The sequence below is a fragment of the Cyprinodon tularosa genome, unplaced genomic scaffold (assembly GCF_016077235.1).
Source record: "Cyprinodon tularosa strain WSP-4 unplaced genomic scaffold, ASM1607723v1 ctg45, whole genome shotgun sequence".
Classification (NCBI taxonomy): domain Eukaryota; kingdom Metazoa; phylum Chordata; class Actinopteri; order Cyprinodontiformes; family Cyprinodontidae; genus Cyprinodon; species Cyprinodon tularosa.
This window is the reverse complement of record NW_024039174.1, coordinates 2,667,510-3,611,266: the sequence shown is the minus strand read 5'-3', so window position 1 is coordinate 3,611,266 and position 943,757 is coordinate 2,667,510. Positions and strand designations below refer to the sequence as shown.

At 37.2% G+C, this 943,757-nt stretch overlaps 11 protein-coding genes and 1 long non-coding RNA gene across 27 annotated transcripts; 8 read left to right on the top strand and 4 right to left on the bottom strand.

Moving 5' to 3' along the window:
* The first annotated feature begins 61,117 nt into the window (after positions 1–61,117).
* Positions 61,118–547,464, top strand: astn1 (astrotactin 1). Of its 6 annotated transcripts, none has more exons than XM_038300457.1 (24): positions 61,118–61,503; positions 149,939–150,120; positions 175,433–175,683; positions 175,853–175,995; positions 181,099–181,248; positions 197,267–197,374; positions 199,071–199,217; positions 208,305–208,472; positions 216,153–216,237; positions 222,120–222,194; positions 225,660–225,797; positions 238,319–238,469; positions 255,638–255,804; positions 259,564–259,758; positions 289,165–289,292; positions 342,053–342,157; positions 354,696–354,884; positions 462,294–462,571; positions 467,035–467,168; positions 467,672–467,823; positions 497,237–497,372; positions 501,529–501,629; positions 521,983–522,166; positions 545,495–547,464. In XM_038300457.1, exons 1-24 carry the CDS (start codon positions 61,200–61,202, stop codon positions 545,730–545,732), a joined length of 3,909 nt encoding a protein of 1,302 aa, XP_038156385.1. In that variant the 5' UTR covers positions 61,118–61,199; the 3' UTR covers positions 545,733–547,464. The 6 variants fall into 6 exon arrangements, with proteins under 6 accessions (XP_038156385.1, XP_038156384.1, XP_038156383.1 ...); XM_038300456.1 differs by having other exon boundaries at positions 199,068–199,217; XM_038300455.1 differs by having other exon boundaries at positions 197,267–197,416.
* Positions 547,465–548,598: 1,134 nt separating this feature from the next.
* Positions 548,599–638,969, bottom strand: pappa2 (pappalysin 2). The gene is made up of 27 exons (XM_038300496.1): positions 637,234–638,969; positions 633,316–633,548; positions 632,599–632,826; positions 631,825–632,423; positions 616,163–616,311; positions 614,372–614,511; positions 613,622–613,775; positions 613,242–613,434; positions 612,526–612,659; positions 608,593–608,775; positions 606,551–606,854; positions 603,249–603,377; positions 603,067–603,152; positions 597,672–597,868; positions 592,362–592,472; positions 588,983–589,118; positions 588,621–588,795; positions 588,233–588,298; positions 588,054–588,150; positions 586,730–586,907; positions 585,470–585,683; positions 582,588–582,756; positions 582,341–582,473; positions 581,558–581,679; positions 577,274–577,345; positions 555,394–555,492; positions 548,599–549,608 (listed from the first exon to the last, which is right to left on the bottom strand). Exons 1-27 carry the CDS (start codon positions 638,126–638,128, stop codon positions 549,513–549,515), a joined length of 5,292 nt encoding a protein of 1,763 aa, XP_038156424.1. The 5' UTR covers positions 638,129–638,969; the 3' UTR covers positions 548,599–549,512.
* Positions 637,282–645,613, top strand: LOC119793352. Its single transcript, XR_005282087.1, has 3 exons — positions 637,282–638,148; positions 642,538–642,595; positions 643,075–645,613. It is a non-coding gene; the product is annotated as an uncharacterized LOC119793352 (long non-coding RNA).
* A 1,258-nt stretch (positions 645,614–646,871) lies between these two features.
* cop1 (COP1 E3 ubiquitin ligase) lies at positions 646,872–660,784 on the top strand. 2 transcript variants are annotated; one of them, XM_038300515.1, is made up of 20 exons: positions 646,872–647,537; positions 647,649–647,708; positions 648,256–648,353; positions 648,633–648,697; positions 648,813–648,932; positions 650,306–650,374; positions 650,489–650,548; positions 650,621–650,700; positions 650,850–650,907; positions 651,020–651,134; positions 652,113–652,248; positions 652,439–652,582; positions 654,180–654,288; positions 654,365–654,446; positions 655,060–655,176; positions 655,725–655,842; positions 658,157–658,281; positions 658,368–658,528; positions 658,647–658,691; positions 659,825–660,784. In XM_038300515.1, the coding sequence occupies exons 1-20, from the start codon at positions 647,242–647,244 to the stop codon at positions 659,840–659,842; spliced, it is 2,076 nt and encodes a 691-aa protein (XP_038156443.1). In that variant the 5' UTR covers positions 646,872–647,241; the 3' UTR covers positions 659,843–660,784. The 2 variants fall into 2 exon arrangements, with proteins under 2 accessions (XP_038156443.1, XP_038156444.1); XM_038300516.1 differs by having other exon boundaries at positions 647,242–647,537; positions 650,853–650,907.
* Positions 660,785–663,390: 2,606 nt separating this feature from the next.
* xrn1 (5'-3' exoribonuclease 1) lies at positions 663,391–692,801 on the top strand. 4 transcript variants are annotated; one of them, XM_038300467.1, is made up of 40 exons: positions 663,391–663,658; positions 665,443–665,675; positions 667,086–667,183; positions 667,364–667,473; positions 667,562–667,672; positions 667,757–667,842; positions 667,920–668,007; positions 669,966–670,134; positions 670,331–670,398; positions 672,306–672,443; positions 672,545–672,714; positions 674,439–674,528; positions 674,804–674,960; positions 675,363–675,482; positions 676,071–676,240; positions 676,366–676,483; positions 676,633–676,728; positions 678,002–678,105; positions 678,427–678,561; positions 678,696–678,858; positions 679,369–679,482; positions 679,873–679,971; positions 680,053–680,168; positions 680,261–680,407; positions 680,685–680,774; positions 683,874–684,009; positions 684,086–684,142; positions 684,264–684,396; positions 684,498–684,567; positions 684,912–685,104; positions 685,192–685,263; positions 685,339–685,425; positions 687,218–687,301; positions 687,406–687,537; positions 687,642–687,777; positions 687,851–688,014; positions 688,111–688,224; positions 688,346–688,451; positions 689,469–689,650; positions 689,746–692,801. In XM_038300467.1, the coding sequence occupies exons 1-40, from the start codon at positions 663,584–663,586 to the stop codon at positions 690,052–690,054; spliced, it is 5,040 nt and encodes a 1,679-aa protein (XP_038156395.1). In that variant the 5' UTR covers positions 663,391–663,583; the 3' UTR covers positions 690,055–692,801. The 4 variants fall into 4 exon arrangements, with proteins under 4 accessions (XP_038156395.1, XP_038156396.1, XP_038156394.1 ...); XM_038300468.1 differs by having other exon boundaries at positions 687,221–687,301; positions 689,746–690,054; XM_038300466.1 differs by having other exon boundaries at positions 663,392–663,658; positions 672,542–672,714; positions 687,221–687,301.
* Positions 692,802–694,252: 1,451 nt separating this feature from the next.
* col15a1b (collagen, type XV, alpha 1b) lies at positions 694,253–764,193 on the bottom strand. Of its 6 annotated transcripts, XM_038300485.1 has the most exons (45): positions 764,044–764,193; positions 763,712–763,776; positions 732,979–733,166; positions 731,628–731,837; positions 731,073–731,225; positions 728,052–728,126; positions 725,864–725,953; positions 724,321–724,435; positions 724,007–724,047; positions 723,593–723,763; positions 722,424–722,450; positions 722,261–722,323; positions 721,429–721,506; positions 721,268–721,330; positions 721,041–721,178; positions 720,652–720,819; positions 717,820–717,873; positions 717,595–717,630; positions 717,339–717,476; positions 717,126–717,185; positions 717,006–717,041; positions 715,913–715,954; positions 715,563–715,625; positions 714,259–714,294; positions 714,006–714,089; positions 713,569–713,667; positions 713,289–713,324; positions 712,988–713,050; positions 711,295–711,384; positions 710,550–710,585; positions 710,385–710,438; positions 710,187–710,243; positions 708,858–708,917; positions 707,829–707,873; positions 706,631–706,712; positions 706,479–706,504; positions 706,147–706,245; positions 705,606–705,750; positions 704,908–704,972; positions 704,679–704,810; positions 703,656–703,754; positions 702,248–702,319; positions 701,885–702,082; positions 701,586–701,701; positions 694,253–695,565 (listed from the first exon to the last, which is right to left on the bottom strand). In XM_038300485.1, the coding sequence occupies exons 1-45, from the start codon at positions 764,052–764,054 to the stop codon at positions 695,343–695,345; spliced, it is 4,002 nt and encodes a 1,333-aa protein (XP_038156413.1). In that variant the 5' UTR covers positions 764,055–764,193; the 3' UTR covers positions 694,253–695,342. The 6 variants fall into 6 exon arrangements, with proteins under 6 accessions (XP_038156413.1, XP_038156408.1, XP_038156409.1 ...); XM_038300480.1 differs by lacking the exons at positions 763,712–763,776; positions 764,044–764,193 and adding an exon at positions 737,788–738,394; XM_038300481.1 differs by lacking the exons at positions 763,712–763,776; positions 764,044–764,193 and adding an exon at positions 737,788–738,393 and having other exon boundaries at positions 713,602–713,667.
* A 5,846-nt stretch (positions 764,194–770,039) lies between these two features.
* Positions 770,040–816,934, bottom strand: LOC119793335 (solute carrier family 12 member 7-like). Of its 2 annotated transcripts, XM_038300472.1 has the most exons (26): positions 816,787–816,934; positions 806,893–806,981; positions 806,688–806,813; positions 801,367–801,513; positions 797,968–798,022; positions 796,568–796,698; positions 796,359–796,480; positions 796,175–796,279; positions 795,084–795,295; positions 794,754–794,921; positions 794,534–794,632; positions 794,301–794,358; positions 793,871–794,045; positions 789,400–789,518; positions 789,207–789,305; positions 787,336–787,455; positions 787,025–787,129; positions 784,671–784,839; positions 783,439–783,634; positions 782,630–782,799; positions 782,382–782,513; positions 782,143–782,250; positions 771,621–771,790; positions 771,222–771,236; positions 770,813–770,946; positions 770,040–770,387 (listed from the first exon to the last, which is right to left on the bottom strand). In XM_038300472.1, the coding sequence occupies exons 1-26, from the start codon at positions 816,932–816,934 to the stop codon at positions 770,296–770,298; spliced, it is 3,264 nt and encodes a 1,087-aa protein (XP_038156400.1). In that variant the 3' UTR covers positions 770,040–770,295. The 2 variants fall into 2 exon arrangements, with proteins under 2 accessions (XP_038156400.1, XP_038156401.1); XM_038300473.1 differs by lacking the exons at positions 806,688–806,813; positions 806,893–806,981; positions 816,787–816,934 and adding an exon at positions 803,997–804,162 and having other exon boundaries at positions 770,296–770,387.
* Positions 816,935–831,441: 14,507 nt separating this feature from the next.
* crispld1b (cysteine-rich secretory protein LCCL domain containing 1b) lies at positions 831,442–848,863 on the bottom strand. Its single transcript, XM_038300555.1, has 14 exons — positions 848,564–848,863; positions 841,578–841,696; positions 839,694–839,826; positions 838,967–839,082; positions 838,785–838,885; positions 838,375–838,536; positions 838,222–838,282; positions 838,019–838,085; positions 837,049–837,179; positions 836,882–836,925; positions 836,676–836,748; positions 835,950–836,019; positions 835,528–835,661; positions 831,442–834,149 (listed from the first exon to the last, which is right to left on the bottom strand). The coding sequence occupies exons 1-14, from the start codon at positions 848,825–848,827 to the stop codon at positions 834,098–834,100; spliced, it is 1,527 nt and encodes a 508-aa protein (XP_038156483.1). The 5' UTR covers positions 848,828–848,863; the 3' UTR covers positions 831,442–834,097.
* A 21,426-nt stretch (positions 848,864–870,289) lies between these two features.
* On the top strand, positions 870,290–882,878 carry LOC119793311 (neuropilin and tolloid-like protein 1). Its single transcript, XM_038300433.1, has 10 exons — positions 870,290–870,451; positions 870,684–870,749; positions 872,048–872,182; positions 872,249–872,497; positions 878,491–878,532; positions 878,872–878,999; positions 879,649–879,877; positions 881,628–881,741; positions 881,815–881,959; positions 882,257–882,878. Exons 1-10 carry the CDS (start codon positions 870,424–870,426, stop codon positions 882,795–882,797), a joined length of 1,677 nt encoding a protein of 558 aa, XP_038156361.1. The 5' UTR covers positions 870,290–870,423; the 3' UTR covers positions 882,798–882,878.
* Positions 882,879–887,269: 4,391 nt separating this feature from the next.
* atpsckmt (fATP synthase c subunit lysine N-methyltransferase) lies at positions 887,270–889,676 on the top strand. Its single transcript, XM_038300451.1, has 4 exons — positions 887,270–887,838; positions 888,897–889,034; positions 889,118–889,168; positions 889,303–889,676. The coding sequence occupies exons 1-4, from the start codon at positions 887,536–887,538 to the stop codon at positions 889,516–889,518; spliced, it is 708 nt and encodes a 235-aa protein (XP_038156379.1). The 5' UTR covers positions 887,270–887,535; the 3' UTR covers positions 889,519–889,676.
* A 47-nt stretch (positions 889,677–889,723) lies between these two features.
* LOC119793324 (E3 ubiquitin-protein ligase MARCHF6-like) lies at positions 889,724–916,080 on the top strand. Its single transcript, XM_038300453.1, has 26 exons — positions 889,724–889,954; positions 895,433–895,532; positions 895,754–895,827; positions 896,648–896,791; positions 896,938–897,010; positions 898,023–898,203; positions 898,367–898,616; positions 898,849–898,910; positions 901,914–901,946; positions 902,152–902,203; positions 902,321–902,379; positions 902,482–902,562; positions 902,822–902,890; positions 903,056–903,130; positions 903,300–903,434; positions 903,522–903,641; positions 903,765–903,865; positions 904,002–904,139; positions 904,297–904,489; positions 904,576–904,645; positions 910,715–910,896; positions 910,984–911,118; positions 912,779–912,868; positions 913,825–913,957; positions 914,372–914,507; positions 915,553–916,080. Exons 1-26 carry the CDS (start codon positions 889,936–889,938, stop codon positions 915,629–915,631), a joined length of 2,784 nt encoding a protein of 927 aa, XP_038156381.1. The 5' UTR covers positions 889,724–889,935; the 3' UTR covers positions 915,632–916,080.
* Positions 916,081–921,145: 5,065 nt separating this feature from the next.
* On the top strand, positions 921,146–934,290 carry ankrd33bb (ankyrin repeat domain 33Bb). Its single transcript, XM_038300424.1, has 5 exons — positions 921,146–922,398; positions 927,432–927,561; positions 932,432–932,572; positions 932,793–932,956; positions 933,044–934,290. The coding sequence occupies exons 1-5, from the start codon at positions 921,901–921,903 to the stop codon at positions 933,698–933,700; spliced, it is 1,590 nt and encodes a 529-aa protein (XP_038156352.1). The 5' UTR covers positions 921,146–921,900; the 3' UTR covers positions 933,701–934,290.
* Positions 934,291–943,757: the final 9,467 nt, after the last annotated feature.

Genomic DNA, 943,757 nt, shown 5'->3' with positions numbered 1-943,757 from the left:
CTTTTTTTTGCCCAAAGTTGAGGTCACCCCCAATAATTAGAGAACAATCCCCGTGCTTTGAAAGTGCATGAAAAACTTTGTGGAAGAATGAGGGGTCGTCAACATTTGGACCATATATGCTGACAATACACAACTTTTGGTTATAAATAGATATTTTAATTATGATGAATCTGCCTTCAGGATCTATAATTTTGTCTAATAAAGTAAAACTGAGGTTTTTGTGGATTAAAATAGCTACCCCTCTCTGTCTCGAGTTATAGCAGGCTGCAAACACATCAGGGAACTCAGGGGAGTTAAGATCACTTATAGATGCCGCTGATTTATGGGTTTCTTGCAATAAGACAACATCTGCATTTAATCTTTTAAGCTGGTTAAAAATCTTAAGCTTTTTCTCTCTGGTGCCAGCCCCATGCACATTCCATGTCACAAACCTTACATTCACCATAGGTGTGAGTGAGAAGATGAAAAGTACATGCCTCTGAATAAATAGTTATACCTAGACCCAGGTAGCATCAAACCGTGTGCTTGTGATTGTGTGGACCACAGGGAAGAAGCAGACGAATAAGGAAAAGGAAGACAGAAAATTAAGAGAGTGCAATGAGTGAGAAAAGGTGAAAGAAAAAGAACCCCAGCCCATGCATTCTGTACCCAGCTGTAACTAGCAGTCATACCGTGCAAACGTGCTCACATGCGCGCTCACGAAGCTACGGAAGCCGGCAGACCAAGCCAGATGAAAGTGCGCATTCAGCGTCTGCTCTGCCAATAATGCAAGCGTAGAATAAGAAATGTGTCGTTTACCTGTGCAAAGAAAGAAACAACGAAAGAAAAATGTCTGAGGACTTCAGTGTTGAGGAAGAGCATGAGTTCTTTGCCGAGCTGAATGCGCTGGTTTGGTCTGCCGGCTTCCGTAGCGTCGTGAGCGCGCGTGTGCACGCTTTCAGGAAATCCTATACACTACTGTTTATGCTCTAAAAACATTCTAAATGACTTCGTTTCGAGTAAATTCTGGATGCTACCCACTCAGGACACTTGGAATACATTGGACGAGCAGTATGGAGGAATATTGACACGTTTTTTGTGGACTTTTATGGACCTTTCTGCCTCGGGCGCCATAGACCTCCATTATTTGAATGTCAGCAGACAGCAAGAAGCCTCCCAGACCTCCAGATGCATTTGAGATATCAAAAAAGTACTCCAGAGTGTTGTTCAGCATGGGGGTGAGTAGAAAATGAAGGCTAATCATGTTTTGGGTGCACTATTCCTTTAAGGCTTTGAGTTTGAGATCACACATTCAAAAATCACCTGGTTAAATGAAAAGGATAAAAGAGAAAAGAAATTGAATAAAGTTTGACTTTTGATGAAAATGGAAGAAACCTCCTTCTTTCATCCTCTAATTCACTGACAGTGCTTTAGCATTATTTTCTGCTAAAAATGTACTTTGACTCCCGGCAAAACAGAATTCGTACTGACATTTTTTCCTACTGTGCAGTTCATAGTCATTCTATGCCGTCTGTATGCCTGTGTGCCTGCCTGCATGGGCCACTTCTCTTTAGAAAATGTATTGTCTTTGAGCTAAGAAGCTTCCTCGGTGAGTCTGTGATGAATAAGTAAGTGGTTTAAGAGAGGCTGAAGAGTGAAGAGCATAGTGAATATAGTGCCCAGAGGCATCAGGAGGGAAATAAGCAAAAAGCCAGTGCCGCCTTTCTAATGGGAGCAAATGAGGTGGGCAAGATATTGTTGTGGCACAACCACACATGGTTGCATAGGAAACACACAAATCCCGCTCGACAGCTGCTGGGAGAGGTTTGATTGATGACAGCGCTTCAGGGAGTGTTTCAATCTGAACTTGGTTAACTTAGAGCTACACACAGCATTCATCTCACTGGAGTGAGATGCTTATTGTGAGCAAGCCAGCATTTTATTTAGAAAGAGACTTGAGGGACATCTTCATCAGAATAGTACCTGTTGTGCAGCTATTTAAAGCCTCACATCAATGATTTTATTCAACAATCCCTCCAAATCAAAGAATCAGCAAAAAGACTGGAGTAATTTCATCCTTCCTATTAAATTCAGCTGACAATAAGAGACTCAAACAGTGCCACTAGTACACCCACTACACTATTACACCCCTCACTAACCAGAATTCATTAAATGGATGGATATATCCCTGCTTTCATGTTGCTTATACCAAAGTTTGACCTATGTATTTGTTACCCTTTTCATCTTAGTTATCACAATTGACAGGTGTTTTGGTTCTCTTTACTAATATTCTTGTGCTCTATATTGTATATTTCTCTTGCCAGTAGGTTTTTTGGTAAAAATGGTAAATGGCCTGCATAGCGCTTTTTCGAGTCAGGGGACTTGACTTAAGCACTTTACACTACTTTCAGCCACCGGGCCTTCCGACCAGCATCAGTAGCTATGTGGTGAAGTACCTTGCCCAAGACTCAACGATAGCCAGGGCTTGAACAGACAACCCTCCGGGTGCAGGTAAAACTCCTTCCATGGTGGGGGCCGGTGCCTATCTCTGATAATCTGTGGGCGAGAGGCGCAATATATCCAGGACAGGTTGGCAGTCTGAAGCAGGGTAGTTTCTTACTCATTTCCCGTAATCTAATCTTTGTAATAGTTCTGATTATTGTATCTCCAATCCATGTGAAGTAATGTAGCTTTCATCCTAGCTGTGGAACCTTAGACCAGTGGACCAAATCTTTAACTTCGTGGAATTGCAGAGTGGATCGAGGGAGTAGGTTTTCCAGTCTACATGTGTATTGTAGATCTGGAGAAGGCCTAGGGCCTTGTTTTTATAGGTAGTTTGTATTAGGTGATGCAGGACTATGGTGTATTTGGGTGGCTTTTAAGGGCTATTCAATCTTTATCACCTTAAATTGTCTTTCAATCTTGAATCACAAACTCCCGAAAATAAATCTTGCCAGAAGCCAACAGATGCATTAGCCGATCAATACAGAAATGTTTTGGACCAATGAAATGCAGTGACATGTATGACGTCAGCATGTCAACCAAAATGAGGCTCAAGCAAAGCAAAAATGTCTGTGCTGGTTACCCTGTAATATCCTATATTTCTTTCTCAAAAATGAGCAGTTTTTTGTATTTATAGATGGGAAAGATGTTTTCTTGCTCCTCCCGACAAAATTCATTTTAATAATTTCATTATGTGGAACAAATCAAGAATGTCACACGTTACAGCTGCTACTGTGGCTGTAATTGGCTAAAATGTCGATATGGTAGGAGCCACTTGGTGATTTACTCAATCAACTAGAAAATTTGTATTAAATGTTTCTTCCTCTTGCACATAGTATCTACAGGAGGATTTCCAGATATATACTGTGTAGAATTCAAATCGAACTAGAAGTATCATTCTGGCTTTTGCATGGTTAAAATCAAATACACTCAATCTGGCTATGCAGGGTTATGCTCTATGCCAAAAACAAGAGCTGTGTCTTGATTACATCATCCTTATTGGTTGAGCTCAGTCTCCCTCTGCCACAAGAAGAGGAATTTAAATATCTTGGTGCAATGTTAATGGGTGATGGTGGATGAAACAGGAGATAGGCAGATGGATTTGGGTTTAATTTATGGTAAGATGAGGGCCTTTGCTGTCCATGTGGTTAAAGCAGAGCTAAGCCAAAAAGGAATCTCTCAATTTACTGATTTTTTCACATTCTGACCCTCACCTCTGGTCATGAGATGCATTTAGAACAGGATTTTAGATAGGGGTGGAAAGGAAATTATTTTAGGGTGGCTTGGCTCAGCGTTAGAGAAAGGGTAAGGGGTACCAACACATGGGGGAGCTCAGATGGTCTAAAGGAGGTCAGTTGAGGTGGTTCAGAAATCTCATTAAGATGTCCTATGGGTGCTTCACTTTGAAGGTATTCCAGTCAAGTTTCACTCGGACCCAAGAGAACACTCAGATCTTGCTGAGAAAAAAACTATAAATATGAACTGTAATTGAATTGCTGTACTATAGTGTACATACCACAAAATTACCACATATGACAGATTTATCAAAACATGCACACACAAAAAAAACTGATTTCTTTGTAAATTACACCTGTGCACAAAGGTATTTACACAAGTCCTCACCTCATGTTCAGCCTTCTACTCGGCCACTTGAAATCGTAAATAGTCCATGCAAAACATGGTATAAATGTCATTGTGTATTTAAATGAGTCAGCTGATGAATTTAAGAGAGTTTTTTTTTTTTACATAATAGATTTATGTATAAATTCACATGATAATTCTGTGCCTAAAAGTTTCCTTAGGCAGAGTTATAAATAGTTTATTATGCGCAGATAAGAATGGGTTGCCAGGAAAGCCAGAGATGTTAGCAGCTGGAGACAATTCATAAAAATAACATAAAAAAAAAAAAATCCAGATAAGCTGCCCAACAAGCTATCTGCATCATTTATCATAGGAAGAAAATGCCCAGTTACTTCAGCTTATTAAATATAGTTATTTTCTAAATTCTCTTATACATGCCTGGATTATTCTGGATCTTTAATAAACTTGGGCATGGAGCCACATCTATTTATTTACCCATAGTTTATATGTAACTATAATTTTTAAATGTAGGCTACATCAAATCTTACATGCCATGGGGTGCGGGTTATCCTTATTTATTTATATTTTTTTAGTACCATGAACCTAGCTATCCTTCCATTTCTATTTCTACATGGGATGGTGTTGCTCCAGTGGGTATGCCTTTCATAGTGAACCCTTTTATGCTGCGTTCAGACAGCAAGCAGCAGAAGCAGCACGTGCTGCTTCATTTTTGATCCTCGTACAAGTTTAGTTCTGATGCGTAACTGAAGCATCTTTGCCGCTCTCAAGTGAGTCTGATGCGCGTTGGGCCGGGTTACACTATCCATTCTTTGCCTCTAGCAACGGCAGCTATATTTGCTGTTATAAGTGGGTATAAAGTAGTTTTAATATTATTTTAAGTTAGAAAGTCCACCTGAAAACTTAATCTGTTCAGTGAGTTCATCAAGATTACGATCCTGCCTTCAAATGTTATTTTGCTGTTTTAGAGGCTCAGACCCCCATACAACATTGGTGCTTTGTCACTGGGAATCCCGCTCAACAGCAGCCTCTGGCCCAGTCACCTCTTTGTGGTTTTTCGCTACTGTTCACGGCGGCTGGAAGGCCTTTTCCACATGTGTAATCCAAACTGCAGACACCAGAATAATAAAATCGAACATATTTTGCTGGCAGGTTTTGACATTTTAAGTAAATTTCGGCGTTAAAAATAAACTGTTTAAGGGGAGTGATCATAGCGATCTGCATTAGTAGGACTGCATTAGGCTGTCTGTCTCCCTGCCAGCTCCCAGATCAACTTCTCTGATTGGTTGATGTGGCGCGTCGAGCAGCAATGTTTAATTTTTCCAACTCCAGCAGGTGCTGCTTTTGAAGTGCGTTAAATGCTCAGAAGCTCATGACGCGCTGCTTGTGGTCTGAATGTAGCATTAGGCTCATAGATCACAGAGCAATGATCTCAGGAGTCTGTTTGCATGCTAAAATATTCTTTTATGGGTCATTTTTATTGGTCAGGAAACCTTTGTGATCCCTAAAAACCCTTCAACTCCCAATTCTCTCATTTACAACTTCCTCCTTCAGAGCAGCATCCATCTCGCAACATTATGCATGCCTATCATGGGTATCATTATCAAAATGCGTACAGTAGTCAGTGTGAATGACAACTGGTTAAACTGCTGAATAGATTTGCACTAAGAAACATCCTATTGTTCAATGGGAGATGATTGTGATTGTCAGAAAACAAATATTACATGCACTTTGATTAGGGATTTGAGCTGCTCATAGGTCCCTTGTGTTTATTCAAAACAGTCTTCATGTATTGTTATGGTTCACAGGTGCAAGCATGATCTATGAAAATTTGAAACATCAGAGAGGACATGATCTGGCATCAGTTCTCCACCTCACCATCTGTATCGCCATTACGCTTTTTCCTTCAAAATGTGCAAAGGCATTGGTCAGAGTTGACAGGAGGAACTGCACGTTTCCTGGCAATTATGTTTTAAAAAGATCACAGCTTTTTGTGGATAGTGTGGCATAGAAGTTTCATGTATTTATACGATAACATGCTTGATAGATTAGACACCTGAATAGTTTGCCCTTGTGAACTGATCTCTAACAAGCAGAAAATAATGGATGGATGGCTGGATGGATGTTTTTTGTGGATTCTCAGTGAATTTGTGCTACATGTCTTTTAGATATTATCCAGTGATATGATATTTTTTCCCCCTGTTTTTCAATCGAGAATGACTGAATTGGCTGTGAACCACACCAGTGCATGCTGTAGGTCTTGACAAAAACATTTTTCCTGTATATTTTTATTTCCATGATCCACTCAATATTTGCAGACAAAGTTTTCCTTTAAAAGGGACAATACAATATTTTACAAACTGCTGCATGGTTAGGCTTACAATGTGTTTTCACGAGAGCAACTTCAGTGCAACTGCAGTGCTTTCATGTAAGTTCTAATGATGACATCTGTTGAAACCACCTGAAGAAGATTTTTAGGATCACTGGACTAATGTCCCAGCAGGATCTTGAAAAACTGGTTATCCACGTATTGTTTTTTTGTTTGTTTGCTTGTTTTTTTGTCAAAATAATTACTGAAACACTGTATTTGAATGTCTGCTTAAAAAGTCAATAAGACATCAACAGTTGATCCACTATACAGTTGCCTTCAGCCTCACAAAAAGATAATAAAGTAGAGCTCATCCATCTCGTTCTGAAGCCCTTACACTGGTTCCCTGTATTTCGGAGAACAAAATGCAAAATACTTCAGTTAGTTGATAAATCACTGAATGGCCTGGCACCAAAATACCTTACACACTTTTTGTCAGTTTATAAACTGCCTAGACCACTTGGCTTAAAGCTGAAGTCTGTAAGTTTTTAAAAATCTCTTTTTTGTCATATTGGCTAAAACTGTTCCTATGCCCAGACAGCAGTACATGTGATATGTAACCCGTGAAAAAAACTGCTTCAATTGGTCCCGCATACTGCCTGTATTTCAATCTGGAAAGAATAATTCGGGACGAGTCAAAACAACCAATCACAGCCAGAGGAGCGTCTGATGGAGTGTCAATCACAGCTTACACACGCTGAATCCCCCCCCCCCCCTCACCGCTTAACCTGCCGCTGCCGCCCGGCTGCCGCAGTCAGGAGGACGCGCGTGGAAGTCATGGCGGACAGCTACCAGCGAAAGAGAAACTGCCCTTACTGCCCCTGCCAATAACTGCTTACACGGCAAACTTCGGTATAACCAGCATCTTATATCTAGCTGCTTGGAGGTGAGTGTTATCGCTCTTACCGGTTCACACTCCATGCCGCGTACGCTGCTTGGACGCTTCTGGTCGCATGCGGTAGCCGCGCAGGTGCTGTGAGAGGGGTGGAGCTTGGAGGTGGGGCATGAGTGAAGCAGAGAGGGTGGGGGAGTGGCGTGAAACCTGTTTTTCTTCAAATTTTCAGTCGAAGTCTGCTCTCTTCTCAATGTTACAGAGTGCAGCTTTAATCCTACGCTACATACTCAAAAGAAAAAATGGAGAAGACAGTTCTTACAGTATCAGTGGCAACTGGCCAAAAGAGGGCGCTAGGGCACCGACTCACTGATCCAATGACCTTGAAAAAGACATAAAACAAAAAAAAATGAAATCATAAAATAAAATAATTTTGAAAAATAATATATTTATATGTGTGAGATAAATAAATGATGAATAAAGCTGTTTCTTTCGTCGTCTGATTGGTGACGTATTTCCGCCCTAGAGCGTAAAAATCTTTGCCCATTGCCTCACGTTAAAAGTTGTACATGTGCAGTGCTTCCTCTTTAATGCAAAATATAGGACCATCCTGGGGTGCAGCTCTCCTGTGCCCAGGGCTGAAAACAACTTTATTTGAACACCTTCTCCCGCCACAGTGCTGACGTCTCAGTCGTCTGTTATAAAGTGTGGCTGATTGACTTGTTTATATAATTATTTAGCAACAAGGGTTGGCTAACTGCATGCAGCAAGGCTGACATTTTATTCTGCTTTCTCTCCTTCCTTTACAAACATCAGGATCTGACCCTGCATGGATTAACAGAGGTATGACTGATTTAAAACACTTTTCAGAAAATGTTCTAATGCTGTTTTTTTTTTTTTTGTTGGTATTCATGTAAATATACTGGTGTGATACCTTAGTGTACAATTCATTGTATTTTCTATATTTAAAGTTATAGGTCGCTCGTATAAAAAAATCCAACAGCCGCCACTGGTTCTTATACCGTACGTATTGTAAAAAGAAAATTCCAGAAAGCATGAAAAGGGCTGAAACTGAGGTTCCTTTAAGTCAAATTTAAAATCTATATGTCAGAAGTTGCTTTTGGCCCTTTTACTTAAACTGTAAACTGAGAAATCCTAAATTTTATTTTGTATTCCAGTTTATTTTCATGTGGCTTTGCTTTGACACTGCAATGGACTGTTTGTGGTGTTTATTTCTTTGTTTTAGATTTATTTTGTTATTGATTTATAAGTCTCACAGTTATAATTTGACATACATATATTTACCTGCTTTGATATTGTTATATAATGTGGTTAAAATGTTCTAATGAATATCAAAGTAGACAAATTTAATTTTAGTGCAATGAAAAAAAAAGACAACAGGTCATGTTTCAGTCTGTCTGCCCTCTTTCTAATGTTATTTTTTATGAATGTTAAGCCCGATAAACTTATTGTAAAACTCATCCCATACTTTCTTAAATATGATGAGTGTTATGGGTTATTGTACTAAATTGCTTTATGTCTTAATACTGTGCAGCAGTTTGACAAAAATAAAAATACAGCCGTCCCAAAATGGTCTTGAATATGATTCCTTTGCTTAAAATTTTTGTGAATACGTCCTATGTATCTTTGTTCTTTGCTACACACTCTAAAAATGGAAGAGCAACAACAAATTGTGATTTTTATTACTCTTACCCAAATGATAGGCTTATTCTGATGAGACAATGGATAGATTTTACTGAACTTTGCTTCAGAAACCATGACTCAGTTTGTTGGGTTAGAGAATAGACAGCAAGGAGCTTTCATTCTCCATGGGCTGCCATTTTGAACAATACAACAATGTGATCCTGTCAAGGGTGTTTGTGACCTATCGCCCAATGTTTTTCTGGAGATGGAAAACAGTCCTCTCAGCTCTGTGAGGATAAATGAGTGTATATAAAGGATAGATGGGTGAACAACAACCTGATCAGGCTACCCCTAACCTGTTTGGCATGCTGTAACATGAATTTGTGAAAGGGTGAAACTAACACCAGTCATTGGTGTTATGTACTGTACTGATTTTCATCTCTCACCATCTTCAGTTCTTGTCTTTGTACATTATTGTTGCCATGGTAGTGCTTCATCAGCTTATCCTTTGTTTTATTAGCTTCTACTTATTAGGTTATTGTTCTGTTCATTGTACACAGAAATTACTTTTGTCTGATGCTTTCCTGAGTTTCTTTCTGTTTCCCTTAAAGCAGAGCTGTCAAACTCCAGTGTCCTTCACCCTTTAAATGTTTGTCTGCTTTATCACACCTGAATCAAATAATCAGGTCATTAACAGGACCCTGCAAACCTGGGATGCATGCTAAGGAGATAATTCACTCATTTAATTTAGTAGTGTCGGACGACAGATAAATCTAAATCCTGGAGTCCCACTGAGAGTGGAAATAACGTGTTCACACCACAGTTCAGCAGCAGCTGTGCTTTTCACAAACACTGTATTCCACAGTTCAAAGTGGAGCGACTGTGCAGTTGCACCTGAATCACATTGCGCAATAGCAATGTACTTGTAAATTGAGCAATAATGCAGCACAGTGCTTGTTTGGCCATATATTCCGGAATCTCTCTCTGCTGCTCTTTACCTTACTTTCATTTTCTTTGGATCAATTATGGGTAAGTGAGTTTAAGTATTTTGTTTTTTAGTTATTTTTTATACATAAAGTTCATTGTTATTATACTTGTTGAGTTACAGATTTCATTACATAAAAGTCTGTTTATTCTTTCATTTTTACTTCTGTAACAGTGCAACCACAGCTTTTACAGCTGTAGTAATTTTTGAACGAAAAATGAAAGAACAAATGTCTCATCATCGTGATTTGCTCCGTGATCAGAGGAAATGTTACTTGGTGCAGAACAGTGGTGAAAATTGGAAGTTCAGTTTAATATAATCCAGTCTGTGAATAGTTCCGTCTGAAATGAATGAAAATAGTTGTTTTAATGGTTATTGAGTCAGATATGTGGCGGTAATGTTTGATTTATCTAAAGGTTTTTATCTGTTACTGTGTAAATGGGTTTGGCTGTAATTTAAGGACAGATTCTAATAGATCTGCAGAGTGGGAACTATAAATCTGATAGAAGTTTAATTTTTTTATTGTTGTTTTGCACAATATGCTTAACTAAGTATTTTTTGTTGTTGAATATTAGAGATTTTGCAGATATATTTTTTATAAATACATTGTTTAGATTTACTTATATCTTTCTACCCCTTTTATAGAATAGAATAGAAAATCCCTTTATTGTCCCACAATGGGCAGATTTACAGCAGCAGAAATATTATTGAAAATGGTCACACAAATGAGGACCTTAGAAAAATTTATAAGAATAACATAATAGGGAAGAGTTAAAATATAAAAAATAAAATTCTGTAAAGTGTTTTAACAATATAAACTAGAGAATAAATAACCAATATGCAGCTATGGACATTTTTACAGTAATGGATATTTGAAAATAGCAGCAACAACAGAGATGTGCAGAATGACAGCAGCATGTTATTTAACTGACTAAGGTTTCTATCATTACATCTGATTTGATTTGTTCCTGCTCCCGGTGGTTGGAATCTTTATTCCACTCTGGATTCTTGTGAGTGTAGTCTTTGTTCACTTTAACTTTAAAAAAAAAAAAAAAAATAAAACAGTTTTGAAAACCTCGGTATTCATTCTTTTCCTGCTTTGTGTGTCAACTTTCACGGTTGCTAAGCAACAGAGCATACGGCGGTAAAACCCGCCGAAGGGTGGACCTGTTCGAATTTACAGACAAAACTCTTCTGGCCTCCTTATTTTCAAGGACTTCGAAGGATCCAGTCTAGGTAGATCGCATCCTTGGAGGATGCAGCCCAGGTTTTCGAACAGAGCGTCTGATTAAGAACAGGGCTGACCGCACTGACGCGGCTCAGGGATTACGTCACACGGAGCGTCGTGCACAGTGAAATCAGGACATTTCCACACTTTCTAAAAAAAAACCCGGGACGCCCGGGACAGGACGTGAAATACGGATATGTCCCGGGAAATACGGACGTTTGGTCACCCTATGCAAGAGGAAAAGTCAGGTTTTAACCATCCTGTAAGGTCCTTTTCCAGGAGGTTCAGCCATCCCCAGTTGAATTACTCTGACTGAAAAAGAGGCGTTGGCTATGACTTGGGCATTACAGCACTTTCAGGTTTCTATTGATGATGGTCCTGTTGTATTTTTTTCTGTTGGAGTTGAGCATAACCCCTTGAGATTTCTGAACAGGATGCAGTCACCAAACCAGTGGCTGGTGCACCGGTCTCTTTCCTCAGGCCTGCAGTCTGGATATGAGACAGATCAAGGACCAGGACAATATTATGGCAGATGCATTTGGGATGTCTGTTTAACACCCATTGCTAAGTTTTTTATTCCAGTTTTGGCCCCCATTGACTCCACCATAGGTTCACCGAAGTTCCTTCCTTGGATCAATTTCGGTGGATACTCCTCAGTGCACTATTCTTAATGCACTAACCAAGTGCACAGCCCTCTAAGTCTGGTCTTTGATACTTGAGTACTGATCCTAGGACAGGCAGGTCAGGTTTTTGGAGATTTTGTATTAGCACAGTTGATTTTCATTGATAACTGAATAACAGGCTTTCTCTGAACTGTAATAATCAGAATCACTTGCTGAAACTTTAAAACCTGTAGGGCAGTGTCCCTCAAGGACTGGCTTTGGACATACCTGTCCTAGGTTTTAATTTGGAACTATATTAGCCAGGACAGTTGTGTAAAAGTTTAACTCTACTCTCCAAAGTAAGACTTTGTCAAAACCAGCAGATTAAAACACCATAGTCTGAGAAGTGGGACAGCAAAATGGAAGGTTGCTGTTGCAGATGTGATTAATTACACCTGTGCCTGTCCTACAGGGGGATTTCAAAGCCAGCACTGTGAAGAGGGTTTATAGCAAAGGGGACAAGGCTACCTGTACAAACTGGAACTCCTGAAAGCAACTAATTTAAGCATCGCCTTCCAACAGCTACCACATTTAACATGAGACAAAAACAGCTATTAACAGATCTGTACATAAGAGATGCTAGAGCATAAAAAAATATCAGATATGTTAAGTGCTCTGCCAGTCCAGCTTCCATCTTAGTTAAAGCACCAACAGTAGCAGATGGTAACAGCGATCAAAGTAGATGAAACATACTTTGATGCAAAGGCATTACTCTCTATTCTATCTTTTTAGCCAAGGTAGCTTGTATGTCTTTTCATGGGAATTTCATTCTTTCCTATGACTGTCATTCCACCATGACAATGCTCAAAACAAATGAATAACGAAAAGGAAAAAAAGGAGTTGTAAGAAATAGAAGACCATAAAAAGAAGCAATGATCCAGCAATGACAGCTGTTCACTGCAATCCATAGAATATATCTTCCCTTTGTGAAAGGGATTTAAAAAGCAAGGCACCCACTCATATGGGTTAGGTAAATCTCTGAGCCTTTTACTGTTTTTCTTACCTCTGCTGCTGTTCAAAACTGTCCATTTCTTGAAGTAAAATGATCACAGGCACATTTTTGGGATTTTTTTCTTTATGCACAAGTTTTGTCAAGAATGCAAAATGCAAGTGTAGATGTCTCCATTGTGTGTTTAAAACTCCACAACTCTCTATTTTTTTCTTCACTTTCAAAAAATGAGAGACACCATAGCTGATAGCAGAGTTTTCTAAAATCGAAAATGTTCACTATGACTCCTTAAAGTATAATTTTCTGATACTGTATTTGAATCTTACTCCTCAATGCCACTTAGTTAATGCCACTGTTTCCTTATAACAAAGCTCTCCATCTCATGTGACCAAACAATTATTTATTTAAAAAGGATTAGCGATTTAATGTAAAAAAAATCAGCCAAGTAAAATGGTGTTTAAACTGGAACAGAGGAAACAAAAATAAAAAAATTAATTTAGTATGAACAATTCCATCGGTGAGAAGCAGTTTCTAATAGATAACCGTTCAAGAAGATTCTGTACAATTAAATTTTTTACCTTAGGGTCACATAATTGATGGCTGGATTACAAATTTCATTCACCTGCTTAACTCCACTCAGTTTCTCATTGCTCATCTGATCCTTCTTCTCCAGCTTCTAGTTAACCAGCCCTCTAACCAGTCATTAGTGCCAGATCATTCTTGAGCTAGTGGTGAGAGTTTTCTAGCGTACCCTCATGTTACTGATTGCCGGATCCTGACCCATTCTGTCTTTGGACCTCTGAGCCTGCCTGTCCCTGTTCTGATCTGTTTGCCAGACCTGTCCTTGGCCCCCTGTTGGATTCTGCCTGTTAACCGAACTTGGGACTGATTCCTGACACCGACCTCTGAGGCTATAGTGTCTGGGACTCTCTGGGAGGTGCCCACCACATCTTGTTGGCAGCCGACTGGCTGAAATGAACCTGATCCTCTGGGCACGGACTGAACTATAAAACCAGGTTAGTGACTCACATTCAGATTAATGTGCTCTCTAACCTGTGTTTTCTCCTGCAGAGGTTCCTGCCTTAGACATCCTTGCTCTTACGGAAGATCTATCATGTTTAAATAAACACTTTTTGAGATATTTAACTGCCTGTCTGATTGAATACTGGGTCACTGTTCTGAACCTTGACATGGATTGGTTAAAGATTGGAGAGGACTGGGTGTTACAACCACACAATGATCCAAACACATATCCACACATATGTGGGGATGGAAAAGAAACATTGGAAATTAAGTCCAGACCTCTATGTGTTAAAATGGACCACATTACTGTGCTTTGAAGTGCAGTTGATGGAAGTAAACCAACCATATCAAGCCTCAACCAACTCTGTGGTCAGTTGGAGTAGCATCCAGTCACATGTATAAAAAAAAGCTGTCATTCTCTTGTCTTTCATCTTTTCATTCATCCATTCCAAAATTGATATTGATATTTATAAACAGTAGCTTCTACTGTATAAACCAGTCTTATTTTTGATTCTGTTCATGGTGGAGAATCCTGCTTCACAGCAGCAGGTTGAGCCAAACAACTCTAAATGTGCAGGCTCCTCTCCGGTCCGGCCAGGTCAAGATCCGCTATTGCAATCGCACAAAACAGGAAAAAGAATGGCAAGAAGATCCGGTTTGTCAAATTAAAATATAGAAACAACAGATCAGTTACTACAAATTAGAGGATAATTCTTATATATTTGAAAAACTAACACCGTTTATTTAAAAGATTGGATGCAAACTTGGTACTTCAACAGGCCAGGAAGTAGATTTCTCATCTCCATCAGAAACCGCACATATGCTGAATGCTGATTGGGACTTTTTTAATATGTCATATGAAATTAAGCTTTCATTTCTGCATGTTTTGCTCCTATGAATTTAATGATAATATCGCGCATGCTCTCCCCCTGAGCTCCGAGGATGAGTCAGAGTGCACCAATACGGGAGGAACGGCGGAGGCTGTAGGCTTTGCTTTGTGCAGGAGGTCTGGAGCGCTATAAGGCAGAACGCTGGGTGGCGGAGCGGAGACAGAGGATGTGGGACTTCAGGGTAACAGGAGAAGCGGCACAAGTGAAGTTTAGACACTGTTGTCAGACAACATGTGGTAACTCCTAAATGTTTTAAATCAGATTGGGTCCGGATTAGCCAGCAATTGGGTCCGGATCCAGACCGCAGTCCGGTAATCCATGACCTCTCCATTAAACCGAAGCCAAGAGTAATGAGTAATGTTGTTTTAAAACTGTAAGGAATAGAAAGTATAGCTACTTGTGTGAAAATGTAATGAGTAGAAGTCAGAAGTAGGAGGACAAATAAGTAATGGAGTAAAGTATAGATACCTAAAAACTGTATTTAAGTACTGTAACAAAGTATTTGTACTTTGTTCCTTGACACCTCTGCTCCCCTGCGACTCCAAGCAAAATCTACTCAAATTCCAGCCACTGGCCTTCTGCTGGGTGTGCATTTTTTTTACTCTTACTCCACCCTTTCACTGAATTACAGGGTCTGACCGGAGATGAAGCCTCTCTTTAGATGTTAATGTCCACAAATCATGACAGAAAGAATATTTTAGTACAAAGGTTGATGTTTAAAAAGGAATTGTAGAGGACCAGCTAAGAAGCAACAAATGGCCCATCAAGGAAAGTGGGAAAATTTTAAATGGGTACTATTGTAGGACATTAGGTGGGACAATGGCTTTGGGACCAGCAAATTTCATCCTTGCTTTTTGCGGATGATGTTGTATATGCTTGCTCCCTCCTTACAACAACTACAGCATGCACTGGGGAAGTTCGCCACTTATTGTGAAGCAGATGGAATGAGAACCAGCTCCTTCAAATCGTAGGGCATTGTTCTCAGCCATAAAGAAGTGGCTAGACTTAAAGAAGTCTACCCACTTCTTTACATAAAGAGGTTGAAAGGAGGGATCCTCCGTTAAATAGAGGAGTTCAAGTATCTTGGGGTCCTGTTTATGAGTGAAGGTACACTATATTGCCAAAAGTATTTGCTCACCCATCCAAATTATTGGAATCAGGTGTTCCAATCACTTCCATGGCCACAGGTGTATAAATTCAAGCACCTAGGCATGCAGACTGTTTTTACAAACATTTGTGAAAGAATGGGTCGCTCTCAGGAGCTCAGTGAATTCCAGTGTGGAACTGTGATAGGATGCCACCTGTGCAACAAATCCAGTCGTGAAATTTCCTCGTCCTAAATATTCCACAGTCAACTGTCAGCTGTATTATAAGAAAATGGAAGTGTTTGGGAACGACAGCAACTCAGCCACGAAGTGGTAGGCCACGTAAACTGACGGAGCGGGGTCAGCGGATGCTGACGCGCATAGTGCGAAGAGGTCGCCAACTTTCTGCAGAGTCAATCACTACAGACCTCCAAACTTCATGTGGCCTTCAGATTAGCTCAAGAACAGTGCGCAGAGAGCTTCATGGAATGGGTTTCCATGGTCGAGCAGCTGCATCCAAGCCATACATCACCAAGTGCAATGCAAAGCGTCGGATGCGGTGGTGTAAAGCACGCCGCCACTGGACTCTAGAGCAGTGGAGACGCGTTCTCTGGAGTGACGAATCGCGCTTCTCCATCTGGCAATCTGATGGACGGGTCTGGGTTTGGCGGTTGCCAGGAGAACGGTACTTGTCTGACTGCATTGTGCCAAGTGTAAAGTTTGGTGGAGGGGGGATTATGGTGTGGGGTTGTTTTTCAGGAGCTGGGCTTGGCCCCTTAGTTCCAGTGAAAGGAACTCTGAATGCTTCAGCATACCAAGACATTTTGGACAATTCCATGCTCCCAACTTTGTGGGAACAGTTTGGAGCTGGCCCCTTCCTCTTCCAACATCACTGTGCACCAGTGCACAAAGCAAGGTCCATAAAGACATGGATGACAGAGTCTGGTGTGGATGAACTTGACTGGCCTGCACAGAGTCCTGACCTCAACCCGATAGAACACCTTTGGGATGAATTAGAGCGGAGACTGAGAGCCAGGCCTTCTCGTCCAACATCAGTGTGCGACCTCACAAATGCGCTTCTGGAAGAATGGTCAAAAATTCCCATAAACACACTCCTAAACCTTGTGGACAGCCTTCCCAGAAGAGTTGAAGCTGTTCTAGCTGCAAAGGGTGGACCGACGTCATATTGAACCCTATGGATTAGGAACGGGATGTCACTTAAGCTCATATGTGAGTCAAGGCAGGTGAGCAAATACTTTTGGCAATATAGTGTAGAATGGAGTGGGAGATCAGTTGATGGATCAGTTTGGTTGCTTTTATAATGACTTGGCAAGGACTTGGCACTGGTCTGCTGGGATGAAAAAAAGAGTTGAGCAAAAAGGAAAAGCTCTCTATTTACCGATCAGCCTACGTTCGTCCCCTCACCCATGGTCATGAAAACCTTATCAGGATAAAGAACCAGATCCCTATTACAAGCGGCTAAAGTTAGCTTTCTTTGAAATGGCTGGGTATTCTCTTAGAGAAAGGATGAGTAGCTCTGTCATCTGGAACAGGGTGGGAGTAGAGCTGAGACAGTTGAGGTGGCTCGGACATCTTTTTCGGAGGCTCCATGGAAACCTCCCTCAGGAAATGTTCCATCCTAAGAGGAGGGCGCCCAGGTGGGGACCAAGGACACACTGAAGGGACAATGTCTGTAGGCTGCATTGGGAGCGCCTTAGGCTTCCCCCAGCAGAGCCTGAGGTGGTGTCTTGTAGTCTCTGCTGACACTACTGCCCCAGTGACCTAGTCCATGATAAGCAAAAGACAGCAAGTATGAGTATGCGTACAAATACTTTTTCTCAGATTGATACAATGGGCTATTGTTTGTAGAATTTAAGGAAAGATATACATTTAATACTGCACAGTAAGGCTGTAACTACAGTACCAAATGTGAAAAAGTGCAGCACTGTAAATATTTTAAAGATGCACTGTATAGAGTATAAATTGATTCCCAGAAACAAAACCGAATAAGAAAAGAGTAGATATAACATTTATTTCAGTACAGAGAAAGTCAGCACTTTTTATAATTTGAAAAGTTCAATGACTCTGAAAATCTTAGAGCCTCAGGCAAAGCATGGTTTCAGCCTTAGGCTGTGATTGCAAACTCCCTGAAGTCACCTCTGAAGCCTGGGCCAGACTTGTGTTAATTTCATTTCTATAAACTTTCCAATCATAGGCAATTGATAAAAAAAAAAAAATAATAAAAAAAAATAAAAAAAATAATGTAGCAGTAGTCAAACTTTAATGCAAAGTATCACATTATTTTGTGAACTAATCTTGTAATCGATGTCCACTCATACTTCCAGCTGGATATATTTGCAAGGTAAGTAAATAATGCTCTGTTTTTGTTTTTTTTTTTTTCCCAGATTTTCTGTTTAATAAAGGCAGCAAACAATGCCAATGTACATTCTTGTCTATTGTATCCATTACTGTGAGGGTCTGCTGTATGTGTTTGCACATATAAAAGTGAGAGAGAACGACCATGCAGACAAAAATCGTATTTCAGCAAAAAATCGAAATTGAGGATTGAAAACCCGCTGCATGAACATAGTCATAGTGAATAGGCTTTATAACGTGATGCACAGTGGATTTTCATCATGTACTTTAGCAGAGGAAGCCACAAAGGTTATTGAAAAAAAAATAGATGTTTAAGTATTCCAAATAACTGATGCAAAATGTTATTGAATTTTCCAATTGAATGATAGCATTATTTGATTAATCAAGGCTTTAGAAACATAGATAAAATCTTTTTTTTTTGTGTCTATGTAGATATTCATTCAATGTAATTCAAATAATGAAAGATAAGAAGGTGTGGGGGGTTGCTGGGGAACCCCTTCTCATTTTTTTTTATCTTAGATCATATTACATATGTTTTCAGGGCTTGTTCAAGGCTGGTATTTGGTCTTAAAGCAGCCATCAACTAAACAAGCCTGTTTTGGTTGTATTGCCAGTTGGAAAATGGTAAGTAAATCACTGCCATTTGCTGGTATTAGGTTGTAATTAATGCCTTAATTAGGGAAAAATATTATATTAAAAATAGTTAAGGAATTGTGGTTAGCAAAACAAGACATAGGATTTGTTAACACAATGGATAACTGTGGAAAGCAGGAAACTGATAACATTGGAAACCTTAAAAGTGAAAATGCTAATACAGAAACTACTGTAACATACAGAAGCAGAGAGCAGAAAATAAAATAGTTACAAAGCAGAACAAAAGCAAAGATAAATGACTCAAAATGCTCCATCAAATGATTAAGACAAAATTAAAAAAGAGGAGTGTGAGAAGTTTTTGATTTTAAGCACAATACAGACAGATGCTCAGCCGCAGCAAGCCGTGTATTTGATACTTAATAAATGAATAAACAAAAAAAAAAAAAACAGCACACAAGCATGTATACAGGAGAAAAGCAGAGGATCCAATGACTTGTGACTGCATTAGTAGAGCTGTGCACAAGTGCAGACAATGTGAAAACGCAGGTGAATATATCTACTAATTAACTGGAGGCTCTGGCTAAGATAGACATGTTTAAACAGGGATAAACATTATAAAACACAAGGAAAGCCCAAGAGAAACTCCCCAATGATAAAGAAATTATCACAAGCTCTAGTAAAAACAAAGCAATTGAAAACACTAAGGCGTTAAGTTGCAGAAGTCAATTTCTTCTCAAAACTGCTATTGCATTCTCTAATGGTGGGATTTGTTTTCATATTTTTAGAAAATCCACTACAGGTTACTTTACAATCATTGTGATGGAGATACCGACCTTCTGTATTTCTCTCACTGCCTTTTCTAACATTGTTTGGACTGTCAGGATATTTAGTTAGTGGGTCAAAGAGCCAAGGTCATCCCCCTGAGTTATCTTGGCAGTTTCATGCTCCTTCTCTGATTATTTGTTATCTTGAGAAAAAAAAAAATGCTGCCACTGTGTGAACAAAGAATCTAAACCAACAATTTAAATTGGATAATGGTAAGTTATCATTATTGCATTATCACTTACCAATTATACTAATCTTCTTGCTTTTTTTCTCTCTAAAATGGAACAGTATACTGTAATATTGCTTGTTTTTTTGTGCTTTTTGTTTAACCTGTTCCCAAAGGGAACAATGAGCTGCAGACATTGATTGTCATCTGGGGAGTATTTTCTGGTTAAGGGGCTTGCTTCGGGATCCAAAGTAACATTTTGATATCAAACTGCTCTTTAACCACAATTCTACCGTTCTAGCAACATTATTATATATATAGATTTTTTCAGTTTTACCTCAGTGTAAAATAAAGTCTTATTCCACCAATGCTTCTGATAATTTCTTTTTTAGTATAAAAGTAGTACTAGTCGTGCTAAAAGATTTTCTTAAGCTTCTAACACACAAAATTTCATACAAGGACTAGATACATTTCCAAAAGTCATAAATAAAAAGGATAAAAAAATACTGCTTTATGGGTCTATGATGTTTATCATTGCCCATAATTATCTAGTTATTGCAAGCATTTATAGCACTTCAAAATATCTGAAAACAATCCCCGACATTAGGGCCAGTACCTATTTCTTTGTTTTTGAAAATCTCTAGTCTATGGCAGGATTTTAGTACAAGTCATTAATAAACCATCAAATTGATCATTACTTTGTATTAATAAGTCACAGGGATCAAAATGCTGTAGATGTTTATCATTATATTCCTTGCTGGGGAGCTACAATCTCACTGTCACTCACTGAAGGGGATTACGGAATGCAGTTTGCTATTCAAGAAAATGTATCTGAAATAGAATGTGAAAATAAGGAGTATATTGTAACAGCTTATAATACTTTGCTTGTTTATCTTTATTTGTCCATACCCCCGATTTTTTCTTTACCAGGTGCAATAATAACAAAAGCCTTAACCATTTTACATTTCTGATTTCTTTTACTATACTGATCAAGGGTGCTCAAAAGGTATGAATGCTTTAAAATGTAACTAAAGCAATCCAAAAGTGATCATTGTGTTGTGTAGAGATGTTTATTCTGAATTGGCATTTAGCTATTGACATATTGTCTTCTGATGGGATGGACATATAGCACGTGGGATGTTTATATAGCACAATTCAGTACAAAGACAATTTAAAGTGCTTTACATGAATTAAACAATAGATCGAAGGAAAATAAAACAAAGTAAAATCAGGTTAAGATAAAAAAAATCATAAAAGAAGGTAGTAGAACAAATGCAAAAGTTATACGACTAAATTAAAATAATGATACCTCATTATACAGTATTAATATCTGAATAATTAGTACTTATAAAAGCAAAACAGGCGAAGAACTTACAGTAGAAAGTTCAAGGATGATGTTCAATGTTATACTTTTCACCCTTGAAAAAATTAAGTTGTTTTTTTTCAGGTTAGGTTTGCTTCAGCTTAGCTGTTTCATCTTGTTTGTTAGTTGTTGAGTCAATAATATGCTCTGTATTTTTGTATGAATTTAGTAAGATACATTTCACAATATTTAACCATGACAGCCTGGGATCAAGAAATACTTCTTATCTTTATCATTAATATTTGCAGTGTCAAATTTTATTGGACCACCCCAAAGCCTCAGGACCTTCGCCCACCCCCCTGCACACACAAACAATTATTTGGTGCCACCACTGAAATCACTGCAGAATTTAACCCAGCTATGTGCAATATTTGCTCCCTCTCTGGTTCCATCACTACAGCCTTTTTTGTCTCTCTCTCACACACTGAACTCTGGCTGCCTCAATGTCACAGCAGCGAGGCAAAGACAATTAAGGTGTATAAATATGTAAATATGGTCGCAGCAGCTCAGCGGGAGGAACGGCGTAATGACATTTTCTGCCCTCGTTTGGCTAATCCCCAAGACACCTCTAAATTAGAAACCTTAATGACAACCAATAATGCACAGATGGTCAAACTCTGGGGGCACACCGGCCCTTCTGATGCTGCCCAGGCTCCTTGCAGAATTGGACTTCACGCCAACAATACAAACACTCACAGGGAGAGAGACACAGCACTACACACATGGAAAAGGCTATCCGGCAGGGAGGAACATATACCATACAGATCACAAACTGTGCACAAAGATACACACACAAAAATAGTCAAACTCACACACCCCCCTTTTACCTAGCCAGATGTCACCTGTACCCATGGGGGTGATCATGGTTGTAACTAGAAGGTCAGGTCTTGGCATGGCTTTTAAGGCCAAACATCATCAGTGTGGTTTTTTTATGTGTGTGTGGAGGTTATTGTTTGGTGTCTTAGGTAATATGTCCAGCGAGGCTCTCTGGCAGATGTCGACCATTCATCTTGTAAAAGCTGACGTGCAGAAAGACTCTCTGCAGCCTTGTCTCAAGAGACGGAGCAAGGCGAGTAAGGAGAGGTGTGTGTCAATAAGAGAATATGTGGGAACAGAAGTTAAAGAGAGAGCATAAGCACACAGAGAGAGGTGCCTTGGCTGGTTTCCTACAGTAATTAGTTCAACCTAGCTATTTGTTCTTCCCCTCCACTATTAGATTGGAAAATGTTTCTTTTGGGACTAAGCATGTTTTAACAAAGGGCAAAAACACTTAAAAAACTTTGCTAATGTTCTCTTGCCCTGCTATGATTTCTGAGAAGTTTGCAGACTAAATAAAGAAAGGAAGTGCAAAATAAAATCTAGTAATGAAGGCAGAATCTAACAAAAATAGATGCTAAGTAAATATTAAATATTTGATGCTTTGACTTCCAAAAACATTTTACTGATTTAATCTTTCCACTTTGAGCTACCTCTCAGCCACCAGCTTTAATTGATTTCATTAAGACGTTTTCTGATTGATCAAAACGAGGGAAAGTATCACTATGAGGGTGACAGAAAATGCTGAATGTGTAATAGATTAATATTCAATACTCCTAAATATTCTGTAGAAGCTGATTTTGCTACAATAAGAACAGCTTGTTTTGGGGTATGTATTTGTGCCAGCTTTGTAACACTACAAAAATTGAATTTATAATAATATACCTTATTTAAGTTCAGTTCAGTCAGATGGAATGCAGAGAGTCTGAGAAATAAGACATTTAGGCTTATCCATATTTACACATTAACATGTTTTGGTCTGAACCATGGATGCCCCTAGAGAACTTGGGTTTGACATCCCTGGTCAAAACCATCATATTTTACTCTACCTTTACCCATTTGTTTGAAGATATTTCCATCCAGAGTATTCTTGGACTTAGTCTTGGACTTCTTTTACAGTTGTATAACGAAATTTCGTTTTGTACAGTTCCAATGACATTTCCATTTCTTAAAGTGCAGCAGTGATCAAATGTAAACACTGTGGGAAGAAAAAAAAACATGGTGCAAAAAAACTCATATTCAACCTTTGCCCTGATCTCTAGTTGTTTGCACTCACTAACAGAATTCTTTCCAGACTGGCATGTATATATCTCCATTCATTTTTCTCTTACCATCATAGGTTTCTTTAATAAAGAAATTCATTAATACACAATGATTCCATAGTTATTGTGTAACATAGCATAGGTTTGGCAAAACTAGTAAGAGGTGCCGAAGTCAATTATTTACTGAAGTTACAAATTTTGATCAGAATAGCAAAGTTGGAGAAAACCTACAGTAATGAACTAAAAGCCAACTAGCCCATAGTCTGTCAGTTTTGTGTTTATGGTACCTACATGCTAGGGTGTCATACAGTATATGGGAAGGAACTTGTGCCATCAGAAACTGACTTTGAATTGCCTTGACTGAATCTGCATTAATGTATTCTGTAATTAAAGGCTTTAGTTTAAAAATGAATGTCAATAAACTGAAATGTGGTCTAAAACTGAATTAACTTAAAAAAAAAATTTATTTTTGCATTTAATATTAAATTTGTCTACTCTTATGTTAAGTTTTAGAAGGAAAATTCTGTTTCATTAGTGTTCTTTATGTCAGACAGCCCAGTCCTTAAGCAACAGAGTAATCAAAGACAAATTCACAAATTGACATATTTTACATTAGGTTAAATTTACTTTTTGTTGTTTGAAGCATGCAGGAGGTTGTGATTAACAATGTCAAAGATCATAAATAAGAAGTATCATGTAAAAACAAAGATGGGCTTGGGCTAACTGAAAAAGCTACCTGTTGCTATTGGCTGTGTCCTAAAAATACGTTTAATCTAATGCAAAAAGTAATTAATGAAAATTAGCTTAGTTAGTTTAAGACTAATTTGAATTTCATTGAATTTAAAAGTGCTTCTGACAATATGAAAGGTTCAACTAAACCACTTTCCCACTTGCTGAAAAAACTGTTTAAAACCCAAACAATCGGCTTCTATTAGCAATGGGAACATCTCACAAAAGTAATAGCATGTAAAATATTACTGTAACATAACATAGGATGTGCTTCATTCTTAAACAACAATATAACTTCAATGTTTAACCTTTCACAAGAGTGTAAAAGGCACACATGTATGAAAGAACTAAAAGTATTTCTGTGAAAAACCACCAAAAATGTCTTAAAACAATGTGACAGAGGGGATAAAAACTGTTTATATCTGATTATTTTGCTATTGTTTTTGTTAGAACTTAACTATGGATTGAATCAATGTTTATATGATATAGGGTAATGATAGCAATATTCCTGTCTGTGATTTATAAAATGTTCTCATTGTTAGAACAATTTTGGAATCAGAATAATCTTTGTAGGTTTAAAAAGGATGATATTTCCCATCTACAATGGTCAGCAGATTTTCCAGTCAAACACATTTTTTTGTATTCCATTTTGAAACAATTCCAGCAGAATCTGCAATTTCATTTTGCATGCTTGAGTTGTATAATAATAAAAACATTAAATCTTTCAATCTTGAAGCAGCAGATTTGTCACGAAGCTAATTATAATCAAGTCCCCCCAGCAATTATTGATCTCGCAGCAGCCTCCAGGTGCCTCATTTCCTGTCCTTATGGCTTGTTTTGCATTTTATGGAAAAGGCTCTGCATAAGCTGGGCTGCATATTTGAGTCACTGAGGGCTGAATGAGAGCTAACCTATTCAGTTTCAATTCAGTTTATTTAACTGCAGGCTGGCAACCTACATTAAAAAAAAAATAAAAATTATTATCCACTGTAATTTGAAAGATCATACAGAAAATCCCATGTATCATAAAAATATGGCAGGTGTCTGAAGAGTAAAGCTTTAACTTTTAAAAAATGTTTTTCAAAGGGTGCATAAACTCTAAACAAAATCTCCTTAATCGGTTTGACAAATCAAAGCGTTTCTCAGCTATCAACTAGAGATTTTTTATAAATTAGTTTTTTTATGCTCACACAAGTCAGAGGATTTAGGTTTAGAAAAAAGTTGGAAATGAACGGACACCATGGTTTGAATGGTGGTACATCGTTTCTAACTTTTAACTTTTTGAATAATTGACATGAATACAACCCAAGTGTACTTTGGCTTAAAGTGATGCATTGATTGCCAAACGCTGTCCTTCAGATTTCCATGCCAGGAGGAGAAAAATAGAACCAATAACTGCAAGACATTTAGTTATTAAAGAAGCAAATACACTAAGATTTTTGGCTGTATCCTCATGTTCTATACCATTATTATTTTCTCATTCTAGTAGTAGAACACACACATCCTCAACAGAATAAATACTATTCTAGGCTCATTGTTTTATGGAGCCATTTTGAAAATGTCTTCCTGATGCAAAAGACCAGCTAATAATGTTAAATGGAAAGCTCTCTTATTACATGGGCATGAATAAAGTTTTAAAACTATCCCCTGGTCAACATTTGGAATTATTTGATTTTTAAGGGTTATGTCCTTTTTTTTAAAGATTTGTGCTTTTACTCTAGTGGCTTTAACACTCATTTATACTTTTTTGCAGAAGCAGCTTATCTACTGCTGTAAAAAAGAGGCTTTAGAAAAGGATAATATCACCCCATGTATGAAGCTGTTACAGAGAGAGATAGTTCATTTAGTGTAAGACTGTAGTACTTTTACTGTGTGTGCATCTTTTTTCTGGCTTTGTTTTTACAAAATAATGTCCCCTATAAATTTTAAATGAGATTTTGAAACTCTCTGGAACATATTGTATAAATAAAAGTTAAATAAAAAATAGTAAAAACAAAATATGTGATTATTTCATCCACAGAATAAACCACTACATCCTTACAGTATGAGCAATAACATCTAGCACCATTTGAGGTATGTCTTATTTATTTGACGCCTGATCAGCATGCTACGTTTGTTTGCCTAATACACATTATTAACATCTGTAAAAGACTGGTGTTAGTTCTGGCAAAGGAGAAAGGTATGAGAAAAAAGCAACCTGCCATGCTGATACTAAAAGGAATGGGTCAAGAGAATAACAGATTGTAAAATGTATGTTGTATCACAGTGAAATCTGCCTGGCCATTTAAGAACTATTTACTTATAATTTGAACTGTGTAAACTTTGTTTAAAATCAGTTTTATTATTTTGAATTCATTATTATATTGTTGCAATAATTGTAATATGATTATTAGGTGGTAAAATATGATACTTGAATAACATAATTTATTACTTCTGTTAAGAAATGTGAGCTACAGATATTGCTTTTATTTTTTTTCCCCATGTAATACTTTCTCATTTTAACTTTAAGCCTATCCTTTTTACTTTAAAATGGAGAGGCTTTAGAGATGAATCATTCCACTGTCTTACAGTCTGCAGCATTATTTTAGTTATTTGGAAACTTTGTTGTTATATAAAGATACTGCACCGTAGCTATTCAATATGTACTGGACAAAAACACTCATTATGTGGCTTGGAAGGATTAATGAAAGAATGAATCAATATTCTCCTATACAAGACAAATACATGTTAGGTACAATGCTATCCACTCTGAATTTCCCACTCCTACTTTAATTTAATGGTATACTAGAATTTATAGTTTCCTATGAATATTTTGTATTGGCAAATGAAAACATGAAAGATTGTGTCACTGTGGGAATTTGTAAAAGTGGAACAGTAATTATCTGTTATCCATGCAGGATCAAGGGATGGCCTTTATTTATATAAATATATATATATATATATATATATATATATATATATATATATATATATATATATATAAAACAATTCTACCAGGAGGAAAGTCAACGGCAGGTAAGGATAAATTTACAAGAGAAAAGAATAATTCTGAACAGTTACCTAAGAAAATGTCATACAGAGTGCCATACAGAGATCACATGAAATGTGCAACTGAGTAGGATGATTCAAAAATGTGCTAAATTTGGAGATAAAAATGCAAATGTTGTGCAATTTACAGCATAATTAAATAATTTTACATTAAGGCATACCATACTACCTAGAAGAAAAAAAAATGCATTTAACAGCAGGAATGTAAACAGCTTATTCAAATTGTTGGGAGCAGTAATGAGTATACAATCAAGCAGGTGTTAGAAGGAAGAAGTAATAATGCTAATAAGTACACCTAGAGTTGATAATCATAGATTTTTGTCTTACAATTCCTGTACCAGCTGGCTTAAGATATAACTCCAAACGTTATTATGAATAAAGCTTGTCTCTTCCTTATCTTTGTACATTATACTTTGTCTCTAAACTGCATTTTGTTCGGAGGAACATTCTGTACGAGGACAAGACAAAAACGTTAAATTGCACATAATGATTGTGTTATCTTTGAATGAACAAAAGCGGGTGTATCATGATTATTTATTGATTGGGCTTCCTGTTAGCTGCAAGACCGATTGACTCTGACTGTGGTTTTAATTTAATAAATCTTGAATAATAAATAAATTGAATAATTTTTATTTTCAGTTATGTAGCTTGTTCTTGGTAACTGTGATGATTTTACTATTGTTTTTTCTCTGTCTCTCTCTGCAGGTCTAGAAGCATCTTTCTAGATGTTATGTTTTCTTTATCCTTTTTTCTCTCCAGTCATTCTCCTTTACTCCCATTTACAGGTTTTGTTTGTCACATTGGTACATTTCTCACATCAATATTAACATTTGCACAGTTAGTTCAACCTCTTCAACATTTAGTCATTTGTGAGCATCATAGCAGCTGTTTCTCATTCCTTCCAACAAATTGAAAATGCTTTTTGGACATGCATCAATTGCTTTTCAACTCTCTGCTGTTTTATAACATTATCATTTGGTCATGTCATTTAAGTTCAAATTAGCTATTCTTGTGAATACAAAATAGTCATTCTGTATAAAAGGAATAGGAATAGTTGTACGACTTGTGGTGGGAAAAAAGTATTCAACTATTCATCCTAGTTAAATAAACGGAGATCGATGGATTTCACTCAGTCGGCACATTTATTAAAATCTTTGCAAAGAGAGAACAGTCATCATGGCACAGCATTCTGCTCTGTTCTGATCTGGGCAGGGTTCGCTCCCCCCTAGTTACAACAATCGAAAGCAGTCAGAGTCATAACAAATTACACACACTTTGCTTAACAGTAACATGTTATGAATAAACCTTGAGAAAGAATCTGGATTGTTATGGGAAGAAGCTATGTCTGGTCTACAAAACAACATTCTGCAGGGAATGGTGTGGCCTTGAGAGAGAAACAGACTAAGTGAAAACTTTTATAGTGAGTAAATATGAATATTAATATATAAGACAGAGAAAGATATAAATTTTCCCACAACAGTCCACCCTTTCGATTATAAAAGGATATTATCCTTGTGTAATCGATATCATAAAAAAAAGGAAAATTTATGAATATAAAAAACTTAAGAAACTAAAATTGTGAGTATATGTAAAGAAAGCTAAAACTGAAAATTATGAATATATGTAAAGAAAGCTAAAATCTAAGACACTACAGTAAAAATATATATAAAAAAAATCATAAGAAGAAGAAAAATAATGATAATTAAAAAATAATGAATCAAAAATCCACAACTCCATTAAGTCGGTGGACAATGTTAAATGATTATAATAGATGGAAAAATTATGGAAAAGATAATGATAGCTAAAATATGTTGCCAATAAATAGAGCCCTGGAATCACACCTTAGTTGGCAAAAATATTTACTGTTTTTCCCCATTATGATACTTTTATGGTAAAATATCTATTTGCTGAAAATGTAAATGTTTAGTTCTTATCATTATCAGTTACCCTTTTTGTTTCCCTGGAAAGAGAAAAGTTCAAATCAGTCAAAACAATAGAACCCTTCATGTCTACAAACTGTAAGTCAAATTATTCATCTGAATTTAATTAAAAGTAAAAAAAGATCAATCTCTATGCAAAATGTTAAAATCATAACACAAAAATGTTTCACGCAGATGACTAGTTCAGCTCTTCAGAATCAGGCTCAGTCAAAGCACACATTGAAAAGTTGGAGGATTAAATCTTAGCGCTCCTCTTTCCCAATGGTAGCTGAGACCCGATCATCAGAGTTCATTCTCTAATCCAGAAATCTCTGCCAATACTGACCATCAGCCATCAGGTGCTCATCTAACACTTGGACTTTCTTTTTATTATCAAGAAAAGTAATATCAAACACTTAGACACTAAAAATGTTAATCTTTGATTAAAATGCAACACATCACAACACATTTCCCTTCTCATTAATGTTGTATGATTAAAAATCAAAAAGCCAAAGCTGATGTCAGACATCTTCAGGTGGGCGTCTTCTTCTTTCTGTTGATGTTGGTCCCTTATACAGGCGACATTTTGAACGTTGTCTACAGAACAGCTGGTCCTCAACACATCAGGTGGACTACTGATGTGTTAATTAACCAATCAGAGGGGATTATTCTGCCCCTTTATTCTGATTGTTGAAGCTTTTCCTGGTTCCTTCCAGATGAGCTCCGATGAGCTCTGATCACTTTTTTATTGACTCTCAGCCACACCTCCTCCTGCTGAAGGATGGAAGGATGGCTGTGATGGTCCTGCATTAGGGTCTCCAGGCACCTTGGTCCGTCTGTAAAGCCTTGTCTGACTAAGGGGAAAAAAGGTCTTGTAGGTCATTTTAATGTGCAACTTGCTCCACAATGTGTGTGTGTGCAAAAAACCATGAGGACAGAGACACTGGGGAAATTTTTTTTTTTTTTTTTTGTGGGGAAACAAGGAGGAGGTGCACCAACATAAGGCTTTCCTTCTCTCCGGTGCTAAATTATTATTATTTTTTTTAATTAGTGAATATTTTTTTTTGTTTGAGAAGTGGCTGACCTTTTTGACTGAGGTGGTGGAGCTCCAGGACTGAAACAGCCTGTTGGCAGCAATCAGTAAAGGGTAAAGTGATCGATTATATATTTTATTTTCTTTCCTTTTATTTTATTTCATTTTCCATTTCCATAGACTTCCAACTATTCAAGAAAAGTTTGATAACTTTCTCTTATTAGATTCCTTTCTGCATCTTGCAATGAAGAAAATGCTTGCTGACAGACTTTCTGACTGACATGACTTTATCTATGGGAAATGTCTAATGAGGGTGATAATGAACGGCTTGATTGGCTTTCACTAAACAATGATTGTTTTAGAGTAATTTTTGATCAAATTAGAACTAACCTTAAATATCTAAACCAAAAATTATCTTTTTAAAAGAGAAAAACTCAGCAGCAACTGTCTTTTCCTATGTCGGCTTCAGGACTGGAAAACAAAACGTTTTTTTTATCAGGCCTGTGGTTGTTTAAAAACAGGACGGGTCTCGTTTTGTTCATTTCCTGCTGTCACCATGTTCCATAATGTTATGGACGGACCTGGAGATGAAAACTTAGGCAAATCCAGAGAGAGAAAAGGGTCCAAACATGGTCTGACACAGTAGTTGTGAAATGCGCACAGGTGTTAGTCACAAACCAAATTCTCTATTTCCACAGCAGCCACTCGGAGAGATTAGCTTCATCTCTTCATGATTTTGTGGTTGTTGCTTTGTCCCTGTGCCATGAATGTCTGAGGTTCTGACTAAGACAGAGAAAAGGTGATGGTTGCTCTGACTTATGAAAATGTAAACAAAACAGCAACTTATAGATGAATAATATAATCCAATAGGATAAAATCTAAAGTTATGTGTCAGTTTATTCTGAATTAGATTTCTCTAAACGAAAAGCTAAGAGAAATTGATTTTCCTTTCCTCCAAAAATATTATTATTTACTTATATCATTTAACACATATAAACAATGAAATCAGAAATTTTCATCCCTTAAGTGTTTAAAATAAATAAACCTTACAGTTAACCAAATATATGGGATGTAGTTTGGGAAAATGCAACCAAAATATATTAAAGCTATGAGTTTATTAACTAATATTATAGATTTTCAAAAATAAATAATTAATTCCTGAAAGATTTGAATCAAAGTGGCATATTTTCCTGAGAGAGTGAAATATTAATAATATTTTTTTTGGCACATTTAAAACAAGTATGTTTTAAAATAAATAAAACCTAAAACCTGCTTAATGGATTTAAATCAAGGATGATAAAAACAAAAAAAAACATCCTAACTTTCAGAATTAGGACTGAAATAGCACCTGACATAAAGTTATAAATGGTTGGCTTACAGAAGAATAGTAACTGATTCGCTGTTTAGAGTTAAAGTACCTGCGTATAAATAGACAGAAAAGCGTCCATTTTACCGTTGACCCAGTTACAGGAGGTTCGGTAAAGATGGGCAGGCTAAGGGCCCCCCCCGTGAGAGAAAAGGGCCTGACACACATTAAGGTTTGCATGCAACAACAATTACGTTTAATCATTTATGTTATGGCCATTTGTTTGTGTTTTGTTTGTCTTATCTGTTTGTCTTATATGTTGTCTGTAGTGTCTGTGGATCCACTCTAACTATTGTATGTTGTCCATTTGTGAAATGATAGTTTAGTTATTTTTTGTCTTGGTAAAATAGAAATGAGGGAATAATTAAGGTTAAACTGTAAAATAAGGACAGTTTCTAGTTTCTGTGGCTCATTCTTCCCCCTCACCTGTTTTCAAAGCAAAGCAGGAGTTAAAAGTGTTAAAGATAATGCACAGCTGTTTGAATTGGTAATAAAGGGGATTGATATAATGGTTCAAATATCACAACAAATAAAGTTTAATGAGACAGATTTTAAAAAATTAAATCAAATGAACAGATTATGCTTGTTTAACAATAATTGGGCATTTCTTCAAATAATCAAGGACCTGAGTCATTATTTAAAAGCTAAATGCTAAAGGTTAATTTGTTAACCTTAATTCTTTAAGATTTAGATTAAACTTTAAGGGTAAATAAATCTATATGTGTGTAGCACAAATAGCTTGTACAAAAATAAATTAGGCTGATTGAATTTGCTTTTACATTATTTACAATTCTTTAAGAAGTAAATCTATCTTAAACTGATCTGGAATAAATATGCAAATTTATTTAACATAATTATTGGTTAATAATTATACGGTGTTCAAATGACTCAATTGGAAATAATGATGATAATAACATTATTTAATAATAATAATAATAATGATAACATTAATAATAATGATTACAATGATAGAGGATATAAATAACAGGATTTTATTCCTACATTAAGATGAATGGTGGAGACCTTAAAATGATCTATTCTCAATGGATCCATAGCTCAGATATATCTGGAGGTTAAATTGACTGAAACTTTGTAGTTTTTCTTCAACAGAACATATTTTATTTGTTCTGATGAAGAAAAGGGTGGAAAGAAGATAAAACAAGAGAAAAACAGCAAAGCTAAACTAATAAGGATCCATATAGATGCTGTTTATTTTTTCCATATGGAACAGTCCATGTGGAATTTGGGTTGATAATTGAGAGCAGAATAAATAAACAACCTAAAGAAACGACTGCTAGACTTCTGGATGAAGTTTGAACACCTCAGCCTGACTGTCTGGTGTGCGTTTGGGAAAAACCAGCTTTGTTGATGTTTGTTGATGGTTCAGCTTCATGCACCTCTGGTTTGGTGTTTCTTCACCTCATGAAATCTTGTTTCTGGTTCTTTGATTTTGCTTCGCCTTGGAAACATCGTTCTTGAAATCGGATGGAAAGCCTATATTCTTCTTCCACACACATCATGTCTGGTGGAAGCAGCAGAGAAGGCTGTGCTGCAGTGTCTCCCCTTGTTTACATTGCTGCAGCCCACTGACACACACAGTCCTCTGCTGAGGAGAAGTTTGTTTGGATTTCTGCAGGTGCAGAAGTGATAAGGGTACCGAACACTAAGGAAGTACATTTACTGGGTAAGTTTGAAATTATGGAATAATTCAATGATTTGTGACAAAGTTTAAAGTTCAAATTTTAATCTAAAGTTCTTTAAGCTACATGAACTTATTTTGATCTACTATTGTTTGTGAAAGGGTAAGATAACATCTGATCTTTCCTTCCCTCAGCTCCTTTAATTCAGCATGTTGGTAACTTTGACTCCCAGTTTTCCTCCCCATGAGCTCATGACGGGTCGACCCGTTCCTGAACCACAGAACGGACCTGACCTCTGACCTCTGGCCAGACTGGGACTGACAGGTGACACATTAAAATGACCTACAAGACCTTTTTTTCCCCTTAGTCAGAGAAGGCTTTACAGACGGACCAAGGTGCCTGGAGACCCTAATGCAGGACCATCACAGCCATCCTTCCATCCTTCAGTCACTTTAAGTCACGTTCCCCTCTCGTCACAAACTTTTTCTCATCTAATTTTCTTAAATTTGCTTTTATCATCAACCTTACTTTTCTCTATTTAATTTTGTATGTTTTCTTTATTTAATTTCAGGTTAATTCCTCCATTTTATTCTATTTTAAGTTTTTTCAGTTTTTAAACTTTTAATTTGACCTTATTTTATGCCCTACTTACTTTTTTCTGTAATAATTTAAATAGTTTTTTTATTTTTAGCTATGAGTTATTAACTTCCTGTAAAAATTGAGAGAGTTTTGTTTCTTTAAAAGCACCATTGAAATTAAAATTCATTATTATATAGTGTAAGTTTAATATGTAATACAGTGTAAATATGTTTAGTATCAGGTTTAAACACTCTTTTTTTTTTTTACTTCTTATTGTAACCCGTTTCATTTTGAAGCTGAGAGTCTCTTTGAACTCTCCTTTTAACCATCCATCATTTTAAACAGTTTTCTTCTCTTTTCCCTTTTTCCATTTTTTTATTTTTTATTTTTTGTCAAAATCTGTAAATTTCTTACCTTACCTTCTTTTTAGCCTCTAACTTCTCATGATATTTGTTTATCTTATCTTCAACATTTTTGTCTATTGCAACATTAAAAGAACCCTATTTTCTTCGCAATTGATCAAAAATTTCTCCTTGGGCAGTTGACAATTCCCTGGTACCTTGCAATTTTGTTCTACCACCATACTGTAGAACTGCAAAACCTTTCCCATTATCTACAGGTAATTTACCGGTTTCCAATATGCACCCCATTCCTATGGTGCCGACCTGGATAACTGGGGGGGATCCCGCTCTAGATTACCGACGTCTCAGTAAAATTAAATGCCTTCTGGTGGCACCTACAACCTTCCTCTCACCCTTGGAGAGAGCCTCACGTTCCTATGCGAGGTCTTTTGGTTCCCAGGTGGAACAAAAACCTGAATTGCCTTTCTGCTCCCCAAAAAGGAAAATTATCTGTTATTTCATATGTATAATCTTTAGTTTTATACAAACTTTAGAGCATTAAAATGATTAACCCATTAATTAGTTTCTTGCTAGATCATAATTTTAATGGAGACGAAGAGGACTTTGTTTGAACAAATTTTCCAGAATTTGTTTTCTAATTATCTTTAAATCTGTAAACAACCTGTTGTTTTGTGATTTAGTTTTTGAAATCTAATCTAAATTGTGCCGACAAAAGATTCATCTCACCGTCTCAAAAAAAAAATGGTTCGTTTTGATCCTCCTGCTGACCTCTAGGGACCTCGATGCCAGAAGTCCTCACTCCCTTAACCTTCTAACCGGGGTATCGAGGCTGCAAGACTGCTTCCTCCAGGTGGTACCTGAATCTTCTGACAATCGCCGTCCTCAGAAAAAATCAGTCAAAGAGAACTGCCTTGACAATGCCAAATTGTCGTGGGAAAAAAGTATTCAACTATTCATCCTAGTTAAATAAACGGAGATCGATGGATTTCACTCAGTCGGCACATTTATTAAAATCTTTGCAAAGAGAGAACAGTTATCATGGCACAGCATTCTGCTCTGTTCTGATCTGGGCAGGGTTCGTTCCCCCCTAGTTACAACAATCGAAAGCAGTCAGAGTCATAACAAATTACACACACTTTGCTTAATAGTAACATGTTATGAATAAACCTTGAGAAAGAATCTGGATTGTTATGGGAAGAAGCTATGTCTGGTCTACAAACAACATTCTGCAGGGAATGGTGTGGCCTTGAGAGAGAAACAGACTAAGTGAAAACTTTTATAGTGAGTAAATATGAATATTAAAATATAAATAGAGAAAGATATAAATTTTCCCACAACAGACTTCATCTTAAGTCATTTGATAAAAAAAAAAAAAAAGTCAAAATGAGGCAAACACATTTTAACACATTTAAAAATATTATATTTTTTCCAGAAAACTACACTTAGGTGAAATTCAGCTTTCATTGTTGAGAGGGGGTGTGTGAAACATCAAGCCAGGCATACACTGCACTGTTTGATATTTTTAATCGTTTTACTCAGATACAGCTCAAACTGTACGATGAAACCACAGGGTTTAAAAGTTTACAGCTTACGATGTATGTTCTTACACTGTATGACTCGATGTTCTGATGCGATCTACCAACTCTCTCACTGTAAGTCCAAAAACCACACGCCGGACTCAACGCTCAGAGCTTTATCCCAGCTGGGGTCACGAGGGGTGATGGTGCCTATCTCCAGCTGTCTACGGGCGAGAGGCGGTGTAATAACTCCTTTCTCTATAATCATTCAGAGCAGCATCCCTTAAGCCCCTACCATAAAAACATATATGAACCAAGCCGGGGCTAGTGTGTACAGTATAGAGCAGGGAAAAGGAAAGTCAGCCTCACGGAAGAGGGCTCAGGGTGCAAAGAGAAGGGAGATAAAACAGGGGAGGAGGAAGAACCAAGTCTATCAGTGGATTACTAAAGATATCAGTGATACAATGGAGGACAAAGGGGATAGTCAAAGGGTGCAGCTAAATGTTGGGAGAAGCACTAGTAATTAAATTATTTAAGTATTATGTCTGGAGATCAGGTGTATATAAATTGGCTGTAATTCAAAACTAAGTCAGCACATTACTGTCTTTGTGTCATGCATGAAGCTTGCAGTGGGAAAAGAACTTGTCACTGTTTATATTTTACGTTTAAATGTCCAGCTGTACCTCACACCTTTGTTTTAGTGCATTGAAGTGTACACTGTCTCAAAGTAAACATATTTTTTTTACTCTGCTCCACACAGGATTGCAAGGCAACATTACAGAGGTGGAAGAGAGCTTCTTTTTATGAAGCAACAAGAGAAAGCCATTTGTGCAATGGGAATGCCATACAATGCCATTTGGTTGACAGAAATACAAAGTACTGCTATGGAGGATGACAACATCTTTGGGAATATGGAGTCTGTTTGCGAAGCTACAATTGACCGAGTGCTCAGGATTAATGGAAGGAGCATGAAGCAATTGCACAATGTGGCATTTGAACTGAACAGAAGATATTTCACCAGAATTTAAAGGTAAAATATGGAAACAAACTCATTGCTATCGATGGTTACGTTTTTGTGGGAGCTGTTACAGCTGAAAAAGACTCAAGCAGTTATCAGTTTTTTTTCTGATATTTTTTTTATTTAAGGGAGGTTTGTCTGATCTTCATCCAAAAACCACAATTTAATAATATAAAATAATGTTTATTAACAGAAAAACTGGTGATTTATTATGCTGTGCCTTTCCTCAGGCTCCAAACCACATAAATGATATAAATGGAAGGGGGAAATAGATGCTAAATTTTTCATTGTTTGCAATTAAAACAAAATCTGGTTTTTAAATAATGGGCTTTAAGGGCATCTTAAAAACATGATATTCAAATCCAATCACTGGTATAAGAAAAAAAAAACAAAAAAACACCACATTTTCAAACTCCTGTAAATCAAAGTCTGGTTTCCCATGAGGAATCGTGGTTTTCAGGGCTTGTTGCATCACTTTACCAGCAGTACATGGACATGTAAGCTAGAATGACAAGAAGCCCCTGGAGGTGATTCACACTACTTGACAGAAGGGCCTTGGGTCTAATTTTAGCTATGAGAGGTGACCTGAACACTTGACAAGTTTACAAGCCCTGGGAGAAGGATTGGATGGTTTGTAGCCATGCTGTCATTCTTATCATTTTCCAAATCTGGATTCTGATCACAAAGCTTCTTGGTGCCTTTTTTTTTTTACTGAGCAGCCTCCTAAGAAAGACCTACTCTGTTTTTTCAGCATCAAATATGTTCTGAATTTTGTTCCATGTTGGCCTTGAGCTCAAACATTTATCTTTCTTAAAGAACAGTACCTCGGATGGTTCAATTTATCTATATACGGCGTCTTCCCTCTGAGAACTGAATTAACTTCTTAGGAAAGAGCACAATGTCAGTTTCTGCTGCTAACGGAACAGAACGTATGTTTTACTTTTTCTCTTATAATGTAAATCAGATCTTTCTTAGTGATATCAAACTAAGAAACATACTCGAATCAGTAATGATGGTTTCATTGAATCCGCTCTGATATATTATTTCTAGAAGAGCACCTTTGCAAAATATAGATTACACATATTACAGTGGAAACATGTAACTGAATTAAAAAGATGTGCACAAAAAAATTATAAAAACAGAGAAATTAAAGGACTTTCACCGTAGAGATGAGTACTTTTTAATACTGAAGAAATTGAATTTGTTGTAAAATATCTCACTCTCTTACCTGTTTTAGAGGATGTCATTATCTACAGGGAAAATTGTGCAATGTGGGATATAAGGCTACAGTATCTGGTCAGAACGAATATATTTTTCAAAGTAACATAAAAAGTCAGATAGTTGTCAAAAGCACATAGGAACCTTTGCTTTAAGAGTTATCTCTTGTGATCCAATAAACTTAGTGTTGAGTTTTAAATGACCTTTACCTGCATTCCAGCAAAAAGGGAGAAGCTTGCAAGTTTAAGTACACCATCCAAGCTGTAAAGTGCATTGGTGGGAGCAACATGTTGTGTTGGTGTTTCTACAGAAAGGACTAGTTCATTCACAATGTAGATGGCATCACTGGGAAATAATCTTTTTGGGAAAATATCACAGCTGCATCCCGAGACATCAGCCAGCAAGTTAAAACCTGGGTGTCAAAGTGTCTTCAAATAAGTCAATGACCATAGGCCAAATTAGTTACAAAGTCTCTTGAGGATAGGGGGAGTGGCGACCTAGTGGTTAGGGCATTGTGCTTGGAATTCAGGGGTTCTGAGTTTAAGCCTAACTCCCACAGACTGCCACACTGGGTCCCTGAGCAAGACACTTGACCCCCCCCACACCGCTTCCTGGATGACACACCATGGCAGCTCACTGCTCCCTAAGGGGATGAGTTAAATGCAGAGAGTTCATTTTGTTGCTCGGTACTTGTGACAGTGTAATGACAAAAAAAAAGCTGGAGGAAAACAAAGTTATGTTTTACAAGTGCCCATCACAAAGCATTCTTTTACTGAGCGTTGCAGCATAAAATTCTTGAATTTTATCATAAATGTGAAAAAAAAAATGGTTTCTTATTATTATTATTATTATTAGGATTTTTTGGTACAGCTATTATATATTTATTATTGAAAACAAAATATGAATCTTTCAGTTTTGCATATGAATAAAATGCAGCAGCTGCACAACCTCTTTGACTGACAGGCTGGGCAGGTATGTTAACCATCACCTCAAGCAAAAAAATCCTTTTTTCAGTGAGTTCCAGTAAGTGAGTGAAAGGGCAGTCACTTTAATGTAATCTTTGTTTAATCCTATAATACAGAGGCTGGGGGTTGTCATGGCTAAAATGTTGTTGTGAGAATACATTTGACCCATAGCAGTGGTTCACCTCTAAAGCAGATTTTCGTCAAAGATTAATTCTCTTCAAAGTAATACTGGTGTATGGAGAAAATACCGAGCAGAAATAGGATCAACAGCAGTTGTACTGCAGAGCCACCATGTGCTTTTTCTGTTTAACTATTTCACGTGTGGAAATCCCCAAAAATACAGTATTTTTTATAGCAAATGGTTTCCATTCAGTTTCTCATTATAATCTATATGGCATAAAACCCAGGACAAGTACAAACCCCTCTTTTATCATTGACTCTGAGAAATGTAAGGCTAAAAAGTATCTGCAATGCCAACTACAAGGAAATCTGTTAGGGTGGAAAGTTGCTTACATAAGAATATAGTTAAGAAATTAAAGAAAATAACAACAACAGAGTCTTGTACTGATCATAGTCCGGAGAGATTTCCTTTCTATTTAGCAAATTAATCTAATGTAAAAAACAGTTCACATGATTCACTGCTTTTAAAAAATTGTAGAGTGCAGCATTAACAAATTCATCAACAGTGTAATGTAACCTTATTTTAAAAGATCTGCCAAGAAAAGCCAATTATACAAAGGTTTGCTGTCAATATAGGTGGATAAAAAAGGTTCATTTTTATTTTTATTCTTATTTCAGATAAAATAGATGTGAAGAAAAATTGGATTTAATAAAAAATGAATCGATTTATCAGAAGTCGCTTGGATATTCCAGGGGGAAAAATTTAATATAAACTACAGGCAAAGGAGGAATTACTATGTTGTGGTTCTATTACATGTATTTTACAAAAATATTTATGATCCTTAAATATATTTTATTTAGATTTGTTGTGATATAACAACACAAACTAATATATTTTAGTCAAGAAAATGGGAGTGACACTCCATGCATGCATTCTTGGAGTTGATTGGGTACCTGCCTCCAATGTTGATATTTTTGGCCAATCACAGCAGCAGTAGCAGCTTGATTTGTTTCACAACTAGAGGAGTTAACTGATAAATCTCTAACTCTTACCAAATCCAGTGGAGTGGAACCTGCAAACATCTTTCCATTCTTAAAGGCAAAAATTGTCCAAAAATCCTTTTGCTCCTTTTACAAAAAAAAAAAAAAGAGGTTATTCCAGGTAAAACCAGTGCAGCCATGTTTGTTTTGCTTCAGCCTTCCACCTCTGGTAGATGTGTTGACTTCATACACATCACTGCATTTCATTAAGGTGGAACATTTCTTTACTGAGGCAAAGGCATCTGCTGGCTCCTGTTGTTTCATTTTCTGGAGTTTGTTAATTCACAAATTTTTAAACAATTTATTTGGCTTGCAATTGCAAGGCAACTTTATTGATCCCGAAGAGAAATTTACTTTTTTTCATCTGCAGCTTTCGCCAAATCTGCAGCAAGAACCTCTAAGGTTTGAATGACTTCAATGACTAGATTGGGTTTGCTGCCTTAGTTCCACAATATGTATCATTCTCCAGGGCTTGTTGATCCTTTCCAGGATTTCTAGATAACCCTAAAAGATTAATGGTAATATCTGACATACAGCAAATATATACTTCCATGGTAATGTTCTGCAAACCAATATTATCTCTGCTCTTAAATCAAACGTTGCCAGATGTTCTTCTGTAATGCATTTTGTTTGTATCTTTTAGCTAAAATTCCAGCAACCACAGCTGCCAGTGCTTTACACAAATAATTGAAGTTTACAATGTCATCATCCACTCCACTCAATCTACGTATTTTTTTGGTCACAGTTCCTTCCTCAGGTTTTTCAGGGGTTCTCGAGGGCCAAATAGTTTTTGGGAAATGGTCCCCTTTCCTCCCTTAATCAGAGTCCGAAAATGTTCTGAGCTCATCTCTCATCACAAAGCTCCCTGCTGAGGGCGTGCCCATGTTCCCACCCTGGTTCCTTGGACATATTAGAGAAGCACTTGCTGAATGCAATCAAGCAGTTATTCAGGCAAATTAAAACAGGGGCTGCACATCAGCCATTGTTAGTGAGTGTTCCTTCACGCTTGCTTCAGTAACTCAACTCCTTTGGCAAGCTTTTGCAGTAGGTTCCTTTTAGTATCCCACCGTGTCACTAGGTCCCAGTTGCAATACTCATCTGACACCAGCTCATAGAACACACTAGGTAGTCCTTTCGTGGGTGTTTGTGATTCTAGGTTTTACTTTCTTTGCCTTCATGGGATTAGACCTGGTGTCTAAGGCTTCTTGTAATTGGGTAAACTTTTTTGACACTACACCTCCACATTTTTGCATGGTAAGATCCTCTTTCCCTCTTTGTAGACCTCTGCTGCACAATGTCCCGGCTGCTAGGCCCATTCCACACCAACTCTTTTCATACACTAAGGTTCTATAGACCTTCCCTAAACTGGGTTTTATTTTCATTGCTTTCATGGAATTAGGCCTGTCTTGTAAGCTTTTGTGGCATTATTCTGTTTTTGTAGGCCACTGTGGCATTAGACCCCAGCTGCATGACACCAGAGCGAGTACTGTCTCAAACTGCATGCTTTAAGTTCCCTTTTGTAGAGCAATAATAAATTCAAACTTTATCACGTCTCCTTTAAATTATGTTTAACAGTATCTAAAGGGATTAAATTTAACGTATTAATACATCTTCACAAATCCACTGCATTAACATCTTGTGAAGCTAGTTCCCGCACATACCATTTGTCTTTCATGTGGCTGTCTCCTGCTTTGACAGAGTCATCTTCTTCGCTGCCTTGTCTGGAGATTTTTGATGCAACTCTGCTGCATAGAAATGTGGACCAGCAAACAGAAGTACCTCATACAGGGAAATAAAAGCCCCATTTACACTCCCCTCTGAAATCAATACTTGCCGAATTTGGACCGAGCTTGGATCATTTAACCGTGCCGAGCTTGGTTCTTCACTGTTTACACACCATGCAAGCATGGTTCCCCGCCTCCTAGTGACAATCTACGGTACCACTGCTCTCTAGATTTGACAGAGGGAAGCAAACAAATAAAAGTGGCGGTGCCCGTAAAATTCAGGAAGTTATGTTTGGTTATAATTGTGATATTTCGTTGTTTGGCAAGGCAGCCTTTAGTAAATTTACTTGACCGAGTCGGCTTTTGGCAACTGAATCTGACAAACAATAGTTTAATCAGGACTTAGACACGCAGGAAACAACAGCAGAAATTGAAGTTCATCACACTGCTAGGTACAATCACTGGAAAATGTGTGGCACGGTAGGGAAGCTAGTATTCTTATGAAGGTCTGACTGTAAGGAGAAGACGCTGTCTGCTTATGCGCCATTTGTTATCAAAGAATCGAGCCACAACTGAACTGCACCAAGCATCACCATTTGGTGATGTTAGACACATTGCTACAGCCTGATAACTAGTGTTATTTAAGCGTTCTTTACCTCCCACTGCTGATGAGTATTAGAGATAGTTTAAAAATGTGAGCTGTATATTTGCATGCTGCAGCTGTATCATATACATGCATATTTGTGTATTCCTTTTTCTTTATATGGACATGCTGTGATCTGAGGGATAAAATAAGAAAATGCAATCCAGGACTTTAAGCGGACAGTTTGAGCCTATGCAGGTGTGGTTTTAGTATACAAGTGGATGAAAAACAAGTTAGGGTTTCGTTCTGGTAATAGAGGAGAACGAAGCTTGAGATATAGGATTTTTTTTCTCTGTTTGATTTGCTTATTATCAATTGTTCTGTTATACTTAATTGGAATATATTCTGTTAAACCTTAAAATGCTTTTTTCCTTTTTGCATTAAAGTACATGGTGATTACTCCCTATTTTAAAAAAGGACCAGATCAATCATGACAAAGGACTCGGTAACACACTGCTCAAAAACAGATGTTGGCTCCTAACCCACAGTCAACATGGGCTCCAAACTGGTTTGAGAATAAAGGTTCTGTCGGCTGGAAAAAGGGCATGTGTGATCCAGCTTAATCCACAACATAAACAGGATAGGATAGAATTTACATGTGGACCCAGGCAGTTTTAGGAGGCTCCTCCCTTTGGGTGTTCTAAAAAGTTCCTCACTAACTGTCTAAAATGCACAATTATACCTCTCCAAGATTTTTGTAAAGTCCATGTCCATATTAAATTCCATATCAATCTCATGGCTGTGAAGTACAATACTGTGCCTCAAACACATCTGTTAACTTTCATGATTCAATTACTTCTTACTTTAACTGGTTACACATTCTAGATTTACACACTAACTGGTTCTACATTTTTCTTCATCATCACAATTATGCAATATTCCATGCTGGTGTATTGCACAAAAAATTATATTTTATTGATGTGATGCAAACGTTGAATGTATACTGAGTCTTAATACATTTGCAAGGCAATATAAATACATAACTTTAGTTATTACCCTAATATGTTTAGATGTGCAGGTCCAAGATTTCATTGTCTTAAATTTTTTCTTTTGTGATATCATTGTCTTTTATTTTTTGAAAGAGGTCAAACAGGTAAATGAGTGGAAAGATGGAAAGAACATGCAACAAATGTTAAAGTGTATGGATTCAAAACCGAGATTATGAACTGAGGCCTTTGCGTATGACTTCAGTTTTTTATTATTTCTATCCATTCCCAATAAAATGTGGAAGCTAAAGTTTCTCCACTTCCTAAATGCTCATTAAATGTAGACAAATGTATATTTCATGTTGGCTGTTGCAGTTTCTTCTTCCTCTTCCTAATGATGACCATAACACCACTCTGTGTACAGCCATCCATCATTATCCATGAAATTCACTGACCTAAATCAGATTTTGTCTGCAGGAGCTGCAGCTTCCCTGTCATCTCAATAGACTTTTACACAAAGAAAACAATCCCAGGGTATTTAAGCTGAAATTATCAAATCATTTGTTTATTTAAATGAGGCACCTCAAAGTTCTTGTTATGTCAATCAGAGTCAATTTAGTCTTTAAACAAATGTGCACAAGTCTTCATGCACTTGTCAATTAAATACATTTTGCAATAGCAAAATAGCAATAAAATTGGTTCCTCAAAGTTCTCACTTTTTCTTGGGGTAGCAAATGTTTTTTTTTTTTTTTCATTGTGGCTTTTATTTCACCTTATCTTGTAAACTGTTGTCAACCAGAAAGCTGGGGATGCTCAACATAGAGCAATGTGTCCTGAAAAAAATTGCAAACTAAGAGACAATTTGCAGGTTACAAAAATAGCAATGCATGAGCATGAATAATCAAATTTCTCCAAGGTTCAGTCTGTAGAGAGGCACAAGATTGGGATGTCCACATACAGCTTTACCATTTACCATTTCTACCAAACCTTTCTCAGCTGCCATCATACAAAATAAAGATAATATTGAACTGTAAAGGGGGAAAAAAAAAGAACACAGAATAAGTCTTTATGCTGATGATGTAATCGTCTTCTTTCATACTGTAATAAGAAGGTGCTCTTTAATTTCAGACTACTCTATCAATTTGTCAAAGTTCACAGCTTTTACCCTTTAAAGGTAACTTTGACAGTAAACCAACAGCAACATTACAACCAGATAGAATAAAATAAATTGGGATTAACATTTCCCCTAAGCTTTCAGAACTTGCTAAATTGAATTATGAGAACCTTTTTAAAAATCATTAAATACCAACCAACACGTTGGAACCCTCTTACCATATTATTTATGGGAGTTGCTATGATAAAAGTGATTGTTTTACCTTAATGAATTACCTCTTGTCATTGATACCTACTAAAGTCTTCGCTATATAGTTTAGATAAATGCATTCTTATGTCTTAAAATTCCATTGGAAAATCCTTCCCCTATCTATTAGTAAAAAATCTCTACAGAAAACTTAAAGTACTTTAAGGACTAGATTCACCCAATTTTCATTATTTGTTTCATAGCCAATACATTACAGCATCCAAAGAAGGGATAATTGGCTAAGCCCTCCAATTAAATTAATCATGGTCAGATATAGAGCAAGAACTTTGTTAGATCCTGGATATTACAAACCTACCATTTATCAGTCAAATGATAAAACATCAAAGATGTTTAAAATGTATTATTATTAGCTCCCTATTCACAGCCTAGTGAAACCTCATACTGTCACGTATGGTTGAGGTTTGGAGGACCAAAATGCAGAGGCAGAGAGGCTGAGGTGAATACTTGTAGATTTAATGATGAAAATGGTTAACAAAGGCAGTCCAAAAATCCAACTAAAAATGTAACAGACCAGAACCATGGAGACATCAAGGGAAAACACGTGCAAGGAGCCAGGGAGAGATGTGGTGAGATGACAACAGCGATGACAGGACCAGGAACAACAAGGAACCAACAAAGAGTGAGAGCAGAGGGAGAGCATATATAGCTGACAGAGACAAAGGCAGGGCTAACGAGCTGACAAGGAGCAGGTGTGAGAGGAGACAACGAGGGAGCCAAGGGGAAAGGAAAACACACATACACACACACACACAAGGGCAACAGAAAAACATGAGAACATATATCTAGAAATTACAACAAAACTGGAATTAAACCATTAAAACTGGAAAACAAGGAGCAAAGTAAAGTACAACAAAACCAAGACCATGACACATACATTATAAAATTATTCATGAACACATTATACAAGAAAAAGGATCTTCCAGATGGGGTTCACACCATTTAAAACCTGCCTACAATGCACCAATAGTAAACCTGATGACTATACACCCCCTTTGTGGTTTTCTTATCTATTGAAGAGATTTTGGCTAGATATCACCGAAGATTAACTAACAACCAACTGCTGAATTCCATCCTGCTGGTCTCTGTATTCGGAGTAATTTAGTTGTCACTAAAATGGAAATTATTTTTGGGTGTCTTGGTTGTGACTGCCTCAAGACTTGCAAAGATAACTATCCTCTTTAAATGTAAACAAAATACAAAGTAAATAGTGGGGGGTGAGGAATAAGCTGGGGTGATATACAGTAGTAGCCATTCAAAATTTCCCCATTCTCCTTGATGGGCCCTTGGCTGGTCCTTGGCTAGTTTCCTGCAATTCCTTTTTAAACATCTAAAATATTCTGTCATGATTTTGTGGTAATGGTAAAGCACATGTCATTTATGGCATTAATTTGGCATCTTCAAAAAAGTAATCTATACAAGAAAAGGACATCTGCATATGTGAGCAAAAAGATGACTCCCTACATTTTAGATGTAAATGCAGAGATGGAAGCCAGATAGTTTCTTGCAGATTTAATTAAGAGGTAGAAGGTAACAGAAGCATAAAACCAGAAAATACAGGCAAGGAACTCGCAAACTAAAAGTAGGAGACACTTGGGACAAACATACCTGAAGAATGAAGAGAATCCAACACCAAGTAGCTGCAGAGAAGGAGTATATATGGGAGAAAATGAATAAATTAATCAGCTTATTGGGAGCAGGTGCAGACAGAAGCAGTTAGAAAGAAGCTAAGGGGAAAGGAAAGGGGCATTGGGTGCATCAAAAAGTAACCAGAGAAAACGATAGGGTTTAACTGTAACTAGAAAGGAACTTAAATGAAGCTAAAGGGTAATACAACTAATGACTATGAAAAAAAAAATGACCAAGGGTAAAACTGGAGGATAAAGGAAAGGACTGGAGATAATGTATGATAACAATGTAGTCTTGGAAAACATAACCTACATATTTCGGAGAGAATAAATGTAACTAAAACAAGACTGAGGAATAAATACAAAAAATGCAGAAAAGAGATACTTAAAAGGAATAACAAGGAATAGTAAAACTAAAAATTCAAAAAATAGAAATCTTGACAATACAGAGTAACATAACTGAAAGCATAACTATGTGTCAGATTTTGGGGAAGTCTGTAGGGGACCCAAATGAAGAGACAGAAGCTGAAGTGGTTTCTTGTTGATTTAATGAGTAGTGGCAACAGGAGCATAAATCCAAAAATAACTGATCAATAAAAGCAGGAACCAGAACAAAGGGAAACACATGGGTCAAGGAGGGAATAAAGAGGAACCACCAAACAGTAACCTTAGAGGAGGAGTATAAATGCCAAACAGAACAAAGAATGAAGTAAACAATTGATTGGTAGCAGGTGTGGACCAAAGGATCTAAAAGGGAGCTAGGGGAAGGAGAGTGGCACAAGGGGGCAACATAGAGTAAACAAGAAAAACCTAAGAACTCAATTACAACCAGTCAACAACTAGAATGACACAAAATGGAAATGAAACCAATTAGCTAGAAAACACAGAGTGACATGTATCAAAGTGTAACTGATAACCCAAATAGAAAACTTAAATAGAACCAAAAAGTCCAGAGACCCACATCATGAAACTGAAATACATAGTCATGAAGACTCAAAAATCTTCTGCTTAACAAATTCTACACAGTCATTGTTATGTGGGATGGGCAGGGATAGTTGGAACCCCGGCTCCAAATCTGCCTCTTCTATCCTTCGTTTAGCCGAGTCGCACGGTAAATGGGCTCAAAAGCATAAGCAAGGGGACTTAGGAGCTTGACTGTCCTTTCAGCTTTGTCTTCCATCATACCAAATGTTTTAAGTGTTTTAGTCTTGTGAATTAAGTTAGTTTGGTTGATTTTTTTTCAAGTGATTGATCATTTTCACTTTACGATTGTAGCCGATTTTTGTTTATCTGCCTCTAATTTTAACTGCAGTATAATTGTTCTCATTTTTTCTATTTATGCACTTTTAGATGTCTTGTTTTTGAAATGTACCTTACAAATAATCTTGCTCTGCCCTATTTCTTCTTATAGTCTAAAGAAAGCTAAAAAGCGATCAGGGAGAAGAGGAGAAGACAACAAAGCTGACTCATCAGGTCAAAGCCACATCTATATTATGAATAAACAATCAAGCTGTGATGATCTTCAGAGAATCTTCAGAGAAGACATTTAAAACAAAAGACTTGGACAGTGATCTCGTATTCAGCAGTTCCATCCAAAGGGTAGAATTTTTAGGAAAAACCATAGCTCGTTCCTGCAGGCTAAGCTTTTCTGGATTCCATCCTCCTCCAAGGGAGAGCACCTGGCAGCAGACAATAAGATAGCATAACAGTTAGTGCGCTGTTAGCTGAGCCAACCAGCTGAATCCAGGAACAACCCCAAAACACGCAGACGGATGCTGAACAGATGACAGAACATCCATCACAGTCCAGCGAGTAGTCAACCCAATGGACTTCTAGTGATGCCTATCTAAAGCATAATCTGTAGCTATGTACACAGAAAGGTAAGTAGAAATTGGCAAAGAAAGTCAGGCCAATGTTGCTGAGAGTCTGAAAACTCTGAAGGGTCTGGCAATTAAGAAAGAGCTGAGTAAGACATTCAGAGGAAGAAAAAAAATAGATGGTAGAAATAAGCAGCAATCCCTTTTAAGCATATAGCCATCCTCCTGTCCATTGTTTTATCCTTAACAATCTTTTTTTCTGATTAGTTTTGCATAGTAGGACATCCTACAGAGTCAATGGGTTGCATGGTGGCAGGAAATAGCTTCTGTTTAGAGTCGCAAAAGCTGCATTCATGCTTGGCTGTGGTTTGTACTGCCATCTTCTCCTAGAACAGTGAAAGGGAAACTGCTTACTTGACCAAATTAGGAAAACTGTCTCTTCTTTAGGAATCAATAGTTCAGTCGGATTCTAAGAAGGAGCTCAAACATGTGTGTGTGTGTCCATATGCAGGCTTTGGAAACTGCTTTGAAAAAGAAAGAGCTGCTGTGAAAGAAATATTTTGTAGCTCTAAGACGTTTACAGGACCACACCACACAGAGGCACAGCTGGTCAGAACACTCTCTACGGTGTTTCTGTAGAAGGTCATGAGGATGGGTGGGGGCAGGTGGGCTCTCCCCATCCTTTGCAGGAAGTGCAAACACTTCTGTGCCCTTTTGACCAGTGAGGTGGTGTTCATAGTCCAGGTGAGGTTATCTGTGGTGTGCACCACCAGGAATTTGGTTCTGCTGACCACCTCTACAGCTGAGCTGTTGATAAGCAGTGGAGCGTTGTTAGGTTGATTCTTCCTGAAGTCGACGATGATCTCCTTCATCTTCTCCACATTCAGGATCAGGTTGTTTTCTCTGCACCACCTGCTCCACCTCCTCTCTTTAGTCCCGGCCGTTGTCATCTCTGATGAGGCCCACCACTGTGGTGTCGTCTGCAAACTTCACAATGTGATTGGTGGTAAACCTGGGGACGCAGTCATGTGTCATCAGAGTGAACAGCAGGGGGCTCAAGATGCAGCCCTAAGGGGAGCCTGTCCTTAGGGTGATGACATAGAGGTGTTCTGCCGACCCGGACTGACTAAGGTCTGTTTGTGAGGAAGTCTAGCAGCCAATTGCAAAGGGGTATATTAAAGCCCAGATATTCCAGATGCTCTGGGATGATGGTATTGAGAGCTAAACTGAAGTCCAGAAACAGCATCCGCATGTGGTGTTTTTCTCCTCCAGGTGTGCCAGGCTCAGGTGAAGAGGAAAGGAGATGGTGTCCTCAGTGGAGTGGTTCCGTCGGTAGGCTCACTGGAATGTTATGGATGTTGGTGGAAGTCTGGAGATGACGTTGGAGGCAAAATTCATCCTTTCTAAAAGCTGCAATAAAAATGTGATAATAATGGGCATTCCAAAACTTAAAATCACCATTACTTTTACCGTTATCTATTGCATTTCAGTTATGTTTGTTCCTCCTTTTGCTGGTTCTAAAATCACATAACCGTTTAAAAAGTTATTCTGAATACAACTATTGAGGAAACTAAAAACTGCTTATGCATTATAACCCATGTTCTGGAAAGTTTTAAATCTTTAAAGCATTAGAACATTATATAAAATTGCGCGTTTAAGTTACGTTTAAAGCTAGGTCCTACAGTAGTAGATGTGCCCTGCTTGAGAGTTAGAAGTTTTGTTCAAGATCGTAAAGCTTCAGAGATGTGAAAAAAATATGTCTGAAGTGCTTAGCTCTTAGGGCCTGATGAAACGGTTTGCCGGTATAAAAACACATGCAAACTAGATGGCAAGCATAAAGCCAATCAACTAGGCATGTGAAAATTGAATTGCATTTAAAAAAAAAGTGCCGAACTGCACACATTTTACTTTGTTTGCCTTTCTGAATACGTAAAACATATGCTGATGACCAAAACATGCAAATTAATGGGAAGGGAATATGCAAATTGAATTCCTTACCACCCACAAGGTTATTCATCACACCTGAAACAGATGGCAGGTACAGTATCCTTCTATATTTACTCAATGTGAAAAGGAGAAAATATATGGATGCAATGAAAGACAATCTACAGAGTATAACAGTAAAATAACATACGTGCGGAAAAAGACGTCTGCAAAAGACAAAATAAATGCTAACATAAAAAAAACATGACTGAACTTTTTTACTTTGTCTATAAATAAACAACCTGATTAATAGACACTTAAAGCAGGTCAAGCATGGCTCTCAACCAATCATTTGCAAGCTACTAGTTGCTCAATTAGTAGCTTTACAGTAGTTTAGCAAAGCTCCAAAGTTTTACTAATATAAAAATACAAACCTAATTTGTCACTGTGAAAAAAGTATACATTTTGGCCAGTCCCAAGTCTCTTGTCTATTTTGAAGAATATTCATATCATTTGTCAGTGGAACATTTGTGCTGTGTTACTGTCTGTCATTAGAAGGTTGTCACTGACTCGGGAGTTCACCATCGATGCATTTTACTCATCTTGTATTGTCAAACGCAGATTCTCTCTCTCTCTCTTTCTCTCACACACTCTCTCACTTTTTCCTCACCCTGCACATATGTGTGTGTCTAAGCTGCAGCACAGGAAATCAGATTGATTAGCATAAACATTTACAATAATGCTTCGTGAGTAATTTCTTTCAGGTGCATATCTTCAAATTACCCAACACAAAATTAAAAGCAACATATAAAACATGTGAAAAGAGAGTCACAGCTGGAGATGTAATAACTTTCATCTTTGTCTGACATTTGAAGATGCATGAATAATGATAGGTGGTGTTTTTTTTGTTGTTGTTTTTTTTGCTACAATGAAAAAGCTGACTTCATCCTACTTCATCTTATCATCAAATGTTCAGCTCCACTGATTTCTTCATATGTTGAGATTTATAACGATTTAAAAACTAATATATGATGAATGATTTACATGAGAAACAAACAAACAAAAACAAAAAAACTTGAAAGGACTTGAAATTCGAAAGTAAGACTTGGAATTTGACTCGAGAAAAATCTTCCTTGACTTCAGCCTTGATTCTGACTTGAGGGCAAAGGCTTGAGGCTTACTTGACCCTTGCAAGACAACTTGGTTCACCTCTGTAGTTTAAACACTTATATTTCCAAGCTCTGTAAAAGTATAGAGACTAACAGAACAAAGAAAAACACTCAAACCTTAAAAGTTTGGACAAAACAAAACGAAATAAAGTCACTTAAAATTAAACATTATGCAAAAGGGAGGTTATTATCAAGCTTGTAGCCTCTGTATGAAGGACTATCATGTTCCATTTAATTATTGTGACTGTCTATATTGAAATATTTTGGGTCATGTGGCTGTTATGAAGACCTGTTGGAGGTAGATCAGAAGAACCTTACAGTTTCTGCTCATTGGAATATTCTCTGTCAGACAAGGGGGTGCAGAGGAAGCTTTTACTGGCTAAATGATTTATTTATTTAACTTTTGTTGTTTTTCAATTTTGTTTATTAGCTGTTGTTTGTAGCACTAAGAACTACATATGTAATGTGATCATAAATACATTGGTATCATTGTCATTATTATAGGTATTAATTAATATATTTGTTAATGTTACCAATATTCCCATTTCCTGGCTTCAAACCTTAATTGTCTTTTATGGCCACATTGCTTTCTCAAAGTGTCAGTCATGATTTCTTCTTTGAAACAGGCCTGAACAAGTTTTTCATAATAGCCATTGCACAGGCACACAGGTAGATAAACTATTCTCCCACTACTTGTACTGATTTTCTTAATTTTTCTGTTTTTTACAAGCAATTTATCTCAACTTATTTTTTGAGAATCAGAACCCATATTTGCTCTGATTACCAGCATGCATTCGCAGAGCCTGTAACTTAGCTTGAAATTTCTTGTCAACGACTTGCACTAAGATCTCGATAAATCAAAATTCAATTCAATTAAGTTTATTTATAACACTAAAGGCACTTTACAGGGACAATTCAACCAGATCATACAGTCAAAGTTTTCTATCTAAGGAAAACCAGTTAATTGCATTGACTCATTGACTCGAAGACAATCCCTCACTCCAACCATGCTTGTAGTGGAAAACTCCCTTAACAGGAAAGAAACCTCCAGCAGAACCAGGCCCAGTGTGAATGGCCATCTGCCGAGGCCAATTGGGGTTCAGGGAGACAGAGGCAGAGATAGAAAAAGAAGCAGAGATATAAAAGTTAACTGTCAACCAGCTCCACAGATGGCCCCATCCAGGAAACACACAGCCAGGCAGATGAGCGCTGAGCCAGCTCCCATGTCAGAGGATGAAAGAGAGCACATGCAGTTAGTCAGTGAGAGAACCAGGACTACAGGGAAAAACAGGCCAAGCTCATACATACTCAAACAAATGTGTTGCTAGCAGCAGCACAGCTGATATTTCTCTCCAGGATGGCGTCACAGCCAAACAGGAACAGACGAGATTAAGCTATTATGAAAAAAAGCAGAGAGAGCATAACATTAGAGATTGGACTAACAAATTGTGCAGAGTGGGATAATAGAGACAGAATGAAGCAATGTGAGGAAAAAGGGTCCCTGTGTCCTCCAGAAGTCTAAGCCTATAGCAGCATAACTATAGAAATAGCTCAGGATAACCTGAACAACTCTAACTACAAGCTTTATCAAAAAGGAACATTTTAAGCCCACCTTTTAAAGGAGACAGAGTGTCTGCCTTGTGGACTATAACTGGTAGTTGGTTCAACAGGAGAGGAGCCTGATAACTAATAGATCTGCATCCCTTTCTACTTTTAGAAATTCTAGGAACCACTAGTAAATCTGCATATTGAGAGCGAAGCGCTCTGTCAGGAACATGAGGAACAATTATATCTCTAATATAAAATCGAGCTCTGCCATTTAAGGCTTGTGAGAGAAAGCATTTTAAATTCTATTCTGGATTTAACAGGACGCCAATGAAAAGAAGCTACTGTAGGGTAGGAGAGATATGATCTCTCTTTTTAATTTTCATCAGAACTCTGGCAGCAGCATTTTAGATCAGCTGAAGGCTTTTAATTGCAGTTTGAGGACTTCCTGATAGTAAAGAATTACAATAGTCCAGCCATGAAGTAACAAATAAATGGACAAAATGTTGCTCAAATAAAACAAAGTATTATTTACTACTTTACCTGACCAACTTTTACAGTATATATGTATAAATCTTAACTAACTTAAAGTTTCATCATTAAGCTTCAACAAGTTAAATACCTTCACAACCCCTGCATCTGCCTGCAGATTTACAGTTTTATGTTCAGGTCGCAGTGCTCTTGACAACACATTTCCTTTTCCTCAGTTAAGCTGCTCTCTTCATGCTTTGCTATGATTGGCACAGCTGCCACAGAACAAAAAGACCACTGATGTGATCGCCTAAGAGTAGATTTATATACTCACCACATCCACTGGCTTACTTTCTACTTCAGCCAGCCCTTTTGATCTTTAAACCGCAATACACACCAACACCAGTAGAGTTTAGGTACACCCTACTTGCTTGTTTTGCAAGGACAAACACTGCTTTTCCAAACTGATTTAAAAATTTAAGAGAAATAAAATTTCTTTAAAATACTGTAAATAACCTTTAGCATCCCTTTATTGCGGTTTGTTTTGCACAGGTACATGTTTAGATACTATTGCAAAGAACTCAGCAAAAGTTTGGATATAAACTAGAATTTGGCAATATAGACTATCACAAAAGTTTTGTACAATAAAAAGCATATTACTTTTCTGCACTCTTAGGTAAATGTATGGCTGTGTCTGCATTTGAAAGGAATCATACTGTAGTCACAAAATCCCAAATACTGCTGTGAAAAAATAGACACATTTAAAATAGGCTTCTTCAGGACACCACTTACACAAGAAAGATGGGTTTGTTATTATAAAACCTCTTAGAGTAACTTAATTTAATCATATTCTTAAAATTTGCCAATCCCCAAATGGAAGAAAAGATGAAACTATAGACTATAACATGCATCTATCAAGTCATAACACAAGCCATTTTAGGGTTTTACAGTCAAGAAAAAAGGCTCTACATAATCTTATCTCATTTGTCTGAAGCGGCCGGTTTGCATCATTTGACAAATGTTTCAAAAAGCTATAACTGTATCTTCCACAGCACGATTGGAACAGGCCGATGGAGCTGCAGTGGCATGACACTTTTTTGGGGAGTTTTAATCAACTTTTCTGCCCACGCAAAGGGTGCAGGGTTAGGAAACTGGAAAGATGAATCTGTTTGCTTCTGATCACAGAATAAGCCATGCAGTGGGCTGAATCCTTGCTAGTTTGGCAAAAAGGAAGAGTTTGAAGATTAAACAGTGAGATCTTTCTCTTGATCAGCCCCTCAGTCTGCCCTCCCTGCCATTGCTGCACCTGCTAGTCACAGCCCCTGATGTATGGGCTGTCTCCTCTGCAACGCTCACTCTCCGTGTCTCAGCTGTCACTGACTATCTTTCTTCTGCTGCTACCTCCCCCTGTCCTCTCCTCTGTGCAATCCTTTCACTGCTTTTGATTATCGGCTGTGACTCAGAACTTGGTGAGCAGACCAATAACAGTTTTATATCTGTTAGGCTTTGCAGTCACTTTCATACATGGTCTCTTTGAGTTTGCACATTGTCCAATGCCCATTTATGTCCTTCCTCTGCTTAATAAGACAGTAGTTTGAAAAAAGAAAAAAAGCTACTAATAAAGAGGGCAAAATACCTTTAAAAAAAAAAAATAAAAAATCCTAATATAATGAAGACTATACTTTCACTTTAAAAACAAAAAGTAGGGATATTCTTAATGTGTCATTAAATTCTATATATCAGTTTAGCATCTTAACATCCACCTCATTTTGGTAAATTTTCGCCTATTTTGCATACCCAAATGGAAAAGCAAATAACTTAGGAACTGTAAGCCCAAATTATATATGTGATACATTATTTGAAAACTAATACTTTCTAGTTTCTGCATATATAAATGAAAATTGGGTGAGTAAAACACAGCCCAAGCTACATTAGTTCAAACAAGACTCAATATTGTTTTTTTTATCCTTGAAAATAATCTTTAATGAGCAGCAGTAATAAAGACATGCTTGCTTACAGCATGTTTACATTTTGAGATGCTTCTATATCTGTTTTAATTGTGCTTTGGTGCTTGCTATGTCCATAAAATGAACGTGGTGGTTGAATTGTGGAGAATCTAAGCTTTCCAACAATGTCTAACATGTCTATATTGGTAAACATTTTACTGGTGTAATTTTCATGCACACTGAGTTATTAGATATAAACGCTTTAAACAAGTCGCCGGTGATCGGGTCATTTTGAGAGTTTAGTTACATATATTTGCTAAATGGAAACAAACAAGATCAGAGTATCCTACCTTATGAATTACAACACTTTAACTATCTGTTGTCTAACCCTAGGCCCAGTCTTCCTTATGGAGCAGACCAGGACTGATTGATAATCAAGGACACAGCAGACAGAAAGCAGCTTTAGCCAGAGGGACAGTTTCACACATCAGACAGTGTTTACAACTCCTTATAAATAAGTAAAGGAAGACAGGTAGAATAATTTTGTCACATCTGACAAGGTGCAAATATCATGGATGAAAACTGGAAACAAAAACAAAACTACTCTGTCAAAAGTTCCTTAAGAAACCCTGGGTTATTTGTGTCTATACAGTTCAGGTTAATATAAATAAATATAAATAAAAACTACAAAAGTAGTAGTAGTATTATTAAATATTAGTTGTATTATTACTATTAATACTAATAACTATATACAACTACTATTAACTATATACAACTGAATAAACTTTACATTATCCTGAAAAAACTAATCCTACAGTATAATGAGGCATGGTGGTGGTAGCATCCTGCCGATTGAAGGCCTTTCTTTAACAGAAACTGGGTATCTGGTTGAACTTAATGGAAACGGAAAAAAAATGTTCAAGCTCCAAAAGACTGTAGACTAGGGTAAGGGTCTTTTTTCAGCAGGCAACATTAAAAATACAACCCTACATCGAAAATGGTTTAGATTAAAACATATGCAATACATATGAATCAACCAGTCAAAGCCCAGTCAGTCTGACTGAAGTTGAGCTATTTAAGAAGAATATTCTAAAATGATAAATTCCTAAACACCTAAAGAGCTACTGGAAGACCAAAGTTGTAATTGCAACAAACAGGACTTCTATAAAGTATTGGGTAAGTATGTAAGCAGTACTTTATAAACACTTGTTAAAAAAACAAAAACAAACAAACAAACAAAAGCAAAGTATGAGGCACTTCAAACCCCTTGTTATTACTCTGTAACCTTAAAAGTATGTGCTACTTAGTCTGAGTCTTTCCTGTTAACTCCACATTTATAAAGTGTGTGATTATAATGTGACAAAATTTAAAATAATCTGAAAATTTGGAAAAGGGATGCGCTGGGAATACTTTTACGTAGGAGATCACAAAAACATAATAAAATTTACTTGCAAGCTCATACATCCTCAAACAAAGGTGTTGATAGAAGCAGCACAGCTGATATTTCTCTCCAGGATGGTGTCACAGTCAAACAAGAACAGACGAGTTAAAGCTATTATGAGAAAAAGCAGAGAGCAATATCTTAACATTATACTGCTTTAGGTGGAATTGTTTTGTCTAAGCACAAAATGTTTGTTTTTGTTTGTATTTTTTTTTGTTTGTGTATTTTATGCTCAAATGAAGGATTTATAGTACATCTAGGCTGATGTTGCTCCTGGTCTGGAGCCAAAATGTTTTTCACCCTGCAATTATTATTACGTTTTTGTAAAGATATAAAAGATAACTAAATAAGGGTAAAAACTGTTTAAAACAAGGTTACGCTAGTAAAAGTGAAATTCACTGATCAGAAAAAGTACTTAAGGTAAAATTTTTCTGAATAATTGGGAAAGGAAAAGTACTATTCATTTTTGTACATTAATGTGACAAAGTGGTTCAGTTTGTGTTCATGACTTGTCCCTTATTCTTATTTCTGATTCATCTGGTTTAAATTTAAACATTAGTTTGGAACTTCACTCCCTATCCCGGAGTTGTTTGTGTAAGCATTATGTTGCAGTTTCCATCTATTTATATTTTTAGGTTAAAGCTACTACTTTTGGAAGGTGGTACAGCTCCAGATCCCAACAGGTTGAACTTGTGTATTTTGTTTCAAAGTATATTCATTGTATTTGCTTTCCTTTTTACTCAAAAATTCTTTGTCCCAGTATTTCTAGCTAACATGGTTGGATGATATCATTGATTACCTTGCTGGGTTGCTTTGTTTGTTTTTCTTTTAAGTATGTTTTTTTTTTTTTTGTTATGTTGTATTACATGGTTTGTTTTGTAAACCCTTTAATTATGTAGATGACTTTGTCAATTTAATTAATAATTTTATTCTTGTTTCTCTTTTTAGACTCTGTTTTTTGTTTATTTACCTGTTTAATTGTGGTTTAATGCACTCAAGTGCATGTGTGCTGCAAATTGGTTATAAAAAAAAATCGAGTTGTCAGAGCTAACCCTGTAATGCCAAATGCATCATATTTGATACATACGGTTTCTGAAATGTTTTGCATCTGACACCTTTTGCATACAGTAATTTAATGGTAAAAACTTTGCTCAAAATCCTATTGTACACAATCAGATATACCTGATAACAGAGGGCAGAAGACTACACAAAAAATAATCTTGACTTATCGCATAGTAATAAAATATTATTATTTTTCTTTTTACATATTTTGTTAAAAGGTCAAAAAAGGACTTCAAACCAAAAAAAAAGTAATTTTCTGTTTTGTTTTATTCATGGATCGGGCTTTAAAGGGTTAAAAGTACCAAATAAATATCATCAGAAGAATCTGAAACCGTGTGCTGATCCTATTTTTCTTTTTTGTTCACCTTGCAGATTTTTGACCTCACTAAGAAACAAGAAAAACTGTTTTATTGTTGGTCCCTTTACTTCACTTGTTTAAAAACAATGAAGACATTTTTTGAAAGCTCACTTTTTCCAAAGAAAACACATAATTTAACAGTACTGTCCATAATAACTCAGATTAACACAAAAGCTATTGTGTAGAATGACATGTTTTTACAACTAAAAGTGTCTTTTGTAAGAATACAATGAAATAGGTCCAGTCTGTTTTAGGAAAAATCTAATGAAAAATCTAAATTAAGACATTTCAATACACTTTACTGCCATTAATGAGGAATGGTTTGGCAGTAACTTAGATTTATCAGCTTTTAGCACAATATTTACAATGAAGCAGTGTATATAACTTTCTCAGTCTTCTATAGACATATATAGATATGCATATTTCTGTTTTTAATGAAAGAAAAAAACATGCTCAGCATAAAAAAAACAAAAAAAACAATTATTTTGCTTTTAAAATTTCAGAGAACAGGATGTCAACAACCCTTTTTGTAGGTTAAATTTATGTAGTACCAAATATTGAATAAAAAAAAGGATAAAACCTGGATCTCATCTATTTCTTTTTTTGTTAATGGAATGTTTACTTTTTTTTATAAGAAGTAAGTAAGTTTGACCTAAAATGCAATTTGAAAAATTATCCGATATAGACATAGTTCCTTAGAAACTCTGGGTACCTCTTCAGGTGCCTGCTGTCCTCATTTCTTAAGACCTGTGCCATAATCATTAGATGCCTCTATCTCTGGATGATGGCTATGCCTTTTCTCTGTGGACCCCACCTACAAGGCTTATCTTAGAATGAACTCCCCAGCGCAGGGAGGACAGCATAGTGCTTTTATCACATTTGTTTTTTCCACCCTCAACAGAAAAAAAAAATGTCTTCACACAGTCAACCTCAACGTGCCATGATTTTATGAATGAATACACCTTTGAGACATTTAAGACATTATCTTTTGATGTTTGAAAACAAACACAAATAAAATAAGATTGATAATAAAAAACAGAAAAAAAAAAACAATGCAATCTTGTAGTTGCTGCATTACACAGTGTTTTCAGCATTAAGAATTAAACACTTAAACTGCATTGTAAAGAAAGGTAGATTTCTTTACAACATTATTTTTACAAGGCCTCCTAACACTAATGTTTTGCTGAATACACTGTTCATAAACTGTAGCACAAAATATCAAAATTGCAGATGTAATAAATGGTAAAGAATTTTCCAGACAACTTTAATCATTTATTTTTAATTTATTACTTTTTTTTGCTAAATATTTTTAGATTTGCTAACACTTTCATTTACAGTGGCAGACATTTTACAATCTAAAAAGTTCCTCTAATGATTCAAAGCATTATTTCAGCAAGTGTTTTTTCAATCCTCCAACTAGCTTTTTTTCCCTAATGTACAGGACTGAAGAAATAGCAAAAATTAACTCAAAAGAAAGCACCTACAAAAACCCTGTATAGTCTAAAATATTTATAGTATCCTCAATGATAGCTTCAGGAACAATCAGACCAGCATAAATAATAGATGAACACACAAATTAGTCCACTTATCCTATTTAATCACATCAGTTCTATTGTAGGATATTTTACTTTAGGCAGTTGTTTTTTTTTTTTTCCACACTGCACTTTTGGCTTTGAAGCTACATGTCCTATTTTTTTACTTTTAAACAGTTTTTTTAAGAGGACAAGCAGATATTCCAGTTTAACAGCAGACCACAGAGCTGCTTAAATATTAAATGGATAGACAGTGGTGACACAGAAAAACACAATCTTCTTTTCTTACGGCTTTGTGTCCAAATCCAAATTGCAATCGTGTGTTTGATAAAGCAGCCATGGGATTTAGAATAATAAAAAAAAGGCCCACTAAAAATGTTGGTTTCAGTGAAATTCATGTGGACTCCGTGATGGAGTTGCAACAGAATTAATAAAAAGTTAACTGAAGAAATTACAGAATAAATATGAGGAGAACAAAACATGGTGCAGAGTTTAGTGTAATGGTTGTAACCAGTTACTAACAAGGATTGATTTCTATTAAGTTATAGATTTTAGCTAGAAAGTAGTCAAATCCTGATGAATAGACGATGTTGTAACACCACTAACAAAAATTGAGCTATTGTGATATTTTTATTGTCTACGGTAATTAGCGTTTATCAAAGTGCTTCAATGGTAGTGGGTCCTTAGATATAAAGGGTTCCTAGTGAATTTGTGGAACAAAGGATCATCTGACCCAATGGCCAAGCTGTGTCCCAGACTCTGGAAAAGATCAGTAGTGTTTCTGATGAAAGGAATAAAAAAAATTCACTGTGATGTAAAGAATTCAATTCATTACAGTAGTGGTTCCCAAACCTTGGTCCACCCCTGCCCTGCTTGTTTTAGATACCTAAAACCTGCAGGACAGAGGCTCCTGTTGGGAGCACTGCAATACGTCACCAGTTTGTTGCATAATGTAGGGGTCTGTGCACCAGTACATGTTGACCACTGTCCACCAACATGAACATTAACGACAGCTGTTTGAGCATCACAACTGGCCCTGCAAAAAAAAAAAAAGGGGGGGGGATGATTTTTGTTTTTTCAACATTTGGTAGCCTGTTATGTTTTACCATTGCTCACCAAGCAAATTCATAATACCAGTAGGCACCATGGTAACAAGGTAAACCACTAGAGGCAGGGTGATGCTTTGGGCAATGTTCTGTTGGGAAACTTTCATTTAAGCCATCAGTATCTGGATTTTACTTTGCCACATAACATTGATCTTCAGAGAACACATGCTTCAATGCAGAAAATGCACTGGTTAGATGACAGAGTTAAAGTCTTTCTGTACACAATGAGTGGTGTTGTGATTTCTCTAAAACAGCTAACTTACACAAATAAATCTGTGATGCTGCAGACACTGTAGGAGCATAGGGAATTTTATTAGTCGGTTTGCGCATCACCACCATCAATTAGGCAATTATGCATGCGGCAGCCTTTTGTGTGACCAATAAAAGAGGTCAGGCAAACTGTTAAAGATACCAGTGATGTCTCTTTGAATATGACATGCAAATTAGTATGAGAGGGCAAATGTACAATTAGATTAAAAATGAAGATGCTGCTGTTGATGGGGCCTTAAGGGCAAATTGGTTGCATTTGCTGTTAGTAATCCATGCTCAGCCATTACAGAGCTATTCAGACAGCTTATCGATCAATTACAGTAAGGGGGTCAGTGGCATTAACAGTCAATACCTAGTAGAAAAAAAAACAAAACAACAATAATAACAATAACATAAATATGTAAATGATTAGAAACAAGAAATTGCATTTTTTTTTTCCACACTCAGATTGCCCTTGATTTACCCCACTCAGCACATCTCTCCGGCGCTGTGCTGGGAGACTCAAGCAGCTGCAGGAGAAACAGCGAGGAGAGTGAGAGGAAAAAAGAGCGACGGAGATGGCGAGTCTAAACATGGACCCGACATCGCTGCTGCTGGGGCTGCTGTGGCTGCTTCTAGCAGCCCGAACCACCTCGGTTCAGGGTTTGAACGGCGACGAGGACCAGAGCCAGGATACCGAGTGCAAGATGAAGAGCGTCACCGTGTCAGCGCTGCCGTTTCTGAGGGATAACGACTTGAGCATCATGCACAGTCCGTCGGCCTCTGAGCCCAAGCTGCTATTCTCCGTCAGGAACGATTTTCCAGGGGACGTGGTTGTTGTGGACGACCTGGAAAACACCGAGCTTCCTTTCTTCGTCCTGGGTAAGTTTTGCGACGCGCTGGTCACCGCGTGGCTTTATTAGCCGTTAATTGGGTGCGTTAAATCCCACTGAGTCTCAGATACTACACAAAACATCTGTCTGTTAGCCCAGGCCTAGCTACATAACGCAGTTTGTCGTTTTTATATGCAATATTGTTCGTAAAAATGTAAATATGGACAGAAAACAATCCGCTTTTAGGGCGAACCAATTCTACAGCGGCTGATAATTAGCGTTGCAGCTTTTATTAAGGGGAAAAACTAAGCAATTCTGACTGCAATACCAGGCCGAGTAGCACAAGTCTGCTAGCAATATATGCATTTTAATATATTGTAATTGATAGTACTAAGTTAAAAGTTGAAGCAGCACTTTAATTTCAGCTCTATCTCTTTATTTCTTGCTAATCTGATCACTGCTTCAATTCAAAAACAGGTGTAGTAAACTGCTCGCTTGTCAACACGTTAGCAAACATGTAAACAAATTCTTTGGACTTTAAAAACGTTTGGTTTTAGAAGTGTGATGAATGGTAGGACCATTCTTTGTGGTCTGTGCATTGTCTTTTGCACTATTACTTTAAAAAGGTTTGCAGTGGGGAAAAAAAAGTTTGATGTCCACTGTCCATGGTGCTGAATTCAGTTACAGTTAGTTTACAGCCTCTTGACTGGAGAGGAGCTCAGTCTAGGGGTTAACTTCCATCTACATGTATACAGTCAACAAAAATGCTTTTGTTTTTGTAAGATTTTAACATGGATTTAAAGTAAGTTGAAAAAATACTGTAGTTACACACCTCCTCCTTCATATCGAATTTTTTGAATCAGAAAAAATAAAACATGAACTTTTTCTAAAAAGAAACTTCTTGAATGAATAATAATAACAATAAAAAAAGATCAAAAACACCTGACATCTGTCAAGGGTATTTTTGCTAGCCAAGCCATTTGCATTGCTCTTTGCAAAATCTGAATAAGGAGGGGAAAAAAAGGTGCAAGGAGTATTTTCATCTTTATTTTTTGGTGATAAGGTGCTACACATAGACAAATGTAAAGTTATGTAGGATAAAATAATGCGTACTTTATTAAAATGGTGCCATTCTTGCATGTTTTTTTTTAAGTCAGGTAACTTAGATTATAAACGAGGTGTTCTTAAACCACATAATAAAAAGTCCAACTAAATTTTGTAGATCAGATCGTAGGTCCATAAAATGTGGTGATGATCAAAATTTTAGTTATTCATTTGTACAAATATTCCTTTATCTCCCACTCTCTCTGTTGTCTTTCTCTATCTCTGTTTGTATGTCTTAGCATCCGTGTATGTATGTAACAATGAAACTGAGTATGAGTTCTTACAAAATGAATAAATAGAAATATTTTTTCTTCTGTTTCTTTTTTAATTCATTGAAAAATGTAGTCCCTTGCAACAGTAAATCAGACAGCTAAAGTGTTCTACAGGAAAATAATTCAGATAGAATAGTTGATAAAAGAATAAAAAACTGAAAGAAATCTAGAATTAAAGCCTTATTATTAAAAGCCCTCCTAAACAAAATGACCTGAAGTTTGTATTTTGAAAAGCTAAGTTGTGTGATTAAACCGAGAGGAAGTATAGGTGCCTTATATGAAACGTTGTGGTCATGTCAGTTTCTATTTAGCTTTTAAAACATTTTAGAAGAACCAAGGCAGGGACATCATGGATCTAAAATGCAAGCAGATAGTTTAAGAATTAAGCATGACAGGGCGAGAACATTAAAAGTTTAAAAGAAAAACACCTAAGTTTATGATCTTTTCTAAAATGAAAAGGCAGCCAGTTGAGTAAGGTTGTAATAGAGGTAACTCTCAAAGTCAGCATAGTGTAAACAAGTCAACTTGTGAGTGCTTAATCTATGAAAGGTGATTCATAAATACACTTTACTTCTAATTTACTCAACTTTTTCTGAAATGGAAGGTTTGTCAAAAGTTAAGCATGGTTGTTCAATTGAGTCTTTTCAAAAAATATTTGCCTTATTGCTAATTTTACTACATTTATAATTAAAGGAACTAATGTAAGAAATTATATTTTCTATTGACATATTGTATTCATTCTATTGTTTTTTTTTAAAAACAGGACATTTTGGTCTAGAAAGAACTGTAGAATTTGTTACCAGTATTAAAAGACAGGTAGAGGATAATATTTATTACAGTGAAAAGGCAAATTCTTTTAGGTTTGATAGGATGTAAACTATTTAAGCACTGGGACTCAGATATCAACATAGTAGCTTAACTATGACAAAAAGACAGAAAGATTGATACTGTTAAAGGCCATTGTAAGGTCTGACAGCTCAGGAAAAAAGGACACCTTCCAAATTTCATTGTGAACCATTAATAGGGCAGACGCTGTGCTATGTTGCAGCCTGAAGTTAGAAAAAAAAGGCAGCTCTTCAAGCATGGATGTTTTCACAATATCATTAAATCCACAGTAAACCTAACTTTCAGTTCAAACATGTTTTTTTTTAATAATTTGTATGATGTTATATTTGTATATTAAAAGCTGTGTTTTCCACTTAAATTGTAAATATATATCAATATATCAAAATATAATCAAATTAAGTAAATGTTTTAAAACACATGTATGCAAGTAACCTGTTCTTGCTTTTGGAATAGATTTACTAAAAAAAACAAAAACTCCAGAAATGTTAGAATTGAAATTCTTATTATCTCCAAGTTAACTTAAGTTTTCTCATTAAACTTCATATTTTAATTCAATAACAACATTTTAGTTTTTTTTTTTTTTGTTAATTTTTTCCTCTCTTACTTTAATATTGTACATAGACAGCATAAAGTGCAGTCAGATGTTTTGTCATCAGGTAGAATTGCAGTAATCAGTTTTAATCTCTGATTTGTGAGTCTTTAAACTGATGGTACAGATTACAGCTTGGGTTCTTGCCAACAGATTTTACCATAACTGGCCATTATGCTGTCAATTGCCAAAATTACCCTATGATTAGGTGGTTACTATGTCTGCTAAGCTGTGAAACATAGTCGGAAATCCTGGGGGGACACAGGTGTGTCCACCTCCAAACATCATTACATACATACGTCTTTTTTTGTAATAACACAATGACCTTAAATAAAACCACAACCCAAGCAGTCTAAATTATAATGAAATATGTATTCCCCCATTCCACAAAATGGAATTGTCCAAACAGTTAGGCTAGAGGAGGGTCTGTGCTTCAATCAATTTTAGATTCACCAAAAAGAAAAGCAGATTCAATTCTCACACCACTTGTGCAATGAGGATGAAAATAATATAAATACATTTTATTTTTAATGCACTTTAAATTAGATTCTAAGTCGAAAAGTGCTGCAAGAGCAAATATTTTTCAAATATATGAATGCATAAATGGTCATAACAGCATTTGGCTATATGTCTTTCTAAAAACAAAGGTTTTATGTTCTTTCTTAAAAGTGTCCACTGTCTGTGTGAATCCTAAGGTGGTCTGGAAGGGCATACCATACTGTAGGTAGGGAGCGGCAGGTTCAATAGCTCTGCCGTCCATCATTTTGAGCTGTGCTCTTAGCAGGAGCAGACGGTGCAGTTGGCCTGACTAGGTCCTGTATGATGAGCATAGAAGTTCAGCGAGGTAGGTGGTGTGGCTACAGTTATAGGTGTACAGGAGAATTTTTCACTTGATACAGAGGCGATCAGGAAGTCAGTGGAGTATGCTGGGAATGGGGTTGATGTGTTTGCTCTTCCTTAACCCCATCAGAACCCTTACTGAGCATTTCTGAAAGCACTGGAGCTTTTAAAGGTTCCTATCAGGAATCCTGATAAGGATAACAGTGTGAAGGAGGTGGCAGAAGACGTTTTGCAAAAGGAGGCAACATGGCTACTGTAAGTAAAGCTAGGGGTCAAAGATAATTCCCAGGTTAGTAACATCAGGAGAGAGGGGAACAGTATGACTAAATTGGGAGTTAGTTGTGAACGGGGAATAGAGCAGTTATTGAGTGACAGAATTGCTTCTGTTTTGGAGCCTTTTTGCTGCAATTGATGCATCCTTAATCTCCTCCAGGCAGGAGCAAAGGCAAGTAGCATTAGAGTGGGTGATTTTGAGTTAGAGTTGTGTTTCAACAGCATATTAATTGAAATTAGGAAATGCCTACTGACAACTAAATCAAAGTGAACCATGTAAATGTTAAAGAGCAAAGTTTTGAACACAAAGCCCAGTGGGACCCCACTGGTAAACTTGTGAGGTCTGGATTTTGCCACCTCCAGGGCCATGCATTTAGTCCCTTCTGTGAGGTGAGGGATGAGTGAAACCATTGAAAAGTAACCACTTAGAAACCAATGTAGAGCTGCAGACAGTGGGGAAGGATGGTTTAGGTTTCTAAACACAGCACACAGGTCGAGAAGAAAAAAAATGGATGAACGAGAGTGATCCTGATTAAGGTTGTTTCTTTAACATGCTAGGGATGAAAACCAAACAAACTCTTTCATGTATAAACTACTTGATATGACTGTGGAGATGGGAGGAGACAACTTTTATTAGGAATTTTAAGATTATTGGGAGTTTGTAAATTGGTCTGTAACTTGAAAGGAACAAGAAGGTACATTTATCCCAGTGCTTTCAAAACCAGCCCTGTTTTTTAAATCAGTTTGGTATTTGAGCAAAAAACCTAGTTTATGATGGTTAACAAGCTCAAACAGTTCAACAGCAGTGATAGGGGACAAAGGACAAAGACAGAGGAGAGTGATGAGGGAAAAGAGAGAGATCACATAGGACTGAGGAAAACTAGATGAGGGACAAAATGAAGACAGATTTCAAAAATTTCTGTGAGGATGTGGATGTAAGATAGAGGCGTAATTTATAATTCTCTAACATTTTAAACATGACTTTTTGAATCTAGCAACACCAAAGTGGTATTTACAGTATCTTGTCTGAGGTGGAAATCTCCGTGTATTTGACGGACAATTAACTTTTTTTTTAAATTACTGATAAACAGATAACATTTTAGATAAATTTGCAATTTGATGTTGATGAAGAAGAAATGATAAGGTTTTAGCTGAAGGGGTGCAAATTGAGGGTAAGAGTGACAACATTAATAATAACGAATGCCATAAAATGAAGTGGTCAAATATAGGTTTACTATTTACAAAACATAAACCATGGCTGAAGAAAAGAAAGATTAACAAGCAGGCAGCACACTGTATTGAATAACCTAAATCTGCAAAATCAGCCTGTGCAAAAAGATGCATAAATCTATTCTATAGATTCAGAGGGCCTTACGATTTCTCTGTTTCTTCTTCCTCTTTGTGCACATTGAAACCATGACCATAAGATAATATGCAACATTTCCCAGTAGTAATCTTGCACAATTGTCTGCCATCAGTTCTCTTTGACTGGGTCTTTAACACTTACAGCTATTCATTTATGTTTCTAAGGTGTTTGGTTCAAAAATCTATTTCTTGCCCTGATGTGAGGCATTATGAACAGGTGTGTGTGACAGCCAGAGAGCTTCTGCCACGGATCTGATGCAACAAAAACACTGCCAATTCCGCATAGTGCGAATATCAGTTTCCGACCTCTAAAACAAATTTTACTATGATCTCTGCAGTGGATGTTTCCTGCACGGATGTTGCAGCATCAAGTCTTTGCTATCATGGATGTGAACCCTGTAGTGGACTGCTGCATTGTTTTCTTTACTGGTGATCCCACAGTTTTGGCAATTTCTGTTTTTTTATTGGTGCCTCTTTTTGCCCCTTCCATCTCCCTCCATAGCTGATAATTGCAATTATCATCCACCTATCACCCTCCCAGGCTGCCATTAGTGGAAGTGAGAATGAAAGACAACACAAATAACCAACCGGCCTGAACAAAGTGTGCTGAATGCTTAAGCTGAATTAGATGAAGGCAGATACTTTGCCTTGAGAAATTTTAGAAATCGACTTGCTTGACTCATTAGGGTTTCTTACCCTAATATAGATTGCCACAGTAGCTGAAGAGGTGCTTTGCATTTAGCTTTGCTTGATGGCTCACTTGATTATTTTAAATCTAACAGAAAGAAAAGGTTAAAAAATAAATTAGACTTTAAGAGGACAAACTTAATAAGATTTGCAAGTTGTTGAAATGAAATCCATCAACAAAGCCTTTAATGGTCACCTTCCTATGAGAAGAACGTTTTTTCTGTGTTCAATCAATAAATGTTATATAGGCTTTAGAAAGTACTTGTTTCTTTATTTGCACCATAAATATTTATTAAAGTAATTTTTCATGTACCGTACTTATAGATACTAGAGATTCTGGAAATTCTCCTAAATAATAGCGATCCAGGATACTTTGGTTTTATTAAGTATTTTCACCAGAGACCACCAGATCTGAATAGTTTGAATAGTTCATTTAAAGGCCTAATTTAGACAACAGTTAAATCATCATGGGGTAGGGGGATCTCTCAGGGCCAGTGCAGCATATTAATGAACCTCAATTTGTGTGTGACATTTCCATGGGTTGCCTTCTGCTCTGGGACAGAAAACTTTTAATGAAAATGCACACTGGGGAGTCCAACACATCTCTGTATTCATGCTGCAAGTAGCATCCCAGCTGCCCAAAAGTAAGCAGAGGCGCAGCTGCGTCCTTTTATTTATTTCTTTTCTTTCCCTTATTTTGCTTGTGGCTTGATTTCCTCTGCTGCTTCACAAAACACCCTTTGTGACTTAAGGTGTGTCTGCTTTGAATTGTAAAGCAGGGTGTTTATATCTCATTGCAAGAAAGTAAAACCGTTTGGGTTAGCATGCTGTGGCTATGTTGATAAGAATTGCTAATTGAATTTAAACCTGTGTGGTAAGATTGTAGCTGAATGCTGTTTGATGGGAAGCATATGATCATGTCCTTTGTACATATCTGCGGCTGTTTTGGAGCTACAGGCATCCGTGTCTTAGACTGAACCTTTATTGTTAAGCTTGCCACGGCTTTGCTCTGTTTAAGGCTCTAGATCTTATATTGTCACTTAATAAGAGCACAAGGTGTCTGACAGAGTATAACAAGTACACCGGCTAATTTGAACTAAATTGACAGATTATATTCAGTCCACCCAACTGTATTTTGATAGCTCTTTTGAATTTAATTCTTGCATGTTATTCTCTGAACAGTGTTGGTTTTATTCTGAATTAAAATAGATTTTATCAATTTTTTTCCCCTGAAGAAGAATTGCTGAATTTTTGGTTTTGTTTTAAAGCTATCCATACTTCACTGAAGTATATGAACAATTTAAAATCTTTACGAAATGACATAGAAAAGTTAAATTTCACATATATTTTCCTCCACATAAGATTATGTGTATCTACACAATGGCGAGGCACACAAATTGATGTTTTGGCATCTGTTCCGACCATTAGAAATGGAAGAAGAAGCAAGATCAATATAATTCATGTTGCTTACTCTTCCATGGGAAAATATTTAACTTATTTTATTTATTATAAAACCTGGGTGTCAACGTAATTTCATTTTTTATAAAAACAGCTTTGGCATCAATTCTTTGGCATTGTTGGTAAAGATACATCTGCCCAGTGGATTAGTCATTTACTTCACAGTGCAGATCTTTTACAGAACTGGGAAAAATGGATCTGAACTTTCCATACTCAAAAAAATTAAAAATAAATTCACCCAAATGTTAAGATGTATGCAATTTCCTTACATTATATTTATTGGGTGTAACTTATGACAGCCTAATATATTTTTTACAATGAGTTAAAGGAACATATTGATGCTCATATACTGGTACTAATATGTTGTGAAAGTAAAAAACAAACAAAAAAAACCAAAACAATGAATTAACTTTAAACAGCCCTTTTTTTTGGTAAATAACAGCAGTGAGAAATCAACTGGTATAATTAACTTTGTTGTCAGACGTGCACATGTTAAATTATATCACCAAAATTGATACAAAACCTTTTTAATCTTAGAAATATAATTTGGCTTTTAATGGGACAAGACTGACAATATGACACTTTTACACTGTCAGCCTGTAGCGTGTATAAAAGTGTTATTTTTCATAAGTAATTTTAAGTAAAATTGCCCAAACTGTGCCTGATTAGCACTTTACTGTCCAGGGTGTCATGTGAAGCATTAGTGATACCTGATGTTAGTGTGCCTGATTATAACTTGAACAATAACATCCTGTTGTCTGTCTGCTCTAGTGTTAGTGAAAAAGACTAACACTAGAAGAGACTAATAAACATTTTGCCATTGCCCTGATGAAGGCCTTTCAGGCTGAAACAAATTGATGTTTTTAATCACAGAAGCCATGTACAGTACCAATAAAGGCTTTGCATCAACATTCCTCCTGAGTGCCTCAGACCTTTTCTAAATATTCTACATTGATCCCTTAATGAATGTCGAGCATTAGTAGAACATCTTCTCATTCCCTACAAGCATTTTATACTCAGTTTCCTTGATCACAAAACATTAGGCTAGAAGTGTTTTTATTTTTAAGTGAAAATGTTCGTGTATTACTTAATAACTGTTCATTCCAGCAGTGTGATGTGTTTTTCAAAAATATTTAATCAATTTCATAATTCCATACAACTTTATGTGAGGTTAGAATAGTAACTCCTTCCATCTCTTGGGAACCATCATTGTTTAGTCAGGATTTGAAATGAATATCATCCCCCTCACCAAGAGGTCACAGCAGAGGATGCACTTCATTAAGAAGTTGAACTGGCAAAGACAGTGATGGCGCACTTCTACCCATCATCAAGCCTATCCTCTTCTCCTCCATCACTATCTGATACTCTGTTGCCACCACCAAGGACAAGAAAAGGGTGCAGCCTATAATTTCTTCTACAGACAAGAAACTCTGTGTATACAAAATGACAATATACGTTTTCTAAGTCCAAGAAATATGTGGGAGCAACCACCATCGATGTCCAGCATAGTTTGTGTTGGGTCACCTCGCTGCTTCTTCGGGTCTTCAGTTAATGTTACATTACGTTAGCTGTTACATTCTTACACACCCTCCCGTTCCCTCAGGTCAGCTGATCAGTTGCTTCTGAGAGTCCCAAAGACAAAATGCAAGCTCAGAGGGGACCGTGCTTTTTCTGTGGCAGCTTCTAAGCTATGAAACAATTTGCCTCTGAGCATAAGACAGGCCTCTTCTCTTGCTGTTTTTAAGTCCCTTCTAAAGACTCATCTTTTTTTTCCCTGGCTTTTGGCACAATTTGAGAGGTTTTACTTTGTTTTATTCTGTTTGTATACTAATAAGTATTTTACACTCGTTTTTTTTTCTATTTTATAATTTTATTGTATTTTATGATTGTGTACAGAACTTTGGTCCTGTCCAGTGCATAAAGTGCTTCATAAATAAAGTTGGTATGGTATGGTATGGTATGGTATGGTATGGTAATGTGCCGCTGTCTGGGTGATGGCGTTTTAGGTGGACTTTTAGGTTTGTGTTGTTTTCCGAACATTTTATGTTTGCGTAAACAATCTTGCACAACACAAGGCTTTTATCTAGGTTTTCGCCTTCCTTATGTCTTTTAAAACCAAAATGCTCCCACAAATCGGCTTTTAAATTGGAAAGTGCTAGATTTATATTTTCCGCAATCTACTGTAAAGGTAGACGTTGCATACATGTAAAAAAAAGTGTCCAGATGAGAAAGCAGCTCTACAGCAACACTAGCGGCCGGCTGACCAAATCCCTCTTCCTGCAAATTTGAACAGGGGTAAACACAGAGGATTTGAAGGGCACTTATGCATTGACTCTCACAGCTAAGAAATCAATACTTTCGAGAAAAACAAAATATCGATTTATATTGCAAAATAGATCAAATTGCCCAGCCCTAGTTATGATTGCAGCTAAACCCTCCTGTTTGACACAAGCTGTTTCAGACTCTCCCCTTTGGCAAGGGGCTGTGGTCAATCAGTACCAAAAAATCCTGCCGCCCAAACAGCTTCTTCCCATCTGCTACTAGCCACAATAACAGGCCTCAAGTCCCCTACAGACACTTTTCCAATCAAAGCAAAAGCAAAAAAAAAAAAAAAAAACCCTGAATGGTCACATGTTTATATGTATAAAGTTTTGTTCAGTTTTATGTTGATGTTTAATAACTGCCATGGTGCTCTTTATACACAACTTGGATTTTCAAAGTATTATATTCCTGAATTTATGTGTATTAACTGCATTTTTTACTGGTGTATATGTAGCACGTCATACCAAAATAATTGCTCTATCCATCCGTCCGTCCGTCCATCCGTCCATTTTCTGACACGCTTAATCCCAGCCAGAAGCCGGGTACACCCTGGACAGGTCACCAGTCCATCTTAGGGCCAAAATAATTGCTCATACATTTAAAAACATTAATTGATCATAAATAAGTTTGTTTCAGATTCTAATTAAAGAACAAAACACTTAAAAAGAATATTTTTAATGTTAACGATAAAGGTTTATTTTCCTTTGAGATTTCTCAGTTTTGGAGGCATACAAATCTTGTTTTGGGAAATTCTGATAGTCATGTGTTTGCAGTACATTATCCACAAAGACCTTATAAATAATAATTTTAAAGTGCTGCTTGTTTGTCTGGTCCCGGTTGCCTGGTTCGATTTGAATTCCGCACATTCCTCTCGTTTTATGGTGTTTCACATTTTTCTTGGTAAATTGCCTCTCTGGGAAGTATCTAAGAAGCAATTTGAAAAAGGGTGATTCTGTGACTGACAGTAAATAATGGCTGCAGGACTGCAACCACTCGTTAGTGTCAGAGAAGCCCGGCTAGGTTATTAGAAATTTACCCTTTTGGTGTTGTGTCATAAATTGTGTGGGAGGTGAGGTAATAAAGTTGCCCTCTGGGAGAAACTCATGCTGTATTTTCTGTCAGTGTTTGGTGGTTTGCTCATCTGAGCCGAAAAGCTTCTGGAGAAGTGCTTCTGAACAGCCTGCCATTAAAATAAGCTCTACAAACATTTTCCATCTCTAGCATTGCAGACATACATTAATATCTGCAGGTTTCCTCAAGGTTTTCCAGTTGTCATGCAGTAAGTTACCTTCTCCAAATGCTGAAAAACAACTTGAGGTCTTGCTGTTAGTCCAAGCAAAGCAGGGATGACTGAATCTCTGGTCCATGGTAGCGGGTGTGTGGCCAAATCTCAACTTTAGGCTAAGAATGCTTTTTCTTTTTTTTCTTCTTTTTTTTAATAATACATTTTATTTGAAAGCGCCTTATCACAACACCCAAGGACACTGTACAGGTAGATAAAAACATTAAAAACAGGAAGCTAAAAAGTACAAGCATAAGATGCCACAGAAAACAAAACAGCAGGAAGTAAAATAAAACCAAAGGAAGAAAAGGAAGAGAACAATATTGGAGTGATGCGTAAAATAATGGCTGTTGGTAAAAAAAAAAAAAAGCATAGTATTGTTATTTGACTTACATCATACCATTTCCATTAACCTTTTTACTTCCACCTTGCTCTTGTAATAATAGGGCAATAACACCCTTTCCAATATGCACAAAACAGTTTAGCTGCTGACACAGCATCTTTCAGCTTATTAAGCGCTCCTGTAATGGGAAAAATGCTAGGTGTGCTACAGGTAGACAGAAAAATATGCCACCTGAATTTCAGCTCTGCTCTCTGCGCCTCTGCTTTGGTAGTGCTTAGAAACTTAGCAGCTTCTGCCAGGGACATGTTCTTTGCTAGATGAAATTATAAATAGGACAGGTCTAGTAGGTGTTACTTAGAGTCTGTGCTGTTTCTACTGTAATTTGGTCTAAAATGACATGAATGCTACACGGGACCACTGCTGCACCTAAAGAGAATAGGCTGGAATTGAGTGATTAAAAAGCAGATTCAGCTGTAGGGGCTTCACTAATAATCTACTGTATATATAGCTAATTTAATGAAATAGGAAATATTTTGAGTGCAGCCTGCAGCCAAGACTGCCACAAATTCCTTCATTAAAATCTGGCACTATTTCTATTTGTTAACATTTCAGTGTAAAAGTTTCAGTGTAAGTTGAGATGCATTCATCAATAATAAAAAAGAAATTATGATATCATAAGTGATTTGTTTTAATATAAAAATTTTTATATTTATTAAGTGAAATAATTTTCTTCAATACAAAAGATAGCATTTTTTATTCTTCTATCTTGCAAATCCAAATCTTTCTTTCTACAAGAAAGTCAGTCATTGTGATTTGGATGTGTAAGATGATCTGCAAATGACTTCCATGATGCACTCGAAGCAAAAGTTTTTTTAAAAATATGCATCATTTTAACATTTCCTTGAGTCAAATTTTGATTTGCATCCCCAATTATTGCATTGATCAATCAATTAAGATGTTAGAAATATAAAAAAAACTGCAGCATATTTTTTTGATATATATATATATATATATATATAATTCGATTCTATTCAGAATAGAGTGCTAATTCACAACAGCTGCCATCTCAAGGCACTTTACAGAGAAAATACAGTGAGGTTGGATAAAAGTTTTTGTCAAGGAAATACAGTTGATGTCATTGACTTGAAAGACATGCTCCTCCTTGAGGAACTTGTGTTGACAGGACTACACAGACCAAGTGTCATGATGGGTACTCTGAGAGTGACCCAATTATGCAGAACACCACTGACGGACACAGGAATAAAAGTTCAACAAGTTTATTTGAACACAAGCACACTGATAATACTGGTTCTGGTTCGGGCCTGGATACTGGTTCACCGGAGTCTGCGTGAGAGACAGTTCAGTTAGCGTTGCACCTTGGAGCTTGCTTTCTTGATGATTACTGATTGTACCTTGAGGGTTCTTGAGGTTAGCTTTGGGAGAGTCACTGTTGGATCTGAAGAGGAGTTGATCAGCAGAGTCCGCTTGCTGCTTCAGCGTCTTACGTCTAGTACTGAGCAGACCTTGGCTTTGGGTTTTCCAGCTCTTAGTCCTGAGCTGCATGGAAGTTCACTGTGGTTCTTCGGGTTAGGCTCTGAGGGTCGGCTCGGCAGGTTAGCTCTTCCAGAGCTTCAGAGAGGAGACACTGGTTTCCTGGAAGATAGAGACAACGGTTAGAATCCAGGCTGGATTCAAAGTCACAAAGATTCACTGAGAGACTAGGCTTAGGCGCTGACCAACTGGATCAACACTGCGGCGTTGAGGCAAGGTCTGAAGACAGCTTATATGGTGGATCCTCTGATGATCTGATGGGCTGCAGCTGTGCAGGAGGCTCACTCAGAAGGATCCACGGCGGACTCTGCTGGAGAAAGGTGGAACTTCTCCAGCTCCCAACACCAAGCTCCAACATCAATTCTATAAACAGAAACTTGGATGCCAATAGTACAGCTATTTGAATCTAGGATAGTGTCACTGCAAAAAAAGAACAGACCAGATGAAGCTACATGTTCAGTTACGGGTGGTGGAATGAAGCAGAATGAGGAAAAGGAGCCCTATGTCCTTCAGATACATACAAAACATATGCAATAAATATGGAATATAACCTAACTACTTTGGATGAGTTATGAGGTAGAGACCAAGTAGAGCCAAGGAAAAATGTCTGTCTGGACTGAATTCTCAGATCGGGCTGTTCAAACTCTTCCTCCTCCTACCTCTCTACTCACCCAGCTACTAGGTAAACATTGATCTGTTTCTAACGATAAGCTTTATCAAAAAGGGAAGTATTAAGCCTGTTCTTAAGAGTGGATTGTTAAAATTGTGATATATAAGAGTTTTAAGTTATTTCATCATTGAGTGAAGTCACATCTCCTTTCCATAATAGAAGTGCCAGAGTTTACAATAACCTCAGTGATATCTTTAAAACCCAATGCACATAGGCAAAGTTGGTGTTGTTTTTTTTTTTTTTTTTTTAGATATTTACGGCTCACCATACTGTATAAGGAAACACTTGTTATGCATAAACATCTTTAAACTTCTTGTTTTCGTGAAACACTTCAGCATTCAAAGCAGAATTTTAATATACTACAAAAAAGCTTTGTAGCCTAAATCTTATTGCTTGTATCCCAAGCCACGAGGAATTAAAGCAAAATTCCATACGTTTCAAAAGTAACATTAACAAGTCTGTTTCTCCAGGAGACAATAAGCTTCAGACTAAATGTAATGGCTGTGTGCCATCCTTGCCAATTTAGCACTTGAACCTTGTTTCAAGTATATATTCACTTGAAACCAAATGTAATCTATACAATAATAGACTTGTGTTTTGGAGGAGAAAAAGTAGTTTAAAGTCGAACAATTTAAACATGATCTCAAGTATGTTTTTTAATGTATATTTTTAAGTGCTGCATGCCAGATGCCAAGCGGATGCTTCAAGCTTTTTTTTCATATTGCTAATTTTATGGTTGACTTGTGCTGGTTATGTATTTAACTAGTTGAGTGCATAGCTGATTCTGCCCTGCGTAAAGGTTCAATTGAGAAAAGCACTGTAAACCCACACCTGGGGATCTGCTCATTCTGTTACCCTTGGCCTTTAGTCCTTTCTTCTTTGCATCTAACAGAGATCTACTTTAACATTAACTTAACATTTTTGTCAAGCATGTGGAGACAAACAATTGCACAAATCCCCTGGTTTGGTCTCGAATGCTAGCCACATTGTTCTCATGTTCCTTTTCCCAGTTTGGCACAGAAAATTGTGCCAAACTGGAAAACTGACAATTTCGCACCACTGAATTGTTTACGGTGCTTTCATGTTGTGGACTGCTATTGCAATACAGAGATAGAGAAAGTGGTTATGATGTCCAGCTACTGAACAGTTTGGGGAGGTAAAAATTCTTTGTCAGGATATGATGCATTATTCCTTGTAACCACCCTCTAACATTAAAACGTTTGATGCTACAATCTTCATGCTGTCTCATGTAAAGAACATTGCCCGACACAGTGTTTGCAGCATTTTATATTCTGTGGGCTTATTTCCTGTTAATTTGAACTCAATCAAAACATCTGGCATAATCCATCAGGGAGTCAACCACAGAGCACAAGCTTGCAGCACCATACTACATGTTCTTTTCAAGAGTTGTTCACAAATTATTACGGTGCTTTCTGGATCTATGGTAAGGTATATCTGGTAGGCTGGCTAAAGGCTTAACCTTTTAAGATCTGAACTCAGAAAAAACATAAAAAATGTGAACCTTTTCTAAGGGTTTGTAGGAGTATTATGGAGATACTTTTTTCAGATTATCTTTTTTTGTGACGTTTAAGTATGTAATTTGCAAAGTTCAATTAATTGGCATTATGTCTGGTGTTTGTCATAGAGAATCATTGCAAGAAAAACATGGAAATAATGTTTCTACTTTAGCAGAAACAATTTAATAAGGATACTTAGTTGTGTAAAATCGTTCCTCTTACATGTTAAGCACCAACTCTTTTGTGTCAAACTTTCCTCACCCTTTCTCCTCGAAGCACTTGTTATCCTCAAGATGGCAGATGGGTAGGCGCACCTGCCTGACTGTTCTTGCATAATGAAAACCAAGATCAAGCAGTCTCTTTATCACTGGAACAGAGTCTGCATAGACTTTAAAGTTTGGACCATAGCTGAAATGGAGCAAAAGGCATTTAACAAATCACTTAAAAGAGTCAGCACCCTGAAATATGTGCCTTTTCATGGTAAAAGGGGTGTTCTGTTGTCGTACTTCAGTTAAAATGTGCTAGAAAATCTGAATTGTGAAAGTTTTTTTTTTTTTTTTTTTTTTTTTTTCTTGTTGGCTCTTAGGTCAAACCAGAAAATCCCACTAGAAAAACGTTGGTCCTCCTCCTTAATGTACGGGGTGGAGGGTGCTAATATTAGTCTATCAGACTTTCATCAAGCTTGTTTCTTTTTCATCTAAAGGGCCGATTCCAACAATCAGGGAGTTGCTTTAAGGCAGCCAGTAAGTGATGCTTCTTATGTAACTAGAGACTAGGAAAGAATTGTAAATGAACCATAGAAAACTGTTAATATTGCTTATGCTGCCTCCGCATGAATGCACAAACACACCAGTCAGTTTTGCATGCATACCCTTACAAGAAAAAAAGGGGTTATGAAAAAAAGAGTTAATAATTAGCTCATTTTTTTCTTTTAAAAATTACTAAACGTACATATGAGGACAATTTCTAAAGGATTGTTGTGTTATAAAAAGCAGAGTGACTGCAGTAATAGATGTATTGGGGAGGACCTTTCATCTCATTCCTCATCCACAGGGTTAGCGCAACAGGAATTAACTAGTTAAGAGAGATTTCTTGTCATACTACTACCACAGGAAGGATTAGATGAAAAAAAAATAATTTATGATCATTAATAATTGGTTAGGAGTGCTTCTAGTCAGTAATTTTGGTTTCTGTTATTGAGAAGAAATTTCAGTGGCAGATGAGGTCCTGGTGTGAAACAATGAGCTGGTGTTGTGCACCCTGAAGCTATACCCCCCACCCCCACCTCCCATATAGTTCCGACATAATGAATATGTTACAGAGACATCTAATTACGGTACATGTAGGGTGCCAGAGTCACTTTACTGAGCAGAGCGAGGAAGCAATTTGTGTATTAATTGGATTTTTGTGCTGAATGCAAGGCTTTTGCTGAACACAGGTAAGTTATATAAGCATGAAAAACCTCTGTATGCTTAGAACCAGAGACAAGTAGTTTTGCAAATTTTTTTTTGCCTCAAAAGATCTCTCTTTTACATGTAGATTTATAGATTTTATTGCCCTTTAAATAAAAAAAAAAAAAAAAAAAACAGAAAAAAATGGAGAAAAAACAACACACCTTTGCAAGGGCTTACAAACACATATCATATGACAGTTCAATTTAAAGTCAGTTCATACAGGATGAAAAATGGCTACAATGTTGATCTAGTAGAAAATAAAATGCGTTTCAGTTCATTTTGAAAGCCAGCAAGTGAGGGTCCTGGTTCAGCTCAGGAGACAAGCAGTTTGGCTCCCTGGTCAGAAAATGCTGACTGGCCCAAAGGAGGTTTTTCTCAGGAGAACTTTGATATTTCCATTTGAAGCTCCTCATGTGATGAAACCTACTGGTCTGAGTGGGAGTATGAACTGTCTGAGGACATCTGGGGCCGAACTCTGTGCAAATTTATACATGAATTCTATTTTAGAAAACTTTACAAAGTTTTCATAAACTAAGAGAATTAAGTCTGCAAAACTTTACAGTGCTGCGTTCTGATGGATTTTCTGTCAAGTATTTTCAAAACCCTGTTGTAAATTATTCTTTCTGCTCTGATTGTTGTTGTTGCCTGAGACCAGGAGGTTATACAGTACCTTAGATGAGAAATAATCATGGCATGCATGCATACATACATACATTAGCTGCTTGGAAGAATAAACAGTCTGTTATGATTTTAAATGTGAAGAAATTTGCTTTCTCTGTTCTTATGAATATTTCAATGTAGCTGTCCAATGATAAATGAGAGTCTAGAATCAGACTTAAATATTTCAGATTTTTAACTTGTGCTATGTATTGGCCATATATTGTTAGATCTATTTTTTCTGCAACAAGTCTGATGGGAATTTACTAACATTTTAATATACCCTGTTTATTCCTATCTTATACTTTTTTAGATTTAGTTTTTTTTTTTTTTACATCAGGTAAAAAGAAACTAACTGAGTTGTGTTTCATCAACAAATGTACCAGTCATAAACACATCTAAGTCATTTCATTTGTGACTTTAGTTTAAAAAAAAAAAAGATTGATGGATAATAGCTTGAACTTAGATAACTCTTATCCACTCCAAGGACTAAAAAGTACTTTACACTACATTCAGACATTCCCACATTAATAGTTCTAAGCTGCATGTAGCCACAAGGCGCTGGGGCAGACTGACAGATGCATGGTTGCATCAGCAGCAGGCAAGAAGAAGTGTCTTTTCGAAGAACACGACTGAGACGGATATTGTGGGGCTCAAACTGGCAACCTACTAGTTATGGGACGAACATCCAGTGTAATCGTTATTTTTATTTTTTTCTTTGACAAACCGCTTTTCAAGTTTTTTAAGCTACTTTAGCTAAGCTTCCCAGCTGCTGAAATATCTTGGAAACAGCTAAACCAAACCAAGACTGGAGTCTTGTTTTTTTTACTTTTTTTTTTTTACCTGAAGTGATATTCACAAGATTCTAGAAGAATTACAACCTTCTAAAGAGAAAAAGAAAGAAACTATAAAGCCACACCCGCCTAGCAACAAAGAAGTTTAAACCAATGTCAGAGGACAATGGATAGGTTTGAAATTTTACAATTAGTTCATCTAAACACCCATTACAACCAAACTATGCAGAATATTGCCTCTAAACGTACATGTTAATGTGTGTGGTGCAGTAAAAATAAAGCATGGCATACTTGGTTTAAGTAGACTTTAAAATTTCTTAGTTCTTTTGCTGCATTTTATTATCCTTTCTGGGAGAAAAGTTTTGTCATAAGACACAAACCAGAGATCTGCAGTTGTTTTTATGTTTGCACAAAGCAGGTTGGAACTATAATAATGTGGATGGGGGAATTTGACCAGAGTAAAACCACGAGATAAACATAGAGAAAAAGAAGCAGAAAGACGGAGATTGGAGAGCATATAACTAGTAAATGGTTGCCATGGCGATTTGATCAGGCACTTAGACTGGAGCTCCAAGGAAGATATGGCATTTTTATTGCCACAGCATGATGAGACAGGAAGAAAAAGGGGGAAAAGAAATGTTTGAGGTGACACCTTCATCTTTATAATACGCTGCAGTGTCTGATTAATGATGTCTATAAAATAATATCAAGGTGTCAAAAATCAAGTCATTAAATGCTGCTCAATTGAAGAACATTTTTTTTTCTGTTAAAGATCTTTACAATCCTTCTTTATCAGATTTTTCCCCGTGATTCAGAAATCATGTCAACTGTTTCTCAGCAGTGATGAGTAAGCAAAAATCAAACAAAAACAACACTCAGGGTGTATGTAGATGTTTGGCTCTTTGCTACTATATTTCCATTATTAAATCACTTAGGATTGCTTATCTTCAGGTAACACAGAATACATGTCAGATTAAATAATGCAAATTATACTTCAATGATAGTATCTAGGTGTTACTTTATTGTATATCTTGTACCATGTCCGTTGGTTGTGCCATTCTTTTCACATATCTCTGCAGGTGATGAAGCAGACTGAAAATGTTTTATCATTATCTCCCTTTTATCTCCTCTTTTTTCATCTTTATTCCTTTTCTTTCTGTTTTTCCTTTCCTGTTCTACTTACATAGTGTCCATATAATCTGTAAAAATACCTGCATAATTATAATAAAGCAATTTATATGCATAAAGCAAGCAGAACACTATGGCAATAGCTGTACTGCTCCACTTGTGAAAGTAAAATCTGTTGGACTCTTTTTGGCATGAAGACAATTATCCTTATTGCCACATTGCCAGAAAGGACACTGAAAAAAAAAAAAAAAAAAAATGATTGCTTCCAAGTAAAATACTGATGTTAAGGGTAATTACTGTGGAAATCTTTCATTGCTAAACATTTTAATAAAGTAAAAACCATAATAAGTAATAGTCTATTGTCTATTGTATTTCCTCCTCTACTGGTAAAATCAAAATGATAGTTGAGGTACGGAAACCCACCATGTTTTTAGAAAGACCTCAGGAATCTAGAAGAAAACATTGTGCAGATGTTTTTACCAGAATTAGACCATAGTGCTTCTTGTGGTGGGACATTAGTGGTTGTTTGCTCAGAAGAGCAGAAGGTACTACAAGCAATAAATTAGATTTACTTTATAAAATTAACTTAATGAGAAACATAACTCGATGCCAGCTTAATGTTAATAATGAAAAAAAACCCAAAACATTTCAGCTTATACATAAAAAAAAATGCACAACGCTATGCTTACCCAATAGTATGCTTGCACATATTGCTCCTTTCCCTGCTTTTGTATAAATTAAGACTGAAATAAAGTAACAAACTACAAAAATAACTCTTCTCCCTATGTTAGATATTTATTAAAGGTTATATGTTTCAGTGCTGAAAAACACTAGCGCCGCTGTTCTGAAAATGAGAAGGCTAAAACAGGAGAGTACCAGGGAGAAGCAAACTTTAATATATATGCAGGCTCACAGAGGCTGGTTGGAGAGGGTTGGAGGTGGACAAACAGTCAGAGACTGCCTTTGAATATTTTCCATTCCTGTTCTAAGGTTAGAGTGTGGTAATTTATTGCACTCCATGAACAGCTTGTTTTCAAAAGTCTTTACAGCAAATTGATGGAAAAAGGGTGAAACTTTGATAAGGGCTCAGATTCTCATGTATATTTCATGCATTATGTAAAAAAAAAAGTAATACTGTACATAAAAAGCTTTTTAGATGTTTTCAGAGGTTGAGCTTTGTCAAAGGTAACATGTACAGATGTACTTCAGTGTATTCTGAGCGTCAGACGAGTTTGCTGGTTTCCTCCCAATGATGTCCTGATTTCATCATTCCGGTAAAAGCAATATATCTTAATTTACTACTGTCACTGCAGGCTGGCCTCAATCTGTCAGTTCCTCAACCGCGGGGAAAGGTGCTGCACACAAGAAGGACATCGGTTCAAAAGGCATGGCGACATTAAAGCAGACATATATGTTTGAGCGATGGTTGCACTTATGCCTCACTGAACTCTGCTGATGCAAATTGGATTCCTTTGATGCTATAGAATATTTTAGTTGTAACAATTTTGACCTAAGGTCTGTTGTTATAAATCCAGCCTGTGAAATAGAAAAATATGTTTTAGCGGAGGAATATAATTTGGTTACATTATAAAAGCACCTTTGTAGTTACAAGAAATTTATTAGCAAAATTTTTTTCCATTAAAATTATAGCAAACCCTTTGGTTTTATAATCAAGCATATTAACAGTTATTGGTAGTGTTCTGTACATATGACAAAAAAAGAGTTTCTGTGAACTTTTTCATGTTTATGACATGCTGACCATAGCAAATAGAGCCACCCAAATACAACTGTAAAGCTGTACACATTTTTCAAAACACTCTTACAGACAAAAAAAATTAAAAGTTTGGTGTAGAAGAAAATGCTAATGTAATAAGGACCAGATCTTCAATTTATTTGTGTATTTAAACACATTCAAACTTGTAAGCTGAAAGCTGATCTTCAGTAGGTGAAAGGTTTTTTGCATGTGTGCATTCATGAATATGCAGAATATATTCTAATGACCAAAAAGTGAAAATGACTGGTTACAGAATACATAATGTAAATACTTACATACCTGCAAAGACATTAATCAAACCACAAATTGATTAACTGTGGGTATAGTTGTGTTTATTTTTAGCACAAGTAATTTAGATAAAAAAACATGATAGTTGCTCTGGTCATTGTGGCCACAAAAAGGCATTCTATATCTATTTCAGCCAAACAAGAAACACCACAGCTGAATCTATATATTATGGCATGTTTAAAAAAAACCCAACTGAAAATTAACAGCCATCCAGAGCATCAATCACAGAGCCTGTAGGGATAAGAGTGTACATCCCTAACTTCTGGTTAAAGGAATTTTTAGGCTTCACATGAAGCACAATCGTTTATTAAATTCTAATTCTAATTTCAGTGTTGTTATTGCCTCCAACTGCATGTCTTGAAAAATCATCTTTCTTTTATTCATTCTCAAACTACCAGTAGCCCACCAAATGTGATCTTATAAGGGGGACCTACTGAACATGTTTCCAAATCTTATCCTTAGCGTGCAATTTTTGTAGATCATCCCCATCACAGCCAGTAATTATGCATGATATTATATATGAGGGATATATATATATATATATATATATATATATATATATATATATATATATATATATATATATATATATATATATATATATATATATATATATATATATATTATATATGAGGGATATATATATATATATATATATATATATATATATATATATATATATATATTATATATGAGGGATATATATATATATATATATATATATATATATATATATATATATTGTCCCAAGGTCAAAATGGAAGACACCTCCTAAGTTAGTTGAGAATGACCGAGCTAAGATCCTATGGGACTTCATGATCCAGACTGACAAACAGGTGATGGCTAACCAACCAGACATCGTGTTGATCGACAAACAGCAGAAGAAGGCAGTAGTGATAGATGTGGCAATCCCAAGCGACAGCAACATCAAGAAGAAAGAACACGAGAAGCTTGAGAAATATCAAGGGCTGAAAGGGGAGCTAGAAAAGATGTGGAAAGTAAGAGCAGCAGTGGTGCAGTGGTAGCAAACATTTATATATATATATATATATATATATATATATATATATATATATATATATATATATATATATATATATATATATATATATATATATATATATATATATATATATGTATATATATATATATATACATATATGAGAAGTGGAAGGCATTATGCAAAATATTTGTAACATTATAGAAAAGTACATCAATAAGCACAGTTATGATAAAATACTGATCTACCTTAGGTGGTTGGCTTTGCATTGAGATGATAATATATAAGCAGAGATGAATTTTTAGATATAATGCATTTCTAACCGTCCTGCTGCGCTTGTATTTTTTTGTGTTTAATTATTACAATAAAATCCATGATATACCAAATAAACACAGTCAGGTTTTCATATGAACTATCATTATCTCCTCATATCACATTGACATTCAGCACCTATAGTCATAACTCTTGAGCCTTCCATTCTTATTTTCCTGAGTGCTTCAGCATAAACAAAAATCTTTATTTTTGATTTACCATCACCCATATGTACTATGTTCCCCTCCACAATTACAGTTATTTTTTATATGTTGCAAATGATTTCCATGTGGAAATGGCAAATTCATTTTCAATCTTACAAAAACAGATATCAAAATAGAGTTACAACTGGAGTTTTCATCAAAGTTCTTCAGATTTAAATATGAAGTTGTAGTGTAACTATAATTTGTGGTGACTTCTTGATTTCCATCTGTATGGCTCACATCAGTTTATTTACATTTGAAAGCTTACCCTGTCATGTGGGCAACACTGAGAAAGGAAGTTCATGTCAGTTTTTGGAGGTAACTGCCATGTACAACCATTACTCTGAAGTTCTGTTGTAGTTTTACTGCCAAATACTGCAGATACTCCTGCTTTTCATGCAGTGAGCTTCTTGGAAGGACTTTTATGAATTAACTTATAAAACTGTCACGATTTTTAAGACGCTGGTCCTTAAAATCAGGAATCTTTTTGTTCTGGTTTTATTTTGTGTTCCTGTTTTTCAGTTTTTTATTATTTTGTGTATTATTTAGTTCACACTGTTGTTTGTAATTTCCAAGGCTTCCTATATCAGTTTATTGTTTGTTATGGTTTAATATTTTATTTTTTGTCTTCTTCTTTTGTTATTTTTAGTTATTTGTTTGAGATCTAGTTAAATGTTTATCTTTACTCATTAGGTTGTGCTTTTTGATCCAGCCACTGATTGTTGGATATCCAAACTATGTTTCTTTTTTAATTCAGCATATTGTCAAATATTGTATCCTTGATGTTATGGAACCACCCTTTTAATAATAAAACTGAGGTTTATAAGAAAATGGCTGCTTAGAAATTAATTGTTAATCAACTGATAGGATCAATTATCTTTAGATCAATTTATTAGCTTAATTAATTGGTAACTTGAATCCTTAGTTCTGGGTTTGCTCAAAAAGGTTCTTAGGTCGGAAATGAGGGCTGCATTTGCCAATTATTACTTTCAGCATGATTCCTCGTTCACTGTGATTTACTAGAGATCCAACTGAGAGATTATCTTCAGTGCAAGTTTCTAATTTAAGTCTTTATCAGCCATACAACACAGTTAATACATTTAACCATCCGAGGCCTGATTCACAAAAGTTGTATTCAGAAATTCCAGGATAGGAGATAAGGCTGAATTTGATCTAGCATGATAAATGCATCATGGCCTTATCCGTTGGACAAAAGGCTAAACCAGGCTCAATAAGTGCAATCATGTCAAGCCAGGTGTAAGTAATCGTGCTACATGTAAGTCTACAGTTTTCTTCAAAGACCATGAGGTCGATTACAGATTCATTCATTCTGTAAACAATAAAGGATATAAAGTAGTTTTGGCTAAATGTTTGAAAACCCTAAAATACTAATTTCTGACCTTTTCTCTTACCTAAAAAAACTTAATAATTTCCATAGTCACTTGTCATTTTTGCCTTCAATGAACAACTTTTAACTTAATAATCCACAATGGAGGCCATCACTATAACATGTGCAGATCATAAAGTTTTATAGATTTATATTTCTGTTGTATTCTGTCTCTCTGTTGTGTGGTTGTTTAATGAAAAATGTACCTTCAATGCGGCAGATTTAGGATCAAATCCCAAATACTCCATAAAAGTCATCTGCTATCAAAAGCTTTTTGTAACAGGGATATGATTTAATACTTTGTTTTGTTACAACATTCGGTTGTTCACTGAATTCACATCAGCAGAAAATGTAGCCCTTAATTTAGACAAAGGGGAACCTATTTAAGAGTCGATTCATGGAGGAAAGGGTTTGGAAGTAATAAGAACCATTCCGGTTTTGTAATTTACATAATAAATATAAGCATTTGACAGGCTTTCACTCTTACAAGGAGCGTTGGGATTTTCTGTTAGCAAAATCCCCTTCATGTGCTCAAGAAGAGCATCATATCTTAATGTGATTGCAGTCCAGGGAACCAATAGCACAAGGGAATCCAAAGATTAATTTGTGATGTTTAGACTAATTGGTCTTCATTGCAATATTGTAGAGTCCTTCCTTAATGTAATTCATTCTCTCTGACCACCATTAGTAGGCCAAGCAGAACAAGTATCTTGCTCAAGGACACAATGACAGAGAAAGCTGGAGCTGGGCTTAGAGGTAAGGTAACAATATCACTGACAAAACTCATTGGTTTCTCATCTGTCACTGCTGACTGAGCAGATAAGGCACCAGGATTGAGTAACCCCGACTGTTAACCTGGTCGAAGGCAGGCTAGCTGCACAGAATAAATTGCATAGTAACTTGTTACTGCTTTCATGAAGCCAAGGTTAGACTTAATTAGCCCAGGATATCCAGATAAACCCGCCTTAATCTCTTGTCTTGGTTTTGTGAAATCTCTGATGTTCCCACATGTTTGTTCTGGCTTCCTTAGATCACCAGAATTTGTAAAATTAGTTTGATGGCTCTTAAAAAACCGACAAGGACCTACTTAGAATACATTTCATGAGTGTGTTGGACACTTATGGTATTAGGGATTTGGATATGACTTAGCAATGCTTTAGTAGCATAGAAATAGTTTATACCAAAATGTCAATTAAATATCTCCACTACTACTTGTACCACACTTTGCATACCTTTCCTGCTTTTGTTTACCTCCTTATTTTTATTTTCTCAGTTCAGTTTCATTTTTTCCTTGGCCCCTTTTTTTTGTCCCACTTACACAATATCTGGAGCACCGCATGGTGTCATAGATCATCTGAATCTACAGATAGAGTACCAAAATGACATTTATCTATCAACATATTTCACCTCGAATCATCAGGAATGTCAGGAAAGATCTAGAGAGGAAACCTATAATCCTTACAGGCTAAGCAGGTTGGCTGACTTTAAGTCTTTACTCTCAGTAGTTCGCTGGCTTGAAATGTGTAACAACCAAATGGCATGTATCTATCTCCCTTTGGCATTTTCTGACCTTGTTATGTCACTCTGAACCAAGTTAAACATGGTAAGCTAAGATCAATCAGTCAAAGCCTAAAATGGGACACACAGTTTCTCCTTTTGCCTTTCAACACATTTCTCTGAAAGTAAATACATGTTCAGTAAAGTCAAGGTCAGGGCTGATGGACAGTAAAGTTATTGGTCAGACACATTCATCAATAGATATATTTTAACAGCTCTTAAAAACTTTTGAGATGCTTGTTAACTTTATGCAGAATTACTTACTTGTAGACATCTCTACTCAAGAGCGTGTTTCTACTCTGTCTTCTGCAACAACTGTCACTGATACTGAGCAGGACTCCGAAGCAGCATTGCTTTTTCGATTGAAATTAAAAAACAATGTCACACATTTGTATTTAAATGATTTTAGAAAATACCTGATTATTTTCGCTAAGGGTTAATATTTTATAAGAATGTCAAAAAAGATATGTTTTTCTTGTCTTTCTTACAAAGATGCTCACAGTTTTGTTTACTTTTTTAGAGGTTAACTCCTATCTTGGTAAAAAGTCCTTGTTTTTGATACCCAGGTTATTTGGCCAGGTTGAGCTGTGGCAATGTTGTTAGTGGACAATACACGGTTTAAATCTTTGCCCCGGGATCCTTCTGCGTTGAGTGCTCATGTTTCCCCATGGATGTGTAACTTCATGGCTCAGACCTTCTCATTTGGTCCTAGAACATTTGTCTTAGCACAATAAGCCACTCTAAATTGCACTTGTTCTGGTCATGGAGTGTATTTCTGACCTCTGTTAACCCTGTCCAGGATGTACCATACTTGTTGCTTAGTGAGTACTGGATGCTTTCATAATAATACCTGATATTCAGCAATATTTGAGATTACTGCCACATATTTAATTCAATAGCAAAGGGGAAGATCAAATTAAATCCAGCCAAATTACATCAGTATGGGTGTGCATAGAAAGCTCAGATTAAGAGTTGTCTCCTCTTTACAACAGGATAATACAATGAAAAGTTGCTATTAATCCAAGAATAAAGGTAGTTAGTCATTTCATACACTGTATTTCTTTAATTATTAGTTGTTGCCACATTAAAGTCCTTCGGCTTTATTGTTTCTTCCATATAGACTATTTTGACATGTTTTAGCAAGGCCTGGTTGAATTCTGAAAGGGAAAACAATTTTTTTATACAGCCTTTTCTTTATTAATATCTTTTTTATTGGAGGATTCTTCCTCTGGGTTTACTTGCAGAAGCTACGGAATGGAACAAACAAAAGAAATACTATTTCATATTTATTTCTCTCATTTTTATTCTGAAATGACTCCTCTATATTCTGCATATCATAAAAATCTCCTGGCGAATATAGCAACATGAAAATTAAACCTGGGTCATAACAGGAAAATATACTCTTTTGCTGTGAATGCAATAAGCAATGGGCTGATGAAATATGTGCATGGTCATACATTTTCACATCGTCAGTTTGCTTTATATTGGGGACTATCACCTATAAACCATGAGAATGATAAAAACAGGTCGGTATTTGTTATAAAATGGACAATGACAGAGATTTAGGGATACAACCTTAAATAATTTAACAAAGACCCTGGTTTAATATGGATTTTAAATAGAAACTTCCATTTCTTTTTTTTACTATCTTGCTTGAATGCAATTAAATAAATATCATAAACATAACAGCTAACACATGCATCAAGATAAATATTACTGCTTTGTATTCCTACTTTTTTATCTTATCTAAGAATTATTACAGTTTATCCCTCAAACAATACAAAATAATACATTTCTTTTCAATGGACGTGAAAGCACATGGATATTTTAATTTTAGTGCTTTATGAGATTAATTGCATTTCCAAGATATATAATCTTTTGGTCTAATAATGCGAACATCACTCTCAAAGAGGAGTTAACAGACTGCAATTAATATTTGAGAAATTATATTTTAGCTAAAACAGAAAACATTTATTGATATTTATGTCATTACGTTTAGTAAAACAAACAAAACTTTATATAATCGTTTCTTCTAAACTTAATGTAGATACTGTCAGGGTTGCTGTGTGTGAGTGAGTGCAAGTTATGCATCTCTTCCAGAGAGGATCTTTGTGTAGAACCTGGGAAGCCTACACAGGTAAAGATAATCTTTCCCATCAGAGTGCTGGGCTTAAAAGAGCAGCAGAGCCTTCAGTGCTGGTTTCTTATACTGTTGATGTTGTTTTGTTGCTTTCTAGTCTCTTGATTCCTTAGAGTGTTTTCCTTGATGTTTATTAGATTAGATTAGATTAGATTCAACTTTATAACTTTATTGTCATTACACATGTACAGGTACAAGGCAACAAAATGCAGTTTAGGTCTAACCAGAAGTACAATAGCAGCAAGTGCAAAACCAATATCCAAAAGCTCATGACTGGTGTACGATGTAAGGGCACAACTGTTCTGCATGAACAGACCCGAAATGAGCAAGAAAATCGCCGCAAAATTGCAGACTCTGGAGAGACCGTGAGCCTCACGATGTACTCACGCCGCCATCTTGGTCTAGATATTTTATATATATGTATAGATATGTTAATTGGTTTTTGTTTGGTTTTCAGTATTTTTGCATTTTGGATTTTTGCCTCTGTTCCCCCTGGACTTTCATAAAAATCATCCAAACTCATCTGTGCCTACTCCTCTCTGCATTTTGGTCCTCAAAGCCACCACCCAACCTGACAGATATTTCTAAAATCCTCTTGGCTTTCTTTGTGACACACTGTTTTTGACTTTTTTTCACATTTTGGCAAGTTTAAAATAGATTTCCTGACACCTAAACATTGGAGAGGTGGCAATGAATTTTTAATCAGCTTACCTAAATCAAGATATATGCTGCTAGTAATTTGCAACAACTTTTTTACACCTGCATATACACCTTTCATTAAAAGTTCAGAAACTATTTGCCTTTATTTTATTCTCAATTTATAGACTCCTTTGTTTTTTAATATGCAGAAAACCATAATACAAAGCATGGAAGTTTGAAGTTATAACATTGCAGAAATAATGTCTTGTGCTCCTTGTAACAACCTTGCAAATTATTTCTGTGACCTTAATCTCACATGGTGGTTTAATGGGAAAGAAGATGGCCTCTAATCAGTGTCCAGTAATGCATTTGATTACTTCAGTAGATGCAAGACATGCAGGAGTTGCTACCATAACCTTAACTCTTGTGGTCGGATCAGCAGCTTATGGAGATTAAATTCCACTGCTGAAATAAAATCAATTGGCAGCCTTTAATTATTTTCTCCCTGAGGTTCTCTACCACTTTTTTTTTAAATGTCATACATTTAAAATTCCTGTACGTTCTTCATTTTATAAAGAAAACCATTTTTTGCTGACTTGCAGCTGGCTTTGCTCATTTTTCGTCCTACATTAATTAGTTTGCGATGCTGCTTTTTAGAGGTTGTTCTGCTTTTGCACTGAAGGCATTTAAAACTTAAATATTTTTATTTTTCAAGATATTTGGAATCACTAAATGCTCTTATAAGTTCATGTTTCTTTCTGTCCTATGTGTCTTTGTCTTCCTTTGCTGGAATCATGACCATTTCAATACAGTATATCCATGATGCGATTCTCTTCTCTCTACCCATAAAGTGAATGTATGTCACGTAGTTTTGTTTTACTGTGTTATATATCCATCAGTTGACATTGTAACCACTGCAGAATTAAAAGTTTTACATTTGTTTACCTCTTATTTTTACCCAAGTGATTTGGTTACAGTGTTTTTAACTGTATACTCATCATTTAACCTTTTAATTTGTGTCATGTCCCTTAACTTAAATATGTCTGATCTATAAACTAGTAATCGAATAGAAGGGAAATTATGCATTTTTTTTTTTTTTGCGTAAATCTGAAGTCTTTGCTTTGATACCACAAAATGAAAGCCCCAAGTTAAGATCCATTAAAAGCATTTTTCTTAAGGCAACATGATGTGACCTCATAAGGCAAAAAAGTCGTCATTGTAGATCTTTTTAAAAAAGGAGCCACATAGGAGTAAGGGAATATATGTTTTCTGTTACAAGAAAGTCAGACATTTGTGTAAACAATATATCAGAAAACCACTAAGAGTGAAGTAATACATTTACAAGATCTACTACTGGATTTTTTTCCAAACTGTGAAAAGTTCAGCCTCTTTTCCGGTATCAGAATGACATAGGCAAGATATCACGTTCTGTAGGACTCTGTTTCTTGTTTCATTTTGTGTTTATATTTTCCAGTATTTTGTTAAGTGTATTCTGTAAGTTTTTGCCATTTTCTGGTAATTCCTGTTGGATGCGCTATGACCGGTCTGATATATCTGATGTGTTTTTCCGTAAAGACACATCTAACTGGTTGTGTGATAATGATGGGACAACAAATGAAACTGTGAATAAAGACCAAAACATTTAACTCTGTTCACATGTTAAATAAATTCACAACAAATTCCATTCCAAAAAAGGAATTCATTATTAAATATAATTCAACTTCATGTCAAACATATTTGTGTTAAAAACTCTTGAGTCAAACCCAACTAAAACTAATGAGCTATACATAGAAAAAGACAAAATAAAATGGTTAAAAACAATTATTAATAATATGAATCAATGATATCACAGTGCAGTATACATTTTATGATGGAGAATTACATTTTATAGTTATATTTAATTAGCTCAAATTGGCTTTTAAACTTTTTTCTGATAGTTTTAATGTTCCCAAACCAAAACACAAAGCAAATCTAAGTTTTTTCAATCAACCAACGTTTAATATTCCAAACATGTAAATAATTATCTCATGACTTGTGACATAACTATAAATTGCAACTATGAGATGACTGGCCATTAGTGATTTGTTTTTGTATGATGCTGTGGTTTTTGATCTTTTAGTTAAGTTCAGCATTAAGCTTATTAAATCCGTTTGGGGTGATGGATGAAGCTACAGAAAAGGGACACAATGTTGTGCCACAGATGCCATTTTGCTGTATGGGAATATTTTGCAATTGAAAATGACCATACTTAACCAGTTTTTAGAAACACTCTCAACAACATTGATCACCGTGCAAGAAAGTGACCTTAGAAAGCTAAAAAATAGACTATTGCCAATGTGCAGTGGGAAAGTCGTCTTTTGTGGAACCCAAAGTAATATTCCTCCAGTTTCCACCTGGTTGAAAGACTTCAGAGCATTGTGTTAGAGTTTTTTCCCTCTGCTCTGACTCTTCTAAAACTTTCTGCATTCCTTCAGAGCCTCTCTGACGTTTTTGATTTGCTCTCCGTGGACATTATTTGGTTGATCTATAGAGCACTGCATGTATCTCCCTTTTAGATGAAAACTAGATAGGACAGCATTGATACCCTACAGTGGTTGGATTTTCATTACAGCATCAGAAAGTCAATCTTCCATTTTGTGGCATTTATCAATATAATTGACTTTCTAAAAAAGATCCATGCCAATTGGGGATAAAGCTGAAGGAGTAAATAGAATATTTGAATCTTATTTGATGTTATCTACTATACTAACCTATAGAAATGGCTGAGTTCACACTAAAAATTTCTTGGTATTAGACTTGAAGCACAAATATTTCGTTTTTAAGATCTGCAGTGGGGATGTAGATACCAACTACCTTTTATCAAACTAGATTGAATCTCAAAATAATTAACATACGGCTGTTTTCTGTCAGATCACTGTAGTTTCAGGTTTGATGATTTTTTTTTTCGCTTCGTGATGTAAAACAACCCAATGAAACCTTTAGTTCATTGTTATGTTCAAAATCCTTTCCAAGAAAACCACAAATGGAAGTGTCAACAAGAGACAAACACAGTGTGGCCAAAAACTGGGAATGTATTCTAATCCTGCCAAATATATAAACACAGCGCTTTTTATGGTTATGTAACAATAATCTGACTTGCAGTGTTTGCCCTGATATCTCATGCTACACATCCCGCAAGACTCTCATAGGGATACAGCCATAAGCATTGTTTAAATCCTTTAAGCCATGCAGACATCTCATCCTCCAGGATTTGAGGAAGTAGCTCAAAGCCTTTGTTTTCCATTATATATGAGCAAATCGTGTCTGAAAAATTAAGCGATCTTGGTCCATGAGAAATGGCTAAAACATCACAAATATATTCATCATGAATTGCAATTGTAGGAGTACATAGAGCCTGGCTGGAGAAAACCACTATCCGATAAAATAAATTCTATAAAACTATCCTAATTTGTATGACTTGTCTTTTCCAGTTACTGGATTGGATATTTTAAAATGATCATCTTCAGAGCAGCTGATAAACTCAACTCCTGATATCAGCTGCTGTTCGGTCTGTAAACCTGTCATTTAGATAGTATGATTAATCTGTGGCCATGTGCTATGCTGTATGGCCAAATATCAGTGATCATGGCCAAATTTCCTGTTCAAAACACTATTGTCAACTGTGCTGTTACATTATTGTGAACCATTATACAGTTCTGTGAAGAGATATTGTATTGTTTGCAGAAGTGTCCTCTGTTTTGTAATCTGCACTTAATGCTGTATTCATATGTTCCAGACCAGTGGTTTTCAAAGTAGCGGCCGAAGCCTCCCGGGTGGGTAGTAAGGGGGCCTCAGAAAATTGCAAAGAAAAAAAAAGTGCTGAAAGGAAATTTGTATTATCGTAAAATGTATCTTTTTTTTATCAATATTAGAAACCATGTGTTTCATAATATATAATTTGAACATAGAAAAAAAATGGCATTTAGAACTGAACTTTAACTGTTTATGTTTTGCAAAAAGATTATTGTGTTGGTCTGACTATTTACCTTAAAAATTTAGAACATTTCATGTGGAAATAAAGAATTATGATTTGTTTTTATGTACCATTACACCCCTAGTAAGTGTGTCATTAATTAGATGTCTGTTATATCACTGTATGGCATTTCAAAGCTTCAACATTTTCCAGCATGTACATTGAATTGATTTAATAAACCATAAGGAAAAGTCTCACTGAGGGTCTTTATGAGTCTGAAGGCTTAGTTTTAAAAGTCAAAGGTCAATATCAGGGCCAAAAAAACCCTGAACAGGAAATGCTTAAGAAAACCTGCTGGTTCTATACTATCCTACAGAATATTAAATATTAATCAACCCACATTTTGGTGCTGTGAGATCCGTCATTCTCCAAACAATGTTAAAGGAGGTGGATTGCATTGTTTACTGAAACAGTATCAGGAACATTGTAGCAGCATGAAGGTGGGTTGGAAGAAAAGTTAAGACAAGGTTTTACAGGGCCACTTGGAATTTGGCCATTGCAGATTAATGTGGTTCACAAGTAGAGCCTCCTAGGTGAGAAATAGACAGGCACAGATTAGGAAAAGTTATAGCCATCAGTGAGCACTTGATTTAAGTCCTGCAGAGCGAGTAAAAAATAAGGTGCCTTAGTCTGTGTCAGATGCTAGATAACTTTATGTTGCGGTATATCCTGAGTTACTAGTTTCTGAAAACAGTATTTTTGGAAACTCTATCAACCTTTTAAAACTTACCTTAAAGATATAGAGGATTATCTTTTATTCCTGAGTAGATAATCTAAATAAGTAGTCCTCCTAATGTTAATCATTCTGGTGATATGTTTATGTAAGGTCATCCTACATGCTTGCCCCGCTAGCTATCTTTTTCTGAGAATAAAAGTTGTCTAAGTACTTGGTAAAATGCAATAATTCAACACCCATGTATTCTTATCTGTTTGCCTATAGCATTGCTGGCCACTTGGATGAATGTTTACTACCAATATCTAACCTAAAGCTAAATCACAGGTGGAGATCTTGATTTTCCCCACTGCTGATGACAAACACTTCTGCTGGAAATCAAGCAAAGCACCAGTCCATTTTAAAGACTGATCTGGCACATCCTACTCTTAATGTACACACTCAAAAAACACATTCTAGATCTAAATGAATGAAATATTGTCATTGAATACTTTGTTCTGTATAAAGTCTAATGTGCTGACAACAAAATCACAGAAGATTCGTTACTGGAAATCCAATTTATCAGCCGATGCATAAAAGATGGACATGAATCTGGATACATGACTGTCATACAGTATGTGCTCAGTGTGAACCTGCTTTCATTTGGTAAGAGCACAGGATGTTAATGACGAATATGGCTATCTTGATTTTCTCTGGCGAATGCCAAGCATCCTGTATGGTGTTGGGCAGTGAGCACAACTCCTTTCTCTGGACGTTGGGCCCTCATACCATCCTCCTGGAGCCGGTTTCTAACAGTTTATGCAGAGAAATGCACATTTCTTGTCTATTTTGCAGGGCTCTGCCAGTGCTCCTACTTTCCTCTTTACACAAAGGAAAAGGTAGTGGCCCTGCTACTGGGTTGTTGCCCCCCTAAGGCCTCCTCCACATCTCCTGGTGTACTGGCCTGTCTCATGATAGAGCCTCTAGCCTCTGAACACTATGCTGACAGACGCGGCAAGCATTCTTGCCACTGAGCGCATTGGTGTGAAATCATGGATGAGCTGCACTAGCTGAGCCACTTGTGTAGGTTGTAGAGTCCGTCTCATCCTACCATGAGTGTGAAAGCAACACCAACATTCAAAAGGGACCAAAACATCGCCAGAATCCATAGGTACTGAGAAGTGCTATGTGGCCCCCACCTGCAGAACCAGTCCTTTATTGAGTGTGTCATGCTATTAGCCTAATTTCCACCTGTTGTCTATTCCATTTGCACAACAGCACATGAAAATGATTCTCAGTGTTGTTTCCTAAGTGGACAGTTTAATTTCACAGAAGTTTGATTTGAAGTTACATATGTTGTTTAGGTGTTCCCTGTATCTTTTTTTTGTGGTAGTTTACATTCAAAATTCTGTATCACAAAATATATATATATATATATTCCTTCCAGGGATATTTTATATCTTCTAAAAGTTGTCTATTTTTTCTTTTAAGAGTTTCTCTTTCAATTTTCCTCTAAGGGCATGGAATATTTTATCTTTTTCTTATGAAGCCGCTTTATATTTTCTAAGGATGTCCCTCAAGAATGCTTGAATGTTATGTCAGTATTTTTAATGTTATTCTAAGATGTGTGCTCAACAAAAATGTAGAAGTTTTATAATGACAATAATTCTTGATTTTTGTTCTCATGATAAAAAAGGACAACATGTAAGGGTGGGGGGTAAATGTTAAAACATGTAAACAAGCAGACATTAAGACATTGAGACTAAAATATGATTATTACAGTTTTAAGGATGTGCTCTAGGGCATTTATTTTTGTTACTAATGACGGTTTATTGACTTAGCTGTTTTATTTACTCATGACAATGAATTAAAATAATTTTAAAGAAAACAAAAAGTTAACATCAGCAAAAAACAAGTAGTACTTTTTCAAAGATGGCTTTAAGAGTTGTACAAATTAGTTCAGGGCCAAAGCAAAATATTTAATCCAAACAAGCTGAATTTAGCCTAAGTATGTTTGTGCTTGTAGATCAACCTCTGTGGAAATGTCTAAAAACAGAGGAGGAAGGGTAACTTTGTTCCAAACTATGATCACCCCAGAATGTTCCTAAGTGTATTATAATAGAAACTTTAATGCATAAAATACTGTAGATGATATACATTGTGTATCATTTTTTAACTGATAGATTGAGACTAGTAACCAGTGCATGCTATAATAGGTTTACTAAAACATGTTCAGTAATTGTGCAGTCCTACTAGCATGTCCTGGTTTTGACTTAAGTTTTTATCATAACTATTTGGAGCTGAAAAGAAAACCCATCATTTTCTAATAGACATGATTAGACAGGTAGACTCCACTTAAGTAGTAAAAGTTCAGGGTCAGAATTTAAACTTGCAATCACATACATACAGTTAATTATTTTATAGTCAATAACCAATGGTTTGTAAAAGCTGATATATTTTCTTAATAGTGGTCTAACATTTCTTTACACATTAAGTATCTGTAAGCTCATGGTATTATTGTAATTTTTATGAATGACAACTTGATTTATAACATCAAACTGCAAATATTTACGACCATTGGTATGAAACCTTAAAGTCCTAAGTATCCATCGTCTTTCTCGCTTTAATGTCTTCCTGAGGGCTCATAAAAGACCTAAAATGGTTCATAAATTTTACATGGCAATATCCTAGAAATATGAGGACTGCATTTTAATGAAAGGCTTCACCTGTTGGCAGGTTTGTTTACCTTGAACAGTTAAAAACCAACAAACAAAAGCTGTCCTTGAAGAGGGCAATGCGTTTTCTCATGTGGCCTTTATTCAAGCACTACCCTTATGTTTCTTGAGGTAAAGTAATTTTATAAAATATTTTCTATATTTTACCTTTGCTCATGTCTAAACACTTCTAAGAGGTAAAGGAGTGTCCCTGAAGGGAGGCAATTCACTGTGATGGACTTAACCGTGAATCTGTGGCTCATTGGTACAAGGTTAAGTGAGCATCTGTTGGTCTCAGAACATATGGCCATTAGGCTATGTGGGTGCCACAGTAGGGTGACAGGTGGAGGCCATTACTATTTATCTAAAAGGGTCTCATAACATGAAAAGGAATGGTCCAACAGAAATTTGATAGGAATACATTTTAGACTGCATAAACCTTTATTTTTTCAGATCTGTCTTCATTTTCCTCCCTCCCACTTTACTGTTTTTGTTCATCTCTGCCCTTTTTTAGAATAAGTAGACAAAATAAAACATCAGGAAAAAACATTTACACATGTTGGCAGCAGAGAGCATGCTTGAGAGCGAAAGGTCATTGCAACTATTTAAAAAAGAACCAACTTGAATCTGACATAATTTATATTACTACCTTGATGTAGATGTTTTTGTGGGTATCATTGTAAGTAGTACTAGAACAGCAATGTCTGAGTTCTTTGAAAAATTTAGATTATAACCTTAATTTTGGATTTATATTTAAGCTCTAAAGATACATTTTAGCTATAGCCTATTCAGCTGTTACCTGCTTTAAGTTTTTACTATATCGCAGCCTTGTTCAAGAATGAGGGAAAGATGGAGCGGGAGATTGATAGGCGGATTGGTGCGGCATCTGCTCTGAAGCGGGCACTGTACCGGTCCGTTCTGGTGAAGAGAGAGGTCAGCCAAAAAAGCAAAGCTCACGATTTACCAGTCGATCTACGTTCCTACCCTCATCTATGGTCATGACCTTTAGGTCATGACTGAAAGACTGAGATGCCGGATACAAGCGGCTGAAAGGAGTTTTCTCCATAGTGTTGTCTGGGCTCTCCCTTAGAGATAGGGTGAGGAGCTCAGTCATCCGGGGGGGACTCAGAGTAGAGCCGCTGCTCCTCCACATCGAGAGGAGCCAGTTGAGGTGGCTCGGGCATCTGATTAGGATGCCTCCTGGGCGTCTCCCTGGTGAGGTATTCCAGGCACGTCCCACCGGGAGGAGGCCCAGGGGGAGACCCAGTACACGCTGGAGGGACAATGTTTCTCGGCTGGCCTGGGAGCGCTTTGGGGTTCCCCCGGAGGAGCTGGCAGAAGTGGCTGGGGAGATAAGCGGAAGAAGATGGATGGATATATCACAGACTGAGTTGACTGTATATGTTTTGACAATTTGTTTTGTAAGAATGTGAGGATTTCTCTTAAGAAAAGAGTTATGGAAAGAAAGAAGAAAAAGACAGGCAGCAAATGGTTAAAGACTGGAATCTGATTCGTATCAAAGTTAAAGCTTCTGCACATAGTTTGTCTGAAACATGAGGGAAATAATGCCAAAGAAAAAGGTGAGATATTATGGATTAGCTGGCTGGTGGTCGGGGTTGATCAAACTGAAAGAAAAGCATCCAATTACAGTTAGCAGCCTATGTTTTGTTACAATTCTTCTCTGACTCTGATCTGACTTTAATTTTAGAGCTTACGAGCATCAGCTTCACAATGAGAGGCTTAGACAGACAAGGAGAAGAGGTATTGAATTCAGTAGAACTTATCTGATATATAAAAAGGTCAGCTTCTATATAGACTTCACTCATGTTTGTTAAAAGATCAAAGAAGCAGTAAAGTAGAAGTTCTAGTGCTTTCAAACTCACACACATGCATAGTGTCAGCACATATGATGTATGGCCCTGATCTAATCAGCATATGATTTTTGTCCTCCACTCACCATCCTTGTTGTCATTGTTTCTGTTAGATTTACAAACCCACTCTCTTCTCGTGTGCCATATGTGCTAGCAGATGCTATCGTCTCGGCCCAGAGGAAGAAGACAGATGACCTGTCTTTACAACTGAAGCTGAGAAATTGTTTGTGTTTTGTTTTGTGTGTGTGCGCTTGTGTGTCTAGCGGAAAAACATTCCCATTTGCATTCTGCAGAGGTGTTTTCACACAAGCTGTCTGCACTGTAACAATAGCTCTCCCCCTCCTACATTCCTGGGCTGTTTTTTTAGGGGCAGAAGGAACATTCTTAGTTCTTTAGATATAAGTAGATTGTTTGCTTGATCTTACTGAAGACATACATTGTCACAAAGGGTGCAGCTTACCTCACATGGTCACTATAACACCAAACAGCTGTTTTGAGTGCTATTACTGATCAATTTATCAACAAAACTTAAGCCAATATTTCTCTAGGTCTCTACAGAGCTCTATTAATATGACAAAATTCTTCAACATTCTTAGTGGACACTTTACCAGCATTGCAATTAAACCACAGCCTGCCTTATTTACAAGACCATCATATTTAATTAATGCATGCAGAATTCGGCAGCCCAAACACCCCTTAAGAAAAGAGGTGCCGCTTTGCTTAATTACTGCAGAAATGAAATTTTAATAAAGCTAACAGAAGAACTCGACATGCAATCAGGAAGCCATTAAATAGATGAAGGTAATCCTACAGGACTGAAGTAAAATTAGAAATCGGCTGTGAAAAACAAAGGCTGATAGAACAACAAGGCCAAGTGCTAGAAAATTGACATTTGATTAGATTTTTTTCCTTTTAATTAGGTCGGGGTTTTTTTCCCTTTTAATTAATTCTTTTTTTCAAACAAAAGTTGTAAAAAAAGAAAACAAATTAATTTGCAGGCCTTTCTGCAGATTTTATGATTTTATATTGAGATTATTTTTTTTTAAATAAAGCATGACAACAAAAGGATTAAATGCCACTGGCCCATCACTGATTGTATAATATATATATATATATATATGTGTGTGTATTTTCTTTAATGTGTCAATCTTTATCTGCTATCACGTGTTTTTCTAAAAAGAAGCTGTGGCACTGCTGTCACTCTTTCCTGTATGGTGATTAACCATGAATGCTGGCAAGTGTTAGACAAACATAAATTTAAATGTGCAATATGATTACAAGCAGACATGCTTTAACTGATGAGGAGCGAGCCCAGCTTTGGCTGCCCCTGTAAACAAGCTTTGAGATGCTACAAAAAGCAGATGTGTAGCATTGTAAATGTTATTTCGGATGAGAGTTGTCTTACTGCTCTGAAGCAATCATTTTGACAAAGGCAGTCCCATGCTCCACCTTGATGTGCTTTACTTAGCAGTAAATCTATACCTGTGGTAAGAACAGCCTCTTGGAATCAGTGAAATAAATTTAAAGGATGCTTGATGCTGAAGGCACTGTGCTACTGCTGTCTCTCAGCTCTGCCAAAAACTCACTGAGTCATCACATGTAAATGTATGGCTGAGGCTTTCTAATTGTGACTCATGTAGCATTATTATATTTTCTGGAGGGCTTTTACAGAAATAATTAGAACTAAATGTCTTAATTAGGTGAGTAAATTTTCATGTTTATCTAGGTTATGGATTCATTTTTTCTACCTTTATCTATTAATTGGATTGAGAACGATACACTTGACAATTTCATAACTTGCTGTAATGAATTTAAAATAAAGTCATTATTATAAAGGGAGTTCCTTATTGTTTGGGTGTTTGAACCAAAGTATAAACTAAATGATAAAATATTCTACATTGGAAAATAATTCATGTAATTATAATGGGGAATGGCAACATTTTTTCAAATGCTGAATTCACTGCCATTTTGTATTTAAAGCTAGATCAAAACTTTTCTTAAATAAACTTTTAACATATTCTTAAAACACTGATAAGATTGTTTTTAAAACAAAACGATTTATTTATATACTTTGTTTAAAATGTAATCGGATTTCTGTCAATTTATGACCTCTTTTCTTCTCTTTCAGTGGGGTGTCACTTCTAATTCACACAAACATATACACACTGTAGTTTACTGGTCCAGTTACCAGCCTAAAGGGTTGGTTATAGTCCCCGAAGCAGTGTGTTGCAGTGAGCTTGTTGCAGACATTTTTGATTTATGCCCAATATTGAAGCGAGGTCTGCGCTATGTTATTCCACGCCACAATGCAAGAGGGATAGTCACGAACTAGCTGTGGGTCTAGGTGGTGAGGAATTGGGGGCAAGCTTGTGCAACCACGGAGGGGCATGAGGGCAAAAGAGAGCAGGGATCCAGGTGGAGAACCGGTCACAGCGTTCTCGCGCACCTCTCTCTTCTAGCTGGTCCATATTCACGAGTCGTTTTCCACATTGTCGGTTATACAATCAAAACAAGCCGGTACTGTACCAAACAGGAAATACGCATATCGTAGAGCAGATGTACATTTGACCAATCAGAGGCCCTCTTTTCTGCGGGACTGTCTGCGGTCACCTACAGTTTTGGAGAGGTGCACCAGAGTGTCTGCGGAGGGGGTGAGGGCACATTTGCTTTCACTGCGACACACACGCAGGCGACCTGGTTTCTGAGTGTATTTCAGCCTTAAATCTAGGTATGTTAGTCTAAACCACTAAGATTTTCCCTCATACCTTATTTCCTTTATTAAGATGTAACAGAAACACTAAGATTTGTTTTCCAGACTATATGGAGCTGTTTTGTTGGCCATTTTGGTAAGCGACTTCACAATTTACAATAAATACTTTGACTTTATTCAATAAAAAAATATATGTATACATGTATAACAATCAGCGTGCGTGTTTGTCCTTTTGGCTGCTCCCAGTGGTTATCATAGCAAGTTATTCCAATTTGGCAAAGTGTTTTCCCCAGATAACCCTTTCTAACCTAACTGGAATTTAAAACAGCTTTCATATTACAGTCAACGACTTTAACCACTTTACCATGGAGACTGCAATATATTATAACAAACTAAATTATTTTACTTTCTATTTTATATAAAACAGCTGGGTATGTTCTTAAATGAGTTATTTTACATATTTGTGTTCACAATTTCAGCAAAGTGATGGAATTTGCCAACAGGGTTAATTTTTATCCAAAATGAAATGTAGAAATAGAAGTACATTTGAATAATATGCATGTAATGAAGTTGAATATTTTGTATTTCTCCCAGAGCATACTAGCATTGGCATACTAACATTTTGTTGTTTGCAGTTTTCATCATTTTTTTCAACTGTACACTCCATCAGCTGGGGGGAAAGGGCTGGCGTATCTATTGGAATAACTATTAAGCTCCTACTAACATGACATTACAGTCTAACTCAGAAGTTGTAGTTAACAGGGAAATGTAGTGTCTGCCTACATTTTATAACCCAATACCTTCAAGCCTTAAATCATTTGCTGTCAGCTTTATTGTATGTAGTGGGCAATCCAAACTACTCCTTTACAGTATTTATCCAGCCTTATCATAAAACCATCATATATTTTTCCTGAAAGTAGTAAACAGTGACAAAAAAAAGTTGGTGTGAACAAAAAAGATAATTAACTGGAAAGAATAAAGACAAATCGAACAAGATGGTAACAAGACCGCATTCTCATCTAGAGCCATTGAAATGCAAAATTAAAATTGGGTCATTAATTACTCAACAACAGGGCATTCACCAAAAAGTCGACTTGTCTACAAGTCAACTTAATTAAGTTGAGTCGACTGACATCTGGACAACTGGAAAGTTGCGTGCCTGCATGGCAGTGGGAGTGCTGCATGCAAAAATGGTCTCTTATTTTCAGCCACACCCTGAAATAGAAGCAGCACCTCTTCATTTTCAATCAGTAATGTCTTGTATGTTCTCCACCTTAACCAACCACTGCACTGGCTGATTGGTGGCAGCATCTCTCTTTACTTGTATTACAATTTTGTGATAAATGTAAAAATGTTTGCTTTTGGACTTATGAGGACTTTTCCTGTTCATCCTGTCACCATTCAGCCAGTTCACCAGCCTACCTATACCTGCCTCTGCCTACTCATCTCTGTCAGAACATTTCACGCTCTTCTTTGCTCTTTCCATGTGATACGCCTGTGCTTTACGAGCACATGTGCGCTCTGCCGGCTGGACTTTCCTGCTAAGGTCACCTGTGTCTGCATGCTGCAGTTCAGCCTGTCTCCTTCTCTAGCGGATCATGTGCACCCTGCCAGCTGAAGTCTCCAAGTTGCGGTTGCCTTAGTTTGCTGCATGGCTAACTGTGGGGTACAGATTAGCGTCATTAACCTTTTGGTGGAGAAGATAAAATCAAACATCAACTTAAGAAACTTTATTTTAAAAAAGAGCTTGGCAGTAGCTGTGTTTCAAATATGTGTAAAACAATGTTGATATTCTGCTAATTTTGAAAATTAAAAATTTCACAATTTCAGTATTTGGATAAAATTGCAAATTTATTGGGTAAACATTTGTTTACCCGATAACACTGAAAACAACATGGCAACATCTTCTTTGTCATTTTGCGAGGCAGTAATTTTCAGTTATAGATAATGTGACTTGTGTTATGCAAAAAAAGTATTTCCATTGCAGTTTTATGAAGTATAAGAATTTCAATATGACAGGAAAACCACCTCATCGAGAGGTAAAAACTTTTAGTGAAAAACATGAGTTGCTTTTTTTTTCTTAAATTGCAGTGCTCCTACTTAGACGTTTTTTTTTTTTTTTTATTATTACAGTGCACAATTTGATGGGTAATAGAAATTCAGCTAATAAGGGCCTGAAAAGCATGATGACATTCCATTGATTATCCTCTCATTCACTTCTGTTGGATTTAGATTTTTTGGTGGATTTTTTCATTGCGTCTATTTAAGGACCATCCTGTTTAACTGTAGAAATGTGTGCAACTCTGTTTTTTTCCGCATGTGACAGCAAAAACTGAGTACAGATGCTGTGGATCACTGATGGCGAGGAACAATGACAGACTTGAAGTACAAAGTCAACAGCAGCAGTAGCAGCAGTGCTCCAATTAATTATTAATGTAGTGAGTGAAAGCAGCATGAAGGAAAAGTTGCAGACTTCTTTAATGTCAGTTATGAACATCTGTGATAAGACAGATCTGGGAACCAGCAGAGCTAACACGGGTTCAGAAAGTTCAGCAAGTTGTAAACTTCATAAATGGAAAAAAGAAAGTAAGGACTAAAGGGCAAACAGAAACTCAAGTTAAAGGCAAATTAGAAATGAGATGGTAGTGAGGCACTTTACTCACTTTCACACTTTTGAAATGGTTTCAAGAAACTAGTCTTCCTTTGGATCTAGTGAACCAAACTGCAACTGAAATGGAAGCAGCACCTCTTCATCCCTGATCAGTAATGTCTTTCCTCCAGTCTTTGTATAGTCTCCACGTTAACCAACCACTAAGGTGGCTGATTGGTGGTGGTAACTCTTTATTTGTATTACAATTTTGTGATAAATGTAATTTAAAAAAAAGTCATAGTTATATTTCTGTTTAGTTTGGTTTTGGACTTACAGTATAACTTTTCCTGTTCATCCTGTCACCATTCAGCCACCAGCACTTATCCTACCAACTCAGTCTGTCTCCAGCCATCACTCCACTCTAGATTATCTCCACCTGTTCCCACTTTTAGTTACTCAGCTCACCTGTTAACCAGCCTACTTATACCTGCCTCTGCCTACTCATCTCTGCCAGAATGTTTCACGATCTTCTTTGCTCTTCCCATGTGATATGACATTGCTTCACAAGCACATGTGTGCTCTACCAGCTGGACTTTTCTGCTAAGGTTGCCTGTTTCTGCATGCTGCAGTTCTAGTGGATCATGTGCACCCTGCCAGCTTAACTCTCCAAGTTGAGTTTGCCTAAGTCTCCATGCTGCATTAGTACCTGTTCCTCTGTGAGAGGTTGTTCTCTGGTCCACACGGCCTGTTGGTTCTGTTACAGCCTACATCTCCTGGTTCTCTGCTCATCCCTGCAAACTAGCTCTTTCAATCACGATTCTGCTGCCAAGATTTTGAATATTTGCCTGCTTCATCTGCGTTTATACAACCCTTTAAAACACCCTTTAAACATAACTCTGTATGTGGCTGAATTTTGGGTTCACCTGCAGTAAAATCCATGCATTTTTTTTGTATTTTTTGCTTGCTGAGTGAAACATGGATTAGGTGTGTAACAATACATTAATGATTAATGATTCAATAAGATCAATGTAAAATAAAAATATCGAGAGATAAGTGAGCTTCAGCTAAACCAACAAAAATTAAAAGGGCTATTAGATTAAAATTTGTAAAAGTAGAGTATTATAGTAGCATTTACATTTATATATAAATTAAAGGTCCCATATTATTTTAAGTTTGAAAATAAAAAGGTAGACAGCCTTTACCAAAAACCTCCTTTTTCAGTCCTATTCTTGATGAGCTGTTTTGGCTTTCCATGCCCCATCCTCCTCAACACCGCACCCCTACAGCCCGCAACCATGACAACCAGTCAGAGTTCATAAAAGTATCACAGAATAATACATAAGATGAACACCATAGCTTCACCAACGGGCAGCTACAGTCAGCTCTGGACAGCTAATTCCTTGTTATGACATCTTAAAGGGCATTATTTTCAAAAGGAGCATTTCAAGCACATATTGGCTAAGACGGAGACAGGCAGTGAGAGAGGGGAAAGTCTTTTTTTTCATTTCTGAATCCCATATACAGGCTTCTGGGCCATATGACTGTTACAAAATGTTTCTGATATGAATTTTGCATAATATGAGACCTTTTAAATCATTTCAATTGATTATTAAATATGCATATCCAGTTTTTGTGGCCCTTAATTTACTTTTGCTGCCTTATGTGAATAATTAAACTTATTTCAGCTTGCAGAGATTTTTATTAAATTTTTACATCTTTTAAAAAAGTATGAATCCTAGAAATGTATCACTATTTTGTGGTTAATTGTAATAAGTTAATTGTTTAAGTCTTAACATTTAGTTCTAATTGTTTAAGTCTTGGGGTTTACAATTAAGGACTTGGATATGATTTGAGTATTGCATGTCGTTCTTGGTGTGTGATGCAGGATCTCTGTAAAGACTTAAGTTTTTTGTCTGACTTGCAGGACAGTGATTAAGTACCACCCATCAGGATCAGGAAATGGGTTTCACAATAGTACCTCTTTTTTTTCTATTGCTTTGAGCGAAAATGTACAGTAAGAAGAAAACATCCATTAGCACTTATCAGAAATGTTAAGAATGAACATGTTTAAATGTTCGGGTTTCATGCATATTTTTGAAAGATAACATATTTATACATAACTTTTAAATTGTCATAGCAAGACACCCCCTTTTATTTCTATATCTAGCCCATTCCAAAATGTAGCTCCAGGTTAAGCCCCAGACTATTAAATGGGGTGCGAAGGGTTAGGGTTAAAGCTGCAGTCTGTAACATTAGCTACGTTTACATGCGCAAAATTTCCCTGATCCAATCCAAACCTTGGTTGATCAGAAATTCAAAATCTCCGTTTACATGAACACTAAATTAAATGATCCGATCATGACGTGTGTATACATGTACCAAGCGTTGGATCAGATTAAATCTTTTAAGCATGCGCAGAACTTCCTGCCAAACTTGGCAGTTCTGTCTGCGTCTGGTTTTTGGGAGGCCTGACAAACGATGCGCTCGGAGGGAGCGGAAAGAAAAAAGGAGAGAGGAGGAAAAAAGCGCTTGGCAGTGAAATGCCCGAGAGAAAATGTAGAGAATGAGCGATTGAACCGGCGTGGGAGAGCGAGTGGGCTGTGGAGAGGAAGAAGAGGAAGAGGAGGAGGATAAATTCCTGCTTCCTGCAGCTTTAAATTAACTTGAGTGTATAAGTCGGCGTTCCTAGACTTCTCCCGCCATGTTGTTCACAACAAGAGCGAGAGCGACCGGTGGTTTCCTGTTGTTGACAAGGCGGAAAAACGTCACGCTGACGTCGCACACATGCGCAGTGAAGATTATTTTACTCTTAAGATCCGAATGGGTGTTTACATGGACGCCAATCGGAATGGCGATCGGCAAAAACCACCTCTCTCTTTCGGAATTAAATTTAGATCCGATCGGACCGAATCGGATTAGAATCTTCAGTCTGACATGTTTACATGAAACATTTTTGATCCGATCAGGCCTTCAATCCGATTAGTTGTGTCCATGTAAACGTAGCTATTGAGGAGAGAGCAGACTTCGACTGAAAATTTGAAGAAAAACAGGTTTCACGCCACTCCCCCACCCTCTCTGCTTCACTCATGCCCCACCTCCAAGCTCCACCCCTCTCACAGCATCTGCGCGGCTACCGCATGCGACCAGAAGGGGGGGGGGGGGTGGGGGGGGGCGGGATTCAGCGTGTGTGAGCTGTGATCATCAGACGCTCCTCTGGCTGTGATTGGTTGTTTTGACTCGTCCCGAATTATTCTTTCCAGATTGAAATACAGGCAGTAGGCGGTACCAATTGAAGCACTTTTTTTCACAGGTTACATATCACATGTACTGCTGTCTGGGCATAGGGACAGTTTTAGCCAATATGACAAAAAAGTGATTTTTAAAAACTTACAGACTTCAGCTTTAACGCCACATCTTCTCAACACAAATTATCCTGTCAGATTGTAATTCTCTTCTCTATTGTTGGAAAATGTTTTGTATATTGCCAGGAAGCAGAACACACCTCGCTTTGTACACTAAAACAACAGATATACATTTAATTAAGTCTTCAACATTCAATGTGGGAGTTTTTAAGAAATGTACATTAGTATGATCTCTGAATCCAATATTTTTGATGATTTGTATGGCTTTTTTCTGAAATTTGATAAGAATTAGAGATTCAATATTTACTATTTTGGGTTTACAGTTTACATCACGGCTTAAACACACGCCCAGAAATGCATGTTCATTAACCCTTTGAATGTTAATATTGGTAATTCTAACATTTACTGGAGTATTTTTAGGTTGTTTGGGAAAATAATAATTGTAGTTTTCGAAATGTTCGTTGATAATTTATTATTGCCAAAGTATTCTTTTAACTTTAATTCAGTCATTTATTTGTTTAATTTCAGCCATCAAGCTGTAGATCTTTCTTTGAACAGACTATTGTAGTGTCATCAGCAAATAATGTAAAGTTTAATTTTGCTGAGATAGGACAAAGATTGTTTATATATAATAAAAACAGTTTTGGGACAAAATTTGGTCCTTGGGGCATACACCAAGTGATGTACCATCTTCCAGATGAGAATTCCCCCTAGCTGTACATACTGTTCCCTATTTTACATGTAGGATGTGACTCAGTTCAGTGGAACTCCTCAAAGTCAGTATTTGATCATCCATCGTATCAAATGCTTTTTTTTTTAATGTTTTATTTTTTATCACTACAGTGTTTAATTTATATGTATTATTAGTTATTTCTTCAAAAACATCCATTAAAGCGGAAGCAGTATATTGTTTGTTTAAAAAACCATATTGATTTTCTTTTAGTATTTTAAGCTTTTTGATAAACATATTGAGATGAGCTGAGAAAACCCTGAAATCTGTGATAAAATGGATATGGGTCTATCATTTGTTATCTGGATGGAGAGTTGATGACTGCCAACCTGCCAGAAGCCAATCCACTTGGGTTATAATCCAGGTTTAGTAAGTAAAATGCCTGTGCAGAGATTAGTTTCCACATTTGCATTTCCACAGGGACTGATATTCAAAATCACCTGGTAAGGGAAACAGCATGATGGGAAACCAGGCAGGGTTTTTATCTTCCGAAGCAAGATTTACCCTACCTCTGCAAAGCAGTCTCTGACTTGGACATGTTAGAGTATTTTCAGCTGTAAATCCTTGTTTCATGGGTCCAACAGCAGGAACAGACAGAGCTGTACAGTAGCTGCTTCTTGTAGCTTTTAGCTGTATACAGCTAATATTCTCTGTCCACCAGCATCAATGAGCTTGGTCGGTTAGCCGCCTTCAAATCAACCACATTTGTTTAGCAGGCATTCTGTCATAATTTATAAAGTGTGAATTGTTAACTGTAATCCAATGAAAATACTAAAATGAAAAGCAAGAAAACTGCAGTACGCATAACTAAGAGTAAACATATTCTACCTTGAGCCAAAGAGTTCATTAAAGATGTGTGTGTGTAGCCATTCTTAAATTAGACCATTGAAAAAATGTGTAAAAAACAATTTTAATGATTTTATTTTAACACGTGAATAATTTTCTTTCATAGTACACAAAGGCTACAGTGGATTTAATTTCACTATATCCGGACTTCCTGTTTTTGATTACTTGAATAACTCAAGTTAATCTGTCTAACAGTGCACAACCTTACAGTTGCTCAGACACAGTCTACTTTGCTGCCATCTTGGACCTAGATGTGCATTTTAGAGCAGGCGATATGAGCTGACATGTACAGGCAAGCTCCTCCTGAGAGTAAAAGCCAGTAAATATTAGGTTAATTGCTCAAGCACATTTGCACTTGTTCCTCACAGTCATTATTGATTTCTATTAGCATCAATTAAGATCAGCTTTCCTTTAATTCAGCAAGACGAGGGGAGACTGGGCTGTGATGCTGAGAGGAATCAAGTTTGGCTACCTGTCACTCAGCAGATGCTAGGAGATTTGGACTATTAGGCAGCTGGAAAAAAGATTGAACCTCTTACAGCTCTGTGTTCTTTATTAATATAAGAGCACTGAGCTGTGAGAAAACCCATTAGTTTTTTTTCTGCCTTCTACCAGCTTAGATTTTTATTTGATTAAGATTAAAATCAAAACATAAGACTCAAAAATTGTTTCCACATAGGTTAAGAAGCCATCTCCCTTGTGTTGTGTTTGAACCTGTCAAGCCTGTTTCTAATCTTTTTTTAAGAGATATTAAAATTATTATAATTTTTGTCACTCAATAAGAAAGAGCAGAGTTATATTTATTCAGAATTTAGAATTAAATTGAAATGATTGGCTCTGGCTGAATGAATTTGCTGACTTGTATTCTCACTTGCTCATCCTTTATTTTGTTTTTAGGAGGATATATTTTTATTTATTTATTTTTTGTTGCTGCGTTTAAACCAAAGTAAAATTTAAAGAGCTGAAGTGATTTACTATCATTAGCTCTCTAAATTCAAACTATTATCCTTACAAAGATTTCTCTGGTTGCATTTTAATCATTGTTTTTCACTAAGCAAATCAGTCAGGTATGTATTAACCACAAAATTTAAAATATTGCAGATATTTTTCTTGACATATTTGATTCAGAAAATTTCTATTGTGATTTCACAAATTATAGGCATTATCATGAATTACAGAAATTGATCTTGTTGGAGAAAATGTGTTAGGTACAAAAAGGCCAAAGGAAAGGGACAATTCAAGAATAATTTTTTAGCTCTGTTAAAGTGGAATGTTCAAAGTTCCTTTGTGAGATCCACAATTGATCTTGACATCTCATCAACCTATAGTTGTTATTAGATCTACATCATCTGAAGAGGTAATTAGGGCTCATAGCTTTCACTAAAAGGGAAAATGTGAATATTTTACCATTTAACGCAATTTTATATGAAGAATAGTACTTTTTTTTTTCTTGTATACCTGTCCAGGCTGTCCATTTAAATCATTAACCTTCCTTCAGGTTGAATTATATAAATGTTAATCCTTTTAACTGCAGTAGTTGCTGGTCTACCAAAATAGGACCTGTTAGACATGGCTTACACTTTGACTACCTCAGTAGCACTGACTTAGTTTCCCAGATCTTTTGTTTAGGGATCATGTTACCTAGTTTATGAGAAACAAGAAATATGTTAGAAATAAGTGTTTTTAAGGGGAAGGTATAGTTGCCTTCTCAAATAATTTCAAAACAGGTTTACTAGGACACTTTCTCTCATAGGTAAATCTCTATTCCCTTATTTTAATAATAATTTAGGAAACATTTAACTTTCCTTTTTCCCCAACTCATCTTGTGGTTCATAAAACTGTAATTCATATTTATATTATTCACATTTATTTATAAAATCTGGGATGTTATGACACTAAAACAATCCAGAGAACCACACCATTTCATCAACAACTTGAAAAAGGATATTTTAATTCAATCTGATATCTTTAGTAATTATTTCAGTTTGTTTAATGTGAAGACTTTTAAGTGCGACCTCAAAGTAAAAACAAAACAAAACAAAAAATCATTAAGGGGAAAAAAATGTTTCTAAACTCTGATTAATTTATAAATTCAAAGTAGTTTGAGTTTTTCTTTTTTATGATCTTGGAATTAATACAAGTAAAGCTGAATGTGCCCTGTGGGCAAGCTGTAGATGGATTTCCATTCTGCAAAACAAAATAATAAACAGGCAAGCATTGCGTTGATGAAAACAATTAGAATTAAACATTCAAGGAGCCCTGGTGGTTTGAGGTTGAATGTGCAGAATTTACCATCTCTCGACCCATAAAAGTGAAATGTAGAGAGGGGAACCAGAAAAGGGCTGCATAAAAATAAAACCAAGTTTTACAAGTGTCTAATTTATTTAAAATAGTGACTAGTTTAAAACAAATAGCATTTTCTTTATAAGAAGACATATAATATCTGATAGAAATGTAAATTTCTCACAAATGAGGTAAGAGAAATTTTTAATATTTAGGTGCCTATAGATGGAATATGCAAAAAGGCCTGCTAGGAACAGAACAACAATAAAACTGAGGAATCTATGTTGTTCATGGAGGGGACCTGTGGACAACTGTCAGGAAAATAGAGAATCGGGATACAGCTGCATGGTTCTGGGGCTTCTGATGCAATTTTGATTCATAGCCACCACAGCTTGCAGCTCTTAAAATATCTTAATGCCTTGGTGCTGCATACCTCAGGGCAACTTAATAAATCTTGCAGTATTGTGATTCCATTTGTTTCATTTGGCTGTCCTCCAGGAGGAGAAAGATTAAATCAAAGACTCTAATGTGGCCTCAGAATGCTTTAGTGTTTCACTTGTATAGATATTTTTGTGCTAATTATCTGTATATAATGGGAGTTCAAGATGTTGTTAAGCAACATGTTACACACTGGAGATTTGGGTTTAAAGAAGCATTTTCCACACCAGAACTCCAACGGCAGTGTCCCAGTTGAAATAACATTATTGGAAAATTTGTGGAGAAAGCTATGCAAAAAGACAGTGACTGAGCTACTTATACACCACCAAAAAGTTCACCTGAAAAGACATATTAGTTTTCTATGAGTTTGGACAAGTATATGTGTTTGATTAATGGAAACAAGCTAAAGAAGGATGCAAGTATATTAAACAAGTTTTATAGAAGCATAAAAAAATCCCCAAAATGTCATGTTATTTCCTGTTTTGCTCACAAATCAACTTAAAAAGCATAATAAAGATAAATGACATGATCTATGATATGATATTACGATATGATAACTCATCCTGTTCATTCCGCAACACAAAACCAGTTGGAAGACATGCTATTGTATTGTGTATATACATAAAACGGGCTGTTTATAACAAAACAGAATAGAATAGAACAGAATACTGCTGTCTCTTGACGGGTAAATGTAGATGCAGATTTTCACAAATAAAAAAAAAAAAAAAACACAGCAAAACTAAAAAATAAGCACAGGGAACTTTTCATTAAGGACAAATCTACAACTTAAGATATAGTTTCTTTGCATATTTCAACATAGTTTACTCAGATTAAAAAATTTGCAAATAAGTAGCAGGCAATGTGCATGTGCAGATGTATTTGATCTAAAAACAAAAAAACTGCATCCTACTACTTACAAGATATGGGAGATGTGTAAATAATAACAGGGGTGGATACTGTACATGTATTGGTATTGCTTAGAGCAGAAATCAATAGGCCTTTAACAGATTCTGGGAGGAAGGGAAGTTTCTATATTTATTAATACCTGATGAGATGGCGCCTTCAGAAATTCCCTACCAAGTTTTTTGGTTTTCCCCGCATTTCCCTGAATTAGGAGTTGGTTTTACTATTACCAGGCAACAAAGTTCTGTGTCCATTAATGGACCATCTTAACTCTGGTGAGGCCAACTATGAGTTATTGATAAACACACTATTTTACTTTTTTGTCTGTCTAATAACATATTTTTACAATAATAAATCAGATGTCATCTGTTATTCAGTACTATTGTAACCTTTTTAAAAATAGGTTTTTACTCTTATATGAGGAAAGCAGTCTGTTTTTATTTTTAGTACTACTCCCAATACATTTTGGGATCTCTACCTACCATTGGTCTTCAACAGCTGGTGAGGTGCTTTAAATGTGTGCTGTTTGGCAGTCATACAACACAGGAGGCTTTGTAGAGCTGTTTTACTCCCAGCAGCTGCTAGACTTTATAATAACTGTCCCAAACAAATTCCAGAAGTTGCTTACATCTCCACTGTTTATTAGTCTTCCAGTTGTTATTTTATACTTGCTGTTAATTGCAAACTTTTTCAACCCATGTTTCTAAATGGTCTTATCCTCTTTTTTCTTGCAAAATTATCTCAAACCCATGCTATACATTTGTTTTATTTGTCATAATCTGTTGCACCTTTTGATTTATCTAAGTATTTTGTCTTTTACTTTTTATTGAAAACATCACAATTTTTCCATCATGAGACAATAAATTATTATTGTATTCCAAGCTTTGTGATGATCAACTAATGGCTTTTCAATTTACTCTCACTACAAAGTTAATTTATCCAATAAACTACTGAGGGCAGTGGTGACTCTTCATTTTATTTTTGGTAGATGTGTGCTCATAAAAGACAGAGCAAAGAGCCACACTGTTTAATGCCCCAGCTGTCAGGGCCACTCTTCCCTGCCCCACTTTGCAGTTTGTTAAACAGAAAGATGGTAAATGGGAAAAAAATAAAAATAAAAAAATAAATATATATATATAAATTATAAAATAATCACAATAATAGAAATGACATTAGGGACATGGTTTATGTATGATTTAAGTATAATTTCTTAACAGCTTTCTTCCTGGAAATGATCTGCATTTCAAACGTATTACTCTAATATACTAATTTCCACCTATAGCCCTTTGAATACAATCTAGATGTTTAATCAATACTTAGATAACATAGCATTATCCGAGATAAAAAAGAAGAAATCTAAATTGAATTGTTACTATTTTCTGTCTGTACATTGAGTTTATCGCCTTTCAAGACCTGCGGTGTTCTCAGGAGGCAGAAAATGCCAGTAGCTAAAAAGTGATTCTTGAAGCAGTTTCTGCTACCTCAACTTGTTTTTGTCTTAATTAACACAACCTTTGTACTTAAAAGCCAATGTATTCCTGCTATAATTAACATTCACCTTGGGTCTTCCAGAAGGGTCAGGTAAGGCGCAGGCGAAAGTGACATTCAGTTCAAATGAATCCATGATGTAATAGGTCAGTCAGACGTAGTTGTGCATATTGCTGATTAGTAACCTAACAACTGAAGAAAAGGCGGGGAATTACTTTCAATTATTAAGAAAATGAAATGATTTAAGCTGCACTTATGGATTTGTACTGTTAGCTAGATTCAGAAACTTCTTTTGCATTGTGATATATTTCGTGTATATATTTTCATAAGCAGAAAAATCATTACACAGGAAGTACGAGCCTATACTATAGCATATTACTTTTGGGGAAATACATATCAGTCAAAAACAATAAACTCTTTAAACTTGGAAAGCTATATCGCTCCTGAAAATCAATACTTTTCTTACCACTGTAAATACTCTGAAAGTGACATTTATCAATACAAAGTTTACACAAGATGTACTCCATACTCCAGAGCTGTCTAGGTTGTACCGTGCACTCACCTCGTGAACTGAAGCCTGGCACTACCCCTCATGACCCTGTAAGCATTACATGGATATAGCATTGATGTTGTCGGTGCTTCCCTAAAGCACCTTTAAACCAATCTTGTTGCTGATTTTATAGTTTCTATTGTATAGAACTGCTAAACAGTCCTTTTAAAACTCACAATTGCAATCCATTTAAATGAAACAGTTACTTTAGGATCCAACATGCTCTGCTCATCAAAAATTGCTTGCAGGATAGAGTGATCTATGTTTTGCTTTTCTGTTTTTATAATTGCAGAGAATCTTCCATAAAGAACAGAACAGAGTGATAAAATAAACTTCCATCACCTTTAACTTGAAATCCAAAATATGTTCTAAACTTATATTCTATAATTGTTGATCAGAAGTTGACCAGAATTAACTAGTTAATCACGGAACTGTGAAGAGCAGCCTCGTTTGGCTTTCCTTTATGCATTTTTCCATTACCTCTAACAAATGGTTACCCTTTTTTATCCTTTCTTTTTTTGTGCCTCCCGGAATAAATAATGCTTTTTCTTTGTACTGCCAATCCCTGTTGACAAAGCTGACAGAGGGAGATGGCAACCTGTACAGTTTTTAGTCAGCTGTGACTTAGTCTAATTTGATCTAATCCCCAAATAAGTACAGACAGCGAAGGACATAAAAGGACAGTTTTTATTTTTTTAAGAGAGGCTCTTTCCTGTTATTTCGTGCAAAATCTGGCTCAGTTATGAAAGCATTTCTAGAAGCCTTAACTAGAACTGCTTGGTAATGTTAGGGTTGTTTATGTCAAACAAAAATTAAAAAATAAATACCACTAAATGTCAGTAAATGTCTTCGTTCTCTAACTCTCTGACAGTGGGCCTATGTGGATTGTCAGAGATTGTGAACAGAACAGTCAAAGAATAAAGGCTGACAATTCATAGAGCACTGGGTGCTTATTGCTCTTAAAAAAGTAATGGGTTCATTATAGTAATATTCTTAGCTTAAAATGAATATTAGCTTTCCTTTATTTAAGCTCATCAGTATCGGGGTGCTCCCTATATTTTCATAGCTTCTTTTTTTACTTATGTGCCACAACCTTGATTATCATTAGTTGTCCTTCTATCACCAAACATGTTTTCTGGACTTTCCTACACTTCTCAGCGGTTTTTCATTTAAAGACTATTTGTCTCTAACAAAGTTTTTGTCTTCAGGAAAACATATTTTAGGAGCTCAATTGCTCTGATTGTTTGTTGTTGGCCTTTCTCTACCTTGACTTCTTTAAGAGCTCGCTAAATTTCACTGAAGCTATTTTGTGTCTGGCTTTCATGTTTGTTCGAAGATGGATCTTTTGTTGCAGTGATAATGCTAATTTGGTCTGAAATTAATTTTTGCAGCAACAGATGTAGTATTTGCATAATTCATCAGCTCTTATAAACTTGTCTTGCCTCTCAGTTTTGCGGATGGATTAAAGTAATTATTGCTTTCTACCTGTACACAGTAGATGGGCATTTGTGCAGGAAATCAAAATTTGTCTATTAGAACAAGGAAAAGTTGCTCATCCTATTGGAGGACCATACACTTAACCCATTATTAATTTTCTAAACACACATAAAGATATGTTTTATTTTTGTTTTCTTTCATAAATGTCAATAATGAAATACAGAAGCTACATCATAAACAGTTATGTTAGAGACCATGTGCAGCACAGGACACAAAAGGATTTTAAATGACTTATAGCTTCTGCAGAAACAAAATGAGAGATCATTAAGTTAATAGCAGCAATAATTTTAAATAATGCTTAAATGAAAAGTAGTTCGACAAAGTGGCTAATATGTCTTCCAGCAGCCTAAAACCACTGGAGCCCAACCACATTAGTATCTCGGGAAAACCTAAATAATTTCAAGTATAACCTTTAAATAATAGGCATTGTTGAAACCCTGACTTAAAACTAGAAAACAGAATAAAACAATACAAAAAAAAAAAAAAAAAATTTGAAAACAGTATTTTTTTATGTATTTTTTTTATTGATAAAGCAAGTATGACATATAGTAATGCATGTAGTTAAAAAATACAACAATTTATTGTTCATTTCTTTTAAAGCATAGGCTGTATAACTAGGCACTGTGCTTACTTTAACCTCAAGCATAGAAACGGCATCTTTCACAAATCACTTTAAGCTAGAGCAAAGGTGATTTTTTAAATTTTGTTTGTTTGTTTCAGAGATGAATGGGGAAAATACTGTTTTTGTGATGGTGCTGAAATTACCAACTTATGCAAAATGTATCTAACAAAAGCTGGCAATGGTATAAGTCTGTGACCAGCTGGCCAGTAGAAGTAATGCAAGAACATACTGGGACTGCCATGGTTAGGAAAAAAAGTTTTATATATATATGTATATGTGTCTGTGTGTGTGATAATTTGTTGGTCTCTAGAAAAGAATAATATTTCTTTGCATTTTAATCACTGCTTAGCGCCATGACTTTGACATGGTAGGGGGTATTTGTGTTTAAGCCATTACTGTTGCAGTATCCCACTATGCAGCCATTGTTAACGCCATGTTCCTGGCCAGCATCATTCTAGCAGAACAGAAGGCAAACATCAAATACAAGCTTGTTGGCAATTTATCCTGGAATAGAGCTTGGTACATTATTGGTTTTCTTTTTCTATAATGTTTGGACATAGATATGAATAACTGAAGGTAAAGCAAAGTAAAGATTCTTGAGTCTGATTATTTGTTTTACCTGAACGTAGTGGATGTCTTATTTAAATCGTTATGAAAAAGAGCTTTCAAGTTAATAAAACCCACATAATATTATACAGATGAAGAAATACCTTGAGCAGATATGTTCCTCTTCCCCAGATTTTTTTATCAAACCTAAACTGATTCACTGCCAATTTTTGTTCGGTCCCTGCTTTCATTGTTGATGAATCATGGGTATTTCTCTCATTTTCTCACCATAAGCAGTTGGCTTTTCATGATTCTTTCATGCAGAAGAATGTGAAACTCTATCTTGTGGGAAGAAAGGATTGTAATGATTTTACAACAGTTTTATTCAGTCAAGGCTCATGCAATTTTTATTGGAACCTAAGGGACAGTAGAAGTGAAAAATAGTTTTTCCTTCTCACCTTTCCATGTGTCACAGGTTTTTATTTTATTTTTCTCACATTTTTTTCTTACACACTGCATAAAAAAAGTGTGGGGAGAAAAGTGTCTGGAACAGTGTGCAATTAAAGGTATATTGATAACTGAAAGTCAATAAGTAAAAAAAAAATCTCTACATTCTGATAGTTTGCTTAAAATAAGGACACATACATACACATATATAGAGCAATCAGTGGGATGCAAACACAACACAACCAACAGTCATACTCTATATTTTCATTGGGTCTTTTGGCAGCTGTAGCTCACCCCAGGGTATTATACATCCCCAGAGAAGAGCAAAAGACTGGATGGTGTGAAGAGTCAATCTTATTTACAATTGTACTCACTGCCTCCGAGGTATGCTAACCTATTCCTTTTGAAAGATGCAGGCATCACTTCTCAACCATCTTACAGTAAATAGTACACAAATTGCAACAACTGAAAATGATATCCACATTTTTTAAATGGTGGTTTGAATTAACATCAAAAGTCTGAAATACCTGAAAATCCATGAATTATGTTATTAAGAAGCTGCACGTCTTTTTTTCAGGAACTAAATGAACACATTTGGCTTACAAGGTTATATCTGCTTTAAAGGTGGGAGTGCTCTTTTTCATGAATACGAATGCTATACCATATTCTGAATCTCAATACAGCATATTGTTTGGGTAAGAAATTGATTAATAGATGAATGAAAGGAGGTATTGGCTAGAAATGATACATAAAATGATTAATAGATGTTTCTGATTGAAGCATTAAATATTTAGATGGATGCTATACCGTTAGTTAATGGTACTGTATAAGTGTTCATCTGTTTCTAGGGTCATGTTCAGTAGATCAAGAAAACCACCTGCGAAGTCTATCAAAAAACATATCACACTTACACTGTCACAGTCAAGGGTAAAAGTACTCTGTTATCAGACATGGCCTATAAAGCTATTGTCAGTTTGAAACACAAAAAAACATCAGATCTTCGCTCTCATTACAGCATGTCAGATTGAGCACAGTTATTGAAAATCACCTTCAATTTGCTAAAGATATTCAGATTGGGGAAAGCAAGTCTTCATGTTCTTCTTGATGTGCTAATCATTCAAATTACGTATTCTCTTAGACAGGACAGCAAGACGGTGACATGGTGGGATCAGAATTAGTGAGCCTGAATGTACAAATGAGGTAAATAATGGGGTTGTTACTATTAATGAAACGAGACAAGATGTATGCATACAGGTACACGTCTACCTATGGCGGTTTTTAGACACAGCAGAACATGATAAACACAATGCTGAGCTTTAAAATGCCTTAATCCGGTGAAATGTGTTTCATATCTGACCTGAATGATTTTGCTGTTCTCTCTGCAATAGCCATGAAATAGCTAATATAACAGTAACTGAGCTCAACCAATGCATCTGTCTGGGTGTAAAGGTAACCCGACGGTTCTGTTATTCTGCAAATAAAAAAGTATTATACTCTTTACAAAAAGCCTGTATGGGATTGTGATTCTTTAGTTTCACTATGACACCTCATCTTTGTTGCTGCTTTCCGAACTTCAAAGCAAGCACATAGGAAGCACACTCATCTTTGTTTGTAGTAGAGGCCCAAGTCTTAGATAGATTTTCTTTTTCTGACCTCTCTGTAGTCCTCATTCTGAAACACAGAATTCAATATTACGTCATTGTTATTGGTTTGAATGTGAAGAAAAAATTGAGTAAAGTTTTGGGCTTGTGCAGAGTTTTAGATAAAACCCTGGAAGCTTGTTGATGTAGAGAATGCGGTATTTCTTGCTGAGTTATTAAACTTTATTCTCAGGGTTTCCTTTTTTCCTGCAGAAGCCTTTTTATATTACCTTGCTGAGCTACTTTTTTTCTCTCTAAAGCATATGAAGACTGAGCCTGTGGTATGAAAGACTCACTGTCCCTTGATTAGGTTCTGCTGGTGTGTATGAACAGTTGACCAGAGCCGACTTGTGGTTCGAGGAAGCGTAGTGGGTTTTCAGCTACATCTAGCCATGTGGCTGGATGTTGATAAGTTCATTGTTTTTTCTCTCCTGTGTGCCCCAGATAAGCCCCCGCATGTTGCAAGTTTGCCGCTGCTAACACACCAGTGGCGGCAGCACTCCCCAGAGTAAGCCAGATACGGCTGGTCAGACTGCACTGCTGTTACAGATTGTCATGCCAACCTCTCAGGACGTTTAGTGCTAATTTAGTTGTCTTACTAAACAGAAAAAATACTGACTGTATCCAAAGCATGTTGTATTATTCCCCTACAAATTAAGTAATATTCATACATGAACATTAGAGTCCTGTTCTGAAAGTTAAATCCAGTTGTTATTGTAAACATTCTTGCCCACTTAAACAATGGGGTGCTTTAAACTTTATCTTATTTTGCAGACCTCAAGGTAGCTGAAGTAGGTGTTAGGTGAGAGGGAGGAGACTGTTGATGTGTTCCTGAACAAGACACCTAACCCCAAGTTGCCTGTTGATCTGCTTAATGGTGTATAAATGTTGGCATGTTATTGAGAGTGATTATCAGAATATTGATATGACTGAAGCACTTTAAAGCAGTTCTAAAGAACTTTCAGTTTAGGTTGATTTTGACTCCCCCAGTTGACAAAAGCTGTATATATATATATTTTTTTTTTTTTGTATATTTGTGTTCCTGCTTTATCCTTTGGTGGTGATGTCAAAATGTATGTTTTTTTTTTCTGCAGAACAGAAATCTGCTGGAAAAAAACGGAATTATGCTGAATTGGGCATGACTTTTTTTTTTATTTCTAATTGACTAAACTGATTTAACTGATTTATTTGTTATGAAATCATTTTTTTCTGATGATATTTATCTAACCTAGAAGAAAGCAAATTGCCTCCACTGCGATTCCTCCTCTCCCCTTCTTGGTGCAGCTCATTTCATGACGTCACCATATCACAACATGTCTGGCAATGAGGTTGTTCTTTACGATGGCTGAATAAAGTTTGAGACATTTTGCAGCCAAAACACATTTGCTTTGAGCAGTATTAATTGTGCCCTGTTTTACCTCAGGACCAAAATTGACTGTCCTACGTAAAAAAATAATGACCACAGCTACTTCAATAGAATAAATGAACATTGCGCAAATCAAGCGAAGTAACACTTGGGGCATGGCTTTGATGAATGATTACACTTATAATTAAATACTTGAAACAGTTGATTTTGCATGATTTTATGCCCTTTCAATAACTCGGAGTGGTAATAGAATGATGATCAATTTCACAGAGTAGTGGAAGATTTCTAGCTAGTCAGATGTATTCCATTTTTATGTATATTTTACCATCTGAAAACAAATATTTATATTTGCAAGGTTTAAAGGTCCTATATCATGCTTTGTTTATGCCATCCAGTCAACTGTAGGGATATATATGATATATATGCCTTTCAAACAATTATACATTCATTTATCTTAAATAAATGTTTGTTGTTTGTTGTTTATTTAATGTTGATTTTAATGCAAGGTCTGATTAACTTACAGGTAGTGCCTGTCCATCAACTCCTCTCATGCGGAGATTTGCATCATTTATAAGGAATAGACTTTCTGTGAATCCATTCTGTTACCAGCCAAGGTTCGAATAAAGAATCAGTTTAACTTGCAAGATAATCGTAAGTTAAACTGATTTATTTTACTCAATTTTGGTTGCATTTATTTCAACACAACTAAGACACATACCTGTGTAAATTCCCAGTCATTTCATGGCAACCACAAACAGAATTAAATTGGAAGTGAACCAGACTCTTGATCAGTTTTTGAAGATGTTTCGACTCATATCCAGGAATCTTTGTCAGTTATGTTGACTGATATCAGAGCAATTTACATTTGGAACGTTAATGTATTTAAGCAGCATCGAGGTTCATCCTCCTGCACACATTCCAAGTCAGAGGCAAATCAAATTGCCCTTGTTTTTCTGGATTGGTGGAGTTTTTCCTTGTGCCTTGGCCATATGACTCCCATTATGATTCAAAAGACCGATCATATAGCCTATTGGATGATTGGCAAAATTGTTTAGCCTGAAAATGAAAATGACATTGCTCTTGCTTTCAAATAAATTGATTTACAAACAGCCTGCATAAATATAAAGAATCTAAACATTGTCTAAACATCATTCTGGCATAAGAAAAACATTCTTTGGAGCTGAAACAGGTGTTTTTTTTTTAATGTTTAGTATTATTTTTGTCTTGGTTTGAACCTTTCTCCATCGCTTTCAACAGCATATTGAATGAAAGACTTTATAGTTCATTTCATGGGGAGCCTTCCACCATTCAAAGGTAACATGCAAGGCATGATAGGGACAAAGGAACAGTGGCACTCTCCACATTTTGTAACTCAAGCATTTCTCAGGGTCACTGTGTAAGCTGCATGATGCATTCCACACGAGTAATCAAAAGCTACCATGTTTACCCACTGTATAAATCAATATGCAACATACACAGGGATGCTGACAAGGATCCCTAAAGACACATTGTGTCAAGTTTGGATATAGCTTTCCTATGTACTGATTTCTATACCAAGTCTGGTATTTGTCAATATGCAGAAGGTGTAGGATACATGTGCCAAAGCCAGCATTAACGGCTTTAAAAATGACATAGTTGAATTTGCTGTGTGAGAAAATAAATCACCAAATGAAAGGTGTTGTGCTTTGCAGATACTTTTACACCAACACATGCTCTATTGTTCTGTTGTAGCCCAACAAATGCACATAATGATATTAGGATTTTCTTGGAAGGGATTTATTTATGCAACCGAATTTGAATGTAAATCACATTTCTTTCACTGCTTAGAACCTTTAGTTCAGCTCACCTGAAGCAATTTAAGAGGTGAACCTTGGTAAAAATAGAAAGAAGGTAATGGAGAATGTGCATGTAGGTAACTTTTTAATTACTTCCAAAAATGTAAACCATGCTTTAAGCATGAAAAAGTAGTTTAAATGAGTGTTGCAATGTGACTTTAAAGCAAAAATTGCAAAAGGGATAGTTAGATTATAAAGAGTATATGATAGAACTTAGATACATATTATTGTCCAGGGAAAGGTGATGATTATAAAGATGATAACTTTGGATCAGAAAATAGTCAATATTTGAGAAATAGTTGTTTTGGTTATTTTATATTACTGATGAAGGGAGAAGTGTCTAGAAAACTGTACTAAACAAAATTATGTTTTGTATTCACTCTGTCTATACAAAATGACAATAAAGTTGTCTAAGTCTCAGTCTAAGAGTTGATTTCAGAGATAGTTATAATTAACTCTAGACAGGTGAGTTAAGCTCAGTGATTTTTCTGTGGCTGTGTCTGAATGTCCTCCCTAATCCCTATTTGGAGAACTATGTAGGGGTTACAACATTTTATGAGTGTCCAAATGTCTAGTTGATGAAAAAGTATTGGATACAAAATTTCCGGCATTGCACCTGGAAAATTAGTACATCCATGGTCACTAGATGAGCAGCATCATGGGATTTGTTTTGGGAGTGAAAGAGAACAAAGATTGTGCAGGTACCATGCAGAGAACCGGAGTCATATGACCAAGGCGAGAGAAGTAGTGGTCAGGTTCCCTATAATTTGCTTACTAACTTGTTGTCACTGATTCAAGCATGCCTTCAGTCAGATATTTCCAACTTTGCCTACCACAACTAATACAATTATTTGGTGAAATGCGGATCTTACTGCTCAGGAAAAGCACTAAAAGGCTTATAAAAGTTTAGACTGCGTCAAACCTCTGGAAGAAGGAAAGCGTGGTAGGAATACTGTGTGTCGGGCTATAATAACAGTTAGCTCTTCAGACCAAGAGGTTTTTTTCCTCAGATGGAAGCCTTACTCACTGTTTTATGTCACCGAATTTAAAATTCAAAGATGACACTTATCCTGATGGGGGATGGGAGTAAAACCTGGTCACCCTCCAGGCTTATAATATGCTGGTTAAAACCCTGCATGCTTGTTTCAGAATTAAAATCTTCACTTGTTTTTGACTTGCATCAGATGCAATTTCCACATCTATCTAATTCACATCTATCACATCTATCTAAATAAAAAAAATGTCTACAATAGTGATTTGAGCATAACAACTAACAGTTTAAGAAGTAATTTCTATTTATGCAAGGTTTTTTTTTTTTGCTGTCCATGGAGCAGGAATTGCAGGTGTCATGGAATTTGCTGATATGCGCTGCATGTCCAGCAACATGGATCCACAACTAGGTAATGGTTAACTGACTCCATAGATGGCTATGTCTAGGAAAGAAACCGTTAAGCAGATTAGCTCTGAGACGGTTTTCATGTCAAAAAGGATGGAAGACAGCACATACAGTTAGTCACATTAAAAGCTGAGCCTATAGTATGTATAGGAGTGAAACAAGCCCAACTCGGTCACCTATAACCAAAGTTATTGATGGCAGCAACAATAAAGCCTCCTTTCAGGATGGTTTCAGAACTAATCAGTGTGCCAAGCCTATGTATCCACTATAATAAGAAAAAGAGGTAAGATTTTGCCAGGTACAATAAAGAGACAAGGAGACATATACAGCAAGAGATTAACAATTGGAGCATAACAGAAAGAGACATCTATTACTGCAATACCTCTGAGAAAAAAATTGCATTTCTCCCTGAGTACAATAATGCAGAAATAACATAACGACAACATAACAAGTACCAAACTCTTCACTCCTAGCGTAATAAAATGAAAAGATTAGAACTTCTGGGCCAGATGAACAAAGAGTCTTTTTCAAACTTATCGTCCAATTTTTGACATAAGAAAATAATTTATGTTTGCTGTGGAGAGCATATACAGTTTTTCAGATAACGTATTTTATAAAAGAAATAGATCAATGGATAAATATCCAATTTGAACATTACAGCTGAAAAAAGAAGAATTCCAAATATATTTACGGTTTTCTTGTGACTTGGATGAGATTTACAACATACATGTTCTCTGTTTCCCTGCATTTATAATAAAGGCTAGATGAGTGGCCACAGCAGGTTGAAAAGGAGTTGTTGGACGCTGTAGGTGCTGAGTACATAAACCACATCCACTATCTCATATTCAACTCTTATTAATCTAGGGGAACAGAAGATGTAAAAACAAATGTTTCACTTTAATTCTGACCTGACTACAAATTGTATAACATTTGAGTGGATGGTTTGCTTCTTCATTTATTCAGAACTTTATCAATTGAAATAAATTGGTGCAGAAGTAAAGCAAATTGAGGGAACAAAACCCTTGCAAAAAAGTGGGAGGATGCTGCTTTGTGAATTTTACCCTTCGCTTCTTATATTAAACCACCCTTTTGATTCAGTTTGTTGTCTTCAAACTGCACATGTCATTGAGTCATGAGCCCCTTTCTTAAAGTGGACTTATTTAGCAACATGAATAAGAGCAACTTGTTATTCATGCAATGCTGAGGTACCTGGGCTACTTGGCAAGAATGTTAAATTGCCCACTGGGAGAGCCAAGTATTCCCCTCACTATGTTTAAGTATTCAAGGTGACTTTACTAGCAGGGTCATTTTAATCGTTTTTTTTGTTGTTTTTTTCTAAGCCATTAAACTTTTTCTCTTCACTTCTAGGACTATAGGGCTTTTATAATTTGTCCTTATGAAGACTGAAAAGCTAAATTGGCAGACGAAACCTTTAGAAAATATTGGAACATCCTTTAACAAAGGGAATGTTCAAAGGTGAGGCAATTGTTAGGAAAAAGGAAAAGAAAATCTTGCTGTAAATAAAGATATGCTTTAACTTTTTATACAGAGTGTAAGGGGGCATTACATTTAAGCAACACAAGAAAGTGGATTGTGGTGGCATGCCAATGACTCTGGGATTAAGTTTTCCCTCTACAACATGTGTTTTACTCATAGAGATTATGTTGTTTCATGATTCTGTTTCTCTACTGAAAAACAAATTTGTTGGCCAATGAGACATAACTGAAATTGTAATTACTGTTCGTCTCAGGATGGCAAATGATTCTGTTGTTTGTTTGGTTCATTGCATAGCAAGTGTTCTTTGCGAGGACTGACGTGCCTGTTGAGTTAAGTCAACATTGAGATGAGAAGCTCAAATTCACAAGGATGGCAGTTCTATTTAATCACTTTTTACACAGTAACAAGGATGGAATTTGCTCAGACCATGGATTAACAACTGACTTTGTACAATAGTAGGGCATGCAGTACTTTCCATTTATAACACCAATCATTTACTTGATAGTGCTGTAATAAAGTATACTTATTTACTTATTTTAGTAAAAAAAAAAATACTAGAGCAGTAACAAGCAGTAGGTTGTTATTAATCAAAGCAGTGATGGAAATAAAACTCAACAGGCAAAATGATGAAGCTGTTTTCCAGTGCTAAATACATGCAAACCAAATGTAGCATTTCCTTCCGATTCTGAAACTAGAAACAAAGACAGATCTAGTCTTTAAATAAATCTACAGTACAAAATAGTTCCTCTCTTTCAAGGTAGTTTACCCTTATTTAAATTAGGTATTACATGTAATTAAGGCAAATGTCTGAAATCCTGAAAACCCAAAAGTCACCTGGGACTACAGATTAAAATTAGCCTTAATAGCTAAATATGGCATATTTACATGTCACTGTGCTCTGTGTGCAAAGTGTGCCCATTTGTATTGATATACACTCAAAAAAAAAAGCAAAAGTTACGAAAATAACCTCAAGTTGGTTTGTATTTCCAGAACTGTTTTTGTTATTCATACAGACATAAAGCTGATTAAATTGATAAACAGGTAGTAACTTTATAATTGATACATTTCTTGCAGGTTATCATTTGTTTTCTGGCAACTGATAAAAGTAACAAAAGCAGAGCCCTTTTTTCTTTAACTATCATAATCTTCTGTATCTTCCCTATTGTATTGGTGGTCTGGAGGGAGTGGAGATGGGACGGCTTCAGGAACAGATTATACACTGATTTTTTAAGGAGATATGATACACATTTGCTGGTGATTAGCTGACATGTTCCGAGTAAAACTGTGTCCTTTAGTGCAAGGATATGCTTTATGTTATCCCTGCCATCAGCATTGTTAGTGTTTTATGTGTGAACCAAGGTGGGAAGATTGAGTTTGGCTGCAGTCTGATTTTGCATCAAATCCCACTCAAATTGGGCTTGCTTTGTAAATGGAGGAGAATTCAGGAGCTGAGGATAAATGTCGGCCAAAAACATAGACTTAAATAGACAGAAGATGATTCACAGACTAAAATGAATAATTTCTACCGTATTCGGTGGTTAAATTTTTATATTGAGCTGAGAATACAAGGAGGGATATGTTCCCACCTTCCTTCTTTCCCACCTTCCTTTTAAAAGATTGTTTGTGGAAAGTTGAAGCAGCCTTGCTGAGTATTTAAGCAAAAAAACTGATTGCTTAAATTAAAAGTGATAACGCCCCCACCTCCCTCCAGAACACCTTTTAGTTTGCTGTGCTTGCAAAGCTCTGAATGCGTCAAAAATGTTTTAGGTTGAAATTAGGCCTTTTTATAATATTTTATCCCTAGTTTAGTCTTTGATTACATTTACTCACCAAAGATGCGTATGCTAAATAGATGCACTCTGCACAATTTTTATTGCAGAGTGGTTATATTAGGCAGTCTTCTTGAAAGCAGTCCCCTTTAGCTCCACTCACACTCATGACCAGACCTTGAGAAATTATATATATGCAGAGGTAAGCAACTACTTATTCCACTCTGTAAATTCAGCTTAAATGAACCAAATAAATTGCTAACAGAGTTTGCACTCCTAGCCATTTTGTTTACCTCCTCATACAGTGATGCATTACACCTCAGTGCCTTTTATTTAAACAGCTTAACAACATGTTGAAACAGTTTTGAAGCCTCCGATCTTTGGCAACAATCCATTCCATCTGCTCCTCCTTGCCATTTTAATGGGATTCATCAGTGTGATTGCAATCGCTGAAACTCTGTGAGGTGTGTGACATTTCTCTACTGGAGCAGGGCCAAATTGGGGCAGTCTTTTTGAATCTCATCAAACAGCACCCCATGTATTTTACAGCAGCTGCTGGCAGAGCCTCCTGTGATCTCGGCTCACCTTGAAGTGGACTATTCTTCTTGTGTTCAACTCCCTGTGTCCCGTACATAATCACCTGACATGAAATTTTAAAAGTGCAACTTCGATACCTACCACAAATGACCATTTGCCACCTGTCTAGGTTAATATGTAGAGTCGCGCACTGGGAGGCTTGTTAGAAAATAGACCAACTTTGATTGATTGCTCTGTTTTCAATTCTCATTCATGTAGAAAATTGGCAAGGCTGAATAAAGAACACCTTAAAACAAGGGCTGAAGTTTTTGTCTGTCCATTAGAGAATTTATTTGTCCAAAGTACTTTGATGCGTTTTGTTCTATTGTTTGGCTTCTGAACCATTCACCTTAAGTGCTAGGAGTTAAATTATGAGATAAAAGATAAGTAATTGGACATTCCTGGACAAGATCAAAATGCTTACTTTTGTAGGACTGTCTTGGCTGACACATCTCTGCAGCATCGCGTGGCGGTCAGGGACATTACCCCTGGATTGGCAAACTGGGGTGATGGTCCCTCTCTTTAAAAAAGGGGGATCGAAGGGTGTGCTCCAATTACAGAGGGATCTCACCTCAGCCTCCCTGGTAAGGTCTACTTCAGGGTGCTGGAGAGGAGGATCCCGTCGATAGTTGAACCTCGGATCCAGGAGGAACAATGCGCTTCTCGTTCCTGTCACGGCACACTGGATCAGCTCTATACCCTTCATTGGGTGCTTGAGGGTTCGTGGGAGTTCCCCCAACCAGTCCACATGTGTTTTGTGGATCTGGAGAAGGCGTTCAACCATGTCCCTGCAGGGGGTGCGCCAGGAGTATGGGGTGCGGGGCTCTCCGTTCTCTGTATGACCGCAGAAGGATCTTGGTTTCCCATTGCCGGCAGTAAGTCAGACCTGTTCCCGGTGCATGTTGGTCTCTGCCAGGGCTGCCCTTTGTCACCGGTTCTGTTCATTACATTTATGAACAGAATTTCTATGTGCCAACCAGGGACTGGAAGATGTCTGGTTTGGGAACCTCAGGATATACAGGTGCTGGTCATAAAATTAGAATATCATGAAAAAGTAGATTGATTTCAGTAATTCCATTTAAAAAGTGAAACTTGTATATTATATTCATACATTACATACAAACTCATATATTTCAGATGTTTATTTTGTTTAATTTTGATGATTACAAATGACAACAAATGAAAATCTCAAATTCATCATATCAGAAAATTAGAATATTACTGAAGACCAATAAAAACAAAGGATTTATAGAAATGTTGGCCAACTGAAAAGTATGAACATGAAAAGTATGAGCATGTACAGCACTCAGTATTTAGTTGGGCCTCCTTTGGCCTGTATTACTGCAGCAATGCGGCGTGGCATGGAGTCGATCAGTCTGTGGCACTGCTCAGGTGTTATGATAGCCCAGGTTGCTCTAATAGTGGCTTTTAGCTCTTCTGAATTGTTGGGTCTGGTGTATTGCATCTTCTTCTTCACAATACCCCATAGAATTTCTATGGGGTTAAGGTCAGGAGAGTTTGCTGGCCAATTAAGAACAGGGATACCATGGTCCTTCAACCAGGTACTGGTAGCTTTGGCACTGTGTGCAGGTGCCAAGTCCTGTTGGAAAATGAAATCTGCATCTCCAAAAAGTTGGTCAGCTGCAGGAAGCATGAAGTGCTCTAAAACTTCCTGGTATGTGGCTGCGTTGACCCTGGACCTCAGAAAACACAATGGACCAACACCAGCAGATGACATGGCACCCCAAACCATCACTGACTGTGGAAACTTTACACTGGACTTCAAGCAACGTGGATGAAGTGCCTCTCTTCTTTTCCTCCAGACTCTGGGACCTTGATTTCCAAAGGAAATGCAAAATTTACTTTCATCAGAGAACATGACTTTGGACCACTCACCAGCAGTCCAGTCCTGTTTCTCTTTAGCCCAGGCAAGACGCTTCTGACGCTGTCTGTGGTTCAAGAGTGGCTTGACACAAGGAATGCGACAGCAGAAACCCATGTCTTTCATACGTCTGTGTGTGGTGGTTCTTGAAGCACTCACTCCAGCTGCAGTCCACTCTTTGTGAATCTCCCCCACATTTTTGAATGGGTTTTGTTTCACAATCCTCTCCAGGGTGCGGTTATCTCTCTTGCTTGTACACTTTTTTCGACCACATCTTTTCCTTCCCTTCGCCTCTCTATTAATGTGCTTGGACACTGAGCTCTGTGAACAGCCAGCCTCTTTAGCGATGACCTTTTGTGTCTTGCCCTCCTTGTGCAAGGTGTCGATGGTCGTCTTTTGGACAACTGTCAAGTCAGCAGTCTTCCCCATGATTGTGTAGCCTATAGAACTAGACTGAAAGACCATTTAAAGGCTTTTGCAGGTGGTTTGAGTTAATTAGCTGATTAGAGTGTGGCACCAGGGGCCATCAATTTTGAACCTTTTCACAATATTCTAATTTTCTGATATGATGAATTTGAGATTTTCATTTGTTGTCATTTGTAATCATCAAAATTAAACAAAATAAACATCTGAAATATATGAGTTTGTATGTAATGTATGAATATAATATACAAGTTTCACTTTTTAAATGGAATTACTGAAATCAATCTACTTTTTCATGATATTCTAATTTTATGACCAGCACCTGTAAGTTCTGCTGTTTGAGGATGATGTTGTCCTGTCGGTCTCATCAAACCAGGACCTTTGGCATGCACTTGGGCGGTTTGCAGCCGATTGTGAAGTGGTGGGGATGAGGATCAGCACCTCCAAATGTGGCACTCTCAAGTGCAGGAGTTCCAAGTATCGCGTGGCCGGATGGATGGAGCGTGCGATTGATAGACAGATCAATGTGTCTTAAAGCTTTTTTCTATCTCGGCTTCATTAGAGAAATCTCAAATGTTTTCAGCAATTGGGTTGCACTTGGCAAGACATTTTTTCAGTTTAATGAAAAATGCTATAAGAAAGTTTTATTATTCTAGAATTATATGGTATAGGATCTCAGACATCCCTTATGAATGGTCTTAGACTTAGACAAACTTTATTGTCATTTTGGTTACACAGAGTGTATACTAAACAGGATGGTATTTGGAATATATCTCCAAATACTTCCTGACATAGCTGAAGCTTCTAGATTTCTTTTTAATATACAGTTATAGTATTTTGTGTGAAGGCTCACAAACATGTTAAGGTAGTAGTGCATTATAAACCCTTTTAAAGTCAGATTTTACTCAGATTTTGTTGTCTATTTGTTCTGTATCTTTGCTTAACCCAATCATTTGTGCGCTTGGGTTTTAACATCCTTACCTCTTATTTTCCACCCATTCTACTAACACAGTGAAACCAGAAGTAAGAGAGGCCAGCTTCCTCCGACACTGCAGGAGGATGTGAGCAGAATAGCTCCAGTCATCACTGCTTTTCACCATAACACACACCCACACACATACATCTATCTGGTGCTATTAAATCCCAGCTCAAGCACATAGCTCCGTGGCCATATGGTCTTCTCGTTGCTTCCCTCCTGTCCCACTGGGTAAACAGCCGTCAAAAAACAGCACTTCTCTCAGATGGTTGTTTAGCTCCTGATCTCCCCTTATCAGATCTCTTCGACTGTCTCATTAGTGCTGAACGTCTCGGTCAATATCTTCACATTAAATTTTCAGCTGCACGCCATGCTCATATTCAAATCTGGCTTTATTTTCTTGGATTTCCTGTCACCAAATGTTTCATTGGCTTTAATGAGACACACATCTTCCATGCCTGCTAAAGAAAAAATATTTTACGTGATAATGTAAAGACTTCATTATTCTATCCCATATGTTTCATTATTGAACTTGTGTGCAATCAAAACAACATACAAGAATATATTTGTTTCTGTTTTTGTCCAATTCTCAGCTTTTAACATTTAAAAGTGTTCCAGCAATTAGTTTTTTTTGTGTAATTTAGGGAAAAAAGATGTGTGAAATTATTCAAATTTGTGTCCCATTTCTTTGCGAACATGCAGACGTGCTGCAAAGTTAATGTAACTGTCACAAAAATCTTACGGCATAATGTACTTACCTAATGGCAAAATAACTCCATTTAAAGATGCAGCTTGAAAGACAGAAACAAATAAATGCTGCTTTGAATGAATACTATGGTTGGTATAAAGGAAAAAAAAATGTTTCGAGGTTTTACTGGATCATTAAAATGTGGCATGCAGCTTGCACAGTAGTGTAACATGTCTTATGTGAGATTTATTACACCTCATTTTGGCAATATCATACAGGACTAGAAATTCCATTTCCACTACTGTGGACACACTTTTTTTTTTATAATTTGATATCAGTTATAATGACTATTTCAGGCATGTCAAAGCGAGAAAGGATCTGTGGTCTAATAAAATCTGCAGCTGTTCTCATCCACTGTGCTGAGCAGCTTTCTTCTCTGTTTCATCACTTTTTTCTATCTTTCCCTAACTCAACAGAACGTTCCTAGAATTTAGAAACGGTCCGTAGTGGTTCCATTGCCCAAACACTCCCCCTGCAAAGTCTTTAATGATTTTAGACCATTAGTTATTAAGTGTGTCGAGAAACTGCTGAAAATGGTGCTTCTACAGAAAAAAAAAAGAGAATTTCGGGATCCTTTACAGCAGTGTTCTCAAACTGTAGTCCTCAATGGACGCCATCCTGCAGCTTAGCTGTCTTTGTTTCAACACACCTAAATCCAACATGAGCTCATTAGCAGAGCTCTGCATACCGACTGCATGCTGGTGAATTAGTTAAGCCATGTAGTTCAGGTGTTAAGGTCAAGGTGCAGATCTGAAAGTTACAGGACATTGACTCTTGAGGATTTTAGTTTAAGTCCACCGCTTTACAGTTTGCTTACAGTGCTGAATGAAAGGTAAAGAGATGATAAGCCTTAATCTGATATCCATCTAATTCAGAGTAAAACACATGTATGGTTTTATTTGTCGATTTCTCTCAATTTATTTCAATTTACCCACTGGTTTAACTTGATTTAATTTTAATCCGATAGGCTGGATTCTGTTTTTTTAAACTGAATTTTATTAGCAAGGGAAAGTACAACCATGTCAGAAGGGCAGTTATCTTCTTGTGGGATTTTTTTATTTGTATTTTACTTTACACTGTTTGCTTTAATGACTGTCATAGCCAGCAAAATGGTGGATATATTTCAGATATTGTCAGCCTCCTTGGTTAGGATCAAGGTTATCCTCTTCTGAATAATCCTAAATGTCAACTGTCCTGTCCTGATGATTTGAATCTTTGAACTATTTGTGTTTTTTTACAGCTTAATGTATCCAAGATTCATAGATTACAGATTTTGTAATAACATATTTTGGATGCAAGCCACATGTTCCTCAGATATCAACTAATGTAGGTCACTAAGCAAACCTAAAATACCTTGTAAATGTCAGTAGCAAAGCTGCATGTTCTGATCCCAGTTCAGGGTTCATCGTGTTTTTTAAGAATAAGTGTAACCATGAATTAATTCATGTCAAAAACAGCTGTCAAAAACTCTAGGCAAAGGGTTTTTGACAGCTGTGTTTTTCCTGCTTTTTAGCTAGTGTGGTCCCTGAAAACAGTTTTTAATTTTAGCTTGTGTATTATTTATTTACTAATGTATGTATGTTTCATGTTGTTTAGGCCTATCGTGCCAATTTCCTAAACCTAAATTGGTTGCAGCTATTGCATTCAGTGTTATATCCTTAAGGGAGGTTAAGGCTTTATTTTATATTTTTCATGTGAACTGCTGTAAAACATATCACCTACTGAGATGTAAATTAAGAATAGCATAATAGAACAAAGTCATCTCAAAGCTCCCAGTGCATTTTCAACATAAAAAGCTTAATACAATTCTGGCAAATCCTAATGTTTTAATGTTTTTTTTTTGCGATATCAAGTATATAGAGTATAGTTTAGTCTAATGTTTGTTATATAAAATACTCTGGGCTTCACCCACAAGAGTCCCCTCTTTGATATTCGGCATACTTCTATTTTCATTTCATGAGTTTCTACATTATCATAATTCAAATAACCATATTTCCTTTTCTGAAAATATTTTCTTATAAAAGATGATGCATGAAAACTGTAGAGCATAAACTTGTATTATGAACTTACTCTTAGAGTGATGGTTTCCATGATCTATTAAAAGCTTGTTTCCATGGTTTCCAAAAACAGATGTGTTTTAGCTTGTCCTGCATTACACATTAACAAACATATACAGCTTAAGAATTTAAAAAGTCATCCAAGCAGAGCTGTATTTTAGAATAAGGACAACAATGTTTTTATATATATATATATTTTTTTTAGGCATTTCTAAATAATTTTTGGTGATTTTGGTGTGGCCTGTTAACAGGGTAAACTGGAAGGGGATCTGGGAATGATTACAGGGTCTTATGTTCTTGATTTTTTTCAGACAGATACTGAACTTAAGAGTTCCATTTGAAATCCCAAAGCCATCTTTTTTTGTCAACTAATAGAGATATGGGATAAACAGTTCCAAAATACTTTTAGATTATTAACATTATTACTTGCTGATCATCATGAGACAGCTGTTTTCAAAGACCATACAGTAATTACACAACGATCCTTATAAAAAAATTATATATTATTTGTGTATTTGTTATGAAATCTGCTTGACCAGGATTTAAATATGACCTCTTTATACAAGACAGGCAGAGATCTGTCTCCCACCCAGCTCGCTGGACACAATCAAGTTTACTCGATTGATGATTTCACCTCAGCGCTCTCCGCTCAGCCCTCACACACCTGGAAATGAAAGACTATTATGTAGACTTTGACTTAGACAACGTTTATTGTCATTTTGTATACACAGTGTGTGCAAGACGAAATTTTGTTTTGTACAGCTTTCATGACATTTCCATTCCTTACAGTACAGCAGTGATCTAATTTACACAGTGTGGAGGAAGAAGAAGAAAAAAAAAGCATGGTGCAAAAAAATTTATTGGGATACTGGTCATAGAATTCAGCTCGGTTTTAAACATTACCATTACCAACATTCCATTCAAGAAGTTGACCAAATACTGCTCAATACTTCACTATGAAACTGGGTGTTGGATTTCTTGACAGACTAATCAAGTAGGTCTAGTTCAGGTTTGCAGCAACACCTCCAGTACAATACCTCATAACAACCACTGACAATTGAAAATGCTGCTGTGCAGAGAATGACCAGCACCAATTTTCTGGGTGTGCACATCTCTTAAGACTTGTCATTGAACACGAACACTACGACTGGCTGGGAAAGGCCATTAACACCTACACTATCCGGAGGAAATGTAGGCGTTAATGGTCTACAGGCTCTTTCTACAGAGTAACTATTCTGGAGCATCCTGCATCTCTGTACAGTATGTTATTGTGCCATCACTGTGTTTTGCTATAACACTATGCAGTACATGTAAAAAGCAGCATAGGAAATCCTTTATGCCCCTCCCTTGTGGACATATAACACCCGTCTCATCCTCAAAGCCCTCAGACTGCAGGTGAGCCCTCCCACCCATCTGACAGCCTCTTCACCCTGCTGCCTTCAGGAAGGAAGCCAGTTGTCTCCCAGCTCTGTGCCCCATCTCCCTTCAGCCCCTAGCACAAACAAATCTCTGGACCTTTACCCACCTTCTTCTCTCTTTCCCTCTCCAGGGGTCGGCTTTGTTCTATCTATGAAACAGCTGTACTTTGGTAGAAAACAACCTTGACATAAACATATAAACAAGTCAGGAATGGCACCCATCTCTTTTTTTATCCAATCATTTTATTTATCAACTTGTTGCATGCAGTTTTATTATTGCATTTCAGATATGGCTTGTTTGCTGCACCATCAGTCTGTGAGGATCAGGATTTTAATTTTATTGTATGTGTGGCATTAACAGCAAAACTGAAATTAAATTTGAGTAACTAACAAAAAAAAAAACGGGTAAAAACACAATAATTTCTCTAGTACTTGGGTTGTCTTTTTTTTAAACTAAGCATTTGCAAACACACTGCTTTATCCATTGCCAATACTAAGTCATTATACGCATGTACCAGGTCTTTCCCATAAAACAACACTTTGTTTTATATGTTTATGATCCGAGAGGAGAGATAAACCTTTTAGGGCATAGCGCTCGTGGGTGGATCAGAAGAGTGAAGTAGACTGAGGGATATATTAAAACAAACCACAGATAAAAAATGAATTGGAAAAACAAAAACAAAATATAAAGCCCATTTTTAGAGAGTATAAGATGAAAGTCTTATCTTTGCATAATGTCTGTCTTGATAAAAGCTTGTTCTTAAAAAGTGGTACTGTAGCAATGATCATGGTAAATTACTAAAGTTTGGAATAAATACATTTCATTTAACATTATCAATTTAAAAGAGAGTATGAACATAATTTTACATCTGCTTACTCCTTTTTGACAAAAAGATTATTTAAAATAAATATTAGTTTTCATGTATAGAGAAAAGTTTCTTTTTATTTGTATTTATATTCAAAATAAAGGAATTTTAATCCAATATATAGTGATCATGTCTTATCCAGGTTTGCTATATTACCCATGTTTAGTTGTCCTAACTGGCAGCGAAGTTGCTTAACCTATTACCTACTAGTTGATCACAATTACAACCAATTTCAATTAAAACGTTGGTGAGTTGCTATGCAAAAGCAGAAATACAGAGCAATATTTCACATTTTTATGAAAATTTGGAAGTTTAAATTACAAACTGTTTGGGTCTTTAAGAAAGGCCTGAAGACATTCATATTTCAAAGGGATTTTTAATAGCTGATTTTAATTTTGTTTTTTATTATTATTTGTTGATGAAGGTTCTCAGTCATCCAGGTCATAGTCATTCCGTAAAAATTAAAAAAATATCCACTGGACTTGGTTTTCAAGATTTGAAGACGTTTCGCCACCTCTCCAGGAAGCTTTCTCAATTCAAATGTCTGGATCCGCAGTGAGTTTGAGTCTTATATAGACAACGCCTTGTATCGCTTGGAAACATGCAATGGAAACCGATGAATGGGTCGTTAGTTCCATCGTTAGCCTGTAATATCTGAACCTGTCTATGATTCTAGGGGTCGGTCGTTAAAGGGGGGATTGTCATTAAGGGGGGGATTGTCTCCTGTAATACCTGAAACCTGTCTATGATTGTTAAGGGTTGGTCGTTAAGGAGGTATTGTTCACCGGCTGGAGCGGTGAACAATACTGGAACTGGAATACTGGAACTCGTTCCTCTGTGATGGGGTGGGGGGTTTGGTGATATCTGGAAGGGATCATGTCTAAAACGACCAACCCTTAACAATCATAGACAGGTTTCAGGCATTACAGGAGACAATCCCCCCCTTAATGACAATCCCCCCTTTAACGACCGACCCGTAGAATCATAGACAGGTTCAGATATTACAGGCTAACGATGGAACTAACGACCCATTCATCGGTTTCCATTGCATGTTTCCAAGCGATACAAGGCTTTGTCTATATAAGACTCAAACTCACTGCGGATCCAGACATTTGAATTGAGAAAGCTTCCTGGAGAGGTGGCGAAACGTCTTCAAATCTTGAAAACCAAGTCCAGTGGATATTTTTTTAATTTTTACGGAATATTATTTGTTGATTTTGTTATACTGTAAACTTGGAACAGTTTTAACACCGATAAGAGATTTCTTTAAAATGTAAATTTTTATTTAAAATGTAAATACAATTATTATTATTTTATGAACACAAATGTCTTGACTGGATTATACTTTTATACAGCTCTAGTCATTTTTGGGGCTTTTAACAATATGCATTATTGTATGCACAATATGCATACATTTTGTCTGTGAAAGCAAACCGTAGCGATTATTAAAGGATGTGTGTTTTAGTACCGGGGATTAATATATGAAATTTATGTGACTTATCGAAAAATATGCGCCATTCAGATTCAGTTTGCAGACAAAAAAAATACATTTTAAGTTGTTTGATTTATAATACAGTAAACATCTTGAAAACTTCAAATTTGTTTTTTATTTACAAATTAAGTGCGAAGTGATAGTTTAACAAATGCATCTTGATATCTGGGTAAAGGGTAGGTAAAACAATCCATGTTTCAACTGAAACATTTTCTATTAGTTTAGTTCTATCTTTGCATGCAAGCTCAATTATTGAGATATTTGCGAGTTAAAAATCACAGAACCTATCTTTTACTGTTCCAGACAAAGGCAAGAGCTGCCAAGCCCACATTCAAATCGAAAGAAACATGGCTACGAGCGGGATATTTGTATAGCAGCTGCTGTCACATCTGTCAGAATCCACAATTTCCTCTTTAAAATAAAAACAGCAAGTGCATAAATGTGGAAGATGCTGTGGTTCCTCCTGGCATCTGCCCCTATGTCATTTGTTTCTGTGATTGGCTAAAACCTAATTTTGGTAGGCAGGCAATAGGTGTCGCTTTTGAGCAGTCAGCTTGAAAGGTTCTGCTGAACAGCCCTCCTCTCCCCATACGAGTGACTGGGAGCAGACTGAGATTGATAATATGTTGAACTAAACCTGAGTGCCACATATGATCAATCTAGGTTTCCAGGTTTGGTTGGTCTACACCCAGGTGATTATTTTCAGTGTATGTGTAAAAAGAAATAAATAATTTACAAATTGTTGCAAAGTAAGTGATTGAAAATATTATTCCATACAATATCTTTATAAAAGAATAGATCTTGAGAATTTATCAATTTCCTTAAGCCTGGATTAAATGTGTGGCTTTTTAAATGTTAAACATTCTACTTTCATTAAGTTTGAAAGGTACCAAAACTCTTTCAGGCTAAATGATCCAGCAAATCTACATTCAGGGAAGGTAAACGAGTAATGCGGTGTAATCAGATTATTTTGATTTACTTAAAATGTAGTGAGTGGCTACTCTGTGTTTTTCTTCCCTTTCCCTCCTCTATTCTTCTTCTCCCTTTTTTGCTTTTCCATCTTACCCTCCATCCTTATTTTTTCTTTCTTTTTTTCTTGTTCTTCTCTGCTGTGTGACGCTGAATGCAGTCGTATACAATGGTGGTCTCATTACTCAAGCTCTCATGGCAAACTAGTCTCGAGGGAGAGCACGCACACTTTTTAAAAAGTGCCCTGTCACATTGAGGCACATGATTTGCATTTAGGGTAAAACCAGCCAAGACTCTCAAATCTTATTTATGGGTAGAGGGAACTCCTTTGTCACTGTAGTGTTGGGGGATCGGTTATTGTCAAACTTAATCTTGTTAAACTATCACAGTTTTAAAAAAGACAAATACCTACCCACATATATACAGAGTGATATCAAAGAAAAAAAGCAAAGTGTTTTTTTTTTTTTGTAAACAGGTTATAATCTTTAAAAAGGTTCTGGCCATTATACAACAAAAAACTAATACATGAAAAGTAATACAACAAAAGCAAATAATCAGCCTAATGGGATGTCTGACAAGAAGATTTGATGCTTGTACAATGTGAGGTGAAGCACTGAATTGTAATTGTATGCATGTATTGCATGTGCACAAAATATTAATGCTATTAGCTATTATCATAAATAGTTTAGGGCATGTAAGTGCTTACATGGATGATGCCAAGAGAATGAGTTTACCATCCAACAATGAATGCTATCAGTTTGATAGCTACTTTAAATGCATATCGGAGAAGGGACAGGAAAGCTTTTTTTAAATCAGGCTCACATATTGAAAGTTCAGATTAACTGAACCAGTTTTATGCAGCAGGACTTTTCTCTCTCTCCTCCATTCATTGTTTACACCATGCTCCTCTACCTTCCTCCTCCTTCCTTATTTTCTTTCTTACTACGTCACTCACTGGTTTGGTATACAGTAGCAGCCATTCAAAATGGTCCTTCCCAGTCAAACACCAGCTGAATGGCAGCCCACTTTCCTGCAACTCCCAGCAAAATCCCCACCAACTTCCAGCCACTGGTGTGACCCCCTCCTTCTCCTGGGCGTGCATATTTTTTTTACTCTGACTCTGCCCTTCACTGAATTACAGGGTCTGACCAGAAGATGACATTTCTGTTTAGATCTTAATGTCCACAAATCATGACAGAATATTTTAGTACAAATACTGATGCTTAAAAAATGAATTGTAGGGGACCAGCCAAGGGCCCATAAAGGAAAGCTGTGAAATGTTGAATGGCTACTACTGTAAGTATTACAATACAACTAGTGCAGCTTCTGTACCTTTTGGCAATTATATCTTTACTCCAAAGACTTTCTGTAAGGATACCTGATGTAGCTCTGTGTTTATTAAGCCAAAGCATTTTTAACATTTCTAATATAACAATGTAATATACTGTAAACATGTTAGCCTATTTTGGTCATGTGGCATGCAGAACTTATCCCCTTTTAACTAAGAAAGGAAATCATTTTAAGCCTTAATTTCAATTTATGTGGCAAAGCCTATAGCCAGTTGTAAACAAACAATGTAGACTGCTGAATAACATGATCCTATCTTGCAAAATACAGTATCTTGCTGCATTATTTTTATACGACATAGGATTAAACATGAATAAAAAATTTGCTCCTTGAGCACCATGGTCTTTTGTCATGTCCTCAGAGGTAACAAAAAGTGTCTAAACTTTACACAGACTTTTTCCGTCATGTCACCATCTTGCTTTTTTTGTTGTTTGCTGTATCTGTGGAAAAAGGTTCACTGCTGCAAACAATTTATGCATGGCCCCCAATTATTAGCTGAAATATTTACCAGGGCATTCTTGCAACATCTGAGTGGGACCTCCTTAAATTTTGTAAAATATATACATTTTTGAATTTAAACATTCACTGCAGTGTAGTTCTTTCGCATATCCATTTTTTTACTGTTTCTACACTAGCATAGAAATATATTGTAGGAGCAATAACATGTTTTACCTCATGTAAATATCATGGCATGGCTTGTAAGATTTTGGTTGAGCCAGTATGACAATGAACCTCCATCTAACCATCTTTTACTACTTGTCTGTCAGAGTCACTGATGCATATCTTCAACAATCTATTTGTGAAACATAGGCGACACCCGGGTCAGGTTTCCAGTTCATCACAGGGTAACTAATATAATCATACACACCTGCAAAACTTTGAGAGATACCAGTTTATCTAAAAGTCATGTTTTTGGTCTGTGGGAATAAGCCAGAGTGCCTGGGGAGAACCCAGGGAAAACATGTAAACCTTGTGCAGAAACCCCTATGGCAGGGATCAAACCCGAGACCTTCTTGCCGCAAGGCAACAATTGTGGCATCAACATGCAGTCCACAATTGACTTTTTCTTTTTTTTTTTTACTTAATTTAAATTTATCAGCAGTGGCAAAAAGAGAAAATCTTGAAGCTAGAACTCATCCTAAAATCAGTTTTTCTGAGTAGAAAGCCACTCATACCCTTTTCTATAATGTGCTCTTCCTACACTCTACATTTCTTAAAATTGAAGGACTAATGGTACATTGTTTCAAATTGTACTTAGTTTCTATGAAACGGGTAAACCCGGACTTTTCCTTTTAGGGTTTCACTAATTACAATTTTATCAGTGAATTGCAATCTTTAGTTTTTGTACAGATTACACTAGTTATTAGTTATTTTAACAATATCCCTTGAGCCATTTCAAGAGGGTGAGTAGAGCAGTATTTTTATTTGTTTATTTCTTAGCTTTGATGGTATGTGTTATTGTTAATGAAATATAATGGTGAAGCGGCAACATCACTGCTTGCTCCTGAAAAGCTAGTCTCAAAAACAAGCTTTTACTAATATTCCAAAGGAGACTTTCATATAAACCATTTATACAATTTGCATTAATAAAGCAATACTCTCCATGTTTTTTTACTGAGAAAATATAGATCCTTTACCGAAATCTGAATCGTTAGCTAGGGAAAATTTGGATATCCTATTTTCATCTTTGAAGAAACAAAATAAACTGTTTTGTAACTTCATTAGAGGTTCCTATGACAGTCAGTAACTGGTTAAATCAGCTTAGTGTATCAATTCAAAAATATACTAAGGCTGAAATTTTTACTACTATGTTGATTCGTTTGGTTAGGAGAATGACATTAACAGATCTTTTTTAAGCTTTCAGCTCTTTAGCATTCACAAGGTGCAGCTGAAACGGCTGTGTAATTTGATTCTGAAGTTTTTCAAACTGGGCTGTAAAAGCTCGTGATCAGCAGTAAAGTCTCGCTTGGAGCTATATATCTTTGGTCTGATCAATGTAAAAGTGCTGTGTGGCATTAGGTTACTCTGTGTTTATATATGTGTGTATATATATATATATATATATATATATATATATATATATATATATATATATATATATATATATATATATATATATATATATATATATATCGAAGGTTATAGATTTTGAAGTAGATTTTACAACGTGGGAGAGCTTTGATATTTTATTGCTTTATATCAACACTATCCTGCAAATTGCTAATGGCTTATGACGTTGGGGATCTTCTAAACCTCCATCAATGTTTACCACACATTTTTTGCAATGTGCTTTTGATAAAGTAAAATCCTATTTTAGCAGCCATATACGTACAGTTTCTCTACATAGTATAGAATATGATTTCTGACAGACTACACTGCATGAAAAGTGGGATTTTCGTCAATATACGGCACTGTAGATTGTCGTGGAACTTGAGGTTAGCGGCAGTTTACGGCAATTTGCAGGCTTCGTCGAAAACTCCCGTAAATTGTCAGAAATTGACGTGGAATTTCTTAGGCAGTGTTCCCCCCATGCCTCCCCCCCATGGAATTCTAGGGGAGGCTTTAACATGTAAATGAACATGCTGTGAGCTATACAAATGCAAACCAGGGTTGCAGGGGGGGTTTTACCCCAAGTGACATCTTTCTGAGGAAGAAAATCTCTGATACAAAGAGATCAGGCTTAGTATAGCCTCTCACATTTTAGCTTGAATTGATTTATTTAATTAAAGTATAGAGACCAAAACAGATCTTTAGCTGACAGAGCAATACATTTAGAGCAGTAATTATTTTTAAAAAAATTTGCATTTAAGATAAAAAATAAAATATTGTCTGTCAATATGCTCAATTCACAATTACTTAAGTGGAAAAGTTTCAAGAAATGAGTCTGAGATGATTCACTTTATAACATGGCGCATTATCCTGTTGGAAGTAGCCATCAGAAGATTGGTACACTGTGGTCATACGGTCTGGCCAGGTCAAGATCCGCAATTGCAATTGCACCAAACAGGAAAAAGAACATCGACAAATTCCGGTTCGTCAAATTAAAATATAGCAGCAACAGATTGGTGACTAGAAATTATAGCACAATTCTTATAAATATCTAAAAAAAAAAAAAAAAAAACTAACACCGTTTATTTAAATGATTGGATCCAGACTATTGGTTATTCACCAACCAGGAAGCAGATTTCTCATCTCCATTAAAATATTTATTTTATACCGAGGGACTTAAAGTTTAATCAAATCCAGTTAAAAGAAACTTCTTATTACAGGAATGAAAAGAGATGCTAAGTTGTAGAGAACAAGTTCATAAAAAAAAAAAGCAGTTTTGAATTATCCTTATCTCTGTTACAAAAATCTACAAAAATATATATATATATATTTGGGCAGAAACTGAACATATGCTGGATGATGGTGGGATTTTTTTAATATGTCATATTAAATTAAGCGCTCACAGGGTTCATACAGGAATGAGTGACTCTAATTTAATGCTATTTTAATGCTATTAGAAATGATTTTAATGCCATCAACAAGAACCATGTACCCAAGTTATTAGTGTACATGAAATATGAAGGAGCTGCAAGCAGAGTTCCATGACTCCTGTATGTATGTAAACACACACACACACACACACACACACACACATATATACGTATATATATTCTCTAGCTTTTTCTCCGCCTCGAGCTTCCTTTCCGAACATACGGCTTTATAAACAGTTCCACGCAAATTAATAGCGATATAATATCTGACGACATTGTTTTTAGAAGCATTTTTATTAAAGAATCATAAATGCAACGATAAACATATTTAATTAATTTTAGTGCCAATTAAGGCCTTGATTAAAAAAAGAATTATGAATTGTAATTATTTTTAATGATCCGCGGAAACCCTGGTTCATCTGGCGCATGCCCTCTACGATCTCCAAGGAACTCAGAGAGGAGGGGACGGAGCCACAGCGGCGGCTGTAGGCTTTGCTTTTTGCAGCCGGTCTGGAGCGCAGCGGGGCGGAGCGGAGCGGAGCGCAGACGGAGTATGTGGGATTTCGGGGTAAAACTCTTCTTGGACGCGATGGCGACTCTGCATCGAACAAGACGAACTCAAAGAAGAGATGCTAGCGGTAAATATATGTTCGATTACTGCCTGCTAAGCTAAAAGCGGCCTAGCCTGAGCTATGGCTAATAGCAGCCTAGCTATTAGCCTATCTAGCCTAGCCTTGCAAGAACAAGCTTTATTAAAGTGCATTTTTTGTGATTTACAGGAAGCAGTACGCCGTCTTAACAACTCGGAGACTAATTGCAGGCGCTATGAACCGGAGCAAGGGTAAGATTTAAAGAATATGCTTTCATTCTGCGGTAAAAGGTAATGGATACCGATCATAGCTTTACATTTTGTTTTCACAGACCTCCTTTTTGCTCGGAGCCATAATCAGCAAGTCCAGATTTGCACGATGATGATAAAGACGACATTGTGTGTAAGTGACTTGTTTTAATGTTTTCTCCTTCCTTGTTACTGTGACCTGCGTTTGATTTTTTATTTATACCACTCTCATTTAATTGTTTTCCAGCTGCCTGTAAGACGTATTTTCAGACGGTACGCAGGAGCTTCAGATATACGCTGCCAGCCAACACGCTGCGTGCGGAGGCTATCTGCTCGGAGTCGGGCCAGAAGAAAGAGGGTAAGACTTTATTTGGTGACTATTTTTCAGGTGCATTGATAGATGTGTTGTGTCCATACGCAGTGCGCTGATTCATTGTTTTTTTTTTTCAGCTGCTGAAAGCGAGGCAGAGTGTGCTAGCAGATGAGGAAGTGGAACTCTGGAAGTCCGCCGTCGTCAGCGGTGTCTCTGGATGGATTGTACGGTCGCCACAGTTTCGTAGGCCGGATCCCTCTGAACTCTGTGTTAAGCTGCAGTCCCGGTTAGAAGCGATGCCGAAGTACAGAGCCACGCACAGTAGGCGTCTGCACATCGGACCTGCCTCGGAGGGAATGCTGCCCGTTACCTCCAACCCCGAGGAAGCAAACGGACCGTTCACGGACTTTTAATTTTTAGAAACGCATGTGTTTGGATACGCGTTGTATATAGTTGTGTGTGTTTTAATAAAGCTCTTTCTTTGCATAAACAGCTTCCTGGCAAATGTTCATTTCCTGTATAAATTCATTCATGTCCTTGATGGTAGCATAATAATTGTGTAGTAGTGTAGGATAACATAAATACACAGCATATGAATGAATAAATATATGAATGAATAAATAAATATATATATATATATATGAATAAATATATATATGTAAATATATATATATGCCAACCAATCACGAGCGACTTTACTTGTTTAAAAAGAAGCGGTTCCGTCCAATACTCAGTAAGAAAATTAAAGCCTGGCGTGGCCACGTGTGGTTTTGCTGCCAATCACGAGCGATTTCATTTGTTTGAGAATAGTGGTTTCAGCCAATACTGAGTAGGTTATTCAAGCCAGACCTGGCCAGCCGCGCGGGTTTGCTGCATTCATATGCTAATTAGGGCCATTAGTACAGCTGATCGCTCTCCACATACGTCACGGTACGTTTCCGACAATTTGTGGCACGACAAACGCGGACAAGCACGGGTTGCAAATTGTCGGAAACTGACGAAAATCAGGCAGATCTGCGGGAGTTTACGGGGGTTTACGGGGACGAAAATCTCACTTTTCATGCAGTGAACGCAATAGTTACTTTTACTAGGAACTAGTTACTTTTATTGTGGAGTAACTCAGTTAGTAACTCAGTTACTTTTTGGGAGAAGTAACTAGTAACTATAACTAATTACTTTTTCAAAGTAACGTGCCCAACACTGGTTCCAATTAAATATGTCTTAAACTTAAATAATTAGAATATTCACAATGGTTATTTTGTGACTGTTCAAACAACTTGGAATCAATCATGCAAAGCAATGTTGGCTTTGGTTTTGCTCGTCATCTAATCCCTTTGTGACTCCTTGATGTTTAGATCAGGGATATGATGGGGGGTTCACCATCTGTTACTTCTTCTTCCGGTCACTTAAGGCACCTTTTATGATCATGGCTGTACGTTTGAAGTCATTTTCATGATATCAGATAAGTTAGAAACAGACCAAAATATTTCACTGAAGACTGATTTACTTGATAATGTGTTTGAATTTTACTGTATTTGTAAGGTAATCGCTCTATATTATGCTTTAGTTACTACTAATGTTAAAATTAATGTACTTTTAATTTGTTTATTTTTACATTCCTTAAGTAGGTGTCCAAAAGTTTTGTCCTTAAGTCCTTTATACAAAGACATGGATTTTTGCCAAAATTATATGTTCTCTGGTGAGTGCTTACATATTATTCATCATTTATCCTGTAAGAATAAGTTTTTGCCTCTATTCTTTAAGAACACTTTTTGTAATACAGGCAAAAATGTATATTGTCTAAAACTGAACAATGTCCATGTTTGAAAGACACATAGATTTATGAACCGACCCTTTAATAAAGGTAAAAAGCCATTCTGCTCTGCTTGTAGCCTTTCTGTATTAGTTTTGACTCGCAAACTTGAGCGCTTAAGGTGCTTTGCCGCTTAGCAGTGCATTGTTTTTTGTAACGTGTTCCAAGCATTGGCTAAATTCACAGTCATGGCATTATTCAGATTACTGACCTCATTTTAAATAGAGAAGCGTTCAGATTATGGTGCCTGCATGAGATTTTTCTTAGATATTGTAATCCAGTTTTACATGTTACAGTTGGCTGTGAGCTTTATGACTAAGGCCCCTACTACTTTCTCTACATCAATAAAATATTTGTGCCAATCCAAACCCCTATTACACTCACCATTTTCAACACAGAGTATTATGGGAGCTTTTTATTTTATTTTATTTTTTTAAATATTTAATCTTTTGACCTTCAGTCATTCTGTACAGCATTGATTTTAGATCAGCCTGTAAGCAACATTGTGAACTAGCAGTGTTTTATGTGTAATCTTCAGCTTTTATTGGATGAACTAGTACACTTTATTGTACTCAAAATGCCACTAAAATGAATGCCCCATTAAAGAACTGCATATTTCCTTTTAATGTCCACACTGCATAATTCTGTGAGATATGCTGCCTATGGTAAATAATGCTCAAACATCACCCTATTGCACATCTCGTACTGTAGCATCAGCGATTTGATACCCTGCTGACACAGAGATTTGGACATGCTCAAAAATGTCACCACTGCTTTGGTAATTATGCAAGTTTTGCCCAAAATCTGAAGCAGTGACCAAATGATAAAAATTAACCTCAGTGAATACTATGCAACCTATTGGCTCTGAAAAGTCACTTGCAAACACAATGCTGATCCCTTCATATGTAAAAATGGAAAGAAATTTAAAGCAGACGTGACATTACATCTAATCTAACATTCACCTGAATCTGTGAGTTCCATACCCTTAATCCAAACATGCACACAATATAAAAAGCAAAGGATCTTTAAAAGCAATCCGTACATTTCAAAACTATGACATGTTTTTATATTCTGGATATCTTAATTTGTGTTTTAATATCATAGCAAGACAAGAAACAGTGAGACATCAGTCTAAGATGTCAAATCCAGTATTACCTCAATCAAAAATTGCAAAACGGTGAATTGTTGATAGCTTGTCAGTAAAGAGTAGATTTTAAATGATTTTTTTTCTTCATAAACCATTTAAGTACTTAAAGCATTCTAATACAGTGTCTGGTTAATCTATACATTCATTACCAGTGCTACCAGTGCTACTTCTTAATGCATTGTCTCCATTCAGTGCATCATCCATTACAGTTGGTTGTTGTATCCATCAGTGCTGCTTCGGTAACTATTGGCTATTTGTTGTGTTATTCAGTAGATTTGAATAGACATCCAGCCATGGTGATACATGTTTCTTTAAAGATGAGTGTGCCACACTAGATCTTGGTGCCAATTAGAGTAATTGTCTCTTGCGGTAGTGGTGGTTTCCATAGTAATCCTTCATGGAATTTAAGTAAGCTCACTGTTTACAATACATTAAGTATTCGAATCAATAGCTTGTAAATAGGTTTTCTTGGAAAATAGCTGTAATCATTTATCAATTAAAAGCCAATGCTCACTAAAGCCAAATATTTAACAGATACTTAAAAAAAAAGATTTTGCTTGTTTTTTTCCCTTCTGATTTATTTCTAGATTTATGTCTTTTTCTTGATTGTCTTGATTTAGTAAGTTTTTCTAACCAAGTAAAATCTGTCCCTAAATTTTGTGCGTTTTTGGGGGTTTGAAAAAAAATATCTGCAGAATAAGGTTTTCTTAAAACACTGAAAGTTGTCAGATGGGCACATAGCTCTTCCTATTTTGAGTGATAAAGCGCGAGCGATCCCCAAATTCCTGAGCATATGCATAGCTAGGTGAACTCTTAAAGCTTAATTGTCATGGTGGGAAGTTAATTGGGTCTTTCATGCTGGGTGCAAGAGAAGGCAAGAGTAGTCTTTTCAAGATGTGTTACATACAATTAGAATAACTACTGACAACAGTGGCTGGACAAACTCAGTAAACTGAGAACTAATCACTTTATTTTGAAGTGTTTGCATCAGTGATACTGAGGGAAAAAAATAGTTACAGTGCACTGAAAAGAGAACCTGAAAATGTGACAGAAAACTTGTCCTACACATGCAGTATGTTTAGCTTGAAAAGGATTCTGTAGTGCTGAACAAGTGGCAGAGCTGGAGTTAGATTACCTTCTCAGCTCTTTCAATGAGGGTCTCCAAGTATCTCTCAAGAATTGAGTGTGATTCATCTTCGCTACATAGAATATTTGCATGACAAAGTACCATCTGTGAGGCTCGGTCATGCATTTATAATGTTTCCTATTTCTTTACTGTCTCTATAGGCTTTTGCATCCATCACTAATTTAACAAACCGGAGGTTCAATGTACTGTTGAGGAAATCGAGATACGACTCCAGCTCTGTGTTTCTCATGAGCTGCTGCTTCCCTAACGTTTCTATTTACTCATCTTTGTCTCTTGGGTTCAACAATTTTGGGATGTTTTTTTTTTCTTCATAAAATCAAACTTACTTTGAACTGAGAATTTGGTTTTTATTTCAGACCAGTTTCAGAATTCACATCAGGGATTAGTCTTGTCCTGGCCAAATAGATTATTTTACAGTGTAATCTGCAGCTATGAAAAACTGCAACACAGTAAAATAAAAAAACATCAAAATGCCCTAATGTTCTAATTATTTTCCCCTTTATTACTCTTTTAATTTGTATAGCCTTTTTTACTGTTTGCCTAAAAAGGTTATTTTCGTAACATTATAAATTCTAAACTGTAAATAATGCTTGTAAAAAATCCTGAATATTATCCTCCAATAAAGTTAGCATTTACCTTTCATATTGATTAATTTCTCTCCTTAATTTTAAATTTGTAAAAAAATAAAAAAATAAAAGAATAGGACTGCTGCAGATCTGTATTAATATTGTAATACTGTACCAGTATTATTTACTTGGTGTGTTTTATATTTGCTAGAGATCTCTGGGAACTCTGAGGACATCCCTCTGGTGCGCTGGCGGCAGCAGTGGCTGGAGAATGGGACACTTCTTTTTCACATCCACCATCAGGACGGCAGTGTGAACCTACCTGAACCAACTGAAGACCCCGCCAACGACTCTTCGAAGGAAGAGATGCGCATACTACACATCTCTGTGATGGTAAACAGATTTATGTCGGAAACTGATAAGGATGAAATAGAAATTACATCCGATTTCTAAACTACAATGTGTTCTTTTGGCACATGTTAGAGATCTAAACATAAATGAAAGGGCTGGATCTATCAAAGGTTTGCGTGTATAAAAACGTGAGTTGTTTCACTGCGCACGCTAAAAAATGTACAAACTGATCTATGAACGGCGTGCTAAAAGGATTTGGTCTTTAAAACGTGCTAAATAGCGCCTCTTATCCATTTAGTACTTTTTCTGCAATGAATATGCAATAATGGGCGTTTACACGCAAAAGTGCGTCTTGTGGGAGGAGAACATGTAAATATATTAATTTAGCACTCGCAAAGTGATTTATTAAACCTGAAAGCAATTTTGCTAACGGTATCTGACTCTATATTTAACACGTTTCAAAAGAAGGTGCAAATGGTCTGTATGCGTAATTGCGCACACATGGCAGCGGTTATTGTCGCAAGAAGGAGACATCAAAATGAAGCAAGGAGACGCAGAGAACGCATTTTTTCACTCCGTGTGAATATTTTTGGAATGAACAAGGAAACGATCATCAAAACATATCGTTTATCCAGCATTGCTATTTTGGAACTGTTGGGGGAACTCCGAATGGATTTGGAGCCAGCCACGAGGAGGACCCACGCAATACCAGATATCACAAAACTCCTTGTAACATTGCACTTTTTTGCATCTGGGTCATTCCAGCGTACGGTTGCAGCGAGAGCTGTGATCTCCCAATCTCGTTTTTTCAGAAGTGCTGTCCGAAGTGCTGTCTGACGGGGTCGGGGTTCTCCCCCTGGGCCTGTGGAGCAACGTGCCAAATGCTGCGGGGATGCATACGCGCAGTAATCTCATCCACAGTCACAGGCCAATACAAAACACTAGTTTTTTTTTTTTTTTTACTGCAGTGAAGTAGAAATTCAGCCACATACCACCTTAGGGAATAAAGGTTGCTAATTTATATATATATATATATATATATATATATATATATATAAATATATTTTTTTTTTTTGGGGGGGGGGGGTCACTGTAAGATTTAAATTTCTTAATGCACTAGTTTGCACAGACTACAAACTACTTTGCCGCAAACCACAAAACGCGCAAAACCATCATTTAAATAGGACGTCTCCAACAGTTTTGCACCTGCCACCAGTTACGCAATCACTCTTGTTAAATCCCCCGCAAACCATGGTTCAGCCCCTCGCGCAAAATTCCAGTTTGCGAGCGCAAATTACTGCACGCAAAATTGGATCTTGATAAATCCGGCCCAAAATGTTCTCTTAACTTGGTCTGAGTTAGAATAGCTGACACTAAGCACAATTTAGGTAAATTCCTTTGAAAGCTTTTTTTTTTTTTTTCATTTTCCATCTTTTTTTAAACCAGTGTTGTTAAAATCTAAGTTGCACTACACTTTTTAAAGTCCTTTACACAACAGTTTTGTACTTTATTAAACAAAATCCACTTCAAGCAATTGCTTATTTATTTATTGGTTTTGCAACTGAGAAAACTAATCTAATAGCCACAGGAAAAAAAAGTAAATTTTCAGTTATGCTTGGCTTTGAATTTTATATTTTGTAATTTATAATATTTAAGCATTTCTTTCTCTGTAAAATTGTTTTTGAATGTATCTCTATACATTATGTGCTTCACCTACATTACAGGGAGGATGACAAGTAGGGGCATTTTATCTACTTAAAGTAAACTTTTACCCTTTTGATATAAGGGAGATCTGAGATTTTTACAGAAGGACATGAATTTATGAAGTACCAAAACCCAGTGGCTGAGTGTATAATTTTGCATGCACACACTGTATCAAACCTTATCAGCTCTCTTGGCAGACTAGGAAATGAATCCTTAGAACTCTCCGCTTCCTCCTCTTGCCCTGAGGAAATGTATATTTATTAGATCTAAGATATGCCACACCTATTTGCAGTGCCCTTTTCTTGCCCAAAGACATTACAATCATGCTGTGATGGATGATATATATTTTCAGACATTCAAAGCTTATAATATCTGCATACACAAATGATTAGTCAGCTTTGGAAGACTTTCGCTAAAGGCTACATCTACTAACAGATGCAGTGAGGCCCACTTCAACACATTCAGACCTAATTTAATTCCAACTAGATTTTATTTCCGATGTAACGACAAATAGCTGGCCTTGTCCTATCCCCTAAATGCTCTTCATAAATTTGGGAACATCCATCCACCGAAAATAGAAAACAGAATGGTGTAAACATGTCTCAGTTGGAATATGAGGCTTTTCCACTGTGGTCCTTATCTTGTTGAATTTTCTCTATCTGTGTTTCACATCCCATCACCCTCAGGTTGGTGTCTTTGTGGTTCCTTACCTGCTAATTTGTCATCCCTAAAGCACAGTGGGGGGCAGCAGCTCTGCAAAAGGTGTTCTGTGAAGGTGTAGTCAGGCAAAGATTAGCATGCAAATTCAAGCAGACTGCAAGGACAGATGGAAGCTGTGCTACCACTGGGCCGCCCAGGCTGTGATGCAGCCTGCTACCTAGCTGGAGGCCTCGACCTATAAATCCTAAAGCCGTGTCACTAGTTGGGCTTCTTGTTGAATCAGAAAAGGTCCTGGGAACTCTGAGCATTTAAGCTGAGGCTCACATGTCACTGAAAGTTTTGAAAGGAATGCAACAGGATGTTGGGAAAAACCACAAGATATAGTCATATACAAATATTAAACAGCATACTGTTGTAAAATATCCAACTTTTGCCATATTAACATTCTCCCAACTCTTTAGGTATAGTGTACCTATGATAATATATCAATGCAATAATATCGCTTTTTAATAAGACTATTTTTAGGTACTTTTAAAACCTTTTGTATTCCCTCTTTTATAAAAAAGCCATAAATAAATCTATGACAAGAAATTTGGAATCCTCTGTAAAGCGTGCAAGATTGCAAGACTACGTATATGATCTTAACTTTCACTGGTAAAACTTTATATCACTTTATCATATATTGTTACCTTAATCCATTTCCTCATTTTCATTATACAGTATGTAAACAAGTTTGTAGACCTTCATAGAGCTATTTGTATCATTTAATGTACAAATCACTGTTTGAACCAAAACAGTGCTTTGGACTCACATGTTTCTTATATGTAGATAGAGGCCCATGTTTTATGCCTTTGCCACAAACTAAACATGGGTTTCTTTTTATAATAGGAAACACTGATATCACCTCAATATCTTAGCCATGTCATTTCTCATTATGTATATATTATCTCATGTTGGTGTGTTTTATTTTTTTTTTACTGTAAACCAACTAAACACAAAATCGATTAAATAAATGTAGTTGAAAATTTTTTTTACACTGATTAGCAGTCTAGCATTGCCTCCATTGCAGCTTATGGAGGTAAAATCTGTTTTGCTGTTTGGTAGTTTTTTATTTTTTATTTTTTTATTGGTGCAGTTTGAAAGGTTCACATACAGGTACATCTCTGTTTTTTTAACATCACTGTCTCCAACAGCCCCCTGGCTTTTAGACTTCTTCACGTCAATACATATTTCTAACAAATAAGACTCAGTAATGCTGTGTCATTAATATATGCCTCTAATCTTCAACCATTTTAAATCTTATGATTTGCTGGATTTGGCTTGTCCAACAGGAGCCCCTGCAGAGGCATGTGGAGTCTTGAAGTTTTTTCTTCTGAAGTATTGGCTCTGTACAAAAATAGGAGAACAAAATCAGTAAAGACTTTCTACAAAATTACTAAATTGTTCCTGACATGATGGTTACTTGTTTTGGCTGCCATACAGTATTCAAAGGTGTCAAACTGAATAAAAAGTTCATCTATGAAAGAAAAAATTGCAATAGTTGAAACCACGATCAAAATTGCAATTCAACTGTTCTTTCTTTCTTTTTTCTTTTCTTTTCTTTTCTTTTCTTTCTCTTTCCTGCCTGAATCTTGCTCACATGGTGCAGAATTGCCAGGAAAATCTTATCTTCCCCAATTGACTGCCTGGCCATCCTTGCCATCATATTATTCATAAATCGAATCATCAGTTGAATCAGATGCCCTGGATTTTAAGACTTGCAGAAAAGCCAGACATTTCATTGGCCCAAATTAAAAGGGGTATCAGGTTCACTAGACTAGACAGAAGTCTGGTTCTGAGGCAGGAAAAGTGGATCTAATTGGGTATTTGGGACTGTTTGCAATATTATGAATAGATTTGTGTCATTAATATATGCCTCTAATCTTCAACAATTTTAAATCTTATGATTTGCTGGATTTGGCTTGTCCAACAGGAGCCCCTGCAGAGGCATGTGGAGTCTTGAAGTTTTTTCTTCTGAAGTATTGGCTCTGTACAAAAATAGGAGAACAAAATCAGTAAAGACTTTCTACAAAATTACTAAATTGTCCCTGACATGATGGTTACTTGTTTTGGCTGCCATACAGTATTCAAAGGTGTCAAACTGAATAAAAAGTTCATCTATGAAAGAAAAAATTGCAATATTTGAAACCACGATCAAAATTGCAATTCAACTGTTCTTTCTTTCTTTTTTCTTTTCTTTTCTTTTCTTTCTCTTTCCTGCCTGAATCTTGCTCACATGGTGCAGAATTGCCAGGAAAATCTTATCTTCCCCAATTGACTGCCTGGCCATCCTTGCCATCATATTATTCATAAATCGAATCATCAGTTGAATCAGATGCCCAGGATTTTAAGACTTGCAGAAAAGCCAGACATTTCATTGGCCCAAATTAAAAGGGGTATCAGGTTCACTAGACTAGACAGAAGTCTGGTTCTGAGGCAGGAAAAGTGGATCTAATTGGGTATTTGGGACTGTTTGCAATATTATGAATAGATTTGGTTAATAATCATGTAGCTAATTTGAATGAATGAAGCTCAGGGAGGTTTGTGTGAAATCTTTTTGTTATCAGTTAGTCTCCTCATACCGTACAATGTTCAATGCTTTTTCCTTCTGCCTTTATATAAACTAGGAGACCACAATGTCCCCCACTGGCATCAGCTTTTCATCAGCAATAGATGACTAACCTTGTCTATACTCACACCATGTAAGACAGAAACAGTTCAAACACATAGTAAGCTTTAGTTTAGAACTCTGCAGGAATTAAACATCTAAAAACTAGTTCATGAAACTTTACAATGGGAACCAATTGTTACCAACCCCTCAATGGGTTGTGTTCTTCTGCGGCGTGATTGCTTTATCTATTAGGGCTCGTAGGCTGCATTGTGTTTCTGCTGTGCACATTTCTCCCTTTTTAATTTACAAATTTTAATCAGCTGCTGTTTGGCTACAGGGTCTCAATAGATCAATCCAATCAGCGCATAAAGTATGGAGGCATCCAAACAGAGTCAATTACATTATATGATTGCCTAATATTTTTAAGCTTCGGGGTACTAGATTTGATCCCCCCCCCACCCCCAAATACACACACAGACACACTATCTAGAACACACACCTCTTGACTCTGTTCTACCTCTACTATTTTTTCTTCTTGGTAAAGAGACATAGTAAAAGACAAATTGAAATGTTGATCTTCAAGTTTTCATTAATGAATAAAGCAACAGAGTACTTGCTGCTACTGTTAATAAAAGGTGTGGCCATGCAAATAAAAAAAGCTCTTGTGATAAAGTTACACCATGAAGTATAACACTAAAATATGTTTTTCGCTGATATTCTTGATTTTGCTAAACTACATTTTAGTTGTGTTTATAAACACAGATGCATTACACAAATAGGACATTTTCCTATATTTAATAGTATTTTTTTTCTAGTCAGCCAGTAACTATTTGGCATTTCCTATTTGCATACATAATTTGAAAGATGTAATGACAATCAAACAAGCTCTCGTTGTGGAATCAGCTACGGCACAGGATGCATATAGCTAGTTTTAAATATCCTACCTCTATATTATAGAGTTACCAGTTGGATTGCATACTGCACCTAATGAATGTCTCAGATTTCCCCTGACAGTAATGAAAAATTATCAGCTTACATTTCAGTTCTGTACTCTAAAGCTAAACAACAGAAATTGCTTAGTTATAATTTTGGTTTTCCTTGTTTCTATTATTAAAAAGGATTTTATGACAAATTTAGGAAATAAATCAAAGCACCACAGTCTGTAAGGGGTGCAAATAATAACATCTAAAGTTGTGTAATATACAATCATATGGGCTAATGAGGTTTAACATATATTTCATGCTTTATTCTTGTATTTGTAAAAATTTATTATGAATTATATTACTAAGACCAACACTAAACATCCACTTAAAAGTAATATTTTATTAAAGTAACTATATATCAGTCATTGATGCAGAAAAATTTACTTTTTTTCAATCTACATTTTAGTTGCCTGAGAAGGCATGGGACTTTAAATAAAGAACCTTCAGCCTTGTCTGTCTATGCATCTGGTGGATTATTACATTGCTATCTGGTTAGGGCAGTCTTTTACAGATTATTGGAAAATGTCAAAGAAATATGGTTTCCTACAAACACAATACATACGCTAAAAAAGTGCCCCTGATGTGAAGTGTACATAAATGTCCCCTACCTTTTGGGCTTATAATATATCTGAATCTAATATTATGCTAAACAAGAGCTCCGTGTGAACTAATGAAGGTTTCTTCACCTCAACATGGTGATTGCTTGACTGAGAAGATAGAAGAAATATACTTATTTGATGTTTAATAAAGCCAGTAGTAATTTAACCATTTAGGGGAACTTATTGTTTAATGGTCATGTGTCATTCACAAACGAATGGCTTTTAGAGCCAGCTCTTTGAAGTGAATGACTAGCAAGTCGCTTTTTTCACCTTCCTGTCACTTTCCCTTGCTCTCACCTTTCTCTTGAAGCTGCATGTGTTTAGTCAATACATGGCTTCAGCCGTGCTAAGCCGAGGTATGGAGGAGTGACAATTATGAACAAGGGCTTAGCATTTGGCTACGGATGTGTTAAGTGATGCAACACCATATGTAAGGCTGTTTTTACTGACTTCTGTTAAATGCTTAGGATTAGGTTGGTATTCAATGCAAATAAATTGAGACGGTGAGGTGAATTTCAATACTGGATTTAAGCTATATGGGATTTTATTTATTACAGTTTTACCAAAGTTGCATTTTTATAGAAAAAGAGTTAATTCAAACAACATAAAAATATATGAAGAGGCATTTTATTGTGAGTCAATCCAAGAGGGCTTATTCAAAAAGAGCCAGAGCCTATTCTAGTGTATTGAGCAGTCTACCTTTATAACAGGATGAAAAAACTTATCTGGCATAATTTTGAATGATATGTGTAGCTCAAGGTAAATTTTACACAGAATGTTCACAAAGGGAGGGACATTCAGCATTATTCTTTGGGGTGATTTTGCGGTACTTGAGCCAATCACAGCAGCATTAGTGTCTTTTAGGTTGTTTTTTAAAAAAAGGAATAGAGGGTAATTCAGCTAAAACTGCAGCCGGCATGTTTGTTTTGTTTCAGCCTGCTGCTTCTGGTTGACGTCATACAAGTCACTGCATTTCATTGGTCCAAAACATTTCTGTATCAGGGCCAATTCATCTGCTGGCTTCTGGCAAGATGTATTTTTTAAGGCATTGGTGAATTCACAAATCTTGTGACAATTAATCTTGCTTGCAAGGTAAGGCAAATCTGTACTTAAGTCTGGAAAACAAAAGAAATCAGAGCAGAACATAGCACAGCAGATCTAGTATTTTAATTTTTATGTTATTATGGACAACAAAAATATCTCATATATGTAACTGGATCTCTGAATTTCAAAAACTCCCCTTAGCTTTAGTCTGACTGTAGTCTCAAAAGAAAAGTTATATGTGATTAGAAAATGGCAGTGGGCCTGTTTATAGAAAGGCATTTCTTGGCTTAGAGAAAAGCTGTCACCTAACTGTTACGTTAATTCAGTATTGGTAATTCCTTAGTTATAAAAATAAAGGAAAAGGAAAAACATGCTTTTTCAAAATAGGCATGAGATCAATAAAATTTAAAGCAGAGTTTAAAGCTATAGCAAATAAAAAAAAATATATACTAATTGTCTCCCTATATTTAGTAAGAGGAGGTTGTTTTTGTCACGTTGCTCGGATCTTACGATACTTATTTGGCAACCACCCTAAATCTTGCAGTCATGAACTAGAATTTAAAAACCTTCAATCAATGTTGCCCTGTCCACCTGTAAAGCAGTACTATCTGATGAATATCAGCACCAAGATGTGCTCAATGATCATTGTAGCACTGTGATGTTTTGAAATGTCAGCAAAATGAAACAAATACATCTACAATGTGATAAATTGAATTTGTTCAGAAGCGTTTATTTACTGATCACAAGCAGATAGTAATAAACTAAAAATAGTTACAAAAATATGTAGATAAATCAAAATTGTCTCTTAGGTTTTATTTATTTATCTTTTTTCATGCCTCTTCTACATGCTGCTTACCCATTTACATTATTAACATTACATTCTGTAGTTTGTTATTCTCACAATGAATTCATTTAGAAATGTTCTGTAAATGTCAGTATTAGAAACTCATTTTTTTGCTTTCTGAGTCTCTTATATCACAGCTTTCTTATTTGAGGCCATTGTTGTCACAGTGCTTCCATTTTTCATTTCCGTACTATTTACAGTCACTCTGTACAAATTACACAAGAACAAACTATCAGACAGAGAAACACAAAGAGCAACAACTAAGAGGAAAAGTTAATCTGACATGACAAGAAGTCAACATCAGTTCATTTCTGCTCTCAGCTGAAATTTTACCCGTGGTCTTAAAAAACAACCAGCAGGTTTATTATTAAGTGCACTTGCTTAGGAGATGGATTATATACATGCTGCTTTGGTATTTTTGATTCTTATTAAAGTGTGAAAGATGCAGCACTTGTTTTCTGCTAAAAGAAAGAACATTTGTTGATTGTATAGCCATTTTCATTTTGAGGCTGCTATATTTATTGCTTTGTTCTTTTTTGTGGCTCTACAGTGGTTAAAATCAGTAACTAGACATATTAAACCTTATTATTAACTGCAAATGCAGTGTTGTACACTGTTTTTTTAAGGAATAGTTCAGGAGTTGGGGAGGCTGTTTTTTAATATTGTTTTAGCAATTATTGTCTCACCTGCATTAAATTGCCCCCTTGTTTTTGTCATACAGCATGATTCAGATAAGTTGAGGGCAGAGTCTTAATATAACTTATAGTTTTTAAGGATTTAGCACAAAACCTAAATCCTTAAAACAATCCTTTGAAAAAGCATAGCATGTACTGTAAGTGTTATCAGTTATGTTCACAGAAAAGAAAAATTCCTTACTCTAACTTTGGAGGCTTATACTGTATGTAAAGAGCATAGGATGTAAAGCATTTTCTACCAGAGTAACAGTGTAAAAATAAAACAATGTTTGACTTTTTTTATAGGCATTTTTTATCACTAGAGGCTATTTACATAATCAGTTTTCTCAATCTGGGTTGATATACCCCCTCTTTAGACCAATAATTAATTATTGTCAAACATGGCAGTAGTTTATTGGTATATTAAACGGCATTCTCATAAACCGCTATGATGACTTTGAGACTTAAAATAGGGCAGTAGTACCATACTTGGTTTAGCCTTTTTTACACTTATAACTGTCAGTTAAGCCTTTTAATCTAATCAATTTGACTTTTTTTATATTTTGCAAGTTGGGTAGCAGGTAAGGGTACAAACTAGGGGTGGGTATTGCCAAAGAAGTCACGATTCGATTCGAATCACGATTCACAGGCCACGATGCGATTCTATCACGATGCATCACGATACTTGAATTATTGCGATGCATTGCAATATTTTCTCCTCCATGTTTTGTTTTTGAATGACTCGGCACAGTATTTGAATGACTCGGCACACACATTTGCAGCAACATCTACTGGACTGGCAGTTGTATTACACTTGTTTTTGGCTGATGTTCGCCAACCATTCATGCAATTTTATTTATTCATTTTTTTAAATTAATAATCGATTCTTGGCATCAAGAATCGATGCAGTAGATCACGAAAATTAGAATCACGATGCATCATCATCACGATTATTTTGCACACCCCTAGTACAAACCTCACATGGTAGCTCCCTGAAATAAAATCTGTAAGATATAATTCTACCTCACTGGCAGGTAAGGGGCCATAGAAATGGTACCAACTAAAAATAGCTGGACTGATCTCTTCTCACAGCTTGGTCTCTGGAACACAGTTCCTGGTGAGGAGCTGAGCCCGCCTCTTATCCAGAGTTGCCTATGCAGAGAGGCATCAAGCCAGAGTTGGGATGTTTTAGGGGACTAGAGGCTATCATCCATATATCAGGGATCACATTTCTCAGCCTCCCTGGAAAAGCTTAATCTGAAGTACTGAAGGGGAGGGACAGACCAATAGTGCTTCAAAAGCGCTATTGAATCTTTACAAGGATGGTTTGGCCATGTATCTGTATTTTCAGCACTGTTTCCTCATTCTCAGCATAGTTTTTTCCAATGTTCATTGGATAATGCCAGAACTACATTTTGCTATTGATACCCACAATTTAAATGCAAACTCTTAGCAAGGCAGGTGTCTGGTTTGTGAGACCACAGGATCCTATCTTTGCATTTTGTAGGCAATGTCCTTTCTGCTGACTTTTTAAGGCCATGGCTTCCAGCATGGACTGTAGAGATTTTCAAATGAGTGTTAAGATGCCAGAAAGAAAGTAAGTTCCTTGAAATGTAAGGCCACAGTTTTCAACAGGAAAAAGGTGCAACACCCCTTATGGGTTGAGGGTCCCTTGCGACCTAAATTGGAGAAGTTCAAGTTTCTGGTGTGTTGTTCACTGTTGATGGTAAAATGGAGTGGGATGTGATCAGAAAGATAGGGGCCTAATCTGCACAAATGCAGGCAATGTTGAGCTGATGAAACTTTTGAACCAAAAGCTTCCGGTTTACCAACCTGTTGACCCTATGCAGACCTATTGTCATGAGATATTTAGGAAAGAAAAAAAGAAAGAGAGAAAGAGAGAGAGAAAGAGAGAAAGAAAGGGAGAAAGAGAGAAAGAAAGAAAGAAAACCCTATTAGTCGCTGAGAGCTAGGTGAGAAGTTTTGTCATCTTAATGTAAAGATGCAACTACTCTGCATTGAAAGGATTCAGTTAAGAAAGAGCTGCAGGATATTGTTTCTTTATCGTATACATTTCTATTTTACTGTTTTACTCCTTAGTCAAAAAAATATAGCTCTGTATTATTGTTGCCAAGAAGTTATATTTAAATGCACAAAATATGGATTTAAAACAGTTACAATTGTTTTTTGTGTTATTATTATTTAGTCTTAAATTATTAGGAGGGCAGTTTAACCCCACAGCTACCTTAGGGGGAGAATAGTCAATACCAGCTGAGAGTCTTGACTGGGCCCGCGACAAAATAACTGGATACGCTCCCAAGACAATTATATTATACATGAAAATATCATGCCTAAATAAATGAGTTTGAGATACTTTTTTCGGCTAATAATGAAAATATGGGAAACAATCTTGTTAAAAATTCAAATCACCATGACTTGCTTGTAGCAAGAATGATTTTAATTTGCAAAGTGAAACTATGGAATAAATTTATGTCTTCAGCTCATGGTCATGAAGTAAATATGTGTTATTAATAATTACCATGAGAGTAAATAGAAAAAAGACAATTTAGGATTAATATAATACAATTATCTTGTGTCACAGTGATAGTTTTGCATCTACAAATATCTACATCTACATCTACAAATATGTGTCACACATTCACTTTGTTGAATGTGTGACACTTTTGGCTTCCCATACCTGCTGTGTTCATAATTATTATGACTTAGTCTAGCAAAGAGCTACAATGAGTATCTTGTAGAAACTGAAGACATTGCAAGAATCATCAGACCAGAGGATACAACAAATTAGCTACCTTTAGGTGAAAGCAAACCAAAATAAGGCTTTACCTGCTGCTTCCTCAGGTGAGTTGCTCTACTTCAGTGGCCAAACTGCCTTCTGGGAATTGGAGAGGAGGGTTACGTCCCAACTATTGCAGGGGCAAGTTGGAATTAAAAATATAGGGAAAAAAATTATGTAACTTAGTTATCAACCCATGTGTTTTCTTCTCAAATAGCTTTAAAAAATAAAAATACAATGCATTCTGTTTGCAATCAGCTATACAAATATATAGGTGGCTACACCTGTTCTGGGAAAGCCTGACTTTTTATGATAAAGTAGGATTTTCTTTTGGTTTTCAGTGGGGACATAAACAATCTTAAGTGTTTGAATCACTTATTGGTGCGAAAGCTGTATGTCCAAATAATGAACAGGAAGCCTGCTTAGACAGCTTAGATCTGCAGTGCAGGGAAATGTTATTGAGCTATACATACAGTATGAATGTATTTAGTGAACGCTGTTCTTTGAACGCATTCATGCACAACACTGTAATTGAAGCACCCAACAGTTCTAAACATGCAAGTATAAAAACAAAGTTATTTGAACTATAATAGCCATCAAGACAGGACATAGGATAGGACCAACATAGCAGTATTTTCTTTTAAATCACCCACTTCAGTTCTATATTAATTTGATATGCTGCTTAAACTTCGAGCTGTTGTTTTTTTTTTTTTTGCTACTTTTTGTTGACCCCTTTGAATTTGAGTGGGGGTTTTTTTCTGGCCGAATGCCTCACTGATGGTGCCTTTTTTTAAAGCCTGTTACTTGTCCTAATTTGCTAAACAACTTCTTAATAAACCCTTGGAAGCATTCACACCATCATGTTCCTGCCCTTTAACTTACCTTTCCTCTTCAATCCCCACTCATTTTGCTTTACTTTTCATTAGACCTGTTTAAGTATCTTGGCCTTATTCTGTAAGGTGAAACATAATATTTTGTGTTTTTTATCTACTAAAATCCTGGTCTGAACTGAACCTTGTAGATACCAGTATTTAAATATATTTCAATAAATAATATAATCTCTAAATGTCTTTCAACTATTTAAAATTTTTACAATTGCATATGTGACCATAACATACTTCAAAGCTTTATCTTATCACCAGAAAGAGTCTTGTTTTATGCTGCATTAGCTTGTCAAATTCACCAAATGAAATTAAACTATGCAGGCCAGTCCTCTCATCAATTCTGATTTCCACTGTAGAAAACCTTGCGGGAAGTGTGTCAGACAGACTTTTGACTTTTACGGTTGTTCAATGTCAAAAATAAGCACCAGATCACAAAACATTAAAATGTATTGATGATATGTTCACAAATTCTAACACGGCCACATTAAACTCAATTGAAATAATACCCAATGCATGAAATGAGGGATTCAGTATTTGAACCACGTGATGTATTGTCAGACTTAATCAGTGTGGCTGTGCGAAAGATCAGATTTGTTATATTCTGGGAGACAATCTGCCTTATGCTCTCTTGTAGCTGTCAGAGAGCGCAGTGCTTCTGCCTTCCTGATTTTCAATGCCTAACACCCACAAACTAAGTGACAGACTGATAGCTCAGCTCTAATACAATGTTTGCTCTGTCAGATTGAGGACGGCCATCTCTTGTCTTAGCCATTCATGACTTACATGACAGCAGTGCAAGTTATAAGGAGAGCTTTTGCCATTACAACATCATCCCCTTCCGTTAGTAAATAGATTATGGGGCTGGAGCGCTGGCATGCTTTGATGTGTGGTTTAGTTTTATTGGCAGTATAAAAGAACACAGTCCACTTAGTCCCCACTTTGATTCCAACTAATGTTGACATTAAACTGTTTGTTTTCCATATTGCTTGTATTATCCCCTTCTGCTTATGGGTGCTAATGCAGGTTGATGGTTTTCAATTGCATTTGTCACTGAGGTTGATTTGATTGAGAACCTTTCGAGGCGCTTGACATTTGACTTCTTGTTCAAGTTTACTTGGGGATGAATGACGAATGGGCATGCCTAATGGTAAACCTTAGCTTAATAGTTATTGATATGCTCGTCTATAAACTTTGAAGAATCCTCAATCAATAGTTTGTTGAAGGACTGTATAAATATTAAGCAATCAACATCATTATTAGTTTTCTTTCAAAACTTTTATTACTCATCTTTATCTCTTTTCAGAACTATTAAGTTTGATTTAATTTTTTTTAAACCCCTTTTACAATGTGTGCCATTTTTACATCATACCATACTATACTACAAATCAAGAATAGAGAAAAAAAACAAATCAAAGTATGATCTAAAGAGTACAGAATGGATTTCTTGAGCGGATAATTAAAATTTTGTTAACTACTTTAAACAGCACATTTCTCCAATTTTAGAACAATTTTTATCCCTCAGAATAACTGATATTTATATGATAATGCAAAAGGAAAATGAACTGAAACTTCTTTAATTACTGAGTATTTAGTAAAGAAGTATAATAAATTGTATATCATAATGCACATCTTTTAAGCTTGACCAAAGCATCGAAAATAACTTGGGTGCAGCATGATTAATGGAGGGACTTAACTTATTACAGTCATAGCAAAAGTATTGGAATGGAACAGAAACTAAAGACTAAAGCAGAGGCCATAGAGAAACTAGAAACTAATAAAGCAGTTGAAAGAATTGAATAATGTCAGAGTAGTTGAGTGGCTGAATGAATTTGATAATATTGAGAGCCAATGATGAAAACAAGGCGCATAGATATACCTGAAGCTAAACAAGATTAGTTCCCAGTTAACAGAGAAAAACAGAACACACAAAAACACTAGCAGATGAAATGCATGAAGGCATGAACTAAGAGGTATAATGTATATAATAATTATGGAGACAGGAAATTACTAGGTTTGTATGTCTCTAGGACTAAATGAACCTAAGACTGTAGAGTAAAAAAAATGCATAGATACTGGTTTCTGGCCAATGGTGATTTCCACTTAAATGAATTAAAGCAGCAACCTGACATAGGTGGGGTTTCATAAATTATTTTCTGCATATTGTTGAAGGCAATAAGTTCAAAATTGTGCTAAATACCAGTGATGTATTTAGCAACGTGCTCTTTTGATGACCTTTTGTGTTATTACCTATTGTACTTCTGATTTATCCAAATACCCTAAAGATCAAAAATATCCTTGAATCTTTTCCAGTCTCTAAGCTGAAACAGTGGATTACTTCACACCTATAAATCTCTGAAATAGATGATTTTTTTTCTGCCATTTATTTTACTATGTATCTGTTCCAATCAGTGATGGGACTAACGGCGTTGAAACTAACGGCGTTACTAACGCCGTTACCTTGTTTTAGTAACGAGTAATCTAACTAATTACTTTGACTGTAACTATAACGCAGTTACCATTGCAGACACCCCGTTACTGCGCGTTACTCAGGTCCCACAATGAACCTTTTTTCATGATAGGACTCGTGTGCAGCTGCGTGAAGCTGACACCCCACCCACGTCAAAAAACTCTGCAAATAGACTGAATGGTTAGTGCAACGTTAGTGCAGATTTGGGCAGAAAAAAATATGGTTTGTGCTACTTTTGTTTAAGAGATATTAAAGATTATTTTTTAGGGCATCCAGAGGTGCGCGCCTTGTCATGAGAGAGGGGAGGATGAGAATGGCTGATGAATAGTCAGTTGAGTAGGTGGGTGTTTCTGCTGGTGGGTGTTAACGTACAGCACACACAGAGAGATGGAGAGTCAGGAGGATCCAGCAGCAAAACAGCGTTTTCCTGATGGAAATACCGGTGTTACGTCGAGCTGCGTTTCCCCATCACATACGGTTTCCCCTCCATCTCCGCACAGCGCAGGCGGCACGAGTCACTGCGCAAGCGACAGGAAACGCGCATGCTCGCTAAAGGCGCGCAACAGTCGCCCTGTGCTCGCGCCACAGGGGAACTATGGAGAGCGTGAACGATCAAATGATTAACCTGACAACAGCCAGAAATGATAGCCTGTATGGAGAAAGGGAGAAATCTGGATGGATGGATGGATGGATGGATGGATGGATGGATGGATGGATGGATGGATGGATGGATGGATGGATGGATGGATGGATGGATGGATGGATGGATGGATGGATGGATGGATGGATGGATGGATGGATGGATGGATGGATGGATGGATACTCTGCCTTTTCAACCTACTGTATTTTTTATTTTAAACATTATTTGATGGCCTTTGTGGCAGGGATGGAGATCCATATTTTATGTCACACGCAGAGTATACATCTAGATAGATAGATAGATAGATAGATAGATAGATAGATAGATAGATAGATAGATAGATAGATAGATAGATAGATAGATAGATAGATAGATAGATAGATAGATAGATAGATAGATAGATAGATAGATAGATGTTGCAGTATCTATAACAACCCAAATTTCAGAATTAGACATCCCCAGTTATTAATTTCACCAGATCTGAATGTCCTGTTATAAAACTTCACATGGCGTTCCCCCCTGATGTCATCTACGTTGAGTTGCAATAAATGCTAAACTCTCTGCAGGTTCTTGTCTTTGTCGTCCACTCTATTCAGCTGGCTTTGGAAACACACCGCGAGAAGGTGGGGGCCGGGTGGTGAGGGTTACGGGGGAGAGAAACGCAAAAGTAACCACTGCATGAAAAGTGGGATTTTCGTCAATATACGGCACTGTAGATTGTCGTGGAACTTCAGGTTAGCGGCAGTTTACGGCAATTTGCAGGCTTCGTCGAAAACTCCCGTAAATTGTCAGAAATTGACGTGGAATTTCTTAGGCAGTGTTCCCCCCATGCCTCCCCCCCATGGAATTCTAGGGGAGGCTTTAACATGTAAATGAACATGCTGTGAGCTATACAAATGCAAACCAGGGTTGCAGGGGGGGTTTTACCCCAAGTGACATCTTTCTGAGGAAGAAAATCTCTGATACAAAGAGATCAGGCTTAGTATAGCCTCTCACATTTTAGCTTGAATTGATTTATTTAATTAAAGTATAGAGACCAAAACAGATCTTTAGCTGACAGAGCAATACTTTTAGAGCAGTAATTATTTAAAAAAAAATTTGCATTTAAGATAAAAAATAAAATATTGTCTGTCAATATGCTCAATTCACAATTACTTAAGTGGAAAAGTTTCAAGAAATGAGTCTGAGATGATTCACTTTATAACATGGCGCATTATCCTGTTGGAAGTAGCCATCAGAAGATTGGTACACTGTGGTCATACGGTCTGGCCAGGTCAAGATCCGCAATTGCAATTGCACCAAACAGGAAAAAGAACATCGACAAATTCCGGTTCGTCAAATTAAAATATAGCAGCAACAGATTGGTGACTAGAAATTATAGCACAATTCTTATAAATATCTAAAAAAAAAAAAAAAAAAAAACTAACACCGTTTATTTAAATGATTGGATCCAAACTATTGGTTATTCACCAACCAGGAAGCAGATTTCTCATCTCCATTAAAATATTTATTTTATACCGAGGGACTTAAAGTTTAATCAAATCCAGTTAAAAGAAACTTCTTATTACAGGAATGAAAAGAGATGCTAAGTTGTAGAGAACAAGTTCATAAAAAAAAAAAGCAGTTTTGAATTATCCTTATCTCTGTTACAAAAATCTACAAAAATATATATATATATATTTGGGCAGAAACTGAACATATGCTGGATGATGGTGGGATTTTTTTAATATGTCATATTAAATTAAGCGCTCACAGGGTTCATACAGGAATGAGTGACTCTAATTTAATGCTATTTTAATGCTATTAGAAATGATTTTAATGCCATCAACAAGAACCATGTACACAAGTTATTAGTGTACATGAAATATGAAGGAGCTGCAAGCAGAGTTCCATGACTCCTGTATGTATGTAAACACACACACACATATATACGTATATATATTCTCTAGCTTTTTCTCCGCCTCGAGCTTCCTTTCCGAACATACGGCTTTATAAACAGTTCCACGCAAATTAATAGCGATATAATATCTGACGAAATTGTTTTTAGAAGCATTTTTATTAAAGAATCATAAATGCAACGATAAACATATTTAATTAATTTTAGTGCCAATTAAGGCCTTGATTAAAAAAAGAATTATGAATTGTAATTATTTTTAATGATCCGCGGAAACCCTGGTTCATCTGGCGCATGCCCTCTACGATCTCCAAGGAACTCAGAGAGGAGGGGACGGAGCCACAGCGGCGGCTGTAGGCTTTGCTTTGTGCAGGCGGTCTGGAGCGCAGCGGGGCGGAGCGGAGCGGAGCGCAGACGGAGTATGTGGGATTTCGGGGTAAAACTCTTCTTGGACGCGATGGCGACTCTGCATCGAACAAGACGAACTCAAAGAAGAGATGCTAGCGGTAAATATATGTTCGATTACTGCCGGCTAAGCTAAAAGCGGCCTAGCCTGAGCTATGGCTAATAGCAGCCTAGCTATTAGCCTATCTAGCCTAGCCTTGCAAGAACAAGCTTTATTAAAGTGCATTTTTTGTGATTTACAGGAAGCAGTACGCCGTCTTAACAACTCGGAGACTAATTGCAGGCGCTATGAACCGGAGCAAGGGTAAGAATATGCTTTCATTCTGCGGTAAAAGGTAATGGATACCGATCATAGCTTTACATTTTGTTTTCACAGACCTCCTTTTTGCTCGGAGCCATAATCAGCAAGTCCAGATTTGCACGATGATGATAAAGACGACATTGTGTGTAAGTGACTTGTTTTAATGTTTTCTCCTTCCTTGTTACTGTGACTTGCGTTTGATTTTTTATTTATACCACTCTCATTTAATTGTTTTCCAGCTGCCTGTAAGACGTATTTTCAGACGGTACGCAGGAGCTTCAGATATACGCTGCCAGCCAACACGCTGCGTGCGGAGGCTATCTGCTCGGAGTCGGGCCAGAAGAAAGAGGGTAAGACTTTATTTGGTGACTATTTTTCAGGTGCATTAATAGATGTGTTGTGTCCATACGCAGTGCGCTGATTCATTGTTTTTTTTTTCCAGCTGCTGAAAGCGAGGCAGAGTGTGCTAGCAGATGAGGAAGTGGAACTCTGGAAGTCCGCCGTCGTCAGCGGTGTCTCTGGATGGATTGTACGGTCGCCACCATTTCGTAGGCCGGATCCCTCTGAACTCTGTGTTAAGCTGCAGTCCCGGTTAGAAGCGATGCCGAAGTACAGAGCCACGCACAGTAGGCGTCTGCACATCGGACCTGCCTCGGAGGGAATGCTGCCCGTTACCTCCAACCCCGAGGAAGCAAACGGACCGTTCACGGACTTTTAATTTTTAGAAACGCATGTGTTTGGATACGCGTTGTATATAGTTGTGTGTGTTTTAATAAAGCTCTTTCTTTGCATAAACAGCTTCCTGGCAAATGTTCATTTCCTGTATAAATTCATTCATGTCCTTGATGGTAGCATAATAATTGTGTAGTAGTGTAGGATAACATAAATACACAGCATATGAATGAATAAATATATGAATGAATAAATAAATATATATATATATGAATAAATATATATATGTAAATATATATATATGCCAACCAATCACGAGCGACTTTACTTGGTTAAAAAGAAGCGGTTCCGTCCAATACTCAGTAAGAAAATTAAAGCCTGGCGTGGCCACGTGTGGTTTTGCTGCCAATCACGAGCGATTTCATCTGTTTGAGAATAGTGGTTTCAGCCAATACTGAGTAGGTTAATCAAGCCAGACCTGGCCAGCCGCGTGGGTTTGCTGCATTCATATGCTAATTAGGGCCATTAGTACAGCTGATCGCTCTCCACATACGTCACGGTACGTTTCCGACAATTTGTGGCACGACAAACGCGGACAAGCACGGGTTGCAAATTGTCGGAAACTGACGAAAATCAGGCAGATCTGCGGGAGTTTACGGGGGTTTACGGGGACGAAAATCTCACTTTTCATGCAGTGAACGCAATAGTTACTTTTACTAGGAACTAGTTACTTTTATTGTGGAGTAACTCAGTTAGTAACTCAGTTACTTTTTGGGAGAAGTAACTAGTAACTATAACTAATTACTTTTTCAAAGTAACGTGCCCAACACTGGTTCCAATTAAATATGTCTTAAACTTAAATAATTAGAATATTCACAATGGTTATTTTGTGACTGTTCAAACAACTTGGAATCAATCATGCAAAGCAATGTTGGCTTTGGTTTTGCTCGTCATCTAATCCCTTTGTGACTCCTTGATGTTTAGATCAGGGATATGATGGGGGGTTCACCATCTGTTACTCCTTCTTCCGGTCACTTAGGGCACCTTTTATGATCATGGCTGTACGTTTGAAGTCATTTTCATGATATCAGATAAGTTAGAAACAGACCAAAATATTTCACTGAAGACTGATTTACTTGATAATGTGTTTGAATTTTACTGTATTTGTAAGGTAATCGCTCTATATTATGCTTTAGTTACTACCAATGTTAAAATTAATGTACTTTTAATTTGTTTATTTTTACATTCCTTAAGTAGGTGTCCAAAAGTTTTGTCCTTAAGTCCTTTATACAAAGACATGGATTTTTGCCAAAATTATATGTTCTCTGGTGAGTGCTTACATATTATTCATCATTTATCCTGTAAGAATAAGTTTTTGCCTCTATTCTTTAAGAACACTTTTTGTAATACAGGCAAAAATGTATATTGTCTAAAACTGAACAATGTCCATGTTTGAAAGACACATAGATTTAAGAACCGACCCTTTAATAAAGGTAAAAAGCCATTCTGCTCTGCTTGTAGCCTTTCTGTATTAGTTTTGACTCGCAAACTTGAGCGCTTAAGGTGCTTTGCCGCTTAGCAGTGCATTGTTTTTTGTAACGTGTTCCAAGCATTGGCTAAATTCACAGTCATGGCATTATTCAGATTACTGACCTCATTTTAAATAGAAAAGCGTTCAGATTATGGTGCCTGCATGAGATTTTTCTTAGATATTGTAATCCAGTTTTACGTTACAGTTGGCTGTGAGCTTTATGACTAAGGCCCCTACTACTTTCTCTACATCAATAAAATATTTGTGCCAATCCAAAGCCCTATTACACTCACCATTTTCAACACAGAGTATTATGGGAGCTTTTTATTTTATTTTATTTTTTTAAATATTTAATCTTTTGACCTTCAGTCATTCTGTACAGCATTGATTTTAGATCAGCCTGTAAGCAACATTGTGAACTAGCAGTGTTTTATGTGTAATCTTCAGCTTTTATTGGATGAACTAGTACACTTTATTGTACTCAAAATGCCACTAAAATGAATGCCCCATTAAAGAACTGCATATTTCCTTTTAATGTCCACACTGCATAATTCTGTGAGATATGCTGCCTATGGTAAATAATGCTCAAACATCACCCTATTGCACATCTCGTACTGTAGCATCAGCGATTTGATACCCTGCTGACACAGAGATTTGGACATGCTCAAAAATGTCACCACTGCTTTGGTAATTATGCAAGTTTTGCCCAAAATCTGAAGCAGTGACCCAATGATAAAAATTAACCTCAGGGAATACTATGCAACCTATTGGCTCTGAAAAGTCACTTGCAAACACAATGCTGATCCCTTCATATGTAAAAATGGAAAGAAATTTAAAGCAGACGTGACATTACATCTAATCTAACATTCACCTGAATCTGTGAGTTCCATACCCTTAATCCAAACATGCACACAATATAAAAAGCAAAGGATCTTTAAAAGCAATCCGTACATTTCAAAACTATGACATGTTTTTATATTCTGGATATCTTAATTTGTGTTTTAATATCATAGCAAGACAAGAAACAGTGAGACATCAGTCTAAGATGTCAAATCCAGTATTACCTCAATCAAAAATTGCAAAACGGTGAATTGTTGATAGCTTGTCAGTAAAGAGTAGATTTTAAATGATTTTTTTTCTTCATAAACCATTTAAGTACTTAAAGCATTCTAATACAGTGTCTGGTTAATCTATACATTCATTACCAGAAACAAAAATGTGCTTCTTTTTCATTTAATTTTACTGATCCATTTCAAATCACCTTATTTGGCAAATTTTACATACCCGCAAAAAAAGCTGTTACTTTGGGTGCATTTTTGTTCCCTAAGGCGCTATTTTAGTTGGAGTGAAGTAATTATTTTCTATGAATGTCAATAGGGGTCATTATCTGTGACTTGTTGAGAGCTGAAAATGTAATTATTGCAAATGAAATGACTCAAGCCCTTTCTGACCAGTCTGTATTCAGATTTAATGCATAAGTGGCCCATATCATAAAGTCATTTGTTAATGTCCTTGAGAGGGCAGATGAGGCAAACAACACATGCAAATAAGCCTCTGCTTTTGCTATTTTAAATTAATATATACACCAAAAATTCACATTTATTCCAGCATAATGTTTAATATGTTTGGAGAAAGGGATCTTTAATTTTAGTTATTGACTAAAACCCCTTGTTTATGTGATAATTTTCCTTAATTCTTTCCCATGCAGTAAATTGTCTGACTTTCCTTTAGTCTGTTTTTTTTTTTTTTTACTTAATTTCTTATTAATTAATGTAAATTATTGCTAGTTATAGTTTTTGATTAGGTTATAATTCCTTTTTTGAAACCAGGCAGATAGTAATTTACTTAAGGATTTATTATGTGGCCTACTGGATATGAAAATAATATCACCCTCTCTTCATCACCAAATGATTGATTTAGAGATAAATGCCTGTTTGCTTTTTGTGCAGAAATAGCCTCCCAAACACCAGACGTCATTTAGACGTTGGTTTTTAAGCAAAATCTGGTCGGTCCTACATAGTCTTGATTTAGCCCAGAAATAGTTTAGAAAATTGGGCTGTGTTTGGCGTTTGGATTAAGTCGTGTTTTAGTTCAACAATATACTAGACGTTGCAAGCCCACTTTGCAACGTATTTTCAACAATCTCAAAATTCTTACTTGTCACCTTTTACTTTACAACCAAATGTAGACGTTATTTGGACGTAAATCATGTCATGTTTTCAATGTATTTTCAACCAATTTTTGCTCATTGAGAAAAACTCACAGAGAGCAATTCTGACATATTTATATGTGTTTAGAAACCTTCACTGAAGGATGATAAAATTTCTTAGTTTTTTTTTTTTGTTTGTTTGTTTTTTATGTAGCTTGCTACATACTGTATAAAGAAAAAAAAAGTCAGAAGTATTGCTACTCCAAGTGTTTTTCCTTAGAGTTTTTCTGCACAGCTGGAAGCTTTTCAGAGAACGTTTTGCACATACAAAGACATTACAATAAAGCAGCCTTAAAATCTGTAGTTTTAGCATTTAGCCAAAGAGCGAAGCCATGTGGTTCGATTGCTTAATAATTTCAGCAATTTTGCTCTAAAGGATTATTTAGTTCTACAAAACACTTCTGTCTCTTGTGGCAAATTGACGCTGTCTGATTCTCCATACTGTCACCTTGACATTTTCATAACTCTGTTTGACATTTTTAAAATTGCACTGTGCATCTCTTTTTTATTCCCTCAGTTGCCCTACTGCTAGCATGAAATTAGAAATGCATAAGAGGTAAACTGCATGTGCTGAACATGTAATGTTATGCCCTTGAGTCATACCTATGGTTCAATGCTTCATGTCTCTAATCTATGTCATCATTTAGTTAACCTTAAAAATGCAAATAATGGAACTGGAATCAGAACAGACCAACGCATCTGATGAAGTGTCTTTCCTACATCCACAAAAGACATTATCAAACTGACAATTCCTCTTGCACTATCCGGTGTTTCCACAGGCGAGGTGCTTTCTACTTGCCTTGACTTTGATCCATATTCCGTTTCTTGACAAGTTTTTTTTTTTTTTCTTAACTCTAGTCTCGTCATTTCAGGGTTCTCTTTTACTTTTGCTGCCTCACTCCCTCTTCAGTTTCTGTCTGATTCAGTTTCCGTCCTCTCTACTAACCTGTCCTCGGGGCAAGCTCAATGCCCTTCATCTGTCCATCTCGTACCGTCTCTCAGCCCTCTGTGGGTGTAGATGTCGCCATATCTCCTTACCCTGTGGAGTATCTCACAAGTCATTAAATCAGAGAGAAAAAGAGCCAAATTAAAGTGCTCATGTGACCTGACCCAGTCATTTGCTATCAGTCCTCTCTAGACTACATATACAGAATGAGCTAAGATATAAAATCACAATTGACATTTATATTTCCTTATGGTCTTCATAGGAACTTTATTTTGCAGCCCCATCCCATCACCACCGCAGCTCAAAGATGGGCACCAGCCCGAATATCGTATGTGAATAAGCAGGTTTTAGCAGTGGATGGATGGCTGATCTTTTTATATTTTTTTGTGTTCATTTAAAATACACTTACCTTTAATATTACATAATAATTCTGCCCACTACAAAGAATGTTTGCAAATAAGCTATTGTTCTCTGTATTGATAAAAAAAAAAAAAAAAAAAAAAAAACATTTAACTTGAAACATTTTTTTTTATAATAAAAACACATTGAATGTTTTTGTATCCTGATGGTCACTGAGGAACTGGATAACTCCACATTTTAGAGATCATTTTTTAAAAATTGACAAACAGCTTTAACTCTTTAATTATTCTATTTTCAACACCAGTGTTAAAAAAATAATGAAAACAAATAAAATAAAAGGCGAAAAACATATTTAATGGACAGCATTATATCTCGATGGCATCTTTTTACTCTGTGTTTGGTCTTACCTGTACTTCCCTTTCATGTGTCAAGCTTACCAACACAATAATGGTAAAAAAGAATCTCCCCTACCCATTTCAAACCCATGAACCACTCCTTTTTCAGGCAGCGCTTGCTATTTTTGTAAATAGCTTTGTAAATTCTATCATTGTTCATGCAAGGTTTGCACTCCAAAGTCATTTTATCTTAAAGAGGTGCATTTGTCCTTAAAATTAAGAGGTAAGTGAGACACTTTGCAAATGGAACAAGGCAATTTACATTTCAAATAAGAACAAAACAATTGATTTGTCTTATTTAAAGTGCATATTATCTTATTTTAAGAGAATAAAAAAATTCCATTGGCAAATCATCTTATTTACCCACTAGAATTAAGGGTCAATAAACTAAAATTAAGATAGTTTCACTTTGATCTAGATTGTTTGGTAGTCTGGCTGCTGGTACTATTTGCTCGGCTCTGTGCCTTTTTGTTTTTGGAATTTCTTTGTTTTAAAACCACATGGTAAGAATCTTTGATTTAAAACACTGTAGGTATTTTTCACTAACCTACAGCTGGAAACTTGTATTAGAGTAAAGTGTACTTTTGGTTCTACCAGTTTATCTAATCTATTTTTGCCTAGGCTGAAGTTTCCACTGTGTTCTCAATGTGTCTTTTTTTCTCTCTTTCTCTTTTTTTCTGTTCTTCTCCCACCAGGGTGGAATGATCGCCCTTCTGCTGTCCGTCCTGTGCCTCGTCCTGATCCTGTACACCCGCAGGCGCTGGTGTAAGAGACGCCGCATCCCTCAGCCCCAAAAAAGTGCCAGTGCTGAGGCAGCTAATGAGATACACTACATCCCATCAGTGTTGATGGGGGGCCAGGCTCGGGAAAGCCTAAGAAACTCCAGGGGTCAGGGGCCGAACTCTGCTGGCACCCTCAGCATCCGTGAAACACCAATTTTGGACGGGTATATGTCATGCAGAACATGTCGAAACATGTGGGAGGGACTTATTTTAACAATGAAAAGCTAATAATTGGAAGACAGTTATTAATATTTCTAAGCTGTCATTTTTTTTATCTCATTCACCAGCTTAAGTTATGTCAGTATATTGCACTTAATCCAGTTTCATCTGCAGGTATGAGTACGACATTACAGACCTGCGTCACCATTTGCAGCGAGAATGCATGAACGGCGGCGAGGAATATGCTAGCCAAGTCACCCGTACGCTGGACTCCCTTCAGGGCTGCAATGACAAGAATAATATGGACCTCACACCCGGTTAGTAGACTGCAGAAACAACCAGAGCAGAAAAGGCAGAACAGATGGGTTAAACATGAGGAAAAAGTCTCAGCTCCTTTGAAACATTCTCTAACATAAATTATTTTTGTTAAGGAATTATGCTACTTGTAGGTTTTTTTAATTGTCTTAAAGTCTTCACCAAAAATGTGTGAAATTCTTTTAACAAGTTTATAATAAAGTGTCAGCTGGAAAAAAAAGCACAAATTAATTTGAGCAGATGGCTATTAATAAAAAAAAAAAACTCAGATAGAAGACAAAATAATGATAACAATAAAGAGTAACAAAATAACAATGTAGTTATTATTCCCTTACTAGATGCTTTGTATTGTACTATCAATAAAAAGATGAGGCTTTTTTATGCTTTTAGAATCTACAGTCTGCCTACCACATCGTCATAGGCAGTATCTATGTTTACAATGAAGATTCTGATAGCTTTTTTTTGTTTGTTTTTTCCGCAACCATCACAGAAAATGATCTCCTTACTGGGTTCCACTTAACTCTGAAGAGTGTTTCAGCCATATGATCCTTTAGTTTCATTGATTTTTGTTTAGAACTGTAAAAAAGTCAATAAAATGAAACAAAATGTTTGCTTTTTATAAACATTAACATGTGTTTATTTGAGTTCAACTTATATCTAGATATTAGAATGTGAAAACCTAAAAAAGTATGATATAATATATTAGGGCCTGATCTTATTATAAGGTGTGAATAAATATATTTAAAACTAGTTTTGTAATCCCAGTCTGAGTAATGGTAAATCACTGTACTAAAGAATAGAAATGAATACATTAATCCTTTCTTTAAAAATAACAGGATAATAAAAACAAAATTTACATTTAACCACTACCACTCTGGAACAAAGTTAACACCCCAGTTTGGCTCCTAAATGTGAAAACAGTAGATTAACCAGGCAACTGTGTTTAAAGGCCAAGGATAACGAAAACAATGGTCTCTGTGATCAAAAACCACACGCATGTGACTGCCAACAACTGACTGGAGTACAAAATAATCAATGGCTGTATATACACAACTCAACCATGCAGAATGCACATACAAGCTTAGCTCTGAGATGAAGAACAAACATTACGTGAGATGTGCTTAAAACGACAACTTTCTACATAGACGCCACATTTCAGTGGAGAAAGACCTCATTACAGGCTACCGCTTTGGCAAAAATAAATTGCTACACTGTGGCTGGAAAAAAATCTTTTTGACTCAGTATTCAAAACAGAAAGAAGTTGTGTTATCACCGTTCAAGATAAAGCCAACAACAGACTTAAAGAGAGCTTTACAGTGTTTAGAAGAAACTCTTTCGTTACCTAGTCAATAGTCATGGTCCTGTCTTTAGAATAGTTTTCAAAGCTGAACAACTCTGCTGTTTATTGACTAAGGATGCTCTGGTTAATGCCTTTGTCTTTTTGTTAGGTTAATAACTAAACGGTAGTTTACACATTCGATTTAAGCATCTTCATTCACTACAGTAAAATGCATGGTCATATTTCTCAGTCATTTTAATTAGCTGGGCTCAAAACCATGATGGTACCGCTCTCAGTGAGTGATGCTTTTTGGACCATGAAGAAAATTAGTTTCCACCACAATCTATATTCAGATGGACAAAGGTTTGCTTTGGACATTAAGTATTGTCAATCAAGTCATTTTCTATAAGACAGGCTGTATTTTCTTATATAAATTTAGTAGACTTTTGGAGATCAATGAGTGAAAATCTACAACTGCCTGGAAATGTCTTTTTCCATAAATTCAAGATTGCTAAACATTTTCCAAAAATTATTACATTTAATTAGAAACATATTTTAAAGTTTTATCATTATCAAAATAACCTCTGTTTTCCCGGGTTTGTCTAAAATCAAGCTGAGATGGTTGTCTAACGAGGTTATTAATGCTGTGTTGTAATCAAATGGATATAATACAAGGTTGTTTTTTTTTATTCAAAAGGGGATTTCTAATGCAATCCTTTATGTAGGTCTGATAGACATTTAATTGAGTTCGATATGGCTGCAAAAAAAAAAAAAAGCATTGACACATTTTTAGAAAAACACTGTGTGCTTCAGAGAGTCTGTGTGATAAAGCAGTTCTTTTTTATGAAGACTGGGTACTATTGATCTTACAGCAACTAAGCTAAATTAAACTAGTTCATTAAAATTTTGTTGCACTTTACCAAAATACAGAAGTTAGATTAAACTTAAAAATAATTTAAACCTGTGTAAAGCGGGGAAGTTTGTTTAATTTTTTTTTTTTACAAAAAGCATAAAAAAACTGACTTGTTTTTTCTTCTATATTATACAGTAGACTTAGACTAGACAGATTTATTTTGTCATTATGGTCATACTGACCTTATTTCTTTTTCAGTAATTAGTTTTAAAAAACAAAAATTGAATTGTGGGAATCAAAATTTTAAAATTCCAGCATGCATATATTCAAGTACAAATATGTATATATATATATATATATATATATATATATATATATATATATATATATATATAAAGACAAAAAAAAAAGACATAGAAATGAAAACATAAAAAAGGTAAAGAATAGTCCCTAACAGAAGACTGGAAAATGTATTTTATTCTCTGGTTCAGTAGTTTGACATTTTTAAACCTGTAACTAAAAGTCTTAGTGTAGCCATCTGTTTTCTCAGTTCTTTGTTTTTTTTTTTTAGAGCAATTCCTCCAACATCAACTAAGTTTTTTTTTTAGTTCAGTGCACCATTTTCAGTCCTTTGTTCTACTGAGTTAGACGGTACACTATTAGTGAGAAAAGGATCCAAAGGCAGCATTTAAGGTGGCATCATGGACCTAATTGTTTTCCAAGTCATTGTCTTCTATCTTCCAAGACAAAATGATTTAAGGAGTCTTAGTTTCATCTCTTGACTCATCTTAACTATATCATCTCGTAAAACATGGCTGCCTAAACTTCAATCTGAAAAACTCACATGAAGAGAAAAGACATTTAGGAGAAATTTATTGATACAATTACATTGTCTTTGGGGCTCAGACCTCGGCTGGAAACATAGCGCTTAGTTTTGATAGATATGCGTGAACAGGGCTGTTTCCCTCCTGGAACTGAAACTGGTGGTGGAGTGGAGATAGATGAAGTTGGTCAGTCTGTAGACTGCTGGTTAGCGAGACGGTCTGCTGAGCTTTATGGGGAGATCCAGTGGACTGCATGAGCTGATAGTAGAGCTTCACTCAGGGATCTGGAAGATGGAAGTCCAGTTGGATAACACAGGTTTATAGAACCTGTCCATGATGAGCAAGCATTAAGTGACAGTGGAGAGGAAAAACTCCCAATTGGGAAGAAACCTCTGGCAGAACCAGGCTCAACATGGCGGTCTTCTGCCCGGACCGGTTGAGATGAGACAGGGAACGCAGTAAGAGTCTGGGAGGAATGAAGCTTAAGCTATGATGGTGGAGGAGAGGCTGGAGGCGGGTTGAAACGGTGTCATCTGAATAAAGTCACACAGCACATCCGCCGCATGTGCACAGGAGAAGACAAGTGCGGATCGGAACTTCCGCCTAGGCTCCATATTATTATTTTAGCCCTGGATCTTCAGGGCAGTTAAATTGTATATCTGCACGAGGAAAGATAGTGGTGTTGCAGTTCTCATTAATCATTAGTATTCATATCTGAGGATTGAAAGTTTTGTTTAATCATTACTACAACATAAATTAACAAATTTGATTAAAAAGATGTTGACTTCAAGAAGAAATGAATTTGTTTTCCCTCTTTTAGCCAAATAAATATTGCATTCGCTGTTAAATGGGAGGCTGTGTAATTAAAATAACTACTTTGTTTTAACTGGTTTAGAGCAACTTTTAATTAGATATTTTTTTTCTTAATAAAGAGATGTATTTGTTTCACAGGTGAGCAGCAATGGGCTCAATTACCCTAGAGCAAAGCAGCATGTTTGTTCTGGATTCTGAAAATGCTTTTCGAAGTCTGAAAACATACAGTTTGTGTGTCATGCAGTGATTTAACTTTTAATGTTGAACCCATTTTTGTTTAGTTTTACTTTAAAGTTTCTTTTGAAATTCGAATTATTCAGAACATGTGTTTGCAAGCAGGTAATTTCTTTTCAGAAAATTTATTCTTCTGTATCAAAACTATTCCAGTAAGCCATCACATTACAGGTATATACTGTGAATGGAAATAAGCTTCATATTTACTGGGTGAACTCATTAAGTGATCAGTTGTGGTGAAAGTGCTCAGATACAGTGTTCCTCTAAAATCCGAATGGTCTAGCCCTGCAGCTAATGGAAGCAGAGTAATCCTTTGCATTATGCATTTCAAATGGATAATGCACCAAACTGGAGAAAGAGACAGCGGTGGATGCCGGCTAAGTGCAGAATGTTGATAGATATGACAACTCTAGATGTCGCTGAAAAAAATGCATTGGGATTTCTAGTGAATGAACCAACATATAGACCTATTTACAAAATGGCCATGAATGTTGACATTAAATAACTTAATATTTTATACCTTTATTTTCATATTCTTTATTTTTAGCCTAACAGGCTTATTGTGATGCAGCTAAAGGCCATATTCCTATTTATTTGTTTTTATCAGAAGTAGAAAAACATTTGAATGCACCTAATACTGAACATACATAGATCCATCATAAACATAATTAAATTAAGAACTATTCAGCAAATTAAGAAATTTTATACGCAATAAGGAAGATTCTATTTCTATATGTCTATATAACTTTTTGTTTTGTTGCATTGCTGAAACATTTTTCTCTGAATATTTACAGAAATGTATAATTTCCCTCTCTAAGTCTTAAATATGCTCCAATAGTTTTTGTAATTAGTTTTAATTTCATGCCAGCTTTTCTCTCACTTTAATTTAGGCTCGTTGACTTTTCAGCCTGTAAACATAAAGCTGGATTTATTTTTCTAGGCATAACTGGATTTTTTTCTCCTTACAACTTGCTTTACAAAAAGTCCTTGTGCAGTGAAAAGATATACATTTTTTACATGTTTTTTTTTTACTAAAAAAGAAGTTTTTGTCCTTGCATATGTTCTCTCATGTCTGTAGTCACTTCATACTTCTTTTTGGCAGTGAATGACAACACCAAGTTGGCCCTGATGAACAAATATAAGGACAACATCATCGCCACGAGCCCATTGGACAGCAATCACCAGCAGAACACTTTGCTACCACACAACACGTCTACCAGCCAACGCAAACGCCTCTCCAGCAATACCCGAGGTGAATAACACTTCACAACAGATTTCAGATAAACAAAAACATTAAATAAAGTGCATACGCCCCTGATGTCAAGCTATAAACTGAGCTTGCAAAAGCTCTGTACAGGATTTTAAAACCCCTATACAGTGTGTTAAGATTAAAATCCAAAATCATTTACTTGCAGCGTCTTAAAAACAACTTCTAACACTCTAGTTTGGCGCAAGATATATATATATATATATATATATATATATATATATATATATATATATATATATATATATATATATATATATATATATATATATATATATATATATATTTTTTTTTTTTTTTTTTAGATGAATTCAATGCATTTATTTTCTAACAAATTGTCCTTCATATTCACTCTTACTTTATATCTGAGAATGTTTGTCTACATGCATTTCTGTGGTATTTTAAACATCTGTAATATATTTAACCTTTTTTTTCTGTATCACCAATGCATGACAGTATCTTTTTTAGGTAATGATACACAAACTATAGGGATTCACCAATAAATGAACAATTTCTGAAAGCAGGTGATTTGCCAAAAACGTTGATGAAAAAAAAAAAACATCAAAAGAAGAATATGTATGTATCTTATTGTATACTGAGTGGCAAACATCAAAGCATGGAGTATTTGTGGTCACACCGATGATGAAGATATAAACCCATCTACAGAGGCTTTGGTCCTTGGCATGTTTGAGTCCCCGTCTACAGTAGCAAATATTGCTGCATGTCTTCCCCTTTTCTCACATCCTATTACCTGTCTGCTAATCTTAGAAATAAAGGCAACTAGAGCCTAAATAAAAGCTGGGAAAAATGTCTATGGTCATTAACTAAAGGAACAGGGATGTTTTTTTAACCTCTTACACCCTCAGGGGGTATAAATAAATTTCTGCCTGACAAAAACACACAAAAGTAAATCACTTATAGCCTCACAGCTATTAGATTTAAGAAGAAACTTTTGGTACGTCTGTAAAGGTAAGATGTCATAGAATGGTTTTCTGGTGTCAGCACCATTGTAGCTTTGACCCTGCCTGAAATATTAGGGACAAAATACAAAATATTTTGCATTTTTTGAACCTCGCCAAAATTTTCTTTGAATTAAACATTGCAAAACACTACCAAAATATGATTTATAGCACAGAAAAGTAGTACAGACTTTTAAATCTAAATGTTGTGTAAAAATATACCAAATTTGGACTCAATCAGATGAATCATATTTATTTTAGAATGGTATTAGTGAGAAATTTCTTAGGCGGAGGGGCCATTTTGGCACATTTATCCAAAAATGTCACCAAACTGTGCCAAATGTGTTTTTTACATCAATACTGGGGGTTTGTTTTGTCAGGTCACGTAGCAGCTGGACCCACCGGCGGGTCCGTAGGGTTCTAGGGGTTAAATGTAGTATAAAATAGAAAACACTAACAGATGAGACAAGATTCAATCAAATGAATGTAAATGTGAAGCTCATAACATTGACATTAGTATAGCAATTTTAACAGCTTGTGATAAAAGCTGTTCAGCACTGATTCTGTGTTGTGTTATCACAGTTTGTTAAATTAACATTTATACATTTGGTATTCCTACACTTGCTTTAGATAATTTACTCTCACTGATATAGCCTCTGTATAAAGTAATTGTTTATGTATAGAAAATAATACTATTATATAGCACAAGTAGCTATTTAGATAAAGCATGCATTTATGATGAATATAAAAACACTTGTCCAACTTAACTGTACCCCCAAGATTAAAGATGGCGTTCCTAGTTATTTGTTATAATTCTTTAACTGAAAATGTTGCTTATTTTTTTAATGCCTCAGGAAGCATTTTTACACTATTATTCCACTTTAAGAAAGATTTTAAGGAGTCACTTTTTTGCTTTTAAGCAAAATTAGTATCCTTGTTAAGGACCCAAACAAGTGGTAGCATGTGTTTGAATACATGTTTGTGTTCTGTAACAGAGACATTACCAATTTCCAGTGATTTCTTTCAACTTTCAGTAAAGTACCAGTTTGTCATTTTGGTGGAAAACCTGCTCTGATCCAAAACTGCTTTTGGAGTAGAAGGTGTCTTGATTCTAAATACTCAAGCACCTGTGGTGCTGCTGCTCTTTCAACTGCTTGAGATAATAATGCTATAATTGAAATAGGGTTAAAATTACACATACTGCACCATATCTCCGAGTTCCTGTTTGGAATGCTCACTGCTTTTTTTCAGAACATTTTCTTAATGAGAGAGTAACAAGATGTGTGATTGGTTAAAAACATCTCTGTATTTTTTAACAAACCAACCCTTTATGTTATGTTAAATAATAACCAATGTTATGTTATTATTTTACTTTAATCTTATGATTATCTTTGCAACATGTTTATCTTGGAACTGTTTGATATAAAATGACTGTTAAGGTCCGTTTCAAAGATCATTTATGGTATTCTACAAGCTGGAAATCTTTTGATCAATTTTCAACTGATTGTACAAAATATTAATTCATTTCAGCCATAATGGAGCTATTGGTTATTCTAATTACAATCAGGGCTGCAATAGTCTGAGAGGGAGGGAGGAGATGTGGTAGATGTGGGTGAATGTTTGTTTGCATGCGGGACAGAAAAGCTGGGCCAGGGGCTAAATGAAGGGGATCATGAAAGATGATTGGCTTCGGAGAAGGTGCAACCCCGAGTTGATTGGCTGGAGCTGAACAAGGGAAAACGCAGATGGTTCAGGTGAAGCTGATAAGAGTATTCATGTTTGAATTTTTGCCTAAGCTTCATAACTATGGTTTGACTTTATGCAGCTCAAGCATTTATATTTATTTCTGAATATTTATAAATTAGTGTTACATTGTAAATAGAGAGATTTTTTAATAGATTACCTTCTAAGCAAGATGAATTGTTTTGAGTTTTGTGAATTTATCTACTCCCGAAAATACATCTTGCCAGGTGCCAGCAGATACGTTTGCCTTGATACAGAAATGTTTCGAACCAATGAAATGTAGTGATGTATATGACGTCAACTAGAGGCGGAAGGCCAAAGCAAACAGAACATGAAGGTACCAGTTTCAACTGAAATATCCTCGTTTTCTCTTTGAAAAATGAGCAAAAGGACAACAACTTTTGCCTTTGTGGATGGAAAGGTGTTTGCACAATCCCCCTGATCTGATTTGGTAAGAGTTTGATTTATTAGTTAACTCCCCTAGTGTACTTCTGCTGTGATTGGCTAAAAATTTGTGTGGGAGGCAGGTACCCATTCAGCTCAAAGAATTGTATTGGATGTCCCTCCCTTTTGTGAACACTTTCTACATGAGGCTTTCCAGATCGATACGTGTGTTTTAATTTGAATTCTACATGGTATCACTCTGGCTTATGCCAGGTTAGTTTTAAGAACCAAATCTCACTTCAAAAGTTTTTGTGTTTCAGTATCCAAGGTAATTTATATAATTCTTTATTGGTTTATATTTTCTTTGCAATCTTTTCTAATAGCAGTGTAATTACTGGTTTCATGGAATTATGGCACTCTACATCAACCAGGTATATAAACGGTTCCTAATGTGTGTTACCCAGTCCCCTTTTGTAATTTTTTTTTTTTCCCAAAGTTATGTTTACTTTGGTTTACATATTTGATGTATGTTTAACGTCAAATGCTCCAGGCATAGTACAGATGAGTTGCTTATTCTTAATTTTTTTGCTACAACAGTCAAGAGTCATTTATACCTGGAAGTCCTGTAATCACATTACAAGTCCTTGCCATATCCTGGTAAATTAGCAAATACCAGATAAGGGTATTAGGGTCTCGGTCTGCCTAGCAAACCCTGTTGAGGCAGGTTGCTTAACCAGGACACTTAGCAAATCATAAAATGTAGAATTATGAGAGGGTGGATTATAGAGGACAAGAATGTTAAACATGACAGATGAAGTATTACTTTTAAGACAAGTCATTTCAGAAGGCTGTTCAATTTAACTGTGTGGCATTTATATTTTTAATATATATTATAACTTCTACTGTCAAATGTTTAAGTAGCAGTGAGGTGTTCACACGTGAAGGACCAGACTTCAGATTTCACTCAGATCACTTTATTTGACCAGTAGTAGAGGGTGATAAATTTGATGCAGTTCACACAGGAGTAAAACCTTCACACAGAAAATGCAGACATATTCTTGCAGATCTGTGCATTTTCTTTCACTTTTCTTAAAGTTTTCTTTTTAACGACAATTCAAAGTTATTGCTCTTTATTTTGTTTATATAGATTAATAGAAAATCCAGCTAATTTACTATATCTTAAAGGCTTATTTTAAGGCCAAACACCATGAAAATGAAATATTAAAGCTTTGCACAAAACACAGCATTTACACATTAAATATTTAACTGAACACAAACACATTTTTTCTCCCAAACAAAAGGTTCCACAGAGTGCATTTATAAGTTTGAGGCATCATTTTTCTTAGTAGTGAGCTTTGTGATGGCATTTTAAAACTCCTTTTTTTTTCACAGTTTCAGTTCCTTTGTGTAGCTGCCATCTGCTCAGCTTGCAGTGCACCTTGTGAATTACTGGTTTGCTGTTATGTCCTCTGAGTGAGAGCTGCTTATTGGCCTAATTCAGCTCACCTGGGGGAGCAATCAAAGGCGTGTGCAGGGTGTGGGCAGAGCCGTCTGTAGTGACTTGGCATACATAACTAGAAAAGATGTGCAGACAGCACCTCTTCCGAGTCACTGTGGCACTTAGTTTGCAGGGTTTCGGTGTGTTCGAATTTGTCGGCAGTGTCCTCGAAAGGACACGGTCTACCTGGACTGGATCCTTTGAAGCTGTGAAAATGAAGAGAATTATTTTTTTTAGGATACATTTGCTTTAAAGATGTGTTGTTTGCAAGATTCTTTGTTTGCATATCAAAAAATTAATTTTTAGATGTCTCCTTAAAATTAAAATCCATTACTGACTGGTTTGTGACTTTCTGCTGCCCAAGGCAAAAAGAAAATGTCTCAAGGCGCAAAAACCTTTCAGTGCTGTGATTGAAACTGTTCTGTAATTTTACAGCAGTGAGCAGGGTAGGTTGTTGCATATTGCTCCATCTATTTTACCAGCACTTTAAATAATGTTTCATTCATTATGTTTGAAAATCCAACATTACTACTGGGCCTTTTTGGCTTTAGAAACCTTGACTCTATATTTGCATCCAGCTTGGCAGGGCCTGATGCCCAGATCAGAAGAGGCCATTTGCCTGAAACATAATTCAACAAAACTTCTTAATCAATATTGGATAAACAGAACAAAGAACGAATGCCCGAAAATACACAACAGAATGCCACAGTGGGCACTGTTAGATCCTCCAAATGGCCTTGTTGAAAAATTAAGCCTCCAATGCCCAGAAAAATATTTTAGATTCATAGAAGTAAACTATAAAACATGCTGGTGTTTGCTTTGCCAATATGTGAGGCTTTGTATTAGAATGAGAATAAAATGGTCCAGGCGTGTTGGATGTTATCAACTTTGTGTGATGTCCACACAAACTATCAAAATAGGTAACATTGTTTTTTTTTTTTCAGGACTAAAAAATACGTAATAGAAAACGTGTTATATGAAAAAAGCTAGAAAAAAAAAAAAACCTTAAGCACCCTTATTCAAACAAGAATAAGGGGAGTGGGCATGGAATCTGAAGTTTACTGGGGCAATATATCAATTATTAAAGCCCATATTCATAAAAACTTAGTATTGTTTTCTAAGGGTCTGAAATATCTCTATATCAGGCTTAAGAAGCAAAATTTAATTACTCAAAAGCTTCTAAGGATGTTAAGACATTTTAAATGTTTGCCTTTGTAAGTGTATGACAATTGACAATAATTTATTTTAAGGTAATTCTTATCACTGTTTTGATTTTGACCAAGTATTCTGAACCATGCACAATGGTAAAATATTTGGAGAGAACTAACCCAAAAATGCCACAATGTTATCAAGCTAGCTTGTCAGAAGAGCTCTATTAATACAAGTGGTGACACTACTTGTAAGTAACTGCACAGACTCTGATCCAAATTCTTGGAAGTATATAGGAGGGTCTGCCGATTGACCACTGGACTGGTGTTAAAGATTAAACACAGACTGCTCAGGCACCTCAACCTGAATACTGTAAGTAGCTGCTGATCCACCTTCACACTGCCATTATCCGGTCTGTTATGCACAGTCAATAATGGAGTTCACTGAGAAATCTTGATGAAATGTGAACGTTTACATTTCACCATGAGAGATCCCTCTTGTTAGGAGTGAATGATGTGTACTTTCAACCCCTGTCTCTTTGAAGACTCTTGTTTTTTTTTTTTTGTATGCAACAATTTTTAAATGTAGTACTTTCATATGACTTGGTTTAATGTATGACAATTCTCTGCATTAATTTGTGCTGGCCTGTAAAGATGTTTTTTCTTTATAAATGTTATTCTACTACTGTTATTTTCTAAGGCTCAATAATGTTCACACATGCAAAGAAGGCCTTTCTTTCTCCTGCTATTGTTCGAATTCCTACTTTGTGGAAACATTACCAAAGCTGTTATTGTGTGTCAGTTTGGACCTGAATTTCAGAAGTACTAAAGAAAATGCACAACTGTGAACAGAGTTAAGTTTCAGACTTGGAAAATCTTTTTCTACATGAATGTGAATCCATCCATCTTCTACCGCATATTCCGTCAGGATCATGGTGGGGCCGGTGCCTTACTGTGGTAGTCTATGGGAAATAGGCAGGCTATACCTTGGATCCTTCGCCAGTCTGTAACTGGGCAAAACGGAGGCAAAGACGTACAACCGTGCACACTCACAAATGAGAACAATATAGAGATGCCAATTAACCGAACAGTCATGTTTGTGGAGTACCCAGAGAGAACTCAGGCATGCACGGGAAGAACATGCAAACTCCATCCAGAAAGACCAAGAATCCCATAACCTCCTTACTGCAAGACACAGGTGCTTCAACCTGCAGCATCGTGCATCCCTGTACATGAATGGTAACATGGTAAATCAATTCATTTGCATATATTATATTTTTAGTATTGATGAAGGCACATGCACAAAAAGCTTTGCACGTGCAGTCTCCTAAATTGCAAATGCACATTACTTTGAACCTTCTTTGAAGATCCTCTAAAACCTTTTGAAAATTTGGTCTAAAAAGCATAAATTGTCACCTATTTCATCATACACATTTTAATATCTAAATTAAATGTGACATTTACCTAGTGTTATATCAATATGTGCTGTTATACAGACACTTGGCAACAGGTGAAAAGTAAGCGAAAAACCTAATCGAATTAGTAAGCTCTGATTGATCACAAAGTCTTTATCTCCTCAAGCCAACAAAATTATCCAGGCTCTTGAAATGTGGGCCTGATTTAAATAACTGTACATATTATTTGAATAGCTTCCTCAGAAAGGAAAAAATAAATAAAAAAAAGTGATGTAATAAAGACTGGGGGAGGACCACCCTCGTCTGACTACATTAATGGCAAATATGGAAAGGCAAAGTGTCTGAGGAACACTTAGGGCATGATCAGAGTTGCTCCGTGGGAGAGCCGAGGTCCAATTATGGTGGTCAAATAAATTAACCTTTCTCTAGAAAATCAGTAATGTTCATGCAGATAAGTGCTAAAGAAGGCAAAGGGGTCATTTGGATCCCTGAGGATATCCTCCTAAAAGCACAGATTGTCCCTGACACACACAAGTGAGAGGTTGCTTGGTTTGGGCTAGGGCAAAGTTTTTCGTGGAAACCTAACAATGTTCAGATATTTTGTGTATGGAATTTATAAATGTAATAATTACATAGGCTGTATATTTGCTTAGATGAAAGAAATGTGTGTAACATTTTCTTACATGAAATTCATTTGATGTGCCTTATAACCTGTTGCCATTTGTGATGCACTATATATTTGGGCAAAAAGATGCTGCTAATAACCCTTTCTGTTACTTACCGTGCCCCCCATGCTGTATTCAACAAGGAAGACATAATTTGAACCAAGGCAGCTAAGTTCACTGGGTCAATAGCCATAGTTATAGGGTCAGACCAAGAGTAAATAAACATATGCCATAATGTAACATAAACATAACATAAATATAACAGAAAAGTAAATGTCTGAATTAGATAAACTTGGGAAAATATTATCATTCTGACACACACAACAGACAGGTAATAATATGGTTTAACAGACTCGAACATCACCAACAAGAAGAATCATAACAGAGATTACATGCAAGTTATAATATAGAATTTTTCATTTTTATGTAACTGTAAGAAACACAAGAACACCTACACAAACTGTTTAGTAGATTTAAAAATTTTAATTTGGCTGGTTAAAATGCGGTTTGCTTTACATAAAAGAAACATTTACTTCTGATTCCTTCAGTTGCAGTTACAAATTTTCACTTTGTGATAGTATGCACACACACAAAAAAAAACTTTACTAATCATAATTTTGATACTGCACAGCATCATCTTGGTGCTTAAAAGTACAAGCTTTGCTTTCTATAGTGCTTGGCATGCACACACACTCCCAACAAAACACACACACCCCTTTAGAAATTTCAGTGCTTCCAGATGCAAATTAGATGTCTCCAAAGCCAGCTGCACAGGAATGAAGTTGTCTACGCAGGAAATTAGATCTGCTTCACACAGTTTTAAGTTACTGTTGCTTGGGTTTCCACTCGACACTTTTCATCTTTCTTATAAAATATGCACACAGAAGTATTGTCGTTCTCAGTGGGCATTTTCTGTTTGTGTGATAGGTGTGTTAAGCACTAAAGCTTTCTCGTTTCGCCTTAGATGCTCCAATGATTCTCTTTTCTCCATATGTCAACACTTTTAACAGACACAACAGTCACTTCTCAAAATATCAAGTACCTAAGCTGTCAAATAGAAGAACATGAGTAGTTGACACAGTATGGAAGAGAAGTTTGCCTGGCTGTGAGTCCCCAATTAGCATTTCATGATCATAAATTAATCCAACATATCTCAAACATAGGGGTTTAGTACTGTATAGTTATTTAACTATTTAATATTAATACCTTTACTGTATGTTAATGACAGAACAGATCCCTGTAAAGCAACATCTATTTTTTCATATTAATAATATTCCTCTATGTTTTTCAAACTACAAACATACAAGCATAGATAAACTGCTTTCTTTTCCCTGTGTTACCTTTTGGAAAGGTTACTTGTAATTTATGTCAAGTGTAAAAAGCCTTTTTAGGTGGGAATTTAGTGTCATTTTCAATATATACAAACCAAACTAGTTTTAATTTTTAGGGGAGACAACATTTAGATTTCAAGAATTGAAAATAATCCATCTATCCATTATCTGACATGCTTAATACCAAGTGCGGTTGTGAGGGGTGCTGGTGCCTCTTTCCAGCTATCTACGGCAGAGAGGCAGGGTACACGCTGGACGGGTCGCCAGTCCATCGCAGTAAAAAAAAAAGTCCATATTATCTAAAACATTCCTAAAATGAATTTGGCCCTATTGGCTCTAAGATTACAATGTAAGACCTGGCTTAGATTTTTCATGGTTTACTTTCATTGGCTCTTAAAAACAAAGTACAAAATAGAATGTACTTGTGGTAACATCCTGTTAAAGACAGCTGAAGTAAAAAGTGGGCAGTAATGACTGTTTTATTTTTGGATTACATGGGGTGTTACTGACATTACATGAAAATGTCATGATTATACCACCTCTAGAAATATATTTACTGAGAAAAATGGTGCAGTGTTCAGTACTGATTTCAGCCACTGTGTCCTCCAGCACCCTGGAATAGACCTTCCCAGGGAGGCTGAGAAGTGTGATCCCCCTATAACACACCCTCCGGCCCCGCTTCTTATGTAGGGGAACCACCACTCCAGTCTGCCAGTCCAGGGGCACTGTCCCCAATATCCACACAGTGCTGTGGAGATATGTGAACCATGACAGCCCAGAAACATCCAGAGACCTGAGGTTCTCAGGGCAGACCTAACGCCCTGCCATGCTGGAGTTTTTTGAACATCTTGGTGATCTCAGCCTAGGTGATGAAAAAATTAGGCCCTGGATACCCCATCCCTTCGTCCACCACGGAAGCTGTGTTGGCGTGAGTGAAGAAATCTTCAAAGCATTCCTTGCACTGTCGGACAATGTCTGCTTTCAGAGTCAAAGGGTCCCCACTGCCACTGAAAACTGTTTCATCAAAGTACTTTTTCAACTCCAAAAAAGTTACAAAGTTAAAAAGTTAAGAAAATCCACTGGACTTTGTTTCCAAATATGAAGACTTTTCGCTTCCCATCCAGGAAGCTTTTTCAATTCAAAATGTCAGAAATAACGTTGAGGTCCAGGTTTTATAGTTTTTCCAATTACAATCCTGACAAATCTACTGTCTTACACTCAAGAAATTTTGACACTTTAGTAATCTGACAATTTGCCTTTGAGCAGTTTCTGAAGTTCAGTTAATTCATCCCCCTCTTTCTTTTCCATTTTTAATACACATTTTGTTCTAATGACAGGGTTTGTCAACTGGATTGAAAATCATTGAGTAGGAAGCAGTTTCCTGCCAGCAAAAAATTAATTGAACTGAAAGTTTGCTATGAAGAATGTTTGTTTATTAAATCAGTTGGGAGAAATGCTGCTGAAACAATGGTGTCATCACAAAAGGCCTTTCTCTTGTGAGTGAAGTGCAGCTAGGCTAACATCTGTGCTGGTAGATAGTCATGGCTGCCAATAATATTTATGCCCCTCACTTCTATCTGCAGAGCATATTACTCTAAAGGCAAACAACTTGAAGAGCTGATGAAGCTGCTTTGATGAACAAGTCCTTCAAAATTTACCACACTGACATTGTTGCCAGCTATTTCTATTTCTTGTTATAATGAAACACTGTGTTTAGGTTAGGATTTTGTAACCTTATGTCACAGAGAGCCATTAGTGTTGTTTGATACAAAAATCTATTGAGGCAATAACATGTATGGAGTTATGGGGGATTTTTCGGCTTAAATCAAAACAAAATAAAAAAAAAACTTGTAAACATGTATGAATATGTAACCTCGAAATAAAGCTAATGCCTCAGATAAAACACACTCAGGGTAATATGTTGTTAACATCATCCTATAAATAGTAAGCAGGATAAAAGATCTGGTACATTTGACTTATTTTTCTGCTGTTTTACATATTCCTTTAGCATCAAACACTTTACTCCCATAAATAATTAGCTTTTAAGAAACTTAACTTAACCTATCTATCTATCTATCTATCTATCTATCTATCTATCTATATATATATATATATATATATATATATATATATATATATATATATATATATATATATATATACACTATATTGCCAAAAGTATTTGCTCACCCATCCAAATTATTGGAATCAGGTGTTCCAATCACTTCCATGGCCACAGGTGTATAAATTCAAGCACCTAGGCATGCAGACTGTTTTTACAAACATTTGTGAAAGAATGGGTCGCTCTCAGGAGCTCAGTGAATTCCAGCGTGGAACTGTGATAGGATGCCACCTGTGCAACAAATCCAGTCGTGAAATTTCCTCGCTCCTAAATATTCCACAGTCAACTGTCAGCTGTATTATAAGAAAATGGAAGTGTTTGGGAACGACAGCAACTCAGCCACGAAGTGGTAGGCCACGTAAACTGACGGAGCGGGGTCAGCGGATGCTGACGCGCATAGTGCGAAGAGGTCGCCAACTTTCTGCAGAGTCAATCACTACAGACCTCCAAACTTCATGTGGCCTTCAGATTAGCTATAGAACAGTGCGCAGAGAGCTTCATGGAATGGGTTTCCATGGTCGAGCAGCTGCATCCAAGCCATACATCACCAAGTGCAATGCAAAGCGTCGGATGCGGTGGTGTAAAGCACGCCGCCACTGGACTCTAGAGCAGTGGAGACGCGTTCTCTGGAGTGACGAATCGCGCTTCTCCATCTGGCAATCTGATGGACGGGTCTGGGTTTGGCGGTTGCCAGGAGAACGGTACTTGTCTGACTGCATTGTGCCAAGTGTAAAGTTTGGTGGAGGGGGGATTATGGTGTGGGGTTGTTTTTCAGGAGCTGGGCTTGGCCCCTTAGTTCCAGTGAAAGGAACTCTGAATGCTTCAGCATACCAAGACATTTTGGACAATTCCATGCTCCCAACTTTGTGGGAACAGTTTGGAGCTGGCCCCTTCCTCTTCCAACATGACTGTGCACCAGTGCACAAAGCAAGGTCCATAAAGACATGGATGACAGAGTCTGGTGTGGATGAACTTGACTGGCCTGCACAGAGTCCTGACCTCAACCCGATAGAACACCTTTGGGATGAATTAGAGCGGAGACTGAGAGCCAGGCCTTCTCGTCCAACATCAGTGTGCGACCTCACAAATGCGCTTCTGGAAGAATGGTCAAAAATTCCCATAAACACACTCCTAAACCTTGTGGACAGCCTTCCCAGAAGAGTTGAAGCTGTTCTAGCTGCAAAGGGTGGACCGACGTCATATTGAACCCTATGGATTAGGAACGGGATGTCACTTAAGCTCATATGTGAGTCAAGGCAGGTGAGCAAATACTTTTGGCAATATAGTGTATATATATATACAGGTGCTGGTCATAAAATTAGAATATCATGAAAAAGTAGATTGATTTCAGTAATTCCATTTAAAAAGTGAAACTTGTATATTATATTCATACATTACATACAAACTCATATATTTCAGATGTTTATTTTGTTTAATTTTGATGATTACAAATGACAACAAAAGAAAATCTCAAATTCATCATATCAGAAAATTAGAATATTGTGAAAAGGTTCAAAATTGATGGCCCCTGGTGCCACACTCTAATCAGCTAATTAACTCAAACCACCTGCAAAAGCCTTTAAATGGTCTTTCAGTCTAGTTCTATAGGCTACACAATCATGGGGAAGACTGCTGACTTGACAGTTGTCCAAAAGACGACCATCGACACCTTGCACAAGGAGGGCAAGACACAAAAGGTCATCGCTAAAGAGGCTGGCTGTTCACAGAGCTCAGTGTCCAAGCACATTAATAGAGAGGCGAAGGGAAGGAAAAGATGTGGTCGAAAAAAGTGTACAAGCAAGAGAGATAACCGCACCCTGGAGAGGATTGTGAAACAAAACCCATTCAAAAATGTGGGGGAGATTCACAAAGAGTGGACTGCAGCTGGAGTGAGTGCTTCAAGAACCACCACACACAGACGTATGAAAGACATGGGTTTCTGCTGTCGCATTCCTTGTGTCAAGCCACTCTTGAACCACAGACAGCGTCAGAAGCGTCTTGCCTGGGCTAAAGAGAAACAGGACTGGACTGCTGGTGAGTGGTCCAAAGTCATGTTCTCTGATGAAAGTAAATTTTGCATTTCCTTTGGAAATCAAGGTCCCAGAGTCTGGAGGAAAAGAAGAGAGGCACTTCATCCACGTTGCTTGAAGTCCAGTGTAAAGTTTCCACAGTCAGTGATGGTTTGGGGTGCCATGTCATCTGCTGGTGTTGGTCCATTGTGTTTTCTGAGGTCCAGGGTCAACGCAGCCACATACCAGGAAGTTTTAGAGCACTTCATGCTTCCTGCAGCTGACCAACTTTTTGGAGATGCAGATTTCATTTTCCAACAGGACTTGGCACCTGCACACAGTGCCAAAGCTACCAGTACCTGGTTGAAGGACCATGGTATCCCTGTTCTTAATTGGCCAGCAAACTCTCCTGACCTTAACCCCATAGAAAATCTATGGGGTATTGTGAAGAAGAAGATGCAATACACCAGACCCAACAATTCAGAAGAGCTAAAAGCCACTATTAGAGCAACCTGGGCTATCATAACACCTGAGCAGTGCCACAGACTGATCGACTCCATGCCACGCCGCATTGCTGCAGTAATACAGGCCAAAGGAGGCCCAACTAAATACTGAGTGCTGTACATGCTCATACTTTTCATGTTCATACTTTTCAGTTGGCCAACATTTCTATAAATCCTTTGTTTTTATTGGTCTTCAGTAATATTCTAATTTTCTGATATGATGAATTTGAGATTTTCATTTGTTGTCATTTGTAATCATCAAAATTAAACAAAATAAACATCTGAAATATATGAGTTTGTATGTAATGTATGAATATAATATACAAGTTTCACTTTTTAAATGGAATTAGTGAAATCAATCTACTTTTTCATGATATTCTAATTTTATGACCAGCACCTGTATATATATATATATATATATATATATATATATATATATATATATATATATATATATATATATATATATATATATATATATATATATATATATATATATATATATATATACTTCTAGGAACAGCAAAGCAAAGATACTGCTCACAAGAGTAGAGGACCCACGCTTTTTCATCCAAGCTTGGGTCTTCTACCAGAGGCCAGCTGGCTTGAGGGTTGTGCGCAGTATCTTTACTGTTCCTGTAACAGCACTGTTCTGGATTGAGATGTCTGATATATTTCCAGGGATCCGCTCTAACCACTCCTCAAGTTTGGGGGCACCACGGGCACGACTGGTGCTCCAGGTTTTCTCCACTTCTTCTCTGAGCCCCTGGTATTTCTCTAGTTTCTCATGTCACTATATGTTTAGCAGGACACAGTAAAAGGATTATTCTTGATTACCTACATAACTTAAAATCATTGTGATAAAAATGTTTTTTTCTTACTTCAGATTTTTTTAAATAATTTTTAATTTCAATTCATCTCTATAACCACAACCCTGTGAGAATCTGACTGAGAAACTGTCTGAAAGGTTAAACAGAATTTTGTTTAAGGACAGCATCCACTTTAGTTCAACTTCTGTTTAGCTTAAGGAGTTGTGTTGTGGTTTTTGTGGTCCTGTAATTTTTTTTTTTTTATCGATCCCTTTGGTCCACCATACTGTACCTTTTATGGTGCCTTCAAACACCAGACAGATCTATTAAATTAGCAATGCTGCATCCAATCAGGGACTGGTTGTACGTAAAGTTTTTTTTCCCTTAGAAATCTGTTTTAATTTAGTGCTGGAAGGACTGTTGATTGTCCTCACTTGCCTCCACTAAATCGAAATTTTCCACAGTGCACCTTAAAAAGTAGTGATCATGCATGGTTACTAGTCGAGCAGATGAATCCCATAGTGCTTTGCGAGGAGAGCTGTAGGCTGACCCTGTGCGACAGCAGTGACAAATAACAAAGATGGCATAGGCACCGTGTGTGGAGGCAGAGTCATGGGATCAAAAGAGACTGAAAAATAGTGATCATCTGTCCGAACAGCCAGTTAACCGAGTTCACTATAAAGTCCAATATACAGTATAGTCCCCGCTATACAACTTATTGTGATTTAGGGGTTAGATGTTCGGACACAACATTTCAAATGCTGTAAATTAGAAGATCAGAGGTGATGACTTCAACATCTTGATTCCTCAAATCACTTTGAAATTATAAACTTTACGGTTACTTTTTTTAAGTGAGTTGAGTTTAATGTAAGCAACAAAAAAAAACAATGAAAAAGAAATCGTCTTTGTGATTGGAAGATTTCCTCTTTTATTTTTCGTTATAAATGATATAATAATTTAGTAAGGTGAAATAGAAAAGATAAGGTCTAATTTGGTTTTCTTTAATTTTTATTTACCCGAAAATCCATGAATAATTATTTTGGCTGTATTGGGCTTCTGCTTGGCTGAAAATCTGTAGTATTTGATACCAAAATTGATGTTGATAGTTTGAGAACCATCTGCTTTTTATTTCTGATCATTTATCTGACTTTTGATTTGATAATAACCCAAAATGCCATCATATGCTAAATAATATTTTGTCAGGTACTGGAAGGTTTTAAAAACTTAGTATGTAATCCCTTTAAGTCACGTTTCTTTCATTTGGGCACTCAAAAGGCTGCACATTATCCTCACAGAAACATCTTTATTCCGGCTACCATCACTTACATTTCAGTTACTAAAAGGATAACACTCCGACTAAGCCCCCACTAGCATTTTTTTTTTTCATTAGAGGTGTATTTTTGTTTGAATCCAACAGCGGGTTCAACTTTCTTGAACCCAGACGGGGACTCTGGGACGGAGGCAGACAGCGAGCCTCAGCTGGCGTTTTACACAGACCCGAACCGCAGTCGGCGCCGGAGTCGAGGTATGAGAAATGGTAACGCCAACAGCGCGTGGGGCTCTGGGGGTAAGGAGGAACTCGTACACCTACAGACAATTTATCCCACTGATGGTATTGCCTCTGTCACAACGCATGACAAGTAAACTGTGTACATACAGCCAGTGGATGGTTCTAAATTGGTGTTTGCACATAAATTTGCCAAGTAAAGGAAATGTATAAATGCATAGTAATTTATAGTGATTGCTAGCATGTAAAACTGATCTCACTCCATCTGCATACAATCTTGTTGGTGGAAATCAAACAAGATCATGAGATCAGAGGTTCCCCGTATTGAGTACGGTGTAATATGTGTTGCATCTTGCAATATGAAGAACACTCTATTTTGAAATAATATTACAGACAAATATTATTTCTAAGGAGGACCCTGTGCAAATGCTGTCAAAGTGAAGTGGTGGAGCACGCTTTATCTGTCAGCATGCCTTGTCCTTGCAGCTTTGATGTACAGTAATAGGTTGTGGAAGGGAGATGAAGGAGGAAAAAACAAAACAAAACAATGCCCTCAAAATAATAGCTGCTGTCAAAAGGCGTTACAAGCCTTTACAAAGCCTCCAAGCCAATTATCCCCCCGTCTTGTGCACAGGTGTCACATACACAGCAATGCCTCCGGAAGTATAGGCAACATCTTTAATTAGAACAAGGTGGTAGTGATGATGCCCCATCTGTGTTGTTTACATCCAGAGGAAAGAATGATTTCTGAGGCATGACGAAATTATTTCTTGTCATTTCCTGTCTGTATAAAGATTATGAAACATATTCCCAAAATAGTATAAGTTATACAGGGACTTTTTGCCATAATAAAAATTTAAGTATGAGTTTTGTCCACAATGCTAACGGAAGATATTCAACAAAAATTGCTCAAAAAAGGGAGATGATGCCTGAATCCCATATCTGGATAAGTTGTTTGATTACATAAACAGTTTTTTAGCAATATACAAAAGGTCAGCCCTCTATTTGGCCTTTGTTTAAAGCCTAGCCTTAAGCAGCATCTGAAAGAACAAGCTCTGCCAAAGTAATTTAAAAGTGACAATTCATTCTAGAATTGGCATCAGTGTAAAAGTTACTGTTTCAAAAATATAAGTGTGGTTACCAGCATTCAAGGTCAACATGTGGTTTGTGTGTGTGTGGGGGTGTGCATAGATAGAGGTATGCATCCATCCTGTGGGTATGAGGTCATATTTAAAAATTTTCTGTGTTGCACTCTGGAGTAAAAGAGATAAGGGAAACATTTTTACTCTGACAGCAAAAGGAGAGCGCAGGAAAGAAGGTTGGTTGCAAAGCAGCCTCTAAGCAGTTTTTTTCTCTCTTTTTTTGGTCTGTCTTTACTCTCCTCACACATCTCAGCATGGGTGTTAGAAACCCTTCAAAGGTAAACCTAGGTCTACACTACTGAGCCATGCCCAATCTAAGCTCCCAAAGGCTTGATGCTTTTTTTTTTATTTATCCAAAGGTCCTTTTCATGGGAGCTAAGCCCGTTTTTGTAGAATGGGTGGAGTAACTCCTCTTGTGAGCAGTGAGTGTTCATGTTTGTGAGTGTTTGCATGTATGTTTGTGGTACCTAAAGGTTGCAAGAAAGCACAGGGACGTCCTTTTTATATATCTAAAATCATATGTGTTTTCCTTCTCCTTCCCTCTTTCTCTGTCTGTCTGTTCCCAACAGCAGGATCTCCTCGAAGTCCCATCAACAAGACCACCCTGACCCTGATCAGTGTCATCAGCTGTGTGATTGGCCTAGTTTACTCCTCTCACCTCGCCTGCAGCCTCTCAGTTCGAGTAATCTTACATGTGCCGGAGCACCTCATAGCTGACGGTAAAGCTTTACACAGTATGAGACTGTCGATACAGCCTTTCTTAACAAACTCCTTAGGAAGCTCAAAGCCCTAGGGGGCTGAGCTGGTATTTTTCTGCCGCACTCCGGGGAGTTTAGTTCTCTAGATCTCTCAAACTAAGTGCCAGCGCTTTGTTGTGAGCTGCTGATTTGCTTTGCTCTTAAAGACAAAGGTAAATGCCAGACTACTTTTTCTTTTGGTCTCCTGGGCTTCACCTCATGACAGATGTACCCTTAAAGCATAAAAGCACATTTAGGGAAAAGGGACATCCACAGAAAAACCCTTATCCCTTTCAGTCCTTTTAAATACAGTACACTCCAAAGGTGAACCTAAAGCATTTTTTTGCTTCTCATACATTATGAAAACAAATATATTTTTATTTATTTTTTTCCCTTTGCTAGTGCTCTACATTTATAGATAGAAATGTATGCCTACATTTCTATCCATAAATTAATTGATAAATATAGTTCTTTTTTGTTGATTAGTTTTAACTCGGATGCATTTAAAGATGAGCATCCATGAAGAAAGATTAAAAACACCTTTCACAGATTCCATTCCATTTATGTTTATACTCAAACTGGTCTTGGAACAAAAAATGTTAAATATGTTGTGATTCCATTGCAGCAATGGCTGTATGATTTAGTTTTTTGTTTTTCCTGCAGGAAGTTGTGTCTTCCACATAGTATCAATTTCACTGCTGGCTCTAACAGATTTCCCTTTTAGCTTTTAGCTGTTTAGCCCATCGGATCTCACCAATTTCCTGTTGTTCCTAAAGAGAAGTGTCCCTGATGCACAATGCTCTAACTAGCATTTTTTATGCTAGTCTTGGTTTGTTAAGGGGAATCTGTGACTTGCCTGCTTTATAGTTTTTCTGACACTAGATTCCCCTATTTACGCTGTGAGTCTCTGCAGTTACTGAAGAGATATCATAGGCCCATCGAACTCTTCCCTGATGGACTGCTTTGTGTTTCTTAGTTTGATGTTGTTCAATAACCTCTCAAAGTTTTATGCAATGGGCTTAAAAGTGCTTGAGGAAACTTTATAAACATGAATGAACCTAGGATCTGTTGTAAACTTCTCAAGCTTTGTTCCTGACCTCTCTTGTCTTCTTTGTTCTCCATGATCCTGGTTGTCCACCAATGCTAGCTAAAAAGCCTCCGAGGCTTTCACAGAACAGCTCCTGAGCGTAATTTTACACACTGTTGGGGCTAATTTACATAATGTAATGCAACTAGCCTCCTTGAATTTCTTTGCCAGTGGTACAATTACTTGAAAAAGTATTTGGCCCCTTTGAACTTTTCAACCTTTTGCCACATTTCAGGCTGCAAAAATAAGGATATAAATTTGTAATGTTTTGTGAAGAATCAACAACAAGTTGGACAAAATCATGAAGTGGAACAAAATTTATTGGATATTCTAACCTTTTTTTAAACAAATTAAAACTGAAGAATGGGTCGTGCAAAATGAATTGGGCCCTTTACTTTCAATGCTGCAAAATTCACCAGAAGTTCAGTGAGGATCTATGAAGGATCCAATGTTGACCAAATGACTTATGATGATAGAATAAGAGGTAGAATAGAATCTTGGCATCTAACTAGCTTGGTTTACCACAGGCAAATGGCAACCATGAAGTGGTAAAGGAAAGCAGCAACTGCCACTGTATCTACAATGAGTAAAGGCCAGGTCAGATTGGGTGCATGCCACTTTTAAATCTCCAATCTGATATTTTTTCCATGTCACACTAACTGTGTATAGAGAGGCTCCGACTAGGCAGGGTGAACAGATCTGTGCATTTCTTTTTCACTTCTATCTCTGTGTCAAACACAAATTAAAACGATTTCTCACATTTGAGTAAGACTTATTATGAAAAGTAGTTAAAAATAACTTAGGACATAATTTTCTTAGGATCGGATGCAAAATCGGGTTCGGTGTGTTAAGGGGAAAGGCAAGTTAGTGTGAAGTCACCTCACTAGTAAGAACAATGTTTAGGCAATCAAGAGCTATGTCTTGCCCATATTAAGATACCCTGCTGGGTTAATAAGTTGGACTAAGGGGGAAATTCAGGCCACCGATGTTAAAAAAAGGAAGCCACTCAGTGTGCATGGTGGATTCCACCCCAAATACATTATCCACAGACTAGACTCAAAGTGCAAAGAAGGAGGCAGAGGCCTAGTGAGCATCAGAGCCACCATTGAAGATGACATATCCAAGCTACAAGATTACATCAGAAAGATGGCCCTAAGGAATGAAGGTCTTAGTGAATGTCTTAGACAGTGGACGATGGAAATGAAGGAACTGGAAGAACTGTCATAGGATGAAAAACCCTTGCATGGGATGTACCATAGACAGATAGGCTGGGCTGAAGGATAGTACAGGAGCACTGATCATGGCAGCAGAGGAGCAGGCCTTGGGCACCAGAGCAATAGAGGCCCCGATCTACAAAAGCAGTTATGATCCCAGGTGCAGACCATGCGAAAAGAGCCCCAGAAATGATCCACCATCTCACATTAGGGTGTAAGATGAGGGTAAAAGAAATACATGGAATGTCATAACCAAGTGGCCTGTATAGTGTACATAAACATCTGGACAGGATACAAACAAAAGACGCCCAGAATAAAATGGGAGCTGCCGTCTGTCAAGCTGGCAGTGCTAAGATCCTGTGGGACTTCTTGATACAAACAGACAAAATGGTTGTGGCCAACCAACCAGACATTGTGATAATTGATAAGGAGCAGAAAATGGCTGAGGGGATCGATGTGGCCACCCCAAATGATGGGAACATCAGGAAAAAAGATCATAAGAGATTGGAGAAATACTAAGGGCTCAGGTAAGAACTAGAAAGAGCCTTGAAGGTGAAAGCAACTGTAGTGCCTTTAGTTTTAGGAGAAGAAAAGATACTGCAAAGAACCATCAAGGACCAGAGCTTGAGATGAAGAAGCCACCCACCCCGCCCAGCAGCAGGAGGGTTGGGTAAGAGAGCAGGTTTTTACAAAGCAATTCACCATGAGGGACATTGTTAATAGAATTCAAAATTAAAATAAAGATAAGAAATTTCAGTATGAGAAACAGTCTCAATGAACTGGTTCCTGCAAGTTTATTGATATTTTTTTTAGCTCTAAAAGGAGTGAGATGTCGATAAAAATATATTAGACTCACTAGGCCTACACATCTATCATCTGGAGGTCTGATTTGATTCAGTGTGCTTCAGCTTTCCTGTGGTATACACTGGTCTGCCAGGGAGTTATTAAAATTCTAGGAGGCACCTAGGAAAAAACTTTGAAAAGAGATGAAAGATGACAATTTGCCTGTTGAATAACAAAACCATGATCAATTTAGTATGTTTCTATAAATGTCCCCTCAATCTCATCAAACCTGATTTCATAATGTGGTGAATCAGATGAGAATTTGTATTCAACAACTGGGGAAAGAAGCTAATAATGCCAACAGCTGCGCAAGTGCCTGCCTTCAGATTCACTGAAGAAAAATCACACAAATGAAGAGTCACACTTCTCTCTTCAGATTTATTTTCAGAAAAAATAATCATACCAGACAGATTTTAGTTTACAAAAGACAACAATAGCTACTCCCCATCAAGAGATATGTTAAAAGACTACTGGATAAACCTTTTAGTGGTTGAAAATGAAAATAAATGTCATATATAGAAAAGCTCACTGTGTACTGTAATCTTTTGGCTTGAGAGGGCACAATGGATGATGTGAAAGGTGTTGTCAACCCCAGAAGAAGAAAATGCACGTCTGGTGTTGAAAAACTCATAATAGAATAGACAGAAAAATGTGAAATTCAAAGCTATATCAAAAAAGAAAAAACACCACAAAACACTCACAAAAAATAGCCTCCTCCTAAAATAGAACTTTTAACAGCTGAAGAAGGAACATATTAGTGATTATTTCATGTTATAATCTTAATTTATACACATTAAAGGAATAGTACACCCAAAACATGATTAGCCTTCATTTTCTACTCACCCCCATGCTGAACAACACTCTGGAGTACTTTTTTGATATCTCAAATGCATCTGGAGATCTGGGAGGCTTCTTGCTGTCTGCTGACATTCAAATAATGGAGGTCTACGGTGCCCGAGACAGAAAGGTCCATAAAAGTCCACAAAAAACGTGTCAATATTCCTCCATACTGCTCGTCCAATGTATTCCAAGTGTCCTGAGTGGGTAGCATCCAGAATTTACTCGAAATGAAGTCATTTAGAATGTTTTTAGAGCATAAACTGTAGTGTATAGGATTTCCTGAAAGCGCGAGCCTGCACGTTCACGACGCTACGGAAGCCGGCAGACCAAACCAGATGAAAGTGCGCATTCAGCGTCTGCTCTGCCGATAATGCAAGCGTAGAAGAAGAAATGTGCTGTTTGCCTGTGCAAAGAAAGAAACAACGAAAGAAAAATGTCTGAGGACTTCAGTGTTGAGGAAGAGCATGAGTTCTTTGCCGAGCTGAATGCGCACTTTCATCCGGTTTGGTCTGCCGCGGTTTCCGTAGCGTCGTGAACTTGAAGGTGCGCGCTTTCAGGAAATCCTATACACTACTGTTTATGCTCTAAAAACATTCTAAATGACTTCGTTTCGAGTAAATTCTGGATGCTACCCACTCAGGACACTTGGAATACATTGGACGAGCAGTATGGAGGAATATTGACACGTTTTTTGTGGACTTTTATGGACCTTTCTGTCTCGGGCACCGTAGACCTCCATTATTTGAATGTCAGCAGACAGCAAGAAGTCTCCCAGATCTCCAGATGCATTTGAGATATCAAAAAAGTACTCCAGAGTGTTGTTCAGCATGGGGGGTGAGTAGAAAATGAAGGCTAATCATGTTTTGGGTGTACTATTCCTTTAAACTTAACTGCTTTACTTGAATGTTTGCTGGTACCAGCATTTTCCAATCCAATCCATAATATGAACTACAAACTTTAGATTTTAAGTTCAAGATCAAAGAAAGTACTGCCGTATTTACCTGGAACTAAAGTCTTTTGCCACGTACACTACACAAATGCAACATTAAGACTATATAACAAATATACCTCCCAAAAAAGGAAAAATGTTGAGCTCAAAGTTAAATAAATCATATAAAGAGTAAAAAAATGTCTTAATGGTATCAGAAAACAAGTAGGTTTTTAAACCCATTTTTATATATTTTATAAGTGCAGAGTGCATGTGGAGATAGCAGTTTTTTCCTAGTTTGGATGCTGCCTATCTAATTCAGATAGCAGGGATAAGTTTCGAAAAGCAGGTTTACTGAATATGTTTTCTAAACCTGAAAGGGTTTCTCTGAATTCTCCATTTCAAAATGAGAGTTTACTCAAACTCTGTTTCTGTTACCATAGAAACAATCTCACCAGAGCTAACCTGGTCGGGAGCAGGTTTTGTTTCAGTAAACTCAGGTGTCCTCTGTCTTTGCTCTTTAGAGGTAATCACGTTGTTTTATTTCCTGATTTAGTCTGGAGACTTTGTCATAGTTTTGTGCATGCAATAAAAAAAACTTTCACTGAGTTCGTTAGACAGGTTTTAAAAAGGTTTTAAAAAACAAACATTGCATGTAGGATGAAGATCTTATGAAAGAATAACCAGCATTATTTCACAGAAAATTAATGCATAATTTTCATATTTAGAAAATAATGTTTGTGAGCACTAGCGTTTCACCTTGCAATCCATCTAATATGTCAACGACCTTATCTGTCCTCACATTTGCAGCATTACACAGATTTATTTAACAGAGCTTGATATCAGAGAGAACGTTGGTGTACTGTATGTGAAAACAGCATTATAGAAAAATAAAACTGCAGAGTCAAACAGCACCAGTCCCATAAAATAACTTCAGGCTGTGCCTCCTCTACCTTCTATTAGGTATCTTAAGGCTGATAATATGCAGTTTGTCATTGATAACAGCCATGTTGGCCATGTCTAGAAGTGTAAGTTTTATTTACCATCTACCTACATTATACTTTTTATTTAGGTCACACACATTTTACTTTGTGGGTTAAAAACAACTCAGTTCACAGGATATTAGTTTTTTGTTATTGGTCTGCAACATGCAGATCTTTTTTTCTTTCCTTTTTTGTACAATATATGAACAAGTCACAATCTAAACCTATTCTATGCAACTGCTAACCGATAAAACAACAATTTATTGGGATTATATCATCTAAAGCAGCTGCAAACAGACACTTAATATTTACTGTGTAATGGAAGACAGAATCAACATGAGGAGGAAACCCATGATATGATTCAAAGATCCCACCTGTTAGAACAACGTTTTAAGACTTCATCTCCACCTGCTGTCAGGTGATTTCACCAAAATAGAATACACTGACTCACTACCGTTAAAGCAGTTAACTAGTTTTCCCCATAATGTTATTGTGGTTACCACAATCTATGTCAGGGCATTTTGCTATACTGAATATGAATTTGTGATATCTGGGAAAACATTTTTTTTCCTTGTTAAAATTACCATTACAAACAAAATGACATTCTTCACACGTAGAATAATCATTCTGGATGTCTAGAAACAAATTTACGATCTCCATATTCCTATTGTTACTGGTCACTTTTTGTATTATTTTGACTATTAAGAAATGTGTTTCAGATATCATAAATGGATATTCAGTCAAGCTATTAAATGTCAGAACGACCATTTTAAATGTGTAAATATTTCTAGATATCCATCCATTTCCATTCATTTTTCCCACTTAGTCCTGTCAGGGTCGCAGTGGGATCAGTGTCTATCTCCGGCAGTCTATGGGTGCGAGAGGCGGGGTACACCATGGATAGTTGGCCAGTCTGTCGAAAATGGGATTTTGACCAGGAAGAGTCCTATTTTAGTGATCTACAAATGGAACAGCAGAGAGGAGAATGCTTTTAATAAATGTTAAAATGGCCTGCCATAAAGGACTTAATTAAAATGTGTTGCTCTATCTTTTAAACACATTCACCTTTTTTTTCTCTCTAATTTCTTCATTAAAATCTCTAGTTCCATTGGGGTGAAATATCACTTCCTGTTGCCTGTCATCACACTGACTGGTAAAATTAGAAACTCCATTGATAATGGCTTTTTATACTTGTTGTACTCGTGTTCAACTCTGAGTGAACCTGCTCAGAGTTGTTTAAAATAACTTACAGCAACTTTTATGAAACTGAGATCGCAGAGTTTCCAACTTTAGCCCAGATCAATTCAGAGTTGATGATTTGTCTCTGAGTGTGCTAAACCTGCTTTTTGAAACTGAACCGTGGTAGGAAAATAGATTAATAGCTTGCAAGATGACCTAAGAGTAAGCAGCATATGCTTTCAACAAACCATGCATTGTCTGTAAAATTAAAAACATTTTTATTTTAGACAGAAGAAAAATGCTCTCTACAATTCTTTGTCTTTCATGGGAAAAATTATTAAAAACAACATTAATCAGTGACAACAAAAATCAAATTAGGCTTTCTGCTATAAACGTCTGAGCATTTTGCTCATATTTTGCGTCTGAAATCTAAAACAAAAATATAGAAAAAATATTTTGTAATTTGATCAGTCTTTATGAGCCAACTGAAGCTTATTGTTGATTGGCTGTTGAGTTTCAGTGTTCTAATAGTAGTTTTTGCTGATGCTGTATGACAAAATGCACAAAAAATGCACAAAATGCACAAAATATAAAACATTCTTAGCACTCAAACTTGAATAGTGGAGTCCATGGGGAAAACTGATTTGGATTTTATCCATTATTCATTGTAACTAGTTAGTTAATTGTAATTAGTTTGTTTTTGTTTATTTGTTGTTGTTTTTTTATATAAGACTGGCTTTGGACATTAAGCATATTTTAGTAATGTGTTGGGATTTAATAATATTAAAGTAAAGCATAAAACATGCTATTTACAAATTTTAAAAACAACATTGCAGTTTTTGCCAAAAATATATTTTCATAATTTTACAGCTCATCTTCACAGCACAAAAAAATATTGAAGAGGAGGAAAGAGATGCTCAGATCAGACTGGGAGCCCCTAAGCCTCAGGCAATAGAGGCATAACTAAATGAATAAGCCTTAGGCTGTCTCGAGAGTTATTTAAAGCACTATGATAATAATCACAATAGTCCATTGAAGTGACTAATGAATTAACATTTTATTTGTGGATAGTGAATGAATGAATGTCTTAATTGTCATTGTGTGAGCACCAGGAATGCACACTAAGGATGCGATATAAGTACATATTCAAAAGACACTTAAAATGATAAAACAGACCCAAAATGTCTATGATTATAATACAATATTTACTCTAAAATAATAAGATAAAAGATTGTATTCTGTTAAATGGTTTATGTAGGTTTTTATTTAACTTGAATATTTTCAAAAGAATGCCTACATTTCCAAATCCTTCAGATAGTATGTTAGAAAACAAAGCATTTTTCCTTTACTTAATTTTATTTTTAAATTACATTTAATTTTACACCATGTGTCAGTTTATCTTTATGATTACAAGGGTTCTGTGTGGTCAGATACAGAGGACAATATGTTCTATTTTAAGCTTACCCTTAAAAGGGATCTCTCTTTCCCTCCTTAGACTTATATTTTTTAGTAGTAACTAAAAAGTAGTAACAGTTACATTAAATTGTAAAAGTAACAAATATTGGTGAATATGGTCTTTATTGTGATGGCGTTCATCTAATTATATTAGAAATATTCACCATTGTTGTCCTTATCTATTTAGAAGCTACTTTAATTTTACTTTGTTCTTAACTTCTTGTATTTGCCCAAAATATACAGTCTATGTATTTTCCTTGGAAACTTGCCTCAAAAACTTGCCTCAAAAATGTCTTGGATCGGGTGATATAATTCCTTATCTTTTTAACATATTTGGGTTATTGACACTAAATGTAAATCTAATGCTAGTTTTTTTTTAACCACTGCTAACTGTCAATGAAATGGATAGAATGTTGAATTTCTTCTAATTCATTATTTTGCTTTATAATGTTGTTGCCATGCCAACCATGTTTCTTTCCTGTCCAATCATATTTTTCTTTAGTTTAGATTTAATACTTGTTTTCTCTCCATTCTCCTAAGGATCAAGGTTCATTCTGCTCCAGGGGAGCCAGTTGGATGCTTCAGATTGGCTCAATCCCGCCCAGATCTTGTTATACTACCAGCAGAATGCCAGTGGACCTTGGGTCAATGAGCTGTGTGGACGACGTCTACTAGATCCTTGTGAACACCAGTGTGATCCAGAGACAGGTTGGTCCAGAGCACAATATAATTATATATTTTTTTAAACCCATGGAAACCTTGGAAACACGGAAAAAAATAAAATAGTTGCCTCAATACTCTGTAAGTAGGCCACTATAACAAGCTTAGTTATAAGACCTCAGTGAGGTGCCTTTTTTTCTGAATGTAAGCATTTTGTTGCAGAAACAAGTTGTATGTATATATATATATATATATATATATATATATATATAGTTTGTATATACATAGTATGTATATATATATATTTCTTTCCTTTCTCTTCTCTGGTCTTCTCTGGTTTAAAATCTAAATTTGATCAGAAATCAACAGCGGCATTTAACACCCTGATAACATCGTTTGGGCAAGAAACCCTTCCACCTTGTTATTGTTGGAAAGAGATGGATTTGTTTATCCCATTCGTCTTATGTTTTCTTTAGTTGAAGTGTGTGAGTAAGTCTCATGAAAACACACTGCAGTTAGATGACTGATAAATAAGATTGATTGGTATGTATAGACTTGATGGCATACCTAAAATGTGATGAATAGCATATGAAATATGAGGAAGAGCAGCAGCATGTCAATCAGCTATGATTGATGGGACATCAAAACAATTGTGGGAAATAGAAGGAATGTTGAAAGTGAAAAGTGAAGTGACAAGCAGCCAAGGTCAATATTATTAAAGTCTTAACAAACCTGCACACAGTAAACAATGTAGGATAAAGCAAAATCAAAACCCTACAATTCCTCAGCATATTGCCATTATTATAGGAGGTTTGAAGAGGACTCCAATGCAGAGACGGAGGCAGAGGTGCTTTGTTGGAGATTTAATGATGAGAGTGGTGGCAGCAAAAGCATAAATCCAGAAATAGAAAACCAGGGAGAACAGGAATCAGAACATGGGGAACACTGGGCTCCGGGGGGGGGAGTGAAGAGAATCCAGAAAAGATTAACATCAGAGGAGTATATATGCCAAACAGAACAATTAATGGAGTAATCAACTGACTGGGCGCAGGTGTGGACAGAAGTTATTAGATACTTTAAGAGCTTACATGAAACTAAAGGGAAATGAGAATCTAAAGTAAAAACGTAAACACAACCAAAAATCCAGATCACCTGATCATGACACATATCACATTTCACACAAGGAATAAGGACCTTAGGGCAGCCAGAGTATTCAATGTTTTATTGAAAAAGCATTCTATATTTAAATTTGTGATAATGAGAATATTTCACTGGTAAAACAGAAAAGCAGAATACTTGTCCTACAAGTTCTTTATTTACTTTCTTCATGTGGAAGTATTAGCCTGAAAATACAAAGGAAAAAATTGAAAACTAGAACTACTTTGTAACTAAAGTATGACTTGTTGAATTACTAAAGTAGTTCTGGCCTATTATTGAATATTATTTATGCATTCAGCAGGCATGTTGGAAAAGGGTAAAAGAGGTAAAAAAATTTTAGGGGCTTATGATTGAGAGAAAACCAAAGAGGCTTTTAACACAATTACAGTACTGAAAAAAATATATGACATTCAGTAATAAACTCACAAACACACTTCTATTTACAATAAAACGATAACACAAAGTTAATGTTTTAGGGAAACATTTCTCAGTGCCACCCCCATTCTCTAAATATGAATATAAAATGGTTCAGTCCATCTGCTCAACTTTGGTCACACTTGAGTAAAGGTAAACAGTACTGCATGTCACTCAGTTCTCTAAAAAGTAGGATCTGTTAGTGGTTGATGTAATAGAAAATCCTGTTATAGTAACCTGTTTTTTATTCCCAACTTTGTCCATACATCATTTACACGCTAGCTCACTTGTATCCCCATATTAACCAACTATATATTAAAAAAAAAAATTTAATGATTTATGTAATTCAACTTTGCTGCAGTAAAGGTGAATTACATGAATTACAGGTTGAAAATCACTTCAACTATTAGGTTAAAACCTATATTTGTTGGATCAATAGGCTCCATGAGTCCCTATGTACGAATATGATGATGCATGTTAATGAGTTAAATTTGGATTTTCATGTCATTTAGTATGTATCTGCTAAAAAAAACAATCAAGACACACAGTTCGATTTAGAAACTCATGGAGTGTGAAAAGCCCTACAGCCAAATATAAAAAGTCGTCTTACTATGAGGTATTCTAATTGTACATAAATTCTAAGAAAGCTCTGAGTAGAGTTTCTCTGAAGATCATAAAATATTTTCAGTTAAGGAGGAAATACCTCCCTTTTGTCATGCATTATAAAATCTATGAAGTCTATAAAGTATAAATTCTGAAACATTTAAATTAAATAAAATATGAAAAAGTAAAATAATTTATTCCTATTGCATTTTGCATATTAGCTGAATGTTATCTGTACACAGATACAATGCCCTCAATTTTTCACAGGATTTATGAATCAGACTCATTTTCTGTCTTTTTTTTTTTTTTGCATACCCTAGTTACCCAGTTCTCAGGTGAGAATAGACAAAATATGGAATCTGAATAATTAGATGACTGCTGTAATTTAGCTTTAATAATCACTAAGCGACCACTTACCTTTAAAGTCACATTGAACATCTGGGTGCACTTAAATGAAGCAACCTTGAGTGCTTTCATTAATTGTTACTATACCCCTAACACTAACACACAATGCACACTCTAACTGCACAACCATAAAAACACCTGCTATAGAAATTCTCAAGGACCATACCCAATAGCATTATGTGCAGGCATTGTTTCTGGCCCAAAATAGGTTATGTAATGCTTCTTTCACTTTAAGTTGTCCACAAAATATTTATAGATGTTTAACTTTTGGAAAAAAAAAACTCGTTTTGGAATGTAGGTTTAAAATCAGGGAACATATTCCAATATGTTTTGCCTTTTCCATTTGTCACTTCATAGACCCATTTGCAAAATGTGAAATAAGATGGAAGGTTTCATTGTTTATTAGCTATGCTTTCACATTAACAGAAGTGTGTAAGAGTGCGTGCAGGTTTCAAAAAAAGATTGCAAAGACTTAAACCTAACCCACCTTTTGTGCTGTTGGAGAAATGGATGAAAACTGAGATTGGTTGTGACATATCAGTACCGCCCGTGTACAACATTAAACGAGACAGCAGATGCTTCAGTGCATGTTCCATCCCTTCCTGCAAAACTAAACCTGGGTGCTTTGGGTGCTGATGTTTACAGGCTATTTCTCCCACATTTTTTTGCCTCCTTCTGTCTTCTCTGGAGCTCATGTGGCACTTTTAAAAAATGCATACAGACACTACGTGCCTTTGGAGACAAGTTTTACCACATCATTCCTTTCTGAATAGATAAATTTGGCTGCATAATGGATAAATGTGGGCACATCTGCTTGAAGAGTTGAAAAATGCTGTGCCCAAGTAATGCAATAGCCAACGAAAAAAGTACAGATATGGCACAGTTGTTGATGTCCACAAGAGAGTGCATCAGTTTATCTATGCATTTTTGCAAGACCTGGGGTACCTAAATACATTACTTTTATAATAAAATGCTGGTAAAAATGTTGGAATACCAGATATCCTTCAGTGTTAGTAATTTAAACAACTAATGATTTGCAAGTTTTAAACACATTTGAGCTGAAACACTAATTTTAAACAGTAACTGTTACAGTACATGGCGATGGTAGCTCCTTCACTGGTTACATAGTATGAAGCAATCTTAACTTAGCAAGGCCAAAGCCTATGTATGACATAACACCAATAGGTGCCCAGCAATTTTATTAAAATGGGTTCTACCTATAAAAGCAAATTCATTCATGCATTCCATAAGATGACATTGTATTTCATGAACGCATAGAGCTGCAGGAACCTAAGGGAAAGAAGTTGAAGCAAGAAAAGCAGGATAGACTCTGCCGGTTCAAAGTGATGCTTCCCTACAAAAAATTAAAATAATAAGTTTTGAAATTTGAATTAATTCCTGTAGTAAATAGCCTTTCCTGTTTGGTCCAATGGCAACAAACAAACAAGCGACATTTGCATCATTCAGAGCTGCAAATAAGCACATCTTCAGTTTCCATGGCAGTAACAAACCTGTGAGTGTTTTTTTTCAACTATGTTCTGTTGATAAAATATGCAGTTTTATTGACAAATACAACTTTAACTATTTTTTTTTTTTTGATTGCAGTGCTGTAACATCCAGTTAACAATACTATAGCTTGTTTACTGGCCTATATAAATAGTCTCTCTTGTGTCTCTAAGCTATTCATTCAGCTCCTGCCAGACTAAAACAATTTCAAAAGTGTAGTGAAATCACTCCAATTTTATATTATTTATTCTATCTCCAAATAGAATTTAGAATCCAATTTCCCTTCAGAGTTAATGGACATGCTTCCAAATGTATACCCTGCCTTCAAATTGAAGCCACTGCTGAGCATAGTCTTTACTGCAGGTTTGGAATGTGTTATTTAACAAAATAGAAAAATTGGGGGGGCAAAGCCTTTTAGTTTGCAGCACTGAAGTATTACAACCTTGTTTAGCTGAGTCTAGAGACACTGCTAAACAATATTAACAACTATTTTTTTTTAGACTATCTTTTCGGATTCTTTTACTGATGGAACTTTTTCTCATTGTGTTTGATGTAACTTATCAACCATTTTTGTTTAATTTCCAAAAGAAGGAATTACATAAGACAGTTGAATCCTGTACATGTCGGGAATGGTGTCAATTCTGGTGTTGTTAGAGGAGCCGATGCTTTAATCCAGATTGTCATAGAAGAAACTTCAGTTAAATAACAGAAGGACAGAAAGATAAACTAACAATGTCACTACCCTTTATGATGGAATTTTAGTTATCTTTAGTTATCTTTAGATATTGATTGCAGTAAATTATCTTTGGACAGTTGCAAGAGCATTGAACCTCAAGAAATACTTACTGTAGCTAAAGCCTAAGACTGAATTTAAAACCTTTTACAGAAAATATGTTGCCTTTTTAGATTCTTAAGGAAAACATTTTATTCAATAAAAGAAGCGTAGCCCATTATAGATAATCTTTGGAATCTTGATCACAATAGAAACATTTTTCTTCACTCATTAACTATGCTCAGTGTATTAAAGCACATTGTAAAAAAATACAGCTAGCTAAGAAATATCAAAAGCATGTGTAATTAAAAAATATAGCTACATAATCAAACTAAATGAAACAAACTCAAAACAAACTCAACAGAAAAAAACCCCACCTGAGTGGTTACTAGATAAATGATTAAAACTGTAAATATTTCCAAACAATATTTAATGAAGAGCCATTTGGAAATAAACTTGTAAGATTTTGTTTTATGCCTGATGATGAGTATAGAGATCCTGACACTTTAAAGGGAATCAGCTACTTACCTCCTGCTGAATTTCCTACCGAGGTAAATCCTGATGTAGCAAATGCATGAAAAGGTAGAGAAAAACAGCAGGTATTTTCTGTCATAGTGAAAGAAAATAACACCTAGAGAAAAGAAGACTTTAGAAAAGTGCTGAAAGTGTGGTGCTCCATTTGCTGCATGTAGATTAAACTCCTGTGATGCCTGGTATATTAAACCATATTTTAAAGTTCATATGCAGATTTTGTTTCAATGTTAGACATTTTTCCTTACACAACTACCAACGGTTCCAACAGAAAAGTCCAGGGGCAAAACGTTATTATTTTTATGACAACTGTTCCTAATTAAAAAACCAATGCTCAATAAAATATGCTGAATTATTAACTGCCTTTGTTATTTTCTTTTTATTCTCTGGCATTAAGTAGCAATAGCACTGAAAGGGAATTCACAGGATAAGCTGACAGTTGACCTTTACATTACTTGGGTATATTAGAGCCCAGGCCCTGTAGCCCTGGCTTGCCTCCTATTGAGCAAGAGAATAGCATGTTAAACATGTTATCCCAGGGATAACCTTTCCAAACCAAGGGTGAGATCACATCAATCATACTGAGTTAAGTCACTGTCTTTCTCCTGGGAGCTGACAGCACCACAATAAGGTGGTGCTATTCTGTGTTAACAGGTTTCACTTATCAGCACAATACTAACACAGAACATAAATATTGTGTTTGTCCCATTGGAGACACAGAAGCGATTTCTCTTTTTTAACAAGCACCACTTTATGTCCAGTCTAACAATCTCATATAAAGGTTGAGCAGCAGTTACAGTACCAATGATCCAATGGGCTTATGTTTTTAAGCAAAAGTGCAGTGTGCAGAGGTGCATACCATCCTTATATATATATTTCCACTGCAACATTTTCCAAGGATTAACAGCCAAGATGATTTCAGAAAAAAAAAAAGAAAACAAGGTAGAAATTTTGCATCTTTGCTCCTTCACTTTGGAACAAACTCCCTGAAAACCTCACATGTGCAAAAAATATTAACAACAGCGTTTTTGTGTATTGCAGCCTTTGTGGCTCATTAGCTGCAGTTTTGTAATCAATGCTGGGTGATTAATTAAACCAGAATATTAGTTTACTCATGCAATGCTTCTTTGCTATTTTAATATTGCTGCATTTTCAGAAAGCACTTTGAATTGCCTCTGTAATAAATTTAGCTACTGAGTAAAAATAAACTTAATATACCATGAAATCCTGTAATACTATAAAGTATTATATTCTTCAACCTAAGGTTGACACCAATGTAGAAAAATGATATCAAATTAATTACTTTTGCTACAGTGATATAAAAGGATGCTTTGATTATACCAATAAGATTAAATGATGAGCGGGGAATCGAAAAATAACAATCATACTCAGGCTGTATAGTCTAATGAAGTTTAATTTATTATTAAGAGTTATGTTATAGTTTATGAAATCACCATCGTGGATCAAAAGGTGCACAGTTTTACTTTAATAATTCAACACATTATAATTAGAATACATTTTGGAGATGAAGCTTAACCCTGTTTCTTTTAATGGGCACGATGGGATATGCTACAAATTTTCAGATTCTTTTTACCTGCCTCTACATTCATCTGGATTAAATCCAAAGCTGGACTGTTGCCCCTCAGGAGATGCAATACATTTAGAACTATCAAATGAGATGTGTCGCATCACATAAGTGTGCATAAACACTTTGCACACAGCTGTAGTCGCCAATAGAGAGCTTTTCAGCCTTTTCCTGATTAAGATATTGTTCTAGCTATATGGGCTGCATTGAAGCACCTTATTTCTGATCTTATAGCTTCAGTGGTGATGTTAGAGTGTTTCTTTTGTCCATCGTTTGCTTTTCTGTTATTTTGGCTTAGTGTTGTTGTACCCTAGCTTAAATATACCTTCCCTGCTTGTTATTCAGTATTGCCAGCTATTGGGCTTCAAGTGGTGTGCTGAGAGCTCTGTATTATTGTTTACAAGAGTAGGAGGAAACATTAAGCTATCTCTAAGTGGGGTTACCTTCTGAAATTTAATTTTTTGTTAAATTGCACGCTCATGCTTATGCTACTGGTCATTTTTGGAAGCACTTTTGAGAACACTTTGAGAGCAACTGCATTTTACAGAAAGATTTTGTCACACATACTAATTTGGGTAAACTGTGAGAATTTTTATGGATGATGTTGACTACCTCATTAAAAAAAGTGAGGATCATGGGTGCTCTTATTGCCTGAAGAGGCTCGTCTTTTGGTTGAGACAAAAAAGATGCAGTGGAATTTTTGTGTGTGAGTAAAAAAAAAAAGTTGTTTGAAGAACAGTCTTTGTGTTTTCAGGAGAATGCATTTGTCTTGATGGCTACATGAAGGATCCAGTCCACAAACATCTTTGCATCCGCAGTGAGTGGGGGCCTAACCAGGGGTAAGTTATGATAATTGATTCATGATGATTTGTGATTGTTCTTTCAGTGTTAGGGGGATAATTTGGGGCAACAATGGAGTCCTCCTCCTCATTAAATAAAAGGTAGTTTGACGTTACAATTGGCATGTAATATTAGGAGAGGGCTAGCCTGATAAACCGGACTAAATGTGAGATCAAATGTGTAATTTAGTCTGGCCCCGATGAGTGAGTCATCGGAAGATTGTTGATGAGAACAACCCGTTGTTTTTCTAACCATGTCAGTGCCTATTGGCCAACGCTCTGTCCAATGAGTGCAACTGATTGTAACATAGTAAGCGCAAGAAGCTGGTGGGGGAGTGTAAACAAACAGCCTGTCGGTAAAACGGCAAATATGTCCTTCTTAAAAATGAATGAGCGTAGAGCCTCTTCCTGCTCACGTTTCAACAAAAACCCAAGGTCTAGTCTTAAAAAACTGATTCCAAAGCTGCGTCAAACGAGAACTGTTCAATAGTTGTTGCCATCTTCCATGTTGTGCTTTCTCCAGCGTTGCGCAGCTTTGTCGTCATGCCCTCAAAACCCCGTCTGCTTTGCATCCAGAAATTCAAAACACATCTCTGCGTTATGATTGGCCCGCCAGTTCTAGGGCCTGGGTCATTGTTTGAGGCTAGACCACTCGCAGGCAAAAATAATTTGGCTGCTGGCAGGTGGGGGTAGTTTATTAGGCTAGGAGAGGGCAGCGGAAGTATATTCATCAGGGGTTTATACAGTTATCAATGCCACAGTTTTACATTATAACTGAGAATGCAAGCTCACAACTAAATGCACATAAAATTATTTGTAAAACATATCTTTAAACTAAAAGATATCTTTAAATAAAGACTATTATGATTCTGCTTGTAAAATGGTAGAAAATCCTAGTCAGATATGTGCCTTGATTTTAAAGATTCCCATGAGGTTGGAGGCTATGGGAGGGAATTTGAACTTTTGTCTCTGTGTCTCAGCGTATATGATAATTATGTTCAGTTTGACCTCTTTTTAGGTAAGTAATTGAATGAAGCAGTGAGGAGCTGCACCATATCACTGTTGAAAAGTACTGATATTATATCTGGTTCTGTCTACATTTCTTTATTAATTGCCGCTTTAGCTGAATGAAAAACCTTAATGTTCACAAACTGAAGACTTTATTGATATTTCCCCATTTTCTTTGTTGTGGATCACTTTTTAAAGATGCTCAAAAGAAAATAGAATTTCAGAGCTTTTGCATAAATCTTCATGCCCTTACTATTCTAGTGCTGCATGACTGCAATTTTAACAGCTTCTACTCATCGTGAGCTTTTTTTCCTTTAATACTTAAACCTAAGATGTGTTCCTCTTTGTTGTCCATTTTTTTTTTTTATTTTAATTTTCTTTTTTACCTCACTTGTGGTAGGAGACTGCATGAGCTCAGGAGTTCAGGTTTTAGTTGCCCCTAGCTTAGCCGTGTCACAGGACTTTACTGTAATCGTTATTTAGAAAAGTCCTTATTTCTACTCGCATTCAGGGATCAGGGCTAGCTGCAACCCTCTCTTCCCTTTTATGTAACAGAAAACTCACTTTAACTGTATTACTGCCACCTAAAGGGCTGGTGTGCGAAATATAATATGATTATAACTGAGTGCCTCTGAGATTTAAATCTTCTATTTAAAATTGAAAAGACACTGCAGGTGCATTTAATTGCCCAGTCTACAGTTTTTATTTAATCCAGGCCAAGAGAAACAAGGAGAGAGAGGTAAGATGAGTGGATGGAATTTGGCTCTGTTTTTAAATGGTAGAAGATCAAACTCTGAGTTTTTTTCCTTTCAAAGAGATGCTCTGCAGTAAGGAAGTTCATGTACTACCTGTTAGCCCTGAAGCCTATTATGTACTGTGGGAGTTTAAACATGTTATCGCAATTATAGTGTATTTTACCCCATCTGTTAATCCTGTAGCAGTCTGCAATTTTATCAACACTCTTCCCAGCAGACCCCAAATGTATCATCCCCATCTCCTTTTTCTGACCTACAGGGATTTTAATCATGTGTTCCTGTTCCCCACTCTTCCCATCTACACCTATTACTGTATGTTACCTGCCACAGCAGAGACAACACGAAACCTGAACTTATTGTATTGCAACACCAAAAACCTATAGCTCATCTCTCTCTCCTGTGGGGGGGCTCACATTACAACCATCTCCAGTCTGTGTATTATCCCCTGTAGTCAGCAGACCAGCTGTGAGTTGCAAAGTTAAGATATATAGAGAAACTCTAATGGACTCTTTTTTTTTAGCTCTACTCTGTGGGAAGAGTTCTCTGCTCTTCACGGGGAGGACATAGAAAGCATCACTGACTGTATCATGAACTACTTACTTTGTGTGTGGACAACACTGACATGGACACATAAAAGGATAGATATGTGGATGGCATCAGCTCCAGGCTTCTGAGGTTCCTGTCCAGATTAACTGTTTTGCTGGAGTCACACGACTGATACTCTATATAGCAAGGGTCCAACTGTAACAGAGCTCTTTTAGAGTATAGGAGAACTCCTGAAAAAATTTTTGGCTCTGTGGTGGAATCAACGTTTTTTTATGGCGTAGTATCTTTCGAACAGCAGCTTATCTAAAGCTTAGAGGATGTTGTCACGAAAGCTAATCATGAAGGCCATCTCTGTCATAGGATGCACCTTCGACCCACTGCAGGAAGGGTTAGACAGAAGAATTCTGGCCAAAATAACATCAGTTTAGGACAATGCCTCTCTGAGCCAATCATTAAAAGAGCTCATTTGATAAAAAACAACAAAACAAGGCAAACATTGTCATAGACCATTTTTGTTAGCTGTTAAACTTCTACCCAGTCCTGCTTTCAGACGCATTAAGTGCTTACATCCTGCTGTAGTTTGCACAGTTTTTCATTTTTTTTCTGTATAGTTTCTTTATGCATAAACATACATGCACATTTATATATTTTTTGTAATGATCCTCTTCAGTTGCAGATTCATTTGAATCTAGTGTGTTCTTTTGATAGTTGTTATGTATCTTTTTGTGTTTTAAATTTTCCCTAACTGTAAAGTCTCTTGTTTTTAATTTCTGTTTCTATAATTTTATCTTTGTGTGAACCTTCATCCTTCCATTTGCCTTTCACCTTGTTTCTGTTACACCTTAAGTTTCCCACTGAGGGACAATAAAGGGTATTTCTATTTTATCCTGTGCCCTTCCTTAGGTTAATACCAATTAAGTATCACTCTCTTCTACATGACATGGTCACAGACAAGATTTGAAAATGAGGCGGATAATGGTAGGAAATGGGCCGAGAAATAGGCTCTAGATGTGATTGCCTGTATTTTACATATTTGTTTATCTTAATTAGGGACATAAAAGTCTGATTAAAATCAGTTTTATATTTTTTTACTAATTTTTATAGATTCTACTGCAAAACCAACTAAGATCTATAATGGAGACCTACTAAGAAGTATTAGAATTTATATTTTTGACCATATATTCCACAATTGAAGACCCTCTCTTTACAATTATTTTGAGTTTTTCTAATCAGGATCCTACATACTTGGAACAGCGTCCTCTAAGATACCTATCTACAATTCGATACATTTGCCTGTTAATAATTTAACTATTTGAGATCCTCACAGATTTAGTTTATAACATGCCTGCCATATTTTAAATGTAACAATTATCTCCAAATTCTTACATTTAAAAAAAAAAACAAAAAAACAACAATAAGGTCATATTGCAACAGATATAACATACTCCATCCTTATCCTGTAGAAAGCTTTAATTTCAGTACCAATATGCTGCCAAAGCTGGTCTTAAAAGTTTCTGATTAGAGACACTTACTTTATCCGAGAATCTCTCTTGCACTTGATGGGGTATACAGTAGAGACTGACATTTTTTCGGGAATCCCACGGGTCACGGGATTCCCGTGGATTCCCGTGGGATGGGAGTCAGTATTAGTAACAATCACGTGATTGGGATGGTACAGGATTAAACATTAACAGGAGCAGACAGGAGCGGGAGCAAACCAATAGTAACTAAAAAAAACTAGGATTGATACCAAAAAATAAAATAAATTGGAAAGAAAAAAATTTTTGCCGCCATTTTGTCGTTTTTTTCCTTGAAGCCTACACTATAATGCGAGTCAAAAAAACTACACGACCCAAAAACCAACAGTGCTTGCGCTCTGAGTTTTTCACCCGCGCTCAAAAGAAATTCAGATTCAATTTATTGGCAGAAATCTTATTGAAGACAACAAGAATGGGAGTGGTGCAGGAGCGGGAGTCATTCTGAATGGGAGCGGGATGGGAGTGGGAGTAATTTCACCAGGAGTGGGACAAGACAGGATTTAGATTTCTACTCTGGGACGGGACACAATTTTTTTCTGTGGGAGTGGGACGGGACAGGAGTGAAAATCCTCTCCCGTGTCAGGCTCTAGTATACAGTACCAGTGATCATATCCTTCATGTTTAGTAAATTTGATCGCAATAACTGGCTCGATTTGAACTTTTAGACACACATAGCAACATTAGAGACAATAAAATAACAAATTAATTACTTTGTCACTACCTTGTTTCAGGACTCAGATGCCTAAAAGACTCTTCAAACCTTTTTACACCTACAGTATACATCCAGGAAACATCCCAAACAAGGCTGATGATATAAAAGGATTTTTTTTTTTTTTTTTTGCAAATCGAAACGTAACACAATTTAAAAGTTTTTATTTTTTATTTACCATTTGTTGAAACATTATATATGAGTAGAAAGACAAAATTCAATACACTGTACTTTTCTGAACCGTTTTCCGAAAACCTGCAGGGACCTACAATGACTTGTAAAATAAAATCACATGCAGCTGTAAACTCCACAGGACAGCTTTTAAGAAATTTAATAGACTAACTAAATATCCCATTTGGCTTGCTTTCTTTTTTTGTATTGTGGATTCCCATTGCATTCTAGAGTCACTTAAAACCACTTAGCAAGAACAAATGTGGCAATGGAAAGAATAGCTAGAGCTGATTACCTACAAAGCAATGGCCTCCAGCAGGCAGGCTGGGCATTTTCCTTTATTTTCTGACTATATTCACGCCATGGTTTGTTTTTTTTTGGGAACATTTCCCTTAGCTCACCCAACTGTGCATTTCTGCTTCTCATTCCCCTGGTCTTATTCCTATGTCCCTGTCACTATTTAACAGAGTGGGCACCCATTGGTGACTTAAATGTTTAATGATTGTAGCCCATGGCATTGGAGCTGCTTCCCGTTCTTACTGATGTTCCTTTTGCTTACAGTGGTGAAGGAGTTTACTCCGAACGGCATCAGGCCTCTGTCACTTCCCTTTCTTGTGCTTTCACTTTGCAGACTGTTTAGTCCCAAAGCTGCCACTCCCCATTAATCTCTATCATTCTCCCTCTCTCACTTCTGCCTCTTGGCATCTGTCTCATTCTCGCAATGTTTTTCTCACTCTCACTGCTTGTCCTTTTTTTTCCCCCAGCTTTAGCTCCTTCCATCTACATCTATATCTCCCTCCTTTTCTGTGCAACTTCCTTGTTCTGCTTCATGCTGTCATCATACTTTATCCACTCCCGTGGTAAATAGATATGAGCCAAAGTCACATTTTATGTCAGGTGCTCCAAAATACAGTTTCAGCCTGCTTATTTATTTACGCCTAGCACAGTGTAAAGCTTGTGAACTGGGAAACTTTGGAAGACAGGGATGTTGCCAAGGTAGATGTTGAAACTTGGCTTGAGAATTTGAAAAGTTTGGATTAGGAGGACGGGTATTCTAAAAAATTCACTACTTCTCCAGCTTTGATTCTAATAATCAGTTTTACCCTCTCCTGTCTTTGTTGTCTTTTTCTCTGATCTATTTTTTCCTCCTTCAAGTCCCTGGCCTTACACCATCTTCCAGCGGGGTTTTGATCTTGTGATGGGAGAACAACCCTCTGATCGCATTTTCAGGTAGGAAGAACTTCATAAAACTTACTTCTATCTGGCAACTTCATACATTCGACTCTGATGCCATCCGATAATTTGTTCTGGAACACATCTATGACTGCTATTCTATTTGTGACTTAAGGTGATTAAGAGCCAGCAAATGAATGCACTGTGAATAGGAATAACCAAATCTAATTAGAATGGGAAACCAAAGTAAAGGATTTACTTCTTAAAACTTTTCTTTTTCCTCTCCCTGATTGTTTTGTTATTTTTCAATCACAAAAAAACATATTTTGACCATTTTAAATTTCACCTTTTAAATCTGATCATGTTCTGTTGTTTATATCTAGAAAGAATTTGAAGGGACATTTTAGATTGTTTTCAAGTAAGTTCTTACTAAACTTTGCAGATAAAAAAAAAAAGACAAATTGTGTTTGGAACATTCAATAAGGTTTGACTGTCAAAATTTACTCAAAATGCCTTTGTATACTTTTCAAAATGGGCTCTAAAGAATAAATAATTAGGGATTAGGGTGGACGTTGGGACACACTAAACTTCTATGAGCTATGAGAACAGCAACTTATAAACAGAGCATGTATGAGGAGAAATGGGGTTGTGCACGTTCTCGCACACGTTTAATAGGTGTTGTCTCTCTCAGGAGAAGGTACAGGGTTGTGCATGTGCTTTTTTTTTAAGTGGAGAGGACAGGTCTTTTTAAAAAAATTGCAAAAATCCTCCACAATACCTTTAAGGTAAAGTAACCTATGCTGCCACAATGTATTAGAAAAAGATAGTTGGACCATACTGATTATTTACTAAAGGAAGTTTCTTTTTTTTTAATAATTCTGATCTTTCGTGATAAACCAAAAAACAAGTCGCCATCATACCAGTTTTGCCCATTATGTAACAGGGGTAACCACATATTTGGGGTATTTTTCCCATATGACCTATTTATTATAGTAACACCACATCAGAGCATGTTGGCTGTCACCGTTGCCCGTCAGATTATTGGTTAGGTTTTGTCCTTCCTGTTGGACATCATCGACTAAGATTTTGCTACCAGACTTTAGCTATCTTTAAGGACTATTTTTATCCTTCTGGAAGACCGATTCAACCTTTTGCCTCCTGAGAGGAGCCATTGCATAATTAACTAAGGGATATTGCACCATAATTACAGCTTTTTTTCTTCAAGCTTTGGGGACTTGAAGCACAAATTTTCAATTATGACTGCAACATGCTCCTTTTGGCTCTTAGATTTGTTAGGGTTTTACTACTTGTTTTTAATTTTATTTTTATGTGGCCCTCTTGTTGTATTTGATTGGGTAGCTATTGTTCTTTTTTTTGGGCATGTCACAACATCTTTCATCGCTTTTCCCATGTGGTTTTCCATGCTGAAAATAGCAAATAAACTGAATCTGAACATGCTTGTTGCTTTGCAACAACTATAGCCTTTGTAGTAGGCCATTTACTAAAAATCACCTATTGCCCAGTGATTACTGGACAAGAGAGACTGTACACACTGGACAGGTCACCAATCTGGAGAAAATACCAAAAAATATCAAAAAGATAGGAGGAATTACAAACTTTGGGGGAAAAAACAGCTATTGTTTATTATTTTTTGCACTTATAATGTTTATTTTAAATAGATCTTTAGTTTTGCTGTCTTGGAAAAGTGTAGCTTCGCAGTAACTATGCTACTGTATTTAACGCATAATTCATTTATGTCAGAAAAGGAATAAACACAACAGCACCCTCTTCTTTCTTTTTCACACTGCTTGTAGATGAGGAGAGGGCTACCTCTTCCTGCTCATTAAGACCACTCCTACTGTTGAAGATGGAAGAGGAAGGCCTAAAGCCTAATAAAAATAATCCTTCCCTGTTGGTATATCCTCCAGAGTAGGCCCTTTATAGAAAGCCAAAGGTTTTAAAATGTTGTCCTTAGCGTGTTCTCAACTAGCTGTTCTTCCTGATTAAACAATATTATTCTAGCCTATTTATCAAACAATCCAGCACTCTACCTTTACCTGAATCCCACTTTTGATGAGTTATGCATCCATAATTTTGTTTGATTAAGCAGATATTATCATTAAACGAGATTATTATTACTGGGTGTAAAATTAAGCAGAACAAACAGTGAGGATAAATGCTGAGAGTAAGCATTCAAACACACAACACTTGCCCTCCACTCACTAATAACTACATGGATTGCCTCTAAGGATTCCAAACCTGTTTTCCTCCCAACAACCGTTTTCTCATGAGAACTCTTACTGTTTTTTCAGCTCCAGTTCCTGTTAGAGGGAAAAAAATAAGTTGTATAGCAACTCATAAGTCCCAGGTTGTACATTATAAAACAGGGCTCGTTAAGTGCGAACTAACTTATCCTGTGGTCACCCTTTTACGTCATTCTGCATCACAGGGAATCTCAGCACTACAGAACAAAGCCCCGTAGGAGCAGGTCAAATGGGATGCAGCAAATGCTCTCAATTTAATAGTACAGAAATAACAAACTCCTGCCATTAAATCTTATTTAGAATGAAAAATGGCTTAAAATTCCATTTAAAAAACTTTAAACCAAGATCCTGCAGTAAGTGTTGCACAAAATCCGATTTCACTCCTTTTTTCATATTTTAACCTTATATTTTATTACCTGTACATGTAACATGACCAGCTAGAAATATGGATGTGGTTAGTCTACATGAAAATGTTTGTTCAAACTATTGTTAATTATGTGGAGTATTGCATTTAATTCCCAGTGAATTTAAAGATTAATGCTATCCATTGTCAGACAAATAAAATGCTTTAAAGCATTTGTTCAGTTATAGATTTATTATTGTTTGTTGTCCCAGGGGAAACTGTCAGTGGCCATTTTACTGCTTAAAATTTTTCAGTTTTCTAAGTCTTTTTATAATGACAAATCATAAATTTTGTAAGTTAATAAACTGACTTCTCTAATTTTAAGTATTACCTTAAAGGACTATAGACATTTCTCAATGTTGAGGGGTTTAGGTGCTTTATGATATATATATATATATATATATATATATATATATATATATATATATATATATATATATATATATATATATATATATATATATATATATATATATTTTTTTTTTTTTTTTAGTAAGAACATAATCCATTAAGTTTTTCTTGTGTTTTCTCTTATGTTTTTCTTTTATCTTTTTATATATTATCCAATGCCTTACATCGCACCCTAAATGCATTTCTGTCAGCATAGATCTGTCCTATTCTTCATCAGTATTCTCTGCAGTCTTTGTGATATTTTGAGTTGTCGGTGTTTAAAAAGGATCCCAATATTTTTTGTCTGAGTTAAAGATTTCACAAGACAATAGTGGCTTCAAACAAACTATATAAACTCATGTTGCCTCTAACATGAGTAAGTAACCTTCCTTTTTACTTCACCTTGTTGTCATTCTACCCACTTTTGAAAAATCCACTCCAGTGACTGCTCTTTTCTTCTTGCAGATTTACATACACTCTGGGAGAAGGAATGTGGCTTCCTCTGAGCAAAAGCTTTGTCATCCCTCCTGCTGAGCTCGCCATCAACCCGTCAGCCAAATGCAAGACAGATATGACAGTAATGGAGGATGCAGTAGACGTAAGGTAAGAGACATTTAAGGATACCACTTTTCTTAAGTATAACTTTGGATGGGAGACAAAAGAAGCCTCAGCTAGAGGAACAAATGTTTCATTAAACATCATTATCTCATTGCTCATTACTATTCAACTAAATTTGTGTTTACATCACTGCAGTCAAGTGTAACGACATCTTCTTCCTTTAAACAATGGTATACATTATTCTCCTTCTCTGATGTTTCATAAAGGAAATGTCAAATCCGACAGCTACCTTTTCAGGAGACTTACACTGCATGACATTCAAACCTCATCTGTTGTTTTATTATTAACTATTGTTTCTGTGAGTTTTAATCATCGCACAATGGTTGATGAAGAGGTCTTAGTGCTCATATTTCAAAGAGTAATAAAATTCTGAGTTCAAACAAAAAATCAATTATAGAGGACCAGTGTAACAATGGGCAGTAAATAAAAGAATTGGCTGGTGATTTAATTGCAAAAGCAGCATTTTGATTGTTAAATGGTTCATAACTCCAAAGACGATCTACTCTGCATGCAACAAATGCATGTGTTTAGACTGCATAGGGTGGTAACAGAGCCAAAACAAACCTCCAGTGTTAAATTGGACCCAGCTGACATTAGAAAAGCAACCGATTAAATTATTTAGTCATTGCTTTTCTTGTTATATTCAACTTGGTGTAAGAAACCGTAATACTAGGACAAAAATGTAAGAGAAAAAACTCATAATCCAGTGCTGTAAAGTAAAGATTAAGTCAGTAACATTTTCTCTTTAAAAATATTTTTGCTCCTCTTGACTAGAGCAAATCCCCACATCATCCCTGCGCCGAGAGGTAACAGCAGGATATATGCATATTTCAAAGTTATGCTTTAAATGAACTATCAATGATCCTACACAACTCTGAGCCATAACTGTGGAGAACAGTTTAATTTGAACTTTAGGTTCTGCCTCAACTGTTCTTTTTCCCCACAAGAAACTCTCCTCCTCTTTCTCCTGGTCTCCCTGGAGGAAGTCATGTCCATGTGACTAAACACGTGCTTTAAGCTCGAGCAAAAACTGGATCAGCAAGGAAAATACACTGCTCAAAAAATAAACACTCAAATAAGACATCCTAGATCTGAATTAATGAAACATTTTAGTTGAATACTTTGTTCTGTACAAAGTGAATGTGCTGACAACAAAATTACACAAAAAACATAAATGGAAACCAACTTTATTAACCAATGGAAGCCTGGATTTGGAATCACACGCAAAACAAAAGTGGAAATACACACAACAGGCTGATCCAACTTTGATGTAATGTTCTTAGAACAGCTGAAAATTAGGCTCAGTAGGGTGTGTGGCCTGTATGATCTCCCCACATTGCTTGGGCATGCTCTTGATCAGGTGGTGGATGGTCTCCTAAGGCATCCGCTCCCAGACCTGGATCAAAGCATCCTCCAACTCCTGGACAGTCTGTTGTGCAACATGCCGTTGATGGATGGATGGAGACATAATGTCCCATATGTGCTCAATCAGATTCAGGTATGGAGAGTGGCGGGCCTGTCCATATTATTAGTAACTTCAATGTGCAGGAACTACTGACACACTCCAGCCACATGAGGTCTTGCATTGTCTTGCATTAGGAGGAACCCAGGCCAACAGCACCAGCATATGGTCTCATTAGGGGTCTGAGGATCTCATCTCGGTAACTAGTAACAGTCATGTTACCTCTGGTGAGCACATGGAGGGCTGTGTGCCCCTCCGAAGAAATACCACCCCACACCATTACTGACCCAATGCCAAACCGGTCATGCTGTAGGATGTTGCAGGCAGCAGATCACTCTGCATGGTGTCTCAAGACTCTGTCATGTCAGTCATATGTGCTCAGTGTGAACCTACTTTCATCTGGTAAGAGCATAAGGCGCAAGTGGGGAATTTGCCTATTTTGATTTTCTCTGGCAAATGCCAAGCACTGCACAGTGTTGGTGTGCACAACCTCTATCTCTGGACTTTGGGTCCCCATACCATCCTCATGGATTCGGTTTCTAACCGTTTTTTACAACACATGCATGTTTGTGTCCTGCTGGAGGTCATTTTGCAGGGCCTTGGCAGTGCTCTTACTGTTCCTCCTTGCACAAAAACGGAGGTAGTGGCTCTGCTGCTGGGTTGTTGCCCTGGTGTTACTTGCCTGTTTTCTGGTAGTGCCTCCAGCCTTTGGACAATACGCTGACTGACACAACAAGCCTTCTTGCCACAGCGCACAGTGATGTGCAATCGTGGGTACTGAGAAGTGGTCTGTTGTGCCCACCTGAACCCCAAAGTGCTTTGCATTATACTTAAGTCATTCATCCAGTTACACACCAATGGTGGCAGCTACATTGTAGCCAGAGTTGCCCTTGGACTCAATGACAATGGTGTAACTGCCGTACACAGGCACTACCTTGCATTCTAACCACAATCAGTAGGGTATTGGTTCAAATATACCAGTTTAATGAATCACGTATACTGCTGTGTAATTTTATAAATGTCCAAAATACATGTCTTTCAACACTAAAGCTTTACACTACTCAACAAAAACAAAACAAATAAAAGAAAGCAAAACACAGGAAATATTAGGCTCAGTATAACTGTAATGGCAGGATCTAAGCTGGATCTCTATAGCTCTGTGCGTGTTGCTGTCATGGCAGTTTGGAGAAGGACACACACATCCAAACTGCTCGTAATCTCCCAATAATATATATATATATATATATATATATATATATATATATATATATATATATATATATATATATATATATATATATATATATATATATATATATATATATATATATATATATATATATATATATATAACAAAATAAGAATGTCATTTTCAGCCTTTTTTGATACATTTTCTAGATTAAAATGTTTCTGCCATATTTTGCGTCCATATTTGGCTAAAGTGTGTTGATGGATTTGATGAATCAATATTCAGAGATCTACCAACAAAATGTTTGATGTCATGGAAAATGGAGACAAGTGATAAATATAGAGTTCAACAGTATAGCTGTTAGATGACTTTGTATTGCCAAATTTTATCTATGAAAAGATTTTACACACTGAATATTCAGTGGTAATGATAACCCCTATAACTACTAATGGGATTATTTTCCATCTTTTTAATAGTGGTTCACAAAAATGTTATGCAGAGTCTAGTAAGAATGTGCAGATATACTGCTCAACATCATTATCTTGGGTTGTTTATTCCCCGAGTAGGACCTCATCCATTGCGTTGGTCTCCTGTTTCTTGCTACAGCTTTATTAAAACAAATCCTTCTTTATCTTAGAATTTCTGTGAAGTCTTCTGGCAGCTGGGGCACACATTTTGTTCTTCAAAATTAGGACTTACGAAAAAGGCACCTTCTGGGGAAGATTGTGTGCAATGTGGTGCTTTTGAATCAGTGGTTTGCATGCAATCTTCATATTATGGATATTAAACCCCTCTTCCTGCTGAATCGGTTAGATTTCATTAATTGCTTTTCCTCTCATATATCTAGGTTATATACATTGTTTAACCAGATTGTTTAGTGTCCATGAAAGGCCATTTGGAGGGATTTATCTTTTTATGATGTTTTAACATACATAAAGATTCCCAAAACGGAAGATACTGAACAAGTTTGAAAAATGTGGTCATCATGTCTTTTGATTTGCAAATATAATAATTTTGGTAAAGCTTAAGGTTATGAGTTACATATTCTAAGAACTAATGTTCTTTTTTAGATACAATTAATATATGGAATAAAATTAATTAAGAAAGCATATTATTTTCTTTATCTAACAATGGATTTTTCTTGCAGAAAATAAAAACAAATATTAGAAGATCTCTTTTAAAACTTATTTTTTAATGACTAAATAATAAAACTTAAATCTAAAAATGTGTCTATTGTTTAAACTGAAGAAAAGACTTAAACTAAACATCTCATATTTGTTTTTGCTAACAGTCAACGCAGAATACATTTAAAGCTCACTGATGATATGCTTTGTAAATATTACTGTATTGATCTGGATTGGTGGCATGTAATTAAAAAGAGAAAAATATGAAATGTACTTTTTTAATAAGGAGTTGCGTTGTAAACTGCTCCAATATATTTGAATAAATTTATGTAATTCAGTATGAACTACATTCAGACACAGTTATTTCTCTCTATACAGTCTTTGAGTCACTGAGATGTCTCATTTGGATAAACTCAGTGACTTTGTGGCAATTGTTAAAGTTCTCCAAGCACTACATAGTTACATATATGCAAGACAATGCTCATTAAACAGAGAGAATACCTATATAGGCTGGTTGATGGCCATATATCACCATTTTGATGCATACAGTGTGCATAGATGTTTCATTTGCAGAGTCCAGAGACTGTCAATTAAGTCAAAGACAGCAAACTGTACTCCAGACCCTTAAGTAAAAACAGAAACTAAGCTAAAGAAATTTGTAGGTACAGTTTAGAAATGTAACAGTGATAGAAGTAGAGTGGGATTCAATATTATCACAGGAAAAAAGGACAAAGCTGCTTGTAATGTTTTTTTCAAAGTTCTGCTTGAGCACATGTAATTTGGGATAATAGTACATATTTTTATCCAGGAGGATAAAGGGAACTTTTAATTGGCCTCTCAGTATGAAAAAATAAATTTTTGGAATCCCAAGAAGTTTTACATAATTGTTGTTATTAGTCCCGTTTTAGCCATCATCCTTTGTTCTCTTACCTGTTCTGAAACATTAGAATGTTAAACTTCTATATTGTTAACATTTTTATTGTCTGAGTAATGCTTAATCATGATTTAGCTCACCCTCATTCAGGGAAACCTGTATCTAATGCTGATATTTTCTAATTCCAACTTTTCTTCAAACACTAGAGCATAAGATTAGCATCCAAAACCTTTTTCTCTAGCCTTCCAGGCATAAGCAGTCATTTCCAAATTTCCCAAAGAGGAGGTGATATTATGCTCATGTGAAAGAGCAGTCGCTTTAAAATGAAGTTTTATTATTTAAACAACCTTTTAAACTGTCTTTAATATTCAACATTAGCAGTGGATATAAAAAATACAGAACAGTGGCTTTTGAGGACCAGAACTGTTATACTTTGCCTCAAGAAAAAAACAGATCCTTATTCTCACTCAGATTTCGAAATGGCTGCTTTATAAATCAAGCATTTATCATGGGCGACACTGAAAGTTAAAAAAATAAAAAAATTAATAAAACGTGCACAATTCTTCTTAATTTGCTCTCTGAGTCATAATGAGCATAAAGACATGTCACACAATGGTAGAAAGTTTCATTTGGTTTTCGATAGCTGTTTAAAACAGTGTGCATCATCTGGCTTTATTTTGATTAGCTAATTGATCTTTGATATAGGTGACTTTGAGTTTTCTTTCTTCGTTAACAGGTTCTACATTGAAAAGTTCTGTTAGAGCGATATAGTGGGGCTTAAGTGGTGGAGCATTCACAGATTACTATTATTATCGTTATTTCTGATGAGTTGGTCATTGGTCAGGTCAGATCAAACTAAAAAATCTATGACTCGCGGTTTGGATGTAGCGGCTGGTGCTCAGGTGAATCATGGCTAATAACAAACGGGAAGCCATTGCCGTATAGGCCAAACACCTGACCAAGTTAAGGTAGGACCGTATTTCAGTTCTTCAGTCATAATCTGATTGAAGTGATAAATCACCTAGAGAAAAAATTGCTATTTCATTTTTTATTCTTAAGTTGAAAACAGAACAAGTACAACAATATGGTGAAAAAATGACAGGGTCTTCGATATGCCTAATAATAACTGTGCTAATAAAAGTGTGTAGCTGTTTGGCAGCTGAGACTAAGATATGATATCTGACTCTTCTATGGTGGGGGAGAGCACACAAGTTGCACTTAAGCTTCCAAGGTTTGAAAAGGCTTTATGATCAAAGAATGGTCAAGTAATTCACTATTTGTTCAACATGTTTTAGTCTTTAGATTATGAGTAGGCTCTAAAAGAAATATAACATCTGTTCTACTAGGGGTTCCTAAGCAAAAAGGCAGTATAAATATGAGCAAAACACTGATTGTTTAAAAAATTCAAGCTGTGCAATCCAGCATTGCTGTACCCCTGCTGCTCGGTTAGCTGTCTGCCTCTAACCAGATCCGATGGTAAGAAAGTGCTGAAAGTGAGAAAATTGTCTTCCAGCTATACCTCTTAAAAACATATAATACAGTCCTTCCAATATTCAGTTTTTTCTGTCCAATACTTTCAGATCTGTGTTGATTTGTCTTTATTTTTATTTTATTTTTTTGAGGTGGGGTGTTTTGTTGAGTTTTTGCCTGTGACCTAGGACAGTCATGGAAAGGCATGGTTTGATGTACATTCAGAACATTTATCCTTTAACCTTTATAGTGTTAATGTCATGATTTAACTAAGGTCTGACCCAAAAAGCAGAAAAACCAATACAGAGAGAAACCAGGGGAAAGTTTAAATAGGTTTATTGATGGGATTGTGAAGAATCCAGTGTTGCTCTGAACACTGCTCAACCGGAACTGGAAAGTGAGGGGAAGACACTATGTTTAGTCCAGGCTCAGTCTGAAACTTGAATCTCGAACTTGAAGAGTAGAAATAGATTGAAGACTCACGTTTCCAGATAAGTGGTTGACTCTTAACTCCAGGCGGTGTGGGGTGTTCCAGTGTTTGTCTCATTCGATGGAGGGCGGACAGGGTTTACCCAGAATGTGGTTGTTTGTCAGTGAACAGAGAAACTGACTGCCACTTAGATTTCCTGCGGTACTTGAACGGGTTGTTGTGGAGATGAATCCCTTGCTCAGTGTGAAGCTCAAACGATCTCTTGGAGGAAAGTAGATCCAAACCACCAGTTTGAACCCTCAGCTCAGTTTGAAGCTCAGATGATCCTTCGAGGGAGAGAAGGTCCAGAAAACATCCAGTTTGCAGGATGACTTCCTGCTGAAAGGCAAAGACAAAATAACTCGGTTAGGACTCAGGTTGGCAAAAGTCAGTTTGACTATTTATGTAAATTTCTTTACTAATGCCAGCGATACTCAGATTTTAAGTATTAAACTTACTGCCTGTACAATACGTGCCTTTATCTTGGGCAGTTTAAATAAGGACATTATGGAGTGAATAAACACAGTACTTCAAGAAGAGGTATAGCATATTATTTTTACAAGATGCAGGGATGATGAGGCTAATAAATTAAATGTATTATTCTTTCTTCATTCAAATGTAACTTTTTCCTAGTTATTTATTTTGTTGATACTTATGTTGCATTCTCTCTTTATATAACCCTATATTATTTAGAGTATTTTGTGTTTCATTTCTGTATGAACCCATGATATAATAATGATTAAAAAAACTGAATGATAAACAGTAAGAAAAAAAAAAAGTGTGGAAACCTGCAAATTATTTCAATGTGCAAATGTGTGTTTTACACTGCATTTCATTTACAAATCTCTTCATTCTCTAAACACCCCATGTCTCCATATTTCTGATGTCAAGATTTCCAAACAGTCTTTCGGGAAATAGCAATGAAGATGCACACATTTTCATCTTCCTTTCTGAACATTTTATTTTTATTCGGCAGCTGACGCTGTGTAAATAGCTCATCTCCTTCTGATCTGTGATCCTCAGCTGTCCCTCAGGGGCCTCAGAAAAACACGGCTAACACCTTGAAACACGCTGATTTACTTTGCTTCTGTGCTGCATTCCCATGCGTTTGATTGTCATTTGTAACTTTCTTGCAGAAAGATAAATGGCAACAAACGTTGATCTTTCAGTTGATTAGCTGGTGTCACAGAAGTTCAAGTGATTCAGGAAAAGGAAAGAGAAGAGCTTTTATGGTTCTTCACACTTTGTTTTTGACATTCTGGTATTGCCTTGAGACATTTTTTAGATGCAGCACTTTTAGAACAGCTTTAGTATCACAATATTAACCACGTAAAAATAAATAGATTGAGAATATGAGCTGTAGGTTAAGCGCAAAAAAATAACATAACAGCAAATGTTTAGGCAGAACTTGTCTCTACCTTATTGAATAAATGGTCCCTTAAACTGCATGTTTTTGAAATTCTAGTATATACTCAATTTAATATCCTAAATATTATTCACTTTAATCTTGTTAAATCTATTGCACTATAAGGTTACAGCAGGGAAAATACAACACCATGAATTATATTTACTCTTTTACAGAAATCTTTACTTTTTGCAAGGCATATTTCTTATCCATAAAAGTTATTTTATCTCCATTTTCTGTATGGTTTTATTGGTAAGATTTTTACTTCAAGGACATTTTTGTCAACTCATCCAGGATGTCAGAAAAACACTCAGAACAACGTCTAAAGCACTGCAGACCTTATTTGCTATTGTTTGGGATTTAATAATAAGAGCAAGGCTGTGTAGAACCTGCATCTAAGGATGACCAAAAAAAAAAGAAAAAGGCATTCTCACACTACCAGAAAATATTATTATGATCCCAAACACTTTTGGAGAAATATTGTGCTTAGACAGCAATGTACACACTTCCCCTCCCACTCAAGTGGCAGGTTATTAAAAATTGCAGGTGTATTACTTTTTTTAACGTACGGTGAGGTTGGTTCGGGTAGTTTATTTTTAGTTTTTTTTATTATCAAACAAAATTGTGATTTTAAAATAATACATTGTATTTTATAAACATTAAAGTCTGGCAAAAAACACACAAATTTAAGAAACCCATTGAGTAGTGAATACAGTATATTTAGCACTACTGCATTTCATTTCCTGTTTGTTTACGATTATACATTTTCTCACTTTTGAACAAATGATCAGTCTAATATTATCTTAGATTTATTTTTATGTGAAAAAACTGAAGAAAAGCCTAAATAACAAAGAAAAAAATATATCTAAAAAGCAAACCTTTGTGATTTCACCAGAGGCATGTGTACTTGAAGTGGTTTTTGAAAGATAGGCTATATTCTGGTACCCAATAATTAACATCAAAGAGTTAAATACCCAGACAAGGGAGTATAATATGCTGTTCTATATTTAACAACCTATATTTAAAGCAATTTAACTAATTTCAAAGAAATGTCTGACTACCAATTTCAGCCAAACTTCAAATGTTTCACTACCACTGTTCAGACATTAGCAGTCGTACAATGAACAATGAACTCCACTTCAAGCGCCAATTTTGTGGGAGTTTATTATAAATACTCCCATACATCATTACCATTTAAAATCGTTATCTCTTCAGAAATTTCTGTTGGATTTCATAATACATTTTATCAATGTGGAGGCCTCTTGTCTTCCATAAGGATTCCTTAGTAATTTGCTCTTGCTGTTGGTTTCATCATGTGTCAATGTTCCTTTCAAATGATGCCCTCAGATTAAATGAAAACAATGCCACAGGCAATTAAATTGGTTTTCTGAGATAACATCCTTTGAGTTTGAAAGCGAGGGAATTGTGTGGCTATGCTTTACTAGCAAATGATGGTTAGTGCATAAATATAAAGATACTTATGTGTTAAAATATCAATGTGATTTACCTTTGCAAAGTAAAACTGAAGTTGGTTCTATTTTCTATTTCTATTTTCAGTGCAGTATATTCATCTTTCCATGTATTTGGATCCTTTGCTAACTTAAACACCTTCTGGTAGAAATAGTCAAATAAATATGAATTATTACCAATTATTACCAAGTGGGTCAAATTAATTTAGACTTTCGAAAAAAAATCATCTACTCTGTATTTTGTGACATTTCAAAATGGTTTCTGGTTTTTTTTCTGTTTTTGATCTCAGGGAGGAAGGATTATGAAATAACTGAACCCTATGGATGACACCTATTATCTCACTTATCAAGTCAGTAGTTTCTTTGTCTGTTTGAGCAATTTTAATAGCTGATTGAGCAGCTATTAAAATTAGAATAACTCAGGAGCAGTATGTCCGTATTACTGGTCACACAGGCAGCCTGCGTGGATATAAAATACAGATGAGGCAAACATGGTGAATCAGTTATTTTTTTAAACATTTATTTAAATAAAACATTAAAGATGTGAATTTGACATCCTTGTTCATATTTCGGCTTAGATTTAAAAATCAAAATCAAATGCATCAAAACCAATTGGATAAACTGAAAAGTTGATACATTCTTAAAATTGAAATAAAGACTATTATAGTGTAACTCATTAGATATATATGTGTATATTGTATGATGATTAGAATTCATCATTTAAATTAGTCAATGAAACAATACGTAACATAATATTTAATATAAAAATGCCTTTGCAACACATAAACAGTGATATATTATCCTAACTCAGTACTGTTGACCCCTGACATGTTATTAACATTATTTATGAGGTCCAACAAAGAAAAAGGCCACGCCCACCTAGCATAGTTTACGTCTTCATCCAAAGTTGTACCGACATCTTTGGCTAAGTCAAAGAGACACCTTCCGCTTCTATGACAGCATCTTGTCTGACGAGGATGGGGTGCAAAGCGGGCATCAACTTTAGGTTTAACTATAGCGGGATAGCGTCGCTACATTAGCCGAACTGTTGGCTAATGTTAATTTATGAGGATGTTTGCTACTAGGAAATGAAAGTTTTGTTTGACTAGCTTGGTTCATATCACTGATTCATTGATAATCCCAAAGGCAAACCATTTAAAGTAAACATTTAAATGTTATTTAATATGTGAGCAATACTAACCTTAGCAAGAACCGCCCTTCTCTGCCTCTGATTGGCTCACTGGTTGTCATGCCTACAGTTAACCAATGTAATTAGTAAAGGCAGTGAGTACTAGCCCATTAGAAGTAGAGTATTGCAGATGATGGCTTCCCCGTCGTAGTAATAAGTAGGAAATTTGGCTTGGAGATTCTGCTAAATAGTGTAGATCTAGGGGGATTTAGACGTGGGTAAACGCAATGCTGATTAAAAAAGTGGGTTTATTCCATATAACCCCGTACACCCTGGACTACACCACTAGTTACAGAGCTCTTATAGTGGCAGAATGCTGCATCCTAGGAGCTAAAAAGATAATTTTTCCAGCTACTGTTAGAAATGATAAACTATGTTGTTTGCAACAAACCAAACTTTATAAACATGCAACTGATTCAGCTGGTAATGGAGTCATTTACAATGTTTATCACATTCTAAAGTCCATTTGCACAGTTTTTAGCATCTGTGGGAGTAGGCCTACTTGTACAACAACAACGCCTATTGTACAGTTCAACAGTTCAGTTTCAACCTGAAAATGCCTTATTATCTGTTTTTTTTTTCTTTTTGCTCTGTGTGTTATCTATTCACTGAATAACAGTAAAAAACTCTCCTGAAAGTTTTAGAGGTTTGTGAGGTGACATATGTGAACAAACTGCTTCTTGAAATTAAAAGGTTTATAACAATATACTTTTCAACATATTTTCTTTTTACATCTGTTTTTTGGAAATGTAACAGAATATTAATGTGTGACGCATTTAGAAAATCAACCTCAAAGTCCATACAGTATTTAGGGAGGCTGAACACTTAAGAATGCCATTGTCAATTTTTTATAAATACAAAAAGCATGGAATAATTTGCATTGGTCTGTTAGATAAAATCCCAGTGAAACCAGTTAAATATATATTTATGTAGCTTAACCAAGAATTAAATCTGGAAGATTATTAGCTTCACCTGAACCACCTGCGATGTCCAATGTTCCACTTCTGTCGATCAACACAGGAACACTCCTTCTCTGAATCCAATCATCTTTCAGGCTTCCCTTCATTTAGCTCCTGGTCAAGCTTCTCTCTCCCGCAAGCAAACTTTCACCCACCTCCACCCAAACTCCTCCCTCATTCTCAGACTATTATCACTCCCACTCACTCTGGTTTATTCCACGACCAGTGTCTGGGCCCCAGAGGGAAGGCTAATCTAATCCCTTTCTAGGTTACTCATCCGAGCGCATGTTGATTCACAGCATTGAAGTCTTCTGCCAGGGCCTGTGCGCCAAATAACTTATTTTATTGATGTCATTATCTGCTTTAATCTCCTTGAACCCCAGTTGGCCTTGCCAGTTGGCCGCTCACACCGAGCCTAAAATATCAGCAAAATTTGAAATATAACATTTATTTTAAATTGAAAATACAGCCCTTGATGTATATCAATTATTTGTATGGGCTGCCCTACTCAAAACAGTATGTAACTTAAGAGGGTTGGATCCATTGCTGAATCAGTCATGTGATCAGAATGTTCCTCTACAACATGAGAGATAACTAAGGTTAAAGTTGTTAGGCAACAAAACAAATTAAACTTTTCTGATCAGATGTATTCTTGGTTTGCTTTTAGCGCCCCTAGAAGCTAAAAGATGCAGAGTTTTTTTTCCTTAAGAATTCTCAAGTGCCTAGTTTTTTTATTTTTAAAATACAGCTATACATGAATAATTCCAGGATATTATAGTAAAATCTGTATATTCTTAAGTTACATTTATTTTTTATGTGCAAACAATACAGGCTTAATAACACCAAACAGTACTCCAAATAACACACATGCCCTCTGTTTTCCCTCTATGCTGCAGAGAGGAGCTGATGATCAGTTCTTCATTTGACTCTCTGGAGGTTCTCCTGGACTCTTTTGGACCTGTCAGAGATTGCACCAAAGATAATGGTGGCTGCAGCCGCAACTTCCGATGCATATCTGACCGGAAGCTTGATTCTACCGGCTGTGTGGTGAGTCATCTTTCTTTATAAATCTCTGCCTTTAGGCATCTTTAGATTCAGCCTCAGAAAAATGACCTTTTCTAGACAATAGAATCCAATTCAAAATATCATAGAGTGGTATACAATGTTACTCCATCTTATGACTGATACTGCACAAGAAGATCAAATTGGCTTTACCTCCAGCAGATCCATAACTTAGGGGAGTTTTGATCTTTTGCCAACATACCTGGCCTTTTTTTCAAAAGCATACAACCCAGACCCTTTTTTCATTTATAGCCTGTTTTGTTCATCATTGAATAAGTCTGTATGCTTGCATAAATATTCATGGACACATATACTGGCCACTGTGACCCACATCAAGGACAAAGCAGCATCCTCTACTGTTTCTTAATACACTGTTTGACTCTATCACGTCGTCTCTGATGCCTCTTAGACCAGCAGCACATTCATTACCTCCAGGTGGTGCTTAGCAACCAAGAAATGCAGCAGCCAGGTTTGTTTTCTTCTCCATCTGGTGGGGAATCCAGCACTTGCGTTCTTCTCATTTGCAGAATATTATTGCCTTCTGTTGGTGTTTTGCTTCTCTTAAATCCCCTCACCCAACTTTCTATAGATGAGCTGTCAGACACCATCCTCGCAACAATTTAATTTCTTTTCAAGTGCTTTGATGCACTTCAAATGAGGTTTTCAGGTGGTCTGGGAAAAGGTTGTTGATGTGATCTTCTATGCTTATCTCTCATGAAGCATCTCAAACAGCTTGCGAGAAATTTTAATGGAGGAACATTTATAGAATAGAGAAAAGAGTTGCATTTCCAAGGGATTCAGCATTCTGGTACTGACATCCAGATGCAAATACCATTCCAAACAAATACTTAAGAACGTTTGTTAATTAATCTTTTTATCTTCCATCATTTGGCTTTTATCCTAATTTAGCATCATACATTAAATGTGCTCTAGACAGATAAATAGAAGTTTTTTATTTATTTTTCATTTTCCAAAATGTACTGAAACTTTTACACAAAGAGGAAATTATTTTTAATAGTGTTGATTGCTTTAAAGCTGGGAAGCTGATATGTTATTTATTAATTAAAAGGGGGAAATAAAGAATAACACCAAACCAAAAGTGTATTTTAAGTGTAATTAGATGGTATTTATATAAAAGAATGGGCTCTAAAACATGAAATATAACATGACAAGAAGCTTTGGAAGTCTGCCTCAACAACCTGGTTGAAAGCTAATGGGTATTGTCACACTTTGAGGTGTGATTTTTATGCTCACAGCCATCGGTGACTGAATAGCATAGCAAGAACTGGTCTTCTATTTTTAAAACTGGGGGAGGGGGAAATCATGCCTTTACACCCACAGTTTGTATCAGTTTAAAGTACTCATTATTAGGGTGTATTAGTTTGATGTACATTTGAGATAGGAAAGAGTGTTTAGAGTTTCTTCCAATAAATTATTATTCTCTAGTAGTAATTTTAAAATACTTTTTTTAATGCCTAACCCTCAGTACATGCCAGAAAGGGAGTATTTCTGCACATTTTGCATTTGTATCTAAATTGTAATTATGATTTGATTATTTTTTCAAAGAAATAAATCAACTTTCATACCAAGTCTGCCAGTTATCATGTTTAAGAAAGACTTTAGTAACAGTAAAAGAGATGTTTAGTTTACAGCTTATAGTACCATTCTTAAAAGTATATTTTTTAGTACAACATTGAGTTATATGATTAGAAGAAGTCCAGTACACAACTTAATTTAGGGAGGAGAATGTGTTTCGGGAGACCCATAGCTTCGATACAGGATAGGCTTTAGTGGATAAAGTGTGATTTTGGGATTTCATACTCTTTAACTTTGGAGTTTAACTTTTTACCAGGGTTTTTTTTTATTTCATTCTTTATTGGAAATGTAATTTAAACCTGCTATTAAAAATGATAGTTCCTTGTGTGTCCTGCTGTGGTCTGCCTGTAACTTTTAAAGGAGCCTATTTAGGTAAGAGATTGTTAGATGCTCTTTGAGGTAACAGCTGGAGCCTGCTGAGCAACTGAGACGCTCATGCTGACATGCACTGGTTTATGGTTTTATTACTGCTTATTGGTTTTTATTTTTTGAAAGACCAGATGGTTTCATAGGTGGATTGTTTGTTTTAAACAATTACATTTATATATGTATATATATATATATATTAGTGCTGTCAATCGATTAAATTTTTTAAATCGCGATTAATCGCATCAATGCCTAAGTTAACTCGCGATTAATCGCATTTTAATCACACATTTTCTTTCTGATTGAAAATCAATTAAATACTCTCAATGACATACAAAAAATACATACAGGCTAGGTTTGTGCCAATGTTCTTTTTTTTAAATGAAAACAGGACACAGACACTGATTTATGCCATAGAAACATATGGCAAGAAGATTGGGAGGCATGTAGCAAAAAATAACATATGTAGCCAAAAAAAAGGCCCTGAAAACAGGCTGATATAAAAGACAGTCTTTACAGTTAATACAGTCTTTTGAACAAAGACAAGCATTTTACCCTACTTCTATAAAATGTAGTAGAGTTAACATTAGATGTCAATTAACCAAGGTAATAATGAACAATTTTCAATCAATACATCAAAATCAATAGACCGACATTACTAGATGGAGGTAGTCTATGCTGTAGAAAGTTACTTTTCAGCCTCTTAACAAAAATGAGAACACACACACACCCACCCACACACAGACACACCCACCCACCCACACACAGACACACATGATACTGAACTGTGGCGTACACAGACAGCAAGAGTGCCGTAGCAGATTACATTTCACCTCAGTAATCTGTTTTCTCAGCGTATTTCAGGTTGCTACTAGGCACCAGACACTCAACTTGTTTGTTGGTGGTGGGGCTTAAAGAAAAGGCACTAGCGCCAACCCAGTGTATGAGCGTCTTTTTTCCTTGAGGAGCTCCGCTCTCGAAGCCTATGGAAAATGCATAGACTGGGGGAAAATAGCCCCGCCTTGCCGCAGGCTGCAGCGGGATGTACTTGGAAAATTGTACCATAAAACCACATAGCGTTAATCTCACGTTAAAAAAATAATCGCCATTAAAATTGCCTCGCGTTAACGCGATAATAACGCGATAATTTTGACAGCACTAATATATATATATATATATATTAGATACCGTAAGTCTGCGGTATCTAATCATTCTTTTTCAGCATCATAAACTATAAAATAATTATGTCTAAGTACTATCATTAAATATTTGTTTTAATATCATATTGCGATAAAAAAAACAGCCAAAAAAAACAGGGGATTTATACCTGAACTTTAAGACTCTTTTCATGTCTATGTAAGAAATAAATTTAGGCAGGGGATCCACCTGGGCTGATAGGGTACAGAAATGCCTTTTCTCCTACTTGTCTGAGTCTGGCCTTTTACCTTTAAAATAAATAAAATAAAAGCATAGATGATGTCAGGGTTAAACAAACAAAGTTATATGAATATGAATTCTGGCAATATTTAATTTGTTCAGCAAATCAGGTCTTGAAAGTAAAACATACTACAATCCCACTAAAATTATAGTAGGTCATACAATCCCACTATTTAGATGCAGTTAGGCTTATCCTTTTTCTTGTAACACAGCAGGAATGTGTATTTAACATAGAAAAAGTGATAAACCCATAAATATCAATTAAAATCTAACTTAAATCCATGCCAGCAATAATTCTTTTTTTCAGGGGGAGATGATGTCTTTCTCATCCTGGACTGGGCAGCTTTAAATCATTGGTGAGCAGGGTCTACACTTGCTGCTCTTGGATCCCATCTGCTACACACCACTGTAGCATGTGCAATTCCAGGTTACAGATTACCTGACAAACCCACTCCAAGTGCACACTCCCTTTACTGGTTAAATACGAAAACTGTGTTCTCACTTAGCTACAAGAACAAGAAGGCGCACACACACCCACACAAATGAACACATTCACACTCACGCACACATACAAGTAATCCTAAAGGTTGAAGGCCTTTTTTTCTCATCTAATCAAAAAAAAAAAAAAAATCCAGGGCACTTAAGAGAGGGCACTTGGCAGCTCTCATAGTCTGTACATACTGAATTTAGCTTGTATTCACAGTAGCCAAGCAGTCTCGAACTAATATAAAAAAAGACAATGTCACAGAGGAAATAACATACTCTACCCTGATGCAGTGGAATAATTTTAATTACACACTCTTCATTCCAAACTAGACACTATACACAAAAGGGAGCATTGTAGACAATAAACAAGCTTCATTGACTTAATGTTTCACTAACTGTTTGAATTTTTTATGTTTGGATACAAGTACAGTAATTTTTCTAGATGTCCCCACATATGTGACAAGATAGGACACAGTGTGCATAAGCAGAACGGAGGAAGTGTGATGTTTTTCACGAAACAACTAAAACCACGTTTTCAGCACTTTTGATTAAGATCCGTCAACCGTAGCCTGTAACCATTGTTTCTTCATCACTGTGGCTCTTTCTTACTTTAAAAAAAAGCAAAGAAACAAAAAGAAACATTTTATGAAATCCCACTTATACTTTAGTTCTGGGTTTTACTTTCAACTATACTTCAGTGCAGATTTGTTCCACATCACCATTTCCACACAGCCGTGTTTTGTTGCTGAGTTATGATTTTGTCAGAATGCTTCTTTCAGTTTTTTCTTTTAGCTTCTTTTGTATATTTAATGTTTGGAATTGTCATTGTTCCTTTTAAATCCTCCTTTGAGTTGCCTTCATTTGCAAGTCCTGTCTGAAAGTCAGTTCTTGGCCCTGCTGTTGCTGCCACAGTAAATCTAATGCTAATTACACAGAAACTGCAAGAACAGATTGAGTAGAAGAGGCAGCACAAATATCCCTTGCTCTTCTATTTATATAGAACTGGCCTTAAATGTAAACACATATTTATCATGAAAGAGATAGAGTGATCAGGTAGTGTTTAATTTTTTATGTAGTCTGCAATATAGCATCAATAAGTTGGCAATGTGTATATTGCTTTTCTATCTTTTTTTAAAGATGAAGTTCCTGTCCTTATCACATTTTCTGGATTTATTGGCGTTGTCTTAGAGCAAGATGCATCATTATTTTCTCATTTACTTACATGACATCAAATGAGCAAAACCGTCCCTCTTAACCCACCGACACACATCCCACTCCTGTCCAACACAGCACTGAGAACACTCACAGCCTTCACTGCATACATTAGTGTGGGTTTTACTAATTATCTTGTGACTGTTGAGCTTATAAATGAGCTTCTTATCTGTCTAATCAGGGTGGTAAACTGGCTGCGCCCCAGCAATGCGATTCCACCTTAATCAATTAACACCTTGTCTGATTCGGTGCTGCCGGTAGCTGTCCTGTCTGTGTTTTAATATCTTTTCTTGTGTGAAAGTCGGCTGATGGTGGCGGTGTGAGCCGACCGGCAGACCCGCTCCGTCTCTCTGATGTATTGCATTCCTGGGGAGAAGAGGCGTGTGACGCCTGTAGAAGTGAGAGTGTAATAATCACAGGATGATTGTGAGATTAATTAGTTTCGTCTTGTCACTTGTCTCCCCTACAAAATGGTAGAAAACAAGGTTGATGTTGACGGGGCAGATTGCTACTAAGTCCAATAGAGTTTAATAAAGTTTTTTGTGTGGGAGCCTGTGTTTAACTTGATACATGAACCTACAGAAATATTTAAAAAGAGCAAATACGATTTTATTGCTATTTCAGCAAGCTGTTCTCGTTTTATAGCTCTATAGTCAATAGAAAAGAAGAAATGGTGTTAAGGATATGAACAAAAGAAAATGCCTCACAGAAAACTGAGCCTTTCTAACACATGAATACTGTATGATTCCCTCCAAATCCTTTCATTGTAGATCTTACTGCATGTTGTCCTCTGCTGGAAGGTTAACCTTGGGTACATTTTCTAATCTATTACTTGAACTCTCATCAGCCTCCCGACAGCGTTATGCTGTCACCACCAGGTAATAGATTGAAAACCACGTGTATGTGATGTGCAGTGATAGAGTTCTCCACAAACAGAGCTGCACCCATAAATGGTAAATGGTCTATACTTATATAGTGCTTTTTCAAGTCTGGAGGCTTGACCAAAGTGCTTTACACTACATTAAGTCATTCACCCATTCACCCACACATCGATGGTGGAAAACTACATTACAAACTACGAAACGCTGCAGCCGGCGCCACTGTCGCCCTTATCTGACTCACCTGACTAGAGCAACTTCTTCCATGTGGGCTGCGTCTGTTGTATGGTTTGTAGTAACTTGTAGATGGGATGTGTTTCATCTGCTTTTAAACATCGATCTCTTCTATCTTGTTTTTAGCTGTTTATTGAGCGTGCAGATATGAAGTCTCCCACCTACAATTTTCCCCCTTAAACAGGGGCTCTGTGCAGCCCCTTCAGTGTAGCCACTCTGGTTGCTAATGCTCTCTGCACTGGGCATGCCAAGATAGGCATGTCTTAGTGAACTTACTGTTGGGTTATACTATTTCTATTTACTAAATATTGATTGGGCAGTGCTATCTCAACAGTTCAAAGTAATTACATGTTATGATACAGATGGATTTTAGGCAGTCGGCCATCAAAGCACAGGAGCATCTGAAGTAATATTTTCTTTTCTTGCAGTTGGTTGCTTAATCTAAAAAAAGCTTCAAGCTTTTTGCTCTTTCCTACTGCAGTCCCCTCAAACATCAGTGAGTGTTCATTCTCACATGCACTGTCAGTTCAAACAGCCAAAGATGTATGATCCTTTTTTCAACACAAATGGTGCTAAAGTGATTCATCCACAGAGGAAAAATTTAAAAACACAAGCTATAGTGAGGGGTTATGGTTTTGTGCTTCATTTGCAAAGGATAATAGGATTCCCATCTATCTATGTTATCTCACTCTAAAAAAAAAGTGCTCCAGATTATAATACATTAAACTGCAGGGTTATCAATTGAGTAGGAATGTTTGACCTTAACTGTGCAGCCAGATGTATGAGCAGATTTTGACACAGGGAGGTTCTTTTTCAGTTCTGCCTTTAAGAGTTTCTCTATAGAATTAAATTGGATGCTTTTGCAGTTAGGAGACCTTTTTTTTAGCCCAACTTGCAATTTATGCGAAGATTCTGCCAACATATGGGGGACTTTTCTATTCATCCTCTTTTAAGCAGTTACATTATTTACTGGTGGTTCTAGATAACAGGCCACCATTACAGAAAGTAGTTTTACAGGAATTTAATTATGTAAAAACAAAACCTTAGATTTTATCAAAAATAATCTATGGTGCTTATGTTGTTTATTTAGTTTATTTTATCTCAATATATTGTCATATTTAAATCATGAAGTCAAGTCTTTCCAAAGGCAAGAATATAAGAGCTTTATTACATTTATTTTGGTAATGCTAGACCAAATCAGTGTGTCGTTCAGGCGAGCGACATATGAGACACTCAATTACATTTACCTTCTTAATTGTACTTACAGATGACAAATGTTATTATTTTTCTTCTTAAAGCATTTTTAAATATGTTTCCAAAGGTGCTTCAAAGGCATTTAAATATTTTACTTACTCTATTATACTATCAGAATAGACTAATATACATTTGACTTCTTTGAACAAGAATAAAGAAAAACGGTCCTTTTTCTAAAAAAATCATGAGGTCTTTGGAACCAAACACTTTTCATGAGATGACCAGTTCGAAACAAGAACAAACAATTCGACAAAGAAGCACAAATAAATTATATATTATCATTTATACCAAGGAAGACCATTGCTGTCTTGCTTTATTGTTGCCCTGTTTAGGCACCACAAAGATCCCACAACATTTATAGAGCTTACTAGTTCAAACTGGACTCAAAATTCAACATTGCATACAACACTAAATAAAAACAAGTTGCAAATCTTGCCTCTCTTAAAAGCCAAGTCCTTTTTAAAAATTCTGAACTGCAAAAGGCCTTTTGCTGCAGGCTGAAGCACTCTGTCCTTCCTCTTATATTGCTTAACTACCCCTTTGGCAACAGAAACCAATCTTGACTGGGATCACACTTTGGGATCCTAAGCACTGTTGAGCGGAGTCAATACTTGGCAAATGTAAAACTAGAGCTCAGCCCTAAAGAGGACCAGAGGAGCACATTAAATTGCCCCTGCTGGTGTTTGCTTTCCTCGGGTCAAAGGATTTTACTGAAAATTGTAAATTTAAACATAGGTTGTTTATCCGATATTGTGCCTGCTGGCTCAGACAGTTTTAAAATAGAGTAAAAGGACCCAGTGATGGGCAGTAGCGCCGCTACATGTAGCGAAGCTATTAGTTTAACTACATTTTCCAGTAGCTTGACCGTAGCGTCGCTGCTTTATTTATCAAGTAACTTTCCTGTAGCGACGTTATTGTTTTGATCAAGTAGCGACGTAGCGTCCACAAACGCTACAAAATCCAGGGCAAAACTAAGAAATGAAACCAAGTTTTCTATTTTGAAACAACAATCAGCCACAAGCTACTGTAAATAGCAGTTTCAGCTGATGCTCTTATAAGTGGCGTAGTAGCACAGGCACACTCAGTAGGGTTAAACAAGCGCACCCTTTCCGAGGCTGTCGTTCTATTGGCTGGAAAGGTTGCTAGGCAACGATCCAACTGCAGTCTGAGAGAGCAAAACAAATCCGCGATTTGCGAGCGTAACAGAGCGCGGTTTGTGCGCGAAGAGAAGGAGGCAAGCGAGAGGAGAAAATATCTGTGCAAGAAGGAATAAATCTGAGAGAAGAAACAAAGAGAGAAGAGAAAATATTTGAGAGAGAGCGCATGTTTTAAGTGTGAGCATTATAAGTTTTGAGAGCAAGAAGATGAAATTCTTTTCTCAAATTGAAATGATGTGCTCTTGCATTATGGCAGGATAATTCTCCCATATCTATGTGCCACTAAGATACTCTAATTAGAGAGCAGTAGTGAAACTTCCATATTGTATTTTCATGGCCTAGTTTACCTGACAGGATGTTTACATAAATCTGTTTTTAGGCTGTGCACAGATAAGATTTTTTATGGAGGAACAGCTCTACCGTATATAAAATAAATACATAAATAAATAAATGCTCAATAAATAAATAAATAAATAAGCATTCAATTAATTGCCTCCAAAAATACAATGAATAAATATGTAGGTAGAAATTAAATTAAATGGTGAGACATATATATATGTATCTCTTCATTAGCTTCTTTATTTTTTCACCTTCTTTTGTAAACAGTTTTGTTTGTTACTTGAATCAACTGTTTAATTGAGGTCTTTTGTAGGGTTTTGTTTTCCCTAGAGATGTCCATTGAATGCAAACTCATAGCCATGTCTCGGTGTGTAGAACACACAGTACCTTTAATTTGGTTCTAATAACAGCAGATTGTTTACTAGTTTGTCTACTAGTAATTACTTTAGTTTTTATTTTAATATGCTGATCATAAAGCAATGTTTACACTGTGATATGTCATTAGCTGATCTTTAATAAATATTTTAACTAGTGTGTCAGACTCATTTTGAATTGACATTAGGTTGGTACAACGTTAAGTAGCTTCTGATGTAGTTAAGCTACTTTTAACACATTAGTGTAACTTAGCTTGCTATAATTCTTTAGGTGGTAGCTTTTGTGTAGTGAAGCTTAATTTATTGTTGAGTAGCTGATAGCTTAGCTCACTACACTGGACAAGTAGCTTGCCCAACACTCAAAGGACCAGAGGAAAAAATATTTCTTGTTTTTAAATTTATTATTGCATTAAAATAATGTACTGTATAATCAGTGCTGAATCCATAGAAATACGTCATGCTCTTGTTTATAACCAATTTTCAATTATTTGTAGGTCAGTACAACTCTCATATGTTTTAAGACATTTTCTTACACTTTAACGTTACAGTAATTAAATGTAATAATGACCAAATGAGAATATCTGCTACAAAAGGTGGGTGTTAAATTAGATATGTTGTTCCTACTTAATAATTAATGGACTAAGTAATCCCCCTCTAGGAAGAGAAAAACACATTTGATCAATCATTTAGTTGAGAATAAGAGTGGAATTGACAAGACACTAGACACAATAGCAATGAAGTCAATATCATCAAAACCTGCACTTCTGCGGTTTTTAGCTCAGTTAGGCACAGAGAGCTGTAGGATTTTCTCTTTCTCGGTTTTCAGAGCACAACAGTGTTGCTGAATCATTAATAGATGATTAAAGATGTGACCTGTAGTTCTCTTCAGGGTTTTGACTTCATATTCTGTGTGAATATCTGGTCCTTCATAAACTTTAAGACACAAAAAAGTATCACTTTATCATTAGTCCAGCAGGTTTGAAACTACAACTGAGAATTCAGAAGTAATTTTCTGAAAAGATACAACAAAAAGAAAACTAAATAATGCTTTATTTATTTATGCACTTTTACACCTACACTGTGCCTAAAAAAAGATGTCTTTTGTGGGTTGCACAAAAACCTCTACTGCCTGTTCAGCTTGTTATTATGGAAATAATCTTTAGGTTTTAGGCTTTATATCTAAGGAATTTAAACTGCAAAATTCCAGGGCATAAGAACCTACCGGGTAGGAAAGTGTCTACTGTCTCAAAAAATTGCATCTGTTTGATCTAGTTTTCTTTTCATTCACTATCTTCTACAATTTGCTGTTAAACGACAAATTTATAACTTCAAGACAACCCCCCCACCTACACATGCATATGCACGCATACCCACCATACACACACACACACCCCTGAACACACCAATTCTCTTCCTACCATTTGTATTGAGGACTATGCGTCGACTTCCATTTACTTCTATTTTTTTTGTGATGTTCAAACCTTTCTATGCACTAACCCTAACAATTACCTTGAACCCAACCATTAACATTTTATACCTCACCCTAACCCTAAACTAAACTTAATTGACAACTAAAGGCTGGTTTATACTCAGAAACCAGGTCATCTGCATGTGTGTTGCAGTGAACGCAAATGTGCCATCAACCCCTTCCGCAGACTCTCTGCTGCACGTTTCCAAAATTGTAGGTGACCACAGACAGTGCCGCAGACAGGAGGCCTCTGATTGGTAAAATCTAGATCCGCTCTACACTATCCGTATTCCCTGTTTGGTACCTTACCGGCTTGTTTTGTTTGTATGACCGCCATTGTGACTCGTGAAGATAGACCAACTAGAAGAGCGAGGTGCGCGAAAACGCTGAGACCCGTTTTCCACCTGAATCCCAGCTCTGTTTCGCCCTCATGTCCCTCCGTTGTCGCATAACTTCCCCCAACTTCCTCACTCATTGGAGACATTTATCTCTGCATTTAAACCATCCCCTTAATGGGCAGTGGGCTGCCATCATGGGGCAGCTGGGGAGCTACCAGGGGTTAAGGGTCTTGCTCAGAGAGCCAGAGTCGGAGTTGGGCTCAAACTCAGAACCTCAGGGTTCTAAGCTCTATGCCCTAACCACTAGGCCACCACTCCCCAAGCTGTAAAAAGACATACAATGGGTAAAACAATTTACACACAGATACTGTACAACCTGCAAACATAAAACATAAAAAAATTATTGTCTTAACATTTTTACTCTTTACTTTTTGTGACTCGCTGATTAAAGCCTGATCAGGGTTTACACTCACTTCTTGGAAATGTACGCCTTACTTTTTTGGTCTTTGTTCTTACATTTGCTATCAGATGAATTTGAAAACTGCAAAGATGATCCAACTCCTCTCAAAGGGATTTGTTGCTGTTTGGCAATAGCACAGAGCTGATTCTCTTAAGCCTGAAAAGCACTGCAGGAATTTATCTCCATTAAGCAACAGGATTAAAAGCCATGGTGGTTCAAGGGGTTTTCCAGAGAAGGCTTTATATTGCTAGCTTTTTCCTCACTAAAACAGACAGGACTTTAACTCACTGTCAGCTTATTAAATGATGTAAGATTAATGGTGATTTACTTTATCTTTAAAGACTCTTGTTTGTGTTAGTGGATGGTTAAAATGTAGGGACCTATTCTGTGAAAAGATTTTCTCAGAATCTTATAAAAATTATATTATTCCCAGAATTTTTTTTTTTCTGTACTCCTGAAAAAGAAAAATGTGCAAAGGATACAATAAAAAAAATTTTTAAACTAGAATTTTTTTACTATCACTATCACTATATTATTTTGATCCTAGTTTCTATCATTTAAGACTTTATGGAGATGAACAAACAAGTTTAGTGTATTTGTTTGTTTCATCTGTAAGAGGACGCTGTTTCACTAATATTCCACTTTCAGGGACATTTTAAGAACTAGAGAGGCTACTTACCATGAATGCATGACTTGGGGGTTTTATGCTGCAATGCAGATTCTGAATACTGCAGCTTGTTATTGATGGAGAGACTAGGTACAGTACATGTCTAAAGGCAGTTCTTTTCAGTAGACAAAAGCCTTACATGATGTTACTTTTACTGTCCATGACTTCGTCTTGGTTTGTGACAAACCCAACATTTTCTTAGGGGAGGAGATGTTACCAAAGTAACATTTGTCAGTTTGTTGCCTCATTCTGTACAGGCATGTCTCAGAATTGATCACAGCAAATATAAGTCATAATAATTTCCACCCACTTAAATAAGATAACAATTAACATGACACCGACCTAATGATGACTACTGTGAGCTATCCTTTACCGCACCCTGCCTGTAGTTGTTTAATTTGCAAAATGATTTGTATGAAAACCATTTTTTGTTGAAATCAGTTACACAACGCTGATCCAAGTCAGCTGATGAAGTGCACTCCGAAAATCCTGTGGGCTTAATTATCTTCTGTGTAATGCCTTCAGACACAGTTAATATTCATTCATCTTGCCCTCCACCCAATATAATATTGGACTTGCACTTCTATGGTTTATGAGGATACAGAATATTATAGTTCCATTTCCTGCTAAATAAGACTGCCAGATTTGTTTTATTGACTTGCTAAAAGTTTCTTTGATTGAAGTTTTCAATGATAGACTCCACAAATCCCAACCACTGGCCCAACCACTCTCATCATTGCAGTAGCTGCAATGATCACATTCTACCATTGCTTCATTTTGCTGTTGCCGCACTAATGATGATTCACTTATGTCCTAATACAAAAAGCACGAACTTGGCCTTTTCTATAGAAAATAAGCTCAGCAAAGACACTATCAGTAAAGCTTTGAACTTAATATCCCAGATGGTCTGTTGGCCAGTGAGGATGAAATAAATACATGACCCAACATTAAGGCAAGAATTAATTTGCTGCTCCCTGATGTAGAAACACAATATGTGTGTGAAAAAATGTAGGCTTATAAAAACTAATTATCATATAGTAACCCTATGATAAAATACTGAAAATAAAAATGTATAAAGCATTTTATTGTATATATATATATATATATATATATATATATATATATATATATATATATATATATATATATATATATATATATATATAGACATATAGACATATATCCCAAACCTTCCGGAAGTTCTGGGAGTCTCCCTGATAACGATAGTTGTTCACAGATGCCCGCGAGTCGGATAATTCATCCCAGATTTTAGACTATACGAAGTTGTTTTTTTTTTTTATGCAAGTGAGAGCGTGCAGCCAATGCAATAATTCGTGCATCATGTGCGGATAAGAACTGCTTACATTGCTCAAGCACAAGAGAGAGGGGAGTGTGGGGAGGAAGTTGCTTGTGAAACCTGAGCATATCTGTCCAAAGCGATGCTCTGTTTAACGAGCGTTCCAGGCAACTGGTTGTCAGAGAGTGCGCTGATTGGTTTAGTCAGAAAAATAAGCCAATAGGTTTTGATTTACTCTCTGACAGTCACCTAGTTACAACTCAAAGCTGTGCATCTGTGAAATGGCAGGGGTTGAATTCCCAAGTAAAAAAATGAAAACATAAAATTAACTTTACAACAGAATATGCTTAAGTATATCCATGACTAGTGAAGGTGAAGAATGATGACACCGTGGCGAGGTGTACTATATGCTGAAGTCCCAAAAAAAATAGAAAGCACAACAGATGTTCTAGGCTGGCATATTGAAACTATTGAAATGTATAAAAGACAAATAATCTTCTGTTTTGTGTTTAAGAAATTACCGTTAGTTAATAAAAAGTTGTTGCAAAGTTGGTCGGGTTGGTTTGGGGGGTAGGGATAACATATTGTCCCTTCTGTTGAGTGGTCATTCACTAAAAAAATATTTAAAATTTAACATTTCAGAACGAGTTGCAGTTGTTGTTCAACTTGTAGACACAAAAAATATTCAGAAACAAAACATTTTTCATTTATTAGTCATGTCTTTAATGTTTTCACTTAATTTTTTGTGTGTTACTGTTATAATTTTTGTAATTGTTTTGGACATCCGAAATATGTCTGCGCAATATAAATATGTAATGTACACACTCAGACAAAGACTTGTTTATCCTAAAAAAAAAACAGAAAAACACCCAATACAACAACAAACACCCCAGTCTAAAGATTGACATGAATAAGAGAGCGGACAGCAAGACAGGCCTTCTCAACCAACATCAGTTTCTGACCTCACAAATGTGCTTCTGTAAAATGTGTGGCAAGGCAACTAAATACATTTGAGTATACAAGTGACCTATTCTCTCCCTCTGTGTGTGTGTGTGGGGGTTTTTCTTTATTAAACAAGCAGGATACAATCCCTACGTCAACCTGGACAGACTCACACAGAGAAAAGCCGCAATTAGAAAATATTAATCTTATTTATACAGGTAACACAATCATCTTCAATCCCTCGTACTGAGCATGCATGTAGTAACAGTGGAGAGAAAAACTAAATTTTAACAGGAAGAAACCTCCAGCAGAACCAGGATCTGTTTGAGTGGCCATCTGACAAGGTCAACTCGCGTTCAAGGAGACAGAAGCAGATAAAGATATAGACGGCGCACTGGCCCTGGCAGAAGACTTTGATGTTCTGAATCAACGTATGCTTGGATGAGTAAACGAAAAGGATTAGCCTGGTCTTCCCCTCCGGGGCCCGGATTCTGATGGTGGAATAAGCAAGAGGGTAACTGGGACTGAGAATAGTCTGAGAGTGAGGGAGGAGATGGGGTGGAGTAGTGTAGGTGGGTGAAACTTTGTTTGCGTGCAGGAGAGAGAAGATGTGCCAGGAGGTAAATGAAGGGAACCTTGAAAGCTGATTGGCTTCGGAGATGGTGTGGCCCACGAGTTGATTGGCTTGAGCGGAAAGAGGGACTTTGCAGTTGGTTTAGGTGAAGAGTCTTCCAGATAGAAGTTTTGCATAAGCTTCATTACTTGGAATATTTTCGAAATATATGGAAATGCTGGTGATTTTAAGTTATTTTATTTTCAATGCTGAAGAACAGATTATTATTTACCGGAATTAAGGGAATTTTAAAGCTGTAAAAGTATTTTTTGTTCAACTATGGTTAATATATATGTTTTCAATTATTGTTTACCCAAAACCCTAGTATGAAAATAATTTCTCCTTTTAATAGAGAAAGAAGAAAGGGATGCACTCCTCAGCACTCTTTCAGACTTTTTTCTCTGTAATGAAAATGAGCAAAATAAATGTTTTGCTTTTACTTCCAGAATTATACTTCTTCTGGTTTAAAAAACAATCAGCATTGGAGTGAATTAAAAAAGAGCTCTAAGACCTAAGTTCACCCCAACTTCCTTTTATTCTAAAGCTTTGTTCAGAGTTTCCCATGATGTTTTTTTATAGACCTGTCAAGTCGACTGCACATAATAGTTTCTGTCAGCTAATACTTCAAAGGCAACTTTGATGAAGTACACTTTAACAAGGTACCACTGCATTCACAATGGGGACCTGGCAAAAGGATTTCTTCAAGCACCAAAGTATATGTGTTGGCTCATTTCGTTATGTAGGCCTGCTCAAATTAGTACAAAGTTCAGGTGCCTCATTTGGCTTAATGAAGCTCAAAGGTTTGCTGTAAAATCTTGTCCAATTTGCGTTTCTGTCAAGGTGCAGTGGAAATTGTTTTTTTTCACATCCAGCAAACAGGAGTTGCAATTTAAGTGTGCCTCACATTTTAAGCATAAGGCAATGCAAATGGGTCATTATATCCAAGACAGAAAAACAATAAATAAATAAAAAATGTAAAACATTACTAAACATTCAGCTAATATTGCATATTCTGAAGCTGTAATATCACAAGTATACAATATATTGAAGCAGTAGCCTCTGTATGAAATAAAATGTTTACTTTTTTAACAGGTTTTGTTTTTCTGTTTAATATATCTCTCAGTAATTATTATGATTGCTTTGGCAGAATTAAAAACATTGGTCCAAAATGTATCATACAGCAGTATTAGAGGATATTAGATGATCATAATCTTTTTTTCTCATCTTCCCATACATGTTGAAGTATTTAAAGGCTTTTAAGAAGAATAACATTATGTTATGATTTGTCTTAACATACCATGGGCCACAATGCATTATTGTAAAAGTCAAAGACTGTGCATGCATTGTTGGCCACATGTCTATTTCTTTAATGATAATGTATACCCAATTTTCTGATAGTTAAAGTCTTAGCCGTTTGTCTTGACAAAAGGCTGACTGAATCCTGGGATATCCAAGGATAGACAGGATACCTCGGACCCATCCTTTAAATTGGGCAAAAAGAAGGACGCATTTTAAGGCTGCATAAGGAGGAGTCTTGGAATCCAACCAGACCTCGGCGCCGCGCTATAATGTAATCGTCCTTCGAATCTGGCCTTCAGAGGACGCATCCCATGAATTCGAACAGAGCCCATGTCTCCACTGCAATAAAATCCAGTGGTGTCATGCGTCTGACATATAACATTGCATGTGGCGATAATGATTCGCATTATGTTATGAATTTATATTTTTTTCCTTTTTCAACTTTATAATGCATTTCCGTCTTAATACCTTTGATAATGGGCTGTTGAAGTTTTAAATAGTTTTGAATAAAAAAAAAAAGAAGGAAAACAGCAACAATGGTGCTCAACATGAACATATGTCTCTTTTGAAGCACACATGCTCTTATAAAGGACTATCTGCCCACAGTGCCCAGGGAGCTAAATTTCTTATTACAATAACGTTTCGCATTAAAGATATCTGTCCAAATGTGGTTTTAATTGACCAAGAATTTAAAAGTAAGGATTTGACTCATTTCCAACCCTTTATTTCTTTATAGTGCCCCCCAGGTCTGAGTCCAATGAAAGATGGGACCGGGTGCTATGACCACCACATTGGGATTGACTGCTCTGACGGCTTCAATGGTGGATGTGAGCAGCTGTGCCTCCAACAGCTGGCCCCTCTAGAGGATGACCCAACACTTTACAACATCCAGATGTTCTGTGGGTAAGCAACAACACAACTCAGCAGTTTATTATCTGTAATTACTCTTAATTATTAGGTTTTATAAACATGTCATCTTAATTCATGTCACTGTAAATGACACATTGTGTCACACATGAAAAGAAAAAACTTACTGTATCATGTCATAAACAAGTAAGGAAAAATCTCCATCCCGTGAGCAATGCCAAAACCTCCTGATCTCAAAAAAGAATATTATTTAACACCTAGTTCTGATCAGACATGCATAAAAACGTATTTGAACAAAGTGAAGGCGTTTAATTTATGCAAGATTCTGATTCCTGTGATGGTGGAAGACATTCTTTGTCAGGATCCAGAGGCTTGCCCACCAGAGGTCAAATTTAGTTTCTGTTTCAAAAATGTACTTTAGAAAATATCTTATTACACTTCTAAATAGGAATGTCATTTTGACCAGGAAAATCCTATTTTAGCGATCTACAAATGGGACAAGAGAGGCGAGTGCTTTTAATAAATGTAAAATGGCCTGCCATAGAACACTTCATATAAAGTTAAGCATTAGGCGTAGGGCTGTATGGCTGTTTTTCTATCTTCTAAACACTTTCTCGATTTTGTTTCTTCCTTTCTGCATAAATTAAAACTCAGCAATGATGGAAAAAACATCATTTCAATTAACCAGGTAGACTGGCAGAGAGATAGGGTTGTTTAAAAAACTTATATTAAACAAAAAAAAAGGTAATATACTGTAGAAAAGAATCAAATGCTCCCTAAGTATTGGTTGTGGCAATGTTTACTGTATTATCACTACAGTATTTACATTTACACAAAGCTGTTTGGTGTTCATTGTTCTGTGATGCATCTACACCGCTGTCCCTCAATTCATACGTGCTTATGTTAAAACATGTTATATCATTCATAGCCGACTATTCTTCGAAAAGGGCAGGGAGATTAGGAGATGTGAGTTGAAAACGTATATAATGTGCTTTTATAAAGCAGAAAAGGTGATAACAAATAGCAGTTTTAATTAAGAGTTAAAAGGATGTGTGCCAGCTTTTTTAGATATATTATCACCCTGACTACAAACCCAGATGCTATCTCTTCTATTTTCCAATTTAATTTAATTACCGTAGGCTTTTGTCAAGTGATGTATTTACTAAATGTTTATGATTCTGAAATTCATTATTAAGAGGCCAACCTGATGATCTCAACATATAACATTGTTAGTTGTCACTTCAAAATGCTATTTCAACTCCAGTAAATTATATTACATTTTAATGGGTTTAGCTAAGATAATACTTGGTAAATGGGAAATATTGCATATCTATTTAATTCTTCCAGTTATGTACAAGAGCAGACTTTCTCTCCACTCACCTAAAACCCAAGAAATCAATCCCTTTTATTTCCTCCAAGCGTTGTTTTTACACTTGGGCCTTGGTTAGTTGCTGTTAGGTAAGTAACCAAGGTCCCTTCAAAGTGAAGTGACTGTCAGGCAGAAAACACCGTAGCATCTAAAAGGATGGTTGCTGTAAGAAAATAATTTGTCATGATGTGTTGGTTGAAGGTTTTTATAATAAATGAGTGGCTATGAAGGGTGACCCCAAACTGTAGATCCTTAAATATGACAGCAGTACTGTTTTCCAGACCAAGGACCCCCAAACTGATGGCGAGATGGAGCGGGGACCCCCTAACTATATATATTGTATGAAATTGTGTCCTATAGTCACTCTATTACAGATGGAGTAATGTAAAGAAATTAATTTCTCCCTGGGATTATTAAAGTTTTTCTGATTCTGATTCCTGGTTGTTGTGAATGAAACGGTGCCCAGCTTAAAAGAGCTCCTATGTGTCGCTGAATGTGTGCATTGATGACTGAAAGACATCTTTTGTCTCCATTTATCTGTCTACTACAGTGTGTTGATTTCATGTTAATGAGTATTTAAAGACATTTCAATTAGTGGGGGAAAAAATTGCAGGGGGGGGAATATAAAAATATCAACTAACCATGCAGACCCTCATGCAGTACCTCCATAGACCCCCTAGGGGTCGCGGATCCCCTGTTGAACACCTCCGCTCAAGAAGATTTTACTAACACAAACTAAGGGACCAGGCTGAGGTAGGAATTTAAGGTTACTGAAGTGCGGATTTTTTTACTGAAAGCCGGCGGGCAAACTTGTTGCCATCATCCTCACCGACCACCTGGTCATAAAACTGTTTTAAGTGATCATACTGCTGCTTTGTCGCCTCCACGCTGCTGTGGCTTCCACACGGCATTTTGTTTTGATGACGCACGCGGCTGTAGGCTACGACACTGGTAGCTGGTGTTGCCAGATTGGGTGTTTTCCCCGCTACATATTAAGGCCTGTTTACGGTGTGATTTAGCCAGGGTTTCGCCTGGAGGGCTCTATAGAAATCTGGCAACCTATTGAACGGAGCTGAACTGAGAGAGCGTGCCGTTCACAGACACCAGAATGAACGAGTTCACAATAACGTTCATCCGGCAGTAATGCAGTACGTTCAGTTCACGTTCGCCCAAAATATGAACGAGTTCATGAACTTTCGTTCAATGAACGCGTTCAGGCACATATATATATATATATATATAACCCTATCAAAATATGTTACATATTTCTATTTTCTATTATTTTCTATTTCTATTTCTATATATTACATATTTCTCCGCTGTGAGATCAATAAAGCTCATCTAATCTAATCTACATATGCTTAAATTATTTCTGTACAAAGGGGCAGAACTGGAACATTTTGAGTACCACCGCAAAAGCTTAAATTTTTGACATAAATTGTTGTGCTACGAAATTGCTTGTAGACTGCTTTATTTATCACTTAGATTTGTATTTGCAGAAATATAACAATTCTAATTAACCAAACTCTTGTTCCTTCTACAAATATTCAGATCGAATACATTTAAGTTTATAAATATAGTCTAAGAGAATTTAGAAAAATCTCATGGGGTATGGATACTTTTGCGGGTCAGTGTTTAGTTAGTTGAATATTGAAGACTGAATAGATTCATGTGTACAGTAAGCTACCAGCATTGCTAATTAACTCATTTGTACTTGAAAGAAGCTATCTTGCCCTTAAATGCCATCTTGAAACCTAGACAGCATTTAACACATTTTTTAAATCTGGGAGTGAAACAAATTTCTGTTGCTTTTAACTCTCAACTAAAGCCTTTTTTCCCATCTTTTCTCATAATGAAGATGTAACTAATGGGAAGCCTGATGTGGAAGACTGGCATTAGTTTTTCCAAATTCATTATTCGAGGGTAATGTTTTTATTTTGTGTTTTAAATGCACCTTTTAACTTTATTTGACCCTTCAATGCTAATATGTGAAAAAAGAATGCTAAATTACAATTGTAGGTTCTTTCAGTATCCTTTAAAGGTTTATTTAACCTCTCAGCTCAAACTCAAATACTTATGTCCATTGTCAGACAACTTCTTAATGTTTAATCAACAGACCTAAATCAAATGGTCAATCTACTTTGCTAGCATAGTGTCAAGTTCTGCAGAGCTCTGCTAATGATTTGTGTTGGACTCAGGTGTACTTAAGCAGAGATGCAGCTAAAGATTGCAGGATTGCTTCCTTGTAAGACCATTTGTTTTCTCCTATGAGATGCAGATTTTCTCTGAGCCCTGATTAACTCTTGAAAGGCATAGATAAAAGATCAATACACTTATGTGAAAGTAAATTGGTTGGGAAGACAGTAAATATCTTAAAAGATAAATTGTATTGCATTGTAACTGTATTTTTTTTATTATGATTTCAGGTGCATTGAGGACTATAAACGTGGTCCTGATGGAAGGTCATGCTTACCTCTATCTGAAGTCTGCACAGAGGGTGTAGACTGTGGGGAAGCAATAGACATCCCTGCCAACCAGACTGTCTTTGGAGACCTCTTCTACGGCTACAACAACCAGACCCAGGAAAGCACCACTGGTCAGATACTGAAGGCCACATTCAGGTAAACACACAAGCTGTTGGTGAAGCATAGTCTGTGGTAGACTGTCCTGCCATTTGTATCACAGCAGGGAAACAGTTGGGGAAGGGTTAGGTTTTAGGTTCCCACTGTGCTGACATCTTTGTGATGGATCACTTTCAAATAACAGCCTCTCTGTGGTGGCTGGGTAAAATAGATTGCTGTGGCAGGTGTATACGAAAGATAAAATAAGGATGAAATAGATTTTGGTCTTCCATAAGAAACATATATTGGGCTATAAGCCTGTGGTTAATAAATAAAGCAAAGCAAAAAACATAGCAAGAGTTCTCAAAAAGAGACATACTGTAAAATATCACGTTAAAAAACTATGAAGCCCTATGTTGGTCATTAATTAGTGGTCATTGTGTTAAATAACAATGCAATGTAGATGTGTATTTGAGATTTCAAAATTCTTAAAGTTATCTGAGCTAATCTGCTTTTCAATTTTAATAGATTTATACCATGTTAATTATGCTGCTTCAGGGGTACTAATTATTTTCTGATACCTGCACTTTTACTTTTTAAAAGTTTTTGCTAGTGTACTGAAATAAAACAAAACTCCAGCTGACCAGCCAGCTATACTGCTTGAACTTGTGCCAATGCCTTCAGCCGTATTTATTTTTCAAAGATAGATAATGACAATGTATGTCTTAGAGGAAACATTTTCTACATTTCTTCAGCCTTAGAAATATCTTTCTATATAAGCAATAAAGAAAAGTTACATATAGCCGGTCAATAAGGAGTTATTTGCTATATTATGCTGGGTATACACTGTGTGTTTAGCAGCTGTTGCAGATTAAGGAAAAGTGTTGCTGGAATAGGGTGGTGGAATTGGTTGTAGATTTAAATCTGCTCTCTTATGTCCCACTGTGAGGAATGTTATAGAGTCTTTTGAAAAAACAATTTTCTGAAATAATTATCTGACGGTGCCTGATATTTACATTGATAATCTCACAGTGAAACAGCTGCTTTGACTTAGATCTACTGATAGAAATACTGCTGCTGCCTGAGATGGACCACATAAGGGAAGATAAATGAAAGGCGATGTATTTTTAGGAATTTTTTTAATATGATCCTAAGAAAAAAAAAGGTTGCCAGAACATTATTAATTTGGATATAGTAACAGTAACCATGGAAACTGGTAATAAATGAGTAACAAAATGAGTGGCCAGGAAAAAAATATATAAATTTCAGTTGGAATCTTTCTGGACTCTGATGCACTGAATAATTAAATACATTTTTCACATGCCACGATGCGATTCTATCACAATGCATCATGAAACTTGAAATATTGCGATGCATTGCGATATTTTCACTGAACACTGTAAAAAAAAGATACAGCCCTTACCAGTGGCTGACTGGCTGTGTGTGATCTAGATAGTGGCTTCAATTAGTAATTAACTGAAAGCAACTGAATTCATACATAGCTGTATTTATTGAAACGACTTTTGAAGGTGTTGCCATGAAAACAAATACTGCACAGAAATATTACTATTACTGGTGTCAACACACTGACAAAAAGATCTTAGGATTCATCAAACTTAAAATAACAAAATAAGGATAATCAGTGCCGTTTACATGGCCTCAGTGGTCCTTTAAACCAATGAAATGAAAACATTCAAATGTATGACATTTCCCCTTTTGCAAATTATGTGCATCATATCAATTTCGTTTTTACCTTCTTTGTTTTTAAAGCCTAAATGCATCCAAGCATCTTACTTGAAATGTGATGGAGCCGGGGGGACGAATTTTCTCAGTCTCCTCAATGTTTTGTTTACGAATGACTCGTCTCAGTATCCCGCGGCTGGACATGCATGTGACACAAAGCAGCAGGCGTCAACACATCCGCAGCGACATCTGCTGGACTGGAAGTTGTATTCCACTTGGTTTGGCTGATGTGCGGCAACCATTCGTGTATTTTGTTTGTTCATTTTTTTTTTTATATAATCAATTCTTGCCTTCAAGAATCGATGCAGTAGATCACAAAAATTAGAATTGCGATGCATCGTCATGACGATTATTTTGCACACCCTTAATATATATATATATATATATATATATATATATATATATATTTATATAAACTAATCGACATGAACTTGGATTAAAGATAATCATCCTAAAGAAGTCAGATTTATTATTGGACTATGTTTTATGTTTATTTGATTGTAGTTATGCTTTGGGAGAATTTGGGATTAAAGAACTGGCTAATTTTGTTTTTAATTGGGCAGGTAATCCAGCAGGCTGACAGAGCTGAGATATTATCTAACCCTAAATTCTCTTCCTAAACTAGCATATTACTAGCTCCAGCCTCAGCTAAATCCAAATTCTCTCTTTTTTTTTTATTTTGATGTCTAGCGGCACAGATTTATGTCATACCCTGATCTGACGCACCCTGATAAAGTGGCCTGTTGTCATAAGTTGTAAGTGATTTTTTTTAGCAAATGGTGATCATAAAATATGAACTTGATCTCATATCAAAGACAGTTACTTCCATGTAGCATATTGTGGCACCAAATACTCTTATAAGATTGCAAAAATTGTACAATGTAGGAAGGCCATTAGTCTGTCATTGTCTACAGTATACTGGGGCATTTCCAAACCCGTTTTAACAACTTTTATTAGTAGTGATAAATGTGATAAATGTAATTTTCTCTGTAATTTCAAAGTTATACTCATTTGGGTCAAAGTCTTGGAACCGACTACTAGTAGGCTGTTTCTACATTCTGCCTGCTCATCAGGTTCAAACGAGAAACAATATGGCAAACATCCAGCTGTGTTTAATTTAGATCTATCTCTGGACTTTGTTGACATTAGCTTAACAATGTGATACTGATATTCAATTTCTCTCTAGTCAAAATCTCACCAGATGTGGAGAACAGCACAACTCAAATACTTAAAAGGAAAGTATTATGCAAAATCCACTTTTTTAGCTTTTAAAGAGTTTTGCTATACTGTTTATGTCCAGGAATGTTCAGTTCCATTTCTACAGGTCTTATTTTAACACTTTAATTGCTGTTTGGGTAATTTTTTTTTAGTTTGTTCGGTTTTCTCTTTAAGTATTTTTTTTCCCTCTATTACATAATACTTCAGGCTGTGGAATTGCTAAATAAGGTCATTAAATTTCTGTTTGAAAACCAAAGAATCAGCCATTTTTTTTTTCTGGTGGTATTTCTGTTGACAACTTAATGCCTTTGTCACTATATCTAGCGAGTTTTGAGACCCGTCTAGAAGCTGTTTTTTTTTTTTAAAGCGACTAGCAAAAAATCTAGCAACTTTTTCTGTGCTGTTAAAGTGTTTGGTAACTGCATAAGCATCAGTCGCTCTGAATTTACGGTCTTCAGTAAGCAGAGGTGGTTGCTGCAAGCCCTCCTTAGCACTAACAGGCAGTCAGAGTCAGCAGCAAGCCATGCCAGAGGAAGAACAAATCCCCTCTGTTTTCCCATTGAAAATTAGTAAACCAATGCACTAGGCCTCTACTGATCTGCTTTAAAGCAAGATGCAAATCTGATATTTACTGTTTTTCTTTTTCTTTGAAACTTTAGTTCCCAGAAAAGATCCCTCCTAGTTTATACACAGCCTCAGCCACTTCCTGTACCTCTGCTAACTATCTTTAAATTAAATTTGATAACATAAGATTATTTATGTAGTTTTGGTTCAGGTAAAAATATAATAAGTATTTTATAGAGTATATATTTAGTTTAAATCTTGTTTAGAGTGTTTTTAATTACTTTCCAGCTTGCTGGTGTTGATATTCCTCTCTCATACGAATGGATCAAAGCATTACCAAATATGCAAATAAGCTTATTACATCACTTAGCAACCTCTAGTTACCTTTAGGAAAGCCAAAAGCGACTTTCTTTGGTGAAAAGTTGGTAATTTGGCTGGCAAAGTTGAAGGACTTCGAATCAACAAAGCAATGAATTTAAATAGATGGTTCCTTGGTGTATTAACTCGCACAAGTCATTACACCATCTACCAGAATCAGAACCTCTTCTAAGGGTCTGATTGAATTTATTCTTGTCATTCAAGGTGAAGGTGCTGTTTGTTTTTGCAAAGCCTCGGCCAGAATGAGCAACTACAGAAAAGACGGGTACAGCGAAGCGAAAGGCTTATGTTTCCACTGTACGCTAGATTTGACTCCTTGAGGACATAATCTCATTGTGGGTTTTTAATAACATTACACAAAAAATTCTCTTTGGTTGCCATTTTTGTCTCGGTGAACACATTACAATATATGAATATATTTTGTTATGCTATTGGTGCAATATGCATATAAAATATATTAAAAAAATAAATAAAAAAAAACTTTTTTTTTTTTATCATCCTTACTGCCATTTCAGACCTATAATGATTTTTTTGTTGTTGAGACGTCAAGCCCAGGATGCTGTATTTAAAGCTCCATGAGTAAAGTAGGAACAAGTTAGCAGACTGCAAATGAGGAAAAATGTTAAAAAAAACGTCCAATTCTAAGAAAAATTATAAACATTTTTTTTGCAAATGTTGAAGTTTTGAAGCAGCCATTCCATGCTCTAAATAAAAGTTTTAGACATAATTTTTGTGTTCGGCCTATTTTTTTAATTCATCCCGCTGGATATTGGTGAGAGAAAGCCCACAGCTCATTTATATACCGGCTTTGTTTGACATTGCGCTGGCATGTCAGTCAACTGACTGCTCGCTTAAAGTAAGAGCAAGGCTACTTATGCTACTTGACCCTTCTAGTAGAATAGTAGAATCAACAAAAACAGCAGCAGATTAATATCATTGGTGTTTGCACAAATATTATGTTTCTCGGTATGAGTTTATTTGTTTAAGAACAAGAGAAAACAAGAACTCTGCTTTTTTATTATAAGGTAATATGGAAAGATGGAGAGATGATTGTGTTTTTTTTTTTTTTTCATTTCCCCACTAAGCTTAATATGTACTGTAAAACAAGGATAACAATTGCATACTTCTTTTGCACTCTGTCTTCTGTTTTTCCCAATTCATTTTTTTACACACATATTTCAAGTGGCAGACATAACATGCAGAAGTGTAAAAAAAAAAAAAAAGAAACTTAAGCAATTAAAATTTTTTAGCTTTTTAAATATGATGTGCTCGAAGTGAAGTTTTTTACCTATTGTTCTGTGTGTTTCCATTCACTTTGTTGATGCTATTTTTTGCGCAGTTGAAAAATGTTTGCCTTAAATACACAAAAGGTTATTTAAATTAGCAGTTTTTTTACGGCCCAACTTGCTTTTAAGTTGAGTCTAAATAAATATCTGAGCCAGTTTTCTACTTAAAGAACAGCGTAGAGTATGAAAACTCAAATGTTTATATGTTCTTCAAATCCCATTATATTTCCACCAGTTTGAGATAATTTGAAAGCTTAGAGTCAACTGATTTAGAATATTTAAATAACCATAAACAACCCCAGGGTAGACCTGTTCATGATTTACCCATGGCCTGTATAAAACAGACAAAATTATAATCACTTCACCAAGGAATGAACATTGGCATTATTGTGGAATTGAATGGGTCTAAAGTCTTAAGGAAGACTGTGTTTATTCATGTTGTGTTACTGTTTATATATTTTAAAATGTATCTGACATGCACTTTGTGTAAAAACATTCTTAGTAACATTTTAATGCAATGAATTGCTGAAGCTCCCTCTTTGGAATTTATATTTTAGTAGGATAACATGCCTTCGATGGACTGGCGACCTGTCCAGGGTGTACCCCGCCTCTCGCCCATTGACAGCTGGAGATGGGCACCAGCATCCCCCGCGACCCCAATTGGGACAAGCGTGTCAGATAATGGATGGATGGATGGATAGTATAACATCCATGGCTGAAAAGAAAAATAAAATCTATCTTGACATATTTTAACAGATTTTTGGAGGAAAAAAAAAATAATGGTTTCAAGGCAGCTAGATTATTGCATCTTTGCTATCAAACTACAAACATCACTGAGTGGGATGGAGTGGAATGTGCCAAAACCTGAAAGGGGGCAAGGTATGAAGTGCCTCCTTTGGATTTAAAGAGGCCGCAACAAAATGAGTTCCTGAGAGAGGAACGTTGGAAAGCCATTCAAATGAAAGGTAGAGGACCATTCCAGTTCCACTTTATATAGACCAGAAATCAGTGATTTAAATGGGTAAATCAAGGATTTAAAAGTATATGTCCTTGAAATGTCATAAACCCCTTCCCACTGCCAACAACAACAACTATTTAAACTTGCCGCCATTAGACAGTTTAATGCCTCTTGAAGGATTATTTTATTATTATCATTTTTTAATCTAAGTTTATGTATTTTATCCTATTTTAATAAAGCAATTATCTATCTAACTATCAAACAATCGACTTTTAATGGCATTCGGAATGGCTTACTGACCCGCAATGACCCATGTAGCAAGCACCTCGGATAGATTCAAACAACTTGGCTCCTATTGGCATACAGTTGGAACATTAGACTTGGGTCAACCCACTAATTTATGTGATACCATTGAGTGGAATGAACATCCATTGCATAAAGTAAAGGACACTTACTGCGCCATGCCTCCCTTCCATGTTCCTCTCCATTGTTTACTCTCCTGATTTCCGATGCAGTGATGATAATAGTAATAATTTAATAATTTGACCTTATCTATCTCACACTGGAGAAATTTACCTCTGAACTTAACCCATACCCTTAGGGAGTAGTGGGCTGCCACTGTGCGGCGCCCTGGGAGCAGTGTGGTTTTGGGTCTTGCTCAGAGAGCCAGAATGGCAGTCTGTGGGGATTGAACTGGGTGCTGGGAACCTTCTCAGAGCATAAGCGCACTGCTCTAACTAAGTTGGCCAACACTCCCCTCATCATCAATGTTAACCCAGTATGATCGCGTCACCAAACAAGCAGCTGTGTGGGGACACAGGCCATGCAGCATTCTAGTATTGGGTCAGACCTAGCCTTTTTTAACCAATGGGAGCCGAATGCTGATTGTTATCTGTTCGACCCGTGTTTAAAAAAGCCTGTTAACCAGCTAATTTAAATGAGAAAGAGGCCATAGAGACATAATGAGGTTTAAATAGCAATATTTCATAACCCAGTGGTTGTCCTGGATTCAAAGAAGAACATTTAGTGCTTACCCCTTTCATAGTTAATTGTAAGGTGACCTGGAATTCCATCTATTATGAAATGATGATGAAGACCATTTCCTGGGAGGGATGTTGAACTGCAGCTGAGCTGAGTGAGACCCACTCTGTCAGTAACATCAGGCTGATGATGTACAAACAATGAATTAAGAGGGTTTTCTTTCTGGGTTCTCAAGGGGCAAAGCTTTGGCCACATGACAGATGCTTCTCTAGCAAACAACACCACAAAAAAATCAATCATCAAATAAAATCGCTGACTTTTTTACCGAGTTGAAATCAGCCAGCTCCCTTAACAGCAACTTTCATCTTGGGACTCAACTTTTATCTCAGTCGGGTTTTTGCTGCATCTTTTTTGTAAAATATGTTCAGAGAGTTAAGCCAACATACCATATCTGTCAATTATTTTGAGTAGTTTAGAGAGACATAAGATACCCACTCCAACTGTGCTTTAAGGAGGTCATTTGAACACTATTGATATTTTAAAATTTGCCTTTGTTGTTGGCTCCTTAGATACATTATTTCTAATACAGCTTTAATAGCAAGAACCACACCACAAGAATTTAAGTTAGTTAGCATGGAGGGACTGGGCGGGAGGATGAGTCATCTGGGGAGATATGCTGATGAGAGCATGGCAGTAGGAGACTGTCTTGTCTTGCAGTCTTCAGGAAATGGCTTTCCCTTCGCCCACTTACTGTTCGCATGTAGAACATGTAAAAGAGGGGATAGAGATGAAGGTTGAGACTAGCAAGTAGGGAAGACAATGTTAATAAATATTCGTTTAGTGAACGGTACTGTAGAGGGTGCATTGCTTTTATTTATTTATTTTATTTTTTTTACAAATAATAACTTGAAAAGTGTAAACAAGGCCTTTTGATGTCATCTACCCAGAAAACAGCGTTCATTTTCCGCACATGTGATTACATCACAGGATATCAAAGGCCCTCACAGCAGTGCTTGTAAACAACATTAGTTAACAAAGCAGCATGACATTGAGAAAAAAGACAGGAATAAAGTTAAAGAACTTTTTAGCAGAGTTAGGTGATAAAAACGCACCTTATGTCAGAATGGTCAGAGAGGACTGTCTTCAGAGTCTGTAGTTGGGAAATACTTTTCAAATTCCACTTAATCCACCTACTTTACTTTATTTTATCGATTTATTTTTTTTTTTTTTACTATTTTTCAAGGATGCACTTTAGAAAAAGATGAAATTGTCCACAGAGCTGTTCCAAACAAAATTTCTTTTTGTTTTACAGTTGTGTAAACAAAATGACAAATGAAATCTGTCTAAGTCTAGTGTTGTAATTGCAGTACATGATGATTCTACAAAGTTGTTACTCAAGAAGGGCCGAATAGAAAAACTTTATGTTCAGATTTTTATGTGTAACACAGTTATAACCTGATCTCAAAATAATGGGTTAATATTGTTACTTTTTAGGGATGTGCAAAAACTTGATGACTCACTATTAATTGTCAATTGATGGTTTATTTGATTACATTTTGCTCCATCCAGTTAATTGATAACATCCTATTAAGGCTGATTTATACTCAGAAACCAGGTCGTCTGCGTGTGCGTCGCAGTTAACGCAGATTTGCCCCCGCCCTTTCTGCAGACACTCTGGTGCACCTCTCCAAAATTGTAGTTGATCGCAGACAACGGCACAGACAGGAGGCCTCTGATTGGTCAAATCTACACCCGCTTTACACTATGACTATTTCCTGTTTGGTACCAGACCGGCTTGTTTTGTTTGTATGACTGCCAGTTGGGAAAACGACTCGTGAAGATGGACCAGCTAGAAGAGCGAGGTACTTGAGAACGCTGGGACCCTTTTTCCACCTGGATCCCCGCGCTTTTTCGCCCTCATGTCCCTACATTGTCGCACAAACTTGCCCCTGCATTTTTCCACTTCCTCGCCACCTCAGCTGTATATAGACCCACAGCTAGATCATAATTGTTCCTCTTGCATTGTGGCGTGGTATAACATAGCTCAGACCACGCTTCCAAATTGGGCATAATTCAAAAATATCTGCGTCAAGCTCACTCTACACATTGCTGCGGGAATATAACCAGCCTTTTAGAGTTTGTTGTAATGTTACCGCCATGCACTAGGAGGTGCTGCTTTTCATTATCAGACTCAATGTTATTTTCAATAGATAACCTTATAAGAGTAGACTGTGCTTCGACCTCTTCTGCCTATGGGTGCTTACATGATTTGGTGGTCGAAAGCTCCACTTAGTGTAGTATGTTGAGCAGTCACAGAATCAATTTTAATCGCCTTTTACTTGACGAATATTGAAAATTTTTTCAAGGTTTTTGTTTTTTTGCTGAAAACAAATGGTTCAGTGCATTTAAATATTTTTAGTGGGAATTTTAGAATATTGTGATAGGATATATGTATGTTGCAAGCACAGTCACTCTTACATTTTCTAATGCTATATACATGCACAAAAACAAATAAATAATTAACCTAGACATATTTAGAGGATGTAACAAAAGTACAGAGATGTAAACCTATCATTAAAAGACAGAATATGCTGCTCCAATACACTGTCAGACCATTTACCACTTTGTTTAAAAGAAGCGGATGGTAATTGTGATGCACCTTTCTGTTTTTAGCGTAATCCAGCATTCAGTGCAGAGAGAGATTTTGTGCTGCTATCAGTGCCTTTGAACAGGAAGTTAAATAGAGGCTATGTGGGTGATAACTTATAAGCATTCATATTTACAATCAGAACCTCAGTTAGTGTACTCACCATTAAAATAGTACCCACCCCCATCCACTGGCATTGCTTCTTTAGGAAATACCATACAGTAGACATACAGTATGTATGAGAGTAGACCCTGCATTGACTGTCGCGTACAGCCAATTACAGGCGTGTTCTGCTATCCCAAGCAGGTAGTTTAAGCAGAACAGAAGAAGGATGCCTCAGCACTGTACAGCATATTTTTGTTCTAATGGATGGACCGTCAGGGCTCAAGGGATAACTTTATGAAGGCATCACAGCTTTAGAGGACATTACGGAATACACAGCATATATACTACATGCTACATGTAGTGTATATATGCTACAATCATTTGTTTATTCAGTCAGTATTTATAACTGTTGTCACATTAAACTGTTAAACTATAATGTTGAATTTATAGAAAATAATTAGTTCCTTTTTGGGAGAGATCTTCATGACACAAGAGAAAACTGAAATGTTTTTGTTTTTAAATGGCTTCTTATTAATTGATCAACTAACAAAATTAGCTTTTGTTAAATGTGTTAATCGATAACTTGCATCCCCTGTTGGAACGGCATTGTACATTTCAGGATTTTAAGAAATTTTCTGAGATAATTGCTAGATTAAATAATAGATCATTTATTAAGAAATATAACCAGAATGTTTTTTTTTTTGTTTGTTTGTTTTGCACTAGCATAACACCATTTAATCCAAGTCTGCTATATGTATCATCCAGAGTTCATTAGGACACATCACTAACAGGGGTGTTGGTTTCCTAAGCTGTAAATCAAGCTTTAGGAGGTGGGGTGTATTTCAGTTTGGACATTAGCCAAGCAATTTCACTGGATTTGAAAACATCTATAATTGGTATCCAAAAACATTATTTCATGATGAAGCTATGACTCTTTGGCAGATCTTGAGCCATATTTCTTCATTTTCAAATGTAAAATGGAGATAATTCAACTTGTCTCCACCAAACAGTTGTCTACTTTAAAATGCAGGAAAGTATTGATGTGAGAAAATAGGAAAAAGAGCTCCTCACTTCTCCTCTTACAAGGTTTCAAGTTAAACGCCCATGCATGCTGAACTGTGTATCTTTCCTAATTTGTATGAGGTTTTATTTGATGTGTAAAGTATTTTGAAGGTGGTTAATTATCTGTCTGCATGCTGTAATCATCTACCCTAAACCCGGGAAGCCAGAAGGCCAGCAAAGGCATCTGTGTCCCAGGAATTTAATTTGAGCTGTGCATGGATTTGGCGGCCGGAGGGAACACACCCACTTAGGACTCCACCACCAGAGTCTGTTAGAGGGAGAATGGGGTGAGGCAGGAAAGTTAATATCATCAACAATCTAAATCTCTAATGCTCTGATCCTATTTGAAAGAGCTTCTGAATGGAAAGCGTGATCCGAGCCAGACTTCGACAAACACCAAATGCTTCCTGTGCGGATGAGGTGCTGGAGGAGGAATGGAGACTCTACTGGGAGGCATGGTTAATGCAAGACCTAATTATAAGAGATAGCAGCAAATGAATTAAAGCTGACCAGGAGCCAGTGTGCTGAAATTTAATTTTACTGAGCTAGATATATACTTGTGTATAAATGAACAAAAGTTACAGGAAGTCAGCTTTGCAGCTGTACAGCAGAGAGCTATTTGAGGTTTGATTTTGATTTAAAGTTTATTTTATTTCTGTGATTCAAACTCATCAATAAAATCAGAGGCCCTGATATGTGGCAACAAATATTACCTTATCTAATGGTTCTTGCATGGAGTCAGTAATAAAAGAAAAAGTGATAGGTGATTGAAGCAAGATATGTAAGTTAAATGTTAAATGTTACCTCACATCTACCTCAATGTGCTCATAAATCGAGTTTGACAGCTTGAAACATCCAGGTCAGTTGGTCTGACATTTTGCAGACAAGGCAGGTGTATGACCTGAACTTTGTTAACAATGAGGCCTGACAGCATTTTCTCAAATCCTAAACCAAATGCACAACAATACACTCCACGTTTTAACCCTCATTTCTTAAAAGGAATTCATTTTTTGGTTTTGTTTTTTAAGCTATTCTATTTAAGTTCAGTATTTAATGTGAAAATAATATAACTATTGCTCAAAGTTTACCAAAATAGATTACAGGAAAAAAATAATTATTTGAATGAACATGTATTGTAGGCATTTATCCATAAAACTCACCAAATTTGCTTAAGTAATTCTGATGCAAGAGAACAAAAGAGCATCTTTTTGAAGAGCTTTAAAACAAACACAAAAACATATTATCTGCATTAACATTGTGGGAAATAGAATTAGTTTCTTATGCAGCCTTATTGAAGCCGCAAAATTTTGTAAGAAAACAAAAAAACAAATCAATTCATTATCCTTTATTACTGCTGACTACTGAGTTCAATTAGTTCTGCCAATATCCAGGAGACATGTTACTATGCGTCTTTTGACAAGGCTGAAGTGTTACATCGGTCAGCTAGTTGCAGTAGCTCTGCTCTCTTAAAATGTGTGACTTCACTTCAGTCACTCTAGTTTCTCTTAAGTTTTCAAACCTCATATAAATGAACTCTAAATAGACCTTATACACTCTTTTGTGACTTTTTATCTGAGCAAAATATAAATGAAAATCCTTTTCTTTAAAAGGCACGTATCATTACTTACATACTGTACTTTCAGAAAAAATACAACTGGATATAGGTTAACTGAAGTTGCAGAAAATTTAGTAATACAAAACTTGTACATGGGTACTGTGAGGGACCGAGCAGAAAAAAAAATTGAGAAGCACAGGGAAGTTCGAGGACAAAATGGAAACAGATTTATTTACAACAAAATTATGAACTCTAAACATAAATCAGGGCCCAAAAACAAAATCAGGTCAACAAAAAAAAACTTAACAAACTGACACACAAGGGGAACATATGTACAGGCTGATCAGGACACAAGAAGGAACATTACATACATTTACCTAGACACAACTGCAACAAAAATAGCAAACTAATGTATACAATACAAAATCAGCAAACTACTGTAAGAGAAAATTATTTAAGTAATAACTCTCCAAATTTAGTTACAACAAAAAACTAACAAAATGGAAAAGCTTAAACTTTCCCACACCTCTTCTAAAATAAGTGGAAGAGTCCAATTAAGTCTCAGTTCCACTGAGATTCTTTGCAGCTGGGACTCTTGCCTCACTGGCCCAGCCAAGCACATGTGGCAGCCACCCAAGAACTGACAACTCAAAAGAAAACTATTAGCTATAGTAAACCCTACAGGCAAAATGTGGCAAAATTAGTCAACCAAATGTGTGCACCCAAATAGCCAACTGTTCCCAATTCATAAATAAAAACAATAAAAAACAATTTGGTTAACAAATATAAAGTGACACACATTTAATTAAAAAGAATTACCTGACCATTTACTGTGGGGCTGCACATGCTGACATCACAGGTAATCACATATGCCAATTTCCACTCAATAGCAAAGTTCCCTGCTTTAATTCTATTCCTTAAAAATTAAGATTGGATCCAAGTAAATGGAAAGTTATCTAACAAGAGGCAGCTGTGCACATTTGCTTTCATAGAGCATTTCTGTAGCAAAAGTGCTCCTTTAATTCCTTGTTCTTCCTTCACAACAGGTGACAAAACATCCATCAACATATTTCATATTAGCAACTCTTTTTTTAAAGCTAAAACACTCTGTGCCCAATGTAGAACAATATACCATCATGCAATGATGTACCAGAACAAACTTCAGCAGGTATGGCATTTCTTTTTGACCAAATGTTTTATATTATGTAGCTGTTCAACATTATTTTCTGAAGTTTGAATATAAATATATTGCGCCCTAAGCTTCAGCAATGTCAGGTTGTAGGCAGACTAAATGCATCATTAAGAAAAAGAATTTCACAAATTATTTTGTGGAATTTTCTTACTTATACTTTAGTGGGACTCATTACTTTTTTTTTTTACCCACTCATGTTTTATGCCAATAAAGTATTTGCTCACTAGAGATACCGACAGACTAAACTGTGTACTATTTCCATCTTGAATTGCAAAATGAAAAAAAATTAATAGCCTTTAAAATTAGCCTATTTAAATGTGGAATATTTAACTTTTTGCATCCACTTAAATACAAATAAAAGGCTGCAAACAGGTATTAGCTTTTCAACAGTGACAAAAATGCAAGTGAAAAAGCATTCTCACACATTCTGATTGGAAACCATGTTTGCCCTTGAGAAAGTAGAAACTGAGGGAGGGAGAGAAAGGGGGTCTTTATGTGATCTTCACTGGCATCTCTTCAAAAGCGCCTTCCTTACTGAGAAAGAGTGGCACAAAGCATCTGCATCCCTTCAAAATAAGAAGTCAATATTTTATTCTGTTAAACACTGGATTGAGGTTTCCTATTTATGATAGTTTTATTTCACCTCTGAAAAAACACAATGTTTGCTTTTCTGGTTTTTGTAGCATAGTGTCTTTGACTTATATTTTACTTCTTTGTTTTTCTTTGTTTTGTTTCCATGTCCTCTCTTACCTTTTTTTTGCTTCATCCAACTTCTCTTCAAACAAAATCCCATTTCCATGCACAGAAAGCTGCAAAAAAATGTAAACACACAAACCAAGTCAATGCTTTTGCTGCTAATGTTTTATTTATCTGGGACATAGGCCTGTCTTTTTTGCTGTGTTCGTGGATGTATGTGTGTGCGGTAACGGGGAATGGATCAGCTCTGTGGCCCCAGTGTACTATTCTTTTTGACTGCTTGCAGCAGCAACAGTGAGAACGGTTGGGGATGACAGAGATCAGGCAAGTGGTGTGAGCAGGTGGCCACTGACACAACACACAAAGACAAAATAATCAGGGTGTTGAGCTATTCACATGAATGCGTAGACTTGCACGCACACACACACACACACACACACACACACACACACACACACACACACACACACACACACACACACACACACACACACACACACTTACTCGTTCTGTCATGTGTTGAGTCCCATTGACTTCCATTGATTTTCAGTCATTTTCAACCCTTTCTATTCCCTAACCCTAAAACTAACCCTAAACCTAACCATTAGCCAAATAGCATGTGAGGACCATCAAAATGTCCCCACTTTGCAACAGCTGGTCCTCAATTTGATGGTGAAATTGGGAAAATGGTCCTCATTCTGAGGGCTAGACAGGCACACACACACCCCGTCACAGTTCTTTCAGCATAGTCTCCCCAGAGCATTGGCACTCACGCACATAGAGCTGGTTTGATTCTCACTCCCCAGCAAGACTCCCTTATGGTCCATCTTTGAAGCTCACCAGCCCTGGAAATGCTTCTAATGTTTGTTTTTTTTCTTTTGCAAAGGGAATTATATCCCAACCTCCCTGTGCAGAAAGGTTGTTGTTTTCAAAAAGAAGAAGGAAAAAAAAAAGGTTTATTTATTAGATTTCCTGACATTGGCTGGCAGGCTGGTTGGGGCACAGGAGGACTTTGGTTACAAAGCAACCTCAGATACAACTCATCCAGGTCTCTGGAAGAAGGTCCTATCAGGGTGACATCTCTGGAGCTCGATGTGATCCCAGTTTCGAATTACAGAGCGCTTTGACATAGTCTCTGTCTTCCTGTCTCAGTGGGAGTCAGTGGACTCCCCGTAATGAGATGTTAAAAAGCTAACCTCCTCTCATTACTCCTAACTGTCCTTCCCCTCCTCTCCTCTCTATTCCTCTCTCACTCGACAAGCTCAGAGCAGGTTTTAATGAATATTTTAGTGCCCCTTGTTCTCATTCTGCTTGCTGCTTGGGATCAATGATTAAGTCAATGCTCCTACCTGACACAGCTCCCCAGCCCCCAAACTGTTTTGTGACGCATTCTTTTTATTACACATTACCTTTATTTAGCATGGTCTGCCACACCCTGGATACAACCCTCAAGAGGAAATATTTCATTTACTCTCACTTAATCAAAATGTAAAATGTGTTTGCTGATGAAAAGGGGTAGACAAAGAGAAGCTAGTGGCTTTTTCCATCAATCCTTTCATCTCCATCACGTTTATCCCTGCTGGGGTCGCAAGGGGTGCTGGTGCCTGTCTCCAGCTGTCAATGGGCAATAGGGGGTTTTCAGGTGACGTCCCGCTCACGTGACTACTCAGCGCGTCCGCCATATTTTGGGTGGCAGCCTTAGGCAGTATTGACAGTGAAAAATGGTGAAATCGTGTGTAATTGTTGGTTGCACGGCCCGTGGAGGTGGAGATCAACGCTCTTTCTATCGCATACCAGCCGTAATCGTAAAACAATGTGAAAAAACAAAACAGCTATCTGAACAACGGCGTCACCTATGGCTGACACGGATACCCAGGTCCAATTTGGACGGTTTTAAGCTGGAATACGCCAGAGTCTGCAGTGCTCACTTTGTCACAGGTAATTAACTGTCAAGCATTTAAAACATGTAAGAATATATTAATAATAGGGCTTGGGCGTCATGACGTATTACTTTCCGTGGCCGCAATGTTGACTGCCTCCGCCACCGCTACTCAGACTACTGCCTATGACCACCGCGTACTGGACTCCCTCTCTCAGCCGTGTTTTAATTTGATTAATTTCACCTTAACTTGATTTCAACCAGCGGGGAAAGGCTCAAATATGTGAGAAACCCGGAGGGTTTAGGGAGGTTTGGCAGTTAACGTTACTAACCGAACCTTTGAAACACATAGCAGCTAGTTAAAAGTACATTACATGCCTGAGTGGTTGTTAGCACTAACGGTTAGCACTGTTTGCTGGCTTTATGAGCTGCAGCTCCTGAACCCATCCATTCGTAAACTGCACATGAGACACCAAGGACTTGTAGCTTTGGAACTGTTCGCGCACCGCCGGCCGTTAGCCACCTAGCATAGCGAGCCCTGCGTCGGATTGTTTACATTTTTACCATCTTATTAAAACTCACCCGTCCACGTATGATGGCGATTTTCTTCATGTGCATCACTTCGACATCTCGTACCCAACCAGATGTGAACTGGTTGTGAGCCTCTAGACCCTTGTACGCTCTCATTTCCTCAAGAGTGTGCAGAGGGTTTTCACTGAACACCGGGTAATGAACTATGTCGCTGTGCTCTACATTTGGCCAATCATCTGGATTAGTGCTAAACAAGGCACCGTGGAGGGCATAGGGGTCCATATGGTCGATCACGGAACATTTTCTCAGATATGTTCCATGATCTGGTGGCTCTAGCGTGCTGGTGTACTTATCCATTCGCGACATGATATATATGATATACGATAATATGCCACCCAAGATGGCGGACCGGACGCTGGCCAGTGACGTCACTGAAAACCCCCTATTGGCAGGGGTACAACGTGGACAGGTAGCAAGCCTATCTCAGGGCAACGCAGAGACAAACAACCATTCACGCACACACTCACACCTAAGGAGAATTTAGAGAAGCCAATTATTTCAGGCAATTCTTTTTTCAGTTTTTACTTAATATAATTTAATAAATTTCCTTTTTCATTAACTCTAAAATCATTGTGTGGTCTCCATTAATGTTACCCCACCTAACAAGCCAGGTGGACGTAACACTAGCAATTATGTTTTTGGGCTGTGGGAGGAAGCCTGAGTACCCGGAGAGATACCATTGATGCATAGGGAGAACATGCAAACTACATGCAGAAAGAACCCGGGCTAGGAATCTTACCCAGAACCTTCTTGCTGCAAGCGAGCAGTGCTACTGTATACACTGTACCACTGTGCAGCTGCTAGTGGCTTTTATTGTTTCTTTCTGAATGTATTGAGCTTCATTGTCTCGGGGATCATTGCAAGGATGGTACACAAAAGTGACAGGATGAATGATCTGAATCTAAAGTATTTTTTTTTTCACATTTTACGTTCAAATAATTCATCAAACAGGTGCCTGCTTTAATGCTGTCCTGCTATAAAAATGCTACGCTTCTTTCTTCCAGTTTTATAAAAAAAAGTTCTGTGAACATGCAAGAAAGAAAATGAATAATGACACCCTCAAAGTACCAGATGGTTGTTAAATGTTACATGTCATCCTCTAACAAAATTAACAGCAAAAATTGTCAGACATGAATGCACTGAATGGAACCAGGCTTGTGTCCCACTTAGTATGCCTCTAAAAGAAAAAAAAATCACAATCTTTAGCAAAACAAGTGAGATCCAGTCATTACAGTCCCTATTTATGTGCTTTGTTGAGATGACAGCTGGAATCATGCAGAAATACTTTCAGTGGAAAGTGACAGATGTTTGACTCCAGTGTGATCAAATCTCAGACAGCCTTATTGGTGATTGCTTTGGGCTTTAAATGTAGCAACATATACTGTAACTTACATTTCAGTGCAGCTGATGATCCATATAACACAGTCAAGGGAACAATAAGTTTTGACAGCAAAACTAACTTGAGTCATCTTCTGCTTGGCCTTACTACATATGGATATTTTTTCTTTAAGGCAAACTTTGGAGCTTAAGCAACATTTTCTAAGAATCTTGGTAGTTTTCAGAGCATTTAAGTCTCTGTACTATTTTCATTTTATGTACTATGGTAAACACAGATGTCTGGCGACAAGTTGAAATTACACCAGTATTGTGTACTTGTAGTTTGTTGCTGCTAATCAGTCTGCGGCTACAACATACAGTTAACAGGTCTTTTTTTTTTAGATGATTTATGACTCCAGGTTGGCTTATTTATTCATCTATTATTTTTACTTTTGCGAGGAGCTTGTGATGGGGTTTGAGGTGCACTTGGCTGCTCTTTTGTGATTCATCTTCCAAAACAGTTGCCTGTCTTCTCTTACCAATATGTCAGTAGGTGAGAAGACTCAACAAAGTACACTGCAAAAACGAATCAGAAATAAGTACAAATACAAGTGTATCTATCTTAATCTGAGCATTTATTTTAAATGTAAATTGTCTTGTTCCATTGGCAAAGAGTCTCACTTATTTTAAGAAGAAATTATTTAATGGAGCCGAGCCGGAAGTTCATCTGAAGAAACTCAATGCTTTCCTACATCCACCTGTGACACAGCCAATCAGCTTTGAACAACACCTCCACGAAAGCCGATCAGCATCCAAAGTTCATCTTAAAAGGCCTTCGATACTCACCTGTCTGATCCCGTGCACGGGCGGAGGATGCGCTGTGTGACTTCATTCATATGACACCAATTCAACCCACCTCCATCCTCTCCTCCACCATCGTAGCAAAAGCTTCATCAATGTGTCATTCTTCCTTGACTCTTACTGCGTTCCCTGCTTCAGCTTATCTAGTCCGGCAGAAGACCGCCCTGTTGAGCCTGGTTCTGCCAGACGTTTCTTCCCAACAGGGAGTTTTTCCTCTCTACTGTTGCTTCCTGCTGGCTCATTATGGACAGGTTCTCTCACCTGTGTTATCCAACTGGACTTCCATCTTCCAAGTCCCTGAGTGAAGCTCTAGTATCAGCTCACGCAGTCCACTGGATCTCGACATAAAGCTCAGCAGACCGTCTCTCTAACCAGCAGTCTACAGACTGACCAACTTCATCTATCTCCACTCCACCACCAGTTTCAGGCCTGGGGGGGAAACAGTCCTATTCTTTGCTCCTGTTCATGCATATCTTTCAAAACTAAGCGCTATGTTTCCTTCCGAGGTCTTAGCGCCAAAGACAAAGTAATTGTATCAATAAATTTCTCCTAATTGTCTTTTCTCTTAGTGTGAGTTTTTCAGATTGAATTTAGATTGTAATTTTTGCAGTGTTGCCAGTGGTCAACAAGAGCATGCAGCTTGCAGCAATGCACCCAAATCACTCTTTTATGAACTGACTAATGAAACCTATAGTGTCAACTGTGTTGAATACAGGAACCCTAATTTTATATATTGAACAATTGGAATGGCATTAATTGGGAAGAAAAAAAACGCTTATGAACTTTTTTCAATGCACCTTTAAGAATGCAGCTTAAAGGAGAAAAGGCATTTAGGAAGTAAGTTTAATGTCATGCACAGTCCCACCTTTAGTCATCTGTGAAGACACATGGAAGCATATATATATATATAGATATATATATATCTATATATATATATATATATATATATATATATATATATATATATATATATATATATATATATATATATATATATATATATATATATATATCTATATATATATATGTGTGTGTGTGTGTGTGTGTGTGTGTGTGTGTGTATCAATGGACAAATAAACAAACAAAACAAAAACAAAATTTTTATTACAAACTGTCTACCTTATATTTATCTCTTTCATTAGCACCTTTCTGTCACCTCTGTCTCTATAGCGATTGACGTGCCATATCTCCCTGCAATCAAAAGGGCACAGTGAACAGGTGATCATCCGATATTTATAACATTCTGGTTTTCTAGGTTTAGATCCCAGCCATACTACAATATATTCACATTAACATTTCAATGCTTTGTTATTTCCAGGTTTCTTAGTTTCTTTTTTTATGCTTTTATTCACCTTCTACACTAGTTACATAAATTATTACTCTCTAAACCAAAGAAAATAACCAAAAACAAGTCCCCTTATTTTTTTTGGTCACAATATTTTATTAGCGGAAAGGTGCTACACTTTTTCCATCTAACTCTGTTACTCAAGGATTTGGATTCGACAAAGGCATAACACTTTAATTATATAGCTTTTAAAGTTGATTAAAGAGAGTAAATTTTTTACAATTTGCAACTGAATGTGAAAGGGGGCTTTTTGGTTATGAGTGCAACACATAACAGAAATGATACATTTCACTCTATATTAAAGAACTTTTATATTAGTATTGTGTATCGTATTACTATATCAATGTTGTTGTTTTTTATCTAAGAATTATATACTTCATTTGATGAGTAGACTTTATATGTCAATGATTCAAACCAGTCAGAAATGCTTTATAAGTCACTGTTTTGTTAGACAGTGTGAAAAGATGAGCTATGCTATATTTTAAAGTTTTACATCAGTATGTCATGAAGATTATTTAAAAAGAGCAGAAATAAAAGTTTAAGAATTTCCCTGAAATGTATGTATTTTAAATTGATAAATTTATTCATCCTTTATCATAAGGTTACAGTTTCAAAATGACTTTTCCTTTTGTTGACTTGTTGATTTGGTTAGTTGCTAAATACGGAGGTTGGGCTGTTAATTCACTGTCATTTTATTCATACCTGCTTCCACTAAGCACCTGTAAAAGCATTGGCATCACTTTTTAATAGATGATTAAAAGAAAATTACACAAGTATAAGCTGTCATTTAATGTAAATGCATCCAATCAAAATTTCCCCTGAATTTGGTTTTGATCCATATTGGAGTCAACTCTGATGTAATATAAGTGATAATGACATATGGTCAGAACAAAATAGCTGCTGGTGGCTTTTGCTGGCAGATATTTTTTACTTGAGTAAAATAATCAAATTTCCACATTGCAGATTAGAAGTAATTAATATAGATGTATTTAAATTGTGTTGAAACATGTATAAAATTCCCCTAAAGTAGAACCATATAATGCAGAAAGCACCCTTTAATATCCTCAAACAAGTTGCTTATAAAAGGACAAAAATTTTAAAAGCACTTGTAGTCAGCGGGAAAAAAATAACCAGCATTTAGTAATTTATTTATTTTAAACACATTTTACAAAATTAATGGAAGCGATTCCTTTTTGTTTAGCTCAAATACTCATTTCCTTTACATTTTGCTAGAGCCAAATTCAGCTTTTGGTTAAAGATATGAATTAGATCTAACTAAAAAGAGCTTCAAAGACTTGGGTTTTTAACCACTAAATCAACTTTACAAGGGCAATGGCTGGTCTCCACTAGCTACTGTCTGAAGTAAAGAACCTTGGGCAGAGATCGGGGGCTTCAATAGATGTTTATAGCATCAAGCACACCGACAAAGTCATCTTGGATGCCTAGCAGAGAGATTGACCTTACCACACTTTGCTGCATTTGTTACTGGATATTCCTCTCTCCAGTTTTTATGTAATCATGGGTTTGTCATTTTAATCCAGATGTTTTGGTTGTATGAAAATGTGTCTGGCTAATCAACACACAGCTTTGTTTTTCTAATTACCATTTCACCTCCGGCGACACAATGTCTATAAAATCACAAAGGCATTTTAATGTTATATTTGACAAGAAAGTTCTACACTGTTTTACCTCAGCCCGTGGCTTTGGTTGTTCCAAAGCTGTGACTTTCCCAAAGGCATTGCTTTGTGCTTGGTAAATATTTGTGTAGGGTGTTTTTACAGCTCAGCCCCCCTTCAAACACTGCATGAATCAAACGAAGCATTACACGTTGTGTATATTAACGGAGAAAGTGTGTAGACTGTGAAGTAGGGAAACCTTTCATGCATTTTTATTGGCTGCTCATGTGTGTTCATAAAGGTAAGGCTACCACAAGAGCATTTTTAATTACTCAGTATCAAATATTTGCAACAAAAAAAGTTATTTTTCAGAATTCTTTATAAAATATGTAAACAAAGAACGGACCGATTGTAGAGCAGCAAAAAAAAAAAAAGAAAAAAAAAAAGCTCAACATGAAAAAAAGAGATGTGGGTCCAGAGATGACAGCATGTCCTTCATGTCCTGAAGAGCTAAATTATCTCAAGTCCACCACCCTTTGTGTTCCGTTTGGTCAGTTCTGTTATTTTGTTTTTGTTTTTTTGCTTCTATTAACTATTTTTGCATCGTCTTTCATCTTGATAAAATCATGAACACTGACATTAATGAGAAGGTTATAGTTTAGAGCAGCGAACACCAACCTTTTTACAGCTGAGGGCTAATTCAGGGGCACTGAGTCACAAGAAGGGCTACCAATACTGACCTATCAATGACAAGGGTCAATGTTCACCTAAACTTCATATATTATATAAATATCTTTATCGTTTCTTTAAATTTATAATTTTCTTTTTGACATTTTGATTTTGAAATCTCTAAATGCTTAAATGCTATATATGATTAAATGATTAAATGTTCTATAACCCAATTAAAAAAAGAAGAGCAACAGAATACAGTGAAATTTCAAACGTAGATCACTGTTGAGTTGTTCTATTTTCAGAAGATTCTAAGGGCACCCCTTGTGGTCCTTGAGGGCCCCTTGGTGCCCGTGGGCACCATGTTGGTGACCCCTGGTTTAGAGAGTCACTTTTATCACTGTTTATAAATGTAAGGAATATGTTTTTGAATGAAAATGCACTTATATTTGTAGTATTTACATTATCGAGGAGTTTTATGTGAGAAAAGATCATACCATATCAGAAATGGAGTCACCAGAATAGATGTAATGTCGGGGGAGGCTGCTTAGCTTTAAATTTAGCAGTAAATAATAGATATCAATGAGAAGAGACTTTAAATATGTACAACTGCATTTTTGATTGACCACAACATTACAATTCTGATCCCAAGAGAACATAGAGATACTGGGGGGAGAATTAATTCATTGAAAAATAATGCCACTTCTAACACTCTGTCACAATTTGTTCTCAGAGACAATTTCACCATGACAGTTTAGGTCAGAGGAGTCTTGCTATTTCCTAAACCACAGATTTCATTCTGAGAGATTTTGCATGGTGATCTGTTTTTTGAAATAGGAAACAGATCATAGCACAAAAATCTTGTGTGGTACGCTGGTGAAGATTCTCAGTCATCCAGGTAATAGTCATTCCAAAAGAAGTAAAAAAAAAAAAACTGGATTTTGTTTCCAAGTTGAAACTTAAAAACAAAGTCCAGTGGATTTTTTTTTACGTTTCTCAAGTGGTAAGCAGTGAGAAACACCAGCTGCAGTTGGGGAAATGTCCTCTGCTTCCTGTATCTGCTGTGCCAACAGAGACAATAGATCCAGTTTTCTTCCCTTTATTTAAAGTTTCTACAACATTCATACTGATCCCAATCACAGTTCCCAATTAGCCATCGACCAGCAAGTGCGTGCGGGACCTCCTGTTAAGGGTTTACATGTCAGCACTGTGCAATAATTTTCTACTTTTCATGCAGAGATGAAGCAGTGCAGACTTTATGACCCCAAAAATTTTTTCAAATGATCTAACTTATAAAAAAAAAAGACACTGCTAAGAAATTTCCCTATTTTTGATAAATTCACTTTCGTATGGGAACCAAAGTACTTCAAAATCCTAAGTTTCACCATAGTGCCATATTTCCTGCTCTTATTTTGATATGGTAATGTTTAAATTTTTGGAGATGGCTTTGTAACCCACCCAACACTGATAGATGTAAATGTTTTTGTTATTTGTCTGTTCCTACATTTTTGATTACAGCATGATGGGTTCATTTTTTAAATGCTGATCTATTAAAAAAAAAGAAACTGAAGAAATACTCTTTCACAGCTCCATAAGTGTTAAGCCTTCTACAGGATGCTTTAATTTTGCTCAAGACTCTACATATTCTTTTAAGCTGGCATGCAGTCGTACAGATAATTGGAGTGCTAACAAAACAAACTTCTGAATATATGTTTCATTGGAGTTTTACTTTAGCCAAACTTTGCTGGAAAGGAACCAGTAGAAGGCAAACAACCATTTTTAGGAAGCTAATTTAACCAACCCACATGCACATTTGTATTTGATCACGGTACCAGCTTGAGAATTGGTTCTAACTGTTTTACTATTTGCTTACAAAATGTCCAATTAAGAAGAGTCACATAATCTTAAGGCTGTACTTTTATAAGCAGCTTGGGTTAAATTAATATGCGAGACAGATTACCTTCAATTACAAATCAGCAAAAGTTATTATGCAGCTCTTGCCCTTTAGCTTTACAAGGCAGTTATTCTCTTATAAGCCATGGGTTCAGGTTTATAACTGTAATGGTTGGTATTCTGCCTCACCGCTCTCATTAGGCTGGTTTCCAATGGCAACGGTCCCTTTTTTCCACAGCAGAAACCTCTGATGAACCTCCCCTGCATCGAGCAGCAGTCAAATTCAGCTATCCACTTGCCCATAAACTTTGTAGCACATTTATCAGCTGTAGACTAATAAAGGCAAGCTCTCTTTGTTTGAGAAAGTCACGTGTCTGCAAGCAAGCCCACCATATCTTTTATCTCAGGATATTTCTATTCAATACAGGTTTAGCCTTTTTTGCCCTATAGTGTGTAAAGATAGGATGCTCATTCATGCAGCCTTGAGCTGAAATTTTCAATAAAACAATAACTTGTCAAAAATGTACAGTACAAGGTTACAGAGGGCTTTTGTAAGTTGTGGGCCTGGAGTGCAGATAATCATGACTGCAGTTTCCTGGTGGAGAAAAAAGAAGATATTTCCTCATTAGCTGTGGTTTTGAGACAGCTGAAGGACTTAGGCTACTGATTTATTGAAGTTGTTATGTTTTGGAACCTTGTTGTGACCCTAACCAGCACCGTAAGTGGGGGTGATAAAATAGACATTGTGAGGGAGTTCAAGAAAATAAAGACATAGGCCCTTAGATGGATAACAAGCCAATTTACAAAACATGTAGTTTCAAATTTTGTTCTTAGCTTATTCTGCATAATTTGTTCAATGATTGGAAAATATTTAAGTGTCCATAATAAGCATTGCCATAATTGAGATTTCTTACAGAAAAAAAAGCATGCTACAATATACACTGAAAAATTTCTAACAAAATTTTGTGAAATTAGGCCTTTAATCCTATTTTTTCCTGCTGCTGCTAAAATAAAATATTCTATTAGGTATGTAGATGTAGTTAAATTTATTGTAGTACAGTCCATCTGTTCTTTTAATACATATATTTAAGTAACATATTACAAACAAAATGTGCTAAATGACTTATGTGTTTTAAGAAGATCTTCTTATGTTTGTAATATATTTGTCATTTTGAACTTTATGAGTGACAGTGTGAGTTAAACAAGCTGCTGCTCCTTGAGATAAATAGTCAGGGTAATTGCTCAGGTTGAAAGTTTGTTGTTGACTACTGAAGACACCCCCATAGCTTATACTTTTAAATGGACCTCACTCCCTTAGTTTCCAAACCATGTTTCCTCTTGTTTTGTATTACCCCCAGATATTTTGGAACACTTAAATGTATGTTTGGTTTTTGAAAATCAAACTAAGATTGAGTGTTTTGGTTCAAGTAGAATTACCAACTTTTTTTTTTCAAGATTTTATCTCTGTCTTGTGTTTTATTGTTGTGCAGTTCTCTGTTTGGCTAGTTTGCTGGATTTTAAGGTGCCCCTGTATATATTTAATGAAAATTGTTCAGTATTTATATTCCACAAATAATTTATACATAGCTATGTAGCTATAGCTAGCTATAGATATCAGAAGCTTACATACAGTAGCGTTACACTGTTTTTAAACTGTTTTAGATACCCTAGATCAGGCATCTACAAGGTCGGTCCTTGAGGGCCTCTATCCTGCAGGTTTTAGAGGTTTCCCTGTTCCAGCACAGCTGATCTCCATTGATAGTTGATTAACAGGCTTTTGCTGAACAGAAATCATCAGAATCCACTGTGCTGAAACCTCTAAAACCTGCAAGACAGCAGCCCATAACGACAGAATTTGGGAATGCCTGCCCTAGATTATGATGTCATGGCTTGCAAGTTTCTAAAGTTTTAGGGCCAAGATGTACTCCTGTATTTGGTTGCCATGGTGGTCTGTGCGCACCGTGCAGGAAATTAAACAGAAGTCCTGCTTCTGAACTGGCAACTACACAGAAATAGATGGTAGAATTAATCTGGAGGTATACCTGACGGTACACAGACGGAGATGGGAGGACGAGAAACAGACCTGACTGTGTAGCCCATACAAATCTCTTTTTTTAGATAAAATTTAGTTTAAAAAAGCTGGTTTACTAATAAAGCGGAATTCATTTATAGTGTGGAAAGATGTTTCAGACTTTATTTATGTTGGAGGTGATGGAAATAGAAACCAAAATCCTGGTTTATATCCACAAGTATCGCAAATAAACTCACCTCTAGCATGTGCCAGGACTTTGTCTATGCTGTTTTCAGTTACTCAATAAACAGTTACAACACTTCATTTTACAATATTGTGCCTCTTGAACCTTCTGGGCCATATGATGTTTGTACAGCCAAAGTTGTTTCGTTCTTGGCAACTCAATAAACTGCCATTCAGAACGAAGCTGATGCGCGTAATCGGCACCAAGATACGAAAAGTCAGAGTAGCGATACCTTGCGCGGGGGCTGTATGAGCCGATTGCGCTCTGGGACAGCAATTTTGTTTCACTTTTGGCACGCACACCATCACACCCTGCTCAATGCGGCATGTATAAACCAAACTTTTATTCACAACATTTGATGTGCAAATATCTGATGCCTAAAAGTGGCAACTTCATCTTTCTAAACGGTTAAATGCAAAATTAATCACCATTAGAATGCCCAGTCATCTTATTGTTAAAGTAGCATATGGATTTTTTCGCTTCGAAGTTAAAAATGTTCAAATGTGCATATTAACTGAAGAGCAAATGCAAATGATCTCATGAAGATATCTGCTGAAACTGGTTAGAAAGTGTCTTCATCTACAGTCAAACACGTGCTGCAACCATTGAGGGCTGTAAAGCCAGTCTGAGAGGAAAAAATAAGTATTACATAAACAACATAAAAGGTCAGATCACAGTTCCATTCCAAAAAAGAAATGTTTGCAAGCCTGAGCATACTTTTCCAAATATGCAGGTGTTCATATTGAGGAGGTGTTTTGCTGCAGGGTGTATTGGTAAACTTCACAAAGTAGCTAGTGTTTGGAAGAAAAATATACAGGTACTGTGAAAGTAAAGCGCCATCTCAAGAAAGGAAAGGATCTTAGGTACAAATAGGTCTTCTTCCTCTAGAAATATTTATGTTAAATTTGACTTAACTTCTCTTTTTTGTGTGGGAGTGTTCAGCTCTAGCCTTGCATTCTCTCACAGCATCTCTGCGTCATTTCTGATAGCTTCACCTTGGCTCTGTCACAGCAGTTTCTAATTTCCTCTGATTAGGTCTTATGATTTGTCATTTCTCTCTCTCTCCCCCGCCTTAGTATATATGCTCATAGGTTCTATTTGTTCCCCACTGATAACTCTAAAACTTCGCCTGTTTTTCCTAATTTTCCGTTCTTGTTTTCAATTAATGATCCCTGTTCAGTTCTCCTTGCGCCTGTATGCTTCTGTATTTTGGTTACATATGCAATCTTTTTCTATCCACCATTCTGCTCTATCCAGTTCCTATCTCACAAAGCATTATAACATTACCCAATACAGTAGCAAAGAGGATCTGGGGTCCGCTTCACGTAGTAGATATAGCAAACTCAGATTCAAATCTGTAACTCTAAAAAGATCTATTCTAATGTCTGTAACGGCTGCTATAAAATAGTTTAATCAACTCTAAGTAGGTCCACTCAGAGTTGCGCAGGTGCGTAACAGGTATGAAAAGCCATTATCAGTATATCCCCGATTCAACAGGCAACAAACAGTGCCTATTTCACCCCACTGGAACTAGTACATATTCAATAAAACTAATTCAATCTGAAAATCTCACCCGAAGAAAAAAGACAATTAGGAGAAATTTATTGATACAATTAATTTGTCTTTGGCGCTCAGACCTCGGCAGGAAACATAGCGCCTAATTTTGATAGATATGCATGAACAGGAGCAAAGAATAGGGCTGTTTCCCCCCAGGCCTTAAATGGTGGTGGAATGGAGATAGATGAAGTTGGTCGGTCTGTAGACTGCTGGTTAGCGAGACGGTATGCTGAGCTTTATGGGGAGATCCAGTGGAGTGTGAGCTGATACTAGAGCTTTTCTCAGGGACCTGGAAGATGAAAGTACAGTTGGATAACACAGGTTGAGAGAACTTGTCCATGATGAGCAAGCATGAAGCGACAGTGGAGAGGAAAAACTCCCAGTTGGGAAGAAACCTCTGGCAGAACCAGGCTCAACATGGCGGTCTCCTGCCGGACTGGTTGAGATCTCTCGGATGAGTCCCAGAGGAATGACACGCTGATGGACCTTTAGCTACGATGTTGAAGGAGGGGCTGGAGGTTTGGTTGAAAGGGTGTCATCTGAATGAAGTCACACAGCGCATCCACCGCTTGCGCAACAGGAGCACACAAGTGGATCAGAGGGCTTTTAAGATAAACTATGGATGTCAGTTGGCTTTCATGGAGGTGTGGTTCAAAGCTGATTGGCTGTGTCGCAGGTGGATGTAGGGGAGCAATGAGTTTCTTCAGTTGAACTTTCACCTAGGCTCCATTACATATTAAAATGGTTAATCGACTAATACATATTAAAATACAATTTTATCAGCCTTTTAATTGTTGCCTCACTTTTTTAAAGCAAACAAGTAAATATTTAAAAAAAAATTTCCAAGGTTGACATTTTTTTTATTATGATCATGACATTTATTATGGCATGATTCAAAGCTGAAGCTGCTTTCCTCCCAATATATACATGTGAAAACTGTTTGTGTAAGCTGCAAATGTTATATTTGCCCTCATCTTATATTTCCAATAACCTCCTTTATGTCTGAGTATTGTCTTGCTCCAGTTCCATCACCTTCTTTATCATGTTGGTCCAGTGAACTAAAAAAAAACTGCGTTCTCTTGTCTGTCTTTTTACCAGGCAGAAGAACTTTGCCCGAGGCATTGAGCAGCAGCTCCCAGATGGCATGGTGGTGGCGTCGGTGCCAACGGAGGTTCAGTGCCATGAGGAGCTGTCAGACCCTGTGCCTGACCCAGAATATCTCACGGGTATGAAAACATATTTCATAGCTTTCTCTCTTGGCTCACATTTACACTGCTGTATCTCATTACTGGCTTGTATAAATCCAGGTATGTCAAAAGTAATTCTGCATCTGACAGCATATAATTAACGTGACATGATGTTTAAGATCACTGTGTTTGAACTATTTATGCTGTCATTTAAATTGTGATGTGTGGTCACAAAGTTGAATTGTAAGCTATGAGGAAACTGCCAACTTCCTGAAGCTCAGTCACACAACTCTTTAAGTTCAAGTGATTCCAAGTTGTGAGCGTAAGATCTGCTCTAGAGCTGATATTTGATTTGAGATAATATAAATCGGTTTTAACAGTCAAACACAGCTTCATAACTTTCATGAAGCAGGATAATTGCATTTGTAGCAAATTGTGGAATACATTATTACATTTCTATAGTATAGAATATTATATCCATCAAATAGACCGCAGATTATTTAAATCCTTTATTTTTGCTGATTATGTTATAATCAATTGGGGCAGCTGATCTGAGTGCAGATGTACGTATTTAGAGAATGGAGCAGCTGCACAGGGCAGCACAAAACTTTAAACGATGTTGATTTCCTAACACATGTTACTGAGTCTATAGCATAACTATGAAAGGCAACAAAACCCCAACAGCTCTCAAAACCTGGTACAGGTCTATCATGGGTGCTCATAACGTTCAGAACCAACACATTTGTTGGATTTTTTTTTTATGTTTGTTTTTTTTAAGCACCAGCAGAACGCATGCTTTGACAAAACTTTCTTCCAAAGGGCTCTTACATTTAGAACTCTGTACATGTTCAAGTGGTTTTAACCCTTATGCAAGTAAACACATTATGGTCAGATTGTCTAATTTGAGGCCAGACAAAAGGCATTTTTAAAAATGTTATTTTTTTTCAAGTCAAACACGTTTCAATATGATCAACTGATTTTAGATATGTATGCATTGCTATTGCTACTTTTCTTTTGCTTAACAGATCCCTTACTGCCAGTAGCTCTTGGATCTGTTCTGTTGCAAACAGTTGTCATTCAGAAAAAGCAAAGAAAAAAAAAGTCAGAAGCAGATTTAACTTCTAAACTCAATTTAGTCTGAACTCATGTTGTTAGATAATTAAGCTTGAACAATATAAAAAAAAACAGATTAAACAGGTCTCTTAATGTAAACTGAGATTAATTGAATAAATTATTTTCGATTGGAGTGCTGACTTGAATCTTTAAAAAGCTGATGTTAGAAATAAAGGGATGTCTTCTGCAGGACTTAATGCATAGATGAAAACCTTTGTCTTGATACACTTAATGTATCCTGCCTTTTTTAGTTTTGGGGCTTGTTGGTTGTTTGCCTCTGAAAAGTTCTACTCTGCTAATTAGAGTAACCAATGCACCTACCAATCTCCCATTTAGGCCTGTTCTAATGGTGCTTTCATGTGGTATCATGGCAAATGCCAAAAATTGATATGAAAATTAGACATGAACAGCCGACTCGTGTTGTCAGTTCCACTGGTAATCTAGAAAGATTTCATCCTCCCTGAGTTGTTGAGATGAGGTAAACTTTGACCGTTCAACATGGACAGAGAAACTATTCTGTGTTTATTCATCTATTTTTTTTCTAGTGTTTTCGTTACACTATCACAAGTACAGAGCAACAAGATTCACACTCTGCATTTAACCCATCAGTGGTCTGCCCTTTGGCGCGCCCAGAGGGCAGTGTGGTGTTAAGGGTCTTTGCTCAGAGAGCCAGAGTGGCAGTCTGTGAGAGTGGGTTTTGGACTCACAATCTCAGGATTCTAAGCTCTATGCTCTAACCACTAGGCCACCACTCCCCCAACTCTGCACCTGTATGATGAGTACTGAATTATTAAATGTTTTCTCTCATTGTGTTTTTGGCCAACACAATTTTGTCATGTACATTTTTTTTTTTACAATATAAACTTGTGTTGCTTTTAAAAACGATGGTTGATGTTTGATTTTATCAGATGCTAACTAGCAGTTTATCGATGATAGCAGCCGGTAGGGTACTTTGCAAACTGTGTTGTGTCGTAGACAATTTTCTCATTTGAGCTGTCATGTAAACCTGTAAGCCTATTATTTACTGGAACCAGCAGATGGCCCTGTAAGAGTCTTGCTCAAGTAGCAGGTCCAGATAATTTGTGGATCAGCCATGCTCCTCTTCTTTATTTCAACAAAAGCACAAAATGTGTTAGTTATATCTGTTTTGCAAGTGGAAGGGATCATCTTTACTGTACAAAATTAATGCTAAGTTCAACATGCAAGCAGCAGGAACAACAAAAATGTGCGTGCTTCTTTTTTGATGCTTGTACAAGTTCAGTTCTGACGCCAACTGAAGCATCTTTGCTGCACAGTCAAAAAGTGGGTCTGATACGCGTTGGGTGGAGCTACCCTATCCTTTCTTTGCCTCTAACAATGGCAGCTATATTTGCTGTGATCAGTGGGTAAAATATTGTTTTAATATGTTTTTTAGGTGAGAAAGTCTGCCTGAAAACTTCCTCTGTGCAGTCAGTTCATTGAAATTTCCATCCTGTCTTCAAATATTGTTTCGCTGTCGGAGCCACTAAGAGCTCTGTTACTAGGAACCACGTTCAGCAGCAGCCTCTGGTCCGGTCCTCTCTTTGCGGTTTTCTACTAGTGTTCAAACCAGCTGAAAGGCGTCTTTCATGTATGTAATCCAAATTGCAGGCACCACAATAATAAAATCGAACATATTTTACCGTTTCAACATTTTAAGTTAATTTAAGTTTTAAGTTTGCTGCACCAAGATGTGTGTCAACCATTGACCTTGCATGTAAATTAACTGCTTCTGTTGCCTCGGCTGCTTGAAGTTTCAACGTAGCAAAAGGAAGCATTATTCCTCCTAGCGCTGCTCACTGATGCAGTAGATTGTACTCCTGCCTTGCAGCAAGAATCTTCTGGTTTCATTTCCCGGTCTTTCTGCATGGGGTTTGCATTTTCTCCCTGTGCATGCATGGAAGAACTTACACATTCATCTCTGGGTACTCTCGCTTCTTCCCACACTACAAAAACATGACTTCTAGGTTGATTTGCTTCTCTAAATTCTCCTTGAGTGTGAGTGTGTGTGTGTGTTATCCTAGCAGGGGATGAAACATGACAGAAAATGAATGGATGGACAGATATTTATCCTGGCTTACTAAGCCTGCTTATACCTTTTTCTCTTAAACCAGCTTCACATACATCACTTTGCATGGCTGTTCTCTAATCCACTGCAAATAGCCAGTGCAGAAGAAGCCATCCATGCCTCACCTCATTTTTTAAAATTTACCAGATTCACTAAACTCTCCCCATGTCTGAGTTCTTGTGTGGTTCATCTGGTTTTTAAAGATTGACTAATTTTGCTTGGTAATTCGTCATAAATGGATTTGATACATATACCTAATGGACGACAGAGGGTAACTATACATCATGCTAAATGCAGCAGAATTGGTAGGAATTACCTCACTGGTTGGAAACACTTCTATTTGTAACTGAATAGGAGACACATGGACAGAGGCACCACCTGCTTTTCTTAGAGTCTGTGCTCAGTCTGCCCTCATCGGAGTGTAATCGGCTCCTGAGGTCTCGCTCACACTGCAGGCAAATGTGGCACAAATCTGATTTATTGGAGCATGGAGTGGTCAGATCAGGCTGTTTAACACAAGTAGGGATGCTCAAATGTAGTTCATATAAAACTTTTAAAGTCACATTTGAGCATCAATCTGTGGTGCAGTATCTGACTGGTACATGATCTTTTGCAATGACTGGACCAGGACAGATCAGATGGGACTTTGATATCACTCCCCATCAAATTTGTCATAAATATTCACTGCCCGACAAAAAACAGCAACAGTTTGCAAACAGACAAAAGCTTTTATACTAACACTACAAGACTGATTTAAAATTAAGTAATATTTGCCTTTTTAAGCAGGTACAGTAGCAAGACTATCTAACAATAGAATAAGTATTTAAAGTAAGACAACTGAACGTAAACTGTAAAAGGATAATCTTGTTTGTTTTAAATCATGTTTTAAATAAATCATCTTATTCCATTGTTAAAATTTCTTACTTACTTGTTCAAATAAAATGAATAAACACTTCATATTGGCCTTATTTTTCAAGTTCTTAGATCTTGTTGATAAACAGAGTTTAAACTTTATTGACATATTAGAACTATCAGGATATGGAAAATAGTTTGCATTTTAACTTTTGCATAGAACCCTTAAAAAAATAGCTTTAAAATGCTACACAGGTTAGTCAGCATGTGGTTAGAGGCCTCTGTTGCAGTTTAGTACATTGGTTTGTAAATAGAATTGCTTGTAGAATTGAGGTGAGGTACTAACATATGCACTTAAAAGTTGTTGTTGTTGAGAAACTAAAGTTCTTAATAAACGTGACCTTTGTGAGGTTGGTAAAATCCCTCCCCCACCATTTCTGTGTGCGGAAATGGCAGTCAGATCTCCCTAAAATGCTACAATAAAGAGTTTCACTTTCTTTTATTGATGTGTTTCACACACAGCACTCGCTAACATAATAAATGGCTTTTGTTGTTGACTTCAAAAATAACACCAATTTCTCCAGGTTTAATGGTGTCCTGCATGTGACAGAGCTTCGTTTTTATGCACATGCATGTCAGCCACTGACGTAAGATACAGGCCGCGTTTTAAAGGGTATTGGAGCAACCACACACACACTAAAAAAAATTAGATTCCTGGAAAAAAAAATCTGATTTTACAACTAAGAACTGCAGTGTGATGATGGTGATGTTCTAGACTGTTTCATTCTGTCCTGAACCATCAGCTATAAGCATGCTACTGCTTGTCACCAGCTAATTCTTCCCTGAGCTTCCTGTTCAATCTTGCTACTAGTCAGCCTACTGGGATTCCTCATTGTTGTACAAACTTTTAATAAACCTTTTAATCAAAATCAGCATCTAACTTTATGTTGGGTCCTAAGGGTATTGCAGTACATTCTGCCCATCGTGGCCAGAAGACAATGAGAGTCTAGTGAGTGCAGGCCAAGCAAAGGAACTCGGAACGGCAGGCAGCGCACAGTGGTTTTTAAAGTAAAAAAAACAAACAAAGAACACTGAAGGCAGGGCGAGCACAGTAACACAGGGAGGCTGTTAGTACACACCGACCCGGAATAATTCTCATACAGGCAAGGAAGGCCGGGCAATCCTACGTGAAATAAACGAGACATCCAATTTTAATCAGGCGGAGTTACTCCTGGAAGGAATAAGGGTGATTGGGAGAGTGAGAGGTGCTTGTGCTCTCACCAGAGGTCTCAAACTCAAATCTCGAAGGCCTGTGTCCTGTAACTGTTAGCCCTTATTTATAAACACTTCTGCATCTGTGTGTCCTCTGTTGTGTCACAAACCTTTTCTCTTGCACCACAACATGACACACAGCTATCCTCCGTAAGCCATCTGATACACAGTTAAGGCTATCTGTGATGGATGACAAAGCAAAATGCATGAAAAATCAGATGAGCCACACAGGAAGTCAGACAAGGGTTACCTTGCACTAATCAACTGAAAGGTCTAACCTACCTCACTTGCAACAGTCAAACTCTGTAGAGCGCTACTGCGCTAATGAGCTAATATTGGAGTCAGGTGTGTTGAAGCAGAGACGCATCTAAATTGTACAGGACACCGGCTTCTGAGGACTGGAGCTTGAGACCATTAGCTTACTCTAATTAGCAAAGAAAAAAAAACTAACAGGCAGGATTCATTACAAAACTAGGAGGCTTAAACTTAACAAAAACTTGAAAAATTGCTGTTCCTGCGAAACAGCCGGGAGACTGCATTACGCTTAACTGTAAGCTGAAAATGGCAGAATCGGGTGAAATGGTATGAAACAAAAGTAAGGAAAAATGCTTAATTTCCTCATTGAAAGCTAGCAGAAGCAAGCTGAAGCCAACAGCTGAAACATGGCGGACATTTGATGAATTGGCAACAAACAGAAAAGCTTAACGCCTGTTCAGAAATAGAGCAGAATAAAGCCGATGTTGAGAATGTATGTTGAAATGTATAAAATTATCAGAATCAGAACAAAAATTAGCAAGAAACACTTGCATCTTATCTGGTTGAAGAAATAAAGGTTTGGTTTAGGGATAGAGAGTAAAATGGTAAAGAATGTGGAATTGAATGAGCAGCTTAGTGCTACATAAGAAGCTTGAATAAAGCGTTTAAAAGTTGAAGTAACGTAAAACATGGACAGAAAATCTTGGAAGCAAAAACTTAGACGGATTTATTTTGTCATTTTGTATACACAAGTGTAAACAAAACGAAATTTTGTTTAGAACAGCTCTCTAGACAATTCCATTTTTTAAATTGCAGCCTTGATAAGGTAAGCAGCAGTTGAGCTGCTACTACTGCCTCCAGCTCCTGAAACAGGTTTAGCAGCGACAGATGATGCTGGAGAAGCTGTGGAAGCCGGAGGGGGCCGCGAGGAGCCGGCTGGGGATGTTTCAGCATTTGGCAGGGAAGAATCTAGAGCCCTCTCCTCATTTTCACCTGCAGAGGGCTTTGCTTTCCCTTTAGATGCCGAAGATTGAAAGGGCAACCATCTCAGAGGAGCCTCCATTCATGCAGAGCTCTTTGTTTCTGTCTGCGTGGTACAGCATCAGCCCCCCCCAGGCCAACAGCACCATCCAGTACTGCTGGACGTAGCCAAGACCCCTTCAGAATGATGGCGCAGCAGTTACATTTCTCCTTTTTAGAAGAGAGTTCGAGTCCGAAATTATCCATTTTGTTTTCCAACGAGCGGACATTGGAGAGCAGGATTGATGGAAGCGGTGGCCTGTGGGGATTTCCCCTAGCTTCACAGTTAGCCCCCTTCTGCAGCCCCGCTTTCTCCATCTCGCACATTTCTTCCTACAACCATTATTCCGCTGTTATCTGTTTACATCCATCCGTAGCACTCCCCAGCTTTTTAAACAGTCAAAAATGTCAGTATTTAAAACATTTCTTGACCGTAGCTCCAGCAGGCGTTGGCGATCATAGATGTGGGTTTGATGTCTAGTTTGTGTCATTTTAAGGGGCATATTTTGCGAAATTGTCGAGAGGAGCTGCTCTACAGTAGGTCACTGCCTTGGAGTGCTGCCATGGTAACTTGAGTAAAGTGTTAGAAATTAGCAATAAGAAAAGCTTAATGGCCTTCCTGAAAATAGAGGAATCAGAGAGAAGCAAATGACAGAAGCATGGCTGATTATAAATTATAAAAAAAATAAACTCTTAAGTTTAGAAATGCAACACATGCCACAGCGCTCTATGAGCTAATGTGTATGTACAGTCTGAGAGGAAAGGACAGAAAATAATAAGAATAATACTATAATATATTATATAAAACCCAGCTGCATGGCAAAATTCCTTTAATATAAGTGCTAGAAGGGTCTGAGGATGTTCCATACTAAATTTCATGTTTGTACATTAAATATCTTGGGAGAGGCATCCATTTCAAACGTCTTTTTCGGCCACAATCTCCCCTGACTATCCCTGGCTTTATTGCATGTACAATCATGTGCTGCACAAATGGCTATAGCTCTGGCATAGTAAGTCGTACCGATACAATTGGTGCACCATTTAATTCATTAAGGATAGGGAAACGAAGTTTCAGGGCTGTTTTGTACAAAATGTTTTTGAAAAGACAGCACCCTGTGAAATATGAGGGAAATTGGCAAGATTTGAAATTTTTTTTTGTTTTTGTGTTTAACTATGTTTAATAAATCGAAAACAATATTAAATACAGAAATAATCTTTACACCGTAGGTATCAGAGGCTTTGATAAACAAGTATGCCAATGTACTTGTTTGTACAAAATATTATTTAGTCACAGTGATGATGTAAAAATCCTTCAATGTGTGTGCCAGAAGGGTCTGAAGATGTTTCATACCCTTCTGGCATATATAACACAGAGTAGCACTGTGCTGCTAGAAGGTGATGAAGATTCCCAGTCATCTAGGTCATAGCCATTCCAAAAAAAAAAATAGAAAAAAAAAAAAAAGAAAAAACTGTCTATTGGACTTTGTTTGCCAAGTTTGAAGACTTTTCGCTTCCCATCCAGGAAACCTTTTCTATTCAAATATCAGGATTACCCCCAGATTCCACATACTCCGTCAGCGCTCCGCTCCGCCCCGCTGACGTACGACGTGCGGAGCGCTCGTCTTTCATGGAAATCAATGAGAGCTGTTCCACATCCACCGCTACTCCTCCGCACATCTCCGTCCACGTACGTCTTCTCCGTCCGTCACCGACAAATTACGGAGCCAAGCTATTTTTTGCTCCGGTCTGGCCAGGTCAAGATCCGCAATTGCAATCGCACCAAACAGGAAATAGAACCTCGACAAATTCCGGTTCGTCAAATTAAAATATAGCAGCAACAGATCGGTGACTAGAAATTATAGCACAATTCTTATATTTAAAAAAAAAAACTAACACCGTTTATTTAAATGATTGGATGCAAACTATTGGTTATTCACCAACGAGGAAGCAGATTTCTCATCTCCATCAAAATATTTATTTTATACCGAGGGACTTAAACTTTAATCAAATCCATTCAAAAGAAACTTCTTATTACAGGAATGAAAAGAGATGCTGAGTTTGGGAGTAGAGAACAAGTTCATTCATAAAAAGCAGTTTTCAATTATCCTTATCCCCGTTACAAAAATCTACAAAAATATAATGTAAGCACAGTTCCATGACTCCTGTATGTATGTAAACACACACACACACAAACACACACACAGCGTTGTTTTCATGACATATGGGGACATTTCATTCACTTGCATTCATTTTATATGGCCTAAGCCAGTCCCTTTTCCTAACTATTACCATCATATACCTTATATATATATATATATATATATATATATATATATATATATATATATATATATATATATATATATATATATATACATAGGGACTGTGCAGGTTGTAAATAAGCCAGATTATAGCATAGTTGCTAATTTACATCTGTCGTCCTGACGCAGGAAGACAAAACAACACAAGATTACATAATACAATGTAAGTCAAAACACATAGACACACGTTCAGACAATGACATTACAACAATAAAATTAGAGAGTGCATGACTGTGAGCTTTTAAGAAAGTGTTCAAGGTGCTTTATTAAATGTGCAATAAGAGGGACATGTTGATGTTTGTTGGGAGGCTGTTCCAGAAGTGACCCACTCTGACTGATAGAACGGTTTGTCCAAAGGTTGTTCTTCTGTAGGGGATCTCTAGGTCTCCTCTGGAAGAGGCTCTGGTGCAAATACGTCTGCCAGGTCTAATGTAGTTAGAAAGTGGAGATGGGGCTAATCCATTCAGAATTTTGTAAATTAAACAACTATTTTTAAAATGAATAAAATTTTCAAAATTGAGCATATTATATTTTTCCAAAATATTACACTGATGGAATGACAGGGGCTTTTGATCAAAGATTTTTAAAGATTTTTTGAATAATATTTCTATTGGTTTTAAAGTTGTGTCTCCAGTGAGTGAGTAGGTTGTGATGCAGTAGTCTATGTATGAAAATATCATTAAGTGTAGGAACATTTTAGCAGAACTGTTTGTTATCGATCTGATTTGCTTATAGTTGCGTATATTAGATTTAATTGTGTATGCAGTCATTTTGATGTGTTTTTTAAATGAAAGTGTTGTGTCCAATGTGACCTCGAGGTACTTGAACTCTTCTACAAGCTCAAGTTCTACTCCCCCCAGGAACACATTGGACCGCTCAAGTTTTATGGGTTTTTTTGTGAACATCATAAAAACAGTTTTATTTTTGTTCAGTAAAAGACATGACTGTATATTGTCCAGGGATGATGTGAGGACGGATGATGATTCCTGTATGATTTTAGCAGATATAAAAATAACAGCATTATCAGCATACATTTGGAATTTGACATTTTTGCAAACATCTAGGAGGTCATTTATATATAGGGAGAACAATACTGGTCCCAAAATAGAACCTTGTGGAACCCCTGCTAGACATTCAAGGTGAGACGACATAGTGCCACCAACACTCACAGATTGTTTTCTGTTGGAAAAGTAAGATTTTAACCAAGCTATGGCAGCATCTGTGAAGTTAGACTTAGTCAGTTTGGACAGAAGTGCTTGATGGTCTACAGTATCAAACGCCTTCTTGAAATCCAAAAGGACTGCACCAACACAGGTGGTTTTATCAAGCAAGGATTTCACTGTTTCTATGAAGACACAGTTTGCTGTCTCTGTGGAGTGGTACTGGCGAAACTCAAATTGCATGGGGTGCAGAAGAGAACGGCCTCAGCTGAGGTGTTCGTTTGTCAGTTTGGAAATCCACTTTTCTGCAACCTTAGATACAACAGGGAAAATGCTGATGGGGCGATAGTTGTAAATATTTGTTTTGTCTCCTGATTTAAAAATTGGTGAGACTTTGGCCACCTTCCAGTCTGATGGCACAACTGCCAATCTGATTGACAAATTGATGAGATGTGTTATTGGGCATACCATTGTATCTCTATGGATTTTTAAAAAGTGTGTGTCAAGGCCATACGCATCTTTGGCATTTGAGGGCTTCAGGGAGTTAATAATGCTGGCCACTTCTAGCTCAGAAGTTTGTTCTAATTTGAAAATTGTCTGTCCATGATCTATGCATTTGCGAGCTATCCCAGAATGACTAAATATTTGGGTTATTTCATTGACAGTGTTAATGAAGAAATTAATTAATTCATTTGCTAATTCTTTTGGATTATTATTAACTTTTATTTCCAATTTATCATTGTCTATTTTATTTTGTTTTCCAGTCAGTTAATTAATATTTTGCCATATGATTTTGCCATTTCCATTTGCACTTCTAATGATGTCCAGAAAAAATGTTGCCTTGGCGTTACGTATGAGTTTTGTTTCTGATTTTGGTAAATCTTTGTACTATAATAAATACAACCCAGCTGCATGGCAAACTTCCTTTAATATGGGTGCTAGAAGGGTCTGAGGATTTTTCATACCAAGTTTCATGATGGTACATTAAATACCTTGGAGAGGTGTTTTGTTTGTTTTTCAGCTACTCACTCCCCCACTATCCCTGGCTTAATCGCCTGTTTAAACTTGTGCCAAACAAATGCCTATAACTCTGGCATAATAAGTTGCATCAATGTAATTTTTGCCTCATTTAATTCATGACAGAATGGGGAACAAATCTTAAGGGCTGCTTTTGTTGTTTTTTCGTTTCTACCAAAAAGTATTTTGTGACACTGATGATGTAAAGATGTGATTTGTTTTGAAAGATTTCAATCTGAGGCTTTTTCTTGGAATCAGATTTTTTATGTGCGAACATCTCTGTTAAAAGCTAAACCGTAAATATTATTGAAAAAATTCTTTCAATGTGCGTGCTAGAATGTTCTGAATGTACCGTAAATCCTGTATTATATATTGGCCGCTATTCCATTAGCGGCCGGGTCTCTAATAATGGCCTGTCTCGCTGTCGGCGTAGGTCAATATTGGCCTGGCTTGTATACAGGCTGTGGCAATAATTACAACCAACGATGTTCCTGGGCAGTCCTCAACAACTTGTGATAGTAACATACAAGTACCACAGGGGGGCAATGTTTGCTAACGTATCCAAGCCATTAACATGGGAAGTCCCATCCTTACACAGAGAACATAGTGGCCTTACACAATCGTTCTGATCTGAAAGACACATCTGATTACCGGTAGGTCTGGTGGCAACCAGCCAGCATTAAAATTACAGAATTTCGTTGGCCTTCGTTGTTCTGAATTTCCCTGTATATGATACAGGTAGCCTACTTCCACTTCGCCTGCCTCAAATAAATTTTCGCTGTGATGGCAGAACAGTTTCCATACATTTTTTTAAAAACTGTTTTGCAAGTCAGTTTGGCCAAGATTCCATTCTGTTTTTTTTTTTGTTCAAAGAGACACAAAATCTCGTTTTTATTAATTCCACTGGTAGTCTGTTTTGGTCAAATAGAAATAGAGGCCTGCCTCTAATTCTGGCCTCCTTCCACTAATGGCCTAGACCAAGATGTACCTGAGTGAAATAAAGGCCCCCGTCCTATATTAGAGGATTTACGGTGTGTCAACCTTCACTCGTTTGATTAATGACTGATAGGGCAACAAATCTTTACGGCTGTTCATGTTTCTACCAAAAACTATGTGGCCACGGTGACGATGAAAAATGTAAAAAAATTACCAAAAAAGATAGCAGAATTGTCCAGAAGAAGCTGAAAGTTTTGATAGCAAAATTGTTAAAATCAGCTGAAGTATGCTGGACTAGTTGGAGACGGGGAAAAAAAATATGGAAAATATAATATGAATAATAATATAATATGAATAATAATAGTAATAATAATAATAATAATAATGATAAAGGGAAACGATAAGTTGATAATTCAGCATATTATTGATGAGTGCTTTATTCAGACAGGATGCTAGAATTGCTTTATGCACATGTGTAGGTGGCTATAAATGACTCAGTTTAGAAATCACTGACTACAGGGTGCGATTTGTTACATGTTTTTGAAATAACAGGAGAGATGCAGGACTTGTCAGGGTAGCAATTTAAAGAAACGTGATTTGAGATTGCCTGAACTATGATGGACAATCAAATAAGACAGGACACCGTCAACTCAAACTGCTTTTCTCTGAGATATTTGAGGATATTAAAGCTGCCTAATCTAAATGGATCTGCCTTTGTCATACCCCTGAGCTCTCATTCCCCTCATCATTCGCCTTTCCCCCTGGTTTTTAGCCCTGCCTGCTCAGTTCAAACCTTTTTATCCATCCATTGCCCCTGGGTGTGCAAAACAGATCCCAGAAAAGCAGAACTTCTCCTGTAGTGACTCTTTTCTGGGCTTTGGATGTAACAGCCATGGGCCTCACGCCACATACTTATGGGTCACTGTGTGTTATTGCTCTGTTAGATTATGATACAATAGGCAATTGTATAATTTAATGATCACTAATGTTACAGGTGGCATGGAAAGCACAGTAAAGAAGTGACCAAATCCATCTATATATATATATATACATATATATATATATATATATATATATATATATATATATATATATAGATATCCAATCCATCTATCCATATAACAAATCCATCTATATATATATATATATATATATATATATATATATATATATATATATATATATATATAGATGGATTTGTTATATGGATAGATGGATTGGATATCTAGGACTTTATATCCACGTTGCTGGTATAATATACAAAAACATCTTTGCAGAATATGAGTTGGAGACCCCCAGATCAAAACAGGAGCCCCATTTGATCTTCTCTGCAGTTCTCACAGTTCTTTTCACATTCTTCCAGTCTGAGGCGCTGCAGCCTCCACACCACACAGTGAGACAACTGGTCAGAATGCTCTCTATGGTGCCTCTGTAGAAGGTCATGAGAATGGGCAGGGGAAGGTGGTCTCTCCTCATCCTTTGCAAGAAGATTTAAACTTATGTAGCTCATGCATTAGTATTCAGGACCCCATATGCCTACACCCCAAAATTAAATTCAGTTAAACCCTCCAAAATCACTAAATTAATTAACTAATTAGGTTTGTGTAAATAAACTTCAATCTGTATAAATACAGAGAGCGGTGGATATCAAACATCATCCTAACAATCATCGCCGTCTGCCTTTACCCCTAAATTCCACAATCAGTATATAGAGTGGAATTATAAAGTGGACTTTATAGTGAACTCAGTTGACTGACCATTTGGATGATTTACCCTTACATTTGCTTTGTGAGGAGAACATGGATGATCACTACTTTTCAAGGTATCTTGTGGGAAATTTTGAGGCCACTATTTTTTCATCCACTAGACTTTTGGACACTCATTTGAAATGGCATAACCACTATATAGTGCTCTATATAGTGATTAGGGCAGACGTTCGGACACAGACATGATGTATTCCTGTACATCACTCCAACAGTCTGCATTGTTTAAAACTGACAGCAGAACATCTTCTGATACACAGAATTCCGACTTTCTAAACTTGAAAATTAGGTTACTGCACTTTTACAGTTTTCTGGAAGGTTGTTCAAGACTAGTGGGGCATAAGAACAAAAACTTGCTTCTTTAGGTTTGGCTTATGTACTGGATATGCAGAATACACTTGCACCAGAACAACTGTGATGTCTGGTGGTTGATACAGTGACCACAAGTCACATGTGTTTTGGTCCAAAGCCACTGGGTGATTTTTAGACTAAAAATGGCAAGATGTGGTAACAAATTTCACCAGATAAACGTGAATGTGTTTTTATTTTTCCTGCTATTACATCAGTCATTTAATCATGGAAATGTTCTTTGGGTGATGGAAGGCCAGCTTTGTTACCATCTTTGACTTTATTCTCGTAATGTTACGACTTTATTTTCATAATGTCATGACTTCACTCTCTTAATTTTATGTTCTCGTTGTCACTTTATTCTCATAATTTTATGACTTTATTCTCATAATATTACAACTTTATTCTCAAATAAATAAATAAATTGCCCTAATGCTCGTAGCATAGAGGCACACAAATAATCAGATTGTTCTGCCCTTTAATTTCTTGTAAGACAGGGATTTGTTGTTAATTTACTCTCAAACTGTTAAGCCTCTTATTTTGAAGGTGAGCTTGGGCAGGAAAGAGGAAGTGAGCAATCTTGTTTAGTTTTCAGTCAGTCACATGTTAGAAATGTCATCTACTGCAATCTGCCTTCTGTTTATGCCATCGACATCACCGTCTGTAAGTTTTGATTTAATATTCAATAGTAGAATTTGTTAACAGTCTTATTTGTGGAGAATGTTTACAGTAAATGTGAAGTTTGACTGCTGCATGATGCCTATGGGTTTATGTTAGTTTACTTTAAAGTTAACAGAATTCTAAGTACTGTACAATGTTTTCTAACGATAGTAAACTAAAAGTAGGTATTTTATATCTGTTTTACAGTTTTACTCCATGTTATATCGTGTACGTGATTCAGAGAAATAAAGCGGAGCTAAGGAAGCTACATCCTGACTCACATATTCATTCAACTGGAGTTAGGCTTTCTGCTGAATTGTGTTAGACACACACAAGGAGAGCAGAATAGTAAAAAGACGATTGCAGCTGGCTGAACAGGATTAAAGCGGCTACATTAACAGATATGGATGAAGCACACACCGCAGGTGCAAGACTGAAAGACGTGAAGCCCCCTGTAGATGGGGCATCAGTTAAAAGCAGTAAAAGTACTGGTTCAAGTTCAAAACGCTCAAGTGCATCATCAGTCAGTGCTGCAGCAGCACGCGCTAGGGCCAAAGCAGAAGCAGCTCGTGCACGTGTTTTGTTCGCCCAGAGAGAGATCAGCATTAAAGTTGACAAAGCAAGACTAGAAGCCAGTCTTGAAGCACTGAATCTTGAAAAAGAAGCTGCAGCTGCTATCGCTCAAGCTGAAGTTTTGGAAGCAGCAGCAGAAGTAGAGGCAGAAGATCAAAATAGTTGGAAAAGCCTCCCGGATATGGTGCAGAAATCACATGAGCGTGTAAGTGATTACATCAAAAACCAAACTAAAAATCTGTCAATTCATCCCAGATATCAGAGTATCCCATTGACAGTACTTCGCAACCACCTACCAAGTACATTAATGAAGATGATTATGTTGTGAAAGACTGCTGGCCCTTATCATTCCAGCCCCAACCAAGTTTAGAAGCACCTACCACATATCGGACCACTCACATCTCAACCACACAAGCTCAGCTAGCTAGAGAGGACTACTTTCAAGCTCAAAATGAGGTACCGCTGCAAGAATCAAACTGTAATGCACTTCATCCAAATACCAAGTTAACCTTTCCACAGTATTCTGACACCTCTCACACAAACCAACCTGAGTCTTCAGTAATGATGAACATGGCAAAGTATTTGGCACGCAAAGAGCTATTGAGCACTGGTTTATCACATTTTGATGATTGCCCAGAGTCATACAGAGCATGGGAATCTGCCTTCTTTAACACCATAAAGGATTTGGATCTCACTGCCAGTGAACAGTTAGACTTAATCTCGAGGTGGCTTGGTAAGGAGTCTTCTGAATATGTCAAATGCCTAAGAGCAGTACATATTGACAACCCAATCATTGCACTAAAAATGACCTGGGACAGGCTGGATGAATATTACTGCGCTCCAGAAGTCATAGAAAGTGCTCTCTTCAAGAAGTTGGACAGCTTTCCTAAAATCACAAACAAAGATAACCGCAAGTTAAGAGAGCTTGGGGATCTATTAATGGAGCTACTCTCAGCAAAGGAGGATGGCTATTTACCCGGCTTGGCATACTTGGACACTGCTCGTGGCATCAAACCGATCCTGGAAAAGTTGCCATACAACCTGCAAGAAAAATGGATCACTCAAGGATCAAAGTATAAAGAGGATCATAAGGTTGGTTACCCCCCCTTTTCCTTTTTCACCTCCTTCATCTGCTACCAAGCCAAAACAAGAAACGATCCCAGCTTTGCCTTATTCGGAAACAGCTCCACAATAGAAAATCCAAACTCACGTCACATAAAAATCAGAACACCAGTCTCAGTGCACAAGACCAGAGTCTCCTCTGGAGTTAAACAAAATGAAGCACTGCTAAAAGATGAAGTGGCCAAGCTTTGCCCCATCCATAACAAACCTCACCCCTTAAAGAAGTGCCGTGGTTTTAGGCTAAAAACCATAGACGAACACAAGGCTTACTTGAAGGATCAAGGAATCTGTTTTAAATGCTGCTCATCCACCACTCATCTCGCCCGTGACTGCAAAGTTATACTGAGATGTGATGAATGTGACAGTGAGAAGCACATCACAGCCCTCCACCCTGGTCCACCGCAATGGTCCACCAAAAGTTCAAGTCCTGTGGCCGATGATGGCGGGGAGTATGAAAAGGAGGAAAGTACACCAGGATCAGTTGTAAGTCCTCTGTGCACCAAAGTTTGTGGCGACCGCCTTAAGACAACATCCTGTTCAAAGATATGTCTTGTCAAGGTCTACCCAAAAGGGCAACCACAACTAGCTATCAAAATGTACGCTATGATCGATGACCAGAGCAACAAATCTCTGGCTAGGACAGAGTTTTTCAACTTATTTAAAATTGAAGCAGGCTCATATCCCTACACCCTGAAGACTTGTGCTGGCTTAGCATCGACCTCTGGCAGGAGAGCAAATGGCTTCCAAATTGAGGCAGCAAATGATGGAATCAGTTTTCCACTCCCAACACTGATCGAGTGCGACGATTTACCAGACAATCGTGATGAAATACCAACACCAGAGGCTGCCTTTCATCATCCACACCTAAAGAGCCTCGTCAATGAAATTCCACCACTAGACAATGATGCACAGATTCTTCTCCTGCTGGGCAGAGACATTCTTCGGGTTCACAAGGTGAGACAGCAGATTAATAGTCCCGGTGATGCTCCTTTTGCACAAAAGCTTGACCTCGGCTGGGTGTTAGTGGGTGACGTGTGCTTGGGAAAGGTCCATAAGCCCATTGTTCACAACTATAAGACAAACATACTAGAAGATGGAAGACCCTCATTGTTTAGACCCTGTGAAAACCATGTCCATCTCAAGCAAACAGTCAACTTTAGCACAATCGAGGAACTATCTCATTGTTACCATTCCGCTGTGGTGGACAACGACTCACTTGGCCTTACAGTCTTTAAGAGAACAGCAGAGGATAATAAACCCGCCTTATCCATGGAAGACAAACAGTTTCTGCAAATAATGGACAATGAGGTTTTCCAGGATGAGTATAACAGTTGGGTGGCTCCACTTCCATTCAAGTCCCCCAGGCCGCCTTTGCCCAACGATCGTGAGCAAGCAATGAACCGCCTCTCTTCACTACGGCGTACATTAGAGCGCAAGCCAAAAATGAAAAGACAGTTTATTGCCTTTATGCAAAAGATATTTGACAACAATCATGCGGAGCCAGAATCCCTATTACCTAAAGGCAAAGAATGTTGGTACTTGCCGATGTTTGGGGTCTATCATCCGAGAAAACCTGACAAAATCAGGGTTGTCTTTGATTCAAGTGCTCAGTACAATGGTATCTCCCTAAACAATGTGCTACTCAGCGGACCAGACTTGAATAATAGTCTTTTGGGAGTTCTGATTCGTTTCAGAAGAGAGCAAGTGGCAGTCATGGCCGACATCGAACAGATGTTTCATTGTTTTGTTGTAAGAGAAGATCATCGAGACTACTTACGTTTCCTCTGGTACCGAGATAATGACCCCAGCAAGGACATCATCGAGTACAGAATGAGGGTTCATGTATTTGGCAACCGCCCTTCTCCAGCTGTGGCAACGTACTGTCTCAAAGGAGCAGCAATGAAAGGAGAACAGCAGTATGGGTCAGACACAAGGCACTTCGTAGAACAGGAGTTCTATGTAGATGATGGTCTTGTTTCCACACCTACAGAAAAAGAGGCCATTTCTTTGGTACAGAAAACCCAAGCATCTCTTTCAGAGTCAAACTTGAGACTTCACAAGATCACATCCAACAGTGTTGAAGTCTTAAGAGCTTTTCCAGCCGGAGATCATGCTAAGGACATTAAAGAGCTTTACTTGGATGGAGATGCAGTACCCACACAGCGAAGCCTCGGATTGAGTTGGGACATCAAAAAAGATATGTTCACCTTCCAAGTCTCCATCAATTACAAGCCATTTACAAGACGTGGTGTCCTTTCAACAATAAATAGTCTCTTTGATCCTCTTGGCTTTGTTGCTCCTGTGACCATTCAGGGCAAATTGTTGCTAAGGGAGCTCACGCTGGACAGAACTGACTGGGACAGCCCACTCCCTCAAGACAAATCTGAGGTTTGGGAGGCGTAGAGAGATTCGCTACAGGAATTGAAACATCTTTACATCCCTCGAGCTTATACCATTACTTCATGCTCCAATGCCAGACGAAAGGAGTTATGTGTTTTCTCAGACGCCTCAACTAAAGCCATTGGTGCAGTAGTATACCTGAAGACTACAGATGAAAATGGCCAGATACATGTGGGGTTCGTCTTTGGAAAAGCTAGACTTGCACCACCAATTGAACTAACCATACCCAGATTAGAACTCTGTGCAGCAGTGCTAGCCGTAGAAATGGCTGAACTCATTGTTCAAGAGATCAACATTCAAGTTGATACTGTCACGTTCTACTGTGACAGTAAAGTGGTGCTGGGCTATATTCATAATCAGTCAAAACGCTTTTATGTGTATGTCCACAACAGGGTTCAGCGAATCCGGCAGTCTACAGAACCAAACCAATGGAAGTATGTGCCTACAGAGCATAACCCAGCTGACCATGCTTCTAGGTCAGTCCAAGCTCCAAAGCTCACTGCAACTAGTTGGTTCACAGGTCCAGCATTCTTATGCAAATCGGAGACAACCAGTGAGAGGCAGGAGACATTTGAGCTCATCAATCCAGATTCTGATGTAGAAATCCGACAACAAGTAACAAGCTGTGTCACAAGTCAAAAGGTCAAGCAACTAAACCCTGAGAGGTTTGCAAAATTTTCTTCATGGAAGTCCTTACAAAGAGCAATTGCAACACTCATTCATGCAGCTCACTCCTTTAAGAAGGACACAAAGACCACAGCATGCAATGGTTGGCACTGGTGTCCAAAACCTTTTGACACTGAGGAGTTGTCGAAAGCCACAACAGCAATTATTTTGGCTGTACAACGAGACTCCTTCTCTGAAGAGTTGGATGTTCTCTTGAAGGGAAATGATATCTCCAAAAGAAGCCCACTGTCTAAGCTAAATCCGACCGTGGATTCCGAAGGCCTGCTAAGGATTGGAGGCAGGCTTACACTTGCTGATTTAAGCGACAGAGAAAAGCATCCACTTATTCTTTTAGGAAAACACCATGTGTCCACATTGCTTATCAGACACTATCATGAGCAGGTTGAGCATCAAGGTCGGACATTCACTGAAGGTGCAATTCGAGCAGCTGGAATATGGCTTGTTGGTGGCAAGCGCTGCATAAGTGCTGTTCTTCATGCATGTGTCATCTGCCGAAAGCACAGAGGAAAAAGAGAGAAGCAAAAGATGTCCGATCTCCCTCAAGAAAGACTGAGCACTTCCCCACCTTTTACCTACACAGGTCTGGATGTTTTCGGTCCTTGGATTGTGACAGCAAGGCGCACAAGAGGAGGTTTGGCTCAGAGTAAGCGCTCGGCTGTACTCTTTACTTGCATGAGCACACGTGCAGTCCACATAGAAGTCATTGAGTCTTTAGACACCTCTTCTTTCATCAACGCCTTAAGAAGATTCTTTGCAATACGTGGTCCTTCCAAAAAGCTACACTCAGACTGTGGGACAAATTTTATTGGTGCTTGCAGAGAGCTGGAGTTCCATAAAGTGGTGAAAGCATCAGAAGTTCAGAGGTACACAAACAATCAAGGATGCACGTGGTATTTCAACCCACCTCACTCTTCTCACATGGGTGGTGTGTGGGAACGGATGGTTGGAATCGCAAAGAGAATCTTAGACTCAATGCTGATGCGTACTCCTGCCTCAAGCTTGTCTCATGAAGTCTTGTGCACCCTGATGGCAGAAGTAACAGCCATCATCAACTCAAGACCTCTAGTTTCAGTTTCCTCAGATCCAGATGTTCCACAGATACTTACCCCAACAATGCTTCTCACTCAAAAGCAGAGTGCTTTATCTCCTCCAGGGATATTCACAGAGAAAGACCTGTATAAGCAACAGTGGCGCCAAGTTCAAAGATTGGCTGATGAATTCTGGACTCGTTGGAAGCGCGATTACCTGCACACACTACAACTTCGCCACAAATGGCAAGAGTCAAGTCCTAACATCGAAAAGGGTGATGTAGTTTTGCTGAAGGATGATCGGACATCCCGCAACGATTGGCCCATGGCTCTCATCACAGACACCTTCCCAGGCAGTGATGGAAAGATACGCAGGATTGAGGTCAAAGTTGTCAAGGATGGGACTGCCAAAAAGTTTCTTAGGCCTGTTACAGAAGTTGTTATGCTTCTAAAAAAATAAAAATAAGGACTGATAGGTTTAAAAGTTTTGCCTCAAGTATTGATATGTGGCATCTTAACAAATGCCAGGCGGGGAGTGTTCTGTCCTTTAATTTCTTGTAAGACAGGGATTTGTTGTTAATTTACTCTCAAACTGTTAAGCCTCTTATTTTGAAGGTGAGCTTGGGCAGGAAACAGGAAGTGAGCAATCTTGTTTAGTTTTCAGTCAGTCACATGTTAGAAATGTCATCTACTGCAATCTGCCTTCTGTTTATGCCATCGACATCACCGTCTGTAAGTTTTGATTTAATATTCAATAGTAGAATTTGTTAACAGTCTTATTTGTGGAGAATGTTTACAGTAAATGTGAAGTTTGACTGCTGCATGATGCCTATGGGTTTATGTTAGTTTACTTTAAAGTTAACAGAATTCTAAGTACTGTACAATGTTTTCTAACGATAGTAAACTAAAAGTAGGTATTTTATTTCTGTTTTACAGTTTTACTCCATGTTATATCGTGTACGTGATTCAGAGAAATAAAGCAGAGCTAAGGAAGCTACATCCTGACTCACATATTCATTCAACTGGAGTTAGGCTTTCTGCTGAATTGTGTTAGACACACACAAGGAGAGCAGAATACAGATAATAAAAGTGAAACATGAAAAGTATTATAGAAAAGATCAAATGAATGGTAATAATAAAATGAAAATAAGGATAAGTGAAATAAGAAAATAGAATGATAGCTGGTCTGAAAACTTAACAAATACTGGAAAACTTACTTAGATGGCACAGTAAAATTGAGTAGGCTACCTAGTACAACAGTTGACTTTGGTACGAATTGACCAGGCGAGAGCATGAAGCAGTTCAGTGTTTTACATCCAACAAAAACAAAAAAAGGGGCAGGTTTTCCCAGTGTTTGTAAAAAAAAAAAAAATCTTTAATTCAGTTGATGCTACTACCCATCAGTCTTTTTATACCGTCAAGAAACATATGATGGTTGTTACGTTCTAGCCTACCTTATTAAGTCTAGTTCCTTTTAAACAGATGACTCTTCATAAGTCTTCTAGTTCTGTGACTTCAAAATGTGCACGCGACATCTTATTTCATTTTCATAATCTTGGCTGGGAAAATGGTGGCACAATCTTCATGAAGTCACCTGGGGTATCTCCTCATTTTTCTGCACCTGTTCTCTTGGCCTTCCCATATCCACAGAATGTATAAACACAGGCGGCTAATACTATCCTCTCCAGTCCTATCTGGCTGGCATCCTTCCACCACCACTCCTCTCCTGGCAAGCCATCAGCATTATCACCATGCTGAAAGTATAATTGCAAGGCTCAGGTAATTGTCTGGGGTCTATACAGAAGCACAGAGGTGGTGCTGGCAGACTGAATGTCTGTTGAGCCACGATGAGCACATGCCACTTATCTGTCCCTTGCTTATTCATCCAGGTTTTGCTGCTTTGGTCAGTGTATTTGTCACAATGTCAGCACTCCTTGTTCCAGCCCACTCCTGGCCTCACAGGGGTGAAATCATTCATCTTTCTTTTCATCTCTCGACTTAGAAGCAATTCATCACAAGGCCAGAGACCTCCATCAATTATTCCAATGGGAGGAAGACTAAGAAAAGAGAGCCTTTTGAACGGCAAATACATCTTGATTTAATTGGAAAACAGGTAATCCCAGCACTCCAAGGCAGATTTCCCCAAAGATAGAACTGGAGAGATAACTGATCGAATAAGAGATAAAACGCCAAAAATCGAGAAGAAAAACTGACATAGGTCATAAGAAAGAAAATTAAAGTTTTATTGTTTAAAAGATTGATAGAAAATAATCAAAACCTGAAGGAGACTAACAACAGGGATGTTATCTTAGCTTTCAAGCAAAAAGAGAGCAGTAAGGAAATCCATTCATGACGGTTGAAAGGGCAATAAAGGAGGCTTAACCCATTGACCTCTCCCTTGGTAGGCCTTTATAATGACACTGCTTCCATTATTTACAACTCTTAAGAACTAACTCTGGCTCTTATTGGCTGTTTTAGCATCCTATTGTGAGAGTGTTTAGAAAAACTTTTGCCTCACCCTCTGCAGCTATTTCCCTTCTTTTTTCATCAAAGACAGGGATTCACTGACACTTCAAAAGAAATAACTAACATAAAGTTTTTGGAATGTTTCTTCTTTGGTCTGGGGATAGATTTAGGACTTAGGTGTTAATCAGTTAGGTTTAGGTAGATATATGTTGGTAATGGTTACGTTCGCATGAGATGGGTCTACAGAACTTACTTTGAAGAATAAAGCCAATTTATGCTAATGGCGTTGAAAGTAACTGCGTTACTAATGCCGTTACCTTGTTTTAGTAACGAGTAATCTAACTAATTACTTTGACTGTAACTTTAACGCAGTTACCATTGCAGACACCCCGTTACTGCGCGTTACTCAGGTGATAGGACTTGTGCGCGCCTTGTCATGAGAGAGGGGAGGATGAGAATGGCTGATGTATAGTGAGATTCCGTCTGTCAGTTGGGAAGGTGGGTGTTTCCGCTGGCGGGTATTAACGTACAGCACACGCAGAGAGATGGACAGTGAGGATGACTCCAGCAGCAAAACAGCGTTTTCCTGATGGAAATACCGGTGTTACGTCGAGCTGCGTTTCCCCATCACATACGGTTTCCCCTGCATCTCCGCACAGCGCAGGCGGCACGATTCACCGCGCAAGTGACAGGAAACGCGCATGCTCGCTAAAGGCGCGCAACAGTCGCCCTGTGCTCACGCTACAGGAGAACTATGGAGAGCGTGAACGATCAAATGATAGCCTATATGGAGAAAGGGAGAAATCTGGATGGATGGATGGATGGATGGATGGATGGATGGATGGATGGATGGATGGATGGATGGATGGATGGATACTCTGCCTTTTGAACCTACTGTATTTTTTATTTTAAACATTATTTGAAAGCCTTTGTGGCAGGGATGGAGATACATATTTTATGTCACACACAGAGTATACATCTAGGTAGATAGATAGATGATAGATAGATAGATAGATAGATAGATAGATAGATAGATAGATAGATAGATAGATAGATAGATGTTGTAGTATCTATAACAACCCAAACACACATTAGACATTAGACATCCCCAGTTATTAAGTTAATATTCTCACCAGATCTGAATGCCCTGTTAAAAAACTTCACATCGCGTTCTCCCCTGATGTCATTTACGTTGAGTTGCAATAAATGCAAAACTCTCTGCAGGTATTTGTCTTTGTCGTCCTCTCTATTCAGCTGGCTTTTGAAACACACGGCGAGAAGGTGGGGGCTGGGTGGTGAGGGTTATGGGGGCGAGAAATGCAAAAGTAATGCAATAGTTACTTTTACTAGTAACTAGTAACTTTTATTGTGGAGTAACTCAGTTAGTAACTCAGTTACTTTTTGGGAGAAGTAACTAGTAACTATAACTAATTACTTTTTCAAAGTAACGTGCCCAACACTACGTATGCCTTTACGGCTGTCTGTGTGGTCGTCCTTCTCTATTCGGTGCCGGGGTGCGCCATTTTTAAAAACCGAGGAACAATTACAATGGACAACTACAACAAAAAGTTAATCGTCTTTTTGCCAACTCCATTAACAGAACATGTTCCTCTTCAATGTTTAGCAACTCGAGATCCATCTCCGTGACCGTGATATGTTGCCTACGTGCCATTGTTGTTTTGGAAGATAAACACTCCCGCTGGGGCCGCCGAAGTTCATGAGAGTTCTCGAATAGGCTCCCCCTTGCACTTTGGCAATCTGGTTAAAGCCTTAGTTGAGTATGTATGTCCTGTGCTTAATAGGGTGACTCAGGATTGGGGTTAGGGCTTTGTGTGAGGATAAATGTTATCATGTTAGGTAAACATGGTAATGGTAGGGTGATATTAATTAAAGTGGTTATACTGCAGATTAGGGAACTGTTTCACAAAACAGGTTTGATAAACTCAGAGTCAAATCCTTGATTCTAAATTGATCAAGCCTGAGGTTGGAAACTCTGGGTTTTTGGTTTTACAATTGCTGGTTAGGGTAAGTTTGAACAACTAAGTAGATTCACTTGCAGTAAATTGAAACAGAAAAAATTGCAAGGGGCACTAAAAACAAATGGTTGTGAAAACCTATTTTGATGTGTAAAGGGAGAAAATAAATCCTGGTTCTCTAAAATTGTGAAAATGTAGGCCTGGTTTAGCAAAAATCCTGGAATTTGACTGAGAAGCACTGATACTGGTGTTGACACCAGACGTGGTGAAGAAATTATGATTTTTTTGTACGGTATTTAAAGTTAGTCAATTCGACTATTAGGATGAATCAAAATTGATAGTGATGGGTTAAACAAAAAACATAAACAAACAAAAAACATGCAGACAATATCAATGTTTTCAAACTTTTAAAATATAATTTATAATATAATCATGCTTACAACAGTTTTTATCACTCACACTCAAAATAAACTTTTTCTCATTATGGTATTTCTTTTATGTGATCAATCGTGGATATAGGATTCTTTGTTATCCTATTGTTATACATAAAGCAAACTTTATTATTCAAATTGTATTGCGTAGGACTGAATAAAGTTAATACTCTTCTTAAAATCTACCGAAATCAAAATTTATGATGGTCTGTTGGCCCAAATCAGAGCATAGCATAGTACAGAGACTGAGGTGAGTTGACATTAGTGTCTTCAAATTGTTTATTCTGTTATATAACCAAAGTAAACAGTCACATTTTAAATATAAGGGCCATATGCTTCGTTCATTTAGACAAAACTGTTTTACCCATGTTTTGGGCATGCACTTAAGTATTTTACATGGGGCTAAGCCACCGCAAAATAGGGTCCTAAAGATGTTCCTGAGGAAATGTATTTCAGTTATCATTTTAAGCCAAACTAATAAACATAAATACATCCTGTCATAGCCTTTTACAACCTCAAAACATAACAGGGGAAAACTGGTTTATGGCTTGAAAGGTTGTGTATCCAGGTATCCCTCTGTATTTAGCTGCTGAACTTTTAAAAGGTTAGAACAGAAAAAAAATGGCATTGCAGTGGCATTTAAAACTCAGGTTAAGAAAAAGATTGACAACAATATAAAATCGTCTCCTTGATTCACTTGATGCTTTTAGGCCGTTATGTTTTTGAACATAAAATCAAAATTTCTCAATGGGGAGGAGGTTGTTTCTTGAAACCTTTTTGTTCCATTATAAAAAAACAACAACAAAAAAACCCCAGCACTGGCCTTGCAGCTAATGCTGTTGGCTACTTCCAGTTGCTATACACTGAACAACAACTTTTCACTGTCAGTGAACTTCCACTTTTGAATTTTGAATCCATATTTAAAACCATGTATTTCCTCATAGTGCAACTTTTATTTTAATTGTTGGTAGGTAAATGGTGCTAAGACCCTCGACTGAAGAAAAAAAACAAAAACATCTACATAACATTACCCACACCTTGTGTCTGATTAAAACTTAAAGACAAAAATCATATTTTCCACTTTTGAATTTTGAATCCATATTTAAAACCATGTATTTCCTCATAGTGCAACTTTTATTTTAATTGTTGGTAGGTAAATGGTGCTAAGACCCTCGACTGAAGAAAAAAAACAAAAACATCTACATAACATTACCCACACCTTGTGTCTGATTAAAACTTAAAGACAAAAATCATATTTTCTAAAGTAAGGTTCTTTTAGTTGAGGAAAATATTCTTCTTGTATTCCTGCTGATTATATCACAGAAGCATACTTCAATTGGTAAAAGTTTTTCCCGAGTTACACATTTGCTGATGCTAAATCTGTGGGTCCATATTTGTGCAAAGAAAAAAAAAGATGAGCCTTTGTGCTTTCCTGTCATATGAAACCATGAAATATATCTTGCCACCATTGTTTGCAAAAATCTCATTTTGGATATCCTTTCACACTACATTTTAAATAGAAGACATTTGAGCTAAAATGTATGAAATCACTGTTGGTTAAGTATCCAACTTTTTTTCTATTAATATTTGACTTGACATTTATGCTGAAAGGTTAAGACACAAATTTAAATGCCAATTGTTCAAAACCTAGCTCCTATCCATTAATATTACATGCTTATTGGTCCAGAATTCATTTTAAGCTGATGAATATCACCATATAAGTGCATTTTCATTTTTCAAGCCATGGTTAGATTTAGATCAACGGTTTCTTTTAGAGGTATAAGATTTTTTTAAATTAGTAATCTATTAGCCAGTGCACATTGAGTTTTCTCCATCAAGGTCATCTTGTGAATTACTTTATTCTTCTGTCTTGTCATTTTCAACTTGCCCTTCCCTAGGGCTGAGCCTGTGGCCTCTGTGCACACTCCCCTTGCTACCAGCCTTTAGATATGTCAGCACTGAGATGGCACATAATCTATATTTTATAAGGCCTTGATATAATTGGTGGCAGTGAGGGAAGGTCATGCCTTCAGGGGCCTTATTCTTTCCCCTATTGGTTTCCAAGACGAACTGCTCCAACAACCACCCTTTGGTAGAGATTGTGGATTGGAACTGATGAGGAAGATTAGGCAGCCAGTGCAGTGTCACTGTTTTGAGACAAGTGGATTTAGAGTGTGCTGAATGAGCAGGAATTGCTCTGCATGTATTTACTTTGAAACCTGTGCGTGGGTTTTGATTTATGCAGCACGTATACACATTCTTGAGTTTTTGAAGCACAACAGAGGTTTTGTATATTTGACTAATCTTTGGTCTCGGAATTGTGGGAATAACCCTTTCACTTAGTTTGTTTTGGTTGAATTGAAATATATGATTTAATTTGAGTCATCTTAAATATAATGTTTTTCTTTTTTTATATCATTAATTAATTTGTTTTTTCTCATATAAGTACAAGTTTGATTTCCTCACCCTGCCTCTAGTTCCTTTAGCATCAAACTTGATTAGGATGCACCAGCTGCAAGACACTCAGCATATCTAGGTTGGCTCTGGTTTGCATGACATGGATATCTGTGCTGCAGTGCACTGTGCTGAGTTTAGTTTTACTGAGTTTTTCCTTGCTAGACAGAGTCAGTGGTGCGAGATCCTTGGATTGGCTAGGTCTACTAGCCTACCTTAATAAAAAAAATAGATATTCCAACAAGTTTTTCTTCAGGTTTGGTGGTCAGGCTTGTGTCATGTTGGGCTTTATGCTCAAGGCCCATATTGAGTTAGGCTGGATTCTGGGGCCAATCTATACTCAACTTTTCATCTCTTTAATTGATTGTCATCAGAGAAGTAGGTTGGATTTAGAATATGATCCCAAAAAGAAGTTGGCCTATATTAAACAAGACATTACAATATTATGCTGATGGAGTCAAGTGCACCCATCGTAGTAGTTTCAATGAATTGAAATATTCCTGTCTCTAACATTTCTAATAGAATAGATTCTAAGAGAATTGCACTAAGCCTTTACTATTGTATGCATTTTTTTATATTGCAGTGCAGTTCATATTACCACAATCAAGAATATTCTGCTCACTTAAGTCATTTTCTGCAGTGTAGTTCAGATTACTTTTGCAGTGCATTCATAAATGGTATCATATTTTTCTTTAAACAACAGTGACCATTTTTGGATGCAAAGTACTGCTTTGAACAATATATATATATTATACTTATATACTGAAAATATACAATATGTGCTGCTGTGGAAGTGAAAACATAATAAAAAAAACATTAAAGATATACAAGAAAATTAGCTGTGTCCCCATTGCAAAACTCTGTAGCAAACACTACAATATAGGATCTGATGGAATTTTCTGCGTTGACATAATGTGTTGTGAACTAATACTTTAAAAATAAACTGAATTGAAATTGAATTGAAATATCAAAAATTACTTTAAACTCTAACAAAATATGAAGCAATTAATTTCAAATACATGAGCTCTCTTGGCATTTATATGTGATCATGATTCAGCTGCAGCAGGGATTTTAATTTATGCTACTTTGAGAACAGATGATAAAGTACATCTAAGACCCTTTGCCCCACCAGCCTATTTATCAGCAGCTTCTGGTCTGAGCTGTTCATCCTCAAAGGTTGGTGAAGGGCATCTAGAGCCCATCATTTTGCCAGTTTGTCATCACCTCTTTTCCAGCCTCCCCACTCTCCTTCCTCCTGGGAGACAGAATAAACAGCTACTGCTGGCATGTTTTCTCCTAATCCTTTTTTTTTCTTCTGTTCAATGACATCAGTCCGGATAAGTCACATGTAATATAAAACAGGATTTTATAAAGACCTTTTTTGCTCAGATTTCATACTTTGAGACACATGTAAATGACAACAAGCTAGCAGTCACACCTCACATATCCCTGTGCATTGACCCAGCAATGTTCTTTCACTTTAGCAGTACTTTTCATAGTAGAAAACTGTAACCCCTCATGTCGCATCATTTTCTGGTCTTCAATAGTTTCCAGCTTTGTCATTGTCCATGTTTCCCATTTCCTAAGTGCATCCCACTCTTCCTTCGTTCTCTTTTGCATGTCAGCCTGTATTAAAGTTGCTGAAAGTCAACCACTTTTGACAACATTCAATGCTCTTGATGCATTGGTTACTTTGAAACTGGTTACTCAGTGTAATGTAAACAAAACGATATTTGAGAAATACACCTTATGTAGAGTCTTTATGATATCATTTTGATTTTGATAATTTACCACAGTTTTATATTGTTTAATAACCTAATCTGCCTACAGATTTGCAGTATAGATATTATGAGTAAATGCAAGGGCGTAGGTTTGATTTGAACTTTGGTAGGGACACTATTGGTCTGGTGTCATTGGTGCTATGCAATATGCATGCCCTTCTTTATGCTCGATGTGAGCATCCGTACTGATAAGAGGAATTCATTGTTAAAAGAGAAAAGCAACATTTTGCTCCATTAATAAAAATGTTATAAGCTCTACACTCATTAGATGCTGTTTATCAATGTTTGAAGTATCACCGGCTCTGAAGAATGTGGAATTAGGACTGTTTTCCACTTTGAAAATGGTTTCATTTGAACAACTAAGAGAGAAGGTAAATACAGTATTTTCTTTTGAAGATATAGAATTGTGCAGAGTTAAACCCCACTCTAATATTTGTACCCACTATTCTCTCTCTGTATCAAGCAAAATAATACATTCATTAAAATATTAACTTCACTATAAAAGTTGAACATCTGGGCTGTAGTTACTCTGTGTCGCCAATTTCATGTATTTCATCTGGGGCTGAAAAAATGAATCATATTAATTGATTATTTCAATAATCGTCAACTAATTTAGTAAGTGATTCATCATTAACTGGAGTATAGAGACTTTAAAACATACAGTAATATAAATGTAAAATGTGCCTTTCCCCACAGAGCAACCCACTTAGATAAAAGTCTCAAGGGATATTAGATTTTTTATTTTTTTTACTCAAAGCTGAATCCCTTCTTAAAAGCAGCTCATCTGAGGTTCTTCTGTTATGGTGGTTTAGCTCACAATCTGAACTGGGAATCGGAGCAGAACAGGTCTTTGTTGTCTTTATCTCTCAGCTCCCACTCCACAACACATTTGATAGAAGGATACTCACTCTTTACTGGTAATGAAGCAAAATTGTAAAAATAAAAACAAAAAAATGAAAACAGTAATATCCACTAAATATCAGTAAAAAGGAAACCCTCACATTTTCTCTTTTTGTTGGCTGTGGCTAAGAATCAGAAATGTTGATGGCTTACAGCCTTTATTTGCCCATTTTTCCAGCAGTCTTCAGAACTCCTGGCTGACTCAGAACATTTCGTTTTATAAAAGAAAAAAAAAAGGTTTTTGTTTTTTAGTGTATATGATAATCATTTTGTTTATTGGGACTAGTTTTGTAGCCTAATATTAATTGTTGTAACCGCTGCATTCTAGTGTGAATAAATTTTCAACGTTGTGCTCCAAGCACACGCTGACTAGAAAACAGCCAATCAGAGAGAGAGAAGGCGGAACTTAAGGCAGAACAACCAATGAGAGTTGAGTTAAACAGCGCAGCACAGTTCCATGCACTGCTACATGAAAGGGACAGGAGAGACCAGGCAGAGGAGCTGCGAGAGGAAAAGAAGCCACTGCTGCAACAACTGCTGCTGTAAATTATACACATGTTGCTCACATCCAATTATTGGTAGGGACAATTAGGTCGGTTCAAAATTTTGGTAGGGACATGGCCCTATGGTCCCTATGCAAACCTACGCCCATGAGTAAATGTGGCTATATTGTAATTTACTTAGTAATCAGTAGAACTAGAAAAGCCTATACTGTGAACATTCAGTCCATTTAATATTAACAAAACTTAAAAACATTTTTATGCTTTAAAACCCTGTAGCCTGAAAGTGCCACAAAGGTTCAATAAAATCTCTGCATATAAACAAGATAATGCTACTCACGCTGCAGTCTCATATATTTTTGCAGTGAGCAAAAACCAGAGGCGTCTGCTTGACATATTTAATGCTCTATGACATCTAATGGCTAGGTTAAGGGAGCTTCCATATACGTATATTGATGCATGTAGACATTAGTGATAGGTCGTGCCCATAAGCTATGACACTTTAAGCCAATACTCTGTAGCGGATTAGAGGAGCAGTCTCTTTCTGAATGGGAGCTGGCTCTTCCCCACGTTCTGCTCAGTACGTTCTACAACAGTGCAAATCATTCCTTTTTTTTCTAGTTAGTAAAGCAAATGTACCGCATCTGAAAAAGCAACATGAATCATACTTTAAAGATGTGTGTTTACGTAGGTGTTTTTATTTTCCTTTCTATTTTAGTAGGCCGAGGTAGAAATTAATATGTGTTTTCTCAAAAAAGGGTATGTAACAGGAAAAAAGATTCTGAAAAAACTTATTAAAGGGATACAAATCTAAACATAATGTGTATTTTAAAGGAATATTGGCTAAAAAGTACTTAGGAAAACTTCCAAAATAGTCTACAACAGAGGTCACCCCCCTGCCTGCTAATCCAGACCAACATGATTTAAAACATTTATAGATTACCGCTTGTTGTCCGACAACAATGTCTAACATCACTTCTCCTGTTAATATGGTAAAGCTGCCCGGAGTGCCGAAACAAGGCTACACATGATACCAATAAGCCAATGAGCTGTCAGTCTGGGTCGCTGCTGCTAGTTACTTTTAGACACAGCAGACAAACCTGTGGCAAGCTGGGCGATTGTAAGGAAGGAGAAGAAGACTGGAAGACCTTCGGTGATCTAGTGACAGAAAAGTGAAATGGTGTCCTCAAAGATGACCCTGCACATTTTGTCTATGTTTTGCTCAACCTACTGCTATAAAGCAGAATTCCCCACCATGAACATAATCAAAAGTAAAAGCTTAAGTGCTTGAGAATGGCTTTGTCACCATTCCAACCCAGGTTTAAAAGCCTCGCAGGGCAACCTTAAAGCCCACTGCTCTCATTAAGCTGTAAAAAAAAAAATGGTCAGTTCAGGTGTTTTATAAGATATGTGAATCAGGAAATTGTCTATATACCAAAATGTTTTTTTATTTTATTTTATTTTTTTTCTACTTAAAAATGCAATGTATAAGATGCATTAAAACCTGCTTTTTATTTCAGTGTTAAATTCTGTTTAAAGTAACAGATTATAATTAAAAATGACCTTTACTGGTTGACGAATTTCTGTAAGCGGACCCCACTGATTTTTAATTGGTTACCCCTGGTCTATAAGATAGCGGGTAGCATACATACAAACAGAATAACTGACTAAAACAAGATTTCTTTAATTGGTTATTATTCACCTTTACAGCATAATGTCTATTTGGCTTATAGTTGTAGCTTTAGAAAATGTCCCTCAGAATCTCTCTAATATATAAACATATTTGTGCTTATTAAACATTGGCGTCCCTTTATAATAGTCTCTCTTTACAGCTTAATTGCAATTTGCATGAGGAAGTTGAATTTGGCCGCTTATTAGCTTTGCTTCCCAATAACTCTGTCTAAAGCCCTTGCAGCGTAATTCACCAATCTTGACAAAACCACTTATTTTGCAGCTAGAACTGAAAATAACTGTTGTGGCTTAATTATTTTTTTCAATGTTTAATGAAAAATGCCAATAGTAATCATATTTAGGAAGGTGTTCAATTAATTTCTCTACACTGATTAATTGTGTGGAATTGCTTTAGCCACTGCTTGTGTTTAACATCAGTTTATTAGCTGAAAACATTGAATGACAAAATTCGCTGAAGGCATGCTACCAAAGCGGGAGCCTCAGACTGGAAATCCTGGTGAGAGTCCTTGTCTGACTTGTGGCCTCCTGAAGTCAACATGAGCGGAAGGTTTGTTTTAGACCAAATGGGAGGTTGGAGTCCAACCTTGAATGGATAAATGAGGATTCCTTTGACATAGTGCTGCACAGGCTTCTCTGTCAGAGACTGTGAAGTTTGGGTTGTTTGTCTTTAGAAGTAGGTTAAGGTCGTCTGGACCTCATCACTTACTGTAGTTTGGACCTTGATCCTTCTTTATACCTGACCAGCCTTAAAACATCCACACAGTACAAAATGTCATGACCTAACATTCAAACCTCTTATTTCTGCTTAATTCTCACATTTTTTGTTGTTGGTTCGTTTATTTCCCAAACTTTTTTCTTACCGATATACATTTATATATTCATGTAAACGAAAGATATTCTACTATTTTTCAGGATAATTCAAGTGTCCATGAGAAACATCTGACTAATTTAGTTAGTGGTGGCATCAAATAGGAAAAACTTAATAAACAAGTGATATTTTTCTAATTGAGAAAATGTAAAATCCAATGAAATAGAACTTGTAAGTATGTGCTTTCTTTTTGCTAACAATGGGCATTTTTTTTTTTATATTTGATTAACTTTTAACAGTTTAAGCTAATGGATTCGCCAAAACTTGCAATGTCAATGAGTAATTTGAATAATCACCACTTTTTTTTCACTCATTTTATCAATATCCTTTATATTAACACAAACACACCTGACTTAGAAAAATAACTGGAATGTCAGCTGTCTGTTTAAGTTGTTGTGTTTATTTTTAGACGTGGGAGATCAAAGTGGACAGCTCTGCCCCCTTAATTCCAGCAGAATGGGGCTTTTGAGGTTAACAGCAAGGCAGTGATTCATAGTTCAGCCCAAAGTCCCTCTCTCCCCAAGTCCCTCATAATTAAAGTTGAAGCATATGGCATTGTGACCACGTAAGCACAGAGGTATCTGCTAAGCTTGTCCGGCATTCTAGTCTGGTTCGGCAGGGATGGTAGTCAGTTTCCTTAGTGGAGCTGAAATTAAAAACATGTCACCTTGAGCTGTCATAAGCTACAGCTGGCAAGCTATCATCATGTCATCTCTGCTTATTGATAACTTGTTTGACTGTGTGGTCTGTTAGAGGTTAGGTTTGTACCGGCTAGTCTGACATTTGTAATTACTTATAGTGACGCTCAAAATTATTCATACCCCAGAAAGATTAGGTTTGAATTATTATCAGTCATAAAAGAGGCGTATTTCTAAAACAAGCAAGGAGAGAAGCAAATTTAAAAAGATAAATGTAAAAGATATATCAACGCTGTGTGGTGGAAAAAGAACAGGCCTGCTTTTGCCTTTTCTGTTTCTGCATTATATTAAAAAAATATGTCAAAAATTATTTAACTACTGTTGTAATTAGTTGTTATATTTGCCGCAAGCCTTTTATTTTTCTCCAGTGGTATTTGGAGTAAAGTTCCAAATAGTTGCTCTATATTTTTACATTTAGACCAATGTGGCTTGGTCAATGATGAATAAATAAAATATATTGTTTTAGGTCTAACCCAATCCCCCTGATCTTTTCATTATGTAGTGACATGTAACTTGTTATTGTGGGGATTTCTAAATTGTCATTAGTTTAGGTTTGCAAATCTAACCCCGACTAATCAGGAAATAGGGTTGCAAGTTTAGATGCATATTTCGCAGGAATTGGGGAAGCTCTTTTTATTTCCATCTTTTTTAATTTTGGGTAATGTTGACATGTTAAACTATTTGGTTACTAAAATGCACTTAAAAATAGAGAAGAAAATGAGTACTAAAGAAATAATTAATTTTACCATATTGGATGGCTTGCCTATGTTCATTAATTGGATTCAGAAAAATATTCTCACAATTTAATGCAAAGTTCTGCTATTTGGCTTTTTAAAGTTTGGCTTAATAAGTTTTTTTTTTTGGTTTTGTAGCTGTAAACAGAGATGATAAAACATTTGAAACATATAATTTTTTTCTGAACAGGACCAACACATTTTGTTTTTCCGCACCCCAGAAATATATTGAACAATAAAATGAGTCATATAATGTAAAAAATAAGTAAATAAAAAATACTGCGTACATTTTAAATTGTTTGCTTGTGAGCTTTTGACTTTCCATTTACATTAAATATAATCTTACTTATTATCTGTTTTTCACAGTTGGAAAGACAAGAGAGTATGTAACTGAAGTGAAAGAGGTGTATTTATAGTTACATTTCAGAAAATAAGTTTCAACAATAGAGGACAGACAAGCAAATAAGCATTAGGACTTTTATGTCTTGTAACTGTTTACAATGAGGAGTTTTTTTTTAAGGGGGGTTCTTAACTTCTGTCAGACAATGACATGCCCCTGCAATAAATTATCAATTTATTTTAATGCTTTGCTAGTAATGCCAGTAAACAGGAAGGCCTCTAAATGGATTAAAACATCCCCATTGTCTCTTTTTAGTGAAAACATGTTCTCAATATGCTACCGCTTTTACGGACAGACAAGTAAAGGCCTTAAGCAGGTATTATTTCCATCTTACCACCATACCAACAAAAAAATCCTTGAGCTGTATTCTTAAGAAAAAAAGGTCTTTCAGAATAAATATTGCACAACTTGAAAATATGGGACCCAGTTTGCTGTAGGCTGACAAAAGGAGAGCTTGCTCTGTTGCATTGCATAATCATGAATATACAAGTGCTGCAATTGTGGATGCGGCCAATTTCATCAAATAAAAGTTGCATGAAAGTCACTACAGTCTCTTAATGTGGCAGATCAACAACTAACAGGGACTTTATGTGAGAACATGGAATTTCTGGGCATAATTTAACATGATAGAAATGGCTGAATTATATGTTAAGCACTTTATAAAAGTGATTATTTCATACCAAGTATCAGTATTAGCACCTTCTTACCAATGAAGGTCGAGCTTCTGCAGTTTCTTTTTTTTTTTTTTTTTGTAATTTTCCTCCCAGAGAAAATTATTTTATCCCATACTTTATGTTGTATTCGGTTTGTTTTTTTTTTATTTTTTTTTGCACAGCCTTGAGGTGATAATTCTTTGTGTTTCATAAATTGTCACATGAACTGCCCAATATGGGTTTTAGAAACTACACATTATTGAAGTTGCTAAAGTGCTTCTAGAAACTCTCCATGTAAAATCCTGCAACATCAATGACTCATTATAATTCCTTTGAAAAATTTTAACCAGTCTGACAGTAATGAACTTTCTCTATAAAGTTCCTTGAGATGACATGTGAATTGGTGCTATAAATAAACGGAATAAAATAGAAAATATTACTGTATCTGCTGAAAGAAACTCGGGTTGAAAAACCCAGACTGATTTGAAAAAATAATACATTGGATTATATGATACTTTTGTACTTTTGAGACAGACATAAAAAAAAAAGAAGATTTTTGAAAACATGGCCATCTGTCTTGCTAAATGTTAAGTAGAAAACATTTTAAACAGTAGACCTTAAACAGCTGTTGGGGGTTTTAAATAAGACATGCTGACTTGCAGTTATACGGATTAATAAGTTGAGGTTGGAAAACAGGATTAAGGTTTGTAGTTTTAATAAATGTTCCATGTTCTCTGAATTTTAGCTTTTTAAATTTTTTAAAATTAGCTTTTTATAGTTCTAAAATGTATTATAATTTTGACCAAACAATTTTTGCTGTTTTTTTTTTTTTTTTATCTTATTAGAATGGTTCTTATATCTTGGAATTGCAATGTTGAAACATGTTTCAAATGTTTAAACAAATCTTATTTATCTTGTACATGCTGAAAACAGGTTTTTGCTAAAGTTAGATGAATCATGTTTTTTTCTATTAAGTTTCACTACAGAACTCATTACAGAAATGAAGGGTCTTTGGTTGACCGAGGTCTGTAACATTTTTTGTTTGGGCTTATCGTAAGTCTTCTCTATAGATTCCTTACTTAAAAGAGTATGAGGTATTGATAAAAAAGTAAACAAAAAAAGTTTACCTCTAAAGCTTAGATCTAACCCTTCTCGGGAATATCTGCTCATGTTTCTGTGACTTAAAAATTTTTTTATGTTTTGATCAGGTTTGTCAAGAAGAAGCGTAATCAGAGCATTGGTAACTTTCATTTAGTTTCCTTATTTGATTAGAGGACGTGTTTGCAAGATAGCTCTTCTTGTTAAATCCTCATATTTCTCAGTTTCCTCTTTTTCATAAGAAAATCATTCATTTCGCAGACTTATCCAGGAGTGAAATGGAGCACAGACGTGGCTGGTTAATGGAGTTCTATGTGCCGTAAGATTACTTTCTTACCTGAGCTCATTGTCATGAATCTTTTTTGGAGGCAAATGACTAAAATAACAAACCACTTCCTACCAAACCTACAGACAGAACTATTTAGACGAGCTGTTGTTTCCGTCGCCTCCGAGCTGTCACTGTCAAGAATCGGCAAGCTGTGCATTTGTCAGGTATTCTGTGCCCTGCTTCCCAATGGGACGGAGGCACAAATGTTAACAAGAAAACTCAATTTACATTCCCCTAGCAGTTCATTTTGAACAGCAGCAGTAATGGTACGACTTTTTTTCTCTCTTTTTCCCAATGGAAATCACAAGTAAGATTGACTTTTCTTTCCTTTAATTTTTTTTTACACAGGCGTCTTTAATAAGTAAACTGCACAATGATTTTTTTCAGCATTCCCACTAAAATGCAGGCATCATTATGCAATATTTGATACTGTTGTATGGACTCCATTCATAAAGAGAATTTATGTTATGTTTAGCATTTAAATGTGGAAAATTGCTAGTCTTATTGCAGATCAATCATAAAGCATGTTGTGGTAAAGAAACTGCATGACCTGGTAAAGTTATAGAAAAAAAAGCTCATTATAGGCAAAAGTTTTTCATCTTTTAAAAAATGCACATTTATTTCTCTAAAACTGTGCTAGAAAAAAAGTGATGTCACTTTTTAATAAAATCATCTGGGTCATTCTCATTAAAATGTGTAGATCTTTCCCCCCCCCCCAGGATTTACAGTATTAAATTCTGTTGGCAAGCCATCTGTTTATGTTTTTCGTCTGATAGCCTGTGTCTTTATAACTGACTTCTTCCTTCTGATAGATGGCTTCTTTTAAATTGCAGCTCCATGAATAGCAGTTTAATGTCAAGGTGACAAAGTTTAGTAAGATTCTACTTTTGATTTATTTGTGAGATGCTTCAGTAATTGCGTAGTCAAATCTGGAAGAAGATTAGTTCTTGTTAGTACAAATTTAAGTAGTTCATCAGAAGTACTAAAATATATGATAATTCAGATGTACCAGGCAACATCAGTCCTTTCTGCTTGCATCTTGCTTTTTTTTATCCTTTTCATTTAATTTTCATTTCACAAAACAAATAGCAGACATCTCCAAGATCAAAACTGAAAAAAGCGCTGGGCTCTCTTCTCACCGGTTAAATTATTGTTTTTTTCCCCTTCTTTCTTTTTTTTATGTATTTGCATTAAAAGGGCAAAATACTCATCAATGTTTTTTTTTATTGTCTGAATTTATATGAAGTGTTTTACTTTCAATTACCTTAATATTAATTATTTTAGTAAATAATAAAAATGTCCTTTTTTATCACAGGGAAAATGAAAACCATATTATTCCCTTGACTGCCTGAAGGTTTATGGTTCAGTGCAACAATACATTGTCCACCTTATAAAGGAGAGTGGTTTTAATTAGGATTTGCTATTGGGTTCCCTTAGTATCCCTTAGGTTGGTGTTAGAGGTATGGGTCAGCTGAGTCTATTGTTAGCATATGACACAAAAAAAAAATAATAATAATATAAAAAAAAATAATTCATGGGCTTTAAGTAAACATAATGACAGTTTCTGCCAGCAGGAGAAACATGTCATTTATAGATCTAGTCAATTGAGTCAAGAAGCCAATAAAATGCTTCAATTTGCTGTTTTTTTGTTATTAACAATGCACTTTTCATTTTCTCTAGTTGATGAATGTGGCATTATTAATAGAATGCTGTATATCTTAGATTTTAGTTCAGACATTAAATATTGTTATAACTTCACTGAAATAGATTATTTTTGCTTGCTCCCATCCTCGTGGTTTTATTTTTTTATATGAGGTATTTTTAAAAGCCTTTGTGGGCCACAGCAGCTGTAAGAGACCAAATAAGTGCATTTAACATTTTCCTAGCTGCTTTTTCTAATAACAGCTTCTGAGGCTTCACAAGAAACAGTAAGACATATTTTGGAGAAAAATAATAAGCTCAATATGAACGAGGAACTATTTTAGACGTTTCTCTTCCATGTTGAAGTCCTGGTGAGGACTTTTTAGTTAAAATACTGTTTTTTTTTTTTGGTGTTTGTGTGCTTTCCACATCCACCATTTCTTTTTTTAATCCTAATAGGTTATTTTGCTTTTTTGAGATGTTTTAAGAACAGTTGTGTGTAGCTACATCAATGCATTCAGCTCATAAAAAAGTATCCTTGCTTTGTTACCGTGGTTTTCTTCTTGTGTCCAACATACAGTTAGTTTCTATTGCTCCCTATATCTTTAGTAAGTTTTTCCCCTTAATCCACCCAAAATAAATATAATTTGCCTATTGTAGACCAATGTACCATATATTTATCTTACTTTGAAGAGTCTCACATGTACAGTTTGGTAAATATCTTAATCACTATAAAGATTAAAAACCTGACTTTTTTTCTAATCTTCACTAATATTTAAATATCATTGTAGTTCTTCCAATAGAGTGCAGGGACATGTGAATGTGGGCCATTGTTTCTCTATCCACAGTAGTACAGTTATTTCCTCAGATATGTTTGTATATATTTATGGCACTTTAAAGTCACTTCAAAATAATGTTTCACTTTAGAAAGTTATAGGGAATATGAAATATTGGTTACTGGTCTAAGAGCCGATGCAAAATAAAGGGTTGCAGCAACAGCTACAGTAATTATTGGGGGTGAATACAGGAGGAACATTTTGAGAGAGACATTATTGGTTTAATTTAATTATGCATTCAACATATATCAACAAAGTTTTTTCCCTCAACTATTTAAAGATAAGTAAAAAGGACTTTCTAACCTGAGAAAATGCTTGCTAAAAGCAAAGATCAGTTTCAAATGAGCTACTAAAATTGTTTTTTATTTAAGTTATTTTTCTAATTTTGTATTTTTTCAGTTTTGTGATGTACTGTTCGCACCATGTAACTAACAAAAACACCGTTCAAACATCGTGCGTTGTTCTCAACTGTTCGAGTTGTACAATATATTTTATGATACCATTATGTACATATTGTTAATTACTGACACCCAATATGAAAAAGATGTGCGCATGGACACACATGTCTACTGAAATGTGCATTGCTTCCTAATAAAAAGTTAGTAAAAAAAAAAGTAGCTAACAACTCACTGCCCCCAAATCCATTCTCACCATGGCATTACATGGTTTGTTTTTGTTCATTTGCCTTAAGTTCAGTCTCCTAAAAGCCGAGATTCCTATAGTTCAATTATTCAGTGGTAAAAACTAATTTTAAGGCACACCACGGACTTTGTGACCTAAAGAGTTGATGCATATGAGTTATTTTAAATGATTCCTCAGGCCAATATACAGCACTTACAATATATAGACACTATCAATGCTACGATCGGCGCTCCCCTCCTGAACTACCGCCCATGTAAGTTGGGAGAAGATGGACCATCGTTGGCCAGGTCATGTGACCTGGAAGAATTTATTACTTTATGGCCACATGCTCTTATACAGGTGCTGGTCATAAAATTAGAATATCATGAAAAAGTAGATTGATTTCAGTAATTCCATTTAAAAAGTGAAACTTGTATATTATATTCATACATTACATACAAACTCATATATTTCAGATGTTTATTTTGTTTAATTTTGATGATTACAAATGACAACAAATGAAAATCTCAAATTCATCATATCAGAAAATTAGAATATTACTGAAGACCAATAAAAACAAAGGATTTATAGAAATGTTGGCCAACTGAAAAGTATGAACATGAAAAGTATGAGCATGTACAGCACTCAGTATTTAGTTGGGCCTCCTTTGGCCTGTATTACTGCAGAAATGCGGCGTGGCATGGAGTCGATCAGTCTGTGGCACTGCTCAGGTGTTATGATAGCCCAGGTTGCTCTAATAGTGGCTTTTAGCTCTTCTGAATTGTTGGGTCTGGTGTATTGCATCTTCTTCTTCACAATACCCCATAGATTTTCTATGGGGTTAAGGTCAGGAGAGTTTGCTGGCCAATTAAGAACAGGGATACCATGGTCCTTCAACCAGGTACTGGTAGCTTTGGCACTGTGTGCAGGTGCCAAGTCCTGTTGGAAAATGAAATCTGCATCTCCAAAAAGTTGGTCAGCTGCAGGAAGCATGAAGTGCTCTAAAACTTCCTGGTATGTGGCTGCGTTGACCCTGGACCTCAGAAAACACAATGGACCAACACCAGCAGATGACATGGCATCCCAAACCATCACTGACTGTGGAAACTTTACACTGGACTTCAAGCAACGTGGATGAAGTGCCTCTCTTCTTTTCCTCCAGACTCTGGGACCTTGATTTCCAAAGGAAATGCAAAATTTACTTTCATCAGAGAACATGACTTTGGACCACTCACCAGCAGTCCAGTCCTGTTTCTCTTTAGCCCAGGCAAGACGCTTCTGACGCTGTCTGTGGTTCAAGAGTGGCTTGACACAAGGAATGCGACAGCAGAAACCCATGTCTTTCATACGTCTGTGTGTGGTGGTTCTTGAAGCACTCACTCCAGCTGCAGTCCACTCTTTGTGAATCTCCCCCACATTTTTGAATGGGTTTTGTTTCACAATCCTCTCCAGGGTGCGGTTATCTCTCTTGCTTGTACACTTTTTTCGACCACATCTTTTCCTTCCCTTCGCCTCTCTATTAATGTGCTTGGACACTGAGCTCTGTGAACAGCCAGCCTCTTTAGCGATGACCTTTTGTGTCTTGCCCTCCTTGTGCAAGGTGTCGATGGTCGTCTTTTGGACAACTGTCAAGTCAGCAGTCTTCCCCATGATTGTGTAGCCTATAGAACTAGACTGAAAGACCATTTAAAGGCTTTTGCAGGTGGTTTGAGTTAATTAGCTGATTAGAGTGTGGCACCAGGGGCCATCAATTTTGAACCTTTTCACAATATTCTAATTTTCTGATATGATGAATTTGAGATTTTCATTTGTTGTCATTTGTAATCATCAAAATTAAACAAAATAAACATCTGAAATATATGAGTTTGTATGTAATGTATGAATATAATATACAAGTTTCACTTTTTAAATGGAATTACTGAAATCAATCTACTTTTTCATGATATTCTAATTTTATGACCAGCACCTGTATAGTCACTGGCTTTTGCTCTACTATTTTTCCACATGCTCAACCACTGGTTTTTGCTGAGGCAGGGAAAAAGTTTAAACCTTCTTAGGAGGCTAAACAAAGAAAATGTGGAAGGGATAATGCCCGAGGAAAAACAAGAGTGGATCTTAGAAAGGAGTTTGTTCGTTGCGCAGGCTGAAATAAGAAGCTTGATGTAAAACTGATTCTCTTTTCTTAACTTTATTAATAGAAGGGTAACTTATCACTTTGCCCCTAGTATACAGTCATATATCTTATTATTTTGATGTTTAGTAGAAGCAAAATATGGGCAGTTACAGGTATAGCATCTAGGGGTGTGCAAAATAATCGTGATGATGATGCATCGTGATTCTAATTTTCGTGATCTACTGCATCGATTCTTGATGCCAAGAATCGATTATTAATTTAAAAAAATTAATAAATAAAATTGCATGAATGGTTGGCGAACATCAGCCAAAAACAAGTGTAATACCACTTCCAGTCCAGTAGATGTCGCTGCAAATGTGTTGACGCACGCTGCCTTGTGTCACAAGCATTTCCCGCCACGGGATACTGTGCCGAGTCATTCAAAAACAAAACATGGAGGAGAAAATATTGCAATGCATCGCAATAATTCAAGTATCGTGATGCATCGTGATAGAATCGCATCGTGGCCTGTGAATCGTGATTCGAATCGAATCGTGACTTCTTTGGCGATACCCACCCCTAATAGCATCCCTAGTGGCTAAAAGTTGCACAGTGTGCCTTTAAGTGTAACAATTTGTGAACAATGAGGAAAAATTAAAATCACCCTTTTGATTTATTTATTTTGACAAAACTGGCAATGCTCAGTTTAGGAGCCAGAAATCGAATGTATATGTCAATAATCAAATAAGATGGCATACTTCCTTATAGAGAATCAAAACTCCAAAGGCTCACTTTGTGTGACAAACGTGGTTTTAATTTAAATGTGCTTCTTTGAAAAATAATAGAAAATTTATATACTATATATTCTTCCTTTTAGAATCTCTTGCTTAGCAAAGTATGAAAGAAAGTTTGTAACCACACCATGACACACCATTATCACAGAATACAAAAACCAGGGAAATAAACAGATAAGTCTAGAAAAAAAATGTAGTGTCAAACTAACTATCCTAGAGCTTGTTCTCAGGACAGGGCTAAGAAGAAAAAAACATAGCTTGATCCTATATCTGTTATATTTACGAATAATAACTGTTCAGGTTTATTGTTGTAACCTGTAGCATTTGCATTGCTTAGCTCTGTATGTCAAGTTGTCAACATTTTGTTTTCAAGTGAACTCAAAGGTGACAATTTAACCATCTGTAGCTGCTGGTGGAAAAACATGTTACGCTGGTAAACTTGACACATTTGAAGCATCAGGCTCCAAATAGAAACAGCCTGAAGCTTCTCATGATATTGATTTATCCATAACCGCTAAGAGGAATGTGAAACATTATGATGACAGTTTGTTTATTATTATTCTATCAAAAATCAGAAACTAGAAGCAAGAAATGTTACTTTAAAAATATATGTAAGCATATTTGATCTCATAGCATCTGTGATTCATAGTGTTTTCAAATTGTCAAAAGCTTTAAGCAAAAGCTCTAACTTGCAGCACATGAAACTGTGTTATAAATGCTCAAAATTATATTTATAGATGCAATACAAGAAAGGTAAATCAGTGAAAGCCAACTCTCTTCTGGAGAAACTACAACATTTAAATTTGTTTAGCCTTTTTACTCAAATAGTTTGATGGTTTCTAAAGGCATGTTTGACAGGCATTGCTGTTTCTGTTGGAAAAACTCTTAAAGCAGTGATCTGTTTGACACGTTCCTGTTACTTTAATTATTCAACATGTCAAAGAACTTAACTTACTAAGGTACAAATGTTTGAGAATAGAAATAGCTCCAAGAAGAGGGGAAAAAATCACCTTGGTGATTATTGAATGGACTTGGAGAGAAGATGCTGAATTGCGAAGAGGTACAGTAAGAGGCATGGCGATGTTCTGACAGCCATATTTGTTCTGTCTGTTCAGCCACTTAAAAGAAAATGATCCTTATTTATTCCGTGCCTTTATCTTTTTCACAGTATGGTTTTGATGACACATTTTTTACGCTTTCCATTTCTGCAAAAAGAATCAGCTGTCTTTTGGGGCAAAGCCCTAAAATTGCTGCTTCTCTTAGAGTCCCGGGCAGCAGCTGTACTGGGAGAGAAAGTGAACTTGGGATGTTTGCAAAGTGAAGTTCAGTCAAATTAATCATTCTGTCAGACAATGAGAGCAGAGCACCCCAGGGCAAAAAGGGAGACAAGGCCTTTCAGTAAGAAGAAGAATATGCTGTGCTACTGTATATGTTTGGGGCTTGTTATTCATTTTTACTAAAGGAGGCGGCGATGGGGAGGTGATGTAGTGGTGCGCTTTCACTTTCTCTGTGCTGGTGAAGATCTCTACTGGTCCGGGGAGCCATTTCCCATAAGAGGGGATAAATGTGTGCAGCTGAAGGTGAGGTCAATGCAGGAACATCACATTTAGAGCCTTATTCATCAAGTTCATCGGTGGTGTCAGGCTTCTGCCAAATGCTGGATTTTCTGAGCACTCTTACAAAGAAACTGTTACTCGGTTTCAATGCATCTTCACATCTGATTTGTGTCTGTTAGAAACTTGTTTATCTTCCAGAGAGAAGCATACTGCTCCTTAGCTGCAGTGTTAACAGAATTCCTCCAACTTCCATTCGACTTAGAGCAGTAATCTAAACCTTTACATAAGTGTCTGAGTTAATTATACACGCTTTCCGAGGTTCATGTTAATAACTGATTCTTTAATTATAAGCTTGTCCCCCTGAGTCAATCATTTCTTGAATGAGTACATATCAGCTCTTTGTCCTAATGAGGTCCTTTCAGCCTCGCATTTCTTAGACAAGCTTATAACGAGTTCAACATTAGAATCCCTGTCATAGCTGATGTAAGAATAAAAAAATAGATATTGCAACTCCTTTAAAGAAATACTTTAAAACACTTGTAAAGTTCTTTCCTGAAAATTAACAAGCCCCACAAAAGCCCTTTCTACAATACTCTCTTGTTAAAAAGTACAAAAAATGTAATTTGTAATCAAATCTTACTCAGAGATGTTAGATATATAACAAATGAAATATACTACCTCATTTTCACTGAAATTTTTATTCTCTAACTATTTCATTATGTCACTAGATGTGGGTAGTTTCACATCAAATAGATTTAACTAGTGAAATGAATCCTAAAACAAAACTATTTGGGAGTTATTGCCTAAAAAAATGGAAAATAACACTTATTTGAAACAGTACTGGTCAGAAATGTTCAGATTACGTGTATGTTTCCTTATTTTTTATTTTTTTTCACCTGTCATACCCATTTTAAAAAAACAAACAAAACAAAAAAACTATCATGCTTAAGTGTATTTTAACCTAGGTAGACTGACATGATGAAAAGATACAATAGGAAGGTTTTATTGACATGAAAATTAGTGTTTTGCACTAAGACCCCAGGGGAAGAGGTCAGTACTGAAGGAAATTGATCTGGATGAGCTGGAGGATCTAGGTTATGGATGTCTTTCCCCCAAGAGTCTGATGCTTGCTATGTAATGAAGGTTGGAGAATGAAGGAAGTCTAGTGAGAAAAGTATGGAGAAGGGCGTAAGAGTGTTGCTGTTCGGCTGGAGAGCTGGAAGGTCTGTTGATTTGGACTTTAAATCTAGAGTGTTGAATGATGATAGGCTAACGTGAGGCCTAGCAGCTGCGTTGATTGGCTGGAGCTCATGAAGGGGCAATTGAATTTACGCCTGGGTTCATTTTTAGGAAGCATAACTTCCACAATATTCATCATGAAAATCCTTCCTTTCATTTCTGCCAGTGCCTAAAAGCTTTAACTGCAAGGAAAACATTCAGATTTGACAGTTCCCAGGTACAGTGAAAAAATAACAAAGCCAGCAGCAAAGCAGGTTGCATGTTTTCCTTTTTCTTAACCTCAATTACCCACAGTTTTTGGGAGAGGGTATTTTCTTCCATATATATTGCTTGAACAGCTGTTATCCTTTTGAATGTGAAACTATCTGTTATGGCTATGGAAATATACTCGAATATGAATGGGTTTTCTTATAAAGGCATAAATAATACATGAGTTAAAACTGGGCAAACTGATTCTGAGTATAGTGTTAAGGTGAAAAAATGCTTTGAAGAGAGCAGCCAGCAGTCAGCTGCATTGTGTTTGCCAACATTACTCCGCAAACACAATGCTTGCTCTGATGCAAGCCTTGAGCTCATTTTTCTTTAACTGTCTGAATATTGTTAAGATCTTGACCATCTGAAATAATAGCAAGACTGATCTGAGACAGGGATGAAGAAAATTTTCATCTAAATATAAGAGGATATGAATCCCAACTACTGATTCTACTCTCAATCCTATTAAAACAGTCATTGTAATTTTGTTTGTTCACATCGCAGCACTGTATAAACATATCCACTATATGGTGTGATGATTTTTTGGGGATATCTTGAGTGAAACGGTTCAAAAGGAGGGCGGACCTCGAACAATCCATCTATCAGTCCTCACTAAATTCTGAAACTCGTCAATAGAGAGCTATGAGATCAATAGAGCTATTTTATTAGCAGATCCAATGTTGTTTCTAGATCTAGAGTCCTCTGGTTTGCAGATATTAATCACCTGTAAATATATTTCCAAAGAAGCCCATCAGTATAATGATATTTTAGTAATGGTTAATTCTATCTTTCCATCTTGTAGATCAACTTAACAATAAATGGTTCTTGGTTGCTGGTGCCCATCTCTTGAGTCATTGAGCAAGAGCTTCTGTATCCTCTGAGTAGGTTTACCTTTCATTATAATGCACAAAGAGACACACTGGTGAAACAACCCCCCTTACACAGATTTAACACTAAGGGCAATTTCACAAAGACTATTTCATTTATCTGCAGATTTTGGGGCTTCTGGTAGATGGTAGTTTACAGAGATGCAGAATCATCCAAGGCCAGGATTCAATCTCCCAACCTTCTTGCTGTAAGGAAACAGTAAACTGTATCATCGGATTTGTACAAATTCGAATTGTCCTATTTTATTTTATTTTTTTAAAGAAAGTAGAATTAATAATAATAATATGAATAATCTGAATAATAATCCAATACAGTCTTTTGGATAAGCTGACAAAAAGTGACCATATTCATGAAATCTTTTGGACCAAAATATAAAGTACTACATTACATCCTTCCTCATTCTGCTGGCTACTGATACATCTTTATTTTTGTGACACTCCTACAAGCCAGCACCCACTGCTGAAAATGGCAGACTTCTTTTTCTTTATTCATCATCATTCGTCTCCCTTTCACTTTCATACGGTACATGTACCTTTAAAGCTCTCATGCATCAATTTATCTCACTCACACACACCCAGAAAAATCTTTGAAACACACACACAAAGTTCTTATCTTTTACTTCCTTTCATGTGTTTTCTCCATCCCCTCTTTCATTTCTGTGGTTGGAGGACGGCTGTCTACCACCAGCATCATTCAGATCCCTTCTGGATGTGGTTCTGAACACGGTGGGGGCAGTCAGAGTGATATATGGCCGTAATCCCAATGCTGCAGCATGACACGGCTGTCAGTTGCCATGGGAGACTACATGATTTATACTCTGCTGCTGTGCTTATGGTTTGATAAAAGTGACGTTAAAGGTCTGTTCCTGGACCTGACAACATTATTCGCTAAGCCATACCATAAATGGTGCATTGGAATATTTTTCCCTTTTTCCAGCTATCATCATAATACAGGTTTCATCTTTTCCCTTCACGTTTGGTCCAGTTCTACTATTTTGAATCTTAGTAAAGGCGGATTTGTCAGTTAAAGTTCTCAAAAACTTCTAGTTCTCTCCTTCTGTCATTAATGATTAGGGTCAATTGTTCCTGTCATCTGACATTGTGGGATGTGTTTCATACACCGCTGACTTTGATTTTAAAAGGTCATTGGTCAAAGCAGCGCAGAGCATGTATAACATCTGAGGGCTGAGCTGTGCATCAAAATGAAAAACATTTATACACAGATGGCTACTTCAGGCTGAAGAAATGGGTATTATTGATTTTGGCGGCAAGAATATTGTTAAATGAGACAAAATCAATACAGATAATTTACAAGGCTGTAAAAGAAATACTGTGTTAAAGCAACATAAGATATATGCCAACGTATTTCATATTGTTGTTTTGAGGTATTTACGTGGTGATATAGCTTCACAGAATACAACGATTTTTTTTTTTTTTAGCAAAATTAGGACTCACGATACAGGACAAAATGAATTATGCAAATAAGCTTTACAAAGTCTGTGATTTTATTCCCTCCAGAAACGCTTTCACTGAAAATAAATAGGATGCTAATCAGTATACTTTAGCATTATGATTAAACTTTCTAATCCCTGCACTAAGAAAATTAAACTACTAATAATTTTCTGTTGCAAAAAGAATAAAATTTTCATTCTGAAACGAAACATGAAACAGATTAAAGTTCACCCTTTTAAGCATTTATAGCTTGCTGGAGAATATTTCCATGCTTTTTCGTGTTTAGCTTTGTTTTTAGTCTTTAACATCTCATTAGGGAGTGATGTGCAGCAGCTCTTAACGCCTCCACATAATCATGGACCATTAATTTTTGCTGTCTGCAGTCTTATCCAGATTTGGTAATACAATGTCAGTTTTAGAATTTCCTCTTACCAAAAAAGCAAAAAAGAGCAATAAAACAAAATATTAAAACAATGAAGTAAAAGCCTACCACCAAATAGGTATTGATTAAACCAATTCAGTGCACTAAGGTGAAAGTCAAAGGCTAGATTATTTATTGTACCATAGACTATTGTACCATTTAAGACTTTCATTATAATCATGTTTGAATAAAAATGTATTTGATAAAACTACAAACTTCGATGTGACTCAGGAATTTTATGCGGTAGACCAGCTTCAGTTATAATGGTTCTCTTAATGTTGACATGCCTTTGCATTTAGTTCAATTATCATCTAGTTTGTTCTTTTAAACCTTGGTCTATGTTGTACGGGTTTCTAGTGTGTGTAGTGTCAGTTTCTGTGGAAGTTACACTCATTAAAAGTCAGGGTATTGGTGGAATTGACCCTTTGGCTCTCTGCTGCCTGGGCTGCAGCATTTCACCTGCCTTGGTGAGCTGATGTTAGTCTTAACAGTGCAAGTTTCACATTTCCACAGCTCTTTCCTCTTGTATATGTGGAAATTTGCATTAATTTTAAAGACACTGTTTTCTGCGACTGTTACGCTCATTAAAACTAAGGTTATCGGAATAGTTCCATAGTCATTTTTTGTTTCAGTTTAACCATAGTCTGTGCTGAAATGTGCTTGGGAGAAAGCCCAGATGCCAATCAAAGACCATTATGCTTACTTTGTATAAGCGTATTGGTCTATTTTTCAGCATAAACGTGACTTTTTTTAGCGTTACGGCCAGCAACGCTGAAGTACGCCAGCAAGAACCCTGACATCCACCTCCGTATAAATACAGTTGTGCCTTAAATATGAATAAACTTTGTGATGAAGTACAGGAAAGTCACATTGTTACAGTTTAGAGATAAACATGTGAAGAAGTTTAGTAGGTAAGTGTAGTTAGCTAATTAAACAATACAAAGAAATGGAAACGTCAAGGACATGGTTGCCCTTGGAAACTGATATGCCATGCTAGGAGACCTTTCAGCCAAGATGGCCATTTTGGCAGTGGAGATGTGCCTGAGGGGTGACAAGCTGTTAACCAAAAACATGTTTATCGTGTACAAGCATATGCAAGAATGCAAAAATAAAAGGATGCACTATTCATGTCTTACTACTGTTTGCATTAAATGTTTTTCTTTGTGCTTTATCACAGTTGGAAAAAAGCGTTCTTTTTACACCTCTGCTAGTAGATGCTTTGTTTTATTATATTTTATTTGACTCATGATCACAAGCAAAAAAATCAAGCCTCTGGTCAGGTTATCTTTTTATGGTGTATGCTCAAATGCCCATAAGTTTGATGAACAGTTTTCCTGAAAGATAGGTAAGAAACACCCAAGTCAATTTTTTTATAATTGCATATGAACCAGATCAACCCACCTGCTCTAACGATCCTCAGGGGGAATATCTACTCTATCAAATGTGTGTGCACTAGCCCATTGCCCTCCTGAACATCTCCTTTCATGGTCTGTCCTTATCAACCAAAGAATAACTTAGCAGTACTTATTTACATTTTAAAAGTCTATTATCAGAGCAATGAGGCTACAATGAATGTTAAAAACCAAAGTTCACTGGATACATAAACACTTCTTATGTGTGCACAGCAAGTGAAAACTATGAAACACAATTCCATTTGGTGAGGAGATCATAAAGCTTTGCATTTAACCAACAGATAAGATGATCCTCTTAGAAGTCAAAGCTGAAAGATAATTGTCTATTATACCTTCAAGCTTGATAACAAAAAGACATTTGTTATCGTTGGATATGACTGTGGCCCTTTAAGAGGCATGTTGCTGTCAATGCAGGCAGAAGATTCTACAAATAATCTATTTTAGGGATTAACTACCATACAAGGCATGATTCTATTTTTTATACTTAAAGCTATTCATTAATATTTGCTTAAATAAACTAAAAAATGGTATGTTAGTAAGTTTGCGGTTCTAACATGACAATATATGAAAGGTTCAAAGGTATAGTGCCCTGAATCTTTGAATGAGATGAGCTTTTTGTCTATTTAACATTACACACTTGCCATCTATTCACTCATCTACGTCAGATGTTATAGATGTTATTTTGATTTAGTCATGTTCTGTCTTTATAGTCTCTCATGTAGATGAGAAACTCTCTATCTAATACCCCTTTGATCTAACACTGACATTATCCGTGCTTCTGTCTCATGTCATCTAATATAGTATTTAGTATAGTACAGCCCTCCCCCATTTGTATCGTGTAATGTAAACCAGAATGAAAATATGCCTCCAACCTTTGATCTAAATCTTCCCCCACTATTGAAGAGTAAATATAACATAATTGTGAAGCTTAGAATCTTTTTTTTTCTTCTTCTTCTTCAGAATTTACCCATGGGGGTAAAACTTATAGCCTGACTTAGTCCTACTCAATTCTAGTCAGAATATGAGTCTGATACTGCTCCATAGAGCTGTGATTATGGGGCGTGTTTCGAACGAACCAGGTAAAAAATGCCTCTGCACTCAATTGGATAGACCTACAACCAATAAGAGCAATGGAGTGCGTGACGTATGTTAAAGCTACAGTGTGTAATAATTACAGGAATATACAGTCAGAAAGGCAGAGCCAACAAACTAGCGATTGCGAGATCGCCCATTACGCTCTAAAGTAACTACGGCAAGTTGAGAGAGATGAACTGAGACGGTACTGAACAATAGATACTAAATACTACTATAGATACTTATAAATACTATCTGTAAAATGATCTATGTAAACAAACCTCATCACTTGAGAAGGTAGGTGATGCGGATGTCGTGGAAGACATTTTGTCCCGTAACGCTCGCCGTACTGTTGGGGGGGAGAAGCTGTGGGGGGGGGATGTTCATGTTGCTGCAGTCTGCAGTCTGGACGTTAGATGTCACTGAAAATTACACACTGTAGCTTTAAGTGACGCATAGTTGTTGTCAACAAAAATCAAAGCGTGCAGTTGCACGCCTAGAATAAGATGAGCCTTGATCGCGTTTCTCTGTTCCTCTTTTAAAATTATTTTGCTGTCGATATCTTCTAGAACAGACCTAATAGCAGAATCTACTCACCTCAACTCTCCAACGGCAGCCATTGTTGTTGTCACCCAAGCGCGCTTTGGTGACGTGGTTGATTACGTTACTGTTGATCATCTGTCCATCATCTTATAAAGCCTGCCCTGACAATTTGATCGGCCCACCAGATATTGTGCGAGCATACTCGCGCTACTATTGAGCAATGCCAGACCGAACTTCCCGACCTCAAACGTTGTGGGCGGGACTAAGTTTGGAATGGCATCCAGGCTATAAAACTTACTTTAAATCTTGCAAAAATATACTTCTGGTATCCATTTTTACATGTTTGCATTGTTTTCTATCCTACAGGTATGGTGAACTACAGCGAGGTGTCTGGCTATCCTCTTGTCCAACACTGGAGTCTACGTTCTGTGTTGTACCATGTCAAACTTAACCAGTGGGTCTTGTCTCAAGGTAGAGTACTTAATTGTGTTGTTATTAAGCTACTGACAACCTATTTCTATGCATTAACAGCAGACACACACACACACACACACACACACACACACAAAAAGCCAAATTTTACATTTCAGGAAAATTTGACAACTTACCTAAGGACCATTATTAGCTAAGGAGTACTCAAATACAATACACATTCAAACTTGTTGAAGGGAATCTGAACATTTGTCAAACAAAACCTATCAAAATACATACAAAATGTCCAATTTCAACAATAGGCAGCTAAATGAAAATACAATAAATAGATGCTTTAAATGAAAAACACATACAGCTACACTAATGCAACATTATTGTCTTAGCCACACAAGCAACCTTTCAAATTAAAACCCAAACTCTGCACTTTCTAATAGTATTAGTGCCAGTAGTGGATTCTTATATGGGGACATGTGCAGCCACCGAAGCAGCTTCATGTCTAGAGCAGCATGAGATTCCCCAAGTTGTACCTAATGTTCAGGCTTACTCTAGCGGGGCATGTGCAGTAAAGACAGTATAGCTTAACAGTATCACCACTCTATCAGCTAAGTTCATTCAACCACCCAATACAGGGAAATAATGAGGCTCATTTCATGAAGACAAAAGCATAAATTCAGTCTTAACTTTGGTGTTTGATGGTCATAATCCATAATTCCACATCGCTCCTGTTCTCCATTTTCCCAGCATCATCCCTGCATATACTACTGAGTGTTTTCCACTTTTTGCGTCACCTATTGGCCTTGTGATTTTTAGAAACTGTTCTACTAGTGTGTCAATCATTCATAAATATTCTAATATTTAAACTAATTGGCAAATCCCCTTTCTGCCTCTTGACAGGAGCAGAAAGCTTTGTGAAGTCCATTGTCACAATGACAATGAAAAAATATATAAGTGATATATACGTTTACAAAAATGTTTTTGTTTTGCTGTTATTTATGTTAAGTTTAGTAAAACTCACTCTGTGAGCCATTTAAAAAATTGGGATGAATAAGTTTGCACTATTAATGCAGGTTCTAAGTCAGATACTATTTGTCAATAATATTCACAATAATAACAAGTTCTTTTAGGATTTATAATTATGTAAAAATATTTAAAAAACTACTTTTTTTAATCCTTGCTAAATAAAAACAACAAAGCTAGCTCTAAAGAAAATCTAAGTGAGGTAAATTGAAACTGTCATGAAGCTTCTTTAGTTAACTTTTAAGAAGAAGTCCGGTCATATTCAGAATTAAAACTTCTGAAAGTACTTTAAATATGAAATTATTACATACTGTTCAATATATGATAAGTGTTTTTAACTAAGGTTAATTTCTTTTAAATGTGCTTTACCGGGAACATCCATGTTTCTCAAAGAACACTACTGCAACCTATCGGTTTGTGACATCACGTTGCGGTATCGGCTGTTGATCAAGCGCTAGTGCGGTATCTGGTGTTTTTCACGCCGCGCTAACAGGTACAAGGGGAGATAACAAAGAAATCACGTTTGTGAGAAATCATCAGTTTAGTAATCATCATAATGACATATTTGAAATGAAATGTGTATAGCATGTTATTAGATATAGGACAAATTTATCTGGACAAAACTACAACAAAAAGAGCAGACTATTCTATGCAATACAAAATCAGCGAACTGAGAGAAAATAATTCAAGTAACTTTAAATACAACAAAAACCTAACAAAATGGAAAAACCTAAACTTTGCCACACCTCTTCTAAAATAAGTAGAAGAGTCCAGTTAAGTGGCACTGGGATTATTTGCAGCTGGGACCCCTGCTTCACTGGCCCAGCCAAGCCCACATGCAGCATTACAGGAACTGGCAACACAAAAGAAAGTTAGTTCAAAGTAAACCAAACAAAAAAAAGGCAAAATAATTCCACCAAATGTGTGCACTCAAATAGCCAGCAAATGTCAAATCATAAGTAAAAATAATCAAAAACAATATGGTAAACAAATATAGAGTGACACATTTAAGTAAAAACAATTACCTGACTATTTATGGGGCTACACATGCTGCCATTACAGTTCTACAAAAGTAAGTTTTAGCACTTTTGAACTAAATTTGAGAACATTATACTTTTAAGTTTCAGTATATGGCCAAATTACTGATTTAGTTTGCAAGTTAAAAGAAAAAAAGTTACAATGTTGAGAGGACCATGGCAACCAGGGGACCCCCAGGGTTTACCGCAGACAGGGCTAAAGTTAGCCTGTCTGCAACAGCTCGTCTGCACAGCCAGAGAGCTCTGATGGCAGTTTATTTGGCATAACAACAATTTGAATTACGTTTATCTGACTCTGTTAATCATCATTCCCCACTAAATGGAAAAAAGTCAGAATTTATTATTATCTAGAGACTATTAATAACAGGACGTGACATTCAGGTCCAGACGAGCTTTGAATGTGGTGATCTCGCTTCTGTTCCGATTGATACAGATTTGTTCTGCATGCTCTTGGAGAATGTAGTTGGCAAGAACACTAGTCATTTTCTCATTCTTGTGAATTGAGAAAAGGCCTTTGTCTCAGTAAGCAAAAAGAAACACAGTTAAATATTAAACTCATTGTGTGCAATGTGTCTCCCCCCTAGTCTTCTGGGGTACTACTATCCCAAGCTTGAGTGAAGCCTTTCTTGACTTGCAGCTGTTTTTGGTACTTGCAGCACTTTTACTTTAGATATGCTTGTGTGTTAGCATAATTTATGTTTGCAGTGGGTTTTGTATTTACATTGCATTTGCAATTTTTTGCTCCCTATTTCGTGTGACTTTAACAGCATTTTTACTTTGCATGTGTTTGTGTGTTAGTATAATTTGTGTATTTACAAGTCTCACACTTGTGTTTGAAGTTGTTTATGCATAAAAAAAAAAAACTGCATTTGGCTGTATGATCTGATTGAACTGAACTTTAATGACATAAGCTGTTAATTGCCGCTATGTAAATAAACTGAACTAAATTTAACTGCTTTAGCACTTCTCGGCCACCTTAAATCATAGTACCTATTCTAAGCAATGTAATTGCTATATGCAACCTAAATATAAATGTACAAAATGTACAAAAAATCTAAATTTTTTTGTGCCTCATCCATTTCTAAGATCTTAGTCTTGGTATTGTCCTTAATATTCCTTGTTAATATTAAGTAATTTATCACTGCAATTGTGGAAACAGGCTGTGGTTAAAGTAATATTAATAACAATATAAAGCAGTTGTCAGGGGAAAAGAATCAGACTTTGTTCATCCAGCCCAATCAAACAAAAGAGACAGAAAGCTACCAGCATATTATCTGTCGACTCTTATAGGTACAATTGCATCCCTTAGCTTAATGTGTAATAATTCTTAATACTTTTTAATGTCTACCTTGTCTGGAAGCAAAAGAGCAATGTTTCTTACCAAAATGAAAATTAAACTACATAAACATGTTTTCTCTCAGAGGAAGTCTGCCCCTGAATAGCAAAGATTCACATAACAGTTCTTTTATGATGCATGAAACCCGAGGCTCTGTAATGGGGTGTTAAAGTTTAAAAGTAAGGTTATTACCTCACAAGAAAAGCTAATGAAAACACACTACAGGCTGTGCCTAGGGAAATGGGTGCTTCAAACAGCTTTATGCAGTGTATAAAAGAAGGAAACTGTGGAAGTGTCAGATTGAGATGAGTGATGATTAAAGTGGGATGGGACTTGCCATCTCCTGTGTCAAAAATAAATTCATCCTTAAGGAATTTTTTTTGCAGATCTGTTGTCAATACTGGCATTAATGCAACTTCTCAAAGCTCAGGAGTTTATCTTCAGTATTGAAGTTTCTATTTGCCCTTTGCAGCAGCTTTGATAAGCAGTGTTTCTCTATGCAGTCAAGCACAAATAAGCTTTTTGCATTTACTCTTAATGTATATCTCCATAGGTCTTTCTTTAAATGTATTTGTTTTGTATGGAGAAATAGATACAGTATTTTTATTATTCCGAGTTTTTAAAAATTATCTTTTGCAAATGAATCATGTCACAAAACCACCTTTAACTAGGTTCTCTCTTTCATCCAAGTCCACATTTTATTCTGTTTACAGAATATCTTTAAACGCAGCTAAGTCTAAGTGTGTGGGTGTGTCCGGCCCAGAGTCTACTCCAACCATCCCAAAAAGCAGGACATAAATACAAGCATACCAGCATCACAAACAGGGTTGGACAACTGGTTTGATAGCAGTCCTTCTCTTGTCATCCTATTCCTTGTATCCACAAATCAAGTGCTTGGTAGCTTACCTGATTCAGTAGGAAGATTATTTGAAATGCATCTCTATGAGTACCACTAAACATCAGCAATGCCACTGAGAAAAAAAAATATAGACATTTAAGGTTGCAGTTACTTTTGTGACAGGTGTGAAAAACCAATCGTTTTACTATAAAAAGAATAAACTATTTAAAAAATCTGATGTGGAGGGCAAAAGATAAATACTTCATTGTGCTGCATGTTAAGATTGAAACAGATGGGCTGTGTCCGAACTTCTGCCATAACCCCTAAATCCTTCAATCATTTTATAGAGCGAGCGATATATAATGGACTTAATGTTGAATTCTGTGAACTGACCATTCGGACAGATGGTCACTACTTATCGCTGCCCGTTGGTCACGTAACTCTGCTTCCCCGAAAGGTGCACACGCCATCTTTATTTACCACCGCAAAAACAAATCCCATGATACTTTGCAAGGTGAGCTCCTGCAAAGCAATCAGGGATATATCTGCTTTTCTAGTTACCATCGATGATCTCTACTTTTCAAGTTGCATTGTGGGAAAAGTGCCTTTGCACATGAGAAACACTCCAGTCCACTGCTTTATCCACTAGACGTTCAGACACTCATTCAAAATGGCGTAATCACTGTATAATGCACTATATAGTGCACTATACAGTGATTAGGGCAGACATTCTGACATAGCCATGTTTGAGTTTAATGATGTGTACTCTGAAAGGAGTTCAAAACCCTCTACAAGATTATACAGCAATCACAACTTCCTTCTTTTTGCCATCTCTAATTAAATGCAGTTCAATTTAAAAGTAAGATCAAAGCGCCCCTTCAATGAATACTGTTACCATGAAAACTGTTGAGATATGCAACCCACTATATTTACTTTTACCAGCTAAAATGTGAAGGATGTACATTTTCATGCATGTTTTTATCACTAATTATATGGGAAAAAAGGAAAACATTTTGTGGGTGGTTTTTAAAAGTGAAATTCAGTCTCTCATTCTGGCTAGCTGTAAATATCATTCAATAATCCTAATTACTGACGTTTTAAAGATTTTTTTTTAAACCCTGATAAATAGTTCTCACCTGATAAGTGCAGCCACTCCTCCATAAATACAGCCGTGACACTTCTAATGCATTTCCAGAGGTGCTGCTATGGTTTGGAAGTGGCTGTGATGTCTGCTGAGGATACACTTTCTATTTTCTCCTCCCTCATAAGCGACTCAACATCCTCCATCCTTTCTTCCTCTTTTAAATCCCATTTCCCACTTTAGCTCATAATATTTCAACAGGCACTGGAGGGTGAGCCTACTGATTTTTACATTTGATAGCAAAGCCCCCCCATCTCTCATCCTCACTATGCTCTCTGTCTCTCACTTCAGCGGCCTCCTAATTTAATTTCTTCGGAGAAGTTAGAGCGAGTGAAGCGTGAGCTGTGAGATATTAATACTGCTTCCCTTGAAAATCATAATGATAAACTGCTATTGCAGTTTTGCTTTCCAATATTTGCTGAGCAAGATTTCTACTGAGCATATGGACATTTTGTTATAGTGTGATCAATGTAGCATTTGAACCCTCCCTTCTCATGCCTTTTACATCCTTATTCCACCCCCTCATTGAGTTCCCATGTCAAGTGACTGTATCCAAAATTAAATATCAGACAGTAACATATACCTACCACATATACATTTCATTTAAATTGATCAATACTTACTCATTGATTGATTCTTAAAAAAATGTCTTAAAATGTTGTAGTCATAATAAAATCTATGTTAAACTGTCCTCACAAAGTGCTCTGGCCAGTTCAGCTTTATGGTCTGTTTAAATATATACAGTAATCTTTCTTTCAAGGACGGATAAACTGCTTTAGTCATTTGTTATCCAGCTCTCCAGTAGTGTAAATCTATGGGTGAAAAGGTTAGAGGACTGTTTAACTTATAGTGGAAGGAAACTCTTGTCCCTCTAGCTCTTTTGTGCCCATATCAATAAAGCACTTTACCAAATAGGAATGATATTTGAACAGATTTAGCAGCTTAAATATTTTTAGATTTTTAAGTCATGATGTTGATCTAGAATAACTAATTCACATATGTTGAGTGCGTCTTCACAATATTCATACTGTATACTCTAAAAAATATATCATTGTACAAATTAACTATTGATATGCAAGCTATTTTATCAGGAGTAGGATCTAAGTACAGACAGGTGGATGAAGGCAACAAATAAATTATTAAGAATGAAGGTAAAAAAAAAAAGCATTACTGAGTAGGAGTAAAAGGAACTGACTTGGCGGAAAATTTTCAAGCTACTTTTCAGGCTTGGTAGCAATTTGAATTGGCAAGACATAGAACACAGTATGCAGGGTGAAGGCAAACTGTTAAGAAACTAAAAGAGATGGCACAAGTAGGAACTATAGTTCATGGATTTTACATTTCTGAGTATTATGTGCAACTGTAGTCACAGAAACTTCACGCTGCTTGGAGATGGCCTTATAACCTTAAACATTCTTATCTATTATTTTCTGTCTAAACTCATAAGAAAACTATTTATTTTGCTTCCTCTGTCCATGTAGAGTGTGGTACACACCATACTGCACAGTGACTAACTGTAACCCCATATATATGTAGACCCACTGACAAAATTGTAGAAACCTGTTATGCTAGTTAGAGGGTATACTGTCGGCCCAATTCCAAACCAGCCCCTAAGCACTAACCCTCCAATTGCACATTCCCGAGGAGGCTCCACCACATTTAGTGGCACCCCAAACCACTTAGTGAGTTGGGCCAGTTAAACATTCATTCCTTGAATAGCGAGTCTGCATCAGATGCAGCCTCGCTGGAATTCAGCAGCAGGTGTAACAGCCGCCTGGTGGCGGAGGAAAACGTAAAAACTTCCTTAATACCAAAATTGAAGGTGCTCTTTGAAATAGATTTGACCATAAACATTTGTTTTAAGAAAGGAGCAAATGTTTGACTTTATGTTAACCTGCGCCACAGAGCTACAGCCAGGCATATGGGGCATCTGTGTTGCCATAACAGTGACCGCTTTCCTTTACCACATTCAATCAAGGTGCCCTCCTCAGCTGAAACAGTGACTTCATTGGGAGTGACTTGAAAGTTAAGGGTTAGTGGTTAGGGATTCAGCTTTCATTTACCGCATCCCTTTAGTCACTTTTATTTTTGTCTTTTAGATGGGTACCATAAATTTTTTTCAGGGCTGTTTCATTATTTTAGTACATAAAATAATTCAGTTGAAGCATGGTTGAAAAGCAATCTCTGACTTTAATTTGTTGATTTTCTTAAAACTGCTATGTATTTGTTGTTAGATTAAAGTTATTTCTGTAAGCATTGTGGGTTTTTCATTCATTCAACAAGAGATACATTAAATTTTCTCCATATGTTTATTTTTAAATGGTTTTCATTTCGAATTATCTGAATTAATTATGGATTCTGAAAACAGATTTTTAAGTCTGGTTTGCAAAGTATTTTTTATCTGAAGTGTCATGATCCTGCCCTTTGTGGACTTTTTTGTTCTGTTTAAGTTTTCATTTACATTTTTATTTATGTTATTCTGTGTTTTCTTGGTAATTGTTTCTTTTTTTGTTTTGTGACATTGTAGTTGTTTTATAGTTGTATTTAAGCAGTTTTTTTTTTGTTTTTTGTTTTTTTGTGTGTTGCTCTCTGTTGCCCTCTTGTGCCAGTCTCCAGCTTCTAATTGTTTGTATCCACACCTGCTCCCTATCAGCTGAATACCCAAGTCTTTGTTCTGTCTCCGATAAACAATCTTCCTGAGCCGTTCCTCAGTGCTAGTTTATCTTCATTGCTTTGATCCTCATGTGTGTTTTTCCCTGATGTCTCCTGGTTCGATTAGTTGTTTATTGTTCATGGATTTGTGTTTCTGTTGCCATCTACTGTACATCCAATAAATCTGCCACTACTCATTTCTGCATCTTCATCTCTGCATTTGGGTCCTCAACCAACTTCCACCCAACCCTGACATGAAGTCCCTGTCTCCACAAGGGCTGATATAGATAAATCCTTCTTGTCTTAATATATTCCACAATCAAGGCTTAAATCCCAGGAGAGAAATAATTCAGATGAAAGATAAAACTTCAATACAAAAAAGAATCCAACTGCCACAAATCGAAGCATCTACTTGCTTTTTTAAGCTTGTTGATTATTTAAAAGCTTAAAGAATACTTAACTTGCATTGTACTAGATCCTACATCGTATTTTCAGTCCATGTGAGATTTAATTTAATAGTTTTCTCAGTTTTGGATATATTCTAAAACCAAGTTGTGATCTAGGCAGTGCTCCTGAAACAGCTTTAGCTTTGAAAAGAGTCAAATGTATGACTCCCTTTGCTTTTTTTTTTTTTATTTCCTCTTACAAGAAGCAAAGTTCGCTCATATCCATGAGTGGACAGTGTGGATAATCCTCACTCTTTGCTTGAAAGAGTTCATGAATAGTAAGCAGATGACTCAGATGTCCACCTAATTCCATGTAAGACGCTTGGTGTCAAACACCTAACATCAGCTTTCAGGTGCTGCTCTGATGATAAATACCTTTTTGTAGTTGCTGAAGTGAGACAAAGTGGATTAAAGGGGGGAATTTAGAACACTAATAACAAATTGTTGGTGTAAATATCTAAACTTCTAAATTTGTCTCCCTTTATCTGATTTAATAATTACTGTCTATTAAAAAAGTTTAGAAGATTATGTACATTTTCACTTCCGGTCAAATCACGTTATCATATGAGGGCTTTTGTTTTCCTAATAGCATAGAAGAAAAATCTTTTTTTTTTCTTGAATTGTTTGGAAATCATGTATACTGTAATCAGTATGTTAAAAATACAACCACAAACCATTTGTTATCTTAAAAGCACATCAGCAGTCATGTTCAGTAGTAGCCATTCAAAATTTCCCCACTTTTCTTGATGGGTCCTCGGCTGGTCCCCTAAGATTCCTTTTTTTAAACATCGTTCTTTATACTAAAATTTTCTTTCTGTCATGATTTGTTTGTGGACTTTAAGCTCTAAAGAGAGGCGTCATCTCCTGGTCAGGCACTGTAATTCAGTGAAAGGGTGGAGTCAGAGTACAAAAATATGCACGCCCAGGAGAAGGAGGGGGTCACTCCAGTGGCTGGAAGTTGGCTACCATTCGGCTGGCATTTGTCTGGGAAGAGCTGTTTTGAATTCCTGCTACTTTACTGCTGCTTTTCATGCTGCACTGTTTGTCTGATCGCAGCATTTAATTAATTTCAACCATGTGAGGAGTCTTTGACAATGTATATTTCTAAGCCTGTGATAGTTTCAGTGATTAGTGCTGTAAATATCAAAATGTGAGAATCAGAGCGTTCAGTCCGTTGTAACACCACCTGAATGGGGAAGAAAGACTAACATGAGTTTCCAAATTCCTTGATGCCTACGGGTCAAAGCAGAGTCTCTTCAGATGCAGCCAGATGTTTGCTCAGATGACTTTGCTAAAGGATCGTGACAAATAATCCCATTCCAAAGGACATTCAAAAACATACAGATTTTTAAAAAAGTCTCCCCAACAATTATAGAAAAAATGGTTTGTTTGTTCTTTTAAATATCAAATGCAGAGATATGTTAGAGGACAAAAAAAGTTAATTAATGTTTTAATCCAATAGACTCCACATAAAAAAAAAATTAAATTAGGTAGAAAAATTACTGGTTTTCATGTCTTACTCTAAATGATATTTTTTGTAAATTCCCCATCATCCACCTCTAAATATTTTCTAATTGGATTTAAATTAAGTGTATATGTAGGATGGTCCAGAATAGAGGTTTCCAGATTATTCTGTTAAAGAGCTCTTTTTAAAAAAATGCATTACAAGTTGAACAATTTCCCTGTTGTTAACCTAGTGATGAGCCCATGGATAAGGGCCTTCTATCCAGGAAAGACATGCTGCAACATATGATATAGCCAGTTTTGCTTTGACCTTTCTGCACAACCTAAAGCTCCATACTGTTGGTGCATTAACGGAAAAATCGATACACATCAACCAAGGGTCTTTACTAACTGCGCTGTGCTAAAAAAAACTAGTAAGATCTACCTGTTGTAGCTGTTACTTTGAAATCCATCAGAAGCATCCAAAAGAAATTTGTTGTCAGAGAATAACATTTTCTTCTACTTTTGAATGTCCATGTTTGTTTTTAAATTATACACTCAAAAGCTGCAAGTTTTCAGCATGATAAGGGATGTGGCCCTTGAAGGCTCGTGTTGTTTTCCTATCCATTTTCTGGTTATTGTGCTACTGTCAGCACCAAGAAAGTCAGTCTTCCCAGAGTGCTTACCGGATTCTCTGACTCAGAACAGGTGACATTTTTTTTTAGTCTACCACTTGACTTTTTTGTGCCATAACCCTCAGGATCTATAATAATTTCAAAATGACTGTCTTACTGAATCCAACCTTGGCAGAAATGGGTCATCGCAAGAGGCCTTTCTTGTGCAGCTCAACTCTCTTGACACATTTAAAGATGGAAAGTGTTTTGCGCCTTTGCTTTCAGGAGGTCATGCAGCATAAATACTTGACATAAAATAACAAGTAGATCAGATTTTTGTGCAGATTTTGGCTATTCAAGAATATAGTTTTTCAACTTTTCATCAGCTGATTAAAAGCTTGTTTAAACACAGTATTAATCAATGAATCTTTTCATACATCTCTGTAATTGTCCAGCTGCATGAAATGAAAATGTTTTAAATTTCTTACTTAGTCTTTAGAAAGAGATGCGATATATATCAGTTGTTTTTAAAGACATTTGGATAATCATTTATTTAGTTAAGTTATTTATTCAGAAAAGGTTTTGAAAACTATATCACAGAGAGGAAAGTTGCCCCACAATCTACCTGTAAATATTATCCAAGTAACTTGTATTCTGAGACACAGAGTCGTTTTTAAGGATTTAATGTCATTAATTCCGTCTTCTGCATTGCTGCTGATGCTAAGGTCTGTTTAATCTATGTTCATTACAAATGTCCTTGGTGGTTGACTTCATGCATCTACATAGATTCTCCCTTTTTTATCCACTTATTCAATGACCAGGTGTTTTACATGTGTAAAAGCATGGTCATGTGTTAACCATGGGAAGGGAAATCGACTGAGCACACAACCTCCGACTAATGGAGCAGATTTTTTTTTTTATTATTATTATTTTACTCCCTCTGTTTAGATACTTGAGCTTTTAGGTAGTTAATCTGTATGAAGTACCAGGTATGCTCTATCCATCTTAACATTACTTGAAAGGAGAATCAATTTAGATTAAAATCTTGTACCTCATTGTCTGTCAGTAAATTACTTAAATTATTTTTGGGAAGATAATTTCTTTACTTGTCCTGCTTATCTACTTTAAAATTAGCATGTGATTATAAGGGAAATATCTTTTCGTCAATATAAATTATTCATTATACTTTCATATAAACAAATATATTATAAATTGATATAATCTCCAAGTGCTATTTAAAATGGAGCCTAGGCGGAAGTTCAACTGAAGAAACCATACACCATACACCCATCCGCGACACAGCCAATCAGCTTTGAACAACGCCTCCACGATAGCCAATCGGCACCCAAAGCTCATCTTTAAAAGGCCTCCGATACACACCTGTCTGCTCCTGTGCGCAGGCGACGGATGCGCTGTGACTTCATTCAGGTGACACCGTTTCAACCCACTTCCAGCCCCTCCTCCACCTTCATAGCTAAAGCTTCATCAGAGTGTCATTCCTCCGGGACACTTACTCTGTTCCCTGTCTTATCTCAACCGGTCCGGCAGAAGACCGCCATGTTTCGCCTGGTTCTGCCAGAGGTTTCTTTCCAACGGGGAGTTTTTTCTCTTCACTGTCGCTTTATTCTTGCTCATCATGAACAGGTTCTCTCAACCTGGGTTATCCAACTGGACTTCCGTCTTCTAGATCCCTGAGTGAAGCTCTAGTATCAGCTCACGCAGTCCACTGGATCTCCCCAAAAGCTCAGCATACCGTCTCCCTAACCAAAGGTCTACAGACTGACCAACTTCATCTATTTCCACTCCACCACCAGTTTCAGGCCTGGGGGGGCACAGCCCTATTCTTTGCTCCTGTTCATGCATATCTATCAAAATTAACTGCTATGTTTCCTGCTGAGTTCTGAGCGCCAAAGACAAAGTAATTGTATCAATAAATGTATCCTAATTGTCTTTTCTCTTTGTGTGAGTTTTTTTCAGATTGAAATGGCACTTAGTACTAACTAATTAATAATGCCACAACAGTAATGCCATCATCTGCTTTCTATCTTCCCAGCTTTTAGCTCTGCAATCCATTCTCTAGACGGGGCAACGCAGCGCAGCGACTTTGTCTCGATCCTGAGGGAGTTCGGGAACCACTATGTACAGGAGGCAGTTTATGGCTTCCAGGAGTCCTGTACCATCTGGTACCCCAACAAACAAGTCCAGAGACAGCTGTGGCTGGAGTACCAGGACATCAGCAAAGGTAGGACATTAAACTTACACACTGTGTACGTCATTTGATTTTGATACAATATATGCTTTAAAAGAAATAAAAGAGCTGGTGTGCTAAGCTTCTGCTTTGTAATTAAATGGTGTTGATTCTGACTTAAATTTGTCCACATTTGAAAATATCCGGAACAATTTTTCACTTCTTGAATAATCGTGTCTTTCAGACGACAGTAAATTTTATTTACGACTTACCTTATGAAGCCCTTCAATCTATGCATACTTTGTTTGGCTCAACAATGTTCTTTAACAACCTAAAGCTTTTGACCTTACCAGAAAATGGTGTATTTTCGTTGTTTGATACAGCAACTATTTTTAGTTTTAAAATAGCCTTTTGAAAGCATATAGTAGCCGAGCAGACAACCTACTCTACTGATCAGAGTCCAACTTTTTTGTCTACTTTCATGCTTGAAGTTCTGCTAACTGTGCCTTGTTTAACGTAACGATTTATCTATGTACTGTAGGCAACAGCTCTGTGCTTGTCAGCAGTTCTTTTATCACGGAAGATCAAAACATGTTTGTGTGGTTTGCTGTGACACACGACAGTGCAATGCCACATTGTGGTCATTGATCAGTGTTTCTTTGAGGTAAAATCTGCACTATTACAGCTCAAGTAGTCACACTAAATGGCAAACAATCAAAAGAGCCACTATCTAAGCTTTCCTTGAATTGTTAGTACATGTCAGCCATTCATCTGCTTCCTGCTGGTAGTTATTTATATTTTTTTTATTCAGTAAGTCACAGCAGAAATTTGTGTAGCCATTATCTGTTGGCGTTTTTCACCACTGTTATTTTCATACCGTCTATGAAATTCAGTTTGTATCATTGTTGATTGTTTAGCTTAGTCTGACCAAAAACAGTCTTTGTTTTACCCAAGGAATTTTAAAATATTAGTAAGCTTACCTATTGACAAAATTACATTACTAATACTTTCCGGGCCATCTAAAAACATGGTGTTTTGTCAACAGCTTCTTTCGTAGGTATAAAAATATTCATTCTTGGTTAACCATGTGTTAACTTTTAACCAAAGGTCCACGGTGATTCTGATGATCAGTCAGAGCAATCAGAGTTAGTGCTATTAGTACAACAATAAATAAGGTTAAATATTCTAAAACTATATTTTATAATCAACTCCAAGTAACAGTTTTTAATAATTTAACAAGGTCATACTGACAACAGGAACTTTATATGCTGGTAATATGCTGGCAAAAATATTAAATCAAATTCATTTTTACTGCATGTTTAGACTGACATGGTTATTAAAGCTTTATTCTACTAGGAATAACAGAGACATTTGTTCACACATTTGTTTGCACAGCAAGAAGGTCTTCGGTTGACATCATAGTCTCCGCAGGGACGTTTACATGTTGTGCGTAGGTTTCCTACGGGATCCCTGGTTTCCCCTACCATGAAAGACATGCTGGTATGGTCTGGTCAGCCGTTAGTGGTGGCATGCTCAGTCGCAACGAGCACAATCTATAAAATTCTGTGGTATATAGCCTGTGTAAATCATGACAAATAAAGCACCTTTACTGATAAAATACTGTTAAATAACATAGTTTTGTTTTGGCTTCTCTTCATAATCTTCAGTTTCCAGGACATTGTTATTTTAGATACATCCAGGTTAAATATTTTCCAGAACTCTAAAAATTGCTTGAAAACGGGAAACACCAAAACAACAAATAGTGTATTTTAGGAGGTCCTTTGCAATATTAATATTGTGCTATTATTGCTATGATGATGCAATGTTCACCCCTTACATACAAGTACAAAACTACATTATGTATGTTTTTCTTGTTACCATTTCCCAATATCATGACACATGCACCTGTGCTACAGCAGCTAGCCAAACAGAGAAACCACTGATAGTGCTTTAAAAACAAATGTAGATTTTCAAATTAAAAAGGAGCCTATTCAAATCTGTTTTTATAATTGAATGTACTTTCTGCAGGGTTAATAATAGGAGATTCCGCTGACTACTGCCGCCCAGTCCAGGGCATCTAAGCAGACAGATGTGACATGTTTGCTGTTAAATGTCCAAGTCTGGTCTCAATGAATGAAATAAATCAAATCACACAAACAGTCAAACATTCTATGTTTGTTTGCCAGCAATTTATGTACAAACCTGTTTTCTGTAGAAAATTGATCACCTTCAGATAAAGGATGGTTTGTTAAAAGAACATGCTCTCATTCTACCAAGTCAAACAATTTTTAGAAAATGAATAAAAATGTTTGGGTTATGATACTGCATCTATAGGAATATATACTGATTTTATTTTTTGTTTGAGTCTGAGTGTCTGCTTGTCTACATGTTTTTTTTTTTTTTTTTTTTTTCACAAAAATCTATCAAAAATTCCTTATTTGTCCTTTCAAATGGGAGCAGTGTGATTACACTGGGCTGTGAGGCGATTTAATCGAAGTGGGTAAATATTTCAGCTTGGCCCAGGACCATCTGTTTCAAGGAACACAAAATTGATTCCATTGGCAAAAACTTGAAATTCGAGTCATCTTTCTTAATCTCTTCCCACCATCTTGGAAACATCCTGCCCTTTTGCAGGGAGTAATGAGCTCACTGGAGAGTTTGATGATCCATGTCCCCACCCTTTGCTCCAAATACAAGATGTGCCTGACTGCAGCTTCCTGCCACCATATTCATGGGGAAGTCAGGCTGATCTTTGCCTGAATTCTTGCTGATTGGTTCACAGATGTGTCCACTCCTTTTTGGTGTTGGTCTGCATTTATATATATATATATATATATATATATATATATATATATTAGAACGAAGGCTGTTTGAAGGGAAGTGTGTTAAATTTATGGTCAAGTTCTATACTTATCAATGTCATTATTAGAAATAACTGAGTAAAAACATGCATCAGACCGTGGTTGATAAATGCAAAAAAAATATATGAATAAACTCTGTTCTCTAAATTTAAATTAAGATTCACATCATTTGTTTCCTAATGATCCACAAACCTGAAAAGCACACACAAAAATATATAGGGAGAGACAAATTCCTGTGGAAGTCAAGTTTGTGTAGACTCAGCCATAGCTCATTAACCGTGGTCAGTCAGTGGATGTGTTGTGTGTAGTGGTGGTGGAGGGTTTGTGCTGTTGGTCATGACGCCTTGCCCTGGTGATTAATAGCACTTTGTTCCTTTCTAAGGGATTTGATGTGAGTTTCCTATTGTCAGACACATGGCCTCAATTACCACACCAGAGATCAGACAAGAATAGCATGGCAGCCGCTACTGCTCCCTACACGTTTTCACAATTTATTACATTAAGAAACTGCATTTGATGTAGAAGTTGTTTCTGTTAGAGGTGGCTCCCTTTTGGAGGTTTAGTTAAGGAAGTCTCTCTGTTATCCTAGGAAATTATTTTGTTTTCTAAAAAAATCTAATTCTGATCTCTGATGACCTAAAATTATAAACAAAAGCAATATTGCTTTAGTTTATTTATACACCTTAAAAAAAATATAAAAACTCATTATGTAATAAATATATTGGTTTCATATTTTCCCCTACGAACAGGCATATTTTTAAAATACATTCTTGAATGTAACGTAATGGTTGAAGGGCCTAGGGAAGCTGACCATGTTACCCTCCCTTCTTCAGCTGTTCTGCACTAGTGGCGCGAAAATAGTGAATCCTTGTAACAGCTTAGCACGACATGTCTGTTAAGTGTTACAGCTGAAGGGACTTTATTGAAGAACCACATCATGGCGCTCTAATTAACCCAATATTGTGTCACCTTACATTGAACATTAAAATATGTTTACACTGTAGAATCCAGGAAAACAATTTAAACTCTAGAATGCTTTGAATCTTTAAAGTTATATATTATGTGTTTGTACAACATCAATATTTATATATTTTAGAAATTTTTTTAAAGGATATTGCTACAAGTTTAGTAAATGGAGCACTTTCCCGCTCTTGTGTAATATTTGCAAGCCAGTTACAAGCTATCGCTAATGCTAATTTTAATGCTACTGTAACAAAACCAAACATTCGTCTTAAAATTTCAGAAAAGACGCACCAACCTCTGCATTCCTTCTGACTCTCTTTGTTTCCTTAAGTCAATGTGTGTATTAAATGAATGTATATTTTAAATGAAAGTTAATGCTTTTATTTTTGCAGCACTCTTAATGTTTTGTTGATGTACTATTTTTGACACGTTAATCATTTCGATCAAAAGGTTGTAGCTGTGACCTTTAAGGAAGGCTTTATGTATACTGCCCAATTAACCATGTTACACTGATTTAAACTTCAGGAAATTAAAGGGGTTTTTATGCATCTTACTTTGGTTGGACTCTTGGCTTAAATAATGAGTGTTTATTGGGATAAAGAATGTGGCATGCTTTTGCCACAATGTCAAGGTCTCATTTTCCCCAGGCTGTCTCTTTAATGAAAAAAATTAGCATTTACCAGGCTGACTTTTACAGTTGGGAATTCCAAGTATTGTCTATAGTCTCTTTTTTTTATTTACCTTAGCCTTTTCCCAGGATTGAAACGATTCCTCACTTTGTGCTTCAATTTCTCTAAAAGGCCATGGGACATTTATTTAAATCAACCTGAAAAAAATGCACTACATCTTCAATACAGTGGGTGGTACTAATAACAATACACAATATGCTTTACTCTTACTGTAACTCCCAGTACCATATAGCTTAATTATTTTTACGCGTTTGTGTGGACTACTTTGGCAAATGAAATTGATTTGGATAATGACAGCAGTACCATAAATGTGTGCCAGCTGATAATTCAAACATTTTGTCACCAAAACTTAGATTTATTTTTTTTTCTTTTTCTTTTTTTTATGTCTGGACAACCAGTGGCCTTGCTTAAATGTTGATGGTCTAATTCTAACCCCTAGTTTTGTTTTGTTGAGTCTTTTTGCCCATAAAGTTTGTTTTTCCATGCCTTGAAAGAGCAGATAAGCAACAGAATAAAGACTGATATTGTACTCTTGCCTTTGAAAGGGATTAAAATGTTCAAAGTTATGAAAAAAGCTTATCAAGAATTGCATGGGCAGCTAAAAAAAATGTACCCAGAAATGTCTGAATTTTTTTTTTTTTTAAGAAGTTCACTGAACAGTGTCCCTTTTCTTTCAGAACTTGTGGGCTTGAATATGATTAGCCAAATTTACTTTACCACTTATGTTTACTGAGTGACCTGTCAATGAAAATTTGCAGAATTTGCTTGAAAACAGCTTCGGATGCACTGGAGATAAAGTATGTCAGAATCCTCTAACGGCAATTTAAAGTGCAATATTTTTCACTAGCAGAAAGTGACATCACAGAGCTTGCTAAATGTCAGATAAAAAAAAAATAAATGCTGATACAGGTTTTTATTGAAGAAAAAGTTTTTCTGAAGTAAACAGGGCAGTCAGCATTGCCTCCAAGAACGAAATGTCTACGCATTTTTATTACATTCTACTCATTACTTTCTTTTTCAATTAAATCACTTCAATCTCATTCCTCCTCCTTCTTAACCCTCAGTTCCCTCCTTCACTGAGCGATGTGTCAGCCCTTAACCAGAGTCCTGTTCTGCTTTGTATGGTGATGTGTGTAGTGTGACCGTCGTGCTAGAAACAAGGTAAAAATAGATGCTTTGTTTATCCTATTAGGGACTGTCATTTTAACGCAAATCCTTCCTGAAGTAAAGAATTGTTGAAATGAGAGAGCAAAGGCAGGGATGTGTTGAAGATGAGATGAAAAGACTTGGGAGAAATTATATGTTGGCAGGCCTGACCTGTTAGACGCTTGTACACAAGCACACAGCACAAACACCTCAGATTAACACCACCTGCCTGGCCAAGTTACCGCGCTGCATTGTGCTGTTAGTTTCTACATGCTCAACTACAGACACCTCAGTATACATGCCTTAAGTCTAGGCATGTAGTGTAAAAATGTTGTCCATTTAAAAATAGCCAAACAACAGTAAAACTAAAAGGCATATCTAATGCTTATTTTCATAGTGCCCTTCCTATATGGAGCATAAAGTTTTGCAGCACTCATTTCCCAACATTTGGCTGTTTGAAAATATTCTAATTGTAATAAAACATAGATCCATGTGAGCTCTTAATTACCGCCCATCATTCTTCATTTACACAATAATGTTGGGAAAGTAAATTTGGGAAGCATTAAGCAATATGACATTTAAGCAAGTTCCTACAGTTTCTACTGTAGTATCCAGACTGACTAATTATCCAGCTTATATCATCTCTATTATCTTGTTACTCTATAAGGGAAAAAAAACACAAATTTACTTAAAAGAAAGAAAACAGAATTTTAGTACCGTACTAATAAAATGTTTACTTTTGCCTATTTGAAAACATTGAAATTAAGTCTCTTTATGATATCTTTACATTGGTATGATAACATTATTACCTGGTCCAAAACCAACCTACATCCACCTGAGGCTAGATATTTTGTTTGTATTTATTAATTTATATTTATAATATATTTATTTATATTTTAATTTTAAACAGGAAACTTGTGTGAAAAAAATTACGTAAACAAGGATTTTTACCTCACTTAAGTGTTGGTCATCGGTCATTTACACTTTGGTAAATACAATCTTTACGGTTACCAAACTTAGGTTTCAAAATCATGCAAGAAATGTTGGGTAATTGAATTAATTTTGTAAAAAGCTAAACAGTCAGTTAATTTAATTGTTTTTTTTTTTATCAATATATGTATAAAAACTAATATGGTAACCACTGGTAGTTTTGTTGCTGCTAACATAACGGCATTCCCCAGATGAGTAGAAACACTGTTGAAGCTTGTATGTGGCAGATCTATATTGATAGTAGTGTCTATCACTCTTCGTTCACACATCACCTTTTTCATCCATCCCATATGTCTTATAGCTTATTGCTCTATTAGCGGTGTTTTCAGGTAAAGCATGAAATAAGAGTCAGAAAATGTAAAATATGTTCTGATAAAATGTCACCTAGGCAGCCTTTAGCCTCAGGCTATAAAGTCTGCTATAAATATTCTTCTTATTCAGGTTAAGGCTCAAGCCGTACACTTTTTTTTTTTTTTTCCAAGCGCAAACTGCTTAACAATTTTAAGTTCTGGTACAGGACCCTCCTCACTTTTTTTTTTTTTTTTTTTTTTTGGGTCTGGAACCTCAGGGGGACCTTTATTGTCCAACATTTCATGAAAATAGGCAAAACAAGTAGACAGAGTAAAATATATATATAAAGAAGGTAAAGTAATATAACAAAATAAAATTTAAAAGTGAAAAGGGGACACCTTTTTAAATAGGAAAGAATAATAATGCAGTGCAATTATTATTATTGAAAAGCTTATCAAGGCCACATTCCCTCCTGCTCAGAATTATTGTGCAGAGTTGGTTTTCTCAGGTAAACATGTAGTTTGAATTAGACAAAGACATTAGTGATTTATAAGAACAAAAAAAATTAATTTTAAGTGTGGGGCACCTCTCATTAACAAAACAAAGAAAATTAGGTGGGGAGTGATAGCAATCATTCCTTATATTTACACGTAAAACAATATAAACCAATTTATATTGTCTTCATTCGGAAACCAGGATGTTTTGCTGTTTCTAACAATCACCAAATATAATTTATACATTCAAACCATAAAGCAAAAAATTACATCCTGTATATTTCGTACTTTTCTGTTGTCTTTTTGGAGCCGATAACTACGGAGAAACTAAAAACACCCTTAAAAACAAATAAAGCCCTTGATCAATAAAACAAAAATAACATCAGAGTCTTAGTAATGATTGAAATACTGCTAAATAATGGCACTGAACCTTATTTCACTTCATTTTTTAAAAGTAAGATTTTACTTTATGCTTCTAATAAAAATAAAACACTCTTTAAAACTAATTTGTAATTGTAATTGGTGAGTAGGACATAATGTACTGTGCTGCATTGTGTTGTGTGTCTCAAATAACAGCGGTAAAAGCTCTTGTGACATCCAGAAATGACTGTAATTCAGAAAATGTAATAAAACCTCAACTTTATTGAAACAAAACAACAGCTTTTGAATTCAGTATCAGATAATTTACTTTAAATAGCCAACATTTAGAATATGTATATTCTTATATGTATGTGCAGTTATGTGAATGCTGTACATTTATTTAAATTTGGTGTGGAGATATTCTAATACAACTTATTCCACCTTTAATCATGCTAATGAGTTTATTTTTGTTAGCTGCCAGAGAAGTAATTAGCTATGGGAAAAAAATATTGGAGTAAAATTTCCTGGTAAAAAGATTATTGGCTCTGATTTATAATTTTTGATAACTGTATTTTTCAGTGACATCTCCCTGAAAAGTCTGAGAAATTCAGTCGAATATACGTATAGCTTGTTAGAATTGAAGTTGTAGAGGCGAGTGGGAAGAGGTAAAGCAGAAAGTTGTTAGGTGATGGTTGGAGTGTTGGGGAAAAAGAACTGACAAAGAGCTGCCTTACAGAAGGGAGGGGATAAAAGACTGGAGAGACTTTCAAAAAGAGCTGAGGAGAGCATATTATAAATAGCAGAAAAATGGTGTGATATGGAGAACCAACAGTGAAGGAGCTGTGGAGAGGAGATGAACACAGGGGAAGCTGTTATATGGCGGCAACAGAGAACATCCGAGAAGGTGTGGGTGAAGGTGTTGGAGCAGATGTCATCCATCCATAGAGAGGAGACAGGGTGATAAATGCCCTCTGCCTGTTCAGTCACTAGACAATTACAGACAGACATGCAGCAGATGTCTGCCAACTCAGAATATTCTGTCCTTAAATGTTTCCACCTTGATGAGTGTTAGAACCCTTCTTATGGAACCTGCTCATCTATTCTAATAAAAAAAAAGTTTTTTATTCATTCTTGTAAAAATGGGTTTAGCTCAGCGTATTTAGTGAAAGAGACCTGTACCATCTTAGCTTGCTGGTGAAGACCAGTGACGTGCGGTCAGGGGAGGCAGGTGAGGCAGTGCCTCACCAGCCATCATGGAAAGAAAGAAAATATATAATCATAAAGTAATTTAAATTGTTATATTCATCCGGTGGTTTGTACTAAAAAATATTCATTTTTCATGTAGCTTCACCAATTTCGATTTTTATTTGTTCAAAATCGCTGAATTTTCTTATTTTCCCATTCAAATGCTTGGAAGCGATGCCGGTGAGGCAGCAGCGAGCTCTGCCTCACCTTGGATTGCGCAACCCCTGGCTCTGCGCTGGCTGCAAAGCGGAGAGAGCATGTTGCTGTACGGCGTCAATAAAATGGTTTAAACAAATGTAATATGTGAACTTATTTCTAATAATTTGGCTTATGTATATAATGTACAGAGCTTTTTGTCACCAACTGTGTTTGTGTAACGTGTTTCGTGTAATGAGCGATTATAAACGGCAGAGAACAAGTTCGAGGTGAGGCAGGCAGTTCTCTTGCCTCATGGCAGGGGGTGCTCAAGAGACTGAAAACATAAGGCAGGAACAGGACGGATCAAGGAAGGCTTTCTTCCCTGGCAGTGATCTCCATTGAGACAGAGAGACTTTTAAAACTGAAGGAAGATAAGGAGGACTTCTATTCATTTATAAGTAAAGGTAAGACAGTAATAACATTTATTTTGTTTTGTTTTTTAAGGAAATGTGTGTTTTGTGAGCTACAGTTTGTATGTGTAAGGATGCAGAAGTGAAACATAACCTGTAAACTGCTGTCAATCTATGCATCTATTTGCAAATCTGATTCTGATGACGTCAGTGCCTCACCAGCTATGAACCTCACCGCACGTCACTGGTGAAGACCAGAAACAGATTGTTTGCATGCTGTCCAGGAAAGGTTAAATGGAAGTGTTGGCTTTAAAAAAAACTCAGAGGTTTTTTTCTTTACTTATTAGTCACAACATCATTATGTGAAATTAGGAGATCCATATTTACTTCTCCTAATTTGTAAATTAAGTAATAAATAATTTGATATATGTTATTTACTGTACTATATTTACAGTAACATTGCTAACTATGATTACAAAAGAACGTTAGTGTTTTTCTTAATTCTCATACTATAGAAAGTAAAACATGAACACAAACTTTACAACATTGCCACAATTAACCTATTTTACAAATTATAAAATAAAATTCAACATCTATGCTCTTAATTTTTCATTTATGTGTTTATGCTTTTCTACTGGTGTAATGTTTAATTTTATGTAATAGATTAACAAAAAGAAGTGCATTATTATAAAGGTCGTAGCTAAAATGTTTTCATGAACACAGTTCCTTTTTTAGAAGTAATACATCCTCAGAACGTTTAGAGGGGTGCAGAATAAATGTATTGTTTACTGTAAGAAAATATATTTTTTTTATATAAATAATTGATTATGACGTCTACAGCAAAGGATCCCGCACTGTAAACAATAATAGATTTATTGTATTATTGCTTATTGCTGCTCCATTCTAGGTTGAAATCATGTAAGATGTTGCAAAGGCGTTGCCATATCCTAGTAGCGTTGCCATAGACCTTAGAAATTGTTTCTTTTCTTACATCTCTTACCCCAAAATCCCACATCCTCCATAATCCCCAGATTCCAGATCCTCCGTAACCGCTCCGCCCCACTCATGTACGACAAAATAGTAACTACAAATGATAGCATAATTCTTCAAAAAATAAGAACTTTTAATTAAATTATTGGTTACAAACTACTGGTACTTCAACATACCAGGAAGCAGATTTTTCATCTCGATTAAAATATTTAGATTTTAATCGAGATGATTCATCAAATCCAGTCACAACAATATCCAAGACTGCATCTTACAACTTCAAAATAAACTTCTTATCGCAGGCATGGATGAAATGATGCTGAGTTTGAAGGTAGAGAACAAACAAAGTTTGTATGATCGTAATTATCCTTATTTCAAAGACCCACAACGAAAGAAAATGTTTGCACAGACGCTGCTGGTGGGTTTTAAATATTTAAAACTGTATTAAATAAAGCGTCCATTACCTCGTATTGTTCATATGAATTAACAAATAATAATACCTTGCATGCTCTCATCAAGCTCCAAGGAACTCAGAGCAGAGCAAGACGGGACGAACACCCAAGACTCTAGGCATTGATTTGCGCAGGCGGTCTGGGACAGAGTGGGATGGCTACCAAGGATGCTGGAAAAAAACAAACAAAACAAAAGAAAAACAAGGTTGAACATTAGTCAAGCTTATAAGTAATGGTGAAGCTTTAAAGAAGCAAAGGGGCCTAAAACAGGTCTGTTCTTCTAAACTGTAAGGGCTAATGTTAATCAAAGGTTGACATCAGCAACTAGCTGGCAAACTGCAGGAAGTAAGAGCGTGAGCATGACTTTTACTCCTCCTGAACACATACTAATTGGGAGGAGTGAAACTTGCAGTTATCAACTTTAAGTTGAAATAAATATATGGTTTTCAAAAGTTGGAAAAAGTGCAGCATTTGTATTCACTACTAGTTTTCTTTGCAGGACCATGTTTTGATAGAATTATATATTTTGAAGGTATGTGTTTACTAGGGCTCAATTACAGACAGACAGTTTTGAACACACAGTTTTAAAATATTACCACATAAATTATTAGTTTAGCATCCTACAAAACTGCCCATGCCAAAAAAACATTTGCAAAATTCCTGCTAATCTTTAACCCTATCCAGGATGAAATGCTTTGGCAAGTATGTATTTCAGAACAGTCAAAAATTTTAACTTTTAGATGTGCAAAGCCAGCAGTCATACACACAAAAAACTGAAGCAGCTTTTACAGAGTAACTTTACAAAACACTGACCGAGGAAGCTGAATACAGATCCATTTTTTACACTGGCTTAGCCTTATATATTCAAGGGGGTCTGATTCCTATATTTAGTAATAATATTGTCCTGATAGGCAAAAAGAGAACTATATCTTGTCAGGTTACAAGTAGCATACATATGAGATTTACAGTGAGATGTTCCACACAAATTAGGATATTCCAATACAGTCAGACCAAAGGTCAATTTAGAGAAACCAGTTTAATAGTCATGTTTTTGGAGTAGGAGAGAAGGCAGGATTACCTGAAGAGAATCCACATGTTCACAGGAACAGGATGGAAACTCAATGAAGAAAGACCCCAGGCTATGATTCATAGCAGGGACCTTCTTGCTGCAAGGCAGCAATGCCAACAACTGCACCTCCATGCTGCCCTGAATAAAAATGATTCTATCTTTGTTTTTTGAAAGAAATTTCAAAAAGCTCTTTTATTTTTTTATCCCCTTTCAATTTATGCAGCCCATTTTCTCGTAATCTCTTGTGAAGTTTATGGTTTAATGTTAGAAGTTGTGAAAAAAAAGAAAAACTAACTAAATGTTTCAAATGAAAATGACCTTCCTATACAACATCAAGTTTAGGCATGGGTGCAACACTCTCCACTCGTACACACACTAACCAACCATGATGTTCAACCGTTAAACAACCCAAATACACCCATGGATAATTAGTCCTGATTAAAAACGCAGTCAACCAAACAGAAAGTGTAAACGTGCTTGTCAGCAGGAAGCTTCATCAATTAATTAACAGCTGCGGTTACTATTAACAATGCCGTAAGAGCCAGTGTGAAGTCGTAGAAACAGCAATTCATTTACATTCCTCACAGCTTTTTCCTGCACCTGCAAGTACAACTCTTCCAGTTACAATTAACACCACACAGCCAGGACTTGGTCTATAAAGATCTCTGTACCTTAAAACGTTCGTTTATTTGGTATATTATTATTTGACAACGTTTTGGAAGCTACCTTAAAAGTGTGAGGAAGGTATTTTTTGCTTTAGCTCTGAGAAGTAAGTTTTTTTTGTAGACAAAGTGAAGACGGGCTGTTATTTCGGGCTGTTATTTCGTAGTTCTAGATTAATATTTGTTTATAAATGTAGTGTCTTTACATTATGATCTCCTATTAAATAACAATCATATTACTTAATATTTACTTATTTTATGGTTTAGAAATCGATCCTGTTCTTGGCTGAAGCATCTATATTTTGTTATTTTCATATTGTAAACCGCATTTTTATTTTGTTTTGCTACATTACTGTTCTACAAACACATAATGAATTCATAAAGAACCTCTTTAAATGGTAAATGGACACGTCCTGTATCATTTATCTTCTTTAAATTTTTGCTGATAAGTATAATCAGGCTTTTATATAAGACAGTTCTTGATTTTACAGCTTACAGTGGATAATGCTCTACCGCAGTACTGACCTCTGTTGAATTCTGGATCATAACTTGCCCAGAAGTATTAGAATTATTACCTTCGTATATCTCTGGAGTGTAACACTGTCATGAAGATAATGACTTTTTAATGTGATTAGCTTACATAATGTTAGACTGGTAATATACAGTAGCAGACCAGAATACTTTGATACACTTACATTGAGCACATTTTTTCAGGACCATTTCTATACTAAAACACATTTTTCTGTTCATGACAGAATATTGATTAAGATCTGTTTTGTTATGTTCTGATCTATAAACTCTGAAACTGTATACTACTGTATCCCCAAGAAGTTGAACGACAATACAAAGAAGATGGAAATAAGGGATCTTAGCTTTAATAACAACAGTTTGGGACTTCTTTTTACAATCGGTCTGTTCCAGATATCCATCCATCCTTTTTCTATCACCTTTATCCCTTTTGGGGTCGCAAGGGTTGCTGGTGCATATCTCCAGCTGTCAATGGGTGAGAGGCGGGGTACACCCTGGATAGATCACCAGTCTATCACAGTGTAACACAGAGACAAACAGGACAATCAACCATTTACACAGACACTCACACTTAAGGATAAATCAGAGAAGCCAGTTGACCTTCCTCCCCCAATTTTTGGACTGGGTGAGGAAGCCGGAGTACCCAGAGAGAACCCATGCATGCTCAGGGAGAAGATGCAAACTCCATCCAGAAATACCCTGGACCGGGAATCGAACCCGGAACCTTCTTGCTGCAGGGCTGTTCCAGATTTGCCAAATGCAAATATTTTCATAAGAAATAATAGATTTAACATGTTGTTTACTGTAAATGAGTGGTGTTGTCACCATCCCCATGGTGTAGTGTTTAAATGAATTGACTGTAATGTACAGTAGGGGACCTGGGTTTGAATCGTGGTTGTGTCAGGGAGGACATTCAGCATATAAACTTTGCCAAATGTGAGAAGGTTTAAAGGACTGGCTGTGAAGACCCTTGAATATGGAAGCCGCTGAGATATTAAAAAAATGATGTCTGATTCTTGGTTAAGAATTTAGCACTATTTTAAATGTTTATCTTTATTTTGCTTTGTACATTTCCAAAGCATACAAACACACTTGTCGAATCTGAATGTTTATTTATCCTTTCTTATGTTTCTGCATTATTATTAGACTGTTGTGTTTGTTTCACTAAACAATGAGCTTAGCATGTATGATACGCCCATTGGGTTTTAGCCCTTACCCACCCTGTGGCCTGTGCTGTGTTTCAGATATTTATTTGCTTCTCGCTGCTGTGATTTAAAAAAAAAAAAAGTCTGTTAACCTCCTGGAACTGCTCCAAAGCTTTAAACCGTAGGCCTGATTCCACCTCCCCTTGTGTAACCCCTATAGACATTTTCTGTCAGCCATCAGAGAGTACTAATTTCACCCTGATTAGTCTGAGGCTGTAAAGCCCCGATTGCAACAAACCTCACTGCATTGTGAGTTTTGACTCTGAGAGCTTTTCTGTTGGGCTAAATCGCAGTGCGTCAGCTTTCACTTCTGAATAAATCCTTAAACTTTGCCCGCAACTGCTTATAACCCTGTTGCTGGTTCACCATTGTTCAATTCTGGGTCACTTTAATAGATAATCAAATTGCTTACTGGAAGCTCTCCACAAAAGCTGCAGTTCTTGAGATGCCCCAACCTAATCATCTAACAATCACGATTTGGCCAATGTTAAATTTTTTCATATCCTTAATATTTCCTATTTTTCCTTCTTCCAAAGCCTCCTCTTTAAGTATGAAATGTTCAGTAGCTGTCTAATATTTCCCACACGGTAACATCTACCTTGATAATGAGTGAAGGGCATTTTAAACAGTAAAGAATGAAGAGGTTGAGCATTAGAGGGAAGGATTATCTCACAGAAAATGAAATATATAAAGAATTAACTATAGCAAAAAAAAGTGAATAAAGGATGGATAGAATATGATTCCTTCACCCTTTAATCCACCATTTGAAGTGCTTAATTCTTCGTGTCACATTCTTAAAAGAACAGAGTTGGCAGTCTCGACTGAATAAATCTTCCCCACACATATACACAATGAAAAAGCTGGCAGCTTATAATCTACCATCACAGAGGTACTTGTGATTTATCTCACCTCTTCAACCAAACAGCAGGTCTAGATGATTATAATTCAATAAACTGGAAAAGGAGAGCAGTATCGTGTATTGGCCCTGTCAGTGGTGGATATCTTGGAGTCAAAAACTGTCCTCCTTAAATCATCTTTCCACTGACCTCTAGAGCTTCACCAATCAGATCCCAGAAGTAGTAAAGAAACACATTTCTTTTTACTGATTTACAAGAAGAGTAATAATGAATTTAAGGCTGAATAAGTTTGTTTTTGTCTGTTAGACACTTAAGAAGTCTGATGGTTTTATGCATACAGCGAATGCCATGAAATATCCTATAAAATTACCCTCTGAGATAAGGATTGACGTTTTTTGTAGTACAATCAGCCAAGGCGGTTGTGATCCGTTATGTATCGTCGCCCTTCAAGTGATGCTTTGAATTTTCCAATCATGCCTTACATGATCCTTTTCACCGTTACCACTTGAATACCTCGCTCTCCTCCACAGAAATTTAATTCAGCTCCCAGTCAGTCAAGGTCATCCCAGAGATGTGATTTAAACATTTTATTCTCCTTAGTGGGAGAGTGGGGGAGCTAGCAGAAACAGCAGAAGGTTAGCCAGACTTGCCTCTGCTCTATTCCACCCTTTGTTTTGTTTTTCGACAAATAAAAATAACAGGTTGACCCTGGTTTCCTATTTTACTTGTATGTGTTTTAGGGGTTTCTTGTCCTTCTATTTTATTTTCTCAGTTTAGTTTTCTTCCTTCCTTTAAAAACGATTTGGCACTCTACACTCTGCATTTCTCAGACCTCCTTTCTTTGGTCTATTGTTCTTCAGCTGTTTTAACTTCTGTTTAATTATTTATTGGATTGATTATGCTAAATTTAATTACTCTTTTCCAGTAAATGTATTGTATTTTAAAATAATTTATAAATTGTAATTCTCTCTAACTTGAGGATGAGTATTTTGCACCATTATGATGGATGAATTAAACTTTGATCCTACATATTACTTATAATTGATTTTTGTTTTTTTCTGTAAATGTAAATTAATTTACATAGTGTAGCTATGGTGACCACATGCATATATTTGTGATTAAGATGATTTAAAGTATATAATAATTTAGCTAAAGATAGAAATTTGTTTGTTTATCTGTATTAGCTAAATTTGGTGTGTCAACAACTAAGCAACAAAAAGTCGGTAAACATCCAGATACTAATTATTATTATATTGCATACTGTATCCTAATGATAAAACACTAAGTACTTAAACACTTCAATGTATTTCATCTTATTTTATTCTGGACTTGTGAATGTTCTTCTAAGATTAATGCTTTCTTCTTCCATCTTTTGTCACATAAGACACATCCAAGAACTTCTACTAAGCCTATTTGCATAAAAAAATATATTTTTCATGTAACCTATCAAAACGATTAATGTTGATATTTTTTCTCTCTGTTCTCCCAGATTGAATAAAAATATTTTTTTAAACTTAACTATTGCTATAGGATTGGCAAATTTGAATTAGTACCAGTTTAAATCACATATTATCTGGCTAGCTCTTGTATTTTGACTTTAAACATGTAAAATTTAGTTAAAAGCATTTTCATTCCAGACATCAACAAATTACTATGTGCATTACAAATATTTTTGAGACAAGTGAATGAAAATATCTGAAGGTTTCAACTAACAAGACCATCATGTTCCTTATATGGGTTAATGTTTAGTGAAATATTCCATAAAATATGTTCACAGTTGTTGAAATGATCAACTTCTCCATTCGCACGTGTCTGAATTGTCCTTGTATCTTGTGGATATGTCATCATGTCAGGTCAAACTAAGAAAAGGAGAAATTTCTAGCGTGAGTTTTTGTAGGTTTTTGCGCAAAAAAAAACCAACAACAAAATAAAAACTTCTGTCTTTATTGCAACTTTTAAATTCTGAGCACATTTATGTAACCTGCACTAAAGCAAAGCTTGATATCAATGTTTCTGCTTCTTTATTGCGGTTTTGTGACTGTGCTGACACTTACTGAATACAGTGGAAAGGTTAAATGCATTTCTTTTTATTTTGAGAACACTTAATTTCAGCAAACCAATGGAGAGTACATATAGAAATCTGCACATATACCATCACATCTGTTTTTTATTATTTGAAGTGCTCGCCCCCAATCCCTTTGGTGCATCACCTTATTTCTACTAGTCAGTCTGATTCTAACGACCTCCATCTTGCTTCAGTACCCTCATATTTTTCATCCCTGATAAGGAATTGGACAATTTGTCCCAACAACATAGCCCTTCTGCTGCTCTGGCTCCCTTTCCCATCCATAACCCCCCTTTTAGTGACTTTCAGAGCATTGCATTGCTTAATCACATATAATTATTCTTGATGACCTCGAGGAAAAGACATTTATGTTGGTTTTATTGGTCTTACAGCAACTGAAAACAGGTTATTTCATCCTCTTTTCCAGTTTATTGAATTTGTACACAAACAAAAATAACTCATCATAATGAGTGTGGCTTTTATTCGATATTGATGAGGAAATGCAGTCTTATTGGTAAATTGACTTTTTGTTCAAATAGCATTAATTTCTCAGAGGATTAGTATAGACTGGACTTTGTCATCTTCTTTTCATTAACAAGAGATTAATTAAAGCGCCTTTGTGCGCTAAGTATGGTGTGTGTTGATTTTTTGAAAGTGTGTTTGTGTGTGTCAATGTCTCTGTGTGTATAGGTTTCCTTTGAAGGCATTTTCTCAAAATACAAAGTCTAGCTGGTCTATGATTTAATGAGGACATGTGACAAAAATATCTTTTCTGTAGAGAGGAAGCTGGAAGGAAAGAGTTGGAGAGAAAGAGAGAGAGATATCAAGGACATTTGGAAGAATATCTGTAAAGTCAGATGGGAAGTCTTAGTGGCAAATCCACAATCATACCCCAGTGTCTTCACAAATGTCTAAAAGCAGCAGCTTTGCCAGCCCTGTAAGCTGCTGCCTGTCTTGAGCTATTTTAATTACCAATCAAGGCGCTTTAAAGAGATATGTGTGTTTTGGTGATGCAGGATTCATCTTTCTTTTGCAGGATTAGTATAAATGTAGTAATGGTACTTAAGTTTTGTCACTTCCTTTAGGATTTCCCTTAAGAAAATAATCCCATTTGAGAAGTAATCTCTTACCACTATGCCTCCACATACTGTTTAGGAAAGTGAGGGGTCAGAAAGGAAATTAAAGCTTTTAAACAAAACTATAAACAAATACTTTCTGTAAATACTGTTATTAAATTACTGTTTGTGAGCCTTATCAATAGGCTTAATGTTTATTATGGCTTTTGTTTTCAAATCAAATGTTGTTTTTTGTGTTTTAAACACGGTTTACAAATCTAACACTAATAACACACTGTTTTTCTTTTAACATTTATCTTGCTCATTATAAAAAGCATACCTTTCTGCTTTAACAAAAAATTAAAATGCCATGAATGAGTTTTAAATAAATGAAATATAACTACAGTGAAGTAATTGATTAATTAAGTGTTGAAATTTCCTGTTTTTCATAACCTAAGCACATTGGTACTGTAACGTTTCATTCATCTAAACTATCTCTTTATCTCTATGTGAGCTACAGCGCTATAAAAAAGTATTCTCCTCCTCTGTTATGTTTTAGTTTTATTTTTATGTCACACAAACCCTTTTTAGATAATGAAATGCGTTTGATTACAAAGATAACCTGAGCAAATATAAAATCCTGCTTACAAATTATTTATTTTACTACATGAAAATGTGATCCAAACAAACATGACTCTGTAAATAAGTATTTTTTTTTGTTAACACAATAGCAAGTTCACCTAGTTTGACAATAACCATCAAATCTGTTATTTCTGGCATGGTGTGTTCTACTGCTATGGTACTACAGTATAGTAGCATAAAGGAAATTGCTCTGACTCATCATTATATATTCAAATCATCCAATAATTAACACATATAAGTTTTTTTTTTTTTTTTTGCATGGTTTGCATGCATTTTTCATGGTCATAGCACATACCTAAGTTAGATCCTACTGCATAGCTTGATTAAAACTCTTTAAACCCTTAATTTTAACAACTCAGAGCTGGACTTGCTGGTGTGCTTTCAGGCATTCTCCATCGACATGTCCCAAGTGGGCTTAAACTAAAGATAACAAACTTATTCTATTAGGGGATGTTGTGCCGAAGGATTTTCTTTTATAGAACATAATATATTGCAGTAATCTAGGTACTGAAACAATTATTTAGCTCCATACTGTTACTATACAGGCACCATGTTTGACTAATTGTACAATGTTTTTTTGTGATCCTTTGTGTTAGTTTAATCCCAGACTTAGCGGGACACACATATTCAATGCTATTGCAATCTGCACTAAGAGCAAAACTAAATTCTAAGGAACAATTTCTTTGAAATTATTTTGTTAACCGGCTGGAGACTGATTGATGATTGTGACTTTGCATGAATGAATAAATGAATGCATTTTAAAGGTCTTTGGAGTCAACTGATTTAAAAAGTGGCTATATAAGTACACACAATGCTGAGCCATATCTTTAGATCTGGGCATGATGTGTTGCTAACTAAGATTGTTAACCATATCTTTTCATATAATATTTTTCTCATTGTGTGCTGACCCTGAATCTTTTTAGACATTTTTTATTGTTTTGATTTTGCTTTGTTCTTTGCATAAATTCCCTGTTTATGATACCTCTTTGTATTGTTAAAATTGAGTTAGCTGGAATTTGGGATTTCAAATGATAGCCTGCCCATCTGTGATCATCATTGATTGTCTCAATGCTATGAGGTTTACAATGTAGTATTCAATTCAGTTCAGTTCATTTATATAGCGCCAATTCACAACACATGTCATCTCAAGGCACTTTACAGGTTAACAAATCATACAGTCGAATTGATTCAGAGTTTTCTATCTACAGTAAGGAAAACCAGTTGATTACATCGACTCTCTGACTCAAATGCAGTCCCTAACACTAAGCATGCTTGTAGCAACAGTGGAGAGGAAAAACTCCCTTTTAACAGGAAAAAACCTCCAGCAGAACCAGGCTCAGTGTGAGTGGCCATCTGCTGAGGCCAACTGGGCTTCAAGGAGACACAAGCATAGATACAAAAGGCAACTGTAAAAGGCAGGCGAGCCCCAAGCCAACTCCCATGTCAGAGGATGAAGAGAGCACATCCACCCAGTCACAGTCAGAGAAACAGGACTACACATGAAAAACTGGCCGATCTCAGACATCTATAAACAAAGGTGTTGATGGAAGCAGCACAGCTGATGTTTCTCTCCAGGATGGTGTAACAGCCAAACAGGAACAGACGAGGTTAAACTACTATGAGAAAAAGCAGAGAGAGCATAACGTTAGAGATTAAACTAACAACTACCGCAGAGTGGGAGAATAGAGATAGAATGAAACAGAATGATAAAAAATGGGTCCCTACAGTATGTCCTCCAGAAGTCTAAGTCTATAGCACCATAACTATAGAGATAGCTCAGGATAACCTGAACCTCTCTAACTATAAGCTTTATCAAAAAGGAAAGTTTTAAGCCTACCCTTAATGGTAGACAGGGTGTCTGCCTCACAAACTAAAAGTGGTAAAAGATCTGCCTCCCATTCTACTTTTAGGTTTCTAGGAACCACTAGTAAACCTGCAGATTGAGGGCAAAGTGCCCTTTTAGAATATCAGGAACAATTAGATCTCTGATATAAGACTAAGCTTGCCCATTTAAGGCTCTATATGTGAGAAGAAGGATTTTAAATTCTATTATAGTACCATTATGGATTGTGCTTTTAGATATTTGGTCAAGAAGAGAACAAAATCCACACCTTCTCTGCTGCTGCAGAGTAGGATTATTTTTACAAAGATTTCCCATTTATTGGAATTTCTTTTCTATTCTGTGTGATTCCTTTTCCTTCTGTCATTACATCATAAACTAATATGTGCCCCCTAATGGTCAAAACGATGAACTGCCATGAAATAGAGCTACCAAATATATGATTTAGGTAAATTTCATCAGTACAGTAAGGGCTTTATCTAGGCATGAGCTTAAGTGATCTTTTTGGTCTTTGTTTTGACTGTTCAACAGCTCTTGTGTAAATTGCTGTTCCAGCATTGATGTGGGGTGCATACAGCATCTAAGATTTTTGACAGTGCTGGAGTGTTATTTACCCGAGACAGCATGTCCAGATATTTCAAATATGTGGCAGTGTGTCCAGATACAGAATAGTGTAATGGGTAAAGGGCAAGACATAGACAGGTAAATAAGACATTTTTTGGTATGAATTCTGCCCTTTCATTGACATTACAGCAATTTATTACAGGAATAATTTAAAAAGGACATTTGGACAGATTAAGGTTTAATAGCAGATTATAACCCCATCTTTAGGTTTCATTGAAAACAATGAAACATGGAAAAAGGTATAATTTATATTTTAGAGAAGAGTCTCTACAACCTGTCTGCTCAATGTAATCACATACAGTAGAGATAGCTGACATCAGTGCTGAAATGCAACTGGCAGCAGGGATTCATTAGACTGGATTCCATGTCCTGTTTGTGGATTCCAGGGACTGTTTGTAAGACAGGGTGCCAGGAGGAGCTGTCCTCCAGCTGGTCTGAAATCTGTGGATGGAGTGTGTGTAAACATGACTGTTTGAAGGTTTTTGAAAGAGGATCCTAACAAATGGAGGTTGTGGAAGAACTAGTTGTGGGACAAATCCCCATTTAATGTGAGAAATATAGTTAACCACAAGCTTTTTAGGCTAATTTGTCAACTCTATTTCTCTATTAAATGTATTAAACAGTAGTAATCCAATTTTCATATGCCCACCCCCCGTTTAAAATCAGTATTCTTGGAGTACTTCACAGTAGGTTATAAATTGCCAAGTCCAGGCTCTTTCACACAGTCTTGCCATCGAGCACTTCCAGTCTGGCAGTGTGATTAAAGTTCAATCTGTCAGCTTTTTTGAGCACAAAAAAAAAGTTGCTGGCAGTCTTCAGCTTTGAGTTGTTCACTCTGCAGCTGATCTTATATTGTGCTTTTAAACTCAACGTCATAGGTACAGCCAGTATTTGGTCTTACAGAAGGGTAAAGTGGGGTCAATTGCTGGTCAGTTTCAATCTATGGGAAGATCTATCTAAAATGCCTCACTGGTTCTGATTTTATAAAACTTTAAAGCTTTTAAGTCATACTTTACTGTTGGCTTACATTGTACTGTGTGTTTGTGCAACTGTGTGGGAGAAATAAGAGCATGCCTTGATGTTGGTTTAAAAAATGGTTGATAGGTTTTGTCGGCAGGCAGAGGTATTTTTCTCTGATGCAAACAACAGTTTTACAAAGACTTGATGCAGGCTTGATGAGGATCTTCTGTCCAAAAAAAAAAAAAAGAAGAAAAAAAAAGATCAACCTGGACTTAAATAAAGTGGTTAATATATATTGAATCAGCAATATTGTGTAATTACTCTGGATATTTCCCACAGGGGTTATACAAGTTGGTCATTTAAGACTATGCATTTGCCAGTATTGATTCTGTGCATCTAATACTTCATTTAAAGGGGCCTTAAAGATTAGCGTTACAATGCCTAAAACCTCACAATATTTCACTAACAAAAACCCACTCACTAAAAATCTTTCAACTGTAGCAATATAATTTTTTTTAACATCTATATATCATTTCCTTCACTGTGAAAGCTATATATCAGTGGTTGAATTTAACTTAAAATGAAAGTGATTGAAAAGATGAACTCGTACTTGGATCAGGTAGGAATGTCCATTTTTATTTTTTTGGGTTATTTCTAGTCATTTCTTGTCTAGTAATGTAAGACGTAGAATAAAAAAATAAAACCTCAGAATGAACAAGAAACATTTAGGCCAAAGGCACAAAAATGTTGTTGTCCACTCGCCCCTTCAGAATCCGTTAATCCCTAATAACAGACACCCTAAAGGAAAATATTCTAACTTGCAGTCGGAGAAAGATAACAACCCTCTTCACATTTTCTAATCTCAATGTTGAGTTTATTTTTTTTTTCACTAATCATATTTCAGCTTCTCCTCAACACCTGAGGATTTGACTAATACCTGAAACAATCATTTCCTTCCCATATGCTGTTCCCAAGCAGTGGAAAACAAGATTACAGCTAATTACACAAACATTCTACACAACTCTGTAACAGGAGCTTTTCCTAATCCTCTCAGATTCGATGCAGATAGCAAACATGCTGCACCTTGTTGTTTGTGTGTTACAATAGCAGTCTTGTGATGTTTACCGAAGGCGGATGAAGTCACTAATCATTTTCTATAGCAATTTACATGTTACTCTACTGTTGTGTTGATATGAATTATATGAGAGGCATTTATTTAATACATGTTGTGATGTTAGAAAGTTAAGAGAGCCATTCCAATTCCTGTTTCTAGAATAGGAAAGAAGGTGTAATTCATCAATTTCCCTAATTCTGGTGTTCTAACTAATTATGTTGCACATTGAGATAAAATAGCTTTTCATGCATTTAGAATCTTGTTTTCTTAATCCAATCACTCTTTTTCAATAACCGTTATGGTTAACCTACAAAGATAAGTTCCCACTGGCCATTCTAATATAACAAACTGATGTGCTATCGTGCACAGCTGTGAGTTTACACCAAGTAAAGCAGGAGAAAATAATGGACCAGATAACTCTGGAGGAGCTGCAGAGATTCGGTAAACAGAACATGCAGAGAACACAGTGCTCTAGGAAGATTGGACCTAAGTTTAAAGTGTTCTGTTTAAAAGCCAAATGCAATATGTAGTAGGAAACTAAAAATGAAAAGACCTTCTTGTACCACATAGCATAGTGGTGGCAGCATTGTTCTGTGTGAATGCTGGTCAGAGTTTATGGGAATATACAACTAAAAGAGGCTAAAAGACTTAAGTTGGGTTATGATTTCGGTTCAACCTTTAATGCAACATTTAGATGAAGAACATAAAACAGAAATTGCCTCCATCTATATTTCATGTAAAATTCGACTGAAAAGTAATAAAGAAAAGAAAAGCAAAACATAATAAGTAGTTCTCTCAATACGTTGTCTGTTGGAAAAGTTTTAGAGCTTTTTAAATGGGCCAACCAAACCGGGATTTTAGTTTGGGCTTAATTTACCAAGACATACAGATGAAAAAAGTCTGATTTTTAACACATACTTTTTTTTTGCTAGGGGATCGCATCATAAAGAGGAATAAAAATGTTTATCTGGAGGTGGGTTATTCAAGCAGATGTCCTTTGTTTCGATATATAGTACAGATTCGTTAGTTTAAGATGTTTTAGATGTATTTTTTCCACAGATGGCATCTGTGATTAAATTGCCCTGTTTTCAGGTCTTAACACAATTTCTGTACATATCAATAATGCAGTTATCTGTAATGAAGCAGATCTTCATTTACACCAATTAGTCTAACCACTCCTCTCTCATCAAGGAATTCCATCTGCTGCATTAGCTGTGAAGGTCTACTGCCAAAGGTCCTTGATATGCTCTTCAGTTAACTTCATGCAACCTTTCCTGAAGAAAAATGGATACCCAGCACATATTTCTGTGCACGTTTTTAATGATGCTTTCAGCTCAGAAAGAGAACATGTTTTTCAATATGTTTCCTGGCTCTTATGAAATGAAACTTATGACATTTATCGAATAGCAATTTTTTCTTTGGATTAGTCTTCTCAACACTTATTCAGTTAATTTTAAAAGAAAGTCAAACAGCTTTTAAATAAGACTACTTCATTTTCTCACATTTTGAGCAAGAGTGAGACTTCACTTTTAGTTTTATGAGTACTTTCTAATTACTGCTCACATGGAAACAGCTTCACGCTCCAGCTGAGTTTTTGTTGCAGTAGATGGATATGGTCATGGGTGAGAAATTGCTGAAGGTATAGAATGTGGGATAATGGATGAGTCAAATGGAAAATGGGATGAGATAGATTATGATGATGTGTGTTTTTGCAGCTTTGTGTAAATGCTGCTGCCTCTGTACGCGTGTGGCAGATTTGACTGATTTTTGTAGCCCTTGTATGGAATGAGGACTGATGACAGTGCTGCTCGGGGGGATTTGTTTATTTTTGTATGCATGATGTGTGTCAGAGAGTTTGTGTGTGGCTGATGAAGACCATCCTCTCCTATTTTGAGCATTTATCATTTAAAGGACCTGTCTTCCTGCTCAGATGTTTTGTTTTTTACCATGGATTTAAAAGATTTTAATCTTGGACTGAGTCGGGCTTAGCTCTTATATTTTTTTTCTACAACTGCAGATCGATTGTTTCCTGTTTCCACAAAGGAAAAAAATCAAAATGTGTCTCCTCCTTCTGCATTATTAAATAAAGAGGAGGAATCAGTCATCTGCTCTGGGGATGAGCAGCTGAGTTTCGACTTTAGTGACACAGAAAGAAATATTTAAACCTTGGAGCTGGCACAGCCTGTATAGCTGGTGTGTTTGCATATGTGTCTGCATGACTGTGACAGTTGGGAGATTTCACATGTTTCACAGCACTCACATATAAACCCAGCTTTATCCCATCCCATGGCGAGTTGTAAAGTAAGCTGAGCACGACACCATCAGGTTTTATGATTCAGTACCAGATGGAAGGGAAAAAGGTAGCCCATCGTGTCCAACACAAACATTAACAAAAAAATTGAAACGTATTCTTAAAATGAGCATGTGTTTCTCAGTAGGTTGGATCAAGCCGGCAGAGATGCAGAACATTTGAGGAATTTTTTTTATCCTTTTCTAATCTGTCTTGGCATTTCTGTTGCTATGCCTGCAGTGAAAAGAGTTAAAAGAAAAATATGGGAAGGTGAGAAGTATCCATAAAAAGCACTGAAATGACACAAGATAAAGTTCTGAATCAAGAATTTATTTGGTAACTTTTTCACCATTGAGCAGTGCAACTGTTGCCGTGGAGCAAGAAGGTTCTGGGTTCGATTCCTGGCCCAGGGTCTTTTTGCATGGAGTTTACATGTTCTCCCTTTGAATGTGTGGGTTCTCTTCGGGCACTCCAGCTTCACCACATAATCCAAAAACATAACCGCTGGGTTAATTAGCTTCTCTACATTGTCCTTAGATTAGATTAGATTAGATGAGCTTTATTGATCTCACAGCGGAGAAATTCACTCGTCACATATTGGCATAGAAGTTACAGAAGGTGCAAACAGGGAGGAAAAAGGTGCATTAAGAATAAGCAATATATATACCGTATATCCAGGTATATACAGTATATCAAGATAAATAAGATTAAGGTGCAAGTGTACATGTATCGCACACAATGAAAAACAAAATAAAAATAAGAAATAAAAAAAATAAGAAATTAAAATATGTACAATCTGGATGGTTGTGATTGTGTGTGTGAATGGTTGTGTCTTTGGGACACCCTCCCTCTCGCCCACTGGATGGATGGATGGTTTGATCGATTGATGGATCAATGGATTGATCCACATTTACTTATTTCCTTAATATCCATCCATCCATCCATCCATCCATCCATCCATCCATCCATCCATCCATCCATCCATCCATCCATCCATCCATTTTCTTACACGCTTAATCCCAAGTGGGGTCGCGAGGGGTGCTGGTGCCTATCTCCCCTTAATAAAATTTCAAGCTTTTATTTCCATGGGTTTCCATTTTATTTTAAATATACATTTTGAATCCAGCTCCACATTGACACAATTATCAACAGCTGACTGTTATTTCAAATTAAAACTATATCTATACATAAAGACAGATGGTCGGACAGTTGGACAGGCAGACAGATAGCAGTAGTTTTTTTCACTGCTCTTCCCTAGGCTAGATCAGGAACAGTATTTATCTTGCTACCACACTCAGAGCGGAGGATAATACAGAGGTTTGGGGGAAATATCCATTGGTAAACATTGGTAAGTTTCCCACTGAATCAATTAACGCAAGTTTTAAATGGTCTGATCTTTCCTTTCACTCAAAATTGTACAAGTGAAGGCGAAAGACACTGAATGTAAGAAATAGTTTTATTTTGTAAGTGTAAAACTTAGCCCAAACATTACAACTATTTTACTGTTTTTATCCTGTTAGTTTACTTTTGTACGTCTGGAGTTATTTGTAAAGACAAGGTCAGATTCATGCAGATGGATTAAATCTCACATAAGAGAACCACAAATATTTCTGATCAACTGGGTGTCTGATCAGCCAAGTATCTTGTCTTTGTTTTGCCTAATACAGTGCTGGATCTGACCATCTAGAGTTACATAGCCAAGATTTGATAAGAACGGCACTCATGAAACATTGATGCACACCAAGTGCTATATATTGGCCTAAAGATCATCTAACACTGTATATCTCAGTTGACCTACTGGTTTTAAAGTGTTGCTTTAGAGTAATTTGAATCTCCAGGATTACATGTTATGCATCAGAAAATGATTTTAAGGACTGTAACATTTTATGTATGTTTTTTTTTCTATCTCAATAAGGCAACAAATATCCTCGCTGCTGGTTCTTTCCTTTATATATTTCTTTGTGTTTTTGGATTCTGACTGTCTTCCTCTTTTAGTCCTGATTTGCACTGCTGACCAATCAAACTTTAAAAGAGCAGTTAGTATGTGAAAGATTTACTGATATTTCTAGTTAATCCCATCAAAGCTGATATATTTCCTGTCGATCAGTAAAGATTTCAGGGTGACTTTAAACAGACTCCCTGATGTACTATCTTACAGGAAATGTGAAATTCATTTAAGTGAAAAAAAAAATTAAATAACTAGTCTGACAGAACATCTGCGTCATCATTTTGCATTACACTGCAACAGCACTTTCTAGCTCTTTGATCAGATGGAAATCTTAAAGTGAACCATGAAGGGCTCATTCAGAATATTTGTTCTTAAAAACTCTTTTTAGTTTAAAGTGTTGCCTATGACCAAATGTGTCGTAACTGTGAAATGCTCTTATTAACACCTTTTGAATATTTTTACATTGTTTGAACACCAATCTGCAATATCTTGATTTTATAAACTCAACACAAAGTAGTGGATGATTGTGAATTAGAAGTGAATACATGCTTTCATAAAATAAATCTTAGACGGCATCATTTCTGTTGTCCTCCACTGCTCTTATACCCCTAAATGAATTTGGTTGCCCAAAACTCTCTTTTAAAATAATTTATTAGTAAACCCAGTTTACTTGTATGTTATGTAATAGCTGTTTGAGTGCAGCTACGTAAGAGCCTCTGTGTTTTTTATGTTAAATATTTTCTAGACAGGTTATAGTAGCAGAGAAGTTTAAACAATATCCTGAAAAGCACTTTCATTAATATTCCAAAAATATTTCAATCTGCAAAAACTCACACAGAAAGATAAAGACAATTAGAAGAATTTTATTGATAAAATTACTTTAGTCTTTGGTGCTCAGACCTCGACAGGAAACATTAGCACTGAATTATGTTTGATATGCATGAAGAGGAGTAAAGAATAGGGCTGTTTCCCCCCCAGGCCTGAAACTGGTGGTGGAGTGGAGATAAATGAAGTTGATCAGTCTGTATAGGCCTACTGTATGGAGAGATCCAGTGGACTGCTTGAGCTGATAGTAGTGCTTCAGTCAGGGACCTGTAAGATGGAAGTCCAGCTTGGATGACACAGTTTGAGAGATCCTGTCCACGATGAGCAAGCAACAGTGGAGACGAAAAACTCCCCGTTGGGTAAAAACCTCTGGCAGAACCAGGCTCAACTTGGCGGTCTTCTGTCGGACCGGTTGAGATGAGACAGGGAACGCAGTAAGAGTCCAGGAGGAATGACACTCTTTATGAATGAAGCTTTAGCTACGATGGTGGAGGAGGGGCTGGAGGTGGGTTGAATCGCGGTCATCTGAATCAAGTCAGACAGCGCAACCACTCCCTGTGCTTTGGGTAGCAGACTAAGTTATGGATTTAGGACGAACTCTGGATGCTGATTGGGCTTTCGGGGAGGTGAGGTTAAAAGCTGAAAAGCTTGAGTCGGAGGCGGATGAGGGTAAGTAGTCAGTATATTCAGTTAAACTTCCGCCTAGGCTCCATTAAGTGCAAATATCTGCACACAGCATTTGTATGATTTTTATTTAAACTAATGAATTATTGTCATTCTTTTTTACATTTCAGCAATATTCTATATTGGTCTATCACATACAACCCCAATGAGATACACAGACATTTAAGGTTGTTAAATAAATGAATGCAAACAAATTTTAAATATATTTACTATTTTTGAAAAACTTTTTGTTGACAAACTCACTTTAAAAAATGTGTGTGTTTGTGTGTGTGTGTGTGGGGGGGGGTCTGTTTGCCTTCACTAAGTTTGAGGATTCAGAGAGAAAAAGATGTTTGAGAAACAGACATAAATAATTAATTGTTAAAAGCATTTGTTATGCACATAACATAAAATCTTTACCATGGTAATTCTGTTTGAGCAAGCAATCACAGTGTTTCTAATTCCTTATTTGTAGCTCTCTGTATCATATTTACTAAACGAGCCAAAGCGTGAATGTGTTGGCAGCTGATCAGTAAGATCCGTTACAGTTACAGCCTGCTTGCCTATGAGAAGTTGTGACAAATCATTCCACACCATATGAGCAGCGCAGCTTGCCACTCTTCATATCGTCATAACAAACTGAAGTTTGTGAGCTGAAGTGGGAAATCACCTGCGTATTTTGCATAATTTTCGGGTAGAAATTGATATCAGAAGATTAGTGTGAGGAGATAAGTTTGCTCAAACCAGCACTAACGTGTTTCTCTCTTTCAGATTTATCAGCACTCTGTGAAAGGTAACAGATTCGGTCCTGCATGTAGGGGGCAAATCATTTTGATTTACATAATTTAGCAAACTGGAGGTCCTGAGCTGGGGGGTTATTTTCTAGGTAACGTTTATGCATAATTCTGTTAGTTCGTCTTTACTGCATATATATAAGCAGTAAAGCTTGCATGGGGAGAAAAAAGTTCCAGAGATTCCCAGCAGGAAGCTCCAAGCGTCATGGTAAAAATCTCTTTGACTGCTTCCATTTTCATCATCTTGTGTTTGTTCCTGCAGCTGCACCAGCACTACTATTGAGCTGCTGTGCTCAACTCCCACCCATATTTCTTTTTCATCAAAGAAAACAAGTCCCCAACTGAGACCCGAATTCCATTTCAAAAGGTTAAATTTGTGTGATTAGGATAGGGGCCTTTTATTTCTTCATTGGACTTTTGATTAAAACACAAAATAAAACCACCAAAACTAATCCTCATCACATGGCAGCATTGAAAACAGGAAAAATAAGCCTTTCATGCACATGTAGAGAAAGACAGAAAGACTGTCACTTCCAAATGTAGACTGAGGCAGCAATTAATTTGTTGATGAAAACCCATTCATCTATTTTATTTCCTGCTTGTTTGGCTGGATCAACCAAGCTATTGCCAAACGCTTCCCTGCATCTACCTTTTACAAGGACTGAAATAAATCTGGATTCAACACAGACGCTTTTAACATCACAGACTCTTAGGTCACCATACCCACACACATCCAGTTGATTGGGTCTCTTTACTGTGGTGCTGTGCAACTAAATTGCCACCTACAGGCCAAAAGCACAGAAGCACATTTAAGAAGCTGTACTAGCAATAGAGCCGGGGGGTTCTAATCATTTTCACTGGATTTCTGAATAATAAATAAGGAAGTAGCCTGAGACATCTTCATTATTCTGTTTGGTCCTTCTGTGTGCTACATAGCCCATTTCAGATGATTAAATTTTATCCTGAATTTTTTTTTCTTTTTTTATATATATATCTCATTTTCTGTTAAGCACAGATACTGGGTCTTAGTTTATTCTAAATGTTTCTGTTTGTTTTCACCACCATTAACTGTTCTGAGTCAAATTGTTAATGGGATATAATGCAGATAAGCCTATAATATTGAGAAAATTAAAAGGATTTTGTTTTAATCAATTATTCAGTCAAAATAAATGAAAGAAATCAGAACATACAAAAATGTTACACTAGCCATTTAACAGTAGACATCATTGCAGGCTTAAAACGACTGGATCATAACTCAGAGTGCATCCCAGACAGTCAGAGAAGCATTCTGCGTTATCTCTATCAGCACAATAATGAACCCTGCCATAAAGTGAAAAAACATAAGAAAAAAGATAAGACTGAGGAGAAGAATTATGAGTCCACCTTTTAGAGTCCTTAGACTTCTATCCAATTAAGCTTTGGGATATTTTGAACAAACAAGTTGGAACCATGGAGGATCTAGCTCATAGCTTGCAGGACATATCAGGGTCTGATACTAGAGTCCTCTAGATACAACGTCAATTTTAAGACCTGCTCCTGATCTGACTGATCTGAATGAAATGGCTGCATGCATGTAGTTCTATATAAACATGCCTTTCACCTTGTAATGTGCTTTAGGTTCATTTAAGCAGAGGCTAAAAGATGCAGAGTCCATCCAGCGGCCCACAAAGACTTGAGATCAAAATGAAACATATTTGAAATTCAGTCGGCCTTGGTTAGGTGGTCATGGACTAATCCTGCTGTTGAAGTAGGGCTACGAAACAATTTACCAGAACCTCAAGCCCTGCGCATGCAAACAAGGGAGTTCTTCTTCTTCCAGATTGACAAGTCCGACCAGCGCCATCTCTTGGTGCTGAGTCTGACGTTCGGTTTTTCGACTTACAATGTGAGCAGGTAGTTCGCATCAGAGCATCGGGTCGCACAGTATGAGAATGTGCATCGTGAACTGTGAACCTTTAAACCCTGCGGTTTCATCGTACAGTTTGAGTTGTAGCTGCAGCAATGATTTAAAATATCTCACAGTGTATGCCTGGCTTTATTAGTCCAAGATCGCTCAACACTTCTTCGGGGGTTTAGTAATGTTCATACCTCAGTGGGTAAGGATATTTTGGCAGCAAAATGAGGCACCTACACTCTCTTTGGAAGGTAATTATAATATTCCTGGTCAATGTATAAACAGGTAATAGAGAGCATTTCAGGGCATAATTTATAATTTGATATTATTTGCTGTATAATGGCTGTTGTCATAATGTAGGACAAGGGTGTCAACATCAGTTCTTGTGTATCTGTAGTGCAGCTTTTGCATGCATCCCAGCTCCAATACACAAAAGGATAAATTACCTCTTTGGCATGTCAGCAAGTTTAGCAGAAGCCTGGTCATTAACCACTAATCTGTTTCAGGTGTGTTGGAGCTGAGATGCACACAAAAGCTACAGGACAGTGGCACTCGGGATTTCATTTTATTAGCCGAGATTGCTAAAGGAAGGACAGCAGGCAAAATCACATTCATAAGTTTAATTTACAGAGAGAATACTGGAGCTGTTCAGCACTTTTGTAACTAGATGTGTTGCAGCTGAAGAGAATAGGAAGGGTTCAGTTATCATAGTTATTATTAACAGAAGGACTTTTATTTTTCACTCAAGCTGCCCCCCAAAACCTCCAGCACGCTGCGTGTGACCGGCAATGAGCCTTGATACAAATTTGACTGTGTTATTTCCGCTGTGCTGCACAGCAGGCCATCAACATACAAAATGAGCAAAACTGAAGAGGAAAATGCTGGATGCATTTTAGGGGGAAATGATGAACGCAGCAAGAAATGCACAGTGTAAAGCCCATCAGTTTTTGCCGTCTTAAAAACAATTACCTGAACAGTTGGAATACAGTGCATGACTGAGCATCTCACACTTGAAAAATAAAAGACCAACATAGAACAAAATGAAGGATAATACACAATGCTTTTTCAACAAGATGAATGAGTTTTCTTTTAATTCTTTTCGCTATTGTCCTGCTAGCAATAACAGCATTTATATTTCCAGCACCTTTCTATGCATAATACATAAAAGAGTGTGAATACCTCAAAAAATAAACATTGTTACACTTAATATTTTTAGATCCTCTGCTACTCTTAGGATTTGATATGAGTTATTGTTTGGTGTCACTATCCATAAATTGGCTAAGAGGAAACACACTGTTAGGTTATTATTTAGAAAGGGATGCTCACAATTTCGAAAATGATTAGATGTAATAAATCACCTTTTTTGCTCTTCGAGCTTTCTACCTTGTACATATACACTATATTGCCAAAAGTATTTGCTCACCCATCCAAATTATTGGAATCAGGTGTTCCAATCACTTCCATGGCCACAGGTGTATAAATTCAAGCACCTAGGCATGCAGACTGTTTTTACAAACATTTGTGAAAGAATGGGTCGCTCTCAGGAGCTCAGTGAATTCCAGCGTGGAACTGTGATAGGATGCCACCTGTGCAACAAATCCAGTCGTGAAATTTCCTCGCTCCTAAATATTCCACAGTCAACTGTCAGCTGTATTATAAGAAAATGGAAGTGTTTGGGAACGACAGCAACTCAGCCACGAAGTGGTAGGCCACGTAAACTGACGGAGCGGGGTCAGCGGATGCTGACGCGCATAGTGCGAAGAGGTCGCCAACTTTCTGCAGAGTCAATCACTACAGACCTCCAAACTTCATGTGGCCTTCAGATTAGCTCAAGAACAGTGCGCAGAGAGCTTCATGGAATGGGTTTCCATGGTCGAGCAGCTGCATCCAAGCCATACATCACCAAGTGCAATGCAAAGCGTCGGATGCGGTGGTGTAAAGCACGCCGCCACTGGACTCTAGAGCAGTGGAGACGCGTTCTCTGGAGTGACGAATCGCGCTTCTCCATCTGGCAATCTGATGGACGGGTCTGGGTTTGGCGGTTGCCAGGAGAACGGTACTTGTCTGACTGCATTGTGCCAAGTGTAAAGTTTGGTGGAGGGGGGATTATGGTGTGGGGTTGTTTTTCAGGAGCTGGGCTTGGCCCCTTAGTTCCAGTGAAAGGAACTCTGAATGCTTCAGCATACCAAGACATTTTGGACAATTCCATGCTCCCAACTTTGTGGGAACAGTTTGGAGCTGGCCCCTTCCTCTTCCAACATGACTGTGCACCAGTGCACAAAGCAAGGTCCATAAAGACATGGATGACAGAGTCTGGTGTGGATGAACTTGACTGGCCTGCACAGAGTCCTGACCTCAACCCGATAGAACACCTTTGGGATGAATTAGAGCGGAGACTGAGAGCCAGGCCTTCTCGTCCAACATCAGTGTGCGACCTCACAAATGCGCTTCTGGAAGAATGGTCAAAAATTCCCATAAACACACTCCTAAACCTTGTGGACAGCCTTCCCAGAAGAGTTGAAGCTGTTCTAGCTGCAAAGGGTGGACCGACGTCATATTGAACCCTATGGATTAGGAACGGGATGTCACTTAAGCTCATATGTGAGTCAAGGCAGGTGAGCAAATACTTTTGGCAATATAGTGTATAATTATACTCAATAAACAGAATTTTAAATGTTGCTAAGAAATAATATGATGCTGCCATTAAAGCTTGTTATGTCTGCTGCATGTCTGTGGTATGTACATGTTAATATCAGAATTATCAGAACATTAATATTTATTTATCAGTTTAAATGTATCAGTTCATCTCTTTATGAATCTGCTGCTGACGAACTGGCTATGAATCTCCACTACATGCTGTGCAACAAAAAGCAGCTGCTTGCAAACAGGATCTGATGCAATGGATTCTCTCAGACAAACAGTCATGAAAAACTCTATTAAGTTGATATTTCAGTGAAATCCACTTTGAACATCACAAAAAAGTTTTCATGTTAGAGCATACCCTGCCATGAAAGACTTCAAAGTTTGTATATAAGAGCTAAAATATTTAGCAATCAATTTCTTTTTAACAGTTTATAAAACAAAATCTTGCCTATAGCCAGGGCTCCAGTTTTTTGGACAACTTAGACTCTCTCATTTATAACATTGTCATGACATTAAAATGTATGGCCTGGGGGTGGGTGTACTTAAAGGAGGCTTGGGAGACCAGTTCAGTTAGCCTCACCTCAGGCCATCTATTTGGGGTCCGGGCTAGTGAACAGATCTCGGAGGTCAGTCGCGTTTGGATTGGGCTTTGGCTCACCCTGGGTCACTTGGACCTTTGATTTATTTTATTTTTTTATCTGGAAAGTCAGCTGGGTTCTGGCGTGTGTCCTTGTGTTTGATACATTGTTGAGCTCATTTACTGGAAAAAAGCAGCTTGTGGGGACCGACAGCTCCTTGTGGGGCACAATGCATGGACCCTGAGAGGGGAATTGCTGTTTTTGGGTCAGAGGTCACGTCTAGGACTAATGTTTGAATTGAGTTTAGGTTGGGGGTTAGGGTTAGCTATAAACTACTTTAGGCTAAAGCCTAAAGCGTAGCCTCTAAGGGGGGTGGAGGACAAGATGACTGGCATTAGAGGCTGAAGTAAGAGCTATGGTGATGAAAGCATATACCAGCACAAATCATTTGATGTAAAGGATAATTCAACTGCAATAGTCTCGGCACTAGTTAACCACTTAAGGAAGCACTAAGAAGTTTTAACACAAATATTGCAGCTAAAAAAAGTTCATAATTTTACTATTTGTTCACAATTGTAGAAAAGCACTGTAAAAATATAATAGCACCCCAAAAAAAGTTGATGAAAAGTCCATGACTTTCTTTTTTTCCTGTTGTTACCTACCCTATCATTAATGTACATTAGTTATAAAGTTTAGTCTATTTCTGTTTTAAACTTTAGTTACATTAGTTGCCTTTTCTATCTTACTATCACAAATTTTAACATTGTATTTAAACGCCACTAGGCCCTTCAGTGGAACCATGTGTATTATTGAGAGGAGGCACAGATTTTGGCTTTAAGTGAGCTTTGTGTAAACCCAAGGACAAACACATCTTACCCCAGTATGTTCAAGGATCTGTGCTGTCGTCTGACATTTTTTTCTTCCAAAGGCCCTGGGACCAATTAGAGTTTTTTTTAACCTTGAACATACAGTAGGAGAACAATTTACATAAAAAAAAATATCTTGGACTGCTAACTTCAAATTAGTTGTCATCTTACCCTGTAGTTTATAGTGATAAAAAAAAAATTGAAATGGCAAGATATGTTTTGCTTTCATTCAATGTCTTTTTGATCCACAGACCTAAATCTAAATAAAATCAGTGGGTTGAATTCCTAAAATGCAAAACAGAAAGATAACATAACTAGGGACACTGTTGTACAATCTATTAAATGTCTCGACTGTGTTTTATTTACAGTAGGAGATGGATTTATTTCCATCTTTGTACACATATTTACCATGGGCATTACTGGCTGTTGTAATTACAAATGATCAAACAAAAGGGTTTAAGCTATGTATTGTAAAACTCAGAGTTAAACCCCTGCATAACCCTGTAAAATGCTGATACCTTCCATACTTAACAACATCCCATGGCTGTATTCTCCTGATGTTGTGCAAGAAAGATGTTGTTCACTTGAATGTTTTCTTTTTTTTCTGATAAACATTAAAGAGACCTTGGTGCACCTTGTGGCAACACAACTTATGACAATCTAAAATGTTTTCTGCCAAGTCCTGCTGTCTGTCCACATGTTTCAATCTCTTTTAGATAAGACTTCCCCCACATGGAATTCTAAAAAGCTTTCTGGCCTTGGACTGAATGCTCAAACTATGAGCTCAAAGATTGGTGGCTGAGATTTATTTTTATTTTTTGTATCCGTGTGTGTAAGTGTGCAGAAAGGGCGACAGTTGTTCGAAAGCATGTTATTTGATTTAGTTTGACATTTGTCATTGACTCAAACATGGGGCTTATACTTTCACTTCCATCGTGTGGCTGTGATCGGCTTAAAAAAAGACAAAGCCCCCATTTGAAACTGAACAGAGGGATGGATTTGTTGTACTCACACTAAAACAACAAAAAAATGTTTGCACATTACAGTCAGAGAACATTTTTTATGTCCCAAGGAGATTTTACTTTGAACTGAGTGCTTGCACATTTTGTCACTACTCTGTTTTTGACTCTCACTTACTTTCAGTGTGAAAAACTGTTGTTGGATTCATGCTGTTAGCAAAAACATATACTCTTTATAAAATACGGTGTGTGTGGTGATGCTTGTATTTATTACAGTGTGGGGACCAATTTGCTAGGAAAATCATACATATATGGAGATTTACATGTATTTGTAAGGACCACTCAACAGGAAAATTCTCTTGAGTTTGGGGTTAGGTTTAGGTCCAAGGTGTGAATTCAGTTTAGGTTATGGTTAGGTACATGTTGGCAATGGTTAGGGCAGTGGTTAGGGTACGGGTCTGGGTTTTGCCCTACAGATTCATGAAAGTTAATGAAAAGTCTCCATACAACGGGGAGCCACGAAATATTTGTGTGTTTGGGGTGGGGAGGCCAAGATGTTTTCATGCACGTGTCCATGGGTATAGACAAAGTCCAAGTCTCTCTCTGTGTATAACTGAACTTTATGGCAATGCTGGAGAGGCTGTAGGATGGGGAAAGAGTTATTGCTATATTTTCCACTAATTTACTGTGACTGTTGTTGCTTCCTTTGAGGTAATAGTGATTGTTTAAAGGCGACTTTGATTTCCTCTCTGTATACATTCTGCAAAAAAGCAAAACATAACAGGATGCTTTTAATTTTTTCTTTTTCTTTTGCAACTAACTTTTCTTCGTTGAGATTAAGTAGCTGGTGGAGAACCAACAAGTCAGTGTGTACACAGTAAAAGACGAACCTATAAAATTTACCTATGAATGTGAAGATAACGATTTGCACTCAGTTTGGTTGAGGGAATTTAGGTGACAGTGTTGGAAACAACACCACCATCCAAGCTATTATCCGTACCCAACAGGGCTACACAATTAGTCTGAGTCAAAATTGCTGACTTTGTACTTTAATACAAATACATAAATATGATTGTTTATATAATCTTAGATTTAATTAGCCAATTTAGAGGAAGATATATCTAAATATATATTTTGTTTTGTACAAAGTTGAGTGTGCTGACAACAAAATCACACAGTTTATTTATATAGTGACAATTCACAACACATTTCATCTCAAGGCAGAGACAAATCAACCAGATCATACAGTCAAACTGATTCAAAGTTTTGCTATCTAAGGGAAACCAGTTGATTGCATCGATTCATTGACTCGAAGGCAAGCGTGCTTGAAGCAACAGCGGAGAGGAAAAACTCAACTTTAACAGGAAGAAACCTCCAGCAGAACCAGGCTCAGTATGTGTGGACATCTGCCCGAGGCCGACTGGGGTTTAAGGAGACAGAAGCAGAGATACAAAAGGCAACTGTCACCCAACTCCACAGGCGGCCTCGTCCAGAAAACACACAGCCAGGCAGATGAGCTCCGAGCCAGCTCCCATGTCCGGCACAAAACATTTAGGCACAGTCAGAGAGCCAGGACTACACTGAAAAACAGGCCTGGCTTGAGGCTTTTAACTACAGTTCGTTTACTTCCTGAAAGTAAAGAATTGGACAATAGTCCAACCTTAAAGTAACAAATGCATGGAATACTTTCTCAGCATCAGGATATTTCTTAGTTTTTCAATATTCAGCAGATTAAAGAATGAAAGTCTAGAGACCTCTATGATATGGGATTTAAATGACAGGTCCTGATCAGAAATAACATTAATATTTTTTAATTTATTATCTGGGATCAATTTATCCCATCCAAATAAAATGACTGACTCAGCTTATTTTTCAATGACAGACAGCAAACCTTGCCACGACTCGTATGGCTGTGCCATTCTGGATGAGCTGCAGCGCCTGAGCCACTTGTTTCGGTTAATGACTTCATTTCAAGATACCACAAGTGTGAAAGCACCAATGCTCAAAAATGGCCAAAATATCAGCCAGAAAGCATAGGTACTGAGAACGGGCTTTGGTCTTCACATACAGACAGACCACTTCTTTACAAAGTGTATCTGCTTCCAAAGTGGACAGTTTGATTTCACAGAAATTTGATTTAACTGAAGTTATGTTGTGTTGTTTGTGTGTTCCCTTTATTTATTTTTTTAGCAGTGCATACCAGATAGATGGAAGGGGTTACACCAAAGTTGCTTTTATCATTTTGAGCTTTCAGCCTGTCTGTCACTGAACTTACTGGATTTGTAGGGTTTAAGATGATTCTCCAGAAAATGCACAGTTAGTTTTTTATTGTTTTGGTTTTTTATACACTAGCAGAATTCTCCACATTGATTAATAATGTAAGATGTTGAGATGGAAACAGAAAAATAAATGGAATTCTGAATGTTTAGAAATGTTAACTGTGGAATGGTTTTAGCTTTGGTTTTAAATATTGATACATTGGTCTGCAGTATAACTCTGTTTATGATTTATTTTTTTATGAAATATTTTATTCAACAATGTATAATTTAGAGGCTTGCAGGTTGCGCAATGGTTAGCGCGCACGACCCATGTACAGAGGCCTTAGTCGTCGACGTGGCCGACCCATATTCGAATCCAGCCTGTGGTCCTTTGCCGCATGACTCGTCCCCTCTCTCATACCCCCTTTCCTGTAGGCCTAATTTCAGATAAACGATCCACTAGTGCCGTAAACACTAAAAAAAAAAAACAATGTATAATGTAGAGATTCGAAAATCAAGGTTCTAATAGGAAAAAACAACAACATTCTGTTGAGGCAAGAAACAAGAGAAACATCATTCCCCATATCTAATTCATTGATCTCTAATTCTCGGACAAACTTTGATGGATCAGATTTACATCCAATGAACTCTTTATATTAGCTTTACTAAATGTCATAATAATTATTATAATGTATACATATATTACTTTTACTATAGAAATGTGTGGAGGATTTTCTCCCAAAGGCCAGAACTTGAGTTTTATGCTAAATTCCACTTTGGAGTGAGTGGGCCTTTCCCAATTCGTAGCTACTCCACTTTTGAGATGGTCATCCCTCGCACTACCGGAACAGGAAGCTGTCGTCACCATGGTAGCAGTCCAAGCTCTGGCATTGACTGCAAAGAATGCTTAAGATTGTCTAGAAAACGCAAACAGTCCATGACCGTAGCCACAGGTGAGAACACTGAGTTCTAGAAATTTGTGTTTTTTCTGCTGTTTGGATGAGGCATGAATAGATGGTTATGGGAAGGAGAATGAAGTGACAGAGGGATGAGTTGATGAGTGGAAAACTAATGTATAACATCAATGTTAAATGTTAAAACATTTGGAAGAGGGGCACTCAGAGTTATCACATTAATGCGCAAGAACAGCAGTAATTTATTTCAATGCAGGATTAAAACACTTGCTTTGGTATTTTGTGTAATCTGTCTGCTTTCCTGAAAACATTAGCAGACAGGTCCACTGTGTCCGCCTCCAGTCCTCTTCTCATCGGCACTCTGACCGGCTGACCACTCTGAGAAGTGCACAGCTGATATGATCTTGTCTTGATTAGAAATGATTTAGTATCCATAGCAGTGTCTTTAATTTTAACTATGTAGAAGATGCACGGATGTCCTTTTTGAGCTATAATGTTTGTCCATTAAACTATCACAGCAAGTTTTTTTCTTCTTGTTTTCACAGTTTCACTATGTGCATTATTTAATAAAGCACACTTTTTTAATATAGGTGTTCTTTTTCAAAAATATTTCGGTGAACCTCAGTAGTTGTCTGAGACTTGCTATGGTCCTGCATGAACCTTTTAGAGTGTTAATACTGTTGCATCAACAGTTGAACCAGGTGAGCAGCACCATTGGTTGGTGCTGCTCGTGCTGCTTTATTGGGAAACAGATCCTCACTCACTGTGGAGGGCCTTAAAAGCCTTATAGCTGGCACATGTAGGCAGTTGGTTTCAGAAGGGACTTAATATGGCCGACCATCCTTTGGCACACTCAAATCGAGTGAGAAGTGGGTAGGGCGAGGGAGTAACCACCAACTGGGAAAGGACAAATATGTGCGGGTTGTTTTCTCCCTTGTGTCTTATGATGGACTGGTGGTCTGCCCTTTCTCCTGCCCAATGACTGATGGAGATAAGCGCTCTGGCCCTCCTGCCATTCTGCAAGAAACAGGATAGATAGGAATGGATAGATATCAATTTGAGTATATCTGTTTAGATTGAATATATAAAGTGAATATATCTGTCTTAGACAACTTATCATAGATAGATAGATAGATAGATAGATAGATAGATAGATAGATAGATAGATAGATAGATAGATAGATGGATAGATGGATAGATAGATAGATAGATAGATAGATAGATAGATAGATAGATAGATAGATAGATAGATTCAATTTACATTCAATTGCAGTAAACAAATCCCAGTATGTTTTATGTTCACGCTTGGAAAGTTCTCAAAGTCCACCTCCAAAATCCATGTCAGTAAACTGACTTCTTTTGACAGGCGAAGTCTGGCTGTTTGATATTTCCAAAGGTTTCTGTGCAAAATCAACAACCAATGCATACATATTTAATGGGTTTTTCTTTCCCACCTCTGGAATTATGATGAGTGCTAGAGGTCCGCAGGGTTCAGTTCCGCTTTAAAGATCAAACCTTTCCATGTCTGCACAGTCTGAGAAACTTTCACACATGCAAACCTCACAGGAGCAAAGGCATTATCAAAGGTGGCATGACCTGCATGTCCAATTCCTTCGAAAACAGGAAATGTTGTCATTCATGATTTATGCTTTGCACTTCAACTCTTTTTTCTCATCTTAGACCTTTTTTTGTAATAATCTTTTTAAATTTGTGAAATACACACAGTTTGAAAGGACTAATGATTAACAGTTATTCACTTAATGAAAACAAAATTATTGTTGTCAAAAAGGTTATTTTGTTGTTTCTTCTCTTGTTATAAACAGGGAGTGAAAGTCACACTTTACAAGTAAACATGTTTGCCCAACACCCACACACCACAAATAAACTGCTCATTTCCTAATTTTAAGTTTTGTTTTGCACATGTTTGATATTTAGCTACATGCGTGGGAAGTATCGTTCAAACATGGATTGCACAGTGGGTTTTTATTTGTTGTCTTATAAAGTTTTTTTTTTTATAAGACATTACTTTTCTCTTAGAATTCTAAGAGCAAAGTAACATTGCCCTTTCTGATTTGTGAAAAAATAACAGAAATCCTGACATGATGTTTTTTAAAATTTTCTTTTAAGTTTTCTGTTTTCTGATCAGAAACGCTGGAGAACATTCAAGTACAAGCATTGAGTCATTGATGGTCAACTATTTTTACCTTTAAAAAATCATGTTCACTGACATCAGACTTCTACTAAACCAATTTTCTTTAGAGCTTTGCTTTTCAGCTCCTTGATATTTACCAGGATGCTTTGCTGCCAATTCTAAATAAATAACAGATCAATTTTAAGGCATTTTCTACTTTAATTCCTGTCCTGCTGCTATGAGGCTGTGATTAAATAGGCTGTTTTGAAGCATGATATCAGTAAGCCTTTACACTGCAATTTAATAACATATAAAGAAAGTAATTTTGCATATCTTGCTGTTTCACATATAAACACATAGAAGAAGTGTGGTACATGGTGGCTCTACCACTTTGGCTTACTCACTTTTAATTCTAATTCAGTGTAAGCTGCAAATGTCCTATTTGGATGGTGTTTTTATTTATTTTTTTCTGGTGTTTTTATAGCCATGTTAGTATTCCAAAGAAATTAAAACGTGTATCCCCAGAGACTTCAACCATGAATTGCGAACTTTTAAAAGAGTTAAACAGGTTTATCTAATTTTCGCAACCTTAAAGTGCTTTGTGTAAGAAATAGAGGATGGTCATAAATACAGTTGTACCAATACATCATGAGAACCTACATTTTTAAACAAAGTACAAAGTAATCATGAAAAAAAATTAAATCCCCACTCTCACATGCACACCTACCATTTGGTAAGTTCTGCCTATAATGTACCAACAGCAAACTATCCATGAATTCAATATTTTAGATGTAATTCAATGCTTCCCAACAGGTTGTACTCGTACCCCTAGTGGTCCTCAAGTGCATTGCAAAAGGTACATGACAATATGTTATTTCTCAGGTAATAGAATAAAATAGGCCTGGGATCTGTTCTACTTTGCGAGAACCCAACAAAAAAAAACAAAAAAAAATCAATTTCAACCAAAATGTAAGCTTTTCTTAAATGTTTGAGTTCACCTTCAGCTTTGCCACACTCAAAACCAAGCAGAGGAAAAAGACTGGATGTGGAAACAGACTGATATCAGCTGACATTGAGCTCATCAAAGCAGTTCAGGTGTCATGAATGTTGAAAATAAAGTAAAACAAAAGGAGTCAGTCTGACTATAATTTTTGTTTTATTTTTTGTTCGCAATTTTTCAAGTTTAAATGTGATTATAGGAGAGTTACTCAGATGAGCTGCAGTTTTATAAAGGGAGATTTATAGTATGATCTTATTTTGTAATTATTTTGATTCCTTACTAGCCTCCTGGCAACATATCTATGTTGTTTTTTTATCTGAGTTGGAAAGAAAAACATACCGAATAGTAGAATACTTTTTTATTTTATAATTAGTTATTGTACATTCCATTTTGGACAGTCATCAGTATGAGTCCTCATGGTAAGAAAAGATGCTCAGATAAGGTTGGGAAACAGTAATGTAATGAAACATGTAAACATTTAAATCAACCCACATGTTCACCTAAGCTCGACTAAATGTTGTGACAGACTGAAGTGTGATGCCATTTACAATCATAACTAGCTACAGTCGCTACAGTTGATTTTAAAGTGTTGAGGATCTTTAACTTACGGTAAAAATTTCTAGGATAATTAACTGTCTAGGTGGTAAATTTTCAAAAACTCATAAGTTCATGAGAACAGATTGAAACTGGAGGTAGAGACAAAGCTGTGTGAGAGAGCTGAGAATGAGAGGAGAGCAGAGAAAGTAACATCTGATGGAGAAAGAATGAGAGCAACCACAGTAAAAGTAAAGAATTGCCCTAGAAAAAAATCGTTAGTTTTATCCCCCCGCCACAAAAAAATTAGAAAAAGAAATAGGGTTTTCAACTTTTAATATAATAAGGGAAGTATAACACTTTCAAATTTGTTCCCAAAGCCTTTATCTATATCTCAGCCAGAGTTATTGAATTTAAATATTCAAGGTAAATGATTTAATAAGCTGCCAAAAGTATGCAAAGCTCCTCCATCCTTACTATAATTTCCATAATCAACATCACCTTCCTTAGCCTAGTAGGAAATAGTTGTGCTCTTGAGTAAAATGACACCAAATTGGCTAATATCATTACAGTGAGTGAAGGTGTCTTATATAAACGCAAAGTAGGAATAATGAGGGGGGTAAAGTGTGACACAGGGGTAAAGCACCAACATAAGGAGGCTTCACATTGACATAGCCATCATGGGTTTGAATCCTCGCCCGTATAACTTTGCTCCATGTCCTCGCCCTCTCTCTCCTAACCATTTCCTGTCTGCCTATATGAGAAAAAGACCACTACTGCCACACAACTTTAGAAAGATGAATCAGGTGAGCACAGAATTTTAATAAGTTTTAATAGGTGGTTACTCATTTTTCCCCCATCTGTTTCAGTGTTTTTTGCAGCAAAAAGTTATAAATCTAATAAAAATAGTAAACCAAGCATTGCAACAGCAGCTTTAATGTTGTATCTTCTTTCTTCACCTGCTTCCCCTCGTTTTCCTTTCTACAAAGCTAAAATGTTCACCTTATTTCCATATTCCCCTGTGTGGTCTTCTGACATTTCCTCCTATTTCTTGTGCTACTTTTCGTGATCATTGACAGCTGGGGAGAAAATTGTGATGAACTGTACATGCTGTATCTTGCTCCATATGCGCCACGGATTTAAAAACTGGGCTGCTCACTGTTTGTCTGCTGGTCTCATACATATTGTATGATGTTGTGATAAATACAAACCTTGCTATATAGAACATGATGCAAGTTGAAATTCTTTTTTCCATTCTTGTTGGCGTTTTTAGGCACTGGTAGCCATTTGCAAAAATATATAGGCTGTAAATGTAGGCCTGATTGAACATGGAAATATAGTATTGTGTAAGTTAATATTTTCTGCTCTAAAATGTGGTGTACATTTTTCACCATATCTTTTTTTTCTGACCCTCTTTGTTGAAATTCAGTGCAACCAAATACAACGTAATCCTGGTCAAATACAGTGACAAAGTGCTAAATGGTCAATTTTTAGTAGGACTGTGACTTAAAACCACCAACCAGAGCAACAGCGGCATGATATAAATCATAACTAATATCACAATGTGTGAAACATTTGGAAGACCATATTTAATCAACCCCCCACACTTTACAAATATGCAGATTTAAAGGCATATGCATTTTTGCAGGCTATAGGAGATAATTTAATTTTAAATACCTCAAATCTTGTAGCAAAACATTTTCTAATGTAGAAATCTGGCATCATTAAATGTGTTGCTGTTTGATGAGCCATTATGTTGTCAAAACATACAATTATTTTAGACGATAATGAGCAACATTCCTTCATACTTGCAAAACTACATCTACTAAATCCATTTTTTAGGCTATCTAATCATTTATCAGAGTAACATGGAAACTTACACCTGGACCTCATCAACCAAATCTTGACTATTAAGTTGTCTGATTAACGGGTTTTTCACACCAATGATTTTGCTTCTGAGTCAGAACAGAGCTAGAGGGCCACAAATTGGACAAATGTTGGAGGAGGATAGATGAGCATGTTAATGAGCAGAGCACCAGATAGCCTTGGTATGTTTCTATCTACTTATGATGAGAATACAAATTCAAAAAGATGTAAAAATAGAGCTTATAAAAAAAAAATATATATATATATATATATATATATATATATATATATATATGCTTTAGAGGGGAATTGCTTGTAGTTTGGTGCATTAAAATGATGATGTAGTTCATTTAAGGATTCTGCAAATGTGTTATTTACCCTGAAGTAGAGATATATTCAGCTATTTTTTCCTCCCACACTGGACCTATAACATTCTTCTCCTTGTCTGAATATTTTCACTAGTTGCTCCTTGAGTTTCACTTATCCAACATTTTCGCTCATTAAAATGCACAATAACGGTTTTGGGTTTCTAAGCACTAGCTGCTAAATTAACCTCTGCATTTACCTTTGCTCTGCAAGAGTGAACTTTTATGTAAAACAATGTACAACGTAATAAGATTTGCATGAATAACTGGGGAACCGGAGGTAGAGCGGCTGTTTATTGACCTTTGAAAAGGCAGCGTGAAGGATTGTCTGCCTTAGATCTTGAATAATTAAGGTAAATGACCAGGTATCTGAATGAGACCTGATTAATATTTAATGTGTCTCTGTGTGTCGAAAGGTTAGACGAATGGAATGGATGGTCGTTCTTATTAATTTCTTTTTTTTTTGTAAGTCTTTTTTACAGTTTGTACAGGCAAAAAACTGTTTGTTCGACTGCTGGGTTTAAATCCCTCTGTTTGTAGGAAAATATTCTAATTTTCTTATAGATAAAGTAACACACTGACATGAAGAACATATATCATATTCTGAATGTTTGCACAAAATTTGATAAGTATGCATTTAAGCTATTTGATACATAAAATCTTAACAAATCCAAAGATAACATTTCCGGGAGAAAGTCAGAAATGTACCCCTTAAAACCCTGAAGTCCAAAGCATGCTGCAACCACCACCTTGTTTTATTTAGGGAATTCTGTTCTCAGCGTCATGTTGTTTGTCTTCAATCTTCTAAGTCCTTCAAAAACACCTGTAACTATAGTACATATACTCACAATATACACATACAAGTGTCTATTAACCACCTGACTTCTAGACACATTTGTTATACTATAATTTATGTTAGGATATACAAGCATGCCACCATTCATGTTTTAATTTCTAATAAACTTTTAGGAGTTCTCTGACCTGCTGGGTATTGATCGTCTGCATAAAATCTAAGCAGATAAAAGGTTGAAGTTTGTGGTTGTACTATATCATGTGAAATAAGATCTAGTAGCTAGTGTGAATACTTTTGCATGGTAGTAAAGCCATCAGCCACATTTTAGCCGATACATCTAAGTTGGATTGTCACAAACTCACCTTCCTCATGTATCATCTTTTTTTTAAAGGCATAAAATTAATGTAATTAAAAATCTTTCCATTAGGGTCTTCATCCTCTGGATGTCATAATTGGGTTAATTTGCTCCAAATTACCAACAGTTAGTTTCTTGCTGAAGGACTTTTTAGAGCCAAACATATGCAGGGTCTCAATACACCTTTCCTTCTTCTAGTTTGTTCACACACCTAGGTAGAGATGATTCTCTCTAAAGCTTTCATTTCATATTTTCCTCTAAATTGCATCCTTCCTCCTCTCATCTCATCCGGCCTGCCTCCTTATCTGCATATCCCAGGTGTGTTGGCTCTTTTGATAGCTGTGCTCTCTCTTTTCTCCTGGTTCCATTCCATATGTCAACATTTTGTTTTAATGGTATTCTGTCAGCTATTAATGTTTCAAGAAGGCATTCATCCTGGAACTGACTTTCCCCTCCTACTCTCCATACTCTGTCTTTTTTTATTTTCTATTTAAATCCTTTCCCACTGCATTTGTTTTCTAATCCCTTGCTGTCTTTCTTCTGTTTTATCCTATCACTGTGTTACTTCTCTATATGCTAATATTTTCAGGTGACCAAAAGTCTGAGAATTTGGAAGCCTGAATGTAGTGAGAAGCAACTTGCAGTTGTTAGTCAGAGTGGGAAAGATAAAATATCCACACCAAGACTTCAAACCAAAGAATTACCCTCCTTCTTTTATTCTCCATTCAGTCTAAACGCCCACCAAATCTGTCAGAGTTGCTCTTACTTCGACATCCACACTGAATTCAGTTTTTTCAAGTCCTTTTAGTAATTACAATTTTATGTCAAGGGCAGGAGCCAGAGGAGGAGAGTAGAAAAAGCTAGAGGATTATTATGTTCCTCACCTGTACATGCATGCCAGTTCACAGGGGAGAAGAGGACAGACAATTCAAAAAGGCAATGCATGAAAACAAGGAAAACGGGAGAAACACTTTTAAAGAAAGTGGTGTAAACAAGAAATGAAAGGACTGAAAGGGACTGAGGAAAAGAACATAAAAAAGAAAAAAAAGTTAAGTCTAGGAAAAAACAAAACAGTGAAAACTTGGAAAGTTACAGGTTTTTAAGAGGTCACTTAATAGAAGAATAAGAAAAACATTAAATAAATACCTAAATTATCTCCAAATAGATTCACCGACAAACACTACAAGGAATAATATATTTTATAATAGCTGGATCTACTTTCTTTCCAGTTTCACAGTAATAAAAAACACAAATCCAAAATAAAGATGTATAACATTATATAATATGTCTGCATTAAAAACATTTATTATACTGATTGTGTTATATTCTTATAATCTGTTTGTAGCATTTATCAGGATTTTAAATGATAATCACAGATAAGTGAAACAGGAAATTGTCAGTCTGTTAAAAATGTGAATAAGGTGCTTGTACATGATTTACCAAACCGTTTGTTTGGTAAATCATGTTCTTAAGTTATAAGGAGTTGGATAAAATTTATTTACATGTTCGGCTTAACCCATTTTAAATATTCATTTTTCTTTAGCAGAAAGAAGAGATTCTAAAAAAATGGTTTAAAAATCTTCTGACAGATTAAAATGACTTGCCATAGAGGGGCATGTATGATTTTGCTCCACAATGTCAAAGAAAACAAGGCACCTTTTGTCACATTAAGTTTAATATGGAAAGCAGTGTACTAAAAAACTTTAAGTGATTTTGACAACAGTGCTGCACTTTGCTCTCCATGAGGCACAGAAAGCTGAGTAGACCATTATGAAACAGACAGGATAGTAAATATAAAAATAGTGGAAATATGACTGTTTAGTGTGTCTAATACAAGCTTAAATTACCTTTGTTGTGATCTGTTGGAAGTTTAGAAAATTTTATTAAAATTTAAATAAAGCTGTGGGGTCTAGTGATGATGTGTGAAAGTGTGGGTCTTTGGTCCCACAAAATGTGCTTCAATAACTGTAACACAGCCACACCCAAAGGTTGGTGATAAACAGAAATGGATACATACCTACACAGATAAAAAGGTGACAGGGACCAAGGCAACAGCACAAAGAACAACTGCACTAAAAGAAGCAGTGAGAAAAAGACAATCGTTAGAGACAGACAGAGAAAAGAGTGGATACGGTGACACTGAGTGAAAGGTAGTGCTTAAGGCTGAGCTCTGTTAACACATCTACAGGCTGTACTCTCACACCCCACGAGAACAGTTAAAGGCTCTAACTGGCTTGATTACACACAATGTTTCATAGCACCGGAGATGTATGCATGTGCATGTGTGCGTCTATTACTTTCCTCTTGCTCAGAAATATTTGTGTCATATTTTTCCTCAGTGTTACCCCTGGGGTGTGTCCTTGCATTAATCAGGAAGAGGCAGCTACTGCTCTGTGAGTAAGGCAACAACAAGGCCACAATTTCTCCATCGACCGTTCCATGATTTTAAATGTTACAGACAGACAGACAGACAGACAGACAGACAGACAGACAGACAGACAGACAGACAGACAGACAGACAGACAGATAGATAGATAGATAGATAGATAGATAGATAGACTTATGTCTAAAAGAGAATTAGTTATTTTATAAAGCAAATCCTGTTTAAGGCAGTAAGGTTTACCTATGCAGTGATGCTCATGTCCACATGCTCTATTTAGCACTGCTAAGTGGCTGGATGGTTCTGCTACTTAAGCAGCATAACAATAGTCGCTGTAATGAAAATTGAGGACAAGTCTTGAGAACTTACATTCACAAAGCACCAAAGTTATTGAGGAAAACACAAAAAGCTAAGTTTGCTTTTTGGAAAATGATCTAATTGGTATACAGTGAGACAGCTGGTCAGACCACTCTCTATGGTGCATCTGTAGAAGTTGGTGAGGATGGGTGGGGGCAGGTGGGCTCTCGTCATCCTCCGCAAGAAGTACATGCGCTTCTGTGCCCTTTTGACCAGTGAAGTGGTGTTTACATTCCAGGTGAGGGTGTCTGTGATGTGCACCCCCAGGAATTTGGTGCTGTTGACCACCTCTTCAGCTGAGCTGTTGATGACCAGTGGAGTGTGGTTAGGCCGGTTCTTCCTGAAGTCCAAGATGATCTCCTTCATTAATTTCCTTCATTATGAACAAATATTTCAATTTATCTCATCACAGATTATATGCTGGCCAAGTTTTGACTTAACATAAATTGTCTTATCGTAATTAAATGTGATATTTCATATATTATACGTTTTTGATTTGATGCTGCTACTACAAAGTCAATTATCTGACAACCATGACTTATTATGACCCTTCCAAGACCTCAGTTTTCATCCATAATAGGCCTTATTAAGGTAAAAATCCCACTAGAGCATTGAAGGCGCTCCATACTAGGCACCAACATTTTGCATAGATCCAACTTCTTCGTTCAGCACATTTCAGATATGCTGATTAATACACAATGTTGCCGAACAACTGTAAAAGATCCTACACCTGAGTTATGTCAGTTATTTCCATCAAAAGTCTTTTTTATCTTCGAACTTTTTTCTTAGATTCCCAAGCTACTCAGAAGATGAAAAACACCATCGCTCAAAGGCCCTTAAAGACTATTCAAAGGCCATCTTAGTATGGCAGTATAGCTTTTGATAGTTTTATTCTTTCAAATCGTTATAAACGAGAGGAGGAAACATTGGTTCCCTCTATATGGAATCAGCTCTCTGATTAAATGAGCTTTCATCGTGTCTCACACACGCACACATCTAACACACCCTTCCCTCCTGTGCTTGTCTGCAGTCAGATCATCTTCCCAATGAAGTCATCCGGTAATGATGCGAATCACATTAGATGAATGGATAGGCTTCCTAATCACATAAAGCCTGTTAATTGGATGCATATTGTCATGGATAACAATTATAGCATCATAAAGTATCTCAGCTGAAGTGGGTGGCCCTGCTTTGAGGTTGCATGAGCAATGCTAACATAAGAGCAAATAGGCATGACAAATAAGACAGGGAGAAACCCCACAGGCGTGCCGTTGTGCTCTGACTCTGTCTGTGTCATTTCACTCCTTACTCTTCGCTCTCACACATTAGCTCCCAATAATCATTTTTAATCCCAGGCTAGAAATCACTTCCTTCCTGCCACTTGTTCCTCCCTGCCCACCTGGGGGAATTTTCATCAGCCTTTTCTGCTTAATTACCTCAAAGATGCTGTCACTCGTACCTAATTATACCTCAATTCCCCACATCCAATCTCAGAAGGGCGGGCTTTGAATTGAACCATTAAAAATCATGTGTCTTTCTATGACCTCTGGTGCTCCCATCGAGAAATACAAACAGATGTCAGAAATTAGCATTTGCCCTGACCCTGAATGCCTCATTTAGTCCTTAATAATAAGGATAAATATGCCCATATTAAGGGCATACCCTGTTTTTTTTCTTTCCTACATTTTAAACAACTTTGATGTATAGGGATGCAACCATCAGGTCAAATAGCCAATGTGTTATCTAAGCAGAACTAAGGGAGACACCAAAACAATGCTCCTCTCACAGAACATATACTGTAAGGATTTTCTTTCATGAATTAACTTTCATGTTAATTCCATAAAAAAACACTCGCAATGAATACCTTTATTGTATCTTCGATCCATGTTTGTTTAGAGGCAGAATAGATGTCTTACATTAAATTTTAATTATAGTGCACTTCATTTGTATTGTTTGACCCTATGAACCGTTTTCACATTATACAGTAATTCCTACAATCAGCAACAATGAAATCTTGTCATCAGGGACGTGCAGAGACAGGGTCAGATACTCCCAATATAAAGGTACACTAAAGTGATTCATAAATTGACTCTAAACAAAGTTATCTTTATTTGTCCAAAAAGACTTTGAACATTTCAATTAGAATCAGTCCTCTGTATTTAACCCATCCCTTAAGGAGCACTGGGCTGTGCAGGGAGCAGGCTAAGAGTCTTAAGCCACTTTCCCACTGAAAACACAGGGTTTTCAATACCAGGTTGAACCCCTAATAATCAGCTTTTGGATCTTTACACATTTATTTTCAAAAAGCCTAGTCTGACCCCTGCTGGCAAGCTGCATGGCAACTTTTCACCACTAGTGCATGTCTGATGATGGCATTACGCTGGGTGAGTGTTAATGATGTCGACAGTGGGACAAAAATCAGGGAAGTAAATAATGGATAACAACATGGATGGGAGCAAGAGCATAGTCAGTGTTCTTTATTGTTTCGCTCTTTTATCTGTCTGGATCCCTCTCACCATCACCTTGCCATGTTTATCAAATGTAAACACTGTTTTTTTGGCTTGTTAGATCGGAAGGGACTCATTCGGTGTGTTGATGTCCGCACATTGCATTCAATGGTGTCACATAATTTAACCGGTAAATCCAGGTATGGTGTTTCCACAGAATGCCGATCAGAGACAGGACAATTTTAACGCGGATCGCTTGCCGAGTCGTTTGACTTAGGTAGACACACGAGCGAGCTCTTCCCACTGCTACTAAAAGCCGAACAAGAGTCAGTCTGAGAAATTCATTTCAGGAAACCTACAGCTCTCCCAGGAAGCCATGCTTTAACCACTGATTCACCAATCCAACACAACATGACCATAACGCAATATAAAGCAGTTTAAAAATGAACATTACGAGCAGAGACTGTATCGTGTCATTGTCTCTCTATCAATTCAATAAAGGGATACCTAATATATAATATACCGTGTTTAGGTCTACTGTTGGATATTTCATTATTTATTTTACCTTTTATTTAATATTCTTGCTGGATGTTTTTCTTTTATTACAGCATTTGATCTGCTACAATAGTGTCTTCATCTTTTGGCGGTTGTTTGCCAGTATCTTCTCATCTGAGCAATATCTTCCTTCCCTCTCCATCAGTGAACAATGCAATCTGTTTGTCTGTCAACATATCTGCGGCATATCAAGTTCACCAAGTCTTCTTCCCTTATCAGCTTACCACAACCTACAAAGTACAAAGTCTTTCTCATTTTATTTAGCTTTTGTTTTTGTATGTACGTCTCTCTGGGTGGCATCTTCTCTAAGTGTCAAATTATCCCGGTCACAGTTTTATATATAAGTTGTGTTTTAGTGTACTCGGTTATTATTTTGCAATGAGAGAATCATCTTCCTCAGCATTAAATAGTGACACATACCTAAATAGATCTTAATCCTTTAACATTTTTCATTTTTAATGATATTTTTGGTGGCAGGCTTTCTTCATTTTTTGGCACTTCAAAGGTAAGTTTGACATCAACGTCACTCTGTGTCTCAAGGCATTTTTTGGCTTACGTCAGATTACAGTGACCTGGAAATTTGTTGCACAGTTGAACAAATTACATCTGTATCTAGAGCAATAGAGGAAGTCAAAGCATTTGCTGTTTTCATTGACTTTCTCTTTCCAGATAAAGTGATTGGGACAAGATTTTATACAAACAATAGGCTGTAACAGAGAGAGCTCAGTTTGGGTTTCCACTGTGCATGTAATCAAAAATATTTGTGCTTGTTTTTATAATTTCAAAAGAGATTGGAGAAACCATGCAGAGCATCACATTTTCAAACAGCGATCGTTTAGTTTATTTACACACTGTCGGTGGGTACTAATCTGTTAGAAACAGCATGATTCTAAGAAGGAGACAAATTAACAAAAAGCTCTGATTAACACATCATGATTAATCATTTCAAAATCTATCCATAATTTGCGTTTATGAAATCGCAGACGTTTTCTACATTTTTGTGTTATTTTTTGTTATATTGAATTACAAGCCATCTGGCATATTTTATGAAGGCCTGTATTGTAGGTGTTGATTGTATAAAGGTCTCTAGTTTGGTAATTTTAAACAATACTTTTTGTTTTATACATGCTGGGGAAAAAAGCTGTAAAATTGTATTTGGTAATCATATGGACCTCATAGATTTGAGTCACTAATTTTGTCTTATGTACTATTTCCTGGAGCTTGGTATCAGTAAGTTAGTGTTATAAGAATAAAAACATGGAGACAGTCTGGTTATATCACTTTAGTTGAGCCAAATAACTACTTTACTTTGTAAGTACAAAGTAATGGCTCTATGAAACATAATGTCAATATGAAGCTAACATACACACATGCCAAGACTGTCGCTACATGACCTTAGAAACAAGTTAAATCTGCTGCGCTGTACAACATGGTCTGATTTTCAGTGGCTATTTTTCACTAAAGATTTTCCTCCATGTATTTTGAACTAATCTAAGTTACTAAAATCATAACGCTTTTTAAGCACTAATTGCACATTAATTTGATTTGCTCTTTATAAGTGCACTAATCAGAACCATGGGACAAAATTCTAGTGTGTATTGCTTTGTCCTTCCAATCCATTTCTAAAGTCATTTGAAAAATTACAGATATCAAGGTCTAAGGCAGATATTGATGTTTTGAGTCATCAGCTCCTAGCATAAGGGGCTATTTATAGTTGGACCAGAAGAAACTTCATTTCACATGTGGGAAGTAGTTTCTTTCCCACATTTTCTGACTTGAATTCTTACAAGAACACAAATTCAGTATCAGGTTCTCATTTTATAATATAGTTTAGAATCGAAAACATACATTTGAACACTGTTTTTTTTATTAATAATGTTTTCTTGAATAGAAGTGAAGTTGTTTTTTGTTTAAAACAAATTTTTTAATTGAAGTAAAAAAATTTTTATGGATCATACAATGGATAAAAGATTTGTGTCTTTATCATTAAATAAAAAAGGTTGCTTCAAAAAAACACACAAACAACAAAATCAATAAAAGTCACTTCAATGAAAAGATAAATGTTTTCAATCATAGAAAATAGTTTTTGAATACAAATAAAATATTTGAGACTTCAAAAATTGCATTTGAACACTTTCTTTTAATTTAAAATGTTCTCTTTGATTGTCATCATCATCTTTTTTGTGTTTGGGCCATACATTGGGTAGGGAATGTGTGAAAGAAGCAGGCATCATTTACTTTTCAAAAAAGTCACATGACTTTTCACCTATAAAGCACAGTACCAAATATGATACACATTTTACACAATTGAGATGTAGTATAAAGAATACAATTTAAGGTAAATGTGCATTGTTTCAAGACATAAAGCATTTATTTAAGTACATGTATAGGTAATTCTTACTGTAATTTTGAAAAACTTTCTCGAGAAAAAACTTCCAACCAATATGATGTGAGCAGACATTATAAAAAAGGAGAAAAGGCTGTCTCACTTTCTGCAGTGAAATAACAATCAAAAAGCAGGCAGAATACATATATCGAATTTTATAGGTTGCTATGGAAAGTAATAATCACAATGGAAAATAAAGGAGGTCACCACAGCTTATGAAGTAAACATGATAGAAATAGTGATACAAATATATAATGCATTTTGAGGAATATGCTGGTAGATTACAATGAACTTCAATACAGGTTTAAAACAATAGAGAGTTTTTTACAAAAGAAACCATCTTGTTGGCTTTCCTGATCAGGGTGGTTCTTCACTAAAGGTTCATATCATAACACTTCTTCTTGTAACCTAACTTACATCAATAAAAATGTCCTTTTAAAAAAAAGGCCATTTATCTGTTCATATCATGTATATGGCATTTTTTGTTTCCATTTGTAAATCCACCATTTCTTCTTTAATATATTTGATATGTTGCCCAGGTATGGACCGGAGTGATCTAAGACGATTATATATGGTGCTATAATAAATTTGTAAATTTTCCATACTACCAGGATGATCTAGATATGCAATGCAAAGTGTGTGTGATAAAAATGTATGTAAATTCAAACACTAAAGTACTTTGCACGCCAGTGCAGCACACTGTTTATTTCTTACACCTCATGTGGATAAAAAATAAGCCAGTATTTTTCATTAGGCTGAAAAGCATTAAGATGAAAAAGCAGGTAATATGCTGGCATGGTTGCTTGTAATTGGATAAGAAACTATAGAGAAGGTCAAGTGATTGCTTTGATCTACACAGTCCAGTGGCGGCAGAGAAAATCATCTTTTTTAACTGCTACAGTCTCCATTATAGGGTTTTATTATTTAATTAATAAGTAAAAAAAATACTATTATAGTACAAGTCAAATTATATTACAATATTTCATTTATGCATTGACAAATGTCAATGATATCCCATAAAATACATTTTGTTTGTTATAGTGGAGTAGATGTATCAATCCAGCAAGGGACAGATAAGCATATTGCTAAAGATTGAGACTAATGAAAATCATATTATCTACCAGCATAGCATAGCCAATATTAGAGCTCTTATTGTTGCTTGAAAATTATATCTAGATCTCCTCAGTGGCTCCAGAGAATAGGCCTCATTTTGCTTTGGTGACACCAGTGATATGAGCCCCGCTCGCATTCATATTGCATGCAGCACTATCTCTCATTTTTATGTCATTTGCTGGGAACAAACTAATGCAAGTTGTTCAAAACAAAATAGAAATTCTAGTCCTGTTGAAATAAATAAATAAAAAGTCTGCTTCAGAGAAACTTGTAGTGTCCCAGGGCCTGCAGAGCTACATTAGGGTCTCCTAACCAGCTCTTCAATGGTCTCTGCAGGAATTAAATATTGATAAAGCTGATGTGCCCATGAATGCAACGCGTTTATCACAGCAAGGGTTGCTTAGAGATATTGGAACAGCAAAAAATGCAATATGGGCAAATAAAAGGTGTATGCTCTTTTTATTATTAATTCCATTACTTTCAAAATACACGCTCTAGATAGTGTTAAGGAAGAAAATATTCTAAATAGTTAACTTTGGAAAAAGGTTGGGTGTTTCTCTTCCTCTCCCAGGTGCGCTCAGCGAGCTGCGTGTGGCCCCCAAGGAAAACCAGCAAGATATGCGAACGTCACAGAATCACAGAATTTAATCCAACAAAAAACAGCTTATGAATTAACAACAAAACTGCAGAACAACAGAGACATACATTCCATTACCTGACATAGGAGGAAAGAAAGCAAAGAGTACAGAGACATCTTTGGAGAGTTGCAAGGGCAAATCTGATCTGTAACTTCTATTTAGAAAGCTTTATCCTCTTGTATCTAATCCATTCAAAAAGGGCTGGCCCTCGGTCCTCCAACCAAAAGCCATCTCTGACACTGCCTAAAACTTTACCTAATTTACTGCAAACATCTGGGGTCATTTGCTTCTTTGTTTTAACAAGAAAAGGCGGAAAGCTTGTCCTGGCATCTAGAATTCTTAAAGTCATAAAACACAAGATAAGCTTCCACAGACAGCTTGTGGAATGCGGGGGGCCTCACCATCCCTGGTTGTTTATTCTGGAAGACTTTTGACCTTCTGTAAACCAAGCAGAAATCTCTCCTGCAGGCTTAACTGTTATTCACCCCCCAGGAGATACTCATTCTATTGCCTGGTGCTCTAAATACTTACCCATTAGTAGTTTTAAATCATCAACACAGCCTTATTCAAAATTAAGAAATATGTTCAAGTGAGAGTGTTTACACATGCCATAAGATTAACTGTATTAAAGTCTAAAAAATAATCATTTTTCTTTAACAATAGCAATAATGCTGAGCCATGCAAAAATAAATTTCACATGATGCTAATGCAGTCCCCTTACTGTTAAAGACTTCAACACTATTATCAGAAAGCAGTCCTTCACTTTTGAAACACATTGTCAATTGGCTATCAAGGACACTATCACAGCACTGTAAATGTGTGAAGTGGAAGTAAAATTCTATGTTTAGTAAAAGTATTAAGAAAACTTGGTATATTGGGACAAATCAATGCTAACTAATATTATAGAATGGAATATATCATAAAAAAAAGCAATAGAAAGTAATTTAAATATATATTTTTTGGTTAAAACTAAAAAGTATTTTGATGTTGCAATACATATTAAATGAAACACATAGGCTGTCAAATTAAATTTTAAACAACCAGTAAAATAAAAATGCATAGCCCAGCGGCTATTGGCAAAAGAGTATCATTATATGCCAACTTCAGCAGATCAGAGCAAACTAGAACCCAACTAGAGGTCTAGTACAAAGATATTCAGCTTCTCTAAGGGTATGAGGGGAGAAGGAAAAAAAAAACCTTTATGAAAACTTCATGTACTCTGATTAGACTACTGTTTGAGCTGCTGTGTTTGCTGTCGACCCAGTTTAGTTCATCCTGACACTGCTGTTGTTGCAGAGTTATTCACTGTCATCCAGAAACTCACTTTTGAATACAACCCCCCCACACGCATCTTTACTTTAAACAGTATATTCTCCCATCCAGTGTTTACAAGTCCAAAAGGCCTTCACACTGCATCAAGCTTTTATTCTTATGCAGAAATTACATTTCACACTCATTATACCTGTTGCATTTTTTTCTGTATTGGTAAAAGCAAATAAGGCCACATGTTTTACGGATTAATTAATGCATTCAGCAGCCATGCCTTGAGATCTCATGCATTGCTACTCCCTTCATTTGTACCTATTGTTAATGTCTCTGTGTAACGTTTGTTATTATTGTGTAATTTTGATCATGTAATTGATGGAACAGACGAAGAGAGCCAAAATAATCTGCCCACATATCAGGGATCAGTTTGGCCGATGTGAACATCTGCCAACATTTATCATTTAAAAGAACCTGTAGGTTGATCTCTTCTTGAAATGCTATGAGACAGTAAGAGAGTAAACTATATTAAGACTTATGTAATAGAGTGCATCAATGTATAATTATTCTTGGCATACTATATCCTGCTGTTTTGCGAATGGCTTATATGAATTAAGCTGAGAAGTTGTCAGAAATTTGGGGGGAAAAAAGTTTTAGAACCCAGCCGCTTTTGCAGGAGAATTTTAATTTTAATTTTTTTGTTTTTTTTATAAACCCATGAAAGCTCAATTGACCCTAACCCTATCCCTGATATCTAGAACACGAAAAATAAGTGACACCCTAAACTTTTTGTGATACTTCTCTAAATGCTTTCCAAAAACTTTACTTTTCAAGCAAAGGTATTAATATCCTCCAGAAATCCAGTACTTTTAAGAGATTAACATTAATGCAAACAGTTTACTCTCTCCCTCTACTGTATACTGCATCCTGATGTGCGGTAATTCCTAGGTAAGCATGAATCCAACATCCACACATTCTACGCTGAGGTATACTGCAGTAGAAATATGCTCAGCAAAAGGAGATTTTGATGGTAAACAAACAAACATAAAGCACATGTACCCTGCCTGATCTGCAGCTGCCCCCAATGTACCTGGAAGCCTGTGATGCACTGTGAGGTCTGACAAGTTTGACTTAGAACCGCCTTTTTCTAACCTACAGTATGCAGTAGTGAGTCATGGTCACCCCTTCTGCTGGTTCACCAGTTTTGCTTCCATGAACTCCTTAAAAAAATCATAACAGCAGAGAACTAGACACATCTGACAAGAGTTTGAGTAATGCAGATGCAGTGACCCAGCTGTCCAGAAATCACAGTTCGGTCCTTGTCTGAGTCACTCATAATATTACACTCGCTCATTTGTCTTCTCCGAATATAAAGGAAAGATTCCCTCTCTCTACTGAACATTCTACCCTCTGCCAGATGCTATTGCAGTAAGATGATCTACTTTATGTCAGTTGTCACAATGCTGTTGCCGCTCAGTTTGTGAAATATTCATATTGCAACTTGAAGTTAACCCCATTTTAGAATTATTAATAAAGACAAAGATTTGTTAAAATTTGACATCATTTTGTTGCATTGTTTTTATAACGTCTGAATATCATTATTATTGATTAATGATGTTGCTCATTATTTAATCATTTTGCCAATTACTATATATATTTGCTGAAGTTAATATTCTATTCTGAGAAGAAATTTTGTATTAAAGACATACTATAAAGTTAAAATAACACTATCTTTACTATATCTTTTTAATTTTGTAAAGCTTTTTAACTACCCCTCTATCAGCCTCGATAGTTTACGGTTGTTGTAATCGAAAGTAAACCCATAAATTCTGAGAAAACTGAAAACCAGAAAAATAAATAAATAAATAAAATATTCAACCATCTGTATTATGGCACTAGTTTTAGAAATGATCAGGTTGCAAACATTAATTCATTAATATCTTGAGTTACTTTTTGTCAAACTTTCACCATTAAATTGGGCATTAAATTATGTTTTCTCAGTTTTTTTTCTTTTTGTTTTTCTGTCACATTCGAGCAACAGCATGGGCACAAGAAAAGACGACCTCTTTGGCTTAGCACAAAGACAGCGACCTGCTGTGAACACACATAATTTATTAGCAGGAATCTAATCAGTAGCTTCAAATGAGTTCCAATGGAACTCATTAAGATGGCTAATGAAGATAGGCTGAGACGATAACAGAGCCTGACAGAGAGGAGGAAACAGGATGGATGGATGGATGGATGGATGGATAGATGGATGGATGGATGGATGGATGGATGGATGGATGGATGGATGGATGGATGGATGGATGGATGGATGGATCCCATGTGGGGGGAGGAAGGTAGGGGGGATGATGGGATTGTTCAAATTACATTGTATACAACGATTTAGAATAAGTTTCTTTCGTTTCTCCGTACTTTTATTGTTTTGACTCAATTAAATAAATTAAATATTTGTTAAATTCTACTCTTAGATTCTCCAAGGACATTTCTTACCCTAGAGGAGATCGTACAATTTGCTCTTTGACATTATGATTCAACTCTGTGTCACAGTTTCAGCTGACTTGTGGAGAAGTAGCAGTCTGTGAAGCCCTCCTAGCAGTGTTATTTTCTGAGTCATTCAAGGATAAAATTATAAAAAAAAAAAAAAAAAAAAAACATTCATTGCACTGTAAGCAATAAAGTTTTTTTTTTTTGGCAACCATTTGCACCTGAAGGCAACAGTCTTATCATGCCCCTACCAGCCCAGCAGGGATCCCACCCCATCTAGCAGTAACCCCCAATAACCCCCACCACCACCCCACCCCACTTCTCTCCTTCTCTTCTTACTTCACTTCTACCAACAGAACTGTAAATTGAGGGACGCTGTAATCAGTGGTGTGAGTCGGTCAGTAAGTGACGGCATCGATCGTCCGGGATTGAAGAGTCAGTCTTAATACCAGCTTGGTTGAGGAGTTGGAGTAATGTTGAGGTGTGGGACACCTCAGAGGTGAGAGGGAGAGTGGAGGGGGGTTATAACGAGGATGGATGAACAAGACATATGGAGGGAAAACTGGTCTCCGCTCTCATTTGGTAACACCCCGCTTCAATCAAACTGTGCTACGGTTTACAGACTTGTAATTCAACTGTTCAATCCCAAAGCCATGGCTGGAATTACGGTGTGAAAGTGTTGTTCGTTTAGAATGAAACCGCACTCAAAGGTTCCCAGAGTGCTTCACCCTTGAGAGAGGCAATTCTGATTCTGAGCTAAATTCAAAACAAATGAGGACCAGCCCACTCCTAGGGAAGCTAATGAGAATTAAGTGTGAGGACATTTAAAAACTAATTTCTAAATATGGGTTAATATTTAAAAAAAGATAAGGAAGAACAGCTTAACAATAACACTGAGGTTGTGTAACACATATGTACATAACAACAAAATAACAGGATAATATATTTGCTTATGCTTCTCTGTGCATACATTAAATTAGCTAATAAGTACTATGCATTAGTAAAGCAGAGGGAATTTTTACCAAATATTTTCTTTTATTAAAATAAGTATACAGCAGGACCAGCGTTGGGCATAATAATGTTGCTTAATAATGTTAGTAGTAACTGCATTAGTTTTTTAACTGAAAAAAATTATCTAATCAATATCTTTTCACATATTGGTAACACAGTCAGATTACATGTAATCTAACGCGTAGCCTTACTACATCTCTATAATTAAAAGCAACTTTTAATGAGAGCACTCTCTCTGCTGCGGGGAGATTTTTACTGCAGAAGCGAGCAGGGAGTGGATATATATAAATACATGTAGCAGGCTGGCTGAGGAGCTGTATTATGGTGCGGATATTCCGTGTGTGCCTTCAACACAGGCTGAGAGAAGAGGCGATGGTGTAGAGCCAGGGGTTCAATGACAGCTTTCCTAAAGAAAAGTGCTCGCTGAAGCCAAAGGCTAGATGTTCTTTTCATTGGTTCTTTGTGTGCGGGAACAAAGACTTAATATATGTCCGTCAGAAGCATCTGTTATTCAAAGAAGCTCCTCACATTATTTCAGCACTGACTTACAGCTGCTGCATTTAATTTATGCATGTTTTTACCTTCTAAGTATTATGCTGAATTCACAGAATTTTTTTTTTTAAGAAATACACGGAATATATAGTGCTGCTGTTTTTTCCCAGAATGGTGTAACTCCTGTTCAGTTAGTTCTATTACAAAGTATATTTAATTTTTGTTAAACTACTTGGAAAGCCTATTTTTTCAGCTTCATCCATATTTTGTATCAGATTAAATGCTGTCACCATGAAAATGTACAGTTTTTAAATGTTACATTTTCTTTATTGTTCTTTTGTCACAAACAAATAACATAATCATATCTACATAGTTATATTAAAACACACTTCTCCAACCACAAACCAGCATGGTGAACTGATGATGCCATCTATAGTCCTTTTAATAGATCATTTAATTCATTGCATAATTTAAATATGTTATGTTTTAAAATTGAACCTCTACTTGTGCTAAGTTCTGATAAAAAGAAAGTTCAATTCTTTGAAAGTTTGGATCATAAAAAACACCTTCTGTAATGGTTTCTCCACTGATTCTGGCCTGATCACTCAGTCCACACACCTGCTCTGCTCCACCCGTCTGCAATCAGCTCTGACTGGAGTCACCTGTTTCCAGCACTTTAAAAACCCCATCAGATCAGTCCTCTGTGCCAGATTATCTCGAGCCAACCCGCTACGAATAGTCCAGCATCTAAAGAGTACCTGACCACCTATCTGTTTCTGACCCGATCTGCCTCCTGACTCCGAGCCTGCCTGACCCCTGTTTGATTCTGCCTGCCTGCTCCCCTCTCTCTGGATCTCTGACTCTGAAAAGCTCCGCTAAACTGACTGCCTCTCCATCCTGGATCCAACTGGTAAACCTCCCTCAATCTGCCCGCCTGTCTACCACCAGCCTGTTTGCCCACACAGATTCAGCCCCGCTTTCAGATTAACCCTATCAATAAACCAATCAAAACGTCACTAACCTGTCTGGGTTTATTTGGATCCAGTCTCTGTCTCCTTACTCCTGCATAGCTAATGTGACTTGTACAGTAAATAGTTGCTTTAATTGAGTGGTAACCACGTTACAGGCTTATTGTAACAGTTCAACTTTTTTTTTGAAAAGTTAGTAAATACAATTAGTAATGTATTTATTTTTTTAAGATCAATGATCAGTTTGTTGAATAACTTCTTTTCTTGAAAATGTAACTCCAGCGATTAATTGAAAATAGATTTAGCAGAATCTTTTAACAGAGAATGGTTATTTGAGATTCTTTTTTTAAATATACTGTATTGTGCAGTGCTCTATATAAAGTAAAAGTCCTCTTAGTAAGCTTAATTCTTTTTTTTATTTTGAACTCTATATGCACATGCTTTAATGATTACTATACACAATGTGAATACTCACCTTAATTAACTAAACTTTGACTGATAAATTAATATAGGCAGCTCAATTTGACATGATTATTTTAAACAGAATGCTAAGTCATAATTACTTTATTAATTTATGTCTTACATAAACACAGGGAAGACTGCTGACTTGAAAGCTAAGTACCAACCAGCCACCGTCATTAACAAGGGTAGGCAACAAAAGGTCATTTCTAAAGAAACTGACTGTTTGCATAGTGCTCTATCAAGACTGAAAAAAACAATAAAATCAAAAATCACTGAAGAAAAATCTGCACATGCAACAAGGATAAGCCCATTTTTGTGGTGAATGTGAAGGGAAAGCCATTCAAGATTGTGGGGAGGATTCAAAACATGTGTACTACAGCATATTCATATTAGTAGGACAGAAATCTATTCAAAAATAAGTATTAGTAACACTTTGAGTGATTTAGGGTTTTTAAAAATAAGATATGGTGGGTCAGTCTTAAATGATTTAAGATTTTCTCAGTTTTAATCCAAAGAAATCAGGAATAGTAACATCCATATTTAGCTGAAACTTTCAAAAAATTACTTGATGTGTTACGTTTACTTAGGTACCAAACGTTTGCATTAAGGTGTTTTAGATTTATGATCTTCTCCCCTTTTTAAATCCTTTTTGTTGTGCTTCTGGGCTTGAATAGCATTAATTTAGACAAGAAATGGAGTTCGATGTGGAGAATAAAACCCATAACAGATGCATCAAGGACTAAATCCTGTTCATATGGGGAACACACACTGCAGCTGATGACCCACACAGTTAATTTTGGAAAATAAATGCCCCTAGAGACAGCAGGACATGCATATACTACCTGACTTTTGTTGTATATCTGAATTTCTTAGATCTTTCAGAATGTGATATTGTAATCTGTAAAAAGTTCCTATCAGACAAACTGCTACAGAGAGAAAAAAAAAATTCAAGTTAAAATCATTGTATTGGACACTCCATTCCCTTAATTGTTCCCAAAGATTATTAGCTTAAAAAGTCTGCGTGATTTCCTCAATAGGAACAATCTCCAGCCTCAGATCTGAGACAAAAACACAACCTGAAAATAGCTACCTGCCGTTCACAGCATGGTTGCTTCAATATAAGTTAGCTAATTTGTTTATTTCTTCCAGTGTGGTTGGAAAGGGTTCAGGCGCTGTCTCTAAGCCTTTTATCAGCAAGCACCTAAATTAGAAGAGATCTATTGTATTTATAGACCTTCGTTTAGTGTAAGTGTTAGATTCGCTTGGTTTGATTCGCCCTAATTAGAATTCAGATATTTGTTCTCAAGCAGTATGGTTAGAGGGCTTGGAAGGCTGAATGCCGCTTCCCCGGGTTTTACAGTAAACTTCTAATCTAGAGAGGCAGCTGGGAGGTATTTGTGTTGCTGTCTTGTTCACTGCTGTGTTATTGTTCTTTAAATTCCCCCCTAGTGCTGTTTTGAGGCATTTTCTTTTTTAGTCACAGGAATTGTCACTGTGTGATTTCATCAAAATGTGGCAAAGTTTATTTTTTCAGGATACATGTAAAACCTACAAAAAAACTGCCAAAAAAAAAAAAAAAAGTTAATTATTAAAGTAAACTTTTCTCTGCTTGAACCTTGCCTGCACCCTGCCTAACGCTACCCCTGAAGCGACCACAGCATAACTGACCTGAGATGGGTTTATCTGAGCAGGTCAGAATGCAGGTTTATATAAGAAGATCGTGCCATGGGATCTTATTAGTAAAAGGGAAACACCAGCTTGTAGCCATACTATAGCTGAACCACTAAAAAAACTCTAGTAACTTACTTCAAGGCTCCCCCGCGTCTTTGTGGATGTGTTTGGTTCTTATACCATTATAGGAAGCCAGTGTTGCTTTAAATGCACAATTATTAGGCTTTATCATGTTGTCATGAATAGGCTCCCACAAAATTAGTAAACCACATCCGATTTTTTCCCCCCGATTAAAACGAACAAGCCTAAAAGTTTTGGGGTTTTTTTGTAACAAACTATCAACATTACTTTCCTATCATCACCATGAAATGAAATAATCGTTTTACAGTAAGTGGACCTTGGGCCGTAACTTTTAGGTAAAGATCTACTCTCCTAAAAGCAATAAAGGTTTAAAATGCATAATTAATGCAAAAGTGTGTCTAAAATGAAAACTTACAATATAGTCTATAGCAGCGGTCCCCAACCCTTTTTGCACCATGGACCGCTATATGTCAGACAATATTTTCACGGATGAAATCAAATACAAACAGCTTAAAAATAAAACAACAAGCCGGTCCCATCTAGGCGTAATCGGAGAAAATGACAGACGAAGTGTGCTCCTGATGTCCAGTCTGCTCCGTAGCTTTGTTTTGGTCGCTGTAACCGCAGAATATCCCGCCTCACAAAGATGGGATGTTAGAGATGGGATGAGTCTTGAACTGAATTAATCTGTGTCAAGAGGCACAGATGCACCGACTGATGTAATTGGGAGAGAATACCCCATTTTTTATATTTTTCAAAATAAAACATCACTCAGACTCTGATCGTCGATAAATTATATATATATATATATATATATATATATATATATATATATATATATATATATATATATATATATATATATATATATATATATATATACTTTTTTCTGTGCGGCCCGGTACCAAATGACCCCCGGTGGTTGGGGACCACTGGTCTATAGTATTGAGAAACAACTCATTGTGATTTATAGCTTAATTAAACCTTGCAAGACCTTCAACTGTGTGTTTTCATTGCATTTTAGCTTTTTCTAAATTGTTTTTATATATAGTCATTTATTTTTTATTTACAAATAGATTCAGGTCCCTCCAGAGTAGGTTTGATGTTTCATTAAGCATGTTAAAAGCTTCACCACAAAGTCCTGTCAAAATACAATAATTTAGATTAGTTTACTTTAGCCTGGTAAGCCAGACTAATTGACATCATGTAGAGTTCATATTAATCTGGAAAGGAGCCGGTACAGTAGAGCCCGAGTTCAAAGATAGGACTAACATGTTCAACAGAAACAGTTTCAAACCAATTAGATAACTATTAATGTGGTACTAAAACATACATCTAAAAACAAAACCTCTTAGAGCGGTCTGTTGGGACATAATAAATTAAAAGATTGCTTCATTGCAACTTTAACCCTTACTTTTATCGTTACAGAAAACTGCTGTTGAGTACTAGCCTTGCTTACTGTTTTAGACCAAAGACTATTGATGATTTCCAGACTGGCTTTCTCCCTGTGAAAGTCAGTCTGGCCGTCCAGGCTACGTCTACATATCATACTTTGAGTCCAGCCTGCGATGCTACGCAATTTGTCTTAGTTATCTATCTTTTTCTGTCATACTTTTTTACTTACTATCCATTTCAGTGACGTGCTGTCCCTCTGTCTTAACTCCCCGCTATCTTTTTCCCCCTCATTGCTGTCGCTATGCTGTAATAGAAAAAGTGATTAGCACAATTAAACAGTGAGAGAGACACCCCAAGCCTTCGGGTGAATTGTTCTACCTTAATTTCTTTGTTAATTGCTTCTCTAGGGAGGCTCGAGAGTGAAAGAAGCTCGAGGGTATCTAAGCCTTTCACGTTTACACACTGGCATGCTTTAGGGAGAGGCTCATTTCCCTTCTCTTCCTTTTCTTTCATAGTACTTTCCTTTTCCTTCTCTCGCTGGTTATTAACCTCCTGCTTCCTGCTCATTTGTTGTTTTGTTTTGGAAACCTGGCTCATAAACCTCGTTCATTCACCTATTACTACCTTTCCTCATGTGCATGCCATTCAGCTATTTCACTTTTTTTATTTAACCTTATCATTCTTCAGAACTCTCCCTAATGCCATGTCTTTTCATCAGTAGTATTTCACCATATAACCTGCACTGTTTTGCCTCTTTCCTTTCAGGAAAAAAGGTACATTAAAATAAAAGCATTTCAAAGCTATCCATAGATTGGAATATTTAATTTATTTTTCATTTCTTTGCTGTAAATTATACATTTTCTTGTACTTAATAAATGAGGAGAAATGTAATATTGGAAATGGTTTGTTTAATTTTACTCTTTTTAATTTCTCCTAAAATGCCACTAAGTACTAAGATTATGCTTAACCAATCCCAACTTAGTTTGATGAGCAGACTGACACCTCAGTATTTTAGGTATTGCATCTATAAGCAGGGGTCTCACTTTAAAATCTCACACAATATTTACCCAGTGGCAGAATTTTTGCACAAAAGATTTAAATTTTATTTAACATAATTTGCCTTTTGTGAATGTCCGGATGAATCCCTTAATCATCTTTTTATTCCCCTGTCTCTTTCTTTTAAACTATGGAGAGACATCAAAAATTGCTTGTCCCTTAAAATTGAGGACCTCCAAGAAATAACAATCACCCACGTGTTGTATTATGTTGATGACCTTGATAGTAAAATTTCCGATATGGTTAATATTTATTTTTTTTGCTTATCAAATATCATATACATTGCTGTAAATGGAGAGCTTCTACTCCTTATTTTGAATTTATTCTTAATCTATTTAAATTGTATTACTCCTCATTGAAAAATTTGAAATCTGTTTCTGCCAAAAAAGTAACTGCCAGTATTTCTACTTTTGTTTAGTTTTAAACCTTGCTCTATATTTATTCATTGGCCTTATTGTGTATGTATCTGTTCTTGTTTTTAGCCTCGTGTTTCTGTTTTTTTCTCTCTAGCGATGTTGTAATGTTTGTACCTCAACAAGTCTTTGTACACTATTGGTTTCTTATATAAATAAAATAAAATAAAAAATCCATAAGGGGTCAAAGTAAGCCAGAACAGTTCGGTACTGCGTACCAGTAACTGATTTACGCAGTTCCGGGAAGAGCTGCTGGCTGCTGTTATGTGCCAACAAGCGCAGAGTTACCAACCTGATGAAACGAATGTGCCATTGTTAAAATGTACAGATGCTTATTCAGATGCACACCCAACTCTGGCAAACTCTGCTGAAATCCATATTTCCACAGTCCTGGACTTACCATTCACCCGGATGCTCTCAGCCTCTCATTGCACATCTGACTCTGCCCTCGCTACTTAATAAACTATAAGAGGCTGATAAACACTATCTGCCAAGTGTAAGAAAGTGCTTTTGACTGTCTTTAGGGATTATGTTACTTCCAGATCACAAGAGCTGATGCAAAACATTCGACAATCTCTACCAAATAAATCCCCAAATTATATCCAGAATACATATTTTGTTGCTTACGGTTTATTTTTTTTTATAAAGCCCTCAATAAAAAAGCACAAAGATCAACTTTGACTATTTCTCTCTCATAGTTCCTGCTTCTGTCTACTTTTTTTTTCCTATAATGTTGGAATTACTCTCAGCTAAATATTCAACAGGAACACTTTTCTATGATATGCCGAATTAGTTTTTAATTCTAAAAATATTTTGTTACCTTCCCTTTAAAACCATCTTTTGCAATGCTATCCACAGTTTGCTAGTTTTCTATAGATGTACAGAAGATTATTTTACTCAAACCTTAAAGCTGCAGTCTGTAACATTGAGAAGAGAGCAGACTTCGACTGAAAATTTGAAGAAAAACAGGTTTCACGCCACTCCCCCACCCTCTCTGCTTCACTCATGCCCCACCTCCAAGCTCCACCCCTCTCACAGCATCTGCGCGGCTACCGCATGCGACCAGAAGGGGGGGGGGGGATTCAGCGTGTGTGAGCTGTGATTGACACTCCATCAGACGCTCCTCTGGCTGTGATTGGTTGTTTTGACTCGTCCCGAATTATTCTTTCCAGATTGAAATACAGGCAGTAGGCGGTACCAATTGAAGCAGTTTTTTTTCACAGGTTACATATCACATGTACTGCTGTCTGGGCATAGGGACAGTTTTAGCCAATATGACAAAAAAGTGATTTTTAAAAACTTACAGACTTCAGCTTTAATATTGATTTAGCAGTAGCAGAAGATGAAATAGCAGAACAATAAGGGCAACTATATTTCCAAATTCCAAATAATTCCAAATATATTTCCAAAAGAGGTTAAATTAACCATTGTAACCCAATACTTACCTTTATATAAGCTGCTGAATGGGGTATGGAGTGAAAATAGCAGAAATGGAACAATGAAACCTCCCTGTAGAAACACTGATGCACCTTTAAGTGAAGCAATTACCCTCCAATGGTTCAGTTCAGTAATTGTGAATAGAAGGGCTGCTGAGAAACAGTAAGCATGCTCAGTCAACCCACAATAAAAGATAGTTTTCCACAGCATCCCATCCGATACATTTCTTTGCTGCATTTAGTACATGAGTGGGTGGGATGGGGATTCTTTTTGACACCATTTGGTGCCATTCAATTTTCACACTTCAAAAGGTCTGCAACAAAAAGCGTGAACCACAGGATAGAAATACCCAAGAAGTTTCCAGAGCAATTAGCTTTGGCATTTAAAATAAAGCATGCAGTTGATCCAACAGAAATGCTGTCATAACCTTTTATGAGTTTTTCTATAGATTCTAATACATTCAGATGATCCACCTTTTTAAATATGGAGCTATGTAATTAATGTGACCTTTGTCAAGTGTAGATGTTGTTGGGTGTGATGGCATTAGCCTTTACCGGTTACAGAACTCAATCCATTCTAAACATGTATTGTACAGTGTACAAAAAGACTATGACAGACAATTATTGGAAGAGTTTGTACATTTCTCCTTTGCTGTGTGCACATTTTTTTTGTATGTGTAATTGTAAATAGCAGGATAAAAACTACAGGTAATACAAAAAAATATAAACTTTACGTATTAAAGATTATTTAAGCTGCTAATGGCTTTTATTTTGTTATCCTTTTCAAAGCAGTCTGACAGGAAATGGGTAGGAAAGAGAGGGGGAAAGACACGCAATAATGGAACTGGGAATCAAACATGTAAACAGGTCACAATCTTAAGCCATGCGTCATCGCCACGGCCTAGAAACCATAGGTTTATCTAAATATTACTAAATGTATGCTGATATCTATAAACTTTTTGTTGCAGGTCTCTGAAGTGTGAAAATTGACTGGCACATTTAACATATATTGGCAGACAACAAACCAAACCCAAACTGTACGACATACAGTAGTAATCTGCTGTTAGTCAATCTGCTGTCAGTTAGTTCAGTATTCTTACTCATAGTGTTTTGTATTAACACTTTTATGCATTTACTATTGAAAATCAGATCTGTGATCTTTGATAAAAGTGGGAAAATTGTTATAACTTCATATTTATTACATGCCAAAAATATATTATGGAAGAGCCCCCATAATGTCAATTTGATCATCTATACATTCCCCCAATCTTTAAAATTAATAATTTAAAGTAAAGAAAATTCTAATGTCTTTGTTCTTTAAAGGAAAATCACTCAGTTTTTCAGAACCCAGACCCCCACACCGCAAACTGGATTCCTTCACCAATCAGCCCATTAAGCCAATATATCTCATTACAAACAATGTCAAAGATTCCAGGTTCTAATGAACTCTGCTTTTGTTAAACCTTAGTAGATAAAGAAATAACTTCTCAGCCAAACTGCTTTGTTAAGTAAAAAGAATCTCAGTGATTTGTTCTACATCTGATAAAGCTTTACTCATCAATCTAGCAACATGTCTTTATTTTTCTTCTTGTTCTATTTTTCTTCTTGTTTAATTTTGCTTTTATTTTAGACCTTTTAGCCCCCAGCCATTTTATATGCATTTAACTTTTATATGTATAAGTATACCTTCTGCTTATAACATCTCTCCTTTAACTCCTATCTTACCCCCCAGTAAGTCAACCAATTTGATCTGACGGTCTTTCCCTACATTTACAGTAGCAACAATGTCCTATACTCTTCGGTTTAAGAGGATATCAAGTATACACCATTTGAACAGTTACCTGTGTTATTCTTTGTGTCTCATAATACAACAGTGCCCACAAACTATACTAATAGTTTAATTAGCACTCATTTTTCATACAAGAACGTTGGAAAAGATGGCTGTAAATTCCAAGCTTGGTTGTTTTAGTCTCATTGTCAAAAAAAAAAAAAAAAAACTTACTTGCTGCAACTTTCAGGATCTGAACTATGCAATGTTAGGTCCCTTAAGGAGTGTTATCTGGCTGGCTAATCTAAGTCATTCTTTAAGGACTGATGTTGTTTTGCTCCGATCAGGGTGCAGATATACCCTGCCATGATGCAGAAGTTACTCCTCACACCTTCAGTTATGTTTTTTATGTTTGATTTTGTTTGTTTTTACCATGTTTATTGTTGGTCTGTACATGAGTGTTTTTTTTGTTCAGGTTTTCTTCTGTTTTACTTGCTGCTGTAAAGCAAATTACCCCTTGAATTGTGCTAAGGGGGCATTAATGAACCACTTAATTGGTAATTACTTGATATATTTTGCTGCTCCAATTGTTATGATTTCAATGAATATTTAATTGAAATATGGATATTTGACTGATGAAAGAGTCCATGTTAAGATGTGACCTGAAGTCTAGACAGTGCTGATCAAAGAAAGAGAAGAAAGAAGAGGATAACTTAAGATAATGTTCAATATTTTTGATAGCCTCGGGATGATATTAGATTTAAGAAAAGGGGAAAAAGTTCAATGGAGCTCATGTGGGACTCATTACTATTAGGTAATTTACCACACAAAATTATTGCAACCTATATTTGGGCAAAAATAAATTATGTGAATAAAATGTTGATTTTAGAAGTAGATACACAAATGATTTAAGTACATCCCTCCTCTGTTACTACTCAGGCTGTAAGAATTTGTGTCATTTCTCAACCTGCTGCATTTCTCTGGCTGACAGCACTTGGGTGGATACCCCCCACCCGTTGGCATGACCCAAATAACAAAGCTTTTATCACCCTCCTAGTTAACCTTTGAGGCTGATGATCTCCTATGCGCCCGGAAGCTTATCTCTGAGCCCCAGTGGTACAGTCTGTTCCAGACTGCCACTGAGATGTCATTAATCTGAGAATGTCTATATTTATAACACATAGAGTACATGTACCCTAATCAATCAAAGGGTAAAGTTTGTGGAAGGCTGGAATAACACGTTGCTGTCGGTTCATTAGATAACCATTGCCATTTTTAAAAATGACACCTCAGCAAGCTTCAAATAACTGCTGTCTTACTCGCTCTTTTTAATGAAGTAAACTTTTCTGCTTATTCTGCATGATGCCATTACAGAAAGGTAGTGAATCCATCCATGGAAGACTATGGCCAAGTCTATTATTTGATTTGGAATATTTCAAGCTCAGCTTTCAGTAGCAGTAAATGGCTGCCTGCAGTTCCATATCCCAGTGTTAAACAGGATAGAATGAATATTAAATAATTTACTTGTATTATATAGATAATCTTGATAAGTATCAGTATACCTTGAACCGTTATATATGTATTCATTGAATAGTCTTCAGTGAGATGTAGTGGGATTGTATGTGATAGAACACAAAGTAGATGTACAAATAGAACTTCTCTGCAAAGGCTTTAGAAGGTTTGTTACAGTGGATTAATGAACAAACAGCAATGTGAAGACCAAGTTAGAAAACTGGACAAGTATGGGATAAGGTAGAAATTTAAAGTAGGGTCATTCTACTGATGGTGGATTGAACAGAGTGCTCTGTGAGACTTTAAAGCTATGGATAGAGTATGGCACATCTGTAAAGCTTCAGAGACATCACAATCCATCTAAATGGGCATGTTGGTTGAGAACAGAATTGATCAAAGAAGCAGCTAAGAGGCCCAAAGAGCTGCATAGATCCACAGCTCAAGTGGGGGAGTCTGATGAAAGCCATTAGACATACACTCCAAAAATCTGATATTTTTCACACAATGACACATAGAATAATATTGTGAAATATGGCCATAAAGGAGACAGATGCTGAAATATATGGCCAACATGTGAAATTGTATCTGTGGTCCAAAACTAGTAGTGCCCATGATTAATAGTATCATGCTGTTATCCCCATGTGTTGGAGTAGCCCTAATGTTGTGGAATAGCCCAATCAAAACTGAGACTTAAAGAACCCTAGCATCAAGACCAACTCCTCCTGCTGCTTTCCCCTCTTTTGATAAAGAGCTTGTATATTAAGGAGGTTGTCTTGGTTCAACAAATGGAATAGATAAAAGCCAAATAAAAACTTTCTGGCCCACAGCGCTTTTACTTTAAAATCCTTTCCAAATGATTAAAGGCATTCGAGATTCAAGTGGCAGACTTCCAATTAACTTGCATAATATCCTCTTAAATTTCGGTTTTTCCAACATTGACTTTCATCCAGAGGCCAAAATGTACATTATGCTCACAAAACTGTGAAGTTGTCACATGGTTAATCACATTCTCACATCTTGCACACATGAAAGGTTACAGGATCAATGTGAACTAAGCAAGCCTAAGGAAACCCTTGTTTACTTCTTGACACATTTCAAAACCTTTTATTTATGAACAGCTAGTCTAATTTAGGTGGGTCTAAGAAAAAGCAGGCATAAACGTTAAATCTGATCTACGCTGCAGTCTCAATAACTCTGAAAGTTCTTAGCTGTAAATATGTAATATACATCTTTTTTTGAGCATGTGCAAGTTTTTTCATTTACTTACCTTGGATTATTGTCACGTTGCAAAGAGAAAAAAGAAGAGGACAAAACCATTAAACCAACCTGGAATTATTTCATCACTTAGAATGATGATATGTCAGCACCTTGTCACCTGCTGTCATGGCCGTATGTGATGTTCAGCTCTTAACCGAAGTCCTTGAAAGACATGAACATTCATGCAAAAATAATAATAAAAAAACAGGGAAAAAAATAGACTATTTGAGTGCCAGCATTCATACAGAGACATGTTGACATCATAACAAGAAGTAGTATTTGCAAGTTCAGGTATGTCTTCTATGTGCATCTCATTCGAATTCACCCACATGAGACTTTCATCTCTCATCTTCATATACACTCAGAGGGACATCCGCCCCCCACCCCCCCACCCCACCCCTCGGGACTGTAGTAAATCCGTGAGTGGATTTTCAGGGAGCAATGATGACAGGATAGATATATGATGGGAAGGAAAAGAAGATGAAAACTGAAAATAGATTTTAAAACTCCAAGCATGTACACTACCACCTTTACGAATTTTAGAAGAGCTGCTGGGTGATCCCACAGCAGAATGCAAGTGAATTAATTTATTCCAGTCAAACCACTTAAAACGTGAAACACTAAAACATACTTAAAGATTACATTCCGTTATTTCTCATAAAATTCAAATATTACATAGGATTAATGTCAACAAATTTGAACACAATAATTTTGGCCTTTTCAAAGCTGCACTGTACATGTAGTGTTCATTGTATGAAATCAGCACTTGTTCATGGGCCTTTTAGCTTGAATGACTGCATCGGTGCTGTGTGGCAATTTGGATTTCTCTCTGCAGAGTTGATGATGATGTCCAGACTGCTTTGATAGTAGCCTTAAGTTGGAAAGCAATGTTGTCTCAGATCCTCCTCCTAACTACACCCCTACTGGGGAGGTTCAGTCCAGGCAAGGCAAGCACAATAACGAGAAGTCATTGAACCCTGCATTGCTAGTTTTGAGAATATTGGCAGGTCGGCAGTCCTGTTGGAAAAAAGGAAACAGCATCTCTATTTTTTTTTTCCAGATATAAATTAAAAGTGCTTAAAAAATGAGTGATAGACTACTGCAATGACTTTAGAAACGGTAGAACACAGTTGACCAACACCAGCAGATGATGAGGTTCCTAAAGCCTTCACTCACAGTGGAAATTTTTAACTCTGACTTACAATTATCAAATGGAGTCTTAAATGATTTGATTTATGCATTTTAAAGAGGACAGTATAATTTAATAAACACATGGTAATTCCCAAGTAGAAAAAAAGCCAGAATGAGCCAAAAGGCTATTTTCCATCTCTAGTGCCCTGTTTATGATGCAGAACCGCAATACAACAAAGGTACGCAGTGAGATATGGCACAAGAATGAAATTGTACCAATCCGTACTGACAAAAGAAACATTTAATTATTGCTTACATATAAAGACAATACAATAACATAACCCAATATACAAAACAGCACAATAATACAATTTCAATTCATGTTTAATGGAGCCTAGGCAGAAGTTGAACTGAAGAAACTCATTACTTGTCATACATCCACCTGTGACACAGCCAATCAGTTTTGAACCACACCTCCACGAAAGCCAACCGACATCCAAAGTTCATCTTAAAAGGCCTCCGATACGCACCTGTCTGCTCCTGTGCGCAGGCAGTGGATGCGCTGTGACTTCATTCTAATGACACCGTTTCAACCCACCTCCAGCCCCTCCTCCACCTTCGTAGCTAAAGCTTCATCAGAGTGTCATTCCTCCCGGACTCTTACTGCGTTCCCTGTCTCATCTTAACTGGTCCAGCAGAAGACGGTCATGTTGAGCCTGGTTCTGCCAGAGGTTTTTTCCAAACGGGGAGTTTTTCCTCTCCACTGTTGCTTCATGGTTGCTCATCATGGACAGGTTCTCTCAACCTGTGTTATCAAACTGGACTTCCATCTTCCAGGTCCCTGAGTGAAGCTCTAGTATCAGCTCACGCAGTCCACTGGATCTTCCCATAAAGCTTAGCATACCATCTCGCTAACCAGCAGTCTACAGACTGACCAAGTTTATCTATCTCCACTCCACCACCAGTTTCAGGCCTGGTGGAAACAGCCCTATTCTTTGCTCCTGTTCACGCATATCTATCAAAATTTAGCGCTATGTTTCCTGCTGAGGTCTGAGCCCCAAAGACAATGTAATTGTATCAATAAATTTCTCCTAATTGTATTTTCTCTTCATGTGAGTTTTTCAGATTGAATTGGTGTTTACCATAAATCAACAAGCTGTTTTTCAGATGATCAGTGAAAGGCTAAGATTAAAGCATTAAGCAGGTATTTTGATCTTCTTAGCCCAGGCATTGTCTCTGGTCCATAAGTGGCTGAACAGAAGGATTGTGACTGTTGTAACCTATGAACTTCAGAGTTGTGACTCTTGCAGGTCTGACTCCAGTCATAGTCCATGCCTGGTTAATCTTCCTCAGATTTCTTTATAGACTTTGCTTCACAGGACTTGGGCTTGTTCTCATTGCTTGTGCAAGCACACCTTTCCCTCTATTTTAATACACGGGAAATGTTTTTGATACAGCACTGCATAAAGCCTGCTTCTGTTTTAGCTTAGACACCTCATGATAGGGGTTATCAAATATCTACTGAATAGCTGTCACTTATCAGTCTTCCCGTTGATTGTGAGGGTCATAAAATTTGAAAATTGAAAATAACTTTTATCGGTTGTCTCCATGGCTGCTCAGTTTTGCAGTGGGTAGTGCTGCTGCCTTGCAGCAATAAGGTTCGAGGGTCTTTCTGCATGGAGTTTGCATATTCTCCCGGAGCATGCATGGGTTCTCTCCTGGTACTCTGGCTTCCTCCCACAGTCCAAAAACATGACTGTTAGGTTAATTGGCTTCTTTAAACTCTCCTTAGCTGTGAGTGTTTGTGTGAATGTTTGTGTGTCCTGTTTGTCTCTGTGTTGCCCTGCGATGGACGGGAGACCTGTCCAGGACGTACCTTGCCTCTCTCCCGTAGACAGCTGAAGATAAGCACCAGCACCCCTCGTGACCCCTGGCGAAGATGGATGGTTGTCTCCAAAACTTCAACTTTCAGAGAAACAGTATCTTGTTTGTAGATAAAGAAAGCCTTTCATAAATAGATATGTGATTTTCTTTATCTTTATGATTCCACATAAGAACAAAACAAAGGAACAACAAAAAATAGAGCAGTTCTTCCTGGAGCTCAGTAGAAATTAGTTTTTTATAGTTGCTGAAACTTTCCTTTCTGTAAAACACACAAAGCTGCAGGTGCCAAAGTTTATTCATTCCCAACAGTGCTTTAAAATGTGCCTCCAGCAAAGTTCTTCCTCTTTCATAACGAATAGAACGACAGCTGCATAGCTGTTACTTGGGGATCCATACATGTGTACGCTTGAAAATGTTTACTTCCATTTGAGTATTTGTGCGTAAAAATATGATTTGTCATTACCGTTCCAATGTCCATCTGTTCTACTTTGACAAAGTGGACGGTTTCTGACCAACCCCTACAGATGTATTATAGATATCTGTCCTCGAGGCTTTCATTTACTGCTCAGATGTGTTTGTGTGCAGGTGTGAGTGCGTGCTTTAGAATGGCATAGACAGAGACAGACAATTGTCAGATGATTATGGAGGAAGAGATGGGGAAGGAAAGACGACAGAGGGTCAGGCAATGATGGTAAAAAAAAGAAAAGAAAGAATACAAAATGAGTGAAAAAAAGGAAGATGTGGGACAGGAGTGAATAGAGAGGGGACAGAATGAAAGCCAGAAACACTATGAATTTACGAAAAGTGGCAGAGGAAGATGATAACTGGGGTTGTAAGTCTGTGAATGGGTATGGGCAATTCAGATGAGAACTGCTACACTAAGAGGGCAGACAGATAGAGCACTTAATAGACTTTTGAAAGGATGGTCGGGCTTCTTGGCTCAGTTGAAAATGGCGAAAATGGACACAGAGTGTTCCATCCGCACTGACATGATCCACACCCTGCTCTGTGTTGCGTTACTATGAAGTAAAACTTTTAAGGTTCTTGATATTGGAGATGTTTTTTGTTGTCGCTTTTTTCTTTGGCTTTGATGAATTCTTAATTCTTGTATAACATTAATTCATATTCCTAGTTATGTTTTTGGACATTTTGGACATTAAATAATAAGATATGCCAAGAGAAATTGTAGAACGTACAGATAAATAAAAAGCAAATAACAAAAAATGAAAGGTTAGCAAAAATAATACCATTGTACACTGCCATTAACAAGTTCAAGAATGTCTGATTAAGGCTCATGTGTACCATGAGCATTAGAGGAAAATAAGTTCTTCCTTTAGTTGCCAGATTAGTTTTTTTATTTTATGTCATGCCCATTCAGTGGGGAAGTAAGCTTTTGCTTGTTTTGGCCACAGCCTGGCCCTGTAGGAGATTATTATTGCTGTACACTGCAGCTAACAAATTCTGTTAAAGCTTGCATATAAAATTCCAACTGTCGCTACAAAAAAATGATGTTTAGTTGAGCTGCTTTTGTACATCTATTGATAGAATATCTAAAATAATTAAACTGATCCAGGGAGAATTGGATTGAAGGGATTCTTAAAAATGATTTCAGTTTAAGAAATGCTGATGCTGGGGCTTGCGTTTCATTGGGGGACTACAACTGGCATCAATTGCAGCTTTTTTATATAAAAAAAAAGAATCAACTATTGAACACAAATTTTTAAAGCTTAAGATTACTTTGTTGTGATATGTCTACACAATGACAGATCTGACAGAATTCATACTTCCAGAAAACTGTATAAAGGGCTAATGCTCAAGTACTGAATCTACTGGTACTGAAGTCTCCTTCTTCCTTTTTCAAATGTTGTCCACAAATATTGTTTCTTTGCTGAAGCAAGCAAAGTCATTAACTTCTCATAAAACACATTTTTTCTTCAGTTAATTGAAGATAAATTGGTTAGATTAAGTCAAATTATTTGACAAAATCTGTTTTGTCAAATAAGTTGTTTCTATTCTAAATTCCTAGCAGTTTACTATCGTTACAGTCAGCATGACATGTCTTTATGTTGACATGTAAACTGTATAAGTGCTTGCAAACTAACCCTCCAATACACCACTGACTGAGTAATTAAGAGTTGATGTACAGTTGGCTGACCAACCAATCATCAACATGTTTTTTATCTCATGCAACAATTATATATATATGGAATTTTCATTTTAATCTTCCTTTTTAAGATGTTAAACTCTTTCTCTGTACTGTAAATAACGATATATCATTAAAGCTTCTGTTTTTGTTAAATGTTCAAGGCTTTTGTTTCTGACATATAGTAACCATTGTTTGGTCTCTAATAGGTAAAGGGATAAATGAAACGTCAAATATTTAATGTGACAAAAAAGGGACAAAAAGAGAGAGTATTTTTTTTGGAGATATCAATGTCCTGTATAGTGAATTGAGATCAATTGTGAAGATGTCAAAGATATTCTTCATCACATTATTGCTACCATCAGAAGCTTGTTTTTTTCAGTTTATTTATTTATTTGCTCACATAATTGTCTATAAATAATGTTCAAAGGAGATATTTTGTATGTAAGTTAATCATAGCCATAAGTTGAGTCTGCTCCAATAATTCATCATGCCTGTTTGAATAACCTCTAAGCATAGAAAATTGCATAGTAATTCCCTTAATTCATTTGTAGTAGCACATATTTGAGGTATGTACAGTACCACATTTAGATATTGAATGGTTTTTGTTTAAATGTCTAAAAAAGGATTTTTTGGTAGGTTGTCTAAACTGGAGATTACATTTTGCATGCTTCTTTGTCAGATGTGCTTTAAAGCAATGTTAGACTTTTATCTATGTGCACTTAATAATTTAAATCATGGTCAGATATACACTAGAATAAATAACGTGATAATTAAGTATTTTCAGCTTTTTACGCTGCTTTATGGACAATCTCTAACTTTCTATTGCAAAAGATATGAAATTGTCATTTAAGACATCAGAGAAATGTATAAGGAGCTTCCTAAGTCTTACTGTCTGACCCCAAGCAAAGCATTGTTGACAACATTATAACTGCTAAGGACAAGAACATTAGGAAGTCCTTATGCCAAATGGAAAATCGATAGGAATTCAAACAGGGCTTTGCATGGAGTATTTATGTTTGAATGTGAGAGTGTATGGGACCAAACATGACGTTTAGCCATCTGCACAAATTCTGAGGTATACAGCTTTGAGTTGTTGAGTTGGTTTTGTGTGTGAGCATTGGTTTGGTTATCAGAATCTTTTTTAGCGTTCTTTTCAGGGTTTTTTTTGTCACTTTCACTATTTTGGATGTTTGTATCTATACTTGTAGTATGGATTCTTTGCAATGTTTTTTTTTTAATGAAACCCCAGATGGATAGGTTAATGACCTTTAATGCCCTGAACCACTAACTTACTGTTGTGACTTTATTGCATGTTATGATGGACAATATTCTTCCTTAGCAACACTGGGTCTGGGCGATATCCTGACATAGAGCGGGTTAATACTGACAGGTTATTATCTCTCTGGTCTTCTTCACTGTCTGTAAGTCTGCCTCTCCATCAACCACATCAGTCTATTTTCATTTGTCTGGTCTCCATCATGGCTCGTCTAAATGGCTTAAGTTCCCCTCACTCCCTCTTCTTCTCACCCCAATTCTTTACAATCTTCTGCCCTACACCTTTGCTTTATTCATCTCTCTTTGGTAATGCAGTGCATCTAGCTCTTCCTCTTGCTCTCTCTCTCTCATTTTACCCCCATCTCCCTTGCTCCTATCCATCTGTCCAGAGTAGTGTGTCTAAAAGGCTTGTGGTGGGGTGCTGTGCCAAGCAGAGTGCACAGATTTGGATAACCGCTGTCTGGAGATATGTCTGAGATAACGGCTGCAGTCACTTCGCTCCTGGTTTGGCTGCCAACCATCAGTGTGTAAATGTTAGTGTGTGTGTGTGTGTGTGTGTGCTCAAGATACCTCTGGAGTGTCTTGCTCTGGCTGTAGCCAACAATGTTCAGCTGATAGCAACTAGAGGAAATTTCATGCATCACCAAAGTGGACACCTTGAAAAACATATTCTGCTGAGAAGGAAACTAAAAATTTGATAAAGCCTTGTCAGCTATGGAGGGATATAGAAATCCAGATTGCAATATGTGATGGAACATAAAAAAAAAACAGCTTTTAAAATCCTTTATCTAGCAGAAATGCCTTTATGATTTCAAAGACAGCAGGAACTGCATTCCATAATAATGCTGTAGGAGTTAATCCCAACCAACCTGGCTTACAGTTCTAGGAGAATTTTTTTTTTCAGTTCTGATCACAATCTTGCTTAGTTGAGCTTGTGGATGTTACTTGGATTTTTTTAGGGCGTTTGAAGCCAATGTTTGAACCTGGCAAAGACTAAATAACTTTCTTTCTGTTGTATTTAAATCCAAGAAATAAAGGGGTGAGTGGCTCTGTTTTTTATCATCTCTTTTTTTGTCAGTTGAAGATAAATAAAAGTAGATTTTAAATGACATTTATACATAAACATGCTTAAACTGTTTACATTTTCAAGAAATTAGAGGGTACTATCAAAATAAAATAAAAAATTAACACATCTATTTAAGTGTTCTATGACTAATAATGAATAAATTAATGAATCCTAATTACCTTGGATGGTCGATGGTGCCGCACTCTCTGCTGAAACAAATTTCAATATTACAAATGTAATACTGTAATGTAATTTGCAAATGTAAAAATTTCAATGTTACTTGCGATTAATGCATTAAATAGGCTAAATAAAAAATACTTTTAATACTAAATAACTTAACTAATAATAATGTAATAATAAATTAACTGAGTAATAATAGTAATTGAAAATTATTAAAAAATGTAAAATTTTAGACCATTAAGTATAATTGTCTACCCAATCACATGAAAGCAAAGAAACATAGAAGTATTACGTCTCAGAAGTCACCCAGTCAAACAAGGCATGTGTCAAGTGTCTAGGAACCAGGACACTTTGACGATAGCTGGGTTACTGTAACACAAAAACAACATTAGAACAAAAGAACGCATGATTAGAATGCTATACGGCAGTAACTCAAGCCAGCATAGCTATATGAAAACACTGTGAAAAATATTGATCATTTGATAACCATGCTCTAATTTCAAAGCTATTAACCTAGTAGCTAAGTATTTCGACATCCACAAACGGCAGTTGCTTCACAGTTAGAGTGCCAGGATTCCAAAACAACACTTGCATGCAGGGAGCCCAGATTCAAGGTCCGATGTGGTACCAACATCAACTGAATTATACACTGCAAAAAACATCTAGAAATAAGTAAAAAATTTCTTAAATTGAGTGTATTTACCCTTAATTTGAGCAGGTAAATAAGATGATCTGCCAATGGAAGGAGTATTTTTACTCCTAAAATAAGATAATTAGATAAAATACACTTGAAATAAGACAAAGCAATTGTTTTTTTCTTATTTTAAATGTAATTGTCTTGTTCCATTGGCAAAGTGTCTCACTTACCTCTTCAGTTCAAGAAAAAATTCACTTAATTTGAGCAAAAAGAACTTATTTAGATTTCCATTTTTTTTGCAGTGTATATATATATATATATATATATATATATATATATATATATATATATATATACCATATATTTGTGGTGGGCATAGATTTTTTTTTTTTTTATCTTAATTAATCTCACTGTAATCTTGAAGTTAAGATGGAATAAAGCATGGAATAAAAATGCTCTGTTGAATTCAGCCTAAGGCATTCATGATGTGTGTGTGCTACTTTCAGAATTGAAAAGAAAAGGTTTACTTTTTTATGTTTGCAAACCACACGTAATTTCGTAATCTTACTTGAGATTCTGACAAAGATATAATACTTTTCATGCACTTTTGTTATTGTGTTTTTGCTGCAGTGTCCCACTTCCAATTGTAGATGTCCCACTTAAGCAATATAGTGTCTCCAAAATCTGACACATGTCGCCTCGACAAACTTCTCATCTTTCGCGTCTTTCTCCGCGGCATGGTGGACAAATATTTTCCTCATGATAGTACATATAGTTTGTAAGACGGGTCACCTGCTTTGAGAACGAGCCACGCTGATGGGCTGGCAGCTTGTGGCTATGCACTGAGGGAGATTGGTTACTGGCTGATAGAGCTGTGCTTACAGCTGCATCCATATCAGCATGTCACGCTCGATGTGGTAATTTCATAGTACGCCTACACAGGTTGGAAGACTGATCTTTCTCGCCCCCAGATATACATCCACGCCAGATATATATCCGCACTAAAATATCAAGGTGAAAGTCATCATTATTTCACTTATTAATGTAGCTTGATTGTTATTCTTAAAAAGAAGCTTTGTATAGCTCAATCCTGTTTGTTTGCCTGCAAAATCAAGTTTATTTAATTCACTTTTTTCTAAATTGATTTCAAATTGAAGGCTGATACTACAGAGAGAAAAACAGCTGTGTGACAAAGGCCACAAGTTCTCAAAGTATTTACCATCTTTATTGCTTTGCTGAAACTTCTGCTTTCCTAATAAAGCCACATATCCCCTAACAAGCTTAACAAATCTCTCAGATATCAGACACTAATTGCAGGGAGACTGTGCTGTGCCTAATTACTGATATGTCCTGCTCCACAGATTGCACCTGCAGCATGGAGGGTATATAGAGGTGGTGAAGGGGAGTTTTTATGGCAGAATTATTATTTTCAATTTGCTCGGACAGATGTGCTATTTAAAATGTCTTTCATGGGTTATTTATATTCACTAGGATCTAGTAGAGTGACTTAGTAAAAGTGGTGAAGAGAGAAAAGTATGTTTCTAACAGCAAACGAACAAAAAATACAACAAGCTGCCCACAGAAAAGTCTTACTTTTACAATTTTAAGTCCTACTTAAAATTGAAAAGGATGTTATATAATTACACCAGAATGGATTGTTACGGTTGTAATTATTTAAAAATCTTACAAAATGCTAAGGAACAAAATGCTTTCATAGACAAAGCCAAAAGGTGCTTTACTTTTAATTTCTCTTTTTGAGATAAATACAGCACCTGTTTCTAGACTTTTGTTTGTCTAGTGTGTCTTCTCAAACCCTCAAGGGTTCTCCCGCTTTTGAGACGTTGAATTTTTAGTTTTCAGTTATCAGTAACTCTGTTTTGTTGATTTTTTGTAATTTCTCTTTTTTTAAATATATTTAAGCAGTCTTAAGTCACTCTCTGTTTCCCCCTTGTGCCTTCTAGTCTCTTCCATCCACCCCTGCTCCATATCAGTTGATTAACCCAGTATTTGTTCTGTCTCCCAAATATACTCTCCCTGTGCAGTTCTTCAGGGATGGTTCCTTCTTGTTTAGTTGCTTCCTCACCTCTGGCTCCCCACGATTGTTTGCTCCGAGGATTTCTGCTTTTTGGTTCTCATTATTTTTGTATTTTTTGGATGTTTGCCTCAGTTACTTCATTAAACATACAAGAACGTTTCTCCACCTCCCTCATCTCAGCATTTGCGTCCCCAACCAACCCCACCCCCCACGTTGACATCAATAAGTTGTAACATATACTTATTTACACTGTACCTTCGTCTTATCTGGATCAAAATTGGGGCTGTTCAGTGGCGCAGTGGGTAGCAGTGGGTAGCACTGCTGCCTTGCAGCAAGAAGGTTCTTGGTTCGTATAACGCCCCGGGGTCTTTCTGCATGGAGTTTGCATGTTCTCCCTGAGAGAACACATGACTGTTAGGTTAATTGGCTTCTCTAAATTCTCCTTAGTTGTTAGTGTGTGCTTGAATGGTTGTTTGTCCTGTTTGTCTCTTTGTTGCCCTGTGATGGACTGGTGACGTGTCCAGGGTGTACCCCGCCTCTCGCCAGTAGACAGCTGGAGATAGGCACCAGCACCCCTCGTGACCCCACTCGGGACAAGCGTGTCAGATAATGGATGGATGGATTACTTGCATGTCAGTATTTGCAACTGTTGCAAAGTAAACAATAAAATGCAAGTGAGGTATCTTCAGATGGTAAATTGGTAAGATAAAAAGAAATACATTAAAGATATGTCTTTTTATTTTAAGTCACTGATATAGTGGAAAATTCAATGATTCAAATAAAATGCTACACTTCTTTCAAATCTTTTTTATAAAAGGTGATAACACATAAGTTTGATATGAGAGGTTTTCCTCCCTAACAGCTTTGAACTTTACAGGAGATTTTATTTTCACATTTGTGGTACTTGGATAATTAGTCCAATTTAGTTATAAGCAAACCTCTCCTGCGAAAAAGTAAATGTTGCTGTTGGCATTCTGGCTCATTTCCTTCCAAGCTGAATTTCTTCATAACTAGAAAGAGCAAAATGTTCTATTTCATTTTACATTCGAGTTGTGGGTGTATGATTTTGCTCTCTTTGTACTGGTCAAATAGAGTACTGTAATCTCATCAATAGTTAAATAGTCTGCATGGGATGTTCTTATGCTGATTTTTATTCTTCCACAGCAGAACGTTCATTATCTTTCATTACTTATGTGAACTAATGACATTTCCTGCTAGCATTAATTAGCCATCAGTTTTATAGTTTATGATTACAAGAACTTAAGTCATTGTTGATCATTGATTTAAGTACACTAAGCCAGGAGTCTTCAACGTTTTCCACACCAGGGACCCCCAAACTGATGGTGAGATGGAGCCATCAGATATAATTATATATATTGTGTGAAATTGTATTATATCAAACTGGTCCTATAGTCACGCTATTACAGATGAAGTCATGTAACGAAAGTGATTTTGCCCTGGGATTAATAAAGTATTTCTGATTCTGATTCCTGGTTGATGGGACATGTGTTGTGAATGAAACGGTGCCCAGGTTGAAAGAGCTCCTGTGTGTCGCTGATTGTGTGCATTTATGACTAAAAGACATCTTCTGCCTCCATTTATCTGTTTACTACAATGTGTTGAATTCATATTAATGTGGATTTAAAGACATTCCAATTAGTGGAAAAAATTGTAGGGGGGAATATAATTTTTTTTTAAATAAAATAAACCAATGCAGTACCTCCACAGACCCCCTAGGGGTTGCGTACCCCCTGTAGAAGACCTCTGCACTGAGCTATTGCAAAGCTCTGTCAATAAAGTAACTTCGAAAAGTTTTGTTTATAGAAAATTTTTATCTTCCATCTTATTGTCAAAAAATAATTTAAATAGCTAAGCAGAGCATAGTTAAATGCAGCTCTGTCTTTCTCCCATCTGTTCCTAAATTGAAGGACACTTCTCATCTAAGCTTGCTTACTAGAAAGCAACATCAATCTACCTGCAATTGACAATATATTCTTTTTTAGGAATAATTTTTGCTACTTTTAGCAAGTCAGTCATCATTAATTTTATTTAGTTTTTTTGCAAATCTCTTGAAACTGTGAAACTCAAATATTCTACTCAAGGTTGTCATACAGTGCCTAGAAACAGCTTGATATTTTCTTTAAAGAAGAAACTGTATGAATTTTTTGACGACAATACTGCGTATCAGATGACTTTCACTTGACTTTAAATCTCCATTTTCAATCTCTTATAGCTTGTTTGGATGTAGTGAGACTTTAGTGATTGGAAGAGTCTCGCACCCTGCTGTGAAGGTCAGCGCCGTGTCCGATAAAAGAAGTGTGAAGGAAACTTTTTCTCCTCCACTTCTTCTATAATCTCTTTGTGAGAAAAGACCAGCTGCCTGTCTCATTTAAAGAGATAAGGACCCAACCCAGTTTTAGCTGCCTGGCCACCCACAGTACAATAACAGCAACAGTATGAATTGAAGACAGAAATAAAAAAAAAGGGTGGAAATTTATAAAGTTAAACTACCCCAGCCTCGATTTCCACAGTGAGAAATTCCAGAACAGGTAAAAATGAGTGTTAGTTTCTCTTTCTTGTGTTACCACATTTCTGTATATGAGTATGTGTGTGTGCACATAATCTTGCTGTCCAGTCTTTACTCCAGCTCCCAGTTGGCAGGGAAAATGGATGGCCTGTGCTATAGATTTTTGGCAGACAAGTCCCCTTACAACCATCTTATATCTTATTACTAACAGCCTCGAACGCTCAAATTGATCTTTATCGGTGTGAAAAGAGAAATCCCCACGGCATGGTCGACCTTTATGGTCCTCACCTTTCATTGGCGAATGTTTTCCACCCGTGAGTGTGGCGTATGTGAGTATTTGGCGGTCTCATGCCAGTGGAAACTCTCTGAAACACACCAACGAGCTTGATAGAGAGGAATTTCTAGTGCAGTAAGCATGTCCGAGGTGATAGCCTCAAGTTGTACTTAGAAGTGGAATGACGTTTTTCTTTTTTTTTTTTTATCGAGAAGAAACCACAAAGCTGCTGCTGCACCTGCTGCATCCGGCTAATTTGCCTGCTATGAACTGCCATAAACATAAGTTGAGACAGCCGACAGTATTTTGTTATTTAGGAGAATAAATTGAACCTATGTTGGCAGGGAATTTATTTTGGTGGAAGAGTGAATAGAGGGAGAGACGTCTCTTTCAGCAGCTAAAGTGTTCAGTTATTATGAAGAGCTGACAGGTCACCTCTACAAGCATTCAGAATATGTCTGTCATTTCATTAAAAGTAGGAAGCTGTTGAAGGTCATGTGAATAAAGTGAATTGAATTTGCTTTTCTGGCAAATGTTTTCTACAAAGGTTTATTATCTGCTTTGTGAAACACTAACACCTGAATTTAGAGACATCTTTTTAAAATGAAACTTTTTTCTTTCTTTCTCCCTTTTTTGCCGACTATATTGTTAGAACCAAAACAGGATTTTTGGGGTATTTTTTCCCACACCTAGATATACATTATATTACCAAAATTATTTGCTCACCCATCCAAATAATTGGAATCAGGTGTTTCAATCACTTCCGTTCCCTACAGGTGCATACAATCAAGCACCTAGTCATGCAGACTGTTGTTACAAAATTTTCTGAAAGAATGAGTACCTCTCAGGAGCTCAGTGAATTCGAGTGCAGAACTGTGATATCATTCCTCTTGTGCAACAAATCCAGTCGTGAATTTTACTCCATCCTAAATAGTCCACTTCCTACTGTCAGGTTTGTCATAAGAAAATGGAAGAAGTGTTTGGGAATGACAGCAACTCAGCCACATAAAAGGACAAAGCGGGTCCGTGGATGCTAGAGCATAGTGTGAGTAGTTCATCAACATTCTGCAGAGCGAATCACTACACACCTCAGGACCTCATGTGGCCTTCTGATTAGCTTAAAGGAAAAGTCCGGTATTATTCAGAATTCAAACTTCTGAAGTTTGAATATAAAATTATTACATACCATTCAAAAAAATTATCATTGTTTTTTTATTAAGAGTAATTTTCATTTTAAGTGCTTTACTGGAGACATCCATGTTTGACAAATAACACTACTGCCACCTAATGGTTTGTGACAGTGCGGTATCGGCTGTTGAGCAAGTCTCAGTGCTGTATCTGGTGTTTGTCACGTGCTATTATCCAAGTCATCTTGAAAACATTCTTCTTCGAAATCTTCCCTCTTCAATTTGGCAATCCAACACCAAACCCGTCCTTGGAGGATCATGAATCGGAAAGGTGAAATTACTAATTTTATTTTCACTTTTACCCGATGTATTAGAACATCCAACTGCCATGCATGTGGGCATTGTCTGTTTAAGTAATGCAAATTTCAATGGTGAAGTCCTCTCGAAATCTAAAATAATTATTGTTGATTGCAGGGGTGTCAAGCAGTTCCCAATGATTTTACTTGTAAAGCGGGGATAATGGCCCTCGGCTTACCTCACCGTGACGTCACTGCTGGAAGATCTCAGGAGTGTAATGTTACTATGTTTAGGCCAAACTGGCCGCTAACCAGACTCGGTGATCGCATTATTTTACTGATTAATGATAAATTCATTAAATCACCATGAACGTATTAGTTTTAGGCATAGATAATGATCCATTGATTATTCCTTGATGACCAAACTTTTTCTTTAAGAACAGTGTGCAGAAAGCTTCATAGAATGGGTTTCCAATGGGCTGCTGCATCCAAGCCATATATCACTAAGTGCAATACAAAGCATAGGATGCAGTGGTGTAAAAGCACACCACCAATGGATTCCAGAGCAGTAGAGACCAGTGCTGATTCCTTTGTTTGATGCAATTTTCATATGGTCATGACAGAATTTTAACACTTAAAAACACTGATTATTTCAAGGGTTCATATTGGAAGTCATTGTGTAATGGTCTGACGAGACTTTTTTGGAATACTTTCAGTCACCTTTTGACAATTATGCATTTTAATTATGCAGCCTAACTGAGCAATGCTGACTATATCAATTCAATATCAACCAAAATTGCAGAAAAATGTTTTACATACCTAATTACTGTATATTCCATTTCTTAAGCCAGCCTTTTATAAACAAGATCATCCTAAAGATGCAGTTAGTAAATGCATTTTAGGTAAATTTTTGTTTGAAATATATATTTGATTGTTCATTCCATAATGTGCTGAATTATTTGATTTCAAGCAGGAATATAAGATGAAGAAAACTATAAGACATAAAAAATTGCACTGTGTAACAAAAAAACATGAATTAGAATTCCAGCGTGAAAGGCATTCCTATAACTACCTCACTCTATGTTATTGTTATACAACTTAAACTTTCCTTGGTACGTATGTACAGCCCTTGGTGGGAGCCATGGTTGTTCTAAAGGGCTCTATAAATACATTTGAGTTGAGTCGAGTTCTCTAACACTCATCAGTAGAGGAAAAAAAAAAAATTTTCTGCTTGTTTTTTTGTTTAATTTCCCCACAAAATGTCATGTAACAGCATTTTGTGTTGATGTCTTTTCATGATGTAAAACTGAATCATGTTGGTTCTTTTTTGTAAGATATTCTTGGTTAAGTCATTAATAAGGCTAAGATCCTGGAGAAATTTCAGTCTATAAAAACAGACTTATACATTTTATAGATTTTATACAATATATGAAGTATAGACTGGGTGATCAGTTTGTTTTTTTCCCAAAACCTTTTTCCTTGTATGTTTTGATACATTGTGGAAGTTTTCAACTAATTCCTGGACAAAACTAAATCCGCTACTAAGTGCTGGACAAAATGTAAAAATGGGTGTTCTATGCAAAAGATACAATTTTTATTAAACTACACAGAAAAAAAAAAACGAAGTAAAAAAAACTAGCTCAGAAAATGAGCACACAAAAAATAACACTAAGAAGAGCTCCTTTGTGACAGAATGTCAGACTTGTGAGGTGTCAAGCAGTGCTACTTCACTAATGCACCCCCTTCACACACACACACACACACACCCTCAGGTCCTTCTTTTCTGTTATTTCTCTATCACTAGGAGTTTTTAACAATATTACACCTTATTCAGTTGTCTCCCCTGTATCTTGGGCTCATTAAAGCCCTCCAGGTATTCTTTCATACAGAGCTGCAACAGAAACATACATGGGACCATCATCATCTAAGAGATATTTGCTACACTACATTACACTAGTCTTTAGTTGCAGGCAAGCTCGTGGTGCTCTCAATTATAGCCTCCAACGATTCTCAGATCTATGAGAAAAAAAAGAAGCTAGTGGTGTAATATTTGATGATGGAGCAAGTAGGAGGAAAAAGTAATAAATCACTCATGGCTCTTAACATCTCTCAGCAAACCCACAGTGCTGTAGGCTGACAGCAGACGGGGGTGGGAGTTTAGGAAAGATACTAAAGACAAAGGCAAAGGGACAAGAAGTAGTTCAGGCTGGCTGAAGTATCAAGGTAAAAGTTAAACTATAATCTGCAGTTCAAATAACTGATGTTCAGAAAGTTATTCAGCTCATGCAACATTGTTTAATTTACAATCAAGCACAAAAAGAGCATTAAAAAAATTACTTTACACAACTTTAGATACATTTTAATTAAAAAGATCATTGTACTTAATAAGATTAATGTAAAAATAGCTTACTCAAACTAGTTAGATTCTTAATATGCCATTCAATATCGGCTTAAAGGGACACTATGCAACATTTTTCAGTTAATTAATGTGTTCCATAACGTTATGGATGACTAAATGAGTCATTTCAGGTTGAACAAAGGTATTCTCGGCCGCCCTGGTGGTCTGTGGGGGAAATACTGCACTTGCAACTGCAGGAGCACCGACCCGCACCCACAGGCTCAGAAGTCTCGTGAGAGTCAGTCTTGCTTTACGGCGAGAACTGCTACACGTCCCCAGTTAAAAGCATTCTCGTTGCTAGCACAGTGGCAATCTTTGTGCAGTTATGCTACGTTCACGCAGCAAAAGCAGCAAAATCGCGTCTGCTGCTTCCTTTTTTCTGCTTGTACCAGTTAGTTCTGACGCGCGGCTTTGCTGCTCTGGCTGCGCAGTGCAAAAGTGTGTCTGACGCGCGTTAGGCGGAGCTTCACTATCCTTTCTCTGCCTTGCAGCTATATTTGCTGTGATCAGTGGGAATAAAGTAGTTTTAATATGTGTTTAAGTGAGAAAATACACCTGAAAACGTAATCAGTGCCGTCAGTTCATTCAGATTATTATCCTGCCTTCAATATTTTTTCTGTCGGAGCCGCTCAGACCCCCACATACCAGCGGGGCGCCGACAGTATGGATCCCTTCATCAGCAGCGGTTCACCGCGGCAGCTGGTAGGTGTTTTTCATCTAAATAATCCAAACTGCATATTCTGCCGGCAGATTTCTGCATTTTAAGTTAATTTAGGTGTCAATAAACTGTTTAAGAGGAGTGATCATCAGCGCTGTGTCTCTCTCCCTGCGTTAAACGCACCCGATGCACTGCTTCAGCTGCTCAGACGCGCTGCGCCTGGTGCTCAAAACGCGCCGCGGGACCTTTTGCTGCGCCTTGACGCGCGTCAACCATTGACTTTGCATGTAAACTCGATGCTTCTGTCGCGCCAGCTACGTCCAGTGTGAACGCAGCGTTAGTCATTCGCTGCTAAGCTCAAAACAACCGCGCCTGGCTTGACGGAGTAACCAGGAGAACAGCTGTGCATATTTACGACAGTGCACTTTTACTTTCGCCCTCTGGAGGGAGCCTCACTGGAAAATCAATCGGTTGCATAGTGTACCTTTAACCTTTAAAGGATAAGTAAAATGTATTTATTCAATGGAAGGAAAAAGGACTTCCTAATTTATATATTAAAAAAACAGCAAAATATCAAGGCATTTTCCCAAGTTCATTGTTTCTTACAAAATCCAGTGTCTGTCCACCTGTGTCTTCGCTAGAACCTCAGTGTCCATGCTACTTTTCAGTTCATGACAGATCAAACCTGTCCTTTAATGAAAATGTCTTGTGAGGCTGTTTTAAAGAGGTGATGGGCTCATTTTACCACAATCTGTTGACCAAAAAAAGATATGCGTGAAACCACACCTCTTTTCAGCTGCAACTCTGTCCCGACCCACCTGTTGCCATGTATGTGCAAATTTCGTTCCATATTTTCATAAATTTCCAATACACATGCCCGTTACACACACATCAACACTAAATCATTAAATAAATTGCAGTAGCTCCTAAAGCCAACTAAATTGACATGGCGAGATCTGAGTAGGATCTCCTCCTCCTATGGAATAGAGATTTAAGGTTAAATCTATTACCACAAAGAAACCGCAACTCTGGTTTGAGAACTCATCCTACGGAACAACTTGGCCATATGGCAACAACTACCGGTAACTCTAAAACAGTGGTGTCCCAATTCAATAATAAGGGCTGACATCCTACATGTTTAAACTGCATTTCTAGCAAGAAAAACAGCAACAGCGGTTTAAAAAAATTAAGCTGAGCCAAAAGGAACAAGTAACTAGCAGCTTCCCCAAAATGTAGTGAGGTAGAAAGTACAATATTTGACTATGAAATGTAGCAGAGTGAAAGCTATAGGTACCCCCATAAAGAATGACTCAAGTCAAGATACTAAAAGAAGTACTTAAGTACAGTGATAAGGTAAATGTAATTAATTACTTTCTACTACTGATCCCAAGCATCAGTTCTTTGTACCCTGACCATCTGGTATGGTATGGAACATAGATATTATGGTTCTATTCATTATTTATGATTTGTTAATAATAATTTATTCAATATACTAGCCAGTCTAAATAGCAATTTATGCTAGCAGACTAGTAGGAAAAATAATACAAGCAAACAAATATAACTACTATTAGGAAAAAGATTTTATAGCTACTCCCATGTGGTACTTAAAGATCACCCCTTCAGTAAAATCATCAGTGGAATAAGATAAAATATATCATTAAGAGGGAGTTGCTAAGCCAAAAACACAAAATACTTTTTTTAACCCACTCTGAATATTCTTTTAAATGCTCCCCATTGTCAACCTTATTACTGTCTACTGGTACAGGACTGCAATTACAGTTTTCAATTATTTTATTCCCTCAGATTATATAGATGCTCATTTTAAAACTAAGCAAATATTTCCATTTTTTATTTTCTATTTAGTATTCTATTAAAAAGAAGACATTTTTATTAGTGCAACACAGTCCTTAAAGCCATTGAACATCAACTTTCATAGACAACATGCACCAATATTATATATCTGGACCATGACCCATTAATGCAGTTCAGCCAATTGCGCGGTTCATAAGCAGTTCTAGCATTTTTTTATTTAAAGATATGAAAGGGAAAAAAAGGAGTGAACCTCCATGCTCCCTGTAGGCCTTGACAAGAAAAACCCATAGGAAGTATGTTTGAAAGGGGTGAAAGCAGGGCAGTATAAGTGAAAGAAGTGAACATGCAGATAATCATGCTGACAGACCGACAGACAGTTTTGCTCAGCCTTACCGTCCATGAAGTAGATGTCACTAATGGGACTGTCAGGCTGCGGTCAGTAGCCGTAATCAGCACTTAGACAAACAGCTTCTGCTAACAGCACTCCATGCGCCGCATTCTGCTTTAGATATAAAGCTTTCATCAAGGTTTAGTGAGCCTTGTCAGATACTGTTGGAGATAACTTCTGCGCCTGTGTTTAAATGTCTGGTTATGTTGGCAGGTTGGATGAGCAGACTGAAGGGCTTTGCCCTGCTGAAAGGGCCCCGGCAGAGCTGCAGATTTGTTGTCACATTAAAGAAATATTGAACTTCAGGAGAGATTTACTTTGGCTGGTTTCTGGCTATGATGTAATCCAAGATATGTTCTGTCTCCTTTATCTGTTAATCCTTGTCTGACAGTATAAAGGATTTTTTTTACATGCCAGAATAAATCTGTAAAATCTTCCCACATATATTTGAAGAATCTTTTCCATCCATTTTATATAGTTTTTATTGAAATACAAGCTTTTCCAGCTCAGTTACTGTAAACATAATTATTGAATGCACCTTGTTATATGTCTGATTGACTACACAACTCTATTAGGTCATTGGATTTCATTTTTTTGACAGGCGATCTTGCTCTTACTCTTAGTCTATAAATCACAGTTTTACTTATTTAAAACTAAAGCATTGAAATTCTAGTGATCTAGGATAGCTCCCCAATTTCCAACAGGATAGAAGCTAAGACTGGAAAGGAATTTTTGAACTAATGCCTGTATTAAAAATTGCAAATATCTTAATTATTGATGATTGTCCCAGGTCGGAAAATCAGGCTGTGTTAGACTCAGATGTTCAAATGTAAACTTGTCAGGCATCTCTTGTACAGTGGGATCTTTTATTTATGTTTTACATGTTTTGGTTGTGGGCTGCACGGTGGGGGAAGTTTGTAGCACTGTTGCCTTGCAGCAAGAAGGTCCTGGATTCGATTTTTGGCCTAAAGTCTTTCTGCATGAAGTTTACTTGTTCTCCCGATGCATGCATGGGTTCTCTCCCGGTACTTTGGCTTCCTCCGAAGTCAAAAAACATTACAATAGCACCATAAATATAGTGATAATAGGTGTGTGTGTGTGTGTGGGCAAGGTTGTAAGTGTGTCTCTCAGGTATGTTGTGCAGGATTCTGTTATTGGCCCTGTTTTATTGTGTACTTCCCTTTTTCCCTGATCATTGTATGACTGATACTTTTAAAGATAAGTTTGAGTTCTACAAAATTGTTTGAAGTTTGTTTAGTAGTTGCTGTCTTATTCTAAAGTCAAAGGAAAAAAGCTGCTTCCTAAATTAACTTACCAAAGATTTAAGATCCACACATTAAAATTGCGACTGACTTATTGTAGTAGCTACTTTTACCCATTCAAAATTGTTGAACAGGTCACTCAAAAATCTTTTTTTTCTCATTCCATAGATTACTGTAATGCTAGTTGAAAAAAAAATATTTAAAGTGACTCCAACAATAAAGCTGCTAGGCTGGAATCTCTAAATTTACCACATCTTGCCTAAGCTGCTCCCTCTGTGCTATCTTACATGACAATACAAAATTCACTGTGTTTCTTGTTTAGGATTTTACATCATCCTCTATGGTCAGTGGAGGCCCGTTATCTCTGCCCTATAAAGGTTTACACCCAAAATTAACAGTTTATCCAATTGTGTTCTGCCTTGACAAGCACTGTGTCTTAACTAGGTGTCTACCTAGTATTTAGTCCAAATCATTTTTTTTTTTTTTATCTAATGCTCCACATATACCTACAACCCAGAAGCTCCTTATGCTGTGTTATACATCACCTTTTACACAAGAAACCTCTGCCAATTCCCTTTCCCCTTGTGTTTAGTTGTTTTACAGCTAAACTGGGGGGATAATATAGTATTACAGTGTACCAGAGGGTTGAATAACCCTTTTTCTGGATTGTATGTGTTTAATCTATTTTTTTGTTAGTTTCTTTCATTATAAGCTGAATGAATCTAAAAATTAGTCTCATATCTTAATTTAACCACATGTACTTTTAATAAAGTTGGAAAGAAATGACTGACTATTCAAATGTCCTTTCATATCTGTTTTTTCTTTGTAAACAAGTTTGTAATCACCCATTAAATCTGAAGTAATTAAGTAAATATCACAGCTCTCACATCTTCACCTGTTCTGCATATTCATGTTTGAAATGAAAAAATTGAGATGATTTCCAGTTTAATAAACTCTGTAATTTTGGTGCAGTGTAAATAGATATACTAAGAAACAGTGTGAAGATCCAGGTCATGCAGTTAGCGGCTAGGTTAATGCGCTGCTTAGGGTTGCTTTAGTGTTTACTGTAGTTTAGTGTTTCTACATATTCTGGTAAATTGGAATTTTTTTTAGCCAGTTGTTGCTCTCAATAAGTATAAAAAGGATTAAGAGTGTATTTCCCCATTTCCAGAATTTGCTTCCTAATCTGTGAGTTAAGAGATCCATCCATCCATCCATCCATCCATGAGAAAGAGCTTTCAATTATTGAGATTGAAGAGTTTCAAAGTCTGGAAACTACAAGACTATAGAGTGTGGGAATCATGGTAACTCTCCCGACCTCAGGTTTGGGCCTTTAGGTTAGTTACAAAATCCTCTGTCTCTAAGCCACATCTCAATGGATTGCTTTGCTTCAAGGGGGAATATGAGGGATAGAATAACATTGTTGCATCTTGCTTCACTGTTTGTTGCAACATTGTGGGAATTTTGCAGTGTAGCTGAAAATGTGTTGCACCTCAAAAGCATTTAAACCATGCTTAGACTGACTTTACACATACCTATTCCCTTCTGTCTCAGCAATTTAAAGCCACCACTTTTTTTTCCCACATCCAACACCACCATTAAACAAGAACAATGACAAACAAATGCTGTTCTTCTGCCACCTTTTGCCTCCCTCAAACCTTGTAAGCATGACAATTCCGGTGAATGTGCATCTAGCCCTCCTTTCCCCATAAAGTTGTATATATGTATATATATATATTTTGTTGTTGTTGTTGTTTTACAATTTGCTCCAGCTGGAAGCTGGCAGAGTGTTGGGTGACTTCGAAAGATGTCTTTGTGCGCACATGCATTTATGCACACAGACGGAGTGCAACTGAACGGCACATCTGAAAAGATATTCCTGTCACACAGATTTGCTTAGGCGTGCTGCTGTATTCTATTTTGTAGTTTGGGGAGTTTAGAACATATCACACAGACCGACACACAGAGGAGGCGCATTGTTTGTCTTGCGTCTCTTTCAGTTTGCTCTGTGCTGCCTCTAATTCTGTTTATCATTTCTCTTTATACTTACAATTGGAGCGATCTGTCCAAAGCTCTTCTTTTTTATACGGCTTTCCATCTCACTGCTTACCCATTTGCTAAGCCAGTGCCTGCCCTAATTTCCAACATTCTCAGATCAGTGGGAGCTCATGATTATGCTCCATAACCATGTAATGTTCATCTCAGCTAGGCACGTTTAGAAGGTTAGGCATGATTTGCCCTCTTTTTTGTCTGCTGAACAACAGTGTGTGTACATGGGTGTCCCCTCTTTCCCCTCATTGAGGCAGCATGAGTGATGCACTACCACCATCTAGTGGCTGTATGTTAATGTGTTTCTTGACTGAACTCAATGAGTTTGCACATGTTGGGTATTTGTAGGAGGATGGAGAAGAGCAGAGTTCAGGCTGAGAGAAGAAGAGGCTTCAGTGGTGTCAAGCAAGGTATTTAGCTTAAAAACCAGCATTAAAAATTAAGCTTGATGGCGTTGAAGGCTGAAGTCATGGTGATGGTGCTTTGATCTCAAAGATGAATGATGATTTCAGGAGTCAGTGTTTCACAAAGAGATGCAAAATGCAATGCAATATCAAATGGATCTGAAAGGGATGCAAGATGCAGGAAATGAAGATCATCGCTCTGAAAAGCAGTAACATATTCACTCTAACATTTCAGGATTACTTGCCTAAATGTCTCTTTATCCTCTTTCAGTCAGGGGTTTTTCCTTTCTCTCATTTCAAACACATTTAGAAGAACTTGAAAGCATATTTTTGTAAACAGTGGGACTGACTTAAGTTAGTGAGTGGTGGATGAATAGAAGATGCCTCTCATCACAGAGTGTGGGAGGACTGGGTGGATAGAGTGGTATTATAGGAATAGGAATAGCTCCAGCTTAATCTGTTGTGTACCATAGCTCTGATGAGTCACTTGGCCTGATAAAGCTCGGGTCAAGAGAGCCCCAAATTGCCAACTTTATACCCACTCATCGATTCGCATAGATAAACAAAAAGCTAGTCATGGTGTGAGTTTGTTCTGTGGTGTTGTTTGCTGAAGCCTATCAGGTATAGGACTAAAAGGTCCTGTCATGTTTTCTGTTAATCAAAGGGTTGCACGGTGCTGAAGCTGTTTAGTTCAAGTACAGCAGTAAGAAAGTTCTGGGCATTCTGGTTTTTCCGAATGGGCGGTGTGCATTGGTGGTTGTCCTGTGTGCCAATGCTGCCTTATTTTTAACCCTTCTGTTTGGGGTGTATGATCACCAAAGATAGGCGCCATCTTGGCAACCCTTTAACCAGTTTAGAAGGTCTATGAGGGGTTTATATGAGGGACTCAAGAAAGCATTGTGGTTTTCATTACATCTGAGGATGTCTAAAGTTTCTAGCTTTGTTTCGAGCATAACATATGTTCTGGGATGAACCTGTACTACGTCTTTGTGGTTTAAACCCTGAAGTAATTTATCGGCATGCTTTTGACAGCACTACATTAAAGCACATTGCATTCTGGCACTTCTCTGTCTGCAGGTTAGGGATTCCATGCATATACCTCCCAATTGATCATAAACTTTTCCTACTTATGAATACAAAATAATGTAACCAAAACTGAAAATGAACTTTCTGATACACTGAATAAGGCAAGAAATAAAAAAAAAAAATTTAGAAACACACTGTTTTAGCAAGAATATAAATTTTGCAAAACACTCAAACACAAAAATGTATAATAGTTTCTATGCAGCAAAGGTCGACTCAAAAGTTGTCTCACTGAAAGGTCAAAATATGCACAGAAATACAGTGAGGTAATCTTCTCCTTTCACTCTCTTGTATCCCTTTCAAAGTGACATGCTTGGATTTGTTGGCACTTTTGATATGTTTATATTTCTCTTTGTCTGCAATTTACTTACATTTGTCTTCAAACCACGTACAGCTTCTCAAAAGCTAAAAAAAAAATCAAGTAACATCCGCCCATGTAAGGTTGAAGATGACAGCTGTTTAGTTGCTTTGATACTGCAAGTGCTGGAATGCAAAAGAGAGCTGAAGCTTTAAAAAACATCAAAGTGTGAATAGTGAAGAGAGCCTTTGTATAATGCAGAAACAGAGCTAGTCTTGTAAAATGTTGGGAATGTCACCTTTCTGTTTTCCTCCTGTGAAGATTGAATATGTAAAGTACTTGCAGTGCCCCACTACGCTTTTATTGGTTTGGGGAATCATGCTTGGTTAAAATATACGGTGCTGTGAAAAAAAGTAAGTACCCCTTACCGATTTAAAATCCTATGGGTTGACCATATCCATTCCAACCTGGTCTTAAGTGAAAATGTATTAATCTGTCTTGCCTATCTAAACTTGTTTTGCCCTTGGTGAAAACAGGTATCCAACATTTGAAGTAAACAAGGTTGAATTTCTTACACTATTATATGGAATTTTGTTCTCCTCTCAGTGGATTACTGTGGAAGTTTTTCAACAATGGAATAGCCTGTTTTAGGTCATGCGACTGCATCTCTAACATTTTAAGTCTATATAGAGCAAGACAAGCCAACATTTTTAGTATGTTTTATTTAAGCCATTCAGCGGTTGACTGAACCACTTAAACTGATGGCCTCATTTGTTTAAAGATATTTGAAGTCAAGCAAATCATCTCCTAACCATCCTACTGTCCTAATGTAGAAATGGGCTCACATATAATCCACCCCCACCATGTCTGACATTTTTAGTATCAATATTTTTCTGTATGTTATTGCTTTTATTTAAAACAACTCTTTCTGGGGAATGTATTGCTCAGTAAAGGTAGACATTGAGACAGTTCTGCAAGTTTCATAAACTTGTGTACCGATAGCAGCAATTGTCCTTCGGCAGGCTTATGTCCAAGTAACGCAAGCTGAATTGCTCATAAATAGATATCAATGCAAAGAAAATAACAGCCCTGCCAATACTTTATATCCACCCACAGCCTCAAAAATCCTGTTTAACCTTCACTTTAAAGTACAAATACAGTTATGCATATCCCTTCTAGCATCCCTGCATTTAAAGGTCAGGTGTGCATTTTCTCATTAAAATACCACATTGCAGCTATTGTGGTACTGTGAGTCATTGTTAAGATGAAGACCAATGAGAGATGGTCATATCTTAGGTAATGATATAGGCAAAGTTTTATTCCAACAAGCTTTATCAACCAATTTGCTATTCATAAAAAGCAGTATGTATGGAGAAAACACTAGTTTAAAATATTGTTTTGAAATTATTAAAGCTCACAAATTACTATTAGGGTTGCTATCTATGTGCTATATTTTAGATTAGCTGTTTGTCTTAATGGGAACAACATTCTTTTTCTCAAAAACACAACATAAAAACAGATGATTGCATTTTGAAATTAAATATCATTAAGAAGTCAGATGTACCAAGATACAGTTTACAGGAGACACTGGTTCTCATGAGATCCAGAGACTTAAACCTATATGCGCACATTTTTTTAAGAGTGGATGCAAAAAAAAACTAGGCTGTGTCTGAAAATCCACTATATAGGGCAATATATAGTGATTACACCATTTTACAGTGTCAGAACATTTAGTCGATGAAAAAGTAGTTGATTCCAAATTTCCCACAATGCAACTTGAAAAGTAGTGATCTTCCATGGTCAATAAACAAGCAGATATATCCCAGAATACTTTGCGAGAACTCTCCTCTCAAAGAATTCTGTTATTTGTTGGCACAGTGGTAAATAAAGATGGCAAAGGCACCGTGTGAGGAGGCGGAATCACGTGACCAACAGGGAGTGAAAATTAAAAACAATATTTAAAACAATTAAATTAATATACTTACAGTAGCAGCCATCCTTGGCTGGTCCTCTCCAATGTCTTTTTAAACATCAAACTTTGTACTAAAATATTATTTCTGTCATGATTTGTGTACATTAAGATCTAAAGAGAAGCGTCATCTCCCGGTAAAACCCTGGAATTCAGTGAAAGGGTGGAGTGAGTGTAAAAAATGTGCAAGCCCAGGAGAAGGCCAGTGGCTGCAAGTTGGAGGAGATTTGGCTGGGAGTCGCAGGGGAGCAGGCTGCCATTCGGCAGGTGTTTGACTGAGAAGGGCCGTTTTAAATAGCTGCTAATATTTTTAAAAGACTACACCATGTCTTGCTTTTATTCAAGTCTCTTGCATACTGGTGTTGAAACATAGTATACAAGGGCAGGTGTCCTATAATTTTTCAATGTGTTTCCAGTTTTCAAACACTCTAAAGAGGTAATCCAGCTCTAGAATTAATAATAAAAACAATTTTTTTATATTACTGATCTTTGCCAAGATTTATTATGATTTTATAGTTTCCTGTTGTTGTCATGTCAAGTTTTTTTTTTATAACCTGATGACAGTCTGATGTTTATCTTTGATATTGTGATACACAGTACATTTAAGAACTTAACTGGCCACTTAAGTTTGATAATTTGGTACAAAAAGATTTTCAAATAAAAGACAGAAAAATAGATTTCTTTAAACTCTGGTCCTACCACAATTTATTTTGGCAATTTCAATTTTTCCTTAAGAATTGCCATAAACCACCATCTTACAAATGCAATTTTGATCTTCCAGCCACAAAAAACTTTTATTACACGTATGAGGTGCAGAAGGTGAACAGTCCCTGTAAATTTGCATTTACTCTTTCAAAAAAAGAATGAATATTTTCTAGTCGGCATTTTAAACTTCCTTTGAGATATTAAATTAGAAATTAGCATGATAAAATGTTAGTATAAGTTACCGTAGACATCAGTCTTAGTGTGTTTTTGGCAGAAAATATGTGTAAATTTTGAAAAATCAATGACAGAGGTAAAAGTTCTTTCTGCTACTTCACTCAGGGCAGTACTGCTGTAAGTAGTTCAGTCAGTTAAGCCAAAAGCTCTCTGTGTCAAATTTAGTATTGAAGTAATCTTTGAATTTTACTGAAAAATACTCTTCCAACAAAAGCAATATTTTTACACCTTGAGAGGCCCAGTCGATACCAAAAACCATATATATATACATAGAATTTACCCTGTCATATCTTTGACTGGTGGTAGCATCACACTGTTGTGATCCCCCTCTCAGCAGGGGCAGTAAAGCAGATCAGCATTTATGGGGACATCTAAAAATATTGGAGTTAAATTCTATTTTGAGTCACACTTGTGCATCGCTTTGCATTTTTCTTTTATATAAAATCCCATCAAAAATTGTTTTTCATGGCTGTGATGTGAATTCATATTGTGCCATAATGATGGAAGGTGTAGCAAGGCCTTTAAAAGGTACTCTACATGTCTACTAGAGTAAGCTTGGTAATCTGGACTCCTAAAGTTGCTCAAAAGTGGGAAAAACTTAATGTTGTGCCATATGTGTTGGGTCATCAGGCGTCACCATGCATGGTTGCTCATCCATTTCAATATCTGCTAGCAGCCTGAGCTGACAGTTAGGACTACTGAATCAAACCAAAACTAAACTGCACTAATCATTGGCAATTTTCTTTGCCCTGCAAAGTGCTTTCCTGCCCTAATATAACTGCCACATTTAATATCCATCTGCCAAATGGTGGCAAGTGAAGATAGAATGATGAGAGCTGATTAGTAGGAAGTGGGCCAGTTTGACAGGGATAAATTAAAGTTGGGCTGGACAGAGGTGTAAGGGTGCAGAAACCCTTGGAAACGTTCAGATACTTGAATCTTTGTATGCAAATGTTGAATACCTTTGTTCTCACCAATTTGTGTGCAAATGTTACTTTTTAACAAAATTCCACATTGCATACAATACAATAAAAAATACGGAAAAGAAGTCATTTATTACATACATTTCAACAAAGTGTAATGCCTGTTGTACACTTTTACCAGCAAATTATAAATATAATAAGTAACTAAAACTGGAAGTTGTGGTTCATTAATAGGTAATTCAAATAAAGGGTAAAACCAATTTATTAATATAAGTTGAAGGATTATAACTGAAATGTGCTTACTCGCCAAGATTCTAGTATTTGTACCCCAGGTAGAACAGGTACCGGAAAAATAACCACACAGTACTAGAAGTTTAAATATTGATTATTATCTGAATAATCCCTATTACAGTGTATCTAATATGACAGACTACTAAGAATCAGCACAAGGGGGAGCTGGGGGTTTTAAACGTTCATTCAGTCTCTAAAGAATGTCCAATAATAAGGTTGAGTATATCAATGAATTAATAAACATCAGATAAAAAGGAAAACAAAAGCTTTTACTATGTGTTAATTTGGTGGATGTGAAGAACATAGGTCGGTCCAATCGAGCCCAGGGTTTTAGTCCTCAGACCAATGGCACCTTTCTTTCAGTTTCAGTTGGATACAACAACGACAGGAAATTTGCAGGGCTTTAATCCATCCATCCATCCATCCATCCATCAATTTTCCGTCACGCTTATCCTAAGTTGGGTTGCGAGGGATACTGGTACCATCTCCAGCTGTCTACGGACAAAACGCAGGTTACACCCTGGAAAGGTCGCCAGTCTATGGCAGGCAGCACTTTAATTTGTTCGGTAACTTACAGGAGTTCTGGGTCGTCTACACTAAAGGTGCAAGCAGTAGCTGATGCAAGCTCTATAGCTGCAGTTCCTCTCGGCAGGCGGTCGGCCGGTCTCAGAGGCAGCAGCAGGTGATACAGTTAGCCATTGGCAAAAAACTCTGCAGCTTTTCTAATCTGCTTCAAAGCAGCAGAATCACAACAAAGTCAATGCTTCAGTTCTCTCTGAATCATAGACAGGATATTGGATTGGTCAACGAACACAGACATTCCTAAGGATAGGGATTCACCTGAAGATGCGTTCTTCTTCTTACCAGACCAAGGAGCCCCGGGCAAAAGAGCGGTGAGATGGCCTCACTGAGCTTTAAAAAGAAATGGTGTCAGATAGGCCAATATGTTCATTTTGAACATTGAGGATTATTGTCCAGGCTCATTACTTTTGGACATTGATGAAGAAACATACAGTTTTGCTCTGTTTTACTGTCCTCTCCAACTACTGCAAACGCCCCTCTCACAAGACACTACCACAGAGGATATGCAAGCCCCACACGCTAAGCTTTCCTGATCTTTGGAGATGCCTCACCTTTCCATAGCAGAGATCAACAAAGGTTACAAGCCTGGCAAAGTGGGTGAAAGGTTTAAAAGCCAAACAGTTATGGCTTTTGATATTTTTTTTCCATAATTTAATGTTTAGTGTAGTGTGAAGAAAATTAACAAGAGGCTAATTGTGAAAGCCTTATACCCCATGCTGACATGTCTTGAGCTGTTGTTTATAAAGCTAAAACTACATTTATTTTACTAAGGGCTTAAAAACCCATAAAATATAAACATTTATATGCTTCCTGATATGCTCATTGCATTTTGTTGTCAAAATGAAGAAGCTTGGTGGCCCATACCTTTTAACTATTCCCTGAGGAACAATCAAAGAAGGCTTGCTTTTTCCTTTTTTTGGTTGTTTTTTGTGTTTAATCACTTCATAAAATTTAATAAAAAAAAAAAACAATGCTGTATTTACCTCTTTGGATTTACATTGTGAATTGGTTTGAACACATTCCAATTGTTCTAAATTAGTTTAAAGCTAATTTAACCTCATGTTTGCTTCTCAAGCATAAAATTCATGCTGAACTGATTTAATTGCATCAGTTGACTGATATTGGTTTTCAACCATTTTTTATCCCTTTTTGTTTGTGTACTTAGTATCTAGTGTAGTTGAGAGTTTCCAACTGGAATATGTTTAACTGGGAATTTAAGGATTTTTTGCTCATAAAATCTCATACTTAGAATGAAGAGTTTTTATTTATTTATTACGTATGTTTGTATAGTTAACTCTTGGACCATGATTTGAGCTCTATTCACACTTTCATTTGTTGTCCTAACTCAGAGCCAGTTTTTGTGTGTTCTTACAGAACAATATATGACAGTCCCAATGTTATTTGCTTAAATAACATATTTACCACCCTCACTGGGGTGGGTAATAAATATTAAGGTATTGAGTAATGTCCCTGTGCGGTCATTGAACCTGGGCCCCTGAGCCTCCTCCCAACTCCTCGGCACTTTGGTAACCGCTGGGCTATAGACACAAAGAAAAGGTTTCATTTTTAAAAATGTATATTTTTTGGTTGCTTGTTTAATTTTAATCAGACCTTTTTTGCTTTGTTCTTGACTGAAACAATTGTTTGTTTCACAAATGTTAAAGCAGAACAATGTATGTTTTCTAAAAAAAAAATGAATGTACTCAAATGTTCTGATTTGAAGCAAATGGTAATGTCAATGGAGACTTTTTCCTTCCCTAGTTATTGTACATCTCTCAGAGCTAATATTTTCTTAGGTTTTTATATATTTGTAGGATGTTATGTTCTTTTGCCGCTCCCCTGAAAGATTTGTTTCCCTTTACTGGTACACAGCTGGTTGTGATTGTTAGTTCATTTTTGTATCAGCAGCCTTCTGCTGTGGCTGACTGTTTTCGCCTTCATTTTCATTTCCTGTGTCTTTGGCTGATTTCACGCAGACTGTTCAGTTTTGTCAAGGTTGGCTTTGCTCTTGGTCCTTGTTCTTAAGTTTGGATATGCTTACCTAAGTTTCCTCTTAAAGCTTTCTTACCTAATAACTTTGGAGGCAGCAGAAACCACATAAGACCACTGAGTATGTTTAAGCACTGTTCTGGGTTGTTTGGTATGATTTGTTCCAACCCATCCAGTAGTATTTTTTTCTTTTTTGTGTTTTTTTTCCCCCTTCTTTTTCATTTTAAAACAGAGATGTAAGCATTGTAAGTTTATGTCACCCATTTAGGTGATTCATTTTGATAAACAAAAGCCAAAATGTGCTCAAATTGCTAAGACCCTTGATAACTGAATTAAGCTTTATTTATTTTATTATTTTCTCTGAAATAAGTTTAAAAAGTTCAAATATTTAAATGAGTACTTATAATATATATAAAACTTATATAAGTCTTTCAATAATTATTCACTGGCCATACTTCTATTATCGAATGTTTATTTTATATCACTCCACAAGACTCCAAAATTTGAAATGCTTGCTCAAATCTAGCTTATTTTTATACACATAAGGTTGGATATGTGTCCCTCAAAGAGTTTTATTTTTGTTTATACTGTAAGTATCAACAATTTCTGGCATAACTAAATTACAGTATATTTGACCCTGCTTCCTCGCAGATCTAGCTCCATGTCACAAAACCCTATCACAGAGCCTACATTCGCCTGCTCCAATGAGTCAGTTGTCATCTTTTTCTTTTAAGAACTGCTATTGCAATAGAAATGTATGCTAAGAGGAACTAGACTAAAGTTTCTAAATAGACTAAAGTTAACGAACAATCTCCCTGTTAGTCTGATTTTCATCCAGATAAGTTAGATTTTTTAAATGTATTTTATATTGAGAGGTAGGGCCATTGTTTTTACTTTGCTCTCTTTAATTTGATATTTTTCTGATGTAATTGTACATGTGGTTTTGTCAAACTTCAAACAAAGAGCTTGAGATAAGAAAAAGAAACCAAATCAATATAGCAGTCACATCAGCGCAGTGTAAACATTTCATTTTTCTACACAGAGACAGCGCTGAGCTCCAATTATTTACACCCCTGCTCATATATTCTGCCTATGATGCAAAAAGGATAAAACACTCCAAAAGAAAGATATGGGAATTTGGGAACATATAAATGCTTTGTAGTCTTTCCACAGTGCTGTGGAGAAACAATTTCCCAGTTCAGCTCTTTCTTTTCCCCACAGCTTCTTTTTCTCATTAGAAGAAAATAGTAGATCTAATCTTTATAAACTTTTATAAACCTATTTATTATTTATGTGTGTTGCCATGAAAGAAGTCCACAGCTTGGAAATTGTCCTCAATCTGTTACCTTGTTTTCTGTACATTCAGGTAATTCCCCTTCAGAAGAGTCAGAGGAGCGGGACAAGGAGCCCAGGACGTTGACTTACCCAGCATACATTGCCAGCCTTTTGGACACAGGAGCTAAGCGCATGGTGGCCGGCGTCAGAATGGACTGCACCAGCCAAGGCCAGTGCCCACGCTCCTGTCACCTCTGCCATATGAGTCCAAGGGCGGCACAGGGACGGCAGCAGTCTGAACCGGTCCTCCTGAAGATTACCAAGGCTGCACCAATCTATGAACTAGTGTCCAACAATGAGACCTATCAGGTGGGTGCTATTTCTGTTCAGATTTTCTTCGGTGTCTTGGAAGTCTACATCTACTGTTCAAAAGCAAAAAAAAAAACTGGTTTGTACAACTATTATTTTTCCATTAAGCTAAAATTGGTGCTTTTGTTCCAAAGGAAATTGATTTGTGTTTCCTGAGTCTTTTATAACCACTCTTACAGACTCCTACTTTTGATCAAATTGCTATATTTTTCTTTTTTTTTTTGCAAAAGCTTCTCTGCAATTTTGAGCTGGAACTTGATGCTTAAAGACAGCAGTTAATAATTTAGGCACGAAAATTGCTTTGTGATTATTATGTCGTTGGTTCCCCTGAAGCCTTAACAATGTTCATAACACTATGTGGGACATCCAAAATTTTAGGAACCCATTATGTAACATAAAAGAACTTCCCAGGAAGTATTTCTCTTTCAGTTTCACGTGTTCTGTTGAAAGCATGCTGTGCCATGAGCTGCCGCGCTGCTCTGTGACTTATTTGATTCTATCAATATTGTACATCAATAAAGCCTCTGCTCCTGGAGGATGAAGAAATGGTCGATATGGTGCTGTACACGTCTCAGAGCCTTTATCGCCCAGCTCAGTCGGACGGACAAAGCTGATATTGATAGAAGCTTCAAAAATTACTGGTGTAGACACCTGTGAAGTAAAAAAACACAAAAGCTGCATTATCATTTGATGTTTATTACACTCTCATTTATTGTACTGCTCAGTGTCACATAGATTATTTTAAATAGGGGGTGTGAAAAACTTAAAGGTAAAACTACTCACATATTTTAAAATACAAATATATTTATGTTTTTTTTTTATTTGTTTATTTTTTATTTCTAAAGAACTCAGCTTAATTATCTCCAATCCTTTGTCATCTCAGTAACAGTTGTTACTGGTATATTTAAGATATAAAGTCCCACTACAGTACGGTCCTTCCCTGTTTACTTTCCTTCCATCCAAAAGGTTTCTAACTTTTTTACATTGTAATATATATAACTAAAATCCTTAATGAATTTTCGTCAGCACATTTCATTAGCATTTTCTCTTGACACCTTTACATTTAACATATTACAACAATATGCTTTTAATATTTACAGTACCTAATAATTAAATGGAACAATGGACAATTTAATCTCAGAATATATGCATTTGTTTTATTAAGGCTTCAGGTGTTTATGATAGATCAGGGATAACCCATTAAAAATGAACGGGGTCCAAAAAATAAAGAGAATCAACAACCAGTAAAGGTCCAAACAAATTTCTTATTATAATCTGTTACTTTAAACAGAATTTAACACTGAAAGATAATGAGGTGTTTATGCATCTATATTATACATTGACTTTTTAAATAAAAAAAAATATATATATATAAAAAGACAGTTTTTCCATCTTAAAATCTAAAGTGTTTTTTAAAGTAGAAAATTGTTCAGTTTTTTTTTTTTTTGTCTTTCTTTTTATGGCCTAATGAGAGCAGTGGGCTTTACGCTGCTCTGAAAGGCTTTTAGAACTGGGTTTGAATGGCGAAAAAGCCATTCTCAAGCACATATCAAGATGCTCATTTGTGAGCCTGGTTTGATATTTATTTCTGATTATGGTCATAGTGGGGAATCCTGCTTCACGGCAGCAGGTTGAGCCAAACTCAAAATGAGCAAGGTCATCTTTGAGCACACCATTTCACCAGTTCACTGCAGTTCTTCCAGCAGTCCACACTTTCTCTGCTTTCTTTTTCTCATCATCTTCTCCTTCTTTTCCATCGTCCGGCTTGCCACATGTTTGCCTACCACTTATAAAAGTAGCTTGCATCAGCAATCCTGTCTGACACAGCTCATTGGCTAATTTGTATCATGTGTTACCTGGTCCCGGACGCTCCAGAGGGCTTTAACATACAAACAGGAGAAGCGGCGCAATGTTTTAAATCTGTTTGGGTCCAGATTAGCCAGCAGGTGGTTCCAGATCTGGACCCTGGTCAGCTAATCCGTGACCTCTGCTGTCAAAAGACACTTCATGAAGAGGAGGGTTATGTAAAATGTTTTTGGATTGAAAAAAGCGAAGCACCCAAAAAAGGCCACTGAAACTTTAGAGAAGGTAGCCATGTGAGATCAACAACTCAGGTTGGAGAATCTGTTGAAAAGACAGCCCTTGGCTTTACAAGCAATGTGTGGAAAGAGAAAACAAACATTCGAAAATAAGTGCCCTGACTAGCTGACACAAAAATGAATATAGGAGGACCCTCATTATAAGACGACCCCCTCTTTCCTGAAAAAGTTTTTTTAGGAACAAAACATGCAAAAAATCCCAAAAAGAAATAAAGAAGACTAATTAACCAAATGTATCTGCTTTAAATAATGTGTTTTATATTGAAGAGCTATGAAATTCATTGAAATAATGTCGCATTGAAAGATTTGTGCAATTAAATAATAAACATTAAAAAAAAAATACAGTGATGACACATTTAATTGAAATCTTGCACCACTTCAACTCAAACACAATCGGAGCTTTGCTCAAAAACCTGCATGAGGCTTTTACTCACAGACATCTTCTGTCTCTCAGCACTTGCTTTCTCTCCTACTCCCACCCTGCGGCTCTGCAATTTTTTTAGATTTTTCTTTTGCTGTTCGCATTTTTACAGTCTTTTTGATCTCCACTGTATATTCTATATATATCCCATGCACCTTTTCTTCCTTTTTTGCATCTTCTTATTCTTTTTGACTATTTGAGCCAATGTAACATATACATTTATCCTCTGTAAGATCAATGAAACTAATTAATCAATCAAGCAAGCAATCGAACTATATTGTAACTCTTTTTTCCTACATTCAAAAAACTATGTCCATCAGAAGACTTTTAGCGGACATCACACATTACACACACCGATCCTGTACATGGTGGTGGCAGCATCATAATGTTGAAAAAGTATTTGTCACTTAGACAAGAAAAGGGATTTATGTCTACTGGAAGAGCGATGATGCTACATTAAAGCCAGGACAGGAGAAAAACCTTCTAGAAGCTGCAAAAGTCTTTATTACCATTCAGTAGGAAAACCAAAGACCTACTGTACAGCCAGAGATTTAACGGAGTGACTCCGGTTAAATTTTTAACCTAGAATCTGTGTCAAGACATTAAAGGATTTTTACTTAAACTCTCCATTCATTCTGTCTTAGCTTTACATGTTTAAAAGAAGGGCTGAAATTTCAGTCACTTTATGTGCAAAGCTGCACATAAACACTTGTTAAAGGTGCAATAGCTCTTCAAAGTGTTTACTCATAGGGACTGAATACAAATGTATGTTTCGGTTTTTGGAAAACATCTCTCTCCTTTTCCTTGTGTTGGTCTGTCAAACAAAATCCCAGCACTAAATTAAAGGTTCTAGTTGTAACATGACTATTTTGATCTTCCATAAATATCTCTAAATCCAAGCTCAGCTATATTAATATTTTATGAATGGATTAATGTTTACAGTAAAATCCCTTTATGTCCCACAATGGGGAAATTGACTCTCTGCATTTAACCCATTCCTTTGGGGAGCAGTGGGCTGCCATTGTTTGTCGCCCGGGGAGCAGCGTGGGGTTAAGGGTCTTTGCTCAGGGATCCAGAGTGGAGGCTGCGGGGATTGAACTGGGTACTTGCAACCCTCCCAGATCACAAGCACTCTGCTCTAACCACTAGGCCAACACACCCCTTTAATAAGTAATGAGTAATAACAAACACAAACAAAATGCTGATGTTTAACCTCTTACACCCTCAGGGGGTATAAATAAATTTCTGCCTGACAAAAACACACAAAAGTAAATCACTTATAGCCTCACAGCTATTAGATTTAAGAAGAAACTTTTGGTACGTCTGTAAAGGTAAGATGTCATAGAATGGTTTTCTGGTGTCAGCACCATTGTAGCTTTGACCCTGCCTGAAATATTAGGGAGAAAATACAAAATATTTTGCATTTTTTGAACCTCGCCAAAATTTTCTTTGAAATAAACATTGCAAAACACTACCAAAATATTATTTATAGCACAAAAAGTAGTACAGACTTTTAAATCTAAATGTTGTGTAAAAATATACCAAATTTGGACTCAATCAGATGAATCATATTTATTTTAGAATGGTATTAGTGGGAAATTTCTTAGGCGGAGGGGCCATTTTGGCACATTTATCCAAAAATGTCACCAAACTGTGCCAAATGTGTTTTTTACATCAATACTGGGGGTTTGTTAAAATTACGAGGTCACGTAGCAGCTGGACCCACCGGTGGGTCCGTAGGGTTCTAAGGGTTAAGGACGGTTAAGTTGTTGCCACAAGCTTGTACCACAGACTTGAAGGCTGCATATTAATTATTTAAGTTAAAAAAATAGAATAAAATAATAAAAAAAAAACTGATGTATTACTATTATGTGCTAGAAGTTTATTTTAAAATCAAAAACGTGTTTGCCCCTCTTCCAATCATTAGCTTTCTGTCCTTACAGGCTCTCCAAGAAGCAATGATGAGCATGCTGTGGTGCTCAGGCAAAGGCGACGTTATTGATGACTGGTGTCGATGTGATTCCAGCGCATTCGGCACAGACGGACTGCCCACCTGCGCCCCGCTTCCTCAACCCATGTGAGTGAAATCACATTGCATTACCTCAGTTCAACCCATTCAAAAGTGTGAGAAATGCCATCTGTCATTTTTCCAACAGAAATAAATCTCCTCCTAACCTGGACTCTAGCAATGTGCCATCAGTTTCCCTGGATACTCAATATTTAATTGCAACCAGACATTACAGCGATCAATGGTTTATTCCTCCTGTCTGCTGTGGGCGTGCTATTCAATTAAACAAGCTGCTGTATATTGATTGTCTGCCAGGATAACCTGTGTATACAAAATTCTTGGTGCTTCATTCAGGAGCTGCAAACATCCCTTCTAGAGTGAGTCAGAAATTAGGAAATAAATATCGTGACTTTCTTCTCTAACAGCAATATTTATGATCATGCAGATAAAGTGTTTTATTAAGCTTGCAGGTTTGTGAATCAGGAAGGATGATGGTGGCTGCCAGTTCCTGTAAAGAGGTCATTATTTTGACAGCATACTTCACAGCAGTTCTGTTTCCCCTTTGTTGCCAGGCTGAAGCTGTCTTACACCTATGAACCCAGTAGTTCATTGGTAATCATGGAGTGGAACCACACTGAGCCACCAATCGGCGTACGCATTGTTGATTACCTCATCAGTGAGGAGAAGGTGACAGAGAGGACGGACCACTCTAAACTTGAGACAGGTACACTTCTTCAGAGGAGCCATAAATAAAAACCCACCAGCAGAAAGATTGGGGCAAATGCTAATCGTTGCAGTGCACTCAGCGAGAGGTCTTTATGGAACATGAATCATAAAGATCCATCAGAAAACTCTGTTTTTCCTGTTACTTAACCATTACTCCCTTTAGGATAGGGGTCAGCAAACTGCAATACAATGACACACTCCAATGAAATGAAATCCATCTAGAGCCACGAAACCTACAAAGCCAGCCATCTTTATAAGCAGGTGTTGGGTGTTTAATTGGAAAAAAACACTTGTTTACAAAGTGTTTTTTCCTCATTGAACAAATATATATTTATTAAAAGCTTGTTTACTGGATGATATCAGATTTAATGATGACATTGCAACACAATTATACTGTATCTTGAGACTTTTAACAAATTTTGTCTGTTGTAAAAAAAAGAAAGTTTTCCAAATAGTTTTAAAAGTATTTGAATATATAAAAGACAATTAACTCTCTTTCTTTTCGTAAAAACAAGAGGAAAACAAACTTTTAAATGAAAACCACAAAATATTTCACTGATTAAAATATAAAGACATAAAAACAATCGCCTTTATGATCTGCATTGTTCTCTTGGATACAGGATGAATATATATGTACATGAAAAGGGCTCCTGTTTACTTTGTCAATTCAAATATTGCTCATGTCTGAGTCACTTCATGTTGAATATCCACTGTGGTGGGGTTAAAGACCCCTGCTTCAGCGCATGTTTTTGATTGTTATTTTGAAGACTACCACAAGATGGTGTACACTGGTAATAATCTAAAAACATAAGTACAGGATTTCAACTATGAATAATTTTTTGAAAGCTAATTGTACATTTTTTATGAATATTTGCATAATCCCTGCTTATTAATATGTATTCCCACCCCTTCTTTTTTACTGAAGACAGAAAGTCACAGCAAGCAAGCAGCAGGAGGTTGTGTAACTAACCATGACAGAGAGCACCAATACTTGGCCAGTCCTAACTGAGCAGGAGCTGGCATAACAGCACCAGTTTATTTTAGCAGTAATGATCCGATCTATAACGTACACTACTACAGTTCCCAGTGTGTACCACAATTTGTTGTAACGTAATGAGACTGTAAAGCGTATTTGTCAAAACTGTGAGGATTATTAATCAATACTGTTTGTTCACATACCAGGGAGAGAAAAATTGCATGCAGCGTTAAAGTTGAAGAAAAAAAAGTAGAGTAGATGCAAAGAAGCTTTATGATAAAACCTTAAATTAATCAAATACTGCAAAATTGCATGATTAGTATTATTATATTAATGTATTTAAATTAGTAATTTGGTGGGGTATTTCTCAAACATGAAAAACATATCTATCTGTCTGTCTGTCTGTCTGTCGGTCTGTCTGTTGGTCTGGCTTTCTTTGAAAAGACTTTGACAATTAAACATGAATATTTTCCTCATTCTTATCGATTAGAGTGAAATAAACAGCAAAGTCCTGCATACAACCCATTCAAACAATTGTGTATCTCCTTAAGCCTTATTCCTCCATACTGTTGTATGCAGCTCATATACTATTACAGTTATAAAAACATCACTTCATTCTGTGCTATACTATACAGGTGCTCTGTCCACTATCATAAGTTAGGCCATATTGACATATTTCATTCTTAAAGTAGCTCCGACAGCAGTCCTGTTTTCATATGACTTGATAAATAACAGTTTGCTCGCCTTGTCCAAACAGTTCTATTGAAAAACAAAAAACATACCATAACTGTGTCCTGGTAAGGTAACAGGCATTGTAAACACAATATTTCATTATGCACGACATATACACTCACCGGCCACTTTATTAGGTACCCCATGCTAGTAACGGGTTGGACACCCTTTTGCCTTCAGAACTGCCTCAATTCTTCGTGGCATAGATTCAACAAGGTGCTGGAAGCATTCCTCAGGGAGTTTGGTCCATATTGACATGATGGCATCACACAGTTGCCGCAGATTTGTCGGCTGCACATCCATGATGCAAATCTCTCGTTCCACCACATCCCAAAGATGCTCTATTGGATTGAGATCTGGTGACTGTGGAGGCCATTTGAATACAGTGAACTCATTGTCATGTTCAAGAAACCAGTCTGAGATGATTCCAGCTTTATGACATGGCGCATTATCCTGCTGAAAGTAGCCATCAGAAGTTGGGTACATTGTGGTCATAAAGGGATAGACATGGTCAGCAACAATACTCAGGTAGGCTGTGGCGTTGCAACGATGCTCAATGGATACCAAGGGGCCCAAAGAGTGCCAAGAAAATATTCCCTACACCATGACACCACCACCACCAGCCTGAACCGTTGATACAAGGCAGGATGGATCCATGCTTTCATGTTGTAGACGCCAAATTCTGACCCTACCATCCGAATGTCGCAGTATAAATCGAGACTCATCAGACCAGGCAACGTTTTTCCAATCTTCTATTGTCCAATTTCGATGAGCTTGTGCAAATTGTAGCCTCAGTTTCCTGTTCTTAGCTGAAAGGAGTGGCACCCGGTGTGGTCTTCTGCTGCTGTAGCCCATCTGCCTCAAAGTTCGACGTACTGTGCGTTCAGAGATGCTCTTCTGCCCACCTTGGTTGTAACGGGTGGTTATTTGAGTCACTGTTGCCCTTATATCAGCTCGAACCAGTCTGACCATTCTCCTCTGACCTCTGGCATTAACAAGGCATTTCCGCCCACAGAACTGCCGCTCACTGGATGTTTTTTTCTTTTTCGGACCATTCTTTGTAAACCCTAGAGATGGTTGTGCGTGAAAATCCCAGTAGATCAGCAGTTTCTGAAATACTCAGACCAGCCCTTCTGGCACCAACAATCATGCCACGTTCAAAGTCACTCAAATCACCTTTCTTCCCCATACTGATGCTCGGTTTGAACTGCAGGAGATTGTCCTGACCATGTCTCTATGCCTAAATGCACTGAGTTGCCGCCATGTGATTGGCTGCTTAGAAATTAAGTGTGAACGAGCGGTTGGACAGGTGTAACTAATAAAGTGGCCGGTGAGTGTATATGACACAGATATTACACGCCTCTGCAGAACAAACAAGGCAAGACAATAGAAAACATTTCAGCAGTTCATCAATTGAAGATCTGCATTATTAACTATCATGATATACAGTATAAATAAGTTATACGAATATAAATGTGAAATGTGGAAACACTTGCGTGAGACAGGCTCACAGTATCTGCATCTAAAGATGACAGTGCTTAGAATGAGGTTTATTCATCATAAGATATAAACTTGGAGGCCTTTTTCAATAGCAGTCATTAATCGGGTTGAAACCTGCATGACTTACCTATGTCATAAAGCAGCACATAAAATAACACTGTTTAGGAGATTTTTTACAATACTCATCTTGTTTGATCAAAAACTGATCACTCTAAACCGCAGTGGCAAATAAAGTTTAGCTTTAAGAATATCTGGCACATTTGCAGAATAGTAGAAGAAAAATAAATTCAGTGAAAATTGAAGAAAGGATTAATGGTTAAATCATTTTATGCTTTTTTTTGTTGTATGATGAGTATTTTCCTGTAGATTTATATCTGAAAAAACTTCTTGGGTAGTAGTTAATTACACAGTTTATCATACTACAGTTTTTATAAAGGCCCTGTGTTAGGGCTATTAAAGTATTATTAGATAATACAATATTAGATAAAAAGACATTAACTAGCAGTTTTTGAAGGTATATTTTCAGACGAGCTATGGTAAGACATCACACATCATCTCTTTGTGCTGTTTTCCAGTCTCTTGTTTACATAGTTGGGCTGGCCAGGCAGTGGTATATGTGGATGTGAACAGCTGCCAATCAAGGCTTACCAGCATAGCATAGGAGCGAACACAGACCAAGTGGTGAAAATTTGCTTATTGGCCCTTTAAACTAAACCCTTTTACAGGGATTTTCTGCCGTAAAAGGTTTCACAATCTGAAAGAAATATATATATCGCTATTAAAAACATGCCATCATACCCTTGATATTTACAGCCGGACATTTACAAATGCATAAATACACAGAGATACAAGTGGCAGTATTAAACGGCTGCCCTCTTTGCCATGTTGGTAGTTTATTTTTACTTTTATAAAATGAGCCTACTTCATTCCTTTGTTCTATGATTCAAGTTTATAAAACAAAAGCACAGAACTATTTTGTAGTGGGTTCTAGAGAGCCACTGAATGTAAAAGAGCAGAGGGAGGGCTATTTTGATGAGTAAGTATGAAAATATCACTTTAAATGCAAATATGACCTTTAGCTTGATGAGAAGTTTTGGAACAGAATATTTTTTGTGCCCTTTAAATAAATTGTCTGTGTCAGCTCACTATTATTTCTGTGTTCAGTTTCCTGATAATACAAATGTTTTTTTTGTTTTTTTTCCCCATCCTTTAATCTATGTTGTCAGAATGTAAACACTAAGATGAAAAGATGAGATGCTGTGGGTTCAAGCTGTTGTTCCCTTTTTTAATGTTTAGTTTAAGTTAAAAGCACTGTCCTTTCTGGGTCTTATATATATTACTTTGTGTTCTAAGTTCTAAGTTCAATAGAATCCCTTCACAGTTAAAAGAGACACTCTTTAAATATTAAGTTCCTTGGACGCCTTGCTCACCATCTCAAAACCTGACTTTCTTAGAAGTCCTTATTTTTGGACAGGATGTATCTACAAACTCCCTGTTTCTGCATGACTAGATCGCAATCGTAAGGATAAATACAGCAATTTTATTAATGTGTTTGTGGTTTTTCAGTAATTTAGAATCAAAGGTTCTTTCTTTCCAGCAATACCTTATTAAAATATGCGGTGCAAGGCTGGAAAAGGGGGACCAGAGTCTTTGTAAACAAGGCTTAAAGTGCAGCTTGTCTGGTTTGCTGTTCAGCATCCAAATGTTTCCATTTTGTGGAAAAGATGCAACTATTCTGAGGAGCAAAGTTAAACCCCCTAAGACACTTGAAATCTATCACCTCCCTCATTCTCAACAGAAAAAAGGGAGATAATGTACAGGCTCAGAGAATTACACACTTTAACAAAATAACATTCCATAGCTTCAGGGTGTTGAGGTTGTCAAAATTTTTAACAGCTCTCTCACTACCATTTGGACTCTGTGATGTGTGAAATTGCACAGCGCTGCTCTAATTGCACCCGACGAAAGCTGTTCAGGTCTGGTTTGTGTGGCTCAGTTGTGTTTTCGAAAAGGACCGCAAACAAAAATAAAGGGAAAGCTGAAGAATTTATGACACCTTCCCATTTATACATCTCATTTCTTGGCTAATGTTTGACTCCAAGATAGAGCACACTGGAAAGGGTGGCAGACTGTGGATGATGTATTCAGCCGGGGGAAAAAAAGAGATGAGAAGGAAACCGAAAGACAGGAGCAGGGTTCAGAAAGACGGAAAGATCTGCAGAGCACACTGCACACAATGGTTTTGATTTCAGCTGTCTGTTTTCTGTCATCTTAGAGAATCAGTCTCACATGAGCTTAAGTTCAGTTCTCTGCCGATAATCCTCCTTGGCTCTTTCACCACTGCCTCAATTCCTTATCCTTTTATTTCACTGCCTTTTTTAGCCTGCAGTTCTTATCTCTAATCAAGTTATCTAGTTTCATACCTACTCATTTGTATTGAACATTACCTCTCTTATTAATTCTTATTCTTTCTTTCCTTCCTTTGTTAACTACCCTTCATCATCCCCAAATGTCTTTTTTCCCTAAAAGAGACCAAGGTAAAATAAAACCACAATCAAACTGGATACTAAAGGTAAGCAGTTTACAGCCAGTTTACACATGTATAATAAAATCTAACTGAACGCGTTGTGCATAGTCCTCATTAGATGCTCTCTTGCTATTCAGTGCAGTTTTTAATCACAGTTGCATAAAGGAAAAAGGAATTGCAAATACCTCAGCTGGCTGGATACACTCTATAGATACGGCACATTTTGCAGTGTGATGGAGTAAGAACTATGATGGATGCATTGCAGTATCTCTGTGCCAGCTTTAATGATGCTTTAACAGGCATTGATGTAACTGTGCAGAGCAGTGATACTGATTAAACGGAACCCCTATTGACGATAGGTGACAGAGCAAATCCATCAGTGGAAATAGATGGATTTTTATTCAACATTAGCTTGCTAGTTTCCTTCTGGTGAATGTGATCAGCCTTGAATTTTAATATTGAAATCGCTAGAAAGTGAAAACAAAAATGAATGTCACAGAAGGCTAAATGCTACGTATTAAGAATTTTGTAAAAATTAAGAAAGCAAAATATTTGATTATAATTATCACTGACATTAAAACACCTTTTAAGGATTTCCTTCTTACTCTTAAATATGTTCAAAAGAATTTGAATCTCAAACTTTTTTTTTTATCAACAAAATAATAATCTTGATAAACCAATCTTCAGACTTGGTATGAAGTTTAGAATATAATATAATATAATATAATATAATATAATGAATAGAATAGAATAGAATAGAATAGAATAGAATAGAATAGAATAGAATAGAATAGAATAGAATAGAATAGAATAGAATTGAAAATCCCTTATTGTTCCTCACTGAGGAAATTATGGTGTTACAGAAGTAAAAAGTTTATAGAAAAAATAGTTAGAAAAATGTATAAGAATAACATATTAGTGAAGAGTTAAAATATCAACAATAAAATACTGTACTGTAAAGTGTTATAACAACATAAATTCTGGGCCCTTTTATTGCAAGTTTAGATTTATTGCAAGTTTATTTTTCAGTTCTGGGGAAATTTACATGCTGTAATCATGTAGAACTGTTCTTTGAGTCTTAGAATATCCTGATCAGCACTTCTTATTACCCTGATAACAATCAAAGCCATTTGAGAAAAGGCATCAGGCAATTTGGAGCCTTGGTTCGATATTCATAAAGTAAATAAATTATACGCTTGAAAACTTTTAAGCTTCACTCTTCAGTGAAATGCTACATTAACTACATATGTTACCCACCAGTACCAGATCATTTCCCACTTTTGCTTCTTTTGCTTTTTATTTTTCTGACCAGGAACACATTTTTTTCCAACTTGTTTTTGTGGTCTGATAGAATATTCTTCTTCAACCATTGTTTTTGATTAAAAAGGCTAATTTTTGTTAATGAGTTGGTGTTCTTTCAGTTTCTTAGGTAAAGGCTAGATAGATGTAAACAATTATTTTAAGTATACTTGAATAAATACGTATGTAAATATTAGCAGATTTTAATTATTAAAGAAAATAACATATTTGATACCTACTGCATTAAAGACATGTGTAATAAATAGATTGTGTGTCAACAAATATAATTTTTCTGTCATTTAGTCAAATCAATCTATGAATCTTTAGATCAAGAAAATATGGGCTCATTCTCATGCTATGGCATGGCAGCATTGGGAAAACAGCTTAAAGAACAAACAAGAGATTTGTTTTGTAGGACGGATTGAAATATTTGTTTCAACACTGGTGGCACCACTCAGAGAACCAGTTGGATCTCCCTTGAATTTGAAAAATCATTCTTTTGTTCCTGAACTGAAACCACAAACTGCTCAAAATATAAATTCCAGAAGGGCTGTGAAATCCAAACCTCCACTTACGGGAATGAGATCTAAACAGACATCACCAATCATCAGTGTTAGGACCAAAAAATAAATAAATAAAAGACCAAATATCTGTTCTTCACTTTCTCTGAAGCCTCATCGAAAACAGATGTTTCTGACAAAACATCCTGAGAGCTATGGTGCTTATATACGGGGCTTATACTTGTTGACAGCTGCACAGTTGCATTTGTGTATTCTTTTCTTGTTTGTGGTTAAGTAACGTAAGATAGGTCTACAAAGATACAGCTGAACATCACAGAGTTCAGAACTCTGCTGGATCTGGAGCCGACAACAGCTTTTTTCTGCAATAATTTCTCATTTAACAAGCTTCAGGCACACAAGGTGAGATCATAGAGTAAGTGCAGACATTCCCTCACGAAAATGGAGGGTCCCCAGCAGATGTGTGGACCCATCGAGAGTTGGAAGTCTGCTTTAAGTCAGGGCACCACTCAGCTGGGCCAGTGAAAGCAAACATCCCCCTGAGCTGGAAGCCGTCCAATGGTGCAACTGCTTTAATCGGCAAACAAGGGCGAGGTTTGCTCAGGGGTCAGCGGTACTCTAAATCCTGTCAATAAACACATTACCTACTTGTTTATATCCCACTTTCTTATCTATATACAGGCAGCTCTGTTGACCCAAATTGAACCAAGTTCTTTCTAACAGCAAACACTTATGAGCTGCCACTACTTCACCTTCCCCGACTGCTCTACCTTTACTTTACAGTCCAAAAGCCAAAAGTCTGTCCATACAAGTCCATGAGGCTCAGTAAATAAACACTGTAATGGTTGCTTCTAATTGAAGGTGTTGGACCTCTAATGGCTCCACTGGAAAAGGTCAGAGAAATTCGAGAATGGAGGTACGAAAGAGGAAACTGTTGTCTAAGTTTACTCTGGCTTTAAAAATGTTAACTTTATAAACCTGAAGCAAAAAGGTTGCAGGATAACAGTAGCAGTCCACATTTATCTTTGATCAAAAATTTCAAGTAATCAAAATCAAGATTTGAATAACAGCAATGATAAAATCCTATTCCTACCACTTCTTAAAAAAAATTACCTTTGCTTTATTCCATGGTTCTTGACATTGATACCATTACAAGGAACATGCCTTTGTTGATGTTTCTTCTAGCAAAAATCTAATTCCATTCATCGATCATGTAAAATGTATTCATTTTTTCATTATAGAAATGATAGTTGTTGAATGTTATGAAAAAAACATGATCTGATAAAGTGTGAATAAATAGGGTACTTTGCTGGTTTGAACCTAATGGCTTTATACAACACTCTTATAAAACATTTAGAATAGAAATAATAGAATATTATAGAAGTTGATGAATGAATATAAAATAATGAAATACATTTTTAGAGGTTTAGTTACACTATATTCAAAGTTTAAAAAGACAGTTTATTTTACTCTCCCCAAATCCATAATATGTTCCTTACCATGGGATGGCAATTGCATTGTAAGAAAAAAAAATTTCTTGGGTGAAAATGAAATGACAACAGCAATGCAATAAGAGTTAGGGAGGTAAGGTGGCTTTGTAGACAAGACAAGGTACTACACAGAGCTTTCATGACAACAACTGAACAGAGGAGTAATAAAGCACTGATGTCTCAAAATCAATAAGGATGCTTCTGTTTGTATGAGACAGTGGGCTACTGCATCCATTTAAATCATTTATTCAAAGATGAAAACCATGGATCGAAGTCAACAATGGTTACATTTTTTAAATTACTACATATTGCCTCCACAAATGTGCTTCAACTAATAATGCTAGAGTCAGAATTTAAAAATACTACCTACACTTGACCTACACTTAATAAACCAAGTAAATATGTCTGATATGGGGGCTTCATGGTGTGACTTCATGTTCTAGATGGATGGATGGATGGATGGATGGATGGATGGATGGATGGATGGATGGATGGATGGATGGATGGATGGATGGATGGATGGATCTGATTTGTTCTAGGGTGTACTGTTTATATGCTTGCTATTTACCTCCTGTGCCTCAAATTTTGAAAGGCAACATAATTATAAAAAGCATATTTGAAAAACTGAGATTGAATAATAAACCAACAGAGTCAGGTATTTCAGTACAAGATAGGGTCAATCCATCATTCTGTCACATCCATGCTTTGACTTTTGTAGAGCCAGCAGCAAAGCTGTTTTTTCTTCAGTTTTCTTGTGTTCTCCCCGTCAAAGTCTCTCTGTAAAAAATTATTTTTCCACACAATTTGATTGAAGCAAGAACTGTGGCCTTTGAGAATGCCAAACTATTCACATTAGCTGTAATTTATAGAAACATACCAGGGTGTACCCTGTCAGAGACAGGGTACACCCTGGACAGGATCGCCAAGGCAGCACAGAGACAAAAGGGTCAAACAACCATTCGTGCACACACTCACACCTAAGGAGACTTTAGAGAAGCCAAGTAATCTGACAGTCATGTTTTTGGACTGTGGGAGGAAGCCGAAGTACCCAGAGGGAACCCATGAATGCACAGGGAGAACACAAAGACCCTGGGCCAGGAATCGAATCCGCAACCTTGCCTTGCTGCAAGGCACCAGCACTGCCCACTATGACACATATACTGCACAAATATATCTTCAATGAATCTGCATTATTTAAAATATAGTTCTGCAGGCCTCTATCAACTAGCCTAATAATCCAGACTAAATGTGAGATTAAATGTGTAATTTAGTCTAGCCCTGATGAATAAGACATCAGAAGATTGTTGATGACAACAACCCATTGTTGTCAAACCATGTCTGTGCGTATTGGCCAACGCTCTGACCAATGGGCACAACTGACTGTGACAGAAAGCGCGACAGAAAGCTGGTGGGGGAGTGTCAACAAACAGCCTGTCAGTAAAACTGCGAATACGTCCTTCTTAAAAATGAATGAGCGTAAAGCCTCTTCCTGCTCACGTTTCAACGAAAACCCGTACCGCCCTCAAACTCCGCCCGCTTTGCATCCAGAAATTCAAAACACATCTCTGCGTTGTAATTGGCCAGCCAGTTCTAAGGCCTGATCTTGGCTTTGATCAAGGCTAGACCACTCGCAGGCAAAAATAATTTTGGCCGGTGGTGGGTGGGGCTAGTTTACTAGGCCATCCATCACCAAATACACATTGATATGTAAAAATGGGTAATGCAAGCAGGATGTCCTCACGGATACCTAGTATGAAAAATAAGAAAATACTTGACATTTACTAATATACATTTAACATCAATTAGTTCCTTATGCGTGTACTTTCTGCCTGTCTACAAAATGTAGTTAAAACTTCTCATGGATTTAATGACTTTTGCTTTCACTCTTCCTTTGTCAATACTTCACATTCAGTCAGCAACAAAGAGCACTTTATATTAAGAAGGCATCATACTAGTTTAACCAGTAGTTGCAACTGCCTCCGTTGCACTGCAGCATGATAGACTGCCCTCATCTGTTAGAAATACAGATTCAGTAAATTATTAATGCCTGACATAGCAAAATGCATCTATTTCTGAAAATCAGTTGGGCCAGTCTGGAATTCAGAAGGACTGAAGTGGATATGTTGAAATAAAACAGTAGGCTTTCTGGATGCATACATCCTAATTCCAGTGTGGATTTCTGCTTGGCGCATTTTAAAATGGATCATGGAACAGATACAGAATTTTATCAATTTAAAGCAAGCCACAGTGTTGGTGTAACATATATATATGTATACCCCATGATTATTCCTGACAACACTGTCTTTTCATCATGCCATATCTGTTTTCATGGAATCCTTGGTGGTATCATTACTTAATGCCATTGTAGTAGGATGCCAATATTTTACAGTATTTCCCTCTGGTCCCCAGCAACCATAGATATGTGGGACTATTTCTGACTCTTGTGATATATTTTATTAAATAGGTGACTCCTCAACTATCTTGTGCTTTAAACAAGGATTGCAATCAAAGTTTATTCCTATAATTTTGTACCTGGCAGCCTAAGTGGTTCAATATGCTCTGAACATGGGATGCAAGAGATTATAGAAAATATAGTGCCAGAACTGTAATACATGCTATGCTCCTCCTCTGATTGAAGCATCCCCTCATAAGATGATATTTATAAATTTTTCCATTTACTAGAAGGGGAATATTGTTTTATTGCTGTGATATTAATAAAACTGCTGATAACATATTTAATTTAGCTTCAAGAAATGCTATTACCCGAATTTCTGATTCCAAAAATGTTGTTCATGTAGTGAATGAAAAAGACAAACATTTCTTGTGAAGTTTTAAATTTTGTTGCAAAAACGATGGAGATGATGCAATTTGAAAACTAGTTGTTTAGAAGGACCTGTACAAGTAATCAAGGTGCTCAAGGTAACTGTAGGTTGAAGTAGCTCTGAACATTTCATTCTGATATTCTTTTTAAAAGAAATTCAGTTTCTATGGTTTTAAAACAAATATAATTTCTCTTATGTGCTTTAGCTCTGGTGTTGGATGTAGTGCAGCTCAAAGGATTTTTGCCAATATCTTTAAATTTATTTCTTAGGTTTCATACATCTTAAACCTGTTAAAAATCAAAAATAGGATACAATCAGTCTTAGCTGAAATAAAGAATAAGTGTTCAAATTAATTTGCCATTAATCATAGTTGATTGGACTTCTTTAGAATCAGTTATAAATTAATTACAACTGATAAGAACAAAATGATGATTTAGATTTCATGCAAAACAAATCATTTGAAACCTCAATAAAAAATAATTTGATCCACACAGGATTTGTTTTCCGACAAGTAACCTTTGTTGTTATTCTCTATTAAGCAAGCATTAAATGTGTTGAAGAAAAATATGTCTTTGTTTGGAATGTCTTCAGAATACCTGCACTGCTAGAGTTAAGAACATACATGTGTGTTGTTTCTTAGTCCTCTAAGAAAGACAGTTAAACTGGAAACTTTCTCTTGTCACTTGAAGACCACTACAAACTGTGAGCTAGATAAAGAGTGTTCTAAATGATTTAAAGCAGAGGTCTTCAACAGGGGGTCTGTGACCCCTAGGGGGTCCGTGGAAGCACTTCATGGGGGTCGCAAAAGTTTTGGTTTATTTGACAATTTTTTTTATATTCCCCCTGCAATTTTATTCACTAATTGAAATGTCTTTTAATACACTAACATGAATTCAACACACTGTGGTAAACAAATAAAGGGAGGCAGAAGATGTCTTTCAGTCATCAATGCACACATTCAGCGACACACAGGAGCTCTTTCAAGCTGGCAACCGTTTTATTCACACCTGTCCCATCAATGGGCCAGTTTGATATATCACATTTTCATACAATATATATAAAATTAGGGGGTCCCTGCTCCATCTTGCCATCAGTTTGGGGGTCCTTGGCCTCGAAAACATTGAAGACCCCTGATTTAAGTATTTTCTGCACTATAAGATACACTGGATTATAAGGCGAATACATTAGAAGCTACTGCAGTCAAACGTTTGACTGGGGTTGCGTTATGCATCCCCTAGATGGAGCTGTGCTAAAGGGAATGTCAACAAGTCAGAAAAATCATTCAGTCAGAAGTTATTGATATAATACGAACCAGCGGTCTGACAACTCCGGTAACTTCCATGGTAAGTTCCCCTCTACATAGACTTCTATTAAATAGAGCCAGCTGCACATTAGGAAAGCATAGGAGTCTATGAAGTTAAAGTTGAAATCCAACATTAGTGCATTCACAATTAGTTAACTTAAAAACTGAAGGGAAACTTTTCTCTGATCAGTAAACACATATTGAATAAGTCTGATACCACTAAATCAAAGGTAAGTGCACTCACAATATAGTAAGTCACAAAATTGTTTAAGTAGTAGTTGGTGCCATTACAATAACTCAATGTTGTTCAAACGTAAATGTACATATTTACAATATCTCCCGGCCTTGTTCAGCTGTAAACACATAAAAGAAGCACAACCTGATACAGCTAAATGAAAAGTTACCAACCAAACATCTCACCACTGTTCAGTTAAAGTACTGTATATAACACATAAGGCTCATATTTTATTTCATTCCCCGTCTACTTATCCCTCAAATTCTTCTTGTTCTTTTTACGTATTGAACGGTTGGGTGAGTGCAGCATCCAACATGCCCGACTCCTTCTCGTCATTATCCGAGTCAGAGTCGCTGCTGTAGCCTGATAGTTCAGTGATTATTCCTGCCTTGGTGGAAGCTCTGACCTCATTTGGACTGATATATCAGCCCAGGCATCTACGATCCATCGGCAGATAGTGGCACAAGTCGCCCGGCACTGTCTCCCTGTCTTTGTGAAAGGTTGTTTGCCTTCTGTCATCCACTGCATCTATGCAGATTGCAGTCTAGCTTTGAACAACCTGTTGACACCAATATCTAGCGGCTAGAGTTCTTTAGGTAATCCAAAATTATACCAATTTTCCAAATTAGTTTTATTCACTTGTTTTTTGACATCATCGGTGATAAGGGCGCGCACGGAGTCTTTAATCAATAGGGTCAGAGCGGTTTGGAAAAAGCCACCCAGTCTCTTGACATAAATATCCCTCAGTCCTTCATTCATCTTTTTGTCATCCATCCATCCCTTCGCTTTAGCTTTAATGACGACATTGGCTGGAAAGCTTTATTTTGGCAAGGTCTTCCTCTTGAAAATAACCATGGGTGAAAGTTTCTGGCCATTAGTCTGACGGGCAGGAACTACAGAGAAGGATGACTTCTGATATTGGGAATATCGAAGGTGAGTGGAACCTCGTCCATGTGGGTGATATGCTCTGGCCGGATCTTCTTTTCAATGAAATATTTTTTTGCAGTATGCACAGAATTTGGACAGCTTGTTAATCTTTTTGCAGTTAAGTTTGATCAGATCAGAATAACTTTTTACACACTAGATGGATAGGCTTATAGCTTAATCAAGCTCATGCACAGAGCTCCATACAACTCATACGCTTACAAAAGTGATTCCCAACCAGGGGCACTGGTATTCCTAGTAGTCCGCCAGTGCATTGCAGTTTTGTTCTGTAAGGACCCAAATGACAAACAAACCAAGATTTTATCAACCGAAAAGATTTAAAAGATGTCCTAACCAATATTTACCTGAAAGACAAGTGTGTATTGGTGCATTTCATTACTTCTCCGCGAGTGAGAGCGGCTGCAGTAAAATATAAATATTTAAAACATCCCATAGCTAGGGTATCAGGAGAATGTCAAGTGCTTTATCAACACAGTCAATAATCAAAACAAAGTACAAATTACATAGTGAATATGAATATTATTTAGTTAATTGTTTTTCCCCTAATTTGTCTAGTTTAGATGTATGTATGTATGTATGTATGTATGTATGTATGTATGTATGTATGTATGTATGTATGTATGTATGTATGTATGTATGTATGTATGTATGTATGTATGTATGTATGTATGTATGTATGTATGTATGTATGTATGTATGTATGTATGTATGTATGTATGTATGTATGAATGTATGTATGCAAGTATTTATGTATAGGGGATTTATTCAGAAGAGCTCCAGTTGCTGTTAAAAAACATATTTGCAACTTGATTTATTTTTGTATTTATTCTGGTACACTCTCCAGGGAGCATATTTATGTTTTGCTTTTATTCTAATTGAAAAGAATGAAATGAATGAGCAATAAATGTTTGAGTTAAGGAAATTCATTTCATATTTTTTTTATTTTATGATAAGTTGTGCTTTCTATTTTTCAAAAATAACACATTTGACCAAGGGGGTACTACAAGATAAAATGCCTAAGGGGATACATGAATCAATAAAGGTTGGGAAACACTGGCCTGCAAGATGGAAAAAATTAGCAGCTTTTTCCTACAGGTAATATTTAAGTATTAGTACAGGAAAAAGTCCCAATCTTTATAGGAAATGGGGATCTTTAATGAAAGATAATAATTTCACACATGGCCAATCATTCCTGCTTAGCTATCCAGTAAAGGATAAAGGAATGGTGTTTCCTCCTTCCTTGCCCTTTGAAAGCTTGTGCAACTTTCTTGAAAGGGAGATTTATAGTGAGCAAGGATATTCAGTTTATGCAATAAATTCATTGCACTACATGACCTAACTGCACTATTGAAAGCATAGCTTCCTTAGTGCTGAAACAACAGAACACCATGAAATTCACCACTTTCTCTCCCTAATATGAAGAACTATGTTCACTAAAAAAATTATATAGATGGATGAAAACATTCTGCAAGCAGGCTAAAGGCTCTCTGTTCCAAAATGCTGTGCGTGTGAAGAATCATTTTAGGTTTACCAAGAAAAAAAGATGTAATTTTAAAACCTTCTGTGATTTGAGTGAAGGGACGCCAAGATTTTGTTTTACAACACAAAAGGAAGTAATACATCTGCAGCAAGCCAGTGTAAAGAAAACACATTCGAGGACATGTAACCATATGGGTCAGCTGAGAGGTGCGGCTGACTGACATCCTCATCTCTCCAGAAGCATTTAAGGAAGTTGTTTGTGTGAATTGTCCTTTTGGGAAGGGAGGTCAGTTGTGATTAATTAGGAAATAATGTATTTGTTACTATGTTGTTGTTTACAAAGTATGACTGCTAGGTAAGATCTTCTGATCTGGATTATGGCTTGTTGTGTCCAGCTAGCTTCAAAGCATTTTGATACGTCTGGCTACATTAGCACTTGGCGTGTAATATCTTACACAGTAAATGCTATCAGCTGAGCAAATCCACTATGATCAAATTATAAAATAATTTAGCGCCCCTCTGAAGATGCTAATTATACTGCTCTGACGTAAATACAGCTCCAGAAACACACGTTAAACATGATGTTACAAGAAGTTCTGAGGACTATTTATTTTTTCCTTTTCTGTCTATCTAAAAGCAGCTTTTTTATATCAAGCAAGTTGCTTCAGAACCATGTAGCCAATTATGATTGAGTGGTGGTGGTTTTAAACAGAGCTGCAGTGCCAAGAAATAGCACCATGGACTTTGTCGATTGCTAAGAGTGTGGGCTTACAGTAGGGTGCTTGCAAATAAGCAGAAAGTGTTATTGTCACTTGCTGTGGCAGACATAGTTAGGTAAATTATTCAGGTTTTCTATAAAGAAACCTACTGCAGAATGGAAAAAAGGAGATCAAAAGATAGTTGGAGCTCTGGTGTTTACTTTTTTGGGGTAAAATGTGGATTACTGCAAATACCATGTTTTCATTTGCAAGTGGGCACCCTAAACTTCTCATTTGCTCTTCACCCTGCACCACCCAGTGATCCTCCTTTTTTCTCTCAGTTCATCAGGTTCAAAATGTGTTTCGTTGTTGAAATACATCCCTGCTTTCTCTGGAAAACTGTGTTGTAATAATGGAAGACAAAAACATATAAAAAAGAAATACACTTCTGTTTGCTATTAATGTTCTATGTCAATAAAGTGTTAGGTGGACATATTTCAAAGAGAGGGAATAAATATTTTGTTCCAATTTAAACCACTTAAAGTTCTCCAAAGTCAAATAACACTTGCGGACTGTTGCTTATATATAAAACCTCCTCTTTCAGTAGCCATCTTTTATTCTATTGTATTTAAGTTTATTTGTTAGAACAGTATGTCAAATAAAATTAAGGTTGTTAGCATAGCTAAAAACTTTCATACAGAAAAATCTAAACATTACAATTTAGACTTAACTTCAGTGGTCTATGCAGTGTTGAAGAGAGGTCTGCTGGAGTACAATATGCTTTCGATTGCACAAAATTGAGCACAAGCAATCTCTAGCATGGTTTAATTTTCATGGTATCACTATATCAAGGTCCAAGTCATTGCATGAAGGAACCTGGTAGCAGCAGTAGTCTCTTATTCACAGAGTGTTGGCTTGTATACACCTGTGTGACTTGGCCACCAGAGAATAAGGAGTTGGCTAACTGGCTTAATGCCAAAACTACAATCTAATCATACCCACAGTGAGCTGATGCTTTCTAGTAACCTAATCACACTGCTTCTGGCATTGTATATTGTGCATGGGGTACTTTCACTGCCCTATCTGCAACAAACACCTTCTCCCTTAGCTGACTCAAACATCCACTCTCTTCATAAAAAAAGATAAATACTAATACAAATACTACACTGACATAAAGGGTATTATGTTTTGCACTTCCTATGGAATAGTGCAAGGCAGGAGCAAGGTTTGCACTACTGCAAATTGCTGGCATTGGAAGCTTACTCTGAGATACAATGATCAGAGACTGAGCATCACAGATGAGGTATTGCTATTGCTTTTGCCCAGGGCTTATTTACTTGATTTAGATTAGGTAGTGCAGATGCTGATGATAGACAGGCAGATGTTATATACCACAAGGGGAGTATTTGATCATACAATTCATTCCAAAAAAGTTTTTAAAAAATCATGCAAATTTTTGTAGAGCAAATAATCCAGTAAGGTGACCAAATCAAGCTGAGATGATATTTTGAAGAACCAGGGAACATTGTGTTACTAGTTTATGGGTTGGATCTGGGGTTTTTAACACCAGGCAAACGATTTTTATACGAAAGTGATGTGGCCTTTATGTAGAATATGCTACTGCTTAGGTAATAAACAAACATTCTATTATGAAAAACATGCACAAAATCAAGCTGATCTCAGTGATACCATTTATTTCATCATAAAAATATGTGATGTTTGATGCACTTCTTTTGATGCAGATCTCACAGAACAAACATCATCTTTAAGGCACCTGTCCTTTTCATTAAGAAGTAGAGAAAAACAGCAGTGGATAGGCCAAACAAACACACACACTGGACTGACGACAGCAGAGACGACTTCAAAAGTTATTCCATAACACAAATCAGTCTTTTGGCAGTTGTTGATTTTTTCCAGCCAATCATACTTCAAGAATGCCAAGGGCAAACAACTCCAGCTGAATGACAAGATCCTGAGAGTTATGGATCTTGATACTCTGTAAAGCTGAATCTTTACAAGCTGTGTGTGGTTTGCTTTGAAATATTCCTTCCTGTGATTGAAGGGCTCCCTTTACATAATGTGGTACAAATCACATATTGTGTTTAATATTTGTGTGTGTGTGTTGGGGGGAATGTTCATTTTCATTATGACACTGATCACTGTTTCAAAGAATAAAATTTAAATGTGTCTCTGCTTCAACACACCTCACTCCAATATGTGCTCATCAGCAGAGCTTGACTGCTGCTAATGACATTATTCAGCTATTATTCAAATGTTAAGGGCAAGGTATACATCTAAAAGCACCAGGACACCAGCCGTCAAGGATTTGAGTTTGAGACCTGTGTGTTATACCATCATATAATGAAATTCAGGAACAGTTTGAACTTTCAGTCTAAAGAACATTAGCTATGAAATGAGGGGACATGGAGCAGTGCTGAACCTTTGAAGGACTCACTTGCTTTAATTAAGGTCAGAGTTCATGATTTAACAAAAATTACAGTAGAGAGCCAAACAGGAACAGACAAGGTGAAGCTACTATGAGAAAAATGAGATAGAGTGTAACGTTAGGGATTAAACTAACAGATTCTACAGAGGTGGAGAATAGAGATAGAATGAAGCAGAATGATGAAATAGGGGTCCCTATGTCCTCCAGAAGTCTAAGCCTATAGCAGCATAACTATAGAGATACCTCAGGATAACCTGAACCACTCTAACTATAAGCTTGATCAAAATGGAAAGTTTTAAGCCTACCCTCAAAAGTTGACAGGGTGTCTGCCTCACGGACTAAAACTGGTAGTTGGTTCCACAGACGAGGACCCTGATAACTAAAAGATCTGCCTCCCATTCTACTTTTAGAAATTCTAGGAACCACTAGTAAACCTGCAGATTGAGAGCAAAGTGCTTTGTTTGGGAAATAAGGAACAATCAGATCTATAACATAAGATTTAAGGTTTAAGATGTGAGAAGGAGGATTTTAAAGTATATTCTTGATTTAACAGGGAGCCAATGAAAAAAGGCTATAATAGGAGAGATATGATCTCTCTTTTTAATTTTAATCAGAACTCTAGCTGCAGGATTTTGGATCAGCTGAAGACTTTTAACTACAATTTGTGGACTTCCTGATAGTAAAGAATTACAATAGCAAGTCAGGACCACAGTGATATTTCCCAACCAGCAGTTGGCTATCCCTATAGGTTTAGCAAGCAACAAAGAGGACATTAAAAAAAAAGTAGAAAAAATAAACAGAGGTCTGCAACAACTCGAGAAACCTACCATTCTAATAAAATAAAATGGAAAATATAAGTTTTATTATTGAAAACTTCCTCTCATCTGTGTCAAAAAAACAAAAAGAAAACATTGTTAGGACTAACCCTTCCAGCAGTCAACGATCCATTAAATAGGTAATTTGGGGCTAGAACAGCTGAAGGAGTTTCATCCGAAAACAAGAATGTCGAGTGCCAAGCACCTGAAGGCACTGCCCCCTTAGTGAGATACCAAACTGGGTTTGAAAGAGAACAACTGCTGACCAAATGGAAAAAAAAGACATGTCTCACATTGACCTAAAATATAAAGGCATTCTCTGATATTCTAAGGAAAATATACTATAGAAACTTTTATAAAGTTTTTGTTTAATTCTGTTGTAAAACTGGTGAAAATTACAAAAAAAGAACATAATATTGACTGCCAATCCTTTTTAGTTGCTGTGGTGTGATGATCAACAGACAGCTCACTGAAAATCCTTCCAACATTTATGAATGGAAATTAAATATGAAAAGAAATATTGACCAAATATTTTTCTCATGGCTAGATAAAATTTATATCTTTGTGTTGTAAGTTCTCACCAGCTGTTAGATTTTAGTTTTTTTTTTTTTTATCAACAAAGGCCCTTTTGGTGTAGTTCATTTTTTCAGTTAAAATATTACCATCTGTTTTTAAAGCATTACAATTTGTTTTATCTGAGACACCTACCTTAAGAGGTCAAAAAGTTAAGGAGGTCTGATTTAGCTAAATAACTTTCCCCCAGCACTCTACGTTTAAACAGTAAAAAAAGGGATAAATGTAGTTTCTAAAATATATCTTACTGTCCTAACTCTTTTCCAAGATGAGCTCCTTGCTGCCTGTTTGTGTCCATAATATTCAACTGCCTCCATGTCTCCCTAAAATCTTTTCTCCTCACTCAGGAACTATCAGCACAGAGTTTCCTGCCTAAGGCAGATTTACTGATTTTGCTAAATAGACAGATTTACAACCATTCCCAGCTGAACATTTAACATTCTACCAGAGTTATCATAGGAAAGCTGGCTGGCCTGCTCTCCAGAAATAAAATGCATTCATTTTTTTAAATGTTTTTTTGTGCTTTTATTTTTTTTAACCTTATAATTTGAGAAAAATGGGCTTTAACACAAACCTCTTTAGCTTTATTTCTTTTTTAGTTCAAATTGTGGGTTAGGTATTGATTATGAAAATCAAGCCCTCCTTTTGGTACATTAGAGTTAGTTTATAACACATATTTAAGAGATAAACAACAGCATAAATATTGCAATTTCAGAAATGATAAAACATCTATTTTGCTCAAGAGGTTAAGTCTTGTTAGGATACAAATGTGTTAGTATACATTGAAGGCATGTTAAGGGTTACCACACCCACCTTCAAAAAAAAAGTAAAATGCTGTCATCTAATTATAATAAAGCTACAGAAGACGAAATCTTCCTTAAATCCTTAAATGTCAATGTTCGTAACCATGCTTGGAAACCGTTTTCTTCCATAATAATTGCAATTAATATTGTAATCCAAAGTAAAATTAGGTGCAAACTGCAGCCTCGTAGTCATTTACTTGACTTCACTGAGGAAATTTTTTTCATATCCTAAGTCAAGTAAAATTACAGACAAGTAAATTGTTTGCTCATAGTTCTCAATTATTCTTAGACGAACCTGTGCGAAATATGAATTATCTTGAATCGAGAAAGTAGTGAAAGTAATGCATGTATACAATTACAAAATTGTCACATTTAATTTTAAGCTTTGGTTTGTCTCATACTGGATAAAGTGGTTTTACAACTGAGTACCCTTGTATTATTTTATGTTTTCATTTGACTGTTTTGGGGTACAAATTTTACCTCAATTTCAATTTTCAAAATTGTACTTCTGTAAATGAATCTCAAAATATGAATCCAATAATTCTCCTAAAAGTTTAATCTCAGTTGGTTTGTTTAAAGGTCATAATTCCACATATTTTCCCACGGAAGTCAAATTGGAATCCAACATCAAATCTGTGGAGTGGATTTAACAAAACGGGTCCAAACAGAAATTCACAGTCAAATTAAATTATACATGACTTTAACCTGTTATAGCTAAAGCACTAATTCTTTTAAAGAACCTGACTAAAGGGAATTGAATAAATATGCATTGGTAAAAAAAAATGTTTTTTTTTTATCCAAGCGCAAACTTTCAGACAAGATGAAAACACAACCTCAAGTGACAGAATAGAATGAATTGCAGAATTAACCAAGATAATTAATTCACAATTCTTCCCTGCATCCTAAAGTCATTGGACGAGTAAGATTATGCATGATTTAGAGTACTTCCCAACCCTAGTAATGAAAAAAGAAACTCTCCCTTATGACAGTCATAGTAACCAGCTCAAGCTGGCCAAGTCAGCAAGCAACAGAGAGGGAAAGCGTTGCTCTGATTTACCTCCAGGATCAATTTCATATTCGTCTGTCAGCAATCAATGCAGTCCGTGTCCATTTTTTTCTCCCCCCCTTGGGTTGAGTCATGTCCATAAATGCCATGGCAGCACACATTGTTCACTGCATTATAGGTCTATTTTGACTGAAATATTTATTGTGGTCAAATTAGGTGTACTCTCTGTTCTTTTGGTCGAGGGACCACCCAGTTCACAAGCTCCTCACACCATCACAGTACCTCAAACCAGGTTCTTCAAACTGTTTTTGATAGTATACAAGCAACACTTTGGCTGGTTTAAGTGGTTTACAGAGGTTTCAGAAAAAATAGTAGAGGTGGGACAGACTTAACTAATAAAGATGGACAATACCCGGGGAAGGTCCTCCACAAAGTATCACACGGTATTGTTTTCTGAATCATTTTCATATTGACATAGCTGTCACTCGATGAGTCTTGGACTTTTAAATTAGCCATATTGTACTGATGTTATTATACTGTCTCTGTCTTTCATTTAGCAGAGACAGAGTCAGGGGTGTGCATATGTGTAAATGGTTCACCCAGCTGTACTTTGCTAACAATTTTCCAATCCTAGTCTATCTGGCTCTGTCAAGAAGAAAACACACCTTAGATCAATGATTAATGTGCATTCCAGTGTGCAGATATGGATTTTTCCAGACATGCTAGGATGTGTCCCATTTATCACAACCCGTCCTCTTATTTTCACTATGTAATCTCAACTTTTAATTGACTTACCAATGACATTTTTCAATTACAAGAAGATAGCCTATTTGATGATGAGTAGAAATCTCTGATTCATGTTGTAGTTTAACTTTTAGGGAACCTAACAAGGTATTGTCCTTTTTCATAAATCAAACAAATATTGTTTCTTTTGTTTTCAGCAAAACAGCAATATTCAATGACTCCATGTCTGTTTTGCATAGAGCTATGTGAAGGATTGTACAGGTGGGATGTATTTATTCAACTTCAGTGCATAAGGTCAAAGTTGCAGGAAACAATTAAGGTATATGGAGTGCTGCTGTTCTGCAAGAGTTGGAGGCTGGTGCAGGTTCGCGTTCCAAATTTCCAACACAATGATCACATTGTAAAAGCAACAGAGAGCTTTTTAGCTGTTTTTTGTTTGGTTTTTGTTGGGTGTTTGCTGTGTTCTGCTACTTTGAGTGTTCTTCTATCCCCCATGTAGTTTTTCTACAATGCTGGTTGAAATTGGTACAAATGAGCTTTCTTTGTTAATTCATTTTATTTTATTTTTTTATTTTTTATAGGAAGACTAAGCTTATCCCAGGTGTTATTGAGGAACAGACAGGGTAGTCCCTCAGCAAGCAGCAGTTCCATTAAAATTCCATCAACATATAATCATACAAATTAAACATAATCATACATAAAAAAAAACAGAATGCACACTCACAGGTTAGGGAAAAAAAGCGCTTCTATAATAAAAACCATTGTGCTTGAAAGGTTAAATTAGCAATATACAATTTTGTCCCGTCTGCACAAATGAGCTTAAAAATAGATACTTTTAGCTTAGATCCAAAACACTTAACATTGCGCAAAAGCACACACACACACAGCCTGTGAAACATGATGGTGGCATTATTTTAGTGAGTTGCTTTCAATAAGCTGCAAAGATGGTCAGGGTATAAAGGAAAATGGATGGAGCTATGACAAGGGAGATCTTTAAAAGTAACAGGGGCTGCAGAAGACTTGAGGCTGGGATGTTTTGGAGGCTTTTTTGATGTTTTTCTTTGTTTTGTTTTTTCAGAAGGAAAGCAACCATGTAGCCAGAACAGATTAGTTAAGATCAACAACCTATTACATTTATTAGAGTTAATTCTAATAAAAAATCTGCACCTTGTAAGTCACACATTGGCTTTAATGGCCAGTAAAGGTTTGAGAGTACTACAGTAAGTTTATTCTAAAGACTTACAGTGGGGACATTTGTGCATTGCAAGCTCCTCTCCTCTTAAAGAAATCACAGGATACATCCAAATGTCCATTCCAGTAAGAGTTAAAATACATCCCTAAACTCACGAAGAATATATTATATGAAGCCCGGATTTTCGGGACGATTTTCCAGTCGTGCGAGAATCATTCGATCGGGCCGACTTTCAGCCTGATCGTGCGTCATGAGTTGTATAGTGTACAGGGGGTTACCAGCGGCGATCAGCCTCCCACGACCACCTCCCAATCAGGAATCGTGAGATCGGGAGCAAATCCAACATGTTTGATCTGCTCCCGATCTCACGATTCCTGATATATATTATTATATAGACTGTCAAGGGCAAATCGCTCAGTGTGCATGCGCGAACAAGGATTCTTCTTTTTATTCTTCCTCTGAGATTTAAATAAAGCAGCGTGTCAGGGATGTAATGAGTGAAATGCAGTTCTTTCTGTAAAATTGGCAGACCATAGTAGCCACGTTTGTTCAGCCATGTCTTTGTCCAAATACGTTGTCGCCTTTTCTTTTGAGGGCTTTCAGCACAAAAATGCACAAATTGCGCGTTTCACTCTAGTGAGCTTCATATTCCCTTTCTACTCGTTTGGCTTCTAGATAGACGCGTCAGAGCAGCTCCATCTCAATGGCGAGCTCAGTCCAACGTGCAACGTGTGAGCAGCAGCTGTGTGCAACGATTGAAAAAACTCACACAGTGTACGCCCGGCTTTAGGCTTTACAATTAATAAACTAAGTGGCTCAAAGCTTTACATTGTCATTCCAGTAATGCTTATGTCTTTCACTCCTCTGAGAGTCCTTGGTGCTTAATAAACACCCCTCTCCGTCAGCTACTACACACCTTTTTGTTTCACAGCCTCTTTTGATCCCTTTAAGTTTCCATAACTGTTGCTCACTGGATTGAGACATGAGAGGATGACCACCACAGAGTGCCCATCACTCACCACATATACTATATGATTGCTTGCACCCTCTGGTGCTTGTGTACATAAGCTGTTTAGGAAAAATACACCTGACCACCTCATGCCATCCACACTCACAGAGATGTATAAATATACAGAAACAAGCAATGTTTGCTCAGGGATGGCCACATAAGAGCCACCATCACTTTGCTCACCTTTCATACACATGCAGGTTTGGTATTTCTTTTTCCCAGTGAAACTCACTCCCTGGTGGCCATTTGGCCTTTCGACATATGTGCTGGTGCCAGCAAGGAAAACACAGGGAGTTCAGTGTATCAATGGCAGCATTGACACACACAACTAAAGGCGAAGCTGCAGATTAATCTGCTAAACACAGACGTAATGATGCAGCGCAAGTCAGCATAGCCTAGCGGAGAGGTGACAAGACAAACAAAAAGTGTGACAAGGTGCAAAAAAATTATTTGATTCCTTGAGGAATGAAAAACGAGTATTGATCTGAATATAATATTAATAAAGCATTTAAATTCCAATGCCTAGTACATGGATGTGTCATTAGGTACTACTGGCTATTGTTGCAGAACAATGTTTATGTCTGCTGACCACTCTAGTCTCAGGCTCATAACGGTCTAAGTAAACACTATTTGGATGATGGCTTAGTGTTTGTTTTATTTACAGATGAAAATATGTATTTGTATGTTTTTTTGTTGTTGTCATTATATGTGATTTGACTGCAGAGTAATAATCAGTTATATAAAGTAAGCTGGCAAATTGGTCTTTTTTGGAAAATAATTTAATCAAAAATAATGTTTCTAGTTAAGGTAAACTGTGATTTAAACATAGTATTTTTCATTCACCAAAAGAAAAATAAAATTGACACATTTTCTCGTAATAATGGAATTCATCTTTTCTCATAATCACGACATCCTGATCTCAAAATTAGGAGTAATGATAATAATAATCCATTTTAATTAAAAGACGCCTTTCTAGACACTCAAGGTTACCGTACAGAAGATAAACACACAATGGCAGAAATGTCAAAACACAGAATAATAACCATTTAAGAATACAGAGGCTGAGACAGGGAAATTGATAATAAAGAGAATAGGCAACCTTAAACAGATGAGTTTTGAGTTGTGATTTGAAATGGGGAAGTGAGTCCTTAGAAACCTAAGTAGGGCTGGTAGAGAGTTCCAGAGAAGGGGGCAGAGTGGCTGAATGCTCTGCTTTCCATGGTGGTGAGATGGGCGGAAGGGGCAGACAGGTGTAAAGCAAATGAGAATCTAAGGGCACGGGAGGGGGTGGGAACATGCAGGAGGCCTGACAGTTATGGTGGGGCAAGGTGCTGAAGGGCCAAGAATGTCACCATGACAATTTTATATTGAATGCAGAACTGTACAGGGAGCCAGTGGAGTTGTCGGAGGATCAGGGTGATGTGTTGTATAGAGGGAGTTCTTGTTATAATGCGGTCAGCTGAGTTCTGGACCATATGTAACTTATGGAGTTATTTTTGAGGAAGGCCAAAGAGGAGAGCAGAGGCTCTGGAAAAGTATGGTAGCAGTGTGTTGGGTAAGGGAGGGATAGAGTGGCTTGATGCTTCTTAAGTGGAAGTAAGCAGACCAGCTAATGTTATTTATATGAGAGATTTAAAGGATAGGGTGCTATTAAGGATGACACATAGACTCTTAAGCTGGGGGGAGGGTAAGATGGAGGCGCTGTCAATAATAAGGGGGAAGTTCTGACCAGCTGTCTCACTGTATTGTGTGGGGGCTGTAGCGTCGCAGACTGGAAGAAGGGGGGAGAGTAGTGAGAACTGCAGAGAAGATCCTCGGGGCTCCTCTTCCCTTCATAAAAGACATTTTATCCCAGCGCTGCGTGTCCTCAACCTGTAACATCATCAATGACCCCATCACACCTCCACCATGGACTATTCTCCCTGCTGCCCTCTGGGAACAGGCTTTGCAGCATTCGATGCAGGTACAGCAGATTCCAAAACAGCTTCTTCCCCACCGCCATCAGACAGCTGAATGTTGAAAAAACTCTAAATCATGTCACAGACTTCATCAAACTAAGAATATCAGTATGTGTCATTTGTATACACTCTTCGTATATAAAATGACAATAAAGTTTGTCCAAGTCTAGGTCTAAGGTTTGATAATATTGTTGAGTACAGTTGAAAAGTGACTTACAACTATGTTGAATAGCAGTGATGAAGCTGGAATAGTACTGTGTTTCAGTGCTGACAATAGAGCCCTTTTAGTCAAAGATGTGATTATTGCACATTTCTTTGTGTATAGTGAGACCAGTTTTTCTGTAAAGTCTTTCAAGTTGGCCTTTGGCTTTCATGCGTCTGAAATTAGGGGTGAACCAATGGGTGGAATCAGAGAAAGAAACAAATCTTTTTTTTAATGGAGCAAGTGAGTCAGGAATATTATGGAGACCAGTGTTGTTGAGAGAGACCAGATCATCAGGTGTGAACAGATTATTGAAGTCATGGACGCAGGAAGAGTGGATACTTGAAGTGACAGTGGAGGGATCAATGTTTTTTATGTTTTGGAAAGATATGAGGTGTGATGTTTAAGAAGGTAAGATTCCCTGCAAATTAGAGGTAAAAAAAAAAAAAAAAAGGTCAGTTATGGGGAGTTCATCAGCTATTATGTTGAAGGGGTGAAGGGGTTGACGCCAGAGCAGCAGAATGTGTCCTTTGAAGTGTGTGGAGTAGGTTGTATTAGAGTTGGTTGTATTGCTGACTCTCTCTCTATGCAGGAAGTAAAGTCTTCCTGCATAGTATGAATAGAGTAAATAAGGACTATAAAATACTATAGTATGAAATTTATAAAATAAGGATATCATAATAAGAAGAAAATATCTGTTTAATCAGAGAAAAATTAAGGACAGTTGCTGAACTAAGCCTATAGTATGTAACAGAAGAAGTGGACAGTGACTGTGAATTTGACATGGTTGCTCATCTTGTAGGGGCATGTCCTGTAACAAGTGAGCTGCTGCTTTGAACCTCACTCTGTTCAGCTCCGTCATTGTGTCTTTGTGCAAGACACTTTACACTCCTTGGCTGCTGTTGGTGGTCAAACTGCTTTGATTGTATGACAACCTGGCATATGTTAGTCTACCCCAGGGTAGCAGTGTAGCTTGCATCCATAATGAATGCGAGTAGTGTAAAACTCTTTGGAGTCGCAATAAATGTATAAGCTATTTTCTTCATGCCTTTATTCCCTAAGGGATGCTAGGAAATTCAATTCAATTTAGTTTATTTATATAGTGCCAATTCACAACACATGGCATCTCAAGGCACATTACAGAGATAACTCAAACAGATTATACAGTCAAATTGATTCAAAGTTTTCTATTTAAGGAAAACCAGTTGATTGCATTGACTAAAAGGCAGTCCCTCACACCAAGCATGCTTATAGCGACAGCAGAGAGGAAAAACACCCTTTTAACAGGAGGAAACCTCTAGTAGGACCAGGCTCATTATTTGCGGCCATCTGCCGAGGCCGACTGGGGTTCAAGGAGACAGAAGCAGACATACAGAAAGAAGCAGAGATACAGAGGGCAACTGTAAACCAGCTCCACAGGCGGCACCATCCTGGAAACACACAGCCAGGCGGACAAGCTCCGAGCCCGCTCCCATGTCAGAGGATAAAGAGAGGCATCTCAGTTCAGTCCACATAAGAATCATGCAGGAGTCTAAAGACAGGCCAGGCAAACAGATCAAACAAGGGCAGGCAGGCTCAAAGGTTCAACCAAAGAAACCGATCAGGATCAGACAATCAGAGCACCAGTAGCGGCTGATCAATCAAGGGCACGAGGGCGCCGCCCCACCCACCCAATGACCTTGATTAAGACATAAAAAAAAAAAAATGATTAAAATTTAATTATAAAATGAAGGTATTTTGAAATATATTGATATATATAGTTTTAGATGTGCAAGATAAATATTTATTCTTTATTCACCAATAAAACTGTTTTTTTTTTGTCAGACTGGTGATGCATTTCCGCCCTAGAATGAAAAAAACTATGCCCATTGACTCTCATTAAAAGTTGTAAATGCACAGTAGGTCTTCTGCAATGCAGAGGTATAGGAGAGCCTGGGGCGCATTCTGACGTTATTCACAGTGGTCCTCAGTGTACTTGTGTGAATACCCAGATATATGTAAAATTAAAGGGAACATCAACTCCATTACATCTTAGTATTACAGAAAAAGGTGCTAAACCAAAGCAGCACCAGCAGCAGTATGTCTTGCATGTGTTATCATATTGAAGTAAAATCCACTGTTTCCTTCTCCTTTCTGCAGAAACTCTCTTAAGCTTTGTGGATGACATCCTGTCTGGGGCCAGGTCTCCGTGTGTTATTCTAGGGGACATCCCAAACCTACTATCTTCCTCCATCAGTCTTATAATTCGCTGCTTGGAGCCCGACACCACATACATGTAAGTAAAAACCCTATATTTATCATATTAAGTAAGGAAAATTACAATGTTTTAAATATGTTACAGTTGATAGAAGCTCAAGATGCACCAACTTCACCACACAGTCTGGTGAAGTTGGTGCATCAGTAAAAATTCAGGAGACAAGAAAATTCCTCTATTCCAATGTATAAATCCTGTTTTACTGATACTTTTTGCTCATTTGGTACTTATACAAGACAAAAGTAATTTAATTTGTGATATTTTATTGAATATTTCTTTCAGTTGTTAGCTGTAGCCAGTATGAAAAAATTCCTTATTTCTTATTGTATACAGCTAAATTTAGCCATTAGTATAGCAGAAAAAAAAAGTTGATTGGCCGTGCTTTAAGAAAAAAATCCAACAACCTTTACCAGGGAAAAAACAGTTTTTGGTCTCTACTTTAACTTAATTGTGGTGAAGACTAAGGCTATGTTCACACTGCAGCCTGAAGTGACCCAAATCCGATTTTTTTGGCCCATATGCAACCTGTATCTGATCTTTTCATGGCAGTCTGAACAACACAGTTCTGATTTTTTCCAATGGGACCCAGGCCACTTGACTATGTGGTCATGAATCCAATCTGATTAATTTAAATACAACCTGTGTCTGAACGGCCTGGTGGCATTCATCTGACCAGAACGCCGTTGTTACAACCCCCCACCCTTAAGACCACTAAAGGGTAAATTCTGGACATTGGGTGTAACAAAAAAGTCAGTAAACTAAAAGTTGATGTCAGTAGGAAAATATGATTTATTTACAATTTGCAGGGGTCACAAAAAAAGCAAACAGCAAAACAGGGAAGCTTAAAGCCTCAGGGTCTCCAAGGCCAAAACAACAAACAGCCCTGGCAGTTAGGGGAACTTGCCAGTGCCCCTTCAGCAGATCTACCTTGGTAATATAGGTGGCAGGATGAGTTTCAACACATTGCACCTGTAACAGCCAGGAAGACCTGAAACACAAACAGAGAGCTCTCATGAAGAGAGCTCCTAGAGGTCAGTGACTGTAACAGCCGTTAATACCCAGCAAACGTCACTATTCTGGGTCTTGCTATTAAGAAGCTGCAAGGAAAACAACAGACGATGATGCGGAGAGCAGTATTTATGTTTAACCATCTTGAAAAGGTTGTGTTTTTATGGTTGGGAAAGTTTGCTAGATGTGCTCCGGCACTATCATCCATGTTTACTTCCGTAAACACAGTGCACGCTGGCCTGTGAAGTCATTGTATCCTCTAAATGCGGGACACTTGCGCTGTATGACTGCAATTCACGCAGGGGATCACATACAAGTCGCATATATTTGGAAATGTGAACGTCAACGCAAAAAAAATTTCACAAAATGATCAGAATTGAGCATTTAGGCCTTCAGTGTGAATGTAGCCTAAAATCAGTCCTCAGGTGATGCTGTTCTTCAGGTTTTCAAACCTTCATTGGCTCGGTGATGAATTATAGATCTTTTTTTCTTCTATGATCTCTCTAGTTAATTCTGAGTCTTGGGTCCTCTTTTAAATGTTATATGATCAGTTTACTCAGTTTTTTTATAGGATTAGGTATAATGACTGAGAAAGCCACAAAAACTGCACCATTAGTGGAGTTGTGAATAAAAATGTTTATTATCATCAGTTGATTAAACAAACGACCAAAACACATTTTCTCTTTTCCCAAAAGGAAGTTCAAGACAAGTTCAAAATTTCTTACTGCACTTTGATGAAAACTAGTCTACCAAACAAGTCAATAGAGGGCGTAAAATGGAGAAAGGTGTGGTAGAGCAGGTCCTTATGCCAGAAAACATCCTTACTAACAAATTTATTGTCAAGACCTTTCGCTCCTCTTGTTGTTCTACCTCTTAATAAACCGCATTGGGTTCCTGCACTTCCCATTTCTTAGCTCACAATTGTTCAACTCAGCCTCAAGGTTGTGTCTCCAGGGATTCACTGGCCATTTTCATCTTAGCTCAGGTGTTAAGCCTTTAACCTCATCACAAAAGAGTAAAAAATAAGTTTTGTCTGTGCCAACAAAGAATGCCAAACTTGAACCCGAATAAGACAAGTGATTTTTCAACAAATTTAGAGAGTTAAGGTCTGCGCTGGGACCACAGGATGTCCTATTTTGTTAAAAAGTTAGGATGCTAATGTTTATAACTTTCTTAATTCAGAAAAAAAAATGCCTGTAATGAAAAGATTGTTCTCTTTTTGGCTGAAAAGTTAAGATTGTCCATTCAATATAACTTCAATATTCATAGTTTGCTTACCTCAGAAGAAATTATGCCTGTAAACAAAAGACTGTGCAGTTGCAGTGGAAGACTTCAATGCTTTTCCTCCTCTCCCATGCAAGTGCACAACACTGATGTAATTTTAATTTGTCATCAGGGATTGTAAACTTCTTCATAAACTCTGGAACTTGCACGTTACTAATTTAAAGACAATGTTTTACATGCATCCCCATTCATCACAGTTAAGCTTTTTTTTCCATCTCATTTCATTACAGTTTTATGCCATACATATTACATTTGGACAAATTCAAGAGCACTATTTGGGATAGAAGTTTATTTGCTTTCATCACTATTGTCTGTTTCTTAATACTTCAGCACATCTGAAAAAAGAATACACCTAAAAATCGGTTGCTCTTTAAATACATCATGAAAATAAAAATCAAAAGTAAATTACAACTTAGCTTGTGGTAAAATTGTGCCCGAAAACAAGGAATCCTGTATCACTCCATTTTTCATTCAAATGGATTTTAGTATCACGCATATGTTTGCCTTCAGAGTAAAAAAGCCTCAACATGTGATGCCGTGATCAAGACCGGATACTTCGATTTTCTCCCAAGCATGTTCACACTTATCTCATACAAACCATGCCAGAGAGGAAGCCACACACACTTTAGAAAGAGGGAACAAAACACACCGGGGAATAGAAAAGGGGGTAAGAGGGATGGCCAAGAGACATTAAATCAATTTTTTTGTTGGGAAATAAAGTAGGAAAAAACACTTAAAGGTGAAGCACAGAAAGAAACACTATGAACATAAAAAAAAGATAAGAAGAAAAGGACAAGAATCCAACAGAGCACACAGACTTTGGATGTATATGGGCTGAATTAACCACTACACACGCCCTTTTATTTCCAACATCCACAAGAATCCTGCTCTTTTTATCCCAACTGACAGCTCATTCATCTCTGCAAGTCTGTTCATCTTATCCCTCTCAGGCGGCTGCAGGCCCTTTACATTTCTAATACAGACCAAACCAGAAAAAAAAAAGCTTGAGAGTGTGTGGTGCCTGGTTGGACAAAATCCTTATGTGAAGGGAAATTTGTGCTTGACTTTATGAAAGCTTAAAGCCAAGAACGCCAGTAGAAGAAATTCAGCCTTTGGTGGAATAATGTTTGAACAGTCATATCAAAAGATATGTATTCGTCTTTACTGTCTCTAAATGGATCACCGACTGCAAATTTTATTTTAACCACAAGGTGGGGATATTCATTCAGGGAAAGAGAACATAGAAGCTACAAAGAAAGGATGCTAAAGCCTAACAAGAGCATCTAGTTGTAGCAAGTTCTGTAATGATGATAGCAGCTGCTTTCCTTACATTGTGGAATTTATTGGGTTACCAGCCAGTATTGTTTTGTCAGATTGTTGCTCCTAAAACTGTGATGAAATCAGGAAAATTAATTGAGAAGAACAGATGAACACTGCTTACAGATCCTGTGACACAGAATTTCTTCTATAGAATAGACTAGAATAGAATAAAAAAAAAACTTTATTGTCCCACAATAGAGAAATTCTGGTGTTTACAGCAGCAAAAAGATTAAAGATAAAATGGTCACACAAATATGGACCTTAGAAAAATGTATAACAATAACATAATAGTGAAGAGCTATAAGATAAGCAATAAAACACTGTACTGTAAAGTGTTTTAACAATATAAAAACTGTTCAACTGGATAATAAATAACCAATATACAGCTATGGACATTTTTACAGTTATGGATGTTTGAAAATAGCAGCAACATCAGAGATGTGCAAAATGACAGCAGCATGTTATTTAAATAGAAAACCCCATAAACCAAACCAGCTGACTTCCTCAATATTACCCTCAACCTGTTTAATTGTTTGTTTATTGGTTTGCTTGCTTATGTTTTCAGGTTCCGTCTGTGGGCTGTAGACAATACAGGACGGCGCTCCAGTCCAAGTGAGGTCACCATCAAAACTCCATGTCCAACTGTGGATGATGTCAAGGCACAGGGTAAGAAAGGGATAGACTCAAGTCAACCAACTCACTTTGATGAGTGTTTTACTCAATAAAGATCATACAATTACCTGACTTTTATGTTTAGCTAAAGTTATTAATATTTTTATTTGTATTTGTATTTTTTCATAATATCTCTTATTTTGTAAATCAAGGCCTTCCAAACTTATTCACATCTCTTTCACTTTCCAGCTGAGAACTGAATACCTTAATTATCCACCCATTCATTTTCTGTCACGCTTATCCTAAGCGGGGTTGCGAGGGGTGCTGGTGCCTATCTCCAGCTGTCTACGGGCAAGAGGCAGGGTAAACACTGGACAAGTCGCCAGTCCATCGCAGGGAAACACAGACATACAGAGACAAACAACCATTCACACACACTCACACCTAAGGACAATTTAGAGAAGCCAATTAATCTAACAGTCATGTTTTTGGACTGTGGGAGGAAGCCGGGGTACCTGGAGAGAAGCCACGCATGCTCTGGGAGAACATGCAAACTCCATGCAGAAAAACCCCAGGCTGGGAATCTAACCAAGAACCTTCTTGCTGAAAGGAGGTGCTACCCTCTGCATAACTGAGCAGCCATACATACATTACAGCCATACATTAATTATGTTCAATTAAAATTTTAAAAATACCTTATTCAATCTGAAATAGAAGTTAAATGTTGTAGTAACTCATAGGGTTTTTTTAATGTACTTTTTGTAGGTAAGACACTTTATTGTTGTTTAAAAATTCTTCTTAAGACGATGATTTTATGTGATGATTATGATGATGATGTACTATATTATACTTTTACATGAAGAATCAGCACAATATAGTACATACTTTTTAGTCTTTACATATTTAAAAATATAAATCTCATACAGCATAACATGCATTTGTATTCAGCCCCATTTGATAGTTTATTGAATCATGTTTCACCTAATATACAGCATGAGTAACACAGGGTTCTTTTAACCAGCTGTATGACACATCTAGAGCTTATATTCGTAATCATTTGTAAAATAAATAAAGCTCAGACAGTTTAGTTGGAGAGTATTTGCAAGCATCAGTGTTCAAGTCTTGTGATCTCGGGAATGGAAAAACAATTTTCATTCAATAAATTCTGAGAACTCTGCTGCTTTTAGTTGTTGCACTTACAGCTTAATGAGATGATCATAGTGCATTTATTTTTGTCGTTAAAATGCCTGTGCCTGCACCTGCTCATGTAATGCATTTTGAAATTGGGAGCATATCAGTCTTATCCTGTTAGAGGGAGGAAAAAAAACTTTCAAACGTCCATTTGATTTTCACTGTCCATTTTTCTTGTAGCAGTCGAAATTGGGTTAAGTACAGTATATAAGAAAAATCCTATGAATTCCGAATGACCACCAGAGGATGGTGATTAGCACCTGAATATCTACATATCTGCAGCACAGAAGTCAAAAATATACCGTATTTTCACGACCATAAGGCGCACCGTACTAAAAGGCGCACTCTCAGTTATGTGTCCCATTTCTGTATTTAACACACACATAAGGCGCACCGGACTATAGGGCGCGTTTTTTATATACAGGTACATGTCCTCTACTACCTTTAAATACCTCTACTGCGTATTTAAAAATACAGCGGGGGCAAAACTGAGTATGACTGTGCTTTATTCATGTATTTATTACAAAGTATTAATCAAACCTGGGTGCTGGCCGTGAGACAGACACATCGCAGATGATACAGCGCTGTGGTCACTCCTAAATTAACTTAAAATCCTGAAACCTGCCGACGGAATATGTTCGCTTTTATTACCGGTATCCTGGTGCCTGCAGCTAAAATTATTTAGATGAAAAACACCTGCCAGCCACCGCGTGAACCCGGAGGCTGCCCAGCCTAGAGGCTGCTGATGAAAGGATTTCTACTGTCGGTGCACCGCTGGTATGTGGGGGTCTGAGCGCCTCCGACAAAAATAGATAATCTGGATGAACTGACTGCAATTATTAAGTTTTCAGGTGGACTTTCTCACTTAAAAAGCCAGCCACCGCGGTGAAGAGGAGGAGACCCGGCCCAGAGGCTGCTGTTGAATTAAGTTTTCAGGTAGAAAAATAGAGCGGGAGCAAAACTGAGTATGATTGTGCTTTATTCATGTATTTATTACAAAGTATTAATCAAACCCATCAAAGTCATCATCCTCTGTTTCTGAATTAAACAGCTGCGCTAAATCAGACATGCCAGTTTCCCCTTCTTCGCTGTCAGAGTCACTTTCCGTGCAGCGCGGCTCCTCAGAAATAATGCCGGCTTTTGCAAAAGCTTGAACAACAGTGCCAGCAGACACGTTAGTCCAAGCATCTACAATCCATCCGCAAACGGTGGCGTAACTTGCCCGGCGCTGCCTTCCACTTATCCTGAAACTGTGGTCTCTGTCGGTCATCCATCGCTCCCACGCAGCTCGCAGCCTTACTTTGAACGGCCGCTTCACACCGATGTCGAGCGGTTGAAGTTCCTTTGTCAGACCCCCCGGGATAACGGCGAGCACAGCGTTCATTTGATTCACCTTTTTTTTCCACATCGGCTGTGAGATGGGCACGCAGCGATGGTGATGCGTGGAAAAAAACACCTGTTCTCCTCACTCCTCACATACACCTCCCTCAGCCACGCTTTCATCATCTCATCCATCCAGCCTTTTTCATTTGCGTTCATATGTCATCAGAGCGCTGTGTCTGTCTCGCTGTCAGCTCCCAGATCATCTTCTCTGATTGGTTGATGCGGCGCGTCCAGCAGCAAAACTTCAATTTTTCCATCTCGAGCAGCAGCAGCGCGTTGGCGGTGCGTCAGATGCTTAAACGCTCCCGACGTGCTGCACCTGCAGCTCAAAACGCGCTGCGGGACCTTTTGCTGCACCTATACGCGCGTCAACCATTGACTTTGCATGTAAACTCGCTGATTCTGCTGCACCTGCTGGGTCCGGTTCACACCGATGTCGAGCGGTTGAACAGCGAGCACAGGGTTAATTTGTTTCCCCATGTTTTTCACATCAGCTGTGAGATGGGCACGCATGGAGTTACATATTAACAGCGATGGTGATGAGTGGAAAAAAAACACCTGGTCTCCTTACATTCAGCCACTCTTTCATCATCTCCTCAATGAGGTGGTCTCAAAAGTCGCAGTTACAACACACATAGGGCGCACCGCACCATAGGGCGCACCGCACATTTTGAGGGGAAAAAAAGACGTTTAAGTGCGCCTTATAGTCGTGAAAATACGGTATGTACTAACCATGTCAACCCACTGGACTTGACCTGGTTGATGGATGTAGTAGGTTTTTCTACCCAACAAACCCAGCACAGTTTTTTTAGAATGTATTTGCAAAACTCTGAGTGATAAGTAACTCTGCAGGTCTGGAATCTGGAATTCATAGAACCTGTTAGAAATGTAACCCTTGTTTCATTTAATTCCTCCTGATCGGCAGAGGATAGGGCTTAGGCCTAGATGACATAATACCAACAAAATCACCAGGAGTCAGCACTTATCATACATCAGAGGCCTTTGGAGTAGTCTAATAACATCACAGTCATTCACCCTGTAGCAGCATTCACCCTGGAGAAGCAGGCAAATGTACAAGATAAAGCCCAAATAACCACAGCACAAATGTCACTCAACAACGCACTCCTTAGCACAGCCCAGGAGGTGTACATATCTCTGAAATGGCATTTAACCTTCAGATCTATTAACTACCTAAAGTGAGAGGCATTGTTTGGACACAGAATGGCCCTTTCTGCACCCGCAATAGTAAACAAACAAGGCATCTGTTTTGCAGATCCTAGCTGTGACTTGATGTACTGCCCAAACATTTAAACAGACACAGTGACCTGGGAATGGATATTTTCAGACCAGTTCCCTAGGTGGCAAACACAGAGGCTGGCTGTTTAACATCAAAGCCAGAAATTCTTTAATGTAAAAAAGATGAGTCGGGTGATGAAGTAACACCAGACTTGTCAAAATTCCACAACAAACTGTTCCCAGTACTGATGTCCTCCACCTGCTTTCTGGAGTAAATCACAAGCACTTTAACCAAAATCTAGTGAAAAACAGCACTTTCAACTGGCTCAAACAGCAGAAAATGAAAGCTCTCCAAAAACTACCAGAATTACCATACCAGAGAACATCAACCCACTGACCAACCATTCACAAAGATTGAGATTGTAGAACTTGACAGAGGAGACAGTAACTCTTGTAAATAGCTAAATAGTATTGGCAGATGGCAGTGTCCTGGTTAAAACTTTGATCGCCACACAACCTGATGAACAACCTTCTTCTGTTAACATAAAGTGTCCTAGTAGAGGTCGGACGCACATTAAAGACAATCTGCCCAACTGCCTGGTTACAAGAGTACCAGCGCATCCTGCCCTAGCTGACTTTCTTGTCCACTGTTGACAATGTGTTCCTTTGCTTGAGGCGAAGAGCTCAACCTCTTATATGCTATACGGTACATTAGATTATCTGAAAAACTGAATTTAGTCTGCACTATCCCAGCAACAATTCTGTTTGAAGAGTAAGTCCATATCAAGGTTCTGGCAGATGATATCTACTGGAGAAGGTTCTGATCCTCCATCACTGAGTGCATGGATATTTCCAAAAAAGTAAAAAAAAAAAAAAAACAATCAACTGGACTTTGTTCCAAGTTTGAAGACGTTTTGCCTCCCATCCAGGAAGCTTTTTCATTTCATAGATCTTGTGAGCCCTGATAGTTTGTGTGGTAGACTGTAGAAGTGTTGTCTGACCAGACAATGACATGTTTCCCTCTCAGGGCAGGAAGGAAATCCCTGAAATGTAGTTGAACTGCATGTAGCTTAAGTAGTTTTATATGACACTTATTCTGAAGACCCAGACATCACTGGCAATGATGTGGTTTCACATAGCTCACCTGTCTGAAAGAAATGCATCCATGAAAACAATTTCCACATGAGAGGGGTGGAGCCCAAAGGGATGCCTTCATTTCCCAATGCCCTAGGTGCCCCATGCACTAATCTGAAAGACGTACAAGCCTGTTTTGGTGGATCTTAGGGTTGAGGCCTAGCAATGGACATGGCAGTCAGTTTGCTCATCAGTTGGAGGAGCAGACAGTTTGATAGTCTGACTCTCTGCTGAAAACATGACAAAAAGAATCACATCGGCCACCTTCATTAGGGATGGAGAGGCACTCGTGGTTAGTGAGTTGCTGGCAATACTAATGAATACTACCTGCTGACTCAAAGAACTCTGACTTTGGTCAGAACCTCACATGGATTCCTGACCAAAGACCATAGATAGGAGGGACCTGTCAATGAGTGACTGCTCCTGAGTTGGAGTGCATATCGGTCAGCCATCCAAGCAGGGTAGGAATTCTCAGTCCATGAGCCTGTAGCAGGGCCAATGCTGCAGCCACACATTTGGTTAATGTCAGAGGGGCAAGGGAGAGGCCAAATGGGAGCACCCTAAGCTGGTACTTCCATCCCATGAAAGTAACACATAGAAACAGTCTGCAAGGAGGTACCACTGTCACACGAACACTGGTATCCTTTAAGTCAACACTTGTAAAACGTTCCCCTTGTGCAATCTTCCAATGAATGTCTACCAGGCAAAGCATGTGAAATCACAGCACCTTGACATTGTAATTTTGATAGTCGAAAACTGGATGAAATCATCAATCCTCTTTCAAATTAGTAAGTAAATTAATGACCCCCTGAACTTGCCTGAAGCATGGACTGGCCGACTCTCTCCAGAAGTTGCACAATCTCCTGCTTTAAGACTGCAGATCTTACTGGGTCAGAAACAACTTTCGTTCTTTCCCATTTAACTTTGTGTTAGCATATGTTATATGGTTTAAATTATATCGAGCTGCATCATGCATAGACCTGTGAGCTCTGCATTCCTGTTATACATGAGTAGGGATCTGAGATCTACCCAGGACTGGTGAAGCTTTTTAATGTACGGGTGTAAAGCTGAGACATTTGACTCATCTTTCTGAGTGACCTTAACAAAGGAACTTTTATTGGCAAATCATCAATCCCGGCGTATGATAAAGTTAGTTGAAAACCTTGCTTGACTAAGAATAGCCCAGGTCCAGACTCTAGCAAGGAGTGAGGGGAACCATTGCTGAGGGGCCTGGAAGTCCCCAATACTGTCCTGGTCCTCAGTGAAGTTCATCTAATCAATGCTTAACAAGGAGTCTTACGCAGCAATAGATATGGTTTATTCTTTGTGTTGACCACCATTAGTGGGGTTAGGGCCAATGTTTTGACTTTTGTAGACAATTTCTGGTTTGTGATGAGTCTGCCTTAACATTTATGGCACTTTGGTTCCTTCCTGGGGCTAACGGTCAAAGTCTACTTAGGCATTTTACCTTCCATTGGTCTAGCAGACATCTCTTCCAGTGGCTACTGATACAGTTGAGGCAGGCTATACTGTAGGACCACCTTCTGGGCTCTTCACAGCCAAGCAGCTATTACAGCTCTGCACCTACAGAGCTGATATCATAGTAGCAATACAAAGAAATAAAGTGGGAATCCCTCACAGCTGAAAAGCAATGGAAGGCGTGGTGTGAGGATTGTACCCACAGAAGAAATAGCATACAAAACAGAACAACAACAACAGAACTCAGCAGTCTATACTAATGGAAGTGCATCTGAAAGTGCTACTGAACAGTGACAATAGACCAAAAGTGGGGGACTCCAAACAAAGGAACAGTGAGGTGATGCTTTGCTGTCTATATAGTATGTCAACAAAAGGTCTCTCTAACTGGAGGGTTTGTGAGGCTACAAGCGAGCACTGTGATGGTAGACAAATGTTTATCCATCCACTAAATGTACTGTGAATGATAAATGAGTGCTGTTTGCATCAGGTATAAAAGCTCACCACTGGGCAACGCAAGGTAAGTTTATTTGTGTAGCAGAATTAAGGACAAGGACAATTCAAAGTAAGGTGTGAGAAGCGGTACATTTCACTTTATTGCACTAATGTGAAGACTGTACAGACATCGAGCAAGGTATTTTTAAGATATAAATAAATTTATTTCTATTAAATCACAGTACAATTATAGCTTTTGGAACAGTCTCCAGTCAGATTGGCTTTCACATTAACATTTTCTATTTGTACAGCACAACAGTTCTCTTCAAGCCGAGACCTTGGTTTTGAGGTGGACCTGAGTTTGCTTTTTTGGTCCGCATCAGAGTTCGATTGCGGATTCATACCTCCCTAAACAAACTGAACTTTCTGGTTAAATAAACAGTGTTGCCACAGTTACTTTGAAACAGTAATCCGACTACTGACTACTTCTTTAAAAAGTAACTTATTTAAGTTACTGATTACTTGCTTTTAAAAGTAACTAAATGAGATTACTTTTAGTTACTTTCAGCAGATCCCCGGCCCAGCCCTATAACATGAAAATGACCACCAGTTCTGCCAATACTCACTTTATTGACTCCAACATTTGCAAACATTTTCTGGAAATAGGCTTACTTGTTTTTTAAATGAAGAATAAATAAAAGACAGTCTTTCTTGACTTTACTTAAAATATCTTTTTCAAAAAACTCTTACAAATAAAAGTAGTACATAGGCTTAATATCCCCCCCTCCTTCAGGATAAATGAATGAACATGTAGGCCTATATTGAACATCACATTGAACCTGTAGTTGTCTAACATTAGAGCAGCAAAAATTGGTTTTAGGGAAATAAAACCATATTAAAAAAAATCAAAATACTCTTCACTATATTTAACTGAAATACTTATTACAAATAAAACGGTTTTGTTGACTCCCTTAAATCCAACTTAAATACTTCCTATAAAAAATAAAGTAGCTTTTCTTGGCTCAATTTGACATAAACACTTCTTTAAACAAAAACAAAATACAATAGACATTCTTGACTCCATGCATTTAACTCTGATTGAATTTATCTGTATGAATTACTGTAACACTGAAGTTATAGTTAACATTTTAATGAACCTGTAGTTATCTAACATTAGAGCAGCAAAAATTGGTTTTAGGGAAATAAAACCATATTAAAAAAAATCAAAATACTCTTCACTATATTTAACTGAAATACTTATTACAAATAAAACGGTTTTGTTGACTCCCTTAAATCCAACTTAAATACTTCCTATAAAAAATAAAGTAGCTTTTCTTGGCTCAATTTGACATAAACACTTCTTTAAACAAAAACAAAATACAATAGACATTCTTGACTCCATGCATTTAACTCTGATTGATTTTATCTGTATGAATTACTGTAACACTGAAGTTATAGTTAACATTTTAATGAACCTGTAGTTATCTAACATTAGAGCAGCAAAAATTGGTTTTAGGGAAATAAAACCATATTAAAAAAAATCAAAATACTCTTCACTATATTTAACTGAAATACTTATTACAAATAAAACGGTTTTGTTGACTCCCTTAAATCCAACTTAAATACTTCCTATAAAAAATAAAGTAGCTTTTCTTGGCTCAATTTGACATAAACACTTCTTTAAACAAAAACAAAATACAATAGACATTCTTGACTCCATGCATTTAACTCTGATTGAATTTATCTGTATGAATTACTGTAACACTGAAGTTATAGTTAACATTTTAATGAACCTGTAGTTGTCCCACATTAGAACAGCAAGGAGTTTTACAAAAAAAATCAAACCTGTATCTGTATTCATGACTTCACTTAGTTGTATTTATGCAAGGAACTGTGGGGTGGGGCAGGTGAACCACTGATTGTACCTCATTAACAGAAGCTTTTCAAACCTCTGGTCAGACAGTCTATTTCTTCTTGGCGTGAGTACCAAACCCCCCAGACTGAAGAGACGCTCCACAGGAGCACTGGATGGGGTTGGAGTGTTATACTTCATGAAGATCTTCTTGATGTTTGTAAACCGATGCAGGATCTGCAGATCATGGGATGAGCTCAGGTAGTTCATGACCTCCTTTTCTGCAGAGTAGGTCTCCTCTGGCTCTGCCTCAAAATTGAAGAAGTCCATCTCACCCTGGGTGACAGCTGTGTTGGCCACACTGGCAGAGCTCTGTATTGGAGGAGCAGTTGCGCGGCATTCTTCGGTTAGAAGCTGTTTGACTTGCTCCCTCCTATCGGCATCTCTCAGCCACCTGAGTTTGAATTTTGGGCAGCTCACAGCTGCTAGAAGGGCATCTCTGTCTTGCAGGAGATCACCAAACCGGGTCTTGACCGCCTGAAAAATAAAAATAAATTGCTATGTTTAGGATACGTGCAATAACCTGTCTGTCTGTGTTTCTGTTTCTCTTTTCATTTTTTTCTCTTTTGTGCTGTGATGTAAATATCCCATTTGTTTGTGTATGTGTATTTATTTATTTATTTATTCATTTTTTTTTTATTAAATAGCACACTGTTGAACATAATATTGGCATAAGTGAGCATTTTGACTCTCATTGTGAATGTGTATAGTGTTAAGTGGAATAGCTTAAACGTGGATCATACCTGCACTATAGCATCTGGAAGGCCTGCGGTCATGGTGGAAAGGGCATCTTTGACAGCCAGGGTCCTCTGCATCAGGACTTCCAGTGTTGGTAATAAAGTTCCATAAGGACAGTCTGCTTGGAGAATGTCCAGAGCCACAGTCAGGGGCTTTGTGGCCGTGCAGTATTCATTAAGGAATTGGTATTCTCTCTCTTTGAAGCATTTCACTCCCAGCTTTGTGCACAGAGTATTCAGCTCATTCATGGGGATTTCTGTAACCCTCTTCAAAGCATCAAAAAATGAGTTCCACCTAGTGGAGGTTGGTACCAGGAGCTTTCTTCTACTGACTTCCTCTACTGCCTCTGATGCGCTGGTGGACCTACTTGCTTTTGTCCAAAGAGCTGAGCATTTTGCTGTGCTGCTCCTGTAAACAACCTTAATGTCCGCATTAGATGTTAAATATTTTTCCACATCGTTTGTGGAAATTAGGTTGATTGTGTGGGAAGCACACCTGTGGTGTGGAGGAAGCACAATCTGCGCCTCGGCATCACTTTCATGTTCAGCTGACAAGAGTTCTGCCATAGGTAAAAACGTGACGTCATCATCGGGGTTTGGCTCTTCCTCCATCTCATCATCGCTAGACACAGCCTGGTAAACTCGAAACGCCTTAACAAAGTTCGAGCCGTTATCTGTCACTGTTGCAACCACCTTGTTCCCAATCCCATACGCCGAGTGGATGTCTTCAATTTCTTGTCCAATTACGTCATACGTGTGTCTCCCTCGCACTCTTCTGCATGCTAAAGCGGCCTTTTTACGTTCTAACGTGTCTTTACTAAGCCAGTGTAATGTCACCCCGATGTAACTTTTATTGTTAGCTGTCCAAATATCAGCTGTTGTTGACACAAAATCGACCTCATGTAGCGCAGCCTTCAGATTTTTTTCCATCGCTTCATATTGTTTGTCCAGGTAACTAGAAAAGCATGTTCTGTGAGGCAGCTCGGTATCATTACTGGTAGGGATCTTAGATATGATGGCTCGAAACGATGGTGAGTCAACAGTATTCACAGGCAGCATTTCCTCGACCACATAATGCCCAACCATCCTGTTCAACTCCGCCCCACTTACTGGTTTTACACCGAAATCCAGCTTCCTCTGCTTGCTGGGTCTGGGACCTCCTTCACCTGTGTCTTTTGCGGGTGGGACTTGCTCCGTCAGCTTCGTTGTGCTGTGCTGTTTCTCCAGATGTTTTTTTAGGTTTGATGTCGTGTTTTTGAATGTAGACAACACTCTGTCACCAGCGCAAAGTGTACAACGGACCTTAATGTTGTCATCCTTAACCGAAATAAAATCAAAATAATGCCTGTATTTCCAGCTGCTAAAGGCGGACTTCTCTCCTTCCATGTTCATTGTTCACATCACATCTGATCTTACGAGATAGAATCTTTGATCTGATTTTGGCGCCGCGGAACAGATATGACGTACCTCGTAAGAGATAGACAAAAAAAAAAGAAAAGAAAAAATTTATAGTAGACCTAAACAACCCGCGCAGTAGTAACGCATGGTGTTTTATAAAAGTAACTTTAATCTGACTACTAGTTTTGGAATTGTAGTTGCGTTAGATTACTCGTTATTGAAAAAAGTAGTCCGACTACAGTAATGCGTTACTAAGTAACGCGTTACCGGCAACACTGTAAATAAACTATGTGCAGTTAAAGTGGACTGGTGTGAATTCCCCTTTAACTGTAGCAATGAAATCAATGATGTCTGCACCTTTAGAATGGAAATAATCAACCAGTTCATCTACAAGTACAAGAGAAAGTGGAAGCAGAAGGATAAGCCTAAGTTTTAAATTGTACTGTCCATGATAACATGCTTTCTTAAAACTCTCTTTTGGTGATTAAAACAGTGAGAAATATGGTTTCAAAGTAAACAGAAAAAGATATGATATGGCAGCATCAGTTGCAGAAACAGTAGAAATATTTAGACCTTTAATGATGACCAAGTCCAAAATATGTCCTTCATTGCGTTTTGGATGTTTTAGTCAAACCAAACTTTTAAGCATGTCACACAGTTCTTTTGTATCTCTGTCTTCATGGTTATCAACATGTACATATTGGCACCCTACAGCAATTAAGTAGTTACCTTAAGCGCATATCACAGATAAAGGTTGATAGAAATCTATAAAAAAGTTTTTTAGAATTTTGGGGGCCTATATAGCAAGTGAGGGAGAGCACTGCGTCATGCTGCTGGAAAGAGTGGAGCATGGTGGACATACTGTGCATTAGGCTATAACAACAGCTAGAATTTTAGCTATTCGGACTGGGAGTTTTTTTTTTTTCGAATCTGGAGCCTTACTCATAGTTTTTTGTCGGTTTCAAACATCGACATATTTAAAAATACAAGAAGATTCTTATCCTGGCAGGGTGGGTGACAAAAGCCTGGCTGCCCTCCAGGTTTGTTACCGTATTTTCACGACTATAAGGCGCACTTAAACGTCTTTTTTTTCCCTCAAAATGTGCGGTGCGCCCTTTGGTGCGGTGCGCCCTATGTGTGTTGTAACTGCAACTTTTGAGACCACCTCATTGAGGAGATGATGGAAGAGTGACTGAATGTAAGGAGACCAGGTGTTTTTTTTCCACTCATCACCATCACTGTTAATCTGTGACTCCTTGCGTGCCCATCTCACAGCTGATGTGAAAAACATGGTGAAACAAATTAAGCTGTGCTCGCTGTTATTCAACCGCTCGACATCGGTGTGAACCGGACCCAGCAGGTGCAGCAGAAGCAGCGTGTTTACATGCAAAGTCAATGGTTGACGCGCGTATAGGCGCAGCAAAAGGTCCCGCAGCGCGTTTTGAGCTGCAGGTGCAGCGCGTCGGGAGCGTTTTGACGCGCCGCCAACGCGCTGCTCCACTTTTCAGGAAAAGTGGAAGGCAGCGCTGGGCAAGTTACGCCACCGTTTGCGGATGGATTGTAGATGCTTGGACTAACGTGTCTGCTGGCTCTGTTGTTCGAGCTTTCGCAAAAGCCGGCATCATTTCTGAGGAGCTGCGCTGCACGGAAAGTGACTCTGACAGCGAAGAAGGGTAAATTGGCATGTCTGATTTAGCGCAGCTGTTTAATTCAGAAACAGAGGATGATGACTTTGATGGGTTTGATTAATAATTTGTAATAAATACATGAATAAAGCACAATCATACTCAGTTTTGCTCCATCTCTATTTTTCTACCTGAAAACTTAATTCAACAGCAGCCTCTGGGCCGGGTCTCCTCCTCTTCACCGCGGTGGCTGGCAGGTGTTTTTTCATCTAAATAATCTAAATCTTGCAGCCATATTTGCTGTGATCAGTGGGAATAAAGTAGTTTTAATATGTTTTTAAGTGAGAAAGTCCACCTGAAAACTTAATAATTGCAGTCTTTCTGTCGGAGCCGCTCAGACCCCGACATACCAGCGGTACACCGACAGTAGAAATCCCTTCAACAGCAGCCTCTAGGCCGGGTAGCCTCCGGGTTCACCGCGGCGGCTGGCAGGTGTTTTTCCATCTAAATAATTTAAACTGCAGGCACCAGGATACCGGTAATAAAAGTGAACATATTCCGTCGGCAGGTTTCAAGATTTTAAGTTAATTTAGGAGTGATCACAGCTCTGTCATCAGAGCGATGTGTCTGTCTCACGGCCAGCTCCCAGGTTTGATTAATACTTTGTAATAAATACATGAATAAAGCACAGTCATACTCAGTTTTGCCCCCGCTGTATTTTTAAATACGCAGTAGAGGTATTTAAAGGTAGTAGAGGACATGTACCTGTATATAAAAAACGCGCCCTATGTGTGTGTTAAATACAGAAATGGCACACATAACTGAGACTGCGCCTTTTAGTACGGTGCGCCTTATGGCCGTGAAAATACGGTATATGCTAGTGGAAACCCTGCATACCTGTTAAAAGATTAAACTCTCCACTTGTTTTTGACTGGTATCAATGACATGTTCAACATCTGCTTGAATTAAAAACTCTCCACTACCATAATTAGAGCAAACAACTAAACATTTTAGTACTTTTCACTGCAAATTCTGCAAGTTGTAGTTGGTTGACACCTTTGTCTCCTCAAAGCATCTCACTTTCCTTTTTGGGGAAGTAATAAAATGAAATGCAATCCCTTCTTTAATGTTGATTGGTACACCCATATGCCTACCACAAAATGACCATGTTCTTTGTGTTTTGTCCATGTTCTTGGTGTTTTCATTGTAATTTCAACAAAAACTGCAATCGCTGTTAGTCATTTTCTATGTACGCAAGGTTTGTTTTGTACCTCCAAGGAGGAGGAGTCGCAGGGTTATTGTGTGAACTCAGCTGCACCTCCTCTATAGCTTTCTTTATGCCACTATGCTCCAAAGGCCAGATTTGTGGAGCAAACCACTAGTAGACTCTTCTAGCTGAGCTGGGCTTCTTTGCAGGATCCTCAGAGTTATGAGGATCTAAGCTTCTTTTCTGACTGTGCCCCTGGCTCAGTCAGTCAGTTTAATTGAAGAGCCATGTTTTGGTGAATCTTCAGTTGTGCTACACCTTTTAGACATTTGTTCTATAAGATGTCCAAATCCTTGAATGTACCATTATGCCATAGACCTGCTTTTAAGCACAACTTTTCCCCTAACTTTGAACGTCTTCAGAAGACTGTTTTATTTACACTGATTCTGCCTCACTGTTTTCTATGTTATGTTGGTAAATCAAATAAATGTCCACTTAAATACAAATCAAGTTTAATTTTGTAATGGGAAAGGTTTTACAGATATGAAGCTTTGCAGTAATGAGTATAAATATTTATGAAATTTGGGTTTTATACAAAATATATACCGGTTAAATGGATCATTAAATTGTTCTTAAAAATAAAAGTGGGTTTATTTTTTCTTAGCTAGATTCCCCCCCCCCCCCCTTTTTTTGAAGGAAAGACCTAGCTTTTCTATGTAGAGATATTTTTCAGTGTCTCACTAAGCAGATGTCAGATGAGTTCATAGTGTGAGTCATAAAGTCACAGGCAGATTGTTTTCCTCTCTGGAACGGGACTGTTTATGGTCACTGTATTCCGTGAGGATATTGACTATGAAAAAAGATACCATCCCATCTCAAAAATTAAAGAGGTGGAATCCTTGCCTTCACTCTGCAGAAAAAAAGCAGCCTCATAGCAAAGATGTTTTTGTGGATTCGGGTCCTGATTTTAATCAGCTATTACAAAAATGCACTCTTCATTGTAGTGTGATCCTACTGGGCTTACGCTGTTAATTTCAATGCCTGGAGAAGCATAAATGGTGTGAAACGCAATACTTCCAGTGTACTCGCTGACTTTATTGCCATCCAGAAGAAGGGATAAGTTGCTAACCCGACGGGCAATGAAAAGCTCAAAAATGTGTCTGAGTTGCAAAATACATTTTCACCTTCAACTTCAGCGTTGATTTATTCTTTTTAAAATAGGATACTTAGTAGAAATGCTGTATTAAAACAGCCGTCAGTGTGTTTAGAGATGTTAAAGTTGGCCTAGAGTATAAAAAGGAAAGAGCTTCACAGCACCACTAATGAAATAGAAATATAAAATCTAAGCTGTGTTTTAAAAACAGACATAATTGTGGGTGTTTACACAATGATCTCTACTATCGGGAGCACGAAATAGAATATACCAATTTTTTTCTGCAAGACCTCCAAGTTTAAGGTGACAGTAATAAAATTTTGGATAAAGCGTTTGTCATAAACAAATTGAATAGTTTTTCTTTTTAAGTCTGACAAAAGCTAATATCAAAAGTAGGTTATCCATGTGGTGTTTCCAGTCAAAGCGCAAAAAACGGTGATAAATTGCAATCACCACATTCAAGTTTTAGGGTTTTAGGGCACGATCTTCAAAAGCTTTGCATCCAATAAAAGGTGCAAACTGGTTTTCACACACAGAGCAAATGCTAAAAAAGGTCCAAAGTGATTTGTGTATTCAATTCAGCAGACAGTGTGATTTTTTTGTGTGTGTGCTTAAGCAACTTATATTGTAATGACCAAACCATGCACCTTTATGGGTGGAGCATATACAAATGTAAGTATTCATCATGTTTAAAGACATTTTTCAAACCCAAAACTCAACTGTTGCCTGGGTTTTACACCTCTAAAAACCAAGGGCAAACTTATATGTAAACATTTCTGCAGACTCAGAGGGGCACTGCATGTACCTCACCATATACTGTAATTTTTAGGCCTATTTTCTAGTCCTCCAACATTAGGTTAGGGTATTAGGAATCAGTCCTGAGAAGAAAGGACTAGTAGATAAAATAATTGAGGGGGATATTCTAAAACAGCACCCCCTTGAGGCACCATATATGATGGTTTATAAAATATTGTTTGACGAGGTAAATCCATCTGTTTAGAGCATAACCTGCTGTGAATCTGACTGTGGCTCCTTCTCTACTGGGGATAAATGGGATGGGGGTGTTGGTCAGCCAGCAGAGTGGGAATACTTTCTCCTTGTTATGAAATTTTATTTCTTATATTTAACTTTACCTTTAGTTATTTTTCATGATTTTTCACTGAATAGTACTTAGTATTGTCACTGCTATTATCTTTTAAACAATTAATCTTTTACTACCTCCAACTTCATTGCATGAAAACCTCCCCTTTGTCTCCTGATCTCCCTCAGACTGCCAGTAGGACTTGAAATCTGCTCATTTTAATAAGGCATAACCAATTGAGTTTACACCTCTTAAATCTGCGTAAGCGATCTGTGTATATCACCCGCACCATGCCCACTCATGCAATTTTACATGCCTTATTTGATATCTTTAAACACAGTTTCAAGAAAACAAAGATTCTTAGGAGCAGCACAGACTAAATAGATTAATGAAAACACATTTGAATATCTGACAATACAACCCTCTTAATAAAGGTCTTGCAGTTGTTTTTGCAACTAAAGAGATCATTATGCTGGTGAGGATTCGCAGCCATCCAGGCCATAGTTGTTCCAATAAAGGTAAAAAAAAATATGAACAAATTCCAATAGAACTTTTTTAGAATAAAGAGATCATTTTTAGATGTGACATTTTAGATGCACATATTTCAACAGACCTTTGTCGCAGATTTTGCTCGCCAAATGGAACAGGTTCCATCTCTCCCCAGGTTTTCTTAAAGACAGCTTTTAACTCTTTTATTTTTTTAATGTAGTAAGACTATTACTAAGGCAATTTAGGTGACAAGGAAAGAAAACTACTTGGTTGGGGGCAAACTCGAAATGCCAAAGACTGTCAACCTATAGAACGCTATATGGAAATAGGTCTACTGAGCTGTTTCATCACTGCAGTAAAAAACCTGTTTAAATTGTTTTATAATTTTATAACAGCCCAGATTCTTACCTGAATAAATGCAGAATGTTTATATGCAAACTGAGTTTTAAATGCAATATTTTATAGTGCAACTTCAACGTGTGACTCTGCTTTGAATTCTCTAGTATTGGAAAGTTAATGTTTCTCAAGTAGGTATAATAAACAAAGAATTTAACCAAAAGAAATGAGTTTGGAAATTCTAACATACCTAAAAAAGCAAAGCTATGCTCTGACTTGACATTAGAAAGTTTTGTCTTAAAGGTTTTAGTTTGTTCTCATACAGTTCTAATCTAGTTATAATCTGTATATTTTTAAAGTGTCAACAATGGGTGGTGAGGTTGCTTGAGGACCCAGATGCAGAGACAAGTGAAGCAGAGATGAGTTCTGAGAGGTTTAATTGCAGACCAAATAGCAGCAGAGGCAGAAATCCTGAAATCCAACTTAAAAAATAAAACAAACCAAAATCATGGAGACATCAGGGGAAAAACGAGTCTGAGGAGCCGGGGAGAGACGAGCAGAGTAGACAATACAGCAGCAACAAGAAGGAACCAGCACTGAGTGACTGCAGAGGTGAAGTATTTAAGGAGAACCAAACAAAAGGATGGACTAACGAGCTGAATGGGGAGCAGGTGTGGGTGGAACTGGCAAGAGGGAATCCAAGGGGAAAGAAAACAATCACAAGGGGGCAACAGAGAGTAACTAAAGAATGTTTGAAGATCATGGAAAATAAAAACAAAACAACTGTTAACAGAAAACTCAGAGTCACAAAAAATAAGAACCATAACATAAAGACGTACAGCTACTGTAGACAAGTTGCTGCTACAGTACCTCTGAAAATGTTTCAGTTCTTAGCAAATGATGAAGTGTTAGGTTAACTTTAGCAGGTTTAATATCAGTTTTAACTAAACATATATACAGACTAAATACACATAACATTTTCCCATGCTTTAAGGAAATATAAATAGGTATTTTACATTTACAAATCTTCTAATATCCTCTTTAAATGAATAATTAGACATTATTTTAATTAGGAACAGAAAATTGAATAGAGTTCATTTGCAGCTCTATTTCGTACCCCTTCTTCTTTTTCACAATGAAATGCAAAATTGTTTGAATCATGTCCATGCACATTTATGTGCTCTGTAAAGAGGTGTGTGTTGATTGGTCACAGGAAGCGCAGACCTGCAATGATGTCTGTCCTTGTGTTGTACATATATTGATATGCTCTAAAAACTAGAGTCGAGCTACCTATATGTGAGCCGAAAGTAAATATCAGGGAAGAGGTGTTTGAGTATCATTCAGTAACGTTCTTTTTATTTCATGCATCTACACACATGACCTTAACACAGCTGTTTTGTAATTGCGATGATGTGAAGATTAAGTGATTTTAGCCGGTTGATGAGAGACAGGTGCAGTAAGAGAAAGGAGGGCTCCGGTTAGCACCCTTCCACAAATGATCTGGATCCAGGAGGAGGACAGAAGTCTCTCTATGTATAGAGCGCGCCATTGTAGAGGTTTTTTTTTATTTTATTTTTTTGAGCAAAGAGCCCACACAGACGCACGCACACACACACACACACAAAAACTCATTTTACAATGTGGCATCCCTGGTAGGTTTTAACTGAGGCCCAAACCTTACATGTTTTAAAATACAAAGGCAGAAAAAGTCCAAGATCAAATGTGAAAAAAAGGCAAACATTTTTTATGCCTATAGATATAAGATGCAAGTAGTGCTTGTAATGCAATATGAATGTTGGCTGAAGAGGGAGCTCAAGCTATGGAAGCAAGTCATTAGTAAGTACTGCCAACTCATGATTGGCAACAATGTTTATGTCAAGTGGTTGCATCCTGTGCAAAAGATTCAAAAAGAACTATGCAAACACTATCAAGATAAGCACTCGACTTATATTTTTCTCATTGATGATCAATTTATATTTTTTTAGGTAAAGTACGCAGGGTTTGGCATTGAGAATCAATAAACCCTCAGAACTGGTTCAAACCGTTCAAATCACCCAGAATCGCACAAATTTCTCTCCTTTTTGATTCCTTGTTTTGATCCTCTGTCACCCAACCAGAAATAGAAGCTGCCTAATATAAGCGAAGACGAATTTGCAGCAGTGTGTGTGCAACCATAAGTTTGTGCCGCAACAATTAAGTATGACGTAACGTAACATTCGGTTACCGGAAACACTGGCGGTAGGATTATATTATGCAAAGGACCAGCATAAAACATAAACACCATCTTTAACCCATTGCACTGTTGATGTAGGCTCCCTAAATAAATCTGTTCCTCCTCTAAAAAACGCAGCCTCTACAGGAACTGTCTTCCTCTTCCTCTGTCATAACACATACCCACCTTGTTTCCCACCTGTTCTGAATTGAATAAAAAGCACTTTAATGTAGAGCTTTATCTTGTTTATTTTAGTTAATGTTCAATATTTCTTAAGATAAAACTCCTTTACCGAAGAATAGAATTTGGAATTCCACGTCAAGTTGAGGCGCAGTAAATAACACTGAGGATATAAATTCTGTCTGGATGCCTTCCTGCTGCACTGCTTTTTGTTTTCAAGCTCACATACACAGCCTAGAGGCGCACCACGGTCAGAATCAGGTTAATATAAATAATGAACTTGTCCTATAAAGCATAAGTATCTGAAGCATCAAAAACTGGATATATTTAAATGTATGTTAATGAGGTTTTAAACAAAAACTCAATGAAATTTTCTTTAACTCTGTGAAAGGGAAATTCATATTATATAAGAGTTCATAAGTTTGATATTAATATACTGGGTAAAAATAACTATGTGATAATTTATAGTAACATTTACACTTAGTTAGATGTTCAAGGAATTGAATTTCATTGAGAATTTCTAATCCTTACATCCAGATAGAACTTGGTTAGCCAGCTAATCTAAAACATGTAAACTTTATTGATTTGTGTTTGTAAAATAACCAGAATCAAGAATCAATAGGAACCAGAATCTAAATGAGGAACTGAAATCAGAACTGAATTCATTCAAATTCAAACATTGCCCAATCCTAATAGTATGTCCCTCAGCTTCTTTAAATCCTTGAAATCACAGTAAAGGATAAAAAGTAGATGAGATTATTAGCAAACACCAGGGTGCAGTTCATCTAAATAATCATAATGGTTTAAAATGTATACCTTTTAAAAGTTTTGTGTGGTTAATTGTTTTTATAAGGACCATGCTCATGAATAAGCATAAGTCAGTCTATAAGGCAAACTTGCCAGATTTAGACATAAAGCTTCATTTTCATTTGCAGTCTGCGTTATGCTTATGTTATAAAGCAGGATTAAAAAAAATTTAATCATATAATTTGTTAAAATAAGATTTAAACATGTGTATAAGTGAACTGAGTTTAAGACTTCATGTAAAAAACATCATATATTCAGGTGTCAACACATCAGGAGTTTTGTTTTTTGTTTTTTTCTCAGGAATTCAGATACACACAGAAAACAAACGAAAACATGTCTTAATCAAACACATGTAATGCTGATGATAACTTATCTCACAGTTTGTGTTGACTCCGGATTTCATGTTTCGCTTCAGAAATTGCAGATAAGATCTACAACCTGTTCAATGGCTACACAAGTGGGAAAGAACAGCAGACTGCCTACAACACTCTTATGGACCTGGGTGCTCCAACACTGCATCGTGTTCTTTACCATTACAACCACCGCTATGAGAGCTTTGGTGAATTCACCTGGAGATGTGAGGACGAGCTTGGGCCAAGGTACAGTTCCTGCTTTATCCTTTCTTCGAAAGTTCAGCCACAGCTTCAGCTTAATTTATGAGAGCAACAAACAAAGTGGTGTAGATCTGTGTTAAGTCAAAGTTTTACTGTATATCCAAAGGATAAACCATCTTAACAATGCAGAGAATATGTTGATTGTCATCCCTTTTTAAAATTAGTGTGAAAAAAATCGTTAACCATTGCAACTGACTCGAGTGCAAATAATGTCTCCTGTAAAACTGATCTGTAAAACTTGCTAAGGAGATTAAGGAAATCTGGCAAATTAAAAAGGGTTAATTTGGTTTCAGTGCTGCAAATTCTTGAACAATTAGCCATATAATTCTAGAATTCAAGAATTTTTAAATGCTGTATAAGAAGACTCACATAGGTCTGGTAAATTAATAAAGTAAATAAATTAAAATCATTGCTGAATTTTTCTCGGTCATACTGTTTTCCTGCTACGTCAAAACTGTCTGTTACTTTATGTTGGTCTGTGAAAGAAGGTGTCAACAAATTTAACAGGATAAATGGTAAATGGCATGTACTTATATAGCGCCTTTTTTCAAGTCAGGAGACTTGACCAAGTGAAGTGTCTTGGCCAAGGACACAACAACACTTAAAGTCAGAGCCGGGGCTTGAACCTTCAATCCTTCGATTTCAGGGCAAACTCCTACATCCAACGCCACCGTCGCCCCAACCTAAGGATAAACCAATACCACCAACAGCAAAAGCTATGTGGAGTTATGTATTAGTCATAGTGTCTATACATTCAACAAGAATTTTAAGCAGAGAAATAATGCCAGATATCACTCTGCGTGAGAGTTGATGTGCAAATCAAACAAAAATCTCTCTTTTTAAATCAGGAAACAGACCCATATCAAAATAAGGTAATCCTATCTTAATTAAAGCATTTCCTCCCCATTTTTCAAAGCAACTGTAATTCTTTCCAGCAACATTATAAACATACCCCACCGATGGTCAGCCCTCCATGACATCAGCCCATTCAAATCCTCGCTGTGTGTGACTCTTGTTTTTAATCTCAACATTGTGCAGATGTTCAATCTCTGACTGCTGTCTGTGTAACTTGACATTTAAGGAAGTTCTTTTGAACTGGCAGGAAACTGATTATGTGACATCACTGTTTTGTTGTGAAAATATCCAGCCAGACCAAGCTTTGGACCCCCTCTGTTACCAAGAACCAGTAACGCAAACGTGAAAGTATAGCTTTATGTTTTCTAAACCTGGTCACATGTTGGATATAAAATGCACTAATAAACAGTAGTATGTGGCGTATGCTTTCACTTTGGCAGGTGAACCTGATTAGTGAAGGCTCCCCTAACTCTTTGTTTCTCTCTGCTTCTGTGGGTTCCCTCACTCTGAATGAAAGCTTGTTTTTGTAATTGGAACCATGTTTGAAAAGGTTGATGTAACAGAGGGAGTTTCTTCAGAAGTGTTCCATTATAATGCACTTACATTAACAACCCTGCAATTTAGTTAAAGGGGAGCAGTGATTAATGTTAAAACAAGCGCCCAGAGCTGGAAAAGCAGCTGAGAAGTGCATTCAAGGTAAGGCCTGACAACAGGGGAAGGAAGCATACATTTGTTGCTGCTTAGCCGAGTGATCAAATGAGCCTCAGATTTTCCTTCTTTGGTGGGAATAAAGAGTTAATGCTACACATGAATGTTTTAACAAGACAGCAGGCCAGATGAGAGGTTAATGGCCTCCCAGTTTCACAGTGTACAAGCACCCCACCGTGTCAGTCACTTAATGAGTCTGAAATTGTTTTAATGCCGTAAAAAACAAATGCAGCAGATCAATGCTTGGACTCAAGTCAGGACTGACACACTGCCAAAAGAATATTTAGCAACTATATCATGCAATATACTAGGCTTAAAAGTATCATCTAATCATGTTAACCAATTTCTTAAAAAACAAAAACAAAGAAGGCTTAAACTTTAAAAGCCTCTACATAAAATACGTTTTCAATCTTTATTTAGGTTAGAAATGTCTCGCCTATTTGACAGGAACGGATTCCTATGGTTTGATAACCTTATGTTAAAATACTAGCCACCAGTCCTAATAATGATATGCAGTACCTTGCAAAAGTATTTGGCCCCCTTGAACACTTCAATCTTTTGCCACATTTCAGGCTTCAAAAATAAAGATAGAATTTTTATTTTATTTTTTTGGGGGTGGGGGAGAATCAACCAATTTATTGAATAATTAAATGTTTTTTTAACAAATAAAATACTGAAAAGTGGGCAAAAGGTGTAAGCCCCTTTACATTCTCTCCAGAAGTTCCATTAGATCTGAAAGATCTAATGGTGTCCTAGTCATGGCTTTGGATCTGTTTAAGTGTTCTTTTTTAGTTTTCTTTTCCATTTCTTTTGTTATTCTAGTTGTTTTTTGCTATTTTTTTTAGTTCTTATGTATCTCTTGTTTACCTTTTCTTTCCCCCTTTTGTCAGTCTCCTTCCCCTAGCTCCCTTCTAGATGCTTCTACCCACACCTGTTTCTTGTCGGCTCATTAGCCCAGTCTTTGTTCTAACTCTCATTTTACACTCTCCCAGTGCAGTTTCTCAGTGCTGGTTCCTCATTGTTTCTTGATCCTCATGTTTGTTTTCCCTGATATCTTCTAGTTTTTGGTTTTCTGTGTTCTGTTATTGTTTGGATCTTTGCCTCAGTTGCCACCATTTTGAATGATTAATTCAGCAAGAAACAACTTTAGCTTAGATCTCTGAATTTGGGTCCTTCGAAACTTCCAGTTAACCTGAGAGACCTACATGACTTATGATGATAAATAGAATCCACCTGTGTGTAATTAAGTCTCTGTATAAATGCACCTACTGTTATACTGTTATTGAGAAGTTTAAAGCTGGATCTGGATACAAATAGATTAACCAAGCTTTAAGCGTCACTAGGAGAATTGTGCAAGCCAACACTTTCTCTGGAGTTCCATCAACATACTTTGAAACTATAGAAACTGTATGATTAAAAATATTCATAGATTCTACATTATAACACCTTGTTATACCTTAACTTATCCATCATCTGAATAAAGTTTATGGACCTAATCTTTAGAAAGGTGGTGTGTATTAATAGAGGTGCAATCCTGTTTTTGCATGCAACGTGGAAGATCTTCACAGGAGGTGCATTTGTGTTTGAAATTCAGCAGACAGATGTGTACTTTTTAGTGTGAGAACTCTGCACAAAGCTGATGAAACTGTTTTTGTTTTTTTTATGTCTCAGTAAATTGTGTCAAGGTGCTGTTAAGAGGAGCTGTAGAGATAACCCCAGATGTTTAGAGCATAATCTGCTCTAAAGTCAATCAACAGACACAAAAAATGTTATATTTAATTTTACTTTTTCTTATATATATGTTTGGGGTTTTTTTATACCGTTTTTAGATAGACTACCTGTTTCAGGTAAATATTATCTATTATTTTCATCAAATTTTCTTTAAATTTAAGTTATAACATCCTTCGTCTCCATGGCTTTGATACTGAATACACATCTTTCTTTTATGTCAACTCTCAAACTGCCTGTAGGACACACAATCTGCTCATGCTAATAGGCAAAACCTAATCAATTTAACATTTGAGCAGCAATTTTTGTAGATTACACAAAGCACCAGGGGTTTGTTTCATGGAGCAGGTCTACCAAAAAATTTAAAGTTGTCTAAACTTGAAAACAGGGAAACTCTGACATTTCCGGTTCACAAAGATAGTTTATTCACCCTCTGTTTCAGTCACGGTAATAACTTTCACCCCAGAGCTAGCCTGGTTGGTAGCAGGTTTTTTAAGGTAAACTCGGACTGTCTCCGCTCTCATTGCAACCAATCACGTTGTTTTATTTCCTGATTTAGTCTGATTTTTGCCATAGTTTTTTGCATGAAAAAAATTTTCATTCCCTAGGTCCGTTACACACATCAGGTTTTAAAAAACAAACATTGCATGTCCATTTGATGAGGATCTTATAAAAGAATGAGTTGCACTTTTTCACAGAGAATTAAATATTTTTAGGGAGAGGACTCTACAAGTCAGTTGACAGGGCATGAGATTACTTCCAATCTTACTTCAAATGTCATGCCCTGAGTGGAGCACCGTCAAACCCCTGTACTTTATGCACATAATCATATTTGAAGCATTTTGAGATCCGGCCCTATAATTTTGTTTTTTTATCTCTCAGAATCCATAGTTCACCCTACGAGCTTCATTATTTTCCTTTGAAATTTCCAATCTCATACAATCTATTTGTTTGTTTATGCATTTAGCAGATTTTATCCAAGGCGCCTTACAAAGCAGACATCAGTGTGAAGGGTCTTGCCTAAGGACTCACACTGGCAGCTCATTCCCCCCAGCGGGTGACTTGAGCATATAGATGAGCTGTTACTAATGCTAACTTAGTGTTGGGTCAATGAAGCTGTGTCAAGATCTTTTAAATAAAGTCCCAAATTGAGCAGCTGTTCTATAGCATCCCTTAGACATAACCTATATAGAAACAGAAATTCATTTTGATCTAATTTTAAAGATAATTTTTGCCTGAAGTTCTAGAAAATCTGTGTATTACTTTTAGTTTTGTAAAGTTTCTGTGAGGAAAAGCATTTTTTGTCATGATAAACTGTACAGTTGATCTCTTATTTCTTGAAGTATTATCAAGGAATTTAGGATATTATTGTTAAAACTTCTTTACAGCTGTAGAGAGGCCCCCTGATGAAAATTGTTGTTATTATCCTTAACAATTATTATCTAAAAAATCATTTGGCACACTATAATCTCCTTAATAATGAGTTATATCTGAAAAAGAAGAGAAGACTAAAGGAGAAGAGTAAAGTTTAAGAGTTTTCCCTTATAGACCCAAGGTGAGAAAGAGATTAGTAAGAGAGCTGATAGAGCAAACACAGAATAGTTTGCCAAAGAAAAAGAAAAAAATGCCCCACTGTTTGACTGTAGAGTTCTAAGGGAGGAGATTGATGACATAATAAAAAAATCCTTTCAGCATCACAGGTTTGCAAATAAAAACCTAACCATGCATGATGAATTTTAAACAAGTTCCACAGGCATAGTGAAAACGGAACTTCCTGGCATCAAAAATCTATCTTTTTACTCTGTTTCTGTCAAGGATTCTAAATGATGACTGATGCTTTAGGTTTGTTTTTAGTTGAGCCAGCTGTAAGTCAAACAATGCACCAGCAATCACTGAAAAAAAAAAAAAACTATCTGTAAAGTAGTGAAGTAAAAAGAAAAGAAAAAAAAGCAAAAGTGTAGAAATAGATGGTAAAAGAACGTTTGCAAATTGATTAATCGATCGATTATTTTTTCATTAAATTGATTAATACTCGGACAGCAAAAAGTTCCTTCAGGATGAATTTTTTACTAAATGAAACCAGAGGAAACAAAAATGTTTCCACTTGAGGAGTTCTGGATAGTGCATATTGATAGAAAAAAATGTTTATTTATCTTAAATGCTCAATGTTTATATATATACTTTTTTTTACAATTTTGATAGAGTTACTGCTCTAAGTGGGTTACTCTGTCAGCTAAGGGCATGTTTTACAGACTCTATACTCCTTTTAACTATTAACTGATTACACTGCATGAAAAGTGGGATTTTCGTCAATATGCGGCACTGTAGATTGTCGTGGAACTTCAGGTTAGCGGCAGTTTACGACAATTTGCAGGCTTCGCCGTAAACTCCCGTAAATTGTCAGAAATTGACGTGGACTTTGTTAGGCAGTGTTCCCCCCATGCCTCCCCCCCATGGAATTCTAGGGGAGGCTTTAACATGTAAATGAACATTGACAGTGACATTTTTCTAAAAGGTAAGAAAATCTCTGATACAAAGAGATCAGGCTCAGTATAGACTCTTACATTTTAGCTTGAATTGATTTATTTAATTAAAGTATAGAGACCAAAACAGATCTTTAGCTGACAGAGCAATACATTTAGAGCAGTAATTATTTTAAAAAAAAATAATTGCATTTAAGATAAAAAATAAAATGTTGTCCGTCAATATGCTCAATTCACAATAACTTAAGTGGAAAAGTTTCAAGAAATGAGTCTGAGATGATTCACTTTATAATATGGCGCATTATCCTGTTGGAAGTAGCCATCAGAAGATTGGTACACTGTGGTCATAAGGTCCGGCCAGGTCAAGATCCGCAATTGCAATCGCACCAAACAGGAAAAAGAACATCGACAAATTACGGTTCGTCAAATTAAAATATAGCAGCAACAGATCGGTGACTAGAAATTATAGCACAATTGTTATATATAAAAAAAAAAAAACTAACACCGTTTATTTAAATGATTGGATCCAAACTATTGGTTATTCACCAACGAGGAAGCAGATTTCTCATCTCCATCAAAATATTTATTTTATACCGAGGGACTTAAACTTTAATCAAATCCATTCAAAAGAAACTTCTTATTACAGGAATGAAAAGAGATGTTTGGGAGAAGAGAACAAGTTCATTCAAAAAAAGCAGTTTTGAATTATCCTTATCCCCGTTACAAAAATCTACAAAAATATAAATATATATTTGGGCAGAAACTGAACATGTGCTGGATGATGGTGGGATTTTTTTAATATGTCATATTAAATTAAGCGCTCACAGGGTTCATACAGGAATGAGTGACTCTAATTTAATGCTATTTGAAATTATTTTAATGCCATCAACAAGAACCATGTACACAAGTTATTAGTGTACATGAAATATGAAGGAGCTGTAAGCAGAGTTCCATGACTCCTGTATGTATGTAAACACACACACACACACATATATACGTATATATATATCCTCTAGCTTTTTCTCCGCCTGGAGCGATATAATATATCTGACGAAACTGTTTTTATAAGCATTTTTTATTAAAAAATTATAAATACTTCGATAAACATATTTAAATAATTTTAGTGCCAATTAAGGCCTTGATTTAAAAAAAATGAATGATTTTTAAATTATTTTTATTGATCCGCGGAAACCCTGGTTCATCTCGCGCATGCTCCCTACGATCTCCAAGAAACTCAGAGCGGCGCGGTGTGCAGCCATAGTGGAGGATGTATGCTTTGCTTTGTGCAGGCGGTCTGGAGCGTCTGGATTTCGGGGTAAAACTCCTCTTGGACGCGATGGCGACTCTGCATCGTACAAGACGAACTCAAAGAAGAGATGCTAGTGGTAAATATATGTTCGATTACTGCCTGCTAGGCTAAAAGCAGCCTAGCCTAAGCTACGGCTAATAGCAGCCTAGCCTAAAGCTACCGCTAATAGTAGCTTTGCAAGAACAAGCTTTATTAAAGTGTATTTTTTGTGATTCACAGGAAGCAGTACGCCGTCTTCACAACTCGAAGACTAATTGCAGGCGCTATGAACCGGAGCAAGGGTAAGATTTAAAGAATATGCTTTCATTCTGCGGTAAAAGGAAATGGATACGGATGGATACCGATCATAGCATAGCATCATTTTGTTTTCACAGACTACTGTCGCCTCACAATGAGGCGGTGACCTCCTATTTGCTCGGAGCCATATCAGCAAGTCCAGATTTGCACGATGTTGATAAAGACGACATTGTGTGTAAGTGACTTGTTTTAATGTTTTCTCCTTCCTTGTTACTGTGACTTGCGTTTGATTTTTTATTCATACCACTCTCATTTAATTGTTTTCCAGCTGCCTGTAAGACGTATTTTCAGACGGTACGCAGGAGCTTCAGATATACGCAGCCAGCCAACACGCTGCGTGCGGAGGCAATCTGCTCGGAGTCGGGCCAGAAGAAAGAGGGTAAGACTTTATTTGGTGACTATTTTTCAGGTGCATTAATAGATGTGTTGTGTCCATACGCAGTGCGCTGATTCATTGTTTTTTTTTTTCAGCTGCTGAAAGCGAGGCAGAGTGTGATAGCAGATGAGGAAGTGGAACTCTGGTGTCTCTGGATGGATTGTACGGTCGCCGCCATTTCGTAGGCCGGATCTCACTGAACTATGTGTTAAGCTGCAGCCCCGGTTAGAAGCGATGCCGAAGTACAGGGCCGCGCACAGTAGGCGTCTGCACATCGGACCTGCCTCGGAGGGAATGCTGCCAGTTACCTCCAACCCCGAGGAAGCAAACGGACCGTTCACGGAGTTGTAATTTTTAGAAACGCATGTGTTTGGATACGCGTTGTATATAGTTGTGTGTGTGTGTGTGTGTGTTTCAATAAAGCTCTTTCTTTGCATAAACAGCTTCCTGGCAAATGTTCATTTCCTGTATAAATTCATTCATGTCCTTGATGGTAGCATAATAATTGTGTAGTAGTGTAGGATAACATAAATACACACCATATGAATGAATAAATATATATATATATATATGAATAAATATATATATATATCTAGATTTATATGTAAATATATATATATGCCAACCAATCACGAGCGACTTTACTTGTTTAAAAAGAAGTGGTTCCGTCCAATACTCAGTAAGAAAATTAAAGCCTGGCGTGGCCACGTGTGGTTTTGCTGCCAATCACGAGCGATTTCATTTGTTTGAGAATAGTGGTTTCAGCCAATACTGAGAAGGTTATTCAAGCCAGACCTGGCCAGCCGCGCGGGTTTGCTGCATTCATATGCTAATTAGGGCCATTAGTACAGCTGATCGCTCTCCACATACGTCAGAGTCCGTTTCCGACAATTTGTGGCACGACAAACGCGGACAAGCACGGGTTGCAAATTGTCGGAAACTGACGAAAATCTGGCAGATCTGCGGGAGTTTACGGGGGTTTACGGGGACGAAAATCTCACTTTTCATGCAGTGTTAGTTGAAATTAATTATTATTAGCTTAAATTATTTCAATAAGTGATTTATAATGATTAATCAGATTAATAGTTTCAGCCCTAAATTTACTTTTTGAGAGCTCTGTAATTGCCATTCTAATTGACCTCAGAATCCATCATAAAGAACTGACCTAAGAAGATACTGAAAGTTGCTTTAATTAAATCTTTCATAAAATCATGGGAAAGACCACAAGTATCTGATGATGAACTGCAGAAAACAGAGCTAGGAGAGATAAAGGCTCAGAGCATCTTAAGGAAAGGCTGACGTTTCAACTTTACGTGCAGCTAGCAATCAGATTATTATTTGGTGATAGTTTTGGCAGCCTAGTTGCTATGCACATGAATTTCCAACTTTGCCCTAGCTGGAAAGAATCAGCCAAAACAAACAATTCACAATGCATATGAATAGAGGAATGTAGATACAGTGCATTCAGATACATACAGTGGATGGTTAAAGTATCTTATGTACAGTAAAATGGTGGCAAGTAAAGCGCGGTTTCTGGTTTGTTAAATAGATGAATATTATAAGCTATTGCAGTGTCATTACACCAGGTTATAGGGCAGTGGCATTGTAAAGTCTGATGGCAGCAGGGATGAATGACCTGGGGTAGCGCTCCTTTTTACACACAGGGTGCATAAGTCTGTTACAAAAGGAGCTGCTCAGCTCCTCTACAATCTGGTGCAGTGTGCTGAGAGGTTTTTGTCCATGATGGATGTAAGCTTGGACAGCAGCATCCTCTCTGCCACTTCCTCCTTCGAGTCCAGCCCAGGATACAAGTGGCTTTTCCTACCAGCTTGTTCAGCCTCTTTCTGTCCCTCTCTGCGCTGCCAGGGGCCCAGCAGACAACAGCGTAGAGGAGGGTTGAGACCACTGTAGAGTCATAGAAGGTTTTTAGCAGGGGCCTGCTCACTCCAGAGGACCTCAGCCTCCTCAGGAGGCCAATATTAATGTGGCATGGCGTGCACTGGCATGCTGATGAAGTAGGACTGCTAAGAGCAGAAAAGCGCACACTTCTCCAGATTGTGCAGTTTTACTAAAAGACATTCACAGATTTTCAAATGTAAAATACATTTTGCAATGTTTGAAAGAAGTCGTTGAATGCTTTCATGCAGTAAGGAAAATGACAAAAAAGGAAAAGAAATAGTGCAAGCAGCTGTAGAATTTATAATTCTGCAAACAGTTGCAATACTAGCCATAAAGTGAGCTCAAAGCTTTAGCACAACAGTCTCATTAGTTCACAACAATTAGTGAAAAACAGACTCTTGATTCTTGTGTTATTTCTTTGAGCGTAAATGCAAAGATGGTTTTTGAGGCCCCAAAAATAATTGCTTAATGCTCCTTTCTCTAGAGAATCAAACCACTCCATTTGATTCTTTAGAGTATGGAGCATTAAGCATAAAAACTACAAATATATCCATAATGTGGTCGATGTTTCTTACTCACCTCGCATAGCCTAGGAGGGGTATCAAACTCTTATGAGGAATATGACCAAATACATACACAAACAGTTTCATTATCCAATTTCCCCAGTGTGCTGCCACCAACAGCGTTAACAAGAAAAACAGATTATGTAGTACTGTAGCAAGTCAAAGTATAGGTTACATGGATTTATCAAAGGCTATGGCTGAATGTCAACTGCCATAAACTGAGCATTATTAAAACAGAATAGATAAATGTTTGTGCAAATGTAGCCTTTTTTAATGTTGTTATATTCTAACTGCTAAAAAACATATCGAATCTCACTGACAAGGCTGTTTGGCATTTTGAGCAGGACATTTATGTAGCCTTTTTTAGGGCAAACATTGCACGATGTTTTTAACCCAAACCATATCCTCTCTGAATATGAAAACATCTCCAGCCGAAGGCCACGGCTTGTCATCGCCGAGGGAGTACCTATAATTTTATTCACGCTGCTTGGCTGTTGACTTAGAAATACAAGATGTTTTGTGTGGGTTGAGAGAAAATCCTCAACCCTTGCTGTTTCAGCTTGGACCGTGTCCTTGGTTAGACTCGCTGACCTTGATGAGTTGAAAAAATATGAGATATTTTATTTCTTATTTCGTTCTGTTTTCTGTTGACAATCTCTTTAATCAGAGAAAGTTATGCATTAATAAGAATTGATATGGTTGGAATCAATGTCAGGAAATCACAATCATAATCACAGCAGACTGTTTACTTTGCTCTCAGACATTTAAAGCAAAATGAACAGAAACACACACAGAGTTAAAACATAGTTGCCTCCTAGCTTTTAGTGTAGCTCTAATTGACTGGTTTCTAAGATACAAACATTTATATACTCAATCTTATAAAAAAATATTTAATAATTTTTATCAAGGCTTACCCCACCTCTTAATCTAGAGTAGAGATTGAGCATCCAGTTGCCATCATTGGAATTACACTGGTCTTCAATTTCTCTAGTTCTCAATATCTATTTTTATAAAGAAATTATGAATAAACTATTCTTATACCAGCAATTCTGTGCATATAGATGTGTGGATGAGGTAAAGAAGATTTCCTGAAGTTCAAACCTACTAGTTAAGAATACCTTGGTGTAGACACTTCAGTTTATTTCCCACACAACCATCACTCAGGTTAGGAGATTTGAACAAAATAACCCAGAAAGAAATCCAATGAGCAGCGGTTGCATTGCGGTTGCAGAGGAGAATGAGCAGACTGGTTTTGAGATAACAAAAAGACAAAATTAGTTTAAGAGATCAGTTTTTTTAACCATTTATTCTAACTGCAGAAGACCAAACCATATGCAACTCCCAAAGCCTCACCAAAGCGGACAGAATGAATAAAGAATTGCCTGCAGGTTTGTCAGATGGTGGTCAGATTTCGGTCTAAGCAATATTAAAGCATGGGTTGCCTGCTGCAAAAGAGAATCATTTAAAAATCCCAGCCTACCTGAATGTTGTTAGCCTACTGACTAACATCCCATCATTAGCACAGCGTACCCAGTCATCTAATGGCTTTTCACAGTAGGTCAATGCTCCTTGTCGCAGAGCTGAGATCATTCAAAGCCTTTTTTGTGTTTGTTATAATGAGTTGCTTGTACTCTTGTCTTAATACAACAGAGAAGCCTTAGGATGGGGCAAAATATTCACGTAATAAATGTGCACAAACTGGATTAAGCTAGCAATAGGTTCAATTATGTGAGCAGAACGTTTTTTGGTTGTTTTTCTGACATTGTTTAATTATGCAATCAAGAATTATACCAATTCTTAGAGCTCAAATCTGCTGAAGACAAACCTTATAATGAGGCTTCTGAACGCATGTCTATAGTTTATGTATATTTATAAATATATTTATAAAATTTATTTTTATTTTTTTACCAATCGTCCTAATAAACCAAATTTCACTGCATTTATTTCTTGGGTCAAGCAGTGATACATTTTATTTGAATTTGTCCTTATGTTATTAACTAAATAAGCTATTGCCCTTTGTTGTGAGTTGGCTTTATATACATTACTAAAGTCAACCAATTTAAAATATCCCATGTGGAAATAGTGAGGACCGCAGATCTTAATGTTTGCTTCTCCTTGTCTGCTCAACATTGCATAAAATGTGGGGTTTGTTACATATTTTGAGGTTCATGCTTTATCACCCAGACAAATTTTCCATTTCTATACATGCGCCAGGATTTATGATGACAACCGTTGCTATTTTGAATGTTCATGTGCTTTCCTGACAAATGAAAGCATAACAAACCACTTTTTTTTTCTTGATTCAAAACAAATATTCTCAGTTTTCTCTGACCACTTTAATCTGCAGTGAAGTATTAGAAACATAAAGAGGGAAAATGATACTAATGACAGATCAATGTGGTATCTTTCTGCCAGCAGGGCATCTGACGCAACTGAATCATTACAATGACCCTCTTTGTCTTTAGTTTATAGGACATAAAGCATGTCTAAAACTGCTGACCATGCTTTCATAGACTGTTGGCATAAAAATGCGATTAACCTAAAATCGCGATTTCAATACCAAAAAAATGGTTTATATAACGCAACCAACTTCAAAATCATAACAAAGTATACAGTTATTGCTTCAAATGTAACTTTGGATCAAACATAATTTGCAAAGTTTGCTAATATCCCTCGATAAAGAAGGAAAGCAACAATTTACACAAACACCCACTGCTAAATCCAGCTGTCAATCTTTGTGCGTCTTGTTGATCTTCAATCAAAAGCTTGGATACCTGTATAATAAACTTTCCCATGGTGAAGAACAACCTGCCAATCCCCTCAAAGAAAGGCCGCAGGCAAATTTATAACAGTTTTATTTGTTAAAAATATATATTTTTAAAAGTGTTACCCAAAACGCTACCATGCAGCCCTCAGCAAAATCCCGAGGTGGAAAAAAAATTTGTGGTTTATCATGTGAATGTAAGTTTGACAAGCAGATATTAGCTTGCCACAGTGACTGGCACGCTGCAGTTACAAATAAAACACATCTTTTCTTACTGACTTTTGATGTCTGCTTTTATTCCACAACAAAGTTCAGATCCATATCAAACTTTAGATTCAACAAAACTAGAATATGTCTTTTTTTATTACATTATGTTGCAGTTTACTGTCAATACATTTCTAATGTTTAGACCAGGCATCCCCAAAGTTGGTCCTCGAGGGCCGCAGTCCTGCAGGTTTTAGAGGTTTCTCTGCTTTAGCACAGCTGATTATGATGATTAAACTCGAGCAACAGCCTGTTAATCAGCTTTCAATTAAAATCAGCTGTGTTGGAGCAGGGAAACCTCTAAAATCTGCAGGACAGCGGCCCTCGAGGACCGACTTTGGGGATGCCTGGCTTAGACTGTTGGCGCTAAATGTTACCCACCAAGTGATAAGATAATATGAGGCATACTTTTATTTAGGTCTCTATATGACTGACAGTTGAGCTCATGATACTTAACGGTTTCTGATTTTAAGATTTAAACTGAACTACATACATTGTAAATGATGATCAATAACTTAAAGTTGCAGGGAGAACATTATTTAGAGCTGCAGTCAAGAGGTCCAGGAGAATATGTTGTCAGTATTATTGTAAGTATTGTAATTGTTGCCCTGACTTTTTATGTCAGGGCAAAATTGTTGCCCTGACATAAAAAGCAAGAAGCCATTGTTATAAGAATATAAATACTTGGGGGAAAAAAAAAAACTTAAGTTGTAGAGATGCGAGTCGCTGCAGTTTAATTGAGTCGACTTGTTGACTTTTTGGCCAATGCCCTACATCATACACCTGCTACATCATACACCTGCAAATACACTTTAATTTGTGATACTGTAATAATGTAATGATCAGGACAGGTGGACCCAGAATTCAAACCAGACAACTGGTGCAAAAGCTTAACATAGTTAGTTGAAAGTAGAAACAACCACTTGATCCTGAATGTGAGTAAAACAAGGGAGATGAGTGCACATTTCAGAAGAAGGAACATAACGGAAGTGTAGGTGGTTGAGGAGTGTAAATACACTTGGACAACAAACTCATATTGAACACACAACTGTGAAGTCGTCTACAAGAATTAACAGAGCAGATTGTACTTCTTAAGCTAGCTAACCCTTTAGTGATTGCAGCAAGATGCTACAGATCGGCTATTATCCTGTTGTGGAGAGTGTGATCTCTTCTGGCATAATCTGCTGTTGTAACGGCATCATAGCAAATGACTTAACATTTGATTTAACAAAGAAGAATTCTTTATAAAGCAAATAACATTATGGACAACTGTAAGAGCCCCACATGAGAAGGTAGACGTGTTTTCAGTGCGCTCCTCCGATAAATCGAGTCTTTACTTTACAAAATACTTTGACACCATAAACACCTAGCGGAAAACACAATTTATTCGCTTGGTCGGCGACTATATGTGGAAATGGGTCCAAAAAAGCAAGGGACAATGAAAAAATCTGAAGAGAAAGAGCAGGACGGCGACATGCTAAATGAGCTAACTGCTAATGCCTCAGCAGACACCGCGGCTATCCTCTCCGCTATCGGAGAAATGAGTCGCAAAATGGACAAACGTTTTAACTCAATACAAACTGCTTTGGAAGAGAACCAAACTACCCTGAGAGAACATGGAGAACGCCTGTGCGCCTTGGAAAGTGCTTCCAGCGAACATGACTGCAGGTTGGCAAAAGTGGAGCAACTAGTGTCGAGGCTGGAGGAAGCTAATAAGGCCTTGCATGAGAAAGTTATCGACTTAGAGGCCCGCTCCAGACGTCAGAACATAAAGCTTGTGAATCTGCCGGAGAATGTCGAAGCTGGGAAACCAACTAAATTTGTCTCGAGATTGCTGTCGTTACTTTTCGGACACGAACACTTCCCACAGCCTGTTGAAGTGGATCGGGCGCATAGGCTAGGAAGCCGGCCATTGGATGCTAAAAGGCCCCGTATTATGATAGCAAGGATTCACAACTACCGAGTCAAGGAACGCATCATGCAACTAGCCGCTAAACACTCTCCACTGATGTATCAGGGCCAACGTATCCACATTTTCCCTGACTTCCCAGCAGAGATTGTGAAACGTCGTCAACTCTACGAGGACGCGAGGAAAAAGATTAAAGATGCGGGCCACAGAACGGGGTTCATCTATCCAGCTCGGCTACGCGTTACCCATGGCAACGTAATACACACGTTCAACTCCCCTGAAGAAGCCAACGCTTTCGTGAGAGGCATCATGACTGAAGAGAATAACTGAAGAGAGCTCCAAAGTAGAACAATATTAATTCAGGTTTACACCTTAACTGTGCTATTCACTTTACATCTGCATAAGCACGTTGGAGAGGGATCTCAGGTAATGTTGGAGGTAGATTAAGCACTTTTTTTTTTTTTTTTTCATAAAGATGTTTAAGTTTGAAGAAAAGTTATATACCTATTTCGGTTCCAAGCTTTTTGTGTGCCTTTTTTTCTTTGTTTAATAGTGTTTTGATATTACAATTTATATAAATATGTCGGAGGAATGCAACTTTAGAATAGTTTTTGTGATTCTAACAGCTAAATGGTATAATTGCCACATACACTGTTAGAGGTTACCCCCTTAGATAGATGTTAGGCTGGGTCTGTTTCCTCTACTTTGTTTGGGAAAGTAGGGTAGAAGGGAGGATAGGTTTTTATGTGTGTCTTTTTCAGTTTTTTGTTTGTTATCTGTATTTTTATGGAGTACTAAATTTGTCCGCTCTGCAGAAAATGACCCCTAATGTTTTTGATGACAAGGGATAACAAGAATGATGAGGGGTTCAAAATGGTTAGCTGGAATATCAGAGGTATGGGTAACCATGTTAAGAGAGCTAAAGTTTTTACACATTTAAAATCTCTTAAGTCTGATATTTCCTTTTTACAGGAAACTCATATCAGGCCTCGTGATCAGACACGTTTGAAATGTAATTGGGCAGGACAGGTATATCAATCAACTTTTTCTAGCAAAGCACGAGGAGTAGCCATAATAATAAAAAAAAATATCCCCTTTCATCACATAAACACAATAAATGATCCTAATGGTAGGTTTTTGATTGTTATTGGGGAGTTGTATTCTCAACATGTCACTCTAGTAAATATATATGGTCCAAATGTAGATGATGCAGGATTTTTTCGTAAAGCTTTTGATAATATACCAGATTTGATAAATACTAATTTAATCATTGCGGGGGACTATAATTTGGTTTTGGATTGGCATATGGACAGATCATCCAGAAGACAACCTGTACCATCAAATGCTTCAGTAACCTTGAATAACTTAATTTCATCTGTTAACCTAGTAGATATTTGGCGATTACAACATCCAAGAGAGAGAGACTACTCTTACTTTTCCAAAATGCATAATTCTTACTCGCGTATTGACTTTTTTCTGTTGGACTCCAAACTTTTACCAAATGTTATTGATAGTAAATATCATAATATTTTGATCTCAGATCATGCGCCCACGAGTATAAATTTAAATTTTAATATTCCAAAACAAAGCTCAACATGGAGATTACAACCATACTTGCTTAATGATATAAATTTTTGTAAATACTTGTCACAGAAAATAGATGATTTCCTAAACACTAATGACACTTTAGATACATCAGATTCGAATTTATGGGAAACATTTAAAGTAGTCATGAGGGGACACGTTATTTCATATGAGGCATCGCAAAGAAAAATTAGAAACTCGTGACTGAAGGAGATTAATGACAAGATATCGGAATTAGAAATACGGTATAAAAAAAATATGAATAGTTTTACACTGCAAGAAATTCTTACTCTTAAATATGAATACAATACTATTTTGACAAAGCAAGTAAGTTACAAAATTTCTCAGTTACGAGTGCGTTATTTTGAGCTTGGAGACAAGCCACATACTCTCCTATCTCGACAACTAAGAGGCCAACAGAACAGTAGAGCAATACACAAAATTAGGTCCAATACAGGTGAAATTATTACTACTCCAAAATCTATAAACAAATGTTTCACAGAGTTTTACAAGGAATTATACAGAACAAAAGCACAGGGGAACATAGATTCCTGGCTAGAGGGAGTCCCCATCCCAATGCTTGAGAGTCCTACTCGAAAGGTCTTAAACCAACCACTGACCATGAAAGAGATCTCTGATTCTGTTAAATCGTTCGCCTCTGGGAAAGCCCCAGGTCCAGATGGGTTTGGAGCTGAATTTTATAACAAGTTTGTTGGACAAATATCTCCACTCTTGCATAGGATGCTGCTTCACTCAATGGCTACAAAAACGCTTCCGCCCAGTTTATATGATGCAAACATTGCCCTTATACTCAAACCAGATAGAGACGACACAAACCCTGCATCATATCGCCCTATATCTATGTTGAATCTAGACTGTAAGATTTTTACAAAAATTCTGGCCAACAGACTAAATTCTTGTATTGAATCAATTATACACAAAGATCAAACAGGGTTTATCCCTAACAGACATTCTTTTTTTAATACAAGAAGAGTGCTAAACATCACATATCACAAATTTCCAGCAACGTCAAAACAAACTATACTATATTTAGATGCCGAAAAGGCGTTTGATCAAGTTGAATGGGGGTTTATGTTCAAGGTTCTTGAAAGATTTGGGTTGGGGGAACCCTTTATTTCCTGGGTACACTTAGTTTATATGTACCCGACTGCCTCAGTTGTCACCAATCAAGATAGATCTACTCAATTTTTATTGGAAAGAGGCACACGGCAGGGGTGCCCACTCTCGCCATTGTTATTTGCCCTTGCCATCGAACCCCTAGCCATCAGTATCCGAGAAAACCCAGATATTAAACCCATAACAATTGGAGGAGTTGATCATAAAATACCGTTATACGCTGATGATATTGCCATTTTCTTATCGGATCCTGAGCTCTCAATCCCTACACTATTGGATGTAATAAATGGTTTTGGTGCCGTCTCTGGCTACACTATAAACTGGCAAAAGAGTGATCTCATGATTCTCTCAGCAGATTTAGATCCCGCGTTTCTATCCTCAATTCAGTTCAACATTTCAGATAAAGTTAAATATCTAGGTATCAGAATAACAAAAAATCCAAATTCTCTTTTTAAGTATAATTTTACTGCTAGATTAAACTCCTTAAAAGAGAATATAGAAAAATGGAGAATACTGCCTCTGTCACTTATTGGTCGGATTAATACAATTAAAATGGTTTCCCTCCCGAGATTTACTTATTTATTTCAGAACATTCCAATATATCTCCCAAAAAAATTCTTCAAGCTGATTGATTCGGTTATCCTGCCATTTATCTGGGGCTACAAATCACATAGAATATCAAAAACACATCTTCAACAGCCAAAGAAGTGTGGTGGTTTGGGCCTACCATGTTTCCTACATTATTACTGGGCTGCCAATGCCAGAGTGTTGATATACTGGCAGATGACTCCAGATTTAGCTACTTCAGAAAATGTCCCATCTTGGCTAACAATAGAACATAGCTCAGTTTCAAAATCATCTCTTCAGGCACTTCTTTTTGCATCACCAAGACCCCGGACCTCTACACGAGGAGAACATTTTATCATACAGCAATGTGAGAAAATTTGGTTACAGATTCGAAAATATTGCCAACTTCCTAATCTGTCCATTCATGCTCCAATATGGCATAATCATGCATTTCCTCCGTCGTTTACAGATGCTGTTTTTAGAGAATGGTCCAGTAAAGGTATAGTGTCAATCAAAGACGTATTTATAAATAAAAAATTCTGTTCTTTTGAACAATTAGAAGCAAAATACAGTCTACTTAAGAGTCATTTTTTTAGATTTTTACAATTAAGAAATTATGTTAGGGATAATTTGCCAAATTTTGACTCTCTCCCTTTGGATAATGATTTGTTCAAAATCATGCTCGGCCCACCAGAGTCCCAGGGTTTAATTTCCTCATTGGTCCGCTATTTTTTAAGTAAGTCTGAATGTTCAACGTTAAATATAAAGCAAAAGTGGGAGGAGGATCTCAATATTACAATCAAAGACGATGTATGGAGCAGAGCACTGGGTGACATACACTATTGCTCAGTGAACTCAAGATTGCAAGTAATACAATATAAAGTAGTTAATAGGTTACATTACTCAAAAACAAGGTTAAACAAAATTTTCCCACAAACATCACCTCTCTGTGACAGATGTAAAATATGGGACAGCACATTAGCACATCAATTTTGGCTTTGTCCAAATATTCAAGGTTTCTGGACCTCAATATTTGAATGGTACTCTCGCGCCCTTAAAGTTAACATAAAACCCGATCCAGAAACAGCCCTCTTTGGTGTCTCGGACACTCTTAACAAATTGGGTCGTGATGTAACAACAGTGGTCTCCTATGGCATGATGATAGCCAAAAGATGCATATTAAAGCAGTGGAAGGCTGACAGACCACCTAATTTTGAATCTTGGATCAAGGAATTTACAGGAATCTTGCACATAGAAAAAATTAGATTTGATTTAATAAACTGTCCTCAAAAATACTACAAAATTTGGAAACCCATTCTAGAACAATTGAAGCCATAAAGAACCCCTATCCTCCCCTCTTTTCTTTGTTCTACTTTATCTCATTTGTTATGAATAAAGGTGTGGACACTCCTAATTGTTTGGTTGAAACTCCATAAAGTGTGTTTTTTACTTTCAGTATGTCCAAAGTGTAAATGAACAAATAATTTTTATATAATATTATTTATTGTGTGTCTAATGCTTTTTTTTGTTGTCGTTTTTTTTTTTTTTTTTTTTTTCTTTTTGTTTGTTTTTTTTTTGTGACAAATGCTAAAGGATTCACTAAAGGACATTAATCATTGTCATGTTTTCGTTATATACCTGTAGAAAATTCTATAAAAATAAATAATAAAAAAAAAAAAAAAAAACTGTAAGAGCCCCACTGCAACCATGATGGATGAAGACAGTGGCAGTGGATGTAGTAGTTTGCCCTGAAATCGAAGGATTGACGGTTTAAGCCCAGACTCTGATTTTCATTGTCGTTGTGTCCTTGGGCAAGACACTTCACCTGCATTGTCTACTGATGGTGGTCAGAGGGCCCGGTGGCGCCAGTGTATGGCAGCCCTGCTTCTGTCAGTGAGCCCCAGGGCAGCTGTGGCTACAATATAGTTTGCCACCATCAGTGAGTGTGTGCGTGAATGGGTGAATTAATGTAGTGTAAAGAGCTTTGGTCAAGTCTCCTGACTTGAATAAAGGCGCTATATAAGTACATGCCATTTACATCACTCATTGTAAGGGCATATTTGGGAAAAAAACTAAAAAATTAATTCTGTTGCATAGTAACAAAATGTTAAAAATTAAGGGAGAGCACTATTTTTAAAGCACAATAGGACACTTCTGAGCATATATTGATATTATGGTCTTAGTTTGTAGATAAGTAGCATGACGTGCTTCACGCCTGCTGATCCCTGCATGTTGCACAGAGTCATGCCTTGACAGAGTGGAAATGTTGCAGTATGAACCTTCTAGTTTGGCTAAACAATAAGAAGAAGCTGTGTTTGGAATTAATGAAAAAATCTCCTGCTGCCATATTCTGACCTTAGATAAACATCTACAAGATTTCATAATAAAGGCCAAAAAGGCCAAAGCAAGTTTAATGATTATTTATGGCTCACAGAGTCTTATGAGATGCTTTTATGTGAACTCTGTGCATCATTTTACCAAAGGAGATGATTTTTCAGCTGGCCCCCTTTGGCTAAATGACGGTTTAAGGCATTTTATTGTGTCTCAATGGCATTAGAAAAGTTTTCTTTTCCAGGACCAGCTCTTCATTGCAAAAGATTTTTAGTTTTTTGTTCTTTTATTTTTCCACTGCTTAACTGCAGTCCTTCTTTCATCTGCTGGGATGAGCTTTGAGCTCGGGTCGGAACATGTGATTAAACTGCCTCAGAAAGGAAGAAGCAGAAGTGGATAAGCTGGTCTCAGGTTGTAAGAAGACAGGGATATTATCATAAACCAACATCATGGACATAGTATGACCAGATGAACTCTCTCAGGGAAAGCATCAGCAGCATCTTAGAAAATATATTTTTTTTGTCTGTTGAAGTTGTATACAGGTTTCTTTAGCTTTAGCAACATAAAGACAGCAAAGAAACAAAACAGCATGATACAATACCTCCAAAATTTTACAGGTCATTATTAGTATATGTTGGATTTTCAGGTTCTACTTGGTGCTAGGTCTATTTTTTATCTGCTAGCAGGTACTCCCAATCAGTTAGATGTCAAGGCTCAGAACTGAGGACCCAGAATTCGAAGCAGACAGATAACGTACGTCGGATCTGCAACTCAGTAGCAAGGGCGTCAAAAGCCAGAATCTCTGTAGAGAGAAAACTCAGTTTAGTGACCACCTAAATCTGACGGAGGATGATTATGTCACTAACCTGGTTTTAGTGTTCAGTCTTGGCCCAGAAGAAGGCGTAGAATCCAGCCAGATGGCTAACAACAGCATTTTTTGTTTTTATTTATTTGTATTGAAAAAAAATTAACTAAAATTATTATGTTGATTTATTCCCATGCATCACAACTAAGTGCTTTTATACTTCAATATAATTGGCAACCCTAAAAGGGCTGGTCCTAAAATGTATTAAGTTGCCTGGTAAAGTCTTTGGATCAATGTAGGTCTGGATCTTCCATTACAACTGTACACTTGATCCAACATCTCTGCAAACCGTTGCCCCTGTTTTGGTTTTGCTTGCTTCACTGACAAGGAAGATGGTACATTTGTATTTGTTGATCTTACTTCACCTCTCACTTATTGTTAAGTAATTTAATGAGACCGAATCTTCTTTATTCGTCTGGTATGACTCTTAAATAGTGGCCAAACACTTTGTTGTCAGCTATTGTATCCACTGATTGAGTTTGTTGGTCTTTTTCACTCTCTGTTGACAGACCAGTTTCGAGTTCCTTCTCATGTTGAACCGATTCTGCAGAAAAGTCAATCAGAATGTTTCTTCTTCAGTTGCATCCTCTGATTCAGTTTCTTGGTGTGTTTTACTCACCATTGACACACGTGGTTCCCCACACTGTTTGTGACCCAACTTATTACCTGAATCTAAAGGTTCTTCTTGTCTCTTTTTTTTTTTTTTTTTGTCAGCTGGGATAGGTTCTGAAGAAAAGGCTATTTTCATGTAATTTTCAACCTTCTCTTCATCTGTCTTGTTCTGATTCATAATCTTTCTCTTCACCTGTTTCTTCCTCTGATTCAGAATCTGTTTCCTCCTCAGTTGTGACCTCCGACTGGGTTTCTTGGTGTATTTTACTCACCGTTGACACACCTGATTCCCTACACTGTTTGTGACCCATCTAATACCTGACTTCAGCATCTCTTCTTGTCTCTAGGTTTGTTGGTCCCCAGAGATGAGTTCCCCATAACCGGGGATGGGTTCTGAAGAAAGGACTATTTTCATGTCATCAGAATCTGTCTCTCCATCTTTCTTCCTCTGATTCATAAAAATGGAGGATTGAGAAGGAATGGATGATATCACCATTGATATCAGGTTGCCTAGAGAGGGCCAGTATTCTGCAGATTTTTTATCTCCTTGATCCAACACACCTGATTGAAATGGCTTTATTCCTTAGAGGAAGTTAAGTTAGTTCTGCAGAGGATGTGATTATTAGATTCAAGTGTCTTGAAGCAGAGAAACTTCTAAAAGGCGCAGGACATCGACCCTCAAGTACTAGATTCGGAGATCCTTGGTTTAAATGGTTGCATTCACATGGATGGCATACTTTAAAAAAGATATTTTTTTTAGAGTAAGGGTAAACACTTTTTTTTTTATTTGTCAACATCAATTGGAAGATGAGAAGAACCAAGAAATTTGTTGAAAGGACATATTATGGTGCTTTGTTCGCTCATTGGAAACAGAAACACTGGACCATAAATTCAGGAAACTGAATGGATTTAAACGAATTAGTCTATATTGGACAGAATAATTTAATCTTTAGCTATTGAGTATTTTTAGAAAATCTACATGATATAGTTAAATGTCTTCCAAATCATCTGCATGTGATTTATTCTACATATTTTTAAACTCTCCATGTTGTCTTCCAACAGGAAAGCGGGGCTCATCCTCTCCCAGCTTGACGAGCTTTCTCTGTGGTGTAAAGGTCTCCTGCAGGAGCCCAAGATCGGCCTTCGCAGGATGTCTCTCAAGTTCCTGTCCTGCCGTTACACCGACACCAAAGCCTTTGGGCTCAACTGGTCAGAGATGGGCCAGGATGTGCACAAGGCCTGTGACGAACAGACGCTCACTGTCATGTATAACGACTATGGTGAGCCCAAGGAGCTCTAGGTCTGACTTTCAGTTTGGTTTAGCAGTTTCCTGACCTTTGGCTCCCTCCCCCCAAATTACAGGTTTCACATAACTGGTCATGTAGCTGTGTGTTGGTATTTATTTCTTTTTTCTACAGATAACAAAATGGCATCACACCAGTAAATAAAGTGTTTCAAAAAAATTATATAATCTGACTATGAAAGCATGGCCCGTACTTCTTAGGGAATTTAAGGCTGCCTCAGCTTGTCTGCATTGTTGGCTGTGGTCAGATGCTTCTGATGGACTTTTCTCCAAATTCTCCTTAAGCTGCCCGTGTCCCTGCTGTTCATTGTTGATCATCTTTCACTCAACATTCCCATATTGGATACAGCACTCTCTAAACAGCCAGCTTCCTACTGGGCAATCTTTAAGCTAGCAGTTTCGCTCATAATAATACCCATAAAAGAACACTTCTGTTTAAAGCATTTTTTTATAGTGTTACTAAAAAATTATGATGACATTTTCTTAGAAACTGCATCTTGGTATTTTATTATCCTTAAACCATAATAATCACAACAACCGAAAAATTCCTTTATATCAATATATAACTCACAAAAATATAATGTACAAGTTTACTTTTTACAAAAGAGTTATTAATATGGATAACCTTTTTGAGAATAGCTTAATTCATTGAAACTGACCTGAAGTCTCCCTCAAAATAACATTTTTGTTGTTTGTTGTGTGGAGTTTAGCAGTTAAAAAAAACGTTTACGCTGTAAATAACATTATCATGACGTTTTAGCTACAATATATAAACTGAATGTAGTGTTGATACTTTGCATTTAGAAACGTGATTGATATAAAACGATTTGTTTGAATTAAAATCATCCAAGACATACTGACTTACTTCTGTTATAGCTTTTAAATACTTTTAAACAGTACTTTCAGAATCATTTTAACATTTAAGTATATTTCAAACAGTTTAACCAGCAGTAATTCTGTTCCAAAGCTGCAAAACAAAAGTGTCTTAATATTTACAAAAAAATAGATTTGTTTGTAGTTTAAATGTAATAATTTGTGCTGGAAAAACATGTCATTTGTGTTTGAAACAGAATTATTTTGAACTTCTCAGACTTCATTTGCAATGTTGATCATTCTGAGGGATACATTGATGAATTATGTCATTTTTATTTTCCTTAACAGATCTAAAATGTGAATACTAAAAAAGTGTAGATTTTGTGTATAGACAGTATTACATATTGTCATCACATTCTAATCTTTTATTCTGTAAATACAATGTACTCCTGGTGATATTTTTCAGCCTTGACTAGTGCTTTGGTAAAGATGATCTTGTACCATCATATAAGCTGTGTATTGTAGCTTTAAGCACTGATTTTATTCTTCATGTGGGTGATCTGATTGTAACTTTATAACACTGACTTTTGGAGCAGTTTAGGTTGAAATAAAGGGTAACAAGTCTGAAATCAGTTTACATTTTTTTTCCATCTGCATGAAATGCTGTTTAGAATACTCTATTGTGTGGCTTCATAAACTCAGATTCTCACATTCATCCTTGCTTCTTTCAGAAGGATTTAAGAGGGTAGTTCACTAATGGCTTGTCTATTAAATGTTTTATTTGTGCTCTTGTTTTACTGTTGGTTTTTCATGGCAGTACTGAGACTGGCATTACTAATTGTTGTTGTAGTTCTGGTCTCGGTGCTCAGACTGCTGTCCAAACGTTTTACTGAAATAAAATAACCCTTTAAATGTTTTTTGTATGCATTATATTACTAAAGGTTCCCTGTTGCCTGGTGGTTGCACATTTGATGTGAAATCTTAGTAGGTATTTATCCCTCCAAAAACCTTACAAAAGATTTTACACTCTGAAAAATGTCCTATTTTTTAAAACTTCAATCACAAATATTAGCTTTTAATATGAATGTTGGATACCAGGGGGAAAGAAAAGGAAAGCATCCTGCAGAAGAGATGCATCCCCAGAGCATGTTGCTGCCTTCTTCTTGGCTCTCTGATGATGATATTTTCAGTGATATGAGTGCTGATTTTAAATCTACTTATCAGATCATCTTTTTCCACGTCTTTTCTAATCTCTTCATCACTTATATAATGGTGCATGCAGGAGAAACATGCATGTACTTCCTGCCACCATTTAGCAAACCCCTGATAGTTTTTTTTAATTACACATTCTACCATAAAGGCTTTTGACTGAAAACCTGAAGCTCCGGTCTGAAGTAGGCCTCTTGGCTGCTTCGCTGAATATTTTTTTCTGGGCTCTATCCATCAGTTTTAGCTTTGCAGTTATTACATTTCAAGATGCTTAATTAAAACAGTGCTTATTCAGATCTTCAAAGAATAAACTGGTTCAAAAGCAAATTTTGCTTTGAATATTTCTACAACTTCAACCATCACAAAGTCTGGGATGCAACTTTGTCTTCATGTTAATGTTTTTTTTTGTTTTTGTTTTTTTTTTTTATTAAAACTGTCAAACAAATCTTCCAATTATGGCAATTAGAGGACCTTCATTTTTGGTATTAGATTAATAGGGACTGAATGCTTATGGATTGGGTTTATGTTTGTATCAAAATGGTAAAAACTTTATTTCCCTCTCACTTTTTATTTCTGCACTTTTTTGTGTTTTTGTATTTGCCCAAACATTCAAGAAAACATGTTGGAGTTTAGGGTGTGCAATAGATACGAAAGAGTATGACAATTTTATGAAACAGGAGGCATTTGTTTAATGTTAATAGGGTAACATATTATTAAAACAAATAAAAAAAAAAGGAATAGATTGTAAAGGATGAGTGATAAAGTGTTAAAAAAAACTATAACCTGATAATAATATGAACCCCGTTGTATCATAAAAGTAAAAAAGGACATGATTCAGGTCTATACAAAGTTGTAATTTATTATATAGATTACAAATTACAGTAAAATATCACCATATACTTTGATTGATTCTGGTATGGTATTCCATCATATTGTTTCACTGACTCTCTATTACACTCATGAAGTCTGTGTTGAATGAATAAACTGTTTTTCCTACACTTCATCACAATTTTATCATATGTGCAGAATTGTTTTAGTGGTGCTGATATAGAGAGAATAATACTTGTATTTACAGTCAATATTTGAAATTGCACAATGATCATTTATATTTAAGCATAACTGTCACATTTGAGCAACTTAAAAAAAAACTTCCATGCACTGTTGCTCAGGGAAGCATTGCTGCATGTTACAGTAGCACAATAACACACTTGAGCTGTGATATAAATATAATAATGACACGTTTCGCTAAGAGGTGGCCTATGGATATACTGGATGATGCAGATACTTTATCTATACATGTTAGTCTATACACGTTTCTCTTCAGCAATAAGGACAGGAAGGTTCTATGACCCTTTTAATTAGATTAATTAGGTCTGGAAAACTACTTGAGCCCATTTGGAACAGAAATTTAATGAAATTATGATGATTTCTATTTCTGAAGAAGACTTGGTAGGGTCCAAACTCCAAAAAGCTTTCAAATTTTTCATTAAAGATGACCTTTTAGGTCTTAGCTAGGAACAAAAGAAGTTAGCTAGGAAGGAAATGAAGGACAAACTATGCGGGAATGAAAAACAACTGGCTTTTTATGGTATAAGTCTGTCGTTAGTCACAATATTGGTATTAAGAAATGTTACACATCTGATATTTACTAGTTGCTGTGGTGAACGGCATGTGATTCGAACTTTTGCTTAAGACAAGTTCAGATTCCCTTCCTGTCTTAATTTTTTGCATTCCTCTTCCTCCAGTTCCTCCTCTTCAGTCCAAGGGTTTCACTTTGCTTTTGTTCTCTTCCGCATCTGGATCACGGCAAGTGCACTCGTCCTCACTGCAGTCCGCTCCAAACTGGATGACCTGTCAGTAAACAAACAGCATGATCCGCTGATCGAATTACCAGACCAGCTGCAGAGATCTCGTCTGTATCTATGTTTTTCTAAAAATCTGTCCCCATAGAAATATCCTCTGGTTTAGCCTTTTGTAACACTTAAATGTTTGGTATAAACAAAAACATTTTATATCAGATGTGGATAACCTGAGTAAATCTGAAAAGAATGTTTTTGAATAATTATTCTATTTATTAAGGAAATAAATGATATCCATAAGCAACCTAGCCCTTAAGAAAATGTCATGAATTATCTCTGAATAAAAACATTTTCTAAAAGCTCATTTCTAATCTCTGCTAGACCTGCCAGACCTAAACAATTAAGAGGTCAACTAAAGACTGAAAAATCTCAAAAAGCACAGCATCATTACTTAGTCTATTGAAATACAAGAACAAAGTAGAAACAAAGTCTCTAATATTAATGTAAAGGATTACAGAATCCATCTAAAATGTTAATTATTGCCACATTTAAGGAGACATGGAAAAGTGTGGAATTTTCCAAGAATAAGCTGGTTGACCAAAAACTACTCTAAAAGCACATGAGCAACTAATCCAGGAGGTCACAAAAAACAAGAAAAAACAGCTAAAGCACAGCAGGCCCCACCAACCTTTAAGGGGTAATAAAATGCAAAACAGATAGTTCAGTGGGCTCAATGGACGTACAGAGAAGTTCAAACCCCATCAACACATCCTTTTTCTGTTAATCTCACAATTCTAAACTTCCACCATAAACTCGAGGATGTTGCCTTATTTGGTTCTGGCCTGTACTTTTGTCGTGCCCTAAAATTGACATACACACCATCCCACTGGTTCACTGGCCCAAGAACATCAATAGAGGTAGATGGAAGACACCAGTAGTTGTTTAGCCTACAGTTGGGTTTACTTCTACAAGAATTAGAAAGCAGGCAGTTTCTCTATTGAAAATTAGCCAGAACCAGGGGTGTAAATGTTCAAAGGGATACGAAGACTCAACTGGCATAGATTATTTTTGTCTATCAGAAGATTCCTGCAAAGTTTGATGGTCAAATGTTCATTTGCTCTAAGCATTTTACAGAGGACACATTTTTAAAATCTTAGACAGTTCAAAGCAGAATTTGCAAAAGTTCTTTTACTGAAACGAAGAGCTGTTCCGACCTAAAGGCCATCACAACTGCAAGCTGTAAGTATGATTCTGTCGCAAAGCTGTTGATATCAATGGTAGCATATCTATGGTGGCCAGATTTGGGTTTTTTGAAAAGGAGGACAGGGGGAAGGGCATTCGAACCGAGCGGTGAGCTCCGGGGCTGGTCCAGGAACCCCGGTGGCCGGGGACGGAGCAACCGAACCTGACCCGGTGACGGTATGGCTGCCTTGCCGGTAAGGCAGGCGGGAGGAAGCACGGGGCCGCAAGTGTCCAGGCTCCCGTCACCGGGTCGGGTTAGGTCGCTCTGTCCCCAGCCCCGGCCAGCCCCCCCAGACATTTTTGTAGGTATGAAAAGTAGGACATGTCCGGGAAAAAGAGGACGTCTGGTCACCCTACCATATCAACAATTTGGTGTTTCAGCAAGCGAGTGCTTGTTGTTATGATGCATCTTTACTCAGCAGCCTTGCTTGTTGTAAACCAACCAATCAGAGCACAGCTCATCTAAATATTCATGAGCCTACCATAAAAGGAAGACATTTTGTCCTTTCATTCTAGGGCTTTTAACCAGGCTTGCATTAGTGCAAACAAAACAGCAAATATGCCATTTTCAGCCAAACCAATGTTACACACCATATTGAGAGACTTTAAGAACCAGCACCTTAATAATAATATATAATCAATCTATGACGCCTTTAAGAGACTGAGAAAAAGGGGTATCCATGTGAGAGTTCTCGGGCAAAAAGAGCACAAAGGACCACCCTGCATTTGGTCCAAAATATCTTAATGTAGCCAGGACTAAGAAAATATGACATGAAATGATGAACCCTTTACTTTTTTGGCATAACTGACATAAAATTAATTCAGTATTTTAAAAAGTAGTGGTGGAAGTGTGATCGTCTGGTGTTGCTTTTGATGAAACTTTAATGAATTTTGCTTTTTAGCAAACAAAACAACCTGTAAGAGAATAACCAGGTATCAGTGTGATTATGTTAATCCAACCATAATTTTGTAATTCAACAAGAAAAAAAGAATCCAAAGCACACGAGCAGTCTAAATCTTAATACCTCCAAAGAAAATAAAAGGACTTAATTGGCCTAGTCAAAGTCTGGGTAGCTGAGATGGAGTGGCATCACATAAACTAGGGCCTTCATGTTCAAATCCAGTGCAATTTCCTCCTGCCACATGCCGAAGTGCTCCTGTGCAAGGCATTTAAGGTTCCCCTTCCCATCAGTGTACAGACATGTTTGTGATTGGGTGAATGCTGCTATGAGAAAAGCCACATGCATGAAAAAAAAACATGAAAAATGTTGTTGTACTTATTGAAATTTCTAGGAATGAAAGGAAATCAAGCCATGGTTAAAAAAAAAAAAAAAAAACGGGGAACAAGAACAGTCTTTAAGAAGGGCCTCCCAGTTGAGTTGTTACATTTCAACTGTTGCAAAGAGCACATCTCTGAATGACAAAACCAGAAAATAAAAAACACATTTGCCTGGACCAACCATGCAGCATTAGCCTGGGTGCCAGTCCGAACTTAGTCCCGCCCACAAGGTTTGAGTTCGGGGAAGTTCGGTCTGGCTCTGCTCCATAGTAGCGCGAGTATTAAAGCCCACTGTCAGGCGATCCAATCAAATTGTCAGGGCGGACTTTATACGATGATGGACAGATGATCAAGAGTAACGTAATCAACCACGTGACCAAAGCGCGCTAGGATGACAACAATAATGGCTGCCGCTGGAGAGTTTGGGTGAGTAGATTCTGCTATTAGGTCTGTTCTAGAAGATATCGACAGCAAATTAATTTTAAAAGAGGAACAGAGAAACGCGATCAAGTCTCATCTTCTTATTCTAGGCGTGAAACTGCACGCTTTGATTTTTGTGGACAACAACTATGCATCGCAAAACATACGTCACGCACTCCGTTGCTCTTATTGGTTGTAGATCTATCCAATTGAGTGCAGAGGCATTTTTTTCCTGGTTCGTTCGAAACACGCCCCATAATCACAGCTCTATGGAGAAGTATCAGACTCATATTCTGACTAGAATTGAGTCGGACTACGTCAGGCTAATGCAGCATTGTATTGGTGGTGAAAAATAAGCACCTTCAGTACTCGTCGCCTCTCCTCACAGTTTTAAAGAGAGCTCAAACGGCCCTCAGAAGGCCGATAAAGAGCACGTCAAATGATCCGATGTTGGCCTTTGAGCAGCAAGAAAGCCTTGTTGTCTTTCTGGGAGAAGAGTAGGGAGGGAGAGGAGCACCACCGTGGAGATGAACGGATGAACACATGTTAGGAATCAACAAGAACACGCTGCCAGCTCTCGTCTAGGAAGCAAGCCATCACCACAGGTTGCAAAATAAACTCTGGTGCCCCGTGAAGCAGTCTGTTGCAAGAAATATAAACATTTGCTCCCGGAGAGAAGGAGTGAAGGGAAGACTGGGAAAAAGAAAGAGGAGTGGGAGGCAGAAGAGGGGAAAAATGACGACTGCACGCAACACGAGTAGGAGGGTAGCAAACGTCAATGTTAATTGCCCCTGCTTTACTGAGTGCGAGAGGGTTGACGTTGGGTTAAGGGGGGGCTGTTTTACTGAGAGCTCTCAACAAGCTGCAGGAAGGCCTAGTTTCAGTTAAAACACCAGGAGTGCCATTTAAGATGGGTTTGCACTCCATATAAATGTTTCTCTAAATGCTCTATTCAGATTGAATGACTACTCTGTTGTCGAAGATCCCTAACAACCTTTGGAAGGGGTTCTGTTGCTTCGTGCATAGACACAAAAAGCGAGTCCTTTGGGTGTTTCTGAGTGTGTAAAAGTTGACTCCCATTGTTTACTGCAACACACTGAAAAACCGGACGCATATAATGACATTTCAAAAAGAAGCATCAAACACTGCATGTAATAAAAACCTAACAAGCCTTACTGCTTTTTTTTTCTCCAGTAGACTCACAAGTCAGAAAGCCTTGCAAAAGTAATTGGACTTTGTAAACTCTTACACATTATTTCACATTTCAAGTACAGACTTTAATGGGTCTTATGGGCAGTTTATGACAAACCAATGCATAGCAATGCATAGCTAGGAATTTTAAACCTCTGTCTCTGTTCTCTCTCTTTATTTTGTATGCTTAGACTTGCTTTCTGCCGCGCATCGAGCTCCATCTATCATCCCATCAACTGTACCTGCTAAAGAGAAACCTTCCAGCCACCATTTTTCACAGTGGGGATGATGTGCAGTGCTTTTTTCCACATGCAATGTTGCATGCAGGGCTGATTTGTGAGTGGACAACTAAGAGCTGTGCTGTCAACAGATTTATTATTATTTTTCAGTTGTGCATTTGATTTTTATTGTGTTGTTAAAATAATTCTAGCTCCCCCCTCATCTGTCACTAGAATAAAAAAAATATTAAACAGTTATATTACTGAGTAGCAGCAGAGAAATTGCTGTTAATTTTGTGAACCATAATGTCCTATGCTTGTATAAGTCACACCATGTACAAACATAGAAACCCGCTAATGCTAGATTTACGCTTCCTAGTTGCTTTGTGATTCTTTCTACTCGCAGCTAGGATGCTGATTATCATGCCGACTTAGTTCACTTCCTCAATATTCGACCCCCGCTTGCAGAGCTGCTGCTTTACAGTGGTAGAGTAAACCGCAGAGCGTCAGACACCTCTCTGCTCCTACATATGTATCCCCTACCTCCACCTTCTCCCCCTCTATTCCCCAGTAAAAGAAGTAGTTAGGAGCAGTCTGGCAGCTCATTTATTATGACGGCAGCTACAGACTCGCTGAACCCCTGCTCGGCTGCAGAAGGAGCTGAAAGTGAGTCATGGAGTGCTGCGGACATAAGGAGACAGTGGAGTCTCGGCCAACTGTAGGCCATAAGAATTAACGGCCAACGAGTGCCATGAAAATGTGGTCGTACAGTAGCCAAAGAGGGGTATATTGAAAAAATGGTTTGTGGGAGGGGTTGGGCTTTCTAAACGTCCACATGGGAGAGAAGTTGTCATGAAAGAGCGGAAAAATAGGAAGAAAAATTTATTTATCCAGGAGCAGTTGAGGGAACAAGTGGCTTGTGGTTTCCAGCTCTGCTTGACCTGGAATCTCTCATTATTATTCATAGCATTCCTCCGAGGCATCCAATAAATGCAGTAGCCATTCAGGATATTTACTGCAATGGGATACTTTTTATCTTGTATTGAGCAAAATCAGTCATCACGTCTGCATCCAGAGATATTATTCAGCGTATTGTCAATAGAGTTCATCTACAGCCTGTTTCATATCTGTTAGATCCCTCATCCCTTATGCAGTTTAATATATATAAAAACTTGTATATTTACAACCTGAGCAAAAGCCCCTCTGTTGTTTTTGTGCAAATTAAGAGGACCAAATAGCCACAGCTGCTAATAGGAGCAAGGGGAAACTAAAACGAATCTGTGTTTATTTACTTAACAGAGGTCTCCTGCACAGCAGCACGGTGCTCCTGCCAAAACAGACTCATTTCTACAACTGTAAACAGGAAGAATCTGAGTCTGAATCCAATAAAAAAGGTCTAAACTCCACGATGACTCCAAAATACTAAACTCAACCCGCAATCTGATGGAAAACACATCTGACGCCTTTAAAGGGAAGGAAATTAATACCTTTTTGGTGGAGAGAGTGGACGGGCAGCAGTCTCCTCCATCATACTGGCAGTAGGCCCTGTTGTTGATGGTGTCACACCAGCCGTCCCCTCCAAAAGGCTAAACACAGGGTAAAAACAAGAATTAGAGACAATCTTCCATTAAAATATAATTTTACCTCAAACAGCATGAAAAGCTGGGAGGGCCGAAGATGAAACAATGATTCAAGATGTTACCAGAAAGCAGATTTTCACTAAGTGGCTCACATCGTCATACAGTTAAGTTGTTTGGGACAAATGTCAGCAAGACAGATCAAAATAAACAGAGCATTTCAAGTCTTATCCAAACAGCATAATGAGAAATATTTCAAAATCTGCTGTGAGTTTAACAGTGGCTTAAACAGGGTGGTCCAAATAAAACAATGACATCTCTGCAGATCTGGATGTTTGTTCAGAATTATCTGTCTTTGGTCAAGCTAATCAAGTCACAACGATTGACGTAAATCCAATGAAGCAGCCTAAAATCTGGCAGAAGAAAAGCTATTCTTTGAATGCAAAACATGCATTTTGGCTTTTTAGATTTAGAGACAAATGATAAAGAATTGCAACATCCTAAGGAGGGATAACTTGACAAAAGGGTTTTTTTCTTAGGTAATATTTGATTTGTACATAAATGTGCTGAAGCATCTTGCTTTATGAGAATCTAATCAATTCAAAGAGTGATACTTGAATACAGGTAATGCAAAGAGTGATGATTTATATCTGTTAATTTAGGTCACTTTGCCATATGATTAAAGTAAAGTAAAGGTTCAGCTTCTAACAAACTATAACAGAAATTAAACAAAAGTAATTTTATCCTGTAATGTCAAGCTATATCAGTGGTCTACCAGGGAGTCACTGACATTCTCCACTAACAGGCAAAGCCACTGTGTAGACTGCTGTGTTTAAGAATATCAACAAAAAGCCAATTGGAGGGGAAAAAAAGTCTGCTAGATGCACAAGCAACAGGCATAAATATCAGATGATTGACCATTGAACCTTTAGGACTTTTAGACTTTAGGTGTCGGTGTTTTAACAGCTATTGCCATACACAGATATCCAGGACACAAACCTCAGCTGTCAACAATTCTTCTTTAACTCATTCCTGAACCAAAAACAGTATGAGAGCTAATGTTACCTGGGCTAAAATAAATATTGGACTAGACTATCTGTGGTTTTTAAATTATTATTATTATTAATAAGAATCTGGAAGAATGGAGAATCCCAAATTACAAATTGTTTGACCTTCTTTTGTTGAAAATAAAAGGATAAAATATGTCTGTGTTTCTATTAAAGCAGAAACACAGGACTACATACCATGGTTCATCGATTCTTTTTAAGCAAGACCAAATAAATTTAATGCAAAGAAATAAGCACACTTTTAGAATTTAGACATTTCAATTTAAAATAGGCTTTTTTTGTCTTGTGTAACATTCTAGCTTCTATCTATCTATCCATCTATCTATCTATCTATCTATCTATCTATCTATTTATCTTGCTTTTCACATCAAGTTACTTTTATACAAGTCAGTGAAATCTATGTCTGCCACCATAGTAAACCATTTTTATTTGCTCTCATAAAGTTAAGGGGATTCAGGCTCTCGATGTTTTATAGTTGCATGCTAAAAAACGATCACTCTAAAATCAAAATAGTAACAGTAACAGAGGTTAGCACATTTGGTTCTGACAAGTTCAATAACATTGCCAGTCCTGCATCAATTTTGCATCCTTTTTGTTGTTTGAGGTCTCGCCATGGCCATGCAGATCCAATTCACTTTTTCCTCCTTTTTTTGATTTGTTCTTAAACTTCAGAGAAGAATTTTTGCCTTTTTATGCTGGCTCCTTCTTCATAAACCTTCAAAATCTAAGTGTTCTATGACCTCCTGTGAGTATTGCAACCAAGGACCTGGCTATTGAGCCCACATGGCCTTACATTGTGCAGATGTAAGGCTGACCATCTTAAAGCAAGAATGAGACTGCCATGGGTGGCACAGAAAGTTGGAGGTGTATATTTCCAGTCAGAGACAGTAGGGGGAAACAACAGATACTTCAAATATCTCATAAACACTTAGATTACCATCACATCGGCTGAGAGGAGGACATATTAAGATAAAAATGATACTTGGAGCTGATTTAAGAATTAGTACACAAAAAAGCTATTAGAAGTTTTTTTTAAACAAAATTTAAGTTAATTTAGTTTAAAATAAATTTTGCTCTTTACCCCTTAAAGGAACTGGTATAACTATTTCAGAAATGTTTTAGCTCTTACCACAAATTTACAGGGGATTGAAGGTGATGATTGCTAAACACACCAAGCACTAACAGTTTTTTTTTTCTTTAAACCTTTACTGTCTATATAAGAATGAGAGGATTCCCCCCCAAGGCTTGAAACTGGCGGATGAATGAAGATGGATGCCAGCTACAATAAGGCCCAGGTTCATATGAACCTCCATGATGAGGAAGTATAAAGCAACAATGAAGAGAAAATAATCTCCTTTTTGAAGAATTCTCTAGCAAAACCAAGCTAAACATGGCGGTCTTCTGCCGGACCACCTGGGTATTCCTCATGAATGCAGCAAAGGCCAGAGTGCTGATGACGATTCTCAGTCATCCAGGTCATAGTCATTCCGTAAAAGTTTAAAAACAATCCACCAAACTTGGTTTCCAAGGTTTGGTTGCTTTCTCAATTCAACTGTCTTGAAAATAAAAGGATCCACAGTGAGTTTGAAGCTTTATATAGACAAGGCCTTGTATTGCTTGGAAACAAGCAAATTGAAACCGATGAGCTGGTTGTTTGGTTCCAATTCCAATCGGTTTCAATTTGCTTGTCCAAGTAATACAAGGCCTTGTCAATATAGAGCCGCTGCGGATCCCAACAGTTGAATTGAGAAAGCTTCCTGGAGGGGAAGCGAAACGCGAAACCTCGGAAACCAAGTCCAGTGGATGGTTTTTCAACTTTTAAGCAAAGACGAGAGGTGAAGCAGCGGTGGTGTGAAGAAAGTGTCAGTTCGAGCTTGTGCTGGAAGTGGAGAGCAGATGCTTATTTGGGTAACAGCTGTGTTGTGATTTTGAATGTCTTTTAAACTGGACTCTAAATACTGACTGGACTTAGTGGAACTATGTTCCACTGATGGGGTTGCTTCAAACACGGATGCGCCTCTGATTAGATGAGTAAGTGACTCAGTTTATTCAGTTGAATTTTCACATTCACAGGCTTCATATTTCATATTCACCAATTTTTACCACATCTGCTTTACTCAGAAGCAATTATCTATTTTTAGGTTACATTATTATGTATTATCCAACTTCGCTATGATAAATTCAATTTTTATTCGCTGATGACAGAAGTGTTGGTCTCTACACTTACAGCTGGCATGTCGGTATTCAGAAAACACTGGTTTAATTTTTTTTGTAATTTTGCCACAAGGTAGCACACAGCGACCAAGCTACAATTGAAACATCTGGAATAGAAAATGGATGGAAAGTTCAGCAAAATGGTGAGACTTGCATTCGTTTCCCTCCATTGCACCTCCTTGGCTTTGTTATTACACTAAATGCGTAATATTTGAGTTTTGTTGTGTTGTCAACATTTTATGTATGTTTATGCATTGTGAGAGAGATGGAAAGTACAATGAAGGGATGGTAGATGTGGTCTGCAGATGTACAGTACATGTGTGCCTGTGTATTAAATGGTGACCTCCAACAGTAGTTTTTATTGACTGTTTTTGGATCAAATGAACACGCAGGTGTTCATTTGAATGAACACGCAGGTGTTCATACACAGAGTTGTGGGAAATCCTAACCTTATATGGAATAATTAGGGCATTGATTATGCCGATTTACATTTGTCCGGAACATGTGCTCACTTTTTCTCAGGTGTACTGTGTCAAGTTTACAAGGTTAATTTAAGAACATTTACTGAAGTTAAGAACAGTTGTGGCTCATTCCTAAAAGCCCAATGTAGTAGAAAAGGTTAGAGACATTTAAAATTAGCATATGAAAATGTTGTTGCATGTTGCCCATTGCTCTTTCCACATTACATCTATCTAAAGTGTCCTAGTACCTTAATGTCCCAATAATGCTGCTACACCCATATCACAATGTTGGTTTATTGTTCTGAAACTTACAAGTCTCCCTGCCCCCTTTTTCTCCAAATGTACTGATCTTTAAGGCCAAAACCCTCAATTCTAGATTCATCAGACCACAATTTGTGTTTTCAAAATTAAGATATTTGTCCATAGCTGCATTTGTTAACTGCAGTCTGTTATTCATGATTACTTTTGGATTAATGACCTCTTCCTCTCAGAGTGGCTTTTACATGTTGGTAATAGATTTGTTTCACTGTTGATAGCCCTTTTTAAAAGGCTTAAGATAGTACCCTCAAGGATGTTTTTTGCCCTTGTTGTGGGGTGTATATCCACATTACACACTAAAGAACCATACATATCGTTAGTACATAGCCTGTCTCTTTCCTGAGCAATATGAGGGCACATTGCTATAATATTTAGAAATTTTACATTTAAAAAAATTGTGTAAACATTCTAGTATCTATACATTTTTTCCAAACATTATTCAAGACAGATCTGGAATCAGTCTTGAATGTCCCCACCCAAGGTCACAGTGTATTTGAGTTGTTAGAGGACTGTTTCAAAAAACGTAGATAAGGGATAAAGTCGGATTTTTCGTGTATCCTGGCTTAGTTAAGGCTTGACTTCGTTTCACAAAGGGAGTAACACCTAAGTTACTATAGTGATCTATTCTGTGATGCTAGCCTGCTCCAAACCAGGCTAACAGCAAGGCTAAGGTATTCCTTGTGCCATATCTGTTCAGTGAGCAGGCATACTGCTCACTGTAGAGAGGATTAGACAGAAGTCTGATGAAGATGAAAAGATGTTGTTATCAAGTTAAGCTGTAAAAGGAGCTCCAAACAAATCTTTCTTTACAATGGTGTGCCCATAATAGAACTTTTTCCTGACTATCACCTGCATGAGAGTTGTTGCTTTTCAAAGGATGACATCCTACATTAGTGCAGAACTGCTGGGTCCCAGTTCAACAGTACACAGAACAGAGCCATACCTTGACACCTCCATAGATGGCCTGCATTGGGCTCAGATTTTCTGCCAGAGGTATATTCCTGAAAGTGGTGAGAGATGCGGAAAATCTTACCTAAGCCAGTAGTGTTAAAATAATATAGCTAGGCACATCTCAATAAGCTTCCAGGGCCACAGATGAATGAACTATAAAAAAAGGGCTTCTCCTGCATTGCAGGTGGCACAAATTAGACTATATATCACAAAAGACACATTGAGAAATAGTGAAATATTATTTTCAGCTTTTTTATTCAGGATTCCCTAATGTTATTGGCGGGCTGGACTGCACATAAAACAAATTCTTGAACTTTTAGTGTTAAAAGGGCTTATACATACTGTTCATCTTTAGTCAGGAGATCAATGTCTTCTCTTTGGAAGGAAAATCCTTGGACAGAACTGATCAGGTAGAATGTCAGCTTTTTCTCATCTCAAAAGATCTCAATTACCTTTGTAATGCTCAGAGTAGTTTTAGGACAAGACAGTAGCCAGCTGGGATGTTTGAGATTGATTTGAATGTAGCTCGATACTTCCCGTGGCGGTCTTTTAGAGAGTGTAATGTTATGTGTTAAGAGTCTGAAGGGGATGGAAACATTACATCAAGTTTACTGATTAATGACCTGAGACATGCAGTGCCTTTAAACTTCTTCCAGATTTAATTTCTAGGAAGATACAGGATATGTGCTGGCTTTGGCATGCCTGAGTAAGCAATATGATAAATCAATTCACCCATAGCATATTTAATACAGAGGCCTTTTTACATCTTATTTAGTTTACCAGATACACTAGCATAAATTAACAAATATTCAATATCTTATAAGCTTTTCATCATTTCCAAACTGACCAATGCCTCAGTCAGTATAGAAGACTTTCTGAAGCAGCTCTAATGTTTCACATTTTTTTATGTAGAAATAATATCTACTGCACATCAGTGTAAGCCTTTTTGAAAATTTCCTTTAAATTTCTCCCAAAGTGTATAAACTATCAAGATAATTGCGGAATGCCAAAGATACTTTTGGCTCTGTCTGACGGGCTGATAGAGACATTTAAAAGCGGCAACTTAAAAATAGGGGAAAAAGCAGCTGCTAAGGGGAAGATTCTGCAGATTTATTTTCACTTCAAAGAAGTTCCCCTACCTTTGGCTATGGCATAAATAAATCTATTTAATGGTCCTCTTTCTGAGTAAATACTTTACCAGCAATTGCATCTACACTCAGTCCAAGTTATTACCTCAGATAATCTAACATCATCTTTAGTAGAACCAAGGCAAAATTGTACTTAACATTTGTAAACCTGCCTAACTTTCTTTTCCTATAGAAAATGGTTCAATTCCATACTATAACCCTGTTACCTTCGGGACAGTACAGACAGTAATGTATTGCAGTAGATGGTATTTCCCCAACTTTCAGATAACTTTTGCTTTTTTGTCAGCAGTGTTAGTGTTTCAGAGCTTCAAACACATTAGGATGAAAAGAGAAAATACAGAAAATTGTTTTCAAAAGATATCAGACCTATCAAAACCAAACAACTTCATCCATTTTGTGGAAAACAGAGTTTTAGCTTCATCCCCAGCTATAGAATCAGGAGATCTTTCAAAGAACCTGGTTGACTACAGAAAGTAGGTTTGAAGATCTCCAAAAAGAACACAGTGCTTCCTTATACAAAATAAATAGGAACAGATTCGGACCAAAATGAATGACCATGTGTAGGGCTGTGGGATTCCAGTGAACCCTGGTAGGAGACATTATCGACAAATCAATAAAATATGCTGCTGTGAATCTTTCCAGGTGGGGCCAGTCAACTAAAATCACTCCAGACAAAAAGAAAATAAAAAACTTTAAGGAGCATCTAAATTAATATAAGCCCCATCTGCTTCAGATCAATACCCATTATTCAGCAGTCAAGTAAACTGGTCAAAAATAGAATCCATGGAAGAGTCTTAAGGCAATAGCCACTGCTGGGCAGAAAGACCCAACTTACATTTCACAACCAGTTGTCCTGTTCCTGCAGCTGCAAAAACACCACCATAGCATGATGCTGCCAGCACCATGTTTAACTGCTGGGATTGTATTGGGCAGGTGATGAGCAGTGCCTCGTTTTCTCCACACATACCGCTAAGAATCAACGCAAAAAAAGTGCAATCTTGGTCTGATCAGACCAGGGAATCTTCGTTCTCAGTCTAGGAGTCCTTTATTTGTTTGTGGCAAAGTCTGTGCTGGCTTTCCAATGTCTTGGACTGAGCAGAGGCCTCTATCGGGCCATTCTTCCATAAAGCTCTGACCGGTGGAGGGCTGCAGTGATGGTTGACTCTGTGGATCCTTCTCTTATCTCAGTCACAGTGTTTCTGTTCAGTAAATTCTTTTGTAACCTTGGTCAGATCTGTGCTTCTCCACAATTCTGTCTCTAAGTTCCTTGGGAAGTTCCTTTAAACTCATGATCTCCTTTGCTCTGACATGCACTGTGAGCTGCAAGGTCTTATATAGACAGGTGTGTCTTTCCCAATTAGCTCCAATCAGTATAATTAAACACAGCTGGACTCCAGTGAACGAGCAGCACAATCTCAAGGAGGATCAGAACAAATGGACAGCCTATGAGTTAAATATGAGTGTCACAGCAAAGGGTATGCATACTTATGACCAGTTTTTTTTTTTCTTATAATAAAGTTGCAAAAATTTCTAGATTTCAGTTTTTTTTTTCTGTCAAGATTGGGTGCTGGGTGTACATTTATTGTGAATGCTGCATTTACATCTTTACCAAGTATTAGGCATGATGAAGTCAATACAATCATAGAAGTAAGCTATCATAAATTAGCTCTGGAAGTTGTATAGTTTGCCCTTTTGGTATTCCCTACGCATGTTAACCCATTTGTTTTATTGTTATTATTTTGGTCAAACCTCATATTGTTGTGCTAACAAATGAGGAAAATTTTTAAGACTCTTGAAAAAGTATTCCCTCTTAAAATGATGCATCAATTTAAAACCACTATTATGATAATTTTTTGGGATTCTATGGAATACACCAACACAAGGTAGGGCAAATTGGTGGATGGGTCAGGAAGAGCATCATGTGTAAAAACTCTGCCATGTCTGTGAGCATGTCGTAATGGCTCTAAATCAATCCCTAAATAGGGGAGCAACCAAAAGGATAAACAAACACATTTTTACATAAATAGAAATTATGATAAGTGACACACACTGTTATTTGGCTTCCTTTACTCTGGCACAGAAATCAAAACAAAGAACAAAATGTGCCTTCAACTTCCTTCAGATGTTTTTGTGCCTGGTTAGCAAATACAGTTGACTTGTGATAGTAAAACAAAGTTTTTATGGATCCAGATAAAGATAAATTGGTGAAACTTCTGGAAGTTAATTTGAATAATAGAACAGATTTTTCGTCATAACAAAATACTTCTAGATTAGTTCAGTTTCAGATCTGTAATATCATTTTAATATAGTGAACTTCAGTTTCAAGCCGATGTATCTGGTTTAAAATCAGATTAATTCTAATTCAATCTGAGCGATTTGTTTAGTTTCTAATGACAAACCTTTCTGTAATAAATGTTATTTAAATTTTACAGCCATCTGTTACCCTCTTCTTATGGTCATTCCTGCTTTGAGCCCAAATGAATCATGGGATAGGATGGACATTACTAACCAGGTGATATAGGGTATTCTGCCCTCTGAAGGCCTCTTAGTAAACTACATCTGATGTAAAGCACCACCACTAATTCTGAAATACTGAGACGCATCAGTGTTTCTATGTTTTTTACCAAGGCTTCATCACATTATATTTCTCTTTTATGTCTTTCCATATTCAGCGTAATCAGTTGTGTCAGCAAATTAAAGTACATTGGCTTTAAATCCTAATGAAACTTTACATTCTCTCCTTAAGAAGAGAATATACAGGTGCTGGTCATAAAATTAGAATATCATGAAAAAGTAGATTGATTTCAGTAATTCCATTTAAAAAGTGAAACTTGTATATTATATTCATACATTACATACAAACTCATATATTTCAGATGTTTATTTTGTTTAATTTTGATGATTACAAATGACAACAAATGAAAATCTCAAATTCATCATATCAGAAAATTAGAATATTGTGAAAAGGTTCAAAATTGATGGCCCCTGGTGCCACACTCTAATCAGCTAATTAACTCAAACCACCTGCAAAAGCCTTTAAATGGTCTTTCAGTCTAGTTCTATAGGCTACACAATCATGGGGAAGACTGCTGACTTGACAGTTGTCCAAAAGACGACCATCGACACCTTGCACAAGGAGGGCAAGACACAAAAGGTCATCGCTAAAGAGGCTGGCTGTTCACAGAGCTCAGTGTCCAAGCACATTAATAGAGAGGCGAAGGGAAGGAAAAGATGTGGTCGAAAAAAGTGTACAAGCAAGAGAGATAACCGCACCCTGGAGAGGATTGTGAAACAAAACCCATTCAAAAATGTGGGGGAGATTCACAAAGAGTGGACTGCAGCTGGAGTGAGTGCTTCAAGAACCACCACACACAGACGTATGAAAGACATGGGTTTCTGCTGTCGCATTCCTTGTGTCAAGCCACTCTTGAACCACAGACAGCGTCAGAAGCATCTAAAGAGAAACAGGACTGGACTGCTGGTGAGTGGTCCAAAGTCATGTTCTCTGATGAAAGTAAATTTTGCATTTCCTTTGGAAATCAAGGTCCCAGAGTCTGGAGGAAAAGAAGAGAGGCACTTCATCCACGTTGCTTGAAGTCCAGTGTAAAGTTTCCACAGTCAGTGATGGTTTGGGGTGCCATGTCATCTGCTGGTGTTGGTCCATTGTGTTTTCTGAGGTCCAGGGTCAACGCAGCCACATACCAGGAAGTTTTAGAGCACTTCATGCTTCCTGCAGCTGACCAACTTTTTGGAGATGCAGATTTCATTTTCCAACAGGACTTGGCACCTGCACACAGTGCCAAAGCTACCAGTACCTGGTTGAAGGACCATGGTATCCCTGTTCTTAATTGGCCAGCAAACTCTCCTGACCTTAACCCCATAGAAAATCTATGGGGTATTGTGAAGAAGAAGATGCAATACACCAGACCCAACAATTCAGAAGAGCTAAAAGCCACTATTAGAGCAACCTGGGCTATCATAACACCTGAGCAGTGCCACAGACTGATCGACTCCATGCCACGCCGCATTGCTGCAGTAATACAGGCCAAAGGAGGCCCAACTAAATACTGAGTGCTGTACATGCTCATACTTTTCATGTTCATACTTTTCAGTTGGCCAACATTTCTATAAATCCTTTGTTTTTATTGGTCTTCAGTAATATTCTAATTTTCTGATATGATGAATTTGAGATTTTCATTTGTTGTCATTTGTAATCATCAAAATTAAACAAAATAAACATCTGAAATATATGAGTTTGTATGTAATGTATGAATATAATATACAAGTTTCACTTTTTAAATGGAATTACTGAAATCAATCTACTTTTTCATGATATTCTAATTTTATGACCAGCACCTGTAGAAGTCTGTATCTGTCATGATCGCAGCCCGATTAGCTGTTCTAATTACTCACTTTATTCACCTGCTGTACCCTGCCCACTCTCTAATTATCATTCATCTTATCCACCTGCTCCTTCTGCTTTATATTCGGTTTAGCCCTGCTACCGGGGCCAGATCATTATTCCTGTTTCTTGTCATTTCTGTTTGTTAGTTTCCGTTTGAGTTATGTCCGTGGTTCATGCCCCTGCTCTCGGGGTCAGTGTGTAGAGGGTGTTGGTGATTGTCTCCTGTCTCCTGATCGTGTCCCGGCTCTTCTCCACTGAGACAGTTTTGGTCATGTTTGGCTCGCCGTGCAGAGGGAGCTTGGGTCCTGGATCTTCTCCACGAAGCCCATTCGGCTTGGCGTGTGTTTGTGTGTGTGTGGGGGTCAGTTTTAAGTCACGTGATCCTGGCTCCTGGATGGAACCACTTTAAAGTTTGGCAATCTCTGCTGGTTATATGTCTTGTCTCCGTTCTCAACCACTAGGCCCGCCTGTCTCCATCTGAGCGTGTCTGTCTGAGCTCGTTGCTGGGTTCATGGAACTCTGAACCTGCTTGGGCGCTCCATGGATTCCTAGAGCTTTCAAATGTAATCACTCTAAAAGAATAAGGTGTTAAATGTTTTACTTTGGAACAATTAAAGTTAATTTAGAATCTACTATAGTATTACATTTTTAGAATTCTAACATATTTGTTCTAGCTTCCAAACATTAACTGCTACAAAATAATCAAGGAATAATATTTTAAACTGATTTCACCGATTTCCTTCTTAACTACTTTGTTGCTATGGATGATGATCAGCCAACATAGATCACTGCAGCTGATGCAAGGCAATGTTATAAAGTTGCATTTAAAAATTATGACAACGTATTTTACAACTAGAATTTAACGTGTTATCAGGATTTGTTCGGCTTAAAGCATTTTTTTAGGATTTTCTAACTTTATTGCCAATGCAGCATTACTCCTACAGTTGGGGTAGGGTCAGCAGAAACTGCCCTATTTTGCAGCTCAGAGCTGAAAAAAATGCAACTGAAAGCCAGGGAAACATAGAGTTTTGATATATGAAATGAAATATTAGGCTCCCTGCCGAAAAAACACATTCCAGATCACATTGCCAAAATACACCACATATTGTAACAAAACGTGGTTAAACAGATGACGCAAATATGTGGTAGCAATTTAAAAAGGCATGCAACTGCCCACTTCTACTCCTTTGGCAGCTGTTACCTTCATATTAAAGAATGCCAGTGCCTCATAAACAGCTTTTTAAAGAACTGAAAAGAAGGAGAATCTTGGTGTCACTCTTATGGTGGTCACTGCAGTCAGCTCTTAGTTCACAGAAAAACAGGGGCCAGATCTGAGGGTTTTGGTGAGCTCTTTACAAACTAAATCTCTGTAAAGGAGACAATTAGGATGCTTTTTTATGGACCTCAGCTCAGCCTTTAACACCATCCTTCCAGTCATGCTGGCCCTAAAGCTCTACAACCTTGGTTTATTGCCCCACCTTGTTCCTAATTAGGAAGTCACTGTGGCTCTTCTAAGAATAGCAAAAATCAAATCTGTCCCACTGATCCTAAACTCTGGCATGCAACAGCGTTGTGTTCTCAGTCCTGTCCTTCTCCCACTATTCATGCACATTTGCTCTGCTATTCATAAAACAAAAGCGTTGTGAAGTTAGCAGGTGACACAACTGTGGTGGGTCTCATACAGGAGATGCAGGAAGATTGAACACACCTCTTTGCTTACAGAGGGAGTGGTTGAGTTTATAGAGAGCATAACGTTCTTTGATATTCACATTTCATCTGGTCCTTTTGAGTTTGAGAAAGCCTCCAACTTTGGAAAGAGGGCCCAAAAACTGCCCCCTCTTGCTCTTTCTCATTGCAGGTTATGGTACTGGGGACCAGAACATTGCATATAAAGCTTTGCCTCTTTCCATGGCCTACTGATGGACATTCTAGCCCTTAGCAGCCCTCACCTTGGCGTAACTTCAGTAGAAACCAATACAGCACGAGGCATAGATCTATAGGCCAATATTCAGCTGGAACATTTTCTTTTTTTTAAATCCTTTATCCCGATTAGGGCTGGAACAATTAATCATATTAATTATGATTAATCGATTATTTAAATAATTGTCAACAATTTAGTAATCGATTCATTGTTAACTGATGCATAGAGACTGTAAAACATGCCTTTAACTGACAGAGTAACCCATTTAGAGCAGTAATTATATCAAAATTCTTAAAAAAAATATATATAAAACATTTGCATTTAAGATTAAAATATTTTTTCTTCTATCATTGTGCTCTATGTAGTAATCAAGTGGAAAAGTTTTACTTTTACCTAGTTTATTTTGGTGAAAAAACTTCTTTAAGGAACCTTTTGCTATCCATTATTAATCGATCAATCGAAAAAAAAAAATGATCAACAGATTACTCGATTTGCAAAATAATCATTACTTGCAGCACTAAGCCTAATCTTAAAAAAATATAAATTATTATGGAATTATCTTTTATGACTAGTCTTTCAGAAAAACAAAGGCAGCGCAACATATGCCAGATGAAAAAAGTTAACGTAAAAGTGCATTATTTATATTTGTTCTTTATTAAAAGGACTCAAATGGGAACAGAACGTACCATTCTGGCAATTTTCAAAGAGCTGTCCTTTCGGAAAATATATAAGCAGGGAAATACTTTAAATAACCTTCTGTGTAGAAGGTATTTGGCAAGTACAATTAGATCTATGAACATTACGTTCAATTTTTAATACACATTATTGAGGAAAAAATAAATATTTTGGCTGAATCCAGGCTTCTGCAGCAGTTGTACTGATGCTGCAGGCATTTAAAATTAAGCTAGTATAGTTAAATAAAAATCTGTTGTTTCTAAACTTAAGTTTGATATATGTGAAGTTACTGAATAACATATAAAAGTGATCCTGAGCTTGTCATAACAAGGGCCACAACTGAACACGTCAGTTTTGCAGTGTGGACTGAGGGCTGCACAGCACATTAGGACTAAGAACTTAGCACAGGTGTAAAAGACAGAACAGGGTATTGTTGGATGCCATCTTCCTGATCTGTATTCTGTTTATACTGCACCAAAGAAAGGGCCACACGCATTGCTACAGATCCAACCCAACCAGAGAATTAACTGTTTGTTCCACGTGCATAAGGTAAACGATTCAGTAACATTATATTAAAATCAAATAGACTCAAAGACAGTTTCTCAGTGCTGCAAAGACAGTTGTGCCCCTGCAGGCAGACAATAAAATTCACAGCGGAAAATCAAATAAATCTCGAGCCAATTTCATTAAAATTTGCACTTTATGTAAAATTATAAATACTTCATGCCACATTTCATGTAGATCTACTTTCATGTTTCTACATTTATTTATAGTTTCCTCGAATTATGCTCTTTCTTAGTTTTTTATGTATTTTTAATCATATCGTGTATTACATGTACATGTTAGAAAATGCACATGTAATACACACTTTTCATAATTTATCATAATGACAATGAAAACTTGATTTAATATTCTTTAAGAGGCAAAAAAGATGTGTTGAAATGTAGCAGGGACTCTGGCTCTCTTCTACTGTATTATGTGCTATAAACAAGTTTGTTTACAGATTTTAGTTATTTTTCTGACTGGTTTTATCTTAAAATAAAAAGTACATTTCTTTTCTTTTTAATGCAACTTATCTGAGTCTTTCAGGAAAATATATTTAAAAAATTCTCAAATGACAAATGTAGAGATTCTAAAGTTTAAGCATAACTGCATTTAATACCAACTGGAGTTAAATAAGTGAAACTGATGCAGTGGTTTTCAGTTGTTTATGATTCTTTTTTGGTCACTATTTCAATATATTCTTTATTGTAATTGAATTAAGTGTTACTTTAAAGGTTCTCCATGATGTGATGAAGGTGCAAGCAGAACAACTGTCCTCTTAGGGCTCAACGACCATCTATCCCCCTTCCCTGCAAAAATGCCTAATGTGAAATGATGCAGAAGCTGATCCGTGTAATAGCTCACTTTAACGTACTTGCTCGAATTGTCCAGAATTTTTCTCAAGGTGCTTCTTAGAGCAAAACAGTTGTGTTTTCTTTCTGATAAAGCCTTTTCCTAGAGTCAGAGTTTTTTTCTAATTTTTGGCAGTCCTACAAAGACTGATAAGGAGTCTTGAGTTGACTCACACTTTCAACGTGGATCCAGACACACAGCAAAAGAAGTAAAGGGAGCAATGGCATCTGGATGAGATCTGGCATAGATCACATGCAACACATGTGGTCCTGGATAATTTACAGAGCTGTAATGGAGGAGTGGGTTATAAGCAATTGTTTCGCCTAGCAACATTCACGGGAAGTTTGAAGGGAAAATGTAGTGCTGGCAGGTAGTAAGAATATTTTAATACCGTGAGACATCAACAGTTTATGTGTTCCATCCATAGTTTCAGCCCTCTCTGAACCCAGAAGATGAATGCCAAATCAAAACTATCTGGCTTTATGATTTCAGATCAGAATAAAAGCTATTGCTAAAATTTCACTGTTGAAAGGCATAATAAGTGGGCCTTCACAATGTTAGAAGTCAACATATTGTCCTATAAGAAATGCATCTTCCTCATGCAAAGAACAAGGAAAGAAGGTGCAAGGAAGAAAGAAAGAGAGATTTTTTTTAACCCATATATTTCACTGCATTGTAAAAGACAAAAAAAAAACCGGTATTAACCCCTAGAACCCTACGGACCCACCGGTGGGTCCAGCTGCTACATGACCTCGTAGTTTTACCAAACCCCCAGTATTGATGTAAAAAAACATATTTGGCACAGTTTGGTGACATTTATGGATAAATGTGCCAAAATGGCCTCTCCGCCTAAGAAATTTCTCACTAATACCATTCTAAAATAAATATGATTCATCTGATTGAGTCCAAATTTGGTATATTTTTACACAACATTTAGATTTGAAAGTCTGTACTACTTTTTTGTGCTATAAATAATATTTTGGTAGTGTTTTGCAATGTTTATTTCAAAGAAAATTTTGGCGAGGTTCAAAAAATGCAAAATATTTTGTATTTTGTCCCTAATAGTTCAGGCAGGGTCAAAGCTACAATGGTGCTGACACCAGAAAACCATTCTATGACATCTTACCTTTACAGACGTACCAAAAGTTTCTTCTTAAATCTTATAGCTTTGAGGCTATAAGTTATTTACTTTTGTGTGTTTTTGTCAGGCAGAAATTTATTTATACCCCCTTAGGGTGTAAGAGGTTAAGGATTGGCATCTTAGAAAATTAGCCTGAAAATAACATTTTAATAGTGTCTTCCAGGCCTAAAAAATGTTTAACTAATTAGGCTAAATTATAGTTCACTTAATATGAACAATAGAGTGTGAATAAAATAATAATGTAAAATAATTTACTGTATCTGAATTCCATATGTCCTGTGATACATACAGTAGGCCATCAGGCCACCAGGATGTGGGCAGGCTTTTTAGCCCCTCTTTAAGCATACTTTATTTCTAGAGCACAGCATAAAAGCCGACCAAAGTGCTGCAAAAACACATAACTATGCATAAATGTACACTGCTCAAAGAAGGGTTAGGGAACACGTAAACAACACAATCTTACTTCTACCAAATTACACTTCTGTGAAATCAAGCTCTCCACTTAGAAGGCATCACTGAATGACAATTGCACATGCTGTGGTGCGAATAGAATAGATAACAAGTGGAAATGATTGGCAATTATTAGCAAGGGGCACTCAATAAAGAAGTGGTTCTGCAGACGGAGACCCCAGGCCACTTTTAGTACCTATTAGGGTTGTCAAAAGTATCGATACTCAAAAAAGTATCAATACTGAAACGTTGTATCCGGATACAATACTCATTTTCAAAAGTATCGATACAGCCATCTAAAGTGCAGAATAGTGGAAAATGCACTTTCTGAACACTGTGTGATTGAATAATTCTGTGCATTTTTCAGTTTCAGACTTTTTTTGTAACAGGTGCAGCAGCTGAGAATTATTTTTGTTTAACTGGTTTGGCCAGTGTCATTGTTATGTCTGCAAAACATAGCCAAGGAAGGAACACTTAATTTTAATTTTGTAAGTTTTTTTATCAAGCTTGCTTAATATTGTGCACAGCATACAACCTCAAAATATTATTCTTATTGTTTTTATTATTTATTTCTTGTATTTTTTTAATAATGAAAATATTTCTGTTGAATTTTAGAGTCTTTGTTTTTATTCTTGTAGTATCGAAAAGGGTATCGAGTATATTTTACTTAGTATCGGTATCGAGTTGAAAAGTTTAGTATCGTGACAACCCTAGTACCTATGCTTTCTGGCTGATGTTTCGGTCACTTTTGAATGTTGGTGGTGCTTTCACACTCCTGGTAACATGATCTGGACTCTACAACCCACACAGATGGCTCAGCTAGTGCAGCTCATCCATGAAAGCACATCAATGCGAGCTGAGACAAGAATGCTTGCTGTGTCTATCAGCGTAGTGTTCGGAGACTGGAGGCACTACCAGGAGACAGGCCAATTCACTTGGAGACATGGAGAAGACCATAAGAGGGCAACAACCCAGCAGCAGGACTGATACCTCTGCCTTTGTGTAAGGAAGCCCTGGCAGGAGCACTGCCAGAGTGACAGCAGGCCTGTGCATATCTTTGCACAAACGGTAACAAACCAACTCCATGAGGATGGTATGAGGGCCCCACGTCTGGAGACAGGGGTTGTGCTCACAGCCCAACACCTTGCTTAGCATTTGCCAGAAAACACTAGGATAGTCACATTTCCCACTGTCACCCTGTGCTCTTCACAGATAACGCAGGTTGTCACTGAGCACACGTCATAGACATGACAGTCTAGAGAAATTGTGGAGAGCAATCTGCTGCCTGCAACATTCTTCAGCATGACCGGTTTGGCAGAGGGTCAGTAATGGTGTGGGGTGACATTTTTTCGGAGGACTGCACAGCCCTCCATGTGCTTACTAGAGGTGGCATGATTGCTATTAGGTACCGAGATGAGATCCTCAGACCCCTTGTGAGACCACATGTTGGTGCGGATGGCCCTGGGTTCCTCCTTATGCAGGACAATGCTACACCTCATATGGCTGGAGTGTTTCAGCAGTTCCTGCAAGATGAAGGCATGGAAACTATGGACTGGCCTGCCTGTTCCCCTGGCCATCGTGTCTCGATCCATCCACCAATGTTATGCTGCACTACATATTGTCCAGGAGTTGGAGGATGCTTTGGTCCAGGTCTGGGAGGAGATCCCTTTAGACACCATCTGCCACCTAATCAGGAGCATGTGCAGGCAATGTAGGGAGATCATACAGGCACAAGGAGGCCACACACAATACTGAGTCTCATTTTGACCTGTTTTAAGGGCATTACATCAAAGTTGGATGAGCCTGTAGTGTGTATTTCCACTTTAATTTTGTGTTCGATTCCAAATCCAGGCCTCCATTAGTTAATAAATTTGATTTTCATTGATAATTTTTGTTTGATTTTGTTTTCAGCACATTTAAATTTGCACAGAACAAAGTATTCAATGAGAATATTTTGTTCATTCAGTTCATAACGAAGTATTTCTACTTCATTACTTGACACCTCTGTCCAAAACTAATATAGGATTCTTTGGAAACAAGGCCATTATGAGCAGTGTTAATTGTATTGAAATGAATGGTAGGATTATGAGAGTTTGAATAAAAAAAATCTCAAAATATTTTCTAGCATCTTCCATAGCCTTTTGATTAAACTGTTCTCTCAGTGCCTCAAAAGAGAGTAATTTATCTTTTCTCAACTTTAGTTCATTTTTCAACTATTTGTCTAATGGACCTGTTATGGTAAGTTAACCAAGGCTCTAATCTGGGTTTTGATTGTCTGGATTTAATCGGTCAAACCAAATTAAAAATAGCACTTCACTAAAGAGTAAAATGTTTTTCTAAAATCTCAGTTGAGGAACACCCTGTGGACTTCAAATCAAATAACTAAAAACAGCAGAGAAATGAGAAGCAACAGAAGTATTACTAACTCGGCAGCCAGCACACAGGGTTTAATCAAATGATTAAGAGGAAAATAAAAAAAAACTCATAAAACAGGCATGTAATCCTAGAACAGTGAATCATAGATTTTCAAATTAAACCATAAGGCAAAACAAGGTCTAAAGCATGCACACTGTCATGGATTGTGCTGTTCACTGATTAAATCAGGCCAAAAGTGTCCAATAAATTAAAAAAAAAAAAAAATAAAGTCCTTCCTCAGAGTCTTGACAGGGCAGCACATATAAATATTAAAATCTCCAACACTTAAAGGTTGCTCATACATTGGGGTAATTCACCAAAGAAGTCAGAAAATAAAATTCATGTAGAGGGTATATGTACTTTAGTGTGTGATAGACTGCGCACAACATTGGAGTTAAGCGTCCCCAGACTCAGTTCAAATCTGGGGAATGTTGTTGAGAACGCTACCTGTTTACATTCAAAATTTGATTTAAAAAAGGTTGCCAAACCTCCCCCATATTCTACGAAACTCGGTGAATAAAAATATGAGCAGCCATGAGGCACATCCAGTGGTGGAGCCAGAACATTTTCCTAGGGATGGACAGGCAGGGATCAATTTGCACTGAGAGGAGGCTGAAAACGGATAAGGCACCTAAACCAGTCTGTCTGCACTAATTACATTGTACAAACAGGAAGATGATGGGCACAGAATCTGAATCTCCAACTAAATTAAAGAAAACAAAATAGATTTTCATGAAACCTTTGCTAAAAATGGCCTACAAATATTTATATATTTAGCAGTCTAATCTCTAATTACAGAAGACTCCTAGATCACTGCAGAGACATTGCTTCCTGTTCTCCACCTATTTATGAAAAGATAAAAAAAATATTTTTGGTTGTCATCTTAAAAGTTACTATATTAATGTAAATAATGAATTACATTATTGCTGTTATTTTATGATTAGTATACTAAAAATTTAAATGTCAAGTTGGTTAGAGTCTAACCAACCAAAGGATAGAGGCATTGGTACTCTTAAGTGAAATGGTCTAACCGTTAGACCATTTCACTTAAAAGTACCAATGCCTCTATCCTTTGTTTTAAAAAGGAACTGCTTGTTCCAGAGTCGGCAAATTAGTCCATGTGAAATAATATAATATATACATTTTTGAGTTGGACTCCCTCACATGTCAATATTTTAATTGAAATTTTATTGTAAGTGCATATTTGGCTTTTAGGTATGTGTGTTTGTACGTATGTAATGATGTGATGTAATTTTGATTCCTATCTTGGCCAGGTCTCCCTTGCAAAAGAGATTTTTAATCTCAATGGTTATTATTACCTGGTTAAATAAAGGATAAATAAAATAATAATAATAATAATAAATGATATAATGAATAAAGATTGCTACAAATTCCAGGAGTTGGTGGCTCACTAACGAAAATATATATGAGCAGGGTGCAGGAAGCCTGGCATCGGATCCAAGCCACTTATAAGTACAATACGGGAAATGATGGGGTCCAAGTAGTGCCAAAATACAAAGCCTTGAGTAAATGATCCAAATTGTGTCACATAAATCCCTATAGACTGAAAACTCCTAGGTCTGTTTGGCGAATAAAGAGTTCTTAGCTAATTTGCAAAGACTTTACATTGAGTCAGCTTTTTATTTACTAAAGATTGCTGCACGAGTTGTGGAACTGAATTGTATGAATGGGAAAAACAAACCAAATTATGTATGTATGTATGTATGTATGTATGTATGTATGTATGTATGTATGTATGTATGTATGTATGTATGTATGTATGTATGTATGTATGTATGTATGTATGTATGTATGTATGTATGTATGTATGTATGTATGTATGTATGTATGGATGGATGGATGGATGGATATATGGATGAATGTATGTACTGTATGTATGGATGGATGGATAAAAGAACAGTTGGGCAGATGAAAAGACAGATAGATAGAGGGACCAATGTTTGATGGATAAAAGGACTGATCAATGCAAGTATTGACTTTAAATTGCCCTACATTGTCAGGTTGCATGTACATGTTTGTGTGTCTCAGTGCTGCTCTGCCATTAACCGATGACCTGCCCAGGTTGTACCTGACCTTTCGCCCATAGATGCTTTAAAGAAGCATCAGAACCATTTTATTTGATAGAAAAGCAGTAGAAGATGGATGGGCGGAAGGACAGATGGAAGATGAGCGAACAGGCTTCCAGACTGGTTTTCAGTTACTCAAGGTTTTTTTTTACATTTTTCTAAATTTCTTTTTCTTGTTTGTTTTTTAAAGGGTGGGATGATTGGGGGAGTTGAATTGTAGAATTTTACAAATATCCATACATTTACTAGAAAACTGATGGTGCCAGAGTGTCACACAACAGGAAGTAATCCTTTCTCTAAAGACCAGCTCTTGGATGCACTGTGATTTTTTTTTTAAACCAAAGCAGAAAAATTTAAAAACATTGTGTCAGGATAAATAATTATTCCATATCTAACAGAATCCAGTGATCAATTCATTTTCCTTTATCAGATAACTCATTAGGCTTGGCAGGCACAGAAACATTTGGAAACGTTAGACTCTCTGGAAGGAAAGCTCTTTGGATATATTTTAAAAGGATTCTTCTGAAGTACAATGCGAGGATATCAGTTTCAGCATGAGATTTTTCTTTGTGAAATATGAACCATATTGCACTGGCTCCAGTACTTTAAGTAGTGATGACAACAAGGACAGAGTGTGTTTTGCCTCATGTTTGGTATTACTGGAAGGGTTTGGCCGGGGCCACAACATCTAATGAGGTTATTTCTAAAAAATGGTTTAATCTAATTAAGTAAAACAAAAACCTCTACTTATCAGGATTAACACAGAATGAAAAGAGGAACTAAAGTCTCTTTGAAGGTGACATCTTATACGTTCCAGAATACCATAGATATATGCCAAAGTAAATCCACACTAGTCTCACTTTTTTACAGTTTTGTTTTTCACATTTTAAAATGCTCTAAAAATATCCAATCTGTGACAGGCAGAAGATAAAAATGCTAATTCAGGCACACTCTACTCTAGTGAATCATGGTATTTGGCAAAACAATCAGTCTACACTACAACAGATGCTGTTATGAGCTTAAAACCTTGGTGAGACTGAAATTTGGATGGAATTTTGTTTTCTTTCAGTGTTGGCTTTAGTGAGCAAATATATACTTTAAAGGAAAACAATGTTGTATGTCCAAAACTCCCTTGCTTTTACCTCACATGACTGGATACAGTGGATGTTTTCAGGGTCAGGATACCAGTTCATCTTCCCGGTGCAAATTATGCTCTAAAAACAAACACAAAGCATATAAAAGTATTTACTGAAATGTTTGCATAGCATTTAATCAAAATCATGTTTAATTGAGTTTCTGTGATGTTGACATTAAATTCTAGATAGCTAAAAAAAACAATTAGAACACTCAAAGGTGTTGCCTTATTATTGGTATATAATACAATATTCATATGGGCATAGCTATGGGTAGATAAGTTGCTTTGTCAAAGTGCTATACCCATTTAAGTAATTTTGAGTCACTGACTCAAAATACGTGTACTGCATGATTATAAAATGAAAAGAACAGTTTGTTTTTTTATCTGACAAGTGCAGAGTGTGTTTGTTTTTCTGCCAGTGTGTTTGCTACACCAACTTTCTGCATTTACAGAGTAATCTTGCTCATTCTTCTTAAATAATAACTGAAGATTTGGACTGAGCCGTTCTTACACAGGAATATGCTTCAATTTAAACCAAATATCACGTTTAAAATTGCTGTTTGCTCGACACACAAAGGTCCATGTGGAAAACTGCATTTGCAGCTTTTTCCTCATGTACCTAATATTCTGGTCGACTGTAGGGGGATGTGTACGGCGTGCTTATAACACCACACAACATGTAGAAGTAGAAACACTGTTTTTTTAATTTTCAAAGTCTTTTTGTTTCAGCAAAGAGTGACAGAATTTTTTCTTCCAAAAGTCCTTCTCAATCTGTTGATCATAGTAATATTTTTAATTTGTATAGATGTTTATATTGACAAACCCTCGTCAGTAAAAATGTCTGTCGTCCTCTGTGTTTTTCCAGCTGGAGATGTTCGCGTTGTTTCAAATTTTCCCTTGGAGCGCCAGCAATGTTCTGTTGAAATTTTGGGAGGCTCACAAGATACATCTTTGATTCTCCTTTATTTTGCTCCAGCCATTCTCCTTAGATCAGCTCTAATATCCTCAATATCCAAGCCTGAAATGACCCTCAGAAAAAATCCTGCAGCTACCACCACACATTGATACTGTGAAAAAGTTATCAGAGAACCGTCTTCCATATGCGGACTTCCCTACAAAGTTCATCACAAATGAAACTTCTTATTGCTGTTTCACGGCTATGATTTTCTTCCTGGTCCCTCTCATTGTGCCATGATTTGTGGAATGTACCACTTATAGCTGGACAGTTATTTAAAGCTTCTAATGTTTTATAACCCAAGCATGCCCTCCAGTAGTCCATAACACAATCCTAAACCTGTCAACTGGGTCCTTTGGTCTCCATGACGCCTAATTTTCACTTATATTTTCTAACAAACCTGTAATACCTGAACAGAACAGCTGGATTTTTACTGAGATTTAATACATACTGTACAGGAGCTAACTAGTTGGATGATTTCTGAAATAATTTTGATGTTTTAGTTTGATTGAGAAGAATGAACAAAAACAAGCTGAATATAAACATACTAGGGATTTTTTTTATTACTTTCCCTTTATTCAGATGTAAATCAATAAATACAATTCTAAAGATATGCATAACAGTTAGCATTTTTAAATATGGAAAATTATATATATATAAAAAAAAATCCCTTCAAAGCTTTGAATATTTTTACACTGTCTTTTTTATAACAGGGCTGTGCTGTCCTACTTTAAAAGAGCGACATTTAAAAGATAAAACGCTTGGGTAGATTATGCTCTAGTTTGAGATCAGCATAATAAGAATTTTCTCAACCTAAACGTAAAATTCCTCATTTTTGCAGTGAACTTTTGTGAGGATGAGATCTTGTGATATATATTTGACCTCAGTAATTTACAAGGTGGACAGCAGACAGCTGATTGACTAGCAAATATGGATACAGAAACTGGATCTTCCCCTTGGGCTTTCCTGTACAGCCTGACATCGCAATAAAGACCAGGCTCTGAAGTTTTCAAGATAACACAATGCCTTGAAATCGCGAGGCAGTGCCAAAGATATGGCGTAAGTAATCAGACCTCAGTGCAAGTATTTAACCTTGGCAAAGAAGGACAAACAGGCTGGCTGGCTGACTGACCACCCAAAAGTAAGGCAAAAGTAAAGCAGCACAAGCAGCAACATCAACGTGGAAGTGATTTCTAAGATATGCTATTGAGTAACATAATCCTCCTTTCGAGCAAAACAAGTGCAGAGACTCAGACCCATGATCTTACATTCCTTTCTCTCGCTGCTTTGTATACATTGTGTGTTTGGGAGACGTGTGCAGTTTCTAAAAGACTTGACGTCAACTGAAACCTTTACCCGCGCTATCTCCCTCGGATTTCCAGTAATACAAAAACACTTGAACTAAATCAAACAAGCATTTACACACACAAGGTGGATTTTATGATGTGATTAGCTGGCACGTCAGGGAATAAAACTATTTTTCAAGAAAACTCTTTTAAGATTAAATCTAATATCTGATATGAAACATATCTGGCTGTGCATGTATCCATTAGTTCCAGTCTAGTTTTGATCCCTGGGAGCAGCAGACAGAGGTAGGCCCTCAGCCTCCAGCTGCTATTAACATTCTGCATAGCGGGACTCCGTCTGACACTAGGCTGCGAGTTCTTGCCACAGCTGCTGTCTTATCAACTCTCTGAGCCACATAAAGGTGTTGCTATATATCTGTCTATTCATTCCACATTTTCTGACAACTAATGTTTCTCTATTTGCAATTATTAAAAGCCTACTAAGGTTGAATCAAAAGAAACAACACATCATTCCCTGTGCAAAACATGGTGGTGGCAGAATTGTGCTGCAATGGAGATGTTTCTTTTCTTCATCAGAGGCTTATAACTATGAATTAATTCTAGAAGGAAACCTGTAGTAGGTCTGCTGATAGCTTTAAAATGATTAATAGTAACATTTAAGGCATTGTAAATTGCAGTATGTGGCAATACGCAAAAAAATGTTGCATATGTTTTTATTTGCTTTTGATTTAAATTTAAAATTGTAACAACAGCTCTGGTATGAAATGCATTTTGTCTCTTAGACATGTGGGCAAAAAGAAATTGATTGATATTTTCTTTCTTTCACAGATATTTTTAAACCTCCATCTAAGTTGTGAACAGACTTTGTGCTCGTCGGGTACGTTTTTTTTAGGGCAAGGTTTATTCATTGCTGCTTGCAATTCAGAGCACCAGATGTTTGCATGAATTATTCATTCTGATGGGTGCTTTGCTGTAAAACTTTCAGGTCTGTTTGTCAGCAGATCGGCTTTCATGGCATCCAGTACAAGTTGCTTGGCAGCCAGTAAGCAAAAACAACTACAGTTTAGTAATAATTGCCATGAGTTTCCAAATAGTAGCAAAACAAAAAAACCCACAACTGGAGTTATTTTAACTAATAAAAAGCTATCTGTTGTTTCACCGCGTCCAGCCTCATTAGGAAAGAAATAAAATATACTGGGACATAAATGAGATGAGATTGGAAAGCTGATTTTTACAGCACTTTGTTCCCTCCGTTCTGTTGAAACAAGGGAAACATTGAAATATATCTATTTTCAACTGTACTGAATGTTATTATTATTAAGTCCTGTATAGCTTGAGACAAAAAAAATCACAATAAACTGATATAAAACTACACACATGGACATTTTAGTTTAATACCCTGCTTTAGTGAAGCAATGGGAGACTCACTTGGTGTATTATTCTATAGTAAAGTTTTTTTTTTTTAAACAAAGAATAAAAATTCAAATAACAAATTAGATGTTAATTATTATATCCAGAAAATAAAGCTAATTTTAAAAAATTAAACAACCATTTTTATTTTCCCCCTAGTGGTTACAGTGCTAATGGCGTTATCTAGGTACTATAGTATATATATTATTGCTTTGAAAAAAAAAAGCTTTGTTATTAGCATATAGTAATTTTTTCATCTGATTTCCTTGTTTTTGATCTGGTCTTTATTAAGTGACCCAAATTTGATCTTCTGTACACATACATGAGGTTTTATAAGCAGATATCAGCTGGTTAATTAAATTATCCCCTTATAAGAAAAGTTTTAAAGCGAAAGGAGAAGTTGGAATGTTTCTCTATAATCTCTCCAAAATGATTTTAAACAGTATGACAGACATTGCTTTTAGTTCAAAACTATTGGCCTTTCCCAATATAAGATGACATTTATGATGTATTCTAAATTTGAAAGAATTCTAAAAAGAAGCAAATAAAAGTAACCAATGGAGAATAAAGTTAGGTTTCCTCAGAGCACTGGATCAATGAGCTCATCTGTCTCTCTCACCTGTACTGTGGTGGGCAGCATCCAGTGCTTCAGAGTTCCAGGTGTAGTTCCATTGGATAGAACCACTGGGTCATGCAGATCCATGTTTAGGGCCACAACACATGATGGGTAGCACACATCACCTGAAAAGAAAAGGGTGATGAAAAAAATAACCAAAAATACAACTTTTAAGGAACTAACAAATTGTGCTTAACAGGAAGCCAAGTTGGGGTTTAAATTAACTCAAAAGGCAGCAGGCAAGTTGTCTGCAGCCCCTAATTTGTTTGACTCTGTTTTTTGAAAAAGCAAACATAAACTGGTAACTATTATTGTTGGCTCTCAGAGAGGAGAGCCTGTTTGATTCCCACAAGACTCTGAATCCATATATGATTTTTAATATCTGATTTTGTCAGCTCTGGTTTTATAATCAGGTTCAGAATTTCTTGTCTCCCAGTTGATCAAAAGAGTCATCTTTCCAGATGTTTATTTTTTATTTTTTTCCTGATATTCCTAATGGCGTCTGTGCCATGTTTTTACAGCATGAGCTCAAAAATTACTTAAAATTGAAGGAAATCAAGGAATGCTAAAAGAAAACTGGAAGTGCTTTTAGCGTCAGAACAAAAGTAAAGACTTTAATGTTGACAAAATGATGCTGCAACACCAACATAATGCTTTCAGAGCACTCATGAACGCGATTATAAAACAGCTATTATTAAAAAAGGAATGAAAAATCTGTTTAGGAACAGTTATTTGGTAATTAACTTGCAACAAAAAAATAATCAACCTAAATTGGGTTTGGCTCACCAATATTCATGTCCTGGTCACAGCTGTATTCAACATAGTTAAGATTGGAGGGAGCAGAGCATGAACCCTGGAGCTTGGAGCACATGGTGAACTCTGCTGTCCATTTACCATCCTTATTGCAGCGAATTTCCCTCTAAAAAGTAGAAAAAGCAAAATATACAATTAATGCTCCAGATAGAGCCTTGATTAGTAAAGCAAAACTTACTGTTCATGGAAATAGACAGAGAAAAAATTCTGGAAACGTTACATTTTCGGTGGCTTCGGGGCACTGCAGGGTGCAGCGGCTGTTGTAGTGAAGGCCGTTAGTGCAGGTGTACATGCCCTGGAACACATCTGGCAGGGCTGGGCAGGATATTGGCTCACAGCCATTTTCCTCCCACTGACCATCCTCCAGGCACTCTAATTTAAAGTATTTCCTACAGAAAATCAAATATTTAAATACAATTCATGTTACACATCCATTTTTACAGTCTCTGACGTGAAATCAGACTCAAATCTTTGTTCTTTCAGTCAGCTAGGATGACAAAAAATATTTAAGTTGCTAAATGACAGAAAATCCTTTAAAAAAAATTGTATTCTTTATTTTGTTTTTCAAAATTCAGAAGTTTACGTATATTTCTTTATCTTCTTGGCCAAATATTCTGAGTGCTCTCTGGCTAATTTTGCGTAACAAAACTGGTCAAACTAAATCATGCCTACATGCTGCCTTGCTCAAGGCTAATTTAGAGAGAATAAGTAACCAAGAAATCAGAGTCATGTTTTTGGACTCTGGGAGGAAGCTGGAGTACACAGAGATAACCCACACTTGCACAGAGAGAAATACCCCAGGTCAGTTGTGAAACTTAGGCTTTTAAGACAACAGTTCCACCAACCTCACCTCCATGCAGGCTGTAACAGGATCCACTTGCATGTAACCTAATTGCAGTATTTAAAATCAAACCCCTCTATGGTCTATCACACATACGTGCAAAAAATCCTATTAAACATGTGGCGCATTGCATGTTCTACAAAGAATACAAAAAAGCATAATTAAGTGCAGTAAACCCAGCATGCTGAGATACAGCATGAGATTCCCAGAGGTTTATCGCAAGAAAGTCAAGACTGTGGATTTAAAATATTTATGATTTAATAGCAAAAATATGACTGTTTCCAATTAGGAGCAAAATAGATCCCCTCTCTGGCCCCAACAGCATGTCAAAGCAAAAATATGTTATATCTGTTAATAAGGGTCTACGTTCTAAAGTCAAGAGGAAAATGCCATTTAAGGCTGTTTAATGATCGCTCATGTTCACTTTCACATGCTGGACTAATCAAGCATCATGGGTTATTAAATAGTTTACACGTATGTTTGACAAGGTGTAACTCATAAAGCCACCCCCCTACAAACTACTACTAAAATAAATTGTTCTTAACCTTGTTAAATGGAACTGTGATAGAAAATAAACCTATAAACTGTATAGTTTTATAGCCTTTTCATGCAAGCACATATAGGTTGACGTTTGTTATGAGGCAACTATAGATCACAACATTGAACGGTGCATTCAAAAAGTATTCACACCCCTGGAACTGCTTCTCTTTTAGTCTCACCAGCTTCAGTGTATTTCACTGGGATTTTTATGTTAAAAAATATCAACACAGTTGTTAAATATAAGTTAATGGAGGTTTTAAATTTTTTAATATAAAAATCTAAAAACCATATTTTTCATTAATGTTTTACACTACAAATCTTTTCTGAATGTCTACCAAGTCCTTTACATCTTTGCATGGGGTTTGGATTTGACCGTGTAAACGCTAACAATGGAGCTGTAGCTGGATGAGGATAGCAGTCCAGTCTTTTACAGACTAGCAGATTGTCTGGCCTTGCCTTGCTTGTAGCTCTATTAATCTATTCATCAGTTCTGACCAGCTTCTTAAAAACAAACCCTCAAATTTCGCTGCTTAATCATAATATTGGGTTTATACCATGTGGGTTACAACACAATGCGAGAGGCTTTGTCTCTTTTTTTTTTAAACACAGCTTCTTACAAACATCTTTTTCAGTAATGAGTACCTAGTCATTATCATTACAATCAGTTGCTGAAATGGTGAAGAGGCTATGCAAGGTGCGGTACTATTTTATGTATCCCTTCCACCCATCTTCTTCCACTTTAGTAGGGAGGACCACACGTCCCTCACCCCAGCCAATTGGGCCAGCTCCTCGGGAGGATTCCCAAGGCGCTCCCAGGCCAGTTGAGAAACATAGTCCCTCCAGTGTGTCCTGATCTCCTCCCGGTGGGACATGCCTGGAACACCTCACCAGGGAGACGTCCAGGAGGCATCCTAATCAGATACCCGAGCCACCTCAACAGGCTTCTTTTGATGTGGAGGAGCAGCGGCTCTACTCTGAGTCCTCCCTGGATGACAGAGCTCCTCATCCTATCTCTAAGGGAGAGCGCAGACACACTACGGAGAAAACTAATTTCAGCTGCTTGTATTCGGGATCTCGTTCTTTCGGTCATGACCCGGAGCTCATGACCATGGATGAGAGTAGGAACGTAGATCGACCGGTAAATCGAAAGCTTTGCGTTTTGGCTCAGCTCTCTCTTCACCACAACAGACCGGTACAGTGCACGCTTCACAGCAAACGCCGCACCAGTCCACCTATCGATCTTCCCCTCATTTAAGAACAAGACCCCAAGATACTTAAACTACTCCACTAGGGGCAGTACATCCTCCCCAACCCGGAGAAGGCACTCTACCCTTTTCCAGCTCAAGAGCATAGCCTCTGATTTGGAGGCACTAATCCTCATCCCTCGCCCTGATGAAGCCCATAGAACCACATAATCTGCGAATAACACAGGTGCAATCCTAAGGCGTTCTTATGTATCCCAGTTATATTAATTTCAGGTTTGGCTATTAATTGTTGCTTTAAGTACCTAAATTGATTAAAGCAAACTGTAATGCGCAGTTTGTCATCAAATTAGATCAAGCACAGAGTTTACCTTATTCTTTGTGCATAAAGAGAAAAGTCAGTTTTTAAAATGAATAAATATATACCACACTATCAAAGCAGTGTATATAGAAAAGGAATCCAGTTTTCTCTAGGGTATGAGTAGAAACCTTCTACCTAATGCATACTAAGCTGCCTACCTTGGCTTCTTCTTTTTAAGACTCCCCCGCACGTAGAAGCCTGTGCTGCATCTGTAGCGACAGAAGGACCCGACATCGTGTCCTGAAGCCAGACAGTCTGCTGTGAGCAGTCTGGAACTGGGAATGTTTGGAGCTTCAGGGCACTCGATCTTGCAGTAGGCCTCTGGGAAAGACCACAGACCATCTTCCAAACACGTTAGCCTATCACTGTCACCTGAGAGGTAGAGAAACACAGATATGTAGGATATTGGACAGAATTGAAGAGAAGGATAGTCAAATGTAATTACAGGCAAAAGGCAAATCTTTTTTAGCCTATATTTATATGCTTTATTTAAACTAACCAAGTTTTTCAAACCATCATAAAAGCCACACCAACTACTATTAAAGAAATATCTTCATTGACATATCTGAACAAAATAAAAACAATGTGCAGACAAAGGAAAATAACTTTTTGTTTAAAAATACCCCCATCATAACCATCTAAGGTGTGCTGAAAATATTAGAACTGTATTGCAAGCTAACCCTTATAAATGCCCCAAGCTACACATCAACAACACAATAAAATTAAGAAAGAAAATAAATGTTGGTGACCTTTCACCCATATGTGTTTGGATTGAACCATAAAAGGAAAATCAAGTGTTAATTTTTGGCTTGAATAAAAATTGTAATTATGAGTGTAATAACACCGTTAGCCTTAAAAAACGCCTTACGGGTCTTATTACATCATTCACATTCTACTACCTAGGAGCCGTACTGTAGTTCTGTTGATAAGAAGCTAATCTGGAAAAGATTGAGCACATTTTTGTGCTTTTCCTGCTCTGTGATGCATGATGACCTTTAAATGTGTTTACGTGAATCAAAAGCCAACATTTTAACTATGCCTGCATACTTACAGACCACAATATAGTGCTTTTGTAGACGTAAGAAAAAGCTCATGTTAGAAGCAACATTCTTACAGTGAATTTTCCATCCATGAATTAAAAGTCTGTAAAAAAGACACCTATTTTACCTCAGCAGACATGGTCAGCTGTGCATATCTAGACTCACCACTGTTATTGTGAAGCCCTAGTATAAAAGAGATGATCAAACAGTAGGCATGGTTAATCAGACATAAAACTGTCGAGTATTCATTTATTGAGATATTAAATGCCATTTGTGACAATAGATAGTTGATGATGACCTAAAGACTAACAATATCAGATCCACTTTAGCTTGCATAAAGTTAGAAATAGGAATGAATGCGATAAAGTTCAGAGTCACCTTGTAATATGGCCGGGGAGCCACAGGTAAAGGAACACTGTTTGGCAAAAGTGGTTCCCCAAGGGCAGCTAAAAATGGCATGGTACACATGAGACTGATCAGGGAATCCACAGTCCAGAGGCTCACAACTGACGACACGATCCCAAGAACCATGTAAACAATCCAGCTCGATCGTTCTCTGTAGTCAGAAAAAGGAACACAGTGCTTATCAGAACTTTGACTTTTAATTTGGGGCTTTATAAGATACATTTTCATATTCAAGGTTGGAGTAATTATATAACAAATCGTATTAGTGAATTCTAAAAAAGAAGAATAAGGTAAATTAGACGATTACATTTCCAGGCTTAGACAAGATGTTGTTCAACCTTTTGAAGAGATCAAAATATTCACCACTCTCATAAGAAATAGAAGATGGATGTGTTCCTCATCCAAGCCTGGATTTCAAGTATTGGGTGTAAGACAAGGAACAAAAAGAGTATAGGCCAAAATAAAGAAAAAACTGAGTGCAAGTGAATTAATATATTTTAATTGACATACTTTTGGTGACTGAATTCATCTATTGCTCAGAATTAAATATTCCAAATTAAGGTTGGTCGATATGTAAACATTTTTCAACCAATATTCATCCGTCCAACAAATGTCGATGGACGATATATTCGTTTTGTGTGCAAAGACAAGCAAACCCTCAGAGCGCGTCTTCTGCAACGCTGGTAATATTGTGCAGTGTGTGCCAACTGCTAATACCCAATAGGGTAAACATGCTTGTTTTCTTGTCAAAAATTTTGTCCAGTGGAAATACTTTTTTTTTTCTTCCAGTTCTTCTGACCATGTTATGAGACATTTTAGTTTTGTGATAATTATTGATTTATCTGAATAACTGAACCCTGCTGTTAAAAACAAAAACAAACAAATAAACAACTAATCTGTGATTTGGTTTAGTTCTTTCTTTCTGTCTTAAATTTAAGTAGATAAATCAATGCTGCACGCTGGTACCAGGGGAAAAATCTGCAGCTGGAAGGAGTTTGTGTGTACCCTTAAAAACAGCATTTTGGTGTTTTTTTTGTCATGGGCAGTGTCAACAATATAGAAATCGCAATTAAAAAAACTATTGTTGAAGGGCTGACTCTATCATTATTGGTCGATAGGTCCATCCAATCACCCAAACTTATTCCAAATATTTTGAAAAGAAATTATTAATTTTCATCAGACTTGACAGTTTAAATGCATTAAAAAGTCAACCCAATGTCTATCAAATATTCATTGCTAACAAATGGGACAAATAAATCCTTACAATGGAAGTCTTAGGACATTTAGTGGGCTTTACCTGATATGGATGAGTCCCCCTGCCACTGAGAACAGTGATACTGTAACCACGGTGACACTTCACAGAGCAACGGGAGGCTTCCCCTCCTCCAGTACATCTAAAGAGACACATACAGGGTGTATTGATGGCCCTTTGTATGTTGATTCTGAAATCTCAGTCTTTCATGCTAAAAGGCCTACCTGATGGAAGCGTGCTTTATCTGTGGAGGACTGCAGCTGTCAATCTGGCAAGGCTGCTGCAGACAACTGTTGCAAAAGTGAGGGAAGGAAAAAGAGAGAGAAGCAGAGAAATGAGAAGAAGATAAACACAAGAAATGTCAAGTCCTGCTTCGTTCTGCTGAAATCAGATCAGAGCAACACTCCTCGGTTTCAGAAAACAAAAGTCCGGAGAGGACAGGGAGTCACAGGTTACGTTAATATTTTTTGTGATGTGTTTCCATTCTGGTGCCTGACTCTTAGTTTCTTACACTTAAATAGGAACTACTATATTTCAACTAGCTTTAATGACTTTGTGTGTGTTTGTATGAGAAGTAGGAAGTTGTGGGAGAGCCCACCCTCTGATGCGCACCCGGTGAGGGCGAAGGTGCTGAAGTGGCAGGAAGTCCTCAGGGCCACTGCTCTCACTGCCACATAGGGGGACGAGAAGAGGAGGATAACAGCTGATGTAGGAAAGAAGGGCTGGGAGAGATCGTGGGTCACATTCACCACCAGCGGGTTCCTATAGCATGAGAGGACATGTGTCCCTGGATAGATAGAAAGATAGATTTCAGGATAGAATAAATGTGTCTGTTTATTTGGTTTGGTTTGATTTTAGTCACAGAAACAACAGCATACATCATACGTCTCTAACAAGTTTAACTATTGGAGATTTACGCAGCATCTAATTTCTGAACAGAAAGCATGTAAAAGAAGCTAAACTAATGTAATTACCTAGTGAGTGATTCTTGCCAGTGGTGTCAGACAGGAGGATGGTGACTGTTCTCCTCCATGGCTCCCCAGACCATGAACCATCTGAGGCCAAGTAAACCATCACAGTAGCTGCCACGCCAGGATGGAGGAAGCCCAACTGATCCAAGGTAGAGGAAAGACAGGATGAGTAAACCCGTGTGAATATAAGTGTAGGGGCTAAGCCGACGCTGTTTTTAAACCGGAATCTTATGGTTGACGTGCTTTGCTAGGGTGAGATGGTGAACAGGAAATGTCCAGATGCTGTTTTGCTGTTTAAAGGCTGATTTATTCCCACTCTTGCTGCTTACAAAACAAAAGAATTATACAACAGTCAGCTGTGAGTTGACAGCGTTTCCTAGCCAAACCATAAGATTCCAGTTTAAAAACACTCCAGTGGCTTTAAGCGTCAGCTTAGCCCCTACCAATAAAGTCAAACCGATTTTACTAATTGTTTGGGTGAAATATGTTCAAGCATTTAGTGTTCATTGATCAGGCAGGTATGGACACAGGACAGAGAGTAAAGAGGCCTTAGAATAAAGATCACTGAACACAGCATGGTTTTCCAACATACAAAATCTAATATAGCTCATTTCCAACTTCATTGTCAGACCAGACCAAACTGTAGAGTGTACAGAAGAGAAGGGGGCATAAAGGAGGACTCAGGAATCTGGGTAATCTGGAGAGATTATGAAAAAGGTTATAGATTCCAGTCTCTGTGCAAATCATGTAAAATGTTAAAGAATGAGTAACATCCTTTTGGCAAAAAGAGGTTACAAAAGAAGTTATTGTACTCTATGCAATGACCTTGTCAGTAAATATTTGGGGGCTATAAAATATCTCAGAGTTGGCTAACACTACGTAGATTACTTTGTTTTGAAATTCATGACAATATGCAGAAATAAAATTAGACTAACTTTAATCCCCCTCTCTGATGACACCACAAAGTTTTCTCCCTTTCTGAAGTAAGCAGACTGTATGTCATCCTCAAAAGAAATCAGTTAAGAGTATTACTTCCAGGAAACGTTAAGAGCCTTGTAGAAAAGCAAAAGTTCTTCCAAACAAAATACGGCTAATTGAGACGGCTGCTTTTTATAGAGCTGGCAGAGAAAGATGAGAGTAGAAGGCTGAGGGATGCTTTTCAGACAGCCAGACTCGAAATTTTAGACGAGGGAGCTTCTTGAGACAGAAGGAACCTAAAGGAAAAGGAGATGGTTCATGCAGAGCTGGCAGACACACGTGCCATAATGAAGGGTTTTCAAGACAGCCTAGCATGGAGGTTCCAGAGACGGGTTTGATAAAGAGGGCCTCCGAAAAAGAAAGCAGATGATGAAAAGATGAGCCATTCAACAAAGTAGTGGAAAGCATTAAACAAAAGATAAACATGATTGAGTATCTGCAAATAAGAAAAGAACCAAAATTATAGGGGATCCTGCAGTCCGGAGAACAAAAGACAAGGCTGTGAGAGATTTCAATGAAATCAGCAGCTGGTCTGCACTAAATCTGGCACCATATAGTTGATTGATGTAAATGTGGGGCTTGAACCATGAAAACATTGGAGAAAAATATACATATATTATGTATATATCGAGACATTAAGTCTGAAACAAGGAGCCAAGTCAGAATCAATGTAAAGCAAAATGCAATCCTGAATGCTTGAGATATATTGAATAAATAGCTAAGCAAGTGCAATACTTTGGAAAAGTATTCACACCGATTGAACGGTTTGCACTTGTATAGAAACCAGAGTGAGGATCATTTTTACAATTTCAATGTCACAATGAGGACCAGTCGTTGTAAAGTGAGGACATGTTGCTGGTCCTCACAAGGTCTAGGGCTAATCTGTCAGTTGTGTTAGGGTTAGTTATGCATTGGTATTTTTTAGGTTTAGGGTTAGTTTTAGGGTAAGGGAGTAAAAAGGGTTGAGAATGACTGAAAGTCCATGGAGGTCAATGGGAGTCAACACATGGTCATCACTACACATAACAGAACAAATATGTGTGTGTGTGTGTGTGTGTGTGTGTGTGTGTGTGTGTGTGTGTGTGTGTGTGTGTACGTGTGGGAGTGTATTTATTACATAGTGTGGACCATCTTTCATAAATCTAAGCACATTGTGAGGACCGTGTGCTCTAGTGGTGACCAATGTCCCGATGGGTACAAATGCTTTTTTAGGCTTAGGTGTTAGGTTTAAGACTAAGGTCTGAATTGCGTTTAGGTTAGGATTAGGATTAGGTTTGAACCCATAATGGTTAGGGTTGGGGTAAGGGTCACATTTAGGCTGTGGAAATAGGTTAGAAATGAATGGAAGTTCATTGAAAGTCCCCCAAGGATTGAGAACCAGGCATGTATGTGTCTTGGTGTGTGTAGAATCTGGAATTTTAAAATTAAAAACATTTGATTTTAATTCAAGTTTAACTCACTAAAAGTATGTATTATTAAATAAACGATTCAACAGATAATCAACAGATTGTTCATTGCAAAAGTAATCAATAGCTCCACTCCGTCCCTGACTAAACCCCAATGAGCCTGCAGAACTGGCCCAACTTGAGTGTATTGTTCTGTAAATAAACTAGTTCTGTTTGAATTGAAAAGTAGCATTATTTTTTTTTCACCTTAAATCCCAGGAAAATAAAAGGAATTTGTGGTTACAATGTGACTCATATTAAAAAGATGAAACAGTATGAATACCTTTACGTGAACCAGGATAAGAACGCTGACTGAGCATCCTATTAAAACCTTCCCGTCCAAATAACAAGTCCCTCTTTTTTCATGCTTTTCTATAATGCAATTTTAATGACAGAGTAAAATGAATATGTATCATTCTAAGTAGTCGTATTCACTGGTAAATGATTTATTATTCTACACCATTTGTTAAATCCATAATCTAACAAATGAACCAATTATGATAAAAAGGCCTATTAATGATCATTTTTGTAACAATTACCCCTTCATCTGCCAGTATTTTAACAACAGAGGAAACTTTTTTGTTCTCTAATTAAGAAGAATGAGTTAATTATGCAACACTTGGTGTTTTTCTATTAATACAACGGCAGTGATTGCTACTAGAAGGTTTAGATGATTAATGCCCACTGGGTAAAAAAATACAAGGACACCTTATAGGGAAAAAATAAGAGGGAGTTAATCATGATTTAATTATCCACAGATCATTAGAACCCTCAATTTACATGACCTTGAAAATATGTAATCATTGTTACAAAAGCATTGTATGATTCATGTAATTGATAGAAAGTTAAAAATATGTGCGTGCACAGAGGTTCGAGCCAGCCATCCCCTCAATCTAACCATATTAGCCACCCACAGTCATTCAGCGCATGGGTAAACACACAAGGTGAGGTTCGCATACCTTTATCCAGTAAGAATGTTCCAGTCCATTATTTGTGTCAGACTGGGCGGTGCACGGGAACCATGCATCAGAGCGCATGTCGCTCAACTCCAGGTGCTGAAAACTACAAAGCTTTAAACAAAAGAGAGAACAGGGTACAAGAGAAAGGAAACTAATTAATCAATGGCTTTGTGTTAGCATTATACTCAGCCAATATGTTGGAAAAATAGCAGGAAATGATCTAATCCATTTCATAAGGGTTGTAAGGGATAGATCATAAAGTATTTCTTGATTGTGACGTAGAAGAAAATAGAAAGAAAATCCCTTGATTCTAAAAAAGATAGAAATCTGAGTATATTTGTATTCAGCCACCCTGAGTCAACATAAACCACCTTAAGCTATGATTACAGCAGCATATGTTTTGGGGAATGTCTAAATTAGCTTTGCACATTTAGAAAGTAAATTTCTTTTGCCCATTGTTTTTTGCAAAATAATTCACCCCAAGCCAGATTGCGTGGAGAACATTTGTGCAGGTTTCAAGTCTTAAATCAAGGCCTGGACTTTTACCAAGGCCAATGTAACTACTTCTGTAGCTCTGGGTGCGTCCTAGTTTCATCTGATACTGTAGGAGCACCCTATTCTATGAATCTGCTGTCCTATACTTATGTAAAGTTATCCTGTCAGCAAATATTTTCCTATGAAGCTGTGGATCTCTACCTTTTCTCCAAAGTGTACAGAGCCCCATTAAACATTCCAAGCATGGTATATTGTTTCATTACCCTACTCTTTTAACTTCTACTATGAATTGATTTGACCAACTCTATTTAATAATTTGGTGACTCTTGAAACTAGTAATTACTATTTTGTGCCTCTTCATCTAATAAAATCAGTAAAAACACTGAAGTTGTAGGTTGTTAAGTGAATAAATGAGAAAAGATTTTTACAGAGACTTTTGCAAGGTTCTGCAAATAAGCCAATTATTTTTGCTGAACACAGATTGACCTGCTTTCTTCCCAATTTTGACTTCTACATTACTGCAGGTCATGTTTGTCTAAATTCCTGGCCAGTTTTTTAGCTGTGAAGCTCATGTTACTAGATTTGATCTGCTTAATATAACATTTGTTTATATTACATATTCAGCTGTTGGTATAATGCTGTTGTTTTCATGTCAGTTGTCTCGATTACAGAAAGGGGAGTTCAGAAGGGTTTGACATTCTATTATAAAGTAGGATTTGGTCACACTGACTTTATTCATGATTCTTGGATCTGTTTTCTTTATTGCATTTCTCTTTCCTTTACAGACACAGCAGCACAAAAACATCCATTTTTTGCCAACTCCGTGATCAGTAATCCTTTGATAATAAAACTACCTTAAAGGTTGTTTTTGTTCTGTTTTACTCTGACAGAACCTCTATTTAACATCTTAAGCCCCAAGAGGTTCTCTTGAGGTCTGTGCTCAAAATAATATGCATTAAAACAAGATTTTGTCAGCTGTTACAAACTACTTAATGAATCCTAGTGTAAAAAAAAAAAAGCTGAAGCTGGGTGATTTACCCAAACATTTTTATCCAAGATTCAATCAGTAGTGTAAGTATTATAGCGGCTGCTATTCTTTAAGAGACAACATGGATGGAACATAGAAAAACAGTATTTTTTCCCTCCATTTACTTGAATTATATACTAAATAAACATTTTAGAAATATCACGAATAAGGCTCCAAATATTTGGAAACCCCAGATCCACATGTAGACATTACCTGTGCAAATATTCATGCAGCTGAAGTAAACTTACAGTAACAGAAGTTTTAGTAAATACATACTTTGATGCTTGGCCTTTAAGCACAGTTCAGCACATTTTGGCACCGTCTACAAACAGGAACATTTCTTGTGTTTTTACTTGCAAAATTCTATTTATATATCTAAAATATCTTGTTAGAGCTGAATATCATTTTTAGATACCAACACTTTTTTTTACACAACTTTAATAAAACAAGAAACTCCTATGTTTGACTCTTACTAAAGCACATTTGCTGAACATCCAGTGCATGAAAACTTGAAAAACACACAAATTAAATGATTAAAAACCACCAGAATGTCACAATTTCCAGGGCACTGAGCTTTGCTCATCATGCCACAGCTCAGTTGAACATACGTCTGGGTGATTAATAAAGAAAATTATTAAATCAAAACTTGTTTGATTATTTTATTTTTGGGAAATTCTGGATTTTTTTCACTAATGCTCTCCTTGTTCTCCCATAGCTTAGAGAGACATCAGTTCCTGTTCTGTTCCTAAATTTGTACTCAAAACTGACAAACTAGCTTACTGTATAATACCTCTAGCTTCAAACATTTAGTGTTATATTTTCATTGTTTGTTGTGAAACATGATTATTTTACTGGCATGTTGAGCTTGAATTTCATTCATTTTATTGCTCTTTAAACTAAGGTCCCCTCCCAGAAGGAATGATTGAAATGAAAGCAAGTTCTTGTATGCAATGCATGTCATTTGTTGTTTTGATTATGAAACTTAAGTGGAAAGCAAAACAATTGATTAATCCGTTTTTGTTGGACAAAATTGGAGATTACATTTTTAAGCCATATCGGCCAACCGTGACAGATCTGACAATAAATTGTGTTTTATCTTCAGAAAGCCAGCCATCTGGCTCCATCGCCAATGCCTGCTTAATATGGTTCCATCACTACCATTATAGAGTGGCACGCATGTTAATGTAGACATGGGTGCTGGCATGGGTTCCCGTGATGGCTCGTATTGTCCTTAAGGGTCTTCCGTTCCTCTGCGGTATAGATATTTTTCTCTGACATCATCTGGCTCCAAAAAATGCTCAACACTAGACAGGTGAGATGCTAAAATCATAGCAGCTTGTGTTGTGTGTAGGGCATCACTGCATTGGATGCCCACCTTATTTTTACAGGTATTTAACTCTAGTTTGGGTTCACAGAAGTTCACATATGCCCCTGTTTATTCATAATTAGCGGATGTAGAATCCAGTTATATCTAACAGTCCCAGTCCCACTTATCACCAACTGGAAAGAGAAGAAGGCGTTTTATGCAAACAGAGGGAATTTTAGCTTTGTCCAGTCAACTAGATATAACTGGGTCTAAGAGAGGAACAATGGATGGAAGAAAGCTTGTAAGGGACACTGGCAAGCAATAGTGTTGAGCAAATATGGCTGCATTGTGGTGGATTTAGTATTTTGACAAAACACAATGTAGAAAAGTTTTACATTAAAGTGATTATTCTTATCTTCTTTTGTGGCTGGGGGAGTGAGAACTTTCAAGTTGCTCAGATGTAAATTGACTCTAATCAAGACAACTAGTCAAAGAGTCAAGTTTTTCTTGAATGCCCTAGTTAAAAAAGCTGTATGGGGAATAGAGACTGACATTTGTCCGGCAATGCCACGGGTCCCGGGATTCTCATGGGATTCCTGCTGGATGGGAGTCAGCATTGGTAAAAATCACGTGATTGGGATGGTACAGGATTACATATTAAAGGGAGCGGGAGCAAACCAATAGGAGGTAAAAGCTAAAAGGAAAGGGAGGAGGACAGTGGTATTAAGGAGTGACGGGGTTGCCAGTTGGCCCTAGAGTATATATGACTAATTCCAAGTGGACATGCTTCCAGTCTGTTTTTGACTTCTGGAAGGAGAGGTCAGGTGGGCTAGTGCCAGCTTGCCAAGAAGCTTCTAGCAATCCCAGCATTGAGTACTCCTTCTGAGCTTAGTTTCAGAGCAGCTGGAAGACTGATTGAGGAGAGACATTCAAACCTCAGTCCAGAGAACATAGATGCACTCTGGTTCCTGCATAGAAACATATACACATATATATAAGATTCCTGGACTCATCCAAGAATATGTTTAATGTTCGAATAATATATTAGTTCTGATAGTAAACCCTAATTAGTTTGTGGATATTTTCTTACAAATGGGCAAGTCTGGAGGTTTATCATATCGAGCTTTTTGAGCCAGTGATGTATGTTATCTAAATTGTAATGTAATAACTTTATGCACTTTTTTGTTAATTAAGCATATATCTCTTTTTAGGTGCATTTTTATTTTTTTGTTTCAGCAATTTGAAAATTAAAAGTAACTTAATTGTTCAAAGGAAACAATACATTTGTAAAAGGCAGTATTGTGCATTTTATTTATTCAAATAAGATAAGCATGGTCTGTTTCCTTGTTACTTTATTATTATTATTTTTTTATTGCTTTTACTTTAACTGGCCTTTACTATAGCTAAAAACAGGAACTTAATAGACCCTTCATAGAAATTCAGGTTCAATGTATTGCCAATGAAGACTTAATGAAGACAACATTGGGCGTGCCGCAGGAAGGGGAATCATTCTGAATGGGAGCGGGATGTGAGTAATTTTACCAGGAGTGGCACGGAACAGGACTTTATTTTTACTCTGGCCAAGGATTGGGACGGGACACATTTTTTTTCTGTACGAGTGGGATGGGACAGGAGTGAAAATCCACTCCAGTGTCAACCTCTAATGGGGAATTCACACTGTTCAGCATAATAAACACGACATCCCCATGGTAAAACACGGTGCTGGCAGTATTATGATGCAGGGAGGTTTTAAATCTGCAGTAAATGGCAAGTGATCAGAGCTGGTGGGACAAGAAAAGGATTTGAATACAACAAGGTCCTGAAGAACAAACTGGAAGCAAAAGACTTAGAAACTGGGGTGGAGGTTTAACCTCAATCAGGACAAAGACCCAAAACTTTAAAGTAATTTGAAGTGGATTTGATTAAAACATATCCATGTGCAGAAAGAGTTCTTTTGTAAGTTCAAACCTAAATTAGATTAAATCTGTAGGCCCTTACCAGTGTATTTGTCGTGATCTTGGCACTGAGGACCGGCTTAATTACTCATTCCATTCACCTGTCTATCTCTGCCCGTTTCCCATCACTGCTCATCTGATCCACCTGCTCCTACCTCTATTTAAGGTGCTTGCATGCAGTCATCAGGGCCAGATTATTTCTCTCCAGCCTGTGGTGAGAGTGTTTTTATTAACTTACCTTAGTGTTTCTGATTACCTGTTCTGCCTCTCAAACACTGAACCTATCTCTGTAATGACCTGTTTGCCTGACCTGGCTTCGGACTCCTCGACCTCTGAGCCTGCCTGTTCTGATCTGCTTGCCTGAAAACTGGATCCTTCTGTTCTGAGTCATGAAAGAATTTTCTGTTAGGAGGTGATTTCTAGGAAAACTCCTCTAATATAATCTTTTTAACATTTAAGCAGACATTCTCCTAAAAAGGGATTTGTATAAACCTGGATTCTAAGTATTTCTGTCTTCTGCTTTGTACCTTTGGAAAGGATGGCTCCCCTGTGGCAGCTTGAGCAGGGCAGAGGTTGGGGTCCTGGTGGGAAGCCGAGGCACTGGATGCCCACTGATCTGTGTAGCCTAAAGGTGTGAAGTAACCACAGTCTTGCACGCTTGAGCCCCGCTCAAATTCTTCACACACACCGTCACCGTCAAAGACATAACACTGACTAGGTTCACCTTAGGAGACAAGGAAAAGAAAGAGAATAAGATTTATGAAAGAACACACAGCCTGTTTTTTTCATCTGGCATTGTGCACGCTTCTCTCCCTCTGCCGGCCTATCATCTAAATCTGTTTGTCAGTGAACCAAAACTGAGTAAATCTATTTGGTATTTTCTTTGGCAACTTCCAATGTTAGCCACATCAGCTCAACCATGCCTCTGCTGTCAACAGGCTACAAATTATGGCAAGACATGAACTTTGACTTTAGTTCTTTATCAAAGATTACCGTGACTTTGTGATATTAATAAACCTCATAAGAGACTTAACTTGTTATTTTCATTTCAAAGGCGCCTCAGTGGGTTCTCAGTATCTGTGTGTCAATAACATCATGTGTTACAAAGAACTGTCAAAGCAAACATCCCTTTTTGTTCTAAGTCCAGTAGAAAAGGAAAACACAGACAGTGTGTTATTATTGTGCCCTGTCCTATTTTGGGGATTTTTATTAACTCTGCCTTTATAGTGCCTCAAGAATCCATGAGGGAAAATGTAACTGTTATTAATGCCGGAAGAAAATAACCAGAAGATCTCTGTTTCCCCTGTATTTTAAAACCAAAAATTACCTGATTTCTGAGAAAATACTAATTGCAAGTCTTAAATATTGGAGTATATGAGAAATCCTCTAAACGGCAATATAAGCTGTTAAAACAGTAAATCATGATCACAAGAGCAACACAGGCTGGGATATATCCCATTTATATATTTATATATATTTATGTATATATCCCATTTATATATATTCAGAAAACATGCAAATTGAAACAGAAGAACAAGTATGCCCCTTCTTTGTTAACCTGCAAAACGTAATACTGGGCTATGCCTCTGAGAAGGGGGTCCTTAGGGGCAATTTTTGGATTGGGCAGCCCAGCCAACAATTTTCTAAGCCAAAACTACTTTTTGGGCTACTATATTTATTTATTTATTTTTTTCATTTTTAGTTATATAGCTATAGAAAGGTGAATTTATATACTTTCTCATGCTAAATCAGACCAAGCTTTTTTCTATTTTAACTCTGTTTATATTACCATTTGAATAACTCTGATCAAATAGAAGAAAATTGAATGCACACAATGTCTAAGCCTCTATGCCTCTGGTTTTGCAAAATTTTGCAACTTCTGATGACCGAAGGTGCCATGATCATCTGGTCTTACTTTTATATGCAAGTAAACCCACCATGGATATCACCACCCCATCATACCTTTCAGAAAGGTGAGTGTTTTGTTTCCAGAAGATTAAAGTGTCTTACTGTGAAATATTTCAATAAAACACAGAACAAACACAAAGATCTTGTGAAGATACTGGCTAATGACGGTGAGAGTGTCACTATCAACAGTTAAAAATGATCTAAATTCAAAATAAAAAGCCAGACTGTAGTTTTGAAATTACACTAAGGAACAAAGATTGTTGGTAGTCTGAGACAACTAAAGTTTAATTTTGAATGTATTGGGGGAAGCTTGTAAGGCTCAGAGCATAATCCCGACTACATGGATATGTGCGAAGGGACTACACAAGGAGGAACTGGTGCACTTCACAAAAGAGATATCACTGTGAGAAAAAAAAAAGTACATATGTGGAAACATTTACAAGCATCAGCATAGACTTTGAAGCCTATGTATAGAAAGCATATGGCCAAATTATTAACAAAGTGAAAAGGACAACAAAATTAGCCAAAATGTTTAGCATTGTCTTTTAAAATCTAGACAACAATGCCTAATGTCAAACAAATGTTTGCAAAGTTCTGAATTTCAAGATAATTGGTTGTTAATTTCCTCAACAAATAATATTGGATAAAACAGTAAGATTGAGGATAAGATACTTTGATACAAGCAAAAGTCTGTCAGTAATAGACAGAAGTGGGTGCTGTGGTTACTGTGGTGAACTCAGTAAAGAAAACAAAACAGGGAAACTGCTAACTGAGAATGGTAAGTGAAAACCCAAACAAATATTCTTTCTATGACTAAGATGTGAAGCGGAATAATTGTTTTTAAGAGTTGCAGTTTGCGAAAATCTGTTGTTGCCAAATTGTTTTCCTTCCTAGTCATGCTGCCTTTTATTGTATAACAGGAGATGTAATAGCTTCAGTCACGCATGATTGTGAGACTGTGGTGTTAGTGTGTGTGGGTGTTTTGTTTTGTTTTTTTGTTGGGGGGGTTGTGGTTATAGGTCTGCCTTGGCTTGTTTTCCCCTGATAAATAAGTTCACTACATGATGGAAATTTCGGCCTTGTAACAAGATCTCATAATATAAGCCTTTACAGAATACATGAATAACTACTATCCAGCTGCCAGTGGAAACAATACATGGCTTAAAATAAAAGCAATATGCTGTTTGATCTCAGCTGACCCACACATAGTCCCTGCAATATTTGCAAGTATTTATGAGACAGAGCTTCTGGCGAAAAAAAGAGGCCATCCGAGCAAACACACCTTAATACAGAGGATACATTTAAATCTGTTGAGAAGGAACATGGTACAATTGAGGAGCTGATGAATTGTTTCACTCATCCTAATGTCTGTTCTTATCTGGAATAAAATGTTTCCTCTGCCAGAGGGAATTATTGAAGACAAATCTATTATATGACCTAATATAGAAGAAATAATAATACAAAAATGAACACAAGTTTTAAGCTTTAGGGTTTCAAAGCATTTCGGGTAACTCCCTGTTGTGTTTTGTCGTGAGGCTTCTGTTGTGGTCTGTTTGCATGCGTGAGGGTGGAGACACAAAGCATTTTTGTCTCGTGGTGGGATCCATAGATGACAGGGACACTCTCTGTGGCATAATTGTTTGTCTTTTGACTTGTTTTGCTGAATGCTTTGGGTACTTTTTACAGCTTTCCAACCACCTGATCCGGGGTTTAGACAGCTTTTAAAATTAGAATGTTATTCTGCATATATAACAACAACATAAACACTCCGAACCAAACTTTATGTGATACAACCTTAAAAATGTTTCTTTGACAGTAAGGTTTAATCAGATACAAACAAAATTAAAGGTTTAAAATTTAATCATTGAATATTCTTTGAAACCTAGTTACTTATAAATTGACCTAAACCTTTACAGTTGACTGTTTTTTTTTACGGTAAAAAAATTTACTTCACAAAATAGATGATTGGTGATAAAACCCTGCAGCCAGAACCTAAAGAGGGAATTACCGTAAATTCAATAAATCTGTCAGAAACACTGTTTTAATATACCTTCATAAGCTCTTGCATTAGAACCGTAACCTTCAATGTGAAAGAGTCTTGCCAAACATCCCCCCTGTCTAAAACCAAATAAACTTCCCATTTGGAGTATTCCATAAAACTTTAAGATGAAGGTGTTCTGGACAATTATATTGAAAGTTTTGCTAATAGCATGAATTGTATAGAGGGAAGGAAAGTAGCACAGCGAACTACTGTATTTTCCGGACTTTATAACGCACCTGAACATAAGCAGCAACCACAATGTTTTTAAAAAAACTGGAAATGTACCTATATAATCCGTACTGGACTATAAGTTATTTGATATCTACTGAAATGTTCCTACCTAACCTGAATGGGGAGCTCTACATATCACCCATAGAGTAGGGAGGAAGTAGGGCACTATCTCCTGTAGCTTGGGGGCTTGTGGCAGTAAGAGCTTCTAATGAAAGATGGGGCTTCATCAGCTCTTTATTTCAGCTCTGCAGGAGACACACATTGGGCTTCATTGGTTCAGCTTTCTTCTTTAATTTCGAATCTTTATTTCCGCCCCCTGGCGGTTGAAGAAAAATCCACCGAAAAGCCGCACTTTTGCATCATCCACAAGGTTCAAAGCGTGGGGAAAAAAGGAGCAGCTTATAGTCTGGAAGCACACACTTTAATAAAAGTTGGTGATAGCGTCACATAAGAACTTAGACTGGGGCAGAGGCTTACCTTCCAACACGGCACCAACCCAAACCATTCAGATTGAGCTACAACATAATAGCCCAAGTGGCTCAATGTTTTTGTGATATGGGTCCAAATAGTCTAGTTAAAGTTTCAAATTAACATTATCTCAAGTTGAAAATGCAAATAATAGTTTGGGATTTTTAAACTAAACTCACAATATTCAAACAAAATGTTAGTCATAGTCTTGGGGTCAAACAAAGGAATTCCTTCAAGGAATTGAAATGGCTGCACTTTAAACATCCTTGTTTCAATTCAATGGAATGGCCCAATCAAAGTCCAGATCGAAGTTACATTGAGCAACTGTGACACTTACAATCTTGGAAACCAAGTCCATTGGAGTGTTTTTTAAACTTTTACGGAACAACTGTGACAGGTCTTTAAAACTGATGCTCACAAAAAGACTCCGTCTTATCAGACGGACTTTAAGCTATTTTTCAAACAGTAGGGAAACACCTGCACTCTATCCATGCAAAGTTATTAAAAACATACCTGATAGTCAAATTCAGTCATAGACTTAGGTTCTATTTCAGTTATGATGAAAAGCTAAAATGGGAGATGCCTTAAGTGTAAAAATGTATTAATATTGGTTTACAGAGATGGCATAACATAAAAAACATTGCTCATAATGATTTTTTCAAACATCCAATCTAACTCATGGGTTGATCTTTGATTAAAAATACATAAATATTTGATCAATTTCTTTTATTGGTACGAAAGACAGTATAGATTGGTAAACACCAACATTAATAAAGCAGCATGACATTTGACTGTAGACAGAACTGTGCATTTTCCAGCTAACTAGAGTTTTTTCCTCTGGTGTATCTTAGCCAAGCTAATGTCAAAATGCTTTTCAAAGAAAACCATGAAAAGTTAAGAAACCAAAATCTTGCTTATTTTACCCCTTGCCTCATCTGTTTTCCCTTATGTTGCTGTGATGTTGCATTAATGGTTTGTGGAATCCAGTCAAGCCAGAAGCTTTTATGTCTTGTAAATGTAGTTTGATTGGCAGGATAGATTTTACTAAACGCTGCTGCGTGCACAAATGAGAGATTTTTGGCAGATTAGTGACTACTCTTTCACACTGAAAGTTTATATGCTGCTTAGGTTTAATATGCACGACGGAGGTTGTTTTTTTTCTTCAATGTGGGACATTATAAAAAGTGCTACAAAAAACTACAATAGGATGTGTATTGTGCTTGAAGCGGTGCAAACAGACTTTTATTTTGCAGAGAAGTGATTTTTGTACACACCATGACAATTGAAGCCCGTCTCCTTGTGGCATTTCTTAGAGCAGCCATCACCATCTAACAGATTGCTGTCGTCACACTCTTCTGTTCTGCAGGGAGAGAAACATCACCGGCAGCATTATTTCCAACTCCATTTCTCTTGGAAATATTCAACCAGTAACCAAAGTTCAGGTAAGTGAACAGACCCCTGTATGACACCGTCCCCACAGTAGGTCTGTCCATGTGTGTAGACAAGAGGCGGAGAGGGGAAGCTGAGGAGATGGCCTGTTTCCACCTGGATCCTGTACTGGTACTTCACTCCCTGAATAACAGAGCTAAGAGAGATAAGAACAGGAAATTTCATTTTCCATTCCTGACAAACATTACTTTTGAAAGTGTTAATCACCTTTGAACTTTTACCACATTTTGTGAATCAATGAGACATACCAATAATATCTCACGTCACAGAATGACACAAATTGCTGCATAACCGTGAAGTAGTAGTCTGGTTAGTTGATTTGTGTCTATTTGAGTTGCCACATCCCCAAAAACTGCAGCATACTGATCCTCCAAGACTAGAGTTTGACAACTATAATCTAAACCAGGCATGCCCAAAGTCGGTCCTCAATGGTCGCTGCCATGCAAGTTTTAGAGGTTTCCCTGCTTTAGCACAGCTGATTCTGATGTTTGCAATTCAGCAAAAGCCTTTTTAATCAGTTGTCAATAAATTCAGCTGTGCTAGAGCAGGGAAACCTCTAAAACCTCCTGGACAGTGGTCCTCAAGGACAGACTTTGAGCATGCCTGATCTAAACCATTCTGTTAGTTATTGTTTGTTACTGAGATTCTATAAATAGGTTTAATAATGTGTAAAAAATGTTTTTGTTTATTCATTCAGGTGCAATAAACTGTTCAAATTACATAATGCACTATTTTTAATTCAGCATACCTTAAAAAGATATTTCTTTTATGATAGGTCCTTTTGATACAAGAAAAAAACTCATGTTTTAAGGAAAATGGCAGCTTATAAATTAGTCAATCAATAAGATAAATCAATTTATGATTAATTCAGTACTCAATAACCTGCATCCCTTAGTTGTATGATATGTAAAAATCATTGATCTGAGAAAACACTACTTCTGTCAATATGTCCCCCCCTCCCCATGTATTGTTTCTAATTGCCACTGTTCCTGTTCCCTCTCTTTCAACTACCCCAAACCCTCATTACTCCAAGCTTGTTGCTCTGAAACATTCTCCCTTCTCCTCACATCAACCTCTCTCTGCCCTCTTCAATCCCACATAACTCTATTCCCAGTGGCTCCTGCATCTTTTTGCACTTAGATGCAGCTTGTGTAACATAGAAGACGTGTTCACTGAAAAATAAGCTGTTTTTTGAAGCTCCGCGCATCGAACATCTCGCCTTCCCTTTAAAATAGTGACAGCTTCTCCGAAATCCAGAACACACAATTTTAAATCCATTTATCTGCAATCATATGATACAGCTGCCGTATCCTCACACACACAAACCAGCTCTAAATGTACAAAAACAATTACAGCACAGACATGTCAGATATTTTGGGAGAAGGGTCTTTCCTATATAAAAAAAGAAAAGTTTGTGGTGGTTATAGTTGGACTACAGTAATCATTTGGACACCCCGCAATATGAGACAGGATACAAACGGATTCAAGTCAGCCCGAAACTCCGGCAAGCTTTTGATTAAGTATATGGCTGTTGAAAAAGATTTGGATCAGCTACACACGGCATCCCCTTGTTGGAAACAGTTGTGTTCTGAGCCTCTTAAACAGAACCAGACCCAAACACTTTTAAAAGACATGTCTGCAGATTAGTAAATCTGAGGACACATACACTGAGACATGCTGTGGAATTTGCTTATGGCCATATCTTTGTCTGTTCTCTTTTCCTGTGAGCTAATTTATATGTTCGACTATAATGTGTCCATGACATTATGTGCTGGTACTGCTTTCACATTATGGCTAATAATTCATAGCTAATAGAAAGAAAAAAATAACTGGCTACAAAAGACAGAGCATTTTTGCTATTCCTTTTAAGCGCAGCACTTATCTTTTGCAAGAACAAGTATTTTAGCCAAAGTTTAACTCAAGATCCATTCTTTTATTATTTTGAGTAGGGTAAAAGTATTCAAACCCCCTGACCTTTTTCAAATTATCACAACCTACAGACACAAACCTGGGATTGATTGACATAGATACAAAAAAGCTCACACCCATCATGAGGACCAACAATGATATTTGAATTCAGACCCCTTTGTTTTGTTGCCCCTAAATAAAATCCAATGCGACCCTGTTTAGAATCAACCTCATTACTAGACCTTTTAATAGAGGGTGCAGAGTGTAATTTGATCTGTTTAGAAATACAGGTTTTCTGCAAAGATCCAGGAGATTTGTTTGATTTCGTTAGAGAACAAACAGGATCATGAGGTCAAAAAGCACAGCAGACAGATCTGGGAGAATGTTGTTGAGAAGCTCAAAGCAGTAGTTAGGTAGAAAAAAAAACAAAAAAAACTGACCTTCCTGAATAAATAGAGCTGAATACAATACCACACCACTCTTTGCAGTATTTAGGATAAAAATATTTTGGAAACCACAAATAATTGCCCTTTTAGCTCACACTAATGCACTACTTTGTCGAAATTATTCAATTTTAAGGATGTAAGATAAGACAATATAAAAGGTTTAATAAAACTAAATGTTTTTGAAAGGCACCAGTAAATAAGGATATATTAATTGCTAAACACAGCTATACAGGGCTGGACTCTGTTTCTTTTTTTTATTTTTATGTTTTTATCTTCTTAATTACTACAGGCTTACTTTTGTTTTAAATGCTTGGCCAAATTCTGAGCTGTAGAGCTCAAGTTACTACAGCAGATACGGTCTGACATCCAAAACTGTCCCAAAATAACATTGGTTTATATTACAGATTCAGCTGTTGGTGGACTAATGTTTTTTATGTCAGTAGTCTCAATTACAGGAATTTGAGTTCAAAAAGGTTTGACATTTTATCATAAAGTAAAATTTGACAGGTCACGCTGACTTTACTCATGACTTTTGGACCTGCATTTCTCTTCATATACAGAAACTTTGGCATGAAAACGTGGTTGTACAACTTACTGAATATAAATGCATGGCACAATTTTCAGATTTATTCTCAGGAGATTTTAATAACTATGCATTCTTTTCCAATTCACAATTCACTTTTGTTAAGGTAAACCATAAAGGCCAATACATTATATTTAAATCTATAGTTAAAAGCTTAAAGAATGTGAAAAAGGTCTAAAAATACTTTTGCAAGGCGCCATATTTCTGGTTGATGTCATACCACTTTCCCATGCCCAACTGCACCTCCTAATTCATTTCACATGGATTTGGTTTTACCCACTATTGGCTTTATTAATAAAGGCTAGCATTTGGGGGCTTATATCCTTTAAGAAAACATCAGGTCTTCTGGATGAGCCAACATTGAGCCTTTACCTGTCGGTGAACGTTTGCTCCATCTGAGGCGGAGGGGATTTGCTGGTAAATGCTGGCTGACGCTGAACTCGGTACAGCACAGGTTGGCAACCGGAACAAAGAGGGCTGCCTGGGCCTGAAGACAACATGGCTGCGTCGATCTCCATTTTCTCATCAAAGGTGCAGAGTTTAATAGCAGATATTGCCATGTTGTTGGTTTCGAGCCGCAACGTCAGGGGTATGTCACAGTAGACATGCTGTGGCCCAAGGTTAATGCTGTTCCCAGCATCAGTAATCAGCTCAACATCGGCTATAGCAGGGTTGTCTGGGACAGGTGAAGAGAAGAGGGTACAAATATGTATGTTAGGTGGGATTAAGTGTTCTTCAGTAAGATTAAAAAGTACCATTTTATGAATATCTGTCATCTGAGTTACTAGAGTAAATATATATATATATATATATATATATATATATATATATATATATATATATATATATATATATATATATATATATATATATATATATATATATATATATATATATATATATATATATATATATGCATGTAATATTGTGTTATTCACTTTTTTCTTAAGGATTCATAACCTATTTTTGACGTCAATTGTATTGTATTCAGTTACATTAAAAAATATAGAATACCTCATGACACCCTATGGGTTTTCCTGACCTAAATGGAAATGTTAATATCTTGTTTAAAGAAACCATAACCTGGTATTTTACATATTTAATCCATCTGAAATTGCTTTCCTGTTTAATAATTTTAGGAGAAAAAAAATAAACAGAGCGCATTTTGACCCTTTTCGTGACGCTTTTATTTTTTTCCTCACATGGATACGCATGAGAATTTTAACTGTGTGTTCATGTGAATGTATAGTTAGCAATATTAGCAGTTAGTCATGGTTTGTTTACCATTTTTTACCCAGTTTCTTCATAGGTAAAAAGTTACACATCAGTAATGCTGATAGACTGGCGACTACTTGATTGTTAGAATAAGCCTTTTTGGTGCAATGCTGATGAAAGCACTAATGGGCTAATGTTAACACCATTCCATGAATTATATTAATTCAAGTGAAGGCCTAAAATCCTTCTTTGTATTCTTTGTATTTTTACTGAAGCCAAACAGCAACACACAAGTTATTAACATAGAAATGTTAGATTTCCAGGCAAGGACTCCTTAAACTTTAAACAAAACATTTACGTAATACAAATATAAGAAAAATGTTTTTAAGAAGAGACCATTTAATGATATTTTAGGTTATAAATAAATTTGGTGATCTACTACATTATTTTCAATTTAACATTTAAGATTTAGTTTATAACATCTTATTTACCCAACATTTTGAAGGAGGTTTACATTGCTTAAATCTTAGACCAAAAATACGTTAAAACTTAAAAGCTCCACTGCTGCTGTAATACATTGTGTTTATATGTTGGTAATATGACAACAGAGTACTGAAAACATTGAGATTATTAAGATCAGTCAGTATTCTTAACTTCACAGAAAATGCCTTAAAGGTATAGTTGAGGATGTTCTTTTTCTGGGTGGATCATCAAAATAAGTGGTCCTTCTAATTGTCAATCATTCTGGTGTTATGTTTACACAAGGATGTCCTACGTGCTCATCCCTATTTTCACTTACTGGTGGTGAGTCTGATATGGTGGAAAAATTGCAAATCTTCTTTTTTAAAGTAATCTTGTATGATCAATGCTAACAGTAACTTTTAAACAGAGCCTACACAAAGAGAAAAGGGCTTGTGCATGCTCTCGCACGCGTTTAATAGGCGTTCCCTCTCGGGAGCAGGTATAGGGTTGTTTTATGGGCGTTTTTGGAGAGGGTGGGTCTTTTCAAAAATTCACAATATCCACTATACCTTTAAGCACCTATTTAAATAAAATACCTTTTAACTGTCATGATTCATCTGAGAAGGTTTTAATGAGCTGTACATCTTTTTCAAATTCTCATTTATATATAATACATTTGTAAGTAGTCACTAGTTATGCAGCACAAAGCCACATGTTGGCTTTCTGCTGATACTTACTTGCAGAGATATAGGTTACCCAAAGTGTGAGTCTGTGTGGAATGACAGGGTGCAGGAAGTGTAGAGTTAGGGTGCAGCCCTCTGTTTCGGGGCATGGTGATGTCACGTTGGTGTCATAGAGAATGAGCTCAGGACTCCAGGCCTGCAAACTGTGTTCACAAGCTTGTTCCACATCAGGCGGCCCTTGGGTAGAACACAAATAAAGCTTGTTCAGAGCAACAAAAAACTGTGAGAAGTGGTGTTTTTGTTGGAACATCTGATTAAAATAAAAAAAATTTTAATAGTTTACACAAAAAATAAATAAATTAAAAGGTTCATACTTGAAAGAATGGGGGGGGGGGGGGGGGGCAACCTTTTATTGCAAAATCTATAGGCAACTATTTATGGACATTTTGGCATTGTGAATAAGCAATTAAGTTTTTTGTTTTTGTACATTACATTTTTAAGATGTGAATGCATAATCAAGCTTAAAGACTAACACAATATTTTATTGCTTAGAAACCAAATCAGCATCTAAAAAATGCTAACCTTAAATAGGATTGACTCTTTCAGTCAAAACATTACAACCTTAAACATTTATTTTTAAACAGCTGCTTGGAATGAAGCTTAAAACATCAAGCCAAACAGCAGCTTAATTTCTTCCCAAGCTCAAGCGGATCTCAAAATTATACCTCACCTCTGCAAAAATTCCAAACATCTGGAACTATCATCCATAAATTTGCAATAATTTCACTTTATTGATCTCTTATTGGAGAAATTTACCCCTGCATTTAACCCATCCCCTTAGTGGGCTACAATTGTGCGGCGCCCAGGGAGCAGTGTGGGGTCAAGGGTCTTGCTTAGAGACCGAGAGTGGCAGCCTGTGGGAGTGGGGCTCGAACTCAGTCTCTCAGGGTTCCAAGCTTTATTCCCTAACCACTAGGCCACCCCTCCCCCAGGGCTGTACATACTTAGTTAATGGTGCGTATAACCCACACCATTCAGTTGACTATTAATATGTTAGGAACAAAATATATGAAAATTTATATCTGGCTTTTATAACAGGTGCACTGATTTAAACCAAATATTTTGGTGATTATCAATTGGATTTGATTAGTTTTCCTGTTACTCCTGCCAACTGTCCTATTAGGGTCTTGGCATTTGCTCATTTGCATTTCTTAGGTAAAGCCAGTTAGTAGTCAGATGGTAGGTTCACATCTAGGGGACTTCTTATAGTTTCTTTGGGCTGAGCCTTAATGAGCCTCCGGAGCTAGAGTTCAAAAAACAGGCCTGGCTCTAGGATAGCAAGGATGTACGGCATTTAGTTCCTATGCTCCACTTATCTGGAACAAACTTTGAGGAGTCTGTAAAAGTGCATTTGTTCAGAACTGCCTTTTAATGTTAAAGTTAAGCTGTTAACTGAAGAATCGTTAGTTTAAGATTGTGTTACAACTGTTTTCTTTTACTACCTGCTTTCATCATGCTTTTATCTTTAATCGCTTTTAAAAATAAATAAAATAATAACACATTCTCTTAAAATCTATATTGGTGAAGAACAAAAGTATTGCCTTTACTGAAAAAACAGTATATAAATAATGGGTCCAAAATATTCAAATATTTACTTCTGGTTACTATGTAGACTTTAATAAGGAATAATTCTGCGCCAATAAGAAAATTAGGCTGAAGTCAAGAGAGATGGAGCTCAGGCGTTGCCAAATCCAACCAACTCCTTGATATAGCTAAAAAACTGCTCATTCTCTGTTATTTTTCTCGGGTTCAACACACACAAAAAAAAGTTTGGTAATTTTCTATTGTTTTTTAATACACAACTTATAAAGATAAAAAATAAAATCTCTGAAATTTTGAGCGCTGGTACTGACTTCTGAAAGCAAAGGGGCTGAGTACACATACATACATTGCCGCTTTTCTTCTGAATGGGTAGGCTCAATGTTTGACCACAGCAGACCTGGCAACCGGCTGGCAAACAGTATGGAACAAAAGCGGCGTGAGCACTGGAACGCCACCTAATGGCCAAGATGAATGAGACTTCTATCTATCGCCTTTAAACAGATTTATTTCAAACTGCGGGGCGGTTGGAACCTCAATTACTGCATGAAACCTTCTGCTGCCTCAAAGAGGAAATATCTACTTGAAACAAGCTCTTAAATTTGACTCAAATGAGCCGAGAAAGCACACAACAATTGGCCAGGATCATCTTTTGAGATGACTGAATTGTTAAAATTTCCTTTCCCTGCCTCTGGCTGAAGGTCATACTGGGCAACTCAGCAGATACTTTAGATGACACTGTCTTTATGGGACACAGCGGGATGGAAGTGAGGAAACCTAACAGACTGGCTGTCTCCAGTTAGGTGCATACCTCTGTTTAGTGTAAGACTGTAATTGACTCTTTATCATCATTATGATCCCGCAGCGAAAGAGGTAGCTGTAATCCCCCTGCTTCTCTTTGCCGCTTGTTTTCAAAGCATAAATTCCAGCAGAGGATTTCCACATATTTGGGTAGAGTTTCCATGGAAGAGAAGAAAAGTCTTATTGTGTTTTTACTTTCAGTTTTTTTGGTTGAGCTCATTTCCAGTGTTCCCTCTCTGAGATTTCCTCCTTGTGTCTTGTTTATTTTATTTCCTTTCTTGCTCTCACCCAATTTGACTTGTCTTAAGAAACCATACCTCTTCAAAAATATTATAATTGGTAAGTGTGCTGTTCAAAAGTACAGGAAACATGTTTGGGTTTACAACAGGGACAACACTAGCCCAATTAAAACCCTACAATGGCTCGCAAAGGCATTCGTACCTCAGAAATACACCTCTCACCTCACTTACAGCTTTTCAGGTATGTTGCCATTGGATTTTCAAATACAGTAACTACAGTTTTTCCCATTTATCATAGTAAAAAGAATAGGATCATTTGGACTGGATGAATATTAGTTTTGATAATTAATTCACAAATTCTTAATCTCTTCTGGGTCTGGACTTTGTTGGGCCATTCTAAACCATGATATGCTTCAGTCTAAACCTTTGTATTGTATCTCTGGCTGTAAATTGAAGGTTGTCCAGCATCATGCTGTCACCATTGAAAATGATGTGCTCTGGGTAATTTGCAGTGCACATTTTCTAACAGATGACCTTTAAATGTTGAGAATGTGGGGGGAATGTTGTTGAGAATCAGAGTAAAGGAAGCCAAATATTAATATTTTCAGTTAGAACTCCACATTTATGCTTTTTTTCATGTTGTTCTATCACGCAAAGCTTAAAAAAATAAATACAAACAAACCTTGAAGTTTGTATATTTAACATGATGAAATGAGAAAGGGTTTAGTGAATATGGAACCCCTTGAAAAGCACTGTACACTTAAGAATCCTTGTTCTTATTTTCGCCAAATCAAGACAGACACAGAGAGAGGTCTGTTACAGAGTGTTATTATCATTTAATGATTTTATGCTTTTTCCTCTTCCAGGAGCTATTAGCCTTGCACGCACCTAGAATTTACAAGGACTCGACTGCTTGTGATTGTATAAGCGTGTGTGAATGTGAGGAAAAGTTGACCTGCGCTAGAGAAACACAAGACTGAAACAGAGCTTTAACTGGAACTGCCACATTCCTGGCTTTTTAATACCTACCTGTAATGAGAACTACATGAGAGAAAGTGTTTACCTTGGTCAGCTACAGTTTTGACAGGGAAACATGAATAAAAACAAGCATAAGCCTCATTACCAACACAAACTTTCCTTTCAGCACTACATGTTTGATTGAGGAGATATGGAAATACAATCTGTTTTGATGAAGCTCTGGTGATTTTTCATCCCCAGTATTGTTTATAATTCAACCATGAAGTGAAAAGTGCTATTAACCTTTATTACTAACTACAGGGCTATGAATTAGAAAGACATAAAGACTCATTCATGACAAACATAGCAGAAACAAATCATTTTGACTGACCTACTGCCTCTTCGGGTGTCCAGTAGCCTGATGTGTCACAGATACGGGGTGAGGAAGCCTGAAAGGCATACTGGTGGAAAACACCGTCTTTCTCGCAGTCTCCACAGTCAATGCCAGACACATCAAATGGGGAACTAAGATACACAAGTATAATTAGGCCATCCATTAATATTCCTGACAAGACTAAGAATACAATATAGTCATTAGAAGGTGATGGGTAGTTTAGAGTCTGTTTTAATGTGAAGGTTAAACGGAGAAATATATAATCTAAAGGCTGGAAGATTTAATTAAAGAACTTCAAATACCATCAGGAAATTGAGCCTCTTTCATAATGTAATGTATAGTAATCCTTATGTACTTGAGTAAACTTCTTACTGATCTAATCTTTCTTGGATTTATCAAAAAGAAATAATATAATCCTAGGCGATGTCAGACAAGTATATGTTGGTTTGATTTATGGTCAGACAGTAAAGAAAAAGATAGTAGGCATCTTTTAATAGAGTTGGTTTGAAGACATTTCAACACTTATCTATTTGCGCACCATTTCCTCTTTATTTACCGGTACCTCAAGTACTACAGTAAGGCATTTATATAGCACATTTCCGTGGGGAGATATTTCACAGTATACATGAGAAAAGAAAAAGAAAAGAAAAAAGAGAATTACAGTAGGCTGATTTAGAAATGATAACACGTGAGGTAATATAAGGTCCACATACCTTCGAAAAAGGGACCCTCTCATGGGTGGGAGCCAATATATGGAAACAGAGTTAGTACTTTGTCCAGTGACTATCGGGGGAAGTGGAACAGGGGCAGGGTGACTTTCTGTCAGCCACTTCTGGTAGACCAAGTCAAGATAACAATGCATCCTGGCAACTTGATTGGGTGTAAAGTGGTTTGTACAGTTGTCATCTAATGAGATGTGATAAACAAAAAAAGAAAAAAAAGTGTTTTTGAAAATCTAAATAATAATAGGCCACAGGTAAGATATATTGTGCAAAAATGACCTAAGCATTACATACATGTATATACAGTACATTTTGTTTTGAACAATAATTTGCCTTCTTCCTATAGAAAGATTAAGATGTTCTTTATATACCTGTGTAACTCATGTAATTGCGGTATGGCGTGTTACGGTAGATAGTGAATCCACAGGAGTCGTTATACGCTTCGGGGTCCTGGCAGGCTTTAGATTTGATGGTTGGTGCTGTGTCAGCACACAGATCTCCTGTCTCCATTGATGGGGTTGTTTCCTAGGAAAACACACGATACACTAAGGTTAACATTTAATGATTGTCAATATTGTTGACAGTTTATGCACTTTATTTTCAACTGTACTGCTTATTCAGAATTAATGTTTATGGAAAGCTGCACATTAGATTTAAAATTTTATTTTTATTTTGAGTGATTTGTGTTTCTAGAGTGCTTGCTGTTAACTTCTAGGCCAGGATAATCTTGTAAGAGAGACCTTAGTCTTACTTGGGTTTTAACCTAATTAGATAATGGTTGATGGAGGGATTTCAGTTTTTTTTTTTATTGTAAAAAAAAAAAAAGATAGAAAGTACATCTTTTTCATGTCTAAATCCCAAACTTTACAGCTCTCAATCTTTTTTTGACCATTTCTAAGATACTTTAAATTGACAAATTACAAAAATCAGAAGGAAGGAAGGAAGGAAGGAAGGAAGGAAGGAAGGAAGGAAGGAAGGAAGGAAGGAAGGAAGGAAGGAAGGAAGGAAGGAAGGAAGGAAGGAAGGAAGGAAGGAAGGAAGGAAGGAAGGAAGGAAGGACAACATACAATGTGCATGAAAACTGTATCAACAGCGTCCTCAGAGACAGAAGCATGTCCTACCTGACACGGGTCATCACAGGATTCCCTCTCATTCACCCCTTTAAAGACATGGTACAGTCCAAATATGTGCCCCATCTCATGGATCATTGTGTTCTGGTGGCCCGTAGTACCAAAGTAGGATGGGTTGAGGACCATCCCACCTATGCAATGCATGAGAACAACAGTATGTTTAAAATATAATCTGACTGTACATGAAATAAAACTAAATAGAAATAAAAGGATTTATTAAGTCAAGCATGCAGCATCTTAATAAATAAATAAATAGTTTGTGATACTGGAACTCATTCAGAGTGTTTTTTGTAAGCCTTAAATATATCAAGGTTTCGTATAAATAAAAAATGGGTGAGAATGAGATGATCTTCTAACTGTGACGAACCAAAACAAACAAGACAGTCTCAACTGTTTACAAATTTTCTTACATTCAGTATAAAACACTTACAAACATGACATTTCAAATACATTTATTTTATTTACTACATTGTTTATTGACATTGTAGTAGATGAAGAGAATGATAGATCAGATCATGAGCAGAAGATGAAACAGGAAACCTTTAAAAGCTACAGCAGAGGTAAAATCTGTGGTTTTAACAATGTGGATATGATATTCTAGTGAGAGTTGACTTTATTTGTTCTATTCTTCTCCTCTGCCTCTTCCCTGAATAGAAAGTATAGAAACCAGTGCGTTATCGCCCCCTACAAGGCAGTACTGTACATGTCTGAGAGGGAAAGTTGTTTAGCTCAGCTAAAAATATCATGAACAGTGATGTCAGGTGAGGCTTCTGAAGGAAATGTTATTGGACATCTGATATTATTAGGTTGGTCAGGTTGTTTAGCATACATATTATATATATTTACAGTGCATTTCTTTACTAATTTGTGTTGGACTTTCAAATAAAATCTTAATAAAGAACATTCAAGTTTGAGTTTTCAACTTTTTAACAGGGTAGGAGTACAATCACAAAGCACTGTGGGTCTTAAATGGACGCCCATTTAAGTGTGACCTAAATATAAGAGCTATTTTCATATCCTTTGTTTTATCTGTCAGGTAGGTCAGGTCTATATGTTTGTTTTGATTCTTTTGTTGATATTGCTGTAGCTTAAAACAATCAAACTCTTTAAAATAACAAGGTTAAAGTGAAATTATTTGTTCTACACCTGAATATCACCTGAGCCAGTTACTGTAGGTCACTCGGTAAGTTTTCAATCAAAATACCAATCAGATGATTGTTTGATACTCTGTTGCATCACCACTAAGATTTTTTTCATAGCAAGCGCTGATTAAAGCCATAACAGAAAGTTTTTATCTTTCATTTTTTGCAACAGAAATGCAAATACTTGAAACTAAAGTTTTAACCTAAATTTAAATGACCTACTAAATCAATTCCCCTTTGTGTGTTGTATTGTTAATGCAACCAGGGAGAATAAAGTTGTGCTTGTCAGTTTATTGTTCAATAAAATATGACAACACTTTAATGGGGTCCCATCTTAAAATGATTTCCCTAAGACTTCAGAGTGGAGATAAATTCCCCTCTATATATGTCAATACTTGTTGCTCTCATCTATTTCAATGCTGCCTGTAAAAGATTGGAGGGGAAAGGAAAATGTTTATTGTTTGACTAAAAGAAAGTGATACAAAGAAATTAGTCAAAAAACTAAGCAATAGCTGAAAATCTAAAGCTTATTAATAATGGAAAACGACTAAGAAAAAATGTTATAGAACTAAAGACAAAGTCCATAAATGGGAATGATATCATAATCAGCTCTATATTTCGTTTTATTGATAAAACTGACCTTGGTGTGTGAGGGCCTCCTTTGCCCATGGCCAAGTTGCTGCTCCTGCCAGGTCTTCTCGTACAGAGTTGCTGGCAAAAAACACATTGAGTGTGTCGCTGCCGCTCAGGTTTAACTCATCCTTTAGTTCTTTCACACTCATATAAGCCCTACAGAAAAAAATATATATCAGAACACATCTAGAGTATTTGTGAGTGATATGGACCAATTTGAAATGCTCCAATGAAACTGCAATGTGGAATTTTTACGTAGATTTAGTAAAGAACATTTTAATCTGAAAAACTCACATGGATAGAAAGGACAATTAGAAGAAATGTATTGATACAATTACTTGGTCTTTGGCGCTCAGACCTCAGCAGGAAACATAGCACTGAATTTTGTTAGATATGCAACAGGAGCAAAGAATAGGGCTGTTTCCCCCCCAGGCCTGAAACTGGTGGTGGAGTGGAGATAGATGAAGTTAATCAGTCTGTAGACTGCTGGTTAGAGAGATGGTATGCTAAGCTTTATGGGGTGTTCCAGTGGACTGCATGTACTGATACTAGAGCTTCACTCAAGGACCTGGAAGATGGAAGTCCAGTTTGGATAACACAGGCTTAGAGAGCCTGTCCATGATGAGCAAGCATGAAGCGACAGTGGAGAGGAAAGGTTTTCTGTTGGATCAGTTGAAATGAGACACGGAATGCAGTAAGAGTCCCGAAATAATTAAACTTTGATCAAGTTTTATCTACACACTAGGTAGCAGACGAGCTGCGGATCGGAGGACTTTTAAGATGAACTTTGGATGCTGATTGGCTTTCGTGGAAGTGTGGTTCAAAGCTGATTGGCAGTGTTCTAGGCAGCTGAAGGTGAGCAATCAGTTTATTCAGCTGAACTTCTGCCTAGACTCCATGTTTCGAGGCGTCAGATCTGCGAGGCAGTTATTTTAACCAAACCAGAAGTGATTCATTAGCAGGGTCACTTTAAAGCTGAAGTCTGTAAGTTTTTAAAAATCACTTTTTTGTCATATTGGCTAAAACTGTCCCTATGCCCAGACAGCAGTACATGTGATCTGTAACCTGTGAAAAAAACTGCTTCAATTGGTCCCGCCTACTGCCTGTATTGCTATCTGGAAAGAATAATTCGGGACGAGTCAAAACAACCAATCACAGCCAGAGGAGCGTCTGATGGAGTGTCAATCACAGCTCCCCCCCCCCTCACTGCTTAACCTGCCGCAGCGCCCGGCTGCCGCAGTCAGGAGGACGCGCGTGGAAGTCATGGCGGAGCGACAGCCACCAGCGAGAGAGAAACTGCCCTTACTGCCCCTGCCGACAACTGCTTACACGGCAAACTTCGGTATAACCAGCATCTTATATCTAGCTGCTTGGAGGTGAGTGTTATCGCTCTTACCGGTTCACACTCCATGCCGCGTACGCTGCTTGGACGCTTCTGGTCGCATGCGGTAGCTGCGCAGGTGCTGTGAGAGGGGTGGGGCTTGGAGGTGGGGCATGAGTGAAGCAGAGAGGGTGGGGGAGCGGCGTGAAACCTGTTTTTCTTCAAATTTTCAGTCGAAGTCTGCTCTCTTCTCAATGTTACAGACTGCAGCTTTAAGGATGTATTCAGATTACAAAAGACTTTTGGGAGGAATATTTGAACCAGCTTAAAGGCAGACTTACCTGTTTTGTTTTATTTGATTCCTTATTGTACTTTTTGCAAGTTGTAAATGTAAAATCAAATGAACCAGTGATCAACATCAAATTTAAAAAAAGTCTGCATGTGGTCCAGACCATAAAACCAGACAGAAGTGCTTCTCTTTTATTAATAAAACAATTTCTTTAAATGGCCTGTATTGTTATTGTCTTCCAAATCCTGCTGTTTTTTATTTGTTTTGTTTTTTTTAAGTTACTTTTAATTTCTTGACATTTCCCTTTATTAGTTTTTTAAATAACCTAAAGTATCAGGTTTTAATACTGACACCATCAGATTCATCAGGTGTCAGATATCCTGCTGAAAAGGTTCTTTACCCTCTGCACAACATCGTTGTGTAACAATGAATGCTTTCTAATTCAAACCTTTTTCTTACTAAAATAAAAACTAATCTAAAAGGTTGTCAAAGGTTATCTGTGGGTAAAGACAATAAACGAATAATTCAGCAATCTAACACATAGCAGTTACTGTAAGTTTTTGTGTTATAAATATGAGGTTAGACACAGCAGTAATTTATTTGGAATTAACTGTGTAGATAAATAACATTAAGAATTGAACTGATTGAAAATAAACTGCTCATCAGTAATCCATCAAACAAATAAAAAAATTACTACAATCCATCTTTTTCATTAACTTTAATTTATTCAAATATGTCTGATCGGTAACCTGGAGACAATCTTTGTAGATTTTCATTTAAGTCATTTTTATTTGAAGAGACATCATAGAGTTTTCTATGATACTGCCACATGGCCAAAACACAGAACTGCAGCTCTCTTGTGCTCGTTCTCATAGCTCACTTGTTCTTTTCACTTTTTCCCACCTTACGTTGAGTTCCCATTGGTGTCTGAGTTGTTCCTGCATGCTGGTCGCTTCTAAGGACCCACAAAATACATCTTGAATATAATGCTTTGATTGTTTGCTACATTGGACCCATTCAACATGGACTCACTGCAGTCACATCCACAGAAACTCTGCAGGAACTTTCTACTCGAAATACATTATTTGTAAACCGTCAAAAAAAAAAAAAAAAAAAACTATTTCAAAAATATTATTCAGTAAACACCTAGATACTGTCTCTCTAAGTCTGGTCGAGCCAATAATGTTAAAACAAAAACATTTCAGTTCATCCAGAGAGTATAAAAATATATCTTTTGTTATTATTTACTGTGTTTTCTTAATCCAGACATTAAAGTTCTTTCTGAGCATCTCTAGTTTTCAAAAATAATGGCAGACAATTTATTTATTATTGTACTGTATATCTTCCACTATAGATTGAGTCAAACCCATAACCAAAGATGCACATTCCACAAAACTGGATGGCATATAATAAATTTTTACTTAGTGGGACAAAATTAGGCCTTTAGGAAATTATGTCACATGCACAGGCGAATTATATAAGATGATAGTTTATTTCAATCCATCAGCATCCATCTCTGTTCACAGCATAACTTCAAATCAGAAATGTTATGAGTGGGCCAGCTTTTTTCACACCATTGCCATCTCCTCTCCATTGCCCACTGTTCCCACATCCTTCTCTTCCTGTCAGTGATAAATTACCCTAGTGGCACTTTGATGTGAAAGCCTGAATTTGTTTTTCCTTTTGCCGAGTGATGTCATATGCCATTTTTCTTCTTTGCTTTCATAGCTGGAAAGCTTTTGCACCTATCACCATTAGGCTCTAAACTTGCTCTGAGATTCCTGCAAAGGGTCTCACCAATGACCCAGTTTCTGCATACCTGACATATCAGGCTTTTAGCTGAGTCTCCCATGAATGTCTAGAGAGTACCATATGCTAAAAAAACAACTATTCGGCTTAATGGAGGAGTGTTAATGCACATGGCTGATGTGTCAGAGCAGCACAAGGTCAAGTTGCTTAAAAGTAAAAAAAAAAAGTTGAATGTATGAATCATTGTGTTAATTAGTCCATAAAAGCTGAAGCTGTAGCTGCACCTAGCACGTTTTTTGGTGTATGGTTGTAAAGTTGATATAAGGTGACAGTGAAAAACATAGAGGCTCAATATATGCATAATGTTGGAAATCACGTTTTTTTTCAGACTTCTAAAAAACTTTATATGGAATAGTGCTGTAACTAATGATTATTTTGTGAATCGATTAATCTGCTGATTATTTTTAATTTAACGATTACTTGATTACTAAATCAGTTGATTATTTCAAAAATCGATTATTCACAATTATTCCGATTAATTGTTTCAGCCCTAATATGCAAGCTAAAAGAATTGACCAAGAGTAAAAACAAATGGCTGTCAAGGAAAACATGAAATGTGTTAAATTAATTACCGTATTGTTTACTTTTGTCATTTCTAAATTAATATTTTTTGTCTTGTCAGGCAGCAACTGCCAACTAGATTAATTTGGAATCAGAGCAAAAGTAAAAGCCAAAAGGCTCTTTCATGGTCACAAAGATAATATACAATGAAGCAAATCCTACACAGGAAACTCAAGTGAAATGTCGTTTCTATTTTTTTAAATGCTGCACCTATATCTTCTTTATTTTTTGCCTGTTTGCTAAGCCCACTCCATTTTCTTTAGTTTTTATTCCAGATTAGAGGAGGCAACGTTCATATCTCCCCTTAAAGGAATAGTACACCCAAAACATGATTAGCCTTCATTTTCTACTCAGCCCCATGCTGAACAACACTCTGGAGTACTTTTTTGATATCTCAAATGCATCTGGAGATCTGGGAGGCTTCTTGCTGTCTGCTGACATTCAAATAATGGAGGTCCATGGCGCCCGAGGCAGAAAGGTCCATAAAAGTCCACAAAAAAACGTGTCAATATTTCTCCATAATGCTCGTCCAATGTATTCCAAGTGTCCTGAGTGGGTAGCGTCCATAATTTACTCGAAACGAAGTCATTTAGAATGTTTTTAGAGCATAAACAGTAGTGTATAGGATTTCCTGAAAGCGCGTTCACGACGCTACGGAAACCACGGCAGACCAAACCAGATGAAGTGCGCATTCAGCGTCTGCTCTGCCGATAATACAAGCGTAGAAGAAGAAATGTGCTGTTTACCTGTGCAAAGAAAGAACCAACAAAAGAAAAATGTCTGAGGACTTCAGTGTTGAGGAAGAGCATGAGTTCTTTGCCGAGCTGAATGCGCACTTTCGTCTGGTTTGGTCTGCCGTGGTTTCCGTAGCGTCGTGAACGCGCTTTTAGGAAATCCTATACACTACTGTTTATGCTCTAAAAACATTCTAAATGACTTCGTTTCGAGTAAATTATGGACGCTACCCACTCAGGACACTTGGAATACATTGGACGAGCAGTATGGAGGAATATTGACACGTTTTTTGTGGACTTTTATGGACCTTTCTGCCTCGGGCATAATAGACCTCCATTATCTGAATGTCAGCAGACAGCAAGAAGCCTCCCAGATCTCCAGATGCATTTGAGATATCAAAAAAGTACTCCAGAGTGTTGTTCAGCATGGGGGTGAGTAGAAAATGAAGGCTAATCATGTTTTGGGTGTACTATTCCTTTAATGCAGGGGAGATATGAACAAATAGAGCAATCTATCAAATTGAGCCACTGAGACGTTGCACCAATCCCCCTGTTTGACAGACCTGGTGTTTGGGAATCCTGAACCTAGACACTCTGCAAGTACACACAGGGTGAGTCTGAGTTGATGAAAGTCTTAAGAGCAAGGGATAGAAATCAACATATCAGCCAAATTTCAGTATAGCTTTGAAAACTTTCAGTGATTTGAACCCTGTATATCATAATACAAGGACTTTTATTTTAAGTTATCATTCTAATATCACCCAGCTTACTGTAATATGGTACCTGGGAGTGTTTCGACATAGTAAATACCACAGTGTTAAATATGCAGTGTCTAAATAACTCTTTGAGAGTTATTACAACAACACCTAGAGTAAAATATACACTACCTAGAGTTCTAACTTAACACTAATTCCGAATGGAACCAAATGCACTCTTAAAGTGCTACTTTAAAACTCCAAAATTTACCGGGAAGGAACAATATGGTTATGAACTGACTCTTTGTTGACTTCTTTTAGTTTTCTATTAACTTTGTTTCTAGAAAAGTTAGTTTGCATGGGAAAGGGTTGAATAATTAAAATAAGAATCAAACCTCTTCCTCCCAAACACTGAAAATGAACTTCAGTTTTACCTTTTAAATTAGCCTAAAGATGTTTCTCAGCAACCAAGAGTTTCATGTGCAACCCTTCTTTAAATGCGATCTATTCCCCGGTGCATACAGTAAATAAGAATACACTTTCTCTGGCATTTGGCCTGTATAAATAAGGTTTTTAGATTTAAGATGCTTTAGGGAACCCCTGCTCTCACAACACAACTGAATCAGAGCTTAACTGAGTCTGTGTGCAGAATCCATCACTGCGAGCCGCATATTTACAAAGGACAGGGAGCTGACCGCCGAAGACTTGACTCTTAAGCTTCTGAGACTGAAAGGATGCCTCAAAGGAAGAATGTTGTCAAAGTCACAAAATAAATAGGTTCACATGAGTTAAGTGAAAGGCTTAGCTATGAATATAATTTTTAAAAAATGTCAGTGAAAGTACAGCCGCTACACAAACCTTCAGGAGTTGTTCTTTTCAAACAATAGTAATGTAAGGTACCATTAAACCCCCCCCCCCAAAAAAAAACAAAGAATCACAAACAACCCCATGGTTAAATATTTAAAAATATAGGTTCATGTGGATTTTACTTGCATCTAAAATACGCTATAATAAACTAATGCATGCAGACAAATGTCAGCTCTAATATAGAATATATTCAAATTTAGATTAAAAGCTTTAATACAATTTTTTGCATTGTTTTTTTCTAAAAAATATATAAAGCTGTTCTGTTTGTTATTCAGGCGAAATGCTTTGTCATCTCCTGTACAAAGTCTAATACAAAAGAAAAACATCTTCATGATAAGTTCTAAGATTAACTTTTTTATCTGTTACAGAGCATGGAGAAATGCCACGTAAGGGAAACACAAAAATAGGTATTGATAATAAGTAGAAACAGAAGATTACTTGTTTACTACAGTTCAGATAAGTTTTGTACAGTCGTCATTCTTGCAATGGCTCCTTTTATTAGCTCGTCTTCAATATCTAACATGCATCTTCATAAACAAAAGCTTTGTAAACAAATTTTCATTGTTGTGGATTCTTGTTACCCCTACCAAGATCTAAATTATACATATAGGCTGGAATATTTATATATTTGACGGCTAATATTTGGTTAAATATCCATAAGAAATGGGAATCATGTTAATGTAATTGTAGCCATTATCAAGCTTTCAGCCTAATTTTGGCAGGATATCTTACCACTCTTTGAAATTCTTGGAACAAACTGACCGAAAATGTCCCTGCCAGATGAAAGGAACCCAGTCAGGATGTTTAGGAACAACTCAGGGACCAAACACCCTAAAGCCTAGCATGACACGGAAGCTACTGGAATACCAGCTCAGTAGTGTTTACATAAACAGCAGACCCGCTTTGACAGTGAGACCTCAACAGCTATACTAAAACGTATATCTATTAACATAGACATTAGAAATGCAATTTAAATTAAGTCTTAAGTTTATTAGATAAGTTATAGATTAAGCTATTTGGTCACAAGGAAAAGAAGCATGTTTAGAGGAGTCAAGAAGTGTTCTGCTCTTCTAAGTACTGTACAGCAAGAGGCAAGACTGTCTACATAATGTAACATAAATCATTGAATGAGCAGCGGTGATAGCAGCTGCACAGGGATGTGGGGTGTGGGGGGGCAATTTGAGTTTTTTTGGGAATGGGGTAGAACATTTCTGGGTGAACTAAAACTAAGAATAAATGTTGCATAGATGTTGAAAATGACAATAAACTGGGATACATGCATTGACATACAAAAGCACTGTAGTCTCAAAAATAGTAGGAAATCCTTGGCAAGAACAACAATGACCATAATGCCCTCTATCACCCCAGCTCTGTCTATTCATTCTTACCTCATTCTGCTCTCTTTCCATTCCCTCCACATCTACCTTTCCTTTACAGTGCTGCCAGAAGCTGCAGTGTACCTGGCTCAAAAGAACAAATTTGTGTCATGACAGGAGCTGGCTTCTGAAAGCTTAGGCACCTCCAGAAGCATCAGCAAGTTGAGTCTCACCATCAGAACAGCTGGGAACTCAGGGAAAGCACAGCAAGAGGAGATATCAAAAACACAGAGCCCAAACATAAAAATGATTGCAGTGCTCCTCAATTGCCAGCGAAATGTCATCCTCATATTAAATCTCCCTCTACCTAAGAAACTTCAAGTTGTGATCCAGGAACACAAATGCACAGCGGCATGTCAAGGGACTCACACGTACAAGCACTTCCAACCAGTTGGGCTCAGAACCTTTCAAGGAGACCTTCACTACCGCCATCCTGCTGGGCTAGTGTTTACGACACTGTAGTCTCTTGGGCATTTGAACAGCAGAACAACAGAAGAAGTAATCTGCTAATTTAAATCCTACTTCTTTTTATTAGCTATTGTCATTTTTTAATAAAACTTTAAAACTAACTACAAGTAAATCAACATTTAGGAATTTTGAAGCCATGTTTGTCCATAATACCAGGTCACTAAACTATCTGCCAGCAAACGTACTTTACTAGCATCCACATCTTCTTTGCATGGTAGAGACCTTACGCTATGATAGAGAGCATATGAGCATTAACTACCAACTGGGTTTTTCCTCTGATCTCATGCTTGTGCTGCACTGAGTTCTTGACAGAGAAACATAAAAGAACATTTACTTAGGACATACCTGAAGGACTTCCTGCATATGGCCAAGCAATGAGACCACACACATCTAAGTTCCAACAAACCCTTAACCTGGGTCTCCCTGAACAAGTGAGCATGGTGTTCTTTTCCAGCTAGGATATTTTTTTCACATTCATACAGCCGCAGAAACACCTGTACAGCCACACTCTCCATCTGTTGGCCAGAGGTAGCTATCCACTTAGACTTGGGGTTTTCTACCGCTTCAAAGAAAGATTTAATGGCTTAATTACTTAAAAGACATGCTGTGTTTTAAATGAGGAAAAACACAAGACCCCACTGATTCCTGCTAATATCAACTGAGTAATCCAGGGAAAAGGAAGAAAGTACCATTTCAACTGTAACTCCCCCATTTAAAACCATAACCTCACTCTTACAAAAACGTTGAATAATGCCATTAAAGTTGTCAGTAGAGAACCTCGGGGGGCAGGGCTAAAAGTGGGGATGGTGTGGGGGTTAGCTTATTGAGGCATGGACAGTAAGCAAATATATGACAGTAGTTGCACAACAGATAGAGCTTTTGAGATGAAGGATTTTTTTTTTAAACCTTGTAGATCAGGCATCCCCAACCTCGGTCCTCCAGGCCCGCTGTCCTGCAGGTTTTAGAGGTTTCCCTGCTTTAGCACAGCTGATTATAATGATTGCAGTAGACCAAAAGCCTGTTAATCAGCTTTCAATTAAAATCAGCTGTGCTGGAGCAATGAAACCTATAAACCTGCAGGACAGCAGGCCTCGAGGACCGAGGTTGGGGATGCCTGCTGTCGATGACAGAGGTTGAGTGACACGTTTTGGAGCTTCACCAGTTTGAGCCACTTGCTTTAGGGTGCTAACATGGTGATGGCCAAAGCCAGTGCTGCCGGGGCAATGCAGGACAGGATGACTCGATACAGAGGCGTGTGTTTGAGTGAGTTGTAGTTACACCCCATTGCAGAGCTATATTGTTGAAAGTCTGTACCAGTATGTACTGTTTGAACGAAAAACAGCTTTGTCAAATTGTCAAAAGTTTTGATGGTAACCTGACAAATACAGACTTTTACCTTGAATCCAGTGCAGCTTGGTTTCAGTAGAGGGGGCTTTTTCCAACAGGAAAGGGCTTCTTGATAGCTACAGCTAGGATAAACTTAATTATTTTGATATGTAAAATATAGAATGATAGAGGTTCAGAGTATTGGGTTGTTTTTACAAGTTCAAGTATGAGTACTTTATACTAATATGAGTGTAAAGTACCAGTACTATAGGTCCAAATGATTTATACTGTAAATAATGAAGAAATTATTAAATAATTAACGCCACATTGTTTTGAAGCCAAATCCTCTTTTACAAAGTGGTTCATACATCTTAAATCCAAGGTTCATGATGGTTTATTTCTATTTCAATAAAGAAAACTAAAATATTCTTTTTTATTCTGACTCCAAAAAATACAATTCAGCACAACCATTTACCTTCTGAACTCACCTAATTAGTAAATATTCCTTCTGTGAGTAATTTCATCTAAATCTAATGCAGCTGTGAAGTCCTCTAAGGTCCGTTGAAACATAAGTGAACAAATTGCATCACCAAAACCAAAGAACACATCAGACAACCCAGATGTCTGAATCAGGCTTAGATTATTTAACAACATAGCAAGCTTTCAACAGCTCACAAAGTACTGTTCACATAAAAGTAAAACAGCCACAAACCTTCCCTGAAATGGCTGTCTACCTTAACTTCCAGGCCAGTCCAGGAGATTATTAATCAGTGAACCACAGCTAGCGTTTGATAATCTGTTGACAGAACAACTATTACTCATGTGTTCTACCAGAAACCTGCAAAACAATGGTGCTCCATCTTTACGCCTGACAACTCTGAACATCCATCCTGAGGTTTAATAGAATAGTATACGTTAAACTTTATGTGTTTAAGAGGATCAAAATGAGAATCAATTAGCCGTGCGACAATACTTGTTTTACTGCAGTTAGAAGACACTTTCTATTTACTCTCACAGTTTTAACTATTATGCATGGAAGAATTGATAAAGAATGTTTCCCCAAATGAGAAAAACTGAAGCCAGGCATACACTGTACGATTTTTGCAGTTGTTGCACACAGCTGCAGCTCACACTGGATGACAAAACCGCAGGTCCAGTGTCAGTTCATAGCTCACAATGCATGTTCAGCACGACGCTCTGATCCAATCTACCTGCTCACACTGCACGTCTAGAAACCACATCGGACTCAGCCCCGGAGAGAGATGGCACAACTGGGACTCATCTATCCTAGAGTGAAACGCGCTGCCTTGGCAATTTTGCAATTTTGTGTTGAAAGCCCTAAAAAGAAAAGGTGGCGACGTATTTGGACCAAGACATGGCTGAGCAAATATGGCTACTCCGGTTTGTCAATTTTACAGAAAGAACTCCATTTCACTCGCACTCCCGCCATGCTTCTGTGTTTTCATCTGAGAGGAAGAAGAAGAGTCCTTGTTTGCGCATGCGCACTGAGCGCTTTGTCAACGACGACTGACAGAAAATCAAACATGTTTGATTTTCTCCTGACCTCACGATTCCTGATCGGGAGGTGGTGATCGCTAGTCGTTACCCCCTGTACACTACACAGCGCACAACGCACGATCAGGCTGAAAGTCGGCCCGATCAGAAAATACTTGCACGAATGGAAAAGGGCAAAAAATCGCACAGTGTAAGCCCGGCTTAAGCTAACTTAAATCTTACAGCATCCCTATGCACTTCAAACCTGACAACACCCTGAGACAAAAACTGTTTCACCCCAAAGACAAGACACTCAGAAACAAGACCGACAACGTGGTTTATGCCTTTCAGTGTAGTGAAGAGTGCACAGAACTTTACATCGGAGAGACCAAGCAACCACTAAACAGGGACATGGCTTAACACAAGAGGGCCAACTCAAGGAGGCATATAACCAAAACAACTCTGAGGAGGGATTTAACGACCCATCAGAACCCCCTAACGACCATTAACACCCCCCATCTGACCTCTCAATGCTCCCCACCACTAGTTAGAACTGAAGAAGCCTCTCGCATGAAAGGCGAAACATCTTCTAGAAAACTTCACGTCCAGTTGCCTAGACTGAATTTTTATAAGCTTGACCATGACCTGGATGACGGAAAATCTTCACAGATACTTTAAATCTTAGTTCTACTATATATTGTTCTACTATACTTCAATTGTATAATAAGGCGATCCTCTGTGCAGTTGGTTGTGAGTAACATGAGAAAATGCACAAGGGTAAAATAGTAGGAATCCTTTTAAAACAGCATTCAATATAAAGCATTATGACTCTAGGCCTCTAAATTATGTTATTTGTTATTTAGTTATCAGTCTGAAGATGTATAAAAACACTGCCTCAATTTTAAAAAGAATTTCTGAATGTGTGGCAAGGATACAGGGAGATCAATTCAGCCATGGTTTCCTGACAATAGGTTTATAACCTAAATATGCATAAAAATTTCCCTTTTGTTGACTTTAAACACTAAAGATTCTATTGGCGTTTACCAGAGCACCGTAGCAAACCTGTGGGCACAATTTTGATTAAGGATCTGAATTAAGGTCTTCAAAGAGCCAGGCTGGAGACCTCATGTTGAGACTTCATGCAAGCTGTGTGGCTCTCTCCATGAGCCTGTCTGTCAAAGCAAATGGAAAGCAGCAGGGCTTCTGCTGGTGTTGTTTAGCAAAAATAACTGTATATTTTGGCCTACCTTAATCCACCATCCCTGGTCCACAGAACTTTCTCGAATACCACTTGAGACAATGAAAGTTCCAATATGTAAATATAGCAGGCTAACAAAAAGAAAAAATAAGCAGAAAGAGCTTAGAGACATGCAAACCTTCTTAAGTAGAGTATTTCTTTTTTCTTATTGTAATCTCACCATAAAAAACTTTTTTTTCTAATGTTCCTGTTGTCAGAATGAATTGATGAAGCAGGCTGTGGATTGTCATGGTCTATGGACTTTGTGTTCTGGCTTGAATATTGTGTTTTGGATTCTGATGTGGTCATGTTCAATCAATATGTTCCAGTTACAAATCTTACTTTTTGGGTGTTTTTTGTTTTTTATTTCACTCCTGTTCTGTGTTCAGTTAGTTTCTGTTGTTACTCTATGTTCTAAATTCTATTTAACTTTATTTCCTATTTTCATATGTTGCTAAACTTTTGCATTTGCACGTAGTGTTCAATCATGTATTCTGCCAGGATTGATTTTGTTGATCTTCTACAGCTGGGTTTCATTGTGCTGATTAAATCTGCAAGTATTTAGTCCTCTTTGTTTCCTCTCCTTACTGCCAGATTGTCCATGTGTCTAGATGTAATACTCGCTCATTCTGTCTACTGAACAAATAGCCTTGAAAAAGTAAAAATTTCCTTATAACACTTTTACATATTTTGGGGAACTATATTTTAAAAAAAACTATAAAGACATGCATCACTGTAGAAATAAAATGTATGTATTTCATTTGTAATTATGTGTCATGTTCCTCTTGGAGACACTTAGTTGCATTTATTCAAAACTTTGTAGAGTTTTTGCATTAAGAGAAGTATTTCTATCTCAGAATCTCCACAAGGGTGGATCCAGGGTCCATAAAGACAAAAATAAAGCAAACACAGGTTTTCAAAAGAAAACCCATTTATAAAATGAAGAGGGTTACAGACAAGCCTGAGCATCCTCTCAGGCTGTTATATAGCCACAGATAACCTTAAGGCAGAGGTTTCTCCAGAGTTGCTGTAATATATAAACTGCATTTACCCATCCCCTTAGGAAGCAGTGGGCTGCCATTGTGCGGCACACAGGAGCAGTGTGAGGTTAAGGGTCTTTTGCTCAGGAAGCCAGAGTGGCAGTCTGTGGGTGTGGGGCTCAAACTCAGAAGAGCAACGCCCTAATCACAAGGCCACCACTCCCATGAAGGGTTTTGCCTAAGGACCCACACTGGAAGCTCATTCCCCCCAGCTGGGATACAAAACCAGGCCTCTAGGCAGGACGGGTGACTTACCACTTGAGTTAGCTAGCTGCAAAAAAACTCCTATAATATGAGTAAAGACATTTGTTTTCCTTCGCGATTAAGACATTTTTGAGTCGAGTTCAATTAGGTTCAATTTAACTGAACTACGACAAGCAAGAAAGCCTTAGAAGGAGATCCAGAAAAGAGTTAATGAAGGCCAATCATGGGTCATCCAGACAAGGGATAGGGGTGGAGCAGCTCTGGCAGCACAGGACATGGTAACCCACAGAGCGCTAAATAGGTAGTTAGAGCCCACAGAAGAGCACTGGAGACTGGTCCATATGATATTGGAACACAAAACGAAATGGAGACAGAGCTGCTGGGAGCCAGAACCTGCTGAGAAGATTTGGAGAGCATTGCAGGAGCTTCAGGAATCCATAGGTACATTTTTTATAAAGCTTTGAAGAACAGCATGGAAGCCCAAAAACGCTTGGCAGAGCTGATTAAGTGGAGTAATTGAAAGTAGAACAGAAGATTCAGATTGCAAAAATATGATGACGAGTCAAGGGTGCAGATATTGAAAATGATGATGAGCAAGAGGTGCAGATGACACTTGGATCTTTGAACAGGATGAGGATCAAGGGATTGAAGCACAAGCCTGCAGGGTGGGATCCTCTGAAGTTAATGTAATCTATGGCAAGAGGAGATGCTTAGACAAGTGATGGAGAAGACTGGAATGGGGTTGAGGCACAAAGCTTTACTAACCTTCATGGAGAAAGATGGAAGTGGTGAGAATAGGTTCTGACTTAAAGGCAGCAAAATAACACTGACATCCTCACAGACAGTCTAGTGGTCTGCCATTAGCAGATGGAGGTACAACAGTAATGCTATGGGGATGGTAGCCAAGTTAAAATCCCAGAAAGGCAGTGGCAGCTCCATAGTCCTTGGATCTGAGCATATTTTCGACCCCTCTCCACCAACAATACTCCCAATAAAGTTAAAGTCTATTCCAAGAATATGGATTTTTTATCTGGGTGGATCCTTCTGTCATATTGAGTTGGATGGGTTAAAGACCAAAGTGCAGAAAGGAACATGGAATATGCATGATGAAGATTTAATTCTAATTACAAAGGGCAAACCTTCAATAAGACAAGAGATGGAGCTCTGGTAGAGTGGAAGACAGGTAACAGTGACAGGGATAATGACGGGAAACAACCTGAGGATCCAACGGACTAAAATGATGAAGGGGCAACTTAAACACTGAGCAAAGGCAGAAGGTCAGCAGAGAGACTGAGGGAGGCCAATTCACTAAGCGGAACTAAGACAACAGGAATCAGTTAACAAAGATGAAAAAACAAATACTGACCTCTGGCAATAAAGTACAATACATAGGAAACAGAACACATGAAAGACTAAACTTACTAAAAGAAACTCAAACACCTGTGGAATATAATATATGACTTTTGAAAAGTGGACAAATACATAACCAAACTGTACTGTCTGTTCTGCATGGATTACTGCAAATTTGAAAATTGAAAATCAAACTTCTGGAAAAAGATTGAATGAATTACTTCCATATAAACATGTTTTTTTTGTTTTTGTTTTTTTGTTTTTTATTTCATCGATTTCTGTTGACTTTAGCATAACACTCTCTCAACCTCTTAGACTCTTTCTTCTGCAAGAAACAAGTAGCATCACTAAATTTATAACTGGCATTGTAATGATAATTGCAGTGCCAGTTTTTTACTTTATTACTTTAATAAGCTAATATTCACATCAGTCCAAACAACTTTTTACAATGTTAGTCTTTTGGGTTTAGATTCTTACTCCATTTCTTGTGTTCTGTTCCCAACATATGTATTTATTACTCTGACACTATTTGTATAGTTCAGCTCTTTCTCTTTTAATTAGTCTCCCTTGGTTTCTCTACTTACCTTTTGCCTCAGCTGCTCCTCATTAAGTCCAGATTGACACACCAGCCTCCAGAATTTTCTCCTCAATCATTAAATTCAGCCATATTGCAATAACATTTAAATATGGATGCTTACAAATGCACATCATCTTTTTTTATGTATTAACCTTTGTAAGCCATTGATCTATTAAATACAACCCCCTCCCAAAAAAAACTTTTAGATTTTGTGTAACATGACCAATATTTTAAAGTTCAAGAAAGACTGTAAAAGCTTTTAGATTAAGGTAATTTTCATTGATTCTTTGTCAAGAGATTAAGGGTGTTCGTTAACTTTACCTGTAAGGAGATTCAGGATCAAAGCAGGTCTTAAGGACATCTGTGACGTCTGGATCACAGCAGTCCCCATCATCGTAGTCATAGTGAATGGTGTTGCACTCCATGTCACAAACCCCATCCTGTCTTTTCCAGTTATAACAGTGCCCTAGCCTGAGGCAGTCACCTCCATCATGGCCGGTCCTTGGGTGGTCACATTCGGCGTCACACTGCCGGTTCCCAATCTTTCCAATTCGACAGTTACTAAGAATGAATCTCTTTCGAAGGCTGGAGTTTTTCACATTGTGGACACTTAGCTCCAGGGTGATGTTGTAAGGCCGAAAGGCCTCATTTAGAGCCTGATGCTGGGCCTGGATCTGGGCTGGTGTCACAGTTGGATTCCCACCGTCATCGTCTGAGAGATTGACAATGCGGTAGCGAATGTGTTTGGGGGTGCGAAGCTGCCAGTTGTTATTGTAGCCAGAGATGATGTCTGTGTTGTCGCAACTTGTCAGGCCACATGCTGGTGGGAGGAAGGAGGAGACAAGCTCTTGCTCTGGTACAGGAGTGGTGATTACATTTGGATGAAGGGCAGCTTTGTATGGAGTCCACAGTCGGTCCACCTTAAAAACAGATGCAGTATGTAAATATTTCGGTTACATTTTATCCTGTGTATGAGACATGTTCCGGAATGAATTGACATTATTTAAATGTAACTTTAGCTTTTTAGATCTGTTTTGTAATGTATGAAAAGACTTAGTTGTTTGTGGGTGAAGGACAATATATTTGTTTATTTACATTAGAGAAATCCGCCCACATGGCCAAAACCGGTTCATTTAAGTCGATTTGAAGTGGTGGTTTCAGTAGGTCCTCATGCGAGCGAGCATAACCCCACAGGATCACTCCTCCAATATGGCCTCTAAAGCTCTGACCCAGATCAGACTGTTTACTGCCAAGAAAAAGAGTCCTGCAAGTCTGCATGAAGGGACTGTAAAGATCCCCAGACTGGAGGCCGCTTTCTCCCATCTACGAAAAAAAAAAAAACATTAAAAAAATAAAAAGACATTCAGAGGTTAGGGATAAATGTATTTTAATTTCACATTGCATTAATATTGGAAAAAATATCAAGTTACAAGTTTTCAGAAAAAAACATTTCTGGACAAAAGCTTAAACACATTCAACATCCAAAAGATTGAAAATAAAATTTTGTGTTAAAAGTTCCAATGATGGTAATGCAGGAAGGGTTTAATAAATAATTTCTGCCTGAAAATAAAAAGGAGAGGAACTCAGGTCTTTAAGCAAACTTTAGGTACCTGTCTACAGGTGACACACAAAAGTATTTTTTTTCCTTAGTAGGGTTAAATAACTTTAAACAAACTTTTTTTCTTATCTCTGAGGAATAATTCATAAAGAGTGAACCACACAACTGAAAACACTCATTTGGACTAATTGTAAAATTGCTATCATTATTTTTTACAATGCTCATCAAGCTTAAGAACAGCATAAATGACCCACCTTAGCCCCATCTACATACAGGGTCATGTTGTAACCATTGTATGAGGCCATCAAATGAGTCCAGACATTAGCCCGGTACCGCTGGTGGCTGTAGACGGTTGTGGATTTCACAGCTCTGTCCGTGCGAAGCGTGAAATAGAACCGTGCATCTTTGGTGCCGCCTGGTTCCAAGGTGCGAATGCCAACCGACCAGCCCTTCTCGCTCAGTGAATACGAGCAGTTGTCAAACACACCTATGGGGTAGGGAGAAAGTTATTGAACCTTAGAATAATCCCTAGACAGCAAATGTTCTTTCACAACAAGAAAAGTCTGTAAACGAAAACAAATGAATGCAACTTTATGCAATGAACGATGGAAGCGATATATTCACAGACAACGATAGAAGACACAGAGCCAAAGACGGTAGAAGAAGAATATTGAAGGGAAAGAAAGACAGGGACTTTTTAAGTAAAGCAAGGAAATGCCCTGATGTTTCCATCTGCTGTTGCAACAGTCTCAGACACACATCTGCTCTCCAGATGTCAAACAACTGGGACAGGGAAGGGTCAGGGAACCCCTTCACCCTCCACAGTGTTGTACGCATGATTGTGAAAAGTAAGATACTACAGCGGCATGTTCGGATGGATTCAAGCCAGTTTAGGTTACTCCCATATATTCAGATGATCAGATTTATAAAGCCTATTAAGTCATAAAGTATATAATCAAAAACTGCTACTATGTGGTGGGACCGTGCCATAAAAGGCACTCTAAAGCAAATATTGTCACTTTAAGCCTTGCATGACCAGACACGTAGGTCATCCCTTGGGAAAGATCTGTTAAAAAGTTTTACAGTGCAGTGGATGTATTATTGAACGGCAAACAACAGGAAGAGGGTGTTGTTTTTGAAGTGGTTCATGCAACACCAGATGAGAACATTTTATTTGAAATGCAAAAACAACAAAGTTTATGTTAAATCTGTTCTTAATTTGGAGAGACATTTGCACTACCAGGCATTATCATGATCATTACACTGAACCAAATCAGATGCTGATGTTTTAAAGCTGTATTTATTTTGGATGCAGGCCACCAAAGCACTGGTGGACGTGTTACCAAACAGTTGACTATTTACACATTTTGCAGCTGGGCCTAATTTTGTTTGTAGCTACTCCAATATTAGCTTCGCTCCAACTCTCAAAAGGAAATCTTGGTTCTTTTTGTTGCTAAACGTTCTGCTGTGTTCTCCAGCTTGATCCTTACTTAGTCTGACAGCTGTTTGCTCGCCGGCTCTTTCGTGTGCAGTTTGAGAAGAATTGTTTTTTAGTCCTCATATTCAGTGCCTATATCCAACATATCAATTAGGTATGCCCAATCTCATTAAACGCAGGTGAATTATACTTGGAAATGCAATTAGATGTGCAGATCCTTAACCCCCGATTGCTCCCTGGGCTGCCCCATGATGGCAGCTCACTGCTCCCCAAGGGGATGGGTTAAAACAGAGGTAAATTTCTCTAATGTGAGATCAATAAAGTTATATTACTTTATAATTTTTTATTAGGGTTTATTTCAAAATAGTTAATAGCATCGTCCAAGCTTCTTTAAAGTACAGCAAAGTCTGAAGTTTTGCATTGTTCCAATTAAACAACTGAAGAAGCTTGACATATTGTTACTTAATTAAGCAACGCGTAAAATCAGTTGAAAATGTTGGCATATCATATTAAGTTAAAAAACAGTCAATGTAAACACAGAACTGCATCCTTTATGACAAGTTACGGCATGCCTGTGAGAGCAAGACTTTTAGCAGATAACAGGAAGGTTGAAGAGAGCCCAGCAAATGGTTTCTGTGTTATCTCATCAAACTTTAAACCTCTGTCATGCAATATGAAGGTGGAAACGGCAGCCTTCTGTAAATCCCAGAGGTGACAATTTGCATTTGCTGGTTAAAAACAAATCACTGTGGTAGCTATGCTGGCCGCACTCTAGACATGATGCTGTAAGATGCAAACGACAGCGTCCATACCTTAGTATAAATTCACTGCTTTCTCAAACATCATCTTTAAAAAAAAGCAATGACCTCTTAAAATCTGCACAAACTAGAATCTGCTAAGCTTTACAACAAGCAGAGATGAGAAATCATTCACAAAATTTCTTATAGGTGCACCTCCATTATCAGTGTGGTAAAACTAACCATTTAAGGATCATCAGAAGTCAAGCTGGTGTTGGTCTTGTGTCTGCCAGACACAATAGGAAGTTGTTTTTCACTGTATTTGTCGTATTTCTTCAGGGCACTACAAAGAGAAGGGCCCGTGCCACAGAAAAATGCTGCTCTAACATAAGGAAGCGATGAGAGGGAAATAGTTGACTAATGCAATAGGATCTTTGATCAGAGTAAATGTGAGTGGACATAACATTTTGCGGTCTCCCTCTCTATCTGGACAGCTGCAGTGTTGCACCCCAGCGCTTTTATCCTCTTTAATTTGGTTTATGTATGTGTTTGTCTGTCAGGCGGGGCAGATTTTTAAATACAGTACATTCTTCAAGCTGGAAAAAAAACAACAGATATTTTTTCATCATGTGAAGAGGAAGCTTCCATTGGATCAGGGTGTTTGTAGCGCCACTTTAATGCATTTAAATTGCTTACTTAAGAAAAGTCTGTGGAGGAAGCATGAGTGAGACGGACTGAACGTTTCTGGCTCTAAAATGTTAAGTTATGGTTGTTTTTAAAAAATATATATTTTTCAGTCTGGAAATATGCCAAGGTTATGAAAAACACAGAGAGCAGTGGTATGGAAACTTTAAGAGCTTCACCTATGACTCTTATTAAACTACGGTCGAAAAACTAAGCACAGCATGACTCATAAAAATGGTTCCCATAAGCTACAGCTTCTGACCCACAAATAGTGGAACTGACAAGGGGCCCTTTAACGAGTATAAAGGCATTTCCATTAGGCAGATTCAGTTGGGTTACATTGTCAACACAGCATTCATACTAGAGCAGAAAGTTTCTCATCTATACTTCAAACATTGAACATTTTCAACTGCAGTGTACCTTGTCCCAAAGAATGCATACTACTGTTTATTAGTATGCAAATAGAGAGCTCATGACACATGCAGATATTAATAGTGTGAAGAGTCCTTAGTGGTATTAAAATTACACACATGGATATTGTGATCCTTCTGATGAAGAAAGAATATTGGAACAAATACGAAGCTGTGTGTCTATCTGTCTGTAGTATAGTGTTGATGTGACTCCTGGTATAGGGTCAAAGGAGTTCCTCTGATCGATATAATCTTTTGCTGCTGTAAAACCACAATTTCCCAACTGTGGGACAATAAAGGGATTTTCTATTCTATACATAATCGCTTCTCTTTTATTAGTAGGTTGGATCTTCACACCTAAAGTTGGCAAAATCAAAAATGGACAAGCTCTCCAGCAGATGCTAAAGTCTACACTGGAAAAAAATCTAAAGTCATTTTTTCTTAAAATAAGTGCATTTGTTCTTGGATTGAGGAGGGTAAAGGGACATTTTGCCAATGGAACAAGACAATTTACACTTAAAAGAAGAAAACACAACTGCATTGTCTTATCTCAGGTGAATTTTATCCAATTATCTTATTTTAAGACTAAAAATACTCATTCCATTTGCAAACTATCATTTAACTACTCAAATTAAGGATAAATAGGCTTGGATTAAGATATTTTTACTTATTTCTAGACAATTTTCCAGTGTGCAAATTGCATTAATTAAAATCTAAAATAAAATTTTAAAAAATTATTTCAGCAATATTGTCTATTTTTACACCACATTTTAATAACACAATCTGCACTGATCAATCCTCACATGTAATGTTGCAGAAACCCATCAGAGAGATAATGAATGGTTAGTAATAACTGATTGTAAAATAAGTTTCTAACACAGCTGATCAGCGGTGATGACCCACCTGCAATGACCGCCGGGTTGCTCTGCCCGCCCTCTGCTTTCACCCACAGCTCCACGCTGAACTTGTCCCGTGGCAGCTCCACTCCCTGGGCCAGTTTCACCTTCAGCTGCTCCCGGTGGCCCTTAAAGTAAAGGGCAGTCATCCAAGAAGGGGGCACTCTCGGTAAGGGGGTGCCCCAGCTGTTAAAGGAAGAGTCTGCATCTGTTTCCTCTCCAAAGTAGTCCTCCGTGGCAACAGCATCCTCCAGCGTCCCCGCGGACGCCTGGTTGTCTCCGTCTCTGTCATCTTGCCTCGGTCTGTGGAGGACCCCGTCCGCTGCAGGGATTTCTGGAGAAACTTTCTCCAACCTGGAGTTGTTGTCTTTCTCGCTGCGAAGTTTGACTTCGAGGCTGCGGGAAACCCTGGAGCGAGAGCCAGGAGAAACTCCCTCCGCGCGCCGGGCATCTTCACCGGGATCAACTGGCTCCGTTTCCCGGTGTGCGTAACTGCGTTCATGAAACCGATCGGATAAATCTGGGTATCCTAAATCTTCAGAGTCACCCCTGCCTCCTTCCTCTCTCCCGGCCGGATCGGCCTCCAGCAGCCCGGTGTCAAACCCGCACCCTACGGGACAAACCTCTGGTGCGCCTTTGAGGGTGAAGGGCGAGATCCGAGTGGTGGAGGTTCTCACTGGGGCCGCTGGAGGGCGGTGTTGCGCCGGGGAGAGGGCGCGGGGCTGCCGCCGGGACGGAGAGACGAAGCAGGGTTCACCTGCTGCTGTCCTGGACAGCTCAGCGTCTGCGCGCCGGGCCAAGGAGCGCTTATGCCGGCCGAAGGCATCGGAGCGAACCGGGCTGAGCAGAAAAGTGTTTGTGATGAAAACGAGGAAAACAGGCAGTAGTCTGATCAACAACATTTTCTCTCCAGGATATAAAGGTTGTCTTCTTCTTTTTTCTTTTTTTAAAGTTATCTCTTTGCAAGAGGTCTCACACTGGATTATTTGTGCGCATTTCTTAAGAAATATAACCGAGGATTTTATTTTGCTTAAATTCTTTATATTTAAGATAAACCTGTTTTTAAAAAGATTTCTATAGACTAGCTATATTAGTGTATTCTAAAAAGAAAAATCACTTAAATGATATAAAGATCAAATGTCCTCCAGAAGAATTCCAGCAAACTATACATTTAAAAGTTTAAAAGGACGTTTAGAAGTTTAAAATAGACCTTTGGGTAAAATAAGCAAAGGGAAAGATGAACTGTATTAGGCTACTTTGCACGATAGAAAAACACCGCACTTTGCCTCCTTCCTATTGGTGTCCACTCTGCAAAAATACGAGTCCGCTGATTCGCTTTTTGTTTACATGTAGTCAGAGAAGGTGGGGGGGTGGAAGGGTTGGAGGGGGACACATTAACCTTTCCTTGAGCCCCACAAGCAAAAACCACGCTGTAAAGACGTCACCAGGCTGATTTAGTGCGCCAAAATATCAACAGGGTGATTTAATTGCCCGGTAAGATGTGGCTGCAGATTGTTATCAATATAAAGCTGGTAAAATTAGTTATTTCGTCCAAAAGTCTTTTTTCTTGTTTTCTAAATAGGTCACTACCTCTCGTTTACCTGACCATTGTGCCAACGTTTAGTCCTGCTCCAAAATGTGCCAAGGTCAGTCCGGGAAACAAACTCCAAAAAGAGGAGGGGGGGGGGAGATAACTATACAGTCTCTATGATAGAAACTCTACTTTTAGAGCAACTGCTGTTTGAATTTGAGAGAATAATAATAATAAAAAAAGATCAGTCCATTAAATCACGCGTCAGCTCCTCTTGTGGTCTTGTTTTGCGTCTGTGTGCCACCCAAAGCGCGCCTCACTACTGCTGCTGCTGCACCGGTCCATGTAGTAGTAGCCTAATATCCTCCTTCATTCACTCTTCCATATTCCTCTCTCTCTCACCTCTCTATCTCTCTCTCACCCTTCCCCATTTTAGTCCAAAGGTTTTTATCAGGGAGCCCCTGCCCGTCCTGACATCACCGGTGGTGGAAGTGTGGTGCTGGAGGAGGAGGAGGATGAGGAGGTGGGGTTGGTAGGGGATGGGGGAGGGCGTCTTTGCTTCTCACGTTAGTTTTCTCCACTGCCTCTGTATCCATCTGATTCAGACCAGAGACAGGAAAAAGAGTTGTGAAGGTTATTTATGTAAGGATTCTTATTTTTTTACCTCATCCATCCAGCCATCCATCCATCACCCTCGGGTTGGTGTCCAGGTCCAGATTTAATCACTTTGCACTCCTTCAAAGTAGACTCATTGGGAGCTTTTTGTCATAAAGTATGATATACTTACAGAGCAGTTAATATAAAACTAAAGAAATTAGGCTGAGTTGATGAAGGCAAGGAACAGCTGCAGGACAAGTCAACTATATGTTGCATTCATACATAGAGCAATTCAAAGTGTTTCATATTGGATCAAAGCAAATGTAATCCAGTTTAATCATGAAATCCTGGTTTGAAAGAAACATGTTATGATAAAAAAAAACATCCTTGTTTAAACTGGAGGCTTATTTCGAATTGGACTTAGACAACGTTATTGTCATTTCCGTTTATAAAGTGCAGCAGTGACCAAATGGGAAACAGTTTAGGAGAGACATGGTGCAAATGGCATTGATATGGAAGGTTCAGAGCAGTGCAAAAATAAATAAATATGGTGCAAAATGCAGTAGAACACTGAGTTGAATGCTATTTAAAGGGATTTGAAAAATTTGCCATGTAGTCCGTAATCTTTACAGTATGATGCATAGTCTCGATTTTGTGACTTGATTGGAGTTTTCAACAGTCTTACGGCAGCAGGGAGAAAGCTGTTGCAGAACCTGCTGGTCCTGCATCGAATGCTGTTGGCTGCAGGGAGAACGGTCCATGGTGGGGCTGAGAGGAGTCGCTGATGATGTTACGGGCTCGGGACACGCAGCGTTTAGATGAAATTTCTTTCTGTATAAAATATGGATTAAAACATTGTTCTATTAACAAAGGGGGGGAAAGCAAAACAATGACAGAAATCTTTCAAAGAGGGTTGCTTTCAACAAGTTATATAAATAAGACAGTTAAACAAGCTCTGGAAAATATCAAATGCTTCAGGTGTCTTAGCGCTCTATTTCTGAGAGCAGCATACAACAGGGAACACCCTGTTGTATGCTGCTTTCAGAGATCCTTATGCTGAAGCTGGTGATTGCATATCACAGCACCAAAGAAAGTCTGGTGAATGTTGTAAATATATACTACCTATTAGCACTTGTCACAGTTTGTATACCATCAAATTAGTGTATCGTGTAGCAACTTTCATTAGTTTTCCAACTTTCTGCAGTAATAAACTTGGTATCAATCTGTAAAATCAATATAATTTGGTAATTTGGCTCTGCTGTTAGCATATAAACAGGTGTGTTTTTTTCTAATTTATAAAGATTCAGACATTAAAGGAGCATGTTTACACAGAGGTGAGGTGCAGCAAAGTTTTGATAACTACTGAATAATAGTAAATAATGAAAACTTTTGGCCGCTTGGCAAATCTGGCCTTTACAATCAAATTCCCAAATTGAAATGGAGTTTTTGCTGTACGAAGATTTCAGAAATCACACCACAGAAAGCACTTAACTTAGGTGTAAGATTATCCCCAGATTTCCTTCTGACATCCAAAATCAAACAAATGCCCCATAGGACTACACATCGCCTAATATGTGCATGTGCTTTTCTCCTAAAATAGTCCTGAATTATGGTAAGTAGGCAATCATTTACAACAAAATGATATATTATCTTGAATAATATAGTTAGTGTTATCAAACAAAGAGGTAACTGAGCAAAGTAACTCCTGGCAGAAATGTTGAAAATCAAGTTTAAATAAAGCACAAAAAATGTGCTGATGGGTGAGTAAGTATCACCAGTAGACGGCAACATCATAAAACAATGATGATGATTTCTGCTCCTTTTGCCCAGTGCAGAAATTCTTTTCAGGTTCAAGAAGGAGTAAGTAAACAATATAAGGAGGAACACAGAGACGCGCTGTATGTAGGCTACTGCATATATCCAATGCACCTTTTTTCTTCCTTTGGCACCTTCTTCTTCTATTTGAGCTGATGTAAAGAGTAAATTTCTCCACTGCGAGATCAATAAAGTCCATCAATCATCACATAGCATGTATTAATTTACTTTAATGGAAACAGGTGGTTTTGGGTGTAGACACCCTCATATTCTAAAGAATGATTTTGATCAGTTTAATTCACTGCCTTTTATCTGCGTTAGGGTGTGAAATGGTAAACATAAAAGTTGCTAATAAAAATACATGTTTTTAGATCATTTTGCATGTTTGATTGGTTCCTCTCTTGCTTTGAAGTGAATTTCTTTAGTGTTGGCTTCAGAAACTCAGTTTCAACCATCAGGCTCTAATCGAAGTAATATTTGATCTTGTGGAACTTCATCCTGCTTGCATCACTTTGTTTCTGTTGGCATTGTTTTCCTGTTGTTGTTAGTCAAGGTGCAGTTGGTTGAAGTACTTGGCATTCTGCTCTGCTGTTTGATCAAAAAATGGGTTAGAGTTCGAGGGATGAAAAATATCTTCTCAAAATGCAGTTAAACACAAATTGGAGTAATGCAAAGCTCCGCTGTCAACATGTAATGGATGATTGTTGGAGGTGGCTCAAATACAGATGGAAGAGGGGGTTGCAATTTTCTTTCAACCAAATCCATCTCTTACCTTTTGTCTTTTCTTCCTGTTTGTCTGTTCTCTTAATCTATCTCTCTCCGGCTCTGGCTCGCTGCAGCGGTACAACTCAGACAGACACAACATCTGTCCTCCACATGAAAAGCTTTCTTCCAAAATATGCTACCCCGTTTAAGCTGAGCTCTTTTTTTTTCTGCTATGATCCAGGGTTAAAAAATAAGTAAATAAAAGAACGGCTGGGAGGAGAGCAGCAGCACAGGGGGACATGGAGAAATGATGTGCATTGAATCGATCAACTGAGATTATACTTAATATCTATGGATTTTCAAAATAGCAGCTTTCATACCTGATAGACCCTCAGAACTAAGGAGGAAATATCTTAAGAAACAGACAATGTGGAGTTTATTTTATATATATATATAAAATATGTGATTTGTGTTAATTTTTTTATTTACTTAAACTCTAAAGAAGAGTTGCATTGACATTAATACTTTGACTGATCTAAATATAGAAATTTAAATATAAAATTGTATGTGTGTTATCCAGGTTTAATAATTTGCGCTGCATATATTACATATTGTGGGATTATTTTCTTAATTTGTCTTCATCCTATAATTTTACCCATTTAGGGTAACCTGGTCGAACCGTTTGTAGCGCGTCGGCAGCACATCAACAAGGTCTCTACAGGTAACCAGGCTTCCTCTCACACACATTAAAAGAATAAAAATAAAAAATCCCATGTTAGGTTCTTTGGAAATTCTAAATAACCTTAGGATGTATGAATAGTTAATTGTTCTGTTTTTCTTTGTGATGGACTGGAAAGTGTTCAGAACTGCCCATTTTTTCTCCTGTATGCAACAGTCTTATAAAGATTAAGCAATCAACATGTTCAGCAGTTTTAAACATGTGCACTATCAATTTAACTGCTGACTTTTGTTGTTGGGGTTTTTGTTTTAAATCCCCCTTACATGTGCACTATTTGTTTGCAAAGTGTTCTTCTTATCAAGTAATGTGAGCAAGTTCCATTGGTTTTCCAATACTCTCCTTCTTGGTGATAACTAAAAAAAAATAAAAAATAATGCTCCCATAGGTTGTTGTTGTACACTCTATATAATGTTGTCACTTATTTTTCTTCCCCTTAGACCTTGTTTTTTTTTCTTTGTCAGGCTCAATTTGCAAACAGGCCCCTGGCTGGAGATTGAGATGGCGGAGAAGGCCACTGGCAGTTATGGTAGGGGCCCCTGAAGGGGCAAAAAACAGTTCCTAAAAACTGGGAGGCAGGAATTCCTCAATCCCAGCCTGCCTGACGGAGGGATCTGCCTGCTACACTTAGTTTTGAAATCCAGCTGCAACTGTGCTGGGTGGCGCATAAAGAAGAGACTGCGACAAAAAAAAGGCTTGAAGGGTAAAGTTTAAAAAAGGAAAAGAAGGAAAGAGATAGAAGGGGGTTCAGGGTCTGAATAGGTGAGCTGCACTGGGGCCCCACCACCCACTGCAAGGGACCTCCGCAGATTATCCTTCATCCCAGCTTGTCCGTATGACCTCAACAACCCCGAGGCCTGTTCTCTGTCTTACCCCTTTTCCCTCACTTTCCTTTCGACACAGACACTCACACAAAAACACACGTTTCTCTCGTACCTCTGAGGCCGCTGACCCTCCAGCTCCACCCCGTTGATACCGCCACACAAATTCCCCAAAACACGCACACAGGCGCAACCTGGTTTCTCACACAAAAGAGAGGGGGATCCAGCGGGAGAAAATCTAGGCTGATGTGCAGGGCAAACAAGGAGGGGTTTTAATGAGAAAAAAAATGTTCAAGAGGGTAGGCTTTTCAGCTACCAAAACTATTATATAAAAGGGCTGCAGCAGACAAATGCAATGGGATGTACATAGAGCTGCAGGTGCTTGTCTGAATGCAATCAGAGACAGTTTCCTGAATGTGTGGGGCTATTAAGGCAACAGAGAATACCTGCTGTAAAAGTCTGAATTTAAATGCAAGTTAAGTTTTTTTCCCCCCTACTTTTTTAAATAAAGTCTCCCCTTGAATGTTTTCAAATGAATCCTTGAGAAAGATGTGTGCCACGGTGGTCCTTTTCATAAAAAAAAACCTTTGCTTTTTTCCTGTTACTAAAAAACAGAAAAAGTTCCATATTGATACATATAAACCTCTTCCACAAACAAAAACAGGGGAAAATCCAGGTTGCGCAGGCCTTCACGGAGGACCCCCTTGTTTGTTCACGTTGAGGTAATGATGGAAAAACAAGTAAGCCGGCAGGATGCCGCTAAGGTTTTATTTGCAGAGCTGCAGGTGGAGGCCTGAAAGACGTGACTCTGTGTTTCTTGGCTCTTTAGCTCACCGGACTTTGTGAATGAGACCTACCAGCTTGTGCTTTATCTCAAGGCAGTAAAAAGGTTCCCATTCTGGATGTCAAGGTGGAATAAAACAAACAAAAAATAGATTAAGATTACCTTTATTTATTAATAAGAATCCTTTTATTTTTAAATGTAATTCTGTAATGGATCAGGTAAATATAAAAATAGATAATTAAATAGAAATGAAATACCAAATTTGTTTTGATAATTGGGGAGAGAAAGAAAGAAAGAGAGAAAAAGTCTAGATTCTGTGGGTTTTTTTGTTATGATCTGTGCATCATCTTAGCTTAATGCACCCAATTAGTCTGTTGTTTCCTTTTAGCAACCACAGGTGGTGCTAAGAAGACATCGGATTTTCAGCTTATGATTCATATAAAGGGCTGTTTTGATGTTCATTCAGAACTTACATTTGAGCATCACTTTTCAGGAATTCAGTTTAAAGAGCTGTATCTTTTGATCATGGATCAAATGCACAATTTCACTCTTAGTGGACATTCTTTAGAATTGAATGCATGCAAAAAACAAGACAAAATGTTGTTTTATATCTGTAGTTTAGTTATTATGGATAATTCAATATGCAAAAGAAGGAAGTACATCACACCATGTAAAAAAATGCCAGGACTGAATCTTTACATAAATAAACAATGTTTGAGTATATATTGGTGGTTAGATAAATTCAGTCTGGCATTACCATCGTTTTGAAAAGAAAAATCATCATTACTAAAATAACAATAATTATAAGAATGATCAGAAAGAAAAGAATGTTTCTCTTTGCTGTCATTTTTTTTAGGTTCCCCTTAGAATGAAATAAAAAGAAAAGAAAAGTTTGGTGCTTTGGAATAAACAATAAAAGAGAATAAAATGTCACTCATATAATAGATTAGGGAAGAAAATAAAAGAAAAAATCCATCTGAAAAACACTAATATCAATGCAAAACCACTGGTGTTACCTGGGTTGTCTTCCCTGGTCAAAATAAAAAAAAAAGTCCCTTTTAACCTTTTCTTTTATAGGGTAATTCAGAAGCATATTACATCCAAGCTTATTAACCATATAAAGAGGTAAAGATGAACTGTTAAAAAATCCTCTCTTCTTTAAACAGTGTCTCAAAAAACTATTTTAGAGAAAAATATTGTAAAAAAAATCCAAGTTTAAACCAAAGCATGCAACCATGAAACTCTAGAAAACTCTGGAAACTCTTTTTGAGTGCAGAGGACACTCCTAAAGAGCTTCTATGACTCTGTTGTGGCATCAGCCATCTTCTTTGGGGCTGTCTGTTGGAGCAGTGGCTTATGTGTAGCTGAGAGAAAGCGACTGGATAAGCTGATCAGAAAGGCCAGCTCTGTGATTGGATGCCCTCTGGTCTCGGGTGCAGGAGGTGGGAAACAAAAGTACCCTAACTCAAAGAGTTAAAATACAATCCGCTGGACTTTGTTTCCAAGTTTGAAGATGTTTCCCTTCCCACCCAGGAAGCTTTTTCAATTCAAAATGTCAGGAATAGCGTTGAATTCAAGTTGTTTTATGTCTCCCACCCCATGCATAAAGCTGTTGCTGAACTAGAAAGCACCTTCAGCGACAGACTGCTGCACCCTAAATGCACCAGGGAGCGTTATCACAGATCCTTCCTCCCAGCTGCTGTAAGACTCTATAACCATCATTGTTCCCAACAACCTCAATAAGTTGTTACATTCATGCTGATTTTTGCACAGTTTCTGACCTAGTTAGTTTTATAAAATGCTGCCATCAGTTTTTGCTCATTCTGGTGTTGCTGCTATTTTTCACATATCCATTAGTCTAAAAATGTCCACAGCTGTTATCGATTTTTGTCCTCCAGATACAGAGTATTATATTATAAAATGCTGTTCTGTTCAATACTCTGTTTGTTTTATTTTCCTATCTGTTATTTTTATACACTTTTCTGAGGTGCACATTGTGTGACCACTTCTACTATAACCTTTGCTGCTGTAAAAACCACAATTTTCCTATTGTGGGACAATGAAGGGGATTTTCTATTCTATTCTATTCCAATCTATTCTATTCTGAACCAAGAACATATATATCTCTGAAGTTGAAACATTGGTCTGGGAATCAATCCCAAGTGAAACCTGCTCTATTTACAAGTTAGAGCTTTCAACAGTGAAATAAACATTACCATTTAAAGTGCAGCAATGATAATCATGAAAACAGTATAGAAGAAAAGGAAAAGCCATTAAAAAAATAATGGTGCAAAAGGACATTAATATGGAAAGGCAAAATAAATATTGTGCAGCGTTTTTGTTGTTGTTGTTGTTTTATTTATGTTTGATATTCAATTCTTGTTCAACTTTAGAATAAAAATCTTACATAGCTTATAAATAAAAATTGGTCCAATATGGGTAAAACGTCAGCCAAAAACTGGCTTTATATGAGTTTATCCACCGTTGCATATTCACCCATTATCAACTGCCTATATAAGTCTGATTTAGAACTATGGAAGCTAGATGTGCCACTATAAATCGATTTCAGCATGGAGAACCGTACTGAGAAATGTGTCCTGCAAACCTCCATCCCGCCAGGGGGCGGTAGTTGAAAACTAAACGCACAACGACTATAGGTAGTTGAGAGCACTCACTTTCTGTAGCTAATAATACAAGCTAGCCGGGTAATCATCTGTTCAACGCAGTTGGGCTTATTTTAACGTCCGTCCCAGTATTTTTTTGTTTTGTTTTATCGTGTTTCATGCACAGCTGACTGTATGAGGCGTCGTCAGTGAAAACCGGAAGACATATAACCGTTGAAAAGAATTAAACGCGCAGTGTTTGGTCACTGTTGCCTTTCCCCAGGATGCTAGCACATAAGCTAGCTAGCTAGCCCGCAAACCTGCTAAAGCATCTGGCCAGATGATTTGAACAGCACCGCGGCAGATTTTTGGTGGAGTATTTTTAATTTTTGTTTGTTTTGTTTCTTTTGACGGCTTTACAGTATGTCTGGCAGCCGACCACAACAGAGCGGTGGTGGAGTAAGTTCAGTGCCTGGTACCAGCAGCAGTAGTAGCAACAACAACAGCAGCAGCAGCGATGCCGTTACGAGTAACGGGCCCGCTGCTGGGAATCTTGTACCCTCTCGGACACTGGCTGCAACAAGCGGGGGAGGTAGCTTCGCATCCTTAACAACAAGTAGACCATCCGCTTCAGGCAGCAGAAAGAAGTCCCTCCACCAGGCACCCCTGTACAACGGCCTCTTGAACTCATACGAGGATAAAAGCAACGACTTTGTGTGGTCAGTTTCCAATCAAAGTTAACATGAAGCCTTCTGTTTGGGAATGTCATTCAGAGTAAGTTCGAGAGTTGAATCTTAATAGAGCCTTTCTCCCTCTTTTTTCGCCCCCAGTCCCATTTGCTTCGAAATGATAGAAGAGGCACATATGACAAAGTGTGGACACAGTTTTTGGTAAGTCCTAAAAGTGGATTCGAGGTCAAATGGTTAAGTTTCTATCCAGACGTTGTAAATGTATCCCAATTGCATTGGAACAGGCTCGTTTATCTCTAGTTTTTATGAAATCCATAATGCATAAAAGTACATGGTGCTGTTAATTAATTTACAGACTAACACAGGAGAAAGTTCTGAAAGTTTTGATGCGTTTAAAGAATAAGGAAGTAAATGTAATTTTGCAGTATTTGAGCATCAGATCATCAGTCAATGTAAAATGGGCTTATAATGATTCATGTCCTCTACTCTTTATCTTTCTTGTATGTTTACTTGTATGGCTAGGTTTGACATAAGGCATTTCTTATTTGCACTTTAAGATAATGTAGGGGAAGTCCCTGCTAACTTACTCTTTATTGTTTTTGTCAATGTCACCCCTGAGTTTTTAAATTTAGCAACAGCACATTTGCTTTTCAGTACTTGCCAGAGAAAGGATTTAAATTCAAATAACTTTCATAACCTCCAACCTCCTTACATGAAGAATCACTCTTTGTCTTTCTACTTCCTACAGTTTCAAATGTATCCGCCAGAGCTTGGAGGACAGCAACAGATGTCCTAAGTGTAACTATATTGTTGACAACGTGGATCAGCTGTACCCTAACTTTCTTGGTGGGTTTTTTTAGTTGCAAGCATAGCCATACCAATTTTTAGTGAATGCCTTGAGTTTATAATGCATATTTCTCTAAGGTGCTCAAATATAAACATAATATAAAGAGTATTCACAATTATCCAAATATAATTTAAGGCAATCTTCTAAAAAGATGATACTAGTGTCAGATGTTTATTGATCGGTCCCATATTGCATTGTTGATGATGTTTCACATTATAACATCTTCCTTTTTTAATACTCAATTTATTCTCTGTTTTACCTCTTTCCCAATTGTCCAGTAAATGAACTGATTCTTAAGCAGAAACAAAGGTCTGAGGAAAAAAGACTAAAATTAGATCATCCTGTAAGTACAGCTTTGTTTATACCTGCTTTGCTTCCTGCCCTGGATAGTTTGCTTCATCCTCACTGGCTCTAAAATATCACCTTTGCTTTCCCTGACTACCCTCTCTGGTCTTTAGAACTGGCCACGTTGGCAGGTCTTCCAGGACATTTTAAGCCCTGATCAAGAAAACTTGGACCTTGCAAACGTCAATCTGATGTTGGAGCTTTTGGTTCAAAAGAAGAAGCAGCTAGAGGCGGTAAGTGAAAGTGGAGGAAGGGGTTCCTACTGAATACAAACAGATTGGTTACGAGATTTCATGATATGATTTTTTACATATGTGGTATATAAAAATGTACAATGTGCCAGTCTTTCTGCGATTTCTATAAATTAATTAGATGGAAAACAATAATTTTTCAGTAAATAATTAGTGAAACCACATTTGCCATCAAAATAGATTATTTTTTAAATGGCATATAACTGAGTAAATTGTCAGCCAGCTTTATTTATTTATTTATATATATATATATATATATATATATATATATATATATATATATATATATATATATATAAAATTAACATTTATTAAAGTTTATAATTAAATGTAATAGGTTTTAGGTTACGTTCAGCTTTAAATACTTTGGAAAGGTCATAGAATTGCTTGCTCTAAAACTTGGTGCAAAAACACACATCCCCTTTCGCTGTTGTTTTCTCAGTCAGTGTGAAAAGAAAGGAGAAGTAGGTGTCACAGTGTATCCTGTTTACTTTTTTTTGGACGCATCATCATTGTCCAAGAATCTGTTCGATTTACACCAAAAAGAGGAACCTGGGGCCGGTCAAACTCGACAAAATGTGATAGAAATGACAGAAGAGGCTATGTGTCATGTGATATGTGCTGTTGTGTATTTTTATATCGTATTGTGGAACTGGGAAATTAGGACTCTATGACTTGAAAAATTAAGCTTCCATTGTGATCTGTCTTTTTCAATGCTATAGGATTTTTATATATCTAATTTCTTAAGATTCTGAAGCACAGTGTTGTTTAGGCCATTTTTTACTTAAAAGAAATTAGCTAATTAGGTGAATATATTCCAAATTACATTATGGCCACACTTGGAAGAAATGAGGAAGGTAGAGAAATGTGAATAGTCTAAGATGACTCGTTTTGAAATGCCTTAAATATTAATATTTAATGTGGACCTTTTAGAGGGGGAAAAAGTTAATCTTTGATACCAAATAATAGACTAACAACTAACACAATGTTGATTCATTTGTTCATGTATTGTCTTTGTGAGTATTGATTTTTAAAGTCTTCTCTGTTCAGACTACTGATATATATTTTTTAGGACATTTGCAAAACATTTCAGAACACCTGATATATTTTAAATTCCTTGGGTTGAGTGGCTTTTTTTGTCCAGTTTGCTTCCTTTTGCTCGGTTTGTTATGAGGCATTCAAAGTACAACATTACAGCTGAAGCCAACCCTCAGGGCCCCTATTTTTAAATATTTTGAAGTATTTTTTAAAATGTGACGATTACTTATCACACAGGAAAGAAGTGTTGAAATACTTTTGACATGCATCAAGTAAAGCATTTCTCATTTAGATTTTAATCTATTTACCTGTATTAGGAATCCCAAGCAGCACAGAGACAGATCCTCATGGAGTTCCTTAAAGAAGCAAGGAGAAACAAGAGAGAGGTACCGTTCTGAAAAATATATTGAATCCTAGGCATATATAAAAAAAATATAGAAAAAAAAAAACATCATGGACTATTAAATGTTTACATTTGCAATTTTTTTTTTCTTTAACAGCAACTCGATCAGCTACAGAAAGAGCTGAATTTCCTTGAAGAAGACATAAAACGGGTTGAGGTAAACGGAGCTTCTCCACCTTCTAAACTTAATAACACGAGCTGTATAATCATGGTGATATTATTTATTTAGGAGATAAGTGGACTTTACTCCCCAATGATGGAGGCAGAGTGCACAGTTCCCAATGTTGAGGCTCCTTCTCCTGCACCCAGGTACTGGCCATGTATGGATTCTGTTGATACTCCTACAGAAAACTACATTATATGACAATAGAGTTTTGGTTAGAAAATAACTGCTTCTTTATTATCAATAAATGATGGTCTTGTATGTATTGTACTTAATTGTTTCTCTCTCTGTGTAGCAGTATCATTGAACCTCCAGATTATAACCAACCTCCAGGGTTTGGTGCAACAACCCAGGTGTGTAGCACACACACATGTTCATTAGCATTGAGCAGGGACGTTTATCAGATTTTCTGTATTTCCACCTTTACTCCTGTGTTATCTGTAACGCCTGGACTGTTCTGTTTAGGTGAAGCGGCAGACCTGGTATAACAGTACCCTGGCTTCAAGAAGAAAAAGGCTAACGGCTCATTTTGAGGATCTGGAGCAGTGCTACTTCTCCAACAAGATGTCACGCATCACAGGTACTTGCAGATTCTGCATATTGGAGCTAAGAGGTTGAATGTGATTACTAAGAGCTAGATCCATAGAGGTACTCTCATGCCTCGTATATTGCTACATTTCCGAATGACAACACGGAATCCAAACCATGAATTAAGAAGACTTGGGGGATCTGCCATCCTTTATTGAGAAGCAAACTGTAAGAGAGTTTTTGTTCGACCAACAAAAAAGCTGGATTTCCTTTAAGCTGGTTTAGGTCTTGAAGCATTCCGGAGAAATTAACCGATGTGAGCACCCTGACTGGTGCTTAAATGCTTCGTAGGTCAATAAATGTGCCTGCGTCATAAAATTTAAAGCCTTAAAATTTATACTTGAGGTTGTTAGATAAAAGATAGGGCTGGAGTTGGTGCACTTGTTTCTCTATTTAGTGTAGTTCATTAACGATGTAGGGAGGAGTCTTGTTTTTAGCATCACAGAAGTCAACCACTGCTTGCAATTGGTTCCAAACCTTTTGCATGTCTCCACTGTTTTCCTTCATAATTCATCCTTTTGCATGAGCTCCAAGTCTTTCTAGTCAGAAGGCCTCCTTACAACCACCCTAATCTTTAGCTTCCTCCGCAAATTATCTGGCTTTGCCATCAAAACCGTATTAACATTTAATTTAGAAGAAATGTGCTGGTCTCATATTTGAGTCGTGTTAATCTGTCCATTGTTTGATATAAATACTTTTTTAGGGCCAATGTAGTATAAGAGTCTCTCAATAGTAGAATAAGACATCAACTGACTGTTTTAAGAAATTAGTTGAACTCAATGTCAAAGATGAGCTTTTCTGCTTTATTTCATGTTTTGAAAGTATAACTTGAAATCTTAAGTGTTAGACAGCCATCATGTAAAATGCACACTATAGATATAAATACAATCATATAAGTACATTATGGATTATTAAAGGCAACTTATACATGTGAGGAATATGAAGCTTGGTGTCTTTTGTCTCTTTGTAGATGAGGGCAGGAACCTGAACCAGCTGGATGATTTCATGGAGTGTTTATCTAAATTCACCCGTTACAACACTGTGCGGCCGCTGGCCACTCTCTCCTATGCCAGTGACCTCTATAACGGCTCCAGTATCGTCTCTAGGTATGGAAAACAAAAGCTCTGGTATATTTTTTTTTTACCAGTGAGAATCTTAATGGCTCAATTTTTATGTTATCCTTGTTGTTCGGCAACAACTTTAATGTTTGTTTTAATGAAGACAGAAGTTAAACTTAGCAGAAGTATTTGATCATATAGAAGTGCTTCTTCGCTAACTGCATACTTTGTGTTTCAGTATTGAGTTTGACCGTGACTGTGATTATTTTGCCATCGCTGGTGTGACCAAGAAGATCAAGGTTTTTGAGTATGGAACTGTGATCCAAGATGCAGTGGACATTCACTACCCCGTCAATGAAATGACCTGCAATTCCAAAATCAGGTGAGTTTAAAACGGTGCCTCTTTGAGAGGAAGGAATTGTGTATCCATTTATTATTTATTTAAATGGAGCAAGATTTTGTAAATGTCTTATCAATCCAAGTGGGAATATTTATACAAAGTGCCCTTTAACTTTACCCACCTGGTCATATTTAAGGCTGGGGTCCACTGATCTCTATTTATTCACTGGATAGCTAATTGCCTGTTGGTAGTACGGGGTTGAAGTAAAGGCACCCATATTGGTATTCCTAGTTAGACCGGTTGCAATGTAAACAATACGTGCGCTACAGCATCGAACAATGATGATGTCATTTTCAGGGGGTTTTAAGATAAAGGTTTTAAAATATAGATAAATTCATCACTTTGACACACACTTGTTTCATAGCATTAGTAGATTACTTAGCTTATAATAAAATAATCACTATGTACATCACATTGCATAGTCATTATAAAGTCAATTAAGTCTACAAATCATGTAATATAACATATTATACAAATCCATCACAACAAAATGAATGTGTTAATGGAACATAATAATACAGATGTTCCAAAAGTGCTAAATTGATGATGTAATTGTAATATACGGGTATTTATTACATTGTTATGGTAATTGCATCTTACATATATGTAGCTTTTTTCCGTCACTATAAAATGCAATATATTTCAGCACATGACTTTTTCAAATGAGAAATACAACAAACACTACAAAAACGACAGCATCATCCACTTAATAAACAATTACTACACTGACTTTTCACATTGAACTACTTTCTATTTACTATACTTTCTATTTTCTTGCGTTAGACACATTGGCTAATTAAGTCAATTTCTTCAAGTGAGTCCAATATAGCCAAACTAATGGTAGCCTACATAGTATACTATAGGATTCATTGGCGTATATATTGATTTTCTTAATTAGTACATCTACTGATGGCAAACTTCTTGTTTTTGCAGCCAATTGCTCCACATGAAGGCATTTTTACTGCATTTTTTCGGGTAATAAGCAATACAGTGAATAAATAGAGATCATTGTTGGGTCATATTCCCTCTGGACAGCAAACCTGTCTGAGTCTTTAGTCTCACTAAGCATTTAGGACTCTGCCACCATGTTTAGCAGTGTGGATGCTGCATTAGGGATGCAACAGTATTTTGTTTTTGTTTTGTTTTTTGGCCACAAATCTCATTTTGCATGGAAGTCAGCTTGACTGATTTTGAGTTTCATCTGTCGGGGGTTCTTTTTAGTGTATGTTTTTTTTTTTTTTCTGTAACTCCAGGCAAATGGAAAAGGGCTATTTTGAGATGGATGAAGAGACGGTCATTAAAGTTTAATGCAAACTGTTGATTCTTGTGCGTAGGACTCTCAAAAAAGCATAATTTTCTGGTATAGTCTAGTTTGGAATTGGTTGGAATTTCACAACAAAAATTCGAAACCTCAGGTTAAAGACTTCTGCTTGCAACAATAACTCCAACAACTCTTCCATAAACACCAGATCTAATGATATGATATGATATTGATAATGGCTCAGTGCTTGTTGTCTTTTTATGTCGGCAATTAACTGAACAGCTGTGTTAAAGTCACCCTCTTCCTCCTTTACTGTAGCTGTATCAGCTGGAGCAGTTATCACAAAAACCTTCTGGCCAGCAGCGACTATGAGGGAACCGTCATTTTGTGGGACGGATTCACCGGCCAGCGATCCAAAGTCTACCAGGTGCGGTCCTGCTTAGTCTTTGGAATTATAGATGTGTCGGTTTGGATCTACAATTTCTGGCTTTTGATTTTCCCAGGAACATGAAAAAAGGTGTTGGAGTGTGGACTTTAATCTGATGGACCCAAAGCTCTTAGCCTCTGGTTCTGATGATGCTAAAGGTAAACAACAAACCGGATGACTGAAGAGAAAAAGGCGGTAATTTGGTTGGTTAATATTCATAGTCTCTGTCTAAAAGAAGAATCTCCAAATGCTGAAAATTAAATTAGCCCACCTAATTAACCCCAGTGTTGTTTGTACCTGCTGGACATGCAGGTTCCAAGCACAGCAGTTATTGGGTGAGAAGCCAGCTACACCCTGGACAGGTCACATGTCCATCACATCGCCTAGAAATTATCAATGTTTAAATTGCACATCAGCAATAGTAGGACAGCTTTATGGAGGTGTTGAACTTATGCTGCACCTTGCGAACACATTGTTTTGTAGAAAAAAAGTAATCAGACTTCCAGTAAGAAATATTCCAAATAACTGCTGATGAAGATTCTCAGTAATCCAGGTCATAGTCATTCCGTTAAAGTTAAAAAAATATCCACTGGACTTGATTCAAATGACATTTGAATTGAGAAAGCTTCCTGGAGAGGTGGCAAAACATCTTCAAATCTTGGAAACCAAGTCCAGTGGATATTTTTTGAACTTTTACGGAATTCCAAATAACTGTTTCGTTGATTGTGGTTTTATTCAGTATTTTATAATGTTTTGTTTTTTCCTCTACAGTAAAGTTGTGGTCAACCAATCTGGACAACTCCGTGGCTAGCATCGAAGCTAAAGCTAACGTGTGCTGTGTTAAATTCAGTCCAACCTCCAGGTATCACCTGGCCTTTGGCTGTGCAGGTAAGTTATTATGTGTCTGTTGTGGATCAGGTTCAAATCCACTCAGAAATGTTTGTGGTTCACGTGTTTGTAGTGTCCTGGCAAGTTTAAACTAGTTTCTCTCTCAATTGGATGATGTATTATTTCTGTGGCGCTCACCTCCCACAACATTAATTCTTGTCTAAGAATGCTACATATTTTTTTCTGCGGTCACACTCTACGGTGGTCCTGAAAAACATTTAAAACGACCCTAGAGCAGAGCAAGAATCATAATAAATACTCAGTTATGTATCGAGAGCCTTTCCTGTCGTTAACAGTGAAAAGAAAAGCTTAAAAACAAGGACCATGGAATGCTTGACCTTACACAATCAGCAGCTATAATCTATAAGTAAAAATCAGCTTTGAGTAATGATTTCTTGTTATAGAACAAGCCCACTGGGGCATTGCATCATGTCTTTACAGCAGCTACATACATCATTTCCTCATTAGAACTTGACTCAAAACCTTGTTCTCTGATACTCTTTTCATTAATGAATGTTTCATTTTCTCTCCACGTTTTTCCCTGACAGATCACTGTGTGCATTACTATGATCTACGCAACACTAAGCAGCCAATCATGGTGTTTAAAGGCCACAGGAAAGCAGTGTCCTATGCCAAGTTTGTAAATGGAGAGGAGATAGTTTCTGCGTAAGTTACTCTGCAGTTATTTTCGCATAACCTGTTTTTATAAGGCTTCATTTTTTTATTTTTAACAGTTCTGTGTAAAAATAAATGTTTTGCTTGAGGTTTGATAAAAAAAAAAAATCTTTGTCCAGAAAGTTCCTGTAAAAGAAATTCTTTCAGCAAGTTTGGATATTAGACGTTGGTTCTGCTTGTAATGTTTTTTAATTAGACCTGATTATTAATTTGCTTGCAAATGTTTATGGCTCACAGTTTGTTCTGCAATAATCTTGACCAAAATGATAGAAAAGTTTGCGATATTGCTTTTTCTACTTTCATTTAATGATAAAAATGACACAATGATAACAATTGTTATACGAGTCTCAATTTAAACAATAATCATTTTTTATTAACCAATCAAACTAAACCATTTATAGTGGACAGCAAATGAAGGGTACAGCAATGTATGCTGATCAATTAATTTCAAGGCTTGGATGGTGAATGGAGTAATGATTTGGCCAACGCATACATGTGTTGGCCGATATAAGTAAAAGAAAATGATAATGTTTACATTGGTACAAGTGTTAAGCATTAACAGACATGCATTAAAAAAAATAAGACTTAAAAACACTCAACTTGTAACCAGCCCTACAAGCTTGGATCTGTTTTCCTGTCATACTGACACCATAGAGCAGATTTCCTTATTCCCGGTCCTGCAGGTTTTTTTTATCCTGCACCTTTCAGGTGTGTCTATGTTTCCATGTTTGGATCAAATGGCTAAATTGTCTCCTAAGCATGTAGTCAAGTTCTCCAGAATTCTGCTAATGACCTGATTAATGATTTAGGTGTGTTAAAGCAGAAACACATCTAACAGTTGCAGGACAACGGACTGTGGAGGAACCCTGCCATAGAGGGTCCCCCTGTGGACCACCAAATGTGTTAGATGTGGTATTCAGGCAGGATATGCACCAGAAATTCCCTCAGCATAAACAAGTCGGACATTAGATGTAAACCTGCAGTCAAAAAAGACTGGGCTTACATTGGATCTGTTTTCTGTACTGCTGAGCTCCTACCAAGAGTAAGCAGTAGAGATGCGCTGTTCCAACCTTAACGTTTATATCGGTCCCGATATTAAAGTAAATTCTAGATGTATAGGGGCAGATATATTCAGTCTGTTACTGTAATGAATTTAAGTTGGGTTCAAAATCTTTTGAACGGCAGAAAAGTTTACCAATTTATGGACATATGTGCTTGATTTTATAAATTTAGACAACCTGCACCTTTACTATAACAACCTTTCAGGTTTTAATTTGTCCTGTTAACAGGATTTACTGTTTTTATGACTTCCTTATGCTAATCTAAACTTGCCTTTTGGGGTATATACAGGTGTACATTTGTACATGCCATACTTGCTTGTAAAGAAAAGTTAATGACACTTTCTTAGAAATTAGAGTAATAATTATATTAATAAGCCAAACAGAGCTCTAGTATCGAAAAGATGTTCAGATTTCAAAATTCAAGTATGTGAATCAGATCAGAAGTGAAAAAAATGTGGATTAGAGATTCCATAGTAAGTCCACTGTTTGTACAAATGTTTTATTGTTTTAAAAAAAAAACATTTTATATGTCCTATCTAAGCACAATATGTGTGTTGCTTTTTCAGATAAACTTGTAACCTGGCGATTCAGAGATTTTACTTTGTATTTTCCCCAAAAGGGATACATTTAACTTTGCAATAGAGTCTCTCTTCCTGTCAGACTCATATCAATCCAGTTATGATGCAGAGAAAGTCTGACCAGGTGTCTTATCTGGTCAGAACTATGCATGCACAGCAGCAGAAAATGGGGAGCGGTCTGCTCGGTCACTTTCATTTTAAACTGATGGAATTACTGCAAATTTATGCAATCAGTTTTTCTGCCAGATTAGTGCTACATCTGGTCAAGTAGATCTTGGCTTTTATAGTTAGCGGTTAGTCTCATTCCATCCATCCAGATAATAATCTAGCAATCAATCCATTAGTCTGTCTCACTGTTACTTAACCCTTTGTTTTTCTTTACTTCTTTCCTTGAATCTGTTTATATATCTGTCCTTCGATTCATCATCAGTCCTCCTAATCATCCGCCCAGCTTCCTGACCTTTATTAAAATGTGTACGAACCCTAAGCTTGAAGCCTTCTGCTGCTGGTTTCCCATGATCACTGCCCAAACAAACACTGCAACTGTAGAGTTTCAATCCTTTTCTTGGATGAAAAAAGCCAGTAGTAAAATAAAAGATACACAATCTGAGAGGTTTAATCAGCTGCAAATTGTCTAGTTTCAACATATTTTGTTGCAATCTGCAGGTCGACAGACAGCCAGCTAAAGCTGTGGAACGTAAACAAACCTCACTGCCTGCGCTCCTTCAAGGGTCACATTAATGAGAAGAACTTTGTTGGCCTGGCGTCCAATGGAGACTATGTTGCCTGTGGTAAGCATTCACTCTGAAGCTGACCAATCACATTTAAAATCACCTGTATCTCACAACTTTGTGTTTTTTTTTCTATCCATTATTAGGCAGCGAAAACAACTCTCTGTATTTGTACTACAAAGGACTTTCCAAGACACTGTTAACATTCAAGTTTGACACTGTTAAGAGTGTCCTGGACAAAGACAAGAAGGAAGATGACACCAATGAGTTTGTCAGCGCCGTCTGCTGGAGGGCCCTGTCTGATGGAGTGAGTGACCGATGGCCGTTTTTGAAATATTTCACACTGTTCTGTGGCCCTCGTAGAATTATTAAAATATCTTTGCAAAACCTTTTCTAGTATTTTGATGTTTTATTTTGTTTTTCAGGAGTCAAATGTTCTTATAGCTGCAAACAGTCAAGGAACAATCAAGGTTTGTGCTTGAATTTCTCTGTTAAACGTTTTTACATTCTTGGGGGAATTGGAGAAGTATGCATGCTAGCAAGGCTTTGCTGTCCAACTTTTTTTCATAGATAAATATTAACCATGTGTAAAAAGGTCATAGTGACTTACTGGAAGCCCACAGTTGGGCAGTTACTGGATTTATTTACCCATAATTTCCAACTGCAAGTGCTGAGCAAATTAGACATGGACCACAATCTCACAGGTAGTATCTATACAAGGTGGAATCATTTATCTTTCCCACTAGATCAAACGATTCACAACGGCTGAAACAAGTATTCAAATTAATTGATTATTTAAACAATTGTCAACTAATTTAGTAATCAATTAATCTTTAACTGGAGTATAGAGACTCTAAAACAGTCCTTTAACTGACAGCGAACCACCTAAAGCAGCAATTATACCAAAATTGTAAAATAAATATATAAACATTTTGCATTTAAGATCAAAAAAACGTTTTTTCTCTGTCAGTATGCTCTATCCAGAACTCCTCAATTGGAAAAGTTTTAGTTTGCCCTGGTTTAATTTAGTAAATGGTCTTCTGTAAGGAAACTTTTGCTGTCCGATTATTAATCGAAAAAATAATCCACAGATTAATTGATCTGCAAAATAATCTTCAGTTGCAGCCCTACAATTCACAGTATTGGGCCCATCAGGTGGGAGGATAATTAAGTATTTGTTTTGGGAAATATTTTATTGTTTTGTTGTTTGATTTTGAAGTAGAATAAAGTTTGAAAATAACTGTCTGGCATAAATTCTATTCAGAATAAAATACTTCACTTTAGGTTCAACTAGTTCACATGTTATGGATTCATAAAAGAAGAGTCCCATTATTTAACACCTTTAGAATACTCATTTAACAGAAGACAATTTTAGCATGACTAGCCATTATCAGCCTGCCTGATGAGAGTTTTTGAAGAGTCAGCGCAGTCCCTACTTCCGTCCTATACTAGAATATGAATAATAATGGTGTATATGAATAGATTTTGGAGTACCGGTACATATGCTTTAACTAAACGTTATGGTAAAAGCAAGATTTGTTGCTATTTTTATATTGCATAAGCATAGTTAATTTTTCTTCATTTTGTACTTTTTTTCTCATAGGTACTTGAGCTCGTTTAAGAATCTGTTCGCCTCAAGCAGTCTGTGGAACTGCCGTCAGCTTTCCAGTGTCATGAAAGGACAAGATGGACGTAGGGAGATCTCAGACTGCCTGCTAAGCACCAAGGGAGCTAAAATACTTCAATGAACTGCTCTTATTTTAATTTTGGGTTTGTTCCTTTTTTTGTTGTTTCTTTTCACGGGCAGCAGGACAAACTTCGGACCAGTGCGTCAGTAAAAACAGGAGATGCCATTCTTCTGCAACACAACAAAAACTTAACTTGAGGCAAAAAGCCAAAGGAGACTTTGAAGAGAGTTTTTCTGTTTTTGTTTTTCAACACTATATTGGCTTCAGTAAAACGGTTCATTTATTGTTTTAGGTCAAATAATTTTTTTTTTTTTTTTTTTATATATACCAAGTATTGTTTTACAGTCTCTTTCTTTTTTTTTAAAGGCCAAAGCACAAGACCGGATGACATGCAGAAATGTCCTTATATAAAGCTTTTATTACCCATCATTCTTTAACCTTCCTTTTCAACCATTTGTTTGGTTTTTGTTTGCCAAATTTGGAAAAAGCAGTTTCAATAAATAAAACTTGAATTTCATCCACGTCTATCGAAAATCACAGCCAGCTTAGTCTGATTTTAAGGCTGTGGAACTGGAATATTTATGTTTTGGCTCTATTGCTTGATGGGAGGAAAAAAAATAAAAAACCTTGCATTTTTGGTTTTAGTTCTTTTGAAGTAGCAATGGAAACTTTCTTCACGTACTGTAGGCTTAAAACGTATCACCTGAGCTGTGCGGCACTGTAACATGAGAACAGCTGTTGGTTTTTGTGGTGTGGAGATCCATTATAACAGGTAGAGGGGAATGAAGAGGCACCACCAAGACCTGCCTATTTTATGACTGAGTGAGAGAGGTGTTTTTGTATTTGTATAACTGAATAAATTATTTCAGAACATTTTTTTCCCTTTTCTTTATAATTTCCTAAGATACTAGCTTGTGGTGAAATACTTAAACCTTTTTAGACACTTTGATTCCCCTGTGGATTAAAAAAAGTCCTTTGGCTACTTGTAATAAAACTTATATATACTATAACTATTAAACATTTTTGTGGTAAGGCTTGCTCACAATTTTTAAAACAAGTAGGACTTTTGTAGCCTATTTTACTTTAACTGAGATTTGAGAACCTCTGGACATTTGTGGCTAATGGAAGGTTAAATTATAAAACAAAAGAAAACAAACTTTGAAATGGGAGACAATGACCTGAAAGGTCATTTTAAACGATACTTGACCGCAACGAACTCCTAGTCTGGTTTGTACACTTTTGAAAATGATGCAAATTCTGATTGATCCCTTAAATTCAAACCTGATTTTTTTTTTTTTTTTTTTCACCTTCCTACTATTGAGTAATGTTCTTATGAAATATGGCTACTCCTACGTGAGTTTAGTCTCTGGCTTCTCCGTCCACACTGAGTTAATTCCACTAAAGAGTAGCTATTGTCGGTGGAAGTTATCACCTTAAATGTATACATACATATGCCTACACATTGATTACAGTAAGGTTTGATTTTACAAGTTTTACCTTGAAGAACAGAGAAAAGTATGCTGTAGGGGTTTATTTTCGATTTATGTCATTGATTTGTATTTTACTCTTTGAAATACTAGAATTTGCACATTAAGTCTGTCTGGCATAATTTCCAATGACTACTTAAGTAGCCTTTTTATGAAACACTTTTTTACTTTTACTCTATTCATTTCTTGAAATGACTGCCTAATACTCTTACTTGAGTAAAAAAACTTGTTTAACTGGTACTTTTACTCGAGCACAGCCACCCCTGGTTGATCCTGTCCCGCTCTGACTCCATTTAAACAATTTCATCAAAAATACATTTTACATAAAACACTTAAAACTTGAATCACTATTTAGTCCAGCAGTTGTTCTAAAATGACTAGATATAAACTTAGTTCACAGGGAAAAACCTGAGTTCTGTCACAGATGAGACATCTTTTTAATTTGGCACCATATGTATGCTGGGGTGGTTGTCCCCCCACTAAATGAACACAAATTGTGGTTTTCTGACATTCTCAAATCAAGATTAATGTCTAAAGGATGCTGCCTTTACTATGGCTCAAAATGGAAATTTAGGGTTTCCAGGAATATGTTGTACAGCCTTATAGTCATCGCAGTATGTGAGGGCACAAGGCTGTGTCTCAGGTTGGTTTGCAGTATGGGGGTCCCACAGGGAATAGTCCTCTTCACCCTCTACACTGCAGACTTCTCCATCAACTCCCCACACTGCCACTGCCAGAAGTTCTCTGACGATTCTGCCATAGTTGGCCTCATCACAGGTGGGGACGATTCAGAGTACAGACAGTGGACCCAGGACTTCGTGGACTGGTGCCAGCAGAACCACCTCTTGATTAATGCAGGAAAAACCAAGGAGCTAGTGGTGGACCTTCACAGAAGCAGATCCACCCTACTGACTGAGCATCCAGGGAACGGACATTGAGATAGTGGACTCTTACAAGTACCTGAACAACAAACTGGACTGGGCTCTCTACAAGAAGGGTCAGTGCAGACTCTTCCTGCTGAGGAGACAGGTCTTTTGCTACTAAAGACCTTCTATGACTCTGTTGTGGCATCAGCCATCTTCTATGGAGCTGTATGTTGGAGAAGTGTCTTATCTGTAGGTGAGAAAAAGCGACTGGATAAGCAGATCAGTAAGGCCTGCTCTGTGACTGGATGCCCTCTGGACTCAGTGCAGGAGGTTGGAAACAAAAGGATCCTACCTAAATTAACATCTCTGTTGGATAATGTCTCCAACTCCATGCATGAAGCTGTGCTGAACTGGAAATCACCTTCAATGACAGACTGCTGCACCCTAAATGCACCAGGGAGCGTTATCACTGATCCTTCCTCCCAGCTCCTGTAAGATTCAGTTTCCATCTTAGTCAGTTAAATAACATGCTGTTGTAATTTTTTTGCACATCTCTGGTATTGCTGCTATTTTTCACATATCCGTTGCTGTAAAAATGCCCATAGTTGTTTATTGATTATTTATTCTCCAGATAAAAACACTGTACAATACAGTACCATGTTCTTTCATTTTATTTTATGTTATTTTTATACACTTTTCTAAGGTTCATATTGTGTGAACACTTTGGCTATAGGCTAATCTTTTTCTGCTGTAAACACCACATCTCACCTTTGTGGGACAATAAAGGGATTTTCTATTCTATTCTATTCTATTCTATTCTATTCTATTCTATTCTATTCTATTCTATTCTATTCTATTCTATTCTATTCTAGATGCATTGTTGGCTTCCACCAGTTCTCAGTTTGTGAGTCAAACAACCCTTGGATAAGTTTCATATCCCTTCCTCTTTGTTAAAGAAAAAAAAAATAAATGAAACTGGGGAACCAGGTAAGGGAAACAATCACTTGACAAACGAGATTAAGGCGAACGTATACCTTTTTTTGTTTTGTTTTTTCTCTTGATTTCGTTTTCAGGCATTTTTTGTAATCGACATGAGGACACATCATCCCGGAACCTTCGTTTCCCTCGAACAGTCGGAATGCTTTAGAGGTCGGACAACAGGCAACTAGCTAGTTAGCGGCTGTTGGAAACAAACAGAGCAAGTTTAAACGATACTTTGGCCAACCTTGACTGTGTTTGGTCGGACTCATAGCTGAACAGCTCGTTTCCAGTTTCTATAGTATTCCGTGTTCATAAAGAAGCTGAAGTTTCACCAGTTAAGATGGGAGTGCCGAAATTTTACCGCTGGATTTCTGAACGCTATCCTTGTCTCAGTGAAGTTGTCAAAGAACACAAGGTAGGGAAGGTTTTAGCTATTTGCTATCAGTACTCTATGGTAAGCCGGGGAAAAAAAGTTTTATCTACGTACTTCTGTGTGTTTTCTATCTACTAAAATAGGTCTTATTTCAATTGATGGTTTATGTAAACACAATACAAACACAAGGTCATAGGCCACATTCCTTAACTAACTGTTGGCTAATCTGGTAATTTCGTCCCACTGTTTGAATTTTCAGTACAGAAAAAAAAAATGTGAAGCGGGGTAGTTCGGGTCTTTGTTGAGGAAGAACACCCGATCAACAACAACTCTGTTAAAGTGACTAGCTGAAGTATCGCGATAACAGCAGAAAACACTAAGTTAGTGTTACAAAATACTTAGGTCAGTGATAGTTTCTTATTTTTTCCACTTAATAAAGCGCTTTTGTGCATTTTTTTTTTATCAATACCAGCTCTTGATTGTTCTTATGTTTATCTGGTATTCAGGGCAACTTTAGTCACTCGAGATCATTGACCCAGGGTTATATTTCAGTTTCTGTGCTGTAGTTTCATCAGTATTCACAGTGTTAGACAACGTAAGCATTATTTGGTTCAGGAGTGGCTGGGCATAAAAAATGAAGCAGTAAAAGCCGGTGTGGAGGGTTTAGCTTTTGGTAATGGTTCTTGATGATGAACCCAGCCTTGGCCACTCCTTATGAAACTTACTTGAATGTCCCTATTTTTTCCCCCTTTTTTTTATCAAAGCATTTTCAGCTTCCTGTAAATACAGTATGTTTGTATACAGCACTTCTAAACACAGTAAACAACCAGCTTCTTTCACAATGACCTTTTCGTGGCTTAGCTTGCATTTTGAGTTGGACTAAAACATTTACTTCATTGTTAAAATAATAAGAAACTAATTTAGTAACCATTTGATTATTAACAGAAGCATAGAAACTCTAAAACATGACTTTTTTTCCCCTGAAAAACAACTGACTCAGAACATTAATTTAGCCACAATTTTATAACAGGAGGATGTTATATAATTGGTGTCGAATCGAACTCGGAGGGTTGACAGTTTAAGCCCCAGCTCCGGCTTTCAGTGTTGTCTTGTCCTTGGGCAAGGCACTTCACTTGCATTGTCTACTGATGGTGGTCAGAGGGCCTGGTGGCACAGGTGTACAGCAGCCTTGCTTCTGTCAGTGAGCCCCAGGGCAGCTGTGGCTACAATGCAGTTTGCCACCATCAGTGTGTTTGTGTGAAAGGGCCAATGACTGAATGTAGTGTAAAGCACAGTCTCCTGACTTAAAAAAAACAAACAAAAAACACTATATAAGTACAGGCCATTTACCACTGATTACTAATCAAACGATTCTGGACATTTTGATCAACTTTAAAATGAAAGTATATACATGCATCAGTTATTTACCTTAATGGAACTTAAACGGGTTCTAGTAATTGTGGCAGTAGTCTTTTCATATTTCATATCAAAACAATAATCTCTAACATGAGCCTTGTCACTTGCACGAAAGGTAAGATTTTTCTTTAATAAATGCACTTTATGTCTTTGGTACCTTTCACAGGATAGAAACCTGAAAAAGAAAAAAAAAACCTGAGAAAGTGTTTTAAGATAAATCAAACATAAAAACCATGCAGATCATAAGAACATACAGAAAAAATACAACTGCAAACATACATCTTCATACAGCATAAAATTATTATTATTTTTTTTTTTTACATACTGAAAATCATCTTAAGGGTCTTTAAAAAAAAAAGAAATCTGTTATTTAAAAAGTGAATGTATTTATTTTTTTTTTCTGCCTCCAGATTCCAGAATTTGACAATCTTTATCTGGACATGAATGGCATCATCCACCAGTGTTCTCACCCAAATGACGAAGACGTCCACTTTCGTATCTCTGAAGAGAAGATTTTTGCGGATATCTTTCATTACCTGGAGGTCCTGTTTCGGATCATCAAGCCACGCAAGGTCTTTTTCATGGCTGTGGATGGTGTGGCACCAAGGGCAAAGATGAACCAACAGAGAGGGCGCAGATTCAGGTAGTGACGGATGATCTCAATGTTTGATGTTTTTTTTTTTTTGTTTAAAAAGTTCTGTGTGTGATATAGGTATAATAGGGGTGGTGGCTTTCATCAAGATATTGATGCTACTGTGAAATTATTCTATATTTTGCTATTGTTTACCCATTAATATCCTGCTCCACTAAGAAGTACTATATACTCTTTACCTAATTACCTAACATTATGTACTTACACTTGGCTCACGCAAGTTTATATATATATATATATATATATATATATATATATATATATATATATATATAAACAGAGGTTTATATATATATAAACCTCTATATATAAACAGACCTAAATATATTTAGGTCTGTTTATATATATATAAACAGACCTAAACAGAGAAAGACTCAAGGAATCCCACAGTGGATGCGAAGCAATACTTGCGTTATTCAAAACCCTGAACTTTCTCTCAGTTCAGGTCCCATCAATCAGGGATTGTATGTGGTTCTAATGTATTGTGAAGGAGTTTAGCAGAGACAAAGGTTTTCTTTCTTTTCAACCAAAATCGCTGACAGAAAAAAATAATACTTACATAGAATTAGGTAAGAAATGCTCTTTAGAGGTGTTTTGGTCTGTTTTAAATTCCCTGAAGCAGGATAAACGTATTTGGTCCCAGTCAGATGAAGCACTGTGGGACAAGATTATGATCCAGCCGTAGCTCCTAGACTTCCTGAACTGGGAGCATCTTAGGTGAATGTTGTCACCGTTGTTCAACGTTCCACGATAAATGAAGAACGGTGTCTCGGTAGATAAAAAAAAGTTGGTCCACCATGTTGAATTGAAACCCGCAACCAGATAGAAGCTCCTCCTATCGGAGGAAGCAGTAAAGTGACCAACCACACCCAAATAAGGTGGAACATTTGCTATAATCATGTTCGGTGTGATTGCACCATTAGCCTTTTCATACATAAAATTTGACTCTAAGATGTTTGACTTAACTCCAATTAAAGCAACATTCAAGAATGGTCACCTTTAAGGGATAGATTAAGAGGCATATTATCTGATCTAGACTTCATATAAGATGGATGGATTAGTTTTTTTTCAACCAGTTATTAATGGATCACTTGATGTCTGCTAGTAGAACATGATCAGTCAATTGTAAGAGTCTGTCCCAAATTACATCTATAGAAACCTCTCTCTAATTTTAACTGCAGAATCTGTCATTTTCAAGGTTGCTGGTCTAAACATGAAATTAATACAAAGGGCAAAAAAAAAAGAAGAGTTATTTAGAAAGGCTGAAAATGGTCCAAAACAATTAAAACGGATTAATATATATTTTTTTACTCATGGCTTTATGAGAAAATACATCAAAATTAAGCAGGGATGCTGTCTCTTCTTTTTCTTACTTCAACATTTGTATTTTTGTGCTTCCAGGTCAGCCAAAGAAGCAGAGGAGAAGATTAAGAAAGCCTTGGAGAAAGGAGAGGTGCTTCCTACAGAAGCTCGCTTCGACTCCAACTGCATCACTCCTGGTAAAGTTTTTTTGGAATACTATGCTTTTTTTCCCATTATTGAAATTAGTTTAATGCAAAAAGTCATTCTTGAACTCTTTCTGTGACACTCTTACTATTTTATTAACTACATGTTTGCGTGTGCAGGAAGAAAATCTGTTTTTCTTGTAAACGTTTTATAACCCCCGACTCTTTTTGCAGGCACTGATTTCATGGCGAGACTGCAGGAGCAGCTCAAGTACTTTGTCCATAATAAGGTGTCAACTGACAAGCTGTGGCAAAATGTCAAAGTCTTCTTGTCGGGTCATGAGGTGGGTTTGGGCCAGAGCGTTGACTGAATTTGCTGTTAAAACATACGGATGAGTGTCAGCTTCAATTGATGTGTTTGTTTCCTAACAGACACCAGGTGAAGGAGAACACAAGATCATGGAGTTTATTCGTTCTGAGAACACCAAACCAAATCATGATCCTAACACGCGACACTGCCTGTATGGCCTAGATGCTGACCTGGTAGGCTTTAGACTTGTCTTAAAATGTTCATCCCATTTCAAACTCTTTTGAAGCTCACCTCTTCCCTCTCTCTACGTCTTCTAGATCATGTTGGGATTAACCAGTCATGAGCATAATTTCTCCCTGCTTAGAGAGGAGGTCCGTTTTGGAGGGAAAAAATCCCAGAAAAGGTTTTCTTTTCCTCTGAATATTTTTTTTGTTTGTTTGTTTCTTCTGTTATAAACCCTGTTTATTTCCTTTCCTCCAGGATAACAGCTCCAGAAGAGACGACATTTCACCTGCTTCACCTGTCACTGATGAGGGAGTACATTGATTACGAGTTTTCAGCGCTGAAGGTGTGTTAAACTTAAAAAACAAAGATAGGGATATTGTCGCTTTATTAGGCCCCAAACAATGACTTTAACTGAATTATAAACCCTAAATAATGTGGATGCTCTTTAAACTTTGTCATGAAAGAACAGCCCTTTTTCCCTAGAGTGAAAGAACACAGAAAAAGTATTTTATCCAGAGTTCAAAAAAGAAAGTACACACTCTTTTTCACTTAGTCTGACGTCTGCACTAAGGTTTTTATGCATTTTAGTTGGATTCAATAAAATGGAAATTTTTTTTAAGTTTCTTTTTTTATCAGCAGATATAGACAGAATATCTTAGTTTTTTCAATTTAAGTTAAGGTTGGGTGGAGAGCATGTGTGAACAACCACCTTTCTCTCTTGTCTTAGATGCTTAAAGGAGAATTCCGGTTTTTAACACTTTTAGCCCATTTTCTGTAGTGTCCAGGATGAAATCGAATGATCGACACCAAAATTTTGACAATTGGTCCTGTCTCTGCTTTTTGGCTCACGCAGAATCCCCCCCTTGCTGCTTTCGAATGGCTTCCATTGTGCATGTCCGATAATGTCCTTAAAACAACCTTAAACGTTCTTTTTTTAAAATATGCTACTCACCAGGTCGTCAGCGCTGTTCAATGACGTTCCAAAAAAAGTTTCGTAAAGAAAAAACGTTCCTGTAGTGTTTTATTTAGCATTTTGTAAATCCCATTGAGTTCTGTTGGAATAGTCAGTATTCCCCTGCCACCGGAAACGGAAATGGGGCCTGTTTACACAGTTGTAGTCTTTTCGCTTCACTCTGTGTACTCCGACGTCGAGGTGCTAACGTCTCTGTTAAACACTTTAAAAAACTCTGAAAATGGAATACGAAAGGTGGATTCTTGATTCTCGACGTCGGAGTACACAGAGTGAAGCGAAAAGACTACAACTGTGTAAACAGGCCCCATTTCCGTTTCTGGTGGCAGGGGAATATTGACTATTCCAACAGAACTCAATGGGATTTACAAAATGCTAAATAAAACACTACAGGAAAGTTTTTTCTTTTCGAAACTTTTTTTGGAACGTCATTGAACAGCGCTGACGACCCGGTGAGTAGCATATTTAAAAAAAAGAACGTTTAAGGTTGTTTTAAGGACATTATCGGACATGCACAATGGAAGCCATTCTGAAGCAGCCAGGGGGGGATTCTGCATGAGCCAAAAAGCAGAGACAGGAGCAATTGTCAAAATTTTGGTGTCGATCATTCGATTTCATCCTGGACACTACAGAAAATGGGCTAAAAGTGTTAAAAACCGGAATTCTCCTTTAATTATATTTTGATCTGGACTTAAACTGGTGCCTTTTAGGAATGTTTTGATGGTGGCACCACCATCTTTCACAGATGGGATGCTGTGTTTCAATTTTACACTGGAAAAACAATCTAGAAATAAGTAAAAATGTCTTAGGTGTCTTAAGTCTTAATGTCTTAAGTGTATTTACCCTTAATTTGAGTAGCTAAATGGGATAGTTTACCACTGGAATGAATATTTTTACTCTTAAAATAAGATAATTAGATAACAGGCACTTGAACTAAGACAATGCAGTTGTGTTTTCTTATTTTAAGTATAAATTGATCTGTTCCATTGGCAAAATTTCTCTTTTACCTCCTGAATCCAAGAACAAATGCACTTATTTTAAGAAAAAATGACTTATCTAGATTTCGATTTTTGTCCATTGTACATACTGGCCAAAGAGCACTGTCTTTCTTCTTTAGCTTAAAGGCTATGGCTGATGTTTGCAGGAATTACACAGCTTTAAACTATTGATATTTGCTGTTTTGAAAAATGTTCCTGTTCATTATGACTTTGAATTAGCGCAAACACAGCAGTGCCACTTGCAGGTGTAAAAGCTTATTAGCAATGTATCAAAATGCGTCCCCTTTCTTCTTCCATGTCATGTATTTTCTTATTTCTGTGACTGTTTTTCAGACTCATATGGGCTCTGCTTATGACCTGGAGCGGATAATAGACGACTGGATATTAATGGGCTTCCTTGTAGGAAATGATTTCATTCCTCACCTCCCTCATCTTCACATTAATCATGATGCTTTGCCTTTGCTGTACAAAACTTACATCAGCGTACTGCCAAGTCTAGGGGGTGAGACTCGCAGACACACATTCTCACATAACAGTATTACCTCATACATATTTTAGTGGATGTGCAAGACCCTGTCCTTTGGTTAAAATTTCCCCTTAAAATGTGCGTATTATTTCTGGATGTTCAACAAAATATGCTTTGTTTTTTTATGTGGAGTGTTTTACACCTATGAACTGAGATAACTTTATATTTCTAGGTTACCTGAATGAGAACGGCCATTTAAACCTCAGAAACTTTGAGAAATACATGGAGAAGCTCTCTGAGGTAAGGCGGCCTGTTGGAATATTTTCAGGGATTTAATTGGAATGAGGTAGTCTCACAGAGTTTGATGCTGTTCAGCATTATGTTTTTAATTTGAATATGAATGTAATAATAATCTGATATATATTCTGCTTATTAGATCACATACTGATTAGGGGTGGAACGGTTCACAAAATCCACGGTTCGGTTCGATTCACGGTTTCTGGTCACGGTTTTCGGTTCGGTATATGTTGATTGTTACACCGAAATCCCATAAAAATGTATGAAATTAATGAAAAGATCCCCCAAAAAATAATGGATTGTAATTATTTTAAATGATCCGCGGAAGCCCTGGATCATTTCCGCATGTTTTGCTGCTTTGAATTTAATCATCTCGCGCATGCTCTCTACCATCTCCAAGGGACTCAGAGGGGAGCAGACGGGAGCCACAGTGGAGGCTGTAGGCTTTGCTTTGAGCAGCTGGTCTGGAGCGCAGCGGCGGTTGCTGATAGAGGAGGGATTTCGGGGTTAGCATGACATGTTGGTCATGTTGCTGTTAGCATAAACAAAACATGTTGCACAATGCTTGCACACTGTTGCACTTTTATCCACAACTTTCTTTCCACCGTCATCGTAGGTCACTCTAAATGCAAAGTGGTCCCATACAGCAGACCTATAAAGTGCTGCTGGCGCGTCTTCCAACTCCTGTTCTTTCCCACTCGCCATACCCACACAATTCTCCACAACTGATTTTTTTTCCCTGCTAAACCCGGCTACGCTGCTTCGCTTCTTCTTCTTCTTGTTTACTACTGGCGGTTGGCTTTGGTCGCAGTAGCGCCACCTTCTGCTCTGAGTGTAATCGCTTCATCTATGAGAAAAAGGAGCAGCGCATGAACCGAACGAAACACACGCGAATCGAACCGAGACAGTCGAACCGAACGGTTCGGACGGTTTTCATAAATCGTCCCATCACTAATATTGATACAAGTTTATGATTCCAAAGGAGGATTATAGGATTTTTGTTATAGTGATGAGATTGTGTGACGATTAACTGATGCGGTTGTAATGGTGGCTGACAGATCAGACAATTTATTTGAGTGTTTTTCAGTTCTAAAAAAAAAAAAGAGTCTGGGGAAAATATTTTTGTTTATTTATTTTTTATACTAAAAATGTGCTTTTCTTTATTTCTTCATTGGGTTTTGCCTGCTTGTGAACTTTTTTTTCTATCTCATGTCTTTTGAATCTTCTTAGAGGTCTTTGTTGCCTCCTGGTGTAATTAATTTTAATGTTCTTTCATCATATAATATTACTATTTCATTTTCTTTTTTTCATTCTATCCTACTGCCCTTCTTTCTGTTGTTCATTTTCCTGTCTTTCCTTCCATCCTTCTGTATGACCTATCTAAATATTCATTCCTTCCCTTTTCTCTTCTCAGCTTTCCATCCATTCTACTTACCTTTCTTTCTTAGTTTTCTACACAGTAAATTACTTTCTTTCCTCATATCATACTGCCCTTCCTTCCCTCTTTTTATCCTAGTTCTCAATAACCTCCCATCCTCCTTCCTAGTTGGTATCCAACTGCCCTTCTTTTTGTGTCCTTCTTCTCTTCCATCCTGTTTTCAAGTTTTTTCTTTGTTAAATTCTTCCTTCCTTGTCTCTTTGTCTCATTTCCTTCCCTCTTATTTTCCTTGTATCTGACTGTTTTATTTCCTTGAGACCAGTATTATTATTATTATTATTATTAATATTATTATTATTATTATTATTATTATTATTATTATTATTATTATTATTATTATTATTATTACTTGCATCCCTTTCTTATTTCCATCTGCCTTTCCTTTCTTTTTTTCTATTTATTGATAAAAAAAATTTGTTGGAGTTATGAGTAAGAATATATGTTTTTCTAACTCTGGTTTAAACTTTTTTAGTTTGACCGGGAGCACTTTAGTGAGGTGTTTGTGGACTTGAAGTGGTTCGAAAGTAAAGTCGGCAACAAATATCTGAACGAGTCTGCTGGCATAGCAGCCGAGGAGGAAGCCGCTAGCCGAACTGGTGCAAAGGCAGAGGTAGAAAGGCTCTATTTAAAGGGGTCAACGTTAGATCCTTGTTTTGTTTTTGTTTTTTTGAACAAAGTTGAATTTTAACTGTTGTCTCTGACACATAGAAGGACTCTTCCACCCATCTTGGCGCCCTGGCATCATCTGAAAATGTGACTGAACAAGAAAAAGGAGAACTGGCAGATGAGGAGGAGGAAGAGGATGAGATGTTTGAAACAGAGTTCAGACAATACAAACGCACATATTATATGACCAAGATGGGGGTGGATGTTGTGTCAGAGTAAGTACATAATACACTAATGACTTTAAGCATTAAGCTACTAGTTGTTGCTAAGCCTTTGAGAAACTGACTTCTTAACACTCAGTGGGTGTTCAGCATGTTTATGTGCAGCAGTTCTGTCCTACTTTTTCATAACATTCTGCCTGAATACTGGCAACATGTTCTATAATGTATCTGCTTCTTCTTTCCTTCTGTATGCTCTAATTAGGTAAAAGGTTCAGTTTAGTTTTTTTTTATAACAAAATAAAACTTTCAAGGTTACTGCTTTTGTTATAATTTTTTTTTTCTTTATTCATAAGTATAGCAGCCCACGTTAATCTAGCAGAACAAAGATGGATTTTCCATTGGGAATTCACAAAAACTTTTTCAGATACAGATTATTGTTGCTTTGGTCATGGGTTTCTGTAGCCAATAATATTCCTCCTCAGTCAGGAAACTGCAGAGATGTGTCGCTATGTCAGAAGACCCAGTTACGACCCTTTCTGAGGGAAGGAGGTTATTGGTTATGATGAATCATGGCTCCATCCATCCTGTCTCCTTTGCAGAGAAGCATCCCCAAAAGAATGATGCTTCTAACTCCATGCTTTACACTCAGTGTGCTGATCTTGGGGTTGTTCTAATTCTTCTCCTTCCAAAAGCAGGGAGTGGATTTTAGCTCATACAGCTGTATTTAACCGTATGACCTTGGTAACTTAACATTTAAATTCCCTTTGGGGTTAATACAGTATTTATAAATTCAGTTGAACTAATTGGCCAATATTTTTTCATGATTTGTTTAAAAAAAAAAAAAAAACAGCTTTGTCTACATACAGCAGTTGTTGCCATTTGCTCTGATTGAAAATCTAACAGAAGTGTGGATTTCCTCCTGAACAGACAGATTTGATGACTTGATTACATAAGAAAAGATTTGTGACTTCACTTAAGTGGACTTCTGAAATGACTTGAAACATTTGGGAACTTCTAGCGGCCAAGGTTTAGTACACCCTGAGCAAGTTGCTGGTGGATGTAGGTTATCCTACCAGAGAGAGGTACCATTTATTGAAAAAAAGTTTTGGTGCTTTGTGACATTTAAACAAATACTGATTAAATTAATGACTGGAAAATTCAAACCATAGGCTTTACCTGGGACTCATTACTCCATATTTGTGACTCAACTTCTGCAAATTAAATCCTATACAGCGACTAAACTATAAACAGTTCAGTGGCACCAAGAACCTAGCTGACCCCCAGTTTAAACTACGCAGCAGTTCTGCTCTGGTTTGAACTCTTCATTGCTGAATTTCCCTTTGGGATTAATAAAGCATTATTCAATTGAAATGAATACACTCCCATTATAATCAATGGTTGGTTTTACATAGACAGGCATAGACATAAATTGGCTTATCAGAATTAAAACATGCGTCATGTAAACAGACTGTTTGGAACATTATAATTGAATTCAGCTCTTTTGGGATGGAACAAATTTTTGATTTTGAGGTTTATTTTTTTCATTTGTTGTGTCCTTGGACAAGATACTTGACTGCTGGCGGTCAGAGGGCTTGGTAAGTCTTGGATAAGCAGAACATGATGAGTACCATCAGTGTGTGAATGAATGTAGTCGAAAGATCTTTGGAGTCCCATGATTTGAAAAAGTGCTAAATAAGTAAAGGCAATTTACCATTTAGCACATCAGTTTTCACCTTTTTACTGACTTGGATCTGGATTTTAACTCTACTTCATTGCAGCGAGTTTCTCGCCAAGCAAGCCAAATGTTATGTGGAAGGTATCCAGTGGATTCTTCACTACTATTATCATGGAGTTCAGTCATGGAGCTGGTGAGTGCATACCTCTGGGTTTTTATTCTACAGAAACACCAACTTTAGCTGGAATAAATGAAAACTCTTATAATAAGTATTACTACAGCATCTGCTCTCTCTCTATGGCATTTATAACCTAGATTTAAATCCAGATGTCTTGTTGCCAACTGTTACGAATCATCGTGTCCTTTAGTAATTTTTGGGCAGTAGCAATAACATTACTTTAAATGTGCTCCCTTGTCCTCGTTTCAATACAAAATAAAGCTTTAAGTAAAATGTGTCTATCTCTGCAGGTACTACCCTTATCACTATGCCCCGTTCCTGTCTGACATCCGAAACATTTCAGAATTAGAGCTGACCTTTGACCTGGGAAAATCCTTCATGCCTTTCCAGCAGCTATTGGCTGTCCTGCCTGCTGCCAGCAAGGAACTGCTCCCTGAAAGCTACAGGGTAACGACTCAAACCCACATGCAGCATTTATCAGCAGGACTATATGGGCAGGGTCCAGACATACAGAGGAATGATGCTCTTAGTGTTAAAATAAAAAAGAAATCAAGCAACCATTTGTTTTAAATTCATAGAGGTACAGAGTCACTGTTCTAATGCTTAGTGATGAACATTTGGACAAAATGAATCTTAACTGAAACTGTTGGGGAATTGATATGGTTTTTATGTCTGCAATTTCGTGTAACTTGCACTTTCTTTCCTGTTCCATTTTCTAGAAGTTTCCATGTCATCATAATCATAGAAAATACAAACATTTTGGTATAACAAGTGTTTAGGAAATCAAGTTTTCTTAACAGACTGACATGCAAATGCTAATTTTTAAATTTTTTTTGTGGATTTCTTTAGGACTTGATGACCAGCCCAAGCTCCCCCATTATTGAATACTATCCTCCTGACTTCAAAACTGACCTGAATGGAAAGCAGCAGGAATGGGAAGCTGTGGTGCTCATTCCTTTCATAGATGAGGTGTGTACACACACACATGCACACACACACACATACTAAGTTGTCTCACTATCTTTGATCTTTGTTGGGCCTTTCCATTGAATTTCCTTAATTTCCTCAGCCTAATCAGGACCCTACACCCAACCTAAACTTAACTCACACCTTAGTCCTAAACATGACCCCTGACCCGAAAACAGCAGTTCCCCTCCCTCATGGGCTCCACTCATTGGGCCCCACAAAGAGCTGTCCGTACCCGCAATGTGTTATTTTTCAGAAAATTGGCCCATCAATATATAAAAAACAAGAACAAAAACACTTGTTGTCTTTTCCATTACCTTCTATTCAGTCCCCCTCATTTCTATGGCCTAAACAATACTAAGACATACTGAACCTAACCTAAACTCAATTCACACCTTAGTTCTAAACCTAACTCCTGCGGCAAGAAGAGAGCCTTTCCTCATGGGGACCAGTTATTGGTTCCCACAAGTAACTATAAGTCCCCTAAATGTATCATATTCCTGGGAAATCATCCCCTGACAAAAACATGGCCACAAACACTAACATCCAGGGCCAGCAGTTAACCTTATAAACTTGTTTGTTGGTAAACAGACATGCCTTCTAGCAGCTATGGAGCCTTTCAGTGACAAGCTGACGAAGGAAGAAAAGGCCAGGAATCGGCACTCAGAGTGTGCCATGTACTCCTACGACCCCGACATGGACTTTACATACACCTCCCCCCTGCCTCAGCTGTTTCCAAACATCACTCATTGTCATGTCAGGTAGATATGCACTTTTTTCCCTTGTAATTTCTAAAAATCACCACAGTGTGGTGCCGTTTTTAGTGTTCAAATGTGTCTAATCATTGACTTTGGTCTGCTTGCTGCTGGTTCGTTGATTGTTACAGGGAAGTCCAGATCCCCATGGATGCTTGGCATGTAGCGTTAGACCACGTCAGTAAGCGTGTTGACCGCTCAGCTTTGTACTTCTGTGGTTTCCCCACTTTGCACCACATCAAACACAAGGTGGGTGGGGGTGCCTGATGGCATCCAACACACAGTTTCAAGTTGATTCAGCTGTAATTCAACCTGTTAAGTTTCACTCAGCTTTATAAGAGCCATTTCAAGTTTTCCTGTTTAGTTATTAAAACTTTTTCTTGATTTGCTGCCTGTAGTTTTATAAGAAGAAGAGTGGAGTGGTGGTGTTTCAGCAGAGTAGCAGAGGGGAGAACATGATTCTGGACATCCTTCCCAATCAAGATGGGGAAACGGTGAGCATTCCTTTGTCCTTTTAAGCCTGAGCTATGAACAGGTCATTCTAAAAACCAGCATCACAAAATTATCAGCATTTGTCACTAGTTTGATTAAAAAAAAAAAAAAAAGTGTAATCATGACTGACTTAGAAGTTTTGGAGAACTTTAAAATGAACCTTATTGATAATGAACTCGAGTTTAGTGTAGTTCTTCCTGATGGAAACTGCTCTTCACATGGGAGTAAATATTGCAGAAGCTGATCTTCAACTATTTAGCATTTTTACTTTTTTGTTCAGAAAACAGCCTCAGTTTTACTCTTTAACTACAAGAGTTTTGTTGCTCCATTCATTTCCAGAGAGCTCAGGTGGGTACCCTCTCACGTCTGACCACTGATATATATATATATATATATATATATATATATATATATATATATATATATATATATATATATATATATATATATATATATATATATATATATATATATATATATATATATATATATATATATATATATATATATATATATATATATTATATATATATATATATATATATATATTTTTTTTTTTTTTTTTTTTTTTTTTTTTTGTAATACTCTAAGAAATCTTGGCTTACTAGGATTTCAATTCTTGAATTGAGCAGGTAATTGAGACACTTTGCCAATGAAATTAGGCAATTTACATAAAAAAAAAAAATCTGCAGTCTCCTATTCCAAGTATCTAAATGTTTACTTTTAAGGGTAAAAATACTTATTCAATTGGCAGATTATCTTATTTCCCTTCTTAAATTAAGGGTAAATACAGTTATTTAAAAAAAGATGTACTGATTTGAGATATTTTTCCAGTGTATCGGTGGATACTGTCTCTGCGCAGGCAGGGGCTGTTGTATGTTTTGGGTTTGGAGGTAAAGTTGACCTGATTTTAACTGTAGAGGGGTGTGCAGGTGGTGCAGTGGTTAGTGCGCACGACTCATGTATAGAGGCCTTAGTCATTGACTTGGCTGACCTGTTTTCGAATCCGACCTGTCTCATGTTGCAGTTAAACAGTTTGGTCTGTGTTAAACTTTAACATATACATCACATACTAAAGTAGAAGTTAAGTCTTTAAAGAAGTTTATGAAATGTTACTTAAACATTCACCAAAATCATTCTTGTGTTGCTGTAAAGTTGATGTCTTTGGGTGCATAAACTGTTACTGCTTCAAATCCGGTAAAGTCAGTGATTAAAGTAACATAATTTATTTTAATATTCCAGCTTTGTTCTTTTTCCTTTCGTCTCTGTCTGCAGATATGTGATCATGTTGCTGCAGACGTTTTGGGGAAGTCAGTATTTGTCAACTGGCCCCATCTAGAGGAAGCACGCATTATTGCAGTATCAGATGGAGAAACTAGGTAAGGATTTTAACCACTCTGAAAATGAAATGACTTATTTTGACCTAAGGTCTATTAAGAATCACTACTATGTGCTGTTTTATGGCCACAGTGTTTTTTCTTAAGTACTTTCTAAATCGAATTCCTGTTCGACTCATCACTTTTTAATGAGGGGCTAAAAAAAACTTGTTCCTCTAATAGGGAGAAATGAAATATTATGGAAAAAATAGGGAATATTTGACCGCTATACTTTGACAGTTTTAGATGTTTCCCCTTGGTAGATCCTCTTCGTTTACCTTTTAATCACTGAGAAAAAGTACAAATTTGCAACCCATCTTTCAGGTTTGCTTTAGATGAACCTCCTGGGGTCCAACAAGTGTACGACCGGCCTTCCAGTCCTCCTCCTACTAAAGTTTCCTGTTTGTCTGACAAAGAGCAGAAGGAATGGGTGAAGGATGTCCAAGGAATCACTGAACAGTAAGTTACACTAAACAATTAGAAAAACAAATTCTATCCAGTGTCATAACCACTTTTTTTTTTTTTGTTAACAGTTTCTTCAAGAGGAAAGGCATCGTAGTAAATGAGACACACTTTTTTTTTTTTGTTAACAGTTTCTTCAAGAGGAAAGGCATCGTAGTAAATGAGACAGACGTGCTTCTTTACGGTCAGATGCTGACAGGAAGAAAATATGTCCCTAAAGCCAATGGAGTGGTGGAACTGGAGAAACAGTGGGCCAAACAGGTTCTTCCTTTCGCCTTCCAGACTGTGGTTAAGGTACCTCAACACACACACACACACATTGAAATAACGTATGGATCTAAACAGAGGAAAATGGTTAACTTGGATTTTAATCCTACCAATCAAATATTTTAGATATGAGCAAAACTGCAGGAAGGGAGGATGCTGTAAAGCTTGGACTATTAAACCCCTGAGAAATGTCTAGCAGGAACAATATTTATTTATCTTCATTATGTATAGAAATGTTTCCTGTTTACAATTTTTTGTTCCTGATAAGTCATTTAAAATGAAATTGTCTTTACAAAGTCTCAGTTTGAGATTTTATTCATAAAAAGAATCTGTCCCAGCTGTATGTTTGACATTTATGTATACGGATAGATTGGTACGGTAAGAGGCATTAATTGTATTGTGTAGGATTATTCTTAATTTGCTCTTAAGTGGAATATGGTCATCAATAAAAAAGCTGGCATTCAAGGTGCTATAAACTGCCGGACATATAATGCAGCCTGATCCACGTCCTAATTTCATCTTCCCTTCAATTTTTAGGACATCGAGGCATTTTACTCATCTCTGTCCAGCTTTAAGAGTTTGGATGAACTCTTCCCTCCAACAACTACAGTCTTCATGGTGGGAAACCCTTACTACGGTGCCATGGGAGAGGTGAGATGTTTACATCCAAAAGATCAGATTATCCATCTCGTGCTTTAAGCTCAGCTTTTTTTTAGAGCTTAGAACAATTTCTCCTCCTAAAAGTATTACTTTTTAAGCTAATAGTTTCAAATCAAACTACAAAACCCAGCTTACTTTTTTCATCTTAAAAACATAATCCTGAGCTTAGATTCAGCTAGCGTAAATACCAACAAATTAGAAATCTTAGTCATCTTTAAGTTTTAGTCTGGCTGTGTTATTAGCAGTGTACACTTTTATTGGTTTACTTTAAAGAAAGTATGCATCAGATGTACTTTTTCATCCTTGGAAACCTAACTTTTGCTGCTAGTTGGTCAGTGTAAGCTGCTTTTACACCAGCTGCTTTTGAAAATTCCATCTCAGGTCCAAGACTCTCAAGATGTCATCAAAGAGGGCCGGGTCCGGGTAGTTTTCAACGTACCTCATGAGCCGCAGCTGGAACACCTGATCCACAATCAGCATGTGAGACACATGGAGACACGAGCATCTCGCTTTAATCCAGGGAGTCTTCTACATCCTCATTTGTTTATGTTGACTTTCCAGAAATACTCAGTCAAGTACTGTCCAGGCTACGTCCTGGCCTCTCACCTCGGCATCAGCAGCTATCTCGTCTCTCGCTTCTCAGGAAGCATCTTCATCGGCAGAGGCTCAAAGAGGAAGTGTGTTCAATACTTTTTTTATTCAAGATGATGATAGTCTTTGTTTTGTCGCCTTTATACTAATCAGTCCTTGTAAATCTTAATGTGTCCAGTCCCTGTGGGGAGCAAAAAGCTAATGTTGGGCTGAACCTTAAGTTCAACAAGAAGAATGAGGAGGTACCTGGGTACACCAAGAGAACCGAGAAGGAGTGGCTTTACTCTGCTGCTGTTGAGGAGCTGCTAGCTGAGTACCTAGACAGGTACACTCTTTACTTTTATTTATCTGCTGCTAAGATCAGTATGCATGTATCAGTATGTGTCCTTCTAGTGGACAAATTAATCAAGCCAAAAATGTTTTATTGAAGAATTTCAAGACTGAGGATGTACTTCAAGCTCAGAGGAAATTGAGTCTGTTCATTTATTAAGAATGAAAATAATAGCCATATCTTTCTCTAAGCTAAATTGGCAAGCAGCTGTAAACGGGAGTTAACACTTGGTTTTCTTTTGAAATACCATTTCTCATTTCTTGCTTTGTAGATTTTCTGAAGTTTTTGATGCAGTGTCCAGAAACAGTCATGATGATGTGTTCTATGAAGATGACATCTGGCCAGGAGTGGATCAGAATGGGTAAGAACGAAGGATGCGCCTCAACCAGACAACACTTTTTATTTCCTGTCCCTACCGAGACTTTGGAGACTTTTGAAGCCAAGAGTTTAATTAAGTTAAGGCCGCGGTTCTCAAAGTGTGTGGCGCGACCCACTGGTGGGGAATTGAGACGTGACAGGTGGGGCGCGCCAAGTTCCGGTGTGTGTGTGTGTGTGTGTGTGTGTGTGTGTGACTATAAATGTAGAATGTGTGAGAGCAAACTGTCCTTATAGCTGTATGTTGCCGCTTTTTAGACCAATCAAACCCACAAAGTAATCATTACTAGCCTACATGCAGTCTAATTAAAAGAACATTAGATATGAGAAAAATTTCACCTGGAACTGAAGTGCCAAAATAATGATTGACTTGACGTCGGCATATTATTTGTAACGGAATAAACTTTCGCGCCCCAGTGTTGCCAACTCAGCGACTTTGTCGCTATATTTTAGACCTCTCCAGCGACTCTTTTTAAAAAAAGGGACTAGCGACAAATTAGCGACTTTTGGAGACTCTTACGTGAAAGCACGTATCGTTCCTTTTCTTGTCCTCCAGCGGCAGGTGCTGCCGTGGGGCGCCTCCGTCCCAACCCCGTTCTCCCCCGCTATCGCAGGAGTCCCTCTCAGCGCTGCAGAGACACAGCATGTTTACCCTCAGCGTCCAGACTGCAAATAAAGCGCACATGCGCCGGGATTGACGGCGCAGGTTGATCATAAATAACTGAATTTGAAATATTTTATCTTAAATAAATAGGACCAGTTTATTGAAATGACGTCTGACTCCACCCTGAGGCTCAGGTTTAATGCTCAGACTAATAGTGAATTCTGGTTTGGAGTGGAGAGGGAGTATCCACTCATCGGGCAGAGAGCTGTGTGCATTCTTCTTCCCTTTGCCACATCATATCTCTGTGAGATGGGCTTTTCAACTGTTGCTTCACTGAAAACAAAATACAGATCTCAGCTGAACATTGAGCATGACTTGAGAGTGGCAGTATCAAGCCTGCAACCCCGTTTTGAGAAACTGTGCAATGCAAAACAGGCTCATTGCAGCCACTAATGCAGGGATAAATAGACCTGTATTGCCAGATGGATTTCACTTCTTTTCTTTTATTAACAGATTGCAGAGTGGCACTTTAATTTTTTCTATCTTTGAGCTTGATACAAATTTTGACACAGCTGCATTTTTATTTTCTTTATTTTTGAGCTTGCTGTTATTTGATGTAGATAGTTTGTATTTAGATACTACTTGTTACTTCAATAAAATTGGAAAATTTTAAGATTGTTGCATATTTCATTAGCATTGTGTTGGGGCGATGGGGACAGGCGGGGCTTGAAAATTCCCCCTTGTCCAAAGTGGGGAATGACAGAAAAAGTTTGAGAACCACTGAGTTAAGGCAAGATAGTGGTGCTGTAGAAAACAGCAGGTGTTTAAAGGAATAGTACACCCAAAACATGATTAGCCTTCATTTTCTACTCACCCCCATGCTGAACAACACTCTGGAGTACTTCAGCCTCCAGTACTTCGGGGTACTGGATGCTTCTTGCTGTCTGCTGACATTCAAATAATGGAGGTCCATGGTGCCCGAGACAGAAAAGTCCACAAAAAACGTGTCAATATTCCTCCATTCTTCTCGTCCAATGTATTCCAAGTGTCCTGAGTGGATAGCATCCAGAATTTACTTGAAACGAAGTCATTTAGAATGTTTTTAGAGCATAAACAGTAGTGTATAGGATTTCCTGAAAGCGCACCAGCGCGTTCACGGCGCTACGGAAGCCGGCAGACCAAACCAGATGAAAGTGCACATTCAGCGTCTGCTCTGCCGATAATGCAAGCGTAGAAGAAGAAATGTGCTGTTTACCTGTGCAAAGAAAGAAACAACGAAAGAAAAATGTCTGAGGACTTCAGTGTTAAGGAAGAGCATGAGTTCTTTGCCGAGCTGAATGCGCACTTTCGTCTGGTTTGGTCTGCCGCGGTTTCCGTAGACTCGTGAACGCGCTTTTAGGAAATCCTATACACTACTGTTTATGCTCTAAAAACATTCTAAATGACTTCGTTTCGAGTAAATTCTGGATGCTACCCACTCAGGACACTTGGAATACATTGGACGAGCAGTATGGAGGAATATTGACACGTTTTTTGTGGACTTTTATGGACATTTCTGTCTCGGGCACCATGGACCTCCATTATTTGAATGTCAGCAGACAGCAAGAAGCCTCCCAGATCTCCAGATGCATTTGAGATATCAAAAAAGTACTCTAGAGTGTTGTTCAGCATGGGGGTGAGTAGAAAATGAAGGCTAATCATGTTTTGGGTGTACTATTCCTTTAACAGTGTTTCTATATTTCCATGCATTGTGATAAAGAGTAGCAGCAGAATAATAGATGACAAATTTATTTTCTTTTAAATAACAATGTATGTTTAATCAGTGCAAAAAAAACATTTTGGATCACAAAAAAAAAAAGAATTTGGTTGCTTCAAATACTATTTATATGCTGTATTCCTTTTTTTTTTTCTTTTTTTTTGGCTTTTAAATCTGTAGAAAATGACTGGATTTTTAAAATAGCGTTCAGAATGGAAATGGGTAATTTTCTCCCCTATTTTCTCAGTCTGTTACTGACTATCTATGATCTATGTTTTCAAAAGAAAAACAACAACAATTAATTAAGATATGAACATAATGGACACAAGAAGGGCTTAAACAATGAATGACAGAAAAGTAATCCATCAATTAGTGAAATAGTCGTACACAAGTTTGATAAATAACTGGAGCATAGAGGCTTTTAAACCTGCCACTTACTGAAAATAAAACCCTTTAAAAGCAGTATAACCCTTTTGTTGCCTTGGACCCAGTTTTTTTTGGTTTTTTTGTTATTGTAACTCAACTCTGAGGTAAAACATTTGAGGATTTTGGTTTGGATGTTCTTCACTTCACAACAGGAAGTGATGAAATCAAAGTAAACAGACATCTCCTTGTTTCCCCTTTTTCTGAAGCATTTTATTTTCAAACCATTGAGAAAAAATCATTGGTAACATTTCTATTCTCATTTAATTTGACATTTTTTTATTGCATGCTTTCCTTTCCAGGGCAGAGAGGGTGGCTGAAATCACCTCCTGGTTGAAAAGTCATCCGGTCAGCTCCTCCAGCAGGGCATCATGTGACCTCCAGATTCTGGATGCTGCCATTGTGGAGAAGATTGAGGAAGCCGTGGAAAAATCCAAGGTGAAATACTCATAATATGTCGTTGTATCGTATTCTCACACATGTATGAGTCTCACAGTTTCTTCTCCTCCCTCAGGTGAAGAAAACCACCAAGAAAGTCCGAGTGACAGTAAAGCCTCATCTTCTGTTTCGGGTTGGTGTTAGATTATAGTAGACTTTTTTAAATTGAGAAGTCCACCTTTAACCCTTTATCATTGTGATTTATTAATTAACTAAATTAATGAACTAAACAAATTAATAATTTTTGTGTGTAGCCCCTGGAACAGCAGCAGGGTGTGGTTCCAGATCCAGAAGCTGAGTTTCGTCTGTTCGATAGAGTCGTCAACATCAGGGAGAGCTTCACCGTTCCTCTGGGACTCAGAGGGACAATCATTGGCATTAAAGGAGGTAAAATCTTATAAATTTTATCATGGGCTTCATACAATAAAAGGGTACCGATGATCCTGCTAATTTCAAACCCGCTGATCAGTGCCTGTCTTTGTTGATAGCGGAGCATGAACCTGAGGTTCTCTATGAGGTCCTGTTTGATGAGGAATTTGCAGGAGGTCTTAACATAAGGTAAGCGTCAGTAAGCATCAGGGAATTATTGGTCCTATCTGACCAGACACTGGAGCTGGAGCTGCTAATTAGTTGGTTCAAGTCTTTAAAATCCTCTTAACCAAGAGATGTGAATAGAAAACCAGTTGATAGGGGTCACAAGTTTATCAAATCTATGAAATAAGTCCTCAGAAGTAAATATAATCAAGCTGTGGGAAATATATTTTAATTTTTGACAGCAGTAGTAATAAAAACTACAAAAAAAATCAAAGGAACAAAATTTTAGAAAGCAGTGTTTTTACTGATCTTATCTTAAACAAAGAACCAGCTAAGTTCTCTCTCTCTCTTTCTGTCTCTTTATGTAGGTGTACATCTCCTCGTGGGTACCGCCTCCCTCCCTTCGCACTCATTAACCTCTCCCACGGTACTCGATTGGACCATGGCTTCCACAAACTCACCGCTGTTGTCAAACCTCAGCCTGCTACTGGTGGCAACCTCAACTCTCATCGTCTGGGAGGCCTAAACCACTCTCCTCGTTCACCTTTTGTCCCCACGCAGGTATGAGGGGAAAGAATGCACACAATACAGCATCGCTTGTAATGATATTTCATTACAAAATGTCACCTCTCACCTCTTTATCTGCAGCATAACAAGAATGCTGTGGCATCCCAGGGTAACAAAACTCCATCTAAAGGCCCCAACCACAAACCAGCTAAGGTAGGTGTTACATGTTATTCATGTCCCTCAACTAGATGAAATCAGTATGAAGACTTCTGTTTCTGTCCCCTCCAGTTTAAAGACGAGTACAGTAATGTTTGGCAGTCTCTGCAGCAGAAAACGGGTCCTCCCAATAAACCTCCTGCCCATTGGCACAATAATGTAAGCTTTTTTTTTGTTTCCTTTCAGTTTCTTAGGCTACAGGATTCTAATAAACCATAGTTTCAACCTTAGAACCAATTCATTCCAGATTTGACAACAGAGAAAAAAACCTAAAACAATTTCTCTTGCTTTAGTTTAGGTCATTGTTCCTGTTTAAGAAAAAACTAAGAGAAAGCTAATGCTATTCATTAGCTTTCTAAATAAGAGCCAGATATTGGTAATGTCCACCTATCAGGTCATGACCTTAAACCTAAGTGCACTTAGGTTATGTCCTACGGCACCTGATAAAAAAAAAAAATAAATAAACGAATATGTAGTGGTATAAACTAATGGATTCAAACCAGTTCAGCTTCTGATCCACAAGTTATTGGTTGACTAAATAATTATTTCTACTAAATCTGTTACCACGGGACTAATGTCCTTATAAAGAGTGTTAAAAGCTAAAGAAGTTGGTTTTGTCCATTTTAGTTGATTCTTAAGTTCTGTTGTGGATCTCAAGACCCCATACTGGTTGATCAGAAACTCTTAAGTGGAATCATGAGCCCAACTTGGTCTAAAAAAAAAAAAATGCTTAAATCTGGTTAACATGCTGTAGACACATCTTAAGCTGGCTGACCATCCTCAAAAAACCTTCCAGAGGACAAATAAAACAGTTCAGGAAATTAGACTAGTCCATAAACTGTATTCATAGTGATGTGTATAAAGAAAAAGAACAAAATCACTACTATTAATTTCAAACCCTTGATCTAAGTTGTCAGGATCAAAGGTTTTTCCAGTTAGATATATAGTTTAGAGCAGTTATTCCCAACCGGGGGAACGCGTACCCCTAAGTGGTGGAAGGGGTACATGAAATATTATTTTATTTATTTAGGTAGTAAAGAGAAATGGGGCTGGGATCTGTTTTGCTTTGTAAGGATCAATTGGAAAAAATGAAACAAGCTTTTATTAACCAAAATGACTTAAATGACTGATTTCATCTTCTGCTTTGATACACATCCAAACCAAGCAGAGGAACAGACTGGAAGTAAAGAACAGCCTGGAATCAGCTGTTTTTCACACTGGGCTATCGGGGGTCTTCAAAGCACCTCAGGTGTCTTAACAAAAACAAAGTAAAACTAAGAAAGTCAGTCTGAGTATAATTTTTGTTCTGTAATTTGCTCGAAATTCATCAAGTTTTAAATGTGATTATAGATTGTGGTTTATAATATGATTTTATTTTGTATTTATTTTGATTCCTTACTAACTTCCATGCAACATATTTATGGTTTTTTTTTGCGATGGAAAGCATAAAATGCCTCTGAATTAAATGCTCAAATAAAAGATTAAGTAAAATAGTTTTTATTATTGCATATTCCAGTTTTGGACAACCCTCTTACTCATGGTAAGACAAAAAGTTAAAAAAGATTATAAAACAATGGTTTAGAGGAAAGAAACATTTTACACATAAGGTCAGGGTTTATGTAGATGGCTGTATCCTCTCATAAATGAAGTCATTATTGATGATTATCTTGACGCATACAGATAGAGAGCTTCTTTAATGGCCAACAAGCTGTAAACATAAAACATGTAAGGTCTAAAGGGGGTACCGATCATATGAAAACACCTTTATCTGGACTCCACGTCAGATCCTGACAGTTCCTCTTTTGAAGCTCTGTGTTGGTTCTTGATTTATCTTAAAGCAGAAATAGATATTTCATGTTGTTTATTTGTCTTTGGTTACTTTAGTTATTTAAGTGTATTAAAGTTGAGGTTTCGCAGCTGAAGTTGAACCAAAGTCATACTCTTTACTTAGCAGGTCCCAGCTAGTGGCATCAGAGTGTTGAAGAAAAATGAAGATGTCAACTCCTTTTTCCCCCCAAAGAGCACAGCTGATAAGGTTAGAACAATATCCTGTCTTTTTTTTTGTTTTCTGTTTCATGCTCCGTGTTTTACCTTTTATTAAAAATGTTCTATTCTAGCTGATGTCTCCTGTGTTTACAGGGCACCACTGAATTTGAGGAACTGATTGCAAATTTAAAGATAGGCAGCCAACAAACGCCACCACCCCCTGCTCCTCCAGCAGAACCCAGCAACCAACAAGATGGTCCTTTGTCTCCACAGTCCTTTGCAATGGTAAGGCCGAGTTAAAGGTGGTGATTAGATCATTGAAATATTAAAATTAATTATATAAAACAGGCAGAATAAGTTTTTTTTTTTTTTGGTGGGGCTGTTTGTAGAAGGGAACGCTAGTTCTTAAGGAGATGCTAAAGATTGATGGAGCTGGAACAGGAAGTCCCACATCCCAGGAGGCGGTAAACCCTGCTCCCCCTGCTGGCCAGCAGCAGAACAGAAGACGATCAAATAAGAAGCTAGGTTTGTAGCTGTGCATGTTTCCATGTGGGGAGTGGTTGTGTCACTCGTCTCATTGTACATTTCTTCCATCCAGCTGCTAAAATAAACAACCCACCTGGTGAGTCTGTCGCATCATCCGCTCCAGCTTTAGCAGCTTCTGTCAACTCTGCTCCGAGCAGCAGGGTGTCTGAGCTGGCCTGTTTCTGCGTGGGCTTGGGCATGGCCCCTCCTGACTTCAGCTTCATTCGCAACCGACAAGTAACACCATTTGCTCTTCTTCTCCACCACTAATCGGACACTGATAAAGTTTGTCATTGTGATAACTTCTTTTTTACAACTGTTTGTCTCTCTAAGGGTCCGGTAGTCTGTCAGGTGAAGCTGTCCAATGGGCTAACAGTTCACGGACCGCAGTGTCAATCAGAAAATGAAGCCAAGGAGAACGCAGCCTTCTTTGCCCTCCAAAGACTGGTATTTAAAAACCTTAAATGGATCTTCTTCACCTTAGAAGCTAATAATCATCAGGTTTTTGCATGTTTGAAGGAGTTAAATACTCTAATCTGCACACGTCTGCCTTTTTGTTTACATCCAGAACTCTCTAGGGTCAGGGTTTCCACTGCCTCCTCATCTGTATCCAGGAATGGCTCCGATGCAGCGCCCACCGATGGGAGCCATGCCTCAAGTCTTCAACCAGCAGGGTCAGTGTGTGGCTCTCATATATTACAGATCATAGAGTTAGAGCGAGCAGCCTTAATGCAGGTGCTAATATTTTTAGAACCAAAATCTACATTGGAAGCAAATCCTATGTTTACTCAATCCACACAAACATCTATGAAAGTCAAGATTTTCACATGTATTTATGCTACAGACGCAAAGATCAGAGTCATGTTATAGGTCAACGAAAAGAAGCACATAATTCAAAAAGCAATTATGTGCACAAGTGGTTAGTGGTGAAAATTTTTTTTTTCTTAATCATATTTAAAGTGTTTACACATTGAAATCTTGAAATGAAGCCTTTTTGACACAATGCAATAATTTTCTCATTAGCTTTCTTTTTGTCTGACTTCAGTAGTTAATGTGTCCTGCTTTATTTATGAAACAATTTACACAAAAGCAGCCTGAGGCATAGATATTCAGTTAATGCAGCAGGTAATTTGAAAAAAGAGGGACCCGTATTCAGCTGTAGCTTAGGCACGTTTTTTTTTTTTCTGGACAAGTAGAAAAAACAAAAACAAAAAAACTTTCAAAACTGTGCGTTACTTTTAGAATGCTTTTTCCCCCTTATTTAAATAGATCAAATTTCTTCAAAAATCAAAATAGTCATTTTCTCAGATTACTGCATGTTTAGTTTATTGTAGGCAAAAAAATAACAAAAACATGCACTTTATGTATTTTATATCTTTTTGAATTGTAAATTGGACATTTTTGGCCCACATGGACAAGCGTTTAGAGTGGTTTTCAAAGTTCTTTACAATGAATCCTTGTGTATATTTTGTTTTACATTTAAGAAAAAATGGAGAACAACCATCAGCTACATTCTTATAACATCTTTTGTGGTTTATTTTGAGTTGGTTTGTCATTCAAATCCATAAATTCTGTAAAAATGTTGGTTTTTACTTGGATAAAAAATGTACAGCAGTTTGAGGTTTGAATACAGTTGAATTGCCGTCTTCAGATTTAAAGAAATGAAGTCCATCATTTGGTTTCTTTTCCAGGTGGTTTACTGCTGCCTTCTCAGGGTTACGGCCCCCCTCCTCTTTGGGGATTGACCCTTCCTCCTCACCAACCACTCAACCAGCCGTTCTATGGAGCACCAGGAACCTTCCCAGGCGCTGCTCGTCCCCAGCCTGGTACCTCTCTACCCATTGGGTCCCACAACCAGTTCATCCCGCTACAGGTGAGCTGTCACACCTATTAATGACGGAGCTGGGAGAGGTTTCATAATTTCTTTTTAGGTGTAAATTTCATCTTCTATTCTTCAAATTCCTACAGGTGACTAAAAAACGAGCATCGGCTAACAAAAAGAACCACGAAACCAGAGAGTTTTACAGCGCCGCCCATACCGTTGCCAAGAACCAATCCCAAAAGCAGCTCCCTGCCCAGTCGCAACCTCAGAACGAATCACAGAACCAGAGCCAATCAGAGGAAGCGAAAAGCAACTCGTCCAATCCCAGCCCAGCAGTCCAACACACACATCCCCGAAAGAGCGGGCCGGCAGCAGGCCACACCCCTGGCTCCGCCTCCAAGAGGAGGCACAGGAAGTTGGCTGTTAACTTTGAGGCAGCTAAAGTAACAGAGTGAGCTGAGCTTGTCTCTGTAAAGGTGTATGTTTAGAAAAAAGTGCTGATTTTTATTTTCTTTAGCCTTGAATTTTTTTTTTTTTTTTACTCTGATCGAAATCTCATTATTGTTTCTTGCAACCGTTTTAAAGAGAAAGCTGCTTCACTCTGGTGCATAAAATGGGACTTTTTATTTTTCATATCTAACCCTGACTAAATCAGTGCTGCACATCTCCCTGAGATGCCTTTTTTAAACTTAGACATGCCTAGTTTGTTTAAGGCAACAGGCAGCTGTTCAAATCTTTTATTAGGGTTTCTTGTTTTTCAATTATTGCTGAAGTAAAGTATTCCTGAAAACCAGTTCATCACACAGAATTAATCAAGCAGAATCAATTTTTTATTAAAGATTGCATAGCACAACTAAGGATGGGGGGAAAAAATGATGGGACTGGATTTTTTTTGTTCATAAATATTCCCACCTAGCTGTAGTGAAACAAGTTTATTGGATCAAAAAATCAAAAAGTTCTGGAGATGTTTAAACTAAAGGTGAAAATCTAAAGGAAAAATTAGGCTGAAGTTTTCTGCTCATTAATTGATTTGTCTTTAAAATTATAAGAAAAGTCATCAAATCGGACTTGACATTTCTAATTTCATCCAAGCCCTTAGATTTCTTTTTCTTCTTCTCCCCCTCTTTAAGACTTGTGCATTTTGTATTTCATATTTTTTTTTTTTGCAGCATTTGATTTTTTCCAGCCTGCTTTGACAGCACAGTGCCACAGTTTAATTATTTAATGAGTAAATATTTAAATAATTTTTAGTACAATGCAAAAATGACAAAGGAAAGTAAATGAATACATATGCTCTTAATTCAAATGTATAAAAATCAATATATTGACTTATTTAAGAGTCAAATTTGTTTTAGGATTATATGTTCAAGATGTATAGAACTCTTTTAGCATTTCATTAAATGTAGTGGCATTTTAAGTAATTTACTGTTATTGATTATACCCAACATTTCCTTGTTGAACCTGCCCAGCATATCAGATTATATTGAGAGGTGCAGTAGTAGCCCCAACCTCTAAATTCAGAATAATTTTATAATGTGTTAAAGTATCCAACTATAGAATAAAAAGCAGATGTTTATTATCAAATATTACATTTTCGTTTGTGTAATTACAGTTCATTTTAAAATTAGGAAATGTTTCACTCTAATTGACTTCATCTTTAATTGACATGTTTAAGTATTTATTTAGCTAATAAATTGTGGCACATTTAGTTGTGTGACTTAAATGGGCTCCAGTGAAAAGAGCAGGTTTTCTGTCCTCATCACTGTAGGAATCATGGGAGGGGATGTGGTGTCAGAAAGCTGGCATATATATACATCCACAGGGCCGCATGTTAAAGCGCCTCTAATCCTTCTGATTCAGGAGAAACCCAGCAAACAATCCTGGATCGTATTTCTCAGGGATGCGTATCAACTGCAGAAGCTCTCTTCGAAACGCGGCCATGGCTATGACCTAATCCCCCCACACTTATTTTTTTTGTTTTTTATATAGCAACCTGTTTGAATGTTTTCCGTGATTGTCGGCTTTCTCTTGCGGTTATTTCTTTTCCATGACATTTGCCTTCGATTGCGGCGGCAGAAGAGTTGATTTATGGTTCGGATTAGTGTTTTCCTTGACTAGCAGGATAGGTATTAATTGTCGTTTTGCTCTAATTGTTAACCGTATACACTTTATCATTTCCTGCTGACTAAAATAATTCTTTGTTTTTGTTATAGTGATAGTACTGCCAAATTGAAAAAACTGAGTGTAAAACAAATACAAAAAAGCAAAGCCTTTCAATTTGTCACCCAAAGTCAGCTCCTAAATTCTTTCAGATAAGTTTGCTTGTGTTGGATCTTCAGAAATACTTCACTGCCAGTTTTCAAAGTATGTTTTTCAGTTAATCTGGCCTTACGCTGCTGCAAACAAAAACCTGTTGAACGTAATCCACTTTTTGTCTTTGACATTGTTTGTGGCCTATTATACTACGAGGTGCACCTAGGAGGATTTTATGTATTAGATAGGAAATCCTATTGTGACGTCTGAGAGGAAACTTCAAATGTGTAATTTTCCCAACTTTTCATCTGTTGATATACTTTTTTTTTATGTTACCCCCCCTAAAAAAATTTAAAATGAATATAAGATTGAGGTAAACTTGTTTTACCAATCATTTTTTGTCTTACAGAACAGGATTTTATTCTGTCTATTGTCCTATTTTCTAAACACACTGTTTTTCTGAGGTTTTAATTCCAGATCGATTTGGTGTTTATATGGAGTGAGGTGCTTTAAAACTTTAGGTGAGCAGATGTTTGATTTGAACCAGATAACAAGTCTGTTTTAAAGATTTTTGTTTTCTAAATCATGGATTTTATCAGCAGGATTTTTAGAGTCTGCATTGCGTTGGTTGGGATTAAAAACTTGTGGAATAACTTTCATCTATGTTTGTTCAGAGATGTTGGTCCACGACGTGTCTTCAGCTGTTCCCCTGTTCTCCCCCCCCATTCTGTTTTCTTTCCTTCTTTCTTGTAACCGGATATTCTAATGTCAAGCATGGGACTAACATCTTTAGGCTCTGGTGCAATAAGTGGACGTTTTACAAAACTTTTGGATATTGAAGCACATTCTTTATTTGTTTTGTTTTTTTAGATCTGAAACAAAGTAGTGAATATTTGTGATTAAGATGTGCTGTACAAATCAATTTAATAAAACAAAGCTTTTGTTAAAACTTGGCTGTGTTTTTTTTTTTTTTTTTTATAATGTAACATTTTGCATCGGTTTTATGAGGGAATTAAGAATTAATGTTTCTACTACCCTGAATCTTTTTGCAGTCTCTAAAATGATGGATTTATATTTTCCAGACCTGGAGAAGTTCAAGAAAAGGGAGTACAGAAAAATATACGTCCTGACAATATTTCCTGTCCTGGTTTGAAAATGTTATATTTCTAATTTTTCTGTTCTTAAATGCTTGCATTTTGTGATCCACCCATTTATCTTCTGCATACTCATCCTTCAGTCTTTAAAGGTCTTTTTAAACGTCTTTAAATATCAGCTGTGCTGCTCCCATCACCATATTTGTTTATAGAGGTTGGAGCTTGGCCCGTGTTTCAGCGTAGTCCTGTTTCTCTAACTGTGACTAACTGGATGTGCTCTCTTTCCTCCTGTGACATGGGAGTTTGCTCGGAGCTCCTCTGCCTGGCTGTGCGTTTCCTTGACAGGCTGCCTGTGGAACTGGTTGACAGCTGCTTTTTGTATCTCTTTTTCTGTCTCCTTGAACCCCAGTCGACCTCGGCAGATGGGCGCTCACCATGAGCCTGGTTCTGCTGGATGTTTTTTCCTGTTAAAAGGGAGTTTTTCCTCTCCACTGTTGCAACAAGTGTGCTTGGTGTGAGGGATAATAGTCAATAAGTTGATGCAATCAACTGGTTTTCCTTAGATAGAAAACTTTTAATCAGTTTGACTGTATGATCTGGTTGAATTGTCTTTGTAAAGTGCCTTGAGATGACGTGTTGTGAATTGGCGCTATATAAATAAACTGAATTGAATTAAAGGCTTACTTTCTAGTCATCTATAGGCTGATTTTTTTGCTGGAATTGCTTTGAGTGATTGAAGGAATTACCTAAAAAGTTTAAATTTCTAATCAAATAGGGATAAATCAAGTTTTTATTCAACTTCATAATTATTCTAGCTTGAGGAAAAGTGTTGTGTCTGTTCAGATATCATTGCTATACAGCAGATTTATCTGGTTTGGGGACACAGTCCTGGAAAATTGACAAAACAAAGCTAAGTTCTGACATAGGTTGATCTAAATAAATCAAAGTATAGTTAAGAGGTTAGCTTGTTTCAATAATTCAAATCATTAAGTTATTTTACAGATTTAATAAAGAGGTTTATTTCAAGTTTTCTTATTATTTAATTTTTGCATGGACCACTATTTCATTTTTTGTTACAATTTCCTATATCTGAGCTATCCAGCAGACATTTACTGACATTCTTTTCAAGAGGGATAAGCTGCAAAATGGCCCTACTAAAGAAGCTGTTACACTATACTTAAGCATATTAATGAAAAACTGAGTGAAAGAAGATGCACAAAAAATATAAAAATGCCTTGATCTAGGTTTATGACACATTTACGTTTTTGACGGTGTTTCCAAAGAAAAAAACAAGAGCAAATGTTTAAAAAAACAAGGAAAAAACAGACACTTTATTTAGTGAGCACCAGTAGGTAAGTTCAAGAGAGTCAAGTTTTTGTTTAAACGCAACATAAAATCAGACAGCTGAAAAACTAACACTCAAGTTTACAGGCAGAACATTTCAATCAAAGCTTGGTGAGAGGAAGTTATCATTTAGTGTGCTTCAAACAAAAAAACTACCTCTATAGTATTACAAAAAAAAACACAAACAAATGAACAGTAACCAACAGTCATGGGAAGAACTTAGAATTTCTTTGTTTTTGTCAATTTCTCGTTTTAAAGGCATATTTAATTTATCTAGCAAAAGAAAACAACTCTGATTTCCCATTAATATATATATATATATATATATATATATATATATTCATATATATATATATATTCATATATGAATGTGTGTGTGTGTGTATGAGTACCAACTTTACGGCAACATGTGAACAGGTAATTGCTTTGTTTATCTACTGTACTTGGGCATACCACTGTATAAATAAAAGACAATCACAGTCTGGTTACTCTGGTTTCATTCCAGGGGAACTAACATGGGTTATAGTGGCCAAAGGGATCAAATATATATAAATAAAACCTAGTTGTAAACCTAGTTGGCATATATCGGCCATAGGCTATTATGGTCCCCCAATTGCAAGTCTTTAAAAATTTTATATATATTTTCCTCTGGCTGTAGATATTGGAAGGTTTAGCTGAGTATCCACTTTATTTCCTTGCCCATAAAGATCAACACGTGTTTTAGTAAAATAGTATGTTCTTCTGTCTTTCCTGTTTTGAAGAGAGGAAGGTCCCAAAAAATGAAATTGTGTCTAATTAGATCATTAGCACCAGAAATGGTGAGAAGACAGCAGCTCTCAAACACTGACTATTTTTATATTTCTGTCTGAGACTAGAAAAAATAGTTAATCTAGAAATGGACGGACTTGGGGAGCTGCTGTCTTCCACCAGATTTTATGTGGGAACTAAAAACAAAAAGTGTATCTAAATGTGTTTCATGTGCCTAAATTTGTTCCCCTAAGCATATTTTCCACTTTCAACATGCCTGCATGTATAATAATCTGTGTGCTTCCTCAGGTTCTCCTTTCATGTGTGTTTCCCACATATGTGTTCTCTATACACAGCACTATGTAGCTGTTGGAGCAGGAGCGTGGGTGTTGTCCTAAAAGCCGTCCCGTCTGCAGGAGTGCAGCCTGGCCCGTCACCGCCATGTCGCCTGTCCTCCACGCCTCGCAGTAGTTGGTGGTCAGCCGGATGCCAACCGTGGTCGAGCCATGCCACACCTGCTTCTCCGGCCTACAGGAAGTAGAGGAGGGATCAACTATCTCAAACAACAGTTTGGAGATTCTCCCTAAAAATATTCTTCCTCTTTAGTCTTCAGTAGGAAAGATTGAACTTGAAATCTTTACCTTTTTTTCTCTTATTTTTATAATAAAGCCAACAACGTAGTTTCCTAATAAAGGATGTACTTAATTTTCTACGATATTTACCTAGTTACTTTAATCATGATCAACAAAGCAAAACAGCAAATTTCTTTCTGAGAGTAGACAGCAAGAGAAAGATGGAGGATTGGCCATCTTGTTTAAAGATTCATTAAGTGATTTCTGGGCAAATTTATTTCTTGATCATTTGACTCTCTGGATAAAGAGCCCAGTAAAAACCATGTTCTTGAATATTTAACAGCCTGCTAAGTCCAAAACAAAGTTTTCCAATCATTTTAATTACCTTTTATCTGTGATAAATGTATGTAATTACTATTATTGTAGACTTCAAAAATGACATTGCCCTTTCTGTTGATCGAAGTACAATGCAAACTCTGTTACAGAGCAAGCATACTCAGGGATGTATTTTGGACTGATCATCAATAAGGGTTTAAACCTTTTTAGGTCTCTATAACTGATGTTGCCCAATCAGAACAATTTATGGTTATTTTTGAAAGCATAATTTCTAGTAACTCAGTCAGAGAGACATCAAAAGAAAAGACATTTTTAAGGAGGGCACTACTGAAACCTTTAAACAGATTTACTCATCTACCTTCACTTACACTGAAAAAAAAATAGAGGTTGACAGAACTTACATTTTCTAGGCAACGTGATGCATTTGGTTTTTTGAGTTTTCCTTACTTAAATTCACTGTGGTTGAGTTTACAAAGATTTTTGAGTTCTGCCAACTTAGGTTTTTGGAGTGTTACATAGAAATTTTGAGTTCTACCAACTTAGGTTTTTGAGTTTCACCTTTAAGTTCTGAGTTCTATCAACTTTGTTTTATGAGTTTGACATATAGATTTTGAGTTCTACAAACTCAGATTTTGTAGTGTTATCTGCAAGTTGAGTTCTATCAACTCAGTTTTTTTAGTCCTACCAATCGTCTTCACTACCAATCATTCAACACACAAAAAATTATGTTAATACAACATTTTTATTGCTTCAAGCCAAACATTGCATCAATAGATACAGTATAAAACCATGTTCAACAACATAATCTTAACTGCACAGATCAAAGTAACCTGACACTGGACCAGAATGTTCTAGATTCGTAAGAGTGATGATGAGGGAAAAAACAGTAAGACACCATTTTAGTAAGAGGAAAACACACAGGTAATTTTTTGTGAAGTAAGTGTATTAACATACACTATATTGCCAAAAGTATTTGCTCACCTGCCTTGACTCACATATGAGCTTAAGTGACATCCCGTTCCTAATCCATAGGGTTCAATATGACGTCGGTCCACCCTTTGCAGCTAGAACAGCTTCAACTCTTCTGGGAAGGCTGTCCACAAGGTTTAGGAGTGTGTTTATGGGAATTTTTGACCATTCTTCCAGAAGCGCATTTGTGAGGTCGCACACTGATGTTGGACGAGAAGGCCTGGCTCTCAGTCTCCGCTCTAATTCATCCCAAAGGTGTTCTATCGGGTTGAGGTCAGGACTCTGTGCAGGCCAGTCAAGTTCATCCACACCAGACTCTGTCATCCATGTCTTTATGGACCTTGCTTTGTGCACTGGTGCACAGTCATGTTGGAAGAGGAAGGGGCCAGCTCCAAACTGTTCCCACAAAGTTGGGAGCATGGAATTGTCCAAAATGTCTTGGTATGCTGAAGCATTCAGAGTTCCTTTCACTGGAACTAAGGGGCCAAGCCCAGCTCCTGAAAAACAACCCCACACCATAATCCCCCCTCCACCAAACTTTACACTTGGCACAATGCAGTCAGACAAGTACCGTTCTCCTGGCAACCGCCAAACCCAGACCCGTCCATCAGATTGCCAGATGGAGAAGCGCGATTCGTCACTCCAGAGGACGCGTCTCCACTGCTCTAGAGTCCAGTGGCGGCGTGCTTTACACCACCGCATCCGACGCTTTGCATTGCACTTGGTGATGTATGGCTTGGATGCAGCTGCTCGACCATTGAAACCCATTCCATGAAGCTCTCTGCGCACTGTTCTTGAGCTAATCTGAAGGCCACATGAAGTTTGGAGGTCTGTAGTGATTGACTCTGCAGAAAGTTGGCGACCTCTTCGCACTATGCGCGTCAGCATCCGCTGACCCTGCTCCGTCAGTTTACGTGGCCTACCACTTCGTGGCTGAGTTGCTGTCGTTCCCAAACACTTCCATTTTCTTATAATACAGCTGACAGTTGACTGTGGAATATTTAGGAGCGAGGAAATTTCACGACTGGATTTGTTGCACAGGTGGCATCCTATCACAGTTCCACGCTGGAATTCACTGAGCTCCTGAGAGCGACCCATTCTTTCACAAATGTTTGTAAAAACAGTCTGCATGCCTAGGTGCTTGAATTTATACACCTGTGGCCATGGAAGTGATTGGAACACCTGATTCCAATAATTTGGATGGGTGAGCAAATACTTTTGGCAATATAGTGTATATGAAAAAATAACAGTTTTACAAATTTGGACAGCCTTCAGTTTGTTTTTTTCAATTGTAGTCTCTTTAAATTGGGTGCACCCTTTTAAAAAAAATAAAATGAAATAAAATGTCTTGTTTCCCAACGGAAAAAGAAAAAGGTTTTCCCTTTTTATCTCTGAGTTTTTCTTTTTAGTCCTACCACTCCGACAGGACGATGAATGCAAAAAAAGAAAGTCCTCTTCAGTCCAAATCCTTCTCTTCAGTCCAAATCCAGATGTTCACACGGTTGGCTCGCCATCTCCATTTAAGGAGAGAATCCAGATTCCAGGGTATCCAAAAAACCCAGCCTGCATAGTACAACAGAGCTTAGTTAAATCCATTCACTTCTTGTTCTTAACTGTACAGTTTATATCTCTCCAAGTATGATAAATTTCAGTGTGTAATGTAACTTTTCTAACTCATTACGAATTAACTGCTGCATTACAGGGTTAACATATAAAATGTTAATGTCACTGTTTTTCTTGTAAAGCAAATAAAATCATGAAAGCAAAAAATCCACATGTAAATAATGTAAATAACAGTAAATACCCACATCGGATTAAGAAAGTAAAATAATGTAGTCTTGTAATATTCTGTGCCTGAGTGCAACAACACTGCACTACATAAAACAATTTAGAAATTTAATAAGTTATTACACTCAACTTAATGTCTCTTTTCATTTGTACAATGAAAATAACAGGCACACTCTTTTCTCTATGCATAAACACTCACCCGCACAAGCGCGGCATAAACACGCACGCGCACACGCGCATTATAAACGCGCACGTGCGCTGCTTTTCCTTTCATCAGAACGTGAAAAACATGTGAACTCATGCTTCAACTCGGTGGCAATACACCACAAGGGAATGCTAACTCACGGAGCTAACCGCTAACTGTCTGTACTTTGCAGCACTCACCGGGAAAACTGGTAAGGTCCCAGGGTCGTTCCTCCGTGGTTCTCCAGATGCATAAAATCACAATGTCCGCCAATCTTCTCAAACACGAGGGAAAAAGGCTGTGCCCTTGAAGAAAGGGATAGGAAACCCCGTACCGTAGTGGGCGTGTCCATGAACATAAGCAGTGCGCATGCCCATGAGTTTACAGTTGAGGGAACTCAAAAAATCTTGTATAGGCGATTTAAAACTCCTTGTTAAACCAACTTCTGAGAATTTGAGTTGGGCAAACGTGTATTTATTTGTTAGATGTCAAATTTATATTTCTGAGTCGGATTACAATACAATTGTGTGTTAGAACAACAATTGCCATTTACTTTTTTAACAGTGTACAGTTTTATTTGCCATCCTACCAGACCCTGAAAATTTTTTTAATAACTTCTCTATTGAAAAAAAAAAAAAAACAAATATCATAGTGGTTGTCTGTAACAGCTTCAGCTCTAGCACCACAGTTTTCTCCAACTAGAACTGATTTTGATATTTCCAAAATTTCACCCAATACATCACAACAGCTTGGAAGAAATTGGAAACCTTCCGAGGTCTTCCTCCTACAATATCAATGTTTACTCACAGATTTCCTTATGAAAAGCTCTGCCTGTCATTACCGATTCAGCTCAAATAATAAACACATCCCTTTTGTCAGGTGTTTTTCTCCAGGCCCCAAAGACAGCAAATATCAAACAGCTTTTGAAAAAGAATAATTTGGAGAAGCTGCTACTGCAGAACATCTTAACCCTCTCCTTAATCAGCATGATGACTGAAAAAGCCTCCTTATAATAAATAATCACCTTTATGTCTTCCAGTCAGACCTTTTTCTTAAGGTGCTCACTGTCCTCGGTAGAAATGCAGATTGTGGAAGAACCACAGTGCTGGTATTATTGGACCTTGGTGCTGCATTAAATACTTTATCACTCTGTTTTATTAGAGCACCTGGAAAACTAGCACACCACTGGACTGGTTTAAATCTTTCTTAAAGGACAGGGACTTTTTCTTTGCTTAGAAGGTAACTTTACATCAAAGACCATAAAAATCATGAGCATTTCCCAAAGGCCTAAATTAGGAACCCTCCTAATCGATATCTAGATGCTCCCCCCAATTTAAAATATAATAAACAACATTATTAGTTTAGATTTTTATGCAGATGACACACATTGTTGAGCTGAATTCATACCCCGCCTTCCTCTGAGTATAGGGAAGAGTGTCTCCCTGGAGATAGACTCCAGGTGAAGATAAGATGTTAACTCAGTGGGCAGCAATGAGCACTATGAGGGTGCCTGGGTGAATGCACTACAAGAAAGTTTGTTCCAAAGAGAAGGAGCCAGTGTGTCAGAAATTGTTTGAATATTCAGATTAAAATGTTAAAATATTATAAAAAATAAAATAAAAAAAAGGAATTATTTAAAATGTAATTGAGAAGGTAAATTAATTCTATAATGTAAAAATGTATCACTTAATAATGCTTTGAATATGTTTGATTTTGGGTTTAAATCTTATATTTTCTTCAGGGAATAATTTGGTTATTTAAAGGATGTTAATCATTGTTTCTCTGTGTTTATATTTAAAGGTTTTTCAACCTACTACTACTATTATCAATGCTACTGTGGTTGATTAAACTTTCAAATAAAAAAGAAAAACGGAAAGAATTAACTTTGTTGTTCTGAGTGAAATCCTGTGAAATCTCTGGAAGCAAGCTCCCTTTTCAAGTGGGGGAAACCTGCAGTTTCAATCCCAAACAAAAAAGTGTGAACCACTTGACACACACATGTTATGTCACCAGCCATTCAAACAATGGCTAAATGCATTGTACATTTTTCTCTTAGTTAAATCAATACAAAACCAAAGCATTAAATGTGTGTGATGAATTATTGGCTTTTTGCTTCAACATTTGAGTTGTAGTAGTGTTGCTCTGAAATAACGTTTGCCTGCAGTGTGATGCAAATTCCCTGGCATGGTAGAAATGAATCCATTACATACCTCTATAGTTACTGTGTTAAATGTTAAGGAAGGTGTGGTGGCAGGATTATTCTTTAATGGAAAGTAGAGGCTGGTCAAGGAATATTTTTAAATCTGCTCTTAAGTCCCAACTCTATTTGGTATTTGAGCTGGTGATTTAACTTTTTCTAGTTAGTGGTGTGTTTGATGTTGCTACTTAGATTATTTGACAATTTTTTTAAATCTTATTTTCCTCAGAATTTGAATGCCTTTGTTTAAATCAATTATGCATTCTTTGGTCAGTGCTTTCTGCTTATGAAGTCCTTTATAAATAAAGTTGGCTTTAATACAATAATTAAAATTGAAAGTATAAGTTTGTTCTCATTTAGGTGCCCCAGCTAAATATCCAGGAATTATGGTGATTAGGATGGAACAATATTCTCTTTAATCACCCGCAAAAGTAGCACCTCGCATGTTCAATTTTGAGACTTTTTAAAAGCAGGATTTTACCTGCTGCTAATATCCACTCACCACGCAGGATCGGTCATTATATTGCGTCCATCAAAAGAATAGATAGGTGTTGATGGATTAAACACTCCTCCATTCCCAGAGAAGATGGAGTTCCAGCTTGTAAATAATACTTCACCCTGACAGCAGTGGACAAAAGCAAAGTTAGCTGATACATTCTTTTAAAATGCAATTAATGATTTCACTCAAATTAAATCCATTAATAAAAAAACAAAAACAAAATAAAACAAATACAAGGGATGAGAAATCTTACTGTGAAAGGCTGAACTAGAGAAAAAAGTAGAATAGAAGGATTTTCTTACTCTCAAATTAACCACAGGAAGGTCGTTGCGGTCAGCTTTCTTTACAATTGTTGCCAAGTCCTGGAGGTGTGAGGAGAGGAAAGCCCTGTAGGTAGAGGTAAGTCCCCTGGAGCGTGCTTGCTGGTGGCACTGGAAGTCTGCACCACGGATGCCACGCATGTCCCCTTTGAGAGGCGAGTTCAGGGCCACTAAATGGAGCTGAACTCAGACAAGAAAGTGAAGCAGATGAAAAATAAACAGTAGGAGATGTAAAGGCAGAAGCAACTCAATGTGGCTGAAGTGGAGCAAAGTAGAAAACAGTTGGTCCATAGTGAGAGACTCAGATACATACACATCGAATGTGCATGAGTGTGTTATACTTACTCCAGGTATGGCCTCAAAGGTCTGTGGCAAAATGTAGCTGGGTTGATATCCCCTACTCCCCTCCTGTAATTCCTAATCAAAGAAATTAATGTAAGATGATTCAAAAAGATAGTTGGTTTATAGATAGTCAGTGGTGTCAAAAGTTCACACATTTGTTACTTAAGTAGAAGTACAGATACTGCAGTTTAAAAACACTCTGGTAAAAGTTGAAGTATCAACTTGACCTCTTTACTCAAGTAAAAGTAAAAAAGTATGTGCTCCAAAAACTACTTAAAGTATAAAAGTAAAAAGTAACCTTTAAAAAAAACAGCCAGATGCCACCATATGAATTAAAGGCTTAATTTTTCGACTATTTCGAAAAAATTCTTTGAGATAGGGCCAAGGATGAGGGAGGTCTTGTTGGTCTCCCGATACGCTCTCGCCTGTTTCCGACCTTTCAGACATTTCAACATCTTTTTCTGAATCCAACATTGTAGCACGGCATAGACAATTCATGTTTGCAGTTTAAAGAACACCTGCTTGCTTGTGATGATTTCCTTTAGTTCACCAATGAGTGTTTGCATTATATGACTCATCCAATTACACTAGTTTTCACTAGATATGGATGGCGCCAATGATCTGCATTGAATGGCACACATGACGGGAAATAAATATTCATAAACATTAAACCGAAGCCAATATTAACGAGTAACATTTGTTTTAAAAATGTAAGGAATAGAAAAAGCAGATACTGTGGAAATGTAATGAGTAGAAGTCAGAAGTAGGAAGAAAAATAAGTAATACTAAAGTATAGATACCTAAAAAGTTTACTTAAGAACAGTAATGAAGTATTTGTACTTTGTTACTTGACACTTCTGGATGGAGTATGACTGTTTATGTCTTTGCTTAGACTTAGACAACTTTTATTGTCATTTTGTATACACAGAGTGTATACAAAATGAAATTTTGTTTTGTACAGCTTTCATGACATTTCCATTTCTTAAAGTGCGCAGAAATAAAATTTAAACATTGTGGGAGAAACAACATGTTGCAAAAAGGCATTGATATGGCAGATAAGAGCATTAATATTTATGCTGCAGATTTAAAGTTTTCTCAACAGTTCAGATGTTTGATGGCAGTTGGGAAGAAGCTGTTTTGTTACCTATTTAAAACCTTTTCTGGTATATTTACTACCCTACCGAGGACCAAGAGGCCTAATGGAAAACAAAGTCTGGTCATAATATAGCAGGCCCCTGTTTTTTTTTATGATATTGAGTAGATGTAGAGGTATTGTAAGAATTAGCTTTAGGTTAAAGTTAGGAATACACTGGTAATGGTTAGAGTAATAGTAAATAGCAGAAACTAAAATGAATACCTGTCAAGATAAAGTCCTAGAAATACAAACATTTGCATGTATGTTTGCACAAACCTGGCTGTGAACTCCTTGCAGTCTGCTCCAATCTCCTGCTCTGCTCAGAGCTTGCGATGCTTCTGGTGAAGAAGCTTCCTTAGGGATCAGCTCCCCCAGCTAAGAAAATAAAATCAGGTGAAACGATGTAAGTTATTTATTTGATATATATAGACATTTTTGCAGTTGCCATATGTGACAATTTTTGTATAATTCTAATAAAATCACAGATACACTTTCATGCCCACAGGTAAAGTCAATTGAAATACATCACATAAGTGAAAGTAAATGCTGACAGAAACATTGATGGCACAGTGTCTAATCCACGACTATAGTATGTTTGCACATTGCTTCTATGCCAACCACAATCTACAATATCAGGATTTTTTAAAACCAACACAATTTAGTCCAAAACTAGGAAGAGAAATACATGAGATTCTTATGCAGATTTTCTCTGCATTGAGGTTCCTTATTTTGTGAAGCATCTCCACAGTACTTAATTAGAAAAATACTTGATTAATTCCAAAAGGAAATCAAATGTTGAAGCAACTCGTTAGCCCTTTTCAGTTAGTTCTTATAGATGTGGGTAACTGTATTCAGGAAGGATCTTCTGCAGAGGTCTGATCTGTAGAAGTCTTTGCTTGAAGACAACCTTGGTGTTTGATTTGTCTTTTGAAGATGATAACCATTGTTGTCCATAATTTTCTTCATTTTACAAATGTTTTTTTTTACTTGTGAAAATATCTCCAGAGGTTCTAGATGGGTTCCTAGAACAGAGCCGATCTTCATGTTGCTGCATATATGTTTTGTGATGGGGATGGTCTATTCAGGATGATGTGCTTTTTACATAGAGACCAAAAAGTTTATTCTAGTACTTCTAAGTTTTACAAATTTTTGGATGTGTTTGCATTTCCCCCTGCATGGCTTTTGCAATCTGATAGCTGCATTTCTCCAAGCATCACTCTGACAAGCCAGTTAATACCCACTGCACAGATATGAGTATAACATCAAGAAATGTAAATCGGAAACTGACATAGTACCAACCGGTATTTTGCGCCACCCGTTGCGTGCTCGGACGTATAGCTCTCCTCCCTTCTGTGAGACGTATGCCAATGTTCCCTCAGCTGCTCGCTGCATCTCTCTGGTGAGAGCTTGGACTGTCTTGAAAGTCATCACCTGATCACACCCCATCACAATATCAGTGCTGGCACTTTGTGACACTTTGGTGGATCATCTACCGATTGTACAGCCGAACTTGGAGTGCTTATCTTACCGGGTTTGCATAACCTGGGGATCCTGGTGGACCGGGAGGACCAGGAGGACCAGGGACAGTGACATCTAAGGACAAGACATGCGTTAGAAGAATAGATATACCTTTCATTGTCCTACAGTGGAGAAGCAGTGAGGCAATAATGAAAACATACAGGTACACCAAATATATAATATGGAAAATAACAAAAATCACTGTGGACTTAAAAAAACTTGGAAATTTGGATTAAATGAAACATGTTTAAGATAAACAATAAAACAACAGTCCATTTAGAGAAAAAAAATCAAAGTATAAATGTAGAACGAACACCTGGACCTTATAAAACTGTAAAATAGTCGGGAAAACTAAAAAATAAGGGCATTGATGTACAAAATTCTGCGCAGATAAACACTGTCAAATAAGAGTTGAGCTGCAAACATGTTTTGGGTCTTTTGGGAGCAAAAAAAATCTAAAAGTTCTAATAGCAGCAGGGAGGAAGGATATGCAATAGTGTTACTTTTTGCACCTAAGGAACCGTAGTCTTTCACTGAGTGACCTCTCCAGTTCTGTAAGTGCTTTAGATATGAGGTGGCAAGCATTGTCAAATGGTCATATATATTTTCTTACAGTTTTACAAAAGCTTTACAATTTACATAGCCTAAACAGTTTGTTAGCTAAGGGCAACCCAATTCTAATTATTTGTTTTTTCTCAAAAAAGTTACCTAATCCATAAGGAGGGGCCGGTCCAGGTGGCCCAGCTGGGCCAGGCGGGCCTCGGGGTCCAGGTCTTCCAAGCCCAGGAGGTCCAGGTTGACCGGGAGAACCTGCTGGACCTGGGGGGCCTACAATGGACTCCCCCTTTGGACCCTGGAGACACAAATAATGTTTTTTTTTTTTAACTGGTATTCCCTCTGAGCTAGCAAAACTCATGTTTAATAATGTTTAATAACATTTGAGGTTTAATAAGCATCAGCTTTGACATACAGCCTGATTAGGATTAAAATTAGTCTTCATAGTCTTCAAGATATAGAGATGAAGGGAAGAATTTTCTAATCTTAACTGTATGAAGAAACATTCCTGTCGCTAAAGCTTGATATAAAATAACAAGAATAACAAACTTTTGTATCATTGGCTCATCATTATCTCTCATATATTCTGACAGGTGTCTTTTGTATTTCTTGTAGAATAACCGTTTGACATTAAAACACAGCAGAACTTCATTGAATTTAGCTGAATTTATTTTCTGAAACCAGCTGAACTCACCACAAGCCCAGATTTTCCTGGGAATCCTGGAGGACCAGGCAGACCTTCGTCGCCCTTTTCTCCTTTTTCCCCTTTGGATCCATGATCTCCTTTAGCTCCCTGAGTTATCAACCACAGAAATGTCCAATAAGCTAAGATCGATCAATCGACTTCATCTTTTTCTATCATAGTCCAACATTTACAAAAAACAGAACTCATAAATTATGTTTGAGTCTAATTTAAAACAATCATGTGTTTGGTTTGACAGCCTATCAAGAATATGATCTTTGGATGACTTTTATAAGTGATTCTATCTTATGCAGACGTAAAGTGTTAAGCTAATTTTCACTCACCACTATTCCGTCTGGTAGTGCAGGGGCTGGGGGGTGATCATGGTTGGTTAAAGCATAAATAACAATAAACACACAAGGTAAAGAGACTTTAATGAAGATGCTGTTGTTGAGTGTAGTTGCAGTAAAGTAATCAGCGAAGAAACAATTCTTACCAAGTGTTCCTGGCTCACCAGGCATCCCTTCATCTCCTTTGTCTCCTTTAGGTCCCACTGAGTCTCTCTTTGTCAATGAGTCCTACACACATATAGATGCAGATTAATAACCCGACTGCTTAAGTTGATCAGATGTTTAGAGTATGGCTGAACATCTTTTAATTCAGCAAAATTGGATGCAATGGATTCATGCTCAGTTACTGAGGTTATCCTGCAGGGATAAAGTAGGAAGCTTTAAAATACAGATCTGGGTAAATTCACTTATGTGGAGTTAGATCTGCTTCTGTTTATTCTCAGAAAACACAGATTACAACAGCTTGTTCTCAGAGACCTTCTGAGGGGCTTCAGATTTAAACTTGACTTTTAATCACTTTACTCATTGAACACAACAGCCTAATAATTCACATCATTAACAGCTACTAACAGGGCTGTTACTTTTCAGGTTTATAGCAGAAATCACTTATGGCTGTATGTTTGGCCCAATATCTTTTATAAGAAATCCTCTTCTGTGATGCTGAACAGTTAAACAAATCAAACGCAGCACCAGAAAGAAACATGAATTATCTGTACTACAGTGTGTAGCTTGAAGATGGAGGTCCATCACTTTTAGAACAATCCAAAAGATTTTTATACTTCTACTTATATTTAGCAGAGCAGAATGTCTTACCAATTTTTTCAGTGGCTGATTAAAAAAAGTGAAGGTAAACCAGCTCTGATTAACATAAAAATTTTCCTTCTTTCCAACTCACTGAGTTTCACTTAAGCTAATTAACAGCTAATTGGATCCTTGAGCTTCTGAGGAGGAAAACAGTAGATAAGCTAAATATTAATCCACATGCCCCTTTAAACACCATGCATTAACATTTGTCTTTGATAATTGCATTAAACTCAACTTTCTACTCATGTAGAACTTGGTCTTTTGATTATTTGTTGTATTAAAATAAAAAATATGAATATTTTTATGCAACATTTTAAGTAATCTGGACAAGACAAATGTTAAAGCCTGATGTAATTACATCATATCCACCGTTAGGTTGCCTTATCAGACATTGTTAAGATAAGAGGAGGGGTAGATTAAGAGAGGGAAGGATGCACCAGGGAGGTTTCATGCTTTGGAAAACCCACACACCACCAGAACCACCAGATGGTCCCGTTTCCAACTAAAGGGAACCATTCAGATGTTCCAGCTCAGACTTACTCGACCCAGTTTGCAGTGCGGTCTGGGGCGCACCGGGAACACTGTCTTTTGGGTTTAAAGAAGAGCAGCATGAGCAGACTTTCATTTCAGCAAATCACTTGATGAGAGTTTTTGAAAGCAGAGTTTTACAGTTTTTGAAATCTGTGAAATATTAAGCTGACATGTGCTAACCTAGAATTACAGTAAAAGATCATAGACTGAATGTCATCAAACCTAAAACCTGCTTGAAAATGATAAAGGACAAAATCTCAGAGCAAAAGTTAACGTTTTACTAAAATAGTTACTTCTTACACTAAAAAAATTATTCAAAATTCATTTAAGTCAAGAAAAACTGAAAGAAAAAATGAGATTGGTAGATAAAAATAATTAACTTTTGATAGCTGGGAAATCACTATTACTTGCACCCCTTAATATATGACAGACTGATAGGAACATTTTTTAAATTTAAACTTTGCAATAGTTTAGAACAGACATTTAAACAAGCAATGATTGACTTACTGTTCCTGTAAGTTTAAGTATACAGTACTGACTGCAAGTATTTGCCTTTTCACATAATTATTTTGTTTTTCCTTTTTTTGTGAAACATAAATATCCAGATAATTAAAACTAATTTCTAATAGGCTGAGTAGGTATAAAGTGCAATAATCTATACACTAGATTCTTTTTCAGGGAATAAGTGTTTGCCAATCTATATTAGTCTGAAAATAAACAAGATACTTGCTTAAATTTCCCTTGCCACTACCCACTGTAAGCAGGATGGCGAGGGAGGTAAATCTACAAAGCTAGTATAACTACTACAGAGTTTCATAAATATTTTTTTCTAGCGCTGTTAATGATTGTGACAGTTACATTAATATAATATTGATTAAAACACTAGGAGACCCAAACAGGGTTAAAAGAATAAACAAGTGAAAAATTAGGACAAATGTAATTTTTCAAATTTTACTGAGTGCAAACAAAGTAACATATTTCAGTTGTAAGTAGTGGAATTATAAAGCTTTTATATTGCCATGATAATTTTATACTCACTCCATTGAGTCCGAGAATTCTTCCAGGTGGACCTGGAGGACCTGGAGGACCTGGAGGCCCCTGAAAAACAGAAATGGGGTTAATGTATATGTATAAATATATGTATTATTGTATAAAATATGTATAAATATATGTATTAATCAAATTAAAGTCAATAAAAATAAGATGCTGATCTCTGCACATGGTAGTGTAAGTCCGTGGAAAAAATGGACATTGGCTGCACATTGTTTTTATGATAAGAATATAACAAGGATCCCCTTTGATCTCTTTTAAAGTAAAACCACTTCATAAACCTACAAACTCTTTTAGTTGGCAAAAACATGATACACTCTACACTCTAAAAGGTAAGAATTGAACAGAATATTCTTTTATTTGTCCCAATTATCTCAGCACAATCGGAGGCAAGTGTCAGGCAGATACACCCAAATATTGCTGATAATAGCAATAGTACTAATGACAGTAATAATAAAGTAGATTGTATTTCCAGTGATTACCCCATTATAAACAGGGGAAGGTTACTGTTTCTCCAATATTTATCTACATTGTATAGAGCCTTATGGGGGCTATAGCTCACCATTAACTGGGTATACTCCCAATTTGTAACCTCTGATGTAAAACAGTGACTGTCTCAACATTACCTTGATCAGCAGCTGCTGAATAAGGATGGTTTTTCCTCCTGCATGGCATCAGATTTATGTTACCCCTTCTGGCCAATATCTGCCTATCTTGGATTGCCTCGTCTTGATATTCTATTTTGAGTGACCCTGAATGTTTGGATCCTCCTTCACATTGGATTAGACCTCACCATTGCCTGCCTGACTTGCAGTAAGATGCACCAGTACATATAGTCTTTATTGTGTGAGAGCTGCTCAGTCTTGATGTCCATTCATACTTGAAGTGTGTCACATGTGTATGGCTTTGGGGTACAGCTTTGGTTTGACTTGGGATAATGTGAAGTTAGGAATATACTGGTTATAGTTTAGGTTAAGATAAATGATAAGATTAGAGACAAAAAGAATTACTGAACTGAATGGAATTCAATAAAAGCCATAAAACAGGTAGAAATACCAACTTTTTGGTGCATGTGTTTTTTTTTGGTTTAAAGGTGATAAGGTGACGAAAGGATTGGTTCCATTGTTTTTTTTATATTCTTCATAATGGCAAAGTTTGCCTACAAAAACATGCCCAGCTTTACCTTCACCTAACCTAAACATTGTCAATTAATCTGATTTGATGCCTTAAATCAATAATATTAAATCTGTGATTTAAAAATACCTAAAAGCACTTTTTTTCCCCAGTGATTTAACCATACATTATGTCTCTCCTTACCGGCAGGCCAACAGACTCTCCTCGGTCACCTTTTCTCCCTTGCATACCAGGTCGTCCCTACAATAAGTGAAAGAAGCTTTTACACAATGAGTCTAAAACATGTAGAAAATAGCAGTTTACACAGAGCTGCATTTATTTGATCACATTATGCACTGCATTGTCAGCTGGTATTGTGTGTCATTAGATGGAACTACTTACTGGGCGTCCAGGGAAACCGTATTCCCCTTTTTGACCAGGAGGTCCTATTGGTCCCTGGAACAAACAAAGTTTCTTAAACAACTTTATCATCAACCTTTCAAAAAGCCCTTAAGAGCCAAACACCAGTATATTAATTGCTTCTACTTGATATTTCTGTAAAGTTACCACAAATCCAGGAGATCCTGGCAAACCACGGTCACCCTGCAAACAAAGCAGCACAAATGGAAAAATGTTAGAGTAAAACAATAATTAATAATTTATACATATATCTTGCTGATATTAATAATATTCTGGTATCCAGAATATATTAGCTTTTTGTTTCTGTTTTACAAATTTTCTGAAATAAACGTTTTATGATGATCTACTTTGTATGTAGTCAACAAGCAGATTAGAATTTATATGATTTCAGTTAAGTCTCTTTATTTTGTAAAATTATTATAACAAAAAGTAACAGCAGTGGGCTGCAAAGTGCTGCAGTAATTAGCACTGCTGCCTCTCAGCAAGAAGGTCCCGGGTTCGATTTCCGGCCCGGGGTCTTTCTGCATGGAGTTTGCGTGTTCTCCCTGAGCATGCGTGGGTTTTCTCCAGGTACTCCAGCTTCCTCCCACAGTCCAAAAAGGTGGGTTGTTCTCTTTAGGTTAATTGCCTTGTCTAAATCTTCCTTAGGTGTGTCCTGTTTGTTTGTTTGTTCCTCTCACCCATTGACAGCTGGAGATAGGCACCAGCACCCCTTACCACCCCAGTTGGGATAAGCGTGATGGAAAATGTATGGAAATAGAAGTAACAACAATTATGATAGAAATATAAAGATGCCTCAGCCTAATAGCCACGATTATTTCGAAAGGGAACATAAAAAAAAATGTATTTAGGGAACATAGTTCTGTTCGGAGTTAATAGTTGCCTTTTATACCTTTGGGCCTTTTGGCCCCTGAGGGCCTCTTGGTGCCGACAAAATAGATCCATCAGCAGCAATTGTTACACCAGGTTCTCCTTTTTCTCCCTGTCAGAAGAAAAAATCTATTAAAAATGCCAAATATTTATAAAATAAGTTTGTTCATATGTGTGTATGATGAATGCAAAAAGAGATTGGTCATTCTGTAGCCAAACTGGCATTGATAATTGGAAGACCACTTGGAAATTCAAATATGTCTTCTTTTCTTAAACAATAAACATAGTGAACAAAGAAATTTGATGTTGCACTGACAATAGGACTCTTCAGAGTGGACTGCTGAGGAAGTAGGCTGAATCGTAGTTACAGACTATATTTTTCAATTCTGTTCCTAAATATTCTTTTAATTCAGTTCAAACTGAAAAAAGATTAATCCCAAAGGTAAATTAAATGCTGAAGTAAGTCATTAGCTTTTTTTTTCAATGAGTGGTTGTAGATATTGATAGCTGTATGCAGGAAGGGTCTTCTGTAGCGATCTGTCTTTCACCACATCTGGAGAAGTCTTTGATTGAAGACACTCTGGTGTTTCACAGACTTCTGAAGAGGATGTCCATTGCTGTCAATAATGTTTTTTGTTTTTTTTATGAACAATTCTTCTTTGTGAAATCATCTCCAGAGGTTCTAGGGCAGGGGTTCTCAAGTTCAGTCCTCAGGAGCTACCATCCTTTAACTTTTAGATGCATCTCTTCTCTAACACACCTGAATTGAAAAGGCTCAATCCCCTCATTTAGCCCAGCAGAGGCACGGTAGCAAGCCACTCATTTGATTCAGATGTGTTAAAAATGGGGCGCATCATAAGGACTGGACTTGAGCACCCCTGTTCTAGAGAAATTACTAGAATAGAGCCAGCCTTCTTTATCAGCTCATTGAGCTTCTTACGTCACTTGCTCTGATGCTGTTAACCCAGCAGATGATGGCGGGAGAGATCACACTCTCCACAGTAGACTCATAGAAGATATACAGCATCTTTCTGCATACACTGAAGGACCCATGCTTTCTTAATTAAGAAGTAAAGTCTGATTTATTGATGATTTCAGATGCACTGTTGGTCAATTTGGTTGTCCAGGTGAACATCAAGGTATTTTTTCACCTCCACCACCACTTCTTCTCTGACTATATTAATATGATTCAACTTCTTCTGAAATGTACAATCATTTCCCTTGTTTGCTTCATATTCAGGATCAGAAGATTATTTTAATGACATGCAGCAAAGTGGTTCACTAGCTCCCTGTACTGCTTGTCTTCCATCTCTGATGAGCCTTATGATTGCACACATCTGAGTGTTTTCACAAAATACTCCACAAATGGATCAGAATTTCTTTTTTTTTCTGGTGTTGGATTCTGTGCAACTGGAAGGATTTTTCCCTTTTTGGACATTTGTTATATGTAACCATAGAAACCATAGTAGGATGGTTTTCACTCCTGGGAACAGCTTATTAACATCACTAGAGCTGATCTGATACTTCAACTACACAACTTTATTTCTGTACATCTCGTTTGATTTCTTTGTATGTGTGGATTGCATGAGTTGTTACCAACGTCTGATGAAAATGTCATATCAATAGACCCTCCAGAAATATTTCTACTGAGAAAAACGGTGTTGTGTTCAATACTTATTTTACCCACTATGTGTCTTTCCTCCTTTAGATCTCACCTTCTGACCTGGGTCTCCCTGAATACCTTGAGGGCCTTTGTCTCCTTTTGGTCCTCTAGGGCCCTGTGGAGGTTAATGTTAGATAGGTTAGGAAGAGTCATTGTGAAACTGCATTTTTTTTTAGGTCAGTAGTAAAACAAAAAATCTGTATAACATAAAATAACAAAGAAAATAGATATCTTTACTAAATATTTAGATTACTGAGAAGGGAAAATATACAGTTGTTTCTCTTAATAGTAATATAAATAGCATGTGAACCCTAATATGTCTATAGCACAGTGGTCTGGTAAAAAGTTCTTACTGGAAATCCAGCTTTGCCAGGTAAACCCTCAGGGCCCTGAAACATATCAGCAAACACACAAACAAAGACTTTAAACTTAGCAAGTAACCACCCTCTGCTATCTATCTATTCTGACAAAGCAATACACACAACATACCAATAAGCTAAACAGAAACAGCAGCACAGTAGTTATACTTGTGTTGTTCCAAAGACATCTTGTTAATTATTTCAGGGCTTGTTGCTACTGCAGCACATGCAGTGCCTCCTGATGTTGCAACATTTCAAACTGCATAATCATTATCTTTTTTATATCTCTTGCTAAAAAAACACCCACCATGGGCCCTGGGGGTCCTCTGATCTGTGTGAAGTTTAATATCCCATCTGTAGTATTCAGCAGCAGCTGCAGACAGAATACATTTTGACTTAATGTTAGAATGTTTAAAGAACAGGAGCAGCAATCTTTGCAGCAATGACTTCACCAACAAAAGAGTCAACTTAATATTTTATTTAGCCATACATTTTACCTTTGGTTTTAATGCTATTTATCTAACTGTGAAATTCAACAAAAATCCTATTAACATATCTGATTTACTATCTCTGACCCTTTCCTATGATTCCTTCTTCGCAACGTCTCTTAATGTTTTGAAACATTGAGTTTAAAACTTGAAATTTAACACAACATTTCCTATAAATAAATCACACAAAAAACCAAACATGATGTTTTCTGTGCACCCATACATCTTGCAGATTTACAACAGGTCCAGGAGGTCCAGGAGGCCCAGGTGGTCCCGTGATACTGCGTCCATCCAAACCCTGATCGCCCTGTTGTATATAAATACAAGTGTTTTTTTTTGTTTGTTTTTTTAAACAGGATCTGTGAGGCAAAATTTTAAATTCCAACAAATAATTTTTTTTTTTTATTAAAAATCTGTTAAGAAAAAAGGACCAATGGTATATGCAGGAAAGATGATATTATGCTTTGTCTTTCTACCTTTGGTCCAGGACTGCCTTTATCTCCTTTGGGCCCCTGTTTAAAAGGAGAATAGCAAAATACTTTAGTAAAACAAACATCCCACACAGATTTTTTATTTATTTTTTTGCATCCCCATGATGATATAATCTGTAGGTAACATAACTGCAAAGCTTTGTTTTAAAATGATTCATGCAGACTTGTTGGTAGCCCTTAAAGAGGTGTACACGATATAATAAACCAATTTTTTTCTGAAGCAGAACTACAAAAATACAGATGTTATGAGCATGTTCGTTCATGAAGAAAATCTCATTAAGAAAAATAAAATCTCATAAAATATCCTACTGGTTCAACAGTTAGATTTTTCCTTGTCAATTCCTCAAAAAAGCCTTTAGAGGATATTGAGGCACTTATTGAAGCTCTAATAATTTACAGAGTTGGAGTGTAGAGAAAAAGAAGTTAATATTTAATCTTTGCACAATCTAGTTAGATGTTTTTGGGTGGTGTCTTATTTTATTTTCTCCTTGCCTTAACCCATAGTTCTTCTATAATATATATGAATAAGGACTTAGAGAGGTTGTAGAAGAAATTTGATTTTGTATCTAGTAAAACATTTCTGTGTTGATCAGCCTGGATGTTTTTTCAGACTTCAAAAGATTGTCATGAAGTAAAAGAAAAAGACGATAATGCTGTTAAATGTAACAAGGTCTCCAGCACAGATGTATTCAGTTGCCATTGGGGCAACAGTGGCGTCGGATGTAGGAGTATGCCCTGAAATCGAAGCTCCGGCTTTCAGTTGCAGTGTCCTTGAGCAAGACATTATATCTGCATTGTCTACTGATGGTGATCAGAGGGCCTGGTGGTGCTAGGGTATGGCAGCCTCTCTTCTGTCAGTGAGTCCCAGGACAAGCTGTGGCTACAATGTAGCTTGCCACCATCAGTGAATGGGTGAATGACTGAATGTAGTGTAAAGTGCTTTGCTCAAGTCCCCTGACTTGAAAAGTACAGGCCATTTATTTTATCCACACCAAACTGCTAAAAACTCAGTATTTACAACCAAATGACATGGTCTAAGCTCCACATATTTACATGTCAGATTATTGCATGCTTTTTTTAGAGGCCAGATGTGGATGACACCTAAAATTTGTTATGGAGAATTTTATGGGACCCATATGTCATAAAAGTGACTAACTTGGCTGTTAGCATTCTCACTGCAGATATGTAGTTTATTGTATATTCTGCATTGTTAAAGTAAACCCATTACAAATCTGAAGCATCACCACGTTTGATCAGCCATACAACTCTATCATACTGTTGATGCTTACTCTAGCGCCTGGTAATCCCGCCAGGCCCTGAAGACCAATTGGTCCTGGTTCCCCCTGTTCACCCTGTAATAAAAGGCAGCTCAGTCACTTATTCTACAGGCGACATCCAGCAGACATTATATAGCTATATCAATTTCTTCATAATTGCACATGATACTAGTATTGCTTTACATAGTTTTTTTTCTAGCTTGCAATCAACTTAGTGGAACAATTACGGAAATATTTATTTAGAAAAACCTATCTGAAACTCATCAAACAGAAGTGATGAGATTTGAAATTGATGAAAAGTGTTTAAGAGCTGGAACTGTTAGGAAAAAAATACGAACAATTTCTGAAAAGAATGGCCTCACCTTGATAGAACGTCCATCAGCTCCGGGGGGTCCATCCAAACCCTTAAGGGAACACAAGAAAGGTTCTTCAACTGTCAACAGTGAAGCAAGCAGCACATCCATATGCTGGCTGCTTAAGAGCATGTTTCATATGCAACACATTAAACACAATAATTATTTATGTAATGAACAAATAAAGTGTCTTACAAAAGAATTCATACTGTACCCCTGGAAATACTAGATAAGAAAAAGTGGCACATAGTTGTTTACGAGAAAAAAAGTGATATGTGGCTTATTACTTTCACTTAAACAAGGTTTAATATTGTATTCAAGTATTTTTTTTCCTCTCACATCCCTAAATTAAACTCAATGCTGCCAATTACCGTGAGACAACCAAAGTTATAATATATATTCAGAAGTTCTATAAACGTTTTTTGAGATTTGTACGAGAACATCAAGAAATAAAAAAAAAACAAAAAACATAATGACTATCAAGGTATACAGCAGAAAGTTCAGGGATAAATTGAGATTGTGGAGAGATTAAAAGCTTATGAAAATGTCCAATGCTGGCCAATTGACACACTTATAAAGTCATATTTTAAAACAGGTGATAAGAGTATAGGAGAACTGAAAACCCCCTTAAGCATGGCTGTCCATGTACACTGGAAGGGGAAGCAGGGAGAGGGTTAGTTAGAGAAGCAACTGGAAGTCTCATTACAATCCTGGAAGAGCTGCAGAGATCCACAGCTTAGTTCAAGTAGGAGACTCTGCCAACAGAACTGCTATTAGTTGCTGCCTTTATTAGCCATTTTTAAAAAGATTACAGTCCCTGAGGGGGACAGAAAGAACCTGAGATGGAAGTATAACGGCTTTACCCATTTAAAAAACATAAAAACTAATTCTGATCAACCAGTATCAGTCTGAGGAAAGGCTTTATTTTCAGCAGTAGAGAATCAATCCTTTTGTCACCTCTTCCCAGTTGTGCTCCTCTTTGCTTTGCTCAGTCATATAAAATAATTTTTTTTTATTGAAGTAAGTGGTGCCAGCATGATAGAAGTAAAAAATAAAGCGCTATCAAAAGTTCTGGAAAGCTTTGTTACTATTGGTAGATTACCGGTAGTCCAGGTGGCCCTGGTACGCCAGGGGGGCCCTTAAAAACACAAAACAGAAAAAAAATTATTCCACAATAGTAGTGCATACAGCACATGTAAACAAACAGATAATTAAAACTGACCTGTGGTCCTCTTACTCCCGTCCTTATTAACAAGTCATTCTTTCCTGATCCTTCAATATCCTTTGAAAAAATTAATATAGAAATCAGTCTGGTGTAAAAACTTTAATAATTTTTATTGCAGGAAATCAATAAAATATCTGGTTCTCTTTGTGATCTGAACTTGTAACCATTGTTTTCCGTTTTTTTTCTTTTAAAGTAGGAATTTATGTTTACCTCTCCAATGGCAGTGGTTCCTGGAGGGCCAGGTGGCCCAGGGGGTCCTGCTGGACCTGCTGGGCCTCTCCTTCCTGGTCGACCAGTGAACCCTCGGGGCCCTGGAGGCCCTGGGGGGCCTACATCTCCACTTTCACCCTTAGGAGGCAAAGACATGTAGAACGTGAAGGTCGTCTGATTTAAGTAATTTATTCATTTGGGGGAATAAATATAGTCTGTACTTTCCCCACAACAGCTTGTATAGTCAGTCAATTACCTTTGGTCCAGTTGGTCCAGGCATCCCTTGGTCACCCTGAAGGTGCAAAAATACATAATGGAAAACATCCAAAAACAATTCTATTTGGTGACTATCAGCTCCCCTCCAGAGCATCTTAACTTGTCAAACTTTCAGACATTATTAGTAATGGCTAAGAATGGCCAGAAAACAGCTGATATAAATCTTTATTGTCTGTTGATTTCAATTTTAAATTTGTAATCATACCTTCTCTCCAACGGCTCCAGCTGGACCAGGAAAGCCATTTTCCCCTACAGGTCCCTTCATGGACAAACACCGAGAGTAACCAATCAAATGTCTATGAAGTAGTGATAAGAAAGGCTAGCATGTTAACAAAGCCTCTGTTAATTCCTCAGGCGCTCTATCTGGTCATTAACACCAGTTCTTGCAGAGTATAGAGGAATTATATAGAAAGAATAATGCTAATCAGTTAATTAGGAAATAAAATCATCCATTGCAATGTTGTAATGGACCACATGCAAATCTAAACTACTTATTGTTATTTTGTGCACAATAGTGGCAGTAATAGCACCTTAAACGCATGGATGATTTAATTCCTCTGTCACTGGTTTCTCATTATTTCGCCTCACAACTAAAATAATGAGAACTGAGTGAATTCTTTTAAAATAAGCCATTCAAATCCAAAGTACAACAATGTATCTCGACCATTTAAAGCAACATCTAAACTGCACATGCAACGAGTGACATGCACATCTTTAATGGTCCCATTAACATCCTGATAAATATGTTTTTGAGGCATCTGCCCTGTTCCGAATACTTTGTAGGGAATGTGTTGTTAATCAAAACTAAAAATATTTTTGATTAGGAAATTAATACATCTGCTTCACTGTCTAACAACAGCTTTTGGCTTTGTTAGCTTTTGTGCTTAAGGGAAGCTTAAACTGCTGTAAAGATCACCTGACTCTTTCAGTGACGGATCGGACCATTTAAAGTGATATAAAGGGCAGCCTGCACTTAGCCTCCAAATATAATTTAATATATCTCAAATTAAGCTAATATCTAAGTCAAAACTTACACATTTTTGCTATAAAGCTGCATGACAGTGTAGGAAAGACTTTTGGAGTCTAATGGTACTGTCATACCTGGACGATTTAGTCAGCGTATCCCAAAAATGCTAGCATATGAATGAGTAAGTAATACGTTATGGGTCAGTTTTGTATAAGTTATAAGCACGCTGAAGCATGCTGGCACACGTTGACATACGGCAATTACGTCAAAAAATTTTGCTAAAAATTTGTTAACGTATGCCAGCATATGCTCATACGTGAGCCATAAGTTAAAGAAGTTATGTCATCGTTGACACAGGTTAATTGTAAAACATGCTCTAACACAGAATCTTCTATTTCACTAGAACCAAGCCTGATTGGCTGTTGACTTTGGTGCCTGTTTTTTGTATCAACAAATGTCTGAGTGGATGCATGTTCAGCCATCAAAAACGGAATTCAGCATAGGAAGATTTTTGTAAAGACAATGACTGACGACAATGTTAAATCATTATCGTCCCACATTTGAGGCAGTGGTCTTGAAGGGCAAATATCATCATATAATAGAGCCAGAAAAGATCCTCTTGACACACTGAAACCAATTAATAACAGCCAGTTCCTGAATTAGGAGTGGGAAACAAGAACAGTGCTGGAACAGCAAAAATCAAGTTAAGAACTTTATAACACTGTAATGAAACCTTGAAGGATATGAGGAAACATAACATCTGCAGAAAACATGTAGTTTTGTAAATCTTGAATGATCCCCACTATATCTTCAGCTATGTTAAGTTTTAAAAGCAAGGGCCTTTCCTGCATAATACTGGGAAACTCAAAGGACTGGGACTACAACACTATGCAGCCTTAATAATTATACTGATCGTAAGGCTACTTGGGAAAAAAAACTAGGTTTTATACATAGAATGAAGACAGGGCTCTTGATCAATTCAAGAAAATCATGCGTTAGTGGTTTGCCTGGGTTGTCAAAAGAATCAGGTCAGGTAATGACTTAAATGAGTGCTAAGTTCCGTCATTTCATTTCTACAAACTCTTCCTGGAAATATAATACAAATATAGTAGGCTATACATCTAGTTATATTGAATATCTAGATTGTCAAAGATGGAATAAAGTCAGTGAGTTTCAGGCAAGTTTATTGTTGAATTCTTTCTAAGTACCAAGTGAAAAACATTGAGTTCTAGCCACTGAATTGACTGTGGATGTTGATGTTTCTGTTGGTGTTTGTTAGTTGCACATATGCACGAATGCAGCTTTTTGTGTTAATGTATGTCTGAGTCCTCTCTCAGGTCAAGAACACATCGTCAGGCATTTTTCAGGCTAAAGAAGTTAACAGCAGCTTATGTATCAATATTAAGACTCCACTTTCAACCACTACCTCTGTAGCATTAGCTTAAAATGACATAATCTATGACACAAGCCAAATGAACTTCAGATTGATTAAATAGAGATAAATTATACTGTTACTTCAATTCACAGCTTTAGAAAAGCAATGGTGGTCGGAACTGGAGCATGAATTTCTCCTACTTGAATGCTGCCAACATTTTTTTTTTTTCATCTCAGTCCAGTTTTAGGTCAGAAATAAATATTAACCACAAATGTGAATTAAAGACAGAATAGGTTTGATATGGTCCTTGGTTTTATCTACCAGTTGCTTTGCTCAGACATTTTTCCTCAAATCCTCATCCTTTAGAAAAAAACAAAAACAAAACTAAACCTTTCTCTTATGAACTCACATTTAAGCAAGGGGTGTTACTATTTCTGTTTTCACACCACTGTGTAATATAGTGAGGTGCCCAGTATGTATTTGGTCATCTTTCTAAATTAAAGGTGGCAAATTTATAAACAATTGATCACTATGATCCAGAAACAAGTGAATAGTGAACATGATGATGATATAAGCCCTTTTAAACAACAAATGTGTTGTCTTCATTATGTCTTTACAGTGCACACATGCAATGTAATTCTGTAATTCTGGCATTCATTGTTCCTTTGTTTTACATTAATACCAGAACAGTATACCTCGCCTGAACCACAGGCAGACTCAAGCCCAGAACCCGAACCAACACTGGAGGGAGAACTAAGATCATAGCTGGAACCAGAACCAAGTTTTGTACTGAGAACTGGTGTAAGCTCTGATTTCAAACCTGAACCAAAAGGCCCAGAACCACTTAACTCATCCTCAAATATCTGCAACAAAGTAGAGGAGACAGAAAAATAGCAAAAATGTAGAAGATGGATGAATAATGGCTAGAATGGGATGACTGTATAACATATTTAAATAATTTAAAGGGGACCTTTTTTATCTGGAAATCTGTAAGATATAAATATGCTGAGCACATAAATATAGCAGAGTGTAAATAACCTTTTTTTTTATCTATAGATGCACCATAAGTTGACATGTCACCTACTGGTAATCCCTGTTTGCCTGGGAGTCCATCAATGCCAGGGGGACCAGGTGGTCCAGTGTGACCAGGTACAAGTTCTGATGTTAATAGAGGTGCAGGAGGACCAGGTGGTCCTGGAGGCCCTGGTGGACCGGCTGGACCCTGGAAATCAAAGGAGGGATTACTTTTTCTCCTCCTGAAATGTAAATTACATCCAATATTGTTGCCTTTGATTATGTTCTGTTTTTTACCTTGATATAAATAGTATCAGTGTCCAGATCCTCAAAGCCAGATCCAAGGGCATCTGCTCCATACTAGAACATAAATACAATGTTTTTGCTTCATTAAATCCATTAATATAGTGCATTCAGGGGATTTTACAAACTGTGAAATTTAAATATAGTCTGCTCACAGGTACACTGCGGGATCTGGGAGGTCCTGGAGGTCCAGGAAGACCAGGGGGGCCCGGCAAACCAACTCCTGGGTCTCCCTTTATTGGTATATAACACACAATAAGAATCTCATCTAAAATTGTACTTATTAACAACCTTTTGTTTTTGTTTTTTTCATCGTGGGAAATAATACTAAATTGATACATCGTGTTATCAATCTATTTACATCCCATGCTTTGCTATAACCTAAAAATGGCCACGAAAAGAACAACAACCTTTAAATGTTTCTGTAATCATTTACAACTTTTTCCTTTGAAAGTTTTAAAAAAATATGTAACACAATATGCACTAATCATTTATAAAATCTACTGTGTATAAAATGTTATTCCAGGCTCACTTATTGGGGGTACAAATCAATGTGTTCACTGCTGGACATTTGTGCGTGGCTTATTATAGGTCAATTCGTGCACACAAGATCAGAACACCAATGGTTTATAGAAATTCTATTCCACTTGTTGCCTACATTAAGAATTGTGGTTACCGGCAGAGTACTGTAGATCACTAATATAATCATAATATATATAAGACTTTTCTGCTTAGATACTTTACAAGGGCTGGAACTAAATTAAAACACCATAATTTTAAGGAAATGGTTGGTTTAAAAAGCTGGTACAAGCTAGTCCAGAGCAAATGGGATGAGAGCAATTAAAAAGAATCATTAATATGTGTGGACAATAATGGATGTTTATATCAAGTGAAGCATGAAATGATGCAAACGTCCATCCGTGTCTCATATGGAGAATACAGGCATACAGTATGTTGCATCATTTCTGGGATCATGTTTTGATTCACCTTTTCCCCTTTAGTTCCAGCTTCTCCACTCAAGCCTGGAAATCCCTGTTGTCCTTTTTGACCCTGGTGGGAAAATGATATCTAAGTTATGTGATATGTTAGCAATAGAAACAAAATGAAATGAAATAATATTAAATAGTACCCCGAATATGAAGTTACTTACCAGTCCTCCTTTTTCACCTTTGCTTCCCTGCAAAAGGAGATCATAAAAGATTAAAAAGATTTCGAAGACAATGGATCTTTGCTTTTTTTACTCTTTATCTGTTTTTATAACAATACCAAAAACATATAATATAAAATGTCTCTGCTATTTTCTATAAATTAGAAAATCAAACATCCTAATACAATAAAACTTTATAATCTGTGATGTGTTTATTTGTTCTGATGCTAGTTTGCAGTGATGCATGCTTAACACGTGATACTACAATAATTAGGATGTGTTTAGCCATATGTATAGCCATGTATAGCCATTTATATAGGTTTGTAATCAAAAGCTTGTGCTTAAAAATACCTGGTAAATTAGAGCACTGGGTTCCAGTCTAGGTTTGAACCAGAAAGGTTTGCAGCGTCTACAGAATGAAATTGCCTCGCTTTCTAACCTCTAGGCCATTGCTCCTTAAAGTCTGTTGTTTTTGCGTAACATAACCTAAAAGGCAGTATAATTTGTGATAAATCAAGAAAATATAATCAAATATACTTTAGCTCCCTTTCTGTCTAATGCATTTTGATATATAACATCTACAAATATTCCCTACTTGCTTATATTATCTCAGCATCTCTGGGTAATTAGTCAAATTTTCCCATGTCCTCATGTTCTTCACCTATTGCAAGATTTCCCCGCTGTTACAGTCCTATTTCTTGTTTTTTTTGTTTTTTTTTTTCATTTCCCACAGCTTTTCTCTCTGAGTTTCTTAGCTTCTGGTCGACGAATCTTGAACCCTCAAAGCCCTGAACATGTTAGATTTAGGGTCCTCTTCAACATTAGTTTGTGACATAAACACGGTTGACTTAGTCAACATTAAATTAAAAGGTCAAATAATTTATCAAAACGCACCCTATAGGCATTGTCTTTTCTGTGGGAGTTTGTGATGCATGGATTTGAATGTTTTTCATCTTTTCTATTAAACTATATCATTAATATTAACCCGAGGAAGACAACAAGACATAATGTCTGAGGTTTGGTGTTTAAACTTTTATCTGTCTTTATCTATGCTTGCATGTTGTTTTAGTCTTAACTCACATGAGAAATAATAACCCTAACCATTTATATAACCCAACCAAGTGTTTACTAAATTTAACATAATTTCTTCTGCTACTCAAACGCAAACCAACCTTCTGTCCATCTCTCCCTGGTTTACCAGGGGTTCCAGGAGTTCCTGGTGGCCCTTGTGGTCCAGGTGTTACTCGCTCCTTTTTGTGTACAAGGCGAGATCCTGGAGGACCAGGAGGTCCAGGTGGCCCAGGTGGTCCACGATCGCCCCGTTCCCCTTTCTGGATATGAACCTGTGAATGGCAAGTTTAAAATAGTTAATTTAACATACCTATAATCAAATGCAACTGATAGTCATTTTTTGTCATCTGGATCTATAGGTGACTGTTTGAAAACAACATTTTTAAAAAGTAGCTCTTTGAATATTTTACGTCAACTGGCCAAATGTTTATGAAATATTTATTGCACCAAGTTAGACTTCAACAAAAAAACTCAAGTTTTTTTTATCGAGTTTTATTATATCCTTGGGTACTTACATGTCCAGATCGCTCTCCTGCCTCCTCTGTTTGCGGAGACTCTGGATGCATAACAAGTTGTAATAAGTTTTTGCCTCAAAATAAGATACAATAACTTTTCCATTACTGTAAATTAAAGTTAATTTACCAAGATTTTGAATACTAAAAGACATGTATAATCTTCCTTTCCCTTCACAATTATGCACTACCTGTACCTTAGTCTACAAAGTAAAATCCCAATAAAATGCCTTAAAGCAATTAATTATTTTTTATTGAGCATCTTAAGTCATATTTGCATAAATTGTGGACTTCAAATAAAGAAGACTGATTCTGACCTGTAATAAGCAGCTCCTCATTGGCCACTGTCGAAGTCATTTGACCAGAGTGCTCACTGAGCTCCACCTCTGGTACCACAGTGGGCGGGGCTATGACAGGGAAGCTGTGCTGTCCCTACAGAGTCAAAGAAAAGACTGTTAAAGGTGATTTGTTGTGAGTGAGATCAAAAAGGTTGTTCCCATAAGTAGCAAGCCTAACACAAAGAAGCTGTAAAAGGTTATTTAAAGGTTCCAGGTTGGAACCTCTAAAAGGTTATTTGAGGGTTCAAAGTATGTCAGCTGTCCATTCAGGCTGAAAAAACATGGATGACTGCTGCTCAGAAGAGCTGTTGTCTTGCAATCTGATTCATTCATTGTTGGATGAATCCTTCCATAGTGCAAATACTTTGAGTAGTCAGTATGTCTAGAAAATTCATTTTCAATCTATTTGCAAGTTTTTTATTTTTTTATTTTTTTTACAAAGACCAATAGTGAACACAACTTTTATACTAGCTTAAAGGTATACCACAAATTTTTGAAAAGACCCGCCATCTCCACTTTAAAAAAAATGCACTTGCCCAACCCTGTACCCGCTACCGAGAGGGAACTCCTATTAAACAAGCATGCATAAGCCCATTTCTACTCATGCATGCTCTGTTTATAAGTTGCTGTTTGCGTCACTCATACAAGCTTACTTTTCAAAAGAAAATTAGCAATTTTTCTACTGTCAGACTCACCACCAGAAAGTGAAAATGGGGACAATCACATAGGATGGCCGTACGTAAACAAATCACCAGAATGATTGACAGTTAGAAGGACCACTAATTTTGATGATCCACCAAGAAAAAAAACATACTCCACTATACCTTTAAGAAAGGATCAGGTTACTGCTACGCACGTTTTAAAGTTTTAGGATTTTTTTTCTGTCTAAAGCATCTGATAATTGACAAAACTGAGGAAAAAATATGACATAGACTGGAGTTCACACATCATATAAACAAGTTTAACTTCTTCAAACCCCTTTTCTAGACATAATCACTATATTATACAAATAACATAATTTTATTTGCTATTCATTATATATTGTTTGCATATGTTTTGTTACTAGATTGTCTGATATAAAGTAATTAATTAATTCATTCATTCATTTGTAGTATAGATTAACCAGCTCTAATGTTTAAAACTTCCTCAGTTGATAAATAAACTCAACTATAGGTGCTTTCAACCCTTCCTATATGGGAGAAAAACATAACAAAATGTATTAAATTTATCTAAACTGATTCATATATTTAATGGGTACAAGGCAGAATTTTACACACTATTTACTTTAACAATAAAGTACTTCAAAAAATTGGATTTCTTTTATTTTATTTTATTTTTTACAAATAATGATCTTGAAAAAACGTATACTATCAAGGGTTTGCTATGACATGTAGAAACAACTGTCCTGCTTCAGAGGGAGACAGTTTCCTTTGAACCTTCAAACTTAAAGTGGATCAATGGATGTTTGGGGTCAAACTGACTTCCCACTAGTGGGAGGATTAAAGGATAAACAGCAACCTACCAGCCCTTCCACTCCATCGTCCTTTTTCCTGAAGTCCTCCTCTGTCTCTCTGTCATCCAAAGTATCATCTCCGCTTCCGTACCCAGAGGCCTGAGTTCATGATAAAATAGTTGTTTGTTGAAAATGGAGGATTGTCACAGAAGTTATGTCAATAAATGATGAAGCAGCAGTTTTGTGACAGATACTTTAAAACTCTAACTACTGTTTTTTATACAGTACATATCTTCTGCTTTTGTCCAGAAAGGACAGCTAAGAACAACCGGAAAAAAAACTGAGCCATCCAAAATATATCTACGTGGTGCATTTCGGCAGAACACAACATTAAATAAAGGACGCTCTAAGTGTACACAAGTACAAGGACTAAATCAAAAAACGGAAAACTCTGGCTGTTTGTGTGAAAAATATAAAGAAAAAGGCCTGGTTAATTAGTGTCCCTCTTCAACAGGTTAATTAAATTTGTGAAAACGTTTTACAGTTTTCATGCTGCCAATAAAAAGAAATAAAAAACACAAAAATGCATTTCCCTTGTACAGGTGCTGGTCATAAAATTAGAATATCATGAAAAAGTAGATTGATTTCAGTAATTCCATTTAAAAAGTGAAACTTGTATATTATATTCATACATTACATACAAACTCATATATTTCAGATGTTTATTTTGTTTAATTTTGATGATTACAAATGACAACAAATGAAAATCTCAAATTCATCATATCAGAAAATTAGAATATTGTGAAAAGGTTCAAAATTGATGGCCCCTGGTGCCACACTCTAATCAGCTAATTAACTCAAACCACCTGCAAAAGCCTTTAAATGGTCTTTCAGTCTAGTTCTATAGGCTACACAATCATGGGGAAGACTGCTGACTTGACAGTTGTCCAAAAGACGACCATCGACACCTTGCACAAGGAGGGCAAGACACAAAAGGTCATCGCTAAAGAGGCTGGCTGTTCACAGAGCTCAGTGTCCAAGCACATTAATAGAGGCGAAGGGAAGGAAAAGATGTGGTCGAAAAAAGTGTACAAGCAAGAGAGATAACCGCACCCTGGAGAGGATTGTGAAACAAAACCCATTCAAGAATGTGGGGGAGATTCACAAAGAGTGGACTGCAGCTAGAGTGAGTGCTTCAAGAACCACCACACACAGACGTATGAAAGACATGGGTTTCTGCTGTCGCATTCCTTGTGTCAAGCCACTCTTGAACCACAGACAGCGTCAGAAGCGTCTTGCCTGGGCTAAAGAGAAACAGGACTGGACTGCTGGTGAGTGGTCCAAAGTCATGTTCTCTGATGAAAGTAAATTTTGCATTTCCTTTGGAAATCAAGGTCCCAGAGTCTGGAGGAAAAGAAGAGAGGCACTTCATCCACGTTGCTTGAAGTCCAGTGTAAAGTTTCCACAGTCAGTGATGGTTTGGGGTGCCATGTCATCTGCTGGTGTTGGTCCATTGTGTTTTCTGAGGTCCAGGGTCAACGCAGCCACATACCAGGAAGTTTTAGAGCACTTCATGCTTCCTGCAGCTGACCAACTTTTTGGAGATGCAGATTTCATTTTCCAACAGGACTTGGCACCTGCACACAGTGCCAAAGCTACCAGTACCTGGTTGAAGGACCATGGTATCCCTGTTCTTAATTGGCCAGCAAACTCTCCTGACCTTAACCCCATAGAAAATCATTGGGTTATTGTGAAGAAGAAGATGCAATACACCAGACCCAACAATTCAGAAGAGCTAAAAGCCACTATTAGAGCAACCTGGGCTATCATAACACCTGAGCAGTGCCACAGACTGATCGACTCCATGCCACGCCGCATTGCTGCAGTAATACAGGCCAAAGGAGGCCCAACTAAATACTGAGTGCTGTACATGCTCATACTTTTCATGTTCATACTTTTCAGTTGGCCAACATTTCTATAAATCCTTTGTTTTTATTGGTCTTCAGTAATATTCTAATTTTCTGATATGATGAATTTGAGATTTTCATTTGTTGTCATTTGTAATCATCAAAATTAAACAAAATAAACATCTGAAATATATGAGTTTGTATGTAATGTATGAATATAATATACAAGTTTCACTTTTTAAATGGAATTACTGAAATCAATCTACTTTTTCATGATATTCTAATTTTATGACCAGCACCTGTATATGTGCTAATTCTGCACCCATATAGCTGCTGTGTTTGTGTCTCACATATGGATCGTCCTCCTCACACTGCTCCTCTGTTGCTCTAGGATCGTCCTTTATGACCAGCTGCTGAATAAATCCCTGTGGATGGAAAATCATAGAGAATAAGAATAAATACGATTAAGCTGTGACATCAGCTAGAATACCTAATGACCAACATACCACTGGTTTTATCTGTGGAGGGAAAAATATTCTTGGTTCTAAGTAATACTTAAATTTTTAGTTTAATAAAGCCTAGTCTTTGAAAAGGAGGAAATACGTTTTAAAGTATGATAAAGGGATCTGGAAGGGGAAAACATTTTTAAAAGTAAAATAAATATATTGGAGAGAACAAATTTTCACACTGATAGCAAAAACTGATGTTATATATTTTCTCAGAAAACATTTTGGGATAAAATATTTTGTCATAGAATAAATAAAGTATAAAATGAAATTTGGAGAATGATTTCCAAGGGAAGAAAGCTCCCACCAAAAACTTTTTTCTTATCTCTCTGAAAAACCAAGTCTTTGCTCTAATTGTATGTATGTATGTATGTATGTATGTATGTATGTATGTATGTATGTATGTATGTATGTATGTATGTATGTATGTATGTATGTATGTATGCATGCATGCATGCATGCATGCATGTATGTATGTATGTATGTACAGTATGTATATATGTATGTATGTATGTATGTATGTATGTATGTATGTATGTATGTATGTATGTATGTATGTATGTATGTATGTATGTATGTATGTATGTATGTATGTATGTATGTATGTATGTATGTATGCATGCATGCATGCATGCATGCATGCATGTATGTATCCATCCATCCATCCATCCATCCATCCATCCATCCATCCATCCATCCATCCATCCATCCATCCATCCATCCATCCATCCATCCATCCATCCATCCATCCATCCATCCATCCATCCATCCATCTTCTTATTTCCCTATGCATACATGTTTCACCTAATGAAATACCTCTAAAACCCATTTATTGTATTTGTTAGAAATGATCAAATATGCAGAATTTATGCATAAACGCATGGATTGGAAAGGATGCCATACCATACCATACCGTCCTAAAGCACTGCAGTGACCCAGAAAGAGCTAAGAGAACAAACTGCTGCTAAGGGGGCTCGTATACACATAATCAGCTGGTCTATTATCACAGCTTTAACAAACTTGTGATGGTATAATTTCTTTTTTTTTGTGGAACATTGCTCAAGGATTATCCTAACTGGCATAATCTTTGCCCTTGACTGGATCAAAACTAAGCCGCGTTGACATCTCTAACTTCCTCATCTCTTATTCATTTACTCCCCCATATTTTTTCCAGTATCTCCTGCATTTCACCATCTCCCTCCCTTATTCTCTGTTATTTCCTCTCTTCTCACCTCCTCCCTGTTTCTGGACTCTAAAATATGAAGGACAGAGTCAGCTTCACACTAAAACCCGAGTGATAATCAGACTAACCCTAAGTCGTTTTTTGCTGACTTTTATAGACGACAAACAATTAGCTGGCACAACCACACTGGAAAGGGTCAAATACCTGGTGAAGCAAACCCTCCATCACTGCTTAAATCATAGGTAATAATGAGAGGCTACCAACCATTAAGTTTCAGCTGGTTGGTCTTCATCAGGTTTGGTGAGCTAACAGCAAACATGTATTTCAATAAGTGAATTTTTTGCGAGAAAAATAAACTGTCCACAAAATGTGATAGAAAGAGGTGTTTAACGACCAGAGATTGCTGCGGCCTTGAGACAGATGTTAAGCAAACTCTTCAAATTGGAAAAGTCACAGCTTCAAGATGCTCCACACACACATAGCTACGTATCTTTTAAGTAAATTTGAGGGCAATTAGAGGAAGAGGAGGTATGAAAAATAAGTTTTACTTCTTCATACCCCTTATCAGACTATTTACATTAATCAATGTCTTTTCTATGGCTGTATATACCGACAGGTTTATTTGGTGGAGGGTTTTGTTTCTATTTATGTTCAATTAATGAATTTAGTTAGTTTGGAAATTGGTGTTTGGTTTGGTTGATGTTTGTTAGTCTTTTTGTGTGTATTTGGTTGATTTATTTATTGTTGTTTGTCAAATTGTCTGTCTGAAATTTTCTGAAATAACTTCCTGTTCATTCCTTAATTAATTAATTCATAGGACATGGATAACTGCTGTTCGCTTTTTGGTGTCAAGCCACTCCTGCTAATGGGAAAATTAATCGGACTGTTGTTCCGTGCTCTTCTTATTGAATTTTCAATTTGTTAGAAATACCTCCCTGAGTCTGATGGATGAATGGATAGGCAGAGAATCCAAGTTGTTTTGTGTTTATTCTGAGCTGTCTACAATTATTGATGCTATGGCAACCGTGTTATCTTCAGTGTTGTGACACCTCATTTTTAATTTGTCAAGATCCAGGTATCAGGTCTAAATGGTGCTAAGAATTAAAACTAATCTAAAAACAATCTAAAGCTGTAGTTGGTTTATCAGTTATAAGACTGCTGAATCCCTTTCATATATAGAATTTGAAAATTTGCATCAGTAAAAGCAACAGTAATGGGCTTCAAGGTCATGTTAGTCTTGCAGAAGGGGACCCATTGGAAGTGAAAAATTCATTTAAAGGAAGGACAATATATAGCTGAAGGGAGGGCTGAAATTGCTACAATTGTAACCACAAATTGTAGGTTTGGGACATTATTACGCTTTCAGATGCACCTTACAATGCACAATTATCTTATTTTTTTTACAAAAATCAAAAGGTCAGTAGTCTTCATTTGTTTTATATCTCTGCAGCTAGAATGTTTTATGAAGTAGAAAATCCTCCCCTTTAAAAAAGACACAGTTTAACTGCACTGAATGTTGGCTGGAAGGACACAGAGCTGATCATTTATTTCAGCTCCATAACATGGTTATAAGAATCTATAAATAATGTCTTAAGAGCTTTCTACTTCCCTTTTATCCTTTGTCTATTTTTTAACAAGACATAAAATGTCCAACACATGTATGAACAATGAGCTTTACTTACCTCAAACTTTTGAAGCCCTGTGCTTCCTGCATTTGCAACAAATATGCCCGAGTTGTGTGAAAAGGTGAGTCTCTCTGGGCTCCGCTGGAAAGTCACCAACTTAGCTTCACCACAGTCCATGTAAAGACGCACTTCATTATGCTCCACCGCCAACTGCATCAGGAGAAAGCTATTTATTAGAAATATATCTTATTTTTTTTTTTTTAATCATACATTAATTGTTGTTTTGTTAAATTGATTTTCACTGCAATGTTTTGGCAAAGAAACTGCTTAGAACTCTCCAGCACTTTTTTATCTTGGTAATTTGCACCCAAAAATAATACGAGCATAAAGGTAAAACTGAATAAAATCTTAGCTCAAAAAGCCAAAAGATAAGGATCCAAGATATAAACGGCAAATTTTGTTGTAATTTTCATCCTCTTAAATTGAGTGTGTATGGATTAAGGAAAGAACCTGACAAACCTAAAGGATAAAAGTAAAAAAAACAAACGTAAAGGAAGTTTTTTTTTATGGATTGTTATTATTATAAAGAAAAAGCCTCAGCCATCGACCCACCGTGAACCGTGTCCACTGCCCAGTCATGTCTGGGACACTGAAAGCAGCAGCTTTGTGGCTATGAGAGGCCTGTTCTTTGTCAGTGTAGTACAATAAGATGCTCTGGAGGCCTTTATGAACTGCAGTGAGGGCCAAACCGAGCTCCACAACCTTCTGATGAGCATCTGTGAAGGCAAAAAGAACGCCTCCTCTCTGATTTGCTGGACGCACCTAAAGAGACGGAAAGAGTGAGGCCATTAGAGAAAATACTTGTAAAAAGGGTATGTCAGGAATGTCGGGTTGTACAGACTACTAATAGATTATAGTAAGTGTTGAACATCTTAAAGTTTGACATTTTTTCTGTTCTTCTGAGCAACAGCAGTATCTTTTAAATGATTAAAACTCAGAAATCCCACTAATCCATTGTAATTGAAAGTTACATGAAAATGTAAATTTACATATAATGTCGTAGACCAACCAACCAGCTATACACTTTTTTTTTTTACTTTCTAAAATAATAATCTGAAGAGCATGCTCTTCTTTAGCTTGTTTAAAACTTCTAAATATAATCCAACTAATTTCCCTTGGCTATGATCAAATAAGACCATATGGTGATTTTTGGTCTATGTGCTAAACAATATTTACAGTGGAAACAATGAGCATTACCCTGATCACATCATCCCCATGCCTAAACATGGTGGTGGCAGCATCAGGTAAATGTACATTTCTACAGCAAATGTAGAGAAGGTCATCTGGCCTCTATGGGAGGTTACATGCAGTTAAACAAAGAGAAATCCTAGTAGGTAGACATTTAGGCACTGCCAAAACCTTCGGTAGAGTTTCTATTTCAAGACACAAACACCAAACCTACAGCCAGAGATACAATGGAATGATTTAAGGCACATTGTATTCCTGTACTAAAATTATCAGGTCAAAGTACGGCTTTGAATTCAAAATATACAGCAAGACTTTAAAGGTTTTTTTTAATTTTCCATGTAAGCATGAGAGGCCCTGAACAATATCAAAAAGAAGCAAAAATGTCAATTTCAGGGACATATTCCAAAGATTTTAGAAAAAGTTATTTTATAAGAACACAAATGTATGTCACACTTTTCAGATTTCTGCTTGTAAAACATATTTCATGTATTGATCACTATTATGGGCTCCTTTGTGTTGGTCTGTTATATAAAGTTGCATTAAAATACTTTTCATTGAGCAGCTGTAATATTAAACAATATGATAAAGTTAAAATGAGGTCATACAGGATTTTTCAAATCACTTAACTAAAAACTGAAAATAGATCAGCCCTATGATGACCGCTCTCAATGGCAGTACAAATACTTTTTAAAGAATGTTGGGTTTTTTTCAGCACCGTGATAATAATGGCAAAGTCCCTGTAGAAAGGTCCGGGCACAAAGGATCTCGTGAGTCGGCCAACGTTGGCTTCGCTTCCAAAGCTGTAGGCTGGGAATGCTTCAAATCCAGGGGTGAAGGAGACAGCAGGAGGGAGAGGGATACCGATCAAATCCATCAGGTCCAGATGATTTCCTGAGCCATTGTCTGACAAATACAACAAAAAAGCAAAATGTCAAGAGTACAACACTGAATTGAAACACAGCAGATATTAGTGAACCAATCAACACATGCTGGTGCCTCACTAACTGCTCAGTAGGGAGAGGATAAGTTCATCCTTTATTTCAGGTAAAGAGTTAGATAACTCCTATTGCATTAAATTTCTAGCAGATCCCTATCCCTGTCTTGGTAGTTTTTCCCAGCATGTTAGATTAAAGAGCAGAGGTACATACGAATCATCCTGACACGGCTTTAATTTGGACTGATTTGATCCAGACTAGTGCCTACGCATCACTGCCCTGCCTCACATGGACATAATCCCTTGAAACAGAAAAGTGCACCCAGTGTTTGGCAATTAGAGTATTTAGTGTGCATGTGCAGAGATGGCCTCACATTCCCATGATTCTCTTTCGATGGAGCCTGTCTCCCATAGTAACAAAATCAGCATTCCAGCCAGGCTACCCCCTTCAACTTATATTTGTATCATATGCACAAACACACAGAGGCACACAAAAACACCCACGTTCTAGAAAGCACACAAAGGCCGGGCCAGACCAGACAGGCCAACTTTCGGGGGTCTCTAATTCATCAGTCAGACCAACTGGAAAAAAGCTTGATTAGAGGTTTGGGGTTGGATGTTTGTGGGTGGATGAGCTTCTGTGCACCCTTCACACAACTACAAGGACGACCTTTCCATATTTAAAAGTTTAATGTTTCCAATAGAGGTGGGGGGTACAAACAGAGTCTAAATATATAAACTAAACACTCTAAAAGCCTCACTCCTCCAGTCCAGATGTGCAAGGCTTGGACCCTTGTAACGGCCAAAAGGAGCAGATGAACTCAGAGAGACCTTAAATTATAATCATATTTCAAGTCTGTTCCTCTGCTGCGAAATTAGCAATGAAAGTCATTGAGTAAATATTCTTATCTAATTCAATTCAGTTTATTTCTATAGTGCCAATTCACAACACATGTTATCTCAAGGCACTTTAAATTTCACCAGTTCATCCAGTCAAATTGTTAAAACTTTTCTATCTAAGGAAAACCAGTTTATTGCATCGACTGATTGACTCGAGTGCAAGCCCTCACACTAAGCATGCTTGTAGCGACAGTGGAGAGGAAAAACTCCCTTTTAACAGGAAGAAACCTCCAGCAGAGCCAGGCTCAGTGTGAGCGGCCATCTGCTGCTCACATTGAGAGGATGAAAAGATGGAAGCTGAAGTGGTTTTCTTGCAGATTTAATAACAAAAAGGAGGCAACTGAAGCACAAAAAATAACCAAAAACCAGAAGACATCAGGAAAAACAGACATGACGAGCAAAGAAGTGACGTGGAACCAGCAAACAGTATCTGAAGAGGAGTATAAATGGGAGACTGAACAAAGACTGGGCTAATTAGCAGATGAGGAACAGGTATGGATGGAAGTATCTAGAATGGAGCTATGTGAAGGAGGATTAACAAGAAATACATAAGAACTCAAATACTACCAAAAACAACTAGAATAACACAAACTGGAAATAAAACCAATTAAAAGAATTCAAAAGAAAACTTAAAAATGACCAAAACCATTACAGAAATGTCCAGGAATCAAATCATTAGGAAGGAGACAGGCTCTGTGTCCCTGAAGTGAAGAGGTGTTGCTGATAAGTGTTATATCCACAATTAAACAAGTTCTGTGCTGACATGGGCTGGCAGGAAACACATTAAGAAGCCATTACTTCAAAAGCAGCATAACAAAGGCAGAACAGTGTTTAAATACTCACAGGGTCAAATACTTTAAGTCTTTGAGTCATGTCCTGTGGTCTGATGACCACTGAACAATTTGGAGGAAAAATAGTAACGCTCACAATCCTGCAAACCTCATCTCTGCTGTTAAATATGTGGATAATGGTGCCATTTTTACAGGGATGCCCTCTGCAGCCACCATTAGATGAAGAGAAATATAATTTGGAAATATGGAAGCATCATCTCCAAATGTTCCTTAAAGCAAAAAAAAAAAAAAAAATTGTATTGTAATCGATTCAGTTTCTTCTACTGTTTTGCTGCAAACAAAGCAACTTAATCTGTCACTAGTCTAATTACAAATTTGGGGTCAGGCTCTCCCCTTCCCAGTCCCGCCTCCTTCAGCTAATCCTTGTCATGTTGACCACATGAAAGCTTATATCAGCTTGTTGAGTCTTGTAAAAACTAATATCACCAACTCCCTCAGTGTCTCCATCAATAACCTTTTAATCCCTCTTTGACCCAAGCTGCCACATAAAAGCTTCCAGCTGTCTAAACCCCCCCCCCCTCCTTTAGATTTCGTTGAGTCTACAAACTTAGCTCATGCTATTTTAATGGTACAAATTCCCGTACCTCACATACTCTCAGGTTATGTCTCGAATTATGGAACACACTAGAAAAATCCTAACATGTTATGCATTATGAACACAATATGATATTTGCAGAACATTTGATGTTATTCTGCTGGATCTCTGAATTGTTATTGTGAGCTGAGCAAGAAAAAAAGTTAGCATGAGGTAGATAATTTCCATAATTTATCCATAATCCATAATCCCATTAATTTCCATAATAGTTTCTTCTTCCTCACTGCTATTAGACTGCTGAATGTTGTGTAAAATGGATTATTTTATTTATAACAATTAATTAATGTTAGAACTGTAAATATACAGTCATATGTTTTCATATTTATTACTGTTTTCAAGGCTGCATCTTAAAAAATGAAATTGTTTAGAGCTGTTTTCAATGAATTTTTGTATATACTTGTGTATACAAAATGACAAAAATAAATCTGTCTAATTGTAATTCTAGATGGACAAAATCAAGAATGTTATAATTGGTGTCCCAGGTTGCAGCTGCCTTTGGTAAGTTACAACAAGTGCACTGAAAAAAATCAGCCTCTGATATGTGGGATACAATGCTGTTACATATTTATATTTTAATAAGTACTGTGTTATTATGCTGAAGTTACAATTGTTGAATCTGATGGCAAAACTACACAGCTGTTTTAAGTATTTTTTTTGCTTCTTTACGTATTTCTGTTATTCCCTTTTTAAAATCATAAAACTTAAAAGTACTGTATATCAAAAGATGAGCTTTGAAATTGGTATTTCCTGTATTAAGGGAAAAAGCCATTCAAACCTGTGGGGCGCTATGTGAGCCAATAATCACCTACCATGAAAAATTATTACCCAGCTTCCCACTTTTTAAAAGATGACTTTAGTTCACTAATGTCACCCAAGCCCCTACACTGTCAAACCAGAACAACAGACGACAGATCTGAAATAACAATTAACAGTAGATGGCAGACCAACTCATCGTTATCAGACTAGAAATCCATCCATTCAACTTATCCTGCTTATTCCATCAGGGTCACCATGGGGCCGGTGCCTATCTCTGGCATCCTATGGGGAAGAGGTTGGGTACTCCCTGGATGGGTTTGGGAGTCTGTCATAGGGCAACACGGAGACATACAACCATGCACATACACATTCACACCTAGGGGAAATTTAGCAAAACCAATTAACCTAACAGTAATGTTTTTGGACTGTGGGAGAAAGCCAGAGTACACAGAGAAAAACCCACGCATGCACATCGAGAACATGCAAACTCTATGCAGAAAGACCCGGGGCCGGGGATCGAACCTGAAACCGTCTTGCTGCAAGGCAGCAGGGCTACAAACTGTGTAGCCCCAATCTATAAGTTAGAAGTTATTTCTAAGTCTTTTTTAGCTCCAATTAATAGCCTCATTTGCAATTATCCACAAATGGAGAAAGGATGGAGCAGTGGAGAACACCCCTATGAGAAAAAACAGGTCTTAAAAGGGCCCTTATTAAGGAAGGTCACAGAGAAACCAAGATCTAAAATTAGCGTTTTTGTTTGACAGAAAGTAAGAGATTACAATAATGGCAACCATTGGAGATTTTCAACGTAAAAACCGCTGTTGATTGAAAACAAAAAGCAAACAAAACAATAGAAAATTTAGGGAACAGTGAGTTGACAAGAAAAAGGTTCAGCTTTTTAAAAGATAAGACCTCTAAATTCTGCTCTTTATTGTAATGACCATAAACCTAACCCCTCATGGGTTATGGTACATGAAAGTGATCCATATCCCATCTGAAAGCCCTCCTCTGAATGACTCAGCAAAACATATAAAAGATTTTGAAGTGGTCCAATCAAGGTTCAAGCTTACATGCTATTGAGATGCCATGGCATGAGGTCAAATAGTTGTATCCTGCTCAAAAACACACCAATATGGCTTAAATGAGGGCAAGTCTGACTGTATTCTACATATGAATAATTGCATTATTAATTTTTTTAATGAACATCATGGCAGTCAGGAACTACCTTCCTAACTTGGATGGTTTTCTTAAAAAAGGTGAAGGGATAGAAGCATGTATAGGAGGTAGAAGCTCCAATATGAGGCATTCGGAAGGAGCATTTTTTGCTTAAGTGTAATCAATGAGGGTCCTAGGAAGCAGCTGAGATAGTTTATTGTTTGAGTTGATGGTGCCCGTGTCAAATTGATGTTAAGTCTTACTGTAGTTCCTTTTCTTTAGGACACTGTATTATTCAGAAAAAAATGACTCCTGACTCCTTTTATCACTCACCACTCTTCCATTGTTTCAGTGGTTTCTTCTTGAACCAGCCTCTGTTACTTCCACTTGGGTTCCCAGCAGGAGACAATGTTAACGTTTTCATAGTGGTGAGGGAATCTAAATCCACTGAGCTGTGTGGTGTAGAGGACAGCATAGACCCCTCTAACTGAGTGCTCTCCACATCATTTGCAGTTATTATGTCCACTTTTCCCACTCCCCACTCTGAAGGTGTCCCCTGGGTCGTGGAAGGTTCCTTGGAGGTGACGGCGGGAGAAGTCAAGGTAGGAGGAACAGTGGTGGTCGTTGGTTTTACCCACCAGAAAGACAACCACTGAGTTTGCACAGGATTGGAGGCGAGGAAAAATAGTGTAAGGCAGATGTTAAAAGCTCCCATCCTCTATCTGCAGCAGGTCCAGATGAAAACACTCCAACTGGTTAAACAAATACTACACAGAACCAGGAGCTATATTCCCATCTTCAACTGGTTATATGCAATTCATAATTCATAATTCTATAGAGTGAATATTCATGAGATATTTTCCAAAAGAATATTCCAAAACAAGTCCTTTTCTCTTTCCTTCTCTCCTTCCTCTCTTTGCAATGACTTACTTTTCTGTCACACTCTTTTGCTCTAACTAGAAGGTTTCCTCCCCTCCACACCTCCACGCTTATTTCTCCTTTTGTAATTTGCCTGTCGACTCCTCTAGAGGGCGGCAATATACTGCTGGCTTATTTTTTTTCTCTTTTTATGTTTATCCCAGTCTCAAAGAACCAGAGTTGAATTGAGTCATGTGGAAAAATCTGCACAACTATATGTAAAATGAAGTCTAATTGCATTTTTAAGAAATGGGAGAAAACATTAACGTTAGAATTTAGAATATCAGACAAAAACTGACAAAATGGTTGAATATTATGTAAGAAAGGAATCTAAATAATATCCAACAAATATTTTCTTTGAAGAGAGAGAAAACCTGACATTTCTGTTTACTTTAATTAGATTCAAATAACAAAAGTTAGTTAGACCAGGACTATTTCTTGAACCTTTGACTTTATGGATGTCATCAGTGTGTCATGTGTTAAAATATACTGAGGATTCCTAAATACTGAAATAAAACAAAACTGATTTTCAGTTTTTCCTTTGAGGAATACATAAGATTGGAACATTAGAACTGAATAAAACATTTTTTTTTTCTGTGGCAAAACATTGAATGCAGTTATATTTAATCCATGATCCTTCTCTATGCACCAGCTTAGCGATCACGCAGCAAATACGGGGGCCCCACTTGCAGACGATGACAAAGAGACGCTTGTTCTGTTGTATTGTGTTTCTCTAAATGTTTGCTGAGGTCCAAAATGAGGGTCCGGAGTGTTGCTGAACATTTGTCACTGAGTGGAAGTGTTTGTTTAGGCTGAGGTTTGATTGTGCGTCATTGTTAGGCTACTGTGGGAAAAATGTGGTGCCAACATGAAATTGGTTCAAAGTAAAAGTCAATTTAAATTCTGATGAGTGAGTGTTTTCCTTTCAAACTACTCTGGGTGCAAAAGGTAATCAATTAAATGGAAGCTCAAATAGGGAACTCTGCGCATAATTATTGACATACTGTCCCCTTAATGTTCTATCAAACTTAGTAGAGCAGCAGAGGCTTATCATTGGCAGAATTGTCCAAAAATAATAATAGTATATTGTTTGTGCTCTTTTTACTGAACTTTCAAAAATAAAAAAAATCTGAAAATTGAAAAAATCTGAAAGCCAGAACTAAGAAGAAAGACATTCATAATATTAGAATTTAAAATACCAATTTACAAATACAAGATTTTGGGATATTATATGTTCCTTCTGCTTTCTTTCTACATGTTGAGCCCATTAAAAGTTCTCAGAGTTCAAGGACAAAAACCATTCACCCTCACCTCTCATTTACTGCCTGCTGTACCTAGCAACCACCTAACAATAAACCCTAATTGGTTAAAGGTCACACAGCAAATCCAGCAGGGAATAAAAAGGCCAAAAGAAGAACATCGAGAAAAAACAAAATAATGATTTCATTGAACAGGAAATAAAATAAAATCCAGAGATAGTTCAAAGATGGGTTTGTTTAGAATTGAGTGTTAATAAAATATATAATTATTTTGGTAGGATGCTGTAGTATGCCATGCAACCGGAGGGTCGCTAGTTCAAATCCCAGTTCCTTCTGTCTCAGTTGTTGTATTCTTGGGTAAGACACTTCACCCGCATTGTATATTGATGGTAGTCAGAAGACCTAGCAGCGCCTGTGTATGGCAGCCTCGTGTCTAACAGTGTGAATTAGGGCAGCTGTGGTTTCTTTCATGGTAGCTTCCCAACATCAGTGTGAATGTGTCAATGACCGAATGTAATATAAAGCTCTTTTTGAATTATTTCACTGGAAAAGTTGTTGTATAAAAACAGGCCAATTTAAAAGAAATCTTCTGAAAAATATTCCAGATGTGTCTTGCACTATTTTATTGCACTATTGTAACCTGGCATAAACCATGTTGATACTGTGTAGAATTCAAGTTGAACTACGTGGTATTGATCTGGAAAGTTTCATCTATAACTTGTGTGCAAAAGGGAGGGACTTCCATTACAATTCTTCAAGCTGATTGGGTACCTGCCTCCCATTGTTATCCAATCACAACAGCAGTAGGAGCTTTATTGGTTTCACTACTAGCAGAGTTTGCTGATAAATCAAAGTTTTACCAAATCCATCCACAAAGGTAAAAAATAACGTCACTTTGCTTGTTTAAAAAAATAAAAATAGACTGTATTCCAGCATGTTTAAAGAGGAATTCTAAAAACCCCCCAAAAACCTTGACAAAAAACAATATTGTGCAGCAAAGCTTCCTCTTCAGAGGAATTTTTAAACAACAACAGAGCGTCTTCAGTAAGAGGCATCTCCAGATCCAGTGAAAGACAGACCACTACAGAAGATCCTTCCTGCCTACAGCTATCAACACCTATTTAAAAAAATAACGTATGAGTTACTGCAACAATTAACTTCCCTTTGGGATTAATAAAAGTAATTATGAATTGATTTGATTTGAATAGACACCAACCAGTAAGAAATGGACCAGGAGAAGCGGAGCACAGTTCCTCCTCCCTTGTAATCAAATCCTTTCATGATAAATGTTTTCATTTGTAGAGAGTAACAATATCTCATATTCTTAAGTATAAAAGTAACATTACAATGTTAAGCTTTTAATCTAAATAAATAAAACTAAAAGTCTCATTTACAAAAAAAAAGGAGCAATTTGCTGTATCAGGACTGAGCCTTTGACTGCACAATGAGTTGATTTAGGCATTTGCGTCAGGTGCGTTAAAGCAGATGCACATCTAAAAAGTCCAGATACCAGACCTTAAGGCCTAGATCAGATTTACAGGATCCGAGATTTTTGGATTTTAATTGGTTGGAAGGTAGCAGAAGGAGCGATTGTCCAGGTGGTCGGTCAGTTACTAATATTGCCAGTATCTTAGAAAAGTAGAAACTACTCCCAGGGATTTGATGAATTTTTACTTAATATTAATTTTGTTATTACTAAATAAAAGTTGATTGGGAACTTTTTTAAATAACAACAAAGTTTTATCAAGATAATCAAAGTCACTTTGTGAAGGTAAGGGTTAATGTCATTAGGTATTTAGATATGGGCAGGGTAGCTAAAATACACTCCAGTACTAAGAGTTGCATTGCTTCAATATTTATTTATATTGTATTATTGGAAGTTAAAAGCAAAGTAGGCATGCAAAGAAGAAAGAAAGAAGAATAATCGGATGTACAGGTGCTGGTCATAAAATTAGAATATCATGAAAAAGTAGATTGATTTCAGTAATTCCATTTAAAAAGTGAAACTTGTATATTATATTCATACATTACATACAAACTCATATATTTCAGATGTTTATTTTGTTTAATTTTGATGATTACAAATGACAACAAATGAAAATCTCAAATTCATCATATCAGAAAATTAGAATATTACTGAAGACCAATAAAAACAAAGGATTTATAGAAATGTTGGCCAACTGAAAAGTATGAACATGAAAAGTATGAGCATGTACAGCACTCAGTATTTAGTTGGGCCTCCTTTGGCCTGTATTACTGCAGCAATGCGGCGTGGCATGGAGTCGATCAGTCTGTGGCACTGCTCAGGTGTTATGATAGCCCAGGTTGCTCTAATAGTGGCTTTTAGCTCTTCTGAATTGTTGGGTCTGGTGTATTGCATCTTCTTCTTCACAATACCCCATAGATTTTCTATGGGGTTAAGGTCAGGAGAGTTTGCTGGCCAATTAAGAACAGGGATACCATGGTCCTTCAACCAGGTACTGGTAGCTTTGGCACTGTGTGCAGGTGCCAAGTCCTGTTGGAAAATGAAATCTGCATCTCCAAAAAGTTGGTCAGCTGCAGGAAGCATGAAGTGCTCTAAAACTTCCTGGTATGTGGCTGCGTTGACCCTGGACCTCAGAAAACACAATGGACCAACACCAGCAGATGACATGGCACCCCAAACCATCACTGACTGTGGAAACTTTACACTGTACTTCAAGCAACGTGGATGAAGTGCCTCTCTTCTTTTCCTCCAGACTCTGGGACCTTGATTTCCAAAGGAAATGCAAAATTTACTTTCATCAGAGAACATGACTTTGGACAACTCACCAGCAGTCCAGTCCTGTTTCTCTTTAGCCCAGGCAAGACGCTTCTGACGCTGTCTGTGGTTCAAGAGTGGCTTGACACAAGGAATGCGACAGCAGAAACCCATGTCTTTCATACGTCTGTGTGTGGTGGTTCTTGAAGCACTCACTCCAGCTGCAGTCCACTCTTTGTGAATCTCCCCCACATTTTTGAATGGGTTTTGTTTCACAATCCTCTCCAGGGTTCGGTTATCTCTCTTGCTTGTACACTTTTTTCGACCACATCTTTTCCTTCCCTTCGCCTCTCTATTAATGTGCTTGGACACTGAGCTCTGTGAACAGCCAGCCTCTTTAACGATGACCTTTTGTGTCTTGCCCTCCTTGTGCAAGGTGTCGATGGTCGTCTTTTGGACAACTGTCAAGTCAGCAGTCTTCCCCATGATTGTGTAGCCTATAGAACTAGACTGAAAGACCATTTAAAGGCTTTTGCAGGTGGTTTGAGTTAATTAGCTGATTAGAGTGTGGCACCAGGGGCCATCAATTTTGAACCTTTTCACAATATTCTAATTTTCTGATATGATGAATTTGAGATTTTCATTTGTTGTCATTTGTAATCATCAAAATTAAACAAAATAAACATCTGAAATATATGAGTTTGTATGTAATGTATGAATATAATATACAAGTTTCACTTTTTAAATGGAATTACTGAAATCAATCTACTTTTTCATGATATTCTAATTTTATGACCAGCACCTGTAAAAGTAAAAAGCATGTGTACTGTTCAGTTATTAAAATAGCATATATACTTAGATAAGTATATGTAAAAAACAAATAATATGAATAAAACATTAAAAACACATAAGATAGGGGGGTTTGGAGCCTGTTGCTAAGTATAGAACGTTATCATCATAGGAGGTTTTTGGATTGAAGTTGTGTCTTTATTTTATCTGATTTAGTCAACGGTAAAGTTGAACTGCTTAGGCCAAAATTTGCTCTTTTCTTAGTAACCCAGGACTCTTAGCTTGTCTCAATATGCAGGAATGCTTTTAAGCTGCACTATAAAAATATGCTTGAGCTTTAAGATTAGAGCCTAAACTTTACTTATCCGCAAGACTATATATAACTTTTCACACTGACATTTTGTAGGAGGAAATTTTCAAAACAGATTCTTTAGATCATTTTTTATTATACTTTTCAAATACAGAAGTTTACATAGTCTCAGATCACTTTACCTTCAACAGAGATTGTGAAAATGGAAAAAAATGTATTTTGATGTTATTTGTTTTACTTTAAACTATGATTACTTGGGTAACCTCTTGGAAAAATCATAAGAATTGAGAAAAAAAAAAAAAAAAATCAGCCATGGAGCTCAAACAGCCTGGTTCATCTCTGGGTAACTGGCCTGTCCTTATATAGTGCTTTTTCAAATCAGGAGAGTTCAAAGCACTTTACACCACATTTAGTCATTCACCATTTCACACACACTGATGGTGACAAGCTACATGGTAGTCACAGCTGCCCTGGGGCTCACTGACAGAAGCGAGGCTGTCGTACACTGGCGCCACTTCGATTTCAGGCCAAACTTCTACGGCATGCAGTTACAAAAACCATGGAATGCAGTTATGTTCCAGGAAAGAAACTTAATCTACGCACAGAAATTATTTTTTTTGTTTGTTTTTAAAAATGTCGATAAACTAAATAACTAACCTAAATCAAACTACGGTACCTTGTGAAAATGTTAGCAGAAGTTACAAAGAGAGAAACTTGTCAACCACAGGAAAATTAGTTGCCAGTTAAGTAAAGTTTGAGATAAGAGAAAAACGTGTGTAAGCATAAGAACATTTTAGGTGTAAAGCATGAAAGGGGCTCCATCATCATGTGTGGATGTTTTGCTGCTGGATTGATACTTAAGTACATCAAAGTATATATTTTATAAAAAATTCAAAATTTCAATCCCAAAGAAAAAAATGGTATTTGATAAAAGGTAATCTTGACTTGACTCAGGCAGGAGTCAGAAAAAAATGTGTCAAAATTAGCAAAAACTTAGATACAAGCAAAAAAAAAATATCTCTATTTTTCTGGCATTTATGAAGTAATAATAATAATAAAAAAAAGCTTCTAACTTCAATGGAAGAAAATGAAAGTCTTTTTCACATGTCCTAATCTCTGTTGCCATCTGGTGGTAAATTTCGATAACACTTTGAAAAGAAGACAGGTTTAAGAGTTTGGATAACACAATGTAACAGAGAAATAAAACCTTATAGAAATCTCTATAGGACTGTTCCATGGTTTCAAAGTCATCAGTTTACTGATGACTGCATAGATATAGCCAAAGGCCAGCCATCGAGTACGATGCCTGGGTGTTACATCCATCATGGACAACACCTTTCAACTAATGATATATATATATATATATATATATATATATATATATATATATATATATATATATATATATATATATATATATATATATATATATATATATATATATATATATATATATATATATATATATATATATATATATATATAAGTCTATCTTATTTTATCTTCTCTAAAAGCTATTCAGAAAAATATGATGTGTGAATGGTTTAAAAATTCTTTCACATAAATGTTACTAGAAATCCTTAAAAATAAACCCTCCTAGTAATATTAAAAATATAAACTAAGAAAAGACTGTATAAATTTAATTAGCAGGTCAGCAGGGGAAATTATAAAAATAGATTTTGTAATGTATCTTGTTGTTTTGTGCAGTTATATTAAAAGTCTGCTTTAAAGTGTTTCACTGATTAGTACAAAATAAATATTTGGCTCGCTGAGGAGTGTTTATTGTTAAGGCAAAGATTTTATTTTAAAGCAAATTGTTTCCTAAACTGATTTACACATAATAAACCATTTCTGTCAATAAGATAAAATAAGTGACATGTTTTGTTGATATCTCTATGTTGATGTTGATTTCACTCTGATGTAGGAGTGACAGACAGACAGACAGACTCCAAACTGATCCTCTGGCTGCAGGGCGGTCTGCAGAGGTTAACAGAGGGGACCTGTTCTTACACACATCAGCACCATGTTGCTACTGGTCAATGAAGCTTCTGTTGAAAAATGTGTCTTCTCCCCGCTGCCTCCTTTTTCCTCCACCTATCCTTCCGTTTTTTCCTCTCCTCCAATGATGTGTTGGGCTTTTCATATTTCTGAGCTCATTTATGTGCATGAAATGCTGCACCAGATAGTAAAACTAATGTCATTATATTTGTAGTAAAGCCATGTCCAGTTCCCTAAAAACATATTTATACTGTTTAAACATTTTACTTTTACTTTTCTCATGTTAAAACTGCAAACCTCAAATTTTGCCAATCAATAGAATAGAATCAATAGAAATAGAAGCAGAGATTATGATGAATAATCTGGAAAAAAATTGTAGGGCAAATTTGTACTGAGCCCTTTGTAGTATAGTTACTGTTGGAGGCCCAATAAGCACAGGGCAGGAATTCAGTTGTTTAAAGCAAACTAAGCTCTTAGAAACTGACTAGAAGACATTGTACATCTAAAAGAAGGCTCTCTGGTCACATTACAGTTTTGCATTACTTTGTATTGATATATCACATAAAATCCAAGCAAGATTTATTGTTGTGTTGGATTTTAAACAGGACAAAGTCTAGCAATTTTAACATCTTTGTAAAACACAATACCAGCAACCAGTAGAGTCTGAAAGAGTCACTGAGCCTGACAATGACTCCAAGGAATGTCCTGACAATCTAAGATGATCTGGTGATTCTGATAAAAAAAAAAAAACAGTTTTAGATCCATTTATTTCATGGCATTTTTCAGATGAGCTTAAAAGTCTTTCTTTACATATATATCCAACAAAATAGATAATTTGACTTTTAATTTTAAGCTGTATTACTGATGGGCAGCACAGGGGTCCTATCAGTAAGGGTTCAGCGATGATTGCGGGAATAGGTCAGCATCTAACTGTTTGATCAAATCTCTTTTGTGTTTTGGACAGCAGGTGGCAGACAGAGAATGTGTGGAATGTGACAAATGATAGTAGATGCACACACACGTCCAAACACACACATGCTCACCAGCACAGGCATTTCCACACTTTAGAACCCTGCAATTTCAGCTGCAGTCTCAGCGGTGACAAATGGGAGCTACCTGCTTGCACTGTTGCCTGGGAATCGGTCACAGTCTATCAACACAGAGAATAATCTCCATCTCTCTATTATATAATAGTTATATACACTATATTGCCAAAAGTATTTGCTCACCCATCCAAATTATTGGAATCAGGTGTTCCAATCACTTCCATGGCCACAGGTGTATAAATTCAAGCACCTAGGCATGCAGACTGTTTTTACAAACATTTGTGAAAGAATGGGTCGCTCTCAGGAGCTCAGTGAATTCCAGCGTGGAACTGTGATAGGATGCCACCTGTGCAACAAATCCAGTCGTGAAATTTCCTCGCTCCTAAATATTCCACAGTCAACTGTCAGCTGTATTATAAGAAAATGGAAGTGTTTGGGAACGACAGCAACTCAGCCACGAAGTGGTAGGCCACGTAAACTGACGGAGCGGGGTCAGCGGATGCTGAAGCGCATAGTGCGAAGAGGTCGCCAACTTTCTGCAGAGTCAATCACTACAGACCTCCAAACTTCATGTGGCCTTCAGATTAGCTCAAGAACAGTGCGCAGAGAGCTTCATGGAATGGGTTTCCATGGTCGAGCAGCTGCATCCAAGCCATACATCACCAAGTGCAATGCAAAGCGTCGGATGCGGTGGTGTAAAGCACGCCGCCACTGGACTCTAGAGCAGTGGAGACGCGTTCTCTGGAGTGACGAATCGCGCTTCTCCATCTGGCAATCTGATGGACGGGTCTGGGTTTGGCGGTTGCCAGGAGAACGGTACTTGTCTGACTGCATTGTGCCAAGTGTAAAGTTTGGTGAAGGGGGGATTATGGTGTGGGGTTGTTTTTCAGGAGCTGGGCTTGGCCCCTTAGTTCCAAGGAAAGGAACTCTGAATGCTTCAGCATACCAAGACATTTTGGACAATTCCATGCTCCCAACTTTGTGGGAACAGTTTGGAGCTGGCCCCTTCCTCTTCCAACATGACTGTGCACCAGTGCACAAAGCAAGGTCCATAAAGACATGGATGACAGAGTCTGGTGTGGATGAACTTGACTGGCCTGCACAGAGTCCTGACCTCAACCCGATAGAACACCTTTGGGATGAATTAGAGCGGAGACTGAGAGCCAGGCCTTCTCGTCCAACATCAGTGTGCGACCTCACAAATGCGCTTCTGGAAGAATGGTCAAAAATTCCCATAAACACACTCCTAAACCTTGTGGACAGCCTTCCCAGAAGAGTTGAAGCTGTTCTAGCTGCAAAGGGTGGACCGACGTCATATTGAACCCTATGGATTAGGAACGGGATGTCACTTAAGCTCATATGTGAGTCAAGGCAGGTGAGCAAATACTTTTGGCAATATAGTGTATCTCTATTTTTAAAAAGCACCTAAAAAAAATCAAGAATGAGGTTTATTGAAGATCAGCAATTGGAACAGACAAGCTTTAATACTGGAGTCAGGACTGCAAGGGTTTTTATTTTCTGATAATTTTGGAAATGCTTATGGAGGTATTAAAATATTGTTTTCTTTAAACAGACTGTCTTTTTTAGAAAAAAAAAAAAAAAATGACTTGTGTATAACAAGAATATTGCATGTGATAATTTGAAGTATTTTTCAAAAAAACTGGTGCAAAAAAACAGCATTTAATTGACTACACTTGATTACCCTTATATATATATATCCTTTTCATAAAAATTTTAATGACGAGATTTTGCTTTTTATTACAATATATTTATAAGTAAGCTGTAATGCTATATTATATATATTTTATATTTAAGGATAAGAAAAGGCAGACCAAACACTAATAAAAACTAAAATCTTAACCAGTTTTAGAAACAGATATTTCAGTTATAAAGGTTAATGTTTGGAGATCCTTGGATAATGAGCTGAAAAACAGAGATTTATTGACATATCAAAAAAGGAGAGGTATAAATATTAATATTTTATTTATTTTATTATTTAAAATACAGCTACTCTAGGTACTGGTAACTGACAAACATGATTTACATTTCCTTTGTTATTTCACTACTTAGAGTATAAAAACAGTTTTGAGAAAATACCGAATAAGGTGTTACCTTTATTGTTTTCAGCTTATATTTTTTGAGTCAATGATATTCTGTGATCGGACTGTTTATTTTGCCTTTTTAGGAAAAAGGACCAGAATTTAGGAAAATAATCAACTGTGATAAGATTATTCACTCGTGAAAGACATACAGCTCTGAACATCTCAGCAAGGTAAACCCCTAGATGACATTTTCAACTGTTAAAACTCTAGAAATGGGTTTTCCAAGCAGTTTAGTATAAAAAAAATAAGCTGGTAAATAGAATGCTTTTATTATCCCCCAAGACCTCTGCGTATTGTATGGGAAAAGTGGGGGAGGATGGAAAGACTAACAGTGTGACAAGAACAGGAAGGATTAGAGTAAGGATAGAATAAGACACGATGGGGATAAGAAAAGCTAAGGTCATGAAAGGTTATCAGAGGAAGAGTCTGACCCCAGGGGGAGATTAAACTACTGACCTCCCACCCACACTGAAATGACCAGCAGCTGTTGATAAAAGTTTATTTTAACAAGTAACACTTTTTTTGTTTGTCAAACTAATGTGTTTTTTGAATAGGAATTAGTTAGACCTTATGCTTTATATAATAATTCCATATTACAATCTGAGAATTATGCATTAAACAAAGCAAAACAAAACTTCCTTTGACATTTTATCATCATTAAAGTTAAATTCAAACAAACTAAACAAAAAAAGTGTGCTACATCAAATGAAATAAAAAAAAAACTTCAGCCTCCTCTTATTACTTTTTTAAAATTCTTTAATTTACAATAAACATTGGGAATGAGTTTCATTCGTCCCTAGGCTGACTCAAAGTTATTACCAAGCACCACACTCTTAAAAGCCTTTTCATCTCATTTAAACCTCTTGATGTAGAGGACATATAGTCTTTATATTCATAGATGTTATATTCAGTCACTCACCTGGATCAGATGAGTGACTGAAAACAAAAATAAACTTGAAAAGCACCAAATTGTGACTTAAACTCACACATGGATTGATAAATTTAAATCAATTGTTCCTTGGCACGAGGCGCATCTCTGGTAGAAACAAAATCCATAAAATCCATTTATTAGTTTTCAATTGGTCCTGCTAACAAAACAACAAAGTCCCATTTTCTTGTGTTTTTGTCTTCATTATAACACCTCCATAAACTTTTTAGTTTGATACTGAGCTTGTCAATAGTCACTGCTGCCCCCATCTGGTTTAGCAGGGAACTGCTTGTTCTGCCAAATTTCCCTATGTCACAATGTTAGAGACTCTATTAAAAATATTTTTGTACCAAGATTGTGATCTAGATCATCACCAAACTTTAATGTATTGTTCTTTGGCACGATTCATGATCAAAGATTTCGTTAGAATCTGCAAAAAACATAACCTGCTTAGAAGAGGTAATTGGGAAAGTCTCCCACTTGTTTGATGGGTTTTAAAATGGGACTTTATTTTATTTTATTTTTATTTTGTTTGGTGTAAATAGATTGTATTCTCATTATACTTCTTACAAATTATCACTAACATGTAAACAAAGCTGCATGTGTGACAACTGTTGCTCCCTTTGGACAGCAATGACTAATGTGAGACAGCACAGAATTAAAAATGGAGGAAAACAATCATAAAAGTCTCACTTGCATTAGACGTCTGCGTAAAAACATGTCCACCACACCTAGAGGGTAAATTTCCTCTGGTCCAGTTTCAGCAGTCCAAATGTGGCAGGCAGGAATAATGTTTTAACTATCAAATAAATCCCAGCAACATCTTCACTCATAAGACTCAACCTAGGGAAGCTGCATAAGACTCAACCTAGGGAACCTACATCGCGGTGCATAAGATGGCACTAAAAATGGTTAATCAACACTGCTAAGATCATCAGTCACCCTCTTCCTTCCCTGAAGGACAACTTCAAATCTCACAGTCAAAAGAGGGCAAGTAGGATCCTGAGGGACTAAACACACCAAGAACACTGGATGTTTGAGCTGCTGCCCTATGTTCATATAAATAATGAGGTAACAGATTAATGTGACGGCGGCCTAGTGGTTAGGGCATAGAGCGCAGAATTCTGAGGTTGTGAGTTTGAAATCCCACTCCCACAGACTGCCACTCTGGGTCTCTGATTAAGACAATTAACCCCTGATTGCTCCCCAGTCGCCCCACAGTGGCAGCCCACTACTCCCCAAGGCAATTGATTTAATGCAGAGGTAAATTTCTCCCATGGGAGATCAACATATTCCAATTATTATTATTAATAAACTTACAAACTGTTTTAATAATAATAATTTTATAACTAATAAATACCTCAGTTCTGTGAAGAGGACTATACGCAGCACATATGTATAACTGTTATTTTACTAGTTTATCACTGGACTTATTATGCATCATGTTTGTATTCTGTTCATAGTTTTGGTTACAGCGTTTCTCTAGGCACCTTACGTTAGACAGTGGATACATTTTACTGTGTATAATCCCAACCTTATCTTTATCTTATCCCATCTACTGGTGATATATTTGTTTGCTTTTCTCTAACAGAAAAGTATTCCTGATCTGTGCATCTTCATTGTTTTTAGTATGAATGCTCTTTCTTCTCAGAGAAATTATAAAACTAGAAATCATAAAAAGAATTACAGGTGCTGGTCATAAAATTAGAATATCATGAAAAAGTAGATTGATTTCAGTAATTCCATTTAAAAAGTGAAACTTGTATATTATATTCATACATTACATACAAACTCATATATTTCAGATGTTTATTTTGTTAAATTTTGATGATTACAAATGACAACAAATGAAAATCTCAAATTCATCATATCAGAAAATTAGAATATTACTGAAGACCAATAAAAACAAAGGATTTATAGAAATGTTGGCCAACTGAAAAGTATGAACATGAAAAGTATGAGCATGTACAGCACTCAGTATTTAGTTGGGCCTCCTTTGGCCTGTATTACTGCAGCAATGCGGCGTGGCATGGAGTCGATCAGTCTGTGGCACTGCTCAGGTGTTATGATAGCCCAGGTTGCTCTAATAGTGGCTTTTAGCTCTTCTGAATTGTTGGGTCTGGTGTATTGCATCTTCTTCTTCACAATACCCCATAGATTTTCTATGGGGTTAAGGTCAGGAGAGTTTGCTGGCCAATTAAGAACAGGGATACCATGGTCCTTCAACCAGGTACTGGTAGCTTTGGCACTGTGTGCAGGTGCCAAGTCCTGTTGGAAAATGAAATCTGCATCTCCAAAAAGTTGGTCAGCTGCAGGAAGCATGAAGTGCTCTAAAACTTCCTGGTATGTGGCTGCGTTGACCCTGGACCTCAGAAAGCACAATGGACCAACACCAGCAGATGACATGGCACCCCAAACCATCACTGACTGTGGAAACTTTACACTGGACTTCAAGCAACGTGGATGAAGTGCCTCTCTTCTTTTCCTCCAGACTCTGGGACCTTGATTTCCAAAGGAAATGCAAAATTTACTTTCATCAGAGAACATGACTTTGGACCACTCACCAGCACTCCAGTCCTGTTTCTCTTTAGCCCAGGCAAGACGCTTCTGACGCTGTCTGTGGTTCAAGAGTGGCTTGACACAAGGAATGCGACAGCAGAAACCCATGTCTTTCATACGTCTGTGTGTGGTGGTTCTTGAAGCACTCACTCCAGCTGCAGTCCACTCTTTGTGAATCTCCCCCACATTTTTGAATGGGTTTTGTTTCACAATCCTCTCCAGGGTGCGGTTATCTCTCTTGCTTGTACACTTTTTCGACCACATCTTTTCCTTCCCTTCGCCTCTCTATTAATGTGCTTGGACACTGAGCTCTGTGAACAGCCAGCCTCTTTAGCGATGACCTTTTGTGTCTTGCCCTCCTTGTGCAAGGTGTCGATGGTCGTCTTTTGGACAACTGTCAAGTCAGCAGTCTTCCCCATGATTGTGTAGCCTGTAGAACTAGACTGAAAGACCATTTAAAGGCTTTTGCAGGTGGTTTGAGTTAATTAGCTGATTAGAGTGTGGCACCAGGGGCCATCAATTTTGAACCTTTTCACAATATTCTAATTTTCTGATATGATGAATTTGAGATTTTCATTTGTTGTCATTTGTAATCATCAAAATTAAACAAAATAAACATCTGAAATATATGAGTTTGTATGTAATGTATGAATATAATATACAAGTTTCACTTTTTAAATGGAATTACTGAAATCAATCTACTTTTTCATGATATTCTAATTTTATGACCAGCACCTGTAGAATCCATGTTAGATAAGCAGGCTCATGCTTTAATGCATGATTAATATAGCACCTGTAACTCGATTCAATGACTTATGTTAAGGTGTCTTGTGCTGTGAATTGGCATTATACAAATGCACTGAATTTAACTGTATAAATAAAGAAAGTTACATAGTTCCCTGAAATGGCTCCCAATTTTGCACCACAATCAGTGATCATTTGGCTCACTCCTGGGGGCAGCATGGTCTTTGGGGCACCATAAGTGCTGTGGGGAAAAAAGCTTATCACCTCCATATTAGAAGTTTTCTATTGCATGTTGCACCAAATAATACTTACAATATGCTCAAGGTTTGTGCTTGAACAGAACTTTTAACAATGACTATTTGCTTCAAATTAAAATTTGCCTCTATAAATGATCATACAGTAAGTACAGTAAGCCTGCAGAGATTCTGGTTGTTGGGACACAGATTACTGGACTAATGCAAGTGATGAACTTCTGACTTTAGAACACACTGCAACCATACAGACACAGATGCCCTCAGTGACTCATTGTAAGGCCCACCACTTTTTGCAAATGGATGAATGCATTGTTTGCAGTCAACAGGAGGTCAGAAGCGGAAATGAAATATTTCTTTCCATTACATGAAGTGTCAGAGATCGTTGCTTCATTAGTTGCCTACAGCCTCACCATTCATACCTCCTGCCATCATTCTACACATTCTTCACCTCTGGAAACTCACAATATGATTAACTTTGTTTTCTTTGCTTTTATTATTTCATTAAAAAAACTTCAAACATGGATCCTTTGCAGTCAAAACAGGGTCGGGGTTTGATTTTTTAGGTTTAAACAGTTGTACAAAATAGCTTCCTTCTATTAATTATTCTTTGAACCCTTCTATTCTTCCCTGTGTCAGTGCTTCATTTCTTCCCGACTTTGTTCCCCTTGTCCATCCATTCTTCTTTGCTCCTTCTCTCCTTTCTCTGTCATTGTCTGCCATCTTTCCTAGCTTCCTCCATCCTTCCTGCTGTAAAAGATTATTGCTTCAACTCCTTCTCTGTGATCTTCAGTCCTTCCTTTTTTGTTATGTCTTTTCATCTTTCTTTCTATTCCTTTCTTCCAACCTCACTCCCGCTGTTCTTTCCTTTTTTACTTCCTTTATTCTTATCTCCTTAACTTCTATCCCACTTTGTGACTCTTCTTCCTGTCATCCTTCATTACTGTCTTTACTTTTGTCTGCTAATTTCCTCATAGCCTCTTTTAATTTTTCCTTGTGTCCTTATTTCCTTCCTTTTTCCGGTTCTTGTTGGTACCATACATTATGCATACTCTGCTTGTTATAACAATGAAGCCATTCATTCATTCATTCATTCATTCATTCATTCATTCATTCATTCATTCATTCATTCATTCATTCATTCATTTGCTATCATTTCATTTTGAACATATCTGAAAATCCCCTCAAAAGTATGCTATATTTTGAAATTATGGTCTGATAAAGCATGTTTCATTTACATGAAAACGTTTAAATGTCCTGTTAACACATAAAATCACATGAGTAAATGCAAAGGCTCGATTTACATGAAAACAATCATTTTCGTGCCTAAGGTATTATTGGTGCATTTTGTCTGTAAGTGAAATAGATGTTCTTTTAGTCCTTTAGCTTCTTTATTTCAAATTATCTGCTAGTATATATGCATATGAAATCATCTGAAAAGGTTTAAAAATTCAAACACAAATTGACTCATTTGCATTTTCTATTCACATATTATGTGCAAAGCTCTTGCACTGGCACACAAACTAAGTGTTTGTGTGCCAGTGCAATATGAGCAATATGAGCAATGTTTACTCAGCTGCAAGTGTTGTTCTCACAGCTTCATGCATACCTCAGTGCAGCAGTTGACAGTGATAATCACTTGATTTTATTGGCGCGACTGGGTCTGCCTTTCTGGTAAAGTACTTGACTGGTTAAAATTCTCCTTGAAGGACTGGATTTTATGAGAACTTTGAATTAGAGACCAGGAAAATCACATGCAGGAGTCCTCAATGCTCCATTCTGGGGCCCCTCCTATTCAACATTTACTTGCTCCCTTCAGCTCAGGTTATAGCACACAACATCTGTTATAATAACTATGCTGATGACGACACACGGCTTTACATCAATATGTCACCAGGTGACTATGAACCTAGATGCTTAGAACAGATAAATATGTGGATGCACCATAATTTTCTCCAACCTCTGCAGCTAGAAACCACTGATTATGGCCACAATCTTGGTGTTATGATGGACCTGGAACTTCAGAGGCACACAAAGGCACTTATTAAGTTAGCCTTTTATCACCTGTAGAACACTTCCAGAATGAAAGGACTAATGATTCTAGTTTTTAGTAGAACTGATCACTGCAACAGTGTCTTCATAGCTTTGCCTAATAAATCCATCAGACAGCTGCAGCTGATCCAAAACTGAAGCCCAGTTCTAAAGTCCTTGCATTGACTCCCTGTAGCTCAGAGAACAGACTTAAAATCCTACAGTTAGTTTATAAATCCCTGAATGGACAGATCTGTTATCAGTGTATCAACCTCCCAGACCACTCAGGTCTACTAGCTCGAGTCTACTCTGTTCACCCAGAACTACAACCAAACATGGAGAAGCAGCATTACTGTAAGTTCCTATGCTCCATGTGTCTGGAGCTAATTTCAAGAAGACTGGAAAAATGCTGAAAGTCTGAGTTCTTTTAAGTCAAAGTTAAAAATCCATTTGTTTAGAGCTGTCTTTGACTGTTGAAGTTACACTGTTAACTCTTTAGTTTGAGTTTGTGGTCTAACTGTTTTATATTTGCTTTACTACCAGCTGTTATCATCTTTATTCTATTTACTTCTATTCTGCTTTGATTTCGCTTCTGTTGCAATGTTTTAATCATGGAAAGCACTTTAAATTATCTTTATACTAAATTGTGGTATCAAAATAAAATTGCCTTGCCTTGCCTTAATGAAGCCATATAGAGCTTCCTTTAGGTCAAATTTCATAACCGCAGCAATGGAATAATGTAGGAATTCCACAAGGAAATTCTGACAAATAAAAAAAAAAAAAAAAATTGAGTGAGTCCTTTTTCTTTACCAGTGCTCTACATTACATGTACAAACATTTTATGTCAAAACTGGTCAGAATGAAAGACAACCTTTAGAGAAATGGGGCAGGGAAATATTAGCTCATGCTTGTTCCACATTCCCTCTGGCAATGAACCACCTATTGACCACCCACATAACTGAAGCCACAAAAAAACTATTGTTGGATGTTAGAAATAAAATGTTGCACATTCTGGCTTCTATTTCTCCTTACGTCTTGATACTGAAGATATGCAAAGGTGTCTCAAAGGAGAGTATGCCAACAAAATCAATTAGCCTATCATTGGAACAATGAGGTATTGACAAAAGTAATTTCCATTTTAAGATCTTGTGAGATAAGATAAGAAAATGCCTTCATTGTTCCACAGTGGGGATATTCAGGTGTGAAAGTGGGAAAAAAGTCTTCCCTGCATGGGTGCCTCTAGACAGAGGACACCTGAGGTCAGTGCCCCTGTAGAACTGGTCTTCACCCTCTTAACTGAAAACAATACTAAATTATGTTCTTACGATGATGCATGCAGGCACAGAAACTGATGATAGATCCCTTGCACCTGTTTTATTTTGTTCTTTTACAGTTTTACTTTAACAGTGATTTAAAGATTAAAGTGTTGAATTTTTAGATTTATGCATAATGGGACAGGATATCACTATTTTCCTGCTGAATCAAGGCTCTTTCATTGGCTCTGTGGCTTGTTGGTGTTCAACATTCAAAAAGTATCAAGTTAAAAAAGTTGAACACATTTTATGTGCACGGTATTTTTCAGGCTTTATTTATAAAAAACAAAACAGAAAATGAGAAATTCTTCATCAGTTATTTTTAAGTACCTTATGTGCCTGTAACTTTGTGTTAACCTGTCTGATTAAATCCCAATGAGGTGTGACAAAATGGGTATAAATATATTTGCACGGCTCTGCAGAGAATATTTTTATTTCACATGACTAATTCCTTCACTCATCAGGAACATTTGAACTGCATTTATTTGAGAGTGATGGAAGCTAAGAAAAGGTGCTAGGCTGCTGTTACTAAGGTAAAGTTAAATACAAAAATAGTTGAACAGACAAATTGTCAGATCACCTTTTAAAAGGGGTTATGTCAAACTGACCTTTTCAAAAGAGAAGCAGATCATTCTGTTTTACTGTTCTCTTCTAAGATGCTAATAGGGCTTTGACTTTTACATGCAATTGTTTTTTGGTAGAAAATCAACAGATTTACTCCTACATCTACAAAACATTTAAAGAAACATTATTAGGTTTTAATCCCCTGCAGTGTTGCATGTGCATGTGTTAAAAATTCTATGATTTTCCAAGCATCCTGCACAGCGGATTTCTCACATGAGCCTGTAAAGATCATTCCACTTGCTAAAGTAAGACTATCATTTTGAACTGGTTTGACTTTTACTCATTAAATCTTTTACTTGATTTTGTTTTAAATAAAGCAAATTGTATTTAGAAAACCATTTTGTGTATTTGCTTCAATAATGGCTTTAAATTATTTTACCCACTGGTACATTTAATTGATCTGATTATACAATTTTTTTCAACTACTAAGTACTTTTTAGATTATAAATGGAGCTGTATTGTAGAGTCTGCTATTCTTATTTCTCTATATGACTTTTTAAAATTTTTTTATTTTTTTTACCTTCACCCTACTGTTAGTAGTCATGAATTCCCCCCACTATGGTGCATTAAAATATATTTCTGTTTCTATCTTGCCTGATATTAACATTGTTTGATGATCTCAAAGAAATTCAGGAATAGCCCGGAAAAATCAACATTTGTTGTTGACCCAATTAAGGTGAATCTCAGATACCAACTGGCAAATAAACAGAATAAAAACTGCTTCAACAATTACAGAACATTATAAAGTCTTGAAGTTGTTACAAGGCTACTTTTGTTGCATGCATGCCCTGAAGCATCCAGCTCAAGAACAATGAAGGCATTCCAAATAGTCATGAATCATGAGCATCTCTTCATAGAGAAACCATAGAAACAGCATATACAAACAACAGCAAAACCAACAACTACTGGTGTCTCTGTGCTTCCCTTATTTAAGAAATATTTTTAAGTTTCTCTCTTAATAAACTAATCAGGCCAGGCTAATCAGTGTCACTAACATAATTTTCATTTTCATCCCAGGCACATCGTGTTTCCCTCTAAATACAAATAGCTGCCAGGATTAGTGTACTACATCATCTCTATGGGAATCACATCATGGAAAGTATGAGAAGACCGATCTCAACGGAAAACACAAAGAACCTTAAAGAGAGAGCTTATTTTCTTATATCCAGAGAGTGAGAGGGAGATTTTCCTTTTTAGATCCCTTTGAGTTATATGTTATTCCCCTAAAGCAATTACACCTTTTACAGTAGACCCATTGTGTCTAAATGTGTTTAACCAAAGTAGGTTTGGGTGGACGAGCACATTTCAGACTGGATGGCATTAAAGTGTGGTTGTTCAGTTCTATAATATAAAGAAGTTATAGGTTTAGGTGGAGGCTATTTAATGTAGCTTTATGAAATCATCATCTGCCAGGTTACTCAGTCGTAAAACACTGAAGGGAGCTTAGAGGGGCTTTCATTCCTGAGAAATCAGAGACCAAACAAGGTCAGAGGAGAAAAAAAAAAGCTTTCACTGCTGCATGGTTACAACGGAGAATTTGCAGTGAAATACTTAGCAATTAAATAATTGGATTTTCCCTTACTGTACAAGGACCAAAACAGAAGCCTGCTGGGCTCACCTTAGAATCAGTTGTAATAGCTAAACATAAAATCCATTCAGAGCAACTCGACCAACTTTAAATAGAAAGTGAAGGTTCCGAGATCCAGACAAAAGCGTTTCCTCTCTAATTCTTGTGAGGTAGAAGTGAAGACTTGAGTTGGAAGCGTAGAAAATCCAAATATTAATTTCCTCTCTCAGTCTAAGTTGTATCATATTTTTAGCTGTAGCGTTGTCTCGGTATGAATCAGAAAATATGTAGGTATGTTTTTACATGTTCTTTAAAGTGTAGCAGATATTTTTCTTCTCTCAACACACATTGATTATTGCCACCAATATCATATTCACTTTGGGTATGAATCATCTGAACTGTTACTTATCTTTATTATAATGATACAACAAACATTATGTAAACTGGATGCGCAATTTTTGGCAAATTATGTTAGGAAAACTTGTAATATATGTTAACTATACCTTATAAAAAGTTTAAATGAGTATCTGTAGCACTCAGCAAAAGTGTGGCATCATTCTGAATAGATATTAAACATTCTACATTGTGAAAACATCAAACTTAATTTAAATTGCTTGGTTTTCAGGCAAAGACTAAGCTTAACTATTTAAATCCTGGATCATGAAATAATTTACAGATATTGTTTTTCAAATTAGAGTGGTCAGTTAACCTTGTGAGAAATGATATTAAAACACACACAAAATTTGTATAAGTTGAATCAGATCATTTATTTTGATCACTTTTGATACAGTAGGCATTTCTATAAAAGATTTTATTTGTTTTCTGTTCACTAGATGTGATTGTGTACATTGGGATGATGCAGCGGTCTCAGTAACTCATGTATCAAATATGATACAATTGGCAGAACTTTTCAGAAACTCTGATTCATTGTTGTTGGTGGAACATCTAAATACTGATTTAGGGGATACGTTTATTGGAGAGAATCCTATGTACTTATTCCATCCTCCACAGCAGTAAATGCATAAAAACTGGTCCAAATTATAATCCGTCTTCATGCTTGTTTTCATAGTGGCCTAGTTTGAAAGCTTCACCTTGGCTTATAATTGGCACTCTCTTAAATAATGTAAACTGGCTTCGTTGAGAAAAGTGACTGATGTTCCGGAAGTTTCTAGTGTCTGACTTAAGCATAGGAGGACCCTGGATGCTTGCCAATAATTCTCATCAATTTATTTTAAGCTAAGAACATATACAAACGTTGACACGTAAAACAACAAAAAATTAACCCTCTATGCTGATGAAGATTCCCAGTCATCCAGGACATAGTCATTCCATTAAACTTTCACGGAAAAGTTATTAGGTTATTACTGACCCTGATATAGACTAAAAATGTGTAAATGTTGCAGTTCCTTCCCAGAAACCAGCATATCAAAATTAACTGCCATATTTGTATCAAGAAATTTCCATCCGGAGTTATGAAGCTTAAGCGACAATTCATTCTGGACTCTTATCAGCTTCACCGGAACCACCTGCGATGTCCCTCGTCCTGCTTCAGCCAATCATCTCAGAATAACACCGGATCCGAAACCAATCATCTTTCAGGCTCCCCTTCATCAGCTCCAGGCCTAGCTTCTCTCTCCCGCACGCAAACAAACTTTCATCCACCTCCACCCCATCTCCTCCCTCACTGTCAGACTATTCTCAGTTCAACTATTTAAGATGCTTTCATGGCTTTGATGTATGCTTTGAGTTTTAAAGCTGACTTGGCTTTGTATAAACTTCTGACATTAAAACCTCACGTCATTTACTTTCTAACATGCCAGCTCTGCAAATAATACAGCTTTTCTATCATTTTCACCTCTCTAGAGATTAACGGTGGTATGAAGAATAATAATATCAATTAATCAATCATTTGGTAAAAACGCAAAATACATATAAAGTTATTCTTCCTTGGACTTAGTCAATCACCTTCATCACTTCAAGCTCATTTCAGCAACAGTCTTGTAAACAACTCAGCATATATATAAGCCTTGAATAATAAATACATTACAGTGGAACATGGGTGAATGCAAAGCATCACACAGAAAATACTTAAAGCGTTTAAAACTAAACCTACAAATTTGTTGATGATGCTGAATCAGCTGCTTGAGGTTCCAATGATTCACTTAAGGGCACACATGTAATTATAATGAACTCAATCTGTGGTATCAAATGACCCTTTTGGATTAAACTCATGATTTGCAAGTCACAAGGTATTCTCTAATAATCAAACCAATGGCGGAGAACATTGTAAGGAGCCACAATGACTTGCCCAGCTCAAAGAAAAAAAAGTAATGATTTTCCTGACTGGATTAATGGATATTTTCCAATTTTTAAAGTACATGTTCTAATTTTCTTTTTTTTTATTCAGTTTTTCTTTTGTTATTTAAACACTTAGGATTGGTATGTCCTTAATGACTTAGAATCTAGAGCGTATTCTGGGCAATTATGTCAGATTAAGTATTTACACCATTCAAGTAGGATTGCATTAGAAAACTACAGTCGGATAAGAATAAACATGCTGTTATGTTAATTTCTTTGAGTTAAAAATGCATATGGAACTACCACGAACATCTAGAATACTTTTTGCAAGCATTAAATGCAATGTCTGTTTTAATTGTTGAATTTGAACATTCCCCTCAAAGTTTTTCAAAGTGATCCATGTATTGTGTTGAATATTTAAATGAATTCAGTTAGTCTCCTGAGTCTCTATTATTTGTTTTATATTACCAACAACGACTTTTACGGCTACTTGATTAATAAAAAAAAACCTGTTCGGGAAATAAATGTGAAAAACATGTCATCTGTGGCAGTCGGTGCACATTACAGTAACGCTTTCTTTCACAGTACATCAATAACTATGCAACAACATGGTAATAACTTAGCAAGTAACATTATATTACTAGATAACAAGAAACATTTTATGGAGAATTTTGGTAAGTGCTGTGCTTCAAATTTTACGCTGACAAGGTAAAGTCAGACTTCTTAGATGACCAACCATTACTACCAGTAACTCAGTCATTTCACCCACAGCAATAAATTAATGTGTCTCATAATCTAGTAAAATGCAGTTTATTACTTGGCATATAACAGAAAACAAAAACAAAAAGATGGCAAGCCAATTTTCTTAACTAAACTCTTATTTATATGTAACTTGAGTTCAGTTATATAATGATTTATTAACCTGATCACAAGTTACAATTCACTTTGTAAAGTGTTGGTAGGTGGTGGCCAATTATAGAAACAGTTATGTTGTAACCCAATGGTAATTACCCACCAAAAGTCTATTGTTATATAGTAACATACTATTGTAATATTATGAAGGTAATTGCCTGCATATATACCTTAATTTGGGGTTTTTTAACATAAAGTTTTTCTTGTTACCAGGTAATATAGTGTGACTTGCTATCTTGTTACAATGTTATTACATGGGTATTGGTGTACTGTAAAAGAAAGCGTTAACCACATTACTTACTTACTTACTAGTCAGAAGCTTGATGGGAATGACAAAGGTAATCTGTAAATTGGCTTGTTGTTGCCCATTTATTGTTATCTGTTAAGATCTTATGGCTAGCAACAAGTGCTGTTTTAACAGATTTTTGTTTACTGAGAAAGTGCTGGCTGGGGTCTTTCTGTTTGGGGATTACATGTTTTTCCAGTGCCTGCAGGAGTCCTTTTTAGGTGCTTTGGCTTAAAAACATGAATAAGTTGAATGAGTTAGTTTGTCTCCTTAGATTTCCCTCAGGAGAGAGTGCATGGGTGCATTATTGTGTGCCTCCATAGCTGTGCTGAGATGGACCAGGCTCTAGTCTGCCTTTTAATCTAAAATGCACAGGGTCTAAAAAGGCTTCGAACTTCACCAGCTTGGTTTGCTAGTAAAATTGCAATAGATCCATGTAGAATTGCTAACTGTTCTGCTGAGACACCAAGCTACTAAACTTTCCAGCTTGGATGTCAAAAACTTCAGTTTCAATATACAAATGGATTGTAGGATTATTCAAGGAGATAATAAATTCTTCCTTACTTTAAAGCATTGTTTTCACCCTCCTTTCCTCCCAAAGATCTTAAGCACGTAAACAGCTAGTGTTAGAAAGAGGAATTCCCAAACAGCATTACCATACCACCTATACACTTGGTGTCCCACTCTGGTGTGGTGTTTGCCTTGTCTGTCACTTCCAGCTACCCCATGGCAGACACAGACAATAAGATAAAAGGGATTAGAGGAAGGCAGGCCCATGACCAAACAAACAAACTATCACTCTCCTGTGGAGCTCCAGATGAGGAGAAGCACAGACTGGGGGTGGAGGTGCAAATGATAAAGGGGAATGGAGGCTGAGTCATATTATGGATATCGTAATGGAATTGTAAGGAGATTAACGCAGCATTTTAATTACACATGCCTGCTGATATTGGCTCATTTATTGATAATTTTATTCAGAATTATCAACTTGAAAAAGCTCCCTATTAATTGAGCTCATTTGGCTGCTTTGGCAACATTTGAAAGACACTTTTTTAGAAAGTGGCTTTTACCAGCCGGTCCTATTAAAAGACATTAGATTGCACTGAGAATGGAGCTTACAAACGCTTCAATGTTTTTTAACATTTTGTTTTTCTTTTACTTTTCTTTATTACAACATTAAAATAAATGTTTATCCAGCCAGGCAAATTATCCCAACAGGCAAACATCAAATTTTGAAGTGGGCCTAATATAAGTCACCAGTATAATGCATGTTATTAATACACGCAAAACTAATTCAAAATATGGCTCAAAAGAGATGTATACTTTGAATGTTTTTTACAGTTTCTTGTAGAACACACATTATGGAAGAGATATGGTAGTATATAAATATGTACATGGTTGAAATAATGTTAATTGAAAAAGGAGACAATTACGCCTATTTTAAGAACTGCATCATCAGCTTAAGGAATGACTTAAACTCAAGCTTCAAGTAAATATTCCTTCGGGTCTGTTTCCTCCTTTTCACCAAGAGAGTTTAAACAAGGACAGGATGTAGACAGAGGTGAACTATAAGGACACTTACCTTCCATGAGCTGTAAGGCTGCAACCATCCTGCAAAGGAGGGTGAGAAGAAGGGCAGGAGACCACCTATGGGGATGTAGCAGACACATGCTGGGAGCTGGTTTTGCTCAGATTTTAGGGTACATTTAAAAAAAAAAGGCAAAAAGCTCTATTCCCTGTGTTTCACATACATTTCCATTGTGGACAATTAGAATGAATGCAAAAAAGATAACATAATTATAATCCTATAGGTGCTTCAAAGCATAGTTTCCATTCTTTGTGAAGATAAAGAAATCATTTTCATTTAATTTTAAAACAGCAATTCTAACATTAAAACAAAGAATGTCTTCTTACCCTTGGAACATTTTGCAGTGTGATAAAAAAAATGCAGCTTTGGATGGCAGTTCCAACTACATGTGTGTGATGAAACTTCAGCAAACTCTGTGCTCCCTCTGTCCTCCCTCACCATCCAGACCTAAAGTCCCACCGCAGCTCTCTCCCTCTCTCCCTCTCTCTCTCTGTCTGCACAAAGGCTCTCTCAGTTTGGAGCTGAGTAACTCCCGGGATCCATGGACTCGAGAAATCTGACTCTTAAAAAAAAGAAAAAAGAAAGAAAAAACTCCCTCCATACTTCCTTAGCATTTTTTTTTTCTTTTTCTTCTTTTTTTGTTTTGTTTTGTATGACTTTATTAATTTACTTATATTTGCTTTTTATTAAGTGTTCGAAATAAATGATCAATCAATACTCAGTAGAAGCTTTCTCCTAATTTTCTTCTATCATTTTATTGCCATTTAAGATTACATCATGTCAATTTCCTATCAGTCCACATTATCTTCCACATTATATTCATCTGTTGAAACATCCCTTTAAGACAGTTTGCATTAATACCTTAAAGAATAATATTTTTAATGGATTATATGAATGCAATTAATAGAAAGGGGGTGAATATATTTAATACCAGATAAAAATAAGGGAAACAAAAGAGTTCATTAAAATCAGGATCAATCTCACTCTTCAGTGACCCCAGGGCACAGATTGGCTCCAGATTACCTAATCACCTACTGTATGCTACCGCCCAGTAATTAGCAACCTGGAAAACAATTGACTGCAAAGCTTATTCAAATGTTTCATTTTAAGTGGGTTGTGTTGATGAATAAACATTTGTATAAATCTTACCTGAGTAGATACCTTTCTTAGCATCTTCACTGTGATTCCACAGCATAGCCAGGTCCAACCAAACTAAACAGTGCAAATGGTTTTCATAGACCTGAATGAATGGTTTGTTCAGGATTGAAGTGAGGTTTAGATAAAATGCTACAAGCAGTGCAATATACTTGCAATAAAAAGCTCTTGAATCTTTTTTTCTGTATGAAAGTTTAAATGGTCCCAGAGGCTAAGGCTAACAGCTAGATCAGCAGGTATCAAGACCAAATTGGTCTCCTGAAATTTTAACTCTAAAATGTCGGCATCCTTTATGGAACACTAATTTCTAATCCTTTAAACCATTGTGCTATATATATGTACATAAAAAAAAATTACAGATCATTTTGATTAATATTGTCATTAACTTTTTGTGTACGAAATGTTCTGATAGATCAGAAGATGTTATTTTTTTTTAGCAAGGAAAAAAGACCTAGAATGGAAAAAAGAGACATACTTGCTGTGACTGGAAATGCTTTAGATTTCTCCAATTTCCGATACGATGACTAGCCTTTCTATTACATGCTACCTCTTTCCTTTATTTTTCCATCTTAAAATGACTAATGATAATAAAAAATTGGACTTACATGCCCTGCTAGATATTTGTTTTTTTACGTGAACTTGCTTTACCACAGGAGTTTACTTTTGTCTCGATATTTTTCAGACTACCTTCAGTTGCTAATATCAAGAAATTTGGATTTCTGTAAAATGAAGAAAGTTATCCACCATTAGTAGGATTTTAAATGTCTACAACCTTAAAGAGCACCTCGTTTAGTCTGCTGCTTATGTTTTTTAACTTGGTATTTATATAGAGAAGTTTATTACTTTTTCCAAGGAAGCCTGTGGTTACAATCACTTCCTGATTTAAAAAAAAGCTCTGCAAACTGAAATGTGTAAAGCTTCTCTAGTAAAGTAACGATTTGCTACAAAATGAAAGTCGTATAAAACTCATCTAATTTATAGCAGCAAAGGGGAACACTTTTTTTTCACAGAAATGACAACCATGTATCAATGCTTATCTTTACAGGTATTGTGTTTATCTAACTGTTATAAGTTGGAAAAAATATGTTGTTTTTGCATCTAGATTGTTGAGTCAATACAGGATTAGAACCATGTGCGAACAATCAAAATATTAGGTTTTAGGCTGCAGCACAGCTCATGTTTAAATATTTCAAGTCACTATGTATTATTTTTGCAACCTTCTTTTCAAGCTTAAAAGTTACATAAAATGTTTGTCACATGTACTTAAAGTTTACCTATCAGGTATTTCTCATAAAATACGCCCACAAAATATTTTTAGATATAGAATAGATCACTGACTGGGTAGGATACTTCCATGTGATTACTGGGAAGTCCAGTTTTCTAAAAAAAAAATAAAAAAAAAATCACCTTTTATCTTTAAAGCTACAGTGTGTAATAATTACAGGGATATAAAGTCAGAAATTTAATATATTATACATAACTATGTTATTTATCATCACCTATGAGCTCAGCCATTTAACCATAATATTTGCGTTGCCTTAGAATTCGTTATTTATAATTACATAGGAGCGGGTCTCGCAGCCATGGAGGCTGACATCTTTGCGCTACGGCAAGCGCAGAGGCAACAAACTAGCGATTGCGAGATCGCCCATTACGCTCGAAAATAACTACGGCAAGTTGCTTGTAGCGACAGTGGAGAGGAAAAAGAACTTTTAACAGGAAGAAACCTCCAGCAGAACCAGGCTGAGCGGCCATCTGTCGAAGCCGACTGGGGTTCAAGGAGACAGAAGCAGAAAAACTGACAGAAGCAAGCATGATTATTGGCTTTGGAGGGGGTGTGGTCCATCTTCAATTGACAGGAGCTTGAGTGAGGCATGAGTGGGTTCAGACGAGACTGATAAAGAGTTCCAAACCGAATTTACGCTAAAGTTTCATTTCAAGATGGAGAGAGCACTTAGAAATTTTATATTTGACGTGAGTGAAATACGTTTTTTGGCTCTTGGACCCTGGCAGGAAAAAAACATATGCTGTGATTTGGCACGAGCTTGGATGAATAACTTAGGGAGAGGATTACAGTAGTCTCATAAGAGGCATAGAGTGAGAGTTTTTACATACGTTGCCGTGCAATCTTTATGTACCTTTGACTCGCCATTCCAACATTGCAGCCACACTTCTGTGGATCTTGAGTAGCTTTCAAGGTTGGGGACAGTTCTATGTGCTAGCTAGACAGAAATATGTTAGATCATGATAACAATATAACTTAGAAGTAAAGCAATAATGATTTGATCCAAGTTGTAAATATATGCTACCCTGGCCAGGACAGTATGAAGTATAAAATACACCTTATCAAAAAAATTGTTTTACACCTCAAAAACATGCTTGTCCAAATATCTTAGAAGATGATCCTTAGTTTATCTTCTGCCTTGATGGTAAAGGGGAGGGTCCAACTAAGCATTTGGAATATTAATGTCATCAAAACAGTATGTTTCTGATTGGAGAAAGACAGATGTTATAAATGTTCCCCAGTTTCCTCTATACAATTTCCATTTCATTCAGATGTCTTCGAATTTGAATAGCTGAAATATCATTGAAAAACTGATTGTTTCCCTTGCAATTATTCATTAAATAATATATCATTCATATATACTTGGGAGGTCATGTTTAAGCCATTGTCTGTTAGCTCTTCTTGCAGCTAAACTCAGTATTTTGTTATTGAAACTCTCACTAGGTGACCGTATAAACCCAAATAGGCAATTGTTCCAAATACAATTAAAGCCACAAGCGGCATTGGGCGACCCTCACAGCTCAGCGCCACTCAGCCACGCATCGCCACCCCCATGCCTATGCCAATTAGGCCGAAATACAACCTGCTCAACAGCGGTTCTGGCAGTTTAATTTCCATTTTCATCAATAAAACATCAGTTTGTCTGTTCTCAGGGGGCGGGGCTGAAATGACGTCATCAAATGGGGATCTGTATGTGATGAATGCTGGTCTGAGATGACAGAAAAATTTGTACTTTTGTCTTTTGACTGCATCTCAAACTAATATAACAATGGTGTGTCTAGACAAGAAGTCAGATTTTGATTCTTTGCAACGGCCACATGAATTGATGTAGAAAATTTTATTTTGATAACTTTTGATCTGAGTTGTGTAAAGTCTAAGCATAGTGAAGTCGAAATCTTTAATTTAAAAGCTCTATGAGGAGTTTGTTCAGATAGAAAATCAGTAAATGAGAGAAAATGGCATCTTTGATCCAAAATGGTCAACTTCCTATGGGCCCACTGATCCAAGAAATAAATTTTTGTGCCCTGGTGGCTTATACATGTTTACCAAATTTCACTATCCTCAATAAAACAATGGCCTTGGGCTGTTTTTTTTTTTTTTGTGTCTTATGGTAAGAATTCTTAATTTGAAGTCTGGACAGATCTTTTGACAACTTTACAATGACTAGATCTGTAAAATCTTCCACCAGAAAGTTCAGATTTTGGGTCAGTGAGGTAATGATTTGCTTTATTGTAACATCTGGCTGTTGGCTTACCAGTACGATTTTTCTAAGTGACACTTGTGTTTAGGTCTTCAGGTTCCATATAAAGTTTAGAGACAACATTCTGTCTGGAGTCTTTCATATTAAAACTGATAATTATTTTTGACAGACAGTTGTTAAATGCTTTTCGATATTTTGGCATAGAACTGTATGGATGATGTCGTACCTGAAGGTATCTATAGAAATCAATTTACAATGTGTTTTTTATAGGCTCATATTGTAATTCAGCAAGATTAAATCCTCATGTATCTTGTTATCTAATTCTTAGTAATTTAAAATAAAAATAATGTAGGTAAGTTGGAGAGTTGTTGGAGAGACAGCATCTACAGTAGCCGTGTAGGTTGTTACTGCTGCTGTGTGCGTGCTGACCCAACTAACCACTCTCTGAGGCAAACAGGAAGCCATTTATCGTGGGCCAAGTCTGCTGTCACATTTCTTACTGAAGCTCTAAGATTTTCTTTGTTCCTTTGTGATCCAACAAACAATTATTTAAGGATTAAATTGATTTTTGGAAAGTGAAGCCAGACAAGTTATGTAACGAATGACAACAATTCAGCTCTTGTCAGACAAGATTAGGTCAACTGCTAGAAACCATTGAGCTCTAATAGTTGTAATTAATAAAAGTAAAATCTGTCTGTCCTTTCTTTACATGCTGGGACACTTCTAAACAGGTATTTCTTGAAAGTTTTTCAGTACACTGAATTAAGTGCATGATTTTGAGTTTTAACTAATGTATTCAAACACCTTTCAATTCTTAAATGGCTTTTTTTCAAACAGTTTAAAATGTATAATTCTAATTTATTTTAGACCTTCTAAAACTGAAAACATTTTTTGTTGATAAAATGATTTCGATACCAACTCCTTCTTTCCCTTAGTGGTTTATCTGTAAATTTAAGAATAGAATAAAAGGTTGCTAGTGCCACCATGACTAGTGGACAGTTGGAAAGTGTGTGTCAGTCTTAGAGGTGTTTTTATTACTAAAGAGGGCAAGTCTACTTGAAATGGGAATCGTTGGCCATTAGCCCATTCAGAGAGACTAATACTTCATTGAAATTTAAAGTTTATCCAAAAAAAAAACAAAAAAAAACACTGACATTGCTCAGGCTGATAGTTTTTTATTTATTACTTTTAACATTTTTTCATCTAAAATTCAATTATTACAGAAGCCTGTAAGCTCTAGAAATAATAGAAAAAAGAGGTTTTAAAAATTAAACAGTAAATGTAAATAAAATCAACTACTATTACAGTCTGTCAGTTTGTCTTAATAATACAAGTATCTAACAACAAGTGGCTTTCTAACAAAATAACTTCAAAACTATTTAAAACAAGATTTGCTAATATACAGAAACTGTTCAACTAATAAAGGGCAAATCAGTCCACAAAGTCATAACAACAACATAGTCAACAAAGACAACAAAAACAGTGGCATCCAAACAACTGATTAGCTCATTATCAATACCATTTTAGGAACTGGCACTGAAGTAAAACGTTCATTTCGTCTCCATCTCACTGTGACATCACTCAGATGTGGGCGCAAACAGGAAGATGTTCCTCTTCAGGAAAATGGCCATCAATAAATCATGCATTGCATGAAATGGCAAGTCTTTCAGGAAGAATATTTGCCTGTTAGAAGGGATGGAGAGCTTTTTTACAAATAGAGGGTATCCTGAGTTCAGCATCTTGCTGCATTTAACTCCCCTTCCTATAGAGCAAGATCATGAAACTAAAACACCAGCTGAAACTTGCTTTCCCCCCCCATCCGACAGCTTGAAGACAATGATTCCCATCATTAGTGCTGTTTTATTCTTTGACTTCTAGGCGGGGTTCACACAGCCCCATGTTTTCTCCAAATGTGATGTGATTCAAAGCTAGATTATGCTAAGAGTAGATAGTAATGACCTCCCGACCTCCCCCTCGAACTAACAAGACGCGGTCCAGTCCTTCCATTAAAACCTCCAGGAACTCCATATCTGAGAAACACATGGTTAAGGACATATGGTACACATCAGCTGGTTTATTTGTATCAGTAGTTTTTAAAGAACTTCACTATTGGCAGTAGCCACTGAAAAATACAGCTTTCAAATAGTTTGATAATTTATTGCAGTAGTATAATCTTACACCGAATAAATGCAGCTAAATTAAACTGTTGATATAAATATGTTTTTTCATTCAGATGAAGAAGGAAATTAACTATTTTAAACGAAATCAAAGATTACTGGTACCAGCAGTTACTCATGAAGATGACTGAATATGTATGGCGACCTATTTAGGGTGTACCTGCCTCTAGCCCAATCATTGCTGATCGTGCAGAGAGGAGTGGGTATATAGAATGTATTAATGGATAGATGATCAAATTACACAGATGTAAGAATCATATAACAGTCTGAAAGGATACAGTTCTCGTCGCCTTTTTTGTTTTTTGGTGGGCCTGGCATGTTGAGCAGGACCAACTGGGAATTTTTGGAATTCTTCACCACCACCTCATTCAGCTTAACAGCTGTGTGCATCCTCCGGACGTTAGACTGGTTTCTGCAATTAAAGACATCAATAAAAGTTTTGCTAAGAAAAACCTTCAGCCTCTAAAAAAAAGCCTGTGCTTAGGACATAAAGCAATACATAGCAGATGGCCACACTTGACATTATCCTTTTTGCAAATTAGCTTACATTGAGCTGTAATTTAATATCACACCATCATTGACTGTTTTTGCTGCCATGCAACCCCTTTCATGCCAGGTAAATTACAGCAACTTGCATGCAACAATTTCAGCACATACAACCAAAGACAGAAAGACGGAACAACTTACAGATTCTCCCATTCACTGGATGAGCAGGAAACAAAAGGGAAAATACAAATTCAGCATTGTAAACAAAATAAGAACTTATTACTTTACTCTTTCATAACTGTTGCAGCAGTGAATCCCAGTAAAATATATTACATGAAAATGTACCTAATAAAGACAAAAAATGGACATCCAATTTGTAAATAAAACATTTTGCAGCCTAAAATGTATTATTTCATATAATGTTTTAACTGAATTGGAGAACTGTATTTAGTTTTTCAATCCAGTTTAAAGATACAATCTGATCCTCCAGCATAAATGTTGGTAAAGACACCAAATATTAAGTTGAACCCATCATATTTGGGAAGAAATCAGCTGTTGTACTTTTTACTTGTGTTGTGCAGCAGAGATGGTTCTACTTACGGTTTCATATTAAACATGTCCTTAACTGCCATGCCTTCTCTATGTTTGTTCCTTTCATTGAGCAGTTTGTCTTTTGTCCATGTCATGTGGACACGATCAGGCGTGGCTCCATCTGTTTTGTCATTGACCACGGAATGAGATGCTGTGTTCCGGTCGTGAATCAGCTGGGCCTAAACGACACATTGAATTTGAATTACTGAAATTATTAGAGTCATTCCATAGAAATGGCACATGTTGAGTCCCTCTCACCTCTTAAGGGGTATTTCATCTATTGGATCACTAAACTTTATATTTTAACAGCTTTACATTTAGACTGAAATATACCATTTACTACAGTATGAAAAAATATTTAAAATTCTATCTTTTTTATGAGAAATAATGCAGTTTTTTCATTTGACCCCCCTATTTTGTCATGTCCCTCATGGCAATGATGAAAGTTTCCTTTGAAAATACCTAAATAAACTATTTAAAAAGTCAATAAATTTTTACATCAATGTAAAGATCTGTTTGTGCTCTTTAGTTGTTGATGTTTCTTTTTTTCTAAATTAATCATTAAATATTAATTTAAAATGACATTACTTCTGTCCCTGAGCAACCGCTCAACCCCGTTATACAAATGATCTCACCCCCATAGAAAGAAAGGTATGATCCACAGCTGCATATACATCAGGACGTGACATCACTGAAGTCTTTTGAACAACTGGACCACAGAGGCAGGCAAGGTGCTCACCTATTTTCCTCTAATTTGGTCATTTATCTTGTGATACTGTGGTCGTCAAACTAAATGACTTAACACCGTAACATTAAAAATTTATAAAAAAAATCTACTTCTTACAAAAAACTTTTTTATTTCAAAAATATATGCAAATTCTGAATTTAATGCATTCCATGTGCTCTCTTTCTTGTATTCACTACATTGAGAAGAAGCCATTTTGTGCAAAAATCTCAACCCCGTCACACTCAACACCGTTATGTGTTTGATTATAACGGTGTTGTGATAGTGTGATGGGGTTGAGATTTTAATACTTTGGTTGTTAAGTTATTCAATTACTTAGATTGATTATTATTATATTCAATCAATATTTTTATACTGTTAGCATGCTGAATGTGATTTATGTTCCATGTTAAGCTGTGAGTAAGGTGGCACCAACAATAGCAGCAGAAAGGCAGAGGAAATATCGGGAACGCCTTGAAGCTGATCCTGAAAGGAGGGAGAGATACCTGCAGAGTGAGCGTGAGAGATGGAGAAAGAATGTAGAGCCAGGGAAGAAGAAACCAATTCAAGAACTGAGTGAAAGAGAACAGCGTAAGAAAAGATAAATGTGGAGAGCAGCTTACCACAGGAGCAAGGAGAGGAAAGAAGTGATCAAGAACGTTCACTTTGGAGCTTCACATCAAGAGGCCACCCTTCATACGGGTGTGTTGTATGTTGGTGGACACCCAGAGCCTGTGTGCTTCAGCACCATCTCCCCCAGCAGGCATAAAGGCCCTCCAGCAATATGGCAGCATTTAAATCCTGTGCTGGATTACCTCAAGCCCAACCTCCACATGTGTCTGTGCTGCACTTTTTAAGTGATGGACCTTGTACCCAGTACAAACAACGAGGCAACTTCTACCTTTTCTCCACAGAACTTGACAAAAGAGGATTCAAGGCTGGGTCTTGGAATTTTTTTGAGGCTAGTCACGGAAAAGGAGCGCCAGATGGTGTTGTGGGGGCCTTAGAAAGAGCAGCTGACAAGATGCTGGCAAAGGGCCGGGACATCCCAGATGCAGAAGAGTTATTCAGAGCCTTGTCTGAAACAAACACAAGTGTCAAGTTGTTCTTTGTGAAAAGTGAAGATGTCGAAGAAGCAATGGAGAAACTGCCAAAGCAGATACCAGCTGTTCCCGCAACAATGAGAATTCATCAGGTCATTACTCTGGCTCCAGGAGAACTGATGGCTCGTGATGGAAGTTCGGTCATGATCCAGATTTCATGACCATAGGTGAGGGTAGGAACGTAGAGCGACCGGTAAATTGAGAGCTTTGCCTTTTCGCTCAGCTCTCTCTTCACCACCACAGTCCGGTGCAGCGTCCGCATTATTGCAGCAGCCGCACCGATCCGTCTATCAATTTCCCGCTCCATTCTTCCCTCACTCGTGAACAGGACCCCAAGATACTTGAACTCCTCCACTTGAGGCAAGGACTCTCCTCCAACCTGAAGGGGACAAGCCACCTTTTTCCGGTCGAGAACCATGGCCTCGGATTTGGAGGAGCTGATTCTCATCCCGGCCGCTTCACACTCGGCTGCGAACCGCCCCAGCGCACGCTGTAGGTCTTGGCAGGAGGGAGCCAGCAGAACTACGTCATCCGCAAAAGCAGGGACGAGATCCGCTGTTCCCCGAACCAGACCCCCTCCGGTCCTTGGCTGCGCCTAGAAATCCTGTCCATAAAAGTTATGAACAGGTCCGACTTAATGCCGGCAATGCGAACCAGGCTCCTGCTCCGCTTGTACAGAGAACGGATGGCCCCTAATAAAGGGCCCCCGACTCCATACTCCTGGAGCACCCCCCACAGGGCAGCACGAGGGACACGGTCGAATGCCTTCACGGTCGCCACCTTAACGTGGTGGATGGGTTTCAGTGCCTGGGTGATCCCAGAGGCTATGTTGTCGGGGGCTAAATGCCCCTGGAAGGGTCTCCCAAGGCTCTGGGTGACAGGTCAGACGAAGAGCGGTTCAAAAACCCTTATGACGAGGACTAAAACGAGGCACGTGACGTCGCCCGGTACAGCGGAGCCGTGACCCCACCCTGGAGCCAGGCCTGGGGTTGGGGTTCGTCGGCGAGCGCCTGGTGGTCGGGTTCTTCCTCGCGGGACCCGGCCGGGCCCAGCCCGAAGGAGCGACGCGAGGCCATCCCCCAGTGGGCCCACCACCTGCAGGGGGAACCATGAGGGACCGGTGCAAAGGGGATTGGGCGGCAGCCAGAGGCGGAGACCTCGGCAACCTGATCCGCGGGCGCTTAAACTGGCTCTGGGGACGTGGAATGTCACCTCACTTCATATTCTATTGTTGTTATTATGCCGTTTTGTTTTGTTCTTGTTGTTGTTGTTTTTGGGTTTATATTAAAGCTCAATTCAATAGCAATTTTAGCTGGTGTCTTTGCTATGGTTAAAAAATGAAATGCCAACAGAAAGTCCTAAACACTGAAATAAACAAAGAAAATCGTTTTTGTCCCTTCAACCCTGTTACCATCTTCAACCCTGTTATGTTAGTCTCAACCCCGTCACACCTATATTTTCACATATTATTTTTTTAAAATGTTGATAAAATAATTTAATGTCTATTGACTTTTGTTTCAAATATAAAGAGCTATCATTTGAAATTGATTTTGATTACAATTCTTGAGTTAAACTGAATTTCTGAAGAAAAATGAGTGAGTGCTTTCACCAATTTGTCACATTTCAGCATATAAGAAAGCATAAAGTGTTATTTTATGTAATTTTTCTTTTTGAAATGATTGAATTAGTATGGGGGACTTCTGAATAATGTGAAAATGTTTATTTCTTTCTAAATTCATTTTATAATAACATTCAGAAAGGCCTCAAAGTGTCCGTAACGGGGTTGAGGAATTAAGGTGAACACATCTTTAAGTACTGATCAATACTAAAAGAAAGTTAATGCCTGAGATGGGAAAATATGTTTTTCGGATAGTTAAATATATCCCTAAATATGTGGGATATACATAGAAAAAATACTATTGGGTAAAAAAATTGAAAATGTCCAAGTCCAATTTTACCCATTCTCATGGAATGACTCATTATGTATTGAACATGTTGGATAATTTGCTTGAGCTGTTCACAGCACACATACAAATATAAAGAAAACGGGTCATGATATGTGTGAAGTATAAGAGCAATGAAGTGCGAAGCAGGTTTATGGAGATAAAAAAAAAAAGAAATCGAATATAGAACCTAATACATGGATTTTTGTTAGGAGGGGTGGAGGGAATAATGGCTGAAAAAAACAACTTGGCTGTGAAGAAGTATTTAAATAACAACGGCTGCGTAGAAATCAAATAGATGCAACTTATTAATCATATTAAGGTAACCCTGGTTCAAAGCTACAGGTAATATAAGAAGCAGACAGTGTGAAGCTACCTAAACAGGTAAACTGACTGGTTAGCTAGTATATAGAAAAAGAATATATAAATAATGTACTTTTGTATATATACAACATATAAATAAATTGCACTAGCTTAAAATGAACAACAACAATAAATACTATTGGTGCTCCATAAGCAAATCCCTTAATTTAGTTACTATTCCATCATTTTGCTTAAGCCTTTGTAACATAATCAGAGCAACAAAAAATCTGTTTTTATGCATCTTCAAGCTGTAAGAATATACTATACATTTTCGGTTAAATTAATTTGATTATCTTAAATTTTAAGGTATGTAACGGTATAGTGGAGGACCTTCTTTTGTCGTGTGGATCAGCAAAATAACTAGTCCTCCTAATTGTCAATCATTCTTGTGATATGTTTACGTAAGGCCGTCCTACGTGCTCGTCCCCATTTTCACTTAACAGTGGTGAGTCTGACTTAGTGGGAAAAATTGCAAATCTTTTTTTGAGAAGTAAGCTTGTATCTGCGATGCAAACAGCAACTTTTAAACAGAGCGTGATAAATGTGCTCCTGCATGCCCTCGCACGAGTTTAATAGGCGTTATCTCTCGGAAGCGGGTACAGGGTTGTGCATATGTATTTTTTTTAAAGTAGTGAGGGCGGATCTTTTAAAAAATTCATGAAAATCCTCCACTATACCTTTAAATTTACTTTATTCTTGGTCTGTTTCAAAGTTATTTTTGATTATATATATATTTAACCAGAGAGAAAGCTTTAAAAAAATCACAGTAAAACCTGAAAAGAACATAGTCAACTTTCACCAATTTTAAAGAAATTCAAATACTTCATCCTATAATAGTTAGAAGTTTTAGATTTCCCTTTTATTAAAAAAATTATTTAAATGTTGATCTAATATTTGTATTAGTATTTTGTATCATACTGTGATAAATTAAACACATACATGTACAATATCATCTCTACTTTTGCTAATACATAAATGGATGGATTTATCACAATTTAAAATGTATATATTTTTATTATATATTTTCAGTTGCTTCTTATAACTGTATAATTGTAAGCAATATTTTGTCCAATGTTTTTATTCCTCTATTTTTCTAAACACCACTATATGTCGGTTTAAACCGTCTATAATCTCCTGCTGTAATTAGTAATGATGAGTATTTTTAATAAATAACTTTGTCCTCCCCTAGTGGCAGTTTTATTTTTAAGTTCCAACATCAAATATCGACCTTTTTGACCGAGGCCTTGTGTACAGTTTACTGAACTTTTTGGCGGAAGAGCTTTAACTGATTTCTTTCCTGAGGATTATAAAATTCTTTGCAAGAAAAAAAGAGCAAACCAAATATTAATCAAAATGAAAATAATGCTTGAGGTCAAAATAAAAGACAGGAGTAGATACAGATGTACTCAGTGAATCACCGGTGCCTCTAAAGGTCATAGATGCTCATAAAGGTGCACCTTGACAAGGTGTAAGTATGATAAACTGGAACACTATCATCTCAGACATTAGCCAATAAAATTATATTAGCAATTAATAGAATGCAACAGGATGACACAGTCCTGCTCCCATCATGATTCAAAAGCCAGCAATGACGTGGCACAAAGTAAATGTATCCTCTCATATAAGAAAGACAAATTACACTTTGGTGATGGTGAAGGATACAAAAGGGTTTTAAATAAGAATGATCTTTTTTATCCTTGATACATTTTTAAACTAAAGTAATGCTAAAAAAAATAGTATGTATCCAGCAACAGATAGAGTAGCATAAAGTAGCATCACCTATCAAGGCCTGCTGTAGTTATATATTTAAAAAGGTTCCCAAATATAATTGTAACCTAAAAAGCAAAATATGTCAACAATCTAAAAAAAAAAAAAAAAAAAAATAATATATGGAAATGGATATAACGAGTAGATGAGTCTCACAGAAAAAGCTCACTCATACTGAGATTTAAACATAGAGATCACAGTGGGTATAGAGGTCTAAAAATTTAAAGGATAAAAAAAAGTCATACCTTTTGCCCAGTGCCATTTCTTTTCAGTTTTCATTTTATACATTTGGACTGGTCCAAACTATATAAATATTTCCTTATGGTGATGATGCCAACATTGCCATGAAATGATTCTGCACTGGTAGGAGGCACAGATTAAAATCATGTAAAACAGAGCTCAGGCAATGCCAGATCCTGGTAGCTCCATAATAACTATGAGAATGACTTCTCTGCATTAAATTTTTCAGATTAAATCTTCTGAATATTGGTACCGACTTAAGTTAGCAAAGGGGTACCCACACCAAGATTGTCACTTTCCGTCTGGTTCTCTTTTTTTCAATGTAGAAAAAGATTAAAAAAGGAACTGCATTTGGTTCAAATAGTTTAAAGACGCTGACAGCTCCATAAGATTTTTCAAAATCAAAAAGTAAAGCAAAACATCTCATCTTTCAAGAAACATTAACTTAATTTTTACAAAATAAATATCTTGGCTGCATGAGGTCACATATGCTTGCCTCAACATCCCCCCTCAGCAAGGAAGGCTCATTTATTCACAGTTTTAATTAAACAACTCTGGGTCAACAATAAAAAAAAGGATGAATAAATATGTTAATTGATATCAGGAAAGATTTTTGCCCCTGCTGCTATGACACTTACACTACCCAGTCTGGAGAATGCAGCATGAAAAACATGTAAATGATGAGCAGAAGCAGATTTAAGAGCTGGAGTTTAATTCTGATCAGAAAGACATGATCATGCAAAACCAGCAAGAAAGTAAAACTGTCCTCATTTTATGTTGGCATCTTTGTCAAAGTGCTGCAGCTGGAATGACTGAATTATATGGGCCAGGAAAAATGACATGAAAAATGAGGTGGAGGATGAAACCATGAGTGGTTGCTACAAGCCGTTTGTTGAGCTTGGCTACCTCATCCTCTGGAATGCTCAGAGTGTTGAGCGGTGAGTCAACATTAGGCCACTTCCTCCTCTTAATGGAGCCACGCGACACATCTGTGATGCTCTGAATCTAAGCCCATGGTCCATTAAAAACATAATGTTATTAAAATACGAAGTTCAAAAACAGAGATATCTTAGTAACAGAGCTCCATAATATAACCAAATTGGTTAAACATACAACCCTTTTTCCTCTTTTCTTGGTTTCACTGGTGAGCCTAACATTTCTTTCAGTCAAAAGTAAAAAGAAAAAAAAGGACTCCACTCAAGTGCAGTCTATATTTATTTTGCCATGTTGAGGCATTATTCAAAGGTAACTGGATGCTTGCTGCACTTGGATTAGTCTGATTTATCCGTTTTACTTTTTAGCAGCTTGTCTAATAACTTGTGCAATCTCCATTGTAATTGATGGTCTGCTCACAGCTAAAATTGGCTACATTCACACAGCAGACTGAAGTGAACCAAATTAAATTTTTTTATCCATATGCATCCTGTTTCTGATCTTTTTATGACAGTCTGAACAACAAAGATCTGATTTTTTTCCAATGCAACCCAGGCCACTTGGCTATATGGTCCTTTTCAAAAAATGGTCGCATTTATCCGACCTGAACCTCAATAATACTCAACAAAGGTCACTATTCTGTGTCTTGCTACACAAAAGTGGAAAGAAAAAACAACCATGGCGAACAATAACTCCTGAAAGCAGTCTTTTTTTTTTACCATCTTGAAAATGTTGAGTTTTTAAGGTTGGGAAAGATCGCTAGATGAGCTCCATCACTACCATCCATATTTACTTTGGCAAACACAGAGCACGCTGGCTGGTAACATCATTTCGTTCTCTAGTGCGCATGCAGAACACTTAAGCTGTACAAGTGCAGTTCATAAAGGAGATCATATACAAGTCGCATATATTTGGAAATGTGATCGGCAATGCAAAAAGATTATTTTCCCTCAAAAATCGGAATTGAGCATTGAGGCCTGCAGTGTGAACGAAGCCATAATCTCAAAGTTTTTGACTGTAAAAAGGCCAATGATTTTTCATCTGGCAGGCCAGATTGCTAATGCATAGCATTCAAGTTTAGCAATTAATCTGGGACTGCTCCAATTGAATCTATTCATGGGAAGGAGGGACATTCAGTAGAAACTTCTGAGTTAATTGGGCAAAACAGCACCAAGTCCCAGTCTATCAATTTTTATTCTAGCTAATCACGGTAACAAATGAATACGCAGTAGACACAACAACAATTTACAATTTATACTCTTGCTGTTTCTCTATAAAAGATAAATTTTAAAAGAGAAAATGTTCATTTTGATCTGGCTGTGGGCTTAGCAGCTCTTGCTTTTATGACAGCTATGTGTCCTGCCTTAAATGACAACACCACAATCTGATTGGTTGATCCATTTTGGGTCAGACAAACGTTTGCACGGGAGCTGGACAAGATGAGTTTCCTTGTTTGTGAACAAAAGAATACAGTAATAACTGGGCTTGCAGGCAAGATGACATCACTTTGCCAAAAGATTAACTTAGACATAATTTCCTTGAAACCTTCATGATAACATCCATAAACCTACACTCTGAAATGCAGATATCATATTCGGAGACATTGATAAATCTGCAAAATTTTCTCTTAAAATCTACAGGGTGAATATTTGGTAAGTATATTTATTTTTTGGTCTCCTTATAAACAGTAAAAACTGCCCAAATACCACAGATGTCCTCTTTAGGGATGTGCTGCATTGTTAAATTAAAGCCACTGTCTTAAAGGAATAGTACACCCAAAACATGATTAGCCTTCATTTTCTACTCACCCCCATGCTGAACAAAACTCTGGAGTACTTTTTTGATATCTCAAATGCATCTGGAGATCTGGGAGGCTTCTTGCTGTCTGCTGACATTCAAATAATGGAGGTCTATGGCGCCCGAGACAGAAAGGTCCACAAAAGTCCACAAAAACGTGTCAATATTCCTCCATACTGCTCGTCCAATGTAATCCAAGTGTCCTGAGTGGGTAGCATCCAGAATTTACTCGAAACGAAGTCATTTAGAACGTTTTAGAGCCTAAACAGTAGTGTATAGGATTTCCTAATAGCGCCCCCATGCACGCTCACGATTCTACGGAAGCCGGCAGACCAAACCGGAAGGAAGTGCGCATTCAGCGTCTGCTCTGCCGATAATGCAAGCGTAGAAGAAGAAATGTGCTGTTTACCTGTGCAAAGAAAGAAACAACGAAAGAAAAATGTCTGAGGACTTCAGTGTTGAGGAAGAGCATGAGTTCTTTGCCGAGCTGAATGCGCTGGTTTGGTCTGCCGGCTTCCGTAGCGTCGTGAGCGCGCATGGGGGCGCTATTAGGAAATCCTATACACTACTGTTTATGCTCTAAAAACATTCTAAATGACTTCGTTTCGAGTAAATTATGGACGCTACCCACTCAGGACACTTGGAATACATTGGACGAGCAGTATGGAGGAATATTGACACGTTTTTATGGACTTTTATGGACCTTTCTGTCTCGGGCGCCATAGACCTCCATTATTTGAATGTCAGCAGACAGCAAGAAGCCTCCCAGATCTCCAGATGCATTTGAGATATCAAAAAAGTACTCCAGAGTTTTGTTCAGCATGGGGGTGAGTAGAAAATGAAGGCTAATCATGTTTTGGGTGTACTATTCCTTTAAAAACAACCTTTATAAAGCGATGGGTTGTTGTTCTTTTTTATTACCGTACTATCTTTTTATTAAACTGTTTCACTTAGAGGCAACGTCTCATTGTTTCACAGACCTGTTATAGATATAAAAGACAGAATGGAAGAGTATGTATACAATCTTTGTAGAATGAAGTTTTATTTTCTGTATATTTTCAATAATTCTTTCTAAAATATTAATAATTTATAATTTATAAAATAATGATCTGATATTTGGATCGGATATTGAATAATTAGCTGGATAGCTTATTAGTAATCATAGATCCAATCCAGTGAACTTTACAAGGAAATGTTATTTCTTTATTTTTGCTACTTAGTTGTTAATAAATACTATAAAGTACATTTATATCTGTGTTAATTTGTAACCTTTTTTCTAACAATATTTATGTCGTCCCTCCCCTCACATGGCGACATATGTTTCATCCAATCAACAGATTAATCGGACCATTATCTGATATCAGCTGCTACGATCAGCCCATATATTGTAATGGATTGAATAAGAAAAAAGAAAAGGAGCGCTGCACCTCTAATAATAACATTACCAATTTGTACATATAGTTATGACACTGCATGTTATTACTGCTATACTGTTTCTTGACTTCAAAAATTTTAAAGTGCTAAAGCTATTTTAGGCAAACTACTGCAACCAGCGCATAAGGTTGGTCTGGAGCACTGAAACACTACAGAGCATAAAAGATGCCTTAAATTTACAGTGTATTGTTACTTTAAAACAGGTTTTACTTCATGAGTGATTATACCTCTCTTTCTCTCTCAGTACGGGACAGTTGCATCTCCTTTAGCATTTGGGATCTCTGCTCCATCTTCAGTGTCTTCTCATATGTGAAGGCTGAGATGTCACTGTCATGCTATAGAAGCACAATACAGGAGATATTCAGATTTCAGATATAAAACCATAAAGCAGTATTTTTATTTTTTGCAATGGTTAGTCAAGCTATTGCCATTTTAAAGACAATGAGGGAAATCTGTGTTGTCTCACCATCTCTACCACCTCCACCTCTGCATCTAGTCTTAGATGATATAGAAACACCTGCAGATCCTTTTTCATCTGGATAGAGTTATCATTCAGCTGGGCCACTGTGAAGATCCGCATTTTGCACTTCCTCCACACCTACAAATACTTGCATAAGTAACAGCTGATGGAAGATATACATTGCAATATGCTATTCCTTCCACCAAATAATCCAACGTTACACTGCAGACATAAAAGCTGTGGTGAGCATGCACCTTGTGTTGCATGAGTAAAAATGGCAGCAGCATGAGGAGACCACCATCATGGACAATCCACCACACGTCAATAGCTCCCTCCTTCAGTCGTTCCTGGTTGTCTGGGAAATGATCGATGTTCTTCGCGACCAGGAGAGCCTGATTGGCTTCTGTCGTCTCCCTCACCGTCTCTGGATGGAGACAGATAAAAATGGAGAAATGCAAGAGAATTTAAAAGTTTTTACTGATTCAGAGAAAAATATGATATCAGATCTATTTGATAGAAACATTTAATTCATGTCTTCTCAGAATGGTTATCTTAGAGGAAAGTTCTACAGCGAAGTGGTAGAAAACTTCACATTTAAGATTTAACATGGATGTTGTTCATAATTGTGTTAGGTTTATTCTTTATTAACCATGTATTGTTAATCTGTTAGCCAGATTAGATGGAGTAGAAGGTCTTCCTTCAAATGGTGAATTACATTGTGTGAACAGAGGCCACTATGTTACTTTTTTACTCCTGTTTTTATGGCCCTTTTTATATGGTTTTACCCAGTTTGAGTCAAGAATAATTATACTAGGTAACTTGTTCCCAGGAAAAGAACCGGAATGGAAGTTCAAAGGCATAACCGCCTTCAGGAGGACCTAACTTCCTTATTTAACAACTGGTATGTTTATACCAGTCTAATGGAGGTTTTATACTGTGAAATGCAATATTTAACCATAATATCTCAAATTTCCTTACACTTTCAAAATAGGTCTTGGGTGATCCAAGTACAAGTAAATGTTTATTTCGCTCAGTTTATAAATGGCAGTATTGCATAGTTTACCTATAAAGTTTCTTCTAGGAAGGGAGTCCGTGGGATGCTTCCAGCCTGCGGGCCAGGCCATCAGCACAGCGTTGTGTTTCATTCCTCCCAGACCTGCAGACTGGATCATTATGGAGAAACCGTCTCGCAGGCTGGACGACACAACAACATGGGCGAAGCCCTTGGTTCGCTCTGCTGTCATAGTCGCTTTCATGTTCTGGATTAGTAAAAAAAAGCCTAGTTAAAGATGGAGGAAAAACCTACTTAAGAAATAACACGTTTACAGTAGTTTAAATTTTTTTATCTAATTCATACTAACTGTGTTAAATGGTGATACACATTTCAAGGCAATAAAGTTTATCAATGTCAGTTTATATTTTCATAAATAGGGAGGATTATATGCTACGACACTCTTAATAAGGTAGAGAGGTGAAACAGGTGTTGAAATTGGTGCAGAATTTGCATTCTGAACGAATGGTTGTAAATCCTAACTGTAATGTTAGTGCAGAACATCAGATATTATACACCAAATTCTTTAGTAAAACATTTTTTAATAATGACGGATAGTTGGTGAGCAGTGATATTAATAAGAAGATGCATCAATCAGTAATAATGAAAGAATTTCTTCTTATTTGCTATGAAAGGAGGGTAGCCATTTTTTTATGGTTTAGGAGGGGTCGAACAGTGGGAAGTACTCACCCTCTCCCTCTAATTCTGTTTTATTAAATCAACTAAATATATAGATAATATAAAAAAAAGTATTACTCCCTCTAATACTTTTATTTGAACATATCTATTGTTGGAAATTACCAACAACAGTATCTTAAAAGGTTAGCCACAGTAATGGTGGTTAAATAAATGAAGCACTTTGAAGTGTTGAAGTGTGAAGTAAATTATACACAGCTAGACTATGAGTGTGGTAAAACCTAAAAATAAAGCACTTGATTTGATTTAAGGGTACGAGATTGACATTTTAGGTTTTTATTTTTCATCAAATGCTAAAAGCTATGTGTAGTTTTTCCTCCCTTTTAAGCACTACTCCCCATAAAATGAAAAAAAAAATATTTAGAATGTTTAAATGGCTTAAAAACAAGGTTATTACTTAAAGAAGGGGTTTAAATAGATATAAAGAAAGAAAAACCCTCCCAGTCCCATATGTCATCAGTTAGTTGGTGTCACTGTATACAGGAATTTGTAACCACAGGAGAGATGAGCATAACAGTCTGACCAAAAGTAGAACAGAGGAGCCAAACCTGCTCTCCATGATTGGCATCTTCTTTACGTGTCATGTACGTCCCTTCCAGGACGGAACAAACTATAGTTAGTCCTTTGCCCGCTTTGAGCTGTGAGGTAAAGGACAGGAGACGAGGGTGCTTCACTTGAAGCTCAGAGTTCAGTTTGCACAACACCAACAGCTGTGGTCTGCAAAAAATTACAAACAGCAGATAATTTCAGTCAAAAAAAAGAAACAAATATATACATTTAATTTAAATAGCTTATTTATATTTGATTGAGTTCCTCTTCATAATTACATAATGTATTTGCAAAAAAAATATTAGCAAAATAAAGAACACACTTAGGGAGTTTCAGCTAAATTTAAACATCACAGCAGTTGTGGTTAATTCAGACACTATGAGTGTGGGAGCAAGAAGAAATGGGGATTTTTTTTTTTACTGCATTATATGTTTATATCAGAGGTGGATAATCCAGGTCCAGAATGTAAAAACTCTCTCAAGTTTTCCTTCATGCTGTTCACTTGACCTTGTAATTAGCACCCAAGTTTGTGCAAGTCTCTGTATGGATATTTTAACTTACTGGAACTGGATTATCCACCTCTGTATGTTTATATAAACCTTAAAATGTCATGAGCAAGCCAAAATGTGTTTTATGCAGTGGATGTTAACTAATATCAGCCCCAAATAAAAACTTGGAAAAAAAATTAAAGAAAATGATAAAAAAAAAACAAAAAACATTTGGACCGCCTTTGCTGCTGGTTGTGTAAATCCTGGCTAGATTGTGATAAAACTTATTTTTTCCATCTGTAAAATATTTGCTCTGAGTAGATGTGCTGGCCTTTTCCTGTTAGACAGCTGAGAGCAAGTTTTTAGAGTTTGTTTACCTTCTGATTCAATCTGCTGTGGTTCCATGTTTAGTATTAACTTAAACTGTTTACATCAGCTTTTCGCCAATGCTCTGATGTTTCTGTGGATGCCACATACACTATATTGCCAAAAGTATTTGCTCATCTGCCTTGACTCACATATGAGCTTAAGTGACATCCCGTTCCTAATCCATAGGGTTCAATATGACGTCGGTCCACCCTTTGCAGCTAGAACAGCTTCAACTCTTCTGGGAAGGCTGTCCACAAGGTTTAGGAGTGTGTTTATGGGAATTTTTGACCATTCTTCCAGAAGCGCATTTGTGAGGTCGCACACTGATGTTGGACGAGAAGGCCTGGCTCTCAGTCTCCGCTCTAATTCATCCCAAAGGTGTTCTATCGGGTTGAGGTCAGGACTCTGTGCAGGCCAGTCAAGTTCATCCACACCAGACTCTGTCATCCATGTCTTTATGGACCTTGCTTTGTGCACTGGTGCACAGTCATGTTGGAAGAGGAAGGGGCCAGCTCCAAACTGTTCCCACAAAGTTGGGAGCATGGAATTGTCCAAAATGTCTTGGTATGCTGAAGCATTCAGAGTTCCTTTCACTGGAACTAAGGGGCCAAGCCCAGCTCCTGAAAAACAACCTCACACCATAATCCCCCCTCCACCAAACTTTACACTTGGCACAATGCAGTCAGACAAGTACCGTTCTCCTGGCAACCGCCAAACCCAGACCCGTCCATCAGATTGCCAGATGGAGAAGCGCGATTCGTCACTCCAGAGAACGCGTCTCCACTGCTCTAGAGTCCAGTGGCGGCGTGCTTTACACCACCGCATCCGACGCTTTGCATTGCACTTGGTGATGTATGGCTTGGATGCAGCTGCTCGACCATGGAAACCCATTCCATGAAGCTCTCTGCGCACTGTTCTTGAGCTAATCTGAAGGCCACATGAAGTTTGGAGGTCTGTAGTGATTGACTCTGCAGAAAGTTGGCGACCTCTTCGCACTATGCGCGTCAGCATCCGCTGACCCCGCTCCGTCAGTTTACGTGGCCTACCTCTTCGTGGCTGAGTTGCTGTCGTTCCCAAACACTTCCATTTTCTTATAATACAGCTGACAGTTGACTGTGGAATATTTAGGAGCGAGGAAATTTCACGACTGGATTTGTTGCACAGGTGGCATCCTATCACAGTTCCACGCTGGAATTCACTGAGCTCCTGAGAGCGACCCATTCTTTCACAAATGTTTGTAAAAACAGTCTGCATGCCTAGGTGCTTGAATTTATACACCTGTGGCCATGGAAGTGATTGGAACACCTGATTCCAATAATTTGGATGGGTGAGCAAATACTTTTGGCAATATAGTGTATGTCTGTTTCATGTAGAAGAAACCTACAGCAATGAACCTGGAGAATAGGAAGTTAAATTCCTATCCTTTTACTGGGATTGGAGGTTTAAGAGGATATAAGAATATTTGAATGATTCTGTATAAATGTAATGGCACTCACCTCCAATTTTTGGTGTGCAGCGGTGCTTCTTCAAGGCGAATAAGAGCATAACGGGCTGCATTTAATGACAGACCTCTGATTCCATCACCCCACTCCGTTTCAGCTCTGCATCAAACAGGAAAACATAATTTCTCTACTCAAATGGTTTTCTAAAGGCTCTATGAATTGAATTTCACCGATTGCCAAAAAAAAAAAAAAGTGGGACACTGGGACATCAAATTAAAGCTGAAATGATCCCATTAAAGTCAAATTTTTTTTTTTTTTACAGCAATTCCAAAATGATCTCTTGGCTTCAAAATGTGGGAACTCACCCTCTGTATTCAATGTATTTGTAAATACAGCCAGCGATCACAATGGCAATCAGGGCATAAAACCAGGAGCAGATGAACATGAGAGACAGACAGAGACTCATGCCAAGGAAGGACAGAGCCCTGCAGGAAACAAACAGAAGTTCTTAATGAAACAGACTTACAGAAAAAAAAAAAAATAAATGTATTTCTTAAAGCTCTACTAATGGTGTTTCCATCAATATCTACGTACAAATTCTCCACAAAAACTCTATACTCTTCCATCAACGGTTTTCTGAAGTATTCATTATATGTAAAATGCTAACATTAACCTCTTACACCCTAAGGGGGTATAAATAAATTTCTGCCTGACAAAAACACACAAAAGTAAATAACTTATAGCCTCAAAGCTATTAGATTTAAGAAGAAACTTTTGGTACGTCTGTAAAGGTAAGATGTCATAGAATGGTTTTCTGGTGTCAGCACCATTGTAGCTTTGACCCTGCCTGAAATATTAGGGACAAAATACAAAATATTTTGCATTTTTTGAACCTCGCCAAAATTTTCTTTGAAATAAACATTGCAAAACACTACCAAAATATTATTTATAGCACAAAAAAGTAGTACAGACTTTCAAATCTAAATGTTGTGTAAAAATATACCAAATTTGGACTCAATCAGATGAATCATATTTATTTTAGAATGGTATTAGTGAGAAATTTCTTAGGCGGAGAGGCCATTTTGGCACATTTATCCATAAATGTCACCAAACTGTGCCAAATATGTTTTTTACATCAATACTGGGGGTTTGTTAAAATTACGAAGTCACGTAGCAACTGGACCCACTGTGCATTTTTGACATTTGGCTTTACAGCCAAACTGTGCAACGTTTAGCCACTAGGGGCACTAGACCTATGCATTTCAAGTTTAACGCCCCTGAAAGCAACCAGCAACTTGCACTGTCGCAAGAAAAACAGCCTTTCTCTGTTTTGAAGTCTGATAGCATATCGCTTTGGATCAGCAGACTGAGAAGTTGAGAGTTACTTATAAATTATAGGCCACATTAAACCTCTAGATAAAATCCTACAACACAGACCAAAAAATATGTTTGATCAGGTAACTTTCATATTTGTTTTGTTGCCGAAAGACATATTAGCTATCATATTAAATGGGAGCTCAGACAGACAAAAAGCAGCATGGTTGATTTAGCGATGGATTTGACCACGTTAAGTTACATAGGCAAGTGTTTGAGCAGGACATCCCGCATGGAGCATCGATACCTGCCAAGGACTGTATATTGGCCAGAAATCATTTAAATATATCTCAAATATAGCTAATCATTGGATCAAAGATGCTAAATTGCAAATATGGCTTCTATTTGTGACCTGCTCCAAATCAACCTAAAGGTAATCCAGCAACTCAAAAATAAAAAATCGTGTTGCTGGACAGATGATCTATCTCCACCATTATCTATTTCTGACAGACCAAATATGTTAACATGGACATGTAGGATTATAACCCTCCATCTTTCTCATTGTATAACTTGTTGACCAAAGATGATTTTGCATATCAGTTCAATTAAATTTCAATTCAATTCAGTTTATTTATATAGCTCCAATTCACAACACATGTCATCTCAAGGCCCTTTACAGTTCACCAGATCATACAGTCAAATTGATTCAGTTTGACTGAATGTTTGATGGAAGTTTTCTATCTAAGAAAAACCAGTTGATTGCATCGACTCATTGACTCGAATGCAATCCCATAAGTAAGTAATTATTTTGGTATCTTTGTCTCAGGGTTTTGTATATTCTGATGATCAGTGTTTTCTGCATATTCATGAAGGCAAACATACTAAACGCACTGTAGGTATTTTAAATTTCTTAATTTCTTACCAGTGATAGAACTTAAAGCGGGGTCTCCAATTGGGTGTACGTAGCAATGTTTGAACAGCACAGGCCAAGTTGACAAACAAATAGCACATGAGGAAAAACCTAAAGGGTCAAACAATATGGATAGTTTAGTGATACAAACTGAGTACAATAAACAGTAACTGGTTGAGCATGTGGGTGATTTCCAGTTTCGTACATAGAGAGGATGGGGGCCACTTCATCCAGAGAGGCAATAAGGATTCCTATCTCACAAATCCCAACTGTGAGCAAAAGAGCCCAGGTGGGCTCACCATTTCTCTTGCCATGACCAAAGACCTGAGAGAGACAGAAACACAACGGATAGAGGCCTGATCAGAAGTCCTTTCCTATGTTTCACTCAATCTTTGCAAGAAATAGCTCTAATTCACTCTTATACTGCTTCTAGGTTACTCTATTGGAATATGGAAATTTTACTCTACGTGTGTTGGATCAGTGCTTTTTATAAATAAAGCATTTATATATATATATATATATATATATATATATATATATATATATATATATATATATATATATATATATATATATATATATATATATATATATATATATATCAACAGTTTTATATGGGTATTAAATCATTCTTTAAGGCGTTTGTGATCATTGTGTCTAAGAGGAAAGAATATACCGTACTAAAACATGAATGTAAAAATTGTTTCATTCTATATATAGAACAACAAGAAGGATAATGATTACACTGTACAAGTTTTTGCCCTTTTAGGGCCACTTTTCCACTCGTGTGAGAATTTTTTGGATGAATTAGGAATCAGTGGATAGATTTTGGATAAATTAGGAATCACATGCTTGAAATTCAGTCGGCAGTTGTAAGGTGTTTGTGGGCAATTCCTGTTGTTGAAGCAGAGCTGTGAGCGTCTATAAGTCGATTTACCAAAACCTCATACACTGCAAATGTGCAAACAAGGGAGTGTAGTTTTGGAACGTACAGTGTGAGCAGGTAGATCGAATCAGAGAGTCGGGCCGTACAGTGTAAGAACATGCATTGAGGGCTGTGAACTTTTAAACCCTGCAATTTCATCGTACAGTTTGAACTGTAGCTGAGTACAATTGAAATATTGCACAGTGTATGACTGGCCTCAGATTCTTTTGTAAGGCATATCTGTGAAGATCCTCAGTTATTCAGGTCATTCTAGAAAATGTTTCGGCTCTCATCCAAGAGGCTTCTTCAGTTCTAACTAGTGGTAGGGAGCACTGAGATTAATATACTGTAGGTGTAACAAAGAATTAGGGGAAAACAAAAGGTGGCTCTGATCCATCCTACTGGATTGGCCATGGGGGTCACCTGGAGGTCATCCAGTAGGAGGGATCATTACCACCTTTTTGCCCCCCCCAAACAGAAGGTCTTAATGCAACAGACTTTCATTGAGACCCCCCCCCCCCAATTCTTTGTTACACCTACAGTATATTAATCTCAGTGCTCCCTACCACTAGTTAGAACTGAAGAAGCCTCTTGGATGAGAGGTAAAGCGTCTTCTAGAAAACTTCATGTCTAGTTACCATACAGTACTGAATTACGCTCTGCATTGTCACTGCTGAATCTGCCCATATATGACCGGACCAATCACAGCACTGGACGCGGGACTTTACGATGCATGACTCTCAGCGCCACAATTATCCGTAACACAATCATGCTATTCTGCTAGCATAACAACAAGCCGGTCAAAGCAACGCAGCAATTGTGCCAGGGGCGTCTCTAGGTTCAAGAGACAAGGGTGGCTCAGCCCCTAGAAGATAATGCGCGCGTAAAGCGCGCGCCGAATTTTTTCAGTGCAACTGCTAAGGCGTTGTCTAAGACAAGGGTGTAACTTTGTGTTGAAAGTTGGTGGGGACGGCTCATAAGGAAAGGGAGGTCCCTGCGCGACGCCTTTTTTTTTGTTGGAAAGGATAAAGCCAAAAAAATGCGAATAACATTTATCAATTTAATGCTTACAGTTGAAAACATAAATGTTACAATATTCACTTATATATTTTGTGCAAAAAATATCACATAAATCTAAACAGACAGTACAAATCAAAGAAATCAAATAAATATATCAATTTTGTAGAACATTTATTGACAGTCAATTTTGGGTCACTTTTTAAAATTTATTTACTTTTAAACCAGGACTCGGACAAGATCTTATGGGACCTTAAGCAGAATATGATTAAGCAACTCCGTCTTTCTGTCAAGGACATCCACCAGCAGGGTATCCAGGGGGGGATTTACCATTAGGCAATACTAGGCAGTTGCCTAGGGCCCCAAGTTCTGGGGGCCCCATAAAACTCTGTTTCCATGTATGGTTAATACAACTAATCCTTATTTGTGCACATTAATTATGTTTTTGATAAAAATCCTTTGGCTAAAATGCCATCAGAACGCTGATAAATAGAAAGGAAAAAAGGGACAAGAAGAGAGGGACAAAACCTAGAACAGATAATGGATGTCTATTCTATTAACATTTCTCTATCTGTAGAATGGGGCTGTTTTATGGGTTTACTTCTCAGGGGGCCCCCTGCCTGTCTTTGCCTAGGGCCCCAAATTTCCTAAATCCGCCCCTGAGGGTATCAATACTGATTTGATAGAATCTGGGAGAGCGGACTATGTTCAACCATCCATTTTCTTTAACCTTATCCCTCAGTGGGATCAGGAGGTGCTGGTGCATATCTCTAGCCACGTTCTGGGTGAGAGGTGGGATCACCCTGGACAGGTCACCAGTCTGTCGCAGTATGTTCAACCAGCTTAAAAGTAATCGGTAATCAGATTTATTATTTGCACTTTTACTAAGTGAACTTTCTAACTCCCTTAAATCTGAAATTCCAATGCCAAAATTGTTTAAATCTTTTATCTCTGGACCCCCTGCAGAGTGACGTCACACCTGCAAGATCCTATCCTTACCTTCCTGCTAGATTGCAAAAAGCAGCTTGCTCATGAGTTGTCAACATAACACGCTAAATCTTAAATGTACGTGTACATATAAAAGAAAAAGGGGCGCAGTGCTTGCTACTGAATGGCAACACTATCAAAGTCAGGAAAAAGTTTTAAGTAAAGCCGGGATTAAAACAGTAGCTACAAGAAGCTTCAAATAAAAGCTGTTCTTTATGTTCGACCTAAACACCAACTCCGATAGACCATCAGTAGAGCAGGTGTTTAAATTAATCAATCACTGCTGCGAAAGCTTATAGCAGTGAAAGCTAATATACCACAGCCATCACTTAATAAACGCAAAATAAACAACCCTCTAAAAACGGAAAACTGTAATGGACTGAAAGTCCTGTTTTTTATGTGGGAAATTATTTGCGTGTGTTTTAGTATAATTCTGATATATTGGCGCTGTTGTCTGTTTCTATGGCAACGATACTGAATGTAGTGTAGCCTAGAGACCTGCATGGGTCGAGTTTTACCAACCCGCACCCGCCCGAACCCGTTAGGATGACTACCGAACCCGACCCGTCACCCGCGGATATCTTCAATTCAAATGTTATGGGGAGAGGGCGGAGGGGGGTGATGGGGAGAAAGCGAGAGGCAACAGATTCTTTTTTCTGAGTTTTTTGTCGGGGTTTGTGGACGGTGAGCAGCGGGGAGAACTTTTTTTATTTTCTTTCTGAGGAGCGGCATGAATGGGGTTTTAATCAGATATACACAGCACCGAAAGCAAAATACGTGTACAAAATATTGGTGGGGACATGTCCACACCAGTCCTTAAGGAAGTTACGCCTATGATTGTTCAGATTAACTTGTCTTCTTTATGGCTTTTATTCGGTGCTTTACTGCATTTGTTTTGGGAAAATATGAGGAAAAAATAAATACAGAAAAAAAAAATATTTTTTTTTTAATCGCAAAATAATTATAGGGTGGCTAATGCCAAAGAAAGGGTGACTGAAGCCACCCTTAAATAGGTCTAACGACGCTTATGAATTGTGCAATAAAAATTAAGAATGAATAGAAAGCACATCTTATATCCTCAGAGCTTTTAGAGAAAACTGTCAGAAATTGTTTTCTGGGAAGTTTCTTTGAAAACTTGACATGTTCAATTGACTACAAAACATGGTTCTAGCCTGGTGAGGCCGAATGTGTCAGTCCCACCTTTGAAATCTAGCTGCACTGGCGCTCTACCAGATTGATACACCGTGTATATGTCATATCCGTCTGGCTGGCCACACCGCTGCTGTCCACCCTCCCCCCATGAAAAACCAAATTCTGTGGACAACTCTGTCAGTTTCCTTCTCAAAAATTGGCTATGCTGGTTTACATAACAAGCCATTTGTTTGCCTCTAAAGGTCATAGAAAATTACCTTATTACCACTAAAAACTCTCTGAATCATTGCAGACAAAACAGGAAGGGAAGTGAAGTTGACTATGTAGACATTCGTGAGTTAGAGCATGTTTGCAGGGGTTTGTTGTTTTTAAAGGAATACTTCCAGATACGTTATGAAAGTTTTTAGAAAACAGTTTATGATTAAATTACAATACCATCAGGATCCAACGCAAAATTAGATTTCATTTTCTAACATATATTGCAAAGTTAAACATGAAAAAAATCTAATACAACAGGTCTGCTATTTAAACAATATGCTTTGTAATCAATCTTTATCGAAATCGTGATCTAAAGAAAAACTCTTTGACCACTCACCTGTAAGAAAGGGATGATGCCATCACGGGCGATGGCCTGCAGCAGACGGGGAGCACCAGTTAAGCTCTGAAGCCCAGCACCACAGCAAGAGAAAAACGAGCCAATCACAATCACCAGTGGGGACGGCCAGGCTAGAGCACCAATCACTGGGTTACTTTTCACTGAAAAGCCAAATCTAATAGAAACACAAAGATATTTTGAATAGATTTGCGCCAATTAAGCGTTTTCCGATACCTTTCTGAACATATCAGTCGATAGCGATCCAATACTAGTGCTGAATCAATGAAACATAAACCTTGCCATGTGAGTGAAGGCATCAGGTACCACATAAATATTGTTTAGGCAACAAATACACACGGATATCATCAATAGCTTCTGTGATTGCGTAACAGGTGCTGCAAACATTCGATTGGAGTGAACGTTCTCTTACTTGTCTCTCAGCACCACTCCTTCAATACAGGCTCCAAACAAAATCACAAAGGAGATATCTGATCGTAACGTTAAGAGAAGAAAGCTATTCACTATTGGCTAACATCAAATATTCCACAAAATAATAAAAAACTACAGCAAGTTGGTAGTGAAGTCAAATTCAATCCATAAACCACAGTTTCACAACCACAATGCATTAGCTGCATACACATTGAACACAAATATCAAGGATACAGAGGAAAGAGGTGGTGAGAATAGCCAGTATAGTTCCTACTGGGATGGATCTCTGAGCATCTCTAAGATCACCAGATCTGTTTGAACCAGCCATGATTCCTAAAAAGAAAATATTTACATATAACTTATACATACTTTTCTTTTTTTAAGGTATATCGAGAACAAAAAAAAAATAAGACTACTGCTTTCATTTTAAATTTTAAGGTATTTTGACTATTACCTGTAACAGAAGGAAAGTATATCCCAACCAGCAATGTGAAGTATGTGGTGATGTCATTAAAGACAAAGTACCGATCGTTGTCTGTAGATGGGCTCTGAGGAGATTCAGAATGCAGATTTGTCTTTTCTATCTTAATGCCGGTTGGACCATAGTTGCTCCACAAGTTGTCTAATAAAAAATAAAAATAAATAAAAAGGGGGAAATGCAGTGACATAACAAACTCCTTCTTCAGTTAAACTTGACTGTTAGGACAGCTGGAACTTCCAGTAAATCTACAAGTAGTCATAGGATCAAATTAAAGATTATTAAAGACTATTCTGTCTTTCTTACCTTTGACAACTCCACTCAGAAGCCCAGGTATAGCTGGGATTTCTGTCAGATTGTTTAAGGTGAAGAACTCATCGCAGGTCGCATTGCTATATTCACTGCCGCAGAAATGCTTCCACAGCTCCGTGGTGACAGTGTTGTTTTTGAAGACTTCTGTCTTTGCGCACGTTTCAAAACAATCATTCTTAAGAGAACGATTCCCCAACAGACAAACCCTGCAGAAAAGATATGGATGATAGAGCTCAGTGACTAATCTTTGGGTTTTGATACAGCATCTGACAAACCAACATTTTCTATATATATATATATATATCTATATATATATATCTATATATATATATATCTATATCTATATATCTATATCTATATATATATCTCTCTATCTATCTATCTATCTATCTATCTATCTATATATATATATATATATATATATATATATATATATATATATATATATATATATATATATATATATATATATATATATATATATATATATATATATATATATATATATATATATATATATATATATATATACAGTTATTTCCTGATAACTCCAGTACAAAAATGCTCATACAATCTTTTCAACTTTGTGAGTAATTTGCAGCTTGTTGAGATACATGTATTCAAAAGCTTAGAATCTCTAGGCCATTTAATGCAAATAGTAGATAACCTAGTCAAATGAGAATATCAAGAAGCAAATCTAACTAATTTTCAAACTTGCAACAAGAAATACGGTTACAATAAATCCCAGATCCAGATTCAGACTTGTGGGAGATGAATCACTTACTGTATGCCTTAGTCCTATTTCACTTGTATTACTTTGCAAGTTATTAATACCAGGTTTTTCTTAGTACCAGTAAGACACCATTTTATATATATATATATATATATATATATATATATATATATATATATATATATATATATATATATATATATATATACTAATAATTCTTAGGATTGACATTTTAGAATGAGGACTCTTTGAATGCTAAAATAAATATATGTTTGGCTTAGAAGACAGTATTTTAGTGGGAACACATAGCTGATGCATGAGGATTGTTCTATTAGAACCATAGGCCACTTACGTAAACTCTGGTGGTTCCATTAATGTCTTTATGGCTCCTGCATATGTGGCCAAGATGGATAGAACCACACAGGAAAGAAACACCAAAGACAGTTTGTTCACATACCTACAGAGAGCAAAAAGAAAGGGGTGAAAATGTGTCCTTACACAAATATTTCAATAAACTCATATGTGTTTTCACTCACTTCACCCCAACAAACACTACTAGAGCCATCAGAAGAAGGCAGCACGTCCCATAGATACGCATATTGTTCTGCATTGTTAAACTGTTATTATCTGTACATACTGCTGGTGGAATGATGTATGTCTAGAAATGGACATAAACAAAGCCGTTGAGTCATCAAAAACTGCAGCGTACATGAGTTGACATGGCTGCTACGGTGGGCACATGTACCAGCAGAATCTCTATGGTACCCAGTATGTACAGGGATCCAGCAAAGGTGGTTCCCAGGTAGAAACAAAGGCCAACTGCTCCTCCAAATTCTGGACCCAGTGACCTGGAGATCATGTAGTACGCACCGCCAGCTATGATGAGATAAAAGATAAATTAGTGCTAACTTATTCTTTTTAATTTTTTTATTTATTTAACATTGTTGATCAAAAAAATATGGTGTAAAAACAAAATTTCTAACAACAGTTTTTTTTCTCTGCTTCGATTAGGTGATTTACTACAAACTGGCTTTCATGATCAGTGTCTGCTGGCTACTGTTTATGGAGAGTCAAAGGCTACGTTCACACTGCAGGCGTTGATGTTCAATTCCGATTTTTTTTTGTGAAATCCAATTTTTTTGCGTTGCTGTTCACATTTCCAGATATATGCGACTTGTATGTGATCTCCTCTGTGAACTGCATTCATACAACCTAAGTGTCCAGCATGCGCAGTAGAGCACGCCATGACGTCACAAGCAAGCTTGCTCTGTGTTTATGGAAGTAAACATGGATGGTATTGCTGGAGAACATCTAGAGATCTTTCTCAACCTTAAAAACTCAATATTTCCAAGATGGTACTCTCCACATTATCGTCCACCATTGTTGTTGTTTTTCTTGCCACTTCTGCGTAGCAAGAAGCAGAAGAGTGACCACTGTCGGGTATTAATGACATTCAGTTTGGGTGGATGCGACGTGGCTGTTCAGACACAGGTCGCATTTGAAATGTTCAGGTTTGTATCGGATTCAGGACCACAGAGCCAAGTGGCCTGGATCGCATTGGATAAAAATTGGATCTGTGTTGTTCGGACTGTCATGAAAAGATCAGATCCAGGTCGCATATAGGCAAAGAAATATGATTTGGGTCACTTCAGGCTGCAGTGTGAACGTAGCCAAAGTGTGATGCACTGATGGACAAAGAAATAAACATCACCAATAAGAAGCCCAGGCATATTTTCAAAGACAGAAAACGTGTCTGCCAATACCACTTTTTGCTATGGCTGCTGCTGCATATTTAGCCAGATTGATTAAGTTTGCAAAGATTATTTTAAAGACTATGTTAGCCTATTTTTCACTCCAGCTACTATATTTAAATACTTTTAATGTGTAAGTAAACAAATATTTTCCCATTACATTAAAATCGTGTGATTTGAACAGGATCTATTTAGTTTAAATTTGTATGTCAGTTGCTTAATTAATAGTTTGGAATTAAATTCATGCCTTATACTATCTTTATTTCAAGTCATTGGTCAAAAAGTACCAAACACAGCCATTTTTACTTTAGTCTAAAACTTCTAAAATAAATCATAGCAGTGATATACACAGAGATGTTCTGAAATGTTTTATAAAGGTGGGATTTCAATCTACCTGGTACAACTCCATTAGTTGCTATGGCGCTCATTGATATGGCAGTGAGCAAGGTCTGTTCAGAGGGAGACAAGACAGATGTTAAGATGCAGAAAAGCAGTGTCCAACTTTATCAGAAAAAAGTAAACATATCTATTGATAAATCCAAAGTTTGACATCAACATCTGATTCGTTAGCAATACATAATATTGGCTAGTTCAGGACAGGTCAATTCACAGTCAAATGCGATAACAAAAGTATCTTATACGTATGTATAAGATGTAAGGTACAAATATAAGATCACACAAAAATTATTGTTTTTTTATTTAAAAAAACAAGGATTTTATCCTTCTCTAAATGGGTGCACATCTTTGTCTCATTTTTATTATCACTATTACCTATGGCATGAGATCAATGTGAATAAGAAAAATGACACACCTGATTCACATCAAAGGAAAACTTTTGAAAAAAAAAATGTATATTTTTTTTTCAAAGGAAACTTTTGAAAAAAATTATTTATTATTAGTTTTTTTAAAGCTGCAGCAGGAAGTTCTGGGATAACCATGGACTTAGCCCTAAAATCTCAAGAAGCACACCTTACCATTTCCTTTCCCTTTCTGCCAAGTGTTGACTATTGGCTATGATGAAAATGAGTAAACAGCTATCGCAAATTTACTGGTAGGGACAAAACATCGACAATTAGCTTTACAGACACATAGCTGCTGCACACATTCTTACGCTTGAAAGACAGCAGGTGGTTTGCTGATGAGGGCTGTGATTATGAACACATTAGTGGATTGATATTGTAAAGACATTCCCCTTTGCTTTGATTGAGTGTGGTGTATTTTTCCAAATTAAAGTACCGATAAGACCATTGCAAGGAGCCAGAGGAGCTTAAAGAAACTAGGGGCAGGACATGTAAAAGAATAAACATGCATGTCCACTTTTTAAAAGCTTATGGGCGATGAAGCGCCTAAAACCAAAACTGAGCCCACCCACATAATGTGTACTGCATAATATTCTGCAATTCAGGGGCCAAATTTTCTGTGCAGTCCTACAGATGTGATGTCAATTGACGCAGCATGTGTGCCCCCAACAGCTTTGATAGAAGAAGTCATGGCTGTTTCAATAGAGATAGTGGAACATTTGCTTAACATGGTGCTTTTTGGTGTCATTAAATATGCACAGTGATCTTATAGTAAACTGTCACGTAGGAAAAAGAATTACAGCATCACCGTTGCACTGCTGTGAATATGGCTTGTCCACGTTTTTGCGTTTTCCTTTGTCGGCTTGGCTTGTGGCTACAGTTACCTGCTGCCCAGTCTTTTCATTTGTAAATCTCATTCCCCCATCCTGCCTCTAGTTCCTTTATTTCTCTCACTCATGATCTACTGCCAGGACATATAACAGTTTTTAACAAATAAATAAAACATGGTTTTCAAAAGTCAACTAATGTACATTTAAAGTGTCTGCAAGGCATTTTTTCATCAAATAAATCGAATGGAAGAAAGGTATATTGATAATGCAAACTTGGGCATTATTTTACACTCTATTGTGATACAACAGTAATAAAAGACAATTGTGGCTAAAACCCACTGCTCTGCAAGAAGCTCCAATAAAGCTGCACCCCAAAAGTGTGCTCTGCTATTTGATAACAGCTGACATTGTTTTTCTGACTCCGCCTCATCTTCTATCTCTGATAGTCACTATAATTTATCTATGGAAGCCTTCTGCAGGTAAAGTCTTTTTAGGTACCAAGAATTCCCTCGTTATGCAAAAAAAAGAGTGCAGTGAAACCTTCAAGTAAGATTTTATACTATATTTCTCAATATTTGTTAATTTCAGCAGTGCGACTTTTTTCAGCAGTATTTTACCATTTTTTACCAGTTTTACCATTTGTACATACATATATTTGGATTTCTACTGAGCAAAGAAGATCACAAGCAGTTTAAGCAGCAGTGCCTAGATCCAAAGACGGCAAATGGCATATGTATTTTCTAATAGCTCTAAATGCCGAACCTGATGCAGAAATTGCTGCTTTCTTAATGGTTGGCCTTAGCCCAGCGACATGCTCCACCCCTCAATGTATTTCCACCGTTGGACGTGTGAAAAGGAAAATGTATTCAATATAAGTTTTTTCAGCATGTTATTTAAGGTGGGTTTTAAATAGTTCCAATTATTTGAAGTTATTCAAATTTTGAAGAAGTTCTATAATCTCGTGTTTCATTCTTGAGAATCTCTCTGCTGGGTTCTTTGTGCTCAGGCATGGGGATGCCGATCACCTCAGCTGGGGTGCCTGGGGGTTCACTGCAGCATCACGGTGATGGTGTGGACCCCCGCCTGCCCCATATAGATGTCTTTGCTGGGGTGGCTGCTTCTGAGAACATGGTAGGACTGGTCGGTCTTTTATTGTTCTATGGCTGCACGATATGCTTCAGAAACTGGGAAATAAAATATTCTGAAAAACTCAGTGTATGTCAGGAGATGTCCGCTTTCGTTTACAAGGTGGGATACATTATGGAAGACATATTGGATGTGGCTGTTACTAAAAATAGTTAATAAACCTACATTAAAAAAAGTCAAAGTCGAAACCAGTGTCTCTCTGTTATTATCTCTCTGTTATTAAGACAAATTAAGGTTAGAAAAGAGAAGACAACTACAGCGATCGCAATTGTTGGAGAGAAGTTTGTCTATTTGTAGTGGGAACCAGAGCAATAATGTAAAGGTAGGCTAAAACGCGACATTACGATTCAGACTGCTAACGCTAAACATATCAAATTTAGTACCGCATACGAAAGCGGCTGATTCTCATATGTGCTATTTTTTTGCACTTAAAAAGATAGGAATAGGTTGTGAAATCTGCCATAAAAGTCAGATATGGGTCCCTTATTTGGTAACAAAGAGTATATTAGGGCCGCATTGCCCGTTTGAACTTAGCCTAAGTTAAGCATGTAATAAAGCTTAGCAGATATCCTTGAATTACAAGCAGGAACAATCCGTTGGAATAATTTCATCAATGTAAAGAAACATCAGAAAATGGGTACACATTATTGATGATGTGTGCTCTTTGTTCACATTATATCACATGAGTCCTGGTCAAGATTATTTCAGAGTTTTTGAACAGTCAGAGCTCTGTTTGGCCATCTGCAGCAGCTGACATATGAGGCTGTTAAAAGACACAACCTTTCTGTTCCCTTTGTGAGTACTTTCCTCTGAGCCCAGACATGATTACCACTTACCAAGCTTTGAACTCAACATAGGATTTTATTTGAACATCTTAAAGCATCTTATTATTAGAGTGAACCTAAAAGTTGACCTTAGATGCTATATTTCATGTGTAATGAATGTGATTTTATAAAATGATGAAGACATTAACAAAGCTGACACGCGGGCACTGCTAATGCGATTCCAAAGACTCACACAGATGCAGCACATGGAGACGATGGCCAAAGATTCCAAGATCCCTGCTGTGCCGACAATCCAGGTAAGGCGGAGAAAGAGGATGACACCTAAGATGTTCTGCATGCAGGGCAGATAAACCCCAATAAATGTGCCCATCTGAGGAACCTGGAGACAAAACACAGAGATGTATCAATTAAATATTTCATCCTCTACTCGTCACTTTAATGGGTTCACCATACTAGATCCTGGTTGCCTTCAGAACAACCTTGATTATTTATTTCATAGATATATCGAGCCAATTAAATTCATTCCTTTAAGATTTTGGCATGATATCAACATGACAGCGTCAAAAATTTGCTGCATGTCTCTGTTATACATTTACTTTGGGTGTGAATTTCTGGGGTGTGACTTGCTCTGCTGTGGCTAGTGCAGAGCATCTAAACTGGATCTTGGACAGTGCGCTGCCAACTTGCTGCTGGGCATTTAAAGGTATAGTGGAGGATTTTTAGCCAATTTTTGAAAAGACCCGCCTTCTCCATTTAAAAAAACAAATACACAAGCAAATTCCATGTACCTGCTCCCGAGAGGGAACGCCTATTAAACGCGTGCGAGAACATGCACAAGCCAATTTCTCCTCGTGCAAGCTCTGTTTAAAAGTTGCTGTTTGCATTGCTCATACAAGCTTACTTTCCAAAAGAAGATTTGCAATTTTACCAATAAGTCAGACTTAACAGCGGTAAGTGAAAATGGGGATGACCACATAGACGGCCTTATGTAAAGGCCGTCAGAATGACTGACAATTAGGAGGACCAGTTATTTTGATGATCCACCCGGAAAAAGATAATCCTTTTTCTTTTTCCGACAAGACAATGAAATGGATGTTTGTCTATAAATATATTTCTTATTTTTAAGATCCCTTCCAAAACAATGTTAAATATTTTCTGATTAAATATCACATTGTTGGTATTTTGAATCAATACAAATAATGTTTAATGAAATATTGTGATATCTAACAGAAAAACCATAAAAACCTCAGCCTTCAATACATAACAAAGGAGCTGTGTTGGGGTGGTTTCTAACCTCTTTTATTGAGAGCCAATCCTTTTATGCACAGAAAAAAAAGGTCCCCACATAGACAAGTGTGTATGTTTTAATGTTTGCTTCATATATGCTTTTAGTATAAAAATACAGCGTTACTTACTGAATTTATTTTTAGTTGAAGTAAAAAGCCAAATCATCTCTCGGACTTCAGCATTGACATTAGTTTGTACATTACTTTTGGATTTGACTATTTAAAAGTGCATTAAATTCTTTATGTGCGGGGAATGCTATTTTTTTATGTAAAATATCAGCTGATTACAGGCAATACAATGCAGATATCTATTTTATTCTTACATTAGGAAACCCATAATAGACACTGAAGTCATGCTGGGTACTCCAAGTGACCGACATAAAGGTAATACACCCTAGTTTGGGAATCTTTACTTACTGGAATGTGATTTGTTTATTGTTGGAGGCCACTGGGGGTCATTTTCAGGTAAGCAATATGAGATTAAATGAAAAAAGATTAATTAATGATTGTAAAGCTGAAAGAAGCCATCAAGATGGGGGATTTGTGTTTATAGAAAAGCACAAACATCAGCACCAACACTACAGAAAGTTAGGTTTAAATTTTTTTTCTCAAAAAATAATTAAGTAAAGTAAGGCTCTTAAGATGTCTGACTTGTTTCTGTAAAGTGAAAGATTGTTAAGTGTCCCTTCTCAATCAGCAGTTTTGTCAAATAGTCAGACTGCCCTGTCAACGGAGCAATTTTCAAAGTCTCTTCCATCTAAATTTGTCCCCATTTAGATGCTTTACCAAGCCTAGGTACCAAAATATGTCCAGGTGCTTTTATATGATTGGCCAATTTGATATTTGTAACAACAAACAATAAAAAGTAGATCAAAGAAAGTAACTGGTTAATTTATATGAGCATTTGAATTATGATAAAGTCTTATAACATCCCATTGTGTTCCAATTATTTCAACTAATTATTTCTGTAAATCAAAGTAGCACTATAAGCCAGGTTCCTTAAATCTAGAGCCAAGAGGGAATGGAAACACAATCTATTTACAGGGGACAGTTGCCATGACGACTGCATCCTGACATTTAAACCAAACATTTCTGTCTATTCATAAAATTCAAATAAGTTAAATTATTGAGATATACGAAATCTTTAACATATTCCATGTGTTTTGCACAGCTGGATATATGCCCTTTAAAATTCACTAGAGGTCTTTGACACTCTTATTCCTTCTCTAATGTTGTGTATTAGATGCTTTAAACCATTTTCACTAACACGGACAAATAAACTAAGAGAATAAAGTAGGCAAAAATTAAAATAGCCCAGATACTTATATCAGTTGATCAGAAATATTTTTTTTTTACCCCTTTCAGATGAAAATTCTTAAATCAATAAACTCATTGTATAAATATTACGAAACCCTAAAATGGGTGTCTCTATACCCTAAGAAAGCAAATCCAGGTATACTAGCGACAGTGGAAACACATTCAAAAGAGTTCACATTCTACAAAACAAACTATGATGCATAATATGCTCCGTATGCATTGCTATCAGTTTCCTCCCAAAATGCCAAAAGGTACATACCTTCTTCTGATTCGAAAACACATTTCCCTGTGGCTGGTTCATTGCAAACAGCTGTTTCTCGAAATGACTCAAAGTGCCCTTTGTGGTGCTGTAGTTCCACATTTCCCATATCTTCTCCCCTAAGTTGTCCTGCATTCGCCTTCTGCTTCGTTGCTCCTTTCCCTCAGTCTCTTTGCATTATTTGTCTCATTCATGTTGGACTCAAGCTTAAGATCTTCTTTCGGATGACATCCAGGGGGTGGGTTTTAATGAAAATGCAATCAATGCCTTTTAACAGACCAAAAGCTCAAAGTTCAAGTTCTGCTTTAATCAAAAACTCCCAATGTTCTGTGTTCACCGCACTGCTTAACAGATGACTTTTGTTACAACTGTGACAAGTTGGTTCATGGCAATTATCAACATCACAAAAGTCAATTTCTTTTACTTGCCATCAATTTAGCAAGATTAAACCATTTTGAGTTTTTGCCACACTGATTGCAGACATGAAAACTTTTTTGTAGGGTTGGCCGCTGTGGGAGCATCCGTAAATCTAGCATTTAACCAAATAAAAGTGATATACATTCAACATGCCAAATTAAAGTATGTTTCCCTGGCTCTTTAAGAAGACAGTTGTCAAAAGGAGCAGATGAACACCTTTAGATCTAACTGGACTACAACACGGATTAACTGTATTTGTTAAATTGGGTGTCGGCTCACCATTACAAGCAAGTTCTCAGTGGAAATTCCCTATCCTCGGTTACAGCATTTCATTTAAGCAGGTTTGCAGTGAGAGTGTGAGTAATCAATTACCCTCCACTCTCTGATCCTTTCTAAATGCTAAACTGGTCAAGCAGATGATGGAAATTAAAATCAGAGTATGGAAAGGGTTCAGGGGTCAGTAACATTTTAACCAAGGTGCAATTCTATTAGTCGGTAGAATTTATCTTCAGGCAGTCTAATCAACTTTGCATGGGATGCACTCCAGCTGCAAAATTTTTATCCATGAACCAAAAGACATTTAAAAGTCCCTGTGTATTTGTTGCATCCATCTTCTAACAATTCTCTCCTTTCCATATAACAAAGAATCTGACTTGTTTCAACATTTTTAACAGTTTTCTGTTCTCATCCAAAAGCTTTTTGTGCATAACTGATGGAGTGCACAGCGCAACATTAATGATCATGGTATGATTTTAAATTATATGCCTTTCAAATCCCTGCAATCACTACAAAGTACTAGAGATGTCCCGATCCAGGTTTTTGCACTTCCGATCCGATACTGATATTGTTTTTGGACTTCCGATCCGATACCGATACTGGCCGATACCAGCCTATCCGAGCATGTATTTAAGTTTAAGTTAAAGTATTTAGCCTTAGTTGTAAGACTCATGTTGAAAAGGGTTTTAGTACTCTTGATAACATCTAGCCAGCTAAATTAGGTGAGATTGAATAAAACACAATGCTTGGTAACAACAAACTTATCTGTTTATTAAGAGATAAACACAAACTGGACAAAATTATGAATAGCAATCTGAAATTGCACAGTGAGCAGTAAAACCGTAAACAGTTAAAGGTGCAAGTATTACTGTAAGTTTTAATAAAAATGCAAAACAGGGGAACACTGGCGCAAAAAAGATGAATGGATCGTTTCAATCGGCGAAACTGGAAAATACGGACCGGATTTTTTTTTTTAAACTGGATCGGCAGTCTGGATCGGCATTTTACATGCTTTGCCGATACGCATTTTTTTGCCAATATCGGCGTCCCGATCCGATACGTGGATCGGATCGGGACAAGCCTGCAAAGTACTATATTTTTTCTCACATATAGTGGATTTTTTTCTCATACAGCATCAGCTTCTTAACCCTTTATAAGACAAGTTACTGTTTTTGATCACTTACCCTTACAAAGTGAGTTCTAGAAGCACAATATCTATATCCAGCCATTCAGCAAAGATACTACTACATGGCTATACATCTTATTTTGGCATTTAACCAATTAGATGAGCCCTTGAATGACATATTACCTATTGTAAATAAAGTTGGAAAGAAAGGTCAAGAAAAAAAAGGTAAAAAGCTAATTGAAAAGTTAAAAAGTTAATAAACCTAGTTACCAACTATATTTAGGTTTATAAACTACAAAATGTAAGTGCCAGTATCAGCATTAATGCCCCTAAGGTTATGTTGTAGCAAAAAAAAAAAAAAAAGGTTTTGTTATTTTTCTTTATATATTCGGGCAAGTTGGTGTTTCTTTTTAGTGAGTTGACAATTATTGCTGCCAAAATATAAATTTTTTGAATGTTACAAAGGTAATACATTGTGATTTTCAAAGTATTTCACCGAGTGCCCAATAAAGGGTTAAATCAAAAGCCGGAAAAAAATTGCTAAACACTAATCTAACCTACACAAAAGCTCAACTAGTTGTACTGGAAAATAGTAACATTCATGTGTTTTATTGACATAGGTTTTACTTTTTTTTTAATAAAAAGCTAGTATAAAAATACACACCTGGTTCTTAAAGTAATTTCTAAAACATCAATTTGGTTATTACTTTGTGTTGTAATCAAAAGAGATCAAAGTAACCCACAAAGATAAAAAGATGAGAAAGACTTTATGTTTATGTTGATAGGCATGCTCAATGTCACCCTACTGTATCATTAACTTAACAAGTTGTTTAATGAAAGAAACCTCTCTCTACTGAGACAGGGGTCCATACCATAACAGCAACCCTCGTGACCCCGTCTTCAGCCTCCTCATGCTCACGAACGCCCTGGGGGAGGTTAGTGTATTTGGCCAGCTTGTTGAGAAGAGAGGCAACCATGGGGGCACTGTCCATTTCCTCCTATAGGCAAAAAGATCTTTTTAAAAACACAATAAAACTCAAAGAAATCAAAACTTTTTCCAACTTAAGAGTCAGTTACCTCATAGAGGGCCATGTTTTTGTCTTTGTAATTCCATTCCCCATCATTGTTTGAGTTGATAAACGGAGTAGACTCTTTGTGACTTTCCTCTGTTAGAAATATACAGAACAAAGAAAAACATGTCATGCTGACAATCAAGAAAGACAACCGGAGGACTAACAACTGCACAGTATGGTAGCTTGGTTCCTATGTTAGTTATATAGCTGCACCATATACAAGAATTTACATTGGAGTCGGCCGGTAAGCCAATTTTTATATTGAGCACCATTGTCAAAAAGTGGACAGATGTATGAGATATCGCACGGGATTGTGGGTGTCCAAAGGAAGCAAAGAAACAAGGCTAGTAGAGTAGTAGTAGTTCTTTTTTTGGAGTCAAAAAGGGAAATGTAAATAATGTATTTGATGTTGGTATGTATTAGTATTTGCACAAATGTCCATAGTGGTTAGTAAAAATAATACTACAGGTGAACACAGCAGTGGAAACACCAGGGAGGGAAACACATGGTGATCTTGGGTTAATAAAAAAAGTTCCTGTGCTCCTAAGCTTCCCAATAATTGAAACAATAAAGAAGTTTTTTTATATATATATATATATATATTGGAAGTTAATTGACATTCAAGGTTCATTGTCACCTTATAACACCTCTCATTTAGCCTGGTAAACCACAGTAAATGTGAGATTAAATGTGTAACTTAGTCTGGCCCCAATGAATGAGTCATCAGAAGATTGTTGATGAGAACAACCCGTTGTTTTTCAAACTATGTCTGTGCCTATTGGCCAACGCTCTGACCAATGAGCGCAACTGACTGTGATGTAGTGGTCAAGCTTTTTTAAAGATCTGTCATTGTGATTGGCTAGAAGGCTGTAATTGGTGCACCCCTAATGCAGGGTTAGTAAAGCTGTGAGTAGATTAACTTAAAATATATTTACTTAAGGTTAATAAAAGCCAAATGTGGAATTGGTTGTTTTTGGAATGCTAACTTTAAACATGATCCCCTCACCTATTGTGAGAGGGAAGCTGAGGAGTGTGGGTTCTACAGTCCAAGCTGTGCATAAAGAAAAGTCCAACTACTTCTAGCTGTTAATGTTGAAACCCATAAGAATCCCATCTACCAGTCAGGGGATGGTTCATGTCCCCAAAGCCAGGTTTCCATGGACCCTGCTCTCATATTCGGTCCAGCAAAGCCCAAGGATTCCTGAATTATTCAAGCAACGAGAAGGCCTAATGGTGGACTTTTTTTCCCCCAGTTGGAACAGGAGCTTCCCCATAGTGATCCAAACATTCTGTATGGATGAACAAGTATATGTTCAAAAAAAAAAAAAAAAAAAATTTTAAAAGACCTGATAGAACTAAAGGGAAATCAATGTTTGGCTATACTATAGTTAAATTTGAAAGACAAAGATCTATCAGATTATGTCATATATTTCATATTTCCTGGCCAGTTCTGCAAAAGGGAAAATCACTATAAAATAAAATGCTACTAAAGGATAAACTTTAACCAATTTTCCAATATAGTCTAAGAACCCAGTTCAAAAGAACTTTTAAACAAGGGATTTAAAGGATCTATGGGATAGCAATTTGGTATTACATGGTCCTCTTCTGCTTGAAGAGCATCCAGCAGATTAAAGGCTTTCCACAGTTTAACATTTGCCTCCATTATTTGTGTCTTTTTGAAGAAGTCTTGGAAAGTTATCCGGAGCACCCAGTCAGCAGCTCTTTCTGTATTACCATGTAGAATCCTTCATAAAAGATCATAGAATGAGAACTGAGCTGTGGGTGCACATGATCTACTGATGTCTTAGAGCAACTGCTAGATACAATAATAAACATTATAGATAAATTTAATTTGATGGCTATTCTCTATTTTCACACCCAGCCAAATTCCTTTGACTTTTGGCAATTTCCGTTCAAGTTCGTATAACCTATGTTGAACAGTCTGTTATATTAAAACTGATGTTGCCTTTTTATGTTTTAATTTGATTACTTTTTTTTTTTTGCTGACATCTCTTTGCTTTTAAAAACAACGGTGCTTGACTTATATCAGATTTCCTAAAAACGTGGCTATTTTTGATGCATGCTATGAATGCTGACATGGAACTGATATGTTTTAGTTACATATCAAGATTTTTTAGATCAAAGCATTCGAGCTTAAAAGGGCAAAAACAGAGAAATAAAACTAAAATATGTCAAATTTAAAATGTATAAATTAAAGAACTTAATAAATACAAAGAAATTGTATATCAATGTTTGTACATAAACACAAATACTTTCGTATAACTTGATTTATATAACAAAAATTAACACTCTTTTAATTAATTAAAAAGACTGATTAAGAATGACTACTTAATTGATTTTAATATTTACCAGCACATAAATGCAGGTTATTTAGAAAAGAGAAATACCAAGCTCTTTAGGGATACAGTCTTTTATTTGAAAGATAATTTCTTACTATTTGTTAAATGAGGAAGTTATGTCCCCTAAAAAGGCAGTTGTGCCTCTGGGCTACCTCAACGGTTCTTTTCCTGGGAGCAAGTTATTTACTAATCTTAACTCAAACTGGGTAAAACCATATAAAAAAGGACTATGAAAACAGGAGTTAAAAAGTAACAGAGTTTATTCCAGATCAGGTCGTTACAGGACAGAGAAAATGCTTGGAGCTTGCACAGCTGTGGGCTCAAAAATCACCTCCGCGAGCGTCCGGCAAAGATTGAGCCCCAAACAAGGTCTTCTTCTCCTTCTTATAGCTCATGAGTCTATGTGTTGGATCATGTGGATGTTTAGCTGTCTGTATCAGAAACTGACACGCCATCCATGCCCTGACCTGTATGCATCTTGCCTCTATTCCCAAGAATTACAGGTAGCTTCCCTGTATCAGACCGGCTCCATGATGTGCCCATATCCTGTGTATTTCTAAAGACACAAAGGCTGTCCTGATTAGATGACCTTCATACACACAGTGACATCCACAATGTGAAGAAAGGCCTTCTACTCTCTCTAATCTGACTAACAGAATAACAATGCACATGATGTATAAAGAATAAATCTAACATATTTTTTTTTAAAAATGGCTTAGATGTTTGATATTTTACTGACACTAGAATTTTATATGTACCTAAATAAAATTGCTTTATACTAGAATTTTTATTTTGCTTCCAGAAAATCAAAGGAGAACAGAAAGAAATTCTCTTCTCTGTCTGATTTGTGTGACTTTAAGAAGCAAACCTTTTTATAACTTACAACTGTTAAAGAAATTCAACTTTAGTTGATGTAAAAGAAGCAATAGCAGTAAGTCAAAATAGGAGACACACGGTGTTGCAGTAGGAAACCACACCAGCAAGGGTCTGTGAACTTCAGTTCAGAAAAGATGATGCTCGTAAAAATCTTATCAGCCTTTCTTGGAAATTGCTACCAGGCTAAGATGACATGTTGTAAACATCAAGCTAAGTCCAGATTTTGTGTTTAATCTCAAATGGGTTCAGTTAACACCTTTGACATAACTATAATACTCATCTTCTAATGCAACACTAACTAGACCCCAGGCTGTCATATGAGCATATTCAATTTTAAGATTTAAAGTCCTTATGTGAGTTGATCTTAGTCTGAGGTACTGTGTCTGATTACATGATAAAAGGTAAATGTTTAACCAAAATGCCATATCTGCAGCAGAGATTATTTTTTATTATCTAAAGTTTGTTAAATTAATCCCGATAAAGCGCATCGTGTGATTTGGAAGTAAAAATGGATACTTGGTTTTGGTTTGTGGTTGTGTGCTTATTGCAGAACTATGATGTGAAATACGCTACAGTCACACAAGTGTAAATATGAATAAGATGTCACAGAATGTAGCAGCAGAATGGCAGAAAAGGGGGGGGGGGGCAGCTAGTGTCTCTACAGTAAACACACATTGTATGTCTATTCAAATTTCACTTAACATGACCTTCGGTCAATGGTAAAGTTCTTAAAGCCTCCTGGGGTACAAATTATGTTTCATTAGAAGCTTGAACTTAAATTAACTTAAACAATTTTGTTTTTCTCTTGTCTGTAACTATTTTTTTTATTTTTTTGTTCTTCTGATAACCTGCCATATGAAAAAAGTACAAATGTTAAGCAGAACACTATAAGTGTAAAGCTTCAAGCATCATTAAATATAGGAAAGGTCACACTTTACAGGCTCACTCTAATGATAAATATTGCTGGATTTCCTGTTTGCATGCCAAAAAGAGCAAATATTATTAGTTATATTCTGTCACACAAAAGCAGCTTAACTTAGGAAGTAGGTATGTACATCTACAATCACAGCTTATGGATTGTTATGACCTATCAAACCAAAATTCCAAAAATTATGACAATCTTAATGAAAAAATTAATAGGTACCATTAATTATACTGATTGTTTTCAACCTTAATGATAGCAGTAAAGTTGTTGCAAGTTCAACGAATAATAAATATACAATTTAAAAATAAATGCATTTCAGACTGTGGTTTAGGACATCAATACTAACTTGAACTAGTCTCAAACCTAACAGTCGTGTTAAATAAATATTAAATGTAGATAATTAGAAGCATATTTGTGGGATCTTTTTCCTTGATCATGTCTTTAGAAAAGGCATGAAGTTAGCCGTTGTAATGCCTCTTTTGGAATTTTACCAAAAATCTAATTAAAATATCATTATTTTATTTTGAGGGGGTGAAAAGATCAATTTCAAGATCAAAATGTGACGTAATAGATCTAATAGATCATACGATAATGCATGTATATCACATCAATAGGAAATATAAAATATACAATATTGTCTTTTGGAAAGTAAAGCAACATTATGTTTTCATACCTCTAAAAACCTCAAAATTGATCAAAGCAAATTATACCTCCTTTTCCAGATTTTTCAAGGCTGCATAGACACCCTATATTTCTTTCAAGTGAAACTGGAGCCACAGTTTGGGTTTGCAAACTGCTCTTTCAGGTTAGAATTCACAAAAAAAAAGACATGGTATAAATTATTCTGTTTATTTTTCAGTTCATATTATAAATATATTATACTTTTTAATGTATGTTAAGAGTAAATATTAGAAAAGTTAATGCATTGTTAAAGAATTGGTTAAATTTGCTCAAAAGACAATCATGTATTCCTTGTATTGGCACAGTTGTTCCCAAAGAGGGAATTGCGCCCCCTATGGGATATGCAGTGTAATTAATTGAAAAGTTTGGGAACCACTTGTATCTGTAACTGTCTTTGGTAATCTGTTTTAATGTTTGTCTTTTTGCTCCCTTAGATTTTGACAGTTTATATTAAATACTTCATTATATTTAAGTTATTTTAAAGCATATTGCTGTGATCATTCTCAGTCATCCAGGTCATAGTCATTCCAACAAAAACATAAAACAAAAAATAATCCACTGGACTAAGTTTGAAGATGTTTCGCTTCCCATCCAGGAAGCCTTTTTAATTAAAACAGTCAGGAATACAGTTGAGTTCAAGGTTTTATACAGTAGCCTAACAAAGCCTGGATTTCTTTTTTTTTTTTTTTTTAATGCAAATTGGTATAGACGAAGGGGTCCAGCCATTTGATTGTTGTTCTGGCAGAATAGCCGAGGTCATGTACAGGAGAGTGGAGGACCTTGACCCCAGGCTCACCCCAGGCTCACACCGACTCCGGTCTTACCGTTGCGGTGCGGTGGGTGCGGCGCCGCAGTGATTCCAAGTCATTAAAAAGACGTAAACCTCTCTCACCGGCTGCTGAGCTGTCCGGCTGCGGTTACCGAGACACTCCGGCGCTGCAGAAAATTCCGCAAGAAAGCTATCCTTGCGGCATGCCGGAGCCCTCCGCAACAAGCTCTCGCAAAAATCCTTTATTTGGGCCGTGTTATCGCGTGAAGTTACGTGAACTCAAGTGAACTTCTGTTAAATCTCCGGACCTGTTGCCGGAGCCGCAGAGCCGCACCGCACCGTAGTCAAAAGGGCGGTGTGAGAGGGGGTGTGCGGGAGTTGCGGTCTCCGTCGGCTCGGTAACTGCACCGGAGCCAGTGTGAGCAAGGGGTCACACCGACTCCGGTCTTACCGTTGCGGTGCGGTGGGTGCGGCGCCGCAGTGATTCCAAGTCATTAAAAAGACGTAAACCTCTCTCACCGGCTGCTGAGCTGTCCGGCTGCGGTTACCGAGACACTCTGGCACTGCAGAAAATTCCGCAAGAAAGCTATCCTTGCGGCGTGCCGGAGCCCTCCGCAACAAGCTCTCGCAAAAATCCTTTATTTGGGCCGTGTTATCGCGTGAAGTTACGTGAACTCAAGTGAACTTCTGTTAAATCTCCGGACCTGTTGCCGGAGCCGCAGAGCCGCACCGCACCGTAGTCAAAAGGGCGGTGTGAGAGGGGATGTGCGGGAGTTGCAGTCTCCGTCGGCTCGGTAACCGCACCGACCTTTCAGACACTTAGATGGGTATGGGGTATTACAGTCTAACAAAAGAGGCCAAACGACTGGATGGGAAGCAAAACGTAATCAAACTTGGAAACCAAGTCCAGTGGATTGTGTTTAATTTTTTTTGGAATGACTATGACCTGGATGACTGAGAATGCTCACCAGCAATATGCTTTAAAATAACTTAAATTAAATAAAGTATTTAACATAAACTGTCAAAATCTGAAGGAGCAAAAAAGACAAACTTAAAAACAGATTACTCAAGAAGGTTACAGATGCAAGTTATTCCCAAAATCTTTAATTAATTACACTACATATGCCATAGGGGGCGCAATTCCCTCTTTGGGAACAACTGTCCCAATATAAGGAATACATGAATGTCTTTTGAGCACATTTAAAGCATATTGTGTTCTTTCTCAGTCAGACTGTAGAAGAAGCAGAAAGTGGACATTGCGAAACCTGATCCAGGACATACCCGGTTAGTAAATGAGGGTGCTGAGATGGTGTTTATACAGTTAGCATCTTGCCTAATCAGCACTTGTTGTGTATCTGAGGGTGAGAATTCTGCTGCACAGACTCCTTTCTCTACCAGGATGGCATGCAATATGAAGTAAAAGAAACCACCCCTCTTCTCTGCAGCAAGAAAGTTGTCATTTTCTCATTTTACCAGATTCACTAAAAAAGTGACAACAGACATCTTACAAAAAATATTCTCATAGATGTCCGATTTCAGGGCAAATTTTTTTTTCACATAACATATTTATACAAATGGAGCTTTTTTCATTTCAGTTTAAGCATTTTAGTATTTAAAAATAACTAGTACCGATCTTACAATCGATCTACTATCAACTATGCATCAAAAAAATTTTTCTGCTTAAATTCTGTTTATAGTCACAGAAATGGATATATTTCTTTCATATATTTTTATAACCATTTGTATGACTTTGTAAAGGCGGTGCAATGAGAAAGCACTCCACCTATTTTTATTGAGCATGATTTAAAGCACAACAAAGGTACAGTGTGGGTGACTAAATTTTCTGCTAAAAAAACTTGTTTAATAGCAAAAACAGTAAACTAAACCACTTGTATAACCAAGGCAGTTTCAGGAGTTTAAGAATGTTTTGGGGTAAACATAGGTTATTGCTTGCCGACCAGATATCTAGATATAGGTTGTTGTGATCTAATATTAAAAGTTTTTACGATGTGTGTCTAAGAAAACTGAAGTTATAGTTGTGTTTTGCTAATTTGCACACATCCTAACATACAAATGACATAGGAGCTGCCATGCAAGCTTGACTCCCTTTTGAATAATAAAACAATGAATAGAGAACAAGCACTCCCTCAATGGAGCTTTACTCACTGGTAATACCTGTTTAATTTATTGTGAAGATTGCTTAAATGAGAGTTTAAAGTCGTTTACAGTTTTAGAGTCGTCCCGCTGGATGGTGACCCCTCCAGTCTCAAACATGCGGTCTACCAGGATTACGCTGTATTATCATCCAGCTATCTTCGTATCAACCAAGACCACCTTCCCTGCCCCTGCTAAAGAAAAGCATGGAGGTGTGCAATATTAGTCTTCCACTATTATTTTCCTCCATCCATCGCAGGGTTTCACAGGGCATTACGTTTGCATTGAGGCAAAAGTCGAATCTCAGCCTAATCTCTTGGTTGAGTGAACAAACTTACAAATAAACCTCTCATCACAAAGACACCCTGGATAAACAACCATCTGGGAACTAACTGAAAGCTAACACCAACTTAAGACTAGAAAAATTTACCTAACTGTTGTTCTTATTTGTTTGGAGAATTATAGAAAGAAGGATGACCCAGAGAGAACCCTCAAATTTGTGGGCAGAGCATAGCTCATTGGGGCTCACTTCCTGGACCTTTATGAAACCACTGCAACTCCATGTAGTTTAAAATTTTCACTAGAAAAGAGCAGATTTTAAAGTATTCCTGCCAATTGCTTCTACCACCTACGCTGTGGATCTCATCTTTGCAGCTCCTCTAAAGTTAACTTGGTTAACTTTAATTCCCACTTGATTTACAGCCTTGTTGCATGGCCAGTCAGTCTACGTAGACGACTATTAGAATTTAAAGTTGTTCTATATTGTTGGCATTATTGAGTAGTGTTGTGCCAATGCCATTTTTTTGGCCCCGATATCGATAACCGATACCTGGCTGTGCAGTATTTGACGTTTGAAATTTAAGTGTGTGTGTATATTTAAAGAACCGCATACTACTTGAATGTAAAATAATTGCCATCATGGCTTTGTCAAGCTGCTGCCTACCTCTGGGAAGCAGGAAAAAGACTAATACAAAGTGAATCCAGTAGAACTTTTTATTGCCTACCTGGAATGGGTGACAATAGTTAAACTTTTTGCTCTCAAAATGATATCAGTGCCCTATTTGTTGGTACTCGCCAATACTGATAGCACCATTTTAGTGCAGTATCGGTCTCGGTACAACACTTTTATTGAGTGACTTCTTCAGTTAAAGTTTGAAATATTTTGTTTTATAACCCAGCCTTGATTAAAACTTGGGAACAAAGCTGATTCAAATTTGTCCTCTGTGTTTCACAGTCTTTAACACGTCTGCAGAAAGGTGGGGGGACAACCATGTCAGATGTCCTGGGGCCCATAGTAGAGAGTGGGGGCCTCTTCATCATGATGTTTTCTCACAAGTGTCCTCTAAAGAAAAACTATGAAGGTAAATCCTAAATGAAGCATGCCATACTTTTCAGGTTTTATTTTTTAATGTACACTTTTACTTCATGATGTTGTGTGGATCAATGAAAACCCAAATATTAAAACATAAAAGCTAATGGTGACCATAAGACAAAGAGGTACCAATCTTGCATGGTGCTGTAAATGAAACATGTTCTCTCTGGTCTAAATGCTTCCCCAGTGAGGATACATTCTTTTGCGATCTAATCATTTAGGGTTTTTTAAGGAGGGTTTGTTTACCAGACAGAAATCAGTTTAACAAACACTGCCAGGCACAATAAAAAAACTTACTACCATTTTTTGTTCCTTTTTACTTTACATAATGAAAATATTTGTTGCTGTGTTAAGAACACAATTCTCCATAGCTTTATGAAACAAACAGCTCTTTTGCAACACCATAATAAGGCAGAGAGCTTTAGCCATAATTTTAGACTGCAATAACCTTACAGCACACAGGCCATCCTCCCCACCATATTAGTCATGCAAAGTGCAAGTTCCAGCTGGTTGAGCTTTTAAATTCCTTGTGTGTTTAAAACATGTGCATGTTATAGCATGAGATTGCCCACATCAGAGGTCTTCCGTTTCTTTTTCCTCATAAACAGTCACTGTTACACTTTATCATACTTGCACACATTGTGTTTTTTTTTTATCTTTGTGCATCCTGGCACTGTTGTTCTGTTACTGCGGAACCCTCCTACAGTTCAAGAGCATGTGAACAAGACAGAGCATTTTTGCTGTCTTTAGATTGCACCTACCTGACTCAGGTTCCTGAGAGTTGTTAACATCCCCCTCTTCTTGAAAGACTTTGTCCAGACTGATAGGTTTGCTGCATCCAGCTGCAGCTTCACTGTTGCTGCCATCCCCACTGTCATCCACTTTTACCACAGTGAAGTTTGTTGGCATCTTGATTCCTCTGTCAGGTGTTCGATGATTAAAATAAATGTTAAAAAATAGAGGATGTAACCTCTGACACAAAGGATAACATCCAAAGAGTTACAACAATCCAAAACCCTATCAGGGTAATGGGAAAAATGTTAGGATTTCATTGTGACCGGAACAGAGCACATATTCCAAATCTTTCTGTTTGGAAACATCCTCTAAATTAGGGGTGAAAGTCCTGCTTCCTGTCCAACAGACAGGGCAAAGTCTTCCAATGTGTTGTAGTCACTCCTTGTAGCTTTCCCTCCCTTTTTCCCCCACTCCCTGAAGACCTAAGATTGCCCCATGTGACTCTCTATTTACCATTTCAACAGAGCACAGAGGCTCCTCCCTAAACTCCAGCCATCCCACTTCTCTCTCTCATACCTTTGACATTCAAAAAAACAAGAGAATCTAACTTCCCTATGTCTGCTGAAGAGCTAAACAAGTCAACAAGTCACAAAAGACTAATTAAAAATCCATTTAAATAAGTAACATACAACTGAAAAGCTCTGTTTCTCCAATCCAATGTTGTTGTTTTTTGTTCTTCTTGTACCTCTAGGCTGACAATTCTGGTCTTGGTTTCTCTCCTGTTGAAAAAAAAAAATGGGTGTTACCTTTTCCAAAGTGCATTCTGGGTAATAGTGAAGTGCTACTGTTGATCATAGAGAGGACAGCCCTCACACACTGTATCCAGTAAGGAAACACCTTTAAAGCCTTGAGCAAGAACTTTCCTCTGTGTTCTGAGTACCAGCATGGATTACAATGGACAAGCCACATGGGAAAAAGAAAGAGCTTGAATAACAATGGATGACTGTAAACAATTATTTTTACTTTGTGGGAATGAAATCTTAAGCAGGAGTTTTAACTACAGCTTGTATCTTTTGTTGTTCTGGTGCTTAATAGAAACATCCTCTATGTTATTTAAAGCAGCATTGGCATTAAAAAGTGATTATGTTTTACAAAAACAAAGCCTGCTCTTTCCTTACTGGCATGTTTCCTGGTTTGGCTTTTGTTTTTGTTTGTTGGTTTATGTGTCCTCCTCCAAAACTAAAAACTTCAAACAGAGTTTTGTGTGTGTGTTATTGATTTGTATTATTATTAAACAATGTTTAGTTGCGCAGGTCTTTTATTTTTGGTTGCTCAGTATATGGCTGTGGGGAAATTACAACTGAAGATTTTTAAAAAAGGATGTGTTGAATAGCATATATGCCCTATTTAATGTCTTTTAAAAATAATATAAAAATAAAGGAGAAATAGGAGCAGCACATTTCTCCACTTTTTGTTTTTATTTAATTTTTTTTTACCTTTGCACTTTTGTTTGTACAAACACTAAATGCTCTCTACTGGGTGTCATTTAGATATTCTGCAATCAATTTGCCAACCAATTTTGTAAGTAATTTTTATAAATTGAACTCAAGGTCTACTGTATAGAAATGTGATTATATGAATAAAACACATCAAATTGATTAAATTTATACCAAAAGAAAGTCATTAGGGGCTGTATAAAAGAATAGTCTGGTTCAAATGAGCAAATAAACATGAATGTTTTACACCATCTTGGATAAGAGGAAAAACATCTTCTAGAAAACTTCACTTTTTCAACATTTACACCAATACTTGGTTTAGTTTACTGTTAATTTGCACTGCAATGGGCAGTTACTCCTATATGCTTCTTTGTCTGTTTTTCAGGCAGAAAATAATTCTGATCAGGAGAAAAAAAATGCAGGAAGTTGAAGAAGAAATACATTTACTGCTACAGAGGGAGAGAACCTTCTTCAACGGGCTTGTTAACAGTGAAAATATGTATGCAGGCCTACCCATTTTGTTTTTATCTTTGGTGTTGAAAGCTATCTGTCTTTTTCACAAAAAACTGCCCTGTATGAGCAGCAGGTGAGGGAATGGGCTGTACCAGCATGTTGAAGTTATGAAAGAAAATGAGATATCGATCAATACAATGTGCGATTCTGGTTACACAGAGTGAAGTACTGCAAGGACTTTTTGTTTTTGTTCTTTCTTTGGTTTACCTCTTGTGTTTTTTCTGGATAGTGTGTTAGATTTCCCACTGTGGATGAACTGCTTCAGCGTTTACCTGCAAGCTAATCTAAACCCCTTTTTTATGGATAGAGCAGAGTCTGTTTTCTTTGTCTGTTCAAGAGTTGAGTAAAATGTTAAAAGTTACCCAAATAAAGCCCACCATCTGGCTGAAACAAACTCCCATCCATTAAAAGGGGATAATATAGTACTGGTGGGAAATCATGCTAATATATACATTTGTATGTACATGTGTGGAATGTGTGATGTTTAATTTATTATCACAAGATAATTACAGTTGAACTAAATTAGCTGATTTGAGCAATTTTCATGATTACTTACCTCTATAATTTATAATAGTCCCTTTGTGACCAATTAAATAATGTACTATGTTTAAGGAAATAGTAAACAATTTGCTTGAGGCTACATAATAGAGGTTAGAAGGAATAAAAATAATAATAAAAAAAGGGGGGGTAAAAGTTGGCAAATTGGTGAAACTGCGGAAAGCTAGACACATGTTCAAGTGCCATCTTGGGAGCCAAATTGCATGTTGAATTGCAATCTCGGGAGCCAAAACCTGTGCCAAAATGCACTCCCAGGGGCCACAACACATGTTAAATTGCACCCTTGCATGCCAAAACATGTGATAAAGTGCCCTCTTGGGAGCCAAAATGCATGTTTAAGTTGCCTCTCAGGGGGAAAAAATGCATAGTTAAGTGCCCCCTACTATACGTGACCCTTCAAAAAGTCTGTATATGCAAATGCATTGAAATACATAATGGAACTCAGAAGTTTTTCTTTTTAACAGGACCTACAAGATAATAAATTACCTCATTTAGTTGTTAATTTAAACACAATCAAATTTAGGACCCATGAACTTCTATAGTTATGAACTTTTCGTCTCCCTCTTCTGCATTTTTTTCTGAAAGGACTTTGATGATCCTTTCAAGTTTCCATGTGGCCCTTTAGTTGTATTTATTCTAGTAATTATATCTTATCAATCATTAATCAGAGGTGTTTGCATAATAATGTGTATTGTTGATTGTTGTGCAGTGTCTATGGGTGTCCTGAGAGGCACTGTAAATAAAATGTATTATTATTAAAACTAATCAAAGAAGTCAGCAGGTTGGGACTTCACAGATATCAACAGCAGAGGGAGCTGTCATTCTACAGGAGCAAAACTAGCTTATGTCACCAAAGATCTGCAGAAACCTCCAGATGTCTGATAAATGTCAAATTTACAGCAGAATGATTTTTATTAAAAGCAGGGGGTAAGAAGCAATAATTATTAAGGTACCTTAGCTCTCCTGTCATGCTTTTAATACTATTTTATATCTCTCTGGGATAGAGAAAGGTTTAAATACAGGTAAAGAATGCATGCTTTCCAAAAATATGTTTTGCAAGTAGAAATTCCTTCTCCTTTGCTGAAAAATGCCAAAGATTCTTCTTCTTCTTTAGCATTTTATCATTTGGCCTGTGGCTAAAATACCACAACTTCTCATTTCTAGACAAACAGCCATTTTATCCTCCTCAGGTGGCTTCAGAGTCAATCTATGAAAAAAGTTAAGGGGGTGAGAAGGAGGTGAAATCAAATCCCTTTAGCAAACAGCAAAAAGGTCAGCGCTGACGCAGGCCAGGGAACAGGCTGCCCTCCCTCCAGACTGTATTCTTAAGTGGCTATGGATTCTATTTGTAGCATTTTACCTGTTTACTGACTCCCCCACTCAAAAACCAGGTAGCTGCACAAACATGCTGGAGGGTTTGGACGACGTCTTGTGTCATCACTCTAGGGATAGATTTCGACTCATTCACTGCTTTGCCAGACCGTATAACACAATATCAAGAGCAGCAAGTTTCCTTTCCATGTGTGCATGGTTAATTTAGGCTGTAAATTCAAATAAATGTCAATTCTATTTAATTAAGGGATGCAACATTTAAGTACTTGCATGTTTATTTATAACAAATGTTGATCTCTTACTGGAGTAAGTAAGATTTATGTGGACTGCAAGAGTATCTATCAAGCAGTGCACAACTTCTATGACTATTAAATCTGATTTTATAGCTTTACTTTGAAAGGAAATCAATGCTTTAACCCCTTCAGACCCTACGTCCATTGGTATGGTGATTACGTTTTTCTGTCTCTAAACTAATAATTACTCTGCAATTGAATGATGTCAGCACTGCTGGTTACTAATTGGATCCTTATTATCAAATTACGATCATTTCATGACTTGGATCATGTTCAGTAAGAGTGAGAGACATCAGACAAGACAAACATGGCAGAGCACCTCAGGAAGGGGAAAAGTAAGTGCCCCTTTTCAATCAAAAATATAGATTTATGTTCATGCTGGCCAAACAAAGTTGCTCTCAGTGGAATCTTAACTGTTAACATTAATATTACTTGAAGTTATTTTTAATATATATTCAATAATCAATTTACCGATTTTCAAAGTCCTTGTAATTGACATCAGGAGTTGGGCGAGTTTAGCTAACACTCATATAGTCATTCATATAAACTGGGATGAAATTGTAAACCGTGATGCTAATATGGCAATGGTCAAATGGTATAACAGACCAGTTGTCATGTTTATGTCATACCTGATTAATTACTATATGGAAACGGCCTAATCTCTCTAAAGCTATAATGTCATGTAATGCCCATCTTGTGTCGTTCATTGGAATAGTAATGAAAAAAATACTAATAAAAACCCGGAGATAGAAAAACTAATTTTCAACGTTTTTTTATGTTGGAGAGGAGTCAGAATAAGTTTTTAAAAAATGTCTGAAGGGGTTAGAATATATGTCATCACATGACATTACCATTAACACTCAATGACAACTGTACTGGATACATCTGTTGGCTTTATTGTGAAGACAAATCGGTAAATAAAGCAATCACACAGTGGCACCCAGATATTTTTTTGCATTTGGACATGACTAAGGTGGTACGCTGGGGTTCAACTCAATATTTGCAAGTGAATGAAAGAGGATGTAAGGGACTTTGAACATTGCTTCTGGTGTCGGATGGATTGATCTCAGCATTGCAAGGATATTTAAATTCTGCTCTAGTCTAATTTTGTACACAAAATATTCAATTTATTATTAAAAGTGTGAAACTAAAAGTGTTTTTCTGTTGGTTTTTCCTAAACAGAATCTGAAATGTCCCCCCTGTATGTTATGTTAAAAAGAATCTAACTCATTCCCTCCAAGAATTGTCTTGTTCTTCACTATAATCTAAGCACAGATCTGCTGCACTATCTAGCACTAACTAAACCAATAAGCCTTGTTATGAGACATTAGTTTTAATAATTTTATTGCTAAAGCACTTGTTTCCTTATATTGTGTGCTGTTTGCTCATTGATAAAACTGTTGTTTGAACACATGCTAATTGGAATCAAAAACAAAATCCTTGAGTTGGATTTATAACAGATTGTTAAAAGATCCAAGCAGTTCTTAAAGAGATAGAAACACAACAGTGTCACTGACTGAATCTTGTGTTGAAAATTTTTATGGGAAATTTAGCATTTGTAATTATTTTCTTTTGTCATATCTGTTAAAAGTCAAATTGTGTTTAGTGTCATTCTTGCATTTTCCTGTGTGAGAAAGATACTTATTGTTGTAGGTTTTTCATAGAATACAACTTTTTAAGAAATTTAAGTTGAAGTGTTTAACTAAAAATCATTATGATTTGTAAATAGAGCTGAAAATATTCTGCAAGACAGTTTAATTTAAAATATAAATGTCTGTTATGTATTGACTTTCCTTCATACATACAGGTAAATAATATTTTGGCTATGCATCAAACATTTGTAAGCAAAGAAGATAAAATAATGTTTTCCCACTAATTGATAACCTTTTTTTTACATAGACTCAAATAAAAACCCAAAAAATTCTTTATTCATTTTGAAAAAAAAAAAAAAAACAGAAAAGGAAAGAAAAAGAAAAGAAAAATGCATATAAGTTTGCAACTAAATCAAGTTTATTTGTATTTGGTCTACAGCAACCAAACAGTCAAAAAACTATTCTTGGTCTGAGTGGAAAATTTTGTTCTTTAGGAGGTACCAATAGCCAAGGATCTGAGTGCAAGAAGCAAGAATATGAATCTTGTGGCACTGTGGGAACGAGTGACCCTATTCCACACTTTGTTGGCACTGAACACCTCCATGTGGGTTACCAACAAAACAGGAGGAGAGGGATGTCAAACCCATAATTTCAGTTTGGGACCGGTAAGTGAGTTTGAGTGTGTTTGTTGTGTGGGTGGTAAGAAGCACCAGTGCAGCCAGAATTAATATTCCTCAAAATACCTTTAACTTGCAGTAAAATGAGGCTTGCAGTGTGACGTGAAATGGTTGAAATCAAATCAGAGAACTTCTTTGTGTCAGCATTTTAAAATGAGACAAACACCACAGGCCACTCAACAAGTAATAAACAGTGTAAAGGAACAGGAAACCTACTGGTTTGAACTAGATGAATGAGGAGAATAATGTATGACAAGTTTAATTTTAAAATGGAAGTTATACCTCTGATTCATGACTAAAAAAACCCCCCAAAACTTGGTAAACCAAACTAAGTTGGTAAAAAGAGAGTTGGAAAATGATTCTGAGCAGTTAAGGCAAAAAATGTCTTTTTATTTACTATTTTCTCTGTCTTTCTTTCTCATTCTCTCCATCTACTAAAAATGTGACAGCAAATGTGGTTTGAAAATAATAATACTAAGAATTAATTTTAAAAAATTACACCACCCATTATGTTTTTCATTACTGAAATGTACCCTCAGAACACGGAATTGGCATAATTCCCATCATCTATATTTGTTGACAAGGTTTAGGTTTGTCTAAAACAATATTATTGACAAGGCTGTAGAGAAAACTAAGAATAAATAATCTTAAAAAGTGTTAGTGATTTTATTTCAGTTGCTTTACAAATGCTACTAATGATCAATTATTTTCTCACGGGAGAAAACAGTAGTTGTAAACAGTGTTAGCAAAGCATGGCTTCCTGCTTCAAGATGCAGTGGAATGTTTATTAGAATTGCTTTAAAAAATTCTAATGGTCTTTTTCCAGGATCCCAGCAAGCTCCAGGCTCGTTTTTGTCTTTGCAACCACCAGCGGATGTATGCTTTGTCTCACTGTACCTGTTAACTGCTTCAGGAGCCCCATAAGCCAACAGGTCTTGATAAGATTCCTTCCTCAGTAATATGCCATTCTTTACTGCTGGTATTACCTACTAAGTTCGGCATTTACTGCAATAAAAGGCAGCATAGACAGTACAGCTAAAGGTATACGCAAGCACATTGTTAATACAGGCAGAAAATGTTTTTCACACCCCTTATATGTGCCCAGCCTCTCCTGAAATCGCAAAATAGCAATGCCAGAGGTGGGAGTTGACTGAGGGCTCTATCAGACATCAACCATTGACTGTATAGGTGTCCTGATTCCAAATGCACTGCTTAACATCCTTATGGTTGAATATAGTTTATTATGGACATTTCATTAAGGAGGACCATCAGAGGATAATCTCTCCCAATCATGCAGGTATCACTGCCATTCTCCACATGATTGCTGAAGTGAAGGCCTCTGCCTCTGAATCCTCCTCTTTGCAATTGTCTGTCATGGTTACCCCTGCAGTTGGTGGGTCCACTGGGGAATGGCCTTGCGTCACCAATTCCTGGTCAGCCTGGTTGGGTATCATGAGGAGTAACCGAACCAACGGGCTTCAGGATGAGGTCCTGGCCCTACATAAGCTAAACCCCACAGGTTTACACATCTGAAGAAAAATGCAGAGTGGGTAAATATTGACAAGTCAAGATGAAGGATGTAGGTAAACCTGTAATAGAGAAGATTCAAGGCTATTTTTGAATTTAAATGTTCAAGTATTTGTTGAAAGTCAGGGTCTGGGTCTAAATGTGTAAGAAAGGGTCTTAGCATGTGGAAAAGCACCTTATTCCAGTAGTTAAAGGTTGCTCATAGACCCTGGGAACATTATTAAAGTGAGGTGGAATACCAAAACATGGCTTGACATCAAGGTGGATTTTGTAGCGAAAAATAAAAATACTGTATATCCAAATATATAAGTTGTATCAAAAAAAAAGCAGAGAAGGAATGATCTTTATATCAAAAGCCTAAATTAGAGCAAATGGTGTGTCACAAAGAAGAACCAGAATTTACTTTGAGAAGCTTCCAGACTGGTTTCTTGTCATGAGAAAGTAGCGTGAAACAGTCCCCAGATATAAATACACCTCAACCATCAGAGATGTTCGTGGTGGAAAAATGACTACTGTGTTTTGCCACCAAAAACACAGCTGCTAAGTATGTTAAAATAATAACATCATCTATATCTGTGAGTGGTAGAGAGCCTATGAGGAGGTAGTCCAACCACATGCTCACACACACACATACACCGTAGCCATTGTTGGCCCATGAACATAGTGTGTGTCCGCCCAAACCTTAACCACCAGAGCAGCCGACAGTAAAGCATGAGTGTGATTGCATGAGACATATTTAGAAAAGGGCTGCCCAGAACGCATGCACAATTACGCATTAGTCCACAGAGGTGTATGTGCACATTTTACACATGCATGATAGTGTGTTTCAAGCTTGACCAGCTGCGTTTAAAATTTAAACCATAAATCAAACCCCCTAACATAATTGCTACGTCCTTTTGACATTTCTGTGTTTTAGCGGCCAACACACACAATCAAAAACACTTTATCGCTAAAACTGGCTACATGGGGTATGTTGTTAAACCTACACATTTTCTGTGGAAAAAATATACATTTTGGTTGTTTGCTTTTAATATAAGCAAGTTCAGAATACAGCAATTCAGTGAACAGAGCACAGAAAACACCTTGTTCCTTTTATTTTGCCTGACTGTTTTGATGACAGATATGGGATTGTTTAAGGATAATATATATAACTTCTAAATCTTGTAATAAAAATATATTTGACTGGTTTCTGATAGATTAAGGCACAACACAACACAGTACAAACATGACGTTTTTGAGATACAGTACTTCACCTTTTTACATTTAGCCAAATTAGCTACCACTATTATCTGCTTTATCTTTTATTGGGAATTTCTATGAACAATTAACTGAAGGTAATAACTATATGTTAAGTGAGAAGAAAGGTATATATGGTCATCCAAACCTTTAATGGGTAAAAATCTGTTTAGTCTGAAGTGAAAATGTGAGAGAAATATTAATTGTCACATGGCGAATTTTAAAATCTTTGGATAACTTAGAATCCTTTAACTCCCACAGCTTTGTCCACATCCAACATCTAGCATATTAAGATTTATCCTGTAGTCTGAGAGAGATTCAAGGATTATATCTAGTCAATTTTACCCGCAGTTTTATACATTTAAGTGTTAAAAAGAGTCTCACTGCTAAAACACACTGAATCCATTTTGGCAAAAGAAATGACAAAAAATCAGGGTGTATGATGTTCATAACAAATACAACACATTAAAATGAATGAGACCACACCGACTACTCACAATTCTCAGCAACTGTGCCTCAGATGGTCCAGCTAAAATAGATTATAGGTCTATTTTAGTCAGACATAAGCTGCAATTGGACTGGAATGTCATGAGTCAGACAGGATGTAAGACAAGGTGGCAAAGTATTGTGATATAAACGTATTACATTTTCCATTTAGGAAAGTTCAACATAAAAATGGCAAACCTGTTGTGAAAGAAGTTAGTGCTATCTTGTGCTGTATTTCTAACTCTTTCTGCTATTGTGTGATCTCCGGATTTTCAGTATATACTGTTATGTGAGTCGCTACTTGATCTTGTGAGTCTAATGGCACATTGATGGACCCTCTAGACCAATTAAAAATCAGCGGGGTCCGAATAAAGAAAATCAAAAACTAGTAAAGGTCCAGAGACATTTTTAATTATAATCCGTTACTTTAAACAGCATTTGACATTGAAATAAAAAGATGTGTTTATGCACCCATGTTATACATTAGGGGTACATACATTATGCCCCTCCCTGGGCTGGCACCTTATCGTGGTGGAGGGGTTTGAGTGTCCCAATGACCTTAGGAGCTATGCTGTCTGGGGGCTTTTTGCCCCCTAGTAGGGTCACCCAAGGCAGACAGGTCCTAGGTGAGGGACCAGACAAAAAGCAGCCTAAAGACCTCTTATGATGAGTAATACAAATGGACCTACTGTTCCCTCACCCGGTTGCGGGTCACTGGGGCCCCCCTCTGGAGCCAGGCCTGGAGGCGGGGCACGCTGGTGAGCTCCAGGTGGCCAGGCTTTTACTCATGGAGCCCAGCCGGGCACAGCCCGAAGAGGTAACGTGGGTCCCCCTTCCAATGGGCTCACTACTTGTAGGAGGGGCCAAAGGGCTAAGTGCAATGTGTGATGAGTAGCAGTCGAGGGCGGGGACCTTGGCGTTCTGATCCTCGGCTGAAAAAGCTGGCTCTTGGGACATGGAATGTCACCTCTCTGATGGGGAAGGAGCCTGAGTTAGTGTGCAAGGTTGAGGGGTTCCGGCTAGAGATAGAGTCTGGGTCTAGAGTCTCTGGAACCAGTCTCCTTGAGAGGGGCTGGACATTCTTCTTGGGGTGACTGGTTCTGACTGTTATTTGTGCTTATGCGCCAAACAGCAGTTCAGATTACCCACTCTTTTTGGAGTCCTTGGGGGGGTACTCCATTGTTCTTCTAGGGGACTTCAACCCTCACTTCGGCACAGACAGTGAGACCTGGGGAGGCGTGGTTGGAAGGAATGGCCCACCTGACCTGAACTCGAGTTGTGTTCTGTTGTCGGACTTCTGTGCTCATCATGGATTGTCTATAACCAATTCCATGTTCAAGCATAAGGGTGTCCAAATGTGCTCTTGGCACCAGGACACCCTAGGCCGAGATTGACTTTGTTGTTGTTTCATCTGACCTGGGGCCGCATGTCTTGGACACTTGGGTGAAGAGAGGGGCAGAGCTCTCCACAGACCCCTACCTGGTGGTGAGTTGGCTCTGATGGTGGAGGAGGACGCCGGTCAGACCTGGTAAGCCCAAACGTATTGTGAGGGTTTGCTGGGAAACGTCTGGCAGAGTCCCCCGTGAGAAGGAACTTTTTACTTCCCCTGGATTGGCAGACTGGGGTGGTGGTCCCTCTATTTAAAAAAGGGTACCAGAGGGTGTGTTCCAACTACAGAGGAATCACACTCTTAAACCTCCCTGGTTTAAGCAGTAGGTTGAGCCAAACATACTCAAAATGTGCAGGGTCATCTTTGAGTACACCATTTCACTTTTCTTTCACCAGTTCACTGCGCTTCTTCCAGCAGTCCTAACTCTTTCTGATCTTTTTTTCTCATCTTCTTCTCCTTTTTTCCCATCGTCTGGCTTGCCACAGGTTTGCCTGCTGTGTCTAAAAGTAGCTAGCAGTAGCAACCCAGACTGACAGCAGCTCATTGGCTAATTTGTTTCACATGTAGCCTGGTCCCGGATGCTTTGGAGGGCTTTACCATGTTAACAGGGGAAGCAGCGCAAACTGAATTAAGTAACGGTAGTTGGACAACATTTGTTAATTTATAAATGTTTTAAATCAGGTTGGGTCCAGATTAGCCAGTAGGTGGATCCAGACCCTGGTCTGCTAATCCGTGACCTTTGCTCTAAATTAACCCTATATATTTTCAAATAAGTTATCATAACCTGAAATCAGGGAAACTCTGTGTTTTCCATTTCACAAAAAGAGATTACTCAGCCTCTCTAAAAAGCCTTGCCCTCAACGCTATTTCTGACATTAGGAATTGAAAAAGCTTCCTTTATAGGAAGTGACTATTTTGGAATGACTGGAATGACAATATCCATGGTGAGAAAGGTGAGCTTCAATGACTGTCTGAAACCATAGCTCACCACAGCCGTAAAGTGTGCATGCGCAGAAAAAGATAGCTAATGACATTAGCACATAGGACGGCCTTATATAAACAACTCACCAGAATGATTGACAATTAGGACCCTAAATTAGATGATCCGTCCGGAAATAAAAAATTGTCCTCTATACCTTTCAGTTACAGTATGCAGTTTACTGTATTTTTACTCAACGTCCAAGTAACACAGCAGACTCAGCAGATTGAAAAAGAAAAGATCTGGTTCTGACTAGGAATGTTATTCTGACCAGAAATAATCAGTTTTAAGTGATCTACAAATGAGACAACAGAGAAACCTATGCTTTAACTCTAGCAGCAATCTTCTCCTTTGCCATTTTCCTCTACTTTGCAGCTGTGGTGCTGTGGCTCTGTCTTCAAACAAATTCTACGTTTATTTTTGTTTCATTTCTGCATCAAAATCTGTAGTTTCAGTGGGGTGAAATTGGCACTTCCTGTTGCCTGTCGTCATGGTGACTCGTCAACCTACTCAGAGTTGATTAATCTAATTCACAGCAGCTGTAGTAAAACTAAAAACTCAAGGGTTTCCAACTTTAGGCTGGATCAATTCAGAGTTGAGGATTTAAGTCTGTTAAATCTGCTTTGTGAAGCACGCCCCTGTCACTTTTCTGAAGATGCTCTAACCGAAGATGGAGTGAACTTACCATGTCAGTCTAATAAGAGGCAGAGTATTACAGAGTTATTTTTGTGTTTTTATTGAATTTAAGAAAAAAACGATCTAAACGGGGAAAATAATATTGTTAAAAGGATTGTATATAACATTGACCAAAGTTATACAACAACTCTTTTTGAAGACCATTTGGTGTCTTTCTAATGAATGGAGAAACAACCCTGAATAAGCTTTCAACTGATGAGCGGGGCAGCTGACCACAACAGTTCATGTCGTTCCCTATGCCTGTGGCTGCCTCTCCAACAGGGTCTTGTGAATTTTAGCAGGGCTGCGATACTTGCTTTCTTTCTCCAAGAAACCTGGCCTAATCCCAGTCAGCACATTTCACTTTAGATTTCTTTTTGTGATATGCTTTCAACTGGGAGGCCGTTTCCACTTTAGGCAAGCTCCTGTTTCTGCTGCACCAGCTGTACTTGTCTTGGTGAATGCAGCACCCCCCCACCCCCACCCCCCTTACATTATGTGCTACCCACATGGTTCATTTTAAAGTTTTGCCACATAACTTTTTATGCATTAGCGAACACATCTATTCATTTTATCTTGCATGTGTGCAGCTCCCCATCAGTAATAAAAGCAAAAATTTTCAGCCAAAGCCTCAACACATCTGTGCCAGCTCAGAGGAAGGAGAGGAAATGCATCCTGGGAAGATAAGACACTTTAAAGGATAAGATCAACAAAACACAAAGTTGCTTTTTGTGTGTTTTGCTACTGCCACAGTAAGGGGGCATGAATGCTTTCATATCCTTTGACTCACAAGGCTGAGATCAAACATCATCCGCTCTAAAAGCAGAGGTGCTAAGGAGTGGTACAGGAAGCAAAGTGAAAGATTAAACCTTTTTTACAGTATTATGTTTTTCTTCCTAATGGACCTCTGAAATATGACATTATGCATTGTATTCACAGCTCTAAATATTTTGAAATCTGAATCCAACAGTTTATATATGCTTTGACTTGTGATGTTGGTCATTATAACATAACTTTGTTTTACTCCCATTGAAACATATAAGTGGCTAAAAGATATAATCTCCTCCCTGGCCCTGGGAGAGGCAGTTTTTTTTTTTCTTTTTTCTCTGTGTTCCCCTCAGTTCCTAGAAATACTAACAGATCTCCACAATCTGATTTGCAACTGAATTAAAGACTTCTTAAAACTCCAACTCTCAGGCAAACCTTGTTTGACTGTGGCTATACTGGAAAAGCTGTTGTCCACATGTACATGTGTACAAAAAATTATGCGTAGTAAAAAAGTGTGAAAAAAGAAGCCTAGTATGAGCCTTTCATGTGGCATTTAATAAATGTAGCAACAGCCAGTTAGAGCATTTTGTAACAGCTTCTATAACCTCCAACTTCTCAATATTATATCACATTACATTTAATAAAGATTTAATGAATTTCATTAGGTTTTATGGGACAGATCAACATACAATAGGACACTCATGTAAAGTGAAAGGAACATATACATTTCATATTTTTTTTACAAATACAAATCTGAAAAGTTTGGCATGCATTTGTATATACCCCCTTTTGCATTCCAGTAAATAAAAATCCAGTCCATATCACTGTTAACGTATGACTCATATTGATTTTTGGTATATGTGAATAAAATATGTCTATTTGTACATCAGTTTAATAGATTTTGTAAAAAAAAAATTTTTTATTAGAGTTTATTATGGGTATTTGTTCATGATCTTGATTCTTTCCTTATCTCTTACTTAAACTAAATCACTGGATTAAATAAAAAAAAAAATCAAATTCTGTTTTATTAATATGATAGAGTAATCTTTACCAGGAAAGTTAAATAATTTGTATGAGAAAAGTACATAGACTGGTTAATAAATTTGAATCATTTTACAAAGTGCTAAATTCACATATCTAAAACTAATTATGCCATTGCTGGATGTAGCATTGACGTTTTATTTATGAGTTCCTGGCCAGCCAGGTTAAAAAGAGGCTGAAAGATACAGCAAACAATATAAAACATGTTACAGTTTTCATACAAAAAAGAGAAGGCGAGATTTAGTCCTTAATAAAAAGAAAAACGTAAGTATCAAATATATAACTGCTTGCAACAATTGATATGTCTTTTATATCATTTAGTACTTTTTTACAGCCTCTTAAAAAAATGTAAACAGAAAATACACAACAATTACAACCCTGTTTCAATCATTATGTACAACAATATTATGTACAAAAATATACAATATGCATTTAAACCCAAGCTTCTACACAACAGCCTACCTCTTTAACCAGGTGTTCACTGTGTAACTATGGTTCATAATTCCAAATCTATCATCCTCATTAAATATAAAAACAAATAGATTAATTAAAAGTTATAATACACATATATTTATTAAAATACTGTGCCAGTCAAAAGTTTTTGTATACCCATCATTAGCATTGATTTCATTTTATTTTAGGGCTTCTTGTGGTGTATTATATATTCTTCTCAGATTAAGCTAAAATATGTGTATACAACCCTTAACCTATAGATAAATGTTCCATGGCAACATTCCACATGCCTCTTCTTCCTAGTAACAAATGTGTAGCATAAGTCTGGTTGGAGGTTTCATCAATTTTGCTAATAATTTTAATTGAAGTTGAAAAGCACAATGCACCTTAACAAGAAAGCAGACAGAAGTATAAAGTTACCGCTTTCATGTTTTGTGCACTAATCTCACCTTTAATGGTCTCCTATTTGACTAATCTGACCTTAAAGCTTAATGTAGAAGGCATTTAGCTTGTCCATGTGTGAAGCTAATATTTTTTTATTAGCTTGAAGGTGTCAATCTTGGAGTAGGTCTTTTTTCTTGCTTGGTTATTCTTTAGGGCATGTTGATGTTTAACTACTTGCCTCTCACTGCTTTGCTACACCTTAGTTACCTTTGTTCATCCCAGCTGTTACTCTGCCTATTTATACACTCTATTTAAACCTCTCTCAGTTACTCCCTGCCAGAATGTCTCATCATTGCCACTATGCCACTGCCTTGCTTCCTGTGTTCCTGAACAATTGAGAACATGACTCTGATCATGTTCTGGATTGTTTCTTCCTGTCACCAGTTTGATCTAAAAGCATTAAGTCAGCTCAAAGCCTACTTCCAGACAGTCAGCCATCATCCAGTCAACCTACTCTGCTTTCACTTTAAGTCATTGTCTGCATCTTCAGGTCTGCAATCATCCAATTCAGTCTGTGACCAGCAGGTCTTGTCTTCATCTACCTCCTTATGCCTGCCATCAATCTGTCCTGCCTAAAATAACTGATCCAGTGGTCAACTGTTTGTTCAAAGTTACAACCATTCTCCCTGCCAAGATTTCAGAACATTCATTGCAAACTGTGACAATAAACCTTTAAAACATGCACATGGGCTTGCTAAATCCTGAGTTCTGGGTAGTTGGTATCGGCCAATACTCACAGCACAAATCGTATCGTGAGAGAAAAAATGGTACCGGAACTGGTATAAACTTAACACTGGTATTTCAGGGATTCCCAGTCCATGATAAATTTGAGCTCGTGATTCTCAGGTTGTTACTATACACCCTCAAAATTGTCTTGTCTAACTGGTGTTTACAGTTGGGGTGAGTTTGAGACTTGGGAGACAACCAAGTGTTCCATCAGGAGCATGTTTCTGAATAGATTATAAATCTGATTCTGAAAGGATATAGGTAAGAGTTTATTGAATCCATGCTACAAAATCAGCCAAATTAAACCATCCAAAAAAAGTGTTAAAATATTCAGCCAGAAATATGGCACGAGCTTGTGGATGGCATGAGATGTGTATCTTGCTAAGGATGTTGTTACCAAATATTAATTGGGACGCTTTTTACATTATAGCCTGTATGAAAAATTCTGACAATGTGTGTTTTATATTCATGTTGTTCAAATGCTGATTTTTTTTTACATTGTGTACATACCAACATGGAACAATAATGTTTTAAATAAACCTCTGAAATCAAAAATTGTTAAATTCATGCCTATGTTGACCAGAATTGCATGGATTGTGTTTAACACCCTAGAACAGTCTTTTACTAAAGGAATACACATATCGACACAAATTGTCTGATATTATCTTATATTATAAACTGATATTGTAACCATATATAATTTCAACACAAGTTCAATAATTTTCCTCATTTAGCTGTTGTATCTCTTTATAGAAAATTACTTAAAGATGCCTGAAATGTCCTGTCCAAAAAGCGATGATCAGACTTTAACCTTCAGCTCTGAAATTACAGGTTGGGAGAGATGGAGATATCTGGCTACGTAATACTTCTTAAGTGTTAAAACGCATGATGTCATTTCATGGCTGCCAAAAAATGCATTGCAGGCTCATGTGTATTCTGTGGTTAACTCTAAATCTTCAGGCCAATGCCTTTAAAGTACTATAATTCTTGAATATCCTTTGCCACAGACTGACTGGATAGTAGTTCAATCATGATGTTTGAGTAAAAGAAAAATAATTGATTACTTCATGGCAAAATTATAGGCTTTAATGTCATGGTGGGTGGGCTTGTTAGGTTTAATGTTCAGTTCTTTGTCATGTAAGGGTCTTTTCTCAGATGACGGCAAAAACTCTGAAGGCTTTTCCTCCTGTGGGGTTCAGTTGGCTGAAAGAAGATTGATAAAAATGTGTTTAGGGAAGTAATTTGTAACAAGTTGTACAGCATAGACAGCTTGAAAAAAATCTAAAAGTAAATTTACATTCAGTAACTAAAACATGGGACTGTAATCGGGTCTTATTTATGGTCATTAAATTATTACAATATCTGCTCTAAGTCTGCTCTGTTAATAATCTGGCAGCAGGTTTAAAAGTGTTGTCTGTTCAAAAAACACATCTAAAGCTTTGACTTTCTTGTCAATGTCCTAAAGGTGCATTCACACCGAACGCAAGACCAGTGAACCATGTTGGCCTTTCTGGGTTCACTAGATTCCCAGAGACAGAACCAGTATAGTGGATACCACGACTTCCTGCTGAGGATATGTCTGGATGATAGTCACTTTCAGTGTTACTTTCATTTATCAGTGACCCAGTTCTGGTCCCTGCTTTCCCGCACTGGACGAACAACCTGCACAGAGGTAAGGTTAGACAGCATTCTGGCGTTAAGACAGGAGCAGCAGGAAAACAGTATTAAATCATAAGCAGAGAGGGGACTGGAATATGGTGGCTAGCCATGCCTCCCTCTGGAGCTAAGAAGCCATGGCGGTAGATTGGAAAAGGGCACAGTGGAAACAGATACAAAGCGAGGAGAAGCTAGGGCCTGCAGGGACTAGCTATAGAGGATAACTGTGGTGGGTCAAAGATGGCGGTTGTAGTTTGGATAAGTCCGCCAATCAGAGAGCATCGTTGAAGGCAGGGGAGAGGCCGCATGTGTCCGGGGAGGAGGACAGCTTTACATTGGAGAGGCATACATGGGAGATATAGCAGAGAGAGGATACAGGATAGCCCGAACTAGAGTAGCCTGCCAAGCAGACAGAGCTCCAGAGTGGTGGAGAAAGGAGACAGCTCCCCAGTGTCTGCGCTGGAGGTAAAATGACAAAACAGTCCATTTACAGCTAACATAAAATGGCTTTTTTTAAAGCCACCCACAAACCTCTTAAGTACTTTCCCCACTTCCCCCTTTGTCAACATTTTTGTCTCTTTCTTTAATTTTGATAAAAAAAAACATCTAGCCTCCACTGCCTCCTTCACTGTAGGTTAGGGGTGTCTGGTGTGCTATTGCTTAGTTGGAAAGAAAACCTCTAGCCACATGGCCCTTTCTAGAACCAGTTTGAAACCCCTGCTATAGCCACATCTACTCCCTGACTGGATTTTGCGATGCTACCTTTGCCTCATCCCAGAGCTGCACTCTACATAGAGATAACATGAAAATCCTTTGCTCCAGCTGCAAAATTCGCATTCGGTGTAAAGGTACCTTTAGACTGCTTATGGCTTTTCATTATGACACAATTTATTAAAGTTCACCATCAAAGCATAAAATAATCTACCTCTCTGAGGTGATACCATTCTGGTGACTCCCAGTGTAATGCCGCCGTTTGTCCACTGGCATAACATCAAGGTAGCCTCCTGACTCACTCTGGATAACTCCTGCGTGAATGGCTGCTCTGCAGATGCTGGATTTCTTTTAAAACATTTTATGAAATGAAAACTGGTCATTCATTCAACATTTCAGAATTTTAAGAGGCTAAAGTACAGCTTTGTAAAAGCAAAAAAAAAAAAAAAAAAAAAAAAAAAAAATATATATATATATATATATATATATATATATATATATATATATATATATATATATATATATATATATATATATATATATATATATAAAATTTAACTCTCAAAATCATCAGATGTACTTCTGGTAACAAGATCAAAACATTACTAAACAAGAGTTAATAATGGTAACACTTACATCTGAGTAGTACTTTGTTCCAATGACTCGGGCCCGACTGTCATCCAAACAGTTCCTTGGGCAATATAACCTGCAAAAATGTAAAGTGATGGTACATTTTCCTGTGTTTTTGTAATGCTATGAATGAATAAAAAATGTGATCAGGGTTAGAAAAAAATTTTTTTTACTCTGTTTTTTTTTTTTTTTGTATTTCCCGACTGTCTTGCTAAATCCCTACTAAAAATGTACCACTGATTGTGCACTGAATATTGCGTCACTTTTATGTCAAAATGTCTAAGAAATAATGACAGCTTCTGTAGGAGAGATTAACTCATCCTCTCCTGCAGACCTTTTAATGCTCTTTACTTTGAGTATTCCTCTAAGTTTTCCTGTTCAATAGAAGAAACCATAATCTCAGTGTTTATCTTTGAAACTGTGTCTCTTTTTATGAAAAAATGTAAATAAGTTCATGGAATTTATTTAATTCATATGGTCTGAACTTTGAGCGAATTCTAGTGTATTCAGATTACAATATTAGACCCTTAACAGGCATTAAAAGCCATTTCTTTTAAAATGGGAGCCCTCTACCTTTTTCCAGAACACCCTCAAAAGATTGCTCTCAGTATTAAATAGTAAAATATAAAATGTTCTTAATATTAAAAAAATACTCTGAGAAGAGCTTTACAGTATTTACTGTAATTCTATGGTAGTAGCAGTAGGTACTCATACAGAAAGGCATATTGTTACCTTGGACAGTGTCGAATGGGTTTCTTGAAAGGACAGAAAAAGGCCACTGTTGTATCACATCTTACTGCCTTTACTGGAAAACAAAGTAGATACAGCACACCCCAAAATGATCAGCAAACCTCAAAATGATCAGCACACATCAAAATGATCAGACAGGATGTCGTCATGCAGAAAAACAGTAAAAAATCTTGTTTTATAATTCTCACCGGGCACAGACTCCACTTTGAAAGAATTTGCACTTCTATTCTTCCTGTATAGATAATAAAATGTTATTGTCCTAGTGGATTGACTAGGGCAAAAAATGTTGCCCGAACATAATAAAGACTAGAACGCTTCATAAACGTCCACATAGGCAATCATTCAAAGTTCTCACCCAAGGGATTGGATTCCATACTTGTATGATTTGGTAAATAATTGTTTTCTGCCTAGTCGGGTCACATCCAGCCATCCTCCATCGTTATTTATGACCCCAGAGTGTAGCCCAGCTCCACATACACTGGATTGCTGAGAGACAAGAGAAAATGTGAGTTTAAATACAATTTAGTATAAAATACAGTAAGGATAGTGGTGGGGGTCTCAAAGTGAAAATTCAGGATTTTCGTAGTGTTTCTTGGAGTATGAGCAGCTGATATCTCAACAGCGTTAGGTAACTCTCAAGGCATCTTTGCTTTGCACAGTCTGTGACCAAATTACTGGGTCCCAGATGCTAAAGCTAACGAGACCACAGTGCAATTAATGCATCTTAACATCACTAAACTTATAAGTACAATATTAGTTTATGTAAGAACTTCTCTGACTTCACTTACTAAATGAGTCCAACCAGCCCCATCTCTTTAACGGGCTCAGTCTGGTGTAGTTTGCAGAGGTACAGTGTAAGCAGTTACATTGTGTGCATCAGAGCCGCACAGTGTAAGACAATACAGAGCAAACTGTGAGCTTTTAAACCCTATGGTTTCATTGCACAGGTTGAGCTGTAGCTGCGTACAATAATGGAAAATATCATACAGTGTATGCCTGTCTTATGACATTTACTCTGAATGGAAAAGCTTTTTCAGATCCTGTTTTTAGTACATTTCACACAAGAAAAAATGTCGGTACTGTGTCACCTGTTGCTTCCATTTTCAGTGTAAATAACCATTGCTGCATAAGTGCTATGACACTGACTACTGGAGAATAGTCAAAGTCAGCTTTAGTGCTAACTTTAACCCCGGGAAACTAATCTGGTTTTAGACTTAATGAAGACGCAAAGAAAGTTACCTACAGCATGTTAGGTCAATTGGTTACATCCTTTAAGACAGCCTTACTTCAAAAATCTTGAACTATATCCTTTAGTAAGTATTTACCATATCATAGTAGGCAGTCCCAACTACTTTTCCAGGCCGCTCAAGACAACCAGGGAGGCATTCATATCTATGGACAGAGACCATACTTGGGTCAACCCACCTCGGTACAGATGATATGCAAGCACTATATACAAACATGGTAAAATGTTTAGATCTGTGTACTAAAACATGTTCCAGGGAATACTCTTTAAGTTGACATTTACCTGTTACAGGTTGTTCCTTTGCATTGATCTCTCAGCTTGGTCTCACATTCCACCTGTTGAGCTTGTGTTACAACAAACAATTTCTTTGAAGTAAAAATAATTTGAATATATATACAAATGTTTCGGTAAAGAATTAAAGAAGAACATGCTTACACATCTGCTCTGTACTGACAACTTGGTTTCTCTCAGTTTGCTCAATAGGTGATGGGTTCGGTGTCTGGGCCCTTGGTTGGGACTCTCTGTCCCTTACTGGTTCTGGTTCAATGTAGTTGTTCTCCTCATTTTCAGGAGCTGGCTGCCTATCAACACCATCCTCTAGAAAAAAAAATATATAATTGCATTTTTCAAATGTTAAGCCACATCTTAAAATATTTTTCATATCTATTGAAGTTTTATTGAAAAATCATATGAAGGAAATAAAAAGACTATGATTTTAAACCTGTATATATAAAATTATTTGAAGATCACAACTGCTGCAAACACTGTATCAGAAAGTAAAATTGCCTTTAGGGTCAGAATGTAAGTTTTCTCTTAAGAGCTGATCTACAAAACAAGAGTACTACCTTTGTAACATAAGTTGTTTCTGCAGCCACCGCCGTAGCTGGCTGGACATGCAGAACAAGGTGTGCCGTATTTGTATGGAGCATGACCCCACCAGTTCCCCCTGAGAAAACAACATTGTAATACTTTGTCTTGACTATGAACAGAAACAATAATTTAAACTATTTTTGGTAATATCACTTACGGTGGAGAGTAGTTGCAGACCAGATAAACTGCTTTGGCCCAGATCATTCCCCAGACATTCATGTTGTAACATACATTGATGGCACAACCGATGCGGTTGCTGGTAGCCCACACCAACTGAAAAAGAAGATGCTTGAACATTGCAAACTAATTGTGGACAGCTAAACACAAACACTTCGTAGTCACATTTGCAATTGAAATCAGTTTTACACAACTCTCATTCATCCAATCATCTTGTAAAAGAGGTTACTAATACACACATTGACAGACCTATTGGACTTGTAGCGGTTGAAGTTAAAATCAAACTTAGCCTTAAAATTTCTAGACTATTCCTACCAAGCATACAGAGGCAGCCACCTAATTTGTCTAATATTACTTAAAGGTACAGCAGCGAATTTTAATAATTGAACTTTAATGATCTCACATTGGAGAAATGTACCTCTCTATTTAACGCAACCCCTCTGGGAGAAGTGGGATACTATTGTGCAGTGCCTGGGGAGCACCGTTTTATCAAGGGTAAAAATGTAAAGATGTTGCATTATTAAAGAATAATGAACATTGTGTCTCTGTCTATTTTGTTTAATAACTTTAATTTCTCATATAATAAAGCCTTTAAAAAAAATTTTTTAATGGGTTTGGACACATTTGATCCTAATCAAATTAAATAACTGCACATTCACTAAAACTACAAACAAATACTTGTTAAGATAAGACATGGTAGTCCTTACCTGAGTGTAGTGAGTGCAAACAGGGCCAGAACATCTGAATGGACAGTGTGGATTACACTCCTGGGAGTATGGATAACTGTAATACCTCACCTCATCATACCAGGCCTGGACATGATAGGTTGGGGGTCTGTCTCTAAAATTATATAATAAAGGCATTTCTAAATATGAGCCATGACACATGCTGCGGTGAATATGTTCAATAGAAACAGATACATGGAAAAAATCAAGGTACATTTTGTAATCATAACACCTTAATTTCAAGTCTGTCAGGTGTTCTCTATAACCTGGCATAAGCCAGATTGATATGCGTAGTTCAATTTGACTTCTACACAGTATCCATCTGGAAAGGGTGTTTTGATATTGTTAACAAAACATGCAGTGCAATTCTTTGAGCTAATTGGGTAAATTACCACGTGGCGCATGTCTCCCATGTCGAGCTTTAAGCAGCAGTAGCAGCTATGACCTATCACATTCTCAGTTTGTTTTGTAACTAACTCAGTTAACTGATAAATAAAACTCTTACCAAATCTGGTTGGTAAAAAAAACACTAACAAAGATCTTCAAACTAGAAAATTCAAGTTTGCAACGCCACGTGAATTTCACAGAATTAAGCACTTAGGACGAGACACTTGTGAGGTGCTGTCACTACCTCTATGGAACTATGAGCTAGCAGTTTACCCTCCTCCAGTTAGGCACCCAGCGAAATTTGTACATGAGAAATTTTGAGGTTGTAGACTTAGACATGCACTAGTCTTGGAAGCTACACGAAAAAGTCGAAAAATTTTCAACCAATGTTGCCGTAGCATTGGCAATTAAATCAATCAATGAGAGCTGCATTGACTAACTGCTGCTGCCATTTTCTGCTCTCCACGTATATAGCCTAGTAGATCTTCTTTGAAGGGCTTAATCTTGCCCCTTTTTCAGGCAACTCATCTGATGAGTCTTGGTTTGGTAGATGCCAGGAGAACAGTTCTTGCCTGACTGAACTTACTAAAACTAAGGATTGGGCAATTACGGTGTTAGATTGTGGGGTTCAGTCCCTTAAATGATTTAAAAGGAACATTTCAGGTTTAAACTTGCCAAGACAACTCAGGGTTGGATGAGTTTAGTCTGGATGAATTTGATCCATCTTCACAAAATATTGACCTTAACCCAATACAACACCTTTACGCAGCCAGTTTATATGCTAAGTCTATGGTGTTTGTGTATCAATGGGCAGTGCAAGGTCCAGTGGGTACCTTTTGTGTCCAAACGGTCAAATGCAAGAACTTTTGCTTCTCTATGCATCACATTAAACAATAAGGGAAACTGAGTTGGGAGCTGGCAAGGAGGCAAGACACTGCATCCAAGCCATGATCTCTGCTTCTGCAGAGCTGTCTGCATAATGCCTTCAAAAATTGATAGTAATATATACATTTAAAGCTGTTCCATTTCACAAGTTATAACTTACAAAATAGGAGTAGCTGAAAAAGTTTATAAATACCTATATAAAATATAAAAACCTAGCTCCCATGCCGCTATGTGGAATAAAGACTATTTAAAGGAACAGTAGGATCATAATTCTGGTGAACTGACTGCGTGAATTATGCTTTATGTTTAGTTTCAAGCCTAAAAGTGTAGTTTTAACTCTCATCAGAACAAATAAGACAAAGCCACTCTCTTTATTATATGCAAAATAGAAGCAAAGCACATCAGAAGTGTTTGCACAAACATTAAACTAAGATAAAGGGCATCAGAATTGCCTCCAAAGAATCCCAACCACTGCACACCTGTTTGAGGCTCAAAATGAATTCACTCATGTACATGCCAATGGAATTAATGTATATTCTTGCTAATCGTGACCTCACCACCTAAAAAACTGTTGATGTATTAGTCCATACACACCTTCCCCAGTGAGCTCCCAGATTTTGGCCTATTTGTGTCAACATGTGGCTCGGCCCATGCTCCCATAGGCAGGTATGCGCCCAGTACTCTGCGCTCCTCTCTAACTCATAATCCCATACCTGAAGAAAAAAAAACACACAAGAACACAAAGATGAGAGGATTTCTAAAGGGGAAAACATATTTTTACAAGGAAAGAAGAAGTAGGATAATGGATTAAATGTTTATTGTCCTTAACGCTAGTAATATTAATTTTCTCCTGAGAGGTTTTTCTCATGGTCACCCAAAGGACTTTTGTATTCAGAAATGATCAAGGAACCTAAAACTCCCTGTTAATTTACGTGGGTAACTGGCCACTTAACTTACTTGTTGCTTTAAGTGCTATTCATAAGAGCATGTTTGAAAATGTCATCATTCGATTCAAGGACACTGAACCACTATAAGATCCATTGAGAACCAATTTGACCCTAACCTTACATACTGTACAATAATCTGCTATTTTATAAGACTTTTACCCATTTCTTTTTTCTTTTTTTTGCAACATAAGACTATGAGTTAGGCCTTCCCCTTTAAACACACTTCTTTGCCTTCCTGCACACAGAAACACATACATGTGAGACCACCACTTAAGCTTGCAGCTGTGTGCTACTATTCGCTGTGGTTGTTTCATAGCTTGTTTCCAGTAAGTTCTGATCTTAGAAAACAAGCAACACAGAGAGTCTCTGTTTTTCCTACTTGATGCCATCTTAAATGTAAGAACCTAACAAAACTGAGCTGAATTAAGGCCAAAGTACTCTGGATAGAGTTCACCCACATTTTGTTCTGAGCCAAGTAAAAAACAGAAACTGTTCATAGGGGGCTGGGCAATTTAGATGCCACGGCAAAATTAATGTACTGTTGATTCTACTGGGAAGGTTAAAGAATAGATGCAGTGTGTGGTGGTGTTAGCATACTATTTATTTGCATTATGGCTATCTCATGTCTATACTAATAGGATAATGCTTCAGTTTGGACCACATAATACTTTCCATATGTTCTGCTTAAAGCCAACACACTGGTGCCCAAGGAATGTGATGAGAAACTTGATACCTTCACTTTTTGTTTCTGTTAAGCAACAGTACCTTGGAATAGGCTAGATTAAAAATGACACTGATCGAAACCAAATAAAGAATATAGCACTAATCAATTTCCTCACAGTATTTTAGTTTTCCTTCTACAGTAGATGCCTTTTTAATTTTCCTCATCTACCTTGAAACCTATCGCAACAAAAATATATTAGCTAATTCCAACCTTGAAAATATATTCGTCTTCTTTTTAACAAATTACTTTGCAACTTTGGATTATCTACTACATGATTAAGGATTTCCAGTCTATTCTTGTCTGTTGTTTAACAGAGCTTCAACTGTTACTATCTGCATATCCTCCTGATATGTTTGGGGTTGTTCCCTATTTTCCTGCATTAAATCTCTTTCTCCAACATTCACTTCCAATGTAACCACTGTCTCTTTTAAGAACATGTACAAATTTCTCAACCATGTCTCTCTAGTATATCTCTAAAACATCCATTCTTAGCAATTCCTCTAATCTGTTTGTTTCTGATCTTTTGTTTGCAAGCAATCCATCCTTCTCACTCACAACAAAAATGTTATCTTTTACTCTGCCACTTCTAGCTTATAAAAAGGGCCATTGTGAGTTTATGGTCCCAATGATTAATCTACCAGCTAGAGATTGCCCATAGCTGTTTTGTAATCAATAAGCTGTGATGTAATATAAAGTGATTGAGGCTCACAGCTGAAACAAAAGTTAGGTGCTATTTAACACCGATTAGGTACTATGTTAGTACCTAATGTGCACAGGGACAGCAACTAGTCTTTCTTAGTTAATTTTAGGCAGTGACATGTCGCAGATTTTTTTTTCAGCTTTGCTGTAGCGTCATGAAACCAGCAGCATCCAGATGAGGAGAAGCAGCTTTACATTGAAGGAAAGTATATTTCTACCAGGCTGGAAAAAGCAACAAAATGTTTTTAATGAATAAATACTCCGTAGTGCAAAAGGCAATATTTCATTCTATATATGCCTAGTTGACTTTGAAAGGCTGTGACTTTGAAAAGCATGAAAGGTTATCCTTTAATTTGATCCATGTTTCCTAGTTTAATTGGTTGCAGTTTCTAGATTAATGTTAGTTCTCAGGTTTTTCTGTTGTTTTCCTCTGTTGCCCTCTTGTCTGTGTTACTTTCCCCTTGGCTCCCTCGTTTTCTCTTCGCACCTGCTCCCTGTCAGCTCGTTAGCCCTGCCTGGTTTAGTCAGCTACATATACTCTCCCTCTGCAGTCTGATTTTCCAGTTGTGCCAGAATGTTTTAGATCGGGGCAAGTTTCAGCCTCATCTTGCGTACTGCGTACAGTATACAGGTGGTAATAATGGTGCGATCCGCCTCTCACCACCATCTCATGATAAGGAATCGTAAGGTCGAGAGAAAACCAAGCATGTTTGAAATTCTGTCAGCCGTCACAAGGTGTTCGTGGACAAATCCTGCTGTTGAAGCTGAGCTACGAGTTTCTACAAGCCGATTTACCAGAACGTTGAGCACTGCGCCAGTGCAAACAAGGGAGTTCTTCTACTACTTCTTTCAAATTGATGAGTCTGACCAGCGCCATCTCTTGGCACTGAGTTGGACGTGTGGGTTTTGGACCTGCAGTGTGAGCTGGTAAATGGTATAAGAGCATAAGACTGTACAGTGTAACACACATCCTGAGCTGTGAACTTTTAAACCCTACAGTTTTATCGTACACTTTGAGTTGTAGCTGAGTACGATTGCAAATATCGTACAGTGTATCCCCGGCTTAAAGCAGATACCCATCACTACCCTGTGTTTCTAACTTAAGTAAACTTTTAAAACATTAATCTATGATAAAGGGGAAACTGTAGACCCTCTTTGCTGTTATTCCACATGGGTTTTATGTGCTTTCAGGGCATGCATTGCAGATCATGGAATCAATGGGGGTGGGACTTATAACTGTAAATATGGGTCTGAACCTTGATTGGACCATTCTAACACATGCACTACAATCTTTTCAATTGTAGTTGTAGGTATTTGTTTGGTATTGCTGTCTTGACAGAAGGAGAACCTCCACCAACCAACAGGTTTTGCACCACCCATGTTAAAAATCTAAGCGCTATTCCTATCCTTGTAAGTACAAAGCATCCCCACAGCATGATGCTGTCACTACTGGGAATTGATGGATTCTTTCAGAAAGCAGCGCTATTCTTTTTTAATTACTCTACCTAATTTTTGATATATGTTAAAAAGTTCTTCCTTGAGTGCTGAAGCTCTTATGTATAATGTAAATTCCACATCTGAACTAATCTATGCAATCAATGCAACCGTGATCCAGATGTTGCAGTAATAACATCACTGAATCTCAAATACTATTACCAAAATATAGGTGGTTCCATAGGTTGCAAATCCCTGTTTTAGTTAGATAAACATATCTGAGGTTTATTTTGTACGTATATATACATTTACTTACATAATGCTATTTACATCCTAGGTGCCTTCTGAACTCAGATGGTTGCACTGAACCTTGTTTATAGGCATCACAGTAATCCATGTTCTTTCTGCCATATCACATAAATCCCCAATGAAATACAGTGACAATTGTGGGTATATGAGAAAAAAAATTAAAAACAATTTATAATTTAGCAAAGCCCTGTGTATACTACTACTTTACATTAAGTACAGGTGCTGGTCATAAAATTAGAATATCATGAAAAAGTAGATTGATTTCAGTAATTCCATTTAAAAGGTGAAACTTGTATATTATATTCATACATTACATACAAACTCATATATTTCAGATGTTTATTTTGTTTAATTTTGATGATTACAAATGACAACAAATGAAAATCTCAAATTCATCATATCAGAAAATTAGAATATTGTGAAAAGGTTCAAAATTGATGGCCCCTGGTGCCACACTCTAATCAGCTAATTAACTCAAACCACCTGCAAAAGCCTTTAAATGGTCTTTCAGTCTAGTTCTATAGGCTACACAATCATGGGGAAGACTGCTGACTTGACAGTTGTCCAAAAGACGACCATCGACACCTTGCACAAGGAGGGCAAGACACAAAAGGTCATCGCTAAAGAGGCTGGCTGTTCACAGAGCTCAGTGTCCAAGCACATTAATAGAGAGGCGAAGGGAAGGAAAAGATGTGGTCGAAAAAAGTGTACAAGCAAGAGAGATAACCGCACCCTGGAGAGGATTGTGAAACAAAACCCATTCAAAAATGTGGGGGAGATTCACAAAGAGTGGACTGCAGCTGGAGTGAGTGCTTCAAGAACCACCACACACAGACGTATGAAAGACATGGGTTTCTGCTGTCGCATTCCTTGTGTCAAGCCACTCTTGAACCACAGACAGCGTCAGAAGCGTCTTGCCTGGGCTAAAGAGAAACAGGACTGGACTGCTGGTGAGTGGTCCAAAGTCATGTTCTCTGATGAAAGTAAATTTTGCATTTCCTTTGGAAATCAAGGTCCCAGAGTCTGGAGGAAAAGAAGAGAGGCACTTCATCCACGTTGCTTGATGTCCAGTGTAAAGTTTCCACAGTCAGTGATGGTTTGGGGTGCCATGTCATCTGCTGGTGTTGGTCCATTGTGTTTTCTGAGGTTCAGGGTCAACGCAGCCACATACCAGGAGGTTTTAGAGCACTTCATGCTTCCTGCAGCTGACCAACTTTTTGGAGATGCAGATTTCATTTTCCAACAGGACTTGGCACCTGCACACAGTGCCAAAGCTACCAGTACCTGGTTGAAGGACCATGGTATCCCTGTTCTTAATTGGCCAGCAAACTCTCCTGACCTTAACCCCATAGAAAATCTATGGGGTATTGTGAAGAAGAAGATGCAATACACCAGACCCAACAATTCAGAAGAGCTAAAAGCCACTATTAGAGCAACCTGGGCTATCATAACACCTGAGCAGTGCCACAGACTGATCGACTCCATGCCACGCCGCATTGCTGCAGTAATACAGGCCAAAGGAGGCCCAACTAAATACTGAGTGCTGTACATGCTCATACTTTTCATGTTCATGCTTTTCAGTTGGCCAACATTTCTATAAATCCTTTGTTTTTATTGGTCTTCAGTAATATTCTAATTTTCTGATATGATGAATTTGAGATTTTCATTTGTTGTCATTTGTAATCATCAAAATTAAACAAAATAAACATCTGAAATATATGAGTTTGTATGTAATGTATGAATATAATATACAAGTTTCACTTTTTAAATGGAATTACTGAAATCAATCTACTTTTTCATGATATTCTAATTTTATGACCAGCACCTGTAGACATTGCTGGCTTTCTAGCAGCCTTATTAAACCTTGTTCATTTTAAGACAAATGAATGTCATCTTACCCTAACCATTGCAGCTTACAAAATAATAGACTTAAGAATGAAGCTGTAACTGTGACAGATCTTCAATTTCTGATGACATCTGGTAAGTAATTGCAAAAAAGCACATCTTTGTTTGTCCTGCGACTCAATCATCCAGTTTATGAAGGAATGGACAGCTCAAATACTTTAGGTGAAAAAATAACCAATTCCTATTTTGATTCCACAGAAATCTGCTTTCCAAAATACATAACTGAGTCAATCCTTCAGGGAGGCCACCTGATACAAGTCTCAATTTGAAAGATAGGATTAAAAACTAGATAAATATCATAACTCATGGTTTACTTACATATTTATCTTATCATTGGTCATATGTTAAAATGTTGTGATCCACATTTTTTTTTAAATATAATTTTAAAGAAAACCTGCTGAGTACAACTGTCATGTTTCAGATCATTGCATATCAAACACACTTACTAAGCAGCTTCTGCGTAAAAGAGGCAATTAGGCAAACCCAGCAATCTGAAAACCATTTTCTTGGCTCTCATCTGGCCTCTGTCTTACCACATTGTTATCACCATTAACAGCAGCCCTCGCTGAAAAACAATGGATTAGTCTACAGACCTACATCGGCACCTTAGGCTTCAAACATTGAGGCTTAATTTAAATGAAATAAGTTCACCAACGTTGCACCCATAATACAGCACAATGCTGGCCTTGGTTTGAGTAAGCTGTTATGTGTAGGGAGAGAGGGGCCAAGGGCTTTAGAGTTAAAGTGAAAAAAAAAGGTAAAGAAAAGTTTGCAGGACAGTGAGTGAGAAAGAGTAGTGAACAAGCCAGCGTTAAAAAAGAGTCAACATTGAATGATGGAGTGAGGGTACTCAGGGCAGGAAGCGGAGGCCGATGGGCAGGGTGGTTGAGGTAGAGGACAGGACAACACTGCGGGGGTTGAAAGCTGGACTGGGGCCAGGGTCAGTGAGGGCGTCCAAGCAAGAGGCATAAGTTACGGCAAGCCAGAGAGTGGTTTAGGCTTCTAGAGCTCATTTTTAGCATCCCCTTCTTCTATAGGCTGAGGAAAGTACTGTAGTCTGGGTGAAATAACTCTGTCCGTCTGTCTGTCTGTCTGTCTGTCTGTCTGTCTGTCTGTCTGTCTGTCTGTCTGTCTGTCTAAGACTTCTAATCAAGTGATTCATTAAGTCCTACTAAACAATGTACAGTTATTGTCTGTGCTAAACTAATACATAGACCTGTTATGATATAACAATTGCAGGCACTTTATCACCTGCTGCCATATTTTTGGTTACGTACATCAGCAGGATAAATTAAAGTGTGGGAAATCATATCAGGTTCCAGGAAAGGCTGCAGTACAGTGATGCACATTGAACTTAATTCAGTCTCCCTCTTCCCTTTTCTCAGAAGAAGCAAAAGATGCTTCTGAGGACATACTAGGAAACTAAGAAACAAACTCCCCTTTGCTTGAATATATGTAAAAGCATTTCTAAAACATTTGTTAGGAAGCAGCAGATAGAACATGCATGTTTAAATACCCTGTGCCTTCTTTGCCAGAAAGACAGCTGTTTGCTTTAAGCTTACCATGTACTCCATGTTGGAGGCAGGAGGGTAGACCTGGCCTCGCAGCTTGTTGTGCAAGTCGAGGATCAGGTGCTTGTCTTCCTCACTGATGGCTCTCTTCCCCCTCGACCTTGCCCTCCACCACTCGCTGTCCTTTTCCTTAAACCTATCCAGGATTGAGTCTAGCTGGGTGGAGTTTGTGAGGACCATGGCCACAATGCTCTGGGTCAGGCAGATCAAGCCTGCTGCTCTAACCCAGTAAGACAAGAAAAAAGAACTCCTCATGGTGAAGGGAGTATATGGCAGTACATGGGATATTTGTTTGACTGTAGAAAAAAAAAAGTGCATGTATAAATAAATCACCCTGGTTTTAGCTCCATAACTTTTTATTTCAGTTGAGATCAAAGCTCGCATATGTCCATAAGTTAATTCTCCATTCAAGGGGTTTTTAACTTTTATAATATTACTGATAAACTCAATTCATGACTGAAGTTTAATTAAAAGATGTGTCATGATGAATTTGTTCTCTATGCATGTTTAATAATCCCCTCATTAAGAGGGAGAAAACTTCAAACAGGCAGTCTTATACAGCTTCCAGCCTTCTGAGTGCATTTGCAGGTCACTGCATCAGTGCACACAGTAGGACCAGTGTAAATAGAGCTTTCACACGGCATGTTATAAAGCAATGCTTTACTGCACTTGCTTACTTTATGAAAAAAAGAGAAATATTGTATAAATCTTGTTTTTTTACCAACCAAACAAAATTTAAAACGAGATAATAAAAAAATGCCTTACTTACAAACAGGAAAAAGTTTGTCTTTGTCTTAAAGCGCTTTAAATTTCTCCCAGATTTAAAATTCCAGAAGTAGAACCAACCAGAGTAGATTGAAAGCTGGTGTAAATGGAGAGGGTTTAAATCCATCCATCAGACATGATGAGCTCAGTCAGTTTGGGTCTCCTTTCAGCTTCACATCCAGGCTTCAGGACTGGGAGCTGCTGAATGTCAGTGGGTACCTGCTGAATTCCTCGGCTGTCTCAGTGCGCCGCAGGCTGGCTAGAATCGCCGCTCATTTTTTGCGCTTATATACAAATGTGCGCTTAGCAACGCAGAAGGGAGCGGACCACGCCTCTCTGCCCTCCTCACATTAATGCACACCGACTCACTCCTTCACACACCCACATGGCATGTCTCATCCTGATGTGCCATAACGCGTATACAGGTGATGCGTTCACTGGAAAAACGATCCAGAAAGTTCCTAAATTAAGGTATTTACCCTTAATTTGAGTAGGTAAATTAGTTTGCCAATGGAATTAGTATGTTAATGGGCGGATCTAGACAGGGGCAAACGGGGGCCAGTGCCCCTGCAGATCACGTCCTGGCCCCTGTACTGAAGACATAATACTAAAATTCTAATGATAATATGCGCTGGAACAGACATGGTTACTGATAGGTCCTTTGGATCTATTTCATTTTTCTTTCTTTGAAAATTATGTGTTACTTATTATTTAAAAACATAAGGTGATAGCTTCAGTGGAATTGAAATAGGATCCAGGTTTTCATCTGCTAAATGTTTTTCTGAACGAATACTCTAATTTTCACGGCTGAATTTATCAGTTTTTCTTGAGTTCTAATTCAGATTTTTTAGAAGACTGTAATTATGAATGTAAATTGACCTTATAATAATCCATAGAATTTTAAATAAACCTGATTGAATATATATTTCACTTCATGCAGCTTAATATATTTGAATCTCTTGCAGGGTTTCCGCAGGTCATTAAAAAACAATAAAAGTATTTAAATTATTATTTTTTGAACTAACGCCTTTCTTAGCATTAAAATTAATTAAATGTGATTATCTTGGCATTTAAAATGCTTTATTTAAAAAAAAAAAAATTTTATAAAAACAATCCCGTCAGATATTATATCAGATATAACTGGTTCCGTGTGTTTGCACGGAACTGCTTCCGGGAAGCCTCGGAAAAGAAGCCATAGGAGGAGAAGAGGCTGGAGAATGGGGAAAATTTTGCCGTGGTTATATATATAATGAGTAACTCTTATTTAACGCTTTTTAATGCCCTTTTAATGCATAATTATATATATATATATATATATATATATATATATATATATATATATATATATATATATATATATATATATATATATGACAGTCATGGGTACTTGTTGATGCTATTAAGATTATTTCTGAGAGCATTAAAATGGTATTAAAAAGCATTAAATAAGAGTTACTCATTCCTGTATAAACCCTGTAGAACCTGTTTTTTATTTCATGCTTTTCTGGGCCCCATGGACACACACAGGCCCCTTCCTGGCCCCCTGGTAAATTTTTGTCTAGAACGGCCACTGAGTATGTTTACTCTTAAAATAAGATAAATAGATAATATGCACTAGAAATAAAAGAATGCAATTGTGTTTTCTTATTTCAAGTGGAAGTTGTCTTGTTCCATTGGCAAAATTTCCCTTTTACCTCCTCAATCCAAGAACAAATACACTTATTTTAAGAAAAAACTACTTTTTTTGTTTGTGATTCTGCGTGCGTTGTTGTGTCAAAGACTTTACATTTAAAAAAATAAAAAAGGTTAAGACATGAAATTCATACCCTGAAAAAAATTATGCAACCATTTTAGGCATTTTCTTAATCATATTTAGTTACTTTAACACAGTTGTTTTATGTCATACCCTGCAGAGGCATAGCCTGAAAATTTTTATATGGGTGGCCAGGCAATAACCAATGTACTCAGTGTATCTGATAATGAGAATATGTTGATGTTCTTTGAGGAGTCGAAAGTGGATAGCCACCAGAAACTTAGGGTCAATCTATTCAGATTCAACAGGAAAAAGAATGACCACAACATCCATATTTTCCAAATAAAGACAAACTATACTTTCCTACAGCCTTTGCTAACAAATAGACGCATATATTTAAACATCCATCCAGATAAAAGGTATAGTGAATAAAATTCTTTCAGGTTAGAGTTCTGGGCCGAACATCTTTTCCATTGTCATTACTTACCTACTTTTATTAATGATCGTTCTGCATAAAATTGATATTTACAAGTACTAATATCTACAAAAAATGTTTATTTACTAAGTTTTTATTAGAATAGTAATTTATCTATGATTTAACATAAGACTCCTAGATGACTTGCATTTTCTCTCTACCCCATATAACACAAAATCTTGTTCTGAAAAGAGGGTAAATTCTGTACTTATCTTTTATGTAAGTATATTGATGTGCATAATTAAACACAGTGTTTTTGTTGTCAAGTAATTGTTAATCTATCAAAAATTTAAATGTTTTGAATATTGAGAGTATTACCGTAGTATCACTTGAGAGTATTACTGCTGCCACTGTCAGTATTATGGGGGGAAAATGGTAGGGGTGGCCAATGATTGGTTAAGAGTGGCCATGGCCACTCCTGGCCCCCCTCTAGCTCCGCCCCTGCTAACCTGCTAATATGAAACAATTGTTTTAAAGTAACTAAATATGATTAAGTAAATTTCTAAGAACGTTGCATTTTTTTTTTCAGTGTAGAAAAAAAGCTTTATCTTATGGTGCCATTTGTAAAGTTAGGCATCAAAAATGAGGAACAATATTTATGGTTATTTAGCGTGTTTTAAGAGAAAAATAATAAGGGGGTTATTTAGTTTGAAGCCTAATATTTAGATAAAAAAATATTAAAGAAATATAAAGAAATATTTCATTTGGAGCTAAATGTCTGACAAATTAAATAATTAATTTGCAACCAAAATATTTAGTTTGGAGCTAAATATTTATTTAACAAACTAAATATTTTGTTTGAAAATAAATATTTATTTAAAAACTAAATATTTAATTTGCAAACTACATATTTAGTTTGGAGATAAATATTTAACAAACAAAATATTTAGTTTGCAAACTATATATTTATTTAACAAAGTAAGATTTATATTAATGAACAAACGACATAGTGAAAAAATGACTTGGAAAAAAATAACCCCCTTACTTTTCTCTAACAACACCCTAAACAACCATAAATGTTGCTCCTAATTACTAACAGCTTAACTTAACAAACGGCACCCCATATTACCTCTCCACCAAATAACAATTAAGAAATTTTGCATTGGTTTAAGTTCACCTAACATTGAATTAATCTGTGAGAGGAGTATTCTTGTGTTCAGGGCCAAACATTTTTTTATGTTACTATGTGTGAGAACTACAGTTGGGAGGGTGACCACGATTTCCCTGAGAACACAAACCACAGCACTGATTTAGCTGACCCACACATATGTGTTTGTGGCCTTTAGTGCAGGTGAAAATGGGTGAACGTGCATATGTGTTGTTTTCCTCACCTTTCCTTTGAAATGTAGTTACATGCCTGAGGAGCTGTATTCTGTTGACTTTGAGTCATGTATTCTGCTCCACAACCCACAATATTTTTGCAAGATGAGAAGAAAGTAAGGAAGTAATGGTAGCATCATGTTGTGGGGATGCTTTTTAGCAGCACAGGAAGGCGATCAGAGTTAGGGATTTAAGCTAAATAGCCTATATGCAATTTTGAGAAAAATACAGGATACAGCAAATACTTCAGATTATATCTGAGTTCTCCATGGGAAAAGATTAAATCACACAAGTTAACTGCATTTACTACAGTCAAATTATGAAGGGACTCAGTGATTTTTCTTTATCATACCATTTCATATTTGTTTGTTTGTGGTAGGAAATTTGTAATCGGGTTACTAGATGAAGGTGAATTAAGTGAATCTCAAGTTCAGTTCTCTAACAGATGCAGGATAGAAACTGTTTCTGAACCTGTTGATCTTGCTCTGAATGCTCCTCAGCCGCCTGCCCGAGGGGAAAGACTGGAACTGTGTGCTAACTGTGTGGAGTCCTTCACGATGTGTAGCACCCTCCCCTTGCATCTTGATATGTAGAGGCCCGAGATGGAGGTAATGCATCTTCCTGCAGTCTTCTGTCTTCATTTTCACAAGCCTTTGCAAAGCCATCACCTCAGTAGCAATACAGGTACCATGCCACAAAATGTTGCACTTGCAGAGAACGTTCTCCACCAGGCTGAAGTGAAACATGCAGCCTTTTCGAAGCCTTTATTTCTGTTAATTATGATGAGTTTCTGATCACAGGGAGTGAAAAACATCAGAGTAATGAGAAAATATTTTAATACATAAATTTGGGCTTGATTAAGAGTGTGTTCAAAATTTGGTTAAAGGTATCAAAATAATTAATGACTTCGTAGCCACTCTTTTCTTGGAATTTGGCAGAAAAAAATGCAAATTAAATAAGTTTGTTCTGTGCCTACAAATGAATATAAGTGACTTTCTGGGTCTCAATAAAGCTGAGAATCCTTTATACATTATTCTATTATTTCATCCCCTGCTTTATATAGCTAGAGTCAAAAACAAGCTACTCTTATGTCACCAAAATCAAATAGACAGCTAGCAACACATTCCTTTCTAGCTATCTATTTTGTTTGTGCGCTGCTTTATAAAATATAGCATTACATTTACTCAATAACTGTTCACTCAGAAATCCCCCAAAGCAATTTTGAAACCCTTGAAAAAGCATTAATTAAATCAGCGGCTGTTCTTTAACCCATGTTAGTTCTGGCCTGCCACATAAAAGTGTTATAATGGCGGGCAGTAGCCTTATTGTGGCAGTTTAAGGCTACAATTCTGGAGGCACCTCATCTGTCCTGCAAACAGGAGATGAGCCATCTACATATATTAGTGTGTACTTTGTAATCATAAAAAAAGTATCTATCATAATAATTATTACCTTTATTCAACCAGCATTGTCTGGAAATAGGCAATCAGTACAACACACATATAATATACTAAAAGACAGATACAAAATGAAGGTATTTACACTACAATAAGTGATTGCATTTATTCAACTTCGATATGATAGGAGCTACTATGGCTTTAAAAGATCCAAAGAACCCAGAGAAAGCTGGAGCTCTGATGGCAAACTTTTCCATGAAGTTGGATCAGTAAGGCTTAAAGTTTTCTCCCCCCTCTCTGTCTGGAATCAAGGAAAAGTGAACATTTAAAAAAGGCCTGAGACTGAGTTTTAACTTAAAAAAACTTTAAACCAACACTTTGGTCAACATACACAAAATGCCACTTTGCTTAAACAGTTTTGAACTAGAGCTCCTTAGTTTGTTACAGACCTCAAATAACCTATGTTTAGATTGAAGTATCACCTATTCACGTATCACCATCATCATGATAGAAGAAAAGTTGACTCCTTGAATTTCTGTTTAATTGTGCGCATGAAAACCTCCTTGAGTGTTCCTTCTGCACAGCAGAGTTTTGTCCGGGATGCTCTAATCACAGAATATTTTACTATTATAATAATGTAATATACTAAACTATATTTCATTAATGTTTATACAGTACTATTCTTTTTACAGTATTTGGGTTTTTCTTTGTTGTAACCTCCAATACAATACCCCTGATTTAGTTTATTTATTTAATATAAGCTTCCAACCCAGTTTAAGTTTGGTTTTATTCAAAACTTTTAATTGATGTCTGTGACCGTAGGTATGGGCCTGTTTAGGTGGGCAGCTATATATTGCATCTATTACCTGTTTTAAGCAATGCAACTCAAATCTTCCTTCTTTAAAAAGACAGCTACGCCAAGCTCAACACTACAGGAACGGAGTGGAGGGGACAGAGACGTTATTGTTATATATCAGTGAGCCAAGAATCCCAAGTTTTAATACGGTCTGATCAGCTCAGGAATTTATAGTATATCAATAACAATAATGGTAGCAGATAAACAGAAGGAAGGATGGAAATACAGATAAAACTATTTATGACCCACAGAGCATGTACTCAATCTTGTTCTTGCATCTGCTGCCCCCTTTTGGTAAGAGAGGATCTCCTTAAAAAAATATGCCTTTTAATGCAATGCATTTGAATATAACTGTTGTAGCTTAAATATTCAGCCAAATGTCTGATTTCAGAACTGAAAGTGACCTGAGAATTTGTTATTTTTTTCTGAAGAACCACTCAAACTATCCAACCATGTGGTAGATTTCATAAGAATTCTCTTTATATGAATATATCAGTATTCTATTTTTTTTTATTCCTGTCGAAACAGAAAGTTGATAAAACAAACACATAGACAAATAGTCTGTTTGAATTTAGTTTTTTTTTTTTTTTACCAGTGTACTAAGATATATAAATTGCTACAGCTTAGAATTTCAGCTGACCTCAATGCATAGTTATTACAAGTGAAATAAAAGGATGATATAAAAAGGGCTAAAACTAGCACATTTTCATTAGTACTAAAAGCACAAAATAATGAAAAAAAAACAGGTTTGTTAAGCAACAATTATATTGTCATTTATTTATTGACTAAAAATAGCTTATTTATGTGAAAATGAGTTCTTAACCTGCTTAAAAAATATTAAAATTAAAGGTGTGGATGACAATCTTCAACATTTTACTGGTATTAATTCAATTTCAATTCAGTTTATTTATATAGCGCCAAATTCACAACAAATGTCATCTCAAGGCACTTTACAGTTCAACCAGATCATACAGTCAAATTGATACAAAGTTTTCTATCTAAGGAAAACCAGTTGATTGCATTGACTCATTGACTCAAATACAATCCCTCACACTAAGCATGCTTGTAGCGACAGTGGAGAGGAAAAACTCCCTTTTAACAGGAAGAAACCTCCAGCAGAACCAGGCTCAGTGTGAGCGGCCATCTGCCGAGGCCGACTGGTATTAACACAAATGATACTCAGAGGTTCTTTCTAAGGATTACTTACAAAGTGATTACCCAGCTATTAGGTCACTGACTACAAATAACATACTTAAAATGTACATATTTTAAAATTACTCTGCTGCTTAACAAAACAGTGTGAGCTTCAACTTTATCAGGATTGTAAAATATAAACAACCTGTAGCCTTAGTTAATGTCAAATATGATTCATCTGACCATATTTAGGGTGTTAAGGAAAAAGACTACCAAAAACAATAGAATCCTGTGTATTTATTTTCTTACTTGTCAAGCTTCTGTCTGAATCATACAAAAATATACTGGAAACCTGCAGTGTCCTGCTCAAGATGTTACCGTACTGCTGTTGCTCAAGACATCTGTCCTTTCCCATACTGCAACCCAAGTCCCCATCTGAGAAACATGCAATGAACTCTTTAAAAGCTTTGATAGAGCACAAAGTAATGATGCAGAGCTCACTCTAAACCATCTGGAGGATTTTACCCTGAGACTAAGGACCACTTTTGGCAGAGAGTGACCTTTGGTGGTTTGGGTTATTGGCCCTATCTCTTGCTGTGCTGTTTGATACTCTCTCCAAACATGTAAGGGCAGACATGGTTTCAGAAATGAGTCCAAATCTGGGACTTTTTGTTAAATAACCAAGAGGAAAAGACATCAGATAGAGAGGTAAGTAGTTATCTTTGGTTTGTGCAACACCTGCGGTTTCTGGTGTTTGTTGGCTTATATTACTCTGTTATCCAGTTCCCTTCATATAGATGCTACATTCAAAAAATTGCTGAAAACAAAGCATTGGAACAACTGAGACAAGACAAGACATTACCATATGGAGAAGATGTCAAATAAATCTTTTTGATGATCTTGCATATCTCTGACATTGTGTTAATGATTCACCTTCTTTGCATGACAAACATAACCTTGATTTTGATCCAGCACACAGCTTGCACAAAAAATAACTTGCCCATAAAAAAACAACAAAAAATAGCAACCCAATAATAACTTGGTGGAAGATTTCATAACGCAGCATTTTGATAGATAATATAACTCAGCTTTTGTTAGAGGTTAAAGTAAGGGTAGCCATAGCTGTCATGGTGGGTTCTCAAATGGAGACCCAGTTATGCAGAACACCACTGACACAAGGATGGAAAGTTTAACAGTTTATTAAAGCACTACACACAGAATGTACTGATTCAGGTTCTGGTCTGGGTTCTGGTTCACCGGAGTCTGCGAGGGAGACAGCACAGTTAGTGACTGCTGGCAGGGTTTGATTTCCACAGGTTCTCTGATTGTACCTTGAGGGTTCTTGAGGTTTACTTTGGGAGAGTCACTGTTGGTTCTGGAGAAGAGTTTATCAGCAGAGTCCGTTTGCTGCTTCAGCGTCTCACGTCTAGCTTGAGCAGACCTTGGCTTAGGTTTCCCAGCTCTAGTCCAGAGCTGCTTGGAGGTTCTCTGAGAATCTTCAGGGTTTGGCTCTGAGGGTCGGCTTGGCAGGTTAGCCCTTCCTGAGCTTTCACAGAGGAGGCACGGGTTTCCTGGAAACACAGAGACAGTGGTTAGAATCCAACCTGGATTCAAAGTCATGGAAATACACCAAAGATCTAGGCTTTAGCGCTGACCAACTGGAACAACACTGCGGCGTTGAGGCAAGGTCTGAAGACAGCTTATATAGTGGATCCTCTGATGATCTAGATGAGCTGCAGCTGTGCAGGAGGCTCCCTCAGAGGATCCACGGCGGACTCTGCTGGAGAAAGATGGGATTTTCTCCAGCTCCCAACAGTACCCCCCCTTCAACGACCGCCCCTTGGCGGTCCGGAAGAGGTAGATGGGCAGGAACGCTCGTACTCCTCGATGAGCGCAGGGTCGAGGATGTACGAGCCAGGGACCCACTGACGATCCTCCGGTCCGTAGCCCTCCCAGTCGACGAGGTACTGCCATCCGCGACCTCGTCGACGGGAGTCTACAATGCGGCGCACTGTGAAGGCCGGATGGCCATCGACCTCCAGGGCGGGTGGTGGGGAGTCGGACGGTGGGCACAGAGGGCTCGAGGAAACAGGCTTGATCTGGGAGACGTGGAAAGTAGGGTGGATTCGGAGGGACTGGGGAAGTTGGAGACGGACAGCTGAAGGGTTGATGATTCGAGAGATTTTGAAGGGACCTATGAATCTCGGGGAGAGTTTTCGAGACATCCCCTTGAGGGGGATGTCTCGAGTGGAGAGCCACACCTCCTGGCCCACAGAATACTCAGGGGCGGGACATCTCTTGGTGTCAGCGAAACGTTTGACTGACTCGGATGACTGGTTGAGTGTGGCGATGGTCTCCCTCCAAATCCTTTGGCAGCGACGGATGTGTTGGTTAACGGACAGCACCGATATCTCTCTCTCATCTGCGGGGAAAAGAGGTGGTTGATATCCGAGACTGACCTGGAATGGAGACTGTCCAGTGGATGCAGAACGGAGTGAGTTATGGGCATATTCTATCCACCGGAGATATTGACTCCAATCCACGGGGTTATTGGATGTAAGACAGCGGAGGGTGGATTCCAGCTGCTGGTTCATGCGTTCGGTCTGGCCATTCGATTGAGGGTGGTAACCTGAAGTGAGAGATGGTTTGCAACCGAGAGCAGAACAGAAAGCCTTCCATACCTGAGAGATGAATTGGGGACCTCTGTCCGAGAGGATTTCCTGGGGAATGCCATGAAGCCGGAAAACATGTTTAATTAGCAGCTGAGCTGTCTGGAAGGCCGTGGGAAGTTTTCTGAGGGGAACTAGATGGCAGGATTTCGAGAAACGGTCAACAATGGTTAGAATGGCGGACATACCTCGAGAGACAGGGAGACCGGTGACGAAATCAATGGCGATGTGGGACCAAGGACGCGAGGGAACAGGAAGTGGTTGAAGCAGGCCTGAAGGAGGTTGGTGTGAGGCTTTGTTACGGGCACATGTGGGGCAAGCCAACACATACTCCTTTACGTCTCTGTGGAGAGTGGGCCACCAGAAGCGCCTGGAGATGAGAGCAACTGTCCTACTCACTCCTGGATGAGCGGAGAATTTAGCGGCATGCATCCACTGGATAAGACGGGACCTGACAGAAGATGGGACATATGTACGGTTAGACGGACCGGTACCTGGATCTGGTTCAGTGGCTAGGGCTGAGTTGATGAGATCCGTTATCTCCCAGTTGACCACTCCTACGGTACATGAAGCTGGGAGGACAGGTTCAGGTGTCTCTGGATGATCGACGGAGTAGAGAAGAGAGAGAGAATCGGGCTTCACGTTCTTGGATCCGGGTCTGTAGGAAATGATTAGATTGAATCGTGAGAAGAAGATTGACCACCTGGACTGGCGAGGATTAGCCTGTTTAGTTGACTGGATGTAAGCCAGGTTTTTGTGGTCTGTCCACACAAGAACCGGGTGCTCAGCTCCCTCCAGCCAATGCCTCCATTCTTCCAACGCCAGCTTAATAGCCAGGAGCTCTCGGTCACCCACGTCATAGTTCTGTTCAGCTGAAGAGAGCCTACGGGAGAAGAAAGCACATGGATGTATTCTTTGATCTGAGTCAAGCCTCTGGGAGAGAACAGCTCCAACACCGGAATCTGAAGCATCCACCTCTAGGATGAACTGTTTTGCCGGATCAGGTTGAATAAGTACAGGTGCTCTGGAAAACAAGGATTTTAGTTTCTCAAATGCTGCTTGAGCCTCAGGAGTCCACTGAAAAGTTCGTTTAATGGAAGTCAGAGAAGTTAATGGAAGGGCGGTTTGACTGTAGTTCCTTATGAATCGACGATAGAAATTAGCGAACCCTAAAAACCTCTGTAACTGTTTTCGGTTCTCAGGAACTGGCCAGTCTAAGACTGCTTTGATCTTGTCCTCAGAAGGTTTTACCTGGCCGCCCTCGAGCACAAACCCCAAAAAGGTGACTGAAGGTTGATGAAATTCGCACTTCTCGGCTTTCACAAACAGCTTATTCTCCAGTAGTCTCTGTAAGACAAGACGGACATGTCTCTTGTGTTCATGGAGGTCCTTGGAATAAATGAGAATGTCATCAATGTACACAAAAACAAACACGTTGAGGAAATCTCTGAGAACATCATTTACTAGGGCCTGGAAGCAGGCTGGAGCATTTGTTAGACCGAAGGGCATAACCAGGTATTCGAATTGGCCCAAGGGTGTCTTAAAGGCAGTTTTCCATTCATCGCCCTCTCGTATCCTAAGGAGATGATAGGCGTTTCTTAAGTCCAGTTTGGAAAATACTGTAGCACCCTGTACTGGTTCAAAAGCAGAGGCGAGAAGAGGCAGTGGGTATTTGTTTTTAATGGTGATCTGGTTCAAACCTCGATAATCAATGCAAGGTCTCAGGGAACCATCCTTCTTGCCCACAAAGAAGAAACCGGCGCCCAAAGGAGAGGAAGAAGAACGGATTATTCCAGCAGCTAATGATTCGTTGATGTATTTTTCCATAGTTTCTCTTTCGGGTTTGGAAATGTTATACAATCTGCTGCTAGGAAGAGGAGCACCTGGTAAAAGTTCAATGGTGCAGTCGTATGGTCTGTGTGGAGGTAGGGACGTCGCACTGACCTTACTGAAGACGGGGGCTAATTCATGGTACTCAGAGGGAACTGAAGAAAGGTCAGGAGAGTCCATCTCCCCCCCACCTCTAGGAGGCCCCACCATAGGGGCAGCGGAACGGAGGCATGTTTCGTGGCACGTAGTAGACCATGATTCCAGGAGACGTTTAGTCCAGTTAATGTGTGGGTTATGCTTCTCCAACCACTCGAACCCGAGGACCAGTGGGGAACATGCAGAGGGAAAAACAAAGAAAGTTATTGTTTCTCGGTGGTTACCTGACAAAAGTAGCTCGAGGGGTTGGGTTTGGTGGGTAACACGATGGAGTCTTTTTCCGTCTATAGCGGACACACTGAGAGGCTGAGAGAGGGGAACGGTTTTAATCTGGAGTTGCTGGACGAGGTTAGAGTCGATTAGGTTATGCTCACAACCTGAGTCGATGAAAGCGGAGAAAGAGAGATTTTGGTTATCACATAAGAGTGTGGCTGGCAGCAACAATCGAGGAGATTTTTTAGTGTTTATTTGGCCCGCCAGACTCCTCAGATCCTCTGGCGGGCCCCGGCTTTTGATTTTGCCGAGCAGGAGGCGATGAAGTGTCCACTCTCACCACAGTAGATACACAGTTTACTTAAGAAACGCCTCTGTCTCTCCTCAGGAGTGAGCCCAGTATGTCCCACCTGCATAGGTTCGAAATCCCTTTTGCCTGAATGAGAGGCCTGAACAGGCAATGGTAGAGACTGGGGCTTAGACCTCTGAGTGGGCATCTGCTCTGTAGAGGGAGAACAAACAGTCACGTTATGTGAGGCAGAAGAAAAATTACTCTGCTTCCTAGAACTGTTTCTGGCTCGAATTCTGTTATCTAGTCTGATGGAGAGGCGAATTAAATCCTCGAGGGAGGCAGGTTCATCGAGGGTTGCGAGTTCATCTTTGATCTGTTCGTTTAAAGCCATGAAGAAGGCACCTTTCAAAGCGCTTTGGTTCCATCCGGAAGCTGCCGCCTTAACCCGGAAGTTAATTGAGAATTCAGCCACCGAAGAATTACCCTGTTTAAGGTTGAAAAGAGCTCTGGAATCAATAGTTTGGTCAGTCTCCTGGTTGAAGACCTGGGTAAATTCAGCAATGAAGTCAGAAAAATGGCATCTTAAACTGTCGTCAGTGGCAAATCTTGCCTGAGCCCATTCCAAGGCTCTTCCTGTTAACTGAGAGAGAATGAACGTTATCTTCTTGTGATCTGTGGAAAAACTACCAGGGGAGTTCTGAAAGATCAACCGGCATTGGAATAAAAAACCCTTACAGTCTTTCATGTTACCGGAGAATTTCTCTGGGAGACTAGGACGGAACTCCGATGACGTCACAGGTTGTGACCTCGGGGGCGGGACTGGACCCGGAAATGGTTGCTGTACGGATGCTGCATTAGCGCTGTTTATGAAATTAGCACAACTCTGTAGCATTTGGTTATGAGTTCCAACTAAATGGTATAACTCACGGAGCGTTTGGGTTTGTCCTTGTAGTTGAGCATCCTGCTCCTCCAAACGACGGGTGAGGTGATCTGCTGGGCCTTGAGTTTGGCCGCAGTGTTCTGTCATGGTGGGTTCTCAAATGGAGACCCAGTTATGCAGAACACCACTGACACAAGGATGGAAAGTTTAACAGTTTATTAAAGCACTACACACAGAATGTACTGATTCAGGTTCTGGTCTGGGTTCTGGTTCACCGGAGTCTGCGAGGGAGACAGCACAGTTAGTGACTGCTGGCAGGGTTTGATTTCCACAGGTTCTCTGATTGTACCTTGAGGGTTCTTGAGGTTTACTTTGGGAGAGTCACTGTTGGTTCTGGAGAAGAGTTTATCAGCAGAGTCCGTTTGCTGCTTCAGCGTCTCACGTCAAGCTTGAGCAGACCTTGGCTTAGGTTTCCCAGCTCTAGTCCAGAGCTGCTTGGAGGTTCTCTGAGATTCTTCAGGGTTTGGCTCTGAGGGTCGGCTTGGCAGGTTAGCTCTTCCTGAGCTTTCACAGAGGAGGCACGGGTTTCCTGGAAACACAGAGACAGTGGTTAGAATCCAACCTGGATTCAAAGTCATGGAAATACAACAAAGATCTAGGCTTTAGCGCTGACCAACTGGAACAACACTGCGGCGTTGAGGCAAGGTCTGAAGACAGCTTATATAGTGGATCCTCTGATGATCTAGATGAGCTGCAGCTGTGCAGGAGGCTCCCTCAGAGGATCCACGGCGGACTCTGCTGGAGAAAGATGGGATTTTCTCCAGCTCCCAACAATAGCTCATTAAAACAATAGGCATGGTTAGCATATATATATGTATATACATATATATTTATATATATATATATATATATCTGGATTCCACTGTTGCAATTGGCAAAACTCTGGGTCTCCACATCATGCAGCAGCGGTGTGCAGTCAGGGCCTTCATAGTCTTCAATCAGAACCACTAACCTACATTGACAACCTAAACTTTAATTTCCTTCTATCCAACCTCATTAACTTATTCCAAACAATCTGGCCTTTTCATTTTGTTCCGTTTCTTTTGGCTGTTCTTCTTCCATTACATTTATGTGGTTGCTATATTTTTTGTCCAATCAGCTTTAGTTCTTTGCTATATCAATCAAACCTGCCCAGGGCGTTCAGAATCAACAGAACTGGCCAATGTTAGCTTATATAAACTTATGCATTAACTCGAGCAGCAATCCTTTCCTTTGCCATCTTTCTCTCCTTTGCAGCTGAAGAGCTGCTTGCCTTCACTTTTAAACACATTCTACATGTTTTCATTTCTGAAAAATGTCAAATCGATACTCCACTAATAGTTTTTCATAAAATTGTTATGCACGTTTTAAAGTCTGAGCGGACCTACTTAGACTTGATTGAACTAATTCATAACAGCCATTGTGAAACCAAACACTCAGAATTCCCGACCTTAGGCTTGATCAATCTAGACTTGCGGAATTGAATCTGAGTTTGTTCAACCTGCTTTGTGAAACAGACCACTATAATCAGAAAAGCAAATTGTGAAAAGATCCTCTGGATCATAATGATTACCAATTACTTATATGACTGATACACGTTTTGATGGACCAGCCTGACCTGGAACCCTGCATTGGCTGTGTGACATGCAGGAGTTTGGCCCCCTTACGGTACCCGAGACTATGTCTATATTATGGCCGTATGATATTACGTATCCACCAGCTTCATATACACCTTCAGGGATGCTGAATGGCTTGAGAAAAATACAGTAGGTGGAGCTGTCCATCAAATGTCCAGCATCCTTAGGCACTTGATGAATAAATGCATCATTCTAGCATCAACATAGAAAAGAAATATTTTATGCCATTGCAGATGAGTCAACATCTAAATTTCATATTCATCACCTCATCTATCAATCTGTCTCTCTGTCTGTCCGTCCGTCCGTCAGTCCGTCTTTCCTGTTCGCAGCAGCAGCATAAATGAGCAGTGAAAATCTTACACTCAAGTGGCACTAATGAGGCATTCATGGTAAACCTGCAGGTTAAAATTGAATGTCACTGTTAACAGGAAAATGGATCCTGCAGAGCAGATAATCTTTACGAGACTGAAACAGAAATGCTACAAAGTTTAATTTAAGTAGAAAAGACATTGAGGTATTGCTGTATATTTAGTGCTGCATGGGGATTTAGGGCTTTTGCTATTTTAAATGATTTCTCAGATGGCTAAAAATCGGTCTAATGTCACCCAGATGACTTACTTGTACTAATATGATGCACTTGTGGCATCATATTAGTTTTTTATGGTAGCCTATACCTCATGCCATTATTATATTTCTGTAAGATGAGTTTTTGTTCCTCACAGGAGAAATACAGCGTTCTTCGTACTGTGTTCATGATTTTGATCGGTCTGCTACCTTGAACTTGGCCTTTTACATGTGCACATTCACTGACTGATGATCAGTAAAAGCTGCTTTTAGTTTGCGAGTTGATAACCAGCTTACTGGTACCGCTGATCCTATTTGACATTGTTGTGAATTGGTTAAACTGGATAGGCTGGGAGTTATCCCACTTGGCTGAACTTGCTCTTTGATTACATTATTTAGTTTACAGTGGTGTCCCAAGTGAAAAAGTAAGTAGTAAGTGGAAGACTACAGGGGCAATTCCTCATCCTGGCAGTAATAAATTAGGTGTATCATCTTATGATGGGCCAAGATGAAAGCAGGATGATTTGCTTAAACAATTAGAAAGATGGAAGATTAAAATCAAAGTTTTAATTCATAACAAAATGATGAAGTCCAAAAAAAAAAATCACTCAGAAAAACGAGACTAAAAATACCACAAAAATGTCACAGTATATAACAGTATATAACAATAAGGTATTTAGGTGCTCTAAGCAAAGGCCACCATGTTTTGATCACTAAATGATCAAAACACGAATGATCACAAACCAAAAGTGTGAAATCAATTGTTAGGTTTACTAAAATAAAGCTAACATGCAAGCATAAAAACAGAACAAATGTGTCTAAATTAATCAATAAACCTTCAATTTGACTGGAAAAGTTTTTTGTGTTTGTATAAATAAGGGTGCTTGAGAGTTACTGACTTGATTTAAGCATTACCATTGCACCTTTAAAATATTTTGTATATTTCCTCTATTAAGCTACACTAGGGCAAACAAAATTTTATTTTTATATTATTTTAAGCTTTTCCTACTGATTCATCGACAGGATCTTTATGAGGAAATTGGTTATGTTTCCACCTTTGCTGGTAAATGGGAGTGGGACCTTGACCTCAATGATATTTGCTGTTTTCCAGGAAATCGATTACAAAAATCTTTACTTTGAAATACTGATGTTAAATGTAGGTCATTTGTAAATATTTTTGTACCCATCACCTCATTTCTTGTCAGCTGACTTTGGCTACTAATGCCTGGAAACTATTATTTGTACTTTTGTTAATAATAGAATTGGTCTTGAGTTTGTTTAAACCAGTTAGTTTAGATATTACTGCAACTAAAAAAAGAAGATGTTTAAACTTGCTAAATGTAAATCATTAACCATTTTCCTGATTACATCTGGGATGCCCAGGGACACACTGCGAGACAGAAAGCCTCCTTTATGGTTACCAGCCTTATTTTTCTAGCTCCTGACTGACCACTTTATATCAATATGGGGAACGCACACTGTCCTCCAATTTATATAGCACATCTAGCTACTATTGCTCAAAATATCTGTCCTTTTCCAAACTACGACCTCAATCCTCATTTGATCAGCGTGCTCTCCGACCCATCTTCCTCCTACCTGAGTGAGCATTGCATGACAGTGCAAAGATCGCTGACTCCCAGACAACTGGAGGACTTCACCAAGAGCCTAAATGCTACTTTGGAAGGGAGAGGAAAGTGAAGTTTGGGGCGTCCGGATTAGTGGCCCTATCTCTTGCTGTGCTATTTGAAACTCTTGCCAAACAGGCCAGGGGAGAGATGGTTTCCGAATCTGGGCCCATCCAGGGGTTATTTGTCAAAGATCCAAGAGGTTTCTACCCACCAGGTGTCTTCACCATGAGTAAATGTCTAAGACTTATACCTTAGCAAACAACCCCACTAAGATGATTGTGGAGACCGAGAGGTAAGTTTTAAGTGTTTGTACATTGCTTCAGTGCTTTCAGTTTTTTAGTTTGTGAACATATCTGGCTTTCTTCTCTTTTTAAGATGCTACAATCAAATACTGGCTGACGACCTAGCCATAAAACAACAGATAAAAAACAACAACTCACCATACGGAGAAGATATCACACAAATCAATTTAATGATAACCAAGCTGTTTGAGATTATGTTAAGGTGTTACCTCCGTCGTACAAGAATCTTAACTGAGACTTTAAGTGATTTTAATGCAACAATCAGTCCAAGCACTTTTACCATGAACTGTGATCCTGTGGCGGCGGACCAAGTGTTTATTGAATTTGTTAACTCTGACAGCTACACTGAAGAAGCCTTTCTGAGTTGCAAACCAAAAGATTCAGTGCCACAATCATGGATAGCCTACGTAGCTGAATTAAAGCTCACATATATCCTTTCCTTTGTTGATATTTTTTCAAATATTGAGGAGAAATTTCTTGAGCAAGGGCGGGATTTTGACTTATCAAATTGAGGTATATTTGGACTTGCCACTTGTTTGAAAACTTACCTAAAGGCTACTGTATGTACAATATTTAGTACTTGCGTGTAATTAGAGCATTGTAATAACCAAAAAACAAATGTTTTCTAATACAAAGCCTTCCCAGTATCATGACTCTCTTACTTTGCCTACTGTATTTACAATATAAAACTTATAGCAAAGCTTTAGCTTTAGACAGTACAGTATAATCAGTTTTTGTTTTGCAAAATCACATTGCTGAGCTTTTATCAATTACAAAATAAAGGAAGATGTGGAAAAGAAATCCTTTGGGGTAATATATAAATTATACTGTTTATGTTTTGCTCTGAAAATTGTTTTAACTAAAAAATAGAGCATATTTTATGGAGAAGCTGCTCCTATTAACTGTACACACACCAAACATCTGATGCAACACGCTAAGGGGCAGAACAGGGGACACCAAGCTTTTTAGGACTTTGAGCTACTTGGGTTCTGAGTCTTAGGAAGGATTACCAATACTGACATATGAAATAGAGGGGTCAGCATTCAACTAAATATCTAATGTAATAAAAATATTTTAATTGTTTCTTTCAGATTCTAATGTTCTGCTCTATAAGTGATTAAAATGTCATGGTTCTCCCCTTTTTGGGACTCTGAGTTTTTAGTTTTCAGTTATTAGTTATTCTGTTTTGTTGATCTTTGTTTCCTTTCCCCTTGGCTTCCTTCTAGTCAGTTCCACTTACACCTGCTCCTTATTTAGTTCATTAGTCCATCCTTTGTTCTGTTCCCCTTATATACTCCACCTCTGCAGTAACTCAGTGTTGGTTCCTTGATGTTGTATTGTTTTTCCCTTGTCTCTGGCTTCCCTTGTGAGTTTTCTCTGATGCTCTCTGGTATATTGGTTCTTAGTATTTTTTGATTTTTGGTTGTCTGCCTCTGTTCTTCATTAAATCTACAAGATTCACCTCTGCCTCCTGGTCTCTGCATTTGGGTCGTCAACCAACCTACATACAAATTATGACATAAAAAAAGAAGCAACAGAATAGAATAACATTTCACACTTGTTAGTTGATGCTGAGGGCAGCCCATGTGGTCCTTGAGGGTCCCTTGGTTCTCAAGGGCACTGAGTTGGTGACCTTTAGGGCAGACAACCATAAATAATTTGCTCAAATACAAACTAATTTGAGTCTTTCACATTATAACAAAGGGGTTTTATATATTTATGTCAAGTGCATATGGTGCTCTTTTAGTGTTCTTGGTGTATGTGGTGTCAGATACAGGAGTTTGCCATGCCACCAGGGAGGGTTGTCGGTTCAAGCCCCCGCTCCGGCTTTCAGTGTGGTTGTGTCCTTGTGCAAGACACTTCACTTGCGTTTCCTGCTGATGGTAGTCAGAGGGCCAGGTGGTGCTACAGCATCCTTGCCTCTGTGTAGCTTGCCACCACCAGTGTGTGGGTGTGTGTGTGTGTGTGAATGACTGAATGTAATGTAAAGAGCTTTGGTCAAGTCTCCTGACTTGGAAAAAGCACTATGTAAGTACTATACATGTCATTTACCATTTAACATTTCTTCATTCAAAACATATGGTCAGTAGGCACCTGAATATTTTAAACTAAACCTCAAACAGATGTGACATTAGCAGATGTCAGAATTCTAACAGAAGTGTGCATGCACAACAGATACTAATTGGGATTTTTGTGATTAATACAAGCAGTTTTATCTAAAACATATGCACATAAAACTACTCTCCACATCGAGATTGTCTTAAACATAAAGACTGTGTATCACAAGCAGAGGGGCCGCCAGGAATTTGGGGCCCCATGAAAATGAATGAATGAACAAATGAATATTTTGAGTTTTTTGAACTTTCAAGTTCAAAAACGTGTGCTCCCTATTTGGAATCTATAAAGATCAGTCCCCCAATGACCCTACAAAACCTGTCTTGAATGGCTTATTGATTTGAAAGCTTGTTTGTCCAAAAGGCTTCAAAGCTGAATGAGAACAAAACTTTGATGCTACCCTGACAACCTAAAAAACTCCATTTGACTTGAGCACACACCTGAGTTAAACAAAGAAATTATTTCAAAATTATTTTAATTGTTTATAAAATTGGCTGCGGTGCTTTGCAGCAAGAAGATTCTTGATTCATTTACTTATCTATGGTCTTTCAGCATGTTCTCCCTCTGCATGAGTGAGTTTTCTCTGGGTACTACGGCTTCCTCAAAGAGTCATAAAACATGACTGTTACGTTAATTAATGGCTGTGTGTCTCTGTGTTGCCCTGCAACATCCTGGTAACCTATCCAGGGCCAACCTCACCTTTTGCCCATAGACTGCTGCAGATGGGCACCAACCCCACCATGACCCTGAAGGATAATGGAAGAAAAAATGTCATTTTACTGCATTTTTGCATTATATTTGTCTTTGCACTGCTCCGAACTTCCATTCATGATGTAACTAATGCTAATTACATTTTTAAATGTTTATTTTTAGTATTATAAATAATAAATAAATTCATTTTTATCAGCTATTTAATTGTTTAGTTTAAATTCATCTTATTATTCAAATTATTCATATTTATTCTTTTAGGTTTTTTTCCTCATGTTTATATTACCTTTATGCCAAAGCAATGCACATCTGTTTGTTTTCTTCTTATGCTTAAGCAAAGCCCTGACTTGTTTGGCTATTGAAATTGACCATATAAATAAGGTTAACTTGCCTTTGCTAAATAGGCTACCTTTATTTTTGTTTTTTGTTAAATAAACCCAAACACCCTGTTTTCAAATCCATTGGTATTTGGGCCACACAACATTAAGGCAACAGTGAAAATTACAAGAAGTAGAGTGATTGTCAAAGCCAAACTGATTGATTCTAACAATGTTTTGGTAGTCAGTTTAGATATAGGAATTTGTTTATTGTTGTTTGTTTTTTCATTATATTTTATAAATCATCCAAGATCAGTTATCAGACTCTTATGTTTGTAAGTTTGAATAGAAATGTCTTTTGCAGGCCCATATAGCTCTAATACACTTGCATGCATTTTGATTCCTTAATGAATTAGCATGTAAGCAGATGTTGGTCCTGACAGCAGCTTGAATTGATAGTGACTTTAGATGTCAAAATAATAAAATATTATGACCAAATAAAAAATGTTAGTTGAGCTTAAACCAGTATCATATTAAGTTGTGTTTATAGGTAAAAGAAGGGGTGGGGGGACTGATGAAGGTTTCTGGCAGAGAAGTTAATCCTTAAAGCTGCTAGGAGACAGGGGGGTGGGGGGATGGGGATTGATGGACAAGTGTCCGCTGTCTCCCTTGTCGCATCTATGATTTATGATGAGAGGCGCAACAGTATGTTTTATCGCATTGAAGGAGATGAAGTCCCCCTCCTGCATCTTGTTTAATGAAGCCATGTGAGACAGATCTGCGCATCTTTGGGGATCAGACATGGTGCACAAACTTCTCCTCCCCATCGGTGAGTTGGCTGCATTATAAGAAACATTACAGGATCTGATAGAAAATTAAGTCAGAAGTCTTAAAAGAAGTATGATAAATATCTTGACTAAATGTTACCCTCTCTTAGGGGATGTAATAGTCCATAAACTGTGTTTACTTGTTTCTCTTAAATTAATAAATGATAAAAATAAATGATTGTTATTATTATTTAAATTTTTTTATCTCTCTCTCGCTCTCTTCTGGCTTCTCAGTCATAGCAGCCAGCCTTATCCCACCTGAGACCTGTAATTCAACAGCAAACATGAAAAAGACTCAAGGTATGCTTATAACTTTGCAAATTGGAAGAATTTAACTTAGTGCATTTGATTTATGTCACTTCATTCAAACAGATAATTTCTCCTTTAGTGAGAATAGTTACAATAAAAGTTGCTTCGTAATCTTCTTTGAAGAATGTTAAATTATGTATTTTTTATATTAGTAATTTTTTGTGTTTGCTTTTGTTTTTTGTTGTTTTTTTCCTTTAACTTTGCTAGCTGGAATATAAATTTTAAAATAGCCATATCTAGACACAGAATTGTTACTCGCATAAAGGTATACAAGGCTTTTACAGAGTGACATTTTTAACACGGTTGAAAGTTTATTTTCTAGTCTTCCTGCTTTTTAGTGTTTTTTAGTTTTTCCACTTAAGACTATAAATCCTGTAGATGCTGATAATACATGAACTGGTTGATTTAGCTTTGTAGACCAATCAGTCAAGCAGAGGTCACCTAACTTTCCCTTCATTTGTCCTCATAGCGGATCAGCAGGTCAGAAACTACAGTCTGTTTTTTTCCTAATTAATTATTCAATACATTTTCTGTGAAAATAATCATCGACTAACAGTCTAAACAAATTCTGACATGGAGCTGTGAAGAAAAAAAACACGCATCAGCTGTTTGCTTTAAAGCCATTGCCTCTTCCAAAGAACCACATTTTTATTATTTAACATGCTTTGTTCTTAAAGTGTTGAATTGATAATTAATAAATTCTGTAGGAAAGAAAATCCGGGTATGCAAACATGTTGTTTAGCAACCATAAGAAGAACCATACATTTTCAGTGCAACTTTCCTATTTTTAATCAATTATTTAATTTAATTCACTTCTATTCTCTTTAATTATTTATGTTGCCTCTATGCCACTGCAGTGTGCTTTTCTTTTTTTTTTCTTCTCGTGTCACTTTGATTGTCTTTCCAAATGTGCTACTGAGATAAGATCTGTTTGAAATGTCTATATAAAGTCTATGAACTAAAGAATATAAATAAATATGCTGTAGTTTAGGGTATTATTTTTTTTTTCAAAATCTTGCTCTCTTCACAGTTTCATGTAATTACAAGGTTCTTTATTATTTCTGAACATTTCAAAATTTAAACAAATAAAAAAATGTAATATTTAATAAAGAAGAAAACATAGAGGCATGAAAACACGAAAAAAAAGTTCTAAACCATTCTTTAAAACACATCTAAAACAATGTTTGCTGTTTTTTACTGTACAGCACTTTAGTCTGTGGAAATTCTAAAGCTCTTAATGAATAAAATTAGATTTGATTTGATATAATCATTTAATTTCTTGTTAACAGTGAAAAACAATTCAGGTGTGACCCCGGCTGGACAGTGTGGAACATGGGTCAAAGAGTCTAGTGGAGGGTTCTTCACCTCCCCAAATTACCCTGAGAAATACCCACCTGAGAGGGAATGTGTCTACATTATAGAAGGTGAGAGTCGATTCCTGTTCAGTCCTGAACCTCCTTCCTGTTTCCTCAAGTATTCTTCTGCTGCAGCTTCACCTCGGCAGTGCATTGACCTGTTCTTTGATGAGAAATACTCCATTGAGCCATCCTGGGAGTGTCGGTTTGACCACATTGAAATCCGTGATGGGCCGTTTGGCTTCTCTCCAATCATTGGACGGTACTGCGGGCAGGAGAGCCCTGCTTATATCCGCTCCAGTGGGAGGTACCTGTACATCAAGTTTGTGGCTGATGGTGAACTGGAGGCCATCGGCTTTTCAGCCCGGTATAATTTTACACAAGGTGAGTAGGAACCGACAAACTGTTGTGGAAATCTAAAATATAAATTGCACTGTACTTCTTTTATAATGTAGCAAATCAAACATACAGTACAAATGACTTTGACCATTGATTATTTTATGTACTTACTGGAGAAATTTGAAAACAAAGACTTTAAATCTAATATATCTTTAAACAAGGCAGTCTAAAGTAGCCTGGTATTAGCCAGATTGATACACGTAGTTACATTTGAATTCTACACGGTATCAACCTGGAAAGCCTCTTGTAGATTGAGCTCACAAAAGCGAAGGAAGTTCAGAGCAATTCTTCATGCTCATTGGGTACTTGCCTCCCTTCTCGAGTTTTTAGCCAATCACAGCAGCCGTAGCACCTGTGACGTATAACATTCTTGATTTGATCCACAACTAGAGGAGCTAAAAAGTTACAAGGACACCTTGTAACTTTTGGCCACTAGGGACGCTAAACTGGTAACTGCCCTTATTTTGCTTCTACTAAACATCAAAAATAAAATATATGACTGTATACTAGGAGCAAAGGGTTAACTCCGGCTTCTTCTTTCAGCTTGCACCAACGAACAAACTCCTTTCCAAGATCGACTCTTGTTTTTCCTCGGGCATGATCCCTTCCACATTTTCTCTTTTAAGCCTCCCCAGAGGGTTTAAAATTTTTCCTTGCCTCAGCCATGACCAGTAGTCTAGCAGGCAGAAAAATAGTAAAAGCCTTAGCTCTATGACTATATAGGAGCCTGTGGCCGTAAAGTGTTACGTTCTTCCAGGTCACATTTCCTGGCCAACAACGATGCGTCATCTCCTTACTTACATAGGCGGTATTTCAAGAGGGGAGCCCCGCTTGTAGCATTGATAGTGTCAAGCGCAGTATTTTGGCCTAAGGAATCATTTAAAATAACTCATATGCGTCAACTCTTTAGGTCACAAAGTCCATAGTGTGCCTTTAATTGATAAATCTAACTCTTAACAAATGGTCAGGGGGATTGTACAAACAGCTTCCCATCCACACAGGAAAAAACTGCATATTTTTCCTTATTTTCTAAAAAAAAAAAAAGAAATAGAGGGTGTTCCGGCTTGACGATTTGACGTCATACACGTCACTGTATTTCATTGCTCCAAAACATTTCTGTATGGAGGCCAATGCATGTGTTGGCTGCTGGCAAGATGTATTTTCTGGAAATTGGGAATGTAGAAATCTCACAACAATATCTCGAATGCAAGGTAAAGTCTAAAGTCACTTAGAATTACAAGTGAAACTGACAAAAGGTTGGACAGTTAAAGTTGAAATGGTTCTTAAATTTCTCTCTTGTTTGGTTAGACTTATTTTTCTTTCCTCCTTCCTTACTGTCAGGCCCTCATTTCAGTCAAGTGGCATTAACTTATTCTATGGAGAGCAGCTATCCTAAGTGAACCTATTTGGCTTTTGTTATATTCAGGATCTTCATTTTCAGAACAGGTGATATTAGTAAAAGTCAGCCCAGATTTCAGGGTGAGAGAGAGCATAATAAGAAGCCTTCATTAAAAACAAAAAAAATACAACCCACCATGGCAACGGGAGGAAATAAGAAGCCTTCAAGTCCCCATTTCAATTGGAACAAAAACAATTGATGGATATTAATATATGGATATCATCAAAACATTTAACATAAAATGCAACACAGTTCCTGCTGTAAAATAACAAGATTTAGTGTGGTGACCAGCTAATGTGTGAGTGGGTTTTAATAGAGAGTATTTGAATGAAATAAATTACTCTAAAATGTTTTAGGAGCTTTTCTGTCTGCAAAGTTGTGTTATAAAATCAAACTGAACAAAACAATCGAGAGAGAATAAGGCTTTTCTGATTGCTTTAAACACAGTTTGGACTCAGACTCTTGCATCTCAAACAGCAGGTAGGGGCACTCTGCTCTCCACAAATGAAGAAATCTGACATCTCTGGTACATTTTTATCAATTTGATGATCGATCTGACCTAATGGGAATCTGCGCTGTACAGTAACAGTTCTTACATTGTATTTTTGAGCCTACATTTAGTAACACTCCACTCAACTATGATTTAGACACAATATTAGGGTTAGAAATGTTATCACAGTTCAGGTTACATACAGTAACTTGCAAAATTATTCTTATCTCTTAAACTTTTTACATTCAGTCACATCAGAATTCCAATCTTCTCTTAATCATATAAACAGGATTCTTTTCCCCATCTGTTTAATAAAACATTAAATTCTTAAGCCCCTTCAGTTTATCTTGTCAAGGTGCTCTTGAGAGGTGCTGGTGGAGATAAATCTTGACCTTTAGAGCATAATCTGCTCTTTAGTCATTCAGCAGACAAAAAATAATTTCTCATGTTTTCATATGTTATGTTGTTTATATTTAACTTTGACTTTAGTTGTTTTTGTCATTTTAATTGTTCACCTTTATCCATAGTGTTTTAAGATAGAATACCTATAGGATTTAATAATAATTATTATAACCTCCATAATAATGGCTTTGGACCTCATCTTTCTTTTATGGCCACCCACAGACAGCCAGTAGAACATGCAAGCAAACATGCAAATGATAAAATGCAACAATAAAACTTGTGCCATGGCATGCTGCTGATAAAATAATTTGCTCTCTATTTTTGGTAGAGCTACAGCAGCTGCTGCTGGAAGGAGGAGGGGAACACATCCATACACACACGCACCGAAGCACACACGCTTGTTTCCTCCATCTGACGCACATGCAAACACGAGTTAATGAAAGCTTGTCTTCAGGGAATGCAGCTTGTCAGCGCTGAGCCGCTGTAGCAGCTTAAGGGTGTCCGAGGTAGAGGCTGTATTACCCTCAGAGTTTATAGGCCACCTACACCGACAAGGGGCAGGGATTAATCTGCATCCCTTGGTCCATTTACTAAGCTATGTTTTTTAATATATCATTTTTGGCATTGAAATGTCTCCCTTGTTCTTTTTATTGCTTTCTGAAATCCTGAAACTCAGTCAACCCTGCAGGGTTTTTGTTTTATGAAATTGCTACAGTAGCAGCATGAGATTATATGCAAACATTGTATAATTTGGAACAGAGCTTTGTTTTTCTCTAAAGTATTTGATATTCGTTTTCAGCGTTGTTGTTCTGACTGTTTTTTTAAGAGCTCCATGATTTTGGTAGCTCTTTTAAGATTGGAAACATTCATTTTAAAAGACTGCAAACATTATATCGTGGAAAAAATATTAACAGACCCATAACAAGATCTATTCTATTGAGAGGATTTTTTATGTCAGCAAAAAAAAAAAGACCCATAAACAAAAAAGAGAAACGGGAATTTGTGTGTTTATATTGGGTGTAATGAATTGTTTAGGTCAAAGTTAATCTTATCGCTAATTCCACCCATCACATGATGTAGGAATTTGCAAGCACGCATGCTTGGCAACAGAGATGAGCAGTTTGTTTGTGTCGAAAAGGAAAAAGTGAATTGAAATAAAGTTGTGTTGAAGATTTAACAGGCATGCAAACAATATTTTAAAAGCCCTTCAAAGTTAACAGTTCCCACTCTTCTATTTTCACATGCCCTGTTTTGTAATTTTAGCCGTTTTACATAGATAATATTTAAGTGATATGTTATTGTAATTGCACAATTAGGTTTATTAAAAATATGTGTGAGTGTCTGTGAGACAAAGTCATATATAGTAACGGAAGGATAAAAAATAAATGTAACAATAAGCGACTAAGAGCTGTGAAGGGCAGGTAGTCTCTGCCCTGAGGGCTGCAGCAGCCCAAGGCACAGGGATGAAAAGACTAGCAAAAAAAATGAAATACAACTAATGTTGTGTTATTTCACACAAGGTATTAAAAATATTAATTATAATCATATTAATATGATTATTAAAAAGATGTCTATAACTCTGACTAACTGTTTGGGTGTAAAGTTTTATTACTATTTTATTATTCTCTAGAAATAAGACAATTTAATTCAACCAATTAAATCACAGAAGAATAAATTCAGGCAAAAGTACCGGTAATACATTTACTAATCAAACCTTTTTCACACTATAGATATTCCAAAAAAGTTAATAAACAATCCACTGAACTTTGTTTCCAAGTTTGAAGATGTTTCATTTCACATCCAGGAAGCTTTTTCAATTAAAATGTCAGAAACAGCATTAACCATAATGCATCGTGTTTTTTATTTCAGCTTTACAGTTTTGCTCTTGTTTTTGGCGAAAAGCCCTTAATTACCCTGTGTAGTATGTCGCAAATACATGCACACTCACAGATTACTGTACTGTATGTCTTGCTATCCTTATGGGGTTTTTTATTGACTTCCATTCATTTCACATTCAATTCTATATCCTAAATCAGACCCTTACCCTGACTCTATTACCAATGTAAACCTAACCCTAACCTGAACTCAGTTCACACCTTTGTACTAAACCAGACCTTAAAACAGCATTTGTAACCATGGGAACCACGCATTGGTCCCCACTAGAGCAGTTGGTCCCCACAATATGAGAAACACAGGCCTACAAAGACACACACACAAAAATGTATTTGAATAATCTGGCCTCTCCTTCATAAAGGGTAAGAAAGAGAGGATTAATAGACTCCTTGTTGTTTTAAATCTCTTGAGTTCATCATGTGGCCATCCTGCTTTATGACCGCTGGTGTTCTCTGTTCTCTGTCTGTCTGTTTCTCTATATCTCTCTTTGTTTTCTGTCTGTCTGTCTATACATACATACATATATATAATTATGTATTCTTTTTGAACCAATCGCTTCTAAGAGAGGCCACAGTTACAGCAGATGCTGTTTTATCCCCAGGTTAGTAGAAGCCATCGGAACCTAATCTTTTCTGAACTAAGCTGGACGATTGAGATTTTTAATCCACGTCAGAGCCAAGATTTAGGACCCAATATGTGTTCCCTTTTTTTGTTGTTGTTTTTATTATTTTTTTGATGAAAAGCATCAGGGTTTGAGTGCTTGTATGCGGCCAGCAGAATTGTGCCTCTGCAGCATTAGTTAAGCCTTTCAACAGACCTGGTCTATTTATTTTTTGAATTCCTTTTTCCCTTTTCTTAATAAGGTTTGAAGAAAAATGTTTAAAACTACTTGACTTGATTCTAAAAAAAGAAGACAGGAAAGAAAATAAACAACAAAAAAAATTCATGTTTTGCCCAGAAGGAAACCACAGATTCAGATTTTTCGTGTGTGTGTAGCTCTTTATTTGTGTAAAATGTATCTTTAATGAAAATCACATATTATTGTTACTCTGAACACAGTAGTGCCTAACTTCAAGTAGCACTGCAGCTGCAGCTGCACCTCTTTATATTTGTTTACAGAGCAGGGGCTGAAAATATTCCCATTATTATTTTTTTATTTGTTTGTTTCCTCTTTTTGATTTAGAGCCCCAGTATACAACTTGACTAGAACAAAGGATAACACAGTTTTATTTTTTTCACCATCCCCAGCTGTCCTTAACATCCACATGTCCGACCCAATCCTGAGTTGTGCATTACTGTACTTTGAAAGCTGTACGGATGAGATAAGAAAAGTTACAATAAAAAAAAAAAAAACAATATTAATGCTATGCCGATGGTGTTTTCTAGGTTAGGTGGACAGAATTAGGTTTAAGTTGAGCCATACTTTTCTTTTTCATACAATGCTGATTCAACCCCCACCTCATGCTGTGTTCCTTGGTCTTTTTTTACTAGTTGTCCACTAACAATCTTCTGGGCATTCTCAGAGCAGCTTCACTTATAAAGACTAACAGTCTATTCAGGTGACCTCTTAAGGCCGTTTCTCAGAACTTTATTTAGGACTACTGGATTAATAATGACTGGCTGAAGGAAATTGTATGGTACAGTTTCTTTGTCTTTTAAATAAGTAAAACAAAATGTGGTAAATAATGCCTGGTTTTCTTACACTTTATAATTATATGTATACATGTAGTGGTCATTGTTTGTTTCTTCTATAATAATATATATAGCCTACCGTATATATATATTTTTTTTCAGATCCTGAGTTTGACGAAATTGGAGAATTGCCAGTTCTACCAGGTGAGATTTTATTTTACTGGGTAAATTTTAACATATTTGTGCATACAAAATCAGAATTTCACAGAATTATCCTTACTCTGCAGTATTTTTGTTATTAGGGTTTAAGAAATTAGTCAAATTGAACTTGGTTAAATTACAATTTTAAGAATTTAAAGATTGATTGTGAATCTTTATTGATTAATGAAAGCTTACCCTGCATTCATCATGGTTTAGACCACCTTATTAATCTTGACATACACAGATCATTCCAGTTTAGCTCAAATCAGTAAACATATATTTATTTCATGGTGGGAAGGGGCTTTTATTTTGCATGGTTTCAGAAATGTCTTTTCCACACAGCTTGTGACTTTGAGCTAAGTGGTTCAGAGGGCTTTGTAGAATCGATACAGATAAGCAAAGAAGGCAGAGCACAGCTGACTGAAGCAGTGGACTGCAGGTGGTACATCAGAGCCCCGCCTAGAGCAAAGGTGAGCAAACTGTGGCGTCAGATTTCAGAAATGTTCAAAAGGATGTTTTCCACATAAAGATGTAAGTTTGAAATAAATCTACCAATTTCATTTTAAAACTGGCCAGTGGGATTTTTTTTTTTTACATGGGAAGAAAGCTAATTTAAATGGGAGTACTTTTACTATGGGTGGACTTTAATGTTTGAATAGCAGTTCTCAAAATCCATTGCTCTATGTCAGTGTCTTAGAAACTGTGTAATTTAACTTTAACTATTTTTAAAATATATTTTATTTTAGTCTGTGCCTATCTACCTAGATATTTGAATTTTATATCACAGCGAAAGTTGTTTTCTTACCTTAAAAAACATATATACAAAAAATGTCAGGATGGAATTTGAAAAAACAAAAGTTCTCGGGGTTCTCTGTGACAGTAAAAAATGAAGTTATCTGTTTTGCATTTGAGAAAGTGTGTAATGAATGGAAAATTAATCTTGGTTTCCTGGCAACTGCATATGCAATTTGGAGGTGTTTGTGCTCTTTTTTGTTAAAGGCCCAATTTATTCACAGCGATTGTAGATCTCCAAAATTCTCCAATAATTATTGCTTGTTTGTAGAGTCTGGGGTGTTTATTTACCTAATTGGTTTGCCTTTTATTAAACCTTGTCTACAGATCTACATGCGTTTTCTAGAGTATGAAATGCACAACTCAAACGAATGCAAACGCAACTTTGTCGCCATCTATGATGGGAGCAGTGGAGTGGAGCACCTGAGGAACAAGTTTTGCTCCACAGTGGCTAATGATGTCATGCTGGTGACCTCTGTGGGTGTGGTGAGACTCTGGGCTGATGAGGGGAGCAGGAAAAGCAGATTTAAGATCCTCTTCACAACTTTCCATGAACGTAAGTGGCACTCTTTAAATTAATGGGTTCATGTATGGATGAAGAAAAAACAATTATCTGTTTGCAGGAAAGCTGCTTGTCACATTTTTCTCTTAAGTAAGTTATACTATAACTAACTATAGCAGCTCCCTGGGGGATATTAAGGCATAACAGGGACATGAGAGCAACCTTGCCATTTTCTGTCCACAAAATAAAGCAAAAGTGTAACAGTTAAAGTGGGACAACAGCACCACCTGTTGTTTGGTCTGTATCTTTATTCAGTCTTGTTTCATCCTTAGTTTAGACTACAGGGATGTGTTTAGCTAAAACCCTCATATAATTTTTTTAATGTTATACAATGTATAAAATGTGGGGACATTAAAATATTCCGGCTGTTAGAAACCATTACGATTCAAAAATGTTTATTCAAAAAAAAAAAAAAAAAAAAAAAATTCTCTAAGGTAATCCTTATAGAGGTGCATAAAGGAGGGGTTAAAAAATTATTTTCAAAGGGGCACAAGAAAAATTGAAAATCACCACATTAAGTTAACCTATTAATATGAAAACCTATTAAATCTCTTTTGCAAACTAAAATTTTGTGAAATCCCCTGAAATAATTTTAGTGTATTTTTTCTCCACAATATGGCCATGTCTTCCTTCAAGGGGATGTTGCATTTCAGCGTCTGAAATGTGGGCAATATCGCTGCACTGTCTTTTTGATCTTCAGCTTGAAAAGATTATAAATAGTCTAAAATGACATGCTCAGTTTTTAGCAGTCTAGTATTTGCTAGAACTAGTTCTAAATTCAGTTCAGGCAGGTTAAAAGAATGAATAAATGTTTATAGTTCTTCTTTTGCCTTCATATACTATGTATTTTGATGATTAATTAAATATCAAATGCAGATCAAATGGATTTAAAACAAATTTTGTGTTGTATAGCTTTTTGTCTTCAGATAGCGAAAGTTTGTTTTATTGAAAAACAGTCCATTTAGACTGAATTTGGTGTTTCCTTGCAAAAAGACATTTTGTGTTTATGCACATTGGCAAGCAAAGTAAACAAAAGTTAAGCAGCAAGTTCTCACTGTGCAAGAAAAATAGTCTTGTTGGTCTTTTTTTTATGCTTCAAAAGTCCAAAGCTGGCCAATAAAGCACAGTCTCTTCGTTATGCCTGAATGTCGTGTTTTTCAATGAAAGGATGTGTTTCTCTCATTTCAGGTTTGTCACCTGAATAGCAGCATGATCAGTTAGAAGTTTATTTTCAAATGTGAGCTCCACTCATTTACATCAGTGCTAAAGGATTTTGTCAAAAATCCCAGTTTTAAATTTTTTCAACCAAAATTGTGATTGCGATTTTATTTTGAAAGTTTAGGGCTTCATTATCTTGAAAGCTTCCTTGTCCAGAGTTAGTTGTCAGAGGAATTTTACTGGTGTGTGGAAAACTTCTTATTTCTACTCCCATGGTCTGCACACTAACATCAGCTCTCTCAACCCTTCTGTTTGGTGGCAAACCAAGTTTAAGCATATTATCATCACCTAAGGGGCTGGGGTGAGAAAGTCTCTTGTTAGTATGGTTATATGTGATGTGAAGAAAACTAATCTATGGGATTTGAAAAATGCAAATTTTTTCATTAGACCCTGATTATCCACTGCACCTACAGTATTGTACTGTATTGTAATTGTAAGAAATAACATTTCCGTTCTGTGCATTCCGAAAATATTTTTAAATCTTTCTACAGTTTATTGGTTGTCCATTGTCTACCTTTTGTTGTAGCTCCATGTGAGGGAGACTCCTTCTTTTGCCACAACAACATGTGCATCAACAATACACTTGTCTGCAATGGTGTCCAGAACTGTGTTTACCCATGGGATGAGAATCGTTGCAAAGGTATGCTGATTGTTGATGCAATGCGTCATTGCTACTTCCATCCTCCTGACTTATTTGTTGTGTCCTTAACTAGAAAAGAGAAAGGCCAGCATTTTGGATACGCTGGACAACACTAACCTCACAATCATTGGAGTAACCTGCGGCCTGGTTGTCATCCTGCTCATTATTTCTTTCATCATTCAGATCAAGCAGCCTCGCAAGAAATATGTCATCCGCAGGTAATAGATGTTAAGCCAATAATTATACAGAAGATTCATGGTGAGTGATGGAAATAACATTTCTCCCATATGATTTTACTCTGACTTGGATTTCACCAAGCAAGATGCTACATAGAATTATGTACAATGTGTTTGTTGTTTGTGACCTAGAATAGTGTAAATAGCAGTACATGAGTAGGAAGGTTTTAATATTGCAAATCAAATTATTTTCCATTAAAATAAAGATATTTTTATTTGATTCTATGAAAAAGAAGATGAATAACAGACTTGTTTTGCCGTTTTTTTTTGCATCCACAGAGATGACTTTGATCCAGCTCTCCTACAGCCTAGTTTTGAACCCCCACACTATGAGCTTTGTACCATACGTCGGGCCCCTTCTGGTGACTTGACTGATGCCGCACTGGCAGACGACTTCGAAAAGTTCCACAAATTAAGGCGCTCAGAAAGCAAATGCATCCGCGACCACCACTGCGGCTCTCACCATGGCAGCATCCATGGCAGCATCCACGGTAGCCGGAGCAACCTGAGCCTGAGGGATGCCACGATTGCACCTGATGGGGGGCCTACTATACCTCCGATGTCACCGATGATGGTGAAGCAAATGTCTCCGCACGTCTCTCACCATAACACTCCGGCAGGTCGACGGAGCATCCTGGTCATGAAGCATAGCTACTCACAGGATGCAGCAGAAGCATACAGGGCAGAGGACGAAGAGGATGATTTAATGATGGATGTTGGTCCAACCACCAGCCAGCACCACATGCACCACCACCAGATTCATCATGGCTCTTCAGGGTTAGACCACGTTTTCCATCGTGCTCTGTCAAATGACTTCTAATTTATTGCAAACAGGATAGAAGTTTCATCTCAAATGATTTTTTAAAATTCAAAAATGTATAAAAAAAAAAAGAGGACATTGTAGCCTTTTCTTTTTAATAGGCTAATTTGATTTAATGACCTAATTAATCTAATTTAATAACTTAATTCTGATCCTTTTTGAGTGTGTCTTCCTCAAACCCATGTTTGGCATTCGGTGAATGGAAAGACCATGCAGTCTTACTTATTAAGGAGGTTTTTACTAGTGTCACGCCAATGCCATTTTTTGGGCCCGATACCTGGCTGTGCAGTAATTAGCTGATACCATACCGATACCATCTGCTTGAAATAGATGTGTGTCTGTGTATATATGAAGAACTACATACTGGGTGTAAAATAATTGCCATCATGGCTTTGTCAAGCTGCTGCCTACCTACCTTGCAAAAAACTAATACAAAGCGAATCTAGTAGAACGTTTTATTGCCTACCTGGAATGGGTGACAATAGTTGAATAAAATTTTGGCTCTCAAAATGGTATTGGTGCCGTATTTGTTGGTACTCGCCGATACCGATACCACCATTTTTATGCTGGATCGAATGAAATTAATGAAAGATTATTTTTTTTCATCAAAGTAAAACTAAATGTTCTAGTTAATGTTAGACACCATGCGTTTCCACTCTGTTATTTATTTATTTGATTAAAGCTACAGTGTGTAATAATTACAGGGATATACAGTCAGAAATGTAATATATTATACATAACTATGTTATTTATCATCATCTACGAGCTCGGCCTCTTAACCTTAATATTTGCGTTGCCTTAGAATTCGTTATTTATAATTACATAGGAGCGGGTCTCGCAGCCATGGAGGCAGACATCTTTGCGCTACGGCAGCGCAGAGCCAACAAACTAGCGATTGCGAGATCGCCAAAACGTCACAACGATGTAGAAAAAATAACGGGTATATTTATTATCTTAAGTCTACATGAAATATATACCCTACACAGACTAATGAAATACTATCTGTAAAATTATCTATGTAAACAAACCTCATCACTTGAGAAGGTAGGTGATGCGGACGTCGTGGAAGACATTTTGTCCCGTAACGCTCGCCGTACTGTTGGGGGGAGAAGCGGTGGGGGGAGATGTTCATGTTGCTGCAGTCTGCAGTCTGACCGCTAGATGTCGCTAAAAGTTACACACTGTAGCTTTAAATATTTCACTAAAAGTAAGCAGTGCATTGTTTTTTATTCCTGCCTTCATTTTAATTTTGACAGTGTGTGCTATCCACTTGAAATCAAGCTCAGACATCAATTATTGTTGAAATGCATTTCTAAGCCCTTTATTGTTGCGTTACTGTGGTTTATAGAGGAAGTTATGTTGATGGCGGTCTGCAGTGGCGTACAAAAAAAAGTCACTTAATGTTTCAAAATGTTTTCATGTCACAACCATTGACATCTTTGTATTTTACTGAGATGTTATGTGATTAACCAAAAGAAAACAGTAAAACATCATGGAAATTTGTAATTGAAATATTCTAAAATTCTAAAAATGTGTTGCACATTTGTACCCAGTCCCCTTTACTCTGACACCCTTAAATAAAGTATAGTGTGACCATTCTTTTCAGAGCTCATTTTAAACCTAATATAAATATGTCTGCTTTGTGAATGCATATTTTTTTTAAAGAAATTAGTAAAACATCCACATGAAGCTGGGAAACACACTAGCAAGGTAACAATTAATGCTCAACATTTCAGGGTTTTGTATATAAAACACCATTATAAGGTCTTCATATTTTCACCTATCATTTAATTTTTTTTAAAATAGAGTAAGTCTAGTAATCTGGTAAATCTACAAGGAGATGATTGTGCACTAACAGGATGGCTAAAGAGATCATTAGCAAGAGAAGCAGCAATGAAACCAGAGCAGCTGCAGATCCGTATATTAGCTTAGTTAATCTGTTCAAAGAAGTGGTATTAGTTGTGCACTCCCCAATCTGACCTTTTTGAGAGACAAAATGTTCCCTTTTAGGCCTATGTGCAAATCATAAGGCATGTAGAATGGCAAACAAATTCATTGCCAGAGGTAAAGAGCTGGTAGAGAGACATACCCCAATAGAGAGATAGCTCTAATTGTAGCAAAAGGAGTATGCAGGGGCACCTCGTGTGCTTGCCGTGAGGTTGCCACTAGCCCCCTTTGTGTGTGAAATGATTGATTGATATATATATATATATATATATATATATTATTTTTTTTAACTATTTGACTCAAATCTGCATTGAATTAGACACACATTTACAATGTGCTTTATATACATCATCGTGGACCTTTTCCAACCAGGAATTTGTTTTTTTTTTTTCCATTCCTTCCTATATTTCTGCATTCTTTTTATTTTCGAAGGAGGATCATCGCTATGCGAAGGTGCACTTCCCGCAAAAGCCGCGTGAGCATTTAAATTACTCCGTTCGTACCTCTGTTGTCTCCCGCTATCTTCTCCGTGAGCAACACTTGGCTCAACCAATGGGATGAGGCTATTCTTGATCGTCACGTGTACGTTGTCAGCTCTTGGTCACAAAGCAGGACAGGGCTCGGGAACAAGTTTACCGTAAGTTTTGTACCTAACGTGCCCTTGTTCTTCATTTTCCATGAGCTTTTTACTATTTTTTTTTACTCTCATAGCAATACGGGACAAAGTGCGTATCCTTTCCACTAAATACGGGACTAGATACAATTCAGTTTTTAAAGGGAAGGTTGGCAACCCTAAATATGGACCATAAACTTTGATATCAGACAGTGATGTTTTTGTCGTATAAAGCAATACAGGTGCTGGTCATAAAATTAGAATATCATGAAAAAGTAGATTGATTTCAGTAATTCCATTTAAAAAGTGAAACTTGTATATTATATTCATACATTACATACAAACTCATATATTTCAGATGTTTATTTTGTTTAATTTTGATGATTACAAATGACAACAAATGAAAATCTCAAATTCATCATATCAAAAAATTAGAATATTACTGAAGACCAATAAAAACAAAGGATTTATAGAAATGTTGGCCAACTGAAAAGTATGAACATGAAAAGTATGAGCATGTACAGCACTCAGTATTTAGTTGGGCCTCCTTTGGCCTGTATTACTGCAGCAATGCGGCGTGGCATGGAGTCGATCAGTCTGTGGCACTGCTCAGGTGTTATGATAGCCCAGGTTGCTCTAATAGTGGCTTTTAGCTCTTCTGAATTGTTGGGTCTGGTGTATTGCATCTTCTTCTTCACAATACCCCATAGATTTTCTATGGGGTTAAGGTCAGGAGAGTTTGCTGGCCAATTAAGAACAGGGATACCATGGTCCTTCAACCAGGTACTGGTAGCTTTGGCACTGTGTGCAGGTGCCAAGTCCTGTTGGAAAATGAAATCTGCATCTCCAAAAAGTTGGTCAGCTGCAGGAAGCATGAAGTGCTCTAAAACTTCCTGGTATGTGGCTGCGTTGACCCTGGACCTCAGAAAACACAATGGACCAACACCAGCAGATGACATGGCACCCCAAACCATCACTGACTGTGGAAACTTTACACTGGACTTCAAGCAACGTGGATGAAGTGCCTCTCTTCTTTTCCTCCAGACTCTGGGACCTTGATTTCCAAAGGAAATGCAAAATTTACTTTCATCAGAGAACATGACTTTGGACCACTCACCAGCAGTCCAGTCCTGTTTCTCTTTAGCCCAGGCAAGACGCTTCTGACGCTGTCTGTGGTTCAAGAGTGGCTTGACACAAGGAATGCGACAGCAGAAACCCATGTCTTTCATACGTCTGTGTGTGGTGGTTCTTGAAGCACTCACTCCAGCTGCAGTCCACTCTTTGTGAATCTCCCCCACATTTTTGACTGGGTTTTGTTTCACAATCCTCTCCAGGGTGCGGTTATCTCTCTTGCTTGTACACTTTTTTCGACCACATCTTTTCCTTCCCTTCGCCTCTCTATTAATGTGCTTGGACACTGAGCTCTGTGAACAGCCAGCCTCTTTAGCGATGACCTTTTGTGTCCTGCCCTCCTTGTGCAAGGTGTCGATGGTCGTCTTTTGGACAACTGTCAAGTCAGCAGTCTTCCCCATGATTGTGTAGCCTATAGAACTAGACTGAAAGACCATTTAAAGGCTTTTGCAGGTGGTTTGAGTTAATTAGCTGATTAGAGTGTGGCACCAGGGGCCATCAATTTTGAACCTTTTCACAATATTCTAATTTTCTGATATGATGAATTTGAGATTTTCATTTGTCGTCATTTGTAATCATCAAAATTAAACAAAATAAACATCTGAAATATATGAGTTTGTATGTAATGTATGAATATAATATACAAGTTTCACTTTTTAAATGGAATTACTGAAATCAATCTACTTTTTCATGATATTCTAATTTTATGACCAGCACCTGTAGATATCCTTTAGGAAGGCCTTATTGTGAAGTTTTCTAAGACGAAATAAGAAGGAAAAGCGTAAAGAGCCATAAAACTTGGGACTGTTTGCGAAACCTATTCTAAGCCAGCAGGTGGCAGGCGTGTACTTCACACGATGAAAGTAGAGCAAAATAAAATAAAGAAGAACAAAACTGTTTTTAAACGTTTTATTTAATGTTTACAGAAGGGAATTTATTGTTGTAAATTATTAGGTTAGGTGCTTCTTTTTTTTTTTTTGCCTAAATGAATAGTTGCTATCTCGTTGCTAACTCGTCCTAACTATCGTTGTTTATGGCGTTTAGCTGATGCTAGCTGACTTTAGCTATAGCATCATGTCACAGCAGGAGCTGTTCCCAGACTCTGCTCAGCAGGGACCTGCTAGTGATGAAAGGCGCAGTAGAAGTCGTTTAGGACTGGTCATCACAGGGGTTGTTGGAGGCTCCCTGGTCGCTCTCTATGCGGTGGCTGCCCCGTTTGTCGCTCCTGCCCTCAGAAAAGTCTGCCTCCCGTTTGTCCCTGCCACCACGGCTCAGGTGCAGAACGTCCTGAAGGTCCTGCGGTCCAGGTCAGGGACTCTGGTGGACATCGGAAGCGGCGATGGAAGGATAGTAAGTGATCAGTCCTGACACCCTGATAGTGTCGCAGGCTTTTTCCCTCATAAATCCCAATTTTCAGTTTCATTGAAATCTATCAGCAGCAGATTTGTTTCTCATAATTAAAAAGATGTGATTTCAACCGGAAGTTCATATTTATTTTTTCTTTAATTATATGTACAAATGTACTGGTAGCAGTTGAAGACGTCCCTTACATTTCTGAATGTTTAGATTCTGGGCTCCTTTTTTATTGCTATAAAAATTATTATTTTAATTAAAACTGTGACGGGGAATATAATACTTTACAATGAAAAAAATATGTTCTTTGTTTTATTTTAAGCATTTTCAATTCTTGACATAAAGCCATAAAGTATTTCTACTTGCGCCAATGTTTTGCCTTATTAAGCAAATGCTGATAAAGCAAAATATATATATATATATATATATATATATATATATATATATATATATATATATATATATATATATATATATTATTTTATTTATTTAGTTGTTTTTTTTTTTGAGACAATAGTAAGGAACCCAACTTAATCTTTGTTTAAGCATGCATACAAGTTGTTTATTAATCAAAACTTATGGGGTTTATTTTTTGGCAGCTGATGATGATAATTGATGATTTAGCAGCCCTCATTAGACTATGGGGTTAGTTTCAAATCAGGAAAGACCATTAAGAAACTCTGATTTATAGGTCATTCTAAAACTTTTATTCCATAGATACAAACTGGTTAATAGTGCTAACTTTGAGCACCGCCTATAGAACACACAGAAAGCTTAAATGAGCTAAGAAACTGACATAAACAAATAGCAGAGTAGTAAAAAAAAAAACCTTGATTGGTGTTTAAACCTTGTCCCAAATTTAAGGCCTGATCACCAAGTAATTGCATTTATAAATAAAGTAAATTGAGCTACAGAATATGATTATTTAAATAATAGATTCCTCAAATCCTGTTTTGCCAGCAAATGGATTTACTTTCTATTAGGGAAAAAACTGCAACTTTTTACCTTTGCTGATGCACAGCAAAGCGCTGATTCATTTTTTTTTTATCTTGCAGGTGATAGCAGCAGCAAAGTGTGGATTTCAGGCATCTGGTTTGGAGTTAAACCCTTGGTTGGTTTGGTATTCTCGCTACAAGGCCTGGAGAGAAGGAGTTCACCGCTCTACTTCCTTTTATATTTCCGATTTGTGGAAGGTACGTGTATCCTGATTAGAGAATCGCATATGAATAGCCATTTAGTGTAACAAAAATGTAAACAAATTCTGTTCTTTTGACAGGCTAGTTTTGCTCAATATTCCAATGTTGTTATTTTTGGAGTTCCTCAAATGGTGAGTTCAGCTGTATAACACACAATAAAGACACTGGCTAACAGGTAACATTGCCAAAGTGATAATTATTGCTTATGCTTGTCTCAAAAACCCTAATTATATTTGTGTTTTTTTTTTTTTTTTTCTGTCTGCAGATGGATCAGCTGGAGCTTAAGTTGGCAAATGAGCTGCCCAGTTCAGCCAAAGTGGTTGCCTGCCGTTTTCCCTTTCCAACATGGGTTCCTGAAAGCACCGAGGGGGAAGGCATAGACACTGTGTGGGTGTATGATGCCAAAACATTTCAATCAGCTCTGAACAGTGGGAAGACAAGAAACACATCATTAGAGAATAAACCAGATCCTCATAAATGAGATAGTGGGTTCCTGCATGGACAACAGATTTTCAAGATATCTTTTAATAGAAATAAGACCACATCAAAGCTGTACCTGTCACGATCACAGTACTACTGTCCATCAATTGTTTTATGGTTTGTCGGTTTTGTTATAATAAAAGAAAATCTGTCATGAAATGAGTTTTGTAGCTGCTATTTGCTGCCATCTAGTGGCAAATACACTGTACTGTCACGTGTCGTTCCGTTGAGTATGCATGACCGCTAGCCGATTATGTATCAAGAAAAGCTGTAGAGAAAATGTTAAATGCACGGTAACATGTCCGGTTTAACGTAACATTGTACTAAAATGTTTACTCGGAGTTAGTTAACGGCTTACGCTTTTATCCCCACTGTCGGGCTGTTGGAGTGGAGCAAGGCTGCTTAGCAGCCAGCCAAGATGGATACCGCAGAGGAAGGTAGCTAACGTTCAACTTAAAATATCTATTTTTATACTGTAAAGTATTACGGTGTTATGATTAAAACACAGCGTAATATATTCTGAGAAGGTCTCAACCAACGACCATGGCATACTATGTTTTTATGCCCTATGAAATTATGAAAAACGACTGATACTTAGGAGACCGTTAGCCAATTATTGTTAGCAGCTAACGGGTATTAGCATTCTGTTAGCTCTAACTGTAAACAGGTTGTTGCCGTTGGGCATTTTGTAACGTGATATAAAATTCCCAAATGTCAATTTGTGACAGCATACTGTTCAGAAAACACATTTTAAATGTTCTTTGTGGCAATTTAAATAATTTATATTTATTTTTAAAGATAACGTTGGTTAAATTGCACCGTTATTAGCAGTTATTCGATTGTGGGGAGCAAGCTAGCCTTACATTAGGGTAATGATTAGTTAATGCTGTTTATCCTTTCCGAACCTAGGATAGTTTAGATTTATGGTAACCATACACTGCCTTTTTCTCACAAATTCCGATTTCCAAACTATATTTTGTTTTACAGCCCTTTGTAATTATGTAATCGCTCTAAACGTTAATAAATGGTAATAAATACACTGTCAAGTTAATGGTTTTATTTAGCACAGGGAGACACTTTAAATGTTAACACGCAGCCGCTTCATCGGCTAATTATAGTTATTTTATTTTGGTCACTGAAATACAAATATAATCCAAGGATTACAGTTGGCGCTGTTGCGCTGGCCTCTCCTGTCAGTCTTATCTTTTTAAAATGTAACAAAGTTTCTCCACATCAGGTCTTCCAGTTCTTAAATGTTAACTTTTCAGGTCTGGAATAAGGTTTAATTTACCAGAATTTATTTCTCTCTCATGTATATAATAAGACATGAAACACATTTTTTTTTGTCTTTGATTCGCCAGTCACACCTGAATTTTAAAGCAGTATTAACATAGGCGTAGCCAGAAAAGTTTTCTAAGGGTGGCCAGGCAATAACCAATGTACACTAAGGGGTGGCAGAAAGAGGATCGGCGCCAGAACCTCAGGGTCAATCTACATTGTTCCAACAGGAAAATTAATGACTAAAACATCCATATTTTCTAAATAAAAACAAACTATCCTCTCCCACAGCCTTTGCTAACAAGTATATTTATTCATCCGTGCTTCCTTGATAAAAGGTATAGTGGATACAATTCTTTCAGGTTTGAGCTCTGGGAGCGAACATCTTTTCCATTGTCATTACTTACCTACTTTAATCAATAATCATTCTGCCAAAAATGTATATTTGCAAGTACTAATATCTACATAAATTGATTATTTAATACGCTTTTATTAAAATAGTTATCTATGATTTCACTGAATACTCCTATATGAATTGCAGAGAACATCATTTTCTCTTTACCCCATGTAACTCAAAATGTAGTTCAGACTGTTGCCACAGTTTGTATTAGAGAGAAAAAAGTAGGGTCGGCCACAGGGGTAGCCAATCATTGGCTGATGCAACGTTCATACCAAGAGCAGCAAGAGCCGCAAAAACGCATGTGCTGCTTCATTTTTGATGCTTGTACAAGTTTAGTTTAGGTTTTCTGCTCCAGCTGCGTGATGGAAAAAGTGGGTCTGATGCGGAGCTACCCTATCCTTTCTTTGCCTGGCAGCTATATATGCTGTGATCAGTGGGAATAAAGTAGTAATAAAGCAAGAAAGACCACCTGAAAACTTTATCTGTGCAGTCAGTTCATCCAGATTACCATCCTGCCTTCAAATATTTCTCTGTCGGAGCCGCTCAGACCCTCACATACCGGCAGTGCTCTGTCAGTAGGAATCCCATTCAATTCAATTCAGTTTATTTATATAGCGCCAAATTCACAACACATGTCATCTCAAGGCACTTTACAGTTCAACCAGATCATACAGTCAAATTGATACAAAGTTTTCTATCTAAGGAAAACCAGTTGATTGCATTGACTCAAATACAATCCCTCACACTAAGCATGCTGGTAGCGACAGTGGAGAGGAAAAACTCCCTTTTAACAGGAAGAAACCTCCAGCAGAACCAGGCTCAGTGTGAGCGGCCATCTGCCGAGGCCGACTGGGGTTCAAGGAGACAGAAGCAGAGATACAAAAAGCAGCTGTAAAAGGCGGCCCCGTCCAGGAAACACACAGCCAGGCAGACAAGCTCCAAGGCAGCTCCCATGCCAGAGGACGAAGAGAGCACATCCAGCCAGTCACGGTCAGAGAAACAGGACCACTCTGGAAAACAGGCCGATCTCCAACATCTATAAACAAGGGTGTTGATGGAAGCAGCACAGCTGATGTTTCTTTCCAGGATGACGTCACAGCCAAACAGGAACAGACGAGGCAAAGCTACTCTGAGGAAAAGCAGAGAGAACAGAAGGTTAGAGATTGAACTAACAGATTCTGCAGTTAGGAGAACAGAGAGAGAATGAAGCAGAATGATGAAATGGGGGTCCCTATGTCCTCGAAAAGTCTAAGCCTATAGCAGCATAACTATAGAGATAGCTCAGGATAACCTGAGCCACTCTAACTATAAGCGTTATCAAAAATGAAAGTTTTAAGTCTAGCCTTAAAAGTAGACAGGGTGTCTGCCTCACGGACTAAAACTGGTAGTTGGTTCCACAGGACAGGAGCCTGATAACTAAAAGACCTGCCTCCCATTCTACTTTTAGAAATTCTAGGAACCACTAGTAAACCTGCAGATTGAGAGCGAAGTGCTCTGTTAGGAACATAAGGAACAATCAGATCTCTGATATAAGATGGAGCTTGGCCATTTAAGGCTTTATATGTGAGAAGGAGGATTTTAAATTCTATTCTTGATTTAACAGGAAGCCAATGAAGAGAAGCCACGATAGGCGAGATATGATCTCTCTTTTTAATTTTCATTAGAACTCTGGCTGCAGCATTTTGGATCAGCTGAAGGCATTTAACTACAGTTTGTAGTTTCTCAAGAATTTTGGATAAGAAAGGAAGATTGGATATAGGTCTATAATTGACCAAGTCATCTGGGTCAAGAGACGGTTTCTTAAGCAGAGGTTTAATTACAGCAACCTTAAAAGCTTTAGGTACATATCCCTGTAACAGAGATAGATTAATCACATCTAAAATGGAGGAGGAGATCAAAGGGAATACCTCCTTAAATAACCTGGTTGGAACTGGATCTAACATACAAGTTGAAGGCTTAGATGAAGACAATAATTTTGCTAATTCAGAAAGTTCAACTGGATCAAAGCAGTCTAAACCCGGTTCAGATTCCATGACTACCTCAGGTACAATCGCGGATAGAGGAGTGCTTATGATTTTATTTTTAATAAGATCAATCTTATTTATAAAGAATCCCATAAAATCATTGCTGCTAAGAACAGGTGGAATGGACGGTTCAACAGAGCTATGGCTCTGGGTGAGTTTGGCAACTGTATTAAAAAGAAATCTAGGATTATTCTTATTCTCCTCTATTAATGAGGAGAAGTATGCTGCTCTTGCTTTACAAAGGGTCCTCTTATACAGCATTAAACAATTTTTCCAGACTAGGAAGGACTCCCGCAGGCCTGTGGAGCGATATTTTCTCTCCAGTTTCCTAACATTTTGCTTCAAAGTACGCAGCTCTGCATTAAACCAAGGAGCAAGCTTTCTATTTTTAACGGTTTTCATTTTCAAAGGAGCTGCGTTGTCTAAGGCAATACGCAGAGAACTAGCAACCCCATCAACAAAATCATCAACCTGTGAAGGGGAATAAGCTATGCTTTTGCACTCTGCAGCACTGCTCAGCGACACAGAGGAGAGAGAAAGTGAAGCAGATTCTTTAAAATTTATAACTGCACTATCTGATAAAGATCTACTAAAATTGAACCTTCTTTTGGGGGAGGAGAACTCTGTTAAAGTAATCCTGAAGGTTATTAGAAAGTGGTCAGAGAGGACAGGGTTGTGAGGAAATACTGTTGTTTCTTCACATTCTATGCCGTATGTCAGCACAAGATCCAAAGTATGAAGATGAGAATGTGTGGGACTATTCACATTTTGAACAAAGCCAATAGTGTCTAAGATAGCATTAAAGGCTGCTCTTAAGCTATCGCCTTCAATGTCAGCATGGATGTCAAAATCTCCCACTATGATGACCCTGTCAGTATTTAATACCAAATCAGAAAGGAACTCTGAAAACTCATCTAAAAATTCAGAGTAAGGACCTGGTGGACGATACAAAGTTACAAAAAGAAGAGGTTTTCTTGCCTTGAAATTTGGATCAGGGAAATTAAGGGTTAAATGTTCAAAAGAGTTGTAGGTATTAACTGTTTTGGGAGTAATCAGTAAGTCAGACTGGAAGATTGTTGCTACTCCTCCTCCTCGCCCAGAACTTCTGGGTATGTGAAAATTTAAATAGCTTGAAGGAGTTGCCTCATTTATGCTCACATAATCCTCTTGCTGAAGCCAGGTTTCTGTAAGGCAAAACAAGTCAATGTGATTATCACAAATCAAGTCATTAACTAGTAGACTTTTAGGGGAAAGCGATCTTATGTTAAACAGACCGCATTTAATTGTTTTAACTTTTTCCCCAATTGGAGTTATTTTGATTTTAATTAGATTATCATGATTTACTCCTTTGGGAATCTTTGCTAATTTATTAGATTTTGGTCGTGGACATAATCACAACATTCAACAGCAGCCTCTGGCGTGGTTGCATCCTGGCGGTTTGCCACGGCGGCTGGAAAGCATTTTTCATGTACGAAATCCAAACTGCAGGCATCAGGATAGTAAAAGTGAACATGTTTTGCTGGCAGATTTCGGCATTTTAAGTTAATTTAGGCGTTAATAAACTGTTTCAGAGGAGTGATCATAGTGATCTGTATCATTAGCGACGTGTCTCTCTCCCTGCCAGCTCCCAGATCAGCTTTTCTGACTGGTTGATATGGCATGTCTAGTATGCGGGTCAGATGCTCAAACGCTCACGATGCGCTGCTTCAGCTGCTCAAAACGCGCTGCGGAACATTTTGCTGCGCCTTGACACGTGTCAATCATTGTCTTTGCATGTAAACTAGCTGCTCCTGCTGCCTTTCCTGCTTCTGGTGTGAACGTAGCGTAAGGGTGGCCATGGCCACCCCTGGCCCCCCCATCAAGCTCCGCCCCTGGATATTAATAAGATGTTATGTGTTTTTGAATTATTAATTACATACACATAAAAACGATAACAAATCACTAAAATGTATCTAATATTGGAACAATAGAAACATTTATACCTCACATGTTATAAGCAAATTAAAGAAAACACATTGAATTTGGGGTAAAATTATCTCTGATCTATAGAGGAAACCCACAGTTAAGTCTTTTTAGTCATGCATTTAGTAAGCCTCTGCTGATTGTGTTTAGGAAATCTGAAAGAACCGATAAGAGAACAGTGCAGCCCTAGAGTGATCCTGATTAGATATCTAAAACATTACTAATTAGTGTTTTATTTATCCATTTTACAGCGGATATATGTAGAGTATGTCGCTCAGAGGGCACCCAGGAAAAGCCGCTCTACCATCCCTGCGTTTGCACTGGCAGCATCAAGTTTATCCATCAGGAATGGTATGACAGTGAACCTTTATATACTGTAATAATTATCTATTAAGATCAGCCAATTTCTGTTGATCCTAATGTCAAACTGTTACTTAAAAAAGCATGAATCATTTTGAAAGTCAAACCCAAAATGTAAAAACAAGAATTCTCTGTTGAATAGAGTAAATTGTCTTTGCACACTAACCTGTATAATGAGAGTAATCTCATCATCTTGTCTTTTGTCTTCACAGCTTACTGCAGTGGCTAAAACACAGTAGGAAAGAATACTGTGAATTATGCAAACACAGGTTTGCTTTTACACCAAGTGAGTTCTGCAACAGTTTTGCAAAGATGAACAGCGTTTACAACTCATTAACTTTTTTCAGATCTGAACACATAATCACAAATTGAGTGGATAGAGAGCAGCTGTAAAAAGTCTGTAACAACAACTTTGGACCTGCAGAGACATTGCTGTCTGCCTAAACTGAACAGCCAAAAAACTAAGCTTTAATCAAGTAACATTAGTGAACACAGTGTTATGGAGACAAAGGAACATACCTGACAGTGTAGTGATAAATCCTGCTTAAAGCTTGCCACAAGTGATGTGGAGGACCGAAACATAGAGAAAAAGAAAGGTCTCTCACTAGAAGACACCAAAGTTGAACATAATGGGACACATGTGAGACACAATTAGCCTGATCACACTTTTTCCATCATACTAAGATGCTTTTTTTTAATAGCGGGAACAGGAAAGGTGTCGAGAGTCTATGGGAAGACTGAGCTAAAAAAATGGAAAATATTGAATAAAACCATTTTTAGAGGCTACAAAACACTTAAGATGGGAGTGGAAGTCCACCTTTCCACAGGACAACGCCCTCAAACCTACACCCTTAGCTGCAATTTTGTTAGACCAGGGCAGGATTCATGTGTTAGAGTGGTGCAGTCAATTTAGGACCAAAGGCCAACTGCAGCTACTTACAGATGCTCTCCCTCTTACCCTGATACGTTTACTAAATCTGTTAAAGTTTGTATTATGATAGAATTTGAATGAATTCATGAGCCTTTATTAGTTGGCTTTAACACATTTAGGTAAGAAAAGACATCCTAAGTGAGCGATCACAGCTATTGTTACCTATTCTCTCCAGTCTACTCCCCAGACATGCCATCTCGTCTACCTGTCCAAGACATTTTTGCAGGGCTGGTCACCAGTATCGGAACAGCCATCAGATACTGGTTTCACTACACACTTGTCGCCTTTGCCTGGCTAGGTGTTGTTCCTCTCACAGCATGTAAGTCCCCAAAACAAGCAGTCAAAACATAAATAAACATAACATAAAGCTTTTACTATTTTAACATAACCAAAGAAAACCTCTCATGTTTTTTTGTGTTTTTTTTTTTAACTGGCATTTCATCTTTTTGTTTGTTTTCCTGGCAGGTCGCATCTACAAGTGTTTGTTTACCGGCTCTGTGAGCTCTCTCCTTACCCTGCCATTAGATATGCTTTCCACGTAAGTCTCTGGCCTTGGGTTTGTCTTTCTATTTCGGGCTGATGTCTTCACAGACCTTTGGGTTTTTGATCTCTGTAATACCAGTTATATAATTGGTATTTGGATGCTTTAAATAAATGTGACCATTTTTAAGGGATCTCTGAAATAGCTATGAGTGGAAAAAGTGATACTAATGAAATCATTATCTTTTTGGTTTCTGGTTGTATTTGCAAGCATGCAAGATAACAAATGTATAATACGGCCTGTTTGTCCACAGAGGGCAGAGTAATGATAGTTCAATTCCAGTACCCTCCCACAGTAGAAACCCCAAGATTTGTTGGTGTATATTTTGCAGCATGGATTGTGGTTCTGTTGTTTATATCTTTCTTTTTTTTATATGTTTTTTTATTTCTGCTTGTTATACCACACTTAAATTCTTTTAGTTGCATTCTGCTGAGGTCTGGAACTATAATTATATAACTATAATTTCTCATCTAAACGATTTATTAGAATCTTTGATGATTAAAAACTCCAGAAACTAAGTGAATTGACAACATCTTATCTTTGCTATTTTTCTTCTTTATATTCTTCTCCCATTGGATCATTGATGAATTTGAAGAATATGATTAAATGCAGTTATTACGAGATGTTTAGTGATATAAATCATACTTTATATAACTGGTTTTCAGGGTGTGGTAAATAGTAAAAACTATGCTTTTAGCTAAGAAAGACTGATAAGAACTAAGGTTTATTTTTATAATTGTCATTATCATGATAATATTATCCAATATCATGATAAGCTTTTACGTGCAGGTCGCCCAGCCCTAGAAACCATTATGGACTCTGGAGAGTTAAACATATTGGATTTTAACTCTTTTCACTTGTCTTAAATCCTGCTCAAACATGAAGATATGAAGGTTTTTTTCTCACTGCTCCTTTCATCCCTGTTTTCACCTTGTCACTGCCTTCTGTTATCTTGTATAAATAGAGAGATAATAACATACATTCGAACCTTTTACTTTTTTACTTGCAGCCAGAACCTGCTCGCTGACTGCCTCCAGGGCTGCTTCGTGGTCACTTGCACGTTGTGTGCCTTTATCAGTCTGGTGTGGCTTAGAGAGCAGATTGTCCATGGTGGAGCCCCACAGTGGTTAGAGCATAATCAACCCCCCCTGGTTCCGAACCAGCCTGATGGTCCTGCACAAGCTAATGAGGTGAGCTCAGTTTGCTGAAAGTCTGCTAGATTCCTGGTCAATTTTCCTGCACGTTGAATGACACAGAAATGTCTACAACAAATCCTCTATTATTCAAAGTTAGGTTTTGCTGCCGAACCAGAACTCAAATTTCCTTCTTATTATACAATTCTTTGCTTTGCAGGATCCAGTCGCTAATTTAGCAGCCAATGTCCCGGCTGCTGCAGATGCTGCAGGGCCGCAGCTCCCTGCAGAGCACGGCCCCAACGAGCCGGCCCTGGCCAATCAGCAGGAAGCTGGCAACAACCGAGATGAAGGAGAGTTGGATGATGATGAAGGGGAGGATGATGATGACGACGATGGGGAAGAAGATGATGAGGAAGAGGAGGAAGAAGGCAGGGAGGATGCTGCTGATGCCAATAACGGGGGGCAAGGTGAGTAAATATCTAAAGTTTTGTTTTTAAATGCATTTTTGTTTCTTTTACTTATTACTGAACTCCTATAAATGTTGTGTTTGGTTAATTAAGTTTAACACAAAAGAGATTTGAGTTTAGGTTGTCTTTCAGTTGGTCTATAACCATCTTCTTAACACTGCAACAGTTCTCGAGGATGTGTAAAATTGTCAATACACCTTCCTGTTTCTCTGAGCATGCTTCCTCTTTGCAGAAGATTTGAACTGGAACGCTCTAGAGTGGGACCGAGCAGCAGAGGAGCTGACCTGGGAGAGGGTGGGCATCTTTATTTCCTTTTATCTGTATCCTGCCCTCTACTCATGACATCTAACCTCACCGTATTTCTAACAAAGACACCAAAGAGTCCATTCATGACTACCACCTCCAAGATTATTTAAGCTGAAAAACAAAATGTTCACCTTTCCCAGGTGTTTATATTTTTCTGATCAGTTTTTGAGGGTGCCATCAGTTATTAAAGGCGCTTTTGGTTTTATTTCAAGTTGTTTTTATGTTTTTTAAATTTTTAGGGTTGAAAAATAGCCTGATTACTAATAGAAAGGAATTATTTGACTACCAGCTTTACAGTTGTAGATTTCACCTGCTAATACAGATTTAGCCTAAGTCCAGTTTTTCTTGAAGAATAAGAACATAAGTTTACAGTAGGAGGAATATTAGTTTTAGGGTTGCTCTTATGAGTTGTCTCTCTCTTTCCCTATGGGTACATTTCCAAATGCAGTAAAAAGAAATCATACTAGTATAAAACTTTAAAAAAAAACTTATGATAGAGACTAATTCACAAGATAGTTTTGTTGCTTCCACAGTTCTCCAGGATTTTATAATAACTATATATATATATTTATATTATGGGTGGAATGGTTCACAAAATCCACAGTTTGGTTTGGTTCACAGTTTCGTGGTCACGGTTTTCGGTTTGGTATATGTTGATTGTTAGGAAAATCAATTATGTCTTGTATAGTACAATACGTGTTGCACAATGCTAGCACACTGTTGCACTTTTAACTTTCTTTCCACCGTCATCGTAGGTCACTCTAAATGCAAAGTGGTCCCATACAGCAGACCTATAAAGTGCTGCTGGCGCGTCTTCCAACTCCTGTTCTTTCCCACTCGCCATACCCACACAATTCTCCATAACAACTGATTTTTTTCTGCTACACTCGGCTGCTTCGCTTCTTCTTCTTCTTGTTTACTACTGGTGGTTGGCTTTGGTCGCAGTACCGCCACCTTCTGCTCTGGAGTGTAAACGCTTCGCCTATGAGAAAAAGGAGCTGCGCATGGACCGAACGCAACACACGCAAATCGAACCGAGACAGTCGAACCGGACGGTTCGGACGGTTTTCATAAAGCGTTCCATCCCTAAAATAAAATAAAATATATATATATATATACAGGTGCTGGTCATAAAATTAGAATATCATGAAAAAGTAGATTGATTTCAGTAATTCCATTTAAAAAGTGAAACTTGTATATTATATTCATACATTACATACAAACTCATATATTTCAGATGTTTATTTTGTTTAATTTTGATGATTACAAATGACAACAAATGAAAATCTCAAATTCATCATATCAGAAAATTAGAATATTACTGAAGACCAATAAAAACAAAGGATTTATAGAAATGTTGGCCAACTGAAAAGTATGAACATGAAAAGTATGAGCATGTACAGCACTCAGTATTTAGTTGGGCCTCCTTTGGCCTGTATTACTGCAGCAATGCGGCGTGGCATGGAGTCGATCAGTCTGTGGCACTGCTCAGGTGTTATGATAGCCCAGGTTGCTCTAATAGTGGCTTTTAGCTCTTCTGAATTGTTGGGTCTGGTGTATTGCATCTTCTTCTTCACAATAACCCAATGATTTTCTATGGGGTTAAGGTCAGGAGAGTTTGCTGGCCAATTAAGAACAGGGATACCATGGTCCTTCAACCAGGTACTGGTAGCTTTGGCACTGTGTGCAGGTGCCAAGTCCTGTTGGAAAATGAAATCTGCATCTCCAAAAAGTTGGTCAGCTGCAGGAAGCATGAAGTGCTCTAAAACTTCCTGGTATGTGGCTGCGTTGACCCTGGACCTCAGAAAACACAATGGACCAACACCAGCAGATGACATGGCACCCCAAACCATCACTGACTGTGGAAACTTTACACTGGACTTCAAGCAACGTGGATGAAGTGCCTCTCTTCTTTTCCTCCAGACTCTGGGACCTTGATTTCCAAAGGAAATGCAAAATTTACTTTCATCAGAGAACATGACTTTGGACCACTCACCAGCAGTCCAGTCCTGTTTCTCTTTAGCCCAGGCAAGACGCTTCTGACGCTGTCTGTGGTTCAAGAGTGGCTTGACACAAGGAATGCGACAGCAGAAACCCATGTCTTTCATACGTCTGTGTGTGGTGGTTCTTGAAGCACTCACTCCAGCTGCAGTCCACTCTTTGTGAATCTCCCCCACATTTTTGAATGGGTTTTGTTTCACAATCCTCTCCAGGGTGCGGTTATCTCTCTTGCTTGTACACTTTTTTCGACCACATCTTTTCCTTCCCTTCGCCTCTCTATTAATGTGCTTGGACACTGAGCTCTGTGAACAGCCAGCCTCTTTAGCGATGACCTTTTGTGTCTTGCCCTCCTTGTGCAAGGTGTCGATGGTCGTCTTTTGGACAACTGTCAAGTCAGCAGTCTTCCCCATGATTGTGTAGCCTATAGAACTAGACTGAAAGACCATTTAAAGGCTTTTGCAGGTGGTTTGAGTTAATTAGCTGATTAGAGTGTGGCACCAGGGGCCATCAATTTTGAACCTTTTCACAATATTCTAATTTTCTGATATGATGAATTTGAGATTTTCATTTGTTGTCATTTGTAATCATCAAAATTAAACAAAATAAACATCTGAAATATATGAGTTTGTATGTAATGTATGAATATAATATACAAGTTTCACTTTTTAAATGGAATTACTGAAATCAATCTACTTTTTCATGATATTCTAATTTTATGACCAGCACCTGTATATATATACACACACACTTTTTAGATGTAGATCCTTCTGTTAATACTGATATTTTCTTAATGGCTGTCATTATTTCTGAATCATACATGGTTTTTCATAAGAGGTTCAGCTCAGGGAAACAAAACAGCAACTTAGCTGTTCAGTTACTTTCTCTACTCCGTTACTTTCTCTCACTCCGGCAGCCTGAATGAACTATAGATATGATTTTTTTAGACATGCTAACTATTGTTTATAATGTTGTTCTCCATGTGTGTCTCAGATGCTTGGACTAGATGGTTCCCTTGTTTTTCTGGTAAGTAATTTCTTCCGTAGTTTAAAATCATCTTTTCAAAAATAATAACCCATCTCATGAGAAAGTATGATAGATTCTATTGCATCCTTTACAAGACCCCAAATTTATGACGTGAGAGGTTTTAGTGAGAACCACAACACTGAATAAAAATGTGTAAATACTTTCAAATGATTCCCTCATGTACTTTTGCTGTTTTTCTCTCTAGGAGCATGTATTCTGGGTGGTGTCTCTCAACACACTGTTCATCCTGGTGTTTGGTGAGTTCTTTCACTCTTTATATGGAACTTCTACCCTCTTTTTGCCCGTCCTGATATGATCACTTGAGGCTCGTTTTCAACAGTCCTATTCTAAACTACTCTGTATTTTCCATCTAGCCTTTTGCCCATATCACATCGGCCATTTCTCAGTTGTTGGTCTGGGCTTTGAAGACTATGTAAGTTCCCTGGAACAAACAATGCAGAGCTTTTCAATTAAGACTGTTTTGGGATCATTCTCTCTTGGATCATACGTATAAAAACATTTCTTGTGTCTTTAGGTCAAAGCGTCACATTTTGATGGCCTCATCACCACGATACTGGGATACATCCTCCTGGCTGCTGCTCTTGTGGTCTGTCATGTATCCTCTTCGTACTGTAAATCCCTTTGTTTATCATCAAAATATATTTCATTTTATTGGGTATTAATCTAATTAACGACAAAAAGAAGCTACTAATTGTGAAGGTCAAGGAAATTATGCATAATTTAGGTTTTAAAACAAATAAAATGTGCTTTATGATTGGCTCATCAAATGAGCACTAGAGATAGACTATTTCTTAATAATTCAGGGGTTTTTTTTTATGTCGAATTGTTTGAGTCCTTAAGTGTGACTTCTGTAGGCATTGGCTTCGCTAGTGAAGTTCCAGCGCTCCAGACGCCTTCTTGGTGTCTGCTACATTGTTGTGAAGGTAAGCAAGAGAACCAGTGCTCAATATTTCTCTTTCCACACTTAGTTTAATTTCTGTGTAGGGAATTAGCAGAGCTTTCAATGTCAACAACAATTAGGATCGTTTTGATAAAATGAAAACAGTCTTAATTGCAAGGCTCATCTCTTTTCTTTCTGCATGTCCCAGGTTTCCCTACTGGTTGTCATGGAGATCGGCTTGTTCCCGCTCATTTGTGGCTGGTGGCTGGACATTTGCTCTCTGGTACGCAAAGATGCAGAATGTAGATGTTATAATAGTGTCGCTTCCTGGTCTTTAAAAAAAAAAAAAAGAAGAAGAAGAAAACTTGTTACACTTTAACCTTTTGGGCTAATTTTTTATGGATTGTTTATGTGAAGAACTGAATTAAAATGTTGTCCCTCTTTAATTGCAGGAAATGTTTGATGCAAGTTTGAAGGACAGAGAGCAGAGTTTCGACTCTGCTCCAGGTACCACAATGTTCCTCCACTGGTTGGTCGGCATGGTTTATGTCTTTTACTTTGCCTCCTTCATCCTTCTGCTCAGAGAGGTGACTGAACAGACACAGCAGCTCGCAGTTATGAAAAACAGCATTGTAAAAATGTTATTTACTGTGCATACGTTTGTGTGTGATCAGGTTCTTCGACCAGGTGTGCTGTGGTTTTTGAGGAACCTGAATGATCCAGACTTCAACCCAGTGCAAGAGATGATTCACCTTCCTATCTATCGACACCTGCGGAGGTTTATACTCTCAGTGGTCAGTTTAAAAAAAGTTAGAATTTTGAAGCTTGCAAATGTTATGTGAGCTTTTCATTCATTGTCTCACTGGAACACTGGCAGTTGCGGTTTTTTGTTTACCTCTGTGTGTTTTCTCTTCCAGGTGGTGTTTGGCTCAATCGTTCTACTGATGCTTTGGCTTCCGATCAGGATCATTAAACTGCTCTTCCCAGCCTTCCTTCCTTATAATGTCATGCTATACAGGTGCGTCGGAACCAAATGATGTCTAAATCGCTGTTCCTTCTTAGTTAGAGTAAAGAAAAACCAACCTGTGTGTTTTTTTTACACATGTATCATAAAGTCAAGATTAGGAAACTTGTTTTCTGTGTTGCTCCTGCAGTGATGCTCCAGTCAGCGAGTTGTCCCTGGAACTCCTGCTGCTTCAGGTCGTTCTGCCTGCATTATTGGAGCAAGGTCACACTCGCCAGTGGCTCAAACGTCTTGTCCACGCCTGGACGTTCACAGCTGGATATGTGCTGTAGGTTTTATACTAATTACTCCATAGACATTCAGCATTTTTCTAAACACAGTTAGGCCATTTATAACTGTAAGCTGAGGTATAAATTACAAAGGTAATTTTCTCTCTTATCATATCACTTACTGTATGAAATTGTAAATAAATTGCCCTCTCACAGTGACCTTCATTCGTACCTTTTGGGCGACCTTGAAGATGATGAAAACCAACCAAATAACCCCCCTAATCGACTAAATAACAACCGGATCCCTGGGCTTGGAGAGGGGCTCCATGCTGCCCACCAGGCCATTCTGCAGCAGGGCGGTCCTGTGGGGTTCCAACCCTACCACCGACCCCCCAACTTCCTCCTTAAGGTACTTAAAAAACAACAACTTTTAAATGATTCCAAGCGAGTTTTGTTGTTCATATGTTAATTTTTTTTCTTGATGTTCTTGTTTAGATCATTATGCTGGTGGTCTTCATGTGTGTGACTCTGTTACTTGCGAGTCTGCTCTGTCTCACGCTGCCAGGTAAGCATGACCTGCACTGTTAGATGTGCAGGTAAACAGAAATGAGACAGAAAAACACATCTTGGTTGATTTGGATAAAAAAAATGGACTGGTCAGATTTAATTAACTGTCTCTGATGACCAATTTTATTTTATTTTTTAATTGCAGGATCTGTTGTGCTGATTCTGTGATTTCTCCTTAAAGGTGCAAATGGGCAAATTTGATTAAAATAACATAAATAAAAAAATAAAAAAACACTGCTACATGTCAGAAGGAACCAGTTAGAGGCAGGAGGAATGTCTATGCAGTGAAAAAAGTTAAGCCATTAAATAAAACAGGGATAATAGAATCTGCACTTTAATAGTGCCCTTTAACCAGACCGGCATTACTCCCCAGTAACAACAAGGGTGTACACATATTTTCATAAATTTTGGTTGTGGATGTGTGGGCTACAGGTAATATTTCTACTACCTGTTAGTGGACATATGGGCTCATAAGTTAGATAGGAATCTGGAATGTTGTTGGTGTTAAATGGCTGTAGGAAAGAGAGGTGGAGAGTTAAGGAGTAATCTGTTTTTTTGTGTTATTAGGATAATTATCGTTGATGAGGTGTGAGTTTATAAATAGTTTGTCCCGAGCGATCGCGTTTCCCCCCCCCCCAACTTATATATTCTTAATGTAATGTATGAATATAATATACAAGTTTCACTTTTTAAATGGAATTACTGAAATCAATCTACTTTTTCATGGCATGGAGTCGATCAGTCTGTGGCACTGCTCAGGTGTTATGATAGCCCAGGTTGCTCTAATAGTGGCTTTTAGCTCTTCTGAATTGTTGGGTCTGGTGTATTGCATCTTCTTCTTCACAATACCCCATAGATTTTCTATGGGGTTAAGGTCAGGAGAGTTTGCTGGCCAATTAAGAACAGGGATACCATGGTCCTTCAACCAGGTACTGGTAGCTTTGGCACTGTGTGCAGGTGCCAAGTCCTGTTGGAAAATGAAATCTGCATCTCCAAAAAGTTGGTCAGCTGCAGGAAGCATGAAGTGCTCTAAAACTTCCTGGTATGTGGCTGCGTTGACCCTGGACCTCAGAAAACACAATGGACCAACACCAGCAGATGACATGGCACCCCAAACCATCACTGACTGTGGAAACTTTACACTGGACTTCAAGCAACGTGGATGAAGTGCCTCTCTTCTTTTCCTCCAGACTCTGGGACCTTGATTTCCAAAGGAAATGCAAAATTTACTTTCATCAGAGAACATGACTTTGGACCACTCACCAGCAGTCCAGTCCTGTTTCTCTTTAGCCCAGGCAAGACGCTTCTGACGCTGTCTGTGGTTCAAGAGTGGCTTGACACAAGGAATGCGACAGCAGAAACCCATGTCTTTCATACGTCTGTGTGTGGTGGTTCTTGAAGCACTCACTCCAGCTGCAGTCCACTCTTTGTGAATCTCCCCCACATTTTTGAATGGGTTTTGTTTCACAATCCTCTCCAGGGTGCGGTTATCTCTCTTGCTTGTACACTTTTTTCGACCACATCTTTTCCTTCCCTTCGCCTCTCTATTAATGTGCTTGGACACTGAGCTCTGTGAACAGCCAGCCTCTTTAGCGATGATCTTTTGTGTCTTGCCCTCCTTGTGCAAGGTGTCGATGGTCGTCTTTTGGACAACTGTCAAGTCAGCAGTCTTCCCCATGATTGTGTAGCCTATAGAACTAGACTGAAAGACCATTTAAAGGCTTTTGCAGGTGGTTTGAGTTAATTAGCTGATTAGAGTGTGGCACCAGGGGCCATCAATTTTGAACCTTTTCACAATATTCTAATTTTCTGATATGATGAATTTGAGATTTTCATTTGTTGTCATTTGTAATCATCAAAATTAAACAAAATAAACATCTGAAATATATGAGTTTGTATGTAATGTATGAATATAATATACAAGTTTCACTTTTTAAATGGAATTACTGAAATCAATCTACTTTTTCATGATATTCTAATTTTATGACCAGCACCTGTATATATATACACACACACTTTTTAGATGTAGATCCTTCTGTTAATACTGATATTTTCTTAATGGCTGTCATTATTTCTGAATCATACATGGTTTTTCATAGAGGTTCAGCTCAGGGAAACAAAACAGCAACTTAGCTGTTCAGTTACTTTCTCTACTCCGTTACTTTCTCTCACTCCGGCAGCCTGAATGAACTATAGATATGATTTTTTTAGACATGCTAACTATTGTTTATAATGTTGTTCTCCATGTGTGTCTCAGATGCTTGGACTAGATGGTTCCCTTGTTTTTCTGGTAAGTAATTTCTTCCGTAGTTTAAAATCATCTTTTCAAAAATAATAACCCATCTCATGAGAAAGTATGATAGATTCTATTGCATCCTTTACAAGACCCCAAATTTATGACGTGAGAGGTTTTAGTGAGAACCACAACACTGAATAAAAATGTGTAAATACTTTCAAATGATTCCCTCATGTACTTTTGCTGTTTTTCTCTCTAGGAGCATGTATTCTGGGTGGTGTCTCTCAACACACTGTTCATCCTGGTGTTTGGTGAGTTCTTTCACTCTTTATATGGAACTTCTACCCTCTTTTTGCCCGTCCTGATATGATCACTTGAGGCTCGTTTTCAACAGTCCTATTCTAAACTACTCTGTATTTTCCATCTAGCCTTTTGCCCATATCACATCGGCCATTTCTCAGTTGTTGGTCTGGGCTTTGAAGACTATGTAAGTTCCCTGGAACAAACAATGCAGAGCTTTTCAATTAAGACTGTTTTGGGATCATTCTCTCTTGGATCATACGTATAAAAACATTTCTTGTGTCTTTAGGTCAAAGCGTCACATTTTGATGGCCTCATCACCACGATACTGGGATACATCCTCCTGGCTGCTGCTCTTGTGGTCTGTCATGTATCCTCTTCGTACTGTAAATCCCTTTGTTTATCATCAAAATATATTTCATTTTATTGGGTATTAATCTAATTAACGACAAAAAGAAGCTACTAATTGTGAAGGTCAAGGAAATTATGCATAATTTAGGTTTTAAAACAAATAAAATGTGCTTTATGATTGGCTCATCAAATGAGCACTAGAGATAGACTATTTCTTAATAATTCAGGGGTTTTTTTTTATGTCGAATTGTTTGAGTCCTTAAGTGTGACTTCTGTAGGCATTGGCTTCGCTAGTGAAGTTCCAGCGCTCCAGACGCCTTCTTGGTGTCTGCTACATTGTTGTGAAGGTAAGCAAGAGAACCAGTGCTCAATATTTCTCTTTCCACACTTAGTTTAATTTCTGTGTAGGGAATTAGCAGAGCTTTCAATGTCAACAACAATTAGGATCGTTTTGATAAAATGAAAACAGTCTTAATTGCAAGGCTCATCTCTTTTCTTTCTGCATGTCCCAGGTTTCCCTACTGGTTGTCATGGAGATCGGCTTGTTCCCGCTCATTTGTGGCTGGTGGCTGGACATTTGCTCTCTGGTACGCAAAGATGCAGAATGTAGATGTTATAATAGTGTCGCTTCCTGGTCTTTAAAAAAAAAAAAAAAGAAGAAGAAGAAAACTTGTTACACTTTAACCTTTTGGGCTAATTTTTTATGGATTGTTTATGTGAAGAACTGAATTAAAATGTTGTCCCTCTTTAATTGCAGGAAATGTTTGATGCAAGTTTGAAGGACAGAGAGCAGAGTTTCGACTCTGCTCCAGGTACCACAATGTTCCTCCACTGGTTGGTCGGCATGGTTTATGTCTTTTACTTTGCCTCCTTCATCCTTCTGCTCAGAGAGGTGACTGAACAGACACAGCAGCTCGCAGTTATGAAAAACAGCATTGTAAAAATGTTATTTACTGTGCATACGTTTGTGTGTGATCAGGTTCTTCGACCAGGTGTGCTGTGGTTTTTGAGGAACCTGAATGATCCAGACTTCAACCCAGTGCAAGAGATGATTCACCTTCCTATCTATCGACACCTGCGGAGGTTTATACTCTCAGTGGTCAGTTTAAAAAAAGTTAGAATTTTGAAGCTTGCAAATGTTATGTGAGCTTTTCATTCATTGTCTCACTGGAACACTGGCAGTTGCGGTTTTTTGTTTACCTCTGTGTGTTTTCTCTTCCAGGTGGTGTTTGGCTCAATCGTTCTACTGATGCTTTGGCTTCCGATCAGGATCATTAAACTGCTCTTCCCAGCCTTCCTTCCTTATAATGTCATGCTATACAGGTGCGTCGGAACCAAATGATGTCTAAATCGCTGTTCCTTCTTAGTTAGAGTAAAGAAAAACCAACCTGTGTGTTTTTTTTACACATGTATCATAAAGTCAAGATTAGGAAACTTGTTTTCTGTGTTGCTCCTGCAGTGATGCTCCAGTCAGCGAGTTGTCCCTGGAACTCCTGCTGCTTCAGGTCGTTCTGCCTGCATTATTGGAGCAAGGTCACACTCGCCAGTGGCTCAAACGTCTTGTCCACGCCTGGACGTTCACAGCTGGATATGTGCTGTAGGTTTTATACTAATTACTCCATAGACATTCAGCATTTTTCTAAACACAGTTAGGCCATTTATAACTGTAAGCTGAGGTATAAATTACAAAGGTAATTTTCTCTCTTATCATATCACTTACTGTATGAAATTGTAAATAAATTGCCCTCTCACAGTGACCTTCATTCGTACCTTTTGGGCGACCTTGAAGATGATGAAAACCAACCAAATAACCCCCCTAATCGACTAAATAACAACCGGATCCCTGGGCTTGGAGAGGGGCTCCATGCTGCCCACCAGGCCATTCTGCAGCAGGGCGGTCCTGTGGGGTTCCAACCCTACCACCGACCCCCCAACTTCCTCCTTAAGGTACTTAAAAAACAACAACTTTTAAATGATTCCAAGCGAGTTTTGTTGTTCATATGTTAATTTTTTTTCTTGATGTTCTTGTTTAGATCATTATGCTGGTGGTCTTCATGTGTGTGACTCTGTTACTTGCGAGTCTGCTCTGTCTCACGCTGCCAGGTAAGCATGACCTGCACTGTTAGATGTGCAGGTAAACAGAAATGAGACAGAAAAACACATCTTGGTTGATTTGGATAAAAAAAATGGACTGGTCAGATTTAATTAACTGTCTCTGATGACCAATTTTATTTTATTTTTTAATTGCAGGATCTGTTGTGCTGATTCTGTGATTTCTCCTTAAAGGTGCAAATGGGCAAATTTGATTAAAATAACATAAATAAAAAAATAAAAAAACACTGCTACATGTCAGAAGGAACCAGTTAGAGGCAGGAGGAATGTCTATGCAGTGAAAAAAGTTAAGCCATTAAATAAAACAGGGATAATAGAATCTGCACTTTAATAGTGCCCTTTAACCAGACCGGCATTACTCCCCAGTAACAACAAGGGTGTACACATATTTTCATAAATTTTGGTTGTGGATGTGTGGGCTACAGGTAATATTTCTACTACCTGTTAGTGGACATATGGGCTCATAAGTTAGATAGGAATCTGGAATGTTGTTGGTGTTAATGGCTGTAGGAAAGAGAGGTGGAGAGTTAAGGAGTAATCTGTTTTTTTGTGTTATTAGGATAATTATCGTTGATGAGGTGTGAGTTTATAAATAGTTTGTCCCGAGCGATCGCGTTTCAGAAAAAAGAACCGTAGAGAGAATGCCTTAAGGTGTAAACACAGAGCTTTCCTTTAAACAAACTCTTTAAATAACACTTCTTAATGTATATGTATTAAATAACCATGAAACATGACAACAGATTTTGATAGAAATTGCAAGTTGAACAGTTTTAACAGTTGTTAATATTCAAATTAAACTCATTGCAATAATTATGATCATTGTAAAATAAAACAAAGATTTTTCATGCCAAGCTTGTAGAGGTTTTTGTTTTCATCTCTAGTAATCTTTATTTCTACCAGAATAAAACAAAGAACATTGAAAGGAAAGAAATAAAGTTCTTAGAGCAGTATATCAGAGTTATATTATTTCAGTACCAGTATTTCTATTTCATCTCACACTGTGTCTTGCGACCTTCCCTCTCTCTTTTTTCTCTGACAGTCCTGATGTTTCCTCTGCTTTGTCCTCAGTGTACGTGGGTCGTTGGCTGATGTCTCTGTGGATGGGCAGTGCAGTGGTCCATGAGCTATATACAGCAGCCAGCGGTCTGTACGTCTGCTGGGTCTCCATCAGAGCCGCCACTGTCCTGCTGTCCTGGATGCCACAGGGAAGGACAGTTATCATGATCAAAGTCCACGAGTGGACGCTTATGGTAATGCCAGTATCAGTCTCTTTGTCTCCGATGACAAAAACTCTGCTCTTCAAAGGTTGAATTGTGTCACTGTTTTTGTGACTGCAGATCTTTAAGACTGTTGTAGTGGCCGTGATGTTAGCTGGGGTGATTCCTCTGCTGTTGGGGCTGCTGTTTGACCTCGTCATCGTTGCTCCTCTTAGAGTCCCGTTGGACCAGACTCCTCTCTTCTACCCATGGCAGGTAGGACTATACAGTATGTCAATGTTTGGAATACAGGGTGGGATCAGATTTCAGAAATACTCAAATATTTAATTCTTTGTCATGTTTTCACATTAGATGCCAGTTGTTGTTATTTTATTTGTTTTGCAGAATAGTTCTTTCTTAACATAAATTGCTCGACGTAGTAAAAGTTTTAGGCATTTGCTATTTTATTAAAGTATCCATTTGGACTTTTCCACCAAAATGATTTAAATGTATAAACAGAGCCACTGTTTCTTAACTGGTTTTAGAAAAGAACTAGTTCGATTTCCCACAACTACAGAGCAAAAAAAATAAAGCATGTAATTATAAATATGTCACCCAGTCAATACTGAAGTGTTTTTTTATGGAGGGTAACAATAGAAGGAGGTCGTTAGTCTACATGCAATATTTATTTTAGTATATTAGGGACAAAAAACAAAAGGATACTAATAACATCAATATCAACAGCTAGGTTTTTTTTATGCCTGTTCTAAATGCTTAAAGGAGGCCCATCAGCAGATCTGTAGTTTGTACCAGCAGTGCTGGAAAACGAGTTGAGCACCACCTTTACTGCAGTTATTAGCTCCACCTGTCTGTGTTTAAGATTTGAGTTGAAATTTGTTTTAAATGGAAAATATCAGCATCTGGTGCTGCTGTTTGGTTCTTTTGCCTAAAGAAACATCTCCATGAGGTAATCAAACATTTGATTACTTTTGAAGCACAGTATTTGTCTTAAACTAGAGAGATCAAAAGCAAAGCAAATACAGCATCTCTTCACCTGCATCTGTTGAGGATAGCACCTCTACCTCTAGATTAACTGTGGAAAAAGCACTGATGCTGGGCAGCGATTTAGTCCTGGAACTAGTTTGATTCCAGGAACTTTTAAGTTAATCATTTCAACCTGTGAATGATTTAAAGTTGATGCGATGTTTTTTATTATCTATAGAAAGTTCATCATATTAATGAAAGAGAAAATAAAGTTAAAGTCCATAGAATAATGCTTTATTTGACTAAGTGCAACTAAGAATCACATTTGAAGGGAGGTTGAATTAGTTACTGGGGTCCTTGTTTTTGTTTCAAAGCTGTTTTGGACCTAATAGCTCATCCATTTAAAATATTTTTTCAGCATTAAAGTGTTTAGTGTTAAAGACCAGACTTTACATCTTCAAGTTCTTGATCCCAGAAGCAATCCACAGTATTTACAACATCCTCTTAAAGGGATGACTCTCAGACAGAACTAAACCTGAACTCTTTTTATTTGAAGCCAAACAAAGAAAGGATTTGCAAAAATCAAACTGCAGGTTTTTGCCAGAATAAACAATAAGCATTGATTCATGAAAGCAGTTGATTATTTTTATCTTTGGTAGACCACTTGCAATCATCATCATCATTGCATCCCTAATTTATTTACTTATTTATTTGTATGAAAAAAAATGTATGGAGGGTAAATCAGACATGAAGAACTTAGATCTTATAGAATTACATTATGAGTTGGAAAAGCTATACATGATTAAAGGAGTGGCATATATGACTGTTATATTTAATAAGCTAAGTATTTTAATGCTTAAGTTTAAATACTTTTATTAAAGAATATCCATGACACACAAAGGAAGACTTGTGAAAATAAATGCTGAACTCATGTTTCTGTCCTTTGCTCCAGGACTGGGCCCTTGGTGTCCTTCATGCAAAAATCATTGCTGCTATAACCCTGATGGGCCCCCAGTGGTGGCTAAAAACTGTCATTGAGCAGGTGAGTCTCACTTTGCTCCTTCTTGCATTCGATCAGAAAGACAAAACGCAGAAACAGGGATGTTTGAGCACTGTGCAAGATGCCAAAACAACTTGTTGTTTATAGACATGATGTGAAACATTTGGCCTGTGATTCGAGTGGCCTGCAGATTTCTGTTGTAGTTTTATCTACCATCTATCTGGAGATGCAAACCAGTTACTTTGAGCTCAGTATTGTTGCATGCAGGACTGGTTTGTGCTTTTGTTTGTGCTTTGTCTGCTTCTCTTTCAAAAGGTTGTAGTCTACTGATAAAAAGGTTCTGTGAATAATTAATAAGACATTGAATGTAATAATAACACATTGTAGTTTCATTAGGCAGAACATGGCGTGATTAAATTATTGAGATATTTTGGGAAAAGGAAAAGTATTTACCTCTGGTTGCTTGTGTAATACATGTATATATTTTAAGGTTATAAAAGGCTAGAGAATTATACAATATCAGTAAATATTGGTTATCTGTCATAACAGCAATGTCAATATCAGCTATTGATTTGGGCCAAAACTTTAATATCGGTCCTTCCCTAGTTTATTTACATTTAGATAAAATACTAATGTATTTATGCTTTTTCTTGATTTTTCATTTGAATATGAAATATTATCATCATACATTTAGATGATTATTTAGCCTATTACCAAAGTGGCAGTGTTTGTAGTATTCTCCTTTCTGTGTGAGTAACAAAAGAAACAGTCATAAAAAAAAATCTGTAAGCTGCCCTTAGTAGTTTAAGCATAGAAATCCATATTAGTCCCTAGCTCTATTTCCATTAACTTTCAAATTGTATAAATTGTAATTATGAAAAATAAATTTGCTAAATGAAAACACTGCAATTTTTTTTAGCTTTGATGAGGTGGTTTTTCGGTTGTATTGATATTCCAGATGTTTTTATCCAGTAAACAGCACCTCCTCCTTCCTGCAGGTTTATGCTAACGGCATCAGAAACATCGACCTTCATTTCATCGTCAGGCGGTTGGGCGCCCCCGTTATTTGTCTTCTGTTGCTGTCGCTGTGTGTACCCTATACTGTCTCTAAAGGCCTCACACCACTACTGGGTACGCCTCTGAGTGTTTATCTTTCATGTCTCTGTGTTAAGGTTGAATGTTTGATATTTTATCTTTACTTAAGTGAATAAACGTTGCTGTGTAGTACTACGGTAGTTGTAGTCACTGTATCTAGAAAAAATTTGAAAGAAAGAATGTCAAGAGAGAATAAATGTAAAATTTGCTGCTTAAATCTACTTTCATTCTACAAACTATGTTCATTAAAATTTTACTTACTAGTTTTTTTTTGTCCTTCTCATCAGCTTTACGTGAACCTTAATCTGTGACATTCCCTGTAATAAGTCCCACATTTGGCTTTATGTTTCATTTAGAGATCTGCTCTTGTTCTTTTTGCACATGTGCGAGTCTTTTCCATTACTTATCCTCTTTACTTTTTTGTTTTTCTTACTCTTTTTTATTTTCCAGGAGTGCAGCCAGAGATGCAGATTCTGGTGGAGAGGAGAATCTATCCGTTCCTGCTGATGGTGGTCATATTGCTGGCCATACTGTCCTTTCAGATTCGCCAGTTCAAACGACTTTATGAGCACATCAAAAACGACAAGTCAGCAGAATCTCACATCTATTTCATGACCTTCCTTATACAGTTCATTGAAAAATGACAGAACCATTTTACATTTTGTCTCATTCCAACTACAGACTTCAGTGTCTTTTATTGGAAGTTATTTTTTCCACATTGTGGTGGATAGATGTGAGGAAGAAGTTAGACAATTAACTTCAAGGCTAACATTTTATGGTTATTTGAGAAATTTCTCAGGATCTGTCAGACTAGTAGGGGTGGGTATTGCCAAAGAAGTCACTATTCGATTCGAATCACGATTCACAGGCCACGATGCGATTCTATCACGATGCATCGCGATACTTGAATTATTGCGATGTATTGTAATATTTTCTCCTCCATGTTTTGTTTTTGAATGACACGGCACAGTATCCCGCGGCCGGAAATGCTTGTGACACAAGGCAGCGTGCGTCAACACATTTGCAGCGACATCTACTGGACTGGAAGTTGTATTACACTTGGTTTTGGCTGATGTTCGCCAACCATTCATGCAATTTTATTTATTCATTTTTTTAATTAATAATAGATACTCGGTGTCAAGAATCGATGCAGTAGATCACGAAAATTAGAATCACGATGCATCATCATGGCGATTATTTTGCACACCCCTACAGACTAGATAGAGATGATCTAAAAAGCAATAATTTGGTCTGTTTCTTTTTACCATGTTTTAGTGTGGAAATCATTTTTTTAGGGTGTAAATCCCCTACCCTCTGAAAGGGAGGTACTTAGCATTGCTGCCTGCTGTAGCACTGCTAGTGTTTTAGGGTTTTTTTTTTGCAGGAAAAATGCAGAAAACTTTGGATACTCTCCCACTTCAAACACTACACTACTTTAGTTTGCTTCATAGCATATTTATAGAAAAATAAAATCCAGGTTACTGTTCTAATGGGTTAAAATGTTAAAATATACTTAATGTAAAAAAAACTGCAGTAACCTTGGTGTTTATTTTAAACAAAGATTATAATCTGGTTGTCATTTTCAGTGTTAGTTTAAATTCACATGCTTTGTGTTTTTTGTTTTCCACCAGATACCTGGTTGGACAGCGATTGGTAAACTATGAGCGGAAGATGGGCAGGAGCTCCACCTCTCACAGCACCGCCTCATAAAGCTGACACCCCGCCTCACACCGGGGGCCTTCAGGAGCTCCTTTCTCTGTTGTTTCTCTTCTCATCTTCAAAGACTACATATCAAACCTCTGACTTCAGCCCCATCCCTTTCTTCTCCAGCATCTCCCACGGTTACAGTGTGGGAAGCAAAGACTTTGACAGGCAAACTCAATCAACCGTCTCCCATGAAAACTCTGCCCCAGAAGTTTTCATGTGAGGTTAAAATTCTGAACAAAGTCTTTAAGCTTCTTAAGCTCTCTGCTTGAATCAAACTTGGCAGAATTAAACATCCCTCACTGGTCCTTCTGATCTAGTCCCCTGCTCAGGTGATATTTGTTTTATTTTCCAGAAGCTTGCTTCAAATTCAGGTCAGATGAGCTCAGCGTTTACTTTAGATTGAGCTTCCATTTGAAAACATTGGAGAAAAATCATAAATCTGTCGTCATTTATATAGTTTAGATCTGTGAATTGATCGTTGGCCTACTTCCATAGTCCTGCATCCATGGTTAACAGGATCATTTTGATTCAAAGTCTCTTCTGAGGCTGAGAAGAAAATGATAAACAAAAAGTTTCTGGTTGAAAATGTGAACAACATGTTTTTCTTTTTATGACGTTAGTCTCCAAGTTTTAACAGTAAAGCCCTTTTAAAGCTTGTTTTTACACATTTAAAAACTGAATCATTTTAGCTTTGGGTAAAAAAAGATGGGAAAAGGCTTATTGCTGTCTTACAGAATCTAGGTTGAGCCGCTAAAGATGAATCGGGAAACTATTTTTCTTCAGTGTGGCGACAGAACTCGAATTAAGCAAACACAGAGGTAACCATAACTACTGTGTTCAATTTTAAGTTCAGTTCAACTTTTCCCACCGTCACTGTTAAAACTAAAGAGCCTGGTAACACTTTGGATAATTGTATAGATGAACAGAAAAGAAAAGTGGAAATAAAGCAATAGATAAAATAAGGCAACACTGAATGTAGAGGTAGAAAACAACTACGGTCCACTTTGCTAAAACTTTAGCTGCTATGTTTTTACTTTCAGTAGAATATCTGAATATTTTGATAAGCTACTGTTGTCTCTATTAAGTCGAATAGATAAGAAAATCTAATTTCTATCTGGTTGGAGTTCTTTGTTTAAATTCTAACGCATACTGCGCGTGGTTGAAGTATTTACATGTCCCCAAACATTTCTAATTGGTAGAGATTTGTGATCCAATCTGAAAAAGCTCAGTGAAACCACTCTTTTTCAGAAAACTTGATCAAGAGCTGCATTAAAGTGCTTTAAACTTTCAAATGCAGAAAAGGCTGGAGCTCAGTGATCTGTTCGCAGCTCTGCAGACTTCATGGAGTTGTAAAGTTTTTACAGTAAAGCTGAAAACTGAGCAGCAAGATTTAGCCTTTTCTGCATGGGGAAACGGTTCAAATAGGCCCTCATCTTTTAAAGGCACTGCAGTATTTCAAAGCTGCGTTTTCCAGCGCGTCACTCCTGAAGTTCTCTTTCAACGTGGGGTTTGGTGTATGTTCCATATATGCTGTGTATGGTCTGAATGGGAGTGGGGAATATGGAGAGAGACGTAGGCTTCTGAGTGGGAATCTGCCAGAGGATTGCTCTGATAAGTTCTTAAGATTCGCGTTTTAAGAAACGTAACTCGAGTTAGACACATTTTGATAACCGCATTAAACAGAAACAGAACAGGAAATGATAGATGGTTGCTCCCCAGTTGGCAGTCTGATTCTCTGATGATTCAAGCTTCGCTCAAAGGGCAGCTTCTATATTTCTGTGTCCATGATCGTATTTCACTAAAGCATGGAATCATGAAATGTTCCATATATATCTAAAGAACCAGCTTCAAAACTGCAAACTGAATCAGCCACAGGGAAAAAAACTGAAACAACACTGCAAAAACAATCTAGAAATAAGTAAAAATGTCTTAAATTGAGTCTATTTACCCTTAACTTGAGTAGGTAAATAAGATAACTTGCAAATGGATTTTTTTTTCTTAAGATAAGACAATATGCACTTGAAATAAGACAAAGCAATAGTTTTTTTTCTTATTTTAAATGTAAATTGTCTTATTCCATTGGCAAAGTGTCTCACTTACCTCCTTAATTCAAGAAAAAATGCACTTATTTTAAGAAAAAAAATACTTATTTAGATTTCAATTTGCAGTTAAAATAACCGCTTATACCTGTATGGCGGTGATGTGTTTGTGTCCTCTGTATAATTTTAGAATGTCTGAAATGACGTGGTTTTTAATGACAAATGGAGCTCAGTTTGTATTTTTATCACTAGCCTCCTAAACTACGTGTATTTTGGACAAGATGAAGTTTATGTGGTACACTCTCAACTTTGGGGAGATGCGCTAAACAACCTCGCCATGCCTCACTTCCTTCACCACCTACTGTTCACTTCAACACTCTGCATGTGAATATGAAACCTTACTGGCTGTTGGCTGCTCAGCCTCTCACTTGTTGGACCAAGTTCTCAACATTGCTCTGCTCTACTTTTACAATCTAGAGATGTTCTTTATCAGAGTTATGGACCCATTCTACAGAAAAAACAGACTTTTAAGACCCTTTAGAAATGCATGGGTGTTTAGTTGTTTTTCAGTGGTTAAAAAATAAAGACCCATACCTCTGAAACATTATTACTGCCAGTGAGAAGAGTCACATTTTCTGTTGTGTTCTGCAGTCCTAAAGAGAAGTTTAATTTATTTGTTTTGAATCAGTAATGGTCATGAAGGGTAACAGATGTTAATTAATTTACATATTCTACTGTGTTGCACTTTATGTTCCTTTTTGCAATTATTTCAGTCTGTTACAATATCAACATAGCTCGATTTGCATTTTAACAAGACTGATGCTGAGACAGCGGAATTCGTCGGCAGCGACTGCCTGGTAGAAATGATTTTTTTGTTTGTTTCTTGTAATGAATTTCACATTTTAGTTAGTATTAATACTTTTCTGCCGAGGCGGATCGTAAGTTTGGCTTTATTTCTAGTACCCGTAGCTCTGCTGCTGTGTTGAATGCTCAGAAAGATGCTATAAAGTGACCTTTTTAGTACCTTCGAGCTGAGCTGGACGCAATGAATTTTAATGTTGAATTTCAATTTCTAGAAGCAAATGAGTTCTATTTTTTTATATGTGCAAAAAGGCAGTGGCATGTACTGTAACGTGAAATAAAACGTAAAAGTTTTATTGATTGTTGATTCTATCATAGACAATAAAATATGTTATAACAGAAAAAGGGGATATCTGTTGTCTTTCAGATGAGGACTGGCAGCTAGACAAACTCCTGAAATTGAAACTTTATCTTATCATAAATATAAATGTTGCCCCTCACCTAAAAAAAAAACAAGGTTCTTGTTAATTTATTATTTTAATCTAAGATTTCTTTCAGTCCCAAGTGAAAGCTAGAATTTAGAGGGTCGATCACAAGCTTAACCACTGAGTACAGCTGTGCTCAAATATGTTATGCTTCCTATCATCTGATAAAAGATACTACTATATGTTCAATGACAGCTTGTTTCTTAACATGGGATCATCTCTGGTGCAGGAAAAGGACTGCAGCTCTAGGAAACAGGATGTGGAGTTATTTCAACACAATCCAATTACCTTGCAGCTAATGCAGAGTCTCAACAGTTTGTCCAAGTGCAGATTAGGAACAAATGCAGCTAACACCAGATTCCTGTGCCTAGCCAAACCTGACGTTTCCACCCTTGTCTCCATTTCTCAGGGGCGGATTGAACCGATGTTATGACGAACAAATTGTGCATAAAGCATCTCTGGTCTCTGCCTCCTTAAGGAGCTGGAGTGACATATAGGGTGTCAAGAAGATGTTATTTTAGTAAATTTGATGGAGATGAATTAATCATTTTGTGACTTATTATCCTGACTATATATTACATAATTTGCTGGGGATAAAAGCAAACATTACCATGTAACTGCCCAAAAGCCACCATGTGATGAACCACCTCAATATGGCAGTCTTTTGTTCCCTTCTTTCCTGTACTGATCCCTTTATCCCATTTGTCTCATTCAAATGTTATTTACAACAAGTTAAAAAAGGTGTTCCCATTTACTTATATCTCTTTCCTACTTGCACAACTTAAAGACGGCTAAATCATGCATTGCCAAGACACAGTTTCAGCTCTAAGGCTTTTTTCTCTGTAGTTAGCTCAAAATGAGGCTCTTTACCTGTAAAAGCACCAAGTGATGATAGATAATTGACAGGATTCCCCCTCTTTTAGAGCCTGGTTCCTCCTCTTAGAGCCTTCCTCTTTCCTTTGTGCTCTAATTACTTCCTGTTTTACCTATTCCACTTTTGTTTTTTTATTTTACCAACACTTGTGCTCCTTCCTGCTCGGTTCAGTTGTCTTTTCTGTGTTCTGCTTGTTTTCTCCGTCTTCCATCTTTGCCCACATCAGCAGCCTGAATATCATAAGCTTTACTCTTTTGAATCCAATAAGTATCAAAGTTGAAGTATCAACTTGACCTCTTTACTCACGTAAAAGTGAAGAAGTATGTGCTCCAAAAACTACTTAAAGTATAAAAGTATAAAGTAACTTAAAAAAAAAAAAAAACAGCCAGATGCCACTATGTGAACTAAAAGCTAAATTGTTCGACTATTTCGAAAAATTCTTTGAGACAAGGCCAAGGATGAGGGAGGTCCTGTTGATCTCCCGATACGCTCTCGCCTGTGTCCGACCTTTCAGAAATTTCAACATCTTTTTCTGAATCCAACATTGTAGCATGGCATAGACAATTCATGTTTGCAGTTTGAAGAATACCTGCTTGCTTCTGATGATTTCCTTTAGCTAACCAATGAGTGTTTGCGTTATATGATTCATCCAATCACACTAGTTTTCACTAGATGTGGATGGCGCCAGTGATCTGCATTGGATGACACACATGACGTGAAATAAATATTTATAAACACTAAACCGAAGCCAAGAGTATTGAGTAATGTTTGTTTTAAAAATGTAAGAAATAGAAAGTACAGATACATGTGTGAAAATGTAATGCGTAGAAGTCAGAAGTAGGAAAAAAAGAAAAGTAATGGAGTAAAAGTATAGATTCCTAAAAAGTTTACTTAAGTACAGTAATGAAGTATTTGTACTTTGTTACTTGACACCTTTGTTATTTACTAACTGCATAACTGAATGATTTGAAATTAATTTTGAAAGAGGTGGCAAGGCTAAAGTTTGGATCAATCCTAGTTTTTCCACTGTACCCTGTATACCAACGAGGTCACGTGTGCTGGAAATCCAATTTAAGCTGGCTGTGTTAAGTGCAGCAGGAGATAAAAGCAGTGACAATTCACTAATAGGCATATTTGTGTTGAAAGGTATGAAAATAACCAATGCAATTTTTTTCTATCCTCCTATAAAAAAAGCTTTATGGATTCCTTCATATGGACAGAGAATGTTTTAAACATTGTAATCCTCTCTGCATGCTTGAATCAGTCAGTTTTAGGTCACACCATATTGTAACAGAAGAGCACCAGTGAGTGAGGGAGCGAGAGAGAGAAAGACTAAATGGATTATCAAGAAGCAGTTCAACAGAATCCCTTTCATCCCAGAGCTGGCCATCAGACAGCCCAGTCCTCCTCCACAGGGAAACGCAGGATTAGTTGCTCAGCACCTGCAGTTTCTTCTGATTCTAGTTTGGGAGTGGGACCACAAGAATCTAGGAATTTGGGGGTGTCAGATCTTCTTCCAGTGCAAGGATCGCACAAGGCCAAAGATGTGACTTACAGGGTCACTGTCAAAAGTCACGTGGAAGAGAGCTATGGCTTTTCTGTATTCTGCAACTCATGGATATTTCTGGACATTTTAGACTCCATTTTAAAAAATTCGTCACCGTCAATCTCCTTGAGGAGGAACAGCAAGTACAGTTTGTCGTTATTGACTATTTTTATCAATATTTAACAGTCCAGAGGGACTGTCAAAGATCATGCATATGTTCAGAGCTTTGAGGACGAGTTGCAAAGTTTTGCGAAATCCCGATTTCACATGAAATTGAATTAGATGCGTTAAACCATGTTGGAGGATTTTTTATGCAGTCCCAAGTTCTCATGCTTCATCTTTGGCCTTTTTCGGTTCTTTATAAAACTCTTAAAATTCAAGTCCTAACTTGGATTTCACCCTTTGGTGAATGGGATGAGACACTATGGTGCTCTGGGGCAATGGATGTAAACTCAGGGTTCTATAAAAGAATTTATTGGCACCCCACATGAATTTTAAAAGGTAAGTGAGGCCAGGGGATGTTTTAAATGGTGTTAATAACAGAGGAGCAAGGGAAGAAATCAAAGGTTAAAGAGAATGGATTTCCTGGAGGAGTTGAGCTTGGCAAGACTCATAGAAAAGCCAGCAGCTTGGCTGTGGATGCACCCATTATGTCCATTTGCAAGGTTGATGAAAATGGACTTGATTGTTTGGTATCAGGAGAAGACATTAATCCTGAGACTGAAGTTGATTACACACGAAACTACTGGGAGGATGAGGACGATATCTATCAGGAGTTTGAGGAACTGGACTTCGATGCCCTACCGGATCGCTTGGATACCCAGAGCATCACCTCAGATGACTCATTCTATCCCCCAGATGATTCAGTAATCTCCCAAATTAACCGCTCCCTCTACCGCCCTGAAAGCCCCGAACCCATCTCCTTTTTTAAGGCCTGCTGCAACAACAATGCCATCATAGTAAAGATTATGATAAGACAAGGAGTTACTGAGGAAGAGGTAAAAGAGACGGACCGGAACAGAAGAGTAGGTGTCTGGGTTCATTACCTTTTATATTGTTTTTTGTGTTCTTTTTTCATTTTTAATCTGCGTATAGACTCTAAAGTATCTATCTAGATCATGTCACTGCAATCTCTTCTGTTTTGTATAGAAGATTTTCATATCGCATGCTAATGCTTTCTGGGTTTACACTTTTGGATGGTCAACAGAATCTATCCCAAACACATCTTTACCACCAAAGCATTAAAGTAATTCAACTATCACCTTTCTACTTGTCAAACTGCCTCTATTTAATAATTGGGAGTGGGAGTCTGCTAGACCGATGAAGCTACTTCTAAAAGAGGAAGAAATATTAGCTTTATGGAAAAAAGTCTAGATCTGTTTCCCCTGAAAAGCTATTACCAAAATCTAGATGTGATGATTTGAATTTTTCTGTCGATGTCTCTTTTTCAATAAGAGCCTCTCCATTAAGTTGTTTTAGCAATGCCATTTCAAGGCATCTCTAAAGACAAAATGGAGCTCAAACTGGTATAAGGAATGGAGGTGCTCAGTAAGTAGAAATGGGCTGCATAGCGGAGCGCTAGGTAGCATTGTGCAGTTGCTAGTGTTATTGCTATGGAAACTTGGCCATGTTTTGCATGCTCATCCATTAATGCACTACTTTTGTCTGCGTTCTGCTCATAATCATGTATGTTGGTCGTTTCCCTAGATTGACCTAAAGATGAGAGAGTATAGATGTCTGGATTGTCCATAGTTTACACTACTGATCCACCGATTGCAAGGATTGATTGGCTTTAATAAATTACTTGATGTAAGAGAAATTCAATGCCTGTTGCTAAAGAGATTTTCTTCAACAGACATCATCAAGCTGTAATGACATATTCCATCCATCCATCCATCCATCCATCCATCCATCCATCCATCCATCCATCCATCCATTATCCGTCACGCTTACCCCAAGCGGGGTGGCGAGGGTTGCTAGTGCCTAACTCCACCTCCCTATGGGTGAGAGGCGGGGTACACCCTGGATAGCTCGCCAGTCCATTGGACAGGGCTGTAATGACATATTTTACAAATTAAATGAACAGACATGGAAGTGATTGATTTGATGTGAAGAAGCAATATAAATCCCCACTAACATTGGTGGGTTCAATAGAAAGCCAAGCACAGGTAGGTGTTCTGTTTGGTAAACTACTGAAGGTCAGTTCAGGAATAAGACTCCGAGCAGCCATTTAAGCCTTCTCAACAGATGGCAGGAGTAAACTGCAGAGGGACAACATAAAGAAGCAGCTTGCTTTGAGGGCTCAGCTTTTAAAGAGCTCACTAAAAACGGTGACCTTGCTACCGGGTAGGAGACACTGTATGCTGATAGACATGGACAGAAACAGCAAGAGGCTTCCACTGAGACTAAGACTGAGAGTGTAGGAGGGTTTGGTGCACCCCGGTTTGCTCTAAGGATTTACGGTTATTGAGGTAACCCCTCTGTGGGTTTGGGGCTTTCTGAAAGGAAAAACCTTACAGAACTTAACCTCTTGGAAAGCACGGCACTTTGCTAAACTGATTTTTATTTTTATTTTTCTAGGTAAACGGCAGCAAACTGGATACCATCTGTTGTGTCTTTCTATTAGAACCAGATGGACCTCCTGGATATTTATCCTCCAGAGTTTTTATTTTTTATTATGTCAATTTGGGTTAGCAGCCTCCAGCTGTCTGTATAAAATAATATTTACCCAGAAAACATTTTTTCTGAATTTATACAGCTATAAACAGTATGTCACATAGAGGTATTTTTCTCGATACAAATAGATTCATGGAATTCAGTAAAATACATTTCTACAGCCTTTTTTTGCAGTTATTACTTTCAGACTGATTGGGATATAAGAATGGTGTCTGTTTGTAGGAACCATGAAGTAGAAGAACAGAGAGAGATGCTACATTTTATAAATAAAGACATAGAGCCGGATTTATCAAGATCCAATTTTGCGTGCAGTAATTTGCGCTCGCAAACTGGAATTTTGCGCGAGGGGCTGAACCATGGTTTGCGGGTGATTTAACAAGAGTGATTGCGTAACTGGTGGCAGGTGCAAAACTGTTGGAGACACCCTATTTAAATGATGGTTTTGCGCGTTTTGCGGCAAAGCAGTTTGTAGAAACTAGTGCATTAAGAAATTTAAATCTTACAGTGACACCCCCACCCCCTCCAAAAAAATAACATAAAATTATATATATATATATATATATATATATATATATATATATATATATATATATATATATATATATATATATATATATATATATATATATATATATATATATATATATATATATATATATATACACTATATTGCCAAAAGTATTTGCTCACCCATCCAAATTATTGGAATCAGGTGTTCCAATCACTTCCATGGCCACAGGTGTATAAATTCAAGCACCTAGGCATGCAGACTGTTTTTACAAACATTTGTGAAAGAATGGGTCGCTCTCAGGAGCTCAGTGAATTCCAGCGTGGAACTGTGATAGGATGCCACCTGTGCAACAAATCCAGTCGTGAAATTTCCTCGCTCCTAAATATTCCACAGTCAACTGTCAGCTGTATTATAAGAAAATGGAAGTGTTTGGGAACGACAGCAACTCAGCCACGAAGTGGTAGGCCACGTAAACTGACGGAGCGGGGTCAGCGGATGCTGACGCGCATAGTGCGAAGAGGTCGCCAACTTTCTGCAGAGTCAATCACTACAGACCTCCAAACTTCATGTGGCCTTCAGATTAGCTCAAGAACAGTGCGCAGAGAGCTTCATGGAATGGGTTTCCATGGTCGAGCAGCTGCATCCAAGCCATACATCACCAAGTGCAATGCAAAGCGTCGGATGCGGTGGTGTAAAGCACGCCGCCACTGGACTCTAGAGCAGTGGAGACGCGTTCTCTGGAGTGACGAATCGCGCTTCTCCATCTGGCAATCTGATGGACGGGTCTGGGTTTGGCGGTTGCCAGGAGAACGGTACTTGTCTGACTGCATTGTGCCAAGTGTAAAGTTTGGTGGAGGGGGGATTATGGTGTGAGGTTGTTTTTCAGGAGCTGGGCTTGGCCCCTTAGTTCCAGTGAAAGGAACTCTGAATGCTTCAGCATACCAAGACATTTTGGACAATTCCATGCTCCCAACTTTGTGGGAACAGTTTGGAGCTGGCCCCTTCCTCTTCCAACATGACTGTGCACCAGTGCACAAAGCAAGGTCCATAAAGACATGGATGACAGAGTCTGGTGTGGATGAACTTGACTGGCCTGCACAGAGTCCTGACCTCAACCCGATAGAACACCTTTGGGATGAATTAGAGCGGAGACTGAGAGCCAGGCCTTCTCGTCCAACATCAGTGTGCGACCTCACAAATGCGCTTCTGGAAGAATGGTCAAAAATTCCCATAAACACACTCCTAAACCTTGTGGACAGCCTTCCCAGAAGAGTTGAAGCTGTTCTAGCTGCAAAGGGTGGACCGACGTCATATTGAACCCTATGGATTAGGAACGGGATGTCACTTAAGCTCATATGTGAGTCAAGGCAGGTGAGCAAATACTTTTGGCAATATAGTGTATATATATAAACTTTGGCAACCTTTATTCCCTAAGGTGGTATGTGGCTGAATTTCTACTTCACTGCAGTAAAAAAAAAACAAAAAAAAACGCTGTTTTGTATTTGCCTGTAGAAAAATGCAAATACCAAATGGCACACAAGAAGTGACTGTGGATGAGATTACTTCACGTACGCATCCCCGCAGCATTGGCATGTTGCTCCACAGGCGCAGGGGGGAGGTCGGGGTTCTCCGGTAGGGCGGCAGGGCGACATGGCATTTAGAACGTCGGACAGCACTTCTGAAAAACGTGGTTGGGAGATCCCAGCTCTCGCTGCAACCGTACGCTGGAATGACCCAGATGCAAAAAAGTGCAATGTTGCAAGGAGTTTTGTGATATCTGGTATTGCGTGGGTCCTCCTTGTGGCTGGCTCCAAATCCATTCGGAGTTCCCCCAACAGCTCCAAAATGGCAATGCTGGATAAACGATATGTTTTGATAATCGTTTCCTCGTTCATTCCAAAAATATTCACACGGAGTGAAAAAATGCGCTCTCTGCGTCTCCTTGCTTCATTTCGATGTCTCCTTCTTGCGACAATAACCGCTGCCATGTGTGCGCAATTACGCATACAGACCATTTGCACCTTCTTTTGGAACATGTTAAATATAGAGTCAGATACCGTTAGCAAAATTGCTTTCAGGTTTGATAAATCACTTTGCGAGTGCTATTCATATATTTACATGTTCTTCTCCCACAAGACGCACTTTTGCTTGTAAACGCCCCATATTGCATATTCATTGTGGAAAAAGTGCTAAATGGATCAGAGGCGCTATTTAGCAAGTTTTAAAGACAAAATCCTTTTAGCACGCTGTTGATAGATCAGTTTGTACATTTTTTAGCGTCCGCAGTGAAATAGCTCACGTTTTTATACACGCAAACCTCTGATGGATCCGGCCCATAGAGTAGGCCTAATTATATGATTTTGATATTGTCGATAAAAGTCGACACCCAGGATAGCATGGTCCAGGGGCAGAACAGGTGATCTTTCAGGTGTTATACAAGCATGTTTTAATTGCCTATTTGCCAGTGTGATCCACTGTGGAATGTCCTTCGATGAGGCGCACAGTAAAAGCATTATAATAGGAGTGGATGTGTGATTGTAAGAATTAGGTGCTTTGCCAATGAACCAATCTAGCAGGAAAATCCCCAATGGACAGTTGGCATATAAGACATTAATTATCTTTTTCTCTTCTTAGCTATTAAATTAGCTTCAATAACATATTTCTAAGATGGAAATTTAACTATTTAGAAAAAGCTTAATTTTGTACTGTTGTAAAAAAAAAAAAAGAAAAAAAAGGCGTGGAATAATTTTGAAGTAACAGATTAAAAACTCATTCATTGTCCATTTGTAGATTGTGGGTATTTTATTCATTCAAATTCAAAGATTAAAATGAATCAAACTCTTATATCATTATTTTTTTCCTGTGTTTTAGTCTGGCCTCATTGCAGCGTGTTATCATGGCTATGTGGACGTTGTCATTGCTCTCTCTCAGTGCCCTTACCTGGATGTGAACTGGCAGGACAACGAGGGTAACACCGCACTAATTATTGCAGCTCAAGCAGGTAAAGAAAAATCAGCCTCCCTACTAATTGTAACACAATTGTTGTATAAGTTCCAGCTATGGAACAACGACTGTCATAACTGGTACTTTCTTTTTTGTTCATGTATTTTTGGGGGAAATGGAAACTGAGAGAAAAAAGATACCTATTAACAGCTTCAGTCACAAACTAATCAGGAGCATTAATGTAATTTAATTTGAGACTGAATGATTTTCTTGAGATGCTGATTGGTCAAAGGGGAATGATTTTATAACACTATCTATCTGCTCGATTTTGAGCCGTTTATCGTACGTTTTCCTTCAAACTAACTTTCATTTGCATTGTACAGTATCAGATGTCACATTGACAAAGTAGTGCTAAATAAATCTGAATTATGCAATGTTCAGTGTTGTGATAAGCATTAATATGGTCCAGAAACACAATTTTACGGTACATTCCAAAAAAGTTAAAAAACAATCCACTGGACTTTGTTTCCAAGTTTAAAGACATTTCGCTTCCCACCCAGGAAGCTTTTTCGATTCAAGATGTCAGAAATAGCGTTGAGTTCGAGGCTTTATAGATTGGACCAAAGAAACAAAGCCTTTTTTTAGCTGAGAAAACATGCAAAAACAGACGAACGGGTTTGTCTCTGAAAGGGGGTCGTTAGAGCGAATTATTGGCCTGGATGGACAGGTGAGGTGGTCTGTTCCATTGTAAGGGGGTAGGGGTTGCATGATAAGTAATCAACTGTAAAGATGCATTGTAGATTTTTGAAAGCTGAAATCTCAGTCAACCCCCTCTGTTAAAGGTTGGTTTTTCTTTCTTTACATGGATCGCTTCCTTCACGCCCCTCTCAAAGTACCTGTCCTCTTTGTCCAAAATGTGAACCTTACTCTCAAAAGAATGTCCTGGTGTGGGTTGACATCTGTTCAGATTTCAGCTTTCCAAAACCCACAATGCAGCTAATAAGTTGACAAAAACTGTAACAATTCCCTCTAACAACCCCCCTTTCAGAGACATAGACAGGTTTTGGTATTACATGCCAACAAAGAACCCAAACGACCCCCATTCCAAAGGGGCGAACCCTTTCGTCGGGTTCAATTTGACTAACAGAATGACTAACCCTGGATGATTGAGAATCTTCAGTTAGTTATTATACATTGTTAGATCTATGGTAATACTTTACAAGTTTCACACTGAAGTTTACTGTGGAAAAAAAAAGCAATTATTAGTTCAAAGCCCAGTATAAAAGTCATGGAATATAAAGTCTAGTGGATCAAAGTGTTTGTAATGACAGAGTAGCATCAGCAGTAGTTTCACAATGACTCAGCCAGATGTGGCAGACACAGAGTTCTGGTCTCTTATCACATAATGATGATGAATAGCTCACTGGAGACTGTGATAAACAGTGGAGGACCTGTTTTTCATTTTCTGCTTCATTAGAAGAGGAATCGATCCAGTTTCATAAAAAAAAAAAAAAAAAAAAAAATACTCTCAACACTGAGGCTCCATCATTCTGCAAAAGCAGACAGAAAAAGTGAAAACAAAAGTTATAGTTTTGAGATGTAGTATTGGAATCAGACCGAGTGACCCTGAATGGTTCACGAATTTTTCATGACAAAGTATCCAAGGCTGAGACTATTTTTAACAAGTAGGGTGGAGTGTAATAATGTGCATTTCTCTGGTAAAAGCTACACTTTTGTAATGCATGAATGACAAATGAAAAAAAATTATGACAAAAAAACAAACAAGAAAAACACAAAAGTAAAAAAGAGGTTTCATTGGCTATAGACTTGATGGCTTTTTTTCCAGATTTTCAGAAGTCATCTTTTGCTGAAATCTATTAGCATCCTGCATTTTGGAAATACGCTATACCAAATCTTTTCCAGGTGAAGCTAATCTGCTGTTGAACTTTATGTATGCTCAGGTTTACTATCTTTAAGTTCTGTTTTTAGGCCTTAGGGTTATCCCTAGGCTTACAATAATAACAAGATAAAAAAATATCAGGCTTTCTATAAGACTCCCATTCTATTCACATAGATTTTCTTTGTTTACCATTGCAACTTTCATTATATGATGTTAGAGTATTTATTTTGGCTGCAAGGAGAATACCTGTCCTACTCCAATGTTTTTGCAGCCACTGCCAGCTTTTCTTGAAGGGTTTGCCTTTTATTCACATTTAAGCTTAAAACCCTTCTTAGACTTGGTAGGTTTAGATATAACATAATTTAATTCAACCCCAAAGTTTGCTTCTGATAGGAAAGCAAATAAGCATATCTCAAGAATAAAAAAAAAAACTATAAATATATAGTGTTGTTACTGTTATTTAAATAATTTCATGTCAAAATGATTTATACCCTTCCCAGCATCCCGGCAGCCAAACCCTTTTTATAATTAATGAGCAAGCCTGATGCATGTTTGCAGTGGTATTTCAACAATTGTTGTTTAGTAATGAGGTCCGGTTCTTTGTGACTGGAAGGCATCTATGCCATCACTCTAAGCTTTTGCTCCATTCACAGCTTTGATTTCTGAAAGAAGCCTGCAATTCAATTTAATTAAGTTTATTTATATAGCACCAATTCACAACACATGTCATCTCAAGCCACTTTACAGAGAAAATAAAACCAGATCTTACAGTCAAATTGATTCAAAGTTTTCTATCTAAAGAAAACCAATTGATTGCAACGACTCATTGACCCAAAGGTAATAAATCACACCATGCATACTTTAAGTGACAGAGGAGAGGAAAAACTCCCTTTTAACAAGAAGAAACCTCCAGCAGAACCAGGCTCGGTGTGAGCGGCCATCTGCCAAGGCCAACTGAGGTTAGAGGAGACAGATGCAGAGATACGAAAAGAAGCAGAGATATAAAAGGCAACTGTCAACCAGCTCCACAGGCGACCTGTCCTGGAAACACACAGCCAGTCAGACAAACTCAGAGCCAGCTCCCATGTAAAAGGATGATAGAGAGCACATACTGTTAGTCACAGTCAGAGAAACTAGAGTTCACTAAGAATAGGCCAAGCTCCAACATCTATAAACAAAGGTGTTGATAGTAGCAGCACAGCTGATATTTTTGTCCAGGGTGAAGTCATAGCTAAACAGGAACAGACCAGATGAAGCTACTACGAAAATAACCAGAGAGAGCATAACGTTAGTGATTGAACTAACGACTACCACAGAGTGGGAGAAAAGAGATAGAATGAAGCACAATGATTAAAAAGGGGTCCCCATGTTTTCCAGCAGTCTAAGTCTATAGCAGCATAATTATAGAATTAGCTCAGGATAACCTGAGCCTGAGCCTCAAGAAAATATTAATATTGCTAGAGGTGGGAAGAAACATACTGGCCAAGTTCAGACGTAGAAAGGATTAAAAAAATAATGTGCTCCAGTACACAGTTTGAAGACATTTTATTAAATAAAAGTAACTTACCAGTTTAAAATTTTACTCAAGTAAAAACTGTCATTAAAATTTTACTATAATTAAATTAAGTTTCTTAGTTACTCTTTCTTGAGCAGAGGAACCCTAGAGTAGAGGAGCACAGACAATTAAACTTATTCTTAAATTATTTCCCTTTAGAACCTATAAAGAATACATATACACATAAACAAAGAGGAAAAAATACCTAATAAAGAAATAGAGGTTTAAAAATACATAATGCTATTTCATAACCAAGGAAGTTAATATCTTTAAGTGGTAAATTAAAATGTACTTAATAAAAACCCAACATTGAATCACTGACCGTTCCTTTAGTTAAAAGTTTTTTTGTTTTTTTTTAAAGAGCACAGAATGCTGGTTACCATGAGTAATAAATAAAATGATGATTAGTAAAACATTAATAAGAATAACATTATTACTAATCTGCTAAATACGATATCCCTTTTTACATGAAAAAGACTTTAAACACTAAACCTTTTCAACTTTCCTCCATATACATGCTTGGGTTTGATTTTGAGTTAGTAAATGAGGAGAATTAGATCTCTTTAGGCTAATTTAACCAGCTTTGTGGTGTGATCTGTGTCTGAATAATGCACCTCCAAACCAGCCGATGGATCATGATGTTGCTTAAGTTTTTCTTTTCTTTATTATGGAAGGATGTAACTTTAATGTAACTCAGTAAAATTGCTGAAGCAAATCACACCCAAGTATAATTATAAGTGCATTTTGTGTAAACTGTTTAACAAAGTATAGAGTACACTTAAATTGTACCTAACTTAAGTAACATGAGTAAATGTAACTAATTAATTTTCACCGCTGGTAAAATTCGTATGTTATGAATTAGGTCTGAGATATGTTGGCCTTTACTTTAGCATCACCCCACCTACCATCAGGTTTCTGATCCAGTTTGTTTTGTCACTTATAAGCTAAAAAGCTCAATTTTTGTCTCATTAGACTATAACATCTTAAAATGTTAGATAGCCTGAAGTTGTGTATATAAATAGAATAGGGTCCATTGGATTGATCTGGGTTTAAATTTGTCTGAAAGCAGAAAACTTTTAACTCACCTGTCTGGTAAATTTTTGGCTCTTTGCTAAACAATTTGTTGGCATAACAACTGTGTTTATACTGATATCAAATGGCACAGAAAAGGAAATTCGATGACTACGGTAGATAATGTAAAAAGCAACTGGTTTATTTTGGATTTCATTTAGAATATCAGAGACAATCAAGTTAAAAATAAAAGAAAACCACTTTTATCTAGATTTACGACAGTAAAAGGTTTGAAAAACCTTCCATCATTTCCCTCATATTTTACAATCAAGCCTTACTCTGTGTTGCTCTATTGAACAAATATACATAAACATAGATTTGTGGGTGTGATGTGAGAGAATACAGACAGGTCCTTGAAAACTCAGATGTCACAATTAACAAATATTTCTCTGTGGTTCACAGGTCATGCATTTATCTCCAACTATCTGTTGAACTACTTTCCGGGTTTTGATATCGAGAGGAGGAACTGTCATGGTTTCACAGCCCTGATGAAGGCTGCAATGCAGGGCAGGCTTGAGTGTGTCAGAGCCCTCATGTTGGCAGGTATGAACAAGTTCTTATTTTGCAGGGACTCATCTTCAGGTCTCAACAGGGTGGCTTTAGCTTGAAAACATCACCATGATGTCTAAGTGGAAGACATTCATTTATTTTTTGCCGCAAACCCAAATAAGAATATATGAAATTGTGCTTTGAGAAATATATGTCTTGACATGTTTGATAATGCTTTTTAAACTCTATATGTCCCAAATAAATCTCCACACAGGAAGTGATATCCAAGCTCGGGACTATGGACGACAAATGACCCCCAGGGAGTGGGCTCTCTTCACTGGTCGATACGAGACGGCTGACCTGATGCTTCGGCTTATATCAAAGCCCTGTGCTGAACAGTTTTGTGACTCCTTCTCCCTGGAGTGGCCATTGTTGGAGGTTAATGCAATAAAATTTTATTAAGTTGTAAGTATAAATGCACTGTCTAATAGTTATTCAAGCATTAATTTAATGTCTCTTTTGCAGGAACTCGTGTTGAAGGCACAGAACCCACAGACATTTTGTCAGCGCTTGATGAAACTCGTGTCTTGCTGCCCTTACAGGTTATTTGTCAACAACAAGGTAAACCCTGTGAATGATGGGGTTCTTGAACACATGGTGAGGATTACCACAGCCATTTCTAGTCCCTTCATGGCCACAGCGTGCCACACCGTGTGCCCAAGTAGCCCACCGTGCATTGGAAAACGCCGACAAGCTGTGCAGGAGATCCTGAGGAGGCAAAGGGTAGCAGAACTTAAACGCCTGGGTCCCGACAGGCTGAGCAACTATAAAAAGCTTTTCCAGAACTCAAGGGTCCAACTCATTCCCAAAGTGAGGGATCGACGGGCAAGCCTGCAGCCTCAAATTATCAGTGACATGGCAGCAGTGTCCACGGTGGCCATTAGAAGAGCCAGTCTCCTGCCACTCAACATGCTGAGACGAAGGAGCGTGAGGCCAGGCATTGTCGTGCCAAAGGTCAGGCTCTGCAAGGCTCCACCTCCAACCTTCACGCCAGAAAACCCAGGCAGAAGCAGCAACGAAAACCAGCTTAAGATCCCCAAATGGGATTACAAGATGAAGAAAATAGAGAAGAGACAAGAAGAGGAGAGGCGGCGAATGCTATCTCTGCTTAGAAGAAGGTGAAGGGCAGAAGGAAGTGTCTACACTTTATAACTTTTTGCAATTTCCAACAAGAGCTTGTGTCTTGTGGACACAAAGCACACAGTTGCAGCCTTAGTAAATCTAAACCTTTAATGTGAATAACACTAAAAAGTTTGTTCATACCTGTTTAGATTGTGGATGCAGAGACCTGTACCACAAAGCCAGCTCAATGCAGCAGGATTGCTCCCAGGCTATCCAATTTAACCAATCCACAACAATGGCCATCAGGATCAGTGGTACCACGACGCTGGTGATCAACTTGCTAACTCATTCCAGCTTTGACTGAACAAAATTCTGAACGTGCATTGTAAAAATGGGCGGGTTCAAGGGAGCAGGCCAATCAAAACCATGAGCCAACTGCGAAAATGCGCAAGTTACACTTTTTCTACTTAAATTAAACTTTGCAGCATTTTAGTGTTTCTTTTTTTTTTTTTTACCTGGTTATTAATAATCATAATCAATAATCATAATCATAATATTAACTGAATTTTATTAATCTCACAGTGGAGAAATTTACCTCTGCATTTGACCCATCCCCTTGGGGAGCAGTTGGCTGCCATCGTGTGGCGTCCGGGGAGGGGTTAAGACACTTGCTCAGAGACCCAAAATGGCAGTCTGTGGGAGTGGGGCTCAAACTCAGAACCTCAGGATTCCAAGCTCTATGCCCTAACATTTCTCCTTCTAAATTATACCGTTACAGCAAACATTAAAAATGTAAAGATTTTTCCCCTCTGAATTAAATCTAGTCTTCATTGAAAGGGCACGTCAATGTTTCCCCAATAGCTGATTGGCTGCTGGGTGGAGCGTTTTCTAGGAATCAGATCATTTCTGAAGGCTAGCCTGCCCAGTACCAGGTTTCAGAGTACATTACCATGGTGACTTGTCTTGCTAAGAATGAATCCAGCTTTGTGGTACCTGAAGGTCAGGGTTGAGGCTTAAGTTGTCTCACTAACCCAGTAATCCTGCTTTGTGGTACAGGCCTCAGATGGCCTTGTTGCCTTGTCTCTTCTTGAATTTGCACACCTTCCATTAGAGGTGAAATATGTAGTGCTAAACAGCAGAAAAGGGAGCTAAATGTAAACAATTATGTTACTTGGATTAAACATTAGAATCTCAGGTATTTTTTGACATATCAGACATCTTTCAAGGAACCCTGTTAAACAGGCAGTGCTGCTGAGCTTTCTCTTTTTACAAAGCCAACCCTCTAGTTTTTGTCCAAGGCATCATACGAATGTGGAAGGATCTACATGAGATGGCCAACATTTACTCTGAAGATATAAAACAATAACAGCAAAATGACAAGCGCTCATGCAAAGACAAAGAGTTATTTGCTTAAAGCATGATTTGGTCAAATGTGAATGACTTCATTTAGATAAATGTATAAAAGTTGGAGGGATCAGGCCAGAAAACAAGGAATCTACAACCTGACAAATAGATTAAAGATTCAGAGAATTGCAACAACTGAATTAATGAAGTAAGATGAGACTACGGAGCACATATCAGAAAGCCAAACAAGCCAGACGTTGTTCTTCACTGTTGCAGGGGATGTTTGAGGACGAGGGCAGTTAAGCAGTATTTCAGAGCTGAGATGGAGAGCTAGCTCACAGAGGCTTTGTAAGGGCTTTGTGAAGAAGCTGAAAGGAAGAGCCGAAAATATACAGCTTAGTTCTTCACTCTGACATTCTGACTTTTAAAGTTATCATGGGATAGTTTTCTGTCTAAAAGCTACCGGCTTTGTGAGTTGTGCCATATGTTGCCTGTAATTAGCTGTTTTTAGCTTTTTCTCTAAAGGAAGAAATAAAAACAATAAGAAAAATGATGGTTTAACACAAGATAAGTATCTGTAATTAATAAATATGATACAAAACTAGGTAATGATTATTGTCTATTTTTTAATAAATAGCACCACTGGAAACATTGCAGTTTGTTATATCAAATGTTTTATTCTTATTTTGAATGTTTATTAGATGCTGTAACGTTGAATATGTAGCATTAGCTAAAGTGAACTCTAGAATTAACTTTTGTAAAAGATGTTTTTTTTACAAAGTACGACAAAGACCAAACACCTTGGTTTTGCTTTGGAAATGCTTGGAATAAGAACCTTACAAGACAGGATGGCAACAAATGTACCAAGTATTTGTTGCCATCCTCCAACAACTAGAAGTACCTATCTTCTTAAAGCTACAGTGTGTAATTTTCAGCGACATCTAGCGGTCAGACTGCAGACCGCAGCAACATGAACATCTCCCCCCCACCGCTTCTCCCCCCCAACAGTACGGCGAGCGTTACGGGACAAAATTTCTTCCACGACGTCCACATCACCTACCCTCTCAAGTGATGAGGTTTGTTTACATAGATAATTTTACAGATAGTATTTCATTAGTCTGTGTAGGGTATAGATTTCATGTAGACTTAAGATAATAAATATACCCGTTATTTTTTCTACATCGTTGTGACGTTTTGGTGAGCTGCTTTGCATGGTGATATAAACAGACGAAGTAATGGTAGTCATTAGTTTAACAGCGAGATTGTGTTCGCTGGAAGAATATATATTCCCCGTTTACAGAGTCCAAGTCATTTTGGTGGCACGGGGGTTACAACGCGAGGAAGAGGGAGAGGACGAGGGCGAAGGCAGGGAGGCCGTGCTGCTAGGGCCAGGCGAGAGAGGGGTGCCAGCGGGGTGAGAGCAGAGGAGGAAACGCTTGAAGATCTCCAAAGGAGCCGGAGAGAAGTAACCGAGGTATATATCCAGAAAATTATTTTACAGAAAATTACTGAATCATTACCTATGAAACGTCAGGGACGTTGCTGAATAAGTATACTGGAGAGGAACAGCATCATCACGCCGCAGCATGTTATTGTTTTAGACAGGTCTGAGCATCCTGTACTCCAAAAACTGCAGTGACATTAGACAATTGTGTGTGTAGGATTAATTACCTGTCCAAGAGAAAACTGGCAACTTGAGCGTCACTTTGAAAACCTTTTTCCTCCATCAGTGACTTCCATCGTGTAAATGCCGTGCCAATGTTGATCCGTGTTTTTTGTCGTTTCTTGTCACGCTTGCGTTTATTCTCGTCGTGTTTCCGCTTCTTAGATGACGGGGGTTCGGTGTCCGCCGTTTTTCGTTGTGATACAGAGTAGGCATGATCCTCCATTCGTCTGATGTTTGGCCAAACAGTTTGCAAAGTCACTCACGCCTGCCGCCTTGTTCACCTTTCTTGTTACTGATGCGCAGTATACCTGCTTCTTCTTCTTCTTTGGTTTCAGGCAGACTAAACGCTTCTCAGGCATAATACTGCCATCTACTGTTCAGTACCGTCTCAGTTCATCTCTCTCAACTTGCCGTAGTTATTTTTGAGCGTCATGGGAGATCTCGCAATCGCTAGTTTGTTGCCTCTGCGCTTGCCGTAGCGCAAAGATGTCAGCCTCCATGGCTGCGAGACCCGCTCCTATGTAATTATAAATAACGAATTCTAAGGCAACGCAAATATTATGGTTAAAAGGCTGAGCTCATAGGTGATGATAAATAACATAGTTATGTATAATATATTAAATTTCTGACTTTATATGCCTGTAATTATTACACACTGTAGCTTTAATTTGACATTTATTTGATACATAAAGACGGAGAGTTAAAAAGAAGCAAAGTATTTTTTATCCCAGAAGAAAGAAATAGCATTCATTAGTCTTCTTAGATTTATTATCCATTGTTCAACTCAAGTTGACTAAATATAACCCACGTGGGATTTTTTTTATTTCTTAAGGGTCAGTTAGAAGTGCCAGTTTGCTCAAACTGTTTGCCAGATGGCAAATTTACACACTGAAAATGTCATAAAAAAACAAAAACTTGTTTTGTTCCACAAGGAAGACAGTTATCACAGTAATATGTTAATTATGTAAAGCTAACTAGTAATAGCAGTAGAAACAGTTGCTCTGTTGTGTTGGAAGTTCAAGCTCCGTATCCCTTGCCTTGCAAGCAAGATCAATTATTGTGAGATTTGTGAATGCACAATCTCACAAACACACAAACTACATCTTGCCAGAAGCCAATAGATGCATTAGCCTTCATACAGAAATATTTTAAACCAATAAAATGCAGTGCTATGTATGATGTCAACAAGCCAAACAGAGAGAGAAGGCTGAAGCAAAACAAACATGGCTGCGCAGGTTTTAGCTCTATATCTTTTTTAAAACAACAGGAAAGGGATGTGATTTGTGCCATTGCGGATTTGAGGCTGTTTGCATGTGCTGATCAGATTTGGTAAGAGTTTGCTCAATGTGATTCGTTACAGTTGCTGCTGTGATTGATTAAAAGCTTGACATGGGAGGCGGATGCCACTTGGTGATTTACTCAATCAGCTCGAAGAATTGTACTGAATGTCCCTCCCTTTAGCAAACACTTTCCCCAGGAGCCTTTCCAGATGCATACTGTGAAAAATTTAAATTGAACAACAATCCAGCCTATGCCAGGTTACAGTGAGGGATTAAATATGTTCTAGTTGAAAGTCAGAAAAAGAATATTTGCTTAATTTATTTTTAAGTTTATAAAATTGTGTTTTCTTCCTTTCCTTTCATGCATTCAGTCATTTAGGGAACATTAGTACAGATGGTTGTTGTACACTAGACTGCATGGCACTGGTTTAATGAGATACAAATGATCAGAAGTAATAATGTGTTCCTATGCCTCTTTCTTCTTTGTCTTAGATGGTTCAAAGCCATTTTGATTATTGAGCATGGGGCTGCTCTGTTACCTATTTTCTCAGCTGCAAGTTAACCTTCATGAAGCTTCTTTAGTTTATCTATGACAGGAAACTAAAAATTTGAATTCCAAGAAAAAAAAAAAAAAAAAAACTCTGAGTACATCACTTTCATCAAATTATTTTTGCTCTTATTACAGATTACTTGGAGTGCCCTAACAGCTAATATCAGGTATCTAATCGCTTGGTGAACAAACAATAGATTCATTTGTTGGGGACCACATCCCTAATGTTGGATTTTACAAACAATTTGTGAAAAACTGAATAAAAGCAATAACATTCCCATATGATAAGAGTATGCTTCTGCATATCATACTGACCATTTATCAATGTATTTTTGTATTTAGTTAGGACAATTAACTGTTTGATCTCTCATCATAGAAACCATCAATACATTTTAATATTGATATATAATCTAGCTAGGATTTTCAGATAGCTAGATGGTGTTTTTATAATTGACCACTTTGTCATTCCAATTTCTTTTTTTAGATTTCAAGTGGACATTATAACCTTAGATTTTGCCCTGATAAACATTCAGCTATAACCCTAAAATGTTGATCAGATTCGCTGGAACTGATCTCATACTATGACATGAAACTTAATAATCGTTGCCCAAACTTTGCGGCAAACTAACACTACCACAGGTCAGATGTCTTCAATTAGCCACTAGAAAAAACATGCTTATTTTTCACTTAAGATTGATCTATTTGAGGAGGGTTCTCACCTGTGTCACACTGTAGATCAGTAACAGGCTAATTCCTCATAAAATATATATATATATATATTCTCTTTTACTATGGATATCAAAAATAAGGATTATAAAAATTACATTCCACTTTTTTACAAGGAGAACAGAACATATCCAAAATTCATTGTAAAAGTGTTGTTTCAAGTTCAAGAATACTGCTACTGTTCTATAGGTTTACTGTATGTTGCTAATGTTTAAAAAAACATTGAACATTAAAACTTTAAGGTATTCTTTTAAAATTTCATTCATATAATGTTTATCAATTGTTGGTTTGCATTTTGGTTTTGTCTTTACAAAAACAAAAAAAGGATTTCAAGCAGTGGCTTTTATTCAGAACAAATCAATGTTCTAATGTTTCTACTTACATTTACAAATAATGGACAAATGAAATTATCCTTACTGTTAACACTGTTCTATTTAACATTCCTAGTTTTATGATTTAAAAGTAGTTCAACAGTTTCTTCATACAATTACTTCCGTAAATCGATTTGCATTTTATATATTGAAATAAAGAGCAGTAAACAATTGGTGGAGTAGTTTATTTAGCCTGGTAGTCATGTCCATTGTACAGCTTTTCAGTATCCAGTTAACACTCTACTTTTCATTTAAAATGTATCCATGAAACAGCTGGAAGAAGTAGATTATCTAGGATAATATATTTGCAGGAACAGGCTGCATGAAATCTGACCAGATCTCCACAGTATGTGGATGTGGACTGGCAGACCGGGTTCCTTTTTACAGGACCCGAGGGTGTTTCAATCTGAAAAACTCACACAAAGAGAAAAGACAATTAGGAGAAATTTATTGATACAATTACGTTGTCGTTAGCACTCAGACCTCGGCAGAAAAGATAGCACTTAATTTTGATAGATATGGATGAACAGGAGCAAAGAATAGGGCTGTTTCCCCCCCAGGTCTGAAACTGGTGGTGGAGTGGAGATAGATGAAGTTGGTCATTCTGTAGACTGCTGGTTAGCCAGATGGTCTGCTGAGCTTTATGGGGAGATCCAGTGGATTGTGTGAGCTGATATGGAGCTTCACTCAGGGACCTGGAAGATGGAAGTCCAGTTGGATAACACAGGTTGAGAGATCCTGTCCATGGTGTGCAAGAATGAAGCGACAGTGGAGAGGAAAAACTCCCCGTTGGGAAGAAACCTCTGGCAGAACCAGGCTCAACATGGCGGTCTTCTGCCGCACCGGTTGAGATGAGACAGGGAACGCAGTAAGAGTCCGGGAGGAATGACTCTCAGATGAAGCTTTAGCTACGATGGTGGAGGAGGGAAGGCAGGTGGGTTGAAACTGTCTCATCTGAATGAAGTTAGTCGCCTGTGCACAGGAGCAGACAGGTGCTTATCGGAGGCCTTTTAAGATGAACTTTGGATGCCGATTGGCTTTCGTGGAGGTTTGGTTCAAAGCTGATTGGCTGTGTCGCAGGTTGATGTATGAAAAGCGATGACTTTCTTCAGTTGAACTTCCGCCTAGACTCCATTTTAACTACAGGGGGGACCACCCTCCTTCTAGGGAAGGTCTAAACAAGAGTGCTGGAAAGCAGAGTTCATCTGATTGCTGAACCGTGACTTTAGGAGGTAGGTGTGTGTTTTTCTTCCCGGTCCTGGACCACGCTGCCACCCTCAACAGAGTGCTTAAGGGGTTATTAGAACTTTTCCAACCGGTCTGCATTTGTTTTGTGGACGTAGAGATGTGTTTGACCCTTTTTACATTGTGCCGAATTAAGCAGAAGTCTAATTCACATTGCTACTGTTAATATTGACATGTTGGACTCAAGCAGGGCTGCCTTCCGTCACTGGCATATTAAAAATGTTCATGTACAGGACTTCTAGAGACAATTGATTGTAGAAGCGAGTCTGGTTTAGGGACAGGCAGATTTCATCATTGCTTTTCACTGATATGACTGCTATCTCTTCCTGGCTGGGACCTAAACAGTACGCTTGGCTGTTTGCAGCAGAGTATCAAATGGGTGTGATGAAGATTAGCTCCTTCTCCAAGCCTGTGGTTCTTGACCAGGAAAGGGCGGGTTGCCCTCTTTAGGCCTTGTTTACTAATGAGGCGAGAAGGAAAGCTGAATTTGTACATATATATATCCTGTTAAAAAAAAAAAAACATACACAAAGAGAATGTAAAGATATGATTAGTATAGAACTACAGACCTGCATGTTTTAAATCAGTGTTCAGGGTCAAAGGTCATGTTACTGCTGTAAACTACATGATTGCCACTATTAAGACATAAAACATTTCAATTGAGCAAAGAAAGAAACTGCTTTCTGATTCTTAAATATCAACCCTGACCACCAAAAGTTTTTTTTTTTATCTGGAAATTTCTTGAAGATCATGATCCTCATGCCGTTGTGAGAGCTTTTAAAAAATAGTAGCATTTACAGAAATATTTTTTTGTTCTGCAGTACCATCTGGGAAGAGTCAGGCAGAATGGACCAGCAAGAGTAAAATGGCTGCCATCCTGACCTGCGATACAGTTTCCCTTATGGCCACCAGAGAGCACTAATGACCCTTCACAGGTCAACAATCTATGGCAGCATGCAGGATTGAGAAAACATCCACAACTGTCATAATTTGAAATAAACCAATTTCTTTTCCTCCTGCATGTCAGGCAGCTCCATTTATTATTTTTAATTCCCCATGATTCAAGTGATGCTTAATAAAAGCTAGGAATAGCAAGATATAAAGTAGACTAAAGTAAATATTTACAAATTCTCAGGTTTCTTTTGTCTATTTCATGTCTGTGGATTTGCAAGCCTCAAACAAAAACCTATGACTTCACTGAGGATAATGCTATGAGTGACAACAATGTAGTTAGGGAATGAAGATTCTGCTTGAGACTTTGCTCCATAATTCTTCCTTTGTTGAAAAATTATATCATATAAATTTCTTCATATTTACCTAACCACACATGGATGCAGCCATTCATCTGTAATTAATAGATTCTATAGACCCTGACTGTGCTTCTGCAGGCTGGGGGTGATGTTACTGCTACCATGGGATTGGCTGATTATAGCAAAAATCAGACGATTTTTACAACTAAATATTTAGTTGCATTGCTGCATATCATGGAGGCTGCTGGACATTGGTTTTAAAATCCGTATCTTTTTTGACCTATTTACAGAAACTGTCATCATGCCTAGTCGGCAACATGAAGCAGACTGCGCTTGAGTGAAAGCAATCAATAGGAGCCAGAAGGTGTTTCTGACGGCTGTCAATAAATGCCACATCTGCAGGGGCCAGTAGCTATTAGCCTCACCAGCACGGAGGGCTATCAAAGAGCAAGAGCGCAGAAAAAGAAGGCCCTACCATAAAGGTTTACTGGAATTATCAAATGCAGTGTTATAACAACAAAGAAGCATCTTTTTCTGCAGCAAAGAAATCAAACTGGGGCAGTCAAAGGTTCTTCAATGGTCCTTTTATATTTTTTTGGAGCAGTTGCAATCTGTTTGAGGCAATAGAAAGATTCACAATTGTCTTTTTAAAACACATTTGGTCTAGCAACAAAAAATAAAATAAAATAACCGACATTATATCTCCATACAGGTCTTATAAGTCAGGCTTTCTGCCTAAGGATCACAAAGACATACATGAATCAGTTTCCCGATGCTCACGGAGAATTACAGCACATCTGTTGATCATCCAGCGTGTGTGTGTGGAAAACACCTGCGTCATGAGTGGCTTGTTAAGCATTGGAAGATGACCTCTAGGACTTCTAAAAGAGTTGGCAGGCAGGGCCAGGGACTGTTGTCAGCTGTTCCAATTTAGCCTTTGTCACTTGATGACAAAAATACTCATGCATTCATGGGATACAAGTTTTTTTCTTTGACTTGAGGAGGTCAGCTTATAGATGTACATGCAAAGGTGTTCATACACTTTGAGGTTTTGCACATTTTATCACACAACAATCGCAAACTTTGGTGGGATTTATTAAGATTTATGTGCTACACTAGCAAAGAGAATGATGTATATAGTGAAGTTAAAGAAATTTGTTAGGAATTAGAAATATGAAATATATGATGTGCATATTCCTTCCCCCCACTTTGATCTGATATTCCTAAATCAAACTCTGGAAAGCTTCCTGTGAAATCTATTACACAAAAATTAAGACACGGTTGTCAAACTTAACCGGCAGCCCATGGAAGGAGAGCGTTGAATAAAGAAGTCAATGCTAACTTTGGCAGAGTTGCAGTGATCCAGAACTTAAAAGGAGACAAAAATGTTAAGAAGAAAACTATATACTCACTTTCTAGTGGCAAAATGGAAACCGATTGTTAAAAAGTCACACATAAAAAGTCAGTCACATTTCAGCTAAAAAAAAAGTGTGAAAGTAGTTCTAATTAAACAAAATTGACAGAATTTCTAGTTAATTTCTAGACATTACCAACCTTGGCTTGCTACCATCAGATCTATTCAGAGAAAGGAGAGATATTCAGCACAACTTTCACAGCTGATTGGGCAAAGCCACACTTAGAGCCTGCCTACCAGTGTTTGGTTTAAGCCAATCAGCTGGTAAAAA

Excerpts from the sequence above, each read along its gene's own strand:
- xrn1 (XM_038300465.1), top strand. The coding sequence starts at position 663,584 with ATGGGAGTGCCGAAATTTTACCGCTGGATTTCTGAACGCTATCCTTGT. Across the intron at positions 667,843-667,919 it reads GGGAAAAAATCCCAGAAAAG|GATAACAGCTCCAGAAGAGA; the intron begins GTTTTCTTTTCC and ends CCTTTCCTCCAG. Across the intron at positions 684,568-684,911 it reads GCAGGAGGTCTTAACATAAG|GTGTACATCTCCTCGTGGGT; the intron begins GTAAGCGTCAGT and ends CTCTTTATGTAG.
- col15a1b (XM_038300480.1), bottom strand. The coding sequence starts at position 738,169 with ATGGGAGCTTTTAACATCTGCCTTACACTATTTTTCCTCGCCTCCAAT. Across the intron at positions 717,186-717,338 it reads GAACCACTGCCATTGGAGAG|GATATTGAAGGATCAGGAAA; the intron begins GTAAACATAAAT and ends ATTTTTTCAAAG. Across the intron at positions 706,505-706,630 it reads TGGTGAGCCAGGAACACTTG|CCCCTGCACTACCAGACGGA; the intron begins GTAAGAATTGTT and ends ATCACCCCCCAG.
- cop1 (XM_038300515.1), top strand. The coding sequence starts at position 647,242 with ATGTCTGGCAGCCGACCACAACAGAGCGGTGGTGGAGTAAGTTCAGTG. Across the intron at positions 651,135-652,112 it reads CAAGATGTCACGCATCACAG|ATGAGGGCAGGAACCTGAAC; the intron begins GTACTTGCAGAT and ends GTCTCTTTGTAG. Across the intron at positions 654,447-655,059 it reads TGGTTCTGATGATGCTAAAG|TAAAGTTGTGGTCAACCAAT; the intron begins GTAAACAACAAA and ends TTTCCTCTACAG.
- atpsckmt (XM_038300451.1), top strand. The coding sequence starts at position 887,536 with ATGCTAGCTGACTTTAGCTATAGCATCATGTCACAGCAGGAGCTGTTC. Across the intron at positions 887,839-888,896 it reads GAAGCGGCGATGGAAGGATA|GTGATAGCAGCAGCAAAGTG; the intron begins GTAAGTGATCAG and ends TTTATCTTGCAG. Across the intron at positions 889,035-889,117 it reads ATATTTCCGATTTGTGGAAG|GCTAGTTTTGCTCAATATTC; the intron begins GTACGTGTATCC and ends TTCTTTTGACAG.
- pappa2 (XM_038300496.1), bottom strand. The coding sequence starts at position 638,128 with ATGTTGTTGATCAGACTACTGCCTGTTTTCCTCGTTTTCATCACAAAC. Across the intron at positions 612,660-613,241 it reads AGAGGGTCCCTTTTTCGAAG|TTCCCCATTTGATGTGTCTG; the intron begins GTATGTGGACCT and ends TGTGTATCTTAG. Across the intron at positions 555,493-577,273 it reads ACTGTATCCAGTCATGTGAG|CCTTTTGGAGGGGACGGCTG; the intron begins GTAAAAGCAAGG and ends CCCTGTGTTTAG.
- LOC119793324 (XM_038300453.1), top strand. Across the intron at positions 898,911-901,913 it reads AGGAGCTGACCTGGGAGAGG|ATGCTTGGACTAGATGGTTC; the intron begins GTGGGCATCTTT and ends TGTGTGTCTCAG. Across the intron at positions 904,490-904,575 it reads CCCCCAACTTCCTCCTTAAG|ATCATTATGCTGGTGGTCTT; the intron begins GTACTTAAAAAA and ends GTTCTTGTTTAG.
- LOC119793311 (XM_038300433.1), top strand. The coding sequence starts at position 870,424 with ATGGTGCACAAACTTCTCCTCCCCATCG. Across the intron at positions 879,000-879,648 it reads GAGCCCCGCCTAGAGCAAAG|ATCTACATGCGTTTTCTAGA; the intron begins GTGAGCAAACTG and ends CCTTGTCTACAG. Across the intron at positions 879,878-881,627 it reads CTTCACAACTTTCCATGAAC|CTCCATGTGAGGGAGACTCC; the intron begins GTAAGTGGCACT and ends CTTTTGTTGTAG.
- LOC119793335 (XM_038300472.1), bottom strand. The coding sequence starts at position 816,934 with ATGCCAACAAACTTCACTGTGGTAAAAGTGGATGACAGTGGGGATGGC. Across the intron at positions 794,046-794,300 it reads GGAGTGGTGCTGAGAGACAA|ATTTGGCTTTTCAGTGAAAA; the intron begins GTAAGAGAACGT and ends TGTTTCTATTAG. Across the intron at positions 787,130-787,335 it reads AAATACATTGAATACAGAGG|AGCTGAAACGGAGTGGGGTG; the intron begins GTGAGTTCCCAC and ends TGTTTGATGCAG.
- astn1 (XM_038300454.1), top strand. The coding sequence starts at position 61,200 with ATGGCGAGTCTAAACATGGACCCGACATCGCTGCTGCTGGGGCTGCTG. Across the intron at positions 197,417-199,067 it reads CAGCGCGTGGGGCTCTGGGG|CAGGATCTCCTCGAAGTCCC; the intron begins GTAAGGAGGAAC and ends TGTTCCCAACAG. Across the intron at positions 238,470-255,637 it reads TTGATTCTACCGGCTGTGTG|TGCCCCCCAGGTCTGAGTCC; the intron begins GTGAGTCATCTT and ends ATTTCTTTATAG.
- ankrd33bb (XM_038300424.1), top strand. The coding sequence starts at position 921,901 with ATGGTGTTAATAACAGAGGAGCAAGGGAAGAAATCAAAGGTTAAAGAG. Across the intron at positions 927,562-932,431 it reads AATTATTGCAGCTCAAGCAG|GTCATGCATTTATCTCCAAC; the intron begins GTAAAGAAAAAT and ends TGTGGTTCACAG. Across the intron at positions 932,573-932,792 it reads CAGAGCCCTCATGTTGGCAG|GAAGTGATATCCAAGCTCGG; the intron begins GTATGAACAAGT and ends ATCTCCACACAG.
- crispld1b (XM_038300555.1), bottom strand. The coding sequence starts at position 848,827 with ATGAGGAGTTCTTTTTTCTTGTCTTACTGGGTTAGAGCAGCAGGCTTG. Across the intron at positions 838,886-838,966 it reads GTCTGCAACTACTCTCCACC|GGGGAACTGGTGGGGTCATG; the intron begins GTAAGTGATATT and ends TTGTTTTCTCAG. Across the intron at positions 837,180-838,018 it reads GGACTGCCTACTATGATATG|CAATCCAGTGTATGTGGAGC; the intron begins GTAAATACTTAC and ends CTTGTCTCTCAG.